Source organism: Manis pentadactyla, chromosome 14, assembly GCF_030020395.1.
Source record: "Manis pentadactyla isolate mManPen7 chromosome 14, mManPen7.hap1, whole genome shotgun sequence".
Lineage (NCBI taxonomy): Eukaryota > Metazoa > Chordata > Mammalia > Pholidota > Manidae > Manis > Manis pentadactyla.
Window position 1 is genome coordinate 26,272,241 of NC_080032.1, and position 971,534 is coordinate 27,243,774.

General features: G+C 45.3%; 4 protein-coding genes across 18 annotated transcripts; 2 read left to right on the top strand and 2 right to left on the bottom strand.

Annotated features, from left to right (window-relative positions):
• Window positions 1-67,474: 67,474 nt before the first annotated feature.
• Window positions 67,475-70,713, bottom strand: FZD10 (frizzled class receptor 10). Its single transcript, XM_036921821.2, has one exon. It carries the CDS (start codon window positions 70,280-70,282, stop codon window positions 68,537-68,539), a length of 1,746 nt encoding a protein of 581 aa, XP_036777716.2. The 5' UTR covers window positions 70,283-70,713; the 3' UTR covers window positions 67,475-68,536.
• Window positions 70,714-247,391: 176,678 nt separating this feature from the next.
• On the top strand, window positions 247,392-758,191 carry TMEM132D (transmembrane protein 132D). 3 transcript variants are annotated; one of them, XM_036921820.2, is made up of 10 exons: window positions 247,392-247,741; window positions 253,608-253,663; window positions 382,669-383,557; window positions 481,090-481,236; window positions 589,060-589,243; window positions 674,228-674,371; window positions 747,207-747,412; window positions 748,340-748,613; window positions 750,613-750,804; window positions 753,672-758,191. In XM_036921820.2, exons 3-10 carry the CDS (start codon window positions 382,797-382,799, stop codon window positions 754,851-754,853), a joined length of 3,090 nt encoding a protein of 1,029 aa, XP_036777715.2. In that variant the 5' UTR covers window positions 247,392-247,741; window positions 253,608-253,663; window positions 382,669-382,796; the 3' UTR covers window positions 754,854-758,191. The 3 variants fall into 3 exon arrangements, with proteins under 3 accessions (XP_036777715.2, XP_036777714.2, XP_036777712.2); XM_036921819.2 differs by lacking the exon at window positions 253,608-253,663 and having other exon boundaries at window positions 750,733-750,804; XM_036921817.2 differs by lacking the exon at window positions 253,608-253,663 and having other exon boundaries at window positions 247,394-247,741; window positions 753,672-758,190.
• A 23,292-nt stretch (window positions 758,192-781,483) lies between these two features.
• On the bottom strand, window positions 781,484-892,599 carry GLT1D1 (glycosyltransferase 1 domain containing 1). Of its 10 annotated transcripts, none has more exons than XM_036921815.2 (15): window positions 892,467-892,599; window positions 891,436-891,885; window positions 883,401-891,041; window positions 872,578-872,726; window positions 860,181-860,286; window positions 855,206-855,257; window positions 845,146-845,182; window positions 843,574-843,630; window positions 837,540-837,635; window positions 836,896-836,945; window positions 812,912-812,955; window positions 811,431-811,551; window positions 805,493-805,591; window positions 793,317-793,511; window positions 781,484-784,042 (listed from the first exon to the last, which is right to left on the bottom strand). In XM_036921815.2, the coding sequence occupies exons 3-14, from the start codon at window positions 883,466-883,468 to the stop codon at window positions 793,350-793,352; spliced, it is 1,041 nt and encodes a 346-aa protein (XP_036777710.1). In that variant the 5' UTR covers window positions 883,469-891,041; window positions 891,436-891,885; window positions 892,467-892,599; the 3' UTR covers window positions 781,484-784,042; window positions 793,317-793,349. The 10 variants fall into 10 exon arrangements, with proteins under 10 accessions (XP_036777710.1, XP_036777709.1, XP_036777708.1 ...); XM_036921814.2 differs by lacking the exon at window positions 781,484-784,042 and adding an exon at window positions 791,698-792,024; XM_036921813.2 differs by lacking the exon at window positions 781,484-784,042 and adding an exon at window positions 791,698-792,243.
• SLC15A4 (solute carrier family 15 member 4) lies at window positions 892,122-917,859 on the top strand. Of its 4 annotated transcripts, none has more exons than XM_036921807.2 (8): window positions 892,122-892,766; window positions 897,841-898,136; window positions 902,121-902,289; window positions 902,725-902,802; window positions 903,262-903,430; window positions 912,043-912,216; window positions 913,332-913,490; window positions 916,464-917,859. In XM_036921807.2, the coding sequence occupies exons 1-8, from the start codon at window positions 892,122-892,124 to the stop codon at window positions 916,610-916,612; spliced, it is 1,839 nt and encodes a 612-aa protein (XP_036777702.2). In that variant the 3' UTR covers window positions 916,613-917,859. The 4 variants fall into 4 exon arrangements, with proteins under 4 accessions (XP_036777702.2, XP_036777703.2, XP_036777705.2 ...); XM_036921808.2 differs by having other exon boundaries at window positions 912,061-912,216; XM_036921810.2 differs by having other exon boundaries at window positions 903,325-903,430.
• The last annotated feature ends 53,675 nt before the right edge of the window (window positions 917,860-971,534 follow it).

The following is a 971,534-nucleotide window of genomic DNA, read 5'->3' on the forward strand; positions in this document are numbered from 1 at the left end:
AGCTCCCCACCCATACCCCAATGCAGTCACTGTCCATCAGTGTAGCAAGATGTCGCAGATTCACTATGTGCTACACTGTTCTCCCTGTGATCCCCACACCATGTGTACTAAACATAATACCTCTCAGTCCCCTTCTCCCTCCCTCCCCACCTGCCCTCCCACGCCCCTCCCCTTTGGTAACCACTAGTTCTTCCTTGGAGTCTCTGAGTCTGCTGCCATTTTGTTCCTTCAGTTTTGCTTCATTGTTATACTCCACAAATGAGGGAAATCATTTGGCATTTGTCTTTCTCTGCCTGGCTTATTTCACTGAGCATGTTATGCTTTTATGAAGAAAATTAACTGATCAATAGAAGTATAAGCAAGTAAAAACCAATTAAACTGAAAACATATCAGCAGCATCTTTACCTCTTTGTAAGATGCAAGACTCATGACCAGTCCTGAATGAGAGGTATTTTCGTGCTAAAACCTAATTTTAATGCTCTCCATTACACTAGTCCTGTGAGCATTTCTTTTAAAATAGTCACATGCACAACATCCAGTTTAACTAGTTTCTCTACGTATCTATCCTAAATCACACCCAACTGTTACCTCCAGGGAGAGGGACAGACAGGAAGAAAAGATGGGGGTGGGGCAGGGGGGAGGAATTTCAGCCTGTACCTTAAAAATGCTTGATTCGATTTCTTTTCATAGAGGTCTGAGTACAGCTTGACACATTTAACACAGACTTGCCAACTGACACAATAACCAGCCTGCCTTTGTTGCTTTCTAATTTCCCTTTGCAGTAACCTCCAAGAGGTGAATTTCAGTGGATGCCACATCCTTTTATAAGGACGATGCTGAACCTGGTTCGGGATGAGATTGAAGTAAGAATTGTCTCATACAAGTGACAATGCATACAAGTAAGAGAATGCATACAAGTGGGGCATTAGTCTAAATCTTTTGTATTGAGCATTTCAAAGTTGAGATCTAGTGGGTGGGGCAAAAATAAATCAAGCCCTCCTATGGTGAGCAAGTCTCTCAAATGTGACCTGTCTTGTACTACCTGGATTGTCAGCTGCTTCAGTGGGTGTCTCATATATGCCTCCTTTCTTACTTCTAAGAATTTTTAGCTGGGAGTGTGTTTGAAAACACTTCAGAAAAAGGGTGGAAAACACAGTGTCTCCTTTGAAACGGATTCCTTTGTTAAGTCCTCCTCCTGAGAGGACAGTCCCCCCAGCACCTGAGGGCAGCCGAGCTGTGTTCACGTTCACCGATGACCTCACAGGCTCCCAGCGGTTACAGCGCGGGGCTCTCATCCCAGCTCAGCTATTTATAACAAAGTTGTACAAGGAGGGAAAATAGTCGTGCATTTCATCCTTAATTGAGCCCTCTTTAGGAAGGATTCTTTCACAGGCACTTTTTTCCTAGACATCCGAATTTAAAAGAATTCTATTTATTGCCCCAAAGTAGATAGAAAGAGTCTTTTCTTGAGAAATTAGCTCAACATAAAGAAGATCACTTCCAGAAATGTGTTTGGGTGGTTTCTTTTAGATTACACCCTAAATGACAACCTCACTGTTAGTGAAATGTCTGAACACAAGGGAGCTTTAAAACGAATTTGCTCCATTACATAAGCGCTTATGGTGTTTTAGGTCAGCAGAAACAGAAAGACGAAGGGCCTGATTTTTGTCCATAGGTTTTAGTATGAAACATTTGCAACATGTAGAAAAATGGGAAGAACTGTAGAGAAGAGGCCCAAGGCCCACACTTAGATGTGCCCATTCACATCCTGTGCTGCTCGCTGTGTCCACCACCTCTCCGTCACCCCTCTATTTGTCCATCAGCCCATCTTCAGTAGATGCTGCTGGGGCCTAATGTGAACTGTCAGCTGCTGTCTCTCAGGGAGGGAATTGCACACATCTCCTTGGGGCCTGTCTAAATAGCACAAAGGGGCCGATGCCCCAGCAGCTGGAGTGTGTTTCACTGCGCAGTAGTAGAGGCCTGCCCCGGAGGTTGGAGGCTGCTCTCCACCCGGATGCTGGCCTTTCATTAAAAGGCCCCTCCACCATGCCCTGCACTGAGCTAACAATAACATGACATAGGTCTTCTCATCCAGCCTGAAACACCCCAGGCCTTGGTCTGGCTCTGAACCAGCTCTAGAAGTTCTAAAGGGTTGTCTGTGTACATAGAACACACATCCAGTGTACAAATCTGACATGTCCAGCTCAGTGCATTTGCCCATCTGTGTGCTGCTCCCTGAGAGTAAGTATTTCCAGCACCCAGAAGGCTCCCCTGGGGCCCATCCTGGTCAGTACCCCTATCCCCCAAGGGGAATCACAGATCTGACTTCCAAATCCCTAGGCTAGTTTTGCCTACTCTCTAGCTTCACGTAAACAGATTCCAGCATGATGTGTGTTTTGTGCCTGGCTTCAATACTGTTGAAGTCCCCATGCTGTTGCACAGAGCAGTAGCTCATTCTTTAAAATAAGGACATATTAAGCCCTAAAGTAAGAACCAGGAAGACTGACAGAAGTCTGATTCTTCCCATGATGTCTCCTTGGGTGACTTTTTCCTTTTTTTGATGTCAATTTTTTTTCTTTTCCAAAAAAGTATGCTTTCTTTTCTGGTGCTTTTAGCATGTGTGATGAAGCAGCTGCCTTTGGAGAGGGGGACCTACCCCCAAAGCTCTCCAGATAATGAGCCACATGTGTCCATTGAGCATGTCCCCTAACAACTGTGTCTTGACTTGGATCTTCAGCTTCATTTATGTCAGTGGTTCTTAACTGGGGTGGATCCCCCTGCTGCCAGGGACATTTAGGAATGTCTGGAGACATTTCTCATTGTGCCCTCTCCTGGACTGGAGGTGATGTTCTACTGCTATCTAGTGGGTAGAGGCCAGGGATACTGAGCCCATCCTACAGGGCACAGCCAGCCCTACAGCAAAGCATTATGTAGTGCAGATGTGAATAGAGAAACCTGGGCTAACCTTTATCCATTTCAGTGGACCTCTTTGAAGCTCTGTCTCTTTAAACTTCATACCTGTCAAGCAAGGTGTAGCTCAGGCCCTCCTTCTGGTCGATCACTGAAAACCTTCTCTGAGGCCAGCTGGTAGCTCTTTACCCTCCTCCAATGGCAGACAATACAACCCTAACTTATACCCCAGCTGAGATGCTCAGTCAGTAGGTCTCAGCCCTGGGTGCGCATTACAGTCACCTGGATCTGGGGCCATGTGCCTGGGAGTGTGTCTGATCCAGGTGATCCTAGTGAGGCCAGGTAGAAAACCAAGCCTCTGGTCCTTGCCGCATGGCCTGGGTGTGGTCAGAAGAAGACCATTATATCACCTTGTTGGACGTGCAAGTCTCTTTGATGATCATATCCCCAGAACCAGGAACACATTCCATAATTTCTGAATACATGGTCCTGCAGCAATTTTAGGGATTTATCAAATAATGTCCTGTATTAAGCACTTTTTCTTCTTATAGACATCTTCTAACTGGCTAGATCTGGAATCTTTAAAAAAACATCCATCTACTCACTTGCACATTTCCTGAGTGCCTAGCCTAGAGGCTTCTTGGCTATAGTGAGTGCATGATCAATATCTGTTGGTGAGGAGCAGGGTTTCTTGGTTCAGTTCGTAGAATATAAATTCAATGTTTGATATCCTACGGCAAGGCAGAGTCTGTGCTATGGCCGAAAGCCACAAGTCACCACAAGTCCCATTCACCTGCTGATGAACCTGAACCATCACTGGTTACCTAACAGAACCATTCATTTTGGATTTCACTTCTACTTCTGACCCTCTGCACCAAGATAAAGACAGAGAGACCCTGACATTGTGCTGCAGGAGGGAAAAATCAAATGCCGTAGAATTTCTCTAAGTTGAACGATCCCCTCCTGCCTTGTGTAGTTATTTATTTGGGAAATTTCCGAGTCAACTTTGTGTGAGTACTGCGATGGGCTTGCATGCTTTCAGGATGGATCCGCGAGGGGAACCAATTGCCTCATGTCTCCTCTGGCTTTATCTCGGGCCTCTCCTTCTGGCTGTGCAGGAACCCCTTTCTTGGATGATTATAAAGACTGTTGGAAACATTATTAGCCTCATTTGATGGGGAAGAAAACCAAGAATTGAACTGTGTCTCTTGCTAACGATCATCAAACTGAGGCCAAGGTGAGGATCGGACCTCACGACTCCCTGCCTCTCCTCTACTCCCACCACAATTGAAATTGGTTTGGGCCGCTCAAGGTGTGTTCTGTTTCCCACCTGACACAGGAATCTCATTTAATCAACACTTGGAGCAGGGAAGGAACTGGTTCAAGAAGTCCCGAGGGGGCATCTCAGGTCTTGTGATTCCAGAGCTCTGGGTCCCTGATTATGTCTGGGAAGGGTCTGAGTTAGAAACAAGTTTCAAAGCAGAAAGAAATCTGCTAAATAAAACCTTGCCTACCAGGCACTATGCAGAACAAGAATGCTGGGGTGTGGAGGCTTGGGTATTAAAATGTAATCAAGGGTCCTGTACATTCAAGTGAGCTCTCCGAAGTAGGGAGGGAGAGAAACTGTGACAGGGTCTGAGGCGGACACTTCAGGGGGCTGAGCCGAGTGGGCAGAAGCGGTTCCCCCCTGCGGGGGAGCCGATGAGTAATCCTGGAGCCTCAAGCTGGGCCGGCTGCGCAGCCTGGGCCCCTGCACACTGCCACCCGGGCGGGACGCAGCCATTCTAAACGCAAATGAGGGGCCCTTCCCGCCCAGGCCAGAGTGGGGATTAAAGAGGGAGTTCAAAGCCCCCAAGTAGCTCATTCATGAGCTTCTTTTTTCCTCCCCCTTTATTTTTTAGAGGGCCCAGAAATATGGTTGGCTATTATCTCAACTTATTGCTACAAAGAATTTCAAAATTAAAAGATAAGCACACTGAAGAAGATCAGTAATTTTCATAAAAGAGGACTTAAAACAGATGTGGCCTCTTTCATGGAAGCATGCTTAACAAATAGAAACGCATTTTTCACATAGCAGGGGGATGTCCCATGGCTCCGTGTCTGCTTCCCGAGCAGGGCAGCGCTGGGTGGGACAGGGCAGGGAGAGCCCCAGCGGGCTGACCTGCCGCCCAGGCTGCAGCACTTTCATCTCCCCGGCCCTGGGGTGGACGGCGGCATCTGTACACCAGACCTCTGGCTAACGAGATAATTTAATTTTTTCAAAATTGTTAAATGACTCGCCATTCAGAATGCGTTGTTGCCCTACAAGCCATAGACCTTTTCTGCAACCATGTGCCCCTCTGCCCTCCTTTCATCACGAGCTGGATTTTTCCATGCTTGCTTTCCAACAGTTGGCACAAAACATGTTCACTTTTGAAACATGTTTGTTTTAATTTCTGACTGCTGAAATGTTCATCATTCTGCTGTAACCTCCCTTCATTCATCCTCCAGGGCGGCTGTCATGTTGTGTCGATTCCTACCGAGCCCTGGTTTTGCTTTTATGCATTCTCTCAGTGGCTGCTCTTAGTGACCCTGAAAGGAGGTGGAAGTGGTTAATCTGTGACTTTGTAAGAGGAGAACCCAAAGGCCGTGGGACCAGCAATCACGCTGTAAAAGAGGCGAACACTGAACAACAACATCCTTGGAAAGGACAAATCCACCAGCGATCTGTTCTCCCCTCTCTGCCAGCCTGTGGCAGGCAGCAGGTGTCCCGAGAGACTCTCATACAGTTTCCCAAGTTAGGGAGACCACTGGCATTTGTGTTGTCGTTGGTGTTACTCTAAGTGTTTTCTTTCTGTTTTTCCACCAAATAACTTAGTGGTCTAGCCTGCCCCTTAGAAAGCAAGCAAATGCCTTGCCCTGGGGGTTTGGCTTAACAAAGACCTACTGGCTTTTGTTGATTAGTAGCCATTAGAATTGCTCGTCTTTTATGTTAGAAATTGAGCTATCCAAGTCAGTTACCACTGTGCCTCATAAGGAGAAATTACAGACTCCCTCCGGCTCACCGAGACCCTCTCAGACCACCCATCCTGCTCACCTTCTCACCGAGGCGTCACCTGGAGCCAGTCTGAAGGGGGCCAGAGGCTTCAACCACACTTAGATGTGCAGGTTTGATTCATTTCTGTTTTTCTTATATTAATTTGTTCCTTGAGCATCTACATTCTTTTTCCCTATCCTTTATTTTGACATTTAAGTGATGAAGTAGGTAAGTTTAGGTAATTAAGTGCACAACATCCCAAATTCAAAAGGCACCAAGTGGAAAGGACCTCTCAGCCCCACCTCCGGCCTCAGGCCTGTGACCTTGGCTTCCTCTGCCTGGAGATGGCTTCTCCCGTCAGATTCTTAGGGGTCCTTGCAGAGACTCAGAGCTCATAGTACAGAGCGAGATATATAGGAGGATATTTGTTATAGGGATCGGTTCATGGGGTCCTGGAGGTGAGGAGGCCCACGGTCTGCCATCTCATGCTGGAGAATCAGGAAAGCAGGTTATAATTCAGTCTGATCCAAAGGCCTCAGACGGGAAGGTATCTTCTAGTCTGAGGCAGGAGACCTGAGAACCAGGGTTTGCAGCAGAGGGATTCTGGTATAAGTCCCAAGAACCCACACCCACAAAGTCTGAGGGCAGGAGATGACACCCCAACTCAAGAAGAGAGAAGGAGACCCACCCTTTATATGCCTTTTTTGTTCTACTCAGGCCCGAGGCCTGGGTGATGCCATCCCCACTGGTGATGTGCTTCCTTCTCCACCACCGAACGCTAATCGCTTCTGGAAACACCCTCACAGATGCACCCGGAAATAATGCTTTCCCAGCTCTCTGGGTGTCCCGCCGCTGAGTCAGGTTGACAACAGAGCATTAGCCATCACACCATGATGGTATTTCAGAGGCTTTTCTCTTGAATGTACAGTGCTAAGGACAAATTTGATTTTTAGGAATGTCTGATTAATCAGATTTGTATTGCAAGAAGAAGTCAAATAAATAAGATGTTTTCCTGTCATCCTTACTGACTTAGAGGTTGTAGTAGGAATTTATAAGTAGCCAGGTGTAGTAATTTTTATGTGCCAAGAGGCTCAATGATACATTCCCTTTCAAAGCTTGCATTTGAAACCAAAACATCTTTAACATGGATGAACTGGTGGAACCCTGGCTGGGTGAAGTCCCGCTGGGAGGATTGAGCTGGGTCCTGGAGGAGGTGACTTAGCAGGCCCAGAACCAGTCAAGGTCTGGAGGGGGGTTGGGAGCAAAGAAATAGAAACACCCAAGACACAGTTCTCTCCCCTGTGCCTTGAGTTTGGCAAATTCAGAAACAGTGTCCTGAATCCCCTCCTGCCTGAACCAAGTCCTGTGTGGAGTAAATGCAGGAAAGGGTGGGAGGTGCAGGCGCCCCAGCACTACCTGTGCACAAGGCAAGCCTCCACGCAAACCCAGGGACACGTGGCAGGCGTTATCCTCCTGACTCCTGTGTTAGGAAGCGGGCACCCAGGGATCTCTGATTCTCACAGAAAAAGTGACCACACTTCCGCCTCCCTCCCTCACCTCTCCTGGGCTAGTGGGGAAACATGGGAGTCATCTGGCCCTCTGGCCACCTGTGCCTTGTGCAGAGTGGGTTTGCAGTCCTGTGGAGAACTTGGGCAAATAAGGCAAATTCATTTCCTGCAGAGGAAAGGTTTTGTCTTTTGTTTTTTTTCTGATGTCATGGGTTGACTTTGGTCATCACTGACATTTCCAAAGGAGTGGCTCACTTATAAAAGCTGGGGTTGCATTTTATTTAGAGGGAGAAGGAGGACGCTGCCTTCTGCTGAAGTGGAGTCAGTAAATGATGCCAAGCACACACGTTTCCTCTGATTTCCAAGGACCACTGTGCTAGTTGGCATTGGTGCTGTGAACTTGTCCCTAAAGTGAATGTTACACTGTATGTTTGCAAGTGGCAAGGAATAACGGTAGCAGCTGGCATGGTTACTATGGGCTCGGCATATGTGTCTTCCCCATTTAGTCCATACAATGAGCCAGCTGCCATCAGCACCCCAATGATAAATAGGCAAGCAGACACTCAAGAGGCTAAGTAATCTGGCCAAAGCAGGCGAGGATCGACCCAGCTGTCTGGCTCTACTGCCCACTCTCCTAGCCCTCCACCTCCCCGCCCCCACCACCCCTGGGGCATTCGGCCAGTGTAGCAGAGACATGGCCACTGTTGTCTCTCCTACTGAGAGATGTATTGTAAATTACAGATTTTAGAATCAGCCAGATCTGACTGTCAATGAGGCTCTACCTGCCATTCCCTCTCCATGTGTCTGTGATGCAAACAAAAGGGTGGAGAATTAACACTACGACCTTGCATTTTGTTGTATTGATTTGAGATGATGTACTCGGGATCCTGAGCGTAGAGCTGGCATTCTGCAGAAGTCTGTAGATCCCCTATCATTATTGATACTACCAAGCAGAGATGCTTACACTGGTCCATTCATGGTTTTAATCCTTATTTTGAACTAACACAGCAACAATCTGCTCTTACCTACCCATCCATCCCAAATCTAAACTGCTTAATAAATCGTCCTGCTAAAAAGTTCTCGTTGAGTAATTTGACCAGTTAAAGGGTTCTAATCTATGTGTTTCTAAAGGAAAAAAATGTTTAAATCAGTCTTCACTCATGTTTTTACCATTTTGTTCACCTGTAGGAATATTTTGACAATAATATTAGACCATTATTTTACTTTAAATATCTATCCCTTGTCCTCTGGTCTGCCTGATGTCATGAGAGGAATATAAAAATTTAACTCCCTGACACTCACTAGAATTAGGAAAATGTTAGCCATGCTCTGTTTAAACTGGAATAGTCCTCCACAGTATAAGATCTGTATCCAAGTTTCAACATCACCTTTATTGCTGGGCTACTTACTTCCTCTGTGTGCACATGTTACCAAAGCTTGTGGACTTCAAAATATGTGAGTAGGTCATTCAAAGCAGGAATGGTTCCATGAGCTTAGAGGACTAGTATTTATGATCCATTTCATGTTAAGTCAGGCCATGCAAATATTACATGTCTTTGATACCATTTATCTGAATTGCTTTACAATAGTAATAGCTATTTCTAAAGGACGACAGACTTCATAATTCAAGGCAAACATGTAGCCTAACAGACATCTAAGAAGTAAGAAAACCAGCATTGGGTTGTAGCTCCTAGTAGCTATCTGACCACCAGCAAGACAATGAGTATTTTGAAAATTAGCTTTCTAAGTTTGTATGGATTCAAGATGATGTCTTGAATAGTACTGATAATATAATACCTAAATAATACTGATCTCTGTCTAATCCTTATGATGCTGAGGATGAAATGAGACAGTATCAGTAGAACTCAGCAACTATAAAGCCTTCCCGTACAGGTAAATTATGATAATGAAATAATGTAGATAATGAGATAATGCAGAAAAGTCAGTTAAGTTGTTCACCAAGCCCATTTATTTTCTTCCTAGGTCCCTCTGCACCTGACGACTCCTTAGCTACCCCTTTCTGGCCACTGTCACTTCTGGGCCTGGCCCCAAAAGCCCCCAGGAGGTCTTCAAACTGGATTTTTCCCTGCTGCCAGCTGGGTGTGGAGCATCCAGCTGTGGGCTCCGCCCTCCAGGAGGATGGAGGGGCCCCAGGATGCTGGGGGCTGGTCCCAAGTGCAGCTGCCCTGGAGCACTGCCAACCAGGCCTCCCACGTGGATTTCCATGACAAGAAATAACCAACTATTGTGTTCAGTCCCTGAGGTCCTGCCCTGTTTGTTACAGCAATTGGTTTATCCTGACTAATACAAGCAATATGAGTTGTGTGTTATATAGAGATCACACAATTAAAACGTTTTCAACTTCTCTTTGCCAAGAAGAAAAGAAGCTGCAAGTCCTTGGTCTTCATATTTCACAGCTTTGATATTTCTGAAGGCCACGAATGTGTATTGATCAAAATAGAAATTCCCAAGGGTCTAGGTGGACCAGAAAAGGCCCATTTATCTTGATTCTTTGTAAACCTCTTTTCATTAGTGGGTGTTTCCCAATGTGATAGCTCTGGATGCATTTTATGCTTTTGATCCAAGATCTTAGAAATTGAAACCACTTGGTGGGCTCAGTGGTAGTGATTCTGACATGCAATTCTTACTTGACAGTTCAGAGATTACTTGAGTGATCCAAGATTAGTCAGTTGATAAACTGGTTAGTTGGATTCAGACAGGGGTGGTGACTGTCTACCAGTCAGATGAATTCTGTGATCCACTTTATATGGCTCAGAACAGGTTTTGAATCAAGCCTTCTTTGTTGAGAGCTCTGGCCCTCACCCCTTCCCAGGTGTGTGTGTGTGTGTGTGTGTGTGGCTTGTGAACATGAGGGTTAATGGGGTCCAGTCCCAGTTTCCATTTTAACCAGGGTAAGAGCCTACAACCTTTACATGTCACACACTTGACCTAAAATGGCACCTTTAAAAATTCCAATTACTCTCTTCAGTAATAAAGAAACTATTGTCAGGCACGTGTTTAAATAGCTTAGAGTGCAAAGTATAAAACGTGCCTACAAAAGTGTATAAAAGTAAGGTTTTCAAAAATATTTCAAGCATGACTTTGAAAAGAAATGAAAAAGTGTCTATTAGAAATCTCCCAATTCAATTAAGCTTTTTATTATTCATGGAAAGCCCATGCTGGTAGGCTGAGAATGGTATCGTTTGAGTAGGGAAGTTCACAGACATTTTGAATGTCCAATTTCCCTTTCGGGAGAATGGCAGGCATTAAGAACCTGCATCCTTACTGGTGGTGGAAGAGGGGAGCCGGCACCAGGTTACTCCAATAATTGCCAGACCCCCAGGATTCCAGCTCAGAAATTTTTGTGTGTTCTCAGGAGACAAAAATGAGTGATCATCAAAGGCAGTGGAGCTCAGCAGGACTGTCATAAGCCTGAAGTTACAACTTAGACATGCAATAGGAAATATCATTGGTACCTCTCCAGTGCATCGCCTGTAGTAATTAAAAATGTGATCCCTGCTGTTTTATCATCTCATTAGCAATGGGGGCACAAGACTTTTATCCTTGTTTGTCAGGAATCAAACATACCAGAGGAACTCTGATTATAAATTGATGAAAGTAAAGTTAAACTTTTAAATAAGAGAAGCGACTGTTCACAATGTTTTTTTTTTAAAGCTGATTAAAGGGATCCACTTTTTTTCTATAAAAATATCTCGGCCCTGCCTTGAATTGTAGAGGTCATCTCTAGAATTGCTACATGCAATGCATTTTGTAAAGGGGGTTTACTTTGTAAGCGGTTCTGATTTAAAATAAACGTCAGCCCTGAAAAACTTCCCAAACGCATACATACAAAGGATGTCCTCTTTTCTAAGCCCTTTGATGAAGTTGAAACACCTTCTAGCCCTCTCAGTTATGTGGGTTCTGATGCCCCTTATGGAGGGTGACTGCCTCATCGTTTAAAAAGCCAGCTAGCTTTCTGTTTATTTTAATAACTTGTCTTTGTGAATGAGGACAGGTGAAGGGCCTGGGACCTCTTTTAGGCAACTGATTTCTCCAACATTTGTTTTCCAAATAGAAAATTTCCTTCAGAACTCATGTTGTTTTCCTTGGGTCCAAAGAATTCTAGAGTGGCACCTCCTCCATGGCACTGTTGTCGAATTCTAAATCTCTGCTACAGAACAATGGAAATTTCAGATTTGAAGAAAGAACAGGTTACGTTCTGTTTTGCTTTGTTTTATTTGATTTTATTTCAAACATCTCCCATGTAATTAATTAATCCTTGATGCATTCAAATCATCCTTACTGAGAGCCATGTTCTCTGTCAGGGGCTGGGGATCAAAAAAAACAAAATTAAGATCCTGTTTTATACCAATTTACAACTGTCTTCTCTCTACATTCTAAGGAAATGTGTGGCTAAATCATTTGATGAACCAGAGTCAAAATAGCTTAAGGAGTAAAAAAATAACAATGAAATCTAGATATTCTTAGCTTCAGCACTATTGACTATTGGCATCAGATGCCAGTAGCAACCACCTCCAGAACAAAGATGAACAGAAATGTCTCCAGACATTGTCACCAGGAAGCAAATCTACTTCCATTGAGAAGCACTGAAACAATGTATATGTAGGTGCTGCCCTGTCCCACCCCCGCCTCCCACACACAATTGTGAACACATGGGCCATCCTGGAAAGGGACACTAATTCTCATTTGGTAAAAAGTGATTTCCTTTCCTAGGGGAGGTGTGGAGTGGGAGAGAAAAGGTGATTGATTTTCCCCTGTGCACCCTTTAATAGTTCTGTGCCCTGTGCCCATTAACCCTTCTAACCAAAGAAATGAATGGATGCTGAGACCAGCTGGTTTGCCCAAGTCACATGATTGTTAGTGGCAGGGTAGGATTTGAGCTTATGAAGCTTGACTTCCAAATTTTTACTCAAAATTCCCAAGGAGAAGAAAGTTATAGGGAGACCAGTTTGGACTCTGTGTGATGGAGAACTTCTGGAAGTCAGAAGCATTCCAGGATAGCGGGGCTGTTTCTGGAAATCAAGACTAGCTGGTCACCAGAGCTGTTCCAGTGAGGCTGAGTGACCCCTTGACAAGAATGTGAAGGGTACACAAGATCGGGTCAGAGAGGATTAGCTTGAAAGATTAATCACCACCTTAAACCAAAAACAAAACACAGAGAGCAGACAAAGCACATTTCTAACAAAATACAATTAAAGAACAAAACAGCCACAACAGTGCCTAAGAACCAGGGGGCCGGTGTCAGGGTCTGCAGGGCCAGTGTTCCTGGGTGGGGCTTGCATCACTCAGTCTGAGTGAGTGAAGGTGGGTTTCCATGTCTGCAGGAGTTCAATGGGGGCTCTGGGAATTCAAGTAGCCCCTATAACACAGGGACTGTGAATGTCTGTGCAAAGTGCCCTTGCCCCATGGGCTCTTGCAGATATAAGGTGAAAGATGTTTAGTCCTTCCCATCCTAAGACAAAGTAAAACAAAACAGTGAACCCTAACAGTTCCTGGGGCAGGTGACCTCTAGCCCTGACCTGTCCTCAGCCCCCTGAAGAAGCTGCAGGTCTCATTGTCCCCTGGCCACCCTGCATCCCAGCTGTGCCTGCACCACTGCCCTGTTTTCCTCTCACCCCTTGGCTACTACTCCCAGTTTCTTGCACCGACTCATTCTCCTTTGCCCATCTGCTAAGATGCCTGCCTCTGTGCTCCACCGCTTCTACCTTGTCTCATTCTATACTCTCCCATCTCAGAGTCCTCTGAGCTTTCTTTTCTGTCTGCCTTTTTTGTTGGGGTGCCAAAGGCACGTTCTGATGCTAGAAAATGGAGTGACCTTATTTCCTCTGTGGACACCCTCTGTTTGGTGATGAGCTCAGTGCACTGGCTCTTAGGTTTGTGAGCAGATGCTCAATAAGTGTTTGTTGAGTGAATATCAAACAACTGATGCCGACTGTTAGCTGGTGTACATCACTTCATGTATTGATCCATGTGAGCACTACAGAAGCCATAACCTTCAGAGTTTGGGTGTAAAACCAGTCATTTACAAGGATACACGTGCCGTGTGTCTTACAAACTTGGCCTTAAGAGTGGCAAGTTTTTTTTGGTTAATTGACTTCACATCTTAGATTTGTTTTGGGGTGCTGACAATGAGACCTCATGATGGTGTGTTCACTGATAAATTGTTCAAAAGCAATTACATCCCAAAGTTTATTTTCTAAAACCATGAACCAATAGACTGTATTCACAATGTACAAAGAGGAAAAACTCTATTTGTAATTACAAAGGGCTTACTCTTCAATTTTAGAGCAATACTGCCTTTGCAGCTTCACATTTTGATCAAAAAATATTTTTTAGGTATAAAAAAGTCACAAAAATATGCAGCTCACATAAGACAGGTGGGCTATTTTGACAATTTGGTCAATGAACAGTTTCTTTTTTAAAAAGGCCAATGTACGTAGTGCCTGCTCTTCTGCGAGGAAGGCTGGTGGGATCAGCTCGTGAGTGGTATAGCTTTTCAGTGCAGAGTGGTTTCAGTCGACAGATGGAGATATGACTTCCATGTCACAGACAGTAGCTGAATTAAAGAGCTCCTTTGTATATATAATAAAACAGAAGACATTTCAAGCACTTAGAGGGTTCCACATCTAAGATAGCGGCCCCAGTCAGAGTAGACCTAACTTACCCTATTGTAATGGAGCAGAAATATACGAGATATGATTCTGTTTGAAATATGGGATCATTGTCCTTTGATTCCCTGATTTTTGAGCCGCCTCCACCCTCTGGGGCTACTTTAATGTCCTATCACTTCTGTATCTGGTGCCTTTTCCAGCCAGGGAGGCGTGAGGACTGTCCTTTATGTCTAAGTCAAGTCTCCAAGGAGACAGTTTCAAAGCAATGTGCTCAATCACAGGGAAGATAGTGTCCTAGAATACAGTGACCAGGCCAGGAAATAAAGATGCACAGGATTTTCAGTCAGCTTGGAGACATAACAATTTTTGAAAAGGACAAACATCTAAAGTTAATAACATGGGCGATAGGGTGATGGGAGAAATTTGTAAAGATATATAAATTCACAGGATAAAGGCATACATTTCTTTTGTTCTGCACCCCAGAGGCCTTTCTCGTGCAAAACCTGAGGCCAGCCAAGAAAATGAGGCCAGGAAAGCTTGCGCTGAGACTTATATGAGGACAGCTTCCAGAAAAATGTCAGTTTATTGCCTCTTCTTGCCTTTTGCTGACATAAAGACAACAATCTCTCATTTGCCCCCAAAATACGTGTGCTTGATAAATTGTCAGCGTGCCCTAGATGACAGGTTTCATTCCCCTTGGCAACCCGCAGCCCTCAGCAGCTTCCAGCACCTGAGGGCTCACCCTGGCCTATCCCCGGTGCTGGCTGAGGCAGACAGTGCAAGCTGTCAGCAGAGCCAGCACTGGACAGATTGGTCAAATTGAGGGACAAGAGCAAAGCTGAGTTCTCTCTCCGTACTGTCCAGGGAGACATCTGGGGGCTCGGTGGCCTGTAAAGGTAACCCAGGGGCTCTGCAGAAAATTAGCAGCAGGTCAGAGTTCTGGTGGCAGCAGAGCCCTGTTCAGCTTCTGATCCTTGAAAATCCAACCACAGTGTAGTACAGGCACACACTGGCCAGAGGGAACATGGTACCGATGGGTCTACCATATTTGGCTCTCTGCTGCGAAGGGCCCAAGCTGGGTCATAGGCTCTCTTTCTAAATGTAGTGGTCATGTTAACAGCTAGCTGTATGCACCCTGTTTTCTGTTTCCACATTCACAAAAGCTGCATGAGGAACTGCCTCCGTCAGTGGTGGGTCCCATGGTCCCCCAGTGGTGGAGGGCTCCCAAGGTGGGGAAACATCGCCTACTCCCTTTCCCATCTGAGTTCAACAGGCGCAGTAAGTGTTGCTGCTGATGACGGTGGCCGGCCAGCATTTACTGAGTTCCATTTGGTACTGGCTGTTTGCATATATTCCATCTTGAGTCATCCTCCTGGCGATCCTGGGACATGGTTATCATCTGTATTACCCAATGGAAAACAGGCACACAGTGTGAGCAACCTGCTCAGCATCTCATGGGGGAGCAGCAGAGTCAGGACTCTACCGGTTTGATCTGACCCCAAAATACCCATTGTGTACAGTGAGGGCGTTTGTCAAGGTAGAAGTTGTGGGTGAATGTTAACCCAGCATATCCCAGGACAGTCCAGGGAAACTGGGACCATTGGTCACCTATCTTTGGGTCTGAAAGACTCAACTTAGCCCTGCCATGTTGTAGCCCCTAACAAGCAAGGCCAAGCAACCTCATTACATTTAGGTACTCATATTTGTAGTGTTTCTTAAAAGGCAACATGTCTCCTCCCTAACTCCTTGCCTTTTTCACAACGGCAAACCAAAAAGGGACATAGAACAACCTTCCAGTATGGCAGAGGTCAGTTGCTGGGCTCCCAGCTATGGCCTTTTCATCAGCTATGGCTTTTTTATCAGATCTTCTCAAATGCCCCTATCCCCCCCACCCCAGGCCATTTGCACTTGCCAAGTGGGATGGCCTTCCTTACCACTCTGCAGCAGCCAACACAGAACCGGGGCCTAACCACAAAACTGTGCCACTCAACACCAATTAGCTCTATTTTCAGTATAAACAAGTGCTACCTTGAAAAAAATATAGCCTCCCAAAGCTTAAAACTATTTTTCCCTCCCCTGATCCCCAGGCAGGTGAGAGATGCTTGGTGCCTTCACTATGCTTAAAAGGTGGTGGGACATTTTGCTCTAGCTCCTGCAAACTGATGCTTTACCAAGGCCACCAGGAGCCCGGATGCTGAGTCAAAGACTCGACCTGACTCTACAAAGGCAGAAAGGGAAGAATGAATGAGGACAATGATCCCATTCTCTACGCTCTTTCTGGCTGACTTTTTTTTGTGGTGGTGGCTGCTCGCCTCTGTGACAAACGGTCTGCAAACAGCACATGTTGGCAGAGCAAAACCCCAAAGGCCTCTGTGCACGACACAAAGGCACCTTTTACGTTGGTGCCCCCGCCCGGCAAGGAGCACCGACCCTTGCGCTTTCTTTGTTAGAAAGGAGAGAAAGATCATACTTAAGCAAAAGTAAACCGCAGCCTGATACTGTGCCAACAACATTAACCAACTTCGCCTCCGTGCCTTTGAAGTCAGCAGGGGGCAACGTGCTTGTGGTGCAAGGAAAGAATGATATTTTAAGTGATGCCTTTTCATCCCTTTAACTTAATGAAAGATTAATGGCCTTGTTGTTTCTGTTTCTGCTCCTTTTTTCGGCCCTTTCAGTCCCCCCCCCCCTTGCTGAAATTGAAAATCCTGCCCTACAATGGCTCTCTGGATCACTGGGTTTTGAGAATATACCTCCTACCGTCTGCCACTGTCTGCAAACTAGTCCACCTACTCTGAGCCCAAAGCATCAGGTGTCCCTGGAGGAGGAGCTCAGAGGCGAGCAAGCAGACAGGGCAGCACTGGAGGGCTGGAGCTTATCCAGTCCAACCCCACCTCCTTGGGAACCAGCTGGAATACCCTGGCAGCGGACATTTTTTTCTTGAAGATCCGGCGTTGTGTTTTCTGACATCATCTTGGGAGGCCTGCCTCATGCTGCTCAGGAGGTGACCACACAGCAAGGGCCTACTGAGTCATGTTCACTGGAGGCAGAAAAGCATAAACACCAAGTCGTCTGGGAAGGAATGGGTCCCTTCCCACCCCTGGCCGACCACTCTCCCCCAGCCTGCTCTTCTCCCCATCTCCCCCATGCTGCGTAAAGCCAAAATGTACACACATTCTCACTCACTTGCACATATCCAGTGGATCAGCAAGACCTGTTGGTTCCATCTTAAAAATATGTGTGGGGAACAACCACCCCACTTCCACCTATGTGCAAGCCAGCCCACCTCTTGGCTGGAGGGCATTCGTGGCCTCAGGGTAACCCTGCTTCCCTTCCTGTCCTCGGGCCATTCTTACTCTGCAGCCAGTGGGATCTCTCCATATCTGGATTTATTTACTTGCGGATGATCTACCTCCTTCTGCTGGAAGGCAAGCTGCAGGAAAATGGCCCCTGCTGGTCTTGTTTGCTCAGGGTGTACTTCCTGGGTGCCCGCTGTGCACCAGGCATGCTTCTAGGTGGTGAGGGATCAGCAGCAAGCAAGAGAGTCTCCCTTTTCACGGACAATGAGTGGTCTTTGTCTTCGTGGTGGCCCTCCTAATAAAAAGCACTGTGCTTAAAGAAGGTTTCAATTAGTAGAGTCCCACATAAGAGGCCAGAAATAATCTCAGTGCTTGGCCGACTAAACCAGGAAAAGGTGGATTTCCATGTGAATACCCTAAGGAGATAGTTAAAATGTGATCAAAATGCCCACGTTCGTTTGGTTGGTTATAGTGATATATTTAGTTTATACCTGAGTAGTTTCTGCAAATTTAGAGTTTGGTTACAAGATGAACTTCAGCAGAACCATCTAGAAATCATCTTACCTAGAATGAGGTAGTACCTATTTATTCATTGGTTCTGCAGGTTCCGTAAGATATAATTATGATCTCATGAGTAAGGGCAGGAAGCCACCCTATTTATTCATAATTTCTGTTTCACATAAACTCCATAAAATCCATAAAGGCTCAGCTGCAAAGCCCCTGGTTAGTGGGACCCACTCAGACCCTTCCAGGTGGGGTGGCCCATAGGTGTGGCTCCGTGTTTTCCCACAGCCGTCTTGTGCATTTCGTATTTCATTTGGAGCTTCTGTAGCTAGTTGTCTTCTCCAGAATACTTCAAAACCTCCTCAAGGGCTGAATCACCCTGAGCAGGGGCTTGGAAAATGCTTGTTTAATATAAGATGTGTGAATGGAAGAGAGAAAATCTGTAACTCAGTCAGGACCATCTCATCAGCACAGACCAGCATGTGTAAAAGCAGACAGAGTACCTTTAGTTTCTCCGTGGGTACAAATATTGCTCACATAATTATAATTTTATGTATGCAATTGCAAGTTTTCTGAAACACCCCACCTTTATCCAAATTCTAGCTACATCAACAATTCTACCTTTTTGGTCAATTTGTTCGTCATTAAAAAAATTCTAATTCCAGTGAAAATGAGAGTTCTTTGGAGCCCATGATTCTTTGGTTTGGGATTTCCAGACTCACTTTTAGTATTTTATAGCTCATCTACCTGCCTGTCACTGTAAGACCATGGAGTCTTGGGCTGTGCACCCCTGACAGAAGCTGTCCCAAGAACAGGGGTGATGGTCTTGTTTCCTACCAAACAACGGCCGTATTACATAAATGCTTATACCCCGCACTTGGAAGAATTTAGTAGAGTCAGGCCCTGATGCATGATGTTAAATATAACCCTTTCTCTTCATAAGTCAACTTGATTTCAGATCAGGAATCACAGTGATCTAATACTACGAAAATTAAACAGAAATTTTCTGCCATTACACCAAGCAGCCTGCTTAATAAATCAGTAATGAAAAAGAATAATTTATTATGGCTTGTGAATTCTGACAGCTCTAAAAAGATGTCCTTTCTCTTCCCCCAAAGGGAGAACAGAATTTGCTTTTTACCTTCAAGACACTGGCATTAAGCATAATTTCTCTGTCTGTAGAACTTTACTATTGAAGAGGAGAAGGGATTAGATTTTTACATCACAACCTATTTTAAGCAATTATAATCCACAAGTAATCTTTCTCATTCATCCCCCCTGGGGCGAGGAAGATGTAAGAGAGTGTTCCAGGGCTTCAATTTAGATCAATGTTTGCATTCCTATTAGCTGAATTAGTTGGGACTCTGGAGTGCTGAGCCCATTTATCTCAGATACTGCAAGAATGTGGCTCACAAAAGGAGGTTTTACCAATCGAGCACCATTAGAACAATCAAACAGCATATTGTACCCCTCCTTTGTCCTCGAGCCTGTCTTTTGGTCTTTGGCTTTCCTGTGCCAGGGAGGGAAGAAACTCGGTGTGGTTTTATATTAAGCTATGTGGGGGTTAACTATTCTTCGACCCACTTAAATTCCTGGTCATTGTCTATGTCAGGCAGTCTGCGCTGCAGTCAGTTCACACTGGCTTGTGACAGCTGACTGTTACGCTGCACGGATGTCGCGAGTCAGTCGTTAAACATAGCCATTATTAAACATCAAATTATATATATTTACAGTTCAAGGATATTAAAAATAAATACATGTCCTTGGAGTTGATCACTTCCTAACTGTTTCATGACAACCCTCGCTCTTGAGGTTGATTACATCTGCCTCATGGGAATGCTATGATGTGGGGGTCACTGTGTGTCTTCCCAGCTCCGCGTGGCACTGTCACGTTAACAACGAGAATTCACACCTACAAATCAATCTATTTATTTATTTATTTATGCCACAGTTCCGTTTAGTTTCCTCAAGAGCTGGTTGTTAACCATTTACCAGCTTATCACTGGCAATGGGGTGGGGGTGGTGAAATAGACATGCCTGGGCTTCACGTTTGCCATCTAAGGGCAGCCCTTGCATCTGAGAGCCACTGCACATTACTTACTCATTAGAAAACTCTGTTGGACCAACTCATCTTGCCTTCTCAACTCTGGGGACACAGGTGTGAACAAAGCAGGTGAGGTCCCTGCTCTCAGGAAGCTGGCATCAGCAGGGGTTAAGTTCAATAGGTATAATAAACAAAATAGGCATGATGTATGGACCCATGCATTAGAGAATGGGGGGGGCCACGTTAGATCAGGTGGCTGGGGAAGGCTTTCCTGAGAAAGTCATGTTTGTGTGCTTCACGAAATTCATCACAAATTAAACTTTGTCTTAATTGATGTCCTGTGTATTATCTGTTCCCCTCCCACCTCCCAGTTTTGAATGTGAGTCCCACAAGAACAGGGACTTTGTATCCATAGTGCATGGGCCCTCAGCAGATGCCTTCAGTGGCCTTGGAGCTGACTGCTGTGAAATGAAGCTGGTTGCTGTGCAGAGGCAGGGAGACACCCAGGTGGAGGGAACGGGGGACGGGATTCCCTAAGGTGCGCCTCCTCCACCAACTGCCCCATCCATGTCTCCCACCTGTTGGGAGATTTAAATATATATATAATGATACTTTTTCTCTAACTTCTGAGAATCTGGAACAAGAAGGGGAGGCAGGGGTTAACATCCATTTGACTAAACATCCATTTTGAATGCATTTTTCTAATTTCTAAAGATTTAAAGACGTAATCCCTCTGCTTATTTCTTCTCCACAAAACAGGTGTTGCAATCCTCATACAGGAGACAAGGATATTAAGGCTCAGAGACAATTTGTGTGAAGATACTCCTCTTGGTAAGGAGAACAACTAGGACTAGCAACCGGGTTAGTCTGAACTGAAGCTCACGTTCTTCCTGCTCTGACAAAAGGCAGCAGCCTCTTCTTCATCTCCCACTCCTCTTCTCATCGTAATTGTTAGGAGTTTCTTTACCCCTAAGGAATCCCTGGAGAGTGGTGACCTTCACAAGTCTGGTGCCCACCTATGGTGGGAAGCCCACATGTGTAAATTCTTATTCAAGTCTGTGTTGACCCCTCTTGACTCTAAGCTTCCTATGAGCAGGTTTGTCTTGTTTACTGAGTTTTTTATGGTGTCCAATACACGCCAGGACAGAGTGGGCACTCAGAGAACATGTACTAAATAAATAAATGAGTCAGTGCTTAAGAGATACTTACAAATGAATGCTGCCAAGTACTACAGCATAAAAATGAGACTATAACCTGCAGGTAGGTGAAGAAAACAAATGATTAAACGGGACTTTCATATGATCTTAAAATATGAAATTTAATTCCACTTGTGAAACACCTTGACAGGATGATTTAATATCCTCCAAAAACATCTTTTCATCTCACAGAACACAGTTAAAACCTGTCTTGCTGTATTTTAACTTCCTACTGTAATGAACCTTCTTTCTGTGCATTAAAAAAAATAAAATCTATTGCTTGGATTCAACTTTTCCATATTATTTTTCTCATCCTAAATAATGTCTGAGAGCTGCTTAGGCTCAAATTAAGGCAGTTCAAATGACTTTATCAATTAGCTCATTCAAAAATATCAATCAGATCTGTAGTATACAAAATACCAAGTGTTTTCAAGATAGAGATACACAAAATATAGCCCCTGTTATTAATCTTCATATTTTACGAGTAGGAAAAATGTGGAATCCTGTATGAATGTGTAAGTCTTGTGGAGGGACAGTTCTTAGCTTGATGAATAAGTTTGTTTGCTAGGCCCTTCATAGGAAAAAGGCTTGGTGTAAAGGTGACTTCACTGGATTTTCTCTGCAGGTTATGACTTGTGTCAGTTGGGAGTAGATGCTCACTGCACAATGTCATCCGCACACATTGGCCCCTCCTTTCACACCTACCCTTTTAATCTTTCCAACAAGTAATAAAAGTTGGCCTGACCTCAAACATCCTTCACACCAGAAGAAATGTGGAAATGATTAATAGATACTCTTAATTATTTTGAGTCAAGGATAGTACTTTATTCAGCTCATGTTCTCCAGGACTGGTGCTGGTTGAGTGACTAATGGAACTCTAAAGTGTGGTTGACCGGATTTCTCAGAGTTACTATTTTTCCCTTTTTAAGTAATCAATATCTTATGAGGAGCTATTTGGAGACTATATAAATATCCTGTTCCTGATCAAAGTGGCACCCAGGAATTTGGGTATCCACCGATGACTCTTGTCTGAAACTATTATTATTGTAGTGTTTGCTAAATGGTGATTTTGCCAGTTTCTTTTAAATATGACTATACATTAAAAAAAATCCCACTTCGATGTCTCTAGCACTTTTTAGCTTTTTGGCTATGGCCTTGTGCATGTGACTTACACCCCCCTGAACTTTCCTTTCTCTACAGCTTAATAATGATAGTAACTGACTCACAGAAGGTGTTTGAAAATTAATATGTGTAAAGCTCTTAGGACAGTTGTGATAAACAATACATATTCCATCAAGGTTAGCCATTATTTATATCCTATTAGCAACAGTGCTCATTACTTGAGCTTGTACAACAGAGTTCAGCCTTGGAGAAGTCTGTGCATTAAGAAAGGAGATTCTGCAATACTGTCTTGAAATGAGCAGTAAAATTGTTCACAGAGGCAGAGAATGCAAACCTACTCCTGGGAGCAGGAAGATAGCCCAGAAAGGATCCAAATACCACAGAGATTCCAGCTCACATTGTCCCCAGGTTCTCAAAGCAAACATCCATGGACCCTGACAGAGGGACCCTGCCTGTCTTCTGTAAAGATGAGAGATGCTAGCAATTGGCCCTTTGGGATTGTTGTGTGGGATTGGACCATGGAACAGAATTCCTTGTGAAATGAGAGTCTCCTGAGGAATGCCATTATTTGGGACACTCTCTGTGTCTGGATTGCAGTGTGTACGAGGCAGGGTGAGGAGCAGCAAAAGTTACAATGATGGTTTGTAATCATGTGTCGGGGAAGGGACGAGGTTCTCCACAGCTCCCCTCCCCACAAGGCTTCCCTGCTTGCTCACCGTAGTTCATTGTAAATAAAACCCATCATTGGCCAGGCAGTACCTGAAGACTGCTAGCTCCTTGGAGCATCGCTCTCTGTAAGAGGAGCAACACAGCAGAGCCAACCATGCATTATACGGGTTTCAATTCTATGTGTCCACTGGGCACTGGGAACGTGTGAAAGCCAGTTTTCTCCAGCTCCCCTTCTGCATAGTGTGGGGATAATAATTGCACTGGGTTGAATAGTGTCTTCCCTAAATTCCTGCCTACCTACAACCTCATTTGGAAAGAGGGTCTTAGCATCTGTAATCAAGTTAAGATGAGGTCATGGTGGATTCAGGTGGGCCTAATCCAGCTCCTGGTGTCCTTGAGTGGAGAGGGAGATTTGGACAGATACACACAGGGAAGAAGGCCAGTGTGGATGAGGACGAGGTGGAGTGATGTGTCTACAGGCCGTGGAATGCCAAGGACTGCCAGCACCACTGGGGGTTGGGAGAAAGGCAAGGAACAGATTGCCCCTCAGCCTCCTCAAGGAACCAGCCCCACAGTCACCCAGATTTTGCACATCTGGCCTCCAGAACAGTGAGAGAATAAATTTCTGTTGTTTTAAGCCACCCAGTTTGTGGTACTTTGTTACAGCAACCCAAGGGAATGAATACAATAATAAATCTCCATCACGTGGTGTCCTCGTGAGGACCAGTTTGAACAATACCTACAAAACCACCTTCCAGGTTGTAGCCGGGGGTGGTGTTAAGAGATAAGTCTGCAGGATAGTGGTCAAGAGCACAAACTCAGAGGCAGATCTGGGTCCACACGGCAGATACAGGGCTTTAGGACTTCGACTAAGTTCCGTACTTCTTCTGAGTCTCAGATTCCTTACCTGTGAAGCGAGAACAGCCTCCATCTCCTAGTATTCTCAGGACGATATAATGGGGGATAGGGAGTCAAGGGCCTGGCATGAACCAGTCACCTGATGAATAAAATTATTATTTATGAAAAGAATCCCCTGTATTTGGTGTGTGGGCAGCTGTTACAGTATTTAAGAACTGCTTATGAGTGCCTTACTCTGTGTGTGAGTACCAGGAAATCGTGTGGGTAGCTTGGCCACTCACTCCAGAGGGTAAGTAACACAGAGAGAATTGGGAGCTGGTGTTTTTCCACACGGCCACACCAATCTGAGCTGCACCGTGAGAGTGTCTGATCCCTCTGCCTGGCAGTACGGCCCCTCTAGAACAGACCTCAGTTCAGATGGAAGGAAGGATCGCAGACCCTCGAGATTGGAGAGGGCTGATTCTAAAGTTAATTTAGTTAACAAATAAGAGTGGCTGCTGGAAACACTGTGGCTTGGGCCTCCTTCGAGATGTAAGGAGTGAGTGTGAGTGGGTATGCACATCTGTACATCTCCAGCCCGGTAGTGTTGAACTTACATGCTCTCAGAATCCTGCAAATGCTTTTCCCTCCCAGATGAGCAAACCCTGCTCCTTGGATGAACCCATTGAAGTCTGCAGGGTACACCTCTGTGGGCATCCACATAGAGATTTGGGCTTTTAAAACAGAAATTTAGGTGGGGGGAGGCTTCACTTTCTAATCAGGTACATCAAACACAGGCAAAATCCCACCTAAAGTTCTTCTGAAAAAATCAATGAGTGGATCATGATCAAAGTGTTGGAATTTTCCAGCTTCCCCAAATAACACTGTTCTTGGTGATACATTAAAAGAGGCTGTAGGCATAGGCCACTTCTTTATTTCATTTTCAGCACACTGTGGTGCTAAGCTCATAAAGCCCTTTGAATGAATCATCCTTTTCTCCTTTTATCCTAAAAAAAGAAGCTTCTGCTCTATCATCATGACAATACCCAATTTGTAAATTACAATTCCACCCATTCATCCATTCAGTAAACACCAACTATGCACCTACTATGTGTTGGGCACTATTCCTGACACAAGGACACTGCCCTGAACAAGACACAGCAGCAGGTGCTGCCTTCCAGTGGTGCACAAGGCCTCAGGGAAGCTCAGGGATCCATGTACAGACCACATGTTGGATGGCGATCCAGGCTGCGGGACGTGTGTGCAGTGAGGGAAAATAGGAAAAGCGGGGTTTCAGGCTGCAGCTTTGGACAGCGATGCTAGAGGAGGCCTCACTGGGAAGGTGACCTCTGAGGAGAGACTTTAAGGAGGAAAGGGGACGAGCCAGGCGGATATCAGGGGCTGAGCAAACAGCAAGTGCCATGGCCCCAGCCCTGAGGTGGGGCTTGTGGCGAGCCCGGAGCTGCAGGACCAAGGCAGAGCAAGCGAGGAGGGAAATGGTGATGAGGCCGATGAGGCAGGAGGGGCAGGAGCATAGGGGTCTTGGGACCACAGGGGCTGAGGGTGTGGGTGACTGTGGAAGTGTTGGAGGAGGAGCGACGGGCTTTTCTGGATCTCTCTGGGTTCTGGCTGCTGTGTGAGCAATGAAATGCCCAGGCGTCAGTTAGAACAGAGGAACTGCTCAGGGGTGGGTCCAGTGAGGCCGGTAGTCTGGACCTGGGGTGAGCAGTGTGGACTCTGGGTCACTTCAATTAGATAGATCTACAGATAGATAGAGCAATAGGTAGATCTATAGATCAATAGATACATCAATAGATAAACCTTATCAATAGATCTATAGATAGATCTATATAGATAGATTAATAGATCAGTAGAAAGATCAATAGATAGACGGTTAGATAGATCAATTGATCTAGATCTATATATTCAGCATTGATATGTCTGTATCTATATAGATAGAGTATGGCTCTGTCTTCTGCAGCTGGTAAAAATTACACCTTTCCCTATTTTAATGCTTTAGCTCTAAAATCATTCCCACTGGCTGTGGAGGACTGGCTAGCCACCGTCCTCATCCAAGGTACAAGGACATCATCAGTCCCCACACATGCCCCCTGAGGCTGCTGCAACAAAGCACCACAAACAGTGGCAATTTAAATAACACCATGATGCCTCCGACAGTTCTGGAGGCCTGCGGTGGAAAAGGGGCTCACCTGCCATGAGATGGGCCCCATTAGGGGTCAGAGGCCCTGATGGTGATTCTCAGGCCTCCCTCCTCCTGATGTCTGCGTGAGACACAACTCAGTACTCACTTCCCTTTGGACACTATTTTCCCTCTGCTTCCAGGAGACCATGCTCTGCTTTCCTCGCACCTCACCTGCCGCTCCCTCCCGGTGCTCGGCCGGCCCTGCCCTTGTCCCACCCGGGAAGCATCTCAGCAGCAGAGCTAGACCCTGACACACCCGACCCTCTCGGTGCACTGCCTGCATGGTACCGGTCAGGCTCCTGGCGTTCAGCTCCCTCTCTCTGAAGGCTCCCAAGTTGACACCATCAGCCGCTGGCTTAAACCCCAGACTTTCATATCCAGCTAGCTCCTTGGCGTCTCGCAGGGGGCGTCCGGTCACCATGAAGAGTGAGGGGTGCAGCAAGTTTGGATGAAAACACATCTGCCGGCTGATGGGAAAGACTGATGAAGCTAGAGAGAGAATGGCAGAAGGGAAGCCCCTGCTGGGCTGTCGGTGAGGATTGTGGACGTAGGAGGAAGGGTTGGCCTTTCAAGCTCAGTAGAAGAGGAAATGGCCTTTTCAAGCTTCCCAGAAACTGCTAAACACAAAGGCTGCACATCAACTATGCCTGAAACAGAAATGTAATAACAAAACAATAGAACTTGCAGGCTGAGTTGAGTGCAGGCGTGGAATGCTTTTCCTCTTTCTAGACACCGTGGCTGCGAAGGCGAGGCCGTTACAGCAAGGAGGGCCTCAGAACCAGGGCCGAGCTGGAAGGCAGCGGTAGTGGTGGTCCTGGAACTAAAAAAATGGGGTGTACAAGTGCCCCCTCCTTTTAGAAACATTTTATGGGCAAAGTTAATGGATGATACGAATGTCTAATGAATAATAAAGTTGGGCCAAATGCCTTTTCTAAAGAAAGAGAGAGACACGCACATTCAGAGAGACACAGGAACACATTCCTGCCACCCAACCACAATCCAATTAATGATGAAAGCATTTCAGCCTCGTTCCAGAGCAGGCAGAGGACGTTTTAGATCTGTTTCTATTACTTCTTAAGGGACCCGAGAGGAAATCCCTACTCCTAAATATTTTCCAAATTAAAGTGTCTAACAATCAGTTCTGTCAACAAATGCTTTTTCTTTTTCCTGAGTTTAGTGTTGGCATATTTTCAGAAAAGGAGGTTTTACTTACATCCATAAAGCACCAAACACCCCAGGGCAACGGGCCCTCAGCAGTGCCAGCCCATTTTCTTTAATCTTGTTTTCTCCGAAATCTGGCATTTCCCCAAATCTGGAGGTGAAAATGGACCCCAGGGGCTTCCTTCTCATGATCATCCACCCCCGTCTGCCAAGCAAGAACGTGTCTAGTTCATCCTAAAGTCTGTTTGCAAGGCGAGTTCTCTGTGTGTTTCTGGGTGGCTCTCCCCATCTGTGCAAATCCCCCACCCACGAAATCATTTTTTCTGCTTTCTCCTTCACGTGGGAAATAGAGAACATCAAGCCAAATGCCCCAGTCCGGCTTCCCCATCTTTGCTTATACACAGATCTGCAAGGGCACCCACCTCTTTCTTGGAGAAGCAGGATTTTCCTCGAGTCCCTCTCTGTCCCTGCACAACTCCGGGGGTCTTGCCTCCTCCTCACCCGGCAGACCCCTTCCCACTATGTATGCCCCCTCCCATCCTACAGGCTGGTCTCCTTCCCGAGCTGCTCGCCCTGCTGAGGCCAGCCCAGATGCCTTTCCCTCCTGGGCGCTCCTCGATCGGCCGGCAGCTGGTCCCAGGACCACGTCCTCTAAGGACACAGTGTCTGAAGGCTCCCCCCACCGACCTTCCGAGGAGCAGACGCCACCGTAACTTTATTTCTCATGCATTGGCTGTCCTGGGAGCCTTCCACACCATTCGCCACCCACCTCTTGAGGTTATGCTTTCCTTTGGTTCCTCGATTCCCCTTCCACTATCTGGCTACTCCTTGTCTGTTCCTCCTGCCCCCCAGGCACTGGTGCCCAGAATTTCACACATGGTCCCCCATTGGCTGCTTGGCAGAGAGTTCCTGAGAGTCACCCCACTCCCACAGGCACTGCCGCTTGTTGAACATGAACTCTGTTGCTCCACTGAACCTGTCTTCTGGGCTGCTGGCGCAGTTCCCATGTGCTTCTTGAACATCATTTTCCAGTGTTTAGGCACCTCAAAGGTAACAGGTCTGCAATTAAATTCACTGTCCCGTGACCCAGCCTGACTCTCTTCCTGGGATTATTCCCACCATCAGTGGCTTCGTAATCCTATCCAATTGGCCACATCTTATCCCTTTCAACCCTGGATCTGCTTCCTTCTCTTGCCTGGACTATTGTAACAGTCTTAACCTACCTCCCCCGTGGAGGTTATTTTCCCTCTAGCTCATCTTTTGTTCCAGAAACTAGCCTCAGAATCACTGGTGAGCTTTTCCAAAGAATATTTACCAAGCTTTTGCAAATGCACCATTTCATTTAATGCTCAAAATAAACTTTCAAGATTGGTCCTATTGTAAATTCCCATTTTACAGCTAGAAAGAGGGAAATAGCTAGCTGAATGTCCCAGAGCTAGTACTGGAAACATCCCGATGAATATTCATAGCATTTGTTCATCCTTATATTCATTTACATTCACAGAATGTGTGTCTATTTATACTTTAATTCCCAAAGCTATTTATATATTGATATAAATAAAGAGTTCTTCCTTTAGTAAATAAAGCTGCTTAAATTTTACATTGGTACTTGATACCAACAGTTCTTGCCCTGAACATCAGGAAACCAGACTCATCAAATATGCCCATGTGATAATACTTCTGATCAAGACAAAGCACCTTAAATAAATCAATCATCTTGAGATTAGAAGTACATGAAGCACAGTAGTTAATTGTGCTCTCTTACTGGGGGCTGTCACCAGAATGATTACACACATGCGCACGTGTGCACAAAACTTGCAACTTTACTCATTCTACATTACTTAGACTTTTTTTCTTCCTCATCTTCATTTATAAAATTGTCTGTTTTTAAATACAGTTCAAGGGCATCATCTAATGTTACACAATAGAGATTCACAGGATTTTTTAAAAATGCAGCTTTAAATTTTGTAGAATAAATTTGAATGTGTTTATTTATTATGCAGAATTATTTTCCTTTTAACAAACTTTTTAACATTTTATTATAATGTAGGGTAATACACACGACAGAAGAGATACAGAAAATTTCATGAAGAAAATGTATAGTCTAATAAAATACTATAGCTGAAACCCTCATAGATACCATCCGGGTCAAGAGAGAGAACTTTGTCAGTCTCCTTCTGCTGCCCTGCCACCCTGTCCCCACTGGCCAGTCACAGCCCTGTCCTCCACTTGGGAAAAAAACACCACCTGACCTGGGCATCACCACTCTCTGACTTTCCTTTACAGTTTTATTAGTCAGCTGTGTATCTCTACTAAACACTCTCATTTGATTTTGTCCATTTTAATGTCTTCTAAGTCTTTTTAATCCATATATTCCTCCTTTACCCCTTTTTTATTTTCTGTGCTTGACATGGTGTGTGTCCATGGTCGGGGCTTTCCTGAAAGCACCTGTGTGGTGTAGTCCAACGTGTTTCTCTGTTCTTATTTCCTGTAAATTAATTGTTGGGAATACAGACTTGGTCAGACTTGATCAGGTTCAATTTTTTTTTTTAGTAAGCTCAGTTTATAAGTGGTATGTTAGATATCCAAAAGAAATATGTCATAATCAATTGTTTCTCTATGATATTAGTAGACATGAAGCCTCCATGCCTGGAACCATTACTTTTTTAGAAGTGGCAAAATGATATAATTCTATGATTTTGTCTTTGCTTATTAGCTGGAATAATTTAATAAGAGGCAGTTTCCCTCAACTATTGTTTGATTACCTAGCGACACAGTTCCCATAGGACAGTTCTTTCTCTTTTGCTACCAGTTTTCAAAATAATGAGTTTTGAATATACTGATTCAAAGACAACACATCCTATTTTGTTCATCATTGTGACCTCATGGATTTAAGCATGCTGAATGTGTTTTAATTCACTGTGGTTGTTTTTCTTATTGGTACTCAAATTCTCACATCTTTGGTTATTGGTGGTGGGGGCTTCAAATTGGCTTTGAGATTTTTTTGCTTAACTCTAATGTGGCAGAAAACCCCTCCTGCATTTCTCTTGCTTCAGAATGGAAACAGCCATCAGGCATTTCTCAAAAAAGGCCTGTTTTGTTGTTTTTTGTGTGTTTGTTTTAGTTGGAAGTGGTACTTCAAGACCACGGTCTATACTCATTTCTATTAGTTTGTTCATTAATTGTGGACCTTCCCAGTGGACGGAGTTAGGAAATACAGGTTTTCATGCCTAGATCTGTAAAGAAAAATATCTCAGAGGTTCCTACTGATCCTTCTAGTTCAGGACAGCAGGTCTTTTAACTTAACACTTCTGTTTTACATATTTCACTTACCGCCCACAACAGTGACCCTGGTTCTCAAGGACAGTCTCATAGACTCCTAGATAAAATGGTCTCACACTTGCTTTCTCCCACATGATGCACATGACCATCTCAGAATAACAAAACAAATCCAAACCCCACTGAAAATAATAAAAAACAGTTTGCATTTTCTCCCCAGTTTTTCTGCTTCCTAGATTTTTATCATTGTCCTGTACTTGTTATGTCCAAGAACACAGTGATTACATATTGTACGTGACTTGTAATAACATTCAATTAGTCTTATCAACAAATAAATGCTTATTTATAGCTCCCACAGGTATGCTCACATTTTGGTAGTCATTTCGGTCGCTGAAGCTTGTAATCTGATAGAGTCTCAAAGATGTACGGGACTCCTATTTGCTGAGCTCTTAAGCGTTGGTAACTGAGGGCGATCTTTATTCTTGACAATCAGCTGGGCTATATATACAATCCTTAGATTACATTTTCTGTTCCTGCATAAGAAATGTTGGTACTTAAAAATTTGAGGACAATTTGATGTTCTTTCTTTTAGAAGTGACTTTATATTTTTCATCGTATTCCCCAAATATACTGTCCTTTTTAAAAAGTTCAGTGTTTTTAGTAGGATATTTCTTACTGTAAGTTTTTCTGGGTCAGATTTCTCAAATGTGTGCTGTCCCTTTTCAACATAAAACTTTAATTATTTTTTTTATGTTAGGAAAGTTTTTCGTGTTTTATTCTTATGATTGTAGTGTTTATTCGTCCCTTGTTTAGGTTTTCTTCTTTGGGGACTAAATTTTATGTTGATTGCATCTGCTTTACCCATCTTCCAAATTGGTCACTTTTTCTAAAATCTATTTTAAAATGTATTCTTTCATTTCTTTTAATTTTCAAAAATGTTCTCTCAATTTTCATATCTATTAAGGCATTCATATGTACTATTCATGTCTGGGCTCCTTCTGTACAGGTTTTGATACTAAAATAGTGTTCTTCCTAAATTCTATCATCTCATTCCTGAGTTAAATTGTTCTTTTTTTTAAAACTTTGTATCATTTTATTTTAAAAGAGCAACATTTTTGTCTGACTTACGAGCCTGTCTTTCTGGTGTCTTCAGGGATTTTTTTGCTTCTTCTCTTTTATTTTACATTAAAATGTGTGTAGGATTTAGTCTCAATCACTTCTGTTGGCCTCTGCCATGTGGACTTTCTTCCTGATGTGTGAACTTCATCTGTGTAGGTGCCCGTTGTTTAGAAAATAGCATTAACTTCCAGAATGACTAAAAGTTGTTTAATTATCTACATCTGGGGATTGGTTGTAAGGTTGTGGTTGGAAAAGAGGGCCTTGATGGAGAAATGTTGGTTTTCATTTAATATCATTCTGTGCTGTTTTAATTTTAAAAAAAATCTAATTGTAAAATATACACAACATAAAATTTACTGTCTTAGCTGTTTTTAAGTGTGCAGTTCTGGGACGTAAGTATATGCACATTGTTGTGTAACCATCCCCACCATCGTCTGCAGAACTTATTCATCTTCCCAAACCAAAACTCTGTCCCTATGAAACACTATCCATTCCCGCATCCCCAGGCCCTGATGTCCACCATCCTGCTCTCTATATGTCTATGAATCTGACCTCTCTAGGGACCTCCTATCAGTGGAATCACACAGGAGTTTTCCTTTTGTATGGCTTATGTCACTCACATCATGTCCTCCAAGTTCATCCTTGTTTTAGCAGATGTCAGAATTCCCACCCTTTTTATGACTGAATAATATTCCAATTGTAAGGATGGACCACATTGTCTTTATCTATTCATTAGTCAATAGATAGTTGGGCTGTGTCCACATTTTGGTTGCTGTGAATCATGCTACTGTGAACATGGGTGCGCAAGGATCTCTTTCAATCCCTATGTTCAGTTCTTTGGGTAGGGACCTGGGAGTGGCTTTGCTGGGTCAATTGGTAGCTCTAGTTTTAGTTTTTTGAGGAAACCTCCACTGTTTCCCATTTTACGTTCCTGCCAACAATGCACAAAGTTTCTGACTTCTCCACATTTTTTCAGATTTCCGATTTCTTGCTAACACTTGTTATTTTCTTTTTTTTTTTTAATGGTAGCCATTTAATGTGAGTAAGTTTGAATTTTTTAAAGTTATGAAACTGTATGGCTTTTACAAACATCAACAAAAATGCGAGTCCACTCTGGTTATATAACATGGTGAATGGATGAGGTTTGTCCCGATGGGCGGGAAGGTGACCAGTTAGGACACCCTTCCTGTGCTCCTGGGACAGTGATGGCAGCTTCTACTATGCTGTGGTGACAGAGATGCATGAGTTTGGAGACAGATTTATGAGGACAAAATTGCATGTGGAGGATAAAGGCAGGTCAGGAATGACTTAAGAACTCTGTGCATGGAGGCCCTTTGCTGAAGCAAGGAGACCCTCCAGAGCAGGGAAGGCCGGGAATTCCACTTGGGAAGTACTGAACTGGAGTTGCCATGAGACGGGGCTGAACATGTCAGTCTTGGGGAGATGAGGCCCTGATGAGTGGTCGGGCTAGAGGCATAAATTGGAGTTGTCAGCATACATAGATGCTTTACAGCCATGGGAATGGATGGTGTCCCTGGCAACAGCATGACCTAAGGGGAGAGCAGGTGCAGGGAAGACATGAGTTACTCTAATGTTTGGTCCAGATGGGGAGCCAATCACGAGAGGGAGGGGCAGGTGGAAAGGAGACTTGGAGAAGGCATTTGCGAGAGGACGTGGGAAACCGGGAGTTACTCTGAGAACCTGGGAAGCAGATGGGAAGTGCCCTTTGGTTTGGGAAGGAAGACGGTTATTGATCATCACGAGCAATGACGATTTTGGCAGCATCTTCATGTTGTGCTTGGCCAAGGAAATGGTTGTGATGTGGGATTCAGCAGAAATCCCATTACAGAGAGGGCAACGGGCTTCTTGCCTGGCACAGCTAACATTTCAAAGTAGCTGTTGTTTGGAAGTTCACAGAGCCATTATATAATCAGCAGTGTGATGTAACTTTTTGAAAAACATGGCTTCATTAGCATGGGATTTTGTTACCTTTATCTGGAAACGGTGAAGTTGACTTGTCAAACCGCAACTCATTCTTTAATTAATATATTTCAAGGACCAAAGAATAGGCTCCGTGTGTTGGGACGACTGTACTTCTGATGTTCATATTTCTAAACCTCAGGATTTAGATCTTAATCTTGAAAGCCCTCCAGACTTCAGCCAGGGCGTCTGCCCTCCACCAGAAATACAATGTAAAGTTTCTAAAATAATTGTGTGGCCATGGCCATTTTTTCCCCATGAAGCATTTCCCACGTGAAGAGCATCCTTTGAAGTGAAGAGCCCTAAAGATGGCAGGGGGCAAAGGTGAAACATGAGCTACAGAACTTTACATTCCTGGCAGAGGGTGGATTGCAGAGCTGGGGACCGAGTCTATTGATATTCAGCGCTTTGACCTGCTAACAATGACTGCCGCCCTGGGGTCACATCCCTGCATTCGGTAGCAGTGCAGAGAGACAGACCTGATCAGTTTTCATTTCCTTTGGTGAGGGAGTCGTAAGGACATTGGCCGTGTGGTCACCAGTTGCTGCCAGGAAGGGAATGGGATGTGGAGCCCGTGGGACAGGGGAGGTTCGCCATCTTAGGATGATTTGCCTGGAGAGTTGCAGCAGGATGGGTATTTTTCAAAACCTTATGCCAGAAGAGAAAGGGGAAAATTAATAGCATATCCTGAAGCTGAAGTCTTAAAGGGCACAGGCAGAGTAAGGCAACACCCTGCTGTTGCTATTTCTTTCTTTGTATTAAAAAAAAATTGCCTCTCTTGACTTTGAAAGTAGCTACTGCATTTTTTAAAGGAAAAAAAAATAATGAAAGCCCCACCGACCATTTCTTTCTGACAATGGAGAGCACTTTTCCCCTGGTACGCAATTCATTTTGAATATGTTTCTACCAGTGTTCTAGAATGCATACCATGAGTAGACTTTTCATTTCAGAGCATCCAAGCAGATGCTCAGCAGAGGGTGGAGGAGGCAGGGAGTTGTCAACTTGTTTATTCCAGGAAGGGAGCCCCCCAGCCCCCTGTAGGCCCTGAGCTTGCAATTCCACGCACTTTGTTCTTAACCTCCAGGGGATTCCCACTTCTGCAGCACCCCCTGAACCTGCCCAGGTGTAGCGGTCCTTGCTGTTGCATCACTCCCATAGGCAGAAAGCAAGACGTAGGAGGGACCAGAAGGCTTATGCCCTTCCCTTTGCAAAGAGGGCAATGCTCCAGCATCTGCTGAGCGCCTTCCCCTCTTTTCCTGCCCATTCTGCCCACCCCTTCCCCAGCCCAATAGGTGCCTGCCTCCATCCCATATGAAGTGGGAGTGTGAAAAGGAAACCAACCAGGTCCTTTACTCCGCGTGTTACCTGACTGCCCTTTACCTGAATCTTAGTCAGAACAGGCACCATATTTTTGTCATTCTCTGTGGATCATTGAATATCTAAATATCTTTATTTTTTATTATGGCAGTTGGGAGAACTCTGTCATAGAGGGCATTTCATAGCTTTGAATAAAGAAGCTGGACATGGTAGCCACTGCATAAGGCCCTGTAGGTGGGCATGCACCCTTCACAGAATGCCACCATCAAGGATGAAATCCTACCCCTCCCTCTGACTGAAGGGAGACCATCCACTTTTGAGGCTTGCCAGCCTCCTCTTTTATTCTAACTGTGTGTTGATTGACCTTCTCTACAAGTCTGTGACCACATATACCTTCAGCCAGAGCATGTAATCACACATTTTCCCAAAGCAGGTGCCACGCCAGCCTTCCCTCCCCTGAAATTGAATGCGCCCTGCCCTGGGGTCATGTCCAGCCACTTTTCCACCCTTCCCTGTGATGTTTATCTCCCTCCACCCCACATATTTTTTTCATCACCCAAGGAGTGAGCATCCTACAGGTGGGGGGGCTCATTTCCACAAGCTGTTAAAAGTCATTACCCAGGTGACTAAAGGGGAAGGAACAGAGATAGTGCCCACCCTCCAGCTGCTCATTGCAAGCTCGAGAAAGGGCAGACCACACCAGATGGGAGTTCCCCGCCATCCAGGCCTCCGCTCAGAGGACAGTTGGCTGAAATGGCCACCGTGACTGCTGAGGCCCTGAGGGGGAAATGTGGGTCCCCTCCTCCTGAACACATGCTCTGGACACACACGCACTCTTACACAAACATGTGCACACTTGCTCTCACACACACGTGCTTGCACATGCATGTTACACACGTGCTGTCATACACACTCACTGTTGGTCCTCTTCCCTCCCCCAGCACAGCTCTGTTTGTATCTCTGTTTAAGAGTTCCTGCTCCCACTGGGGGAGAGAATTAAAGGGATGGAAGGGTTTACAGGCACTTTGTCTGCTTCTGTCCACAACTTGATTTGGGGACCATGTGACAATTCCCGTGGTTGGACTGCACACTTACTAAACATCACTCTGCCTGGAGGTAGACCATATGTGTGTGACTTCAGCTTCTAGCTGGCATCTGATATGAGTGTATATATTTTCTAAAATAAAAATGGAATCAGAGCCGACTTTCCTGAAGAACAGCCTAATTAATTATTAAATGAAGGAAGTCCTTCAACTAATCCATGATTTCTTCATCAGCCAACTTATTTACTGTTTACTTACTGACTTATTTTCTTTCAGGATGGAAGATAAAGGTTTGTTTTTTTTCTTCCTCATGATAGGATTTTTTAAGACCCCATTTAGCCCTGAGGCAACTGTTCACCTGAGAACCCTCCTTCGTGAGCTCTGGGGGAGGGAGACGGCTGACTGCTGGGCTGGTTTGTCCCCCATTGCTGGCCTCTCCCTAGAACCCGTGCTCCCTTTTTAATTTTCCATGTTGAAAGGAACGCGTGATCCTGGTGCTCAGATGGCACCCTGGCACCCCCAGCTGAGAACAAGTAATTATTCGCACTCTGTGTGGCTTTCATATGGTCTAAGGGCTGCCTTTGGCTCAGTCACACAGGCTTTGTTCTGTTCACATTATTTTCCTCCTTAGGAAATGAAAAAAAATGGAAGAGGACAATGCCACAAGGGGAATAGGGAGGCACCCGCATGCTATTAACCTTTGAAAGGCCGTTGATCCTCCTGCCAAAGGGAAGCAATGTGGACATGATGAGGGAGGGCTGAACGCAGGCTTCGCGATGGTTCCAAAGAGCAAAGAAGGAAGAGGATGCCAATATACATGATTAACTCACAGTCCAACTGAAGGGTGGGCTCGGCTTTCCAAGACGAGCAGAGGACAGTGAGGCGGCTGAACACGGTGGCTTCTGGCTTTCCTGATGGCTTCAAAGACTCTCCATGCCACCCCCTTCTGCTCCAGAGTGCACAGCGTTAGGTCTGCAAAGCAGGGCTTGTGACTCCGAGGCAGCCCAAGACAGGGTCTCTGACTGGGGAGACAAGACACTGGTCTTGGGTGGTTGGCTGAGAAGGCATTGTGGGCTGAGCCGTGCCCACTCCAGATCCAGTCCAATGTGACTGGTGTCCTCATAAGACACGAGGGGCCGTGCAATCACAGAGGGTGACCACGTGAGGACAGAGAGAAGGCTGCTGTCTAGGCAGAAGGAGAGCGGCCTCAGGATACTCGCCCTGCTGGCTCCCTGGTTTTGGACTCCCAGCCTCCAGCACTGGGAGGAATAGATGTCTGGTGGTTGAGTCGCCCAGTCCTCGGCATTTGGTTATGGCAGCCTGTGCTGAGTAATACCGCCAGTGAGTAGAAGAATTTAATTTAAAATTCACAGGTTTCATCTCTTAAATATGGAAAGCATCTTTCATCCCCCAAAACCTCATTGGAACTTGACAACTTTGGCTGTAAAATAGTTGCCTATAAACTCTACATACAAACAAAGCAACTCCTAAAATTTCAGTGAAAGAAACGTGCACTGGGGGCTGCAGAGCAGTGATTTAAGCTCCTGTACTTAGCATCCTACCCTCTCTGTTTTACAGACGGTGTTCATGATGAGCAAGAAACTCTGTAGATTAACTGGTCAGTTGAAATGCCCAGTGGTTCATGTTTGGTTTTACGATAATGCAAAGCACACTCGTGTCTGGGTCCCTCCCTTCATCTTGATTTTGAAACTATTTTCAATGTAATTTTTACTTGTGTTCTTGCTGTGTGAAGACCCACTTGCTCCTTGCCTCTGATTTCTGATTCTGCCACAGGCAGTTAGAATTAGAGCACCGATAAGAGAAAGAAAAAAAAAAACTGGGCCAGGAATTAAATTAATGCTTTTAGACAAATATCCGTTCCATCTCCAATTCTAATGCTAATTACATTTGTGGATCAAAGACCATTCCTTAAAGTTTGCCTTTGAAAAGCAGCAAGAGGTTTTATTTTCTCTTTTGATATTTTTATGGGACCTGATGGGGACGGTCCAGGGGTGGGCCGTGGTGGGGAGATGGAATTTGGGGAAGGAGGCTGCTCCACGCGGACCTCTGAGAGGATGGAGGTTCCCCAAACAGTCCTTGGATCAGACGTGAAGCCCTGGGTTCCTCCCTCACCTCTTCGTCTGCTCGCTGGTCCTGGCAGCCTGTTCGTACCCTGTTGGGGCTGCTGGGCTGCTTGGATGCTATGGGAGAGGACAGATAGGATGGAGGAAAAACGCCAACAGGCTGAGGAGCATCAAATGCCTGCTATGACAAAGCAAAAGAAGACGATCTGGAAAGGCCACATACTGTGTGATTCCAACTCTATGACATCCTGGAAGAGACAACACAAGGGAGACAGGGAAAAGATCAGTGGTTGCCAGGGACTGGTGGGAGCTGAATGGGCAGAGCACAGGAGGTTTTTAGGGCAGTGAAAGTCCTCTGTGGGATGCTATAATGATGGACACACGTCATCACACACAACATTTGTCAAAACCCGTAGCATGTCAGCACAAGAGGCAGCCCTAGTGCACACTGTGCTCTGGGTGATGATGATGTCAGTGGAGGCTCCTCAGTGGTGACAGACATGCCATCTGGTGGGAACAGTGATAGTGGGGGAGGTTGTGCTCATGTGGGGCAAGGGGACCTGGGAAATCTCTGTGCCCATTCCATATCCCTCTCCTCAGTTTTGGTGTGAACCTAAAACTGCTCTAAAAAGAATAAAATCTATGTTAAAGGGAAAAAAAGTGCTGATAGAATTTTTGAAACCTAAGCAAAGGGGCTTTTGGTCTGGGATGCACATTGTAGCAGCACAGAGCCTGCGTTGTTTGGGGAGAAAGAGGAAATAAAGGCAAGTGAGCCCTTGTGGTGCTGGGGGCCCTGTGCCTGGAGAGGGTTTAGCGGGCAGGGCAGGGCTGGCCAGAGAGGAAGCACAGCAAGATGGGGAGACGCCCCTGCTGGACGCAGTTTGCCGAGCTGGTTTCTGAAATGAAGACATGAGGGCATTACAGCAAAGAAAAGGTGAGAGGGACCCTGCAGGCTGCAGGGAGTGGTTGCAAGGGGCAGACTGAACACGCATATGCTGGAAGCCCCTCGGTGCACCGCCTCACCTGCGGCTAAGCTATTGCTCTGTGGACACCGCCAGGTGGGGCATCGCAGGAACAGTGGTGTTGTGTTGGTGTGCCCCTCTCTCTTGGCTTTGACATGGGCCAAAAACATCACTTCCAATTCATGTTTTCATGCATTGAGTGAATATCCAAAGAGCGTACTTGTAGTGGAATTCAGGGACATTATGCCAACCAACAGATAAACACCCCAATCCAGTCCTTCCCACTGAGGAGAACAGGGTCGGGGGTGCTCAGTGAAGGGGGTCAGCCAGGAAGGCCTCACAGAGGGGGTGACATTCAAACCGAAGCCAAATGACAAGAATCAGGCTGCCAAGCAAAGGTCTGGGAGCCCAGGTATTCTAGACTAAGACAGGGGCAAAGGCCAAAGCCTGAGTTGGAATGTTCCAGAATATGCCAGAACGAACTGAGCTCCGGGGTCTGAGCACAGTGCAAACGAGAACAGGTAGTCATGGATGGAGTGGCTCTCCAGGTTTGGGAACTGAAGATCCTATGTTCAGGGAAGCCCCTCTGTCCTTGGCAAATGAACCAGCCCAGGTGGGAACTCAAAAGCCCTAGTAGAGCTGGCATTTTATTTTATGCAGGACACCATGGGAGCACAGGCACTATTTATGACACACACCCCTGGTTCCTCCTTGAAAGGCGTCCTTCCCAGAACAGCCTTCAGCTAGCTGGATGATCAGAGTGAGGGTGGGGGGAACCAAACAGGTGCAAACTCCACCCTCAGAATCCTCTCCTGTGTCCTCCCAGCAGCCACAGGCTCGCTGCGCCAGCTCCTCACTGGCTTTCCCTCCCATGCTCTACTGCCCACACCATGTCCCCCTCAGCTACCGTCCCCTGTACTCAGGATTGGGGGCTCTCAGCCCACAGCACAAGGGCCAGGAAGCAAGCAGAGACAGCTTTCTCAGGAGGCTGCTCAGTGTCTTGGGAAATGGCTGGGAGAGGGGCAAGTGGAACACACAGACCTGTTCCCTTCTGGCACTGTGTCCACCAGATCTACGGCTCCACCTTTCATCCCAGTACAGCAGGATCCCACCCATGAATTCCAGGCCTGAATGGGGGGGGTTCAGTGTTAAGAGGTAGGCTCCAGACACAGCGTGGTTTGTCTTCTGTCTCTTCCACAGAGGTCCACGTGCTTGGGGATGACATTGCACATTCCAGAGGCCTGTCATCTGTTTTTCAGGCAACTGGATTCTTAAATGGGATTTTCACCTTCCAGGCACATGCTGACTCCCTCCCTCATTCAAGCTATGCCATGTGGGCTGCCTCTCCTTAACCTCTCACGCACATGTGTACCGTGTGTGCCTCCAATGTGGCACATCCCGCCACCCCCGAAAACCTTGAAACATGACCATTTTCCTCTGGAGAATTTGCTAGAATTCATGGATTTCTGAAAAGAAGCTAAGTGGTAAGTGGGGAGGGCTATGTTTAAGCATATCTGTTAGATGCATTTATTCTATTGGGCTCAATATTTTTGAGCGGTGACATGGAAAAGATGTCTCCATTTTCTTGCTTCCCGAAAATTTTATCAGAAAAATTTCTAAGTATCTAGAAGTTCCAGGATGGGCATAAATGCCACCCATACAATCTAAGGCTTTGGGGTCTCCCTGTCATGGAGACAAAGCAAGGTATCTCTCTGTCATGGAGACCTAGTTATTTCTTGATTGATACAAGATTAAGATCTCTTGATTTCTCACTTGGGAGCTTGTCATTTTGGATGTCAGCAAACATCCCAGACCAGTTTTCCTGTGCATGGACCTTGGTCTGGAGTCGTGCACTTATGCTCTGTTTTGGTGGAAGAAAAAAAAGTGAGGTGGAGAGAATGGTACATCCATAAATAGGGAAAGTAGGGGGTGACTGGGGCCAAGCATAACTTAATCTAATCTAACCCTCATTCTGAGACCATGAAAAACCTACAATTATCCGATTTTGCAAATGTGAAAACAGCTGGTTAGTGATGGAAATGGAATTGCTGGCTACTTCTTCTCCCTCCACTGCTCTCTGCTGTTGGCTTGGCTTGTTGATGAGCCTGCAGCTGCTACCAAATTATACAAGGGAAGTCTTCACAGCAAGCCATGCCGTGGTGGAAGACACGGGCTTTGTCTTGTTGGTGCCCTCCTTGGAGCAGGGTGCTAATGCTCGTTGTAGGACACCCATCCTGGCATCGGAGGAGAAAATGAGAAACAAAAAGCAAAAGCAAGCACGTTGGGTAGAAAGGTAACCCCTGCTAGCCCCTTCCCATTTGAGGAGCTCTGTAGAGACTCTGGGGTTTTATTAAATATTCTCTTTCTTAACCGAATACAAGTTGATGCAGGAAACAACAGGGAAGCCTTTGAATCATCTGAACGACATTTCCCCCCCTCCCCAAACTTAATAGATTCTCAAGTTAAAAGAATGCTCTTAAGAGGCTTTGTCCCCAGGGTTCCATCCTCGGCTCACAGGTCTCATTCCAAAGCTGCGCCCAGGCCGTCCCCTCGAGCTGCGGGCTCCTTCATCCAGCGCCTTCTCCACCTGAATGTCCTGCAGGCACCGCGCCCGGCAAGCCTGGATCTGAACCCTCTTTCTCTTGCATTTTCATCTTGGGGGCTGGTGCTCTGTCTACCCAAGCACCTGGGCTACAGACCCCGCAGCCTTGACCCCTCCCTATTCTAAATCCTCCCTTACTCAAATCCCCAGTCCCTCTGTCCCCGACTGGTCTGTTGCTTTCCCTGTGGGTGACCATGTGACAGGTTTCTCTGCTGTGTGTCTGTTTTCCCAACTGGACTGTGAGGAGCATGGGGCAGAAGACATGGTTTATTTCATAATTTCATCTTTCAATCCATTATTCCATCTGCACCTGACACAGATCTTGATAAATAGTTGTTGTGTAAATATTGTTGACTGACTTGTAGATGCAAATGCTGTATAAGCATGAGATGCAACAAGGCTGTGAAAAGAAGAGGACAGAGAGAGCTATTTACAGCTTACGCCTGCTCACAAACACGGCCATGGACTGTACTGGGGGTCTAGTCCCTTGTGGGGCACCTGCCCAGGCCTCTCTCCAGCTCCTGAGGGTGGCTGGCAATCTGTGTGTGTTTGTGTCCCATGTCCCTTCACATAAGGCCAGAAGGTATTTGGGGTTATGGCCTGCCCTATTCCAAATAACGTAATATTCTGAGGTTTGGGAGTTAGGACTTCAACACGGGAATGTGGGGTGAGAGGACACACACCTCAGCAAAATCCAATATGAAAAAGTTGGATTCTTTTGTGGGTCTTCAACCCCCAGTTCCCTATAGGACCCTAGTCCCACATAGATAGCAAATCTTACGCTTGTTGAAAAGTACTCTTTGTAAAGAGGAACAGGGATTCAGAAATTCCTTTGTAAGGCCTCCTCTGCCCACTCCTGTGTTAAATTGTGCAGAATTTTAGCTATGAAGGTGCCCTGAATGGTTGGTCTCCTCCACCAGCCCCTCGATGCACAGACGCAGGCGTGGTGTCTGCATTTCCCTGGGTCTTCATCACCAACTCTGGACCTGCTCTTCTGCTCTGGTGTGAAGTTTCATACTCTTTTGATGCTTCATGTTGTCTCCTGGGCAGTACGCGTGCCTTGCCCCTGCCGGGGGATGCTGAGCTGGAGCCTCTATCAGGGCAAGGAGGGTCCAGGAATGAAGGGCAGGTCACCAGCAGCAATCCTAGCGGGATGGCCAGAGAGCACGGGCAGAGTGCCTACAGAGGCTAGCTGCCCCAAGGCCCCGGAGGCCTGGAGGGATGCGATGAAGGGAAGTAATAATGGGGCCTTGTAGTCGGCCCATCAGGCTGAGCCCAGAGGTAGGGCAATGTGTGTGGCCACCAATCCCAGTGCCCCAGATAGGCCACCCTCCCCAATCTGGCTGTACTGTTCCCTTCCTCTGACATCACAGTCCACTCCCCTCCTGCCCATTGCTCCTGCTCAGGACTTGGGGAACTGATTCGATCTCCCTTTGCACTGGGGTGAATACTGTCCCCCAAATTCATGTCTGCCCAGAACCTCAGAATGCAATCTTGTTTAGAAATAGGACATATGGCATTAGGGTGGGCCCTAAATCCAATATGACTCCTGTCCTTATAAGAAAAGGAAAGAGATGCAGAGGCAGAGAGAGGAGGAGATCACATGGAGATGGAGGCAGAGACCGGGGTGGCACGTCTACGAGCCAAAATGCCAGGATGGCTGACAGCATCAGGAGCTGGGAGAGGCCTGGAGCAGACCCTTCCTTGTGCCTGGAGAACAGGGCCCTGCTGTCCCCGATGTCTGACTTCTGGCCTCCACCCCTGGGAGAGAATCCATTTGCCCTGTCCTAAGCCTCCTGGTGTGTACTTGGTCATAAGAGCGAGCTCCCCACTCAAAGCCCTGCATTCCAATCCCACCACACTTCTAGGAGAGCTAATGTCAACCACAGCCTCCCAACCAAAGACATTTGACCCCTTCTGTCACCCACACCAAGGTGCCCCCAGGCTTGCCACACCTGCAAAACTTGCCAGCATGACCATGTCTTCTACACGCGCGGGCCCCTCTGTGCCCTCCAAGGACAAAGCTCTTTGGCCGTGTGGCACTCTGTTGGAATGATGCACACCCATAGCCGTGCCCGCTGCCATAGGAAGGCCCAGAGTCTACTTCTCTACCTCTTGAATCCAGGAGGCCCACGACTTCTGTGGACAATAGACGTGGTGACAGTGCTGGCTCCAGCTTCAAGAGATGTGTGCGTCTCCACGTGGAGTCCCTGGCTCCTCTGCTGCCCCCATGAGAACACGTGTCTGCTGGACGAGGACACGCCAGGAGCCCAGACATCCCAGCCAGCACACGAGCTGGCCCGGCCAAGACCCCAGAGCTACTTGCCACCCACCACTCCAACGAGGGAGCCCTAAATGCCTGTTGGTGCCCCGAGGCTTGTGGCTGTTTGCTGCTCAGCATGATTGTGGCACTAGCACACCGAGACGTGGACCAGACCTCAGCTTCCTGGCTCCCCTGTGTATCAATCACAGCCTCATCATGGAGAAGGTAAGCTTCCTTGAAAGCGGAGTCTGCTTCCTACTTGATCCTCTGGAACTAGACGGGCAGCTGGGTTTTGGATGCTCCGCAAGGTCTGGGTGGAGGCTTTGTGGGACACATTTCCTGCATCGCTTGTCCTTCTCCTCCCTGGTGTCTCAGCTCCAGTATCCTGGAACTGCAGCCCCGACCCATGTCCCCGGAGTGGGAACTGTGCTTTGATGTTCTCATAACCCCTCATGCATGTTCCTATGGCTCCCATGCCGTGCTCTGCTATAATGATCTGCTCTCATGACAAAACATAAGCGAACTCTCCCAGGGGGCTGGCGCGTGGCAGCCCTGTGCAATCGGCAGCTATTGTCTTCACTACTGTGCACCTGCCCTTCACTCTGCAGATGGGAACTCATGGGCCAGCACTGAGCAGGGACCTGGCCTGCAGGGGTGCCCCCAGCTGCCCCAGGAGTCAGTGGAGGGGCATCAAGTCTCCTTCCTGTTCACATCACACACTCAGCCTCATATGCCACCGAGCATCTCCTGCCCTCTCTGTAGGATCACTTCACATTACAGGCATTTGCTGAATGGAATTGCGTGCCAGAGGTCTATCATTTAGAGCTCTCACTGTGCCTTCTCTTCAGGCTGCTTACCTCCCTGCCACTCACAGCCCTGGGCGCCTATCCAACACCTAAGCAGGTCAGAAGGCCTCCGTCCTTTGGTGGCCTTGAAAATCTGTCAGGATCATGAATGAGACTTGGAGAGTGTGTATCATAAGTTCAGACTGCCTGCTGGGTTTCAAGTGTCACAGTGGGGTCCTCTTACTCAGGGAACCGTGGGGTAAGAACTCCCCCACCTTCCCAGAGAGGCTCCACCCACAGCCTTTCCTGAAGTTAAGGAAGAAGGGAAGCCACCTGTCCGAGCCTCTTAAAGCCCCTTCATTTTTTGAGATGCAGATTCCTTATTGTTGCAGTGTCACACTGTCTAATGTAATCACCTGCTCATCCCATGTGGGTGTGGACCCCAAGCTGCCTTTTTCTCTCCAGGCTTTGCCCAAACATAGCAAGCCACTGAAGCCCTAATCTTTTTAGTGCAGAAGTAAAACACTGACACAGGTTAGCTGAGGAATTTAAGGAGAAATGTGGGAGTGGAAGTAAAACAGTGAGCAAGCAGCAGATGGATTCCCCCAGCGCCCTACACCAGGGGCCTGGCCTGCAGGTTCCACTTGTGGCCATGAGCAGGAGCAGAGCCCGAACTGCTCAGGGGGCCGAGTGAACATCTGTGCATTCCCGCAGGACCCCAAAATATTACATGCTCTGAGCCACTCCATCTAAGGCTGCCCTTCCTGCCCGGTCAGCCCCTTTACTGACCCTGCTGCATTTTCTGCAGAGATAATACTGACAACTTTGTGGATGTGTCCACTTTCTGCCACCCCTAGACTATCACTTGCAGAATACAAAGGACCATTTTTGCCCTGTTCACTGTGGTGACTTCAGCGCCTAGAACAGCACCTGCCATGTGGGCTCAAGACACTGAGCCCCATGTACCCGTGGTCATCCTGTGCTGGGAGTCCCCCTGCGCCTGCGCCAGCACCACGCCTCTTTGAACGGTATATGCATTTCTCCTCTGAGGCTGTCTGCATCTGAGGCTGATCCTGATGAGGGCTGATGTATTATGTGACAGGTAACAAGAAGTGGTGACAAAGTTGGGACTGAGCTCCCTGGTGATACATACTAAAAGCACTTACACCTAATGAGGGGCCTCAAACAAGATGACCTGGATGACCCCAAAGAATGACATCACTTTTTGTTGAACAGAATATTTACAGGCACAGGACACTTTGAGAGAGCATTAGACACGTGCAAACCAACCCTGAAGTCCCCCAGTGAGTTTCCTCAGCCTCTGAGTTCCGTTTGAACCACCTGCATGATCCTCAGTGCTCTGCTGCTTGGTGTGGGCATCGAGTCTGTCAGTGGGTGAGGTGGACCCCAAAATGGTGCCCCCATTAGCTTTGAAGTCACTTAGGCCACCCATGGGCCCAAATGCCCTCAGATGTGTTCCCCTCCACCACGTGTGCATACACATACATGTCTACAATGGTATTGGTGTCAATATGTAAATATCAGGAGGTAAGTATCCTTCCTGGTCAGGCCCTGGCTATGGGGACACGTGGGAGCTAGGGACACTTAACTGCGGGATACACTGTCACAGGGTCTGCAGGGCAGGCAGCCCTGGAGTGCTCCTCCCTAAATGTGGCCGTCCGGGCACCTTGCTTGCCACACCTGAGTCAGACCCATACCTGGACATCTAGTCTCTTTCGGGAACTCGAAGGCTTTGACCACGCGGGGCCAGCCTTCCCGGATGAGCCCAGAAGGCTGGCTCTGAGGCGGAAATGGCCCCTTGGCACAGGTTCAAGCCTGTACCCACCAAGCCTTTGCTCTTGCATGGAATATTCCCTCATTTTTATCATGCCTGGGCCTGGAGACTTTTGGATTTCCGTCCCCTCTTCTGATGAAACTGTACAGAATTTTGCTTATTTAACATGTTGTTTAAAAACACTTATTTAATAATTGCAAATTTTATGTTATACATGTTTTACATATAAGGTTACAGATACAGTTTTTAAAGCCACATGCCATTTTACTTGTCCATACTTAAGTACATATTCCTAACAGATGAGAATTTTATTTGAAATACACCACAGCGCCATGACCACAGCCAACAAAATTATCAATGATTCACGAATATAATGTAATACCCAGGCTAGGTTCAGCTTCCTCAATTGTCTCTGAAACTTCTTTATAAGGTATTATAGTCTTCCCACCATTTATAAATCATCTTTTTGTATTACCAAATGGTACATGAAAGAAAATACAGAGACTAAGACAGAAAGCCTCTTCACACCTCTTACCCTAAGCAGACTTACTCCCTGTCTTACAAAGAAACCATTATTAAGATTTCTCTGTGTCATTCTCTTTCTTCAACTCTGAATATTCATACAAATAGATGAGCACACACTTTTGTTTGATGCAAGTACAGTTGGAGGCTTTCTGGGAGGTGTGGGAATTATTGTAAACATTATCTTGTCCAAGGTGCTAACACAGTAGGAGTTCATGTGGAGGATGGACCTTTTCCCACTAAATCCATGTCATGGAGGCTCCTCTGGAAGAGCACGTGTCAATTTTGGCTGTTCTTTTTAACAGCTCCATACTAGTCCATAGTATGAGTTAAAGTAAAACAGGTTACTTAACTACTTGTAAACATTGGTCCCTTTTTGGGTTTTTGCTAAAACAAAATAGAATTCAGTGAGCATCTCTGTCCTTCCATCTCTGTGCACATGTGCAGGTATTTCTCAGGACGGTGTTTTAGGAATTTCTGCTGCATGTGGGGTGGTTCTGAATTAAACTTTCTAGCGTGGAAACCAATGGCATGGGCCACGTGACTATGTAACAGTCCTCCAGATGGACTCTTGTGTGCTAGCACCTATGATAAGATAATATCTACAATGATTTCTACACCTCCAGCACTGGTGTGAAATCTTGTTTTATTTGGATATTTAATAAAGTAACCATCTTATCCACAGCATCAGTCTCCCATTAATGATGATTATTTTTTCATAGTAGTGTGAGGTGGGGAGGGGGCTAACTTTGGCTGTGCTAAACCAGTATTCTGCGAAAGTAGCTGTGTCTATGATGGAGGATGAACATGCTTTTAATCAGAGTCAGCAGAATGGTCCTTATAACATTTTAAGTCTCCCTTGGTTTTCTGAGGCTCCATACTCGATCTGACTTCCTAAACAGCAAAATTTCTGTACTACACACGCAGGTTTCAAGCTACAAATCCCTCAAGACTGCCTGTTCCTAGAGCACAGCACCACCCTCTTTGGGAGCCACCCTTTCCTTTGTTCTCTCCTCTTGCCTTTTTCTTAACACCTTAAGTCACTGTCCAAACTTATTCCGTATTTTGCTTTCTGAAATTTATCTTTCACTGGAAGCGTTGAGCTAAAGACACAGACGTGACAGGGAAACCCAAGTGGAGATGGTGTCTGCAGCAGCCGAAGTGTTCATGCAACTTTAAAGTTCTGAGCCACGGGGCTCAGCAATGTGTTTCCTGTCTGTGTAATAACTTGAAAGTCAAATGGGAGCCAGGCAGCCTCTCTCTCTGGGACAGGAAGAGGGGAAAGCATCCTCGCGGCTAATAGGAAGCCCTCTCCTGCCACCTTCTCTCGCTGCGAGCACACTGGCAAGAGGGCGAGCGAAGTGGGTCAGGATGAAGGCACTGCTGCCTCCCGTGGACTCATTGTGACAAAAATAGCTGTCAGGAGCCCGCTGCCATTGTGTGCAAATGCCTATTCAGACCTGGGAGCCACAGTGCCGAGGAATCTCCTGGAAATGAAATGCTGGTCAGTCCACCCAGTGGATCACAATGTGAGTCCAACAGAGGCTCATGGCTTTCGGGTGTGAGTGTGCAAGGCATCTTTATTGTGTTGTTTGGTTTCTGCTTCAACGTGTTTTGAGGTGGCATGCTGTGTTGGTTTTTGAGAAGGTGACTACTCAGAATAGAAATTTCAGGTACATTGGGCCCAAGGTCTCAGAGACCACATAAGAAAACTGGAAAAGTCAAACTGAACCCGGCCAAACAGGAATCATCCTGTCCATTGAGGAAACTTCCAGAGATTCTCTTTCCACCAGAGCATCAGGCCACCTCCCTTTTGGCTGCTCGATAAAGAGAGTCACCTGAGGGGGAAGGCTGCAGAGTGCAGTGCACTCCATGCTGTGTCCGTGCGCTGAAACCCTATTTCCAAGGTGCTGATGTCAGGAGACGGGGCCCCCGGCAGGGGTGGGGGGGTGACGAGGTCGTCACATGGCCCGGCTATCACAGGTCGGAGGAATGGTCAGACCCTCATGGTCCCTGCACCTTTGTGGCTAATGGCAGCTCTGCCCACATACTCGCTATAAACTGTCAGAACAGTCCTGGAGAGCCCACCCACTCCCAGGAGGGTAAACATGGTTAGCAGGCATGTGCTGGGTGGGTCCGTGTGACCTGGGGTCTCCAACCACATCTTGCTCTATTTCTGAACGATCTCTTTCCATGTGTGGTGTGTATAAGGCATGTATGGCAGACAGGGGTGGGCTTGCCTTAGACTCTTCCTGCAACTACACCTAAATCCCCCCAAAAGGACTTTTTATCTGTTTGAAGTATAAAAAAACAAGGTTCTCAAAGAGTGATCTGGGGACACCTGGATGCCACCAAGACCATTTTAGGGGGAATCGTAGGTATGTTTCCACTCTTCTCCCACAAAAATATAGAAGAGCCTTCCAGAGGCTGGTGCCACATGCTGGTGAAGAGAGAACACAGATCAAGGCAAGGGCTGGCTGCCTTTTCCTAGGCCAGATATGGAGGAGATGTGCAGAAACCTGACACAATGCCTCTCTTCCCACCAATTTGTTTGTTCTTCTCATCAAAATACAGTTCTTTTTCAACAAAATATGTTATTTATGTCAGTATATTATTGTTGTTTGTAAACACATTTTTAAAATGGTCAGTTTTCACTTCTAACAAAGTATATAATATAAACTATAGGCCCAAAAGCTCTCTGGGGGGTCCCAATAATTACAGGGAGTGTAAAAGGGTCATGAGGCCCCAAAACCCCTAAAAAGGATCTGTTTTCTGGAAGGCACAATGTTATGGCAATCAGTTGTGGGTAATCTTAGTTTTAAGTGCTGGGTGTCCTTTTTTCCCTCTGTTTTCTAGCATTCAAAGAACGCACCCCCCCCCCAGGGGTTCTTTCCTCTGCCCACTGTACCACCCGGCGTGCACATGCATCTGCACACACACAGACACACAGACACACAATCAGTCTTTCCTACTTTCTTTTATAGCAGGTGGAGTGCTCTGTGCCCAGAGGATCTCCGTAAAATGTCCCCTTAAATTAAGATGGCTACTGCTAGCCTCAATTCATGCAATTAAGACTAAGATGGATCACACCTCATTGCCATGACATTGTGCCCTCCAGAAAATAGATCCTTTATTAACCTACCTATAGACCAATGACAGAATGACCGTGTGTGCCAAGGAACTTGGTATATTCAGACACTGTTGGCCCAGGTCATGTTTTCTGACCGTAATACAAGAGGAATTACAAAGATATAATAAGAAACTCAGCTTCCCAACAATAAAAGTGTGCCTTCTAAAAAGTCTCTCAAGGAATAGAGAAAATAGACATTTCAATTATAGATGCGAGTAACACTTACAAAACATGCAATATTTAAATGTATAGGATGTGTTCAAAGCTGCCATCATGGGGAACTTTGCCACCTTCAAATAGTTCACTTTTTTTTTTAAAGGGAGAATGCTAAGAGAATAAAGAAAATGAGTGAAAAAGACAGCGTTTAAATCAAGAATCTAATAAATGTAACAAATAACATAAAAAAATATATATACACACTCATATCTCCAAGGAATGTTATGTAATAAAATGAGAAATAAATACAGTAATGAAAAATAATTAAAGAGAGGATAGAAATTACAGTAGAAGAAACAAGCCAATGGTAAAAGAAACTAAAGATTTGTATAAATATAGTAAACAAATATGTAACCCATACAGATCATTGTTTTGTTTTGTTTGGTTGTCCAGGAATAATATATTAAACCAGGAAGAAAACCGAAGCATTTTTCTGAGGCTCCTATAAAAAGGACCTGAGTAGATTCACATGTTCTTTTTTTTTTAATTTTTTATTAAGATATTGTTGATATACATTCTTATGAAAGGTTCACATGAAAAACAATGTGGTTACTACATTTACCCATATTATCAAGTCCCCACCCATACCCCAGTGCAGTCACTGCCCATCAGTGCATCAAGATGCCACAGATCCACTATGTGCCTTCTCTGTGCTACACTGTTCTCCCCGGATTCACATGCTCTTTAGGAAGAATAAATATAGTAAAGCTCTCAGTGCTCTCCAAATTAATTCATAAATGTAATCCATTTTAATATTTGAGCCCTCACTTTGTTCTAACCTAAATCAGGGGTTCTCCAGCACCAATGTGCATGGCACTGCCTGGTGGGCGTGGTTAGAACAGACCACCAGGCCTGCCCCCAGGAACTCGGACTCAGTGGGTCTGGGGTGAAGCCTGCTTCTTTATTTCTACCCAGTTGCAAACTGGAACTGATGCTGCCAGCCCCGGGACCACACTTTGAGAACCAGAGGTCTAAGTCAGCAGCAGATATTGGCTGCAGGAAACATCAAAGCTGATCCAAATGAATTTTCACCAGTAGAAGGCAAAAAACAGTGATTTTTAGCTTTGCCCTAATAAGGACAGAACAGCAAAAGTTGACTGTCAGCATAGAGGGTCTGCTGATGGGGTCTTCCTGGCCTTTCCCTTGGTGAGACAGGATGGGTAGAGACCCTCTGAAACTTTTGAAAGAAAAAACATAACAACAGCCTCCTGCCCTTGCAAATGATTCCTAACAAGAGCAACGCTGACACGTAACAAGGCTAAGTAAATGCTGGCATTCCCATGGGGAATCTCACCAATGCTCCCTTTGAAACATCAGACTCCTAGAGATCAATGTTTGGCGCCCCCACTTTTCCGGTATCATGGGCTCGTTATTAGTGGGCATATGAGGTAACATGCTACCGGTCAGAGAGGAAATCTCTGCGGTGACCTAAAAAGCCTCAGATAGAAACATGTGCCCAGGATGTGTGATGGTTTGGAAAGGGTTTCTGGTGTCCGGCCTTCTGCACTTGGGAAGGCTGCATCAAGGTCAAGGCCCTCAGCTTAATCCTTTGCTGGGCTGCCGCCCAGCTGGCACAGGATATGGTGCCCACCCCTTTCCTGGGGCCTGGCTCGCCTATATTCCCAGGGTATAGGGATAGCATGTGATAATGGCTCCGGGAGGGCCTCTAACCAGGTTTGGGCACCAAAGCCAGCTCCCCACCCCGAGCTCCAGCTCGTTCCCGCTGCTTGAATCCGGGCTGTTCTGTGTAAGGGACCCCTAAATGCAGGCAGGGGAGCTGTATCCACTAGATGCAAGGACCGTTTACAGGCTTTTCTGAAGGAACATGGGATCCCAAAAAGCAGGAAAATCTCACCCTGGCCTACACGTGGGGCCAGTCTGCACTGGCTCACTCACCTTCTGGGTGTCTCTCAGTACCTATGGGGTTACCATTACGTTGCAGACATTCTCCCTGCTAGGGGTCAGGGGTGGAGGCTGCCATCCATCCCCAGCCCTCTCTTCCTACAAAAGTTTCTGTATCTTCTTGAGAACTTGTCTTGGAGACCTCCCTACCAGCATAGTAGCCCAAAGAGCTTCCTCTTGTCTGACCTGGCTCAGCCTAGGCTGGCATCCGAGGTAGCCTGGCAGTGAGGTTGTCTCCACTGGGACTTGTGAGCAAGTGACACAAGGCACTGGGGGCAGCTGTGGCTGCCAACAGCCTGGGACAAGAACCATCTCTGCCACGTGGGTCCCATCTCCTGAGTCTGGACCTCCAGCCTCCACCTGGTCCCCTACACCTCCCCCTTTCATTGAAGATGGTTGATTTCTGTCTTTTGCTATGGGGAAACCTATTGGTGATGCTGAAAGGGGAAGTAGGGTCAGAGGGAAACCTAGAGAAGACTGAGACACTCACGTACTGACTGTCACATGTGACGAAACAATTGTGACCCATGACCTAAAGTCACTGTCCTTGCTGTTGGGGACTTGGGTGGTCGAGTCAGCCTGGCTGTGTGGCGCACCCAGCAGGCATTGGCTCTGAGGATGCTGGGGAGAGCACAGGGCTTTGGAAATGGCTGTAGCCTCTCTGAAGTCAGTTTCATTATGGACCCGGGGCAGTTGCTTCTGTCTGTGCCCCAAACGTTTGAGTCAATGTGGGGAAAGGGCGCATGTCCCGGCATGTGGCGGGGGGGCACTGTGGTGTCCACTGTGCTCCTTCTGGAGCCGCAGGGCAGTGGCTGCAAACACAGTGGCTGCAAACAGTGCCCTTCTATTGTTTGGAACCTTCAATCTGGCAAGGCTGATGCCAGGGATGAGGGAGAGGGTGGGGCCTGAGCTTATGTACATACCTGGGGTTAACCCGAGGCATATATAGGTGCACATGGCCTGCACGTCAAAGAGCTCAAATCTCAAAGCCAACAGGACGCTGTTGACCATTTGGTTTTGATATCATGTGACAAGACATTGCTGAGTTCCCAGAGGGCCTGTGGTCGTGGGGGCTCAGAGAGGGGATTTTGGGTGGTGGGCTCAGGGACATGCACCCTTTACCCAAGTGCCTCCTGACTTCCTGCTGCTTCTGAGTCTTCCTAGTGTCTACAACTGGCTGACAAACACCACTCCTGGGGGCTGGGGAAAGGCAGGACACGTGTCCCTGCTGCCATCTCCAGGTCTCCAGGTGGCCTGGGCACCATGTGGAGGGCCAGGAGCTGTGTGGCCACTCCGTAGACTTGGTTTAAATTGGCCTGGGACATGCCTGCACCTGTCAGAGGTGGGAGGAGGCTTACCCCCCGCCACCTGCTCTTTGCCCTGTTCAGACAGTTACACCCACAGATCCCACATCTGTCAGGCCAATGAAAATGTGGCCATCCCTCCCAGGGGAGCAGTGCTCTGAGAAGACCACACGGACTTTATGGAAATCCCTGAAGGTGCAGCCTCCATGGCATGCATCAGCGTGGAGGAGACTGGTGGCCAGTCGATTTGGAGGGGCCACACTGCTCCGGAAGAGGGATCACAGAGTTGCCCATGGCCTGGGCAGTAGGAGAGGGCTCTTATGGACCACTGTGAGCCAACATCCATGGGCATGAGGAGCAGAGAGAAGGATTCGGTCAAGTTTGGGTTGCAGATGCACCATTTACAGATTGAGGACGCAGAGGGGCTCCAGAGTCCCAAAGGTTGGTAGCATGCATCTCAGGGGTTGTGAACAGGTACGTGGGTTGGCTCAGTGGTCCTCGGGGCCCAGGGAAGCAGGATCTCTGAGTGTCTGCCTCTGCCAGTGAGCCACACAAGGGCTAGGCCCAAGGTTACATGGCTCAGAGGTGCCAGGGGACAGCCTCCATGGGCCCAGCTGGCTTACACATCTGTGCTCTTAACAACCTCTCTAGAGACATGATTTTTGGGGTATGTTGCATTAGTTCACTGGGCTACCAAAACAAACTACCACCATGTTGGTGGCTTAAAATAACAGAAATTTGTTCTTTTAGCTCTGGAGGCCGCAAGTTTGAAACCAAGGTGTGGGCAGGGTTGTGCACTCTCTGAGGGCTCCAGGGAAGGGTCCTTCCTGCCTCGTCCAGCTCCAGGGGGTCCAGGCGTCCCTTGGCTATGTTCCTCCAGTCTCTGCCTCTGTCTCCACACAACCTTCTCCCTGTGTTGTCTGTGTGTCTCAGTCTCCCTCTTCTTTCTCCAGTAAGGACACCAGTCTTTGGATTTGTAGTCCACCGGCCATCCAGTGTGGGCACATGCCAAGATCCTAAACTTGATTCTATGTGTGAAGAACCCATTTCCAAATAAGGTCACATTCATAGACCCAGAGGTCAGGACTGGACATGCCTTTTGAGGGGCATAATTCAGTCTCCTGCAGGGGGTTACTCATTACGTTTTACAGGGGAAATGCATTGGAACTTATAGAGACGATGCCTACACAGAGTGTGAATGAACTAAATGCCACTGAATTGTACACCTTGAATGCTTAATTTTACGTTACATGAATTACACCTCAAAAATTTATTTAAAGAAAAGTCAACCTAAAGGTGTGGTTGGGAGGAAGGCAGGTACTCAGTAGGCCCCATCGGATAACCTCAGGAATTCATGAGATTAATAAACTTGACCAGCGGGGTGTGACTGGGAAAGGGCCCTCAGGCTGAGCAACACAGACTCTACCCTGGAATGACCAGGCGTCCTGCGAGCTGCAGTGACAGGGAAGCCTGCAGCCAAAGTCACGTACCTGAGGCTCCCCTGGGCAGGTACAGACAGCTGCAGGTGCCTCTGACAGGTAAGAAATCAGGAGAACATAGGCCCCTCTGGTAGGGGCACCATCTCCACCTCAGGGTGAAAGCCTTGAAATAATCATGTTGCAAAATGTGAACAGCTCAGCAGCTGGTTCAGGGGCTGTATTTAGAGATGGCACCATGGATCCATTTGTCTGCCCCCATCTAGGGCTGCTTATCTCCTGACTTCTTGGAAAAGCCCCCCGAATCTTGCTGCTCAGGGTCTCATTCTGTGTACCTCCGTCTACTAAAAAGGAATCTGTGGATTCACTAAGTACCTTCCAAGTTTAAGTTCAAGCTAGGAGTCATCGGGAAGTGTAGCCGCTCTGCTACAGAAGCGTCCATTCTCCTTTCCCCCTTTAGTCCTCATTTTCCCCTCTGGGAAAATGGGGATAATACAGTATTTCTGTGGGAATGGAAGGAGGTCATGTTTATCAAACACTCTTTAAGCTTTAATACACATGCAAGTGTGAGATTCATCTTTTTCTCCCATGCCCAGCAGAGATGTAAAAGTGGAAATGCATCAAACTTCAGGGACTAAGTGCATTGGTCAGGCTTCCTGCAGGAGACACGTGGCACTTGGAGCACGTTATGGGCTGGATGTGTATGTCCCCCCAAATGTCTATGTTGAAGCCCTAACCCCCAGTGTGATGCTTTTGGAGGTGGGACCACTGGGAGGCATTTAGGGTTAGATGAGGTCACAAGGGGATGGGATTTGTGCCTTTGCTAGAGTCATCTCTCTGCATCTCAAGAGAAAGCCCATGTGGGGACACAGTGAGAAGGCGGCCATCTACAAGCCAGCAGGCGGGCCCCCCAGGAGCTGAATCTGCAGGCATCTAGTGGACATTCAGCTTCTAGAACTATGAGCAGTAAAGGTTCCTTGTCTAAGTCACCCATCCATGGCAGCCCTACTGACAGAGGGCTTATATGGAGGGAATTTAAAGGAGGTACTTGGGACAGAAATGTGGGAGCATTCAGAGAACCCAAAGAAATGGTGGGCCCTGATGTATTGATCCGACACGCAAGGGGAGCAGGCTGGTGGGTTGCTGCGGCTGGACCAGGAGGGGCTGCCGGCATGGCAGCCTGGTAGCAGGGAGAAGAACCCTGAACTCTTGGCGGCCCTTCCCCTCCCGCAGGTGCACCCCGTTGGCCAGACTGACCGAGAGCAGAGGTCGGGGAGTCTGGGAGATTCAGGGAGTTGGGTGAGCCTCCCAGGGGCAGAGCAGGGGAGAGAGGGGCTCTGAGGAGGCAAATGGAGGAGGAGCCTTGCAGAGTGTTCCCAGAGGGACTTGGACCCACACACCCAGGCAGAAGGGTGCTGAGGCACCTGTGGTCTGTGTCTCCTCTTTCACACTCCCAGGACCCAGCAGACTAAGGCATCCAGCTGGTGCTAAATAACTGCTTGCCACTCCTCTGCACTTGTTACATCTGTGCTCCCCTTCACCTTGCCAGGCAGCCCCATGAGAAGGTGCTCAAAGGTATTTCGAGGAATCATGAGTCTTGCTCACCTGCATCTTGGCCCAAGGTGCTTTAGGACAGGTGGATGCTGTTTTCTGGTCCTGGTGACCAGTCTTTCTAGTCTCTGCTGAGCAGTGGGGAGGGGTGACCTAATTAGTAGGTGAGGCTGCTTAGGAAAACATTCCTATTGCCAACTGTATTTTTCAAAGACGGGAAATAAGTGTCTCTGGTGTGGACCATGCTGGTTTGTCCTCAATCTGCTCAGAACTCACAATCCTTTTTAAATGATTCAAGAAACTATGTCAGCAACTTAGAGGTGTGTATGCATATAAACTCACTTGGGCAGCATTACAGTATTATTTCTAATAACCATGAAAAGTTTTAGAGTTTTTTAAAATGAAAATCTCAAAAGACAAACATAGTGTGTTTATGTCTTTGGGGTCCTAGATCACTGAACATTTCCTGCGGAATACTATCTTAACCAGAAATTCCCACATCTCTATACATATGCTAGTATACTTCTTAAATAATTGCGGTTTCTACTTCTCTGTCCACATGCTGAGAGAGAGAATCTGCTCTACCCATGATCAAATGTAAAGGCTATAAAGGCATAAATCTCCTGGAAGCAGGTGAAAGAAAGTCCACATAGTCATTCTCTGATAGAGTGCCGAATTTAACGAGCTTTATACTTCCTGGAGCCTTAATCTAAATAAGAAACATACTGAAAGCTATAAAGGCTATGGTCCTTTCTTTGAAAGCTCAATTAAAACCAACAGAAAACAAGAATGCCTAGTGTCTCCATCCAGAACTATCTTTCAGGAAGGAAAAAAAAAGAAAAAACCTTGGTAACTTTAAATTAGACCAATTAGACCAGCCCCCATGCCTGCAATTCCTCTGCCGTTTATTTAAAAATAAATAAATCTTACAAAGCAGAAGGATGTACTGAGATAGGACCTGGGTACACCCACCATCTCAAAATCAATTTTCAAATGTTTTCAGTTCTGGCTAAATGCCAGAGCATGTTTTGACATGATTCTTCCCCCTTAATTTATAACCCATGTGTATCTGCAAGGAAATTCAACCCTTATGTTTCTGATTCCTTTACACTTAACTCATCAAATGCTGCCCTGTGAGAGCCATTTGATGTTAAGGGGCTTTGAGTCCTTTTTTACGAGGCCTTTTAAACCTGTTCCCCCTTAGAAACAGGAAGCCAGGTTTTTCCAGAAGTAAACAAATTCAGCCCACAAAAAGTGTCCCTTGTCAGCCTGGAGACCAGACCCGGAGTCTTCCAGGGGCTCCAAAACTGTCAGCACGTCTGACAAAATACGTAGTCTCTTTCAAGAGTAAGGTCCTCTGGTTGAAAATCAGCATGCCACAGAAGGTTGGGATAGGAAGGCGCAAAAGATTCCATTCAGAGACAGCCTCTGCTGCGATTTATGACGAACAAACCAGGAGTGTAGCATCCGTGGTAGAAGATGGCAGGAGGCAGTTCCCACCCTGCTCTCTGGGAGCTCAGTGCAGGCCTGGCCTCCCAGCAACACAGATGAGCCAGTCCTCCAACCGGGGGGTGGAGCCTACTTTCCCTCTCCCCAGACGTCGGTGGGCTCTGTGACTCCTCTGGCAGATGGGACATTGCCGAAGGACGCTGTGGGCAGCCTCCACCTCCAGAGGCTCACCCTTGGCACTTGCTCTTAGATGCTCTCTCCAGGTGCAGCCACAGCCGTGTAGGAGGCTAACTTCTTTGAGCTTCCTCCCACCCTGCTGATTTCAAACTGCCAACTAAGTTTGGGGTTAGGAAACCATCACCACTGGCTCTTGTGAGCCAGCTCCTGTGCTTTCTGCATAATTTCTTAAAGAACTTCAAAGTTGAGGGACATGCCACTGCAGGAAATCTTTCAGGCTCCTTTTGACTTAAAGCCATTCTCATGCTGTCAGAACCCCAAACTGTAAATAAGGCCAAGCTTATGAAGAACAGGCTGCCGTTTGGCACCCATTACCTGATTGTTTCCAAACAAGCTGAAAGAATTGGAAAACCTGGTCACCCTCCACAATGCAAAGACAGGTTAATTTTTTAAGCCAAGAGGCCCCAATTTAATCAAGTTTTGAAAGAGAGACTTGGGGAGAGTAGCAGACATGCTGAATAAGAAAAGTAGCCATCCAAAGAGCTCAGAACAATGGTGTTACAGAAGAGGGAACAAAATGGGGACCAGAAGGAAGACATTGAAATTAACAAAAGGGGATTTACAGAGATACAGTAATCTTTGCATTAAGGCAGGGAAGAGGCAATTTTATAAGAACTGGATGAGGTGGAGTATGGTTTAGACACAGTGAAGACAGAGCGAGCTCCGTTTACGTCATTAGGCCCATGAGCCCATTGGGAAGCCGAGGCAGTCTGTTTGCCTTAACGAAAGTTGGGGATCTGAAACAGGCGTTTGCACATAGTCGGCCAGCAGACATGGTTGATTTGTCCTGCATCGTGGTTTTCCAACTTTCAATTAGTTGTCTATATTTAAAAGCAGGAGATTTGACCCCCACAAAAATCAAGAATTCTGGTTTCTGTTGAAAATCAGAACTTCTGTTAACACCAATCTCCCAGCTCTGCAATGGCAACAATAGTTTGGAACTTGGTGTGGATACCCTCAGGCAGGGCACCTAGGCCCCACACCCGCGCTGCACTCCCTGTGTATCCCCTCACATTAACTTCCTCTCACTTTGTCTTCTGAGTTCCTGTGGGTGTTGGAATTTGAAGCCCCTGATCTGGAAGGAAGCAGGCAATTATCCCATTACTTTTAATAGCTTTGCACGCTCTCTCTCATCCCTCTGTTTGTTAATTGTCCATCTATCCATCTCTCATCGACCTATCTACATACCTAACTATATCTATCTTTATAACACATGTTTATTGCCAAAAACTGAAACTGAGGAAGTGTTAAGAAGGTTAAGATTACCCATAAATCCCACCAAGTCAAAGAAAGTTCCAAACCTTAAGGCATAAACCTTTTACGTCTTTCCAGGTATATACACACATTTTACCAAAAAATGAAAGGGTACTACACAGAATGTATTATATAGCCTGCTTTGTTCAATTAACAGCAGGGTTAACATAAAAAATGTTCAACAACTGAGATGCCATAGGTATGGACGAGTCAGGAAATACGGTGAGCATAAACAGCCAGGGGGTGCACCTGCCATCTTGGCTGACGTCAGCCTGTTTGGTAATATGCTGGCCATTTTCCCATGTTAATAACATGTTTCTGCATTAATGACTACGTAATAGTCTAAGGACTTGCCATAATTGCATTGAACAGTCAGCCTACTAGCATACATTTAGGCTGCTCCCAATTTTCAATACATTTAATGGAAGTAGGATTTCTGGATGAAGTGTTGGTTTAGAAGATTTAAAAGAGCATATGGCATTTGCTCTATAGGAAAGTTCATGCTCTATAGGATGATGAACTTTACATTCCCATCGGTGTCATATGGGAAGCCCATTTCTCCACACCCAAGTCAAATTATCAGCCTTCAAAAAAAGTGCCATTCTTTTATGCAGAAATTATCATGTTCTTACAAATGCATACTTTGAGCACCATAAGTGATAAGTTAAATATCTTTCCACAGGTATTTCTTCTAATTTGAATTGCTTATTTACAGACTCAGGCAGGAAACTATAGTTTTTGTCTTTCAATTTTGTTTATGGAGATTTTGCATTTTTAATTTTTTTCTCATTTTTTTCTGCTATACAGAATTTGAACTTTTTATGTAGTCAAATTATGAATTTTAAAAACTCACTTGGGCTTCGATGTCAGCTAAGAGGAATCTCTCCTGACATGTTTATAGAAAGTATTCACCAGCATTTTCTTTCTATCCTGAATGAAAATTTTAGATAACAATTTTTCCCTAATGGTAGTATTATTTTTACATTTAAATCTTTTAATAATCCAAAATGTATTTTGATAAAAGGTATGAGGTAGACATTTAATATATAAATTTCCCCAAATCTAAAACAAACCTCAACATTATTAACTGAATAATCCATTCTTTCTCATTTATTTGGAATAAAGTTCTAACTACATTTGGAACTCTTTCTTGGCATTATGTTTTGTTCTGTTAAATAGTCTGTCTATTTTATTGTGTCTGAAGCTCTTTCAGTTGCTGTAGATTTATAGTCTGCTTTACTATATGATGAATTTTGCTCTTTCTTATCACTGTTACAGTTTTTTTCCCTTGGGTATTTGTTCAAATTTGATGGGGATTTAATATTGTTTTGTAGAGTTCCAAAAAGTAAAGATTTTAAAATTAGAATTGCATTATATTTAGGAATTGATTTAGGGATAATTAATGTATTTACCTGGTACGTGGTATAACTTTCCAATTATTTGAACTCCAAATATTTATGCTCTCCAGTAATGTAGCAATATTTTCTTCAAAAGTGCTTGCACATTCTTTAAGTTTATTTCTGGGTAGTTTACCTATGCTTTTTGTAGGTCCTGCAAAGGTGATCTTTTATTTCCTTTACATTTTCAACATTTAAAAAAACTGAGCTGATCCAAGATAGGAAACCCAAGTGGTGGTGCTCAAGGTTAAATCCACATAAATACTGTCAGGAAAACTGTGGTAGAGCTTTACACTTCAGCTGGTGCTCGATTAGATCCTTGCTATCCAAAGTAGGGTTGGATGAACCAACCACGTGGGCATCAACTGGGAGCTTATTACAAATGCAGAATCTTGGATCCCACCCAGACTACTGAACCCGGATCTGTATTTTAGTGAGAACCCCTGGTTACTTGTATGCACAGTAAGGTTTGAGAAACACTGGACTAGTTGGCTGTATCAGATATAATTTCCCACGAGTCAGAAGGCTCAACTTGCTAATGTTCAGAGATTACAGGCAGTTATTCCCTCAAATAACAAGAAGCCTAGATGTGTAATAGGTTAATGAAGTCATCATGGGGTTGGCTCTTTTTTCTTTTGCACCTGCCATCCTGATTGCTGGCTATAATATTGAGTTTATTGCCTCATAGTCACAAAAATGGTTGCAAGAGCTCCACATACAACTTTCACACACTGCATTCTCTGCAGGAAAATGACAGGCTTCTCACCATCTGTCTTTTTATCATGAAGAAAAATCTTTCCTGGAACCTTCCAGGACTACCACCTACACACTCTGATTCTTGTGTCCAACGGAAGAACTCATCATTGACCGGACCGAGTAGCATGTACACAGCCAACTCTATGAGATTAACTTACTTGGTTTAATAATTTTGGCTCATGTCCTGAGACAAGTGGAAAGAGTTTATCTTGGCAAGAATAAAACCTTCAGAAAGTAGAGGAGGGTTGAAATTAAAATAATACACTTCCACTTTTGTTTCCTATCCTTCTTTCTCCTATTTTTCTCTGTAATGCCCTCTGTTTACCCAAGATATGTGATTCAATACTCTGAACCCTGCTGCAATGTTGGTCTTTTTATTGAAAAAAGAAAAGGTTGCAATCATGACATCCATAGAAGAGCAAATGTTATAACTGACCTTTTCCTGTCATTCTTACTGCTTTTGTTAGTGTCTATGTGGACCTGTGTTATCACTACAGCAAATTAGAATCACAAGTTCTTCATAAATTTCTTACGTTCCCTTTCCTCTGTGCCATGTGTGGAAGAGTAAGCTGTCATGTATTTTCCCAGTACTTGAAAGAAGTCCCTTTAAGAGAGAAAATAACACTGTTTCAGCTGGCCTTAACTGTTTCTGAATTTAGTTCACATGTAAACCTGCTCTGACACTGGAATCCATTGAAACCTGGATGATATTGACACAACTTTGGTAATGTTGCTTCCCATGAGCTGTAGGAAGAAAAGCAGTTTGCAACTGAAGACTCTTATTCAAAGCCAACAAAATCCAAGTGTTTTATGAGAGGAGGTGAGCCCTGGAAGGTAAACAGGTGCTGCTCTGCCCTGGGGTGAGCAAGGGAGGGGAGCTGCCCCAGTCCCAGGAGCTTGTCACTTCTGATCAAAGTCAGCACCAGCACCTCAAAATCACCATCACCCACCTTCTAAAGCAGACGCTGACTTGTCATCTGTCAGCTTTGACGACTTTGTAGTTCTGGAATACTTTGTTAGGATGGGTTTTTAAGTTTTTGGTGGTTTTTTTTGTTGTTGTTAGTGCAAATATTCCCTAAAACATCACAAAGTGCTCCCTTGGAGAACGCCTGTCCGAAGAGACTACCTGTGGTCAGAGACCTCCTGAGGGTATCCTATCCTGTCATTATGGAACACCCTGAACCACCCCTCGCAAAGGTTGCTTCCAGTGGGGTGGGGTGGGTGTGTTTCAAGGATGGTTGCTATGAGTCCTTTCCTATAAATCAAGCCTCCGGATGGGAGCTGGTACCCTCCCACCCAGAGAAGTCTTATAATGACAAAGTGGAACTCTGTGACTTTGCAAAAGTCCGACTGGGTGGTGGACTTGGTGTGGATCTCACACATCATTTATCTTGGGGTGTGACTGTTCAAGTCCCCAGTTAGAGCAGCTCACCTCACAGCTGAAATTTAATCTTGGCAGATTTCAAACACAGCTCCTTCCTTCCTCCCTCCTGCCTGGCCTTCGCACTCATGATAAAACATTAAACAGTACCCCACACTCTGCTCCCTGAGTGTGTGGGCGAGCTGCCCTGAGTCTGGTGGCTTCTTCCACGTCTGTGTTACAGCCATCCTCATGCATTTGCATACAGACAAGTCCATGTGTGAGGCCAGTGTCCTGGGAGGTCAGCTATGATGCCCTTGTGTTAAAAGAGGGTATTTTTCAGCACTGTAGAGGCACTGAGCCTGCCTTTTAAACTTGAAGAATCAGTGGTATTTTGTGGAACCTGAACGTGGCATTGCAAAATGTGTTTTTCTAAGAAAAAAAACTTCTTCTCTTAAAAGATCATTACTCATTAGCATGCTGGCTGTACTTTCTTGGTGAGGGTGGCGATAAACATAATAGTAGCTTTTACTGGGTGTGGCTGCTCTTGGCCAGCAGTCTTCTAAAGACCTTATGCATATGGTTTTATTTAATCTCATTGCTCCTGGACTGTTTAGGGATAACCAGGGTAATAAATATAAAGCACCTAGGAACTGACAGCCCCAGGAGGACCAACATGTCACCCATTGTGTAGATGGGGAAACTGAGGCAGGGAAGCTCTGGCAGCTGGCCCAAGGTAAGGCACTGGCAAGGGCTGAGTCAGCCCGGAAAGCAGGGCACAGTGGGGGCAGGATAGAGCTCAGTCCTGAACTGTACCATAGCCAGTGCCCTTCAGCTGTAAGATACTGATTTTTGCTCTTACTGATATTCTTTCCTGTATTGTTCTCTCTTCCTTCTGAGAAAATAGTATGGAAAACAGGATACTATCTCCTGCCTGGAGAACACTTCCTGGCTATTTTCTGTTTTTCAGTCTGGAAGCTGCTATTGTGCAGGTGCTGGTGGGAGATTCGAGAGCACCAGCCCCTGGAGTTCATTTTTGCTCCTCTCGTGGCCCAAGGGTCGAGTTAAAGACACAGAGGTGGGTGTCCAGGGCAACGGGCAGAGAGGAGGCCCTCAGGCAGGCATGTACCCTCAAGGCCCTCATTGCCACCTGCATCACATGCCTAACTATAGCTGAGAAGTTTCTCATCACCTCCTTCAATCTTTACTATAAAATGAGGAGCCGGAGCCGTGGTCAAGCAAGTGCTCTGGTCAGGCTCCCTCTGTGGTCTGGTCCACCACCTGCCCTGTGCCCACCTCTCTCCTCCACCCTGGAGAGGCCCACCTGCCTACCACCTGCCCGTGGACATCTCCTCCCGCTCTGACAGGTTCAGGTGTTCACCTGTGCATCCAGCCTCATCCTGAGGCCCACGAGTCCCACACGCCTGGAGTAGCTGCAAATGACCTCCTCCTCCTGTGGCATCAGGGACCCTCCCTCCACACAGTCCACACTGATTCATCCTTCCAGCTCCACCAACATGTTTCGCCCTTTCCCCTGTGCCTCTTTCCTCCTGTCTTGGTGAACAGTGCCTGACCACCTGAGTGAGAACCGTGGGCATCGGTGACTGTTTGCCCTCCTGCTCCCTCCACCTAGGATCAAGCCCACTGCTTCTGCTTTCAGGCGCCTCTCCATCTGCACTTTGCTCATCCCCACTGCTATGCCCTCGGCTCCCTGCAGGCTAGCACAAAGGCATTGTCACCCCCTCCTCTCCTCTGTTTTCCCACCTGGCAACACCAGCCATCATTGTGCTTGAAGCAAAGACACAGTAATGTTGGCAAAGACGAAATTACTAAGTCCAGTGAAGTCCTTAGAGCCACTGAGAGGGCAGTGGGGCCTGTGGTCACAAGTACAGTTCCGGAGCTCCTGCCTGCTCCCTGTGAGGCCTTGGGCATGTGCCTTGACCTCTCTGTGCTCCGATGTCCCCATCTGTAATACGGGGCTGAGAATAGGCTACCAACGCTGGTCAGAGGACTGAATACATGTGAACTGCCTGCATAGTAACTAGCATCATTCATTCATTCAACAATTACTGAATAGTTGGTCCTAGATCTGTGATCACACTGCCCAGCAACTACTCTGGCTCTAGCTTTTACTTACTGAGTGACCCTAGGAATCTACTTAACCTTTCTGTGCCTCAGGATCTTCACAGGTAAAGTGGGGCTAATAAGAGTACCAGGATGGGTTGTCATCATAATTAAAGGAGACAGTCCCTGAACAGTACTCAGCACACAGGCCAGATGTGCTCTGAAGTGTCTGCTTCAACTAGTAGTACCCTTGTTGCAGAGTTATTATTGCTACTCCAAGGCATTCTGCTGGGGGCTGGCCCTGGTCTAGGTCCTCACTGGGTTTTTCCATCCCGTTCGTGACTTCTGCAGCAGACATTGACATGTCCTCACCATGCATTCAACGTTGCCTCACCATGTAATTATACATGGTACATCTTCGGCCTTATGTGTATTTCCGGCCACCTTTGAGATGCTGCCCCCCTGAAAATAGAAGTGTGTTTAAGATGTGTCATGCATAAGCCCCTGTAGCTACAGAGGCCTCCTTTACAGGCTGTGGCCTTCTCCAAGCTGAGAGCCAGGTGCCAAACTGTTCCTGGACTCTGGCTGGTAGTGGCGCATGAGCAGCTGTGTGCCCAAAGGAGGAAGGCAGGCATGGCATGAGCTGCAGCCTGACTTTGGACAATCCCCTTCTCTGGGCTTCTGTGACCTCACCGCTCAGAACTGTCACCCAAAACAGGTTTCCATTTTCCTGGCACGAAGGCCTAATGCTGAGAGATCTCCAGTTGAAAGCAATCCACAATTCCCTTGGAAATCCTGCATCCTACGGAAGAGAATCCGAGGATTGGTGGGGGGTCCTGTGGCTCCCTAGCTTTGAAGCTTTGACGTTTCTGAAATTCACTCACCTGCCTCTGATCCCAGTTTAGATTTCAGCTCTTGAGAGAGAGAACCCTATAGCGGTGTGCTTGGACATCTCTTCCGCTGCTCCTAGGCCTTATCCTGGCAGACAAGGGCCCCAGAGCACCTGCCCATGATATGGTAATATCCCTAGACATGTGCAAACAGGGTCCCTGCAGTTTTCAGGGTGGACCTATATGGGAACACAACCTTCACTACAGCAATGACTCTTAAGGATGCCGTTCAACTTGTTTTCCTGGGACCGAGGTTTGAACCTACACATACATGAATGTGGGCCAAAGTACCTGATTAGTGCAGTCGTGTTAGAATTGAGTATTTTTGGGTCATGTTCTGCTTTGACATTCACAGCAGCTCTCTGATAGTGCTGTCTTTCTAGCCTTTTCAAAGCTCTATTCCAAACATGTCTTTTTTATTTTTCCTAAGACACAAAAATGGAGCATTATATGCATATACACACATATACAGAAGTCTAGTCTTTTTGGGGGCTGGGTGGGAACAACCAACAAATGGATTTTTTATTTCTGGGCATTTTTTTGAGCCTCTTTTTTCTCTTTTTTAATGCACTGAAGGCTATTCAGGGTTTTACCTTAAATCACTTTGCTTACCTAGTGGGTGTTTCTGGAACGCGATCCCAAGCCAGGCAGCCCCCTTGCTGCTGTGTGCTACAGGCTTTCACATCCATGTGAAACGGACCCCCAGAACCAACTTCCTTCTGCCTTAGCCCAACTCCAGTGGTGCTGATGTGAGGGTGGTCTCACAGCTTAATTCCTAAACATGCTCTTCAGGAAACGAGTGGCCCCGACTTCAGGCTTTTGTCCATCTTTAGTAAGTGCTTAATAAATGCTCAAAATTCTTCAGAGCTCTTTGTTCAACTTGGAGCTTGACATTAGCATGACCCCCACAGATAGCTTGGTTTACTCTGTCAATTTCCCACGGCAGTAGTCTGGGACTGTGCCCTTGAGTCTTTCGGGTTGGAACTTGAGTTTAGCTGTGCCTCTAAGCAGCTGAACTGGGGCCCGCTTCAGGTCTTTTACAGCTACATAACTCTATCGGCAAACACAGGAGAAGAATCAAGTATAAAAAAGTAGAAAGCTGATTAACTTCTCCTTAATGACTCGCCACCCTCAGCAGATATTTTAGCCTGTCCACATCTATAATCTATTTTGTCAACATGTGCTAAAGATGCTGCAAAGTCAGCACACTTTGGACTGATGGACAGAGTTCTTTCTAGTACAATTTGATCCCACCAGGTCAACTGAACACTACTTTCTTTGATTGAATTCACTTAATTGGCTGGCTCCACTCTCCAGAGATATTACTCGGGGCTGGTCGAGCTCAGGCATTTCTCCATGCCCAGTAGCCAAGGTGCTTCTTGAGGAAATGTGTCTACAGCCAAGCCTACACACCCAGCTACCAAATGTCACAGAAACGATTTCCAGCCTTACACATTTCCTGCATGTAATTCCTCTGAAACTCAAAATTAAATCAATTTGCCAACCTTAGAATCTGCCCATCTGCCATCTCTTATGGATAACTGTAATCTCTAGATAGAGATGCACACTCAGGGTTTGCCTGAAAAGCAAAGAGGGAGAAAGTTTTCTCTATCCCTCCACACACAGGGCAGGGGAAACCTCACAACACACAAGGGGCCAGCACCAAACTAAAGATCGTATTTTATTTTAAATAAAATAGTGGAGCATAAAAAATATCATATATTACAAATATGGACAAGCAGGACCACTCTTTCTGGGCATGGTAAAGAGAATAAACTGGAGTTTGTCTAGTGCTTCTTGATCCATTCATGGAAACCATTTGTTTAACAATAGAAAGAGTCAATAAGCCCTCAGTACTTTTGAATGATCCTTCTCCCCTTCCCCCAACCCCTTTCCACAAATCAGTCCAAACGTGTATAACATTGGCTTGGTTTCCATTAAAAAGCCGCAAAATGTAACACTAAAGGGTTTTTGAGGGCGGGCCTCAGTTCTTTTGTTAGGAGATTCCTTTTGTTGTCTTTATGTACAGCAAAATACTTGTTTCTCTTTTTATTTTCATGGAAAGAGGGGGAAAAAAACTATTGCACATTGTTTGCATTGACAAATGTGAGTTTGGGGGAAGTTTCTGTCTTGGAGAAAGATGGTTTGCAGAGGCTAGAGGCTGGAGTCTATTTTAAGTGACTCCAAATGCACTTTGGGGTGTGCTGAGCTGTCAGGTCTCTCTTTCTTCCTGTTTGCACAGAAGCCACTGTCTTACAAGCAACCCTCCTGAGGGGGGCCCCTGCCATAGCTCACTTGCTAGAGACCCTCTGCCTGCCTCTCTCTCTCTCACTTTCTCTGTTTCTCTGTCTGCAACCCAGCAAAGGCTCTTTAACTTGCAAAGAAGTGATCTCTTCTCTGATCTGTAAATGGGCAACAAAGCCAGCTCAAACACACAGATGTGTATATTTATGGAAGGTTCTAAACAAAAGTTTTCTTCTGGGGGCTGAATCCACTACTTTACCACAAATCAGTTACACAAGGCTACTTAACAGAGGTGCTCTCCTTCACTGGGAACAAAACAAAACTACCCAAAACCCTTTAAGTACATTTTTACTTTCAGTGTATCACAGCATTCTGAATTTCAGGGCAAAAGCTTAAATTTTTTTTCTTTTACTTTTATTTAAAAAATACCAATAAGCCATGGTCTGGCTCTGATAACCACTGTGTTCTCTCTGGGAAAGTTGTCTCTCCAAGCTGATTCACACACAGGTGGGAGGTGGGGCAGGGATATCGTATTTCCCAAGATGGGTTTTTGGGGGGTGTTGGGCTTTTTTGTAAATCCCACTGTTGGTGATCACGCTGGCCGGTTTCCTCCGGCTCCTCCTTTTGAACCTGCGGCTGCACACATCCTGCCAGGACTGCAGAGTTTTGGACGTCCAGACCCACATACCACTGGTGATGCCCACCACCAGCAGCATGAAAATCTTCACCATGAAGATCTCTACTGCAGGGATGGAGGCGGCCATCAGACAGTCCAAGCTTTTGGTCTGGTTGTTCACGCTGCACTTATGCTGCATGGCCAGGAGTTTCCAGTAGTCCACATTGAGGCGCTCGTAGAAGTAGCAGGCGATCACACAGGTAGCTGGCACGGTGTGGAGCACGGAGAAGACCCCGATCCTCACCATGAGCTTCTCCAGCTTGTCCGTGTTCTCCCCACCAGTTTTCATCACCCTCCGGATGTGGAAAAGGGCTACGAAGCCCGAAAGGATGAAGGAAGTGCCCAGGACGAGGTAGCAGGCCAGCGGGATGAGCACAAAGCCAGTGAGGGCGTTGACATCCATGCTGCCCACGTAGCAGATGCCGGTGAGCTCGTCTCCCGCCACCCTGCGCATCACCAAGATCAGGATGGTCTTTACAGCTGGGATGGCCCAGGCCGCCAGGTGGAAGTAGCTGCTGTTGGCCTCGATGGCCTCGTGGCCCCACTTCTTGCCCGCAGCTAGGAACCAGGTGAGCGTGAGGATGACCCACCAGAGCGAGCTGGCCATGCCAAAGTAGTAGAGCACCAGGAAGACCAGCGTGCAGCCCGTGCTCTCCAGGCCCTCCTGGATGACATAGAGCTGCCCACTGTCCCGGTCACAGGCAATGCTCTCGGCGCCCGCGAAGAGGCGGATGATGTAGCCCACTGAGTAGACGCAGTAGCACATGGAGAGGAAGATGATGGGGCGCTCGGGGTACCTGAAGCGCGCAGGGTCGATGAGGAAGGTGAGCACGGTGAAGGCGCTGGAGAAGAAGCACAGCACGGCCCACACCGCCAGCCAGACCACAGCGAAGCGCTTGTCGTCGCCGCTCCAGTACACGTCCACGCCGCGCGTGCAGAGCGGCGCGCACGACGCGCTCTTCTCCACGCGGTGAAACTTGCCAGGGTTGTCGCAGCCGGCGCGCCCGGGGGCACCGTCCCTCAGCGGGTGCTCCTGCGCCCCGTGCGGCCGCTGGGGCCTGAAGAGCGGCGGGAACAGGCCCGAGCCCCGGGAGGGCTCGTCTGAGCCATTGTTGGGCGCCTCCATGCACAGGTAGTTGGGGTCGTTCTTGTTGGGGAGCTTGCTGCAGTCCAGCGAGTCGGGCCACTTGAAATTGAACTGCTCCATGATGGGCGAGCATTTGAGCCGGGCCTGCTCGCACATGACCCGGCAGGCGGGGATGGGGGTGGAGACCTGCTCGGTGCACATGGGCGCGTACAGCGAGCACAGGAAGAAGCGGAGGTGGCTGTGGCAGCCGTACTCCACCAGCGGCGCGAACTCGTGCAGCTGGATGGCGGCCTCGCGTTGGTTCTCGTGGCCCATCAGGTTGGGCATGCGGGTCCTGTTGTAGCCAATGTCCTTGCACATCGGGATCTCGATGGGCTGGCACTTGCCGTCACCCGGGCGCTCCATGTCCATGGAGCTGATAGCGGCACACGACCCCATCACCTGCAGGAGCAGCCACAAGCGGGGGCCCGGGCGCGGCATGCTGGCGTCGGAGGCGCCCCGGCTGGCGGGGAGGTCCGCTCCGCTCAGAGCCGCCGCTCCCGGGCGCGGGCTGCGGGCCCCGGCTCCCCGGCCCCGCTCGGGCCCCTGCCCATGCCCGCCCAGCCTGGCCGCGCCGGGCGCACGGTGTCCCGGCCCTGCTGCCCCCGCTCGCCGGCGCTGGGCCGGGGGCAGCGGAGGAGACGAGCGAAGTTGGCGAACAATACCGGGAAGCGGGCGCAGCCCAAGCTCTTGGCGCCGCGGCGGGCGAGGGCGCGAGCTGCAAACTTTGTCCTCTTCTAGGAGCGCCCGGGAGGTGCGTCGGAGGGGCCGGCGGCGCGGGCGCTCGGTGACCGGGCCGCTCCGGCGGCGCCTCCCTGCCCTCGCCGGCTCGCGGGCCCAGCGGCAGCTGTTCCGAGGGTGGCGTCCTGGGATGAGGAGACTCGCAAAAAAGCAGAGGGGAGCGCCGAGTGGTGACAGGCCCCGCCCCCGGGCGCGCGCCCCGCCCCGCCGCCGCTTTGCATGAGAAAGCCGGGTCCGGCAGTCGCTCCCGCCGCTCCCCGGCCCGCGGGGCGCAGCGCCGTCCCCCGGGTAGCTCTGCCCCGGGCTGCCCGTCGCCCCCGCGCCCCTCTCGGCGCGCCTCCAACTTTGCCTCTCGCTGCCTCCCCGCCTGCTCCGCTTCCTGGGGAGTACCCGGGCGTCGGGGTGAGCGGGAGTTCGCAGAGCTGCCGGTGGAGCGGGTGGGGTGGTCCGCGGCAGGGGGCTGGGCGCATCTTCCCTGGTTTTTATGGCGGGTCCCGGCGAGGGCGCTTTGAAAGCGAGGTGGGATTTGCGTTTTACAGCCTCGGCCATAAAGTGCCCCCTCGGCTTGTAAACCTGTCCGCCTGGCCCCGAGGCCGCGGAGTCGCCAGGCCTGCGCCCGGCTCTGGCTCCGGCGCTGGGGGCGGTGGGAAGGCTTTGAAATTTCAAACGCCGAGGGCAGGGGAGGAGATCCAGATTTTAGGGCCGCTCGGAAGGGGAGGTGGGGGGTGGGCAGCTTCCTGGGGCTCCGGTCCCTCCGCTGGAAGTGGGGCTCGGCTGGGTGTAATGACGCCCTCCGCCAACAAAGTCGCAGAGCCGGGGCCTCGCGCCAGCGAGGGCTGGAGATTTCTTCTAGGCTGCTGAGTTTATTTATTATAGGAAGTTATTCGCTTGTGGGGTATTTATATTATTTGGCGAGCGATTTGCCCGGCCTGCGCCCTTCTTGGCTGCAGACCTGGAAGATGCTGTAGAGTCCAGGGGTGGAGGGCGGCTGCGACAGCTCGCGTCGAGGGTCCCCACCTCCCAAGGAGGCGGAGGCGCGCACGCCAGTTTCCTTAAAAGTGGCAAAGAAATGCCCTGGCTAGACGCCCTCAGTTCACCTCCCTTGGAGTGGGGCCAGTCTGTGGTAAAGTCACTTAGGGCACAATGCTCCCTCGCCTCTCTACCTCCCAGGACGTGCGCCATGGGCGCCACATCCACTCCCGCCTCCTCTGAAGAATATGCAAAGCGCTTCACAGTGCATCCCTAATTAACCCTTAAATAAGCAGTGCCTCGAAGGGCCCGGGTCTCCCTACTCTTAAACGCCCTCGGGGTCAGATATTTTCAAGTTCCTCTGAAACTCTCAGGATCACGTATAGAGGGGCCAGTTGGGGGACTTTCCTGGGTGGAAGGAGAGGTCAGAGGAGCAGGCCCTGTGCACATGGCCATCTTCCCGCTCCTCCCTTTCTGAGGTTAACCCTGGAGAGATGTGTGGGAGTCAGCGTTGGGGCCTCAGCCTTAGCCCCTTCCCTCGGGTTTTGGAGAAGCTGGATGAATCCCTCCAGGGGGAGACTCTGTGGGTTTTGTCAGCTACTTCTAGGGAGAAGCAGCTACTGCCAGGCATTCTTTGTCTGCTGGGAAGCTTCTTGGAAATGGTGTTAGAAGTGGGGCACTTGCTCTGAGAAGGCTTTTTCGAATATTGGCTTTACTTAAAACAAGTTACAGGATTTTACATCTGTAAGGAATTTGGGAGCTCTCACATACTCACTTACTGATCCATCCATCCATCCATCCATCCATCCATCCATCCATCCATCCATCCATCCATCCATCCATCCAGCAAACACTTATCCAGAAGACTGAGGCTGGGACTTGCCCAAACTTCCAGAACTAAGAGCAGGCTTTTGCACCAAGCGCTGAATCACTGTTCCTGGATCTCAGTGCAGGGTGTTGGCTGAAGTTGGGTAAGGGAGAAAGTGGAAAAGATGGTAGATGCTAGCTAATGCATAAGAAAAACCAAGTCAGAACAACCACCTTCAACTATGTTATTTTCTGAGTGAAAAATCATGCTTTTTAAAAAGAATGTCATATTTCTTATGGTAGTTTTTATTGTTCTGGTTTCAGTTTTTGGTTGTTCTTTTTTTAGTCTAGTGAGTTATTTTCAAAACCTTTAAGTTAAGAAAGATTCAGTGCAGTGGCCATCACTTGGCTTTTCTGGAATTTTCCTTGCTAAGGTCTGTCATTGACACCATTTTCCTTCTTTCCCTTTTTGTTTCGGCTGCTCAGAAACTATTGGTAATGTAACTGTGAAAGAGGAAGAGAGAGCTCCAAACACCAGGAGCTGGTTGTGAGCTATTGGAGAAAGTGCCTCCTAATTGATCTTTTATGTGCTATTTTAATTCAGCCATGTTCAGACCCATTATTTTAGCTATAACCACTTCAGATTGCTTTCTTCTTTCGTTGTTATAAAAATGTGTGCAGAAGTGCTTCCCTTTGCCCAGCTGAGGTGGAAACCAACAAATAGACATTACTATAGAAAAACTAGAGCTCTGAGAAATGAGCAACTGCAAGATAACTCTGTAACTAATAAATGAAAAAGCCCTTTTGATGGCTCCAGCTGAAAAGATATTTTATTTTATTTTTTTTCCTGTGTGTGGGATTTGAGATGTGTGATTCTAAGGAGCAGCGGGGTCCCCTGCTGCTCAGCCCTGGCTGGCGACTGGCCCCCCTCTGGCAAATGTTATGGAGAATTGGGAGGAATTTTATGGCTGTCTTTCCCCTCAGCTCTTTTTTCTTTTGTCTTCTTTGAAGAATGACTTTAGACATTTTATTTACATATTTAACCATGGATGAAAGAGGGAAAAGAAAGCATTTGGAGCTGTCGTGGGAATAGTGATATGTTTAAATTAATGGAAATCTTATTAGGCCTCTAAAATTTGGAGCAAAGGTTTTTAATGAAACTTTATAATTAAACATGATTTCAAATAACGTGCAGGGACAAGGAATATTTTATTTTACCCCAACCACCTAAAAAAAAAAATATATATATATATATATATATCAGAGAGCTACTCTTAAACATTAGCTACTTTCAAGTTCTTGCAAATGTTCCTCCAGAAAAGCATAAGGTTTTCAAAAGGGAATATTTCAGGAGTCAGGCAATATTTTGAACGAGAGCTAAATATTTTTGGATGCTTCATTCCACTCTAGCAAAGCGCCAAGTATAAAACTTTGACATGGATATTGCTAAAAATCAAGGTTGTATCTCTTATTATTCTGTTGTCAGCGGAAAATGTAAGTAGTGTGCCAGATTTTCTGAAATAAAATTACAGAAAACCCACATAATCTCTGTAAGATAAAAAGCGGGGACACTTTCAGCAATAGGAAGAAATTAAGCCATAGACTTAGCACGTTACAGGCTAAAAGCAAGAGTAAACATGTGGAATATCAGCAAAGCTTGTGAAAATAAAGGAAACAGTGTAAAATACAGGTTATTTGGTTCAGGAGCTGCCCCAGATAATCCCTCCCGGCACATTCAGGTTTGGTGATTGGTGAGGTGAGCATTGTGTCCCTTCTGTCTTGCAATGTCATCCTTGTATGTATGTTGTCAAGGACTTCTCCCATTCTGCTTTCCAAGGAGAATGAAATGTGATCCATGTGCTAGTAATTGCCTGATATGCAGAGGGTGGGGGGTGGTCTCTGATACCAACAGGCACAATTTTCCCTGTCCTCATCTTCTGTTACATTTCTGCAGAAATTTATTATCAGGTTAAAAAAAAGGCATGGAAAATTCTATTTTTTAACCAAGTAGGCATGCTCTTTTCCCCATCCCAGATTTTCCTTCAAGGAAAATACTTTTAGTCATCCAAAGGGATCCCTTTCTTAAGAAAAACACACTGTTTGTGCCACCAGAGAACCAATGCAAGTTGTGGCAAATTCAGCAGGCGCAAAGGTTTTGATTACACCTAAAAGCACTAATTGTGAGCTGTTGGTTGGGGGTGGGGAAGGGACAAACAGAAAAGCACCCAATTCATAAAATGAATGACTGGCGTGGACTACGGCACTCCGGTACAATTTAGGCAGCTATTCTAAGGCCACGTCTCTTGAAATGTGGTTTGAAATATTACCAAAGGTTCCACGGGGTGCATTAGCGTGAATTGCAAATCAGAGCATGTCTCTAATCCCCCTTTCAAGGCCCGGCTTTGGATCACTGGCGTCTACGGGGCTCCCCACTGCTTCTGGCGCAGGGGGGACCATTCAAGGGGGCAGCTTCCCTCCTCTATTCCCACACTCCAAAAAACAACACCGCAGACAGACACCCTCCAACTAAATTAGATTAAACTCCTTCTTTTCCACAGCGCATTAGCCTTTTCCCTGCCCGCTCCTGATTCAGCGCCGCCTCATTTAAAGATACAGTATTTCTTTTTCATCTCAGCAAAGGGTACGAGGACAGACATTCTGAAAAAAAAAAGGACAAAGCCCGCCTCCGATGTAAGTGCTTCCAAATTACAAGGGCATTATCCGTTTAAAATATAGGAAGGCTTAGCACATGCCTGCTCTGAAGCGTAGGCAACTTGGCCCTTAGGCCATGGCAGAGATGGTCCCTCTCAAACATACTTGGGCCTGTAATTCTGTGCTGGGCTGCTTTTTTGAAGCATGTTATGAAAACAAAAATCATAGAATTCCAGAAAAGTGAAACAGAAGAGCATTCTCATGTGTGTTTGTATGCCTGCCTGCACATGCGTGTTTTATTTTAAACTGTGGGGCCTTTATTTTCCAAACAGCTTTAAGAAACAAGCCATCATTTGAACGCATACGCCATGAATTCAAACTTCATTTTTGGCATAATTACTTTGTCTCTTTCGCCTCCCGTGGCTGTTTGGTCTGTGTTGATTTAATTACTCACCTTCCCATTTGTTTCCTTCCTGCCCCGTGCCCCCCTCCCAAAGCGCTTGCCTGTTGCAGGAACTGGGACACCATGTGGAAGCTGAGAGGCCGCCAGCGCCCCACCAAGGCAGCAGCTGAGGGAGGGCTGGGAAGCTGGTAGCTGTCCCTGCAGGGGCAGAGCCAGGACACCCACCAGCCGGGTCCTGCCTTAAAAAGGAGGTAGTAAGAACCACCCTCTGCTTATGGCCTAATGTTGGCTGAGACTAAAACCACCTGGCCACAGCACAGGCTGCCCCACCCATGTGGGGAGCTGAAGGGTCTAGGACTGAACCGCTGCCATGCTCTAGACCCAGGTCTTCCCATCTCTGTGGCTCTATTTTCCCATCTGAAAAATGGACACCAGGGAGGTTCCAGCCATATGAGGCAAGAGGAGGGTTGTGCCACGGTGCATGCAGTGCATTTATGACAATGCCAACATGCAGGTCACGCTGGGTTCATGGTAGCTGCTGTTACTGTTGAAACTGATGGAAGGTGAAAGCACCCAAGAGAGCATGGGGAGGGCCGTGAAGCTGGTAACTGTCCCTGTGACATCTGTGAGCAGAGCTTTGGGGGAACAATGGTGTCAGGGCCCAAATAACACATGCTAACCACCAAACGAGTAAATCATAAAAATGCAAACAATGGTAAAAGTCAACTGAGCATTTGACATGTGCCAAGCACTGTCTAAGCGTTCTCTATGACGTGACTCTCTGTCCTGCCAGGTGCCCCTCGAGGCAGGCCCACGGGAGGGCCCTGGTTTAGGAGTGATGAATGGAGGCCTTGAAAGCCCAACCACCCGGCTGGTGAAGGGCAGAGTTGTGATTCAGACCAGGCGCTGGGCTCCCTGCCCGCCCCTCGACAGCGCATGTGTAGTGAATTGGTGTGGTTGAACAGGACTCTCAGAAAGAGACCCTGTTCGGTGTCGTGTCACAGCCAGTGGAAGGAGAAAGGCCTGGCTTGTGATCTTGTCCCTTTCCTCCTGGACTGGGAAGCATCAGCCTCTCTATTACCACCTAATGTTGTGCTTTCTTTTGTTTGAAGGGGTTCTTCAGGGTGCCAACTAGTGAGGAAACGGAGGAAATAACCACATGGGAGGTACCAGTGTGTCTTGGTTCACCCCTGTCCTTGGCTGTGTGACCTCAGGCAAGCTACTTAACCTCTCTGGGCTTTGCTGTAAGATGAGGATAACGCAACACCTGCCTTATAAGGTCTGGGGTAGGATCAAGTGAGACCTTCATACAACTGCATCTCACAAGTGTGAGCTATGTGGGACCAGCTGCCTGTAAATGCTCAGCTCCGTGCTAACTAACCACTTTGTCAAATTCTTCATTTGTTTTCACTGGCCAGAGAGCATGATAGTTTCCAAATAGCCCTTCACAAGCCTTTTTCTGTCCAGTACAGCTGCTAACACTCCTAGTTCCCTTTCCTTCCTTGCCCGTAACGAGGAATAAGTGGCTGGCAGCATGGCAGCTGAGCTGGAGGAGAACTGGATTGGCCTCAGGGCATGACTGCAGGCCCTGTGCCCACCTGCCAGGCCACGCCGCAGACGGTATCTGGGTTAGTGCAGGTCCTCCCCGGGCCCTCCGGCACCCTGCCCCTGTCTTCAGCTGAGACCCGAAAGGTAGCATGACTTTCTGCTGCCTTTCAGAAATGGGTCAAATCCTGTCCTTGTACTTCATCACAAGAAAAACTCATCCAAGCAGTAGTGTGCTCTGCTTTCCTCATTGTAAACGACAGTTCAGCGGGGAAGTCACATTTGTCTCTAGGGAAGGAAAGACGGTGCTGCTGTTTCTGTGGGCATTTCACCTTGTTTTCACCAAATAAGACTTGGGAAGGTCTCCATTGCTGCTCTTGTGGGTGAGAATAGAGACTTTCTGAATAAGGACACCATCCCTCCTCCTGACAGTGTCTGTCTGCTGTTGGTCAGTCTCTCTATCCCCTTCTCTTCTTCTCTTTCCTTTCCACATGTGTGTATTATATACATAATCCAATAATATATATAATCTAGTATTTCTAATCTAATATAAATCTATTTCTGAAGCTGAATTTCTTGACTTCATCCTCTCTGCTCTCCCAGGATGCAGAGCTGGGCCCAGTGCATGTTTTCTTGACAATTCAACAAATGCCTTTTTTTCTGTGTTGACACTGTGCACATGAGGCTGTGTCCTCTCGATGGTTGGGGGATGCAGAAGGTGCTGCTGACCTAGGACACACAGAGGAGGCTCACATCTAGCTGCATTGGTCCCAAGGTTCCAGCCCAAAGAGGGCCTTGTCCTTGTTTTTCTCCTTGAATATTAGAAAATATTTATTTTCCCCTCATTCAAAAGTAATGCCAAGATATTGAGACTCCTCCTCAGGGACAGGCAGAAGGAGGGATGGTGTTCGGATGGGGGTGCCCTCTGTGACATGAACCCCAGGTAGCTCCATCCTGAGGACAGGTGGCTGAAGAGGTGACATATAACCAGCAGGATGGGAATGATGTGATCATGACATGACTCCCATTCACTGAACACCTGCCACAGAGCTGACACAATCACTATCTTCTTGATGCGGATAAGGGAACTGAAGTTCAGAGAGGGTAAGTGACCTGACCCAACTCACACAGCCTGCAGGCATCTGACGCATGCTGCACCCAAGCTGCCCACCATCCCTTCCACCGACTTAAGGGTCTGACAGCAGAAGCAGAAGATGCCAGAGCTCAAGAGAAGGAACAGAAAGGAAAGGGCAGCTGCAGTGGGAGAGAGCTGGCAGGGCCTGGTTTATGCATGTAACTCACATGCTGGGTAATTCATGACCTGAGCCAAGGCATCCTGGGCAGTGAGAAGGGCACTCCTAACCACGCTGGGATGAGGAGATGGAGCAGGCACATCTGGGCTGCCCCCAGATGGCAGATGACGGCCAGAGGCTCCCCCAGCCCAGCACCCTGCCCCACAGTGAGAAGGGCTCTTGGGCAGAAATGGCAGGTGGCTGTGACTCAGGATTATGTGTCCCTTTGGCCACTGATGTCCCCAGGAATTCACTCAAACACGTATCCAGGTACTGCTGGGAAGGGATTTTCAGAAGTGATTAACATCTACAATCACTGACTTTCACTAGAGGAGATTATCCTCAATAATGTGGGTTCTGGTCTAGGCGACAAAGCGGTCCTGAGGCTTTGGGGTCAGATGGATGGGAATTGCAGGCTTGGTTGCTCAACACATAAATGACCAGGGCTCTCTTCAGGTGTGCAGACCCAGCATTAACTACGGGGCAGGGGGCTGCAATCCAGCCAATACCCACCCTCAACCGTGCATCCTGACATCAGCGTATGCCCTTCTACGGGGAGAGCTTCCTCTTGCAATTTGCACAAAGACCCCAAAATCCCATTCTCCTGAACTGTGAACCCCTTGAGGACCCTGCTGAGATGGGCCCCCTTCCTTATTTCCTCAAATGCTAGTGGCTGCCTTCTGGACAGCCTGGTGTTGTCTAATCTCTGAGCATCTGCTTCTTATCTGTAAGATAACAGTTGTGTCCTAAAAGGCTGTTGAGAGGATTGAGTGAGATAGTCATAAAAAAGCTTCTCACCGAACCTAGCACAGGGTCCCATAAATGTTATATCTGTTAGTCTCATTAGTTAGTAAATTAAGCTCAAACTGGCTAAAACTGAAAAGCCTTCTCTACCTAAGCATATAAAGGGTGCAGCTGCAGGCAGGGGCTGGGCGTTGTAGACACTGTGATTGGCACAGATCAGCTGGACGCCCACAGGTGTCCGCGCGGAGCCAGAGGGACAGGTGGGAGGCACCTGTGGGGTCTGCTTTGGCTCCTCGGGGGCTTCTGTCTGCCAGGGCTGGCCGCAGCAGGGAACCGAGACAGCAGCCTTATGGCCCCAGTGGCTCTGCTTTCCTCATATTGCCTGGTCATCTTGGCCACCTCACGGCTATTTGGTGAGCCGCTTGCTGGGTTGCTTGGCTGCTGAGAGGTGGAGCCGAGCAGAGGAGGTATCCCACTGCCTCTTTCTGCTCTGCCCAGGCTGATACCCTGCAACTGCACATGGCCGCCTCCCTCCAGCCTGAATGTAGAGCTGCTGGGTTGAAACAAGGTGCCTAGGGCACAGTGGGCCCCAGAATCCCAGGGCAGGCACTGGCTTCCTTGTGTTGGGCAGCGTGAATGCATATCCACTGGGCCCAGGGAGTGGCTTAATTATCAGCATAATAGCAGGCCCACTTATGGCTTCAAGTTTCATGGAGGAAAAGGCATCATTGCAAAATGCTTTTGATGTGGTTTATTAAGTTACGAGGCCCCGGTGACGCTGACTTTCAGAGTTTGGTGCAGTGCAGGGAAAGAAGAGCAGAAGCCTTGATTTGTAGAGAAGGGCGTTTCAGACTCTGGCTTGCAGGTTTGGGGGGACGTCTGGAATATTTCTTCTCCTTCTCCCTGCTTCCGGTAGAACCAGGTCTATGCCATCCCACAGGAATAGCTATTAAGAAACAAGCACACAACCAGTTACCCTAGAAAAAGTCAACAGGTGCCCTGGAGGCTGCCGAGTCCTGCCCTTTTACACCAGCAAATGCTGACCACTCACTGAAGATGCCAAGGAAGTGGTTCACCCCAGTTCCTTCCTCACCTGATCTAGGGGCAAAGTGACCCTCAGTCCAGATCGGTTTGGTACACATGTGTTGAGTGGTTCATGGTGGGGAGAGGGCATTGCTTCTGGCCATGGGGAAGACAGAAAGATCAACAGCTGCTATGTGGCTGCCTTTTATATAAATTCACCACATGTGAATTAGGAATAGGAAGATGCAACAGTCATAGACTCTCAGTATGACAAAATTAGAAACAGTGTCACCCAATTTTAAAATGTGGTAAAAAGGAAAATCAGATAATTTCAAATGTTGCTAACTAAGTTAATAGTAAACTGTATTTACTCAATTGCTGCAGGTCAGCGCCATTTGAGTTGGAAATACTGAAAAATTCCTTCTTTATATGTACTTCTTTGCAAAATTAGCCTTGAATTATGCAGCAGATTTGAGATAGGCAAGATCTTTGTGAGCAAATCCTTTTCAAAAGTACCTCTGTCCTATATTTCATGCTGGTGTTGAAACACTGTACCAGCTGTCTGCTCAATTTTTTAATTTATGTGAAAACTATTTTATTATGTGAGGTGGGAGCCTGCAACTGTCCTGTGATCTGCCCTATGCCTGCTTTTGTAAATAAAGTTTTATTGGAACACAACCACGCCTGTTCATTTACATTTTGTAGATGACTGCTTCAGCGTGACAATGGCAGAGTTGAGTAATTGTGACAGAGCCTGTCTAGCCTGAGCTGTGTAAGACGTTTATGGTCTGCACCTTTGGAGAATCTTTTGCTGACACTAGGGTGGGGGCTTCATAGTTGAGAAACATGACCCCATTTGCCTGGGTCTGTGGGGAAGGTTTTCCAGTTTGGCGTCATGTATTGTCCTGAACTATGACATGTTGGTGTTCCCTTCATGCTGTCTCCCTGTTCTGTCTGACCCGAGGGTCCTGTCCAGGCTGATTGGCAAGATCAGGAACCAGTAAAGAAGATGTGACAGTGGGAGCCAGATACTCATTCACCTACCCGTTCATCCAGTGAGTCAGCAGGTGTACGCTGTGTGGGGCTCTGTGTTAGGAACCGTGGACATGGCTGCCCACAAGGGAAAAAGGCGCCTGTTCTCCATGGGAACAGACATGTGATAAACAGAGAAGGTGTTAAGACAGGTTCAGAGATGTCTGTGCACTGGGAAGATAATCAAGAGGGAAATGGGATTGAGAGCTGGGGGGATGGCTTCCAAAGTTTGCATGGGGGCAATTGGAAATGCTTAGGAAAGGCCTACTCATTAAGCCCATGACACATTCTGACTGCCAGTCATGAAGCTAGGCTATTGCTAAGTCATTGTCCCTGTCACTGTTCAGGCATTCACAAGGGGCCTCACGTTGGACCAGATTTCTGGGTTTGGATCCTGGCTGCATCAGGAGCTGTGTGACACTGGGCAAGTTGCTTAGCCTCACTGAGTCTCTATTTTCTTAACAGCAAAATAGGGACAATAGCAGTAGAATCCTGGGGGCAATGGTGACTTGGAAAGGCAGTGCCTGATAGGAAGAAGGCCCAACCGCTTCAAGGCATGTGTACCATATACCCTAGGCGTGTACTTCCCTTATACTTCACCCTGGCGATTGTGGCGCTGCAGAGCATGTGCTCAAATAGCCTTGACTGGTGGTGGGAGAGAGAAGACACGAGAAAGCTCAGGGCTGCATGGCAAGGGTTCCAGAGGAGCGCTCAGAGCACAAAGCCAAGATGATTTGTTTTGCTCTGTGGGACAAGGAGGAACATCTAGGAGGGATTCCCAGGAGAGGCAAGATGTCTTGAACAATCTTAGGAAGTGGGTAGGAATTCCCCAGACTGAGCAAGTGGGGAGGGCACACAGAGGGCAACGGGTGGGATGAAGAGGGGTCCACAGGGACCAGGCTGGTGTGAGAGATCAGGTACTGGCCCCAGAGGACCCTGTGGCAGTGGTGTGAAGGGGTTGGGAGTGAAGGTGTGAGAGGACGGTAGAGATGATTAATAGGATTCTACAGGTTAGGTCACGGAGGATGAAGAAATGAAGAAAAAGTTTGCACTGGGGGCACTTGGATATGCTCTCCAGCTGGCAGGTAAAAAGGGCCTGGCTAAGAGGCGTTTCTGGCCTGCTGCTGGATTGGACTCAGAAAACATGCATCGTTCAGCACCTGTTGGAATCTCAGGCTGTGTTGCTTCAGCCCCTGTGGGCTGGTCCAAACTGTCCTCACTCGAAATGATGCTCGTCCAGGTAACATGTGCTCTGGGTGACAGATCACCCAGGATGTGAAGGTCCAGTCCCCACTGTCCCATGCTGCTGCAGTTGCTTATGCTGCAGATTTGGCTATTGGGCCAAACTGGACCATCTGACCCAGATTCCAGGCTGTGGGGGAAGATGTCCCAGATCCTCTGGGTTAGGGAGTGGGGTCAGAATCACTGGGGCGATGGGGCCATCGCCCCAATCACACAATCGAGACAGTGCAGGGTCTGCCTCACTTTCCCTTTATGTGAAGGGAGCATAATTACATGTGCAGGGCAGGAGCTGGAAGCATAATTACTGTTTGTGAAGCCCCGTGGGGTGGCTGGCTTCAGACCTGTGGAAGGGCTTCTGCCTCAGGTCTGCTCCCAGCTAAGTGGAGGTGAGTCACCAGCTAATGGAGGCAGGCGCATCAGCCAACACAAACAGAAGGCTGTTCACCGCAGCTCGGAGCATGGCCCGCCTGCCTGAATCAGACAGCCAAGGCACCTGCATGGCGCCACTCTGGGCTGCAAGGGTCTAAGGGTCCATGCAAAGAGTCACCACCGACCTTGACTCAAGGCTGTGTTGAGGTGCAGCATCTCTGGCTTCTCTTGGAAGAGCATCCGGGCTGGGACCACACTTCACATGGGGCCCTGGAGTGCGCTCAGCCACCAGGCATGACACCAAAATGGCATAATTAATATCCTGACCTCAGGAGCCCCTCCCTTGTGAGGCTCCCCAATCTGCCAGGTCCCTTGGCTTTGCCATGGGGCCAGAAGGGCTTCCTCTCCTGTCCAGAACCCTGCAGCACCTTCCAGGAGTGGAACCCTAGCCGGACTGGCCCACCAGGTGGAAGGAGAGGCACCTGCCACGTGGGCTGTGGGGTGGGCTGCCATCCCTGGGATCCTGTTCCTTTGGAAGGAGAATGGCTTAGCGGTCTCCCCACCTTGCCACCGGGCCCTGAGGACACACGTGCGGTGCTCTGTGGGTCCCCATGCCCGGAAGAATGCCAGCAAGAACAAGGTGGGCCTCAGGGCTCAGGTTTGTGCTGCCAGAGCAGCTTATAAAATATCACTGCCTGGTCCTTGTGAAGCCACCTGTCAGGGGACAGGAAACTTGGTGGCGATGCAACAAGGGCTGCTCCACTCTCTCTGAGAGCCATCCTGGGACACCAGCAGTGAGGAGACTCTGTGGTGGCCGGTGACCCCCGTGGCTGAGTGCCCTGGCCTTCCCCCTGTGCCCACAGGAGCCCACCTTGGCTGCCCGCCCCTGCCCGTCTTTCCCCTGAGCTCCTGTTATCCTCGTCAGGGGCACGCTGCTGAGCGGCCTGAGCTGCTCTGTTCTGTTTGACTTGGAGCCCTGAAGACATTGACTCTTTGAGGATGAGATCTCTTTCTCTCTTTCTCTCTCTGTCTCTGGGTCTCAGGTTTGTTTTGGTGTCTCTGTGGTGCCTAGGCTGGTGCTAAGCTGTTATCAACCTGATGGGCACATAGACATGATGTGCAGAGCCCTGGGCTTGTTCTGTGTATGAATCATCCTGGGTGATGACAACACTTGCCTGTGCTTCACACCGTCAGACCCTCCTTATGATGCCAGTCACTACAACCCCATTTTACAGCCTGGAAAACTGAGCTGGGGAGCTTCAGCAGCCTGCCTGGGTGGCAGAGTGAGTGGGGAAGGCCTGTGTTCCCACACGGACCCCAGGCCCACATGCTTCTCTGTCCTCGCCTGGCTTCCAGGATGAAGAAAAGCCTGGCATGACTACTTGAGTTTGGCTTTGAGCCATTTGCAGCCCCATTTGCTATAGGGCTGATGCATCTGGAGTGGCCTGATTCCCTTGTAGGGCCTGGAGTTGGGCCCTCAGTGGCCTGCAAGGCCCACTGGTGCTGTCAGACACAGATGCGCCTCTGCCCTCTGTCACTCTGTCCTCAGCCTGCCGGTGGGCGCTGATGTCCTGGAGGAGTCACTGGTGGGCACCGAGCCTTGGGACAGGCTTCACCCATGGGAAGTCCTCCAAAAGGCACTTGATAAAATCGATCATTTCCAGCAATTCCTTCTGTAATGTTGCCATAGTAATAATAATAAACAACTTACCTTTTTCTGATCACAGAATTAACACATGTTCATACACAAAATGTATGAAACATGAAATATAAGCAGAGATTAAAGTGCATACCACCCAGGACCCCCAACCCAGAGACCCCCAGGCTCTTGCTATTCAGTAGGCACTTTCCAATCTTTTGTTCCTGAAAGGCTGTGAGGCACAATCAGAAATGATTCTTTACTTGCCACCTTACTACACATGCCTTGGCATAACCTGCTTTATTTTTCACTTACTAAGATATCATGAGAGTCTTTCCCTCTTGTGGAGTCATTGTGGTGGCCAGGCCACTTTCATAAAACGCTAACATAATTTTTAATGAATCCTCCCATTGGAAGTTGAGATAATTTCCTATGTTTTACTTCTCAATGTAACTTTTTATCTTCGGTTTCACATTTAGAGCATTTTAGAAAATCACTCTGGCTTTGGTCTGTTCTCACTGGAACGTGCAGGGTGTGGGGTTGCCAGCTGTACTGTAGGAGGTTGACTTTGGCTTCTGGTTTGAGGCATACACAGAGCAGGCTCAGTCCTGATTCTGATTCCTAGGGCAGAGTGCAAGCTGGCTGTTCATCCTGTTTTTGGGGATGGGCTGAGAATGTGGGAGGGGGTGAGCTGCACACCTCTGCAGCCCCCTATCTGGATGGACAGGTTTCCAGAGGTGAAATGAGGTAGCACAAAGGTGGTGAGACACTGGCCCCAGGACACACAGCAAAGGATGTCCAGATAGGAGTCAGGGCCCCAAGGACTGCTACCCCCAGCTGGGGCTCAGCCCGGGACAGCACAGCCCTGTCCCTGTGACAGCTCTCAGTCAGGTCTGTGTCATATTCTTTGCAACCCAATACCACCATGTCAGCTTCTCTGAAGACAGCCCCCCATGCCGGGCATGTTTGGAGAGTTTCCCACATTCCATGAGCTGAACCACCAGCATTTCCTCAGGAGATGTGGTGCTCAATTCCTTTCCATCTTAACCTAATGCAGTTCACTTCTCAGTCTTTGGCTTGGAGGAGAAAACCATCCTATACTCAGTCACTGTATGTTTTTCATTTAAATTTACCACCTGGAAAATCCGCCTAAAAGATTTGGGATGAAAATTTGTCTGCTAAGACTCCTTCCATCTTTTATAAAGACAAAGGCATTTTATGGTCCTGAGTCTACCATAAACACAACTGGAAACAATATGACAGCCCCTGGGGACCCAGTGGGAGGGTCTGTGGGAAAATGCAGGGACAAAGCTCTTCTTACATTGCTTTGGAGAACTAAGTGCTGTTGCCTGCCTGCTTTTTCAGGGGCCCTCGTAAAAGGGCATTGAGACAGCATTTTGCTGGCAACTCCTCTCCTGTCGATGTCTGTTAGCCTGGGCTGGGTCAGGGGTGGCAGGAGGTCTTAGGAGAATGGGCAGGAAGAACTGGCTGGGTGGTCTGCAAGCCAGGGTGGGAGTGTGGTGCCACTGAGGCGTCCTAGGGGTCAACATCTGGTGCATCTTGGACATGGTAAAGCTCCTCAGCCAGGGTGTGCTTGGCCCTGGAGGCTTTGCCTTCCTGGGTCCTCATTCAAAGCTGGGGTCAGCCCAGCACCCAGGACCCAGGTCAGTGGAAGCTGACATAGTTGACACTTTTTGATTTAAAAGCACAGGCAATGGAGAGCCGTGCTTGGTTGTGTGCTTGCTGATTACTAGCTCTGTGACTTCAGGCACATGGAGGGCGGCCTCTCTGAGCCTCTAATCCCTCATCTGAGAAATGCAGAATGCCATGGTCAGCTTTGTAGTCAGCCTGGTGAGGCTGCCCAGTGATTTCCTCAAGCCCTAAGCTCAGTGTTGCTGAGAGGTGTTTTGTGGATGTTATTAGCATCTACAGTCGGTTGACTTTGAGGTAAAGAAATCATCCTTGATAATGCGAGTGGTGCTTATACAATCGCTTAAAGACCTTAGGAGCAAACACTGGGGTTTCCTAAGGAAGAAATTCTGCCAAGACTGTAACACAGAAATCCTTCCTGAGTCTCCAGACTGTGGTCTTACCTTGTGAATTTCAGACTCGCCAGCCCCTACGAGTACCTGAGCCTGTTCCTTAAAATAAATGTCTTTATTTATCTATCAATCGATCAATCATCTATCAATAGATCTAATCTGACATCTATCTGTCTGTATGTCTCTCTCTATCTCCTATTGGCTCTATTTCTCTGGAGAAGCCAGACTGACATCCCCAGCTGGTTGTTATAATTCAGGGAGCTGCCTTACACTGTGGCCAGACATGTGGTGGGTCCAGTAAATGGGGTTGAGGACTAAGTCAAGGTCACCCCATAGGTTTAGGTGAGGCAGGCACAGCTGAAACTTGATGGAGACCCCCCTAGCAGCTGAGGCAGAACGTGGACTCCATCTATGAAACTCTGCCCAGGTTTGGGGCACCAGCAGGACCCATGTCAACCTGCAGAGCCTCCCGGTGAGGCTGCAGTTAGGCAAAGTCCGCATTTCCTGCGATTTAAGAATGAGCTTGACACAGACTCAGATAACTATGAACAAAAGCAATTTCCAGAAGCTTGTCAGGAAATGCAGGCTGCTTGGGTGAGGCGCCCATCAGAGCAGCCCCCGGCCTGTTTGGATGAAAACCCTCACCTGACACACTAGACATAGTAGAAAGCAGGCGTTTTCCCCTTAGTGGTCACCCTGGATTCTGAAGTGACAGTGGGGATGAGGAGACTCCAGGAAGCCGTGCGCTGTGCCAGGGCGCCCCCCCGGGTGTCCTGTCCTGTCCTCCAGGGGCCCAGTGGGAACTTCGCTCTTCCCTGCCCCTGCTGCTACCACTTCAGCCTCACTCCCAAACCTGCTCGCTCTGAGCCAAGTTCACCCCCCACTGCCAGGAGCTCAGACAGACTCTCTACCCTACCTGCTTTGTGAAGACCCCCAAGCCAGGCGTGCCCTTCCCGTGGGTGTACCCCCACCCACTGCCCTCTCGGCCACCCGCAAGCTCTGTCCCCAGGTCACTGCCCGTGGCTAATCCTGGGCATGAGCTTACTTCTTCCACATTTCATGCACCTAATTGCCGGAGCCCCTGGAATGTCTGAATCATCCCCAGAAAGCTCTTTTCTAGCTTGATTTTCCTAAATGCCCCAGGATGGGCAGCTGGGCCAGATTAGGTGTGCCTCATAGTGGCTGTGCCAGGAAGCCTTCAGAAATGGCTTATGTATGCCCAAGGCAGGCCAGCCCAGGGAAGCAAACACATCACATTTCTTTTAGGCTTAAACACAAGTTTTGAAATCCTGGGACTGCCCTGTTTTGTTATTGTCATTATTCAGTGATTCGAGCTTCCAGGAGGTCAGATGCATTCCTATGACCCAAACTCTCTCTGGGTGCAGCTGTTCCCCACTCCTGAGCTGCTGTAACCATCTACCAACCCACGCCCACTGTTGGGATCCTGCGTGCGTCAGCCTGGGGCTCTGGTTGCAGGTAAGCTCTTCCTAGATTTGCACCAGCAAGCGATTTAGTGCATCCAAAACTGGTCCAGGGGCCTCAAAGGAAATATAGGATAGTTGCTGGACAATACTTGTTTTTGTTTTCAGATGTCTGGGAATGGTCCCTTCAGAGCTAGCAATCATTTCAGTTCAGGGGAGAACTTTTTATTTACCAAATGTATTAGTTTCTCAGGACTGCCGAAACAGTGCCTCACAAACTGGGTGGCTTAAAACAACAGACATGTACTCTTGCACAACTCTGGAGGCCAGAAGTCCAAAATCAAGGTGTTGGTATGGCCATGCTCTCTGAAGGCTCCAGGGAGAACCCCTCCCTGCCTCTCCTGGTTTCCACTGGTGGCTGGCACGCCTTGGCGTTCCTTGGCTTAAAGCGGCATAACTCCAATTTCTGCCTCCGTCCTCAGCTGGCCTTCTCCTGGGCCTTCTTCTCTTCTCTTCTTAGGAGGGTACCAGGCATTTTGGACCTGGGGCCCCACCTACGCCAGCATGACCTCATCTTAACTAATTACATCTGCAGTGATCGTATTTCCAAATAAGGTCACACGCAGAGGTTCTGGGCTGAGGACTTCAACATAATCATTTTGTGGCACACAGTTCAACCCACAACACTAAACCATGTTTAATTCCATTAAAAATAGGAGTTTCCTCAGTCAAGCAAGGAAGCCAGACAAAAGACATGGGTGCAGATGGTAAGAAAGGCAAATGCTTAGTGGGAAGGTCACAAGCACAAATGACCAGGGGCCCTGCCAGCAGCATCAATATGGGAAGTAAGATATTTCTACACCTCCAGCTTGGATTCTGCCCCGAGATAGAGATGTGTGCATGGTCATCCTGTCTCCACTATAAAAAGACATTTTAAAAAGAAGCACAAGTTTACCGGCAAATGTCAGCTGACTGCCAGTCTCCAGAAGAGAAAGTAAGAGGGAGCTGTGAGGTCTGTGGCAAAGTACAGGGTCCATGCTTCATCAGAAGAAGCAGGCCCTGTGGAATTCCAGCCAGTTCTTGCCATGAAGAGAGGTGGCCCCATATCGCCCAATCCTCTGATTTTTTTAATGGAAGTTAGACATTAGAGTTTGGAGATTTCCTGCATTGTATATCTTGGTAACAAAATAGAATTTGTTAAAAACTTTGTGCAGGCTGAGGTATCTGTGGGCAGCTTTGAACCTGTGAGTGTTGCTTGTTTTTTCTGACTTGTGAAGGAGGAAGCTGAGGGTGACCTGTTTGAGGTCACAGACCACCTTCTGTGGTCAGCTGAATAGGGGCCTCCTGAAGAGGTCCATGTCCTAAGCCCCAGGCCTCTGGCCAAAGGGCCTTGCTGGGTGATGACACTATGGAGTTTGGGATGGGAAAGTATCCTGGATCATCCACGGGCCCAGTGTCATCCCAAGGCTCCTCATCCAAGGGAGGTGGGGAGTTGGAGTCAGAGGATGATGGGAGGACGGAGGGATGCGGTTTGCAGAGGGAGGACGGGCTGGGAGTTAGGGAACATGGGTGCCCTGAGAAGCTGGAAGTGACAAGGAATACATTCTCCCTCAGCAGGAACCAGCCCTGCTGACACCCTGATTCCGGGTTCCCAGAGTCGGAGGAGAATAGACTGTGTTGTTTTAAGCAACTATGTTTATGGCGATCCGTTCCACATCTATGGGACGCTGGTGTATCTTCCTATCCCCATGCTTCAGCAAAGGGTCTGCTCGGGGCCTGGGGTCCTGGGCCTTGCACCTGCCTTCATTTGAGTTGGTGTCATACCTCTTAAAACCTCATACATGTTGAATTGTAACCTCTCTCGGTCTAGGCTGTAAAGGTTTTTGAGCCTTGTCAGACTTTTCAACAGGTCCCTGCTCTGAGTGGTCTTGGGGCTGATAGCAACACTATGCAAGAGACCCTTCACCAAGGTTCCCAGGGAGGAAGGTCCATGCTTCAGATCAGAACGAAGCATAGCCACATCTCACATCACCCTCTCGAGGACCCCTTTGGTTATAAATGACAACCCCCCAAATTCTAACTCATGCAGTAAAGGGGGTGGGGGGACTTAGTTCCAGGGTAGAGCTTCAGGTATGGGTGGGTCCAGGGCCTCAGGGATGGCACTGAGTGTCTGTCTTCCTTATTCCCTGCTCTGTTTTGCCTGCTGGCGGCAGCCTTGCTCTTTGCAGCTACATGGTTATGTTGTGTTAGCTTCACCACACAGTAGACAAGAAGGACAGCTCTTTTTCAATACTTGCAGCAAAAATCCTGGGACCTGACACTTCCCGGCACTGACTATTCAATTCAAGTCATATACTCACCCCTCAATCCTGCTGTGTCCAGGGAATCAAGGGCTCTGAATGCCTCCTGGGTCACGTGAGACCCCTATTGCTGGGAGGGGCAGGAGCATGGCCCCACCTGAAATGTACACTGAGAACAGGGACATCAGAGCTGTGCAGCGGGGCCAGGGCTATGTGTCCCCAGCCTCATGCCTTCTCTTCCTGGGCATATAGAATGACTCATTTCTAGTTAGATGTGGCCACATGCCCCAGTGCTGGCCAATTCCTGCAAACGCTGCAGGCCCCTCAAAGTTTCCTATCTGTGAGCCAGACATGGAGGACCCAGCAGGGTCTCAGAGCCCCAGTGGGTGGTGCAGCCACTAGGTGGGACACCCTCACACACACACACACACACACACACACACACATATGCATACATACACATGGCTACACACAATACACACACCTCACATACATATACGTGCATATACACATATTCACACACATACGCACACCACACATATAGATACATGTACACTAGCACACACACACCCATGCATACCTACACACACATATACGCACATGTGCTCACAGACATGCACACACACACTTCCACCACCCCAGCCCCAATCACAACAGACTGAGATGTAAGCGGGACCTAATCTTTGTGTGTCCAGCCCCTGGGACTGGGGCTGTTGGTGGCACACCTCGCCTGCCCTGACTGCCGTTCCCGGAGAGACAACTGAGTCCCATGCAGGCACACCCCAGAGGCCCTCCCGGGAGGGGCTGTGCCATGCAGAGCCCAGTGGATCTGTTTACCTGGGAGGCCAGACTGCCTGCTGGTGTGTAGCTGTAGGCAGAGGGCCCAGAGCTGGGAGAATTTGCTGGGTCTGGCTTCTGCTTTTTCTTCCCCACGTTTCAAGTCCAGGTGGAATTCTTATCTTGCTCATTGGGTTTATTTTTTCACTCTTCCAAGATCCCTTTTAACGTATCGTAAGAAGCAACTGTGCGCATTCCACCTGCGCCCAGTCGGGAGCCCGCTGCCCGGGGCGCTGTGTGGGTGCTGGGGTGGGGGAGTCAGTTCCAGAGGAGGAACATGTGTCTCTGGGGCAGCCACAGATGGGGTCTCAAAGCAGCAGAAATGTGTTCTCTCGCTAGTCTTCAGGCAGGAAGTCTGAAACTGGGGTGTCGGCATGACTGGTGCTGCGTGGAGGTGATGAGAGGCTGCTCCTGCCCCTCCCGGCTCCTGGCGTCCCGGCAGTCCTCGACTCGCAGGCACGTCTCTCTGATCTCTGCCTCTGTCTCTGCCTCTGTCATCACATGGCTGTTTTCTCTGTGTGTGTCTGCTCTCTTTCCTCTGCCTATGAGGGCACACACACTAATTCAGCATGCTGCCATTTGTCCTTACCTTAATTACATCTGCAAAGACCCTTATTCCAACTGAGGCCGTATGCTGGGGTGAGCATGCATTTTGGGAGGACACTAGTCAGCCCATTACCAAGAGTCTCTGGGTTTTGTGTGTGAGGGTCTCAAAGCTCAGGGATGCTGTGGCCCCGGACCTGCAGGTCCTGACTTCACATGGATGCCTGGCTTCACATTCGCTGGCCATGGGATCCAGCAGGATGCGAACCAGGCATGGCACACTGCCCAGAGACAGCACAAGCCCGGAGCTGGAGGGACGGCTGAGGTGGTGTCACCTGACCTGGGAAATCAGCTGGAGCTGCACCTGAGGCTGGGGCTTCTGGACAGGAGCAGGACCCGGGAGGGGAGGCCAGTGGGAGCCTGAGCCGTGGAGAAAAAGCCACCCCTGCTGGAGCAGAGAGAAGGAAAAAGACACTGCTGTCTGCTGCAACGCTCTCCAGAGCCCTGCCTGCCAGGCTTTCCCCTGTCTGAACTTTTGCGAAGCCAGATGACAGGGAGCCCTGGAAGTGAGGTCCTTTTGATGCCCAGCAGGGTGGAGAGGGTATGGGCGGGATCTGGGAATAGACACACTGCTCTGCTTTTGTTTGGGAGGGTCCTGAAAAGTCTTTAGAATGCCCCCCAACCCCACCCAATAAGAGGGACAGAGTTGTCAGTGTGGGCACTGATGGCACACATACACGGACCATGGGGCTTCCCGAGGGAGATGGTATCTGTCTAAGGTGCAGGAAGTGCTACTGATTTTTATGATTTGGGGTCATCAGATGTCATGTCCCTCTCTTCTGTTAACTGTATCTAGATTTCTTTCTGGGGAACTCAAAGCTCTCTGCACATATCACTTCATTTAATCCTCAGAGTAGCCCAGTGCTGGTGGCGCTCTTATGATGCCCATTTTACAGATGAAGAAACTGAGGCCAAGGTCATCTCTCTGGGATTTAAATACATGTGGTTTAGCCGCAGAGCCCCTCTTTCTGCCTCTGTGAGATTGTCCTCATTGACGGCATCAGGCACAACTGACCCAGGGGAGTTCCAATCGGGGCTCTGGTGCTGTCAATCACCGAGTTAGTGACACCAAAGGGCTGGCTGCACCTGCCCTAGCAGCTTGTGTGCCCAGGAGGGTAAGCAGCTCCCATCAGAGCATATCTTCAGGCAAAAAGGCAAGGGTACACATTAGCACCCAGGCATCCCAGGGGAGCCTGTGTGTAGCATGCAAGGGGCCATCTCTGCTTTGGCTATCAGGCCGGAGCAAGTGAAGGAGAGGGAGAAGAAGAAAACAGACTTCTGAGCCAGTTAACTGGCTTCAAATTGTGTTTTGCTTCGCTTCCAAGCTGTGTGACCTTAGGCAAATGGCAGCCTCTCTGAGCCTCTTTAAACTAATCTGTCAAGTGGGCAAGATCATAATAGTGTCTTGTAAGTTGCTCTAAGTATTAGATATGGGAACAGAGCCAAAGAACTCAGTACATAGGGTGTTCCTCCAAGTCATGAACTTGTACGCTCTATTTTCCAGGCCCAGACCTTTCAGACACAGAGGCAGCCGGTTAGGTGGACCTGTGGAGCCCCAGGTGTCCTGACTCCCAGGCCGCAGACAAGATATTTTAAACATGTGCTATCTTTTTCCACCTTGGCTCTTCTTACTCCTGTCACAGGCAACTTCTGTGACATTGGTTGGCCAGCAGAGAGCTTTGGCTGACAGGCAACTTTTCAAGGGTCTGTCCTGGGCAGTAAGGTCTCTGGCATGGTAATCTTTCCAGGGAAGTCACCAGCTTTCTCTTCCTGATTGTTCAGAATATATGTGTTGCCTTCGGTGCCCATGGATCCAGGGGAAAGGCATTTTGTGCCATTATGAGGATGTTGGTGAAATTACACAATATCATTTAGTCCTAGCTGCTCTTCCTAATCCTTTAACATGCATTAGCTTTTAAAATCTTTCCAACACCTGATGTCATTAGCCCCATAGTACAGGTAAGAAGCTGGGCACAGAGAAAGTAAGTCTTGGGTGGGTGTTGGTTTACACAGCTGGTTAGTGACAGAATCGCAATTTGAACCCAAAGAGCCTGGCTTCACATTTTTCAAACTGAAATTTTTGTTGAAATTACTGGAGAGTCATCAAAAGCAATACAAAGAGATCCTGTGTAACTTTATCTGGTTTGCCTAATGATAACATCTGCAAAGCTATAGCACAATATCATGACCAATGTTAACATTGGTCTGACTACACTTGTAACCAAAACACTGTATTACCACCCAGGGTGATAAGCTGTTTTTTCAAGGAAGGTGTTTTTTATTCTGTTCTGAATTTGAGAGCAATCTGTCCATTTTTAGTGATGTTTAAAGCTAATTTATTATGCTCAAGGATACTTGAGAAAAACTTGCATGGGGTTGAAATCATTGCAAAGATGCCTTGGTTTACTGTCCTCTCTGGATCTCATCCATTCACCATCAAGGCAGATTGTAAACCACAACATGGCTGCTGCAACACCAACCATCTCACATGCTCTTCTTGAAATGTGACTTTGACCCTAGTCCTCCTATCAAGAGGAGGCGCCTGTGTTCCTTCTCCTTGAATTCAAGTGGGCCATAGACTATATAACTTCTGAGAATAAGTCACAAAAAGTAATGGAGCTTCTTCCTGGTTCTTTTGAAGAGGCTTGTCCTGGAACCCTGCTGCCATACTGTAAGGAAGCCCAAGTCATCCCACGTGGAAAGACCTCACGGAGAGGCCACACGTAGATGTTGTGACTGACAACCCAACTGAGGTCTCTACTGGCAGAAAGCAAGATCCAAGTACCAGTGAGTGTTTAAGTGAGTGAAGACACCTCCAGGCAACTCCAGCTTCCATCGACTGAGTATTGGGTCTTCCAAGTCAAGGTCTCAGATACCATAGAGCAGACACAAGCCCTCCCTGCTGTGTCCTACCCAAGTTCTAAACCCACAGAACCTATGAGGATATAAAATAGTTATCTTATGGCATTGTCTCTGGTGGTTTCTTATCTAGCAAGAGTAATTGAAACACCACCCAGCAAATATTTCTTGAGCACCTGTTATGTGCCAGGTACTATCTTAGGTGCAGGGGACATAATGGTGAGCAAAGTAGACACAGGTCATGCCCTCATGGCACTTCCACTGTAACAAACTTCTAGAAGATGAAAGGGAATCATGGTTTTGCTTCCCTTCATGCCAATATTTGTTTTTGTTTCTGTTTTATTTTATTTTTAAAAGAGGAGAAAACTTGGACTCAATTCTCTTTGGGCTTTGATGCTCTTGCCAAATGAATTAGCCCAGAGTATTTAAGTCTGGCTGTGCCAATTTAGTGTAGCCTAAGCAGAATTAGCAGTGTGACTCACTCTCCGTGCAGCCCTGGAGGGATGACCTCCTGGGTGAAAGCACTTGGGCCCTGGTCCTGCAGTGTCTGACCTTGAAGTGAGGGTGGTGCCATCACAGGGACCCATGGGAAAGATGAGGGGGCTTGGGCCTGGGCTCTGAGTGTCAGGGGGCCCTCCATCTTTGGAGTCATTGCTGTGTCTGAACAAGACACTGGGGCACCGAGGGGAAGATGCCCACTCACGGGAAAGAAGGGTTTAGCTCCGGCAACAGTCGTGGAGCCCTGTTGGAGTGGGTGGGTGCAGAGGGGTGGCAAGCAAGCCCAACTCGGAGGGCACCTTCTCTCCAGCTCATCAGGAGGCCTGCCCACAGTGGTCCCAGGGCTCTTCTGGAGGCCAGTCGGGGATGGCAGTGGGTGGATGGAAAAAGCCGATCATTTCCCTGGTTTGAGGCCAAGACTCAAGTTTGCAAACTCTGTGAAAACAAATAAAAGAGTGTATGTTCCCAGTCCTGGCATGACAGAAAACAATCAGATGGGACTACAAGCGGGCAACAGCTGCAGGATGGGAGCTGTTTGAAGGAAACCAAGACTGAGAAAGGCCCAGGTCAAGTGTCTGTGTCCAGACCTGGAGACCCACATGGGAACAATGTCCACTTCTCATGCTGGAGTGACTGTGCGGGTCCAAAATGGATCTCAGTGGGCTAAAACTAAGGTGTGGGCAGGCTGTGTTCATTCTGGAGCCCCAGAGGAGAATCCTGTCCCTGCCTTGTTCAGCTTGTAGGGTCACCCGCACTCTTGGGCAGGTGGCCACCCTCTGTCATCACAGCCAGCAGTGCTGCATCTCTCTGACCCTCCTCCTCATCCATCTCTGTGACCGCAGTTGGAGGAGGCCCCCAGTTTTAAGTCCATCATGATGGGTTGGGCCACCTGGGTAATCTGGGATGGTCTCCTCTCCTCACCTCAAAGTCCTTAACCTTCAACACATCTGCAAAGTTCTTTTTGCCACCAAGGTAACATAGTCATGGGTTCTGGGGGTTAGGACGGCTTGCAGGGGGCACAGTCACACAATTAGCAAACATTTATTATGCACGTATTGGATAGTGCACTCCTTTGGGGGATGCTAAAGCGGTTATGAGAAAGTAAAAAGTAAAACCCAGACAGCTTGGTAAAACCACAGGTTCAGAGGCCCTACCTTGAAGGTTTACTATTTTTTTCAACTCCGAGGGTCACTGAACTATGGGTAGCCCTGGGGCTGCTTGTCGATCGTCAAAACAAGAGTCACGTTTTTCCCTCTTTGATTTTTTGAAAGACATGGCCCAAACAACAAGGAGGATCCAGTGGGATCCTTTCCAGGCTGAGTGTTCGAGCCTCTCTGTCGGTCCCTCCCAGCTTCTGACCCACAGATAAAGGGGAGACACGGTGAGATATGGAAGATCTGAAAGGACCAGCCAGGGGACTCAAGGCTTAATGGCGCAAGAGTGGTGCTGTGAGGGCACCCTTCATGTTTATTGAGCAAATACATGTTAACAACAATAGAGTTCTGCGTGGGGGACTTAATAGACAATAATTAACTAACTCTAAACTTAATCCCTGGCAGCCTCCAGTCTCCTGGGGCACGACGTCTTACAAGGTATTGAAACAATAGCAAGGGCAATTGGGTCACCGAAACTGTTTCGGTCTTGTTTGTTCTGTTCTTGATCACGTATCAGGAATTACAGGAAAAATAATCAAGTCATATATGATTGTACATTTGATTTCTATACTTGATTTCTATATTAATCCCACACCTCTCCCCAGGAGGTTTCCCGTAACCGACGCCCCTCAGCCCTGTCCTCCCTGACTGGCCGGCCGACCTCCTGGATCACCTTCTAAACTGCCTGTGGTTTCCTGGTGTGGGTGTGAGATGCATGCCCAGGGCACGGGCAGGAGTGGCGAGCCCAGAGGGGGTCACCCCAAGTGTCGGGAGGCACATGGCTGCAGCATTTGGGCTCGCCTGGGATGAGGTTGTGCTAAGGGCAGGCTGGTCCTGCTGAACCACCACGCTTCTGGAGGTGCCCAGCTGGTTGCAAGCCACACATAACTCGATTATCAGTGACTCCGCCTTGGAGCAAACCTTTGGTTGGGTCACCTTGCACTTGGTGGGACTTATCCCACCCTGCTTCCTGTGGCTCTGATGTCCCCCTTCCCACGGCCCCACCTCTTCAGTGCCTCCTGCTGCTCAGCCCTGCTGGCCCTCCATGCTCTGCAGCTCCCTTCACCCAAAGTGCTGACTGTCCAGAGACCGCTTCCTGTTCATCACTCAGATCCATGGCCTGGAAGGCCCCCAACACCCGAGGAGTCCTCTGTCAGTGCGTCCTCTAGCTGTGGCTGACATGACGACCCCGCCTTGCAGTGACCCTACTGCTCTTTCTTCCCACTTGCTCTGTCAGCCGTGCTCCACCCCACCTCCCCTGCAGTGTCACTGCCCTGAGGATGGGACTGTGTGCAGCACCTTGTGTACACGACACTGAGGACGGGTTTGACAGATAGCAGGTGTCCAGCACCAGCCATTTCGTGAATCCAGAATGGACCACGAAAGAGGCCACTGACTCCTGGGCTGGGAGCTCACCCTCAGGATGGTCTTCCCTGTGCGGAACTGGAAGTGGCGCCATGCCTTCCCAGGCTGGCCCATCAAAGGTCTTGCAGCTCTGCCTTGGGCTCTTGGGGCATAAGCTTCAGACCCTTGAGCCACCACAGAGGAAGTCCTTCTGCCTTGAAGCCAGCATGCTGGCAAGGCCCCACATGGTGCTCTGGCCCCGCTGAACCCAGGCCTCCAGGCATGAGGAAAGTCACTGAGCACTTGGGACCAGCCTTCCCGCGGCTGAATACCTCCGATGAGCTCCGTTCCCACCAAGTGGAAGAGAAGACTCACCCAGCACAGCTCCTTTCCAGGCCCACAAAATCACAGGATCAAATACAATGGCTTTTGCCAGCTGCTAAGTTTGTGATTATGTTACAAACAATAGATAATTTGAACACCAGGTTATATATGTATATGTATTTAATCTAGGAGATGCTCTTTCTCTTCAATTTTTAACTCCAATGGCAGCAACAATGAAATCAACATATGCCATGAGAATGAAACACACTCATTCCAGGAACTTGGGCTCCCACTTTACATTGACTTGAAGACACCGTTGATCCCATTATTTTATGTCTAAGACCTAACTGTGCCACTATCCCAATATCAAAGATGTTATGTTGTGAAAAACAGATATCTTAGAGTTAGTAAAATGCAGTGAGTTTACACACTAGAGTCCAGAGAATCACACATGGTAATTATCCCCAGCAAACACATAACCCATGCCAGGAGCATGGACAGAAACCCACTTCCCTTGCACAGGGGTCTCAAGATCCCATGTATGGTTACAAGACTCCATCCACAAAGCCCTGACCCTGCCATGCCTCAGCCGCCTGAGCCTGGACAAGTTACCGACCTCCCAGAGCCTCCGGTGTCGGATGTATCAGCGGAGTAATCTTAGACCCCACATCTGAGGATGTTGGGGGTTAAAGCAAATAATGGAGCATTTTGTCCTGTGTCTGGAACCCAGCAAGGGCTGAGAAAAGTTAGCGATGGTGATGGTGACAATGGTTACCATGATGGCAATGACACTTTATTTTTGCTTTTTTCACATGTGTCTTATTTGTCCAAGCCACAGCAACTATTGCATCCTGGCTGCGGCTGGCCAGGGTCCTTTCTGCCTTTCTGGCCTGAGTTATTTCATAAGCTCAGCCAGGTGTACATGGTTGCACACCTTCCCTGGAACCTCCGAATGCCCCCATTTTGTCTGTGCAGATGCCCACTTCCGGCCCCTGTGCATGTTTGCTTCCCCTTCCTCCTCTTTCCACTTTCAGTAGACATTTCTGATTTAGCTTGGGACAGTAATCTAAAAATGGCCTTCCCAGGACCATATTGGAAAGAGACAACCTATTTTCGACTAGGGCACTTGATGCTGTTTTGTCTTGTGTTATCTTACTTGCGCACAAAAGCCCTCCTTGACAACTTTGCAAAGTTTGTAAGACTGGTGTCTGCATCTCCACATGGCCGAATGCAGCTGAAACTATTTAGAAATGTAGTGTGTCCCAGGAATATAAGGCATATTTTTTCTATCAACTGCATGGAACTGCACCCAGATGGCATTTATGCTCCCCAATAAAGGTGAGTTGAACCTTTTGTTGGAAATTGGACATTTGCAATTGAGTCTAGTTTAGTATTTATGACAGCACACTGTTGTTTGTCCTGTTGTACAGATGTGGACACCAAGGCTCAGAAGGATTAACTGGGTTGCCCAGTCTCACACCAGCTGCTACCTAAGATGATACGTATGACTCTGCCTGGTGGGGATGGTATTATTGTTATTAATGTCATTCCTGCTGTGGCCACTGTGACTGACATACTCTGTTTTTCTCCCAGAACCCAGAAAAAAGTCTACTGCTGCAGACATTCAGTTAACACACAACAGGAAATCCTCGCATGCAGCCTGGCTCAGGTGAAAAAGACAGACCATCCCACCTGCAGTTTCCTTCTGGTTTGGAGGTCCCAATCCGTGGGCCCTCCCCGTCCTCCCTTTTGGAGGTGGTGCCCCCTCATCAAGGTCCCACTAAGGCATGGCTAGGGGGCTCCCTTAGCATATTAGCTTAAGAATTTGGGGCTTTACTTTCCCATTCAAATGACTGCCCCTTTGTGTTGAACACATAACCAAGCTGACAGCCAAGAGGTCTGGTCCAATTTTCCAAGGAAAACCAAGGCCCAAGTATTTGTGAAGTTTCCATGACAGGCATAACACCTCACTTCTAAGCTCTGGCCCATAAATCAAGTGGACTTTCCTGGTGTCAAATGAGTCCTTTGAAATGTTGACTAGTCTTTTTAAAATCAGAGATCACTTTTTAAAAAATTGAGGTATAATGCACTTGACAAAATGAATCATTTTCAAGTCCAGTGGCTTGCAGTGGGTTCACAATGTTGTGAAAACACCACCCCTACCTAGTCCAAGCACTACCATCACCCCAGAGGGGGACCTGTATCCATTAGCAGTCACTCCACACCCGCTCTCCCAGCCCCTGCCACCCACCCATGAGTTAGCTGTCCTTACGGATTTAGCCTTTCAGGTAAACTTCCTATAAATAGAGTCACACAATATGTGGCTTTGGGGTCTGACTTCCTTCATTTTAGCATGTTTTTGAGGTTCACCCATGATGTAGCCTGTATCAGTACTTCATGTTTTTTATGGCTGGAAATACTCCACTGTATGGGTGGATCACAGTTGCGTCTTCATTCATCCATTGGAGGATGTTTGGGCTGTTTCCAAAGAAACCACTTTTAGGGAAGGAGCTCAGAAATAGCTCTGAGCTGGGGAAGCACTTTGTGGACCTTCACCTTTACTGCCCCCTGCATCCCCCTGCCCCCCAAGGGGGATCTGGCTCACATTCTGCAGGGTGTGGAGAAAATTGGTCCCCACCCTCCCCACAGACCTGGATCTGGGCATGGACTCAAGAGAAGTTCTGAAGGTTCCGGACAGGGCATCTGCTGTGTGGAGGCTGGCAGCCACCTGTCCTCGGAATAGCCTCTGGCCTCCGGAGCAGCTGCAGAGGGCAGACCCCACCCTCGAGTGCCCAGCTCATCACAAGTCTCTGGAGTTCACTTGAGTTCAGCTTGTGTGCCTGCTGGCCCTGGGTGCCCAGGCTAAATGGCCTGGAGAGGGAGGTCTGAGCACCACCCTCCTGCCCTGGCACACAGGCCCCAAGACCCTGGAGGTGCCAGCAGTTGGTGTGGGGAAGGTGTGGAAGCTACCCCCAGGGCACCAGCAGGAGGCACATGCAGTTTTAAACAGCTTCCGTGAAAAGCACTTATATATAAATTTGGGCTATAAATTGGGACTTGACCTTCCATAACTCATGGCACTTGGAATGGCATTGGAGGGTCCCCAGCAACTGAGTGTGCTGAGTGGGAAAGCTGGGGGGACAGGGGGGATGCTAGTGGAACCAGACCCAGGGGTCAAACCTCTGGGAAAGCTCTGTGCTCAGGACATGGGTCACACTAGTGAGCACACAGAGACTGGTGTCCCACCCAATCCAGGGGGCAGTGTCAGTGGCACCGGTGGGTGCAAAGGGCTGCAGAGAGCGGCCTGAGGACAGAACGCCCTGCGGGCTCCTGCCTGGAGGAATGTGTCGCAGTGGGGCTCCTGCCACAGTCTCCAGGCTGGGGGCCCAGAGTGCAGCTGCTCCTGGAGGTTTGGCGTGAGTGTGCATGTGTGTGTGCAGTGAGGGGCATGCAAGGGGCACGTGAAGGGCATGGTCTCAGGCCCAAGCAGCACAAAGCAGCTCCACCATGTGCCCGCCCCACTCACGGGGCCAGCACTGAGCTTCCAAGGGTAGTGGACCTGCAGGACCCTGGTCGGGGATACGTTACTGTGACCCCCCTCAAGCTCTAAAAGCAGCCACAGCTAGCGAAGCAACCCTCAGAGACAGGCAGTGACAGAGAGAGGAAGCATTCTCAAGTACCTGCGGTGTGCCCAGTCCCTTCCTTCCTCCACAGAGAGAAAGCAGGCAGTAAGTTTTCATCTCAAGGAGGGAGGCCTGCAGGGTAGAAGGAAGGAGGCAAGAAATCACGGAACAGAAGGATGGCACCAGCACTGCCATTTCTGAGCACTGGCCCTGGCCATGGGGGGCTGCCACATGGAAGCCGCCTTGATTGCAGGTTGCTCCCAGCCCTGCAAGGGGGTCTGCCATACTCCCCACCCTACACGTGCCCTAACGGGTCGGCCAGGTCTGGGACTTGCCACAGCTCCCAGGCAGAACGGACCGGGAGCTGAGTCCACAGCAAGCCATGCAAAGCAGCCCAGAGCCAGCAGCCCCGGCCTGCACCCGAGCCTCCCACCCACATTTCCAAAGCCCCAGATGCCCCCAAGCCAGCTGGACAGCAAGTCCTGTCCTGCGACTCTTAGTGAAAATGAGGAGAGTGTGCCAACAGGCTGTAGTTTTCATGGCCTCTCTTTCACAGGGCGCCCATCCTCTCTGCATGGGGGGACCGCTCCACCTCCCTCCAGCTGAGTGAGAAATGACGCTTTGGGTTTTGCCAAAACTTGTGTGAGCCTCCGGGGATGAACATCCGGAAACCTGTGCTGAGGAAACTTTTGAAAGAAATTTAAAAATCAAAGGCAGGTTTGGGGAAATGGGTCCAGGGGATTTTCCTCTGGTTTCTCCCCTCACCGCAGGCTCCACATTCCCCTGGGCCTGGGATCCTCCTGATTAGCTGTGCTGGGGGCCCTGTCACAGGGCCGCCGCTGCCGCGGGCAGGGCAGAGAGAGTAAGCCCGGGAGGCTCAGCCAGTGGAGGGTGGCGAGGAGGAGCCTGGAGACGCTGAAGCCACCTTGTCGCTGGGCCACGTCTCCTCAGGGTCCAAACCTTTGTCTGGGGGCTGCCTGGGGATGGGCAAAGAATCCTGGGGCAGTACCCACAAAACTGCTTTCTGTCCTGACCCTGGTCAGAGGCAGGCAGGGCCCTGCAGGGTCACGGCAGGGCCGGGAGAGCCTCGCCCACCTCTGGTGGCAGGGCTGCTGGGACAAATGTGCACCAAGTTGACGTAAAGAGTTCGACACTGTTCTATTACAGCCGGGAGGCCAGGGGTCTGACCTGAGTACCCCAGAGCTGTGCTCCTGTCCATCCCGGGCTGGAGGCCGCCCCTTCCCTCCACTCTCCACCCCTTCCTGCAGTCGACCGACTCCTGCTTCTGTGGTCACATCCGCATCCTCTTCTGACCTCCTTGGCCCTCTCTGACAGCCCCTGTGGTTACAGAATCCAGGAACCCCCCCTTACAACCTTAATCCAACCAGACCAGCTACGTCTCCTTTCCATTTGCAGGCTCTGGGGATTAGGGTGTGGACATCTTTTGGGGAACCACAGACTCAAGACCCAAAACAAAGCAGCCTCTCAGAGGGGAGGGGGTCCTGTGTCTCCCACGGGTAAGAACCTGCTCCTGACCCTCTCCCTTCCTGCCCACAGTGGTGCCTCCTGGATTCTGGGGTGACTCTGGGCGCCCAGGCCAAGGGTGGCTGAGGTAAGATGGTTGGGCCTGGCCCACCCTGCCATGAGGCCGTTCCCACAGTCTCCTATCTTGGGGGAGTCCATTTGCTCTAGGGAATAATGCTCCCCAAATGCTTTTCATTAAAGATCCCTCAAGAAAACAGGTTGGACAGGAGCATTAGGCCTTTGAAATGTAAGCAGTGTAACTACTAGGGGTAAGGGGACCAGTTTAATTGAAATTGCCTGCAAAACATCAGCTTCTTGAGGATTAAAAAACACAAGTGCACAAACCCTAGTGGGCGAAGTGCCGGCGGGGCCCCCAGGTCCTTCCTCAGTGCTGGAGGTCTGACCCCAGAGGGGCTCCTGGGAACTTCCACTTTTGCTCAAGTTGATCTGAAAACATGAGAGGCTTGATGTGTGGTTCTCCTACCAGGCCCTCTGTCAGGAGGTGAACATTGCCCTCCCTCTTCTAGAACATTCTCTATAGTCATGGAGACCAGGGCTGGCCCAGCTTATGGATTCATGAAGTCCCCCGCCCCCTTGTCCTCCTCTTCAGCCCCTTTCTATTTCCCTGGGCTGAGCCTCTCTTCCAGAACAGATCTTGGTGAAAGCCATAGCCAGTGTCTCCAGATGGGTCTGTATGGCCACCCCACATGTGCCTGCAGGACGGGCGGCAGGCACACCCTCTGCCAGACTGAATGCCTTCAGCCTTTGGGGATCCTTTTAAGATAAATGGTAGGATTACCTTATGAGCAATCACATCTGGGGCAGTGTGTGCGGTTGGGGGTAGGTCAAATTAAGGCAGAATTAGGTCTCTCCATGACAAGGAGCAAATAGCTCTCATTAGGTCCAACACTGGTGTCCTGTTTTCTTGGGAAAGTGCCATTCTTTGTCTGAAGAGGTCCTGATGCTCTGATTGGCCTAAACTATTTCAATCCTTACACTGTCTGGGTTTTAGAGGAATAGAAGACTCTATGGTTTAGAGGCCTTGTTTGCTTCAATTTTTAATAAACTAAGATGAAGTTCAGACAATGAAAGGCGTGGGCTCTGCTGACCTGGGCAGGGTCTGCCCCACCTCCCCCTCCTCCCACAACACGGGATCTTAGAGCATGTGGTCGGGGGGACCCCAGAGCTGAGGGCAGCCCCCCAGGCCTTTGCTTTAGGGCAGCCCCCAGGGGGTTTGGAGGATCTGTGCTGTGTGTGAACAGGCTGGGGAGGAGCCGGGAGCTGGGAGGGCAGCCTCTCCACCCGTTGTTCTTCAGAGAGCACTGCTGGCTCACCCTACTGCCCACAGGGAAGGCGCCAGGCCCACAGGCTGGCATGTCCAGGCTGGCCTGCCTCCTGTATGCGAGGCTATAGCTGGGCACCTTGGGGCAGCAGAGGGAGTGGGGCGCCCTCGGCAGGAGCCCAGGCTGCTGCTGGCGTTGCTGGGTGGCGATGCATATTTTTTACACCGGGGGCAGCTACTCTGGGGAGTGGCTCACAGCCAGGAGCCTGAGCTCGTGGCTGCAGGGACCTGAGCCAAGCCCTGAGGAGCTTTGGCTTCCCCTTCCCTCCTCTTTAATAATGGCTTGTGTCTAGGAGCCTCGGCCTCAGGCAGTGTGCTAGAGTCGCTCATGCATCCCCAAGGGCCCAGCGAGCCCCCTGCCTGCACAGGCCAGGGCCTTGCAGCCCGTGAGTCGGAATCTTGACTGCCCCTGCCAGGTGCGCCAGCTAGAGAGGGTCACCCTCTCTGAGCCCTAAACAGGACCTCCATCCTTTCCTTCCAAGATGGGCTTGAGTGTTAGCAAGGGAGATGGGCAGAAATGGCTCACATATACCTGGTAGTCAGAGGGACACAGTGTAGCTATTATTATTAATAGGTGGTTTCATTGTGGGAGTTTTTAAAGGCCATTTTTGGAGCAGGAAGAATTCAACAGAGTAAGCACAAGAAGTTAGAAATCCTCTTGGAGAAACTTCCCTACGTGCTGACCTCACCCCCCAAAAAAGTGGATTTTAGGTAAAATGTGACTACCTTTAACCAGGGGCCGGGGTGGTCACTGCAAAGCCTGGGCTTGCAGGAGGCGTCCTGGTGACACGCCCTGGGTTGTCTTCTTGACACTCCTGGCGGGTGTGTCTGGAGGCCAAGAGGTCTGGCGTCTGCTGGGGGAAGGAAGGGAAGAGAGATGAGGCAGGCGGGCAAGGGTGGGCGGGCTGGCGGCAGTGGAGCCTTGCACGGGGGCTGCGGAAGCACATGATCCTGAGAAGTGGCTGTGCCAGGGCCCCAGTGGCTGAGGCCAGTCTGCTTCTTGCCCTTCCAGGTGCAGCACAGGAGATGGAATCTGCTCACCCGTTTCTGAGTTTGAGTTTTTAACCATCACTTGATGTACCCAAGTGAGTGACATTTGCTTTGGTTCATGTGGGGAGAGAAATGCCAGCCTTCTTTCTCCCCACCATATATTCCCTTCTGGTCATTTGCATGATTGTTATGTGTTTTAGAACAAAACACTGTGTGCTATGTACATGACAACTCCGATAAGCAGGAAACTTCTGGGAGGAAACTTCAGACCTGTATTGCATCTTCAGTTTGTGGGAAAAGGGACAAAAATGCCTTCACTATTTTTTTTTTTTTGGCACTTACAACCTATAATATTTACTTAATTTTAATACTTACTAAGAAATAAGACTTTACTTCCTTTTTTGGCCTCATTGTAGGCAAAAATATCTGTGAAATAACCCCTTGGAGGCAAATGTAAATATTTTCCCTATTAATGTTATAATTAAATACAACATTCCATATGCAACAGTGTCTACTGCATTCTACCTAAAGCTGCTCTGTGTGTCCAACAGTGGCATGTCTCTGACACTTAGGAAGCACGGCAGCAACAGCATAGGCTTGGAGCCACATGGACCCAAGTGTGGCTCTGTGAGCTGTGTGACCCTGAGGCAGTGGCTGGCCCTCTCTGGGCCTCAGCCCCCTCATTTCTCGAATGTCTTTCTATGGAAAGAGGATGTCTGCCTTGAAGGCCTTTTGAACTTGCGTGTGGATGGGTAGGTAGTCCAGGGAGAGGGAAAGAGGGGAGAAAGTCACCAGTAACAGTCAGGGCGAAGGTCTCTCAAGGCTGACCCCACACCATGCTTGTCCTAAGTACTTGGCTCATGCTTCTTAGCTCATACTGATACCCTGTGTGTGTTCATTATTCCCACTGCACACCTGAGAAAACAGGGCTGAAGGAAGAAGGTGGCTTGCTTGAGGCCGCACAGCTAATGGGCTGCCGAGCTGGGACGTGGGCATGGCTGAGATCCCGGAGCCTGCACTCCCATCCACAGCCCCAGTACACTTCCCCCTGGGAAGGCACGGAAGGCACCAGAGAACAGGCAGGCCAAGGGTGAAATGCAGGGAGTGCGTGGAATACTTACAGATCCACCTAGCTGCCCTGAAAGCCAAGGAGAGCATGTAGGCTGTGCATTTTCAGCTCCTGAACCTGGCCCTCACATGCTGCCTGGTGCTCGGCAGGCCTGTGGTAACTGAGTGGCACATTCATGTCCAGTTCAAACTTAGGAACAGAATCAACTTGACCTGCAGATAGTCCATTTCTAACATGTTTGCTATCTAGAAATACTCAGATTTCATTTAGCCTCTTGTAATTCCCTTTCCTTATGTGTAAAACAACAGGACATGCCTCAGAGCCTCACAACATCAAGAGACACCATGCAGCACTCTGTGCTCTACCCGGGGCCTGGGACGCAGCAAGTGTCCAATGCATATCCTCTTCTTACTCTTTCCAAGGTTAGGTCTGCTGCTAAGAGTTCATTTTTATTAAAAGTCCTAAACATGATTTTGTGCACCCAACAGAAAAATTTTCAGTGTTCAAGTTAATTTCAGCTTACTTGGTCTGATTTGTTCCCTACAAAAAGCATTCCCCTCATGGCACTCTTGATAGAGTTGAATCAGATTATATAGGCAGAGGGCCAGACACATAGTAGATGCTAAATAAAATGTAATCCTATTATCAATACTTATAATGCTCTGCCATACTCCCTCCTTCATCTAGCTCAGCACTGCCAGCATCCACTGGGTGTATCTGATCTCCAAAAGTTTACAATGGCTTGGAAAAATAAAACACGCAGGGCATGAAGCAGAGAAAAAGCATAAGTGGTGAACTGCCATTAATCTCTGTCAGTCCGTAGATGCTGACATCAGATGTTGGGAGGCGGGCAAGGAATCACGGGACTGTTTTCTCTTATCCACATGGTTCAGATTAGAGATCTGGTAACTAATAAAAGTGCTCCCGAAGGGAAAAAAAAAAAGGAAGAGTGGCTATGGTTGGTAGGCTGCCTGTATAATATGGAATTTCTAAAATGCAGGTCTATTTTAAAGAGTCAAGTCTGGTACTTAATCCCGGGCAGAGGTACAGAGCCAGATCTGCATGGTGTTTGCTGTCCACAGGAGAATTAGTATGGAGGGACTCTGAGAAACAGATCCAGGCAATATCTGAGCTGCCATGATTATAAACATCACAGTTTACTCTAAATTCCTGCCCTGAAGTTGGTTTAACCTTCTCCTTTTTCATTTCCAAGGGCTGTAGGGATGGTTGGGATGTACGCCTAAGGCCTTGGTTACAAAGCACAAAGGAAGGTGTGTGAGCTGAGGTGGAGAGGGGGGTGGAGGGCTCTGACATCAGCAGCTGTCCAGAGAGGGTATCCCCAACTTGGCTGGCTGGCTGAAGAGAGATGTGATCAACCCAATTAGGAAAATGAGGTAGTTGGTGCATGCAGATTTGCTATGTAATTCGTTCAACTTTTCTGTACATTTTAAATTTTTTATAGTAAATGCTTCATAATATAATGTTATAATAAAAAGAAGAGGGCTGGTGCAGCAACCCCATCTCCTTCTTTTGTGCTGGTTACAAATTCCTATCACTCACAGGGTTGGTAGAATCAGCAAGCTTTGCAGGCACCACATGGTGGGGACACAAGATGTGGGCTTTGTGAAGGAGGATTAGAGAGTTTGCAAAAGGCAGGGTTGAGGGAGGAGGATGCTGGTGTCTGCAACTGACAACTGTATCCAAAAATTAGCTGGGGCTGCTGCTTCTAGTGACAAATGAAAGGCTGAGAGTTATGGTGCTTTAAATTTGCTGACATTTCATTAAATTGAGGACAGAGCAGGAGAAGATCTGCCAGCCAGCCTACCATAGCATGAGGGCTGGCATCAGGGCTGGCATGTCCAGGCCAACCTGCCCTGGCTGCGTCTGGACCTCATCATGATCATTTTCAACCAAAGCAACTGAAACCAGCTGGAGCCAGCACAAGCCAAGAAGGAAAACTCATACTTCAGAAGGAGGCGGCTGTGCATCAGGACTGGCTGGAGCTGGGGTCCGCCCTGTCATGCACACCCTGTCCTGTCCCCTGGGCTCTGTGTGTTTGCTGTGCCTTCCCTCCACCCCTCTTTGCCTCCTGGTCCACAGGGGTCCAAAGCCACTCACGTCCCTCCCATTTTCCAGTCTTCTACTAGATTGGATGGAGCCTGCAGTGCCTGAATCCCAGGGGAGGGACTCACAGTCCAGTTTCCTGGCTCACCAGCTGCTGTCTAGAAGGTAGTCCTCAGGATCCCAACACGGTTAGTAGTCATGAGCTGCTGCAACCATGTGCCGCAGAGCCTCTTTCAAGGAAGGGGGGAGCTGGATAGACATGCCTGTTGGGAGCATTCATCACACTTATTTCTCTATCTGTAAAATCTGTAAATAGGATAATTACAGGTTTTAATGGGAGTATTTGGCATAGAGACTGGCACAGGGTAAATGTTAAAAAATGGTAGCAATTATTCACCAGTTAGAATGAAGAGAACTCTTGATCCAAATAGCATAGTTGAACACTTGTGGACAACTGCTTCATGTACATAGAGTTTCTAGTTATCTACTATTGAGTACCAAACAACCGCCATAAGCCTTGTGGCTTCAAACAGCACCAGTCGCTTGTTTTGGTCATGAGTCTGTGGTTTGGGTGGCCCTGGGTGAGGGCTGGCTCATCTCTGCTCCAGGTAGGCTTGATGTGGGCAAGCGGATAGGCTGGAGGACACACTTTGGCCCCCCACTCCCTCACCGCCATGGGTAGAAAGTAGCTCTTGGCTATTGATGAGGAGCTTGGCAGGGGTTGCAGGCTGGAGGTCTCTGTGCCCTCTTTGCAGAGCCACTTGGGCTTCCTCCTAGTATGGTGGTCTTGTGGGGGACTGACCTATTTCATGTTGGCTGGCTTCATCCAGAGTGAATGTTCTGAGAAGCCAAAGTTAAAGCTGCCTTTCAAAGCCTTCCTACATTCCATGTGCAAACGAGTCTGTGCCCTCAGCAACTCAGGTAATTGGGTAGACAAAGCAAACCCCCTTGAAATGATCTCTTGTTCCATGCCACTTAAGTGCAAGTTAGTCTGGATCAGAAGTGCGGAGCCCAGGGGCAGAGGCACTCAGTGCCAGAGTGCCTTCGGATAACCAGAACAGATTTCTGTTCATTAAAAATACAGGTTCCTGGGCCCCACTGTTGAAGAACCTGCTTCGGCAGATGTAGAGATGGATCCAGACAGCTGAACTGAATACATTACTTTACTTATTAAAAGGCAATATATGCATAGGGGACAAAATTCATCAGGACCACAGGATATATGTTAAGTTTTCCTCTTATCCCACTTGACCCCTAGCCACTGATTTCTCCTCTTCAGAAGGAACTGGCCATTGGGTATTTTTGCCCAGATATCTTAGGCATGTACATGCATATGTTTAAGTACAAGTAAATATGAGCATGAGCAAGCATGTGTCTATAAAATACATATATGTAAACAGAGTGCATGTATAGTCTATGTGTATTTAAATATATTTGGTCTCCTTTACCAAAATAGATAGACATGTATCCAGTACTATGTATCTGTATCTTCACACAAATACACTGGCAAATATTCTGTCTTCCTTCCTCAAATGGTAGCGTTGCAGTCCCACAGTTTTGCATCTTGTTTCTTGCACTTAGCCTCACCTTTTGCAGAATGTTCCCTACTCTCTGAATGCCTGCATAGTGTGGCAGTGTTTATGGGCCCTCATGTAAGTCATTGTGTCCCTGGCCATGAGGTTGCTTCCAGCTTTTGGCTATGATAAGTAATGCCTCATGGACGTCATTCGCACCTGCGCAAGTGGGTGGAGAAGAGTCCCATTTCAGAGTCAAATGGTATGTGCATTTAAAAATCGTGATTGTTTCTGCCTGATGGCACTCCCCACGGTTTGCACCAGAGGACATTTGCATCAGTAATGTATGGGAGCATGTGAGATTTTTGACAGGAGATTCTGATGCACAGAAGTCTGAGAGCTCTGACATTTGGGGCAAGATGCTCTGTTTGCTGGCTTCTGAAAGCCACAGCAGAGACAAGGTGGGAGAAGGCAGCACTGCAGTTAGATGGTGAAGGACGAAGGTCATGGAATAGCACCGATGAGCAGGAAGGGCACCTTCCGATGAGCATCATCAAGAGCACCGATGATCCACCAAGAAAAATATTTCTGCTGTCTCTCCCAGGACCAAGGCCAAGTGCGGGACTGAGGTGAGGATGTCTGAGGATCTACGCACCGGTCAGCATGGCACTTTAAGGCGAGCATCCAGGACACCGTCATAGCAGCTCCACTGCCTGATGGGGATAGAGAGGCTCTCCAAAGTCACAGCTGGCATGTCCAGGGGTAAGTGGCTACAACTCTTTTATCCTACAAAAAATGTATTTCTTATTTACAGATGAAATGCTATGATATCTGAAATTGGGTTGAAAACAACCCATGGGGTGGATGGTGTGAGTCGGGGTAGAGATCACATGCTGACCCTGAGTTGATCTCATTGAAGCCGTGTGACACATACACAGGATTCATCATATTATTCTCTCTACTTTTGAATATATTTCAATTTCCCATAATAAAAGGTTTCAGAAAATGTTTCTGTTTAAGATACAGAGATGATTAAACACACTCGATTCCTTCGTCTATTTTTAAAAACATTTCAGCAGCTGACAATGGAAATTGCCCACTTTAAACAGAGCTGGGAGCTCCTTTTACATGCAATGGATCGGCCCCTTCAATTTGCAGAGTCCTCCCCCTTTTCATCTCCCAAAGACAAAATCCATCAAAAAACTCTCCTGACAGCATCCAGATACCTTGAACAGGCTATGAAATATTTCAAGGTCTCATAGTAATTTAATGCTCTATGAAAGTAAAATAAATTGTGTACAAATAATTCAATAAGCTCAGGGAAGTGGGGAAAAAAAACATTGAGCATGTCACAGATGGCACCTCCAGGCAGTTTATCAAAGCAAGTTCCATAATTTAACAAAATCATCTTGCCATCACACACAAAAGCCCTCCTGTTTGATCCCTTAATAACACTGCTTAGCACTTTCTGGGGAACTGGCTTCTAGCACCGGAGCTGTTTCCAAGCATTAGCTAATCAACCATCAAAAGACATTTTCCACGCAGGCAGGCAGGACTCCGGATGCTTGCTTGACCCCCACGGAAGTGGCCATGGAAGCTAAGAGGCTTTTTCAAGGTCATGTGCGGGGCAAAGGCCACAGCTGGGGGTGCAGCTAATGAGTTTCTGGTTTCTTCCATGCTCCTGACAGCATATCTGTCCCCTCAACTCCCACCCCATTTGGCATGTGGCCCCACCCGGCAGGTCCCCACAATGCTGAGGCAGCTCCCTGAGAGCCCAGGGCTCAGGTTTTGGCTAAGAAGCCTTCATCTGGGACACCAATATGCTCACCACACACTGAAGGAGTCATCACCCCCTGCCACCTCCCCTGCCCTGGGTCTGGGAGGCGCTGCCCCAATTTTCTGGAGAACAGAAAGCTTTGCTTTGGGCAAAATACCAAGGAATGTGACCCCTGATTTTTGTCAGCAGCTCACATTGGTTTGGAGACTTTATTTTTAAGTTATAGGAGTAATATCTGCATAGGTTGAAGAGGCAGATGCTGTGGAAGGGCTTAAAAATACAAGAAAAATACCAAATACAAACTGTGACGGTCCCCTCCAAGGGGGACTTCCAAAGACTTCCCTGTCCTTGTGGTCATGGCTGGCGGGGGCTGTGCTGCACTGAGAGGCTCCCTCTGAAGGGGAGGGTGCAGAAATGGACAGGAGAACTCTGGAGCAAAGGCCCCTGTGGGCAGGTGATCAAGGTGGGCATCTCCAGGGCACCAGGTGGGTGTCTGTACTCTTGAGATGATGCCAGGGAAAGGAGTACCACCTCTGCAGCCCTCTTCCCCAAACCCAGTCTCACCATGAGCAAGCCGTCAGACGGGCCCAGACTGCGGGACATTTGATTCACTCCTGACCAGCAAGCCTCAACACTGTCAGCCAAGATCACAAAAACAGCGAAGATCAAAACAGACAGGAGGAGCCGAGGAGACCTGAGGGCTGCCTGCAGTGGGGTCGCAGATGGGTGCTGGGGCAGAAAGGGACATAGCTGGGAATGTGCTAACCTCTGCAGAGAGTCTGGAGTTCAGATAAGCTACGTGCTGATGTTGGTGTTTTGGCTTTGATGCCGCACCCTGGGCAGGCAAGAGGACCACATTTGGGGGTGCTGCATAGGGAAAGTACGCTCCCTCGACACCATCTGTTTAAAAAGTGCAACATTCCCATTTTTAGCAGCTTTAGATCATGGCCTCTCTCTACTATCTGTGCAAATTTTCTATAAACCAAAATTTTTCTAAATAAAAAGCTTACTTAAAAGAAGTTAAAGGTAAAAATGCCCTCTCCCACCATTCACTCCTGTCTCAATCAACAGAAATAACAAATTCTGTAATATTCTTCCAGAATTCTGTGATACATATGCATAGCTGTGTTTTTAAAAAAAAATAAGACCTGATCCTAAAATGCAGGCTTTTGGCTTCTGTCTTCATTTAATCTGTGCCTGGGAGATAATTCTGTAGTGCAAGGTAGCTGAGCCTCATTGTTTTAAAGGGTCCTCAGAGTCACCTATGTCAATGTGCTCCCAAAATTTATTTAGCCAGATCCCAATGGGGACCCCAGCTGGGTTTGCTTGGTTCTGGTTTTTTTTTTGACTATTGTAACAAGACGATGTATAGTTGTGTCCCAGAAAAAGTCATTCAACGCAGGAAAAAAAGGCTTAGCTTTATCATTTTAAAAGCCCAGATGAAGAGGATATGGGCATATCATTCTTGATCTATTGGATTGGCAAAGATTGAAAGGCTGGGGAGGAGCTGGTGCTGGTGAAGGTCTGGGGAAACACGCTCTTTTATTTCCAGTGGGGGAGTGAGAATTGGTGGCCGCATTTAAAGTGATTTTGGCAAATTGGCAGCATGCCACCAGGGGGAAGTGCTCTAGCCCCTTGGGAGCCGGGGACTGGCAGGGACCATCAGAGGCCTTCTGGGAAGTCGGTGCAATTATCTTTGTACCTGTGGTGTTGGTTACACAGGTGTGCCCACTTGGAGAAAATTCTTCGAGTAACACATTCATGACTTGTACACTTTCTCTGTATGTTACACTTCAATAGAAAGTTAAGAATAAAAGACCCTAAATTCGAACAGGCTCCCTAAGTGTGCTTCAAAAGAGATGCACATGGTGAAATGCCCAGGGTAGCTGTAGGAATTGTCCCCTCCCTGGCTGGATTGAATGTGTAATTCCCACAGAAACAATATATATATGTCTGATCTTCAAAACATCTCTTACTAACTTCAGGAATTTCTTTTTAGTATGATACTCTATTTAGTCAACTAAAAAAGCAAATAAAAATCATGCCCTTACCTAAATTTCTGCAAGTGGGCTAACCAAATAAACAACATAGTAATTGAGGTTCTTTTATTTTTTCCTACTTGCAAAGACTTAAGGGAAAAAAATTCTTAGATTTTAAGTAATTGGAGGTCAGATTGGGAAAAGAGGAATATGATATACTTTAATTGAGTTGCTGAGTTCACCTCTATAACTTAATAACCTTAATCAAGGTCTGTTAACTGACCTCTTATTTGGGGGAACCCAAGGTGAAATCAAACATGCCACATTTTCCAATACCAAACCAAGAATCTGGAGAAAACAAATGTGGCCGTCTGTAAGACACTCTCAGTGAGCACCTGGAGTTAGGCAGGAAATTTTATGCCTTAAGAATAAGAAGTAAATGATGGCTCTTCCCTGGTCGTACAACCCAAGGGGTGTGAAGGGAAACATTTAGACAGCCACTCTGGGCCCACAGGGCGTACTGGCAGAGCTGGATTGTAAACTGATACCCACACGTGTTTTTGCGAGATCCCCGGCTTTCCCCAGAACCGCATCAGTGAAACAGCACCCTGCCCTCCTCCCCTGGTGTCCCCTCCACATCCCCCCAACCAAGACCAACCTTTATTTTGGCTGCTCTTTGATAAAGCAAAGTCTCCTCTGATTTCCCCTTATTTTTCTAGCTTCGTTGTGTCACACAAGCCTTTTACATTGTTAATAAAAAATTTGAATTAGGTTATTTTGCTCTGGAATATGAAAGGTTCTCTTTGGGGGACTTTGGAACATGCCAGATGCAAACTTTCCATTAAGGTTCTTAGAGATAAATCACAATGATAGTCTCCCTTTGAACATCTGGGGTTTTTAAAAACCAAGACAGCCCATGGAACCCAGCACCGTATTTTCACTAAAAGAAAGTGCCGTGGATGATTCAGAGCCCTCCATGCAGACTGGGTATGACTAAAAGTTTACTTCCTTCAGGCTGTTGCTATGGGAACGATGCTTGGTTGTGTGTCTAAAAATCACAAAGGACTGTGGGCTCTGGCATGGCGGGCAAGGGAGGATGTTTTTAAGGATGTGTGCATTTGTGGGGGGCAGGTTGGAGGCAAGAGGAGGGGAAGGGAGGAAGGAGTCGGGATAGTTCCTTTGACTTGACTTATTTGCCTCAAGGCAGATGGGGGAATATCTCCATATAAGATGGGCAAAATTCTAGTGAACTGGTGATGCACCCATTGTTCCTATAAGGAATTATTCTCATATTAAACATTTCCTTAGAAAGTGACTTATCTTTTTTGTCCATGGCAACAGTGGTGCCTAGACATGGATAGGTCTAGAGCAAATGGCCAGTTTGTTTCAGGCTGGGGAGATAGATTCCTGGGGAGCAAGGCACAATGAGTAACCCAAAACAACACGGCTGGGCCTCGCTGACTTCATACGTTTCCTATAAAATCCCTCCCGCGTGTTCCAGCTCACGTGGATGCCTCCCTTCCCTGGAGACCACATGGTGACTTGTACTGGAGATGACACACCTGGTATGGATTTGAGTCTGTCACTAACTAGCTGGAAGGCCTTGTGTGGGTCACCCATCCTCTCCAGGGCTGCACTTCCCCCCAAAGATAGAGCACAGTAAGTGCTGGGAATCTGGGGTTCTCATCCTGGCATCCTTCACAGTTCCCCTTCCCTTGCACCACCAAGGCAGTGGCCCTGGAGGTGCTGCTGGGCCTCCCGTCTGATAGCCCAGCTGCTTCACGTAATTCCCACCACCCAATGGGAAGCAGGTGCTACGGTTACCCCATTTCCTAGACTGGTAGACAACACCACCCCGCTGATGTCGGAGCAGGGCTGCAACTGCTGCCTTTTGAGGCCGGATCCCACTCTCTCCCACCCTCAAGCCAATCTCTACCAGCGCTAACCTGGGCCAGCCTTGCCCGCAGTTCCTGCTTGTTATTTCATCCGATCCTCGTAATCCCCTCCAGAGGTGTAATTATCCCCATTTCACAGATGGGAGGCTGTGCTCAGCGTCTTTGGACTTGTCTGAGGTGGTGAAGCCAGAAAGTGACAGGTTCCAACTTGCCATGCACAAGAGGGTTTTACCTTAGACCCGAAAAATCTGGACCTTTTTAGTCCAGGTTCTTCCAGAAAAGGTGTGGCCAACTTCAGGGCAAACAGCATGGGAATATTTTATGGGGTGCAGGTGAAGGGGGGAATCAGCCCAAAGGAAGCCTAAAGTGGGCCCTGCCAATGTTCTGGGCCAATTGGAGCAGATGATAGACTTTAACTCAACCTGACAGTCAGAGATTCTCACAGAGGCCTTTTGGTCTGTAAATCTGGGAAATAAGCAAGCTGTGGAGAGTTGGATGGTATCGAGTCTTCACACTTCCACACTGGCAGCCTTTGTACACTGTTGCTCCACCTGTGTTCAGCCATCGCCAACCACTCATTATCATGCAGCTGACGTGTACAATTTTTTCTTTGTCCAGCCTGTGCTCCTGAACCGAGTGCCCCCAAGAATCTATGCTTTCTCAGGCCTCCCAACCCCTCACCTTAAACTCACAGAGCCCCATGAGGCAGGACAGGTACTCGGGGAGCCCACACATACTCGGCAGGCATTCCCTGGATCGCGGCTCAGATTGCAGACATCCTTGCTCTCCCCAGCTTTGCCTTGGCAAGGTTATGAACTACCTTGGCAAAGGCGACGGTTCCAGGGCACACTGATGGGGCCAGCCCACAGAGGCTATTAGTTCTGTGAAAATCATTATCCCAGAACAAAACCAAGTCCTGCCCTTACATGAAGCTGGATCGAAACTACCATGAGGTGGCCTTCCTTGGGGCATTATCAGATTCACTGGCTCCTACCTCGTCTCAGGTCAGGGGTTACAAACTGGGATGCTCTCACGTCCTGCCAGGTGCAGTAAAAGGGAGCGGCGTGGGCTGGGTGGACACAGTTGGGTGTGGTGAGGACTGTGGCAATCAGGAGGGGATGTGCCTTGCCTGAAAGGGCAGCCACTGCCCAGCTCCACCCAGCTGCCTTTGTGGGGGAGATTGGCCCAGGACGGCATGGTATGCCATTTTTCATGAGAACCATTATATGAGTATTTATGCCAATTTCCAGACCTTGTAAGTACTAGAAATGCATGTTCATTAAAACTTCTAATGGTTTAAAGAGTAACAAATAGCTGCCTGCTTGTCTACCCAGATAGCATACCCACATTCCAGCCCTTTTTCTCTAGCACTTCTGGCTTGGTTTTGAGCTCCATGCACCACCTAGGCACCAGGGAGGGATGACAACTATCCATGGAGATTCTACCCCCACTCCAAGCAATGCGGGTCCTTCTGTGACAGCTAATCTCACTCAGCATAATGTCCTCAGGTTCATCTGTGTTGCAGCCTGTGTCAGAATCTCCTTCCTTTTCAAGCTGAGCCATATTCCATTGTGTGGATGGACCATGGTTGTTTATCTGCTCATCCATTAACAGCCCCTGGGCTTGCTTCCACCTCTTGGCTGTTAGGAACCCTGCTGCTGTGACACATCAGTGTTGAAATATCTCTTCAAGTCCCTGCTTTCAGTTCTTTGGGGTAGATACCCAGAAGTGGCATGGCTGGATCCTATGGTAGTTCCATTTAATTTCTTTAGGAGCCACCACACTGCTTCCCCCAGCTGCCCCACTGTTTCCTCCTGTCCCGCTTTTGATGGCTACATCAAATCAGAGTGTATTTGCCCAGTGAGTGCAGCTGCGTAGGAGATGGCACAGTGCCAGGTTGACCCAAGAGCATGGACCCTGGAGAGACTACCTGGGTTTATGTCCCTGCTTTCTCCCATGCCTGAGCTGTGAGATGTGAGCAAGTTATTTACCCTCTCTCTGATTTGTGTCCTCAGCCACAGACTGGGGTTTGCAGTGGCTGCTCATAGGGTCATTAGGAGGGTCATAAACTTTGGCTCTGAGAACAGTGCCTTCTGCACGGTAAGAGCTACACACTACTTTGATCAGTGTGACCTGCTCTTGCCAAATCTTCCATATTTTTAAAGAAAGGCCAAAGAATTGGATTTTTATGTGAAATCCCCTACTTTTACAAGGTTGGCCAGCAGTTCAGATTCAAAATAAAATAAAATAATGTGTGAGCCTCAGAGATAAGTCTGTGAGTGGAAAATGCCCTGGCCTGCCTGTGTGGCCTTCCCATAACAAGTGGTGGGCTCCAGCTGCTGTGTGAGAAGTCAGGAAGGCTGCACGGAGAAGGGGGCATTTAAACCGAACTGCAATACAGACCACATTGTGCAGGAAAAGACAGAAGTGGTGGGGATGGTATACCCAAGGGGCCGGGAGCACAGAGGTGGACGCATAGTCACACTTCAGATCTGGCTTGAACTATGAGAGCACTTAGAGAAGAAGGCATTTGTTCTCAGTCTCAACATGACCACAAATGTGTTAACCTTTACTCTTTGATAACAAGCAAAATGACTGCATTGACATGGCAGTTGGCACCAGGCTTGGGTCCTGGGAGGTGAGTTTTCTGTGTCCACCCGAAGGCCTGTGCAGTAGCCGGGTAGCATTCTGCATCTTGTCACCAGTGACCCACATTCTTATAGGAAAAGCCTCAGAAGAGGCTTCAGTTTGAAAGGAAAACTCCTTGGGGACTGAGGACCCAGATGAGGGGCCCATTCTCCATATTTCGAATTCTTATTTAAATTGTACAACTGTGCTGACCTTCACCTCCCACTCCAGATGCTGGTGGTTTGTGAAGAGTACTGGTGGCCATTCAAGTGACCGTTTCTTTGAGAGCTGCCATCCCTCCTTCTGCCATGGAGATCCCCTCCAGGTCCCCTCCAGATGGCCCTTGCTACCCCCATGGGACGGACCCCAGGAGTGGCTCGCCACCAGGCTTGCCTCTTCCATGGGGGGTACAGAGCTCCTTCTGAGAACTATGCACACCTTGAGATTCTGAAATTCAGACAGAAGCAGGGGTAGTGCCCATTCTTTGAGCAACTCTCATGTTCTAATAGGTGATGTTCAACCAGAGCTGCTCTTCCAGGGTTTTTCCCTCCAAAATCTATTCTGTAACAAGTGGGAAGCTTTGAGAGGCTGTCCATTGCTGAGTAAACCAGTGCTCCCTCCCTCTGGCTCCTGGGTTCTGCCTTGTGGAGGTCCCCAGGAGCTGGGCCCGCTCGGTAGTGGGTGGACCTGGGTGCTTTCCAGTTTGGACCATTGTGGGTAAAGCGGCTTTGGCCATGGCATGTAAGCCGCTGTGTAGACATACTCTCAGTTCTTGTGGGGCGGGTGCCCGAGGGAGGCTGGTAGATCATACAGGAAGTATGTTTGCCTCTCAGTAACTTGTCAGGCAACTTCTCAGAGCTGTTAGGGGTGAATTGGGCCCCCCACCAAGAGTTCCCACGACAAAGTCCTAACCCCCCACACCTCAGGGCGTGACTGGGCTGTGGGATGGCAGCCTCATCCAATACACTGTGTCCTTTTAATCAGAGGGCATTAGGACATGGGCATGCACAGAAGGACCACCATGTGAGGACACAGGGAGAACACACCCACACGCCCAGGAGAGGGCCTGGGGACCAGTCCCTGCCTTGTGGCTCAGAAGGACCCAGCCCTGCCGGTCCCTTGGTTGGGGGCTTCCAGTCCAGGCTGGGAGAGGACATGGACCCCCGGAGGAGCCCCGTCTGTGTGCCTGGCCGCAGTGGCCCGCACTCACTGCACTGCTGGCACCCTTTACCCTCCTCAGCATTCTGGCTCGAGGGTGTGCAGCTCTCTCAGCATGGATTTTGTTTTAGTTCATAATGTTTTTTGGTTGGAGTAAAATTCATGTAACATTGAATCAAACACTGAAATGTGCATGACTCAGCGTCATTGGGTGCCTTCACGGTGATGTGCAAGCAGCACCTTTCTCTAGTTCCAAAATGTTTCATCACCCAGAGGAAACCCCGATCCCTCCAGCAGTGCCCCCAGCCCAGTCCCCAGATTGGCTTTCTGTCGCTCTGGACGCTGCACATGACCGACTGTGCAGGGCACGCCTTTGGGGTCTGGCTTCCGTCCCCAAGCACTGTGTTTCACATGTTCACCTGTGGGGCCATGTGCCAGGCTGCATCCCTGCTGTGCTGAGCCCCTCCCCACACGGGGACAATCTGCATCTCTCCTGTGCAGCCATGGGCCTTGAGGTGGCCTCACCTTGGGCTGCTGTTGTAAGTGTCCCTAATTTGGCCTCACCCACACTCCTTGGACGTCTTTGTGGGCAAGCTGTGGACCCTGACCTGGTCCCGTCACCTCAAGCCTCAAGCTTTTCACCTCCACTGCGGGCCATCATTCCTCATGGGAGAGGGTGCGGGCCAGGCAGGGACGAATGCCTATGGGTACTCTCGCCAAATTCTGAATTTCCTTCAGAGCAGAATTCATTGCAGAGTCTTACTGGGGGGTCCTTCACTTGTGTAGACACTGACCCTGTGCGGTTGTGGAAGCTGGAAGCTGGGTGACGGGCCTGCGTAAATCAGCCCTGGCAGGTGGAGGAGGGGGGAGGGAGGCCCGTCCTGGGCCTGGACCCTTCACAGCTCTGCCTGGGCAGTATTGTTGTGCCCCTGTGGCCAGAGGCCACTGCCCAGATCGAAGCTACTCCGGGTGGGTGGCTGTGAGTGAGCTGAGTGGGCAGACAAAGTTGTTGAAGGAAGAGGTGCTAAATAAAGTGTCGCCAGGAGGGTGTTCCTTTTCTTTCCTGTGGTGACTGGCCCGATGGGCGGGGACAGTCAGGACAAGAGCAATCGCTGCTGGTGTAGACACCAAAGACTTGGTCTGTGGCCGAAAAAGCAGGCTGCTTTCTGCAATGTCTGAGTGTCCCTGAGTCTAAAACAGATGAGGGCAATGCTCTTCCTTTGTCTTAAATGCACACAGAAGCACGCATGCACACATGCAAATATGCATGCACCCACAAGCACATGCAGACACACGTGCATGCACACACACTCTCTGTCCGCGGGCCTCCAGATATAATCTTGCAGATGACTCAGCACTCTGTTATAACAAAATGCAGTGGCTTTTATTACTGTCCCTTAGCCCTGAAGTCATAAAGCTGTGAAAGTTTCGCTTAAACCCTCAGTAAACAGGGAGGAGCACGAAGGCGCTCCGAAGCCTTCGAATAGTCTGGCCGTGTGGCAGAGTGCTGGTTACACAGGTGTGTTCACTTGTGGAAGGTCTTCAAGATGTACAGGTAGGATTTGTACTTGTTGACAGAATAATAGAAGTGCCCAACAACAAAACCTTGCCAGCATAGATGCTGAGCTCTCTTTCCCTCCACAAACACAGTGAACTTTGGGTGGCGAGGTGTGCCGAAGGCAAGTCCTGCCTCTCGTGTCCATCTATCTTGGGCGTCCAGCCTGTGGGCCATAGCGTCTGTCTCTGGCCAAAGAGTCCCATCTCGGCAGAGCTGGAAATCCCGCCCGGAAAGCTCGACAGCTTCTGCAGCACCCCGATAGCCTTTTCTGCCAGCAGAGCTGCCAGAACAGATGTTGGGAAGTTTGCTTTGTCGGAAACAGACAAGCAGGCCGCTCACGGACCCTTTGATCTCACCTCGGAAGAAAAGTTATAACCCATCCCCACAAACCTGCAGTTGGGACATGAGAGACAAAGGGAGGAAGAGGTGAGGGGCTCCGGAAAGGCGCAGAAAGTGGGCGCGGGGGCTTTGAACGTGGCCAGTCCCTGGGACGGCTGCCCATTATCTTCCTTTCTCATCTTTTCTCAGATGGAGATGTGCAAAGCCACAGCTTTTGACTGGGGTGGCAGCAAACACTCAGACCCTGTGTGGAAGGAGGGCAGTGGAGTTACTCTCACCCTTGGCAGTGCAGGAGGCCAGGGCAGTGCTGAGACAGGGACAGTGCAGGGCTGGTGGCCTCGGGAGGCCACTGTCCTCAGAAAGCAGACAAAAGGGAAAAGCGCCTGCAGCCTGGCAGCTAGGAGACCCTGGTAGGTCTGGGCATCTGTAGGACAGGCTCGGGGCTTCTGACCTCTCCTCCTGCCTCTGGCATGTATACGTGCCCAGGGGTGTCTGGCGGAGCAGGGGCCCGGCACTACCCCCACAGCTCTGGCCCAGGGCAGCTCTGGGTGCGGGGGCTCTGATTCAGAAGTGAGCAGTCAAAGGAAGGAGGCTCTGGGGAGAGCACGCTGGTCCGATGGCAGCAGAGGCAGCTGGCCTGTGGGGCAGCGAGCTTGGCCAGGTGAGTTCCCACCTGACCAGGCACTTGGTGGTTTCCTTTAGTGCCCTGCAGGCAGCCCTGGGGGTGGTCCTTGTTTGGCAGCTCTGTTAAGCGGCTTTGGATGTTGTTTTTGGAAGCCCAGTTTTCCAGCCCTGCCAACCAACCATTCTGTGAGTTCCTTGATATCACTCTAGTCAGTAACCTGGCTGCTTAACCAGCAGGCCTCTATTGCTTGCAGCTGGGACACGTGATGGACAGACGAACTGGCTGTCACCCTCACCTCCTCTGGTTTTCCCTGAGTCTTCCCAAATCACCGCTAATGCCTGTCCCTTGCTACGCTCAGTTCCTTACATTTCTGCAATGTGGAAAATGGGTGTGATGGCATCTTTCCAATCACAAGGCTGATTGTGTTGATCCTTTCTTAAAAATCCTCATGCAGTGAGTGCGCTTGGAGTACTCTAACCAGCTGGCGGAATGTGTCTACACAGCCATGGCAGATGAGATCTAAAGGTCAACGGGTCACAGGCAGGGTGGGAGCAGGGAAGGGACGCAGGGAAGGGATGACCTGCACCACCCAAGGAGGATGTGGAGGGTTAGTGTCTGCAGTTTCAGTCATTGTGCAGTGCTACTTGGTGTTTCAGTTGGGGCTATATATTTCTTTAACACAAAATGATAATTTCAATTTAAAAAATTCTCCACATTTCTACATCCACTATTGTTAATGTATAAACTCATTGCACATTAAATATAATATACGATCATATGTCCATAATATATATCATCCTATATTATATATAGGGTTTTCTCCCCTATAAAATGAAGGGAAAATAGAGAAGACACCTATCCTCCAGCAACACTGGCTTATAATGAGAAACAAAACTGTATGCATGAAAATTCTAATGCATGCATAAGCAGCAATATTACATGAATACTGGTTAATATTTATCTCTTTTCTATCAGCTTTTACCAGGCCAATTATAAAAATTTATTTAAAAGCCAAAAAGTTAAGTAAGTCCTCATAGGAAATGTGGTTCACCCTGTTTAAACATCCTGGCTCATAGTAAGGTAGCTAACATTTAATAAGCACCTACTATGTGCCATAAACTTTACAATGTCTTTAAATTATTGTCTTTATATTATAGATTAGAAACCGGAGGCTCTGAGGCAGCCAGGCTTTGCCAGGATAAGGCACTAAGTGTAGGACAGCATTGGGCTTAAACCCAGGCGGCTTTATTTCCAAAGTGTGGGCCCCTCCCAAGCTGTCAGCTTGCCTCGAGCTCAACAACTAAACTTGGGGCCAGTTTTTTTTTTTTTTTTTGTAAGCTGAGTATTAAGAGAGGATTATTTTAAGTATAATTTTGACTGTGTAACCCCTTGGCTTTTCTTACTAAAAAAAGAAAGAGGGAAAGAAAATGCAATTGCCTTTTGATTCTAAATGGCATTATTAGCAAAATTTCATTATCATGTCAGAAGCTCCCTCTGAATTCATATTACACAAAAAAAAACCCCTCTTTGGGCAGCTGGATGATTCATTTTCAAGCATATTGAAGACACTGACTCCTACATCTGACAACAGCAGTGGGTGGGGGGCTTCCTCCCTTCACTTCCCAGGGCACAGAGTTGGGAATGTGTAGACTGAAAAAAAAAATTATGAAAACTTCAGAAAAGTAGGGTGGGATTTGGGTTCGTCTTTGTACTACAGTCCCCCAGCCCACCCCAGCCCTCTGGTATTGTGGGGGATTGTGTCTTTGGCAGAGAAGATTAAGTGGACTGCATGCCCCCCACGGAGGATTTAATTGGCAACAGAGTCAGAACCCACTGATGTGTGCAAAATTCATTATTGTATTTGGGCTTGGAATGCCCGCACCGGCCAGCCGTTTTCTCTTTCTGATTTTCCCACAAGTGTTCAAAAAGATCTTGTGTCTCCGTGTCAGAGTGTCAGCTCCCTGGTGGGGCCAGGTTCCTGAGTTATGCTTTGTTAGTAACCTCAGGGCAAGGGAAAAGGTGTGTAAATCCTTCAGCTTCTGATATCACTGGATTAGGCAAAAGGATGTACTGGAGTAGGAAAGGAAAATGAGACTCTCCTCCTGATCACAGCCCTACTAACCTGGATCCGCTGGATTCACAGACGAGCGTGAGAGGGCCAGTGACATTGGCATTTGGCTCCTTTTAGCATCTGGAAGGAGTGTCCAAGTTACGTGTGACCTGGTACAGATGGCATTTGAGAAGCTGGGTGTTGGGACGCAAGTTGGCTGAATTCTCCCTATCACATTGAATAATAAAAGGGTGGCACTTTCACACACTTGAGTTTAAAGTTCACTTTCATTCTGTTTCTGTGACGATCGTGGGTGCTTGCTGCTTCCTGGACACCACTCACCCTCTGTGTGGGAATAGCATTTATTGGTTATGGAAGACCAGTCTCCGTAACCAACAGACTGCAGAGTCCATAGTTCAACTCTATGAGGTTTTCTTGTTCCTGTGACAGTACTGGGCTCGGGGACCCAGCTGGGCGAGACGCCACCATCCTCTCCACACAGCTTTCTGTAGCCTTGGGCATCACCCACCCAGTGAACCTGACAGCAGAGCAGGTGAGACATTTGCTGTTTGCATTTGCTGGCCGGGACTGAGGAGCTAGGCTACATCTAACTGAAGGGAGTCAAGGGGATGGTCCGCTGGGAAGGAGGAAGGCGGAATGGATTCCAGAAGCAGTCAGTTAAGGAATTCTCCTTGATGGGTCTAGGAATCAAGTCGCCCTGCCTCGTCTAGCCAGGGCATGGGCCTGTGACCCAAACTTAGCCAACTGGATTGTTTCTCCCATGACTCTTAAACTTGAGTGACATTTCCTAGGGCAGATTTTTAAAAAAGAATTTAGGCAGATTAATCCCAGAGACAGTTGATAAGACCTTAAGCTTTTCCTGCTGCAGAGATGTCTAGAGCTACTTTCTTTCTCCAAAACCAGTCCTCCAGCCTTCCTGCTGGTTATGGGAACTTCCTCATAGGATTCCTGTAAATGATCCTTTAGTTTAATTAGACAAAGGTGTGGCCACAGGCAAAGACTGTCCACTGATGTTGAGGGGCTGAGCTCTGAGGAATCTGGGTTGATCCAATTTATTGGTAATATGTCATGATGGCAGAAGGCAGACGAGACAATTCTAGTCATTCTAACTGTATTTATGTATCATTCTCAATTACTCACTGGTCTTCATTTGTCTAGTTCATGAGAACAAACCATAGAAACAGAGATTTGGCGTGGTTAAACAGAAAGCACATAGCATCAGGATATTGGAATGACTTGGAGTGAGTTTGTGCTCATAGAAATCTACTCTCAGGAATAGGGTCCTTGGGTTTAGACATGGCTCTTGCAATTAGCAGGCATCGTATATGTCCTTGAACTGTTTCTTTTATTTGGCAGCAGTCTACCTCCAATTTTGTGAAGACCGAAAGTGATGAAAGATGTTCAAGCATTTTTAAAAACACAAATGTTGCACACATGTGAGATATTTTTGCTTTGAAGTAAAACCAGTAGGGAACATACATAAGGGTCCATCAGAACCTGAAGCGCTGACCACACAAAACTCAACCCAAACCATGAAAACCTCAGCCCTCAAGTGGAACAGCACCCCCAGGCCATGTATCTCCTAAGTCAGGATGGATGCGGGGTGGGGGCTGTCTGCTGGGGCATGTGGAGCAAATTTGTCCTCAGATATTTGTTTGACTGCAGTGTTTGAATTTTTTTTAATTGCCAAAATTAAAAAAAAACAGGAAATTTCAAATAAACATTTTGACTTCCTGCTTTTCTTGAAAAAAATCCAAGATCCTGCTACTTTGCATCTTCCTCATTCCGTGGTGACTCTGGGCAGGGGCTGGTACCAGCACCTCTGGACAGGGCGCTCCTTCATGCCCAGCCCAACCTGCACACTCATTAATGCTACCAGGTCATCCCCGTGCGGCACTGTGTGTGCAGCCCCTGGTGGGGTTCCTGTGGGGTACTCTAGGAGATGAGGAGCAGGAACCCTTTGTGACCCACAGAGATGCCAGCTGGACTCCTCATCCTCTCTCTGCACCCTGACTTGGCCTCCTCGAGGGTGCTCAGCGTGATCATACTCCCATCATCCTTCTGTTCTCCCCTGTCATTCCCCGGTACCCCCAGGTTCTCCTGTGGATCTCCGGGACCCCTTTCCTGAGCAGCGAGGGGAGTGCCCACTGCAGTCTCGGTGGGTGGGAAGAAAGCCACACAGCTGGGATGTAATTGTAGCCTGGAACCAAATTACTGTTAATGACTTTTGGCAGCTTCCCAGCGCCCTCTCAGCTCCCACCCACCAGTGAGTGTAACCGCCTCGGGGGCAGGTCAGAGTGGTACATGGGGAGCGTTAGGTCCTTGGCTAGTGATAATAAGACTGATACCCATCAGCTGGGATAAACATCAAGGAGGGTTCTGATTCTTCATGCTGATCCAAGGAGACAGATAAGGGGCAGAGGATGAAAGGAAAGGGAACTTCAAGTGGATTGTTAGGATAATTTTCCCCGGAGGGAAATCAGGTTAGCCTCTGAAGACCTGCTTCTCCCACAATACACCTCAGACCTGCCCTGGAAGGACTCCTGAGGGGAGGGCGCAGGCAGAGCACCTGGCAGCAGATGCCATAGAACTCCTGGGGTCTTTTCACCCCATTTCTCATTTCTTTATATGAATTTTGGAAGCAAAATATATCTTTCACTAGTTCTGTTGCTACAAGTTTGACCTGAGCATGTCCCTGACTTATGGGTCCCAAGAGTATTTGCTGTCTCTGCATTTGTCCCTCCCTGGCTTTTCGGAGATTGAACCAGTAGTTCCAGGCCTGGGGATGCCCCCACCATAGCCTTGAACTGCTCCTCCTAATCTCCTGGCCATGGGGTCTGGCCACCATGAGCCTGAGTGTGGCTGCACTGGAAGAAAAGCAGCAAACACTTGTTGAGTACCTATGTGCCAGGCTTCGTTCTGCTCATGGGAAGTAGACCCTAAGAACCCTGCATTTGTGGATGTGATTCTCCTGGGATCATCTGGTTGAACAAGCTCAGAGGACAGGTCAACAATGGCCAGACTCCCCTGCTTCCTCAGAAGCAGAAAACATAAATTGTTTGGGAGAGCAATGCGCCGAAAAGCACCAATTCCCCAGATTCCCTTGCAGCCAGTAGAGGTCATAGGACCAGTCCTGACCCATGAGACAGGAAAACTCTCCCAAAGGCTGTAGGCTGATCTGGACCTTCACAGACCTGCCCCACCAGCTTCTGTGTTTGTGGATCTTCACCTTCTGGAACATGGTTGCGAAGCCCAGTCATCTTGTAACTATGTGGGCAGAATCACATGAATTCAGTGGAGCAAGGGGAGAGAAGGAACTTGGTTCCCTGAGCAGCTAATGTGGTCCTGCCTTAGAATCCTCGTAAGGCTAGCAAATAAACTGCATAGAAATTAACTCATAATAATTGGTTCTTGTATACTTAATTCTCTTCTGTCTCAGATAACCCAACACTGATTGTGAGGACAGACAATCCAGAAACAATATTTTTAAGTGGTTGTCTTAGTTTTGTGTTATATTTTGCTAAGGTGGCTGGTTGTTAATATTTTGATCATTCTAATATGCGGCATTGCAAGACATTCTCTCTGAAACCTTCCGCAGAGCTGGGCTTAGCTGGGACCATCCATCAGCGTCTCCATGTGACACCTCCAGTATGGGCTTATCTCCAGAAGCTGGGCTTCTTCCATGGCGGCCAGGGGCTCCAACACCGGGGTTCCCCTGGGTGAGGCAGGGGCTGCGCAGCCTTCTGGAATGCAGCAGAAGGTGTCACACGGCAGCATGGCTGTACCCTCCCTGGGTAAAGCAGTCACAAACCAGCTCACAGTCAACAGGAGGGGATGAAGACCCAGCTTTCCACAAGTGGGGCACTGAGAATTGTGCCTCTATGTCCTCCAAAGGTGATCATGGCCACCTCCTCCAAGAAGCCCTTCCTCTCCACCCACCCATGAAGTGTGGGAAGGAAAAGTATGGAAAAGTATGGATCTCTCCTCCTGGTAACTTCAGTAATACATTCATTTGGTATTTGTTCACCTTTCACCCAATTTTGTTGTGTCACTGCTTGGTTTGAGCGGGCAACTCCCTTGACCATCAATAGAATCGGCTTTGAGCAAGCTGAAAGCTCCTGGGGTTATGGTTGTCTTGCCCAAAGACTCCTCCACTTATGTGCCTCTGTCACCTCTCTTTTTTCGTTACATTCGTCTATCTTTGTGTCTCTATCTCTTTTTTCTCTTTATCCCTCTGAGGCAGTATGTATACATGATTACAAACATAGGTTTTGGAGTCAAAGAGACTAGTGCTTGATTCTTACCAACTGTGTGACCTCAGGCAGCTGGCTTACGTGTCAGTTTCTCCATTTGAAAACTGGAATTGGTGATGGGTGTCAAATGACCAAATGCACGCAAACCTCCCAATACCGCACCTGGCACGTGACTGTGTTTGACATGCTATCTGCCCTCACGGTCACCATTGCTACCACAGCCATCTGTCTTTGTTCTGCTTCTCAAGGACCTAGCTCATCTTTAAGGAAGCCCAGAGTCAGGACAATTGAGAGTGAGCAGGGCCCGGATCCATGTTCCCAAGGGAAAGGACAGGTAGATAAGAAGAGCTTGGAGAACCAGCAAGTCTTCAGGAAGCTGGAGGCTTCCACAAACGGTCCATAAGAAATGAAACGAACAGGACACGGGTGACCAAGTGGATGGTGATGTGATCTCTCTGGCCAAAGAGGAGAGGAGAGGAGAGGCGATGGTCACCCTAGAGCCGTGGGCCAGCGAGGTGGGACTTCCTTCCTGGGAGGGCCCTGGGTGGCCTTTATCTGGCACGGCTGGGGCCCTAGGGTCTCATCATATTCACCACGACAGCTCCTCACGCCTTCAGAAGGGTTCTCGCTGGACTGAATCCGAATGCTTTCAGTTGTACACAGATGAGCATTTACAAAAGACAGGAAAGAAACCTACCAACCTGCTACTGGTGATTATTTCTAGTATTTCTAGGATGAATGTGTACTAAAGTTCTGCTTTACCAGGATATGGACAATTATGAGCAAAGTTGAACGCAGCCCCTGAAAGGTTCTCATTATATTCTGCTGACCATAGCTGCTTTTCAAACGCCTGCATTTACTCGCCAGCATGTGGAGAAGGAATACGGCTTTACTATATTCATCGTAGGCAAATTTTGTTCATAAGCCAAATGACAGTGTATCGTTCACATTTTTAAAAATCCTTGTGTGTCGTTCCCTAAGAGACCCACATGGGATCCCTGGCTCTGCCACCTCTTGCCACCTTGAGCAAGTCACAACGTCCCAAAGCCCCAGTGCCTCCATGTGGGAGATAGGCATGGCCACCGGGTACTGGGAGCAGTGGTGCAATCATATGTTACCACCACAAGCTTTGGCTCTTGTCCAATTTCCTGTCACGTGACTTAAAACACATAAGCTGCTCAGCTTTGCCTTCCAGAAGTTTCCCTCCTGACCTGTGGCTCTGTCCTTGCCTGGGCTCCCATTGGCAGCTCATGATGTACACGTTGGTGTTGGTGCACACACATGCCATTGTGTGCTGGGATGATGGGAAGGGCTCGTGGAGGAAGGTCAACGGTTGAGTATAGTATTCTTTTTTTTTTTTTTTTTTTTTTTTTTATTGAAGGGTAGTTGACACACAGTATTACATTACATTAGTTTCAGGTGTACAACACAGTGATTCAACATTTATATACATGATAATTCTAAGTACCAGCTATCACCATACCAAGTTGTTACAATATTTTAACTATATTCCTTATGCTATACATTACATCCCGGTTGCTTATTTATTTTACAATTGGAAGTGTGTACTTTTTCTTGGTTGTTGTTGTTAGGGCATCTCTCATATTTATTGATCAAATGGTTGTTAACCACAATAAAATTCTGTATAGGGGAGTCAATGCTCAATGCACAATCATTAATCCACCCCAAGCCTAATTTTCGTCAGTCTCCAATCTTCTGAAGCATAACGAACAAGTTCTTACATGGAGAACAAATTCTTACATAGTGAATAAGTTACATGGTGAACAGTACAAGGGCAGTCATCACAGAAACTTTTGGTTTTGCTCATGCATTATGAACTATAAACAGTCAGTTCAAATATGAATACACATTTGATTTTTATACTTGATTTATATGTGGATACCACATTTCTCTCTTTATTATTTTTAATAAGATGCTGAAGTGGTAGGTAGATACAACATAAAGGTAGAAAACATAGTTTAGTGTTGTGAGAGAGCAAATGTAGATGATCAGGTGTGTGCCTGTAGACTATGTGTTAATCCAAGCTAGACAAGGGCAATAAAACATCCACATATGCAGAAGATTTCTCTCAGAACAGGGGGGGTGAGGTTCTAAGCCTCACCTCTGTTGATCCCCAATTTCTCACCTGATGACCCCCCTGCGACTGTGCCTGTCTTAGGTTGTTCCTCCCTTGAGGAATCTTACCCGTCTCTGGCTAACCAGTCATCTTCCGGGGCCATACAGGGAAATGTTAAGTTGGTAAGTGAGAGAGAAGCCTTATTGTTTGAAATGGTTAGCTTTTTATTTCTTTGCATATTTATGCCCTGTAGCTTCTATGCCCAGCATTTGTCTTGAGGTATCTTTACCACTTGGAGGAGTTATGATACTCGGTAAATTTGATATGAGGCACGAATTCTATTTAAGAATTCGTTGTAATTAGGAAGAAAGAAGAAAAGCTATAGAAGTAGCAGGCGGGAGAAAACATGGGAAGATTGATTATTTCTTTGACATATCTTCTTGTAGAGTAACTTCAGCATGTATAGATTTTAAGCTACTACTTAAATTGCACACACACATTAACATAATAGGAGTATAGTTACATAACCAAAGCATACCTGTAATTACCAGCCATCTCCAGTGAAACCAAGAAAACCAGTTAGGCACCCTAGGCATTTGTGAAAACTTATCAATGATATGATGGTTATTATCTAACTGAATTTGAGTAGTTTGAGAAAAATCAGACAAATTAAAACAACCCATTCCTGGGCACTGTTCACATCCCATATGTTCTTTTAACAGTAAATAGTCTGTAGTTGTAAGATTTTGGAGCACTACAATTTGCACTTCTCCTAATTCTTGGTTGAGTTCCAACAGTATAGATCCAGTCAAATTTGTTGTTTTACTGTATGCACAGGCCAGCTTAGATATCTCCTTCATTCCCATGGCAAGTCCAGGAGCTGGTGGGATGAGTGCATCTACAGCTGTAGCAGTGCGTGGATCTTTGTTGGGGTTTTTTGATGATCATCTTCTGGCATGAGTCTTCCAGAGAGTGCTGATGTTGGAAGTTCTTTTTCATATCGTATCTTAGTTCATTTTCGGGGTAGCCAAATTAGGCTTTGATCCTCTGTATAAACACAAACAGACCCTTTGCCTACACTTTTATATGTCCTTTATATCATTGTGTAGAACTCATTAGAGGTCACCACATAGGAACTGCATTTTTTTTTTAATCATTAATCTACACTTACATGACGAATACTTTGTTTACTAGGCTCTCCCCTATACCAGGTCCCCCCTATATACTCCTTTACAGTCACTGTCCATCAGCGTAGCAACCTGTTGTAGAATCACTACTTGTCTTCTCTGTGTTGTACAGCCCTCCCCTTTCTCCCACCCCGCTATGGATGCTAATCTTAATACCCCCCTACTTCTCCCCCCCTTATCCCTCCCTACCCGCCCATCCTCCCCAGTCCCTTTCCCTTTGGTACCTGTTAATCCATTCTTGAGTTCTGTGATTCTGCTGCTGTTTTGTTCCTTCAGTTTTTCCTTTGTTCTTATATTCCACAGATGAGTGAAATCATTTGGTATTTCTCTTTCTCTGCTTGGCTTGTTTCACTGAGCAAAATACCCTCCAGCTCCATCCATGTTGCTGCAAATGGTTGGATTTGCCCTTTTCTTATGGCTGAGTAGTATTCCATTGTGTATATGTACCACATCTTCTTTATCCATTCATCTATCGATGGACATTTAGGTTGCTTCCAATTCTTGGCTATTGTAAATAGTGCTGCGATAAACATAGGGGTGCACTGATCTTTCTCATACTTGATTGCTGCATTCTTAGGGTAAATTCCTAGGAGTGCAATTCCTGGGTCAAATGGTAAGTCTGTTTTGAGCATTTTGATGTACCTCCATACTGCTTTCCACAATGGTTGAACAAGTTTACATTCCCACCAGCAGTGTAGGAGGGTTCCCCTTTCTCCACAGCCTCGCCAACATTTGTTGTTGTTTGTCTTTTGGATGGCAGCCATCCTTACTGGTGTGAGGTGATACCTCATTGTAGTTTTAATTTGCATTTCTCTGATAATTAGCGATGTGGAGCATCTTTTCATGTGTCTGTTGGCCATCTGTATTTCTTTTTTGGAGAACCGTCTGTTCAGTTCCTTTGCCCATTTTTTAATTGGGTTATTTGTTTTTTGTTTGTTGAGGCGTGTGAGCTCTTTATATATTCTGGACGTCAAGCCTTTATCGGATCTGTCATTTTCAAAGATATTCTCCCATACTGTAGGGTTTCTTTTTGTTCTATTGATGGTGTCTTTTGCTGTACAGAAGCTTTTCAGCTTAATATAGTCCCACTTGTTCATTTTTGCTGTTGTTTTCCTTGCCCGGGGAGATATGTTCAAGAAGAGGTCACTCATGTTTATGTCTAAGAGGTTTGTGCCTATGTTTTCTTCCAAGAGTTTAATGGTTTCATGACTTACATTCAGGTCTTTGATCCATTTTGAGTTTACTTTTGTATATGGGGTTAGACGATGGTCCAGTTTCATTCTCCTACATGTAGCTGTCCAGTTTTGCCAGCACCATCTGTTGAAGAGACTGTCATTTCGCCATTGTATGTCCATGGCTCCTTTATCAAATATTAATTGACCATATATGTCTGAGTTAATGTCTGGATTCTCTAGTCTGTTCCATTGGTCTGTGGCTCTGTTCTTGTGCCAGTACCAAATTGTCTTGATTACTATGGCTTTATAATAGAGCTTGAAGTTGGGGAGTGAGATCCCCCCTACTTTATTCTTCTTTCTCAGGATTGCTTTGGCTATTCGGGGTCTTTGGTGGTTCCATATGAATTTTTGAATTATTTGATCCAGTTCATTGAAGAATGTTGCTGGTAGTTTCATAGGGATTGCATCAAATCTGTATATTGCTTTGGGCAGGATGGCCATTTTGACGATATTAATTCTTCCTAGCCATGAGCATGGGATGCGTTTCCATCTGTTAGTGTCCCCTTTAATTTCTTTTAAGAGTGACTTGTAGTTTTCAGAATATAAGTCTTTCACTTCTTTGGTTAGGTTTATTCCTAGGTATTTTATTTTTTTTGATGCAATTGTGAATGGAGTTGTTTTCCTGATTTCTCTTTCTGTTGGTTCATTGTTGGTATATAGGAAAGCCACAGATTTCTGTGTGTTGATTTTGTATCCTGCAACTTTGCTGTATTCCGATATCAGTTCTAGTAGTTCTGGGGTGGAGTCTTTAGGGTTTTTTATGTACAGTATCATGTCATCTGCAAATAGTGACAGTTTGACTTCTTCTTTGCCAATCTGGATTCCTTGTATTTTTTTGTTTTGTCTGATTGCCGTGGCTAGGACCTCTAGTACAATGTTAAATAACAGTGGGGAGAGTGGGCATCCCTGTCTAGTTCCCGATCTCAGCGGAAATGCTTTCAGCTTCTCGCTATTCAATATAATGTTGGCTGTGGGTTTTTCATAGATGGCCTTTATTATGTTGAGGTACTTGCCCTCTATTCCCATTTTGCTGAGAGTTTTTATCATGAATGGATGTTGAACTTTGTCAAATGCTTTTTCAGCATCTATGGAGATGATCATGTGGTTTTTGTCTTTCTTTTTGTTGATGTGGTGGATGATATTGATGGACTTTCGAATGTTGTGCCATCCTTGCATCCCTGGGATGAATCCCACTTGGTCATGGTGTACGATGGTTTTGATGTATTTTTGAATTCGGTTTGCTAAAATTTTGTTGAGTATTTTTGCGTCTACGTTCATCAGGGATATTGGTCTATAGTTTTCTTTTTTGGTGGTGTCTTTGCCTGGTTTTGGTATTAGGGTGATGTTAGCTTCATAGAATGAGTTTGGGAGTATCCCCTCCTCTTCTATTTCTTGGAAAACTCTAAGGAGAATGGGTATTATGTCTTCCCTGTATGTCTGATAAAATTCCGAGGTAAATCCATCTGGCCCGGGGGTTTTGTTCTTTGGTAGTTTTTTGATTACCGCTTCAATTTCGTTGCTGGTAATTGGTCTGTTTAGATTTTCTGTTTCTTTTTGGGTCAGTCTTGGAAGGTTGTATTTTTCTAGGTAGTTGTCCATTTCTCCTAGGTTTCCCAGCTTGTTAGCATATAGGTTTTCATAGTAGTCTCTAATAATTCTTTGTATTTCTGCGGGATCTGTTGTGATTTTTCCTTTCTCATTTCTGATACTGTTGATTTGTGTTGACTCTCTTTTCCTCTTAATAAGTCTGGCTAGAGGCTTATCTATTTTGTTTATTTTCTCGAAGAACCAGCTCTTGGTTTCATTGATTTTTGCTATTGTTTTATTCTTCTCAATTTTATTTATTTCTTCTCTGATCTTTATTATGTCCCTCCTTCTGCTGACCTTAGGCCTCATTTGTTCTTCTTTTTCCAATTTTGATAGTTGTGACATTAGACCGTTCATTTGGGATTGCTCTTCCTTTTTTAAATATGCTTGGAGTGCTATATACTTTCCTCTTAAGACTGCTTTTGCTGCGTCCCACAGAAGTTGGGGCTTAGTGTTGTTGTTGTCATTTGTTTCCATATATTGCTGGATCTCCATTTTGATTTGGTCATTGATCCATTGATTATTTAGGAGCATGTTGTTTAGCCTCCATGTGTTTGTGAGCCTTTTTGCTTTCTTTGAACAGTTTATTTCTAGTTTAATGCCTTTGTGGTCTGAAAAGTTGGTTGGTAGGATTTCAATCTTTTGGAATTTACTGAGGCTCTTTTTGTGTCCTAGTATGTGGTCTATTCTGGAGAATGTTCCATGTGCACTTGAGAAGAACGTGTATCCTGTTGCTTTTGGATGTAGAGTTCTGTAGATGTCTATTAGGTCCATCTGTTCTAGTGTGTTGTTCAGTGCCTCTGTGTCCTTACTTATTTTCTGTCTGGTGGATCTGTCCTTTGGAGTGAGTGGTGTGTTGAAGTCTCCTAGAATGAATGCATTGCATTCTATTTCCTCCTTTAGTTCTGTTAATATTTGTTTCAGGTATGTTGGTGCTCCTGTATTGGGTGCATATATATTTATAATGGTTATATCCTCTTGATGGACTGAGCCCTTTATCATTATGTAATGTCCTTCTTTGTCTTTTGTTACTCTCTTTATTTTGAAGTCTGTTTTGTCTGATACCAGAATTGCAACACCTGCTTTCTTCTCTCTGTTGTTTGCTTGAAATATCTTTTTCCATCCCTTGACTTTAAGTCTGTGCGCGTCTTTGGGTTTGAGGTGAGTCTCTTGTAAGCAGCATATGGATGGATCTTACTTTTTTATCCATTCTATTACTCTGTGTCTTTTGATTGGTGCATTCAGTCCATTTACATTTAAGGTGATTATTGAAAGGTATGAATTTATTGCCATTGCAGGCTTTAAGTTTGTGGTTACCAAAGGTTTAGGGTTAGCTTCTTTACTGTCTTACTGTCTAACTTAACTCGCTTGTTGAGCTATTATAAACACAATCTGATGATTCTTTATTTCTCTCCCTTCTTATTCCTCCTCCTCCCTTCTTCATATGTTGGGTGTTTTGTTGTGTGCTCTTTTTAGGAGTGCTCCCATCTAGAGCAGTCCCTGTAGGATGCCCCGTAGAGGTGGTTTGTGGGAGGCAAATTCCCTCAACTTTTGCTTGTCTGGGAATTGTTTAATCCCTCCTTCATATTTAAATGATATTCGTGCTGGATACAGTAGTCTTGGTTCGAGGCCCTTCTGTTTCATTGCATTAAGTATATCATGCCATTCTCTTCTGGCCTGTAGGGTTTCTGTTGAGAAGTCTGATGATAGCCTGATGGGTTTTCCTTTGTAGGTAACCTTTTTTTTCTCTCTGGCTGCTTGTAATACTTTGTCCTTGTCTTTGATCTTTGCCATTTTAATTATTATGTGTCTTGGTGTTGCCCTCCTTGGATCCCTTGTCATGGGAGTTCTGTGTACCTCTGTGGTCTGAGAGGCCATTTCTTCCCCTAGTTTGGGGAAATTTTCAGCAATTATTTCTTCAAAGACATTTTCTATCCCCTTTTCTCTCTCTACTTCTTCTGGAATGCCTATGATTCTTATATTATTTCTTTTATATTGATCACTCAGCTCTCTTAAAATTCTTTCATTCCTGGAGATCCTTTTATCTCTCTCTGCATCAGCTTCTCTGCGTTCCTGTTCTCTGTTTTCTAGTCCATTAATGGTCTCTTGCATCTCGTCCATTCTGTTTTGAAGTCCTTCCAGAGCTTGTTTTATTTCTGAATTCTCCTTCCTTAGTTCTTGCATATTTCTCTGCAAGTCCATCAGCATGGTTATGACTTTTGTTTTGAATTCTTTTTCAGGTAGACTGGCTAAATCTATCTCCCCAGATTCCTTCTCAGGGGAAGATGTAGCAGATGCCGAAGCTGTCTGGGTTAGTCTTGTCTGGATCATATTTTTTTGCCTTTTCATGTTGACAGGTGCTATTGACTGTCAGCTGGGAGGGCCAAAATTTTCACTTACTACTGGCCTTTCTTTACTGGGGCAACTGCGACCCCTAGTGGCTTGTGTTGGGTAATTGCGTGTAGAGTGGGTCTTTGTGTCTTGCCTGGCCGGGAGGGAGAAATTTCCCTTTCTGTGGGCGGAATTTGTCTCAGGCTGCTTCTCTGCTTTCGCAGTGCCCGGTGGGGTGATGGATGGGGGGGCTGCTTGACTGTTTGCCTCCGTGAGGGGTCTCAGAGCTGTTGCCCAGGGGGTTAGTGCACCCGGTTTTCCCTGTAATTTCCAGCTGCTGTACTGTGACCTGGGTTGTTTCCGTCAAGCTGTTAAGTCCCTGTCCCTTTAAGACTTTCAAAAAGCCCCCGCTTTTCTTTGTCACAGGGGCATCAGCTTCAGCACCCGCTCAGAGGTCTTACTCCCTGTTCTCCCAGTATCCAGGGCCCCCTGGGCATATACTGTGTCTGCGCTCTGGCCCGGATGGCTGGGGCTGGGTGCTCGGCAGTCCTGGGCTCCGTCTCCCTCCCGCTCTGCCTATTGTTCTCCCGCCGGGAGCTGGGGGGAGGGGCGCTCGGGTCCCGCAGGCCGGGGCTTGGATCTTACCCCTTTCACCAGTCGCTGGGTTCTCGCTGGTGTAGCTGCAGTCTGGCCACTGTCCTGCGTCTTCTGGTCTCTCTTTTAGGGCTAGTTGTGTTTATTGTATTTTCAAAAGTATATATGTTTTTGGGAGGAGATTCCCACTGTCCTACTCACGCCGCCATGTTGGCTCCGCCTTCGAGTATAGTATTCTTTAGGTACTTTCTTTCAGTTGATTTTTAAAACTCCAAGCCAACCCTTTCTCCATCCCGTACCATTTGCCATCACTTTGAAATATGAGACCTAGTAAGTTAAGATTCTCTTTCCTGGTGCACGTAGAGGGTGTCTGGTTTCCACTCCTACCGGCACTAAGAGGGGTTCTGGCAGGTGGCTGTTCGGCAGTCTCCGGCTTACTCTCTGCTCCAGTGAGCAGTGTGTGTCTGAGGCGGTCCCAGGGCTCCTGCCCACTGAGAGCAGGGCAGCGATGGCCATTGTCCCGGCAGCCCCAGAAGGCTGGTCTGGGCCTGGCAGTGTGCTCATGTGCGATGACAGGCTCTATGCTCACAGCTGCATTCTGCAGTTGGTGGGCATGTGTGGGTTTGTGCTCATTTTATATTAAAATACAAGATACAGAGGGCTTAGGTGGTTTTTCCAGGTCACCGAGCCAGTGAGCTGCAAAGCTGGGTTTGACTTGCAGTGTCTGATTTTCATGTGGCATCTCTTTTCCAATTGTGCCAGTAATTCTGTGGATTTGTCATGAGTTACATAAACCATAAATTAGAAAAATGCCTGAATGACATTGGCTGTGGAGGCTATGACTCTGACTGAAACTGGAACTTTTTAATGAAACACTGGTGATGTTAACCTGAGTGGCATGTTAGATAGGACGTAGTGTTGATAGGACATGATATTGGTAGGATGTGGTATTGACAGCACATAGTATTGATAGGATGTGCTATCGAAAATGTGGCTCTGCCACAGTCTAGCCTGATTACCCTGGCCAAGCTACCCTCAAATTGTCTTTGATAGACTGATTTTTTCCCCATATTCATGAAATATTGATTCCTAGGTACCTAGCAAGCATTTCTGTTGTTGTGCACAGTTGGCCCAGGAGATGCTTGAGGCACATCTTCAGATGTGTCAGAAAGCATGCAGCCAGGTTACAGGGCACACTCAACCCAGACAACCAGGTTGTCCTGTCTGTTCTGCGGTCAGCACAACCCCGAGCCTGGGGGGAGTGTCCCCAGCCCGTGGGGGTCACTGGCCTGCGTTTGCAGTGAGGGGGTACAGTTCAGATTATGAGCTGCACTCTTTCTTGCCTTTTTATATGTGGCAGCCACACTTAGCACAAGGGTCCTGGAGGCCGGGCTGTACTCACGATGAGCTCACATCGGCAAGTGTCCCTGCAGTGAGTCGGAGGACACTGTGGCAGCACCCGGCCTTACCTGCCTGCTTGCTCACATGACCCACATTGCATCTGACATGGGTGCCTGTGCTCCAGGCCCCCCTCTCAAGTTCCTCCACAGCTCAGCAGGTGAACCGAGCTGGTCAGTCATGGTAATTCAACCCCCTTTGCCAGTGAGTGATTTGGGGATGGGCATGTGACATCATTCTGACCAGTGACAGGAAGTTGCTGGGTGGGGCACTCCTGGAAAGGCTTCCTTATTTTTCAAGGGACCCACAGATGGACCTCTCCCTCTTCAGACCTTTGGATGCTATTGGTTGCAGTGATGTTACTTGGAGCTGCTGCAGCCACCTTGTAACCATGAGGGACAGATCTGAAGACAAAGGCCAACAAGCTGAGGATGTCAGAACTGAAAGTACATGCAGAGAACCCGGTTTCCCAGGTGGTCACAGCTCCACTGAGGTCACAAACCCTTTGTCTACCCACCTCTGGTCTTTTGTAATATGAAATAATAAATAGATTGCTGATTCCTTTCTGAGCATTCTCTTGCAGTCAGTTTCCTGTTACGTGTGGAAGTAAGGGCATGATGGTCACAGAGTTAGACCTCAATCCAGGTCCTTTCTGTGCTGCTGACTGCTGTATGACCTCAGGCATGACACATAGCCTCTCTGACCTTCAGAGTCTTCTTCTGTCTGCAGCCAGTCAGTGTGCTGGTGGGATTATAGCAGGCACTATGCACAATGCACATTTAGCACAATGCCTGACCCTGAGAAAGCCCTCAGTAAATTTTAGCTATTTGAAAAAGTTGGCCATTGGTCAGAGGCTTTCATGCCTTATCAAACACAAAGCTCTGTTGTCCAGAATCTTCTGAGCATCGGTGTGGCCCAATGCCTGCAGCTGAAGGCTTTGGGCCTCTCCTGGTGTCCCAGTTATATAGCCTGGGATCTTAGTTGGATTTGAAATCTTTTAAAACTCCTTTTAAAATGGGAACAGTACCCTATTTTTTCATTCAAAGCAGATTCATAACCCAACAGAAATGCTTATATATGACCATCAGAGAAAATATACAAGGACCCAGGGCTATCTGGTTTCTAAGAGGCCTGTTGCAACTGGAATTGCACCCCTTCCACCCCCCAAATTCATATGTTGATGCCACAACTGCAGTCCCTCAGAATGTGACCTTATGTGGAGATAGGGTCTTTAGGAGGTAATCAAATTAAGGTGGTGTCATTAGGCTGGGCCCTAATCCAGATGACAGATATCCCTATAAAAAGGGAAAATTTGGACACAGAGACAGTCCCACAGAGAACAGTATCCCAGGCCATGGAGAGAGGAACAGCCTTGCTTCCCCCCTGACCTGGGACTCGTGGTCCTGGCCTGTGAGAAGATATATTTACCGTAAGTCACTGAGCCACCCAATCTGTGACTCTTTGTTACGGCCACCTGAGCTTAAGGACACAGCCCTGAGTTGGCCTCCCCCTGGCACTCTGCAGGGACAGGTCTCAGCCACCAAGGGCTCTTGGGGGGCAGAATGAAGGAAGGAAGGGTACACCAGGATGTGCCAGAACTGGCGCAGCCCGACTGTGTGCAGGCCGTGGCAACTGGACTCACTTTGAAAGGTACACTATTCCAAGTAAGGGGGGCTCCCTCTCAGCCCTTCAGGGTCACCTCTTTCCAGACCTATACTCTCTCTTCCTCTCTGTGCACCTTTTAGGTCAAACAAATAAGGCACCTCCTTTGATTTGCTTCCTACAGCAGTTGTGTTGCTGGTGGGCTCAATTATTGCTGTTCATAATTTGAAGATGAGGAAATGGAGGCCGCCCATGACCCATTAGTGGCACAACTGAAACCAGAACCCAGGTATCTGACCCTCAGATCTTATCTTGCCAGAGTCAGTGGTGTGCTGGTAGACGTTAACAACTGGCTCCCCAGAACAATAGGCCCATGATTGCCACACTTGCCGATTTCTGCAGTGCATATACTCCCACCACGGCCAATTTCAAACTGCCAAATTGACATCACCTGGCACACAAAATCCCTAAAAATTAACACTTGGCTCTTGTGAGCTGGTGTGAGTCACTCTGAGCACACCACTGCCCAACTCGTCTACGCTGGTTCATTTTCTATCCATTCAATCACAAACACAGTATTAATCAACTATTTTTTTTATGCAGAATTGTTTTCATTTTGTCAATAACCTGGTGACTGAAATAAATTATGAATTGATCCTACATCTGATTCCTTGTTAACCTTTTAACTAGGGAGACTGAAAATAAAAGACAAGAGAATTCAGAGCAAAAGGGAATTCATCACATTGTTGCACCTTGGCTTCAGTGTGAAACCCGGCAAAGGCTGCTAGGCTGGGCCTCCCAGACCGACATTCTGAATCTCAGTAACTCTAAGGGGCCTTCAAGGGGGTGGAGCTGCCAGGGAAGAAGTGACTTTCAGCTGAGCCTGGTTTCACAAAACCTTATCAGTTGGGAGGGGAAGCTAAGAATCCTATTACTCAGAGCTGCTATGTACCATTGGGCAGGTTGTGCACTGCGTAAGGGCACTAGGGAAGCTGAAGGGTCACTTCTTTCTAATCCTCACTATTTACTAACTTAACCTCAAGTCATGGTAGTTGACTCAGCACCGCAGGTATGTGTTTCCCTAATCTGTCCAAAGGCACCGTGGAAATGACCAGTAGTCCAGTGACTACCTTCTCTTCTCTCCTTTTAAAGTGGAACCTGGCTGGTGAATCAGGCTGGGTCTAATGAGGATGCATCCTTGCTTGAACATGGCTAATGCTTCCTGATGCTGTGGCACCAGAGGAGGCTTGCAGAGGTGCATGGATTGAGGACACCTTAATTTGCTCCCACCTAAAGAATCAGGATCCTATCTGCTTACCAGAGCTCACCTAAGTGTCAGGATCTCCTGCCATCTGTGATGCCCTCACTTTGTCAGTGGTCCCCCATCCTCATGGATGAGGTCAGGTGGCCAAGTGCCACTGTGGGGAAAATGGAAGTTCCTATGGCCAGGACCCTCACCCAACCCTAAACTGCTTGATGATGTAATTGGCCCTCTGCTTCACTAATGCTTCCACACCCATAGGCGATAAGCTATTATTGACTGTGAATAACTATATAAAGAGCTCTGCCCAGTGCTCTACGTGGAGGCAGAGATGGAGGTAGATTCCAGACCTGCAGACTGTAGGATACAGGTGTGATTCTAGTGATTGATCTACCTCCATGAGCATAAAGCTGGGTATAAATTCTTTTACCCCAAGAATGTTCCATTGTCATTTTTTGGTCTCACCGAATCCATAATGTACTCGCCTGGGGCTGAAACCATCAGGCAAAATAGCCACTCTCATGGCCCTTAACTCCTCATATTTATCACAGAACTAGGGAGGGTGAGGCCAGGGCAGGGCAGGCCTCTGCAAAGCAGGATGTTGCATTCAGTGAGGTCACAGGCTATGAAGGTGGACTCACAGCTGTGGCCTTCTGACATCGGTTTCTCATCCAGAATGATGGGGACATGCAGCCTCTGCTCTTCAGTGATGGGCACACAGTATCTCCCATCCTGCAAGCTTCCCTGAGATGTTTTTCCACTTGCCAGTGAGAGTTGGGTCAGTTCCTCACCCCCTGAATTGAGGCTTGCCATGTTGGCTAGAATATGAGGGAAGGGACACTCTCTGGTCCCAAGGCCAGATTGGAGGCCATGCAGCTTCTACCTGGTTCTCCTGGAATGTCAGCTGTTGGGACTCTGCAGCCCAGGAGCAGCCCTCTTAGAATGCGGCCACCATGCTGTGGGAAGGTTCTGTGGACAGGCCCAGTGGAGGCCAGCCTCAGAGTTGTGCAGCCAGGCCTCCCAAGATTCTCATTCCTGGCCATTCCAGTGCCCTATCTAGAGCCTTCCCAGTTGACTCTGACTTCATGGGGCCAAGAAAAGCCACCCTGTTGTATCTTGTCTGAATTCCTGACCACAGACTCCATGAGCCTACAGAGTGGTTGCGGCTTCATGCGCTGTCCCCGAGGTGGTCGGTTGTGCAGCTGTGGATCATTAGAACTGTGAACAGTACTACTGCCAATGTCACAGGGATTGTAGTGGGTTGAACTATGTCCCCCTAAAACATGTCCAAGTTCTAAGCCCCAGTACCTGTGAATGTGGCCTCATTTGGAAATAGGTTAAGGGTCACCGGGATGTAGGGTGGGCCTGCTGACTCCCCTCCCATCCAGCCTGGCGATTCATGCCTTGATGCCCGGCCACCTCTGTTTTCCACGCACCTCGAGACTTGCACCCCAGGGTGGTCTGGGGCGAATAGCCAGCCTATTGTAGCAGCCATAGGTGCCCCGGGCACCTTCCTTTCAGCTCCTGGGGACCCTGGCAATACCTCTGAGCACATGGGGGGAGTTGTGAGGCTGAGCTTACCCTCCCAGCTTGTTTGTTTGCAAACGCAGATGCTTCTCTGTGCTCTGTGCTCTGGCTCTGCTGGAAAATCTGGGAAGGTTCCTATAGAGGTCCTGGAGGCCAGTTGGAACCACCACACCCAACTGACAGTGGCCCTGGAGCTTTGGGGGAAAGAGAGCGTCAGCCGGGCCTGCTGAATGGGAGGCTCCAGAGTGGGCAGGCATCCACCCCTGGAGAGGAACCAGGGGAACCAGGCCAGGACCCCCAGCCTGGCTCTGCTCAGGGCCCTCCCAAGATGGGACGGCCCCGTGTTCTCCTCTGCATGTACCTGGAGCCTGAAGAAGGGGAGTGCCACAGGGCCACCTGTCCTGGTGCTGTGTGTACGGGCAGGAGGGACCTGGCAGGGAATACACTCCATAAACGCCACTGTCATCCTTATTAGGTGTCTCACTGGCACTTGATAGATGCCAGCCCTCTGCCCACTCAGGACCCACATCGTCTCACGTAAACCTGCAATCTCATGAGCGAAGGACTGTTTTCTAGCCCATTTTATAGATGGGAACACTGCGTCTCAGAGCCAGAAGAGGAGGGCCCCAAGGTCAAGTGGCTCTTAAGTGTTGAAATCCAGATTTGGCCCAGTAGGACCCCAATGCTCCAGCCCATGGGACGGAGTGATTCTAGGATTTCACTGGAAGAACAAGCAGATAAAACAGGAGGAAAAAGAGAAACAGGGTGGCTATGCTTGTCAGGAACCAGACGTAGCTTAGTGGCAGAGATGCTTCAATGGCAGACAGTGTCCTGGGGCTGCCAGAGCAAATCCCAGCAAACTGCAGGCTTAAAGAACATAAATGTGTTCTCCCACTGCTCTGGAGCCAGGAGTCCGAAATCCAGGTGTGGGCTGGGCTCTGCTCCCTCTGGGACTCAGGACGAGAAGTCCTTGCTGCCCACTGTGGTCCTTGGCTCATGACACGTCCCTCCAGTGTTTGTCTCCGTCTCCACATGATCTTCTCTTCCCCCTGTGCCTCTCGGTGTCCATATCTCCCCCTCCTTTCTCTTACAAAGACATCCATCATGGGATTTAGAGTCTATCCTAAATTCAGGTGATCCCATCTAGAGATCCTTAACTCATCACAACTGCAAAGATTATTTCCAAATAAGCTCACATTGGCAGTTTCTGGGGGACAGTACTCAACCCAGTTACAAGAGTAGTGAGTTCATATCATCTCATGGCAATGAAGAAAGGTGGACATTTCTGCAAATATCCAACCAAATAATGAGCTCTAAGGAAATTCCTCAGCTTGATTTCTAACATACTGGACCCTTTGACTTTGAATGTCCTGATATCTCATTCCTATAAAGTCCAGGATGGAGGGTCATGAATTAATTAATCCATTTTCATAATTAATTCATCAATTCATATAGCATCTATTAATTTCTTTAAAAGTAGTCTTTGAATTATTTCTGCCAGAGGCGTCTAAGCTATGTACATCTGGAGCTTGTTCAAATGAAATACTCAGGTCACCAAAACCTTTATCAGCAGGACAGACAGAAAGGAGAGGAAACAAAGCAGGGACCTCTCCCAGCTTTTCCTAGAAAATATTATTGTTTTCTTTGCGCGCCTGAATCACCACGGTCCAAAGTGCCATTTGAATCCGCAGCAAGATTCAAAGGCAGGAGTTTTGAAGTTTCAGGACGTTGCCCCAGCTGACCTGCTTGGGATCTGTTCCCAGGCTACTATTCAAAGCAGATTGTGGGTCTAGTTAATATTCTTGGAGGCGGTTCCTCCCCAAGGGTATCAGAGAAGGTTAACCCACCAGCTCCCTTCCTGTGTTTGTAAGAAGGTTCAGCCGGGGGTGGGTTTCTCCTTGTGTGCTGACTGTGTCCTCTCCGAGTCAGACACCCTGTGTCCAATTGTAAGCCTGGCTGCCCCAGTGTCCTCAGTGGTCTTCACGGGGGAAGGAGGGACAGCAGGTGAAGGGCTTGCAGGGCACCCTCCCAGCGCGCCAGGGAGGAGCAAAAGCCAGGAGGATGGGAAAGTAAACTGGGGTCGTGTGTGGGAGGAAAGGGCATCGAATGATGGCGCGAGAGACACCGTTCATGCAGCGAATTCTCCCACTGAACACTGTTGACGGCAGCTCCAGAAGCCTCTCTTTCTGCTGATATGCAGACTCTATGGGTTTCAAAAATAATTCATGTCGCCCATGTCAGAATCACATTGTCTCAGTCATGGAAATTCTAGAAAGCAGCTGTTGACATTAGAACAGTAGATGCCCAATCATCAGATGTGATGATGAGTAAATACACAAAGACCAAAAATTTTATTTGAACTTAAATACAGACATGCACACTAATTTGCCAACAGCTCAATGTAGAAATCGGTTCTTTTCTTTGAGTATGTGCCTTCTGAGGGGTGTCCCACTTCCTGTGTTGCAAAACCACATCCAAGGCACCAGTGTGATTTCCCAAGTCTGTTTGTCCAAAGGGCAGTGAGAATGCAGAGCTGTCTGTGCAACGGTCCATGCCCAGGATTCGTTCATGCATCGTGTGACTTACCACTCGGACATTTTAGTTCTCTGGTTCATATTTACTTTGAAGGTAAATTTTTAGCAAACTGCTCTTATTAGATCTTTCCAAAACATTCCAAGCATTTTTCAGAGAAATGGTTTTTGCACTCCTATTTCATTGGTTGAGATTATATTTCATTAAATCACATACTGACAGTAACAGATATGAAAGGCATGAACAGGTTTAGGGATGTGTTCAGCCAACTTTGGAAGCTCGTGGAAGGAGACAGGGGTGGGTGTGTCCTGCTGACCTCCAAGGACCACAGGCTGGGGTCAGTCCCTTCCAGGGGGAGACAGTAGCATCCTTTGACCAGGAGGTCAGAAATCCACTGTGTGGGCTTCTCAGCTGCGGCCGCACCTCCAAGCAGTGGTGGAGATGCTGGCCAGGGAAAGTAGATCAGTTTCCCATCTGCAGAGGAGGCTGATAACTCACTGCTTACCTTGTAGATAGTCACAGGATGGGATGGGTTGATGCACATACATCCCCAGGGTTCCAGCCTGGCACATAGTAGGTGCTCATTCAGGTCAGTCTGCTGTTGCAGTTAAACCTGGGCTCTGATATGAAAACCTTCCTCTACTTTTCCTGATTGCTCAGCTGTGAATAAACTGTGACTGACTGGACTTCTCGGATTGTGTGTATATGTGGTGTGTGTGTGTGTGTGTGTGTATGTGTGTGTGTGCATGCAGTGTGTGTGTGTGGCTGTCTACTCGCTGACTGTGGCTCTTGCTCCACACAGACTGCAGTGTGATTTAAGCAGAAATCACACACTAGCAATCAGTCTCCCTACACCACACCTGACCCGTGGTTGTGTTTGCCTCTATAAAATTACTTTTTTTTAAAATTTGACATTTAGAATTTAGGGGAATTTACTTTTTTAAAGTCTAGATTTCCAACTTCAATTGAGAAATGAGAAGGTCTGGCCTACTTTCACCAACAGCAACCGTCAGCCAGAATTGAGGGGTAGCTTCCCCCTCCAGATGACCTGCCATCTCCAATATTCCTGTCCCCAGTATCCCTACTGGACACACTGGGTCCACTTACATCACGAGCCCGCCTGGTTTTAATAGACACACGTGACGGTTTCCACCTGTTCCAGGAGTGAGCCACTTGGCCCTAGCAAACACTGACCGGATGGATCCCTGAAGGCTTCCCAGAGCCCAGCACACAAATCATCCCTGGGGCCCCAGGATGTGGAAGATACCACGTCCCCAGGCAACACCTAACACCCTTCCCCCAAAAGTGTCCAGAAAAAATTGTTCTTATTATCAGGTGGAACAGGGTGGATCGCAGCAGTGTACTGATAAATCGTCAGCAAACGCTCTGCTCCAAGAAGAGGCGGCTGCCTGCTCAAGGATCCCCATGATGGCCAGCGAGGATGGCCTCCTCTGTCCCTGAGCTGCCAGCCCTGCAGCGGCGTGAAGTGGGGAACGCTGCCAGAGTTCTGGATGGCAGCTGCCACTCACCTGCAGCCCTCCCGCCTCCTTCGTGACAGGAGAGGAGGGAACAGAACAATGAAGACCTGGGACCCTAGGTAGGCTTTTCTCTGGATTAGAAGCTGCTGCTCTACACACAGCAGAGGCCAGCCAGCTGCGGCCTGTTCTGTCACCTGGTTCGGTGTGGCCCCCAAGAGCCTGCAATTCTCACCCCCACCCTGAGGAGGGACATGTGCCTGGCCAGTGGATAATATGGAGAAGTGCAGAGGAAAGCAGGGCGCTGACCCTCACTCAGCCTGTTGTCCCCAGGCAGGCGGGCTGAGGGCTTTCTCAGCACCATCTCGCGTCTTGAGCTCACCCCTTGTAGCCGAGTATCTCTTAGATCACTAAATATGCCCCAGCTGCCCCATGTTGGCTGTCTGCACCTTTCTATTCTTGGTGGTTCAGGGGGTGGATAAACATGAGGGGGTCCCCTCCCTTACCACTCAGCATTTGATGAGCACCCCTCTGCCTGGGGCTGTGCTCTGCCATACAGCTGCCCTATAAAATACATGACATCTTGGTAAATTCATATTTCAGATAATGGAAAAATTTTAGAACTAGTATGTTGCAAATATTGTATTGGGCATACTCCCACCAAAATATTATTCATTGTCTACCTGAGCTTTGTATTTGACTGTATTTTTACTTGCTGTCTATGGCATCCCTACCTAGCCATGATAGCCTAGTGCTTGGGACAAAGGTACCTGGGCAGAATGGCCATGGTTTGAATCCCACCTTGGCCACTTACAAGTGGTGTGACCTTGGGCAAGTTACCTGACCTCTCTGTGCTCTTCCTCTACATCCCTCTATTAGAATAAGAGCAGGCCCACCTCTGTGGAGTGTTGGGAGGGTGGCGTGTCTGTCCAGGCATGAAGAAGGGTGCCCGGCGCAGGCTAGCCTTGATCAATGTCAGTCCCGATTCCCCAGACACACTGTGACGATGGCCAGGAACAAAGGGAGCCCGGGCCCTGAATCTCACCCTCTTCAGCGCTCAGCATGACTACTCCAGCTGCCCTGAGCCTCCCAGGCCCGGGCCTTTCTCTGGCCGAGCCCTTCCCATCCCGTGCCCTGTCTCAGTGGGTCTCCCCTCACCTGGGAATCCCTCATAGCCCTCACATTTGTGACCAGTGGCAACTTCGCTCACTCACCATGTAGAAGATGGGCATCGAGCACCTACTATGTGCCAGTTGCTGTTTTGAATCAGAGGTCATCAGACTATGACCCAATCCAGCTGACCACCTGTTTCTACACATCCCACCAGCTAAGAATCATTTTTATATTTTTAAATAGTTGGAGAAAATAAAAAGAAGACTATTTTATGACATATGAAAATTATATGAAATTCCTCCTCTCCCACTATCAGGAAGACACCCAGGGTCTCTGCTCACAGACCCTCAGGACTCTACCACCTACCAGCTGTGTGGTCCTAGGCAACTTTCTTAACCTCTCTGAACCTGTTTCTTCAATTTAAAAATGGAGATGAAAATAATAGAATTTAACTATTTAACTCAAGGGTTTAAGGGTTTTTGTACCCCAAGTTATATTCTTATCCTATAATTGTTACTTGGCCATTATCATTATTATTATTATAAGATCTGGTATTTTGTTGAAGTCTATAGACTTATAAGCAGAATAGGACTCTTATATGAGATTTTGTTACTCATTCAACAACTAGGTTTCAGAGCTGCCTATACTGTTGAGGGCTCTTATACATGAGTAGTGTGAAGACAGGGATGCCTGATATATATGTGTCCACTCCAGTCTGCAGGGCACCTTTGTATGATTAGTTGTAAGGTATCTTCCAGACTCAGTGCTTCAACCCATGCTATGCTTTCACTCAGCCAGATGCTTTGTGCAGTGTACAACCTGCTCAGCTGTACTCTAGGGCTTCAGATACAGGTGTTTGGATTTTAATAGGAAATACACAACGCATGCAGGGATTTGGGGTGTACCAGGATATAAAGGCTGGGTTCTGTCTCCAGGTTTTCAAGAGCTAGACTGAAGGGAAACAATGCACCTTGGACCCCAGGGACAGATACTTGGAAGTCACGGCGACAAAGCATCCGTTGAGCTGGCCTGGAGGGGTGAGTTGAGAGGATGATAGGCTGTTTCAGGAGGAGAGAGCAAAAGAAGAGCCCAGCAGTCCATACCCAGGGTCCAGTGCGGCTGAATCTCAACTGTGGGATGCAGAGCTGTCCCTCTGTGTAGCACTGAATGCCAGGATATGGAGTCAGGTTTAATTCTTGTGACAGTAGGTAGCCACAGAAGGTATTTCAGCTGGGCAGTAGTATATGTGATGGTGAGATCTGAGACAGACATCCCCCAGATTTCTCAGGCTATTGCTTTAGTAATATTTTCATAGCACAAACAAAAGAAAGACCTAACACTTTCATTTACTCTGTAGTGCTGAATGGGTGGAAAGTTGTTAGGGTGGTATCTGAGAGAGGTAGCTGTTTTCCTTGAAAACTTAAACCATTTGCATGGTACTGTTATGTTTGCTGGGGGTCCCCAGGGTACCTTGCAGACACACTTTGAGTACCACAGTGTCCCTGCACTCAGTAGCTGTGTGTCCTGGAGTCAGTCAGATTAACCCCTTTGCTATTTCAGTGTCCTCATTTCTACAGTGGGGTGGAAATAAGTCCCTATTTCATAGCATTCATTCTGACATGGAATAAAGGAAATCACACATTTAAAGATGTTAGCAGAGTGCCTGGTGCATGCATGTTCTCAGCAATTACCATCATCATCATCACCACCACCATCATCATCACCAATGCCACCACCATCACCATCACCACCAACACCATCAACTATCACGGCCACCACCACCATCATCACCACCACCATCACCACCATCACCATCACCGCCACCGCCACCACCACCACAATCATCACCATCACCATCACCATCATCACCACATCATGATGCTCAGCTGCCTTTGAGCATTGTACAGCCTGCTCAGTAGTATGGGGTGGGAGACACTAGGAGGCTCTGCATTGGTCTTTGGTCAGCGGGGATCCAGACTAAATCAAGGTGCTCTGCAAAGTTGCCTGAGCCTGAACAGCCCACGACATAGCAGCAGCACCAGGAATAAGGTAGAGAATGGTGTAGAAGGTAGATAATAAGGTAGAGAAGGTAGGAATGGAATAAGGTAGAGACTCTGGCTTTTCATTTTTACCCAAATCACGCTCACCCGCATCCCCTGCAGGTCAAGGAGGATCAACATACTGAGGTCTCTGAGTGCGTTTCCGGGTAGAGGATCTTAGCGGGTCCGCATCCTGGCTGCTCATTAGAATCTCCTGGTGACTGATGCCTGACTCCCACCAAAAACCAAATGAACATCTCTGGGGACACAGGCTGGATATGGCTGTCTGTAAAAGCACCCCATGGGTTTCTTGTGTGCAGCCGGGGTTGAGAGCCCTGTGGCAGTGACTTCCTTGTCATCCCTACAATGGGTGATCCAGCTTCCGACTTCCTGGGCAAGCAGGCTGCGGGCGAGCTGCTGCCTTCCGCCTCGATGTGCCTGTGCCCGCAGGCCCTGAGATCTGCAGCTGTGGGCCATACAGTCAACAGCCTTTGAACTTTAACAGGTATCCCAAATTCCCCTAATGCACCTCTACTAATTTACACTCCTGCCAAAGAGAATGTTTCCCCAACACCCTCCCTCATACTTGATTATATCAAACTTTAATTTCTGGCCAATCTGATGAGGACAAAAAAATGGCACCAGTTAAAAAAGAATGGTATAGACTTTACGTACCAGTTTTGCAAGATCTCCAAGATAAATTTTGGAGCAAACAAAACAAGTTGCAGGATATAGGAAAACATGCTGACAGACGGACGCAAGCGAGCTGCAGAATGAGGGGCAGAATGTTTCCAGTTAGCTCGCCATGGCCGCGTGGGGGAAAGGCCCTTTGGAGATGGAGGCGGGGACACTAAGAACAGAGGGGCTGTGGGCACATGGGATGTTATCAGTGTCTGGACTATTTTCACTTTTTACAAGGAGAGGACATTTATTTATATCATAGATTAATTTTTTAAAAGCTTAAGGGAAAATCATAGACACTATATGTGTGAATATATACAATGAGAGAAAGAGGGAGAAAGAGAGACAGTGGTGGTGGGACAGGGAGGGAGAGAAGCAAATGTAATAAAATATTAAGAGGTTACCCTTTGGGGCATCTGAATAAAGGGTATCCAGGAATTCTCTGTACTTTTTTGCTTTTCCATAAATCTGAAAGTCCATTAAAATTCACCATTTAAAAAAATCCTTACAAGGATGAACCGGGTCTGGTTGCCATTCTTCTGTGGGGCTCTAGGTCGGCTCTTGCCTTGGGGTCTGCGCGCCAGGGAAGGGAGCCTGTGCTGGCCCCCCGGGCACCAGGGAACAGAGGCAGTGGGCAAATCTGTACCTCAGTCATGCCCAGGTCCTCCTCCCCGGCCCAAGAAAGAGCAACTTCCTCCTCTTCAAAGACCATCCTGCTCAAACCAAAACGTCTCCTGGGGACTGCATTTCAAAGTGAGGATGGAGAAGGCTGTTTGGTGCCAGTGTTTGGCCTGGGGATTTGAGCGGATTACCAAAACCCTGCGTGCAGACGTGGGTAACTGGGGGCCTCAGGTGCTAAAGGCTTTTGATGACCCTGAGCTCTTTAGAGGCCGCGGCAAATTGAGGACAAACCAGCTGGGCTGCCCAGGAGGGGGCCGGCTGTTGACCCTTTCTTTCCAGTCCTAGGAAAACAAATACTTGGTATTCCAAAGGCTGAGTAAACTCATTAAAAAGATCTTGAACTTCCTGCCTTTTCATGGAGCCCTTGGAAGCTTCTCAGCCAGCTTCCAGGGAGCAGGAGAAGCCAGGCTGCCGAGGCCTCCGGGAGCAGCGGCTGCTCCTTGCTGGCCCTCAGGGTGCATACTCGGCCACAAGTCCCTTCCGGCACGGGGCTGCTGGGCTGAGCTTCTCCCCTGCCCCCTAGTCTGCTTTGTTTCTGGGCCCAGGTTACTCTGGCAACTACCTGGGATCCAGGCCTTAGAAATTTCTGCTTTCTTGGGTCACCTGCTTCAGGCCTCTGCAGGGCCAGAACGGAAAACATGTGCATCTGAATCCCTTGACAGCCGTGTCTGTCACATCAGTTACTCCAGGGGACACTGCAGAGCTTCTTTTTCTCCAAACACTGCCGGTCCTGACATAGTCCCCAGCGCTCATCCCTTCTCTGCGTCTGCATCACTGTGAGCCGACCCTTCACTGCCGATGTGAGCTGGAATTGCCCGTCGGTCCACACATTTCCTGGTAACTGTGCTCCAGAGGCAACCAAAGGGCCGGCCAGGAAGGGACAGCATCAGCATGCCAAGATTTGGGGGTGCAGGGGTGCAGCGAACCCAGGATACTGGCTATGGAGAGAGGCAGGGAGAGGGCAGCAGTAACCATTTTCATGGGGCAAATGAAAACCTGAGCTCTGGTGTGGCTTTCTGCCCTTGTGTTTTCTAGCTGTTGAACAAATCATGTGTGCATGCATGTGCATGTTCGAATATGCATGTGTACATGTGTGTTCATCCCAAAACTCTAGTGCAGGGAAAAGATACTAGTTGAATAGCCCTGGGTGGGTTGGGGGCTTCTCTGGGCCAACCTCATCTTCTCCAGCAGCACCCAACCACCCTTGGGCTTTGGCAGAACCTTTTTTTTGAATTACAGGATTCGATCACCTTGAGGTCCCTTGTGCTGTAACATTCTCAGAACCCCTGAGAAGGACAGGTTTAAGACCTGTGGCTCACCCTGAATGCTCTGGTTTAGGAGACCCAGCATGGCCGAGCCTTTACGGAGTGCCTGCCATGCACACAATCCTGGTCCAGGTACCAGGGATGCAGAGCAAAGATCGAAGCCAGCTCCTAAGAACCAATCGCTACATTTTCAGGCATTTTAAATGTGCCAGTGTTAAACACAGGCCTTATTTTAAAAATAGATGAAACAAACTTAGAATTAAAAATGTCATATTGAAAGCAAAGGTGTTCTCCAAACTCATTTCTTATGATTTTATGATGTTTTCCTCTTTGTGCTTGAGTCCATTTCCATCATTGACTCTGTGTGTCGAGCAGGCTGCGAGGTTGTGCTGAGGGTATCTGTCCTAACTGCTTGTTCAGCGACGCCGGCCCCCCCACCTCCCCAGTCCAAAACTGGCCCCAGGGGAGTGGGGGAGAATTTACACCACAGTCATTGGCAAACACTATCAGTCAGGGCTTGTTTTATTAATCATCTAGATTTAGGAAAATAATAGAAAAAAGTGTTGATAATGCCAATTAAATCTACAGATATGTCCCATCTATAGCCATTACATCATGAATAGTACCAAAAGCGTAGAACATTTTTCCAGTATTTGTAAACCATTATCTATTCAGCAGAGAATCTGCTCAGATCACTGACAAACCAGTGAAGTTCTGACATGCCTTTGTGGCCTAACATGCTTCTCCCTCACTAATGTAAATGAAAACCAGTGAATGGTTGTGTTGGAATTATACTACATTGTCAACCACTGGTTAGCAAAACAAACTATTCTGGCAAAATCAACTTGTTCTATGGAATTTGCAACCAAGAGTATTGCATATTTATTATTCTCTGAAAATTGTGTGCTACACAACATTTACAGCAGTAACATGTGTAACACACTTACACGTATGCCTACATTTTCCCTGGCTTACCGCTTACTAGCAGAGCACTGGATGAGATGTGCTTACAGAATTTTTGTTCCCGTGTCAAATTCGGGGTGAGCAGCACAGGGAAGATGGAAGAAGGAAGGTGGTCCTTCCAGAAGAGGAGAAGCACCTGGGGGGCTTCCTGGGTTCTGGACCCCATGAGGCCTCATTAGGCAGTGATGGTTTTGCATGGGCCAGGTGAGCTTGGTGTTCCTGCAGGGTCCTTGGGGGAGATAAATGGGTACAGCTGGCGCAGGCTGGGTCTTTGGCTTCCCAGTAGGTGTCAGATTGTGCCTGCTGGGGGAACAGGAGGGATTGGGCCCCGTCAGACCATGTGGCCAGGAGAGAATGTGTGGGGCAGGTGTGCTCAGAGGCCTTCAGAGAAGACTCAGCACACAGGTGTTACCTGATCCCAGGAGGTACTCAGGACGGGAAGCACTGGCTTGCCCATGATAGGGGAAGGGGCGGAGCACTAGGAGACCTGAGTCCTGCACGTGTCATGCTCACCTTCCCCACCTGCAGCCCCTGCCACCTGAGGTCAGAGGCTGAGGGTGCTCAGAGTGCAGAAAGACAGCCTCTGTTTGAACCCTGGCTCTGTGCTCTCTAGCCAGGGCTGTTCACCTAGTCTCTCTATGCTCTGTCCTTTGACCTGTAGAATGGGCATTAGGATAGGCCCTGCAACAGAAAGCCTGACAAGTGGCAATCACCAGTGAATGTGACCTGCTATTCATAGGCCATCCCTCTACTTGGCGGGGTTTTAGAAGGAAAACAGAAGAAAGGTAGGCAGAGCCTGAGACTAGTGTAGAGCCCACTACATTAATGCCTTTTATGTAAAATGAAAGAAAATATAAATAAATCTCTCTGATGAGAAAAAACAAAGACCACTGCAGTGGAGTTCATGGTGGGTTTCCTGGAAGAGGAAGGGAAGGAGTTAGGGCTGCAAATTCAAATGCCTGTGGGTATTGCTCAGTGATAGATGAAGTTGCATAAATGAGGGGCACTCGAACTGTGGGAAAGGGAGATCCATCTGTCCAGAGAAACAGCCAGCTTTGGTCCCTGTTGTGTTGTGGAACACAAGTTCATCTTACCAGATATCTGATTTTCTAAAATAGGCATTTTGTGTGTGTGTGTGAAATCTCCCCAAGTTTAAATGTTGGCAATTCATATAATATTTTTAGCACACAGTGGACCTCACAAAACACATACGTGGGCCAGGTGTATCCTGCAGGGCCCGTGTTGCAATAGCAGGTCTATGTAGAATTTAGCCAGGTGAGAAAGGAGTGAATAGGTACAGGAACTGGCAGGTTCAAAGGCCCTGGGGCAGATAGGGAGCTTCCCATAACCCCCATGAATATTTTCATTCACTCAAATACTTATCCAACCATGCTAGGTGCCAGGCAAAGTTATGGAGGCCTTGTGTGTGCATAAGTGTATATGTGTGCTTGCTGTGTACATGCACGTGCATGTATGTACTTGTGTGCATGTGTGTGTGTATGTTTATAAGGACGTGTGTGTGTGTGTGTGAGCTCTGCTGTGCCCAACAACGGGTCCTATGTGTCTTACTTTAGGGGCCTTGTCTGGCCCTCAGCAGTGCCTCTTTTCTACACTCCTTACCCTGGACACAGCCAGCCCCCTAGGCAGAGCAGCCAGTCCCTTGAGGGAAAATGGACTACAGAGAGCTCAGCAGAGGTGTGAGCATGGAGGAGCCTCTGTAGGTGGCCTGAGAGACGGGATCCAGAGGGACTAGCAGAGTTCTTGGGACTCTTGGGTCGGCTGGAGTACCTGGGCCTGGGGCACTCCCTGAGCCTGGCTGGGGTGCGGACAACCCGACCAGCAGGAAAATGCTATTTCAACTCTCAGAGGTCTTGCTGTGGCTCGTTTTCGATCTTAGCTTAACGCGTGCCCATGCTGCCACCTGGTGGCATTCTGGGGACACTGCCGGGGCAGAATTCCCACTGGCCCCTGGGAAGGGCCTGCCCAAGTGGCTTCGCAGCACCTCCTGGGAAAGCTGACGAGTAACGATTACCTGAACTTGGTGGGTTTCTGGTTGAGAGGCAGGTGAACCCAGAGGAGTGAGCAGGGCTGCTCCAGGGTGACAGCAGGTACTGGGAGTGGTTCGGGCGTGTGCGTGCTTGGGGCCCCCTCGGAACAGCGTCCACAGCGGCCTGACTCAGGGGCTTAGGCCGAGACCCGTTCTGCAGCGGCTCTGTGCCCCGGACTCTGACCGTCGTCGCCTTTCTATGCCTCAGTTTCCCCATTCAAGATGGATGGGGGGCATTTAGGGGTACGAGAGGATTCAGTAAGAGAGTACGTAGCCGTGCTGAACTCAGCATCAGGCTCTTGGTAATCATGCCTTTTAATGACTGCTAATCTTCATGATGACTCTGCGTAACTCCTCTCCTTCCCGTGGTGAGCTCAAGTAAATGGCCCAGGCTTGCATTGTTAGGTCAGCTGCAGGGTCAGGAGCACTGGGCTCACATCCAGGTAGGTCTTTTTTAGACTGACTTTCTTCCATCGTCTATGCTGTCACCCCAGTGTTTGACCAGAATGAAAATTCCATGAGGGTCGGGGGTGAGGGGTCCTGTCCAGTGTTCTTGCAGGAAAAGATTTAATAATAGGCTCTCTGGGAAGAAAAAATATATATATATATAATATATTATACATATATAGAAAAAAATATTATCTATATAGAAATACATATAATGTACCAGATTATATATATGGTATATACCATAGATATATCTATCAGATTATATATAATATGTGGTATATATTATATATCAGTTATAGATATGTATTATATATACACATTTATATACACATACATATTTACATGTATAAAATAAATTTTATGGATATAAAGGGTGTGTGGCACACAATTTACAAAGAATAACAGAATATACAATCCTATTTATTACAAATTCCATACAGAAAGTAAATTCTCATAGAATTCTTCTGTTTTTTTTTTTCATCCAAACTCTTGAATCCTTAGTCTCTGCTTAGAACTGACTGTGAGTGTATTTCTAACATGAACTTCGGCTGGTGTGTTTGAGGGCTGCCCCGGGGCTGGGACCCTGGCACTCAGAGCCACTGAACGAGCTGCCCACACGCGCGTCTGCATCGTCACCACCCTGGCTTCCAGCCTGTGAGGTGCACATCCTCAGTCTCATCTCCTTCCGGACTCCTGAGACCCCCAACCAGGGACATCGCTGGCCTGGATGGTGTCCTGGGGGCCGAGAGTAGGTGGTGGTGTTACTCATTTCTTCTGTGTCTCCCTCCCCCAAATTGCTGGAAATGTGTAACGAGACCTTTCCTGCAGGGCTGTCATTACTATGGGTCACACTAAGCCCTATTCCTAGATGCGGAATCTAGATACAGGCTGCTTTAGAATGCCTCCCATCCCAGGGGTGCTCATTAAGTCATTAGTATTTCTAAGTGCTCAGAGGTGCTCAGATGAAAGAAATCCTCTTGGGCAAGCACACTGTTATCTGGATTCTTACTCCCAAGGGAAACTGTCTCATGCCTCCCACGGGGGTGGGGCAGGATGGAGAGACACCCAATCTGAAGGCTGCCTTGACTTTTTGTTCCCATTAGAAAGGCTTTTCTTGTCTGATCCACACGATCAAGGCTCTCTAATGGGACTGGCGAGCTCTGCAGGTCACTGACAACCTGCATACACAGGCCTGGAGGCCCCCGCTTGCTGGGAGTGCAGGTTCCGGCCAGCCCACCTCCCAGGGTGGGTGCTTCCTTACCCAGGTTCTCCTCATAATTCTTCCTGTAACCTTCTCACTTTGGCCTTGTCAAAAGCATACATACTAGCTCTTTGTTGATTTGTGGTTTTTTGTGGGTATAATAACCATTGCCTCTCCTTGTGTATTTTAGCTGGAATTCGAGTTGCTGGCTGCCATCATGCTCCCAGAAAAGCTGATACTGCCTAGTAATAAAGCTAATACACGCATGTGAAAGTTCAAGAGAGAATGGGTCTTGGTGATGATCTTGGAGCCCCTTGTTCCAGGCATGCCTGAAGCTAGCTAGCACTTCCCCTGGACTTTTCAATTACCTAATCGTATCATTTCCTTTTTTTCTTAAGCTCATTTTATATGGTTTCTGCCATTCATAACTGAAATATCCATGAAATATCCATGACTAGGTACCTGGTTGGTAAGCCTTCAAAAGGAAGATGATGAAGTTTTTATGTTTGCTGAGAGCAAGAAGGAAAATGGAAGCCAATTTTATTTCCTTTAGGGGATGGATTTCTTGATCAGAGAATGCCATGGATCTGAATTTTAGCAAGTGAGAGAATGCAGAGGACAAGCAAGGGAAATGTAGTGAGTCCACAGAGAGAGGAGAATTCCCGTCTGCTCTATTACTAGGTAAGATTCACCTGGAGGTTAGTCCTTGCTGCAGGGAACTGAACTCTAGCCTTAGCCTTGCCCCATGTAAACGTTTTATCAAAGACTTGAAGCATGCTGATCAGGTTTAGGAATGACCCAAAAAACACAGATATTTGGATACTATGCTTACCATTCAAAACCTCCTGATGGCCTAGAGCATCAGGTCAGAACTAGTGAGATAAAAATGTAATAAAAATAATAGAAAGCCTTAACCCCCCAGATGAGAAAGCTGCCTGTGAGGGAGATCAATGGAGAGCAGTTCAAGACAAAAAGGCTGCATGCTGGTGTGGCCGTGGGTCCTCGTGAGTACAACATGGCCGTGGGGTCAGTCCAAGATGCTCTTAGGTGGCCTTAGGCCAACTGCTCTATTGGCTAAGAAGCCTGGCCATTTCTGATGGATCCCAGGTCTGTAAGAAACATTCATAGGGAAAAAAACTAAGTTTACTTTACTATACATAATTGAAGGTCACGTTGAAGTGTATTAACAGGGAAACATTGCAGAGTGAATATATTATAATCTATAATTTAGTAGGAAATCTTGCATGCCATAATCTGCTAGTTAATCTACTAACCAGGAAAAGATGAAAAAAAACCACACAGCTCAAGAAACATGCTGGTTTCAGCCAATTCTGTTAAGAGTCAAATCATGGTAAGATTAAATCCAAGATGCTGATGATATGATCCAGGGTCATTTCCAAGCATTCTGTTAGAGCCCCTTGTTAATTTTCCTGCAAAATAACTATATTTTCAAGGAAGAATGCCTCCACGATGTTCCTGCTTCCAATCTTATCAGCACAGTTTTAATGCTGGCTAATTTTAATAGTGTTAGATCAGTGAGGTCCTAACTCTCAGCTTAATAGTCACAAGGTGGTGAAAAAAATCAACCTCTTATGAAACAATGTGTCCACCTTTTAACGTTTAGTGACCAAGTACAGTTTTCCACAACAATCTTTCTATGCAGTATGACCCTCTGTAGTGGAGTGTCCTAGTTCAGGGCAGGGAGTGAAGTGGGAGAGGATCTGGCCTCCAGGACAACATTTACAATCGATGCAGAGACTCCACACTGAGCAGAACACCACAGGGATAAGGGTCAAAGTCGCACTGGAACCGGAGGCAGGTGGAGAAATTTGCCTAGAGGCAAACCCATCAACCATATCCTAAAAACTTCGTTGTCTCATTTTCAATCAGGAAAATGGCCATCCCTGGCAATTTCCCCTGATCAAGTGATGATCTTAAATAATTTTTAATGAACCTAAACTGAAGGAAAAGCATAAGGAGTTCTGTTTGGGTATATACAAAATATTTATACTTAATATTGTAAGTTTTAGTACACCTGCTTTTCAGTTTTTCAACATTTTTGAAACACTTTAATGTTTGGGCCAAAGAACTATTAAAAAACCTGTAAAATCCTGTGCAAGGGGCTCACATTTTCCCTTTGGCCTCATGAAAAATCATGGTGTGGAGCCTCGAGAACCCTAGTCCGTGCTTCATGGAGAAGTTCAAATAAATCTTTCTGTAGAAAGAGAAAATGCCTCTGTTAAGTAACTCAACAGTTCCTGACAAGATCCAAATGAAATTAAATTTTATGTTAACTGATAGGCAAATATTTCAGTAAGCTTCCTTCTTGATTTTAACAATGGGCTTTGCATTTTCAAAGTGTAAAAACTGCAGCCAGTGGTTTTAATTTTAATTTTCACCAAGGCTAAGCCATAGAGAGCTGCAGATATCAGATGATCTATTTTCATGTTACCAATAAGACAGGAAACTCTGCTTTATCCTCTCAGAGTTCACTTCCTGAGGACCCTGCAGGGAGCAATAGCTTCCATTATTTTCCAAACTTAGTGCTTGGCCATTCAGCTGAAATGAGAGGCTTTCGACTCAGGAAGACTGGTGGAAAAAGTCCCTCATTTTCCAGACTGGTGGTAGACTGAAATATAGTTTCTTTGAATCTATTACCACCTTATTATGATGGTCCTCACTCTGTTGTTTGTGAGCCATGCATTATGGTAGTTGTAAATTTAAATGCAAAATGTTAGGGTGTCACCTAATCCCCACCTCTGAGTGGTTATGTGGTCTATGGCATGTCCATTTTGTTAAGAAAAATGTGGAAAGGATGTAAAATTTTGGCCCCTTTGCTGGAATATTTTGTGTTGCTGCCACTACTTTTGGTAAGCACGATAATCCATTATTTTTTGGTTTTGGCTGTGATCTTCAATGGCAATGTGGGCACAGAGTAAGTTTTGGAACCTTTCTTGGAGGACGCTGGAAAACAGGTCAGTCCCTCTGTCAGTTTGGGAGCCTCGCGCATTTACATGTTGTTTCATCAGCATTGTGGCAGTTACCGTGGATGGACACTCAGCATCCTTGGCAACCTGTCTCTGTTGTGCCATCGGCTCGGCAGCTAAAAGATGACCTTTCGGGCTCCCTGCTGCTAGGAGTCTGGACGTGCATTCCGTTCTGCATTTGGGAGAAAAGGGTTTCTACTGTTTCTACTGGGAGCATGGCTGGGGAGAGGATGGTGTCTGTGGCCAGTGCACGCTCACTGACTTCATGGGCATCCCAAGCAGTTATGGGGCAACAGGAGAGGCTTCCTGACCCTTGGCTGTAGTATGCCCTGGTTCCCCACCCTAGTGACATGGCAGGGATAGGGACCCCCTCGTGGACTGGGTCCCGTGGGGTTGCTCTGGAAGCTGTTTCTGGAAGTCTTGGTTCCTGTCTGCTGCTCCAGTACCTGGAGTGCTTCCATAAGCCCTCAATCCCCTGTATTAAATCCCTTTCTGTTCCCAGCAACTGAGCCCTGACTGTAACATTGACCACAGGTTGGCACACTTTTGTACAGAGCCAGAAAGTAAATATTTATGGCTTTGTGGGATTTCCAATCTTTCACAACTATTCAACTCTGCCATTATATGCAAAAGTAACCAGAGATAGTAAGTTAAGCAAATGGGCCTGTTGTGTTCCAATAAAACTTTATTGACAGACACAAGCAACTGGCCCCATGTGCCATAGTTTGTGGATCCATTGAGTGGAATCTGGAGCACTTTACATCTAAGATAAAGTGTTACTGTTTCCCTTTCTGAGTAGGGGGGTTGCTGAAAGTCTCTATTTCTACTTCCAAGGATTCTACACTAGAAATTTAGAATCCACAAATACCTTCCCATGGGCTCACATTTATATGTTCATGCATATTTTTATTCGTCATTACATCATATATAAAAATGGCCATTGCCTGTTGCTTGTGGAGTCACAAAGAAAAGACCTTATTGTCATTGCTGGAATAAATGTAAGAAATATATATGTGTATTTAAGTCTACACAAATATGTAAGTTGTCATCTTTGAAGGTATCTGCTAGGAAATATTATAATTTTATAATATATATCATATAATTATAATATAATCTATAAAGTGGCTATATAATAAAATGAACCTGTAAGTACTTTAAAAAGAAGTTTTCTGAGTATATCCATTATCTGCTTAGATGGTGAGCTGACCCGTGGGGTTGTGAGCCAAGTCAGACTTGCTGATCTTTTTAAGTGGGCTTTATGGGTGTATAATGTATACACAATAAACTGCACCCATGTTAGGTATGATTCATGAGCCAATCATCACAATAAAGATGTAGGAGAACGTTTCCATCGCCCCAAAGAACCCCTTGTGTCCCTTCTCCATCTCCCTCACTCCCCACTGTGGATAATCTCCCATCTGTTTTCTGTCCCTATAGATTAGACTGACCTTTTCTATAATGTTCTATGCATGGAATCATATAATAGGTACTCTTTCTTTTGGTCTGGCATCTTTTGCTCAGAATAATGCTTGAGCCTAACCAATTTTGGTATGCCTAACTCCTCTCCTTTTTTAAAGTCAGACAGAAGCAGACAACTTTGTCATAACATATCACTATTTATAAAGGTCGCTTGAAGGTATAACTTAATGGGCTGCATGCTAATTCTCATTGCAGACCTGCTCCAGGCAGCATGCCCTGGTCCAGCTCGTGAACTGGAAAGGTGTTGGAGTGTGAATCTGCATAAAAAAGTTCTTCCCTGGGACTGAATGTCCATGTCCCATGGCTCCATTATCCCAGAAAGCATGTTCAAGGAGCAGGGAATCCAGCAGATATTCTGTTTCCTTCACATTTTATTGCAGGACTGAACCAACCATAAAATAGATCGACAGATAGAGGGAAAACAAAATCCTATATTTTACAAGCTAACGGTATTATTTCACTCCATGTCAGCTTTGAGGGCTGATGAATTGCTCTGGCATTTCTGAATGGAGGCATGCTCCCAGGTCTCGGAGATAAAGCACAGCAGAGACAATGGTAAGTGTCCACAACCCAACCCATTTCATTCCTTAAACTGTGCCCTATTCATTTTTCTCTAAGACGGCTTATTTAACGTGGGCTGTATTTTTAGGTCTCAGGCTGTGCAATGACACCTAGAAGCCAAACTGCTTGAAATAAGCTGTAAACGGTCCTGAGTAGCTGATCTGAAACCTCACTGCTTGTGCGATGAGTTTAGGCTGCGGGCCACAGCCTACTAAATTAATTTATACCCCAAATATTTATTGAGTGCCAGTTATGTGCGAGGACTGGGGTAAGGGCTGAGATTACCAGCATGTACTGCTTTTGAAGGACTGAAAGTGTAGCAGCCTGTCTGATTTTTGCAGGAGAAATGTTTCTCTGTCAAGATGCTGTGGTTTGCATGTGATGGAAGATACAAGTCATCTTCTCAAATTAATCTGTAATTCAGCGGGATCCCAGTGAAAACCCCAGTTGGAGGAACTGAATAAACTTGCTTTAAATTTATGTGGAAGTCGACATAAAATGTATGTCCACAGGTAACTAAGAAAACAGATTGAGGAGAGGGCTTTGGAAAGGGGAAGAAGGGATCATATTCAAATACTGCTTTGCAACAGGATGCAAATCCCTTTATTGTTTCTCCTCTAATCCTTCCTAAACTGGGGGAATTTATGGCTTTGATTCTTCAAAGGGTGAGGGGGCTAGGTGGTGAGATATAACCAAGCGCTAAGCCTGGCCTTGTGGAGGCACCTTCGAGGCAGCTTTTGATTTTTGAAAGTTACAGATTAAAAACAGAAAACAGCAGCAAGAACACCAGTTTCTTCCTTAATGTGACAAGGTCATCCTAGAAATCTTACTGGTTTATATGTGAATCTAGCAAAATTAAACATCTCTTTAAGGGAACATTTGCAATTTTATTAAGTAAATTTCACTAAACATATTCAATGGCACATGCTAATGGGATAATCTCATCTTTAAAAAAATAGTGTTGCTTTCTGATCATTTAACATAGTTTCCCAAGTACTGAAATGATCACACTCCTCTTAAAAGTGGAATGATTCTCAAGTTCTCTAAAACATCCCAAATCATACAACTAGGTTTAAACTTACGTTGTCTCAAACTTTTCAACTTAAAACCACAAGCCCACATGCACATTTTCAGCAGGAATCACAAGTATGGTTATCAGAAAATCTACACCATCTACAGGTATTCCGGCACGTAACACGGGCCTGAGAGGACCGCCGTGACTGGTTCCCCAAAGCTGCTGCCAATTCTAACTCTTGCTAAGACAAAATAATACCCCCAAGCCAAGGAAACAATGATAAGGCTCCAAATGCTATAATTAACTTTTATAATGATCTAAAATCATTTAAATTTTTACATAAGATATATAAGTTATATTATTTAAAATATAAATATAAATAATATATCTACATTATATATGATATTTAACATATAATTTAATATATATAAATGTAATACAAATAAATAAAATATAAATATGAAATATGTACTATAGAATATAAATATTATACTTATATTGTAAAGACAAATATGCTTATAAAAATAAAAATAAAATTATACTATTACATAGATAGGGAGTTATCTTTTCATTTGGCTGAGTCATGAAATTTGGAGCTGCAGACATACAGGTGGCTTTCACAAGACTAGGACTATTTATACATCCACCATGCCCGTGGGGCCCAAGGCCATGCCTTTCACGGCGGGTACCTTACGCCTCTCCTGGGATTGAAGTCACCACGTCACCCAGTACGAGCCTGCCTCGCGTGTGCTGGTTCATTGTTAGATTGGATGCAAGTGACCTCTCTCCTCCCCCCACACACCTTCCCGAGCATCTCCTGCACGCAGGTGTCTCCATGACAGGAAGAACAGGTGCGTGGACCAGCCTGGTATCCAGGTAATGATCCTTATACCCACCCCTCCGCAGTTCTTGTCCATCAGAGCAGCGATTGCACCCCACCATTCCTCTTTACAACCTCTGTCCAAGCAGAATTCGAAGCTAATCTCTCACTGGCTTGTTTTCCCCTAAGACCAGCCACTTGTGTGTGTGTGTGTGTGGTGTGTTCAGCCACCCAACCATATTTCCCTCGAAGACTTTATCTGACACACAGGATATGATTTAGGCCAACCAGACATATCAGGTGTGATGTACCCACTGTGGCAATGTCCAGAGACATTTTTCGTCATCACACCTGAGGGAGAGGAGCTACTGTCACCCGGGGACAACGGCAGCAGTTTGCGACATCCTATGCAGCACAGCCTGGAGAACAAGCAGGGGAAGGCCTCAGTGCCGGAGTGACTCGGGGCTGCGGCGGGCCCCAGACGAGCCCTGTGTGTGGTGCTCGCAGAGTCTGCACAGATAAGCGCTCGCACCATCACCACCACCACCAAAACTACTATTACTCCAGTGGGGTAAAACAAAACAAAACAAAAGGCTCTACCCTAAGGGAAACGTTCTATTTTCAGACCTGTGTTCTCCAGTGTAGATGCCACCAGCCCCATGGGACTGAGCCCTGGAACGTGGCTGGTCTAAACTGAGATGCGCTGAAGTGAAAAACGAAGCTGGGCCTTGGATGACAGAACGCAAAAACAAAGGTTGCAAAATGTCTCCAATAATCTTTTATATCGATTACGTGCTGAAATGACAATACTTGGGATGTACTGGCTTAAATAAATCATACAATTAAGATTAATTTCACCTGTTTTTCTTGATGTTCTTAAAGATGGCTGCTGGAAAATTTCAAATTGCACATGGCATTTCTGATCTAGGACAGAGCTCCAGCAGAGGCCAAGGGCCCATGGTGACGCACCGGCAGGTCTGCGTTCACTGCCGTCTGTGTGCGGTCTCGACGAGCTATATAGCGTCTCTGCGCTTCACTCTTGTCATCTGCAAAAGGCATTCTGACTACAAATCTGCCTCACAGGATTGCTGCGTGTTCTAAGAGCCCGGTACCATGCACGTATTCAGCCAGAGATCACACACAGGATGCAGTGCCAGCCCGGCGCCTCTTTACCGCTGCCTCGGGGTGTTGTTTAGGGCCTGCATTTCCCGTCTGTGATGTGTCTTTGCTACGACCAAAAGGGCAACTCCCCCAGAAGGTCTGAGCAGGCTGAGGGATTCAGGGAACTTCGGCAGCCATACCCGTGAGGGACGCGGGGTGGCAGCATTGCCTCGCACTCCCGGCTCCCGGCACCGGCCCGCGCCCAGGGGCTCCCTGGTTCCTGGACACGCCCCCTGCCTTCTCTCCGAAGCCCCTCCGCTTTGGCCTGACCTCCAAGGGCCCTGCTCTCCCAGATCCTGGCGTCTCCCTTCTTTCCCTCCTTTCCTCTCTCCCAAGCCCCAGCCCGAAGCAGTTTACTTCAGGGTCTGAGGAACCCACGATGCCAGAACCTTTGTCAGAGTCTAGAAAGCTCTGCTGATTTTCTTTTAAGGGCTGAGATCCACCCCGTCCCTGATCCCAGACAAATAAGGACTGATGTTTCCGTGAGGACTTCTTAGGCTGTAGATCGTGTCCTTCCCCTTGACCCAGAATGCAGGTAAGTTCAGGTGGCCCTGCTGATTCGTTTCCAGGCAGTTTGCACCACACCCATTCTAAGGAGTATACAGTGCTAGGGGCATATTGTGGTCAATTTGATGTACCCACTTCCTTGGGCTATGGTGCCCAGGTGTTTGGCCAAACACCAGTCCAAATATGAAGGTATTTTGTAGATGTGATTTCCATTTGTAATCATAGGACTTGAAGTAAAAGAGGTTACCCTCCACCATGTGGTTGTGTTTTACCTGGCCAGTTGAAGGCCTTACAAGCAAAAGCTGAGGTTTCCCAGAAAAGAAAGAATCCAAGACTGTAAAATATAGAAATCATGTCTGCATTTCCAGCCTGCTGGCCTGCCCTACAGATGTTGGACTTGTTAGCCCCTACAATCATGAGCTAATTCCTTAAAATCTCTCTTTCTCGTACCTTATATATATGTTATATCCATACCATACATACAACATATATTCCTGTGCATATATTATACATGTACCTCACGTGTATGTTTTACATATATATATGTATATTGTATGTATCACATACATAACATATGCATGGATATATGTCATGCATGTATTGCATTGGTTCTGTTCCTCTGGAGAACCCCCACTGACACAGCATATGGTCATACCCCAAGAGGAGCCCTGAGGCTAGAGGACATGAGCCCTCTGCCACTTTGCTGACTTAGGGCAGAACTGTCCTGTGGTTTTGAAACAGGATGTATCATTTTAAGCCCACCTGCAGGGAACAGACTTTTGCAGAGGATTAGGCTCTGTTTTATCAATGGCGCGTGCACTGTTAGAGACTGCTGGGAAACTAACTCACTTGTGCATGGCCCACCATGTCTGCTGCAAGAGGAAGAGGCAACACCCCAACCGGCTATGGATGCACCAGTGACCTTGCAGGCAGCCCTACACCTCATGGCTTGGTGCTGAGCTCACATCAACGGAACCAGCAGGTGCGGTGGATGGCAGGCCTGTGAGAGAAGGTGGGGGAGGAAGACGGTCCCCAGATCCCCCACCCGGGCTATTTCCCGAGTAGGAGCTGATGCCAGAGGCAGCACCAGCTCTCACCACTGTGTTTACTGCAGTGGGGGCCAGCTTCCCAACAGGACAACCCCTCAGAAGCAAGTGGCCACCTGGCATGTGTGTGTGGGTGTTGGGTAGCATAGAAAGCCAGGAGGAAGCCCTTAGTTTTTTCCCTTCTACACTTCTGTATTGCTTGAGAATGTTGCAGCATTTCCTCAATAACTAAAGAGTGCTGATTCTGAATAATCTGGGGGAAACCTCTTCTATATCTTGCATCAGTACTCTGTTGATGTTTTAAATCCTGTAAAATAAAGTGTCTTCCAGTATAAGCAATAAAATAAAATAAAGCCAGGTGTGCCATCTGTGAGGAGGTGATGCTTTCTGTAGCTCTGGGAGCTCACTGAGTGTATGAAGTTTACAGAGGCACTCTGCTGCTTTTTAATGATGTTCAGCAAAACAAGTCTTCATTTCTCTTGCCTTTCCACTTGGCAATTTGTCTCCATGACCACTTTTCCTCTTTCATCCATCCCTGTGACTCAGGTTGTGCCAATCAACTGCCAGGGTTCCCATGGCTTGCTGGCTTCATCTTGCCTCTCTCCTTTAGAAAAACCAATGGGCTTTTTGGGGGGAGGGAGATGAACATTGGTTTGCAGCCCATTTCTGCAAAGCCCTATTTATCTCCCACAGATGCAGGAAGCTAAATTTTGATGATGTGCTTAGCTATGAAGGAGAGTGTAGGAGATGATCTCCATCCCACAGAAAGGGAGAAAATGAAGCATTATTACCTCAAGAAAGGGATCTGATTGGGCTGTCTTTGGAAGTCAAATGCTGCTGCCACGTTCTCTGAAACCCTTGTGCAGGGGAGTGGGGGACCCAGGACGAGCCACTCAGACTGCCGCTTTCTGCAAAGGGTGTCTGCAGGCCTCATCCTGCCTTAGAGACAAATGCCACGGGCAGCAGCCTGCAGGGCCAGGTGGGGGGTGGGGGCTGGCTGGCGGGAGAGGAGCCTGGGCTGCCTGCTGGGGAGGGGCCTGGACAAGCTGTTCCATGTGCAGGGGGAGGGGTGTCCCTTTGGTCCTTGCTGTATCCACCACGGTTACTCGTGATAATTCCAGCCTAAACGCAGACACCTGGTCAAACGGGTGGAGTGGTAAAGGTGCACAGACCTGAAAAGGTCAGGGCCGGAGCCAGAGGCTTCCACGTCCAAATCACCCCTAGAGCTTCGCTTTCTGGAGGGAACCTGAGGTGCTGCATTCTCACAGGTAAGATGAGAATAATTAGGATGACATTCAGTTTATCATCCCAACTGGAACATGTCCCAGAGGCACGGGGAGCATTCCTAATAATCCCACTGAGACAAACAAGAGGGTGTGCACACTTGACCAAATGCACCAAATTCACAAAATTGCTGCTTGAGACAATGGTCCACAGAGACAGTTTAGCAAACTGTGTGGGCTGAAAGAAGAGCTCACGAAAGCTTTTAAAGCCGTGTTACCTGGCACTCTGCTTCTGAGCCTGGCAAGGAGGGGGTGGGGCTCAGGGAGGTGCTCCTGGTACAGGTTAAGGGCTGATAGCATCCTATCTTAGATACTTAAATCTCTAGAAATTCTTCCTCAGCTAGCAACTTGGATTTCAGTTCCTAATGGTCTCTAAAAATGGTCCCCTGGTCTGGCTCTGTTGCTATGTGGCCATCGGCCTGGGGTTTTTCTGAGAGCAGGTACATTCTGCTGTCTTTGCTTCTCTCTGTGTGGCTGAGTGTGAGGTGCTGAGCAGCTGCAGAGCCATGGCTCAGGTTTGAATGGTGTGGCTCCTTGTCCCTGATGGCCTGGAACTCTGTTATGCCAGGCGGGGCCTCTGTCTGGCGGGGCAGGAAGGCTGCACACCAGCCCTGCTGGCCATCGGTCTTCCGTCCCTCCCAGCCCCTCCCTCAGTGGGAGTTGGACAAAGGGAGCTTATACTTCTGCCTTGTTGCATAGAATGTGCTAGAGCTTCTGGCGGAGTCTGTGTACTGCCCTGAACTCAGCTCCTTTATGATGTTTCTAAGGAAAAGAAATCATTAGATTGACTGTCATCAGACCATTGGAGTGGAAATAAAATGTGTTTCCTCAGCTCTTCGAAAGAGCACAGCAAATGGGGCTACCAGCTTCCAAGACTGTCTGGGAAAGCACTGCCCTCTCTCCTGAAAGTCCCTGCTTTGGGGAGGGGGCAGGCAGCCCAGGACCCTTCCCCTCTCCCTTGGTCTCCAAGTTCTCAGCTGAGATATTCCTGCCTGGGGCCCGGGCCCTGACCAGGATGTGGCCTGCTGGGCCCTGTGCCCCCAGGTAGCAGATAGGGTCCTCCCTCATAATCCCTCGCCTGGTTGGACGTCTCTCCTGCACCAGCCTGTGTGACTGGACAGCAGTGCCCCAGACCCTCTTGGTCACCATCTGTGGTGTCCCCAGCCATGCTTTATGTGAATGGCTTCAGGTGAATGAGTGGCAGCACTGCCCAAATCCAGGTGTGGGACCAAGCCTGACACCCATGGAGGGGACAGAGGGTGTGGGGGGGAATGGTGTGACAAAAACCTTGATCTTCCTGGGGATTATCTGTCTGGCTTTGATGAGGGAAGGAAAGGGAGAGGGTAGGAAAACAGCACGTGCCACTGGTGCTCTGAGTACAGCTGGGGTCGGGGTTCTTTGCAGGGCAGATGCAGTCTGTGGCCAGCACCGCTCACCCTCCGCTGTGGCAATGCAGTTGGCTTGCACCCACATGCCCCAGAAGTGAGGGGCAGTGTGCTCACTGGCAATGCGCAACCAGTGGGCAGAAGCTGGTGGGTCCCTGCCCTTCCCGGGGAAGCTCTGGCAGGTATCACGTGCCGGTGAGAGGTGCCAGCAGAATCGAGTCCTGTCCACAGTGACCTTGATGACACTCCATCCTGCTCTCAAGAGTCCCTTTCTCCAAGGCCTTGTCTCCGGGTCTGCATTTGCAGGAACCCCACTAGGACACACAGTGACCTAGGTCACATGGAACCTTACTGGAGGTTTGGAAGGAATCACTAGGGCCAGATGTCAGCCTTCACAGACAAACCTCTGGGTACAGCAAAAAGTCAACCTGATTCTCCTCACCAACACTAAGCAGTGACGGTGGCCTCAGGAGGGTGGGTGTAGGCCGTACTGTGGTCGGTATAGGCTCTCTGCTCCCTGACCACTCCTGCAGAACCTTGTCTCCCTGCTGCTTAAGTGAGGTGGCTTTCTGGAAGGATCTGGGGAGGCATCAGCTGCCCTCCTGGAGGCTGCTGGAGGGCTTCTGCTCTGACTCCATTCAGTTGATTTCAAGCCTTGTGGCTTCTGCACTTTCCCCTCCCTCCCAGTGGAGAGCCCAGCCAGGCACCCCCTGGTTAAACCCTGACAATGTACCTATTAGTTTGTTCAGGCTACAGTAACAAGAATCCACACTCTGGGTGGCTTAGCAGCAGGAATGTTTTTTTCTCCCAGTCGGGGAGCTCAGGGTGTGGGCAGGTCGGGAGGCCTCTTCCCTTGGCCTGCAATGCATCTTCTCCCTGTCTTGTCCTCACGGTCATTCCCTGTTCATGCGGGCCCCTCGTGTCTCTCCTCTTACAAGGACACTGTGAATCACGCTGGATTAGACCCCAGCCTATTGGCCTCATTGAACTTACCTGCCTCTTTAAACACCGTCTCCAAATACAGTTACATTCTGAAGTCCCAGGGGTTGAGACTTACACCAAGTTGTCATACTTATTAAAATAAAAACCAGATTCTGTTCTGTGATGAACAAGCCTGGACCTTTTGTTCCCCCGCAGTCAGTTCCCAGACCATGAGCCCTTGTCACCTGCCTGTCAGCCTCGTTGACCATCTGCCCGTGGCTCCTGAGCATTTGGCGCCCTCCTGCCTCAGAGCTTTGGCATTTGTGAAACTCTCTCCCTCTCTCCTTTAGGCAAATAAAGGCAAATCACTGGTGGGGCAGCCTGACATTCAGCTTTGGGGGGATTCTGACTTTGCCACCTTCTGATTTTGTTCAGCCTGCCTCCTTGGGATGGACGTGAACTTCCCAGGACCCTTAGCCCCCAGCTGCTGGTCCCAGTTTCTGCACTCACATTGCTTGGCTCCTGGGAGTTGCTGAGAACCAAGAATGTTACATGCAACAAGTCGTTTTCTGCTGGGCCTGGGTGCTGGGTCAGCCTGTGCTACTGTTATATCCTGCAAAACCTAAAGGTACATGACTTATATAAATGGGTTCTCTGGAACCATACATGTCTGCCCTGAAAGGTGTTTTCCAGAACGTTGAGAGTTAAAAGCCCCCACTTCACCCCCAGCTTAGAGGCAGCTGATCCCATTCTCCAGAGCTGCACACACCAAGGTAGTAGGGGCCAGCTCTGTGGCTGATGGCATTTGCTAATGGCTCCAGGTGAGCCCTTGTCAGCGGCTCTGGCCCTCAGATTGGAAAAGAGCATTCTTTGGCACTATGGGTGTGTTAACCTTCCTGTTCTAAAGCTTCTGCCTTTTCCTTTTGTGTAAAATAAATGGAAATCTAAAATGCCCAGTTAATTCTCCACATCCCACAAATTTCCTGACACTCTATTTCTTATAAAAGCTCCCCACCCCTCTGGATCTTACCGTTTGTATTTTAATTGCGATTACAGAAACTCTCTCTGGTGGCTTCAGCTGCCAGTCCCTCTCCCTGCTTCTGAGCTACAGGCTCCCTGAGTGTTGCTGGCAGCTCTGTGTCTGAAAATCATGGGCACTGACCACTCAGTGAGCCAACACTGGGAAGCCCCCCACCCCCACCCAGCCAGGGCTGCAGACCTGGCTCTCAGGACCTGCTGAGGATCGGGAGGGAGCCAGGCTTCCCGGATGAGAGAGGGCTCTGAAGCAGGGTATGGCATCGCACTGAGAATTGAACAAGGAAAGCAGTATAGAGAACAGAGATGCTGAGACACCCATGGCCTGGTGAAGATTATATGAAGTCAGGATCCATCAGCTATGAGCTGGGTATTTCCCGACTCACAGCTATCTAAGTTAATAGGTTAGTTTGGGTTAAGCAAGGTTGGGTTGGGTTTTGTCAGGTGAGACAGAAAGTGTTACTTCTTGCCAGGTTGGTGTAGGGAGAGCTGTCATTATACATATGTGGGAAAAGGGGGTCCTGACAGAAAGGGCAGGCCCTTCATAGAGTAGATTCTCAAAGCCAGGGGGAGTAAACTTATCCTGCAAGCAAAATATGCCTGCCCTATGCTTTAGACTGGAATATGCTTTGCAGAGACACTGAGCCTACAATGGCAGAGAAACAAGTCCCTGAATCACGAATAGATTTCCAGATCCACAGTAATCCTTAGGAATACCTCACCATCGATCATTCCCTGGGAAGGTGCTGAAAGGCAACACTACATAGACAAGTTCATAGCTGTGCCAAGAGGACTAGAGACCAAAGAAATATAATAGTGACCTCATATCCTCTATTTAAGAGTCTGAGGCTGATTACACTGGCCTGCCCCAAAAGACTTGGGAGATGGAAAATGGCAGCTATTACCAAAATTTGCCTCATTTCTTTAAAAAGCTTTCAAAACTTTCCTGGAAACATCTTTATGCTTTACTGTCTTTGAGCACCACCAACCTATTCATAGTAAAAATAGCTGAAGGTGATTAAGCACTTCCTTTTTTTCAGATACATTCTGAATGCTTTACCCAGAGCATCCCATTTAATCTTCGCAATGGTCCATGAGGTAAGGATGATGCCCACCCCCAATTTACTGTTGGGGAAACTGAGGCTCAGAAAGGAGTTCACGGTTGAGGCATTTCTACTTCACTGTATACCTCACAACATGTATTTTTTTCTTTTCCGATATCTATATTAGAGAGTGTGCTTTTAAAGGTATTTCCATTTTCATGTCCTTCAACTAGTGGATGGATAAACTAACTCTGATGTATCCATACAGTGGAATAATTACTCAGCTACAAAAAATAATGAACTTCCAATAGACACAAATGATGAATCTCAAAGGCACTGTGCTGACTGAACAATGCAAGGCAGCAAAAAGTGACATGCCACATAATCCCACATGTACGACATTCTGGAAAACATAAATGCAAAGAAACAAAACAAATTCAGAGTCTTCCAGGAGCTGGAGAGGGATTTGTTTTAAATAGGCAGCACAGGGAAATTGTGGGGTTGATGGACATGTTGTATTTTGTTTCTGTGATTGTTATTAGACTATATGCATTTGTCAAATTCTCAGAACAGGTATGGTTTCTACTGTCTATGCATTAAAAAAAAAAAGTAAAAATACATTGAAAATGTTGCTATTTTCTGAATTGAGAAAAGTTTTACAAAAAGGAACTTGGAGAATACATCTCAACCTGCTCAACTGTGTGCTAAATATGGTTCCCCATAGACTAAATTAAAGATGTGGCTGTCGGAACCATGTCAACAAAACTAGGTCAAGATACAATTCAAACCACCACCGAATAATCAATGGTGATCTGCATTTACCAGCCATTTTGTGGACATTGATTGGAAGGCAAAGATCAGTAATAAAAATCTATTTGTCAGGAATGGTGGAGAGGTGTTTAGTCTATAAAACCCTAGCCCTCACCTCTCTGCCCCACCTCTTGTTTCTGCATATATAATCTTTTGATTGAAAAACATGGATAGCCAGCAAATAGAAGAGCTTGTTATTTGAGGGAAGTAGGTATCTCTAGAACACAGCCATGAAGAGAGGAAACGGGATGCAGCTGGGCCTCAGAGAAACTGGAATCGGGAACTTGAATCCTGTAGGGTAGACTTATTTTTTTGTTGTTGGCTTTTTCTTGTCTCTGCTTTGGGAGCTATGTGTCAGCTTTATTCATCGTTCTTTCTGCATACCCAGTTTTTCTGCATGGATATCAACTGTTTCTATGACTAATACCTCAAAATTTAGTCATTCCAAGACAAATCAACTGGATTTTCTTCCTCCTAAGTATAAAAGTTTGTGGGAGGAGATTGATCGGCATAGTGATGCCCAGGTGCCCGTGAGAGTTGGATCATGTAAGAACACACCAGCTCCCATGTAAGACAACCTCAGGGCAGGGAGGGGAGAGGAAGTTTCCAGAAAGGGGTTTTATTTCCAAAAGGGGATACTGTCCTTAGACAAGGTTAAGGAGACAAAATACATACCCATATAGCCCCTTTTGTAGGTGCAGTGTTTTGTGGGGAGCTGATTGCAGTGGATACTAGCTGTTTGGTTTGCCAGCTTCCATTTCCTCTTCTGCAGGCGGAGGGATTTGACTCCTTCCTCTTTTCACTCAGCTCATATACATGGAATTGAGATGACCTCACCCCCTGTTTCAGGGCTTGTCATGTGACTCAGATCTGACGAATCAGAATACCATATTCTCCTAAAGAAAGTGATTGGTTCAAAAATAAGCATGTGATCAGTTAGAACCAGTAGCGTTGAAAGAAATTACTCTCTTTTGGATTTGGGAGGTTTTTGGTAGTGTTGAAAAAGAAAAAGTGATACTGCTCCCCACTACACACATACCTCCCTCCAGCTTGACCTGGTTCTTGCCACCACATGAAGCTTAGGCTGAAGCCCATATGGGGACAGGAGATTATGAGATGCAGAAAGACTGAGTTGTTGTTGGAGCCCCCGGATCAAGCAGTTCCTGACACCCACATCTATTGTTTTCAATTAAGCGACCTTTAAAGAAGTTTGAGTAGTTTCTAGTCATTGTAACTAGAAAAATTCTAACAATGATTTGTTTTTAAAGATTTTATAATTCAACTTACATTTATTGAGCATTGCTGTGTTCCTGGTTCTGTGCCTATGTTGTTATATTCAATTAATCATGTATGTTGTTTTATTTTCCTTTCAATATATGAGGGAATGGGGCTTGGAGAAGTCAGATTCTTACATGTACTCAGTGTCCAATTCTTGCCCATCTCTCTACCATAAATATCTATTTCCAGTCCAAATAAGTCCTAATTTTTTTTTCATTTTGAGATATCTTTTGGAAAATGCATCCTGTTTACTATGCAGAATGAAGCAGGCATAGGAGAATAAAATGTGTATAGGAGGGCATGTGGTAGGGATGAGACTTCTCTAGTGATTGACTTGAATCTGTCCACTATTCCCACTATTTATTAAAACAGAGTTCAAAGGAGACATGTTGGCCATGCTCTGCAGTCCCTCTCAAGAGCTGTCCTCCTGACCAGGACTTAGTTGCTATCAACACCATCACCACAAAGGCACTGTCTCTAGATGTAGCCAAAAAAGAAGCAGGAAGAGAAACACTTACCTCTCCTTCTTACCATACATCTCCCCACATCACAACCATGGGCAGATTCTCATAGGAAGTGTCTGGTGTGGACATCTGAGAATGTTTTCAGATTCCTGGCCCCCAAATATGTGTAACAGAGCCTAAAAAAGGTGGGAATAGGACCGAGATCAAACATGAAAAGGACCCACATCCTACCCCACCCATGCCCCACTTTTCTCTTTCTAACTTCTCATCAGTAATTTTCAGTTTAGATTTTCAGAGAGGGCACCTGGGACAAGAGACCCAGCAGGTCCTCTGACGAAATGGTCCTAAATCAAGTTGCAAGTTGTACTTCCCCTTCCTAACTCTTAACTGTTCTTATGGTTTTCATTTTGGTCATGTATTTATTCTTTAGAGTTTAATTTCAAGAAAGAAATTGTTGAAGAGAACAGGCTAACCTCTTTAAGAAAAGGAAGGGATGAAAGTTTAAGGTCAATAAAAAAAATCACAATTTTCTTCTGACTCAGCACAGCCTCTTTTCTCATTTTGCCTGCTATCTATCAAGTCAAGCAAAGCTTTATGAACCTTGACATAATATGAAAGTACTCCATGTGTTTTATTGAACAAGGCATCATCGACACCCCCATATTTTAGGTATAGAGGGATAAATGCATAAGAGCAATACGGGTGGAGTCAGTCAAAGGGAGAGAGGGACGTAGATCGATTAAGGTCCTATGGAGGACTGTGGCTGTTGTGAGCTGCATTTCCAGCTGGAATGCTGGTGACAAGACACTGAATAGAGAAGAAAAAATATAAAAACAGGTGAGAATTGGTGCTAGAAAATCTGATGCAGAAATCTTGATGAGACTGTACCAGGCAGGACACAGAATCCTCAGACTTCAGTCTTTTGGGAATATGGGGCAAAGAAGTGGGAGGGCATAGGTCTTCTCTGTGTGTTTTCCTGCCTGTAGATGAAAAAGGAAAACCACAGAATTGAAGAAAGGATGGAAGAAGGTTTAGAAATCATGCAGTTCAGCTGTTCTCAATCCCAATTATGTCTGTGAGTCATTGAGGAAGAGTTTTGAAATTAGAAATGTAAGTGTTCCATCCCTGGTGACACTAATTAGGTGTCATCCTGGAAGCTAAATTTCAAAAAATCTCTCTGGGTCATTTTAAGCCATATTCTCACATAAGAATCTCTGATTAGGACAATTTTTTCACTCTGCAGGTAAGCAGAGACCACAGGACAAATCCTTCAACAACCCACACTTCTGTGCAAGTTTTGATGTGGAGACCCCAAATGTCCACGCTTTTGTTCATGTGTCCTGTCCCCCAGCTGGTGAGGTCACATGACTAATACTATCTGAAGACATGGAGGCAGAAATTATATAACTCAGCGCAAGCAAGTCTAGCCCTTCAAAACATTTTGCAGGTCACCCCAACCCTTTATCCGTGGTGGTTGCAAACTTGGAAGCTCTCTGTCCATAAGGAAGCAGTGTGGATGTGGATCACCAAGTTACAGAGCGGGGCACAGCTACCCTAGTGAACTTGTGACTGAGATTTCAGGCTTGTCTATTACTTGAGTGGCATCAATGATATTGACATTAGCTTTAAAACTAGATTACTATTAACGAGGTCAGTGGAAGTGGAAGTCAACTGCCAGGTACCTGTTGAAGGACTAGAGCAGGGGAGCAGAATTTGCTACCTCCAATTATGCCTCCTAGGCATATTGATTATTCTAAGCTGGTTATTTTTAAGAAACTGCAAACATGAAGAGAAGTTCTAAAACTTAAGTAGAGACTCTCCTTTTGTGAGGGACATTTATGTGTCGTGGTGTAAATGGCAGAATTTCCAGAATCTCCAGCAGGGCCTTAGTCTATTTACATAATAGGTATTTACTGCTGCAGCCTCCAGGACAAGGTTTGGAGAGAAAACAGCCATTCTCTCCTCTCTCTGTTCTTGGTGTGTAATTGGTCTGGCCTCTGCCAGTCACCATGCCCATGGAGTTCCTCTCAGAAGGGGCGGGTGGGACATATAGAGCTGGGCACGGCTGCAGAGCATGAGCTACAGCCAGAGGAGACGGCCAGTGCCGAGCCTGGCTCGCGAATGTAAGAAATAAAAGCCTTTCTCCCAACCTGCCTTAATCCCCTTGACTTATTTTGCTTTCACTGGTTTCATAGGGGACTCACCCTGGGCGGGAAACACCTTTCCCCCTGGAACTAAAGTGTATAATGGAATCTCCAGGCGTAAGGGTGTCTACCTGGCTGTACCAGGAAAAGAATGATCTCCTGGTACTCTAGATCTCCAAATCTCTAGTAATGCTTATCAGTGGAGAAGTCATAACTTAAATCTGCATAACAAGGGTCTTTGTTTACTGTGCTTTGCTGTGTCACCTCCCATACCTGCCCTGCCCTCAACATCTTCCTTTGTCTCAGCTGGAGATTGTATTTAAGGTGATGGCTTGGCCATCTGGGGGAGTGTTTTAGTTTTCCTGGGTTTTCCCCTTGTGCCCAGGAGGTATACGGCAAATCAAAACTTATAGAGACTAAGAGATCTTTGAAGAAAAAGGGTTTATAGAGCCATGACAGATGCAGCCAGATATGGACTGAGTGATGGTGGAGCAGGAGATCTGTGCTTCCCCAGGGCCAGTTTACAGAAAGAATTGTCTACCAGACTCAAGAAACAGGCACATGCATATGAGGGTGTCAAGAAAAGAAAGTTGGTTGAATTCCCACTGGCTACAGATAAGGAAGGTGGGCCAATGCGAAGTGGGCAAAGCCCTGGGATAGGTGGTGGGTTCAGAGAGAAGGCTCGTGGATTGTTTTTGACGGGGGTCAAATGCTGCTCATTCTCAAAGGGGAAGCAGTGGTCCTGGGGTCCCTCTAGATGCTTGTTGAAAGGATTTCATCCAGGAATGTGGAATTTCTGGTTACCTGTGGCGATTGACTGATGACCTTCCCTTGTCTCTCCCCCTCATTCTCTGGCCCTTATGTCACTTAATTTAGGACATTTCAGAATTTTTGCTTTGTCACTTACATGTTATTGAACTTTTGTTTGTTTTTCTCCTGTTAATCTGTCTTATCTCAATTTAGTTATTAGACTAAAGCCAAAGAACATAGAAAGGAAGGGAAAACTTTTCCACCCCTGTGATAGCACCATGTTTATAGAAGTTGAACAAAATGTGGATCTTGCCAAATAAGCTGACAGTTTGCTGAGGAAAATAAACCAGAGACCATCAGTGACCACATAGAATGATAATGGGGTGGTGGTGGTGGGGGGGCGTGAAATAGAGTAAAGGGGATAAAGATAAAGAGGTACAAAAGTCATGGGGATGAAATTACAGCATAGAGAATTTAGTCAATGGTTCTGTGACATCTTTTAATGTTGATAGATAGTAATGACACTAGTTGGGGTGAGCATTTAATAATGTAGATAATTGTTGAATCACTGTGCTGTGCACTTGAAACCAACATTATATTTTATATCAACTATACATCAATAAAACAATAATGAAAAAGTATGCCCCACTGTTATGCAAATTCATATAATGACTCCTTAGTGTGTGCAGTGCAGGTTGGGTGAGCTTACCTTTGAGGTTAGTTTTATCAGAAAGAGTTCAACCTAGGCTCTGTGATGAGGGAGCCCCAAATACAGGACCTAAACTGAAGAAAGTGTGTCTCTCTCCCATGTCACATTCCAAGTGTGGCCCAGGACTGGTACGGGGCAGTCATGGTGGTGGAGTCATAAGCTCCTCTGCTCTCTGCCACCTCCGCATGGTCCAAGACGAGTCACCTTGCACCAAGACGAGTCACTTTCTTGCCAATGCTTTTCATCAAAACTTGGCTTTGTGATCTGCCCCCCGATGGCTGCCTGGTTATGTTTTGTGCACTGGGTGCAGACTCGGGGTGCATCGCACTGCATCTAACCATTCCCTACTTTCAGTAGGGGCCAAGGGCAGGCCACCCAACATGTGCCACTTTGTCAAACAGATTGTTTGAGCTGAAAATAGTCAAGGCCCAAAGACTCAGGAAGAAACTGTGACTTCCCCCTACGTGCCTAGAAGAACATAGGTGGGGACCTGCTCCCGGAGGAGAGCATCCCCATAGAGACCTACGTTATACTGTGACCTGGGGAGGTAGATAGGAGGATGTGCACAAAGCCTGTTAAGGTTCCTCTCTGGTCCCTTTGTCTCTGTGAGGCCCTGCAAACCTCTGTTTACCACACACTGACTCTACCATCTTCCTGTGGATGGCCTTCGTTCCCTTTGAAGACTGAGGCCAACAACTCCTTCCGCTTAGTTCAGGAGGACATACATCCCTCTTGTCCCTGACTGTCTTCAGAATCTCATGTCTGTGTGGATCCCCCTACATATGTAATTCAATTTTATTTTCTCCTGTGAACCTTATGTCAACTTGATTTTAAGACCAGTGAGAAGGATCTTGAAGGGCTGAGGAAAGCTTTTCCTCCCCAGGAAAGGCAAGAGACAATTAGCTGAGCTGCTGTGTGGTATTGATTATCAGCAGCTTGGTTCTGGCACTGATTTCTCAGTAGCTCCAAGGTGAGATTTTTCCATCAGTGGAACTAGCAGAGCAGCCAAAAGTTCAAAGACACAAATATCCTCTCAGGAGGAATAACTGATTTTCTCCATTGCATAACAGCCTCACACAAAGAGCTATGGAGCCTAGGAAAGCCAGGACAATTCCCATTTTATGTACATGGATGCAAGCACCTGCCTGAAATGCACATGGGTAGGTGTCTTGCCTGAGGGTTTCAGCCCCAGGCAAGTTCACTATGGGTTCAGTGAGACCGAGGAATGACAAAGGAACAGTCTTGGGGTGAAAGGGTTTATACTTGGCTTTATTCTCCCAGCACTAGGTCGAGCACTAGAATCACATCTGCAACCAGCAGTCTGCAGGTCCATAATCCACCTCCATCTCTACCTCTGCTCAGAGCACTGGGTGGAGCTCCTTATATAGTGACTCCATTAATAATAGCTCATTGCCGATGGGTGTGGAAGCAGTAGCCTAGCAGTAGGTCAATTGCATCATCAAGTAGTTTAGGGTCAGGTGAGGATCCTGGCCATAAGAACTTCCATTTTTCCCACAATAACCCTGAAGAGCATACATGCTCTCCATTTGAATGACCACTGTGGAATAACCTTATTGGTTTTGGCTTTTCTTTCTTATTGCTTTTGGGAAGATATTTATATATGATAAACATAGTCTTATTTTTACATTTATGAAATATGATTTCTTGATGTTGGTTATGTCATTAGTCAACTTGTCAAATCTAGAAGGACCATTTCTACTTTGAGAATATAGAACCACTCGTCCGTCCTCCAAAGCTGGGGTTTACTAGGGCTCTTTCTGGCCCTAGATCCCAGGGCCAGACTCCTGCCTACTAAGGGTATTTTTTCTGGGTTCATTGGTGGCTGTAGCCTAAAGTGTGCCTGACCTGACCCCAGAAAGAGCCAGGAGCTCACCAGGAACAGTGCTTGTGATGGCTTCAGGATTCAAACTCCAGGCTGGGACCCCCCAACATGCAGTCCTTGTAGCTTTATGAAAAAGTAGGAAATGTGTACATTTCTATGGGTAGCTGTGTTTGTTTGAACACAGCACTTTCCATTTTAATGTTTCTAATCAGAAACAAAATGCTTAGGTCCCACAGAATTCCCAGACTCTGACCATCTAAATGTCAACAGTGACAAATGGTGTTTTGGTTCTGTGGTGTTTCTGGTGCATCTGTCATATGCCATTATGCTTTTATAATTTTTGAGAATATTCATCTTTTGGAGGAACAGTGCAATCATGCTAACCTCTGAACTGTGAAAAGTGACAATTTTTCTCCTGTGAATTGTCATCTTACAGTGTGATACACACAGGCAAATGGTTGACTAATTTTATAAAATAAGAAGAAAACACCAAAAAAATATGCACTGCTTTCTTCTCAACTTCCTTCCTCTGAGGATTTCCTGTTTGGCACAGGGAGGTTAACTCAAGAGGCCAGCCTGGGTGCAATCCTGGCTGGGAGGATGGAGGCATTTACATTTGGAGGTTGCTCATACCTGGACAACACTTGGAAAGGCTGAGATTCCCAGCCACTAACTTGGAGATCCATGTCTTTCGAGTTGTTAACCTTTTCACTCTGTGATCCTGATGACCTCATCTGGCTTTGCATTAGTGATGAAATAAATTTTTTTCCTGGATAATTTGAGAACATGAGTCCACTCCAAATGGGAATTTGTGGACAATAATCTGTTTAAAAAAAACAATAATCAAATTACTTTTTCCTTTTATATTCTCTCACCTCCTTGTGGAAGATCTTCCGTCCCTACGTTACCAATGGCAAGCATGGTCATGTAGCTTTCTATGACCAGTGAAATCTGAGCAGAAGTGATGTGTGCTATGTCCAAGGAGAAATTCCTGGAACGGTGTTGTGGCTCTGCCACGCACTCTGCCCTCTGAGGCTGCCCTTCAGTCTGGATCCTGTAGCACAGAGCATGGGGAGGAACTGCAGCTGGTGGACTCACGGGGACAAGTTCCATGGAGAAGGAATGGGTGTTCATTAATCAGGTGGTAGGGCTAGTTGTCAGGGCAGCACAACTCGGCTTGGGCTGACTGCTCCAACTCTCATAGCTGTCATGCTCCTGCCCTGTCTTCCAACAACAAAATAAACCAGGTAACTATAGAGGTGGTGGCCTCTCCTCCTGACCACCGGCTGTGCCTCAAAACGTGAGGCACTCATGTGCCCTTCTTCTCTGATTATTTTCTCTTTATCCCCAGCTCACGGGACCTATGTGTCATCTGGGAAGATGGATGAGGGGGGGATGAATTCTCCAGCATTGCCCAGAATCCCTTTGTCCAGCAACTAGACTTCAGTTTGAGACTCAAAAACTGGGAATGTAAATATATGTGGATAGATACCCCCCTTCCACACACATAGATATACAGAAATACATATATACAGATGTATTTTTATTTTTATGTATCTACATCCTTAGTTTTGAAAGGATATATTAAAAAACCATTATATACATTATACATATTTCTTAAAAGTATATATATATATATATATATATATTTTTTTTGCAACTGTTTTCTAGATCCAATTTTATTTTTGTATTCTAAGATAAAAATAAATTTCATCAGATAGCTAAGTAAACATACTGTTTAAGGGCCCCATCCCGGCTTCTTTACTTCTTTATCTTAGCATTAACAAATAGCTCAATTTTGGATCAGTGCAGTCCTGCTGGGGGCTATGAGGTCTCTGTCTTGTGATGGGATTTTTAATTTAGCTCTAACTAATGGGAATCAACACACCTTATGCTGTCATCACCCTCATTAGCCCCCCAGACCTGGGCATCTTCATCCTCACACCCCACTGCCCCATTTTCAGAGGGAACAGCTTAAACTCATTTTCTCCAGAAAACGTAAGTCTACTGGCAGATTTTTCTCTCATATGTTAGCCTTCCACCCAAAAACCACCAGATGAGGAAAAGGAACCCCAGTTCTTCTTGGCAGCTACCACCACTGAGTCTGTATCTGAGAACACCAATTTTGTCAAAAGAGTTTTCCCAAAAATTAAACTTTAAAAGAAGGAAAAAACCTCTAAGCCTGTGTCTTTATTATTTATTTCTGTTTTAATAACTCACCCCACCCAAGGTAACAGATGCCCACTCTCTGAGAAGGGTGAAGGTCCCAGGAAAAATGAGAAAAAAATCAAAATATTATCCTGTAACACAAATATCTACCAGCTATGTTCTCTACCCTTCATGCAATGCAGCCTGGCTGGGAGATAACCGGAAATGTATTTTACTTCCCTAAAACGCCTTGAAGATAGTGATGACCTAAAATGGGAATCAGTAACTCATGAACAGTCCAGATCTAGCCCCCTGCCTCTTTCTGTAAATAAAGTTTCCTGGAAGCCAACCATGTGCATTGGTTTACCTAATTTCTATGGCTGCCTTTGTGCTACAAGGACCAAGTGCAATCAGGGCAGAGACTGAAAAGATGTAAAGCCAAAACATTTCCCTTCTGGCCCTTCATAGAAAAGATTTGCTGACTTCTGCCTCAGGAACTTGGTGTGCTATTGCTCTCTACTTGAGCCAGAGCACAGCCCCTAAGTGTCACCGACCAGGACTCCCTGGACAGCCTCTGTCCTGAAGGTCAGCCAGCCCCTGTTAGGTTGTGTTTTGCCACCTGTCACTGCAAACAACTTTCTCCAACACCTGTACAGCAAACAGGCCAGACAGATGAGGTCGGGGCCAGCCATTTATTGGCTTATGAGGTCCTTCAGGGAGAAAGGGCTTGGTGCTTCCTGCCCTCTCAGGAGCTTTACGATTTCTGCAGAGCATTTCTTCATCATTTGGCTGGCCTTCACGGTGGTACCTATGAGGTACCCTAATACTCTTTTCTCAAAAGAATGGTGAAAGCAAAGATGTGCTTGCAAGAAGTTTGCTCCATCTCCAACTTTGTCTTTCACAGGAAAAGGGGGCCGGGGGTGGGTGAGGCAGTGGGTGTGAGCCCAGTGAGGCGAGGACACTGTAAATGTGAACCGACGTCATCCCTTCTGCAGCACGGCCGCACTGGGTGTTTGTGTCTGTCCCAGGCCCCCGCGGGATGTAGTGGAGCTCAGCACCCTGGCTTTCTGTGCCTCACCGCGAACACAGTTCACATCTCTCCCTGCCAAAGAAACCCTAGGACCCAGGGAAAGAGAAATAGGGAAGGAAAAATGTGTGTGTGTGTGTGTGTGTGTGTCTGTGTGTGTGTGTGTGTGTCTGTGTGTAGGATGCCAGAGGGCAAAATTGACTCTTTTCATCTTATTCCTGTTTTGTGTAATTTTGTATCCAAATAACGATATGGTTTACACTGTGTGTGAGACTTTCCCTTCACATCCCAGGATGCAAAAATGCCCTGAGAGAAGGAGGCTGGGTCCTGGACATTTTAGCTGGAAGGTGTGACTGAGGGAACGCCCTATATTTGGGGGGGGGCCGGATCTGGCAGCGTAGCCTTGATCCACCACACCCTCAGAGAAGCAGATATAGAGCAGAGAACTGGGAGTCACAACATGCAGCCATCGCATTAGCCTGGACATCCTCATTTAGCTGTGTACAAAACCCACCTGAGGAAGCAAAGCTGTTCAACCAACCAGCCATGGCTGAATTCAGCATAAGTCAAATGAATAGCTTCTGGGCTGAATAAGACAAGGAGACATATTTTACTTGACCTGAGCTGCATTTTCACATTTTTAATTCATCTTCAGCATTTGAAAAATTATAAATTGTCACATAGCGATCCCAATTTCTGGCTTCTAAAAAACCCAGAAGATCAGACAACAGGGAGCTCACGTCCCTGGATGGCAGCAGTGGGCTGGCACTGTGTGCAGGCTGCCCCTGTGGAGAAGCTCGGTCCTCACTCACTGTGACCTTAAGTTCACTCATCCAGGGTATTGTCCTGGCCCCGAGGATGTTCGACCTTGCATAATGTGAAGTCCTGCCCTTACTTCCTTCACTGTTATTGAATTACTTGGCAATTTTGCTAAATTCTTGGTGCTATCAGTATGCTGGTTGCCTGTTATCTTGGTTCCAAACAGACTGATCAGCATATTAGACCAGGACTGATGGGAATTCCCTGAGGGTCTTCCATGCCCCTTCTCTTCCCTGCCTTTTCTTCTCTTCGTTCAATTCTTAAGGGTCACTGAAAGGTTCTCCTCTCTCATGTTTTTCTCCTCCCCTTTCAATTTTCATCCCAAATACCTCCATCTAGAATCAACTATTGTCAGCATTTTGCCATATTTACTTTCTCCTCTTCCTCTCTGTCTCTGCTTCTCTGTCTGTCTGTCTCTCTCCATCTCTGTCTCTCCAATTTGTTGCTGATGCTGAACCACTTGAGAGCAACCTGCAGACATCAGGAAACAGGACGTGTCCACTTCTAACCCTTCAGCAGGCATCTCTTGGGCGTAATGATGGTTGACTTCCCTGTAGAAGCATAATACATGTTATTATTACCACCCTTCACCAAAATACATGTAATTTCATATGTCTTCTAAGATTCCGTCCATATTCCAGTTTCCCCCAGTGTACTCAAGAACCTCTTAGAGAGGGGCGGAGCCAACATGGCGGCGTGAGTAGGACAGTGGGAATCTCCTCCCAAAAACATATATACTTTTGAAAATACAACAAACACAACTAGCCCTAAAAGAGAGACCAGAAGACGCAGGACAGTGGCCAGACTGCAGCTACACCAGCGAGAACCCAGCGACTGGTGAAAGGGGTAAGATACAAGCCCCGGCCCGGCGGGACCCGAGCGCCCCTCCCCCCAGCTCCCGGCGGGAGAACAATAGGCAGAGCGGGAGGGAGACGGAGCCCAGGACTGCCGAACACCCAGCCCCAGCCATCCGGGCCAGAGCGCAGACACAGTACATGCCCAGGGGGCCCTGGATACTGGGGGTACAGGGAGAAAGACCTCTGAGCGGGTGCTGAAGCTGATGCCCCTGTGACAAAGAAAAGCGGGGGCTTTTTGAAAGTCTTAAAGGGACAGGGACTTAACAGCTTGACGGAAACAACCCAGGTCACAGTACAGCAGCTGGAAATTACAGGGAAAACCGGGTGCACTAACCCCCTGGGCAACAGCTCTGAGACCCCTCACGGAGGCAAACAGTTAAGCAGCCCCCCCATCCATCACCCCACCGGGCGCTGCGAAAGCAGAGAAGCAGCCTGAGACAAATTCCGCCCACAGAAAGGGAAATTTCTCCCTCCCGGCCAGGCAAGACACAAAGACCCACTCTACACGCAATTACCCAACACAAGCCACTAGGGGTCGCAGTTGCCCCAGTAAAGAAAGGCCAGTAGCAAGTGAAAATTTTGGCCCTCCCAGCTGACAGTCAATAGCACCTGTCAACATGAAAAGGCAAAAAAATATGATCCAGACAAGACTAACCCAGACAGCTTCAGCATCTGCTACATCTTCCCCTGAGAAGGAATCTGGGGAGATAGATTTAGCCAGTCTACCTGAAAAAGAATTCAAAACAAAAGTCATAACCATGCTGATGGACTTGCAGAGAAATATGCAAGAACTAAGGAAGGAGAATTCAGAAATAAAACAAGCTCTGGAAGGACTTCAAAACAGAATGGACGAGATGCAAGAGACCATTAATGGACTAGAAAACAGAGAACAGGAATGCAGAGAAGCTGATGCAGAGAGAGATAAAAGGATCTCCAGGAATGAAAGAATTTTAAGAGAGCTGAGTGATCAATCTAAAAGGAATAATATAAGAATCATAGGCATTCCAGAAGAAGTAGAGAGAGAAAAGGGGATAGAAAATGTCTTTGAAGAAATAATTGCTGAAAATTTCCCCAAACTAGGGGAAGAAATGGCCTCTCAGACCACAGAGGTACACAGAACTCCCATGACAAGGGATCCAAGGAGGGCAACACCAAGACACATAATAATTAAAATGGCAAAGATCAAAGACAAGGACAAAGTATTATAGGCAAACAGAGAGAAAAAAAAGGTTACCTACAAAGGAAAACCCATCAGGCTATCATCAGACTTCTCAACAGAAACCCTACAGGCCAGAAGAGAATGGCATGATATACTTAATGCAATGAAACAGAAGGGCCTCGAACCAAGACTACTGTATCCAGCACGAATATCATTTAAATATGAAGGAGGGATTAAACAATTCCCAGACAAGCAAAAGTTGAGGGAATTTGCCTCCCACAAACCACCTCAACAGGGCATCCTACAGGGACTGCTCTAGATGGGAGCACTCCTAAAAAGAGCACACAACAAAACACCCAACATATGAAGAAGGGAGGAGGAGAAATAAGAAGGGAGAGAAATAAAGAATCATCAGATTGTGTTTATAATAGCTCAACAAGCGAGTTAAGTTAGACAGTAAGACAGTAAAGAAGCTAACCCTAAACCTTTGGTAACCACAAACTTAAAGCCTGCAATGGCAATAAATTCATACCTTTCAATAATCACCCTAAATGTAAATGGACTGAATGCACCAATCAAAAGACACAGAGTAATAGAATGGATAAAAAAGCAAGATCCATCCATATGCTGCTTACAAGAGACTCACCTCAAACCCAAAGACGCGCACAGACTTAAAGTCAAGGGATGGAAAAAGATATTTCAAGCAAACAACAGAGAGAAGAAAGCAGGTGTTGCAATTCTGGTATCAGACAAAACAGACTTCAAAATAAAGAGAGTAACAAAAGACAAAGAAGGACATTACATAATGATAAAGGGCTCAGTCCATCAAGAGGATATAACCATTATAAATATATATGCACCCAATACAGGAGCACCAACATACCTGAAACAAATATTAACAGAACTAAAGGAGGAAATAGAATGCAATGCATTCATTCTAGGAGACTTCAACACACCACTCACTCCAAAGGACAGATCCACCAGACAGAAAATAAGTAAGGACACAGAGGCACTGAACAACACACTAGAACAGATGGACCTAATAGACATCTACAGAACTCTACATCCAAAAGCAACAGGATACACGTTCTTCTCAAGTGCACATGGAACATTCTCCAGAATAGACCACATACTAGGACACAAAAAGAGCCTCAGTAAATTCCAAAAGATTGAAATCCTACCAACCAACTTTTCAGACCACAAAGGCATTAAACTAGAAATAAACTGTTCAAAGAAAGCAAAAAGGCTCACAAACACATGGAGGCTAAACAACACGCTCCTAAATAATCAATGGATCAATGACCAAATCAAAATGGAGATCCAGCAATATATGGAAACAAATGACAACAACAACACTAAGCCCCAACTTCTGTGGGACGCAGCAAAAGCAGTCTTAAGAGGAAAGTATATAGCAATCCAAGCATATTTAAAAAAGGAAGAGCAATCCCAAATGAACGGTCTAATGTCACAACTATCAAAATTGGAAAAAGAAGAACAAATGAGGCCTAAGGTCAGCAGAAGGAGGGACATAATAAAGATCAGAGAAGAAATAAATAAAATTGAGAAGAATAAAACAATAGCAAAAATCAATGAAACCAAGAGCTGTTTCTTCGAGAAAATAAACAAAATAGATAAGCCTCTAGCCAGACTTATTAAGAGGAAAAGAGAGTCAACACAAATCAACAGTATCAGAAATGAGAAAGGAAAAATCACAACAGATCCCGCAGAAATACAAAGAATTATTAGAGACTACTATGAAAACCTATATGCTAACAAGCTGGGAAACCTAGGAGAAATGGACAACTTCCTAGAAAAATACAACCTTCCAAGACTGACCCAAAAAGAAACAGAAAATCTAAACAGACCAATTACCAGCAACGAAATTGAAGCGGTAATCAAAAAACTACGAAAGAACAAAACCCCCGGGCCAGATGGATTTACCTCGGAATTTTATCAGACATACAGGGAAGACATAATACCCATTCTCCTTAAAGTTTTCCAAGAAATAGAAGAGGAGGGGATACTCCCAAACTCATTCTATGAAGCTAACATCACCCTAATACCAAAACCAGGCAAAGACACCACCAAAAAAGAAAACTACAGACCAATATCCCTGATGAACGTAGACGCAAAAATACTCAACAAAATTTTAGCAAACCGAATTCAAAAATACATCAAAACCATCGTACACCATGACCAAGTGGGATTCATCCCAGGGATGCAAGGATGGCACAACATTCGAAAGTCCATCAATATCATCCACCACATCAACAAAAAGAAAGACAAAAACCACATGATCATCTCCATAGATGCTGAAAAAGCATTTGACAAAGTTCAACATCCATTCATGATAAAAACTCTCAGCAAAATGGGAATAGAGGGCAAGTACCTCAACATAATAAAGGCCATCTATGAAAAACCCACAGCCAACATTATATTGAATAGCGAGAAGCTGAAAGCATTTCCGCTGAGATCGGGAACTAGACAGGGATGCCCACTCTCCCCACTGTTATTTAACATAGTACTGGAGGTCCTAGCCACGGCAATCAGACAAAACAAAAAAATACAAGGAATCCAGATTGGCAAAGAAGAAGTCAAACTGTCACTATTTGCAGATGACATGATACTGTACATAAAAAACCCTAAAGACTCCACCCCAGAACTACTAGAACTGATATCGGAATACAGCAAAGTTGAAGGATACAAAATCAACACACAGAAATCTGTGGCTTTCCTATATACCAACAATGAACCAACAGAAAGAGAAATCAGGAAAACAACTCCATTCACAATTGCATCAAAAAAAATAAAATACCTAGGAATAAACCTAACCAAAGAAGTGAAAGACTTATATTCTGAAAACTACAAGTCACTCTTAAAAGAAATTAAAGGGGACACTAACAGATGGAAACGCATCCCATGCTCATGGCTAGGAAGAATTAATATTGTCAAAATGGCCATCCTGCCCAAAGCAATATACAGATTTGATGCAATCCCTATGAAACTACCAGCAACATTCTTCAATGAACTGGAACAAATAATTCAAAAATTCATATGGAACCACCAAAGACCCCGAATAGCCAAAGCAATCCTGAGAAAGAAGAATAAAGTAGGGGGGATCTCACTCCCCAACTTCAAGCTCTATTATAAAGCCATAGTAATCAAGACAATTTGGTACTGGCACAAGAACAGAGCCACAGACCAATGGAACAGACTAGAGAATCCAGACATTAACTCAGACATATATGGTCAATTAATATTTGATAAAGGAGCCATGGACATACAATGGCGAAATGACAGTCTCTTCAACAGATGGTGCTGGCAAAACTGGACAGCTACATGTAGGAGAATGAAACTGGACCATCGTCTAACCCCATATACAAAAGTAAACTCAAAATGGATCAAAGACCTGAATGTAAGTCATGAAACCATTAAACTCTTGGAAGAAAACATAGGCACGAACCTCTTAGACATAAACATGAGTGACCTCTTCTTGAACATATCTCCCCGGGCAAGGAAAACAACAGCAAAAATGAACAAGTGGGACTATATTAAGCTGAAAAGCTTCTGTACAGCAAAAGACACCATCAATAGAACAAAAAGGATCCCTACAGTATGGGAGAATATCTTTGAAAAAGACAGATCCGATAAAGGCTTGACGTCCAGAATATATAAAGAGCTCACACGCCTCAACAAACAAAAAACAAATAACCCAATTAAAAAATGGGCAAAGGAACTGAACAGACGGTTCTCCAAAAAAGAAATACAGATGGCCAACAGACACATGAAAAGATGCTCCACATCGCTAATTATCAGAGAAATGCAAATTAAAACTACAATGAGGTATCACCTCACACCAGTAAGGATGACTGCCATCCAAAAGACAAACAACAACAAATGTTGGCGAGGCTGTGGAGAAAGGGGAACCCTCCTACACTGCTGGTGGGAATGTAAACTTGTTCAACCATTGTGGAAAGCAGTATGGAGGTACATCAAAATGCTCAAAACAGACTTACCATTTGACCCAGGAATTGCACGCCTAGGAATTTATCCTAAGAATGCAGCAATCAAGTATGAGAAAGATCAGTGCACCCCTATGTTTATCGCAGCACTATTTACAATAGCCAAGAATTGGAAGCAACCTAAATGTCCATCGATAGATGAATGGATAAAGAAGATGTGGTACATATACACAATGGAATACTACTCAGCCATAAGAAAAGGGCAAATCCAACCATTTGCAGCAACATGGATGGAGCTGGAGGGTATTTTGCTCAGTGAAACAAGCCAAGCAGAGAAAGAGAAATACCAAATGATTTCACTCATCTGTGGAATATAAGAACAAAGGAAAAACTGAAGGAACAAAACAGCAGCAGAATCACAGAACTCAAGAATGGACTAACAGGTACCAAAGGGAAAGGTACTGGGGAGGATGGGTGGGCAGGGAGGGATAAGGGGGGGAGAAGTAGGGGGGTATTAAGATTAGCATCCATAGCGGGGTGGGAGAAAGGGGAGGGCTGTACAACACAGAGAAGACAAGTAGTGATTCTACAACAGGTTGCTACGCTGATGGACAGTGACTGTAAAGGAGTATATAGGGGGGACCTGGTATAGGGGAGAGCCTAGTAAACAAAGTACTCGTCATGTAAGTGTAGATTAATGATTAAAAAAAAAAATGCAGTTCCTATGTGGTGACCTCTAATGAGTTCTACACAATGATATAAAGGACATATAAAAGTGTAGGCAAAGGGTCTGTTTGTGTTTATACAGAGGATCAAAGCCTAATTTGGCTACCCCGAAAATGAACTAAGATACGATATGAAAAAGAACTTCCAACATCAGCACTCTTGGGAAGACTCATGACAGAAGATGATCAGAAAAAAAAAAACTTCAACAAAGATCCATGCACTGTCACAGGTGTAGATGCACTCATCCCACCAGTTCCTAGACTTGCCATGGGAAAGATGAAGGAGATATCTAAGCTGGCCTGTGCATGCAGTAAAACAAAAATTGGACTGGATCTATACTGTTGGAACTCAACCAAGAATTAGGAGAAGTGCAAATTGTAGCACTCCAAAATCTTACAACCACAGACTATTTATCGTTAAAAGAACATATGGGATATGAACAGTCCCCAGGAATGGGGTGTTCTAGTTTATCTGAATTCTCTCAGACTGTTTAAGTTCAGTCGGACAATATCCACCATATCATAGATAAGTTTTCACAAATGCCTAAGGTGCCTAACTGGTTTTCTTGGTTTCACTGGAGATGGCTGGTAATTACAGGTATGCTTTGGTTAGGTAACTATATTCCTATTATGTTAATGTGTCTGCACAATTTAATTAGTCGTTTAAAACCTATCCATGCTGAAGTTACTCTACAAGAAGATATGTCAAAGAAATAATCAATCTTCCCAGGTTTTCTTCTGCCTGCTACTTCTATAGCTTTTCTTCTTCCTACCTAATCACAACCTTAAATAGAACTCGTGCCACATGTCGAATTTACCGAGTATCATAATTCTTCCAAGTGGTAAAGATACCTCAAGACAAAAGCTGGGCATAGAAGCCACAGGGCATAAATATGCAAAGAAGTAAAAAGCTAACCTTTTCAAACAATAAGGCTTCTCTCTCACTTACCAACTTAACATTTCCCTGTATGGCCCTGGAAGATGACTGGTTAGCCAGAGACGGGTAAGATTCCTCAAGGGAGGAACAACCTAAGACAGGCACAGTCGCAGGGGGGCCATCAGGTGAGAAATTGGGGAGCAGCAGAGGTGAGGCTTAGAACCTCCCCCCTCATGTTCTGAGAGAAATCTTCTGCATACATGGATGTTTTATTGCCCTTGTCTAGCTTGGATTAACACATAGTCTACAGGCACACACCTGATCATCTACATTTGCTCTCTTACAACACTAAACTCTGTTTTCTACCTTTATCTCGTATCTACCTACCACTTCAGCATTTTATTAAAAATAATAATAAAAGAGAAATGTGGTATCCACATATAAATCAAGTATAAAAATCAAATGAGTATTCATATTTGAACTGACTGTGTATAGTTCATAATGCATTAACAAAACCGAAAGCTTCTGTGATGACTGCCCTTGTACTGTTCACCATGTAACTTATTCACCATGTAAGAATTTGTTCGTTATGCATCAGAAGATTGGAGACTGACGAAAATTAGGCTTGGGGTGGATTAATGATTGTGCATTGAGTATTGACCCCCCTATACAGAAATTTATTGTGGTTAACAACTATTTGATCAATAAATATGAGAGATGCCCTCACAATATATATGTGTGTATGTGTATATATATATATATATATATATATATATATATATATATATATATATATATATATATATATAAACACACTTCCAATTGTAAAATAAATAAGTAACCGGGATGTAATGTATAGCATAAGGAATATAGTCAAAATATTGTAACAACTTGGTATGGTGATACCTGGTACCTAGAAATATCATGTATATAAATGTTGAGTCGCTGCGTTGTACACCTGAAACTAACGTAATGCAATGCTGTTGTCAACTACCCTTCAATAAAAAAAAAAAAAAAAAAAAAGAACCTCTTAGAATGCAGCAAACATTGTGAGCTCCCTCTCTGCTCCCTCCTCAGTGCTGCTGTTTTTAATTTATAATCCACTGTCCTGAGTTCTGTAGAGTACTCCAGAACAATCTCAGGCCCTTTCTTCCTGGCAAGACTTGAGATACCTGTGTCCCGGTTCCTGTCTCTGCAGGGAAAATTACTGGAAAGCTTAGCAGCTTCAAACACTATTTTACAAGGCTTTTGGGTTCTGTGGGTCAGGAATTTGGATACAAGGCTGTGGGGATTGCTTATTTCTGCTCCATGATGTCTGGGGCTGCTCCAGCTAGGACTGTAAGGCAGGGTGCTGGAGCTGTCTGAGGCTGCTTCACTCTTCCAGCTGAAGGCTTGTTCACGCTCAGCCCTGGAAGCCCCTGCAGGTGTAGTGTCCCCACGTGGCTCCCCCCCAGTGTGGTGGCCTGAAGGCAGCTGATTTCTTACCTGAGGGCTCCAGATCCCAACATGAGTATTTCAACGAATCACCTTTTGTGAAACACCATATGCAAAGCAACACAGAGTCACTTCCACTGTACACAAGCCCAGCTGAATCTAAAGGGAAAAGAATGGATCCACTTTGTGTTTGCGCAGCAAAGACACTTTGAAGAAGACCCAGGGGGAGGGAAACGGTGTTAAGCCTGTCTTTGGAAAGAGCATCTGCCATATCTTGGGTCCCCACATGGGACCCAAAAATGCCTTCATATTTTCCTCTCTCCTTTCCTTTCTGGGGAGGACCCCTTCCCTTATTGCTCTGAAGAAATAAAGTCACCTTTGCACAAGCTGCCCACAGTCCATCTCCCTTCCCTCAGGCACACGCCCCTTTACAAAGGTGTTTTAAGTTCCTAGTAGGTGAGCCTGCCTTGATTTGTTCGCCTCATTCTGCTCCCATTTAACAGACAATGGGAGAGTCTCAGGTGTGAGTGGGGGCTGTAGCACCCCAATGTGACCCTACCTCCCTAAGCAGCTGTTTTTACCCAAGGCTGCTCTGTAAACTGTATTAATGTAAATATCAGGCGGGCAGTCTCCCCAAAATGGATTCATAGGGTGGGCATCCTCTCACTCTCTCCACATTTTCTTGTAAGGCTCTGCCCTGGATCAATGTAACCACAAAGCCTCCCACCGCCATTCAGAGTCAATCTGGTGTTAATAAGTCAGTGAGTTTTCCTGTAGGCAGATTTCTCAATAGGCATCTAGACTTTGGAGTAAATACATTAACAAACTTCAACCACTATTTGGGCAAGTGCATCTCCCACTGGTGATTAATAAAGAATTTCCATGCATTCCTCCTCTAACGAGTCAGTGTTCTGGAATAGACAGCAGTGGCGTAATAGAAGGTAAGTGCCACGCTGTCCCTAATAACCTGGAGAGGGGGCTGCTGCTCTGTGCCGCTGTAATTAATGTTTGTGTGCTGTTTCCCTGACAGTATTTCAGCTCATTGACTTCACAGAGTGCCTTGGTCCCGTCATGAACTTGGGTGTGCTGTAGACTTTTCTTCAAGAAAACACAAAATTCCACTGTGATCATGCACAGGGGGTGGTGGAGGGGGTTTATAGAATATTTGGTTTTGCTTTGTCCAAATGTATAGTTTCAAAGTGACCCTACTGAACATAGCCAAGAAAACTATGAAGTGATAGTTTCAGTATTATGGTTTTGAAATTGCTATACACCATTGGTAATCGGGTGTTAAAAAAAAAAGAAGGGAAACAAGTCTGAAATGGAGTCATTTGCCCCCCAGGACTGCAAACCAAGACTTAATTATGGTTTCAACCTATCTCAGGAATGTGACTTCATAACAGTCAGTCGAAAAATCCTGACAGGGAGTGAGGTGACCTGCATGCAAAAATCCTGACACTCCCTTCCCTTCAAAAAGGTGCCCTGGCCTCTAGCAATCCTATCTTTTCTGATCATTGCCTTGCCCACCCGCTTGCCTATAAGAACCTCCCACCCATGGGGCTCCTTGGAGCATCTCTCTACTTGTTGGATGGGATGAGTCATGACTTGCTCAATAAAGCCAATTAGATCTTCAGATTTACCCAGTTGGATTTTGTTTTTTGACACAGGGAACTCTCAGAAAGTCAGGGCCTTGGTGTGAGATGTGAAATAATTATTTCAGGACATCTTTCAAAATTGAGAGATTTGGTAAAATGCATTGAGAAAAACATCCGTCTTCTGTGTCCTGAAGATGACCAAGTATAGGAATCGTTGGAGATGATGGTGTTAATGAAATAAAATGACCTGGATGAAAACGAGACTCATCAGCAATGAGTGTAAGATTTGTTTGAACTTAGGTATCTATTTACTCAATAGATCAGTCTTCAACTTATTGGACAGGCAGGGGGCCTCCAGCCAGAGTTGAAACGTCCCGGAACTAGAAGCTGGTTGGTCATCACACTCTGACAGTATGTCTCTGTTAGGTGAAGATCAATTCCATGTCTGCTATCTCCATTAGAATATTTACAGGTTCCCCACATGATTTTGACTTGGGTTTGGATCCCCATCATCCCCACAAAGGAAAGAAATGTAAATTGAATCTCTATCTCTGAAATCACCTTTCTCTTCAGAGCATAGTTTCTTCAAAAACATGAAGGGAAAAAGTAGAAAAAAGAATGAGAGATTATTTTGGTCTTCTCCCATGCCCCAGCCAAGACCGTTTGGAACCTCTTCCCACCATCCCAAAGTCTGAAGTGTGGTTCCTGGGAAATCCTTAATAATTGAAAATCTTTATTCTGCCTGCTGGGGACTATGTTAAAAATGTGCCAGTCTTTCTTGATTGTACAGGGTCCAATTCTGCCACCCGTTACAATGTGTGGGTTTCCCCACCATAAGGTAATTCTCTGACACCAGCTGGGTGTCCCACAACTGAAACTGATTCTGACACCATCACCTGGAGATAGTCAGACCCCGGGGGGGAGGGCTCAGTCCCCCAGACTGCCTGCCCTTCAGACAGGCCCGCACCAGGGCTGTCACGCTCCCCAGATCTCGCCATGTGTTTGACAACCCAGAAGCTCTCAATCCCGTCCTTTTGGGTTTCTCTGGAGGCTTCATTACACAGGCTTGATTGATGAAATCAATGGCCACTGATGACTGAGCACAACCTGCAGCCCCTCCCTCTCGGAGGTCAGAGGGCGGGACTGAGAGTCCCAATCATCTAATCACTGGACTGGCTCTCCTGCAGCCCCCATCTTTCCGTGACCTAGAGGCTTTCCAGAGGTCACTTGTTAACATAACAAAAGATACCCATGAGGCTCTCCTCACAGGAAATTCCAAGGGTTTTAGGAGCTCTGTGTCAGAAATAGGGAAGAGGAGCAAATGTATTTGCTTATCATAAATCACAGGATCACAGGGGGGTCTAACAATGTGCCAGGAAAATTAGCCTCCCCTGGCTTATGGTTGATAATGAACTTAGAGCAAACTGCCTCTTCCTTTGAAGATCTCAGACTGTCACCATCTCACAGAAAGCTTGTGGTCTGGTGGGAGCAGGTTTCTGTGTCAGGACTCTGGCCTCACTGAATCTGCCACTGGGCCCCTGTGTTTCTGCAGGGACTTAACATCCTGTACATTGGCTGCCACTAACCTCCTCAGCCATGGGCATCCTCCGTCTTAGAATATCCTCTCAAAGCTTGGTGTTTCAGGTGTGGTACCAACACCCATGAAACGGTGCCGGGATTTCAGCTCTTTTGGTGCTGTCTGTATTAGCGTAAGATTTGCCATCTTAACACTGTCTCCATTTTTGCGTAGAATGGAGAATTCCCACTTGAGCTCAAGCCGTGAAAGTATCCTGCTTGGCCCCTATCAACCTGACTTCGAAATTTACCTCCCTAGCAACCCCTAGCAACAGTAAGTGCAAAATTTCCTGCCTGCCAGAGTGCATTTTCTCTCTGCCCTATACGTAACCCAGCCTGTAAGCGGACGGGGCTTCGGCCCTTTGCTGGAAATCTGCTCTACAGGTTTATCTCCAGTAAACCTGTGCTGCCATTGAACTGTGTCTCCTCTATTTTCTTTCCTAACTAAAAGCCATACAGTCTGGAGCCTAGTTACTGGGAGAGCCGCTGTGGCCCCCCTGCCTCACCCACATCCACAGACGCACGCCTTTGCTGGCTCCAGGATCTTCAAAGAGGAAGCAAGGGGACATTGTCATTCCTTCTCTCCTTCCAGAGACCCCTCCTCCAGTTCTGATCGCCCTCATTTTGTTTCTTAGAAGGGTGGAGCTGGAAGGAGCTTCAGGGCTGGATATGGGGATGGCATTTTGCATAACAAAGTGACCCTGCTCAGGGGCCAGGTCTTGCCTGGGAGAATTGCTGGGAGGTGGTGCTCTAGTGGGGGTGGCAAGGGCCATGTGTGGCCAGCAGGACTCCAGCAGCCCTGACTTGTCACAGGGAGCCGCCTGCACCCCGAGCTGCGTGTCCCCAGCCTGGAGTCCTTCTGGTTAGCCATGTTCTGTCCAGGCCTGGCCCACATGGCCACTCACTGGAGAAGGTGACCAGGCTCCCTTGCCCTCTGCGGGTGGCTGGGCCCCACTCCGTAAGTGGAGGCCAGGGAATGGACAGCCAGCCTGATCTGAGCCCCTCCAGTAGCAGGTGGGGCCAGCTCAGTGGGGCCCTGCTTATGTTCCCCAAGCCTTGTGAAATACTATAAATCCAGGCATGAATGGTGCCTTTGCTCATTGAGGGATTAGCTCAAGAGGAGAAGAGAAGCCATAGCACGTGGGGCCACCAACCTGACTGTACTTCCCTCCTCTGGGTAATTGTGTTCCAGATGGACCCACATAGAGCTGTCAGGTCTGTGGAAAGGGCCAGGGCAGCAAGGATTCTTGTTCCCTGGGCTCTGAGGTGGGAGAGCTCAAGATTTACCGAAAGCACAGAAGAGAATGATTTAGAAAGAGGGCCAATGGGTCTACAATTTGTCAGTCTGTCTATTCGTTCAGGAAATGCATTTAAGAAATGTGCCAGGAGCTCCAGGTCAGAGTCCAGGGCTGTGGTATTGAGCTGTGAGCAGGGCTGCCTTCCTGCTTGAGCATCCATGGGTAAAACTGCAATATTTCCAGAAACTCTCACGTGGCCTTAGTGCACCTCCACATCAGTAGGTGTTTCTAAGGGGTGGAGAGAAGTAGTCCATCTCCGTATCAACAGGTAATTACAAGGGAGAGTGAGGGCATATCTGGGCTAGAGACATTGGGTGGGGGTCCCTTTTTTGCAGCTGGTTCAAGAGAGACACGGTGAGTAGAAGTAGACGACTGCTTGTAAGCAATAAACAGGTTTCTCCCAGTTTATTTCTCCCTTTGACTGATTTCAGTTTCAAAGGTAATTTGCCCTGGGCTGGGTACAGATTCTGCCCCCACACTCCCCCCGGCCCCACCCCGACACATCCCCAACCAGCCAGCAGCACACAGCCGGTTCCACAGGGGCAGCTGGGTGTCATCATGACTGTCCCTCCGTCTGCAGCTCCCACCTCTGCCTCTGCTCCCCCATCAGTCTCCATCCTTGACTCAGGTGACATCTGGGACAGTGGAAAAGATTAGGAATTTCATGTGAAATTTTGGTAGGAACGACAAACTGGACTCTTCACAACTGCCACCAGGCAGAAGGGAGCCAGTTTGGTGGTGTTCTTTCTCCCCTGTGCCTTTTCTTAGGGCCACCCAGAGCTGTGACAGCCCTGCACCCAGAGCCCCGTCCTCCCCACTAGTGGAGCCACTTACCATGTCATGCCTCACCTGCAGTCGTCCTAGCCTGGGCACTCCTAGGTGGCAGGCGTTCACACAGACACATTTCTGGGGTTGCATGGGCCACACATCTGCCAGCTCCTTGGGTGACAGCTCTGAGGACGGGAAGTCTGTGTTCCCCCAACATTTCTGCATTGAAATCCTATCCCGGGTGCGATAGTGTTTGGGGGTGGATCTTAGGGAGGCCACGAAGTCACAGGGGAGCCCTGGTGATGGGGTTGGTGCCCAGTAAGGAGGCCCCAGGAGGTGCCACCCCCCTCCCACCTCATCCCATCCACAGCCCAACATGGGTCTGCTGTTGCCTTGGTCTTGGAGATGCACTTGCGTGCTGGCATCCACTGACTGTTTTTCTCATTCATTTGATGAAGGACTTTCTATCGAAACCCAGTTGCATTGGGCATGCTGCCATCAGACAGGATCCTCTTTAAATCCTGTTTCTTCAGGTTGACAAAGTCCCAGTACAGGGGGTGGTGGGTAGCTCTGCTGCTTCGTCACCCCCCTGATTTCTCCCTCAGCCTCTTTGACACCCAGAGAGAGGCTCTTCATTGGTCCTGGGTGGCACAGGGACTCAGGGGCTCTCCTCAGCCTGAGGACATGCCTTGGCCAGGAGGGGTGGCCTCCTCATCTCTGCTGTCCTCTGGCCGCCCCTGACTCCTGTGACACTGCAGATGTCCAGGGCCCCTTGTGACCCCCAGTCAGCTGAGCCTGGTAGCCAGGCGCCCTCAACCTCTGCTGGCAGGGGAGGCACAATTTTCTGTGACTTGTGGCTGGAGCCACACAGTAAGCATCTGAGGGCTTCGTCCTGAGGTCCCGCCCCTGAGGCAAAGAGAGCAGACTTTCTGGGTCTGGCTGCACTGGATCAGGATCCAATCTGGGGCATATTGACAACCCAGGACCCTGAGAGTTCTTCTGGCCTCGGCTGTGGGTCCTGTCCAAAGGAAGACCTTCTCTTGACCACTGGGGCCTTGTTTGTTTCCTATAAGATGTCCATGGATTGGGCTGTACTCAGCAGGAGGAATAGGAACCCATAGCTCTAACTCACCTTCTGGGAGCAGAAGTCTTGCTTTCTAACATTCTCAGAACAGCCAGTGGTGTGAACAACTGTCTCTCATGCTCCACCTGTCCACCCATGGGCTCAACACCACTTTTGCATTTCTGTGCTGCCCACTCCTGCTCCTGCCTACAAGTGATTCAGAAAAACAAAAGCGTGGTCTCCACTTGCCTTATTGAACTTCAGACCACTAGATGACTCGCCCAAACCCTCCGTGAAATCTCTCATCCCAAATTACCTGCCACTGGGGGGCCCCCTGATTCCTGCTTTCATTTTTTTTTTTTTAAGTCTGCAGGTGGTGATGTTTGGTGTTAGCACTCTGCAGGCACAAAATGGGAACACTGCTCTCTCCCAGTGCACAGAACAGTGGCCGTGTTCCTCCGGCCACAGCAGGAATTTGAAAGGCAGTGAACTTTAGAAATAGCCACCAAGGAGTCTCTGGTGCCTGCACATATGCCAGAAGGCCTCCAGCTGCAGAATTTGTTGGAAGCCTTGCTATTTAACACAGTCTATTTTAACGTGTCCCTTTGTTTTGCACTTCTGTTTGCTTCCTTAAGAAAACTCTGAAACTAGAAGCATCCAGGCAGGCAGGGGAGGTAAACCTTGTCCCCACTGCTGGATGAAACCCTGGGACGCCCGGGAAGTGCTTTCCACTCTTGTCTGGGTTTCCTTAGGAGGGCTGTGCCAACCAGGGTCTGAGAAGGAATTGAGAAGGCCAGGGTCAGGATAGAGACACCAGGGGTGTGAGAGACCCAGCAGTGCCCTGGGAGAGTTGACTATCCCTGGACCTGAGCAACGAGGAAGGAAGAGGTGCCAGGTCGAGGGGAGCGTGGGCTAGACTGGGCCAGCTGGTGGCTGGGGTCCGCTGGAGAGCCGAGATGACTAGCAGGGAGGGGCAGTGTGCGCAGAGATACCTCCATGCATTCCCCCCCACCCCCCAGGCCCCACTGGCCAAACCAGAAACCTTGGGAGCCCAAGGATGCAATTCCAAATGTGCAAGGAGCCCCGAGTCTCTGGAGCACCTGGTTCTGTCATGGTGGCCACTTGCTCAGGGCCTCTGGGTACCCAGCACTGCTGCACCCCAACAAAGACCCATGGGCCACTCATTTTATGGTGTCAGTTTTGTCCAGTCCTAAATCACCTATGTCCATTGTTTTGGAAGGGACACACTATAAAGCAGAAACATGATAGCCACTCTAATTCCACTACCTGGGATAAGGGAACATATTTTTTTAATAGATTTCCTGAAAGTGAGGTGTTTGGTTTGGTGGGGACTTGTATCTCTGTTGGATAGCTGTCACTTTTAAGATTTCTTCTTTTTGCATCCTTATTGTCCTTTTTAGAAAACAAAGTAAAATGGCCAACTCTGAGCACCTGTTCGCACAAGCTACTCCCTCCCCTGCCGCTGGGTCTCAGGGCCTTGCCCGCCCGCCTCTGCTGGGTCTGCTCAAATAGATCAGAACCACCTTCATATTCTAGGTGGTGGTGATCGTTATTTTTCTTATCTTCTTTTAAAGTTTGAGACTTTATCTTCTCGAGGAGACCCAACTTCTGTACTTCCATTTGATCAGCCCAGTGCACTGCCTGCCTGCTTTTAGAGAGTGTATAATAATATGTCAGTGATACTGTTTTATTTCTCCACTGCAGGACTCTCTTTTCTTCCAATTTCTGGAAAAATGCACACAAGAATACATTTTAAAGATGTTGGAATTCCATTTACATGTAGCCCCTCCTTTATTGGCTTAATCTAAATTTCAAAGAGTAACTATGGTTCCTCTGCAGGAAGTTCAATATTTGAAATCAGTTATCATACAATGAATAAAATAAAAGTTTGAAGCCAATTTAACATTTCCATCACCTGCAGTCCATCCAAGACAATTAACAGCTTCTTTCAGATTAAAGCTGAACTTTCGGTAATTGAATGGCTTGCATTCTGAGCTTCCCTTCCTGTGACATTACCCGATGCTCAGTTCCCTGTTGTATGGATGTGGCCCACCGCCAGTATTCCTGTAAGTCAGTGCAGTATGGGCTCATTTCCAAGAAAAGCTCTGAACTTGGGCATCTCAGTCAGACAAGGAATAACAGGATGGGAGGGTCTTGGCTCCCTCCATATTTGGTAAAAAAATCACCCTAAGAAGTAAAATGGTTGTTGGGCATGCCATCAGTGACATGCTCTGTGCTCCCAGGACCATCTCAGTGACATGCCTACTCAATCCGTGCTGGGCTTATGGGCCTGCTTGAGAAGCATTATCCCCGGGACCTGGACGTTTAAATAACTAGATAAAATCATTTCACTCACTCATTCATTCATTCACCAAACGTCCACTGACCCCTGGGCCAGGCACCATGGGATGCAACACTGAGCAGAAGCTAGCCGGCCCCTGCCTTATGGGGTGTATGGCCTAGGTGGGGAGGCAGAGGTTAAAAAATGGATTACAAAACGAATATACATTTACTACTGTGTTTTTTAAATCCATCCTGAGTCATGAAACCTGCTTTATTTTAAAAATAAGTGAAATAGAACAGAATATAAAGCATCATTGTTATCACTGAAAATCAAGTACCTACATCAGTCAGGATGGGCTGGGTTGTGCTGTAATGATGAACTGTCCCCAGAGCTCAGCAGCTGTCTTACTGGAGCTGTATGTCCATAACTCATCAGTGGCGTTTGCACACCCGCAGCCGTCACTCAGGCCCCAGGGTGACAGGGAAGCTACTCTCTGGAAAGCTCCCAGTCACCATGCCTGAGGACAAACAGGACTGAGCCACATGGACCTGCCTGAACACAAGGACCACAGCTCGTGCCTGAAAGGCCAGCAGAGACAAGGCCGGGTGGTTATTGTAAAATGCATTTCTTTCAGAGTGTTCAAAAAATGTACTGACTGTTACTCTAGGAGATTTTAATTTTAATGCTTAATTCCAGCAAAGCAACATGAAGTTGTCTCAGATAATGACCCCTGCACCTCCCATCCTGTCCCTTGGGCTGATCCTAGGACAAAATGGCTGGTGGGCTGATCTCTGTGCCCATGTTGTGCATGGGGGCCACCTCCATGGAGAACCCACCTTGGAGTTGTTTAACTTTGCTGGTTGAGCTGTACCAGTTCAGCGGAGGTTCTCCTGCTCTCCCAGCAGAGCTGGGTTGGTCACCTGGCACTCTTTAGTGCCCAGCAACCCAGCCTGGGGTGGATCGGCTAGCTCCCACCTGTGGCCTTACTGCTCTGACGTTTCTTCCCAGCATCTCCTGCCCTGCTCCCTGTGCCCTGCTTTTTCCTCTCTGGGCTTCCAGTGGACATTTCCAAGATCCCCTTACTTCCTTACCTCCTCCTTCCCACATCCACTGCCTGTCTGCCCGCAGCGGGTCCCCTGGGGCATTCTAAGTTGCTGAATGCAGCCTCCCTTTCAACAACCCCAAGAAAACCTTGGCAAACAGGAGGCTGTCCTCTGCAGCTTCATCTGAGTGTCCCCCCAACCCCTGTGCCCTTCCAGAATGGGGCATGGGGCTCTTCCCTAGATCAGGTGGGACAGGTCTGTGGGGAGCCCAGGTGTGCTCTCAGAGCTTGGACGCAGATGGGCACCTGCAGGGAGCCATTCCTATTTGATGGGTTTTCTTGGAGGAAGAGATAAAAGCCTCTGCATTGAAAGTCAGGGGAACTGTGATTGCCACTTGGTGTGTTTTATACTAAATAAAACAAGGGCTGAGCTTTTCTATCTGGTGTATGCTAGGAGTGATGTTTTGTTTCTTACTTTGCACCAGAGGTGCAGATGCCCAGGAATAGTAAATGTCTGAGCCATTTTCTTGCACTTTGTATCTGTCTCTGTCACTCTCTCAGCTTCTGTTTCATCCCCCAAGACAGATGTTTTTTGCCTTTCTTCCTGTGACAGACAGATTCTTCTTCAGGCAGCCCCATCACACCCGATATTCACACTTGTGTGATCTCCTTCCCGGGGAATGGGAGAGCGGGGCCTGCAGTGCTTCTGACCAGATATGGCAAACACTGGACATCTGAGTTTATATTATGTGATGCTGTAACTCCCATGGCTCTGGGACTCTCCTGCTGGCTTGATGGTACAAAAGACCAAACTGGGGACATACAGGCCAGGAACTTCAGGAAGCAGGAAGAATATCCCCCGACAACCAGAGTGAGCTTGGAAACAGACCCTTCCCCAGCCGTGTGCTCTGATGAGACCTCACGCCAAGTGCCCTTGAGTGTCCTTCTCTGGGGACTTAGCATAGCCATATCCAAACTCCTCACTGCAGAAACAGAAATAATAAAAGCATCTGTTTGAAGGTATTCTAAGTACATGGTAATTTGTTACAAAGCAATTCATATACTCACTTTAGCCTCTTTTAAAAGGGGGATCTCAGTAGCATCCTAAATACTTTTCTTATGACTATATATCATGTGTGACATCTCTCTGCTACCATGGGCCCTTTGCCTCCCTTAACGCTCCGCTTCTCTCCACCTAACCAGTATATTCCCATCTTGAAGTGTTGAAATAATTATCAGATACTGATATGGTCTCATCTTGTCAGGGATTAATATGTAGCCTCCTTCCTGCTGACACTGCATTCCTCATGAATAATTTGTTTCAGACAAAACTGCTGGATAATTTGTAGGCCAACTTCACTTTAAAGAGTGTTTCAAGCAGCTGCTGTCATCTGTAAAGTAAGTTTGGTTTTTATAAATGAACCATATTATAAATCAACGAACCCAAGTCTTAAGTACACTGGGATAATTTATGGATCTTATGTAAGGTAGCAAAATCTTCTCCAGAGCTTATGATTAAATAGGATTCTACCTGTGTGTAGGAAGCCCATCCTTCAGATGATATCGGCACACACTGTCTGGTGGCATTTGGTGGCTGCCCCTTTTCCACCATGGAGGGTAGTAATGGCTATCACCAGATGGATGCTTTTCCTACATATATATTGTTCATTGGTCAACTTTTAGCTGTAGGGAGTCAGGAGGTGTGCAGAGGCTGGATTCCTCAGCCTGTTCCCATGACAGCGTAAGTTACATACTTAAACTCTTCCCTGCAGAGAAGACCCTACTTTTGTGATTCCAGATCAAACCAGAAGCTTGCTGAACTAGACATTTCCCATTGGCTCCTCTGGATTTTTCTCCACTGCTCTGTGCCTCAGGGGCTGTATTTTACCAATCGCATCAGTAGTTTCCTTGTCTTATGGTTGGATTTGGCCAGAGAGGCCCTCTGGCAGGGGGGATGGGCTAGGGGTTTCCACTGGCTCCCTCCCTGCAGGGCCATGTTCATTGGCCGCATGCCTCTGTGATTTGCCCCAGAAGGAAGCCCCCCTGTTGCTGCAGGACTTGGGGTGGTCTGGTTTCCTGTTACTGGTCTCCCGTTTTGTTTGGTTCCTATAACCTTTCACCCACCTTTTTCAGGGACCTTCCTGCCTCCTCCTCACTTGCTCCCTGGAGTGTGCCACCTGAGCCCTTCTGGCCCGGCCAACCCCTGGCTGCCTGGGGAGCTGCCTGAACACGTGCACGCAGGTGGAATTGTCTTCCTCACGTTTCGTGGACACCCTTTCCTTTCTCCCTCCCCCAAAAGCAGAAAGTCAGCTCTACAGCCAGTGTCTCAGGATACCCTGGAGAGAGATGGAAGAGATAGCCTGGTAAACTTTTTGGATTTTCTCCAAAACCAGTACCCCAGGTTGGAAGATGATTTGGGGAGCAATACTAATTCAGAAGCAGGAGGGACTGTGGAGGGGCTTCTCCACATACCGAGGGCTCTGTGGGTGTCCTGGCACTGGTGTGAAGATGTGGAGACTCCAGAGAAGGAAGGTGCAAGGTGTGTCCAGGAAGAGGGTGCCATGGCAGACCCTGGAGAGATAGCCACTTGCCACAGACGGAGCTGCAGGGCAATGCTCACCAACTCAGCAGCCATCATACAGAACATTTGTGGGCACAGGGCAATCCACCTGGGCCCAAATCCCAGTGTAAACCTCCCTCAAGGAACTTGACCCCACCATGGACACAGCAGGAGGGTCCCCCAAGATAAAGATAGTGAGCACGTATGGGGAGCCGGCTGTGTGCCAGACCTCAATGGCCACAGAGGTGTTACATAGCTCATGCTCCCTGTATTGATGAGGACTTTACAGATGGGAAACTGAGACACAGAAAGGCCAAGGAACTTTTCCAAGGTCACACAGAGAGCGAATGGCATGGCTAGAGGTCAAACCCAGCAAGTGCAGCTCCCAGGTCTTGCTAGGCTCTACTGTCACCCATAAAGGCTGAAATTACTAAGCTGGGGACACCTAACAAAACATAAAGAGAGCTGTTTGCTTTGCATGTGGGTTTCACATGATGTCTGCAGTCAAGTGATGCCCAGGGACACTTCTTCCAGGCCCTGCTGAGAGAGTCAGCAACCTTCATATTATGGCCTCCTGGGTTCACAGAGAGAAAGGTTAACACTGAAGATCTGCTAGTATTTTAGAGAGCTGTGACATCCAAATCTGGAAAGGATGCTGAAGAGTCGTTCATCCAGCTGGCCGCCTTGAGAGGGTGAGCCTCTCCTTGCTCGGATGACCCAGTGTCAGGCTTCAGGGCCTCCCCCAGGGCCTCGCCCAGACCTTAGTTCCTTCACATCTTTCTGAATAAGCCTCCCATCACTGATTGAACTTGAGTACCCTCCTGACCTTGCAGCCTAAACTCACTCATCCATCTCCATCAGGAGGACCAGATGTTTCTCTAAAGCCCCCTCCGCTCTGGAATCCTCTGAAATGTACATTATCTCATGGCTGCCTGCTCCCTCTAGGATGGGAGCTGCATGAGAGCAGATGCACGTCTGTGCTGCTCCGGGCTCCATTCCCGACCCCCAGAGCAGTTCTGGGCAGATGGCAGGAAATAAATAAAACTGTGCTGAATGAGTGAGTCATCCTCAGGGCTGAGGATCACCAAACGAATCTTAGACACACAGGCTCTCAAAGTTGAGCCAGACGTTAAATTTTGTCCAGTCCAATTTTCTACTCAATGGATGATTCCAAAACTCCGTCTATTACAGAATCATGTCTACCAATGCTTTCCTGACTTTCAGGCCCTTTAAAAAAAATACTGTTCTTTTGTGGCAAAAAAAGCAGTTGCTGGTCCACCCTGCACGTAAAGTAAGCTTCTTAAGACATCTTGTTTGGAATCTAAGTGTATCATCTGGTAACAACTTAAAGGCTGTCAATTTTACAAAGGACTATTGGGAGGAGTGAATGGCTAAAATCCTGCAAACAGTAGATTCTTTGATTTTAAAAGTCAGCTTTTGTTAATGAAATGCTGTGCTTTGCTCCAACCATTTCATCTTACAAGAGCCCATCAGCTGCCTGTAATGTAAAAACCTGATGTTCTTGGACCACATTTCAGTTTTTAAAACTGCCACTTGAGAAAACGGTAATAAAAAATTAAAGTGATAGTTTGTATGGAGTATCATGAGCATACTGGAACCAGGTATCTCTCCACACTGCCAGTAGGAACATAAATTGGAATTTTAAAAGCATGCACCAATCTCCCATCTAAAAATCTCCACTAGAAAACTTCTTCCTTCCACACACAGGACATTTATTTCAGCATAGATTCAAAGAAGAAAATTAGAAACAACTTAAAATGTCCATTATAGGGATGTGTGCTTTAAGAGAATGAGGGAAGCCTGCCTGCAATGATGCATAAATATCTCCATGATATATTGCTGAATAAAATAAGCTGTGTAAGTGTATCCATAGTTTTGCTGAGTTTCACAGAAAACCCACACTGATAACTTCAACGAACATAGAGCTCTCACTCTCTGCTTCAATACATGTGCTACATGTATGCAAATTCACAGAAAATGGTCCAGGAAGATACAAAACAACAGGCATCAGTGGTTATTTGTGGGGGGGAGAGGAGGCCTGGGTTTGAGGGAGAAGAAGCTGATGAGGGTGTCAGTGTTGTCCTTGAATTTCGGCATCTTACAGGGAGAATATGTGCATGAATTCCTGGTGTAAAATTAAAATTTAATTTAAAAGTACTACTTTATACATCAAAAAGCCACATATAAGTGTGTGGAGGGGGAGAAAATGGTATGAGGGTAAGAAATGGGGAGGCTGAGATGTTGGGCTCCCATTTTGACCTTTGGTGTGAGAGAAAGACTTCTCTGCCATTAACACGAGAGATGGCCAGAGTCTTTCTGGAAACTGGTCACTCAGTGCGGGCTGCAGTGTTTGTAATGTAGTGTGATAGCTTGTACGCCCAGTGCTCTGGACATGACCGCACTCAGCATCCTCCGTCAGAAGGCTCTGGGACTTAGAGCCTGCAGGGATGAGGTAGAGAGGTGGAGAAAGAGGCGAGCAAGGCTCTCAGCTGGCTCGCCCCGTATCTAAGGGGATAAAGGAGACACTTCTGTTTATCTGTCAGCATCTGCCTTTGTTCTGGGAATAACCAGGCCTTCCTGGGCCCCGCTAACCCACATGGTTCCCAGAGAAGGGGTTCTGTTTTCACATCGCCTTCCATCATGCCTCCCGTACTTGATGGGCTCGTGGAGGCCTACACAGCCAGCTGGTAACTTCCCTGGGATGTTTAGAGCTGGGATTTGGCCTCTGATCACAGTGGAACCGCTGTCTACCAAACCTGGCAGTATTGGAAGCCACATCTGCCCCTTGGTGGAGAATTCAGGTCCACAGTGAGAGAGAATAAACTGGTGGGCACACAGTGATGAGAAGTGGGAAGAAAGAGTCCAGCTGGCTCTCTAATCCTACTTCAATTTTCCCAGCATCCATGCCCTTCGGTTGTTTCATTGCCTACCCTGCCTTCAGATTCCGTGAGCCCACAGAGTCCCCATCCTGCAGAGAGGAGTCCTGACTAATTCAACGGCAGAGACTCCAGCAAGTGCCATCCCGGAGCCAGGATCCCAGGATTGCAAGGCTCCCTCTCCCTGTCATAAAATCACAACAGCTTCCATTCCTGCTCTGGAATCTGTCAGAGCCAAGGCAAAGCAGTCCTTGGTGTCTCTGATAATTCCAGGTTTTTTGATAAGAAAGAACATAAAAGAGGCCAATTAACTTCTTTAACACAGTCAAGGTTACTGTGCCCCTACTCAGCACCAACATCACTTCATATTTTGCAATACATATGGGATTATGTATTAGGAGTGTATAGAAGAGGCTCTGGTTCTACAACCATTATCCGAGTAACAACTTTCCAGAAGGGTCATGTGCTAGGAGGAGACTGTTCCTTGCTCTGCTTTCAGCTGTGTAAGCAACCCTGAGGCTTCATGGCATTGCTCCCTGGAGGGATCTCCTCCTTGTTTGCTTCTCAGGTTTGCTAAAAATCAGTTTATCTAGGGAGCCGTGGCTGAGGGCCCATGATTCCTCAGCAAGGCTCCAAAGACATCAGAAAGCTCATGAGTGGCCTTCTAGAACTTTCTAGAGAACCACACACTCCTGCCTGCCACTTCCCAGGGTAATTCATCATCAGAGAAGTCGTTACAGAAACAAGGGGGAGAGGGTGGATTATCCTGAAGGATATCACTTTGAAAAAACATCTGAGGGATCTCTCTCGTTTCACCATAAAGAAATTCTTCTTGTGATCAAATATTTTTTTCACCTAGCATAACTCTCCCCTAAACAGGACTGAAACATGCTCATAGTCTTGACTTCTAGCCATCTCTTTCTAGAGTGTAGAGTTGTAATTAATTGTGCAGACCTGGGTCTGGTGCTGGCTTAGCTGCTCACTCATTTGGGAAAGTTACTTAATCTCCCTGTGCCTCAGTTTCTCATCTGTTATACTGAGGTAAGACTCATATTAACTAGAAACACATTGATTGCTAGTAATTATACAAATAGGGAGGTATTTTTCTCAGAAAGAAGTCCTAGGCATCCACTCAGTGGCTCAGTCATCTCCAAGGGTTATAAAGCTATGATTCCCCTAATTGTTGTTTCCCCTTGGTCACAGGATGGCTGCTGCAGCTCTTACCATCATGTCAGTGTTCAAAGTAGGAATGGTAGGGGATGCTGGTAGTGTGCTGTTCATCTCCTTTACCTTCATCCCAAATTTGTTACTTTTTAGTAAGAAAACACAAGCTTTACCAGATTTGCCTCTGCCCCACCTTACATGTTATGGATGAATGAATGCTACTGCAAATCCTTCATAAACAGCCTTTTACAAACACGATTTTCCCCCATGTGAAAACTACCTTTGTAAAGAGTCTGGAAAACAGAGAAAAACGCAAGAGAAATACATACAAGTCATTGGTAATCCTGTAATGGGAAAAATAAAGAAGCGAAGAAACCTATGAACTTTTGGTACACAAAATAAGTTGCTTCAGATGATGTCTCTGTATTAACTTAGATAACAATACTGGCTGGTGTAACAGATAAACCATGGTATCTGTGTCTTAACAGCGTAAGTCTGTTTCTCCTTCACGCCACAGCCAGCGTGATCCAGCAGAGTCTTGTCTCTAGAAAATGCTCAGTACCCAAGCCCCTCCGTCTTTGGCTGTCTCCACCTCAGGACCCTCCTCAAAGGCCAGTGCCTGGATAGAACGTGGGTATGAGGTTGAGGGGGTGGGCCTGGAGGGGTCACCCTACAGTCCCTCGGCCAGTGCTCAGTCACATGGCCCCATCTAGCCGCAGGGGATGGGAAATGCAGTCTAGCTGTGCACCCATTATTCTAGAAGAGAAAGATAGGCCAGGAACTGGCTGGGGCCACTGAGGGGACAAGGTCTGCCTGAGGGTGAAATTAGCCCCCTATGTGCCCCAGGGGAGAGGCCTAAACAGTGGCAGGCCTCTGTTCTGCTGTCATCAGAGCCCATGGGGACTTCACCTGCACGGTGGCTGTGACACACGTCTCTGCCACCAGATCACGGGCTCCACTTGTGGCATTATTGCTTCCTGTGTGGCTGTTGATTATAGTCATCCTGCAAGTGGCCCAGGCTTCTTAACAAATTTCTTTTCTGTTAAGTAAGCCAGACTTTCTTTCCATTGGCTGCAACTCCAAACCCTCATGGATTCAGCTAAGAGTGTAGACTCAAGGGTTCTCACCACAAAGAAGGGGACTGTGTGAATAACGGCATGTGAAGTTGCTTGGTTACACATCACTTTCCACTGCTTACCAAACACCACCATTGCACAACTTAAATATACACAGTTTTTCTTCATTGTTCATACCTTGGTAAAGTTTAAAAACACACAGTTGTGCTCTAAAAACACTAAGCTGTCTTGCTTGTAGTTGGTGATTAGTATTTGTTGCATTGAATCAATAATAAGTTAAAATGCCTGTGCGCACTAGAGATTCAGTTAAGCATGCATGCAGCAGACAGATGTCAAGGACCCAGTCCAGCCAGGACCACTTGGTCCAGGGGGACCTCACCTCTGGCTGGGGATGTCGAGTCCCTGCTGAAGCAGGAGCTGGCTGCTGGCCGTGGAACTCGGGGCCGAAAGTGAATGCTGCATTTCCGACGAGCACGCTTCGTCTGGCTGTGTAGCTTGTGCTACTTCTCATGTTTTCACGCCCAGGGCTATGCATGAAGTTCCCTGTAACTGGGCCTGCCCATCTCCTGGCTTGCATGTCATTGCTCCGAGCTGGTGAATGACAGAGTGTCAAGACGCATTGGCACACACTAGCACAGACATGTGCCACTGGGTTGGTTGGATCGGCTCCCATCTGGCCTAAATATAGACATCGATTTTTCTCCAGATGGCTGTGCGACTTTCAACTGATTGCTCTCTTTTATGCTGATAAACACAGAACTCCTGCCACCTAATGATGGGACCCTGGGATGTGAATATTTGGGGGACCTGAATTGTCCGGTTAGCTGATCAGTGAGCTCCTCCTGCAAGGGGTCAATGAGTCATTAATGGTGACAGATGCTCTGGTCACTGAATTAGTGACTGGGACACCTTGGCACACAGGCCACTGTGATGGTGCTCAAGGGAGAACCTTCAGCAGGGTGCTTTCTCATCACAACAGGCAGCAGGGAGCCTGGGCCTGGAAAGGTAAGCAGGGATGGACATGCCAGGAGGCACCCTGAGGCTTCTCCAGGTGTGCTCCACACAGTGGGCGTGGCCTTCCAGAGAAGGCCAGGTGTGAGCCTCAAAGCCTCAGCCTCTGGAGCCTGACCAGGAGGAGGGCCAGGAGCCTGGACAGCTGTGCAGAGCTTAGCTCCTTTCCCTGTGGCCAATTTAGGTGCAGACACGGGGACACCTCCCTTACTCACTTCTCCTTCTGGCTCAGGAAGGGGCTTGGCAAGGAAAATGAAATAAAAAGGAACATCACTGAGCCATGGGTTGTTTGGCTCGTGAGAAGACCGAGCTCTCATGCATCCAATTACACATGCACAGCTCTAAGCAGACCAGAGGGAGTCAGAGCAGAATGGCCCTGATTTTGGAAAGCCAGGAGTGAGCTTGCATCCTGAGTGGGTTATTTAACCACTCTGTGCTTCAGTTTCCTTTCCTTCACAGGGGAAAACCAGCATTACCTACCTCACAGAGCTGTAAGAGTGAGACGAAGGGCTTCCGACCTTCAGCCAGGGCTGATGCAGGAATTGCTACACAAGTGTTTCTCATTATTGTGACCTGCAAATTAAACAAAGTAATGCTAGGTATACTCATCTTACAATACCACAGCAAAGGTTATCCAAATAAAACAAAAGCATATCTTGGGACAGGATGAAGGTGAGGATTGTGGTGCATTAGGTTGACCACTAAGGGCACATAAAAGGAGTCTGAAGTGGGTGGAGGAATAGCTCCCACATTAGTTATTAGAAAACACAGGCCAAAATATGCAAGTATGCTTTAATAAGCATGGTGAAATCATCCAAAAGGAAAGTAAATGCATAACTATGAAGCTAAAGTCGTATTAAATTGAGATTACTAGGCAAAACTGTTAACAACTATAACACATAACCAATAAACTGAAGATTTACTGATGAGAATACCCAGTCCCCTAAAATGGTAGAAATTCTAACCATCTGTAGGTATCTTTTACTTATTGACTTGCAAGCACTCTTTATACTTTAAAAATATTAATCCTCTGTGTCCTGGAAATCTCTCCCCCACTTTTCATTAGCCTTAGCAGTGTATGTGTGTGTCTGAGTGTCTTGACATTCAGGAAAAGTTAATTTTTATTCAGTATCTCCTATTAATATTTTTTATTTCATGATTCCTTTCTTTTGGGGTCTTGTTCAAATATCAAATATTTATACATTGCAGTAACTATATTTTGTTGCAACCTCTTATTACATGTATTTCTATTTCTGAAACATAAAGAGCAGCCAGAGAAAAAATCCTAGAAATGTTCTGGGAGAGGTCACAACTACATTACCAGTTTCAAGCTTTTACATTTATAAAAGTAGTGATTGCAACGTAATGGGGCCTGATTTCCAGACGAATGTATCAGAAATAAACCATATCACCAGATGACACCTGTCCCCTGCAGAACAGTCATTATGGGTCCCTATTTAATAATTTCAATGATACCTCCATGCTGAAAATAAAATAAAAATGGGGCAACTTTTTTTCTATTTTTTGAATGATGCTCAAGAACAGTCACTTCGTGACCCCTTCCCTTGAAAGTTATGTTACACCTTTCTGTTTGAATTTGATAGTTTAATTATTCAAGTCCAGAGCTGCAAGGAATTTTAAAGATAACTTTGATAACAGCCAGTAATATATGAGGGGATTCTTTTTTTTTTTTTTTTATCACTCGGGACTTTTACAGTGACCCAAACTTTCATCTTTTCCTTCTTAAAAAATAAAAAGGCATTTTACACATTAGCCATACTTATCCAACATCAGAATCTTGGGAATGAAAGGTAACATAGCCACCTACCTAAGAGCCTGACATACATCCTGATGTTTATCTGGAAGCCCCCTGTGATATAACGAGTTATAAGAAATACGTATTTGGTCAGTCATATGACCAAATTTGGTCTTCATCCACAGTTCCTGACAGCACTGCAGAATCTCAGTGGTGAAGAGGGTGTTTTGACATATTAATGAGAAACTTTTGGACCCCCACCCAAGGGTGGGGTCTGGAGGCTGAATTAGCCAATGGCCAATAATTTAGTTAGTCATGACTATGCAGTGAAGCCCTCAGAAAAGCCCCTGAGAAGGGCTTGTAGCTCTCAGCTCTTGCTTCTCAGTCTGAGAGAGCTTCTATGCTTGGGGAACCAGCATGCCTCCATGTGCCACCCAGCCAGGCCCCAAGCTCCACGAGGATAGAAGCTCCTTGACTGGGGACCTTGCCCTGTGTCTCTCTTCATCTGGCTGTTAACTTGTATCCTTTATTAAACTGGTAAATGTAAGTGTTTTCCTGAGTTCTGTGAGCCGCTCTAGCAAATAAAGCAAACCTAAGAGGGAGGTTGTGGGAACCTCCAATCTGTAGCCAGTAGGTCAGAAGCACAGGTAACTGCCCAGGGCTTGCAACCAGCATCTGAAGTGGAGGGTGGAGAGCAGTCTTATAGGACAGGGCCCTTAACCTGGGGAATTTGGTGCTGTCCCCGGGCAGAGGGCAGAGAGCATCAGAATTGCATTCTCAGACATCCTGCTGGTGTTGGAGAATTGCTTGGTGTTGTGTGTGTGGGAAAGCCCTCCTTTCCCCCCAGCAAACTGGAATCTGGTCAGGAGTTAGAATACTGTTATACTGCTGTAACATTCCTTGTTGTATATATAGGAAGGGAACCAAACACACCCCCACACACGCCTTTTTGTAGACCCGAGGTTCAAATGGATTTCATCTATCTTTCCAACTAAGATCCACTGGTTTGGACTTCCAGGGGGCCTGTATTGAGAGGGATTCTGAAATCTAATCTGGGTTCAGAGGGCGAGAGTAGTGTGATCCATTGTGGATATCTGCCAGGGCTGGAGGGGGGAGAAACAGCATCACGGATCTCTGAAGTACCGTTAGGTGGGGTCAAGTGGGTAGCTCAGGAAGTCTGCATTGCATACAGGTATTTAAACTACAGTGGGCCAGAATGCTTCTCATTCACCCTTCCACAGTGTACCTCCCCTAGGGAAAGCATGGGTCTGTCCCCCCTGCCCCAACTGCTGAGCTCTGATGCTGGTACCACAGCTCTGCTTAAGAACCTCTTTACTTAATTACCTTCCATCACCTTCCTTGACCCTTCATCTCATTTCTCTAGACCTAAACGTTAGTTTTCCTATCAGAATTAGAGCAGTAGTTCAATATTTCACAGATAATAGGTGCAAAGAATTGACTTCTTTTTTTTTAAGGCAGAAAAGGAATGTGTGTGAAAAGCAGAAACAAGCAGGAACTAGCTGGAATAGGATCAAAACATAACACAGGGCAGATAGAAAAGAGCAAGGTGCATTATGTATAATAAAGGTGGTAGAGTGAGTATTTTTTTCCAGAATTTTGTTTTAGTTGTGGGGGGTGTGTGTGTCTTTGTGTATCTCTATATGTTTCAGGTCACATCAAATCTGTTTCTTACTGTGGGTTGCAGTCAAAAACATGTAAACCATAGTGAATGGCATCTATCCGATGAGAAGGACTCTGCCACCCCAGCTGGGCTCAGAGCACCCCGTCATTAACACTCACCCAGGGGAGAACAGGAGAACAGGACGTGTGGGGCTGCTCAAACTGTCTGACGCATTAGACAAATTCTATTTTGGCTTTGATTGCAGCAGAGAGCCTTCCTTTGAAACGGAAATAAAATGAAGGCTCTGCCTACCCACCCTCAGAGGCAGGAGGAAGCCAAGAGGGACACACAGCATTTTCAGACAACCACATGGAAACCTGGTGAGGCAAAACCAGGCCCAGAGAGGCCCACGCTGCATTTCCCGATTCTGCTGAGCCAGATGGAAGATGGTTTCCAGCTCGATTTCTCTCTTATGATACAGAACTTCCAGAAGCCCTTGAGCTGTACTTCAGTTTCTGCCTGAGCTGCAGGTTTGTGAGTGAAACACATTTCATCCACCTTGATGATATTTTTCCTTTTCGTTTTCTTTGAGGGTGTCTGACTTAAGACACATCTTCTGCTCTCAGCCTGTGTCTCCCACAGGGTAGATGCACTGCATTTATGGATCAAATGCTTAGTGCTGATAATTTTACATGTGTAGCTGAAAACATCCATCCTAGCCTGGATGTTCACACCTCCAGATGGGGTCTTTGCCCTTCTAACATGGACTGCAAAGAAGCACAAAACACCACTGACTAACTTTACTCAAGAGGAATTTAATGACAATTCTCAAGCATAATGGGATGTTACAGCCAATATTAATTTTTTTCCTTTCATTAGATAAATAGTATTAATATTGGGATCCTTGAGAAAATTGTACCAATGGTATCATGTTTGAATGCATTTTGAGTTCAAGACTCACTCAGGCAAATTTTTATCATATGCAAATCACCATCATTATGCAAACAAGAACGTCCTCATTGCCAGGCAAGTGTAAAATGGGTGTTTGCTTTTATGGTGATGAATTATCTTTCCCAGTTGCAGGCTGCTGCGTACGGCTCAGAAATCTGCGTGGGGGCTCCTGTTTGTTCTTCACACATTTTTGCTGGTTCCAACATAAATCTTTTGCCAACTGGAGCAGCGTGGGGTCTCTTTATTTCCAGGTCTAGAATCTTAAGTTTCTTTGTTGAAGCATTACTGGGGTTCATTATGTGATTTGGAGTTCATGTAACAGCAGGTCTACAGCTGACCAGACACCGTACATCCCTCAAGAGTCACCTGAATTCCAAAGCTGGAATGTGAAGGTCCCATGTTTCTGAATCGAGCTCCCTTATGTCCCTAGCAATCTCCCTTGTGGAGAGGGTGATTAAAATATGATTGCATTTTAAAGGCAATGATATGCAATATAGGATTTTCAAATACTCATGAAGGCCCATTGTCATTTCAACTGAAAGAGATTGTTCTTAACAGCAACAGTGCTAAGCCCCCGTTGTAGGCTGAATGGTACTCCTCCATTTATATGTTGAAGTCCTAATCCCTAGTACCTCAGAATATGATTGTATTTAGAGATAGGGTCTTTAAAAAGGTAAGTTAAGGTAAAATGAGGTCATTTAGGGTGAGCCCTAAACTAACAGGGCAGGCATGCTTTAAAGGAAAGGAAATTTGGACACAGACACACAAACATGGAAGACTCGCTAAAGATACAGGGTAGAGACAGCGATCTATAAGCCAAGGAGAGAGGCTTCAGAAGAAATAAGCTCTGCCAAAGTCTCCAGAAATGTGAGGAATAAATGTTTGTGGTTTAACAGAAACATTTGTATTACTCTGTATTACTTCATTATGGCAGACATAGCAAACAGTCCCCTAGATTCATTACCCTTTAGGAAAAGTGTGATGTATCCTATCACAGAAATTTGGGGGAATATATCAAAGATTATTTTTATTTGCTTTTCAAAAGTTCTCTTTTTTCCTCCTGCAAGCCGATAGACTTTGAACCTGTCTGTGAGGTTAATTGTCCAGAAAACTGGGTGAATTAATTGCTTACATCATTAAAAGATCTGTAGGAAACAGGTGATGCTTTTTATGAATGTGGTTTGCTGTGTGAGTCTCACCGAGCTCAGGGCTGCAGAAGTGCAGATGGAGGCATACCTCCAAACAGAACCTCGGTGACAGTGACAACCTGTCCTATAAGAAGAGGTGGAGTTGTTGCTGCATAGGAGTTCCTGCTGCACTGGTGACTTATTTTTTAGAAGTTTAGAACTTACAGCAACCATGAACCTGTCCACTTCCATGGTCTTTTTGAGGTCGAGGAGGTCATTTTGGTTTGGCTTTGCAGTATCCAGACCCCTAAACGTCAGCAACAGCCCCCAAATTTCCCTCTGCTGGTTTCAGTTCTGGAGGTCCTGGGGCCAGTATCTGCCGGACCCAGCATCATCCTCAAGACCACACTGACTGGCTCAGGCATTGGCACGGGACCCTAGCAGGTCCAACTCAGCAGGATCGGGGTTCTGGAAGAGCCACTGGGAAAGAAGACTCCTGGTCATCTTGACCTGAATTTGTGGGGCTGAGGCTTGTACAGCCCCAGTGTCCCCCGGGAAATGAGAGCCTGGCTGAGAATGGAGTCTGCACCCAAGTACAGATGAGGACAGAGAAATCAGATTTCTGTGAATCATTGGACCTCAGATTAAGCCACCTGTAAAGCCAGATCTGCGCATTCTCAGTTCCACGACCTACTGAATTATCTTTTTTCTTCCACCAGTTTGGGTTGGGTGAAATTGTAAAGAGAAGCATCAAATAGCAGGAAGTGAACGTTGGCTGGTTGGCTTGAACTATTTTCTTGATACAAAGGAGGAAAGGTGGCTCATTTATTTTTTAAATGACCTTTGTGTTAATTATTATGAGAGAGCTCTTGCCACCTGTCCAGTGCAATCTTGCTCCTTGAGTTTACAGACAGACTATGCAGGGATATCACTGTGCCTAAGGGCAGCCGTTTGTTTATACAGCACCCAGATGCAGCCATAAGGCAACCATACCCAGAACTAAATTGGTTTTCCCACCAACTAACAAGCGACAATAAGATTTGATGTTTTAAAACACAAGGGAGAGGGGGCGGAAGATGGCGGCGTGAGTAGAGCAGCGGAAATCTCCTCCCAAAACAACATATATCTATGAAAATATAACAAAGACAACCCTTCCTAGAATAAAGACCAGAGGACACAGGACAATATCCAGACCACATCCACACCTGAGAGAACCCAGCGCCTCGCGAAGGGGGTAAGATACAAGCCCCGGCCCCGCGGGAGCCGAGCGCCCCTCCCCCCAGCTCCCGGCGGGAGAAGAGCAGGCAGAGCGGGAGGGAGACGGAGCCCAGGGCTGCCGAACACCCAGCCCCAGCCATCCGGGCCAGAGTGTAGGGCCCTCGATACTGGGAAAACAGGGCAGCAAGAACAGTGAGCAGGCACTGGAGGCTGGGCGACAGAGGACATAAGAAAAGCGCGTGACCATTTTTTTTTTTTTTGCTTTTTTGCTGCTTTGTTTTGGCGAGCGCTGTTTGGAAGTCTTAAAGGGACAGGGACCCCAATATTAGGGAAACAGGGCAGAAAGACCGGTGAGCAGAGGCCTGAGGCTGGCACCGGAGAATAAAGAAAAACGAACGACCACCTTTTTTTTTTTAAATAAAAATTTTTTTTTTCTTGTTTTTTTTTCTGTGGTCGTTGTTTTGTTTTGGCGGGTGCTTTTTGGAAGTCTTAAAGGGGCAGGGCAGGCCACTTAATCCAGAGGTAGGGAATCCGGGACCTCTGGGCACCCTAACCCCTGGGCTGCAGGGAGCAGGGAGGCCCCTTACGGAGATAAATAGCCTCCCAGCAGCTCCTGCTCCAACGCGACTCCACCATTTTGGAGTAGCTGCCCGAGCCAAGCCACGCCCACAGCAACAGCGGAGATTAACTCCATAGCAGCCGGGCAGGAAGCAGAAGCCCTGTCTGCGCGCAGCTGCGCAGCACAAGCCACTAGAGGCCGCTGTTCTCCCAGGAGAGGAGGGCCACAAACCAACAAGAAGGGAAGTCCTTCCAGCCGTCACTCGTCCCAGTTCTGCAGACTATTCCTATCACCATGAAAAGGCAAAGCTACAGGCAGACAAAGATCACAGAGACAACACCAGAGAAGGAGACAGACCTAACCAGTCTTCCTGACAAAGAATTCAAAATAAGAATCATAAACATGCTGACAGAGATGCAGAGAAATACGCAAGAAAAATGGGATGAAGTCCGGAAAGAGATCACAGATGCCAGAAAGGAGATCGCAGAAATGAAACAAACTCTGGAAGGGTTTATAAGCAGAATGGATAGAATGCAAGAGGCCATTGATGGAATTGAAATCAGAGAACAGGAACGCATGGAAGCTGACATAGAGAGAGACAAAAGGATCTCCAGGAATGAAACAATATTAAGAGAACTGTGTGACCAATCTAAAAGGAGCAATATCCGTATTATAGGGGTCCCAGAAGAAGAAGAGAGAGGCAAAGAGATGGAAAGTATCTTAGAAGAAATAATTGCTGAAAACTTCCCCACACTGGGGGAGGAAGTAATCAAACAGACCACGGAAATACACAGAACCCCCAACAGAAAGGATCCAAGAAGGGCAACACCAAGACACATAATAATTAAAATGGCAAAGATCAAGGACAAGGAAAGAGTGTTAAAGGCAGCTAGAGAGAAAAAGGTCACCTATAAAGGGAAACCCATCAGGCTAACGTCAGATTTCTCAACAGAAACCCTACAGGCCAGAAGAGAATGGCATGATATATTTAATACAATGAAACAGAAGGGCCTTGAACCAAGGATACTGTATCCAGCACGACTATCATTCAAATATGACGGTGGGATTAAACAATTCCCAGACAAACAAAAGCTGAGGGAATTTGCTTTCCACAAACCACCTCTACAGAACATCTTACAGGGACTGCTCTAGATGGGAGCACTCCTAGAAAGAGCACAGCACAAAACACCCAACATATGAAGAATCGAGGAGGAGGAACAAGAAGGGAGAGAAGAAAAGAATCTCCAGACAGTGTATATAACAGCTCAATAAGCGAGCTAAGTTAGGCAGTAAGATACTAAAGAGGCTAACCTTGAACCTTTGGTAACCACGAATTTAAAGCCTGCAATGGCAATAAGTACATATCTTTCAATAGTCACCCTAAATGTTAATGGGTTGAATGCACCAATCAAAAGACACAGAGTAACAGAATGGATAAAAAAGCAAGACCCATCTATATGCTGCTTACAAGAAACTCACCTCAAACCCAAAGACATGTACAGACTAAAAGTCAAGGGATGGAAAAACATATTTCAAGCAAACAACAGTGAGAAGAAAGCAGGGGTTGCAGTACTAATATCAGACAAAATAGACTTCAAAACAAAGAAAGTAACAAGTGATAAAGAAGGACACTACATAATGATAAAGGGCTCAGTCAAACAAGAGGATATAACCATTCTAAATATATATGCACCCAACACAGGAGCACCAGCATATGTGAAACAAATACTAACAGAACTAAAGGGGGATATAGACTGCAATGCATTCATTCTAGGAGACTTCAACACACCACTCACCCCAAAGGATAGATCCACTGGGCAGAAAATAAGTAAGGACACGGAAGCACTGAACAACACAGTAGAGCAGATGGACCTAATAGACATCTATAGAACTCTACATCCAAAAGCAGCGGGATATACATTCTTCTCAAGTGCACATGGAACATTCTCCAGAATAGACCACATACTAGGCCACAAAAAGAGCCTCAGAAAATTCCAAAAGATTGAAATCCTACCAACCAACTTTTCAGACCACAAAGGCATAAAACTAGAAATAAACTGTACAAAGAAAGCAAAGAGGCTCACGAACACATGGAGGCTTAACAACACGCTCCTAAATAATCAATGGATCAATGACCAAATCAAAATGGAGATCCAGCAATATATGGAAACAAATGACAACAACAACACTAAGCCCCAACTTCTGTGGGACACAGCAAAAGCAGTCTTAAGAGGAAAGTATATAGCAATCCAAGCATATTTAAAAAAGGAAGAGCAATCCCAAATGAATGGTCTAATGTCACAATTATCGAAATTGGAAAAAGAAGAACAGATGAGGCCTAAGGTCAGCAGAAGGAGGGACATAATAAAGATCAGAGAAGAAATAAATAAAATTGAGAAGAATAAAACAATTGCAAAAATCAATGAAACCAAGAGCTGGTTCTTCGAGAAAATAAACAAAATAGATAAACCTCTAGCCAGACTTATTAAGAAGAAAAGAGAGTCAACACAAATCAACAGTATCAGAAACGAGAAAGGAAAAATCACGACGGACCCCACGGAAATGCAAAGAATTATTGGAGAATACTATGAAAACCTATATGCTAACAAGCTGGGAAACCTAGGAGAAATGGACAACTTCCTAGAAAAATATAACCTTCCAAGATTGACCCAGGAAGAAACAGAAAATCTAAACAGACCAATTACCAGCAATGAAATTGAAGAGGTAATCAAAAAACTACCAAAGAACAAAACCCCCGGGCCAGATGGATTTACCTCGGAATTTTATCAGACATACAGGGAAGACATAATACCCATTCTCCTTAAAGTCTTCCAAAAAATAGAGGAGGAGGGGATACTCCCAAACTCATTCTATGAAGCTAACATCACCCTAATACCAAAACCAGGCAAAGACCCCACCAAAAAAGAAAACTACAGACCAATATCCCTGATGAACGTAGATGCAAAAATACTCAACAAAATATTAGCAAACCGAATTCAAAAATACATCAAAAGGATCATACACCATGACCAAGTGGGATTCATTCCAGGGATGCAAGGATGGTACAACATTCGAAAGTCCATCAACATCATCCACCACATCAACAAAAAGAAAGACAAAAACCACATGATCATCTCAATAGATGCTGAAAAAGCATTTGACAAAGTTCAACATCCATTCATGTTAAAAACTCTCAGCAAAATGGGAATAGAGGGCAAGTACCTCAACATAATAAAGGCCATCTATGATAAACCCACAGCCAACATTATATTGAACAGCGAGAAGCTGAAAGCATTTCCTCTGAGATCGGGAACTAGACAGGGATGCCCACTCTCTCCACTGTTATTTAACATAGTACTGGAGGTCCTAGCCACGGCAATCAGACAAAATAAAGAAATACAAGGAATCCAGATTGGTAAAGAAGAAGTTAAACTGTCACTATTTGCAGATGACATGATACTGTACATAAAAAACCCTAAAGACTCCACCCCAAAACTACTAGAACTGATATCGGAATACAGCAAAGTTGCAGGATACAAAATCAACACACAGAAATCTGTGGCTTTCCTATATACTAACAATGAACCAACAGAGAGAGAAATCAGGAAAACAACTCCATTCACAATTGCATCAAAAAAAATAAAATACCTAGGAATAAACCTAACCAAAGAAGTGAAAGACTTATACTCTGAAAACTACAAGTCACTCTTAAGAGAAATTAAAGGGGACACTAACAGATGGAAACTCATCCCATGCTCGTGGCTAGGAAGAATTAATATCGTTAAAATGGCCATCCTGCCCAAAGCAATATACAGATTTGATGCAATCCCTATGAAACTACCAGCAACATTCTTCAATGAACTGGAACAAATAATTCAAAAATTCATATGGAAACACCAAAGACCCCGAATAGCCAAAGCAATCCTGAGAAAGAAGAATAAAGTAGGGGGGATCTCACTCCCCAACTTCAAGCTCTACTATAAAGCCATAGTAATCAAGACAATTTGGTACTGGCACAAGAGCAGAGCCACAGACCAATGGAACAGACTAGAGAATCCAGACATTAACCCAGACATATATGGTCAATTAATATTTGATAAAGGAGCCATGGACATACAATGGCCAAATGACAGTCTCTTCAACAGGTGGTGCTGGCAAAACTGGACAGCTACATGTAGGAGAATGAAACTGGACCATTGTCTAACCCCATATACAAAAGTAAACTCAAAATGGATCAAAGACCTGAATGTAAGCCATGAAACCATTAAACTCCTGGAAGAAAACATAGGCGAAAACCTCTTAGACATAAACATGAGTGACCTCTTCTTGAACATATCTCCCCGGGCAAGGAAAACAACAGCAAAAATGAGTAAGTGGGACTATATTAAGCTGAAAAGCTTCTGTACAGCAAAAGACACCATCAATAGAACAAGAAGGATCCCTACAGTATGGGAGAATATATTTGAAAATGACACATCCGATAAAGGCTTGACGTCCAGAATATATAAGGAGCTCTCACGCCTCAACAAACAAAAAACAAATAACCCAATTAAAAAATGGGCAGAGGAACTGAACAGACAGTTCTCCAAAAAAGAAATACAGATGGCCAACAGACACATGAAAAGATGCTCCACATCGCTAATTATCAGAGAAATGCAAATTAAAACTACAATGAGGTATCACCTCACACCAGTAAGGATGGCTGCCATCCAAAAGACAAACAACAACAAATGTTGGCGAGGCTGTGGAGAAAGGGGAACCCTCCTACACTGCTGGTGGGAATGTAAGTTAGTTCAACCATTGTGGAAAGCAGTATGGAGGTACATCAAAATGCTCAAAACAGACTTACCATTTGACCCAGGAATTCCACTCCTAGGAATTTACCCTAAGAATGCAGCAATCAAGTTTGAGAAAGACAGATGCACCCCTATGTTTATTGCAGCACTATTTACAATAGCCAAGAATTGGAAGCAACCTAAATGTCCATCAATAGATGAATGGATAAAGAAGATGTGGTACATATACACAATGGAATACTACTCAGCTATAAGAAAAGGGCAAATCCAATCATTTGCAGCAACATGGATGGAGCTGGAGGGTATTATGCTCAGTGAAACAAGCCAAGCGGAGAAAGAGAAATACCAAATGATTTCACTTATCTGTGGAATATAAGAACAAAGGAAAAACTGAAGGAACAAAACAGCAGCAGAATCACAGAACTCAAGAATGGACTAACAGGTACCAAAGGGAAAGGGACTGGGGAGGATGGGTGGGTAGGGAGGGATAAGGGGGGGAGAAGTAGGGGGTTATTAAGATTAACATGCATGGGGGGGTAGGAGAAAAGGGAGGGCTGTACAACACAGAGAAGGCAAGTAGTGATTCTACAACTTTTTGCTATGCTGATGGACAGTGACTGTAAAGGGGTTTATAGGGGAGACCTGGTATAGGGGAGAGCCTAGTAAACATAATATTCGTCATGTAAGTGTAGATTAGTGATAGCAAAAAAAAAAAAAAAAAAAAAAGGGCAGTTCCTGTGTGGTAACCTCCAACGAGTTCTACACAAGGGTATAAAGGGCATATAAAAGTGTAGGCAAAGGGTCTGTTTGTGTTTATACAGAGGATCAAAGCCTAATTGGGCTACCCCGAAAATGAACTAAGATACGATATGAAAAAGAACTTCCAACATCTGCACCCTCTGGAAGACTCATGCCAGAAGATGATCATCAAAAAACCCCAACAAAGATCCACGCACTGCTACAGCTGTAGATGCACTCATCCCACCAGTTCCTGGACCTGCCATGGGAATGAGGAAGGAGATATCTAAGCTGGCCTGTGCATACAGTAAAACAACAAAATTGGACTGGATCTATACTGTTGGAACTCAACCAAGAATTTGGAGAAGTGCAAATTGTAGCGCTCCAAAGTCTTACAACTACAAACTATTTATTGTTAAAAGAGCATATGGCATGTGAACAGTCCCCAGGAATGGGTTGTTTTAATTTGTCTGATTTCTCTCAGACTGTTCAAGTTCATTTGGACAATATCCACCATATCATAGATAAGTTTTCACAAATGCCTAAGGTGCCTAACTGGTTTTCTTGGTTTCACTGCAGATGGCTGGTAATTACAGATATGCTTTGGTTATGTAACTATACTCCTATTATGTTAATGTGTGTGTGCAATTTAAGTAGTAGCTTAAAACCTATACATGCTGAAGTTACTCTACAAGAAGATATATCAAAGAAATAATCAATCTTACCATGTTTTCTTCCGCCTGCTACTTCTATAGCTTTTCTTCTTCCTTCCTAATTACAACCCTTAAATAGAATTCGTGCCTCATATCAAATTTACCGAGTATCATAATTCTTCCAAGTGGTAAAGATACCTCAAGACAAATGCTGGGCATAGAAGCCACAGGGCATAAATATGCAAAGAAGTAAAAAGCTAACCTTTTCAAACAATAAGGCTTCTCTCTCACTTACCAACTTCACATTTCCCTGTATGGCCCCGGAAGATGACTGGTTAGCCAGAGACGGGTAAGATTCCTCAAGGGAGGAACAACCTAAGACAGGCACAGTCGCAGGGGGGCCATCAGGTGAGAAATTGGGGATCAACAGAGGTGAGGCTTAGAACCTCACCCCCCCGTTCTGAGAGAAATCTTCTGCATCCGTGGATGTTTTATTGCCCTGGTCTAGCTTGGATTAACACATAGTCTACAGGCACACACCTGATCATCTACATTTGCTCTCTTACAACACTAAACTATGTTTTCTACCTTTATCTTGTATCTACCTACCACTTCAGCATTTTATTAAAAATAATAATAATAAAGAGAGAAATGTGGTATCCACATATAAATCAAGTATAAAAACCAAATGAGTATTCATATTTGAACTGACTGTTTATAGTTCATAATGCATGAGCAAAACCGAAAGTTTCTGTGATGACTGCCCTTGTACTGTTCACTATGTAACTTATTCATTATGTAAGAATTTGTTCTACATGTAAAAACTTGTTTGTTATGCCTCAGAAGATTGGAGACTGACAAAAATTAGGCTTGGGGTGGAATAATGATTGTGCATTGAGCATTGACTCCCCTATACAGAATTTTATTGTCGTTAACAACCATTTGATCAATAAATATGAGAGATGCCCTCACAAAAAAAAAAAAAAAAAAAGGACAGACTTCCAATGGTAAAATAAATTAGTAACCGGGATGTAATGTATAGCATAAGGAATATAGTCAAGATATTGTAACAGCCTGGTAGGGTGATAGCTGGAACCTAGAATTATGTATATAAATGTTCTACCACTGTGTTGTACACTTGAAACTCATGTAATGTAATACTGTGTGTCAACTACCCTTCAATAAAAAATAATTATTAAAAAAAAAAAAAAAAAAAAAAAAAACACAAGGGAGAAGATGGTGGCTTCAAAAGAAAAAAAAACACATATCACTTTTCTCCTCCTGAGATATGTTCTTGTATTTCTTGCTTGTATTAATTAGGACAATAATAATTAAGTCATTAACACCATCACAACTATAATTAATTTTTTCTACTTCCCTCTTCTGCTGGAATATTAACTACATAGAGATACAGTTTGTGTAGCCCCGTATGCTACTATTTCTGCTGCCATTTTAGGACTGCAGGAACACTTTGGTGCAAGAGTGAGGAAAGTAGGCTCAGAGATTTTGAGTAACTTGCTCAAGACGGCATGCATGGTAAATATTGGAGCTGGAGCAAAAGCTTCCTCTTGGCAACCTCTCAGGTGGGAGGATGAACAGGGAAACAGAACAGAGACTCAAAGCAGTGGCCCAGATGAAGCCGATCCAAAGCAGCAGTGGAAATTATGGTAGAGAAATGTGTTGGGCCTGTTCTCAATAAAACTGATGGATTGTCTTAAAAGGTCAAGATTCAAGAGACCCCAGGATGGGTGGAGAGTATGCTGGTGTGAGCTTCAGGCAGGAGTTTTAACTCTGAGCACAGAACTGTGACAATCCCAAGTAGGTGACAATGAACCGAGAGGTGGAAGATACCCCTGGGGCATTTTGATGGTGGGTCATGGTGGGCAGTCCAGCCTGGAGGGTGTCAGAGAGCAACTTTCTACAGGCAAATACGTGTGTGTCCAAGAAAAAGGTGAATCTACACCAGTCAGGGTCTGGGTAGGAAGGAGTCCACCCCAACTACCAAAGGGAGGATGTAATTCGGGGCACTAGTAACAATTGTTGGAAGAGCTGAAAGGCAAGATAGGAGCTGGGGCAGGAGCTGAGAGCAGTCAGCAACTCAGTGCTGAGGACACCCAGTGCCTGGAAGGGCTGAATCCAATTCTCTGCTAGAAAATAAAAGGCATGGAGGGAATGGAGGCAATTAAAGAAAAATTACTTTTGAAAATCCCATTAGTCTCCAAATGTTTTGTTATTAGATAATAATTAAATAGAAAAGAAAATGTAGTGTTTATGGTCATACATTATTAAAATATGAACAATGCCCCATGGAATCCAATTTCCTTCTTTCCTTGCTTAGCTGAAGGCCCCTAAGCTTTTGGGATGCAAATACTGTTTGTTCAATGCATTAGGCAAAGCAATTCAAATTATTTGTTAATGGTGCTTATTTAATTTGATATCTTGGATGTTTTCTGTGCATGTCTGATGTCATTTGGGAAACAGATCTTTGTTTTTCACTTTTATTCCTATAAAACAGATTTGAGAGTGAATTATTCATGGAATTGTTTAATTGTGGGAGTTTGTTTATGTCAAGGCCATGTGTCATTTTCTGCTCCTTTATTAAGACTGCCAGAAGTCAATTAGCCATCCCTAAGTGAAATGCAACAGATACCTCATTACCAGCCAGCTTACTATTTATTTATTTTTCCTAGATTCCTTTTCATTTATGGTAATAGCTTTTGTTAAGATAAATGATTTTACAGGTGCTTTGAAATACATATGTGGAATTTTTAATATTTTTTTTTATTTAATTTTTGTCAGTGGAAGATGGCCACACAATGGTTTCATACAAAAAGCTTTCCTGGACTGTAAGCTGCTTGAGAGCAGAAACCATTTTAATCCTCTCTTTAAGTATACTGGTTAACATGTCAAAGGAATAAGCTATATGTAAGATACTGTGCTGTGTGAATTACAAATGTGATCTGATTAAAATTTCCCAAAAGCATTGTGACATAGGGGTTAAGAAAGAAGTCCAAGCTCATAATTGGTTCTGGCCATTCCAAAACCTGTTGTTTTAACCACTGACAGTCTTCCCTGAATCTAGCATAGTGATTAACAAACCACAAGTTGCAGGTAAAATTTTATTTTGTGAATGAATAAAGAAATACAACAGTACAGAGGTGTTTTGGATCTACTCCTGAGAAAAGGTTCAGCATTACCTGGCCATCATGCAATTAATTGGTTTTGTTTTTAATGTCCATGGGCAATTTGGTGGGTATTCATTATTAGTTCTTAGTTAGTTATTAATTTATTAGTTAGGATTCTTGGTTGCAAATGACAGAAATGCAACTCAAACTGACCCAAGCAAAAAGGGGAATTTAGGTTGATAAGAAGTGTTAGCTTCAGGCATGGATGGATACAGGTGCTCAAACCATTGGCTGATGTCTGTTCATCGCTAAACTCTCCATTCCTCTGGGTTGTCTCCATTCTCTGGCGGCGCATCCCCGCATGCTGGTGAGATGGCAGACTGAGCAGCTCGCCTTCTCCTAGTCTCCTAGTACCTCTTCCCGGGGCCACAGCAAAAGCCCTGGGGAGCTTTGATTGTCTGTGAATAGACCACATGCCTATTGCCAGCCAATCCCTGTGGCTCAGATGTGCGATGCTCCGGCTGGTATCCCGGGGTCATATGCCCATCCCAGGACTGAGGCTGAAGTTGGCGTCGTCCAGTCGGCTCGACTTGATTGGAGGGGGTGTGCTGTCTAAAAGACTATCAGGCTTATGTTTGCGTGGAAAGGAGAATGGCCCCAGAATAGGCAAAACGCATCAACGTTTGCTTGTTGAATTTTGAGAAGCATATTTAAGAGGCTTGTCACTTTTGAATAGATCTTCTACTTTCACTGCTTGAGTCACTCTTCTAGAAGATTCTAGCATTCTCAATTGTCTTTGTGTCACATTCCATGTAGGAGGCCTGGGGTGTGGGTGGAGAACTGCCACACTTATCTTGCGTTTAGTGTGTTCTGTACATGATTCAGTGCTGCTGCTGTTCCTAAAGTGGTTGAGTGGGAACCATGATGGGATCCCAGACCTGAGATGTTCTGTTCCTTTCTTATCATTTCCATCTATCCCAAAACGACTTGGGCATCTTTGGGGAGAGAAGGTTGTCTGTTGTTTCAGAGCTGAGACCCTTACTCCGTGTCCAGTCACTTCCCCTCCTGGGCAAGGCATGAAAACCAGCCCGTTTCCTAGTTGATTGACCAGAGGACACAGAAATATCTTTATTGCAGGTGTTCAGGTTGACAAAGAAACAATGTGTACAGGTAAATGGCCACCACTCTTCTACTTTCTGGCTCTCGATTTGCCCATTCTGGACCTTCATGTACATGGAATCATACACTGTGGCCTTTTGCATCTGCCTCCTGTCACCCAGAATCGTATTATCAGGATTGATCTGCACTGTAGCATGCACCAGGGCTCCATGCCTTTTTATGGCTGAAATAACCTCACATTTTAAAATCTTACCATGAACGTGCAAGAGTTCTATGTACCACATCCTCATCTGCTTCCTTTTTCTTTTTTTTCCTTCCCAACGGTTTCTTTCCATTCTTAAACTTTATTTTTATCAATTAGATTTCAGACTTTGTTCCTTATATTAATGTAGCTTCAGGTTCTCAGTCTCCCAAGGTCTGGTGTATCTAATTCAAATAAGCGTCTCTGTAAACCCTCATCTAGACCAGAATGGGATGTTCTTTTCACACAGCAACAAAACCTACATATAATAGAGATTGGACAACAGCCTCAATCCTCTCTGGTAATCCTAATATCACCTCTCTAAATAATCAAGCCAGATGGGTCATTTTATCGTGGGCAGACTTTTGTGTGTGAATTTTGTGGGGAATTTCTGTGTGTTGGTTGGAGATCACAGAAACTCAAGAGAGTTTCTTATTTCTTAAGCAAATAAAAATATCTATCTGGTAGTTTTCCCTGGATGCATTATAAAAGCACCACGGTGTTACAGGAACAGGAATGGGGAACCGCACATCTGCTCGCGCATCTGCCCTATAAAGACAGACTAAAGGGACCTTTGAACCTACATCAATAGCTGGTGGAGGGAAAGAGAGACGGTGCGAGATACAGAGAAACCGAGTGTGTTTGTGATAGAAGGACTTCAGGACACAGCTTTGCGCTTAGCTGATGGAGTGTGGAGAACCTGCTGGCCCAGCATCCAGAGACCGGGACACTGAGTCAGTAGGAGCCCCCTTCAGGGACCAGGATGTAACCGCTCACCGTTCTCATAAGCTACTGTTTGCAAGGCCGTTCTGCCATTGGAATAAGACCTCTCAGGGAAGAAGGTCAACTTTGCTCTGAAGAAAAATCACTTCAATCCTATTTGCCAGGGAACAAGGAATAAATAAACGTACTGGAAAACATAAATGCATAATAAATAAAATAAAAATGGCAATAAGACACAGGTTTGCCTTTGGAGTTACCTCCTTATTTTAATGAAAGCTTTTTTATTGCACCATTTACCAGCCGTGTGTTCAATCCATATAAAACCTTAATAATGTAGCAAGATCCCAAAGTGCTTTCTGATGACACTTGTAAATTTTGGGGGGGATTACTTCTTGTTAAACTAAGATTAAATATGGCTATTAGAATTTTGCAATAAGAATCTAGAAGAAAAAAGCTGTATTTCTGCCATTGCACATGAAATAGCTTTGATTAAAGCTCCATGAAATACAGAAAGATTCTGTTGTTACGTGCTCACACTGCATAGTGTCGAAGAATGTGTTACTTGGAACAAAGCAATTACTTTTAATGAGTAACCTTGCGCCTCTGAGGATAGTTAACTAGAAAAGCAAAATGGGTTGGTTTTTGATTGGGTGCCAAGTATTAAAGTCTTAAACATTTGTGTGGGGTACCTTTTCAGATAAAATATACTCAGCTTATGTCTATCATAATTTCTCATGATTAAGACAGGGTGATACATAATGGAAATCTTGACTTATTGTCTTATAGTGTCTACAATCTCATGAATGCTGTTTTCAGTCTCTTAAGAGGTTTAAACATTCAGTTCAGAGGGGAGATACAGGTTATTTCATTATTAACATTGGGACAATTGGCTATTGATGGAAGAGAAGAAAATTACATCCTCACCTCACACCATATCCAGACAGATTGAAGGGTTACATCTAAGAAAATGAAACCAAGAAAAACAGAGGTGGTTTTTACCATCTCTGGGCGTGAGTTAGCCATCCCAGTACATGGCAAAGGAGGAAACTGCAAAGTTGATAGTTTTGACTACACAGAAAAACAAACAAATTTCTATGTGCCCCAAAGACTATAAATAGAATTAAAAGGCTAATGAGCCACTGGGGATAAATAATGTGCTATGTACAAGGAAACATTAACATCTTATTAGGGACTGTTACCAGCCACCCTTAAAGTCTAGTGCATTACGAAGACATGTGGAAACGTAAATGAGCAGCAACTAAAAGTATGTGGAAAAACTTTCTACTCAGTCGTAGCAAAACAAACAAGACATGAAAGAAAAAACAATTTGAAACCATGATGTTTGATTCTTCAGCTATCAAATATCTATCAGTTTAAAAATAGTAGCACCTTGTGCACAGATCTCCCAACACAAGGGACCCAAGGAAGACAACATCAAGCAAGACATATAATAATTAAAATGGCAAAGATCAAGGATAAAGACAGACTTTTAAAAGCAGCTAGAGAGAGAAAAAAGATCACATACAAAGGAAAACCCATCAGGTTATCATCAGACTTCTCAACAGAAACCTTACAGGCCAGAAGGGAGTGGCATGATATATTTAATGCAATGAAGCAGAAGGGCCTTGAACCAAGAATACTCTACCCAGAAAGGTTATCATTTAAATTTGAAGGAGGGATTAAACAATTTTCAGATAAGCAAAAGCTGAGAGAATTTACCTCCCACAAACTACCTTTACAGTGCATTTTGGAGGGACTCCTTTAGATGGAAGCATTCCTAAGGCTAAATAGATGTCACCCAAGGGATAGACAAAGAGTACAGAATATAATTCATAACATACAAATAATGGAGGAGGAAGAAAAAGGAGGAAAAACAAATAGTAGCACCTTGTTATCTTTGGTCAGACAGCATTTTTCAACCCTGTCACCATTAATACCTTTGGGTAATTCTTTGCAGGGTGGTTACCCTGAGTTCCAAGCTTCTGCCCTCTGGATGCCAGTCACCCTGGTCCCTCTGAGAAGTGTCTCCAGGTAGTGTCAAATATCCCCAGGGTGCCCAAACTGCCCATCTGGAAATTTGAGGAAATTTGTAGTCATGCGCATATCTGACTCAAATTTTCTGGAAGTTAGAGATATTTATCAAAGGACTTGGGAATGGACATCCTCTTATAGCTAACAATTTTACTCATAGTATTTATCTTAAAGAAATTGTGCCTAAGATTTTATCTAACATAATATTCAAGGCCTGTTTGTAACTGCAAATGATTATCAATCGCTTGATTTCCGACAGCGGGAGTGAGCGGTTTGGTAAAGGAAGGTAACATCATACCTGGAATCTCTATAACTATGAAAAACCATGGCAAATTGCATACCACGTCCAGCCATAAAACAATACTTAGCCTGTAGGGAGGGGAGTGGGTATAAATATTCGTAAGAAAAGCCAGGACAATATCAAACTATTCTGCTGGATGGCAGACTATGGCTGTATCAGTTATCTACTGCTGTAAAACAAACCCCAGATTTACTGGCTTGGCACAACACTTAGGATGTCATTATTTCTGTGGGTCAGGAATACTGACCAGCTTAGCAGGGTGGTCCTGTCTCAGAGTCTCTCTGGAGGTTGCCATCTGGAGGCCAGCGGGCGCTGTGTCACCTGGCCTGTCTGTGGCTGAAGGGTCCCCTTCTAAAGTGGCTCACCTGCACGGTTGTTGGGCAGAGGCAGCAGTTCCTGGTCATGTGGGCCTTTCCATGGGGCCCTGATGTAAGTACTCTCAGGACATGGCACCTGGCTTCTCAAAGCACACCCTCAGTTCCAAGAAAGGCGGAGCGAGGAGGAAGCGGTGTTGCCTTTTAAAAGCTAATCTCCGAAGTTGTGCACACACTTTCTGCCCCACCCTGGTCATTAGAGGCGGTTACCACATCCAGCCCGCACTTGGAGGGAGGGGAATCTGCTTCATTATTGGAGGGGAGGACAGTCTAATAATTTTTTGGGGTATGTGTGTAGTTCTTCCAGGGGAAGGCAGAGAAGGCTTGCTGCGACAGGTGGCATCTTGTCTAAGTCTTCAAGGGGGAGTTCAGGGAGACAAAGGAAGATGCTTTCTCCAGGGAAACGGAGTGATAGGTGCAAAGGCAGAGTGGGGAAAGAGCCTGATAAGTCAAGGGGCTGCCTTCCGAGAGTCTGAAGCCCCTAACATGTGCACAGAGATGGGAAATGGGGTTGACAGGAGACAAGGTTCACATGGGGGTGTGGGCATTATCCAGAAGGTGCTAGAAAATCCAAAGATGCTAAGAGCAAGATCAGATTTGTCCTTTAACATCACTGGTAAGTGTGACGGGGTTAAGGAGGTCAGCAAGGGAGATAGTCAGGAGATCCCTCCAATATTCTAAGTGAGAAGTAGAAGGGATCTGAGCTAGATGGAGAGGAAGGGAAAATTCTCATGTACTTTAGGTGAAGAATTGAGTGAGTTCCGTGATTAATCCTGGGGGGCTGAGGAGTTAACGTTCTGAGGAGATTCTCAAGGCAGTGAGCAGCTGGGGGATATTTAAGGCCATTTATAGCTATGGGGACAGAAAAGGAGGGCCGAGGGTATTTACTTCTTGACATGAGAGAAAAATTAAAGTTTATTGATCTAAGGAAGATGTCTAGTAGGCAGTTGGGGATTGAGTCTGGATATCAGAAGCAATCTCTTGGGGAGACTTCATGGCTGCTGGTAAAGCTGTGGTCTCCATAAGATGCCAAGGGAAGTACATAGAATTGAAGAAAGAATGTATTCCTAGAGGATACGTAAGAGTCAGGTAGAGAAAAAGAAAGCCACAGATTCACACTAAAGAGAAAACAAATTTTTAAAAATTGGATCACAGCCTCAGGAGGAAAGAAGTGGCTGGTGTTAAGTGTTACAGAGAAATGAGACAGAGGAGAAATTAAACATGTCCTGGAGACTGCAAGTGGCCCGTCACTTGCAATACTCCTGGAAATGGCTCCCACAGATGGGGAAAAGGTAAGCTGCCGTGGGCCGAAGAATGAAAAATCTATTTAGTATTGGCAGACAAAAGACATTTTCAAGAGAAACCCTAGACTCTAGCAATTAAGGATAAATGATTATTTGCACTTTATGACCAATTAATGAATGAGTCTTCTACTCTTCAGAAGATGTAACATTAGACACACTTGCAGATTAATGACAAAATTAACAATATTTAATATTGGAGCTGCAGCTTTCAAAACCAACGGATGCCAATATTCTGAGAAAAGTCATTACGGATGCAAGTTGATGCTACTTAGATGTGTGATAAGCATAATAGAAAAGAGCTAATATTTATTGAATGACTCTTATGAGCCAGAAACTTTACAGACTGTTTTATCTGTCCTTGTAACTGCCGGCTCCGCACATCCCTGTGAACAAATGGTGTGGGCACTGGTGCTCGGGCCTCACTGGCTTTTAGCTCTTAGCTGACTTCTCACTGCTTCTTCTGCTCGGAGAGGTCTTGGAGAAGACTCTGTGGTGTTGGTTAGTCATCACTTAATGGAAACCCACCTCTCAAGAGCTCAAGCGAAATGCTAATTTATTGTTTCACATTCTAATACTGCTTTAAGGTGCAAGTTCAAATCTGGTGTCAAGACGAACCAGAACCAGGCTCTCAGATTCCTGCAGGGTTTTCTCCTCCGCTTCCTGAGTGTTGGCTTAATCTTTTCAGATCTGCATTCTACATGGGGACCCTGTGGCTCTGGACTGCACACCTCTTCAGCTTTTCAGCACAGACGAATAAGGGCTTCTATGTCCAAGTCCCAATTTGAAAATTCTTGAGGGGGTGCTTTACTGGCCTCCTGAGTTGCGCATGCACATCCGCCCACTGGTTGGTCACTCTGGCCTGGAGGAAGAGCTAGACTTTGGGTGTAGACCACTGGCCAGGTCTCATGTCCGGGTGAGGTGTTACGGTTGGGTTTGCAGAGAAGTGAGGGAAAGACACCCTTATGGCCATTGCAGCGGGCTTCCTATCTCTGTCATCAGGTGCTCACTAGGAAAACCTTCCTTGCTGGCTTCATCGACCCCACTATGCAAACCAAGCATGCAAATAAATGCTTGTATCTCATACATCCTGTGAAATAAAAAAAATCTCAGCTTAGGCTCAGAAACCTCATTTTCATCCTCTTTCTCTGTTTTCAGGTAAAGGAGCTGTGGCTTAGTTGGGCCAGTGAGTTGTGTGTGGTCATAGCTGCTCTAGAGGACAGATACCAGCTATCTGGCTGAATGAGACACCTCTGCCCTTTATACACTATACTTTGGAAGATTTTGGGGCTTTAAGCAATTGAATTTGGGGAGGTAGAAATTAGGAGGAATCAACACAACTTGTTTCTGGTTTATTACTCCATTTATCTGAATGTTATAATCATGAGCATAAATCCCTTCCACTGAGTGATCAGAAATCAGGGTTGTGTCTGAAATGTGCATAATTGACTCTACACAGAGCAGCAGGACAAGCCAGCACTGGAGCTTCTCATCCTGGCTTTGTCACTGATTTGAAGACACTTGACTAGTCATCAATGTCTGTGTCTCTATTCCATCATCTGCCAAGAGAGGAGAGGTTCCCAGGACTTTTCAATGTGTGTATTCTTGGACGTTCTTGACTGTGAGCACCAACCTCTTTCTTCCCTCCAAATGAGTGGGGGATACAGGGTGTTTGCTTTTATTGGACACCCACAAACCATTCTGTCTCCGTACCCACACTGAAGTTTTCCCACCCTCGATGCATGTGGTTGGGTGGTTTAACACCTCTTGCAGCCTAATTCTACCAGACTGTCCCCAGACTCTAGTCAAGGAATATAGCAGTGGGCTTGTGCTCTATTTGAAGTGGTGACTTTCAGGCTGAGAACCATTGCTGGGACAATTAGCAAAAGGAGGTCACTTCCCACTAGATTTGGAGCATGGGCCTGTCAGAGTGATGCCAACACAGAGGGGAGCTGAGCTGGGAGACAGGGTGAGACTGAGACCTGCTGGTGCTCCTCGGCCACCTGAGTCCAGCCATTCCTGAAGGATGTACCCTCAAATTTCCAGTTACCAGGGTCCATGAACCACAGGTGAGTATGAGTTGATTTCTTTAACCAAATGGATGGGTCATAACCAATACAAGGACAGGGGCACCATTTACAGTTTCTAAATACCCAGGGACTAGCTAGGCCTGGCAGAAGTGGGGTGTCTAAGCAGCATTTACTGGGCTGAGCTGACATGAACCAAGAGTTGCTCTGCTCCTAGTAAGTGTGCTGGTTACTGATCCTGCTCATCAACCACCTAAACCTAATGGCATAAAATAGCAGCTTGTTTCATTTTTTGGTCACAGATTTTGTAGGCTAGGAATTCACATGGTAGGAATGGGAGTCTGTCCACACTAACTGGGGCCTTAGCTGGGCAGCCTTGAAGCCTTGGGTGACCAGTAGGCTGTGGACCGACCTTATCTGAAGGTGTGTGCTCAGCATATCTGGGGCTCAGCCAGAGGGCTTGAGACCAGGACAGCTAGTGGGAACGCCAACCTGTGGCACCTCATGTGGATCGCTGGCCCTGACCCCGGGGTAGTCCGAATTCTCCATGGTGCCCCAAGGCTCCATGAACAAGGACACCAATAAGCAAGGTGCCCTGCCTTCTCTGACTACCTCGAGGTCACAGGCTTCACTTCTCTGTTGGTTCCTTGTGAGGCATAAGTCCCCTCAGATTCGTGGGAAGGGGACCCCATGTCTGGATGGGGACCGTGTTAAGGTAGCACTGAGAAGAGCCTATGGTTGGGAGATGTCATTGTGGCCATCTTTGGAGAATAGTTTGTGGAAGGACATTTATTTTGGAGCACAGTGGGGAGACATTGACATTATTGGACAGTGTGAATTATTGGAACTAGCCGTGGATTATTTATGATTTATTCACATTTGTTCATGCAGTTGTGGTTTCCCTCATTGAGGCTGATGGCAGAGTGACAGGGACCAGGGTGCTTGGAGAAGGAAGGGTGAGGGGGCACTTACTGGTCTTGGAAGAAGAAGAAGTGCAACCCCCACCCCCTTCACCACTGGGTCACATCACGGGAGCGGGGCTGGCACTGAGCTCTGGACAGGAAGCTACCTTCCCAGCTCAGGTGAGCCACACCGTCTCCCTGCCACACTGAAGTCACATAAACACCCCAGCAACACCACTTAAAACGGTAAGTCTGACACTCAGTTTGAACTCAGAGGTGCAACGATTCAAGCAGAAAACCTTAAAGTGTGACATGACAGAACAGTTTCTCACACAGTCAGCGTTTTTCCTCACCATGCACAACAAAATGAAAACCCACCATGCTACCCACACCTGTGGACCCCTCCTCATGGGAAATGCGCAACTACATAAAGCGTCTTTGTTTTTCTTTACCCCAGAGTCTCAGAATTTTTTATGCAGAAGAGAAAAACTTCAAAAAAAGAGCAAGATTCTTAAACTCCAGGATGAGTACAGCTGACTTGTAGGAATTGTTTCTCCCACTTCTTGACTGTTGATGTCTTTAGAGATTTTATGTGAGCGTAGCAGCAACAAGAGTTTCGGCTGTCAGTCTGACCCCGTGGAGACCACGTAACATCATGCTAAGAAAATCTGTTCCAGGCCTTGATTCTGCAGAAACCCGATACATCACATGGATGATCAAGAAGGGAACTGGACAGGGGAAAACACATCTTGAAAAATACATTTCACTCCTGTAGAAAGCAGTAATGATGAGAGCTCCCTTTTTAATGCTAACTATGTGCTACAATGCTGGGTACCACGTGGATAATTTATGTAGGCATCCTCAGTTAATTCTAAACAGTCTAATAAATCAGGTGATGCTATATTCTCCTCTTTTTTTAAGATAGGGAAACGGAGACTTAGAGAAGTTAAGTAATGTGGCCAAGGTCACACAGCTGCAAATTCAAATCCAAGCAGAGGCTTGGCTCTGACTGCAGAACGGCACCACCTCAAAATGGCACTGGGAGGACAAGAGGACTGGAAATAATCAGTCATGGTGAGTTTCATATTAACTCCCCCCAGTTGGAAAAAAATGCAATCAAAGGCAAGTCACCTGCTTCTCCCTGCCTCAGTTTCCTCATCAGGAAATGAATGGTCTCATTAACTGAACTCTGAGCTTGCCTTTAATAGTAACAAGTCCACCAGTTGTTTTGCCAAAATATAGTAGTTACATAGTATACTCTTCAGGTAGGATAGAGAACTTAACTTTCTCGCAGACTGAGGGAGGTAGGAACCAGGGTGTGGGGGGGTGGGTGGGGGAGGGAGAAGTCATTAATTCATCAATTTACTTGTATGGTGGTGTACAGGCCTGCATTCTTCTGCTGTGCTTTGGACAGTGAGAAAGCCGTGAGCAAAGCAGAGTTACTGATCTTATCTTCCAGGTGGGACATCAAAGTGATGTAACATTTAGGTCACATGGCATGAAGCATAACACAGGATGAGAGGACAGAAAGCAACAGGAGTTGCTGTTTAAACATTATGTCCAGGAGAGGCATCTTTAATAAAGTGATGTTTAGCAGAGACCAGAATGAAGTGAGGCAGGGAACTGTACTGCTGTGATGGAAGGGTATTTCAGGCAGAGGGAACAGTCTGTGCAAAGGCCCAGCATCAGGAGCAATGCTTAGTTGGAGGAGGCAGTATGACCAGCTGGACTAGGGAGGAGGAGGCATCCCACCGTGCATGGGCCTTGCAGGTCATTGTGGGGACGTGAGCATCTCACCGGGATGGGAGCCAAAGAGGGACAAAAGCTGACTTAAATTTTTCCAGTATTTCATCAACCAGGGTGGAAGGAGGAGGCCAACTAGTAGAGAGAGTTATAGGGGAGATGAAAGAGGAAAGTTAATCTTGTCAGGGTGAGGGACCAATTCAACAGAGACTAGCTTTAAAAAGTGGAAACTAGGGTGTTTCATGGAGTGTGAGAAATGACCAGAATTGGGGCTGGCCTGAAAGCCTGACTTTGTGCCAAATCTGCTCTCCATGTGTTGCTTCCTCCCCTACTTCTCCAGATCACTTGATGGGCAAGATTACCAGCAACTTCTAGATTTTTCATTTTAAGTTCCAGATATCCAAAGAGAGGTGGCTTTTCTCTTTCACTTCAAGTGCAAAGGTCCTGGGGCAGGGCTGCCCTGGTCTACTGAGGTGCTGCCTCTAGATGGTCAGTGACCAGGAGTGCAGTCTCTGTTTGGGACATGAGGGTGCCAGATATGCAAATAAGGTAGGTGGTTGGAGAATCTGTCAGCTGTTAATAAGTGTCCACATGAGGTGAGTATGTAAGTGACAAACCTCTAGTTTTGCTAGCACAGAAATTTTAGCCAAATTAATTTTTGAAGGCTAACTTTGGAAAGAACTTTGAAATATCTGATAAATATGTTTGTTTTAAACACAGATTTCCTGTAACAGATTTTCCAGAAGTAATTTCCAAAACAGTCCCCAGTACTGAAATGCCAGCATAAAGGAAAAAGAAGATTAGAAAAAGAAATCCCAACAACTTGCATTTTAGTTTATTTGAAACACGTACCCAAATGTCAGCCAGAGATACTCCTTAGCTGCCCTTTCCAGATTCAGCTGAAAATGGTGAGTGGGCGGGGCCAATTCTTACTACAAGAAGGGACTTATGCTCAGATTGCTACTTTCTCCATTATTTGTCCTTTGGCAGTGTCTTGGGAAAGGAACAAGAACACGCCTATGAGTTCCCTCCTGGTGTGTGTTTTCTCAGATCCAACCTGAGAGGGTTGAAGTAGGGGTGGTGGGATGCCCCAGCTATAGGAGTCCCCTGGTAACTGGTCATTGCCATGTTATGATCCCTTACTGCAAACCCCTCGTCCCCAAATCACATGCAAAATGGCATTCTTCCAGAGCAGGATACAGGAAACTCCCTGATTCAGATCTTTTTCATGAGGCACTATAAATTCCCCCAAAAGGAACCGGGGTTCAGTCTTTGCTTGAGACACCGATTGGTCCCAGAGAGGAGGGAGACGGAGGACATAGTCATTTTAATAATCAATGTGGGTGCATATACCCATTTAAAGAAGACCAGTGGCTTGGAAGATTTTAAAGAACAACTAAAGTTCAACTCAAGTATTACTGAGGCTGCACATGGTATAAGTGTTTATGTTTTAAAGTTTTCAGTCAGTTCCATGATGTTATTTATATTTTTAGCAGGTGCAAGTTGACGGCTGCCACTATTTCCCAGGACCGACCATAGATTTCCTCAATGACAGCGCATGGACCTGGTTACTTTCTTTGTTTGTTAAAATGATGTGATAAGAAGCATTTCCAGGTTTTAAAAATATAATTTGACTAATTAAAGCATGACAGCTTGTGTCCTGTTCCAGGGGGAGATGTCAATTCATTTGTTCTTTGATGGGAAAAGAGGTGTCCTGAGCTGCCACCTTCTCAGCACTAGGGGTCACTGCAGGTCCACCGATCTGCCACCGTGAGCCCAGGACCTGAGTTCTTTCTGCCCTGCTCTGCCAGGCTGTGCAAAAAGGAATGTTCTAGAGTCCCACTTCCAGGTGCCACTTTGCAGCCTTTTTGATCTTTTAAAATGGTAATGAAAACAGCATTGATCCAGTGTCATATATTTGACTATTTTAGAGTAACAATTTTAAATGATTTTTTAAACCATCCCTCCAAACATACACCACCAAACTCTATAAACTGTCATCCTATTTACTTTTAGGAAGCTAACTAATGTCATTAGTCATTTTTTGAGATGGATATTGCTGTCAGAATTCCATTTACAAATTATGGATCATAATCACATGGAGTCGCTCCCATGTTGAGCAATGTGAGTACCAAGCAGAGACCTACTGAGAAGATGAAAAGCTGGTATTTGAGAATTGCTAGAAGTACTTGAGTAAAGATGTTTGACTTGGATGAACATATCTGTGGGGAGAGGCAGGGATAAACGTCAGTTTTCACTGTTCCAGCATTAAAATCCCAAGCAGAGAAATCTATAGTGCTGAGAAGTTAGCTTTCGGGAGGAAATTGGAGCATACACAAGATTTACTCAGTAGACTTAACACAGCTTTTATTAAGAGGGAAAAATAGAGTCCTTCTAAGCCAGAAGTATTCCCAGCCCTGTTATCTCCATTTGTTTATCCCCCAAAGCATCCTTAAATAACTTCCAAATCAGGCCACTGAAAATGTCCTCTGACTTCAGCTTTGAAGCTATTACATGTTCACATGCAAGCACAGCTTGCAGGGCTCTCGTTCTCTTTGGTGTGGGCAAACTCTACAAACTGCCAGATAAAGCCTTTCTACCAGCGGCCAGTCTGTGCTCCTCTAGGACAGGATTCACTTGCCACCTTCATAAACATTTTTGGGGGAGGGGGCAGGAGCCCTTTTCTCCAGGAATAACACTGGACGTGTAGAGATCTACACTATGGGTCCATCTGCTCCCTGACAGAGGCGCCGGTCATCTAAGGATCCAGGCTTCAGGTCCATTAGGAACATTGGCTTTAAAGGGACTACAGGAATCACCATCTGGGGGCTTAGTTCAGAAAAGTCAACAGGTCCTTACGATGTGTCAGACTCTCTATGGGATCGTGCCTCCAGCCCTATAAATGCTGGAGTTTTCTCTTTAGTTTTTGATTAAGTGCTCTTGAAGAATTAGGCTGGGACTGGATCTCTCTCTGGAAGGGTTGTCTGTAGATGAAGACCTTCAGATTTACACCCCATTTTCCTCTTGCTTATGTGCTGACAGTCCATCTTCAAAACAGGAAGGCCCACTTCCTGGATCAGAGAGAAACGTGCAACATTTCAGAGGTGGTGCTCTGAGGCCCATGGCCACATGCTGTCAAAGGGGTTTCCAGCTACAGCCAGGACTGTGACACTGACCCAGCCCCTGGCCCGTTTTCTCTGTCCCAGAGAATAGTGCAGCTTGGTGCAGGGCACTCACGGAAGCTGCACAATGGACACTTGCTAGATGAGGAACGAATAGAGGTCTTCTTAGGCCAGATTAGAGCAGCCAGAAATCAGAGGGGAGCAGGGAGGGTGCAGTGGTCAGCAAAACGCCAGCCTCTGAGTCAGGCAGCTCCCACATAGCAGAACTTTCTATGGCCTGTGAACTTTCCATGTTGATCTTAGCTGAGCCAGTGGGTCTGAGGCCAGCGGTGCACAGAGGCTGCTTTTCTGCTGGGGTACATCTGGCCATGTGGAGGCCCTGGGCTGCTAGCCAGCAGGAATCAGGTCTCCTGGGCAGGAGGGAGTTGACTGTGCTGCATTTTCCAAATGTGCTGGTACTTGGCCCTGGCCCCTCAGGTACTATAGGAAGGTTAGGAGCTCTGCTGAGTATGCGGATCATCTGGCTCGGATGCCCCACATGCCTTTCTGATTCCCCCATACCAACCCAAACCCCATGAGGCCCTGCACTGTGGTTCATGGACTTCACCACCTTCTGCCCTCCCCCTGCCCACCCACTTCAGCCATATCGTCTTCTTCCTGACCCCCAGCTGGGTCACGCCTCATGGCCTCTTGGGTTCCCCGCTGGACTCTGCATACAGCTGCAAGGTGCAGGGAGAATCTGCAGGACCCATCCACATTCTGATTCATGACATGGCCCACACTTAACGTCAGGACAGCCAGGGTAGGTCCCCAAGGTGGAGGAGGTGGGTTAGCAGCACCTACCACAGCTCCCGTGGATGAACAAGCCCACCAAGAGTCCACGCCGTCCTTTCACGGTGGGTTTGCTGCAGGGGCCTCGCAGCTTCTCTGACTGGTAGCACTTCAGTCCCGACTGAGGAGCCCTCAGGGGCTGGTCAGGCTACAGGCAGAAGTGCATGCTTGTTCGCAGTAGTACAGCATATAACTTCAAAGAAGACCATGTAAGGCCTGTGAATTTTCCATGTTGATCCATAAATCAGTGGGCTAAGGCAAGTGGAGCAACATGCTGTTGATTTTGGCAGAAAAGGTGATTCCTTCAGGTTCACTGAAGGGTTACCTGGAGATACCGTGGGTTTCTTAGGAGACTGATATGCTGGTTTTTTTAAACATTTGCGTAGGGAACCCAGGGAGGAGAGGAGTAAATAAGAAAGGAGGGGGAGAGTGCAGAACAGTCTAGATAGTGACATGGTAACCTAGGACAGCCCAGAAACAAGGTCACTCAACACAAGAGTGATTTTTTTTCCCTACTGGATATCTCATGATGATTGGCAGGGGGCTTTGCCCCCTACAGGCCTGCTGGGCTGGCTGACGAGGGCACCATCACCTGGCAGCAGCTGAACCCTCTTCAGAAATGTGGTCCACTCAACTCTGTAGGTGGGGGGAAGTACAGAGAGAAGAATCCCAGCTGGGCTTTTCATGGCCTCATCTTGGAAGTGACCTTTATCCCATCTGCTCATATTTAATCGGTCATCTGCAAGGGGACTGAGAAGCATAGTCACCATGTGCTGGGAAAGGGAGAACAGGAGATCTTGCCAGACAGGAGAACCATCCTCAAAGGCACTTGGTGGTGTCTACATGGGGCATCATACCTCACCAGGTAGGTTAAGGTGTCCCTGATGGTGACCGTTCATGTCAAGTCAGAATGCTCTCCCCATTCTTGAATGAGACAAGTCATTGGATCTGGACTATTTCCTGACCATTCCATTAATTTGGGGAAACTGAGAAGAGAAGGAGTTTCAAAACAGCTCTTCTGCACCTGCAGGAGGGCTTGATCTGGGAGCCCACATGTCAATGTTTCCCTAACTTACAGCATTTCTCACCATCTTCATGAGTTTCATTATGGAGAGAAAATGCTGCATGTGCCTGTATCAGTAGTGATGTAACCTCCTTCAAATCAACACGTTCTCCAAAAGCTTGCCTAACTTAATTTAAAAGCAAACTGATACCGCTATAGGCAAAGTGAGAAAACAAACATATGCATAAACAAAGAAAAAGAAAACAATACACTAATGAAAAAACAATATAAAACAATAACACATTCTAGCTAGACATTGTCACTCTGAGGAGAAAGATGCTCCTGTTTTAAAAGCAGGGGTATTTCCTACTGTAAAAAAACTTGTTCCAGACCTGAGTTCAGACTCCAGCCTTTCTCCTTACCTAATCAGAAGGATCAGAGGAGAACAGTTTTGAATAATACTCCATCTTTGCAGTACCTAAAAGCATCTTCTAAACCTCCAGCGGTATAATTCCCGTCAATACTGGAATTCCAGCAGGCTCCTCTGCACCTGTTAGCAGTTCCTGGACAGAATTGTAACTCTTGAAATTGCTGAAGGGAATGTTTTGTGGTATTGAAAGACAACAACCCAAACTGCCTTGTGGAAAAGCCTAATCCGCCCAGCATGAACAATCAGTACCATTTAATTACTGACAAAATTAGGCTTACGAATTGATTTATGGCCCTGCAGATGGAACACAAATTCTTGGAGGAAAGCAGATTTCTTACAATTAATTTGAGAGATGAGGCGGGTGCTTTGGATAGGAAGTTGTCCCAGGTGTAGCCGCTAAGGACCTGGCAGCCTCAGCGCACTTTGCTAGGCTTCCTGAGGCACTGCTTCCCCAAGATCAGTTGTGCTAATTATCAAAATAAGATTAGATGTATTAGCTAGATCAGCATACTGGAGAAAAGAGAGTGAGAAGGCATTCTTACATCTTATTTTAGCCACTGAGCAGGTATCTGGAGCTGCAGCTTCCCAGAAAAGCTTCTATACCAAAGTGTAGAAAACTGTCTAGCCAACTATGCATAATGGAGAAATAGTTTAACATTTTGGGCAATAGCTGGAAGCTACCAGTAACCTTTTAGGCCAAGGACAAAAAAATCTTTTGCAATGACGTACCTCTCCACCTCCAAAAAAAAAAAGGCATTTGGTGGTTGCAATTCTGGAAAAAAGAAATCTCCGTTTGATATAGAAAATATAAAATGATTATTTTTAATAAAGAACAGGGACATTAATTCTTAGTCTGTAAAGTTGAGAACTGTTTTAAGAATAGACTCAGTTTCACATTAAAATAGACTCTGGCCACCTGGAGTAGGCATTTCATGCAGAAATTGGCTCTGCCATTAAGAAGCCAGGTGAAGGTGTGCCAAGGGAAAGCCTCAGTTTCTCCATCATGGAGGTGAAGGGCAATAGAGAACCAGGACAGTGGTCCTTGGACCAGCTCCATCAGCATCACCTGGAACTTGCTAGGAATGCAGATTCTTGAGGCCCACATAGGCTTGATGGATCAAAGGCTCTGGGGGTGGGCTCAGCACCCCACATTTTTAACAAGCTTCCCCAGTGATGCTGACACATTCTCAAGTTTTAGAAGCACTGGAATACTTACTTTTTTAGGCTCTTTGCCACATTAACTCTTAAGAATTTTATAGGAGATCCAAAGAGAAAAGGCAGAAGTTTAAGAAACAGACAGACAGACCCACACTCAGAAAAGTAAATGCAGAATGGAGAAGGTCAGCACACCTCAGAGTGACACCCAGAAAGACCATCTTTTGTAGAAGAGCAATGGCTCTATAAGCTCCCTTGACATTCTGAAAGACAAAAACTCAAAGTTTTGGCATATTTTTTGTAACCACAGCCATCGAGAGCAAAACGTCTGTTCCTTCCTTACCTAGATGACAATGACCCACTTTTTACCTACTGAAGGTAAATTCACATCATTTGATTTGTTGATTGTGGTTTACAATATTCTTTATATATTCCAAGTGCATTCCCTGTCTCTAATTTTTGATCTGGTTAATTCCAAGGCTCACACAGAGCAAAGGAGTCCTTCAGCTAAAATCAGAGTGATGCCTAGTGATCTTGTTCTCGGGATGTCTTCAGTTGGGATTCAGGAAGGTATAGCAGAGAACCTTGTCTGCTATCTACTCAAGGCCACGTTGGCCCTCAGTGGACACATTCCCAAATTCAAATGGACCAGCTGTCAAGATGGAATCTTTTAGGATCACTGACTTGGGGGCCATTCCAGGATCAGGGCTAGAGTCCAGCATGAACCTCAGAATGCTATGTCAGAGGCCTTCCTACTTACAGATTGTTGGGGAGCACCCATGAGGGGATGAGGGCCCCCTGCAGTGAGTTTTGCATTTGCCCACAGCCCAGGTGTCTTAGATATTCCCTAGGCTGGAGCACTGGCCCTTAGCTTGACGCTTGAGGCGAAGGGAAGGCCCATAGCCGTCCTGACACCTGTTGGGAGAGCTGGCACTGGCTCCGGCTTCTCTAGCGCAGGGAGGAGTGACCGGGAGGGTGGGTGCGGAGCGGACCCCGGGGAGGTGGGATCTACTTTGCGGATTGGGGCTCAGAGCTGTCACTCCAAAAGGGTGGGGCGTTTTAAAAAGGCCAAATTTTTAAGACAAACCCCCAAAGCGGCTCAGGACACCGTGGCGCTCGTCCCCGTGCCGGATGCGGTCTGCGCGGAGCGGGGCCACCGCGCGGGTCCCCGAGCCCGCGGGTCCTCCTGCGCGCGCGGCTGGCCCGCCTCCCCCCAGCGCCGGGGACGCCCCGCGTCTCCGCAGCCGGTAGTGCGCTCCGCGCGCCCTGGGCCCGCCAGCCCGAGCCGGAGCCAGAGCCAGAGCCCAAGCCTCGCCAGGCCAGGCGGGGCGGGGGCGACAGCGCCCCGCCAAACTTTGGGCGCCAGCGCTTGAGCCCAGGGGCGGGTCGGTCGAGATGGGGGTCGTACATCCGTGCGCTCCGTGCCGACCTGCGCGCCCGGCCCTTCGACCCCGGGCTCCCGCGCCGCCCCCGCCCGCGCCCCGCGCGCCGCAGCCCCGCCGCCCAGCCGCCCGCGCCCGCTAGCCACCGGGAGCCGCCCGGAGCCGCCCCCGCCCCGCGCTCCCGCTGCGCCCATCCCGGGCCACCCGGCCGGCCCTCCGCGGGCGGACGCTCGGGGGACCCCACCGCGCGGACCGAAGTGGCCACCCCCGCTGGGTGTGCGGACGTAGGGTCTGCCTGCGCGCGCGGCGGGAGCAACTCGGAGCGAGGCGCCGTCGCCTCCCCGCCGGGCCATGGGCTGGCGGGCCCAGGGCGCCGGGCCCTGCGGCTGCTTGCGCCCCTAGCCGGCTGCCTCGTTCCCGCGCGCGGCTCGGCCTCGCATCCTTCTCCGCCTGGACGGCGCCGGGGAGCGAAGCGCTGCGCTGCGGTCTCCGGGATGTGCCCGTCTGAGATGGGGACGCTGTGGCACCACTGGCCCCCCGTGCTCATCAGCCTGGCCGCCCTGTTCTCCAAAGGTGAGGGGACGCCGCCGTCACCTGAGGCCGCGGGACCAACTTTGCTGGGAGCGGGGTGGGGCGGGGTGGCGGGGAACGGGTGCGGAGTGCGGGATCGCGGGCCCCGCGGCCCCTCTGCTGCTGGTGCCTCCCGCAGGACTTGGGTGGGAGTCTCCCGGCGAGGCCGCGGGGACCGGGGGAACGACCGCCCTGTCTTCCCGGAAGCGCTCTCAGTTAGGGGAGGGGGCCCTCGCGAACCCGAAGGGGGCGGTGGGCCCCGGGAGGGCTGAGCCGGAAGTCAGGGGAGGGACTGAAATGGCCTGAAAGGGTTCTGCATTTGGACCCGACTTTTTCTGCTGGCGCTGACCCGTTAGGGCACAATTCCAGAGCGCTCTTCTGTGTGGGAATTCAATTCAGAGCACAGGCAGGCTGCTAAGAATACGGCAGGGGGTGAGCTGGGAAGACCTGGCCCTGACTTTCCCTAAGAGCCATTGAGTGTTTTTGAAACACCGCAGTTCCCTGCTCGTTCCGGGCCGGCATCCGCGCGGGCTGGACCCCGAGTTTGTCCCACAACTTGTCCACTGTGTTGTCACCGCAGGGCCCCTCGGCAGGCATTCACTCAAGGCAGGGAACCCCGGGTGTGCCCCCTTCCCTCTGTCCGCACCCCTTACCTGCCACTGGAAAGCGAGTTTGGAGGCTCAAAACACTAATTACTTGTGGAGAATTATTTGATTCACGCAGGAGAGGGTAGAAAGCGCCAGTAACTCTTTCTCCCAATTGATTGGAACTCTTTTATCTGTGTGTGGTTCCCCGCCAGCTCCTCTTTCCTACAGAGAGATAAGTCAGGAAGAAAGTGGAGACTTTTCGCGGTCTCCAGTGTGTGCCCCCAAATCCCTGTAAATAGATTTTTCATTTTCGACATGAAAACTCTCAAAACTTCAAAGCCAATTTCCCCGTACAGAGTGTTTTAACTATAGGGGCTTTTCTGTTCTCGGAGTTCTTCCAGAGTAACTGAGGTTACCTTGCCTGGGCTCGGATAATGGAAAGGGACAGTTCATCTGCTGGGGTTTTTTTGGGGGGGGTTTTGTGCTGTATGATCTGGGGGGAAACCTGTGCTCACCCTACCCCAGTGTATCCTCAAGTGCAGGCATGATGGGCTCACGTCTCCTCATCATAAATTAGAGCAGTCTTGAGGACCAGAGCCTCAAATTTGTGGTCTGCACAGGAAACCGAAGAGAAGGTTAATGAGTTCATTGAATCCAGCACAGGCAAACGTGAGGTTAAAAAACACCAAATCTACAGCAGGGGCAGCCCAGCAGGCTTGCGTTATTGCTTCAAGGCATGTTTTTTATTGGTTGTCACTTGGCTTTATAATAGGAATAAGCTTCTCTGTTTATATGCTACACTAACAAGGTTTTTATTAAAGGTACAGAGTAGCTTGGTAAAGGTGACTGAACTATCGTGTTTCCTTAGCTATGTACATAGTTCTGTTACTGGTTTCTTTATTAAACTGAGCAGTGTTGAAGAGAGCTGCATTTCCCCCGGTACTTTTGAACTTTTTCAAATGGAAACCCTGAAAGTGTCCTTAAAATGAGCAACAGCAACTCCATGATGTGGAGGTCTCAGCTTGTGAAATGATACTAGAATAAGACACATTTGTGTGTTGATTTTAGAGATCTTAATTCAGCCAAAGTGTTCACAGGGGAATCAGTTATGTGTGGAGATTTCATGCAGCAATTAGCACAGTACTGAACCCATGCCAGGTGGTTTCAGTGATTGTCCACAATATGCCAAAGAACAAGGAAGAGTTTTAACACTCCTCGTACCATCTAGTTTTAGCAAATTCCATGGCGCTGATGTGATTTCTAAGCTCGGTGTCTGTGAAGCTCTTTTTCCATGTGTTAAAGTCACTCTCTCCTCTAAGATTCTCTGACCACATGAAAGTTCTAGACCAGCTTGAACTATATTTAAAGGATTTTAATTGGAAGCAAACATATGCACACACATGCACACACAATCTAAAGTGCCTAGTTTATCTGGGTCTGATGGAAAAATGGAGATTATGACCAAATATTAAATACCTGCTTCAGCAAGTTGTTGTTTTCTCTGTATCACCTTTATTCCTTCCCACTATGAATATTTGAATGAACAAAAATGCACATTTTCATATCAGGCTAATATCCTTGAACCTTACATATGTTTAAATTTCATGAGCAGAAAGTGATTGGTTGCAGAGCAAACCTGCCCTTATACAGATCTTTTGAAAAACAAATAGAAATAAAGCTTCATTGATGTACTCTCTCCCTTGGAATCTAGGAACTCAACTATCAAACAAAGTTTTACAAGCAATGTTGTCATCCGGTCCCAGCCTTTCCCGGAAAAGTTGCCAGAGATCCTGTGTCTTTATGTCTATGTCCATATTAAGATCTGGTCTTCGCTGGGGACTTGGTGTAGATCACAGCTGTGCCAGCTCACACATGGGCTTTAATACATGGCTGTTCACCTTTTGGGGGGCCAGGAGTATGGAAGGTAAGGGATGACAGGACAAATTAATGAGGGAGGTGGGCAGAGGGCCAGGCACTTTTTAAATACAACACCAAGTAGGTTGCCACATTCAGGCTGCTTGTCATGACCCTCACCTGCATCCTCCAGAATTGTGTTCTTTTGCAAATGCTGGTGAGAAGCAGACCCACAGAGGACTGGAGTCCTAGGGGAGGGCTGCTGTGGACATGGGGCCCTGTCTCAGGGCTGTGCCGGCAACGTGCTCCACCTGTGTCTAGCTGAGGGCAGTGTGTGCCTGGAGCAGGGGCTTTCCTGGGGCATTTTCCTGCAGAGTGTATCGTCTATAGCTTCCCTCTCATATCAGAAGTGAAGTGTCCTGCAGAGCACCAACTCTCTTTAGGAAGTGTTGACCTCCTACAGCTTGGACTAGAAGTAGCTTTGGCTTACAGTGACACCAGGGTTTCAGGGCAGGAAGAAATACCCAGGATGGGGCACGCTGGGATGTGTGTGTGTGAGAGACAGAGACAGAGATTATTACCTACTTTTAAACACTGTCAAAATTAAAAGGCTTGGGTATGGAAACCATTATGTTTCATTTTCTTTGAGTTAAAAAGTAAAATAATAAATATGATTCTATAAAAATACTTAAATACATAGAAAGAGAATTCCAAGTATGAGGATCTGTTTAATTTGTTCCATTCTGAAAGCCAAGAAAAAAAGGAAAACAAAATTCCAAAAGTACCTTATTGCAGAAGCTTATACTACCTTATATTTCTGCTTTCATCTACCCACCCACCCACCCATCCACCCATGTATCCATCCATTACATACCTATCCATCCACACATCTGTCCATCCATGTATCCATCCATCACCCATCCATGCATCCATCCATCCACCTTCCATAAAGCTATAAAATGTGTTCATTCAACAAATAAAGTGTCCTTAAACCAGGGAAATTCACTGCCAGTCATACCTCTGGCTTTTAAAGCCCCAAAGCTATAGCTCTGTGTTTTCAGCTGTGAGCTCATACCTCCCCAGTAGTGCCATGTCAGCACCCTCTCTTCCTTCCCTCTGCCGTCTCTCTCTGCTCACTCCCCATAGCTGTTGCACAGCAGTAACTGCCTTCTGAGCACCAGCCCACACCAGGCTGGCTGCAACAAATACAGTAGTGAGAAAAGTCCAAACAGATAGGGTCATTGCCCTCACAGAACTGACAGCATATAGAAGAGACAGAGGATAATGTTAATTGTACAAAGGAACATAAACCTCCAACTATGATGTGCGAGGAAGGAGAGAGTGAGCATCTCTGAGTGCAGGTCCATTGGCATTTGACTTACAGCAGCTGGGGAGGCCTTTCCTCATGTGAAGCAGGTTGGGAAGGATGCAGGTGAAGGGGTGCAGACCAGTACCGGGCTGCAGAGGGCTGGAGTGGCTGGAGTGGCCGGAGCAGTGGCGCTCAGCCCCAGGTGACCATGTTGTCCTAGTGTGGTTAGTAATAGCACCATTTTCCACAGTGGTCAGGGTGGATGACAAGTCCAGTGTGGCCCTGCCACAGGCCATGTAGAGCTGCAGAAGGAGGACCAGTATGGATTTCCATCAGGGCCTGTGTACATTTCCTGTGGCTGCCCTAACAAACAACCACAGACTTGGTGTCTTAAAACAACTGAACTGTTTCTCACAGCTCTGAAGGCTGTAAGTCCAAAATCAGGATCATGGGGCCCAAATCAGGGTGTGAGCTAGAGAGCAGCCATGCCTTGCGTCCTCCAGCTTTGTGGCTGCTGGAGCCTTTGCCCGTGGGGGCGTCACTGCAGCTCCAGGGCGCCTGGCTTCCAGTCTCTCTGCTCCATCCTCACCCTGCCTTCCTTTCTGGGTGTGTGTGTCAGATCTCCCATTGCCTCCTGCATTTAAGGATGCATGTGGTTGCATTTAGGGACCACTCCTGTCGCACAGGAGGACGGTCCTCCACTTGCCGTAAACATATGCTGGACCAGAATGCAGGACGTGTTGTCGTACAGGTGCGACTCCGGTAACCAAGGTGAAAATATATTTGAGAGAGGTGAAATAGGACGTGAACATCCGTGTCTATGAACTTAAGCATCTACAGAAAAGGAGACTCAGCTGTGCATTTGAAAAGACAGGCAGTCACGAAGAGTTTCTAGCTTTGGGTGATGGTAAGTTACTTTGCACCTGAGGAACCCCAGGTCTTGGGTTCAGGGGAGAATCACAGAGTGGATGCGCTGAGTGAAGATGGTGCAGTCAGAGCCCGTTTGTGTGGTTCTGTGTCTGGGTGTGGTGAGGAGAGATGCGTCGGCGGGCGGGGCTGCCGAGGCCCCCTGGGGTTTGCCGAGGCCCCCCAGGGTTTGCTGCCATCTCTTGTAGCCTCTGGTGGCAGTAAGCGCTTTGCTGTCAGCGCTGGTTTGGAAGGTCTTGTGCTGGCAGGCATGTTCGCCTGGCCCCCCTCCTTCCTCATTTGGGTGAATACTTATTACTTGGGAGGGAATGTCGAGGTGAGTGTGGGGCCTGTGTGCTTCTAAGGTGTTCCTGGCTGCTTCTCTCCAGGGATGAGCTGCGGGGAGGGAGAGAGCAGCTCTTCTTGCCCCGGGGGCCTTGCGGTCTGCGTGCCGGAGAAGGCGCCGTTTGGGGCAAATGGCAGTGTCTGTGGTTGAAATGGATCCCGGTTCTTGTGGTCTCTTGGAACTTTCCAGAACTTGGACAGGACCCTGGAATTACTGCGGGGGCAGTGTTGACAGAGCCTTTGTTTGGCTACTGGGCCAAATGGGAAACCCAGACAGAAACAGAGTTCCAGGCATGAAGGGGACACCCTTGCTCTGTGCCGCTGGGGCTGGGGTGTGCATTCCTGCCAGCGCTGGGCTGGGGCACTGGCAACTCCGCTCAGACCATCACGTGCGCACAGGGCAGACGGCTCATCCCAGGATGCTGTCCCACCTGCCCAGTTGAGTGTGTGGGTCAGAGGCCGGATGTACAAGCACATGATGCTCCATCACACCTGAGAGGGAGTGCTGACTGGCAGGAAGGGATCGTAAGGATCTCCTGGGGATGAAATGGTCTAACAAGAGCCATTTGGAGGGGTCTGGGTGGCAACTGAGGGCCACCAGGGCAGCTGGGCAGGACAGCAGCATTTGCAAAAAGCAGGGTTCATGATGATAAGAGGATAGGGGTGACAGAGGGAAGGGTGATTTTAAGGATCTTATTAAAACACAACCCGTTCCTAAGTTTCTTTTCTAAGGAATATTTCTTAGGCTTTAGTCCTAAGGGGAAAAAAAAGCTGTGTTTATCCTGAGAAATAGTTTACACTTTATCCTATGAACACCATGAATTTTGTAAGTGCATTTCAAACTGTCTGTCTTTGCTTTATCTCCTAGGACTCTTGCAGCCAAATTTGCTATTTATAAGTGAAGGAACTTCAGAGACAGATCTGGTGAGCCAGCTTTATCCTTGGCTTATTTTAGGCTCCTACCCCTGTTCTTTCTCTCTGCTTCACTTCCTTGCCTGCTTACTCTGTCCTCCTGCATCTCTCTTTTGTATAAGCTCCTTCAAATTAAGTTTGAAATGAGAGAGGTAAACATGAACTCACTGCCCTAAGGTGACTGCTTCACATTTTGATGTGTTTCATTCTGGTTTTTCTATGAATTTTTAAGACAGTTGTGTTCACACTGTATAAGGTACACATAATTTGCTTTTGACTTTCTTGAGTTCATGTGCTTATATAAGTATTTCCTCATGTTTTAAAAATGTATCCCAAGTATATTTTTAATGCCTGCATCATAGCTTAAAAGTATCAGCCCTTGCTGGCCAGTTGCATAATTTATATGAAATCGTAATCTTTCTGCATAGCTTTTGCTTTGAGTTACATTCTTCATGCACAGTTATTTAAGTACCACAAACTTTTGCTGCCAACTTCTTTTCCAAAAGAGTAGCACCTCTTTGCACAGGAATTAGCAATATACGAAAGCACCCATTTCAGGGAACTTTGATGCTCTTTGTGATGGCAAGTGCCATGTCTGCTGTGCCCCATGACCTTTGCCAAGTGCTTGGCTGTCCCTGGGAGCGACTCAGAACGTGCCATGGAGAGTCAGTGCTCGTAGAGGATGCGGTGTGTAAAGCCTTGAAGCTCTGCTTTCCTCAAAGTGTGGTCAGGCTGAAGGGCTGGAGCTGGTGCCCCCAGGGCATGCTTTGTGGAATGGAGGACAGCCCAGAGGCCTTCAGGCAACAGAGATAGATGTAGAAATGAATATGAACTCAACTTTGTTCTGAAGAGATCACAGTTAAGTGGGGGAAACAGTTAAATTATTCCCGGTAAGTAATATAAGACAGGGATGGAAAAATTCTTTGGTTACATGGAGAAAGGAAGCAATGGATGCTTTGTAACTCTGAATCTGAATCTCTTCAGAAGTTTCTTTAAGGATGGTGCTTGCTCTGTGTTGGCCAAGGTTCTTAGTCGCTGACAACAGAATCTGCTCTGGTAGAGAGGGATTTCGGGGCTGGAGTTTGGTGTGTGTAGATGCACTGTGTGCACAGGCTGAGCTGGCTGGAGCAGCAGCAGCCAGCAGAGACCCCAGCCCCTGTTCAGCCATCCCAGCACTACAGTCGCCTTCCACTGGCCTGGGGTCTGGACCCTATAGCTTTCCCAGGGCTACTGCAAATCCAAGGCTCATCTCTGTAAGGATTGACCTCATTGGTGGCTGCTTACATTGCTCATTGCCTTTCTCTGAGATTCAGATGGATGCATCTTAGTGGTACCCAAGCTAGCTCTTGAACCCTAGCACCAGGAGATTTCCGCTAATTGAGTTAATAGGACTCTATCCTTTTACAGCCTCAAGAGGGCTCAGAGGGGACTGGAACTGGGTTAAACATGCCTGTCTTTGGTATCCAAAGATGTTCTCATCTTGTTAAAATTATTTTTTGACATTATTGATGTTGTAAAAAGTCATGTTAGAATATCTCATCCATGTTAGTTTTCTCTTCCCAAGAGGACTATAGGAAGGAAGCAAGGACCCCTTGAAGGAAGTAAGCTCCCCCTTTTGGAGCTTGGAGTAGGAACCCACGCATATCACCTGATATGAAAATGACACAAAATAATTTGGAATACTATTACCAAAAAGGGGGTGATGGATACTGCATGGTCAGCATAACAATATTCCACTTTTAGGGTCATTGTAACTTTAAATCCAATATGAAAATGTTCTCTTAACATTTAACCTTATGGGGAATTTTGTATTCCTGCCCAGATGACAACTCCCAGTACAGAATTGTACCCTCCCAGAGAAGTTATTGTAGCCTCTGAATGTTTAAATGTAATGTAAGCTTTTGTTTCCAGTGACTGTAATTTTTCAGAGTCCTTAATTAGATGTAAAAACTATGCACAATGGAAATTACTGTTGTGATTAAATATTTGCATTATGTGCTCTTAAAAGCAAGCATCAAAACACACAATTGCTTGTAAAAAGCATTCAATATTTTGGAATGTGAGATTTGGGAGAAAGTACTGAGAAGTCTGTTGAAAGAGAGCAACTCAGAAAATATTTACATTTTCTAGGGGAACCGTGTCAACAATTGGAGGGAAAACAAGTGATTTTGATGTGCAGCCCTGTAAAAGCCTTCCTGCCAGTGAGTCCTACCCTACCCCTTTAAGTTCTGAGTATCTGGTGCCAGTGATGTGAGCGTTCGGCTTGGTTTCCTTAGGAGGTGCTCATCAGAGAGTTGGACTCTTCCTGTAGTTCAGATGGATGTGACCTTAAAACACTGTGGAAAAACAATTTCCAAGATACTCTGTTTTTAGAGAGAGCCCAGCATTTAAACTTTGGAAAGGACACAACCTTGTGGTGTGCGTGTGGGCCAAATGTCACATTTGTATCATCTTAAAGTACTTTTCCCAGAATTGTTTTGGATGTGGGAAAAAGATTTTTTGATAGGAAAAGGGTAGTATTACTATTCTTTTCTAGTTTAAATATAAAAGTAGTCCTCATGAACCTTGTGGAAGGGTGTAAAACAAAGTCATGTGGCTTGTACAGCCATCTTCAGTAAGAAAGAAAACATGCCTTTGCTCCCCAATTTCCTTATGTATGTTGGTGTCAGAAGTGTGGTGTTGATTGACAGGCAACGTCAGGTGGTATGCTGTGGCCTGCAAATATGTTTTTTGTGGCTTCTACAATGAATGTCTTGTCACTATTTGGAAATCAGGAGGTTTTCATAAGAATGTGGGTTTGCTGCTGCTCCTGGATGATGAGCGGTGTAGATATTTCTATGCGTTCACGAGGACTGGCGCTGGGCAGCTGTGGCCACCACCAGCTTGGGTCACTCTCACACAACATGCCTTGTTCTTAGCTACTGTGTTTCCTGTAGCAGAGAAGCAGTTCTCTGTGCTCGGCTGTCTGTCAAAAGTGGGGAAATGAAATAGAGACCAGGAGAGGGCCCTGGGTGTCTTGAATGTGAAGAGCCTCACTCATTTATGTTCTCTTCCTGGGCCCTGGCCATGTGTGGATTTGCAATTACTTTGGCATTGTATTTACCTTTAAGGTCAAAGACTGCTTGGTTTTGTTTAATGTCTTCATTTTACATTATTTATTTGGAGCAGTGCCTTTGCAATGAAGATATGTTAGTGGGGGAGTGATGAAGACCTTCTGAGGGGATGTGAATGGAGGGAATCTAAGGGGAACGAGTTTACAAATCCTCAACTTCTGTGTGTTTGTTCTTAAGTTTCATCTGTCTAAATTAACTTGAATTACCCCGTTCATCTTCTCTCTCTATTGCATACGCACACCACTTTGATTTTACAGTAGAAAGGTACCTCACTTCATCCAGGGTGGTGCTATGATTCATTTCTCCCAGGTGTTAAAACCTTCACAGTCCCCAGAATACAATGAGACAGTCCCTTTAATCAAGACAGTGTAACATTCCCACCTTCTAGCTCATTCAGGTACATTTATAAGAAGAGGATTACTGTTTATTTAAAAAATTTATTTAAATGTAATGTAATTATATTATTTTGATTAGGTGGCAACCATACTTGTACTCATGACAACTTGGACATGCATTTGAATACTGAGAAGAAATAAAAATGTTTATGTTAATATACACACACATTTTTGTTGTAAGAAGGTATAATAGGATGATGGATGCACTATTTTACAGATTAAAAGTATATCACATTAGGATAAAATTCTGTGAGGGAACTGGAGTGGAAATATGAGTTCAGGAGGGAAGGGAACAAGGTAGCATTTCTGATTGTTAATGAAGAGTTTTTCATGGATTTTATAAATGGATGGTGGTGGGTGTCAAGTCATTCTGTTATTTATATTCCAATGGATACATTTAAGAGAATGATGTAATAGTTTAATTTGAAATGTCAAGATTTACAGTGCACTAGAAGCTTCATCCTTAGCAACTATTGAAACTGATGAAAAATATTAGATATCAATTTTTGAATGTGCAAGTGGGTGCATAGTTTTAAAAGTTGTCTCTTAGGAATTACAGGAAGTAATAATACTCTTGGAAGGTTTTCAAATAGTAGTTCTCAGGCTGGGTTACACATTAGAATCACCTGCCAAGCTTTTTCCACATTCCATTGCTCAAGCCAGACCGTAGACCAAGGAAATCAGAATATCCTGGGGTCAGATCCAGGCGTCAGTAGTTTTGAAAGCACCCTCAAGTGATGCTGATGTGGAATCAAGGCTGAGAACCAAGAAGCAAAGCCATGAAAGGACGGCACCGTCTGCATGGAGGACTGTCTCTGTGGTTGCAGCAAGTATGCTGAATACTGGTGCACATTAGAATCGGGTGAGAAGGTATTCTGGGGGGTGGACGGGTGGGTGTCCAGTTGATTGAGGCAAATTTGCGTCGAGTCAGATTCACCCTTTTATTGTACTGTTCTAGAAATCTTGGGGGATGCATATAGTCTTGAAACCATTGCTGCAATTGTGATGTAGAACGTTTCCATAACCCCTGAAAGTTTTCTTGTACCCCTTCAGAGCCGGCCCCTTCTACCCTCAACCCCTGGCACCCCTAAATGATTTCCTGTCCCTATGGTTTTGCTTTTTCCAGAATTGTATATAAATGGCGCCATACAGTGTGGAGCCTTCTGAGTTAGGCCTTTTCACTTCACACAATGCATGTCATACTCTACCAGGTTGTTGGCTGTGCCAGGAGTTCATTTCTATTTATGACTGAATAGTATGCCATGGTGTGGCCCTACCAGAGTTTGTTTAACCATTGGCAGGACAGAAGACACCAGAGTTGCTGGTAGTTTTGGCTATTATGAATAAAGCCACTATAAGCTTTTGGGTATGTGTTTTGGTATGAGTGAAATGTTTTCATTTCCTTGCTGGTAATTACCTAAGAATAAATTTGCTGAGTCATTGTGGTAAGTGCACATTTGCCATTATAAGAAACAGGCAAACTGGTTTGCAAAGTGTCTGAGCCATTTGGCATTTGTGCCTGAGATGTATTTTTGTATATTGACCTTGTATCCTAAACTCACTTATTTAAAGAAAAGGATCCTGCTGAGATTTTGATTGGTATTGCATTGAATTAGTGGAAAATAACACCTTCAAAATAAGTAGAACTGCCGTCTTAATAATAATGAGTTCTCTAATACATGGACGTGGCACATCTGACAGTTTATTTAGGCTTTCTGTGATTTTTATCATTGTTTTGTAGTTTTCAGCATAGAGATGCTGCACTTAAGTTTTAGATTTATACCAAAGTGTTCCATGCTTTGGGGTGCTTTTGTGAATAATATTCTTTTAAAATTTGAATTTATAGTCTTTATTGCAATTATATAGAAATACAATTGATTTTTGTACATTGACCTTGTATCCTTAACTTACTTACTTACTTTATTTTTGTAGCTACTTTTTATTTTTTGGTAGTCTCTTGGGAATATTTGACATGGGTTATCATGCGATTAGTGAATATAGATTTATTGTCTACCTTTCAGTCTATATGCCTTCCCCCTCTTCCCTTGCACTGGCTAGAGCCCCTAATATAATGTGGAGTAAGAGTAGGGGGAGCTCACATCCTTGCCGTACTCTCAATCTTTACACTATTAACGAACTGATTTTGTAGGTTTCTTGCAGATACTTTTCATGAAGATGAGGATTTTCTGCTCTATTCTTAATTTGCTGAGAGGTTTTATCCCATATGAATGTAGAACTTTGTCCAATCCTTTTATTGCATCAATTGTCATGATCTTGTGATTTTTCTTACTTAACCTATTGATTTTATGGATTATATTGATTTTCCCATATTGAATCTTCATCCTGTATTCCTTATAAAAACCCAACTTAGTCATGGTATAATTCTTTTTATATATTGCTGTATTTGATTTTCTAATATTTTGTTGAGGTTTTTTGTGTCTAAACACGTCTCTGTAACTTTCTTTTATGTGCTGTGTTTGTTTGGTTTTGGTGTCAGGGTATACTAGCTTCATAAAATGTAATATGCAGTATTCCATCCTGTTTTCTGGAAAAGACTATAAACTCAGTGGTAGTATTTCTTTAAATGTTTGCTTTAAATTGGTGAAACCATCTGGGTCTGGAGATTTTTTCCAGAAGCTTTTAAATTGCAAATTCAATTTAATAGTTTTGGAACTCTTCAAATTATTTTATATTGAGTGAGTTTTGGTAATTTGTGTTTATGAATTGGTCCATTTTATCTAAATTGTCAAATTCATGGGAATGGTGTTGTCCTTAATTTGCTTTTCTTAGCCTCTTCATGCCTGTAGGATCTATAATGATGTTTCTTATTTCATCTTGCAATTAGTAGTACTTTTTTTTCCTTCTCTCTCTGTTTTCTTGGTCAGTCTGGATGACAGCTTATGACTTTATCTGTCTCTTCAAAGAACCAGATTTCAATATTTATTTTTTTTCCTGTTTTTCTTTTTTCATTTTTATTGATTTCTACTCTTATTTTTATTACATCCCTTTTTGGCTTTGGCTTTCCTTTGCTCTTTTTTTATCTAGCCTCTTTATGTGGAAAGTTAAGTCCTTTTTTGAGACATTTTTTTCTTCTTTTCCCTGTAAACACCTAATGCTATAAAATTTCCTCTAGCGCCATTTTAGCTCTGTCCCTCATACTTTTAAGGCATACTTTTATTTTCATACAATTTATTATTTTTTTCCTTAATTTTCCATGTAACTCCCTTTTTGAGCCATATGATATTTAGATATTTGTTGTTTACTTTTGAAATAGTTGAGGATTTTCCAGATACTTTGCTGTTACTGATATCTAGCTTAATTCCATTTTGGTCAGAGAACACATTGTATGATATCAGTTCTCTTATGTTTTGGGGTATTATTTTTTGTTCCAGAATATGGTCTGTCTTGCTAAATGCTCCTGTGTTCCTGAAAAGAATATTATCTTGCTCTTGGGTGGAATGCCCTAGAGATGTCAGTTAGGTTAGTTGGTTGCTAGAGTTGTCTAAATATTCTGTATTCTTAACACTGATTGTTTATATGTCCCTCCCATTACTGAGAGGAATGTTGACCTCTCCAACCACAAGTATGGATTGTTTGGTTTTTCCTTTTAGTTCTGTGAGTTTTTACTCCATGGTTTTTGAAATTCTCTTTTAGATGCATTATTATGACCTGTAGGTGAACTGACCCCTTTATAAACTTATAATACCCCTTTTTATCCCTTGTATTATTGTTTACTTGGAAGTCTATTTTCCCTTATATAGTATAGCTACTTCAGTTTTTTTGTTAGTGTTTGCTTGGTACATTTTCCCCATCCTTTTATTTTTAACCAGTTAATGTCTTTATATTTATAGTGTGTTTCTTGTAGATAGCATATGGCTGAGTGTTGCTTTATATTAATTCCAACAATCTATTATTTTAATTGGTATGTTTAGATAATTTACAATGGGTTAACATCTTTCTCATTGCATGTTATTTGTTCTGTCTATTCTTTGTGTCCTTCCTTTGCTTGCTTTTTAAATAATGGCATATTATTTATAATTTCCATTTCATCTCTCCTGTTGAGTTACTATTTATACTTCTAAAATACCAGTGTAGTGCTTGCCCTGGGCTTGCAGTACAGAACTTTAATTTTTCATGATCTAATTTCCAAACCATGTTAAACCACTTCACATCTAGTGTAAGAGCCTCTCAATGGTGTATTTCCATTTCCTTTCTCCTTCTTGTTTTTGTTTTGTTTGTCATTTATTTCATTTTTAAACATGCTATAAACCCCTTCTCCATTGTTTTTCTTTTTGCTTTATATAGTCAAGTATCATTTAGAGCAATTGAAAATAAGAAAAAAAAGGATTTTTTACACCTACCTACATTTTAACCATCTTCACAAACCTTCATTTCTCTGTGTAGACCTGAGTTTCTGCCTGGTAATAGAGTCTTTCTTCTTAGGAGTGTCCTCCAACCTGTCTCCTATCAGGTCTGGTGGTAAGACATTCTCAGCTTTTGCTTTTCTGAAAATATTTTTATTTTTATTTCTGGAAATATTTATTTAAAGATGTAACTTCACTGTCTTCCTGACTAATATAGCTTCTGACAAGAAGTGTTTTGAAATCCTCCTCTTTACTTTTTTCTCTGTAACGTGCTGTTTTCTTTGGCTGCCCTCAGCATTATCTCTTTTATCTTTCTTTTTCAGCAATTTGGATATCATACACCAAGATATGTTCTTTTTTGCTTTATTTATACTGCTTGGGAGTCCCTGAGCTTTCCTGGTCTGTGGTTTGATGCCTTTCATTGTTTTTGGAAAACTAGCATTTATTCTCTTTCCAGACATTTCCTCATCCTCCTTCTTGGGACCCCAATTACGTGTATGCCCCCCTTTATAACTTGGCCCCTCACAGGCCTGTGTGGCCCCATAGGGTCCCAGATGTTCTGTTTCCTCACTCTTTTCCTCTTCATGTTTCAGTATCAGTAATTCCTACTGACCGGCTCCCCCATCACTGATTCTGCTTGGCCATTTTTAGGCTGCGAGTAAGGTCATTGAAGATATTCTTTGTTTGCAACTGTGTGGGGTTTTTGTTATTGTGTTTTTCCAGCATTTCCATCTGACATTTTTGTAGTTTCCATCTCTTTGCCAAATCCCCTGTCTGGCCATGAACTTGTCCGCCTTGTCCATTAGACTCTACTTGCTTGGCAAGTAGTCTTCTTCAGCCCAGGTTCTGGCTCACTAGAGAGCCAGTGCTCAGGTACCTTGTTTTCTTGAAGGACATTTATTTCATGACATTTATTTCCCTGGTGGAGGTACTTAATGTATCACTTAGGGTCTAACCAGGAAAACAGAAAGCATGTCAAATATTGTCCACACAGGAAATTTAGTAAAATAAATCCATATCACAAGCTGGAAATCAACACGGGGAGGCGCAGGCATGTGCTGGTTTGTAGCAGGAGGCAGCCCTGCCATCCCCAGGTGGGAGGGACAAGGGGAGGAGATGGTGTTCCCACAGTCTGATTTTTAGGACAAGGATTTGATGCAGGAGCTGCCAAGAAAAAAGAGACAGCTGACTCCTGAGAAGCCATCCCAGGCAGTGTAAGGGGGACAGATGCCTCTCTCTCTTCCACCTTCCACTCTCCTTCCTGTGGTTTTCCTTGGTTCAGCCCAGCCTGTAGCCAGTTGACGAGGGAGCCTGGAAATGCACCTGGCATGGGTCAGCCCATGTAAAATGCAGAATAGAATGGGATAGTTGAGGAGTTACTGGGAGATGACAGCCATCCACCTCCCAAAGACCTCTGGGATAAGCACCTAAGTAAGCAAAGGTGATGAGACTGCTGACTGCTGTGAGGAGAAGCACCCACTGAGATCTGGAGTGCCCCAGCAAAGAGAGGCCAGGGGTGGAGACTGAGAGCTTTGAGGTCTGAGCCCAGCCAGCTTAAGGAGAATGGAAGTGCAGTCAGGTGGATGGCAAAGTGAGGGGCGTGACAGGAACCTGGACGCACAGTTATTTTGTAAGTGAGCTTTGAGTCTAGGTGAGCCATCTGTTCTGGAAAGGAGCTTTTTGCCCAGATAAGCAATATATTGTTTACAAAAATCGGTTTTCAGGAATTTCCTGGAGCAAACAGTGAGCTTATTTATTGTTACACAGTCTTATATTCCTGGGCAGGAGTTTCCTGGAACAGATTGTAAAGTCATTTTGATATGGGTGGTCTTAGTTTTTGGTCTTTTTGGTTGAGTTTTGTGGATATAGATGGTCTCAGTTCTTTGGGCAAAATGAACAGAAACTGACCCCAGTCCGTAATACAGATTCCAGGCTTTAGGGCAACTCTAGGGTTGAAGATAAATCTGTGTGGCCTCCCACATGTATGTCACAGTAAATGGTTACTATGAAGACACTGGAATGACTTATCTTGGCATGTGTGGAGGAGAAACAGCCACCCGGGCACCGACTCACAGACCCCCAGGAGTAGGTGGTCATTTCTGCCTGAGAGCTCTGCAGAGAGGCTGCCAGATGAGACTTTAGGGTGTAGCTGTGTGTGTGTGTGTGTGTCCGTGTGTGTGGGGGGCTAACAGACAGGATGAGCTGCTGTGCTCTAATCGCTGTGTCTGCTGTTTGACCCATGTCTATTTGCAGGCTGGTTGTGGGAGGCAGATGAAGGAGACTATCTGTGAGCTTATTTGTCCTAAGCACTTAAGGATGTTGTTTCTCAGCTGAACAAATAAGGATGGATTCCTCTTTCCCTCTCCTCTCAAGTGCCTCGGAGAGTCAGCTGTTGATGAGCTGGGTTCCTAGGTCTGACATGTGTACAGGAAATGGTTGGGATCTAGGGAAGGTCACAGACATCTCTTTGTAGCTCATCTCACCTGGAGTGTGGGTCTCCAAACAGGTTTGCACCTTAGCTGTGGAGGACATTCTTCTTTCCATCTCAGCTCTGGAGTAATACTAATAGCTTCTTTCCTTTGCTTTGTGAGGTCAGAGGGGGTTGTTTCTTCATGAAGGCACACCTCATCCAGGGGGATTCACTCGTTGTCGTTGACATTGCCTGTATTTGCACACTCAGCCTCCATAACCCTCTCATAACAGTTATGTATTTCCTTTTGGGGGAACCACCCCTTCCCCTATATCAGTCCACATGGTGAGTTTGGGCTGAGCCCCTCTCTGATACCAGAGGTGGGTACACAGGCTGGAAGTGAGGCAGTCGCCATATTCCATCCACTTGGCCACAATGATTGAGTTGAGAATTGGTACCTAATCCAGTTCCAGTAAAAGAGAGGCAGGCTCATGACTTTTAGTGGAGACCTTGGAAAAGATGAGGTCATATTTTGTGGGGATGAATACCAGTAAGGATGAGGCAAGCTCAAATCTGGGAGCCACCCTGTGGAGTGTGAGACTGAAGACAACACAAAGACAGAGAAAAGGCAAGTCAGGTGGCATTATTTGAGGCTTGATCCAGCCGTGCCTGAAACCATAGCTTCACCCTAGGGCTGTTCAGTTATACAAGCCAACAAAGTCTCTTTCTTTCTTTACACTGATTGTATTGGTGTCACCTGTTGCTGCAAGAGTCCTGACTGGTCTACTCATGGGAGGAGTGGTGATAGCCTTGGAGTTACCACAAGAAAGACCGTCCACCACATAACCCCAGCTGTTACCTCCACTGCATCTCAGGACAAGCCTGTAATCGCAGAATTGTTGCTGAGTTGGAAATTATGATTTGTCTGCTCTTTCTTTGGACTTTGCTAGGATCACTGAAACATTGGAAGTCTATGTTCTAAATGGTAGGATCAGTGATGAGGATGCTATGGGCTGAGTTTAAATTACAAATACTTGTTTTTGGAGTGGACTGGGCACTTCTTGGCTCATTCTTGCTCCTTTAGTGATGGGAATTCACACGTGACACAAGGGGCTGCACTTAACATCGATTTGCTCATGTTTTTACTTATTTGTCTTCTTCCTGCAACTGGATGGTGAGTGATTTGAGTCCAGGACTATGTTCTGGGTCTCTGAATGCAGACTCCGCATTTTACAATGCTGAGAACATAGCTGGAGACTTCCTTCGAAGCTCTTGTAAATAACGAATGAATGAATGAGTGAACATGGCAATATTGGTTAATTGGGAAATCTCCAGAGCACAATGGCAGCTGCAGATCAGATGTTGCCTCTGGACACATTGAATTTGATCAGTAGAAGGTTTTCTTTGCAACATTTTCAAATCAGAAGAATTCACATGAATTTGCGTTTATGATGTTTTTGGTAATTGAAAGCCCTGGCAGAGCTGGCATCCCCCAGGTCCTCCTCGGGGGGCTGAAAGGCAGTGCCTCCTTTAGACAAGCTGCCCACCTTGTGTTGTCGCACTCCCTCAGCATGCTGGCCTCACCCATTCTAAGTGTCCTATGCCTCAACTGCAGCTCCAGGCTGCCCAGGGGATAAGATAGCAGTGTCTCTCTTCTAAGCTGAGCCCACTGGACACCCACACATCTTCCTTTTAACTTTGTAACCTACCAGATCTTTCTAAGTATGAGTCAGGACAGCCTCGGTTTCATGACTTTTTGAGTGTATTACATTTAAGAAGAAGAAGATGGAACATGAGGAGAAGCAGAGGAAAAAAATGCCCAAAATGTGCTACCCAAATTCTGGTACACGTTTGACATTTACATTTTATAAATTAAGGCTTCTAACTCATGCTTGCATATGCACGTGCGCATGCACATGTGAGCAGGCATACACAGTGGTCCTGTAAGATCTCATTTATAAACAATATTAAATGCTTCTTTTCCTGGGAGGTCCTTTGGGCATAGGAAGTTCAGGCTGCCCCAAAATGTGCCACTTTAGCATGCAGATTCTTTTTAGCTGAAAACAGTCAAGGCCCAAAGACTCAGGAAGAAACTGTGACCTTCCCCCTAACTCCTTACAGGAATCTAGGTGGAGAACCTGCTTCAGGAGGAGAGCATTGTCAGAGAGACCTGGGGAGGTAGACACGAGTTGAGCAACGCCTGTTAAAGTTCCTCTCTGGTTCCATTGTCTCTACGAGGCCCCGCAAACCTCTGTTTACCACACACTGACTCTTCCATCTTCCTGTGGATGGCCTACCTTCCCTTTGAAGCCTGAGGCCAGCACCTCCTTCCCCTTAGTTCAGGAGGGCATACATGCCTCTTTTCCCTGACTCTCTTCATAATCTCACATCTGAGTGGATCCCCCTACATACATATTCAATTTGATTTTTCTCCTGTTAAGTTGTCTCAGTTTAATTCTTAGACCAGCCAGAAGAGCCTTGAAGGATAGAGAAAAAGTTTTCCTCCCTAACACAGATTAAGACACTGAAGCACTTGTGAGGAATCTGGGACAGAACTTTCCAGGGTTTGAGTGGAGGCCCTAAAATGCTAGTAAACTGATGTTCTTAAGCTGCTGTTACGTTAGGTACAAAGACAAACGTGAGCAGGATGAAGAGAGAATAAAGGCAGTAAAGCCCACTAAAAAGGACTCAAAGAGTTAACCAGATAAAACCAGAGAGCCAGAAAGGACTCACATAGATAATTAGTTAAAGTTAATTAGCTGAAGTTTTAAAGGCCTGGAGTGACTTGGAATATCCAAATATTTCCCAGATGAAAACAATTCCCCAGATAAAAGTATCAGAGCACAGCCCATGTCTTCACTGTACCAGTTTGTCTTCCAAAGCCAAAGACTGTCAATCAAGGACTTCTCTGCCCTACCCCATAAAGTAGAACAGGGAAATAAGACAAGGCTCATGCCATTGTAAAATCTACTTAGCCTGAGAAAAAGGCCCAGCTTATTCTTTAGCTTAATCTATAGGCTGTACTTCCTCTTCTTCCAGTCTCTTAATCAATTAAGTAACTTTATAACCAGTATGAGAGACAGACCTCCTAAGTGTAAATAAACCTATGTAGATAAAGAATGCTGAGATAGAGACCCACACAGTCAGCTAAAAATCCTATTCTTAAAACAATACTTAATAGGAATTACAGATCACCTGTATACATCATGCTTTATGCTGCCTCCTACCCAAAAGGCCCTATAAAACCCCAAACCCTAAACCCTTAAGCGTGCCTCCTCTCTGACGTTGCCCCCCTCCCCTTTCTTCGAGTGTGTCACAAGTCTTCACTCTGTCTCTGTTATACTCCAGATAAGTAGGGATGGGCTGCTGAGATCTCTGATCTGGGCTTGTAAGTTCCTGTCGCCTGGGTGACCGGACAGGACTGCAGCTGTACAGTCATGCTCTTTAGTAGCTTGACTGAACATCTCCTTTCTTGGTTGTTTGGAAGTTCCCAGAACATAATCTCACTCTATCCAGTGCTCTGTGGCTCCCCCAAATCCTGGGGTGGTAGGGACTTAATTCCCATGCAGTGCAGATTCAAGTGGACCCTGGATGCCAGGTGACCCTGGTTTAGGAGTTGGCAAGGGATCTGCCCCATGCTGAGCAGGAGTTCAATGAGCTTCCCTTTCTTCCTTCTGCTCTTCCTTGCTCTCTGCTGCTTGCAAGGCAGCTGCCATTCCCTGCTATTCTTGCTTTAATAAATTCTTTCCACTCTGACTTCCCTGTGTCTCTGAACCAAATTCTTTCCCACCAATTAGGCAGCTAAAACATACTTTTGGCTTTGGAGTCCGGAGACTCTTCTGTCACAACTAATCACCTATGCCCTTGTAGTGCAAAGGCAACCAGACAATATGTAAACAGAACTTCCTTGTCTCTGTTCCAATAAAACTTTATAAACACTAACAGTGGAATTTCATATGCTTTTCACATGTCATGAAATACTCTGTTGATTTTTTGGGAGCCATTTACAAATGTAAAAATCATACTGATTTTGCAGGCTGTCTGAAAACAGATGGCGGTTTGGATTTGGGCCAGGAGCCAGAGTTTTTTGACTTTTTTTGTAAACAGGTTGGTGGGATTGGTATGTAGCAGATAAGGATGGTGGTAAATGGAATGGGAGACTGGGTGGAAAACAGTTCACGTAGGGTGAATCGGTGGGCAGTCAGTGGAAGGTTTTAAAAAAAAAGTGACATGATCTGATTTACATTTAAAAATTTACCATTTCATTAACTCTCAGGTCAGCCTGGAATACTTTTCCTCTACAAATGATATGAAATGTATCCCCGAAAAGAGCCCTTTTCTTTCCCCACCCACAATAAAGAAAATGGCACATTTTTGCATTTGTGAAGTCGGGTCTCTGTGAGTTTTCATTCTGTTTAACTTGATTCTATACAGTTTACCTGCTCATTTTCAGTCTCTTTGTAGAAGAGGTGATTTGCAACAAGGTGGTAAAGGGTCTTAGTGAGATGGCCCCGTTCTTTGTGTAGGGGTTCACGCTGGTTCAATGTCTAGCCATTGAAAGGGTTCAGCAAAGAGCTGGGATTTTTATAAATCGCTGCTGAAACTTCCTGCTGTTTTTGACAAGTCAGCTTAAATTCCATTGTTTGTTTTTATAATAATGTAAGCGGCAGCAGCCTGGTTCTCTTAATTGTCTCCATTTCTGTGCTTATTGGAGTTGCAGTAAATCAGGGAAATGGTGTGATAATGACAATCACAACAGCTTTTTCCCTCTTGGCATGCAGGCTTCCTGTCCGTTTTGTTAATTACAATCAGAATAATGATCTGCTCCAGGCCCCTCTTTTGTCAGATCTTAGAAGGGGAGACAAAGAGATGTGAAGATAAGTGGTCTTCGCTGCTATGTCTGATGCAGTGAATTAAAGGGAAAATAGCCATCTGAACTATTTGATCAACATAATCTCCCCTATGATCATTGTAGCACATGAATTTCCAGGTGCCTGTGCCCTTCTTTCTGTAATAGAGCCATCAGAGGCCAGAAATGGGACTCTCGCTTAAGGTCTTCCAGCCAGACAAGAATCATAGGAGGTTTTCACGGGAGACCCATCCTCTTCTGAATGAAGAGTGTTTGCTGCTGCGGAAGGATGCTTCCTCATGTTGACTGGGGGGCATCTGGGTCTCGTTCTTTACCTGCGTTGTGTGAAGGGTGAACTACATGATTTCCAAGTTCATGTTTAGCTGAACTTATTTGGATCCACTAAGTATGCCTTTTATTAATGGATTATTTGACGTGGTGGAAATTACCTTACCCATCCGCACGTGCAGTCGACTTCCTGTGGAGCACTGCACATGGAACTCTTGCTTGAGATTTCTCCTCCAAGCAGAGGCATTCGAATGTGATACCAGAGGGCCATTCACCAGCTTCTGCTCTGAAGACTTAACAGATCTGGCTTCTGATGGCCACGCAGCATCAATATCATGCTGTTAAACAACACCCCTGTATTTATTTCCTTCCTTGTGGGGAGCAAGTTTGACCTTTCAAGCTTTCAGACTGGCAGAAGATAAGTTCTTGAGTTATTCTGCAGTCACATAAAAAGTCCTTTTGAGCAACTAATCCTAGGCAATAATGCCTCAGTCAGGGGCCGAGCTGAGGATTCATCACAGTGGACTGTGATGTTCAGTCTGGAGATCAGGAAGGCTGTTTGATCAGAAAGTTTGTGTTTTTGGTGCTGCAAATGTCTTCCTTTTTCCCCTTTCCTGTACGAACTGGATTAGGAATTCTATTTGTCTGATCTGCCTGTGCCTGTGGAGGTGTCCTCATCTCAGGAAAAAGAGATAAAGGTATTAAAATGGGCTCTACTCTCTGCTTCTTCAACAACCCAGTAGAGGGATTTAATCCACTTTGCATACCGCTGTTGCCACTGAGAAGTCACCAGATTGGAAAGTGTTGGTTTTCGACCCAAGTAGCTGGGAGGTGCCTGGCAGGATGTGTCCAGGCGGCGCTGAAGAACTGGGCCTTTGGCAGCCGTACCTGGGTCTGAGTGAAGGCCATGTATTAGGGGAGGCAGCTCATTAGGAATGTAGACCCATGCAAATGTGGGTAGAGAGGCTGCATTCTGTACTTGCCAATTTCCCTGCAGTTCCTGGACCCTGGCCTCTTTGGGCTGGGCACGGGAAGGCCCCACCAGAGCTGGGAAGCCAAGGGATTTTTATTGGGGGTTCAAAGACTGGCCTTGAACTGCCCTCTGGCCTCCAAAGGTAGTTTTTTGGACCAAGAACTAGAACCAGTGGCCTGCGGGTGAATGTTTAACAACTGGTTCTCACACCTGCATGGCTAATTTCAAGACAATTGTAATAGTTCAACACCCGACCAGCAAAATTCCTGGCTCCTGAAAACCAGTTTGAGCTGGTTCCAGCATGCACCCAATAGAACGGATATTTAGAGGCTTCCTAAACGCCTTGCCTGTTGTTAGAAGATTTTTCGTGGATTTCAACCTGTTGTATTTTTTTGGGACTCATTTGGGTGCATGTGACAGAAAACTCAGACTGCGTAACCAGAAGGGGTTTTATTGACTTTTGTAATTAAGAGGCTGGGGTGCTCTGCCTTCCGGAGCAGCACAGCACGTGGAGAGCACAAGATGCTGGGTGGACTGTATCTCTCTGTGTCTGTTGGCTCTGTGTTATTTTATGTTGGTGTCACTCCAGGTAGACCAGCCCTTAAGGCAACAGGACTCTAACAACACCAGGCTTGTGTCCTGTGTGTGCTGCAACTTTGGCAGAAAAGAGAGAGAAGGCTTCTTTGGCCCGAGACTTTCCAGTTTCAGACTTGACTCTGATTGGATTTGCAATGGGTTGTGGGCTCACCTAAACGAATCCCCAGTTACTTCCATGATTAACTGTCTTTGGCCCAAGGCTGGAGTTGATGGTGTGCATGAGTGAATAATAGATTTGTACCATGCCTGGTCACGGGCATGTTGGAAATGCAGCGGGCCTGCCTCCCAAGGCCATGATTTTTGGGGTGGTGTCTCCCTCCTGCCATCTCTCTCTCTACACAGATGTAGACATTGATATTATTTCTGACACCAGCTGGGTTTCTGCAGTTCAGTTCTGACACCACCTACCCAGGGGCAGTGCAGACTCCACGGGTGAAGGGCCGGCTCACAGACGGCCCTCATTTCAGATGCCAGCTGTGTGAGCAGTCCCCAGGCCACCCACACCTCTGTCCAACTTGGTCACAAATTCAGGGTTCCCATGATCCTTTCAGGTTTCACATTCTCTAGGGCAACTCACAGAACTCACTGTGATGTTGTACTTATGACCATTTTATTACAAAGCTTGCAACCCAGAAACAGGCCAAGGGAAGAGACCCATAGGGCGAGGTCTTGGGGTCTGGAGCTTTTGTAAGCTCTGTATGCAATCTGGCAGGTCAGCTCTCAGCACATGGGTGTGTTCACTGGCCAGGTAGCCCCATTGAGTGCCACTGGTTTTTATATGGGTTTCCTTATGTAAATTTGGTTCATTAAGTCACTGGTTGACTTGACCCCAGAGCTCAGGGTGTGAAGCAGACAGCCCTCTCAACACCTGCTTGGTCCTTGCTGTGTGGCCAACTCCCCCATTGTAATAATCAGAAGCCAACTGTGGTCACCTCATTCACTTACACTCAGGTGTGGCCAAAAGGAGACACTTTTATCACTCAGAATGTTCCAAGAGTCTGAAGCTCTGTGCCAGGAAACTCAAAAGATGAAGACAGGTATCCTCTTTGTCATATAGACACGGATATAGGTGTGGGTTAGGGGGTGGAGATACACAGATACAGATGTAGACAGCATGGATATGCATACTGAACAGTGGAACAGTGATCATGTGACAGCCACCCGCTTCTCACATAAACCTCCACTTGAGTCGTGGAGTTCAAGAAGCATATCAGAGTAATTGCTGTAATTTAGAGAAAAAAGAATTTTCATGCCTACATTGAAAAATAATTACTTTTTCTTGTTTTCTGTGTTTAATTTGGTGCCTGAAATTCAGCTGAAAACACAGGGCCGTCCCCCAGTTTGGTGCTCCAGTGGCATTGCTCACTGAGCTTGGTCTGCAAACTCAGACTTGTGGGCCCTTGCGGGCTGTGCGTCTGGGGACTAGATGGCATGTGCATTGGCCTTAAGACATTCACACTTGAAAATGAGCAAGAACAGTAAAGCAAAGCAGAGGGAAACCCTATGGGCTCAGAAGACAGTTCTATGTGCTGCGTATGGGGAGTTTGGGGCACACAGGTGAGGAAGGGTTCAGGTCCTCGAGGGCCTGATCCTGATGGTGAGGCTGGAGTCGCTCTGCTGCTGGCCAGCTCCCACCTGCCTTGTCTTGTGTGTGATGCTTACTGAGGCCCCCTGAACTCGCTGCTTCCATGGGAGGACAGTTCCACAGTGGGGGACACCTGTCATTTCCCCAGCTGAGCTCTCAGGAGATGGCTTGCTCCAGCCCTGCAGGGCCAGTTGTACAGTCCCACACTTTTGAAGATTCAGTCTGAGTTTTACTTGAATGGCCTGCAGATAAAGCTGGCTCCTGCGTACCGAGGTGCATGCAGAGATGGGGTGCGTGGGATCACTCGGAGCATTTGCACCTGGAGGCCCATGTGTGTGGAGAGTGTGCTGGCCCCAGGGCTGACTGCATAGCCATTGCTCATCTTGAATCTTCTGGGAGGTTCTTCTGGATGCTAACAGGGAGCTTTGCGTTTCATATAGTATATATTTGCATCAGTCCAGTAAGAAGTCCCCAAAGCTACATCTGCCCACTTGAGGTCAACCTGGCCCTGTCCCGGGCCCCACATCACTGTTTATCTGTATGGCAGGAGTGTGTTGATGGAACCACAGCAGCGTGAGAGGAAGACACCCCCCAACCCCTAACTATGGCGTCTTAGTGCTTGGGGTCCACAACCCAAATCAGCGATGTAACTCCCATTCGATACCATGCTGAGGGACGTGTGAGGACAGAGCCTGCAGCCAGGTGGGTTCAGATCTATGCCTCTCAGACTCCCAGCCCTTTACCACCGGCCATACTGAACCTCCGTTCCCTGTCTGCCAAATGCAACTTGTGAAATACCTCCTTTTTTGGCCTGAGAGTAACCAGATTATTACCTGTGAAGAGTGCAGAGCTATGCCTGGCACAGAGGAAACCCCAATAATCCAATCAGGTGGCAAGTTCATTATATTTTCAGGGATTTGATCAATGCTTTTGCTCCTGAGAAAGCATTCCTCACATGGCAGCCAGGATGATTCAAGAAAATGCAAGTCAGAACATTGCACCTGTAGTAAACCCCAGCTTTTCTGGGCCTGTTGATGGCAAGATGTGGTCATTGTTCCTGCCTCCCCCTCTTGGACTCTCGTCCCGTTATCCCCCAGCCCAGTGCTGTAGCCATACCACACATATTTTTGCTCATGGAATCCCCACCTCCAAGTTCATTTCCTTCTTGTCCTATGGCATCTGCTGTGTCCTCTGCCCAGAAATCTTTCCCCAGACTTGGTGCCTTTGCAGAGCACCCTACAGCATTCAGCCAGTATGATTGTCATGGGGGCAGAGGGGGCTCACTCCCTGCCCAGTCTGTACACTCAGCTCCCCTGGGCAGCCCTCTGTCCTTTCTCTCATGGCACTTATCTGTGCCTGAAATTGTCTTGTAAAGTTATTTGTATGTCTGCTTTTCTGGATTTTCACCTCCCTCCTGGGAGATAGGTTCCATTGTTTGACACTCTATAATAAGAGGAATCTGTGACAGCAGGCTCCATAATGAACTCACAAGGAGTTGGGGTGTGGCTGATCTCGTTTGGACCCCTTTTGCTCTGATCCTTGGTCTAGTTGGCTGTGACCCAGGTAGAGGATTGTTTTTGCTCCATATGTGTGGACCTAACCATTTTCCTCAGAGGACTCAGCCTATCAAACATGCTATTCTAGAGGGAGCTCAGGGAGCACTGGGTGTGTGGAGTCAGGGGTCTTTGAACACCTAATGACAGAAATCCAAACCAAACTGACTTAATTAAAAACACATGGAAGGATTCATTGCCTCAAACAACTAAAAATTTTGGAGTGGCCTTCAGGCATGGCTTGATCCAGGGAGTCAAATAACATCAGTACTCAGTCTTCTCCATCTTGCCTCTGCTCTCCTCCAGATTTGCTGCTTCTCAGGCCATCCCACACATGGTGGCCTTGAGCAGCTCCTGACTTACATCTACCAGACTTCATGTTCAGCAGGAAAAACTCTTCTTTTCTAATGGTTACAAGAAAAGGCCCCTGCTTCCATCTTACTGGCCTGCCTGTGGGCGTGTGCTCAGCCCTCCTATCAGGTATCAATTGCTGTGTAACAGATAGCCCCTGGACAGTGACAGTGACATAAAGCCAGACAACCACTTACTGCCTCACTGTGTCTAGAGGACAGAAGTCCAGGCAGGGTGCTGTCGGGTTGGCCTGTTTTTGCTTTGTCTGGGGCCTCAGCTGGGAGGTGAAGGCTGAAGTCTGGAGTCATCTGAAGGCTTGGCTGGTGGGCGGCTCACCCCAAGGCTGGCAGGTTGCTTTGCTTGCCTTTGGTTCCTTCCTGGCTGGGCTGCCTGTCAGGGCTGCTAAAGCCTTCTGGGCTGGCGGCGCCGACTGACAAGACAGGATAGGAGCAGCAATGTCCCTTAGGCTCCCTGGAGTACTGTGGTTTCCGCCACTTGCTGTGCAGCCGCCCTGGGGTGGAGGTTGGGCCTTTAGTCTTACCCGTAAGGAGCTGAGTGATAAGAGAATTTGTAAACCACTGCAGCCCTACACTGGTCACTATTGCTAGAGGGGTGGACTCTGCTGACCACTGAGGAGAGGCGGCAATATTCACATGGCACTGTCACCAGGAAAGATTGGGTCCTGCTCTCCTCCTCTACACCGCCAGCCCCCACATGTCACCACATGAGTGTATTATGTGTGAAAATGCAGCTAGGGATATAGGAGACCTTTCTTCTTCCCTGGGGAAGGCCTCTGATTGTACACTAACCCCAGCACTTTTGAATTCTCATTTTCCATTAGTTCTTGGGATGGCATCTTGCCGAAGCTGTACCAGCAAGTCTCACAAGCATCTTGCTTGCATGGGAACGTGCAAAGGCCGCGTTAGGAAACTCAAGATACAAGAAAAAATCCATTATTATAAAGTGGAAAAATGAGCTGTGTAAAACAAGCACTCTTCAATCTTACAAAGGGACTGAGCAACGGGTTCCTTAAAATCCTGAACTCGCCATTTCATCGTGAATGCCACGCTCGGCACCCTCATCTCTGTGTGCAACCCCTTTGAGCACTTAGGGTAGAACGTCGTTTTGCATCTGGGTACCTGCTGGTTTCTGTTCCTGTGGGCTGGACCTCTCAAAGCATGGTCTGAAATCAATCCCTCACTGTTCGGTAAGGATTTCATAATGTTCGCTGCCAGCATTGCCATAGAAGAAGCATCTCCTCTTAGCCCAGCTTCTGAGACATACACAGAGGTCTGTAATTCACACTCTAGCCCAAGCTAAAAATTATAGTGACTGTCATGTGACACATCCTGTATTTGTCTGACAACCAACCTGTTTCCCATTACAAGTCCAAGATCCTGCACAGTTTTCAATGGCTCAGTTCTCTGAATGAGTTGATGAATGGGCTTGAGTCCCCATTGCGACCTGCCCTGGAATTCCTCCTCTGCTGCAGAGGGCGGCTCTGCCTCAGCCCCGTCTCCTTCCTTCAGGGTGCAAGATGTGGGGATGCGCTTCTTCTGTTCTGTGGCTCAGCCGTGGTGGTGGCTTTTTCTTTTTTTTTAAGCTAAGCTCATCTTGCTGCTTCTTAAAGAATCAAGCATTTAGCCCCGGCTCTGTCAACTTTAAGGGGTGTTTTTACTTTATTACAATGGAATGGTTGTATTCAGCGTGGGAGTAAACGGCTTGGCTAAGTGCTTTTGAATCACAGAGCCATTCTCTGATTATATGTGTGTCCCCTCTTGATGGAATCCAAATAAACAGTTCTCTGGCATGAAAGGCCCTCTATTAGATTTATTTCTAAATTCTTTTAAGGATGTCAGCATGTCGCCCCCAAGACGTGACAGTAGAGACACACCCCATCAACCTGTGAATTAGCCTGAGCCTGTTGGAAATGGAGGTTGGGAGATTTCAGATGGCAGGGACTGAACTGGGGCTCAGAGTGAATGCAAAGGGCAGGTTTGCTCTGTGTGTTGGGCACAGACATGCCTGTGCAAGGGTAGTGCTGTGAACCTGCAGACCCCCAGAGTGTGCCTGTGGCCCCTGCTCCTCGAAATCCCCACCTGATCGGAGGCTTGAAATACAGGAACGAGAACATCTGCATCTGGCAGCTTCCTACATCAGCCTCTTAAAAGCAGCCTACCTGTCAAAAGTTGGGCAAAGTCAAATTTTGAAAAATCAGAACTTCAGAAAGTCAAATATCTTCAAAGGTTAATATTTCTCAAAAGGTCAAAAACCTTGCATAACATGTAAGTGATGATCAGAAAATTGTTGAATTTGTTAATGAGGGAATCAGATACATGATATAGTTAGCCAAAGGTTATTATGAGACACACACATACACGCACACACACACACATCAGTGGAAAAAGAAAAAGAAGTCTGGAATAGGCTTATAGAGTGTGATGAGAGCAGGTCAGTGCTCAAGAAGTGGTAAAGCAATAATCTGTGAGGTTTTCTTTTCCACATGAGAGAAATTATTTGAATCTCTCCTGGACAAAAGTCATTTGCGATTTATCAGTCTTCTGCAAGTTAGCACCTACATTTACAGAGTCTGCATCCTAATCAATGGTGCGCAGTATGTCAGATGAAGTCCCCTTTCCCTGGAGGATGTGGTGACATTTAGGTAGGCTTGTTGAGTGTTACAGCATGACTTGGAAAGGGCATGGAGTCATCTTTTTGCCTTTTTTTCAAATTGTGCATTATTTTTTAAAACCAGTGGCCTTCTTGATGCTCCCAGAGGCAGACGGGCTGACGGAAATGCAGGAAGCAGGCAGACTGGGGGCTTGGTGGCCATGGCACGAAGGCCCTTTCTGGGCGCAGCCACTACTCAACAGCGTCTCCCAAGTGCAGTGTGAATGCTTGTGGCTGGAATTTCAAATTTTCCATGAGAAACTGTAAATCCAGATTTTTATGGGAAATAGCCCACTTTTAAAATGTGAGCCTCTAGTTCAATGACAAGGAAAGGGAATGCCATGCGGGCGAAACACAAGAGGCGCGTGAGGTTGGCCGGCTGCTCTTCTGGAAGGTGACTTGAGTGGACCTGAGTCAGGCCTGGCGGAGAGGGTATTTGGGAGTAAGGCATCTCCCTCCCTGAGATTCTAGTTTTGGTGTCTGCACATAAACTTTCATGGGAACACACCTGTAGCTAAAGGAGGAGGGGGTTCCCCACCCAGGGGAAGTTCTCTGTGAATTAGATGAGACTGAAGGAAGGCAAGGACTCAGAAGTTGGGAATGAAAGGGTTTGTTCTCAGTGCTCAGTCTCTTCCCACTCCGAACCCAGGCTGCTCGGCTCTCTCTCCCTGCTCTGGGAGTAACTCTGTGGGTGGGTCTCAGTGACTGGCAGGCGCCTGACCAAGTACATACCAGGAACGAAGAGGAGGAGAGAATGGGTGCTGCCTCTCCACCCCTACCCTGGACCGGCAATCCTGTGACTGACCAGCAGTGCTGCTTCTGGTAAACATCCCATAAATGTGCAAACATGTTCTTATTATATACACAATGGGCGCTATTAAGGGCAGGTGGGAATCCTGGTCAGAAAGTTTAATTTTCCCCACACTCCATGCTCATTCTGTTACACCTTTGGTTGCTTTTTTACTACAGTGTCAGAGCTGAGTAGTTATGGTAAGACCTATGGCTCCCAAAGCCTAAAATATTTGCTCTTTGGCCCTTTACAGACATGAGATAGTTTGCTGGCCCCTGATGTAGACTGTGATGCCCCCCCTGGAGTTGTGCAGTGCACAAAACACACAGCTGTGGTGAGGCAGTACTGTGTACACAAACACACATGTATTTTACAAAATTAAATAATGCTGCAATCTATCACTGCTGACATTTGGGTTGCCTCTAATTTTTCACTATTGCAAGTAATGCTGTGGTAAACATCCTTGTACTTTTTGCATGTTACTTGTTACAATTATCTCCAACTTAGAGCACTGTAAGTGCTGGCATGTGTACAATTTAATCAACAATGTGGCAACTTGTGGTAAATGAACAATTTTTCAATTTAATATTTATGATTGCAGCCTAAGAAAAGAAAATCTGTTCTGACTGGTTAAGGGGGGTGCAAATCGTCTATAATGAGTCAGGAGGCTTTAGAATCCTAGATGTGAAAAGAAAGTCAACTCATTTCCAAATAATTCGGAAACTATTCAGCATGGAGCAAATACAGCTTTTCATGTGCTCAGATTAGCTACATATGCAAATTTGATCCCGATTCACTTTCCAGAAGTTAGTTTTCCCTGTGGACAGCCACATCTGCCTTTGTCTGCATCTGTGCTAGATGTTGGGACAAAAGCATTCACAATATTGGCTGTGCTTTCCAAACTGGGCTACTGTTTGTGTGGACATTGAGATGTTTCCTCTGAAGTAAATACTGACCTCATCTCCAACCTTATTTCTGAGCTCAGATCAACATGCACCAATAACTGCTGATGAGACTGGGTTTTCATCATGGTGGAATCTTCTAGAATCAATGAAGGGTCTGCCTGCTGCTATTTCTTGAGAAGCAGTTTCTTTTAAAAGAATCTGATCAAGAAAAGTATTTTGTTTCTAGGTGTGGAAAAGCTCCTCTGTGTGTGTGGCAGAGCATACATATTAACTCACAGCTGATAAGGGTTAAAGCATGTGTCCTCAGCCTGTGGATTCTCTTCCTTCCTTGAAGGTCCAGATAAGTCTGTAGGAAGTACCCCTTGACTAAATGACACCAGGTTCTGACCCATCAGCTCCTTAGTCCACTCTGGGAAGCATTTTAGAAAGCATTCTGGGTCCTTCAGAGAACATGTACAAAGTGCACTCACTGTTTATACCCCGACCCCCACACAAGAGCATTTACTCAGCAAGTCAGGCCACAAGCCTCACGCAGTGCCTGCCCACATGTACACGAAAGCTGATGATGCCCTTAGCTGAGATTTTTGCCTCACCCATGTCCCTTAACCTGTGTCATATCTGTATGCCGTATTTTCCCATGAGCTTGAAAATAAGCAGTAGATACATGTCCTTGGAGGGGCAGGCCTGCCCCATTTCTTTTTTTTTAGATAATTATTTTTTATTGAAGGGTAGTTGACACACAGTATTATATTACATTAGTTTCAGGTGTACAACACAGTGATTCAACATTTATATACATGATAATTCTAGGTACCAGCTATCACCATACCAAGTTGTTACAATATTTTGACTATATTCCTTATGCTATACATTACATCCCGGTTACTTATTTATTTTACAATTGGAAGTGTGTACTTTTTTTGTTTGTTTGTTTGTTTGTTTTGTGAGGGCATCTCTCATATTTACTGATCAAATGGTTGTTAACAACAATAAAATTCTGTATAGAGGAGTCAATCCTCAATGCACAATCATTAATCCACCCCAAACCTAATTTTCGTCAGTCTCCAATCTTCTGAAGCATAACGAACAAGTTCTTACATGGAGAACAAATTCTTACATAGTGAATAAGTTACATGGTGAACAGTACAAGGGCGGTCATCACAGAAACTTTCGATTTTGCTCATGCATTATGAACTATAAACAGTTCAAATATGAATACTCATTTGATTTTTATACTTGATTTATATGTGGATACATTTCTCTCTTTATTATTATTATTTTTAATAAAATGCTGAAGTGGTAAGTAGATACAAGATAAAGGTAGAAAACATAGTTTAGTGTTGTAAGAGAGCAAATGTAGATGATCAGGCATGTGCCTGTAGACTATGTGTTAATCCAAGCTAGACCAGGGCAATAAAACATCCACGTATGCAGAAGATTTCTCTCAGAACAGGGGGGGTGAGGTTCTAAGCCTCACCTCTGTTGATCCCCAATTTCTCACCTGATGACCCCCCTGCGACTGTGCCTGTCTTAGGTTGTTCCTCCCTTGAGGAATCTTACCCGTCTCTGGCTAACCAGTCATCTTCCGGGGCCATACAGGGAAATGTAAAGTTGGTAAGTGAGAGAGAAGCCTTATTGTTTGAAAAGGTTAGCTATTTACTTCTTTGCGTATTTATTCCCTGTAGCTTCTATGCCCAGCATTTGTCTTGAGGTATCTTTACCACTTGGAAGAATTATGATACTCGGTAAATTGGATATGAGGTACGAATTCTATTTAAGGGTTGTAATTAGGAAGGAAGAAGAAAAGCTATAGAAGTAGCAGGCAGAAGAAAACATGGGAAGATTATTTCTTTGACATATCTTCTTGTAGAGTAACTTCAACATGTGTAGGTTTTAAACTACTAATTAAATTTCGCACACACATTAACATAATAGGAGTATAGTTACATAACCAAAGCATACCTGTAATTACCAGCCATCTCCAGTGAAACCAAGAAAACCAGTTAGGCACCATAGGCATTTGTGAAAACTTACCTATGATATGGTGGATATTGTCCAACTGAGCTTGAACAGTCTGAGAGAAATCAGACAAATTAAAACAACCCATTCCTGGGGAATGTTCACATCCCATATGTTCTTTTAACAGTAAATAGTCTGTAGTTATAAGATTTTGGAGCGCTACAATTTGCACTTCTCCTAATTCTTGGTTGAGTTCCAACAGTATAGATCCAGTCAAATTTGTTATTTTACTGTATGCACAGGCCAGCTTAGATATCTCCTTCTTCATTCCCATGGCAAGTCCAGGAACTGGTGGGATGAGTGCATCTACAGCTGTAGCAGCGCGTGGATCTTTGTTGGGGGTTTTTGATGATCATCTTCTGGCATGAGTCTTCCAGAGAGTGCTGATGTTGTAAGTTCTTTTTCATATCGTATCTTAGTTCATTTTCGGGGTAGCCCAATTTAGGCTTTGATCCTCTGTATAAACACAAACAGACCCTTTGCCTACACTTTTATATGCCCTTTATACCCTTGTGTAGGACTCATTTGAGGTCTCCACACAGGAACTGCCTTTTTTTTTTTTTGGTATCATTAATCTACACTTACATGACGAATATTATGTTTACTAGGCTCTCCCCTATACCAGGTCCCCCCTATATACCCCTTTACAGTCACTGTCCATCAGCATAGCAAATGTAGAATCACTACTTGCCTTCTCTGTGTTGTACAGCCCTCCCCTTTCTCCCACCCCCCCATGCATGCTAATCTTAATACTCCCCTTCTTCTCCCCCCACTTATCCCTCCCTACCCACCCATCCTCCCCAGTCCCTTTCCCTTTGGTACCTGTTAGTCCATTCTTGAGTTCTGTGATTCTGCTGCTGTTTTGTTCCTTCAGTTTTTCCTTTGTTCTTATATTCCACAGATGAGTGAAATCATTTGGCATTTCTCTTTCTCCGCTTGGCTTGTTTCACTGAGCATAATACCCTCCAGCTCCATCCATGTTGCTGCAAATGGTTGGATTTGCCCTTTTCTTATGGCTGAGTAGTATTCCATTGTGTATATGTACCACATCTTCTTTATCCATTCATCTATCGATGGACATTGAGGTTGCTTCCAATTCTTGGCTATTGTAAATAGTGCTGCGATAAACATAGGGGTGCATCTGTCTTTCTCAAACTTGATTGCTGCGTTCTTAGGGTAAATTCCTAGGAGTGGAATTCCTGGGTCAAATGGTAAGTCTGTTTTGAGCATTTTGATGTACCTCCATACTGCTTTCCACAATGGTTGAACTAACTTACATTCCCACCAGCAGTGTAGGAGGGTTCCCCTTTCTCCACAGCCTCGCCAAGATTTGTTGTTGTTTGTCTTTTGGATGGCAGCCATCCTTACTGGTGTGAGGTGATACCTCATTGTAGTTTTAATTTGCATTTCTCTGATAATTAGCGATGTGGAGCATCTTTTCATGTGTCTGTTGGCCATCTGTATTTCTTTTTTGGAGAACTGTCTGTTCAGTTCCTCTGCCCATTTTTTAATTGGGTTATTTGTTTTTTGTTTGTTGAGGTGTGTGTGCTCTTTATATATTCTGGACGTCAAGCCTTTATCGGATGTGTCATTTTCAAATATATTCTCCCATACTGTAGGGTTCCTTTTTGTTCTATTGATGGTGTCTTTTGCTGTACAGAAGCTTTTCAGCTTAATATAGTCCCACTTGTTCATTTTTGCTGTTGTTTTCCTTGCCTGGGGAGATATGTTCAAGAAGAGGTCACTCATGTTTATGTCTAAGAGGTTTTTGCCTATGTTTTCTTCCAAGAGTTTAATGGTTTCATGACTTACATTCAGGTCTTTGATCCATTTTGAGTTTACTTTTGTATGTGGGGTTAGACAATGGTCCAGTTTCACTCTCTTACATGTAGCTGTCCAGTTTTGCCAGCACCATCTGTTGAAGAGACTGTCATTTTGCCATTGTATGTCCATGGCTCCTTTATCAAATATTAATTGACCATATATGTCTGGGTTAATGTCTGGATTCTCTAGTCTGTTCCATTGGTCTGTGGCTCTGTTCTTGTGCCAGTACCAAATTGTCTTGATTACTATGGCTTTATAGTAGAGCTTGAAGTTGGGGAGTGAGATTCCCCCCTACTTTATTCTTCTTTCTCAGGATTGCTTTGGCTATTCGGGGTCTTTGGAGTTTCCATATGAATTTTTGAATTATTTGTTCCAGTTCATTGAAGAATGTTGCTGGTAGTTTCATAGGGATTGCATCAAATCTGTATATTGCTTTGGGCAGGATGGCCATTTTGACGATATTAATTCTTCCTAGCCACGAGCATGGGATGAGTTTCCATCTGTTAGTGTCCCCTTTAATTTCTCTTAAGAGTGACTTGTAGTTTTCAGAGTATAAGTCTTTCACTTCTTTGGTTAGGTTTATTCCTAGGTATTTTATTTTTTTTGATGCAATTGTGAATGGAGTTGTTTTCCTGATTTCTCTTTCTGTTGGTTCATTGTTAGTGTATAGGAAAGCTACAGATTTCTGTGTGTTGATTTTGTATCCTGCAACTTTGCTGAATTCAGATATCAGTTCTAGTAGTTTTGGGGTGGAGTCTTTAGGGATTTTTATGTACAGTATCATGTCATCTGCAAATAGTGACAGTTTAAGTTCTTCTTTACCAATCTGGATTCCTTGTATTTTTTTGTTTTGTCTGATTGCTGTGGCTAGGACCTCTAGTCCTATGTTAAATAACAGTGGGGAGAGTGGGCATCCCTGTCTAGTTCCTGATCTCAGAGGAAATGCTTTCAGCTTCTCGCTGTTTAATATAATGTTGGCTGTGGGTTTATCATAGATGGCCTTTATTATGTTGAGGTACTTGCCCTCTATTCCCATTTTGCTGAGAGTTTTTATCATGAATGGATGTTGAACTTTGTCAGATGCTTTTTCAGCATCTATGAAGATGATCATGTGGTTTTTGTCTTTCTTTTTGTTGATGTGGTGGATGATGTTGATGGACTTTCGAATGTTGTACCATCCTTGCATTCCTGGGATGAATCCCACTTGGTCATGGTGTACGATCCTTTTGATGTATTTTTGAATTCGGTTTGCTAATATTTTGTTGAGTATTTTTGCATGTACGTTCATCAGGGATATTGGTCTGTAGTTTTCTTTTTTGGTGCGGTCTTTGCCTGGTTTTGGTATTAGGGTGATGTTAGCTTCATAGAATGAGTTTGGGAGTATCCCCTCCTCCTCTATTTTTTGGAAAACTTTAAGGAGAATGGGTATTATGTCTTCCCTGTGTGTCTGATAAAATTCCGAGGTAAATCCATCTGGCCCGGGGTTTTTTTTTCTTTGGTAGTTTTTTGATTACCGCTTCAATTTCGTTGCTGGTAATTGGTCTGTTTAGATTTTCTGTTTCTTTCTGGGTCAGTCTTGGAAGGTTGTATTTTTCTAGGAAGTTGTCCATTTCTCCTAGGTTTCCCAGCTTGTTAGCATGTAGGTTTTCATAGTATTCTCTAATAATTGTTTGTATTTCTGTGGGGTCCGTCGTGATTTTTCCTTTCTTGTTTCTGATACTGTTGATTTGTGTTGACTCTCTTTTCCTTTTAATAAGTCTGCCTAGAGGCTTATCTATTTTGTTTATTTTCTCGAAGAACCAGCTCTTGGTTTCATTGACTTTTGCTATTGTTTTATTCTTCTCAATTTTATTTATTTCTTCTGTGATCTTTATTATGTCCCTCCTTCTTCTGACCTTAGGCCTCATCTGTTCTTCTTTTTCCAATATTGATAATTGTGACATTAGACCATTCATTTGGGATTGCTCTTCCTTTTTTAAATATGTTTGGATTGCTATATACTTTCCTCTTAAGACTGCTTTTGCTGTGTCCCACAGAAGTTGGGGCTTAGTGTTGTTGTTGTCATTTGTTTCCATATATTGCTGGATCTCCATTTTGATTTGGTCATTGATCCATTGATTATTTAGGAGCGTGTTGTTAAGCCTCCATGTGTTTGTGAGCCTGTTTGCTTTCTTTGTACAGTTTATTTCTAGTTTTATGCCTTTGTGGTTTGAAAAGTTGGTTGGTAGGAATTCAATGTTTTGGAATTTACTGAGGCTCTTTTTGTGGCCTAGTATGTGGTCTATTCTGGAGAATGTTCCATGTGCACTTGAGATGAATGTGTATCCTGTTGCTTTTGGATGTAGAGTTCTGTAGATGTCTATTAGGTCCATCTGTTCTAGTGTGTTGTTCAGTGCCTCTGTGTCCTTACTTATTTTCTGTCCGGTGGATCTGTCCTTTTGGAGTGAGTGGTGTGTTGAAGTCTCCCAAAATGAATGCATTGCATTCTATTTCCTCCTTTAGTTCTGTTAGTATTTGTTTCACATATGTTGGTGCTCCTGTATTGGGTGCACATATATTTAGAATGGTTATATCCTCTTGTTGGACTGAGCCCTTTATCATTATGTAGTGTCCTTCTTTATCTCTTGTTACTTTCTTTGTTTTGAAGTCTATTTTGTCTGATATTAGTACTGCAACCCCTGCTTTCTTCTCACTGTTGTTTGCTTGAAATATGTTTTTCCATCCCTTGACTTTTAGTCTGTACATGTCTTTGGGTTTGAGGTGAGTTTCTTGTAAGCAGCATATAGATGGGTCTTGCTTTTTTATCCATTCTGTTTCTCTGTGTCTTTTGATTGGTGCATTCAACCCATTAACATTTAGGGTGACTATTGAAAGATATGTACTTATTGCCATTGCAGGCTTTAAATTCGTGGTTACCAAAGGTTCAAGGTTAGCCTCTTTAGTATCTTACTGCCTACCTTAGCTCACTTATTGAGCTGTTATATATACTGTCTGGAGATTCTTTTCTTCTCTCCCTTCTTGTTCCTCCTCCTCGATTCTTCATATGTTGGGTGTTTTGTGCTGTGCTCTTTCTAGGAGTGCTCCCATCTAGAGCAGTCCCTGTAAGATGTTCTGTAGAGGTGGTTTGTGGGAAGCAAATTCCCTCAGCTTTTGTCTGTCTGGGAATTGTTTAATCCCACCATCATATTTGAATGATAGTCGTGCTGGATACAGTATCCTCAGTTCAAGGCCCTTCTGTTTCATTGTATTAAATATATCATGCCATTCTCTTCTGGCCTGTAGGGTTTCTCTTGAGAAGTCTGATGTTAGCCTGATGGGTTTTCCTTTATAGGTGACCTTTTTCTCTCTAGCTGCCTTTAAAACTCTTTCCTTGTTCTTGATCTTTGCCATTTTAATTATTATGTGTCTTGGTGTTGTCTTCCTTGGATCCTTTCTGTTGGGGGTTCTGTGTATTTCCCTGGTCTGTTCAATTATTTCCTCCCCCAGTTTGGGGAAGTTTTCAGCAATTATTTCTTCCAAGATACTTTCCATCCCTTTTCCTCTCTCTTCTTCTTCTGGTACCCCTATAATACGGATATTGTTCCTTTTGGATTGGTCACACAGTTCTCTTAATATTGTTTCATTCCTGGAGATCCTTTTATCTCTCTCTATGTCAGATTCTATGAGTTCCTGTTCTCTGGTTTCAATTCCATCAATGGCCTCTTGCATTCTATCCATTCTGCTTATAAACCCTTCCAGAGTTAGTTTCATTTCTGCGATCTCCTTTCTGGCATCTGTGATCTCCTTCCGGACTTCATCCCATTTCTCTTGCGTATTTCTCTGCATCTCTGTCAGCATGTTTATGATTCTTATTTTGAATTCTTTTTCAGGGAGACTGGTTAGGTCTGTCTCCTTCTCTGGTGTTGTCTCTGTGATCTTTGTCTGCCTGTAGCTTTGCCTTTTCATGGTGATAGGAATAGTCTGCAGAACTGGGACGAGTGACGGCTGGAAGGACTTCCTTTCTTGTTGGTTTGTGGCCCTCCTCTCCTGGGAGAACAGCGGCCTCTAGTGGCTTGTGCTGCGCAGCTGCGCGCAGACAGGGTTTCTGCTTCCTGCCCGGCTGCTATGGAGTTAATCTCCGCTGTTGCTGTGGGCGTGGCCTGGCTCGGGCAGCTACTCCAAAATGGTGGAGTCGCGTTGGAGCAGGAGCTGCTGGGAGGCTATTTATCTCAGTAAGGGGCCTCCCTGCTCCCTGCAGCCCAGGGGTTAGGGTGCCCAGAGATCCCGGATTCCCTACCTCTGAATTAAGTGTCCCGCCCTGCCCCTTTAAGACTTCCAAAAAGCACCCACCAAAACAAAACAACAACCACAAAAAACAAAAACAAAAACAAAACAAAAAAAATCATTTTAAAAATTAAAAAAAATAGAAATAAAAAATGGCCACTCGTTTTTCTTTATTCTCTGGCGCCAGCCTCAGGCATCTGCTCACCGGTCTTGCTGCCCTGTTTCCCTAGTATTGGGGTCCCTGTCCCTTTAAGACTTCCAGAAAGCAGTGGCCAAAACAAAACAGCAAAAAAAAAAAAAAATGGCCGCTTGCTTTTCTTATGTCCTCTGGTGCCAGGCCTCCGGTACCCTCTCACTGTTCTTGCTGCCCTGTTTCCCTAGTATCCAGGGTCCCGCGCACGCACTGTGTCTGCGCTCTGCTGCGGGTGGCTGGGGCTGGGTGTTCGGCAGTCCTGGGCTCCGTCTCCCTCCCGCTCTGCCTGCTCTTCTCCCGCCGGGAGCTGGTGGGGAGGGGCGCTCGGCTCCCGCGGGGCCGGGGCTTGTATCTTACCCCCTTCGCGAGGCGCTGAGTTCTCTCAGGTGCGGATGTGGTCTGGATATTGTCCTGTGTCCTCTGGTCTTTATTCTAGGAAGTGTTGTCTTTGTTATATTTTCATAGATATATGTGGTTTTTGGAGGAGATTTCCACTGCTCTACTCACGCCGCCATCTTGGCTCCACCTCCAGTGGTGTTGTAATTTAACAGTTATTTTGTGTATGTGTTCACTTAATTCTAGTAGATTCACATCTAATTATTATGTAAAGAAATCAGCTTTTCGTACAGTCAAAGCAAACTGTACCCCACAGTTTTTTGTTTCGATTCAAACTAAGTAACGGATTTGTTTTTTTTCCCCCTAGGAAAACAAAAGTATGGTTTTCTGCTTATGTTTGTTTGTATTTAGTTATACATTTTAGGAGAGCCCATTTGTGACCTTAAACACAATGTTTTTAAAAGCAGTATTTTTATATAGAAAAATATCAAAGTGGGCCAACCTTGGGCTTACAAAGGGAGTGTTGATCAAACACGGCTGTGCCACTATTGTGGCTTTGAAATGTCTCCTTGTAAACATGGAACCTGGAAAACCAGAGCTGCTGAGTGTCACTGTAAACTCCCCTCCATGATGGAACACGTTTTCTCTGGGGTATTTCCCTTTTACTGATTGAGCCCACACTCCAGTCTGGAGAGTGAGTGATTTGCAACCTGAAAATGATCTAAGAGGCAGGGGCAGGAAGGAAGTTGGCCAAGGTGCAAGATTGAGTGTGGGCACAACAGTGAATGGAATCAGCAAAGCAGACAGGAAGGTGAGCAGGAATTCATTTCTTCTTACCTTCACTGTCGACTCCTTCCTTCAGGGACATGCTGACTTGTGTTTGCTGAAGGAACCTTGAAACTGGTGGGTTTGAACTTGAACTTGAAATACTCAAGGAGCCAGTTAACTTGAGGAGTCATGATTGAAATGGTCTCTCAAAATTTCTTTTAATTTTCATGATGCCAAATGAGAAATGGGAGAAATTGAAGTGACTAATCAAAGAGGCAAAACTAAGAAAAGGCTGATGTACCCAAAGTTCCCTAAAAATAAAACCTTTAATTGTCAGGTGACTAGTCTGTGCCTTTATCCAATGTATGGCTGTCCCTTCTAAGTGTCATGTAGACTATTTTACCTTCTTAGGATATTTTTTTACATTTCTCCAAATTGGAAAAAGGGTCTCTTGATTTTCAAATCTCCTTACCGCCAGGACCAACTTATCAAAACAAGCCATTTTTATCTCAAGATGATGCTGAAGTATTTATGTACTCAGTGACAATTCTCTTTATGCTTCAAGGAACAAAAACTGTCACTTCTGTGTTCTGGTTCCTCCATGTTTCATACAAGGGTAGATCCTTAGGGGCCATCTGCACCTGAAGTCTTTACAGAATAGCTGTGATCATTTTCAGAGGAACTGCTAGGAAATTATTTTTGAGTAGTTGAGACGTTGGATACAAAGAATGTATCCGTGGCTCAGAGGAGAAATCCTTCAGGCATAAACTCGCAGTCCAGTGGGCAGTCAACCTGTCGCTTATCTGAGTTAATTGAGTAGATTCATAATATATTGATGCAAAGTCATGACTAAGCCACAGATAACATACAATGCTCCTGATTTGGGGCAGGCATATCCCTGTTTCAGATAATATTCATTCTCCTTTCTTTAAAGACATGATAATTTGGGTGAGTGAAGGTGAATGGCTTGCCTTGGAGAGAATGTCAAGTTTGGTTTGTTATTTAGCTGTGAATAAAATCTAGTGAAATGGAAGTGAGCATGGGGATGAGAGATTTTTCTACGAAATTCTGTTCCTGGGCTTGAAGTGTGTCATAGGATTATTTGTCATCTCTAAAGCTGACTTATATCTCAGGTATATTGGGATGATAATTCCGTATTGTCAGATACTTACGCATGTGGACTCTATGCACCAAGGCCCTGGTCTACGGCAGTGATCATAACACACTGAGTTCTTCTTGATGTAGTCAGGGTGGGCTATGTGATGCTACTGTGAAAAATAGCATCCCACCCCTGAATTTCTGGTGTTTAAAACAACAGATTTATGTCTCTTCACTCTGTGTGTCCATTGGGTTTCAGCAGAATGGCTCTGGGTCCCTGGCTGCTGGAGGGGCATCTGCCCCCTGGACATGGCTGGTCCCTGTGGTAGAAGGAAGGAGAGGCTGGCAAGTGTGCCCTGGCTCTTACAGCTCGGTCCTAAAGTGACACATGTCACTTTCTCACTTTTCATTGGCCAAAGCCAACTGTGTGGCCATGCGAGAATACATTCCCTGGACAGGGCTGTGAGTTCAAAGGATTTTCCCAGGAGGAGGAGGCCCCCATATTGTAAAGAGCTTTAAAGACTCATGTGGCACTAATGGAAATTATTTCTAGAGGGGAGAACAGGGCTGTGATGTGACAAATGCCATGCAGAGTCAGAGATGGTGCGCGGGTGGGAGATGGCCAAGGGTGTGGTACAACAGGGATGGTTGGAAAGTGAATCTCTGCAGAGTTAACTCTCAGTAGAGGCCTGAGAGGACCCGAGGAGACCTGCCCCAAGGACCTACATGTTGTTTTGACACAACAGAAGTTGCTGATGGCCTTTTTAGGCTTAGTAAATGATTTTGTGCTTATAGGGGTCATGACATCCATTTCCAGTTGTGGTAGGCTGTTTTAAATTAGACCAAGTCTTTACTCACATCAAGCAATGACATGAGATAAAATGACACACACACACAGGAGATAAAATCACACACACACACAGGAGAGATTACCAAGCAGCTAAAACTTGAAGAAGATGTGGTTATAAATATATTAAGAAGCAAATCACCCCTAGAGTTTATGTATTAAGACAACAATTTTTCGTTGTTCTTCATGGTTCTTGGAGTTGATGGGCTCAGCTTGATGTCCCTAATACTGTTGTAGGCAGATGGTGGCCAAGGAGGGAACTATCTGAAGGCCTGTCCATGCTCATGTCTGGCTTCTGGGCTGGCTGACCCCACTGCCTGTCCTTGTGTCTTGCCGGAGTTCCCTCACAGCAGAGTAGCTTTGGGGTAGTCAGACTTCCCACACGGCCTCTCATTTTTTTCCAGAGCAAGTATTCCAAGAGACAGAAGGAGAAGCTGCTATTCTCTTCTGGCCTGGACCTGGAGGGTGGCAGGGCATCACTGTGGCCATGTTCCGTGGGTCACAGCCGAGGACCAGGCCCACGGAGGAGGCTCCCTTCCCGTGGGAGAGGGTCAGAGGATGTGCCCCACAGGAGAGACTTGCCTTGAGTGTGCCTGGTATTCTGAACCCCCTTTTGACCCAGTGCGTTTGCTGATTTTAAGCTGAGGCTGAGAGGAAACAAAGCAGAGAAGAGCTGTTGGAAGATCTCAGACCTGGGAAGACCACAGCTGGAGTTTAAGGTTATTTGAAGACAGCAGGGCTGGGATTAAGAACACAGAGAGGAGGAGGCAGGATGTGAGCCCGGCGTTCGGCATCACTATTTCTTGTGAAGTATTTATTGATTAGCAGCAGAAGTTGAAAGGCTGAGGGGGAACAGGAAGGAGCTGCTCAGAGCTGATGAACCAGCTTCACTGTGCAGAACTCAGAAGAGACGAAGATGGGGTTTGGAGCTGACAAGGAACTTGGGCCCGTAAACATGCAGGCTTTTAGCTGGGTTCCCAAAGGGCCAAGAATAAGGGTGAAACAGAAATAGAGTAATCCTTATAAAACTCCAAAACAATTTTGAAATTGCTCAGTTGCTAGATTAGGATCATTTCCCCAAACTCTAATAATTGCCTGCTTGAAGCAATATAAATGCTCTCTGGGAAAGTTAACATAATCCACCCAGAGCCCTTACACTTTTTCATGCATGTTGACTGTCATCCTATCAGAAATTGCTAGGCACCGCAGAAGCCAGGAGCAACAGTAGAGGGGGCAGAAGTAGGCCCAGGGTTATCCAGATACTGAAATTTCCATAACGGGCTTAAAAATAACTGTCACAAATATGTTCAAGAAAATAGATAATGTGATGGAGGGATTCAGCAGAAAACTATATACAGAATAATCAAATCAAAGTCCTAAAGCTGAATAATAAAGTAACTGACAGTAAGACTGCAGTAAATTGGCTTAAGAGCAAATTGGGATCAGGAATATTTTCAGTAGAAATTATTCTGAAGAGCAAAGATGGGGAGAGAGAGAGAATTTGAATGAGGGAACTTTCCAAACTGGTGGAAAACAAGGCACAGATTCAGAACGGCTGTGGCATCAACCAGGACACATACAAAGGAAATTGCTTCCAAGGCTAGCCTCATACAACTGCTGAAAAGAGAGAAAGGACAGTTAGCTTCAAAGAAGAAAGAATGAGACTTACGGCTTACTTTTCAACAGAAATAACGAGATTCAGAAGACAGTGGAATCACATTCTTAAAATGCAGAAGAAAAAAATATCGAACCCTTGAATTCTGTATATTAAAAATGTCTTACTAAAAAATGAAGACTGAAGATATTTTCATTATATACTCATGAAATAAAGTAAATGAAATAAAAACATATAATAAATAAGAAATATAATAAAAATACAATAAGTATAATAAAAAATAAAATAAAGATTTTTTTCATTATATACTCAATTCAAACAAGACCAGAGAGAATTTATCACTGCCAACCTTCAGGGAATGGTGCACACAAAGGATCTGGTACCCAGGACAAAGGCTAGGTATGTGTCCCCATCTCACTGTCCCTGGAGGATGGTGCTCACATGGTAGAATAATTTGCAAGCTCACCTGCATTATTTTAATTTTTTCTCTGTCTCTCTCACTCCATCTCCCTCCTTACCCTCATCCCAATTTTCCAAGCACATAAAATTGTATTGGTTTAAGTTACTGTATTTCGTTGAAAATAAGATGTCATCTTGCAAGATTTATCCTGTTTTCAGATATGTTAAAATGTGCACCCTAACAATGACAGGATACAAAAGATGCCTGGTCCATGGGACTGGCAAGTGCCCGAGAGATTCCAGAAAAACATTGGTCAGATAATCATGAAACGTCTATTTTATTAGTTGATAAATATTATCAGTAGTAATTTTTTGTGTAATTGGTGTTTTTTTTATTATTACAAAAGCAGTATATGTGTATCATAAAAGTTCTGGTGATAGGAAAACTCACAGAATGTGTCCCAAGGCACATCCTGTACCTTCTGCTCACACCAGGGGCAGCACCTCTTCACGTTGTCCAGGAAGCATCCCCTTGTAACAGAAACACCATGTGTCCTTGATGAAATACTCACAGGATGGGAAACTGAGATGTGTAGGTACCAAAGCCACATACACTCTCCAAATGTGAGCTTTATGGGTTTCTGCTCCAAGCGTCTTGTCCACATACCTCAGACACAATTCTCTAATTTTTTTTTCCAGGTAATTTTGATGCTTTCCCTTTTTGATTGTGTAAGTAATTTGTCAATATCATGCATTTTAGTCCTTGGTACTTTGCAATGAATCACTTTTGTGTTGTTCAACATTCCATGAATTGGATTTATAGCTTGCATTTCCAATGAAATTATGGTTACTTCCGAGCTAGAATCATGTCATGATTTTTCAGTATTCCATAGTAGTAAGAATATGGTAAATGTTTGAAAAATTCAGCATTTTTAGAAGTCAGTATTTCAATAAGAGTTCTTTTATAAGCCTTAATCTATTTTTCATATTCTTTTTTTATTTTAAAAGTGCTATTTTTCATTTTTTCATATTTTGAAAATTCTCCTGGGGATTGATTAGGGGATACTGTTTACAATACTTTGTAAGACTTTGAACATACCTGAAAACAGGATAAATCTTGCAAGGTGACATCTTATTTTCAGTGAAATACAGTAACTTAAATCAAAGACTCCAGTCTGTGGAGGTTCTTCTTTAAAAAATGGGTCCTGCCGTCAAACACACTGAAGAAATAGATTAGAACTAACAGTCTCCTGAAGGCAGTACCTTTCAGAGACTAACCACGCTCATGAGCACAGCCAAAGATCTCTGAACTTCAGTCATCTGCATTTTATTTTTATAATTGTTGCAGTATCTGGAACCAACAGTGCTATTATTTGCTTAATCTTTTTTTGTAAAGAAACACCTTTTAAATAAAGAATTTATAGTACAAAATTATATTGTAAATGGAAACCAGAATCATTTGTGAAAAAACAGACGTAAAAATGAAACACAGTGGAAACAAACACGATGAATAGTCTCTCACGAGATGCTCTGACAGGTTCTGTCTCCATTCAAAGGGGAGACTAGCAGTACCAGAAATTAGAGGTACTCTAGCCTGAAATGGAAATTTTCTGCTGATGTAAACAGTAGGGTGGAAAAGGCACTAAAAGAGCATAACTTCCTTGTGGTATGACTTTGTCCTTCCTTGTGGTATGTGAACCACCTAAAATCTTTGTGGACCATCAGGGGGTGTCCACTGGATTCTTTGGAAAAATGACATTGTGATTGCTGAGTCCAACATCCTCAGGTTCTAGAAGTTAAAGCCCAGTAGTGCTGTGGCCCTTAGTAAGCACTTAATAAACATTATTATTTAGTTTTCTTATATCTTATTTTAATTTTTATTAAAGAAACTAGATACTGATTTGCCCTGCAGAGTACTCTGGAGATTGCTGCTGTGACATTTGTGGGGGAATTCTCACTGAAGCATGACTAATATTTCCATATTGCTGTCCTTACCTTTAGCTTCTCATGTTCCCACTTTGCTCTATCTTTGCCTCTCCGTCTCTGAATCATGACTTTACCTATTTGAGGGGGAGCGGGCAAAAGTTTAATAAGCAGTTGAAATGAAAATTCCGAAGAGTTAATGTTTCCATGCATCTCACTGTTATATGTAGGGGACAGGAAATACCAAAGACAAAATAAAACTCTTGGTGAAGTTCATGGCTTTGAAGGAGAAGTACCCCCTGAGGAGCAGTGGGACTTGGGATTGGTTCAACTGGGCTTTCCACGCCTCCCACCTCTAAATGAGTGAAAGAAAAGGCCATCCAATCTAATAAGACAGACTCCTGGGGGCTATGACACACCCCCTGTAGTGATTTCTTTCTTTTCTTTTTAAATTCTAAGACATGGATTTTCAGAGGTGTGTGAATCTTATTTTCTTCCAGCTGAGATCTGATACTGTCCAAAGAGGAAGAGCATGACACCACAGTGACTATGTTGTTGAGGCTTCAAAAATTATAATTCTCTGTGTAGACATATAAATGGGTGTGTGTGCACAGAGCATATATACTCTGTAACATATAATATGTTATGTATGTATGTGTGTGTGTGTGTGTGTAAGTATGTATATATTTACTGTTCCCAGATTTGTACCTCTGCATTGTGACAAGGTTGGATGAGCTTATCTATATACTATTCTATAATATAATATATATGTAATAATATATATAATATTTTCTATACTCTTCTCTGGATTCCCACAGTTCTGTGCTCAACTCTCCCTGTCAGTAGTCTGCTCGCCAGGGCTGGGCTAGGAGGTGGGTGTTGTCAGACCCTGATGGGTGAGGGGGTCACTGCCCGGGTCACTGGATAGTCAGGTGTGGCTCACTGCCGGTTCCCTTCCCACAGCGCCAGGTACGTCCTGAGGAGAAAATGAGCTGCCGCAGACAGTGGTACATCTTGGGGTGTGGAAGGAAATACTGGTGCCTCTGTTTACATGCAATATAAATTATATCCTAAGCCATGTTTAAGCAGAGTTGTGGAGGTTATGTTTCTAATGCACATATATTGGTGTAGCGGTAAGCACGCCTACTTCTCACGTGAATCCATGTAGGGAGATCTTTCAGGCCACGTGACCTGCAGTTTGTTTGGTTCAGTGTTCTTAAGCATTTCTGATGTGCTCTGATGACTCTCCATATATCCATCTCTTGGAAAATTTGTTCAATCTTCTTTAAAGGTGTTTTCCTCAAAGTAGAATTTCTGAGGCCAAGAGTTGGTATTATTAAAACCTTTCAGGTTTAAACCTGGAAAATCCCATTCTCTATCTGCTTCCAGAAGTTGTAGTTCCCCGCTTGTAACTGTCCAGCTTCCCGTGGCTGCAGTGGGGGATTATGCTTAAAGGAAAAGGAAATCTTTCTATTCTTACAGTTTGCATTTCTTTGATGACTAGTAGGTTAAATCATTTTCTTTCTTTACCCCTGTTTCCTTTCGTTTGAGAGTCATCTTTGCTAATTTATATCCTATGTCTACTTTTTAATGGTGGGGTATTCATCCTTTTTAGAACCTAATTTCCAAAGAGCTTGTTTTATTTGAGGACAGTTTTCATCATATGTTAGAGGTTTTTTTTTTTTTTTTTTTTTTTATAGAGAGAGCTCAGCCATAGCTACTACCACAGAGCCATGTCTATGATAAGCCAGCCCTATTTTACTTCCCTTCCTTGGAATTCAGGGTGCAGGGGGACCGATTGAAAGTTTGAATGATCAGGGAGGATTCAGACCTAGGAAGAATGCAGAGGCTGCATTCACCATCCCACAGACAAGAGTTCCATGACAGTGCGGCCTCCAGCCCTGCAGATGGGGGCTTGTTCACTCAGTCTGGGTTTGGACAATATACGCAGTCTTTCACTTTAGATTTTTAGGAAGAAGGTTAGGAAGGAGTTTCCTGTGCTAGAGGTTATAGCACAGCAGTCTTATTTACTTACTTTTGTCTGGGTTGATGAGTGATTTAGGGAAGATGGCATTGACATCTCTGAGTAAATAGCAGCTCGCCCATGGCTTTTAATCCTGATTTATGGCCGTGGTTTAAGGCCAGGAATCCAGTGTAGCAATTTCTGTAATGGAGAGGGTTCCTGCTCCTGAAAAGCACGTGGAATGATCAAATTTTATTGGTTCATAAAAATGTCAGAGGTTAATATCTTTGTTTGGTGGGACAGCTGCTTAATTTCAAGTCTGGGCAACTGCTTTATTTTTGTCTAAAGAGAGAAAAAAATAGATGGTTTAGATTACATTTTTGTGTGTAATTGTATATGACAGATGTATTAAATTAGCCTTACCAGGCCTTTTGGAGATCTGCCTCCAAACTGTAAATTTTACTCGACTTTTTCATTTGCAGGTGGCACAAAACCATTTCATGTATATTTCATGGGCTCCAAAGAGCCAGAAAAGTCCAAGAACTAATGTGAGGTTGCAGCCCATTCATTCTGAAGCAGACCTGGGCACATCGTGGGGAACAAATAGTCTGCATTGATGTTTTGGGTTAAATATTAACAACAAATCAAAAACACCAAAAGGTTTTTGTTTGGTGGAAAAATCACTATTAGTGAGGTCTGAGCAAGTTTGGAGTCAGAATATATTTTTTTCTCCTTTCTTGTCTCTTCTGTGAAATGTGATCATTCACATGCTATTGAGAGAGCCTTCCTCATCAAGGAAGACAAAATAAAGGTGCTATTTTTTAACCTGATTCTACTACAGAGAGCTTTAAAAAGCATTTTGTTTGTAAACCTAGTCATTTAAATTCATTTGCATGTGTGAATTTTGTTCTAAAATCATCACTACAAAACTCCCTACCTTGTAAATAATAACCAGGACCTGGGTTTAGTTTGGGTATTTCCAGGCTTTTTTCCATTGAAAAGTAATAATATCCTTGAGAATAAATTTCTTTTTGGAAGATGTCAAATGAAAACATTATCAGAAAGTATTTGCCACAAATGTACATATGCCAAACAAAGCAAGCAACATCTATAAAAGATAAAAATAATTATTAGATTTAGGCCAGCACATCTGTGGCCATATAAATTACACAGTTTTCCCTTGGAGACGTGCTTTAAGTGGCAGTAGTTACACATGTCGTTTCTTGACAATTATAAGTACCAAAGTCACATTTTCTATTTCCTAGAGAGTGTCTTTGAAACAAATTCCTTTCTCCTCTAGGTTAAGAATAGATTTTTTTTTTCCTGTTTCATCTGCTTTTTCTTCTGGGCTTTGCAAAATTTGGAATCAATTAGAGGATAGATTTGTTAACTGTGGCCTTAATTAGTCTGTTAATAGCTATAGCTACAAAGTAATTTTTTTATAAGCTGCCCAAATCCTTAAGTTTGTAGAGATGTAAGTATAATAATGGTTGCCTCAGACTGCTGTATTTTACTAGCAGTGTGTGTAAGCATGTATAGATAGCTAGGGAGTCATTTCACTGCAGTAATTCATCTCTTTTTATTGTGTTAGGGAGGGGATCCTTTTTCTGATTTTAATGATTCACGGGAAATGTTTATTTTGTGTGCATAGAAGGAAAATGGTGTCATTACATTGTTATGTAAATGCTACTTTTGCGTGATCAGGAACTAATGTATACATCTGTGCATTTAGGAAATGCAGAATGTACTTATGTTATAGTAGTGCATGCCCTCAGTCAATATGTATGCACATGCATGCTTACACTATATAATCCTATTATGAGAAGGCGTTAGCTTACAAACAACAAACCTGCTGACAGTATGAAACTGTGTGGATGTTGGGAGCCAGTGGGTGAAAAACTCCTGTCCCCACAGTCCCCCAAGCTCATGAGGTCTAAGACGATGGCTGCAGAGATCAGGGAGATGATGCTGATTTGTGCATCCCACCCAGTGTAAACTGAAATTGGTGAGACGGGCCTCTTGTAAGGACTGCACCTGTCCCTGCCTCTGGAGGCCTCACCTTGGTCACATCGCATGTGAAATGCACTCATTCCTCATTAATACGTTAACGGTAAAAATGCAATGATTGCATTACAGCTGGTACATTGACAGAGTTACATAATTTGGGAGGATTAGGATTAGGACAGGTGCATTTTCTTTCTCACTCCTATTCCACCTCTACTGCAGGACAGAGAAGCCCTGCAGGGTAGGACCCGGGCTGAGGGCAGTGTGAAATTCCAGCACCCTCTGGCTGGGGAGAGGGCAGTGGGGCTGACCCAGTGCTAGCGACTGAAACCAGGCAGGGTGGCAGAATCTTCTGGGCAACTTGTCTGAAAGTGATGAATCCTGGGTGCCACCCCTATGTGGCAGGAATTAAAAAGTGGTCTTCTACTGCTTTTAGGCTGAGGTTTGGAAAGAGCAGGTGAGATCCACAGACCTAGTTATTTCATTTGGCCAAGAAGTATTTGATGACACAACCCAAATGCTTTGATGCGTCACCCCTGGAGGAGGGGTGGACCTCGGACCCGGGTTTGGGGAAGGTATCTGTGGGGCAGGGGTGGGGACTTCACAATGATGTAATTCTATTCTTTGTAAAAAACACTAATTCACATTATTTAAAAAATTAATGAATCCAAAAAATATTCTTTAATGGCAAAGTAAGGGATTCAAAGGGAAATAGGGAAATAGGTTTGTGTGTGTTTGTGGGTGGGCATGTGTTTTACTTATGGTGTATATTAAAAGCAATTCAGTTACAAATTCCATAAACTCTAGGACAATTTTAGCCAGAGAAATATCTCTAGAGTCTCGTAATGTCAAGTAGAATTATATTCTGGAACATACCCAAACCAAAGGATATCCTAAACTCAACTGAGAGAGTTTTTAAGACCAAAGCCTTGAGATCTGTGAGCACCAATGTAATTTGCTAATGACATCAGTGTGAAGAGTCTGATATATGATCAGCATACATACACGATTGTCTGGTAACAGCCAGCTGGACTTGGGAATTGATGGGAGACACTGGAACATGTTGGAGGATTTTGCAAGATGGAATTCAGATGGCAGGGGTTGAGGCAAGTGGGAAAAAGTTCCTTCACAGGTCAAGTGGGACCATTGGAGGCATGGCCGGGAACTAGAGATGTGGCCATACCCACAGGAAGCCTTCCTCCCGGCCGCAGTGGGGCGGGGCAGCCGAGACAGGCAGAGCTGAGCACCTGGCAGCCACTTGGCCACGTCTGCTCTGTTTAGCAGCCCCTTCCTGCCGCAGGGACAGGTGCAGAGACCAGGAAGCAGGGAGGGCGGTTCTGGGAGATCTGGTTGGCGGAAGCTGCCAGTACTTTTCCTGTGCATTGTCCTCTTGGGCTCTCCCCACAGCTCTATGAATAAGACTGGACAGACCACCCCCATTTCATAAAGGAGCCAGCTCCCGGGCTCAGGGCTGGTGAGCTTTGTGTGTAAAGGGCTAGATTCTCAATTTTTTTTTTTTTGCAAATCACATGTACTCTGTGTTACATGTCCTGCCTCCCCCACCACCCCCAGCTTTGGTGGGGAGGGGCTGCTTGTCGGTGGAGCTAGGAGGCTGGGGGAGAGAGAGTAGGGTACCGTTTGAGCATCTGAATCCTTCGTCACTTAGAAATTTAAGTAGCGGGTACCAGTAGGTATCACTTCTTAGCACATGGTCAATCACTGACTTTTCTGTCACAGTTACGGAAAGTTCTGGCTAAGACACTCTGGTTTGCATTTTTGTAACAATCATCGCGGTAATAGTAACCAACCCTTATGCAGTACTTTGTCTATTCCATGTGCTAGTCCAGACATATGTGTGCCATCTGCTATCTATCTCTCTATCCCTCCATCTCATCTTTCAATCCTCCTAGTTACTGAGTGGAGTAGACATGGATTATCCCAAGCTGACAGTCAGAAAGTGGAGGTGCAAGCATGTCCTGTGCCCCAGGCTGAGCTCTGGACCACTGTGCACCCAGAGGCAGGGAGCTTAGTGAGATCCCATTTGGGATTCTTGTTCATGAGTCAGAAATGAAATATAACCCAAAAGGAGAGAAACACACTCCGAGCCTGGGGCCCCAGGAAGGGCTGGGACAGGTGTATAATATTGCAGAGCTGGTGTGTCTGGTGAGCTTCAGTGTCAGGCCTTAGGGGACATTTTGGACCAAGTTCTCACCATGCCAGTCCCATGAGACCTCATCCATCATGGCAAACAGTGTGCAGTGACCGGTAGAGCCGTTAAGTTTCCACAAGCCTTTGAGCCCCCAATCCCTGACTCCCCAGCAGGAGAAGACAGCAGGGGCATACCCATTCCGTGGGTGACTTGTCTGTCCCATGGCTGTCAAGGCTCAGAAGAGCCACTGGACCTCAGAGAATTCCATGCTGGCTCCCTTTGCTGTAGCCACGGTCTCTCTGTGATTCAGTGGCGCTGCTGTACCAGAGGGACGGCTTCAGGAGGCATGCTCTGGGCAGCCAGGACCAGGAAGTGCCGTCAGCAGAGCCCAACACATGCTCTCGTGTTGTATCAAATACTAGGTGATGGCTGTGATTTTGGGAGGGGGACAGAGGCTGCTGTGAATGCTAATAGTTATTTTGAGATTTATCTGCATGGATAAATTAGAATTGCTAACATTATTTATAAAGATAATAATTATATAATTTCTAAATTTGCAGAAATAGTTTGGCTTAATGATTTCTAAATGCACACAATATAACATTAGGCGGCTTTTATTAATTCTATTTATATAAGGAGAAGCAAAGACTGAGAATCCTGAATCTTAAATGTGCCCAAAGAACACACTGTAAAAAATTACTCTTCCCCATGAGATGAATTTCTGAGCCATAGCGAAGAGGGCACGATCATGTCACAGAATCTTTGCCCATAATTTCTGCAGCTGAGACCCCCTACTTTGCCATCATTTGGCTACTGTGGGCACCTTTGCATGTAATTTGCATACAGTCATTTTCACTGCAGTAAAGGAATATAGTTATTAATGTGCCGGCTCTAGACTTGGGTGAGCATAAGCTTTCATTTACAGAGTCTGTCTTGAGGGCACACTTCATTTCACTTAGAATAAATTATCATACATTTATCATTAGTTAGCAAGTTATTAACATTAATATAAACAAATATGTAGCACATTTCTTCAGGAAGATTACGTTTTTAATCACTTAGTGAATGTAGCAGGCAGCTTATACATATTTTATTTTTTAATGGATGCACTTTCTCAGCTTCTATATTCACATTAAAAACATAATTCTAAGCACTTTGCATCTGTTAACTCGCAATGCACTTAGCCGAGGTGAGGGGGTAAAACTGAACTTTTCTCTTACAGGGGCAGACAAGAACTTCCATCGGCCTCTTTCAACACTTGGGACTTGATGTAATTCGTTTGTTAAGGATGTCTCAGCAAGGCATGTTTTAAAATCTAATTTCATGAAAATGTCAGAGTAGGAAACGGGGGTTCTCAGAGCGTGGGTTCCAACAACCAGTGATTAGGAGGGACAGACACTGCCGTGGGCTCCGTCTAGAAGCTCGAAAGCTGAACTTGGCATTGATTAGTGGTTGCAGATTCTACCCTTTGCTTATATGAGAACCAGGTCGAGGAGCAGAAAGGCAGCATTGGTCAGACATTTATGTTTTTTATTCAGGGCTCTGGAGGTCTCAGTGATCACTGACTGTCTAAGGGAAAAAAGATGCATTTTGGGCCAGGACTTATTGGACTGGACTATTTCTTAACTGGGTGCCATTGGGCAAGTTATGTGATTTCTTCAGATGTCCATTTCTTTCCCTGAAAATGGGAATGATGGTAGTATTTATTCTCTAGATATCTATTAAGGTTTGAGGAGGCCAGGCTGGCAAAGAACTTCATGTTAGACCAAGCAGAGAGAAGTGCTCCATTTTTCATGGTCAATAGGTATATTCATTGCTGTGAGACATGAAGTTGCCTTATGAACCACCGAATCGTGGTGTGATGGTGACTAACATAGTTTTATATTTTTTGCATTTTGTTGGAAGCATCACTCCATGTTAGTTCTGCATTTCAGCTCCCGATGTCGTCTGTTTACTTAGCTTCCAAGGACAGGCATCTCCATGTTGCTGTTGATCCTTGCTCCCCAGGGCTGGCCAAGGGTCCCCTTTCTAACTGCTGCTCACTGTGAGGGGCCCGGGGCAGGTCAGGGGCCGCAGGGCAGTTCTGTGGGATGAATGCGTCTGGGCGCTGGCACGTGGCATGGTGGCCACAGTCAGCGCTGTGCTGAGCCCTGCGAATTTGCCGGCAGAGATTTCAGGTGCCCCTGGCCACTGGGCAGGGATGATGGGACTGTGATGGTGGCAGTCATCTCCCTGTGTACATGCGCATCATCATTGTGCCGTGTGCCTCCTCTGTGTGTGGTGTTTCTTGTGAGGCTGAAGAAGAGGCCAAGACACTTCCCCGTCTCTGCAGCATTTGGATGCGTCCACCCTGAGCTGAGTGTTCTTTGCGCCTGTGAGGTCAAGTCCAGCCCCGAGTAGTGGCGTTTGAAGTTCACTGTGATGTGAGGGGATGGGCACTGGGCCAGTCTTCCTGAGCCGAGAGGTGAGCCCTTGATTCCAACCTTGCCTGGAGTACAGAGCTACCGACTTCTCCAGGTTGAGTTCAAAGGCCCCTTTATTCTCAACGGAAGACTTGTGTTCTCAGGAGCAAGAAGGGTGGACTCCCCGTGTCTGGGAATACAGAGGGACTCAGGATGGACAGAAGGCTGAATTTGAGGGGCTTTGTGTGGGGGGCACCAGAGTCCCCTGTCTCTTCTCCTCAGGAAACTGGCCATGTGTTCCTGTATCAACTGACACGCACAAAGCCTCCCCGGCATCCCCTAGGGAAGGTGCATTTCTGCCTCACGCTCAACAGGAGGGTCCCTTCCTCTGAAGCTCACTCAGGAGCCCAGGTCCATGGAAGGTCCTTGTCGGCCCCTGTCCCCATGTCTCCTGTGGAACCATGTGCTGGCCTCTGGCGTTTTTGCCTGTAGATGACATGCAGCAGTTCTGCTCACTTGGTATGTGAGGTAGGTCACAGGACTGCACGTGACCTTGAAGAGCACTCCTGGGAGGAGGAGTACTTGGGAACATTTGGGGATGTCCCTGATGGTGACCTCAGGAAGATTCAGTTTGCCCCGTCTGCCCCCAGGCCATCCTCCCTGCCTGGGCACTTGTCTCTGATCTGAAAGCAGCGAATCCATAACCGAGCAGCACGCAGGATCCTCTGGGAAGGGAAGAAAGAGGCCCTGGCCTGAGAGGCCAGGAGGTCCCTGTGCTCCCAGGGCGTGGCAGAGACGTGCTGTCCCCCGTGAGGGGACAAGCTCACTGGAGGGCCTCAATTAGTGTCAGTTACTTGGATGAGGGTGAGATTGAGTTAGCTAATGACGATGATAATAGTTAACAACAATAATAGAGTCAACCCTTGAACAACACGGATTTGAACTGTGAGGGTCCACTATCCACTTATCCACTTATGAGACTGAAATTTTTTTCAATAAATATATTGGAAAAATCATTGGAGATTTTCAGCAATTTGAAGCAACTCACAGACAAACCTTGCAGCCTAGAAATATTGAAAAAATTAAGAAAAAGGTATGTCATGATTGCATAAAATATATATTGGTACTAGTCTGTTTTGCCATTTATTAACATAAACACAAATCTATCATAAAAAGTTAAAATTCCTCAAAACTTAGGCATACACTTATGGACTGTATATGGCACCATTCACAGTTCAGAGATACATACGTATCACATACAAAATAGGTGTTATTAGTTAGGCTTCTGGTCTGCAGCTAATAGTTTCGGCAAACTATTAGTCGCTGAGACTTTGGGGAGTGGGAAGCTATCCACAGACTTCTGACTGTGTGGCGGGTCAGTGCCCTGCCCCTGTGTCGTTCAAGGGTGAGCTGTAGCGCTAAACTACCACTTTGTTTTGTATACAGGCTCTCTGCTCGACACTGTACATCCAGCCCTGTGAAACGGGTGTTGTACCATTTTATAGGTTAGGGTTTGGAGAGGTTAAATGTGACGTAGCTACTAAGTGATGGAGCCCAGAATTTGGTCTCTCACCTACGCATGGATCTGGTCCCCGCCTCCTCCAGGATTCTTCCTGTAGACAACCAAGCTCCAAACAAACTGGTCACAGTTGTGAGTGTGTCCCGGGAACCCCAGCAAATCTCTGAACCCACACATCACTTGGCTTCTCCTTGTCTGGCTCCTCCCTGCAGCCACGGCCGTGCTCAGGCCTCAGAGACACTGCCTGGCATCCTCTCCATAGCCGACGTCCCCACTGCAACCTCTGACGCTGCTCTTGTGTTTGTTTCTGATTGTCCAGCTTGCCTTTCGGATGTGTTTGTTTTCTGTCTTCTCTCTGAATTTGTTCCATGAGTACAAAGACCATGTTGGTGTTTCTAACTGTTACACTCACAGATCAAACCCGGTGCCCACTGTGCTGTGGTTGGTTGGAGCATAGTTCTCTGTATTGAAACCTGTTTCCTGGCCGTCACCCCAAGTGCCCATGCTCACCCCCTTCTCATTATTTCCTAGACCCACGCTGCTTGTGTGGTGGCCCAGGGACCAGTGTCACATCACCTGAGAGTTTGCTACAAATGCAGTTTCCTGCCGTCCTCCTGCATCCCTGACCTGATGGCTGAGTCAAAACCTGCATTTTAACAGGACTCCAGGCGGTAGCCCTGCACATAGAAGTTTGGACAACATTGTCCAAAATGGCCCATATTTTGTTCAGGCTTTTGTCCCTGCCTGGAATCCTGTTTCGACATCTTTTCATTTCGTCAGGGCAAATTATTGAGAGCCACCCACAATCCTGCTTCCCATCTGAAAATCCCTTCACTTGCTACCTTTCCAAGCAACCTTATTTTTGGCAGAGAGTAGATCTTGTATCCTGAAATTATGGGGTGGCAGGCTGACTCCTGGGTGCCTTCCAAGTAGTTGACATGTACACGGTGTTCTCATTTTTTTAGCATATTCTATTTGTCTAGTTATTCTGTAATGGTAGGGAATGATCCTGCACCAAGTGTGGTTTTTGGCACTTTGGGACAGGATGGGTAAAGCAGGGGAAAACCAGTTTTCTTGCCTTTAAGGAATGTATAATTCGAAAAAGTATTCTTGCATTTGATAGGAGTCTGTGTTTTTATCCCATTTCCAGGCTTCTTTCAGCAAGGCAGGGCCTGTGTGCAGAGGGCTCCCTGTGTTTCAGGAGCTCCTGTAGAATGGGAACAGCAGGTTCTGCCTCATGTGCCACTCTCCTAGCAGCACGTGCATTTTTCAGCACGGTGCTCAGGGAAAAGGTAGCAACATCCTGCAGGAAAATATACATATGTGCACACCCATCTTATCTTTACTGTCTGACTTGATTCCTCATTTGTCCTGCTTGCTGAAATTTGGCCTCCTTCACTTCTCAGACTAAGTGGGGAGAGAATGTTCTGAACTTCACCACCAGAGCTTCAGATGTGCAGGTAGATGGTGCTTGGTGGTGGAGAGCCGGACTTATTTCTCCAGGCTGTTAAATGTAGTGACTCAGTTTGTGAATTCCTCTCCTCATTACTGCTTCTGATTCTGTGTGTCCCACTGGAGCCTGACTGCCCTCTGTGCTGGGAAGGTGCTCAGTTCCTTGTCCCTCACAGAGAGAAAACATCTTTGTAGCTACAGGAAACCCAACTGTGTCTGGTACTTAGTAGGTCTTCAGTACTTCCCTGTTGAGTGAACGAATGCATGACTATATTAAGGTGCAGTTAAGATCTTGCAGCTGGGGATTTTAACTGCAACCATTGCATATTTATAAGAAATGAATTTATGATTGCTCCAATTTTATACAATATTGTACCAGCTTTCACCATTCTTTTGTAGTCATAAACAATTTTTCCTATAATCCATTTCTATTCTTATTAATGTCAGCCGGCGATTAAACTGACTCCTGTCTAATTAACCAAGTGCTATTCTTGGATAAAGTTGGATGACTGTAATAAAAGCTGATTCATTATTTGACTAGGAAAATATGGCATCTATTTATGTTCCTGTTTGTGGTTATATTCCAGAATTTTTGTCTTTGTTAAAATTCTCTCACTATATCAGAAATATTCATTCAGGTGTGAGACCATATCTGCAGTAATGCTGTAATGAAACTAGTATCAGAGAGGGCACGTCAGGTACAGAGTAATCTTAGGATGAGCTCACAGGAAACCTCTGACATGTGTCTTAGACATAAACCTTTTCTCTACTTGGGAAGACTGGTGATTACAAAATAGATCTTTCTCCCATTTTATCTTAATTGTGGTATTCATCATTTTTATCTTCCTTTTATGGGCTTGAAGATAGAATTCATTTCTCTTTTATTTTGACTTTTCCTATTTGTGTGTGTTTTATTTTACTCCTGTTTTCCCGTAATTAATATTCAGTTTTTCTTTGGTGTGAACAGGATGGAAAATTGAGTAGGCCTTTTGCAATAAATTTAGCCCCATGGTGTCTCAGAAGGGAGCGTTGGTCAGCTCTTTTGGACATTGTAACTCAGCTTTTCTATCTGGGAAATGGAAATGATACCTCCCGTGTCCCATGCTGGCACAGTGTGGGGCATACAAATGACAGATACTTCAAAGCTTTGTAATAAATGCAAATGATAACTGTAAAATATAATGTTTTTTTATTTGTAATCCCATGTGCATTACATTCTGACTGATAATCGTGTTCTGCATTCCCCAAGAATACAGCCGTGACTCTAGAAAATATATTTTGAAGTGTTGAAGTAGAACGAGGGCAGTTTTTAAAGAAACCTGATCCTGGCTGCCTGCGTTTTATGCCTTGAGTTTTATGGTTTGAGTGAAGGACAGTCAAGAGCAAGCCATGGGCAGGACCGTACCCAGCACACTCTTTGGTTCACCATTGACCTGCACATGGAGCAGGAAGGGGAGAGAAAGCAAAACAGAGGCAGGTGCCATGATCATTGGGTGTGCAGTTGCCACCTGATGTTTCTCTGTGGCCAGTAGTGTTCCTTAACTTAAACCGAGTTCATGCAGCAGCTACTCAGCCATGCTGTTTGTGTGTGTTTTCCAGGAGAAAAGAGCTTTGATTTCTAATTGTAAAAGGGATGCAAAGTAATTGTGAAAAATCCCAAGATTGCACACAGGCCTAAAGCAGAAAATAAATCATACCTGCAGTCACCCCACCCAGAGAATGCACAAGTGTGTGAGGGACTTTCCTTTTCAGCAGTCATGCAGACACACATACACACACACACACCTTTAAAAAAAACAAAAGTTAATTCCTTGACAGCTGTTGCATATGCATCTAATTTATAATGCTTGCAAGGTCTGACAAAGTGTCAGTCAAATCATATTCTGGACATGCGGCCGGGGTGGGGGCAGCTCCTGCCAAGGGGGTGCAGGCTTGCATTGGCTGTGGTGACTGTGCCCACGTGCCACTCTGTGTTGGTGTCGCACCGTGAGAGGTGGTAGGGACTTGTTTATTTATTATGTTGCTTAACAATTCTCCCCAGCAATGCCTGCAATAATCATATTATATATGCTGTTTTGAAACCTGCTATTTTCACTCAGCAATATATTCTGGATTCTGATACCTTTCTATAGAACTAAGAATGGCCACATGAACCCACTATACACATGTACTAACCTTTTTTTTAACAGGTGCCCTTCAGTTCATTACTACACTACAATTAACAGCCTTGTTTACCCTTAAAATATCTTTACAAGAAATGTCCATTAAGCATCTAGTATGTTGTAGGAAAAGTGTCCAGTCTCATGGAGCTTGTTGACTGGAGGAGACAAATTAAGGACAGGCAGGGAAGAATATACTTACACCCAGGAGTATGGAAAACATATTCAATTGAGAATGCCAGGAGATGGAGCAGCCTTTGGGTAGGCTGGTCTGGAACCACATCTGTCATGGTGGTTTCAACTGCATCAATGAAGGATGCAAAGGTGTCACAGTTGGATGGGTGGATGGCAGGAGAAAGGCCTCCTGGACAAGGTAGCAGCTGAGTTAGATGCCCACTGAGCTGATAAGGAATGAGGCAGGAAGGGCAGTGGCTGGCTGGGCAGCTGGGCTGCAGCCAGTGCACACTGGATCCCAGACCAAGAACTTCACAGGAACACGTTAGATATTACAGTAGCAGAGGAAGCCAGTGATGATTTTAAGTGGGAAGTGATATGACCTTCTTATGCTGTTTTCAAGTACATGCTGACAACTGATAAGGCATGTACTGAATGGGGAGGAGGGGACCAGTGGCACAACTTGTAGTGACCCACGGAGCAGATGCGTGAGGCTGGCCACGGGGAGGGGGAGATGTGGCAGATTCGAAGGTGGTTAGCAGGTGACCCTAACAGAATCCAGCAAAGGGTCAGTGGAGGTGTTTGGGAGAGGAGGGGGTCAAGGACAACTCATTGCTCTGATCTGAGCAGCTCTGTCTGCGATGCTACCATTTCCTGAAATGGGATGGGGAAGAACGGGGTTAGGGAGAAATGTGGCAGCTGGGTTTGTATGGTGTGACCTCCGAGTGGCTTGCCGAGTAGGCGTTGGGTGTACCAACGTGGGGCTTCGTGGGATCATCCTGCCTGAATGCATGTGTGTAGGGGTGACACCTGTGGGTGGTCCCTAGGTTCAGAGGAATGGACAAGCTTTCTGGGGAAGGAGAATGGTGGGGAAAAGAGGGACCAAGTCCCGCCGAATCCCAGCATGGAGCAGTTGTAGTACAAAGGGTTGTCCAGGAATAGCGGTTGAGAGGAGAGAGACCAGGGGCAGAGCGGAACAACCGGAAGTGGTGTGCCAGAGGACACCCGGGCATCACATGCTGAGAGAGCTCCTGTCCCTGACTCCAGGTGGAGGACACCATGAGCGCGGCCATGGCGGTCTCGGTGGGTGCTGTGCTGGAGATGAAGCCTGAGGGGAAATGTCTCGGAGACTGAGCTGAAGGAAATGGGGACAACTTCCAGGGATAGGTCTCAGAGGTGTGGACGGGGAGAGGGGGGCAGAGCCAAGTGTAGGAGAGGCAGGAGGGCTTTTAATGATTCAAAATCCATCAGGGTCATGAGCCCAGAGTTCTGCCCATTGCAGGAGATGCAGGCCAAGTCAGAGAGCCGGGTACCAGAGGTCGGAGGCTGCTGGGAATGTGGATGGGCACTGAGGATCAGGATGGAGGTGTCCAGGTGCGCGGCATGCCAGCCTGGGGCTGTGAGCCTCAAAGGGGGCTATGGGAGGGACAGCGGGATGCAGTGACCCACCGGCCCCAGGGGCACTCAGTGCAGGGGCAGACGCATTGCTTATGGGTTGATCTGGTATCTGCGATTTCCTCCAAATGTTTTTGGTAGATGACAAACGTTTTCTTGAAGAGCACCAACAAACCTCTCATTAAATCTCCTCATTGATACTGTATTTTTCATTAAAAGTGATAAATGGAAACTTTCTGCATTGCCTTATAACTGGATTTGGTTTCTAGGAAGAAGCTCTGGATTTCGTGGTTTGTGTTGACTGTCTTTGTTAAGGCTCTGCCTCTTCCGTCATTTTGCTGTAGCTCTGATGGAATGTTCTAGGCATGCAGGGTCATCAGTGGTAAATATCAGGGCTTTTTGTCTCCTTAAGAATATCTTTTTCTTTTACTTTTCTTGGGGCTTAATGTTGAGTGAGGGATAATTTTGACTTTCCTTAAATGGATCTTTTTGGGCATCTGTCAAGATGGTTATATGTTTTTTCTTCACTCTGTTAATAGGTTGGATAATAAATTTAAAAATGTTTTAATGTTTCTTTATTTATTGAATGGTTCTATTTAGTCATAATACTGCCAAAATTCATTTAGATTTTTAAAAATTTTAAGTCCTATCTTTGATAGATTTCTGTATTCATATTTTTCTGGAATGCTCTTCTTTTTGTTTGCTGGGGCACTGGTTAAATAGTGCATGTATGTATATATTTTCCTTGAACATGTGAAACCAATTTACGTATGACACCACCAAGGTGGTCTGATTTCCAGCCCTCACCCCCTTATTGGTAAATGTTACACACACACATGTGCACACAAGCAGAAACAGACACATACACAGGCACACATGTTTCTGGAAACCACCAAAAACAAGGTAACAATCACTTATTTACTAATTCCCCCAAATGAAGAAATGTTAACATTTTGTGATTTGGGACTTTTTTGGTTCAATTTTTGGTTAAATAAAGAAAAATAAACTTGGATTTGTCCTCGGAGTACCTTAGATGTTTTTATATATAGGCCATCATTTTGTCTACCAATAATATTTTTCTTTGCTTATTCATTGTGGTTTGCTTCCTTTACTAGACGTCTAGCAGTAAGTGGCAGAGATGGAGTCTTCTCCCTTTTCCCTGTATTTATAAATGTAGTGATATTCCACTGTTAAGTTATCTTTGTGTTTTGTTGTAAGTGTTTGGTAGCTTCCAGGAGAAAGTCTCCTTCTATTTATTGGCTAGCCAGGTGCTCCTCCTCCTCCACCTCCACCTGACTATGAATGCTTTTTCTTAGGGATAGCTCCTTGATAACAATTATAATGTATTAGACACGTATTTTTCCATTTTAGTCTGATATCTTTTCCAGAGTCTATTTTTGTATTTTACAGTTTCCTAGAAACACCCCTTGCCCAGATTTCCACTTTATTAACACAGGGTTTCATACAGTAACTGTTTAAGTTTCCCAAGCATCTGCGTTTATTTACTGTCTCTCATTTCTAATGTTCATCATTTATATTTTCTGCTCCTGTTTCCTAGACTAGGTCAACTGGAGGCTTATCACTTTTTATTACTGGCTTTTCTAAGAGATTTGTTTTCTTGTTGTTGATACATTTTTTAATGAAAAAAGTTGATATACGGTATCATATTGGTTTCAAATGTAGGACATAGTGATTCTACATTATTAAATGTTCACCCCCAACTAGTGTAGTTACTATCTGTTCATATAGAAAGATATTACAGAACCATTGGCTGTATTCTCTATGCTGTACTTTCATCCCTGTGACTAATTTATATTCTGATTGAGATTTTGTGCCTCTTTATCTCTGTCACCTATTTCACCTACCCATCCTAACCCTCCCTCATGGTAACCACCAGTCACTTCTCAGTGTCTATGAGTCTACTGCTGTTTTATTCATTTTCTTTTGTTTTGTTTCTAGATTCCACATATAAGTGGACTCCTATGGTATTTGTTTTTCTCCACCTGGCTTACTTCACTTAGCATAATACCCTCCAAGTCCATCTACATTGTTGCAAATGGCAGGATTTCCTTTTTTTTTATGGTTGAGTAATATTCCATTGTGTGTATATATATATATACACATATATATATATATGTGTATATATATAAAACCCCTTCTTTATCCGTTCATCTGTTGATGGACACTCTGGTTGTTTCTATATCTTCACTATTGTAAATAATGCAGCAGTAAACACAAGGGTGCATGTATCTTTTTGAATCAGAGATTTTGTTCCCTTTGGGTAAATTCCTAGAAGTAGAATTACTGGGTTTTGTGGTATTTCTATTTTTAGTTTTTTGAGAACCTCTGTACTGCTTTCCATAGATTCACTTTTTTAAAAAAACATGCACATCAGCTGCTCTCTTCTTCAGAGCCTCAGATCTGCTTTGCAGATGAGCCACACAGAGTGTGATTTTTCAAAGGACTTGATAATATATATTGGTTATGTGTCCATTTAGACATTAAGTGTAGAGCATGACTTCATGCAGGGTCCAGCAGAAGGTTACATCCTGCACAGACAGGGGACCCTCACTTAGTCACACACTGGCTCCCCAGCACATCTACCACAGGCTTTCAAACATCCTGTTCTCATTTGGATGATTTATCCCTCAGTCTGCATTATGCCTTTGATTTCCAATTTGACCCAAGGTTTGCTTGAAGAGTTCATACATGTCTAAGTAGTTGGCTTGTTGCTATTATTTTCTTTCTGCTTTTAAAGAACTTGTAATATTACTGGATTGTGGTCCAAAAATTTACCCTATTTCTTCTTCAGGGGTTGATTGATGTTTCTTGTGGATGGCTTTTCTAAATGTTTTTGATGTTTGAAAAAACATAGCCTTTGTAATGCTTTAGTTTTATGTATAAAGGAAGCTATTTCCTAACCTTTATTACTTATATTTTTCAGGTTCCCTACAGTTACTTTCTCTTCTAACATTCAACACGCACATGATGTGCTGGAAATAAAAGTAGTCTGTTAAATAGCTCTCATTTCTATTGTGTTCTGTCCAATTTCTCCTCCTTTCTAGGTTGATTAACTTTATTTAGCTTTATATAGTTTAATGTGCATAGTTTGTTTCTAATATTTTAGTGCTATGCAAGTAAGCCTTTAGGAGTTAGCCATCTATGTGTCTGCATTGTACATGTCACACTTACTCATAAATGGACTTTTTTGTCATGGTGAGGTTTTTGATCTTGAGTATTTACTTGTGCAACCCCTGCTTTTTCATATACATGTGCTCTCTTTATTTTCATCCTTTCCAAGTTTCACATGGAGGTAGAGTGTGCTTTCTGAGCCAGTCTGAGAGTGTTTTTCTTTTAGTAGGTGAAGCAATTTGGGGTCTTTTTAATTCTCCATCTGTATTCTAGGTCTAATACAATTGAATTCAGCCTATTCCCGCTATGTGAATAAAGAATAGAATTCATTAGGCAGAAGTGGTAGGAGGGTATGGTGTCCATGTGTGCAATTATGCCATGCTGTAGGATATTTGTGTGATTTAAATTTCTTTTATCATTAACAATAATATTCAGCCTGCCCCAAGTTCCTTTCAGCTGTGAATCTAAAGCACGCTTCCTACATAAAGTCCTATGTTTTGTGATGATACGGTATTAACGAAGAAGCCAAGACCAGCGCTGTGAGTGTTGTTAGCAAAAGTAATTTCATTTTTAAGGTTGTACTCATGCTAATTCCCAAGACTTCCTGCTGCCTTGGAGTTCATTGTTCAGTCTAAACCTGCACCTTTAAGGACACCTCTGTATACAATGCTGAATATTAAGCCAGGGTGCGATCTAAGATAGCACAGATGGCTTTAGAAGGAGTGAATAGCTATTTGGTTGTTCATCAGCTACAGTTGGACCTCAATCAAAGGGAGCTTGTTCCATCTTGATTGGTCCAACCTACTCAGAATTGGTCCACCCAGCCTGCTTTTCTCAGGCAGACATCGCTTTTGCGTAGAAGACAAGGAAAAGCTGAAGATAGACTTGAACAACCAATATTACATCCTCTCTTTGCTCTAGAAAAATTAAATATAAAAGCCAACAGCAGCAGTGCTAAATGTGAGAAGTTTATACACAGTTGTTGTGAGAGACAGGGCTGCAGACAATGGCCCGTGGAGAAAGGATTTTCTGTTTTTAATTTCGCATAAAGTGGTGTGAGGCTCTCAGTGTGGTGGGGTCGGGGATGGAGAAGAATGTCTGTGCATCTGTGAACGTTGATGGAAGGATTAAAGAGTCTCATGGCTCCTCTGGTGAATGACACTTTGTGGAGCCATTTATGGCTGGTCTCGCAAATTCAGCCCTTGCTGGGCAGGAGGTAACAGAAATGCAGACTGGGGCCAAGGAGGAGGTGTCGGGGTGGGGAGAGGGCCTGCAGCATAGGAACAGGCCGGTCCTGGCCATAGGGCTCTGGTGACTTACAGTCCCCAGTGAATGCGCATCCAGTGAGGGCAGGTCTTTTAGTTATGGTTGCTCAAGAGAACTCAGGAAATCTATATTTTCATATATGATCTCTCAATTTTTCATTTGGCAATTATTTTAAACAAAATGATAAAAGCCACTGTTAACAAATATCCCGTGTGCACAGTATCCCATTGTGCCTGATGGCAGGCATGCCCCGTCTGGTTGCTGTGAAGTTGCTCAGAGCAGGGTACATACCGCTCACTCTGTCCTTGAACCTCTGAATGTGGTGGGCCCCTCTGTGGCCTCAGTACTGTCCTCTTTGTACCATCACAAAGGCTTGTTCAGGGTCTGAATTCATAACCGGGAGCCCAGGTGGAGCATAGCCCAGGGCTGAGCACATGCAGGCTCAATGCAGACTTGTTGGAAGACGGTTATTTTTTTCCATGCTGTGTTAGCCCCCTTCATCTCCTTTACCCTTTATGAAACCCTTCCCTTATTTAGGCACTGAGAACTTTAGGTTTCAGTTCTAAACACACCCTCATGCTTTACACATCCTCCACTCCCCCACTTTAAAATCTGGGAAAGATCCCCAGCAAGGTTTGCCCCCTAGTTAAGTCCGTGTCTTTAGGTATCTGTGTCTTTCTTAAGCCACATAGTCTATTACATGATAATGGGTTTTCTTGTCACCACAAATTCAAGCATGGTAGGGTGAGATGTTGGGGTTGGGACATTGTATCATACAGAAAGCTTTTTCAGTCTGATGATTATAAAGGACTTTAGCTCTGGGCCATAGGGGATTCCCAGCTCCAGGCAAGTTCACTCCAGAATTGCTGAGACTGAAGGATGACAGTGGAACATTGTGGGTTAAAAGGGGCTTATACCAAGCCTTTTCTCACTGTGGTGGGTCAAGTGCAGTGCTAGAATCCCATCTGCCTCCAGGGCAGTCTGAAGTAGCAAGTCCGCCTCTGCCTCTGCCTCTGCCTCAGGTGCTGCCTCCACTCCAGCCTCTGCTCTTAGTACCACGTGGAGCTCTTTTTATAGCAACACAGGCAGTAATGGCATATCGCCAATGGGAATGCAAGCTAAGTATTACGTCATTCCACATACATAGTGGGTGAGTAGATGAGGATCAGGTGAGGATCCTGGCCATGGAACTTCCATTTTCCCTTTAAGAACACTGTCAATTCTAAAGCTAATATCAGGAATAAACACATATGCCTGAGACTGTGTGTCCTGTGACCAGAGTATTTTGTGCCACTGTTTCAGTGGGGAATGAGTTTTGGCAGAATATGATAAAGACGCATGCAAAGCCTCATGCAAACGTCACAGTCTATGTGCCCAGGCTGCACAGTTTTCTGAGCACAGGAACCTCCAGAGGATGAATGCTCTCCCCCTCAGGGTCAGCCCCTAAGCTGTCCCTGTACTCCTCAGGATCAAGTCCTCTAGATTTCTCTATAGCAGGGATGGAAAACGTGGGCTTGTAGGGCCAGGAGATTGTGAATACAGGTGCTGTGCACAGGTGGAGAGCCCAGGGCCCAGATCCATCAGCCCAGGGGTAGTTGAGCTGTTGGAGACAGGCCCAGGATTGCCAGGACTCCTCACTTCTAAAGGAAACCTGAAATCTATGTTTCTACATGAAATCTTCCAATTTCTAAGAGCATATGACTAATTAAAAAAATTCTTTCTAAACATTGTGCAGGCAAAACAAAACCAGTTGGTAGATGGGGTTTGACCTGCAGTCATTTATTTGCAACTTCTGTTCAAGCCAGACCACAGGGACTCTGGAATAGGCAGTCCTTGGAAACCCAGACCCTTCCTTCCTACCCAGTCTCACCCCCCCACCAGCTGTCTCTTCTGCCCATTCATCCTCACCCCGAGATGCCCACCCAGGCAGAGGACCCTGGGGACCCAGGAGCCCCCTTGTCCATGTCCAGGGTGCTCACTTGTTAGATGCCGAGTGTGGACGAGAATTGTCCTGCACTATTTAAATTGTCCGGTTTTTTTTCTTTGCTTTAATTTGGCTTTCCATGCAGTTAAATTAATAAAATTAAATGAGTTTAGAATGTGTTTCTGCTAATTATCTTAGCTCTTCTAATTCCTTTGCAGAACTTAAAAAGTTAACTGCTTGGCTTTTCTAGAATGTTTATGTTAATAAACACACAAGTATTTAACTATTTCTATGTCTTTTGCCAAACTGTAGAAATTTTTGAAAAGTATGATACTGTGTTCTTATAGAGGATGAATAAATCTACCAGCAACTCTGAAATCTGACCTCTCTAGACTTCTGCACACAGGCTTGTTCGCTGGACATTCTCACCCAAGTAGGTGTGAAACCCAGAATTCACAGTGTCAGCAGTCTGTCTCCCAGGCTGTCAAGGGAAATGTCCACCCCAAGAGGTGTGATGAAGCCCTTGGGCACAGTGGCTTCCACCTGCATGGCGGATGGGACAGGAGGAAGACTGAAGATTCACATAACTCATTCATAACATGTAGCAAGTGTCCTAGAGATGTATGGGGTCTGCAATGATAAGTGTACGGCAGCTACTTTGAGGACTTTCTGCGTCATTTCTCCTACCCTGCTTTCCTCATCCCCAGGCTGCTCCATTAATATTCATCTGGGATCATGATCAGCCTAATGGAGCAAGTGGAGAAGGTGCAGACGACTGTGGGAAGGGCAGACTCAGGAGGTCCATGTGAGCAGGATGCTTGGAGTGCCTGAGTAGGGATATGGCAGTTCATATGCCACAGTCCCTATTGTTGAGTAATTAATATGCCTCAGAGCAGCGCTCTGCAGTGGGGTGAGGGTTATTCCAGAGGGTAACAGATCCCCACAAAACATGCGACCAAAAAAAGCGGAATAACCCTTTGGCTGAAAATGGACAGGGAAGATCCTAAGAGCAAAGAGGAGAACAGAAAAATTACCTTCAGATCCCTCAGTCTGATCCTTGGTTGCTCAAATGACACCTACTACACCAGATAGAAATTTTAATCCCCTTTGAAGAAAAAGAAGCACTAATGGAATGAAATGGTTTAAGATAGGAGTTAAACATTCAGAGGGTGTGGGTAGTTTCAAAAGAAAATATTGCTGTACAGAACCAGGAAATGTGAGAAGACAGCTCAGTAATATTTGAGAAAGACAGACTTTATGAAGCATGAACTAGAACATGAGATAAGGTAGCAGAAGGAGATGAAATTGGGGAAGGCAAGAATTAAAAGAGCAAGATTTGGTAAGAGTGTTTACAGAAAGGAGAACTTCAGAAGCTGTAAATGTTATTGTAGGTAAACTTAAAAAAAAACGCAAATTCTAACAAGTATGTAGGAAAAAAGCCTGAATGCATTATTAAACCCTCTTCCCTTGACAAAAAGAGATTGGGCCTGAAAGGTTTTATGTAATGTTTTCCTATTTTTAAAGGAGTATTCATTGCCAGTGAATATAAACAAAAATAAATAGAAAGAAAATAGACATAAGACATAGGTAAAAATAGGTATTTAAACAAATTTTATGAAGGCAACATAATCTTCAGACCAAAATCTAAAAAGGTAGTAAAATAAATTTTAAAGAAAAATCTCAGATGTTAAAATAACTGTAAACCTTCAATAACATACTAACAAGTAGAGTAATATAATCCATTATTAATAAAAACAAATTTTAAAAACAAACCTATAAGAATGGTCTCGTGTGAAGACACGCTAGGGAGAGTTCTTAATGTATGTCAACAATAACCTTGATGAAATCCAATGTTCATTTCTGATTGAAAGAAACAGAAACAGTAAAATAGGAATAGAAGGATGCATTCTAGCTTTATATACAGTATCCATGAGTCTAAGTAGCCATGCTGCATATAAAGGCAAAAAATAAGCAACAGCAAAATAAAGGATGCCCATTAATGATACCATGATTATCAGGACATTATGCATGAGGCCAATAGCTTGGTGCCATGAAATACCATTTTGTCAGAATCACTTGTGAGGTTGGCCATAACTAAAATTTTAAATGAAGGTATATATTCATTACTGTTTGTACATGATTTTCTTCCAGGATGTGGTGGATCTGGTTGGCCCTGTTGTCACCCCGCTGCCGCCTCGCACACTGTTACAGGTGTGGCTTGCAGGCTGGCACCTGGGGAACTCTGTATTTCACCAGATGTGTGGTGCATGCCTGGGATACTCTGGGCATGTGAGCATCCTCTGTTCTTCATGCTGAGGTTCAAGGAAAGGATCATGACTACTGGAAGGGATGAGAACAGATTCTGTTAAGTGGTTATGAATGTTTTAATATAAAGAAGTGAAAAGAACACTCTAAATTAGTCAGTAAGTGACCACCCTAGATAAGCTCCCCTCATGTTAGAAACAAAAAGGAAATACGTGCACCAAGTTGGAATACCAATACATATGTACATTCTGGTGCCCCATACGAGACCAAAGCCACTCCAGCCTGCTTGCTCCCACGGAGTACATTTTAGTATTGTTCCTTCCATTTCTTCCAGAAACACATATATGCATGTATGTTCTCTTTTATTTACACAAGAGGAAAGTCATTGTTGAGAGATGAGATGATCATCTTTCTAGTGAATTAAAGAAATGCAGACATCTTTAGTAAAGCCGCAGAAATCATTTTGCCCAATAATAGCAACAATTACTGTGTAAGTACCTTGAAAAAATGATCGCAGTCACAAATAACAAAAATATAAATGATTCAGGAAGAACGTAATAAAAATGCACAAAATTGAAAGAGCTGGGTAACAAAACTAAAATCTATAAAACAAAAATGAAGGCAAAAAAAGGCTATTTATATGAAATTATGGAAGGCTCCATATTATTCAGTATAATTTTCTAAAATTAATCTATAGTGTTACCTTTCCCACTTAAATAGCACTGTTTTGTTTAAGCATAACTTGACAAAATGATTCTGAAGTTCATCTGGAAAAATAAATGACCAAGTTTAAAAAGGCAAATATTTCAAAGAATAATAATATTGAAGATTTTCCCTGTAAGATATTACAATACTACAAAAATAAATAAAATCCTGCAGTTATTGCCCAAGAATAAGGACTCCGATGGAATAAAAGAGAAAGCCTAGAAATAGTGTTTGTTTATGTACATATACAAAAGAATGCCTTTAAAAACACCGATAGCTCTGATTACTTACAGGCAAAAATTAAGTCTGTGTTTTAAACATTATAGTCAAAGTAAAAATGTGAGTTGCTGACAAATGGCAACATTTTCTAAACATCTAAAAGCATACAATGTGCTTTTAACAGGAAATTATAGACCAACACAAATATGGAATAGGGAGACAGGACTTGAACAGACAATTCATAAAACAATTTTAAATAAAATTTGAAAAGTAGTGGCATCTTCTTTAAACCAGAGGAGCAGGAACAGTGAGGTGTCATTTCCTCCAAGATAGTGACAGAGGTTTAGGGACCATTTGCGTGGTCAAGTATAAATGTGTTACATAATCTCGATGGGCGTGGAACCTGGAAAGTGGGACAAAACAGTTAAAGGCAGCTTAACAATACTTATTGGAGGAGACCCTAAACTCTCCTGGCCCCTTCATCCCACAGTGCGGCTGGAGAATGTGGAATAGGGAAAAATCCTGGATGATGTGCACAGCTCCACTTTCAATTGTATTCTTCACATCTTTATTTTTTAGCAAATTTGGGAGTACGTGGGGAAGTGCTCAGCTATTATTAAGTAAAAATGATGTTTTTCATGCACATGCATACATATATAGGCATATGTATATAACGTCACTTCTAATGTACTTTCCTAAAAGAGTCGTTTGCCTCTTGGTGGTGGACTGTGAGTGGCATTAATTTCGTTCTTTGTACTTTTCTCTGTTTTCCATACTGTCTAAATGATAATGTAATAAACCATAGAGAAAAATGCCGAACTTGAGCCTTCCCAGCCTTCCCTTGGATAATGTCTCTTCATCTGTTAGTCTTTCCTTAGGTTCACTTTCTTAAAGAGCTTTTTCAGAAAGCCTAAATCCAAGTTAAATCTCTTTTGTAAACTGCTGGAGAAACCTTTTTTTTTTTTCCTGTTATTGCACTTACCATGTATGTTATTTATGTATTTATGGGTGTGTTGACCTGTTTAATGCCTGGCTCTCTCATGAGATGCTATGTCCCACATTGCTGGGGACTGTCTGGTGTGGTTCCCATACTTGGTACTTACCACAAACCTGGCTAAGGTCCAGTAGGTCCTTGGTAAGCATTTACTGGATGAGGAATGAATGAATGAGCCCTTTATGTTATTAAAATGGTGAATGTTGGCCATGTGCTTCTCATGTGCTATTTACTGATCACATTCCTGTCTCCTTCATTTCATGACACACCTGTACACCTTGTCCCACTTTACAGGTGAGGAAGTTGAGGTCCATAGAGATTAAAGATCCTACTGAGGATGACACAGATGTAGGGGGAATGGCTGGCATTTGAAGCCAGTTCAGGCCAGGCTTTTAGCGGCCATGCCAGACAATATCTGATGCATTGGAAAGGAGCGGTACCCACCCATGAAACCAGGCTGATACGGGGGACTGTCTTTCACACCAAACTGCTCAGTCCATCCAGGAACCAGTACGGAAGCACTTCTGTTTTCCGCCCAGAGGAATTCAAACATTTGCTTTGGGGTCTGAATGGCACTTGTCAATGCCCTCACCCCAGAGTTTAGCACTGTAACAAAACCACTCCGGAAAAATAAAAAGGGGTCACCTTTTCTCTGCTGGGGAGAGCCTCAGAAAGGAGCTCCCTGGCTCTTTTGGTCTTTGCCCCTATGTGTTGTGTATAGAGGGGGGACGTTGAACATGCTTCCTAAAAAGTGGACCTGTGTGTTGTCTAACTCTGCTGATGGTTGTGAGAATATTTACTTTTCAAATTGTTTTTTTGCAGCCAAGATTCCTGGCATCAGTGGTTAAAAATTTCAAAGCTGACTGAAATTGAGAGATTCATTTGGTAATTGGATTTTGAAAAATCATAACCTTGGTTTTTGGAAAAGTACAGAGAAGCACAGATTGGTGGCTATGGTGGTTAATTCAGTCTATTCCTTCCAAGATAGGGTTGTGAGTAATGTTTAGGAGAAAACATCTAAATTAAAATATTTTTCTTTTGTATTCTAAAATGGCCAGAGTTCAAGGCAATGACAGTTTCTTAAGCCATTTAAAACATTTTTCTCCACCTCTGTTGCATGACAGAATGAAGAGCTTTATTTTTCTTGCCACTTTGCTCTGGAAGCAGTATTTTATTTTGAAAAAGATGAAACATTGTATAATTCTATATACTATACTTAATGTTTCACATAATTAATCGTTAAAGGTCAGGTTCTCTTGTTAGTCTGCATGTGTATTTCCATGCGTTTGGTTCTCACTTTTGATCAATGTATTTTCAAACCTTGCTTCCTGAAGCAACTCATATAAAAATGTAAGCTTTTGTGATTCTAGTGAGGCTAATTTCACCCTCTGGTCTGCCTGTTGTCTTTGACTAGACACTGCTAATCCGATTGTGTTTTGCTGGGCAGCATTGTGTAGCTACGACAATTAAAGAAACATATGCAATTTACGTCCAGCTTGCAACCTCTTCTGTGGGGAGTTAACTAGGGACTTGTCACCAGAATATAGCTTTCAGTAATGAGACATTACATTAAATGAGACATTACATTTTTTTTTCTACTGATGACAAATTCAGAATCCAAAAATTGAGATAATATGGTATTTGTGAAGATGCCATCGAACCAGTCTACTAAGCGTCTTTTTCAGGTATTATGTTTGCTGTGGGGGATGTAAGGTGCCTATTTGAAGGGCAAAGAGAACTATGACCTTAGTAGCACAGCAAGTGTGGGAAATGGTCTGTAGCATGACTGTATGCTCATTTGTGGAGTTTAGACACAGGTCATCCTAATAGAACATCCTATGATAGAAAGACTGATTCTCTTTCTTCATGGATTTCGATTGGTTTTGGGGAAGTTTCCATGGTTACAAGATTTTGTGGCTCCTTATGGTTATAGAGCAAAAATGTAGAAGACATCCATGATCCTTCTCATACATGTGCATTGGCTTCTCCCTGCCTCTGTGCCCCCATCCTTACCCAAGCCTTGCTGGTGGTCTTGCCTGGCCAGTGTTAGACCTCCTACCAGGTCCCCCTGCTCCAGTTCATGCTGTGTACACTTTTCTCTAATCAGTGATGGAAAATAATGGTCAAAGCATAAACATCACAGATTGCAGATTCTTGATTAAAACCCTCTTAGGGTTTGCAGTTCTATTTAGAACATCTCCACCCCTCAAAAGTTCTGGCTGGGGCCACCAAAGAAGCTGAGGTCTCTCTGTCTCTCTGACTTCTGTCCTTCTCCCAGCCTCCCAGTTGGTCTCCGCCAAGCTCCTGTCTGCCTGTTTGCTCTTCTGTCTGCCTGGAAGCTCCTTCCCTTGCTCCCTCCATAGCGTGGCTCCTGGTCATTGTGTCAAATACCAAGTCCTGAAAGACAGCAGTAGTGCTGCGAGAGCCCAGGCCTGTCTGTCTGGCACATACCTGGCATGAAATGCATGCTCAGTAAATGTTCATTCAACAGAAGAACGAACCAGTCATGCTACAGCTCATATTTCTCCTGCCCAAGTTCCACCATATTTTGTGTGCCTTTTTGAATCCTTGAGAGTCATACTAACTTTCTTCTACTTAAAGTATGGTGATCTGTATCTAAATATGTATGTTTGTATCTAAGTCTCTATCTGTCCTACTGGAAAATAATGATATTTCCTTTGACAAATAGGATGGGGGGTAATCGCCTTGATTTATTCTTCCCATGTTGTACAGTCCTGTGCGGGCTGTTAAGCTTCCATGCTTTTGAGGATGTAAGCATACAAAAGACAAAATCGCTACACTCACCAAATCTCTAACCGAATGTTTGGAGCTGATCCCAGGGGCATTCATTAGAACATGGAATCGTGATTTAGACCAAGAATTCTGGAGGCGTTCTGTTGTCAGCTGCCCTTTAAGAGCATCCTGTCTCCAAAGTCCTTGGAAGTAAAAGAGAAAGAGAAATACCATTTCCAACCACGTGTCTACCCTTTGCCATGGCTTTGCTCCACCAGCTATTGATGAATTCAGAGGATGCTCTATTTATGGTGATGCCTTGGTTTCCCTCAGACTCGGATTGGTGTAAATTCCCCTTTCCTAGGTCAGGGAGGCAACTACCTGGATGCCAGCGTGGGGGCGATGACTGAGGGTCTGGACTGGTGAACAAACATTGAACTATCTTTCCTGTTCCAGGTCCTGCATCCCTGGCACTGGGTGTCTCTTTCATGGTCTTTGGTGGGTGAGCTGTGCCTTTGGCTCTGTCCTTTGGCCCTGCCCTCTCTGTAGGCTCCAGGCTGCTGCTTCCTCTGGCCTGGAAACAGTTTTATATTCCCAGAAATATTATGGCGCATCAAAGTTGTCTCCTGTGGGAACTTAGCCCAACGGCCCTCTTCCTCTTCCTGCTCCCATTCTGTGTCGCCCTGCTGATGGATTTGGGCAGGGAGCAGATAAACCCGTGGGGCCCATGCTTCTCCAGAAGCCACCTGGGTGGCTTTTGAATTCTCTCAATTGAGGAAAGTGGCCCTGCTTGAAACCTGTAGGACTGAGATTTTAGGGAGGGTCCATTAAATGTTATTGTTTCTACTCCTGGGTCAATTTGGACAAGTAAAAGTTTCCTTTTATCAGCCGTGAGATGGACCTACAGGATTTTAGAGACCGTCAAGGGCAATGCCTCCATTTACTGAGAGGAAGCAGAGCCTGAGATGAGGAAAGGTATCTCCAAGGTCACTAGTTGGGCTGAGCGGGCGCTGGGGTTCAGAGGAGCATGCTAATGCCATCTGCGAAGTGGGGAAGGCCATCAGCAGAAAATGCTCTTTTTTCTCCTTTCTTTCTTTTTTACCCACCTCCCTACTACTCCCCACTGCCTGCCTCCTTCCTTCCATCAAATCACTAGTGGTCAGAATGTTAATATGTGTAAATTTAGGATAGAAGCCTTAATAAAGGAAGGAATTTTGGAGTGAGATGGTCAATTTTTCTTTTTTTTCATGGAGATTGCAATGAGGAAGGGGAGTGGTATACCCTGGGCTGAATTCTAACTGATTTCGGGTAGGCTTGGCTTTTCAAGGCCATCCACATTTGCGTGGCGTCCTGCATGCTCCCGTCTGACCTGGAGCCCATTGGGAGCATGGCGGCCTCTGCAGCACCTCACCTTTCCTGATTTGCTCACCCCATTCAAACATACTTTTGAGCTCATGGCTCCACCATGTTCTTTGTTCTCTTTTATGTTGTGTGATAGTCTGAAACCATTAGTTGGATGTGGACTATTTCTTGCCTCAAGTGGAGTAAGAAACACGACACCACGACACAGGGCCCGTGCAAGTGTGTCTTTGCTCCTGTCAGGGAACTGAATCGTCTCAAGTCCCTATCCCAGGACACAGTGGGTGTATTGCACGACACCTGGAGTCCTGTCCCAGCCAGGGCAGCTGCGATTCACAAGCATCAGCCGTGACATTTAAACCCCCATATTTCTGTTCAAACAAGTAAAATAGATTTGGATACACAACTGGAACTTTGTCGTAAATAGAGGCAGTAAAATAAAAAACTCTATGCAGCTGTTGGGTAGTTCAGTGAAAATCAACTTCATTTCTGATGACCATGGATATTCAGTGCACAATGAGAGGTCTGCAGAGCAGGGCACATTTTCTGGCACGTGGGCACTCCGAGTAAATGGAGTAAGCTTTGTGGAAGCCGAGTAAATGAAACTGTTAAATTCTGTGGTGGTTCAGAGCCACCTGCTCTCCTGCAGTGAGCTGTCTGGTAAGACGGAAACACATGCTCAGGGTTCAGGCTCCAAATCTATATTTCTCATGTTCTGGTGTCTCCTAGGAAGTAGTGGTGGGAGGACATTGCTCACTAATAGCTGAGCACCGTGACTTTGTGTTTGATTGCAAAGGGGCCATCATGAGCCGTGCTGTATATTCATGCCTGTGTTTTCATAACTTTTTAAAAACTTTGCTCAACTTGTTCTAAGACAGTGGTGGTTCATATTTTTAAAATGTAGGCACCAGTTTTTAGTTTTTCACTTAAAATCTTATGGGAAACCCCAACCTACAATAGAGACAAAAGCGGGTGTGCTGTCGTCCAGGGGGTGTCTGCCATGATAAAGGGCATAGGCTGGCCCACATGGCAGAGATCTCTTCTCTCTTGTCAGGAGGCTGGACGTCCAGGATCTGGGTGCTGGCATGGTCCACTTCCGGACAGAGCTCCCTCCCTCGCTGTGGACAGCCACCTTCTCACTGTGTCTGCATGTGGCCGAGACATAGCATGGGTCTCTTTCTTGTTCTTATAAGGATGTGAATCCCATCTTGGGGCTCACCCTCATGACCCCATCTAAGCCTAATTCCTCTCCGAAGGCCCCACCTCCACATGCCATCCCATGGGGGTTAGGGCTTCAACATACGCTTTTTGGCAGGACACAGTTCACTTTACAGCAGTGTTGGGGGAGAGGCCACATATTTGAAAAGGCCTCTGCACATGGAAGACTAAGTTGGAACAGATTCTGTGGTTCCTGAAGGTTTCCTGGTCAGTGTGTGCAGTGTTCACTGGCAGATTTAGGAAATGAGGGGGACGGAGAGTGACTGGAGTCAAGAAAAAACATTTATTTAGTATCTTCTGTATACCAGGCTGTCCTTTGTGTTCTCTTAATCCTTGAAGAGTCTCTGGAGGTAGATATTATTACTTCCTTTTTACCTGTGAGAAGAGCTGAGTCTCCAAAAGGTTAAATGTGCCCAGCATCACACCCCGTGATGAACAGAACGGAGGTCAGAACCCGCAGCAGCAGCCGTTTACAGAGCCTGCCATCTACAGGACAGGACGGTGACCTTAGTGAGTGGTCAGTGCACTACATCTTACCTGAAGGAGGCCACTGATGCCAGCTGATGCAGGCAAATCTGGAAATCTGGATTTAATATGAACTCATGATTCTGAAAGCTCACTGTAAATTGGTGGCAACAAAAATGAATTTGCCACTAAGTGCGCAAATAGTATGTGATTCAAGCAGAGACAACTGTGGAGCTCACGAAATTCATGCTGCCAGTTTTTAACCTTTGTTTCACATTGTTGCCACCACAGATGTCTTTGAGGATTAGCTGGAAAGCTGTGCAGCATCCCTCAGAAAAGTCTCTGTGTGCACATAGTGTGACCTTCTGCATGGGATGACGTAAGGACGGTCGGTGGTCCATGCAGCTGTAAAATGAGAGCTGTCTGCTCTAGACCCCAACAATGTCTGCTGTGGGATCAGCCCCCGTTACACTGGGAAGTAACGTGAAAGGCTCAACCTTCAAGTCATTCAGAGGTGTTCCCTCCTAATAGGAGGGAAGTTGGCCATCCCCTTCCCAATGTAACTGGCCTTCAGTTTAAATATGTGCCTTCGGAAGGAAGGAGACAAATCAAAAATGAGAGAAAGAAAAAGAACTCATGTGGGCTACATACAACGCTGGCCAGTACCTGTGCAGAAGCAGACTGGGCTGAGCCTTAAGAAGCATAGGAACCATGCCCCCCCACCTTCCATCTGCCAGATTGTAAGGATAAACAACTTCTAAAACATTGATGCATAAAATGGATTTTAAAGAGTTTGTTTAAAAATTGAAGTAGGAAAAAGAAAAAAAAAACAATAAGCGAGTTACATCTGTATTGCGCACATGGAACTCGTGCCCACAATGGGCACCGGATGGGAGTCGGGCTTTGTTCTTCTCTATTTGGTATTCAGATCCCACTTAACGTTCCTCAAATGGGCTTCCTGCTACTCAGAGATTAATTTTAGGATTTCAAAATGAGTTTTTCCTACAGAACGGGACCTAAATGCCAGCCAGTGACTTCACCTGGGCATGTCCTAAGCAGATCTCTCTCCCAGTCCTGGGTAGGGAAGGGTGGACAGAAGCAAACATAGTTGATTGTAGGAATTACGGGAAGGTGTTAGAATAGTTTTGTGCTTTGCCAAGGGATTTCAAAGTTACTGTATGACCCTGTCTCACCTTACAGGCAGAACTGATCTGGCACAGCTCACGGGCAAGCGACCGTTTACTGGTGGTCACTGTTTTGAATGTCCCCACTGCTTACACATTGGCTTTAGTGCCCTCCTGACTTTGTATTTTCCTAGATCTCAAATACTGAGCTTTTGACTCAAACAAAAGTATTCAAAATTGAAGACATTGGAAACATTTGGTTCAAATGTAAGCACCTCTCAGAACTTGAATAAAAAAAGACCTGTTCTCCCAAATGAAGTATCTTCAACACTTTCCTACATGCCAGGTTCCTACAGTGAAAATATGTAAACCTAGAATATCCTGGGGTGTTCATAAGGCCTGTGACCTTGTGTGGGAAAGAGGCATTTCCAAGCACTGTAATAAGCCCAGAGCAGTGGACCTGGGATGAATCCCCTGGGATGATGTGGAGGAAAGCTGTTTATTACCAGCAAAATTATTTGCAGAATGAAGATCATATTTATGACCCTAATATTGACCACTTATATCTCTAAACGTGGGAGTTTTATCATGTTTATGATCCCTGCTGACCCTCTGAGACAAGATCAGAGCTCCTCAGTTTTCAGTTAGCTGCGAAGTCTTGATGAATCACACCGGTTTCAGGGCTGTTGGAGTCTAAATCAGGGGGCATTGGAAAGAGACATAACTCTGATATGGCCATTCTTCCCAGAAAGTGCTCATGTCAAGTCTTCAAATCCCAACACCTCAGGAAACTGGAGTTCCTGTTTCAGAGAGTATATCACTGACCTCCCACAGCCACTGTAAGAGAACAGCAACAGACAGAAGAACCCAGCTCTGGAAATACAGTGAGGGCTGAGCATCCACAGGGATGGAGCCCAATGTATAGCGCCTCTTTGACGAGAGTTGGAAAGGTAATATGCATCAGGACTCTGTTTCTCTGCCTCCCTTGCAGCTAGCAGAAGCTGGCCAATTTCTGGTCACTAGGATATGAGTGTGATGTTGATTGTAAGGAATGAGTGTGATCTCCCTTCTGCCCACAGTCTGGGGCATAAGGCAGGATGCTGGGGACTAAAGCTGGGCATGATTTTATGGCTTGATAAGCATTGTGTCATTTAAGTCTCATGATATCCCACTGAGATAGGTGTCACTTTTATGCCATCTTTGCTGATAAAGAACAAAGGTACTGAAGTTGAATAACTTGCCCAATAGCAGGAAAGGAGTGGAAACAGAATTCAGTGCAGAGAGTGCAGATGCAGATCCCATGGTCCAGATGCTCTGCTTTCTCCTCCCCGTATTTTATGGCAGGGTGATGTCATGCAGTAACCTCTTCATGAATGAGCCTGTATCTTTTTTCCAGAAGTTATCCTTGCTTTGTCTATGAGCTTGTGTTCAGAAAGGGTAAGAACATTGTGAACATTTTGTATTTTAAATTCAGAAGGAGGTCCCTTTTCCAGAGTGTGGATGTGACTTGTAATAGCCTACCAGGATCCTTTTTCACCTCCTTTCTTTAATAATGTAACTCCCAAGTTTTAGCTGGGCACATGGACACCAGCTAATGGCTACATTTCCTTGCCTCTTTTGCAGTTTGGTGAGCGCATGTGACTCAGCTCTTGTCAGTGAAATGTGAGAAGTGATTTCTGTAACACTTGGGTCTTTCCTTTAAAAAATGCTCCCAGGATCTTTGCTTCCCACTGCCTGGGATGTAGATGTGATGGTGGGAACAGAAGCAGCCACTTTGGACTCAGAGATGGAAGCTACATGTTAAAAGAGTTTTCAGAACCGTCTTACTAGCTCAAGACTTAATACATGAGGGAAAAAAGCAAACCTGTGTCTTGTATGATCCACTGTGTTTTGGGGTCACTTTTTTATGGTACCCCAACTAATACTCAGATACATCTTCTATTAGGCTATCCTCAGCAGTTTCCCAGGCTGCTTTGCAAAATTTGTTGCACTTCGTACCTGGAACTATTTCTGTGACACGCAAATCAGAAATATAGTGAGGTTTGCATGGTTTAATACAGATGAACCACTTTAACATTTATAGATAAAATGGTCAGGAAAGACAAATGTGGCAGTTCCCATTAGTATCTTCTGGGATCCCTTAGAAACTTAAAACCAGACCCTGCTCTTAGGATGTTACAGATTTTAAAGTATTTTGTAAAAAGCTTTTGACTAAATGACCCATTGTCCTTCACTCTGTACCCCCAAAATGTGCCTTTGAGGCCACAAAGCTTAAGCAGCCTTCACCTGTCGAGAGTGAAGGCCAGAGCAATCCAAATGGTTCTCTCATTTATATTCACAAGCTAGTCAGAAATTCATTTACTATGAGTATTCCTGACAATGGCTGTTACAGGAACACCACTAAGTTCCCTGTTAATCAGCTTTTTCCCCAGAAATGTGGTTATTAACATCTCTTTGCTGTAGATCAAAGAGAGATTCCAGCCACTGTTTCAATTTTCTCTTCAATTTAATGATGATAAAAGGTCCTGGATAAATAGCTCTGAGGTCCTTTTTAGTTATTTATCTATGTAGCAGGTACAGGGGGCTTGTGGAGGCTTGCAATTCAGTTATTATGTCTTTGCCTGGTGCTTAGCTGTGTAATTCCCCCTTCCCATGGGTCATAAACTCAAATGCCCATAGAGTAGGCAGGTAGAGGAGACTGAAGCGAAGCAGGCCAGGTAGAAGCATGGTCTCCATGGAGATGCATCCTTGCTAAGGAGGGAGCAGCTTCTCTGCCCTGACAGTTGCCATTTGGGGATGTGGGCCCAGGTACCAGATCGTATCCTCTTTCTGAAGAGAAAACATGTACAGATTTTGATGAGAAACCTCTGATTCTTCAAAAGGTCAATACCTAATTTTCACAAAAGACTTTTAAGACATTTTGAGTTCATTTTTGTGAATGGTGTAAGACAATAATCCAGTCTTATTCTAATATTTTGGGTTAAAAAAATCTGTGAGCTACATTGAACTTCCGGGTTGCCCTTTGAAGACTTCTCTGCCAGCCTATAAATACCTCCCAGGCAGAAAAATCACAGCCCATCATGGGGGCCTTGCACAGCTGGAGCTGATGCAGCCACCATGCTTTATGAGAAAGGTAAAGATATTGGTGGAGAAAGGTGGAAAGGGCCAGGTTTCTTCCTGGTCATGCAGCCACAATTCCAGACCCGGAATGCTTAGCACTAGGTGGTGTTTATATGAGAAAGAAATGAACTTAGCTTGTTGAAGCCACTTTTTTTTTGTCCATATAGCTGTTTTCATCATCCTTTTATTCACAAATCCAGGGTCTGTTGGTATATGATGCAGTAAGGACCTGCCTAAAGATGATGGTCAGGTCTGGGTGTGGTTGAAGGAGACATGTTTGAACACCGTCTCCCCAACAAAAAAAAAAACAGAAAATGTGCAAAAGCTTTAGTTCCTCAAGTTAGGATTATAGCAGCTCTCTCCATACCACATTGTATCCCCAAATAAGTAAAAATAAACCAGCTCTCCCTTCCAAACATTCGTTTAGTGTAAAAGTCTCAGATGGTCCAGAATCATCCTGGTGCAACAGCAATTTGCAAACAATTTTCTAAAGCATCTTTGATGCATAGGATTATGGTACCCAGAGGGGCGACTGAGTCGTATTAATGGGAACTTGATGGTTGTGAGTGCTCCTAGGAGTCTTCCAGGAATAATAAACAGCTGGAAATAACTACCAGCAAAATCTCCAGATGCATTTTACCCAAGTGTTGGCAACTGCCTTCATTCTAGATCCATGCAGATTATCCAGCCTTTTACAGGATTGGGCTAAGAGTCTACCCTGGGTTGTTTGAGCATCAGGTTTGGGAACAATATAGTCAGGGAAGTATGGCATCTGGGCTTGCACAGTAAGGAAAACTCTGAAATTTAAAGAGGGTAATTTTTGACAACAGTCTTTTTTTTAATGGGAGGAGAGGAAAGATTTTGTTTTTTTTTCCCCCAGATTCCTTTCTGTCTTAGGTTAAAAATTATCTGTACCTTGCAGAGTGATTTTAACCTGTCATTCTTAATTTTGTTTCTCAAATTAAATCCAGTTTAAATTTCTCTGCATTTGAGGTGTTTTGGTTGATACTTGGGGTACCCTTGACAGTGGTCGACGACACCCTTCTGTTTCATGAGAGAGTATTAAGAGATTGGTACATTCAGGAGCAGAGCACAGTCCCTTAAGGTTGCTTTATAAGGTCCCAGTGACTATAGCATATTCACAGGATAGTCAATGGTTACCCTTTGGTGACTCTGATGGCAAAAGGTCAGAGGTGGGATGAGGTGGGCTACATGGCTGTTCTCATGTCATGGACACTATTCATCAAAGGTTGCAGGCTGAATCTAGCTCAAAAGTGTATTTTGTCCCACACGGTTTTTTTTTTTAAGTTTGGATTAATTGCCAATTTTTAAAATCTAGGCAGTGTCACACAGGAGGAAAAGGGTGTGTGTCTTCTCTGTGACAGCACTGAGTCCTGACTTCCTCGTGAGATCAGGCCTGGGCTGAAGCTCCCCGAAGTCCCCACCTGATGACATTTCTGCATTCTGAGTATCCGACCAGCCCTGAAAGCCTAGTAGTTTGGTTTCCCCATTCCTGCTTAAGTGCCACATGGAATAACATTGACAAACATCACAAATGACACTCTGCCCTGGGGAAGGTGTCCAGTGTGTAAACCCAGCTCTTGTTAAGATAACAACTCTCAGCTTTTCACTAGGATTTTCTGAAATGCCTGAGTCAAACTTATATGTGGTAGAAATTTTAAACCACCTTTGTTAATAAAAGAGAAGAGGTTTGGTGTCTGGTTTTGTTGTTAGAAATGCCACTATACAAGGGTACAGATTTATTTTCCTATTCAAGGGTGTAGGCATCGATTATAAACAGCTCTGTAAAGAGGGGCCTTCATGATTGAAGAGGGTGTCTTTTTTCCCTCCCTGGAAAGAAGGAATTTTTTTTGAAGCCTATTATCTAAAAATGTAGCTACAGACCTGACAAGTTGTCCTTGTTCCTTTTTTCCTAGTTAAGAAGCAAGAAATTGCATAAATGATTAAGGAACATGGTCTTTGGCTTCTTAAGTATGCAATTTAAATATGTTTATCACCAAACATGCTGCTGCTTGAAAAAATGAATTAAGCAATTTTTGCAAAACCGCTAATGAAATACAAGCAGCCAGGTACGGCGGCTGTTTCTCTATGATGTCTAAGGAATGAAAGATACGTGTTCTGCTTCCTTAACTATACCTAAGAGCCTGGAAGTGTTCAAGTGGACTCACTCCATTATCAGCAACATGTCCTTTGAGAAAGACTAAGAGAGACTCTGGGAAATGAGCTGGGGTGGAGGGCCAGCTGCATGACAGTAATGAAAGAATAAAATTGGTGAAAGGGGCTGAGCTTTCCTGTTTCAGCTTTTGAAAGGACTTCCCAAAGAGCAGTCCTAAAATCTCATTAGCAGCTCTTGGAACTCAGGCTCAGAGGTGCATTAAGACAGCGAGACCTCCGGGCAGCACCCCAGGCAGTGTGTCCCTCCTGTGTTCCCTGGTTCCTGGGATTGAAGTCGAGGCCACAAGAGGGTGGTTGGCATCACGACCAGGATTCCAGCCATCCAGCATGGGAGTTAATCTTTTCCTGTGCATCTTTCCCAAGATTTTGCATTTAGGGAACAAAGATACACCCTTTTTCCAACCTTCTTGGCATGATTCTATTCAGATTACCAGCACAACACAAAATTCATTACAGCCCAGTTTGAAGGCTTTTTTCTTGGCTGAATCTTGGTTTCTCACCAAGACAGGAAGAGTTCTTTTTCTTACTGTGAAGCAGGTGAGCATAGAGTTCTCAGGATGAAAAAATATATATGTGTGTGGTATATCTTTATTTGTTTATATTTATATGTAACCCACATGTAGACACATGTATATGTATATACATGCATGCATATATTTATGTATATGTATGTGTATGTTTCTGTGTATATACATATATGTGTATATGTATATTTTAGTGTGATTATGACTGGTGTGTATTTTTGCGCAGCGGATTGAATGCCTCTGGGAATCCCTGGGGAAATGAAGTCGGACTCCCATTGGAGACGGCTCCATGGTGTCACCCATGGCAATGCTGTCCGCACATCCTTGATTGTCTCCTGCATTTTACTTTCAGTATTTACCCACATCCCTTCTCCACATGCAGGTTGCTTCCCATCCTTTTGTTCATCAGCCACAGTTTCTGTCACAGAAATGCTAAGGATGGCAGAAATGTGATAGTCCTGGATGTCCTGTGGCAACAGTAAGCAGCACACAGGGGGACCTGTTCCTCTCCAGCAGCCTGCAAGCAGCCCCTCTGTGCGGCCTGTGTCTGGCAAGTCAGGATGGTTCCCTGAGCAGGCGCTGCCCTGCCTGTGCCTGCAGCCAGCAGCTGTGGCACAGTCAGAGGGGTCGCGCCAGTGGTTTGGTGGTGGTGTGCCGCTGTCAAGGCCCTGGTTGCCTGGAGTCTGCGGGGCGTAGGGGAGAGTGCGTGATTGGGAGAGAGACGCCTTGAATAAATACGGATATAAATCATAATTACGGCAAAACCTCTAACTCTTTAGCTGAAGAATGCAAATGGTTTTGTCTTTGGGTTATTTAACTGTTGAGTGATCTTGCATTAAGCATTTAGGGTGTTTTCACCCTTCCTTGTCTAGATAATCCTGCTCCAAACGTCTTGAGGTGTACAGAGATACTCACCATGTGTGCTCCAGCCACTGGTCTCCTTTCTATCCTTGGGAGGTCAAACTTACCTCCACCCCAGGACCTTTGCATGAGCTGTTCCTCTTCCTCGAACATTATGCTGCTCCCCTTACACAGCTCTTTCTCCAGAGCCAGGTTTCACTTCTGCAGGAAAGGCTTTCCTAAGTCAATCAGAATTACGATCACCGCCCTTGCTTACTGCTGGTGTATCATCTTAACTTATCTTCTGAGCAGTTGCATCCTCTGCTGCTTTCCTGCTCCTTTCCTGTCTCCCTCCACTACAGCGTATCGCCTGTTCCTTGTTGCAGCCCCAGCGCCCGGATGGTACATAGCTTGTAGTAGGCTTTCCACATTGGGTGTGTGATTAAGTGAATGACTATACTGTTTTAATTTTATTCAGTTATTTCATCAGAATGAATCCCCTACCAGGAATGGGATTATTCTGCCTAAAGGAAGTTTGTATCCAAGATACCCGGGCACCCAGAAGCAGCCTATGCACAGAAAAGCAGCCTGTGTTTCCTGCTGGCTTGCCTAACAAACCCCTGCCTCTTCCCCAGGGCTTTTCTGCCCACAGAGATAAAAAGAGCTCTGTGTCCGCTTGCTTCCTTTTCTCAGCTGCACAGCCATGAATCTTGTGCACTCTGTCAGCATCTGGGTCTTCCCATACTGGATGCAGAGGGGAGTCCCGGCCACGGCTGGCTCCTTGCGCATGGCTTCCTCCTTAGGGCTCCATCAGCCTTCGAGAGTGTGAGCAGCGTGGTTACCCAGTCCTGGGCCTCCGCTGGCTTAAATCGTGTCCTTTCAGGCTCTGACATGACTTCCTATTCTGCCTTGAGGAACATAGAGATTCTGTTATCATGGGAAATGAAAAGAGTGTGGGAAGAGATGATATCTCCTGGTTTACTGATGTGCAAGCTGCAGGAGAGCTGTTTTCAGGGGTCCATTGTAGACGAGGCCCCTGGATTTATGACCCTCAGGAAATTAAATGCAACTGTTATGTGGAAGCCCCTTCTGCAAGTTGTGGGCAGATATTGGAGGTGTACACTGAGCAAACACATCGACCTCTTTAAAACACTCCACCTGTCCCCCTCTTTGATCCTGTGATTCTTTTCCCAAACTAAATGGCCCAAATTACTACTGTATATGCAATCCAAATGTTAAATAAATTTAAAAAACTTTACAGTTTGTTTTCTTACAAAAGTTGTACTTCCTTTGTGCAAAAAACTTCAAATTTTACAAGATGAATTTTTGATGCACATCCTAATAAATTTAGATGTGTATGAAATCACTCAAAAGAAAAATTTTATTATAATTGTATTTTGGAATAACGTGCACCTATTAGAGAGAATGTTGTCGGTCAGTAGTTTCTCACATAGAAATAGTCTTATCATGTATTAAGTGAAGAAAAGGCATTTCGTGTCACTGTGTGAACCCATTTGTGCTTTACAAAAGGGTCCTGTTCTTGTCCTGTGTCACTACTGGTGCATATCGTTGCAGTACTGGTTTATTTAACTTGGGCTAATAGACCTGCCCTCGTACATTTGTTGTGCAAAGAGATGAGCTGATATTTGTAAAGTGTCCCACATTTGCTGAACGTTTCCATGCGTGTGTGAATGGGATAGGTAACATTGCCTTAATCCTAATCGTTAGAGAATCCCACGCCCTGTTCAACACGTAACTAGTACAAACATCCAGTTGTGAAGGGGATGATGCCTTCATAGAAGTGGCCCCGAACTTGCCGCTAGATACCAGAGCTCATGGGAGCATTTGCTTCTCTTCTTGCTCTTGAAACCCGTGGAGTTCAGGAACTTAGCGGCTTTGACAGGAGCACTGAAAGTTCCCCTGAAGCGCAAGCCGACAAGCCCAGCTGAGGCAACACGGACAGCTGCTTCCGTTCACGGAGTGACTAAGAACTGCTGCTGTGTTTCCCCTGCTGATAATAGTACTTATGTGGCAGTGACTGAGCAACAAGCCCTGGGCTAAGTCATGGACATATTTTGCCTCCCTTCCTCATCACAGAAACCCACTGAGGCAAGTGCCACATTTTACAGATGGGGAAACTGAGGCACAGAGCCAATAAATCTACTTAGAACCCCATACCAGGGATGTAATGGAACAGGGATTTGAGCCACTGTCTTACACTGAGAAGGGATTCCACAAAAGCAAGAAGTACATCTTCTGCCTTGGGACCTGGAGGGCCAAGGAAACTGGGCCACCACCCGCAAGCTGAGAAGTCTGTCCCCTTCCACCCAGGGACCCTGGAGCTGGAAGGGGCGTGTGTTCAGGGGTGTTGGTGCCCTGGCCTTTCAGATCTCAGTGAGATGTACACATTTAGTTAAATATAAGACACCTGCTTTATCTGGCTTTCAGTGGCCCACGCCAGTGTCCTGCTGGACTGAGTGAATTTCTCCAGCACGGGGCCCAAATGTGACAGAAGGAAGGAACTCAGCTGCACCTTCAGCAGTAGGACTCCATCCTTTGTGTCCTCAAGGCAGAGTCCTGGCTCACAAGGAGGTCCTGCATGGCTGGCTTCCCAGGACCACGTGTGCAGCTGTGCAGCCTTCAGTACCTCTCTGCCAGGGCTGAGTGCCCCTGATGGCTCCACAGCTCTTCCTGGACAAGCACGTGTGCTCTCAGGTCTGTGTGGTCAGCACCCCGTTCCGTCGCCTGCCTCGACTTGTTAACTTATGAAGAAGGCCTTCCCATGGCCTCCCTTTCTCTACTTGAGTGTGAGGAGGGCTTGCCTCCCTCCGCATCAAGGCAGTTCTTGGAGGGGAGCCTCATGCACGCAGGGATTAGAGAAAGCTGGGAATCCTGACATGTTAAGGACCTTGGGGAGGGGCTCCAGCTTCTGCTGATTGCTGTCTCCTCCTTCCTGCCAAAGGTGCAATTCTTTTAAAGTGAAAAAGTCATTTTTTTCAAACTGAGAGTCTATAATCTTCCTCCACATCAGCCACAACTGTACAGCCTGGCTTATATACTCCATGTTTACCTAATTTTGCTCATGTTGGACTTGATTCTCAAGGATAGAGGGAAATAACATAATTTTCTCCTTGCTGGGTAACTTTAGAACCAAATTGCCAACATAAGATACACTCCCGCCAGGTCCTAAAAATTTGCTGCTGAAAATCCGCAATAGATCAGTATCACCTGATGAACATGAATGCTTCTGTGTAATAATACCGGAAAGCCCAATGTGTTGGTAGCATCAGTGGAAGTTTATTTTCTAACTTTGCAAGAAGTCTGCAAGGAGGCAGTATAGCTGCGGAGCGGCTAGCAGCTCCCAAGCTCTGCCCCTGTTTCTGCTTCACAGTCTTCAGTGTGTTCTTTAGTGTGTTGATTTCTTCCTTACCCTGTCACTTTGAGAACTCAAGAAGACTGATGCCCCTAAGGCAGGAAAAGGTGGAACTGGCTACAGTGCCATTGCACCATGCAGCCATCAGCATGGCCACTACTGCAAACACAAGGACAGTGGGCGCTGGTGAGGTGGTGGAGAATCGGTGTCTCCTGCTGCTGGGGAAGTGTGATGTGGTGCAGCTGCTATGGAAATCGGTGTGGGGGTTCCTCAAAAAGCTAAAAATAGAATTACCATGTGATCTGGCAATTCCCCATACACCCCAAATAATTGAAATCCGGGAGGAGATATTTGCACATCCATGTTGATAGCAGCATAATTCACAACAGCTAAAATCTGGAAGCATTGATGGATGAATGGGTAAACCAACTGTGGGCAATCCGTACTAGGATGCTATTCGGCTTGAAAAAGGATGGGCATTCTGACACCTGCTACCACAGGTGAACCTTGGACGAACCTTGAGGACATTATGCACAGTGAAAGAAGCCAGAACACAAGAACAAATGCTGTGTGATTCCACTCATGTGAAGTTCCTAGAGGAGTCAGATTCTTATAGGCAGGAAGTAAGATGGTGGGGGAGGGGGAGTTAGGGTTTAATGGGGACATTGTCATTGTTCTAGTTTCACTAGATGAAAAGTGTTCTGGAGATGGATGGTGGGGCTGGGTTCACAGCAATGTGAATGTACTTAATGCCACTCATCTGTAGTGAGGCTTAAAAATGGTGAAGGTGGTAAAATTTATGGTATGTGTATTGTGTATTCCAGCACAATCAGAAAGAAAAAAGAAAACAGAGAAATAAAGACACACATACACACACACACGGCATTCTCCTAAGAAGGCTTTGTCATGTTACTGGAGGCAGGGCATGGATGCTGGTCAGTGCAGGTTAAGTCATTCCATCCTACAGATTTGGAGAAGAGCTTTCATGGGATCTGATAACCCTGGGGGTGCCCAGTGGGCTCCAGATGGCAACATGCACTGTTCTGTGGGAGCACAGCCAGAACCAGGTCACGTGCCCACCTTTAGCCCATTTACTGGCCAAGAAGAGTGGGTTCTCCCTGATTGGGTCAGACCTGCACAGCAGGTGTAGGGCCAGCTTCTCCTGAAGCAGACATTTTCCCACCACCCAAACAAATAAGGCACTTATTTTAGGGAAGTGGACATGGGTTCTGAGGAGGCAGTGACCACAGTCTGTTACCTCATCACATAAGCATACACACATGTGTATATGCGTGTTTATGTGAGTGTGGTTGGCATTCTTCTACAAGGAATGTGACGTTGATTTCTCAGAATCTGATTATTGCTGGAAGATCTGTAACCTGTTTACCTCCAGTGAAATGACATGAGTAAGAAAAGCCTGTAATTTGTGAAGCTGTTTTTCAAAATATTTTCCTGTTGTATTGATGTAATTTTGCTTTTTCACCTCTACTGACACTTCTATTTTATCATAGTTTGAATTGGGGTGGGAAGTCCAGGAGGAGAGAGGAGACTTTATGGTTTAATATTTTTCTTTCCTGCTCTCCTATGCTGACAGGGTATCAATGTGCATTGTATTATGCAATGTACATACTTCTAATTCTTATGAGACAAAAGAAAGGAAAAAATAAATATGATGAGATTATTATAGTTTACATTGTAAACACTGAGGGTTTCTATTATTCAAAGCATTTCTGAGTACTGTAATATCTTCTTGGGGAGACTTTCCTGGGGAGTCCAATGTCTCAAAATCTAAAAACAATACCAAAAACAGGACATAAAAGAAGGTTTTATAAACTCAATAACAGCAGGGGCTGGTTAGGTGGCCCATACGTGTAAAGTAAGCAGGTATGAGACTATAGGGAGTGGTAGGGCTTGTAGCTCAACTGCCAGTCAGTTATTGGCATTCCAGATGCCCCACCTTGTGCTTCTGCTGTTTTGGTATTTGGGAAAAAAATCCAGAAATCTAAATTCTCACTTGGAATTTCTCATTTTAAAAGTTGAGTTCTAACAAAATAAAAAAAATACATAGTATAAGTCAGAATTAGCCCTGGGAAGCCAGTTTACAAACTCTGGTTTAATATCTATGAGTAATGCTTCTCCTTTTAAATGTTAAAATTAAAAAGTGCTGTGTAATTGTAAGTTAGTGGGCCGTTAATTCCATCTGCATAGAATGTATCCTTTTTTATATTTCAAGGGAAATATAGGAAAAACAAAAGTGCAGACAAAACGGTGGAGTTCAATTGATGTATTTCCACCCACTGTAGTATGTTTGCATGGGTGGCACAAAACATATTGGACAGCTTTTGCAGCTACTTGAGGCATGGAGCTCTAGAGTGACAACAATAGCTTTCAATCCATCTCCCCAAACAGGGATAAACCAGTTGATTTGCACAATAAATGGCTCCAGACTCCAGAAGCAGACTGCCTGGCTCTGGCACATTGGGCCAGAGTCTATGTCAGGAGAAGTTATGTGTGGCAGAAAGCCCCTAGAGCTTGCAGCTTTTATGAGGCATCTTCAGCCATTAGCACCGTCTGTTTCCTCTACTTGCTCATGAAGGCAGAATGTAAACGCTGCAGTTAAAATGAGTACAGCTAGCTGCCTGACACTTCAGAGGGTGGAAAGAAGACAGAGTCAAAATACCTGCACACGTTAGGACTTGGAGCATCACTAGAATAATTCTCTGCACGCTGAAGGAAGACTCACTGTACTGTAATCTGATTCTGTGATTAAAAAAAAAACCACCAAAACCTTTTGGGAGAAGCATCAGCTGATTGTTTTTTAGATTCATCTTAAGCAGGCAGAGATTGTCAGCTCATGTGATCAATGGGCATAGGAAATTAGTTTTGGACTATTTTAGGCAATCACATATCCAATCCCTACCCTTGGTTACCCTATTTTGTTTGCAAGTGAAGAAAAAGACAAATCATAATAGCTTAAACAATAAAGTGAATTTATTGGCACACAGAATTGAAACATTTAGGGATATTCAGCATCAGGTACAGGTTGATCCAGGGGTCACCATATAATGGGAGTTCTGGCTTCCCTTCTCTCTGATTGTCCCAGTTCTGTTCTCTTCTAGGCATCAGCTCCATCCTCAGGCAGGAGTTTCTCATGGAGAAAAGTCTCTGCCTTCATCCTAGGCCTGAGGGGAAGTAAGGGCTTTGATGTAGCATTTGAATGTTCTGGTGTTCACTCTGTTAGGGTCCATTTGTCCAGGGGCTCAACTTATGTACCAGTCACTGTTGGCCAGGAGAATGCAATAGTCAGACGACTTAGCTGCCGCCTGCAGATTCATTTTTGGGGAAGGGGTATGGAGTCAGCATCCAAGAACCTGTTACAACCTCAAGTAGTCTGGAGTTGAAAGAGGGTCTGGAGAGGAATTGGGAGTCATGTTAGCCCATCTTCCCCAGAACGCGAGTGCTGAGAATCAGCTTGCATATTCTCACTTTGTGTGTGTGTGTGTGTGTGTGTGTGTGTGTGTATCTACAATCCAGAGTGAGCAAGACAGTGCAGCACCAGGAAGGAGGGGAAATGAATCGCAGAGCAGTGGTGGCCACACTCACAGGAAACACAGCTGTCACTGGTTGTATGGTTGTGTCTAGAGAGGCTGTGTGGAGCCCTGTGGGTTGTGACCATTCAATGTGGGAATGGGAATGAATTTACCTGCCAGTTTCTTACTGACTCCCTCATGTCACTAGACAGTTCCAGGCTGTTACCAGTCCTCTGGGAGCCAGCTCCATCTGGGACTACCTACCCCTCAGCTCCCAGGTGGTGAGGGAAGCCCCTTCCTCAGATCTGCTCGAGCCCCAGAGGCTCAACCTGGGGTCTGAGATGGGGTGGGGTGTCCGAGGCATCGAGTGAAGAGTTCAGAACAAGGGTCCAATCTGAGCACGGGGATGAGGTTATAGAACCAGGCCACTGTGGGGGCAACTGGCCCACTGCTCGTCAGAAAGAGGGTCTGCTCCCAACTGACACCCTCTCTTTCTGCTCGTTACAGCAGGATGTGTACAACGAATAAAGCAGTATTTAGATTACAGTTGGATCCTCCAACCCCATGTTTACTGAGTTATTCTTGCCATTTATAAGGCATTTATCTCCTAAAGGACTGAAAGTGTGAAGATACATGAACCATACAGTAATTAATGTTTCCTAAATGCCTTCACTGGGCCGTGTACTGTACCAGATGCTCTTAAATACACTTATACAAATGGACTCAGGATGTGTATGTTTATCTTGTTACTTAAATTCCTATATTTAGAGCACACATCCTCCCCATCACGTAATTATAGCCGCATGTGTAATTTCTCTCAATGTGTCCTAACATCATCACGATCGGGATGAAATTAATGCCAATATTTAACCCCGCAGAATGAATTTGGCTAAGTTTGATTATATGTGCTCTTCTTGTTTTTAAATTTATTTTTTAGATTAAATATGATTTGTTTATGAAAGCTATATATGCCATTGCCAACAATATTACATTATAGAAAAAAAATGAAGGACAAAACATTCACTTATTTCAGTATTCAGATATAGTAAGTGTAAACATTTTTCTGAATAGCATTCTGTCTTTTGCTTTCTGTGCTTATTTATGCATTTTTATTTATTTGGGATCATCAATACTTAATTGCATTTTATTTACTTATTTACTTGTATTATATACTCACTACATGTATTTCATAGCCAAAATTTAGTGCCTTGTACCCAGGCTACTTGTGTCATGTACTGATCCCTCTAGAGCATCTGGCTTCCAAGATCAATGCCAAATGGGGAGAGAAAGTTGGAGTTTTAAAGGGGATGATTTGAAGAGTCAGGTTTGAAAGTGGTTTAATCGCTTCTGTCCACTCCATTGTTTAAATCCTGCTCCCGTGGCCTTGTGCCCGTCACGGGACAGACTTCCTGTGTGTCCAGAGAGGAGATGGCGTGGCCACATCACGTCTTCAGGTATGTTTTGGAATCTGACTTTAATGATTGATCTTGTATTCACTCATTCAGTTTATTTACTAAAACAGATGTGTCCTATTATTGTCAATAATGTGTCGTTAACTAGGGGTACAAATCAACTTCTGCCTCCCTCTGAGTTTTCCTTTTGAGTAACTTCTTAGATGTAGGGTTGGTAAAAAAAAAAAAAAAAGATAGCTAAAATTTAATTCTTAGGCATATCTGGCACTGCCATTTAAAAATACTCTTTCATTTAATAAGCAAGGCATTCTGAGAATCCCTTTCGCAGATGAGCACACCGAAGCTTGCACAGCAAACCAGCTGCCGCTTTCACGCAACTACCAAGTGCCACAGGAAGCGTGAGTTCCAGTCCCCCAAGGGCAGTGCCTCCTCTGTCAAATGATGGCTCAAAGGGTTTTTGAACTTTAGAGCCAGTTTCTCTGTCAGAAATATTGTATTAATTTATCCTTTTTCAACAGCATGTAAAAATGGCTGAGGACGATTCCAACACATGTTTTTATTCTTAGTTTTGTCCAAATTGATCATCATGATGTGGTAACATAGCTCAGTGGCTGAGAAATTAGGCAAGTGTGCAAGGCTGGGAGTTACTTAGAACTCATGGCCTTTCATGGCTTTGTACGCCTAAAAAATTGGAAGATCACCTCAATAGACCTGAGGCTGCGAAGTGACACAGTTTTGCTTAGAAGGTTCAGAAAAAAGTCTTCCCAAACCAATAATTAAGAGCAGAATTTCCCAAGGCCTTGAAATTCTAATACTTGTAATTCTGGACCTCTCTAGAAAAATTTAGGATTTTAAACAAGTACACAAGCTGCCAAATGAGTTAAGTCTCGTATTTGTGATTGGAGGAATTGACCCCACTTCTAATAGATGTAATATGCATCCATTCATTCACCCACTCTGCAGCAAGTGTGTATGAGGGCCAACCATTGCCAGGGCTGTGTGGGTTCCTCTGGAAATACAGAGGGGACACCTTACAGCGCGTTTATTCGGGGGTTGGAAATGGACATAGTAAAGTAGAATCACATTCACGATGGATTTCCGTTGTGCTGTGGAGCCATCTGGTGTGCTGCGGGAGTGTCCAGCAGCACCTACTTTCCCCAAGGATGAGGGGGCATTGCTTTGAGTGTGTGCCCCACACACTGAACCAGAGGGAAGGAGAGGGCATCATGCGATTGAAGGGGAAGGAGGGAGATCAGAAGGTGGGAGGAGTGGCCAGTGTAGATCAGGGCAGGAAGGCGCTGGGGTCATCATGGAGTAGTAAAGGAATGAAGAAGGTTGATGACATGGGATGCAGAGACAGGCTGGGGGTGGGGCAGTGGGCAGGGGGAGAGGCAGGCAGGGGACAGAGCTGGGGTCCTAGGTGGCACACTGTGGGTCTTTCCTGAGCTGGGAAGACTGCTGGAGGCATCTCAGCCAAGGCAGTCAAGAGAAATGGAAACTTACTCTTGGACCATGATGTGGTTTAGGGGGTGGTGGGGATGAGGGTGTGCATGGTGGGGCAGTGGACGGAGTTAAAAGGACTCGGCCCGTGCATGGCTGAAGTGGAAAGACAAGGGAGTGGCAAGAACCCAGTGTCTCCACTCTGCTCAGACCGCAGGCTTTGGAATGAGCCAGTTGGGGTAGGAAATCAGGAGGCTGGCTTTGGACCCACCGGAAGGTGTCTGAGTGGGGCTGCTGGGTGGACAGGAGGTACCAGGACTGGTGCTCAGTGGCAGGATTTTGGCTGAGAATGTGAGGTTGTGAGTCTTGGTATATAGATGGTATTTGAAGCCACCAGTGTATCATCAGAGTAAACTAAACTGGCACCCCGTAAGCAGTTCCCCTTCTGCCAAAGCATGAGAGTCAAAGGAAAAAAAGACAACTTACAATGGATTGATAGCAAATCCATCACCCCATAGGCACTGTTAATGTTTTAAATAGTACAGAGTCTGCATGTGGGTAAACCCGGGCTGCATTTCAAGTGCTTTCGTTTTTTGTGTGTGTTTGATGTTAAAGCTTTAAGTATTTACAGCTATCAATGACAGATTCGATAACGTGACTGGGTAGGGCTCTTCTCCCTCCCCTGTGACCCTGACTTCAGCTCGTATTCATTTTCATAATTACAGCAGTAGTGTTAGTTTGTATACACATGTCTGCAATTATTAAGACCTGCTATCGACTGAGGAATTACCATCAGTTGGAAAGTGGTGGGGGGAAGGTTGGGGAAGGGAGAGGCTGGGACCCCAAGGGAAGGACGTGGCAGAGCTGTCTCTCCAGGCCAAGGGGAGTCCGGGTGCACCTGCTGAGAACAGTCATGCTGGGTGGAGGCAAGTGATAGACAAGCTTGATTTAATTATTCTGGCACTGAACAAGTATTTCTGACAGCACTTACTTTTTGTTGTTTTCTTTTTCAATTTTATTTTTAAGTGTGGCAAAATACTCTGTGACATACTGTAACTCCGGGGGGAAAATATGTTCCCAGCCCAGGGAAAATTACCTTTGGAGCCGAAATCAGGGAGAAATAAAGTGGGAGAAACCTGCTTACTGCTTACAAGCAGTCGTCCACTTCTGCTTGCCCATGTCTCTTGCAACCTGGCTGCAAAAAGGGACCTCACCCAATGTCTCCAGTCCAGATATGCCCTCACTCCCGCTCGTAATTATTTTGTTTTTTTTTTTTTGTTTTGTTTTTGTTTTTGTTTTTTTTTTTTTAATTATTTTTTATTGAAGGGTAGTTGACACACAGTATTACATTACATGAGTTTCAAGTGTACAACACAGTGGTAGAACATTTATATACATAATTCTAGGTTCCAGCTATCACCCTACCAAGCTGTTACAATATCTTGACTATATTCCTTATGCTATACATTACATCCTGGTTACTAATTTATTTTACCATTGGAAGTCTGTCCTTTTTTTTTTTTTTTTTTTTTTTGTGAGGGCATCTCTCATATTTATTGATCAAATGGTTGTTAACGACAATAAAATTCTGTATAGGGGAGTCAATGCTCAATGCACAATCATTATTCCACCCCAAGCCTAATTTTTGTCAGTCTCCAATCTTCTGAGGCATAACAAACAAGTTTTTACATGTAGAACAAATTCTTACATAATGAATAAGTTACATAGTGAGCAGTACAAGGGCAGTCATCACAGAAACTTTCGGTTTTGCTCATGCATTATGAACTCTAAACAGTCAGTTCAAATATGAATACTCATTTGGTTTTTATACTTGATTTATATGTGGATACCACATTTCTCTCTTTATTATTATTATTTTTAATAAAATGCTGAAGTGGTAGGTAGATACAAGATAAAGGTAGAAAACATAGTTTAGTGTTGTAAGAGAGCACATGTAGATGATCAGGTGTGTGCCTGTAGACTATGTGTTAATCCAAGCTAGACCAGGGCAATAAAACATCCACGTATGCAGAAGATTTCTCTCAGAACGGGGGGGTGAGGTTCTAAGCCTCACCTCTGTTGATCCCCAATTTCTCACCTGATGGCCCCCCTGCGACTGTGCCTGTCTTAGGTTGTTCCTCCCTTGAGGAATCTTACCCGTCTCTGGCTAACCAGTCATCTTCCGGGGCCATACAGGGAAATGTGAAGTTGGTAAGTGAGAGAGAAGCCTTATTGTTTGAAAAAGTTAGCTTTTTACTTCTTTGCATATTTATGCCCTGTGGCTTCTATGCCCAGCATTTGTCTTGAGGTATCTTTACCACTTGGAAGAATTATGATACTCGGTAAATTTGATATGAGGCACGGATTCTATTTAAGGGTTGTAATTAGGAAGGAAGAAGAAAAGCTATAGAAGTAGCAGGCGGAAGAAAACATGGGAAGATTGATTATTTCTTTGATATATCTTCTTGTAGAGTAACTTCAGCATGTATAGGTTTTAAGCTACTACTTAAATTGCACACACACATTAACATAATAGGAGTATAGTTACATAACCAAAGCATACCTGTAATTACCAGCCATCTCCAGTGAAACCAAGAAAACCAGTTAGGCACCTTAGGCATTTGTGAAAACTTATCTATGATATGGTGGATATTGTCCAAATGAACTTGAACAGTCTGAGAGAAATCAGACAAATTAAAACAACCCATTCCTGGGGACTGTTCACATGCCATATGATCTTTTAACAATAAATAGTTTGTAGTTGTAAGACTTTGGAGCGCTACAATTTGCACTTCTCCAAATTCTTGGTTGAGTTCCAACAGTATAGATCCAGTCCAATTTTGTTGTTTTACTGTATGCACAGGCCAGCTTAGATATCTCCTTCCTCATTCCCATGGCAAGTCCAGGAACTGGTGGGATGAGTGCATCTACAGCTGTAGCAGTGCGTGGATCTTTGTTGGGGTTTTTTGATGATCATCTTCTGGCATGAGTGTTCCAGAGAGTGCAGATGTTGGAAGTTCTTTTTCATATCGTATCTTAGTTCATTTTCGGGGTAGCCCAATTAGGCTTTGATCCTCTGTATAAACACAAACAGACCCTTTGCCTACACTTTTATATGCCCTTTATACCCTTGTGTAGAACTCGTTGGAGGTTACCACACAGGAACTGCCCTTTTTTTTTTTTTTTTTCTATCACTAATCTACACTTACATGACGAATATTATGTTTACTAGGCTCTCCCCTATACCAGGTCTCCCCTATAAACCCCTTTACAGTCACTGTCCATCAGCATAGCAAAATGTTGTAGAATCACTACTTGCCTTCTCTGTGTTGTACAGCCCTCCCTTTTCTCCTACCCCCCCATGCATGTTAATCTTAATACCCCCCTACTTCTCCCCCCCTTATCCCTCCCTACCCACCCATCCTCCCCAGTCCCTTTCCCTTTGGTACCTGTTAGTCCATTCTTGAGTTCTGTGATTCTGCTGCTGTTTTGTTCCTTCAGTTTTTCCTTGGTTCTTATATTCCACAGATAAGTGAAATCATTTGGTATTTCTCTTTCTCCGCTTGGCTTGTTTCACTGAGCATAATACCCTCCAGCTCCATCCATGTTGCTGCAAATGATTGGATTTGCCCTTTTCTTATAGCTGAGTAGTATTCCATTGTGTATATGTACCACATCTTCTTTATCCATTCATCTATTGATGGACATTTAGGTTGCTTCCAATTCTTGGCTATTGTAAATAGTGCTGCAATAAACATAGGGGTGCATCTGTCTTTCTCAAACTTGATTGCTGCATTCTTAGGGTAAATTCCTAGGAGTGGAATTCCTGGGTCAAATGGTAAGTCTGTTTTGAGCATTTTGATGTACCTCCATACTGCTTTCCACAATGGTTGAACTAACTTACATTCCCACCAGCAGTGTAGGAGGGTTCCCCTTTCTCCACAGCCTCGCCAACATTTGTTGTTGTTTGTCTTTTGGATGGCAGCCATCCTTACTGGTGTGAGGTGATACCTCATTGTAGTTTTAATTTGCATTTCTCTGATAATTAGCGATGTGGAGCATCTTTTCATGTGTCTGTTGGCCATCTGTATTTCTTTTTTGGAGAACTGTCTGTTCAGTTCCTCTGCCCATTTTTTAATTGGGTTATTTGTTTTTTGTTTGTTGAGGCGTGAGAGCTCCTTATATATTCTGGACGTCAAGCCTTTATCGGATGTGTCATTTTCAAATATATTCTCCCATACTGTAGGGTTCCTGTTTGTTCTATTGATGGTGTCTTTTGCTGTACAGAAGCTTTTCAGCTTAATACAGTCCCACTTGTTCATTTTTTCTGTTGTTTTCCTTGCCCGGGGAGATATGTTCAAGAAGAGGTCACTCATGTTTATGTCTAAGAGGTTTTTGCCTATGTTTTCTTCCAAGAGTTTAATGGTTTCATGGCTTACATTCAGGTCTTTGATCCATTTTGAGTTTACTTTTGTATATGGGGTTAGACAATGGTCCAGTTTCATTCTCCTACATGTAGCTGTCCAGTTTTGCCAGCACCACCTGTTGAAGAGACTGTCATTTCGCCATTGTATGTCCATGGCTCCTTTATCAAATATTAATTGACCATATATGTCTGGGTTAATGTCTGGATTCTCTAGTCTGTTCCATTGGTCTGTGGCTCTGCTCTTGTGCCAGTACCAAATTGTCTTGATTACTATGGCTTTATAGTAGAGCTTGAAGTTGGGGAGTGAGATCCCCCCTACTTTATTCTTCTTTCTCAGGATTGCTTTGGCTATTCGGGGTCTTTGGTGTTTCCATATGAATTTTTGAATTGTTTGTTCCAGTTCATTGAAGAATGTTGCTGGTAGTTTCATAGGGATTGCATCAAATCTGTATATTGCTTTGGGCAGGATGGCCATTTTAACGATATTAATTCTTCCTAGCCACGAGCATGGGATGAGTTTCCATCTGTTAGTGTCCCCTTTAATTTCTCTTAAGAGTGACTTGTAGTTTTCAGAGTATAAGTCTTTCACTTCTTTGGTTAGGTTTATTCCTAGGTATTTTATTTTTTTTGATGCAATTGTGAATGGAGTTGTTTTCCTGATTTCTCTTTCTGTTGGTTCATTGTTAGTATATAGGAAAGCCACAGATTTCTGTGTGTTGATTTTGTATCCTGCAACTTTGCTGTATTCCGATATCAGTTCTAGTAGTTTTGGGGTGGAGTCTTTAGGGTTTTTTATGTACAGTATCATGTCATCTGCAAATAGTGACAGTTCAACTTCTTCTTTACCAATCTGGATTCCTTGTATTTCTTTATTTTGTCTGATTGCTGTGGCTAGGACCTCCAGTACTATGTTAAATAACAGTGGAGAGAGTGGGCATCCCTGTCTAGTTCCCGATCTCAGAGGAAATGCTTTCAGCTTCTCGCTGTTCAATATAATGTTGGCTGTGGGTTTATCATAGATGGCCTTTATTATGTTGAGGTACTTGCCCTCTATTCCCATTTTGCTGAGAGTTTTTAACATGAATGGATGTTGAACTTTGTCAAATGCTTTTTCAGCATCTATGGAGATGATCATGTGGTTTTTGTCTTTCTTTTTGTTGATGTGGTGGATGATGTTGATGGACTTTCGAATGTTGTACCATCCTTGCATCCCTGGGATGAATCCCACTTGGTCATGGTGTATGATCCTTTTGATGTATTTTTGAATTCGGTTTGCTAATATTTTGTTGAGTATTTTTGCATCTACGTTCATCAGGGATATTGGTCTGTAGTTTTCTTTTTTGGTGGGGTCTTTGCCTGGTTTTGGTATTAGGGTGATGTTAGCTTCATAGAATGAGTTTGGGAGTATCCCCTCCTCCTCTATTTTTTGGAAAACTTTAAGGAGAATGGGTATTATGTCTTCCCTGTATGTCTGATAAAATTCCGAGGTAAATCCATCTGGCCCGGGGGTTTTGTTCTTTGGTAGTTTTTTGATTACCTCTTCAATTTCGTTGCCGGTAATTGGTCTGTTTAGATTTTCTGTTTCTTCCTGGGTCAATCTTGGAAGGTTATATTTTTCTAGGAAGTTGTCCATTTCTCCTAGGTTTCCCAGCTTGTTAGCATATAGGTTTTCATAGTATTCTCCAATAATTCTTTGCATTTCCGTGGGGTCCGTCGTGATTTTTCCTTTCTCGTTTCTGATACTGTTGATTTGTGTTGATTCTGTTTTCTTCTTAATAAGTCTGGCTAGAGGCTTATCTATTTTGTTTATTTTCTCGAAGAACCAGCTCTTGGTTTCATTGATTTTTGCTATTGTTTTATTCTTCTCAATTTTATTTATTTCTTCTCTGATCTTTATTATGTCCCTCCTTCTGCTGACCTTAGGCCTCATCTGTTCTTCTTTTTCCAATTTCGATAATTGTGACATTAGACCATTCATTTGGGATTGCTCTTCCTTTTTTAAATATGCTTGGATTGCTATATACTTTCCTCTTAAGACTGCTTTTGCTGTGTCCCACAGAAGTTGGGGCTTAGTGTTGTTGTTGTCATTTGTTTCCATATATTGCTGGATCTCCATTTTGATTTGGTCATTGATCCATTGATTATTTAGGAGCGTGTTGTTAAGCCTCCATGTGTTTGTGAGCCTCTTTGCTTTCTTTGTACAGTTTATTTCTAGTTTTATGCCTTTGTGGTCTGAAAAGTTGGTTGGTAGGATTTCAATCTTTTGGAATTTTCTGAGGCTCTTTTTGTGGCCTAGTATGTGGTCTATTCTGGAGAATGTTCCATGTGCACTTGAGAAGAATGTATATCCCGCTGCTTTTGGATGTAGAGTTCTATAGATGTCTATTAGGTCCATCTGCTCTACTGTGTTGTTCAGTGCTTCCGTGTCCTTACTTATTTTCTGCCCAGTGGATCTATCCTTTGGGGTGAGTGGTGTGTTGAAGTCTCCCAGAATGAATGCATTGCAGTCTATATCCCCCTTTAGTTCTGTTAGTATTTGTTTCACATATGCTGGTGCTCCTGTGTTGGGTGCATATATATTTAGAATGGTTATATCCTCTTGTTTGAATGAGCCCTTTATCATTATGTAGTGTCCTTCTTTATCTCTTGTTACTTTCTTTGTTTTGAAGTCTATTTTGTCTGATATTAGTACTGCAACCCCTGCTTTCTTCTCACTGTTGTTTGCTTGAAATATGTTTTTCCATCCCTTGACTTTTAGTCTGTACATGTCTTTGGGTTTGAGGTGAGTTTCTTGTAAGCAGCATATAGATGGGTCTTGCTTTTTTATCCATTCTGTTACTCTGTGTCTTTTGATTGGTGCATTCAACCCATTAACATTTAGGGTGACTATTGAAAGATATGTACTTATTGCCATTGCAGGCTTTAAATTCGTGGTTACCAAAGGTTGAAGGTTAGCCTCTTTAGTATCTTACTGCCTAACTTAGCTCGCTTATTGAGCTGTTATATACACTGTCTGGAGATTCTTTTCTTCTCTCCCTTCTTGTTCCTCCTCCTCGATTCTTCATATGTTGGGTGTTTTGTGCTGTGCTCTTTCTAGGAGTGCTCCCATCTAGAGCAGTCCCTGTAAGATGTTCTGTAGAGGTGGTTTGTGGAAAGCAAATTCCCTCAGCTTTTGTTTGTCTGGGAATTGTTTAATCCCACCGTCATATTTGAATGATAGTCGTGCTGGATACAGTATCCTTGGTTCAAGGCCCTTCTGTTTCATTGTATTAAATATATCATGCCATTCTCTTCTGGCCTGTAGGGTTTCTGTTGAGAAATCTGACGTTAGCCTGATGGGTTTCCCTTTATAGGTGACCTTTTTCTCTCTAGCTGCCTTTAACACTCTTTCCTTGTCCTTGATCTTTGCCATTTTAATTATTATGTGTCTTGGTGTTGCCCTTCTTGGATCCTTTCTGTTGGGGGTTCTGTGTATTTCCGTGGTCTGTTTGATTACTTCCTCCCCCAGTGTGGGGAAGTTTTCAGCCATTATTTCTTCTAAGATACTTTCCATCTCTTTTCCTCTCTCTTCTTCTTCTGGGACCCCTATAATACGGATATTGCTCCTTTTAGATTGGTCACACAGTTCTCTTAATATTGTTTCATTCCTGGAGATCCTTTTGTCTCTCTCTATGTCAGCTTCTATGCGTTCCTGTTCTCTGATTTCAATTCCATCAATGGCCTCTTGCATTCTATCCATTCTGCTTATAAACCCTTCCAGAGTTTGTTTCATTTCTGCGATCTCCTTTCTGGCATCTGTGATCTCTTTCCGGACTTCAACCCATTTTTCTTGCGTATTTCTCTGCATCTCTGTCAGCATGTTTATGATTCTTATTTTGAATTCTTTGTCAGGAAGACTGGTTAGGTCTGTCTCCTTCTCTGGTGTTGTCTCTGTGATCTTTGTCTGCCTGTAGCTTTGCCTTTTCATGGTGATAGGAATAGTCTGCAGAGCTGGGACGAGTGACGGCTGGAAGGACTTCCTTTCTTGTTGGTTTGTGGCCCTCCTCTCCTGGGAGAACAGCGGCCTCTAGTGGCTTGTGCTGCGCAGCTGCGCGCAGACAGGGTTTCTGCTTCCTGCCCGGCTGCTATGGAGTTAATCTCCGCTGTTGCTGTGGGCGTGGCCTGGCTCGGGCAGCTACTCCAAAATGGTGGAGTCGCGTTGGAGCAGGAGCTGCTGGGAGGCTATTTATCTCCGTAAGGGGCCTCCCTGGTCCCTGCAGCCCAGGGGTTAGGGTGCCCAGAGATCCCGGATTCCCTACCTCTGGATTAAGTGACCCGCCCTGCCCCTTTAAGACTTCCAAAAAGCACCCGCCAAAACAAAACAACGACCACAAAAAAAAACACGAAAAAAAATTTTTTTAATTAAAAAAAAAAAAAAATTTTTAATTAAAAAAAAAAAAAGGTGGTCGTTCGTTTTTCTTTATTCTCCGGTGCCAGCCTCAGGCCTCTGCTCACCGGTCTTTCTGCCCTGTTTCCCTAATATTGGGGTCCCTGTCCCTTTAAGACTTCCAAAAAGCGCTCGCCAAAACAAAGCAGCAAAAAAGCAAAAAAAAAAAAAATGGTCGCGCACTTTTCTTATGTCCTCTGTCGCCCAGCCTCCAGTGCCTGCTCACTGTTCTTGCTGCCCTGTTTTCCCAGTATCGAGGGCCCTGCACTCTGGCCCGGATGGCTGGGGCTGGGTGTTCGGCAGCCCTGGGCTCCGTCTCCCTCCCGCTCTGCCTGCTCTTCTCCCGCCGGGAGCTGGGGGAAGGGGCGCTCGGCTCCCGCGGGGCCGGGGCTTGTATCTTACCCCCTTCGCGAGGCGCTGGGTTCTCTCAGGTGCGGATGTGGTCTGGATATTGTCCTGTGTCCTCTGGTCTTTATTCTAGGAAGGGTTGTCTTTGTTATATTTTCATAGATATATGTTGTTTTGGGAGGAGATTTCCGCTGCTCTACTCACGCCGCCATCTTCCGCCCCCTCCCCGCTCGTAATTATTTTGATATGGAGATGTACTAAGGCCAGGCAAGGGATTCTGGAAATATTGCAATTTTACCCACACATATGGTTTGCTGTCTTAACCATTTCTAAGTGAACAGTTCAGTGATGTTAAGTACGTGCATGTTGTGCATGAACTCCTCACTCTTCCCCACCACTGGTCCTCACCATCCTGTTCTGTGCTTCTGTGAGTGTGACTATTTCAGATTCCCCGTGTAAGTGGAATCTCCCAGTATTTGTCCTTTTCAGTGTGCGAGGAGAAATAAAACCCATCAAGAGGGACAGATGAGCAGAGCACTGGTTCTTAGCTTTATTCAGAGTTGTGAATGATCCCGCAAAGGCAAAAATGTGGATATTTAGGGTCCTAACAGAGCCCAGCTACATGAGGGCATTTTCCCCATGGTTTTCAAGGGTGGGGTGCACAGGAGTGGGACCTGAGACAGCTGGGCTGGAGAGGCATAGATGGGCACTGTAGACAGGTGGCTTCACCTGTGTACTGGGCTGGCATGGGTGGGAGTGGAGACTTCTGCAAGCCCCCCTTTTCTGAGAAGGAGTGTGCTGCTCTAACGTCCACCCTTAATTCTCTTCCCTTTCGTTCCAAATTCAGATTTGTAAGCTATGACAGTGGCCGGGAAGTCAGTTTACTTCCTTTTTTTCACCTTATAAAAGGTAGAAGAGGTAGAAAAAGATAACTAGTACCAAGAGGCAAAACCATGAGTTTTGGTGGCATCCATTTGTCACCTTCTTTAACCACCAAAGCCGCAGAACTTGAAATGAGCATGGTTGGATGTCAGGGCTCATGAACGGACTCACACTGGCCCTGAAAGTGTAAGGGGAGCCATCCCAGGGGCTGTGCATGTAAAGGACTCAAGTGGAAATTGATCCCTCATTTGTAGTTGTCAAAAATGTAATAACACTTCTCACAAGAATATAACATGAACGTGTGTCAACAGTAACATGAACAATTATTCAGCTTTTGTTCCCTGATGAGGAGGTCTAATGGATGGCCAGCCTGGCTCACAGAGGCTTTGGGGAGCTCGTTTTCATAGGCAATTTGATAAAGGAGTGATATTGAGCTTGCCCAGGTAGCTGCAAAGCTGGTTAATGTTCTACAGGGCAAAAAGCTGTAACTCAAAGTAACATACAGCTTCCCTGTGTACAGACTCCAAACCCAGAGCAAGCGGTAAGTAGCCACTCCTTCCCCTAGAAGCGTAAGCCATCCTTGGCAGGGGGGGTCTGTTGGCTGGGGTAGTGGAAAGTCAGTAGCCACCCTCTTGCCTTCTTTCTTTTGGACGTGATTTCTTAAACAGAAACATATTGCTCTGGGAAAATGCTGTGTTGTGTGTTTTAAGCACTAAGTTTTTGTGCAGATGATCAGCTTCTGAAGGTGGGATTGCTGTCTCATTACTATTTATTTAACCCCCTTAATGGATGTGGATTTTCAGGCTACTTAATCAAGTGTAAAAGCACTGTGGTTTAAACAGAATCTTTGAGAATTTTCTGGCCACCTAGTTTTTCCTCAGAAAGTACCTATGTCCGAGGTCAGGAGGAAGGAGTCCCCTCCTCCTTCAGCTAGGTGCATGCTCTTCCACTCCGTTGCGGCCATTTGCACCTCTCCACATGGGCATCTCCGTGTCTGTCCCCTGGCTGTGCGGTCCAGATCACATTCCTGCAAACAGGGCCTTCATCCAGGTGCATGCATGATCCCTGCAGAGTGGGAACTGTTGGAGAACAGTACTCCCATCCTTCTTGGGGGTCACCAGATCCTTAGTGGGTTGCCTCAGTTTCTCAAAGTTCCTGACTTGGCAGCCAGACCGTAACTCTCTGGTTTTCCTTCTGTGGTGGAGTGGGGGACCCAGATAGGTTTTGGTACCCAAGATTTTACAGGGAAATTTAGGGCACAGATCCCTCCTGCTTTAGGACCTCCCTATTTATCTGGGGAGAGGTTTTTTTCCCCATATTCCCCAAATCCCTTGGAGGTGGTTCTCAGGAAGAGGTGGAGTAAAACACTATTTCTGAGATTCTCTTTGTAGGACTGACTTTTCTTCTTGTCTCCTCTGCAGACCAGAAAGTTATCCTTTAAGAGTTTGAATAACGCACCTATTCTCTGACATCTGTTGTTTGGGGCCGGGCAGACCTTGCCCTTTCAAACTCCAAAGCCAAGCATTTGCTTTTTTTTATGCTTTATGTTTCTGTTGTAACATAAAGGGGACTTTGATGCTTGGGAGTATCGGGGTCTAATGGAAGGATGGTGGCTGAGTGGCATCAGGAGAAGGGGATAAAGTAAAAGGTTATGACAAAGATAAAAGAATTAAGGGGGAGAAGTCAAGTAATAGTTAAAAGTATTTTCCCACCACCATGCTTTGCATGCACAGAGATTCCTATATAGTCCCTGAATGCACAAATGTGGCTTATACAACAGGAAACACACAGGAAACGTGCCATTTTAATTTCCTTTTGTTGAAATTGAGAGATATTAAAGTGTGTCATTCCAGCACTTGCAGAATGCCATGTGACTGTGTGAGTGTGTGTGTCTTTTTTCAGTTAACTTGTCAGCCTGCCCTTAGTTTGCAGGAAAAGAAAAGCATTTCAAATTATTCCAAGTTGTTTAAATACATGGGCTTACTGATTTTGTGAATGTCCAGGATTTGGTCTGAAATGTTTTTTACTGGAATCTCTTTGTGTTTTAGAGAACATTTTGAAGGCCTGTAAAAAAAAAAATTCTCACTCTAATCACTTGGATTAAGTTTAGGGAAAAAGATTCTGATTTCTTGCAGACCTGAGTTATACAGAAGCTACTGGCTTTATAGGATTTTATACACTACATGGCATTTTGTGAATTTTTCAGTACTGCAGCCCATTTAGCACTTTCTTGACAAGGACTTGAAAAACGACACCCGTGGGATGTTTGATCTGGGAAGTCTTGATGTTAAGGTGGAGTGCTGATCAAAGGGAATTTGGAAGAATTTTATCCTTAAGTTCTTAGGATGGCAGCGTTGATGGATACAGTTCAAGTAAATCTGGGTTTGCAGAGAGGGCTATGTTCAAAGAACCAACTCCAGTTTCTGAGAGATAAACTCCCCTTTTCTTGCTCTAAACAAATCTATATCAAAAGGGCAACTGTGCCGTTGGGTCCCGGAAGTTGTATGGAACCTACTTATCCATAGGCTAGGGGATATCTGTGGCTTTCACCCATCCAGCATCTATTGGTCTAACGTCTCCTGCCAGGGTTGCTTTGGGAACCACCTCCCTCCTCAGGGTGCAGGCTCGGTGGAAATATTAAGACAGCTCTCCTTTCCTGGTCAGGGAGGAGGTGGTCCCATGAGCCAGACTGGATCAATTGGATGATGTTTCCTGGTGGAATGGCACACAGACCAGGCAAGGTGAGAGTTTATTTAGGACAGCTGGAACATCTACGAGGTGGTCTCCCCTGGTTCCTACACCTGAATCCCCAGAGCTGCTCGGGGTGACCTTGCCTTCAAGTTTAGTTCTGTTTCAGTAACTACTATTCTGGGACCAATTCCAAGGTGTGTGTTGGGTGGGTGTCCCCATGCCACCACACAAAGCTCCAACATCAGGTCTTGTCCTGCAGTTGAATTCAGTCTGACCCCCGTCCATCCTGCAGAGAGCCTCCAAGCTCACAGGTTAAGGGCTCATCCTACAGGAGTGCCTCCACCTAGATGCCAGATAGAAGAGCTACAGAGGGCAAGTCGTGAGGAAAGGGCACAGAGCTTCCATGCCCTTTCTGGGCAGACACTCTGCCCAGCTCTCCACTTGTTGACCATCCAGGAAGTTCTCTGAACCCCTTGCTTTTGGGTGTCTCTGGAGGCTTCATTACATAGGCATGGTTGATGAAATCATTGGCCATTGATGATCGAGCTCATCCTCCAGCCCTGCCATCCCTGGAGGTCAGGGACTAAAAGATCCAACCCTCCAATTTCACGGTTGGTTCCCCTGCAACCAGCCCCATCCTCAGGGGCTTTCCAAAGTCACCTATTAACTTGCACAACACCTGTTTGGCTCTCCTTACAGGAAGTTTTAAGGGTTTTGGAGCTCTGTGTTGGAAATGGAGAGAAAGATCAACTATGTATTAATAAGCCACAGTATCACAGTGATTTATCCCACAGCCTTCTAAAATCTCCCTAGATTGCAGTCTGGGCATCACTGTTTCTCTGCTTGTAGCCAGAGTCCTAAGCAAGCAAAAATGAGCAGGCAAAGTGTTTGGATGAAATATTGGAGAGTCCTCAAATTTCCAAGTAGCGTGGATGGATAATTTGATAGAGCTTGTCTGGGCACAAAGAGCTTAAGGCTTATTTTGCCGAGTGTTCTGATGAATGAAAGTTTGATTTGCTGGCTCTTCCTTCTGAAATTCTGCAACCAAGGCTTTGCCAGAATCAGAGTGCTTTCTTAGGGTGGAAGAGGGGAATGGCATTTACGAAGGACCATTTGACCAAGAGTCACATTCGTGAAGTTCCTTATGAATGGTATTTTGAGTTATTGTCCAAGGATGGCCACCATACATTGGGGTGTATGCCTGTGCATATATGTGGATAAATTGTAAACATAAGCATTCAAAATATACCAACATTTTAACCCCTCTTCAACATTTCTTCCTTTTTAAAATACTGAATTCTAGTTTAGATGCTTTCTTTTAAGAAGAAAACATCTGAGCTTTCTTGACAATGGAGAGACTGGGGATATAATCCACAAAAAAAATTATTTCACAGTATTGTAGGGGGCAGAGTGGTTGCAAATTGATGTGTCCTGCATCATCATTTTGAAGAACTAGGATTTTGCTAAGCAAATAGTGTTGGAGTTTGATGATACATTATACAAGATTAACATTGTATGAATTAGAGTCTCTGATGAGATTCATTTTAATTAAGATCACAAGGATGAGAAAATGTTGAAAAGGGAGGATAGTGGAGTGAAATTAGAATAAAATCAGCTTCACATCCAACAAAGCATTTGGAAATGCCTTTAAGCTCTCGTAGGGAAACTCAGAAAACAAAGTCATGGTGGTGTTAGTAGTGAGGTTGCCAATCCTAGTCCATATGTGCCCGTGGCTTTGTCAGACAATCCATGTTTGATGCACAAAAACAGGTAGCTCTCTGCAGTTCATTGCTGAGTGGTAACAGTAAGCAATCTGTAGCCTCAGCAAAGTGGACAATAAACAAATGACTTTCAAAGTTGCCTTTACCTTTCAACCAGCATTTTAGAGGCAGGGTCCGGGTTCAGTGCCTGCGAGGAAGCCAATGAGTGCAGCCAGACTGGGAAAGAGCAGACGTGACAGACATGTGCTGGGGGGAGTTAGTTTTTCATCCAAAGAGAGGGTAGGTGCTCACTCCTCACAAGTGGGTTGTGGCCCCAACAGGAATTTTGAATGCAAAACTCTTGGTTTTTACAAATTAGCCAGAGAACGTTTGGAAGGCCAACACATACATGAAAAGGTGCTAGACATCACTTATCATCAGGAAAGTGCAGATCAAAGCCACCGTGAGAGCCTTTGGTTTCAAGTGGCTTCTGCATCATCCTGTCATTTCAACAGGCAGAGGCGACCACTGTGGCTTCTGCACCTGTGTTTTTTACAAGCCTCCATAATACCGTTCACTTCTTTCTAAATAGTGCTCCACTTATTCCACAAATATTTAGCGGCCATGTGCCATATGCCCAGCCTGTCTAGATGCACAGGAAACACACAAGTTCTTGCTGTCTAATGAGGGGGAATAGACAAAGCACACATAAATAAGCAAATATAGGTAATCTGTTAAGTGGTGGTGGTGTCAGGTAGAAAAATAAAGCAGGAAGGTGCCTGAAAGTGTGTGTGGCTTCAAAATCTGTTGAAGAGAAAAGTATCACTTGTGTCCTGGAGGAGGCTAAGGAATGAGCTATGCAGATATCTGAGGAAAGGTCCTCTAAGCCCAGCAAATGGCAGGTGCAAACGCCCAGACAGGGTGCCACTGGGCAGGTAGGGTTCTGGAAGATGGCAGTGTGGCTGGATGGCACAAGAAGGGCTGTCGAAGTTCCAGGAGCCAGGAGGGTTGGGGGCCTGGGGGGCTGTTGTGGGACCTTGGGCCTTTGCCTCCAAGCTTCATGAATGAGCTCACATCTTGACCGGCCACTGTGGAGGAAGAGGTTATCTAGAGGTCAGACGGCAGGCAGGAGAGGTGCAGCCCTGGGTGGCCAGAAGCAGCAGCATTTGTTCATCTTTTAGAGGTGGAGTCAGTAGAGCTGGACCAGGAAGGTACGGAAGCTGCTTTCTGCAGAGGTGGGGAGATGACAGAGGAGTCAGGCAGGAATGGGACTCAGGATTCAGGAGTGGGAGCATGTTGCACAGTCCCTTCAGTGTGTCCCCCACTACGGTGTGGCTTGTTAGGGTATAAAGCATTTACCCTCATGGCCGAATCCCTAAGCCTTGGGAGGTCACAATAAAGGATCAAATAAATGATGAAATCTCTTTCCTCTCAGCAAGAGTGGCTCATGTGTGTATGTCTATAAAATGGTGTTTCTTTATTGAGAGAGAAAAAAATAGACGTTCTTTGTTCAGGATGACAAAGCCTTCTAGCCCACTGCCACCCCATGTGACTTAGGGCTCTTCCCAGGCCCTGAGATCTCCTGAATGTGCCTGGGCCCTGCTGCTGCTCACCCAGCCCCACTCCGCACGCTGGGCAGGATGGTGTGCTCTTTGCCATTCATCTCCTGATGGGGCCCCCAGTTCTGCTCCTGCTCCTTACATGCCTGTCCCAGCAGCGAGGGTGATGTTTACTGCAGATGAAGTCCAACCACTCTTTACCTTCAGATCCACTCTTCACTGCAGTACAGATAAGACAGATTCCTTACCTCGAGGGCTTGCATGACCCGCACTCAGCCTGCCTCCTCACTCCTCCATCTACACTGTCTTCCTCTGATGGGAGAGTTCAAATGCTTTGTTCCACCAGGCTTGTGTAAGTGTTGCTTCTCTGCAGGAAGCTCACTCGATGGCTCTCTCGACACAGGTCCTGACTGAGTGTCACCACCTCTCAGAGCGCTTGCCACACCACACCCAGCCCACAGGAGTGACTCTACAGGTTCTCATTCGGTAAGCCAGGTGGGTCTGTTTGCATGTGGGGAGGGTGGTATATGTGTGAAGGTGCATCAGACACCTCACCTCCACAGAGGTGAATGCCTCCCTCCGCACAGGTGAACACCTCCTGCCATCCCTCCCTTTGGAAGCTGGTTCCTCAAGCTCATCAATTTGCTGTAGTCTATTTAACTAGTGTTGTATGAGTGCATACCGTGTTCTGTGTCCTGAGGGGCTGCCATGCCACAGAAGCAGCACACCTAACCCTCTTTTGTATGTGACACCAGTGGCTGACACCAGCCTTCATCCTTGGCCAGGCACCATCCTAAGCCCCAGACACAAGTGTAAGTCACGCAATCTTAGCACATACCACGACTGCTTCCTTCCCACTGTGCAATGAGGAAAGTGAAGGATGGGCAGGTTGGTGGGAGGGAAGGAGGCTGGGACACATGCAGTCTGGGGCTCCTAACCTCTCTGCTTAGAGGTGCAAGATGAGGACACTTCGGGATCATGGACTGTCCAGGTGGGCTGGCTGGGAGACTCCCTCCCAGAAGCAGGAGCAGCTTTCCTGGGGCTCTGGGAACAGGAACCAAATTTGCATGAGTGGGTATTGGTGCTGGAAGAGTCACTGTGGCAAGGAGATAGCCCTCAAATGAGCAAATGCTGAGGAAGTTTAACCCCCAGCCTTTATCTTCTGGCTGGTTTTAAGGTGATGGTGTGTCGGTGAATAAAACTGCCCTGCTTTCATGCATTGCATGGTTCCTCTAGGTCTTTACCAATTGCCTACTTGGAGGACTCCTTTCCCCATTTGTTACACCCAGGACGGGTGCATCCAATGGAGTGCCTGGGGCCTGAGCCTCAGGGTTCCACAGTGCAGGGTGGGTGCCACAGAGCCCTGGCACCTCACCTGAGCCCAGCCCCATCTGTGTGGGATGCCTAGGGGCTTTAAAACCCTGGGATCTTGGCAGGGCTGCAAAATATGCAATCTCCACTCTTAGCCCTGGTTTTCCAGTTAACCACAGGCATTATTTGTCATCCTGTCTCCTACTGGAGCAATAGGCGGTCTCCCTCCTCCACACACTTTTAATAATTAAATAGGAATCTTTCAGGCACATGAGATTCTGGAGTAGAAAATGTAAATGTAGCAATAAGGGAAGTGGAGCTATCCTAACTTTGCAATATTAAGCACTTGAAAACTGACACTCAGTATCATAGTAATAGCCAACATTTATTTCATAGTTGGTGTGGGCACACCATTTTAGGGGTAATAATCTTTAAAACAGCCCATGAGATAACAACAGCTGTCAGCCCACTGTACGGGTGAGGACGCTGACGTCTTCTCCCACATGGTGAGGGCCTGAATCTGCGTGCAGCACGGCTCCAGAGCCAGGTGGTGGCAGCCCTGGGGACACTTGGATGGGTTTCCCATTGCTGTAGACACTGTCACAAACTTAGAGGCTGAAGACAACACAGTTTCTTGGAAAGGTCTGGAGGTCAGAAGTCTGAAGTGGGTCTCAGCTAAAATCAAGGTGCCACTGGGCTGTATGCCTTCCTGAGGCTCTGGGCAGGAGTCTGTTTCCTTGCCTGCTCCAGCCTGCAGAGGCTGCCCTGTGGCTTCTGGCCCTCCTCCACCCTCCTGCTGCACCGTCCGACCTCTGCTCTTGTCGTTATGGCTCCTTCAGCCTCCCTCTTACCAGGACCTTTGTGATCCTCCTGAGCCCACCCTGATGGCCCAGGGCAGTCTTCACATCTCAAGATCCTTAACTCAGTCACATCTGCAAAGTCCCTTTGTCCCTTTTGCTGGGAATTTGAGTGTGGACATCTTTGAGAAGGGGTGGCATTATCCTGTCTATCACAGTCCCTGAGAACAAATCAGGAATTTTCCAATCCACGAGAGAGGCCGTGTGTATGTCGGGAGGTTTTCTTACCATCAACAGAGACATATAACACAGGGTCTGAACCAAGATGAGCGGAGGGGGTTGTGACCAGGGCTCAGGCCCAGGGGTCAGACTTACCCTTGGATTGGAGGGAGCTGCCCACTGCTTTCTCTGGGACCTGGCACAGTGTGATTCCCCAGTGGACTAACTTTAAACAAAGGCAGTGTGTTCATTTTCTCAGTTTTGCCAGTCAGTGTCCTCTGTCTTAACTTCCCAGTAGGTTCCTGTTCTGGAATTCCGGAAGGCGATTGAAATTGATGAAATTCTTGCAGGTCAGTGTTTCGAAGAATGGGGCTTTCATCACTTTCAGACTTGGGGATGGAGGCAATCAGCAGAGGCACGGAGCTGGAAGGCCCGATCTGCATGGCTGCATGCAGATGGCAGTTTGTTTAAAGGGTTCCGAGGGGGGAGCGCTCGCTGGCACCCCAGGTGAATGGGCTCCTTGCGGACACATCGCTTGTATGTTAGACTGCAGTCTGTTTTCGGTGGCTGTACAGGGAGCACACCAAACTGATTAAGGACCCAGAGGGATGCATTTTCTATGTAACCCCCTTTTCTCCTGACCTTTGTGGAAAACTTTTCAATATTTGAAGTCACCCTAATCACATGCCACAGTACACTTACCTTTGTAAGGAGAGCACACAAAAGGTGATTTAGCTTTGTCTTACTTGTCTTGGTTAATGTTACCTGAGTGGGCTCAGGATGCCCCCGAGATGGGAAATTGTCATCTGTGAGCATGTCTACGGGTGTTTGGGAATGGGAGTAGCATCTGAGTTGGTGAACTGAGTAAAGCAGCTGTGCTCACCCATGTGGGTGGGCGTCCCCCCGGCCTTTGAGGGCCTGAATAGAACAAAAAGACAGGGAGGACAGATCCTTTCTGTCTAGGGTTGAGTGAGCTGTCCATCTTCTGCTGTTCTCAGACTCTGGAGCTCCTGGTTTTCAGACTTTCTGACTCAGAATGGGGTTCACACCATCTGCTGGCCTGGTTCTCTGACTCTCAGACCCAGAGTTAACTACTCCACCAGCTGCCCCGGGTCTGCAGCTTGCAGAGGGCAGGTCATGGAACTTGTCAGCCTCCAGAAGTGCAGGAGCCGGTTCCTGTGATCTCTCTCGTCTGTCTTTGGTCTATCAGTCATCTACCATCTATTATCTCTTTTTCTGTTTCTATCTATTAGCTATCTATCATCTATCTGTCTATTATCTATCATCTATCAATCATTTATCTATCTATCTATCTATCCATCTATCTATCTATCTATTTATCTATCTATCTAATTTCCTGTGGTTTCTGTTTCTCTGGAAACTAACACACTCAGGGGCATCATGTCTGTACTTTATCATGTTCTGACAACACAGCTGTCATTAGTTCATGAACAAATAATGATCCCAGTCATGGTCCTGTAATCCATTCTTTAAAAAGCCTGTGAAGTCAGCTGTGGTTATTTGCACTTTCAGGGGTAAAACCAAAGATTTTCTAGGCTGTATCAATATCTCAGACATTCAAAGCTAAAATAGGGCCTTAAAGACTGTCCTTATTTTGTAAATAAGCTGTGTATGTCCCCAAGACTTTGCATCGCTAATCCAAAGTGACAGAGACAGGATTTAAAATAGTATTTTTTGATGTGCAGTTCACGGACCTTTGCAAAAATAAAACCCAATCATGATCGCCACAGTGGTCCTATACTTGGGACACCATTTCACAGGACTTACGAGGTGACCCTCGGTTGGAATGGCTCCCCCCAACTTTTTGTTTTCATGCCATGCAGAGAATGATGTACTTCTTCACACCTGCTTTCACTGTGTATTGACTTATTCATAGCTGTCGACATACTGCTGGGGATGTAAGGGTCTCTCAAGACCCTGCTGCCCCTGCTCCTCTTCTTCCTCACACGAGGGAAGGTGACCAGGGGATGGATTGCTCTTTGTTGTTCTGCGTAATAACATCTATTTATCAAGGGTGAATAATGTGCAGGCACTGATTTTCATGATTAACACATCAAATACAACCACCCTAGAGTGTGGTTGACAGAGGAGGCAATGGAGTTAGTGAGGCCAAGCCATGGAAGGTCACAGAACAGGGGCCGGAGCTGAGACCTGCAGACTTGGAGTCGGGAGGTGATGCCGTGGAGCGTGAGGTGAGCGCTGCGTGATGCTCCAGCCCAGGGGCTCCTGTTGGTGTCCTTTCGGGCTCCCTGTCACAGGGCAGCAGAAACGGCATCCCAGCCAGCCCAGGGATCCCCTTTTCCTGAGGCTTTTCTCTCTTTTCTGGGGGAACACCCCGAGGACCGTCTGGAGGTGGGCTGTGTCCACACTTGCATCTTCTGAAATGTCCATCACCTCCATCTTGGCACGTCCATCCACATAGGCTCTTGCTGATCTGCCCTATTTGCATAAGTCCCCTTCCCATCGGTCACATTCAGCTGGCTCGTAGCCTCTCAGGGCACAGGGTAGCCTCAGAGGCTCTCCGCAGTGCTGACTGCCATGTCCCCTCTGGGTCTTTCACTGCCTCCTTCCCCCAATCAAAGCACAGACATGCCCCATCCTGACTCTGTCCAGGGAGCATGGACCGACACCCCTTCCCAGGAAGGCCATCCGTGTCGGACACTTGCCTTCCTGTCTCTGGCCTGGAAGCCTCACTTAAGCTTGTCTGTGGAGGACACTGTGTGTCCTCCCCCTCTTTTTCATTTTAATAATCAAAAACGGTTTCATTTAACAATCAAAGGAAGACACACGCGGGCTGTTCTTTTGCTGTTCTGTCTGCATCTGAGACAACAGCAGAAAATGCTGTCTCTCCTGCCAGAAACCAGGGGTGAGGGTACCGAGAGCTCACAAGCATTGGGAGGGGAGCTCACTCGTATTTCAAAATAGTCTCCTGCAACCCCTACCGTGTATGTGGCTGCTCGTGGGATGGGAAGTACTATCCATCAGTAGGAATTTGTGCTGTGCCAGCTGGGGGGCACTTCATGTCAAAGCCATGGTAGCCATTCTTCGGGAGACGACACTTGGGCTGACATGTTACAGACCATAATTTTCCCAAAGCCTTCCATAAAGCCTTATCTTGGACATAATTCAGGGCCTCGCAGTGTTAAAATTACGTCTTTCATGTCTTAATTAAGTTGAAAGGGCCAAGGGTACCTGGATGTTGTATAGAATTAATCCTTGAGATGGCAGAAAGTGGCAGAAATACACAAGTGCCTCCCCATCCCTCACCTTGCTTTACAGAGTGAATCCTGTATACATCTCAGAATAGAATAGCCTTACTATTTTTTCAAGGAACTGAGTGGTTTTGAAATGATTTTTCAGTGAGCACAGTAAGAATTTGTCGCACGAGTCAGAAGGTCACATGCTTTCCTGTCCATGCTTTAATCTGTGCTCTGTCGTGCCAGGTATGTGCTATCTGCCAAAGGCCCAGAATAGTTTTTGCTGTTGTCAGTGTTTAGGGCGTCACTCAGCAGAATCAGTGTGTGCACGGGCAGTGAAGGTGCTTCACCCGGGTGATCAGGGTGTCTGCAGCTTCTCGGACGGAACTGGACATACACATCAGGAAGACTGCTGTCTTTCCAGCACAGAAAATGACCAGCCTCAGTGAGATCCTTTGCCTTAGTCATGTTAATTTTCAAGGCCCAGTACTGGTGCCTGGTGTATAAGAACTACCCAAGGTGTGGATGTTTGTTGAATGAGTCGTAAGTATAACTATGTTTGGCATTATAACTGTGTGTGTCAGATATAAAGGCCTGAATATCTTAAAGGATTAAACTGTGGGAGGGGCAAGGTTCTTCTGCCTCATGGCATGATTCAAAATCCCAGAAGGCACGGATAGCATTCGGTGATTGCAGGGCACTGGGGGACGGAGCCAGTTCCAGCAGTGGGAACAGGGTTAGAGGACCAGCCCCAGGGCAGCCAAGGTAGAGCGTGCTGCGTGTGGATTCAGTGAGCACTTACGGATGTGGCCCAGAGAGCCCAGGAAATCTCAGTACAGGGCCAGTCTTGCTCTGTTTTGCTAGTGGGGACTTCGAGAAGCTGCTGAGGCAGGCTGGCATTTGTTCTTCCTCGGGGCCCAAAAGCGGTGTGCTACCCACCTCCCCGAACAAACAGACACCTTGTCTGGTGGAGGCTCATCAGGTCTTAGAGAGGTGGGAAGTTTTCCCTCTAGGGCCCCCTCACCTGTGTCCCTCACGGTGAAGTAAGATGGGGCTGAAGTTGTTCTTTTTGGGAAAGGCTAGACAAGCATGCAAAGTTGATTGGGGGGTGCAGGGCTGGGAGTAGTGTGCACATGTGGGTAACCCTCTACCCACTCACTGTGGGTTGGCAGTCGGGTGGAGGCAACCTTTGATCTTCAACCTTTGTTCTTCCCTGTACCTTGAAGCCCTGTGCTTGGGGGGAGCCTGTGCCCCTGCTGCAGAAGGCTGGAGTAGCCCCTTGGCAGCGAGCTCCCCTTCCACACAGGCCCCCTCCCCATGGCTGTCCTTCCTGCTCAGGGCCACAGGGGCCAAAGGAACGCCCTGGGGGAGGAGGAGCTGCCTCCTTCAGATAAGGTCATCCTGCGGAAGGAAGGCAGTCCTGCTGCTTAGACGGCACTGACTCCTTCCCTTGGGAATTGAGATGCCTGGTACCACTGCGCTTGGGGAGAATTTGCTTTTGACCTGGGCCTGCTTTTCTGATGAAAGACGTGACATCTATCAGATTGGGTCCGACTGAGAAGGGATCTGACTGAGTGACTGAGGACAAGAGGCAGTGTCTCCAGGTAGAGCTCTTCTGATTTCTGATGCCTTCCCCCAAAAGAAGGTGAAGATTTACAGTTTATCCTCCCACATGGATGTTTTCCTGTCCTTCTTCTATGTGTTGGGATTTTCTTCCTTTCAGTTGCACCTCTGGAGTCTTGAGGGTCAGGCTGCATATCTAGTGCCCAAGAGTGTTGCATTCGTACAGCCCACCTCCTCCTCCCCTGCCACCCACCCTCCTTCCATCCTTGGCTTCTGCAGCGGAGCCTGCTCTGTGTTGGGGGCAAGTGTGCTCTGGAGGCAGGGAATGGTTAGTTCCATTCATTAAGCCTCCAGGACTAACATGGCCACTTAGGTTTAGCAGCAAGATTTCTAATCTCATTGATTTTTCATGGTATTTGGTAGAATATTATAGCTGAGGCATTTAAATAAGATTTTGAAAAATGAATGGAGGAGTCCTTTAATCTGCTTAGCTTGTTCAATAACAGCAGATCGATGAGGTGCATTATTGGCTATAGGAATGCCATAGACCTTGTTGTATGATGGATGATCCATATAGATTATCAGGGGCAACAAATTTTTAAAAACTAATTTCAGTTTTATTGGTCACAGGTGAGTCCTTGTGACATTGTCGCAATGGCTGCAAACCAGAGAGATGAATGCAGAGGGGGCTATTTTTCACCCTACAAGTCCCATAATGGGCAGCTACCTTGGGCTTCAGCGTGACCATGATGATGGTTTTTAACGTTGATCTTTAGGGAATTCCCTTACTGCTATTTGTATTTTACATGCCACAAATTAGTAATTTTGTCCATGGTGGACATTTCTAGGTCCTTTGCATTTGGAGTAGAGGCTGCAAATCAAATTCCATAGGGGCCAGAGATTAAATTCATGAGTGAAACAGGTAGGTGTAAGGTGAAAAGAGTGGTATAAACAAAATGATAAGCGGCAGGGGAAACGGTTGTTGGTAGACTATAGGGAGTGGTATGGACTGTGGGAAAATGAGAGGCTGCAGCTCTTTCCACAGGGTGCTCTTGTGTCTGGCCAGTTTACCACAGCAGAATATGAAGTTCAGAGATTCCTTGTTTTCTGATAACTCAAGACATATAAGAAATTAAGATTTCCATGTGGGATATCCCAAGTGCTCAGTGTTGTCAATTAATTAGAAAATAATAAAAGTATATTTGGCAACATGTGGAGACAGTTCTAGTTGTCACACCAGGAGAGATGCCACAGTCACCTGGGTGGAGGCTCAGAAGCCCACCACCTGCAGCAGCCCTACAGCACAGAATTCTCCAGCCCATCCCTGCCTGCCCCCGGTCAGCCGTGTTGGGTCGAGAAACCATGGCTTAGGTTGATTTGGCCCGAGGGCCCCCAAATGCCTTAATGTTTCTCTAACTATTCATGCTTGAGATTTTCTTTCTCTTTTAAGAACTAGAGATTCAATTTTATATAAAACAAGGGCATTTTTGTCCCTCCAAGAGCATTTTTACCTTAGGGTTTCTTTGCGGCAAATTTGTTATTTTCCAAACAAAGCTTAGTGTTTTCAGCTGGAGTAGTGATGCCTCAGCAAGCCTGATGGTCAGACTGTCAGCTGCCAGCTGTCTTCTCACTGGCCGTTGCTCCTGAGTTACGTGGGTGCTTTTCATGTTCTCTTTGCTATCCCTGGAACATAATGTATTTGTTTCAGAATTATCCAGTATTTTATATTATGTGTAAGTGCTTATGAAAATTCTTTGGGAGAGCAATATTTCAGACACAAAATAAAATGTTTGTCCTTGTGAGTTGTATTGCTACAGCTAGTAAAATAATATTTATTCCTGCTTCTGGGAAATCAACATCAAGGTAGCCAGTCCCACGTACTAAAGAAGAGGTATCACACTGTTGTAAATCAGAAGTTTATAAAAAGAGGGTGATTTCTGTAGGGCATATGCATCTTTGGAGAAATAGCAGTACATACGATTTGTTGTTAAGGTTGTCTTTTACCTAAAAGAAGGGAAATAGTGGAATAAAAGAAAAGCACACCAATAGAATAGAAACCCAGACAAGGAAGGGAGGGAGAGATGTACGTATAAATGTGGAAACGAGAGTGGGAAGCCATGCGTGGGGTATAGGGTGGCTCGGTCTTTCCTGAGCAGAGGAGGATGCGGGGCCGTGAGATTTTAAAGCAGGGCAGGGATTCCACAAATGGGAAGGCCAGTAACTCCTCAGCCTGCCTGACGTCCTGGAGGAAGATCTTTGTGGAGGCAGGAGGGGAAGGGTCAGGTAGGCTTCCCCCTACCCCCAGGCATCACTGGGGCCTCTCCGGGGGTGAGTGTCGCTCCCTCTCGTGTTGGCTTTGGAGCTTGGCAACACCCCTGGTGAAACCCTGTCCCCAAACTCCCTGATTTGAGTGTGCTGTGCCTGCCCTGATGCACCGATCCATGGATTTTAGTAGTGGTCCAAAGTCTTCCAATTAAAACAAAAATACTTTTTAATATTATTGAAGTATTCTTTAAAAGTAATACTTGATCACTGCAGAAAATAAGGGACAAAGATGATGAGAAAATCAGTAAATCAATCATAAATTCTATTCCCAGTGGGAATCCATATCAGTGTTTTTAAGTAGATATTATTTAGTGACATATAACATCTGTAAAGAAAAGGGAACAAATTAATAATAACAAATAATTAACATACCCCATGATCAAGAGATAGAAAGTGTGGTTGCCAGGCCGCGTTTGTGGGGGACTTGGGGAGAAGCTGGCAAAAGGCCGTGGCCTTTCGGCTGTTTGGTAGGTTCTGAGGACCTAGTTGTGGGGGGCTGACTGGCTGGTGACACTGTCGCATACCTGCAGGTCACTGAGGGAGTAGACCTCAAATGCTCATGTGTGTATGGTGATGGGTATGCTGACTAGATGGGGGACCCTTTCTCCATGTGTACGTGTATCAGATCGCCACCACGTACACTCTGAATATCTTATAGTTGTGTCAATTATACTTCAATAAAGCTGAAAAAGAAAAGAGGAGAGAACTTCCTTGGCAACCTAGCACCCACTGTCACCCTCATCCTCGCCCCTTTCCCTTTATCCCCAAAGGTAACCACTGCCCTGAGCATGCATTGATTTTGCCTGGCTTTGAATGTTATGTAAATGGCATCATATGCTATGTAGCCATTTGCATATGGCACCTTAAGCTCTGCAGTATGTTCATGTGTTTCATGTGGCTGTCCTGTCTGTTCACGTCTTTTGCCTATGCTATGCTTGGGTTTTTTATTTTGTTACTGTGTTGTTTGTCTAGCCTTGTTTATATGCATAAATATGCTGAGTTCTGTGTTTTTGTTTCAAAAATGTAATATCTTTGTGTATTTGCTCATATATGTAGGATGAAAATATTCCCATCTCATTACATGTTTTTATTCTAATGGATCATTTTAGCAGCCACCTAATTTATTTAACCATTGTGCTTTACTTACAAATGCATATTGGCTAATTCATGTGTGCACTTTGGCATTTGATTGTGTCCTGGTCTTTGTACTATATCATCTCTGAGGAGCAGGGTACTTGTTTAGAATCAGAAAGTTAAGTTAGAGATGTCTTCAGGGTAAGGCTACCTTTCTGTGAGTAAAGCAGCCAAATTCTCCAATACTTTAGAGTTTAATCCTTTTTTTATTTAAAGACCTAAGAGAACTGGGGGTCAGTGGGGATGGAGAATCTGCTGAGAATTAAATTCTAAATTAAACGAAATCATTTCCATGAATATACAAATATGCTTTTCTTTTGTTGTAAACAGAAGGTCCAAAGAATGTAAGACCTCAGTTTGGGAAAGCTTTGATTTTGATTGAATACATATAAGGTTATGGATGTAATAAGGTATTCTGTTGTTCATAACAATGAATAATCTAACTAGCAATTCTACAGTGATAGAAGGAATGTCACGTGGAACTCAGGCTAATTGCACAATGAACTGAACTAATAATTGTAGTACAAGTTTAGAGAAAAAATGGGATCAACGACGAAGGTGGTCAGAAAAAAGCTTCACTGAGGTGGAGAAAGAGACCAGAGTCTAAAAGGTGAGTAGGATTTCAGCAAAAGGAGCAGAAGCTCATTTCAAGTGGCAGGGACATCAGAAACAATAGGCGAAGTGTTTTTTTTGAACACCATTTGTTGCTTCTGTAAATTCATTCTCTTTACACACTACATCTTCATTTTTTTAGGTTTAAATTCAAGGGCATCATGCATGGGGATGAGCAGGAGAGCTAATTGTGGGTAATTAAGTATCATGATTTTTTATTCTTCAAGGGGGGCTGCCTTGCATTCCACCTTGCTAACCAGTCCTTCCTCAGTCACAAATGACTGATACTCTTATTGCCAACCTGTTAACAAGTCATTGTCCCTGACACTGGATTGCCAGCTGCATCTGGAAACAAACAAGACAGAGCTCCACTTTTACCTCCTGACTCTTGCATTGTGCTTTGCAATTTGTGTGCAGCAAATCCTGCCACCTCTCTCTCTGTCTACACTAGGGACACTTCTCATCCCCTGTGCTGCCACCACCATCATCTCTTACCTTGATTTTTGCAGTACCTCCTGTCTGGCCCTTCACCTGGCTCCCACAGCTCACCTGGTCTCCGTATAGTAGCCAGAGGGATCATTTTAAACATCTGGGATTTGTAAATGGTCCTACAGTCTAGAGATTAAAAAATCAAATGCCATCGGGGGTAGGTGTGCAATATAAATGAGGCATTAGGGCTGGGTGTGGACTGTGGCAAACTATATGAGTTCTTGCTCCACCCAAAGGGCGCATCTGTGTTGCCTGTTGCACTGTGTTGATTGAGTCACAGACTTGTCATGTCTTGTGATATTTGGAAGGCAAACCTAAAATCAAGGTTTTATGTGAAATTTGTTTTTTACAAATTGGCAGTAAAAACTAATGATGAATTTAAATAACTCAAGCAGAACAGTCTTTTTAGCCAGATTCAGCTCATGGGACTTCAGCTTGCAACATCTGCTGTGGGCAGTGGGGAGGGTTTTAGAAATAGAAATAACAGAAAGACCTGTGGGTGATATTCAGCCACCACCTACCTGGGCTTCCTCTTGAGCACTGAGTGTGGGGAACGGCAGGCTCTTCTTGGCGTAGTGAGGGGCCAGTGCTGGCCACTTTCCTGTTCACAACTCCAGATGCCCCTATGCCAAGTGAAGGCAACCCTGGAATTTAATAATTAGAATTTTTTAAAAAGAGGTTTGAAACAGACTCTTTTTCCTTCTGTGCTCAGAGAAGCAGAACTTATCCTAGAAATTAGAAGAGCCATTGCCTCGTGGGCCTGTGACATTGTCAGCGAGGACAGGTCCTGCGGGCTGGGGTCGTTCCACACGGATTCCCAGGCTGTGGACTCTGCTCTGTGTGTGGTGCTGGGCTTCTGCACTTCTCAGAGAGCCAGGATGACTGCAGGAGAAAGAATTCCAGGCAGGGCTGAGTGGCCATTACATTAATTATAACTACTCCTGCTAAAGAGGAAAAAAAAATGCCATGCTCACGCAGAAAGAAAATTTGTTTTGCAAATGAATTGAGAAACAAGAAGAACATTATCACATACGAATTTCTGTCTCTTATAAAGCATAAGAGAAAATAGTTTATTTTCTATCTATCCTGGTTTTAGAGAGTCTTCTGTACTGATGGATTTCTCCCAGCTCCCTGTCATCCTGCATTCTATGTCTATATTCTCCTTTTATGATGGAACAAAGTAGGAGACTCGTAGGAGCCCCTCTTCTCCCCCCACCCACCGGTACCATCAGTGGGCCTCCGTGCTTCTGGTTTCTTACTCTCTTTATTTTTAATATGTTATGCAAAAGGGATGCAGAAATTGAGGCAGCACAATGGGCCTGGTAGGGAGCTGCTGGCAAGCTGTGTACATTCTGTGATCAGAAAGGAAAATAATTTCCTGAGTGAGCAGGATGGCTGTGGGGGAGTAAAGGGGTCTGACGGGCTGAGGCAGGTCAGCTGTCTGCCGGGCTGATGGCATCTCCTTGCTCTGGCTTCATCGGCTTAGTTTTTTCTCATCAGTTCAAAAAGTATGTAAGGCTTTTACTTTGCAGTTTCAGATTTTCTTCCAATGTTACCTGTAAATCTGCCCACACTTAACATTCCACATTTGGACTGTTAATTTAATTTGATTAGAAGTCTCTTCTGAAAATAATATTTGTGCCGAGTAACCAGATCTTAGTAATAATAAGCAACGGGAAGCTAATGTGGCTGGTGGAGAGACCCACTGCAGGCTAGTGACCGCCACCCTCCCACCACCACCCTCTCTTCGGGACCCGGACTTTGATTTTGTTTTTTTCTGTTTCCATTCTTGGTTTTCAAGTCACCTGGGGATTTTTAAAGATTCTGATGTTTGGATCACATTTTGGGGCGCACCAATAAGTCAGAACAGGGGTTGGGGTGGGTTTTGGTGTTGCTTTAAACTGCCTGGTGTGCAAGCAGGACCAGGCACCCTGGGTAGTTCAGGCCTCTCATGGGACACATCTGGGAAACTGAAGCAGGCTGGGAGCTGGGCGTAAGAGTCCACTGGCTCTGCTCAGGAGGGGATTCTGGACTTCTTCCTGGAGGCCTGTGTTCAGGGACTCTCATCAGCCCCACAGAGCCATGCTGAGTCACTGGGGTCTGTTTGCACCCTTGCCTTCTAAGTGGGCTCCCTGCTCAGCAAGACAGCTTTCCCGTCTTGAATCTGATCACCTCATTATCTGGTTCCACTTGCCTCAAGGCTTCTGATTGTGCACAGAATAAAGTCCTTAGTCTTCACCACAGCTGCTGAGGCCTCATCTGTCTGGCCCTTGCCATGTTATAGACAAAGAAGATCAGCTTTCCTGGGACCCAAGTCAGTGAGGTGAGTTCCACACCTTCAGCACAAGATGCATGGCCAGCTGGTGGGCAGTCTGCAAGGGCCCAGTGGGTGGCCCTCCCAATGGGTATCCTCACCAAAGCACCCCAGGGGGCTGCATCACCAAGTTCTCTTTCTGCCCAGCACCACTATCTCACTCCCATCCATCCCCACACTTACCTGCCTTGGAGCTTCCCATCTGGCAGACCTGGTTCCAGCTCTCTGGGAAGGACCCTAGTTAAGTCCTTGGTTTTATCACAATGACATGGATTATTTCTAGGCACTGGAAGAAGGAGACAGCATCTGGGTATCTCACTCTTGTTTTGTTTCCTATCAAACTCAGCACAAAGCACTATCTTCTGTGGACAGGGTAGTCCTGGGCCAGGATGTGTTGTCTGTACATCTGGGTTGCCAGGACCATTGCTGAGTCATTTTAACACTTCATTTTAATTATAAACATTGGGGTAATTAGCCTAACAACAGAGGAAGACAACATTCATGTATGCAATGTTTTCGCTAAAACTGTGTCTTTAAATAACGGTGTACCCCTATGTTTATTGCCACATTATTCACAATGACCAAGGTATGGAAGCAATGTAAGTGTCCGTCAATAGATGAATGGGTAAAGAAGATGTGGTACATATACCCAATGGAATACTATTCAGCCATAAAAAGAAAAGAAATCCTGCCATTTGCAACAACATGGATGGATTGATTGAGAGGGTATTATGCTCAGTGAAATAAGCCAGGCAGAGAAAGACAAATACTGTATTATTTCACTGATTCGTGGAATATAAATACAAAGCAAAACAGAATGAATAAAACAGCAGTAGACTCACAGACACTGAGAACTGACTGTGGTTACCATGGGGGAGGGGTTGGGATGTGTGGGAGGGGAGGTTGAGGGGGATAAGGGGGCACAAAAATTCTCAATCATAATATAGGTTGGTCAGGGGGATGTTAGTGCAGCATGGAAAATATAGCCAATGATTCTGTAACATCTTCCTATGTTTACAGGTAGTAGCTATACTAGTCGGGTGAAGATTAATAATACGGGTAACAGTTGAACATTGTGTTGTATACTTGAAACTAATAAAAGATTGTATATCAATGATACTTTAATACAAAAAGAAAAAACTAACAGCGGATTGCAAGTCTAATGCGGGTCGATTTCACAGTGAGGATGACTGCAACATTAGTCCTCCTAGAGCATCCACTATTTCAATCAGAAATCCTAAATGGCGCACTTGAAACTGTTTTTTGGGGGGGTGGCCGTGTTGGCAAATAAGATGCCCAGACCACTAGTTATAAAATTTGATGGGCAAATTCCAGCCATTAAATAGCTTTGAGGAAGTCAGTGTGTAAACAAATCAGCAAGTCAAAAAACCCAATTTAAAGAATATTCACTTGTGTTTAGAACCAGGTATTTCCTTTGTCAGGGTGGAATAAACTTGTCACCAAGAGGCATAACATTTAATCAAAAGTTTAAAGTGATAGTGTTTTAGGCAAATACTCCACTGAAGGACTCAGGGCTCCCAAATAAGCACTTTCTGGTAGAATAATTTACTGAATCATTTTCAAAGCATCTCAGCTCCCTGATGATAACAGAATTCCTTGCTTTAAAAAGTGTTTTCCCTTTGGGAAACATTGTATATTTCTTGAGGTTCACAGAAGCTGCCCTAGATGAATAAATGTCTGGTGGTAAAAATAGACAATTAAGGTTTACCCTGCATGTGTCATTCATGTGAACACAGAACTCTAGAGAACGGACCTAGTGAAAAATAAGTTATTTTGTTATTGTGTTATATAATCATGGCATGTCTCTAGTTTTGTAGTAGACTTGAACATTTTTCCATTATAGGAAATGTATTTTTCTATTACTGAAATGAACTCGATCTAACAGTTTTTTACTTCTTTAATTTTTGGGTTACATCCTGAGTATGTAGGCAACTTTTAATGTTTTTTTTTCATTAGGATGGCCAGATTGCCATTTCTGAAAATAGGAATTAATAATATACTAGCTAATGTGTAGTGGGCGCTTACATGGAATAACTCCCGTAATTCAACTGTGTGTGAGGCCCCTGCTGTTATCATCACCATTTTATAGAATGAAATGAGACTAAGTGATTAACTGATTTCCCCAGGTTAAGCAGCCGGCAAGAGGGAAAGACAGCAGTGGCCACGTGCTGAGCTGCACCCCCAGCAGCCAGACCCAGGGATTCTCGTCTTAACAACCCGTTTTACTGCCGGATTTTCATTTTCTATTTTACCCTTATGATGGTGGTAAAAAGGGAGTTAATTATTGGTCATTTATTTCTTGTGTTATTAAGAGGACATAAATTTAGAGGAAAATAAATTAAGCACTTGCGTGTGGGGGTGGGGGCGTGGTAGTTGCTCTGACTCATATTGATCCTTAGAGATGAAGAAAGGAAATGACTTCTTCTCTCTAATACCCTAATTAGTAGTTTTATAGTAAATCGGTTTCCATTTTACTGTGAAGCCAGGCAGTTAAGAGGTAAAGAGCACACATCCTGGAATCAGGCAGAACTTACTTGAAATCCGGGCTTGGCCACTTTCTGTCTCAGTGGGCCGGCCACACGTCTTAAACTCCCTCAGCCTTAATGTTTGTTCTTATTGTTAAGTGGGGATCATAAAATACTGACCCTAGTACTGTGGTGGGTGTCACATTACATAATAAATAAAAAGTGCCGGCAGCTTGGCAAAAGCACAATAAACACTACTCTCCTTCTTCCTACTCTTCCTGACTATTCCTATCAAATGCCTTCATAAGTAAACCGATTTCCAGAGACACAAAAATGCACACGTGGGAAGCCATATCAGAAAGAATAATGTGAGGAGCAACTGACTTTGGAAAATAAGGTTTTATTTACTTTAACTGGAAATAAAGCTCCCACAGCAGCATAGTGTATCAGGCTGTTTTGTCAGCTCCATCCTGCCCTCTGGGGAGCCTCCCTCCTCCTCCCCTTGCCCACCTCATTCCGGGGACACAAGTGGGGCTGAATCCACCCCAGTGTCCACGGGTACCTGTGGTCCATTGCTGGACAATTAGCATATTCATATCCCTGGTCACTGTGATTGGCTTAGTCATGAGCATGTGACCCAGTTTGGGCCAATGATCATCAGGCTTTAGATTTTAAATTACTAAGGAAGAGAAGCTGGTGTTTACACTGGGTTTGACCCTGGGAGAACTTGGCTAGGAGCCACTAGGGTCCACTAGCGTGAGTGAAAATAAATTTATTAATTGTGGAGAAAACAGATGCAAGAGATGGTGCTCCTCGTGTGCCTGGATCCTGACTTTTGGCACCTCTGGGTCCTTTAGACTTTGGAGTAAGAGAAAATCCCTTACTTAACTTGCTTAGGTTTGGATTTTCTGGCAGGTTTTACAAACATCAAGAAGTAACACTTACAAAACATGTGGGAGGCCGTTCTTATCTCAGGTGTGTGCCTACTCAGGTGCAGGCTTAAACTGAAATGATGTGTCTCACATCATGTAAGAAGCCAAGTGCACCCTCTTTTCTAGAATGCAGATTATTAAAGTTTCTTCGTCTTTACAGAGGGAGAAGGCCTCCCATGGTGAAGGTGAGCACAGTCCCCTCTCTGGGCCGCCATGTATGGTTGTTCAAGTTTTGCACTGTGCAAGTGCTCCCGGACTTGAGGACTAGTGGGGCTGAAGGCCAGTCTGTGTTCCACTCAGTGAGCTATGCCCACTGCCAGGAAACTGTACTGGCCTGGGAAGAAAGACACTTACTTCTGAGTAATGCAAAGATGTCTTGTATGTCAGCTGTAGCCCTGGCAGAACTCCACCTAAGTTGCTGACTGCTCCATTCCCACCTCCCAGATGCCGAAAAGTCCCTGAAAAGGAAATGCTGGGATTGTGTACATTGGCCCCACTATTAGTTGATACTTGCCACTTGCCGCCTGTGTTTGTTTTCTATTGCTTCTGTAACAAATCTCTACAAAGTTAGTAGCTTGAAACAAAACAAAGCTATTATCATCAGTTCTGTAGGCCAGGTGATCTGCCTGAGCTAAAAACAAGTGTCATCAGGACTGTGTGCCTTTCTGGAAGTTTTGAGGGAGTCTCTGTTTCCCTTTTCCAGCCTCTCTAGGCAGCTGGTAGTCAGGATCTCATCTACCTGCCCAGGTACCTGCGTCAGATCGCCTGCTTTGGAGGCCCTCATTTCTCCTGCGGGGTCCCTCCAATAAAGGAGTGGGCCCCTTTCCTGGCAGCATTGTTCTCAGTCTGTCCAAGTTGCATGATTTTAAAACTGCATTCAAATCACACTTCAAATCCGAAGCTGCTCCGAACTGAGAAATGGTTTCTGAAATCTGTCCGCGAGCTGCCTCTGTCTGGGATAGCTTGCTGTATTTCCCATTCTGGAATTAGAACTCTTAACCTCTGGGACCTTGGACATCCACATGTGAGAAATAATGATCATTTCCTTTTTGGAAATGTTTTTCAGAGGTCCTTTTCACTTTTGTTTAGGTTGACTGTCAGTGGCTTCAGACAAGGGCTGCACTTCATGATTCTCATTCCTGTTTGACCAGGTGCTGGGCCATCACTGAACATCCCTCAGGGCCAACATACGCAGTTTAGCGAGAGGACATGGCTGCCAGGAGTTAGCTGGAGGCTGATGATTGCGCATCCTCACAGGCCTGGAGAGACGCCACTCCGCGTCCTTCCTCTCTCCTGATTAAAAGAGTTTTCACAAAGAGGCGAAGCCATGACTATCACACAAATATTAAATGAACACATGCTAAAAATTTTATTTAACTCATTAAATGAATGAGGACATCCGGCGGATGTTAGGAGGTCAAGGAAGCACACGTTTTTATGGCGTAAAGGAATGTGAACACACACGTGTGTAAATCCTCATAAAGCTGACCTTTCTGGGAGTGGAGAGGGTGGTCCTTTCACCAGAGAAGTCACCTGCATGTCCATGAGTGAGAATTATGTTAAGCTACTATCAGTTATCCACAGCATTGTAAACCAGCTCCTGGGGAATCAGAATCTGTCAAAGCACAGATTTTTTTCCCTTCCCCGTTTGCATTAGATAAACTCTGCCCTGAACAGCCTGTAGAACTACTGGTGCTTCTGACTTTTCTGTAGATTTGTCTTTGGATTCCAGTGAAATGAGGGAGGGGCAGGTGGCAGTTGGTGGCTGCCTCTGTCTTTTTTTGCCCTGTCTCCTCCCTCCCTCCTCCTCTTCCTCTTTCTTGCTTTTCTTTCTCCATCTTTTATCTCTTTCAGGAAATATGGTATATTGATTAAATCACTCAAAATGACTTTATCCTCAGAAAATGGGGGAGAAAATAATTGTGGGTTTCCAAAAGCTGTTTAATCCGTCAGCTAATTAAACATTAATATAAACAATTTTTTAAAATTACAAAATGTGACACTGTGCTAGTTTTAATATAAAGCAACTTAATGAGGTTCTTTGGCTGCACGTGGAGTGTGCGCTCTGGGCTGTGAAGGGGGTGCCACTCAGGCCTCTGCAGGTGAAGATCAAAGATAGTCAGGGCTGTGCACCCGCAATGCCTCTTCCTCACTAGGCTGCCTCCGGACTCTCAGGGCCATTCTGCAGCCACACCGAATGCAGGTCTGGGGCCAAGAGCTGCTGACCACGACCCCAAGAGGGATGGGCTTCGTGCTGTTTGCTCAGGATGCTTTTGTGTACTGTTGGTTTATGCTTTCATTCATACATTTCCTTGCTGTCCCTCTGTGCCTTGGATTGTCCTGGGCCCTGAACCTAGAGCCGAGGACAAGTCAATTCAGATCTCCACCTCCTTTGATACAAAGCAGAATTTGCCACACACCCAAGGAGGTGAACAGAAGGAAAATATTGCATGGGTGTGGAGGTTGCATTTAGCTGGGCTGGACGTGGAGGACTTCTCAGGTGCAGTTCTGAGTCAGAAGGCTGGCAGTGGTCCTGCGGGAATTCTGGTTGCAACAGGAGTGCTCTACACATCGAAGAGTGAGAGCAGCACAGGGACACTGAGGTTGGAACATAGGTGGGAACGGCAGGACAGCAGGATCCTGAGACTGGGAGGGCAGCAGTAAATGCTGGGGGGTTGGATGCTGAGCTACGGGATGTGAATTTTGCACAGGAGGCATTGTATAGCCAAGGAGACCTTCCTAATAGTAACAATAAGAGGGATAGGATTGCAGTGGAGTGTGGGAACCTGGCAGCAGACCTGCAGGGCAGACAGTTAATAGGCTGCTCTGAAGGGAGGTAGGGAGGCAACACCTGATTTGCAGGGTCTGCCCGTTCGTGTGGTATAAACATTTCCACCATGGGTGATAGAGCTAGAGGAGATGTGCGGGCTTGGCTCCTGTGAGTTTGTGCCCTTGGTTCTCTCTGTGCTCCCAGCTCTGGCTTGCCATCCACCTGGGCACCCCTGTCCCTGCATGAGCACTGACTAGTTATGTGACCTTGGTCAAACTGTTCATTCCCTTGACTCGGTTTCTCTGTCTACAAAAAAGAAGAAAATAATACAAAACAGCAGAAATGGCACTGCCAGTTATTAGAGGAGAAATGCAGTGAGGTCAGAGTCTCCTTGGTCCCCAAGGCAGCATCCCTTCTAGAGGCTCAGGAGACAATTGGTGTCCTTGCATCCCTGCTCCCAGAGGCTGCCGATGTTCCTTGGCTCATGTCCCTTTCCTTTGTCTTCCAAGTCAGCAGGCAGGAAGTATCTTCTCTCCTCTTTCACCTCCTGCCTCCCTCTTCTAAAGACCCTTGTGATCTGGACAGACCAGAAACAACTTCCCAATCTCAAAATGTTTAGCTTAATGGCATCTCAGAGTCCCTTTGCCATGGGAGGTCGTGTCTTCACAGATTCCAGGAATAGGTTGTGGTATCTTTGGAGATGGGCATTATTTAGCCCATTACACTGACCGTAGTCAACCATGCATGTGTGTTGTGTGCACGTGGGCAAAGAGCTGTCTAGGGTCACTGATGTGGATATAAGCACATCTGCATGTCCTTGTGACAGTGTGTCTATACACACATATGTGTATAAAGAGGAGCAGAGATGGAATGGTACATAGATGAGGTCCAGGATCTGGTCAGGGCAGAGTTTGTTTGGCTTTGGAGTTGTAGGGTCCTCTGTTTTTACACTGAGGGGAGTTGTGTGGTTGAAGGCAGAGATCAGTGGTGGGGCAGTTCGAGAGGGGCAGGCCTCAGGGTCTGTGTTTGCAGGAAACGGAGGCCCTTTCTCATAACAGGCAAACAAAGACAGGTGGCAGACGTTGAGCTGCTGGCCAGTTTGCTTTAGGGAAGACAAGTGCTCCCCGCTGGTGGATTCTGTTTCCTGCATGTAGTGCGAGCTGTTGGCCAGGTGTGCCAGGTGTTGGGTGGAGGGCAGGTGACTCGACTCTGCCCAGGACAGCCGTGGGTATCAGAGGTTGAGAGGAGAAAGGGGAGAGGGGAGGCACTTGGGGACTTCCATCTGGGTTCCTCATCTTGAACACCCTTGGACCCAGGCTCCTAGGTGCATGTCTCCCAGTCTGGGGCTTTGGGACTTAGGGAAGCTCCTAAAATGTCTCATATGTCACCTGCGAGCCGCCTGAGGACTCCCTTGCTGCTCACTGCTTCCGCCCTCCACACCTCTGCACATCTCTGACCTTGTCACTGACCTTAGACTAGGTCCCAGGAAATGCCAGGGTTCAACCTCGGCTCCTGTGGGGCATCGGCCACAGCCTGGGGTCTTGTCATGTAAGCAAGTTAGACCCTTCTGCTCTGTGACGTGGTCTCCACTGGTGCTTGAGGAGAGCTCTTCCCACCAGGCCAAGTTGTGTTAGCTTTGTGGGTTTGAGGTTTGACTGCATTCTTATTCTTATTTTAATGTTGGTGGAAATTCATCTCCTTCGTGTCATATTTTGTTATTGTTTTCAGTGAACTTTAAGGGCAAGGAATGGAGTGGTGTTAAAATTCCTTCATTTGAACTTATTACACAGAAATTCCAGAATATTTTTTCATGGTTATAAGGTTAGAATCTGTTAAAATTTGTATAATTTCTACTTATTCATTAGTCCATTTGATTGCATATTTTTCCTTGACAATAAAGAATGGATGCAGCATTTTCCAACCCGTAGAAAGAAAAAAGGAACAGAAAAATCAGTCCAGCAGAAGAAAGGAATTGGCAAAGAAAAAAAAAAACTAGCAACACAAAATTGTAAGAAATTTATAGCATAAAATAAGATAGCAGGAATAAATCCAAATACATCAATAAAGACTTTGACTCCGCTGATTGCAAATGTTGTCAACTGCCAGCACTAGGAACTTCACCAAATATGGAGCATCTGTGGGGTTCAGAGCCTTGGCTCTTAGAAATATCAGGGTAGTTCTATCAGGCTGCTGTTTTCTTTCTCTGACACCATGCTTAGGGTCACCAGACACAGCAAATAAAAATACAGGGTTCCCAGTTACCTTTGAATTTCAGATAAATAACGTTTATTTTTTTGTTTTTTATTATAAGCAATGCCTCAGGTAATACTTCTGTTAATTAGAGATGGAAACGTCCCTGGGCTCCTAAATGCTGTGTTCTCTGTGTGCAGCGTCTGAATCCCTTGTGGTTTCTCAGGAATCCTTCAAGTCCCTGGCATGCAGTTGCACCTAATTTTCAGCAAGGAGGAAGATTTTTTTTTTTACCCATTATCATATTCCTTTAGTTATTGCTTTTGAGTCCACTCAGGGGAAAATTTAAAAGTCTGTGCTCAAATTGCCATCTTCCCCATATTTCTTAAAGGTATTATTTAGGGAAAAATTATCTTTTCAAAAATGCTAAAATTAATATAAAATCTCTTCGAGGTCACTGAGTTGCTTCAGGATGTGCGCTTATCATTTCCCTTCAGATCATGGTTTAAAATAAAGCCACAGCACCAAAATCAAATGTAGTTATTTTTTTCCTATGGGTTATAAGCTGAGATTACTGAGCACAGTTTCTTTGTCACTTGACACCTTGCTAGTTTTTATGTGGAACTGGTGTTCTTAGGTTCGAATAGCCAACTTTGTCGGATTCAAGGACAATGAGTTTTACTGTCCATTCTGTGCATGTGGAGCAGGATTGGCATTATTTTTGTAGTTCTGTAGAAAGAAAAGATAAAGAGTGGGGCAGACATCTCATCTGTTTCTAGAGGGCTCCTCCCAGCATATCCTTCCACGGGCTCTGTCTCCATCTCAGCTTTACGATGTGTGATGTAGGATTGCCCATCTGAATTTCTCTGCCCCTGGGTCCTCTGCCATTCCCAGGGGTCTCTCCATCCCTGTGCGTAGCATATGCTGGGTGGAACATGAGACCCCCGGAGGCGGGGTAGGGACACAGCCTCAAGCCCAGGACGTTGTTCCCATTGCCAGTGGCGTCGTCTGGTTGAGTTAATGGGAACACCCTTCTCTGCTGCCAGCATGTTCCTAAGACCTTCCCAGTGATCATCTCTCCTTTTAACAAAGAGGGATCATGTCTTAGGCATGACCCCATCACCCCTAAGGCACTGTGACTGCTGCAATTTAAAACCCTTATTTTGTGTGAGTTTCACTTGTCTGCATACTCAGCTTCTATGTGCGGTAAGTGGCACTGATTTTTTACCTACTTTAGCGGTGTTATTTTCTTTTAAAACAAATGTGTTTCACCTAAGGTGAGTTGTTACGTCCAAAGTTGTGGATGACGCAGTGTGGTGGCAGGCAGCCTGGCAGTTAGGTCTGATGTGACTGTCAGCTGTTCTGTACCGTCCGGGGCTCTCAGCTGTGGTGAGGGGTCGTCCTCGAGTTTCTAACGCCTGCACTCCTGTTCCTCCGACAGTGACCGAAAGCCGCGGGATCCTCGAGAGCATCCAGAGGTTCTCCTTGCTGCCCACCTACCTCCCTGTGACCTACCACATCAATAACGCCGACGTGTCCTTCTTCTTGAAGGAGGCCAACCAAGACATCATGAGGAACTCCAGCCTGCAGTCCCGCGTGGAATCCTTCCTCATCTACAGGGCCAGGCGGCCGCCCGTGCTCAACGCCAGCTACGGCCCTTTCTCCATTGAGCAGGTGGTGCCCCAGGACCTGCTGCTGCCCTCCAGCCCATTTGGATTCTCAAGCAAGTTCTCTCTGAACTGGAAGCTGAAGGCCCACATCCTGCGGGACAAGATCTACCCGAGCCAGCCATCGGTGCAGGTCCTGTTCCACGTGGTGGGCAGAGGCTGGGACGAGCCGGGTGCTGAGGAGCGGCTGCCCTGCCTGCGGGTGTTTGCTTTCCGGGAGACCCGAGAGGTGAGGGGCAGCTGCCGGCTGGCGGGGGGCCTGGGGCTGTGCGTTGCGGAGCTGGAGCTCCTGGCCGGCTGGTTCAGCGCCCCCACGGTGGTGGCCGGGAGGAAGAGGTCAGGAGAACCACCCGAGGGCAGCCCTGTCGAGCTCTATTACACCGTGCAGCCCGGGGACGGGCGAGGGGACTGTGCCAGGGAGGCCCCCAGGAGCGGCAATGGTGTCCGCTCAGGCCACAATGACATTGACGAGTCAGGGCCGCCCCTGCAGAGGATTGGGAGCATCTTTCTCTATCAGACGCCCAGCCAGCCTCCCCTGCGAGAGCTGCAGCTGGACAGCAATGTGGCCATCCGGTATGTGCCCGGGGCCGTGCGCCGTGGGGCTTTGCTCACCTTCCCTGTGGCCATCTCCAGGAACTCCACCCAAGACCGCTTCACGCTGAGGTGAGTCCATTGGGTACATGCGTCTGTCCTAACCTGGACCTCAAGGGTGCCTCTGAAAAACCCACTCTTTGATCGGAAGTGCTCTCCAAAGCAGAACTGGCCTTCCAATTTTTACAAACCCCATTTCTCTGTGAGATAGAGGCCAGCTGGATCTTTCCAAGTCAGAGGCTTGGTGGTGAAGATGCTCTTCTCTAGATGTTCCAGGCCATCCCAGAATAGCCAGGGGGGCACTGACGGTCCCCTCTTGCCTCAGCTCAGGATGTGATCGGCAAGTTTTAGGAATTTGAAAGTGGTCCAGCAGGAACCATTTCAGATGGGATAGTTGACTAGCTCACAGTAGAAACGAGACTGCGAATGTGGCCGCCACAGTTGTCAGAGGATGTAGAGGATGCGGATTTGCCAGCTCAGAAACTATTCCAGACGTGAGCTCTGAGCATTGACATGGTACCCACCTCAAAGTCACATTTTGTTTCTCTCTGGAAATAGAGCTTAGTGTTCAAATATAAAAGAGCGCTATGTGTGAAGAATGCACAGTAGGTATTTGCTGAGTGTCTTACGTAAGAATATACCAAAGACAAGATATTTAAAAGGAATACTCTGTGCTTTAGAAAGAAAATGGATTATTTTTTTCTTTGGGATGTAATATGTGAGACAAGCTACTTGCGTTGGCTTTGTTGGTTTTTCAATAAATAGAATGACATTCTGGTTTGTTTTAAGCACAGATAAGTTTGTTATACAGCTCGGGTATAAGAGTCCTTGGTCACTGAAAATGCCCTGACATAGTTACGTAACTTACAATCTTGATCTTAAGTGCCGCATGACCTAATTTGTTATGACTCCTGAAAATAGGAGGGTTACCATAGGTGAGACTCTTCTTGCACATGTTTTTTTAAGTTCATAATGATCAGCTCCCTTGTGCCTCTCCACCTGGACTTAATACCTGATTTTTCTTTCTTTCTGTTTTTGTTAAGGGCTAACTGAATTTAAGAAATGAATCATACTTTTGCTTATACCTTGCACATTCAAGTTTTATTGATTGTGACCTAATGCTAGGAACTGACCGTTAATCTTAGCCAAAGAAACAGAAACTAATGTACAATATTCGTGTAATGATTCACTGGCTGATTCTTGGCAGATAAAGACCTTTGGCTTGGGCTGATCCAGCATTTGGAGATTAACCACAGGGATGTAGGGCACATAAACACATCTGTGGGATGGAGGCCTCATGGGCTTTTCCTTCTGTCCTTAGAAATCAGACCCACCTTCAGCTGGTCGTACGTCCTCTGCTCCTTGTGCTTTGTCCCTCCTTTCCAGGTCCAGTGGTCTTACATAACATTCTTTGTGGAGGTGGTTGATTATATAGAGAAATATTTTGCTAGTAGAAACTAAAGGTTTGGAGTAAGGGGAGCTTTGTTCTCACACGGTTTCATGCTCTCTGCCATCCTTGAGGTTCGCCAACTACTGATGGTTGATTTCCTGGGCCAGGGTGAGAGACCAAACTCTCCTGAAGCTTCCACTCTCCAGGAGATGACATCCACATCCAGATATTTTGTGAAGCGGTTGTATGTGTGACATTACACGTCACAAAAAGCTTTGTGTCCTCTGCCCATCTATCGCACACTGAACACATTCATCAGAATCCTGAGAGCGGTTCTCTTGTTGACAAGATATAGCAAAGCCAAGAGAGGTTTGCTTTGCTGGGCTACCTTGTCTAAGGAATCTAAACCTCTGTGAATTCTGACATAACATATTTGAAACATCTAGATGTGGTGACTCCACTTATAGGTCAAGGATTTGAAAATTTTGAATGTATGGCAAAAGTGTATTTATTGAGTCCATCCATTAGAAACTTAATTAAAAAAACCAGTTTTCAGTCAAGACAATAGTTAAGTAAATATTCCATGAATGTATGTTTAACTTGATACAGTGGTACACTGTCTACTTCTTTAAAAGCTTGCATTAATAATGTGCTTGCTGCATACTTAAATATTCTAATTACCAGGGAGTCTTATCTGTTTGTGAAAATAGCAGGAGGTAAGCATGGGTCTGGCAGTGATAGGCACCTTTAGTCTGCATTTCATAATTAGAAAGTAATAAAACTGTATATCTTCTTTAATGAAGTCAATTTGACACTAATCTAGCATAGCTTCCAAATATTTAGAATTAGTGTGAATCTGCTCTATCTGGCCATCTGCTGTAAATAACCCCGAAGGATACAGCCAACTCTGCCTGGGCGCTTTTCTCTGAACTGTGCGGACAGTGCTGACATGGGCAGAGGTGGGCTCCTGTTTATAGGGCAAGTGCCAGCAGGGCACCCATTACTACTTACAGATGGCCAGGATGAAGGGGCCAGATTAACTGCTACCAATAGGAGGGAGCTCATCCAAATCAGGGGCTGATGTTACAGCTGCAGTTTGAGTTCTTTCCCCTTCTTGACTGACCTCCCCCAACCCCCCATACTCGGGGCCAGTGATCCCAGAGTGCCACCACAGCTAGTGCCTGGGCTTGGCTTCTGTTCTGGGGACCAAGTCTGTGGTGCAGGTTGTCAGTGAGGGGTATGTGCTTGGCACATGCACGTGTGCTAACAGGTGAGAAGAAGGAAGCCCAGATGGGGCTGTTTGCCACCTTGGGAATTCTATCCCTCCTGTAGCCGCGTCTCCCCAAGCAGACCTCCGCAAAAGCAGGAGAGCAAAACACTGTCATTCCTTAGACACCTAAGGATCCCTTTTAATTTCAGGAAATGTGTTCCTGCAAGTGAATAACTGAAGCCTCACACGGGACTTGGGCACTTTCTTCTACGTTGTCACCTCAGGATCTTCTGTGCCCTCTCTTGCCCCACAGGGAGAGGATTGCAGAAGATCCTGGGTTGCCAATTTCCTGATTGTATGTCCCAGGAAGAAAAGATCTTGTGCTCTTTCTTTCTCATTGTTCCCACCTATTTTTCAGTTCCTTTTTCCTGCAGATTGTCAGTTTCAAAGGCGTCTGGTCATCAGATCTGAATGTGCAGTTGGAGCCAAGTATTTGTGGAGTGTTAGCTTGGTTCCCTAACGCTTCAGCCCATGCAGGTGGGGAGGTCCAGTACTGGCACAGAACTCAGAGGACAAGGGGCTTTTCTCAAAGTCAGAGCTGCCTTTAAATCGAACGAATGAATTCTACAGTTTTAAATGCTCAATGCACATGACTTTGAGAAGCTTGTGTCTAGCCATGTGGTTGGATGCAAGGCTGGCTCTGAATAAGACATTACCAGGTAGGTGTTCTTGCAAAGAGAAGTTAGGAGGAGAGGGCAAGAGGATAAAGCGAGAATTTGTTACAAGGGGAAAATGTAGGCCTGGGATTGATAAGGCTGAAAAAATCTGCTTTGGGGTTTGGGAAACCCGCTTTGCAGAAGATTTTCATCTTGCTAGGAAACACTTGGGTAGTTTGAGATCAGCCTTGAGCTTCACCCACTTGTGTGATGTAGCCTTTGAACTTGCCTTGACCCAGAATAATGTCTCTTCTTATTCTATTTCAGGTAAAGTGTACCTGGGGTAGCTGACAATATTCCTAGTGGCAGGCGAGGAATAATAGGCTAATAAATCCCAGTCTGGCTGATTGAAGGAAATAATAAATAAAGGGTGTGTTGGCTGCACATGGCAGGTCTCATGCCTCAGAAGAGGCGGGCATGGGCTTGGCAGTGGGCAGGAAACATGCTGCTGCCTGCCTGTCATACCTCTTACCCTTCAAGCTCTTCAGTTGCTGCCCCATCCTTAGCACCTCTCAAGGTTGTGGGGACTGGAGAGACTCCCACGGCCGCTGGCTGTCTGTGGTGGGTGGGCAGGGGCTGTGTGCCCCTGCAGTGGTCAGGCTTTCCTGGAGATGCCTTTGCCTGGAGCAAGTGTCCAGAGGTGACATCTACCCCATGAGTAACCAGTGCTGCTAAGGAAGGGGGAAGCCAGGCATCTCCTGACCCCATGGATGCCTCTGGAATCTGTGCCTGGGGCCAGCCTCCCTTTGTCATTTTGGGAGATAGAGATGCTCAAAGCAGGGGTGGGTGGGAAAGCAGCAGGCAGAAAAAGGACGGCATTCTGTGTATTTTCGGGGAGCTTTTGATGTCAGAGTAGATTTAGATTTACTGTATGTGAGGTCAGCACAGGGCAGCTCTGAGGGGCCCACAGCTGACTCCCCCTTGGTGTTGATGTTGCATGACCACATTTGCCACGTGAGAGCCCTAGCACTATTATCTGTAGTGCTTGCTTTACTCAGACCCCCTCAGTGTTTTTCTGGTGCCCCCTTTCTACTCCGGGACTGAGGGCACATGCATTTTATCATTATGTCTCCTCAAACTGTCCTGACTGTGACCATGTCTCAGACTGCCTTTGGTCTCGATGTCCTCGGTAGTCTTGAGGTGTCCTGCTGAGACATTGTGGAGACTGTCACTCAATTGGGGTTTGTTTGCTGTTTTTCTCATGATTGGCCGGAAGGAGTGGGTTTTGGGGTGGAAACCCCTAGCAGTAAAGTGCCTTCTTTATCACACTTTAAGGGCATGTGCGCTGACCTGACTTATCCTGTAGTCATCAGCTCCGACCCTCTGGCCGGGGTATTTCGCAGGTCTCTCCACCATAAGGTGCTTCTTCTCCACCTCTCAACTGTGTTTTTTGGAAGGAAGTGACCATACACAGCTTGCAGGAGTGAACTGGGGAACCTTCCTCCACCTCCTTGAGGGTGTTCTATGTCCATAAATTACTTGGAATTCTGCAGGTGAAATTTGTTTTTTCTCCCTCTATTTCACAGTTTGGGTTATAATTCAATATGGTAGACTGTTTTTTTCAACCCTCTGCGCAGTACATTTGGCTCAGATAAGAGGCGGGGGCCGTCCATGTGCTGCAGGACACTCTGCCGCAGCCGTGGCCTCCACCTAGCATCACTGCTCCCTAGGTGTGGCCACCAGAAATATCTCCAGATGGTGTCAAATGTCCCTGGGAGACAGAATACCCCTGCAAGTTAAAAACCACTGAACTGGATGATGGGTGTTGGAAAAAACTATTCACACAGGGAAATCACCTCTTACACAAAGAGAGGTTCAAAGTTCGGAATTCAAGTAACATTGTATATGGTCAGATTTTCCTGGGAAAGCCTTTATGCCACACCCAGCACACACTTTCCGTCCGTGGGCTGCATGCTGCAGGTGGAGGAAGGCTTGGTCTGCTCCCTGCTGCTCTGATAGTGTCTGGCTCACCATGCCACTCGTTAAATATTGAGGGAATGAGTGAATGTCCCTGTCTCCGCCTATGTTCCGTTTACTACCGGGCCAGAGAGCAGTCTCTTTGGTTCAGCTACAGATGAAATGGTTGGTTTGTTTCCACATATGGAAAATAATAACAGCCCAGTGCAACCATGTTAAGAGGCTTGCACCTTAGGGGGGCGTCTGGGGATGAGATGAACCACGGGCTTGTTCCCAACAGTGGCTGCCCACCAGAATTATCTGCCCCAGCGTTGGTACGGGAGGGAGCCCTAGTGTCAGTGTTTACAAAGCTTTGCACCAGATTGTAACATGCAGCTGGAGTTGAGAACCATCAGCCTCATGTCACCCACCTTGTTATTCTGGATTATGGCTATTGAGTAGGATGGTAAGGTAGACATTGGAATGAACTAAACTGTGCACACTCTCATGGAATAGCTCCCTTATTTAACAACTGTTTGTTGCATGGTAAGTGTGATGCTGACATGAGACTGCCAACACACCCCTTACCGAGTGGTCGATGCTGGACTGAGTGTGGGCTGCTTGTGCCAGATGACCATGTGCCCATTTACACCAGCACTTTTGAGAGAAGACTGGGTGAAGTCATGTCTGCCATTTCTAAAATCTGTAAGTCTTTCCAGACGCTGCAAATCAAAGAGCTCTGAAAGACCTTAAGTGGATAGTGGTGGATCCTTCCAGACATGTTATACATTGGTAATTATCATGAGGAATTGCATTTTCAGATACCAGGAGCAGACTTGGAGAGCACAGGGCCTGGAGTCAGGAGCTGTGGGCACCCCTGTGGGCTTTGTCACTGATTGTGTGCCCTTGGGAAGGTCATCAAAGGTCACTGAGCCTCAGTTTCTGGGCTCTTAACCTTACCCAGGTGCTTTGGGGTGTAAATAAAAGATGATGGTGAGGCTTGAGCCTAGTGTGTGGCATCAGATTGGGCATTTAGTAAATGACCAATCAACCATGAACTGTATCAGGGATCAGTTGAAATGCAAACAGATAACTTATGGTCATCTCAACTATGAGGTGCTAACTCATTTTGAGAAGGGCCAATGTTAACATAGGTATCAGCTTACCTCTGACCTCAGCCCTAAAGAATGAATGAATGAGCAGGTCTTCAAAGCTGCTTATGAGGCATTTTCTTTGATAGCTGAGGGCAGGAGATGGTGGAGCAAAGCCCAGTGTCAGAATCCTGTCTCCCAAATCTGAAGGCATGGAAAGTAAGTTGATTTAAAACAAACCTACCAAAATAACATTAGCATCAACACACAAACAAAGGACTGGAGTAGGGGGTCTGCTAAAGAGAGAGACAGAAGTTTCCAGAAATAAACTCAGTGCACGTCTTTGGCACCATGCATTCCCTGAAAGCCTCATTCGAGGACAGGTGGCAGTGTGTGGGCTGAGGGGCTGTACGCTTTTTGGTGTTCTTCCTATTGAGGTAGGGGCTCTGAATCCCCTGGAAATTGCATGGGTCTTGGGGCATTACTTCACAGTGTAATGTAGCAGAGGCAGGTGGGAACTTCTGAAGTTAGACTGTAAGAAGCCTTTGCCTTCCACTAGGGCCCCAAGAGCACTTGATCTTGGATCCCTGAGCCACCTTGTGAAAGTCCCAACTCATTTTCGGGAGGTTTAATGAGAGGCTCTGACGCCACCTGTGCAGGGAGAGGACCAGGCGAGCCATCGTATAGCCATTCCTGTTGAGGCCTCATACGTGTGAGTGAAGTGGTCTTGGATGCTGTAGACCCACCAAGATGCCACACCAAGAGGTAGCCTTGGTCATTTCCAGGAGGAACAGGTGCATTTCACAGCCGAGCTCTGCTCATATTCCTGACACGTAAAATTGTGAGAGTTAACAAAACCGTGGTGTTGTAAACCACTGAGTTTTGGGATAGTTTGTTCAGCAATGATATAAAGCTGGAGTAGTAATTAGTAATCACTAGTAGGCATTACTTGTGCAAGGATGGAGGCAGGGAGGCACACTGGGGCTACGTGGCCTTCAGTGACCCCTCCCTCTCTGATGCTTCCCAATAGGTCCACCTCTGTGATCTGCATTTGCCGGCTGCCCTCATTACCCAGCTCTGGTGTCTGAATGGGTTTGGCCTATGGGACACCCTGGCAGAGGTCTTGTGGGTAAGGAGATGGGAGGGGTCAGGACAGCTGTCTTCTTTCTGGCTCCATGGTCCCTACTCACCCAGAAGCTCCTCCATCTGGGGTCCCAGCTCCTGCCACCAGCCTGTAACATGGCTCCTGGTCCTCCGGGGTAACCTCGCTGTGAGGCCTCCTTGCTTTGTCCTTCCGACCCCAGGATTGGAGGCTTCTGTGGTTATTCCTACCTGGGTAGCCTTACCGTTTTCTACTGTTCTTTCAGCCATTCCACCGTGTCTGTGACTAGCCCCCTACATGGAAGGGCTTGTGGTCAGCTCTTGGCTGTGGTTTCTGTCCCCTGACTTGGTCCTGTGGGTGTAGCAGTGTGAGGAGGTATTTTTGTGAAAGCAAATTCTTTTCTGATCAATTCCATATTGTCCCCAAAGCAGAGACAATCCTTAGGGTTTTCCATTTGTGTCAGTCTCAGCTGGAAACAAAGGCAGAAGGGTCATAAGCAATGGTGTAATGAATTTAGCCAAACAGAAACATAATAAGTGAGATTAAAACTTTGGAAAGACCCAGGGGCAGCAGAACACAGAGGAGCAAGATAATCTGTTTCTCTCCACTCTAAAAACTCCTTGTGCACATGTGAAAAATCAGTGTTTGTTTCTTGTTTTGGGCAGCTGGAGGATTGATGACCACTCAGGGATGTGTGTTTTTATCAAAAGCAAGGATCCAAGACCCAGAGATGAATTAAGGTGGAAATCTGAAGTTCAGGGTTATCCAGACAAATGGGAGAAATCTAACACTGATGTATACACATGCACACGTAGATCGCCAAGGGCCTGGCTCCAGTCATCAGCAGCCTGGCTGAGGTCTGTTCCTCTCTCTGTGACCCTCAGCTATTGAAAACTCAGGTGTTGATGTACATATTGTAAGAGAAAGCATTCCAAGTAAAATTCTTCCACATCCATGTTATATCAGCACAAACAGAAGGCCGAGTCTGAATCAGAGCTGTCCAAGTTGGGCATGAATCAGATTAAAACAGAGATGACAGTCCATCTGTGTATATGCATTGCAGGTAGGAAGGTAGGCCTATAATTGTATAAGTAAAAGCACATAACCAAATAGAAAAATTTGGCCTTGGGCAGAAAAAAAAACTTGAAGTAACCAATAAATGTAAGATAAGATACTCCAGCTCATTAAAAGTCAGAGAAAACAAATTAAAACCATTATACATTTTAATTACATCCCACCAAATTGCCAAAAGGTAGGCAATATCTAATAATACCAAGCATTGTTGGAAATGTGAAACAAAGGGAACTCTTACTTATTGCTGGTGGCGGAAAAATTGGTACAGCCTCTTTAGAAAATAATTTGGAATTACCCAATAACATCCAAGATATGCATACATATGACCCCAGGGTTGCACTTCTGGGGTATATAACCTAGAAAACTCTTGTACTTGTTCACTAGAAGGCATGCATAAATATTCATAACAGCCCTATAGTGATAGCAAAAAGCTACAAACAACCCGTAACCATTGAGAGGATAATGGAGAAATAAATTCATCCTATACGTTCAACAAAATGATTCAGTTCCAGCTGGATACATTAATATGGGTAATCTCTGACATATCAAATTTAATTGAAAGTTGCAGAAAAATGTATTTATGTAAAATAAAGATAAAATATAGGCACCAAATTAATAATAAACTGTTCATGGATAATAGATATATGCATTCATTTAGGCAAAACTGTACAAAATAACAAGGAAACAAATAAAAAATTTAGAATAGTGGATCTCAAGTGGGGAAGATGAGGATATTTGTGGGTTCAAAGATACTGATATATTCCAAGTCTTAATCTGGATGCTAAGTAGCATGGGGTATTTATTGTTGTCTTTTAAAATGTTTGTATATGATATATAGTCTTTTCTTTATATATGTCTAATTCTGTTAATGCTTTAGATATACTTAGGTGCATACATGTGTGTGTGGGTGAGGGGCATGACAGATTTTAAAACCTTTTGTAAGGAAAAACAAGCCATTTTTCACTGAACAGCGGAAGAAATCCAGGCTGGCTTTAGATGTCTCCACAGTAACATTCAATGCCATTCAATGCTGGAAGATAATAGAGCAGTATCTGCAATCACTAAACTGCTCATTAAAGGGGCATTGGTTATTTTATATTCACACAGTACTATTCACAGAACACTATGTAGCTATTCTGATGTGAAAGTGTTCAACGTTAGGTGAAAAAATGTTAAATACAAAAGATGGGATAGGATGGATGGAAAGACAGATAGATATATACATGGATAGATAGATATGGATGGATAGGTGGGTGGGTGGATGAATGGGTTGGTAAATGGATGGATGGATGGCTGGATAGATACATAGATACACAGATAAATAAATACTGGTAAGTCCTCAAGTAGGATCCCTGCCTCCCTCCTCATCATTTGCTTTAATTTGTTTTTTTAAAAGAACTTATTACTGCTTGAAATTCAGCCATTTATGTGATTGTGCTTTGACCATTTCTGTCTCTCTCCATGTGACCAGGCATCTTTCCTTTCTTGTGCAGCCTCAAAACCACAGTGCACAGTGTTTGACATATGGCTGATCTCAGAATGCCTCTGTTGATTAAGTGCTTTGATTAGAGCCAAAGATCATGACAAATTTAAAGGCCCTAAAAGATTCTCTGTGTGCTGATAGAGCCTAGGTTTGCTGACTGGAAATGGGACCACCTTTTACCCATGACCATGCATCTCACACTCTGTGGTTAGGTCTTGCCCAGCTCTGATCCTAAGGCAGGTTTCTTAACCTCAGCAGCACTGACATTTAGGACTGGATGATACTTTGCTGTGTCCATGTGTGGGGTCAGGGTGTTGTTCTAGAAATGGTAAGATATTGGGCAGTGTCTCTGGCCTCTACCCACTAGTTGCTAGTACTGCCTCTCCTCCCTTGCGATGACCAGGAATGTCTCTAGACATGGCCAAATGCCCTCAGGGATCCAAATCACCTTGGATTGATACCATAATCCTATAATCCTTCTCATCATAGAGTGAAATATTAGTTGACTTCCAGATTCCCTTTCTAACCTGCACAATAACTTTCCCTTTCTAACCATTTTCTCAGTGATCCTTTGACTTGCTGTGATTTGTTCTTGCACCATGATCTTACTACTGTGTTTCCTAGGAATTTATTATTGCTTCCTGGTGGAAAATCCCAGTTGGCTCTGAAGACAAGCACTATATGTTACTCACTTTCTCGGTACTGTTGAGAGGAAACAAATGAAGTAGAGGAACTGTTTGTTAAGGGAGCAAAGCTTGCATGCTCAAAACCATTAGGACAACAGAGTGAAGCTGGTTCTGGTATAATGTCATGCAGCCCCACACTCTGTGTGGGAAAGTCCCCAGAATGGATGTGGCTTAGGATTAAGGCTTAAAATGCATGTATAGTTAGAGGTCAGTCTGGAAGTATCTTTTAAACCAAAAATTTTACAAATGAGAGCCTCATTTGGCTGCTATGGACATGGTTTTTGGGAAAAAGCTGTCGGACAATGGGGTTACTATGGTGAAACTAAACATACATTATCAAAGTGAACTTCCTGACATTCTTTATCTGAGTAAGAATCTAAGTGCATGGAAAACCACATCTTTTAGGGTGAATTTATCCATGCTGTTTGCTGGCAGGGCCATCTACATGGGGTTGCCTGGATTTCTAGCATGCTGCTCAGAATGCGTGCTCTTTCCCGAGTCTGCTTCAGTTTCTCGATGCCTCCAAAATTAGTACCTGATGCCCTTTCGTTGGTTGGAGGAGGATTTATTTTAATTCTGCTTTTCAAATTATTGAGTTTATCACAGCAAAGAAAGTTCCAGGGGCTTGCATATCAGACCAGTGCAAATGGCAAAGAGTTGGCAGTCGCTGACATGAATCTTCACGGGTCCTGTGCAGTCTGTTGGCAAGAGCTGTCTGTGCTGAGCTGGTGGGCAGTCTGTACTTCTAGGTCTTCTCTCCTTATAGAGCCACATAACCTTGGAAAAGGGCAAAGTCCATTTTGTTTCATAGTAGGTGGCCCTCATTTTAATTGCGATCAGTTTTGTAGAATGAACTGGCCTGTTTCTGTTCTGTGGAGCCTTTGAATCAGAAACTTAAGGGAGTCTCAGATCGGCAAAGAGCAAAGGTTTGGTGCTGGGTTTTGCTGGAGACGAGGAGCATTGCTGCTGGCTTCATTAGACACTGGAAGCAGTCAGATATTAAAGGCAGACTCAGAAGCTACCAGTGTGGTCTGCTGACTGCCTACTGCCTGCCTCTTGCAAGCATGCAGGCACAATCCTAGTGCCAGTTGGCCACGGTGGGATGAGTCCCGACTTTCTCAGTCTGAGGTCCTTGGTTTTTCCTTAGATCTCTTTCAAGCAGCAATGATTATCTACAGACCAGAGGAAACAAGATATTGTTTTGTCAAAATGTAAAACCTTTTCTTACTGACATTTCCAAAGCATGCATAAACATAGAGAAAGTGGAATAATGGACCCCATGTACCTTTTCCCAGACCCAACACTTAACCAATTTCCATCAGCTTTGTGTCCTTATCTGTTCACCCACATTGCCAAAATGTGAACTCTGAAGGCAATTTCCTGAGTGGAAGAAGCCAGCTACCAGAGGCTACATATTATATGCATCCATTTATGGGATGTTTTGGAGAAAGCAAAATAAAGGGATGGAGAGCTGGCGTTGAGAGGAGAGGTGTTTTAACTACCAGTGGGAGTGTTTCAGGGATGAAACTATATTGCATCCTGATTGTGGTGGTGGTTACCTGAATCCCTACAGGTCTGAAAATTTAAAGAACTTACATCAAAATATTTATTTCCATGTATGTACAAACACCCCCCCCCCACTGCATATGCATGCATACAGGTTGCATGATTACATTTGCATAAAAAATTGTCGAAACTCAGCAAGCATTTAAAGTGGATGAATTATATGAAACACTATAGATTTGTAACCCTACATTTTATTACCTGTCACTGACCGTCCTAGAGTCAGGGGGAGAAGCAGTGGGTCATCCTCCTCTAGATGGTCTCACTTTTTCTCCTCTCAAGTATATAGGCTCTTGTTAACTCTGGTCACCTAAACCATAGTCCTCCTGTTTGTGTTAGTTAGGTTAGGCAATGCCAGGTGCTGAAACAGACCAGCCCCTACTCAGACCTGTCAGAGTCCATGTGAGCTTCCTGCACACACAAGCCCGTGTTCACTAGAAGTCTGCCCCAGGGGGTGTGGGCACCTTCGGGGGCCTTGGCCCATTACCACTTCAGCTAGCTCTGTTTTCTCCCTTTCTTACATTCCCTTTGGGACTTAACCAATATTTAAGAATCTTCAATTGGCTTAAAACAGCTGGCATTGTGATTTTAGAGAACACTGAGGAAACCTTCCCTGGCCAGCACCCTAGGTGCTTTTTCTTATCTAAAAATGGACCCACCTTCATTTGCTGGGGTGCATTTTTCATGGAAACCCATTTTTAATTTACCACTGGAAGCCTGTTGGAAACCTACTTCCCAAGTGAGCCCCACCAGTGCTCTTTTGCATGGCTTTTCTTCCTGGTGAGTAAGGTAAGTTCCTGGATGGGAAAAGTGTTCCACATGTGGTTTCTTTCCCCTGGCCCCAAATGTTTACTCTTCTATTCTCTTTGCTAGAAATATTATGAAACAGTAGTTTTATATATTATCTGTGTGTTTACCTTTTCTTTGTTTTCTCTCTCTCTCGCCAAAAGAGACTTTTAGAGTCTCCCTTCTCCAATGAGAAGAAAACATTAGAAATAGTTCCAAGAATTTTTAACAAAAGCTTCCAAATTCAATTTTTTTCTTTTTCTTTTGCAAGCAGAAAGAGATATTGTGCAAACCCCAACCGCGTGAACATGTGTGACTTCCCAACATTTTGCTGAGCTCTTGGCCCTCTCTGGCTTACACAACAGCTTAGATTTCTGGTAATACCTTGAGGAGGTCTTTGGAGCCATCATTCCAGAAATGTGCCTAAAATAGAATGAGTTTTATTTTTTACAAAGTTGGTTCAGGAGAATTAACATATGTACTTCATACAAGAAGAGAGAGCGATTGAAGGTCCCTCAAGGCCTCCCAAATTAAACCTGGGTGGTTCTCACATACAGAAGGAAGTCATTGAATATTAATTTTGCAGATTTTTTTTTCTAAAATGTGCTAAAATTAGTTAGTGCTTTGAAGTTCTTAACTGTTTAGCAATAAATCACAATGTGTTTGTGTGGCTAGTATATGTCTATTGCTGTGTACAAAATGCATATATGTTATATGTTATAAAAGGTGGTTTTGAATAAATATATGTATATGTATGTGGTATGTGGACAAGTGCACCATAAGTAGTCCCAACCCATAGGATGCTCCTATCATAGGACATCTGAAAACCCTTATGAAACTATTTGCAAATGCCTTAGCAAATGATGAAGTGTTCAATTATTCCATGTATGAAAAAGGTCAGTATATTTTAAGCAGAATATTTAAATACAATATTCTGTTTCATCTTGTGTATGCACTGGCTTCTGCCCTCCCCCCGCACTTACCAAGCAGCTCCTGAGCCCTGTTTGCATCTCTCTGAGGACTGCCGATCCCACTGGTGGTCTGAGCGCCTCTGCTGATATTCCTAGAGCTCCCTCTGGTTCCTAGTTTTCTGCCCAGGTGAGATTTGGGTCAGCTCTTCTTGGAGCATCACTGCTGTTGTATGAGTTTCAACAAATCATCACACCTGATACGGCCCCATCACCCAGGTGGTGACCTCACTGGTAGGTGTGACATAGGCTAGAATGTGGGACCTGCCCTGTGCTTGATCTATGTACAGAGGCTGCCTGAGTCTGCAGATGGCAGGTGCCAACCATGTTACTGTGCGTGGAGGTAATACGGTGCAGCGGTTAAGAGTGTGGGCTGCCTTCGTCCTTGGCATGTCTGGATTTTCGACCTTGATGTTGGGACAATCACAGCATCTACTCATGGTGATGTGTACATATCACTCAGCAGGTGCCCTGTAAGTAGGGGATGCTCAGTGAGTGCTGGTGGCTATGGCCATTGCTGGTGGCATCATGCGCTCAGGGGCTTGGTCATTTTGTGTCTATAATCCTAAGTGTTTTGAGCCCTGACCAAATAGGAGTATTCCTGCCTTCTCTGAACAAGCCTCCTTTTTGAGCTTGTTTTATATTTTTCTGATGAAAATTGCAGAACACCAAGCCAGCAAGCAGTTCAGAGGGTTGGAGTTACTTGTCAGCACCTCCCTTAGCACCTCACCAACTCAGGTCCAAGCGAGAGGGAGCTCCTGTTCACAGCCCTGGGGTTCTTTAATTGTCCCAAAGGTCCAGGGGCTGCCGGCCTGAGCCAAGGATGTGGAAGGGCCAGGTGAGCCACCTTCCTGGGTGGGCACGCTCCGGGTCCTCACGCTGGCTTTCTCAGGATGCTACCGTGCGTCTGATGACAGCAGATCACAGTCTCCTTACCTCCACTTAAACTCTGATGGCAAACTTCTCTGTCTTTTTGTTCTTTAATGGAAACCAGAAAACCAAGCGATGATGATTTCCAGTCACAAAAGGCTCCACGCAGGAGAGGTGTCAACGTGGCATGTCTATTCTCTTCTTTTGAAGTTACAGGCTACCTTTCCAGAAGGTTCCCCCAATGAGTGATTTTGCCTAATTTGAGAATGACTGTCGACGTCTCTTAATCCCATATGATTTGTTCCTTTGCAAAGGGAAAGATAATAAGCACAACATGATTACAAGGAGGAGGGTTCCCCTGGGGCATCTCCTAATATGAAGCAAACTGTGGGAGGTTGGATATAGTCATTGCTTTGGAGTAACTGTCTGTCTTCTCCTTTTGCTCCTGTCTGTGGATACTCACACATGGACTGCATGTCGCTTTGCGATCAGTTATTCAGAATTAATTCTTGGTTACTCTACCAGAAGCTGCTAGTTGCCTGGCCAACATCCTTTTCCCCTTATTCTTAGCTAATAGAATTCTGGTTTTCTTCAGGGGGGCAGAGTGTTGTCCAGTTAAAATCTTCAGTTGAACTCCTTGGTGGCTGGAGTTGGCTGTGTGATCCAGTATGTTCTGGTGACATTGTCTGGAAGAGACTTTGGGACACTGTTCTTGTCTAGATAAGAAAGGCAGGTGTAACTGTTCACCTTTCTTCCCTCCCAGAACAGTGTCACATGGCTGGGAGTCCGGGAGGCAGGAGGACCCAGGGTAAAATCCAGTAGAGCAGGTACTGGAAGGATCTGGGGTCTTTGAAACCTCTTCCCTTCCTGCCCCACCTGCTGTCTACATTCGAATTTCTTTTACATGGGAGAAAGAAATCATTTTTTTGGGTTAAACCAGTGTGATTAAATTTATTACCTGCTGCCTAGTGCAGTCCTAACTGTTAATAACTCAGATTTGTACCTCATATTGCATCAGCTGATTTGACCCTTGGGCAGCAAAAAGCCAAGAGGTGTGTAGTCTATTCATATAGGTTGTTAGCTTTACTGAACTATCAGGCTGACATGTTTGCACCCAGCTACTCCTGGTAAATAATTCGGGCGTGGAGGTAGATCAGGGCCCAGGAATGGGAGGGCTGGCAAGTGCACAGCCGGTACGGGAACACCCCCAGACACCAGCTGAAGGTGAGTTTGTGCCATCTCCACTCGGAAGAGATCTCTGAGTGTTAAGGCAAACGTTGGACACGTCCTCATCTTCCTTATGAAGTGTATGGTCTGGGCAGCAAAGAGAGTAGGCTCCAACTAATGTTCAGCTCACAGGTTGTGCTTGATCTCACAGCACATATGTGCCCTGCCAGGATAGCTAACTCCACCTGCTGTTATCCAAGCAGAAGATTCCCTCATTTGAGCTTCTGCTCAAGTCTGATCTGAACCACGACACAGTTTCACTGCTTCCCTTTGCTTCTCAGATACTAATTATATTAACCCATCTATCTTGTAGAGCCTGTGAAGATATGACCAATTTCATTTTATACAACTCGAATACCCCGTATGACACACAGCTCAGTACCGATTTGTGGGCTTGATAAAATCTTGTTATCTGATCAGTCACATGGAAGCGTACTTACAGAGCAGAAAGAGATAAAGTGTCAACTCCATCATTATCACATTACTGTGTATTTCTCTTTTTCCCTGTCCTTGACTGCAAGGAGCATGTCATTCATAGGTGAGCATGTATTTGGCCAAAGCTAAGTGAAAGGCTCTGGCCCTTTGTGAGCTGTCCTGACATGCGTCTGCACACCGATGAGCAAGGAAGCATTTGCTTTGATTTCTCATTCTTGTAGTGCTACTGAGCATGCAAAGGCAGAGCCATGTGGACAGATGGTGTTCAAGGCAAGCATTCCTGTACCTGCTCCCAGCGTCCCAGAGGAGGTTCATCAGATTGCCCTTTGGTGGTTTGGAGGGAAACAGCAGTTTGGCCTTTATGGGAGTAGGGGGCAGGGCATCTCACCAAAGCACTGTCTTTTCTGAATGCCAAATAACCTTTCCGCCTTTTGTATTCCATTTTTCAAGAGTATTATGCAATCTGTGAATATTAGGTCTTGAATAGATTTCTTTTTTTTTTTTTTTTTAAATAATTATTTTTTATTGAAGGGTAGTTGACGCACAGTATTACATTACATTAGTTTCAAGTGTACAACACAGTGGTAGAACATTTATATACATAATTCTAGGTTCCAGCTATCACCCTACCAAGCTGTTACAATATCTTGACTATATTCCTTATGCTATACATTACATCCCGGTTACTTATTTATTTTACCATTGGAAGTCTGTCCTTTTTTTTTTTTTTTTTTTTTTGTGAGGGCATCTCTCATATTTATTGATCAAATGGTTGTTAACGACAATAAAATTCTGTATAGGGGAGTCAATGCTCAATGCACAATCATTAATCCACCCCAAGCCTAATTTTCGTCAGTCTCCAATCTTCTGAGGCATAACAAACAAGTTCTTACATGTAGAACAAATTCTTACATAATGAATAAGTTACATAGTGAACAGTACAAGGGCAGTCATCACAGAAACTTTCGGTTTTCCTCATGCATTATGAACTCTAAACAGTCAGTTCAAATATGAATACTCATTTGGTTTTTATACTTGATTTATATGTGGATACCACATTTCTCTATTATTATTATTTTTAATAAAATGCTGAAGTGGTAGGTAGATACAAGATAAAGGTAGAAAACATAGCTTAGTGTTGTAAGAGAGCAAATGTACATGATCAGTGTGTGCCTGTAGACTATGTGTTAATCCAAGCTAGACCAGGGCAATAAAACATCCACGTATGCAGAAGATTTCTCTCAGAACAGGGGGGGTGAGGTTCTAAGCCTCACCTCTGTTGATCCCCAATTTCTCACCTGATGACCCCCTGCGACTGTGCCTGTCTTAGGTTGTTCCTCCCTTGAGGAATCTTACCCGTCTCTGGCTAACCAGTCATCTTCCGGGGCCATACAGGGAAATGTGAAGTTGGTAAGTGAGAGGGAAGCCTTATTGTTTGAAAAGGTTAGCTTTTTACTTCTTTGCATATTTGTGCCCTGTGGCTTCTATGCCCAGCATTTGTCTTGAGGTATCTTTACCACTTGGAAGAATTATGATACTCGGTAAATTTGATATGAGGCACGAATTCTATTTAAGGGTTGTAATTAGGAAGGAAGAAGAAAAGCTATAGAAGTAGCAGGCGGAAGAAAACATGGGAAGATTGATTATTTCTTTGACATATCTTCTTGTAGAGTAACTTCAGCATATATAGGTTTTAAGCTACTACTTAAATTGCGCACACACATTAACATAATAGGAGTATAGTTACATAACCAAAGCATATCTGTAATTACCAGCCATCTCCAGTGAAACCAAGAAAACCATTAAGGCACCTTAGGCATTTTTGAAAACTTATCTATGATATGGTGGATATTGTCCAACTGAACTTGAACAGTCTGAGAGAAATCAGACAAATTAAAACAACCCATTCCTGGGGACTGTTCACATGCCATATGTTCTTTTACCAGTAAATAGTCTGTAGTTGTAAGACTTTGGAGCGCTACAATTTGCACTTCTCCAAATTCTTGGTTGAGTTCCAACAGTATACATCCAGTCAAATTTGTTGTTTTACTGTATGCACAGGCCAGCTTAGATATCTCCTTCCTCATTCCCATTGCAAGTCCAGGAACTGGTGGGATGAGTGCATCTACAGCTGTAGCAGTGCGTGGATCTTTGTTGGGGTTTTTTGATGATCATCTTCTGGCATGAGTCTTCCAGAGAGTGCAGATGTTGGAAGTTCTTTTTCATATCGTATCTTAGTTCATTTTCGGGGTAGCCCAATTAGGCTTTGATCCTCTGTATAAACACAAACAGACCCTTTGCCTACACTTTTATATGCCCTTTATACCCTTGTGTAGGACTCATTGAAGGTCTCCACACAGGAACTGCCTTTTTTTTTTTTTTTGGTATCATTAATCTACACTTACATGACGAATATTATGTTTACTAGGCTCTTCCCTATACCAGGTCTCCCCTATAAACCCCTTTACAGTCACTGTCCATCAGCATAGCAAATGTTGTAGAATCACTACTTGCCTTCTCTGTGTTGTACAGCCCTCCCTTTTCTCCCACCCCCCATGCATGCTAATCTTAATACCCCCCTACTTCTCCCCCCCTTATCCCTCCCTACCCACCCATCCTCCCCAGTCCCTTTCCCTTTGGTACCTGTTAGTCCATTCTTGAGTTCTGTGATTCTGCTGCTGTTTTGTTCCTTCAGTTTTTCCTTTGTTCTTATATTCCACAGATAAGTGAAATCATTTGGTATTTCTCTTTCTCCGCTTGGCTTATTTCACTGAGCATAATACCCTCCAGCTCCATCCATGTTGCTGCAAATGATTGGATTTGCCCTTTTCTTATAGCTGAGTAGTATTCCATTGTGTATATGTACCACATCTTCTTTATCCATTCATCTATTGATGGACATTTAGGTTGCTTCCAATTCTTGGCTATTGTAAATAGTGCTGCAATAAACATAGGGGTGCATCTGTCTTTCTCAAACTTGATTGCTGCGTTCTTAGGGTAAATTCCTAGGAGTGCAATTCCTGGGTCAAATGGTAAGTCTGTTTTGAGCATTTTGATGTACCTCCATACTGCTTTCCACAATGGTTGAACTAACTTACATTCCCACCAGCAGTGTAGGAGGGTTCCCCTTTCTCCACAGCCTCGCCAACATTTGTTGTTGTTTGTCTTTTGGATGGCAGCCATCCTTACTGGTGTGAGGTGATACCTCATTGTAGTTTTAATTTGCATTTCTCTGATAATTAGCGATGTGGAGCATCTTTTCATGTGTCTGTTGGCCATCTGTATTTCTTTTTTGGAGAACTGTCTGTTCAGTTCCTCTACCCATTTTTTAATTGGGTTATTTGTTTTTTGTTTGTTGAGGCGTGTGAGCTCCTTATATATTCTGGACGTCAAGCCTTTATCGGATGTGTCATTTTCAAATATATTCTCCCATACTGTAGGGATCCTTCTTGTTCTATTGATGGTGTCTTTTGCTGTACAGAAGCTTTTCAGCTTAATATAGTCCCACTTACTCATTTTTGCTGTTGTTTTCCTTGCCCGGGGAGATATGTTCAAGAAGAGGTCACTCATGTTTATGTCTAAGAGGTTTTTGCCTATGTTTTCTTCCAAGAGTTTAATGGTTTCATGGCTTACATTCAGGTCTTTGATCCATTTTGAGTTTACTTTTGTATATGGGGTTAGACGATGGTCCAGTTTCATTCTCGTACATGTAGCTGTCCAGTTTTGCCAGCACCATCTGTTGAAGAGACTGTCATTTCGCCATTGTATGTCCATGGCTCCTTTATCAAATATTAATTGACCATATATGTCTGAGTTAATGTCTGGATTGTCTAGTCTGTTCCATTGGTCTGTGGCTCTGCTCTTGTGCCAGTACCAAATTGTCTTGATTACTATGGCTTTATAGTAGAGCTTGAAGTTGGGGAGTGAGATCCCCCCTACTTTATTCTTCTTTCTCAGGATTGCTTTGGCTATTCGGGGTCTTTGGTGTTTCCATATGAATTTTTGAATTATTTGTTCCAGTTCATTGAAGAATGTTGCTGGTAGTTTCATAGGGATTGCATCAAATCTGTATATTGCTTTGGGCAGGATGGCCATTTTAACGATATTAATTCTTCCTAGCCACGAGCATGGGATGAGTTTCCATCTGTTAGTGTCCCCTTTAATTTCTCTTAAGAGTGACTTGTAGTTTTCAGAGTATAAGTCTTTCACTTCTTTGGTTAGGTTTATTCCTAGGTATTTTATTTTTTTGGATGCAATTGTGAATGGAGTTGTTTTCCTGATTTCTCTTTCTGTTGGTTCATTGTTAGTATATAGGAAAGCCACAGATTTCTGTGTGTTGATTTTGTATCCTGCAACTTTGCTGTATTCCGATATCAGTTCTAGTAGTTTTGGGGTGGAGTCTTTAGGGTTTTTTATGTACAGTATCATGTCATCTGCAAATAGTGACAGTTTAACTTCTTCTTTACCAATCTGGATTCCTTGTATTTCTTTATTTTGTCTGATTGCCGTGGCTAGGACCTCCAGTACTATGTTAAATAACAGTGGGGAGAGTGGGCATCCCTGTCTAGTTCCCGATCTCAGAGGAAATGCTTTCAGCTTCTCGCTGTTCAATATAATGTTGGCTGTGGGTTTATCATAGATGGCCTTTATTATGTTGAGGTACTTGCCCTCTATTCCCATTTTGCTGAGAGTTTTTATCATGAATGGATGTTGAACTTTGTCAGATGCTTTTTCAGCATCTATGGAGATGATCATGTGGTTTATGTCTTTCTTTTTGTTGATGTGGTGGATGATGTTGATGGACTTTCGAATGTTGTACCATCCTTGCATCCCTGGGATGAATCCCACTTGGTCATGGTGTATGATCCTTTTGATGTATTTTTGAATTCGGTTTGCTAATATTTTGTTGAGTATTTTTGCGTCTACGTTCATCAGGGATATTGGTCTGTAGTTTTCTTTTTTGGTGGGGTCTTTGCCTGGTTTTGGTATTAGGGTGATGTTAGCTTCATAGAATGAGTTTGGGAGTATCCCCTCCTCCTCTATTTTTTGGAAAACTTTAAGGAGAATGGGTATTATGTCTTCCCTGTATGGCTGATAAAATTCCGAGGTAAATCCATCAGGCCCGGGGGTTTTGTTCTTTGGTAGTTTTTTGATTACCGCTTCAATTTCGTTGCTGGTAATTGGTCTGTTTAGATTTTCTGTTTCTTCCTGGGTCAATCTTGGAAGGTTATATTTTTCTAGGAAGTTGTCCATTTCTCCTAGGTTTCCCAGCTTGTTAGCATATAGGTTTTCATAGTATTCTCCAATAATTCTTTGCATTTCCGTGGGGTCCGTCGTGATTTTTCCTTTCTCATTTCTGATACTGTTGATTTGTGTTGACTCTCTTTTCCTTTTAATAAGTCTGGCTAGAGGCTTATCGATTTTGTTTATTTTCTCGAAGAACCAGCTCTTGGTTTCATTGATTTTTGCTATTGTTTTATTCTTCTCAATTTTATTTATTTCTTCTCTGATCTTTATTATGTCCCTCCTTCTGCTGACCTTAGGCCTCATCTGTTCTTCTTTTTCCAATTTCGATAATTGTGACATTAGACCATTCATTTGGGATTGCTCTTCCTTTTTTAAATATGCTTGGATTGCTATATACTTTCCTCTTAAGACTGCTTTTGCTGTGTCCCACAGAAGTTGGGGCTTAGTGTTGTTGTCATTTGTTTCCATATATTGCTGGATCTCCATTTTGATTTGGTCATTGATCCATTGATTATTTAGGAGCGTGTTGTTAAGCCTCCATGTGTTCGTGAGCCTCTTTGCTTTCTTTGTACAGTTTATTTCTAGTTTTATGCCTTTGTGGTCTGAAAAGTTGGTTGGTAGGATTTCAATCTTTTGGAATTTTCTGAGGCTCTTTTTGTGGCCCAGTATGTGGTCTATTCTGGAGAATGTTCCATGTGCACTTGAGAAGAATGTATATCCTGTTGCTTTTGGATGTAGAGTTCTATAGATGTCTATTAGGTCCATCTGCTCTACTGTGTTGTTCAGTGCTTCCGTGTCCTTACTTGTTTTCTGCCCAGTGGATCTATCCTTTGGGGTGAGTGGTGTGTTGAAGTCTCCTAGAATGAATGCATTGCAGTCTATATCCCCCTTTAGTTCTGTTAGTATTTGTTTCACATATGCTGGTGCTCCTGTGTTGGGTGCATATATATTTAGAATGGTTATATCCTCTTGTTTGACTGAGCCCTTTATCATTATATAGTGTCCTTCTTTATCTCTTGTTACTTTCTTTGTTTTGAAGTCTATTTTGTCTGATATTAGTACTGCAACCCCTGCTTTCTTCTCACTGTTGTTTGCTTGAAATATGTTTTTCCATTCCTTGACTTTTAGTCTGTACATGTCTTTGGGTTCGAGGTGAGTTTCTTGTAAGCAGCATATAGATGGGTCTTGCTTTTTTATCTATTCTGTTACTCTGTGTCTTTTGATTGGTGCCTTCAACCCATTAACATTTAGGGTGACTATTGAAAGATATGTACTTATTGCCATTGCAGGCTTTAAATTCGTGGTTACCAAAGGTTCAAGGTTAGCCTCTTTAGTATCTTACTGCCTAACTTAGCTCGCTTATTGAGCTGTTATATACACTGTCTGGAGATTCTTTTCTTCTCTCCCTTTTTGTTCCTCCTCCTCGATTCTTCATATCTTGGGTATTTTGTGCTGTGCTCTTTCTAGGAGTGCTCCCATCTAGAGCAGTCCCTGTAAGATGTTCTGTAGAGGTGGTTTGTGGAAAGCAAATTCCCTCAGCTTTTGTTTGTCTGGGAATTGTTTAATCCCACCGTCATATTTGAATGATAGTCTTGCTGGATACAGTATCCTTGGTTCAAGGCCCTTCTGTTTCATTGTATTAAATATATCATGCCATTCTCTTCTGGCCTGTAGGGTTTCTGTTGAGAAATCTGACGTTAGCCTGATGGGTTTCCCTTTATAGGTGACCTTTTTCTCTCTAGCTGCCTTTAACACTCTTTCCTTGTCCTTGATCTTTGCCATTTTAATTATTATGTGTCTTGGTGTTGCCCTTCTTGGATCCTTTCTGTTGGGGGTTCTGTGTATTTCCGTGGTCTGTTCGATTACTTCCTCCCCCAGTGTGGGGAAGTTTTCAGCAATTATTTCTTCTAAGATACTTTCCATCTCTTTTCCTCTCTCTTCTTCTTCTGGGACCCCTATAATACGGATATTGTTCCTTTTGGATTGGTCACACAGTTCTCTTAATATTGTTTTATTCCTGGAGATCCTTTTGTCTCTCTCTATGTCAGCTTCTATGTGTTCCTGTTCTCTGATTTCAATTCCATCAATGGCCTCTTGCATTCTATCCATTCTGCTTATAAACCCTTCCAGAGTTTGTTTCATTTCTGCGATCTCCTTTCTGGCATCTGTGATCTCCTTCCGGACTTCATCCCATTTCTCTTGCGTATTTCTCTGCATCTCTGTCAGCATGTTTATGATTCTTATTTTGAATTCTTTTTCAGGAAGACTGGTTAGGTCTGCCTTTCTCTCTGGTGTTGTCTCTGTGATCTTTGTCTGCCTGTAGCTTTGCCTTTTCATGGTGATAGGAATAGTCTGCAGAACTGGGACGAGTGACGGCTGGAAGGACTTCCCTTCTTGTTGGTTTGTGGCCCTCCTCTCCTGGGAGAACAGCGGCCTCTAGTGGCTTGTGCTGCGCAGCTGCGTGCAGACAGGGTTCCTGCATCCTGCCCGGCTGCTATGGAGTTAATCTCCGCTGTTGCTGTGGGCGTGGCCTGGCTCGGGCAGCTACTCCAAAATGGTGGAGTCGCGTTGGAGCAGGAGCTGCTGGGAGGCTATTTATCTCCGTAAGGGGCCTCCCTGCTCCCTGAAGCCCAGGGGTTGGGGTGCCCAGAGATCCCGGATTCCCTACCTCTGGATTAAGTGACCCGCCCTGCCCCTTTAAGACTTCCAAAAAGCACCCGCCAAAACAAAACAACGCCCACCAAAAAAAAAAGAAAAAAAAATTTTTTTAATTAAAAAAAAAAAGGTGGTCGTTCGTTTTTCTTTATTCTCCGGTGCCAGCCTCAGGCCTCTGCTCACTGGTCTTTCTGCCCTGTTTCCCTAGTATTGGGGTCCCTATCCCTTTAAAACTCCCAAAAAGCGCTCGCCAAAACAAAACAGCAAAAAAGCAAAAAAAAAAATGGTCGCGCGCTTTTCTTATGCCCTCTGTCGCCCAGCCTCCAGTGCCTGCTCACTGTTCTTGCTGCCCTGTTTCCCTAGTATTGAGCGCCCTGCACTCTGGCCCGGATGGCTGGGGCTGGGTGTTCGGCAGTCCTGGGCTCCATCTCCCTCCCGCTCTGCCTGCTCTTCTCCCGCCAGGATCTGGGGGGAGGGGCGCTCGGCTCCCGTGGGGCCGGGGCTTGTATCTTACCCCCTTCGCGAGGCGCTGGGTTCTCTCAGGTGCGGATGTGGTCTGGATATTGTCCTGTGTCCTCTGGTCTTTATTCTAGGAAGGGTTGTCTTTGTTATATTTTCATAGATATATGTGGTTTTGGGAGGAGATTTCCGCTGCTCTACTCACGCCGCCATCTTCCGCCCCTCCCTCCTTGAATAGATTTCTTTATTTGTTAACTCCAGAAGCTGGTGAAGAACAGAGGTGGGCCTTTGCAGCTTCATTTCCATTAAAATGGAACTGCCCCGAATGAGCTCAAGTGCACCTATGCTGTGGCTTTCAGGACAGCAGCTCCAAGTTAAGAGCTGCGGCATGTGCCGGCCCCCTGGTGGAGTGGAGCATCCCTCCCCAGCACATTGCCTACCCCCTTCTGTGGCCACTCATCCTGCTGTTAGCCCCGCTCCCTCCTTGCGCCTCCCCAAGCCTGTGATTCTGCAGTGGTGTGTGACTGGTTCGGTGAGATGGGGTTGGGGGGAATAGTTTGGGCTGTGGAAAATTAAACTGTGCAGACAGACGATGGTGGCAGTTCATTTTAGTCATCAGCACCTCCTGCCTCAGTCATGGTGATGGTAGTAGTGATGTTGGCACCGTTTTGTGTCTAGAGGATGCCAACTTGAAAAATAAAATAGAAGCTGTCAATGATGGAGAGTCATTTGCCAAATCCCAGAGGGGTATCTGCTCCCAATACGAGGCACATCCCCCACACCATAAACAAGGGGTCTTAAGGTGGTACCTTCTGGGGCAAAGTGTGCAGACTGGCATTCATGCCTCAGCCTTGAGGTCTGCCGCACAGCCAGTTTTAAAAGACATTCGTGGTGCACAGGTGTCAGCCTGGTGCCCTTGCACAGTTGAGTGGACCAGAGTCTGGGATCAACACAGAAGCCAATAAAATGCAGACAAGACATAAAGGAGGGTCATATCCACGAGTTATACACCATAGAGCACTTGACCCAACAGCCCACTCAGCCTGGTTCTTATATTGGATGGCCGCCTGCCAATTCAACCAGACCTCTATCTGGAGAATCACATACATGAGATGCAGCAGAAGAGGCAGGAGAGAGGAGGGGACTGTTCCAGAGGTGAGGGTAAGAAAGCATCATCATCACAACTGTCCCCTGAGCTGTGCTGTGTCCTCAGCACTGAACCACGGTCAGCCGGTATCTCCAGGTCTCAGCTCTGGGCTGCAGAGTGGATCACCCGTCCCATTCATTTTCGCGTTACTTCCCCGTATGTCTGTGTAATGTTTTTATATCAGTTCCAGTAACTTGGGCATGTCTCTTCTCATCAATACTTGTCTCATCCCACCCTCTGTACCATCCGTTGCAGTCACCCTGCCCTGTAAGGTGGAACCTTCTCCTTTTCTGGGAATGGAGATGCGACTCTGACCATGAGACAGACCAGCAATAATTGCCCTGAGCAGCTCTGGACACTGTCTCCGGGTCCATCTACTTGATGCCTCCTGGAAATCCTGTCCAGTTTATCCTTAACTCATTGGTGTGCCTAAATAAAATTCCTGGGTTTCAACCTAAGGATAGGAACATTTTTGTTCATTAGTTGAAAATTATATCTACATTGAAGATTTGGAGAAGACTATTAAATAAATCCAGCTGAATCATTCTCTGAAATAGCTATTATTTTTTAGAGCTGAATCGCATTTCATAAGGGAAGGGTCATAATCAGAATCTACTCCACTGAACAATCTACCATAATATTACAAAAGCCATTTGCAATGATTTACAAAGAAGATATTCTGTATCCTTAAGTTTAATAGTATAAAACTTAGCAGAGATGAGTAACATTTTCTCTTTTTTTTACTCCCCTATTATTATTTTTTTACTCCCAATTTTTAGAATAAAGCCCAGCTGCTCTCAATTCATAAATAACAACTTCCAAGCTGGCTACTCCTTTACACCCTGTAGGGGATGTGAGTGGACACTTACTTGTTCTTGAGAGTTTCCAAGTAGCTGGAATATAAATGGCAGCACCACATGTAAGACTGGAAATATCCCAGAGTGAGAGGCAGGTGCACATGGCAGTGGAGACTTAAGTTGGCTTTTAAATACTTTATTTCAGCTGAGTGTTAGGTTCATACCTCTTATTTATGCTTGAAATAGTTTGTAAATTTAATAAAGAATGTAAATAAGACCATTCATTTTTTTTTAGAGTCAAGTATTCTCTATAGATTAAAGAAACGTGTTATAGTCACCATAATCCTTTTGCAAAGGTGGCAGAGTAATGGGTGATAACAGGTTCACAATAAAATGATTAAGAAGGTTTCTGTCTCATTTTATGCCCTTTCTTACCTTTTTGGGTGCTTACATTGGTATTTAACTCTAATCAATGGCCTTTGGTGGGAGGGGGGTCCCCGGGGTGGGGGCAGAAGGGATTTCATATCTGTGAGCACAATTCCAAGTTATTCTGCACCATCCTCAACTTCTGGGGCTAGATACACAAGAGAAAGAATTTGGGGGTCCGTTCAGTGATGACACCTCAGTTGTCTCTGTTGTCAGAGCCTGGCATCTGGCTCGCTCACTGTAAGTGTGTTCTTGTTGACTCCATCCCTCACGGTGTGACCTTAGGGATGTCTCTGACCCTCTGTGAGTATGTACTTCATTTGAGAACATGGGGAAATCATACCCACCTTACAGAATATTGTGAGGTTAAGGGAGAGCACTGGCCCAGGGCATGCAGAGCTGTGCCCACCCCAGTAGATGTCCCCTCGCCCCTCGGGACTCCTGAGTATGGCCAGATGAAGTGTATTTGTGGGGGACTCACCCATTTGACTTTGCATTCCACAGTTAATTCATTTTAAGATTTTAATTTGCCAGCTATACACACTAATTTATAAAGGTAAAACCCTATTAGAATAAATTCAATTTGAAGGAAGATGGGTAACATAAGAAAATCTTAGAACTGAGTTTCCCATTCATTTGATGTATTAGTCATTGTAATCAAATTCTATGTTAATATAGCTGTTTAGACAGTAGGGTGGGAGTCGGTTGGTAGGCCTGCTTTCGGAAGCAGTTCAGCAACATCTAACAGAGCAGAGAACCCTCTTCCTCCATGATCCAGGGATTCCTCAGCTGGACAGATTCCCTTGAAACCTTCTGCCTCTGAAACCAGGACAGCCACAAAGATGTGCACTGATGGTAATAGGGAAACATTAGAAACAACCAAACTCCCACCGAGGAAGGAAGGGATACAAATCTTGTGGCACATGCATACAGTAGATCAGTATACGGAGTTAAAATCAGTAAACCAGAACTCATTCATCAAAATGGACAAACTGCAAGAAAAACTAAACAAATGAAAAGATTCAGCAAGTGAAGCAAATTGCAGAAAATCATGATGTGGTGCTAACGCAATTGAAAAACATGCCCCAAATGACTATGATTAATTTGTGTTTGTATATATATTAAAAATGTATATGTTACTTATACCTCATGCATGTATATATATATCTGTATTTATATAGGGATGTGTGTATATAGACATGCTTAGTAACTATATACATACATGCATGCATACATATAATTGTATAAATTATACAGAGCTAGGGATGATGAACTCAAGCTGATGATGATAAACACAAGCCCATGATAGAGTTGCCCTGAGAGCAGTACAGTGCGGGGGTGAGGGGCATGGTGTTCACTATAATGTGTCTATGTATTTGTATCCCTGAAGTAAATGTTTGCTGATACAAAAGCCCTTCCACTTGATAACCTGGAAGAAAATACACTCCAAAAGGCCCTGAGGAGCACACCCTTTGGCCAGCAGTCACAGGAAGGTCAGCGGCACCTACTGTCGCACTGGCAATTGCTATAGCAATGTCCCCTTGGACAGAACAAACCTGTGCCCCTGCACCCTTGTCATTCTTCTCTGCAAAATGGGTAAGGTAACTCCTGCTTGGCAGCAGAGGTGAGGGTTAAATGAGAGAGTAAGCGACGTACTTTGTGCACTGCGACCCAGTGCTGCCCGAGGACTGTGCCCACGTTGTCACCACTAATGGGTCTGAGGCTTTACGTGTGCAAAGGAGGAAACATCAGCCTGAGTAACAAATGATGGGTGGGGTTGTTCATTGCTACTTTTATTCATAGAGGACTTATCGAGTGCGATATGATGTGCTTGGTGACTTACATACAGTCTTCTTTGTCATAATGGCACAGCCAAAGGAGCTGTGAAAAGGAACCGAAGCTCCCCCAGGAGGTTGGCCACCTGGCCAGGTCACCCCGTTCAGACCCCGACTCCCATGGCCACTTTCTTTCTGAGCCTGCATTGCCCTCGTGGAGCTGACAGTCACTTCAGCCTACAGGGCGCACAGACATGCAGTGGTGCAGGGGCACGGTGGAAACGTGTGCGAGGAGAGAGGGAGCAGGGAGGGGAAAGGAACTTCAAAGATGTGACGGTTTTCTAAGTATTGTGTCCATCCAGTAGGATATGCGTGGGTGCCCATTCTCTGTAACGGGCCACATAGTAAATGTTAGTTTATGTGTACAAAGAAGGAAACATCAGCCTGAGTAACAAATGATGGGTGGAGTTGTTCATTGCTGCTTGTGGTACATACAGCTTCTGCTGTGAGCACTCAAGTCTGCCACTGTATTCCAGTAAGACCATTTACAAATGCAGGTGGTGGGCTGGATTTGGTGAACGGTCTGCCAAAGGATTTGGGGAGGTGTGATGACACAGCCCATAGTGAGAATGTAATTCCTCTTTAAGTTATTTGTAAGTCCTTTTGGTTATGTCAAGGGCAAATGCCGAATCAGTGTCACAATATGTTTAACATTTCTCTAGCTTTTGAAAATTTTCTGATTTCAGTAAAGATAGGTGTTAAAGGCACACCATCACCAAACTAAAACTTCCTAGGGTGCTATTGAGGTTCAGTTTACAGTAATAATGTAAGGTTGCTTTTGAAAATAAGTGGATTTTTTAAAAAGTGAGTTGATTTAAAGGGCAACATTTGGTGTATAACAATATTGGTGGTATAGAGACACAGGAAAAATTATAAAGGGTCTACCTGAGTATCTGAGGTTTGAAAAACACTGTTCTTGTCCAGATTCCATCTTTTCGGGTAGAAGAAAGTGTAGCTCAGAGGAAGGTGGCTTGTGCTAACTGGCTGTACCACAGCATGGGGGTTGAGCAGAGGCTGGTGCTCGGCCTGCATTTGGCCGAGGAGAGCCTGCCTGGAGGACCTGGGTTCTGCAGAGCCTTGGCTCTTGGCTCTGGGGTGCACACAGTGGCTGACTCGAGCTGGTGAGCTGTGTGCTGCAGCCTGGGCTGATTAGCACACTGGCTGTGTGCAGGGACTTTGGCCCTCTCGGGATTGGATGACATCGTTTTCAGCTACAGAAAGTGGGATGTGGGAGTATTTTCTTTGGTTGGAAAAGGTGAACTAATGCATTTGCCCTTATAACTGTTCCCATGCACTAATGAAACCTCTTCTCACTCTCCTTTCTCTCTCTCTGCCTGTTTGACAACAGAGACCCCTTCAGTTCTCACCTGCCAAATTCACTCTGACAACACAGCCTTGGCCCTCCTGGCTGGTGTCCCTGTGCTGGGCTTATGGTGCTGCCACCCCTTGCCTGCACACGGGATGCTTGGCTGGGTGGGGCGAGCAGAGCTGTGACAGTGTTCTCTGGGACGTGTTCTGACTGCACATGGAGAGTTTTCTGGCTAGAACATGGCTCAGTAAGCTACTTTTGTAGCTGCTGTGAAACGTGCCCAGTTAACCTCTGAAAACAGGATAACGGGCCCTTCAAGTGCTGTGCCACAGGCCCCCTTTGACGAGGAGGGTGTGTCCCAGGCCACACAAACTCCTCAGAGAGGTAAAGCCATGGGATGAGTCTTGCTTGTCCCGTCTGCTCCAAAAGTTGTGGCAATAGCTCATTGGCTCCACACAACTCAGGCCCAGGCAAACCAGGAGCAGGGAAACGGGGGTTTGGGAAGCTGTGGCCACATCAGCTGGTCTGGGTGGAACTAGCCCAGCAAAGTGTCTAAAAGCTCTGGTGGAGACCACACAGAGGTGGCCCGGGTTAGTTGTGAAAGTTGTGTGGTGGCATCTTGGGGTCTCTTTTTGTCACCTGCCCAGGGGATTTGTTTGTTCAGTATTTACAGAGAGCCATTCAGGGCCAGGCATTGTTCCCGGCTCAGGAAAAGAATCAGAGAAAGTGGTGCCTTGTGGAGGTGACTTTCTGGTTGAGCTGAGACTGAGTGAATGAGTGAATGAGTGAGAATAAATGGATGTAGAGGTCATGGGTGCTGACATTAAAACAGAGTGCTGGAGTAGACCAGGCTTTCCTGATTCCCTCCTCGTGCCTTACCTGGGAATGCAGCATCTGATGTCACAGCAGGTAGAGGGAGGAGCAGGCCATGGCGGGGGTGACGGGTGGCCGCCCCCAGGGCTCTCCTGAAACCCCCCAGGCTGGGGTAACCAGCACTCGGCTCTCCGTGACTCTTTCTCCTGTAGCTCTGGGACAGCGGTGTTAGAGGGACTTGGGATACCATGGTCAGGAGGAGGCGACATGTGCAGACATGATAAGGAGGTGCCGTCTGGTCAGCTGTGGTCACACGTCATGACAAGAGCAGGAGAGCAGGTGTGGTGAGGGGGAGCAGCTGTGCCCGAGTATCTGTCTGGCCCACAAATGAAGCGTGGTCTTCACAGAGCAGTTACAGGTACACAGCCGTGCCGCTCTGTCCTGCCTGAGCAGGGGAAACTGCGTGGCCTGCGGAGCCTGAGCCAGTCACACTCTGGCCCTTTACACAAAAAGGGTGCCGGCCCTGGCATGAGTGGAGCAGAAAGCTGAGACATAGGAGTTTGACTTGGAGGCTGTGCTGTAAAGCTGAGGAGCTACGCTTGGGAGATGTGTGTGTGTGTGTGACATTCCCGTTTCATGCTGAGGACTGGGTGTGGCAGTGTCCTGTAGTATGTCACCCTGGGGCATTTGATGCACAGCAGTTTGATGATGTGATGCATGGAAGTTTTTTCCACTAGGTACTTGATAAATGCAAATTATTATCATCACTGTCTGATTCACAGTTAACCCAAATCTTCACTTGGTCTTCAGCTGTCAAAAACAAAAAAAAGGAAAAAAATGAGCTCCGGATAAGGGAGATTTAGACCAGACCTTGGAGCCCACATTCCCATAGTGCTTGTCACAGAGCTGTGTAAGCTGCCCCAGGGCATTTGGACATGACTGAAAGTACACAAGAAGGCACCGGAGGGTCCCAAGCAGGGTAGAAGAGGTGGCTTGATTCACATTTTCTTCCGATGTTGCTTGCTGCTAGCTGGAAAATGGTCTTTGGGGAGCTGGTGTGTGGGTAGAGATCCCAGGCAGCACGTTCCACCAGCTGTCTGGCCAGGGACAGTGAGCTGGGCAGAGAGGTGGCAGGAAGGAACATGAGCAGGACCTGGACAACGGTGATAATGTCAACCCCGTAGGTTAGAAAAGGACATGCTGTGCATGCGGATTGGAACAATGTAGAGAAGTGATTCCTGATTTTTAGTACCTCGTGATCTGATTACTATTCACACAGAATTAGAAACTGCTGGACCAAATTGAAGTCCATTTTCAGGGCACTTTGTGCTGTACTTACTTGATGACTAGAAAGACATCCTCCCTTTTTCACATCAGCCCCTGCATTTTGTTCCTGCCATTTGGCCCACTTGACCTACACCTTCTGTAATTCCTGGGGCTCCGTGACTCTCTCCTTAGTCTGATGTGCCTTCTCACTTGCTGGTGTGAACGAGGAAGCGGTGTGGGCACCCTCAGTGTTAACTGCCTCTCAGGGTCGTAATTGCCGCACTGCTTGTCACATATGGTGATCGGCACACACATTGCACCTGGGTAGCTGATACCTTCTAGGCAAAGCTGAGAAGACGTTACATAGAGAGATGCCAACAGTGACAAGAGTTGTTGAAAGAATCCCATAATCCACTTTCCGAAAATTGTCAGAGATTCAGCGGAAATATTTTTTGGCAAATTTTCAAGTTGAAAAGGACATGTGATTTAAACATTCCAGTTGTAGCCTCTGCTTCCCTCTTTTTAGTAGAATCATCCAGATGTGGGCTGAACCCAGAACAGTGCCCTTCTGGCCTGAACTGTGTCCCATATTTGTGGGTGGAGGTTCGAGGTAATTTTATAAGCTGTTAGGCAGCAAATCTAGAATTTCTTTGCAGCTCACATGCCGCTGTGATATAGGAAAAATAATCCCAAAGTCAAATGATTCATTTTCCTCTAGAGAAATCTGATACTTCCTAGAATTTACAAACAAGAATACAGGAGAACTGGGGATTTTAGGTAATGTTGCTGCATGACTGTAGCTCATTTATTAGAGCTATTTCATGCCAGGTTCTCTGCTATTCTGAAATGAAGATGATGGTGTAAGACCAGATTAATAAAACCCACAGGTCAGCCTATGCCTGTAGCCATTCTGCCATTTTCTTCAGCTCTGTCGTGTCAAGTTGGCCCTTCTAAGGATGGATAGAAAATCTCTTCAGGACCTGGCTGGAGAGCTAATGCGTGTTTCGGTCCTGGTACAGAGAAGTTCCATGGGAAGAACAGAGTGCATTACACCCAGACCTTTTCTCTAAGTCTACAAAAGACAACAGAGTTGTTTTAGGACCTTATAAACAGAAGTGTGGGAGACTCGTAGCGCATCGTGTTGTTTGCACCTCCAGTCTTGCAAATGGGGGGAAGTGACCATCTGCACTTAGAGTGGCGGGTCTTGCTTAAGTGTGAGAGTTAAGAAATTTAACATGTAAAATATTTCCAGGGAGGCATCCCCTTACTCTGCTTGGAGTGCCAAGAGGCACCCTCCGGGGTTTGGACCCCAGCACTTTCTGTGTGTGCTCATGGTCGTGTTACAGCATCTTACCTCTAATGTGAGGAAATTGTAGTACTTGGTTCGAAATTTTGTGGTAGGAAGTAATGGACTCATAAGGGCACCAGAGCAAGAACATTACCCTGGGGGAAGCCAGACAGGCAAGGAGGAAGACTGTTCAAGGCCAGCGCACCAGGAAAGAGAGGCCAGGGCTCCGCTCTGCTGAGGAAGGGGGAGGTTGGCTTTGCCGAGAAGTGGGGGGGGGGGGTTTAGGAGCTGGGATGGGAGCTCTCAGAACCTGCTTACCTAAAGGAAAAGTGAGCTTTGCCCTGTCTCCACGACATGAGGTCATTTCACAGCTGGCAGCAAGGCCCCCACCCAGGTTAGAACCCTTCCCTCTGACAGACTGGAAGAATGATGGGTTCTGTTCTTGTTAATGACATTTCGAAGGGTTTCTCCTTGAGAAACACAGTCTGGGGTTGTAAATCTGGCAAGAGGTTTTTGAGAAGATTGACATCTCAGAGGGGCAGAGAAAGAATATAGGATGACAAGTTTCCCAAAGTAAATGCTCTAAGAAAGGGAGGGATGGAGCCTCTGTGGTCAGCCCTTCGGGATTCTGTAGGAGCAGCAAGGGGCGGGCAGGGGGCTGGAGGCAGCGAGAAGCCTGGCTAACATTTGACCCAGCTGGGGGGCTGTTCTGGCTGTCTTGCCAAAGTGTAAACAACTCAGAACCATGCCAGGCACAGCATTAGCAAACCTGACTCTAGAAGTTTTACATCTGTGTGACAAGTGAATTATAGAGTGGTTATCAGTTTAATCAGCAGATTCTTTATAAGAAAAAAAAAACCCAGAGAACTCTTAATAATGATCTTCCCAATGCATTCAAATAATTCTATTTATGAAAAATCCAGGAGAAATGTAGCTTCATAAATTCATTTTTCAGTGTGAACTTCAGAGAAAAAAGAGTGGATTTGAAATACATCTAAGTAACTGAAAATATTACTGAGTCATTTGCATAGGGAGGGAATAAGGTGGATCAAGAAAAGCTATTTTAGTAAAATAAAAGCTTTTTAAGGAAAAAAGCAGTTGTGGGGTGATGGTGGGATTTTAGCCAGAGCAGTTAGATTATCTACATCTGAGTCACCTTTGCCTTGGAAATTTGACGTATGCACACATGTGTCCATGTGCATTTCTTGCTGAGAGATGTGGCGGTATTCTGCATGTGTCGTGCATTGGTGCTGGGGGATCTGATACATGGTTTTATGTCTCTGACAGCCTTGAAGTCATTCTTTATTATGGATACTCCGTAAATGCAAGTGGCTCTTATAACTGTCTGATCCATATTCCTCCTAAATCTCAACATGGTTTTCAGTTGTCAAAAGTTGAAAAAAAAAAGAATTGAAAAATATTGACAAACCAATTTACACTGAAGAAAAAAAAGAGACAAATACACTCTGATGAAAGGAGTTCTGAGCCTGACCTTTGACTTTGGAACCCAATCCATTTCCCATTTCTTCTCTCTCTCTCTCTCTTTCTCTCTCTCTCTCTCTCACACACACACACACACACACACACATGCACACACACACACACACTGCATCTGTATTAAAGTCACTTGCTTATCATCTGGGAAAATGCCGGGAATAGCCAAACCACAGGAATTTGGAAAACCTGGTCTTTGACAAACTCTGTCTCCAAATACTCAATTGTCGCCTCTTTCCACCTCAATAAATGAAAGCTCACTTTGACTGAGCGATGAGGGCACTCCACCATCAGACAGACACTGAGCACTCGTCTTTTGACCAATGGCTTCAGTTTTAGGTGCTGCCGGGAATGAGGGCATCAGAGGAGGGGCGGGAGGGTGCAGGTGAAAGGCGGTGGCTGTGAGCCCGGGCACCGCCTGGGGCTGCCCCTCTTTTCCCTGGACACCGCTCTCCACCTCTTCGGCTACTGCCATCTCTGGGCCACTCTCGCTGCCAGTTGTTTTTGTTTGTGTAATTTCAGGACTTGGTTATAAAACTATCAGAGATGAAATTACAGCCATTAAATTGAGAGAGTGAGGGACACAGAAAGAACGAGCAGCGTGCAGCATGATCACTCAAGACCTCAGCCTGAAAACATTTTTTAAGGCAAATAATGTAGAGATGCCACAGTTGCTGGGGCAGCGAGGCAGGTGAGGATATTACCATGAGACATGACATTCGGAAATGTTCTTTTTTGTAATGAAAAATGCGTTATAGATACGTACATGCCAACACTATAGATGCTTTATATAGGAAGGTGTTTTATCCCAGTTGAGGAGTTGGTTTGGAAACTTTAACACTTCAATGAAAGAGTGGCATTAGATGCCCAGAGGGTAAAAATTCTTACACAAACTTGGTTTCTTCCCCTAAAGTACATGGCGTTTTTAAGTAAGTAAACTGCAAAACAGAGATTGCTGGCTTAAAGTTATTTATTTTCAGAATCTCTTAGGTGTTAATGAAACTATTATGCAAATTTTTAAAAAGGCAAGGTCTTCTTTGTTAACTTTACTATGCCATCCCAGAAAATACCAAGAAGGCAAAAATGATACAGGTTTTTCTGTAAAACGAAATTCCTAAGCACAATTTTTTGAACAAAGCCTTCAAACTCTGACACACCCAGATTTCGTTTTCCCTGTCTCTGACCTTTTCATTTAGGCACGAAATGATTGAGCCCATGAATGATTTAGGATAATCCAAGAAAAAGATGTAATAAAAAGCACCAGGTTTGTTCCCAAGATTTTGATGGAATTAAAGCTGTACAGATGACTGAATAAATTTGGAGGTTGTAAGAAGCCGCACCGTTCTGGACAATTTCTTGGGCACCTCCTATGCACCATGTATGGAACTGGGCACCTCAGGGAGGGTTAGGGCAGTGACTGGATGGGGGTGAGCCAGCCCATCTATGTCTGACAATCGTGATCATTCCAGCAAAGGTCCATTGCTCCCCCTGCAGCACATAGATAGTTCTTAGTGAAGTTTTTTTTCTTTTTAATAACGTTCTGTTAACTTAGGTGGGAACCCAGCTCTGAGAAGTGATCAAACCAATTGCCTTTGGCTTGAGTATTTTTAAGTTTCAGGGGTGAAAGCCTCCATAGCCACTGAGTTTACATTCCTATTGCTTCTGAGCTCCTGGGGAAGAACACATTAGTGGTTCTTTGGCAAGAAGAAAATGAAACAGTATGAAAAGAGGGCTGTCCGGCTGGGCCAGGTAAGCAGGAGATGGATGGTTGGTGTGATGGGCCGTGACAGTGCGTGAGCAGGCTTGTTTGCCGGGCCTCTCTGCTCATCCATCACACATTTCCCAAAGCATGGGAGATGTCATCCAGGTGTACTCAAATTCCCAAGGAGCTGAAAAAATGAATCCAGCTGGGGAAGGCTTGACCGTTCATCCTGGTGCCCTGGGCATCAGAGGGGGATTACTGCAGTTGAAGAAGTTTAGGCCACAAGTCTGGGCTTACCCAACCCCTTGGTGCTGTTTCCTCTGGAATCCTGTTTTTGTTTTTGTTTTTTTATGCTACTGTTTGTTCTCAGGTGACAGGAGTTTTCTCACTGCTGTGGTATTGGCTAGAAGTTTCTTGCTGGTTGAATTTCACAGATGAGACTTCCCTATCCAGTCTCCAACATTTATCTAGTCACAAAGTCAGATCTTTGTGTTTATATGCTTTCTTAAATTTGCATAGATACAGCCGTTTTATAAGAATTTGGAATGATGTGACTTTGGGAACCTTTGGATTTGCCTGGTTTCAGAATACTTACAGACTGTTGATCCGTGATGTGTAAGTGCTGTGAACCACTGGGGAAAAAAATGACGGAAACAGGTTGGCCAGAACTGGGGGAGCAACGTTCATCTCATGGGACACAGTTTTGCTTTATCTGTAATGTGGTGGCAGCGTGGAGTTTGTTGTTGTAGCTTGATGTGCTGATCGTGGCCCTGTTATGACTAAAACTTCGATGGTATTGGATACAGAAAACTTGCTCATAACCCAAAGTCCATACTTACTCCCATGTGGGATTCAGAGTGAATAGGATGTGACCTTGGAGTCTGCAACCTACTCAGGGTGTTGGCAGGGGCAGGAGCAAAGTGCAGAGACCTACAGGTCATGTGCAGGAATGAACCCAGGTGGGTAAAACCAAGGACGGCATAGGGATGTCTGCTGTTAGCAAGGCAGATCCAGAGGCCGTGATGCAGGAGACAGAGGTGGTAGGAGGGGAGTGGCAGGAGAGGGAGCTCATACTTGAGTCCTTCTGGGTGGGTTGAAGATTTCTGGATAGGGTGACTTCGGGGATGTGGCCAACAAAGTGCCCAGAGTGGAAAGTTTGTCCAGCAGCCTGGAGGCTCATTCAAGGGGAGTAAACACAGCTGGGGTGGAAGCAGGAGACACAGAAGAAAGGAGATGAGCTCCTTAGAATAATGGGTCTTGGAGGTGGAGTTTCAAAGGTTGGATCCCACTAGTAGAAAGAGGGGAAAACAGGATCACAAACCAGTTTGAATTGCAGATTAATCTCATTATAGCTGGGCAGAATATTCCTTCTTCATTATTTTTCTTTTATGACCTAAAGAACTTAAGGGAAAACAAAATGAAGCCTTGCTTCCTGCCCTCCCCATGGAGCAAACTGTTTGCATTTGCCCCACGTATTCTTTCTTGGTCAGGCCTTTGGCTGCCACAACCACACAGCATGATTAGACACAGATGCAGCCTGTGGCTGACCTCTTCCATTACATACAACTGCTTCCAAATGTGCTGAATTAAATTCCTAATTATAATTTAAACACAGTCTTCCTCAAGCAAGCGCCAGAAGGCTTGCAGACCCTCGCCAGTCCTGGCACAATCGCAGTGCTTGTCAGGGGCTCCTGCTGTAAATAATGCTACAGCGAACATCTTCAGGTGTTTTCCTTTTGCCCTTATTCATCCCCTGGAATAATTCCTGCTTCCTTTGTATGTAAATTCACAGTCTTGGATCCTAAGGTTCCTCTGTGACATATTTGGGAATCTATTGACTTTCACGGGGCTTAGGAGTCAGTCACTTTGAGGACCTAGTAACGAGGCACCCTTCCTTAGGATGCCAGTGGCTCACCAAACTTGCACCCCTCTGGTTCTCAGTCAGAAGATAAGAGGAATGTGGCAGCTCCTCAGTGAAGGTTCTTTTGCCCAGGAGGTGAGGCTGCAGAATCCTCACATCTTATTTTGCCTTCAGATGATCTTTTCCCAGCTAAGAGTTCGTCACATGCATCACCAGCAATCATCAATCACGCGGTTTCCCTCCACTCCTTTGAAGATGTCTTCCCTCTTCTGAGTGTGTGATGAAATTAAACAGCTTGGATGCCCAGAACTTCCCCTTGGTGATGTTCACCACCACATGAATATATTGGTATGCGATGCGTTTCTAGTGTTGTTGAGTGCATTTCTTCTAGTGTTTTTGAGGTTTGTGAGATGAGTCTCTTGGAATCCTTCCTGCTCCTTTTTTGGGTGGTTGAACAAAGCCTTTTCTCTTCCGGTTGCATTTTGCTGCTCTTCGTTCTCGTTGGTGAGGCCTGGCTGAGAGCTTCGGGAGGATGCACAGCTTTTGTGCAGAGCCCTGCCTCTCTGTTCGGGAGCACCCGGGCGTGTGTGGGGGAGGACGTGTGCGGAGCATGGGAGGAAGCAGGCTCTGCTGGCCCTCAGCTCTGGCTTGAATCCAGTTTTTACACATCTTTCTTGGGTGGCTTTGGGGAGGTTGATTCTTTGAGCTCCAGGGTTTCCATTTATAAAATGGGAGTAATAGTAATTATAGGGTTCCAGCCCTTATAGTCAATGTGAGGATCACAAAGACTGAGCGTGTTTGGGCTCACCGTGTTGCTCAGCATGTCCTGAGCCTTCAGAAAATATCAGTTGTTGTTGAGCACTTGTGTGGTCACTAGAACAGGTTTGATGGCAACTGCTGGGTCAGGCTACCTGCCCCTGTCTCTATTTGTTTTCCTTCAAAGTTTCGAATTCTTCCTTCTTAGAAATGTCCCAGGACACCTTATTTCTATATAATACACGCCAAGCTCTGGCCCCTTTTGTCTGTTCTAAGATGACCTCTGCACCAAGCATGCCGTGCCTGTGGTCCTCCCATTCTTGGTCACCCTGTCTGACTTCAGAACGTCTTCTGGGTCTTGGCAGTGTGCTTTTTCCCCTCTTCTTATTCTCCCTGGGTCTAGCTGCCCTGAACTCCAAACTGAAACCACTTACCCCCACTGTTTCCATCTGTCTGTTTTTCTCCAATACACACATGCCACATATAATTTGTGTTCCAAACTGGAACACTTCTAAATTGCAAATGGACAGCACCCACTATTACACCAAGACAGCAGAGGTAAAACAGAGCTCCCGTGCCAGGGGGACCTCTGGAAATCTATGTGCAGAGGCCACACGCAACTGCTTTTTGTGTATTTGGTGTGGATCCAAATATGCCACTTTTTAAAAAACTATTTAACCATCCACCCAGCAAATACACATTAACTGCCTGCTTAGTGCTAAGCTCTGTTTTAATTGCTGTGTATATCTAAAGACAAATCAGAATTGGTGAGTTCCACAGAGGTGGGGGCCAGGTTCCTCTGTTACTGCTGAGTCCCCAAAGCCTAGCATAGTTCCTGGCACGGAGTAGGTGCTCGATACAGATTTGTTGGGTGAAGGAAAAGTACATGAATGGCTGGACGAGCTTCTCCACTTCATGATCAGCTTTCTGTGATATAGCCACCTCTCCTGCTTGTAGACGCTTAGTGAAATATAGGGATCTTGGCCAAATGGGCTGTCTTTCTGCCTCCTGCACCATCATTTTGTCCCCTTTTCTACCTGCCCTTCAAACGCTCAGCATAATTTTTATGCACAATGTAAATAGCAACAGCTGATTCCTTCATGATCAAAGTTCCCTGTCACTGCTGGAAAATGAGTCTAAAGTCATTTGGGGGAACATAAGCAATCTGAAATACTTGCAGCCCATAACACAGATTATCTGCATCCTGTATCTTCCTCCTGGGGATTCACAAGGCCCTGGACCCGTAAAGTCTCTGAGAAGTCATGCACAGCAGAAACCTGTTTAGCTTTATTTAACCTAGTGTTTCTCAAAATTAATAGACCATGGGGCTTTTTTGTCTTCAGCTTAACACTGATTAAAATTCCATTAGAAATTAGTGTTCAAGGAAACACAATTGGGAAAAAACTGTAAGTTGATATGCTTCTAATGGCCATGGACCTCTTAACTGCTACACTGAATTATAGGCCTTCTAACCTGTGTTTGAAGAGGAGTTCTCCAAGTTAAGTCGTTTAAAGTTAGAATTATTTATGCAGTTTGCAACAACAGCAATCATCTTTAAACATCCCAAATTGAGACTTCATAAACCCCCTCTGAGTGGGTGTATTTTTAAATGCAGCCTCACAGGTTGAGGGGATAAAAAATCCCTGTGGGTGTAAAGTAACTAATTGTGTTGAAGGCAGTAAATACTGTCTTTACATAATGCAACAACTGCGCAAGGCTTTCTTTGAAATACCTCCTGTTTGACTAGTGTTTGTGAAGTGTTGCAGATCTCTACGTACCCTGACAGAGACACAGTAATTGCTCCGCTGGTCTGTGGGCTGAAGCATCCTGCAGAAGCTAAGGATAACAGCAGCAGGGAACAGTGAGCTGCTCCATATAGAGGAGCCTGAAGTTTTGTGAGCATGTTGATCCTGGTTTCTCAGTTTTTGTTTTTTCTTCCCCAGCTCCTCAGGGTGTTACAATGACAAAAATAAATCTTTTAGGAGTGCAGGGACCAGGATGGAAAAAGAACACCTATTTTTTAAAAAATGAAAACAGATTAAAAGCATAGTGTCACCTGGTTTGGGAATATTGTTTTTTTGTGTCTTGAAACTTTAAAAAATGTTGGCATCACTGTCATAATCTGGTGAAAAGGTAGTTCTAGGAGAGAATGGCTAAGGAGTATGTCTCTCTCTGCTTCATTCCTCCCTTCCTCCAGGCTCTGATTTCCTCTGTGTTGTCTTCAATTTCCTCTGTGGTAGACAAATGCACCTTGTACCATGCAGCCAGGGGAGGTGCCGACTGCAACCTTAGCTTTTGTTTCCCCAGCTGCCAAGCCCATCTGCCTCAGAGAAGTCTAGAGGAGTCGACAGGAGGGCTCTCCCAGTCTCGGATTGGGCCGCTGGGCCATACTCTAGCCAGGCACCAGGGCAGCAAGAATGGGTTATCCTAATGGGCCACCCTATGTCACACAATCACTCCTGTGCCTAGTGGGCAGGGCACCGTTCAGACCCCCTGGGACCATGTGGGTGAGAGAGGATGCTTCCCTACAAGGTGCTGAGGTGGGGAGGCAGTCTGTCTCCACTGTGGAAATGAATATTGGTTCCTGATACCGCGCTGTTCTGAGGGGAAGTGCAGAGGGAGCTCTGATAGTTATGGACTCATGGATCCTCTCCTACCTGGTGGGACAAGCTTAGCTGGGTGTTTTCTATATTTTGAGAGGTTGGGTCTAGCCTGGGATGTAGGATGTGGGACATCAGAGCACTGTGTGACTTCTGACTTCCGAACCTTTTCCTAGATACACTTTCTCCCAAGCTTATCCACGTGCAGTTTCCTATGTCTAGTGTATGATCTTCAGGGATTACCTATGGTCCCCACATTTGCATTCAGTGCCTCTGTGCTATGCCAGCAGCTCTGTGGATCCACTGTCACAGCCACTTATGATGAGTTTGCAGCTGCGGCATGGTCCCCTACGCAGGAGGGAGCTGTGCCCTGCCTCTCTGAGTAAGCTCGCCCCCGGGCCTGGGAGCCGCCTGCAGATTGAGACTTTCCTTCCCAATTCCTTCCTGTTCCGAATACCTCCACCTTCCCTGGGTTCTGTGAGCGCATCTAAGGGGAGGGCATGCTCTCAGAACCTAATGAATTTCTGAGAAGTTGCTTTGCTGAGGATGGACAACATTTGAGGGCTTTATGTCTGAGAGGAGCACAGCCTTCTTTACTTTTCTGAAAAGTCAAGTTGGTTCTGGATAGAGTAGCATAGACAAAATAAATAAGTTAGTTAATAAATTAAATGATAGCACTAAGTGGGCAGTAGTTATACATGGGGGCTCTGGACCCAGACCACCTGGCTCAGGACTTGCTTCTTCCAAGCAGCTGCGTGTCTTGGGGTGAGTGATTTCTCCCCTTTGTGCTTCCAACTCTTTGTTGGTAAAATGGGATGGTGATGGAAAGCCTCACCTAGTTGAAAGACTTGATGTGCTCATCTTTGAAACCCTTGCAAGAGTGCCAGGCACCTGATAGCACAGCCTCCGCATTGGCTACTGTTAGGGTGCTCCGGCATGGGAACAGGGCCAGACGCCCGTGTGCATCAGATGCTGGTGACCACCAACCTAATGCCAAACTCAGGGTTGTGACCTGTGGGGCTGCAGTAGTGAGCAAATAGACAAAGCCTGTCTTCTCACAACATGCCTCCTAGTGGACAAAGAGAAAATAAACACAGGAGTGCATGACATCCCGCGGTGCCGAGCTGCCTGGAGAAGAGGTGGGGGTGGCCAGAGAGAGGGGCCTCTCCTTATGGCTGGCAGGGGAGGCCTCTGATGAGCAGAGCTGGCATGGGGAGGACAGGTGGGGCCAGAGCTCTCTGGGCAGAGGGAACAGCTGTGGGAGCCTGGGCACTCAGGAAGCAGGGATGGGTAGGGCACTGGGGCCAGAGAAGCCTACCTTGACTTTGCCCTTGATTTGGCAATTTTGGAAACTGATGCCTTGGGTCTGGGCAATGACATGGCCTGATGTATTTTATAAAGATGCCTCTGGCATGTGTGGAGAACAGACGGGCAGAGGCCAAAGGAGAAGCAGGAGAGGGCAGAACCGGAGGAGGTGGTGGCTTGTCCAGTCTCTCAGGAACAGGGGGGTAGGTGACTGGATGCTACGTAAAACTCAAAGGTCAAGTTGCCAGCATTTGCCAGTGAATTGGCTGTGTGGCTTTGAAAGACAGAGCAGAGTCAAAAATGTCCCTGAATATTTGGCAAGCAGCCCTGGTAGGAAGAGCAGGTTTGGGGACAAAAGCAGAAATCAATTTGTGTAGACTAGAAATACCACTGACTCAGATTGGGTAGTTTTGGACTATTTTAGGGTGCTGTAATCAAATACAGCTAATCCTGGATGCCCTTCTAGAAAGGAATTTGGGTTTTTATATTCTAAATGTCCCTCTCCCATTAGGGCAGTGCACTCGATTGTAAAATGAAATGTCCTTTACGAAAAAATTCCTTATGGTGCTAAAATTAAGAAGAAAATGATTACGGAACTCAGTTGGAGTCAAAGAAGGTTAGGCAACGAGTTTCATTAACACGACTGATTAGAACCTTTAAACCAAATGTCGGCTGATCCTCATATTTAAACCACGGAAAACAGGAATTTGTGATAGGAACATTAAGAGATTTTTAGTTCAGCAAATGGGATCGAGGTGATACCTTTCCTCTCAAAAGCTAATTGAGTTTAAATGAAGGCAATTTGACTGAAGTTAAAAAATCAAATGGGTGGTGGGTGGGGGGGAGGGTGGATAACTCCAGACAAATGAAAGCCTTAGGAATGGGAGCACTTTGGGAAATTAGCTAAACGTAGGGAAATGGGCTAGTATTTCCATATTTAATCAGGCAAGGAGTCCTTCGTTGTCCGGGCCATTCCTGGGCACACGTTTAACCTCCATGGAGGCCTGTGGATGCTGTAATGTAGGAATTCTAGTGCAGGGAGCTTTGCCCTTTTTCATAGGGTGCCATGCCCACAGGGGAAGTTCAATGGGACATTGGTATACTCTGTTTTGTTGTGTGGGTGTATAAGTATATATACACATAAATGCATGTTTTAAATATGTTAAACCCATGTTGACTTTCAGCATTATTGAAGCTACAAAAATTTTGAGGAATTTGACCCTCACTATTTACGTTCTTTTTCCCCAATTACTGTGTGTCTAGCTTGAGTAGAATTAGATAGTTGCAAAAGAGACGGTAGAGCTGAAAATATTAATTGTCTGGCCCTTTATAGAAAAAGTTGGCCAAACCATGAGTGAGAACACTGACTATGACAGAAGAAGTGGTAAAAGAGAACCTGTTAAGTAAAGAAACATACTGGGTACATTTCTTTGGGGAACAGCATTCAGACTGCTGTCAGTATTATGATGTCTAAAGCTTTACTGCTCCAGCTTGATTGGTATTATCATTTTATGTTTTAGGTACTTAAAAATATTTTTAGACATTTTTATTTGAACAAGTCCTCATGATTATGGGTCCAGAGGCCAACAAATGAGCATATTTATTTCACAGGCCTAGTGGAAAAAGCCTACATCTGTGCAGTATTTTGCATCCATGGCATTTTGCATTTTTTTATCTAATTGAAGTGTCGCCGCCCGCAGGCACCGTGCTAGGCAGGATGCCTACAGTCTGTGGTCCCTTCAAAACTCCACAAGCAGGGGTAGCTTCCCATGTTCCAGGTGGACAAGGAAATGCACAGGGAAGTGAGGTGACTCACAAGGCCCTGCAGCTGGGACATACCAGGAAATATCAGACTGGAGATTTGAAATAAAGCCAGTCAGCTTCCAAGCCACATGCAAGTCACTGGTGGCGAGTGGGGAGCAGGGAGTGGCATCTGAGGCCTGTGCTAGTCCCTGGGTGCTGGGCACCTAGCCTTCCCTGAGTGAACCTGGCTTGCTGAGTCTGCTGCCTAGAATCTCTTTTTTAGATTCTTTTACTCTCTCCCACTGTTCATTTTCTGTGTTAGCCTTGATTGCAGAAGTTTTCAGACTGCTGAGAAGGACCCGGGTGGGACCCCCGCCTCAGGACCTCCCTTGGACTCGCGCCCCAGCTCATGCCCTAGCTCATGCCCTCTGTAGCTGGGTGGAGGTGACATGTGCGGGTCACAAGGAAGGTCTGACCTGCCTGGGTCCCGGGTCCAATCCTGAGCTCCTGCCTTGACCCCATGATCCAGCATGGCTCCAGGAACACAGAACAGGCTGTGTAAGCCTGCACAGCTGGCCAAGTGCTCCCCAGGGCGGGTGTAGAATGGGGACAATGGAGAAGGAAAACCTGCCAGAATGCTCATGAGGAGCTGCATGTGCAGCCTCTAGGCCGTGGCCTCCTGGAAGCCCGAGCTGGCAGTCACAGAGTCTGACCCAGCCGTGGGCTGTAGGATTACAGAAGGCATTATAAAGTGCTTTGCACAGCATCTGGGCCATGGCAAATGCAAGAGGGAGGGAGAGAGGACTCCTCCAATGGTTTCCAAGCAATCTGATTTGAATTCTGCGGGACTTTCTGACTCCAGAGTCCAGCCGAGGTCAGGAGGTAGGGATCAGTGGCACTTGCATTTCTTCCTGGGTCTAGGTGGGCACAAGCTCTGCAGGGAGCAAGTTGGGCCAGTGGCTGGTCTGTTATGGGAATGTTGGTGCAGCGTCAGACTACTGCACTTCTGTCAGTACTTAACCTAATTGCCTGGTAAACCCCTCTGATGATGTGCTGTTTACTTCCTAATGAGTCCTCAGAACACATTTGTAATTCACTTATGGGCGAGCGGAACTGCCTTCTAATGGTTTTTCTGGGAACATCTTTAATTACTTACCTGCTTATAACCCAAGGAATACAGTCCACATATTTATGATTCTATATTTTAAGCAGTGTGAGTTAAATGATAAAGCGAGTTGAACACTAACTCCCTACTCCTCCCCCAGCCCTGGCCCCCACCATCCTGCTCTCTGTGTCTCTGGATTAGACTCCTCCAGGGACCTCACAGGAGTGGAATGACACGGGATTTGTCCCCTTTTGTGTCTGACCTATGCACTACTACAACGTTTTCAAGGTTCATCCATACTGTAGCCTGGATGAGAGTTCCCTTCCTTTTCAAGACTGTATAGTGTTCCATTGTGTGTATGCACCACATTTTGTTTATCCATTCTTCCATCAATGGGCACTTACTCAGCAAGTTTTAAAGCCTGCATTGTTATCCCCATTTATTCAGATTCAGAGAAGATAAATAAACCCCCAAGGTCAGAAACCGATTGACTGCTAAACTCTAACCAAAGGAGTCTGATTATATGTTTCTATAAACTCCTTGTGACAAACTCTTTCCATGAGGATAAAATTTCAAGGCTGATGGGCACAGACTTTCACGAGCAGTGAGTCGGGGCATATGTTAATGATCTTCAGTGCACCCCCTTTATTTTTCTTGGATTCAGAGGGTGGGGACCCCTAGGATGCCCATCATGTGTCTCCCTCTCCTGGGAGCAGCCCAGATTCCTTAACTGAACTGATTTCTTATCAGTTGGATACAGTCTCAGGAGATGAGATGTGGGGCTTCTTGTCCCCCTGTGTGGGGCAAGCACATGAACAGATGACCCGACCAAGCTCCCTTCCATGGAACATGAATATGAAGTAGAGGCACCAAGAGACAGGCAGTGGTTGGGGGTCCGCCCCGAGCTGCAAGGTTCTACACAGTCCAGTCCGGCTGTGGAACCCCGCTGTCACACCTGCTGTGATCTCCCACCCATCCCGAGTCCTACAGCTGACCTCTCAGCGTCCTCACGACTCTTCTGGACATTAGCCAAGGTTGGATTCTGTTGCTTGCAACTAAGAATTTTGACTGATTTAGAAGAATACTGCTTATACATTCCCTTTAAACAAGTATTGATTAAATTTCGGGTCCAATATGTGCCAATTATTCTTCCACACAGGGTGGGATTAAAAAATAAAAATACGTGAAGACTATGCAGTTTAAAGTTCGAACCATGTCACGTGGGAAATGGTTAAAATGTAAAATTTCAGGCCACATTCCAGACCTACAGAATCAGAAGCTCCACTTTAACCAAGACTTGGAGAAGAGCCAGCACATAGTATCACAATCTCTCAAAAACATCACCATCTGTTTGGAAAGATGGACATATTATTCCAATACTGAGCATATGAACGAAAGGCAGGGGGCAACCCATTCACTTTTTCGGCTCTCATACCAATACTTTTGGCCCATCCTGCTGTGCCAATGAAAGGACCACCATTTTCTTTCTATCATCTTTAAAACAATGGCAAATGGGCAAGTAACACGCACAAAGCAGTTAAAATCTGTTTATTTTGGGAAAAATATCTCAGACGTAGGAGAGGCAGCAGGTGTGTGGGTCTGTTAGCCATGCTTTCTACAGCAGCTCATGGAGAGCTTAGCAGCAGAGTGGGACATCAGGTCAGGGGAGATGGGTCCCAATATCTGAGCTTGATGTAGAACACCAGCTCCTGCTGCAGTGTGATCTGGAGCCAGAGTGTAAATGACACGGTGGTCTGGCAGAACCTTGACTGGGGTGGCACCTGCCAGCCCAGCATCTGTGATTGGAGGAGCACTGCCCCCTCCCTGGTGTGAGCAGAGGGCTGAGTCCAGGCCTTCAGTGACCGCGATCAATTGCCTTAAGCCCTGCCTGCTGTCCTTTTCCTGTAACTTTGTGACAGGCCGTCATCTCTCTTGGGAGGTCACCCAGGCCAAGGGGAGGAGGCAGGATGCATCTTTGATAAAGACTTTCAGGAGTAGAACCAGCTGAGTTGTGCTGCCCCTTCCCACCATGCTTCTGTCCCTTCCCACCAAGTCCTAACCTAAGAAGCCTGTAATTTTCTTTCCAGTGATCTATTGATGAATCTCTAATACAGTGGTTTCCAAAGTTTGGTTCCCAAGCCAACATCATCAGCATCAGCTGGGAACTTAATAGAAATGAAAACCTGGGGCCACTACCCACCCCTACTTAATTAGAACATTGGGGGGTAGAGTCCAGCCATCTGTTTTAACAAGCCCACCAGATGGTTTGGCTATACCTGAACTCAGAACTACTATTCTAATGGGTTTCTTTATAGCCAAAATAGGAAGAGACTTGTGGTATAGGAAGGGATGAAGTTAAGGTAAACCAGCAGGAGAAAGACAGGGAGCTGACGACTTAATTTGTTGGCTTTGATGTTTTGAGTTTATCTACCAACAGAGATCACCTGGTTTTCTGCAGGGCACAGAGTTTTGCTCTTACGTAAACTCAGTGTATTTTTTTTTCCCCCAGACACAAAGTGAATAAAAAGGAGACCCTTTATAGTTTTCAAAAAGAAAATCGATTGCATTTCCATCCAGTGAACAAACTGGTCTCTTATTAACAGTATCAGGAATTTGCCAATTTGTTATCTTAGAGCTGTGCTGCCTTCTGGCTTTCTGACTCTTTCTGGTGACATCTGAATCTTCAGCCATCATCGACATATTTGTGTTCCATCTTCACAGATGAAAAACAGCTCTGGATGTGGATAGAACGAAGATGAGTTTCTGAAGAGAGCTTTTAGTCTCCTTGGCTGGGCATCCTGGCCCACGCCTTGCAGAAAAGTTGGTATTTTGTTAGCCTGTGCAAATGCCTCTGGTCTGTTAAGTGGAAAGCCGGTGCATTTCAAGTGAATAAACATCAGAGTTCTTTTTTCTGCTGCTTCAGAGTCAATAGGGCTGAATTAAAACCCTTAAAACACACTTCACTGTTCCTTCACAGTGATTATAGTTTAAAAGCCAGGGATTTGTGGGTGAGTATTCTGTTCTTCTTGCAATGTGTAATCTTTTTCCCCCATAGCAATCAATATTTCATAGAATCCAGCATCTGTCGGACTCCTCCATCCCAGTGAGCACATCCACTGGGGGTGGGTATCATTACCTGGTACAATACACTTGGGTGGTAGTGATTCCAGCCTTGAAAAGTGTGTTATAAGTTGACTGGTGTAATTAAAAGCTGGACTCAAGCCATGAACGATTCAGTGAGCAGCTTTAAATCTTGGAGAGATGTGGGAGAGAGCCTCCGGAAATTGACAGGTGCTCATGAACACAGAACATTTCCCAAAGATGTACATAGTTAGGGTTCCATCTACAACCTATGTTTTCCCAAGAAGACACGTCTCATAAGACCAAGGCAGAGAAATCAGCAAGCACAGTGGCTGAGGGGTCTGGTCCTCCTGGCCAGCTTTGCTGGTGTGTCTGTTATCCAGTCCCTGGCCTGGACAGTGGTACCAGAAGTAGTGGCATCTGCCATGATTTTGTTGCTGGAATAGTTTGGTGGCGCAGTTGAGCCATTTCCTGGCTGCATCATTCCTGGCTTTGTAGCATCTATGCTTGTTTTTTGTGGCCCTCACAGATCCGAGATGGTTGCTTTGACTGCAACCAAGAACTCTGACCCAGAAAATGGTGATGTATTAAAAACCCCGTTGTCTATGTATTAATTTACAATCGGAAACGTGACTGTCATGGCTGCCAAGAGAGTGCATGCTAATCAGCGCATATTCCTCTCTAAATACAAATATCGAAGGAACCTTAATCCCCCATAAAAATTTGAAGGCCACTCAGGAGGCATGAAGTTAATACAAGAGAAACGAGTTGATTTCCTAGTGCTGAGACTAGGGTCCATCAAGGACTATGCAGGAGAGAATATGAGACCAGAGAGGGTCATTTTTACCCAGACATGAGAGATGATTAGAACCTCCTTAAATGTGGGGAATTTAAAGTAGGATACATGGTGACCTCTAGTTGTCTCTTACTTTGTATTTTGTATAAACACTTTAAGGGATGAATCAGTCAGATAGAATCCACAGTGCCGTAGTAAAAAGTCATGTCCCCACATGGATGCCATTTTCATAATCACACCCATCAAATTTAAAAGTCTACAGTGACACATTGGTGTGTTTTTGTGGACTGCACAGCAGGGCACAACTACAACATATGAGAGGAACAAGTCTGAAAATGGAACAATGATCAGAACATTTAAGAGTGAGCCCCATCAAGGTCATCTTAGATTTATATATGTCTTTAGTATTTTTAAAGGCAAATGATTCATTTTTATAAATGCCTCTACTACAAAGAGAAAAATTCTAAAATTCACGTATCTCATGTCTCCTGTTTACCACTCCTTCTCCCCAAGGCCAAGGCTCTTTTAATTAGAGCTGTTTTCTTAGGAAGGTAAGCATTTGTATAATATTAAGCCCGCTAACAGCATCTTAATTTGGTGCCTTGGCTGGGTACCTGGAACTTGAAATTCATTTGCAGCTAGTCAAGCTCAGATAGTGATCATGATAATTAAATCTCATGCTTCAGTATCTAAGTACGATAAGGCTTCAGGCGTGAGGCAGGGGCTGGGATTCCTGTTCTCTGTGCCATTTTCTGATTGGCTGGCTGCAGTATAGTGATTTGAGGGCATCTTTTATCTTCTAATTCAACTGAAAACAATTACCAGAGGCTAAACAGTTAGGTAAGGTCTGGCAAGGATAGCATCTGTGATGTTCTGAATCAAAAATGGCATATACCCATGTGACTAAAATCAATAGTAGACCTCAACAATTTCAGGAACTGGGCCACAGAGTAAATGGTTTGGGGATTAGAGGTGACTTGTATAACATACGATTTTAGCATCTACGTCCCCTTTCCCCTGTCTCATTCTTTTTCCCACTTTTCAGTTATTATTGCCTCTTTTTCCTCATACTTTCCATTTTATTCTTGTCTCTTCCCCACGTTTAAATAAGTCAACAGAAACCAGGTATTATGCATTCTTGCTGTCTACTTTTATATTTATTTATCTTTTCTTTCTTTTTATAAAAGTTGAAGCATGGTTGACATACAATATTATATTGGTTTCAGGTGTTTGACATAGTGATTTGACAACTAATTGCTGTCTACTTTTAGAAGCAAAATTTAAAGAGATCATTGATAGCGGTATTGCCATGTCCTAGTATCAATATTAGCTTTGGGTACATTCTTTCTGGGGAAGATGGGATATTGAGATACATGTACATGTTTGCATATTCTTAACCTACACTGTATTTATAATAACTGAAGATAGGCTACCCAGCTTTTACCTTTAACCTTTCTCCCTGATGGCTGTTGATGTTATGAGTTGCCCTTTACCGCTGCCCTGCCAACCTAGCAGGGAAGCTTTTCCAGGCACTGTCCTATGTGCTGAAGTTAGAGGCATGAACAGACTCCAGCTGGGGAGACAGAAATAAATAGTTATGGTCCCACTCAGTACAAGAGATAATGAAGACATGCCGACAATATAGATGGAGCATACAGAATGGGTGAATTATAAAATACATGAATTCTACTGAGTCATGACAGTGACCTTTCTTCTGGTTCTAAGGTTATGCTTAAAATGTGACAACTTTGGGGCATGTATACATCCTAATTGATGAAGCAAATTATGTGATATTAGCCACATTTTGGTTTTAAATTCTTTTTGAGTTGACTGGAAAGGAATTTTTTGTTATGAAGACTTATAATCACTGGTATTTAAAGCTTCTATAATTCCAAGTCACATATTTGTTATTGCTTCTGCCTTAGATTATAAACAAAGAATTACAAAATACATGCACCTAAATATATTAGTTGTGAATATGTTAATTGCAAGGGACAGAAACCCTACTGAAACCAGATTAAGCAAAATGAGGAATTCATTGGTTTGTAAAACTGGGAATTCAAGGGTGGCACTGCCTTCATGCACGACTCGTTCTGGGATTTAAACAGCCATGGTCAATAAATCCTTTTCTGCTTCTCAGCTCTGCCTTCCTCTCTCCATTCTCAGTGTGGCTCCTCTGATGGAAATATGGCTTCCAGAGCCCCCAAGCCTGCATTCAGTCTGCCAGTAATGCCAGGGGAAAGAGAATACCCACCAGTCTTCTCCTTGCAGAAGTCAAGGGGGTTTTGGTGGCTGGTTTGATTGCCGCAAGTGGCCATCAACAATCCAGTCCTGATGCAGTGCATGGTATGGTGTGACTGGCAGTCTCTGATCAGATGCCCACCTCAGCTTGGGATGGAATCAACCCACCCCCTCCCCATGGACTCTGAGTGAGGAAGAGGTAGAAATACAGCTTATGGTATCAGAGAGAGGGAATGGAGTACCAGAAGGCAGGAGAGCCGATGTGCAGTATCCATTATCAAAATAGTTTTCAAGGTGTCAGTGCAAGTTTTCTGTGAGCTGTGGATTTTCCAACCATCATTTCCCTACTGCTTTTGTTTTTTCCCCCCGTTCTTGCTGGTATTCCTTTGGCTTATATTTTTTATGGTTATGGTATTTCTTGCTTATTTTCTGCCATTATTGCCAATAGGAACTGAGGACTACAGCAGAAACAACAGAAAATACAGAAACTCAAAACCTACTTCTAATTTTGCAGTAGAGGTAAGAGCCTGTGGCCAGGGGGGACAGCATGGTGGTTCTGTTGGGGTGAGGAAATGCCATAGAAAAAGCAGTATCTGGACTGTGCTCAAGGTCAGTCACACTTTCCAGAAGTAGCCTGTTGTCCGGATGGCTGGGGCTTTGACCTGTAGCACGTCTGCTTTAACAGTCCTCTTGAAGAAACTCCTCAGAGTCATTCCAAGGCACAGTGTGCTCCTCAGTAGCCTGTAAAGGAATAAAAAGCATTTCGTGGGTTGTAAGATAAAATGTGTAAAAACACTCCTGTGTTTCCTAAGAATCTGGCTTACAGTATGCTAGAATGCTACACCTTCCAAACTGTGTACAATTTATACTTATGGCTAAATTTCATTGTAGAAATTTTTTTTTTCTTTTTGCAAAGAATGTCGTGACTGGGCTCCTTCTTTTGAAATTCTCCTTGTATTCCTTTGGACTGAATTCCAATGCCTCTGACCTCATTCAAACATCATTTTTAAAAGCTCATGTTTGAATGTGCCCATCCTCCTCCTCCAGTAAAGCACATCTAGATGTGAGACCTGGTTTGAACTCTGTGGGAAAGTCTGATTGACTGAACTCCACAGGTTGGCCCAAGCCAGGTGGGAAGTGGATGGTCTGTGGATAATGGCAGATTCCGCTCTCGGGCATTGCAGTCTGTGGAGAAACACTACAAGTTATAAATATTGTGTCATGGTTAAAACACAGACAAGAATCGGACATAATATTTGGGTTTCCTGGCTATACATTTTTATTTCTAAAAGGATTTTTCCATGTCCCAGTAAGAGAGAATTTTGTCCTTGGACTGCCTGAGAGATGTGATGTTTGAGAGATAAGACTTCTTCCTCAGGGAACTCACTTCTCCCACCTGTGCTGCATGGGTTGGCTCTTTGCTTCTGGGGAATCCTGATGGATTTTTATATCATTTCACTTGTTGCTCTGGGAAGTGCTACAGCTCTGCTCAGTGTAAATACTGGGTGTGTGTTACAGAAGATCGGGCTATATTTTGTTTGTAAGTGTACCATTTTAATACTTTCGGACCTGAAAAATACTTTATGTCCTCTGGTCACTGATTGTGCTGATAAATTGGGCTGGACTGTATCACTGTACTTTTGAATATATGTATATATATATGATAAATCTGATACATAAACTAATGCATATATGTATACATCATACATATCATATACTTCTTCAGGGACATGAAGAAGTATATTATTTCACCAGAACTATCAAAATCGTCAACCTCTATACACCTGCTCCTGTTCTGTCTGCTCTGTGGAGTACCCAGTCATCCATCAACAGGTAGATCACAGGAGTCCCTTGTTTTATATCTTTCCAACGTCTTCCTGTTGCAGTCATGATAAAATCTCTACCACGGCCTGTAGGGCACCCTCACCCTACCCCCTTTCTCCTTGTTTGAAGCCATGTTCTACCATGCTGTGGCACATCTAACAAGCTGCTCAGTCACATTCCACTCCTGTCTGTGCAAGTCTAACCTGTATTTTCCTTGGAGCCCTTGAAGTCATTGTCGAATTTTTGGGGGAACGTCTGTTTCCAAACTCCTCCTAAGTGTGTCAGTGACCCTGGCCATGAACTTCTGCAGAGCAGACATGCACACAGGTTGTGCCACATAAAGCGGTCAGCGTTTCCGCGGCTCCTCCGTCGCTGGGTGGCTGAGGGTCAGTTGGAGGTCAGGTGATGCCGGCTGCCGTAGCTAGGTGGCTCTTCTGGTCTCACCTGGCTTTACTCACATATCTGCAACCAGCTGGCTTTTCTGGGGCGGCTCTTTCCCACATGCCGCCTGTCTTGCTCCCAGGTCAGCAGGATAGCCCTGGGGTGCTTTTGGGGCAGCCATGGAATTGTGAGAGCACTGGGAGAATTCGCAAGGCTTGGGAACTGGCTCCTGGCAGGCCAGCCTCATTCCCCTGACCAAAGTGCACCCCACAGACTGAATTCAATGTCAAGCAATGCCGAAGTACCCCTCCCCTTTCAAGGGAGCAACTAGACAGTCACACGGCACAGGATGTAAATACTGGGATGCGTGAGGAATCACCACCAGTAATTCCCACTAGCAGGTCTTGACTGGCTCCTTCTCATCTGGTCCTTAACTCACCGAGGACACCTCACGGATGTCATGCCACTCTTAAGTACCAGGGGCACCTCCATTACATCACAGCACTTCATTTCCTAAGATCATCTTGCTTACCTGTGTTCTGTCTGTGTCCCTCCTGCCTTGCTAGGATATAGGATCCATGAATCTACCCTCAGGATCAGAAACAGCACAGGACCAAAATAGGCACAGAATTAATGACAGGTTTAAAAGTCATTTTCTATTCTTTTCTATTCACATTCATGTTTGCACATTATCTGTTGTCACTTAGATTAACTAGGAGATCAGGTTTCTAGTCCAAAATCTGCTTTTACCAGGAATCTGTGCTTGGGAGCCAGTTAAATCTTTCTTGTCTTTGTTTCTTCACTTTTAAGGAAGCTACTAATTTGTACAGATTTGTCCTTTGCTTTTGTCTACACCTGTGTGTGATGATAACCCCCGGATCTATTGAAGAAGGCAAATGTACATTGCTCTCATTCCCGACTGCCTGGGGAAGTGGTATGTCCACAGACTGGGCAGCAGCCCCAGATACCGAAAGCCCTTTCAGCAGGAGTTAGCTACATCCCTACTATGTACATCTGCCGTGTTCGAGGGAAAGACAGGATAAACCAGGAAGGCAAGCACTCTGCTACAAGGAACTTACAAGAAAAACAAATGTGAAACATTTGCATGTAAAGGCAAAAGTATGGATCTGAAAAGTAATCCACACGGGGCGCAGGAGGGCTGGGAGGACAGTGGTGCAGGGGTGCGTGTGTTGCTGGACTTCCCTGGGGCTGTGCACATCTCCTTAGCTTAGTGGAAAATTGTTTGAACCACTTTTTGATTGGACGTTATGTTTTCCAATAGTAAATGTATTTTGGCCTTGTATGCCAGGTGTGATATGCACATTTTTACATTTGTTCTGGTGAAAACTAAGGGCAGCTTGTGCATTGCTGGGGTTTCTCTCTCTTGATCATCACTTCTCCTGACAGTTAGGAAATCGGCATATTAATTTCCCCTGGACTTGGATGCAACACTAATGTTCATTTAGCTGGCAATCTGTCTGATTACTGTCAGGAAAATCTCTTGACTAAGTGCAAATGTACAAATCCCAAAGAAGCAAATCGCTGTCTTAAATGAGGCCCTGTGGTTTAGGGGATTGCTAAGCCGAATCTGCTTATAAAAGCTTTTAAAGCTCCTTCTGAATACCAAGGGGGGAAGCCCTGGGCAATGCCCTGTTAGTGGCATTAAGCCATTCCAATTTCCTCTACCCTACAAGTCAAAGTGATGTGATCTTGTGCCCCCATGGCTTAAACATGAACCATGAAAGCCCAAAGCACTCTTTGTTTTTGGTAGGATGCCTTGGAAATGTGTCAAAATGGGACTAAAAGGACTTACTTTAGTCTGACATTCAATGATATATAATGGGAGATTGCTTAAAATATCAGGATGATGTGGACAAAGGTGGGGGGATAAGAAAAAGCATTGGTGAACAGTAATTGAAATCGTAGAAGCTGTAAAATCCTGGAAGCTTTAAGGAACTTAGTATTTTAGAAAAACATACATCAAGCAGAGTTCTGCATGACCTTTGACCAGAGCTGCATTTCCCTTTATGTCCAGAGGCTTTAAGGTATTGAAGCACAGACTTTAAATTCAGCACTATGATAATTAATTTTAGCCTAAAGTACTGAATATTGAGGAAGTAAAGGAAAAACATCTTCTGTTCAGAAGTTGGTCTTCACTCATTGGCGACAATTGCTGGTTGTCCCCCAAAGCCAAAACCCCACAATTGTAGTGTTTGGCATCAAGATTTTTTGTGTTACTGACCCTTCACTTTAGCCACTTCCTACCACCTACCCACTTGCCTACACACTGACAGTCAGTCAAAACCCTTGCTGTCTTTCAAGTGTCTGAGACCTGATTTATTTCATTGATATATTAAAACACACTTGAAGTCAGCCAACACATGTTACCTTACCCATTTTGCTTGCCTTTCTCCCATACTGGTCATGGAATTTTTATGGCATGATAGAGTATCTGCGGTTGCATATCAGTGTCCATCTGTCACCTTTCCCATCTTGTCGGGGGTTTCACCAGCACACTGGGAAGAGGCTGTGCTTGTCCGGGGCCCCTGCCAGCCTCTATCTTGCAAGTAGGATCGGGAGACTCTCCAGTGGTGCAGTTTCCCTGATCAGCCTCTTATATGCCCTCACCAGGAAACAGATAACCTTTTTTCATGGTGATGAGTCTCATGAAATGTGTATTTTGACTTTTGGAAGGAAGTTCAGAAGACCTAAACCTCACAGGTTCTTATATCAATTTGCATTTGATAGAACACTGATTGGGGGATTTATTTTGGGTTCCCGGCTTCCACTTCTCTCCCCCTTCCTCCTCCTCCTCATTACTGAATACGCCAGATATCACATGAAAACAGTTACAGAGTACAAAGGGATATGCTATGAAAATAACCTTCTTTCCAGTGTCTCTCAGCAATTTATTTTGGAGCTGTTTTTCCTGTAGCTGTTTTCAGAGATCGGCTTTTACCTGCATGTAATCCACACGGGGCGCAGGAGGGCTGGGAGGACAGTGGTGCAGGGGTGTGTGTGTGACGTAATAATTAATATATTTAATATTAAATATCAGTGTTAGTGACTGCAATGGTGTATGGCGGGGACTCAATAATATGGGTGGGTGTAGTAAACACATTGTTTTTCATGTGAAATACTTCATAAGAGTGCATACATATCAATAATACCTTAATAAAAAAATGTAATAAAAAAATTGATCCCCTAGTTGGATAGCTAGCTTATCCCCAGTCTTTGTTTTATATAATGCTGCAAAAAATATCCTTGTGCAGATATACTTGTGTGTGTGTGGGAACACATCTGCTTAATAAATACTTAGAAGTTGGGGCAAGGGAAACATATTACCAAATTTCATAGGATTATTGTATTATCCTATGAAGTGGAAGATTTCCAAAGGAAAAATAATTTCGTAGTCCTTAGAGAGATAAGATCGGTATTTTAGCAGCCCACGATTTGGGAGTGGCCTTCAGTTTTTCTTATTACATCTTATTGCATTTGGGATGCTGATCGGTAGAACCTGGGGATGAAAGACTGTCTATAACAGGAAAGCAAGTATTTAGGATTTTTTTTTCCATTTTTGAGTCACGGACTTCTCACATCCTGAAATGAGCAGTGTCTGGAGATGATGTTCGGCCATGTTTGTATGTTCCTAGTCATACATCAACCGTGTCATGCCTTTGCCATCCGTGGTGTGTTATGTTCAATGAAATATGATACTTTATAGAAGTATTTTCCAATAGAACTAATAATGTGACTTAGAAGCAATAAAGATGGTGTCTCTTTTCAGATATGTTACTTAGATAAGTATGCAGCTTGGTCAATGCACCCTGTCTGGGGTAATCACTCTGCTGCTCTTTGGTGGGGCTCAAGTTTGCCATCAGCATGGACCTGTCTTAACGTTTCTTGAGGAAGGAGATGATGTTTTGCTCACCCTTTCAATTAAATATTAAGCAGTCAGAATTATCCACCCAAGATAAGCATCAGGTCATTCCTTTCCAGCTGAAAGCCTTCCATGTTTCATGTTCTCCCTTAGAATGAATTCCTAACAAATTTATTTGGCAAAGGATCCTGAAGGCAAGATGTCCTTTTTCTTCTTCAGTGACTGTCTCATAATAGATGTTCAGTAAATATGTGTTGAGTGAATGTATCTTCATAGCCCCAGAAAAGAAACAAAAAGCACAAAACCAAAAACCAGTCTCACTCCATGTGCTGTTTGAATGGTGGAATTGATTCCATTTATTTGAATGCCATCTTCAGTGGGAGAATGGATGTGGCCACCCCACTGCCATGTGCAGCCTGTGTGGTCCTTCTCTGAGCCTTCCTCCAGGGCATACTTGTCTTGTTGGGACTGAGCGACACTGACGTTTTGTGACACGGCTGACCGGTGCTTCTGGACCGTCACCGCCATCTGGTCCTCAGAAGGCAGAGACTTGTGGTGGGCGAGAGCTGTCCCCCAGAGGCTGGTCGGGGACTTGGAGAAAGCTGCCGTGGCATGTGCACTTGTGGCCCTTCTGGTGTCATTCGCCAGGACCCTCGTGGGCCTCTCTCCTGAGCCTCAGGCCAGGGCCTCTCCCTGCCCTTCAGCGTTCGCGTTGGCCTCCTCCCTGCTCCGCAGCGACATGAAGGCACCTTTTCTGCCTTCATCCCTCTTGTGGGCTCTTGGGATTCCTAGTTGCCCTGATATTTTTTCTTCTTCCTCATCACAGCACGACCACAGCCTTACCCAGCCACCTGGCCACCATGTGTTTAAGAGGGGATGTTTTCATGTCCCGTTTCCAGGGCTGATGCCATATCTGTGTGTGCTGTGTTCAGATGGTGCTGGCGAAGGAGGCCAGCCCTCAGGTCAGAACTGGTGCGGGAACGGGGGCCTGGACAGAGCAGAGGACGGTGGGCCTGTCACCAGGGAGCCACCGTTCGCGCACGGGCTGCAGCCTAGGGGAAAGCAAGCCGCTCTCTAATTTAAGCCTTGTTAACTTTGGTGGCTCTGCTTCTACAGCGGCTGATCTACCCTCAGGAGTGTACTCCTCACTGCCGTTCATGCCCCCAGCTGAGAAGAGCGGGAGCACGACTCCAATCTGTGTGTTGGGCATGTTGTCAGACTGCCACGGATTTATGAGAAGGAGGGGCAAGTGGTGAGAAGGCACTTGGAAGGCTTCCCAGCTGACTGTGGTGCTTGTAGGGACAGCGGTGGGGAAGAGGGGCCTTGCGTGGTGGTGACTTTAAGAGAGAGGCCAGGGTGGCTGTGTGTTGAGAAGGCCTGTTTCAAGCATCCGGGGTCAGGACCTGGCACTTCCTTGTGTCCTGGCAGTCCTGGCAAAGTGCTCCAGAGAAGGGTTTGCTCATCTGAGCCTTGGCTGGGACTGGGACCTGGAGAAGTGCCCCTCCCCCAACAATGTTATCAGAGAGACACAGACACATTGGAAGGGGCTTGGGGAGGAAGACAAAAATTAAAAGAAGAACAACAACGCATTAACCAAGAGACTGAAGGGACTGACTTCCACAGAAAGGTGAGAGGAGCTGCACATGCAGGTCTCCATGACGTGGCAGCCAAAAGGAAACATAATATGATATATTTCAAAGGGTGTCCAGAAAGACAAAAGGGGATTATTTTGTCGTCTCAGGAGATGACTGAACACAGTGAAACCAGGAAAGAGAAAGTTGCTTTAAATACCCAGCGATGTCATCCTCTTGATCTTGCTAATCTTCAACAGAACAATTCAGTGCTTAGTGGACATAATCCTATCGGGGAGAATAGAGTAAATGCTGCGTTGAGATGGGGCTGCTCACCGTGCATGGTGCAGGGTGTTTACTAAACCAGCTGTGAAGATCAGCTTTGCTCCACCTGCCCAGAAGAAATCGGATGGTGAACCCCGTGGAAATCAGGCGCCGCCCCCAAGAATGTGCATTAGCCATTGCAGTATTCTTCCCATCTGGTGTTACCTGGTGGGGTTCCTAGCTGGGGCAGGGTCAGCAGAGAGGAAAGCCAGAAGGAGTTTATTTAAATACTTGGAGCAAATGTTTTCCCATCTGTCGCTAGGTAACAGCTTTACCTTCCTCTCCCTGAAGGTAAAGAACTTCTGGCAGGGATCACTCCCACTTGTTTTGTTTTTTAAAAATGTAAGTTCTTTTCAACCACTTGAAATTCTGCAGAGAAGTTTCCTTGGTTTTAAACCACTGCTTTAATAGGGCCCGGCTTGGGGCGCTCACTCTGATAATGTTCGCATGAGTAGTAACAATACATGGCTTTATAGCTATTTTCCATTTTGGGTGTGATTCTAGAGACGTAATAATTAATATATTTAATATTAAATATCAGTGTTAGACAGTGACTGCAATGGTGTATGGGGGGGAACTCAATAATATTGGTGGGGGTAGTAAACACATTGTTTTTCATGTGAAATACTTCATAAGAGTACATGCATATCAATAATACCTTAATAAAAAATGTAATAAAAAATTTAAATATCAGTGTCTTTATAATAGGTGTGTAATCTGTCATTAAAAGAATGAAAATAGGGTAAAGAAGACACAGTTCATTGTTTCTTCAACTAGTCTGGCAACTCCATTGATTGTTTGTCCTAAAGCATTCCTGTTTACAGCACAGTAGGTACCCTGTAACTGTGGACTTAACACTTACAAAAACGTGAATATTTACTGACGGGTGATTCAGGGCTAGCGAGTATAGTCTGTGAGTTTTTCTGGAGCACAAACGAATGCTGTGGTTGGCTAGCGAGTGACCCTGGCCCACTGTGGCAGGCCTCCAGAGATGCCACATCCTAAACCCTGGGACCTAAGAATACATGGCCTTCTGTGGTGAGAAGGGACTTTGCAGGTATGTGAGGGATCTTGAGATGGAAATTGTCCTGGCGCCCAGGGGGAACCGTGTAAGGGCAGGGTCCTCATAAGGGGGAGGCAGCTGGGTGAGAGTCAGAGGAAATGTGAGGATGGCAGCAGAGGTCAGGGGGATGTGCGGCCATCAGCCAAGGAGTAGGGAGCCTCTGGGGGCTGGAAAAGGCAAGCAAATGGATCCTTCCCTAGGACCTCCGAAGGGAAGGCAGCCTGCTGACACCTTGGTTTGAGCTTACTGAGACTGATTTTGGACCTCTGGCCTTCACAGCTGTAGAATGACTAGTCTGCATTGTTTTAAGCTGCCAAGTCTGTGGTGACTTGTTACAGTAGCAGCAGGTGGCTTATATGCCACCGACCAGCACTCCTGGCTCCTGGTGGGTATGCTTTTCCCAAAGGCTTTTTTTTTGTCAGGAGCCTTTACAGTGACAGACACTGCTGCTTGGTGGAAACCAAGAGGCAAACGTGGTAAGAGGGCTGAAAAGGCCTGCAGGGTAGGCCAAGGTGGCACCCGGGGCCCACGGACATGAGATTCTGGAGAGAATGAGGCACCTGTGCAAATACAGACCCTTCCTTACTGCCAGGCTGGGGAGTGTATTTGCTGAGGTCTCTGGAGTGATTCTTTTCTTACTGGCAGGTTTTACTCTAATTGGAATTATTTATGTACATATTATTTCAACATCTGTATATTCTATTTAATACTTTATTTGCATTTTCCAACTTACTTCATGGTCTTTAGCCTGATGTCCAACTGCATTGTGAGGAGTTAATACATTTTTATTGTGCGACGGTGGGATTTATTTGTGTATGGGGTGTGGGATCTGTCTCACATTTTCACATTTTCAAAATAAATAGCTAATGACTTGAACAATGTCTTGAGTCATCTCTTTCCTTAATTTTAAATGCTACTGCTACCTTGATTATATGTTGTATATCTGTATTAGTCAACATAGGCTCAGCAGGTGTACTGTAATCCACCTGGGTTTGCCTGGTCTGGGTTTGGTTATGGGACCCTTGCCCATCTTGAGGTCATGGCTTCTGTTGTAGGTGGCTTTCGTTGTGGACACTACAGGACAGAAGCCATCTGGAGCATTGGAGGCATGATTTTAAGTGCTAAGTCTAGCTCTGCCTTACATGATTTCCACCATATTTCTTAGGCAAAACTCAGTTGCATGGCTCCAGTCTGCTTGCACAAGAGGTTGAGAAATCTAGTTGTCCTGCAGCATAAGGAGAGGAAAAGATGTGGTTGAACCTATGGCAGTGTCTTTGCCTTATACCAATATGTGCATGGTTCTGCTTCTACACCCTGTGCTTTGTTCCAATGAACTATTTATCTATTCTCATTTCAAAACAGTTCTCTTTTAATTACTATTATTATAATTTTGCTCTACAGTTTGACATACAGAAGGGCAGATCTTTTTCTATTAATGTCTTTTTTTTTCCCCAAAATTTTCATGGCTTTTCTTAAGCGAATACATTTATTTAATAAAATTATCAAGATATTCTCTACCACCTCACACAGACACAGACATAGACACACACACACACACACACACACACACACAGTCTCATTGGCATATTGATGGCAAATGCATTATATTTATACTTTCGTTTGGGGAAACATCAACATCTGTATATCATTCATCCTTTCCTCTCAATGTCCATACTTGGAAAAGAAACAAAACTACTCAAAATCTCAGTTTAAAGTCCCTTTGAAAGAATTCCTGGGACATTCAGCATGCGATAAGAATTGCTTAACAAAAAATAAAACAGTCAGACTTGGAACTTCCATGTTGACAACTTGCAGAGTTTGTAGGTCACTTGTGCATTTGAAGACCCATTTGAAATGGTTTAACACATGTCAGTAATTCCTGCAAGTGTCTGTCTGTCATGGTGAATAAGTACAGAGACACACAGGCTAGTGTCTGTCCAGCAAATGACAGAGCTTGCTGCCTGTCACGTGTTCACTCCACTTTCAAATGTTTTGAAAAATTGCCTATCTCTTTTATAGATTCTTAAACTGCGGCCCAAAACAGACCGATTGATTTGAGAGCATGAGGATGTTCTGTTTTCTCCCCAAACGTCATCCCTACTCTGTAGAGGACACAGGCAGGGCAGTGTGTGTAGATCACACTTGACTCTCCTTAAAGTAGACTGCAACTGGTGACATATAAGCCTTTTCATGTATTTTATTGAGATCATTTAAAAAAATCTTCTATCAGTCAGGTGATCACATATGCTTCCTTAGTGTAGATGAAGCTCCTCTTTAAGTAACAACGAAGCCTCTATTTGTCTGCTAGCACTGTTCCATCTGTTTTCATTATGGCAATGTATGTAATCCTCAAATCCATGTATTAAGTTATTTTCTTCATTTTTCAGTTGTGGAAACTGAGACACGTGAACTAATTTCCTGAGGTCTCAGACTGTGAGCAGAGTGGAGATTCAATCCTGTGCTCTGCTTCCGTCTCACCATGTGACCAGGCTCCCTTGCCGTTGTTTTTGGGCAGCTACACGCAGATTTAGAGCTTGTCTTTCTTTGCACTGTTGCCATTTCATTATAATTACCGAATGACTGGAGAAAGCCTTGATCTTTTTCACATTATCCTGGAACATCCCAATGTCATTTGAATTAATGCAGCAGACCCAGCTTGCAGCTTGGAGCCCAGTGCCATGGAGCCTGGCCCAGTGAGCTAGTTCCCTCATGTTCCTTGGACCAGTGGGGTCGCCAAGGGGTGTTCCCCACTATGAAGGCAGAAGTGCAGTAGAGAGATCCCTGCTTCAGGCCTGCTTGTGTCACACCTGCTCCCTCCACTGGCCAGAGCAAGTCACAGGGGGAGCTCAAAGGCAAGTGACAGGGACATAACCTCCATCCAGCCTGAGACTGAAGGAATTCACATAGCACACTCGAAGATGAGTAAGGTACAGGGCAAAGAATACTTACAAACTACAATCTAACCTGCCACGAACTTATTTCAGGAATGATGCCAAAACTATCCCTGGAATGTGTAAAATACAGAGAACTTGCCCTTAGCTTTTAAAATTTTGTAGTATTACTAAAACAATGTAAGTGTCAGCACAGATGCAAAGCCTCGGCTCGTTCCAAAATCATCAGTAAAAAAAAATGCAACAAGATGCCAGTTTTCACAGTTCACTCTAGTGGGTGCAGGCACAGAGGAAAAATATAGCACTAAGTAACAAGGAATAAAAGTATTTTGGTTGTTTCTAATATGGATCCTCTCCGCCAACTCTTTTTAGAAATTATTTTTCTGAAATTTTACTTGATGGGAGCCCAGAAAAAGGATAGTTTTGGAAGTCGCCGCACAGCTCTCTAAGGTGTGCTATCCCAGAAACTTTCTTCAGAATGGTAACAATAACCTCAAAGTTACAATATTAAATGATTCATGACTCTCTTAAAAATTGGGGTTTAAAAACCCGTGACCAACTTCCATTATGTTCTTGTTACAATACTGCTTCCGTGGAGCTCCATGGCAGGGGGCAAGCTTTGAGCAGAAAATGTCTTTCTCGGAGACAAAGGGAAAACACAAATAGAACTTTAATAAGCAACATAAAACTGTTCCTCAAGGGCTCCTTCTTTGGGGGTTTATAAGGTGACAGTTGTGAGGAGGTGTATGAACACTGTGGAAGAGGAACATTTTCCTCTTCACTTTCAATACGTGGATGTGAAGCAGTATCCAGATGCCAACGTCAGAGTAGCCCGATAAAAATTCAAATTGCAATATACTATTTGGAATCCTCTTGGAGCTGCTTAAATTTGTGCAAAGGTCCATTATCCTCCTGCATTTCAGCAATGAGAAAACCTCAAAAAATACCAAACATGGTGGCATTTTATTACCTTTTCACCACCAAATGTTTGTTTAAAGTACTGATCCCACTGTGCATATTTCAATGGGAGAAATACAAAGATGGTAGATTTTATTTCTCAGACAATTTATTTTCTAACATGGAAGTACAAACATTATTTTTGGAAACTAGCCCTTTGAAAAAGACCCTTAGTTGTACATGACTCCTAATTTTTAGCAAGAGTTTAAAAAAGAAATCTGAATTTCTGAAAATGTCTTTAGATTTTTCATGAATAAGATGTATTTTTTTTTTGCCCCACAGATATTTTCTGCATCAAAGAAAATATTATTCTTGGTAAGTTAGCAGTTCCTGGGATAGGAATTCCAGGGAGGAGAAAGAAAGGGATTTAGAAGTGACATGCTGCTTGGACAGTAATCTGAGTTTCCACTTAAGTAGATTCCACTTAAGTAGATAAGAGATTCCACTTAAGTAGATAAGAGATTCCTAGCAAGGTTACTACCTTACTTTCTATGTGCATTTAGGTTTGCCTAAAACAGGCTATTTTTTAACTTCACATATATGACAATTTCTAAAAGAAACAATGGAAAGAAAGACCAGAGGGGTTGGATCTGCACCTGGGTTGGGGTTTGAGTTGCATCCCTTGTGCCAAACCTGACCAATTGGTAGCGTCTGCCTAGTGGCACTTTGAAATTGAGCCTACATAGAATTCTCACTCAACTAGAGAAAGTACCAAGATCAGCTATAAATTCCCCTCAAAAATTATCCTGTAAAGGGCCAAATAGCAATATATTAGGCTTTGCCAGCTATACAGTCTCTGTTGTAACTATCATGGTAATATCAAAGCCCCTGGGGACAACACATGAGCAAATGGGTGCATCTGTCTTTAAAGGTATTTAAATTAGAATAACATATTATCTCATAGGTCATGATGAAATATTACTCTTCTTTTGATTTTTTTTCAACAATTAGGAAAGAACAAGTAAAAAGCATTTTTTTGTTTGTTTGCAAGCTGTGAAAAGTAGGTGGTAGGATGGATTTGACCCATTGACCCATAATTGGGTGACCCCTAAGATAAAGGTTGTAGACTGGAAGGGGGTACAGAGTGAGCTTGAGTCAAGTGGTAACATCTTTTAATTGTCTGAGTACATGCAAAGTATCGCTCACTTCTAAATTTTGGATAAAAGGACTAATTAATATATTAAGAGCTCTAAAAAATCAGTAAGAAAACCTCTAACATTCAATGTAGTCAAATGACGAGAACAGAAATTTTATGAGAAGGATCAATAGATGGTTTGAAAGCATTGACCGCATACTCAACCTCACTCAGGATTAAAGCGTTGTAAATTCTCATCTAACAGATGCATGAGGATTAAAATTCTTAATAAAGAAAACAATTGGCAATGATGTGTGAAAGGCTGCCTGCTCTGCACTGTTCTTTAGCGTTTAAACTGGTGCAGTCATGTTGGAAGGCAATTTGACAGTCACCACGGTTTTTTAAATAAGCATCATTGTCTATCTAGAAATACCATTTTTAGGAATGTAGTCCATGTGTGCAAAGATTCTATACAAGGATGCTCCCTCCTCTGCAGCATCATTTATACCCTCAGAGGCTGGGAGCAACTAAACACTTACACAAAGAGAACTGGTTATAAAAATGACAGTCTACCTTAAAATGGGAGAGTGTGCAGACAGGAAAGCATTGGTATAGAAATCAACTGATCTGCATCAATCTCCAAGACATATTATTAAGTGGAAAAAAAAATAGTACAAAGAATGAGAGAAGCTATCATTTATGTTGATAATAAACTAGAAATAGAAGTTGCGTTTGCTCTTGAGAACTGGGAGACCAGCAGAAAAGAGTTTTGTTTTTCTTCTTCGAAACTTTTTGACAGCTTGAATTTCTTACCATGTGCTCCTTCAGTCAGGAGTTTAAAAAATGAAGGTAAATTATCGACTAATTATGCATTAGTTCTCAGGTTACTGCAGAGTGTGATTTAGACTTTCTATCCCATGAACTGTGTTGAACTGAAGCTATGCAAAAAAAAGGTAGTTCTCCACATTGGACAGAAGTTATTGGGTTTCAGAAAGTGAAACATTTCTTTCTAAGAGACAATATGTAAGAATACACTACTGAATTAACAATAAAAAATGGGTAACTTTAAACAGACACAGGCTCCCTTTTTCGCTTTGGTCTGTTGAATCAGTTAAGAGCTTATTCGTGGAAAACACCAGCCCGTTAACAAAAGTGTGGTGAGGCTGCCATGTTCTCTTCCCAGTTCTGCGCATGGCGGATTCTTTCTAGTTGTCCAGGTCTCGCCTTGACTTCCTTTCCAGGAGGCCGGCCCAGCACTCTCTGGAAAGCAGACTCGTACCCCCGCTGGTCATTCTGTGTCGTGTTTTCCCATCTTACTTGACATCCCCACACCTTGCTTTTTTGTTTTCTGGTCTGTCCCCCACTGGAATGGAAGCTGCATGGAAGCACGTACGTTCACCTCCGTTTCCATGGTGCCAGGACTGATGACCACCAACCACCGCTGCCACAAAAATGACATTTTTAAAATTAAGTTTTAATTTGTGAACAGTGAAACTAACTCAGTACAGTATGCAGCTCTCTGAGTTTTGACCAATACATCGTGGTGTGTAACTCCCCCCGCAGTCAGGGTAGAGGACATTCTGTCACCTGGACCTGTGCCGTGCTCTTCATTAGTCAGACCCTTCCTCTGCCGGCTGCAGTGGCCACCGCTGATTTGCTTGTCATCCTATAATTTGGTTTCTTCCAAACTATAAAATCAGTGGCATCATGTTAAGTAGCAAATGAACACCATTTCGGGGGGGAGCTTGCTATGTGCCAAATATCAAACACTTTACATGTGTATTCTCAAAAATCTCTCCTGTATTATTACCCTTGTATAGATAATGAAAATGAGGCACAGTCTCACACACCGTGAGTGCTGTTTGCTTGACTCACCAACTCTAGTAAGTGGCTGTGCTGACGTACAGACGTCATCCAGCCATCAGGAAGATGGCATCCAGCCATCAGGAAGGCTCCTGAGTAGGCAGCATAGCAGGTGCTCCACAAACCTGCGGAATGGACCAGCAGATGGATAGTTTCGGTACCTGGTATTCTGCCCCCAGGGCCTGGCGTTTTCATGACTCTGAGTCCATGAACCCTTTTCTGAGGATCAGTCCTAAGGCTACACTCCTAAATAAACTAAATGTCTGGTGAGTCTCACCACAGCATGGCCAATAAAATGAGCACAAATCAAATGTCCAGCCACCTTGATGGAGGTACAAGGGTCACACACTCCCCAAATGTACTGGGAAGAAAAATGAATTCTGCGGCTTTCCCCACTGTGATAGAAATGTCAATATACATGAGATTGGCCGTGTAAGTTGGAATGTAAGCCCTAAGCCTTTTGTTGTAAAAACCTGACATTTCTCATCAGGATAGGATAGGAAATAAAACAGAGAGAACCCACAAGCACTTGGGCATAACTCAGCCCATCTTAACACTGCACTGGTGCCAACTGCATCGCGCTGATGCCTTCCCATCAGCACAAATGTGTTTGTCCATGTCAACAGTACCGGCGTGGCCAGTGATGGTGTTCTGGGCAACAGGGATTGCTGGAAAAGGAGGTTAAAACAAAGTTTGTGTTTTTAACCACAAACATTGTCAGAGTGCACGGAGGAATCATCGAAATCAATAAGCCTGTATCAACCAGTTGTTACCACAGTCGATCATTAACTCTTGTCTCTCTGGTGTCAGTTTAGAAGTGGAGATTTTAACTCCAGATTCCTGCCTATGTTTTGTAATTTTTAAAGATGGCGATGGGCTCTGTCACTCTAATTTACGTTAAATTGTGAGTTTTTAAGGAACCTTAGTATTTGTATTTTGAGATTTTTAAGGTGATACTCAAAAGGACATAGACTTCTGTTACAAAATAAAGATTATCCTGTATAGAGAACAATCTGGGGGTTGCTAGAGGGCAGAGGATAGGGATGTGGGTGAAAGAGGGGAAGGGGATTAAAAGCACAAACTTCCAGTTTATAAAAATAAACTTTTTATAAAAATAAGTAAGACACAGGGATACAATATACAGCATAAGGAACAGAGTCAATAATATGTAACAACTTTGCATGGTGACAGATGGTAGCTAGATTTATTGTGGTGATCACTTGGTAATGTATATAAATGTTGAATCACTATATTGTACACCTGAAACTAAAATAACATTGTACGTCAACTACACTTCCATTGAAAAAAGAAGAGATTATACTAGCCTCCACCAGACCTACCCAAATATTTCATGTGGGGGAATATTCATTTATAACATGAGACGTCTCTGTGTCAGACACCTCTGGGGCACTACTTTAAGTTCTGTTGAGCTCAGCTCTCATTCCAGGCACAGATTACCCTAGTTCTGCACAGGCTTCGTCTAAGTTGGTTCAGGTTGTGTCGGGCATGTATGTGCTGCATCTTGCTTTCTACCCAAGGGTCTCTTGTACCTTGAAGGAACCACTTGGTATTCAGGTGGGGGCGTCCTAGAAGTGGGAGAGTAAATGCCTCGTGGGGCCATCCTTGCCCAATTTGGGAGCTCAGAATTCCCCTTTCCTCCCTTAAACGATGGTCCTGACTGCATCCACAGGCCTTTCTGTGAATCTCCCTGGGTCAGGCGACTGCTTGCCTCTCTGGATGTTGTTGATTCAATAATACATCTTAGCTGACTCTCCCCTTTCTCTGCTCCTGCCTCTGTCTCCCACTCTTATACCCCTGACATCACATTTCCAAATAAACCGCTCATGTCAGACTCTATCTTAGACTTTCTTTCTGGAGGTATCCAGGCTAAAATACTGCTAATGGGAAACATTCTTTGTAAATGTTCAGAACATACCAAAGGACACAAACTTAGTCAAAATCATGCTGGTTTCCTCTTGTGGTAATATTGTCAATGAATTTGATGCTCCTCTCCTTGAAAAGGGCAAAAAATGGTCTGGGATCAGCCTTCATGGTCAAAATTCCCCTTGAAAAATGTATTTAATATTAGAGAGGCATTTAGTCATTTATTCTTGCAACAAATATTCAATACCTGCTGCTAAATACGCTTCTGGATAATGGGCCTACAGTGGTAATAAGATAGTTTCTGTTTTCTTGGACCTTATTCAGTGAGCCTATTCAACCATGAATTCAGAAGATTAGTTGTTAAAAATCATAGTGAAAGACCCCTGGACAACATTCAAGAAAAATTATTGCTTTGAGCCACTAAAGTTTGGATGGGTTCGTTAGGTAGCATTATTGGGAAATCAGGTAATTGATGTGAGTGTGGTACATCCTGTGTAAAAGAGAAAGTAAGGTTTGCACACAGGCCCATCAGTTCAGACTGGCTCACGGATGTGAGAGCCTGAAAAATATGTAAAGTATGTCTGTATGGATGTATAGTTGAATTAATCTCCAACCTACCTTCAGATTTCATCTAAAACAGGAGTTTTTTTCTTTCACTAAAAAATCAGACCTGACAACACTAGGTCCATATTTCCAGATTGGTTGGAACCTGCTAGCCTATAGTGACCTTAACAATCCATGTATTTTCTGTTTATATCACCAGCCAGCTCCTGTAATCCTTTACTCATTTCAGTTACTTGCAGTAAAGGATTATCTCCACACTAATTTTGAGAGAGCTTTCTAACACCTGCATGCAGGCATTACAAAGCATTGCATAATTTCAGCAAACAGCTGCTGGGGAGCCATAATAATAATAATGCATGAAAATGGTCTGAGGAATGAGGATGTCCATTTCAATGATCAGGTGTTCTGAACAACTTCCTTACATATTCTGGGTAGCAGAGGGATCTCCCTAAACTTAGTGTACACCACTTAGCAGAAACTATGAGCACAGTTAGCGTGATCGAGTCTCTGGCTGCACCCTACACGCTGGCAGCAGTGCATGGGTGAATATCTGGCACCTGCGTCTGGTTGTCTCTGACCCTGAGCTTCTCAGTTTCCGTCATTTTGACCCGGCTGCCTCCTTAGTTGGGCTCTTTCCTGTTTACTTCATTTTGTATTCCATCCTCTGTCATTGGATATCTGACACTGAGGTGAACAGTAAACCTCAGATTCTCACCTTGTCCACGTTAGGATCAGTGCAGTAGTGTGTAAAGAGCCCCAGACTGCATTCTTGGATTTTCATCTGAACTCTGATTCTCAGTGGTTATACGAGCCTGGGCTCATCGCTTCCCTTCCCTTCCCTGAGCTTCAGCCTCCTCCTGCTCAGAAGGGCCTCCTGGGACACTGCGCCCCACTGCTGTCAGACAAGCTAGTGGACGGATCGTGTGTGAAAGGCGTTTTGTGCAGCTCGCAACTGCTGTTCCTGCTCACGTTGGTGCCGTTTCCTCCCGAGAAAAATGGAAACCCAAATCCTAGTGTTTATAATGTCCTGCCTTTCCTTAGATTTTTTTTAAAAAAGATTTTGAATTTTAATATTCCCAAGGACTATTATTTAGAATGAATGGAGCTCAGGCTTAGAAAATTTTCCCCAATTAAAAAAAATTATTTTATTATAAAAAATTTTAGACAAGCCCTCATGTTGATTAATTTTTACAGTTAACACCTATTACCATCACTTAGGTTCTACAGCTTTATCATGTCTGCCTCATTACATATCTAGCAATACAGCCTTCTTTGCATCTATTAAGCCAGTTATTTTTGATGCACTTCAAAATAAGTTGCAAATGTCAGTACACTTCACCCGAATGTTTCAGTATGCATATCATTAACTACAGTTCTGAGTTTGTTTATAGTCTCTCTTAATGTAAAATTTACATACAATGAAATGGAGCAGTTGATGAATTTCAACAAACGCACACTCCTATCAAGACAAAGATTGCCATGTTCCAGAAAGTTCCCTCATGCCCCGTCCTGGTCAGTCGCCATCCCTCCCCCAGCAGAGATAATCATTACTCTGTGTTCTTCCATCCCAGATTGGATTTACATCTCCTAGAAGTTTTTGTTTTGTTTTGTTTTGTTTTGTTTTGTTTGTAGATAATTATTTTTTTATTGAAGGGTAGTTGACACACAGTATTACATTACATTAGTTTCAGGTGTACAACATAGTGATTCAACATTTATATACATGACAATTCTAGGTACCAGCTATCACCATACCAAGCTGTTACAATATCTTGACTATATTCATTACATCCTGGTTACTTATTATTTTACCATTGGAAGTGTATACGTTTTTTTTTGTTTTTTTTTGTGAGGGCATCTCTCATATTTATTGATCAAATGGTTGTTAACAACAATAAAATTCTGTATAGGGGAGTCAATGCTCAATGCACAATCATTAATCCACCCCAAGCCTAATTTTTGTCAGTCTCCAATCTTCTGAGGCATAACAAACAAGTTCTTACATGGAGAACAAATTCTTACATAGTGAATAAGTTCTTACATGGTGAACAGTACAAGGGCAGTCATCAAACCTTCGGTTTTGCTCATGCATTATGAACTATAAACAGTCAGTTCAAATATGAATACTCATTTGATTTTTATACTTGATTTATATGTGGATACCACATTTCTCTCTTTATTATTATTATTTTTAATAAAATGCTGAAGTGGTAGGTAGAGACAAGATAAAGGTAGAAAACATAGTTTAGTGTTGTAAGAGAGCAAATGTAGATGATCAAGTGTGTGCCTGTAGACTATGTGTTAATCCAAGCTAGACCAGGGCAATAAAACATCCACGTATGCAGAAGATTTCTCTCAGAACGGGGGGGGTGAGGTTCTAAGCCTCACCTCTGTTGATCCCCAATTTCTCACCTGATGACCCCCCTGCGACTGTGCCTGTCTTAGGTTGTTCCTCTCTTGAGGAATCTTACCCGTCTCTGGCTAACCAGTCATCTTCCGGGGCCATACAGGGAAATGTAAAGTTGGTAAGTGAGAGAGAAGCCTTATTGTTTGAAATGGTTAGCTTTTTATTTCTTTGCATATTTATGCCCTGTAGCTTCTATGCCCAGCATTTGTCTTGAGGTATGTTTACCACTTGGAAGAATTATGATACTCGGTAAATTTGATATGAGGCACGAATTCTATTTAAGGGTTGTAATTAGGAAGGAAGAAGAAAAGCTATAGAAGTAGCAGGCGGCAGAAAACCTGGGAAGATTGATTATTTCTTTGACATATCTTCTTGTAGAGTAACTTCAGCATGTATAGGTTTTAAGCTACTACTTAAATTGCACACACACATTAACATAATAGGAGTATAGTTACATAACCAAAGCATACCTGTAATTACCAGCCATCTCCAGTGAAACCAAGAAAACCAGTTAGGCACCTTAGGCATTTGTGAAAACTTATCTATGATATGGTGGATATTGTCCAACTGAACTTGAACAGTCTGAGAGAAATCAGACAAATTAAAACAACCCATTCCTGGGGAATGTTCACATCCCTTATGTTCTTTTAACAGTAAATAGTCTGTAGTTGTAAGATTTTGGAGCCCTACAACTTGCACTTCTCCTAATTCTTGGTTGAGTTCCAACAGTATAGATCCAGTCAAATTTGTTGTTTTCCTGTATGCACAGGCCAGCTTAGATATCTCCTTCCTCATTCCCATGGCAAGTCCAGGAACTGGTGGGATGAGTGCATCTACAGCTGTAGCAGTGCGTGGATCTTTGTTGGGGTTTTTTGATGATCATCTTCTGGCATGAGTCTTCCAGAGAGTGCTGATGTTGGAAGTTCTTTTTCATATCGTATCTTAGTTCATTTTCGGGGTAGCCCAATTAGGCTTTGATCCTCTGTATAAACACAAACAGACCCTTAGTCTACACTTTTATATGCCCTTTATACTCTTGTGTAGAACTCATTGGAGGTTACCACACAGGAACTGCCCTTTTTTTTTTTTTGGTATCACTAATCTACACTTACATGGCGAATATTATGTTTACTAGGCTCTCCCCTATACCAGGTCCCCCCTACAAACCCCTTTACAGTCACTGTCCATCAGCATAGCAAAATGTTGTAGAATCACTACTTGCCTTCTCTGTGTTGTACAGCCCTCCCTTTTCTCCTACCCCCCCATGCATGCTAATCTTAATACCCCCCTACTTCTCCCCCCCTTATCCCTCCCTACGCACCCATCCTCCCCAGTCCCTTTCCCTTTGGTACCTGTTAGTCCATTCTTGAGTTCTGTGATTCTGCTGCTGTTTTGTTCCTTCAGTTTTTCCTTTGTTCTTATACTCCACAGATGAGTGAAATCATTTGGTATTTCTCTTTCTCCGCTTGGCTTGTTTCACTGAGCATAATACCCTCCAGCTCCATCCATGTTGCTGCAAATGATTGGATTTGCCCTTTTCTTATGGCTGAGTAGTATTCCATTGTGTATATGTACCACATCTTCTTTATCCATTCATCTATCGATGGACATTTAGGTTGCTTCCAATTCTTGGCTATTGTAAATAGTGCTGCGATAAACATAGGGGTGCACTGATCTTTCTCATACTTGATTGCTGCATTCTTAGGGTAAATTCCTAGGAGTGCAATTCCTGGGTCAAATGGTAGGTCTGTTTTGAGCATTTTGATGTACCTCCATACTGCTTTCCACAATGGTTGAACTAACTTACATTCCCACCAGCAGTGTAGGAGGGTTCCCCTTTCTCCACAGCCTCGCCAACATTTGTTGTTGTTTGTCTTTTGGATGGCAGCCATCCTTACTGGTGTGAGGTGATACCTCATTGTAGTTTTAATTTGCATTTCTCTTATAATTAGTGATTCTAGAGGTTTTTATAGATGGAATCATACCCAACATGCTCTTTGGTATAATGCTTCTTTCACTGAAAATAAGATTTGGGATTCATCCAGGTGGTCATTCCCCTTCATTGCTAAGTAGTTTTTCATAATATGACTATACCGTCACTTGTTTATCCATTATCCTCTTGATGGTCACCTGGGCTGTTTCCAGCTGCTGTGAATATTTGAACAAAGAAAATCCGTACGCACATGCTCCAAATTATCATGATCCACAGTTTAATTTTAAAAGAGCCTCAGTGTAGAATTTGGACTTCAGTCTGTTCTGTCACGTGCTCCTTTCTTAAGAGCTGCCTCCTCTAGAGTTGAAGAAACAGCTGGCTTTCTTTGTCATCCAGTAAAGATCACACACCAACTGCTATAGGAGGATTTAGAGTTGAAGTAGGATATGTCCCCTGTAATTAAAAACACTCAGTGTAACCTTCCATCCACCTACCACAAAACCCACCTATGAAATGGCAAGCTCTCTCCTCCCTATAAAGTAGTGCAACTGGGTGATAACTGACCTGAGCTTTTGTTTCCAGATCTCAGTTCTCAGCAGAGAGTCCTCTGTAGTAGCGCTTGCTTCAGTAAAATGAACCTCTTGCTTCCTCAGAGTTGCCTCCTAAAGCCTGCAGGTTCAGCTGTGATGGGGAACACATAAACTGGCATGTTGTATAACCTTGAGCAATACTTTTATTTTGTGCTTACACCTTCTGCAAATGTAATTTTGAAAAGCCAAATAAATTCGTGTTTAAAATTTTGAATACTAAAGTGGTTTACTTCCACAGTGTAACGCAGAGGAGCAATGCTTTTAGGTTCATTTAGCTTTCTCCCACCCACACTTTATATGGGATCTAGCACATAGTAGGATCTAATGCTTGTTCATATCACTGAACAAGCCCCAAACATGGTGACATTTGCATACTTGCAAAGGAGGTGTTTTTGTACTTCCAGTGCTTCTGGCATGGTAGGGAAGTTGATTAAAGTTAGGAGATCTCTGTTATTTTATAACCAGAAGACTGAAATCTTATGGGTCAGGTTATTTAGGATGCTCTTTCCCCATCCCCTACCTCAAATCTCCTTACTTTTCTAGCCTTTACAAATCTAGCTTGGAGAAGCTTTAGTATCTAACAACTGCCATGTCACCTCACTCTTCTAGGTTTCTCTAGGACAGCAGTTCTCAAAGTGTGGTCCATGGGTCACCTGAGACCTTAGATGTACAAATTCTCCAGACCTGCTGAATCAGACTCTGGGGGTGGGGCCCAGCATCCTGTGATTTGATAACTTCTTAGTGACTCTGGTGTGTGCTTGGTTTTTGAAAAGCCCTGTTTTGAGGGTGGCAAGTACATCCGTATTTATGCCGACACCTTAGCTTCCTGACATGTGGAACCAGTTAGTATTGAAGTCTGCAGGTAAATGTTGCTTTAGCTTCTGTTGCACCAGCTGAACAATAAAATCAAAAACATTCAGATTCTCGTCGAACACCTAATGAACTGGAGATGCAAATAAAATGATAAAATAGAAAGTAAAAATGACCCAGACATAAAAAATGTCCATTGCTTAGTAAATTTGAAGGGTTTTTTATTTTAAGAAACAGAAGTGATCCACCTTTCTACAGATTCTCATGTGGGACTTCTTAGTGGAGAGAAGTTTGATTGGAGGTTTTTTAAAACAATGGATGCTCTGAAATAAAATGATGTCAATACAATACGAGTTAAATGTCTAAGAAAGAATCATAGGGAGAATCTTGTCATAAAGTGATGATTTCCTGTGTACTCTGGGGTATGTATGCTTCCCAAGAAATGAAGTTCCTCAGAGTCTAGCAGGAGGGAGTTTGGTTTGTTAATACAGCAAATTAGTGGGTGGGGGTGACAGGTATTGTCTGGGGCTGTTGTGTCAGTTAGGTTTCTGGTGCCAAGTGGCAGAAAACATACTCAGACGACTTAATAGCAAAGGGAACTTGTCCTTAGAAAATGGAAGGATCACAGATGCCAGGCGGCTTTTGGGTGGCTTGGATTTGTGTTTCTGACCAGAAGTGGCCCCAAGCTCTGCCTTCAGCATGAGTTGCTCCGCCCTCAGTCCTGCATGTCACGGGGTAGCAGATGCAGGCTCGCCCCATAGCATTCCCATAATAGACCCTCCTGGGAGCCCTGGTGGGCCAAGAAATAAACTCTTTTCTCTTTAGAACATCCTAGAACACCTCCTTAACTATATAGTTCTGTTCAGGTCAATCCCCGTCCCATGGCCAGATGTTAGGACATGATGCTGGGCTTAAATGACAGGTTCTCAAGCTTTTCCATCCTGGCTCCTTTAACACTTTTAAAAATTACTGAGGGCTCAGAAAAATGTTTGATTATTGAGGTTATACCCATCAATATTTACTGTATTGAAAATGAAAACTGAAACACTGAGTAATGTTTATTAATGAATGTGTTTTTAAAAAACAATTATAGAGCCATTGCATATTAACATAATTGATACATTTTTATGAGAAGCAACTGTTCCAAAATGAAGCACAATTCATGAGAAAGTCAGCATTGTTTCACATTTCTGCAAATTTTTTTAATGTCTGGGTTAATAGCTGGGTTCTTGTATCTGTTTCTGCATTCAATCTGTGGTGATAACATTGTTTTTACTGACATATAGGCAGACTATTTGGCCTCACATGTATATATGGTTGGAAAAAAGAAATATTTTAATAGCCTTTTCAAATCATTGTGTGTGTGATGATAGATAGATAGATAGATAGATAGATAGATAGATAGATAGATAGATAGATAGATAGGTATCTTGACTGATTGATCAATTGATTGATCTATTTAATAGTACACCAAAACTTATCATCTAGTGGCTTCTTATAGGTTAGTTGCAATGCAGATACTAAAACTTTTGGTTCTCTTACCTAAACATGGTTATAATTCATTCATTCATTATTTGAAAAATGTTGACTCACTAATTAGGCTAGACTTCCAAATGCTGATCCGTTTCATCATACACTATCAAAAATCCACATTGCCTTTTAAACATCAGTTCCAGTCTCATCAAAAAAGCCTATACATGTTGAGATCTTTATAGATCATTATGGCACATACTGTTTTTCCAAAATTCAAATTTTTACTTGAAGAACTGGCATTTGATCCTTGGTAACAAAAACTGTCAGTTGTCTTTCTTGAAGTGTCAGGCTCGCTTTGTTCATTATTGAGAAACCATGTCAGATACCCAGACTGAATAACCATAGTTGGCTAGTTGTTCTTTTAAGTGAAAATGGTGCTCCATGACCTAAGGAGCTGGCTCGGCCTGGAGCCCGGGAATATCACAAGAGCGTCCCTTAAGATACCACAAGACTCAGTATGTATTTAAAGTGATACATGTATTTGTTGCACAGACTCTTAAAAAAATATATTCAAGGGCACACATTTAATAAAAAGTAGTCATTTTTACTGTTTCATCAAGGACATCCTTAAGTAAAATAGGCATGTTTTACGTTGTATGTCATGGTGAATGATACAATTATTGCTAAAACAGTTTGGAACTCATTGCCTCCATCTGTGCTAAGGTGACAGCAGTTTTATTCACCATTGCTTTTGCACCATTAGTGCAAATGACAACATAGTGGAAAAGGTGAACAGATCTTGGTTTCATATGAAATTGGGTTTTGACTTGGCAAAATTTCTGACAGTGCCCTGGTGAGCCCCTTGGGGTCCACAGGTGTCAAGTTGAAAGTCTCTGATCTAAGCCATCAAGATCCTTCTTAGAGCCAAGAATGACCCTTCTTAGAGTCCATCCTGCCCAATCCGCAGGGCTGGAAAGTGGAAATGAGACAAAAGTGCACTGTTTTAACAAAAGAAGGGTGAAAGAAAGTTGAGTGACAGCACTGCTCAAGACAGCTGTCCAAGGAGGCAATGCTGCCCTTGATCCCCAAAGTTCCCGAAGGGGAGAAAAAAAGACCATGTTTAGGTGATTCAGCGGTCATCTTGCCTGAAGGCTGCTGGCTGTCAGGTCACGTTCCCAGTAGTCTGCTCACCCTGCCAACTCTGGCCACGCGTGACTTCATCCCATGGGTGGGATGAGCTATGTCATGTGATCTGTCGGAGCCATGCCTGGTTTTGTTTTAATGCATCCCACAAGTCCAGGAGGCTTAGATTCCAAGGCCAGAGGTCTGCTGATTGGCATTATTATTTTAGGCATGTCATTCAGCTTCTGCTAGCTTCAGTTTTCTCATCTGTCAAATAAGGCAGGTTGACTAGATAGTCACAAAAAGTGTTGCATAGCAGATTCTCTGGGAGAAATAAGTGAAAATCCTGCACAGCCCTTGGTTGTACCTGAAATACTGCCAACTTGTGAAAATGGTTGTTGTTCACCTTCAAAAGTAGACGTGTCCTTCTTGTTGGATTTGCCTCTTTATTGGCATCATTCCTGTGTGCCCACAGTGTCCCGGGTCTGGGAGCCATTAGTCCTCACAGCTGTCCTGAATGGTCCCTGTAATGGGAACTGGTAAATCATTTGGTTGTTACCCCCAAGACAAGCCTCCATCCAGCCTAATGGGCATCACGTAGGGGTCTGACATTCCTTTGTGAATGCTCTTTATTTCCTTCCTCAATTCTAGATCTTTCTAGATCTAGCTGGGCTGTCTCCCCTGGGGGTCCTGAGTTCATCTTGAAAGGATGACTTTATTTGGTCCTTGGCATTTAGCCCAGGAAACTTTAGACCCTTCAGATTTTACAGAGTGAAATACCCACTGGAAAAATCACCATCTCTCACAACCTCATGGGTGAAAGGCGAGGAGGCCCTGTTCTGCTGAGCAACTGTGTGTTCCTGTGGCATATCCTCTTCCCCTCTCAGGAAAGGTCAAGAGGAGGAAAACAGAAGGGAGGGTGGAGAAAGATATGCATTTATATCTTCCCATGTACACAGATATGCACTCAAGGAACCAAAGCGCTGAGGATCACAAATACATAAAATAACAAATGAAAGCTGTATGTATTTGGGAAAGGTGGAAATTTTTGTCAGTGGTTAAGGTCTTATACATACATAGCCTGAGCCGATGCTCACCATAACCCTGTAGTTGGACTGAGCAAGTTACTATTTCCCACAGGAGGAAACAGAAGCTCATACAAATGTCAGAATCACTGTCCAAGGACAACAAAGAGCTGTGGGCCTCCTCTTGAGCTGGAATCAGCTTTCCTGTGCCACCGTGGGGGATATTTCTCTTACTTCATGAGATCCTAGGAGGGGTGGAGGACTCAGGGTAGCTCAGTTTCCCTATTTTAACCTGTTCACTCTTGTCTGGTTCTCCACCTATGAAGGATTTGTTTGATATCTTGATGGAAAATAGGGTTGCTTGTTCTTCAAATTGAGCAAATTGGTCTACAAGAGCATTCTGTTCCTTACTGAGAGTAGAATATGCCCCCAATCCATTAAATTCTGCTGTGGGGGAATTGGTAAACCCAATGCCACCTTTCAAACACATGCTTTGGGGACCCAAGTATTACCTGGGCATGGATTGTCTAGTTGATAATCAATCTATAAAATTCATACTCAGATGCATGCAGCTTTGAGCCAGATACTTGGGACTTGGGAAAAATCCTTGATTAGTTGAAGCCAAAGTCCTCCATAAAGTTTATGAGTTCATTAATAAATGTGTGGTATATTCTATCCATAGTTTCTATGTCTCACCATAAAATGTTTCTCAGGAAGTACATATGTGTGTGTGTGGTTATGTATGTGTATGTATGTATGTATATATACACCACACAAAAGCTATAAAAATAAAGTGACATTTCTACTTCTGGATAAATCTACTTATGCTCTGAATTAATTTGCATGGGAACTTTTGCCTTCATTCAATTCCAGTGGATGATGTCTGAAAAGTCCAGCTCTAACTCAGTGCAAACTGTTCCTAAGATGAGTCCCGATTGGTCTTCTGCCCTTTTCATAATTAAATTCAATGCTGAAATCTTCTGAGATTTATATTTTTAATATCTTGATTTGAATGAGGGTTGTTCTAGTATCTGGACAGAATGATTTTCTTTCTGAACTGTTAATTGGACAGAGAACCCAGAGATAAACAAATTGATTTAATTTTAATCTGCTTTCGTGGTGATGCATAATGATAACTGGTTTCTGTCTCATAGGGTCAAAAACCACAACCCTTAATAAGAGTTTGTGGGTATATTATGCAGCTTTAAATAGCCTACATTGTGCTAGACCATTCTTTGTAAATTATTCTAACTTCAGCAGGATCTCAGGGACTCCCAGTTCTTATCTGCTGTGGATTTTCACTCAGTGAAACTGTTTGTGTGACATGAAGAAACTCTGAGCCTTCTTTTATGAAGAGCAGCCCAGGTTCCATGCCTAGTGGTCCATAAAAGCGATTCGTTTTGGAGAAACTGGCATTGCTCTTTGTGGCTAAGTGAAGAACAGGGGCATGGAGAGCTCCCAAACGGGGTTTTCATGTGTGGACACTGGGAAGGAGCTCAGGAATTGGTGGATAAGTGGCTCAGAGTGTTCATCCTGAATTAAGGCAAATTATGGTCTTGTTAGAGTTGGAGATGGAATGGGAAGGTCCTAGACTCTCAGAGTGGTTCATGATGTTTAGGTTGTGGTCTTATTAGCTCTTTTATGTCCAAAGTTAAGTGTCATCTCAGAGAGGCATTCTCTGAGTCCCTCAACCTCAACTGGGTCTCCTGTTTACTTTCTCATGGCACCTTAGACCTCTTTTCATTAGACTTCCCACTGTCTGTCACTGGATAATAATATAACATCTGTCTCCCTTTATTGACCATACTACCTCTCACTAGCACCTATTTTGGAAGTACCAGATGGCAGAGCCTGAGGGAGATGTCACTGGCCCTGGGTAAGCATATACTTGAATGAGAAATATACTTCTACTGTTTATTTTGTAGATGGTGTTTGTTATTATAGCATCCATACCTAGCCTGACTGATTCATTCCTGTCTAGGTGGTATGCTGCAATGGAGTGTGAACCTGGAAATTTTGTTATATCCCTAACAATTAGAGTTCCAGGCACACAGTGGATACATATTGAATGTGTTGTATTTATTAAATCGAGTTTTGGACATTTTGAACAGTGCTCATCAGTGGATAGCTAGACCCATTCTTGGAAATCTACTTAATAGTCTTCATATTGCTCGAAGCCCCACCTATGTCCTGCTGATGTCTTTTCTTATTTTACCAGCAGATTTTCAATATAAAAACTTACCTTGTATCTTTGGGTTTTGGTTAGGTTCACCAGTCAGAAGGCAAGAGTATGCTTGTTCTTTCTACATTAAAAGAAAGAAAGAAAGAAAAAGAAATGGAAGTATTTAAGGTAGGCCCCTATCAAAGATTCTGTCCAGTTGACTTTTTGGGGTGCATTCATCATAGATCCCAAGGTAGGAGGACTATTAAAAATACTTCTCATTTAGGGAGAAAGAAGAATTCTAATTTAGATCATGACCTCTGCATGTTAGGTGAAGTGGAATAAAGTTAAAATAGATTTCTCATCTGTTCTCTCAGGCATTCTCATGTAACCCCCAAGGGGTATAAAATATGACATGTACAGGAAATGCACAGTTTTTGCGCCTGTTGAGAGGAATAACTGGTGGTGTCATTTGTATGTAGGTGGGTTGTGTGGTGCTTATTCATCTACCAAAGCTCTAGTGCCCCATTTGGACTCCTGAGGGATTTTTTAAATTGTAGAGGTCTTCAACTGGGGCATGTGTTGTGTGCCTGGAATAGTAAAAAAACATTTAAAGAGTATATTGACTTAAATACTTTTAAATGAATCTGTTTGCTGAGGTCTCTTCTTCTAGACATTCTCATTCTCTTCCCATAAGTTGATCTGCTCCGGAAAGCCCTAAAGGTAAGTGTATGCTGTTGTGCTTTGTCCTGATCATCCACCTTGAATCTCAGGATGATGGACTGGCACCATGGGTGTAAGGCCTCATGGGCTGACAGTCCTGTGGACAAGCTAGTAATGTTGGTGTGCCTTTGAGAAGGCAGATTGCTCTAATGATTAGATAGCAAATCCTTTGGCAAGCCACATCATTTCTCATACTTGGCTTTCAATAAAATTGGAGAACCTGATAAAATTGTCAGATCTTTACTCATCACTTTGGATGATGGATCACAATGTGGTTTTTATCATGTAGGGAGTTTAGAGCATTGTGTTATATTTCCATAACAAAAGGTACTCAGCTCAGTGTTTCTCAGAACTGCATCTATAAAACTGAAACGTGGCAATTGAATTGATGCTGACCCTGTCGCATTCCAGCAGTAAATGAAAGCCACCACTGGTGCATTGACACATGTTCTAATTGGGGGAAGATGTCCCTCTGCTAGAACACCTGTTACAAATTCACCATAACTGGTACCCTTTCTGTATTCTTTTCTGCAATTCAGGGCAGGAACCTGCACCTATATGCCCCAGACTCCCTTTAATCATGTGGTTCTGGGTTAGAGTCAGCCAAAGAGAGGCATAAGGATTTGGAAAGTAGGAAAGAGGCGTCCTTGTCCTGTGGCTTCACAGAGATTATTGATGGCCTCAGCAGCAGGGGGCTAGCATTGGAAGTCATCTGCTTCAGTGCTGGCAGCAGACGTAGTTAGAGGGGGCTTCTCCTGCCTCCTTACTCCAATGGTTCCTAATTCCATCCACTAAATCCTTTCTATTTGGAATATTCTAGACTTGCTTCAGTCTTTTGTCCACATGGGACCCTATGAGAGGTTTACATTTCCCTGGTCCCATGCAGTGAGCTGTGGCCATGTGTTCTGCTGTGGCTGACACAGAAACATGAATGACACAAGGCAACATTTCATGCTCTTCTTTTTTTTTTTTATTTTTTATTGAAGGGTAGTTGACAACAGCATTGCATTACATTAGTTTCAGGTGTACAACACAGTGATTCAACATTTATATACATGATAATTCTAGGTACCAGGTATCACCATACCAAGTTGTTACAATATTTTGACTATATTCCTTATGCTATACATTACATCCCGGTTACTTATTTATTTTACAATTGGAAGTGTGTTTATATATATATATATATATATATATATATATATATTTTTTTGTGTGTGTGTGTGTGTGAGGGCATCTCTCATATTTATTGATCAAATAGTTGTTAACCACAATAAATTTCTGTATAGGGGGGTCAATACTCAATGCACAATCATTAATCCACCCCAAGCCTAATTTTCGTCAGTCTCCAATCTTCTGATGCATAACGAACAAATTCTTACATGGAGTACAAATTCTTACATAGTGAATAAGTTACATCGTGAACAGTTCAAGGGCAGTCATCACAGAAACTTTCGGTTTTGATCATGCATTATGAACTCTAAACAGTCAGTTCAAATATGAATATTCATTTGATTTTTAAACTTGATTTATATGTGGATACCACATTTCTCTATTATTATTATTTTTAATAAAATGCTGAAGTGGTAGGTAGATACAAGATAAAGGTAGAAAACAGAGTTTAGTGTTGTAAGAGAGCAAATGTAGATGATCAGGTGTGTGCCTGTAGACTATGTGTTAATCCAAGCTAGACAAGGGCAATAAAACATCCACGTATGCAGAAGATTTCTCTCAGAACATGAGGGGGGAGGTTCTAAGCCTCACCTCTGCTGCTCCCCATTTTCTCACCAGATGGCCCCCTGCGACTGTGCCTGTCTTAGGTTGTTCCTCCCTTGAGGAATCTTACCCGTCTCTGGCTAACCAGTCATCTTCCGGGGCCATACAGGGAAATGTAAAGTTGGTAAGTGAGAGAGAAGCCTTATTGTTTGAAATGGTTAGCTTTTTACTTCTTTGCATATTTATGCCCTGTGGCTTCTATGCCCAGCATTTGTCTTGAGGTGTCTTTACCACTTGGAAGAATTATGATACTCGGTAAATTCGACATGTGGCACGAGTTCTATTTAAAGGTTGTGATTAGGTAGGAAGAAGAAAAGCTATAGAAGTAGCAGGCAGAAGAAAACCTGGGAAGATTGATTATTTCTTTGACATATCTTCTTGTAGAGTAACTTCAGCATGGATAGGTTTTAAATGACTAATTAAATTGTGCACACACATTAACATAATAGGAATATAGTTACCTAACCAAAGCATACCTGTAATTACCAGCCATCTCCAGTGAAACCAAGAAAACCAGTTAGGCACCTTAGGCATTTGTGAAAACTTATCTATGATATGGTGGATATTGTCCGACTGAACTTAAACAGTCTGAGAGAATTCAGATAAACTAGAACACCCCATTCCTGGGGACTGTTCATATCCCATATGTTCTTTTAACGATAAATAGTCTGTGGTTGTAAGATTTTGGAGTGCTACAATTTGCACTTCTCCTAATTCTTGGTTGAGTTCCAACAGTATAGATCCAGTCCAATTTTTGTTTTACTGTATGCACAGGCCAGCTTAGATATCTCCTTCATCTTTCCCATGGCAAGTCCAGGAACTGGTGGGATGAGTGCATCTACACCTGTGACAGTGCGTGGATCTTTGTTGAAGTTTTTTTTTTTTTTTTTCTGATCATCTTCTGCATGCTCTTCTTTTGGTTGGGAAATTCTGAAGAATCGTGGAATGACACCATCATCATATATAGGTTCCACCAGCCTGAGTCCTGCCTGTCCAGGTAGAACCCCAATTCTGAGCAAAAAATAAATCTTATCACAAGCCAGTAAGAGTCAGCATTATTTGTTACATTAGCATGACTATCTTGAATATACAACCCCATTTCTGGTATTAATTGATGGATTTCTGATTATCCCTTCACTGTTTTATGTTGAATAGCTATTATTTAAAAGTTATGATATTTTTTGTTTTTGCTTTGGTATATATACTGGATATAATTTTAAGAATCTCAATCTAGAATTTAAAAAACCATATTTAGAGACTTATGTACATAGGGAACAAGTAAATTTGAATTTATATACATATTTTTGTTCCAGAGAAGTGTAACCAAGTGATCAATAAGACTTTCAGACATGAAAAATAGAACACATTAGGTAAAATTCTATGAAAGGAACAAGATGGCTATGTAAGCTGAAAGAGAAAAAAATATAAAATTCAAATCTAGTAAAGAAGAGGTTGCCTGCATACTTCTAAAAAATAATAATGGGCTGTATCAAGCCATCATGGTATTTAGATTCCAGTGAATACTTTTAATAGAATGATATAACAGTTTAATTTTAAAATGTCAATAGTTACAGTATACTGAAAATTTCAACCTTTGCAGCTTAGGTGGGAAATTTTTAAATGTCAACTTTAAAATGTGCCTGGGGAAGCGCAGTTTTGTAAAAACTATTCTAAAGAATTGCTATCCAATAAATTTTTCTATGATGGTGGAAATAGTCTATGCCTGTACTACACAATCTGGTAGCCCCTATGTGCATGTGGCAATTCAGTTCTTGAAGTGTAGCTATGTAGCTGAGCAACTCAATTAATTTTATTTTAACTATTTTAAATTCAGATAGACTCACGTGACCAGGGGCTGTCTTCTTGGACAGTGTGTCTTTAGGGTATATGCAAGCAATGGAGGCAGAAAGGAAATGTAAAATTATGTGGGATGTCTTCTAAACGTTGCCTTCATATAGAATTCATGTACATTTATGACAGAAAGCTGGTGTTTTAATGCAGAATATACAAAACAGATTATGTAAATCACCTTTAACCTAATCACCCAAGATTTAACTATCCAAATTTGACACATATGTCCAGTTTTCTTATACATATTTATGGTTTATCTATATTATCTACGGAGAGAAGCATAAACAATCAAAACTATAATGTCACAAAATCTATTCACTCAAGTGTATATCCTAAACAAGTTCTTTTCTTCATTTTTACTTTTTGTTTTCCATTTTATTCAGGTTCTGGGGATATGAAGTGGACTAGCAGAGGCATATTAAGATCTTTAAACAGCTGACCATTGACGGGTCACTGTAGCTACCTTTTCCTACTAATTAATTTGAAATATGAACAGAATAAGTTCTAAAAGGTCCAACAAAAGTCATTTTCCCTCTGATCACTATCTAATGTCGTTTTTGTAGATCAAAGTCTCTTACATAAATGTCTCCTTGTTTGTCTAGCATTTTAAACACATGTGTACTTAGCAGGGCCCAACATGTATTCTGCTTAGTAGAATAGCAAATCCTCTCAAGCCACCGTCTTGCCAGTGGTCATCCCAGGGTAATTCTGTGGCTGCAGATCCAAGCTTCATGCCATCTGTACACTTGTTCTTTGGAAGGTACTGGCTGAGAGAGAACCTACCTTTTCATTAGGACATTCTCAAATTCAAGTATGTTGTTTCTAGGTTAAATATATTCCCATGCATTCAATATCAGAGCATGTGCAGTCAGCGCTCCGTCAGTGCCCCGGAGCCACTGAGCACCAGTAAACAATTAGACTGCCTAAGTTCTGTGTGATCAGCTTCTCTTCCAAATTGACTGTTTGGTGACTGGGAAGGACAGAGAGAGACAGCATAATAGCTGGCAGAATGTATTGGTTGAAGGGCTGGAAGTTACAAGCCATGGTGAGGCTAGAGGAGAAAACTGTCAAGTGATGGAACCCCATCAGGAATAGGTAGAAAGCACCAGAGGAGGTCAGGCTTGCATATCCCAGGGACATAGGCTTGGCAACTTGAGGATCTGGTCTAGTTGGAGGTCACATCATTGAGAGACTGCAGGAGATTGGGACCGAGTCTCGCCTGTCTTGTGCACCATTTGCCTTGTAGCCTGTGTGTTGCAAGGAGCTGCCTGCATCCTCCTGGTAGCTGGCCTCCTGGCTTCTCTTCCCAACAGTGGGGAGCCACTTGTTGGGAAATATCAAATTCAATGAATGGGACCATCTTCTAGGTCTCTGTGTAAGTGATGGCGGTGAAGAGAAGGGGGTAATGGCTGAGAAAATTATCAGGGTTTTCAAATCAGAAAACAGAGGGTTATTGAAAAAGCATGTATGAAGCTAGAAGGCAAACAGTTAATTGCTGGAGATGATAGGTGATAGAGATAAGTAGGTGATAGATAATAGGTAGGTAGGTGGTTGATAGATGATCGATAGGTAGGCAGATAGATGATTGATCATAGATGGTTAAATAGACAGAAGAATAGATAAAATTTAATACAGGAGAAAACAGCTCAATGTTACTCTCCTGTTGCAAACTCAATCTTTGAATTGCTGGCCTACATATGTTTAAGGTTTGTTTAATCCACATAATCGGGATATTCACCCTCCTCATTTCTTTGTGATGTTTCTTTCTGAACACAATTTATTTATTTACTCTCAGGCCGCAGCAGACATACTCTTCTCCAGTATTGTGGGGAGGAATCTAGAGCAAGAGAGAAGCCCCACTGATCTATGGATCAGCACTTTCCAGTCAGAAGGGGACTGGCTAGCCTTTATTTCTGCCCATGTGGGCACTTCCATCCTACCAGTGATATGTTCTTCACCCCAAACAAAATACTGGAAGGTGTTGAATTCTCTTTGGTCTTTAATGTCACAGGACTGTGATCAAACTAGTAGAGTCTGTGAAGCAGTAGCAACTTTGGACCCTCTGTAATTTTGCCAAAAAAGCAGGGGTCCCAAACTCGGGGACAGGCATGTAGTAAAATGGAGTGAATTAGCCAAGGTTAGGTATAAGGAAGATGCATGTGTTTGCAGATGCACTCTGGGATGGCGGGGGCTCGGGAGGAACGAGAGCATGTACTGTACGGGTCACGGCTCCAAAAGGAAGCATCCCACAGAGGCTGGGGAAGCTAATTCCCCTCGATGGCCTGACTCATCCGTCTCATGGCATCACTCCACCATCAGTACAAGCAGGAGAGCCAAAGTCACATTGCAGGAAGAGTGTGCAGGACAGGAGACAGGTACTGTGGTCGTCTTTGGGAAGTGCAGTCAGCCGTTTCTGCTAAGTGTTCGTGGATGGAGGTGATGGAGACTTATATCAAGCAATTAAAACATCCTTTCTTATTTGTCAGCATGTCTGCCATCACCTCCCCTCGTTTTCTTTGTAGTTTTTACAACCAGTTTAGCACTCAGCTTTCAGCCGGTGTCATTAGTGCAGACTGGTAATGGCTGTGAAATTGTTACTTAAGTGTCCTAGAAAGCAGAGCAGCTGGCTGCTGACAAATAACAGCACAGCAGCATGTGGGCTTTAAGTGCCATGATGTAGCATCAACAGAGGAGGCAGTCCAGACGCGAGCTGCTAAGTGCTATCTATGCTTCAGTGTCAGGCAAGGGTTCTCAGGAATTACGGCAAAAAAGAACAGTTTCAGAGCATCAGAGAGCAGGAGCCCTGAGCCACCCTCGTTAAGTTAGATAAACCCTAGTTTACAGTTGTGGGAGCAGGTGGATGAAGTCCCCTCTTTCAGCAATCCCAGCTACGAAATCGACAAGTTTCTCTCTCGGGATTTTTTAAATATACAAGTATAGGGAAGTCTTTCCGTGTGGTGTAATTAAAAAAAGAAATGGAACGGGTACTTTGCTTCTTCACCTAGGGCTGTCGAATTGAAAAAACCGTATCGGTTTGACACAAAGAGTAAATGTTTCCAGTATCTACCAGGTCAGTTTGTCTTTTATGTAATCAGAGCTGAAAGAGTCCCCTTTCTTTCATGTGTCTTAACAGTCCACACTGCTGATCTCAGGAAATATCTGGTATTTGTAATGTCTTGTACACCATAGTTTTCTCATTTGTAGAATGAGGAAGCTGATAGTTTTTGGAACTACAGGAGTGCGTTTCCTTTTCTGCCTTTTTTGTAAAGGTAAATGACTCTTCTGAGTCGAGGTATCCTTTGCCTAGGAGTAGGGATGGTAGGGCTAACTCTCCCAAGAACGTGCTTCTGCTTCTTCACCTGTGAAATGGAGATAAACTTGTCTCCACAACAGCTCTTTGCAAAGTTATGCCAGCTTTTAGACAAGACTCTTTGTGATGTATTGAATTTTCATTCCACAAACACAATTTGAGAAGTGATGATGCTGTGTCACTGTGGGTTCATTAATTGTAACACATGCACTGTGGTGCTGTGGGAGGGTCTCCCTCCCCACAGGCTCCCTTCACACTTGGGCCCTCCTGGGGGCACTAGCTGAAGGCTCACGTCCCCCCAGACTCAGGTTATATGGGGGCTGAGGAACGGGGGAGGCAGTACTTAGCTCCTGGAAAATTCCTGAGTTCCTCAGCCTGTTTGGCCCCAATCCCAGAGCAGAGGAGGAAGGAGGCTGACAGTCAGCCTCGTCCGATTCATGGACCCAAGAAGGGGGATCCTTTCCGGGCCAGTGACAAATCCCACTAAGGAGGTCATTGCTGTAAAGGATGTTGTGTGTAAGGTGGCCAGTATAGTGCTTGGATTCAGGATCCCTTGGTCCTGGTGACAGTGTGCTGGCCTGTTAACTTTTGGAGAGAGATAAAGTCTTCTGTGGGCCCTCCCCCCCATAACTGACAGACATCTGCTCATTTTAATTTCAGAGAGGGATGTTTCAGAGGCACTTTTATTTTCCAAACTGAAAGACTGTCTTTGAAGATATGCTAACAGAGACATGATTCCTATTGAAAAGGCATTGAGATGCCCCCAAAGTGGGGGAGAATAGGAAGGACACATAGCCCTGCCAGGTATTAAAATACATCATAAGCTATTGTGTTTGAAACATTTGGGTGCTGGTTCATGACAAGGCAGGCAGATCAATAAGAGCAAATTGAAATCCCCCAAATAAGCCTAAGAAACACATGAATTTGGTACATATTAAAGATGGCACTTTAAATCGATGGGTGGTGGGTGAATCATTTAATAAATAGGTCTGATAAAACCCATACGGGGATAAAATTGATTTGGTGCCCTCTTTCATTTCTCACACTAAAGTAAATTCCAGATGGATCAAGAGATTAATTTCCTTACAAAGCAATTTCCTAATAACAGTGAAAAAAAACCACAACAAAACAATGGAGAAAGGATGTGAACAGCCATTTAGTAAAAAAAGACTATTCAAACATGTGAAAAAAGTCAACACCCCTCAGACCTAGCAAAATATAATTTTTATTGATCAGAGCTGAAACAGTAAAAAAGGCAGAAAGACAGCATATTAAGACATTGTGAATATGTCAGTTGGTAGAACCTCTCTGAATGACAGCTGAGCGAGTTCTATCAAAATTGAGCATGGACATCTCTTTTGACCTGGCAGTTCCCTTTTTAGGCATTGATGCTGTAGATATACTTGTATGTATGTGCAAAGCAGTGTGAGTGGGGAAATTCCCCGAAGCAGAAGTGTAGTAGCAAAGATGGGAAACCACCTGTTTGTCCATCAAGTGGGCACCAGTTACATTTTGTTCAAGTACACCTGCTCGGTGGATTAGTGTGTAGGTGGAATCAACAAAGAAGTGAGTTTTTAAATGCTGATGTAGATGTACTTACTAGATGTTTTAAAACATACCTTTGTGTACTATAAATATACATAGGTATTATAAATCATATATATGTGTTTTATATACACACACATATACAGACACAGAGGGAGAGAGAGAGGATAAAAGTGTATACACTATGTTACCATTGGTACTTTTAAAAAAATCTACAAAGCTAAGTATGTTGATCTCCCAGAAAATGTACATGAAACGGGAGAAGTTGAGGGAGAAGTCTTCAGTGAGAGGAACTTTGCATGTATCCCCATTTGTAGCATTTGAATATTTTTTCAATGAAAAAAAAAATGCTAATTAAAAGCTAGCAACCCCTCCCCTACAAAAGATGTCTCTGAAAAGGTGAGTTTGTTCACCTTAGTTCTGGTTTTGATTTAGAATGTTTTCCTTAATTAAAGAAGTATATTTCCTTAATTAAGAAGCAGATAGCATAAAGAAGCAGTTCCTCTAAGGCACTGGGGACCTGGAAGGTGGGAAAAGGCAGCAATCTGGATCTGATAGGCAGTACAATTAGAGATTAGAGGGGTGGGCTCCCAAAAAATGATAGCATTAGGTCTTATCCCAAACCGCCAGTGCCCAGCCCCAGTGTGATGGTGCCCGGGGACAGGCAGTGAGTCGAGGGTTCTGAAGCCCTTGTCAGTGGGGAACTCACCCCAGACTTGTTTTTCTGCGAATGTTTATCAGCTGAGACAATTGCCCTAGTAAAGCATGGGACTTCTCGGGCCACTTTGAACTGTGGGTCTGCATCTTCTCCCATCGGGGTGCACAGATTGTGTTCTTTTTCGTTCCATTTTTCAGAAGAATCAGGGCATTGGTTGGTGATTATTGTATAGGTGAGATGTGGGTAAAAATGGATTCAAAAGAGTCAGGCATCCAGGCTTCTGTGTAACGGGAAATAATAATGATTATGGCTAAAATGTGTTTTCTGCTGGGCACGCTGTTAAGGACTTGGCATGCTGTTATATCATAGAGGACGATATGGTCAATGAAGAATGAGACCTTTTTCTTGCATGTCTGTTGGTTTATTTGATGGCTCCGTGATGGAAGATTCAATAGCATCTATCTGAGGCATTCTAATCAGGACATGTGGGCAGTGCAGAGAGTGTGGTCATTCATTACTTTTGTGAAGCAAATAACGTGACCTGTGTTTCTGGAAATGTGATGTCCTCTCTTGCCAACCCCCCAACCCTCCACCCCTTCCAGTTCAGCCATCGTTTACTGGGAGGTTGTAATGAGAGGCATTTCTGGCTTTGTTTCTCCAAATGAGAGCCACTGGTCTGTATGGAGTCAACTGGGGAATATTCAAACAGCATTCTTGACTCTTGGGGGGGTAGTCTGTTTTCAGTACAAGTAAGAAGATATCCCCCCATCACATGCAAGGCAAAGAGCGATCAAATGTAGTCAAATGTAGAAGGCATCCATATATGTGTCCATGAGCCCCTTCTGCCTGCCTACATGGTTTACCTGCTGGCTTTACTATTTAGAGGCATATGGATCATAAAATAAATGCAATCTTTCTAAGATAGCTACCCTGACACTGAGCTCTCTAACTCCTTGACATGCTTCCCTTTTCTTCATAGAACTTGTCAACATAATAGATGGCTCTGTGTGTGTGTGTGTGTGCACGTGTGTGCGTGCACATGAGTATGTATGTGCATGTGTAAGTGCATGCATGGCTGTATGTGTGTGTGTGTGTGTTCTGTCTCTCCCACCAGAATGTTAGTTTGTTGTCAGTAGGAAACACACATGCTTTGTCCTTGTTTGCATTTCCAGCACTGTGGATAGTGCCTGGAAACAGGTGGGAACCAAAAAATATTTGCTGAATGAATCAATAAACAGCCTAGGTTTCCTTACCCAGTGTAATTCCTTATCTGCTTTGGACACTTATTTCTGAAGTATTTTTTGGTGGTGCTGGGGAGGGGCATCAGCTCCCTCCTCCTCACAGTTGGCGTCCACGTCCACCCTGCTGGCAAGTTCCATCTGGTGAGCCATGGCTTCTGTTCTGCTGCTATGAGTCACATGTCAGTTCCAAACCTGTGCCTGTTTCTTGTGGGAGAAACTGGCCTGTGGCCCCCTCTCGTGAACTAAGAGTCAGAAGGGAAGCCAGGCTCTTGGAAGAATGGAAGACTGTGCAGGAATCATTTAGCTCTAAGGTGGCCTTACAAAGTCACTGAGCAGTCTGGGTGGCAGAGAAAGCCCACAGGGCAAGTTTAATGGGGTGGGAAGTGCTGACTCTGCCAGGCCCCAGAGAAGCAGGAGGGCCTCAGAGAGGGCAGCCCGTCTGGCTGGAGAGTGACATGCATGTTGCTCATCCTCTGGGCTGACGTGCAGTGCTCTGCTGCTTGGCCTTTCCTCACCCAGTTCCCATAGAGTTGGTAGGTGGCTGGCCTGGTTCCTGCTTTAAGCTCTTTTATTTTTCCTGTGAGGAAGAGAGACCAGGATGACCTGTGAATAAAGCAGCATCTGTAGTAGAATCAGGGCTGTTTTGGGTAGTTATGCAGGTTGTGCACTGCTTAAATCTAGGAGGTTTTGTTCACATCATAGTCTGTATGAGTGGTGCTTCCTGGGGTTGGTCAGGACACAAGTTTATGGCCATATGGTAGTCTTGGGCATGACCCTATTTGGATAAAACTGTAGATTGGGCATGAATATGCATGTGTATGTGTGTGTGTGTGTGTGTATACATTTGTATACTTATATACACACCATACTCTGTTTTGTTTTAAAAACACGATATACTCTTAACCCAAGCAAGGTTTATTTATTCGAATCCCCAGGGCATATGCATACTATGGGTGGTGGGGGAGGATTATGGCTTTTTCCCCATTGCTATGATAGATGTATTATTAAGCATAAATAAAAAGCACAGTGTCTTTAGAAATCAAGTGCTCTGTTTATTTCTGAGTAATGAAGCTGAAGTGTGACCTGTATTTATTGGATCACAAGTAGGTCATAAAACTTCCATTAATGAATGTAAGTAATTGAGTTGTCATAAACAAAGGAGGGAATTAGCATTTGGTTCAGACCCAGTGAAGCCAAACTGCATGTGCTTTAAGAATTGTCTTAATGGTTCCAAAACGTTGCCATTTATGGTTCAGAGATGAGTGTTTTAAGATTATTAACCCAACATGATCATTGTTCAGTAAAACCACAGATACATCCCCGAGGATTGACCACCCACATCCTTGTGTACGTTCATGCTTGATATGCACACTCTATTCACTGGTTTCTCTGGAGCAAGAATCCTTGCTTCAGTTCAGAACATCTGACATATGTCCTAGAAATGTGTCTTCTCTTATGAAAATATCCCGTGTCTATGAAAAAGTCAACTTCCTAGTGTCCTGCACTATATTTCAGAAAGAATGTCTCCTTAGAAAACAGTGCTATAAATTACAGCTTCATGTAGCTGCAGTAGAATTATTAGCCACAAATATTGAGTAATTCATGGGTTAAGTAAGAAGCCGTGTTCAAGAAAGAACTTCAAGATGATGCATTGGAGAAACATTATCTGAATTTCAAATGACCTACTTGTGAATAAAATTTAAGAAAAAGATGAGCCTATTCTATATCAGAAAAGTCTATGTATCATGTCTCCTGTATAATAAAAAGATTGCCAAAACCAGGTTGGTGACCTATTTATTTAAAGCAAATTTGATTCAATAAAATTCCAGTGCATGGTAATTGGGACAGCTCTTAGAATTCATCATAATATAATAGCAGCTGTCCACAGTGAATTGAACTTTTTTTCACCATCACATCTGGGTTGCCTACAATTTAATTGAGTTCCTATAAGGCAGGAATCCTTGCTTATTCACCTGCATGTTTTACCTGAATCCAGAAGGGCAGATGGCTTCTGCCTATGCACACAATTCCCAATTAATAAATGACTGCATTCAAAACGCTGGCTTCTACAGTAATTATTTAAAACACAAAACATGGTGTTTTTATTTTCCTATAGAAACAATCCTATACATGATGTTCATGTATAGACATCATAAGTCTATAAATGGTCTGTAAAAGGTCTTCTAAAATGCTAGCTTTAGCACCAGGAGATTCCTCATCTCTTGTAGAATAGTTAAGTGAGTATGTGTGATGGGGTCCTCTAGACCACCCCAGGTTTGATGATGTGCTAGGAAGACTCCTGGGGCCTCACACACGGCTGTCATCAGGCTAAGATTTACTCCAGCAAAAGGACACAGAAAAAATTCAGCAAAGGGAAGAGGCACCCTGGGCGAAGTCAGGAGGGAATCAGGGGCCAGCTTGGGGAAGCGCCTCCCAGGGGAGTCCCTTAACACACTCAGTTCCTCCCGTCTTCCTGGGAAGCTCACCTGCACCTAGGAGCCCAGGGTTCCTCCAGAGGCTGGTCACGTAGGCACCCTCTACCTGGCATGCCCCACAATCTCAGACCCCCAGAAAGAAAGCAGGGACCTGGCATTAACTATGGTGTTTGTCCCAGTAGTTCAGGCCCAGGGAGCCCCTCTTATAAGGGAACCGTGGAAGCCCTCGCAGGACCCAAGTGCCAGGGGCCAGTCTGGCCAGCAGGCCTTTGTAGGAGCAGCCATCTCAGACCTGCCGTGCTGATGCCTTTTTACACAAGACAGTTTAAAGTGGTTTTGGGAAATAGTGTTAGCATTGGGAGCAAGCAGGCCTTCCCTCTCTGAGCCCCAGTCCTGAGCATGCTCTCCCCCCTGGCTTGTCCCCACCATAGTAGGAGGGAGGGTTTCAGACAGGACCCGATTGCCTGCCTTGCTCTGGGTCCACATGGGCACAGTGGTTATGAATCTGGATGCATGCCCGAGCCAGCCACCCTCAGGCCGGCGCCTGTCAGCCTATGTGCCCTGGGGTTCCTGCTTCTGAGCATTTTGTATGTTCCCCATGGGACTAAGGCGGGAAACCACAGCGGAACCATCACTTTTTCAAACATACGGGCCGGTTTGAACATCAAACTGCTTGCGTTATCCTATATGTTTTCCATGACATGTTCTCATTCAAAATTTCTTAAAAAAGTATAATGACTAACAAGGAAACCAGTTCTGCCGAGTCTCCTGCTTGCTCACTCATGTAGCTTCTCAGTAGGGAATGAAGTCACTGACATCCTAGAGAAGTCCCATGAGCATGTCATCTGTCCCCTCCCATGGGCGGAGGAAGGAAGGGGTCAGTGAATGGGTGAGAGAAGTAATGAAGTCTGCGACGGCAAGTGTGGTCCCTCCGGTACACTTGTCTAAAGTCTGAGTAGATGTGAGCGCTTGTGCTGTATACCGACTGGTGGTGAGTGACAAAGAATGTAAGATCAGACTAAGTGGCTTCTGCACTGGAAGGTCTTATGTGATGTCAAGGGTGCAGCCAGCATTGTTCAACCTGCACTGGGGTTAGGGACCCTTGAGAATCCTGGGCCAGCTGCTCAGATTCTGCATGAACCCCACGTTTCTCAGGTGTTCAGTGAAAATTAAAAGGGTACTGACCTCATAGGCAGTGTGAAAATTAAATGAGATAAAACTGTAATGAGCTCAGAAGAGAGCCTGGCTTATTTATCGTTTAGTAATCTGTAAGTGTTAGCAACGATGAAGACGATGATGGTGCTGGTGGTGACAGTGATGCTGAACCCGTCTTGGCCGACATTAGTCTGAACCGTCTGAGCTGCAGCCTCCTCACTGTGGGCTCGGGATATCGTTAGGAAGTAGATGCTACAGATGAAGTGGCTGTCAGTGCCCGGCACAGAGGCCATGTTCAGTGGATGGGCATTGTTCTTATGAATTTTACTTTCCCAGTTTTAATTCGGTTTCTTTCTCTATTTAGTTTGAACAGTCTGGGGCTTTCAGGTAATTCATTTAAAAAAAATTAAAGCCATGCACTCTTCCATTACTATTTCTTTATGTAGCCACCGCTTGCAAGCTGCCAGTGCACTGCTGACTTGCTCCTCTATTAAAAGTGGGAATAATCAGGGAAAAATTAGGACAGATGGATTGGAAGGTGGTTGCAAATATGTGACTAAATCCTATTAAACTTGAGCTTACCACTGCCAAGCAAGGATGTGCAATTAAGTTCACTGTATTCCCGGAACCAGCGGTAGCCCAGGGATTCCCCAGAGCTTTCTCAGCTGTGCGCTCACTGTCTCCCACAGGGCAAAGGTGAAGAAAGGCGTGAACATCGTTGGTGTGAGAGCCAGCAGCCCTTCTGTTTGGGAGGTCAAGGACAGCACGGATCATACTGGGAAATACGCACCCGCTGTTATTGTTTGTCAGAAGAAATCTGCTGGCTTGGAAAACAGGTGAGTCCCTGCATTCTCCATGTATTCAGGCTAGCAGCGACAGTGGCCTCATTTTCCCCACATTTGCTAGCAACCATTCTCACTGGGATTTGCATTAAGTGTGCGTCATCTGTGTTATTAGTGCTTCTAGTAGGATGGAGGGACTCCTTCATTTGGGAAAGGTGGACTGTTATTCACAGTGGACCCACTTAAAATCCCAGTGCAATCCTGGGTCACCTGCAAGGACTCCCTGGAGATGAAATTTATCTGCAAATGATATTGCACTTCCACATGACCCCTTTCGATCCATACAATTAGGTGAACTGAAAGTCTGGGCATCTCTAATCAAATGGCCTGTTTTGCAAGCGTTAAAAACAAGAGTGAGTATATCTCTTGGCACACTGTCGCGTTCCACGTTTGCTGTGTAGATTTAAATATAATGGATGTGATGGGATTTGTGTGCAGGCATTTTCTGATGGTACAGCGAATTATCTGCTGTGAATCACTCTAGAGACAAATCAAAACTTGAATCTGTCTCTGATTCTTACCAAATTAGGAACAACCAACTCACAGCTGGGCACAGAGCCTGGGAAGGTCAGTGGTTCCTGATTTGCAGCTCTTCCCTGAAACCTCATTTGTGGTTGTGAACATTTCCTAGTATGGTCACATACTTGTACCACTCTTAGGTTAGCTGCTTTTTAATCTTTATATTACTGAAAATTGAAACAATACCACATGGATGAATCCCAGGTAGGTAACACATTATCTCTGGAGTCAGATTATTAACCTTTGTAGCTCAGTGTTTAGAAAATATGTTTATTCCCTATTACTTATCCTAATATTGAGGTCATAAATCTCAAGTGCTGGCTGTTACACACTTTTGGTTTATTACCAAGGAGCATTTGATGCCAATTGAGGGATGATTTGATTAAGAGTCCCTTCTGTGCCTATTTGCTCAGCACCAGTGCTCCAGGATTCGGGTTATAATGTTCAAACTCTGGTTCGTGCTCTTCCTTCTGTGATGAATGTTCCAAGGTGTTTTCTTGAAGATTTGCTTGTAGAGCAAACGAGAGGAAAAAAAGTGAAGTCTGCATTTTTTAGTTCTGCCCTAAGTGTTTATGTAGCAATAGTGTGCCACACTGATTAACCCAGTGGACCAGTCATTGGATTTGGGAAATAAGGTGCCACCTCAATAAAAGGTTTCTTTTGTGTTGTGAAGTTAGCAAAAATTAGGAAGGATGGAGAGACAGATAGATAGATAGATAGATAGATAGATAGATAGATAGATAGATAGATAGATAGATTTAATTCTTTACCAGAATGGAAGGAGGAATTTAGGGGAAAGTGCCCCAACCCATGTGTCTGGTTTCCTCCTGCTCCCGCCATCTTCTCTGTGAGTTCTTAGTATTACTGGCAGTGATTGAGTTGCAAAGGCATTTGAACCATTTTAAACTCTGATGCTTTTTTTTTCACTTTTGAATTCCTGGCTAAGAAGAAGTTGAGGTCATCTTAGCCACGGAGAAGCAGTAAGGTACCTCCGCCCCGTTATGGTGTTGGCTGCCTCCAATGAGGGGCTTGCAAGGAGTTTTAATACCTCCTCACATGGAACTGAAACACGGCATCTCTAGAACATATCGAAACATACCAGTGTGTGGAGCATGTCTTTTCCCCCCTTTCATCTGCATCAGTATCTTTAGGAAACAAGCACTCTGGATGGAATATCACGCTAGTCCTTCAGAAGTTCTGATACCATGCCATTTCCTATGGAGAATATTCCTTGCCCCTTGTAGACTCTGATGCCAGGTTTCTGTTTCTGTGATGCAGAAAAAGCACACACACACACAATTATGTATATGTATATATATATATATATATATATATATATAGCAGGAATTCATGGAACATATATGTGATAATAGGTGTTAAAACATGTGCGTGCATATAACATGTACCCTTTTATGTGTTTTATACATGCACATGTGGGCTGATGCAGAGTATTTAAAATCTTTTTTGGAATTCAGTTCTTAGGTTACAGCTAGGAAGCCTTTGCTTAATGTGGGAGCTGTAGAAGGGAAACTCTTGGTTTGGGAACCATGCCTACCTGATTTGCCGTGGTGTTTCCAGCCCATATCTGGCACACACGGGCTCTCCACAAATGTTTGTTCAGTGAAGTTCTAGAGTTAGGCCACACCTCTGATACTATGTGTATTATAATGCAAGTCTGTAAGTGCACATATTGAGAGGCTTTCGTGCACCTGTTCAGAAAAATAAGGTGCATAACAGTGTGTGTATTGAAGCCCCATTTGGGGAAACCCAAGGAAGGGTTCATTTTTTGAGCAGAGGGAATTTCTACTGGAGGGAGCTGGCAAGCTGGGGAAGAAGGCTGAAGGTAAATTAGTTTTTACTGTGAACCACTTGGCCTATAATATATTTCTTTTTAATATGTGCATGTATTGCCATTTAATAAAATGTTCACAGTAAAAATAGACATTTTTTGGAACACAATATATTCAGTAATAGGTTCAACTTTTATCCTCACTTAAGAATTTTTCATTTTACTTCTGTCTTTATAAAATTAAATAAAGAAAATTCATGTTCTACTATTTGGGATAGTGAGTGGCCTGGGAAGAGATCAGTTTTTCTTAAAGATAATGGAAAATGTATTATGGAGTGGGCATTTGAATGTTAGTCGGTTTTGCTTAAAAAGCTGTTTCACTTTTTAAGTTCTTCCTTCTCTTTTAATGTTTTTTGGTTATTCTTAAAAGCCAGAATCACATAATCAGAATGCAAAAGAGGCAGTCTTAATTACATTGAGAATCATGGATTTTGTATGGCTGATAATTCACCATGGGCCACGATGTTGCGTTAATGAAGTTAAGTCACTGTGATGGGTATAATTTTATGGATTAAGGAGATGCTAGTGCTAGCAATAAATTCATCAGGAAGGAGTGAAGATCTCTTGTTTAAGTTGACATATATCCTTCCTCTTCTGAAGACGTTTGGTTGCTGAAAACCTTAACATCACAGTATTAACATATGCATGTTATCACAGCCGTCAGATCTGTTTTGACTAAGCATTGCCAGGAAATATTATGGAACACAGCAGAATAACTAATTATTCTCTGTCCATCACATTGCAGTTTGCATTTTCAGAATCTCTCTTACTATAGCACTGTGTAAACTTAGATACATGTAACAAAACCCATATACTTTTTGTTTATTCATTCCTCTCTGCACAGATGAGTGTTTTCCAAAGTTTATCACAGTTGCTATTTAAATGATTTTAGATGGTACACAGATATGAGTTTAAATAAACTGGAATGACAGAAATTTACATGCTTTTCAGTTTCTCTAGCAAGACTTCTGACTGAAGAGTCCATCTCTTTTAGGAGCGAATATGTTTTTAAAACCTTTTTTCTTTGCTAATAGATTATAGACTAGAAAGGCTACATAGCTAGAATTCAATCTTTTCTCATAATTATATTTTATTTCATGCAATACTTTCCATATATTATAAATTATTTCATTTTAAAACAAACATTTTAAGTAATAACATGAACTGCCATAAAAAAGCAATTGATATTTCAAATATATATAGATATGATTTAAGATCATGAATATATGTACAAAGTCAGGATAAGCTGGCATTGATAAATATATCTCATACTATATTTGTTAGGATTGGGTTTGATTATTTAATTGTTAATGCAAATAAGAGTGATTTAAACAAGATAGTTTATTTCTCTCTCACATAAATAAAGTCCTGATGTAGGCAGGTTGTAGCTGTTATGGCAACTCCCCAGTACTATCAGGGTCCCAGGAAGCTATCTTCCTTTATGTTAACATATTTATCTTTTAGCATTTTAATCTAGGTTAATGCATGGCTTTTATCCTCACAGATTAAAATAGCTGCTAAAGCACCAGTCATCACATCTGCATTGCAGGACAAAGAAAAATGACTAAAACAGGTGTTCTCAGCTGGGTCAACTCCCTTTAAGCATCTTTCCTGAAAACTCATGCGAACCCCCACTTCTCTTGCATCTCATTAGTCAGGACAATCACATAGCCACATCAAACTTCAAAGGAAATGGGTAATATCACTTACTACAGGCAGCAGTATACTCAGCTCAGAATCAGTTTTCTGCTCCGAAGATAGAAAAGCAGATTGAAAGGGCTGGTCAACCAAAAATCTCTATCTCAGCAATTTACAAAGAATAAGTGTTGTGGGATTTCCAATAGCATGATGAAAAGAATATAGGACCTAACTGTCTCCTTCATGCTTCCAGGTTCCCATGGAAATTTCCAGGCAAATAGAATAGGGGTGGGAAGACCCACATTAGCAATGTACTAGAAAAGTTCTGCGTGTGTTAGAAACTTAGAGAACTGAGTTTGTTAAAGTGCAGACAGGCCTGGGATAAGGAGGGTGTCAAGGTCACTGATCTTAATTGTGCATTAAAAAAGGGGGCTCTGGAATGTGAGTGATGACCTAGGCATATAAAAATCAGGAGTGTCTCCTAATATAGACAGTTGATGGTGGCCCAGGTAAGCACATGAAAGCCGCAAGGTTGCTTCTCTGGACAGTGAAGTCTCTGGTTGAGGAGCAGGCATTTGGAGCAGGCTACCCAAACAGGCAGAAAACCCATAGACATATGAAAGTAACACCATGAGAAAGAATTTGGGGGAAACCCTTAAACATCAGGGACAAAGACAGAATTTCACATGAAATAGAGATGACTTGAAACACTGGTCCATAGTCTCCGATTCAAAATAAGCATTGTATCTTAGAAGAGATCAGGCCCGCAAGAGAAGCCACCCGAGAGAGAAGACAGATGGGGTTGAGCACCACAAGGGCTGTTGGTTTTACTGCTGCAGAAAACAAAATCAGTGGAGGTGAGTGAAGATGGTAGGAGAATGAGAAATTTCAGAATAAAGAATGAGAACAAAGTGAAAATCGGAAGGAAGAATCCCTGAAAGAAAATCAAACAAGAGTGTGAAAAATGAGGGAAGGAGCACAGAAACACGTGGAGCTCATGGGGTCACATGAGGTCTAGCACTACGGGACCCACGGGGACCGAAGCATATGTTCAACAAAGGCTGTGTTCACAGATGTGTGTCCACTGCAGTGTTGGCCAGGCAGCCAAAAGAAGAATGGATAAGCAAATGTGGTCCATCCTACAGTGGCATGCAATTTGGCCGTAAAAGGGGAGAAGTCCTGGCACAAGCTACAACATGGAAGGATCTTGAAAACATGCTGTGTAATGGAAACCAGACATGAAAGAAGGTGGTTGTCAAGGCTCAGGGAGGGGGATGGGAAATGAGGGCTAATGGATATGGGGTTTCTTCAGGGAGTCATAAAATATCCTACTATTAGGTAGTGATGATGGTTGTACAACTTTGTGAACAGACTGAAAGCCACTACCTTGTGCACCTTCAAACAATGACTTTTATAGCATATGGATTATGTCTTCCTAAATCAGTTATAAAAAGCAGTGGCTTCCAAAAGAGCTTATAATATGATACCAATTTTGTTTATTAGCAGAGGGCAGGAAAAATCAAGAAGATGTCAATCGGAATGTGGACAGTGTGCATCCCCAGACAAGGTTACTGGTAATTCAGATTTGGCCCTTCATTTGCTCAGGTGTATTTCTGAAAATTCCCATAGTGAACACAGACGGTTTGAATTAGGAGAAGATAAGATATGGAAGACAGAAAAAGAATAATGTTGCAGTGCACTATGGAAAGTGTTGTGTCACGGTCCTCGACGTGTGTCTGTGTAATTGCTGGATGGGATACTGACTATTTTTGGAACGTTTTGTCCATCTGCTGACTTGCCCAGATTTGAAGCCAGAAAGATCGGGTGTCTTTTTGTTTTGAGCAAAAATGACTTGTAATGGAGATACTGTTTCAACGGATTTGTTTTAAAATGTTGAATTTTGCTTTAGAAAGCAAATAAAGACCTTGAGTTTTTTTAAATTAACGTAATAATTTGATTAGAGATGATTTTTAGCAATCTGTCTTTAGTGAGACAATTTAGCTTTTCTGACACCCGGAACCTGAGTTTAACAACAGAAAACCCTAAAGCAATAGTATGAAGTCCTCAAAATGTTGTCTCTTCTGTGGCCTGTGATGTTTTTGACACCTTAAATGGCTTCAGTATCCTTACATTTGGCTTTTATGAGTTATAATTATCATATGTATTACCATACGAATGTTAATTCCTTCATAAGCAAGAACATGGACGTGATTCAGGAAATCTAATATTGATTTCTCATTTTTATGCTGGCTGTTTCACATTTCACCAGAGAGGTAATAAAAGCTAACATATCCTCTTCTGTAAAATTAACGCAACGGTGTCAGCCTTCTCTGGACACTGGTGAGAAGCTGACATAATCCTACATGTGAACACACAGAAATAAGAACACCATTCAAAGAAACCATCTCTAAATTGTTTTTAGATTGTTAAAATGACTATTTTGTATGTGGAACACACTATGGATCATGAAAGATTATATTTTATTTCCATTCCCAAGGTATGAGATGAATTACATTAATTGTATATGGAGCCTGTATCAAGTACGAACAGAGTTTTCCCACTGTGTTTAAATTTAGAATCTGTCAGAAGCATTTCCATTCAAGTTTGTTTTAATAACTTCTGCATTAGGGGTACAACAGACCGAGGTGTCATTTCCATTGCTACTAGATATCCTTTCTCCTAATCAGATTGGCAAAAACAAAAGAGAAGCAAACAATAAAATGTTTTTCTGAGGATGCCGAAGAACACAGAACCCTTATACATTGCAGGAGGAAGTACAAAATGGTTGATCCACTTTGGGAAGATATTTCTCAGTACCTGGCGACTGAAATTACAGTTCTAAGTACATGAGTCTAGATAAAAGACTAGCCATGGATATGGAGAGATGTGCATATATGGGTGCAGTAGTGTTCATTTTATTTTTTTCAATAGCTAACAGTTGAAAACAACCTAAGTATCATTCAAGAGGTGAAACAGTTCAAAGACGGTACATTCGTATAGAATTAGGTGGAATGTCCTAGATCTAGTTATTAATGTATATCAACATTAGATTGACCCGAAAATGTGTGGAGGGGTGCACAAAACTTGAATAATAGCATGTTTAAAAAAATGACCCACAGAAATGTCTTGTTTTGTGGAAAATACTGAATTATTGTGGACATAGGTGGGATGTGACATAGATGCTGCTTAGAAGACCAGCATTTGAAACACCACGTACAAACAAGGCTGTTGGGTAGATAAAGTGGAGGAGAGCACTTTAGATCTCCTAAGATAATACCGAGTTCGTCCCAGGAAATGTAAGCTTGTTTGTACTGCTTCCATTAGAAACATATAGACTAAGGGAAGGAGCAGCAATAATTCAAGCGCATGGCATTACAGTGAAGGGAAATTGTGAGCCCAGTTCTCTATGAAATTGTATCTCAGGCAGAATCATTTACCATTTCTTGACACCCTTCCAATCCCATTATGCAGCAGCATGGGGAAGGGTGAGGTTTGCCTTAATTTACCTTTATGTTGCTTTACTTTTATTACATCCGTATATTTGAAATTTAATATCTCCCATTTCCAAGGAGAGTACCAAATTTGGGATTAAATTATTCAACATCCACTTTCGGTGGGTAACGACAGTGAGATATCGCCGCACATCTTTACTTGCAGAAACTTTCGATAGGATCTCCAGAGTGCTGTAATGCTAAAATACTGACTGCTTTTTCTTCTAGAGCTACAAAAGTAATAAATGTGGCATTAAATAATAACCTAATAGCAACAATAATTATATTATGCCACTTGCTGGTGTCCATCAAAGTGCTTCATAAATGCACTCTGGTGGCACAGATCGCAGCTAATGCTAGGTTGCTGTGGTTTGTAATTTCAGAGTCCGACCAACCCTCTATATATTGCTTTGAGGAAAGACAATAAAACTCTTCATTCAAGGAAATTGTCAAAAATGTCTGCAGTAATAGAAATGTCTGATGGGACGTACCATTTTATCTAGAAAACCATGGGCCCTGCTATGTGTCTTCATGTAAATTTCTGAACTGGAAACTTCAATGAGTGGGTGTACATGTGAGTGTGTATACACCCATGTGTACAGAACTATTAGTGTCTTTCTCTTCAAGCATGGACAACATTATCTGTAAAAGTTCTGCAGGGAAAAATATTTCTATATCTATAGCTGTATCTATATATCTATATAACTTTATCTTTGTAGCTTCTATTTATTCTATATATGCATATGCATAATGCAAAATATAAAAGCATTTTTTTATTTGCTACATGTTATGAGCATTTGTAATCCTGTTTGTTTTGGGATATTCATAGGTGTTCATTGTAGAAAAGCTGCTTAGGTTTCTGCATACCTTAAGTGTTTTTGAGAGTGAGGGAGTAGTTCTTGGGAAAGTTGGTGTTTTGATCGTTTTGCTGTGCAGTGCAAGAGGCTCTTCAGGTCTGTGCCTTCATTCTCCATGACAACCCTTTACTCTGTGCATCCCACCGGACATCCTGAAATCTCCAGATTTCCCTGGTGTGCTAAGCTTGATGGAACAAATGCTGTGTTTGGATTATCTGTTTCTTAAGGCCTATGGAGCAGTTTAGAAAGGATAATGGTATTTCAGGGAACATTAATAAAAGAAACAAAGAAAAATTATAGGATCCATCCAAAGAAGCTTTATTATAGTACAACTATAAAAAATATCAGCTTGTTTCTTATGTTTAAAATTTTCACCCTGGTTATTGTTCCCTTGGACAGGATGTCTTACTTTATTTTTAAATGTTTTCGATATTCTATCATTTCTATCATTTTCCAAAAGTGTCGTTCTGACAGCACTCAGCTTCTGAGCCATGGGCCAGTTAGTTCAAGAAGGCCCTTTGGTGACTTAGGCCTTCAACCTGGGTGATTAGTTTTGTCACCAGTTAGGCTGGCATGCCTTTCTGCTCAGGAATGGTATTTGAACTGAGACATAGTAGGAGAAATTAACAGTAAGGACATGGAACTTTGAATTCCCACTTGGGACTTCTTTTCTTTCTTTACGGCTTTTGAATTATATACCATAAAGCTCACTTGTTTAAAGTTGCATATAAGTGAGTTTTAGAAAACTTATTCTGTTGTTCAGCCATCACCATCACCTTGTTTTAGGACATTTCCATTATCAGAACCAGTCCCTTGTTATTTGCAGGGAATTTCCCATTCTCCAATTCATGGCAACCACTTGTTTATTTTCTGTCTTCATAAATTTGCCTTTTCCTTAACAACCCAAACTGGAAATGACCCAAATGTCTATCTGTTGATGACTAGGTAAAAACCATGTTACGGTTTAACAGTAGAATACTATGCAGCAATGAAAAAGAACCAGCTCTCATGCAGGAAAACTGTATTCCAGCAAAAGAAGCCAGACACATGAGGTCACATATTTTATGACTCCATTTATGAACAATTTCTAGATCTCATTTTAAATTATTTGATTTTCCACTTCTCACTGTGATCCACTGTTCTCAGGCACCAGGTTAACTTAATTCTTCCTAAATTACTTTTTAATTTTCCTTTTATTTTTACACAAACTTACTCTTTTATAAGCTTTTAAGACTTGTGCTCAAAGCGACCCTTACCTCCTCTTTAAATGCCCTGTGATCAGCAGAAGGAGAAAGTGATCCACTGACCAGCCATCCTAACAGCAGGCAGCATTAAAACCTTTTTCATCTCACTGTTTTGAAGAGGCTTTTTCTTTAAGCAAAAGATTCCAGTCAATAAATGTGGGGGTGCTGGGGGGTGGGTGGCTATAGATCCTTCATCTTTGTTGTAAGGGTAGACCCAGTTTTGGTACAGTGGAAATAAGATTTTGAGTATGACCTCAACTCACATCACAAGGTCAGTGATACCTTCCCTGTAATCTGAAATCTAAAATATTCCAGAAGAAAAAAAAATAGGTTTTTTAATTGTGGACTGAATACCAGGATAGGTATAATTGTGTCAGGATCAATTTCAAAGTGTACAGAAATCTGCTGGGATCTCAAAGTCCATGAGAATTCCTTAGATTCAGTAGACACCAGTGTTAGTTGTCAGTGTTCCTTTGCTGGTTACTGCTTAACAGTGTCCTCGTGTGACTCTTGAAGCCTGAGATTCTTGCCAAATGTGGTTTTGATGACCCACTCTTTGGTGCAAATGGAACATGGATGAGCACAGCATTTTGTTGGGCTGGAAGGTGTTTATTATAACAGACCTGCATGGAGAAAACCAGTACAAAGCCCTTGAAAGGGAATGAGATAACCCAGGCTTTGGAAGGGGCCATGTGGACAGGGTGGTTGGATATTAAATACAACACAAAGTGGAAGAAATGGAGATGTTTTTCAGCATATACTGCTTAATGGTTGTGTGTATAGATTGTTTTTCACCTGAAATCATTAAAAACCAGGAGGCTGGATGGAATGAAAAAAGTTGAAGTTGGCACAGGTTTTCCAAAGCCCCGACAATAGTATATTACTCACAGTTTGTACCGTGTCGACTTCCAAGTGGCAGGACTACCCACGGACTCCATGGGCTCCCTTCACTCTGGAATGTAACTAAATTTCTCCTAAAGGGAGTTTACCTTCCCCAAACTGGAAAACTAGCACTGCTCAGATTCAGAAGTTAACTCAAAACTCAAAACTATGAATAAAGGCTGTATTATTGAAATCCAGGTGGAGGCCGCTGCCCACCGCAGTTCTGAAGCCTGGGGGCTTCCTCTGTGTTGCAGCAGACGGGCGGCGAGTCCTAACCTATTAAACACAAGGTGCAGCAGGCTGAGCCTTTCTCCCCAAGGGACCAGAGGAGTTGAGAAAAGGATGGCGTATCAAATGTTCCATCTGTTTAAACACTCAAAATCACGTTAGGTATTACCCACCACTGTCCTGTTAGGCCCACGCTTCCCTGGGACCTGTTCCAGGTTACAGAGTTGTATGTGTTACATGGGAAACTTGTGTCTGACCCTGACTGCCCCACTGCTACCATTAACGTAGGGCCCTCCTCCTTTTCTGGTGCCAGGGACTTGTTGTGGCAGCTCTGGGTAGCCTATGCATCTCTTATCAGAATAATGGTTCTAATTCCATAAAGCAAAATTTGTAAGGATACTAGGGAAGGTGATTATATCGAAATGGAATCTTCAAAATATTCTCACCAGCAAGGTGGAATGATGTGAAGATCACACTGACTTCTCTTGGTGAATAGTCACTGTCTCCACTGCTCTGGCTATTGCGTGCATTCATTATTGAAGGACAGGCTACATTTCAGTCAGAGGCTGTGTGGCAGGGGTGTTCCCCATCCAAGTTCATAGACCCCTGGGTTCCATGTCTACAGTGGACACCAGATTAATAACCCCTTCCTTAAGAGAAGTTCAAGTTTCTTACAATGGAATGAGATGTAATTAAAGAATAAAAAAGATTTTTGACATGTAAAAACCTAAACCTTTCTATGCTACAATTAAGAAAAGTATATTATATTACAACTTCACCTAAGTGTAATTGCAAACAGCAGAAAACCTACATAGAACTTCCCATATGCAGTGTGTCTGAATGTGCCAAGATTTGTTAAACTGTTTAATAACCCTTTGGTCCAGTATTCTAGGAATTTATCACAAATAATAACATCACAAATATTATGCACAAGCATGGTCTTCACATTTTAATTAATAGTGAAAAAATTTGGAATCTGCTAAATAGGTAAGGATAGAAGACTGATTTAATAGCTTTAGCATGTTACATAGCAAGATGTAACAGGGCCAATGAAACAGTGTTTTAGAAGATTCATTGGCACAAGAAAAGCTCTCAATTTACTGGTATGTACACACACGCGCACACACACACACACACACACACACACAACGTCTTCAAAAGGCAAAGGGTGAAATATGATAGAGTTTTAATATTAGTGAGATAATGGGTGACGTTTATTTATTCCTAAATTCAAGCCATACAGTTTTTGAGAACCTACCACATGCAAGGTATGGTGTTCTGAGTTCACAGTTACAAAACGAAACATCCATTTGTATGGATCTCAGTGTCAAAGTCTCACTTGTTGACTTTTGCTGATCTTTACAATAAGCTTGCATTACAAAAATTAATCACAAAAATTATCCAGGGGTTTTAGTTCTTTCACTGTTATTACAGACTTGCCATAGAGAAGTGTGCACATTTCCTCCAAAGTGAAATCAGTGTTGACATGAAGGGCACTGTCAAGTTATTGGCGAAACTGTTTTACTCCCCTTGGAAGACAAACTGTCTTTGAAAAACTGATTTTCTTAGGATCATATACATTGTCTTTTTTTTTTTTTGTGGTTACATTTAAGAACACAGTGCAAAGTTATCTTTGGATTTGAGCAGTGGAAATCTCTGAAATGCTTATGAGATATGATGTGTATTGACCCTCTTTTAGCAAGATAAATGAAAATAGATTTATTCTATTATGTAATAATCAGGATACCAATTAAAGCCATATAAAAATAAAGGAAATCCATAAGTTCTGATTCAGTTCTAGTATCAGAAGTCAGGTTTTCTTTTTAAAGCATAAATATCCACAAGAGTCAAGCATAATTTCCCCCTTTCTTTATTCAGCCATGCCTGCCACCAGGAAAACGGCATGCAAACTGATTTCAGAGTGACCTTGTGATGGGGTTATGAGCCTAAGAAATTGTAGCAGAAGCCTCGGGCAGGATTTATGAGAAGATGTGAATTGAATTTTGCATGGGAAAGGAAAATTTCATTTCATATTTATTGCTGAGTGCCATTTTAACATAGGGCAATGGAATGGCTTGACACCCTTAAAGGTGGTGCTCAGACCTGCCCCACCCCTGCCATTTGGGAATATTAGATACAACCACTGCTAAGGTTTCTCCATGCCTGATGACCAGGACTCCCTTGTCTCATCCATGCCTCTAATGTTTAGGCATTCCCAGAGCCTCCAATTAGCTCCTTTCCATGAGAGTAGAATGTCTATTGTGAGATATCTCCAGTTAGTAATTTACAAATATCTCACTTTTGTTAAGAGATAAATATGTGCTACCTTTTGTTCTAAGGGTTTTACTGAAAGCCACCCTCAATTTAGCTCATTGAATTCATTTTTCTAACACGCAAGGCAGAAATCTCTTTCCTGTTGTATGGATCATGAAACTGAGAGCCAGCCAACGGTCGGCAGCATAAGTGACCCCCTGGGGTAGGCTGAGTGCCTCTCTCCTCCTCCCCCAAAATGTGTCTGTGCCCCAACTCCCAAAACCTGTGACTGTGTCACTTTACAGGGTAGAAGGGACTTTGCAGATGTGATAGTTAAGGCTCTTGAGATGGGGATTCTCCTCGTAGGCCTCACATGGTTACAGTGGTCCTCAAAGAGGGAGGCAGAGGGAGATTTGACTGCAGAAGAGATGTGATGATGACACTGGAGATTGGGTGGATTTAAAAAAGGAACAAGGAGCCGTGGAGTGCAGGGCACCCCTAAAAGCTGAAGAAGGTGACGGGCTGTCTGGTGAGGTCTTTAGAAAGGAGCAGCCTCATCGAAGCCTTAATTTCAGACTTTGGAGCTCCTGAACTGTGAGAGGGTAAATGTGTGGTGCTTCAAGCTGTTAAGTTGGTGCCAGCAGTCCCAGGACTCTGGCACGTGCCCCAGGTCATCCACACTTGTGGTAGAACGAGGTCGTAGGACCAGGGACATAGGCTGAGCTGGAGCCCTCAGCCACAGGGCTGCGTGGGAAGCTCTTTAGTCTCAAGCCAGGCCCCCTGGAGTTAGGAAAGTAGTGTGTTGAAGTGAGTGGCAATGTGGATTCACATGGTTTGTGTCCAAAGCCCTCACTGCCACCTGTCCATGTTGGGGCATTGGCCTAGATACATGGCCGCTGAATCTCCAGTGTTCACATGTGTGAGGTGGATGTGAAACTTCACAGATGTTTGGGAGTCCTGCGGATGGAGGACTTTGCGCACACCTGGTCTCTTTGTCCAGTCGAGGTTACAGTCAGTGATGGGTGCTCGCCAAGACTCGAAGGCTGCAAGGGTTTCAATGTCCACTTTCAGCCACACTGCTCATACTCTGCTTTCATTCATTTATATTCATCGTATGTATCACTAGTATGTAGGGTATGTGTGTACAAAACTCTTTCCTGAAATGAGTTCAAAGGATGCTGAAAGCCTGAACACCAACGGACCAACAGTGGTGGGGTGCAGAGGGCTGACTTCTGGGGGGCATCAGCATGTGGCTGCCTGGCTTCCTATTAGGAAAGTCGATGGGCATCCAGATGGACAGATAAGTGAGATAAAGTGGGTGGCACTGGTACACGGTGCTTAAGTGGTAAATACTGATTTAACACCTGCTGAGTGGGGAGCTTCTGGGAGATGAGAGGGTTCATATCCTTCCAGAAGAGCCTCTTGGGTGCAAAGCAGTGGTTCAGGCTCAAGGCTTTGATTAAGTCAGTCCCTCCAAATGACCAAAGAGCAGTTCTATCATAGGCTCTCCCCTCATCATGGGCACCACGAGCCACAGAGCCTGTTGTCTCGCCCTGGACCACATTTCCCTGTGAGAACCATGCTGTACTGTGGGGCAGCATTCCTGGAAGAGGGCTCTAGCTCCAAGCAAACCACAGCTATGGAAACAATGCATCATAGAGACACAATTAGGACCACCTTCAACACTGACCATGATTTCATTGCTGTTGTTCAGCTGCGGTGTATCTGAAGGAACACTGGATTAGAGCGAGGAGACCCATTTTCTGATTGCTGTGTCAGTTAGGAGTCTGTCTATTGAAAGTGACAAAAAACCCAGGCCCAGATCATTTGCTCAAGGAGAGAAAATGCAATGAACAAGGAAATCTGATGGAGATGGTGGTAGTGGTGGAGTTATTGGCTCATGAAACAGCAAAGTCTTGAGGTAGACCTTTGGCTGTTGCTGGTGTGGTGGTTTCCAAACCCATCTAGAGATCCTTTGACACTCCTCGCTTGAAAAGGGAGATCTAATAACCTCCCCTGAAGTGTGGCTTGGGCTTCCCTGCCTCTAGCGAACAGAGCACAGCCCACCGATGGTGTGTGGCTTCGGAAATTGGGTCCTAAGTGACGTGGCCACCTCTGCTGTGTTCCCTCTTGAAGCAGTCATCCTGGGACAAGCTGCCAGCTGCCATGCCATGTGGACACTGTGTACCTGTGGAGGGGCCTGTAGAGGGATGTACAGAGGATGCCTGCCCAGCTGCACCAGCTTCTCGGCTGTGTGAGCAGGCCTGGAGCACTGCTGCATCCTGACGGTAGCCTCTTGAGAGACTCTGAGCCAAAACAACCTAACTCAGCCGCTCCCAAACTGCTGGCCCTCGAGATCAGGAGGACAGTAAATATGTGTAGTTGGGCTGTACTGTACAGCTGGGTTTGAAGATGCTCCAGCACCCACATCCTCTCTGTCCCTGGGCTCCTTTCTGTGCAACATCCTCAGCAGGCTCACCTGTCTTTATGGCAAGGTGGTCACGACATTTCCAACCTCAGAGCATCCTGTTTTTCAGTCCAGTGGGAAAGACACAGTGAAGCGTCTCTCCCATAGACCCCCTGGGATCTCTGCTGGCTAGGCCAGCTGTGGCCAGGACTGTGGTCACAAGCTGGACAGGCAGGAATTGTCAGTCAGCGAAATGCAGAAAGGGAGAGAGTTTTCTGTCAGTCAGCCCATAGTCTTATTATGAAAAGAGAGGAATTTAGCCCATAATTATTTGAGTGGCTATTATGTACCAGGCACAGTTTTAAGCCCTGGAGAAACATCAGGAAGCAAAAAAAGAACAAGAAGCTGTTTTTCCTATTGCTTACATTCCAACGATTAATTCCATGTGGTTAAAAACACTGCAGAATCTAATGGACCAATATTTGTTGGTTGGCAGCTGTGTCCTTGAATAATTCACTTTCTTCTCTCTTACTTTCCTCACCTGGAGAAATCAAGATACAGTATGTCTTCTCCTTCCTTGCAGGATAAAATGAAGGGATAAATGTGGAAACAACATATGAAATCTAGAATATTACTATTTTCAATATTGAAGCCAAGTTCACAGACTGGGAAAAATACTTGCCAATCATATTGCTGACAAGGGGCCGACATCCAGAATGGAAGACAGACAAACCAATTTAAACAATGGACAACATATTTGAACAGAGGTCTTACAAAAGATGGATAGATGGCAAATGAGCACACAAATACACTCAACACTATTAGTTATCAAAGGAACCCAGATTTAAACTGCAGTGAGATGCCACCTCGCATCCTCTAAAGTGGCTGACTTTACAAAGACTGATATACTTACACTTACATATTCACACCACCTTTCTCCATAATAGTGCCAGTGTCCACTACCAAGTGAGTTGATGAACACATTTCTTTATTTCTGTAAATGGGATAAGACTCCAAACTAAAAAGGAATGCAGTACTGATGTATACAGCATGGATGAATCTCCAAAAAAATTCCCAAGTAAAAGCCAGACACAAATGAGGATACACTTGATATGAAATCCTACAGATGGCAAATCTAAACAGTAGGAACAGACAGCAGGTTAGGGGCTGCCTAAGGCACCAGAGAGGTCAAAAATTGGCTACCCAGGTTCACAAGGGACTTTCAGGTTGATGGATGCATCCTGAATCTTGATTGCAGTTGTGGCTACGCACTTGTACACATTTGCTGAAGTTCCTCCAAATGTATGCTTACAATGGGAGCATTTTATTCTATGTAAATTGTATACCAATGACTTTCATTTTAAAAATAAGTTAACGTTTAACTGGCCTCATTGACCTTTTAAGATTTCAAAACAGCACTTCGGAGATGAGCAGAAAAAAACCACATCCTTCTAAAGTGGACTGAGAATTGGGGCACAGCTGTACACATTTCTGTACAGCGAGCAGGGGCCTCTTTGATCATTCCTTGGGCTGGATCACTCAGTGTGGTAGGTCCAGGAAATAACATATGTTATTGTGGGCTATAGAATGGTGAACTGCAGGCCAGATTGGGTCCACATGTGGATTTATTTCATCTATAGTGTGTTTAAAATTGGGAAATTACACATCCAAATGTAGACTTCTGGCTTCTCCTGCAGAACAAGATGGTGTGTGGCCCTGAGATGGTGGTGCTGCACCCACACTTGGAGTGGGCATCAGTACATGTATCCCTCACACCCAGGACACTCCACTTACCATGAATCCTATGACTCCTTGTAGGTGTTAAGACCCTCAGTTTATGCATTCAGCATATGTACTTTTGGGTATCATTTATTGGCATTTGGGTTCATACAACATCACCTTTAATTCTTATATTCCTGCAAGTAGGCATTCCTATTTCCTTTTTACAGAGGAGGAAACATAAGATCAACAAATGAAGTAACCTTCCCAAGGTCACATCATCTGGACTGTCTAGAACTGGAAATCAAGTGGCCTTTTTATCTCATGCCATATTGTATAGTGCAAAGGAGGGGGAGCGATGGAGAAGAGGCATTACTTGGAAGTCCAGGCTTACGGCACATCTCTTTCCTTCCTACCTCCATGCCCTGCTTGTCCAGGGCTTCGGCCAGCTTGTGCTGAGAGCCTGACCACTGTTACTTCCATAAACTGAACTGCTTCAACTTCAAACAGTCCTGATTTCTTTTCTCAATCAAATACGCCCTCCATGCCAACCCTTGAAAAAGGGTTCTAAAGCATTACCTTTTGTGTGTTTTGCAAATGGGAAAGAGTATTAGATGATGTAAATTACCTCTTTGGCATGATACTGATAAGTCCTCCCATTCTCAACTCTGTCTATTCAGCACATTTTGCCCAGATGCCACAACAACGACCTGGGGCTCCCCGTCCAGTGAGAGGGTCCACTGCCCCTCCTGGCCTCTGAAAGGAGAGGCTATGACGGTCCCTCACCATCTGAGGGATGGAAACTACACGCTTAAGAGGACACAGGAGGAGGAGGCATGAAGCCTGCAGTGCTGAGCTCACAGAGGACCAGGTGGAGCGGGTGGGAGGCGGGAGCAGCCAGTGCGCAGTGATGGGTGTCTGACATCGGGACCAGTGAGCATCTCGGTGGATTTGCAGGAGGTTCAGGAACTTTGGAATTCCAGAGACAAGGGAGGAATCGGCGACGAATCAGATTAAGGGGAAGAAAGAGGAGAATGAGAGGAGAAGGAAGGTGGGGGAGAATCTGGAACATTATGTTTCAAAACTAAAAGGAAAGAAGGAGGAATCTTAAGCCCTCAGTGCAGCTAGAGAGAACCTTCTAGAGACTGGCTCAAGTCTTTCTGCCTGACTCCCACCTTTTACCTGCTTTTCAGCTCCCTCCACAAATAATATGTTCAATGAAGTAGGTTTTAAAAAGTTGACTTTATAGGTTATTTTGGGCATCAGTCAGCCAGTAGATGTGGGTAAGCCAAGTTGCAGTGCTGGGGAAGCACAACCTACGAAACTTAATTCTAGATGAAAAAGATATGCGCTAAGTATTTAAGATGGTTAAAAAGAAAAGGGATCCCTGTGCATTACCTGTGCCGTTTCCTTGCCAGGAACGTCCTTCCCTCCCTTCTCCACTCATCTAAATACACTCATCTTCATCATTCCGTTTAAATGACCCCATTTCTGGGCATCTCCTACCCCTCCCGCCTAAGCAGAGATGAAAGGATCTGCCTCTCCTCTCTGCTCCTGCTGCCTGTGACACATGAACGTTAAGCAACTGGAAGATAATAAATGGTGTAAGTTAAAATGTGGGACTAGTGTTTCCCAGGACTTTGGCAGGAAATAAGGTTTTCTTTTTTCTGCTCTTTCTCCCTGGAGCTGGTGGAAGGTGGACTTAGAACTTGTCGTGGTTGATTTTCCATAATGTGCATAACGCCAGCCCATGATAGTATATGTGCAGAGGAAAGCAGTCGACGGGAGTAGAGGTTTGGATTCCTGATGGCCACATTCTGCACCTAGATCCAGCTCTGCCTGAATCCACTACTTTCCCTAGGCTTTTCACATACACCAATGAACAACATCTGACTGTTTAAACCAGTTAGCCAATGGCTAAAGTGGAGAAATGTCAGGCAGCCCCACATGGCCGAGGGGACCCTCACTGTCACATGCACCTCCTCAAACTGCTCCAAGCTCACTCAGAATCTTATACTCCAGGTTACAGTTCTGATGACAGACTAATCAAAATTAGAATTCAAATCTAATATATGTCACAGAATTGCGAATGTGGCACAAGAAGAGCCTCTGGTTCCATTTATTTAAAATGGCTAAATGTATAGAGCCTGAGATTACAAGCTTCCATATTTGGGTACTGCTTATATCAGAAATTCTAAGTCTTTGACAGGCTGCTCTCTGAGTGTCTCTTCATTAGATCTGTAACTTCAAGTGGGGAATGTATTAACACATGTTATCCTGTGATTTCCCATCTTTTGTCTAATTGAGAGGCCGTCATCTAATACTTGATATTCAATCTCTCCGGTGGTCCCCAACATTCCTTGGGTTAAGAAAAATCGCAGAAATTGTGAGTAGGGAGTATTTGGTCTGAGACATGTATTTCACAGGTGGAGAAAGTGAACTTGTAAGCCCTGAGGATTTTGTTGTGAGCCTGGATTGTTGGAAGCTGGGTTGTACAACATTCAGGGCCTTTATCATCACCAACTTTTATCTGGACATTAGCCTTTGTTGAATTTAAAATCTGCTGCTAACTTGTAATAGTTTTTTCCATGTATTGCTTTGAGGATATTCTGGAGGTCTGGAGGTTTTAGAAAATTTTAAAATGAGAAATGAGCATGTCTGATATAATCAGATTTTTTTTCATAAGAGAAATTGCAGGGTGGCTCCCCAAGCTATTTTTCATAGCAGCCTAGTAATCGTGAGACGTGAGATTGTATTTTCAGATTGTCTGAGTAAACCTCCACTGCTCCTCCCCCACCTGGTTTTTCTAATCTGAGGAGGTAGATCTTGAGTCTTTCAATCTCTGTAAAATGGTTTCCACTTTGGTTGTCATTTTAAGTATGAATTTCCCCAGGTCATTAACCCTGGAAATGTTACTGCATTTTGCACCTTTTCCTATAGCCAGAAATTTAATTTTTCTTTGATGCTACCATTTCTAGATCCTGTTCTTAACGTCTGGTATTGTGCTTTGGGGTAGACAAAAGGCGCTCAAGCTGTACCACTGTTTCAAGGGGAAACTGTAGGGAGAAAGGGGAAAGGAGCAAATATGATTGTTACTGAAATTACACTGTTTGAAAGCTAAACTCATTTTCCCCACCCTGTCTTCTCGGAGTCCAGTGGAATAGCCATAAAATGCTTTTTACTGCCCTGAGCAACTTGCTGTCCAGAACCCACAAAGGACTGGGGTCATCGGTGTAGGAATGAGATGCATAAACAACACAAACACAAGGAAGCCATTCAGGAGCTGGGCATGTGGCTTGGTGTCAGCAGGAGGCAGCCCTTGGAGCAGCCAGGCATGTCCCCCTGCCTGAGCTGGGATGACTCTTGGTCCATGAGGTGTGGGCGGAGCAGGCCTGTGGCATTTGTGGCTGACATTGAGCACATCCTAAGGGGAGACATGTTTCATTCATAAAGTGTTGGGCTAGGCACTTAAATGTCACGCTCTGTCTGAGACAGACACCACATGTATCCTCTGTGCATGCTTTCCCTCTTCTAGAAGCAGCCCTGGGGAAAGGGAGCAGCGGAGAACTGAGCCTGCACAACTGCTGGCCACTGAGACAGTTCCTGACAGCCCCCGGGAGTGAGGACTGTGTTCACATGCTGGGAGCTCCACAAAGCCATGTTAGAACCTAGGGGACGGATGAGGCTACACAGATCGCCCCTCCTCAGGTGATGAGTGGGTTGCAGCTCACTCGCAGAATGTCAGGCAGCCCCACATGGCCAAGGGGATGCCCACTGTCTCACGGACCTCCTCTAACTGCCCTAAATGCTTGCCCTCAAGTGGAGGTCCCCACAGTGCATTCCTACCAACCTGTGACCTGGATTCCTAGTCATTTCTAAGTCTTGTCTTCCTCCTGAGGTCACAGCGTGGGGACAAGGCTGGTCCTGAGGCCTAGGGAAAAATTGCTACTCCACACGTGTGCTCTGTGTGTTCCTGTGGGCCCCACGAGGTCTAAACTCTGTGCCTTCCTTACATGGTCTCACTGACCAAGTCAGTTGGTAGAACATTGCATCTCCGCTAGGAACAGAGAGAGAGTCTGGGGCACACTCAGTCTCCTGTTCACATGTGCTAACTGCTGACCCCACCGTGTTCACTCCTCCGTGCAACTCGCTCTGCTGGTCAGCACCACCCACACCCCTTTCCAGGGGTTTTAATTTCACAAATGTGAAACCATCTTCCCAAGGTGAACTTTTAAGACATTCTACTATGTGCTTGGATTGTGTTACTTACCTACATAGAGTGATTTAGATAAAATATTAAGTAAATCATGTAGCCTACATTTTATTTTTTTCTTTTTTGTAGTATTGCCTCTCTCTCTCACGCTGGAAAACAAGTCTCACAAGAGCAGTGACTTGTCACCACCCTGCTGGTGTTCCCCCGGCGCCTCTGGCTCCTTGGCTCATGCAGTGCCCATGACGGGGGATCCATAAATATTCTCAGTGAATGGATGGATAGAAGCGAGCCCACACATCAGTATATTTGGCAGGCCTATTATCCGCGGGCAGGGAAATGGAAGAAGGTGGTAGGGAAACAGAGGAAGATGAAGCAATGTGTGGGGGAGGCAGAGATGAGGCGAAACAGCCCTGAGCCTTGGGGGCTCCTGGTTTAGGTCCTTTGACGTCCTCATGTGTCCCCATCCTTGGACACCATAGGGCGGCCCTCTATTCTCATGTTAGACTTAAGCAGCTTTAAATCAATTCTGTACCTTGCCATCCAAGAACTTTAACTGTTAAAGGCAACCTAGGAGAGGCTCAATGGACACAAGGCCCTAGAGGAGTGGGGTATTTTCTCTGCCTGAAAGTATGTTTGGATTGTCAGGTACCCAAAATTCTGTGTTCTGACCCCAACCAACCAGTGGGGTTCTGAGAAGAGAAAGACACAGGACATTACAGTTAGCATTGTTTCTGTTCATCAGAGTTTTGTTAGGAAATGTCTCATCGTGGAACTTCCAGCACACCCTGTGGTATTCATTCTGATAGACTTGGAGCTGCAAACCCCGCTGAGAAGCCACTGAGATGTTCCATTACTGAGCTTCCTCGGGCTCTTTACTCTGGGCTCACATGGGAAGGTGAGCCACAGGGGAATGCGTTAATGTGATTTCTTTTTATCTATTTAATTTTCACTGCTCATAGGGGAAAAATAACAGCCAAGCTAGGAGATTTGTCAGCATCGAGCGGCTAAATAAAAAAGGATCCTCAAATAACAGGATTACTCTAATAAACCTTCCAAAAGCCAAGGGACAATTTGTTTCTGTCTTCTAGCCATAGGCATTTCCAGGGCATTCGGGAATTCTGGATGTATTCAAATGCCTTATACAACAATTTGAAATACATCATATGAGCTAGGGTTCTGGCAAGATGGCTCAAATGAACAGCTTTGTGAACGGCACCCTGACTGCCATGTAGGCAGGATCGAAGGAGGAAACAGTGGCATTGATGCACCCACAGCCTACAGACCAGCAGGGGTGGGAGGCCAGGATGATTGCTTGGCCTGAGTAGACTCTGGAAGGGAGGGAACAAGGTTACCGTGCTCAGTAAAATGAGCAGCTACCTGTTGGAAGCTACAGTTTTGCAGGAATATAACAGGTAGCCTCAGCAAAGCAGGACAAGGCAGAGAAGTGGGAAAGAAAACCCAAACCTACCCACCTGCCTGCTAGTCTCATGCCGGGAAATCCCATCAGCAAATCCAACTGGAAGCTGAGGGCCAGGGGAACCCTTAATGTGGGCCAGTGATGTGGTTCATGAGACCCAGCCCCTGGGTGTGGAGGCAGAGGCATCTTGGTGGCTGTGGGGAAGAGGGCTGGGGAGACAAATAGAAAATAATCAGCACCCTATGACTTTCAGTAGTCTGTAGTCCAGGTTTATTCACACTGAGAAGGCCACTAAAACTTAGCTTTTGGGCTTTCTTCTCCCTCTCCTTCCACTAGTGGTCCCTTACTTCCCTCCCCACCCCCAATGGAAGCTGTGGTAGGGCAGTATAATGATATAAGAGATCCGCAGTTTTCTTTCTTCCCATGTGAACATTTCCTGCTGGTGAGTTGCCTTATTACCATCTTTGGAATGCTTCCAACATCCATCCTCACCTTGGTCATCATTCATGCTGGAATCAGTTCTCACATTGCCTACTATAATTTCCTCCTTTATGATCTGCTTAAGTCCTGACTCTTCAAACATCAGGGGGTCTAGACCGAGTCAGCCAAACAATTTTCTTTCTTCCACAAGCCAGCCTTGTCATCCTCAGTGATATTTTTTCCCATTGCTTGCTAAAACCGGTCCACAACATCTCTCCTGATTTTTAAGATTCTCTGCTAAAGGGCTTAGTGATTTTCTCTGAGTGCCTGTATATCTCAGAGCTCATCCCTGCCAATCCCCTTAGGTATGCCTCTAAATATATCAGCTTTCACGCTTAACAGTTCAGTATGTTCTTAAAATTTTTGCAGGTATTTGCTCAATACCTCCATTCAAAGAATTATTAATTGTATGGAATATTGTACTAAATATAGGAGTGAATGAAGCAATTTAATCTCTTCACTAACAGAGCTTCCAAACAAATCTCTTACCCCCACCAAAAAAAGTACGTGTATTGTTCTCTCTGTGCATAGTGAATTTCTAGACCTCCTATCTACAGTGTGTGCTATTTATCATATTTTATAGTGAATTTGTAAACAAAGAAATGAAACTCCTTATTATGTTGTAATCACTTCAACACACATTTATTAAAAGGCAGGTATTTACCCCAGTGAGATTCAGAGAAATCTGAGGGGCCCTCACCACAAAAACTTAACCCAGCACCAGCTCCTTGGGCAGTGAAGAAGCCACTCTTGGAACCACTGTCATACAGACACAACCAGATCCGGGCACCCCCACTGTAAAGTGCCTCAAAGCTCTCCTCCAGCTCGTGAGGTTTGTGGAGGAAGGCTTACCCAGCAAGTCCACCATCTGTTCTCCTCCAGGACAGGAGAAGGGTGGGGGCCCCCAGGAAAGAGGGAAGGCAGGTGATGCAGATCCCTGCCCAGCATGTGCTTGCGGGAGCGTCCTTATCTTGGGCATGGTTAGCAAGCCAGGGCCTGGTTGCCTAAGATTGCTCATGGAAAACAAACCTGGAATGCATGGGTGTCTGACACATGGTTCTAGGAAAGTCACATGGCTGTGTGACCAACTGCACAGATGTAGAGAGACTTGGTGACTGCCCGCTGTCATCTAAGTGGCACCCGCCATATACTAGAGATCTGGGATGTCAGCCTGGGGAGCTGTGTGCAGCAATGGCAACAGCCTAGATTTCTACCCCCTGCATCCTGGACTGATCCTGCTTTACCTGTGACTGTCAATCATTTGTATCCTTGGAATTTTGGAGAAAGCTTGATATTGGCTTGATCTCTTATTTATGAAAACCTGATTTGATGATCTAAATGTCTGTATTCTCTTAAGGCTAGACTCCTTACCCCTTGTTAAGAAAATGAGATTTTTCAAAACAGGGCCCGAGCCCACCTCTGCCCACACCCCTTCTTCGCCTGGCCAGGCAGGATACTATCCAGTCCTGTTCTAATTCGGTGAGGGGTGGACACTCGAGGGGTGGCAGGAGACACATGCCATGTCCTTCTGCCGAATTGACTTTTTAGAGGGAGTGGGCAATCATTCTAGAGTAAGGTATTGCCACAGATCACAGAGGCACAGGAATAGCAACTGAGGCAATACCAGTGACCAAAGCTGAAAAATCTAGTTTATATAAGCCAGTTTGTGCTGTTTTATACCTTTCTTAACATGCAAATGTAAACAGAACCTTACGTAGCCTGTCAATGTGGCAGGTGTATGCTTGCATTGTTGAAAAAATTAGATGCTTGAGTAACTTGAGAAAAAAAAAGGCATGCCTACAGGTGGCCCCTGATTTTAAATGCAGTGTGGCTCTGAGAAGCTGCTATCTGCCGTGGACATCCACACATTTTGGAACCAGGGCTTTTCCAGCCCTGACACTTAGCTGTGTGACCTTATGCATACTTCTTAATGCCTTTGACCCCCAATTCCCCATAGTAAACTGAATAGGGATGCCACAGAAAACACACAGCATACACACTCTTCCTGGTTCCATCTAGGCACTAGAGAGAGACTTCTGGGCTCTTAGTTGCTAGGTATGCAACTTCCACCCAGTTTTCTACCTAAAAGCAAGTTTTCTTTTTTTTTTTATTTTTATTGAAGGGTAGTTGACAACAGTATTACATTACATTAGTTTCAGGTGTACAACACAGTGATTCAACATTTATATACATGATAATTCTAGGTACCAGCTATCACCATACCAAGTTGTTACAATATTTTGACTATATTCCTTATGCTATACATTACATCCCGGTTACTTATTTATTTTACAATTGGAAGTGTGTTTATATATATATATATATATATATATATATATATATATATATATATATATTTGTGTGTGTGAGGGCATCTCTCATATTTATTGATCAAATAGTTGTTAACAACAATAAATTTCTGTATAGGGGGGTCAATACTCAATGCACAATCATTAATCCACACCAAGCCTAATTTTCGTCAGTCTCCAATCTTCTGATGCATAACGAACAAATTCTTACATGGAGTACAAATTCTTACATAGTGAATAAGTTACATGGTGAACAGTGCAAGGGCAGTCATCACAGAAGCTTTCGGTTTTGTTCATGCATTATGAGCTATAAACAGTCAGTTCAAATATGAATATTCATTTGATTTTTAAACTTGATTTATATGTGGATACCACATTTCTCTATTATTATTATTTTTAATAAAATGCTGAAGTGGTAGGTAGATACGAGATAAAGGTAGAAAACAGAGTTTAGTGTTGTAAGAGAGCAAATGTAGATGATCAGGTGTGTTAAAAGCAAGTTTTCTTTAAATGCCTGAACCATGGGGATTGTATCTCTTATTTTTTCTCTGTACCCCAATAGAGTGAGGCAGGAATGTGGGGTGAGCATGCATTTGTTGACCCCAGTCTTCAGACAGGATGGTGGGAGGGGGCACAGAGGTGAAGGACTCCGGAATGCCCATTAGACATGCCGCAGTGCCATCCGGCAGCCTAGCCCTTATCACAGCACAGCACATGTTGAGCTCCCGCTCTGATTCTGGAATCCCGTCTCAATTTCTTGCAGACTCAGGTAGAAAATTGAAACGTTATTTGTCCATCCCCCAACATGTCAGCAGAGCACGGTGGCTGTTAAGAATTCATGCTCTGATGGGACTGCCCGGTTTTATCCATGCCTCCCTTCTACTTAGGGTTACTCATCTCCTGAGAATTAAATAAGGGAAGCATAATGTGTTTAACATTGTGTCTAGTCCATGATAGCCAGTCAGTTAATGTCAGCTGGTATTGTTTGTGTTTAAAGTCAACACACACTCATGTACCTGTATCTGCACATCACATTCTGATGCGTATTTGTTTGTATGGAGTATTTCTGAGAAAATACGGAGTATGGGGCTGTGGTAGTGACTCTGAGGAAGAGAGCTGGCCTGTGAGGTCTGGGCACATGGAGAGACATAATTTGTATACCAATTTCTACTGCTTGACTTTTTTTTAAACAATGTGTATCTGTTACTATTTCTAACCATGTAAATACTTAGAACAGTGCTCAGCATACAGCAAGCACCTAATTAATGTTAACTGATATCACTCTCAATGTCATTTTAGACAGTAAAGGGTTGTGTTAATTGCCTGTCATATAATAGACTCCCAGTAACAGTAGCTATTGGGAAAGATGTTTTCATTAACTGTTGGATTAATTTGAACTCTTTGATGGCAATTTAGAGAATCTCAACTCAGACAAGAATAAACAACAGGAAGAGAGAGAGCAAGAGAGTGCACATTTGTTGGTTCCAGAACTGAAAAGTACCTGAGCATATGTAGCTCCAGGTACATCTGGGATCAGGGTACAGATGGTGTCATGAGGGCATGGTCCTTGTACATCTGGGCTCAGCCCGCTTCATGTTGCTCCATTATTCTCAGGAGCTTGCATGTGGTGGCTTGGGCTCACCATGCAGACAGTAGTTTCAGTAAGAATGGAATTGCCGAGTCACAACATTCCAGCAACAGTTCTATATCTGCATCTCTGATCTGGCCTGGGCCAAGTGTCCCCACTGAGCCTTAGAGTGTGAGCAGCCCCAGCTGGGCAGGCTTGCTTCACAGGCACACTTAACATGACTTGGGTGGGACAGTCTCTTGTGAACCTTATGTATGAGATATAGATGACTCTCCCCAATATTTAGGGTGCCATTCCCAGGCACAATCTCACAAGACAGGGTGAAAGTCAGCAAGGAGGATGTCTGGATCACCTTCGGATTGAGTGTATATCGCATGGCCTCTGGACAGCTGAGGACAGAATTTCTAGTAAGCAACATGGCAGAAAAGGAAATGACAAGATTTTATAGGTGATGTCACATGGATAGAGTGTGCAATGTGATTTAGAAAAATGAGGGCTGCATATATTATATTTTGTGCATCAATTGTCAAACTGTAAGCATGCATTTAATGATATGACATATAATTAGATGTCCCCTGCTGTATATTTAAGTATACTTATGTTCTATCACTTTATAGACATATTTCTCCCATGATTCCTCTGCTCTGTACTGAAAAACTCTCTCATGTTTCCTTAAAATAAAAATTAATTGCTTTTCAGCAAACTCTGTGAGCACAGAGATGTGTCTCCCAGGAAGTATTTCTTAATCAGTCTGTTCCCAAGTACTGCATTTGTAACCAAAACTATTCTTAATTGGCTTGAAATTGACATTTGCTTATTTTTCTTACTAATTTTAACTCAAAAAAAAAAAGGGAAGAAAAGAAGCTCAAACTAAATCCAGGAAGTTTTTGACTTAATTTTCTCGTCGATTTTACAAACTAGCTTTTTTAACAAACAAACCCTCACTGATGACGGCTCATACACCAGTGAAGTGCATGTCTAACTCCTAGGCAAAGACTTAAGAACCAGGGCTCTTCAAATTTTGGTTCCACTGTCTTCAGTGCACGGTTTCCAAGGTTACCAAAGTCCTCTGCACTGACTGAAGGGAGGAAAGCGGGGAGGATCTGGGGAGAGTTTGCTGGGATTGTCTGGGATTACTCTGTTCAATCCCATTAACCATAGTTAGGTGACCCCTTTCAGTTGCAAGGGACGCTGGGAAATGTGGTCTGGCCCTGTGCCTGCCACACTATTAATAGGAAATGGTCTTGTGAACAGCCAACCAGTGCCAGTGCCATAAATGTTGTAAAATTGGTGTTTTATTATGCCATAGGGTGGGGTGGCACCTCTCTGGGGCCTTACCGGTCTCCATGATCTATGCTTGTTCTCATTTTTACATAATAGCCAGAGCAGAAAAATTTTCCCTATGACCTGGTAATTATACCACACGTGGTTTTAGGGATTGCACAATATTCAGAGGGCTTTCAACATGAGGTACCCCATTTGACACTGGCAGCTACCATGAGCCAACCTGGTGACCCTGTCAGAAGGGAAGATTCCGTCCCAAAGAGACTCGCTGTCTGAAATCATACATCTGGTAAATTTAGAGCTGGGATGCCCCATTTTGGCCCAAATTCCAGTGCTCAAAAGCTGACATAGGTTGGTGTTATTAAATGACCAAGAAATCCATGCCAACCAACCCAGAGTCACACAGGGAAATGTCCTGAGCCAGCGAACTGAGTGAAGGCATAGCTCATTGTGGCCATCTGGGGCTGCGGGCCTGGGGGCGCTAGCGTTCTTTCATGAGGAAGCAGAAATGCTGACCAACGTTCAGGGGAATCATTCAAACACTGAAAATATCAGCTGAGCCAAGCAAAATACATCTGTGGATCACCAGTTTGCAAATTCTGGCCGAGAGTTTGAGGACTGACTTTGTGGTATGTGTTGGAAACCCAAGTAGATATTCAGAACCTAAACCAAATAGATTAGCAAATTATATCAAGTGTCTTGAGGTGGGTATAGGTTACTTTATTTTTGAGTATTATGTGTAGTAGCTTTGTACTTAAAAAATCTCACCTATATGGATATTTGGAATTGAATAAATGGATAAAGTATAAGTCATATGGAAAGATACTCTGGATTTATGGTTAAGCCCAAAGCATATTAAGAAAGGGCATGCTTATGATGGTTCCATGAGGCTTGTGAATTTAGTCTCTGTCCCCATGGGCCTCTATTGCCTAGATACTCGCTCTCTCCCAGTCGCTGTCTCATTGACCAGATGTACAATGGGCTGGAGAACTTGGTCTACATCCCTGAGGTGGTGGATCAACTACTTGTCTACACAACTAGTTGTTTTATAGATAAAAAAGACTAGAACTGCACCAAAATGTTAATGTGATTATCTCTGGATGACGGGGTTATATAATGGTGACTTTTAAAATATACCTGCATATCTGTTGATGAACTCATCTTCCGTTTGGAAATACCCATTGTGCATTTTAGAAAATAATAAAAGTTTTAAAACAGATAATAATATCCTCCTGTAATGATTTCCATTTCCCTCAAATGATCTCATAGGAATAAAATGCACACAATTGGTATTATTTCCAAGGCCCAGGCCAAATGTCATTTATGGCTGCTCTTGTCAGTACCACAGGGCCCAGAATTGTGGGTCCCTCAGCATACACAAGCATTCCTTCTGACGTTACTCTAAACATTTTTGGTATCTCTAAATTATGATCTAAGTGCAAGAGAAAGGGAAGATGGCCCATGATTTTCTTTCAGCATCCACACAGTGGTTGACACCTATTCAACACTGATTAAAGATCACATGAATCCCCAAGACCCTGTAGAGGGTCTGACTGGGAATGTCCACATCTGAAATTTCCATGGTGCTAACAGGGCCTGAAGCCCGGAGTAAACTTTGTTGTCCAGTTGAAGTGACACTGACAAAGAGAGATTAAAGAAACAAATTTGTCTTACCTTTTACTCGATTCCAGAAGAAAAATTGCTCCTTTAAGGTAATTTGATTTTCATGGAATGGTAAGAAATTCTCATTCTTCTCATGCAATCCAAAGAAGGGAGGGAGAAAGGGGCAGGAAAGAAGAGACACTGATAGCAAATGGAGACCCCCCCCACTGGGAGGCGAGGACCTAAGTCTGTGGCCCCAGGATTATGCCAGGTGGACATGAAGATCCCAACACACGGCGTGATTTAAATCCATGTGGTCTCTCCGGTCACCACACCCTGGACTTTTGCAGGACCCAGTGAGCAGGTTAGGTGGATATGCCTCCCACGCCCCATCGTGCAGATGAAGAACCTATGTGTCAGGTGCCACCTGCACAAGGACACAGAGCAAATAAGGGACAGAGCCCAGATTATGAGCATTTTTTTATCTTATGTATGGACATGGAACATTGGGCAGATGACTTTGAATGCCCAAAGTGTTGTCACAGGATCATAATGACGCCTCCTCCGTTTGGCTGCAATGAGGAGTCAAAGCGGGACAGAACGGCCACATCAGGCCCGCCGCTCACATCTGGGGGCCTGGGACACCAGCATAAACAGAGACCCATGTGCCACCGTGGCTCAGACTCTCCCGGGAGCAGGCACTGAGAAAGGCATTGGAGAGCAAATATTTTTTGTGGATGTGAAGGAAAACGCCAGGAAGGGAGAAAGGACTTGAGATAAGGAGGGATGTAGGTGATAAAAGGCACGTCCTCAGCAGGTCACCCTGGGGACCGCTGCAGCTGGCCCTGATGGGAGGCCCTGAGGGTTGGAAGGGAGCTGGGCTGTGTATAGACCAACCGCCGCGGGCCTGTGCTGAGGGTTGCTCCTGAGGTCCATCGCCCTGGTTTGCTGCCTGCTGCTCTGCCAGCAGAGCAAAGGCCAGCAGACACAGGAAGCCCCCAGGCACAGAGGTGCAGATTTTAGCAGTGGGAGTTGGGCTGAGTGCCCTGGAGTGCAGAAGCCCAGGGAACCCGAGAGGGGGACCAGCAGCATCTGCCACACACAGCAGACATCTCAGTATGTAAAAGTTGTAAATCATGCTAACAAACCGATAAATAGAAGATGTTCTGCCTTCCCACTGTGACAAATATACCTTCATAACTACCTGCACTGACAGTTTAGAGTTCAGAATTCCTGGATTAACCCTTCATACTCTGTCTTGGAACCTGCAGTCCCTGGGACGACAACCTTTGTCAGCCGCCCATCTCCACACCTCACCAGCCTTGAGGGTGCATGGGACCCCAGCGGAGGTCTGCCCCCTGCAAACTGCTGCCCCGGCCACCCCTTGGGTCTGGCCGTGAGCACACTGGTGTGTGGCCAACCTGAGGAAGCTGGCCTCAGGGAAGAGGATGTGCAGACCTGCACCCTTCCGGGTTTGGTCCATGCAGGCAGAGTGATTCAGGCCCTGGCGTGGCAGACGCGGAAGGGCCTGGCCCACTGCTCTGAGAGCTGCCTTACTGCTTCCAAAGCGAACACCTGGGACTGTCCTGGGGGTTTCTCCAGTGGCTGCAGCCCCTTCAGCTCACCTGTGGGACAGGCTGGCTGTGTTGGGAGTTGACGCCACCCAGAGCTGCCATGGGCCTGCTCTGCACACCCCAGAGTTCCCCAAGGGTGCAAGCCTGGTTCACAGGTGTGGGAGCACACCGTTTATTGGCATCCTTCCCATCTCCCTTCTGCACTCTCCTGTGGAGGCTACTGGGTTCACCTTCCAAATTAAATGCCTGTGCTCACGCTTTTCCCATGGCACCTGGATCCCTGCCTAGGCAGGGGCCATGAGCCTCAGGTGGCTGTGCCCCTTTGGCCCTGTGGGGAGGAGAGCTTGAGGCTTGGGGCCAGGAGCAGCTCCCCCGCCACTTAACAAGGGCCCAGAAATGGTGTTTCTGTTGTAATTATTGTGACATTTAAAGGACTCCAGATCTTTTGAATTCTTGTGCACTGTTCTTTCTGAAACCTGCCAACTACTTCTAATAGATGGAAGAAAGCTCTGTTTAGGTTGATTTTTACTTAATAAACATCCTTGAAGATACTCAGCAAGTGAGATGAGCATGCACAACTGCCTCTACCATCCCCAGAAACTAAGAACAGGGAGTGGGGAGAGAGGACTCCATTCCTTCCCCACGTCAGCATGCTGGGGTCTGAGTGATTGACCCCTGAAACTCATCGTCGTCATCCACAGTGAGATGGCATGTGGAGACAGGGCCATGGAGGGGAGCCCCCGTGAAGGGACCAGTGCCTTTACAGGGAGGGACCGAGAGGTAGCTGGCCCTCCTCCCACCACCCAGGCACACAGCAGGAAGGCGGACGTCTGCACGGAAGGGGCCCTCACCTGAACCTGGGACACCTGGACTGGAGGCCTGCAGAGCTGTCTGCCGGTACCAGCCCACAGTGTGTGAGCCTGAGTGGACCAAGACATAGAGCTGGAAGCTAGTGTGTTAGACCTTTCAGGAAAAGCAGCAAGATGGAGTCTGTTTCACCACTGATAGAGTAAATAACAGTATTTGTCAGACCCCTGGAGAATCAAACATGCCAGACTCTTTGCGATCTTTCTAGCTCATAGGATGATATTTTATAGCAAACAAAACTGCTGAGCAAAAATATTAATCAGTGGAGGAGGCGTTTAATTCCCTGCCGTGTGCCTAGCCCTGCACAGAACATAAAATTCCTGTCCCTTGGAGAAGTTTATGGTCCAGGTGAAGAGTTAAGAGGTGTCTGAGGCAGTAAATCAAGGGCTCAAAACATGCCTTAAAAATAAAGAACTGAATGAAGAGCAATTCAGAGCCAGTTTAGGATTTTAAGTAGAGTTTGTGTGCATATGGTTTGGCAGGTTGAAGCTAAGTTAGAGAAAAATCATTGAGAAATGGAGATATTTTCACCAAGCATTACCTTATGGAAGATATTTGGTGAATGAAATATTCTGACTTATATTCCTGAATATTCCAACAGAGCTATGAAATGCCACCTAAGGACGGCACAGATTTCTGGGCATCAGATTTTATGTCCGTATGAAGTGGTGCATTGTTGTTTTGGCCCAGGGGACACACATGTCAGAGGCCACGCGCTTCCACACAGTGCTTGTGCTCACTTGATGAGAACTAAAATTTAGATGAAATGAAATTTTAGATGAAATGACTTCTTGTTGTTGTTGTTTTAACAATTTTCAAATGACTTAACTTCCATTAAGTACAGTTAATATTAAAACTCTGTGAAATATAATTCACTTTGTCATTGGTTCAAAACACACAGGATTCAAATGTGTTGTTTGTTGAGAATACATATTACTCACCTTTATCATAGACAAATGGGTCTCCACCTTGGATGTCTATTAAAATCACCTGAAGCCTGTTTCCCAAATCCTGGTGTCCAGGCTTCATCCAAATTAAATTAAAAAAAAAAATTAAACCATCTCATTTCTGGATGGGATCCTGGCATCAGTATTTTTTCAGAGCCTTCTGGAAAATCCTAATGGGAAACCAAAGTGAAGAACCGCAGTGTTATTAAACAAAAGAAGGAAAAAAGCCAAGCTCATTGGTGGGAGTTTGTCCAGATTCTGTCGTATGTGAGAAATGTCCCTCAAATAGTATGATGACAAGTATCTGACAGCAGATTGTTTTTTGTCATTTATTCAATGAGAATGATATTTAGAAAACAAAAGTCTCTTTTCTTAAAGCTTCCAGGTCATTCGAATTCCAGAGTCAGAGGAATATTTGAGGGTTTGATCGTTTAGCACACCCCATGCAACACCCACACACATGTTCATACACATCCTGTAAGTATGTTCTCAGATAGAAACCAGATGTTTGCCCTTTGCAGGGGAACGTGCTAGGAAGAAAGCCAGATAACCATGTTGAGGTAGTCTTGAAAACCCAGGTGGAACAGAGGCTACCAAAATTTTTCATGGAAGTAATCTGAATCCAAGGCTGGTAGCAAGTGACGCGACCACTGAAATGAGTAAGAGAACCTTGCAGACCCTCCCAGCTTAACTCACAGAGTTTATTTGAAATCAGTGGGTGAGTTTGCAGATGTGGGTCTTTTTTAAAACGTGTTTTGTGCTACCGTTTTCTTCATTAGACTTTAATTCCCAGAGTAGTAGAGGTCATGAGTGTGCACCTTTAAAAACATATTTATCACCTCAGTCCTCTCCACCACAGCCCTCCTCCCGCCCTCCTGAAGTAACTGCATCAACAGCCTGGCATAATCCATTTGTTTCCATATGCTTCAAAAACATTTATTTTGCATTTGTTTAAGTGTTTAAATGTATTTTTACAAATTGGGGGTCCTTCATGAGGCTGCAGCGTGCTTTTCCACTTGATTTGGCGTGGCATGCCACTCCCGCCTGGGCGTTCTGGTTGCTTCCAGGGTTCACACAATGATGCGGTAAAGGTATAATCATGGTGGAAGAGGCTCAGCTCTCTGTACCACACCTGGGGGCTTGGCAGGGCTGCGGAATGGCCACGGGCTGGCTGGCCAGCTCTGAATGGCTCGGCTCTCTCCACCACACCTGGGAGCTCAGCGTGGCTACAGAATGGCCATGGGCCAGCCGACTGGCTCTGGCAGGGCTGTCTGTCTGGGTCCTCGTTGCAGCTGCTCAGCTGGGCCCCTCAGTTCTTCAACAGATGGTCTCTCTGCGTGGCTGGCCTGGTAGTTCCTAACGACATGGTGGTCTTGGTTTCCAAGATCAGGTGATCCCAGAAACAAGCCTCCGTGCACAAACATTCCCCAGGCCTCTGTGTGCATCATACTTTCTCAAACCTGTTGCCAAATCAACTCCACTGTCCGTGCGAGTGTGTGGGAGCCGGGCACTGAGCAGCGTGAGAGATGGTTCATGGGCCACCGATGAACAGGCTCCCTTGGTCAGGGATATATACGCAGCTTTAATATTAAGGAACACTGCCAAATTACCCTCGCAAAAGGCGTGGCGATTAACCTAATTGCCGGTAACGTGACAGAGCTCATTTCCTAAATTGATGCTTATAGTGCATGACATTTTTTCTTAATTTGACAATATTATAGGTGAAAAGCAATGTTTTTTAAATTCCCATTTCCTTTATCATTAGTAAGATTGAGAATCTTTTCATATATTTGCTGGTAAATCAAATTTTCCTCTTCCAGTTTATATCTTTATATTTTTCTCTTTTTGTAGGGCTGTTTGTTGTAGAGCTTTGTGGGGTCTTTTTTGTATCATAATCTTTTCCTTATGTTCTAGTTCAAGAGGCCCCACGTGTTGTAGGTCTCTGCTGTCCTACTCCACCTCCTTGTTCTGCTGTGGCCTTCCCAGCACACACCAGGGCCCATGGCCTCCATGCTTAATATTCCCGCTTCCTGGAATCCTCTCTGCCAGATGTCCACGGACTTGCTCTAACACCAGGCTCCCAAGGACAAGCTCACTGGTGCTTGCTTGGCCAGGAAGGCTTCATGGCATAGATCCAGATCCTTAAATGTTAGCTGGAGATGTATGGGCATCACTCATAGGTCTCAGGATTCTCAGGGACCTGCTCTCTATCTCTCCAGGCTCTCATGACCTGTCATCTCTACTGCGTTCTGCTTCTCTCTTCTTACCCTGCAGACCAGCCTCTCTACTGACTTACATGGACTCCATCCAAATTCTCACAAGGATGATCTTTCTCTGCTTTTCTAGGGAAGAAAGGTGCTTAGACAATGTATGGTCGGTTTTAGCCCCTTGGAGGAGCAGCTGGTTTAGTGAATGTCAATCTGTCATGTAAGAAGCTGTTTCTAGTATTGTACAAATTATGGCATGCTGTCCCATCACCTGGAGCTGTTCATGTCCGATGTCCATGATAATTGTAACTCTCCTAAGGAACACAGGTTTTAGAGACTGACCTGATTCCATTCTTGGCTTCCTAACCGTGTGTTACATCTACTAACATGTGGGCAAGTTAAATCATTTCTGTGAACAATTTCCTCACCTTTAAACTAAGGACAAAACAACCCAAATACCCAGTGCATAGAATTATCAGAAGGAAAAATTAAATTAGGAATCATGATTAGCAAAGCCCCTACTATAGCCCGACACAAAGCAGGGAACCTTAAAAAAATGCTGACTCCTGTCACTGTCATTCCAAGGACCTCAAAGGGTCTTCTGTAAAAACTGCAATTTAAGATGTGCTGGTAGGCACCTTGTTCACCTGAAATAATTTACCACACATGCACAAAAGTACCTGGAAACTGCTCAGTAACCTCACAAAGAAACATGCTGCAAAGGCTTGCAAAGTTACCCAGAGGAACTGTTTTTGAAGCTAATAACCCAAATGCATTCATCTTATATGACCGTTCCACAAAAACAAATTGCTTTTATAGTCAAAACTACAAATTTAGACTCCATGATCAATACCCCCATTTTATGAGCTGCCTATAGAGGGACTAAGATGCTCCTCTGCTTGATTGCCTGGGAATAAAGATTGATCAGTCCAATATCTTCCCATCTATAGATTCTAGGTTGATTCACATACTATTCTTAGTTCTGGCAGCCACACGCCATCCCTCTTAAAAATTACATAGTCAATAACTTTTCCGCTCAGCATGACTTATAAATGCTTAAAGGGGAGTGGGAGCCCAGATGCAGGAGGGGTGCCAGCAGTTCACAGAGGCTGATTTTGCATCCAGCATGGACTGGGGAGACTGAGAGTTTCAGCATCAAGAGTTTTAGCATCACATCACAAAACACATTCTGTGATTCCACTTTGGAGGTACTTCTACAATTTTCTGTGTTTTTCTTCAGCAGAGATAACAAATGACAAAATCAAGGTAATGTGAAGACACAAGCTGAAGTCTGGCTGGCTGGCTCCCTAAAATCTTATGTCCCCTTACATGGCTTGCCCCGGTGGGAAGCCCAGAGTTGCTCTTTGGAACCCACAGGCCTTGTGGTGCATGCAGCAGCATACCAGGGCCAGTCTTCTTCTCTCGGTGAAAAAGCAAGTGTATTTACTAGAGCAGCAATGGCCAGTGTTACTTTTGTTCCCGGTGCCAGTGGGATGGTCAGTACGTGTATCTTGGACAGAGTAGGTGATCCGAGATTGCCTGAGTGATGGATGGAATGAACTTTCTGTCCTCTTATTAGGCTGTTGTAATCTTTTAACTTCTCAGTTATCCTGTAGCCATGGTTCTAAAGCTTTAACATGATCAGAATCATTCCTGGAACTTCCAAATCAATAGGTCTGGAGATTTTGCATTTCCAGTATGCTCCCAGACAATGCTGGGGACACAGTTTGGGAACTCCTATGGTGTTCATCCCTTTAATTGTTTTAAGGGTCTGTTGACTCCGAAGCAAAAATATCTAGTATGCATAGAAACCAAAACAGACTGATATTTTCTTCTGCTGGTTTGAGGCAATCAACAAACATCTGCACGAAGTAGCCATCTCGCTCTCACAGACTCTCTTGGATCTTTGGGGCACATGGCAGGGCTTGTGCTCTTTGTGAAGGACCCTTGTTTGTGGGCCAGTTTTCTTCATTAAGTTGGGGAGGAAGCATTTTGTTTTGTTGTTGTTCCAATGTGTTAGATGACACGGAGATCTGGAGCACAACGCATGAGACAGAGTTCATAGAATGGCCTGTTGTTCTCACTTGGGTCTCTTAGAGAATGCCACATCACCACAAGCCGTGCCAAGAAAATGAAACATCTGTTTCCATCTGAAAGGAGCCAGGTTTTAAAGGCATGGTATTAAAATTGATTTATCTCATCATAAAGATAAAGCAAGATACGATGCAGCAAGCACCCTCAGCTTGGAGTAATTAGGAATGTACAGCTGTCGGGGGAGAGCAGTTTGCGAAGTAGCTTACGTAAAATACTGTTTTATGAAGTGTGAAGAGAGAAGAAAGAAGAGGTTGCTGAGAGGGATTTCTGAGAAGTGTAATCACCAACATACCATTGGGGAAATACTTATGGATGTACCTGCATTTCTGAGTAATGTCTCATGACGTTCATTTTGGAAATACAAAAAGGTCAACAGTGAAAACCAAAACCTATTGACTGAAGGTCTCCAGGGTCTGAGTAGACGCTTGGGGCCTCTGATGCTGAGTTGGGCCAGGTCCTCTTCATTGACTTGTCCTCCTGTGGATGACTGTGCAATAATGTCTCCTTTGTAATAATGAAGTCGTGTGTGTGAGTGTGTGCGCACGTGTGTGTGTGTGTGTGCGCGCGCGCATGTGTCGGGAAAGCCAACCGTGGGTGTGGTGTCTGCCTTCTCCCTCTACGGTCCTCACAGCATGCAGAGGATTTGGCTGCAAGTGGCCTCACGTGGGGCGCATGTGTCACTGCTAGAGACAGAACACGTCTTCTTGGCTCACACGCCTCTTCCCCCCACAAGGGAAGGAAAAAGCAGCCCTTCAGGGGCAGAAGCCAAAAGCAAATACTGCTGTGTACGATGCCCTGTAATGACAGCCCTTGAAAAGAGCTTGGTTTTTGTCTCCTAAACACCAGCTGCAGATTCAGGGCTGACGTGGTGGGGCTGGCCTGGGCTGAAGAAGCATTTCAGGAGTCCATTCCGCCCCCAGCTGCTCTTGAATCTGATTATCCTGCGTGCTCTCTCCTTAGATGCCCGTGCCCTGGCTGTTAGCTGGACCACTGCTATGCTCTCTCTACTTTCACCCAGTGCATTTACACCAGCAGCCAGATTGATTTTTCTACCACATGGCTCTGATCCAGCCTCCTTCTGAGTGAAAAGCTTCAGCCATCTTCCATTGCTTCCTGAATAAAATCCAACGCCTACAGCCTAGCATTTATTTGAGACCTTTGGGAAGCTGGCTCTGACCTGTATTTCCCAACATTTAGCCCATTATAATAGTTCAAGCACAAAGCTGGACCAGTCACCCTACCATGCCTTCCCATGCACATCCACCCACATGTCTAAATTCTTCCTGGCTTGCAGACCAAATGCAAATGCCTTGGCCTCTCCATGCCTGCCTTGCATCATTTCCTACTTCCTCTGAGACATAATTTCTTTGTAAGGCTTGTAAGGGTGAAGTCTGCTCTTCTGGCTGTCCTCCATCCCTTCCTCTTCTTCTGATAATTACATCCTGCATGGGCAAGGGGCACCTGCTCCTTGTCACTCTCCACCCCCAGTGACAGGTGTGGGCAGAATATCCCATTCCATGAGCCACAGTGATCAGTTAGGGGCAGTCATATGACATGGGCCTGGCCATGAGATTCCATCCCAGGATTTGGCTGGAGCTATTGGAAAAACAGTTCTCTTTCCAGCATTTCAGGATGTGGAGCAGACATCACTTAAGCCTTGAGCTGCCTGTCAGCATCTTTGAGAGCTGAGGAATAAAACTGAGATGGAGACAAGCAGGGCCAAGAGCATGTCCTGATGACAAGAGGTTAAACCCTGGATTCAGCCAAGTCTGGATTGAGACCCACCATTTAAATCTCCCAAGTGTAAGATCCAATAAATCATTGTTTTTTGGTCTAAGTCAGCTTTGGTTAATGCCATTTCTCTTCAGGTACTTGTAAGCCCAGTACATATTTTCTTTGTTAGCTATAAACATGGATGCATATATATATATATTTTTTATTTTGTTATCATTAATCTACTATTACATGAAGAACATTATGTTTACTAGGCTCCCCCCTTCACCAGGTCCCCCCTACAAACCCCATTACAATCACTGTCCATCAGCATAATAAGATGCTGTAGAATCACTACTTGTCTTCTCTGTGTTGCACAGCCCTCCCCATGCCCCCCAACACTATACATGCTAATCGTAATGCCCCCTTTCTTTTTCCCACCCTTATCCCTCCCTTCCCACCCATCCTCCCCAGTCTCTTTCCCTTTGGTAACTGTTAGTCCATTCTTGGGTTCTGTGATTTTGTTGCTGTTTGGTTCCTTCAGTTTTTCTTTGTTCTTATACTTCACATATGAATGAAATCATTTGGTGCTTGTCTTTCTCCACCTGGCTTATTTCACTGAGCATAATACCCTCTAGCTCCATCTATGTTGTTGCAATGGTAGGATTTGTTTTCTTCTTATGGCTGAATAATATTCCATTGTGTATATGTACCACATCTTCTTTATCCATTCATCTACTGATGGACACTTAGGTTGCTTCCATTTCTTGGCTACTATAAATAGTGCTGCAATAAACATAGGGGTGCATCTGTCTTTTTCAAACTGGGCTGCTGCATTCTTAGGGTAAATTCCTAGAAGTGGGATTCCTGGGTCAAATGGTATTTCTGTTTTGAGCTTTTTGAGGAACCTCCATACTGCTTTCCACAATGGTTGAACTAATTTACATTCCCACCAGCAATGCAGGAGGGTTCCCCTTTCTCCACAACCTCGCCAACATTTGTTGTTGTTTGTCTTTTGGTTGGTGGTGATCCTTACTGGTGTGAGGTGATATCTCATTGTGGTTTTAATTTGCATTTCTGTGATGACTAGCGATGTGGAGCATCTTTTCATGTGTCTGTTGGCCATCTGAACTTCTTCTTTGGAGAAATGTCTGTTCAGCTACTCTGCCCATTTTTTAATTGGATTATTTGCTTCTTGTTTGTTGAGGTGCGTGAGCTCTTTATATATTTTGGATGTCAACCCTTTATTGGATCTGTCATTTATGAATATATTCTCGCATACTGTAGGGTACCTTTTTGTTCTATTGATGGTGTCCTTTGCTGTGCAGAAGCTTTTCAGCTTGATATAGTCCCTCTTGTTCATTTTTGCTTTTGTTTCCCTTGCCCGGGGAGATATGTTCATGAAGAAGTCACTCATGTTTATGTCCAAGAGATTTTTGCCTATGTTTTTTTTCTAAGAGTTTTATGGTTTCATGACTTACATTCAAGTCTTTGATCCATTTCGAATTTACTTTTGTGTATGGGGTTAGACAGTGATCCTGGATGCATATTTTTAATTTTACTCTTATTATTCCCATAGCAGACATTTTTATGAAGCATCTTGCATCAGTCTGAATCCCGTTCAGCACTGAGGACAGTTCCTGCCTGGCAAAAGCTACTGATCCTACAAAGGGAGAGATCTAAATAGTTATAGCCGTGCATAGGAGCTCAAAAAATTATTTAGGATAATCTGTGTTGTTCATGCAACCCTGAATATATCTGAGCAGACTCCCGGGAGGTAGTGCTATTTCAGCTGAGTGCTGAAGGATGAACAGGAGTCTCCTGCACCAGCCACAAGGGACAGAGGGTGAGCATCCCTGGCTAAGGAAATAATCTGTGACAACAGGTCAAGGCAAATTTAGTGAGTTTGGGGGAAATGCACAGAACCCATTGTGGCTGGATGACGGTCAGGTGTTCCTGACTGATTTCTCATGTACCTACAGAGTCATGTCTCCCCCAGGAATGTTTTTAATAAACGTCCATTGCGTGAGTTAATGAATGAATGTCCTTGGCATGTGCTGTTGTAGGTAGTAGAGGCTTCATGACAGCTGTTATGAGGAGGGGTAATTAATGGAGGCTCAGCTAAGTAAATTGTTCTATGGATAGAAAACATCTACTCAACCAGCCACTGTTACATCATCCTCTCATCCAGCCAACTTTCTCATGACTTGGAATGAGGACGCACACCTGTCAGCCATGGTCATTTAACTGGGTTGGGCACACAGAAAATGATAATAACAAAAACACTATTAATAGCAGTGTTGTATTATTACCTGTCGTGTGGCTTTCTCTGTGCTGGGAATTGTGCTGAGTAACTTACTTGTATGGTGTCACTCACTGTTTACATTAATCCCGTGATAGAGTTACTATGAATATCCCCATTTTTTAGATTGGGAGAATCTGGGATAAGGGATGTTGTGTAACCTGCTCAGGTTCATTCACTGTTCAGTGGATGTGCTTGCTCAATGGCTAGTGGGAAAGAAAACCAGGGTTTGATCCCAGGCAGAGCTGTCTTTTTTCCAAGCTCTTGTCTGAAACGTCTGCTCGACTATATCTGAGAACAAGTCATGATGCTTTTTGGCCTCAGCTTCCTCTGTGTATCCCTTGGATTAGATTCCTTAAAATAAGAATTTCAGATGCTTGTCAGTTCAAAATCTCTAGGGTTTGTTGTGGACTCTGAGAATCCCTGGGTTGGGTTCCCTGAATCAAAAGTGAGGAGACCCACCTCTCTATTTGACAAGACCTCCCTTCTCATAAAAACCAGGAAAGATCTAGGTCAGACATGGCTTTTGAATCCAAGTCTTATTCCGTGGAAGGCTTGGAATCCTATGGGTTAATTCTCAGTTGCCTTGACCTCCCATTCTCAGAGTCCTGTTTATAATCAATTTGAATTCGTTAATTGGACAAAAGAATTCTTTATTACCATATCCCAAGGGTAGCCAAAATTTAATTGCTGGAGCCTTGTTTGTGCAGGCAATTTCTGTTTAACAAAGAGGAGTATTTAGTGCCGTTGTAAAATTAATGGGGTGTGTTATGCTTCGACCCCCCCAATAGAGGGTTGAGAGCAGTAATGTGAGTGGTGTTTATTAACCACCCAGCTTTCATAATAATTTCCTTTGCAGAGGCAGCCATAAGGTTCTCTCCTAAGCACCATGTTATTTCCACCATGCAAATGTGAAAATTACAGCTCAGATCATAACATCTTCTTTAATTTTTATTTTTGGTCTGTGATGCCATCCCAATTTGTAAGCTCCTGTCTAGGTTAAGATGAAAATGGAGGCATCGTCATTGCTTTCAGGTTCCCTCTGAAAGAATGTCTCTTTGCGCCTCTGCACCTCTGGCCTCTCTGTCTGTTTCTGTTTCCTCCAGTGGAATGCTCTTCCTCTCGAACACCTGTCAGGACAAGATGCTCCTCCAGGGGCCTCACTCCAAAGAATCTTCACCTTGACCATTACTTTCTCTTCCTTTCTACCCCTTCTGCTGAAGGACTCCCGTAGGAGAGAGGCCCTGGCTTTGATAACATTCAAGACTGGCTCACATCACAGCTTGCAACCTGTTGGCTTGGTGGCCTTGAGTGGCTGCTTTACTCTTTTTGTTCGTATGTTTTATTTCTGACCTGAGACAGTAAGGCCTACCTTCTAGAAGTTTGGAGAATGACATGAGATAATTACTGGAGCTCCTGGAATGTCTCCTTGCTTAGTCTTTCTGAACCAAACCTCCCATCTTTGACAGAATATGCAGGCATCTCTCTTTCCCTCTATTGCTTACTGATCACTTGGTGCTCTTTCTTCTCTTCCCTGGGTCTCTGCAAAGAGCCCACCCCTCTGTTCAGCCCCACTAGCTTTTCTGGTCAGAGGTAAAGCCCTGATGAGGCAAATGAATGAGTCAAAGAAAGATGGACTTTTAGGTTGTCTGCTCTCCTGGTACTTGGACAAAGTACCTTTGTCCTCTTCCTTCCTGGCTCCCTCTGTTTTCCCTGTTATCTGGTCACAGCCCATGTCTACGTCTGTCTGTAGACTCAACACCCATCTCATCTCTTAGGCCTCTGGACTAACAGCCCTTTGGTCTGGCTTTTCAGTCCACATCTACTCCTGTCATCTGGCTTCTGCTTAAATGTCTTTCCCTGCATCACTGAAGAGCTCAGCATGGAGAGCACACCCGCCTTTGCTCCCATAATCCCCATCCTGGGTCTCCCTGTGGCCTTTTGCCTCGTCTTCCTGAGTGGAAGCCTCCATCTCAGGTAAGAATATCTTGAACTGCAAGCGTCCTTGCTGGCTCGGGCTGGTCTTTCCCTTCTCCTTCCAGCTGTCTTCCTCCTCACTTCTACTCTTTGGAGTTTTATTGGCTGGGCTCCCACCCCTCAGCCTTGCCCAGCAAAGTGGCATTATCATGTCCAGTGCTGCTATAATTCAACCAAATTCCAAATACTACCCCAAAATGTTCCCTGGTGTTTTCTGCTGTAGGAATATTCACTCCAGGCTATAGTTATTTCTAATTGCAACCAAATTTAATATTTTAAAGCACATTTTATCTATCTATAATAATGAGTAAAGAATATGAAGAATGTTGGAAGTATTTTAAGAATAACCTATGATTCAGAAATCCTCCCAGAATTCCTGGGAATTTCATCTTCTCTTTCCCAAGTCCCAAATATTCATGTTTGTCAAGAATTAAGAACTGAATTCTGAATGCAGCCTAAGTGCAGCCTTGCTCTTGAGCAATAGTCTAGAATACCTCTAGCCAAGCTCTTCCCCTTTTGTAAACTATGTACCTCCATCAGACTTGGAAATCATCTTGTTTATGGTCTGTCTTGGACACTGTCATGAAAGAAAGACCCTTCTGTCTCACCCTCCTAGATAACCCAAGCATCTAGAACAGCTCCTGGTGGGTTATCAGCGCTCAGTACATATTTGATCGATCAATGGCTGAATTAGCATGACTGGTCATTTAGACTCTACAAGGAAAAAACATTGCAAGTGAGGAAAGAGTGTTCTGATGCTGGTCATTGTACAAAATCAATGCTTTCTTAATTTTGACTGCAGAAGGCCTCCCTTGATGAGAGCCCATCACAGCCTATCCTCATTTCTGGGTGCCTTGCTGAGCTGCCCCAGGACTTTCATCAAGTACTGTCACCATGAGCCAGGGTGAAGGGAAAATCACTGGAGATCTTCAGGGAACACAGAAGGAAATGTTTCTGGTGCCATTAGAACCTGCTGAGCACAGAGCCTGATTTGCTCATTCTGGAAGCGTGTTCAACCTCAGACAGCAAAAGCTTGCCTTAGGCTTTTCCTTGGTAATGTTTCCCTTTTCTGTCAAAAAGAAAGAGTGGAGACCACAGGTTTTGAGCCTGCTGTCCAGCTCCACTGTCCATGACACCATGAGGGTTACCTACCACCCCTGAACGGGATGGCCTCTTTCTGCACCCTGCGGTGAGACTGTTAGAATTTGAGATAATTGATGTGTGTGACTGATTCACTCCAGTACTACTGTGGCATCTGCTGAAGGCCAGAGCTAGTGGGCGCCTGCTCTGGGAATGATTAGCACCTGCACGGTGCTCCATCTGAACCCACTGTGTGGCCTGCAGCCTCTTCCCTGGACTGTCTATCCTGGTTGCAAGATTGTGAGGTCAAATTCCCTTAGCACCGAGTTTCATTAGCAGTTCCTCCAGATTGATTTCCCTCTGTGTGTGATGCCCAAAGTCTCATTGTGAATTATCCTTATCAGATGTGTCTGATTAAACTATTTCAAGTCTTTCACTGGTAATGGCAGGAAATTGTAATGAATTTAGCTTGTATCTCATGGGATCTTTATCAGTGGATTCAAACCCCATTAAAAAAAAAAAGAACTAAACAACCACATCTCTGCCTACTCCGATGCAGGCAAATACTAGCTTGTGATGCAACAGCAACCTGGTTGTATTGGCTTTATTGTTTGACATCCTTTGCTGCAGAGAGAGAGGATTGTGCAAACATGAGCCTGCCCCATTTACTGTCGCTCAAGTGGGATCTGAGTGGGGAAGGGAGGACTCAGTGGAGAGACTTTTCACAGAGGTGTGGGCAGTGAGAGACCAATGGGGGACTAGTGGCTCCAGGAGGTGCTCCTGCCTGGCCTGGGGGACAGAGAAGGAGAACACTGTCGTCAGCATGGTCAGAGCCGGCGCCCCGGAGGATGGGCCGCGGGCAGGATCTCTGCACACTACGGAGACACAGCTGCTGTTGGAGGTGGGGCAGCAGCCCATGCAGAGTGGAGAAGGAATAGCCCTAGCCCTGTCTTCTCCTGCTCTTTGTCCAAACCAGCCAGAAGCCAGAAAGAAAGGGATCCCAGGAGACAATGATAGGGGTCCTAGAGCCCAGGATGGGTAGGTCTGGGGCTGTAAATAGGGGACACCCAGCTCTGTCCATCATTTATCTGTAAAGCGAACCGATGAAGAGGGCTCAGTTATCTACTGCTAAAAAGAGAATGTGTGGGGGCCCCGCCCCCTCATTTTCCAGGGACAGGCTCACACTCTGGATTCCACGCACAGAGCCGTGTGTCTTGTATCTGCAGCCGGAGGGTCGTCCCATCTGAAAGGATGACTCCAGTTGCCCAGGAAGGGTCTGGTGGTGCTGTGACGCCAGTGATTGGGAAGAAGGGAAGGCACTGGGGTTGTCTTCTGAGCCAGGGCCCCTGTGAGACAGGCTCAGTGGGTGCAGAGAGCTGAGTGAGGGCTTGTCTCCTGTCTCCAACCACTGCCACGCAGCCATAGCAATGACACAGTGACAGAATCGGCGAGAGCAGCTGCTCGTGCTCTGTGAGTGCTTTTGCCTCTCTGGCTCTCTGCTAACAACTCCTTACGTATTCGTTTATTTTAATCCTCATGGTAGTGCTAAAAAAGGGCCATTAGAATCATCTCATTTAGAAATGAGGGAACATTAACAGGTGCAATAATGTATCCACACAGAGGCATTAAGTGGAACAACCAAGATCTGAAACAAGTTCTTTTTGACTCTGAAGATTTCGCTCTGAACTTGTACAACACCCTTTCTGCCTGTCTGACCAAGCACGTGGTTATGCGTGTTCTGTCTACTAAACATCTCTTGAACTCTTCACCACCTGCTGTTGTCTCTTGCCTGGACTAAAGCAACAGCCTCTTAAATCATTTCCCTGCCTCCACGGTCCCTCCTCTTGAGTCCATTCTATTCATGGACAGTAGGGTTGTCCCTTCTACACACGGTCAGTGTGCTGCCCTGAACTTAAAATCTCTGGCAACCCAGAGGATGAAGTTCAGTTTCCTTTCCATGTCAGGCAGGGTCCTTTGCAACGTGGTGTAAACCCATCCTGCCCACTGCTTCTCCTGACGCACTGCTCGTGTGCGATAAGCTGCAGCCATATGGACCCCAGTCCAGTGTGCAGAGTGTTTTCTCAGGCCTTCTTCCAGCCCCCTTCTTCCTCTCTCTGCAAGGAGAGTTCTGGTAATAACTCACCACGGTGAAGTGGTGCTGCCCTTGGGAGCTTCCCCCAGCTCTCTCCTCCAAAGCTGTGTGTCTCCTCTTTTGTGGTGTTTCCTCTGTTTATGCTTTGTCATCATGTTGTAGCACAGTCACATTGCTGTCACAGTCACACAGCTCTCACCTCAAATACATCATCTTGAAAATAGTAACTCAATGATTTTGCCTACATCATCTTATTTAGTGCTAAAAAACCCAATGAGATAAATGCTATGATTATACTCAAAGTTGAGGAAATGGAGACACAGAAAGGCCAAGTAAAGGCCCAGGGATGCACAGCATGTATGTGATGAAGCTGGGGTTTGAACCTAGGATGCTGGCCACTGAGCTTCGCTCATTTCTGCTGCTCTGTGGTATGTTGTATCCCCATGGCCTTATATGCTTATCTTTGAACACCCTGCACTTCTGTCATGCTAGAGCCCAATAGGACGTGTTTATAAGATGAATGCAGTTTCCCCTCCTGGAATCAGCAGCTGGGGTTTAGACATTTGATATTATTAACAAATGAACCCTTGAGCTTTGGGTCACACATATCAACATCTGTCTGCTTCTGACGTATTGCATGTGGTTCCCAGAGACTGAGCTGGATTCTGAGTGTGTGTTGTCTTCTGGATGCTTTTCAAACTCCTGTAAGGTCAGCTGCTAATTAGCTGGACTTCTTATACTTAAATTTGGCCCTTGTCCATTAGAGACAGGAGGCCCCTACCAGTGTATACACCATGGAGCTCACTGAGGAAAACAAACAGCCGGCAGACTGCCTGCAGCCTTGGATTGTAATAACTGTGATGGAGGGAAGCTCAGAGCCAGGTGTGGACCAAGTGGAGAGTCGAGATAAGAGACGGGGCCTGGGCGCTCTTGCGGGAAAGCCGGCCCCTTGCAGAGCATATCGGCCTCAGAGAAGGCAGCTCCCAGGGAGGGAGTTCCTGTGTTGAAGGCAGCTGCAAGGCTTCCTCAGCGTGACGCGCACAGCCACAGGAGGGCCGTTCTGTTCAGCGTGTTGGGAGACACGTCCCCTTGCCAGTGCAGTATCGTTGGTGTAGGCGCCTTAACTTGCCTTTGTCCCCCACTGGGAGCAGAATGCGGCCCCTCTTAAAGACGGTCTGGCCCCCGTATGATGTTCGCACGAGAGCCTGCCTTGAGTGCTTCCCAGACATTGTTGCTCCCATTGGCTTTAGGTCCACACCCATGCCTGGCACTGCACCCCGCCGCCCCGTCAACACAGGGGCGCTGTCAACATCATCAAGGTCAGAACACTGGCTACTGGGGCAGTGCCTCACACCAAAAGCCCTAAACCCGACATCCAGTCTTTCCTCAAGCACCACAGCGCACAGTAACAGTAATGTAATGTCTCATCAATAGTTCAAGAGTAGTTGAATGTTCAATGGCAATGTCTAAAACTTACACAATTAAATGCATGATGCCATGTACCCTGCTCAGCACTAGCAGGAAATGGAGCTCAAAGACACAGAACCTGACATCAAGCAATTATGTTCTGGCCTGAAGGAGAATCGAATTGTACAGATTTATATAATACATACATACAAGGTATGATGTGAGCAGTGATAGAGAACCACCTTGTAGTTGGTATTTAGTATCTATTTTAGAAACAGAACTCCAGCTATCCCTCCCGACCAGTAAGTCAGATTGTTAAGGGGTAACTGTCACCATGCAGCTCCCCGGGGAAATCTGAGGACAAGATCACACCACAGGGAGCATCTCACACATACCCCCCCCACACGCGCACACATGCACACACGTACATACATATACACACACACTACACACACAGAGCAGTGATGGTGACTAGCGATTAGTGGGGTAGCCGCTGAAGCAGAGCCATTATCAGTCCCCTGCATGTCATGGCACTGAGCCTGGAATTCTGGAGCTGCCAGGGCCCATCCTGGGTCACCCAGAAGGTAGCTGAGCCCACCATGCTCTACACTTCAGATTTATCACAGTCTTACTGGCAATTACATCCCAATAAAGCTAGAAAATAAGTAAACAAACAAAAAGAACTCAGGAAGCAGCTAAGCCTCAGCCTGATTTAACCCCTACATCCAGCTATTGCTAGGCTTTTCCATTGTGTGCAGATAAATTCTTTTTAAAAATTACTATTTTTGGCTTCAGTTAGTTTCAGGTTTCTGTCCCTTGCAACTAACTGAGATGAAAATGTCTCATGATTTGAGAAGGTCCTAGGCAGTTACAAGAAGCAGCTTCACCCCCTTCCCTGCACACAATTTGGATTTAGAAAGGAAAGGATGCTATGAGAGGGAAGTCCAGGCAAATCAGAAGCCAGTGGGCAGAAACGAGTAGATGCAGACTTCGATTTCTTCTGCAGAGATTTTTAGATAATCTCCCATAGGCCTGAGTTTGTGCTAAGAGCTGGAATATAAAAATAATCCTAAAGTGTTACAAAAGAATCTGTATACTGTATTCTGGTTACACTGTTGCACAGGGGAGGTGAGGTAAGAAAGAAACAGAATCAGCAAAAAGCAGACAAGCTTCTCTCCCTTTCCCTCCTTTCCTCTTTGTCCCTCTAAAAATACTCAGAAGCCGTGGATCGAGAGTTTTAGAAGGAAAAATTAGCAACACGAATGCCCAGGATGTTTCCACTAAGATCATGTTAAGGCCAGCTTGAACATCCTTCACTCTCCCTGTACATTGACTGGGCTCCTCAGTTGTGTACTCGGGCTCTGAGGGTCCCTGCTAAATTGTGGTGAGGATAATGCCCTTAGAGAAATTAAGTCACATCCACTAAGAGCAAGAGGAAGGAATGTGACCAGCATCTCTTGTTAAGGTTGGAGATGAAAACAGCCCCTTTGGAGATGGCTTCCGAGTCTTACCGATAGACAAGAGAGCAAGTTTGAAGTAGTTGGTTTTGAGTCTGTCACACCAAGTCTGCTAGCTACGGGTGTCCTTACAATTAGCAGAGGTGCCTTTGTGGCATGGTGTTTTCCCCCAGACAGGCACTGGATGCATTGCCTCCTTTTTGGGCAAAATCCATTAACTCTCACTGCTCTAAAAAGTGGGCCAAATGAAATGGTGCGGAGGGACCATCCATCATGATTCCTGCACGATATCTCAGAGGAAACGAGGAGCCGGCAAGAATCCACTGGGGCCCGGGGGTAGCATTTCATCTCTGTAAACTAACCTCTAGGAACCCAATCAAGGCGAGCTGTGTCTTCCAGCCCAGGTCATGATCGCAGGCTGCTGTTAGTCTCCTTAATGCCTGTCCTGCCCACCTCCTCGTACCAGGACGAAGCCACAGTGTTCTGGAGAAAACCACCCTCCCAGATGTTGCTTTACTGCTAATGGGAGCCCTGTGGCTCTGTTCTTGTCAGTAAGTCCAGGGGGCATCTCCCACCCGGTGGAACTTGTAGGAGAATACGTGTAAGTGGCACTGCTCTGCAGTCCTGACTCTTTTCCCTCCTGCCTGGGGTCCTGTTGGCACCGTGGAGCTGTGACCCCAGCCCTGGAAATCCTTTCTCTGGAGGTCTTGTTCCATGAGAAGAAGCTCAGTTTGGGCATGCTGAAATGAGACTGACAAACCTCTGTAGTCCAGTTTCTGATTTTTGACATCTTCAGTGAATTTGCTTTACCTCTGCCTCATTATTAAAGTACTTTATTTGGCTTCCCATATTTTAGCATATTTGTTCTTGGCTATCACTATGCCAGTTCCCTTCTTTCTGAACGTTTCATTTACTTACGGGATTGATGGCCCAGATTGGCACTCAAACTTCTGCATGACTTCTGTAGAAGCTATACCTAAGGCCAGCTCTGCAGGTGCCAGATATGCAGCAAGAAGTCTACACAGGCCAGCGAGATGAACGGGTGCAGCTTTGCAGAAATGCAGGCCTGTGTTTGATGCTGTGTCTGCTGTGATTAATGCCTGTTTCTCAGCGTTCTCTGTTGCCAGCTGGGTAAGTTCTAGCCGATTTTTCTGATGTTTGTTTATGAAGACCTCCCTCCCAGCACCTGTGCATTTGCTTTACCCTGACAACACTGAGGAGCTCCTGTCTCCTTGTAGGAAACCATGAAGTGAGCATTCTTTCAGGGAGAAGCGGCAGAGCATTTGTAGACCAGCATTTGTATTTCAGAGCATCTGAGGGAGCCCAGGAAGGCTTGATAAGAAGTTATGGAAACTTCTGGCTGAAATGCCTGTCTGGGTGCTGAGTGATTTCTGGAGAGGGCTAAGCCTGTGCTACTGTGGATGCACTGTGGCCCTGCAGCCCTGGCTCTCTGCCGGGGCTGCGCCGGGTGCTGTACTGGTAAGCCTTTTTCAAAACATAGCGCTGCTTGTGTTCTTTTAAAATGAGAGCGTGCTTCACTCCTACTGGAAGCTATACCTGAAATGTTAACTTACACAAGGGTCAGACTGTGAAATCAAAGCATCATTGAAAATCATTTAGAACCAAAATCAATTTTGAAAATCCCTCACCACAAGAACAATATACCCACTTTCAACTAGTCAGACATGTGGGTTTGTCCTCCTGCACTGAGCAGATGTGGCTTCTGTTTTGGGGGGTTGCTTTGTTTTGTTGGGGCACTTGAATCAGCCACTGGCTGGCTGATCCCGAGGCCACGCTGGAGGAAAGTGATCAGTTTCTAACCCCTGGACTCACACTCACTACGCGGAGATTTGTCACATCTCAAGACACCAGGCAATAGTATATTCCCGCCTCCCACTTCACAACTCTGGGGTCCACCGGCTGGAGAAATGTCCGGTCTCGCTGTCAGCACCATTTGAAGATACATCTGTGTAAATAAACACATGCGAGATCCCCCAGTATGTGTGCTGGTGGTGGCCTGGCCAAGGGGAGGCCTGTGGAAAACCATCCAGCAGGAAGATCCAGCTGCTAACCCCAAGGGAGGCTTCCCACTGCTGGACAGATGGCAGAGATCCTAAGCACGCCGACTGCCAGGAGTCAGTGCCCCAGACCTTGGGCCACCACATCTGCTGGTTTGGCATCATTCTCCTCTCATGAGGCAGGTGAAGGCCCGTTCCCTTCCTGCAGGGGCTGAGGTACTGGTGGGTGCTGTACAGCCACGTGCTTAGCAATGCAAGGAGTTCACTGGGTGCTCAGAACAGGAAGAGGATTCTGCTGATATGGAAGAATCTGGACCAAACAGCACTTCCAGGCTCAGGGTGCTAACTAGGGCAGCGGGTCTAGTGGTGGTCGATTCCCCAACAAAATCTGAAAGTGTAAGGATGTGTTACACCCCAGAGCCTCCTCCTGAGCCCATGGGTATGTGGGAACTGACCCTCAGCCTCACGGAACTCTGCAGGGCTATGAGGAGTCGAACCAGTCGATGACGTGTTCCCTGTTGAATGTGGGCAGTGTGTTCACACTGTCATACCGCCAACTGATTCTCAAAGCACTTTTGTGAAGTTATTTTTAAAAATTGTCACTGCTTAATAGATGAGGAGCAAAGGTTGATAAAGTGGCTGTCCCGGTGTTTGATCTTCCAATGTGATAGGAGTCCCCCTCCTGCCCCCAGACCCCACCCCCACGGTGGACAGTGAAGTCCCACTTAGCCAGAAGGCAAGCCGGGAGTCGCCTGCAAGACAGAGCCGCACCGCCTCCACCAGTATTTTACTCCCTACAAACAGCTAGACGGAATACTGGGATGTAGTATCTTACCTTTCTTTTAGCAGCTTCGAACGGTGTTTTCTTTCAGTCATTTGAAAATATTTGATTTATCATATGTTACTGGCATTGTGTCAGACAGTGTCTTAGTCTACTTGGGCTGCTGTGACAAAATACCACAGGCTGGGGGCTGACACAACAGACTGACTGTCACAGTTCTGGAGGCTGGACATCCAAGATCAGGGCGTTAGCGTGATATCGGGTTCTGGCGAGAGCCCACTCCGGGTTGCAGATAGCCACTTCTCTCTGTGTTCTCATGTGGTGGGATGGTGAGACTCGGGTCTCCTCCTATGGGCACTGATCCCATTCATGAGGGCTCCATCCTCATGACCCAGTCACCTCCTGAAGGCCCGCCTCCTAATTCCATCACCTTGAGTGTTAGGATCTTAACATAGAAATTTGGTGGGGGGGTGATCACAGACATTCCGTCTATAGCATTAAGTGCAGTGTAGGAATTAAGCATACTCCTCTGCCATTGCCAAGTACTTTAGCCTTCCTAATTAGCTGACGCGAATATGGCAAAGCACAAACAGCTGTTCAAATCCAGGTGCGAGATGTGTGCCTGGTCATTATGTCATTCCCTCTGTTTTTCCTGTATGCTTGAAGTGTTTCATTCTAAAAAAAAAATGTTTAGAAAAATGTATACTTCTCCTATATTGTTTTGCCCTCTGAAGAAGCTATCTGCCCAGACCAAACCTCAGTTTCCTCCTCTGTAAAATATACAGAAGGAGCCCTATGTTTATTATTGCAAAGAATAGCGAGATAAATACATGCAGTGCACATGAGCATGTGTGGTACACAGAGCACCCCCCCCAGCCCACTGTTTTCATTCATTCATTCAGCATAATTGAGCATCTGCAACATGGCAAGCATTACGCCCAAAGTCCCAGGTTATCTCATGTTATACCTGCCCTGAAGCTAGAGATAAGCAAGACATAATTGGTGTCTTTAAGAAGCTTATGGTTTGCTGGAGACCAAAAGGCACCTACAGATCATTACTTTTCAGATGTTTTCAGATGAGGGATACCCAGATAGCAAAGGGATGGGCCAGCTTCACACAGCTACTCACTGGCAGAGGCAAGAGCTAAGGTGTCTTGATCTCAGTGCCATTCCCACAGCTGCAAATTTCATTGCATCTCTAGGAAACCTTAATTTGCTGCAGGACTCCCCAAAAAGGAGGGAGCTAATATATACAGCACGGTAGCTACAGATAACAGTGAATCACACAGTGTGATAACGTCTTCTCAAGTCGTCTCCAACCATTTGATTAGCTCAGGGAGACAGGCTCTGCTTGATACTAGGATGTCTTAAAATCCTGACATCTGCCTATCTCATTTCTCACAGCAAAATACAAGTCAGAAGCAGAGTGTTTGGCCAGTGACCACATAGAGTTAGAATTGATAATAGTGCTTTATTTTCTTGTGGTTATGTTTATGGCTGCCTTCTATTTATGGCAAATGACACCAGTTTTCCCTAATAGTAATGCCATAAAACCTCTCAAATCGAATGTATTTATGTAGAGAAAGCAAGTCAATTTAATAAAAATAATAAGTTTGCATAATAGTGCCGATTGCACGCAGACAGAACAAACGTCAGAATCTAGAATGACTGAAGTAGAAAAACACTGTGCTGCACTATTTACTGAGTAGCTCTATAAATAAAAATAACTCTTTGAGGAAGAGATAAAACTGGAGAAAGTGCCGGCTTTTGCCTTGTAGCTGGAAAAGCTTCTCGTGACTGTGAGCATGCTGTTGCTTCTGCCCCGCGGTCATGGCCCCTGGGTTGGGGAAGACTAGACAAAGAAACAGGGATGTCATTTGTTTGCGAAGGACAGGCTGAGCTCCTGGAATTCCAGAGGGGTGGGTTTTCATCACTGTGGATCAGCCAGTTGAAGATTTGAAGTGATAGTTGAATAATGCTGTGTGTGGTCCACTTGGGGACTTTGCTGTGTGCTAACAGCATGCTTGAGATCGGCGGCATTTATGTCCTTAAAGACAGTTAGTGCCAGCCTGGTCTCTCAGCCAGACAAGCTGATTAAAACTTGGCAGGCACAATTGCTGTTTCTAATAAAGAAACTAGCACCACTGCATTTTTCCTCTGTTAAGTAACAGGAGAAATTGTGAGAAGAAACAAAGCCTGAAATGTACTGTCGATGGCAGCTTTTAATTCCCTTTTAATCAGGTTTACGTAGCACCTGCCTTCATCCAGCATGTGAAACAATAATGCCGTGAATGTCTTTACTGCTCACCATCACTGCTCAGAAGGAAGGGAGGCCTGAGCTCTTTATGAGCTCTGAGGAATGTTAATGTAAAAAGTGGACATGAAGCATCAATTAATAAAAACAGGTTCATTTGTGCACTGGTTGAATGCCTTACTCTGCATCAGGGCAGGGGCCTTGTCTCTCATGCTCTGCTCTGCCTCCCACATATGGGACCCTGCATTCTCAGGAAGTCCCTTTGAATGACTAGATCAGCCATGTCTGCAAGGGGCTCTGCAGAGCAGCTAAAGTGCACAGTCCCTGCACGTCAAACTGTGCCAAGCTTGAGCAGCCACATTGCAGCCCTGGGTCATAGGATGGAAGGACTGACAAAACCACCATATTCTCCCTAAGATCACCTCCTCAAGGACCCACTGCAGCAGTGGGGGTGTCTCAGTATACCACGGGACTCTTCATCCAGGGCTGAGGTTCCCCCTGACCAGCTGCTAGGAGGGGAGGTGGCCAGTACCCAGCAACTCAGTTCTTCTAGTCTGGTCCTGAGTGGCATCCAGGAACCCCCTTTCCTGAGGGAGCCCAAAGTCCACTCACTGGAGGACATGGCTTTATGAAGGTGCAGGCCCGCATCTCAATTTGGGCCACCCCAGCTCCATACCTCCCTGGGTATAGGCTCCGTTTCTCTGCATCACAATTTGATTCTTCCCTCGGCTCCATTCTGCTTCCTTTCTTCCCCTGTAGATGTTTATTCCATAAATAAATAATAATGTCCCATGAAAAAATAAACTCCTTTCATGTAAGTCCATCTCAGAGTCCACTTCTTGGGAAACCTACTGCAACATATATGAATACAGATGCACTGGGTAGGCCATGCTGTGAGCTGTGCTGTGATTGATTTGTTTGGATGAACTCCTGAACTTCACAGTGTAAAGGATGGAAACCCAACCCATGCTGGCTTAAGGCTGAAAGGCAACTGATTGACTCATAAACCGAAAAAAATCCAGGGATACAGTTTCAGGTATAGCTGGATCCAGGAGTTCATACGATGGCGCCATTGTTTTACCTCTTTCCACCTTTGTCTCCCCTTTCCTCTGGATTGGCTTTAGTCAGGCAAACACCCTAAGCAGTGAAAAGGTGGCCTCCAGAAACTGGAGGCTTAGATTCTGGTTAGGATTCTGAAAGAAAGAAAATCTTAGCCTTGTCAGTTCAGAGAAGATTAAATTCTGGTATTCAGATTCTGGGATTCAGATCATTGCTCTCCTTTCAAAACAAAAGCAATTACTGAGGACAAAGAATATGGGGTGTGCTGGTTGGCTGGCCTGGGTGATGTGCCCGTTTGTGGATCTGAGGAGGGAGGCAGAAGTGGCTTTGAGCCGTGTGGAGGGGTCGAGGGGGCAGCTCTCCAGATGAGAAGACAGGCTGTGTGCAAGAAGAGGGGAATAACTGAGACCGGCTGCAGTGGGGGAAGGGAGAAAGGAAGATAGGTGAGTAAGGGGTGGGAGGAAGAGAGGCGGAGTGGGTGTGGAGGAGAAAGGAAGGGGCAGAACCAGGGCGGGCTCTGCCGCAGAAGGGAGGGAGGGAGGCGGGAGAGGGGCCCAAGGGCACCTGAGAGTCCACCTTCCGGATGAGTCATTGCTGACCAAGCTTGGCTTTTACTTTCTCTGATTTGTCATCAGGTCAGAGAGCATCGCATGTAAAGTAGCTTTTGATGACATCAGAATGGAAAATAACGGTCCAAATACCACACATGCGCAGTGCTCACAGGTTTGTGTAGACTGGAGTGAGGGAGGCAGATGATCTTGAGCACCCCACTGCTGAGATGCGCATCACTTAGGTGGGGGCCCCCAGGAAGCGGGCTCTGGGACTGAGATTGGTATGTGCAGGGAGTTTGGGGGTGTGCCCTTGGGAAGAGCTGGTGTGGGGAGCAGGCTTGGGCATACCCGATGTAGTTCAACAAAGGCCTCAGCCCATCCCGGCGGAGCTCCAGAGAGCAGGGTGGCCACCTGACCAGGCATTGGATGGAGGCTTCTAGCCGGGAGGGAGCGTGGCTCTCCAGCTGGGGCCCACCCCCAAGCTCGGCTGCCCCCTGCACTCCAGTCAGTGGGGGGCATTATTGCCTTCATCCTGAAAGAGGGACCTGGGCAGCACCCCACAGCCTCCCACCAAAAATGCAAGTAAAATATTGGCCATCAGATGTTTGGACTGACCTTATTCTTAGAGAGATGTGTCTGTTATGGGACAGGGGAGTTAGCTTCTCTTCCTGTCCCTCACAGGGTGAAGGCCCCAGGGGAAGCATCTGCTACCACAGGTGAACCTGATTCACTGTGTGCATTTTCAGTTTGGGATATTTAATACCAACTTCCATTTAACCAGTAATTCCCAAAGCCCCGAATCCTGCTTTCGTCCCTTCCTATCCAACTTCCTACAGTGTTGTTTGTAGGAGGAAAGCCCTGAAAGGGCATTGTGAATCCTGTAACCACTCATCTATTTTTAATCCTGTGCCAGGCATAAAACCTGAGGATTTGGAATGAGGAGAGAGTGGCCGGAAGCTATTACAAAAGTGATTCCACTGAGAATCGCAATAAAAAACTCTCCAGGCAGATTCCATCTGGGCCACTATACTTGGAGCTGATGAACACAACGATTCTGGAAACATACACCACACTGAAATTCTGAGTTACCCTCTCCTCTGTGACTTATTTCTGCTCAACACCTAATTGACTGCCAATATAAGGGTAGTTTTTAAATTGCCAAGTTCGAACATATACAGAAGTCTTAAGTGCACATCATGAGTAAAAGCCATGCCCACCCCCTGGCCTAACCCGGAACATTTCCATCATCCCAGGTACTCTAGCCCCTCCACACCAGCACCTGCCTCCACCTGAGAAGTGGAGTTGTTCTGACTTCTGTAACCGTAAACTAGCATTTCCCATGATTGATCTTCACACCAATGAAGTTTTAGAATATATACTCTTTTGCATTTGGCTTCTTTTCCTTGAAATTGCATCAGCGAGATGTGTCTGCATTGCTCCCCGGAGGAGTGTGTCCTTTTGCGAGTACACAGCACATTTTTTACCCATCTTAAGGACAGGCAGTTGGGTCATTTCCAGTTTGGGACCGTTAGGAAGAACGCCTCCCTGAACGTGACTGCACGTGCATTTTGGTGGATTCCACGATATAAACTCAGGATTGGAATTTCTGCATTTTACAGTATAGGTCTGTTTAGCTTGAATACTGGCCAACACTTTTCACGACTGACTATACCAGTTTACACTCCCCCAGTCTGTATGCGAGTTACAGCCGTTCCACACCCTCACCAACACTTAAAACTGTCAGAAGGTCTCTTTTAAATTTAAGCTTGATCTTTTTCAAATACAAATAGGACCACATTTTCCTTCTTTCAAAACTCTTTAAAAATAGGATCAGGGAAAAAATTCCTAAGCAGAACTGAGGCTACATGTCCAGACAGGCACGTTGGGTCTGGAATCAGAAATTCAATTGAGTTGCAGCAGAGAAATCAATATTTCTTGCACAACTAATTTTATGACTCAAGATTCATATCTAATAGCCAAAGAACAAGAGGAGCGCCACTGGGGACGTTTTGGTGGGGAAACAAATGGGACACCATTCCTGGTATTCTCTCCAGGGTCATACGCACCCGAGGGGCACTTTAGGGTCCCATGTGTGATAGTGATGAGTCCCTGTAGGAAGAAAATATTCTACTTAGAAGAGGAAGCAGAGCAACAGAAGGAGAGGATGGAAGAGAGAAATCTCCTCATGCCTGGGATTTCTCACACTAGAATGAGAGAGTTAAATAAAAACACTTGTGGGTGACAAGAGTCGTATGCTGTGGGGTTAAGAACCTGAGTTCTGGAGCCAGGTAGCCTGGTCATAAGCCTGCTTGTTGGGTGAATACCTTTGGCCATGTTTGTGAGACTCTCTGTGCCTCAGTTTCCTGTTCTGTAAATGAGGATACTAATAACCATAGGTACCCATGGATTGTCATGAGGAACTGTTGTTAGAACAGTGCCAGCAGTTGTCTTTTGGTCTTAGCAGGAGGGATAACAACGGGACAAGTATGGTAACAGAGACATGCGCAGGTGTCTTACCTGAGCGCTGAGCTGGTCACCTTAGCTGGGGCTCGTGGGAGGGAGTCAGCCCTAAGACAGATGGAGAGTCAGCCAGGCAAGATGGGGAGGACGATGGAGGCAGAGAGGGTGTTGTGGGGAACAGCAGGAAGGTAAGAAACCAAGTTTAAGGTTGATCTGAGCATCAAATCAGTTGCCCTGTGGGGCCAGGAAAGTAACATCCCTGAGTGACGTGGGCCAGGTGGGGATAGTGGTAAGATGTGATGAGTGTGGCCCCCGTGGCAGGGACCTCCTGCTGACAGGTGCTCAAGTGCCCAGTACTTCCTGCACATTAGAACAGCACATGTCCTTGTGCTCCTTTCTGCAACCTCCCGGTCACATCTGTGCCGGAGGACTGACTGTGAGCCCGACTCTCCACCTCTGGGAAGTGCTGGGTGCTGCCTTACCTCCACTTCCTGGTTCAGTCATTCAGTATTGATTTCTTTTGCTTGTACTAAAAACTTCTGACCTATGCCCAGCATTAAGAAAAAGCTCACATTCTAATGGGCAGAAGTAACACACATACATACACGTATAATCCACAGTAGTGACAGGAGTTTGGACATGGATAAAGCAGATGGTCAGGCAGAGTTGTGGCTGACTGTAGGTGGAATGTGGGGAAGTTCTCTCTGATGTAACGTGTGAGCAGACCTGACTGGGCTACACCTATGTGGGAGAAGAACATTGAAGATAGAGGGGATGGCATGTGAAAAGGCCCTGGGGCAGGCATGGGATTGGCGTGTTCAAGGAAAGCAAGGAGGCCAGTGGGGCTAGAGCAGAAAGCAGTGGGAGAGACAGGAGGTTTTCAGTGTGGCCAAGGACAGACTGTGGAGGCTTGAGCAGGTGGCAAGGACTTAAGTTCTGTCCGTAGTGAGGTGGGAAACTGGTGGATGTTTCTAACAGAGGGGGGCATGATCTGAGTCATTTCTGGCTGCCTCAGCAACAGTAACTTGCAAGAGGTCAAAACCGGAAACAGGATGACTTCTGCTCCAGTTCTGCTCCTGGATAATTTAGATGGAGAGATGGTGGCTCATGCCAGCGGGGGAGAGATAAAGGTGGTGAAATGTGGTTGGAGCCAGAACTTGTTTTGAAAAGTAGAGCTGCAGTATGAGATCTAGTACCCAAAAGGAACTTGTGTGCGTGGTTTTGAAGCAGACAGGCGACACTCCAAGCCGCTGGGTGCCCAGGCTCTCAGCCCAGGCGTGACAGATGTAAGAGGTAAACAGGAAGGAAATTGGCTTTTGGAAAAATCTGAAGCCAAGAGGGAGAACTACTTGGGAAGCACAGAAGTGCAGCATGTTGGAGCGGATACGTACGTGCAGGCTCTGGTCTCACTGTGGGACTGGTGAGTCCATCACTGGGTCTGAAACTCGGGGTCCTGTTCCAGGGCCTTAGGTGACCATCAGTGATGTGAACGCCAGGATGGGCTCTGTCCCTGGGCATGTGTCACGAAGCTCAGCCATGATCAAACCCAGGGGATGATCCAGGTGTTCACATTAATTTGGCTCCAAAGTGTGCTTTCCAGCTCCACTGTCCTGGGCCCTTTCCCACCCACAGTTTTAAGGAGTAACCACATTTTTCCTTCCTGGGAGACCCCATCTCATGACTGCTGCTGTTGGCACAGGGGTATCCTGCTAATGGGAAGGGGATGCGGAGTCACAGGTCACCAACAGTCACTGTGCATGTGCATATTGTCAGGGACTATATAGGGATGATTGCATTCTCACAACAAAACCTATGAGGAAGATGGCTTCTGTTACCATTGTCCAGACGAGAACCCGAAGCTGAGTGCAGCGTATCCCCCAGCGGCAGGGCAGGGCTGGGTTTAAACCCAGATGGGGAGAAGCGATGATAAACTGGCCCAGTCAACATCAGTGCCAGGCAGGTATCTTTCTAGAAGTGCAAAGATGGGAAGATAAAAACTGCTTCCTAGACCCTCTTGCCACCAGGATCTTGCAGAGTAAGGATCTGTCCTCGATTGGCCTCTGAGGCACCATCAGAATCCAGGGCTGTGAGGAGGCAGAGGCTCCGTGCACGAAGCATCATTTTGCTGGTGAGGGTCTAGCAGGACCCGTGTTGCTGGGGATCCAGCAATTCTGGCAGTGCCTCCTAGGTGACAGCTAATGTGAGTCCCAGAGCCTCCTTTGGGATGCTGGCTTCCTGCATTCCGAGATCCCTCACATAGCAAAGCCAGCACCTCCCTGTTTAATGCAATTAAGTGTCAACATAAACACAATCACGGAGACTTACTTTTCCAAAGGAGAATATTCCCACCATTGCTGAAACCACTCACCTTGTCCCTGTCCCCCCTCCCCCCAGTCCCGCTACAGTGACAGCAATTCATTGTCCTCATCAAGTGCTTTCTTATGGAGGAAGGACTCGGTGATGAAAAGTAATAGCTTTTCCCTTGAGAAAATGTCCAAGCCATGCATTTACATAAAAAGCACAATGCCTCTTGAATCCAAATATTGTTTTATATCAGCCTCCATGAATATGTACAACTGAGAACTGATCGTGGCTAATACGCTTCTCTGCCAAAGGAAACTGCAGTTTGCCCTGGGACCAAAAAAATAAATAAACATCAGAGTTTCTGTTTGAATCCTATCATATATAAGCAATGAAATCCCTCACGCAAGTAATAACACATGTTAAGAATTCTTGAACATGTATCACATTAGCCACAAAGTTGCAAAATAGAAAAATGTAAATTCCAATACTTCAAGTCTTTGGTCTTCATCATTTAAATTTCACACTCGGGCCCTGCAGGGTTTTTGTTTTTGTGTTTTTGTTTTTAAAGGAAAAGCATTTTTGATGTTCCATTCAAAAGATGCTGTTGTATTGTGTCATGTTTGTAAAGCACACCTGGACACCGAATTTTCCAATTTAAACAAAGGATGAAAAATTACCCAATTTTTAAATTGACTTATAAATTCGTATAAAAAGTTTCCTATCCCAGTTATGTCACATTTGACCCTCCATCTTCTTGGTTTTCTTTTCTGTGTTTTTGTTTCTGTTCCTGTATTTACTCTTCCCTTCATGGATTTTGTGTTTTTGTTTATCAGATAGGTTGAAAACGTTTGTTAATATATATAAAGTTTTGTAGAAGCTTACATGACCCATCTAGAATTTTCCTTTAATCCTAGGGAAGATTGAAAACTGAGCAGTAGGAGCAGAGCTAAGATGGGAAGTCTGGATGGAATCAGCTAAGCAGGACTTAATACCTGAAAACTCTGTTAATACAGCAATTAAAGTGAAAACACCCCCAGGAGTAAAATCCAAGGCTTAATACCTACTGTGTGTCTGTACCCTGAGATCCATTATTTATTTCCTCTGTAGGAAATTTATAAGATTTGTTTTCTTCCAGAAATGCAAAATTGAAAACAAAGTACAGTGAATGCTACCTCTTTCTTACCCCAACTGGGATGCACAGTGAGTCAAAATGACCAGGGTCAAACAAAAAGAGGATGCTTCCTTCAAAGCTGGCATCATATTTTGAACAAGAGAGGAAATAAATAAGGATGCCCTGTCACTCTGCAGTACCTTCAGACGCCACCTTCTTTGTCTGTGTCCCCATCTTACCATCCACACATCTTTGTTCTCACCCTGCATGAGATTCAAATCCGCATAGGTGGCAAACATCCCAGCAAAACTACTTGAGCGCTGGTAACAAGGATGGTTTGGCATGTGTCTGTCACATGGGCATTAAAGCTCCAGTGGAAGGAAGGTGGCATGCCCATGGTCCTAGATCTCCTCAGGGGATGAAGTCTTTCACATCCTGCTGGGGCAGGCGGCATGAGAATGAAGGAAATTTGCATGCTGGGGCCTCACCCCACATGTGGGAGCCACTCCTGGCACTTCTGCAGTTTTAACTCTGTGCCTTTGGGCAAATTACTTAACTTCCCTACTCCTCAGATTCCCCATTTGAAAAATGGTGATAACAGTATTTTCTCATGTGATTGACTTAGATTTAATTGCTATCCTTAATGAATGGAGAAGTGTGCATGGAGCCCCTTGTGTCAGCCTGCTGCTATCATTATCATTGTCATTATTATTTAGAACCTCATGGTCAGTAAATGCACCTCCCGGTTACTTTAACATTCTAGAGGGCATGTATTTGGCATCTCAGCATGATACACATTTCTCAGATCATTCTAGGGCCGCTGGAACCTGATGATGACTTGACAGAGACATCAATGTGGGTGTCTTCCCCACTCCCTCCTTCTTATTACAGGATCCTCACTTTGTGTGGGCAGATAACCGTCTCAGCTATAAAACTCCTTTGCTCATTGGTGTGGACATATGAAACATTTCCCAGGAGGTTTCTGGAAAGGTTTGCTTTCCTGATCAGGGAGCTTCCTTTCTCCCTGTTTCTTCTTCCTAATCTCCCCTTGTGAATTACTGACCCAAGGAGGGAGGTGGTGCAGCCATTTTGTGACCATGAGGCAGTCACAAGATGGAGGCCACACACTAAATATGGTAAGACCTGAAGGCAAATGAACTCTTGAGCGAGCCCTGGAGTGCCTCAGGTCCCACAGGTCAAGGGCTTGGTCTGGAGATAGATGTAAATGGCACAAGGACCTTACAAGGATAATGAAAAGATCCTCAAATTGATCCATGTTGGCAGTCATGAGACCTGGTTAATTGAATTAAAATAATTAGCTCATATACCAGAAATGGTTGGATTAAATAATAATCAAAATATTCCTCTGTAACGATTGTTTTTAAAAACCTCAAAATAGTTTCAAAGTGAAGAATTCTTCGTGTGCATATGAGACAAGTCATTAAGAAAGCAGGTAGAGTTCTGAAGGGTGGAGCATATCCTATGAAGAGTGGGAATTCCTTTGCTAAGCTGGCATCTGGGTAATGATGGGATGGAAAAAATTCTGAGTGTTCTGCTAAAGGGTATTTATCCTCAGTATTTAGCCTTAGCCTCAGTATTTAGCACCTGTGTTCCTGGTATAAATTCAGGAGAAAACTAAGATTTTCTTGGGAAACTTCATGACCCTCTTGGACACAAATAAAAAAACTTACAAGTAGCTTAGAAGGTAAATCATCCATACATAGAGACGCTTCTAAACTTCTTTATTATCATCATCACATCATCATCATTCAGTTGTCATTAGTACCAAACAAATACTATACTCACAGAAAATAATACGTCTTTAGGGAGATAATGTTTAAAATGGCTGAAAATATTTTATGTCATTTCCCAAAAATGTCAAATATTTTCTCAGTCAAAGCTGCCAAGAGGGCCTACCCATCAGGCTATTAAAAATGGAAGGAATTTCAGACTTACGATCCATTTGGCTTTAGTGAATTGAATTTCATGCCCTAAATTGCTCTGATTGGGAAATATGTTTTTAAAAATTAGGATGCAGTGGGCTTTCCTTGTCAAAAGTTGTGACATACTTCTATTTCACATCAACCAATATTACCATAAATAATGTTGGAAGTGAATATTTATTTATGAAGATAGTTGATATGTATTTGGCCACCTGAATGCACTAGCTCCTTCTGCAGATGGACACAGTTTCCATTTCCCATCCGAGAATGTGTGTCCTGAGCAGCGTCTAGAGCTAGGTGGGCAATGTGCAGACTCTCATTCACCAGCACCTTTTGCACCCTTCATGCACTTATGGAAAATACAGATAACTGATCATTAATAATGACTCTCTTCCACTAAGCCCTGACCTGGCTCCAGGCAAGCCACTACCAGTCAACCAAATTTGGTACTGGAAATGAAATCCATTTGCCAGCCCAACTCCAGCAGAACCAGGCCCCCTAAAGAGAAGGTCATCATAGAGTCACAGAGGAGAGGGCACTGCCTGTGACAAGACAATGCAGGTGCGGTCATGGCCAGCAGCGGAAGGACACGCCATGCATCGTGCACCATGGCTGTTGTCACCCATCACTCTGTGCTCCTCTGCAGAGCACATTTTCATGTTTATTTGTAGGAGAGGAAAAAGAAAGGAAATTATCAAGTGATGTCATTTCAGACTTAAAATGTCAGCCACAGCTGTCTAAATGAGTGTTTGTTTGTGTGCATTTTTTATATAAATTGGGATCAACTTTATTTTTATTTTACTTATAAATATCTCCTGCTCAATATCTCCTGATCAATATATAGCGATTATATTCTCTTTAAAACATCTGCATAATCATCAGCACAACAGTTTTACCTTAGTTTATCCAACCATTCACCTATCGACGTGTCTTCCTAATGGTTTTTGTCAGTTTGAATAATTCTCCACACATCCTTAGGTACTGGTAATTTTATTTCTGTAGATAGATGCCCAAATGAGATTTATGAGTCAAAGGATATGTGAATTCTATATGATGGTAGAAATGGCCAGATTAATTCTCAGGAAGCTGAACCAATTCATTTTTCTGACAACATTTGTAAAGGCACTTATTTGCCAACAACCTTCTCAGACCTAGCTGTTTGCCTATTTCTTGCTAATCTGTTGAAGGAAAATGTTATCTTTGTGGTTTTGTTTTGTGCTTATTTGATTACTCATGAAGAAAAGCATTTTTCAGATGTTCACTGGCCATTTGCATCTCTCCTTCTGCAACGTGTCTGTTCATACCTAGACTAATATTTTTATATCTTACCATTTGCATATATTGCACCCATTTGTAGGTGTCTTGGTCTATAATGGGTAGGCGACATTTATCTACATCCATGCTGCAACAACATATCTCTTGTTTTCTTTATGCTGACTTTCACCAATAAAAAAATGTTTAATTGGATGGATGTTCACTTTTGTTTCTTGCACAGGATGTTAACTAATCCCCAAGTATATAAGCGTTCTCCTAAATATTAACAGTGCCAGCAGTGGGTAGGAAGGAGAGAAAAGTAGAAAAGCATTTTTTAACATTGTTGTATGGTTTAATTAATTATAATGACCATGAGTTAATTTTATATTATAAATACAGTTTAAAAAAGATAGCTGAGGAAGAATTTGGCCATGAGGGGGCAGGACAAGGGAATTATTCTGGGTGAGGGGCTGTAATGGAACTGTTCTCTGTCTTTACTATAGTGATCATCAAGTTACTCCATGCACTTGTCAAAACCATAGCAATCACACCAAAGAGGGAATTTTGCTGTGTGTTAATTAAAAAATAAAAGAGGAAAGATTTCTAGTTATTCTATGAACCTAGCTTTACCCTAATGACATTCGTCAAGTGTTCAAGAATAACGAAAAGTATATGTCAAATCACTTATAAACTAGAACTGCAAAAATCCTACGTAAAATGTGAGTAAATATAATCCAGCAGTGAATTTAAAACATGATCAAGTGGAGTGTATCTTGGAAGGAAGCTCATTAGGAACTCACTCAGCGTTAGGCCATCAAGGTCAGCACTGGAAACCTAGCAATGCAAGTTTGTTGATCTCAGCACTGTTGGCATTTTGCATAGATGATTCTTTGTCAAACAGTTGTGGGGGCTGTCCTCTGCACTGCCAGGCATTTAGTGCCCCTCCGATCTCTGCCCACTACAAGTCATAGCAACACCTCCATCAGATATGATCAAAAATATCTCCCGAAATAGCCAAAGGTCCCCTGGGTGGCAAAACCTCCCTTAGATGAGAACCACTGGATTAAAGGAATTGATTAGCAGAGTAAATGAAGAAATACATGATCATTTCAATGGATATCTCATAAAACATCTCATAAAATTTAATACCATTTCTTAATTTTTAAATGGATATCCAAATAACTCCAACTATTAGATGTAGGAATAGATGGGAATTTTCTTACCTAGATGCAGACCCTCTACCAAAATCCTGCAGCAAACACCATATGCAATGATTAAACATTGAGACATTAAAACAATTCTGAAGTGTCCCACCCGTTCTTAGGTTACTACTGCTGGGTGCCCACGTCAGCGCCCAAAAAGGGATTGGAGGTCACAGTTACCTGTGTTCATTTACCTGGAGATAGATTTTGGAATGAGGCAGGAAGCTATGGTGTCTTCGGGGCCTTGATCCTGGCCGTTCTGCCTGGTCGGGTCCTTGGCAGAGGGCTGGCTGTTTGCCTCCGTGACTTCCTGCAGGCCCCGAGCTCAGGGAGAAGGCACACAACCAACTTAGAGAAAGAAACGTTTTCCTTTTGGTTGTTGAGGCTCTTCTGTTGACTTCTCTTCCTGTGTGTTCTTCATGTCCTGGCTGGGGTGCAGTGGTGCTGTTCGCTGGAAGGTGCGCATGGCTCTTGGAGACGTGGTTTGGGACTGGACGCACTCACTTATCAGCTGGCATCCAGCCTGTCAGGGGGCAGTGTGTGGAGATGATAGACAGCTATTCTTGCACATGGCGGTGGCCCGGATAGTCCCCCTTATATATGTAATCATTTAAAATGAGCTTCCGAATGTTGTTTGTGACAGTTAAAGGATATGATACATACAGCATCCCGGCTGCATGCTCCAAGCCAGGGCCAATACCGACGCCAGTGGTCTTCTCTCTAGTGCTGTAACAGGCATTGTTAACTGGCCCCAGACACCCTTCCCCTGAGCTGTCATGGACTCAGAGTCCTTCCTAACAGTTCTCCAGAAATCACTACGAAGCTCTCAGACTGGCTGTTCAAGATGAAACTGATTCGCCCAACTTGTCTTAAATATGTATTTACCACAATTTTAATAACCTGGGTTCATTCTGGTTAGATGGTGAGATATAGTCAAACCAGACAAAGTAAAATTTAACCTCCCCTCCAGAAATCAGTTAGCCCCAAATAACCTCCTGTATAAATTAGCTTACACTAAAAAAAAAATGAAGGCATGGCTATACAAAATCTCTAAAGATAACTTGCCACCTCTGAAACAGAAGCCCACAGACTCGGCATTTACATTCATGGGGGTAGGATTTAACCACAGATGAAGAAGAAAACAGCATATATAGCTTTATCCAAAGAAAATTTTATTTAAGATTCTCTTGATAATAAGAGGAAATCCAAGTTGAGGGAAATTACTTATAAAAATAAATAGAACTGAAAAGTAAAGCGGTGGCTCCGGTTCTGGGCAAAGCTTCAACAATTACCTTCAGTGACGTCACCAAGAGCAGACTCTCTCCTTTTCCATCTTCCTTCTGTGCAAGTCTTCATCCTTAAGTTGCACTTGGTGTCTCCCACCAGCACCTGTCTCCTTCATGATAACAAATTACTTGCTGTTGCTCCTGAACTTACATCTTCATCCCAGAGCATCCAGGAGAAAGAGCGACTCCTCCAGGAGGACCCACGGGATTTGTGGGGTTCATTCTCTCTCATTGGCCCACACTGGGTCACATCCCTGTTCCTGACTCCATTGCAGTCAATGCTGATTGTCCAGGTCTGGGTTTTCTGACCACCTGATTGCATAAAGATGGCATTAGGTCCATCTGAACCTGGAGTGAACCTGGGGAAGTGGTGCCTCCCCAAGGAGAGTACAGGTAAGATGGTGTATTTGTTTCCCATACCTAGTTTGCTACAACGAGTGACCACAGATCGGGTGGCTCCAGATTGTGGGAATGCCTTCTCTCACTGCTCTACTGCTGCTAGGAGCCTGGACTCAAGGTGCCAGCAGGGCTACACTCCCCCTCAAAGCTCTGGAGGTCCTTCTGCACTTCCTCCGTGTTGTCACATGGTGCTCCCCCTGTGTGTGTCTGTGTTTCTATGTGACACCAGCTATCAGATTTAGCACCCGCCCTAACACAGTCTGGCTTCACCTTAACTAACTACAGCTGCAAAGACCCTATTCCCACATAGGGTCCAAATTAATAGATACGGATATTTAAGGGATACTGTTCAAGTCAGTATAGAAGGGAAAATACTAACTTGTTTAAGCCCAAAAGAATTCAACTCTAAAGACAAAGTGGCCAACAGTTAGCAAAGGGCAGAGGCCTGAGCTGCCCAAGGTTTGCAAACACAGATAATCCAGAGAGACAGACGCTGCTTCTCTCTCAGAAGCCAAGTGTACGTTGTGACTCTACCAGGGGACAGTATGGACAGCGTTGGTGCAGAGAAGATGGCTTCCATGACATCACCCAGTTACAGATGAGGTCCAGAGGGGGGCCCTGCTGAGTAGGAGCAGCATTTTCACTTGGAAGCTAATTCAGTGTATGTCTCAGGTGTTACAGCTCCCTTGGGTCAGAGACATTATTTGGGCAGTAAATCTGGTGTCTGGCAGAAAACATTACCTATCTCTGACCACTCACTTGTGTTTCTTGTATAACATTATTTTACAAATTATAAGGACAGACCTTCCTTTCTGCCTTGATGTTTTCCTATCAAAAATTGTCATGATGTCAAACCAAACCTATTTGCAAAGGAAGGAGTGGCTTCTCAATAAGGTTAAAAAAATGACTAGACTGCCATATATTGACAGCAAAAGTGAAACTCAATGCATTTATCTAACATATGATCATTGAGTGCTTACTAGGTGCTAGGTGCTGGGAAAGAGAATGAGCCAAAGAATTCCATCCCTTTTTTCATGAAGGTTTTAAGTGTTGTTAGAGTAATGAGCATTTAAAAATAAGTATAAAAACAAACACATCATTTCAAATTGTAAAAAGTGCAAAGAATAAAAAGTACATGGTGTCAGGACTAAATAACTAGGTGTCCCCACTTATCCTAAGAGATTCAGAAGGGCTTTCTGATGCACACTGAGGAGTTGGCCAGGAAAACAAGTTCAGTTTAGTGACTTGAGTTGACTCTTCATAATAAAGCATTTTAGGGCCAGTGTACTTAATCAAAGATATGTGTAGGCTGTGTTCTAGCTGGAGATGTGGTCAAGTATTTTAATTCCATTTAGAGAATATTTTGAGTACTTGTTGACTATAAGACATTGTTAATTCATGGTTAGCTAAGATGTTCCTAATACTTAATTTATGTGACCTCACAGAAGGAATAATTACTCATTTCTATGTATTTCAATTGCTCACTGTCAAAAACCTCTGTTATAGCATTTGCTATATTGTTTGATTGTCTGCCTCCTAGAATAGGTGGAGTGTAACCTCTGGTTCAAGATAAGGGTTATGTATTCATTTTGCACACAGCAAAGCGCCTGGCATGCAATACTCATGGGACTCAAAGCCTTGAGGGAATGTATCATCCTTAAAAGAGTGAAGTCGCTGTAAGTGTGCTCACTTCTGAGAACTATGCCCACTGAGAAAGGACTGATCAAAATTTTTTTAGTATAGCCTAGATTTCTCTAGAATACAGAAATCACCACATCCTCCTAAATAAGTTTTGTGCCCAAACTATGAGAAACGGCAAAGCTTACTTTCTATAGAAATTTTTTATCTCAAACTAATAATATGAAATACCCTGAAAAGTGTATTGATTAGGTATTGTTTGAATCTGTATGGTAAAAACTGGAATACTGATGGATGATTATATTTTCTTTAAAAAAAAAAAAACAACAGTCCAGATGTAGACCGCTCAGGACCAGTGCATGGGCTCCTGGGTGTCATTAGGGTCCAAGATTGGCTCAGTATTCCCACTGTTGTGCCCCAGAAGTGTGGCTTTTCTTCCTTGTTTACAGACAGCTTCTCCCCCTCCTTCCTTCTCTGAAGGAATAACAAGGACACTCAGAGCAGGAAAACAAGTATTTTCAGAAAGACTTCTACACTCTAAAGTATCAGGTAAAACTGTGCTCCGGCCACCCTCAGTGCAAGTTGTTTGTGTTGGTTAAGGCTAGATTCATCAACCCAAACAAAATTAATGTGCCTTGAATAAGGGAAAAAAGGAGAAAGGATTTTGGATAGGCACCTAGCAATGTCTTCTACAGCAGGTTCCTGAATAAACAAGTCGATTTATTCAAGCTGTTCGTGCTTTCAATAGAGAGTCTGATCATATTTTCTTAAAAATGGGAATTTGTGCTCTATAAAAGCAATGTTAAACTTTAACAACAGATACAAATAGACATAGATACAGGTATAGATATAGATAGAATAGCATTGAAATGGTATTTAGTGGTATTTTTGGCTAATTGTTCCAGTGAGGATTATTCATAAGAGACTAAGTTTCAAAACAGGGGAGCACAAAAGATGCTTTTGGAGAGGACTGTGTCATATAATCAGCTTCTCATTTGGTAATGATAGCTTCAGGGGGAGGGTCACCCACACGCACGTTTACATCCTGTCTGCCAAGGTACCACACGTGATAGAGGAAAGAACTGATGAGGGTGTTTGTGAGCACCAACAGCAAGAAGTCTGGGAGTGGGGACGTGGAGGAGGAGAGGCCCGGTCTCTGGAAGGCAGAAGGTGACGGGGCGTGCTGGCTCACGTGCTGGCAGGATGAGGCGCTGAGGGGTCGTGTGTCCCTCAGAATCTCTGAGAGCTTGTGGCTCAAATATATCAAGTCCAGCAGAAAGCTAGTGTTCCAAACAATTCACCAAAGTAGAGGAACTTGGCTAAAGTCCGGCCATCCCCTGTCTTCACCCCATTTTTCACTGTGTTGGTGGTGATATTAGATAATTTCATTTAGACAATTGAAAGCATTTGAAGGCTTACTAAATGGAAAGGCAGAAGGGAGCCCATCTCTCTTTGCAGATGATTTAATTGTATACCCAGAGATTTCCAAGGAATCAATGGGAAAATGAAGACAAGCAGTGAGATAAATTATGAATCGTGGGTTTATAAAAGTCAATATAAACATCGACCGCCTTTATATATGCAAACAACAAAACAGCAAAAAAAAAAAGGTACTGAGGCACAAACTTGGCAAAGAAAACATTCAGAACCAAAATGTAGGAAATTATAAAATAATCTTAAATGTGCTAGCACACACACACACACACACACACACACACACACTCAGAATGGAAAGACCATATCCTTGAATCAGGAAGTCTTTATATCATGGAGATGTCAGTTTTCCTTAAGGTAATACATAAACTAAGTGCATTTCCAATGAAATTACCTTCATATTTGTTTTTCTGGAGTGAGACAGGCTTCTTGAAAAGAATAAAGAAGAAGTTTCAAGAATATCCTGATCAGAAAGAACAAGGGGCCCAGGTCTACTAGAGAGGAAGACATAAACAGCACTTCTCAAATTAAATCAGGACTGTTTTATTGGTACATGCAGTTTGGTTCCAGGAACAGTGAGATAAACAAGTACAACATCATAGGAAATAAAACACATTAACATACTGAAGTTTTAGTAGAAGAAACAGGTGGTATCACAAATCAGTGGTGAAGAGACGGCCTTTTTAGTAAGAGGCTTTGGGACACCTGGATAAGACGCCAGATCTGCTCTTCACACGTCCTGCCAGGAAGAGTAACACATGAGTCAGAGATTCAAGTGTAAAAGCAAGACAAAGTGATCCAATAAACACAAGTATTAGTAGATGATATGCATGGATTCCTGTTCTTCAAGGACTCCAAATTCAGAAAGAAACAGCAGATAAACAGGATGACATGAACCCAGCCTGAAGGAAAAACCCTAAGAAGGGGAACAGAACCGACTGTGGAAAATACCTGCAAATCTTCAAACAGACCCAACTACAACCCTGGAAGGAGTTTTTAAAATCAGAGAAGAAAAAACTAAACTAAACTAAACAATGATCCTATAGAAAAATGTTCAGAGAGATGATCAGTTTGCAGAAAATAACAGCAAGGGTATCTACCCATATAAACACAGGTTCAATCTTTGCTCATAAAGAGAGAAGTGCAAATGAAAAGTAGTCTGAGATAACATGTCCAACCAAATAATTAATAAAAGACCAAAAGCTTCATGGCGTCCCCATGGGCAAGGCTGTGAGAAAATAAGCGTTCTCTTCCATTTCTGATGAATAAAAAATGGCACACCCCAATGGGAGAGAATTGGACAATATCACAGAAATTATATATGCATTTGCTCTTTGACCAGCAATGCCATGTCCAGAGCTCTCTCTCCAGTGCACGGTGGCAGGTGTATGAGGAGATGTATATGCACAGGAGTGTATATTCCAGGACCCATTTGTAATAGTAAAAGATATACTGGGTCTCATGAGTTGGAGGACAGGATCTGGCAAAAATTGAACCTCACACGTATGCCATCATTGCACCCATGCGAGTTGCATCACATGTAATAGAATTATATTCAAAGGACAGAAGCAGTCATTAGAGAGAGTGACACCTGTTTGTGAGCTCTACCTGGGAAGAGGAGTTAGGGGTGGGGAGATCTTCATAATCTAATGTGTGAGAACAGGTATAAAAAGCCCTTAGTAGAGTAATAAAGGAATGTGGAGAGCTGGCTGGCTTGTGGGTACCCTGGCCCAGGTGTCTGGCATCCTTCATCCTGCTGCATGGTTGGAACCAGTATAAATAAGCCAAATATTAAAAAACCCATGTGAGCTTCTTTTCCTTACTTCTCACTATTGTTCTTGCTGTACTGTCCAGTGTAGATACCGCTGGCCACCTGTGGTTATTAAAGTTAAAATTAAACAAAATTTAAAACTCTGTCTCCTGGGCTCTAAGCCACATTTCAAGCACTCAGTGGCCACATGTGACTAATGGCTGTGTGATAGGAAAACCTAAGATTTGGAGTAAGAAGTGTAGGGTTAATTCATGTCTCTGACATTTACATGAACAAATACAAAGCAACCGTTTCTGGAAAAATTATCCTTCAGTAAAGAGGAAGAATTCTTAGATCCAGGTCCTCCAGAAGTTTCTTACATTTTCACATTTGGTTTGAAGGCATACCAAAATGATTTTTTTAAAGGCATGTAACTTTTGAAACAGCAGTAAGAGAAAAATCAAGGATTGCATCGTGCTAAGTATAATTACTTCTGGGAAAAACGCTGTAACCCTGTGTGCTTGTAAAAACAAAGATTTTCAAAAGAATGGTGCTCAGCGGAATCATAGGCAGAGCTCATAGAAAGGGCCTGAGCCTCTGAAGCCATCTTGTTTACTTGCTAATAACCGTTGGGAAGATGCATCAGCTAAACCTCATGCAATCAGTGCTGGTTTTAGGTGTTTACAGAGTTTAAATCAGAGCTGATTTTAAACAAAATGGGGTGGAGAGGAATGAAATTTAACAAAACCTTAGTCATTATTCCTGAGTCAATGACCTCGTGATTGCAAACAAGACTTAGAAGATTCAGTCAGAAAAGCAATACAGTGACTGGTTACTTTTTAAAGCTCATGGATGCACAGCTATGGAATAAATTTTTTAAAAATCAGCTGTCCAGGTAGTACATGAATGCATTCTCATGCTTGAATTAAAACATATTGCCAACATCATAGGTGGTTACACAGCCCCTGACGCCCTCCATGGGAGTGGCAATCCTGGGCTCTGAAAACACTGTGATAAAAAATGATGTCTATGACAAGGTCAGCCGTGCTGAAAGGCAAGTGGAGAGTTTGTATAAAGTTACTCTACAATGTGAGCATGGAAAAATAAGTATTCCTAAATCAATATGTCACTGTATATATTGTATAACTTTAGAAATGTTTGTGTCATGGTTGACTGAATATTTGTTGAGTTCATTTATGTCACTGGGGGCTTATATATCCAATTTGGTGAAGCATATATGGGAAATACTCTCATTGGAAAAATGAGAGAATCAGCTCATATGTGGGATGTTACAAAGACTCCCTACATCTTGTTATATGTCCATCTGAAAGCAAGGCTGATAGGCTATCTACCAGGTGAGCAAAAGTTTAGATATCAAATCCCCATAGAGGGATGGCTAGTCCTTGGAAAAGGTGATCTCCCATTTACTCATAAGACATTCTTTACCATCTCTGCCATTTCTAACGATGTGTCTGGTTACACGAGATGGTAGTCTGCAAGCAGCTATGCAAGCATCAGTCCTTTCCAAGTGTGATTTCACAGCAGCTGGATGGAGATTTGGGCTGTGGCTCCCCCTTTACAGTTGTCAGTCAGTTCCCACAGGGAGAGCCCTACAATCTTCTCAAGAACTGGCCACGTCCCGAGGCACAATGCACTTAGCTGATGCACACTGTGTGGGTGGTAGGTAACCTCCCTACATAAAGGACTGTATCCTGGGGAGACAGTCGTGATGCTGTTGGCATCTGGCTCTGTTCCTGCAATGTCAGTCAGTGATCTAATTATATATAAGCTTTTTTCCCTAGAATTACTCTAGCCCTTTCAAATGAACTTGTGTCTTCTTGTGGGCATTTGCCCTTTTTCTCCCAAAATGAAGACAACTTCATTGCTTTTTCTGATTATGATCTTTATTATTTGATTGTGTATTATAAAAGTACTTAAGAAGAAAAATGTACAAAAGACAAAAATTTATTTTAAAAGCATGTCAACCTCCATCAGCATTACCAGGGTGAACAGATTTTTCAAACTTTATGGGGTTTTTTGTCTGCGCATTTTAGTACATTTGTAAACATGCTCAACTTTCTGGGCCATTCAGACATTTGAGTTGTGTTTTTATGTACATATCAGACTGAGTGAACAATGTTTACTATTTTATCTGCATCAATGCACTCCACAATCTGAGTTCTGTAGTATATACATAGGAAGAAACAGTGTTCAAATATGTGTATTTACTATTTTTAGGTACCCAGCGTTTTCACATGCCATATGTAAAGAAATGCTTCTATTTATTTTATAGAAGTTAGAACAATACAGGAGAGCTTCATAATGTTGGTGACAAATTAGCTTCCCAATTTGCTGAAAGTGATAATTCATGATTCATACATGTGATTCACCCACCAAGCTCTCAGCATCCACGGGAGTAAAACTTCTCTCATGTGATGTTTTGGTTGCTGGAACAGCAGTGATTAAAGACACAGAAAGCATCTATATTTTCTCCAGGAGGGTCCAGTAAAATGTTTATGTTTTCATGTGTGATCAGCTTGTCCTCTTCTAAGTGTGTGTATATGTTTGTGTAGCAGAGTCAGACAGACAGACTTTCTACCTTAATCTTCCTCTATTCGTTGCTCTTTTTCCTCAAGAGAGGCATAACGCAGTTAGAATACAGACATCCCTACATAATGATCACTCTAAATATGAGGGTTTCTCTCTCCACATGTGTCAGAAAGTCCTTAGAAAGTTCTTAGTGGAGGTTTACCCAAGTCGTGGTCCATGAATGGGTATGGAGTCCATGAAAATCCAACAGGATGTGGGATGTGCGCATATGTGTACACATATGCACACATAGAATTATGGGTGCAGAGAGCTCATAAGTTCATAAATGTCATCATATTCTCAAAGAGATTCATGACCTAAACACATCTGGAGCCACTGACTCAGAAGAAACATTACTATTTGTCCTCTGAACATCTTTCCATGGTATTAAACTGCCTTGGTGACAATGTAAAGTGCCCAAGAATAAACTCAAGAACAATTGTTTGAGAATAATGTAGAGAAAATTCCCAAACTCTACTAAGGAGTAAGAAACAAGGCTAAGTCATTGGAATGGCATTCCATATTCCTAGGTGATAAAAAAAAGCAAGTATCAAAAAGTAGTTAATTCACTACACATTAATCTATAAACACAGTATTATGTTATGCTCCTTAAAACCCTAACAGGGTGATTGGAAAAATAACAAAATAGTTCTAAAATTCCTTTAGAAGAATAAATGCTTAAAAGAGCCAATACACTTATAAATGAGAAATGATGGAGGAAGACACCCTACAAACAAATGATAAAGCCACATGCCTGTAAGTACATGGTGCTGAGACAGGAATAGAAAAATGCATTTGCAGGGAGCGTAATTGGCAGTTTTAGTCCGTGTCAGGTGCCGTCCCACTGATAACCATACACGAGAGGCAAGATGCCTTAGTTTCTAAGGGACATGAGAAAGTGCAGGAGAGGGAGGGTAAAACTACAACAGTGTGTTGTGAAGGGGATAGCTCGGATGAGAAGGGCACAACATCAGCTGGTTGTGACAAAGAAGGTCAGTGCCACCAATCTTTAAAACCCAGAAAGTGGCTCAAATTTTAAAATAATAGTATCTATTAATGGTGACATTTCTAATCATTCCACCATGGTTGTTTTGATATTTTGATATTTGTTTTTAATAAAATAAATAAATACATTTAAGTCATAAACCACCCTTATGCCTTGTTCCCTGAGCTGCTCAGATGGAGGCTGGGGCTACTCCTAGTTGTTAAGGATTCCATAATGCTTGGCAGATGAAGAAAGGGCAATTTTAAAGGCTTAAGCGATTTTAAAGGCTTATAGCTAACAAATTATCATTTTTAACCTCTGTTTACATTGTATTCATTGGAGAAAGAGTTGGTCTGCACTCTGCTTTGTCTAAGAAATTAGCCCATAGTTGCAACTGTAAGTCTTGCTGAAGTGACGTGAAACCAACTCACTTTAGTAACTTCAGCTTCATAGTTCAAGTCTTAATCAAACCTTTAAAAACGTGCTGTTTTTTCACGTGGTTTTTGAAATGTTGAACAAGATTCACTTCAAATTGTCCTTTCCTGTAGCAATTTTTCTGTGACCAAGGGGACCTTTGCTTTATCTAATAGGGACCATTATTTGAAGAAAATTAACCTGTCACTAATAGGCAGGGCATGCTGGAGGCAGAGAGAAAGAAGACAAGGAGGAAAGTTGAGAGGCTGGAAGCAGGGCTACAGGGCTGCCGTTCACACTAGAGTCTAATTGCAAAACACACATCTTGTGAGGCAACCCAGTGCCTGTCATCTCATGACTGAGTGTTTGTGGGCATGCCCAGCATGGATGTATGTGCAAACGCAGACATGAAAACACACGTATATGTGCCAGCATGTAAACATGAACATACATGAATGTATGCATATGTGTAAATAACTTGTGTATATAGGTATGTATGTATGTTTTATAAAAATATGTGCTGAAGCCTGCTTGAAAAACTGTCTTTGTTCCTCAATCACTTTTAGTGTAAGTATTTAAGTGGGCACTGTTTTTAAAAAATAAATGTTGTGAAGCTAAAATTAGATTACTCTAAGATATAAATAGTGACTGAAGTTTTGACATCCATGAAATTTCACTTGTACATAAACATCATGAAAATGAATGTGAATTATGAAGAAGTGCCCTTCATTTTTATGGGGTTTCTCGGGATTAATGAATTAGGTTTTAGGGAAGTTTGGTGTTTGAGTTAATTTTCTAACACATTGTTATCTAAAAAATGAGAGAGGCCCACTTGAGTTTTCCCTTTCAGAAGAAAAAATTACTAAAGGAAGGTATCTTGTATCTTTCATAAAATGTGTTTTTCCCTCTTTTTTGAGATTCAAGGGAAGCCCTCTGAGTATCCTGTGTCCCTGTGCATCTTCCTAAAGTATCACACGGGCTTTGCAGGAGCCATGCTTCCCTCTCCTCCCAGATCTGGCCACCAGTCTTGCCTGTCAAGAGGAAATCCTGAATCTTTCCCCTGGTCAGCGCCTCTTCAACACCACACCGTGCTCCTGCCTCTGTCCCACAGCCCCGGAGAATCCCAGATTTACATTGTCTTCAATAACTAATACATTTAAGTTTTCAGAAATCCAAGTGATCTGAAAAGATATCCGCTGAGAAGTCAGCCCCGTTTTACTCAAATTCCCACCATGGCCCTTATTAGATTGTTCTAGCTTTATTCGTCTATCATGTGCATTTTTACATTTAAAAAAATGAATACTCTTAAACGTGTGAGTCAGACAGGGTCTCTGCTAAATAACTTCCACTGCCTTCCTTGTCACTCAGAATAAAATCCAGCCTTAATGTCAAGACCAGAAGTCACATGTTTCTGACCTATTCCCTCTCTGATCCCAACACCTGTCCTTTGTGCATCCCTCTCCAGCTATGCAGAATCCTTGCTCTTCCGAAACATGCCAGTGTGTGCCAACCTCAGGGCCTTTGTGCTGCCCTCCCTGCCTCGAGAGTGCTTCCCTTTGACATCCCCTTGGCTGTGTCCCTCCCTTCATTGAGATCTTTGCTTGAACATGAGCTCTTCAGGGAGCCTTTCCTGACCAACTGCTCCCTTCATAACATGAACCATTGTCATGGATTTAGGTTTTTAAACAATTTTCTAACTGCATGCAACACCATCAAATGCCTGTGCGGGGACTGTATCTCTCATTTTCCTCTGTATCTACATTGCTATCTTGCATGACACACAGTGGATGCTCAAGAAATGGTGACTGAACACATACAAGGACATTAACAAATTATTCTGACATGCTTCTTGCTTTTGTCTGTTCCCCTCCCACCCCATTACAAGTGCATTGCACTTTCCACAAAGATATCTTCCTTAAAAGTTACATGTGAGCTGAATTTTTGCAGGTCAAAATCTATTTTAAATGCGTCAACGCGGTTTTCTGTCGGCGATGGCTCACTCTCTGTGAACACTTTGCACTCAGCCCTAACATCTGTTTTGTGAATTGAGCCCTTGCTGTATTGTCTTCTTAGGGAGATCCATGCATACTCTAAAGCATGTGTCTAGATTCTCCCAAGGAAGACATGCTTGAGAGCATTTTCTAAAGCCAGGTGCTGCTTTTCAGCATTCCAGATGAATGTTCTCACCTCACCCAGCTGCGGCCGTAGCCTTGCCTGACAAATCTTTGGAAGCACACAAGAGGGATTACTGAAATCATGGGAACAGCCCCTGTGGGTAGGGAGTTGGTTTGGAACGGCCTTGTAGGTGAACACTATTGTTTATGCATAACAAAATCCTTTAATAATTTGTATTTAGCCCTGAGTTTAGATTTGTAAGGGGCCTACCACAATCCTGTAAGTTTCTATCAGATGAGTTTTTGATAGCCCATGGCTGCTAATATGACCCAAACTAATAAAATGAAGAACACATCAGGTTATGTAAATGGAGATTCAGAAATAAGACTGAACCTGGTGCTGCCAGCAACACCCCAGGACCAGACACTTGTCTCCTGCCCTCCAGTCTTTGATGGGCTCCTTCGTGTTGCCAGATGCCAACTGGCCTGCCCCACTCTCCACCCCATCAGATGATCACATGGAATGGGGCTGCCATGGCCCGTCCTTGAACTAAACGGTAGAACGTGTTGATTCATGGAATTTAACATTTCTAGTTGAGTTTGCAAGCAAGAAGTTCTCATATCTGTGTGCCTCCTGGGCACCTTTTCAGAGGAACTCTGAGGGCCTAGGAGCCCATCTTCCTTTTGGCCTCTTGTGGTGTGTCATGGAGCCAGGGCTGAATAGGCTCAAATAAATGTGGGGTTCTGGATGCCACGTGAGAGTGCTTCTAGAAAAGCTGTTGAAAGGCGGCCATCAGGACCCTCAGGGAGCCTCCCAACTTCCTCTGTCATCCTCTAGCCCAGCAACAAAGCCAAATCAAAAGTAGACCAGAAACATGGATTTGGGAAACCTAAGTAGTGAAGCAACCACTCCCCCAGGGCAGCCTGGGGGAATGTCCACATCCTGCGTCTTGGAGAATTCGGGGTGTGGACATGACTGGCCTGCAGCCTCGGTGACTGGGCCTCTGAGCTCATCCCCCTCCACCCTAGAGAGGAGGCAGCAGGGCAGAAGAGGTCAAGGCATGGAGAGGGGCACTTGCTCATCTGTGGATGGAGAAGGACCTGCCTCCAGTGTGGTCAGCATGAGGAGTCTGGGCATTTGTGTGTGGGAAGCACATCTAAAGATGATGCTGGCCCACTGGGCGGCCTGTGACCACCCCCTTTATGAGTACAGTACCTCTGGGGGCACCTGCAGGACCCTTGAGCCCTTTCACTCTTTGCTTACAAATAGCCGTTGGTGGCCAAGCAGCGACTAGGTGCATGAAACATGTTGAAGCCACAGCCTCAAATCATGCAGCTTTGTCATGTCCAGACTTGGTGTGCAGAACAATAAATCCAGCACTGGGTTCTGGGAAAGCTTCGTGGGTGGAGCATCACTCCAGTGTGTAGATGGAACAGTGTCCTAAAAGGACTCAAAAGCATGTGCCGATCTTTCTCACGTTTGCAAAGTCAGTCTTGGATGAATTCAGCTGTACTTTTTCTTCATTAAGTCCTTTCTAAATGACCAACATGCTATGACTCACATTTTGCCCACCAAGATATTGGTGGCTTTCCCATTCAAATGGAACAACTGATAGTTCATGCAGAAAATATTATATATTTAACTTGGCATAAAGATTATATATTTTCCCCAAGGATTTTTCTTCAAGAAAGTGCACATTATATAATTCCCTTTCCATTGTAGTGATTTGAAAATATCAGAGTTGAGCAAATTGGACCCTGAATTCACTGACTGGATCTTGGAGGTGCAGGAGGAATAGTTTCCCTGTTAAAATGGCCCCAGGTGGCTGTCCAAACAAAGGGGTGTGTGGACTGTGTGAACCCCTTGGCAGGTGAAAGGCATGCTGGGACTGAATTCCCCGCTCTGGCTACAAATGCAAACTCATAACTGATGTGTCTGCATCTGGATAAGAATTTTGGTGTTTTGGCCTCTTGTGTTTGTTCCCAGAAACCCCTATACTGGCCTTTCCCACTATTCTACATTCTGGGCTTCCCTTGTGACCCCAAGATATAAGCATCTCCCCACTTTTCTCTCTCTTCCTGTCCTATGACTTTCAGATACTACATACACCTCTTTCTTATGTAGGATCAAGAGATTTGGCCCTAAATACAAGTCCCTGGTTGCAGGGACCGTCAGCTCCAGATCAGTAGGTTAGCATCTCTTTCCCCAAAGCCCTCTGGACAACCTGACATGGACCAGAGTAGAGCTTAGATGTGCATTCATGAGTCTGGATGCCACCATTGAGCTTGATTTTTCAGTTCTAGGCAATTTCTGGAAAGAAAAGTGTTGGCAGATAGGGGATAGCAGAATTATTTGTGAAAAGCTTTCAATCAACCAATAATGATCCCTGATCTTGGCAGACACATTCCCAGACACTGAGGGAGAGACAGAGAAGTATGGTGAACACAGTTTTCCTACAATTCCAACTCCCAGTTTGTTGTCTGTGCTTGTCCTCAGCCCCAAGACAGGCTTAATGTAACCATTTGGATCCAAACGAGAGCGTCAAATCAGGTTTTTGATGGCTACTATGCTGATTGTCTTCCAGGGATATATTTTGTGAAGTTTTATGGTGTTAGTTGGAAAGGGTAAATTCAAATCATGATTAAGGATAGGTGCAGGTATAACGACCCCTCCCTATTCATCAAGAACATGCTTAAATCCAGGTTCTGACCCTAAGAGACAGCCACACATGGTGAGTGATGGGAGTGGCGAACTCTGCCTTCGAGAGAAGCAAGACTCTTGCACAAGTGCACAGGGCAAAGAGGGATTTATAGAAGGCCGTGTGAATAGGTTAATAAACACCGGTTCCATTTTCTGTACAGAGATGTAATGTGCGAGGTGAACTACTGAAAGCAGAGTAGTGCCTGCGTCCACCTTAGAACTAAAAAACTAGGAAAGTATTGTCAGTATTCCTATAAGGTTAAGAACAGGGTTATTTTTCTGCTAGGGGCTTGGGAAAAGATATGAGGCATTAAATAGGCAACACAAACCAGTCAGTGTGTTTATGTGATGTATCTTGAATGGAAACAGAGCTTACAGCACAAGTTCAGGTGTACAGGCAGTGCGACTGTCCTTATATTTCCTCGGATAAATGTAAATTTTCAGGGAAACACCAAAATAACACAGGCATAGAAATAACTATGTAGACATGAACAGCACTGAGGTTGTATCATAATTGCCGTTGGGTTTGTTAAGAAATAAGAATGTCCAGATATCAAGTCTTTAAATGTGACATTATGTTGGGTTTTGAGTTGAGGTGCTTTAAGAAAGAATCTCTAGTAATGTGTGAACAGGGAAAGATCTATTTCTCTCTCGAATGGAAGTCCAGGCTTGTAAGCCACCTAGGTAAGGATGGCGAGTCTGTTGTACGTGGTCATCCAAGATCCGGTTCCTCCCTTTCTGTTGTACAGAGTCTTAAAACGGGGCCCTTGTCCGCATAGATACAAATAGTCCAGCACCGTCAAGTCCTCCATCCAGTCAGAAGGAAAGGGGAAGGAGGCAGTGGCTTACGGATGTGGCCTTGACATCACACACATGATGTTTCTCCTCTTCCCTTGGGTAGAGCGCAGTCACACGTCCATCCCTAGCCACATGGTACAATGAGAATGTAGTGGGCTGTGTCCCGATTTACACATCTGGGGTTTCTCTTCCAAAAACAGAGAGGCAAAGAAATGAAATGTGGGAGACAGTTAGGACCTGCACCACTGCCGCTTCCAACCTCATCCCTGCCTGCATCCCGGCGGGTTTGTTACCTTGGTTTGGCACGCATCTTTTACTTTTACATAATGTGCATTTATTTTAATTTTACATAAATAAATAATGATACTAAGCATATCATTTTGCAACTTTTTTCTTTTACTGAATTTGTTTTTGAGATTTATCCATACACACATGCATGTGCACGCATGTGCACGCACACACACACACACCTGTATGTGTGTGTATATGTATATGTCTCATTTGCCTATTTGGACATTTTTGTTGGCTTTTCTTTCTCGCTAGGATAAACATTATTGCAATAAACATCATTGTGCTTATTTTCAGGAGCACATAAGAGAGAGTTTCTGTTGGATATACACTAGTTACTGGACTATAGGTTATGCATATTTTCTGTTTTACTGAATGCTGCCAGTGCCTTTCCAGAGCGGCTTTAGTGACCCACCAGCCCACTGGCTTGCACTAGAATGCCATTTCCTCATTCTTGCTCCCCTGATATTGGCAACATCTCCATATGCATCGATGGGATGAGTACAAACATGCTAACCTCTAGTTTTCCATAATAAAAGTTAATCTCCATTTTTGGGTCTTCCATCCTCCTCAGCAGTGGAAGGCTTCAGATTATTTAAGTTGGTCAGAACCTCAGAGCGATGCTTATATAGAGGCAGGGTGGGCAGATGACAGAGTCTCAACATCATTATGTTTTAAAAGCTTTATAGACATATACTTTATATCTCACAAAGCCACCTGTCTTAAGTGTGTAGGTCAGTGACTTCTAGAATACTTTGCAGAGTTATGTGACCATCACCACAATCCAATGTGAAAACACCATCACCCAAAACAAACCCTGTGAGCCTTTGAGTCAGTCCCCGTTCCCACCTCCACCCCAGGCAACCACATGTTTACTTTCTGTCTACGGGTTTGCCTTTTCTGGACATACCATGTAAGTGGAATCATGCAGTATGTGGTCTTTGCAATGCTGCCACATTTTCACACCAGGATGATGTGACATGTCATTGAGTATGTTTGTGGGCATCCTGTGTGCACAAGTCTAGCACGTCAGAGCCGCCAAGCCCAGAATGTCATCCAGATTCTGCACTGCTCTGCCCCTGCTTCTCAAATTCCCTCCCTACAGACTTCACTCAAGTCCAGGATGGCCCAGGGTTTAGAGTCCTGTGTTATGCCTGGCCTGGGAACTTCACACACAAGTTTCCAAAAACTAATGTAGACCCCAAGAGGACCCTCTGTTTCCTTGTAGAGATTAGTGAGAAAAACGCTATTGTCATTTCTAAGCCAACCGATCTCAATAATTTCATCAACCAACTGAATCTAGTACTTGAGCTTCAGGGGAGTATTTCAGTGTAGACAGGCAGCCGTAATGGGCTCCTTTCATGTCCTGGGTTTGTATTTCCAGTTCTTAGAAAAATGCGTGGAGGGAAGGAGCAGGCTGCAAGGATAAAACCTCTTCATGTTCCTGGGCAGAAACAGTAATTGACAGTAATAGCGACAACTCCCAGCTCAGAGGCCAGTTTTTTTGTTTTTTTTTCCACCCATCATTCTGAGATTGCACAGTTTGATCAACGATCTAACATTCTCGGCTTGTTGCTGAAAAATGTGCAGTGCCTCAAACCCACTTTGAGATGGAAGTCATTTAATTCAATTTGTAATTCTGCCTGGTTAAAGAGGAAGTGGTAAGAATGAAAAACATTGTTGCTTATTTCAATATTAATTTTAAAGGACGACCCTGTCAGACAGAATATTTCTGTTTGGTCGCCAGGCAGATGTCTTTTCTGAGAAGCCTGACAGACCCCTGATTGAGTTCCGGAGTGATGGCTGTTTCCCAGGGAAGAGGCTGCTGTGGGGCTTGGGCAGCGTCACTCTGCCCTTTCTGTTGCCCACCTGTCACTGCGCGTGAAGGGCAGTTCCCAGTGATGGATGCTACCTGCAGGAGGGAAGCAATTCCGCTGTGGCAGGAGTGGCTCACTGAAGTGTGCAAGCTGGCTGGAGTCTATTTATCTTCCTGAAGGGGAAGGCACTCAAGGCTTTTGAGGATGGGCTTTTGAAAAGTTTCTAAGGGTAGTTGAAAGAAAAGCTCTCAATTTCACCAAGTTCCTGAGAAGCTGCCTCAGGCTCGTACAGAACTTTGCTCCCCTCACGGAGAAAACGTGAAGCCTGCAGTCTGGCCCAGTACCACCCAAACCGAGCAATGAGGTTGAGGGCATCTTCAGCAAACCCCTTAGACCGTCTCAGTCTCCTCCTCAGACACAGCCACTGCTGTCCTGGAAACTAATGGGAAAAAACCCTGGGAAATCACTACATTTGGTCAATTAGACAAGTTGGCGCACAGGGACAAGAGATGCTTTTGACAAAGAGCTGGCTGGTGCCAGGGTCGGTGCACTCATTCATTCCGGGATGCCTGATCTGTGCCTCCATGGTCTCACATGGGCAGAACTCAAAAGTGCAACATGGCCTTCCTTCCTGGGATGCCCACGGTCCAGATCAGAAGTCAGAAGCATGCAGCCGTGGGCTGGGGTCTGTACCACAGATAACGTTCCATTGGCCCACAGGACATTGTTTGAACCGTGCTTAAATTGAGATGGGTTGTCTGCCTTGTTTGGAAAATCAAGAGCATTCACCTGAAAGCTTCTAGTGTCTTGAAAATAAAAAACTCCTGCCCATCTAGGCCCCTATTGCCCCCTGTGACTTAGAATGGAGGGGAGCCGAGCAGCCCCTCCTGCCGGTTAGACACCCCTTCCTCCGACGTGACTCACACTCCATGTGGTACAGATGCGCCCACCTGGGGAATCATGTCACAGTGGTGGCCAGACTGTCTGTGCATCAGACTCACATTTGGGGTGAGGGTTTGTGAGCCCCCTGACCTGGGATATATGGTCGTCAGGTCACAGAAGGAGGCTCCAGGGCTTGCCCACAGGAAGGGTCCCGTGACGGCTTCTCTCGTAAGTATGGCAGGCAGTGTGATGCAGCTGCAGTTTAACTGCCCCAGCATAGCAGAAAGCCCAGCTGCACATCAGGTTGCCTGTTCAAACTGTGTTCATCTCCTTACTCAGCTGTTTGACCTTGGACAGGAGACCTAGCCGCTCTCTGCTTTTATTTCTTCATCTGTTCACGGGAATGGTCATAATCCTTTCCCCCAAAGAGTTGTTTTAGGAATTAAATGAGTAAATACTTTAAATAACTTAGCATGCATAGTAAATGCTCAGTCTGTGTTAGCTATTATTATTTGATTTGTAGATGTCATTCGTGTTCTTATTCCTGTTTTACTAAGAAAAGCGTTGGCACTGATAATGGCCTCAGAACTAGTTGGGGTTGGGACTGCGTTAGTTATTACTGTGTCTCGCACCCTGAGAAGCAGTCACTTGGCACTTCTGTCATGGGGAGCTTTAGCAACAGGTACTGTTTCTGAAACTGGGCCAAAGCACACTCCCAGTGCTGTTCAGGGTGCCAGATAGCCCGCTGTCAGGGGGTTTAGGTGTGTGTGCATTCCAGAAAGCGGCTGCTTCCCTAGCCTGGGCCACAGTATATCCACAAGGAGGCGTCAGTCCTCACTGCCTGTCTGTAAAGACAGCCTCCGAGACTGGAGCAGCCTGGGCCCGGGCCACATGGCAGAGCGGCCTGCCTCCAGTGGAAATTAATGAAGAGGTTCCTGAAGGCCCGTGGTGGGCTGATCCCTTCTGTGCCTCTGCGGTGGAATCAGAGTTGATCCCAGCCTCTTCCCCAGTCAAGCGCCTTCTCTCTGGAGGGACTGTCAAGTTTGCACCAATGGTTTGGCTGACGGCCTGCTATTCTCTGTAATATGCAGCCATAAAATATGCAACAGAGACATTGTTTGCTTTTCTGAGGAAACAATGCAAGCTCTAAATTATTAAACCTGAAGATAAGATGGAGAGACATTCTTAGCAGTTAATCTCATTTCCTTACTGTCTTGTCAGTACACAGGAGATTTGATTTGTGTTTCCGACTAATTCTTGCTGCATATTTAAACCAAGAGGCAAATTTCAGCCTTGTTCTCTTAAAAACCAACCTGCCAGTCAGAGATCAGTCACCGAGTGAGCTGGTGGGCGGGGGGTAAATGAGCAGCCAGTTTACTATCAGGTCACCGGGAGCCACTGTGATCCGAAACAATCTCTCCCTAAGGGTCCTGGTAAATCTACAATCCGGTATGTTTAAAATGCACTTTAATGGTTTAAAATGCTCATTAGCATTCAGGGATGGACAAGACGGTAGTTTCGGAGAATGCTCTGTGTTGCAGACAGCTTGAGAGGCGCAGAGCAGCTGCAGGCTGTATGTGTATACCAGCCCATTCCGTCCAAAGAGCCGTACTTGGCTCAAACCAGCCCATGGGAAAGCTGTAGCCTTTTCTTATATTCTCAAGCATTTTGACCTAGGATGTTAACACTGTCACACAGAAGCACAGGTAATCTAAAATAGTAGGAACTCTAGGAAAGTTTCTCCAGGGCATCTGAGACTGTCATCTGCAAGCGAGTTGCCTGGAGATTGTGTTAACATGCAGATTCTAGTTTGGGGTGGATTAGAGAATGTCTCAGTGACTCTGGTCCATGCACTGCATAAAGGGAAGCCAAGGTCTGTCCTTGGGAAAACTGTGGGATGGGAATGTGGGTGCAGACCCTCTTAGGCTGCTTCCTGGATAAATGGGCCAGGACAGCAGAGTGTTCTCTTCTCATCTGGTTTCTGGGACCCTGTGGACTGACCTTGAGTTCTGAGACCTTTTTCCTGGGGAGATGAATGCATGGTCTAAATCCCCAGGACTTGTGCAAAATGGTAGTTTCTTGGAGATTTACTCCCAGACAGCTTTGTGGAGCCTGTTCTGTAGTGAAACCATGTGTCGCCAGCTGTCTTTTGTCTTTGTGTGTGGTTTTGCTCTGTTTTGTTTTGTTTAAATTCTCTCTTCAATAAGTTTCAATAAGCTCTTTTAAATTTTCAGTGGTTGACTTGGCAGCTGAATACTGCATTTTCTTTCTTTCTATATATATACATAAGATTTTGATAATCAAATATCTCCCCCCACCAACACTTTCAATGCAACTCTTTGTAACTTCTCATTGCCCACGGCATGTGTGTGTGTGTGTGTGTGTGTGTGTGTGTGTGCGCGTGCGCGCACACCATGCACATGTTGGGGACAGGCTCTTGAGTCCTGGCTCTTGGGTGTTATTGTTCTTACAGTTTGGGCCTGAGCTCAGTGAGAATCTTCTATATTCTATTAAATTTTATGTTTTTTCAGAAGATAGTAGGTGATTGCAACACCTTCCAGTGCCAGGTTCCTCTCCTCTGGCTACATGTCAGAATTATCCAGGGGTGCTCTGGGCCCACCCATAGTGAGTAAACGAGAATCTCTGGGAGTTGGGACTTAACCTTCTGCTTTTTTAATGTTGTCTCATGAGTCAGATGCACACAATTCTCAACTTCAACAAAGGTTGTCTACAGAGTTGACGTAACCAAAGTACAGGGTTTACAGGGGGTGATAACAGGTCACTTTCAAGTTTATGTTGGTAGTATCCAGTATCCCCAAATGCCCCATGGTGTGGACTAGGGGGCTTAGGGTGTGTTCTGTCCTTCCAGGGAGCAGCAGGAACTGCGTTTCCCAGAGGCCCTTGCAGTGAGCATTTCTGGGTGTGATGTAGGTTTTCCAATCAGATGCACACAGGTAAATTTGGATTTGGAGCTGGACCACATGGGAGAAGTGGGACTGGGCACCTACTGTTGCTGGTGCAGACTGGAGCCAGCAGCTCAAATCCATGCTGGTTATTTAGGGGACAGCCTACTGACTCATCGGCTCTCTGCTAGGGCGCTTTGCTGGTACATCTCTGTGGTATGGCTTTGGCAGTCATTCTAAAAACCAGAAACTCTGTCTAGACTGTCTCTTATGCATCCCAAAGATCCTACACATCATTAACACCCTGCAGTAAAAAGAGGAGGTTCTATCCTCTGCAGCTAAAGGCAAACCATCAGAAGCCACAAATAAGAAATCAGGCTCCATAACAATTCTATCCAACAGTGGAAAGGCAAAACAGACCATAATAGCACCAACAGCCATTAAAGAGAAGTAAACTTCTGTCCTTGGACACCTGGCTGTCAGGAGAACGGGCTGGGGTGTAAGCATGTCTTCATCCCAATTCTTGTTTTTTACTTTTCTCATTTTTTCCCCATTCTTAAAAAGAGGCCAGTTTTCTAAATTATGTGCAAGTTGACAAGTTGAGATGCCATGGTGTAAAAATTGACATCACTGAGCATTTTTTCTTACTATGAAAATAATGCATAAAGTCATGAAAAAGTGGTGCTTTCTAGTTAAAAGCACTTCCTAGTGTTAATGATCAATCCCTCTTCTCTTTTTCACTGGTTCAGTTGAATCAATGTTTTCTTTTACACTTGAGGTTTAGTACTTCATGTCATCTGTTATCAAATGTCAGGATGGCAGCGGTGGGTGGCCTGCCATTTTCCACTTCACAAATCACCTTACCTGCTAGAGGGACCTTGGGTCCAGCAATATCTTTCAACACAATGGACAACTAATGATTATTATTTTGCTGGAGCACGTCTCTATGCTATACATATTGTCTAGAGACTCTTTTCCAGTAACCATGATAGTAGTACTGGATAATTGAATTCCCCTTGTCAACTGAATGGGCTAGAAGAAATTTAAGTGCTCAGAAAAACTGTGATCAGATGTTCTATCTTGATTAAAATGACTATGGCTTGAAAGGTGATAAATTTCAAAGAATCTTGTAAACCAGCTTCTGAGTTGATGTTTGGTTACCAGATAGAAATGAGAGGGTTTGATATTTAAACTGACTGAATATTTCAGCATTTAAGTTCATTTTGGTAGCAGAATGGAAGTTTCAATTGCTGCTGACATTTGATAGGCAGCCCTAATACTTGCACCACAAAGAATAGTTTTTCTAAGAACATGGCAGTATTTAAGCATATGGATTCTGACCCAACAATCACACTGCTGGGTAATACTCAGAAGAAATGGGTACCTACATATCACCCAAACATATGTACTAGAATATTCAAACATGGCCCTAAATGGCTCAAAGGTTCATCAAGAGTAGAATGAACGAATTACAATGCATTTGCATAATGATACTATACCACCATGAGAATTAATGGTCTACAACCGTGTGCAATCATGTGGATGAGCTCACACTGGGTGGAAGAAACTAGGCACGGGAGCGTACACTCTGCATAATTCTGTTTACGTCAAGTGCCAAAACAGGCAAGGTTAATCTATGCTTGTAGGAGCCATGTAAGTGGTTACTGTCCGGCAAAAGGCAGTAACTGGAGAGACACCTCTGGGATCTCATCAGTGCCCTGTGATGTGATCCAGGTGCTGATTACAAGACAAATTCATTTTGTGAAAACTTGTCCCGCTCTACACATATGACATGTGCACTTAGCTGTAGTTACCTTATACTTCAATAAAATGCTTGAACAATTAAAAGGAGAGCACAGACAACTCTAGAGTCAGACAGCCTGATACCAGCTACTGGCTTTTCGCTTAACAGCCATAGAACCTGGGGAAAATCTCTTAATCAAGCTGGGTTTAAGTTTCCTCATATGCAAAATGAGAAGCATTAAAAAAATCTACCAGAGTTGCCAGTTGGCACTGTAGATGTGTTTGTTAAATAAATCCTAAAAAAAAGGGAAGGATGTTTCAAATCTAATTGTAATGAAAAGCTGTAATTCCAAGTTGACCGAATATTTGAAAGGAAAGAAGCATTTTCCAGTATTCTCAAAGGTAGGCATCTTTTCTTGGGTCATTCAGAGCCTAATTTCCCTCCTTTGCTAGGTTTTCTTGGTAACTTTTTGTTTGTTTGTATATCTGTAGGTGTTTATAGGAGGAAAGAAACCAGAAATCAAATACCAATGGGCAAAGTTGATCTTAGTAAGAGCTTTAACTTAAAAAGAAAATAGGAGGTGTTGAGAGGATAGTTGCAAACACAGTGGCTTCTGGAATCACCTGTGGGTTTCAGCTCTGAATCCCACCTGCCAGCCTTCATGGGAGCAAATGACCGCGTGATTTATACCAAAATTGCTACTATTAGGGTGGAGGCTCCCTACTGCTCTTTAGGGAGACCATACACATGCCGCTGTTAAACACCTCTCCGAATACCTACTCAAAACAATGCTCAAAGGATTCAATAGCCATTTTACTTCTAAAAAAATACTTGTTAGTGATAAAAAGGAATGAACTATTGATACATGCAACAACTTGGAAGAATCTCCCGAGAGTCATATTGAGTGAAAAAAAATCCAGTCCTAAAAGGTTACATGCTGTATGATTCCATTTATATCCCATTTTTGAAATGACAGCATTTTAGGTATGGGAAACAGAATAGTGGTTGCCAGGGATTAGGGATGGGGGCAGGGAGGTGGGTGTAATTATAAGAGGCCAGTGTGGGGGACCCTTGCAGTGTTAAAATCGCTCGGTATTTGATTTTAGTCATGGCTACAGAAATCAACACATGTGATAAGTATAGAATTAAACACACACACACACACACACACACACACACGAGTACAAGTAAGACTGGGAAATTGTGTAAGATCTGTGGATTGTGTCAATACCAGTATCCTGACTGGAAGACCACACTAGTTTTAGGCAAGATGTTACATCAGGAGAAACCAGGTAAGCAGGGTCTTTCTTTACCATTTCTTATAACAACACAAAACTGCAATGATATCAATATAAATTTAAAATAAAATATTTAATTATCAATTCCATAGAAGTGGAGACTTTGAGTATTGATTGTTTAAAAATACTTCTTGTAAGAAATGGGAAGTTTTCTTCCTTGGATTACATGTTTGCCTGCCAAGTGAATCCCGAAGGTTATTAGCAGAATATTACATAATTGTCTAGTATTTTAAAAACATACCTTATTAATTGCATTCTCACATAAATGGATGTTATCACCATACTTCTATTGGAGCTAAGGCGCCATAGATTGTAAAATGCACTATTATTTTGATTACCAATAAGAAAAAAATCATGCCATTTAAATTATGACACCATCTTTCCTCTTCATAAGTTTTATACTAAAGGAAAGATCTCTTTCAGACTCACTTAAACCAGGTTTTTATCATATAACTGTAATGTATGAATGTAAAGTAAAATACGAGCAAAGTAAATCGGTTATGGCATTTCTAACGCTCTCATATTGGTCTAACTTTTCTGAATCACGTCAACTCCGAGTTACTAGTGACCCATTTTCCCAGAGATCACCCTTTTACCTTCAAGAGGCAAGCATTTCTTAAAAATATTCTCAATTATTGTTTTTAGAATTTCCTTTCAAGCTGTTGCCACCCCTTCTAATGGCTGTATTAGATCGTGATACTTTCTTGACGTTAGTGGTTGATGTCAATGAAAGGATTTCAGTCCACAACCAGGACTCCTATTCTTGGTGCAAATGTCCCTTATCATTGACTAAATGCCGAAGGGTTGCACTTGTCCAGTTATACACTCAGAAAAACAACTAAGCTCACACATGCACAAAGACAACATCACCATCCCCATTGCCAAGATGTGTCTATGTAAAAGAAAAAAACATCATCTAGGAATTGATACAGTAAAGTGCTGGGGCCTCACCCCAAGGTTCTGTGCCCTTCAGAAGGTCTGGGGAGCACTGTGAAGGCAGAGATGCCATAAAACAACGTAAGGCCAACTCAGGTCTGCCACGCGCTCTAGCAGAAATGGACTGTACAGTTCAGTGGAGGCTGTGGGCTTGTCTTTAGGCAGAGAGCTTCTCCCTTTCTAACACTTAAATTTACATGAAACTTTATCATCAACCACTCCTCATGAAACATATCTTTGTGGTAAATTTCTTCTATGAAACTTCACCCACACCAGCATAGGCATACTGGGGTCTGGGCATGTTATTACTGCTACTCATGTTTCTGACAACATAGGTTTTGTGAGTGATTCTCAGATTCAGCATTTCTGTTTCCCACTTATCAATCCAAATGTCTTGTTATGGGAAAAGACATCTTTGTCATAGTTTCATCCATCCATCCATCCATTGTGATAGATCTCTAATGATTGCTGCCACCTATGTGACAAGTGGAGCTCTAAAAACTACACAGTTCCTTTTCTTTCTGTCCTTACTGAGTGCAAACTATGAAGTCTATAGTTCAACAACCCAGGCTTGCCTCTGGGTGTCTGTGTGTGGCAGCTGAGTTGTGGCCAAATTAAGATATGGCCAAATTCAGAACAGGACCAAAAGACAGAGCTAACTTGTATTTCCACGACATTAAGCCTCATATTAGAATAAAAGCCCTCCCCAGCATAGCACATTTCCATCATTTATTGCCCATAATCAGGTTCATTAAATGTAATCTGTTGATTGAATTAGAGGCATAGCTCCAGAGACCCATCTAAGTGCACCAGTGTTCCCGGGCAGTTAGCTCCCAACGGCAGCCCAAGGCCCATCGTGCTGGAGAATAACACCAAGAGCTTGCACTCGTTTTTCCATCTCTGAAGCTGCTTAAGATGTTTATTTTGAAATTTACTCCATCAACCTCGGCCATTCGTGTTGACTGAACTTTCCAGTAGCATCTGTGTCCACAGCAAGCAATAGTGGTGCTGATGGCCACAATTTAAAGTATCTGGGCTCTGCCACTGGTCACCAAGCCTCTGTAGCCAGTAAATGGAATCCTGCAGGGGGCTGAATGGAAAATGGGGGTGGCACTCTCAGACTGAGAGCTGCCACGAGCTGCGACCCGTTTCGCTTCAGGGCAGATGGCCCTGAGAAGGAGCCAGCAAAGCATGAAGAGACCCCAGTGTTTAATTTTCTGTTTCAGCCAAAAAAAATCTCCAGCTTTTGGCTGCCTTTGAAATTATGTCTCAGGTTCCCCCAAAATCCTTTGATTAGCTCTGGAGAAATCCACTCCTAGCTATTGAGAACATTAAAAGTGTCTGAGTTTCAGAACACAGCCTGACCACAGCTTTCAGTTAGTTTCAAGAGCGCTGGGTGGCAGACGGCTCTGAGCGCGCCGTATGGCTGAAATAGTGTGGCTTTGATCAACACGGGAATATCCCCATTAGATCGGGAGGCTGGCCTCAAAGGCTGACTTGCCTGCTTCCACAAAACTTGGCTTATGATGTGTGTGTCCTCACCCTTAAAACATCCTCACATCTTTTAATTAAAATGCCCTTTGAGGTATGGGGCACCTAATTGTTCTCCAGTACTTATTGAAGTTTCACTTTGAGGAAATGATTATTTTCGATATGACCTTAAAAAGGAGAAGAGGCTGTATTGGTCATTCGGTGTCTTTAGAAGGGGTGTGTGCAAATATTTCAGGACGTCGTCCAGCCATAGCAGAAACTGCTTCAGGATTTCAGAATAACGTATTTGTCGACCTGCCTGATGGTGACCGTAGTTCAAACATACTTGCAGTACTAAGAGTTCATAATTAATGGAACCTATTTGTACCTACTTCATTCCACAAGTGATTTAAAGTAGCTTGGTTATCATAATTAACTGTAGAAAAGATAAAACTAAATAGGGAGTTAATGTAGAAGGAAAATATGGGTGAAAATAGAAATCAAGTTCGGATTCATGACAAAATGCACACCATGTGGTCCTGCACGGTTGCAAAAGTTAAACTGGACATTTCCTTTGAGAGAGGTGGGGCCCTGGCATCGGTATTGCTTGGCCATGCAGGGGATCCCCTACATGCAGCAACACCATCAAGCTCTCTTCTAAAACCATGTGGTTTTGAGTCTGGTACAGAATAATTGCAGGTGTTTACCCTGAATCCCAACACCTCAGGATTGGGTTGTTTGTAAATTGCTGTGTTTATTGACTGCTGTACTGAATAATTTATTAAATTATTATAAGATGGAGCCCCATGTATTTGACATTGACTTACCATCTCCTTTACATCAAGTGGCAAACGCCTTGGTGGCAGAAAAGGCTCCAGGCCAGGGGGTTGCAGGGCCCCCAGGACCCCTAGGCATCCAGCTGTGCCTGAGATTTATGCCACTTGGAGGGTTTCTCTGGTCAGCCATGTGAGGGCATGGCTCATCCCAGTGGCTGGGGTAGGGCAGGTCCCCAGACCCATGGCTGGGGCGGGAGAGTGCTGAGAGGGATGGTTGTGATGTCCTGGACAGGGTGTCCCGGGCACTGTGCCTGCCCGGGGACAGGTGGTCCCTGAGGAGCCACATACCACCTCCCACCAGCTCCCATGCTCTTGCTCTGAGGTTTTCTGAATCACCATGGGGTCGATGGGTTGTTTTCATCAAGCAAGCCCAACTGTAGTAAGCCGCCTTGTGCAAAAGGGTGTCCTAGCTGTCACTCGCAGGCCTTACGCTGCAGTCGCCAAAAGGAAACACTCGTGGCCAACCTGCAAATGCCCGGCATTGGCTTGGCTTTCTCAAAACAGGGCCGGGAGTCTGTGGCAGGACCCTGTGTCTGCCTGCTGCGTCCTGCTCAGGCCCTCCCTTTGAAAGGAAAGGAGCGACACACAGCAGTAATTCACCTCGTTTATGGCTGTTGGAGGGGGGCCTGAGGGTCCGCCGCAGCTGTGAAGGCCTAAGGCGGGGAGAGTTCCCCCCTCGTCCCTGAGCATCAGGGCCTTGCTGGAGGATCATGGTCAATGGCGCTGCGATAGCTCGGGGAAGAGCGGCCCACTCCAGGGGAAAACTTACCCAAAGGCCAAAGAGCAGTGGTGAGTGTGAGGAGCCAACGCCGGAAAAAGAGGACGAGGGCAAGCTGCTGCTGGTGTCGCTCCTTTCCTTTCACCCTTCCCACCCCAAGACTAGACTGTGCTCTGCTCCCTGCCCAGGGCATGTGCTATGGCCTGGATCGTGTCCCTCCAAAACTCACACTGAAGCCTAACTGTACTTTAGGATTGGCTTTTAGGAGGTAATTAGGGTTAAACGTGGTTGCAGGGTGGGACCCCATCTGATAGGATCAATGCCTTTCCAAAAAGAGGAGAGAGTGTCTGTCTGTCAGTCTCCACCATGTGAGCACAGAAGAAGAAGGTGGCCATCCACGAGCTGGGAAGAGAGCTGTCACCTTAGGTTGGGTTCCCCAGAAACCCATGCTGGCACCCTGACCTTGGACTTCCAGCCCTGCAATGTTGGGAAAGGAATTCCTGTTGGTTAAGCCCCTGGTGTGTGGCATTCTGTGACGGCAGCCAGAGCCACCTAAGGCAGCGTGTCTATCCCTCCCTCAGGGGAGTGGTGAAATTCTAAGTACACATTCCTTTTTATTCTTCCAAATTTTTATTTCTTTATTATCCTTTGATTTCCCTGAGGCCCTAGACTTTTGGAATTTCCAAGTCAGGAAATTAATCCATTTTTTCTTGCTTCCCAGAAGCTCTATGCACCTTGTAGCCTGTCTGCCTCAATAGGGTGAAAGGAAGTGAAGAGAACATCTGGAAAATAATCAGTTCATTTTTTCAAAACTGTTTCCCCCACCATAATCCTCAGGTGGCTGTGCTTGACTGCATACCTTGAGGTCCTCAGAGATGAACAGCACCTTTGTCTTATGGATTTATGTGAAGGTGGCCCAGAGGCAGCAAGAGGAAAGAGGAAGTGTTTATTTGCTTGCTCACAAGTTTTCTACCTTGCTTTATTTATTTATTTACTTATTTTACAAATTCATGATGCTGGGAGCAAGGTCCTAAACTGTTTCTATCTTTTTATGAGTCCCAAGCATTTTTCATTTAAATAGTTATTATTGGAATGGGCCTTGAAGGTGAGGTGGTGGAGGGGTGATAAATGAGACGGCAAGGATTTATTTATATAAATAATGTCATGGAGTCATATTCCCTGAGACCTGTTTCAAACGCGTAGCATCCACATGCCTGTATCTTCATAAAATCTTGCTGTCTTAGTCCGCCCAGGCTGCTGTAACATTCCATGGAGCCGGGGGCTTGTAAACAGCACTTACTTCTCCCATTCTGGAGGCTGGGAGTTCAGGATCAAGGCACTGGCAGGTTCTGTCTGGCGAAGACCTGCTTCCTGGCTCCCACTTCTGGCTTCTCCCCGTGAGAAGATACACCTCTCTGTTAAGCGTAGCTCAGTGTTGTGGGGATAAGAGAGACATTAATCAACTCATCTGCCCCCACATTTCCTGGCATTGTGAAACTTTCAATTTAAAAAAAGTCAGTTTCTGGGTTTCTCTTGAGAAAAAATCAGAACATCTAACAATACTGGGCCTGCAAGAATGACGTGCAAGAGCTTGGATGGGCTCCCTCCTCCAGGAAGCCACAGTGCGCGCCATCGCTGTTCCCCCAAGCTGGCTGTACCCCTCACTGTGTGGCCTGCTTAGACTTTGTGGGGTTTGAGGTGAGAGACCTCATTCCCAAGACTCCATTCTTACATGTGTCCTGAGATGCAGAGAGCTTACCAAGCGCATGGAAAAGGCTTGATCTCACCTGACTTTAACCTCTTTTTAAGAGAACCTCTCCCTCCCTGTCCTGGTTTGTAGCTGAAGAAGCCTGTTCTTGCCTCCAGCTCTTCTCTGTGCTGCTCAAAAATTCAACTGGCACTTTCATCAGGCAGGCATCTTTGCAAATTAGCCCTCTGGCAGACAGAGCCCCAACTATTTAGATCTGCCCCAAGCTGCCTCCCAGCAGGTAAGTGGGATATTTAGGGAATAAAGGACAGAGGAGGGTTGCCTCCTGCTGATCAGATCCAGCTACCTGTGTGCATTTACACATGGTGGTATATTCTTGCATTACCTTCTCGAGCTTTCTAGTGAATATTAGTTTAGTGCTTGCTCAGTGGAGTTCCATCCTGCCTAATTCATATGTAGAACTGCTAATACAGCAGGGCTGAAATCTGAATTAAAAAAAAAACAGAATGAGGAACAGATTGTTTTTATCAAGTAAATTTTAAAGGTGGGTTATTGATTAGGGGGCTGGGCACTGAACATTCTGTGTGTTACATTCTATCCAGAAAACCAAACATCCCTTTTCCTGTCTTTCTTCCCTGTGTCCCAGCAGATCCTCACACAGACACCACAAGCACACACAACAGGAGGTCCTCACCCTCTGCATGTCATTCATCTGCATGTCACAAAATCAAAGGGTTTTTAAAAAAACCTTTAAACATTGGGGCTTGTGTATCCTTAACAATCAAAAGATGTAGGTAGGTTCTCCACAGCAGGCATAACGCCTAAATGACACAGTGGGGCCTTATCTTCTGTCTCCATGCTGTGCCGACTTACATCACAAGGTAGCAGCTCTACCTCCTGACATCACACTACTATTCCAGGCAGAAGAGAAGGGAGGGAGGGTAAAAAACATATGCCCTCTGAAACTGCACCTCTTTATCAGGGGCAAAACTTGTTTCCTGGAAGCTCCATGGAATAGATTTCTGCATACATTTCATTGGCCAGAAAACCCAGTCATTTGGATTTTGTTGGTGAGGGGTAGGTATTGCCAACCTGAACACACTGGTCCCTATGGTAATGAGGAAGAGGGGAATAGATTTTGAGTAAATCCAGCACTGGTCAGTCACCGAGTCACTCCTTCACTGCATACTCATCTACCTACATCTAGAACATCTGGGGTCTCTAAGATTGAGGCAAAGAAACAATAGAAAGGAAAGGAGGGAGGGAGGAAAGATGCCAAGGAATCGTTCCTATCCTCAAAGCATTCAGTGTCTGCTAAGAGAAACGGGTATGTAATTAGGCAATTAATTAACAATCACAACTCTCTCTCTAGAGGTGGTCAAGCCTCTGAGCAGGTGTGTGGGTGGTGCACTGAACAATTCTAGGGAATGTCATTCACGAAGTGTACATGGCACATCTTTTGAAGTGTGTGATGTGTGGCCTGCACACACATACGAGGCCATCCTGTCCCAGTAGTGCCGACTTGGTGAGATCATTTGTGCAGAGAAGTGTGATTATTGACCATCTTACAGTTGAGAAACTTGAGGCTTAAGGAGGTTGAGCATCAGTAACATACCTTGTGCCACAGTCAGGGTGCTGTTCTACCTGGAAATCGCCCTGAAGTCCTCTCAACTGCTGCGTTTCATTGTCTATAACTGCTGTCTAATCTAGAGGCTGTTCATGATGACCAAATGCCCTTTCTTCCACGCTGTTAAAACCCTCCGTGAGTGACATGAGCTGATAACAGGTAGACGTTTGAAGCTTGAAATAAAGTTAAGGTTTCCTCATGTGAAACTGCTTGTGTGAGAAAAACTTCCTGGTGAACTTCTCCTTCAAGGCAGCTTTGTGAGAAGTTAGTGAATCACCACCAAAAAAGGCAACATTGACTTAAAGTTTATCTTTAATTATATTTAAATCACAAGGCTTAACAGACTGTATTGATGTTTACACCAAGAAATTAACTGACATTCTATTAACTTCAACCAGCAAATTAATTCCTCAGCCTCATACCCAGAGCCCTGAAAGGCTGAAGCCCATTCTCATTGAACGTGGGATGTGGTTTAGTTTGTTCCCGGGGGAGTCTGGCAACTAAGCCTAAAGAAACAGAATCACCTCTTTCGTATGAGGAATCTACTAGATACATACTTGAATTGTTTTTTATTGCAAAAGAATAAAATATCTGGGCCTCTCTTTGTTTTCATTTGTCACGTCAAATGGGAGTGGAGAAAACCATTAGTAAAGTTAGCACTGACTGTCACCACCAATTAATAATACTGTTTGCATTTCCAAATGAATGTAGAACCTGTCTTTCTACTCCAGCAATTCAACGGTGTGCTTAAAGGGATCATGGCTAGATAAAGAAAAATAGTCTTCGCTTGCAGTTTCTGCCAGTATCGCGCTGACAATGTTACGTTTTATGAGCTTAGCGTTTCACATGCAATTTAGCTGCTGGTGTAGACATCTGATGATGCAGTTTCTGATGGAGACAGTCGTTGGGCCATCATCTGTGAGCTATAGTGCTTCCCCTGAGACTAGGACTTGAAAACCCTTGTCAAGACACTAAGAATTTCATTCCAACTGTCTTCCTTTGACCTGTCCACTGACATAGCCTGCTGAGATGGAGTCTTGATAGAGAACTCCCTCTTTAAAAAATAAATAAAAATGGAAGGAGTGGTAAAGAAACACTGTGTTGCCAGATGCAGCTGAAGAAACATTTTTACTCAAGAATTCTTGAGAGCAAAGTCTAGGGGGAAATGCCATGCCATGTGTAAATGTCAATTCAAGTTAGAAGGTGGGAGGAACCTGCCTGCAGACTTGGCACTTAAAAGATAGACCCTTTTTCCAATCCCCAAGGAGGAGAGTTGGGGATATTCAGGAAATAACTGGGTATAATTGGTTTGCTTACCTGTCTTGCCAATTCCACCTTATTCTGATGCTGTGTGTTCTGCCCCAGGGGCACCCAGGGTTCCATCAGAGATGCTGGGCCCAGAGAGTTTACAGCATCCCCGTGACCTGTTTATGCACACAGGATGTGATCTCCAACAGTCTGCAGCCCTGACCACAGTGTAATGTGTCTGTGGCGTACCATCAGTTCTTTTTTTTTTTAAGTAAAAAGCTCCCAACAAAAAGAAATATATAAAAATAAAATCTGTCTCTATCTCGAAGGGAATATGTTTAAGAACATCTCCATGATGTGGAGATGAGTTAGCTTTATTTTCTTCCTGTATTTGGCTGCAGCAGAAGCGGGAAACATCGCGGATGGGGGTGGGTGAGTGGGAGCCGCCGCTCCAGGACCACTTTAAAGACATTTCCTGCCAAACAGAAAGTTGCTTTTCTGTCACTGAATGAAGATGGTTGGGGGCTTGTGATGATCCAACTCTCCCATTTTCGTCCCATCTGTCTTTCACTTTGAAATATCGGAAGCCCTCTTTGACGGATAATGAACAGTCTTTAAAAGATCATTTAAAGTCAATCTATGTAATATAGAGACTGAAATGTCATCATAAGAGTAGTTATAAATGAGGTTTCATGAGGAACTTACCTTGTATAAGTGAAACTTAAGGCAGAGAAGAGGTTATTTCATCTAAAATGAGCCAACATTCTAATTAGAGCGATGGCCTTTTTCTCTGATAAAGACTGAAACCCGTACTGATTGGGTAGGGAAGGTAATCTTTCAGAAGAAAACAAGAACTCTGTTAGTTTTGATCGGTTTTGAAAAAGTAATCTAGGTCTTCATCAAGTTTCCTCAAAGGCTTATCTTATGGTTTTGTTAGTCACATCGTGTCTGTGAAGTGCCTAAGCTGCCATCAGCTTTGTTGATTTTATCTTACGAACACTCAACGTGTTTAGCTCTGCCACGTCCCTGTGTGTCAGTCATTTTACGTGTGAATCAAGTAATTGAAGCAGGTTTCTCCAAGATCCCATTCATGGGTTTTATTAGATACGACATCTTTTGAAAGACTTGAAACATCACTTTGCAGTAGATTTGTGTGGCACTTGCAATGGTATGATCTGGTTTATACAAGTACCACTCAGCAGTGACATTTGTGATGGACATGCAGGATGCAAGTGTTACCTGAGGTGGGATCCTCCAGTCGGGTCCGACTCTATGTCAGTGGCACATTACACGACTCTTATTCAGAGACAAAGACACCAGTATTTGCTCCGAATCTTCTCTCCTTTCAGGCTCTCCATTCTCTCCTTCTTGCTGCAGGGAAAGCGGGTCTATCCGCTTCTTCGGTTTTGGGGGCATCAGGAGCAGTGAATTCACCTAGGGCGTGTCTGCTTTCTCGTCTGTGGTAGCCAGTTGCTGGGCAGGAAGATGGTGACTATCGACATGAGCTTAAAAAAAATCAAAACGGAAGCTCACATAAATACACCCTGGGCATCAACCTGCAAATCCCCCACTGCCTACACAAGCCCAAGTGTGTCTCTCCTGCAGCCCTATTTATTTTCATTTTCTACCCACACCATCTCTGGTCCACCCCTGATTTGTTATCAACACTGCAGTTACCGTGAAGTTTCCAAACCATTAACCCTTTGGGAAGAGCCATTCCACAGACTCCCGTGTAGATGCAAGGACTCTGGGGCTGCTTTTGCAGCTGGGGAATGTCCTGCTGTGCCCCAGGATGTCTGGGGGACTCCATTTCTGTTCTAGACAAGGGCACACCCATTCATGGATTGCCTGCTTGACCATTAGGACCCCCCCACAGCAGCCCCATCCAGAGGCCTATCCAGGGAGGGGCTATGTGCTGAAACACATGCTCTACAAGCTTCCTTGCTCATCAAAACAAGGAGGGAAGAGCCCAGACTGCACAGAGGGAGGCTTCCAGGGCAGGGACCCGGAACTGCATGGCCAAGAGGGTGACGGCCATGCTGCCGGGGGAGACCTTGTCCCTTCCTGGGCTGAACTCCTGGGGCAACCTCTCCTGACCCCCACCCATCTGAAACCAATCTGGAAGGCGCCCCTCCTTCAGCTTTCCCACTGCAGGCCCACCCTGCATCCCCTGGTCAGGGACCCCAACGGGGTGGTCACATGGGAGGTGGGTGTGGTGGAAAGGTTCAGAGGAAGCCTGTCCCACCTTCCCTCTGTGAAAAGAGCACATAACCCTTGCCCCCTGCCCCCATTCAGATGCACCCATGCCTCCGCAGGGATCCCCACCCTTGTTCCATCCTGCCCCCTACATCCCCATCGACCCTGCACTCGGACCTTCACATGGAGGAGCTCAGTGCTAAAAACAAGGTGTGCAAGAAGGAGAATGACCAGCCTGGTCAGGGAAGGACTCCCGCGGGACAGCTCCATTGACCCAAGGGTCTAGGCGTGCAGTGAGTCTGTGCCGCTCCCTAGAGAGCCCGGGTGTGATCATTGGGGTTTGCCGTTGGCTCTCAGTGGGCAGGGCCCAGAGGGTGGATGTCCTGCAGTTTGAGGGACCTTCCCACACAATGAAGGCTTTTTCCTTACATTCTAATATTCTGTAGACATTGCAGGACCTATCACTCATCTGTCACTTTTTTGTCCATTTTTCCCCATCACAACAATCTGTAATGTGGCATGGCCTATTGTTCCCTGTTCAGTTAGGGTCTTTATCATACAAATAGTCTGGCCTCTGTGTTTTTATCCTAGTTACAGTTTTTACCCCAGGCCTCGGGCAGGTGTGTGTGCTCTTTCCTAGTCTTGTTCTTTCCCTGGATGGTCTCAGATCAACTCTCAGATCCAAATGTATTCATTTCCAGTGGCAATGCATATTTGACTACCTCTTAATGGCTTCTAGTGAGGCAATTCCCAAGCACCTACACACTGAAATGATTGTTATCATTTTTAAAGTTTAGTAATTTCCCATTTCTCTTGTGATAAAGACCAGAGATGGGCAAACTTCACCTGTAAGGGGTGAGATAGCACATAATTAGGCTTTGCGGGCTATGTATTTTCTGTGCTACATACTCTTTTTTTCTTTTTCAACAATGTTTAAGAATGTGAAAACCATTTTTAGCCCAGGACCCATGCATAGACAAGTGGTGGCTTGGATTTGACTGACCAGCTGTAATTCACTGTCTCTGAAGAAGAGAACACGGATGTGGCCTCCCAGGACTTGGTGGTGACCCTCCATGCTCCCGTCAGTCACACCACAGGGCTCAATTCCTGGCCCTCTAGATGTTCCAGCCACATTGGTTTATTTTGCTTTCTCCCATCCATCCTGCTCCCTCCAAGCACAGGGCATTTGTACATGAAGGTCCTTCTACCTAGAGCTCTGACTTTCTATCTGTCCTTCCTAGATATCCCAGCACAAGGCCTGCTTCCCCAGGAAAACTGTCCCTATTTCCCTGGTACCCCAGGCTCCTCTAAAATAGGCTCTTATCTTACCAGATGTCTCTGCTTCTTACCTCTTCTTACAGTTGCTGGTTACATTTGTTGATATGATAATCTGTTTGGTATCTGTCTTCCCCACTAGATTGTACACACTGGAAGAGCAAGGATTTCAGCATTGTGCTCATTGGGGTTTTGGAGGGGACCCTGCTTTAGCACATTTGCCAATTTCCATGGTGTAAATATTCCCACCATAGTCAATTTCAAGATAATGTCCCTGTATGTGGAGGTGGGAGGCAATGTGCAGAATCAGCTTATCTGGGCCAGTGATGTATCTTAGCCTTTTAAACCTTTGTACCTGCATCCCCATCACTTAGCATCGTATCCAAAAAATAATAACAATTCCAGAAATATCTTCTGAATGAATGAATGCATGAATGAATGAATGAATGAGTGAATAAATGATTAGGATGGAGAGCAATGGGCTCAGAAATAAAAGGAAGAATCATAGCATGACTTGGTTCATGCTACGACTTCCATTTTTCTTTTCCAGAACAACTCTAGCTAGCAGACCTCAGAGCATTGTAAGGTAAAAGAAGACAAATTTATGGTGACAAAAATCTCATTATAAAGTACATACATTAAAGGGAACGTGCATATTTTACCTCATAATGAAAGGTTTTTATTCTGAAAATGCTAATGAAAAAGTTAGAAAAGAGATGTCAGTAATGGAGAACTTTAATACTGTGATAATGTCTAAGAAGAAACTATTTGTTTGAGTAATATCTGTATTTTAATCTTGAAAATGAGATGTGGAGGAAGGAAGGGGAGGGAGGATGTGGTCCCTCTGTTTGGGAGGCATCTGGTAGCCCATATCCAGGTGAATGCAGAGTCCCAGAATGCATTGCAGAGTAATGTTGGCTTGGCCCGGACAATCCCTAAGTGGAGCTGGCAATGCTTAGCACCAGGAATATTGCCCCTGACCCCTTCACTCATTCCTGGCTTCTCCTTCATTGCCAGGATCTTTCATGTAGCATCTGCGCATTGCCTCTTGTGGCCTCCTTACCTTAAAAATTCCCCTAGAAGCCGGCCCTGGGATAAGTCCTTGTGAAGGACATGTCCCAGCAGAAGCCAATAAGAGATCAGGGACAGTGCACAGGGAGAAAGGGTCCCAGGCACTGGTGCAGCTGCAGGTGGAGCTCTGTGGAGGGTGGCTTCCTAAACCCCGTGGGGGCGATGGAAGACTGAGCAGTGCCCCTGGCAGAGCAGCTGGAGATGTGGGGCTGGGCTCTCACCCCCTGCACCACCACACTGCCTGAGGACCATCTCCAGGAGATGTGGGCTCTCAGGCAATTTGCACTGTGGGCAAAGTGGCTCCAGGAACTCAGGCCATCCAAGGAAAGTCACAGGTATATATATATATATATCATTGACAACAAAAGCACTTAGAAGCCAGAAGTAAGATGTGTGGCAAGGACAGAAGGGATCTGAGGAGGTTGGGTGCAATGCCGACACCATGCACTGTAACCAGTCACCCACTATAAATGACTCTCCTCCAGGTGACCTCTAGGAAGTGTTCTGAAAAGTTTGGAACATGTCTCAAACTGTTTTCCAAGGGGCATAGTCATTCAGGTGCCAGATCCACCTTCTCTCTGGCTTTGTCTCCTGAAATTCTACCCATTTATCTTTAAGAGCACCATCTGGAAAAACCCAAGTTGGAAATGGAGGTCATTCTCTGCTTCCCCCACCCACCCCACCAGCTTCCCCCCAACACTCACAAATGCTCTGGAAGCTGAGTACCCACGTGGGCAGTTACAGGCTGAAGCTTGGTCATTGGCATGCTGTGCCATGTACCTACCATAATATGTTGGTTGCTTAAGCAAGAAAAAAAAATCCGGTAGCTTTAAGACTCATTGACTTGCACTTCAAATACCGAGCTCTAAATTGTTCTAATACTAGTAGGTCCATGTCTACATGACTTCCTATCTATCCAAATGAACGGTAGGCTTTCATATCCAAAGCCCCAGCTTCCACATCGCTACTTTGATTTATAGACACATCACGGAACTTAACGAGTTGGCAGAGGGCCTTAAAGGAAAGCTAATCTCAAAGTATCTTGTTACAAAAATGCCCCAGCTCTGCTCGTGCAGAATTTATTTGAAGCACCCAGTTTGTGGGTCTTGAGTCAGCTCTGTGTAATGGACCGACCTATGTTTCTATTGGGGAGTGAGAAGTTACTTTAGGGATCTTCATTGCTAATAAGATGCCCGGATTTGCCCTGGAAAAAGAGTTGGGGAAACATAACCCAGTGATCAGGAGTGGACATTCTGCATCCTATCTCCAGGTGGGGTCACCCTGCTAATATTTACCCTTCTGGAGCCTCGGTTTACAAACTGGGAGGAATTAACAGTTACTTATTGGATTACTGCGAGGATTACACAACATAAGACATAAAAAGCCTTTAAAACAGTGCTTGGCATATAAAAAATACTTAACAAATGTTAGTTGTTACATCGCTCTGGAAAAAAGAGGCATGATGATCCTAAAAATAAGACTTTTCTTTTTCTTTCACAATCAACATCCTGTGTTGGCCTTGGGATCCGCTGAGGTGGTCCTGCAAAGTTCAAGGTTACTTGTCTTTCTTGGGTTTCTGAGCCCTGTGGGGTGTGGTCCTGTGTGTGTGTGAGCTGCCCTAGAGCCCTGTTTGCTGAAAGGGCATTCCATCCCCCTTAAATTTGGGGGTACCTCAGGCTGTATCACTCTGGTCCACAGCTGTGCCTTTGTCTGTTGGAATGAAACCCTTCTTGGTGAAAGGCTTGAACCCAGGTTTTGAAGCCAGTGCACAAAGGGGTCCACTAAGAGAAAGTTACTGAGAAAGGAGGGCCCTCTCCTAATCGAGGAGGTGAGATCGGACTTCTCTGACTGCTAAAGGATGCCTCCAGGCCTGCATCCATGGCTGGTCTGCTGGAATCGGAGGTGTCTGAGAAAGGCTGTGCCCCTGCTCAGCTTTCTTTCCAGCCTCCATGCAGCAGTGACTGCAAGCCAAGCAGACCAGAAGTGGCTCCTTGGAAGTCTACTCCTTGTCTCCTTTGCCCCTTGCATTTTCAGCACCCCGTATTCCAGTATGCCATCTCATCCCTTACTCTAGAAGGGAGCCCCACCATCTATCTCTGAGTTGCTTCTTGGTGGATTTCCGTGGGTTCGATGATGTGATAAAGATGTTTCAGTGGCCTTGTCACTTAGAAAAGGCCAAACATTGGACTCCTCAACACCAGACCTCAGTGATCATTTTGCTGTGTTATGAAATTTGAGTCTTCAGAGGCTGATCTGATAGGTGACTTCTCCCCTCAGGCAGTGGCTGGCCGCATACCTTCCTGTTTCCACCTGTCATGCAGAAGAGCAGACATTTTGTAAGTGCTAACTCTGTAGGGTAGCCAGGTAATTAGTAACTAATGTTCAGCTGTAGAGGCCATCCTGATGGTCCACCTGGATTCATTTCCAGGTGCATATTTATAGGAAAAACCAGATTGCCTAAAAAGCAGGAACTGCCGCCAGGATTGCTCTTTCTGAGTGACATTTGGCTGCTTCTCTGTACTTACCAGCGTGGCTTTGCGCCCCCTCCCCGCGCCCCCCCCTCCCTGTTTGTGCCTCGCCTCTGCATGTCTGCGGTTCTGTCTTGCCATGACTGGATAACAAGGCCATATCACTTCAGGCACTTTTACCTTCTGTGCCCCTAGGTTGAACTGATGGTGGCTTTGAAAATTCCAATATAAGGAGCACATAGATTTCTGGGAGTGAGAAAAATGATCCTGTCATCCTAGATGGGGAGAGGGGAGGGAAGCATTTAGGAAATGTAATCACCATTTCCCATACTTCTCCACAAACACCTGCTCAGGGAAGCCTAGCAGCCCACAAAAACAGAGAGCCTGGAAGCCTGAGCTGTGGTGTCTGGACCAGGCAAGTCATGGATCTGCCAATCTTGCAGTTGCATCTCTGAAAGGCTCTTTGCAGGGATGGTGTGAACATGCACGTGTGCACACAGAGACACATGTAGAAATAGCCCACTACTGCCTGTGCCTGCCGAGGTCGCCCACAGCCCAGACCCTCAATGCTGTTCTCTCCTCCTCTCCAGTGCCCACGGCGCCTTCTATGAAGTCATGCAGATCGACGTGGAAGTGGAGGAGCCCAGCGATCCACCGGCCACACAGCTTGTCACGTGGCAAGTGGAATATCCAGGGGACATCACATCTGACTTGGGCATATCTAAGATCTACGTGAGCCAAAAGGACGTGATTGGCATCGTGCCACTGGCCATGGTAAGAGTCCCCACCTCGGGCTGTTAACACAGGACCTGGGGCAGGAGAAGGCTCCGCACTGTGACCTGGATTTGGCAGGGATGTCAGTGCACCAAGAACCTCGTAGAGGGGAAACCGAACTATGAAGTCAACTTCAAATGGCTGATTCTAACAAGTATTTTCTTCTAAATAATTCTTTCAGAATATTATTTAGAAAATAAACTCTAGGTGAGGTGGTAGATTTGGGTCTTCCAATATATGAAAATTAGTGGTGATTTCATAAATGTGTTCGTATCATGCAGTGTAGACAATACAGAGACCTCAGGCTCACTCACCTACAGGGAACAAATAGATCAGGTAAGTGGAATGTGGCAGGTGGCTTGGCAAACACTCGTCTAGTCTAAAGGCTGCAGCGAGTCTTTGCCGTGCAGGAAAGCCAAGCCAGATTCTGAATTCTTAAGACCTACTGATTATCAGGAGGAGCCAGAAACATAGTTTTAATGTGAAATGCCAACTTATTCATGGTGGCAGTTAATTAAAAACAAATAAATAAGCCCTGTTAATAATCCAAATTAATGATATGGGAGTTACTTTTCCATGCATGGGTCATCTGCTTATAAATTGTAATCTAAAAGCTTAGGACCATAAGTCTGTCTATGTGTTTCTTAGGGTTTCTGAAAGAGAGAGACAGGCTTTCACCTCTGAAAGGACAGCTCCCTGGGAAGACCAGTCACCTATGTTCATCTAGACAAAACACGTGACGTCCTATAGAGCATGCCTGTCCCTGTGACTCTTTAGGAGCCCTTACAAAGCAATATGCATATATTTTAATGTGAATTTTCACAGTGCAAAGTATTGGGCATGTGAGTTGGCTGATGGTAATTTAAGCTTCTCCTGTTTCAAAAGTACTTTTACTGTCATAAGTAAAAGATGAGTTGACCTATCCTGGTGTCTCCACCAGCACATCCATTAGAAAATATTGACAAGTGCTATTATGTAGTGGGCAAAGAACATCAGGAATCAATCTTTCAGTAAAAGACAACACAGACAGTTGCCTAGTAACAATAAGATAGTTCTCACACTGTTCACTGGGAAGTGAGAAGGTGTTGGGGGCATTTCTGTTGATAAGGGTTCTCATTAACTATTCTTTTATTTTAAGGGTGCCAAGCCTCCCCTGGTGCGTTATTTTATATGCAACAGTAGAACACCTTCATTCAGGCTATTAGCGGCTCTGCTCCTGAGGATGGCAAGACCATTTGTGTAGAATAAGGAATTATTGGGATTTGCTCCTCGGTAGCTCCTTTGGTCTGGCGAGCTCTCTGAAGTGCTCTGAGTGGCTCAGCTGCTTTGCTTGGCACAGGCCAGCCTACACTTGGGTCTGCACTCTGCTTTTCTCTTGCTTGAACATTCCCCAGTGCTCCTGTTGCCTGTTCCAAACCCTGTTGCTCACAGCCCGTAGGAATCCCTGCCCTAAGGATCCCATCACAGTCCCCTCCTGGTCTCTGAGACTGTTCTCATCTCATACCACCCTTCTGGCTATGGCATGGGTACTGCTGTAAAAGTTAAATGGCAGAGCTGTTAAGAATTTCAGTTCAGACCCAGTTGACCCTTTTATCAGTTAGAAACTGCATTTGACTGAAAGCAAGAGAGCTCCTCGCCCACTCTCCATCTTATCCTGCCCAATAGTGGCTTAAATACAAACACATTTCTTTCATGTAAAGGTGGTCTAGGGCTGGTACCCTGTCCCATGCCATCCAAGACCCAGGCTCCGCATTCATTTCTGCCTCAGCAAGTTTGCAGTAAATGTTAGTTACTATTACGGTCCTTTAATTACTATATGCAAAATGTGAACATACCCTGATAATAACATAGTAAATTCCTTTAGGAAAGGGACTTGGTCCCAGCGCCCATGACTCATGATGTAAGAAGAGTGTTAGGCAGTGTAGGTGCACACCGATCCTTGAACTGAGTTGAATGAATTGGTTGAAACACTTTGGACCTGGTGAGTTTGTTCTAATGATCTTGGAGCTTCTCCCTCTGGCCAGGAGTGGAGTCTAGAAAGGCCTGACCCCCGGCTTTTGTATTTGGAGCACCTGGGTCCCGCTTCCAGAAAAACTGGCTTCATCTCAACTTTGGCTTGATTGTTAAATAACTTTTGCCATTTTTAGGGGAAGTGTGCTCATTAGGTAGACCTTTTGCCATTTCACTTCATTTTTACTGTGTTTTTGTTCATTATATGTCCATTGAGAGATGTTTGAAAGAAATCTGATGTCTGTGCATGTATTTATCTATTCATCTGTGTCACATGACCTTGAAATATCAGGAACAGAAGGAAAGCCAGCTCCCCAGGACCAACCACGAGGAGTGAGGAGAGGACCCTTTGAGCGCAGGTCAGGGTCGCGCGGGGCTCTGGAGTGGGTGAGGAGGGGGTCCTTCCTGGAGGCTGGGAGCCACCAGAGGCTTTCAGCAGGGGAGGCACGCAGACAGGCTTATATTCTCAGAAGAGCACTCCGGCTGCACGTGGAGAACGGGTTGGGAGAGCGAGAGGAGCGTCAGGGAGAGCTGGGGAGGCTGGCCACCCTAAGGTCACCCGGGGCTGATGAGCTTGACATTCACTTGTCCTTGACCTTTCCTGGATGAAGGTGAGCAGCCTGGGCATATCCAGTGGCTCCAGGGGTTAGGACATAGCCTCTGTCTGGCCTGCTGCTGAGTGACCCCGAGATACTGACTCATCCCTGTAGCCCCAGATTAACAGCAGCCATGTACGTCCGTGTGGCAGCCAACAGGAATAGAGAGGAGAGGCTTCTTGCTATTGAGGACATGGCTCTTCCATGAATGCAGACCCTGCTCCCAACCAGTCAGCCAGGAGCTCGGCCCCGTGACCGCCTCTAGCTACAGGGGCAGCTGCAAGAGTGAGCTTTATCCCAGAGGCCACGTGTCCACTATGGTGGAAGAGGAAAGAATGCATCCAGGAAACCCCGGTACCTCCCCGGACAGCCCGGTGATGGCGGTGGAGAAGCAGGCAGGTGGGCCACTGGGGGATGTGCCTTAGCTGATGACCGGGCTTCCTGGTCCAGATGTGGGTGTGAAGGAAAGGGGAAAAGAGGAGGCCCTGTTTTAGGCCCAACAAAAAGTTCCCCACATAGTTCCATGATTCCACTACACAAACGCAGAAATTTAATAGATGTTCTGTGAAAGCACCTGTGGTTTACATTTCTGCACAAAAATCTTTGCACATGTCTCTGATTAACTCCCTGAGGTAAACAGTTAGAAATAAATCTGATCAAAGAATATGCAGTATTTTTTTATAACAGTCACCCATCTGACTTCCATAAAGTTTACCCAACTTAGGTTCCACCTGCTGTGTATAATGACACCCATTTCCCTGCAACTTTGCCAACGTAGAATATTAAAATTTTAAAGTAGACAATTTATTAGACAAAAAAAGAGACCTCAGTATTGCCTTAATTTGCCCTTTCTGGGTTCTGTTCTTTAACTTCCTTACTAAACATTTGTTTGCAGCCCATTTTCATTTCCTATTGGGAACTCAACTTCTTCCAACTTTGTGCCATAAAAATTCTTTTTATTTTACTGTGTACAAAACACATACCATTAAATTTACTGTCTTAACCACTTTTAACAATACAACCCATTCTGGTAAACACATCCACATTGCTTTCTCATCTTGCATCCCTGAGGCTCTGTCCACTAACTGCCAATCTCCTCTCCCCCAACCCCAGCCCTTGGTTACCTCCGGCTGCTTTCTGTTTCTATATACTAGTAGCTCCAACTTTTTGATTGACTTATTATTGTGAGTATTTTTCCCAATGTACCTTTTGCCTTCTCACCTCCCAGATGGTATATTTTAAAATGCAGAAGTTTGGGGCTATTTGTTTAATTTTATGTTGTCAAATCCACTGATCTTTCCCACAATGAAAATCTCCCCCTGCAATTATGACCAAGAGGAAAAAATATGTCTGCTTTATTCTTGTAAATTCTCCAAATATTAAAATAGCCACACACAGCACATCTGAATAGGTAGAATTATGGTCTTCAAAAAATAGTGCTGGATGTAAATGTAGTTGCAACACCTTACGTATGATTAAGCATTTGAGGTCCATTCGGGGTAAGGCTCACGGCCCCTCCATTCTTTGCATCATGTGTGATTCCATCTCCAGGAAGGCTTTGAAATGAGATGCAGTTAAGTAAGCACTTATATGCAAAGCTAATTTTCCAAAATACCTTTCTTTCTTTCTCAATAGTTCGCCTATTTTTTCCCAAAATCTACAACCTTACAAACTTTCTGTAAAAAAAAAAAAAAAAAAAAAAAATCCATTCACACACTTCTTTGAGTTTTATTCCATTATTTTTTTCTGTTCAGGGAATGGTGCCTTACCATCTTGTAGGTAAATGTATTTTGTCCTGAGGGAGAAAATTCTGAGGAAAAGCCCTTACATTGGCATTAACATTAATCTAATTAGTACCTGTCTGTAACTGCATGCTGGCGTCTGATTCTGAGGAGCAGTGTTTGCATTTCTTAGAAGAGCTGGCGCACATCTTTCTCAGGGTTGGGGGTAGATCCCAGTTTCTCAAGGCTTTTCAATACCCTTTTCTCCTAACCGCCTCCTGAGTTTTGGTTAAAACCTCTTTTTTTGCGCTTCCACCAGGGTTGAAATAATGATACTGACATTTACCCCTTTGAATGCCATTCCCGCCAGTCCTTTAACTATTAGCACACACTCTTCATTTTAAAATAAAACGGACGTTATTTGATTCCTGTCAGGTAGCTGCTGTGTTAAGCGTGGGACATGGATGCGGACGGCCCCCCTCCCATGGACTGGAAGGCCACACCCCCTCCTGTGCCGGGCCCCCAGTGAGGTTGACATTACGCCTTGTGTCTCAACCTTGACTACAAGTTTCAGTTGTTAGAACGGAGTTGGGCCTTTAGAATAAACGTAATCAGGAGATACAGTCAGGAAAGGCAATGCCTCCTTTTGGAGAAGTAATCAGAGCACTCTCCCCATAATGAGAGGTTTTCAGTGGTGACTTCTGTGATGTTTAGCATGACGTGGGGATACACACACGCTGTCTGCTGGACCTGGCCCCGCAGATCCTCAGAGCTTCCCAACAGAGTTTTTAAACAAAATCAGAGTCAAATGTGCCATGGACTGTTGGTGAAGTGCAGTGGGATATCACAAACTGAGGCTTTCCTCAAATGTGAATGGGAGAACAGATGACCTCCTAGTCTCTGTGTAGCCCACCTCCCATGCCACCTCTTCCAAGGAGTTCTCCTTGATTCCCACAGCCAGACGTGACCCTTGTTGACTCTTCTGCTCTGTCCACCCTGTGAGGTCCTTGTGCAAGTGAAGTTGGTACTCAAGTCAGGGGATTCAGACCCTCTTGAGTTTTTTCTGATGGTTGAGATTACTCCACTGGGAGACATGATAGGCAAGAGCCATTCCCAGGAGGCTTCGGAGACGTCAGCTCAGTGGGGCCCTTTAGTAACCTCTGTGTGCTTCCTCATCATCCTATTGTTTGTGATCCACCTAAGCCTTTCTGATCTCTAAGCTTCTCTTCCAAAGTAGAAGCAGTGAGGCTCAAGGCACCACTCTGATTTATTATTTATGTCATATGCAAGTGTCTTCTTGTCACTGAGTAAGGGTCTTGGGAACCCAGATCAGTGGGGGCTGTGCACCTCACCAGACCCTGCACTTACTTGACTGAAGGCTGAGCTACTTTCTTCTATGATTCTGGGGATTATAAGAAAGTAATCTCTTTTGCTCCTGCTTAAATCTTGCTGATCAGGGAGTGTTCTAAATCTTTGATTCTGTAGACTATCCCATCTCTGTAAACCGGCCAGACAAAACCCACCCACATTTTTATGACCATACAATTTATTGTGGCAAAGCTTCTGATGAAATACTTTTCAAATAAGGTTTCCTGAATCAAATGCATTTCTCTCCTTAAATAACATGAACTTCCTTTTCATCAAACACACCTGCCTTAATCCTCAGAACCTTCAGGACTTCATCTTCTGGCACATCTACCTTGCCTGGAGTATCTCCTCCCAAAACCACACTTGCCATGATCTCTTCCTGTCTGTGCGCCCACAGAAGGCACGATGCCATCCCTTAGTAGGTGCCCTGAGAACAGTCTTGTCACCCCTGGAATACACATGGGTCTGTGGCAGTAGGGCAGCCTTGAATCCTTGACCTCCCATTGGTTCTGAAGTTTGCCCAGATGTGCATGACAGTCGCTACTGTGATTGGAACTGGAGAAAAGGCCCCAGATTATGGAAGGAAACTAACCTTCCTGGCTCCGATAATGAAATTTCTTTTTGTTTTGGCATAAAAGTAGATTCCTGGCTCCTTTTTTTGTCTGACGTTTCATAGTATTCTTTCCCTGTGTCAGCCTGTTAATTAGTATGCCAGATGCCCTCTGTTGTTTGACTCAGACGTTTTGAAAATTCAGTCACACTGGATGGCACGCCACTGCTTTCATTTTTATACTCTCTCAGCCAAGTGCAAATTAAAATGCTATAACAGCCCTTGAGAAAAATCTCTGCTCCCAGATGCATTCTTGCTCTAATGTTTGCTGAGTAGCCATGGCTGCCCTCAACAGCATCACAATAACTGCACCAAATATGCTCTGTTGATTATATACCAGATAGGGCGCTCTGTACCTCCTTCTGCACATGAACACATTTAATTCCCACAGCGGCTCTGTCCCCATTTCACAGATGGATGAGGGTGCACATAGCCTCAGGAATGGTCCCAAGTGACCCAGCAAAGAAGCTGAATTGGAATCAGATTCCAGACAGATGGGCCCAGGGTCCGTGCTCACCCCCAGTCCACTACTCCACCCTAGTAAAGGCAAACAGAGTTTAGGCTGTGGATCAGTTCAGTATGCACAGAGATATCCTGGAAAATGCAAATGCAAAAGAGTACACTCATAGAAATATGAAATTGAAGTCTTACTGAATTAAGAAAAGTCATCTGAAAATGAATTATTTATCATGCACAAAGCCACTGCCTTTTCTTTTCAGCCCACTCTGGTGCCTTTGATGCTCCCTAATGAGCCGTCCTCTCCAGAGGTGATTTGTAATGAGATGGTGGTGGCTGGACCTCAGCGCTTTTAAAGGTACATAGTACAAAAGAAATCAGGAGAGCTATTGCTGTTGTTTGTGGTTATTACAGCCCCAGCTTGTGCACAACCTGTTGCTATCAGTGCACAAATGCTCATGATGTTGTTTGTTGGCACCACCGAAAGGCAACCTACTCAGGCAGTGTTTGCTATGCTCCCACTATGCACCAGGCACTGGCCTTTGTGTTGAGGATGTAACAGAGCTTGCATCTCACTCAGGGGAGGCTGCAAGTAAGTAAGCAAAAATTAATTGCACAAGATGAATTCAGAATTGGTGTAAGCTTAGAAAGAAACAGAAAAGATGTAGGGAGTGAGCCCTCTGAGAGCAGAGGGTCACTTCAGAGGTGGCATTTGAACTGAGACAGATGCCAAGAAGGAACCAATGTGGGGGTATCTGAGAGAGCTGACTTTTCATGCAAGAGGAAGAGTGGATGCCAAGACCCGGAGCAGGGCTGGTGTGGTGCTTGAGGACAGGCCGGCCCGGTGGAGCGGGCTGTCGTGAGTCAGGGAGACGAGGGCACCATAGGCAGGCACTGGGTTTTAAGCCCTCATCAGCCATGGCATGTGTGGTAGGATTTCTGATGCACTGTGTTTAAATCTGATCTGACTCACGGTCCATTTTAATTTTTATTTTATAATTGGAAGTTTGTCCCTCTTTATGCTCTCATGATATGTTTTAACACACCGCTCTGAGAACTCATTTGGGAGAGGAGGCGACAGTGGAAATGAAAGGCCGTGTTGGGGTTCCTTTGGCGGTCCAGGTAGGAAGGGATGAGAGCTTGGGCTGCAGTCAAAATGGCAACATTGGGACAAATTTAAGCTTGAAATATACTTTCTGAGTACAGGCATCAGAACCTACTCACAAACAAGACAAGGAGTTGGATTAGACAGAACTGTCCAGGAGGACTTCTGAGATGGTCCTATGATCCAAGCCACCCGACATGGCAGCCACTGCCCCAGGCAGCTAGGGAGCTCTGGAAATGCAGCTGGGGTCCCTGACGAGCTGGGCTTCCCAAGTACTTTAATTAATTTAAATGTAAATAGCCCCATGGGCTAAAGGCTGTGGTATTAGACGGGACAGCTCTGGCATTCTGGCGTGGGAAACTGAGGCAGCTGTCCTGCTGGTTTCTGAGACGGGCTGCATGTCCTCCACTTGTCAGGGGACCCAGGGCCCACTCCTGTCCACCCCGCCTGTGCCTGGAGACTTTCCTGCATGAATGCCTCAGATGGGCTGCCTTGCCCCTGGAGTCGGGCTCGCTCTGGCAATGGAGGGAATTGGATGAACATCAGATAGGGATGAGGAGAAAGGATGGGTATCTTATCCCCTAACTCCTTCTCTAGAGGCCACAGTTCCTCAAAGCCTGTGGCATCTTGTCCAAAGTGTCAGTTCCTGCCACCCAACTCTGTCATTAAGTGACAACAGCACCACCAGCTGTGGTGTTTGTGTTGCATGGTGTCACCTGCACTTATCGGAGTTTCACATGCCTTTGGCATATGGGTGAAAGGCTGAATGCACCATTATGTCTTACAGCCCACTTCCTGCCCCAAACTCTATGACTTGAAATATGTATTTTAGTATAAACTCTGTATTTATCCCTTATAATTCAGCTAAGGTACCATATTGATTTTTTAAGCATGCTTGTTGGGAGGATATATTCATTATGATTCTTATTTCAGGATAATGAAGGGAGCACTTCTTAATTTGTTATGTAAATCCTTGTTGTATAGAGGGAGCATTAGCTCAAATAGGGTTGAAAACAACTATGGTGTTGGCGATTTTCTGTTAATGCACAAATAGTATCTATTTTGGGTTTTTCAGGCCATGCAGTCACTGTTGCAACAATTCAGCCCTGACTTTGCAGCTCAAAAACAGCCAAAACTTCTAAGCAAATAGGTGTGGCTGATAAAACTATTTATAGACATTGAAATTTGATTTTCATATAATTTATAAGTGTCCCACAGTATACACTTTTGATTTTTTTCAACCATTTATAAATATAAAAACTATTCTTAGGCTGTACAAAGAATATTGTAGGCTGTACAAAGGCCACAACTTGCCTGCTGTGATTGGCTGATCCCCGGTCTAATAGCGACAGAACCCTTTTGTCCCTGTCTCAGTTTCTCCCTCTAGAGATTGTGAACCAGCGCTCCCACATGGCCCAATCATGATAGAAAGTTTGACCTCCCTGAATGAAGGGTTCCCTAGCACTCAAATCGATTTTGAAAAATAATGTTAACACGGCAGATATACTTTCTGTAGTGAACAGGAATGCATTTCTCACTGTGTTCCACCCATGGAGGGTTTCCACAAGAGTTGGGTCAACTCAGGCAGGTAGGCCGAGCCTTCCCTGATCATGCACGTAACATACCAGGTTTGAAAACTCAGCCCGGAGCTTATTAATTCCCCTCGTGTGCAAACCCTCCCAGTGGTTTGACTCTTAGAATCAAATGACTGCCTCCCATCTTTTCAGAATCCCACACTCCTCATGCTTGTTCCCCCTACATCTGCATTGGTAGCCTTCGTGCTCTTTGAGAGCATCACCATCTTCCTCTCTGGTAATATTCACTGGACAATAACGGAACTCATTCTCAAAGAGTTGAAAGAGGTGCTGAAAATGAAATGGAAACACTCAGGAGTGTGTCTGTGACAAATTACCTGATTCATTTGCTCAGAGCCAACGTTTCCTTGCTTCTTGGATTATTTTCAAAAGGCTGGCTCACTCCAACCCCCATAAGTCTTAGCAGCCACTACCAGGAGGTGAGAACACTGTGCAGAAAAGCCAATTGCATGAGCATTCCATGTGCATTTCAGGCATGTACACCACCCGCCTACCCCACAGTTGTCTCTTATCTGCGAAACTTGTACTTCTCCCAAGAGAGAACACCTAAACCGAAACTCAAAGTTTTGGAAACCCTCAGGATCCATGTCATTTTGAGATGCCATCCAGCTGCACGTGCCCTCTATGTTGGTTTCAGTGAGGTTTGAGCATTTTGCAGCATGTGGTCAGGATCATGGCCCATACAATTGGCCTCATCAGCATTGGATTTGGTCAGACCCTCCCTGACCCCTTATGTAAAGAGCATGCCCTCTCAATGTGTATCCCCTTGTCCTCATTTCCTCTTCCTCCATGGTGCTTATCGAAACTTAATGTGGCATATACTGCTTTTGTCCAGAACGCAAACACCGAAGTAGGGGCATCTCCTATAGTGTTCACATTGTATCTGTAACACACAGGCCAGTGTAGGAGCCCAGTAAATGTGCTGGTGTGTAGATTGAGTCAGATGGAGCTGAGTTCACATCACGGGCCTGTGAGCGTGGACCTTGGGCAGGTTAAATTACCTCTCTGCACCTCACTCTTTTCGTCTGTAAAATGGGAATAATTATAGTATTTCTGCTTGATAGGGTGATGCAAAAAGTAATGAGAGTAAAAGTAAGACATTTGTGTTTGACAGCACAGGGTCTGGCGGTCAGTAGAGGTGAAATAATTACGGTTGCTATTAGTGACAACAGCAAGAAAGAAGGTATGTTTTGAGATGCTGGCACAAAAAATTAAAGTAGTTATTGCTTTTTTCACCCCTATATTCTTCTACAAGTTTTTCAAGAAATTAAGGAAAAAGTAAATTATGAATGTCTTATAGGCATAAAAAGACTCAATAAACCTATAACATTTTAAATGGTAAGTGATAATGGTTGTGATAGTTGTGTATGGTTCTGCATGAGCCTTAGATGACCTGTTGGGCAGGCACAAAATGCTGATGGTGAGTCTGTTGGGACTTTTCAAATTCAATTCAAACTGGTTCATGCAGAAATCAGAATTTATGGTTCATTATATGAGATTAGAGTCATTTGGCTACACCAAAGTAAAGACCCCAAAATACAATAGCTTTAACAACCATGGAAGTTTATCTCTTTTGCACATGAAAGAAGTCCAGAGACACGCACTCTGAGATGAGTATGATGGCTTCCTGGTTATCAGACTTTGTACCATGTGACTCCATCCTCAAATTCACCTCATGATCCAAAGTGGCTAGTGAAGCTCCAGCCATCAAGTCTGAGTTATGGATTTAAAGAGGAAGGAGGAAAGGCACCAAAAAATTTACATAATGTCAGAGTCAGCTTCACGTAAGCAGCCTTCATCTCATAGGTCAGAACGTCATCCCAGGGTCACACCTGGGAATCTGGAAGTGGAGTCTTTGGGCTGACTCAGAGCCTGTATCATTTCACAACTGGGGGTGTGCAGGAGGGCATTCTACACCTAAGTAAAGGCAAGGCTTTATTATTAAGGACACAGGTAGACAGGTAGACCAGATGTTGGTAGCAGCCATCCACGTCTTCCAGACATGCATAACCTCAAGGTCCAAGGCTGGTTTCTGACTTGCACTCCAGAGATTTACGTGCTGTCACCTGGAATCTGGGGCTGCCTCCCTGAAATTTTCCTGTGTTCTTATCCCAGAACCAGCTTCGCCCTCAGGCTGGATCCCTTCTTGGTAGCAAAATGCTGTGGCCTGTCCAGAACTCACATCCCTGTTTTTCCAAACCCAGGGGAAAAGCAGTGGTTCCTCAAAGAAATATGTATTATGAAAGAGAAAAATATAACTGAAGGTGAACTTTCATAGAATTCAAAGATTTGCTCTACAGAGAACTGTGCTTCTGTATCCCAGATGAAACTGATTAAACAAGACAGAGAATTCAGATATCTGACTATGTAGCCTCAAGACTTAGTGCTTCCACCATCCAGAAGTATTTTCGAGATGTGGGTGAAGCCTTTGTTGTCTTTTTTGCAAGAACCCAAGAACTTAAAATGCAGATGTAGTGATGTGGACCAGCATATGAGGAGCAGCCCGAACAAGAGGATCCAAAGGAACCCTGTTTCTTTATTTTAAAACCTGATTATCGCAGATAAGGAGCCATTTGCATTCACTGATATTGGCTACATGGGAATGTGGGAAATGCCCATCTCAATACAAAATACCAAGACCTAAATACAAATGTGTTGGTAATTACATCCTACCGAGAAAAAAATTTTGAAATTAGCACATTAACACAATGTATTTGCACAATGTAGTAGTTTTCTCATGTGGGACTTAACTGTTTTTTCCAATGTTTTTTCACTCAGTGGTTGTCAACAAATGGCATTGTTTTCTTGACAGATGCTAAGAAAACTGGAAATTTTGATGGGTGCTAAACTATGAGTTGGCACAGAGTTAAAGAAAAGTCCATTTTAGGTAGCAATCCCACATGCTCTTTATTAATCTTTGTGTAATGGGTGGTAAATACGGGGTTAGAATTTTACAGTGTGGGAAAATTCCAAAAAAAATTCTGTCTTTTCAGTTGGTATAAAATGGTCTTTACAGATGTGACTAAATTATCTGTTAAACTTAGCCTAAATAAACAAACAAACAAAAACGATTGTTTTTTCCTTAAACTCAATTTGTTTTGTTTTAATGAAGAGACTAGGAATGCAAACGTACTAGATTCTTCCTTACTCTTACTTTGGTGAGAGAGACTATCTTTTGCAGTCTGCCGTTGTTTGGGCTTGCCCTCCATGCCCTCCACGCTCTCTTCAGGTTGTCAGCAACTACAGGAGCAGAGGGATGTCTTGCGCACATTTGGAGGAGGAAGTACACCTTCCCTCCAACTACCAGTGGAAGTCCTTCCTCTTGCTCAGAATGCCCAGTGCCTGCCCCTAACTTGGAAACAACTACCAGATACTCTGACTGGTCTAAGGCCAACTTCCTAAACTCATATAGCCAGGGAACGGGATCCCCAAGCCTAGTCAAGGTGGGGGGTGGTGTCCCGATTCTCTGAATCCATGAGCCATAAGTAAGGATAGGTATTTGAATAAAGCCAGATTTCTGATGGGAAGGCAAGAAGGAGGAATGGAAATATGATACTACACTGAGGTTGCCTGGAAAATCTGCAGCAGAAAAATTAAGGACTCACATGCTGCATAGGATTTTGGGTGACTTGCTTCTGCATTTTTTTTGACAAAACAGATTTTAAAACCTTCAACGACAACAGAAATGTCCTAGGGAAAAAAAGGACTTGAATCACCAAAATAATAGACAGGTGAAGAAAGAATCTAAATGTTACCCTTCCTTAGTAAAAACACCTCAGACAGGGGGAAACACATTGCTCCCCCTCTCCAGGATATGGCCAATGGAACCATGGTCTTTAACAAAGCAAAAATATTGGTCCACTGTAGTGCATCTTTGATAGCTAAATTAAGGTACTTGGTGGGTATTAAAAGTTGATGATTGAGTTTCAGCCAGGATTTAAACCTTCAAAATGTATTATTTATAACCTGTGAACTTTCCATCCAAAGGGATGGTAACAAACACATAACAAAGTAATTTAACAATCTTAAGCTCAAGTGCAAACTACCTCCAGTCATGCTTCCCTAAAGAATTTGCACCCTTCAGAAGCAGTTGGATTTTCTTTGGTGGTGAGTCATCGGATGCTAGAATTTTTTGTCTGTTTCTGTGTCTAGAATGTGTTCCAAGTTTGGTGTGAATCCTCAAGGCCAGAGCCTGTGGAGGTGTATCCGTTTTCCTGCTAGCAGAATGATTGTGTCGGGTCAGTGTGTGTCAGGAGATATCATGAAGAGATCAGAAAAGATAAGAGAAGTTGTATTTAAGCATTTTTCAGTGTAAAAACATAAGAAACGTTAATAGAAAGAGGGAGAGGGCCTTTTTTATGCCTTGTATAAAAATGTACCTGTATCATAAACCAACAGAACGACTGCCCTGCGTAGAATTCTTCAAAATCACTACCTGAGGGATATGGTAGTTACAGTTCAAAGTGACTTTTTACAGAACTTATTTTTCCTAAACCTGTCAGCAACAAGCTGTGGGAAGGTAGTATTTAAACTGTGTTCCACGCAGATCCATTATCCTGACAATTTCAAAATGGAAATGGAGGCTCTCAATCCTCGTGAATTTGTGGTTATATGCGAGCATAATAAAATGACATAGGGAAAAACAACAGAGAGATTAAGAAAAGGATTTTGCTAAGCATGTTACCAGAAAGCTAAGAGTCCTGCCCATAAATCTTGCATTTCCATTTTGAAAACGTGTGTGACTAGCCAACTAATTCTTTTACCTAATACAAAAGTGTTAGGTATCGCCTACCTCCTACTGTATGTAAAAGATTCATCTTTAAAAAAGAGAAAAAATGTGGAACTCATTTCTGAGATGAGACAGATGCCAAATGTAACCTTCTAGTGTATAAATCCAGCTACCGTGATGGAGCCCAGGACCCCTGTCTTTCTAGAAAAATCCTTCTTTGATTTAAAGAAATTCCCTTTATGGTCATGAATTTGGGGAATAATAATAAACATAAAATTGTATTATTGGAACCTCTGGAAAGGACTCAATACTACAAAATATCAGGCTTCTCTTTACTGAGTACCTAGAAAGTTGCTGTGTTTTGCTCCCTGACTTACTATGCAGGCTCTTTAAAAAAACTTATTTGTGCTTCAGAGTAACACCCCAAGAGGGGCAGCACAGCCCCATTTTTCAAATGGGAGAACTGAGTTTCCTGGAAAGAAAATAAGTTCCTGAAAGCCAACTGGCTAGAAAGAGTCTGACTTCAAAACTCATGCTTCTTGACCCCAGGATTTAAGCACCGAACTATGCCAGGAAGAATAGACAGGGCCATTGCTTGCCCTTCGTGTGTCACGTCTGTGTGCCTAAAGAAGAGCAGAATGTAACACGTTAATCCCACACTTGGATGGGTGGCAATGGTGGACCTCATACGATGGCTCTGGATAAATTTATCTTCAAAAGGGAAGATCAAAGAGTGAGACTGTGGAGTGATTGAGCGGTGGGCGCATCAAGTGAGCTTTCTGGATGGTAGGAGAAAATACACGAGACCCATGTGAAGGAAAACTCAAATTCTGTCACCTTTCCTCATAGAAACCTTGGCACATTTCTGTCTTGGTATCTCCTCTTCCTATCTATGAAGTAATGCCCCACGGACCCCATCCATTCAATAGAATTCTTGACACTGCTAGAAAGATCAGTGGTGATATGTTTTGAAACAACCTGTAACTTTTCCATAATGTAGTGGGATTCCCTCTATAACATCCCCACTAAGAGGTTGTCCAGCCTCTTAGTGATCTTCTCTGAGTCTATGGAATAATGTACTACCTCTTAAGGAAATCCATGCCATTCTATATGCAGAGACATATTAGAGATAAAGATAAGGGCAGAAGTTCTTTCAACAACTGCTGTTTTCTGACTATGCTGAGCATTCTTCTCTTAATGCCCTTGGGTGAACTAGTATCCTTGGAGATGACCTTGGAGCATCCATCTGTCCATTAGTCTCAGTTCTTGTCCCAAACTTAATTGGCAGTCCCAGAACCAAATGGTATTCAGGGTGTGGGCTGACAAGGAAGAGGGTTGAGCCATGCTTGAGTATCTCATTCTGGGCACTGTATTCCCATTAATGCCATTTGCTGCGGCTCTCCTTGGGAGAAGCCACTCTCCTTGGGAGAAGCCGTGCAGTCACATAAATTTGTCTTTTTCACATGCTGCCCCTCAGCTGCATCTCAGCTGTGATCATTCCAGGACAGCGAGGGGTTTGAGTCAGGAAGCTAGATTTGACATTTCTCTCTCTAAAATGTAATCTCGCTGGACACAGTCCATCATTCTAGCCCTTTGAAATATTTTAGGATCCTGAATCTCTGATTGAGATTTTGATTATAACTCCCAGCTTGATGTCATGTACAACTGTGATTAGCCTGCTATCAATTTCCTGCTTCAATTCCTTAATTCAAGTTCTAAAGAGACCAAGGATGAGGAGAGCATCCTCTGTGGACTTCCAAAGCTTTGAAACGTTACCAGCTTCAGGGCCCCCATCCTTTGGTGCTCCTGAAACTCACCCTTACCTTGGGGCCATCCACCTGCTGTTCCCCTACCTGGAACCTCTTCATCAGCCTTCTCATGGCAGACCCATCACTCAGTCTACCCTCTCTGTGTAAGCTTTCCTTGATCAGCTTATCACTGTCACCCCCACACCATCAAGACATTTTCTTATTCCATCACATGGCTTTTTAGCATCCTCTTATCCTTAATTATCTGAAATGATCCTGCTTGGTTTTTTTGTTTACTTGTGTTCCTCTGTCCCCTGATTGTAAACTTCCTGGCTTGTCCACCTTGATTGATGGAGCATCCACACTCCTGGAACATTAACTGGTGCATAGTAGGGGCTCCACAGTGTTTGTTGAATGAATAAAGTGACGGTGCATATAAGATCTAATACATTAATAGCTAAAATTACTCAGATATGACATGTTCTTATCTCCAATGATTGTCAGTTTTTTTGTCAAAGTGCTGCTGGTATTTTTAACAGTCTATTCTGGACCCGTGTCTGATTGATTTCAGGCTGACTGCCTTGCAGTTTTCATGACTGACTTTCTGTCCTGACCATTTTTGCTCACTGAAAATTATTCTGGAATGTTCTTTACATACAGGTCCAGCAAACTCCACTACAGGTTCCATCTGTCTGTCCCATGGAATGCTACATCATGCAGGAGGCATGACCACCCCTGGAAAGGCTCAGGGGTGGCTGCCAAGAGCTCAGCAAATGTGGATCCAGTTCCTCCTTCACCACTAGTACTTCTAGTCTGATGACTCTCTGACAACAGAGATGGAAGCAAAAATGGGAACGAGGAGTTTGGTGGCTTATTTAATAATTTCCTGAAGGGACAGACCTCTGTCCTCCCCTCAGGCCAGTGGGTAACCACAGCTCGGCCGCTGCCAGCTCCAGGTCACACACCTCCTAAATAAACTCTCCGCAGGCGGCCCTCCGGCGCTGCTTTGGGACCTAGTTCCCTAGGGACGCTCAAGTCCCAGTCGTGCCGCACGCCCCCTCCCACTCCCTCTCTGGCCAGCCCACCCCTTCAGGCTCCTGTTTGACTTTGCTGCCTCTGGCGCACATCAGCAGCTGTGAAAAGCAGAATTTCAGTTTTCTCCCTTGGCCCGACCTCCTCTCGATTTTCCGCCCATGAACTTTTTTTTTTCTTTCTTTTCTCAAAGTTCTCAGGAACCTGGCTTCCTTCTGTGATGCTGCTTTCTGACAAATGACTCTTCACCCACACCGCTGCTTCCAACTGAGTCAAGTGTCTTGCTGGAACCTTCCAGCTGTAAGAAGAGACTCTGGTCTAGCTTTTGTGGGTACTTTCTCGCAGTCTTTTGAGATCTAGCTTTGCTTCGCTGTTTTTCCAGGATCCCTTGATAAATGGTTTGGTCACCTACTAGCCTTCAGTGAGCGTGAAACGCCCTGTGCCACTTTTCCAATAGAGCATTATTGAGCACATTGTAACTGTGGCTAAGTTACCTTCTTCTAAGACTCCATGCTCCCCTAACATGTGCAGGCTAATGAGCAAACACCAAAAGCAGAGGGAGAAGATCAAATTTCATGGACTTGCCTCCAGTCCAGCTCTTCTCTAGGGGGTCAAGGTGGGGTTGCTGGTAGACTGTAGGTCGGACCACGGTCTACAAAGAATCTTCAGGCAAGGTCACAATCCTACTTTCCCACCTAAGGGCTCCACCACTCCAGAGGATGTGCACATGGAAAAGACACAGGGCCAGAAGGATGCTAAAAAGACGAATCCCGGACGAAGAGCTCTCGAGATAATTTGGTGCCTCAGTGGTGATAACATAATTACTGAGCTGGTAATTAGGTAATGGGACAGTTTATTTCCTCTGCATTTAACAGCAAAAAATGTCACTGACAACCATGAAAGAAACACGGAAAATCAGCTAAACTTTCAGAACGAGCCAGAGGGGATGTGTGATGTGGGCCCTCAGAGGCGTCCCTGACGTTACTGCCGGAGGGTCTCGCATCAGCCCCCAGCTGCACTGCTGCCTTCTGAATGTGTGGTGCGGGAGGCCCCCCAAGTGGGTGGGCAGGGTCCCCAAAATGGGTGAGCTGAGGCTCATCCTTGGGTCCTGAAGGCTAATGCTTGGCTCTCCACTGACATGGGCACCTGACCCCTGCGCCCTTGTCCTTGCAAGTTTTGATGGAAAGCTACGGTTACCTACTGCCCTTCCAGCCATTTAACATCTAAAATGGCAAGTTAATCAGCATCCACCTAGAGTCTGCTGTTTTCCTCTTCCAGGCATAGAAAGACAGAGAGACCTCTTACCTAGGACATTTTGTTCCATCCAATACTCTGCCCATGTGTGGCTGGCACTAGCCCAGCAAGAATTGCTGTGTTATGGCTGTTCATTCTCTTCCCAGACCCCAGTTAATAAACCCATCCACCACCTAACTGGTAGACCCTGTTTGCTGTGTTTTGTTATTCACTGAGAATTAACTGAGAGGTATTCTGCTCTTTCTGAGGATCGTTTGATTTTGCCATTATATTCAATTTGTGATTTCTAAACAAGGTGATGGGTCATTGAGTGTTTTTCAAGTAAGTGATTGTTAGCAAACCTTGCTTGTATTTTGATATATTGGCTGAAGTGACTTGGGCGGCAGAGAAATGGAAGGGAATTAATGAATGAATCATCTTTTCTACGATGCTTTGCAAAGTATTTACATAATGCACCATACATCCAAATTATCATAAAGAATCCTTGGTGAAGTTTTCTTCAGTCATTCATCCATGCACATATTCTATAAAAATAGAAAGGTACAGAGATAGAGGTAGATAGATATTTATGTGCATATATGTATGAGCATAGATGTGTGTGTGTGTATATAGATAGATACAGATAGAGATATCATGCCTAGAATGTATTAAGGAAAGTATGAGATTTGGTAAATAAAGCAGACATAGATCCAGCTCCACTGAGTTAGCAGTGAAGATGTAGGAGAGAGATGATGAACAGTAAATAAGTAACCAAGTAAATCTTGCAGGTACCAAACACCATGCTGTAAAGATAGCCAGCAGAATATCATGATAGAGAATTAAGGATTGTGGAGGGGTCACTGAGTTGCGGAGAAGGCCTGTATGAAGGAGGTAGTGTTTAAACTGAGGCTCAAAGGATAAAGACCTGCCAGTCATGCAGAATGCAGTGGATGTGGACACCTCAGGCAGAGGGGACCCTCTTTAAGGAGGCTTCAGGGCAAGGATGTGGGTTTTATAGTCAGGATGCAATAAGTCAGGAACAGGTGCCTCAGGGTGAGTCTTTAGAGGGTTTCTGGGTTTTGTTTCAAATGCAATGGTTAGAATCTGGGGAGTAACAACTAGGAGGTAAAAATATAGGTATTGTATGATTTTAAAAACACTTTGCTAAGTAGGGAGTGCGTTGGAGGAGAGCAGGACGGACGTCCAGATTGCCTGTGAAAACTGGTCTGCAGAGTCCCACAGAGAGACATGGAGCAGGCACAGAGAGAGGCCAGTGACTGGGGACACCTGGAGTGTCCACCGGGGGTCCAGGGCCACATGGTCGGAAAGAAGAGGAGGGTCGCAGAGGAGTGTGAGTCTCATCTGATACAAGTGGAAGAGGAGGAGAGGGATGGAGTGGGTTCAAGGAGAAATCACAAGTTTAGTTTTAGGTAAGTAAATTTGGGCACTCCAGGGAAATAGAAAGGAGAGCTAAGGTTATTAACTTCATGTAAATTGTTTGCTCATTGCCAAAAGAAGGCACCTCTAGGCTTGGGTTAGTAACTGACCACAATGTTGAAGCTTTGTGGCATCACACACAGGGTGACCGTCCTGGCGGTGATGGATGAGTCGTTTCCCGAATGCCCCTGGAAGGCGCTCCTTGGGTGCCCACAGTCACTGTCATTTCCGTGAATTACGTCCTTCCCATGGCATGTTGGAGTTGCACTCTAATTCTCCTAGCCGCTCTCCAAAATCTTTCAGCATTAATACACACGACCACTTTCAAGTTAGTAGCACTAACTTTAAAACAAATCTAAATAGGGCCTCTAAGAATGTCACGAGTTAAATTTGGAGTTGCTGAATTTGCTGAGGGAAAAACAAAAATCCAGGGTTGTCTTTGCTTGTTGTCCTGGATTGCTTCTTTATTTCAAAACTTAAGACTGTTTGAAGAAGCAGCTTGAGCAAAGGCTCCCCAAAGCCTGAGGACTGTGTTTCTGGACTTCCCTGCTGTTCATGAGCAGATCCTTAGAGGCGCTCCTTTTCCCGCCTTTCCCTTGGCCAGTAGGATGCTCACGGCCAAGTCTGCAGCCTGCTTCAGCAACAGGGCAGCAAGACTGATGGTCTGCTCTTGTGTGAACGCGCCTGACCCTGGATTTCTCGTTAACTTCTTAATTTTTCTCTACACAGTGATTTCCTCAAGTCAGCATTTCCCAAGCAGATGCTCCATGGAACACTGGCACTCTGAATCATATTGATTTTGCATTAAAAAAGAAAATGCTCTGCCAAGAATGTAAAATGCTGGGTTAACCAAAATTAGCAGGCTTCTCTGCAGTAGGGCCACTTGGAACCATAAATAACGATCTTTTCTGCTTGAGGGGTATTAAAAAACTGAGCTCTACAGACTTGCTTTACTTTGGAATCCTGTTTGCCAGAGGAATTCCTAGTTTCCCAAATCAAAACTATGTCCATCTGTAATTGCTCCGTGGAATGCAATTTGGAACATCTTACTTGATCTATTAATCATATTCCCAACTCCTGTTTTGGAAAAAAGATGAAATATAAGTAAAATTAAAAAAACATAAAGTCAAGTAAATTCTAGAAGGCTCATTATGCTGACTTGGGTTTTCAGAGCTCGTTTCAGCTGTGGAACTTTTCTTCTGGGTCCATGAAGAAGTTTTTTGATTTATTTTTCATCTCTTTATCTGCAAATGGGATCATATCATCAAACTCTATTAATTTTGCATGGATGTTGTGAAAATAGACTAATCCCAACCCTTGGATGTGCTCTTTTTGGTAACTGAAGTGTTAAATAAACCCCAGACCTTGTTTATGCTGTGGTTATAATAAGCCATCTAACTTTTGTACCGGGTAACCCTGAGATAACATTGTCAGAGAACAAGCAGTGGCCGAGCAGAACCATTCCCGTGCGGTAGACCCACTCCCCGACAGCTGGCTGGTGGGTGAGCTGCTGAGTTCTGAGATTTGAAGTGGCATTTACAGAAGACCTTATTTTGAGAAGGCACCACAGGGAAATTATAACAAGTGTTATTTAACAGCTCTAATTATGATTTTTCTCTCTCTCCCTCTGCTTTGTAACTACAATTTGATCCCAAATTAATATTTATTTATGCTAATAATAGCAAACCCAGATGGATTGCTTACTATGTACCCAGCACTGCTCACAAAGGGCTTTGCATGAACTAGCCCATTTAATCCTCATGAGAACCTGTGAGGTGGGTGCTATTATATCCCCATTTTAATCATGGTGAAACTGAGGTCAAGACAGGTCAAGAAACTTGTCCAAAATTCTAACGCAGGCCGTCCAGCTCCTGAGCTCAAGTTGTGCTGCGTTTCCTCACCTTGGACTGCGTCACTTGAATGTCCATTCACTCACATCCAGATGCTTTCCCTGTACTTTGGGATGAATACATAACTTGGTGTCCCACTATTAGGGAAAACCTGAGAACTTTTGCCCAGTGTCAGGAGAGACAGTGACCTTGGGATCCCTGACACTCAATCAAGCTTCCATTGCCCCAGTATCAGAGATGTGTGTGGGAGTGTTTGAACTGATGAAGGGCTCAGACTTAGAGCAGCACGCTGTAGGCATGGGTTATCACTACAAAGCATCACTTTCTCCAATGTCCTGGACCAGGGGGCCATCAACATAAGTTAGCACTGGGCTCACTATTTGGGGCATAGAGCAAATTGGGCTGATAAGGTCCTAGCTCTCAGTTAAATTCCCTTCTATGGAAGGTACTGACACTACCCAAGTGATAGAAACAAGAAGAGTCTGCTTGGCGGTAGGTGCAGGGAGGGAGTGTGCTTCTGCACACAGGGTGGTAGCCCAGGTCTCAGCCAGGGCCTGTGAGACCTGGACAGCAAGGGGGTGAGCAGAGTGAGAACTGGGGGCCCAGGCACCAGACAAAGACAGCAGGTTAGAATAACCAGGCATGTCTGGGACACGGGGTCAGGGCAGGGGACTGTTCCAAGTGGGGTCAGAGAGGTTGGCAGGGGTTTGGAGAGTGGGGCTTCTTTTAGGGAATGATCTGGAATTGGAATTTCATCATAAGTGCAGAGTTGGAAGGTAGGAGTGTATGTTTTAAAAGATCCCCTAAGCCACTGTGTGAAGACTAGACAGAAGATTTTACCCCTTGTGTTTTATTCTTAGCTCTTCCTCCATTGAAGCAGATACATAGTGAGGGAATCACAGGAAAACAAAACTAGGAATGGCCAACTGTAGTCAGTTATACTGGGATCCCATTCTCCAGGCCCCTATTTTACATTTGCGTCCCTGCCATGGCCTCGTGGGGGGTGCCGCTCGCTTCCTCCTCTGCTGCCTTTGCACTTGGCCAACGGACTTGGCATTGGCCGGGGTTATGTTAGTGGAAGTGAACAGAGCAGGTGCTGGAAATGTACTTGCAGGGGTGAATCTCTATCATGTTGAGAAAATCATGTTCTGTAGAAGAATCAGAGACATGTGGAGCAGACCTGAGCCCAGCCACAGCCTGGGGCCCAGTTCTGTGGGCCTTCTGGGCCCAGGAGGCTTGCACCCGCGGCCTGAAGCAGAGCCTCCAAGCTGGCCCACTGACCAGCGGCAGGGAGAATAAGAGCCCAGGGCCGTGGCCGCAGGCCCTCTGAAGCAGAGCATTTAGAGACACATCCCCAGCCGTGGGAGATGTAGCAGACAAGGCTGGTGGGTATGGACGAGCCCTGTTCTTCCTTTTCCTAAGCCAGGTCTTTGGAGCTGGGCCATCCAGGCCTCATGGTGGCTATGGGTCCCACCCTTCCTAAGGATGCTGTGGTTACGACGTACAGAGCAGCTGGTCATCCTCCAGGCCTGTTGGTGCTCTGGTGGTCTTGTTCAATGTACCTCCCTAAAGTACTGTGCTCTGAGACAGTGGAATACGGTGCTTAGAGGCAGAGCTTGGGGATCAGACTAGTGAGGGAGAATCTTGTGCCTGCCATTGACTGGCTCTCGGTGCTTGGTGTTCACGGAATCTCCCTGAACCTCGGGGCCCCGTTGTGTGTAAAATGAGGCAGTGATCCCCACACACTGAGCTTGGGAGGAGGAGAGATGTCATTAAACTACATAGAGCACCTGGGTCAGCGCCTGATCCATCGTGAGTGCTCGTAACGGGCAGTGTTGAGCTGGCAGTGGTGGCCATGGCCAATGCTGCTACTGCTGTGGGTGAAGGTGGAGGGGCCGGGTTCTCACCTTACTCACTGGTTCTCAATCTACAAAACAGGAAGAACTTCTATGCCTTCGAAGCAAGTCTGATGTGGAAGTAATTCCCATGAACACTTAAATCTGCAATGTGGGCCTCTTCTTTTTTAACCATTCCCAACAAGGTCATTATTTATGGAGCAAGTGTTAGGAGACAGGGTGGAGAGCACTTGGGGGGACATGGCCTGGGCGCCCATAGTCCCTAATGGGATTGTGCTGTATACGATACCCGGAAGAGGATTCAGGTATTTATAATACAGGGACTGGATAAACCAACCTCTGGAAAAGGTGCCAACAATACCAAGAAGCTGAAATAAATGGCACGGTGAAACCAAGTCTGCACTCCCAGGGGAGAGTCCTTTCTGCAGTGGGAGTCTGTGCCTCCGTTTCCATCTTCTGCCTTCAAGACCAGGTGGGCTAAATAATGCCCCTCCGCAAGACATTGTCCCCTTACTTCTGCAACTGAGAACGGTGACTCTGTAGCAAAGGGACTTTGTAGCTCTGGTTAAGGGTGTGAGAGGAGGAGATGGCCTCATCATCCATGTACTCACCGTTGAAAATGCCCTCATGTGTGAGGGTCAGAGGAAGTGCTTGCTGACTTGGCAGGACTCAGTGTGGATAAAACAAATTGAGTGATTTCAGATCAGGGCCAAGGCGATGGAATGCCGGCAGCCTCCAGAAGTTTGAAAAGGCAGGAGAACAGATTCTCCCCTGAGTCTTCAGAGGAACGTGGCTGCTAACACGCTAATTTTAGACCTTTGACCTCCAGAAGTGAGGGAGAATAAACTTGCATTGTTTTAAGCCAGTAGGTGTGTGGGAACGTGTTCCAGCAGCCGTAGGAAGCTGACACAAGGATGTAACAGGTGTGTCAGGTGAGCTCTCAAGTCAGGCGGGTGCCCAGTGTGACCTGCACTCATGTCCTGCCCTGGCCACTGAATAGACATCGGAGTCTTTTTTACCTTAACAGATGAGCAACGTTTCCATTTTTGCAACTCTACGAATCCTGTCCTTTTGTAGGGTGACTGTTTGGCAACATGCCTTGCTCTGCAGGTGGTTAGTTTCTTTGCACATCGCTTGGGCCTTGGGAGTATGAGATTCAGACCACATGCTCCTGCATCTTTATTAAGTAGTTCATTTAGTCACCATCTCCTCTAAGACTACTTGGCTCCCCAGTATTTTGAAAGGCACATTAAAACAGTCATTATTCTGTGAATCTTCTTTGTGCCCAAACTCCAAATCTGTAGAGACTCACAAAAAGAAAAGGTGTGAGATTTTATTTTTTTCTTCATTTCTGCACCTTTTTTTTGTCAACCTTTAAAGCATTCAAGTTGTCTTTGTATGTTTGACTAATTTCAGGTTTTGAAAGCACACGGAAAGCATTTGAGGTTTGAAGTTTGCCTATGAAAATGATTAAGCGCGTTGGGAAGCAGTCGGTCTGGATGTTTCATTGAAGAAACCAGGGTAGCTTCACAGCACAAAAGGTTCATGGAAATAACAGCTTCCTCTTCTTTAGTACCACTCTGAGAACATCCTGAAAGACATCTGGGAAAGGACTATCTACTTCTCTTTTGTCTCAGCAGTGAATTTAGTAGCATGAAGGAGTGAAAATGATATTTTATTATTAATAGTATTTGCATGTTCCAAGAGTTTAAAAAAACATTTGTTCAGTGCGTCCAGTTTGATGAGAGGTGGGGTGGGGGAGCCTGCCATAAGCTGTCACATATAAGACATTTTCTGAACCTCCTAACCTTTCTGTAAAAGAGTCTTCTTTAAATGGGCCTGGGACCTAAATGTGCTTCAGAGAAACATCAGTCAACTGTGAAACTGTTGTGACTCTTTGTCCTGAGTGGCAGAAATCTCAGTTTGTTGGGGTGAAGCAGAAAAGAGATATTTACTGACTTTCCTAAGAAAAAGTCTGCAGATAGACTTCAGGTATGGCTTGATCCAGGAGCTCAAACAGTATCATCAGGACCGGTTTTGCTCTGTTACTTCCTCTGTATTTTTCAGCTGCCACATGCTGACCCCAACCCTTCACTCATTGTCCCTTCAGACCTGTATCTCCCAAGAGCCCCAGCCAGCATCTCAAGGCCTCCCACTGGTTTTTATTGACTCACTTATATGTCATATCTGCACCACTTAGTTCTGGAGGGCCACCCTTGAGGCACATACCTACATCTGGAACTTCCTTCTGAAGTGTGGCCTGCAAGTGGAGTGCAGTCTGTTCTCTGAAGGAAAGTTCAGGTTCTGACGTCCAAGTTAGAGAAGGTGGTTTGGATGGCAAAAAGTCAGCCAATTACTGGGACAGTGACCACATGTTTTCAAGTCCTATGCTAAAATTAGGTATGCTGGAGCATTTAATAATAGGTGCATGTAAAGGCAAGCATTTCCCAGGTCTGGTCTCAGCCCTGCCCTTGATTAACAGTCAGGCTGCAGCTTGGTAAACTATTTTTTTTCGAGCTCTCAAATTCTGAGATACGGTATTCACTAATGGGGTTCGCCAGATGCTCCCACCACTCCCCACTCCTGGTGATGCTGTGGACTTGCAGTTCCTTTCCCCCTCATGGTTGAATAGAGTCAAACACCTAGTTTTTGCTGAAGAACCTTTCACCGTCAATTCAGAAACCTCCAGTGCAGTCTTTCTGGTTTGGTGTCTGGCAATGTTCCATGTACTGGCTGCATCAATGCTCAGGGCCCCACAGTGAGGGGTCCTGGGGAGCAGAGTTCCTGCCCAACCTCTGATAACTGTAGGATGAAGGCAGAATGCACCTTTTTTGGCACATGAGACAGTGGGGCTGTTTGTTTCTGCAGCATAACCCAGCTTATCCAGAGTGAGGCGGGTGTCGGACTGAACCATCTTTGATCTGCCATGGCTCTGTGTCCTGGCCTCCACTGAGCAATTGAGGCATGGAAATGCCCCACACAAGCCAGACTGATCTCTCCCAGGAACTTTCAGCTATAAGAAAAGCTGTAGAGCCTGCAGTCCTTGGAATCTGCATGTCACCAAGGGCAGAGTCCTGGGTTCTGCTGCGGACGTCCCTGTCACGTATGAGCTCGTGCTGTTCTGGGGACCTGCGTTCTCAGTTACCCTTTTCATTCTGGTGTCTACCCCAATATCTACCCTGTAAATCCTGTGCTGGTTAAATCATCCAAAGCCACTTTCTACTGCTTGCAGCAAATGCCTTGTCCTTTCCCCTCTGTCAAGTCACCCAGCAAGGCCTTTGGAGGACAGGATAAACAGACTAAAGAATTCTATCAGATGGGTCTCCATGCCATTCCAGATATCAGCCCTACCTGGTTTTGGGGTTCCTCCAGACACGGCTGCCTCTGTGGCCACAAACTCCCATGGACTCCAGAGACTTTACTCTGGCTCAAAAGATGGTTTCTGACCTCTGGCCAGGTTGTGCTGCCCTTGGGCTCTCTTGTGCACTCTGAAGTGTAAAAGGCTTTCTGGACAAGTACACACATGCTACCCAAAGAATTAGCACTTTGACCAACAAAAGGTAGAACCTAGTAGATAAATCCCCCCCAAATGGACTGTTCTGAGAACCATACATTTGCAAAGTCTCCCAGAAGACAGACTGGCAGGTCTGAGTGATCTGTCTTGCTTGATGCCAAGCCCTGGCCAGTTCAGTTCTATGTTGTCACACAGCTCTGCAGGCCCTGCCTCACCACCCGTCCTGCACCCTGCTCTCTGGGTGACCGTCCTGAGGCCATTAATAGCACATAGCGTCTGCTTCAGGCTCTGCTTAGAACATAGCTTGAGGGCCTCCTTAGGAAGAATTGGGCACCTTTTCTCTCTTAGGTACCACACCTTCTAGCACATTATTGGATAGTGGGGAAGAAGGTGTAGTAACATCAGTAAAACAGAAGTACAGGTTTCATCTGGGTTTGCCCGGTACTCAGGGGTAGAAACGAGTACTGTTCAGAAACTCCCAACACTTGTCTGCTGATCACACTGCATGGCTGTGAGAAACGTATGAAGTATGTACACTAGAAATCCATTCATTGTGCCCAGAGAACATCTTGTTGTTCCTAGAACAGAACATAAAGGTGATTCAACACGATCAGGGAGGTATCCCTGTTGTGGTGGACAGACAGTGTGCTTAAAGTACCTGTTCTGTCATCACAAATGGCAGACTGCCTTCTTTCTCATGGCTGAATCACATTCCCTTGTACATACGCACCGCGTCCTCTTTACCCAGCCACCGTCAACAGACACATCAGTTGTTCCCATGTCTTGGCTATTGTGAATAATGCTGCACTGAACACGGGGGGTGGGGGGGCAGGTACCTCTTTGAGATCCTGATTTCAGCTCTCTTGCTTAAGTACCCAGCAGTGGGGTGGCTGGACCATATGGTAGTTCTACATTTAATTTGTTGAGAAACCTCTATAGTGTTTTCTGTAGTTGCTGCACCAGGATGCAGTCCCTACAAGGGCATTATGGGAAGGGAAATGAGCCAGAGAGAGAAAGACAAATAGTGAAGGTATCACTTATATGTGGAATCTGAAGAAAAAAAAGATTTTTTAACTGAATTCATAGAGACAAAACAAAGTGATGGTCGCTGGGGACTGGGGTGGAGGACTCCGGGAGTTGGCCAGAGGGCACACACCTCCAGGAACGAGATGGGTAAACCCTGGGGGGTTGACGTACAGCGTGTGACTACGGCTAACTGTACTGTCTTCCATACCTGAAATCTGCTAAGAGAGTAGATCTTAAGCATTCTCACTGGAAAAAAAAGCATGTGAAGTGATAGATGTGTTAACTAGCTTGATTGTTTAATCACTTCACAATGTGTGCATTTATCACATTATACGCTTTAAATATACTCCAATTTCATTAGTCAATTATACTTCAGTAAAGCTGGAAAAAAATCTTTTTAATTAAAAAAAAAAACCTGTACTGCCATTCTCCCTTTGTAAACCATTCAGCTTCTCCAACATCTCTTCATGACGCCACTGGGATGTTTAAATGAGGTGATGTATTCAGAATCTCCTGGCACATAAAATGTGATCAAAGGAGTATTGCTGTAGAATGTAGACTTCCATGGTGGATTTTTACTTATGGTTTTATGGTCATATTAGGGTGCTCCAGGAAACAGAACCAGTTGAGTATCGAATAATTGAATACACACGCACACACACACACACACACACACACACACACAGAGCAATCTGCTTTAAATGTTAATCTCCTCCAAAAACACCCTCATAAAAATGCCCAGAATAATGTTTGACCAAATATCTGGACACCCCATGTCCCAACCAAGCTGGCCCATAATATTAACTATCACAATAATATTTTTTTTTCAAAAAAAACCCATCAAACCAAAAGAAAGTAAACAGTTATATCAGAGGTTTCAGAAAATATTGAAAGATGGAAAGAAGACTGTCAGGTTGTAATTGAATTAGCAGACCAGAGGTAGTTCACTACCTGCAGATGGGTGGGGAGGGCATATATTGATTTTAAAAGACAGAAAAAAAAATAAAAATGCTTCAAATGTGGGAGTTTTAGGTATCTTGGAAATTGGCAATATGAGGTGAAGTTGGAAACAGGAAGACAGGTTAAACCTCTAGGCAAGAAACACTTGGACTTCCCAGAGCCCTTTCCTGATCCTTGCTAATGCCAAATCGCCCAACCCCTTGCAGTAAACCTGAAGGTTGGCTGTCTGGAAGGGGCGAATGAGGAAAGCTCTGGCTCTGGGGGTAGGGGGATGCCACTTTCATAGCTGAGAGGCAGGGCAAGCTCTGTACTGAGTTGAACCCTAAGTCTTCATACATACTGGTGAGGTGCCCTGCATGGCACCATCCTTATTTGAACCCCAAATCCCTCAAATTGGGCAGGTGGTTGATGACTCTATGATCAACCTCATTGGATTGTTTCACTTTATAAACTGTCTCATCTAATGATCTTGTTTTACAGATTAGGAAATAGACAAAAAGATCTGCCAGCCATTGATTACCCATCCCCATAATTTGTATGCGAGCCATTGAAAATCTTGAAGTGTGTTCTACGTCATGGTTGAAGCATTGGATTTTAGTTGGTATAATTCACTGTATTCTAATTACATAAATGTTCATGGAAATAGTGTCCAGAGCCATAAACATAATGACGCAAGATAAATGCTTTTATTATTTTTCAATAACTCAAGTTTCTTTTTCGTGTTTCCCAGTTCTGCTAGGCACGTTGCCAGAAACCTAATCTCAGCCCTCCTCAGTCTCAGGAGAGACCCCCGCCTCCTCCTGTCCTTTGGGGTTGTGTTTATGTGCTGGGAAGCCGTAGAATATATTTCCAAATAGTGTGTGATGGGGACAGCTGTTTATCATGTGCCAGGCAAGCATCTTCTGTGATCCCAACCGTGCCATCTGGCTTTCACACGTGAGCCCATGACAGTCACCATGAACCTTTCTTATGCGACTTGCATGGTGCAGTGGCTTTTCAGCTCCAGAAGCTCTGCTGGCTATTTCCAGCTGCTCGTGGGCACAGGACTCATTCTAGCACCTCTGTACACCCTGGGGCACACAGTTCCCTTCCATGATGATTTGCAGAGCCCTGTCCCTCTACTCCCGCTGCAGGCGATTCCTCTACCCTCGGGACACAGCGCCCTGCCAGGTCTCCTCAGAAACCCGATGGGTGGGCTCCTCTCCTCTCTGGGACCCCCACTCTCCTGGGGAACAGAATACCAAGCCTTTAGGAGAGAGCCCCCGATACCTCCATTCTCCACTATATTCTCCTCCTTTAGTTGGAAGAAGCAAATTCAGTAGGTTAAGCGACCCTAGCTGTTATTCAGCGGATATTTCCTTAAATCTTAACATTGGCTGTAGGGATTTTATTTTTCTTTTTTGGTGTAGACTTTATGAAATTAAAACCCAGGAAACGCTTTTTCTCTCCTTTGCTTTCTCCTTACGTATTCTCAATTTATGCAATGGCATGCCAACCTTGTATGTGTCTGTATTATTAATATACAACACTTGTGTTGTATATTATTAAAAGTACTATCTTTATAATCCCCAGTAATATCAGTGGCACCCTCTGGCTGATCAGATTTGCATTACTCAGGTCCACCCATGCCAATGACAGTTGGTGACAGGATATGAGGAACCAAAGGCTAATGCTAGAACTAAGATGCAAGGAGTAGGGTGAGGGTGCCAGCCGTTGCCCTGTGATTCACCGTGGCCCTTCTCCAGTTCAAGGATGCTTCTTCAAGGATGGCTCTATCTTGCTTGCTGTCATGGGTGTCCTTTGACCAGCGGCTGGGGGCTGACCTAGCTCCCTCTTCTCTGTAAGATACTTCAGCTGCTCAGGTGTCGGTTGTTGCCACAGGTAATGGGAAGTAGGATGTTGGGTTTCTTCCACGGTTGCCGTGCTGACCACATTAGGGCTACATCTGGAAATGGGGGACCAAGTATCATTATGGGGACCAAGCTTTCTGTCTATCAATTCAATAAAAAACAAGACTTAAGAGTCTTCTTATTGATGAAGATGGATTTGTTTTGCCAAATCATAGAAGGAACGTGCATAGGGCCGCTGGACGTGAATACTATCCCTCATTAATGTTCCTTCATTCTGGGATTATAAATCACACCCTCATGTGGCAGGTGGGCTCTAGTCATGTCAGCTACAGTACTTCCTCCCCACCACATGCTGTGCTGTGGATGCGCATCTCCACTTCTTACACAGCCTCTTTGAGCCCATTCACATTGTCTTTCTGACCCCCTGTGACAAACCTCTTTGCCTTGTCTCATAGATGGGAAGCTTGCTTTGACTTTCCCTGGCCTCCCAGCCTCTGCTCAGCAAGGAATCATTGCACTGCAGTGGCTTTATGGCTATTTTGCAGGCTTTATCCCAAAGAGCTTCTCCCCCAATGATACATGACCCCATAGGGGCCTCTGTGAACCATGGGCTATTCAGTAGCCAGGTCAAAACAAGTCCTGGGGAGATATCAGATTCCAATTTCATACCAGGGCCCAATTTTTTACTGAACACCTTTCTCCACTTGCCCACATGCTGTTACATAAAAATAATGAATAAGGGGGGTGGAGCCAAGATGGCGAAGTGAGTAGAGCAGTGGAAATCTCCTCCCTAAACCACATATATCTGTGAACATATAGCAAAGACAAATCTTCCTAGAATAAAGACCAGAGGACACAGGACAATATCCAGACCACATCCGCACCTGAGAGAACCCAGCGCCTTGCAAAGGGGGTAAGATACAAGCCCCGGCCCCGCGGGAGCCGAGCTCCCCTCCCCCCCAGCTCCCGGCGGGAGAAGAGCAGGCAGAGCGGGAGGGAGACGGAGCCCAGGACTGCCGAGCACCCAGCCCCCGCCATCCGGGCCAGAGTGCAGACTCAGTGAGTGCGCGAAGCCCTGGATACTAGGGAAACAGGGCAGCAAGAACGGTGAGCAGGTGCCTGAGGCCAGCGCCGGAGAACAAACAAAAGCGAGCGGCAATTTATTTATTTATTTATTTTTCCTGTTTTGTTTTGGCGAGCGCTTTTTGGAAGTCTTAAAGGGACAGGGACCCCAATACTAGGGAAACAGGGCAGCAAGACCGGTGAGCAGATGCCTGAGGCTGGCACCGGAGAATAAAGAAAAATGAGTGGCCATTTCTTATTTATTTACTTATTTTTTTAATTAAAAAAAATTTTTTTTTTTTTTTTGTGGTCGTCGTTTTGTTTTGGTGGGTGCTTTTTGTAAGTCTTAAAGGGGCAGGGTGGGACACTTAATCCAGAGGTAGGGAATCCGGGGATCTCTGGGCACCCTAACCCCTGGGCTGCAGGGAGCAGGGAGGCCCCTTACGGAGATAAATAGCCTCCCAGCAGCTCCTGCTCCAACGGACTCCACCACTTTGGAGTAGCTGCCCGAGCCAGGCCACGCCCACAGCAACAGCGGAGATTAACTCCATAGCAGCCGGGCAGGAAGCAGAAGCCCTGTCTGCACGCAGCTGCCCAGCACAAGCCACTAGAGGCCGCTGTTCTCCCAGGAGAGGAGGGCCACAAACCAACAAGAAAGGAAGTCCTTCCAGCCGTCACTCGTCCCAGCTCTGCAAACTATTCCTATCACTATGAAAAGGCAAAGCTACAGGCAGACAAAGATCACAGAGACAACACCAGAGAAGGAGACAGACCTAACCAGTCTTCCTGACAAAGAATTCAAAATAAAAATCATAAACATGCTGACAGAGATGCAGAGAAATACGCAAGAAATATGGGATGAAGTCCGGAGGGATATCACAGATGCCAGAAAGGAGATCACAGAAATGAAACAAACTCTGGAAGGGTTTAGAAGCAGAATGGATAGGATGCAAGAGGCCATTGATGGAATTGAAACCAGAGAACAGGAACGCATAGAAGCTGACATAGAGAGAGATAAAAGGATCTCCAGGAATGAAACAATGTTAAGAGAACTGTGTGACCAATCCAAAAGGAACAATATCCGTATTATAGGGGTACCAGAAGAAGAAGAGAGAGGAAAAGAGATGGAAAGTATCTTAGAAGAAATAATTGCTGAAAACTTCCCCACACTAGGGGAGGAAATAATTGAACAGACCACGGAAATACACAGAACCCCCAACAGAAAGGATCCAAGGAGGACAACACCAAGACACATAATAATTAAAATGGCAAAGATCAAGGACAAGGAAAGAGTTTTAAAGGCAGCTAGAGAGAAAAAGGTCACCTATAAAGGAAAACCCATTAGGCTAACATCAGACTTCTCGACAGAAACCCTACAGGCCAGAAGAGAATGGCATGATATATTTAATGCAATGAAACAGAAGGGCCTTGAACCAAGGATACTGTATCCAGCACGACTATCATTTAAATATGACGGTGGGATTAAACAATTCCCAGACAAACAAAAAGAGGGAATTTGCATCCCACAAACCACCTCTACAGGACATCTTACAGGGACTGTTCTAGAAGGGAGCACTCCTAGAAAGAGCACAGAACAAAACACCCAACATATGAAGAATGGAGGAGGAGGAATAAGAAGGGAGAGAAGAAAAGAATCTCTAGACAGTGTATATAACAGCTCAATAAGCGAGCTAAGTTAGGCAGTAAGATACTAAAGAGGCTAACCTTGAACCTTTGGTAACCACGAATTTAAAGCCTGCAATGGCAATAAGTACATATCTTTCAATAGTCACCCTAAATGTTAATGGGCTGAATGCACCAATCAACAGACACAGAGTAATAGAATGGATAAAAAAGCAAGACCCATCTATATGCTGCTTACAAGAAACTCACCTCAAACCCAAAGACATGTACAGACTGAAAGTCAAGGGATGGAAAAACATATTTCAGGCAAACAACAGTGAGAAGAAAGCAGGGGTTGCAGTACTAATATCAGACAAAATAGACTTCAAAACAAAGAAAGTAACAAGACATAAAGAAGGACACTACATAATGATAAAGGGCTCAGTCAAACAAGAGGATATAACCATTCTAAATATATATGCACCCAAAACAGGAGCACCAGCATATGTGAAACAAATACTAACAGAACTAAAGGGGGAAACAGACTGCAATGCATTCATTCTAGGAGACTTCAACACACCACTCACCCCAAAGGATAGATCCACCGGGCAGAAAATAAGTAAGGACACGGAAACACTGAACAACACAGTAGAGCAGATGGACCTAATAGACATCTATGGAACTCTACATCCAAAAGCAACAGGATATACATTCTTCTCAAGTGCACATGGAACATTCTCCAGAATAGACCACATACTAGCCCACAAAAAGAGCCTCAGCAAAATCCAAAATATTGAAATTCTACCAACCAACTTTTCAGACCACAAAGGTATAAAACTAGAAATAAATTCTACAAAGAAAACAAAAAGGCTCACAAACACATGGAGGCTTAACAACATGCTCCTAAATAATCAATGGATCAATGAACAAATTAAAATAGAGATCAAGGAATATATAGAAACAAATGACAACAATAACACAAAGCCCCAACTTCTGTGGGACGCAGCGAAAGCAGTCTTAAGAGGAAAGTATATAGTGATCCAGGCACACTTGAAGAAACAAGAACAATCCCAAATGAATAGTCTAACATCACAATTATCGAAATTGGAAAAAGAAGAACAAATGAGACCTAAAGTCAGCAGAAGGAGGGACATAATAAAGATCAGAGAAGAAATAAACAAAATTGAGAAGAATAAAACAATAGCAAAAATCAATGAAACCAAGAGCTGGTTCTTTGAGAAAATAAACAAAATAGATAAGCCTCTAGCCTAACTTATTAAGAGAAAAAGAGAATCAACACAAATCAACAGAATCACAAATGAGAACGGAAAAATCACGACAGACTCCACAGAAATACAAAGAATTATTAAAGACTACTATGAAAACCTATATGCCAACAAGCTGGAAAACCTAGAAGAAATGGACAACTTCCTAGAAAAATACAACCTTCCAAGACTGACCAAGGAAGAAACACAAAAGTTAAACAAACCAATTACGAGCAATGAAATTGAAACGGTAATAAAAAAACTACCCAAGAACAAAACCCCTGGGCCGGACAGATTTACCTCGGAATTTTATCAGACACAAAGAGAAGACATAATACCCATTCTCCTTAAAGTTTTCCAAAAAATAGAAGAGGAGGGAATACTCCCAAACTCATTCTATGAAGCCAACATCACCCTAATACCAAAACCAGGCAAAGACCCCGCCAAAAAAGAAAATTACATACCAATATCCCTGATGAACGTAGATGCAAAAATACTTAATAAAATATTAGCAAACCGAATACAAAAGTATATCAAAAGGATCATACACCATGACCAAGTGGGATTTATCCCAGGGATGCAAGGATGGTACAACATTCGAAAATCCATCAACATCATCTACCACATCAACAAAAAGAAAGACAAAAACCACATGATCATCTCCATAGATGCTGAAAAAGCATTTGACAAAATTCAACATCCATTCATGATAAAAACTCTCAGCAAAATGGGAATAGAGGGCAAGTACCTCAACATAATAAAGGCCATCTATGATAAACCCACAGCCAACATTATACTGAACAGCGAGAAGCTGAAAGCTTTTCCTCTGAGATGGGGAACTAGACAGGGATGCCCACTCTCCCCACTGCTATTTAACATAGTACTGGAGGTCCTAGCCACAGCAATCAGACAAAACAAAGAAATACAAGGAATCCAGATTGGTAAAGAAGAAGTTAAACTGTCACTATTTGCAGATGACATGATATTGTACATAAAAAACCCCAAAGACTCCACCCCAAAACTACTAGAACTGATATCGGAATACAGCAAAGTTTCAGGATACAAAATTAACACACAGAAATCTGTGGCTTTCCTATACACTAACAATAAACCAATAGAAAGAGAAATCAGGAAAACAACTCCATTCACAATTGCATCAAAAAAAATAAAATACCTAGGAATAAATCTAACCAAAGAAGTGAATGAACTATACTCTGAAAACTACAAGTCACTCTTAATAGAAATTAAAGGGGACACTAACAAATGGAAACTCATCCCATGCTTGTGGCTAGGAAGAATTAATATCGTCAAAATGGCCATCCTGCCCAAAGCAATATACAGATTTGATGCAATCCCTATCAAATTACCAGCAACATTCTTCAATGAACTGGAACAAATAATTCAAAAATTCATATGGAAACACCAAAGTCCCTGAATAGCCAAAGCAATCCTGAGAAAGAAGAATAAAGTAGGGGGGATCTCACTCCCCAACTTCAAGCTCTACTATAAAGCCATAGTAATCAAGACAATTTGGTACTGGCACAAGAACAGAGCCACAGACTAGTGGAACAGACTAGAGACTCCAGACATTAACCCAAACATATATGGTCAATTAATATTTGATAAAGGAGCCATGGACATACAATAGCGAAATGACAGTCTCTTCAACAGATGGTGCTGGAAAAACTGGACAGCTACATGTAGGAGAATGAAACTCGACCATTGTATAACCCCATATAAAAAAGTAAATTCAAAATGCATCAAAGACCTGAATGTAAGCCATGAAACCATTAAACTCTTGGAAGAAAACATAGGCAAAAACCTCTTAGACATAAACATGAGTGACCTCTTCTTGAACATATCTCCCCGGGCAAGGAAAACAACAGCAAAAATGAACAAGTGGGACTATATTAAGCTGAAAAGCTTCTGTACAGCAAAAGACACCATCAATAGAACAAAAAGGAACCCTACAGTATGGGAGAATATATTTGTAAATGACAGATCCGATAAAGGCCTGACGTCCAAAATATATAAAGAGCTCACACGCCTCAACAAACAAAAATCAAATAATCCAATTAAAAAATGGGCAGAGGAACTGAACAGACAGTTCTCCAAAAAAGAAATACAGATGGCCAACAGACACATGAAAAGATGCTCCACATCACTAATTATCAGAGAAATGCAAATTAAAACTACAATGAGGTATCACCTCACACTAGTAAGGATGGCTGCCATCCAAAAGACGAACAACAACAAATGTTGGTGAGGCTGTGGAGAAAGGGGAACCCTCCTACACTGCTGGTGGGAATGTAAACTAGTTCAACCATTGTGGAAAGCAGTATGGAGGTTCATCAAAATGCTCAAAACAGACTTACCATTTGACCCAGGAATTCCACTCCTAGGAATTTACCCTAAGAACGCAGCAATCAAGTTTGAGAAAGACCAATGCACCCCTATGTTTATCGCAGCACTATTTACAATAGCCAAGAATTGGAAACAACCTAAATGTCCATGGATAGATGAATGGATAAAGAAGATGTGGTACATATACACAATGGAATATTACTCAGCCATAAGAAGAGGGCAAATCCTACCATTTGCAGCAACATGGATGGAGCTGGAGGGTATTATGCTCAGTGAAATTAGTCAGGCAGAGAAAGAGAAATACCAAATGATTTCACTCATCTGTGGAGTATAAGAACAAAGGAAAAACTGGAGGAACAAAACAGCAGCGGAATCACAGAACTCAAGAATGGGCTAACAGGTACCAAAGGGAAAGGGACTGGGGAGGATGGGTGGGTAGGGAGGGATAAGCGGGGGCGAGGAAGAAGGGGGGTATTAAGATCAGCATGCATGGGGTGTGGGAGAAAGGGGAGGTCTGTACAACACATAGAAGACAAGTAGTGATTCTACAACATTTAGCTATGCTGATGGACAGTGACTGTAAAGGGGTTTATAGCAGGGACCTGGTATAGGGGAGAGCCTAGTAAACATAATATACTTCATGTAAGTGTAGATTAAAGATAACAAAAAAAAAAAAGCAGTTCCTGTGTGGTGACCTCCAATGAGTTCTACATAATGGTATAAAGGGCAGATCAAAGTGTCGTCAAAGGGTCTGTTTGTATTTATACAGAGGATCAAAGCCTAATTTGGCTACCCAGAAAATGAACTAAGATACAATATGAAGAAGAACTTCCAACATCAGCACTCTCTGGAAGAGTCATACCAGAAGATGATCATCAAAAAACCTCAACAAAGATCCAGGCGATGCTGCAGTTGTAGCTGCATTCATCCCACCGGTTCCTGGACTTGCCATGGGAATGAGGAAGGAGATATCTAACCTGGCCTGTGCATACAGTAAAACAACAAATTTGACTGGATCTACACTGTTGGAACTCAACCAAGAATTCGGAGAAGTGCAAGTTGTAGCGCTCCAAAATCTTACAACTACAGACTATCTACTGTTAAAAGAACATATGGGATGTGAACAGTTCCCAGGAATGGGCTGTCTTAATTTGTCTGATTTCTCTCAGACTGTTCGAGTACAGTTGGACAATATCCATCATATCATAGACAAATTTTCACAAATGCCTAGGGTGCCTAACTGGTTTTTTTGGCCTCACTGGAGATGGCTGGTAATTATAGATCTGCTTTGGTTATGTAACTGTATTCCTATTATGTTAATGTGTGTGTGCAATTTAATTAGTAGTTTAAAATCTATACATGCTTAAATTACTCTAGAAGAAGATATGTCAAAGAAATAATCAATCTTCCCATGTTTTCTTCCATCTGCTACCTCTATAGCTTTTCTTCTTCCTTCCTAATTACAACCCTTAAATAGAATTCGTGCCTCATATCGAATTTACCGAGTATCATAATTCCTCCAAGTGCTAAAGATACCTCAAGACAAATGCTGGGCATAGAAGCCACAGGGCATAAATCTGCAAAGAAGTAAAAAGCTAACCTTTTCAAACAATATGGCTTCTCTCTCACTTACCAACTTTACCTCTCCCTGTATGGCCCCGGAAGATGACTGGTTATCCAGAGACGGGTAAGATTCCTCAAGGGAGGAACAACCTAAGACAGGCACAGTCGCAGGGGAGCCATCAGGTGAGAAATTGGGGATCAACAGAGGTGAGGCTTAGAACCTCACCCTCCCTGTTTTGAGAGAAATCTTCTGCATCCGTGGATGTTTTATTGCCCTTGTCTAGCTTGGATTAACACATAGTCTACAGGCACACACTTGATCATCTACATTTGCTCTCTTACAACACTAAACTAAGTTTTCTACGTCTATCTTACATCTACCTACCACTTCAGCATTTTATTAAAAATAATAATAAAGGGAGGAATGTGGTATCCACATATAAATCAAGTATAAAAATCAAATGAATATTCATATTTGACCTGATTGTTTATGGTTCATAATGCGTGATCAAAACCGAAAGTTTCTGTGATGACTGCCCTTGCACTGTTCACCATGTAAGAACTTATTCACTATGTAAGAATTTGTTCACCATGTAAGAACTTGTTCATTATACTTTAGAAGATTGGAGACTGTTGAGAATTAGACTTGGGGTTGATTAATGATTGTGCATTGAGTCCCCTATACAGAATTTTATTGTTGTTAACAACCATTTGATCAATAAATATAAGATATGCCCTCTCAAAAAAAAAATAATAATAATGAATAAGTTTCTCAAAAGTTGGCCCATCTAGGTGGGAAGGGAGGAAATGGGGGATTGAGTCTCAGTTTAGTGGTTCAGATTAAGACAAATCATCAAAGACAAGAAGAAAACAAGAGAATTGTAAGAAGAACCAAATGGAAAGGTGACACCTGAGACATAGTCTTACCAGTCAGTGAGGCTGAAATCACAGTACAACCTACCAACTATCCTTAGAAAGGAACCCCAGGAAGATGAACCTTCATTAATTTACTTAATCCCCAACAATGGGCACATCTGTTAGCATACATTAAATCTATGGATACAAAATATTAAAACAAAATAGAAGAAATCATATGGGCGTGTTTCTCCAACTCCAGTGGTTGATAGGGGTTTTATCCTGGATTCGAGCTTGGAAGGGTTTACCCGACATCTGCATTTGGAATTTTGTCTGGCTTCTCTCTGTAGTTGAACCTCTTGACTCTTTAACATTCAAGTCTGTGAAAACTGCTGTGTTGCACTGGATTCATAAAACCATCTATGTTGTAGTTTGTGGGCAATTGAAGGAAAGATTTAAGAGAAACGAACTTTAAACAGTTTCTGCCTTTAGCTCTGACTCTGGGACTTAATCCTCTGGGAAAATACAACTTCACTACACAGTAAATAGAGACTCGTCTCACCAAATTAATGGTATCTGTAATGAAAATGTATCATTGCCACAGGTTTACAAATCATTTAGCTGAGGTCAACAGCTCAGCAGACTGACTGCTTTTATTGTGAATGTTAATTTCAGAAGTGATTCCTGAATATATTATCCTGTTTGAAATATTGCAGATAAGGTCACCAGCCCACATGCTGTTGCTTTCTTCCCTCATCAGATTATGACCACTGCTTGACGTTGTGTATACTTCTCGACCTTTCTCTTTGTTTTTATATACACACTCATGCATTTGTAAAACCCATATCGCATATTTGTGATTTTATTGCATCGCGAAAGGTTGGCTATTGTTTTGCAATGTACTTTTATCCTTAATCAACATTTCAAGAGGTCCATGCATGCCTGTACCCTCAGAACTAGCAATACCTGTTAACTGGCACATAGTTATCTTAATCAAAATAGTGTAGGCTATACTATAGTAACAAATATTCCTTGGAATCTCAGTGTCCTGGCACAACAGAAATCTATTTTTCACTCATGTATCTCCAAATTCAGATTGGCAACGGGGGCTTTTTCATCCAGTGACTCGGGGACCCAGACTTTTTCCATTTCCTGATGCTCCCTCCTCAGTGCATGACTTCCAAAATTGACACGCCAGGGAAAGACAGAGGTGGAGGAAACACCCTGACTTTGTTATTTGCTAACTTTTCATTTTGAAGTAAGGCTGGCTGAAAAATATATTGCAAAAATAATGAAGAGAACGCCCATAGTCCCTTTCCTAAGCTCCCCTAAATGTTAACGTACATGTTATGTAACCACAGTTCAGTGATCGAAACCAGGAAACAGACATGGATACGAAACTGCTAATAAATACAGACCTGTTCCTGTTCCACCCGCCATCCCACACATTGCATGTGGTTGCCATGCCTCCTTAATCTCTTACTCTGGGATAACGCCTTCTACTGTCTTAGTTTTTCGTGGCTTTGTCATATTTAATGAGTACTGGCCAATTATTTTTTAGAATGCTCCTCAGTATGGGTTTGGCTAATATTTCCTGGTGATTAAATTACTTAAGACTCCAGGATCCAGTGCTCGGGGCACACAGGTGCTCGCAACTGCTCTTGAACAGAAAGAACGCGTCATACGCCACTCCCATTCCCAGCTGCCAGCACCCTGTCAGATGCTCCCAACCTCAGTCAGGGAGACCGAGACATCTTTTATTGTTCCTGGGAAGAGCAGGCAAGGTGATGAGCACATGGTGGTATTGCCTCCATAGTGGAACTCCTTCATGGGCTCAGCCTTTAGATTATTTAACTATAAACTGTGCTTCCCATTTTTCACTTTTAAAAATAATCCTGCCATGTACTCCCTCAAGCCTGTCAGCCTGGTCATGTTCCCAGGAGACTATGCACGGCTTGTCATCACTAAAAAAATATCCCAGCTGAATTATAAGAAGACTGGGACAGCTTCAAATACGGCACCAGGGATATGTTTTCTGAATTTTATTAAACACCATAAGCGAAACGCCAGTGCCCACATATATTTTGGGTTCTGCACTCTTTCTGGGTCTGGAGTCAGCTGTTTCTCCTGCATAAGGATCTGAAGTGGACTGTGGCAAGCTGGTATGTCTGAAACTCTGATTCTAGTTATCTTATTTTTATTTCAACTTTCTTCCTGATGAACCCAAAATGAGAGAAACCTTCTTCCCAGAGTTGGACTCAGGGGTTGGTTACTACAGCTTTCTATAAACTATTCATTTAAAATAAACATTTCTTGTTAGCAAGAAGAAACTCATTGGCTTCAATACCATATTTTTTTAAAAAGCATCTTATCTGAATAAATAGAAATGTGAGGCAGTGAGATGTGGTTAGTCAAGTTATATCACTTCTACAATGAAGGATGTCTAATGAAAACCAATATCAGAGAGATGCCTCCTCTGTTGCAAGCAGATCCTGGTGGGCTGACAGCAAGCAGGAAGGAAAGTGTGCTTGTGCAGGAAGAGGAGACTGGAACCCCGCTGCTTCTGGTGATGGGGGGAGCAACAAGTTACTTTTCACACCTCTGTTTTAGGCAACTTGATTTAAACATAAATGGCCACACCACATCAAAATAAAAAATTTATCTGAGAAAATGATGAAGGTAGATTTCAATTTTTCCTCTTTGTTAACATCTGTTTCTCTAGTCAAATAACATCAGTAGGTGTGGGCTGGGAGTGGTTTCCCAGCTTCTAGAATCAGAAAGGTCGCATCTATGTGGTTTTACTGTGGACCTGTTTCTGCATTATGGCCCCATGTGAGATTATTAACAGGCCTCTCCCTTACACAGGACCCTATCACCACTAAAGGACATTGTTTCAGTGGCATGGAGACCATATACGTGCTTTTTAAAAAATAAGGTATGGAGGTGAAATGCAAATAGCCAAAAATTAACCCTTTAAGTGAATAATGGCATTGCACCCAAGATGTGCAAACACCACTTATTTCTAGTTCCTAAACATTTACATCACCCAACCCTTTAAATAGTTTCCCCTTACTCCCTCCCTCAGCCTCTGGCAACCACCAGTCTGCATTCTGTCTCAAAGGATTTATCTGTTCTGGACATTTCCTCTACATGAATCATATAGCATGTGACCTGTGGTGATAAGCTTCTTTCTCTTAACATGGTGGTTTTGCAGTCAGCACATAGTCTTGTATGTGTCAGCACTTCACTGCTTTTTTATGGCTGAGTAATATTCCATTGTGTGGATGGATGGTGGCTTATGAATCCATCCACCTATTGATGGGCACTAGAGCTGTCACCACTTTTTGAAGGTTGTGACTGATGCTTCTGTGAAGGGGAGGCCTGTACTTGCCTGAGCACCTGTTTTCAGTTTTTATAAGTGCACACACAGGAGTGGGATTGTGGGCTCAAATGGTAATCTTCTTTGCCCACTGGGCAGTGGTTTTGGGTGGCTCTCAGATAGCACCAGGAGAGGCAGGTCTCACTGGCCAACAGTGGTTCTTAGGAGATCCATAAGCTGGTTAGCTTCCAGCCCTCACAGCAGATACCAAGTGAGGGTTCAATGGGCCCGTGTATTTGGAAATAGAAGATAATTGGGTACAGATCAGCTCTGGGGTCTACTACAGGGATGTCAAGAAGATTTTTCTGTTCCCAGTGAGTTCACAATCCAGATTAGCCATGTTATTCCAAGCTTTCCCAAACAAGCTCTCCATCAACAAAATTCAGGGTCATGCCACTGGGAAGTCAGCACCTGCCCACAGGTAGCCTCCGTGCGAACTCGGCTGACTTCTCAAGTTCTACAGCAGAGTAGGGAGGATGCTTTTGACTTGGTAAAAGTCCTAAGGAAACATCCATTTTTTGCAAAAGTTAATATTTGATTTTCACTTTTTTGTTTTGGAAAAAACAAATACTGTATTATGACCCTACCGTATACACAATTATATTGGTTTAAATCGCATCTGCAACATTGAGCTAGCTTTGTGTGTTCCCAGGGTAAATGTCTATGTCATGGAAACCATGCAGCAGTTCACCTATCCGTGCCTTTCTGTTGCTTCCATCACACCTGTCCTTAATGCCTCTTATGAAACGTCTCCTTACAAATGAGAGGGTTGACGGCAGCATTGGAAGCGCTCAACACAATGGCTCTTCCAGTTTGTATCTTTATACAGCTACGTTGTTGGGCCTTAATTAGAACATTAAATACTATGGTTTCCCTTTATGAAGCCAGCAGGGTTTTCTTTGCTGTGAAATGAGTAGTTGAATTACCCTCCTACTAATGGAGAGAGTGTAATTAACATTGTCTTGAGGCTAATTTTCACTTACGCTGCCGTTCCTCATACGCCAAACATTATTCTCTAGAAAAGTCAATGTGTCACTTTTATTAGCCGGTTTGCACTTTAACACCAAGAAAATTAATTCAAGCTACATTAACGTACTTAACTTTAGGGACAATGGAATATCTGACTGTCCTTTATGAAGTCATGTCATTTAGAAGGAAACTGACGCAGCTGCGTAAGAAATGATATCACCCTTTGATGCTTGTACTGCTAGTGATTTTCCAAGTCATGTGACAGAGCAGGGAAGAAGGAAGAATAGGAAATTAACGATTTCCCATTTTCATTTGTGAGCTCAAAAGCTCCACCTTTAGAGCTGATGGGATTCCCAATGAATGTATGCCTTTACAAGATTCATTCTCTTCCATTATTTAACCTCTTACTAAAAGGCTTGCTAAATTTTGTGGGTTTTTGCCAAGAAAGAAATTAAAGGTAGAGAAATAAAATATACAGGGGCATGACCATTACGGGACCCTAAGACCTCTTTTCCAAATAACAGTGTGATTACGATTTCTATTCCAAGTTTGCAGACTTAGCCATGATGTCTCACAAATGGCTGGGCTCTTGGTCAGTTCTCTCTTCGGTGAGTACAAAGTCCTCATTTCTGGAAATTTCTTTAGGAAACCAAAGATGTGGAAAAAGGAATCCTTTGCCACCAAAGTTTATTATTTTGCCAAGGCCCATTAGAGTTACACTTATTTAATGTGCTGTTGCTCCACTAGGTTTTAGATACTGACAGTTTTCCTACAGGAGAAAATCCTATTTCCTAAGTGTCTTTCTTAAACACTAATTAGGCAGTAGCAACTTTCCCTGTGAATCAAAAACTGTGAACTGGTGTCCTGTGAGCCCGGTATCCTGTGCTTGGGCAGTGCATGCCTTTTTTTAATGACTTTATTATTTTTTAGAGCAGTTTTATGTTCACAGCAAAATTAAACAGGAGTATACAGAAGTTTCCCATGTCCCCCTGCCGCTCATGAGCACAGCCTCCTCCACCATCAACATCCCCACCAGATGGTACCCTTGTTACAACTGATGAACCTGCCGGGACATGTCGTCATCACCCAGAGTCTGTGATTTGCACTGGGATCACTCTTGGTGGTGTACATCCTTTGGGTTTGGGTTTAATGACAGGTATCCATCATCTGGTGTCATACAGGGTAGCTTCACTGCTCTAAAAACCCCTGTGCTCTGCCAACTCATTTCCCCGCACCCCAACCCCTGTCAATCATTGATCTTTTCTGTCTTCATACTTCTGCCTTTTCTAGGATGTCATAAGGTTGGAATCATACACCATGTAGCCTTCTCATATGCTCTCCAACATAGTAATATGTATTTAAGCTTCCTCTGTGTCTTCTCATGGCTGGATAGCTCATTTCTCTTGAGCACTGAAGAATATTTCATTGTCTGGATGGACCATAGTTTATTTTTCCCTCCACCTACTGGAGGATATCTTGATTGCTCACAGGGCTTTATTTTTTATTTATTTAAATTTCATTGATAAGTTTAGTATCAGCAGATTTTGCATAATGTTCTGGATTTCTGAGTTCTCTTGCAAAACTAGGAACTGTCACATAGGCAAGAACCCTGCTTAGCTACTACCAGCTAAAGCTCAGAGGATTCTCCATTCAGACACTGCATTTGGCCTTGGCCCCAGGACCATCCCAGCCTGCTGTATTTTTGGCCTGATGTAGGCATTTGTGGGAGAATTCTGATCTAAACACCACCACCATCAACAAAATGATGTATAGATAAATACTGTCCAAAACTGAGCTGGTTGTTAATGACACTTATATTCTGCTAATTTCTTTGCATTTCTGTTATTCTCTGGACAGGTCCGGACTGGCTCGCAGGTGCGTATCGATTTCTTTGAAGGAAGGAAAGCATGATTCCTTCCAAACCAAAGTTCTTTTTATTTCTCCCAGAGCCCACGCCCACTGAAGTCCTTTCCAGGCACCTTGTTCCAGCAGAGGAGACTCACATTTCCTAAAGAGGAATCCAAATGCAGTTGAGTGGCCAGTTGACCCTAGAAGTCAAGGTTTTGCCCTTGGCTCCTGAAGCCAAACACAGCTGGGAGCCCACTGGCAGACAGGTTGAGGAGGAGTCTTGCAGTATGTTGTCTGGACAGAATTCATTATCACCCCCGTCTAAACTAACTCCTTCCCTTCTTTGGAGAATTCCTCTCCAGATTTTTCACTGACCTTCTAGACTTGCCTGGCAGTGTATAACACGGTAACATGACTTTGGAGGGTGAGGGCTGTAGGTGTCCAGCCGCTCCCACTGGGTCCATCCCAGGCCAGGGAGGGACAGCCCCTAGATCCCACTTCCCTAGGGTGAGAAGTCCTCCATTACTGTGACAGGAAGCTTGTTGCTCTATTGGACTCATACAGGCCACTGGGAACTTGAGAAAAGCTGCTTGTTTTCAGTGCACTTGAGAGTTTGGGAGGGACCCTGGGGATGTGTAAAGGAGTGAGCCTTTAGGACTCAAGCTGGCCCAAGACCAGGTCTGTCTTCCTGAGGACCCGCTGTTTGTCCCGAACTCTGTCGGTACCCCTGGCCTGTCCCTGGGTTCCTGACCTCTCACTCTGGCTTGTGTTATTTCATCATGGAGAGTTCTGCTACTCATTTAAGGCCTGGACATGCTCCCAATTGCATAGGGATTGGAACTTTAAAAGCTGATGCATAGAGAGGAGAATTCTTACTTACCCTGAAGGATCCTCCTCACAGTCAGCATGTCCCAAACTTCACCATCCTTACAAGCACAGGGGACTTGGGAGCGGCTTCAGAGGGTCGGTGGGGGTTCCCGAAAGAGTGGTGTATCTCTTCGTAGCATATGCTTATAAGACAACACAACACACCAATTAAGAAAAAAATTAGATGCCAAATTGTGTATAACTTCCGAATACAACCTTTTAAAATTTTTAATGAGAAACTTCAGCTTGCATGCCTGAGCATAACTTATAAATATCTGGTTTTATGCTTGCAGTGGCTGCCTCGAATCTTTTTTAATGGGCCTTTCACATTCTTGATAGTTAGCATTGATGAACAGGTGATAAAAACACATTGTTTGAAATAATTTTTGCAAGCATTCAAAAGTTTACAGCAGCTGAAACTGTATCCTTTCCTTTCCTTGACAGATTTAATGTCGAAAGTTCTTACAATTATCTAAGTAGATCTCTAATCAAATGGAACTTTTTAGCTATCAAATATTTCAAAATGATGAAGCCCTAATTTGATGTAGAAACTCTAAGATTTGGATCTGGTGGTTGAGAAGAATAACTCTTTCCTTTTAATGAGACACACAGACACACAAGACCAAATCCCTTTAGCCAGAAAAAATGAAATAAAAGAAGAAAGCCAGGCTTGCCTCTAAATTTTTATTTTCACACACTCACCTTTTCTCTCCCATCCACATTCTAAGATCCTGAAGTCCCCCTTTTTATGACTAAGCCCCTTCTGTATTTATTCTGGTTTATCTACACTGGCTTTGGAACCCTAGTGTTTGGTCCAAATCAACATCTCCTCCCACAGCTCTGTACTGGAGCTCCCATCTTGGTTTGAAAAGTCTCAGGTCATGGAATGACAGCAAGCATGGCAGCCAGTCACGGGGCACCTCCATGGGCACGCGGAGACACATTCACATGAATAGCAGTGGTTTGGATGTTGCATAATAAGGCATCATCTATGCAGAGCACTTTGCATAATATGAGAACAATAAATCATGCTGGCTTTGTCAGCAATTCTCAGGGCTGTGCATTAGGTAAACAAATTGGGTGTCATTACACGTAAAAAGTTTGCAGGAAACCAGGAGACAAGGATTCTGTTATTGTACTTTTTAAACAATGAGCACTTAGTAATTCTGGAAAACTATCAGTGTAGGTGGGTTGCAATTCATCTGTAGTCCTTCCTTTGTTTGGAGCCGAAAGAAGACGCAAAATGCCACCTCTGTGGAGTGGCTGCATGCCTAGCACTAATAAATGTATCACGCTCCTGCACGCCTTTATCTGAGAAAAAGATTTTGATAGCTTGCTAGGATTTAGGTCAGCGGATAATGCGGCACAAACAGCCAATCGTAATGCTATTGACAAAAGAAGGGACACAAATGACTGACAAATTCCATAAATCCCTGGCTTGTTAGTAGCTCTCTTTTCCTAGATATCTCATAAGTGTCTTTGAAAGCTATCTGGGAAAAAATTTTTGCACTCTCTCCAGATTGACAGTATGGTTTTCAGAGTTGCCGATAACAGTCCCCCATAAAAGCTGCTATTCAACAAATGGTGCCTTGGGTAGTGAACATTTTATCATTGGGTGACAACCCAAAGAGAAATTTCCCAAGGAAAAATGGTCAGAGTTGTTTAGAAATTATTTTCCTAAGTGGGCATCTCCCTCAGTGGCTGGGCTCATAGCCCCAGAGACAGCTGCTCCCTGGGGTAGGAGAGTCCCTGATCTCAGGGTGGTTTTATCAATGCGCAGTGGTCCTGGGACCTGCGAGGGCTCTGGAAATGGTTGCTGAATGAGCAAACAGGTGGGCAAATCCACCTCCTTACCCTCCTGGCCCTAGCGTGCGGCATCCGAGCTGCCCGGTGTCCATCACAAATGGTTTATTTTGTGTAACTCAACTCTAGGTGGGGTTTCAGTTCTGAGCACGTGGTTTGCATTTTTAGCTTCTCTTCATAGTTGGCAAGGGGAGCAGAACAAGCCTATCCTGAACTGTGACTAAACACATCATTGCTGAGGCCGCTGTGCCTCAGACCTCAGCCCCGCGAGTACCACCTTTGGGACCTGGGGGGATGTGTTCCCACGTCAGTTAGAAACTTAGTGCTCTTCTTCTAATGGACTCAACTTCAGATCTCATAAGTGTATTTTTAAAGATCCTTTATGTCACTTTTGTAATTATTATCACTTGCAATAAAGTAACTGTAAAAATAACTAAATTAGAAAACAAACAATTCTAGTGCTTCTTCTTGCCAGGAAAAAAGCCTCTTGCTCTTCATTAAAAGAAAAAAGTTGGGAGAGGAAATTGGCAATGTTTGAAGGATGGCCAAGTCACACCAGCATCAGACTGGCTCTCATGTACTCAAGCATCACTGGAGAATCGAAGAGGGGATCCTGTATCGCCCCTGAGCAGCCCAGTGTCACTTTCATGTGAACTGCGTGCACTGACCAAAACTGCCCCTCAGTCTGTCCTCGGGGCACATTCAGACCAGCAAGGACACTAGGGACATGTTCACTGGAGCAGACCCTGGCCTGCTTCCTGTCGGCTGGGAAAGCCTGCCCTTTGAGAGAAAGTGTTCCCATGGGCTGGAGAGACGGGGGAACAAAGATGCCCCCCATTTCTTTTAATGCTTCTGCCCAGCTCCCCATTTTTTAAGGTAAATCTGGTGATTTAAAGTCCATTCTTTTGTTCTAGAACGAACATACTCACATTAGAGAGGATGTGTTTTCTGTCATGTGGCAACGACAGGGTATGTCTAAACTAGGTGTCCTCTGCACAGACCCATGGCTGGCAAAACAAAGGTGTCATGAATCCTGAATTAGAAGTCAGACACTCCTATGCCAGGGCCGTATCTTAATAATAAAGCAATGCCCAACTTGGGAAGAACCTCATAGGACCACATTGTTCAAATTTGTGAGGGCAAAGGGGTCCGCCCATCTTGCTTTCAAAAGTTATGGATGATGTGGTTCCCTGACTTGCTACAGAAGTAATTCTTGGGTTTGATGATATGCACACAAATCACCTGACAATCTGGTTAAAATGAAGGCTGCTTGAGTGGGTTGAATGGCCAGGAACCCTGCCTTTCCAGCAAGCTCCCAGAAGATGCCATCCTGGGAGCTCAGAGACCACACTGGAATTGCCCAGTGCTGGGGGGGCTTGGGCGGCCTTTCCTCCCTGGCCCTTCTTCCTTGAGTGTCCAGCACCTAACCATCCCTACTTTGCAGAAGAGGAATCCTGTTAAGGCCACTGGGTCCCCAGGACAGGTGTAAGATTTCTCATAGGACCATTACCAGAAGGCTCTGCTCCTGTTTTTAGCTTCCATGTCAGGAAGCTCAGAAGAACAGTCTTCTTGAAGGGAGTGACCCCCTCCCCCGCCATCTCCTGGATCAGCAGTCGGGTGTCTGTTCTGTTTATCCTGCCTGCCAACGTCACTCAGTCCCTGCAAAACATGGATTCGTCTCTTTTTTCCAATCAGCTTCACAAACATCACTTAAAAGCTACCGCTTTAGGGAAAATGCACTCCCCAAAAAACCTAACAAGATACCTGTGTGTGTGTGCGTCCGAGGCATCATCAAACACAAGCATTATTCCTGGACTCGGTCTTAACAATGAAGCCTCAGAGGCAGCTGTCACGGGGAACTGCCATAGATGACAAAAATATTCTTACCTATGAGAAAGCAACACCCGCAGCTGCTATTGGAGGACCCTCAACAACAGCCATCCTTAAACCCAGCTGTGACTGTAATTATCTGGGATGAATTCCAAAGGGATTCTAATATTTTGACATGTGACCAACTTTGGCCATGAATACCGATTTGAAAACACCTCATTCTTTTGTTCACAAAACACTTAGGACCCCACTTCCACAGTGAAGCAAAAAGTATATATTTTTCTGACTTGATCTGAGCCTTAAGCAGCATCTCTCACCTGTTTGCTTGATACACAGTAGCACCCCCTTAAGCAACGTGGGGTTTTGGTGCAAGGGACATAACACGTGTACAAAGATCAAAGGGATCTAAATATGCAGTTGCATTTCATTCTGTCGCTCAATGGGATTTGTCTAGACTCTATTGTAACAGTGTTTAAGTGGGATGGGTGGAGAGTGATTCTTTCCCCTGAAATACGTGATGTATCACACATGCGCTAATGCCAGCTTGCCTGATGATGTGGTCCGTTTCTGGATAGCTTGTCTAAGTACCTTAATTTTCCAAATGTCATCTTTGACTCTTCAGTGTGAGAATTTAAACTCAGGTGGGACCCTATGTTCTAGACATTTCTATGGTAACCAGGCCAGGCTGGCGGGGGCGGATTTCTAGTCCTGATCAGCTATTTAGCTTTGGATACAGGCGTCTGCCCTTGATGACATGTACCTTTCTGGCAGAGATGCAGATGATAAATCTTTGCTGGGAGAATAATGAGAATGGAGCAAAGGGAGACACAGACTAACCACATCTGCATAAAGGACACCAGCACGACAACAGAATCAAGGCTTAAGGAACGTGCTGGGAAAGCCAGAGCACATCAGACTCCCGAGGGTCTTCTGTTCCTGAGCCTCTGGCTTTTCCATTCTGGCCCGGCCATCCGTGCCACTCACTTCTCAGGTGGCACCGTGAGTTCACATTTCTGCTTCCCTGTTGGAGGACCTCGGTCACACCCCATCTGTCACTGAGTGGCAGTAACTGAAGCCGTGTTGTACCAGCACTTTCTCTAAAAAGATGCCAGTCTTTGCATGCAGCATGAAAATCAGGTCTCATCTCTGCTCTGAGGAGGCCCCTTCCAGCCTGACCAAATAATGAGACACAAAGGGCCAGGCTGCCTGTAAGGCTGAAAGGCAAGGAAAGAGCTGAGCACAGGGTCCCTGGGCACTCTGGCCAAGTGTGGACATCTCCAGGCATCTCTTTTCTCCCCATGTGGTCATCCCATCTGATGACCTCCCTCCCAACTCCGTCTGCCAGGGTCTCTGTGAACACCTAACACATTTATGCATTCGTTCAACAAATCTTTATTGAGTGAGTGTCTACTGTATGCTAAGCTCCATGTAGGGCCTGGGAAGTGCATTAGAGCACAAGTTGGCCAAATCTGTGCCCCCCAGTAACTGAAGTATAGCGGGGAGATGTTAGGAAGAGAGGGAAGGGGAAAGGAATATCTGAACAAGTACCCCACAGGCAAGGACATATGATATTTAGATTAAGGGCCACCTTGGACCAGGTGGTCCGGATTCTCCCCTAAAGAATCACGCATGGATGAGCCTTGGAGAGGATGAGACCCAGCTATGCAAAGACCAGGAGGAAGCACAGCTTTATAAGAGGGACAAGTAGTAAAAGGCCGGAACAGGAACCAGAACCTGCTGCTCTGGGACATGCCTGAGACCCAGCCAGGGGGCTCCAAAGGAGTCTCTAAGCATTACAGGAACTGTGGTGAGAGAAAGTCCTTTCTCTTTTAGGGTGACATTACCCTGGATTTTGGGGGAAGAGACCTCAAAGGGAGGGGCTACCTGAAAGTGACAACAGTGCACGGGCAGCAGAGTCAGAGAGACGGTGAGGCCGGATGGCCTCATTGACATGCTGAGGCTGCACCTGCTGAGTTACATGAGCCACATTCACTTTAGCTTTTGGTTAATCCATTTCCAGCTGATCTTCTGTCACTTGAAGCTGGTGTAATATTGACTATTTACACTTCCTGTCTTATAACTAACCCTTGTTTATACGCAGTCACTCCTCTTACACGGCAGTCAGGAGGCTGATGGGCCACCTTCCTCCTCCCCTCTCCCTCTCGGGGTACGTCCATCCTTCAAGATGCAGTCAAAACATCTTGGTCTGTAAGGTTTTCCCAATGACCGTGGCTTCCCCGGATCTGTTCCCCCTGAGTTGCTTCACTGTGGCCATCAGGAGCACAGAGTCTGGAGACCGACGGGCTGGGCTCGGATCACACCTCTGCCACTGCCCTTTGTATACATGTTGGGCACATGTCACCTAGGCTGTGGTGTCTGCAGACTAGGACAATATGGCTTTTGGTGAGTCAGCCAATCACTCACAGCGCTGTCAACCACACCGTCGGTGTTTTCTGGGTCCTACCAGATAAAAGAAAGGACACCTAAACTGGGTTGTTTGAGGACAATGTGACAGAGGACTATGGGAAATGGTGGAGCACCGTGCAGTGTGTCGGGTGAGGCAGGATCCATTTCCACCCAGAGACCTGAGGAAGCAAGGAGAGGGAGTGGCTTCCCTGACCCAGGGGGACAGCGTGGACAGGGCACTGCTCCTGTCCAGCCGGCGCACAGTGACCCTGCAGAGAGCAGGCACTCAGGGGTGGAAGGAGGTTCTCTGCTCTGCTGACGCAGCTCCCCATTGGACAAACCCAGCTGGAACCAGCGGCCCAGGGAGCTGTTGGTAGCACAGCCCCTGGGGCACGGAGCAGGGTGGGGAATCAGGAATGGTGTGGAGGACAGGGTATCCGGACTATAAGCATCTGGTGTTGTGCCCTACGGTCCTGTACTGGGGGGCGAATTTACACATGGACTGTGGTACCCACACCACCACCCGGCATGCCAGTCATGCTGAGCCCCTGAAAGCAGCACCCTGTCCACTCACTGCAAACAGAGACATGAGGGTCCTATCAAAGAAGTTACAGTCATGTTTTTCTTGGGCTATTGCTGCCTTTTTAAAAAGTTTGGCTTACTCAATATTCAAAATTTAGATTACATGTAAAAAATACAGATTTGTGGCATTTCCTGAAAGACCAATCAGGTGGCCCTGAATCCATGTTCTCTGTCTGTGGTTGCAGTAGTCATGACGTGCTCGCCGGAGTCCCATGGCTCTTATCCTCCGTTCTCAGTCAGCTGACAGCTACCTTCCCAAACTGTACACACTTGAATATGAGACATATGCCTCTCATCTTTAAAAAGCCTGAAGTCAGGAGGCACCTTGTAAGCTCTTGACATACCTACAAGGGTTATGTTACTGGCACAGACCATCTGATGATGTTTCTGGCAGGAAAGAATAATTAGAAAATGCATCTGTTATACCTTTGTGTGTACTAATCTTTTCAAAGCTGATTGTTCATTCAGTTAAGGCCCTTTGCCTTGATCAAGGGTATTACCATCAGAAATTAGCTGATACTCTGCTTAGGTCTAGTGTCCGTCCTTATAACAAATAGCCCTTGAGCAGCGACAACAGGCAGCACCATAAAGGATAGGCTCCAGATGGGACTTCTCGGCTACAAAGAGTTCTGGAGAAAGACCAGCCCCTCTGCTGGTGCCCCAGACACACCCCTCTCTCCTGCCCAGGGACGCGTTCACCTGGAATTTCCCTAACTCCTTCATCATCAGTCTCTCCCTGTGTATCATCAAGAAAACAATGTCTAGGATCCTCCGGGGGACTGGATTGATCATGTCCTCCTCAAATTCGTATGCTGAATTCCAAACCCCAGCACCACAGACTGTGACACATTTGGACATAGGGTCTCTAAAGGGGGATCAAGTTAAATGAGTTCATTCAGGTGGGCTCAAATGACTCCACTTAATGACCAGTGTCCTTATAAGAAGAGGAGACCAGGATACGGACATGCACAGAGGGACAACTGTGTAAGGACACAGGGAGATGGCATCCACGCGCCCAGGAGAAGCCTCAAGAGAACCAGCCCTGCCCACGCCCTGATCTCACACTTCTGGCTTCTAGAACTGAGAAAACCAATCTCTGTTCATCCAACCACCCTGTCTGTAGTATTTATGACTGCAGCCCCAGCTAAGGCATACTCCTCTTTAAAAACCCTCTCTTAGTCCTCCTCTCTTCCTCCAGCTGCAAGCAGTGTCCTAGGAACATTTGGACACAGATGTTCCTGGTCACTTGCTCAGCAGTCTCTTCTCCCGGCCATCTGGCCCAGCTGTGGTCCCAACTCTAGCAAAATGATTGTCTTTTGGCACAAAGGAAAAAAGTGAACACATGGCCTGGGTCATTAGCCTTCCCCTTGCAGATGACGATTTGAATTAATATAGAACTGTCACATAACTTCACCATTCAGAAATTATTTCTCCCAGGGAGTGTCTGTAAGCCAATATATATTTGGAATGATTTATTTCTCAATTTGAAGATAAGCAACTTCCAGGTGTGGATTATGCCTTTTCCATTCTTGCAAAAAAGATGAAAAATAGGGTCATGGTATATGTGTGCATGCTTCATGCTCCAGTTAGTATTAATGATGATGATGATTATTATTGATCAAGTGTTCCTACTGTGGTTCACCCACTTATTGTCTGACTCTCTTAGATGATCTCTTCTAATCCTTAAAACAACCCTGAAGATTCAGTGGGCTCTAGCCCAGCATTATAAATGAGGATACTAAAGCTCAGAGAGTTTAAATGATTGACCAAGATCAGTCACCCAGAAGGGATTAGAATCTAACTTTATGAGAAAGTGTGTCCTATAAACAGTGGAGAGTGCGGGCTATGCATCCCTCCTAATTGCTGCATCTGTTGGGGCTCTTTGAGTTGCAAGGGACAGATAACCCAAAATGGCTAGGCAAAACAGGCTCATGCAACTCCACATCTCATGTAGACAAATGCACTAGAACAGTCCAGTGAGCACTGACTTGAGATAATAGCTGGATCTAGGGCCCGAACGCTGTCACTAGGATCTGTGCTCCTTCCGTCTCTCACAGCTCGTCGTGTGGTGTTGGGATGCCTGTAGTAGCTCAAGTTCACATCCTCCTGGATTCCAGTCTGGTGGCATTTCCCAGAAACCGAGTGAAGTGCTCATGCTTCATTGCCTCTGCATGGACTACATACCCATCCTGAGACCCATCCTGAGCCCGGAAGAAGGCAAAGCTCAACGGGTCTTGGGAGACTGCAGATGTGGGTTTTGTTTTGAGCTTTGACACTGCCCACTGACTTCGTTTTTATCAGAGGTTTTTCAATTCAAATGGCTTTGACAGCAGTTTCATCTTTCGCGCTGTGCCTTAACTTCCCTCATGATTATTGCCATGGGAAGAATAGGGAGAATAGGGTGCCCCAGTGGCACATGGAAGCAGTGGGCTCGGCTGGGAGTCTGCGCTTGCAGGAAGGTAGGTCCCTCCCCTTCCCACAAAGGGAAGGGAAAACAGAACTTCCCCCGCCCAGATGGCAGCAGCAGTGAACCACTCAACCTGCAGCCCCTGTATGCTCCTGCTCCCTGCTCCGCAGGAGGCCGAGACACCAAGGAGAAAACTCACTGCTGCCCGCGGGACCCGAGGTGTCCCTGTGGCTCGGCATCACCAGCCTGACTCCCACGGGGATGACACACAGCGGACAGGCTCTGTTAACCAAGAAATATTTTTTCCTTCATTTTGCTGTAACTCATCTTAATTACTTTTCCAAGACCCACTTCTCATGGTCTGGCAGGGAGATGAACCCAGGCTGTGCTGTTTGTTTCTGAGGTCTAGTGAATGATTGTAGTGAATGAGCTCACAGGACTTGGACTTTGGGCAGGATGCATCATCAGGTCACCCCTGGGATGTCATTGTCCCCACCGCCTTAGTCACATGCATTGGGACTGTGCTTAGGAACTGGAATCTTTCTAGGAGGTGGCCCATGGTCTTACCTGGCTGGCTTCGTCACTAGTCACCTCTGTGGATTCCTGCTGCGTCACCGTGAAGACTGAGAAGCACAATCACCTGCCATCTCCCATTCCCCCCAACACCCAGGTAAACTGAGGTACACTCACCTCCCATCCCCCACATCCAGGGAAACTGAGGCACAATTACCTGCCATCTCCCATCCCCCCACACCCAAGGAAACTGAGGCACAATCACCTTCTCTTCCGTCTCTCCCACACCCAGGAAGCTTCTTCTCCATCTCTGCTGGGAGGAACAAGTCCCGCATTCACTCCTTTCTCTCTGGACAAAACATGGATCCACCCCCTGCCTCTTCTCTTTCTTTATCAGGCTGAGGGCCTGTGTCTGTGTTCCAACTCCTCCTCCTAGTTTCCTAAACAATCCTGCAGTTTCCTAAGATTTTGTGCAAGTGAAATACAGGAGCCAGAGAGTCTCCTCAGCACTCATCAAGTGGATGTAGATTTACTGGATATGTGAATAATTTGAATACATTTTATTAGTTAAGGGGTCCACATTGCTGGAATGAGTAAGCCCCAAATGCAGGGGCCCAAACTCGACAAGAGTGCCAGCTCTCCAAAAGCACAGTGAGTAGGAAAGGTGGTCCAGGGTCCTGCCGTGCGTGTGCCTGGTTGTCGGACCTGTCAGGCTCTCAGTGCCGTATCAGGTGTTTACCTTGGCTGATAGGCACAGAAAAGGAATTTAGGTGCCAAGATGCTGAGTGTCTCGCAGAATCATGGGGAATGTCCTAGGGCATTTGGAAAAGGGATGGTGGATCAGTCAGGGTCCTGGCAGAAAACAGACAGCACACTCAAACTAGGGGGGCCAGTTTAACCAAGATCTTAGCAGGGGTGCCTGTCCGGGCGAGGAGGGAAGTGATGACAGGAGCAGGAGACAGAGAGGGCTGTGTGCAGAGGACCGACTTACAGCCACTGGCATGCTGTAACAGAAATACAACCATCAGGGGAACCCCTGCAAGGAGGGGCCTGTGCCAGCACCCCCAATTACACGCCCCCCACTTCAGTTGTGCACGGTGCTGCCCACTGCCTGCACCAGGCACCACCCAGACCAACCAGTGGGACCAAGTGAGGGAGAGTCCTCCTGGACTCTTCCAGGGGTCAGTGGAAGAGGCCAGCAGAGGCAGCTGAAAGGAGGCTGGGCAGCAAACTCCCTCGCACACACCGCCATCCCCTCGCTCTGCTGCTGGTGGATTTCCCCAGCCCTTCTTGCCTGTGCCTCCTCTGGGGGCAACAATGAGTAATGAGTAAGCAGACATGATCATTGCAGACAGCCGTCGTCAGCTCCGGGTGTCCGATGTGCAGGACCCGGATGTGGCAGTAAAGGAAGACCTGGAGGGTATTTGAGGGCACCCCCAGGAAACACTAATTACAAACATTATAAAAATATAATTTTTCCATTTACAATTGAGTTCCCATTCCATATCCCCCCACATGGTAAAGCCCCTCCTCTGGGTCAGGCCACCTGGCAACCACAAGAGCTTTCCTAATTGCCGAATGAGCCGTCTGACAGCATTGTGGGGTCTTAGACGGTGACGTGGCATCTGTCGTAACTGACCTTGTCTGCAGAGAAATTTCAAAACAGGCATTTAAATAAAATATCAGCCTGTGTTCCCTTTAGTGTCGAAGTCCTCTGTGTGGCCGTAAACAGTAATTTATTTGGTCTCCATCGAATGCCTACAGTGATTTCCGTGCTCTGGCACAATGATACTCTCAATTCTATTTTAAAGTTAATCCATTAGAGTCATCTTCATTTTAACTGTTGAGTAGATTTGGCAAGGATTGCCTTCACTGTTTCATAGCTTTGAGAGTATCTGCTGTGTCGTTTTGTGGTAGTTGAGTTGATGTGAGATCAGAGGGTTGTGTTGAGTTCATTATCACAAAGTTGATGGGGAAATGAATGATCTATGACATTGTTTCAGCATTAAGTGACAGACTGTCTTCCCTTCGACCCACGTTTCAACAAATGCAGAGCCCTCAGTAATCTTCCTTGGTCTCCAATGGCAAGCGAAAAGCGCTTCTAATAATTAGATATTTCAATTGTAGGTGAAAACGCTTTGCCCTTGTTTGCAGATAGACCTGCAGAAATTTAACATCATGATATTATTTAACATGACAGACAGTAATTCTAGATGTGACTTAAATTGTATGTTACGGGTATGAAATACTCAATCAAGGCAACCTTATTTTTCTGCCGAAATGTAACTGCTAGCGTGGAGCTTGGTTGCCCCAAAGCACCTGAGTTTCCTACGCTTTCAAGTTTTATCAAGTAAAACTGCTCTTGGAGGCTGGCAGCCTTCAGTGCTGTGCTTTTCCAGCTGGACAGAATCCTTTATTCCTTGCACACTAGTCAACCCGTCACCTTGGCCTCATGTGAGGAGGGACACCCTGCCATTGTGAGGAACCTTGCCTGAGTCTTTTTCTAGATAGAATTGTGTCTGTCCTCTGGGTCACATCTGTGTGAATCTTATCAGGTGATTCACATTAAATTTTGAGGAAGAATGAGAAGCTACCAGCCATAGTACAGGCTAGAAAGCAGTGGACCATCCGGTTTTTGTGGCCATTGACATGCTGCATGTCATAGTCACCAAATGCATGGTCTGTATTAGTAATACGTTAGAAAGCTGACAGCAGAATAGATGTTGGAAACTCCAAAAGCCAGAGAGGGAGGAGCAGGCCACTTGGTCTGGATGGCCCTTATAAATGTCATCATTTTAAATAGGATCCCAGTAATTGACAATGGATGGCCTGCCCATTCATACTCAGAGGACTGAAATGCAGAAAAACCTCTGCGACCAGCCCCAATTCTGAACAGAAAGCTAAATATACATTGACAATGATCTGTACACTTCTCGAAGAAATTCTGTCCGTGGACTCCCACATTTTTAGCTTTAGCAGTTTGCTGATACACATTCTTAGAGAAAGTAAAATAAGTTACTTAAAAAGTCTTTGAAATGCCTTTCTGATGAAGGAGGAAGAGATGTTAACAAGAAAATCCATATTACAGCTTGTACAGTCTTCATACCTTTGATACCAGCTTAACGAGCAGAAGAAATCGGTTGGAGGAGTATATACCTTATTCCGGACTATAAAAGAGCCTTCAATTCCTGTAGATGAACAGAACTGGCCTGCCACTAAATAATAACGTACTTGGCAGGCCGCTTTCTCCTGTTGCCACAGAAAATACTTGTTGACCCCACTGTGTGCAGCATCATCTATGACCTGGTGGGACTGCCACCCCATCTTCCGTTGGCTTCCTTCTCTTTTTCCACCACTCTAGGCTTCTTATAAAGGGAAAAGCAGACACAAAGCTTCTCCTTGGTTCTGCTGGGCCATGATACCCCATCCTGGCTTTCTCTGCTCACATTCATGCCCCTAAAAACTTAAATTGCTTTGCCATCTTTGCCTTAGGATGGCCTCTCCGGAGATATGGTAAGCGCCTCTGCGAAAGGACTCATATGCTCACTGGAGCCGGCAAGGTGGGCCAGGTAGCAAAGACCATGCTCCAGCCAGTACGTATTCTTGCTAACAGGGCAGCTGCCTCTCAGCTCAGTGTCTTGCCAAATTGCACCCAGGGCTGGCAGATTTTCCAGTGTTTCAATAAAAGCCATAATTTTTCATTTTACATGGAACTTCCTGATTTTTAAAGGCTGGCAAGTGACTCTGTTTTTAAATACCAGGTGGGCTAAACAGAACATGTCTGTGGGCCAGGCCTGGCTTCTGGAATGCCGGTTCTTTTGTTTTATGTTATGTCAATGTTTCCCTCTGCCAACTACCCACTACTTGCTTTTCAGCCACAGCAGTCTTGTGTCCTCTGCTACCACCCATCGTCACTGTGCCTTCGAAACACACCACAAGCCCAGAATACATGGGGAATGAAAGTTACTAATTTATCAGCCAATATCAGGAATCTACTAAGGGCAGATCTGTCTTTATTCCAAAAAATGTTCTCTTACAATAAAACAATATTGGCTGCACAGCAGTTTTGTTCATAATTGCTGCAAATTGAAAGCAACTAAAGATGTCCTTCAGGAGGTGAATAGACTGGCGCATCCAGACACTGGAATAGTGTTTAAATTGCTCCTTAGATTTTGATTTTTGACAATAAACTGATTCTACTCAATTTTCCTTGTTTCCAATTCTTTTCTTGCCCCTTTCCAGTTTCTACCTGTCAGACTCCAGTGAATGAAGACATGTGAAGTGTTCATCCTTTGTTTTGCAACCAGTGGCCAGTCACTTCCCTCAGTCCCTCACGGCTCACCACTGTCCCTGTCCTTGTGGAAAAAGCCACTATTTCACAGGCTTCTCCAGCCTTTCTCCCCATGAGCAGTGTTAGGATCTCTGATGAAAACCTCAGCCGGGTACCTGCTTCGCTTGCTTAAGAAAGCAAGATTAATCAAAACAAGAACACTTCAACAGTTAATTAGAATTCCAAGATGTGGTAGTAATAGAAGTAATTATCTAAGATGTATTCAATTGGTTGTTAGCTAAATCCATAAAAAAAATTAATCAAGAATAATTTACTATTTGATATTGATGTTTTATATTTCTCATTCATGCTGAAGAAAATCCCATTAAAGCGTCTAATTTACTTTGCATCAAACTCACCTTTACAGGAATTGAAATCAAGTCTCGCCAGATGATAATAATGGGATTCACACAATAACTGGAGATGAAGCCCCAGGTTAGCAAGGAGAAGAGCCAAAGGCCAACCTCTCCGGCTGTTTTCAGCTGGTTTGCAAAAATGTATTTGTTCAGCAGTTGCATGTGTATGCAGAGTAGGACTAGGGCAAGCTGGCATTTACTTCTAACCCATATAAACTCCTACAACATACAAACAGCAAAATAAATATCACCTGAATATGCCATCTATGCAAACGTTTGCAAAGTATGTGTAACCTGCAATGCCATGTAGTAGAAAAGGTACTGGACATGTTTGTAAATCTTAGGTTCAACTCCCTTTGAATAGTAAACCCAAATGTCCTCATCTGTAAAACTGAATCAGAGAAACCTACTTACTACAAGGGATAGCTGTGAGCAATGAGCAAGTAAAAGTGTTTTTCATTGGCAAAAAATAGAAGGTGCCACTTGCTCACATCACAACTGAAAACATACCTAGCAATTTGTATTAGAGTCTTTTCTGATCAGAGGTGGTAAAACCAGGTGTGTGCCTGTGCATGCGTTTGTGTTTCAGGGCTAAGTCCAACTTTCGATTTTGAGCAAAGCAATGAAGCTCAGCCTAGATTTTGCAGCCAGATTAGGGGACCCGTTAACAGTATCTTCGAAGGCAAGACATGGAAACCACAGCCCTCAGGCTGTGCTTGAAGACTTTAGTTTAAAAACATTGCCTGTCTCACTGGATGCAGTGTCCTCAAAAGTGTTTATTCATTTTCATACTGGCAGTCTCTGGCATTTTGTAGCAGCTCAATGGCAATTAAGTGATTAAAGAACTAATCAATGGAATTCATTAAAAATAAAATATCTGGGATAATTACCAAAAATAGGGGAAAATGGGTGTAGAAGTGGCATTGAAAGAAGGGAGAGAGCCAAAAAAAGAGCAAGAAGGGAAGAAATATATAAAAGAAACTTTAAAAGTCTGGGCAAATAGGAAGCACAAAATGTAGGAAACACAGATAAATGAATTGTTCACATGTATAGATAATGATAACCAATGAAAATGAATTAAACCCTGCAATTAAAAAACCAAAATTATCAGACTAAACTTAAAAAATGTGTCCCCACCTATATACTTTTATTAAACACACATACACACACCTGAAAAATAAGGACTTGGGAAGCTTGAAAGTAGAAGTTCGGAAAACTACATACTAAGCAAATCCTAACCAAAAGAAAGTTAGTGTGGAGATGTACACTATCGAGTGAAATGGACTTTAAAGAGAAAAGTATGAGTAGACTTAAAAACGGTCTCTGTCCGTGGACGTACACTGTGTACACTTCCTGCATGCATAAATATTTCCCCTGAAACAACAGGCTTCTGAAACTTCATTCCTCTCCTAGGATGCAAATGACTTTATTAGGTATAAGGAAACCTGTCTTCAGTGGAAAGGGACTCAAGTCTAAAGCCACTCACAGGAGAAGCTGTAAAACCCCGTTTCCAGAGACCTAGAAGCGTAGGGCCGACAGCTATGTTGAGAATGGCGTTTTGACGGATGGACCCCAGGGTCCAGCAGAGACCCTGTGGAACACCGGAAATGGATGCCACCAAGCACCCTTCCTGCTTGTACCAATGCCTCGGGTCATGGATCAGTGTTCAAAGTGTCTCTCTCAGTCTCTGTCTCTCTGCCTGCCTCCGTCTCTGTTAGAGTAGTGACAATGTAGGGTGGTGCCTTTCCCTGCTCCTTGAGGAAGTGTGCTGTCCCCCTCGTGCTCTCCTCTTCATCCTTGGGAGCTCTCTCTGCAGCGGCCAGCTTGGCACGCAGTCTTGGCCAAGTCTGTTGGAAGTAGGAACTAAAGGCAAGCCGAGCATGCATGGCACCAGCCCAGGGAGACCTGAGGAGCCCAGTGCGGTAGATATTAAGTAATTACACAGGTAAACCTAAGGCAGGTCCCAGGGGAGCGCTTAGAGGGGAAAGCAGCCTCACCTGACAAGCAGGCTGGGGGACACCGCCCCAGGGAAGTGACCCAGGCGCCTGGCCAGCCAGGAGACTTGAGGCCGAATGAGTAGGATGCAGGTGAGGCCGAATGAGTAGGATGCAGGGACAGCTGTGTGGGGAGGCAAGGACAGCCCGGGAGCTGCCCAGGCTGACAGCCTGTCTGAGCTCCAGGGACGCTGCGGTGGCCCAGTTTGGCCGTCACCAGCTCAGGCATGCTCGTGCCGAGCTTGAAGTTGGTACATCAGAAATTGGGCATTAGTGCAAATATGAACATGGCCCAGTGTCCCCACCTTGCAGAGTTCAGTCCTGGGAGAAGATCCTCATAGGAAGATAATGACCCCACAGGTGAAGTCAACACTCAATTCCACAAAAGTTTTTATATTTTTGTAAATCACAAATCTATGAATCGTTCAGCATGCTGATCCAGGTGACTCCCCCGTCTTCTGCCATGTGATGTTGTTGTTTGGAAACAATGTAACATTGAAGTTGATACATTCTCATTTGGGAAAGTTCTAAGGTTCTCATTTGTTCCACAAACAATTTCAGAGAATTTACTATGTCCAGTTCCCTCAGCACCTGTTATGTAACTTCTACTAAACATCGTGATTATTGCCACTGTCAGGGAAAATCCGAGCCGATTTGCTGCACCTGGGCTAGGATCCAATAGACATACATCAGCTAGACAATGGGAAATGAGATATCCATGCTGACATAAAAGCAAGCCACTCAGACTCAGGCATTTTACACATAAAGCAAACAAATAGACGTACATACGAGGAAAAGTCCTGGAGGGTAGACAACAAAGACATCAAAAGAAAGAAAACTACAGAGTATTATTCCTCATGGATACAGATGCAAAAATACTTGACAAACTCCTAGCAAATCTAACCCAGCAATATATAAAAATATGTAAAAAGGATAATAGAGTACGACCATTTATTTATGGGCACATTTACTCCAGGAATGCAAGGTGTTATTTTTCAACATCTGATACTCAATTAATTTATCATATTAATAGAATAAAGAAGAAAACCCATAAGGTCTTCCTAATCAACACAGAAAAAGCGTTTGACTAATCCAATACCTATTTCTGGCTAAAAATAAATAAATAAAATAAAAGCTCCGCAAACTCAGAATAGAGGGGAACTTCCTCAAGCTGAAGAAAGGTGGGCTGCTGTAAAATCCGCTTGGGCGACTATTAAAGGAAACACCACAGAGCAGGTGGTTTTGAAACAACAAACATTTATTTCTTCCATCTCTGGAAGCTGGAAGTCCAAGATCAAGGGGCCAGCAGATTCTGTGTCTGGTGAGAGCCCGCTTCCTGACACACATTACAAACTGACCTAAAAGTTAAAAACTTTTTCTCTTTACAACACAACATATTAGAACACCAAAAAGGCAGTCGCAGACTCAGATACAACTATAAAGGACTTGTGTTCGGTATGTATTAAAAATACTTATAATTCAACTTCAATCCTATAAATTAGAATGTAGGGCAAACAATCCTATAACCAAATTATTTGAAAAACACTTCACAATAGTAAATATACTTATGGCAGATAAGCCTCCTAAATATACTCAATAGCATTAATTATTAGTAAAGCATGTTAAAATCACAATAAGACTCCATACTCACTAAAATGGCTAACATTTCAAAGGTTGACTGTATCAAGTTTTGGAGAGGATGTGGAGAAACCAGAGCTCTCGCACATAGCTGCTGGGAATGTGCGTGTACGGCCCTGTTGGAAAACAGTTGGAAATTTTAAAAAGTTATGTGAACTTCCATGGGACCCAGCATTTCTGTCCACCAAGAGAAATACAAATATACATCCATACAAAGACTTCCATGCGAATATTCAAATCAGCCCTCATTCATCCTAGCCAAAATGAGCATGTCCAAATGTTTATCAAATGTACAAACTGTGAAATAGCCACATAATGAAATATTACTCAGCAGTAAAAAAGAAAAAGAACTGCTACAACAACATCAATCAGTCTCAGAAACATCACACTAAGGGAAAGAAGCTCTTCACAAAAGAGGAAATATTGTAAGAGTACACATGTAAAATTTCCAGAAGACACACTACTATCATGAAAAAATTGGAGGCATGGATTGGGAGTGAGGATTGGCTGCATGGTACACAGGAACTTTTTAGAGGTGATGCAATGTTCAAAAATTGGATTGGGGTGATAGTTGCACAATTGTATACATTTACTAAAAGTCATCAAATTATACAGTTTAAATGGTTGATTGTATTTTATGTAAATTATACCTAAGTTAAGCATTATGAAATATACTAACTACATTGCTGACACTGGTTTATTGTGGAGAAAAATGAATTCAATGCCATAAGCTGTTGTTCTCATGAGTGACCATAAATTCAACTTTCAATTTGACTAGAATTTTTATTAAAGTTATGCAGTAAAGCTCACCATGTCACTCTTAATGAAGTGTCTCAGATATGCCTTAAATACACATTTAATATACACATCTAATGAGATTCTTTGGCCAACTAATTATTAAGCATGTTTAATGGAGTTTAACAATTGCAGGCGAGATGCATAGACCTTTCTACATGGATTTATCCTTATCAAAATACTTTTAATGTAATGGATTTCACCCACATAGATTGTCTTTGTGAGCAAAAATCATTATATTCACTCACAATAATAGTACTTATATTTCCGTCAGTTATTAAAAACCTATCCAATTAACATAAGAAGTCATTACTATTGGCATCTTTATGGATTTATGATTCTGTGTGCCTATGCTATTTTAAAGAGATTTAGATAAAGCAGGAAATTTCATGAAATGGATTTCATTTTGGAAAAGAACCAGAAAAGAAATACTGATTTTGTGTTTGGGGCGAGTAACAACATGATAGTAGGTCATTCATTATAAATCAGGTTTTGGAGAAATGTAGATTTTTCAAGGCGTAAACTTTGAAAGCCAAAAGTCAAGCCCAGATTTATTTTCTTGAGCAGAATGGGCAATAATATAAGTTCTCTAAGAGCCAGTGTGAAAAGATTTAGTATCTAACAGTTCTTGCAGAGCCTGCAATGAAGATGGATTGGAAGCCTTTATCTGCATGTCATTTCTAAGTATATTTTTACAAGACTGAGCATGTCTCTTCATAATAACTTCTTGGATTCCACATTGCCAGACTCCTTAGATTTGCAAATGACCAGCAACAATAACCAAATAGCTCCAAGGAAGAAAACAACCTTTTATTTTGTCAAGTCTGTGATAGTATTCACCCATCCATTTACTCAAGGACGTCTGAACACCAATGCTGTGCACCTCACTGCACGATGTGATGGGATCAGAGCATTCAGCAAGATGCACGCTGTTCTCATGCTCATACGTCTGATAGTCTAGACGGGAGACACGTTTGAAAGTTTAAATAATTCAACTTAATTACCTAGTAACTTGAATAATTTTAATTCTTTATTTTAATTTTATTTTAAATCTTTAAATACTGATTTTAAATTTATTTTAAGTTTTAAAAGTTCTATGTAAAATTTATTCATTGCATTTATATTAGTTTACCATTTATTTTTGTAGTTTATAAATATTTTAGTAACTTATAATTGTGTACTTCATGTAAACATCTTATGTAATATATGCATATTTTATATCCTTATAAACATTTAATTTTATAAATTCAAAGTTTTATTTTAAACCTTATTTAGAATTTAAGTAGTATTTTATAGATATTTATTTATTTATTTATTTTTTGGTATCATTAATCTACAATTACATGAAGGACATTATGTTTACTAGGCTCCCCCCTTCACCAAGTCCCCCCCACATCCCCGTTCACAGTCACTGTCCATCGACATAGTAAGATGCTATAGAATCACTACTTGTCTTCTCTGTGTTGCACAGCCCTCCCCGTGCCCCCACAACACTATACATGCTAATCGTAAGGCCCCCTTTCTTTTCTTCCCACCCTTATCCCTCCCTTCCCATCCGTCCTCCCCAGTCCCTTTCCCTTTGGTAACTATTAGTCCATTCTTGGGTTCTGTGCTTCTGCTGCTGTTTTGTTCCTTCAGTTTTCTTTTGTTCTTATACTCCACATATGAGTGAGATCATTTGGTACTTGGCTTTCTCCACCTGGCTTATTTCACTGAGCATAATACCCTCTAGCTCCATCCATGTTGTTGCGAATGGTAGGATTTGTTTTTTTCTTAGGGCTGCATAATATTCCATTGTGTGTATGTACCACATCTTCTTTATCCAATCATCTACTGATGGACATTTAGGTTGCTTCCATGTCTTGGCTATTGTAAATAGTGCAGCGATAAACATAGGGGTGTATCTGTCTTTTTCAAACTGGAGTGCTGCATTCTTAGGGTCAATTCCTAGAAGTGGAATTCCTGGGTCAAATAGTATTTCTATTTTGAGCATTTTGAGGAACCTCCATACTGCTTTCCACAATGGTTGAACTAATTTACATTCCCACCAGCAGTGTAGGAGGGCTCCCCTTTCTTCACAACCTCGCCAACATTTGTTGTTGTTTGTCTTTTGGATGGTAGCCATCCTTACTGGTGTGAGACGATATCTCATAGTGGTTTTAATTTGCATTTCTCTGATGACAAGCAATGTGGAGCATCTTTTCATGTGTCTGTTGGCCATCTGAATTTCTTCTTTAGAGAACTGTCTATTGAGCTCCTCTGCCCATTTTTTAATTGGGTTATTAGCTTTTTGTTTGTTGAGGTGTGTGAGCTCTTTATATATTCTGGATGTCAAGCCTTTATCGGATGTGTCATTTTCGAATATATTCTCCCATACTGTAGGATACCTTTTTGTTCTATTGATGGTGTCCTTTGCTGTACAGAAGCTTTTCAGCTTGATATAGTCCCACTTGTTCATTTTTGCATTTGTTTCCCTTGCCCGGGGAGATATGTTCAAGAAGAGGTCACTCATGTTTATGTCTAAGAGATTTTTGCCTATGTTTTTTTCTAAGAGTTTTATGGTTTCATGACTTACATTCAAGTTTTTGATCCATTTTGAATTTACTTTTGTATATGGGGTTAGACAGTGATCCAGTTTCATTCTCCTACATGTAGCTGTCCAGTTTTGCCAGCACCATCTGTTGAAGAGACTGTCATTTCCCCATTGTATGTCCATGGCCCCTTTATCGAATATTAGTTGACCATATATGTCTGGGTTAATGTCTGGATTCTCTAGTCTGTTCCATTGGTCTATGGCTCTGTTCTTGTGCCAGTACCAAATTGTCTTGATTACTGTGGCTTTATAGTAGAGCTTGAAGTTGGGGAGTGAGATCCCCCCATTTTATTCTTCCTTCTCAGGATTGCTTTAGTTATTCAGGGTCTTTGGTGTTTCCATATGAATTTTTGAACTATTTGTTCCAGTTCATTGAAGAAAGCTGTTGGTAATTTGATAGTGATTGCATTAAATCTGTAGATTGCTTTGGGCAGGATGGCCATTTTGATGATATTAATTCTTCCTAGTCAGGAGCATGGGATGAGTTTCCATTTGTTAGTGTCCTCTTTAATTTCTCTTAAGAGTGTCTTATAGTTTTCAGGGTATAGGTCTTTCACTTCCTTGGGTAGGTTTATTCCTAGGTATTTTATTCTTTTTGATGCTATTGTGAATGGAATTGTCTTCCTGACTTCTCTTTCTATTAGTTTATTGTTAGTGTATAGGAAAGCCACAGATTTCTGTGTATTAATTTTGTATCCTGCAACTTTGCTGAGTTCCGATATTAGCTCTAGTAGTTTCGGAGTGGAGTCTTTAGGGTTTTTTATGTACAATATCATGTCATATAGATACTTATTTAATAAAATTAATTACTTAATGAAATAATTTTAAATTTAATAAACATTTAAATTTAGGAAATAATGCATTTAATAAAATGCATTAAATTTAATAAATCAATTTTCATTTAGTAAATAATTTTATAACTAAATAAACATAAAAACAAGATAATTTCCAAATGTTAGGTGTTTCCAAGTTGAAAAGGGAAGCGTTCTGTGGGGAAAGACTGGGAGGTGGTTGTAAGCTGGGGGCCTGGCACACAGTCCATCAGCGCTCAGCAGCCAGAGAAGACCTGGGGAGGTGGGGGTGGCAATGGGAATGGTGAGCTGGAACCTTGAGGCAGTGCCTCGCCTCAGCAGCTGCTCCCTTGGATGGGCACTTGAACTCCAGACCAGACGACTGTGCGACCCTCAAGTCAGAGCTCATGTGGTCCTTCCTAATTAGCTCTGTGTGGAGCATCCTTCCTTGCTTCCTTCCCTTGTTCAGTCTGTGACATCATCCCCCCTCTTTAATGTGCTTCCAGCATGGAGGCTGGAGGAAGTGGCCAGGTCAGCACAGCAGAGTGGAGACAGAGCTAACAGGACATGGAGGGACAGGACACAGGGACAAGCTAGAGACAAAATGATGAGTCCTGAGACTCTGGGAGGCAGCCAGAGGACGAAGTTTATTGTGCTAACACTCAGGAGGAGCAGGTTCCAGACTGATATCAACATTCCCTGCCTTACACCAGTTTGCCAATCACCCTCCTTTCTGAGTCTTGTGTTGGGCTGGGTGGCTCTGTGTGTGCATTTTACAGGTCCACCTGTGGAGATATCAAAAATGACTGCTGTCTGGGACTCACCCTGAGATTCTGCTGTAATTGGCTTAGGGTGCATGGGTGGCATTGGTGCATTTTATCCTGCAGGTGTGATCCGCCTGCAAGATTATACTCTGGGGCCTTGACGGAGAACCGCTGCTCTGGTCCCAACCTCAAGTGCCCAGAGCCTCGGGAAGACAGGTGGTTTGGCTCTGCGATGCCCCTGTTTTCTCCTGTAAGTATGAAACCATTGGGCAGAGCCAGAGTCACCACCTCAGCCTGCTGATGGTCACTATGTCAACCTGTTGATTTAGAGCAAACCTACAGGCAGGTGGGGATTAAACCTGTGACGCATTAACAACATGCTCCGACCAGCTAAACGAAGCAGAAGCAGACATTTGCGGGTAGCTCCTCAGCTGGAACACTCCTGCCAGAGTCTGGCTTAATTAATTAAATAAAAATAATGATGGCAACCCAAGGTGGAGCCTGCGTGGCTGTCCCAGAAATGAAGCCATGCTCCCATATTAGGCGTTTGCTCTGGAGTAGACAATGTCCAACAAAGTTTGGTAGCTTTAACCATGTGACTCATTTTTCACCATCAGGTTCATGAATGGGACAAGATTTCCCAATTCCAGCTGTCTGCGTGGAAGCTGGATGGACCTACAAGGATCCACCCATGATTACTTAGCTTTCAATATGGAACCAGACGCCAAAGAGAACACAGCCATAACACAAGTCCTCTGTGGAAAATGGACATTGATTTCTGAGAGAGGCAGGCACTGTGAATGAAATAGACAAGAGGGAAGATCTCAAATGGTTTTTCGTAGTTATGCTACACATCATGTTGTGTGTTGATTTAGGTGGATAGCAGGGGAGGCTGGAGGAAGTGGCCAGGTTCGCAAAGCATAGTGGAGACAGTGCTAACAGGACATGGAGGGATGGGACATGGGGATGAGCTAGAGACAAAATGATGAATCCTGAAGCTCTGGGTGGGGGGGCAGCCAGGGGATGAAGTTTATTGTGTAGACACTGCAGGAGGAGCGGGTTTCAGACTGCTTTCAAGAGCTCTGCCTTGGACCTCCACTTGGCACACCCCATCAGAGAGGTCAGGCAGGCAGGGATACGTCTGAGTCGGAAGCTCGAGGGAAAGGTGGAGCTGAAGGGAGGCCATCACTCTGGGAATGAACAGAACATGCTATCCCAGGAAAGGATGAGGGCACCTCCCAGGGTGTGGTCTTCCCTTGCACTGTGGCCCCACAAACACCCAGCAACAGCTGCTTTGCTGCAGGCCCATGTTTCTGTCTTCAGACTGGTGAGGTGAGCACCCCCGGGCTCTATCACCCAGCCTCACTTTGGAACAGGGTCGTCAGTAGTCACTACCATTTCCACTGAACATGCAGGCACCACACCTGCCCCTCCCTCAGCGTGGCCAGAGGAGAGCCTGACTGGCCAACCACGCCCACAAATCCCAATCCTTGGCCAGGATGCTGAGAAAAGACAGTGATAGAAAAGCTTCTGCTGGGGGAGTATTTGCCACTCCCAAAGGCATCTTCCCCACCACCATCATCACCAGGAAAGGCAAGTAGGCACTTGAAAAGCCTTTTCAAGGCCAGGATATTAGGGGCCAAAGCCAATGCATGGATGACAGTGGCCAGTTCAAAATCCCAGACTGACCTTCCCCTGTCTCCCAGAATAATTTTAATTGCATCCGCCCCACTTCCTAATTAGTGTGGGCTCAAGACATGCAAATTCCCTTTTACATTAGCTTAAGAAAAACGTAATTAAGAAGTTGTCTGGTGAAAGAGAGAAAAAGCACAAATGTATTCATCGGCCAAATTGCAAACGACTTTTGGACTTGACACTATTTCGGATTAGCCACATCACTGAATCTTCATTAGCATAGATGATCAAGCCTTGGCTCAAAGCCCGACCAGTAAGTCTTGTGGAAATTGCCCAGGCTTACAGGTCAACAAAAGACTCAGAACCATGTACAGTCCCTCTGGAAGGCTGAGATTCTAAACAAGACCCTCTTCTAGGAGCAGCTGTTCAGTGAGAGGAAGTCTGGGAGCAGCCCTTTGATGTTTATTAATTTTGTATGTCCTTTCTATACCAACTGAATGAATCCCTCAGTTTCACACACAGTAAAACCAATAGGTTTCTCCCAGCCTACGGAAAATTCTGTTGCCTTTGACAATTTGACATGCATTTTTCTGTAGTGATAGAGATAGTGCTATTTAGTTAAAGGCTACGGGCAAAAACTCCCCTAGTTTCAAAGAGCAAATACTTTGTGATATCAAGAGGACTCTATCAACAGACATAAATTAAATATTCATGCCCAGGTATATGGAATTGCTGTTGGAAGCTATAAATGAAGTCTAAGTTTCTTACAAGGACCATTATCCACATCCATAGTTGTCAATCTTTGATATATACCGAGTGCACTCAATAGATTTTTGTCGTATTGTCAGACTTCCCTTATCAGGGAGGGCAGTGAATCACTGGATTTATCATTTCTGACACAAAGAGTAACTTGCTTCAAAAAAATGTTGTCAATGAGCCACATACTTACTCCTATGTCCTTTACATTTCCTGAACTATACATTTCCTCTTTGACTGTTGGGTAGGGTGATACTTGTATACTGGCACTGATGAAAGACACACATGTTGCCATTCTAGAAGCATGGGAACAAGGGACCCCAGATTCAGAGCCTTCATGTTGTACAAGAACATGAACTTAGGTGAAATGGGAAGAGGTCACTCCTCCATGCCCACTGAATGATGCCTCAAAATTTCCTAAACTTCTGATTTTTCAAGACAAATCAGAAATCCAGATTTTTACATATCTCCCAATTTTTAAATGTTGTGATCAATTGAAAAGAATTAAACCCATTAAACCCATACAAGTCCTAGCAAAGTGTATCCATGGGCAGGAGTCGGTCCATAGAGCCCTACTTTACAAACTCTGATTTAAACAGCATCAGAAGAAATGACTTTTGCAAAATAGAAGACATGACTACTCTGCCGTGAGGAATACGATTCAGCCATAAAAGGACTGAAGTACTGACACACACTACAGCATGGATGGACCTCAGTGACATGAGGCTTCATGAAAGAAGCCAGTCTCAAAAGACCACATATGATTTGATTCCGCGAAATATCCAGAACTGGTAAATCCGTAGAGACAGAAAGTAGCTTAGTGATTGCCTGGGGCTGGTAGGGTTGTGGCTGGGGATGAAAACGGCTACAGTGCACTGAGTTTCTTTATGAAATGACAAAAATGTTCTGAAGTTGACTGTGGTATTAGTTGCACATATGTATGAGTATATTAAAAACTAATGAATTGCCTGAATTGTATGGCAAGTGAATTATATCTCAATAAAGTTGTCAAGAAAATCCAATGGCAACAAACCCCTCTGGTCCTTGAGCAAAGAGCTGAAATTCCCAGCCCACAAAACCAGCCCCCACAATCTATGTGCCGCACCACTCTTTGCCAGCCTACTAGAAACAGCCCCCTAAAACTCGGTTCCAAAGTTAAGCTTATGTCCTATTTCTCAAAAATGTAGGCTAACAGTAATTTACATGTTCTTTTGGCCCCTCTTTCTGCCTACAAGATCTTTGCCATTCTCTCTTCTCTGTGTTTTGTTGCCATCTGCCCAATGTTGTCCAGCCAAGAATTAATACGGAAAAATAACGCCATCATTCCGTCTCCTTTCTCCAGTGCTGGGATGTCCAGCCAGCCTCAGACTCACATCTAAAGACAGGCAACTATTACAGTTTTCTCTCTTCCTTAGAAATTCCATTTTAAAGACACTCATCTTAAGGATAAAATTGGTTTAAAGCCTTAAACGTGTTAATATGCCTTTGTCTTATTATCAGGGGGAGGGTATAGAGCCCACTGTGTGGGTAGCAAGGGCTAATCCACAGCCCTCTCCTGAGAAATACCACCAGGCACAGGGAATTCATGCATGTCAGGAAGTGCTCTTTGAGAAACTCCCAATGGACGCCTTTGTTCCTTTTCTAATGCAGAACATGTTTGCTTAGCAGATCTAAAGAATTTCATGTATTATCATCTGGAGTCTGCTGGAGCAGTTAATGTAATAAATAAAAATCTATATTTGACCACATCCTTGAGGATGTCAAAAGCTCTTAGTCGATGGGTTTAGCAGCGTGCTAAATTTAAGCAGTGACGGTAATGTGGCCCTGGGCTCACCACAAAGTTGCATGGTCCTCCTTGAGGGGATTTCCGTAATGCTGTCTAATCGGCTTAAGGAGTTAATTAAACAGCTGTCACTTAGCTTCCTAATTCTGAAACTTGATGCTAAATAAGGTTGGAAATCAGTTATGCAAAGCTAGGCAGTGCTTTTGTGATAGGTCTGTCTTCAGGTGGTGCAGAAGAAAGGGGGCCTCCTTCCCAGACAGCAAGGGACTGGGCGATGACCTGAGAAAGGCATTGGGGTCCTGGGAAAATATGTGCCTTGCTGGGAAGGGCAGACAACAAGGCAAGGGTTCAAAATCTCCCCATTTTTATCCAAAAGGGACCTCAGTCTTAGGCAGAATTATCATCCCATAGGGTGGGAATTGCAGAGTGGACACCTATGTCCACACACCCTACAAATGTGTTTTGTTCAGGTTTCTCATGGTTTTCACATAAAGTGAGCCAATGGTAAAGACCAGAGGGTTCCCATAAAAATATCGATTCTTGACTTCTCTCAAAAAAATCATGGAATATGCAAACCTGGGTCCAGGTTCCTGCCAAGCAACACTTAGATGGATCGAAACCGTCCACTTTTGATCAGGTGTGAGGCCACAGCTTACCAGGTTACTGTCACCACCTCCTAAAATCAGAGTTTTGATACCATGTCCTGGGACGTTTGTCTTGGCCAAGACGCAACACCGATGCAGAGAGAGCACGCCACATGAGAACAGCCCCGTCCTGCAAGATGCCTCGTGGGTCCTCATCTGGTACCTCCGCACACCCCCCAGGGGGAAGTGAAGGTGGCCTGTGGTCCTGCCCAGATGTTCCCTCCAGAAATAAACCTGATGTGGATTTACGTGAAGAATGAAGGTGGCCAGGAACTCATGATTTTCTCTTTCATCTCATTGCCGCATCTCACTGCCAGACCCCAGTGTGCCCGGCGTCGAAGGCGCTTCCTGCACGTGGCGCGGGGCCCCTACACTGCCCCATGTAGGAGGAGCTCCAGTTCCGAAGCGAGCACACGATGTGAAAATAACACAGAGTCAGCACCCTTGAAAGTGCCTCAGACCCGCTCATAAACACAGCCTCTAAGCATCAGAAGCTGCAGCGTCGAAACAGATTATTGTTCCTTGTTTAGGCACCAAGTGAAGTTGGCTTATGCTCGGGAGCCTGTGTGTGAAAAAACGTATCTTTAATTCTAAAGCCGCCCTCTATGCGGCGCGGGGCTGGGCTGCTGAGAGCGGCTAGGGAGCAGCAGATCGTGCCCTTGTCCCTGTCTCCTCCCTTCCCTCTTTCCCTGCTCTGGTCTTCCCTCCCTCCCTCCCTGTCTCCTTCTCTCTTGTGTTTTCCTTTTGCCAAGAACATACGGAATTCATGTAAGTCACTGCATATATTATGATACTATTAATAATAACCAACCTTACTGAAAAATTAACAAGCACTGTTTTAACGCTTTGCATGCCTTATTTAGTTCAGTTCTAATCACAAGAACTCTCTGAGGAGATACTATTTAGAACCTTGTTTCTCAGACAAGAAAAACAAGGGGCAGATTGTTTAAGGAACTTGCAAAGTCACACAACAAAATGTAGCAAAGCTGGGGTGGGAACCCAGGCAGAACTAGTAGGTGTGGAAAGTGGGGTTCAAACTGGCTCCAGGGCCAGTATTCTTTCACTATAAGCGCTACTGCCCTCATATATAATTTATCTTATGTAATATCTCTGATAAACTATGAACAACATGCATTACTTCTACCTGAAGATATTAAGAAATGTAGTGTCTGAGTTGGGCCTTGAGCTTACGATTTTAAGATCATTTTTAATAGCAAGCTCCACTGGAAAAAATATGATTTTGAAAATTCATTTACATTCTGTTTTCAAGGTATACATCAGCTGCATGCTTAGCTCTGGTTGCACAAAATGCTGGGTACTGTAGAGTCCGTAACTGCTGCTAACATGCTTCTGCATTCTTTAAATTTCTCCCATCCTTTTTTGCATATATTTACTAAAGAAAACCCTAAATCTGGTAAAAGGAAGCCCCAAAATTACATCTGTGCAGTGTGCCTAGAGAATGTATCAGTTCAGACAGAAGGTGGAAAGTTATGCTGGGGAAATCCCCCAGAGAATAGGGAGATCGGTGAAGAGCTTGACAAAAATTAAGGTTTTGACCAAGGAAAGTTCTGAAAACAGAAGAGAAAGGCACTCAGTCACACCAGGATACACAAATGATAGAATGAACAGAGATGGAATCCTGTCTGTGAGTCAGCCCTCCAGCAGTGGCTCTCCACTGAGAGTGATGGTCCCCCAAGGGACATTCGGTGAAGTCCAGAGATGTTCTTGGTTGTCACAAGTGGAAGGGGGCCACTACTGACCTCTAGTGGGTTGCATCCAGGGATGCTGCTAAATATATAAAGTGCCTGGAATAGCACAATATCACAGAATTATCTGGTCCAAAACATCAGTGGTGTCGAGGCTGAGAAACTGCTCTGTGGTAAACAATATCAATATGGGTATATTAGATCCATTACCGGTTCTCAACTTTTAGACTCAACCTTTGTGTGCAAAGCATGGAAGCCTTCATTATATTTTAGGACACAGTGCAGATGTTATCAACCTTGAGAGCATAAAAGTTAGAAATGAGAAAAGTAGGGGGTGGGGAGGCCAATGTGGGAGGAAGAGCTGAAGGAGAGTTTAAATGTGGTTAAAACTCTCATCCTCGAAAGTGTGTGTATGGGAACTCCGTTATCACTGCATTAGAAACTATATGTCATAGCACAATATGACAATGGCATTCACACTATTGTCTGTCACAATTACGGGAGAAGGCAGGACTCAGCTGGGGGCCTCCTCATTGACACTGCAACCAGCCTGAATCAGAGATGGGGGTGACAGAGACCCCACCCCTCACAGGAGGCATGTCAAGCCTCTGCAGACATATTTTCAAACCACTCTGGAATTAGTATGTTTTCTCTTGGTTGGAAATTGCTTGCTTCAAACTGTAAATGTAGCCAATAGGGAACCAAAACAGGAAGGCAATTATATTGACTGAGAAAGGGGAGAAAGAATGGCGTGGGCAGTAAGATTTCATGTCATACCAGAAAATTGGTAGGAGACTTCCCAGACCTGCTCTCTCTGGAAAGTGTAATACAGCATGCCATCTACATATATGAAGAATGTCTTCATGGCATAGATAGAAGAATTGAGACCGGTTGCCTGAGAGGAACACATCCAAGGGTAGGAAAGTATGGGATAGCCTTTTGTGGCATTTTATGATAAGCCCATTTCACAAATGTAATCTTTTAGCAATGAAGTGGTATGATCTTGATAAGATTTTTAAATTCACATGGAAAAGAAAAACATGCATCTGGCTTGTGTTTCAAGGGCTTGCAGAAGAAAGCCTCACTGGTAGAAGGTGTGAGCTATCACCAGCCTCATGTGGGCGCTGCAGTAGCATATCTCACTGCTTCCCCATGGGTGGAAGACTTATTTTCTTTTTGCCTTGTGTGGCTGCTAAAATGCAATGATTCTATACACTGCGCCACAGCCACTAAACCCAGGGGCTGATGTAGTTTACCAACCAGAGTGGTTTATAAATCTGTTTGCAGGGCAGGTGCCAGGTTGATTGATGCTCCCCACTTGTTAAAAGAAGCACACGGATTATTGGCAGGGAGGCAGCGCGAGTGCTAATGAGATTTCGGGTTGCTCTGGTCATCCCGTGGCTCTCCTGTTTCACGTGGCAGGAGTAAGGATCCACAGTCCAGCATCACCAGAGTCATGTACCGGGGGTGAAGCCAGGGGACTGGAGTGGCAAAGCGTGGCCAGATAAGTCAAATCAAGGACAGAGTGCTGAGTCATTATCCTGTTTATCAGGTTATCCATCTTGGTTAGGCAATGAATTGCAGAGATCTAGGAAATTAACCACCGGAAATCACATTGAGAGGAGCGTGGCTGCAGAGATGTTAGGCCCCCCGCACTGAGTTAGGCGGGGTCTGGCCAAGCTCATCACAACAGGAACCAGGGCCGTCAACTGGGAGATGAAAGGTTAGCTGCCTAGCATGTGGAGGAGATGTGGAGTTTTATACCTGAGCAACTAGTTTGGTGGGGGGCCTTGTCCTGAATTCAATGAATATTTTTCTTTTTTATTGAAACTGAAGCTGGAAACTGTTGTGTCTTAGCCTGGATAGGTCAGGTTATAGTGGAGTAACAAGGAGCCCCAAAATCTCATTGCCCTAAGACAGGGAAAGCACTCCTCCGACTGACCAGTGCCCATGCCATACCAGGTATTATATATAGGGTTTTTCCCCCAAATTTTAAATATCACCTTTGAATATAATATATTTTGGCAGAAAGAAAAATCATTTTTATATCTGATCTGGACATCCAACTTTAACTGAGCAGCATATTTATTTTAGTATGAAATCTAAATTCTTGCTTCTTACATCCCTTTGCTATTTAATGTCTTAGAATTCATTCTGCAGTGGACAAAAAACCATGAGGTACTGTTTCTTTGTGTTGTTGGAGGTAGAGTCAAAAACTGGGGTAAATAATTTGCAACAACACGGATGGAGCTGGAGGGTATTATGCGCAGTGAAATAAGCCAGGCAGAAAAAGACAAATACCAAATGATTTCCCTCATTTGTGGAGTATAACAACGAAGCAAAACTGAAGGAACAGAACAGCCGACTCACAGACTCCAAGAAGGGACTAGTGGTTACCAAAGGGGAGGGGTGTGGGAGGGTGGGTGGGAAGGGTGGGAGAAGGGGATTGAGGAGTATTATGATTGGCACACATGGTGTGGGGGAGGTCATGGGGATGACAGTGTAGCTCAGAGAAGACAAGTAGTGGCTCTGTGGCATCTTACTACACTGATGGACAGTGACTGCAATGGGGTATGGGGAGAACTCGATAATGTGGGTGAATGTAGTAACCACATTGTTTTTCTTGTGAAACCTTCATAAGAGTGTATATTGGTGCTACCTTAATAAAAAAAAAAAAGGACAGGGATAAATAATGCTGATACGGTAAGATGTTAATTTAAGAGAATCAACACAATTAGCAGAATATGCCTTTCTGTACTTTAACAACAGGAAAATAAGAGTTGATATATGTAGCAGGAAAATGTCATATGTAGCTGCCCGAAAGGTATCCTCTCTACGTTTGTATGGTCCTTCACTGTGTAAATCTCATCTTGTCTAGGTAAATTCCAACACTCGACTGGACTCAGCCTCCCTTGAGAGAAAGCAAGGTGTCCTGAGGATTCAGGCTTGTGATCTAGCCTCTGCCAGTGGGATGCACCTGTGGGAGGCTTTGCTTCCAGCGTGGGAAAGAGGAAGAATGTGGGCGTCCATCTGGTTGCATGGGACTAGGGGGAGGCAGTGGGGTTCTGAAAAACCTGCCTGATCTGTTAGCTTCTGAATCATGGCAGAAGCAGCCAGTTCGTGGTGGGCCTCTCTGTGGTTCCAGGCATTGACCCCAGGAGGTCAGCTGGAGGCTGTCCTTCCACCCTGTCAACAGCGCAGGGCTCTGTCAATCTGTCAATACTCCACGACACATCTCCTTCTGCGGAAATGAGGTAGAGCAGATTGTTGTCTGCAACTAAAATCCTTGACTCATAAAGCATCTCTCAAAAGTAGATACTGTTTTCAAGATACTTTGAAGAATGTGTAAACATGGTGAGAAATGGGTTGTTTTATACAACACATGTATCAGCACTACAGGAAGCTATGCAAGTGTGCAGGAGAGAAGAACATTGCAAATTGTAGGAGGATTAAACTGTGCTCCTGAAGGGTAGCATCCCTTCCCCAGTGGTGTCAGTCCTGCCATGTGGATCTTTGATTTGGGGTGTGTGAATTCTTCACCTCCTGGTAGCCTGTAGGAATGCCACTACATTGATGTCCTCAATTCAATAGAGTATTTGATGTGGTCTTATTGAGAGTTCAGTCTTTTCAAGGATTATAAGCAGACAATAGAAGCATTACTTCTGAAACCTGCTTAAATTAGGGGGAATTCTGGTCACATCTCAAAGCAAATGAGAATATGCAGGTGTGTTCATTTTTAAAAAAGCAAGTAAAATATTTGTCCCAGACTTTATCCTGGGAAGTTTCTCTCCTGACACAGAGCAGCTTTATAACACCTGAGTCTGTTTCAGGAGCTGCTGCCTCTGGTGCCATTATATGCCCATGGCCCTCCTCTGCATGGGGCAGTTCCCTCACCTGGACCCATCTCAGGTCTCTCTGACCCTCTTCCACATACTGTGATATCCTGGGAACCTGTGCCCAAGTGGGAAGCTTATGTGCCCGGGGATGCATGCTTCTGGCCTGCAGTCTGACAACTCAGAGAAGCCAGACCTCCACAGAGCTTAGCCCTGCTGGCCAACAGCTGCAATGGGACAGCACAGCACACCCCACCCCGCCACCAGCTTTCCCTGCTTGCCATCCCCTCGCTTCTGCCTCTTGCAAATAAATGCGCTCCACCCAGGGCCGTATCTCAGGCTCTATTCAGGGAGAATTCAGACTAATACAATATCTAATTTGCAAAATGGCAAACTGAGGTTGATAATTGTTAAAGAAATGCAAAGCTTACATCTCAAGAATTAGAAAGAGACCCTATAAACCCATGTGCTTTCATCTAGCTACCTGCCTGCTCAGCTTTATTAATGAGGGTTCTTTGTAAGCAAAATAAATTGAATCTTTTCTTTTTAACCACTTTTGAGGTATGGTTGACATGTAGAAAACTGCACATATTTACTGTGTCCAACTCGGTGACTTTGGGAACAAATATTCACCCGTGAGACCATCACCACCCAAGGCCTCAGACCTATGAGAAATGAGGAGGACCCCTGTCTTCCAGGTTGTACCAGACAGGATTGTCGTAACCTGTGGGCAACAGAACACACGTGCACACATGCGCACACACACACATGCATGCAGGTGCACACAGGTTTAAGTAAGCAAGACCACAGCTCTGGAGGCCAGAAGCTCAAAGACAGGGTGTGGGCAAGACCGGGCTCCTTCTACGGGCCTAGTGGGGAATCCTTCCTGCCCCTCCCACTTTGGGGGGGTGTTGACATCCTTGGCATGATAGATGCACCATCCCAACCAATCTCTGTTCCATTGCCGCAGAGCCGTCTTCCCAGAGTGTCTGTCTGATTTCTCTTCTAATAGGAACACCAAGCATGGGCCCCGGGCCTGTGCTAATCCAGCATTACCTCATTTTAACTCAACTAATTACATCTGCAACAGCCCAGTTTCCAAATAAGGTCCTATTGTGAGATTCTGGGTGGACATGAATTGGAGGGCAGGGGACCCTATTCCCTCCAGTACTGTCACATCTGGGTATTTTTCAAATTATGGGGAGCACTTCCTAGGAATCAGGCACTGTGGAAAACACTACAGACCCATGGCAAATGTAAGAAGGGTATTGTTACCATCCTCATGTTAGAGTTGAAGAAAATTAGCCACCAGGAGGCAAGCTGCCCAAGGTCAAATCAAAGGTGGGATTTGAGCCCAGCAGTCCACAGGGAGATTCCCTGACCCTCATCACACCCTCTGCTGGACTTCCACCTGCACACTCTCACCTTTGGGGCCCAAGAGACAGCCCCCAATCCAGCAGCAGCTGGGCAAAGTGGGCAGGAAGAAAGGGACAGATGCAAAACAACCTTCAGAATCTGCTTTTTTTAAACAAATTTTTCTGAAAGCCTCACCAAATGACTTCCATTTATAACTCATAGACCAGAACTGTGTCACAAAGGAAGGACAGCTAAAAAATGCAGAACTTTTAGCTGGGCATCTTACAGCCTTAAACAAAATTGGGGTCTTGTTAGGAAGGCAGAACAGACACCCGGTGAGGCGATAAACTGCCCCTACACACAGATGGATCTCTCAGCGTGCTTTAGAAGATCCCAGTGTAATGTGTCCTCCATCCATGGGCTCAGTCCCCTCTGTTTTAAAATTAATTTTCAAGAGGGATCATGATAAATGGCTGTGCTCATATGCGAAGCAGAAAATCAAGATACTAGAAGCACAAGGAAATTTTAAACAAACGCTCTCATTCTGGTCCAAGCTGTCAGGCCCCTGCATGATGGTTTCCTTGCCATTTTGTGGCAGCAGCCCGTCAGGGCCTTGGCCACCCCGCAGCAGAGATCTCCTGACCGGTTCCCGGCACCACTGTGCGTCAGGAGCTTTCTGTGATGCTGGGAAGGGCCGTGCCCAGGAGCGGCTCTCAGGAGTGGACGCACAAGAGCCTCAACTCCCTCCATGCACCAAGGGCTTATTTTTAAGTGTACATTTCAGATAGTTTCCCTGCAGGAAAATATATGATCATATATATCAACATACTGAAATATATAACATACATGATATATTCTATAATATCAACCAACCCCTGCAGGATGAAACTCCAGGTGCCCACCCACCATGGGGGGCTGCCTCGACTTCCCCACTCCCCAGCTGACATTTTCTGCCCCCCACCCCCACCTCCCACCAATAAATTGCCCTGAGTCCTTGTGCAAACATCTGTTTCTAGGAGGGATCCAAACTAAGACATGGGTCATGGTGTCCCCCCAAAACAGGGCCAGTTGTTCCCTTACAATAGATGATAATGACTTAGATACCAAGAAAAGGACCTCTGACCTCACTTACAAGGTTGTCCCCTTTCTTAAGGCCACAGTCCCCTTCTCCTCCCCTATTCTTCCTCTTTCTAGCCTCAGGGAGCCAGAGGCTGTGGTGTGCTGTGTTCACATACCCAGTAAGCCCTGTGGTGTGCACAGGATGTCCAGGTAGCAGAAAGGGGGTTTGACGCTGCCAGTAAGGGCCGTGTCTTCTCAAGAGATCCCTGCCTTATTTCCTAGGCTCTGAGAGCTGTGATACATGGAACCTAGGGCAGCAACAGCTGAGCTTTCTGGGGTTTTCCAGGCACCAAGATCAGAGCAGCTGTAGGTTTTGTCTCGGTGCACACCAAGCTCTGAGGTGTGCTTCCACCATCATGCTTGTCTTGAGTAGAGGCTTTTGTGAGCCATCCCCATACCATTCACCTCCTGGCAAAAGCAGAACTATGTAGGACAGGAGGTTCTGGACATCAGAGAGTTGGAAATGCATGGGGAAGCCAGGAAATCCTGGGCCTGGAAGCTCAGCCACTAATCCCCACCACGATCCTGCAGGCAGAGGAATGTGTCTATTCCATAAGAAAACACCCCAGAACCTGCAGGCTTCTGGCAGCTCACCAGTCATGCCCAGCGTGCGTTCCAAGTGTTATTGACCCTAAATGAGCAACTGCAGTAAAGGCCTCTGAGTTTCATCTCTGGAGCCGCATGCTCTTCATGGTTCTGTCACAAAAACTACATTGTTTTCCTAAAACTGGTGTCAAAAGTCACAATGCTGCTCCCCCGATCTGCTCTTTCCTTGGAGATAAGCCCATTTGGAACAGAGAGTTAAAGAGTGCTTTCCACATCTTCCCGAACTGTGAATGGTTCCTTTGGGTCTTTATCCTTCAGAGCAGGAAAATATGCATGGCCTCCCCTCCCCAGATGCAGCAGGAAGTAGCATCCCGTTCTGACTTTGCCCCTTCATTGTTATGCCATGTTTGCACCCAAAATAAAATCGAAGCAGTCTGGGAACCCACAGAGGAGAAAAAAACCAAGTGCACAGGCAATGGGGCGTTTGGAGGCCTATGCATATTCAGGCAGCGTAAGGCATGGTCTTTGAAATTCAGGAACATTCCAAGTTGGAGTCTTGTCTTTTAGAATTCAAAAAAGTGAAAAAAAAAAATACAGTTTCATCTCCAAAGGCTAAAGCAAATGAGCTAATTATAAGATGAACCTAATCCTATAAAGGAAAAGTAAGATCTTATATAAGAAATATAAAGTTAACATAAGGAAAACAGTTATGTAATTTTGGATGATAAACTTCTATTCCTTCTTCTGGCGTGCTACTAAAGAGGTGTTGGTGATTTCACATGAAAATCGAATTTACAAGAATCTTTGCAAGCCTATCTCTGACGAGGATGTAAAAGCCCCCCTGGCCAGCTCCTAGCATCCATCCAGACGTTTGTTGCCCTACCAAGCATAGGCCAGACAAGCCCAGGCTTGCAGAGAGAGCCCTACGTGCAGGCTGGTATAGCTCTGGTTAGAGGCACGATCGGCACACACATGATGGATTGAACACAGAATGTCATGGGCTAGAATTCAAAGTCTTGTTATACAGAGATTGCGGGTTGTATGAGGACGTCGATCCTCATGCAATTAGAGGGGACAATCCCTGGGGACAGAAATGAGATGCCCTCCGGGTTCTTGGGGCTCAGTTTTCTCCATCTGAAAAATGGGCTCATTTGCTCTCCCTGGACCCTGGCAGTTCACAAAGCACAAGAATTCTTATACTAACTGAAGAAGGCAAGGTGCATCAGAGACAGGCCCAAAGTAAAGACACCTGCTCAGTGTCTGGGAAGAGCAATGGAGAAACAGGGAGCCCAGAGAAATGGGTTCCTCCCAGGCTGCGCTGCAGAACAAGGAGACAGGTGGGGGTTCCAGGCCCCACCCCTGGAGTCCTCGTTTGTGCATCTGACACTTGGAGGTGCTGGAGGGCAGACAGCATATACAGCCCCATAATGAATAACCATAAGAAAAAGCAAAACAGCAACTGTGCTGGTGCCACAAAGCAGTTGGTTCCTTGCCTTATTTCTGAGGCTGGGGGGCTGTGATGTTCTTGGTTCTGAGAGCAAATACCAAGGGCAGGCAGAGAGGTCCCGCAGGACAGGGTCTTGAGCTGAGCTATAAGGGAAGTGTTCATAGGCAAAATGCATATTTGTGTGTGTGTTGGAGGAGTGCACATGTGTGTCACACCGGTGTGACTGTGAGCATGTCACTGTGGCTGTAACAGCATTCCAGGCCTGTACAGAGGCCAGGGCCCGGGGAGCCTGGGGAACTGGCAGGAGGCAAAAGAAAGCCAGGTGGACAGAGTGTGGAGATGGGAACCACTCAACCTCCGCACACCCCACGTCCTGCACGAGGGGTGTTACTAATCTCAGCTGCATTTAGGGCAGCACTTAAGCTGGCTGCTTAAGCTGGCGTGATTTTGTGTGGTCTCAGACCTAGTGGAGTGGCTGTGGATGAAGGCCTCCCGCATTCACATCCCACCTTCATGGCTTTCTGGCTGTGTGACCTTGGACAAGGTACAAAACCTCTCTTTGCTGACTGCTCTGTGGAAAGAACCCTAATGCCTGTTGGGACGCAGTGAGAGTTAATAGGCCCACATTTGTAAAGCACTTAGAACAGTTCCTGGCACAGAGAGAGGTTGGTCAGACAGCACTGAGGACAAATGGCCCCCTTGCCTCCACCCGTCATATGCTCCCTGCGGGGGTCTGGTGCTGATGGAACACCCTCTCCATGACAGGACGCCTCAGCTGGCACTGGACGCTGCGGTCCCTCCCAGGGAGGCTGGGAGGGCAGCCCTTGCACAGAGGGATGACATGAAGGCTGTGTTTGCTCTTGCAGGAGGCGGAGATCCTGAACACAGCCATCCTCACAGGGAAGGCGGTGGTGGTCCCAGTAAAGGTGGTCTCTGTGGAGGAGGATGGCACCGTGACAGACCTGCTGAAGGCCGTGGAGTGCCGGTCATCTGATGAAGACGTGATTAAGGTAAGTTGCCCCCCGTGCCCATGGGAATCACTGGGCCTGTCAGGAGAGTACCCTGCACAGAAACACTGGGCAAGGACCGATGTTTGCCAGGTGCTTCTGGCCTCTTCCCAGCTCCCTGTGGAGCCTGGGGGGATGCAAGAGCCCCCACCCACAGAGAGGCCACACTCCCCACCGCCAGGCTGTGGAGGCCGGAAGCGAGTCAGAGCCCAGCCTGGCCAGCGCGTGGCCCCAGGAGGTTCCCCAGCACGGGGCGTGTAAAGTCAGTAGTCTGTGAGTGCGCGGTTTCACTAGCTTTGTTTAACTGCTCAGGCCACAGGAGACCAGGAGGATCCCTCTCCATCCCCTGGCCAGCTCCAGAAGACCCGAGAGTTAGGAACACAGGGACAGCTTTCTGTAGGTTGGCACATGCCCTCCTTCTGCCTCCTTTCTCTTCTTAAACTGCCTGCAGAAATGATGTAAAGGCAGGCCGGCAGGCAGATGCATTGGGCGCCGGGTCTCTCCCTGTGGCACACTTCCAGTCAACCAGGGAGATGAGCTCGTCACGTCCCCACCGCCCACTCCAGAGTCATGGCTGTGCTGGCATACACAGCTGCAGCCTCACTGGGCCAGCCACCCACAAGTGAGGGCTGGGCCAGGGGCGGTGGGACAGCTCTCCTCAAGGGTTCCGGAACAGCCAGCGTCTCCTGGCCAGTCTGGGCAGAGCCTCTGCTCTGATGGGGACCAGTGTTTCCGCCCAGTGGAAGGCGGTGGGCAGACGCAGACGGAATCCCCATGATGTGCTAGGTCCTCTTCAAGACTAGGACCCACGTTCGCAGCTCACCCCACGTCCTCAGGTGCCCGGGGAGGAGGCAGAGATGTGAGAAAGTGGCAGGCAGTGGGCCTCATACAGAACCCACACTGCCCCCTGCAGGCCCCTGGGCGTCAGCACATGGCAGGTGCCCCTGCAGCTGCCCAGACCAGTATCCTGGCTCATCCTTGCTTTCCCGTCTTCTCTCTCCCCATATCCAATCCTTCAGCAAATCCTGTTTTCAATGCCTTTATAACAAACCCAGGACCCAGCCCTTCTCTGTGGTGCCCTGCCCCCACCCCAACCTAACCCAGCCTGTCTCCCCTAGCTCAGTGCAGTGACCCCCTCGCTGGCTTCCCAGAGGTCACCTTTCCCAGTGTCCCCACCCCCAGTCTCTCTTCAGGCAGCAGCCAGGGTGATCAAGTGCAGATCTGAGGACGAGGTTCCGGGGCTCAGAACCACCCCCAGGCTTCCCTCCCACCATGAAGCCAAAGCCAACGTGGCTACAAGGATATGGAGAATCCAACACCCCTGGCCCCTCCTGCCCCACTGCCCCACTGCCCCTCTGCCCCTCCTGCCCCTCCTGCCCCACTGCCCCACCTGCCCCACTGCCCAACCTGCCCATCCTGCCCCTCCTGGCACACCTGCCCCTCCTGCCCCACTGACCCACCTGCCCCAATACCCCTCCTGCCCCACCTGCACCACTGAACCACTGCCCGTCCTGCCCCACCTGCCCCTCCTGCCCCACTGCCCCTCCTGCCCCACCTGCCCCACTGACCCACTGACCCACCTGCCCGTCCTGCCCCTCCTCCCCCACTACCCCACCTGCCCCTCCTGCCCCACTGCCCCACCTGCCCATCCTGCCCCTCCTGGCACACCTGCCCCTCCTGCCCCACTGACCCACCTGCCCCTCCTGCCCCACTACCCCACCTGCCCCACCTGCACCTCCTGCCCCACCTGCACCACTGAACCACTGCCTCTCCTGCCCCCACTGCCCCTCCTGCCCCACCTGCCCCATTGACCCACTGACCCACCTGGCCCTCCTGAACCACCTGCCCCTCCTGCCCCACCTGACCCTCCTGCCCCACCTGACCCACTGACCCACTGACCCACCTGCCCCTCCTGCCCCACTGCCTTCCTGCCCCACCTGCCCCACTGACCTACTGACCCACCTGGCCCACCTGCCCCTCCTGCCTCTCCTGCCCCACCTGCCCCACTGCCCCACTGCCCCACTTATACACCTGCCCCTCCTGCCCCACTGCCCCTCCTGCCCCAACTGCCCCACTGACCTACTGACCCACCTGGCCCACCAGCCCCTCCTGCCCCACCTGCCCCACTGACCAAACTGCCCCTCCTCCCCCCACCTGCCCCACTTACACACCTGCCCCTCCGGCCCCACTGGCCTTCCTGCCCAACCTGCCCCTCCTGACCCAACTACCCCACTGACACACTGCCCCTCCTGCCCCACCTGCCCCACAGATCCACTGCCCCTCCTGCCCCACATGCCCCTCCTGCCCTGCCTGCCCCAATAACCCTTCTGCCCCAATACCCCTCCTGCCCCACCTGCCCCACTGACCCACTGACACACCTGTCCCCCCTGCCCCACTGCCCCTCCTGCCCCACCTGCCCCACTACCCCTCCTGCGCCACCTGCCCCGCCTACCTCACCTGCCCCACCTGCCTCTCCTGCCCCACTAACCCTACTGGCCCACCTGCCTCTTCTGCCCCACCTGCCCCACTGACCCACTGACCCACCTGTCTCTCCTACCCCAATACCCTTCCTGCCCCACCTGTGCCTCATGACCCACCTTCCCCACTGACCCACTGATCCACCTGCCGCTCCTGCCCCACTGCCCTTCCTGCCTCACCTGCCCCTCCTGCCCCTCCTGCCCCACCTACCCCACTGACCCACCTGGCACTCCTACCACTCCTGCCCCACCTGCTCCTCCTGCCCCACTTGCCCCACCTGCCTCTCCTGCCCCACTAACCCTCCTGCCCCACCTGCCCCACTGACCCACTGACCCACCTGCCCCACTGACCCACTGCCCCTCCTGCCCCACCTGCCCCACTGATCCACTGACCCACCAGCCCCTCCTGCCCCACTGCCCCACTAACCCACCTGCCCCTCCTGCCCCACCTGCTCCTCCTGCCCACCTGCCCCTCCTGCCAACCTGTCCCAATACCCCTCATGCCCTACCTGCACCTCCTGCCCCACCTGCTCCTCCTGCCCACCTGCCCCTCCTGCCAACCTGCCCCAATACCCCTCATGCCCCACCTGACCCACCTGCTCCTCCTGCCCCATCTGCCCCACTGCCCCACTGCCCCTCATGTCCCACTTGCCCCACCTACCCCTCCTGACCCACCTGCCCCACCTGCCCCACTACCCCTCCTGCGCCACCTGTCCCTCCTACCTCACCTGCCCCAACTGCCTCTCCTGCCCCACTGCCCCTCCTGCCCACCAGCCCCACTAACTCACTGACCCACCTGCCCCTCCTGCCCCACCTGCCCCTCCTGCCCCTCCTGCCCCTCCTGCCCCACCTGCCCCACTGACCCACTGACCCACCTGCCCCTCCTGCCCCACCTGCCCCACTGACCCACTGATGCACCTGCCCCACCTGCCCACCTGCCCCACTGCCCCTCCTGTCCCACCTGCCCCACCTGCCCACCTGCCTCACTGCCCCTCCTGCCCAAGCTCAGGACTCACGCTGGCAGTGCTCCCTCTGCCTGTCCCAGCCACACTGCAGGCAGGGCTCTTCCTCCCACGTCAGACCCCCCACCCTCTGCCCCACCAGGGGGCTGCCAGGCCTGCTCCCCGCGTCAGCTTCCCAGGCCTTTCCTGAGCAGCCTGAGTAAAATGCTCCCACCCACTCCCAGCCACAGCTCTTCCCCCAATTCCTGCCTATTCTCCATCAGTAATATTTATTCATAGGTCATCTGTTTATAATATAGTTTGTATACTTACATATTATATATTTTTTTCATGGATATTATATATATTACAATTTATGTATTGTCTGACTACCTCCCTGGGACATAAGCTCCAGGAGGGCGGTGCTGTTTTGATTCACTTCATTCACTGCTGCACAATCCTGAGGCAGAGTGTATGGACTCAACTCATGTGTGCCCAGTAAGTGAACAAGGAACACTCAAGAGAAAATGTATAACTGCATCATTAAATGGTTGTCAGGGGAGGTACTTAAACACAGACATAAAGGATGAATGTGCACCCAGTTATGGATCAAAAAATTTAACTAAAAGATGTTCTTTGTGCTGTGCAGCCACACTCCTTAGCCACCTGTGATTTCAGCTGTAGCTGCACATGCATCTGGCAGTGTCCCACCTCTAATGCCTAGTGAGTCTCTCAAGCCTACCTCTCTCCCAAAGTTGGGAGAGCTTTCTCGGCCCTCCTGGGAGGTAGGTGCCCCCAGGGGCAACTCTCAACCAACAGGGATGAGTGTCAGTGGGTAAGGGCCACTGTCTCCATCCTTCTGAAAGTCTCTGCATTTGATAGTATACCACAGAGGCCACCTGGAAAGATAGGGTTAAGCCCCAGGTGCTCACAGGGGTAATAAAATCAATAATACCTTTTATTGCTGTCTTCCTCCTTCCTTTTCTTGTCTTCCTTGCTGTCCTCATACCTGCTGCCAAGAATCACCTCCTTACCTGCACCTAATCCTTGTCTCAGGCTCAGTGAGTCCAAATTAAGGTACAGAGGTGTGAGAAAGCATGGGGTGTTTGGCAAACTCTCATAACTCAGCATGGTCTGAATGCAGAAGGTTTATTGTTCATGATAATGATAAAAATAATAACTCCCTTTTAGGAGCATTTACTATGGGCTAGGCACAGAAAGTATTGACCTCCCAAGACTGGCAAGATCCCCATTTGAAAAATGAGGAAACTGAGGCTCAGTTCACTAGTCAAAGATCATACTCTAATGCAAAGAGATGTAGTTGCAGAGGTGAGTCTAATAACTCAGATGCCAGAGAGCCAGGAATGCTGGCTTAAGGAGTTTAACTTGACACTGTAGATGGAAAGATAATCCTTGTAGGCGGTTAACAACAGGATGGCCAGACTACATAATTTCATTATTATTTCATAAACAAGCCTTGACTGAGTGCCTGCTTTTTGCCATGGAGAATGATGGGTGAGTGATGGGTCAGAGTCAGCAACCAGGGTCAAGAAGTTCAACCCAGCCTGCTCCAGCCCCTTCCAAACTGTTCTGCTTTTCAAGATCCACGATGATACATTTCCTCCATAAAGTCATCTGTGATGAATTGATGTCTTATCAAGTCCCTATGCAATTCAATCTAGGTATTTACTGAGTGCCCTCTAACACCAGACTCTGGGATAAAGGACACTGAGATGAACCTGTAGAGAGGAGGGATCTCAGAAACCAGATATGGCAGGGAGGTTTGTTACTTACAGTTTGATTAGCTTCAGGTTTGCAGCATTGTACATTTACTTTCACACTGTAGAAAGTTCCTTTATTGGTTTTACAACCACTTTGAGTTCCCTCCTGGTTGTACAGCCTGCAGGAACATGGCTGATTCCTGCTGTGGACGTTTCTGCTCTGCCTCACCCGTTTTCAGAAGCCTTTCTTCTGATAACAGTAACATGATTTTTTCCAGGAAATCCTTCTATGTATTTGCACTAAATCCAGGCAGTATAAATGGTGTTGTTGTCTCCACCTCAACTTCCAGAGCCCATGTGGCTCCAGTGGCCAATAAATCATTGCTTCCCTCTGGACACTCATGGGCTCAGGACAGTGTCCAATCCTGGCCAAGGAAGTGCCTTTGGCTGGAGACTGGCTGGAGCTCTTGTGGAAGAAGTCCTGTCTCTCCTCTTGTTCTCATTCACCATCCTTGAAAGGGGATCCTGGAGTTGCCGGGTATCATTTTGAGAAAGGAGCCTGCCATGGAATTGCAAGCAACAGAGGAGGCCAGAGCCACTGTGCAGGAAGTCCATCCTTAAGACACCACCCAGAGCGTGAATCCCAGACACGACTAGACTTTCCCTGAACATGAGCCCACAGATTCCTTTGTGAAAGCGATTCGAGTTGGGCTTGTAATACCAGTCACCAGAGAAGCCCTCACTTGTATCTGCCCCCTCAAATGCCCAGAATGACCTGAGTCACCCTGGGGCTCATGCAGTCCCCCTCAGCAATGCAGCAGACTAAGGGAACGTGGAAAGCCTGTCTGGGTTCAGTTCTGCCTCCATCCAAAAGCTTCACAGCCCCAACGTACAGCTTAAAAATCAAAACCCACAGCCTGCACAGCTGCCGCCGCACTGCTCTGAGCACAGATGTTGAGAGTCACTTGGTATAGACAATGTTTAGTGTCCTTCGGGGGCCCTTGAGAAAGGAAGCCGAGGGATCCATGGAGGTGTCCCGGCCACCTGTGCAGCTGCCAGAGCCTCTGGTGCACGGCCTGCCTCCAAGCCCTGGCTTGTTATTTTTGTTCGCTTGCTCTCCCTCCTCCGGCCAGAGGCCCAGGAGGCTGTTCTCTCCCATCCTCACCTAAACCTCCTTTCAGGAGACTCACTGGAAGCTCATTCCACCAACTGAGCTGGAAATTCCAAGAAGGCGCGTGGCCTTACGCCTCCCACAGCTACTGCCTTTGTCAGAAGGCGCGGTTCCCTAACGGGTGCATTCAGACAGCAACAATATATCCGTGGTTCTTAGGGGTTGGGGATAACAGGAAATCCCACCCACACTGAGGTAAGTTTAAAAATGTTATCGGCTGACATCATTGGGAAGTCCAGTGTCAGGGCTAGCTGGCGGGGGTTTTATTCAGAACCTCCAAAGGTACGGCAAGAACATTCTCTCCCTCTCCCTGTCTCTCTCCCCCATCCTGTGGACACTGCCTTCCGTGGGAGCTTATTTCCACACAGGCTGCCCTTGTGGGGGCAAGGTGGAAGCCTCAGAACTGGCTCAAATCCAAGAGGAAAGACATCTGCCCCCGGCCAGTCCTGTATAAATGCTCGGAAGCTCTGGTGCCACCTATTTAGGTCACCTCATTATCCTCACGCCAAGCCCTGCCGCCAGCACCCTAACACACTGATATCCAGGGACAAAACCACCCCAAAGCATGGAACTACAAGGCACACTGGGGAGGGGACCCAGGCAGGCCCATTGCTCTTATCCCTGAGCAGGGCAGGGGCCCCCAGGGACAGAGTGGCAAAGTTCCCACAGCCATTGGGGCCCGCAGAGCCTCGGGGGTACGGAGCTCCACTGCAGGGCGAGGGCAACCACCCTGTCACAGAGCCAACCCACGGCACACGCGGGGGTGAGGGTGGACGGGGCTCCAGCATCACTCCTGAAATGTCTGTGCGGGGTTCTGCCGCTTGTGGGCTCAAGCGTTCATGAACAGTTCCTAGATGGACAGGCATCTCCCCAGTCCCACAGCCCCGTCCTCCAATGGCCGGGGAGGGAGTCAGCCCCCACCCCCCAGTCTGTTGTCCTCTGGCAACTCTGGTCCCTGCTGGCCACAGAGGCTCTGCTTTCTCACCACAGTGTGTCCCAGCTCAGGGGCCACCCTGGTCCTCCAGCACAGACTCACACCAGTCAGAAACTGGGCACAATAAAGCCTCACGTCTCCCAAGGGCTATCCAAGCCGAATGTGTGCTGTGCGTGATGGAATTTCAGGGACAGCATGAGACGCTTCACGAGCTGCAGAACCAGGCTGTCCCAGAGAGCATGAGCCATGTTTATGAGTGTGAGCTCTTGTGTCAGCTGGCCTGGATCTAAATCCCGGCTGATATGTATATGTGAGAACCAGGCCAGATACTTAACCTCTCTGTTGCTCAGCGTCTTCCCTTGTAAAAGAGACATGAAAACATCTTCATGACATCTTATGGGACATTGTGTCCAATTTGATTCCACATGGCATTGAACAATTACTCTTTCACAGTCTCTTTGCTCACATGTATGTTCTTCTTATAAGTAGGAATATGCCTTTAGCTATATTCTTACCCTTAGGAATATCTGCACTCTCCCTGGGTTTAATCTAAAACTGGACAAGCAGGGTCGAAGTTCAAAGGTGAAATCCACTTTCCACACACGTCCGCATTAGAGCCACTGCTTTTGGCTTTGTCCTCCAGCCCCAAATCTATTCTCATCCCCACAGTGAAAGTAACCCTTGAAGGATAGGAACCGTGTCGCATCACTCCACTCCGATCATCCCATGGCTTCTCTTCTACTGCAGAGTAAAATCTAAACTCCTTGCATCAGCTGCTGAGGTTGTCCAATTCCCCTCATTCCCAGTCCCCTACCAGCCTGACCACACTTGCCTCCTGTCCTCCAGCCACACTGACCCTGGAGACCTGGGGCCTCCCTGGCATGCTCCAGCCCCAGGCCCCACACTGCTGCCCCCTCTGCGGGTACACACGCAGCTCACTCCCTTTAGGACTCGGCTCACGTGTCCCCACCACAACCACACTCCGCCCCGGGCTCTCTCTGTTTCTCCTCATGGAAGTTTTCGCCATGACCCAGCTACATTTTTCCTTGTTACATGTTCACTGTCTGCCCCGAGGAGGGTGAGGACTTGGTTTGAGCCTTGCTGATTTCCCAGGGCTTGCAACAATGCCTGCTGCCTAATAGGCCCTCTGTCAATAGCTGTTGAAAGGAAGGGTCTTACCTAAAAAGTTACAAAGTGAATGAGGGTGAAGAACACCATCTCTCTGGGGTCACGTGGAGGATTGTCAGAATTGTCTCTTCAGTAGGAAACAAATCAGTAAGCAGTAGAACAGCATTCTACTCACTTGCATGAGGAGATACTAATTGTACAGTGGAATTTTCCTGAACCTGCACGGAAAAAAGCAGAAACATTCCCAGGATGGTGGGTGGAACTCCGTCTAGGCCCAAGGGAAAAGGGAGGTGCTCCAGTTGGTGATGGATATTGTGTTGACAGATGATACTTAGAGTTATGTCAAAATGACCTTAGTCCAATTCAGGACACAGTAAAATGTGATGACAGTGGCTTCAGACACAACAAACTGCTTGTAAAGGCCAGAAACAAGGATGAGGTTTGGAGGAAAGGCCCATTGCTGCTCCCTATCTACTGTTTCCTACATGAAGGGAGGCTTGTGACAATGAATTAGGAGGCTTTGGTAGCTTCAATGGGAACAAGAAGCCACAGGCCAGGTATTCCTTTTGCAGAGCCGGGTAGGCAGTGAGACACAGCACAGGAGGATTGTGCACCATTGCTGCCAAGCTTCTAAAGATCAGATGACAAAAATCACACTTTTGAAGTCAAACAATACATGCATGGTCAAAAGGGCTTCCATTTAAAAGATTTCCAAGAACAATTTTTACTACAGCTGAATTTTACCTTTCTTTAGACCTGATCTCTGCAGTAAGATGACTGTCCTCTGCTTACAATGTTCTTTTCCTCAGTCATTCATGTGTGGGCATGGCTGATAGATCTGGGGGAATTCTGGACAGGGGACATACATATTTAACTCATTTCTGTATTTCTGAACTTAACCAAAGGCCTGGCACATAGTAACTACTTAAAAATCATCACTTGTTGAATGGTAAAATCCACCTAGAGCTTTATTAAGCATTGGGAAATGAAGAGGTATAAAGAGGTGAAAAGAATCTCTAGTTCCTTTCCATGGTATTTACAGTTAAATTGACTTTGTTAGCACACATACTCTGTGTTTAATGGGTTACTTCAGTAAAATCATATCGTGAATGTGTTGTTTGCTAAATGCTCAGAGGCATTAGCTCAGGTGTCTGTACACCTGGAGCCAGACCCTCACTGTGAGCTTAGGTTTCCTGCTGGACACCACCTGGTGGCAGCAACCAGAATTACAGGCATAGTAACCAGGATTCTAACACGCCTCTGAGTCATTCATGTGTGGGCATGGCTGATAGATTTGGGGGGATTGCTAACACCTTCCATCTCTGTGATGGAAATTATTTATTTGACCTACTGTTCTGTGACTACAAAAAACATTGTTTTAGGACAAGGGAAAATGTGTTGACAACAGGTGCACTAAGGCATGAGCTATAGGCCATAAGTCATTTGAAATCCTGTAACTAAATGCTGAGGCAGTTAAAAACTGTGTCACATACAGAATGCATGTAATTGGTTCTAAGCCATTGTATCGCTCTTTTGAAACCGAACATACCTTACAACAGTGGTGTTTTGCCTGATGAGTTAGGAGTCAGACCTCTATTGGTGCTAAAATGAGGTATGCAGCTACCAGCTCACACATCACATTTAAAATGTATCTGAGCATGCAACACACCTACTGTGACTCAAACCACAATTTACACCAGAAACTTTCATTAACAGAGATACTGGTAGATAATTAGTGCCAACCCAGTAGCATATTCCTATCTTCTGCTTCCATGGAGTTAAAATAAATAGGGATAAAAAAGAAATGGCCAAAATGTACATGGAGACTTAAAATTAGAGATTATACCTATCCAAAATGGTTTTTTAAGTGTTCTTCAGAGTCTGGCATGGGGAGTTTCTATCTTTAAGAGCTTAACATAAAGCCATGATTTCAATTTTAGGGTGAGTTACAGAAGTTTCTGCTCTTTCCTCTAAGGGAAAGGTCTTTGATCCAAGGAGAGAGGAGGGAGAGTACCAGGAGGTATGATGAGGGTTTGTGGCCAAGATGCAAAGCCAGCCTAGGCAGAACCCATGAGTTAGAGTTCTCACCTTGGACATAGGGTTACAGTCAGTGAAAGTGTGGCCCCAAGTCCTAACTCCAGTCCCCTTTTCAGGCCCTCCAGTCTTTGAGCAACATTTCTCAGGACACATCCACTGGGACAGGGGGTCCAGGGAGCGACTGACATGGCCCGACCAGCAGGTGCAGACAGGGTTCGGAGCTGTAGGAAACAGGGTGATAATACAATTTTTGGTGAGGACCAGAGATGAGCATTTCCGCCACCTCGGAACATAGACATGTTTTTTTCTGAGCCATCTTAAGACTTGAGGGATCCAAAGTTCAGAAGTTACTGTGAAGGCTCCTATGTGGGCTTCAAAGTTAAAGCCATCCTGAAGTGGTTGTGACCAGTCCAATGAGCAGTCTTAAGAGCAAACAATAGTCGTTCAACAAATGTTTATTTAGTTTCCAATGCGCACAAGAAACTGCTCCAGGCACTGTAGGTCAGCAGTGCACAAAACAGAGTCCCTGCCCTCATGATTTAAGTAGGAAAGCAGCAAATCTGAGTTTCTTATATTTCCTTTTTGTTCATAAATACAGTTTCATATATTTTTTTCTTTGTAAGGGAGGAAAATAGATATTTTCATATGTAAAATATCCTGTATAACCTATGTAGTTTCACATACAGATAGATATCCTACATATAACTTTATACATGCAGTTTTCTCCGTAGAGTATGTATATGTGCATTCTTTTACATATTACTAATTATATATTAACATACATATTACATATACATTTATTATATATATATAAAACATATCACCTATTTATATCCTATTTCTCATGTAGAGTTTCATATATATAGTTTCCCTTATAGAGGAGCAAATAAGGATATTTTCACTTGTCTGTATATCCAAGATGCTATATATATTTTACATATATATTCTCTTTTCATATATATATGTATGTTTTATATATATATTGTTTCACATATATAAACACCCTATTTTCATATGTACATATTCTATATATTCATTCGTAGCATATATACCCCATATCCTATCTAATATTTTCATGTAATGTCAATATATCTCCTAGTTTCCCCCTCTGTGTTTTCTCAGCAAGGTGTATGTATGTGCACATATGTGGGTGTGCATAGGTACAAAAATGTATTTGCCTCCCTGAGAAGGTGACTTTGAGCCCAGCTCTAGAGGCTGAGTGAGCTAGTCCTGTGGGAACCAGGGTCAGGACGTTTCAGGAGGAGGAAGGTGAGGGCAGGGTTGGTGGGCAGTGTGGGAGGATGTGGGTGATCATGCTGGGGAGCAGGGCTGGGGCAGTCAGGACATGAGTGTGGGTGCGGGGTCAAGGGGGATGGGGCCTGGACCAGAGGCAGGCGACAGGAGCTCTGGCCACTACTAGGAGACAGAGTGTGGCTGGGCTGTCTTGAATCCCTTGCAATGTGTATTAGTTTTCCATTGCTAGTGTGAAAAAGAATCCACAAATGCATAGACTTTGAAGCATGCATGTATTATCTTACAGTTGTGTAGGTTAGAAGACAGCATGGGTCTCACTGGACTAAAATCAAGGGGTTGGCAGGATGGCGTTGCTTTTAGGATGGTTATAGCAGGAAGTCTGTCTCTCTGACACCTCCATCTCCTAAAGATGTCGGTCAAAGGTTACAAACATCCAGTTATAGGATGCATAAGACCTGAGGAGCTAGTGCACAGCATGGTGACTGTAGCTAATAGTTCTATGTTGTATACCTGAAAGCTGCTGAAAGAGTAGGTCTTAAATGTTCTCCCTGCAAAAATAAACTAATAAACATGTGAGGTGATGGGGCTTTTAACTACCTCATTGTGGTGCTCAGTCATGTGCGGTATGACTTAACATCCCCAGATATCATATACCAATTATATCTCAATAAAGCTGGGGCAAAAGATAGCAAAACACATGTTTAATATTGAAACCAGAGATTTTCCAGTTTTGTCTCCCAGTGATTGCAGAATGCTTAAAACCAGAAGGGATTATGATAGCTATGATATCAAAATAATACATGCAATGCAATTAGATAAAATAAATGTGTTAATAATCATTATAAAAGTAAAAGAATAAACTATTGTTTATATTTCATCAGATTTAATTCATCACTGACTTCTACTTTGATTTCAGAGCCCAGTAAGGAAGAAAAGAGCTGTGACTAAAACATAACGCAAAGCCGAGGCGCTGTGGGTTGTAAAGGACACCTGAGTAGCAGAAAAAGTACAAGTGGGGGAGAGGAAAGAGCAACTTAGGGTTGATGAAATTCAGTCCTTCAAAGGCAGAATCCCATGCTTGTAAACTGTGCTATAGGTGAATAATTTTAAGAAGACATTTTGTTACTCTCCAGTATCATTAGATGCAAGGCAGAAGGCTCATTGGCTGAAATTACAAAGAAGTTCCCACAGAAATTTAAAAATCTGTCTTTGAAAAAGTAAATAAAGGGAACCCAAGCTCACTGCTGTCCTCTTCCCCCTTCAAAGCCAGCACGGTTGCATTTCTGACGATTCTGCTGTTTCATCCATATCTCCCTCCCATGTCCGCTTCTAAGGGCCTTCTGATGGCACTGGCCCCCAGGTAATCCAGGATGGCTTCCCCAACTCATGGCCCGCTGATCACAACCTTAATTCCATCCACCACCTGAATCTCCCTTTGCTGGGTGACATAGTCCCAGGTCCCAGGTTAGAGTGTTGGCACCTTTGGGGCATCTTTGGGGCACATCATCCTGCCTACACAGGCCACCTTGTCAACATCTCAGCCTTCAGCCTCCCAGCTGGGCTTCTTTAGTTATTTAGATGATGGTATGTCACATGCATCCTTTTCTCCTGAACAGACATCTGTGGTTTGGGGGTGACAAAATAAGAGGCCTTTATGACTTTCTCTGGCTGTGCACGGCCTTCTTGTGGATGGAGCGCTACTAATTTTCTTGATCGGTGTGGATGGCCAGGCCACAGTGCCCCTTCACATCCAGTAAACCTGCAACAGCTCCCACGGTGGCCATGTTACAGGTTCCTCTGCACCTCCCTCCTGTCCAGGGCATGGTGGCCACCAGCCCAACATCACCTGACCTCCTGGTCTTAATTCTAAAGCTTGAGCAGGACCAGCTTCCTTCCTTCTCAGCAGTTGGGACCTTGAAAGAGTTTTCACATCAGACCATCTTTGTATTTTCATTGCATTATCTCCAAGCTCCACTGGACACTTTTTAGTCCAGGGGCCCCCAAATGTTCAGATTATAGGTCACCAGCCCCTAAGTTGTGAGAGGAGATAGTTTGGACACCTCCAAATGTGATGAACAATTTTTCTGGGCTTCCTTGCAGTGGCTTATTGGAGAGTCACCCTCAGTGCTTCTTCTCCCTCACATGGAACCAAGGGCCAGAGGTGGTTCCCTCACAGGAGCACTGCCTCCCCCAGTAAAACAACCTCTCTTATCCTGCAGTCCCTCCTCCCTGGTGGGTGTGTTGATTCTCTCGTAATCAAATAGCACTGTGAGTGGTCTGGGAAAGCAGGTGGCCCTGCTGCTGATAATCTCAGACTTTAGGTTCTGCACATGGGAAACCTATTACTCAGCCATGGTCTTAGTCATCAATTCAGTGAAGGCAGAATTCAGCTTAGTAGTTAACATTCTGTTCTATGTGGAATAAAACATTTACCTGTTTCCTGGCATTTCTGATTGCAAAGTTCTGGATAAGCTCATGGAAGCTAAAACTTCTCCCCAGGCCCCTGTTTGGTTAGTACCTTGGGTATATTCCTCATAAACCTAGGAGCATTTCAGCACCAGAGACAGATATATCATGACTGACTTGAGAGGCATTTTCAGCTCACAGAAAATGGGCACATGCCAGGGTAGAGGAAGGAGGGGAGGATGTTGGAAGGTTTCCTGGAGGAGATTGTGACTGTGATTGTGGGGACAGGAGGGAAGACTGGGCAGGCTTCCTGGGCAGATGAAATAGCTAACCCAAGGGATGGGGCATGAGGGGGAATGGCAGTGCTGAATGGCACTGTGAGTGGTAGGATCTGAGCACAGGAAAGCCCATTGAAAGGGCAGGAGATGAAGCTGGACAGGGGGCAGGGTTTCAGCTTTGATGTCATTGACATCATGGGCTGGATCATTATTTTTATTTGGCAGAGGCTGACCTGTACATGGCAGAGTGTGTAGCTGCATCTCTGGCCTTTTTGCTGGATAACCATAGCCCCCCTCCCCACCTGTGGCAACCTATAAACATCTGCAGACACTGCCAATTGTTTAAAGAATTACAGGAAAGAAGTGATGAATTGTAACCTAAAATGATGGTTGGGGTTGCAAAGAAAGGGTAGATTTAAGCCACAGTGAAGAGGTGAAATTGATGTGCATCACTGATTAGAAGTGGCAGGTGATACAGCAGAATTTGTGGATGACTCCCAGGCTCCCAGCTTGGACATATGAGGGGACCGTGGTTCCATTCAGAAAAATACTGACCTTCCAGAAAAGAAGCAGTTTTGTGGGGGACATAAGGGTAAATGTAGTGTGAACAGTATAGAAGGGCTGTGTTTGGGGTTTCAAAAGCTGAGAGACTCAGGTGATCAGGACAGCCAATGTGCTACGCATGAATAAGATATCATTTTGCATATTTGTCATGCTAGATCACTTTTGAGAATCATAGTAGACACTATTGAGGATTACAGGCATAAAGCCATCCCATCCTGGGTCACCCCAAATGTGTCCAAATATGTACCAAGGCAGATCTGCCTTATTGGACAAGGGTGGGTCTGGTATTTAGGGGGAGATTTCTGAGCACAGAGAAACACTGTGAGTCAGGAACCCTGAAGCAGGATCTCACTGGACAACAGCCTGCAATGTAATGCAGTTTCCAAAGGAAAAGTCACCCAGGAAGGTGAAAGTTGGAAAGAACAGGGTATTGATTTCAGGAGGCCCTGGGGACTCATACACTGAGCTGTGTGCTTTGAAGGAAACATCATGTCCTATATATTTTCATGTAGTGTTTCCTGTGGTATAATACACAACATTTTTCAATATAGTAAGAACATTTTCTACATTAGGCAGGTTTATATTTATGTTTATTAGAATAACATACGTCTGGCACATCCAACTGATTTCATGGATATTCTTCCTTAGGACCAGACCAAATTTAAGAAGTAGTATAGAGAAGATGTAAAGAACCACATTGGGATTAATAACATAGGTGGATAGAGTGACAAATAGTGAAGGTTGTACACAAGTGATCAGAAAATACTGCTTCGACACAGGGCATTGTGGAAGTAGAGAACCATCACCACCGTCAGTGGGTATCTCTTGCGGAAATGCGATTGCTCTCTTCTGTAGCAGCTAGAAGCCTGACACCAGGGAAAGGGACCAGTAGACGTCCAAGGCCACAAAGTGACTCATCAGTTCTTAGGAGGGCACAGCCATTACTTTAAACAATGACTATGCGGTGTTATAAAGAAGACACATTCCTTCTGCACTACTGGGTCTGTTGCTATTGAAAAGATTAAATGGCTCAGGTTTAACAATCTTGATAGAGGTGCTCATTTTTAAGTAACACTTGGGTAATCTACTTCAGACTTTTGACTCCAGTTCCTCCCTGCCCTGCCACCCCTATATCCACACCCCTTCCCCGTCACCCAGATCCCCCAGCCTCATATTACATACATGACCCTGCAGCCACTTAGGATTCTTCTGTCTCCCCTCCTGCCTCAGTATTTGCTGTGGTGAGGCTCACTGCTATAACAAATGAACCTGCCACACAGAATTCACTTCCGTTGTGTGCAACAGTCTAACATTCCTGCTCTTTGTCACCCTCCACATGGAGATTGGGGAGCCCAGGTTCCTTCCATCTTGGGGCTCCTCCATCCCCTTGGCTCTCTAGCACCATCTAGTGGATGTGGGTGGGGTGTACTGAAAATCGTGTACAAGTGCTTGTTGGACATTATGCAGCTAGAACACAGTCACCCGGGCTCACTTAATAGGAAGGCCAGCTTTGGAACAAAGAAGCACTCTAGGGCAGAGGGAATTGAAATCCAAGCAAATAGGAGAGCCCATGGCAGCTAATTTATATGACATTGAGAACAGTTGTTCAGCATGTATTATGTCATAAATGTATGATTTTTCTCATGATTTATAATATGCAAAAAGAGCACCTCTAAAATGTATTAAATATTTAGTTTTAATTCAGTGAGTTCTGAACATTCGTAAGATATTAGTATTATGCAAAATCAAATCTGTAAAAAACAAACTTGTCATTTTTGCAATGAATTTGCAATTACTGTTATGATCTAACAAACTGGCAAACATGCCAACTCTGGTTGGTGGCTCTGGCCCAGCATGGTTCTGAGCACTTACGTGTGTTAGTTCATTTCACCTTCATGGCATCCCTGTAAGGCAGGTCCTGCATTACAGGCAAGGACTCAGAAGCACATGCCCAAGTGAGCATTGTTCTTGAGGCCCCAGGAGGCAAAAGAAGAGCCAGAAAAGGCCCCCCATGAACATGCAGATGGCACAGTGGGGAGGTGCAGAAAGGCACATCCTGGGTCCCTTTGCTCCACAAGTGCCTGGACTCCTTTGCAGTGGAGGAAACAGGGTGGCCTGGGAGGGAGGCTGAGCCATAGGGCAGGTGTGTTTGGGGGCCTCCCGGCAGGGACGACACAATTCCTCCAGCTTCAGCAGCTAAACAGCAGCCAGAGAAGAAGAGCTCAGGCCCAACGTCTACCTGGGGCCTTTGGCTCACCTGCACTTGAAATATGTGCTCTCAGCAGGTGAGCAAATCAAACCCCTGTGGGGCCAAGGTCCTCTTGCATGAGTGCCTGTGGACCACGAGGCTCCTAGAGGAAAGGTCTGTCATCTTGCAGGCCTCAGTCCTGAGCTCAGCTGCTGGCAGTAGGCAAGGAGCTCAGGGCGAGGCTCTGACTCCTCAGCGCCACCTCAGCAGGGCTGAGGGATTCTTGCTGTGGCAGCTCAAGTCAGAGGTTTCCCATGGAGTTGTCAGAGCACAGTTACGTCATTAAAACAAAACATTGCCAGGGCCTCTGGATGGTTTCAGCAGCTCTACATGCAGCATGTTTCAGCGCAGAGTTGCTTGAACTCAATGATATGTAGGTGATAGATATGTGGATACACAGGTAGATGATGAATGGATGGATAAATGGATACAGAGATATAAACTTTAAGCATTCCTATGGGAAACCTTAAATCAGTCAGTTTTGAGGAGCAACTTTAGAATATTGGACACACTAAATTACCAGTTGCTGATGTATTTGGCAACTGGGAAAATAACATTCACTTTCCAGGTGGACCAATCAATTGAGAATTTACCATGTGACAACTTCTCTTTGTCAGTGTTTATTTATTTTGTTTTCCCAAGTTCTTCTGACTTGGAAATGTGATTCTTTCCAGTTCTACCGCACCTTTAGTGTTAGTGCTAGCAGGTCACAAAAATCTTTTCTTTGAAACCTCAGAAATTCCTTCCCCAATGTAGGTGACCATGCAGAGCCCACCCATTATCTGCTGGTCTAGTCTTCTGGGTGGTGAATGAGCTCCCAGATCATCTCTGAGGGCGGAACTGGGAATTTTAACCTTTGAGGTCAGCATCAAGTGCAATTCAGAAGCTCTTCTAAAACTTTAGAAAATAAATAGATTCAGTGCGGCATCAGCCAGCTCCTATTAATTGGGTTTAGATTTGAGATTCAGTGACATGGCTTTTGCTTCAGTTTGGTTTGCTTAACAAATGAGTCCTCTCTCTTCTCTCAAGGGGCTCAACCTTGGGTCAGCTCAGCTGACCCGAAGCAGTAACTCACACATACTCCCTGTCCCTCCTCCAGCTAAACCCCTGCCCTTTTTTTTCCCTGAAATCTAGTGCATCACATTCCGATGAAACAGCCAAAGGCAATTTTGTTGGCAAGAGAAAGTGAGCTCCCAGGAACGGCATGAAGCCCACTCTGAGTCAGACTCAGCCAGGCCTGGGCTGGATTACCTGTCCCTGGACACCAGGGGGCCAAAGAGAACAGTCCACTGGAAGAAACCCCCACCAGTGGAAAAGCTCACCTTCCAGGGAGCACTGAAGGCTGGTACCCCTCCCACCTGTGCATGCCCCTCTGGCATCAAAGATCACCCCCCAGCCCAGTACTGGCTGCTGTGGTTGACTCTGATTCAATGTTGCTAACTGACCAGGCCTCCTGGTATTTGTGCCCTGTGTCTTCCTGTCCCACACTGATGCTGGCCGTGTCCATGTGGCAGGTTTGACCAGTGGGAATTTAACAAGAGTGGTGTACCCAAAGCCTTGGTAAGTGGCTGCACAGAGGGGCTTGCTCTAAGAATACCTGCTCTGGGAAGCCAGCTGCCACCTAAAGAAGCCTAATCTAGCCCTGTCAGTTGAAGGCCTTAACTGAAAAATAAAAAGACTGACCTTTCCCAAGGAAGGGGAGATTCTGCCAGCAGAATGCCTTTGGATTCAAACTGCACCATCAACTCCTCCTGGGCCTCGAGCCTGAGGGGATCCCCTGCAGAATGTGGACTAGCCAGCTTCCATAATTTCACGAACCAATGAGCTCATGATCAGATATCTAATATCAGATGCTTTGTTTTATCCATCTCTCTCTGTCTTTAGATCTATCTTGATATCCTTGTTATGTAGGGAGAGATTAGAGAGAGACAGATCTTCAGAGGAAATGAGGCAGAGAAGGAGGGAAGGGTCCATTCAGAAAGTGCTCTGTGAGCCAGGCCATGGTTGGGGCTTTATCCTGTGTGGTGGGAGCCACTGAACGGAGTCAAGCAAAGGAAGTGGCATCTTCCAGCTTGCATCTCAGGAAAATCTGTGTGATGTTGGCGACTCAATTAAAGTGGGGTGAACCCAGAGGCAGGGAGACCAATTTGGAAGTCATTGTAATCATCTGGGTGAGAGTTGATGAAGTAGAGATAGAGAAGATGTGTTTTAGAGGCCTTATTTTAGATGGAGTCCACAGGCTTGATGACTGATTGGATGTTGGAAATGAGGAAGCAGGAGGGGTTTCAGATGCCTTCCAGTAGCTTGTTTCAGAGACAGGAGGCAGCGTAGTGCCTGCCATTCAGCAGGAGAAGGAAGAAATTTGGAGAGACAGTTGGTGAAGTTAGTTTGAATAGGAGGCACCGCGGCATTTCCTGTGCCTCTGGCGTCCCCCATCTCCACTGGCCCTGCCTCGGTGCAGACAGCACCAGCTTTCACTGGACAAGTGCCCTGGCCTCCGAACCAGTCTCCATATGTTCTCCTATGGCCACATAAACCCACCAAATCATGTCTTCCCTCTGCTGAAACCCTCTAAAGTCTTAAGGCCCTGGCCTCCCCGTGTCACTTCCTTAAAGCGCTGATAATGTAAAAGCTGCCCCGTCTTCGTCAGGCCCAAGTTCATGTTTGATGAAATGACAATTCAGTAGGTCTCCTGTGAGCAAAGTAGAAAGGCCTCGAGCAACCACGTGATTCATGATGAGCTCGCTGGTCTTCACAGGCGAGCTACATTCTGCCAAGCCAAGTAGGTCCAGCAGGGTGGGAATGAAGGGCGTAGTGGTGGTGTTGCTCTGTCTCTCTGGGTACTGGTACTGGAGAAAGCCACGCCAGTGTCCATATCCCCCACAGGGAGAGACACCAGGGATCCCCCATGCCTGGGCTCCCTCTCCCAGGACAATCTGGGTGTTCCCTACAGCGGCCTCCACAGGGACCACACCAACCCAACCGGGAGATTTTGGCATGGCCTTTGTGCTTCCCAGTCTTCATCTTGGGGTCTGTGTGCGGGTCAGCTGCCCCACTTGCTTGCCCCTCATCTGTCCCACGCCATCTGCTAATGGCTTTCCACCCTCTCCCAAGACCACAGTCTGTCTGTCCCTGCCTGGGTGTGGAAGGCCAGCCCCCACCTCCAGGCCCCCTGGGCCAGCCACACTGGGTGGGTGCTTATGATGTCCTCACGCCCAGCCAGCATTCGCTCCAGGTCTGTGTGGGGTGGGTGTGATTCAGGGGAGTGTCCACCATCAAGCAGGTGAGCCCTGGCCATTTCCACACTAGCCTGTTTGTGTCATGTAGCTGGTGTTCCATTGGCCAAAGCCAGCCGCCTAGGCCACGGGGTGGACTTCACCTCCTGGGAAAGCCCAGCAGAGCCCATGCCGCAGGCACAGGAGGAGTGTGCGGCCACACCGCCATGGGCCACACCATGGGTTACCATCTGGGAAAGCAATTCGTGGCATTTTCAGCCTGCACGTTTTCATTCTGACCACTGTCCACTATTCACCCCCTTCAAGTCTTTGCTCAAATATTGCCTCAAAGATGCCTGCCCTGCTTGCTTCTAAAATCACATGTGCTCTGCCCCTTACTCTGATCCATGTTTCTCATACCGTTTAGCGCTTTCCAACTTACTATGTAATTTACTTATTTATTGTGTCAATTGTTCGTTGTCTTTCTACCCATAGTCAAGTGTATGGGGATTTGTCTGGGACTGACTGATGCGGCCCATATGGGGACATCTCTCATTAGGCACTTATTAATCCCACAGGAAGTATTTATTTTAATGAATGAATTCATTGACTTTAGAACCTCTTACTTGTGATTCCACTTAAAAGTATATCCTTTTCCCTGTTGTCCCATTAATTCCCCATTTCCTCAAAACTTAATCTCACCCACTGTGGTTTTGCCAACCTGATACTTGCAGAACTGTGGGTGCCTCCACTAAGGTATATCCCAACCCAGCTCTCTATCAAAGAGAAGACCCTCTCTGTGAGGTGCAGGGCTCTCCGTGGCTGTATTTGCATTTTTCCTTCTAAGGTGTTTGACAGAGTATTTCCCAAACAACAGCTTTGCTCTCAGACTAAAAACACCTCAGTGCCCAGCACTTTGCTTCTTAATGACTGTGACTGGGTAGGCCCAAAACACATGCCCCCCCCACGGAGAAATAGTTCAATTTCTTAGATGCTAACCACTGAACTCGGTCCTCACTCCTGTGATGGGCAAGGCCAGCCCTGCCGTCGTTGGCTGCCCTTCGGCAAAGCTGATTACTGACAGTGAGATGTTCCACATCCTCTCAGAGGCCACAGCAGAAGTCTCAAGGTGGATTTTAATTCACTGTAATTAAAAGAAACATACCCTCTTCAGTGTTGTGGAGTTATCAATGTGAAGTTATTGAGGTTGCAAATCCTAGAAGGTGGGGATCCCCGCTGTAGTGTAGAGAAGTTAATATTGCATTTTTGATATTCCAGTGTCTCCTCCTCCTGGAAGCCCACCTTCTCCCATGGCCTTGGCCAAGTACAGGAAGATTTCCCGAGATTCAGGAGTTAAAGTGAGGGGTCCCAAAGACTACATGGGGCAGCTACTTCTGAACAGGATGGGGGGCCCCAGTGTGTGTGAATTTGTCATGGAAGCCCAGTTACTTACATGAGTTTGGGGCGGGGGGGAATCTATAAAGAGAAACCACAGTCAGATAATGAGGGAGACCTCACCACCTTCCGTGCACCGAGAATCTCCTTTGTGACAACGGCAACAAGGGAACCAGAATCTTGGCTTCTGCTCACTATCGTCCTTCCGAGATGCCTCTTGGCATGTGAGCATTGTGCTGTACTGGTGTTTAAGGTATCTGGTTCCATACAACATGGCTCCTGACACGCCCCTCAGTGGACCAAGTGCTCAGCCAAGGAAACAGTGGCCCATTCAATTGCCAGGAGGGCGCCTCACCGTATTGGAGTTACTGACGCAGTCTCCAGATACGACACGATGCCATGATGCTGCCTCAGGGAGTTTGCAATGGTCACGTGGGCTCTGCACAATATTTTGCCTCACACCCTAGCCCCTTTGCTAGATTCCCTCTGCTAACCCCAGAAGCTTTGTGGACATGACGAAAATGAACTCTGAGAGCCAAGGATGCTCATTCCAAGGAGGTAGGTGGACAAAATGCCATTGCCTTTGCAAACCAAGGAGGCCAAACAGGCACTACAGCAAGATGGTTTCATTTCTGCAGCACTTCAGCTGTTTCTGAACAAGTTTCTCATATATTCTCCTCATTTAAAAAGAAAAACTTTCAAGACAGATCAGGAAACTGAAATACAAGAATGTTAAATGGCATTCTCGATATCAGATGGGCGATTAAGTGGTGGCATCAACCCGGGCTCATGCTATCATGTGGGGCTCTTTTTATTCTTACTGCACTGCATATCCTTTGAAAAGTCAGAGCCTCATTTTTTTTTCAGATGGTCTAATTATTACTGTGGAGGAGTATTTACACAGCCAGGCTACATTCGTCCTAGGCCAATTTTTATTTAAGGACATATGCACTTCGTTCTTCTCTTGGACCACATCTTAAAATTACTCTGAAGTTCAAGCAATTTGGAGATAGCCTTACCTTTCTTTTCAACACCTGAAAGCCTTAAAAAAGAATTACACATTTTCCTTACCTCTTCGGCCCATGCAGACTGTTAAAAGGCTGGGCATCTGGTAGGATGGGATGAGGACAGTCCATCACTTAGACATTAAAGCCCCTTCCTAAAGATTCGATCAGTGCATTAGTCATCACAGACATTCATAAAAATAATCAGGTGCATTTATGTCCTGGTTCATAAATGAAAAATGACAGCTTAAGACTTAGCTACCAAAAGGATATCATCAAGACAAAAAGAATCTGAGAGGAGATTGAGAATGCAACAAAGAGAAAGAGATAGAATGGAACATCAGCATAAATATAAATCACCAAAGAAGATTGGCTTAATGCAATATGAGAGTCAGAAACTGCAGGTATTAAAAAGATCATCCACTCTTAAGGTGAAGAGCCCCTTGGGCTGGAAATCTTTGCTGAGAAAATGCCAGGCTTTGGACAAAAAGAGCCAGCCAGATAAAGGCTGTTTAAGCTTGTATGAGAAATAACGTATCATTAGGGAACATCCTGTTGTACAGTTTTTAGGTACAATATAAGGAAAATGTCTGGGGGCACAGGTACTATGTCCTTCATCTCAAAACTAGTTTTCCTTAAAACATGGTCTGTTTTGAGGACTTTTGGAGGAGCCAAGGCTTATTAATCTTATATCAACAAATACTCTGGGCAATTTGCTTGTCCTCTGCATTGTAATCCGCATCCCAAATCTGCTAGGGCATTAGTCACTGATTGGAGGATATTCTTGGCCAGACTCAGATCGTGTCATCTTTTATTTATTCACAGTTTGCATATGGAAAGGGTATTTGGAAATAGTCCTCTCTCACCACATCACCTCTGACCTGGAGGGAGCAGCTCTAAATGAGAAAGGGGTTTAGAGACTTCATGATTATTCACAAACATGTCAGACTGCCATGGACCCAATTAAGGACCGGCTGTGGTCCAGCATGGCAACCTGAATGTTGACATGACTACAACCCACAGCAAGCATGAGGACTCTAGATGGCATATAGTTATTGATTTGTGTACTTGATTTAACTTATTACAGTAATATAAGTAACACATCTAAAATGGGATTATAAATATTTTGCTTAGAAGAAGGTTAAGGGTACTTTTTGTTAAAAAAACAGTAATATAAGTGGTGTTTAGACACATGGCAAAAAAAAACAACATGAAAATGGCATACATAAATGGCTGAAGCTTGAGAAGCAAATTTTTACTCAAAGTAAATTCCTTCATTTATTCATTAAGTATGTCTAAGTCACCTCTCTATGTCAGACCCACCTTTGGGTGATGGAAATATAGAGATAATAAAAAAGAAATGAGGTAATTTCCCTCATTTATTTATACTCTAAAAGGGGAATGTATCTTTCAGGATATTATCAGATGAAAATAACAGAACAAAGACCTAACAGTGGCTAGTAATAGGAGTGATAATCCATTCTGCATGATAACACGCTCAGGAATTGCGAGTTTCACATGTGGTTATATCAGCAGCTCCATGACATCAGGGCTCCAGGCTGGCTTCCTAGCAACTTTCTTGGCTCTACACTCGCTATCATATAGTGGCTGCCACAGCTCCAGCCACCACACCCTCCCACAACCACATCTCATAATTATGTTTCCTATCTTGCCACAGCAGATATTTGTGTTTGAGAATCTCAGTATGTGAAAAAGGGTAGGATGAGCTTCCTTTCAGATGATAATTCTCAAAGTAGGATCCCCTAGCAACATTACCTGGGAACTGGATTAAAATGCAAATTCTAGGGCCCTACCCCAGTCCTACAGAATCAAAAACTCTGCGGGTGAGCACCAGTAATCTTTATTTTAACAAGCCCTTCAAGTGGCTTGATTGCATGTTCAAGTGGTGGGAGTGGGGGCATAGCTTCAAGAGGAGGTTTGGTTAGATTAGTGGCTCTCCCCTGACCAGGGAACATGTGGCAATATCCGGGGACAGCAATGTGGGAGGGGCTACCCCGGGCATCCAGTGGGGGAGGGCAGGGAAGGTGCTGGACAGGACAGCCCCACCGAAGAATTACCTAGCCCTGAGTTTCAGTAGTGCTGAGTCTGAGGAACCCTGGGTTAGATGAACATGAAGACATATCATAGTTCTAGAGGTGACACCGATGAACCTTGAAAATATTATGTACAATGAGGGACGCCAGACACAAAAGCCATGTGGTGTATGATTGCATTTATGTGAACTATCTAGAATGGGCAAACCCACAGAGACGGAAAGTAGATTAGTGGTTGCAGGGGCTGGCAGAAGACAGGAATGGGTATGGGGATTTCTTTTTGGGGTGACGAAAATTAGAAGTGGTTATGGCTGCGCAACCCTGTGACTATACCAAAATCCACAAAGTACCCTTGAGAAGGGCTGTCTTTATGGTATGTGAATTATATCTCGGTAAATGGGGGAGATGAGAGGAAATAAGAAGCCTGAATGGAAGACTCCTTAATGAAGCCATTACCTGTGGCAGGAAATTTTCTTTCTGTTAAGAAATCACAGTTTATAACTCCTAGAGAAAGCTGCAATTTTTCCACAGCTAATACTTTAACTTTTTTCAAAAGCGATTTTTCCGAGACCCATCACGAGTTACTCTTTTCCCTTCTATTAACTCTGAATTTGTCACTTTATCTCTGTAAATGCGGCTATCATTTTTACCTTTTGCAACAAACTTGATTATATTGGAAACCATCCTGAGAACCAGAGGGAAAAGACATATTTTCCCAGGTTCCTCCTGGAAGCTTCACTCCCTCTATCCACAAATATTCCTTCCCTGTACGTCCACTGGAGCCTCCTGGACGTGCTGGGGAAGGGGCCCTTCTTTGCACTTCCATGAGCTCCCATATCTGGGAAGCTCGAAATGCACAGCTTGCGCTGGCTCCCAATTTGTCAAACTGCCATTTGAACTCAAAATTAGATTATTTTAAGGTTAAAGAGATGCACATCCTGTAGATTTAACTTATGTCTGCTATTGTACAAAGGGACTTCAGGCAAATTCCACAGTGTCACATGATATGTGCTAAGGAACGGGCTTACATGGGGTAAATAATAAATCAGGAAGCTGCAGAGAAGGCAGAGGACCCTGATGCCTCATCCTTCCATGGATAGATGTGCTGGGTCCGAGGGCTGCTGGATACCTGGAGAGTAACCTGCTACTGCTGTTTACCTGGCAGGTGTGAAAGCAGCCATGTCGGTTGACAGACAGCCTGCTTGGGTACCGGCAGTCTTGTTTTAGATACGAGCTATTTATAGGAGTTGTCTGGGGATTCTAACTGCCTACTAGCTAGAGACTTTGCCACCCCCTCTCTTAGGGAGAGCAAGCCATTATCTCGGCAGGTGCCAAGCGCCGTGGAGGCCCCCTCACAGTGCTGGTGAGAGCCACCAGTCCCTGCAAGTCTGCTGGCCACAAAGTTTCCATGGAGTTCCGCAGTTGCTCTATGAATATTCTGCTGGCTACCTGATCAGCACCGGCATGGATTTTAAGATGCTGAGCAAGCTCAGGGAAATGACACTTGTGTCTCTGGATCTGACGGCTGTCAAAATAATGTGGGTCTTTCCACAGTAGGGAAAAGGCCTGGCAGCTTGTATAACGGTTACATCCAGAGCTCCACACCAGAGGTTCCATATTGTGCTTAAATATATATTTCAGGGTTTTTTTTGTTTGTTTCTGTGTCATCAGAGTCACACAGCATCGGCTAACTTACAGTGTCTTTATATTGCGTTAGTGGTCCACATTTAAATACTTAGGTATCTCACATTGGAATCTGGATTTGGCCTTCCCCTGAGACAGTAGACAGCCTGCAGCCCCCAGCCCACATCCATGCCACAGCCCAAATGAAGGAGAGCTGAAATACACCCAGCAGGTACACAGAGCAGAGGGTCTCCCATTTGCAGCTGCCCCACCAGCCCTCATTTAGCCCCAAAACTGAGTCAAAGGACTTATCAGGCCCATCAGGCATTCCCATTCACACAAAGCCTACATCACTTATTTTGACCTGCCTCAGCCTGCAGATATTTGAGTTGGTGATGTCTGGTTTTAATATAAAGACCAGGGTGTCATGTCCCAGCTGCCTAATTATTTGCTTTGTAACTGGGCAACTTCCATGATCTCCCTGATCCTCATTTCTCCGCCCATACAACAGTGACAGATACAGCCAGAATCTCACATGGTGGTGGTGAGATTAAAATAAGACAACAAAGGCAAGCATGGTAACTCAGCACCCAGCACACCGCAGGCTGTCAAGTTAGTCGTCACTGTTAATACTATAAGTGTCTTAGTAGCTGTGAAATGCTGTAGACTGGGAGCTTCCACAGCAGACATTTCTCATCATTCTGGAAGCTGAAAGTTCTAGATCAAAGCAGCAGCAGACTTGGTTCCTGGGGAGGATCCCTTCCTGGCTTGCAGATGGCACCCTGCTTGCTGTGTCCTCACGAGGTGGGGAGACAGCAAGCTCTGGTCTCTACCTTTTCTTATAAGGACATTAACCCCATCACGGGGGCTTCACCCTGCCTTGCCTAGACCTGGTCACCTCCCAAAGGCATCTCCTTCTAATCCATCACACTGGGGGCTGGGGCGTCAGCATACAGCTCTTGGGGGGATACAAACGTTCAGTCATCATTTGGTGTTAGATGTAGCTTTCAGCTGGTGTCAGGTACCAGGACTCTGTAGGATGACTTTTCCAGTGGAATCAAATGACCAGCCGTGCATTCCAGGGCAGGCCCCGCCTCTGCCAATGCTCCTGCAGGTGTGAGTTTTAATATTTAATTTCCCTATACTTGCGTGAAGAGAGGCAACCTAGGAAAAGTCTAGCCAGAAGAATTCAAGGCTCCCTGGGATGGCCCACTTGGTATCATCATTTAACTTTCTTTAGTGCTATGTTTCTAACATGCCAAAGCATCTCTTCTGCAGGGATAAAAAGAAGAAAGGTATGCCACTGCCCTGCCAGTGGCCAGGTATTTATTTGTGATACTAGTCAGTTTCCAGTTGGAGGGTGGGAGGGAATACACACGGGGAAGAGGGTCGGAGGAGCCAGCTCAGGACAGGTCTACCTTTTTGGCAATTGATACTTAGCTCCATTTACTTTATCACACACCCCTCTAACCCCGCCCACAGCCACCAATCTATTTCTGTATATATTTCAAAATTAGTTGCAAATTTCAGTACACTCTACCTCTGAATACTTCAGTATGCCTGCCTTTAGCTAAAGGTCAGTATTTGTTTTTAGGCAGAATTTATACACCATGAAATGCTCTCATCCTAATAGCATCACATGATTAGTTTTGAGAAATGCATATTCCTGTGTGTACCTAAACACATATCAGGATATAGAGCATCACCATTGTTCCAGAAAGCTCCTTCATCTTCTCCATGCAGTCCCAGCCCTCTCCAGAAACAACCACTATTCTGAAATTTTCTTCTTAGATCAGTTTGCAAGTCTCTAAATTTCACATGAGAGGGGTCATCCAGTGCGTATGGAAGAGTTCTTGTGTTCGGTAAAATATTTTTGGGACTCACTCATATTATTGTGTGAATCAGGAATTCTTTCCTTGTAATTGCTGAATAGTTTTCCACTGTGTGGATATAACACTATTTATCTATGGAATTTCCTGCTGATGGGCACCTGAGATGTTTTTGGTTTTTAGCTCACATGGATACTTGCATGCACATTCATATATGTCTTTATGTGGACTCATTTTTGCTGCTCGCCGATAAATACACATGAATAAAACTTCTGAGTCATAAGCTAAACATAGGCTTCACTTTATAAGAAACAGCCAGAACTCCTCCCCAAAGCCTGTGAGTTTTGGTTGCTTCATATTCTTGCCAACATTTGATGCTTTTAGCCTTTGAATTAAAGCCATTCCAGCGGGCATACAGTGGGGGGTGAAGGTCTCATTGGGATGAACAGGCCACCAGGCCAGTGCAGAGCTGCAGGCACTAGAGGCATCTCCACTTGACTCAGTTCAGAGCATGTGCTGTTCCCCTCCACTCTTCCCACCTGCTGGCCAGCAAACGCAGTCCTGGTGAGCGCAAAGCTAGGAGCTGAACTGACCCAGTAGCTTCCAGTCCTCAAGCATGCACTGTGGACTTTTTTCTGCAGACCTTGCATATAAATCTAGCTGTCCACTGGGTGACTCACCAAGCTGCTGCAGCAGGTCCCAGGATTCAGGCCCTCAGTCCCAGCTAAGAAAGGCAGAGGAGGTCGGTCACTTGGTGCCTCATGGAAGTCACACACCTGAACGAAAAACAATCATTTGGTGCCAACTTCCACCCAGCTGGCACATCTAAATGTTGCCTTTCCTGCAGAGTAGATTGCCCTGTGGGGAGGAGAGGACAAAGGGGAAATAAGCAAAGCTGGAATAAGGGAGCCAATGATCCTTGTCACTCCAGGCTGGCAGGACACCTGCAGAGACAATTGCCGAGAATGGACAGAAGGGGTATTTTCAGAGGTGGGGTCGGGAATGGAGAGCGCTGGAGATGGTCACCCTGAAGGGCAAGGAGAGGGAGCTGGCGTTGGACCCACACAGAGTCACAGTGGCCCTGGAGAAGCTATGCCCTCAGGTAACTGCACCAGATTCCCGGCAACCCAGCCGGGAGGAGGCGAAAGAAATAAATACTCCAGCCTCAGTCTCCACCTCTTCTGATCTCCTGACAATACCTCCCGTGGACCAAACAGCCCAGGATTTCCTGGGAAAAGGAGATCTGTTTATCAAACCCATAAAAGGCTCTCTCCGGGAGGACAGGGTCAGAGAAGGGCAGAGTATATCCAGAGAAGCAGAAAGAGAATAAAACCACAGTACTGTCCCAAAGCTCATTTAATTCTGGGTAGCTTTTGCTTGAATGCAGAAGGAAGAAATTAAAATACGATTTAAAACAGTAAGGGCTGCAGCTGCTTTAGCATTGTTACCTCATGAAATGCTTCACCAGTTTGAGACACAAATACAATTATCTCTTGTATTGTTGCAAACTAATTTCTTAAGAACACACCTGCCTTATTATCAGGATGTCTAGAATCTTCCCTTCAGTGGCCACCTACTCAGCACATCGTCTAAGACCACCCAGGCTTGTGCGGAGTGCATGAGGACAAGAAGCAGAGGTTTCTGACGCCACCCATGGAGGACACCGTCTGAGAGACAGCGCTGCATGTCACTGGAGCGCTGGGTCTGCACTGCCCAGCCTCCGCGTGGGTTGCTGGGGTGGTGACCTTGCTAACCCAGGTTCCCAGGAGGCCTGCAGGATGGCTCCTCAAGGACGTCACTTAACCCTCATGTTGCTGGCATGTGTTCCTGGGGCAAACTGGCCTCGGGCACTGTAACAGACTCCCACAGGCTGGTGACTTAAGCAACAGACATTTTTTGTGTCACAGTCTGCAGGCTGGAAGTCAGAGATCAAGGTGCTGGCAGGGCACCTCCTTCCTGGAGTGCAGATGCCACGTGTTGCTGTGTCCTCCCATGGCCTTCCTGTATGTGATGGGCAAGCCCTGGTGTCTGTTCTCATGAGGACATCAGTCATACTGGGTCAGAGCCCCACCCTTATTTCCTCATTAAACCTGAATTATGACCTCATTTAACCTGAATTATTTCCCTAAGGGCCCCATCTCCAAATCAGTTATGTGGAGGGTGAGTACTTCAACATATGAACGGAGGGGGGTGCAGAATTTGGTCCATACTGCCACCATTACTCCCCAGAGCATGAACTACAGAAGGTGGGACCATGTGCTAAACATGCCTTGTGCTAAACCTGAGGTGCCACTGCAGGCCAGAGGCACAGCCCTGATGGATTCCTGCATTTGCTTGGGACAGCAGACACTTGCCAAGGCTCCATGCCCAGCAGCGTGAGATTGTGACACAGCACAGTAGGTTGCCCTCAAGCAGGCTCTGCCTCACGGGCTTGGGGGAGGCTGGCCCAATTCCGACGGCACTGTCAGTGGCCCTCTGTCCTGATCTCTGCCTAGCAGAGGGCCCCAGAGAGAGGGAAAAGCCATATCAGAGAAGAGGGTTTTAGGAAACTACTTTGCAGATTTAGGAAACCATGTTAATAGCGACGTGAGGACAGAACAGAATGCAGCACCGCAGACTGCCTTGCTCTGCCTCCCACACCACCGTCCTTAACCAGAAGGCACGGTTTGGAAGGAGAGGCTGAAAATAAAGCCAGTGGTGCAATGCACAATCCTGAAAAGAAGCAACAATTTGGAGGCTGGAGACTGATAGTTGGGAGGAGGAGAAGAGAAAGGTCCCAGAGGCACTGGCTGGGAAGACAGAGCTCAATGGCCACGGGACCCCGTGGCAGGACCCAGGGCCACCTCTGTGTGCCTGCTCTGCCCAGCAAACCCCTTACTCCCAAACAGTCAGTGAAACTCTGGATGCTCGCTCTGCCCCAGAGGTGTTCCAGAGGGAAAGGAGTCCGGCATTGCTCACACAGTGTGACGTAGATGTGGACGGGACAGCGCGGCGTGACTAAGAGGCAGTGAGGAGGTGGCTGTAAAGTTGGCTGAACAGAAGTGTGGAGAGCACTTGGAATTTCCAGTTTCTCGGGCCCAGAAAGATGGAGCTCACTGGGATGGAGCGCCATCCCGTTCACTGGAATTTTCACGTCAGAGTTGACACCCGGAGCGCCCCAGCTTGAGAACATCTGGGTTACACCAGCGTGGGCGTTTACCAAGCTGCAACTGGGCACAGATGTTCAGCCTTTTCCCGAAATGCTTCTTTTCCTGCAGGTGGCCGGAGCTGCCCTCTGCCTTCACCTTCCTTATCCTGGAAGCTGAGGCAACAGGCAGCAGAGACAAAAGGTCGTTCATTTCCTGGGCTTGACAAGAGGGCCTCTTAGTCCAAACCAGATTTTGTGCGGGGAATGTTTAACTTTTGAACCTTCATTTATTTCTGCATTTGTTCCTCATTTACAAAAGGCCCTCCATGTCCATGGTAAAGCATTTTGGGGAGAATATCATAACCAGCACTCACACAGTACTTAATATGAGCCAGGTACTATTCACATATTAATCTACGTAGCCTTTATAACAACCGTATAACATAAGCATGAATATTACCCCAACTATAGAGATGAAAAACAGAGATGTGAGGTTAGGTAACTCAGCTGTGTGTCACACAGTAAGTGGAGAAGCCAGGATAGACCCCAGGCAGCCCAGTTATGGGACCTGTACATTCGCCTTACTGTGACATATGTCTCAACAGTGACATAATGTAAAGACCCCCCCACACACACACACAATGAACCTGGTATCCAGTTCATCTCCCATCTACTGGGGATCAGAGAGACAGACACAGGGGCGGGCTTACCACAGCCAGCTCTCACTCTGGGCACCCTTCCCACTGGCAGCCATGCCAAGCCGACACCCAGGCAGCCACTCTGCCCATGCACAGAGTGGAGCCCGTGGCCCCATCTGGCTGGGGATCTCAGTGGGCAATTCTGCCTGATTTGGATACCCAGCCAGTGTGCTGAGCTGCACGGTGGTCTCTTAAATATCCGCCCTCCCCCTGCACTCCTGGGCCTCAGCACTTCCTGGGCTGGCCACTGTCGTCCTCTGTGCTTGTCCACAGTCTCCTGTCAAGTTGCATCTCTGGCCAAAGGGACCAATATTTCCACAATATGCCATGCTGTAACTTCCATGCCCCCTGCCACGCCCCCTACTCCAACAGGAGAGATTCAATCTAGCAAGTGGTTTGACAGCTGCAGAGGAAAAGGCCATGAGATTCTATATGTCATAAACACAAGATTAATTGTGATTATCCAGAAAACCTCATAATGTTCTTAATAATCATTATAATTTTAAAGTTACATGGGCTTTGAAAAGACCAGATGGTCTGGGGTTTTATTTTCATCTAACATTCAGTTATGAGGGTAGAATTAATATCAGCTAATGTGTTTCTGTGTAATTTGTGTGTTTCATTTGCATTTGTCAAGTTTGCAATGTGTATCGTTCCCCTGGTGTTGATGGTAGGTTCCAAATTCATAAAAATAGATCAATGGCTCAACACAGGTTGACTACGTGTACAATTTAGTGATTAAAACAGAAATATTAGTACTATATCTAGAATGGTGATATTAACCTAAGATGTGGACAAATTTCAAGCGTGAATCTGAATGTACTGAGGCAAGAGAGTCTGAAACTATGACGATCTGTCATGAGAAGGGAAAGGGTGAGCAGTAAGAATGATAATGACTCCCCGAAAATTGGATTTTATTAAACTGACATGAAGCCATGGAAATATCTGTACCATTTCGAAAGAAGTACTGCTCTAATAAGCCTGTTACAGCAAGAGCAGCATAAAGCTTTTTAGACCAAACGAGCATTATGGTAAAAGGTAAAGAAAACAAAACTACACGATCGCAGATGTCTGCGCTCCTCGTAGCATGAGATGCGTACGGATTACACTAGCTCCCACGGCTCGTGAAGGCGGGTGCAAATGAATGTCAGATAAGCCTGCAGAGAAAGTGCAAGCCCATTTGGGTCAGTTCCTTTATCAGACAGAATTCTATGTGGAAAAGCAATTACCTGCATCTGTGTATGCTCACAAATATGTCATTGTACAATTGTAATGTATTATTGATGTGTGTGTTTTATATACAACGGCTCTCCCTCTGTGTGCTGCATGTATGAGGGAGATGTGCTGAATGGCTTCGTCATCTGTTCATTATTCTATGGTCAGTGGTATGCTTCCTGATCTTGACTCTAACACCAGCAAAGCGTAAATATGATCAAAGATGCACTGGGTGTGTTGCGAACCAGTGGGTTGGAATTACGTAACTCTCAGGAAGAGGGTTGGCGGTTAAAAGCTGTACCAAACGCTCTGGGCCTGTGGTCACTTGGAACATCCAGAACTGTTAAATGGATGAAAACAGCAAACTAGCTGCCATTCCTGAGGAGGGAGGGAGGGAGGGAGGGAAGAAAAGAGCAGCCCAGTGGATGAGGAAAACGCCTTCCAGGGTAAGCCATCCATCACTGAGTTAAGACACAGACATCACGGGGAAATATCATGACCATAGTCTCCTTCTTGTTGATATCAGTGTGATTATTATTGTTTTAAAATATTATGCTTTATTTATATATTTGTGACGTGCCCCCAGACACCCATTCAGTGATCTGACCATGCCAAATGTTGGAGAAACAGTGCCTGAGGGTGGGACCCATCTTTTGTAAAATCCTATAAATTTTGTATCATCATGGGTGCTAAATAGTCAATATTTGTTGAATTAATGAATAAATCAATGTCATCTCATCCACCTTCCTAATATAAATTGCAAAATTTGCAGCACTAAAGCATATTTTCCAGTTTCTAAAGATGTGAAGGGAGGCAGGCCTAAAATTTGATGTGGCACATAGCCCTCTGGGGGTGGTACCTGCCTGTCTCCTGTGACACCCTCCCTGCCTTCCTCATAGGCTCTGTTTCCCTCAACTATGGGTCATAAATGCACTGTGTCTCTGCACCCCCAGAATATCTCAAAATGAACCTTGGACCACCAGCAGTTCCTCAAGCTGCGCTCAGTTGTCAAGGAAGAAGGGATACAGCATTATGTGTCATACCGTTTAAATATAAGATTAATGACAGTTTTTGGAGGAAATTTGGACAGTGAAACAACCAGAAGCTTAGCAGGTGCTGTGAGGGTCTTGCCAGGATAGCGGGCGCCTTTGCTGCGGGGGGCCATCTGCCCCTCTCAGTACATTTCCTGGGCCACGTTCCTGCCCCACAAATGACTCCCGGCTTAAGCAAGAGCCCGCATGGTCCCAGGCGCACAGGAGAGGTTCAGAGCCGCCACTGCTCAGTAACCCCAGAAGCCACCTGCTGCTTCTGCCTCAACCACTGAGTCCCAGCTGACATGAGGCTCCCCAGCACCTCCTGGTGGCCCCAACCCCCAGAGCCTCCAGTTCTTTCCTTGAAAAGTCACCTTCCTTCTGATTCCAGAGTTTGGAAAAGCACTTGTTTATATTTAGTGGAATATTTTAGGTGGAATATTTCTTCTTTTTCTTTAGAACCGTGGAAGCAGCGTGGGAGAATCATAAGAGAGGCACAGGAAGCTGAGGGGAGAAATAATTAGTATGTGCAGCTTTCCTTCCATTTGTCACAGCAGAGCCTGGGGTACTGTGACGTTTCTCTGTGACCTGAGCACCAAGACCCGAGCATTTGTTTCCGCTTGTTTAGGCAGAGATCTCTGATTCCACCATTCGGTCCTGTGACCCATGGCAACACCACATTTAAGTTCTGGATTGGTGAGCACCGGCTCCCTGGACTACAGCACACACGTGTCTCCGGCTGCACCCAGGACACTGTCGTGTGTGAGTCCTCTCTCCCCATTCCTGGCTCGGGGCTGGCTGCAAACAGTGCAGAAAGTCAAGACCTGTCAGGATAGCAGAGCCCCCTGAGGGAGTTTCATATGTAGAACTCGTGCTGTAGCGCTGAGGGTGAGGGGCACATCAGGCCACAGTAAGGGACTGGCGCCAGCAGATTACCTCTGCCAGGCCCGGATGAGCCAGGAGGGGGTGTCGCTAGCACCCAGCTGCAATAGGAGGTGCCTGGTGGGAGCTGGGGCATGGAAGGGACCCAGCCCCCACCAGAGGCACTGTCCAAGCACAGAAAGAAAGAGGGGAGAGGCGTCCAGCATCTCTGCCTTCTACCCACCTCCCACCAGCACCTCCAGCCGGCTGAGCCCACCTGAACGCCAAGTGACAGTGAGCCTGGGGATGGTGTGCAGAGACTGGGGGTTCTGGGCAGAGAATGCAGGGGCCTGAGCCAGAGGGAGCCATCAGACACCCCGGAAGCAAGGTCTGAGTGAAAAGGAGCCGAAGGGGCAGCTCCAGAAAGGCCGGTTCTGCCCCCAATGCCCCAGGGACCCTCTCTGGAGACCCCGTTCACCTCCTGGGGAGAAAACGCCCTCGGGGGAGTGGTTGCAGATCCTGCACCGTCTGTCAGCCGAGCCACCTGCTCCTTACGGCAGTGCCCTCCCACGGGAGCCCAAACTCACCATGGCACAGACGGGGGGGATTTCAAGGGCACTGGAGGTCCCGCCATGCTGAGGGATGGTTTGAGGAGAGGGAGATACAGCAGGCCCGCTTCTCCGACTTCCCCTCCCCGACCCCGATTACAGGGCGGATGGAAGACGAGATGCGTTTTGGGGCCCGCATGTTAAAGCTCCGGCTGGTAGGATGTCCGGGCTGGCCGGACTGGGGGAGGACGCTCTATGTCAGCACTAAAGGGGAGGGCCGGACGGAGCTCAGCGGGAATCCTGCAGCCTGCCCCGGAAACCCAGAGCGTGTCAGCCGTTTGTTTTAAAGCGAATTGATTTAAAAGCAAGCTGATTCACACGGTACATACAATAAATAAGGTCGGAGGATCTAATGTAAAATGTGACTCTAGTTGATAGCACCGTTGTATAATTAAAATTTGCTAAGAGAGTACATCTTAAATGTTCACGCAAAAAAAAAAAAAGGCGATAAATATGTGAGGTGACGGAGTGTGAACTAACTAGGTGCGGGAGCGCCTTTCACCATGTGTATGTATATCAAACCACCATCATATATATTTTAAATATCTGACAATTTTATGTGTCAGTTACACTCCAACAAATTGAAATGTATACCAGGTACATAATAACTAAAAAATAATATTAATCCATGTGGATTTGGACAGGCAATATACATTTGTAACAAAAGCAGGAAAAGCAGAGCAGAGGCAGACAGCAGACCTGGAGGACGGCTGCCCAGGGTGACAGGGTGGGGGCTCATGGCGTATCCTGACCAGTGGGCAGAGTGACAACATCGATGGCCAGCTTTTACTGAGCACTTGAGTGTGCCAAGTATTTTGCCCAGTACCGTATAAATTTTTTTATTATTTATTTTTATTATTTTCAATGCGCTGTTTACATTTACTAGTATTATATTTTAAACTTATTATTTGTATGTTATTTCATTTAATCATCAGGAAAATCCCAAGAGACAAAGTCCTTTTGCTAGCCCCATTTTACAGAAGAGGAAACCGAGGCTTAGTGGTGCTAAGGAAATCCACCAGCGTGACCCGGGAGGTGAGCGGGAGGGCGGGATTCACAGCAGGCTGTCTGATCCTACATCTCTTCTGTCCTGTGTCTCCCCAAATCTGTATGTTCCAAAAGAGAAAAACCCCATCAGAGCTTCCAGGCATGTGAGTGTATGTGGTGCGCAGGTGGGATATCGAAGTGAAGAAAGCAAAAACAAAAGGTAGATAATTCTCTGTCTTCCTCTCCATGGTGAACTTGTAACCAACCTAAAAAGGAGCATCAGGCAGTGGATACCCAGAAATCAAAATGTCAGCTTGATCAGCTTTAAAGCTGATTGGAGAGATGGCTTTCAGTGCATTCATTAGGATAGGCTATGTTCTGCCTGGACAATAAGTAAAAGTAGAAATCCCAGGCGCTGAGCAATAACAATGCTTCTTGCTTTTGCAAAATTCCGTGTGGATTGATGGGACAGACTGCCTCCCCGTCCAGCTCCTCAGGATCTCATCTCCCTCTATCCTGTCCTATCATGTGGGTTCCTAGGGCAACATACGGCAGGGCACATAGGGATCTGGAGGCAGCCCAGCCCAGACCTGCCTCAGCCTAAACATGACACCTGTCACCTGTGCTCACAATCTATTGGCCTAATCTAGCCAGTGGCTCAGACCCTATTACAGGAGAGGCTGGCAAATCTACTTTTCTCCTAAGTAGAGTCCACTGGGCATTCTCTGTTCCTTCCTCTAAACTTCCATTTGGGTAAGTCACTGTCTCCCTTTCTGGGGCAAGAGTGAACAAGGCCCTCAGGAGAAACTGGGGATGTTCCCCCTTATTCTTCCCTCCCTCAGGGGAACATGAGGACCAGAGACTAAGTCTTCCCTCCGAGCACAGTCTCCAAAATGGCTCTTTTGCAAACTGTAAGGCATTGCTTGTATAACTCCTGGAGTTGTGCACCACCATGGACAGCAGGGCAGGTTTTGGTGAAGGGATAGCTCTTAGGTGCCCCTTCTCTTCCGTCATAGAACCTGTCGGTGCTTCTGGCTTAGGGAGCCAGTACCTCTGCTCTGCCACTTATAAACCACATGCCCCAGGAAATGAAGCTACATCTTTTTTTTTTTTTTGTAGATAATTATTTTTTATTGAAGGGTAGTTGACACACAGTATTACATTACATTAGTTTCAGGTGTACAACACAGTGATTCAACATTTATATACATGATAATTCTAGGTACCAGCTATCACCATACCAAGTTGTTACAATATTTTGACTATATTCCTTATGCTATACATTACATCCCGGTTACTTATTTATTTTACAATTGGAAGTGTGTACTTTTTTTTTTGTTTGTTTGTTTGTCTTTTTTTTGTTGTTTTTTTTGTTTTTTGTGAGGGCATCTCTCATATTGATCAAATGGTTGTTAACAACAATAAAATTCTGTATAGGGGAGTCAATGCTCAATCATTAATCAACCCCAAGCCTAATTTCCATCAGTCTCCAATCTTCTGAAGCATAACAAACAAGTTCTTACATGGAGAACAAATTCTTACATAGTGAATAAGTTACATGGTGAACAGTACAAGGGCAGTCATCACAGAAACTTTCGGTTTTGCTCATGCATTATGAACTATAAACAGTTCAAATATGAATACTCATTTGATTTTAATACTTGATTTATATGTGAATACCACATTTCTCTCTTTATTATTATTATTTTTAATAAAATGCTGAAGTGGTAGGTAGATACAAGATAAAGGTAGAAAACATAGTTTAGTGTTGTAAGAGAGCAAATGTAGATGATCAGGTGTGTGCCTGTAGACTATGTGTTAATCCAAGCTAGACAAGGGCAACAAAACATCCACGTATGCAGAAGATTTCTCTCAGAACAGAGGGGGTGAGGTTCTAAGCCTCACCTCTGTTGATCCCCAATTTCTCACCTGATGACCCCCCTGCGACTGTGCCTGTCTTAGGTTGTTCCTCCCTTGAGGAATCTTACCCGTCTCTGGCTAACCAGTCATCTTCCGGGGCCATACAGGGAAATGTGAAGTTGGTAAGTGAGAGAGAAGCCTTATTGTTTGAAATGGTTAGCTTTTTACTTCTTTGCATATTTATGCCCTGTGAAGCTTATACATCTTTAAGCCCAGATATCTTGATCTTTAAAAGAAGAAGAATGAGGCCATCTTCCTCACCAAGTTGTACAGATAATGAATGAGACAGTGTATGTAAATGTGCATAGCTCATTGGTGGTATTTGTGTTCACTTGTGAGTAAATCACAGGGCATGTTCAAGGCCAGACGACAACAGGACCTGGTGTCCCATGTCCTGAAGACTTGCTCGTGCTGTCACCTGGGCAGAACATAACCCCTCCTGCTGGGAGCCATGGCTTCCTGCCTGCTGCCATCTGTGTTTTATGTCTGTGGAAAATGACATCAGTACCCCTGTAATTGTTCCCCTTTGCTCCGGGACATATATTAGGTTTTTGACAAAGAGGGTTAGGCTAGTCCCAGAAAGAAAAAAAAATTGAGCATAAAAGCCTCATAAATTGGAGGAACTAATAGCAAGCGGTAGGCATAGTGGTCATGGATCACACGTGTTCCTCCTACTCGGTGCTGTCCCACAGCCAGACACTGAAACAGGCCCCCCAGTGGAGGCCACCCCTGCCTCTGTGCACCAGTGGAGCATGCGCTGTTCTTGGGGGTGAGTGGGGCAGAATTAAGTTGACACCATGGCATTTCTCCCCAACCCATCTTCCCATCCTGTGCTTCATCATCCAAGCCAGCAGATCCACACAGACCCGGAGGCCCCAGGAGATACTTGCACATGCTCTGCAAGAACAGAAGCACAGAAACCCTTCTGCTTTCTCCAGCAATGCTTGACTGTCTGGCATTTTTTCCAGCTTCACTCCCAAGCTGTCACAGAAGCTGGGGGTAAGCATCTCCCTGCTTTTGCTTCAGGGGCAGGAAGACTTGAGCCCCACATTTCTGGGGCAGTGTTTCCCTGAATAATCCCTTTTGACTAAGCTGGGGAGACCCACAATTTGGAATACTGCCCTTCCCCCACCGCCAACAAATGAGGACCCAGCCCAAGAGGTGGCTGCGAGGCTGAGATCTAGTTTTCTGCAAGACATTTGGAGAGCAGGAATCCCCAGAGGTAGTCCCCCTGGAGAGGCATATGGGGTGTGAGGGGTCCCTGTGCACGGGAGCGGCCCCTGCTCACCTTGCCAGCACAAGGGTGCACCTGCACTGGGATGGGGTGAGGAGACGTTTCACCAAACCAGGTGTATTAGTATTCTGTTGATCTGTAACAAATCACCACTGAAGCAATGACTTTAAAAACACAAATATATGTTCTTACGGCTCTGGAGGTCAGAGTCCAAAGCAGGTGGTATGGGGTTCAAGACAGGTGTGAGGAGGGTTTCGCACCCCCTCTTGGAGCTCTGGGGGGAATTCTTCCCCATGCCTTCTCCACCTTCTAGAAGTACATCTCATTCTTTAGCTCTTGGTCCCTTCCTCTGTCTACAAAACCAGCAACTCAGCATGTTCACAATCCTGCCCCACTCCTTATAAGGACACTTGCAGTTACCTTGGACCCACCCAGATAATTGCACTGTGGTCGTATAAGACAAATACATGCTTGCATGTCTAAGGGGAAATGGCCATGATGTGAACGTGTGATTTACTCTCAAATTGTTCAACAAGAAAACAGAGAGAGAGAGAATAAATAATAGCAAGTGGGCAAAATGTTAACAGTGGATGAATCTGGGTCAAGAGCACACAGGCATTCTTTGTATTATTCTTTTGATTTTTCTGTAAGTCTGACATTTTTTCCAAATAAAAAGTATCTTTTTAATGGGCAAAGTATGAGTTCAGAAGCCGGACTGCCTGGGGTCAAGTCTTGGCAGGGCCTTATTAGTGATGTGAACTTCAACCCATTTCGTCTTTCCTGTGAGCCTCAGTTTCCCCATCTGTAAAATATGGGTACTAACAGCACCTTCCATGTAGGGCTGTGTGTGGGTCAGACAGTCTAACTCATGCAAAGCCCTGGGAAAGTGTTCTGTGCTCAGCAAACACTGGTCACCAACCCTGTGATATTCCCAGAATAAAATTGAGGAGATTCGGAGGGTGTGTGGGAAGTTTGCCAGGTGGATAAGAGAGCACCACGGGGAAAGCATGCAGCAGCTTGAGAATGTGGCATTTGGGGGAAAATATTGCAGAAAGCTAGAGGTGGGACACAGCACAGCTTGAAGCTGGACAGTAGCGAGACCAGATCACCAAGTGCCTTCTGCCCTGCAGGGCAGTGTCGTTATTTATTCATCTGTAGCATAGATGGTGTTTGGGTAAATCATGCGTGTCCACACAGGCGAGGGATGTCATAGCATTTGTGATTTTCAAAGGCCCATCTGGTGACTATAGTAGATAAGAAACCCAGCAGATCGAAATTGTGTGCTGGAAGCCAGTGGGGAAGGTCTGGGGACAACCCAGGAAATAGGTCATGGGGACTGGAACCAGGACATTTGCCAAAGTCTGGCAGAAGAGCGGTGTGAAGGTGCCCAGTAGATAAAGTCAATAAAACAAACACCATTCTGTGGGTAATGAGGAGACTCAAGAACAGCTGCCTGGCTTCCAGCTTGGAAAAGGTTTGGGGCAGAGGGCTTGAATAATAAAAAGTGGAAAAGTTTGGAAGCTGTTGCTTTAGGACATCGAGGTGGAAATGTCCAGTAGGCTGTTGGCTGTGAGGCTGCAGCTCAGGTTTGGAGGCAGAGTTCAGCTTGGTAATGCTGTGGCCACGTGACATCACCCAGGCAGAGTATGTGCACTGGGTGACTGTCAGCATCATGGGTTGGTTCTTCAAATCTGACAAAAGCCTCCCCCTAAACTGAGGAACTCCCCTTTGAAGCCCATCCCCCAAACCCTCCACGCCTAGTTAAAAACCTGCTCTCTAGACCAGGGGCGTTCCAAATGTGCATAAGGCCATTACTGAGCTGTGAACTCAATGTAGTGGATTATTAACCAGAATTAGAGAAAGAAAAAGAGAGCAAGAGAAGGAATGAATTAGATGAAAGCCAACTCATAGGAAATATTATTACACGTGACATGTAGTAAAAGTCAGTCTTTCTTCTTTTATAACTTTAGTTTTGGTTATATGTGCTTACATATATATACATATATATACTGTGTTTCAGCCTATAAATGTATAAAATAACAAATATATAGAAATAATTCATATGTGTTTTGATATGCACACACATACATATATGTGCTGCCTGGGATGATTGCTGATGAAGTGTGTCTATCAGTTATCTATTACTGCATGACAGACAGCCCCAGAGAGGCTTCAAACAACAGTCATTTATATTTATGTGTGGTTCTGCAATTCAGGCTGCAATTCACTGTGGCAATCACACGGCGGCTGCCATGGACTGGATGCTGAGCTGGGTCTGGATGGGGTCAGCTGCCTCAGCCACTGGTCTGTGGTCAGCTCGGGCTGTCAGCTAGGCGCCGTGGGTCCCCTGCATGAGCCTTTTCCACGGGGCTGGCTGGGGCTTCCTCACATGGCACCTGGGCTCTGAAGGACAAGCTCCAGCCTGCAAATACTTGGCAAGCCTCTGTGCCGTGCTCGCTGATGTTACATTGGCTGCAGCAAGTTGAAACATCACATGTTGACATTAAGCCCAGCGTCAGTGGGAAGGGGCTGCAAAGGGGTCTGGATATTGGAGACATGATTGTTAGGGACCCTCAGCTGCACCTCTACCACACAGGGATAAGCACAATTTCCAGGTGTATATTTTCCGTGTTCTGCTGGTTCTAGGTTGTTGCGCCTTGCCCTTCACCCTGGCTCATCCCTGCTGCCCACCCTTCTTTGCCTTTTCTCCACTTACTCTCTTCGTTAATTGAGAATATGCAGGGAAATGTCCATGCTAGGAGTAGGGGGGAATACCAGAAAAATTTAGAACACAGCACTCTTAGCCCTCGGGCCACTAAGCAGCTCTCTGAGTAGATGAGGGTCCAGCAAGAGGAATGTTAAGTAATAAATCAAGGCAGCTGCCCAGCAGTCATAAGACAGCCCCAAGTTAAATGTCCCATGAATGGTGCAGGGAAATCTCCCTGGAAGTTCAGTCGTGGGCAGGACCACCATTGCTGGTTAGTAGACCTGCTCACCTCCATTCGGAAGGGCATAATTTGAAATCTCAAATTGCCCTGACCTCCAGAGGAAAAAGAAGAACAATGTCAAAGCATAGGATTTCAATAAAAAGGCTTTTGGTCCGCATACACACTGTGCCGCCAAGAACTCAGGACTCAGCATTGCTATTTCTTCCCTCATTTCTGCAGTTTCTATAAATACAGGGCTGTTGGTCCTGCCTGGCCTGTCCCCTTGAGTTTCTTTGGGGAAGTACCCCACTCGCTCTTGTGGTGTGAATGGGCTGCCCTTACCTTCTCTGGCTCAAAATTTATAGAATAAAGAATTTTATCCTTTTGATCACAACGATGGGTTGAGGGTTGGGCATGGAACCCAGCTGGGTCCAAGGAAACTCTTGGAAATTAGTGGGTCCTGTTGGCAAAATGCCTGGATGCTGAGAGCAGGCATCACACATGGAAGGGGGTACTTGCCTGAGAAAACACCCAGCTAGAGGGCAGCACAGGAGAGCCGTGCAGAGATGATTTCCCGATGGCATTGGTACTACTGAAAGCAGGGCTCACAGCTACCAACCAGCATTGTGTCTCCCATCCAACTTACCAGTCTTTAAATGATCAACATTTCCCTAAATAGATCATATCCTACTCCCACAATAAATACATTTAAAATTTTGAATTTAACAAACTTCATGTATTAGGCTAAATTCGATTTAAATACTGATTACAGACTTAATTCTAAATTTCTAAACATTCGATTAAAATCACAAGTCCAGTGTATCAGCTCTTCAAAAATGTTTTAAACTCCCCAAAACACACAGTAAGCAAAGAACATGAAACCAACGCACAGACTGTGCAAGCACTAGACGTAAATAGGAGCTAATACTGCAGTTATAAATGGGTGCGTTATCTCTGATTCGCGTTACTATTTCTTTGGGGGCACATGTGATTCCAAGGAAGAGAATCAGGGTGACCATCAGCTGAGGTTGAAGATGCACATGCAAGTCCTGGTCACTATATTGAGGACGGGGCAGGAAACCAGTTACTTTTTTTTTTGCCCTTTTACAAGGAAATGTCCAATGTATTGCTTCTGGCTGTTCTTTTCCAGCTTGTCTTTTGCAGGAAAGTAGTGCTTGTTTTGAGAGACGTGAGAGTGTAACCCAGCTGAAGCCTTTCCTTCAACATTTGTTCTGGGTAGTGCCTGGCTTTCTTTCTGACGTCTGAAGACCACTGTCCACTGATGTCACTAAGCCACCACATTTTTTCTTGTGGACACTCAAGAGGCCTTTCTCGATCACTCAATCAAAAAAATGGTCACCATCTATGACACTATTTTACTTTCTTCATCATAGAGGTGATACCAAAAATACTGTCTTTCATTTATTTTTTTTCCATGTTGTGTATCGGCTGCTCTGCCTCCCATCTTAAATCATCCAAAAGAGCAAAGGCTGTCTAATTCACACGTGTGTCCCCAAATTCTAGAACAGGACCTGACAAAAAAAATGTTCAGTGAACATTTGTTGGTAGAATGAATGATTTCCGAGGACCTGAGAAGAATCATTAACACTGAGGGCATCGGCTTTTCTGTGCCTCTGACAGTGTAGCAATACCAGTTGATGAGCTTATTTAAAGTAAAGTTATTTCCACTCCTCTCTCTTTTTATATATTTCAAAGAGTTGCAAAGCCCTCCGTGTGATGGTAGTGCTAAAAATCAAGCCAAAATTCAGGGCTTATAATATTAGTTGTACAACCTGAAACCTGGAAGAAGCCCAAGTGTCCAATACATGATGAAAGAATAAAAGATCATGGTACATGCACTTAAGGGAAGAAGGCTTCTTAGGGACCAGATGATGTGAACTCCTGATACATGCAACAGTATGGATGACTCTCAGAAACAGCGTGCTAAGGAAAAGAAGTAAAGAGAAAGATTATGTACTGCAAGATTCCATTTGTATGAAATTGTAGAAAAAATATAAAATGACACAGAGCAAATGAGTAGTTGCCTGTGGTTGGGGTGGGCAAGGGGAATCACGTACGAAGGTACACAGGGAAGTGTTTTAGGGAGAGGAGACCATTCCAGCCCTTGACCGTGGTAGTGGTCACACGATTGAGTACAACTACCGAAATTCATCCAACTGTATGCTTAATATTGTTGAATGTTATTGTATGTGAACCATGCCCTAATAAACAAAAAAGAAGGAAAAATCCCTGGCAGGTTTGAAAATGCATGTTTCTCTACAAACTTTAAAATGTACTAAAATAGGTCCATAAAGCCTACAGAGTAATCAGTTGTTTATTTGCCCAGGCAACAGTTCCACAGCAGAGACACGATTTGGAATGAGTTTTTATTTGTTGTTATCTACCAGCGGCAGGTGGAATCGGTCGCGTAAATGAGCTTGCTGTCCCTCCCGCTGACCTTACTCCTTCGTGCCTCCCCTGTGGCCAGGGTTGATATTCCACAGGACTGCAGTGGCCTAGCCGAACTGATGATTTATGGCTGGTGTGGGATTGGTTAGGTGGTCATGTCTGTGGCTGAATATTCTGAAAATTGGCACTACATGTGATAGATAGCACCTGAAAAGCCTCCATACCTCCTAACACACACATACACACACACACCTTTCTTGGAGACACAAACTACTGGAAAGAGACAGAATTGAGGCCCATCATTTGCTCCAGGCAACATCACACTTCCTCCTGAGGACCTTACGAACTGCTTATATTTCATCTCTCTTTTCCTAACTGTAAATTGGGACTCATCTTTCCTGCTCCCTGCAGGCTCCAAGTAATATTGCAAAAAAATCGTATTTCAGAGTTTGGACCCAGGGGAGTATTTTAATGTGCTCTTACTAAAATAGTCGCAAGGGCTGCTGCTTCCAGTATTGGAAGTCAGCGTGTAAGGTTGAGTTTGGGGGCAGTTATTTGTCATCACAATGAAGGTGGGGTCAGGGGTGTGAGTGCTACAATCAGACACAGCAGAGGCTAGAAGAATGGGTTTCCTGCCACTGTGTGTCGTGGCTTCTAGCCTCTGTGTTGAAGAATGATCGCAATGTGAGGAGATGCTATTTGTCAGCTTGTTTTTGTTGTTGGTTTTTATTGCCAGTTCAAAGATCAGAAAAGTTCCAGCCTGCTTTCTTACAATATTTTCTTTCTCCTCTGTCTTTAAAATGAATAAATATCATGATACTCACCTTTTGTTCTAAGTCAGAGTTTGTAAAGTAGAGGTCCTTGGGTCATATGCAGCCAATACACACATTGTATTTGGCCTTAAAATTTTTTAATAGTGGCCATGATTTTTAAATTTGGAATTGTTGCATTAAAATTTGCATTAAAAATAGGATTCTTAGCTCCTCTTAGAAAATGGAATCTCTGGCAGCATTGTGACTCCCCCTTTTGTACAATGCAACAGCCAGATGATCTGACATTTGTTCTCTTTCTGCCTGGGAGGCAGCTTCTTGTCTCACACCTGACTCATTTATTTCCTCGTGTTTTTTTGCCCTCCATAGCCACTTGAGTGTGTGACTCCCACATTAAACTAGAAATTTTAGAAAAAAGCTTAGAAGCTATTATACCTTAAACAGAAGGAAGCTGTTATTTGTGTTTTGGGGGTCAGTTAGGATCACACCAGGCTGAAAATAATAGGTATCAGACAAAAGCAACAAAAATAAAAACAAAATCCTATTTGTGACTTGGGACCAAAGGTAGGAGTCCAGGGCTATTGTAGCTGCTCAGCAATAATATACAGGGAATCAGGCTCTTGCTTTCTTTTTGCAACACTATCTTTAGCAGGTTGGTTTTCCTGCACATGTCTGTTGCCTCATGGTTATAAGATAGCTGCCATACCTCCAGCCACTGGTCTGCATCCCAAGCAGGAAAAAAGAATGAAGCAGCAAGGGGCACAAACCGTATCAGAATGTAAAATGCTCCCAGAGCACATCAGCTTATTTGCTGTTATCCAAAGGTATCACATACCCACTGCCATCTTCAGGTGAGTTTGGGAAGGTAGACTGATTGTAGCACTTAACATTCTAGGTACAGAAAGGGGTGAACATCAGATTCAAGGAAAGGTGATACATTATGGAATATTCAAGTTCTAACTTAACTTCTTACTACTAGTGTGACCTTGGGCAAGTTACTCAGTATCCCTGATCCTCAGTTTCTCATTTGTGAATGGAGTACTAATACCCTATGCCATGAGATTTTTGTGGGAGTTAAAGGGTCGGTAACTATAAAATAATTCACACACAGTACCTGGCACATGGTTGGCAATCCAAAGGTGATGATGGTGATTATAATGGTTGGTTGTCATTTAAAACCTGTATCTGGCTTTTCAAATAGAGTTTCAAAGTAGTGCTAATGTTCCCCTGATGTGAGAAAGGCACATCACCTCTGTGGTACTCTTCCCCAAATTGCTAACCTCTTCTTAATCATGCAAAAACATCAGGTATATCCACATCAAGGGGCAGTCTACCAAATAACTCAATGGTGCTCCCAAAACTGTCAGGGTTGTGAGATATACGAAAAGATGGAGTACCTTTCCACAGTGTCTGAGCCCTCCATCTTGGCCGCTCTTTCTAGCTGTCTTTGCATGATTTCCTCTCACCTCCAACACGGTCTTCCCATGGCCCCAGGAGCATGGCCCCAATAAATTCCCTTTATTTCTTCCACTCAACCCCATGACCAGAGAGGACAGAAGCATGTCTCTACTCAGGCTTCAATATGAAACAAAGTATTGGGGCAGGACTCTGAGAGGTGCAGCTCTTGGGCACGCTGTCGGATCCGTCACTGTGGCCGGGCACTATGGTGACATTACCTCTGACAAGCAGTGATGCTGGGCCTTGAACCCAGCCTCTGTGGCCAAAGACCAGGCTATTAACCACAAACAACTCTGTCTGGCCTGCTGATCCCGAATGTTCCCCCCAGTCCCCGGGAGCATGCTTCTGTAAAGGCCGGTAGCACAGCTGCACGTATCAGTGTGGTCCAACAGTGGAGAACCCGGCCCTGGCAGAAGGCTGCCCAGGCTTGTAACTGGACTCCATTGATTGCTATTGACTGAGATGGACAGGTCACCCTCATGGACATTCCATTTTCTAGCCATTAGATGGGAATAATGATATAAATTATCTCATGCATTGGTTAAGTGGCCTCTATCAAATAATGTATACAAAGTCCTTGAAACGACACCTGGCAAAGAATAAGGGCCCCAAATCATTTCCAACCCCCGTCCGGGTCAGGGAAAGGAATTACCTTGAGCTGAAGATACTGACACAGGAGGAAAAGGAGCCAGTCCTGAATCACAAGAGGGCAGAGGAAGAGCAATAGATCATGCCCCCAACCCAGTTCCCTGCTGTTTGTAACCGTGTCCTTGAAGAGAACAAACATTCCAAAACTGGGTGCAGAAAGTCCAGTGTGAGATGTGATGGTATTGTCAGTGGTTTGCATTTTCAGAACTCTTGCCTTTGTAAGTGACAAAAACCCAACTCAACCTGAATTACACACACACACACACATACACACACACGTAATATTATGTTGGTTCTTATAACTTGAAAAGCATATGAGCTTCAGGTACTGCTGGATCTGGAGGCTCAAGGCATGTCCCCAAGGACCTCTCTCTCCATCTTTTGCTCTGCTTCTTTTCAGGCAGGCTCTCCCATGGGGTGGCAGAGATGGTCTCCCACAGTGCCAAGTTGGCATTCTACCAGCTTGATGACCCCAGAGGAATGTGTGCCTATGTGGCCCCTTCAACTGTCTTGGATAAAACTTCTCTCAACCTAATGTACCAATGCCCATCCCTGAGCTAATTGGAGAATGCGAGGAAATGAGATGCTCTACTCAGCGAGACCTGAGTCCAGGGCTCATATGGAGATGGGGGGAGGATCCACCTCACATCAACATGTCTGTGGGGGCAAAAGACAGTGTCTGAAAAGGAAGGTAGCTATCAGTGCTGGAGGGACAAAGCACTAATGTCCAGGGGCATCATCATAACCTGACACAGCCCAGTGAGGATAAAGACAGAGACATCTTTGGAGCAAGACACAGTCTGCATGTGGCTTCCAGGTCTATCCACACCATTGCAGATGGCAGGACTTTTCCTTTTGAAGGCTGAGTGATATTCTGTTGTTTGGATGTACCACATTTTCTCTATTTGTCCACCTATAGATATTTGGGGAAATGGGGAGCTGGTGTTCAACAGATGGAAAGTTCCAGCTTCAAAAGATGAATATACCTCAGAGCCCATGCAACATTGTGCTTGAGCTGACAAAACCGGAGTGTGCACCTAGGGGTCTGTCAATAGGTAGACCTCATGTGAAGTGTTCTGACCACAGTAACAAGAAGAGGCAGGTTGGACAGTCAGGAAGGGAGAATAGGAGCAAGGGGGATAGGGAGAGGCACTCCAACCTCAGCCCGGTCCAGAGAAGTCTCGGCAAGTGGCCAGGGCACCCAGGGGTGCATGGCCAGGCAGGGTCCGTAGCTCAGCACAGCTGGGAGCAGCGTGGAGGGAGGTCTTACAAGCCTGCAGGCTGCAATCTGGGAGGACAGCTCAGTCTGCGAGTCCCCACACCACTGCAGCCAAGGATTACCACCAACGCAGAGCCAGGCTCACCCCATCATCCCCAGCGATCTGCTGCTTCGTCTGCAACCTCCAGGGGCCTTGGACAACCTCCTCTTGTCTCCTTATTAAAGGGGAACCACTGCTTTTAATGCACCAGAAAAACAATTACTTATAAGGTAACTATTTAGAAATTCTACTGAGTATAGGACTATATTCCTAATTCCTCAAGACAGACTTTCTCTTACAAATGCAGGAATTTAAGAACTATGTATATATAAATTATGTCATATTATATAACTATATATACTATATAAATTTAATATATATAATTATAATACATATTATAATTATACTATATAATATATAATATTATATATAATGTATATATACACACATATATATGTACACATATGCATATATGTATTTTTTCTGCTAATTTACAGATTCCTGGCAAACACATTTGAAGGAAAAACTTTTTTTTTCTTTTTAGAGCAATGGATTGCCCCTGTTTTTCTTTCCTTTAAAAATGCTTTCTAAACCACCCACCACAAATAAAAATCACAGCAAAGTGTAGAATAAAACTCAGAGTTCAACTCTTTTGTAAACAGGATTGATTGCTTTGTGCCAATGAATTTTTGCAGTCTTGATGTCAACAATTTGGAATGGCTAAATTTGAAATCATTCAAGGGAAGCCTCACTACAAGTTCAGTATTTGTCCTTCCGTGAAAGTTTGGAAATATTACAAAACATTTGCTTTTAATTTTGGTCATTTTATTGAAAGTTTCCAAGAGCAAAGATTGTGTGGGCTTAGTAAGAATTTAATTATTAGGATGAGTGACTGGGGTCTAACAGGATCCAATAAAATTCAGAGAAATAGAGCTGAATGGTATGTAAGCATAATGTTGTCAGCATTTCTCAGTGGTTCCTGTTCTGTGATTTTTTTTTTGTCATGTTTTACCAAATGTATTTTGAGCATGCTAGATTCTGGTACATGGTAGCAACATGCAATTTTTTAGGATTCCTTGATGTGGGTGCTTGTTTTCTTAATAGGCATATTTAGACCTCAAAATCAGGAAAATCTACTGGAAGCTAGAATACCTCTTATATGCTCTGTGTGCAAAATACATACATATGTGGGCATTCATACACATGATGCATATGGCTGTATACATGTATGATTGCACATAAAAGACACGATTTGTTTTGGGGTTTCCAGTTAGTATTGTTTGTACCTCTACATCATGAATGTCGACATAGACAGACTGCATGAGTGTTTGGGTCACTGGTGTCAACCCCATTGCACATAAAAATACCTCAAGATCTGTTAAGATTCTGGTGCCCAGGCCCCACACTGTCTGCTTGAATCAGAACCTCTGGGTGTGGGCTGTGGGATTTGACCTTGTCAGAGCACCCAGATGATTCTAATGAGAACCACGTTTGGTGGGCTAAGCCAGGCAGTCTTTGTCTTAGTGGGCATCTAGGCTCACGTTGGGATAGCCGGCAGGTGGTTCACTGACGCCAGCACTTGCTGACCATTCAGCGCACGCCTGTTCCCCAGAGCGCCTCTGGGCCACCCTGTAGAGAATCAGGCCCTCACTGTGCCCCTCACCTGCCTCACAGAGTCTCATTCCTAGATGCTATCCTCTGATCTGAATCTACTTGCTTCTTTGGTTACTGTCCACTCCCCTTCCTAGAATGTAAGGTCCATGAGGTCAGGATTTTTTGTTTCAATTGTTGGATTTCCCAAGTGTCTAAAATATTCTAGAAAGTGCTTGCAACAGGTTGGGCTCCCCTGAAAGCAGACCCCTGGGGGAGGTCAGCATGCAGGCTATTCCTCAGAGACCCACACCTGTAGGAAGGAGGGGCAGAAGCAGGACCTGGCAGGAGGGCTCAGCAGACCCCGAGGGGGTCCTGGGGCTACGATGGCTGGGGGAGCTCATCCTTCCTTCCTAGAGAGGAGGGACTGGGGGCGCATCACAGTAATCACCGCAGGCACTCAGAACTGGTTTGGAAAGCAGCCCCAAAGAGCAGGCTCGGAGCCCAGGAAGGACCGAGCAGGAGGGAGGGGATCTTCTAGTTGGTACTATGGTGGTGGGGCTCAGTCCTGCTCAGGACCCTCGGATGGGGCATAAAGAATCCTCCGAAGAAGGGGAGGACTTCCCCAGCAGCTGTCCCCACTGGCCACAGGGTGACAGGCTGTTAGCTCCCTTGCACTTCCAAGCGTGCACGCTCATCCCTACGGCCAAGTGGGAGGTGGACCAACTGTCCTGGTCTTCCCAGGAATGCTCCAGTTTGGGCACCCAAAGCCCCACATCCTGGAAATCTCTGAGGTCCTGGGCAACCAGGGACAGTTGGTCCCCCTTCCACCAAGTTCCCCCAGGTATGTGGCAGCTGCAGAGAAGCCTCAGGGCAGATAGCAGGAGGTACTTGGAGCAGGGGGGAGTGCCAGCAGGCCACACCTGACTTCAGCAGCAGCCACTCTGACTAAAAGGTGGGCAAGAGGCATCCTGTACTAAATGTCAGCCATCCCAGTTCTCCCTGCTGGTCACCCAGTCATCTTAATTCAGAAACTCAGGCACATCAGTTACACAAAAATCTGTTTTGCTGTGCTTGAATTAGTCGCTGCTTTCTCAGCTTGCAGAAGTGTTTTTATGGCCTCTGCTTTCAACCTATCCAGAAATCTAGGTAAAACAGAGAAGTGTTTGCAAAATCCCTGATATTTAGCAAATGCCTGGAGAGCAGGTTGTTTATATGTCCTCAAATGGCCCATTTGCTTATGCATTTGGCTTATTTGCTTCCACTGGTATATGAGTAAGGACTGAAATTTGGCTCTTGGGAACCCTTCTGGATCTGTCAGAAGCCATGGGCACTTGCCAAGTCCCCCGCATCTGACTATTGTTGAGTCCCAGCCACTGTGATGGAATTAGCCCCAGCTGCTCCAGAGTTGTTTGGACTTGGGGCCAGTGAGGCATTTGGCACAAAGAGGTATGAAACGTTGGTCTGGGGCAGTCTTCTGAAACATGCACAGTCTTGCCTTCAAAGATCAGAAGGTGAGGAGAAGAGATGCTCTTTGGATGTGAGTGATTGGAGATATCAAAAACTTAATCAAGGAAATGTGTGCCTTGGTCCTTTTAGTGCGGGTCTGGTAGGAAAGCCTTGAAGCAAATGTATTCATTCATTTTATGAGTCCCCCTCTCTCGGCCTGGATGATTGATAGATGGGTCTGTCCGTCCTTGGTACCAAATGGTTTTCCTCTAAATGTTTCTCTGAAGCAATCAGCTTGCTTTGGACTGCATGCTTTTACCTTTGATGTTGCCCCCATTCTCAGAGCCCCCCACACCCAACATGACTGCCTGTGTGACCCCCTCCCCATGAAGCTCCACTTCTCAGTGTTCCCGTGACAGATCTGTTAGCCCCAGTGACATATCCTTTCATGTAGGACTTGGCCCTCGTTTGTAATTGCCTGATGCTAATAATGGAGAGAAAAGCTCTCCATTAATTTGAAATTTTAGTGCTACAAGATAAAAACTCTCCACTCTAGCTTGTTTTATCGGACCCTTGAAAAATGTATTGAAGTTAGGACCCTGTGTTAATTCAATGAATGCTAATTCAACACCCAATGTGAGTTCCTGCCAAATGGATACATATTGTAATTATTCCCATACCACCCACCCACCACCCTGACAATGCCAGTGTGTTTTTGTTCTTTAATTAGCCAAATCCACTAGCTACTGATGGGACACTTGCAGCCTTGGGTGGGCTGGTGTGCATGAGATGTTACCCACACCAGTGAAACCAAGACAGAGGAACCCCTGTAGCCTTTCCACTGCTGCTGATGACATCTGTCCCCTCCTTCCTACATTCAGTGCTCTGGGAGCTCTGCCAGTGAGACTGTGTGTGTATGTGTATACGGAGGGAGAGGGAGAGAAAGAGGCTGAGAGAGAGAGATTTATAGACGTTAATGTCACTGCATTTAAATGCCCTGCTTGTCTTGCTGGATTAGGTTTAAACCACATGTACTCCTTGCAACACACTGAGCAAAAGTAAAGGGAAACTAATGGAAAAACTTCCAGGCAGAGAAGCAGTACACTGGAAGTCCACCCCCAGTTCCTGTTATCCCAGAGAGGTGCTCTTGGCTGGGGCATTGCTGGGACTCGCCTGGTCGTAAATTAGCAGGGGCGTGGAGAGACAGAAGGGGCCCCATGTGGATGATATTTGGAGAGAAGGTTTTGTGGCTGGGCAATGGGCCCCCACACTCTACAGAGGGGGATCTGCCTGCTCACACGGCTGCACAGACTATTACTGCTCCCCAGGAGGTGGGTGCAGAGGTCAAGGCTGAGCTCCTAGAAATGTTTGTAGCCCCTCAACATCATCACATCCTCCAAACACATTTTATTGTATTTTATAAACGTGTTCATCTGGGCTGGGTTGGAAATTAAATGAAAAAATGACTTTCTTTATCAGAGAAAGATTAAGAAGCCCTGAGCGAGATGAATTGCGCTCTTAATGGGGATAACTCAGGTTCACTGAGCTAGTTTCTTGCTAAACTCTGAAAGGGTGGAACAAATGGGTTCCCAGGATGTCTCTCCTCCGCTTTGCTAATTAAGTACAATTTCTATTAGGAGATAGTGCCCCAGGAATGTCTAATAGTGGGTCTAGATCTTTCAACTCTCAATGTACATAATCCCTCTGGCAATGAACACACTTCCAGGAACATGTCAAGTTATCTCTGAGTCAGCGTGCATCAGCCCTCTGTTTGAATGACAGAAAGGCATGAAGTGTCATTAGTAAGTGCCAGGCACCCCCCAGTCCCCCGCCACCTCCCACCTCAGCCTCATCACGATGTGCTTCATCCCAAGGTAAACACTCCATTTTCTTCTTGTCTTCCTTATAGGATTAGTTACAGCCACAGTCACTTAATTGTAATGAGATGGGGAAATATAATTACATTAATAGCTTGTACCCAAATTCCTCAGAGGGGAAACTGAGTTTGTTGGCTGAGAGGGAGGCGGAAGCCCTTAAAAGTTCTGGGAATGAAACACATGTCTACCCTAAACCAAGCAATTCCACCCTAGGAAAAGTGAGGCACGCATCGGCTGCTTCCTTCATGATGGCCAAAAGCCGGAAGACCCAAATATCCATCCATAGGAGAATGGATGGACTCGTGTGTTCATGCAGTGCAACACTCCTCAGCCACAAGGCGGATGAGCACGAGCACTTCTCACAGGCCTGCAGGTGAGCAAGTGAAGCCATAAGCAAGAGAGAGCACGCAGTGGGGTGTCTTCCCTGTGAAGTTCTAGAACAGGCACAACTCAGCTGTGGGGAGAGGAGTCAGATGCCGGCTAATGGTGGTGGAGTGATGGACAGTGGTGGTGGAGGGAGACCGTTTGTGTGGTAGGTTCTGGCCTCGAGGAAGGCGTACACGTGTGCACGTCAGCATCCATAAATTGTCCAGTGACATGTGCGCATTTGAGTGTTACGACTCAGTGTTTTTAGACATGGAAGTACCTGTGCATCCAGGTGAGACGTGGAAGGGGGAGAGGTAGGGTGCCCGAGCAGGGAACAAGAGGGCACCCCTTCCCGAGCCACCTGTGAATCTGCAGGAAATGTAGCAATTTACAGGAAACAAATAGCAGATTGTAAAAAGTGGGAAAGTACTGCAGACATCACAAACAATGTAGAAAATAATATCTCTATTAAGTAAGCGCCTGACCCACCCCTAGCCTATCTTTCCCTCCATACTCTAGGCTGCGTCGGCTGTGAACAATCATGAGGATGATTTTCTAACTGCCAGATTTGGTGGTAGAGTCGAGAAATAATTCAATCTTTCTTTTAGCATAGTAGATCAAAATTTGCTATTTTATTATTGGTGATTTTAAAAAGTTTCTTTCAGCTTTATAACCTGATATTCCTAATGTCATGCATGTATTTACAATTATTCTCAGGTTTGGGCAAAACCTATCAAGTGTCTTTATTCTGTGAGCTGTAAGATTTCAGGGCATTTCAAGTTCTTACAAAGCGATTAACCTTAAATACTCTTTGAATCCCTGGCGATCATTACCTTTAACCCGTGTGTCATCAAAGTCTTTTTGGTGATGTGCTATGAGTTATAAAATTTTTGTCACTGTCAGCATTTCATCCAAAATCAGCAAGACATTAAAGCACAGAAACTCTGATAAGCTCTGTTTTATATAATTCTCTCTAAAAAAGAAATGTAGAGCGTGTGTATTCTTTTGTATGCTGCATTACTGAGTAAATTTCTGACAGGGGGGATCTTACGTTTTACTATGCCTCGATGAGAACAGAATCCTGCATTTCCAGTTTCACACGCCACAGGATTGGAACGATTTCCCATAGCCCGGGTTCTGAGTCCGCAAACTGAAACCTTAGTCCTCCCCTACCATCCACCTCTTCCGTAGCCCGAGGCAGCAGGCAAGTTCATGCTGCACCGTGGTGTCGCTGCTCAGGTTGTCCCCGTGAGCCATCTGAGTATTTCTGGGAGGCATCCCTGTGCCAGGATAGCCAGCAATTACTTCATGCACATGGAAGTAACTGTCAACCATGTACCTGGATCCCATTAAACCCAAACCGAATGCACCCCCCATCCAACTGCCCCTTAGTAGGATGCAAATACACCACGGCCAGTCAAAATCCATCTGGCACAGAGGAAGGGTGATGTCAGTAAAGTCACAGTGGAAGGAGACAGTAGTTTTAAAGAATCATGGTTAGAATAGCTTACTTGGCTAATTTTACAAAAAGCATGTGATCACGTGAACACATGGCTGGGAAGGAGAAGCCGTCCCTGGGAGCAGCCGCGGCCTGGGTTCCATTGGCTGTAAATGAATCCCTTCTGGGGAGCTCCACTAAACACTCCCCTGGGTATGAAATGGTGGGGGGAATTGCAGCCAAATTTACTAACTTACAGGAGGAGGGAAGTGTGGGTGACACATAAGCTAGGAGCTCCATCATTCTTAGCACGTATATGGATGGACACTTGAAGGTTGTCAGTAGCAGAAGAGTGCTTAGACTGCAGGTGACACCATATCCAGTTTCAGTGCCCTAAACCAGTTCTCAGCCTTACCTGCACAGTAGGATAATTTGGGAAGCATTTAAAAAACAGAACAACACCTGGTTGCCCCTTGCCACCACCACCACCAAGGTCTGGGATGGAGACCAGGAATCTGGTTTTTAACCGCCACCCCCCACCCAAGTGACTTTAATGTGCGGCGCAGGTTGGGCAACACTGTGTACAGATATTTGTTATCTCACTGAACAGAATGATTGTAGGCAGGCAGTTCAGGGAGCAGCATGCACGTCATTGGGCACTCCTGCAGCCAGGGACCATGCCTCAGTCTTTCCTTATGTTTCATGACCTCGCTGTTTTGGAAGCATACTGGTCAGGTATGTTCTAGAATGTTTCTTGACAGGGTCTGTCCGATGCCTTCTCAAGATTGGACAGAAGTTACACTTTTCGCGAGCACAGCCCACAAGGCATGTGAGGGGGTTTCAACCTAACTCCTTACTGGCCGTGTCCACTTTGATTACCCGGCTAAGGTGACAACCACCAGGCTCTCTGCCATGAAGTGCATTTTCCCCTTTGTAATAATCTCGTGGTCGGGGAGGTTTCTCTGATACTACGCAGATATCCTGCTTCTCCAGCATTCATGTGCTGACGTGGGCATCCACTGGTGGACGCTGCTGTCGGCTCCTGCTCCTCCCTCACCAAGTAGCCAGAGTGGCATCAAAAACACGCACAAAACATCCCAAACGCCTTATGCAGTGCTTTTAATAAAATCCCACCTCTTCACTGCGACCTTCCAGGCCCTATGTGATGCAGCCCGCCATCCTCTGCTGACCCACACTATTTCTCTCCCTCAGACTCCTTCAGCAAGAGCGTCTTGATTTGTTGTACTTTTCTAAGAGGCCACACTCATTGCCACTGTTAATGACTGCATGCTTCTTAAACTGACTTAGCTCCGGGTCTCTCATGGCGAACAGGAGACTTGAGATTCAGTCTTAGTTATGGTATCTCCGCCCTGCCCCTGCAGGACCCACACCCTCAGCCCTCTGCAGCAGCCAGGGGCTCTACTTCATTTTCTCAGATCTGGCCACTATCTGAATGTATGTCTTTTTCCCATGACAACACCATTAGCATCTTAAAATCAGAAAATTCATCCCTGCGATTCAGTGCTTTCTCTCTAATATTAAGGACAGTGCCTGGCTCACAGAGGTGCTCATAAAATGTTTGTTGAATGAATGAATTTCTTTAATCTTGGGTGCTCTGTCCATAGCTCTAGCCTGTGCTGGGTCAAGGAGCACTTCATTTCATTGATGCAAATGACCTCCCCCTAACCCCGAGGTGGCTCTTAAAGCTAAGACCTCCAGGCATGGCAACTAAGCTCCTTTATATAAAGTCTGGCCAAGAAACACCATATCCATGTTCTGTCTTCCCAGCAGGACCTCCCCAACCATTCCAGGTCCTCCCCTTCTGTGGCCCTCATGAGCATCCGCTGAATCATGCCTCCCCCCACCCCTTAATGGGACAGCCAAGGGGATGGGTTCAAAGAACAGGGCAACATGGGGGCCACTGTTCTTCTCTGGGGACAGTTGTGTTGGGGGCATGAAGCCTTTTCTAAGAACACTTCATTTGTCAGAGCAGCAAGGCAACCTGTGTGTAAGAGGCAGAGTTGAAGAACAGAGAGGAGGCCATACACGAGCATCAGAGCAGCAGAGACACAAGCGCTGTTTCTCAGCGGCCTGCAAGGGGCCCGCCTGGGTGAGCTGCAGTCTTGGGCCACGTCCAGAGCTCTGACAGCAGAGGCAGCAAGCGCACTCAGACTTGGACCCTTGCCTGGCATGGCCAGGACATTCAGCATATCCCACGACTGGTTTTATTCAAGGGAGCTTCACCAAAGATCTTTTTCGATGTCAGAACAGCAGCACCGAGTATGTTTTGCTTTGATGTTAATCGGAAGCAGCCTTGTTTAGTTCCGTGTGCTCTAAAAGGCCTGTGGGTGGGTCACAAAATGTGGACGTCACCAGGCCACAGGCCAGCTGGGTATTCCTGTGTTTGCATGTCATGAACCCAGAGCAGGCTGCTTCTTATTCCAACTGCAGAAGACATTCCATAGTAATTCAAAACACTACCTTCTCTGTTCCCATCCCCTATGTTTAAACGAAAATTGGCATCCATTTTCCACTTAACCATCATCTTTGAAAATATGGTTTTGATTTATAGACTTCTGAATATTAGAAACCTGAAATTTACCAAGAAGGATTGAGAACTATCTGTAAGCTATAGTTTTACGGAAAAAGCACATAACATAAAATGCTGACAGTCTTTTTTTTTTTTTTTTAGATGAGGAAATATATACTGAAATGTTTGCACATGCACAGACCCTCTCTGGAAGGCTGCACGGGAGATTGGTGGCCTTGGTGACTTGCAGAGGGCCAGCAGTGGGTGGGATTTACATCTCACCACACATGCTTTTTGCTGTAAACTATGAAGCAGCAACAGCTTCCATTTTTACGCCTCCCTCCCCCAAAAAATTGAGAAGAAAATCCCAATGAGATATTCACATTTGAAAGGTCAACAGGAAACTCATAACATGTGACAAAGCTTTTGAATTTTTAAAAATGACTCAAAAACGGCAGGTACTCACTGATGTAAGTACTTCTGTTCATCGCAGTAGAGCCTGAGAAGCAGCTGTCATCTCGGAGCTCTGGGGCTCTCTGGGGAGAGGACTGGGGGCAGCGTAAGGGGTCCCTAAAAGCGCAGCCCCACAGGCAGCATGCCTGGGGCCGTGCCAGCTGGCCGGGGCCCTGTGTCCGTGCCTCGGTGGCTGCCCTCATGAAACAGTCACGATGATAATACTTGCCTCGTTGGGTTGTGATGAAGAGTAAATTAAAAATGGAAAGCACATAGTGCCTGGAACACTGCAAATACCATGTAAACATCAGGGATCCTTTTGAACCTATATCGATACTTTATTATTAACTAAGGCCCATGGTTTCCATTAAGGTTCTCCTTTGGTGCTGGGCACTCCACGGATTTTCACCAATGTGTAATGACGCGTCCATGTGGTGTCACACAGTAGTTCCACGGCCCTAAAAATCTCTGTGCTCTGCCTGCTGATCCCTCCCCCACTCCCTTCTAATCCCTGATCTTTTTTCTGCTCTCTCTGCTGTCTCCATAGTTTTGCCTTTGCCAGGAGGTCATGGAGTTGGTCTCATACTGACGTCACCTCTTCACGTGGCTTCTTTCACTCAGAAATGTGCACTTAAGTTTCCTCCATCTCTTTGTGGCTGGACAGCTCATTTCTTTTAGGCCCTGAATAATATTCCATTTCACTTTGTGAAATGTCCCTGAGCTGAACACTGATCATATGTCCACTTAAATGAGTTAAACAGAAAATAAGTTCACCAAAAGATTTTTAAAATAGTAAAGGGAGGTGAACTAGTTCAACCACTGTGGAAAGCAGTATGGAGGTTCCTCAAAAAACTAAAAAGGGAAATACCATTTGACCCAGGAATCCCACTCCTAGGAATTTTCCCTAAGAATGCAGCAGCCCAGTTTGAAAAAGACAGATGCACCCCTATGTTTATCGCTGCACTATTTACAATAGCCAAGAAATGGAAGCAACCTAAGTGTCCATCAGTAGATGAATGGATAAAGAAGATGTGGTACATATACACAATGGAATATTATTCAGCCATAAGAAGAAAATAAATCCTATCATCTGCAACAACATGGATGGAGCTAGAGGGTATTATGCTCAGTGAAATAAGCCAGGCAGAGAAAGAAGAGTATCAAATGATTTCACTCATCTGTGGAACATAAGAACACAGCAAACACTGAAGGAACAAAACAGCAGCAGACTCACAGAACTCAAGAATGAACTAACAGTTACCAAAGGGAAAAGGACCAAGGGGGTTGGGTGGGAAGGGAGGGAGAAGGGGAATAGAGGGCATTACGATTACCACACATAATGTGTGACTCTACAGCATCTTACTACACTGATGGACAGTGACTGTAATGGGGTATGTGGTGGGGACTTGATAACTGGGTGAATCTAGTAACCACAATGTTGCCCATGTGATTGTACATTAATGATACCAAAATTTTAAAAAATTAAAAAAACAGTCAAAGGAGGAGAAAAGAAGGGAGGGAGGGTCAGAGAAGCAGGCGACATTCTTGGCCATGACGCTGCCACCCAACCTGCTGCCACCACCAAGGAGAGGTGCCAGGGGGCATCCCTGAACACTCAGGCCCCCTCCCCACTGGTAACACCCTCCAATCTGGTGCTAACAGCACAGGGAGGGGAAGATGCCACCTCCTCACACATATCCTAAGGCTGATAGAGTTAGGGTTAGCATTAGACAGGATCACTGCCCCGCACTGGGGGATGTTAGCAGAGAATCCTCAGCTCTGAGCCCTGGGAAAGCTAGCTTTGGTTGCAGGACTGAGAGGGAGGGCAGCTCCCATAACCAGTTCTCACCCACCTTAGAAGACGAACTGTAACTGGAGCCTTTCAGATGTGATGGGCCATCTTCCCTTTGAGGGAGTTGCTCATGCAGGTCTGTCCCTCGGAGGTAAGGGAGGTGAGGGGCAGTGAACGGCCCAAGGCTGGACCACCTCTCCTCAGGGGCTCTAACTGTCAGTGTACAGGAGGCTGGCCAGGTGCAGATTCTCTGGCCCCATTGAAGAGTCTCCCTGTGCAGGTGTGCTCATTTCTGGGGCTGCTGTAATATCACCACAAAGCAGATCACCTTCCATAGCCGACATTCGATTCCCTCAATCCTGGAGACCTGAAGCCCCAAATCAGGGGTAGGCAGGGCTACACTCCCTACAAAGGCTCCAGGGGAGGGTCCTTCCTGCCTCCTCCAGCTCTAGCTGGGGCCCGCACCCCCAGTTGCCGTCTCTGTCAGCACATGGCCTCTCCCCGGGTCTCATCTCCTATAAGGACACTGTCATTGGATTCGGGGTCCGCCCGGATCCAGCTCCACCTCATCCAACCGATTGAATCAGCAAAGACTCTAACTTCCAAATGAGGTCACATGCTAAGCTTCCCCGCTAGATAGGAATTTGGGGACACTGTCCAGCCCACTAGATTAAGTCTGCAGAGGACCCCAGTCACCTGTGTTGTTTATATCTCATTCTTATTTGGCACTACGTCCACATGATTTAAAATAGAAGTGGCAGGCAGGCTTAGGTTCTTATCTTGCACAGTATGTGGTTAGTGGGGACTCACGCGTCAGGACCATGTCCTCCGTGTGCGACGTGCGAGGGGAGGAGCCCGGCTCACAGGCGCCAGTTTGGGCCCACAGAGCAGGTTGGGGAGCAGGAGTGACCCTCGGGGGGCGTGGGTGCTTGCTTAAGAGAAAGAGTACACAAGGACCCAGCACGAGGACATGCATCCCTGCAGCGACAGCACAGGTTTAGGCCAGAATTCAGACTTAAGAAGTCACTGCCTCCCTTATGGGTGAACACAGAAAAGCTGCCAGATGCTTGTAGACTTTGTATTAGTAAGAGTTTTCATAATTTTACCAAAATGTATTCTGTTTATGATGTCCAGGACCTGCTGTAAGTACCTGCATGTCATTTAATTCTACACCTCTGTGAGGTGAGTCCTGGCTATTCCTGTTCCCAGACTGCGGAGTTGGGTCTGAGCCCTTCCTCTGAATCCCTCTGCAGTGTTACCTCTTTGGGATGTCAGCGGGAATTCTTCCCCTGGAAGTCTGAAACTGCTGCAGCATCTGGAAAACTAAGAAGCCTTCCCATCCCTTGCTGTGCAGAGGATTCCTTGTAGGAAGTAAACTGGGCAGATCTGCAGGCAGTCTCAAGGGTAAGGGCAGGCAGGTCCTTGTGCCAGTAAATACCTACCAGGAAAGGTCTCGGATGCCCCAGAATACCCTATGCTTTGCAGCCACAGTGATTGCTAAGGGGGCGCATCCTACACAGCACATTTGGCATGGGGCCTTATTGCAAGAAAGAAATTGAGCAAGAAGGGGCCATACTGCAAAATTTGGCAGAAGGACCAGTGATGTGTTGACTTAATGCTGTTTTCCAATGTTATAAAGAACTCTCTTCCAGGATCACCATGTATAGTTGAGCAGGTTGTGCACTGCAGGACTCTGGGGGAAGGGAGCCATTCACATGATGCCTCAGCCTGGAGAGAGAATGCCTATGACTTTCTGAAGAAGAACTTGGAGTGGTGACCTGGATCAAGTCTCAGGCATCCTCTACCAGCAGTATCCACTGGCTCAGGAGCTGACAAGGCCACTCCCTGTGACTGAGGGTGTTGCTGGGGTGGAACAGAGCAGAGGAGCATATTGATGCAGATGGGACACTTTGTGCTGCTGTTTGCTGATGACATCCACAGAGACAGACTGAGAGAAGAGCCCATTCCCAGAAAGGCTCATTCTTGCCCATGTGGAAGAGATGTGTCTGGTCCCTGCAGCTCCCAGAAGTTTCTTCTTTCCTTTCTGGCCAGCCAAACAAGGCACATGGGGTGCTCAGCCAGCACACCCCCAGGACCTGGTGAATGCACAGTGCTGTTCACTCAGCTGCCCACAGCCCAAGAGCAGACGGTTCTCTTCCACTTGTGTCCACCCACCCCTCCCGGTGGGCACTGGGGCCAGAGAGATAGACGTGGGCACACTACAGTTGCGTGTGGTGTCTGGGTGTGGTCGCAGGATAAAATACCCAGTCCAGAGCTGAGGATCACAATAGGGGCCTAGCTGCTTTGGGGTGTTAGCCAGTCTGTGGGCATCATTTTCGTTGTCCAGGATTCGGGAGTGCGGGGCTGAGTGAGCAGCAGTCAGAGGCACTACACATCCCGCAATGTCCAGGCCATTCCCACACTACAAAAAACGTCTCACCAAACCAGGGGAAAGCTGCCATTATCTGCCCTGTAGCTTAACACAGAGGATATTGAAGCTCTAAGGCATGTAAACTCAGGATAAATCAAAGGAGTACATTATGTTGTGTTTATTTGTCTGTAACTTTATGGAGGGTTAATCCCCACCCAGGAAAATCTTAGGAAAGTTATCTTATGGGTAGGTTATATTATCTGTGAACTCCATGTCGAGACTTTACAGGGAGTCATAAAATATCTGTTGAACTGTGGGGGTGTTTTGTCCAATAAGGTTGAGAATCCCAGATGGAGGAGATCAGGTGTCATCCTGTGGTTGCCATTGGGACCTCTTGCAAAGTGACTGTTGCTTGGATCCATTCCATCAGCTGGTGTTGATCGTGCACCTACTATCCTCCAGGCACTGGTCTAGGCCCTGGGACTGTGGTGGGTAAGTTCCTGCCTCTGCACCATCAGTCAGGGCGGGCTGGTGATGCCTGGGTAACAAACAGCCCGGAACGCCAGCAGCAGGGCACTGTCAGGGCAGGCATCACCAGGGAGCGATGGCGTGGCATCTGGGGGCACCTGCACCTTGGGGCTCGAGGCAGGAGAAAAGGTCATGAAAAAGCACACTGGCTCTCCAGTGCTTCCGACCATGTCACTTCTCCCATGGCCAGGGCCGAAGCAAGTTGCAAGCCACACCACCTCCAAGGAGGTGGGCAGGGTCAGGAATGGAACAGGAGTGAGAAATGGAAATGGGGTCTGTGCTGGTGAGGCTCAGCACTAACCCCCGGCCTGGAAGATGCTCAGGTAGGGCCTGGGCGTCCCATGCACTGGCAAGACAGTGCCCCCCACTTCTGTCAGATTACTGAGGGTGCAGTCAAGGGACAGAATTGACTCTGTCATTTGAACCAAGAGGATTTACTATAAAGAATTGTCAAGTGGACAGAAAGCTTTAACTAGCTCACCAGAAGGGGGAAGGGGACCTGGGTGGGGCTGTGGGGCACTGTTCCCAAAGCAGCCACCACCCAGAGTGGAAGAAACAAGGATGAGATTGGATCGATTAAGACAGAGAAGATGCCGATGGGGCTGGGAGACCCCAGAGGCAGGTTGCTGCTCAGCTGGCCCTGGTCCCTCTGACCCTGAAAGGAGGACCCTTGGGCAGCAGACCCAGAATGCTGAGGAGAGGGCAGGACCGGCAGGCTCTTGTTTTGAGGAGGTTCTGCTGGTGGTGGGGACTGTGGCCTGGATGAGCTCTGCTTCAAGCAGGAGCCGTGGTGATGCTCAAACAATTCTCAGCCCAGGGAGAGCAGGAGACAAGGTCCTGGGAAGAAAACAGAAGGAGCCAGCCCATCCTCCACCAGCCTGGAAGTCACCTTCCTGTTCTCCCTTGGCGGAGCCTAAAAGGGCATAGCTGGCAAGTCTGACATGTGCCCTGTAGGGTCGCAGAGCAGAAAGCGCAGGTCATTTGCACTCAGGGGATGCTAATGACTGCCATGCATTTATTTCCCATATGTGCTGATAGGCACCTATCCTGCATCCCACTTCTCAGAACAGGATCCAGTGGCCATGGCCTCCTGGCCACTGCACTCTTTTTTCTGTGATGACTCAAAGCTGGGGGACGCAGGTTCTGTCTTTCCAGGACCATGCCTCGGTTCTGCAGGGCATGATATCCAAGGACCAGAAATAGAAAATGGACATTTGGGCCAAAAAGGAAGCATGCATCAACTTCATCTGCACGTCACTGTCAAGAATGGATTGTGATCCAGAAGAAAAGAGAGAGCCACACAGTAGTTTCCAGCAGTGGGCCGTGATTTTCATTTCCAAGGGCTGGAAAGTTTGTTAAGTGAAGGCTTAGCGAGGAGGTGGACAGAATTCAACAGCTGGCAGAAGATGGTGCATAAAGAGTTTTTTTTGAGGTTTCTGATCTTCCCTTTTTATATTTTTGTGTGTCTGTGTGTGCGTGTATGTGCACATATATGAGTGTGATTAATGGTAAAGGTGTTCCTCCATCTGCCCCAGAAAGAGACGCGTGAGTCTCTCCACAGGCATGACTCTTGCCAAGTCACCCTGGATGTGGACAGTCAGGGGATAACCGTGATCTCACAGCACACTGATCACATAATCATCATTCTGAGAACAAAAGAAAAGAGATCTTTCTGACCCAGGGAAAGACCGCATGTGGGGAATGCAGGACTGTGCAACTGTTGTGCTTTGATTTTAAAATGACAGTTTCCTGGGAGCTTAAATTTAGGGTTTTAGAAGGCAAAATAAGCAATCTGATATAGATGATTCCAAAGATAGCAGAATGTCCCCACACAGGGTCATAAATAAGAGCCCCACTGTGCTGATGTGGAAGGCACGTGAGGGTGGCCCTTCCAGAAGGGTCATCTGCTCCTCCAGATGTGAGCTCCTCGGGGCCCCTCAGTTGTGAGCTGGGTCCGGCTCTGCACGGGGCAGCCCCAGCGGATGGCTAAGGCTGGCACAGGGTCTGGCCATTTTCCCCAAAGCAGGGCTCCTTTCTGGGGCACCCAGTCCTGGTTACAGAGCCAGTCGGATGAGCCGGAAGAAATGGCGTCAGGTCTGTGGCTGATGCATCAGCTCCCTGCACCCGCCCTGTGTCCCTTTTCCTCCCAGATATTACTTCCCAGTAAACCTTTGATCTCAGTGTCTGTGAGGAATAAGAGGGGAATGTTCTGTGGAACCAAATGGGTTGGATTCGAATCCCAGGTCCAGCTCTTTCTGGCCGAGCCAACTTGAATGAGTGGCCTAATCGAGCTGTGCCTCAGTGTTCTCGCCTGTATGATGGTATCATGACAGTTCTTACCTTGTGGCTTGCCGTCAGGATGGAGCAAGTCTCTGCGTGTAACCTTGGGAAGGCACCAGGTAACAGGAGTTCCGATGCTAGCTTGCATCTGGCTCAGGAATCCGCCTTGGGCCGCTCTCCCCCGAGCTCCCTGTCTCCCTCCACTGGCCATTTCTTCCTGACATAGGAAAACCATCTCCAGAGATTGGATCAAGGGCTGTTTGTTCAGGCCACTGCAACAAGATGCCAAAGACTGGGTGGCTTAAGCAGCGGACGTTTATTTTGTGACAGTTCTGGAGGTTGGCATCCAAGGTCCAGGCGCCGGCAGGGCCTATTCTCCTGAGGCGCTGTCCTCGGCAGGCAGACGCTGTGTGGTCACATAGCCTTTCTATGCATGAGCACCCCAGAGTCTCTGACATACTGGGGGCAGCGCTTCAACGTAGGGAGCTGGGGCCATACGGTCCAGCCCGTGACAGGGCCTGCTCCCTGGGCATGTGGACCTGCACACCAGCCTCAGGCGCTATGGCACTGCCCGGCTCCCTTCCCCCTGGGCCCTTCCTCCTCCAGTGTGGTTATTAAAACTTGCTTGTCTCCTGGCAGAAAAGTGTTTATTTTGCTTCAACAGTCTATTGTAGGGAAAGTTGTCTCCCAGTAACTAAGCCTGGTGTGATGAACCAGGTAAAGTTCTCTCCCAATTAATTTGCCCAGTGAGACACATCCCTCATGGCTGCAGGGCACTGCCTCAGTTTCTCATCTGGAATATGGGGTAACAGTACCTACCTAAGAGGCTTATTCTGAGAATTAAGTGGAAGAAGGTATTAGGTGTCAGCACCATGTCCTGCGTATAGCAGACACTCGATAAATATCAGCCACCGCTTCTCTTGTTACCACTATTCATGGCGTCAGTTTTGTCCAGGATGGACTAATCTCGAAGAGGTAATGCCTAGCTTCAGAACCGGATGTGACTGTTCCTGTAGGCTGTCTATTTGTGCCAAATTAAGGTGCAGGGGGAGGGGGACAGAATTTCAATGTCCTTGGCTCTAGCTTTTGAAAAAAACTGGAAAAAGAAAAATAGCAGAACTTCAATTTCACCACGAACGTTTGTGATATTTAAATAAGATTTAAGTTCATACAGCATTAAAACATAAGAGAGGGAAATTAAATTAACAGAAGTGCGTGATTGTGCGCACCAAAGTATCAGCTGGGCCCTCCTGGACCGTGTGCTGGCTGGAAACGGATCCGAAAGTGGGTCAGGGGTTTCTGTGGACCCTTCCTCGTGGGAGGGGTGGTAGGAAGGCTGAGTGGGTCAACAGCTCACCTAGACCACCACCTGTCCCCGCTTCATCTGCCGGGTGGGTGGAGGTGGCCATCACCCAAATGTGGCGCCAGGGGCACAGGGGGTAGAGGACCAGCCAGGCAAGTGCCACCCCATCTGGCTCTTGCCGGACTGAATCTCAGCTGGTCTGTCTGGCCGTGTCTGCCCCGGGGAAAAGCTGGCATCTCCCTAGCTGAAGGTGGACCCAGTCCTGGGTCCACCTCCCTGGGGCGGTGCCTAAATGGGCATCACGGGCACGAGGCTTAGTGAGGGACCCCAGGGATGAGAGGTCTGGAGGGGAGGGACAGAGCCAGACCAGGGGAGCGGGAGGCGGCAGGCCCCTGTGGCTGCTGTGACTCCCTAGCCAGGGCCCAGGGTCTCAAACCACAGATGCTTTCGCTCTGTCCCTGTGTGGTGCCGGGGCAGGATCTGTGCCTTGCACTTCCTGGGCTCACAGGGGCCTGGTTCCCCGTGCCTTCCTATCATCCGGGCCCACCCCTCCTCTGCCCATGTCAGTCCTCCCCCTGCCTCCTCTCATAGGGACACTGCATATGTGGTCTTCCCAGCAATCCAACATCCTCAACTTAATTCCTCTACCAGGGAACCCCGCCTTTCCCCACCCCATTCTGCTTCCTCAGTAGGCTTGACCTTGTATTTGGAAGTAACAAGGGATGGGATTGCTAGCTGGGCAACAGCACACATCCAGAAGCTCCCAGGTTGAGCCATAAGCCCTACCCCAAAAGAGAGATCTCTGACCCTGCTCAGGCCGGGGGCAGGGCCCCTTTGGTACCACAGAGCCGTGTGACCCAAGCATCGGTCCCCAGGCAACTGTCATGTCCTAAAGCCCCAAGCACACAGGCTCAGTAAGACCCCTTTATTCACCACCATCATCTCCCCGTGAGACGTCAAGCTTTATATTCTACTGAAGTTCGGCTCCAGCTTCCCCTACACCCTCCTCCCAGGTGAAGCCTGCAAGGCTACGGGTCACCCCTCCCTGATTTTTATTTACTTCGTTTGCATACTGTCTCAGTCATTAGGAAGTCATTCACATTAGGAGGTGGGGCCCCAGAGGTTGGGCATCAGGTAGATGAGTGTGGCCTGTCTATGACAGAGACCGCACTGCAGACCCCCATTACATTCTTGCCTCATTTTGGGTTGATAAGAACTGGAATCTTCCTAGCCACCTCCTCATGACCTTTTTTGCCTTCACATATTTTATTCACCCAGCCCCTCCCTACTGAATCTGTGGGTTTGGTGCATTCTGTCTTCATTAACACAGTAATCAGGACACATCCCTGCACTCTGCAGCAGTGAGAATGGGCTCAGATAAAATGAGTAACAAATAATCTGAAATACCAGTGACTTAAACCAAGAAAGATCTTCTTTTATCTGATTTTTCTCAAACTATTCAAATTCAGTTAGACAATATCCATCATATCATTGATAACTTTTCACAAATGCCTAGGGTACCTAACTGGTTTTCTTGGTTTCACTGGAGATGGCTGGTAATTGTAGGTCTGCTTTGGTTGTGTAACTGTATTCCTATTATGTTAATGTATGTGCACAATTTAATTGGTAGTTTAAAACCTATACATGCTTATGTTACTCTACAAGAAGATATGTCAGAGAAATAATCAATCTTCCCATGTTTTCTTCCATCTGCTACTTCTATAGCTTTTCTTCTTCCTTCCTAATTACAACCCTTTAGTAGAATTAGTGCCTCATATCGAAAATTACCAAGTATCATAATTCCTCCAAGTGCTAAAGATACCTCAAGACAAATGCTGGGCATAGAAGCCACAGGGCATAAATCTGCAAAGAAGTAAAAAGCTAACCTTTTCAAAGAATATTGTTCTCTCTCACTTACCAACTTTACATTTCCCTGTATGGCCCCGGAAGATGACTGGTTAGCCAGAGATGGGTAAGATTCCTCAAGGGAGGAACAACCTAAGACAGGCACAGTCACAGGGGGGCCATCAGGTGAGAAATTGGGGATCAACAGAGGTGAGGCTTAGAACCTCACCCCCCCTGTTTTGAAAGGAATCTTCTGCATCCGTGGATGTTTTGTTGCCCTTGTCTAGCTCGGATTAATACTTAGTCTACAGGCACACACCTGATCATCTACATTTGCCCTCTTACAGCACTAAATTATGTTTTCTACCTTTATCTTGCATCTACCTACCACTTCAGCAATTTATTTTAAAAAATAATAATAATAATAATAAGGGAGAAATGTGGGATTCACATATAAATCAAGTATAAAAATCAAACGAATAATCATATCTGACTTGATTGTTTGTAGTTCATGATGCGTGATCAAAACCGAAAGTTTCTGTGATATGACTGCCCTTGCACTGTTCACCATGTAAGAACTTATTCACTATGTAAGACCTTGTTCACCATGTAAGAACTTGTTTGTTATGCTTCAGAAGATTGGAGACTGTTGAGAATTAGGCTTGGGGTTGATTGATGACTGTGCATTGAGCATTGACTCCCCTATACAGAATTTTATTGTTGTTAACAACCATTTGATCAATAAATATGAGAGATGCCCTCTCCAAAAAAAAAAAGATACAAAGGAATTATTCTGAATTTCTGGAACACTTATGACTGTCTAGTAATCACAGAAGAGCAAATGAAAATATTGAGAGTAACCTTTTGGCCTATAAATGAACAAATAATAGAATAAATGTTTTTAATGTTGAAAAAAAAAAAAAAGAAAGATGTTCTTGGCCCCCATGCCCCCTGCCCCTTGCAGCTTTGAAGGGGGCTCTCCTTGTCACACACACTCAGGAGCCCAGGCTGTTGGGGTAGCTGCCATCTCCCAACACCACGGGGTACTGGTCAGAGGCACGGGGATCTCTGGAAGGTGGTATCTCTAGAAGGTCCCTTATTGGAACTGAGTGTTCCTGCAAGGAGGCGACACCTGTCACTCCTGCTCACACACATCCCTGCCCATTGAGTAGCCAGAGGACAGTCCTCCTGTGGGCCCAAAGACCCGGACATTGTGGGCGAACAGCTCTACAGACTCTGTCCATGCATTTACACGAGATGACTGTGCACTGAAAACCAGAGAATTAAGGGAGTAAACATTTACACACCCTCCAGTCAAGCATATTTTTTGTTTCTGTTGCTTGCATAAGCATTTCTCACATGTGCCTGCACACACACATACCCCTCTAACTCAGCACCGGCCTGGGGCCCCAGAGTCATGGCCCAAGTCCTGGGCAGAGGCCACCGGCCCTTACCTGTGCAGGTGCTCATCCTGCTGCCCCTTGGAAGGACCCCATGTCCTCTGGCCAGGGCCCAGCTCCCACTTGTCCTATCCTGTCACCTCAAGGAATAAACCCTGAGCTTTTAAAAGACAAAACAAAGCCCACATGCTTAGCTTTGCATCCCCAGCTGCACCTAGACACCCAGACAGCCACCTCTCACCTGCAGGGGGCACGCTGGCCATGGTGGACCCATCTCCTCCCCTTAGAAGGCCTCGTTGGGCAAGGGGGTGGACAGCGAGACAACCAGACAGCCTGATCCTTCCTTTCCCTGCCTCCCTCCCTGTCTCCCTCTCTTGTCTCCCTCTCTGTCTCTGTCTCTCCCTCTATCTCTCTCTCTCCACCTGATTTCAACTGTAAGACATGTACTGTCGCAGCCCCCAGTGGACTATCTATGAAATAGGACAGTGACAGCCCCTGCCTCCTGAGTTGTGTGTAGTGACTGAGACCTTGCAGGTGACATGGGCTGCTGGCCCCACCTGCAGAAAGTGCTCGGTAATTGGAGGTGCCCCTTCTTGTTCCCCCAAGCTGAACCATGAGCCCTGGAGTGAGGAGGCCTCTGCTCCGGTCCCCTCCCCTGTCTGTCTGTCTCCCTGGGCTGCTGAAACAGATGACCACACAGCTGGTGGCTAAAACACAAACCTCTAGTCTCACAGCTCTGGAGGCCAGAGATCCGAAACCGGTTTCCCTAGGCTGACCCCAGGTGTGGGCAGGGCGCACTCCACGGCTGTTGGGGGAACTCATTTCCCTGCCTCCTGCAGCCTCTCCAGGTGCATCCCTGGCCTTCCAAGCCAGCAGCAGGGCATCCTGCGTCGGAGGTACACAGCCTCCCTCTGCGGTTGTCAAATATCTCTGCTCCTCTCTTCAAAGGACATATGGGCGTTACATATGGGCCCTCCTGGATAATCTAGGATAATTGTCCCCTCTCAAATCCTTCAGTTAGTCACATCTGCAAAGTCCTTTTACCAAATAACGTAACATGCACAGGTTCTAGGGATTGGGGCTTGATATCTTTGGGAGGCCATCACTCAGCTGACCACACTATCCCAGACCTACCAAATCCTTGTTTAGGGTGAGACCGAGCTCCCTGGAGAGCTGGGGGACAGAGGTAAGGGGACCAGGTCCTTTCATTGCTCCGGGTTCCCTCAAGCCTGGCAGAGAGGAGCGGTGGTGGAAGGCATGGACTCCGGGCCAGACTCCCGGGTGAATCGTGGTTCTGCTCCTTCTTCAGGAATGACCACAGGCAAGCGATATGACTCAGGTTTCCTCACCCAGAACCTGGACTGATGGGTGTCCCAGGTCTTGGGATTGTCCTGGGGATGACATGAGCCAACACGGGCCTGGATTAGCATGTTTGGAGTCTCTGGAAAGCAGAACCTGAATTGGACTTGAGGTCAGGTGGGGTATCTGGGAGATTCCAGGAAGCAGAGTGAGGGGGTGGAACAGCATAGGACATGTAGGCGGAGATAAACCAATAGGAGATGGAGTATCTGGCAGTTACTGGTGGGCAGGTGGGAAGAAATGCCACTGAGATTCTCCAGAGGACCATGAAGAAGGTGTCTTAGAACCGCCCCGCCATGGACGTGGGGCCGTGTGCATGTGGTTTACCGAGGACGTTCTCAGAGAAATGCGCACAGCAGGAAGGATGCAGAAAGGACAAGCTGAGCAAGAACAGTTTCCCATCTGGCCCCAGCCTGGCCCAAGAGGAGCTCTGGTAGTGAGCTGTGCCCACGGGTTGTCACTGGTGGAAGCAGACAAGGGAGTCATCAGGTGAAGAGGTGGGGAGGGTGGTAGGGAGCGCCCAGGTAACTTGGTGCCATCCCAGCCACCTACGGGCAGCCTCCTGGCGAAGGTGTAGTGTGTCGGCACCTGCCACGCCAGGGGTTGAGTGCCCCTAACCAGTGAAGACCCCGGGAGGGATGGGTGCCCACAGCACCTGCTGTTATGGCGTGTGCTATATGGGGAAGCAGAATCCCATGTCCGGCCAGGGCCTGCTCCCCAAAGGGCGACCCGGGGGGCACCCCCTTGCCTCCCCCGCTTCCTCTGCTGTCCTTGGCCCTGGGATATGATAAAACTCAGGCACCCCCGCCCTCTCCCCTCTTCCCAGGTGTCTGACAGGTGCGACTACGTGTTTGTCAATGGGAAGGAGATGAAGGGCAGGGTGAATGTGGCGGTGAACTTCACCTACCAGCACCTGAGCCGAGCTCTAGAGATGACGGTGTGGGTGCCCTGGCTGCCGCTGCAGATCGAGGTCTCAGACACTGAGCTCAACCAGGTCAAGGGCTGGAGAGTGCCCATCGTCTCCAATAAGAGGTGGGTGTTAGTCCAACCTCACCCACCAGTCCGACGTGCTTGGGCTCACAGGGCATCCACGGGGAGGCCTGTTCCAGGCTGGGCTGGACCCAGGGATGCCCATGGCTGCCTACGGGCTGAGTCTCTCCACCTCTCGGCTCCCATTAGCTTTGTGCTGGCGTTGGCTTCTGTCAGTGTTTCCTCCACTCTCTCTCTGCAACTCCGCAGAAAATATACCCTCTCTGCTCCAATAATGCAAAATCCTGGAGTGAGGCCTTATCCTCACTTGGGTCATGTGCCCATACCTGATCAAATCCCTGTAGCCGAGGAGACAGGCTCACTGACCGGCAGGCTGGGCTTCAGCTACAGTTCCCCGGCAGAGGTCAGTCTGCCTGGACCAATGGATCAATATCAGAGGAAGGGGGAATTGATTCTGGGGAGGCACAAGCCGGCAGATGCCGCCTGACCTGGGCAGCGTCTCCACATCCCCATGCAGAAGCTCTGAGACTGTGGTGCTCTGGGGGGATGAAGTCCGAAGCGTGTCTTGTGCATTACTCTGTCGGCGTCTGATAGAGTGATAAGTCTCCACCATGCACAGCAAGCAAGATAAGCCACAGTCTTCTAAAGCCCACTCTTGGCAGGGACACCCCATAACTTTTGCTGTAGCTGCAACCTTTCATTGGAAGAAAGTTACTAGAGCCAGCCCACACTCAAGGGGAGGGGATGACCCACCAAGTGGATGCCAAGAGGTGGGGTCAAGGGCACACAGCCGAGCTGTTTCTGCCACACCCATCCCTTCTGACCCGTCAGCTGGCATGTCCTGCCAGTCACCTCCCAGCTCTGGCTGAGCCCACATCAGGCTGGGCTCGGGGCCCACTTGCCTTTGTAGTCCCCTGTCCATTGGCCCATCAACTCGGTATCTGCTAAACTGAACTGACCCTCTGACAGGCCAGCCCGGGACAGCGAGGAGGAGGAGGATGAGGACAGGCGGGGCAGAGGCTGCACCCTGCAGTACCAGCACGCCATGGTGCGGGTCCTGACACAGTTTGTGGCCGAGGCAGCTGACCCTGGGGGGCACCTGGCCCACCTGCTGGGCTCAGACTGGCAGGTGGACATCACGGAGCTGGTCAATGACTTCATGCAGGTGGAGGAGCCCCGGATCGCCAAGCTGCAAGGCGGGCAAGTCCTGAGCGGCCAGGAGCTTGGCATGACCACCATTCAGGTAAGAGAGCCCCTGGGCAAGGATGCTGGGCCCTCCTCCTCTCCGCCCGGGGGAGAATCCAGCTCTTTGTCATTGCTTAGGACAATACCTAGTTCTAGAGTAAGTAGAGCGAATAGCCTAAGTGGTGTCATGATGTGACAAGGACCTTGAAATTCCTCCTACATACTTGCATTTGAGAAACGCTGGACTGGCCTGTCTGGTTGGGTCAGGCTGGAAACCCCAGTATGCTGTTTGTCTCTAGTGGTTGGTACCATCTTGGGAAAACAGCTGTCGGGAGAGCTGACCTCAGTGGAATCACGGGCGTGGCGAATGGCCTCTCACTAGGCTACCCCCCGACCACTGCCACGTGAAGGCTTCCTCCCACCACGTGCTGCCTCTACCGAGTCCCAGCCTCAGATGCGATGAAAACGTGTACCTCTTAGAAGTGCCCCAAGGAAAGGAGCCAAGCCGTGAGGACTCACTGGTTTTGTGGGCGCTCCTGCAGGGAAGGCCGGGAGGAGGGCACTCTGCAGCGCGGTGCTCACACACTTCCACGGGACACTGGGTCCTTGGGCCTGGCCGTGCACCTCCTGTCTGAGGGCGAGCACTGTCCCTCAGTAGCTGCCCCATGTATAGGACAGGTGGCCACCCCACGAGCCAGTTGGTCAGGCTTCTAACACAGCTGTGCATGAGGAAGGTTTATCAGTGGAGCTGTTATGGGGCTGTGGAAGATTAAAAGGTGTCCATTCAGAAAATGGGCTGATATTTAAAAGAAATCATTTCATTCAAGGGGGAAAATAAATGGGTTTGAACCATGACCCAGGGGGCACATGCCCAGATGATCTCTCAAAGCTGTGAAGGGAACCTCAGCAGGGAAAGCAGGCTGGCCGTGAGCTGCAAGACATTGACTGACTTGGGCCCTAAGTGTCAGGGAGATGCTAGAGAGTGGTGAGGGGTATGACAAAGGGGAGACTGCTACTCGTACCCAAGAGTACCCACATCCAGTATGGCCAGATGTTGCGACTTTTCCAGAAAAGCTACAAGTCTGTCTTTTTACAGTGAAATCCTCTGTTTTTATAAAGAGGGCTATTAATTCCATTTTAAAACATTATTAACATATCTGCCCTAGAGACAAGAACTTAACCTCCACAATTGACTTTCAGTTGAAAGGTTTAATTCAAAGATTAAATTCCTGCAATTAATCCACACACTGGACTGATGATGCCTGGAGACTGGAAGCAAGACCGGTATTAACTGCTCTCTCCAAATGGTAATTTAAGTGCAAAGAGGAAGTCCCCCAAATGTTCTTCACAAGTAGGACTTCCTCTTTGGGGTCAAAATTGAACAGAAAGTACATCTCCCAGGCCTCACAAGTGTCCAGAGGAGAGCTGGGGAGTTGGCCTCGGGAATAGAGACTCACCACTCTGCCAGAGGATGCAGGCTGATATCCCAGCATGTCCCCAGGCATCACTGCTCAGTGTTTCCCAGAGGATGGCACATGAGCTCCTGTGACATGCAGGATGCTGGAGGTGGTACATGGACCTGTCATACGTAGGCTACCGTGTGTGCAAGAGAGAAATATGTAAACACATAGTAACATATCAAGACCGCTTTGCTTTGATGCTATGGAATTTAATTATTTAAGGAAAACAGATAGTTTTAAATAGAATACACAACAAGTAGTAGAGACAATTCATGGTGCAGAAGAAAAGTTAGCACTCCAGGTGTGGCAACGATAATGCCTCTCTCAAGGACTGAGGGTGGTGCCTGGTGGGCAGTAGAGTTTGTGTGGCAGGAGGGGGCCCATCCTTCCTTGACACCATCTCACTGTTACCTAAAACATACATTATATTTTCACAAGCAACACATGGCTTTTGGAAGAAGACATCAACAGGGAAGACCTGCTTTTGCTCCCCACAGGCCCCTTTGCATCTCCACTCCCTGAATGGAGCATCATTCATGCCAGCGAGGAGTTTCTAGGACCACAGCTTTTCCTTGCCATGTTGGTTCTGCCTTTCAGGTCCTGTCACCTCTGTCAGATGCCATCTTGGCCGAAAAGACCGTCACTGTGCTGGACGAGAAGGTTACAATCACAGACCTTGGAGTCCAGCTGGTGACAGGGCTGTCACTCTCCTTGCAGCTCAGCCCAGGAAGCAACAGAGCCATCTTTGCCACCGCGGTAGCTCAAGAACTTCTGCAAAGGCCCAAACAGGTATGCAGGAGGGCTTGGGACACTGGAGGGCGGAGTGGCGCACCAGGTGGCTCACACAGTGGGGTTGGGCTGCACACGGAGTGGGTCACTCAGTGAGGTCCAGTCACAGACTGGGTGAGGGCGCTCAGAGGGTACAGTCCTGCTCAGCAGGGTCACATGCCAGGGAAGGTCCTGCGGTGAGGCAAGGTCACACGTTAGATTAGGTAACCTGTCCTGGAGGAGTCGCGAATGGGGAGAGGGGAGTCCCTCAGAGAAGCGTGATCACGTCATAGGTTTTCTCAGTCTGGAAAAAGTCTTGAGAAGCAGGTGAGGGGGCCCAGCAGGATTACAGGCCAGTGAAGGATTCAAGGCCACCAGGAGACAGAGGATGAGGCCCCACCCCCTTGATCACAAGGCCAGGTGTGCTCAGATAATCACCTGTGCTCTCACACACTTCACCAAGCCCCATGGCCCTGGCCTGGACACGACTGCCCTTCACCAGGCAGTAGGGTGGGGTTGAGGGTGAGGGCAGAAGCCAAGGGGGTATCCACAGCCTGCTGCCAAATCCCTACAAGGAAAACGGGTGACAGGTCTGGGATGTGGGAGGGAGATGGGGGAGGATTCCACATTGTGGATTGTCGCATGCAGAGCAGAAACAAAGAGCCTGTGGTGGTGATGGCGGTCATCCCCTCCTTCCTCTTTATGTGAGATCAGAGTGGGCTAGTAGTGTGTGTATGCTGTGTATACATGTGTGTGTGTCATGTGTGCATACGTATGCCTGCATGTGTGTATATGTATGTGTGCATGTAGTGTGTGTGTATATGTGTTGGGGGGTGCAAATGCACAGCCTCCCACTCTCATAGCAGCACCTGTCACTCAGTGCTCCCGTCAGGTAATGGCTGAAACCTCACTCCTTCTCTGTGGTCTTCATGTGCAGGGGTTTGGATCAGAGAACCTTGAAAGCGGGTGATCTCAATGATAGATAAGATTCTTGCTGAGGACAAGCCTCCTTTTTCTCAGGGCAGGATGCCAGGCAGGATGCAAGTTACAGACAGCAGGTGAGAAATAAGCTGAGGTTCCCTACTGTCTTCATGGGGGTGGGGGTGTGTGGGGGGTAATAAAGTCATGTGACCACCAGTTAGGAGTCCAGGAGGTGACAGAAAAGACCAAGGAGCTGATCTGTTCCCCACACACGGAGCTCGCGTGCTGCCCCATGCTCTGCCACCTGCCGGGTCTGGATGGCCCTCGGCTCCTGCGTGCGGCTTGCTCCAACATTCCAGTTTCAAGAAATCCAGCGTGCACTGGAGTTTCCCACTCTGACATCACGGCAGATCGCAAGAACCTGGTAAATCAGCATCACGTCCTGGGGCTTTAGCCCTGAATCTAAGCATGTTCCCCACGTAGCAGCTAGTCCCAGCCAATGTCCAACAACACAGGTACTTACTGGCTGAGCTGAAGGAGCTGCAGAGGCCACCAGTCACATCTGAGGAGCCTTCCTTCTTATTTCCAATGGCTAAACACTAACAGCGTAAAATTCTGCCATGGTCGGAGGCTCCTTGGTTGCAAGAAAGAGAAACCCACGCAAGCATGCTTAAATTACCAGACTTATGACCAGGATCCAGGACCCCAGCAAGCCCAGCTCTTGGAACATGGAGACACTGGAGTCTCGATGGCCTCCCGCATGCCCATATTCCCTCCCCTGCAACTTCCTGCTGGGCTAGTTTACTTTTCTCTTCCTGTAGATAAATGCCTGCCCTTTTGGTGACCCCTGACCCATCGTGTTTGCTCCAAAGTGGGGCTTCATCCCCCAATTTTATGTGACCGCCAACATCTCCCCACAGCCAAGGGCTTCAGTCCTATCTTATATCAGACTTGACTGCCAGCGTGGTACCCACGAGCTCAGAGCGGCTAGATTAATGGCTCCGACAGCTGCTGTCCCCTGTTCCAACCTGTGGTAGCCAGGTGCACAGGGCCGTGTGCCTCATAGGCTGTCCATCTTTCTGGGCGTGGGGTGGGGCGGGCTTCTCCAAGGGGCAGGATTAAGAAGGAAGCGACGGGGCTGCTGTTCTCTGTACAGCACAGTGGCATCTTCACAAGAATGAGAGGCTCGCATTAAGCTGGAGGTTTCTCCTCTATGAAGATCTCCCAGGTCAAACTAGTCCCAAGGGAAGTTGATCTAAAGCGATGAAGTAAAAAGGCGGGAGATGGAGATGTGTGTACACCTTAGCCCTGGCCACTCTGTGGTCCCCGAATTTCCCTTAACCGGTCAAGTGTGGGCAAGGCATCTCCATATAGAGTGCCTCTCTCTCTCTCCCTCTGGCTGGCTTAACTCCTTGTCTCCAAGCCAAGACTGTCCACACGCTGGTACAAACCTATTCCTGAGGACCCTGAGGAGGCGGGGCCCAGGCGACCCACGCCTCCAGAGTATCTCTGTCTAGCTTAGGGGCGTTCATCTGTGTTGTGAGTAATGAATGGAGACTTGGTCTTTGAGCAGCTTAAATATTTTTCACTTAAATGCATACACGTGTAAATGATCCCACTAACCAGTAATACCCTTTGACGTGCAATTTATTACTATGCAGAAGTAGATCTTGTACCACCTAAAGAAGCCATCTCTCAACACCTCAGGAAAAAAGAGGGAAATCTTTCTAAGGAGTGTTTATTCCTCATCCTGCTCATTGTCATTTCAGTGTTGCTTTGTTGATATTCCGTCTTTATAACAATGAATTTTCTTTCATACCTTGATATCTCCTATCTGCTATTGCTCCACTGCTTAAAAGGTTGTCCTTTGTTCTTGTATTATTCTCTCCTCACAGAGTCTATTTTACTGAGGCCTGGTGTTCAGCGAGCTTTGGGGCCCATTCTGATTAACTTATTTTATTCCCCAGGAGGCAGCCATCAGCTGCTGGGTGCAGTTCAGCGACGGCTCCATCACACCCTTAGATGTTTACGATGGGGAAGATTTCTCCTTGATGGCCACATCCCTGGACGAGAAGGTGGTCTCCATCCGCCAAGACCCCAAATTCAAGTGGCCTGTAATCACTGCTGAAACTGAAGGGCAGGGCGCTCTGGTGAAGGTTGAAATGGTTATCAGTGAATCTTGCCAGAAATCTAAGCGGAAGAGTGTGCTAGCCATGGGGACAGCTAACATCAAAGTTAAGTTTGGCCAAAACGATGCTAACTCCAACACCAGTGACAGCAGGCACACCAGGGCCAGAGTCCACCTAGAAAATAATGTTGGTGACAGAGGACCCAAAAAACCCTTGCCAGAATGGGGGACTCAAGAGGGGCAGTACTACGGCAGCTCCTCCATGGGATTCATGGAAGGAAGAGGCTTCACGACTGAGAGGTCAACCTTCCAGAAGAACAGCCAGGAAAGCCTTTCAGATGAGCACAGCCACTCGCAGACCATCCCCCTTGACCTCTCTACTTTCCCAGCCCAGGGGGACCTGCCCAGAAGCAGTGATGAAATGGATGAGGATGACCTCACCCAGGCATCCAAAGGGCTGAGTGACTTGGAGATTGGGATGTACGCCCTGTTGGGCGTCTTCTGCCTGGCCATTTTGGTCTTCCTGATAAACTGTGTGACCTTTGCCTTGAAGTACAGGCACAAACAGGTTCCCTTAGAAGAACAGGAAGGCATGAGTCACTCCCACGACTGGGTTGGGTTGAGCCACCAGACAGAGCTGCTGGAGAATCACATTAACTTTGCATCCTCCCAAGAAGAGCAGATCACCGCCATCGACAGGCATGTGGACTTAGAGGAGAGTAAGTACCTCCTCAGCACAGACTCCCAAAAGGACATCAATGGGCAGCTGTTCAAATCTTCAGGACCCTCTGTCGCTGATGGGAAAGATCAGAAAGGTGAGCCCCCCACATCCCCTACCTCAAAGAGGAAAAGGGTGAAATTTACCACCTTCACCACCATCTCCGTGGACGAGGGGTTCCCCACAGGGAACTCAGCAGCAGCAAGTCATGAGGGTGCCATGCACTGGGCATGCCAGACCCCGGACCGTGGCGAATGCCAAGAGCTGTACAGCTACATGGAAAGGCTCCATGAAGATGTGTAAGCCAGACACCAAGACACTGGCTCTCACTCACCTTTCGGCCTTTAATTTGGGGACGTGTGGCAATGGTGTCCCTGGTGGAGGAATGACAGGACAGGATAAGGATGATGCTATCAACAGAGTCCCCAAAAATGACCCTGGCCCGGCCAGGGAGGCCCCGTCAGAATCGATGCCCCCGTGCTGGCATACAATGGCTTGGTCCATGTTCAGAGGTCCATCGTGCATGGCACGGTTTCTAGAACTTGGAAGAAAATGAGTTCTGAATCCCTAGCCTTGGAGAATTTTAAGGAAAAGACAATCCTCTCTCTCCACCTCTCTCTTCAATCAAAGCAATTTGGATAAAGCCCACATGGTCCCAACATTCAATACTGCAGATGAGGGCAGAGAAGGGAGGGGCTCAGACCGAGCACTCGTGGATTGGTGGGAGAAAGTGTGTCCTGGAATCAGAGCAGCGCCCGACTGCGAGCGTGATGTTGGCAGAGTGGTGCTACCTCAGCCTGAGGAGGCTCCTGTGCGTGTTATTACTGCCCAAGAAGGGGTCGCCGCAGGCCCAGGTGTGAACAGCCCAGGGCCATTGCAGCCTGAAAGAGGAGTGGCACTAGGCCACAGATACCTTTGGAGTTGGATGCCAGGAACAAACGAACAAAGGCCTCTGCGCCATGCAGAGCACACTGTTATTTGCCAACTCAGAGTATGGGCATGGCATGCAGTCAGGTTTCAAGAACTGGCTCATTCTGGCAAGTTTACTATGTTGTCATGTGTGCCCCTCTACCATGTCCCTGCCCTCTGAAGGGCCTTGGGCCCCTGTGAGCCGTGGGTCTCACTCCTGGGTCTTTCCTTCTCCACGTGATCTGGCATCTGCAGAGAAGCCCCACTGCATGTCCTTCGGACAGGCTGGTCTTTGAGGGGCAGGAGGCCTCACAATGAGTCTAACAGCCAGTGACATCCTGGGATGACAAGAGGACTGTTTTGGGACATCTGTGGACAGCCACATCAGGGCTCTGGCCCAGGGCTGCAGAGACAAATGTGGTTGTCTGCAGGGAGGGCATGGGGTGAGGAGGGCCGGCCCCTGGGCACACTCAGAGGTGTGCCAGGTAGGAAGCCGGCAGAGTGGAAGGCTCCCCCTTCAGAGAGGTGCAGAGAGAAAGGGTGGCTGTGTCAGCGTTTGGGTCCCAAGTCAGTCCCAGAAAGTTTCACGTTGCCTGACACCAGAATGACTCTTTTAAGTGTCTCTAAAATCCCAGAGATGCAAAGATCACTGGAATGGAGGTGAGGGGCGGGGAGGGCTCCAATCCCAGCCCGCTCCTGCTCCCGGGCTCAGAGTGGCGCCACCCTGGGGCCACGGGGAGGAAGAAGCAGCACCCGGAGGCCCTGTGTCCCATCCTTTCCCTGCTCTTTGGTTCTTCTCCAGTTTCTTTGTCTCTCTGAACCCATTTCGCTGCTCCCTCTGCCTCTCTTTGCCCCTGTCTCCCTCACCCACTCTGTCTCTCTCTCTGCATAGATTTGAGTCCTCCTTACACTGCGTGTAAACCGCACTGGCTGACCCTGCCCACCGGGCACGTGCCCTCTACTGAGGGGCTATCCGTTGCTCTAAGATGGGATTCCAGCAGCCAAAAGCCACCTGCTCTTGTCCCCAAGTTTACTTACCTTGTCTGCTTGGCGATTAAACTATCACCCGTTTTCAATGCTAATCCTTTGCTCTCTGTGGCCTCTTCATTTTTCTAGCCATTTTTACCACGTGATGATCCATTTCACCCGGCAGCCACTGCCCACTCTCAAATCCACCTAGTACAGAATGGATTGTCGAGGGTAAGAATGTAATATATATTTATAAACTTACCGACTGTAAATATAAAGTTTGCATTCAGTGGCTTTATGGCTGTCCTTTGTCTCTCTACACACTGACCCCCTTCAGGGGATTGGTGTCAATTGCAAATGACTCTCCAAGCACTGTGGCTTTTGGTAAATGAAAATGCAGCTTAAGGATCCCAGCACAATCCAATTACACTCTTACATGGTGTAATGCTGCTCTCTCCATTGAGGCAATGTTGACACATGATGACAAAGTGCATTGTGTACTAAGTATCTCTCCTTCAGGACCTGAAAGGATTTGCAAATAAATCACATGTGCAATTCTCTGCTAAAAGCCTGCTGACTGATGGTGGTAAGTGAGAACCATGGCAGGCGAGCATATCTCCTAGCCTCCTGTTGGACGGGAGCCAGGAAAATTGCTCTGTCCTCTCTCTGGATCTCACATGTGCATTCAGGTGTCAGCTTCCTAAGGCATGCCCGTGGTGACTCCCATTCAACACCACTGAACTTTAGATTCCTCTAATAATCAAATGCAGCCCAAAGACGATGCCACAGGAAAAGAAAGTGCATGGAATCCTTGCATTCATGCAAACAGTATCAAGGGATGGATCACTCCCTTATTCAGCTGGTGTTTATTGAGCACCCACTATGTGTTAGGAGCTACTGAAAGCGCTGGAGATACAGCAGTAAACAAGACCGGCCCAGGTCTACTCTAAGGACCTTACCTCTAGTGGGGGTGGAGGAGATGAAAACAAACAAAATAATGTCCAGATGTTATAACTTGTGTAAAGGATGCTGCAACAGATGACAGGATAGACAAAGATTGAGTCAACATTTAACACTTTGGCCATATCATCTGAAAATCTGGATTTCTGTCTTCTCTCGAAAATTCAGACACTGGCAAAAGGGGGCTTATGCCACCCAGCTTGGCCCTAATCAGACACCCTGGTCTTGCTGCTCTTGCCTGCAGCCTTGACGCGAGGTCCCTGCACACCCAGAGGGCCTCCCGACCCCGTTGCCCTTGGTCTCGCCACTTTTCTTAGTAGGGAACTTTTTCTCCCCGGTAACGTCTACATTCAAAAGTGTGGAAAACAAATGTAGGCCAAGGGAACTGAGTGCTCTCTAGACAGTTAGGAGCAAAGTACGTTGCTCTATGGAAGCGAGAATATGCCTGTGTGTCTGCTAGGAAGTTAAGAATGTCGCCTAAAGAACACCACTTAGTATGGCACTGTCGTACAACCCGTAACATGACCTGTGTGCCCAGAAAAGGAAATGAGACGAGTCTTAACCAACGGATATCTCAACCGGTGTCTCTTTCATGTGAATAAAGTGCTGTTGCTTGGTTTCTCTTGCACCCAGCCTGCAGCATGGTTTCTGACCACAGTACCCTGGGGCAGGGAGCTCGCTGCCTGCCCAGGGTCACCACCCCTGCCAGCAGAGACCATGGCTTCTCACGGTGCCCCAGAGGGAAGTGGACTACCAATGCAGCCCCACCAGCTGCATCAGGGTGCTGGGCTGCCTACCGAAATCCCAACAACTGGGCAGCTTGAACCACATAAATGAACGGTCTTCCAGTGTGCAGGCCGCCAGGCCCAGAAGGGGTGTGGGCGGGGCTGGTCCTTCTGGGCTGTGAAAGAGGACCTGCCCAGGTCTCTCTCCAGCTCCCGGGGGATTGCTGGTGAACTGTGGGTTCCTTGGCTGGTAAACACCTCACCCCATCTCTGCCTTCCTGATCCTTTGGTGTTTTCCAAGGTGTGTGTGTGTCTGTGCCCAGAATTTCCACTTTTATAAGGACACGAGGCCCATTGGATTGGGGGCCGCCTATTCCAGTGTGACCTCATCTTAACTAATTACTTCCCAAGGTGCCATCATTAGCTCCTCACCAGGGGACCCCCTGCAGGAAGGGGGAGCCAGGGATGCTCCCCAGCATGGCACCTGTGTCCCCCAGCCTGAGGTCATCAATGACCTGGATTAACACCCAGGGTGATGGAAGGGCAGGGGGTAGGGATGGGGGTGGGCTACAAAGAAGGCGGTGCTGTGGCCAGAGAGGCCCAGATGTATGCTTGGCTTGGAGGTGTGGAACCCCTGCATGGCCAAAATGGCTTTCCTCTCAAGTTCTCTATACTGCCCTGCTCTGGCCCCAACTGATGGGAAACAATGCTGATCGGTGGGTCCAAAGTACCAGAATGAAAGGTACCCAGGTCACGTATAGTTTGGGAGGCATACTCGTTTTCCTGGGGGCTGCCACAACTTACCACATACCAGGGGACCTAAAACAGAGGAACTTCTCTCACCTGGCATCCAAAATCAAAGTGTTGGCAGAGTGGCCCCCTGTGCAGGCTCTGTTCCAGAGGTCTCCCAGCTTCTGTGGGGTGCCACCATCCTTGGTGTCCCCTGGCTCAGACACATCACTCTAATCCCTCCTCTATTGTCCCACGGCCCTCTCCCTGTACACGTGTGCCCAAATGTTCCCTCCTCTGATAAGCACAGCAGTCCCTGGATCAGGGCCACTCAACCCCTGTTAGATCTCATCTTAACTTGATTATACCTCACAGACCCTTCTTCCAAATGACGCCACATTCACAGGTTCTGAGGGTTGCAACATCTACATACCTTCTGGGGGAACATATTTCTACCTGCGCCAGGGAGAAAGTAGTCCCCTTGGCAGAGGATAAGCTGTCTTGAGGTTTGCTTCAGAGAGAATCTTTTCATTGCAAATGATTTTTCAAAAAATTTTTTAGCCTGGCTCCAGAAAAGAAAGAAGAAAGGCAAGTGGGGGTGGGACAACTGTACTACTTCTTAGGACTGAACAAGCAGAGGCACGTCCAACTCCGGAATGGCTGGGCCCGTGGCTTCTGTCTCCTCCCTGCTGCAACTCCTGGCTCCATTTTCCAAAAGGAAAATCAAGAGATTTTTGCCATAAAAATGAATGCTGGTCCTGCAAGCCAACAGCCCCTGTACCCTCTCATTGCCTTTTCCAGCACCCTCCTATCAATTCCACTCCCGCAAGCTTTGCTCTCTAGACATTCAGGAAATCTCTGGAACCACATACACATGCCCCCCCAAAATTGAGGGCCGTGTTGATGATGGAGAGCCGGCCCCTTCACAACCTGGATGGCCCACCCGTGGAAACCCCTCTCTCAGGCCTGGTCCTGAATCCCTGGGACCGCCAAGATATCAGTGCCAATTCCTCTTTCTCGGACGGCCAGGCCGCATTTCTCACAGCTGTTGCCCTGATGCTTAATCATGTCCAATCCACCAGTTATGCTAATGGCCTCAAAGCACTATGGCCAGCATGTGTTTTATAACTTTAAAAGCTTCTGCCTTGCTCTCCTTCACCCCCACCTCCTGCAACCACAGCATTTCATGCCTCTTAAATGATTCTACTCAGTAGACAGTCAATGTTTGCTAAATGAAAATTAACGGGGTGACCTTTTAAAAACATAATTCAAATCATGTCAGTTTAAACCATCCAACGGACACCCGTAAATCCTAGAGTGCTGCCTGGCACCCCGCCTAAAGGCCCTGTGACGTGGCTGCTGTTGTCCCATCCTGTGCCCCCCACTGCCCGCTGCTCACGCACGTCCAACCTCACTGGTCTCCTTCTGTCTATTTTGCCAAAAAGATAGCCCATCCTCACCGCAGAGCTTTGCCCTGGGGCTTCTCTCTGGAGCTCTGTCCCCCCAAATGGCCACGGGTCTGCCCCTCCTCGGAGCTCACTCTGCTGGGGCTTCTCCGGCCCCCTGGAGCAGCCTCAGTCCCTCTGGTCCCGTCCTGCCCCCCTCCCAGCGCCCCATGTTCTGTTCTCCTCTGCTCAGAGCACTCAGAATGGTCCTTTCTGAGCCTTTGCTGTCTTGTTTGTTGTGTGTCTTCCCCGGTAGAACTTAAGTTCCAGGAGAGGAAGGGCCCAGTCCCACCTGTTCTCTGCTTATGCCTCTAATCTCTGCTCTGCTGTCCCACGGCTGGAGCCACCCCTGGCAAGAGGCAGCAATCCACAGACATTTCTTTGGATGGATGGAGGGATGGACAGTGAATATTCAGAGTCATAGGTGATGAACTCTAATAAATTAAATTGGCCATCTAGTGGGAACCTGAAACTGAACCAGTTGCCAGGGTTTTAAAAATATAATCTAACTGCTCCACCGAACGGAAGTGACAGCAGCATCTTCCTCTGGGCCAAGGACAAGTCTTCAAATGTGGCCATTTCAGGGGAGACAAAAATAAATTAGATGCAAGTCCTGCCCTCAAGGGGTAGAAGATAATACGTCTTATCTCTTCCTAGAGAGACCTTGCTGTTTATGATCAGGGTCTAACTAACCCTCCGTGTGTGAAGTCGGGTGTGAACTCAATACCCCCCTCCTTCCCAGATCAGCCTCATTGAGTGGAGGTCTTGCTTTTAGCAGAGTTCTGACATTCATGCTCCATACAATCAGTATCTCTAGAATCTGCTGGCAAACACACTTTTCCCTGGCTTTTTCACATCGCCTGGAGAAGAGAGGGCATCCCTTCTTCTGCAGGCCCCAAGTACTTGGGACATGTGAGGACACGTGGGAGTTGTGGCAGTCAGGAGTCCTCTGTGCCCCATCCTTTCCCAGCCTGCCTCAAAGTTCAGACGGGGCAGGCGACTAGTCCTGGCGATGGCTATGCGTGGCAGGGACAGGTGTGACTCACCGTGGGGAAGTTAAGAACAAGTGTGGCTTCTCCATACTGGCTCTTATCCTGCCTCAGTGACCCAGAGGCTGCAAGTTGACATGTGTCACCACAAGTCAAAGGCTCCTGGGTCCCCCAGTCGCGGTGGGAGGAGCATGGCCCTGGAGGCCCCCCACCCTCACAGCCCCTCCTGACAAGGAGGCCTTTGTCCTCTTATAGCCCCGCTATTTGGGCTCCTTTATCACCACGGCAGCAGCCTGCCGGGAACCACATACTGATATGGTACACTCATGGGGTGCTGCCTGGTCTGCTGAGCGGCTGAGCTCCCGAGAGCAGACCGTCATGAAGAATTGGGGATTCATGCCAAACAAGGTTTTTCTTCCCCTTTAAGGGTCTGCATGTCAGCTTGGCCTGGAGATGCAACACAAAGGCAGCATCATGAGTGGGGAGAGGCCCCTGGAGACCTCACTGTGACTCTCATTAGCTGCTCAAGGACTGCGATGGGGGACCACTCTCCCATCCCTCATCACGGGCGTGAGCTAATTAGCTGGCCAAGCTGACTGCTCCGCTGTGCTGCCTGTGACCAGCAGACCCAGGAGCCGGCTTTCCCTGGGGGCCCGGATGTGGACTGTACTGCCAGCCTGCTGCCAGCTCTTCAGAGCATGGTATGACATGGGGACCCGGGTACCACGGCTCCGAGGGGGCTGGTCTGCTCCTGGCCAGGCTTTCTGGACACGCCAAGCAGCCTGAGATCAGGAAGCAGCAAGACCGGGCTCTGTTCCAACTCCCACCGCTGAGAATGGCAGGGGTGAGTGCAGATCCAGGCCCAGCCCTCAGGCGGCCGTGGACGCTCCCGGGAAAGCTGAGGTTGCCAGCCTCTCCTCCCATGTGCCCCTGTTAGCGTCTGAAGCGTCTTGTGGTGCTAAGATCTGGGTCTGTAGAGGAGCCAGCGTCCCAACACAAATCACCTCATCCCCCAAACCTCGAATTCATCCCTATAATGTGGAGAGGGTGCCGCTTGGCCAGGGCACCCCTGGGAGTGGCAAAGCCCTGCCCACACCACCATATGTTTGGCAGCACAGCAGTGGCTCTGCCTGAAAGGACCACTGGCAACCCCAACTCATGCTATGTTTGGTGGCTTCTGCTGCTTTTTGAGGACACAACCTTTATCACAGCTCTCACTTCCCAGATGCCACTTCCCAGGGACCAGAGCGGAGTCTGTGCTTCCTGCTTCCCAGCGCGGGGCTCTGCCATAGCAGGAGAGGCTATCACATGGGAAGACCAGGTGGGCTCTTTAGGATGGTTGGGGGGACCCCCACCAGACAGCCTCTCTTCTCGGTGTGGATGCAGAAGAGCCATTAAACAAGAGCATCACCAGCCCTCGGTGAAGGTGGCATCTTGAATTGAGCTCAGAGGCTCCCTGGGCACTCTGCTAGGTAGCATCCTCCTTGGCTGTGCGCCTGGCACTCCCTCTCCCCCAGCCCTTGACCCCTCTAGCCTAGTCGGTCTACAGGGGAGCTGGAGTTACTTAGGCCTGGTCTCCAGCCAACCACCCATCTGAACCTTGTGCCCATGTACCAAAACACTTCTTTCAACCTTGGACCAGGCTACACCCCCAAACAGGGACAGACACATGTGAATGTGGAGATTTGATAACATTTTGCAGGTAGAGATCCTGGCAAACGAGAGCCTTGTTTTTCCTTTTAGCCTTTTCTTTCCCCCCACAATCTTAGGAAATGCAAACCCAAGAATATCAAGTCACCAGATTAATTTGCATATCCCCTTGGTATTTCAAATTTTTCGAAATGTCCCAAAAGGAACCATGCAATTCCACTCTTCAGGGTGAAGCTGGGCCCCTCTGTCCTAAGGGGGTAATTTCCTAAGTATCCCCCACCCTTCCCATCTTTCAGACACTGCACAAGGAAGTACTTGCTGCTTGGTGTGGGTGTCTCTGTCCCAAAGGGCATTTTCCCAGTCATGAGTGTCACCTACAGTCACCCCAGGGAGGAGAGGTGTCAAGCCTGGAGGGGCCCTAGGGCGGGCCTTAGGCACCTATAAACAAGGAGGCTCCCCAAATTACTGTTTTTCCATGGATAAATAAACAAATCTAAATCCTCCCAGTTTAAAAAAGCCTCTAGGAATATGCAAAACTCAGTGTTCTCCTTAAGGAATTTGAAAATAAATGATTTTTAAAAATAAGTGAGAGAAAGCATGGGTTAAATAATGAGTCTGGCCTAAAGTATCTCCCAGATGGCATTCCAGTGTATGTAAAACTGACTCTTCTCTATAGAGACAGACAGAAACCAAGCCACCATGCCGAGCAGAAAGGGTGATAGTGAGACCCTGACAGGGTGAGATTCATCTTCAGGACAATCTGTTGGAAGAACTGTGTTGAGTTCCTTTTAGAAGTCCACATTCTTCAGGTCTATATGCTCCCGCAGTATGATTAACTACAGCCCAGGCTAACAATGTTATTCATGGCTGCATAACAAATTCTTCCAAAAGGTAGCAGCTTAAAACAGCAATGTATGTTCATTACTCATCACACTTTCTGAGGATCAGAGATCTGGGGGCAGCTGCGCTAGGTGGCTTTGGCTCTGTGTCTCTCGTGAGGTTGCAGGCAGGCACTGTCTGGGGCTGCAGGCATCTGGCACTTTGACCGGAGCTAGATGACACGCTTCCAAGGTCGGCCACTTGCTCACCTGGAAGGTAGTGCTTGCTCTCAGAAGGAAGCCTTGAGCACAGAAGTTTGCAAGGGCTGCTTAAAGGACTTCACAACACACAGCCAGCTTCCCCTCGGGCCAGTGAACCAAGAGACAGCGAGAAGGAAGCCATGATGTCTTTATGACCCCACTGTGACTGTCACGTGTCAGCATTCCCACTATCCTGCCCTTTACGCAGATCACTCCTATTTACTATGGGAGGCAACCACTCGAACACCCAGAAGTTAGAAGCATGGGAACCTCCCTAGAGACAGGACCACAGCCTTCTCAGGACGCTCTCTCCAAGCAGCAACAGAAATGACCTGCCACATTGATAGGCTTACTTCTAACAGCTCTGCAAACCACTAAGGAAAGGGGTCACCTCTGTCCTAGTGGTTCCAACATCCATCTAGAAATGAGGTCATGGATCAGCATCCTGAGCCAATTGTATTGCCAGGTCTAATGGAAACCTCTGATTGGCCAGACTTTGATGCCATACCCATCTCCTCAGCAGTGGGGCAGAATCATCTCCCTCCAAATCATGTGGCTGAGGCTGAAGAAGGATTAGTCCCCATGGAAAATTAGGGTGAACTCTCTTATTCACACAAGGAAGGGGAATGGGTAGCAAGAAGGGTCAACCCAGCTCAACCATTATCAGCCACAAGCCCTGGTTACTCTTTCCATCAGAGAGCAGAAAGGGTTGGCTGCCCCACAGTTCAGGGCTAGGCCGGGCGGGACTGACCGAAGTACATCAGCCTGCCCACTTCCGGCCTGCTCCCCGCTCACCAGGCAGATGAGCATCAGTGGGTTAAATCGGGAAGGTTCGTGTGGGTGAACAAGGAGATGGGCATCCTCTACTACGTCTCTGTGGCCAGATGGCTTGTTCACAGTAGACTCTGTTCTCTTTCTTCCCAATGTTCTGAGTTGCTTTAATGTATAGGAAGGCTTTGAAAATAATTCCCAGTCTGTCTTAATGCCCCTCAAATAACTGAGATATAATCAGTATTTGCAATTAAAATTTTCCATTTCTTATGTGTAATTGAACAGACAAATAGCCTGAGCTATCAGTGTCATATAGACCTTGACAAGGAGCATAATCTGTTACCAGCAATTAATCAAATTACACACCTGTTTAAGTGGATCTGAGTAATTCTGAGCCAGAGGATATGGATCATGAGATTCTAGTCTTGATCTTCAGGCCCAAAAAGTCCAAGGAATTTCTCAGAGTCTCCTGGCTGGGAAGGGGCAAAGCCAGAGTTGGACCTTGTCTCCTGACTCCCAGGACAGTGGTCGTTGGTTAGTGCTACACTAGCACCCAAACCCATTTCCACGGACACCCAAATTCCATGGGGATCACCTCTATTGTGTGCCTTCTTGGTGGGACAGCAAAGAGATGTGGTGACCTTCTGCCACAGAAGTCAAAGGTCACCTGGAGACTCCTTAACTCAGAGCCTTCCTGTCATTGGTTGCCTGGCCAGCGGCTGGGCTCACAGCCTAAACTTGGTTAACGAGCTAGGTGCTCTCTTAAGTCATTAACTCTCAAACAAGTGGCGTAAGGGCAGAAGCGTCATGCCAAGGGGCTACTGGGTGAATCTGTCCCTGCTGGGGACCATCCTGCAGGCTCTGCTTCCCAGCCTCCAAGCCACCCAGTTCCCTGATGGTTCCAATGTTCCCAGTGATTCTGGGAGCTTCTGAGGGCCTTCCAGGAAATTAGATTTTGCCTATATTAATCAGTTTCTTACCTGTGACCAAACATCCCATCTGAAAGAACTGATCTTTCTATTTTACGCTTTGTGATAATGAAAGGGCATTTCTGTTCTCCCAGTATGACATCCAGGCCACAGCTGTCAGTGGATCTCTGATGTTGACCTTTTGATAAAGCTGCATTTCAGGGTACAAGCTAAGCTTCATGTAATCAGGAAACAGACACATTCATGACAGCCTTCCTCAACCTCAACAGTCAACACTTCGGAGCTAGGTATTTCTTTGTTGGTCAGGGGATGTGTCCTGTGCATCACAGGATGTTTTTCAGTGCCCCTGTTCTCTACCCAGTGTGTGGTGGGAGCAGCCACCCCTCCCTGTGACAATGGAAAATGTCTCCAGGCATTTCCAAGCACAACTACTTCCAATCAAGAACCTCTCCTCTACCCAGTCGGAGCCATGTCGCACCGTGGTATCCTCATTCCAGCCCGCAGCGGGTTGCGGGACGAAGGAATAGGAGGCAGCAGAGAGTGAGCAATTACTTGTCAGAAGGTCGGCACCCTGAAGTTGCAGACCTCTTCCACTCACATATGGTTCACCTGAACTTGTCATGGTCCACCCTGGGCTGCAAGGGATGCTGGGAAATGTGTTCTTTTGCTCACTACCTGGACAGCATGTGCCTGGCTCAAGTTCAGGGGGTCTAAGCCAGGAAGAATGGATGGTGGGGACAATGGGTCATCTCTGCCACAGGCCCTGACCAGCCACCTCGCTGAGAGCAGGGAAGGCTGATGGATTCAGGTTACCTTAGCTGAATGCATGTGGAGAGGACTGTTTGTGTGTGTGTTATACCTACATACACACTCACATATATACATACACCATATGTATCCTCTCCTTTTATTGTGTTTCCCATAGACAAGGGTGCCTGTAAGAAATTCACTGGGCAATATCTTTATTCGGCAAGAGCAAACTATTAAGTGCTATAGAAAAGCCTACAGGTTAAGAGCGGTGGCTCTGGGGTTGTGGGGATGAGGATTTGAGTTGGCTGCTCCTGCCAGCAGTCCCACTCTACAAAAACAATTAAGGATAAAGAGAGCAGAGGCATTGGGCTCAGATGGTCTCTGGTTTGGACCTATGCTCCGCCATTCCTAGCTGAGTGCCTCTGTTCACTTCCTATCTTTAATGCCCCATTATTTTCCATGTAAAGGGATTAATAATTATGCATATAGCACAGACGTATGGTGACATGGCACATCAGCTGGCTATGGTGAGCCTGCAGTAAACAGGAGTCATTGTAATTATAAACATCCTGAGGTTCATCTCTCAAGGACGTCAAGGAGCAGACTGGACTATGTCTGCAGTCCCTAAAATCTACTTGGAGAGCTTTTACAAAATAGAGTTTGAAAGGCTCACCTCCTAGACATTTCAAGCTGGTAGATCTGGGGCAGAGCCTGGGAGCATGCATTTTTAAAAGCCGCCCCCAGTTGATCTGACACACGGCCAGGTTTGGGAACAGCGTTCCAACACTGGGATTTTATGTTCCAATTCTCTAATTTCACTCTTTGCCCTTTATCTTCATGCCAGAAATCCCAGCGTCAGTCCCTTCTCTAGCCATTAACAAGCATTTACGGCACTCTGCCCGCCTTCCTCCCTCCAGCCCTGATCAATAGCTTCCCTCTTAGCATTTGGCATTCCCCTGCACTAGTGGGGCAGGTTCCCAAGGTCAGAGACGGGAGGGTGAGGAATTTTCTTCTTAACAATAGCGCTCACCTGCAGGGTGGATGCAGGCTGCTCTCAGGAAAGATGTGGTATAATGCACCCCTTTGCTCTGTGTGCATGGCAGAGGGACACTTAAGAGCAGCAGGCAGTCAGGAAGGCCAGTGCTGAGCGCTGCTTGCACTGGGATGGTGAGCAAATCGGTTAGGTGCAGATTTGGCCGCTGGCCCCAGACACTGCTGCTGCCGATAATGAATGAGCTTCCAGCAGCAGCTTCCAAGGGGCTCTGCTCCTGTGTGGAGCCTGTCTGGAGTTATTTAGATGCCTTTCCAAGTAGGTAATTTATCCTACAGTTGAACTTGCACACTTGCACATAGGGAGGCATATGAACATTTCTTGCAGAGCTCTTTGTCCGGACAAAACACTGGTAACAACCTATCTGCAAAACCGTATCTGTTACAAAGTGATCACCTCGCAAAAACTACCATTCTTGTGGCTGTGCGGTGAGAGACGTCCCCTGCCTGCAGGCACAGTGTTTGGCATTATCTTGAACGTGTAGTTTTGTTGTTTGAGAGAGTCCATGGAGCATGGTCCTTAACAGGAAAGCTAGAGCCAGTCTACCCAGGTTCAATCACTGGCCCTTCCACTGTCTAGTTTTATACAAGTGAGCAATTTATTTGTCATCTCCCTGTTTTAGTTTTTTAATATGTAGAACGGGAATAATAATGAACTACCTCAAAATACAATTCTTCAAATTAAGTTAATACAAGTTATTTAGAAAATGTCCTGGCCCATAGCAAGAGTCCAGGGAATTTGCTGAACACAGCCTCTTTATCCTCAGCCCCAGGCTGTTCTTACAATCCCTGCCTTTTCTTCCCTGAGGCAAAGTAAATGGTATTCTCTTCTAAGAAGCTCATGGGAGATGGTCATGTTTCCTAGTTGCAAGCAACAGAAACTGACCCATTATTGGAAAGATGTCAGGGGCTCAAGAATCATTGGGGATAAATGCATGGGAAGTGAGAAGAGGCCATGGGCGCTACAGACAGCCAGGTATTGGACAGCACAGCAAAGGCAATAAAAGCCGCTTAGGTCCCTGCCATAGGAGTGATGCCTCACAGCCCCACCTCCCCACACCTCTGATTCTCAAGAATCAGAATCCCTCCAGCAAGAGTTAGGTGGGCTGAGCCCAGGGCATGTGCCGTCCCTGGCAGTAAGAGAGAGAATCTCACTCTTCCACTTGTGCAGTAGAGAACGGCACGCAGTGATGTTTGTCGGACAGCCAAAGAGTGGCAAAGGTCCACACGGTGGGTGCCATGCCTCCTGAGCAATGTTTTTCCCTTGGGTAACACCTTCCACAGGTGTCTGTGCACAGAACTGGAAGAGTTAAAACCCAAGAGCCCATCTTCTGCTCTTTGATGAAATCTAAAGCCAACACCTGGACTTGAAAGGCTTGTAATTCTTCTCCCTTCTGTTCCCATTCCTCCCCCAGTTCCTGAAGTTAAATATGGCAATTTGTGGCTGCCTATTGTTTTCTGGTATGTCATAGGTTACAGCGGAACCTTCAAACCCAGCCATCCATCTGCCTCGCCTCTGGTGGGGGGCGTGCACAATGGGTATTGTTGTAGGAAGAAATCCAGGATGAGCTCTTGCATTACTCACTTCATTTATTTTGATACAATATTTGGAGCCAGTTCATTAAATCTGCTTCCAGTGTCCTGTCATTTTTCCCTCTGCCTGTGTCTGCTTCACACAGATAATAAAACACAGAGGGTGAAGAAGGTTTCCTTAGGAAGGAATGGGAATTATTTAACTTGATTTATAGATTAGGGGGAGGTTTTTCCTCTGCTCCCCTCAAAGGATCCCAACAGCATGAAACATTTCATTAGTGAACTTATCAAGGTACTTGGTTACTAAATGGCTGGCGCAATTGAGCTGTTGCTCTCCAAGATGGAAAGAGACACGCTTTGGTGCTGCTTCTGGTTTTTGTTTTGTTTTTTGGGGGAGCTGAGGGGAGGTTTCTGCAAGGGAAGCTAGCTCTGACCACGGAAATGCTAAGCAGGCAGTGTAAGTGGATGTACTTTAACTTTTATCAAAGGGAGAGAAGAGACCTTTAAGTTCTAGGGGTCTTGCTTTTCAATGTAAGGAAACGGCTGGAAGACAGGAGCTGTCTTTTTCAGGAAGCGTTGCTTTTTTATCATTAATGAGTTTGTCACTTGTTGTTGAGAGACGCCAGGTGAATAGGATCTTAAGACACTATTGTTGAATTCAATGGGATTTAGAGGCCACAGCCCCAGTTTTGCCATGGAAGAGCTGAGGCCCCAGTGAAACAGGACCCAGTTGCAGAAGATGAGTGGAGATGACAGGATGTCAGAATTCCTAACCCAGTGCTCACCCCATTAGACACCCTGGTTCCAAAGTCATCCAGAGAAGATTACACAGAGAAGGAAGACAATCAGCAGGAAACCACAGCTCCAGCTTTCAGGAAAGGAAAAACATCCCATCAAAGTGAACTGTGTAGATGCCTGGGCTGATGTCCACCCAGCAGGTGTGGCCCAGCAGAGCTAGCACACTGTTTATAGCCGGTGCTGTTCAGATTGGTCCATGTGCATACTGATTATAGTTACTATATATTTTGAATAGAACACCTGCATCTATCACAAGAGGGTCCCTAGTCACATGCTGTTCTGCTAGTCACCCTTTTTCTGGTAGCAGCATCCCGAATTGGCTTTGGGGAGCTATGTTTCCCTACTGGATGCAGTCTGGTGGAGTGGAGATATCAGTCAAGATGCCTGGATCGCCTCCTCTGAAGGGTGTCCACACAGGTGACCTCAGCTTCTGTGACCTGCCTGGGTCCTTTCCTGTCCATTTTAAGTCTAGTTTTTCAGCCTGATTTTCTATTTTGTAAGGTACCCCATAACCTTCTAATAAGCCCCATTCCTCTTTAAGTTTGTCAAAATCAATTTCTGTCACTGGCAACCAGACACTGTTGGAAGAACCTAATCTAAAGATGATGTAAATCAATCCACGAGGTTATAGAAATCCCACGGCACGGATGGAATCAGCCGTCTGCAGGCACACCTCCCGGAAGCAAATCTTCCTGAAAATAGAGCCTGGAGACAAGTTACTGATGACATTGTAAGGCCTGTCTGTGTCACCAAGAAGCATGAACTAGGGAGAAAATTCTGTAATTATGAGACTTTTAAAATGTTATAAAAAGCCTGTTGACAATAAAATATTCACTCTGCCAAGTATGTGAAGCTCCAAGAAGAGTGGTCTCAGACTAAATAAGGTTTGGCAAGAGTTTAATCAATGTTTTTCCAGAACTGTGCAGGAAAACTCTTGTTTGCCTTATTATAAATTATTTTCCAAAAATACAGATGAGCATCTCACACACATGCACACACACACAGAGATTGAAGCCCTCCTAATACCATGGAAGCCCAAGGAAGTCCACCATTACTGTTCTGCAAGTGCATGGGGAAAATGGTGTGTGTGATGTGTGACCAGGTTTGTACCTCTTCTGTCACTCACATAAAAAAATAACCTTCTGTACCATGAATAAGCTTCCTTGTCAAACGTCCATCTGCAACCCTTTATTATGGTGTTCAGGACTCCTGTTTTCACTATTAGAGAGAGCGCTGCAGTGACATTCCTTACCTCTCAGATCTCTGGAGGTGTCATCAGTGCATCCTTCTAAGGCTTTCGGGGTGTAGGGGATGTTTGCATGACCTTGTGAATGGATGTAATGCCACTGCGTGCTGTACATGTATGAATGATAAATATTGTGTTATGCATATTTTGACACAATTTTTAGAGAATTAATGGAGTGAAATGAAATAAAAATTTTTAAAGAATGATTTTGAGTCCATTTCTCTCAGTCAGAGTTTTTTAGTGCAAGCAACAGAAACTGTTTGGGGCTGATTTTTTTTTTATAAAGGGACAATAAGATCCAAAGACTAGATAGCTAGAAATATTTGTCTGAATGGTCCCAACTGGTGCCCCTCTTTGAGCAACCCCAGTTTATACGTGCATAGAATTGTCTCATCAACTCTGCCATGCTGCACAGATTTCTCCTCGCAGGAGGCACCCACGGCTCTCTCTGAGCCATTTATCCCTATAGATGACTCCTTTCTGGGAAGACCCCAACTCCCAGGTTCCATCCCCATCAGATGGCCCTCAGTTCCTAGGAAGGGAGTTGCATGTAAACTCAGGTTTCTCTTCTTTCTGGAGAAGCCAGCCTGTGTGCTGGCTTCTGACTAGCAAGACCCCCAGGGTCTCAGCACAGCCAGGCCTAATGAGGGAAGATTTTCCAGGGACTGCTGATTTATTTTCCTCCCCCCTGAGGTGTGAGTGGTGTGGGTAAGAATGACTTACCCTGCTCTACTCAAGAGAAATTATGCCTCTATGGCTCCCCAAAGGACAATTGAGTCCCCAGTCCATATGTAAAGGTGGCTGTAGGAATGTTCTGTTCCAAAGCTATTAAAAAACAGCACAGAGTGTACCTTATTATCATGCCTGCAGCAGGCCAACTCCTTCGGTAACTGTAAACTCTCCTGACACCTCCAACTGGGGTAATTAGGGTGCTTAAGGGAACTTTTGGCCTTGTTAAAAATACTCAGCAACAGTTTTCCTGGCAAGGAATGCACTTGCAGGTGATCAGTGAAGACTCGGGGGTTACCATTTGCTAATTCATCAGGCAGCCCTCCTGGCTGCCCGTCCACCTCCCTCTTTGAGGCATCTTCATGCCTCCTATATCACTGTCCTCCCTGGCCTCACACCCTGCCTCAAAAGCTGCAAGCTTAGGTGAGCTCAGTCTATCCAACAGAGAGGGACAGCAAGGAGATGAACCCGTTTAGCTCAGCGACTACGGCAGACACTGCAGAGGTTCACCAAGACCCAATTTCTTTTCCTCTTGGGAGCACAGCTAATACATTTCCAGTGTCCCTTGCAGAATTAAAGTGATACCAATAGGCATGTACGGCGGTTTCCCCAGCCACATTTAACTGCCTGGGGCAGGGACCAAGTAAATGAAGAGTTAGAGGTAGCCATGGTAGGTGTTTTTCCAGGTGAATCTAACAGATGGCATCAGAGACAAGAGTTTGCAGGAAAGAGTTTGAAGATAATTGTAAACATGGGATCTAAGCGAGGTAAGGAGAGAAGTAAGAATGAATTGTCTCCCGACTCAGGTCAGTGCTTCTGTCCCAAGAGCTGCGTCTAGAGCAGCAGGACGGAGAGGCTCAAGCGGGAACACCAGGTGGGTGCGCTTAGCAGCCCATCTTCCCCAACTCCTACACTGGGATGACTACAGCCCTGGCCACCGCCCTGACTGCAGCCTCCTGAGACGCTGAGCCCGAGCAACTCAGTGAAGCCACTCCCAAACTCCTAAGCCACAGAAACTGTAAGATAATAAGTGTTTATTGTTTTTGTCTGCTATGCTTTGGGGTAATTTGTTACGCAGCAATAGATAATAATACAATAATACATCTGAACAACAAATTACCTCTAATGTCGCAGATGAAAACCACATTAAACACTTATTATTACACATGGTTTCTGTGGGTCAGGAACTGGGTCCCTGTCTTAGCCAGGTGCTGCTGGCTGGGGGGCCATCATGTGGCTGTAATCAAGGTGTCGCCAGAGCTGCGCCAGCTGAAGGCTGCACAGGGTGGTGGGTCTGCCTTCAGGACGGTGCCTGCCCAGCACTGCTGGCTGGAGGCCTCAGCCCTCACCAGGGGGCCTCTCCCCAGCGCCCTTTCAACATGGCAGCTGGTTTCTCCCAGAGCAAGCGACCCAAGAAAGGGCTGCAGTGTCTGTTATGACCTAGCCTTGGATTGTCATGCACTGTCATTTCCACAGCCATATCCTACGTTGAAGACTCTAGCACAACATCGGTGACAGAACTGCAAGTGTTCCCCCCCAGGGCTGGGGCTGGGGGTGGGGGCAGGATGATGACTGGGAGGAGGCAGAGTCCTTCAGCCTCATCAGATAAACACTGGTACCTACCTGGTGTCTTTCTATTCAGTGGTTTGTCTGTTTTTTTATTAAACCTAAATACTGGTGGGGGGGGATTAACATAAATGATTATACACTGAACGTACATGTGGGCAATTTTTATACAATATGTCCTGGAATTCTATGTTAGCACCTACACATTCATCTTAGTCTTTTTAACAGCTGTGTCATATTTCACAGGCTGCCCATGTACTGTTCATGTAAATATTCCCCTATTGGTGTACTTGTAAGTTAGTTTCAGTTTTGCACTATTAAAAATAATGATAGCCAATCACAAAAAGTTATGTATGTCATGCTTCCCTTTCTGTGGCATCCTCAAAAAAAGCTCTACTGATGGAGAAGAGGTCCTGGTGGCCAGGGTGGGGATGATGCGAGGGAATTTTCTGTGCCCTGGCTGCAGGGCCACTTCCATGAGTCCATACGTGTGTTAAATTCATGGAAATATGTACGGAAAGAAAGCCAATTCATTGCTTGTTAATTTTTAAAAATTAATTTAAAAAGGGACCAGTCCTGCATAAATGCTGACTGTCCACGTGCATGTGAACATGACGCTCTTGAGGCATTTCTCAGTCACAGGGCATCACACCTTCACATTTAATATTTTCTGTCACACTGTCTGCCAAAGTGGTGACACCCACGGGTTTTTCTTAATGGCAATGTGGCCTTTGGGACGTTTCCCACCACAGGGTCTATGGGAAAACCCCAACAGGGAATTGAAAACCTACATATTAGGAATCCCATAATGTCTCAGATCTACTCTCCAACTGCTGCCCTTTCTTTCTACTGGTATAGATTCACCATCAAGAGCAGAGTGGGAAGTAAAGGAGTAAGAGGAAATTAGAGCAGGAGTGGAAAATTCATATGGCTGCACGTCTGAGCTGGTAACTTGATAATAAATCTAATAACAAATGCAGTGCTTCTGGTGCTGAGATGGACAAACTGCTTTGCCTATCATGACTTATTTGATTCCCACAACAAACCTATAATGTAGGCTACCTTCTTATCCCCATTTAACAGATGAGGAAACCGAGGCACAGAGAGACTGAACGCCATACCTGTTACTACAGTGACACAAGGGCAGGTCTGGGTCTGAGTGCCAAGCAGTCTGGCTTCAGAATGCACAACCCCGAAGGTGTGAAGTTGGCAAGAGGTTAGACTCTTGACATTCTCAGGGGTCATATTCAATGCTGCCAGTCAGAGCTGGGCACATGCATACCCCAGAAGCAGCACTGGGCACAGCTGCCCTTGGGGAAGACACACTCGGCATTGCAGGCATTTAATTTTCTTGGATGAGGTCAAAATTGGGATTTCTTTATGAAATGTCTCATTTTAAAATATTGACTCAGCTCGTAGTACAACCTCAGACTGAGAATAAAATAATAGGGTGCTTGAGAAAGCTGACTCGTGCGTTGCAACATCTCTAAAGTGATTTCTTCAGATCTGGCCTGAAGAGTTCCCACCAGTTACCTAGTTCACCCTCTCTTTTATTTACCTGAAACTGCCTAACAAATCATATCAAATGTTAGTGACTGAAACTGGAAATGGTTCATTTTTTTATTGTCATTTATTGTGATCAGGTATTAATTGTAGTGCATGGCACAGTTGATGAATTACAACGTCTTCCAGTGGTTTACTGATTGTTACTATCCCTGCTCCTGACTCTGGGGCTCTGCTGGTCTAAGCCAGGCTCGCTGATTGTGACTGGGCTCCTGTGTGTATCTATGGTCATTTATGGGCTGGATGTTCTAGGCTGGTCTCGGTGGGAATGGCCCCCTCTGCTCCACAAGGGCTCTCAGCCTCCACCAGGCCAGCCTGGGCTCGTTTGCATCCATCAGGTTTCCAAGTAAGTGATGTAAAGCGTTCAAGGCTTCTTGGGGGCCAGACTCAGAACTCACAGGACACGGGTTCTGTTGTATTCCATTTACCAAAGCAAGTTAAGGGCCACACTGCGTGGCCCCCAGGGGTGGAGAAATAGAGTCTTGATGAGCATGTCAGCAAGGCATGGAGGCCATTAGCGGCTCCCCAGCTCCTCTGTCCGGGTTGCCCTCCTAAACCTTTGCTGATTGTTTTAATGAAAGCCACAGTGCAGAAAAGAACAAATAGGCTTTCAGAAGACCTAAGTAATAAATCCCAACCACTCAGGCCCAGGTTTAGCCTTTGCTACCATTCCAGGGTAACAGTCATCTCTGGAAGCTGGAATCACAAGCCTAACACCACTGGGAGTTGATTCTTTAGACTGCACACCTCGAAAATAATGGGAAAGGTGGATCAGCTGAGCTGAAATGCAAGTTCAGTGATCTATTAACACTATAACCCTCCAGAGAGGGCTTTTCCTGCCTTCCTCCTGGAATGTGTAGTCACACTAATAGAACAGTGCGTGAGACAAAGGAAGGACAATGTAAGTGCAAGCTGCCACTGTCATCCTGTCGTCACTCATAAATCCCACAGCATTCTATGAAGAGCCCATAGTGCAAGATGTCACAAACGGGTATGGTGGGATTTAGAAAGGTTCACTGAGTAGAAAGCAGCCGATCACTTTAGTTTGCTGGTTGATTCTCAAAATGACACACTCACGGTCTGGACCTAGAGTAAACAGATTTGCAGAAGTCAGGAATGTGGGTTAATCAGACAGGTTCCCTGTCTCTCCTCCAAATCTTGATTTAGATGGTGTGGTAAACAGGCTATGACCCCACCCCGACCCCCACCAATGAGGTCCACATCCTAGTCCTTGGAACCTGCGGATATGTGATCTTCCTTGGCCACAGGGACTTAGCAGATGTGATTAAAGATCTTGAGATGAGGAGATCATCCTGGATTATCCACAAGGGCCCAACTCAGGCATTGCAAATTCTTACAGGAGAGATGCAGGAGGGTCAGCGTGAGAGGAGATGTACGGACAGAAGTGGAGTCAGAAAGAGAGACTGGAAGACGCTGTGCTCTGGACTTTGCGGATGGAGGAAGGGAGCCAAGGAATGAGGGCGGCCCCCAGCAGCTGGAGAGGGCATGGGCACCATTCTTTCCGAGAGCCTCCGGAGGAAGCCGCCTCTGCCCACACCTCCAGCTTAGGACTTGCGATCTCTAGAACCGTCAGCTAATAAATGCATGCCATTCTAACCCCATAGACGAGTGGCCATGTGTTATGGCAGAAAGAAGTCAATACAGATAGGAATGGGGGCAGAAATCTCCTAAGAAACCTCCACACCCATGAGGAAAGAGTCTGGGCACGTGGCTGAGATCAGGGTCACCAGAACCAGATTGCACGTCTGAACCCCAGATCCTGAGCAAGCTTCTCAACTTCCTCGTGCCTCAGTTTCCTTATCTACACAATGGGCATAATCCCAGCTTCCCCCTTGTAGTGTTCATAGAAGGAGTAAGAGAATTAACACATAAAATTCACTTCTAGTTTCCAGCTCTGAAGTAAAGTTAACTATTATATATGAAAAACGTGCCCTGATCCCTAGCAACCTTCACACCTGTTTTTAAAAGACGTTGTAGCTGGTGTTAATGTGATATATTTCCATTCCAGTTCAATTGAAAAAGAGAAGAAACAATAGCTTCAATAAACTGATGGGCAATGCTCCTCTGTTTGAGCCTTAGAGATATGTTTGCGTGTGTGGACCTGTTTGTACACAGATGTTTTGATGGATCATATATGTCAAATTAAGTTATCTTCTCCTTGTATTTTCTGGGTCTTACCAATAACTTGGACCTTTCTGTGGTATGGGTAATCTCTGAAAATGGTTCAAACCCATTGGATACCTGCCAAAACTTGATTAAATTAAGCTTAGACTATGAATGACCTTTATCCAGAAAGGTGATTGTACTTGTAAAAGGTGTGTCACATCAAGGGATAGACACCCCACTGGTCCCCAGCTCCCTCTAGCCTTACAAATCTGGAAACACCCCTAAAAATACTCTTCGCATTTCACTGATGCTGGTCCTTGTTTCTCTGCAGAGGAAACCTGTGCGTGTCCTCATGCCCGGAAAGAACTCACTACAGATCCCCCTTGATTTCCCTCTGGTGCTTTCCCCGGAGCCCTCACCTGCAGCGTGGCCTGTGCCGGGTGGAGGATGGAGTGGAACTCACCCCAATGGCGTGCCCACGTGAAAGGAGTGGCCGATTGACGTGGAATGGTCAGTAGGTGAACATGTGTTTGGCTTGTAACATCTTTTTTTTCTCTCAGCAACATTTATTGTGCTTAGATTAGTCTCTGTTTGCTTGCATATTCTGAAATAAATAACGATATATTCCTGTCCTCATTGGAGTTTAGTACCCCACGATATAGTGCCTCACAGTGGGATACATGGGGTGAGCACCCACGCCTGAACTTCTGCCCTGGAGTCCACAGAAGGCACCCCACCAGGTCTCCAGGACAAACTGAGCCCCTAAGGAGAAGCAGAACCTGTTTACCATCGGTTTGGAACACTTCCTGAAGGATACTCCTTGTCCTTGGATTTTACAAAGCTGATGAGGAAAGTGACTTTTGGGGGTGACTTGAACATATTTCCCATTGTGCAGCGTCAGGATGGATAACTAATGAATTAATCAACTGTGTGCACCACCTCCACCTGACACCTCTAGGTGGATGGATCAAGGCACATCTCACTCATCCTGACCAGACAGACCAGGGATGTGTCCTCCACCTCCACCCCTCCACTTATGAGTAGACTCAGAGGCACAGAGAAAATGAAAAACAAATCACAATGCGATGGCTCTATTCTCTCACTTAGAAGTGGGGAGTAGGTGGCCCGGGCCTGACAGGGTGACTCCACAGAGTCATCAGGGACCCAGGCTGCATCCACCTCCAGGTCACACAACGGACTCTAGAGCTCCAACCACTACATAGGCATTCCAAGTAGCCAGAATGAGAAAGTGGGGAAGGTAACAGGTGCACCTGCCCGCCATGGGGCTGCTTCTTCGAGGGATCGCCCTGGGAGTCCCTCCCAGTGCTACTGTGCTTCTCTGCGCACCTCACTTTGTCTTGTGGTCAAAACTCTCCATAAGGGAAGCCAGACCACTCGGACTTCAGCTGAGTGAGCTGTACCCCTAAAAAAGCCTCAATTCCATGGTTGAGGAGGAGGAGAAGAAGAGAGATGGGTGGCCAGAATTCTCAGCCCCCTACACCTGCTCTCCACAGTTCCCCCATCTAAATGGTGCCACACTCCACAGCTGCTCCAGCCAAAAGCATAGAAAGCACCCTGATTGTTTGGCTCCCAGCATCCTCCACTCTATCTTAATAGTAACTTCCAAAATACATCCTAAGTCTGTCCCTTTTCCTCTGTGTCCTCGATGGCCACTCTTCCCCAGCCACCATAATAACCCATCTGCCTCCTGCATCTACCCACTCTCCTAAAATCCACTCTCTGCCCAGGGGCAAAATCTCACCAGGCCACTCCCTCCTTAAAACCCTAATTTTGCATTGGAAGTGCGTTGCCGTCGAAGGCCTCTAGGACCCACACCTTCATGAGATCCAAGCCCATCACTTTATGCAGGGAGTCCACCCGCAGTCACCTTCCACCTCAGGGCCTGGCATGTACTCTCTCCATTATCTGGGCTCTTCCAGACCCCCCAGCCACTCTCCAGCCTGTTTTTATCTCTTTGCCATGTTACCACTGCTTAGAATTATCTTTTAAAATATTGCCTTGTGGACTGCTGTATAGTTGTACTCTGACCACCGGGAAACAACACCCGCGAGGGCAAGAAGCATGCCTTTCTTTTGCATGGCTGTATCCCCCAGTATCTACTAGTGTCTGACCCATGAAATGTGCTACAAAATTATCTGCGAGTGACTGTGCGAATGGACACCTGAGTGTGCCCCACGAGAGGCTGAGCTGGATGAAGTCAGGATGGGTGGCAGCTGGAGGCGTGGGGTGGGCCCGGGCATACGATCGTGCGTCCCCCGTGAAGGAACACATCAGGAAATACAAATCAATTAAGGGCCAAGTCAAACATGACGGATCTCGAGAGCATGGTCCAAGAATCCTGCCCTGGCCGCGTGGTGGGGCGCACAGCTAGAGCAGTCCGTTTTCTGAAAACTGGCTTCAGTCCAACCCACGAGAACAGAAGGAGGAGGAATGCTCCCCAGAATGATGAAATCGCCCTGGACAGCTCAATGAAAAATTCTCTGTTCCCACTGAGGCATTAAATAGTTGGTTTCTACATGGAAGCCTCCATCGCCTGTGACAAGCTCTTGACAAACTGTTTCTTTATTTTGACATGGAAATGTTATGGGTGAAAACGATTTCCCCACGACTGCAGCCTTGTCTTTGAGCTCCACGGCTCCCCAGGGAGACTCAGCTAGAGGCCAATGGACAAGAAAGTCCAAGGATGGATGGTGATTTGCATCCGTTTATAATGAGGTATTAATGATGTGTTTTTGAGCTGACGAATTATAAATTGCTTGTATAGAAAGAGGCCTATTTTCTTTTTTGGGTGTAGCTCCCCACCACTGTCTTCCACTGGGGAAAATAAAGCCTCCTCTCTGGAGATTTTCAAACTCTCATAACTGAGATTGTTAAATAATAAAAGGAGAGTTTAGCTCTAAGAGCTCAGTAATAATCTGCACTTGGCTAATTTGGTGCTTCTGGGCTGGCCCGTGAGTCTTTAGATCACTCCGGTCACCTTTGAATTGAAGCTGGCATCCCAAATGCCGGCAATTAACCCACTGAGCACATTGCCACCTACTGTCAGGATTTCACACGGTAGGGTCTTACGTGACCTTGGCTTAGCTGATGAATGGACAGTCCCAACGGCTAATTTTAACTGGGTTAAGAAGTACAGTGGCCATATTGTGCTAACAGCATGCTGTATTTTACTAGAGAGTGACTCCAAATCTCCACCCTAAAACCCTCACAGATTAAAGTCAGGTGCCCATCTGGCTATGAAATGAGCTGTTTCCAATCCTACAGTGTTTTATTTGAAGTACCCCCTGCTTCTATGTCCAACTCCTGCTTTGCTACCATTTTATTAACTGCTTCTGAGAAGAGCAAAATACAGCCTTAAGCCAGAAGCCAAAGAAGTACTGAACCAAAACATGGCTTTATCTTTGAATGAAAATTTCAAGACTTTTTTTTTTGGAAGCAAGAGCTCCAGAGAAACGCTCAGAAAAAAGAGGGAAAGGTGCCCTTCATTTCATATTACATCCTCAGCTAGTTTGTTCCAGAAATAACAGGCTGGCGCCTCATGTTAGTATTTGGACCTGGTGGGGACTCCAGAAATAGTCACTGAGGAAGGCAGAAATCTGGGCTTACTGCTTACTTTTCCTGTCTCATTTCCTTAATTATTTTAAACATATCATTTTTAACCTACAAAATCATACATACTCACTTTGGGAAACTTGAAAGTCATGAAAATATGCATAAAAATATAAATATCGCTCATAACCTCATCACCTAATGTATGTGTGTGTCATTACAAGTTCTAGTTTATGCAGATGTGGGTGAGATTTAATAAAACTTGAGATCATACTACACACCATGCTCTTTCCTTGTGGAGTCATATCATTTATAATATAATTTCTACAGGCTGCATACTCCATGTTATAACTATACAATAACTTAATTAACTAATTGGTTATTTCTGACGTGCTTGTTTGAAATCTTTGATCATTATAATTAATGCTATGAAGGATTTACTTTCAACATACATCCTTTTAATCATCTCTGATTCTGTCCTTAGGATAAATTCCAGAAAGAGAAATTGCTAGGTTAAAGGCTATGCTTATATATACATATATTTGTGTAATTATAGATATTATACATATATATAGATATAAATAAGTATTTATGTAGATATATGCACTTAAGTATCGATATAGATATTAGATTTGTAAGCATTTATATAAATTGCAGATAAAATCTTTAACTATGGATAATTTTAATATAGGTAATAAATAATTTGTTTACATATTTAATTATACACAATATATAGATACAATTTTAAGTTATAGGTTATTTTAATTATACATAATAATTTAATAATATATATTTGTTTCGTTTTACAGATTTTAATTTTTATTATTTTATTTTAGAATTTATAAATACATATTTATACATATAAATTTTAAGTGTGGTAAATTATTTTATAAATCATAAATTCATCAAACAAAACAACAGCAGACTTACAGACTCTAAGAAGGGACTAGCAGTTACTAAAGGGAAGGGGTAGGGGAGGTTGGGTGGGAAGGGAGGTAGAAGGCTATTAAGGGGCATTATAATTAGCATTCACAATATAGGTAGGTCATGGGGGAGGCAGTATAGCACAGAGAAGATAAGTAGTGACTCTATAGCATCTTACCAGGCTGATGGACAATGACTGCAATGGGGTGGGGGGGACTTGATAATATGGGTGAATGCTGAAATTGCAATGTTGCTCATGTGAAACCTTCATAAGATTGTATATCAATGATATGTTAATCAAAAAAACATAAATTCATTAACTGTATATATGAATTTAAATAAATATTAAAATGTACATAAATAGATATAGTGAACAATGTTAGTTGCATGAATGAATCAGTAGTGTTATTTCTCTGAGACACTATTCTGTGCTCTGTGCAGCACAATATGTAATATAGATATAATGAAATGTGTATTATATAATATAAACACATATATACATATACGCATATATGTGTGTGTGTATATAACATATATATAATGTAACCAAACAGCTTGAAAGAAAGCTTGCATTGAGCATCACCAGAGAGATGGTGATTCTGAAGCACTCACACATTTGGTGGGTGCCCCCTTTCTACGGAGGTCCCTGCCTCCTAATTGCACAGCAGAGAGCAGGTGCCCTGACCGATCTGGTCAGGATGTGGTGTGCAGTGCCCCTGGTCCCCACGCTTGACCCGAGCTGCCTGCTGGAGCCGCGGGCCTGGGGAGCCCACGCTCAGAGACCTGAGTGTTTGTGCAGGAGGAGGCCGTGCCCGCGCATGACTCCAGGGCTGCCATCGGAAGTTGGCTGAAACAGCGCTGCTGTAGTAGCGGAAAACAGACTCACCCAATGAACTCAAGCTGAGAGCGTTCAGACTTGAGGTGTCTGTGCTTTGTGCCAATGACATTCCGGACGCCTAGTGCACCATCGGCCCTCAGGGAACTGTGAGCCTCTCTCACTGCCCTCCCGCTCCAGCCAGCACAAGCAGAAGAGAGATCTTATTTTAAAGATAAGTTATGTCATCTGGAACCAGAGGGCAAGAACTAGAGTAGAAACATCCAGAATCTGGGGATTGAACGTTTTTATGCTCGCCGCCCCCCACCCCCCATCTATCTCTCTCTATTTCTCTTCTACCCTTTTCTGTATGTTTGTTGCATTTTTCTCTCAAAATTCTCAGGGAGAAGTTCTGGTGGCCTGTCTCAGATCAAATGTTCAGTCCTGGACCAGCTGACTGGGGCCAGAGAGAGAGGTTCTGAGGAAGAGATCTGTATTATTGATTAACAATATACGTTATCAATTAGGACTCAGACATTTTACAAATCTGCAAAATCAGATCTTCAAAAAGGTTTTTGTGAAATTGCTAAGCAAGTGATTTAGGGGCATCAACCACAATGATTATGGTTTTATCTGATTTTACAATTTCTTAAAATTTCACTGATTGCATAGATAGTAGTTTCTCAAGTCCTTTGAACTGGCTTTGTTTTCCCTCTGGTTCCCTCATTAATGTGTTCAATGAAACCTCACCTGGTTTCATTTACGGAATTACATTCTTAACATTTTTTGAAAATTCTATTTGTGCCATTCCTTGGTAACCCTGCGGGTTGGGGGCAGCCAGTATAGGACAACTGAGGAGCGGGGAGCAGTGACTACAAACCCCTGTCTCCATACAGATTCACCTGTGTGTATTGGGTTATCGGGAATAAAGGTGGGGAGGAAGCCCCAGCCAAGAGAGACAAGGCCAGACGGGTGGGTCCTGCTCATCACCTCCCTGGGGGGCCAGCACAGCAGGAACCTGCCTTTACCCCCCCATTTTTCTGACCAGGAGTTCAGAAAGATTTTATACCCACAGAACCTAAGAGACTATTTTGAGTCTCCCAAGCAAGAACAGTTTGTACTAAACGTGGAAAGTTGTATGTGGCAGAGGCAAAGTTCTCAAGCCACATCCTCCAGTGCCAGCAAGATAGAGTACTATTTTTCTGAAACTGTCCTGGGCTGGGGCCCCCAGGGGCAGACCCTGAGCTGGAGATTTTCAAGGGTGCAGAGGAAAAGCTGCTCCTGGAGCCGTGGAACTGCCAGGCCATCCCAAGGACGCCTGTGCATAGGGGCCCTGAAGCTTTAGTGTTTCTGGGCCAGAACGAGGTGCTGGCCTTACTGCCCACGTCAGATGACCCCTGGATCTGGCCCGCACAGGAAGCTCTCCCTCACTCAGGCCATCAGTATACAGTCTGAGAGCTGGAGGGCCAGCCTCTGACGGGAGGAGAGGAAGGGCAGGTGACCACAGCATCTCCTGTAGCCAGTGAAACGCCACAGAGCCTCATTTGCAGGAAAGCAGACCTGTGGCTTCCAGATAAACACCTTACCTCGGCACTTCCTCGGCCTCTTCATGCCTGACTCCTTCCCCGTATGATGTGAGTCATAAACATACTTGTCTCTTAGGGTTACTGTAAGGATCGCGTAAGTGGGAAGCACTCAGTCAGGCCTGACATCAACACCATTACTGCTGCACATACCAGGTTCAACCCCCCTGTGTCCGAGAGCCCCCTCTAGCCTCCCCTTTCCCGGGACCCCGTGTTAGCTGTGTTTCTAGCTTCTGTAAGTCCGGTGCTTTACATCTGCCCTCCAGCAGGTGCCTGACCTCCTGCCTCCCATGTTGCCCCACTCCTTGGAGAGTCCACCCCCAAGGGAGGGCTTTTCACAAACAATCCAGAACCACATCCCTAACCCCCATCATATGGTGCTCTCACGTGCAGGACCACGGTCCCCCATCATAATCCGGAGGACCTGGTACGGAACAACCGGAGATGGCGGCCGCTCCGATCCTGCCTACCCTGACCAGCCCATTCCTGCCTGTGGAAGCCACCGCAAAGGCCCTTGCTGTCACTTAGCCCCCTGCTCCCTGCTTCCTGAGGGGCCCTAGGGCTGCTCCATGTGGTCCTTGAGGCAAGGCATGCCCCCTCCTCTGAGGACCTGTGAGTAAAAATGTCTTTTAGATGGCAGCTCTCCTGAAATGTTCTATTCAAGCATCACACAGACCATGTCTTCTCTTAAGCCCCAAGGTCACAGGGACCAGAATGGGGCTCTGGGGCCCACCCCCTGCCAAAAGCTCCTCGGGTAGAGTGGCTGCCTGTGCTGCATCCTCAGGTCAGGCCTCTAGTTCCTTCTCCATGCAGGTGTGGAGGGAGGGAAGGACTTTCATGTCCTGCTCCACCCACACACAGGCTGCAGGCTTTGCTTCCAACCCTCTCCCCTCCCCAGGCTGGGCCAGCCTGGTGACTGGACTCTATTTTCTTTCCAGTCTGATAATTAAAACACAGACATTATGCCTTAGGCCCTTCAGGACTTTGCTTCTAGTGCACTTCTAGACCTTGCGTTTTGAATATTAAAGCCTTTCTCTCTCAAAAATCCCTGCTTTGCAATTCAAAAGCTTGGTTTTCAAAACTGTTGTTTTCGTTCTCATGAAATTCAAAAGCCTCCTCAGAAACTCAAAGCCAAAGATTTGACTGTCTCTCATCTGAATTTGGTCCTGGCAATGCCCACCGCCACCCACAAATGCAATAAGCTCAGAATGGCCTAATTTTCATAAAGAATTACATGTGTGTGTATCTGTGTGTGCACATGCAAAGAAATATCGGTAATATGTCGGTGTATTATTCTGCAACCAAAAATTAGAAAAGAATTTACATAAAGGCAATATTATAGCTTATGATGTTAAACAAAGAACAGTTGTTTCCAGGCTACTAAAAAACATTCCAGAAACAATAAAGTCTCATTAGGCAGAAAGACAGATATGAGAGGGTAGACACAGAATAAAGCCAGTAAAGCCCATTAAAAGGGACTCAAGAGTTAACCAGATAAAACCAGAGAAGAAAGGACTCACAGAGTTAGTTAGTTAATTAGTTGAAGTTTCAAAGGCCAGGAGTGACTTGGAATGTCCGGCCCCCGATGAAAAACAATTCCCCAGGGACTCCTCTGCCTCAGGTAGGGCAGGGGAATGGGACAAGGCTCATGCCATTGTGAAATCTACTTAGCCTGTGAAAAAGGCCCAGTTTATTCTTTAACTTAATCTACATGCTAGTCTTCTTTTTCTTCTAGGCCCTTAATTAAGTAACTGTTATAACCAGGACAGGGGATAGACCTCTGAAGTGTAAATAAACCTATGTGGACAAAGAATGCCAAGGTCCAGACCAACAGTCACCTAATAACACTATTCTTAAGCTAAAACTTCAAGGGACTTATGAAACACTTGTATATATCATGCCTTATGCTGACACTTACCCAAAAGGCCCTATGAAACCCCAAACCCTAAACCCTTAAGCGCACCTCATCTCTGAGGCTGCTCACACTCCCCTTTCTTCCAGTGCATCACTCTCTCTGTTGTATTCCAGGTTTAAGTACAGAGGGCTGCTGGGAGCTCTGATCTGGGCTTGCAAGTTCCTGTCGCCTGGGTGACCCAGGCAGGATTGCAGCTGTACAATCATGCCCTTTAGTAGCCTGCCCGAAAATCTCCTTTCTTTGCCTTTGGGAATCTCACTCTATCCAGTGTTCTGCAGCTCCAAGTCCTGGGGTGGTAGGGACTTAGTTCCCACACCATGCAGATTCAAGCAGACACTGGACACCAGGTGACCCTGGCATTAGGAGTTGGCAAGGGGTTTGCCCAATGCTGAGCAGGAGTTCAGTGAGCTTCCCTTTCCTGCCTCCATCTGCCTTGACTCTGGCCGGCTCCTCCCTTGGAGTATGTTCAAATAAAACTTTCAGTCTGCTTTGCTTCTATGTCTCTGCCTTTCGATTCTTTGTTGTGGTGGGGCAAGAACCAAGGAGCACAAACTCAACCCCTGACAGTCTTGTTGCATCCAGTGGTCAAAATTCCAACTCTGTACTACTTATCAACAAACAACAATTCTTATAACTATGTAACTCATTCAGAATAGATGTGCCAATGTCAAAACCTTTTTCCTCCACCCTTGTAAGTTCAGTGCATGGCGGCCTGCAAATCAAACTGACAAAAGACAGATGAGCAGAAGGAAAAACCTCATTTCATATACAGAGAATGAAGCAAAAAAAAAACCCCAAAGTGCTGGTCAGACCTGGAGACTTACATACCATTTAAACAGAGAGATATGTGTGTGGAGAAGTAACAAGACAAAGGAAAAGTGTTTTGAGCTTCTAGGGGCAGTCAGCTGTGGGAAGGTAAATATACAGGGGAACTAATGGAAGATGATGATGGTTTAGTGAAGCTTGTTTGTGCGGGCTCACCTTGGTGCTGACTCTGTCTTTGTCGCGGCCATACAATTCCCCTGGGAGAGGGGATTTATGGCAGACCTCATTTTTGAAAGTGTCTGCTCTTAGATACTGGAGAAGTCAGAAAAGAAGGCTTCTTTCTGAGTCTGTTGATTCTCAATGGCCTTCGGCTTAAAATAACCCACATGCCAAAGGGACATATTTTGAGGTAGCATATTCTGATCCCTCTCAGCAGCCCTTGACCTGGGTTGAATGCTTGTGTAACCCACGTGCAAAGGAAATTCCTCAGCCTATAGATGATGACTAACAGATTGGGGTATGGGAACAGTACACATGCAGTGTTATAGTGACACAGACAGAGATGCACAGGGACTGAGGGCTGAGATATTGCAGAGAAGTCCCTGGCAAATAGGAAGCGAATCCTGATGCAGGTAAGGAAGAGTTTAGGGGAAAGGATTCTTGCAGCAGGGGGACACTCACCATGGGGTCAGTAGGCATCTCACAGGTTTAGATTCAGTGGGTTTTATTTTGCAGGGAGGAATAAACAAGGCTAAAGGGAGATGTGGGGAAGGGATGTGCTCAGATGCAGGTGGGGGAACCTGTGCCTGGGGGGCAGTCTGTTTGAGGGGTGGGCTGCCATGGACAGGGGTGCAGAGGAGCAGAACAAAGCTTAGTTAACAAGCATTTTGTTATGCTAATCAGTGGGGAAAAGCACTTCAGCAAGTTGCTGATAAGAGGACTGGGGATTCTGAGGGTCTCCCTCCATGTGGCCCTGGCAGAGGTACATGGTGGGCACCTGTGAGGTATCTGACTCATGCAAGGAGGGGAGATCCATTGAGCAAGCCATCTTCCACAACAGGCAAGCGGGGGATTTGTTAACTAGTGCTACTTTCCAGGAACTCAGGGCTGGGACAGAGCCGACATTTGTCAGTGCTGAGCACTATGCCTGACACACATGGTATTCAATTACTGTTTGCTATTACTGACAGAATTGGAGTAATGACACCATTTACATCATAAACACAGCTGCTTTTCCAATCACCTCATGTAATATAGTTGCTCACTTGCCCACCAAGCCTCTACATGCATTTAGACATCAGGAGAGACAGCACAGAAAAGTATGGGGAGGGAAGTTTTATTAGCAAATGGAAATGTAGCAAATCTTTAGACTTTGCAAGCAGTTTTTCCAAGTATTTCTCAAATGAAGGAATTTGTACCAAATGCCAAATCAGAAAGCTAATCTCACAGTGTTGCCTAGCTCCTTGCTCTCCAGTTCCTTGCAAACGTCTGGCTATTAACCTTTCTGATTTGCAGAAATACTTAGCATATTTTTATACTAGATGCTACAGAAGAAAATCCATTGTTAATGAAGCATGACTCTTCTAATAGTTGAGACTTCCCAAAGTATGCAGGGATTTCAGTGGCCTCTATGAGAAAAGCATACCTATGTTAAAAAAATTTCTTTTCCCCTAAGGAGAAAAATGCTTCTGTAATTTAGCAGAACTGTGTAAGTTTTGGGAAAGTCTCTTCTCTCAGCCTGTATTTTATGGATTATTTGAGTCTGAAAGATGAAGTAGATTGTAAAACAATCTCTTTAAAATAGATTGCGGCCACAGATAAAGGTAAAGTCATTCCTTCTAAGTGACCACCTAGCCACCTTTTTTAATACTCATTTTTACTGGAAGTTCCTTGAGAGTCTACGATGATTCCCTTAGAAATGATGTGGAGCTCCTTGGATGTGGTTTTCATTCTGAGAAATGTCGAGACTGAATTGCCCCGTAGACTGTTCTCACTGACCTTGACCCTAACTGCCCTGTTTGCGTGGACTCTGCTCTCTCTTCCGATGCTGGCGGCAGGCATCCACTCGTGTTCGCATGTACAGTGAAGCCCTCTAGAAAGAGCCCCAGGGAGGAGAGGGCTCTGTGGGGGTCGCTGGTCCATCTTTACCCCAAGAACACTGCCTGGCTCCACTACGCCAATAAATGTTTGCTGAATGCATGGATGAATGGTTATGTACAGAGGATATAAAGCCGAGTGAAATAACCCCCACTGGAAGCAGAGACTGCTTCCCCACTTCCTGCTTGGGATCCAACTGTCTATCCAAAATTGGAACCGTTGGGTAACTAGACACGCAGAGACTGACTTTCTCTAATTGAGCTTAGTGGTTCCAAAACTTGCCCACACATGTGACTTAATGCACAGACCAACATAAGAAATCAAACCCTACGTGGGTGGATAATTTTGACCCTGCAAGACTTCTGTTTTGAACGCTCTTTTTAGAAACACTATGCAAGAAGGAACTTTATTACATCTGGTCTTTAATGTAAATTCTTGCTTTGTTTTTGTCAAACTCTGACTCATGGATCCCTTCAGAAAAGACTTCTATTACCCAACTCTTTCCAACGTGAGTAAGGATGTGCTGACTCATCCAGCAGGGCCATCAGGAGAACATTCAGAATGACCGAAATTATATACATCGTCAATCTGTTTAATGCTATTGTGTTTCACCGAACACAAAGGAACAGTTTAGGAGATTCAGAGGAAAACCCACGTACTTACTCTTTGAGTAAGTAGCTTAGGAGCTGCAGGTTTGAGGTACTAATCAATATGCTGCGGTGGTTGAGAGCTTGTATACAAATGAGATATTGGGGAGAAAAGGTGAGCTGTGCTGGGATGGCCTTAAAAGTTAAATTAAAACCTTGTGGAAAACATGATTCTTGGCATTAAAAGGTATTCAGTGATTAGCAAAAGGTAATCTTGGTCTGCCTGTGACCACTGCAGAATCTACAACCAGGTTATCCGATGGCTACTGCAGCTGAAAGCTGCCTCCTACTGTGCATTCAGCAATTCGTTTTTGATAACAGACCCCTGGTTTTTAAGTGGGCACAGGGCTGCTTCGAGTAAAGCCTGCATTCCTAAGCTTCCCTTGCAATGGGGTGTGGCCATGGCATGGAACTGGAACTGGGTGTCGTCCTAAAGACAAGAGATAGATATGTCTTTGTTCCCACCTTCTGTCCTCCTGCAGCCTGGAATTCAGGCATGATAGTGGAGCTTGGGCAGCCACTTAACATCATGAGGTTGAGATGGCCAGGTACTGAGGATGAAGGAACAATAGGATGGGGGATCTGAGTCCCTGACCCTGGTAAACACAATGTGTGTTCTGTTAATTCTTTTACTTGAAGAAAAGAAAAAAAAAAAGCATTTCTCTCCTGCTTACACCACTGTGATTTGGGATTTCCAGTCCGCCGTAACCAAATGCAATTGCAAGGGATGGCCTCTGACTCTCCATCCCAGGGCAAAGTTGGTCCCACTTCCTGAGCTCCTTGAACCACAGGTGAATGAGACTCATGGCATGAAACCAGGTAACTAAGGGGTAAAAGAGAAACACTGAGGGCGAAGCAGGACAGACACTGGGAAAGGAAATGAGATATCAAAGGAAGGAGACCCCACTGGGGAATGTGGGTGACAAACTGGTGGATTATTTTATTTGCTGTTCATGTGTCTGTAGGAAGTTCAGCCCTGCACTTAGCATGCAGTTCTGCCTGTGTAAATAAATTATGTTCAACATAAGGTGGATGTTGGTGATTTTCTTAATTCTTAATTCGTTTTTCAATATAAAGTCACAGTCCAACCTTTTCTTAGATGGTCTTTGTTTTCTGTGGATTCCGGTCCCTACAAGTAGATCATTAGTCAGGAGATGTCCCTGCAGTCTGTATGTTGGATCACTGGAAGCTTCAGCCTGGGCTGTCTCCCTGCCAAGACTCCCAGGTAGCTGTGGCCAGGAATGCAGCTGGGGCATCTGGATTTTTTAAAGCCAAGACTGGGAACCACCGGTGTATAGTAAGTGCCTCTCCTGGTAAGGGTTGGCTTGGCACAGGGAGGTCTTCAGCCCATGGCAGCCCCTGCCTCTCCACGAGGACACGGAGTCAGAAAGGGGAGTGAGGGGGTGGCAAGCGGAGATGCAAGGAGAAAGGAAGGAGGGAGGGAGAGAGGAGGAAGGAGGTGTCTTCACTGGAGAAACCCTGGGAAGAGCTGGCTCCCCAAGTATCAGGTGGAGCAAAGATGAGTTATAGAAACGACGAGTTCAATATCAAGCACCTAGAAGGACAAAGGTTGTGCTACTTTGCAAAAGAGTGTCACCAAGGCCAACACAGTAGTGCCATGAACACTTGAAGCTAAAACACCTGCTCAGGGTTCAAACGTCCTCGAAATCCCATCCTTAACCAGCCCAGCGAGGGCCACTGTCGACACTGAGATCCAGAGCAGTGCATCCAGGTATGCGGGTCCCCGAGGCACCCGGCTGACTGCGCGTTCCCACTGCCGGTGTGAGGAGGGGGCTGCTCTTGTAAACCTGGAGTTAGGTGACACACCTTCCAGATCAGAGGGTCCCATCCTGGTCAGCTGGACCCTGGGAGCATGCAGTCGGGTGAAGAGCGGTACCCAGGAGAGGCTGCAGTGCTGGCTGGCTGGTGTGACCAAGGTCCCTTTGCTATCCACGCTGTGCTATGTTTAGTGCAGTTTCCCTCCATGTTTGCAGGTGACAGCATCTCCATTCAATCTGGAGATTTACTCTTTGAGTCCTTCCCACCTGTGCACCAGCGCATTGAAAACTATACACAAATGTTTAAATATAAAGTTGACCGAGGATGAAACTGAAACCGTTCAGGAAGCTTATAGAAAAGCTTATGCACTTACAGCTCTACTTTGGTGTTAAAGTGGCGACTGCATTTTAAACCCGTCTTAATTCAGGCCCGTTGCCAGCACCTTCTCTTATTTTACAGCGGAGGGCGGGTGGGGCAGGGTCTGTTCCAGGTGGGGCACCATGTGCAGTGTAACAGACAGGCTGCTTTTGCACAGCTGAGGGCAACATGCTTTATTTGTTTAGCCATGCCCTCCCCCTTCCTGCCTCAGGCAAGTGTGGGTATGGATATAAAGCCAAATTCATGGTGTGGATTGGAGCATCCACAGCCATCCCACAGGAGCAGTGTCCAGCTTCCAGACAACCAGCATCTTACAAGCTGCAGCAGCAGGAGGGCGGCACAAGGCGACGTGGGGTCTTTCCTGACAGTGGCGTTGCCAATTCCAGATTCAGCCACAGTCCTGCTTTCTGGGCACGGGCTCTCTCTCCTTCCCCTTCCTTGCTGCTCCCAGACAATGGAATCTTGACCCTAGTGCCTCTTGGACCCTCAAAAAGGTGGGGAGCCATTAGCGGAACCACAACTCCAAGCAGGGAGGGGTGTCTGCGGTTCCCAATTACCACCTTTCTGCAGGTGACTCTGCTCTGAGGTGGGGGCGGCAGAATGCAGTGAGTGGCAAGTAACATGACATGGAATCTCACATCATCCCCAGGCTACCAGTTTATTTGAGGCTTATTTTTTTAGAAACAGGATGCAGGCTTGGCCATCTAAAAAAAAAAAATGATGTTTGGAAAACAAACAGTGCTGATGTCCTGGGATGTGAGGCAGGGTGAGGTCGGGCCTCCCGGAGCCTGTGGGATTTAAACACACTCTGACAGCACATCCCGCGAGGGCTCTGTGTCCCCTTCCTCTTCCAAGCCTGTGCTCCTGCCTTCACACGATGCAGTGGGACGCCCACTGCCCTTTACTGTCATGGGCAGCCACTGCAGTGCAGTGATAATGCAAGGATCCAGCAGAGGCTGATACTGCCCCACAGGAAAAGGGCACCAGGTTCTGGGCGAGGTGCTGCTGCGGCCGGTCCCACGGGGACGGCTGCACTGGGCTGAACTCGCTGTGTGGGCGACGTCACCAACCACAGGGGAGTCCTGCAGTGAGTTGGACACTGGTGACCTTCTGGACACTGACCCCTGGATCCTCGATCCTGGGAGGGAACAGGCCTACCTGACCCCCAGGACCCAGCTCATCTCAGGGTCACTTGAGTACTTTCTCCTTGTATAACCCAGTTTTCAACTCAAACAGACCGAGGTGGGCGGAGCCTGCAGGGCTGACTGCTGGCTTTTCTCAAGAGCACCCGCTATCCTGCCATCACATAAATGGGGGGTAAGACAGGCTGCATGGGAACTCGTTCATAGCGCTGGCTCTGTGTTTAGGGCCTCGGCTGTCCACGAATCCACCAGGGCCCAGTTTGGCTGTTAGAGCTGTTGTTCCATGTGAAAAGTGCTGCCAGGGCTCCTCAGCCTACATGTTTGATTTTTGTTGCTGCTTTTTGAACAATGATGAATTATTGGACATTAGAACATGGGTGGTGGTTTACCAATGAGCCCCTGCTGTCCACAGGAAGTCCTAAGACAGCAAATCCATTCTCTCCCGAATCCCCTTTAAACCGGTTACCCTACCCCCAGCCAGTTAGCCAGTGAGTTTCTGCTGCAGGACTATGTGGAAACAGGTCCAGGATGGCATCTGAAGCACAGGGAGCTTCTGGATGAGGTCCCGCCTAGAAACCGGCTTGATTAGTACTGGCCTGGCCCCACTGGCTACAGCCCCATCCCTGGATATTCACCTGGCGGCACACGTGAGTGGCTGGCATGCGCCCTCAGTCCTGAATGCTTCCCTCGAGCCTCCTGATGAGGTTTTGGTAGGTATCTCTTTCCACCTGCCACGAATGAGACATTCTCACATACTCCCTGCCATTGGCCACGATCTCTTTTTCTAATGCACGATCACTAATGAGTCTCTTTGCCAGCTGAACAAACTCCTGCAAAGAGGGAGGAAGAGAAAGAGAGGTGATTGGTGAGGGGTCCCTGCAAACGTATGCGGAGCCTGCTTCTGTATGGCTCCTGGCCTCTTTTCTGTTCACCTCCTTTCTCAGGAGAAAACGGTCTTTAAGAGGGCTGGGAGTTAATGCAAACACTGGGATTGAGTAGGAAATAACACACACACACACACACACACCACATGCTGGGACGAACATCATGGACAAAGACTGGGTGTCATTTCTGCTTCCCTCACCTTTCCTCCTCCAGTCACCAAGTCTTGCCATTTCTTGTCTTCAGAGTGACTCTTGTATTCACAAGTTCTTCCCTTGTTTATGAGGATCAGAGGAGATATGAACTCAGGCCTACTCCAGACTCTGAGGCCCTGTACACTGTACAACGCTCTCCTGCCCCGCCGGCTTGACACCATGCTTGCTCTTTCATCTTAGAATTGTGGGTGTCATCTGGTGTTGGGGAAAGGGCCAGCTTCAGGGTCAGATTTGGGTTCACCTCCTTCTCCAAGACATAACTTAGCTGTGTGGCTTTGGAAAAGCTAGTTAACCTTTCTGAGCCCCACATTTATCGACTCAGGGTCAGCAGGCACTTGACTGGTGGGCCCAGCCCTGCCCCTGACCTTGTGGATGATGGCAGAGGAGGGGATTTCATTGTCCTCAAGTTGAGTTTCTAGCCTTTTCTCCTGTTGCTTAGCTTCCCACTGGAGCTCTGCTGTGCTCATCACTAATTCATGCTCAGACTCCAGTGCAGGAATGGAGTGGTCCTGCTGACCAGCTTTTAATATCAAAGCCCTTTGTAATTGGAATTCATTAGCATTATTTTGATCATTAAAAAGTATTCAGAGTGAGGAGAGAACATGCATTATTTATTATGCTTGTACATAAGTCAAGAGCAGGGTTCATGAGCTGGTAGGCCTGCACTTAAATTCACACCTTACCCTTCCTGTGCATGATGGGGGGAGCATTTCTTTACCTCTTGGTGCCTCAGTTTCCTCATCTTGAAATTAGAGACAAGAACAGTACATGTTCCATAGAGTGTGTAGAGGATTAAATGAGTTAATACAAAGAGCCCAGGGCAGACCTGGCACAGGCGTAGCTATCGTTCCCATCAAAGGATCCCCAAAGCTCCATAAATTCCAGCAAAAGGACAATGCCTGGGATGAACACACATGCCTGGTTGCTTAACAGCAACATCCACATATTCTCAAAATTATTGTTAATTAAACGTTGAACACTTTTTACAGCTAGCAATATAAATAGCGATATTTATGATAGAGTAGAATTATATTTTTATGTATTATGTACACACTTTATAGTAAATCGGTGTTCTTTTTGTAATAAAAATATAACATATTTACTTCCATCTCATGGTGGAACAACATTCTTATTAAAATTATTTGAGGGGCTTATAGCTATGGTATATTATTTTACGGCACTGGTCATATCTTTGATTTACCTGATGCAGGGACTTCGGCTGAAACTCAATTCCCTGCCTATGGTTTCCATGGGGAGTTTGACCATTTTACAGCAAAATCCAGAATGATGGAGTTTCTAAGCACAGGATGTGATAAAATGCACCTTTTTCTCTCTACACAGAGGCCCAACAAAAACCACAGGCTTAAGGAAAGCAGGAGAGATTTGGGTGAGGGGTGACAGCACCTTGGCCGTTGCTGTAATAAATCCCTGGGTCTGTGGCTCGAGGAAAACAGAAGGGAAGGCATCCCCTGCTGGCTGGGAAAGGGAGGGAAGGATGACTAAACACAAACTTCAAAACAAAGAAACATTTAAAATAAAACAAAAGGCATCAGGAAAGAATGTAAAATCTCCCTGTTGAATCGTAAGTTACACGCTGCAGCTTTGAGATGATTTCCTTCAGGGCTAACCCAGCTGCCTGGCCACTGAGCACGCTAAGCACACACATGTGGCTGTGAGAGCGCCGGCTGGTGCAGACTCTGCCGTTGGCTTCTGGGAGAGCCTGGGTGATGAAGGCGGCATTTTTACAGAATGAGAATTCAAACCCGTGTTAGGATCTCTGCAAAATGGTGTCACCTTAAAGCCATAGGGCAGAGCAAGCCCTCAACAAGAAGGAAATGCCTGGTGCCAGAACATGGGACCTGGCCAGCTTCACCTGGGATGGCTCTAAAAGTAATGGTGTCACGTTCCAACGACCTTCGGAGCGATGGATACTGCTTCTTCTGAAAGAAGCTGGGGTCAGTTGCACCAAAACTCTGAATTTCAGGCTTAGTATGTTAAATCACCCCCAAAGCTACTTCTCCAGATGCTTAAAATACAACCATGTCTTGATGACAGATGTCGACTGACATATGTGGGGTCGTTCAAGTCTTTGGTTTTGCTCTGGCTTTCCCGCCTGGAACCCTGGAGTTAATTAAGGCTTAGACTGTGGCTCTGGTTCCCAAACTTTGCTGGAAGATTCTGATTGGGTAGGCTGGGGGTGGGGGTCCAGGAATGGTGTCTTAGGACACCTGGGCTGCTATACCAAAATACCGCAGATGGGGGTCTTATAGACAACAGACATTGGTTTGTCACAGCTCAGGACTGCAAGGCCAAGATTCAGGCTCCGGCACCTTCTGCGTCCGTTGAGAGCTCGCTTCTTGGTTCACAGGTGGCCATCTCTTCCCTAGGATCTCACATGACAGAAGAGACAGGGATCTTTGTGGGGCCCCTTTTACCATTCGTGGGGGCTCCACCTTATGGCCTAAGCTCCTCCCAAAGGCCCCACCTCCTAACACCATCACCCTGGGCATTACTTCAACATACGGATTTCATGGGGCACAGACATCCGGTCCACAGCAATTGTGTGTTTTCTAGCAGTCACCCCAGGGGACTCCACAGAGCCATACTTTGAAAACCATGGGTCTAAGATGGCCCGCTGTGCCTGCCTTATTTTTCAAAAGTTATTTGACTGTAAAATAGATTCATTGTATTGACAGCTGCAGGTTGTGAGCAATGTACTTCAAGATCTAACAGGTAGGAAAGTGACATGGATGCATCTGTCTGACTTTTCTTATACACAGCACCGTTCGGTGGTCATGCTTTAAGCTCCACCCAAATGCCATCACTAACAACTCTCTGTGTCACTGTGGCCACACAGTCACCCAACTGTCTGCAGGCATCAGCTATTTCTTCAGTGACTTCTGCCATTGGGTAAGGTTGGGACCACTCATAAGAACATGTAAGTATTCCCTGAATTATTCAACATAAGCCTTCTTTTTTGAATCATAGCAGCAATAACCCATTTTTGGAAGGACTGCTGGTTCGTGTGACAACATCATGGTTAAAAGAGGGGCTTGCTTTAAAATAAATATCAAAGGCAGTGGCTGGAATCTTGTGCAGATGGATCGAGCAGATGAAACCAGCTTGGTAGGTTTAGAAACCGCTTCTCAGTGGCCCAGTGCCGTCTACGCCAACAGCGGCAGCCAGAATCCGGCTGGAATTTAATAAAGGCAACAGCCAACATTTACCGAGTGTTTGCAACCAGGTAACGGATCACGTTTCAGAATCTAGGATTTGGGGGATTTCATAATGTGGTTTCTGCACTCTTATTAACATGTGCTGTCCAGTGGGTGTGAGCCACAACCTGTGGACAACACACCAGAAATTCCAAATCAGGATGTCTGAGTACTCATACTGAGTAGCACAAAGCCACAGATCCCATCAGTTCAGATATGAGTTTGCTGCCAAGTAAGTTTGGGCACCAAACTCACCAAAAATAGATTGTTTTTCAAGTGCTCTCTGGATTTGGGAAAGTCAGAAAAGGGGCTCAAACTCTGTGCTATTATTGTGACTCCTTTCACAGAAAGACCGGGAGCACAGAGAGGCCCAGGAACCTGCCTGGAGTCACACATTTCATAGTATGAGGCCAAACAGGAATTAAACTCAGACCGTCCAGCCTCCGAGCTGATTCCTTCTCCTCCAGGCTTGACTGCTTCACAGGTGGGTGGAGCAAAACCCGCCCAGCCGCCGCACAGACCCATGGCATTTGGGAACTCAGGTGGGGCTGAAAGCAAAGACGGAGGATAGTTTCTTTGTCCGGTTTCTCCCGCTGCCCAGACTTGTCTGAGAGCGCCATTACAAATACACAAGCCAGCAGACAGCTGCCAGGCTCCTCCGGCATGCTTTGCAGGCAGTGAGGATGTCAGGGAGGAAAGATAAGAGTGAGAAAGCCCTGGGAGAGGGGGTGGCCTGGGAGCAGCTTCTGTGGGTGCATGAGCTTCCGTTGCAGGAAGTCAGAGGAAAGGGGCGAAGTCCTTCAGAAGCGTGGGAGGGAATCTGCAGCCCAGTGGTTGTGGTCATGCTCCTGGGAGCCAAGGTGAACATGAAGCCAGCTGGCAGAGTCTCACCCACAGAAAGCGGAGCCTGCACAGAGGGCCGGGATCAGGGCACAGTCAGGCCACAGCCTGGGCAAGGCCCCGCCGACCCTCGCACAGCCTCCTCTTTAGAGGCCAGACGCAGCTGCCATGGCCCACAGTCCCATGAACGGAGCCACACACCACCCCCGTGCGTGTGCACAACCCAGGGTCCTGGCGGGTGGCCGCAGGCCTTGTCTGCACAAATGTCCACATGTCCGCCCAACTTGTGGCGGACAGAACTCTGATTCCCTCAAACGTGAGCCATCAGCTATGCCTTCAGGTCACATTGACTCAAGGTCATGCATTTCACGAGCAGTAAGCTCTGTAGGTGGCAGGAATGAACATGCGCTCTTAGAGGTAAATGAGTTGGCCACCGAGCGCACGGAGCTGTTTCCCTCCTCCGACCCTAGTTCTGTTCTGCCGAGCACCTTCTATCTCCAGGGTGTAAATGCCCCAGGGAGACAAGTTTCAAGGTCTATACATCTGTAAGAACAGGAACGGGATGGGTGTGAAGAAAAAAGGGGAATAAAGCAGTTAGGGTATAACTGGTTGGCCAGCTGGGTTGCTCCATACTTAACTAAAATGGCAAAAATGCTCTAGGTTACGCTTTAACCCTCTGGTGTACCCATCTCTCCCAGTGGTTACCGAGCACCCACTTAGCGCCAGGGTCCCCAAGGATGAGCGTGACCCCACTCTAGGGAAGCATGCGGCCTGGGGGTGGAGGCAGCTGACAGGTGGAGGCAGTGCTTGGAGACCTAGAACCACGGTACAGGCTGCTCGAAGGACACCCAGGCTGGGGACAGGGGGGACTTGAGCCAGCTGCATGGACACCATGCCTCCTCCCCGGGCACCACCTGGCGTCTGCAGCCCCAGAACCCTGCACAGGCCACTTGCCCCAATTCTACAAGTGCTCGCAAGTCTTCTCTCTACTCTGAGTTTCAGGATAAATTTAAAACACATGTACAGAGCTGGTTTGGGAGCAATATGAGAATGGGGTTGGGACTGGATTTTCTGTCCTAACACCTAGTAAGGAGGTCCCTGGCTGCTACAGGTGCCCAGGAAGAGGGACACGCTTACGGAGTGATCGGTGAGGAATCAGCCAGAGAGGGATGGAGGGTCTTTTCTTTGTGGTTATGCTGGGTCCTGCCTGGCTGCTCTCCTAATCTCAAGTTCACAATTGGAAGAGACCTCTCCCGTCTCATCCTAAAAGAATTCCAGACTTTGCCTGCTGGCCCGGTACAGGAAAGGGAGACTGATGCAATCTGGAAGGTGCAGACTTGCCAGCCTGGCCTTTCCTGAGTAATGAGCCCCACCTTGTGGCTCCATCCTCGTCCTTGTCACCTCTCCAGGCTGGGTCCGTGCAGCACCACTCAGTGCCCCAGGCCACCCCAGGCTTCCCTCTGTGCCCCCTGCCATCAGGGGGCACTCTAACCCAAGGGGTGGGGCCGCAGGTGGGAAAAGCAAAGCAGGACCGGCCTTAAAAAGGGGGCCTGTTCTCCCCAAGAATGATAAAATCCTTTTAGACGACTATCACATGAAAGAGCACCCCTCCCCCCAAAACAAGAGAGGAGGGAAAGACAGACAGAGACAGACACAGAGACAGAGACAGAGGGAGACACAGCCACAAAGGGAGACACAGTCACAGAGGAGGGACAGGCAGCATGAGGAATCATTTGCAGGGTCCTTAAAGGTGGCTGAGCTGAGTTCAAGTCCCAGCCTGGCCACCTGCACTGCACTGACCCGAGGCAAAGCCTTCCCTCCCTGGGTCCTCACGGTGACTCCTTCCTGTGGCTCTGGTGAGGACGAGGTCAGGTAAATGGACGAGGCACCCACCGCAGTGCCTGGCACACAGACATCGGCTGGGACCCCACTTCTGGGTTGTCCTTAAAGCTCTGACCGCTTGCTTCCTTTCCTCAGGCTTGTGCGGCCTGGCACGGGGGCTGCCCACCACCCACGGCCTCTGAGCTCTGGAAGTGCAGCCAGTGCTCCTAAAGAACTGCATTTCTAATTTTTAATTTTGATTGATTTGATTTTATACTTAAAGATGAGTGCTCAACTCAAGTACTGAAAAACGTTTAAGTATGTTTGAAACAACATGGATATGTGACTCTACTTTTTCAAGTGTAGATTTTATGGAGTCTAAATGCAAATCAAGTATTTCTACACACACGTATCCTCCAAATTAAAATCCCCTGTAAAATACATACAGGGTTTCAGACGGTATGAAAAAAAGAATGTAAATGCTGCATTAATAATTTTGTTACATTGCCTACATGTTGAGATGACACATGTTTGGACAGACTAAGTTAAACAAAATATACTATTGAAATTAATTTCATTTATTTCCTTTTATTTTTTCTTAATGTGGCCATTGGAAAAGTGTAACTTAGGTACGTGGCTGGGTTCATGCATGGTCCCCAGTGCACACCGGCTGTGTGTCAGATCACAAGCGATTCTTACCTACGTTACTTGGGACGGGTTTCCTGCTGTTGAGTGTAATTATCTGTAACACCCCCTTTCTCTCTCCAAAGTACCCTGGTTTTTCCCAAAAGACCAGGTGGTTGTCCTATTTACAAAACCAGGTAAGTGTGGGGTTGACTTCGCATGCAGTGCGCACATTGCTGGTCCAGTGTTTCCCTTGGGCTTCTGGAAATCCAACCAACACTAAAATCCCTGCTTCTGTGCATTTAGAGGCATGGGCTGGGGGTTATACATCATAAGTGCGTTTAGCTTCCAAGAATTATACACATTTGGTTAAGAAGTGAAAAATATTTTTTAAATAATAAAAATAAGAAAGAGAGAAACGATATTTTGCAGAATGCTGGCCAACAGCTTCACCAGATTCCGTGAGGAGAACATGCCCCAAAGTGAACATGGGGTGGGACATTCCCAGTCCTCACCTGCTGCTCAGCTGTGCTGGGTGCCATCCCAGTGCTTACACCTGAGCACCTTGCACACCATCTGGCTCCTGGGGAGCAGCCAACGACTTCACCCAGTGCTCAGCAGGAGAAGCACTAAGACTGACTCTGTGTATGCACAGCTTTCATCTGGCAAAGGGTGAGACTCTGCCTCACGTGCTTTCTCCTTATTTCCCAAAGATGGACATCATGGGCTCCACCTTCAGATAAAGGAGCTAGCACAGAAATAAGAAATGTGTCCAGGGTTACTCAGATTCATTCAAATGGAGTACTTGCAATCTAAGCACAGCTCTGCCTGAACAAAAGTTTGGAGGCGGATATTCCCCCAACATTTTTGTAAACATTTTACTGTTGACGGACTATCAAGGTCATTATTGTTTAAAGAAGAAGAAACGATCTTTAATGAAAGTGTGAATCCACATAGAACACTGAGAACACTGCCTGGAAGAGATTATGCACCCACTAAATGTTAGCTGCCATCATAACCACCATCACCATCATCACCAGCACCATCACTATCATCATCATTATCTCATCATCACCATCACCATCATCACCATCATCATGATTCCCAAATCTGTTTTTTTCTACAGTTGTCTAAAAACAAACAGAACCTCTCAGCAATAGTTTGGGCTACACTTTACAAGGCTGACCTCGAGAGAGAATATGGATTCACAGTTTCTATTAAATGTCAAATGGATTTTAATTTTGAAACTGGAAAATAGCTCAGCTCTTTTTTTCCTAAAAAGAAAAAGAACAAGATTATCGTGGTAATGGAAAATCAATGTTTACTAGGTTTGGAAAGGTTCATTTAAATTAAAGCTTTCCAGAGGTGAGGCATATAAAAAGAGATTATTTTGCTCCTATCATAGCTGAGTATTTTTAATCATCTTTTTGCTAAAAGTCCAAAATATGGTTTTTTTTATGGGTTCAATTCAGTAAGCTTTCCTGCTAAGTCCTCCAAAGCAACCCTCCTTTCCTTCTGGACTCCTCACTGTCCCCACCCAAAGAGCAGTCATGCTGGGCTCTTGCTTATACCCCTTCATCTGTCAACACACGCTTAGCTTAGTACCAGGCACTGTTCTAGGTGCCAGGGCTGCAAGATCCCAGAAGTGAGGCATCATCTCCATCTTATAGTTGAAGAAACTGCCCTCGTGGGCATGACACCAGGAGGGGGTGGGCTGGGGCCACGGGCAGACACCAGCGTGCTGGTGTGGTTCAGCAGTAAACATCGAGGGGGTTCCTGCTGGGTGCATAGCTCTGGACTGAGTGCTCAGAAGGTGTCACTGACCTGAGACCCGTAGGGGGACAAAGAGCCAGCCAGGAGAGGATCCCAGGGAACACTTCAGATGGCAGAGCAGGCGGTCGTGTGGCTGCTGGGCAGGGCACGCAGAGTGGGGGCAAGGTGAGGCTGTGGCCAGCCTGGCGAGATTTAAAAGGCTTGGGCTCTGTCCCAGGATGATGATGGGCATTTCAGGCATGGCGGTCACCTGGCCGTGAGCAGCTGGCTCCCAAGGGTAGCTTCGAGTTTGCCCTCTCCTGTTGCACCAGGACTCGCACTGCCTCCTGGTACTCGTTTTCTATGGCTGGGCAGCACACACAACCACTTTGGTACAACCACGTCTCACCTCATGGTTCCTGAATCACAGTCCCAGGCCTGGCGAGCTGGCGGCTCAGACCAGCATCCACACAATGGGCTCCTGTCTGGAGCCCCACATCCACTTAAAAGCTCACGTGGTTGTTGGAAAAATCCAGCCCTTTGGTCCCTCTCTGGCTGCCAGTGGGGACGTGTTCAGCTCCTGGAGAGTTGCCCATGGTTCCTTATCAGGCAGCTCCCCCACTGGCCCTGGCGCTTCCAATGTGGTGATAAGAAGGGTGTCTACATCATGGGATTTTTGTTGTTATGTGGGTCAGTCTCTACAGAACGGCTGGAACAGGGCGTGGCTTACGGTAGCACTGGATAGAAGTTTGCTCATGGTGATAGGGACAGTGAGGAGGGCATGGCCATGTCAGCACACACACTCCCCGGGGCCACCCTCACCACACTCTAAGCTTTGTAGGGCCTTGACCCCTCACTCTCCGTCTTTTCATCTCCAGGCCCTGTTTCAGTGCCTGTCACATGGTACAAGTTCTCTGCCTGACCTGCCTGACACATGGCAGGAGCCAATTCACGTTAGCTTTTTTGCAGAGAGGGAGAGAACTCACTCCATGGCCCCATTGCGTCAAGCCCAAAGTCTTTTTTCTTGCTGATGAGACCCTAGAATCTAGCCTCCCCACTCCTCAGCCTACAGGAGGCTGACCACTCACCTCCTCTTTGTCTGGAGTGCAAGATGCGGTCCTAGGCTAGGACTGAAGTCCCCTTTGGTGCGGTCCCCTCGGGAAGGATGCCTTGCCAGCCCATTTCTTGTGCTAGCCAAGAAGGAACAGCTCTCATCCCAGCAGAGACCATAGCTGCTACCCTGCCAGGCCAATCTCCCCCACAATGTTTGGAGAGGCCCACACATTGTTGAAGCTAATAATTTTAAAAATGGGCTGAATCATACACATTTATAAATTGGTAAAATTTGAGTAAAAATAGGGATTTCCAGCATCTCCTCAAAGATGGCCAGAGCTGGACTCTGGCCTGCATGTCCACGTGGCGGCAGGCAGTGGGCTCTCTCCACAAGGTTCAGGAGGGCAAAATGTGGAGCAAAAAAACAGGCCACGCTTTCAGGGGAAATGTCACATTTCTGTTCCTGTTGTTGGCTTAGTTTTATAAAAAGGCTCACAAAATGACCAAAGGATAAGGGGTGCCCTTTGACAACCATTCATATGCTTCAGGCAAAACACAGGTAAAATGCATTTTCTGTTTTGAAAAGCAGGTAAATGTAGTGTAAAATATGCAACCCAACACGTAGGACCAGGGACCAGATGACCTCATCTCTGGATCCAACTTCTTTATCATCGCCAGGTTTGGCATCCATCTGAACAGCATTTATAATTTAAAAAATCATATATATATATATATATATAGGCATGGAAGTCCCTTCTTAACAGAGGAAGTGCTGCTTCTAATACATATTCAAAATAAATCTTGCAAACTCTGGCTACCAACCAGGAGTTAATGACACCTGAGTTCCTCAGTTGAGATGAATATAGCCCGTCACTGACTTATCTAAAATGCATATTTGTTTCTGAGCAACAGCCCCCGCGCTGTGCTAGGCTGAGTCTGATCACAACTATAGAGAAGACAAAACAAAAGCCATGTGTGACATCCGTGTCTGGCGCACGTCTTCAAAGCATGTTCAGAAATGCAGTCTCCCCCCACGTGAAACCTACGGCTTTCTACTTTTTAAAATATCCTTTGTAAAGCTAACGTGAAAGTGTTGTAATCAAAATAAGCCCGCGACTTAGCTTTGTGAGTGCCTCAGGGCTGTGTCTGAGAGCCCCCGGAAAGCCAGGAGCCAGCAGAGATGACCTGAACATAGCAGAGGTATGACAGTTACTGGCAAAGGTTAGGAATACCTTGCAAGGAGCTCCACAAAGTCAAGATAGCCGAACTGCTTTTCTCCCAGTGCCCAGTCCACATGCCCATTTATAAGTGATTGCTATTCACTCACTGGTAAAGTTCTAGTGCTCTGAAATTGAGCTACAAAATAAATAGGCACTGCATTTGGGGAGACTGAAAATAAAATCACTTCACCATCATCAGACAATATTGTCTGACCTAAAGTTTGGCTGGCTTTGATGCTGAGAAAGCCAGAATGTGGTACAAAGCAATAATCCTTTGTTTGCGGAATCAACAAGTAACTACTATCATAAACCCTTCATGTCCTGATAGTGTCTTGGCTTTTATGTACTACTGTAAGGAAAGGCATCAGGCCCATGTATGCTTTTTGCTGGAAGGAGAGAGATGAGCCCCAGGCTCGAGCTTTGCTGCTTTGGTCCTTCCAGGAAGAGCCAGTGCATCCATATAGCACATTTCCTGCCCAGTGAAGCTGACTCCTGCTTTGTTTGTGATAAGCAGGGAGTGAAAAGAGGCAGTCCATGGGTGGGAAAGCTAACTTGGATTTAATATCTGCTATAGGAAATTCTGAAAAATCTGTGTTTTCAAATATTTGAGTTGACTTTAATTTTAGGTATAAATCCCTATATTTCTGCACAGCACAGGTGTTTTAATAAAGGCAATGGTGAGTAGAACCTACTTTTTAAATCTAAAGACTTAACAGAAGTTGGGCCTAATGCATTTATTTGCTACCACCCTGAACAGAGACACAAAGCGTAGGGTGGTAGCAATGGCCGTGCTTCGGAGCTAAGGGGCGTGGGAGCGCTGGTCGCAAGGTGCTGTCTCGCCACTCAGCCCAGTGCGCCACGCCACACCTCTAGGCAGCAACAGTGATAACTATCCCACAGGAGAAACAGAGCTTGAGACTTAGGCCCAGGCCATGCCCTGCATGGGCCTTAGGGGTTCAAAGACAGGTGGACGCCTGGGGGCACATCCCAGGAGCCTGGGCGCTTTGCATATCATGGGGACAACTATGCTCCACAAGGGGCTGCAGGTTAGAGTAAGAGGAATATGGATTGCTCACACACACACACACACACACACACACACACGCGCGCGCGCGCGCGCGCAAAGACAGAAATCACAGACCCTCTGAATGAAGACAGACACTGAACACAGGGAGTGGCTCTTCCTTACCTGAGGATCTGAAAAGAGTAATCCGGTAACTTGGTGTTTCACCACCGCCACATTCCCAGGGATGTTCCTGGCCAGCACCGGAACTTCCAAGTCCATCGCCTGGAGGATTAAGAGGAAAGAAGGCAGTGGGCAGTCATTTTTAAGAGCTTTACTGGTGAGATAAGCCAGTCTGTGGGAGAGTAACTTCTTAGGTTAAGTGGTCCTGTGTCACCTCACCAGATACAGCTTGTCATAATGATATCCCAATGTAAACACTGGGTTTGCAAGAACATCCTGAACTTTAATTACTGTATGTGCAGGCTCTGGAAAACTAGACACTGCAGGAGTTGGTCTGGCATAATTCCTGTGATATCACTGAGAAGCCCCTTCTCTCCAAATGTGCCTTTGACACTTCCTCGGTGACACTTTGGAATGCACACCTTGAATTACCATCATTACTTTTCCTGATGAGTAATTTCCTTCCAGCATAAACAGGATGAACGCCACGAAGACATAACATGACTCTCTGGCACAGACAAGCATAAGAGGGGACACCGTTTGTCCTTCTGATAATTCATGAAGCAGGCTTTCCATGCCCAAAGGGCTGGGATCAGCATGTGGCACCCTGAAAACAGGCACACACTGGCATTGAGATCTCAGAAAGATGCTGGGAAGCCCAGTGTGCAGTGTTGCCCTCATGTGGGAAGGCAGTACTTTCTGGGCTCTCTTCTTACGGTTCTGGGGAACCAGACCTAGAAAGGTATAGGATGAGACCAGCTCTTCTGAGGTCTATTTCAGCCTCCTACATTGAATCCCCTGCGGCTCCTTTAACCAGGACCAACCCAGCTTGCAGGTGCCTTTTAGCAGATAAGAAAGACACCCCCTCGCAACTGGCTTGCATCATCAGTGAAAACAATGATCTGGCTTCTACTATACACAAGGACGTTTTAGGTACTGTGACTCTGCCCCTGGTGTCTACTTTCATGTAATAAAAATTTTATCAAGAAGAGGTAAATTCAGTTTTCAGAAAGGGAAAGTCACCCTGTCCCAGCTGCTGACATACTGCGGTGGGAAGTGCGATGACACCAAGAACTTCATACAGCAAATAAGCTGCTGACGCCCATGTGCCCAGGGCAATGTGTGTACCCAGCAGGCCCTCACGGATACTTTAAGAACAAATGCCCCAGAAGTGTCTGTATATAAATTAATTCTGAGTCAGGGCTTGGCACTGTGGCCATCTGATCATGAGCAGCTGCCTTGTGGTGAGCTCACTGGTTCTATGTCAGGCTCTACACCACAGGCATCTTCCTGGGACACTGACTTTGGCATCCAGGCCTGAGAAGATGGAGGAGATGTGGGAACACCTCTCTGCTCTGACCCCTCTGAGACTATCCCGAGTACCTTATCACTCACTTTCTATTGTTTCAGTAACAAATAAAATGAAATGTTATATATGAGCCTGGCCATGTCAAAGAACACACATTAATGGGTTTTCCTTTATCGCGCGAACTTGTTTGCAGTCCGTTGACAGATAAATTGGGTGGCTTTATCTTTCTTGGATGTCTTGTCTGGGCTGTATGAAAACAGCACTTTGATTTGTTCATTAGAGACTGCCTGAGGTCGGGAATAGGTGAGGCCGAACACTGGGCAAGCTCCCTTCCTCACGCCCAAATAGGATCTCCTGCAGCATTAGAGCTGCACAGGTGGCTGCTGGTATGTTTTCGGTTAGAGCCAGGCTGTCTCTCATGGTAGGAAGGCAGCTTGGAATCAGGCAGCACCGCAGAATGAACCAGGTATGGGCCCGTGTCATTCCGCTGAGCACACCTCTGGCTGTTCCTTCCCCAGGTTCTCCCCTGCAGACCCTAACTGGCTCACTTGGGGCTGAGCTCCAGGGCCCCTCTCCCCCTGTATTACTCTCCTAGGGTGAGAAGCTGCCTCGGCTTTAACAGCAGAAATGCAGTGTCTCCTGGGTCTGGAGGCAGGAAGTCTGAGATCAAGGTGTCGGCAGGGGTCGGGGCTGCTTCCTTCTGGGGCTGTGGGGAAGGGTCTACTCCAGGCCTCTCTCCTCAGTTGGTCATGCTGTCTTCTTGTGTCTATGAGTGTCTGCACACATCTGTCCACCCAACTTCCCTCTTCTTATGGGACCCCCGTCACATTGGAGTAGGCCCCATTCTGATGGCCTTGTTTCAACCTCACTGCCTCTGTAAAGACCTTCTCTCTAAATAAGGTTAAATTCTGAGGAACTGGGGATCAGCACTTCAACATACTGACTCCCAAGGGACACAATTCAGACCCTGATGCTCGCCAAGGCCTCTGACCACTGGCCACTTAGTCATCACGCCGCTTTGGTGCGTACAGAGCACCCACTGCTTTCCAGGACCCTATGTTCACCGGCTGGTTCACTCGCTTCCTGTTTCCTAATCCTGCTTTCCATCCCCCACAAGAACACGAATTCCTCATGAGCCAGGACTTCCATGTACCCCGTTCACTGCTGTGCTTCCAGGGCCAGGCTCAGAGCCCACTCACCCGGGACATACACACTTCCCCTGAATGAGTGTATTACTGATCCCAATAATCAATACTCATTGATTATTGATGGCACTAAACTAGATGTGGAGAGAGGAACCCAAGGTTGCAGAGGCCATGTGCCTTGCCTTCAAGGAGCACAGCCTGGGGTGTGAAGTTGTGAAGTCAGGGGGAGAAGCTACTGAAATGTGACTGATTGGTTGTATATTCTCAGAAAGTTAATTTTGAAGGCCTGGCTTTAAACACAGTCTTTAAGAAGGTAAACGTCGTGGGAATGAATAAGCAAACTGCAATTCTGTTTTCATATAGCCAAGACGTGGCATTAAGCAGTTGGATAGTTGATTCTTAAGTGACTTTGTTAAGGCGTGAAGTTGACTCCTTTAAGGCTGACGTCACCTCTCTTAAAAACAAACTGTGTCTTTAAGAAAAGGCAAAGCCCAGAGACACCAAGGTGGTGGGCCTGGTGATGGCCTGTGCTAGACAGTGTTTGGGAATGAGCACCACCCTCTGGACACATGCTGTCAGGTAACAGACAGCTGGGTGAGGCTTGGCCTCGGAGCTGAGAGGCCCAGACCTGGCATCCGGCTCTGCTCTGGGCCCCGGGTGTGGGACGTCCGAGCACAGCTTGCTGTCAATTGATGCCTTTTCTCACCCACGAGCTCTTTAGCTTTCTATCAGGTGGATGGAAACCTCATATTTCGACTGTTTTAAAAACATCTGTAGCTAGCCCAGCCTTTTAGCAGAGCTGACAAAGGGTTCCAGAGACACTGTCCTCTCTCTACACTGTGAATCTACCTTAAAAACAGCTGCTAGGGCTCCATGCTTGCATGGTGATGCCAGTCTTCTGAAGGGTGGGCACTATCACTTAAATTTGTGGGTCTTTAAGATCCAGAGGGAATTTTGATACACATCCTAGAATGAAGACCTCCAGGAACCATGTTCTTACAAGGTGGTTTGCCTGCACTTCAACGTCCCTGACTGACAGTGTGTCCAGACAATGCTATTGTGAGTCAGGTGGGGGCATGGTGGGCCCCAGTGGGCACTGATCTTATACTGCATTTGGATATGACATCATCAGGGTCAGCATATCTCTGAAGGGGGATGCCAATGGCATTTTGACACCTCCCCTGAAACTAGCCAAGGTCAAAATTATACTTGAAAAGCCCTTAAATTAATCTTCAACACTAGGACCCTAGACCTGAGTATGTGTGTGTGTGTGTGTGTGTGTGTGTGTGTATGTTCCAGGGAAGGAGAGCCTAATTAGGAAGTCTGGGGTCAGAAAATACTTTTTTGTATTATTTTAACTTAATTCCGTGTAGAATTCAACTCCATAATAAGTTCAAACTTGAAACAATGAATTTCAAGTTAAATCAGCTGAAGTTTGATTTTTGGGTTTATCAGTAAGGAATGTATTTGAACAAGTAGGACTTTTCTATGCTTCCCTGAGAAAACAAAGCTAATTCTGAAAGGTCAAAAGAGCCCTTCCTTCAAAAGCAAAATGCTTTATTTTATGGTTAACCCCTTTGGTTTTTGGAATTGATTCTCGTGAGATGTTCCCTTTCCACACCTCTCAAAGGAGTTTCATTCAAAACCCTTGGGCCAAAGGCTATTTTGGAATTTTCAAAAGGAGCCAATATCTGCATTTACGGCAGTCAGAATTGCCAATGGCTGCCTTTCCTTTGAAGTCAGTGAGATTTGACAGCAATTCATCTGCAGCAAAACGCTGTTTATGCTAGTTACAAAATCATTTCAGAATTCCACCTCACCTTTTCTTAAGAAGTTGGGGAAAAAAGGGATATCTACATACAAAAGAGCAATTCAGCCCCAGCTCAAGGACTGGTACTAGAAGAATGTGCCTTTTTAAAGCCAATATGAGCAGCAAAATGTATAACTCCACTGACTGTAGTTGAAGCTGATTTTAAATCATAATGGAGATCAGTGCCAATCGTTAAACTTAGATTGAGCTATTGACATCTGGCTGAAGACAAACCCCTTACAAGCCCAGCTGTACGTTCTGACAGCATCTGAACACTGGAACCACAGCGTGCACGCACAGCGTCTACCTCTGCCCCGTTATTTGCTTGGGGTTTTTCGTTTGTTTTGTTTTGTTTTTTTGTTTTTTAAATGATGCCACACTGAAAAGAAATATTAGGCATCCAACAGCAGTCATTTCTTAAATTTAGGCAGGATTCTTTTTTTAACTCCTTCAGTTATTTTCCGTGTTCTCTGAAACACTAACGTTCACAAATTGTTATTACCTTTTCCCAGGACGTTCAGTAAATTCAACCAGTGTCCAAAGCAATAAATGGATATTGCCAATATTTATGATATGATAATAGCATCCGTTTGAGTCACTGAAATAAGAAACTCAAGGAGGAAGGAGAAAGAGAATGTGAAGCCTGGTTCAAAGACCTGGAGGACTGTGGCCCACCTGTCCTTCTCGCGGCAGGTGTTGGCACACACTGGTCAGGTGCTGGCACCAGGTCACTGTGAGCAGCATGAGTTGAGAACCAGAAGAGATGTCATGGGTGCTGCAGCTTGTGAATGATGCCCTGACAGGAGCCAACCGAGTCTACCCCTTGCTAAGGTCCCTCTTCAAAAAGAATCAGGGATGTGACTGAAGTAACGACAAAGCAAGAAAAAGGAAATCCTTTTGTGTCAGATGCAGGCTGGTGAGTACCTCAAGTAACTAGCATGGTTGAGTTAGGCTGTTCTGGAAAATACACTACCACACAAAGCACTCCAGTGAGGAGAGGAAATTGCAGAGGGGCCGCAGGATTGGAGCCAACCTGTCTACAGACTGGGTGACACAGTCAAGCCAGAGCTGGCCAGGATCTCAAGAGCAGAGGTTTTTTATTCCAGGCTTTCCCTACAAACTACAGATACTCACATGGGCTGCAGGGTGGTGCTGGGATGTGCACATTTAGCCAAAGTAGGTTAAGTGATTTTATAGAGCTGATGCTAGGCAGAGAGATCAGCTCAACCCTTGATCCCAGGTGTACTGTAACTACGCTCTCCATGGGACCCCCACCCCTGCCTCCTGCAGAAGCCCTCTTATGCCTAAGTTCTGGGGTTTTGTAATATACTGAAAAGAGCGAGACAAAAATCAAGAAAAAGGAGGGTTCTTGCAAAAACACACCTTCATCCCTTTTCCTGTCCTGACCTTTTGTAATGGGCACTTTTCCATCGTCAAAGAGGCAATTTTATTTTGTTTTGTAGCTGGCAAGAAGAAATGAAAATAAGAAATGAGATGGTATTTTTCAAGTCCCCAGAAGAACTTAACAACTACTTTTGAACTCCCAAGGAAGTGCTGCTTGGTGCTTTCAGCTTTGAGAAGTGCAGGACTTTGACAAGGATACCACTTTCATAAATAAGAAAGTGGGGATATGGACAATTTCCTATGTTCACTTTCAGACTCGAGTTGCCTACTTACCTCCAGAATTGCGGCTGACATGCCTTCGGAAACAGAGCTATTCACCACCGCGGAGCAATTCTTCACCACCGCATGGAGGTCCTCCTGGGCCATCTCCCCAATCAGCCGCACCCCTGAGGTCCTGAAACGACACAGAGCTGGAGCGCGTTCTCCCTGCTGGGGGTCCCGCAGGCAGGGGCGGGGTGAGGCCAGTTTTGGAGAAATTCTCTAGATCCAGAAGCAAGCATCATCAATAAATGGTCCAGCACAGATACTAATACTGGAATGAGGTCTATTCTATTCCCTGGCAAGGGAGGGAGGAGGCCTCCACACATCTGCAGTCATCCTGAGCATGTGACAAAGGCGACATGTGCTTCTCCAACACCGGAGGTCAGAGATAAGGTTTTTGCCATTTTCTCTGTATGATTTAGAAAACAACCTCCTTTTCAAATGATTTTTTAAATGCTGAGTAATAGATACATAATCACAGAGGGAAATGCAAATACTAAAATAGAATAATGCATCACATATCCATGGTCTCACCACCCAGAGCTGACACATTTTGTCATATACATTTTGTCTTATTTTTTTCAATTCCCAAAATGCCGATGCTTCTGTCTGCCACCCTCTTCACCACTCCCATGTTTCTGACACATACTCTTTCACATAACTGCTTATATTTTACACACATGCATCCTGCACTTCTGAGCAATATAATAAACACACCTGATTATTATACATGGGGGTAAAATCCGTACTCCCCAGGCCCCTTTGCTGATGGCGCAGCCAATGAGCAAATCATGTAAACTGGGGATGTGATCCTTCTGGCCCTTTCTTGTGGCCCCACCTAAAACTCAGAGTCTAGTGAACTCTATAGGCACCTGTCACCTTAAGGATGGAAGCCACAGGTCAGGGACAGCAGGATAGAAAGACATGGACCCAGGTCCATGGAATCTTACTTGGTCCTGGGCCAACTATATCAGATTTTATTTTTTATGTGTGCAATTAAGGCCCAGGGTGTTAAGCCAGTGTTTGTAGGTCTCTGTTACTGGCAGACAAATGCAGTTTATAACCCAAACTCCTACAGACTGCTCTCCAAAGAGGAGGCAGCAATTTCCACCCTCATCACCAGAATACGAGAGGTGTGGGTGTCCTCCATTTCACCAAGCCCTTGATGTTTTAAGCCTTTTCAGTTTTTGCCACTGTGATCAGCAAAAATTATAATCTCAATGTGGTTCTCGGCCACCACCCCCCTTTATCAATGAGGCTGCCCGTTTTCCCACGTGTGAGATACACTGAGAGATATGCTCTCAGCATATCTGCTTCCTTCCCTGTCAAACAGGGAAGCACCTTAGATCATGGGGAGATCACCCAGGGTAGCCTTTGTGACTGCTGCTTGCAGAGCCTGGCACAGAGCAAGCGCTGTATATGCATGGGGTTTAGGGTAATTTATTGGCCCTGACGGGGCCTCTCCTGCGAACACCTGCTCACTCCTGTCTTACCTCTTTACTTTGGCTTTTACTTCCCTTGTGAACACTGGGTCAACCTGGAAAGGCACAAAGAAAGATTTTAAGAAAAGCCTGAAACGAGTCCAAGGGTCAAAGGCATTGCATATCAGTGCAACAGAGGCAGAATCAGCAACTGACAAAGGGAGACACAAACAGGAAATAATGCCCCTGGGTCCAGACATTATAACTAGGAAATGAGGAGGACTGCAAGTTCAGAGACATACATACACCCTGTTTGCTGTTTGGCCTATAAAATAAAAGTCTGCTGAAGCTTCAGGTTCAATAGGGCCAGAGCCCTCCACCCAACTCAAGATCTTAAACAGATGTCATTCACAGCCATGGCATGACCTGGTAACAGCACACCACTTCCGTGAAAGGTCTGCTTGGTTTATTACAGCAGTGAATTTTGTCATCAAGCTTTTGAGGCAGAATGAGTTGGAACGGTTAGGAGGTCTAAGACAAAGGAGCTGACAGAATTAAAATTGTATTTTAAAGAAGCAGCTTTCTCAGAAACACAGTCTTAAAGCCAAGGGCATGCCTGTTGCCTGTGGCATGGATAAACAAAACTTGGTCTGTTCACAAAGGAACATTACTCAGCCACAAAAAGGAATGCCGCACCGACACAGGCTACAACATGGATGCACCTTGAAAACATGATTCTGGGTGAAAGAAGACAGACACAAAAAGCCACATACTATGTGACTCCATTAATATGAAATGTCCAGAATAAGGCAAATCTATAGAGAAAGAGAGTAAATTAGTGGTTACCAGTGACTTGGTAAATGGAGAGGATGGGTAATGACTGATAAAGTATATGGGATTTCTTTTGGAGAATGTTCCAGAATCAGACATAGGTGATGATGCACAGCTTTGTGACTATACTAAAAATCACTGTTTTATCTACTTTAAACTGGTGATTTTTATGGCATATGAATTCTACCTCAATTTAAAAAAAAATACAACTTTCTAGTTAGTAACAACCTAGTATCTGGATTACCTAATGTCTAATGAGTCTGGATTTTATTCCTATTTCACATCTTGATGGAATCTACTCTTCGGGACAGAGACTGAGTATTGTCCAACTGTGTCCCGGTGACTGATATATGTTTGTTGACTTAATGCAAAACTTGGTGGCAGTTTTTTCAAGCTGACCTGCTATGCCAATAATTTTTACTTCTTGGTGAGAGGCCACATGTTTTTAAGGGAACTCATAAAACCGTAATAACCGTTTGTGCACAATGACTTCTTCTCAGGCAAGTTTACTTACTGAGGCACTAAGAGGAGCTTGGGGATGTGTTTGCCCCCCCATCCCAGGGTTCCGACAAGCCTACTGAGAATGAAGTTGCAGCAAATACTTATCGCAGCTATCTCTCCACTGGTGTTATTCACAATGAATATAATTTTAAAATAACTGACAAAATATTCTTACATTTGTACAAGTGTGACACAAAATTCTAAACATTTCTTCAAAGATAAAGGTGATGAAGGTATAAACACATTCTGTTCATACAGTGTCTGCCGGCTCATCCTAGTACGCCTGATGAGATGGTCGCAAAAGCAGATTCAATTCCTATCCTCATTCACACTTTACCAACCACGTGTCAGGAATTACAAACCAAGTCTGTTTAATGAATACGACACTATCCCTATACTTTGTCACACTAACTGAAAATAGTGTTCTGTTTTCCAGAAACTTCATTTCAGTTCCTTACGGCAGGGAAAGCTTGCTATGTGTGTTGAGCCCTGAACCCTTCACACTACTGCCATGACTAAGATGCATCCTAAGAAACTAGGAATGCTAAACTCATTTACATCCCTGAGATCACTACCTCACTTTGAAGGCTAACACAGCATATTCAGATGCATAAAGAAAATTGAAATTACAGAAAGATTTTTTCAAATAGCTTAACATATTTCAGTGGCAAAGCTACCGCAATGGCCCACAAGAAAGATGTACAGTTGTCATGTAGTGTGGTGCTTCGGAGGGGATCTACTAAGGGATAAAGATGCTATGAACTCCATTTAGCTGCTATCGATAAGAAATTTGCTTGTCTGAAGAAAATTCAAATGCCGGTATGAGCCAGAAAAACTTAATAGGTTTTTTTATAATTGTTATAAAATTCAAACCATTTAAACTTGCTTGCTTAGGTATTCTGACCTGCATTCATGCTTTAAGTCTCTACTTTTATATTAAAAATTCATGCACAAATGAAAATGGAAAACCTGCCAGTGCTTGGTTGTCTGCCCCTATCTTTCCACTCAAAATCAAATCACATACCTTGGTAGTTTTTGACCTCTTGGGAAAAAAAATACGTTCAGAACTACCAGTAATAAGAAGATAACTTTTTTTAAAGAATGAAATCTTTCCCATCATAGCAGACTTCAGCACATTCTCCATATGTGAGGCATGCTAGCTAGATGTCTTCCAGCATCACTGTTACATGTTGGGTGTCTTCCAAAAGGACAACCAGAGAGGCCTCGCTTGCTTTTTGGAAGCACAGATCTGTTTGGAAGTCCTGAGCAATATCTCATGCTGACCCTAGAAAGGAAGCCTGTGAATCCCAAGTTTGGTGGACTTCTGATGGTTTCCCTTCCCACAGTGCCACATATCTGCCTCTAACAATGAGGTTTCCTTGCCCCTCCAGTAGAGGGCTCACAGTCACAAGCAATTTTTGTGGCCAGTTGCTTTCTGGGTGTTTCATCACTGGCCAACTGGTCAGCTTGCAGGCAGAGGGCTTTGTAGGAGCCATGGTATTGAGACCCCCTTACTTACTCCTTCTGCTTCTGTGGGGCTCAGCCAGCTAGAGACGGGTGTGTGGAAACTGCAAACACATTTCTATTCCCAGAAAGATTTTAAAGAAAAAAACTCATGGCTACGCATAGTTTGTTTATTGCTGTTAGTGTTTATATAGTGTTTATTTGTCAATTTCTCTGAGCCTAATCTATGGTAACTCCTATATTTGCATTAACTTACTTCTTGCCAACAATCCTGTTACCATTACTCCATTTACACAAGAGAGCTCTAACGCTCAGAGAGTTTTGTAATTTAGCCAGGACCACACAGCTAGAAAGGTGCTGGGCCAGGATTCCAGTTCAGGTAGTCTGACTGGAGACCAAATTCTTAAAACTATGCCCTATCGCCTTTCTGGTCAAGGAATTTACCAAGTAGTTCGTAAAAAGCAAATGTGGGTGATGGAATACCTACCTGCTTACCTATTTACGTCCCCACGAATCCCACCTGTGCCTTTTCAGTTCCCACCTCCCTCCTAATTGTACACCATTCCTGCCACCAGGGATGCTACCCTCTGACCCTAAAATCTATTCATCCCCCAAGGCACAGGTAAGTGCTACCTCTCTGGGGAACTTTCCCTGATCATCCAAAACAGGAGTAACAACTCTTCCCCAAATTCTTTCCCATCTCCTACCAAACATGGGCCTCCCTGTTCTCTGCCCGTCTCTTCTCCTTACGTCTGTTTCCCTCCTGAGGCCATGCACAGTGTCTTGCGGTCAGTCTTATGCTTGGTATTTGCCTCGTGAATGATTTCCAACTGGCTCTATCCTTCCATTTCCCATTTCTGATTCTTTTTGTTCATATTATCCTAAACAACTGAATGACATTATAACCCTAAGAACAACTTATCATGGAAAAGTAAATAGTCTAAGAAAGCCTTCTTTTGTCTCTATGTATTAATAATCCAAGTTGTATTTTACTTAGGGTAATTTTTAGTTAGAAATCCCTCTTGGTTTTATTTTGTTAGCATGCTTCTGCTCTTATCAGCTACTGTTTAGAGAAAAGTAATTTGTGAAGGAAGAAAAATCAAATTTCATAAGACCACCGAAATGCCTAAGATTTTAACTAAAATTCAACTTAAGGTGTAACAGCAGCTTTTGAGTTGGAAGTACAAACTGCATTAAACTTTTCTGGGTTTAGCTTCCACATCAGTTCATTTCAAATCTCTTAGAGAAGCCAAGTGGAACAAAACACAAGATGAAGACAAAAGAATGGTAGATATTTTTATTTAATGAAAACACATGTTATGAAATTTTAAAAAGCAAAAGCATTGCAAGCAGCAAAGAGAATTCCTCATTTCCTCCTTCTGAGCTTATTTACTTTTGAGCAAAATCCATTGTTTCAACTCCAGGGCTTAAGGAAAATAATCTTTGATATAAGAAGCTATCATGGAAAGCCACTAAATTGGCATGCTTAAACCAAATGTTCCCACCACACTCCTTATCAAAGAGCACCAGGAAATGCACTCACTCAAGACCCCATCCCTGCAAGTAGAAGCCACAGGCTTTGCTGAAATGGTTCAGTTGAGAGATCAAAGACGCTATAGTGGAAAAACCAAAGCCAGACTCATACCGTCCTGCAGCTAAAACATATTCCCAGCGACTCAATACAGAAAGGGAACATCAGCGTGCAAAATCTTTCAGCTAATATGCTTGTGGGGCTGCCTGCCAGCCAGACACTGTTCTACAAGTACTCACTCATTTACTCTCAGGTGCCAACTATGAGGCAGGTAACATTTTCTTAGTAATGCCCACCTTGCAGATGGAGAGACTAAGGCGCAGAGAGGCAAAGGACGCACCTGACTCCAGAGTCCAAGAACGCAACCAGGCTACTTACTACACAGTCATGCAGAACTTCCCCTTTGCATGATACCAATGAAGTCGTTGTGGTGCAGGAGTGTTAACTAACTTGCCAGCAATGAGCAGAAATGAATGATTATGTAGACTTCATATGGGACTGAAATCCAGCTTCTTAAAATGTTCTTGCTAAGAATTACCACAAAAGTAAACATACGTGTGACATCTAAAAAACAAACCATACACAGCATCAACAATTTTTTTAGGCAACCTAAGAACATTCACTCTGCTACTTTATCAGTCGTTGGGAGAGTAGATCAATCCCTATTAAACAGCTGTGTGATAATGTTCAAAAGAATAATGTGGTACCTGCCCTCTGGGGATGGGCCATGGGAAATGGTAGGTGCAAACGTGAATGCCACATGTGCCCCAGCACCTGGACTCTCCTTTGCTGACATGCCTCCAGCCTGGAATTATTTTTTGCACCTGTCTTCCTAACCTATAAAAGTATTAACTTCTTTTGTTGACCATTAATAGAAACAGACAGGCTGTCCGCATATGCCAGGACGATCTCCTTTCCTTTGACTTTTCAGCATCTATTGCACCTCTTCTGCGAGGGCCCTCCTTCCTTCTGGTTCTCCCTTACCTCCTCCCAGTGGATACAGTCTGGTCAACATGGAATCAGGTGCCTGGTTCTCTCCTTGCAAAAAGGCGGGATGGAACCAAAGCTGGACCATGGACCTCAAGAAAAATGATGCAGACACAGCAAATGGGTGGAGCCCAGTTTTCCCAAGTAGTGCCTTGAGGGAATTGTCCTGGCTCAGGTGTCCTGGCCCCAGGGATTTCTTGGTTCTTGCCTAAATCCAGGCCTGGTCCTTGGTGCCCTCCTAACAATTCTCTTAGTAGCTCTTGTAATCTAATAAATTGAGTTTGCTGATGTGGGTCTGATGCTTGCTGTCAAGGAGTATGTTCTGGGCAGTACAGTTTCTTCTTCATTGGAGATTCTTCCGAGTCCCAGCTCTGTGGACAGAAATGGACAAGAAGGAACCACTGTTGTGCGCAGTGCAATTATTCCCTAGTAATGGACCGCACTATTCCAGGACCGATTAACCAGCCAAGTCAATGCAGTTTTGTATAGGAGGGCCTGAACATGACCCAGACAAGCCACAGCCCTCCAAAAGCATGTGATTTATACCTAAAGAGTCCATTCAAGAGCATTGTGGTTGGCAGAGAAGTGGCCTGAAGAGTGGTATCTTTACACCAAAAATAACTGTCCTATCTGGGGTGTTCAATCTGTTATGTGCGATATTCTTTAAAATATGAATGTTAGATCTCCAGAAATGAAAGAATTCTAAGAGAGCTGAGTGACCAATCGAAATGGAACAATATCCGCATTATAGGGGTACCAGAAGAAGAAGAGAGAGAAAAAGGGATAGAAAGTGTCTTTGAAGAAATAATTGCTGAAAACTTCCCCAGACTAGGGGAGGAAATGGCCTCTCAGACCACAGAAGTACACAGAACTCCCATGACAAGGGATCCAAGGAGGGCAACACCAAGACACATAATAATTAAAACGGCAAAGATCAAAGACAAGGACAAAGTATTAAAGGTAGCCAGAGAGAAAAAAAAGGTCACCTACAAAGGAAAACCCATCAGGCTATCATCAGACTTCTCAACAGAAACCCTACAGGCCAGAAGAGAATGGCATGATATACTTAATGCAATGAAACAGAAGGGCCTCGAACCAAGACTACTGTATCCAGAACGATTATCATTTAAACAATTCCCAGACAAGCAAAAGTTGAGGAAATTTGCCTCCCACAAACCACCTCTACAGGGCATCTTACAGGGACTGCTCTAGATGGGAGCACTCCTAAAAAGAGCACAGAACAAAACACCCAACATATGAAGAATGGAGGAGGAGGAATAAGAAGGGAGAGAAATAAAGAATCATCAGACCGTGTTTATAATAGCTCAATAACCGAGTTAAGTTAGACAGTAAGATAGTAAAGAAGCTAAACCTGAACCTTTGGTAACCACAAACTTAAAGCCTTCAATGGCAATAAGTACATACCTTTCAATAATCACCTTAAATGTAAATGGACTGAATGCACCAATCAAAACACACAGAGTAATAGAATGGATAAAAAAGCAAGATCCATCCATATGCTGCTTACAAGAGACTCACCTCAAACCCAAAGACATGCACAGACTTAAAGTCAAGGGATAGAAAAAGATATTTAATGCAAATAACAGAGAGAAAAAAGCAGGTGTTGCAATTCTGGTATCAGACAAGACAGACTTCAAAATAAAGAAAGTAACAAAAGATAAAGAAGGACATTACATAATGATTAAGGGTTCAGTCCAACAAGAGGATATAACCATTATAAATATATGTGCACCCAATACAGGAGCACCAACATATGTGAAACAAATACTAACAGAAATAAAGGAGGAAATAGAATGCAATGCATTCATTTTGGGAGACTTCAACACACCACTCACTCCAAAGGACAGATCCACCAGACAGAAAATAAGTAAGGACACAGAGGCACTGAACAACACACTAGAACAGATGGACCTAATAGACATCTACAGAACTCTACATCCAAAAGCAACAGGATACACATTCTTCTCAAGTGCACATGGAACATTCTCCAGAATAGACCACATACTAGGCCACAAAAAGAGCCTCAGAAAATTCCAAAAGATTGAAATCCTACCAACCAACTTTTCAGACCACAAAGGCATAAAACTAGATATCAACTGTACAACGGAAGCAAAAAGACTCACAAACACATGGAGGCTTAACAACACACTCCTAAACAATCAGTGGATCAATGACCAAATCAAAGTGGAGATCCAGTAATATACGGAAACAAATGACAACAACACCGCAAAGCCCCAACTTCTGTGGGACACAGCAAAAGCAGTCTTAAGAGGAAAGTATATAGCAATCCAGGCATATTTAAAGAAGGAAGAACAATCCCAAATGAATGGTCTAATGTCACAATTATCGAAATTGGAAAAAGAAGAACAAATGAGGCCTAAGGTCAGCAGAAGGAGGAACATAATAAAGATCAGAGAAGAAATAAATAAAATTGAGAAGAATAAAACAATAGCAAAACTCAATGAAACCAAGAGCTGGTTCTTCGAGAAAATAAACAAAATAGATAAGCCTCTAGCCAGACTTATTAAGAGGAAAAGAGAGTCAACACAAATCAACAGAATCAGAAACGAGAAAGGAAAAATCACGACGGACCCCACAGAAATACAAAGAATTATTAGAGAGTACTATGAAAACCTATATGCTAACAAGCTGGGAAACCTAGGAGAAATGGACAACTTCCTAGAAAAATACAACCTTCCAAGACTGACCCAGAAAGAAACAGAAAATCTAAACAGACCAATTACCAGCAACGAAATTGAAGCGGTAATCAAAAAACTACCAAAGAACAAAACCCCCGGGCCAGATGGATTTACCTCGGAATTTTATCAGACATACAGGGAAGACATAACACCCATTCTCCTTAAAGTTTTCCAAAAAATAGAAGAGGAGGGAATACTCCCAAACTCATTCTATGAAGCTAACATCACCCTAATACCAAAACCAGGCAAAGACCCCACCAAAAAAGAAAACTACAGACCAATATCCCTGATGAATGTAGATGCAAAAATACTCAACAAAATATTAGCAAACGGAATTCAAAAATACACCAAAAGGATCATACACCATGACCAAGTGGGATTCATCCCAGGGATGCAAGGATGGTACAACATTCGAAAATCCATCAACATCATCCACCACATCAACAAAAAGAAAGACAAAAACCACATGATCATCTCCATAGATGCTGAAAAAGCATTCGACAAAATTCAACATCCATTCATGATAAAAACTCTCAACAAAATGGGCATAGAGGGCAGGTACCTCAACATAATAAAGGCCATATATAATAAACCCACAGCCAACAGCGTACTGAACAGTGAAAAGCTGAAAGCTTTTCCTCTGCAATCGGGAACAAGACAGGGATGCCCACTATCCTCACTGTTATTTAACATAGTACTGGAGGTCCCAGCTACAGCAATTAGACAAAACAAAGAAATACAAGGAATCCAGATTGGTAAAGAAGAAGTTAAATTGTCACTATTTGCAGATGACATGATATTGTACATAAAAAACCCTAAAGACTCCACTCTGAAACTTCTAGAGCTAATATCAGAATTCAGCAAAGTTGCAGGATACAAAATTAACACACAGAAATCTGTGGCTTTCCTATATACTAACAATAAACTAATAGAAAGAGAAGTCAGGAAGACAATTCCATTCACAATAGCATCAAAAAGAATAAAATATCTAGGAATAAACCTAACCAAAGAAGTGAAAGACCTATACCCTGAAAACTATAAGAAACTCTTAAGAGAAATTAAAGAAGTCACTAACAAATGGAAACTCATCCCATGCTCTTGGCTAGGAAGAATCAATATCATCAAAATGGCCATCCTGCCCAAAGCAATATACAGATTCGATGCAATCCCTATCAAATTACCAACAGCTTTCTTCAATGAACTGGAACAAATAGTTCAAAAATTCATATGGAAACACCAAAGACCCTGAATAGCTAAAGCAATCCTGAGAAGGAAGAATAAAGTGGGGGGGACCTCACTCCCCAACTTCAAGCTCTACTACAAAGCCACAGTAATCAAGACAATTTGGTACTGGCACAAGAACAGAGCCACAGACCAATGGAACAGAATAGAGACTCCAAACATTAACCCAAACATATATGGTCAACTAATATTCAATAAAGGGACCATGGACATACAATGGGGAAATGACAGTCTCTTCAACAGATGGTGCTGGCAAAACTGGACAGCTACATGTAAGAGAATAAAACTGGATCACTGTCTAACCCCATACACAAAAGTAAATTCGAAATGGATCAAAGACTTGAATGTAAGTCATGAAACCATAAAACTCTTAGAAAAAACATAGGCAAAAATCTCTTAGACATAAACATGAGTGACCTCTTCTTGAACATATCTCCTGGGGCAAGGGAAACAAATGCAAAAATAAACAAATGGGACTATATCAAGCTGAAAAGCTTCTGTACAGCAAAGGACACCATCAATAGAACAAAAAGGTATCCTACAGTATGGGAGAATATATTCGAAAATGACAGATCTGATAAAGGGTTGACATCCAAAATATATAAAGAGCTCACACACCTCAACAAACAAAAAGCAAATAATCCAATTAAAAAATGGGCAGAGGAGCTGAATGGACAGTTCTCTAAAGAAGAAATTCAGATGGCCAATAGACACATTAAAAGATGCTCCACATCGCCTGTCATCAGAGAAATGCAAATTAAAACCACAATGAGATATCATCTCACACCAGTAAGAATGGCTAGGGAGGGGCGGAAGATGGCGGCGTGAGTAGAGCAGCGGAAATCTCCTCCCAAAACAACATATATCTATGAAAATATAATAAAGAAAACCCTTCCTAGAATAAAGACCAGAGGACACAGGACAATATCCAGACCACATCCGCACCTGAGAGAACCCAGCGCCTCGCGAAGGGGGTGAGATACAAGCCCCGGCCCCGCGGGAGCCGAGCGCCCCTCCCCCCAGCTCCCGGCGGGAGAAGAGCAGGCAGAGCGGGAGGGAGACGGAGCCCAGGACTGCCGAGCACCCAGCCCCAGCCATCCGGGCCAGAGTGCAGGGTGCTCGATACTGGGAAAACAGGGCAGCAAGAACAGTGAGCAGGCACTGGAGGCTGGGCGACAGAGGACATAAGAAAAGCGCGCGACCATTTTTTTTTGCTTTTTTGCTGTTTTGTTTTGGCGAGCGCTTTTTGGAAGTCTTAAAGGGATAGGGACCCCAATACTAGGGAAACAGGGCAGCAAGACCGGTGAGCAGAGGCCTGAGGCTGGCACCGGAGAATAAAGAAAAACGAACGACCACCTTTTTTTTTTTTTTTTTTAATTTAAAACTTTTTTTTTCTTTTAATTAAAAAAATTTTTTTTTTCCTTTTTTTTTTGGGTGGGCGTTGTTTTGTTTTGGCGGGTGCTTTTTGGAAGTCTTAAAGGGGCAGGGCGGGACACTTAATCCAGAGGTAGGGAATCCGGGATCTCTGGGCACCCTAACCCCTGGGCTGCAGGGAGCAGGGAGGACCCTTACGGAGATAAATAGCCTCCCAGCAGCTCCTGCTCCAACGCGACTCCACCACTTTGGAGTAGCTGCCCGAGCCAGGCCACGCCCACAGCAACAGCGGAGATTAACTCCATAGCAGCTGGGCAGGAAGCAGAAACCCTGTCTGCGCGCAGCTGCGCAGCACAAGCCACTAGAGGACGCTGTTCTCCCAGGAGAGGAGGGCCACAAACCAACAAGAAAGGAAGTCCTTCCAGCCGTCACTCGTCCCAGTTCTGCAGACTATTCCTATCACCATGAAAAGGCAAAGCTACAGGCAGACAAAGATCACAGAGACAACACCAGAGAAGGAGACAGACCTAACCAGTCTCCCTGAAAAAGAATTCAAAATAAGAATCATAAACATGCTGACAGAGATGCAGAGAAATACGCAAGAGAAATGGGATGAAGTCCGGAAGGAGATCACAGATGCCAGAAAGGAGATCGCAGAAATGAAACAAACTCTGGAAGGGTTTATAAGAAGAATGGATAGAATGCAAGAGGCCATTGATGGAATTGAAATCAGAGAACAGGAACGCATAGAAGCTGACATAGAGAGAGACAAAAGGATCTCCAGGAATGAAACAATATTAAGAGAACTGTGTGACCAATCCAAAAGGAACAATATCCGTATTATAGGGGTCCCAGAAGAAGAAGAGAGAGGAAAAGAGATGGAAAGTATCTTAGAAGAAATAATTGCTGAAAACTTCCCCACACTGGGGGAGGAAGTAATCGAACAGACCACGGAAATACACAGAACCCCCAACAGAAAGGATCCAAGAAGGGCAACACCAAGACACATAATAATTAAAATGGCAAAGATCAAGGATAAGGAAAGAGTGTTAAAGGCAGCTAGAGAGAAAAAGGTCACCTATAAAGGGAAACCCATCAGGCTAACGTCAGATTTCTCAACAGAAACCCTACAGGCCAGAAGAGAATGGCATGATATATTTAATACAATGAAACAGAAGGGCCTTGAACCAAGGATACTGTATCCAGCACGACTATCATTCAAATATGACGGTGGGATTAAACAATTCCCAGACAAACAAAAGCTGAGGGAATTTGCTTTCCACAAACCACCTCTACAGAACATCTTACAGGGACTGCTCTAGATGGGAGCACTCCTAGAAAGAGCACAGCACAAAACACCCAACATATGAAGAATCGAGGAGGAGGAACAAGAAGGGAGAGAAGAAAAGAATCTCCAGACAGTGTATATAAGAGCTCAATAAGCGAGCTAAGTTAGGCAGTAAGATACTAAAGAGGCTAACCTTCAACCTTTGGTAACCACGAATTTAAAGCCTGCAATGGCAATAAGTACATATCTTTCAATAGTCACCCTAAATGTTAATGGGTTGAATGCACCAATCAAGAGACACAGAGTAACAGAATGGATAAAAAAGCAAGACCCATCTATATGCTGCTTACAAGAAACTCACCTCAAACCCAAAGACATGTACAGACTAAAAGTCAAGGGATGGAAAAACATATTTCAAGCAAACAACAGTGAGAAGAAAGCAGGGGTTGCAGTACTAATATCAGACAAAATAGACTTCAAAACAAAGAAAGTAACAAGAGATAAAGAAGGACACTACATAATGATAAAGGGCTCAGTCAAACAAGAGGATATAACCATTCTAAATATATGTGCACCCAACACAGGAGCACCAGCATATGTGAAACAAATACTAACAGAACTAAAGGGGGATATAGACTGCAATGCATTCATTCTAGGAGACTTCAACACACCACTCACCCCAAAGGATAGATCCACTGGGAAGAAAATAAGTAAGGACACGGAAGCACTGAACAACACAGTAGAGCAGATGGACCTAATAGACATCTATAGAACTCTACATCCAAAAGCAGCAGGATATACATTCTTCTCAAGTGCACATGGAACATTCTCCAGAATAGACCACATACTAGGCCACAAAAAGAGCCTCAGAAAATTCCAAAAGATTGAAATCCTACCAACCAACTTTTCAGACCACAAAGGCATAAAACTAGAAATCAACTGCACAACGGAAGCAAAAAGACTCACAAACACATGGAGGCTTAACAACACACTCCTAAACAATCAGTGGATCAATGACCAAATCAAAGTGGAGATCCAGTAATATACGGAAACAAATGACAACAACACCGCAAAGCCCCAACTTCTGTGGGACACAGCAAAAGCAGTCTTAAGAGGAAAGTATATAGCAATCCAGGCATATTTAAAGAAGGAAGAACAATCCCAAATGAATGGTCTAATGTCACAATTATCGAAATTGGAAAAAGAAGAACAAATGAGGCCTAAGGTCAGCAGAAGGAGGAACATAATAAAGATCAGAGAAGAAATAAATAAAATTGAGAAGAATAAAACAATAGCAAAACTCAATGAAACCAAGAGCTGGTTCTTCGAGAAAATAAACAAAATAGATAAGCCTCTAGCCAGACTTATTAAGAGGAAAAGAGAGTCAACACAAATCAACAGAATCAGAAACGAGAAAGGAAAAATCACGACGGACCCCACGGAAATGCAAAGAATTATTGGAGACTACTATGAAAACCTATATGCTAACAAGCTGGGAAACCTAGGAGAAATGGACAACTTCCTAGAAAAATACAACCTTCCAAGATTGACCCAGGAACAAACAGAAAATCTAAACAGACCAATTACCAGCAACGAAATTGAAGCGGTAATCAAAAAACTACCAAAGAACAAAACCCCCGGGGCGAGATGGATTTACCTCGGAATTTTACCAGACATACAGGGAAGACATAATACCCATTCTCCTTAAAGTTTTCCAAAAAACAGAGGAGGAGGGGATACTCCCAAACTCATTCTATGAAGCTAACATCACCCTAATACCAAAACCAGGCAAAGACCCCACCAAAAAAGAAAACTACAGACCAATATCCCTGATGAAAGTAGATGCAAAAATACTCAACAAAATATTAGCAAACCGAATTCAAAAATACATCAAAAGGATCATACACCATGACCAAGTGGGATTCATCCCAGGGATGCAAGGATGGTACAACATTCGAAAGTCCATCAACATCATCCACCACATCAACAAAAAGAAAGACAAAAACCACATGATCATCTCCATAGATGCTGAAAAAGCATTTGACAAAGTTCAACATCCATTCATGTTAAAAACTCTCAGCAAAATGGGAATAGAGGGCAAGTACCTCAACATAATAAAGGCCACCTATGATAAACCCACGGCCATCATTATATTGAACAGCGAGAAGCTGAAAGGATTTCCTCTGAGATCGGGAACTAGACAGGGATGCCCACTCTCTCCACTGTTATTTAACATAGTACTGGAGGTCCTAGCCACGGCAATCAGACAAAATAAAGAAATACAAGGAATCCAGATTGGTAAAGAAGAAGTTAAACTCTCACTATTTGCAGATGACATGATACTGTACATAAAAAACCCTAAAGACTCCACCCGAAAACTACTAGAACTGATATCGGAATACAGCAAAGTTGCAGGATACAAAATCAACACACAGAAATCTGTGGCTTTCCTATATACTAACAATGAACCAACAGAAAGAGAAATCAGGAAAACAACTCCATTCACAATTGCATCAAAAAAAATAAAATACCTAGGAATAAACCTAACCAAAGAAGTGAAAGACTTATACTCTGAAAACTACAAGTCACTCTTAAGAGAAATTAAAGGGGACACTAACAGATGGAAACTCATCCCATGCTCGTGGCTAGGAAGAATTAATATCGTTAAAATGGCCATCCTGCCCAAAGCAATATACAGATTTGATGCAATCCCTATGAAACTACCAGCAACATTCTTCAATGAACTGGAACAAATAATTCAAAAATTCATATGGAAACACAAAAGACCCCGAATAGCCAAAGCAATCCTGAGAAAGAAGAATAAAGTAGGGGGGATCTCACTCCCCAACTTCAAGCTCTACTATAAAGCCATAGTAATCAAGACAATTTGGTACTGGCACAAGAGCAGAGCCACAGACCAATGGAACAGACTAGAGAATCAGACATTAACCCAGACATATATGGTCAATTAATATTTGATAAAGGAGCCATGGACATACAATGGCGAAATGACAGTCTCTTCAACAGATGGTGCTGGCAAAACTGGACAGCTACATGTAGGAGAATGAAACTGGACCATTGTCTAACCCCATATACAAAAGTAAACTCAAAATGGATCAAAGACCTGAATGTAAGTCATGAAACCATTAAACTCTTGGAAGACAACATAGGCAAAAACCTCTTAGACATAAACATGAGTGACCTCTTCTTGAACATATCTCCCCGGGCAAGGAAAACAACAGCAAAAATGAGTAAGTGGGACTATATGAAGCTGAAAAGCTTCTGTACAGCAAAAGACACCATCAATAGAACAAGAAGGATCCCTACAGTATGGGAGAATATATTTGAAAATGACACATCCGATAAAGGCTTGACGTCCAGAATATATAAGGAGCTCACACGCCTCAACAAACAAAAAACAAATAACCCAATTAAAAAATGGGCAGAGGAACTGAACAGACAGTTCTCCAAAAAAGAAATACAGATGGCCAACAGACACATGAAAAGATGCTCCACATCGCTAATTATCAGAGAAATGCAAATTAAAACTACAATGAGGTATCACCTCACACCAGTAAGGATGGCTGCCATCCAAAAGACAAACAACAACAAATGTTGGCGAGGCTGTGGAGAAAGGGGAACCCTCCTACACTGCTGGTGGGAATGTAAGTTAGTTCAACCATTGTGGAAAGCAGTATGGAGGTACATCAAAATGCTCAAAACAGACTTACCATTTGACCCAGGAATTCCACTCCTAGGAATTTACCCTAAGAACGCAGCAATCAAGTTTGAGAAAGACAGATGCACCCCTATGTTTATTGCAGCACTATTTACAATAGCCAAGAATTGGAAGCAACCTAAATGTCCATCAATAGATGAATGGATAAAGAAGATGTGGTACATATACACAATGGAATACTACTCAGCCATAAGAAAAGGGCAAATCCAATCATTTGCAGCACATGGATGGAGCTGGAGGGTATTATGCTCAGTGAAACAAGCCAAGCGGAGAAAGAGAAATACCAAATGATTTCACTTATCTGTGGAATATAAGAACAAAGGAAAAACTGAAGGAACAAAACAGCAGCAGAATCACAGAACTCAAGAATGGACTAACAGGTACCAAAGGGAAAGGGACTGGGGAGGATGGGTGGGTAGGGAGGGATAAGGGGGGGAGAAGTAGGGGGGTATTAAGATTAACATGCATGGGGGGGTAGGAGAAAAGGGAGGGCTGTACAACACAGAGAAGGCAAGTAGTGATTCTACAACATTTTGCTATGCTGATGGACAGTGACTGTAAAGGGGTTTATAGGGGAGACCTGGTATAGGGGAGAGCCTAGTAAACATAATATTCATCATGTAAGTGTAGATTAGTGATACCAAAAACAAAGCAAAAAAAAAAAAAAGGGCAGTTCCTGTGTGGTAACCTCCAACGAGTTCTACACAAGGGTATAAAGGGCATATAAAAGTGTAGGCAAAGGGTCTGTTTGTGTTTATACAGAGGATCAAAGCCTAATTGGGCTACCCCGAAAATGAACTAAGATACGATATGAAAAGGAACTTCCAACATCAGCACTCTCTGGAAGACTCATGCCAGAAGATGATCATCAAAAAACCCCAACAAAGATCCACGCACTGCTACAGCTGTAGATGCACTCATCCCACCAGTTCCTGGACTTGCCATGGGAATGAGGAAGGAGATATCTAAGCTGGCCTGTGCATACAGTAAAACAACAAATTTGACTGGATCTATACTGTTGGAACTCAACCAAGAATTTGGAGAAGTGCAAATTGTAGCGCTCCAAAGTCTTACAACTACAGACTATTTACTGTTAAAAGAACATATGGCATGTGAACAGTCCCCAGGAATGGGTTGTTTTAATTTGTCTGATTTCTCTCAGACTGTTCAAGTTCAGTTGGACAATATCCACCATATCATAGATAAGTTTTCACAAATGCCTAAGGTGCCTAACTGGTTTTCTTGGTTTCACTGGAGATGGCTGGTAATTACAGATATGCTTTGGTTATGTAACTATACTCCTATTATGTTAATGTGTGTGCGCAATTTAAGTAGTAGTTTAAAACCTATACATGCTGAAGTTACTCTACAAGAAGATATGTCAAAGAAATAATCAATCTTCCCAGGTTTTCTTCCACCTGCTACTTCTATAGCTTTTCTTCTTCCTTCCTAATTACAACCCTTAAATAGAATTCGTGCCTCATATCAAATTTACCGAGTATCATAATTCTTCCAAGTGGTAAAGATACCTCAAGACAAATGCTGGGCATAGAAGCCACAGGGCATAAATATGCAAAGAAGTAAAAAGCTAACCTTTTCAAACAATAAGGCTTCCCTCTCACTTACCAACTTTACATCTCCCTGTATGGCCCCGGAAGATGACTGGTTAGCCAGAGACGGGTAAGATTCCTCAAGGGAGGAACAACCTAAGACGGGCACAGTCGCAGGGGGGCCATCAGGTGAGAAATTGGGGATCAACAGAGGTGAGGCTTAGAACCTCACCCTCCCTGTTCTGAGAGAAATCTTCTGCATACGTGGATGTTTTATTGCCCTGGTCTAGCTTGGATTAACACATAGTCTACAGGCACACACCTGATCATCTACATTTGCTCTCTTACAACACTAAACTATGTTTTCTACCTTTATCTTGCATCTACCTACCACTTCAGCATTTTATTAAAAATAATAATAATAAAGAGAGAAATGTGGTATCCACATATAAATCAAGTATAAAAACCAAATGAGTATTCATATTTGAACTGACTGTTTAGAGTTCATAATGCATGAGCAAAACCGAAAGTTTCTGTGATGACTGCCCTTGTACTGTTCACTATGTAACTTATTCATTATGTAAGAATTTGTTCTACATGTAAGAACTTGTTTGTTATGCCTCAGAAGATTGGAGACTGACGAAAATTAGGTTTGGGGTGGATTAATGATTGTGCATTGAGCATTGACTCCCCTATACAGAATTTTATTGTCGTTAACAACCATTTGATCAATAAATAAGAGAGATGCCCTCACAAAAAAAAAAAAAAAAAAAGGACAGACTTCCAATGGTAAAATAAGTAAGTAACCAGGATGTAATGTATAGCATAAGGAATATAGTCAAGATATTGTAACAGCTTGGTAGGGTGATAGCTGGAATCTAGAATTATGTATATAAATGTTCCACCACTGTGTTGTACACTTGAAACTAATGTAATGTAATACTGTGCGTCAACTACCCTTCAATAAAAAATAATTATTAAAATAAAAAAAAATAAAAAAAAAAAGAATGGCTAACATCCAAAAGACAAACAACAACAAATGTTGGCGAGGCTGTGGAGAAAGGGGAACCCTCCTACACTGCTGGTGGGAATGTAAATTAGTTCAACCATTATGGAAAGCAGTATGGAGGTTCCTCAAAATGCTCAAAATAGAAATACCATTTGACCCAGGAATTCCACTTCTAGGAATTTACCCCAAGAATGCAGCACTCCAGTTTGAAAAAGACAGATGCACCACTATGTTTATCGCTGCACTATTTACAATAGCCAAGATATGGAAGCAACCTAAATGTCCATCAGTAGATGATTGGATAAAGAAGATGTGGTACATACACACAATGGAATATTATGCAGCCCTAAGAAAAAAACAAATCCTACCATTCGCAACAACATGGATGAAGCTAGAGGGTATTAAGCTCAGTGAAATAAGCCAGGCGGAGAAAGCCAAGTACCAAATGATCTCACTCATATGTGGAGTATAAGAACATAAGAAAACTGAAGGAACAAAACAGCAGCAGAAGCACAGAACCCAAGAATGGACTAATAGTTACCAAAGGGAAAGAGACTGGGGAGGACAGATGGGAAGGGAGGGATAAGGGTGGGAAGAAAAGAAAGGGGGCATCACGATTAGCATGTATAGTGTTGGGGGGGGCACGGGGAGGGCTGTGCAACACAGAGAAGACAAGTAGTGATTCTATAGCATCTTACTATGTTGAAGGACAGTGATTGTGAACTTGGTGACAAGTAGTGATTTTACAGCATCTTACTATGTCGATGGACAGTGACTGTGAACGGGGATGGGGGGGGATTTGGTGAAGGGGGGAGCCTAGTAAACATAATGTCCTCCATGTAATTGTAGATTAATGATACAAAAAAAAATATGAATGTTAATGTGCACCAAGATTTGACCTCAGACCCACCTCTCAAATCCATTTCCAAATTATCAGTGGATTTACCCATAACATTGTAGTAAACACTCAAATTCAAGTGTCAAACCATTTGTCCCCTCCAAGTTCAGTATTCAGAGGTGAGGTCAAATTGAATTTTTGACGGTGAATATTGATGGATTTTTGGAAATCTTCTAAAAACGATGGGGGTGGTGGGCTGGTTTACATTGAGTGCTCAGGAGCTGCATAGCCAATAAGGTCATGGCAGGGCCAGGCCAGGGTGCGCGGAGAGGGGGTTTCACTGAGGCAACAGCCAACGCCCTGGCCTTGGGGAGGGAACACATTGAGGGGGTCACACACACATACACACCCACCCCATCTGGTGTGGCCCAGTCAGGGTTTTCATACTTCAGATTATAGAGCAAATCATGAAATCAATTTTTGGGTAAAAGCATGCTTTTCAAAATGACATAGAATAGAAAGTGACATAGCCAACAGTTTTTCGCAAATATCAGAGTGTGTGAACTGCATGAAATAAAGGAAGTATCATTTCATAGGGCTTGTTTCTGGCGTGTGTGTGTGGCCGGTGCGGCAGGGAGAGGTCACTGCACAAAATCGGCTGGAGCTGCGTGAGCCCATGGTGGGTAATCACACCTCTTCCCAGCGCGGTTCAGTGGCCTCTGCTTGATGCCTTGAAACCAGCCAAGATAAAAGTTTTCACACTATGGAAAAAAACAAATGGGGCTTTTAGAAAATAGAGCTTTCCTTCCAAGAGGACAAGCTGTTAAACATTTACGAGCACACCACGGGTTATGGTCCAACAGCAGACAAAGGAAACTTAAAGACATCACCTGCCTGAATTATTGGAGGATCTGAAATGTGTGTCTAGATAAATCAGTTTTAAATATTTTGTGGGGCAGAGGGAATCAAGAAGGAAACAAGTGTTTGAAGGAGGCTGTGACCTGCTGGATTGAATGCTGCCTTGGAAATTCAGAGACTCTCAAACAGAAACTCAAATTGTTCTGTCTGCGGAGAAGACATCAAGGTTTCTGTGGGTGGTGGGTTTTGTCTGCCTCTTAGATTTGATAAAGACCTTTTACAAGGCAGGGATATTGCTGTGGCCTGAATGTCTGAGTGCCCCCAAAATTCATATGTTGAAATCCTAACCCCCAAAGATGATGGAATTAGGAGATAGGGCCTTTGGGAGGTGATGAGGTCTGGAGGGTGGAGCCTTCACGACGGGATGGGTGCCTTTATAACACAGACTCCACAGCGCTCTCCTAGTCCTTCCTCCACGTGAGGATCCAGCGAGAGGCCCCCAGCTGTGAGCCAGGAAGAGGCCCCACCAGCACCCTACCATGCCGGCACCTTCATCTCAGACTTCCAGCCTCAGGAGTGTGAGAAACCAATTTCTCATACAATGCCTGGCTGATGCACTTTGTAATAGCCCAAGTGGACCAGGGTGGTATAAATTCATTGGGTCCAAAGCCTGCACTCCTGTGTTCAGGCCGAGCAAGGCTGAGAAGATGCTGCATTCCTGCAAAGCACACACATCTGGACGACTCATCTCACTTGTCGGTGGAGAAGTGGGCCAGTTCTCAGAGCTCCAGGCTAAGAATGATGGGGCAGGGCGCCGGGGGCTCCTGACTGGTTTTGCTAAGCGGCAAATTTGCATTTGCCCATTTCCTGCAGGGGTTTTAATTATAGATAGCAGAGTGCCTTGTGGGAGGAGAGCTTTAGAATTATTAATAATTTACAGCAACAGAGCAAAGGACTAGTGAGTCTCAGATCACAGCCCTTCGTCTAGAGTCCCGGCCCTCCACACATGCCCTCCCTTCCCCAGCTGCCAGTTTCTCTGAGGACTTTGGGTTCTTTGCCCTGCTGGAGCAAACTGACTCCCCGGCTGCAGATGCAGCTCCCGAATGGGCCCATGGGGCCTTTGGGGTGATCTAGTTGGGGTAGGGGGTCCTCGGGCCTTGCCTTGGACCTGTTTGCCTAGCAAGCATCCTGTCCCCAGGTGGGTTTATTAACTATCTTGGAGGAGGGGCTCCTGGACACTGGAACACTGTGGCTCCTGCAGGCGTGCCTTCCACTGTCGCTGTGGGCCAGCTCACCTCACCCGGCTCCAAATCACCATCTGTTCCCTAATCCTGATGAGTCAAGTTACGGTCATCTAATTCCTCAACAGACAGGCATGACACATGCTGCTGTGTTTCCGAAGTTGTCACTCTTAAAAATTAACACACACACACACAGACACATACACACACACACACACACACCCTCTGGATTTGTGGCTTCTCTTGGAAAGAGGTTAACACGTGGGCCTGCATTTCTGAATGCAGAAACCTGCTGCACCCCTTCAGCTGCTCCACAGTCTCCACCTTCCCCTGCAGTCTTCCAACCCAGAGCCTCAGGGACAAGTTTCCTTGCAGTGAAATTACAAGGAAAGACACAACTCTTTAAATTCACTGCTCTTTCAAAAGTAGGCAAGCAAAGGTTAGAGAGAAAGTGATGTGTTCTGGAAACAAATGGTAGAAAAGATATCTTTCTTCTGGGACATGAAAAATATTCTTAATTATTTAATTAAGAAATAAATTTAAGAAAAAATAAACAGCAGCATCTCTCCTAAAAGACCACGATTTAAGAAACCTTATGACAAAGGGGCACATGTGTCCCTCACCTGTGGGCGACTGGGCTAAAGACAATGCTTCTAGATAAACTCAGGAAAGCTTGCATGTGCCAGGGCTCCGCCTCCTCAGACCAGATGCCCTGGAAGTGCCCTGGTAGGGCTATAGCTGTGTTCCCAAGTTTACACCATGCTGGAGGTTTCCTTAAGGGAAACATGATATGGAAGAAGTCAAATGGAGCTATGGGATTGTTAGACAGAAAGACAGATTATGAGCAGGAAGAAAAGGGGGTGAGGGCCATCAAGAACTCAGGGAGTTAATCAGATGAAGCCAGAGAGCCAGAAAGGACTCGGAGAGTTAATGCCCTTTGCAATGTGAGTTCATTCCACACGCTCTGAATCTGAGCTGACCTTGAGACTTGCTTTAGCTAATGCAGGTGAGATAGGGCAGAGACATGGGACAAGCACTGTGATTAATTTTCCTAAAAATGATGAGATATAAGCAGTATAGTAAGAACAGGAGGGACTCCAGCTTAAGGCTAAGAATCCATTTTAAAAGCAGAGTGGAGAAGTTAGATTCCTAACATACTCTTTGGTAATCAGCTACAACCTATTGTAAGGCAACGCAAGCAGTCTTAACTGATATGCTCCCAGTGCTCGGGGGTAGCCACTATCTTGGAGAAGAACAGAAGTTTGTCTGTGGTGGACTTACTATGGATAATTACATGTTGCCTCTCACTGGAGACAGACATCATGAGACCACATGACAAGCCTACGCCCTCTAAGCGTTAACCTTTATCCCATTCTTGAAAGCCTTAAAAGACAGAATCCTAAGCCCTTAAGCATGACTCCTCTCTGAGGTTGCCCGCACTCCCCTTTCTTGGAGTGTGTATTTTTAAAAGACTTCTTACTGCTCAACTTACTACGTTCTGTCTCTGTCTCTTCTAGTGGTGTCTTGGCCACTTTGCTATTTCATTCTATTTTCCCGGCTTTAAGCACAAGTCTTCACCCTCTCTGTCCTACTCCAGATAAGTAGGGAGCGGCTACTGAGAGCTTTGACTTGGGCCTGCAGGTTCCGGTCAATGAGCTTCCCCTCCCTCTGGCTTTATTCAAGTAAATGTACCCTTGTCTCCTGTGACTCTGGCCCGCTCCTCCCTCGGAATGCATTCAAATAAACTTGTGCTCCACCTCACTACTGCATCTCTGCCCTTCAGTTCCTTGCAGTGGTGGGGACAGGAACCAAGGGGAGCAAGCTCAGCCCCTCAACAGGATCATCTGCAGTTCGGCGTTCGTGAGTTGTTTTCCTCCACCAAGTGTCCCTGTTGGTCCATCATCCACCGTGCACACTAATGAATTGTTTTCCAGCCTTTGCTGTGTGTGCTCCCTTTCACATTTTTGTCATACCCACATACCCTCTGGACTATTGCTTATTTAACACTTTTAGTGACATCGGTTCACAAAATCTTAAAGGCAATTTTCCTAGATGGGAAGTCTAGGAAATAGACCAGAAATAGAACACAACTGTAAAAATGGAAACAATGAGAAAGGAAGCGCTGACTCAATTCTTGCTAGGGGCTCTCCTGAGGAGCGAGGCTCTCTGCCTCAAACTAAAATGCTTCTGTTACTAATGCCCTTCAAACAGAAGGAGGGGAAGAGAATTAAAATAATAAGAGCAAACAGCTTTGCCTCTATGGGACTTCACATTAAGTAGCGAGTGTTGAACTGAGTATGCTCTTGACCTGTATTTGTTGAGGAGATAAGAAAACATCCCAAAGCTCCTGGAACCAGAGGCAGAATCCCCAGAATTCCCTTGGCCTTCATTCCCAAGGCAGCGGCCATGGCCTGGTGTGAACATCTCTCCACGCAGACTGTGTTACATGCTTACAGATACTTATTCCCATACCAGTTGGCTCCTAAAGCAAGCCATTTATTTAATCTGGTGCTCAGTGGAAGAAATAGCTCTGTGTTTGCTTGCTGAGTGGCTTAAGCAAGCGTTAAGACAGTTTGGACCACGTCTAATGCACACCTTCAGCGCTGAATTAAACCAGCTTTCACTTTCTGTGACTGCATATGACTCCTGTGTATTTCCATAACAATCTGTTACCCTCTGTGGCCTAAATAAATTGTATAGATTTATAAAGTCTATAACCTTTACCCCTGGTGTGGTTTTTGTTTTTAAAAAGGCAAACAGACTTGATTTACTTAAAAAAGGAAAATAAAAGAGTTCAGTCAGAAGAGTACTGTAAATTAATGTTAGAAAATACATAAAAAGCATGGAAAACAAATGAGATGAAGGTTTACAGCACATTCTTACCTCTGGACCCACAATTACCATGTAAACATTGGGCTCTTCTTGATGCCATTCTTGAGAAGAGAAAAGAGAAAGAAAAACATTTTTAAAAATACATCACAGTTGAAAATATAATTAAGTTTAATATTAATTACACAAGAATATAAATTATTTTATATCATCTTGCTTTCATTCACATTCATCAGCATATATTTATTTAAGATGTAAATATCAAATATTTTATGTTTTTAAGTAAACTATTATTTTCTAGAATGTTATGCTTTATGGGGATATCAAATTCACTCGAGAATTAGGACTAACATGACTCCACAAGTCAACAGGGTCCTAAGGGTAGGCTGCCAAGCACACGGAGTTCTGTAAGCAATGCAGCAAAACTCAAAATGCACCACACAGTACATTGAAATTGACGTGTCAATTATTTTCAGATAAAATTTATGTTAGCCATACAATTATTTCCTACTTTTGTGATGTCCTCAGAGGCTGAGGACACAGGAAAGTAAAAACCAGCTGAAATTACTGCATGGTACTGTTATATTTCTGGCTGTTTCCAAAGTCACAACTGAGGAGCGGCACTGCTCATGTGCAAAGAACGAGGTAAGGCAGGACCCAGAGGAGTTCTGTAGACAGAGGGCAACTTCAGGACACACCTGAGAAGGCATCCACCAAATAGAGAGGGTCTTTAACTTGCCGAAGTCCACATATCAGGAGAAACACGTGTAAATTATCTGCATTTCGGTTAATCTCTGCAACAGAAGAGTTCAGGATATTTTCAATGGAAAGGACTTGGCTTGGCCACCTAGCAACATGCATCCCACAGACACGCACGGAAGCTGCAGACTCTGACCTCTCGGCAGCTGTCCCCAATCCCTCACCTTTATATTAATGTTATGCGTGTACAGTTTCCCTAGGGGAGAAACACTAGACTGAGCTCAGGCCAGGGAATGTAAATCCATCTCATCTGCAACAAGGAAGGGCAGGGCAAGAGTGGACTGACTCAGCTGAAATGTGAGCCTCAGGTCCTAGAAAACATGTAGATGCTGTGCTAGGTGGGAAGAGTATTTTCTTCATGAAACTAGAATGATGTTGTATATATCCATGTACTCTGGAGTCCATATGTGTATACTGGCACACACCTTTAGTGCACACATGCCCTGGGATCCCAGGGTTTGGGTTTGCCATGTTGCAAGCTGTCAGGTGAGACTGGCTGTGGTAGGTGGGCACATGTTTTGCAGTTCCTCTCTGCGCCTCTGGGCTGGCCTGGCGATCCCTGTTGACCAAAAGAGCACTGTGGAAGAACAGCGAGTGACTTCCAGGTCGTGGCTGCAGGAAGCCTCGTGTTGTCCACCTTTACCCACTGAACCACAGCTGCCTTGCTATCAGGCCCTGGCCACCTCCTTGAGAAGGAGACAGACCCAGCCATCCTGTCTGCAGGAAGCCACACAGGACCATTCAGGTCGTGAGCCCAGCAGACAGGTGGAGCCATCCCACCAAGCCTCGTGTAAACTGCCAACCTGGGGCACAATCATGAGATAGTCCATAGCTATTGCTTCACATCACTGTACATTGGTCTGCTATGCAGCAATACATCATTGATTCAATAGAAATTACCAATATAATTAACACAAGCTAACCCAAAACGTCATCATTTCCAAACTTATATAATTGGACATAAAATCATGCAAGTAAAAGGTGTCCACTCAGTCATTTCATTCATCCATTACTTAATGCAAACAATTTCATTTTCTCTGTGTTTCTGTAAGCCTTGAAGAGCAATATAATTGGGATAAATGCAATTAGGTACATTGACACCACTTTAACACAGCCACAAAGGCCAACTGATAATAGTAATAATCATGCACAACCAGCTCTGGAGAAAATCTTCCCTGAAATGTTAAGGTTGGAATGTCTCTCTTGGAAAACCCTTAAAAAATTATCACTGTCTCTAAATTAATTTGGCCATTTCATCGAGATACATTGAGCTTTTTAAATATTTCCCCAATAGTCTGAATATCCTGAAACTAGAATCCTTAGAAATATAAACCTTAGCGAATACTTGTTTGACCAGAAGTTTAAACGAGAAGCAATGTGCAGAATTTGAATTTGAGATCAGGAGAACTTGAAGCCAGGCATTTGAATTCAAGGCTAGGAGGCAAGCTATTCTCTTTAAGTGACAGATGTCAAAGAATACCTTTAAGGATGGGGGATCAGGAGTCAACCTACATTATGGGCAAGAGCCATCAATGAATCTTAAAAGCTGTGAATAAAGTTTGATGAGGATAGAAGTTAAAAGTGTCTTGTCAAAAATTACTTATTAGCTGCAAAGGAAGTATAACACCTGTACATGGGGACCCCCACTTAACTAAGGGAGGAAACCTCCGCCCAGGCATGTGGCTTTGTGTTTACACACACACACACACACACACACACACACACACACACACACACACACACACAGTTCACATAGTTAAAAAAAAAAAATAACCTTACTACCTACAAAGCATTCTGCTGTTTTCTATTTCATTTCAATTTTGTAAAGTGCTCATCCCAAATTACTGAACTGATTTTGAGATTCCGATCCTACCACAGCCTAGAGGGAGACAGGGTTAATCCTGTACTTCTCGCCTCTCTCCTCATCTTCTTCCTGGATTGGAAATTAAATGTGATGGGAATTTAGGAAACTAAATAAGATAATGAGGGAACAAAGGACTAAATGCTTTGTCTTACTCTAAGACTGAAACAAATTTTTTTAGTGAAGTGCAGAGACAGCATGTGAGTTTAAGGAGTTTATGTGCACTTCTCACATGCAGCAATATCATTTCTAAGGAAATAAAGATTGTGGTTGAAAAATCGTGATCAAACAGCAAGTGCTGAAGCCCACACCCACCCTCACCCCAGAGGCATCCACTCATCAATTACATTTCAGGCCCCCCGTGGCCCTGGCCAGGCTTAGTGAAATGGACCATATTCATCCATAGATTTTAAAACAGAACTAAAACAGACTGGCCTGTGGAGGTTGGGAGGTGAAATGGGCACCGACCTAATATTTTAATGGTTTTTTAAGCCAAAACTTTTCTCTTTGTTTTTCTGCTAATATCCAGATGTAACACGAGCCAAGGTTTGAACTCATCCTTTACAAATGCACACTTGTACATGTCTTTCCAATACTACCATTTCCTGGGGAATGGTATTTTTATCTTCAAAACAAAATGTGTCGCTCTCATTGTCTGGCACCATATCAGTCCCAGTAGGCTAAGCACCGCGTTGCCTGATTCTCTAAGTGACTCAGCGGCTGGCTCCAGAACAGAAACCCAATCCACATTAGTCACTTTCTCTCCGGTTTTCTTTCCTAACTGCTCTGTTTATTTTCTTCACATATTATTAGAATTGTGTCTGATATATCTGATCTGGGAATTGTAAAAATATTGAGAAATCTAGGAACTAATTTTTCATGTGAAAAACAAGTGGGTTTTCCTTGGCATAGCTAAGGAAGAAGAAAAATACTACCGTCCGAGGGAGGCATATTAGAGTCTCTGTGCAGAAGCTTAAATAGAGTTTTTAAAAAGAAGACAGAGAAAGAGAGAAAATTAATAAACAGTAGAAATAAAATAAAATGGAAAACTGAAAAACAGCAAGGTGTGGCCCGGTCACATTTACGTTTTGGGGTTTGATGCCTACAAGGGACAAGCACTTTAGGTGGGCTGGACACCGGCACTTCAAAGTAAAAAATCACGGATCACTGAATCACAGCAACATTTCAGATGTAGACAGAAACGCAGAGAAAAACTCAAAGGCGACTAGCTTCATGTCTATATGTCTATCTTCTGATTAGAAAGTATCATATGAGAATTATAACAACACCACTGAGTGCATTAAACCTACTTGTTTTCCTGGTCAATCTGTTGGAACATGGGATCTGCTTAGCATGAAAACAGCTTAGTGTTTTTAACTAAGGAGACTTAGTAATTTGTTAGCAGAGCTTAAAGGCATAACTGAATAGTCTCAGAAAACCTGTGACATACTGTCAAGGAGAATGCATCACAAACTGACCTCAGACATTTAAGAAGCAGACTGTAAATCCTGGCGACTCACCAGCTACTGGCCTATTACTTTGGAGTGTTAAACGACGCCCTTCCCAGCTCATCCCCTTGATTTTGAGCTTCATAGTTCATAAGAATGCAGAAGCCAGTGATCATAATAGTCTATATCAGATTCACCAGATCTGCTGTTTGCATTGTCTGGAGCTCAGAAGACAGGTGACAAGTCACAACCACAGGTTTCGAAGCCCTGGAGGCCAGGTTAAGACAGAGGATGGGTGAGGAAGATGGTCCGTCTCTAGAGTCTGAAATATGACAAAGATGAACAACCTCACAAATGAGAACAGAAGCCTGATCATAAAAGCCAGAGATGCCAATTAATTCTACAACTACACTTAAGCCATCACCCAGTGGAGTCAGCTACCATCATCGCACCAGGAGCTCCCCAGGCCCGTATATTCTGATACGTTTACAACTTCTAATTGCACACATCAAGATTAAACTGCAGCCAAGTGGGTCTCCAGAGGAAATGTTTTCTAGGGAGTATGTTAAATCTCTTAGCTGTCCCGTTAATCACTCAACAGCAAGACCAATGAAACAGTCAACCCGAGACAAGCAAACTGGATGACAAATCAATCTCCTTTTGGAAATTATGAATCGTAGCTCCACCGCAACTGTGTCCTGTGATATATGGAATATGAAATAACCTTACAACAGGCAATTTAAAACGGACCTGCTGGTTCTGAATAATGGCACACACTTCCCGACACGATCAAGCAATCAGATAGTGTGGGTTCATTTGTAATGTGGAGAACAGCCCGGCTGTTGTCGCTGAGATTGATGAATACACTTCGAAAATTATTTCTAATAAAATGCTTGGGAATTTTTTTCTTCTCAAGGGAACCTAAAGCTGACATTCAGTATGTGATGGAGGTTTTGCTCTAAATTTCTGGAGTGAAAACAGGTTTGGGGTGTCTCCATGTTTGCTGAGAGCAAGGTATTGGTTTTGTACTTCAGGTTAAAACAGATACATTCTTAGGTTTATACTGCATGTGGTGAACCGATTTTAGCTATTCTAGCACCTTTACCAGGATTACTGGGTTGGTCACCTTGTAAGGCAGGTATAATCCCAAGACTATGTACTTTTGAGCCTCATTTGTGGACAAGTGAACTTTCTATGTCTAAACATCATGAGTACACTCGGGTCATACCATACACAAAAACACAAAGGCAAGACTGTCTTAGCTGCACCCCATGTAGGAGATGGTGCCTTCATAGCATCGTTGATGGAGCATTGATGCTGCTTCTCCAAGGGACAGTCAGGTAGGATATTCAAATGCTCTGATAAGGTATATAATCTAATCCTGTAATTCTATTTTCAGGAACTGGTCCTAAGAAAACAATTGGACAAATACATGAAGACTGAACTCCTAGCACCTTCATCACTGCACATCAGAGAGCTTAAAAAATCTAAATGCCCAACAAAAGGATGGGTCAAATAAGTTCATAGAACTCAAAATAATACTAAAAAGTGTTTAAAACTCATGATGCAATCATAACTTATAAAGAAACTTACAAGATTTCGGGTACAATGTCAATGTACAAAAAAACCACTGTACTGCTTATACATCAGCAAAAAGACAATTTAAAATGAAATTTAAAAAATCTTTTATAGTAGCATCAAACACAAAATACCCAAGAATCATTTTTTTAAAGACATGAAAGTCCTGTATAATCATTATGAAGATAAATAAAACTTATATAAATGGACAGAAACATCATGTTCAGAGATTTTAAGGCAAATTATTGTTAAGACATAAATTCTCCCTAAATTGATCAATGCATCAGAATCTTAAAAGGATTTTAAGATTTATACGGAGATGCCAAAAACCTAGAATGGCTAAAACAATTCTGATACAAACTTACTGACAAACTACCTAACTTCTGGGTGTGCTATAAATCTATAGCAAGAAGACTGCATGATATTGGCACAAGGATAGATGTATAGATTAATGGAATAGTCATATACAGTAAATTGATTTTCAGCAAAGGAACCAGAACAATTCAATGGGGAAAGAAAAATGTCCTCAACAAATACTAGAACAACTTTCAGAAAAAAAATGAATTGTTGATCCTACCTCTTATCACACAAAAAATTAATTTCAGATGGATTACAATCCTAGTGAAAAAGCTAAAACACTAAAGTATGTAGAGAATACACATACATTTAAAGAACCAATAATATATATGTAAAATTGTGGAGAAAGATCCCATCAAGACATTAAGAGCAGCTCCTTTCTGGGGCTGAGATTTCAAGTGGTTTGCATTTTTGTTAAAATTTTGTTTCTTTATCTGATCTCCATTCTTTCATTTCTTTACGATGGTCATTTGTAATAAAGGGACATAAAATGCTCACATGAGGTTGGCATCCTTAAGGAACAAATGCCACCTGGAGAGACACAGCAGGGCGCAGCGCAGCCTGGGAGAGGCCGGTACCATGACGCCTCCTCCAAGCCTGTTCTATGGGAAACAGCACAGTGAGAGCGCCTGACAGCCTCCTTCCAAAACCAGGTGACTGGAACAGGTAACTGCACTACTTGCCAAGACGTGCTTCAGTCAAAATCCTCCCAGCACCTTCATCTCTCACCTGAACGCTGAAGGAAGGCATTCCAGTTAAAGGCGGTGTTTGGTGCTGTTGCAATTCCTGGGTCAGAGGGACGAGAGAAAGAGAAAGGTCACATGGATGGGCCAGACCAGCTGTTTGGTGTTGACATTGCAATACTGGTCCACCTCCATGCTTGTAAAGGAGTTGGGGCTCTGAGTGCATCATGAATCCCCATTACCCCAGCAGCTAGGGGCTGCGGAGCCCACGGGGTCCCCCTGGGAAAAGCCACCATTTTCAGACCACCACCCATTCCTGGGCCAGATGGCCGCCAAGTCCTGGTTCTGAAACATTCCACACTTACCAGATCCATGTAGACATTATGCCTTTATTTACAACTCCTAATCTCTACCCTCCTTGAGTCGTACCTGACTGCCTGTATCTGTGTCATTTCCTCGGACAGATTTAAGTTTAAACTTTTCTGAAAAACTAGACATTTTAAGATTTGGAAAACTCAGCAGCAGAAGGTAACAGATTATCTTAATAATGCAAAATATTTGAAATTTTTGAAATGTAAGTTAGGCTGCCTGACCACCTATTGGGTCCACCTTGGAGGTAGATGGTCATTCCCATTAAACAAGACAGGGGCCGGCTATCTGACGGGCGCCCACTTGGCGGGTGCGTCCACACAGTCCCAGGAATCCTGAATGCCCTGGGGAGCAGGCTGACCCTTCTAGTTTACCTGGCTGGAAACTGAGATTCCAAGAGGCTAAACAGTGTTCAAAGTAATGCAGCGTGTGGGTGACAGAGACCGCGTTCAAATCAAAGTGCTGCTTTAACACCCATGTTTTTCCTGCTGTGTCACTGTTTTCACTGGACAGGGGAGCACCAGCCCTGCACCTACCCAGACACACACCTTTCATATACACCAAATCAGTGCATCGTTTTAAAAATGGAGGCTCCAAGAAAGGGTTTATCTGCTAAGTGGCCACCGAGGCCACCAGAGCATCTGTGCATGACAAAGGATGGTGGGCCTGAGGGGGCTGTGCACCCTTGGTGTCCAGCACTGTGGAAGACCCCTCAGGAGGCACAGACTCAGGACTTCAGCCTCAGCCCCTGGTCCCATCTACACCTGCAATCAGCCACACTGTGGTGCTGCTTGTTCCCTGATTTCTATTGCTTGCAATAGCACAGCAGTTTACTGGCTGTGTGTAGGAGATCCCGAGGGCTTTGGTGAGGACGTGAGAGGCCGCTACCATCAGAGCAGGTCTGGGTGAGGGGCAGGAAGGGCTGGAGATGCAGGCAGGGCAGGTACGGATGCCCCCTGCTCACCTCGACCACAGCAGCTCACCCTTTTCCTGTTTTCCATACCGCTGATAGAGCATATTGTTTCTACTGATCAACATATTACAGGGTCTGCATTTCAAATTATTCTTTTATGATGCTCTCCTATTTATCGTTCATCTTAATGCTAGAAAATAAAGTATATCCATTCTTCTAAGTATTTTTTTAAGTAAATCTCAGACATCACATTATTTCATCCATAAACATTTGGGTTCATGTCTCTGAAAGATAAGGACTCATTTAAAATATCTATATATACTTCAAAATTCTTACCTTGACTCTGGACATAGATCTTACCCTTAGCATGTGGCTTTTGAAAAAGAAAGAAGAAAAGAAAAAAAAAAGTAAGCTTGACAGTCCATTACAGTTGCTTTTTAGAAATAAAATGAAGGCCATAGAAAAACCCTCTTGGAAAACATCACAAATTAAGATTCAAACCATCTAAATAGCTGCTCACAAACATGTTATTGATCAGAGCAAGGAGCTACTCTGCTTTTAATGGGGGTTAGCCCATTAAAAATATAGCATCTAGTAGGTAAGGAGCACAAAGAAATCCTTAAATTAGGTGCAATGCAGTATTACAATTTTACAGCTACTAAGTTAGTAAAAAAGTTACTGAAGCTCAGACATCAAGACAGCAGCACAGCCCATCTGGGGCACAACGGGTGCTAAAGCTGAAGGTGCTAGTTTTGGGGATCATGGCTTGGGGACACAAATTCTTGGATGGAAAGAGTACATTTCCCCAACTTGGGAGAAGAAAGGAGGAGAAAGAAGAGGAGAGCCCAGCGGAGGATTCTTGTAGGCAGGTGTAGGCTGGCCACAGGGACCCTGTGAGGACCTCCCCAAAGGCATCTTTGACACCAAGGGGCAAGGGGATCTTGATTTTGTGCCAAGATACAAACGTGCTATTCATGGTGGTGTTTTTCTGGTGGAATTTCACAAAAACACTAGAGGAAAAAAGAATCTAGTTCTCGAGACCATTTAAAATCAAGGTTAGCCACAAAGGTGGAAGTAATAGGAGTAGAGCAGGGAATCCACTTTCAAGTGGCTGCAGTGGCAATTAGGCGCCAACAGATGCTTCTCCAAAGGGACCAAGAGATAAAGCCATTTTGGTAAAAGAACTCCAAAAAGGGGCACCTACTTGTTGTATGGCCTGAACGTCCAATCAGTGCATGAAACGGCTAACCTGGTTAATGAGTGGCCATCACAGAAATCGCATCTCTGGGCTGGTTCCCCCTGCACGTGGGTGATGGGCATGGGGTGGGCCCTAAGGTGACCGATGAGTATTGTATGTGGTCTGCTGATCCACTCTGACCTCTATCCTCAAATTGGTTTTCTGTTTTGGGAAATAAGCTAACGGTGAAGCAGTCCTGGCAGGGGACAGACCACTGTAGGGGAGAAAAGGTAAATGGCCCTGCCCTCTGCCTGGCTGATGGAAGCTTCACGGAGGGGCAGCATCTGGCTACCTTAGGATGTGGAAGGGGAGTTGGAACATAGACATGAGTGTTGGTTTGGTTTTGCCTTTTTCCTTAGCCGTGCATTTTATATTTACCCATCAGAAGTACCCAAGACTTCTAGAAGTCTTGGCCACTCTCCACAATCCATCAGAAAAAGGGATGCACCTCCTTTTTAAAATGCTCCTAAAATAGTAAGTCATAAAAAAAAAAAAGCTTCAAAATTATCTTCTGTACTAGTTAAGAAAAGGTTAACTTTAATGGAAAAAAATGGCTAATAGTAACCATTGGAAATTAGATATTGAAGTTCAGAGTCCTAAAATATCCCTTTTGCTTAATGATAATTTCACTGGAAAGCTGAAGAATATTTTATTGGAACACAGAGCAGGCTCAGAGCCTGCTTCCTTACCAGCCCTAAGTCTGAAACATGGGCTTGGAAAATGCCTACAGGAAGGATATCAAAGCACGTCAAAAATACACCAGCATGGCATTTTAACTTTAAAGTTAATGCCAGTGTTTGACAAAAGCAGATTCAATGTAATTCTACATAAATTTGATTCATGAAGGTAGGGCAAAATGGGGTTCATCTTGCCACTATTTTCATTAGAAATATGTTCTACAATTACAAATAGATAAGTCCAAAAGCTCCTTTCAAGAAAATGCCTCTGATACAAACAAAACTTAATTAAAATTGATAACTCAATTTTATAAACAGAACGAACTGACTCTATGTAGGAACTTCTGGATTTATCTGCTGGTCTTTTACATATCTCTGCACATTATTTTCCCCAAATCTCTTGAAATCCTGAAAAAATAATTATCGAGTCCTAGACAGACTTTTAAAGCATGTCAGAAGTGATATTTTAAGATCTAAGTTAAGAAAATCAAGAAAATGGAGTTACAAGAATAAAAGAAATCTGGAGCTGGGTTATTTTTAATCATTGTAATAAAAGAAATCTGGTAAAAGCCAATTGGCTTATATTGATTTTGAAAAACATTTTCTATGTTAAAATGTTCTAAGTACAAATTAGCTTTCTCTGCTCAATATTTATTTTTGTTTCACTTGCCTTAAAATAACATGAGTCAACATCCTTGTGTATCACTTCCCTTGCAAGATTAGCTCTAGCTCGTTGCATAAAATGAAAAGGAAGACTCTGTGTGTGTATGTGTGTAGAGAGAGGGCATTATTGTCCATTTTTAATGTCCAAGAGAAACCATTAGTTAGTTTGGCCTGGTACTAGATATAAAAAGCCAGTGTCCTATTAGATGGATATGTATACAACAAAAGATTTCCCATTCTTTGATTAATATAACTTTCTGAAATTAAACTTTATGCAAGTGGAAACCACAATATTATTTTTGAATTATGGGCACAACTTCATGCTTTACAGGTGGCAGAAATATCCATTTTCATTTTGAAATTACAATACAACTTCTGACGATGGCTTCTTTAAAAGTACTTTGCAAAGCCTTCCACATTGCTTAAAAGAAATTATGGTCCATAATTGAGTGAGTGTAAATCTCTTAAAATATACCATCACAAAATGCAAAGAAATTGGGCACTTTCCAGGGGACCCAGGTCTCTTTTATATTCTCTCTTTTTTCCCTTAGAAATCTGTTTTTAAGCAAAGAAAGAAACCAATGCATCCAGAGAGAGAGAGAGAGAGAGAGGGCATAGCCTTGCCTCTGAACTCCTGCAAATGAACCAAAGGAAGGTTTTTCAAGAAAAGGAAATATTTATGAATAAGATGAGGAGGAAATCTGAAAACCATCTTGGGGTCCAGTTCTACAGGATCCAATGTGCAGCAGGCCTTAAAGATGAAACTGAAATGATCCATCATCTGGACAACTCAAGGGACGAGTGTGTAATCCTTAATCTAGTCTAGTGACTCAATTAGTATGAACACGAACAGGATAATTCCAGGGAAGTGTTTTTTTTAACAGTTAAATCTATGGAGGCAGTAACTCAGAATTGCTGCTGATTGTATTCAAAAGCTCTCCATTCACCCTCAGCCTTAGCGACGTGATGACTTAGAAGCCATGCTTTTGATCATCCTAAATATTCGAGCCCCATGTCATGGGAAAGGTAAACTTGGGATCGATGCTCTGGAATCAACGAGTTTTCCATTCTTTGAGTTACTTTTAAAATTTCTCAGTTCATAGGAATCTCATATGGGGGGAAAAAAAGCAAAGAACATTTGCAATTCCATCAAGAAATCTCTGAGGAAAGTCAGTCTTAATAGAAGTTATTAAAAATGATTAGCTTCCTAGAATATGATCAATCCCTGGGGCTCTTCCTGCAGGGTATGTGTGGGGCGGGGCAGCAAGCAAACAAGGGAGACAAAAGATGAAGCAGCCAAGATGGATGCTTTGAAGTTCCCACTCTGGTAGGAACTATAAGAAAAGACATGGTCTGGGAGGCTCCTGCTTCTACCAATGTGATGTTTGGAGATGACTGGATATGAAGCAATGGGCTGTGCAGGAAAGAGTAACAGGTGGTTCAAAGGGCACATGCATTTACTACACAGTCCAGTGATTAGATTAGCTTGCTCAGATTAGACCGGCACTAACAGCTAGGCTGGCTTTTTGAGCTCACCTGTGCCAGGGATTGTGCATGTGACAGCCAATGAAATGTGTCTTGCTTTCTGTATTTTAATTTCCAAAAGAATTTTGATGAGTATAGATACACACTGAAAGTAAAAATACATTTAATGTATTGCCTAACACACTACTTTAAGAAAGTTACTTTTCTTTAACAGCTGCTAAGGCATCAGGTACAGAAGGTGAAGACATGTTTGACGACACAATGTTTCCAAATAAAAAAAAAAATCACTAAACAGTAACAACACCAGAAAGTTTAGCTCAGTGCTAATCTCAGCAAAAGAGTACCATATACCATTTTGGTTATTATTGTGCTGTTTGTATTTGATAACCACTTCAAGTGATATTTACTCAAACTCAAGGTTTTTAAAAATAGCTTATAAGTAAATATTTGAATTTATAGTAAGTTCTCTTAGCAGACTACTTATTGGAAAACACATATTAACAGTGCAGTTAAATGTTTCATAGGCCTCTGGGACTTCAAACCCAATGGAGACATATTAAGCCATAACTGTTGCTTCTGCAGAGAGAAAAGCTTTCAATTAAGATTTACATCTAATTTGCTTTTACTTTTTTGGTGAAATATTTACATTTTCTGTTAAATTTAGAGAAAGCATTCTTAACTTGGACTAGAATGAGAAATGCCCAAATTTGAATTTGGAATGTTCAGTTCACACAGTAAAAAGAAATCAAATTTCTATGTAGACTAGTTTTAAATTTCCACAATGCATGTATCACAGGCATGTGTAGTGAATCAAACCTTAAAAATGCCAAGTCAAGATTCAAGATTATAATATCACAAACAGGGTAGTGCTGTCCCCAAACATGACCCATGTTGAACTTGCATGATAAATATTAATGATGGAGCACAGAGATCTGGTAAAGAGCCCAACGGGACTGTGCACTTTACAAAGCAAGTTCGCTGACAAATTAAGTCTGCTATCAAAGCACCCTAAAAAAATAACGATGTGTCCAAACAAAGGCATTTCAAATTAAAAGAGATAAAATAAAACCATCTTTATTGAAATCCGATCAAACTAATCTGTGTAGATTAGTAGTCAGCCAGAGATAGGGAGGTGGTCATAAACACAACCTCCAAAATGACATTTCTAAAGGAGCACCCTCACTTCCTCAGAGGGCTGAAATTAACCCATGGATTATAAAATAAACCCTCTCTAGACACATTTCTGTTAATATGTCTCCCACTACCAGATATTGTATGAGCATATCTTTTAGCATTCTTGAAAGAGGTCCTTCCCCACTTGTTTGCACACAGCTGTGCTGACCAATACAGTAGCCACCAGCCACCCCAGGCTACTGAGCCCTCCAAAGGGGACTGGTCTCTATGGAGATGTGCGTTGAGTGTAAAAGGCACACACAGCCATGTGATTTGGGGCATAAACTTTGGGTCAAGTGGTATCAGTCCACCTGGAGACTAGATTCAACCATGTGGATGGTCAGCCAATCATTCAAACCTACATTAAGAAGACCCAATAAAAATACTGGACACCAAAGCTTCCTGGCTTGGCAGTACTCCCTGTGTATTATCTCTGATCAATACCCAGTGGGTACAATGTCTTGACTCCGCAGTGGATGGAGACGGCAAGAAGGCCTTATGTGTCTCTGCCTTTGGCTGATTTTAGTCTGATAAAGTGTATTACTTTTCTAGTAATAAACTGTAACTCTGAGTATAAAAATTGTCATGAGTTTTGCAAGTCCTTCAAGCAAATTAAATTATAAACTTGAGGGTGGTCCTAGGAACCCTTTGCACTAGCAGTCTGGCCAACTCCAAGCAGTGAGTTAATAAAACATATTGTTAAAAGTACTTTTACCTTGTTTCCATTTACTTTCTAAAATGTGGCTACCAGAAAATTAAAAATTACATGGCTGACCTTTGTAGGTTGTAGTATATGTCTACTAACAGCACTGGTATCTTTACACATGTTCTCATTTAAGTGACATTTGAGAAAACACAAGTTTTGGGCCAGATTTTACACCCAAAACTACATTTATCTACATTAATTCTACATATTATACATTTCCTCTTTTGAAATTACAAAAGCAGCAGTATGGAAAATGCCATAAATCTTCCTAATCTGGGATTGTTGGAATTCGATTCTGGTTTGACACTAATTCAGTAGGATCACCTAACTAGTCTGAGCTAAGCCTGCTCACTAAAATAAAGAATACAAAATTAAAAACAAAAGCTGGCAATTCAATAATGAAGAGCAAAACTTAATTACTCAAAAACTGTATCACTGTTCAGAGTATACAAATAAAAATAATCACTCTACAAAATCCATCTAAAATAATTATATAAATATGGCTGAATAATAAATGTTTACATTATTTATACATGGTTTTTAAGTGCAAAAACTAATCAAATAAAGGTATTGAACTGAACTTTATTGAAAAATCATTCACTAAAAAAAGTACAAAAAAGCCGTATTAAAATACGGGTTCACATTAGAATTCAACAACTAACTCCTGCCATTTCAGACTATAAAAATGAAATCATCCTTTCTTTCAGTGACTTAGTATAGCATCTCTTATATCATCATCCAAGACCAAACAACTCTTTTTCTTGCAGTCTCAATTTTTTTTCAAAAGCTCTGTTATTATATCTGGAAGAGTAGCTCTCAAAAAAAAAAGACTGCTGACCTAGATGACAGCAGATTTGGTGTGGCTGACCACCTTCGTTTCAGAACCTGGGCGACAGGCAAATGGTCATCTGAGACACATGACCTTTCTTACAGCAAAGAGATTATCACCATGGCAGCCACACCTGCCCCAAATGTAACTGCGCTGTGCATTTCAGACATCACATCTTAAAGATAAAATCATCTACAAATGATTGTTTCCATGCTTCAATTATCACCTTGACACCACTGATTCTCAGACCGATCTCTCTAATGGCCCCCTCTTCCCAAGACAGCCCCAAACCTTGAGCTATAACCTGGATATTTACCCTCGTGTCTAATATTTGTCTCCAACTCAATGTGTCTAGAACTCAAAGATTCTGTTTCTCTTCCTTTCCTCATCCAAATCCCCTTTCTCAAATTCTTACAAAATTTATTGATAAAATGTTTAAATCATGCTAATATTCTTGAGCCCCTCTTTACTTCCTTCTTACCTGCCATGATCTTCCAATACAAAAATTATCCATAACATGGTGCTTACGTTAAAAAAAAACCTTTACCAAGATGCACTGACAGGTAAAATGGCCATATATTTACAGGTGAAATGGCTTGATGGTTATGAGTCTTTAAAATATTCTGGAAGAAAAGAGTGTGTGTGTGTGTGTATTGGATTGGGGAGAATAAAGGTAGATTAAATAAGAAGGGAAGAATTATAAGCCATGTGGTGGGCACACAGGGATTCCTTCCACTCTTTTTGCTTAATTTGCTAATGCTTGGAAATTTCTGTAATAAAAAGCTCTAAAGAAGGATCCATTCCCCCTGGTAATTTCAATTAGACAAATGTGTGTTTACTATGAGCTAGTGTGTTACCCTCTGGGGACACACTAGTGAACAATAGATTGTTCCTGTCCTCAAGTTGCTCACAACCACATGGGGAGGAATGTTAAGGAGAGAGGTGTTATAATCATTAGGGACGAGCACGGAGGGCAGCAGATATTACAGTGCGTGTAACACTCTCTCTTGGCATCCCCGCCCCTGCAAGGCCACCTTAAAGGTCCTCCAGTTATGAGGCAGGTATGTTACCTCTATGTCCTGACTTGCTTTGGCCGAAGGGCTGGTACAAAGCTTGCACTAAGCAGGAGCCTGGGGAGCCCTTGTGCATGGCACCTGGCGCTCCTGCCCTGAGCCTAATAAGGAACACCAGGCTCCCTGGAAAGCCAGTCCCCGCCATCCCAGTGGACCCATCCCAGCTGGGCACCCAGGCACCGTAGCAAGACCACCCAGTCTGGCTCCACTGACCCCAGCCAGAAATACCCAGGCAACACAAAGAATAAATAATCGATGTTTGTTTTAAGGCATTACATTTGCTGTGATTTGTTATGTAGCAAAAAAATAACGGATACAGGAAAGGAACACACCTGTACCAATTTTGGAGGGTCATAGGATTTACAGACAAAGGTGACATTTAAAAAGGAGAAGTTAGAGATAAGGGAATAAATCCACGGAGAAGGAATATGTTTCCACAGGTAAAAGCTTTCTTCCACATCTGGTTTAGCAGAAGACAGCTGGATTTCCATATCTGGTGCTACATTCAATTTGTTTCCGTATGTTGTTTTGGCTGAGGTATATAATGAAAATCCTTAAAAATGTGTCTTATTGATAGGTGGTTGGAGAGGAGAGCTGTATTTTAATAGCTTTTCCAGAACATTATTGTATTATTCTTGGATACTACACCAAAAACTCAACAAATGGTAATTTCTTAAAGGTTATTGAAACCTGAAATCATATACACTGTTGCATCAAAGTCCATGGGTCTAATCTGGCACTTTGAATGGATCGTTTACAAATGCATCCTTCTGTGATGCCATGTATTAGTCATTTGAAAAAACCTGGGTTTACTGAGTGATAAAGATCTTCTAAATGTTGAAAGATTTCATTATACAACATAAAAAAAAATCACAAACACACATACACACACATTTGTTAACATGACCACTGATCTCATCAGGAAAGTCTCTTGATGTATGGGAAGCTGTTAACTTCATGATGACTTTCCAAAATTCTAATTTTGCTCGACAATTTAAATGTTATAATTGGCGACAAATACAGCCAGTTGTTTTTCTTGAAGTGACGGGCTCAAGTCACTCATTTCTGAGAAAGTGTTCGCCAAATGCCATACTACAAATAACCATCGTCTGTCTCCCAGTCATTCTTTCAGACAAAAAAAATCGTGTTAAATAGTGTCTAGTTCAGTTTCCAACTGATTATATGAGGGCCTTTTCTCAAGATCATGCTTCATTCATGAAGTATGCTTCCTGTTTCATCACACAGAACACTAACAAAACATGTTCAAAGGTTCACATTTAATGAAATTAATAACTTTTATTGTTTCATCAAGGAGACTCCTAAGGGACTTTTTTTAACCTTACAAGTGGACGGCAGTGAACAATCAATGATACGAGTGCCCCATGGTACCACTGCCTTCATTAGTGCTAAGAGGCCAGCAGTTCTGTTCATCACTGCTTTTCAAATGGTGAGAAAGGCAAAAACTGTCTTAGCATCATCATGAAAATAGGTTTGACTTTGTGGAGGCCTCAGAGTGTCATCACTTTGAGAACCACTGGTTTAGATGACAACCTTAAGAAGGCGGGAAGCTTGTAGTTTTTTAAATCTGAGATTTACAATTTGCTACATTGCAGATGAAATGCAACTCCAGTCCTCTGCCTTGGAAGTGCCTGATGCGAAGAGTATGCAGCCTCTGGCCTACTCGGTCTTCACATTGATATATATACAGCGTTCTGAGCTTTGCAAAGGACCACCAGTCCCACAGAAGATGGCATTTTCCCTGTCCCAAGATAGCAGTTTCAAGTGCTCAGTTTTACAAAATGAAGTTCTATAAAGAATGTGCAGAGCTTCTAAGCTACCATACACAGCACAAAGCCTCCAAATGATGAGGGCGTGAGTTCTGGGTACAGGGGATGAGCTGGCAAAGCTCAGGGACCAACCCCATTGGTGACCCAGGCTCACCATAGCTCCCATCGTTGCAGGAGGAGCTTCATGCACCGTCCACCAGAGGAAAGTGACCTTTGTGCTTGCTTTTTCTTTCACTTTGCAGGCACTGGCTCCACCAGGCCTTTGCCTAACTCCCCACCAAGACTCAGAGGCCCACCAGCTCATTTCACCTGCCCTTGAGTCATAATGAATAAAAATGTCAATAAGTGAATTAACTTGTAGTGCTAGAGTTCTCTCTACACATTAAAGCTCTTCAAATAACAACCCAGTCTAGGACACTACATCCACCACCTCCAAGCTTGTTACTCTTTGTGTAGGTGAGGTGATTGCAATGTTTCTAGTGCAGCCTGTAAATCACCCAATCTCAGCACATAAAAAGAAAATAGATGGAACATTAAGAGATTTGGCTCTTGAGCTACTTTTGCTATTCAATAAAAAAATCAGTGAAGTTTTAAGAGGATCTTCACACATAAAAATACAGCAATATATGGGAAACATAATACACTTTTGTGGCTAGCACAGAGCGCACGGATGGGAGCAGTGTCAAGTCTAATAAAGCTGCTTTGCAGTTCTCTGCCCCTGCACTGTCACTAGCACAGGCAAAAGCATAACAAAATAAACACCTACCCACTGCATTTGCGCCATCTCCTTCATTGACTCCGTGAAAGCGACAGCGAACCTGGTAAAGTGAGCAAAAACAATGAACCCAATTAGGGCAGAATTCAATTAACATAACTATGAGGCAGCTCTCTGGAACAAATTATGAGAGGCAAGGTAAGAAGCTGAATTTAAAGTGCAATCAATCTTTATTACTCGTGGTCATCGCCATTAGGTTTCATCTCCACTCACATCCAAAAAAGATGTGTACGCAAGACGGAACAAATGAAGCTCCACACTTCTATCTTGCTTGCTCTTTCCATGCGAATCAGAGGCAAAGCCAGAAAGCAAGATGTCCGAGAGAAGCCAGGCGCTCAGTCAATCCACTCTGGTACCCAAGGGCAGGCTCTGCGCTCCACCAGTTTCCCCAGGGGATGGCCAACGCATCCAAGACTTACTAGAAGTACATGGATAATGGATGCTACCGTGTACATTTGCTGAGAAATGGCCGTTTCACACATAGGGCCAGGTGCACACGGGATGAACCAGGAACCTCTTATGGCTCCAGAAAGTAACAAGGTCAGAAAATGGCCAGGACGTGCTGAAAGGACACATGAGCCAAATCAAAGCATCTCCAGTGGCCATAGCTGGAGTGGTTTGAACACCCAAATAAATAATAATAGTGATGGAGAACCCAGAGAGTAAAGTTAATAAATATCCACAAATTTATGTTGACATAACTAACTGAAGAAGTAAATGGGGTGAAAGGGGCAGCCCCTCCTGATAGCAGAATTCCAGTTAATAAGTGTAGAGGTAGCGGCAAGAGCCACCGGGAGGCGAACACCACAGTGACGACTGTCGCAGCTCGTCCCCAGAGGCACAGCCCCGAAGGGCGGGCTCTTGCCGGAGAGCTCCAGGCGCCCAGCCTTGTCTTTGCCACACCATCCCTTCCTCTCCCTGCTCCCTCCCTGTGCCAGTCCCAGACAAGGTCAGAGGCATGTCCCCTGCTTAAGGGGGAATAAGGAACCCCACTCCCGGGTGTCATAAAGGTGGGCAAGGAGCAACAGGTTTCATGGACTTGCACCACCCATGCCATGCATGCTGACGCAGATTAAGGCCCAAACCCATCAGAGGTGGGCTGCTGGCATAGGTTATGAGATGCAATCCTTGCCCCCAGAATGATGACAAGAGATACAGACAAGCTGGACTCTGAGGGAAGCTGCAAAAGTGAAACACCTGGAAACCAAACAACTAAGCAACACAATGCTGTAGCTTGCTAGCTTCAGTTCCCGGTCCCTAGTTATGAACACCCAGTCAGTATTTTCTGTGGTCTTTCCTGCAAGTACTGACACTGCTATGGCTTCTGCAAGATGCTGGGGCACCCGACATGGCCAGCGAACGGACAGTGGGACAGCCTCAAATGTTCAGAAAAGAAGCAGCGAGACCAGAAATGGGGAAGCCACTGAGCAGGTAGTAAGGCCAAAGACACAAAGCCCGTGCCTTTTACCATATAACAATGTTTATAGGTAAATGAACAGGTGCAGGCCCAGAACAACTTCGGGGGGAAGTTCACTCCAAGGACTGGCAAGCAGGTCAGGTGCAGGGGGGAGGATGGGGACAAAGGAGCTGGCTGTGACTGTCCCTCACCCACGAAGCCATGCCCTGTTCACTTGGGATGACAGGAGCCACAGCGTGGTCAGGCTCTAAGACAGCAAGGAAGAATGAGAACCTAGGAAGGGTTTCATCAGCGGCACAAGTGCCTACATTTCAGGGGCAGAGAGGTGAACCTGAGTCAATGCTGTCATTTCTGTCAAACGCACATCATTTGTTCCAGAAGAGCATATGATGCATTCTTTCTTGCATCTCATCACTATAGAACCACTGCCCCTGGTTTTACATCCACCTAACAGATAACCTTTAAGAGAGTTTCTAGCCCAAACATCCTAGGAAAATTAAGAAATTTAAAATACCGCATTTCTTATGAAAAATATAAAACTACTGTGTTCACACTTCGGGTTGAATATTGCCCTTTCAAAAGTATTTACTCAAGTTGACATGTGATTCTGTTTGTCAAAAATATCTGTAGTAATCCTGCAGCTCAAAAAGCATATGAAGTAACCGATATTCAACCATTTTTGACCTACCAAGTGGCTAATTCCCATTGTATTATCTGTAATGCGCTGTATTTCCTGATAGTGAAAATATTTCTGAGGCAATTCAACTCATGCAAACTCTCTTTTGTTCATTTCCTTGGTAATATTAAGTTTTTCTAATATGTAGCTGCACGATCCTTTGCACATCAGTTTCTGTACATTTCAAATACTCATTTAATTTTGGCATTTATAGTTATAAATACCTATTATGTTATAAAACAAGCCAAAAAGCTGATACTAAAATAAGTTCAAATACTATACCAGTAAGGAAAAAAGTTTTAAAATCTAAAAAAGTTCAAAAATACACCTGACAGGAAAAATGTAACTATATAAAAAAGTATATTTGATTAAAAATGAGACTCATTACAAAGCTGGACAAGTTCAATACTTCATTTTATAGAAAAGTGTGCCGTATTATGTCGGACAAGAAATCTATGATTCATGCAACTTTCCTGCCCACTAACTTCAATCAATAGCCCCCCAATAAAAATCAATGTGTGTTTTAATAACAATGAAATGAATAATGCTAATGATAATACTATAAGATGCATTCACTCAATATTGTTTCTACCAAGCAGAATTATTTTCTTTCTATAAGACAGTACATTACAAACTGCATGAATTCAAGGGTAATAAATTTTTAGAGTACAGAACAACATCAGGGAAACCTATAATGATGGATCAACTTTCAAGGTAAGCCCAGTCTGTTTTAATACCTTCGTTTATTAAAACGAAGCATGCTCGTTTTAATACAGAGTGCATGCTCTACTTTAAAAAGGTTGCACTGCCACATTTATGCCCATAAGTCCTCAGGAAGAGGAAGAAGGGCCCTGAAATGCAGTGACATCCCCTGGGACCCTAGTTTTCAGGAGCAAGACTGACCCCTACCTTACAAAAAAGGGGGATGTAGCCTTAGGCTGAACAAAAGGCACAGCTGGAGCACATCCTGCATCTGGATCAGGAATGACCCAGTGACCTAAAAACTTGAAGAGTTCTGATTCCCTGACTGCAGTTTTGCAGCCATGAGAGGGTTATAGATGAGCCACAGGAATTTCATGGTTGGCCATTTAATGGGGACATAGAAGCAAACTAAATGTCCATCGACAGACAAATGGCGAAAGAAAACATAGGGTGCACATACATTAGGGGAGGCTAAAAAGGGAGAAAATTCTGCCATTTGCAACAGCATGGATGAAACTGAAGGATGTTATGCTCAGTGAAGTAAGCCAGACATGGAAGGACAAGTGACATATGATTCCACTGATATGTGCATCTAAAGTCATCAAACTCACAGGAGCAGGGTGTAGGGTGGTAGGTATCAGGGGCTGAGGGGAGGGGCCAGCGAGGAGACATGAGTCCAGGGGCACAAGGTTTCAGCTGAACAAGAGGAATAGGTCCTAGAGATTTCCCATACATCATAGAGCCTATGATTAACAACACTGTAATGTACACTGAAAAATTTGCTAAGAAGGGAGATTTTACATTAAGTGTTCTTATCATTAAAATAAGAAGAAGAAGAAGAAGAAGAAGAAAGACAGCAGGAAGAAACTTTGGAAATGATGGATATGTTTATGTCATTGATTGTGGTGATGGTTTCATGGATGTGTATTTATCTCCAAACTCATCAAGTTGTATACATCAATTATGTACAACATTTTGTATGTGGACCATACCTCAGTAAAGTGCTTTTTTTAAAACAGAATTAGTACAGCAAGCTATCCACATCAAAAAAAATTATCTAATCATCTGTTCTGTTTTATTCTGCTCTTTCAATGACTCAAAAGTTTACAAGAGTTGAAAGGATGCTTCACTAGTCTTATTGAGCTCTCAGTAGACCTTGAATTCAAGGCAATTCCATGGGCAGGTGAGATGGCCTCTGTCCCATCACAGCCGGTGGGCCCGTGGGAGTGACTGGCTGCACAGTACCCATCTCAGCTTTCCACGGAATCACCCAGAAGGCCTGCCAAGGACCAGAAGCCTCCACTGCTTCAGGTATGCATGTGTACATCTGGATTTCCTTGGATTTCACTAGCTCTTTTTTCTCCCACAATTTCTAAATGAACACAGAGGATTGGTAGAATGTTATTATTGTGTTAATTATTATCACTGTATTTGTCATACAGAGAAATGGGGTGCTTTACTTTTCCCACCTAGCCTTCCAGGGCACTCCAGAATGCTATACAAATATTATCATTTTCTCAATATGCCTCACTATGTAAAAGGTGGGGAGGCACAGCTCTGGGTTCTCAACAGGGAGCGAACCAGCCCCATCCCGGGGGTAGAATGTGTGGAGGCGTGTTGACTGCTGCAGCACCTGGTGGGTGCTTTGATGTGTAGTGTCCAGGGTTGGGATATGTGACAGCACCCCACAATGATCAAGTGTCCTGCCCCAAATGCCCACAGAGAAATACAGTCAGTGACCCCTTTCCCAAATGGTTTGTATTTAGCTCAGAAGTCTGCATAGATAACAGCCATGTCAGAAACATCCTATTTGGGAAAACTTGATACAAAATGGATCCTAATCTGTGTGCTAATAAAACCAGAGTTTATATGTATTATTATCCCTTAGAGAGCAACAATTCTGTCTCTCCTACCATGCAGAACATTCTAACAATGTTCCTCCAACATTAACTGTAATCGCAGAATTACTCAAGTGCGATAACTTTCCAATGACTATTAGTGGAAACATAAAAATGTGCCAAATGAAAACACAAATAAAATAAAATGGAAGAAATTGGCTTTACATGGTCAGAAGTAAGCTTCCCAAGCTATTGGTTTCCTAAGTCCTTTTGTTTCAGGGAATTCCACCCAAAGGGGTTAAATGTTTAACTTCTGTGAAATGCTCATCTTACCTGGCTTCTTCAAGGACTTTCCCCATCACTTCAATTTTTTCCCCTTGGTTAACATCTTCATTTAAGTCAGTTCCACCAAAGATGATCCCAAAAGGAATTCCATGACCTGCAAAATTATGACAGTTAACACAGCACAGTTCAGCTTTGGAAACACCCTCGCCAACCTGTCCCAGAGCTGATATTAAAAACCACAGTTCCCAGAACACAGGGACCATGTTTGGTTGTTTAATTGTATCCAACTCTCCTGAATACAGAATAGGCATCACTATTACAAATATGATGTGGGGATTAATCATGGGAGAGAGGCCGACCGTTGTTGTCAGGACTATTTTAAATCAATTTGCTTTAAATTTTAACAAATGAAAAATATTGCTGGCCACCATCTGTCAAAGCCAAGCTTATCATCCCTAGGAAGTGGGCTAACCTGGAAGTAGAGGGGCTGATGACAGAAAAAGAGCACTTCAGATTTAGTCCTGCTGGGGGTCATTGTAACAGGCACCAGGCCAGCAAGGAATTACGGAAGATGAAAGAGACACAGACCATGTGACCAAGGAGCCTGCAGGACAACAGAAGCATAAATCATGGATGGTGTAACTATAGTGGGAACCAAAAATATTTGAGAGGCTGCATGTGTAAAGGGTGACAGGATTCGCCACAGAAGGATATTTACTCTGAGCACAGGGCCCTGTATGGATGGAAGGTTTAGCTGGGGGACAGTCCACGAGCACAGATATGCAGGCATCAAGTTTGCACAGATCAAATTAAATGATGCTCAGATCAAAAACAACTCCCCCAAAGGACCTCCAAAGGTCATCTAGAAATTTCAAGAGATGATGGCCAGCAAACCACTACAGAGACCAGCTCTCACGAGTTCATGCTGAAGTTTCTCGAACAAGCCATCTCTACTGAGATTCGATGTTTAAGCAAAAAGGTACTGAGCTTTCCTATCATTTGCCTTAGAATCATTTCTGTCATGCAAATGAGCAGGTTCTTTCTTCTCTTTGGCTAGGTGGCTGTCACCATGGAACTTCATTGCCAAGGATTCAGCCACTAGTAGGAAGAATTGCAATAGCACAGATGGAGCACAGCAAGGCTGCTAGAAAAGAGAAAAGATGAGAAACACCTCAAAAGAACACTGGTGAAGACTGGCCTGTTTTTTCCAAAGAGGCACGTGGGTAATATGGGTTATGTGGATGTGTGGGTGTATATATACACATACACACTCATAGAAAGACTGATGAAATCTAAGGGAGAAAATCCAGCTCATGTTGGTTAACACAGGATGTGTGTATAAAAACGATGAACATACATTTCTATGTACATACATCTGGGAAAGGATACACCAAACACTTGGCTGTGGGTACCCGGAGAGAAGGGATCTCAAGTCTACAGATCTTTTGCTCTGTACATTTTATCTTTTTTACACTTCTTACTATGGATGGGTGCAACCTTTTTCAAAAATACATAGAAAACCATACTCAGTGCAAGAGTCACTTTCTGCAATGAGTTTAGACTTCTGGGGAATGCTGAGAAAGGGTGAGGTGTTTTAGCATGTGAGACAGATAGGGATCTTCGGGGACCACAGGGAGGTCTGAGATAGGCCGAATAAAGATCCCCAAAGACATCCATTCCTAATTCCTGGAAACTATGAAAACGTTACAGGAGGAAATTAAGCTGGTAGAATTGAGGTGGCCAATCAGCTGACCTTAAAATGGGGAGAGGATCTGGATTATGCAGATAGCCCAGGGTGACTGCTGGGTCCTTGAATGTGGAAGAGGGAAGCAGAGGCAGAGAGGTCAGCGTGATGCAATGGAAGGACTCAACCAGTCACTGCTGGCTTTGAAGATGGAAGGGCCATGTGCCAAGAACTGTGGGTGCCTCCATAAGGTGGGAAAGATAAGGAAACAGATCTGCCACAAGAGCCTCCAAAGAGAAACACAGCACTGCTGACATCCTGAGTTCAGCCCCGTGAGATGCATTTCAGCTTTCTGACCTCCAGGAATGTAGGATAATAAATGGGTGTGTTTGAGACCACCAGGTTTGTGGTAAATCGTTACAGCAGCCATGGGACTCTCACACATCATCCCACTGCCACAATAAAAAGTGCTACTGAGGGGAGCTCGGGAAAAGAGACACACACTGAGCACTGCAGAAGCTGCCTAAAAGTCATGAGAATGCGTAATAACTAAGTACTCACTAAGTCAATCAGCAACAACTCAAATATATCAAAATCTAATGTAGTGGGAAAAACACAGGACTTGGACACCAGATAGCCCTGGGTTGGAGACCTGGTTCTCCACTTGGAAAATGTATGCCTTTGAGCAAGTTACTCAGTTTCCAGGACCCATGTCTTCTCATCTGTGAAATGGAGATCTTAATAGTTAGCTGGCTTACTTGTGAGATTAAGTGACACACTGTCTATGACCTACCCAGTACAGAGGGGACTCTTTAAGTGATACTACTATTTCTGTGCCTTATACTGAAGACACTTTAAACTAGATAAATCCAGGAACTCTCTGAAAGCAACGTGGGATATTCCACTGACTGTTCTATTCTTTCCTCAAAGCTCATTCTACTGTTAAGAAAACCAAGCTTTAAATAAACAGCATGTTAGTCTTAATTGCAATGTATCCATAATTATGACTGAAAAATTCTAGAAGTTCTTTGCTGTAGTATAATGTACATAGTAAGTTTGTGCAAACTCTTACTGACCCTTCAAAAGCATACTCAGGCACCCCCTCCTCCCTGAAGTCATCTTGAAGTCCCTCAGAAGTAAATCGTCTCTGTTCTGCGCCACACCATGTATCATAAGACATTAGGATTTATGAGAAGACTGAAATATCCTTGAGAACAGGAACTCTGTCTTACTAATCTTGGACTCCTTGCTCCTAATATGATGCCTGCTGAAAGTAACAGCATCTGTTGATGTGAACTGAGCCTGAAGGGTGGTGTGCAAACTATTTTCCAAGTGCATTTACACAGAGCCACACATGTTCCATAAATCAGTGCATATGCTGAATATCTGTCACTCCCAGGAGTCTGCTGAGAAAAAATATCATAGTTTCCTGAGCCCGGCATCTTCATCAACCACCTGGTGCCAACTGCTTCCTTACTAGGTTCAAACCTAGAGCAGATTCTCAACAAGAAACAGAGGAAGAGATTGATCAAAACTCCTCTCATCCAGTTTTCTGCCAACGTCAAATTAACTGGCAAGTGTTCTGTGTATGCCATTTAGGGCATCGGAAGGAGAGCCCAGGAATACTGTGTCAGGACAGGGCTCTGTTTCATTGTTTATAGGGACAGCTGTGAAGTCCTGTTCACACACGTGTCGAAGGCTGATTGGTCTCCATGTCAAAAACCTTCTTCAGACATGTCCATGAGGGAAGAACAAGTGTAATGTGTTACTTTGAAGTTTATAAGGCAATTGGCCCATAATGTAAATGAAGCACTAACATTCATATTGTCTTTAAAAATACCTGCATTGTACCTGCCATACAGCTACAATATACATGAATATCTTTAATGTGCTATTTCCTATTATTTGCATATTCTTCTCAGCAACTTAATTTACCTAATTATTCACTCAGAAAAATACTGATTTTAAAAAGAAAGGCACACTTCTGTTCATCTGTGTCATTAAGGTTTTATTTGGATACACATACTATGCACAGATGTGTAAATGTGGCTAGTTGTTATTGGCAATATGTATCATATGACTGAAGCTTTTAAAACACACATACTAACTACAGAGAGAGGGGGGAACATCAGACCCAGCAACGGACCTGCATTTTGAAGCACTTGCCTCAGCAGACTGTCAATGAATACTTTCTAAAAGAAGCTGCGAAAGTATATTGTAAGAGTGTATCTTCAATGAATATGTTTTAAAAGAAGTTGCAAAAGTATACTGCAAGAGTGTATCTTTTGGCAAATTTAATTTTGAAGAAAAATTAAAAATACATAAAACCAAACAAATGGAGATGCTCAAGATGGTGGCGTGAGTAGGGTGGCAGAAATCTCCTCCCAAAACCATACATGGCTTGAGGATACAACAAATACAACTATTCCTAAAAGAGAGACCAGAATATACAGTACAACAGCTAGGCTACATCTACATCTGTGAGAACTCAGCATCTCATGAAAAGGGTAAGATACAAAGCTGTGACCCAATGGGACCCAAGCGCTCCCCTTACCCCAGCTCAGCGGCGGGAAGAAAGGAGTCAAAGTGGGGAGGGAGAGGAAGTACAGGACTGCTAAATAAGCAGCCCTAGAAATCTGCACTGGGAGCACAGACACACACTGCATGGTGTACCAGATATTAGAGAAACAGAAAAGTAAAATCCGAGACTGAGACAGCGAGTGGGTCCCCACAACTGGCTGCCTGGGACAAAAGAAAAGCAGGCACTTTAAAAGTCTCAAAGGGACAAGGGTTTAACAAGTGGACAAAATCGTCCTGGCACACTCAGCCCAGCAGGCTGGGAATTTTAAGGAACGTCAGGCACTCTAACCCCTTGGATGGTAACGCACCTCCGAGGCCCCTCATGGTGATAAGCAGCCTGCCATTCATTATGTTCGACCCGCACTACAAGCAAACCAGCTGACCTGCCATTCCTGTGGACCAGCCTCTCCCACTTTTTTACTATCTAACCATCTATCTTTAACTCACTTATTATGCTATTATATTTATTAAGCTCGGAGAAGCAACCACACAGAGTCTTCTCCCACTGTGCAGCTAACTGGGCCAGACCCAGAGACTGCTCATTGCACGCAGCTGCCTGGCACAGGCAGAGGGAGCCAGCACAGAGTCCAGAAGGCACAAAGGGGCATCGTTCTTGCAGGAGAACACATGCTGCGCACCAGTGACCCCCGCAGTTCCCTAGGCTATCCCAAGAACTGCCTTGCCCAGGGCAGCTCAGGGATTAACCCAGAGACTTCTGCCTTTGTGTGGTTTACTGGCACAGGCAGCAGAGAAGGGCAAGATGACCAGCAAGCAGGAAGGGACTTTGTTCTCCCAGCTGACAAATGTGCCACTCACTGGTGATCACTTCTATCATCATTAAACGGCAGAAGAACCTGGTCCACTCCAAAATCACTCAAACACCAGAGAGAGGGCCAGGGGAGACCGATATAACCAATCTTTCTGAAAAAGAATTCAAAATAAAAGTCATGACCATGCTAATGGAGCTGCAGAGAAATATGCAAGAGCTAAGGGATGAATTTGGGAGGGAGATAACAGAAATAAAAGAAACAATGGAAGGATTTCAGAGCAGACTGGATGAGGTGCAAGAAACTGTTAGTGGAATAAAAATCAGAGAACAGGAATTCAGAGAAGCTGAGACAAAGAGAGATAAAAAGATCTCTAGTAATGAAAGAATATTAAGAGAACTGTGTGACCAATCCAAATGGAACAACATTTGAATTATAGGGGTACCAGAAGAAGAAGAGAGAGAAAAAGGGATAGAAAGTGTCTTTGAATAGATAATTGATGAAAAGTTTCCCAAGCTGTGGAAGGAAATAGTCCCTCAGGCTGTAGAAGTCCACAGATCTCCCAAAATAAGGGACACAAGGAGGATAACACCAAGACATATAATAATTAAAATGGCAAAGATCAAAGACAAGGACAGAGTATTAAAAGCAGCCAGAGAGAGAAAAAAGATCCCCTACAAAGGAAAACCCATCAGGCTATCATCAGACTTCTCAACAGAATCCTTACAGGCCAGAAGGGAATGGCATGATATATTCAATGAAATGAAACAGAAGGGCCTCAAACCAAGAATACTGTATCCAGCAAGATTATCATTTAAATTTGAAAGAGGGATTAAACAATTCTCAGATAAGCAAAAGTTGAGGGACCTTACCTCCCACAAATCACCTCTACAGTGCAGTTTTAAGGGATGGCTCTAGATGGAAGTACTCTTAAGGCTAAATAGATGTCACCAGAGAAAATAAAATCACAGCAAAGAAAGCACACTGACCAAATACTAACTAAAGGCAAAAAATAAAACCAGCTATGCACAAAAGCAGTCAAGGGAAACACAAAAGAGTACAGAATAAAACACCTAATATATGAAGAGTGGAGGAGGAAGAAAAAGAAGTGAGAGAAAAAATAATCATCAGACTGTGTTTATAATAGCATAATAAGTGAGTTAAAGATAGATGGTTAGATAGTAAAGAAGCTGCCCTTGAATCTTTGGTAACCATGAATCCAAAGCCTGCAATGGCAATAAGTATATATCTTTTGATAATCACCCTAAATATAAATGGATGGAATGCACCAATCAAAAGACACAGAGTTATAGAATGGATAAAAAAACAAGATTCATATATATGCTGCCTACAAGAGACTCACCTCAAACCCAAAGACATGCACAGACTAAAAGTTAAGGGATGGAAAAAGATATTTCATGCAAACAATAGGGATAAAAAAAGCAGGTGTTGCAGTACTTGTATCAGACAAAATAGACTTCAAAATAAAGAAAGTAACAAGAGATAAAGAAGGGCATTATATAATGATAAAGGGGGCAGTCCAACAAGAGGACATAACTGTTATAAATATATACGCACCCAACACAGGAGCACCGATATGTGAAACAAATACTAACAGAATTAAAGGAGGAAATATAATGCAATGCATTCATTTTAGGAGACTTCAACACACCACTCACTACAAAGGACAGATCAACCAGATAGAAAATAAGTAAGGACACAGAGGCACTGGAAAACACACTAGGACTGATAGACCTAACAGACTTCTACAGGATTCTACACCCAAAAGCAGCAGGATACACATTCTTCTCAAGTGCACATGGAACATTTTCCAGAATAGACCACATACTGGGCCACAAAAAGAGCCTCAGTAAATTCAAAAAGATTGAAATTCTACCAACCAACTTCTCAGATCACAAAGGTATAAAACTAGAAATAAATTGTACAAAGAAAACAAAAAGCCTCACAAACACATGAAGGCTTAACAACATGCTTCTAAATAATCAATGGATCAATGACCAAATTAAAACAGAGATCAAGCAATATATGGAGACAAATGAAAACAACAGCACAACACTCCAGCTTCTGTGGGACACAGCAAAGGCAGTTCTAAGACGGAAGTATATAGCAATCCCGGCCTATTTAATGGAGAAAGAAAAATCCCAAATGAATACTCTAAAGTCACAATTATTGAAACTGGAAACTGAAGAACAAATGAGCCAAAAGTCAGCAGAAGGAGGAACATAATAAAGATCAGAGAATAAATAAATAAAACTGAGAAAAATAAAACAATAGAAAAACTCAATGAAACCAAGAGCTGGTTCTTTGAGAAAATAAACAAAATGGATAAATCCCAAGCCAGACTTATTAAGAGAAAAAGAGAATCTACACACATAAACAGAATCAGAAATGAGAAAGGAAAAATCATGACAGACCCCACAGCAATACAAAGGATACTATGAAAATCTATATGCTAACAAACTGGATAACCTGGAAGAAATGGACAACTTTCTAGAAAAATACAACCTTCCAAGACTGACCAAGGAAGAAACAGAAAATCTAAACAGACCAATTACCAGCAATGAAATTGAATTGGTAATCAAAAAACTACCCAAGAACAAAACTCTTGAACCAGATGGATTCACTGCTGAATTTTATCAGACATTTAAAGAAGACATAATACCTATTCTCCTTAATGTCTTCCAAAAAATAGAAGAGGAGGGAATACTTCCAAACTCATTCTATGAAGCCAGCATCACTCTAATACCAAAACCAGGCAAAGATCCCACAAAAAAAGAAAATTACAGACCAATAGCCATGATGAACATAGAAGCAAAAATACTCAACAAAATATTAGCAAACCAAATTCAAAAACACATCAAAGAGGATCATACACCATGACCAAGTGGGATTCATCTCAGGGATGCAAGGATGGTATAACATTAGAAAATCCATCAACATCATCCACCACATCAACAAAAGAAGGACAAAAACCACATGATCATCTCCATAGATGCTGAAAAAACATTCAACAAAATTCAACGTCCATTCATGACAAAAATTCTCAACAAAATGGGCATAGAGGGCAAGTACCTCAACATAATAAAGGCCATATATGACAACCCACAGCCAACAGCATACTTACCAGCAAGAAGCTGAAAGCTTTTCACCTAATATTGGGAACAAGACAGGGATGCCCACTCTCCCCACTATTATTCAACAGAGTACTGGAGGTCCTAGCCATGGCAATTAGACAAAACAAAGAAATAAAAGGCATCCAGATTGGTAAGGATGAAGTCAAACTGTCCCTCTTTGCAGATGACATGATATTGTATATAAAAAACCCTGAACACTCCACTTCAAAACTACTAGAACTAATATCTGAATTCAGCAAAGTTGCAGGATACAAAATTAATACACAGAAATCTGTTGCATTCCTATACACTAATGATGAACTAGCAGAAAGAGAAATCAGGAAAACAATTCCATTCCCAATTGCATCAAAAAGAATAAAATACCGAGTAATAAATCTAACTAAGGAAGTGAAAGATCTATAAACTGAAAACTACAAGACACTCTTAAGAAAAATTAAAGAGGACACTAACAAATGGAAATTCATCCCATGCTCTTGGGCGGGAAGAATTAATATTGTAAAAATGGCTATCCTGCCTAAAGCAATCTACAGATTCAATGCAATCCCTATCAAAATACAAACAGCATTCTTCAACGAACTGGAGAAATAGTTCTAAAATTCACATGGGACTACAAAAGACCCCAAATAGCCAAAGCAATCCTGAGAAGGAAGAATAAAGCAGGGCAGATCTCGCTTCCCAACTTCCAACTTCTACTACAAAGCCACAGTAATCAAGACAATTTGGTACTGGCACAAGAACAGTACCACAGACCAGTGGAACAGCATAGAGAGTCCAGATATTGACCCAAACATATATGGTCAATTAGTATATGATAAAGTAACCATAGATATACAATGGGGAAATGACAGCCTCTTCAACAGCTGGTGTTGGCAAAACTGGACAGCTAGATGTAAGAGAATGAAACTGGATCACTGTCTAACCCCATACACAAAAGTAAACTCAAAATGGATCAAAGAGCTGAATGTAAGTCATGAAAACACAAAACTCTTAGAAAAAAATACAGGCAAAAATCTCTTAGACATAAATATGAGCAACTTCTGTATGAACATATCTCCCCGAGCAAGGGAAACAAAAGCAAAAATGAACAAGTGTGACTACATCAAGCTGAAAAGCTTCTATAAGCAAAGGACAACATCAGTAGAACAAAAAGGCATCCTACAGTAAAGGAGAATATATTCATAAATGACATATCTGATAAGGGGTTGACATTCAAAATATATAAAGAGCTCATGCACCTCAACAAACAAAAAGCAAATAATCAAATTAAAACATGGGCAGAGGATCTGAACAGACACTTCTCCAAAGAATAAATTCAGATGGCCATCAGACACATGAAAAGATGCTCTACATCTCTAATCATCAGAGAAAAGCAAATTAAAACCACAATGAGATATCACCTCACACCAGTAAGGATCACCACCATCCAACAGACAAACAACAACAAATGTTGGCAAGGATGTGGAGAAAGGGGAACCCTCCTACACTGTTGGTGGGAATGTAAATTAGTTCAACCATTGTGGAAAGAGTATGGAGGTTCCTCAGAAAACTCAAAATAGAAATACTATTTGACCCAGGAATTCCATTCCTAGGAATTTACTCCAAGAATGCAGGAGCCCAGTTTGAAAAAGACATAGGCACCCCTATGTTTATTGCAGCACTATTTACAATAGCCAAGAAATGGAAGCAACCTAAGTGTCTATTAGTAGATGAATGGATAAAGAAGATGTGGTATATATACACAATGGAATATTATTCAGCCATAAGAAGAAAACAAATCCTACCATTTGCAACAACATGGGTGGAGCTAGAGGGTATTATGCTCAGTGACAGGTTTCAAATGATTTCACTCATCTGTGGAGTGTAAGAACAAAAAAAAAAAACTGAAGGAACAAAACAGCAGCAGACTCACAGAACCCAAGAATGGACTAACAGTTACCAAAGGGAAAGAGACTAGGAAGGATGGGTAGGAAGGGAGGGATAAGGGTGAAAAAGGGGCATTATGATTAGCAGACATAATATAGGGGGTAGGGGGCACAGGGAAGGCAGTAGAACACAGAGAAGACAAGTAGTGATTCTGTAGCATCTTACTATGCTGATGGACAGTGACTGTAATGAGGTATGTGGTGGGGACTTGATAATGGGGGGAGTCTAGTAACCATAATGTTGCTCATGTAATTGTATATTAATGATGACAAAAAAAAAAACCCAAACACACCCATACACAAAGTGGTCACCTCTGGGTAGTGAAATTTCATGTGCCATATTCTCTTCTTTGTATTTTTATGAAATTTCCAAACCATCTACTATGTAATAAAAAAAAAAACAGTAAGTGTTATATATTTTAAAATATAGCGTAACCAACAGAGGAGTGTCTTCATCACCTGTGGTGCCTTCCCAGAAGGAAAGAACACACAGCCAGCTGCGCGGGTGTGGGGGCCAGTTCAGCGCGCAGAGCTGGTACCAGAAGCTCCATGACACCGTGAAGTGAGGCCAGAAGGTACATCACACTATCTCTGTGTATTGACAACAGTTCTAGAGCTTTTGTTATGCTTCTCGGAGAGAGTGCGACTTTCAGAAAGATAACCCTTGGGAATAAGTGACATTTAACTTCCATAAAGACCCCAGAAAGAGCCTGTATAGAAGAGAGGGTCAGAGGCCCCATCTTCCTGTGGTTCAGGTGGCAGAGTTGGGAGAGGGAAGGAGGGTGGATTGAGTGTTCAGAAACAGAAAGTCACCTTTATCGATGAAACTTCAGCAAATTTCAGAGGCTTGACACATTTTGCTGACTCAAGTTTCATCCTAGTGTGATGATTACTGTAGATAATCTTGGTCCTCAAATGACATACTATTTCCTGAAACATTACCACTGCCATGTCATTTTATTCATGATTGGAAAAAGTCACTCATTGCTCAGCTACAGCTAAATTTATCTGTCCTGCCTTCCCTGGTTGGCCTCTGTGCTCTCAGGGAAGTCAAACTGGACTTGGAAAGTTAATATGAAATATCCAAAAACTGTGGATAAAGCCATGGGTGACTGCATACAAATCTGTTCCTCGCCCCAGGAAGGGGAGTGTAAAGGCTCCCCATGGATTAGTTAATTTCCTAAGAGAAGGTGTTTGACTTCAGTCGTTACTGTTAACTAAGAGCTCAGACTAGGTGAAGTTACATTAAATGCTTTGCAGCTTTGGGTCAAGTACTGAACTTTTCTGTGCCACTGTGATGGCGAATGTTACAAGTCAACCTGGCCGGGCTCAGGGAATGCCCAGAGAACCAGGAAACAATTCCCAGGTGTGTCTGTGAGGGTGTTTCCAGAAGGGAGTAGCATTTGAATCTGCAGACTGAGAAAGAAAGATCACCATCCCCCTGTCCAAGGCAGGCGGCATCCCCCAATCCACTGAGGGCCTGAATTGAACAAAAAGGCAGAGGAAGAGCGAATTCACTCTCTCTGCTTGAGTTGAGACGTCCATCTTCTCCTGCCCTCGGACACTGGCATGCCTGGTTCTCGGCTTTCAGACTCAAACTGGGATTTAAACTGTCAGCCCCCCGATTCTCATGCTTTCTGACTTAGACTGAATTACACTGCCAGCTTTCCTGGTCCTCTAACTTACAGAAGGCAGATCATGGGACTTCTTGGCCTCCATAATCATGTGAGCCAATGTCCATAATAAATCTCCTCACATCGATCTGTCTATCTATCCTTTTGGTTCTGTTTCTCTGGGGAGCCCTGACTAATACACCACTAGAAAATACAGCCCTGAGGCTTACAGTTCACTGCCCCGTTGGACATTGATGAGTTCTGTAGCTAACCTTGCAGCCTAATTCTAACAGTCCTTACCAAATTGCCTATGTGATGCCTGGTTCCTCAAATATAATTTAAGCTGGCTTTAGCATATGAGTGGTTCCCTCGTTAATAAACCAGCTGAATAAGAATTTTCACATGGGCCCATTCTACATTTGTAAGAGTCCTATTTTTAACTTTTGAAAGTTGCACTTTGAGTTAGGAAATACACATTTAAAAAAATCAGGATAAATTAATGAGCTAAAACCAGCCTCCACATAGAACCATCATCCCAATTGGCATACTTAGATCATTTTAGAAAATTACTCTGTAGAAAGAACCAACCAAAATGATTGTGCTCCTTCCCTTTTTGAACAGGATAAACAGGATAAACTGTTTCATCTATGTCTTATTTGACATTGTAGGTGCTTCTGGTTTTCATGATTCCTCGTGTTTCACTTTCAAAGAGAAAGAGAGTTACCTTGCAAAAGTCGGCCTCCTCTGTAGAGATGAAGAGCTAGTGCTGCCTCAAAGTTCTCAGCCTTGATGAGGTTTGCGATTTCAGATGAGTTCTCAAAGTCAAAGGCATCTTTCATGACACACATGTGACCTGCAGCTTCTAGATGGTCTCTTCACCAAAAAATATAAACAGAGAAAGAAAAAGATGACTGGGGGGAGCATTAATATGCCACAGGTTGCTGCTGTGATTAAGATTTTCAATTAAAAGATTATTTCAATCACCAGGTTAATAAGATGCACTTTCTGAATTGTCTTTTAGAGGCAATCTGACTAAGATACAGGACAAAGCTCAAAGTCAGTGACAATAACCATTCAACCATCAGTCCCAGATGCCTGGGACTACGGCTGGGACCAAGGCCAGAGGGATGAAGGGCTATTTCAGGAAGTCTTGGCAGCCTTGAGACTCAGGGACACACAGCCATTTGCCAGCAGCATTTGCTGGATCACAAACCTCCTTCTCTGTTTCCTTGATTCCATTTCTTTCTCCTCTGCATTAATTATGGAGAAAACCCAAGTTTATTTTTAGGCAACTGTTACTCAGTTCTTAAAAAATAGTTCAAAAGTTGCCCATTTTCATAGCTTCAAAGGATACTTCATGGCCTTTCCATTCCACCTCCAAAATATCTTTCCAACATCTCTTCTCATCCTGGTTCAGTTCCTCACAACATAAATCTAAAATACAGATCTGGTAGACAAAAAAGAACTTTCTGAAGGGCAAAAAAAGCATAAGTAGAATCAAAAGACAAATGAGAAACTAGAAAAAAACCTATTTACAACACTTACAAAAGGAAAGAAGCTAACTTGCTTAATATGTAAACAGCACTTCTAAATCAATAAGAATATAAGTAACAATTCAACAGAAAACTAGGGATGGACCTAAAATTGTAGCCCATAGAAAAAGAACTGCAACTGGGCCTTTAAACACAGGAAATGGTGATCAACTTCCATCATCTTTTTTTATGTGGAGTATTTATAAAGATCAGAAAGTCTGCTTAAGGTGTCATGAAATAAACACTCTCATCCCTTATTTGTGAGAAACTGATACAACCTCTTCGGTGGGCAATGCTGCAATAGCCAGCATATTTAAAATGGACAACCTCTGTTACCAAACAACCCCACTTCTAGGAATTAATTCCAAAGATACACTTGGATATGTGTGGACAAACATGCACCCAAGAATTGGCACCGCAGTTGTGTTTAAAGTAGCAGAGAGAGTAAAACAACCTCAGTGTGCATTGGTAGGGGACCAGCTGTGTTATAATGCCTACATTACAATCAACTCGGCCACCATTAAAAGAATATAGTAGATCATTGTGAAGTAATTTAGAATGAACTCCATGATACACTGTTGATGAAAAGTGAGCAATATAAAGACTGTGTACACACAACATGTGTGCACAGAATATCTCTAAAGGATTGGTAAGAAATAGATAACAATAGTCATGTCTACTGAGGACCAGGCATACCCTTTTGAATTGTTGGATATTTTTACCAAGTGCATGTATTTTTTGCAATTATTTGTTGTGTATATGCGTATGTGTGAATATACAACAGACCCACCCAGGTCTCTCCCCTGACTGAAACCCTCAAAGGGCTCTGGGTAGCCAGCTTAATTGTCAATTCCTTGAGAACGGGGCCCTCCCTGTCTTACTTACTGGATAAACTAATGGTGGAATGTGTGTGTCTCTGGGATCAAATCCAAATGCCTTAGCCTGGCACAGGCTTCCTCCACGGTCCACACACCATCCCTACTCCAGACCTGCTCTTCCGCAGGCAAGACACCCAACATGCTTTCTGAGCCCCAAAACCAGGACAGGACATTTCCTAATGCCAGCTCCTCACAGTGAAATCTGACAGCCTCTGCTCCCACCAATGCACCGTCCCTCCGTTTCCAGCTCTGAGCCTGTCTCTGTCATGAAAAAGGGTATCACAATGCACTTTTGAATACAAAAGCAGCACAAAAGTGACAATCAAGAATACTTAAAATTATCCTTGAAAATATCTTAAATCATCCAGAAGGTACCCCAGTATAACATTCAAATTCAATGTAGACTATTTTTTTTTACTCTAGCAGTAAAATTGGGTTGTTATTCTTCAGCAGAACACCAGATGAATTATCCAGCTTGCATTTGGTGGCAATAACATACAAAATAATAAGAGCAGACATACATAAATGAAGGATCTAGGTGGGAGGCACATGGGGCCTAGGCACCTCTGAACAAACATTAGGATCAAATCTTCACCCTCACATCCACTGGGAAATATGGTGAGAATTATGCCTGCACTACATGAATGGTAATCTCTCTGTTTTCTCTTTTGTTCTGTAAATCAAATGCACAATGTGGCAGCTGTCACTGGGCAAACTAAGTAAAACTAAGGTCTTAACAAACTTGTTTGCTTATGTTATTGAAGCACAGCCACTATCCTGATCTTAGACCTTGTTGTGGATCCAAGCGTTACCAGTCAAGAACGCAGCGCCTGCCCCGCCCCTCCCACGCCTCTGGAAATGCTGATGGTAGCTGAGAAGCAGAACCAGGGAAGAAGGCTGTAGCCAGTCATGGGATCAGCCCACTTCAGCCTAAAAATATATATCCTACAAAAATAAGATTTCAGTGTGATTCTGAGCATAGGTGAATAATTGTTTTTCCATCTTCTTAAGACTCTGGGAAATAAGAAGCCAAAAACAAGTATGCTGATAAATGTGTTGAAAAGAAACAGTTTGAATTCTGCATAGAGAATCCATACTTGAGAGAGTTCCCGTGGATGCAGAATAAATCAATAGGATAGGGCATATGGAACGGAGGTGGCTAGGTACAAATGATGGGCTGTTCTTCAACTATTAAAACAGATTTTTAAATGGCACTTCAGCGTTAACTTTATGATCTCATAAATATTCCAAAATGATTATAAGTTTTAAAAAATCTTAATTCTCTAAGGCTAAGAGTTTACCTTGTTTCTAGTTGACCTGTAACACCTCCAAATTGCTTTCTCCCTATGCTTCTTTGAGTGATAATACAATTCAACTAATAAATTCCCTGAGCACCAATTATATCCAACGAGTTCTGGTTTATTTGACTTAAGGAAGGCTTTTTTTGAGAAAGATAGCTTCGTCAATAAATGGAGAGATCTTCAGCATTTGGCAGTTCTAGGAATTGACTGAACCTCTTTGTGCATCCCTGACTCAAGACTCAGTGGGACTCTCCCTGCTCCCACTTGACTGAAAGCTATCCTCTCTTTAACTGAGTGTAGAGAGGAGCTGAATCCTTGAACTCATGTGAATTTTCATAAACTATGATGTCTAGATTTTTTTTTTTAAAGATAATAGGAGAAACTTCAACAGGGCAGGCAATGCCAACACATTCCAGTCCATACCCATATGGCCCTGCATGATCTGGAGACTTAAAGCAGCGATCTAATGTTCCCTAACAGCTGTCCTCACTGGGCGTCTCCTGGAGTGAGCTTTCTCAACAAAGGCATGTGGCATGTGGTCTGACAGGCACACTCCAAGCATTTGAAACCATCTACCCCACCCAGCTGGCACCTCCCAGAGCTTCCCATGGGGCGTCCCCACCGCTGACTCACTCAGCAGGGCACATCAGAGCCAGGAAGGACCGCCTACATCTAATCTCCCCTGACCAACACCAGGGTCCTTCCACATCGATTCTCAGTACTCTCACTTTGTCCTGACAATGGCCATCTCAGCAGCTCACCTTTCAATCCCATTGGCTTTCGATGCAGACCCTTCACTGTGGTGGTGCCAGGACTGGATACACATCTGCCAGACCAGCTGCTCCCCTGACCTGCTTGCTCTTGGCACATCAGCCACCTCCCTTCTCAATTCCACAAGCCCTGTCCTGCCTGAGGGCCTCTGCGCCTACAGCTCCTCTGGAAAGGAATGCTATTCCCAACCTCCTCCTGACCTCACCTAGCCAACCCTCAGGGCCTTACTTAGAAAGTTATTTCTCATACCCAAATGTTCATAGCAGCCAAAAGAGCCCCGAAGTGGAAACAACTGCTGAATAGGCAAACAGAGTGTGCTATGTCCACCAATGGAATATTATTCAGCCATAAAAGAATTAAGTACCAATACATTATGCAGAGTCCTCAAAAGGGACCACTTGTATGATTCCACTTATAGGAAGTGTCCAGGACGGGTATATCCATGGAGACTGAAAGTAGACTAATGGTGGCCAGGAGCTGGTAGCAGGCATGGGGAGTGACTGCTGATAGATCTTCCATCTGAGATGGGTGAAAATGTGGAATTAGTGGCAATGGTTGCGTGGCTTTATGAATACACTAAAAACCACTGAATCGTACACTTTCAAAGTGTGAATTCTACGGTATGTGAAATGTATCTCAACAAAACAAAATAGTATGAAAAGGGAAAAGCTATTTATCAGGGGGCTTCCTGGCATCTGGAATGAGGTCTGCTTCCTAGAACACTATTACCACCCTGCACTACCTCCTGGCACTGATCCTGTGGCGGGTAAGTAATTTGTGTAAACTGTGTGTTTATGTCTGCCTTCCATGCTGGAATGCTAGAACCTTCCTTCCCATGGCAGGGCTGAGCATTGAGCTGATGTGCTGAAAGCTCTGTAGCTGAACAGCTGTGCACTTTGGGAGGGCGAAGGGCAGGGGGTGGGGGGCAGAGGGCAGGGGGCTCACCTGCCTGACTGCAGCTCCATGCAGAGCACCTTTGCTTGCCGTGCCCATTGGAGATGCTCAAGAGTAAATCATTGCTGAATGAAAACACCAGCTGGCTTTCAACAACTATTAGTTCAGTGGAAAAAGATGAAATAGCTCCTTCCCACTGACTTAGGGTACAACCACCGTTTCCCTGGTATTCTCTAGAGAAAACCTAGGCAACTGGGAAGTGCTCCCCCAGGCTTTTCTTCCCGACGCTGGGCAGTCACAGCAGAATTCAGGGCTGTAACGGCAGAAGCAGACGGGGCCTTCCTCCTCCTCGCTCTCCCAGACGGTTCCTGTAAAGGCTTGTTTGCCTGTTATCTAAAGTGTCCCCATTCAAATAGCACATCTTTACCCACAGTCCCAGGGGGGAGAAAGAGAACGGCCAGGCACTGCATAGTCCAGCTCTCAGCAGCACCAGCCGCAACCAGCTTATGCCAGCATGCCTGTCTGCGGACTGAGCTGACCCTCCCAATTCCCAGTTAGGCTGAGGGAGCTGAAATCCTCTCCCCTTTGCTTAATTTCCATCTCTCTTCATGCATTCCTCTTAGAAGCCCTGTGGACTAAACTCTAGGTGTGAGCCCAGGAATCTGGTGAGCATTTGATAGTTTAGTTTAGAATAGGGGTCGGGACCCTTTTCCTGGAAACAGCCAGAGAGCATCCATGTTTGGGCTGCTAGGCAGGTGGCCTCTGTGCAATCGCTCAGCTCTGCCACTGCTGTGGGCAGGTGCCCAGACCCTGCTGGGACATAGTGCCTTTTAACTTCACTCACCAAACCTGGGGGTGCTTCTTGTGGCCCTTGGCAGTACTCTGTCCAGCCCTTATGCAGGATATTATTTCAGGGTTTCAGAGGGCCACCCTTGACTGCTACACACCCCTCATTACTTCATCACTAAAGCAACTGTTTTTTTTTTTTTACACTCAATGCTTGTGCAATTTATTTCTGTGGCACAAGTGAAATGAACTTTGTTCTCTGAGTTTCTGACCCTTTGTGACCTAGAAGAGCTGCTTTAATTTTGATCTTTATTGCTAGGAACTGACCTCAACCAATTTGCCTGCTTCAGAGCATTGACTAGATTCTCAGGTTTTTCTGGAAAATGTTTACAGCCTTAGGTGCCTAGAGGAATCACAAGTCGCCCCGACTGGACCTTCTGCTGATAGCCAGACCAACCCCTTCTAGTTGAGATGGGTGACACAATGGGGACACAGACACGGGCTCCCTGACATCATGTTCATGCAAAAGCCCATGTAACCTGTCCAGCAGAACTGCATTCCACACATGCTAAGTATTCAGCGATGTTTTACACCGATGAACAAATCCTCTGAAGCAGATTTCTTTTTTTTTTGAGAGGGCATCTCTCATATTTATTGATCAAATGGTTGTCAACAACAATAAAATTCTGTATAGGGGACTCAATGCACAATCATTGATCAACCCCAAGCCTAATTCTCAACAGTCTTCAATCTTCTGAAGCATAACAAACAAGTTCTTACATGGTGAACAAGTTCTTACATAGTGAATAAGTTCTTACATAGTGAATAACTTCTTACATGGTGAACAGTGCAAGGGCAGTCATCACAGAAACTTTCGGTTTTGATCACGCATCATGAACTACAAACAATCAAGTCAGATATGATTATTCATTTGATTTTTATACTTGATTTATATGTGAATCCCACATTTCTCCCTTATTATTATTATTTTTTTTTTAATAAAATGCTGAAGTGGTAGGTAGATGCAAGATAAAGGTAGAAAACATAATTTAGTGCTGTAAGAGGGCAAATGTAGATGATCAGGTGTGTGCCTGTAGACTAAGTATTAATCCAAGCTAGACAAGGGCATCCACGGATGCAGAAGATTTCTCTCAAAACGGGGGGGTGAGGTTCTAAGCCACACCTCTGTTGATCCCCAATTTCTCACCTGATGGCCCCCTGCAACTGTGCCTGTCTTAGGTTGTTCCTCCCTTGAGGAATCTTACCCGTCTCTGGCTAACCAGTCATCTCCTCTGAAGCAGATTTCTAACAGGCATAGTACTTTGGAGACAACCTCCAGGAGCAGGTGCCTGGTAGGCAAGTCAAATGCTAGCCCCCAAGCCAAGTAGGAGAAGCTGGCTCACCCCCATCGCACTCATGTATATGGACGATGTCGAAGTGCCACACAGACAATAAAACAGTGACCCTGTATTACTGATCCCCAAACAAATTTTTCCTCCAAACACCTTCTTCTATGCTATCACCTACAGCTTCCAAAAAGTTTCACGGGGTTCTTTCTCCCTCACCACTGATAAAGTTAATTCGTGCAGCAGGTGCCATAAAACGGAGAGGCTCCAATGGCCTGGCCCTGTCACAAACCAACCCAAGTCAGCCTGTACTTATAGGCAACGCCTCATTGTCAAGGAAACCTAACACACACCAGTCATGACCTTCAGACTCCATTTACGAGCTTACCTACCCTGGAGAACAGGGCCTGCCAGCCTGGTAAGGAAACCCCGGACGTCCTAACCAGTCAGGCCTGTTGCCATCAAAAGGAGACAGCAGGCTCCAAATGGAGTCATTTGTGCTAAAGCCCCACATCAGCAAACCAAGACTTCCCACCTAACCTAACTGTGTTTTCAACCTCTCCTGGGCATGTAACCTTTAACCAGTCACCTGGAATTACCTGGTCAGCACCAGTGAGGTAATCCAACTGTAGACCCCTTCTGCAACCTTGCCTGAAGCCATGCATTTTTTGTTAATAATTTCATTTTCCACTCTCTTTCTGCCTTGAAAAACCTTTCCTTTTCTAAGCTAGGCAGACCCCTTTCCACATGCTAGCCAGGGTGCTGCCCAACTCATGAATTGCTGAATAAAGCCAATTTGATATTAAATGCACTCAGTTGAATTTTGCTGTTTAACAACCCCATCCATGGACTGTTTTCCCTGGAACAAAAGACATCAAACTCATTACAAAATCATTGGACACTCCTCACATTTAATGGCCAAGCTCTACTCATTCCACCTCTTAGATAAGTCAAACCCAAATGCTTACCTCTGCCACCATCCTAATCCACCCGTCATGCTGCAGCCCAAATGATCTTCGACTACACAGAAATCGATCAGGTAGTGTTTTGTGGTTAATTTTGTTTCTGGCACAAAATAGCAGGTCCTGTATGACAGGGGTCCTGCCTACCTACCTCTCCAGCACATTTGCTGACTCCACCCAGAGCCGGGGCATCAGTCAGGGCACCTCTGACATCTTGTGTTGGCTGTTTGGGTCATTCTTCATCGTGGAGGCCATCCTGGGCACTGCAGGGCACTTAACAGCAACCCTGGCCTTGCCCCACTACATCCAATACCCTGACCCCTGCTGCAATGACCAAAATGTCCCCAGACACTGCCCAATGTCCCCAGGGGGCAAAATTGTTCCTTCCTCTTCTGCACATCCTGCGCCCATCAAGAATCCCTCTTCTCAGAATATTCCACACTGCCAAGGCCACGCGGCTCAGTTCTGGAAGGGACAGGTTCTTCCCCACCACCCCACTTGCTGGCCCTCTGCCTGAGGCCCCCCTACCCCAATTCATGCAGACAATTCCCTGCCAGAACAACTGAGGTCCACATTTCATGGATAGCGCAAATTTTAAAAGCACATACTAAGTGCCAGGCCCTTTCTTAAAACAGTGAAAATGCATTAATTCATGTTTGATGCTCAACAAGTCTATGAGGCAGGCAGCGCCCCCACCATGCGGGTCCGATGCTGAGCCACACAGCAGATGCTCAGCCAGGCTAGATCTCAGGGTTTCCAAGCAGGGGTGCCAGCACACCTCGGCAGGAACTAGGTTCTCGCTAGTTTGTGGTGCCTGAAGGCCCTCCCCGCCTCGAGCCTGGGGGTAGGTAGCCCTATACTTCCACATCAGGATGTATTCATCACAGTTTAGCATTGCTATCTATGCATCCGGGTTAATTTACAACTATGAACTTGAGTGTGCACAAACAAATACATTTCTTCCTTTTTCAAAATCCAGTCTCATTGCTGACATCCCCCACTAGTGTGATGGGAGGGAACCCTTATCTTTTCCATTTGGGGGGCACCCCCTCCCACTGCCCAGGGTCACTTGAGATCACAGAGGAAGTGTGAGGAGCTCCTCAGGCGCTCAGGAGTCCACCCCATAGGAACCTCTGCCCCCTCCCATGACCCCTAGCAGCATTTCTTCAAGGACCTTGGTTTTCACATGATCATCCACATCTTCCAGTAACTTCTGCTTTTTCCTCTTTCTTCCCCAGCAATACTTCCTGAGCGGAGGGGACAGAAAAGCTGCCTCTGAATGGAGAGGCCAAAGCTCAAAGAGCAACCTTCACTGTGCTTGGTGCAAAGCCAAGAAAACAAGAATCAAATAACCTAAGGTCTGCACCCCAGCTGAGGTCAGCCTCTCCATGGCCCGCCGGCCCGGCTCCCCACTGACTGTTAGGGCAGCTGTGAGTGTGACCTATGGAATATTTGGGCTCATGGGTGTAGTTCAAGTCAGGAGCAAAATGTTAAATAACGGAGACTTTCTCAAGCTTCTTGAGCACAAACTGTCCCCCACCAGGAACACCTGTTCCGCTGCCCCTGGCAGCTCTCTCTGACCTCCTTTCCCACCTCTGGCCCCCAAACTCTCTATATTCCAGGGAGCATGTCTGTCTCCTTTTCTCAAGCATGGCACCATTGTTCTACCAAAGGACCTATGTACCTGCTCTCCCACTTCCTGGGACCATCCTTCAGATCTCCAGATAGCTGCCTCCTTTGGTCACAGGGTCCCTTGAATGTCACGCCCCTCAGAAAGCCCTGCCCTGAACCTGATCTGAAGAGGCCCTCCTTTACTCCTGCTGACTTCTGACGCGTTCACCCCACCTCCCCCACTGCCCTTCCTGAGTGGAGAGCACAGAGCTTTCCCCACTGCACCTCTGGTCAGGGAAGGCGGCGTCACTGGAGAGAAACCTGAACAATGAAATCCTAGTTGTCCACGTCACAAAACAGTCTCCTGCGTGGGTCATTTTCACTTACCATCCTTAGGACAACTGGAACATTTCTGAGTGGGAAGGGACATTAAATGTTCCAACCTGGCTTAGCCCCAGTTGCTTATTTTAGTGAGGGGGAAGCAGGCCCACAGAGTGGAAGCAAATTGAGAAATTTCATGCAGCAAGGCAGTTTGTTAAAGAAAAAGAAAAAAGAGTTCCTCTTAAGCTTCAGGCACAAACCACCCTCTCATGTCCTAAGGGGCAGACAGTCCAGTGGGGAGAAAAAAGTACACAAGCAAACCTATAAAACAAGATCACTGCAGAAAACGGTCAGTTAGGAAGGCAACCCGAAAGGAAGATGGAAGATGGGCCGGGCATGCTGCGAGGGGAGAAGGGTCCCCTGCACAGGAGGGCCCAGCATGGATCCCAAGGACACGGCGGGCTGTGCCTCCCTGGACCCTCTGCCAGCAGATCCTATTCCCCCGCCCGCCGAAGAGCTTCAAGGGACCCCCTCTTCTCACTCCACTTCCTGCGTAACATCACCTGTCGCCTGGCACAGAGGCCTCCGCCAGCATCCTGCCTGTAGTGGTGCACGCGCGCACACGCAGTCCTTAGCCCTATATATATACACACACACACACACACACACACACAATACGTCTACAGCCGTGTGATTGTGCGCTACCGCCTCCGTCCCCACAGAAACATAAGCACCACGAAGACTCGACTTTGTTTTCCGTGCCGTATCCCCAAACCCAGGGCGCTTTCCAAAACTAGATAGCATCCGTGAAGACGCCCTGAGCAGCCCCCGCAGTGCCGTCCCGCTGCCGCCCACCGCCGGCTCTCTCGTAGGGCCCCTCCAGGCAGGCCTTAGGGCGCAGGAGGACCCAGCACCCAGCCGGCCGGGACTGGGATGGGGCTGCGCCGCGCGGGCATCCCCGGCCTCCGCGCTTCCGCGCCCCCGCTGCCCGCGCTCCCGCGGCCCTCCCTCTCCTCGCTCGCGCGGACCCCAGCCAGCCACAGGCCGTTGGGGCGCGGCGGGGAGGCCCGCAGAGCAGCCGCACGTCCGCGCCGCCCCGACCCCAGCCCGGCTGCGCCGCCGATGCTCGGGCCGGCCGCACCTACCGGACGCGCTCGGCGGTGACCGCGTTGCCCGTGTGTGAGCGCAGAACCGCCAGGAACAGGAGCCGCATGCCGCCGCCCGGCCATCAACCGGCCCGCCGCGAACCAGGCCGGGGCGGGAGCGCAGGGGCAGGGACGGGACGCGGACCGGGGTACCGAGCGGCGGCGCTCGGCCAGCCCCGCCCGCCGCTCCCGAGGCCGCGCCCGCACTCGCGGGCTCGGGCGCCGAAGTCCAGGAGGGGAGGGGCGCGAGGCCGCTCTTCTGGAACAGGACGGGACTGGGCGCTGCGCGGCCGCGACCGGGATCACAGGTTCCCTCTCGTGGGACCCAGAAGACACCATGGCTGGACTCCCAGAGGTCCAGGGTGGCCTCTAGTCGGCTTCTACGGGGCACCAGGCATGGCTGGGGTCTGCCCTCATGCGGACCAGCACCAGAGGTGATTTCGGGTGCCTTCCCATCAAGGGAGGCCACAGATCCTCTCCCACTGGGACAAGAGGCAGCCACAAGTCACAGACTAGAAGTGGTTGAGGGCCGCTCCCATGGGGACCAAGGGCTGCGGTCGCCTTCGATGGGATGATTGCAGATTCCCTCCCACAGGGACCAGAAGAGGCCATGGGTGGACTTCCATGGGGACAGGGTGGCCAGCGTCTACTCCCACGGGTTCCAGCACCAGGGATTTCTCTGATCTCTTGAAAAATGAGGTCTCTCACAATATTAAGCCATCATTCCCACAGTTGATCCAAGCTAAGAAACAGCTGCCCTCTTTAGATGTGCTAAAAAGATTAACTGCGGCATGTTAAAAAATTTTATTTGAGCAAAAGTTGATTCCATTTGGGCAGCACCCAATCTGAAGTGTTAAGGAGCTCCCCACCCACAGGACCAAGGGAGAGACTTTTATATAGAAAAAGTGGAAGCAAATTAAGGTTATTCATTGGCTATTAGTGGAAATCCTGGTTGGCTGCTTGTGCTTCGGTATCCTTAGGTTTTGATTTCTTAACCTGAGGCATCTACAGGTTCCTGTTTACTCACTAAACACCAAAGCATTAGAACCCCTCAGCTAGTGGCCTCCATGTTTGATTAAACAGTGGGACCTGAGCTCTCCAGTTCACCACAGTGGTTGAAGGCTCACTTCAATTACTTTATAATATCGATCTGTAGTCCTATTTTTAGAAGAAATTGAATTTTATTTCCTGGCTATAGAGTCACCAGGAACCCAGGCTTCTTTTTTTCTGTGGCATCTTTCTGTTTGGCCTCTATTCTCAAAATGGCCTCAAGATGCAGTGAGACTGCTGAAGCCCCACCCATCACATTGACATCCCAGGCAGTAGGAACAAAGGGAAAAACGGTGCACCCCAAATGCTTTTCATTTTCAGGGCTTGCAGAATTTCACACAGCCGTTGTGCCTTTATCTTACCATGCACTGGACCACATCTTCCCTCCAGGGCAGCTGGTAATGCAGCCTGTTAACTGGGTGCATCACCACCATGAAATATAATGGTGGTCACTAAGAGACGAAAGGTCCCAGGGACTAAAGTGCTGCCACATCCTTGCCTGGGCAACTATTCAACCCAACAGAGGCCATTTCAACCACGGCTGCGTATGACAGCTCCAATGGCCTTATCTGGGACTGTTCCCCTCCGCCACTTTGTCCCTTCTGAAATGATTCCATGCTGTTTTTAAATCACAGAGCATCCTGCCTTCTCCCTCAACAAGCTCCTGAGCTCACTCATGGCTCTAACCACTGCTTACCTGGGACAATGTCATGCATTGAGAAGGATGTTTGTCGAATTACATAAAATCACTGAATTTGCACTGTTGAGATCTTACTCGTGTGAGAATGCATTCCTGATTTTTTTAACATAAGTCAGCACTACAATAGGATTTGCTAGGCTGAAATTCGCTTTTATTTCATTTTTCTGGAAAACACCTGTTCCATAAGGTAAGATATTCTGACCTATCTTTCGGGGCCCATTACTTTACCCAGATTGCTTCAGCTTACCCATGTATAAAATGAGAAAAGCTATAAACAGTATCAAAGTTAATTAGCTCATTTTGATCATTTTTTAATTCTCCCAGGAATGTAATATAAAAGGGTAAAAAGACAAACTGAATGATGTAGAAATAATTATGGAGGGGTTAGAACAGAAAAATTTGAAGGAATCTCTTAACGATATTTCTCCAGATGCTTCTAACATAAGGGTCTTAAAATACATATAAAGCAAAACCTGTTTTTCCTGTGATTGTAGTGTTTGCTGAGACTAGTTCTCTAGTTCCTAGCACCAGGGAAAGTGAAATATTACTATCTACACCGTACAAAAGTGGTATGTTTTCAAGGGAGAACACCGTGGGCTTTAGAGATGGCTCTGTGATAAACATCAACACTTGAGATCTTTTTTTTGTCTTCAGACAATAAGCACCCTCCTTTGCTTCTACCAGAGCTTTCAATCTTTACACTATTCCTCCCCATAGTTCTGAGAACTACAAAGGGGTGTGTGTGTTTGTGGAAAGAGAAATCTTCATAAAAAAGAGGAGATACATGTGGAACTGCAGTTTAAGAACCCTGGTTGTTTCCTTTTCCTGGCTTTCATTGACAGCACTTGAAAGTGGCCAAGTACAAAAAAAGCGACAGGTCTGAAAGTAACTAGCTCTTTCTGGCATCGCATAATGACCATGAGGAAGTCAACCAGAACTAAGTGATTTTCCCTTTGAGCTTCTGGCAAGAGAGCAGGCCTTTGACTCCCACTGCTGTGGTGATGGCTCAGCATCCCCTGGTCTTAACTTTTCAGTAAGAGGATGCTCATCCCAGAGATTCTCATTACTGTCGAATGAGACAGTGAATCTGCCAGCATTTGGCAAAGCTATAAGCCTTCATATTTCTAATAATGCAAGAGACATGGGTCTAGTTCTGTGCACATCGGAGTATAACTAAAGGGAAGGCATTTCAACTGATAGTAACCTATTGTTTACAGAAACTCATACTTGTTCAAGAAATTTATTTTTATTATACAATTATATGTTTAACACATATAGAGAATTTAAAAATCACAGAGTCCCACCCACTACTCTGGGATAAACACTATTAATAGCTTAGCTTCAAGTTTTTCCAGACTACATGAAAAAATATAACCACAACAATAGTCATGTTTGCTGGGTGCTCACCAGGTGCCTGGCATGTTCTGTGCATTCTGCAGTACACCTCAGTCAATTCACCCCTTTACAGATGGAGAAACTGAGACAGAGGAGGTTTGACACCTCCCAAACTCAGTGTGGAATCTGTTTCTTTGGCTCTGTTACATGGAATATTTTTTTTGTTACTGATTCTTACTGTTCTGGCCGTGTTTGTCATTTTGTTATAAGAAATAGGAACTTTCTATGTATTTTTGTAATTTGCTTTTTTTTACTTAATAATCATGGTGGGCAAAATTCTACCATGGTTCCTAAGATTTCCTTTCTCCTGTTTTATGCCTTCTCCCAGTTAGTCAAACACCCATGTAGGTACTGCTGTGAAGAGTATTTGTAGATGTGATTAAACTTACCAAATAGTTGCCCTTAAGATAGGGAGATCATGCAGGGTGTCACCCAGTAGTTGCCCCTGTAAAGGGAATGGGCATTTCCTGATGCTGGGAAGGCTGAAAGCATGAGAGGGACCTGAAAGCAGGGAGATTCTCCATTGCTAGCTTTGGGGATGAAGGAACAGCAAAGAACTGGATTCTGTCAGAATTGCAGGAGCTAGAACGAGCTCCAAATGAGATCTGAGCTCCGCCCATTCCTTGATTTCAGCTTTGTGAGACCCTGACTGAGAGTCCAGTCAGCCATACCCAGACTTCTGACCTATATAACTGGAGGGTGTTGTTTGAAGCCACTAAAGTTGTGGTAATTTGTTACGTAACAAAAGAAAACTAATACAATATATCACAAATACTTTTCCACCTCAGAATCCTGCAATAGCATTTAAATAACTACATAATATCCCAGTGTATGCATGCACCATAACTTAATGCTTTATTGTATATCTGTTGCTTCCAATCTTTTTGCTATTTTAAGCGAAATTGCAATGAACACATTGCATACATCCTTCAAACCCTAGAGATGTAATTGCAGGTTCATGGTGTAGACAAATGTGGTGCTGATACAAATGACAAGATGCCCTCTAGAGAAGTTGCACCCATTTACCTTTCCACAGACCATTTATAAGCACATTCCTTTCCCAAACATTGCCAAACCTGGGTATTTTTCAATTCAAGGGACAAAACATGTCCCCTTTGTGCTATTTAAAATTATTGGTGTAATTTTTTTCATGAAGGGTATTCTTATTTTTCGCTTTTCTCTATGCGCATGTGTATTACTTGTATTAGTTGGCTATCCACCACAATGCCTGGACATTCACTTTGTCAGTTTTATTTATTGGATGCTTACCCAACAAATTCCATAGGATTCCTAAGAATTCTTCATAAAGGACATTCACTTCGTCATATCTATTTCAAGTATTTTTTCAGTTTATTTGCTGTTAACTTCAATTATCCTTTTTTGATCCAAGTAAGTTTTAAGTCTGTGTAGTTAGTGTTTTCCTTATGGCTTTAGTGTTGGGCTTAGAAAAACATTCCCCTTAAGATTTTATATTTGCCACTATTTTCTCTTAATGCTATTATGTTTTTGATTTCTGCATGATCATATTTTATCCATCTGGAATTTATGTTGGTACAAAACGTGAAGCCTATTTTCCTCCCATTTAGTGGCTTATTCCAACAGAATTTATTGAACAATCCATTCTTTTCCCATAGATTGGAAATGGCTTTGTCACACACTGAATTATTTTATATATATATATATGTATATATATATGTCCTTTGTATTCACCTCCAGTGATGTCTCCTGTAAGGCCTAAACAAGTACATGTATAACCACCAATGATCTGATTGCATATAGGTTATGATGCTTGCAAAGAATTGTAAAAGTGGCAGTTAAAATGAAATGGTAGGTGCGGTTGCACATTTGCTAACATTGGGCACCTCTTCCAAGAGGAGAAAATTCATTTTCTCTTGCTTACTCCTTCATTCCTTTATGCTTTTCCTAGGGGTGAGCTCCACTTTTGCAGACAGCTTGTGGATTTTTCAAATACAGCAAGGAAAGAACCCAAGTAGTAGAGGCTGCTACTCACAAGAGTCAAAGTGAGAGCTTGAAAAAATTCAAATCAAAACCCACGTTCTTGGCCACAGACTCCCACATCCTCTGTATAAATAAAATATAAATCATTCCGAGAGCTGAATTAAGTCACACAAAAGCAGGTGGGTGTGGTTTTGGTTTGGGCTCAAGAATGTAAGACCTGATTCTGTTCCATGGGTTGAATAGGCTCTTAATTCTTACAGTTTCTGCTTCTCCCTAGAGGATCTGCAGCCTGATGGAAATGTTAACACAGGGACTCCCTGAAATAAAAAGAATTTATGACAACTCTCCCCAAGGAAAGTAAAAAACTCAGTGGCATGGCCTGTGACTCTCATGTCACTAAAGATGTAGGCCACAGCCTGATGCACAGAGATGAGTGGGCTCATCAGAGTCCCTCTGTATGGAACAGGGAAACCAGAAAAGCAGAAGCATCAGCCACGAGGGCAGATGCTGAGCAGTCCGGACATGCAGGTGTTTAATAGCTACTTGTTGGCTGAATGTGTGGAGTATGCACGGCACAGAAAGCCCCGGATGGCTACTGGAAACCAGCATTTTGAGGGGAGCTGAAACTGTAAGCAGATTCAGCTGTGGGGCAGCAAGACAAGAGCAATGCAGATGCACAGCCAGAAAGAATGTCACTCACACAGTCAAGGACCCAGATGCAGCCCCTGAAATGTGCTCAGTCTCTGACGGCTTCTGAATTCATTCTGTCAGATAGCATCCTCTCCAAGCTCCTCACTGAGCAAAGCACAGGGGACAGGGCAGTGACAGAGGACGGAGGGCTGTGCATGTTGGAGCACACAGTGCATTTCCAATTCCAGTCCACACTATGAACGTCCTTGCAGGGAGGTCCTTTCCTAGAGGCCCTGAAGTGCAGACTGTCCATAAAACTATCCTTTGTAAGAAAAGGTTTCCTATCCCTTGGACACCTGCTGTATGAGTTAGATCATTTATTTATTTGATTACTTTAGGTGTAGAGGAGAGACTCACACGATTACTTTCAGGCAAAAGGGTGTGTTACAAAGTGGTCAGTCAACTTACATCAATTTGTCAGCTTTATAATCACCTCTCTGTTCCTTGTTATTTTTCCATTTTTTGATAGTCATGGCAGTTGGCTTTGGTTACACGTAACAGAAAATCCAACATCAGTGGCCTAAACAATATAAGATTTGTTATCTTTTGCAGGGAAAATTAAAGTTCCTATGGCCAGGATCCTCACCAGACCCTAAACTACTTGATGTAACTGGCCTACTGCTAGGCTAATGAGTACCATGGGAACCATTATTATTGGTGTTACTATAATAAACTGGTCAGCCTGAAGGCAGAGACAGAGACTGGCTTGCTGCATGCAGACTGCCCCAGAGGCAGATGTGATTCCAGCATTCAACCTGCCACCATGAGACTAAAGCTTGGTATAAAAACCCTTTTTACCCCTAACTTTCAGTTGTTGCTATTCAGTCTCAGGGAATCCAGAGTGAACTTGCCTGGCGGCAATCCCCTTAGGGGAAACACTTTCATCATCTAATTTCTTCCTGACAAAGCTGACTGCACCCTCAACTGGTTCTTCTCACAGTTCTGAAACAGCTGCCAGCAGCAATTAAAGCAACAGGCTTCCTAATTCCCACCCAGTCTGGAAGAGTGTGTCTCTCTTACAGCCATAGAATGAAGTCCTTTCCTTCAGCTTGACAGGGCCAATATAAATCATTCACCCTCACTTGTGCCCCAGGGTATTTTTATGCCCCGAATAATGAGTCTGGGTTTCTGATCTAGTCACTGTGAAGAAGCACAGAAGCTAACATTAGTTTTGACTGGTCAGATCCAGAAACGAAGATGAAGTCAGTTTCTCCTGAGCTATATAGGGTAGCAGGTAGAGGACTGGGAGGGCTGAGGATGAGCAGAGCATAAACACCTGGAAGGAATCAGGATTTTCTGTCTGGAAGGACAGGGAGGGTATGGACGCTGGGTTAGTAACCATCACACCCAGTACATCTTAGAGCAATGTAGTCCCCAGGGCTTTCTACAACTGTGTGTGGTGATCTGCACTGTGCTGTCTGATATGGTAGCTACTGGTCACATGTGGCTACTGAGCACTTGAAATATGGCTGCTGTGCCTGAGGAACCAGGATGTTTTATGTTATTAAATTTGAACCAATTTTACAGTGCAGATAAAGAATATTTTCTCTACTATACGGAAAATTAGACAACAGCGAGTAGGGAAGATTTAGGTTAGCGTGTGTTCCACGGGAAGATAGTGGCTGCCACCTGGTGTTAGCAGACTGTGGCCATGGGGGAGGGCGGGTATGTGTTCATTATCTGAAACTGCCCAACAAACCTCCCCAAAATGTAGTGGTTTAAATAACAACGATTTGATTTGTTCCCAATTCTGCAATCTGGGTTGAGGCTCAGCTGGGCAGTTTTTCTGTTGGCCTTGCTGGTAATTACTTGTGTGACTTCCTTCAGCTGGCAGGTCAGCTGGGAGGCTGGGACAACAGGGAAAAAAATACATAAAATGTCAGCCCTCCCAGTTCTGAAGACAGATATTAAATAGTTTCACAAAATAAGTCATCACAGATTACAACGAGGTTGTGAAAAAAAAAGTACAGGGTGTTCTAATGATATAAAGTGGGGGATGGGCCCTAATCTGGGCAGCTCAGGAAAGTGATGGTGGCGCTGACACGCGAGGATACATGCATTAAGAGAGAGGGTGGGGAAGGTCCTATTCTGCTGTCTAATTACTCTCTCATTCAACGTTCATTAAATAGCCACTGTCTGCTGTGTGCCAGCACGTACTAGGCATCAATCCAGATATTAGACACCTAGGGAAACAAAAAAGTTAATACACGCTCTGGGGGCCTTCTTGGAAGGGCTGCTTACCCAGACGACCTGCCAGCGAGCCAGCCTCAGGTAGTGGCTCTCTCTTCATCTGGACTTAGGGCGGAGGAGGCATCCTTGCGTCTGGGGTCCCATCTCATAAGGGCACTCTCCCCTCCGGTACGTGCCAGGTGCTGTGCAGGCAATGGGGTTGGGAGGGAACAGGGCCCAAGGGAACCTCCCAGCCGGAGGCTCATACTCGGGAACCGCACACGCTAAAGACCGAGGCGCGAACCAACGTGACGGGCCACATGATGCGAGCCAACGCTGGGCTCCAGGCGGGGGCAGAGCCCGGGATGGGCTGGCCGCAATAGATGGAAGAAGCAGTGCCAGCCACCTAACGTGGCAACAGGTACGCAGGCGCCTCCGGCTCAGCGGCTGTCGGTGGGGCTACTTGGGACTGTCGGGTGGGAATTTTCGGTTGTCACAGGTGGGCAGCGGGGGTGGGTGCACCTGGTGGACGACAGAAGCCATCGTCAGCCACCTGCACGAGAGTAGCGTGGCCCGGCTCGGGTCGGCGGTCCGCGCTTTCCACCGCCTGGACTTGAACCCACGAGCCCACGAGCGGGACCGCGCTCGCCCTTTAGACGGTCTCCGCGGCGAAGCCCAGTCCCCTGCCCAGTGCTGCCGGAAGCCGCCCACCGAGCTTCCGGGGCGTAACAGGAAGACGGAGGTAGCCAGCTTGTCCAATGCGGACGGCCGCGGGGCGGGCAGGCGGCTCGAGGGGCGGGGCGCGGCAGGCCTGGCCGGGCAGCCGGGCGCGTATCGCGAGAGGGGTGCGGGTCGGTTACCGACAGCCGGGTGGCCTCATGGAGGGCGCGGCCGGCGAAGTGGCCCCGCTGCTGGGCGCGCGGCAGGCGGCGTTCGCGGGCCGGCGGGCGGCTTGCGCGGCCGTGCTTCTGGCCGAACTGCTGGAGCGCGCCGCCTTCTACGGCGTCACGGCCAACCTGGTGCTGTTCCTCAACGGCACGCCGTTCTTCTGGGAGGGCGCGCAGGCCAGTCAGGCGCTGCTGCTCTTCATGGGCCTGGCCTACCTGGTGTCGCCTTTCGGAGGCTGGCTGGCCGACGCGCGGCTCGGCCGGGCGCGCGCCATCCTGCTTAGTCTGGCGCTCTATCTCCTCGGCATGCTGGCCTTCCCACTGCTGGCCGCGTCCTCCACGAGAGGCGCGCTCTGCGGGGCCCCGCGCCCGATGCGTGTCCGCAACTGCTCGGCGCTGCCGTGCCCCGACGTGCCCGCCCGCTACTGCGCGCCCGCCGCGCTCTCGGCGCTGGCTCTCGTGGGGCTGGGCGTGGGCGCCGTCAAGGCCAACGTCACGCCCTTCGGCGCGGACCAGGTGAGCGTGCCAGGTGCGCCCACACGCGCGGGACGTCCACCCGCGAATCCGGAAGGGGGATGGATTGGGATTGGCCCGTGGAGGCGCTCGCGCAGCCAGGGGCTTCTTGGGAAGGATGGCGAATGGGGCTCCAAACAGAAGGCACCTCCTTTCTGGGGTTGAGACCTGAAGGCTGTCAAAGGCGTAGTGGCTGGTGGAGATGCTTTCCAACGGGGGCGCCGCAGGTGCAAAGGCCCTGGGGCCTGGAAGGAAAGAATGCCTCTGTTGGTGTAGCAGCAACAGGGGTAGTAGTGTTCCAACACGTACATGTGTCAGGTCAACACTGAACACTTGAAACTTACACAAGGTAGTATGTCAACGAAATTCAAGAAAGAAAAAGTGGGAAGATATGTGGGCAGGGCGGGTTCTGTGAGGCTTGCGAGCGTTTGAGGTCTGTTTTGAATACAGTAGGAAGCATTTATGGGGTTTTCCCAGGGGAGTGATACAGTCCGTGTGTGTTTCTAAGAGATGCCTCCTCCAGCAAAGCCCCTGCCCACACTGCCGCTGCTGTGGCCTGCCAGCCAAATCTGGTCTACTTCCTCTTTTTGGAGGGCTCGCAAGCTAAGAAGACTGGTGCTTAGGGTTTTCAGTGGTAGGACAAAAGCAGAGTATTTTGTGACAAGTGAAAATTCTGTAAAACTCCTATTTCAGTCTCTATCAATAAAGCTTTATTGGAACAGTTTTGCACATTCCTGGTCATCCATCAGCTGTGCTGCGGCCGCTTGCACAATACAATTGCAGAACTGAGCAGTTGTAACAGAGACTGAATGTCTCTCAACCTAGAATATTTATACCCTGCCCCTTTTTGGAAAGAGTTTCTGGAGTCTGGCCTAGAGACTAAGTTGTCTGGGACCTTTGACAGAAGGTATCCCAGGTGGGAATTGGTCTCATGGCCAGGTGAGAGATGTGGACTGGAAAGGAGGCAGTGGACATGGAGTGAAGTGGGTGGATTTAGGATAAGGTATGGAGGTAGAGTGGCCAGAAATTGTTGGCAGATCATATGGGAGCAATAGGGAAGATACTTGCTAGGTTTTCGCAGCAAATAACCATGTGATTGCTGACATTTATGGAGAGCTTGCTATGCCCCAGGCCCTGTGCTAAGTACTTTGTCCACAATGTTAAGTCCACAGACAGGCCTCTGCTGTTGTCACACCCATTTTACAGATGAGGAAACAGGCTTGAGAGATTAAATCATTTGCCCCAAGTTACATGGCAAGTAAGTGACGGAGCCAGAATGCAAGAGCCTGTCCGTGGATTCTGAGCTTTACCACACCTGTGTAAGGTTGTCCATCTCATTAAGGCAACACCTTACAGGGGTATTTGAAATTATAGTTGCCTCTTGTCCTGAATTCTTAACCCTTCTTTTGCACCAGGAATGTTCTGTACACCCTCGAACTCTCTGAACCCCATGTGAATCGTACACCCATTTTTTTATGAGGAAATAGAGGTACAAAAGGAGATTGTTTCCTCTGTTGTCCTACAGGTAGTAAGTGTCAAGCGAGGGTTTTAGACCAGGTCTGATTTCTTTATATTTGAGCCATGGCACCAAGGTGGGCATTCTGTGATGGAGCAACAGAAATGCAGTCAGATGCGGTTGGCGCAGAGTTGGGTCTCGAGGCCCAGGCTTGTGGCATTGGCCTCAGGGAGCCATCAGCTCATAGGCCAGCAGGGCAGGTGCAGTGCTGGGGGCACATGCTTATTTTACAGGACAGGCGACATGACGGAAGTGTGACGTGACGTTTACTGTTATGTCCTTACTGTACCAAGTGCTCTTCCTGCACTATCCTATACAAGCCTCACAATGACTTATGTGCTGTAAGTGTCCCTGTTTATAAGAAATCGAGGACCAGATGGTTTGACCTGCCCAGAATCACAGCAAATGAGCGGGTATTGGGAGGCGGTGGGTGACAGGGTGTATGGGACTGGGTTCAGACCCAGGCAGTCTTACTTAAGCGTTAGTGCTCTCCAGCAGCTGACAGATGAGTAACTAGTATTTCTTAAAAGAATGGATGGTCCTGTAAAGGTTATCTAGGGGGCATGGCAGAATGTGCACTCTTGATGTGTAATTAAATGTGGATTTTGAGAAGAAATGTGCTATCTTCTGTGGGATAACTGGCCTAATCTCTTTAAATATGATGCTGTCATGAACAAAAGAGGCCCACCCTTGGTTCAAGGATATTAGACTCGACAGCCAAACGCAATGTGTGCTTTGATCCCAGATTTTGTGAAGTCATCTTTTGGAGACAGTTGGGGTACTTTGATTATAGACCACATATTAGATAAAACTGTGTTGATGTTCAGGTTCTTAGGTGTGATAATAGTGTGTGGTCATGTAGAAGAATGGCTTTACTTTTATGAGATTCATGATTAAATCTTTGGGGTAAAATACCACGATGCTGCAACTTACTTTCAGTAGTTCAGCCTGAAAGAGTTTCAAATGTATATAGGAAAACAGAACTAAGGATCTAAGTGGAGGGTATAGAAGGATATATGTTTTACTATTTTTTTTAGATTTTCTATAAGTTAAAAAATTTTTAATGAAAGGTTGAGCAGATATTCATGAACTGATGCATGGGTAAAGTAGAGGGGGAATGGGAAGTGACTGTAAAGGGAACAGAGTGTCCTGTGGCGAGATGAAAATGTGGAATTAGGCAGTGGTGATTGTTGCATAACTGAGCAGACTACAAACCGCCGTGTTGTACATTTCAACAGGGTGAATATTTTTAGTACAGTGCATTATCTCACGGTGAAAAAAACAATTAGAAAGAAAACAGCGTCTCTGTGCCAGGGTGCTTGCCCCCTGCCAGTTTCTGTTTTGTCTTTGAGGGATTATCAGTAGTGCTCCCTACCTCCCCCAGGTGCTGCTGCCTGACCCTGACGGGAGGGGTGGCTCTGAGCCTGGGACTAGGCATGAAGCCTCCCAGGCTCTTAGTTTGTCATGTCCTGGCCTTTCTCAGTCTGAGGAAATCTGCTTGTATTTTTAGGGTACCTGTCATGGTTCTCTGTCCCTCACATCTATATCTCCAAGGCACGGCCTTTCAGAAACATTTTGAGTGAGAGATGAGTGTGTCAGGCTGTCAGCTTGGAGGAGGCTGGGCCCACTTTTGAAAGAAGATGAGTAGGGAAGGATTCCAAGGGTGACCTATTTTCACGTCAGCTCCAGGTCTTCCCCAGTGCTTTACTACCCTTTTCTAAGGTCACAGTCCTCCTTTATGGGTAGACTGAGTATTTGAAATAGTGAACTGAAAAAAGAAAAACTTTTTACAGATTATGCGAGCTCATGGTACAATTTTTCTGGAGAAAGAAAGTTGTACTCTTGTGCATTTTAAGGAATTTTTCCAGATCAGCCAACCATTTGACTAACTCTGCAGGATCCCGTTCTTTGAGCTGTACTTCCTTGAAATGATGGCATGGTCACATGGGATGCTTGTTTACCTCAGTAGGGCCAGACATGAGACCACTGTGCAGAGGATGACGCAATGTGACAGATATTTGTGACGGCTTCCAGAATGTGATGTGCAGTTTATGGGAACTGGCTTTCATTTGTTACAGAAATTACTGGCATGTGGGCATTTAGGGCTTTAGTAATAGGTTTAGGTTTCTAAAGTCTAAAGTGAAGTACACTAGTAGGCTCACATAAGTTGACTGCCATGTGCACAGTGGGCAGTGCCACCCTGTAATCCTTTCTCTGCTTACAGTTTTCCTTTTCCTTTGGTCTAGCTCCATACAACATGACTAGTTGAGTACAGTTAAGTAACACTTAGATTCATGGCATCCTTGTGAAGAGCTGTCTTAGAAATATAAGGAATTCCCAATACAAACCATTTATTTGGTAGTTGTGCCAGTGTTTAGTCCAGGACCTCTCTGCTCATTTCTGACATGGGTGGGAGACAAATGTAAGCTCATCCTGAGAACATGTGGTTTATTTAAAAATCAGATTTTCAATTTGAGATGGGACCCACACCATCTTAACTATGTGTTTTACACCTCGACCTTAATCTTAAAAAATAGAGACTACAATATTGTCTGAAGCTTAGGACTGCTAACAGATGCCTTTTGTACATCACACTTGGTTGTTTGGGCCCCCACTGAAAACCTTCTCTGTTCTTTAGTAGGGGAGATTGCTCTGGGGGATAGAAATGAGATCCATTACTGGAACAGAAGCTGTTTGTAATTTAAGGATAAAACAACAGGGGCTCCTAAGACAGCAGGACCGAACAGTCTCTGTATGTGACCCACCGCCAGCCTTTAGCTAGTATGTTTGCCTAAAAATGGTACAAAATACAGCAGGCTAGTGGAGAGGTCACTGTCTTGGTGTCCATGCATGTGGAAAGGGAAGGTGGGGGGTGCCTCCCCTCCCAGGGACTGTCACCAACCCGATGCACTCCGTTTAAGTAGTCTTGTGGAGAGTGCACACCTAGAAATTGCTTGTATTACCTAGTGCTTTGTCTGTCTAAGTTCAGGAAACTGGTGATTTTTGAGCCTTCCAGGAATCTCCATCTTTATCAGAGCTTCTGATTCCATGATAGCCTTCCTAATCTAAAAAATAGCAAGTGGTTTTAGCTTCAGTCTGTAATTTCCTCTTTGCTCCAGATTTATTAACGTGTAGAACGAGTATACTAGGGGTGATTCTAAAGCACATCTGTGAATAGAAGTTATGTGGAAAAGTGTGTAAAATTCAGACTCCTGGCCCCGACCCCAGAGATGGTGGGATGGAATGGGGAGCCTGTGAATCTATTTTTAAGAAGCATTTCAGGTGTTTGCACACGAGGTCCATAGACGGTACACTAGGAAGCTTTCTGGGATTTGTTGGATTTAAGCATAATGAAGGAAAACATACCCAGGATCTGTAGTAATTAAAAGTGTGGCTGCTTTTTCATCAGGGGGCCCTAAAAGTGTCTGTAAACACCATTTGATTGCACGGCACTTCCTAATAGCTGTGACAGTCACAGTGCTTGAATCACGTCACTGTGTGTGCTTCTCATCCTTGAAGATGATGGCACGTTTTTAAGTCTGTTCTCCTCCGTTATTTTAGGTTAAAGATCGAGGCCCAGAAGCCACGAGAAGATTTTTTAATTGGTTTTACTGGAGTATTAACCTGGGAGCAATCATTTCGCTAGGAGGCATCGCATACATTCAGCAGAATGTGAGCTTCGTGACTGGCTACATCATCCCGACGGTCTGCATTGGCATCTCTTTCATGGTCTTCCTCTGTGGCCAGAAGGTTTTCATCACCAAGCCTCCTGATGGCAGTGCCTTCACTGATATGTTCAAGATCCTGGCATACTCATGCCGTCCCCAAAAGCGAATTGGAGAACATGGTCATAGCAGGTGAGTGCTTAATTGTCATCACCAGCTCATTTGGACATGACTTAAACTGTCACTGTAAATGAAATACTAGCTTACATCCGTGGCATGCTTACTGTGTGTAGGGCACTGGGCTAAGTGGTTTAAATGTGTCATCTCCTTTAATCTTATGTCAGCTTGAGCATGTAAAGAGACTCTGGAGCTCAAGCTTTTAATTTTTAACTTCTCCTCACAGCTGATACAGATGGAAGCTTCATGCAGGTTAGTTATGTAAAGATGACAAAGACAGAAATTTGCAGAGTGCATAGGGGAGATAGTATACATGCTCTGTACATGTCTCTTTCTATTTTATAAAGCTTTGAAATTCACTGGAATGAAAAACCAAGCCATTGCTTCCTTGGTAGGTACCTGTCGGTGCTCCTGAAATAGTAAGCTGCTGACTTGTACTTCCAGGTGAGCACCTGATTAGGTCAGTAGGGAGCCCATCATGCAGTGGTCACTTCAAGTGCTTTTTGATGGAAGGACATACATAGAATTTTGAGGTGCAGGTAGGGTAACCATCTGCATGGGGTGTCCCTGATTTTAGCACAGAAAGTCCCACATCTTGGGGAAGTCTCCCAGTTTCCAGGGAAACTGGGACAGATGGTTGGTCACCCTAGATATGATTAACTAAGAAAAGTCCAGAATTTAGTCCAAGAAGAGACCTCAGAAATTTTTGTGTTTCTTTATTGAAGTATAATTTATGTGTAATAAAATAAGCCCTTTTAGCTATCTGGTTGTGGGAACTATGACAAGTATATTTGGTCTTGTCACCAGTACAGTCAGGATATGGATTCCCTGGGACCCTTTGTAGTCAACCCCTTCAGGGCATATTTTGATCAAAATGCCTGGTAGGCATTCCTGATGGGAGCTTAGTCCCTGAGCCAGGGGTTGACCTCTCCACCACGAGGAGATTCCCATCTGCCTGACTGCTGCGGTAGTGTGCGGGCTGACCCCCACATCTGCCTCCTCGTGTCTCTCCTGCATGTGTCTTATCTGTGTTCTTGGAGGCACAATGTCTAAGACTCCTTCCATGTGGTAGGTCTGACACTGTACCAGTCCAGCTCCTTCCTGCAGCCCCTCTCCTTTGCTCCACGCTGCACTTCTGGTTTCTTCTTTCATTCCACCAGATCTAACCATCCTGGCTGACCCCCTGGAATCCTATGGGGTCAGTGTGGCATTCAGACTCATAATTCAAAACTACAAATGGTGGGACCTCACTGAAGAAATTATGAATTAAAGCAGCACCACCTTAGTGGCAAGCTCTTGTGCTTTGCCAGGGCCTTACTTCCAGTAGCCGAAAGCCAGGTTTCACATCCCAGATGTTTATTACCAAATTCCCATTAACAAAATACGTCCTTTTGAAGGAACAGCCCTTAAAGTTCCAGTGTATCTGCGCAGCTGGTACCTGGTAGACATTGCTCTGTCCAGTGCTCTGTGGGCATTTAGGGGTTTTAGTGCCCAGACCGCACAGTGAAGAGGATCTGGACTTAATTTTGCTTAGCCAGTTTCACCATATGTTTGTTTTTGAAAATCTTCTTTGGCACATTAAGATAAAAAGGAGTAGCTTACGGACAAGCTGATGGTCCATAGAATTCTCAAGCTGTGCTCTCCTATGCATAATGCCCAGGCTTTGTGACCTTGGGCAGGTTAATGGCCTTGCCAAGCCTGTATTTTCTTTTTGTACAGTGGAGAGAGACTCATGTCATAGGATCACTGTGGGGCTTGAGTGGGTTGATGTGTACACAGCCCTCAACAGAATGCCTGGCCCATTGTAAAAACCCAGTTCATGTTAACTACGTGGCATGGATATTCTTGCAGGGTGGGCTCCAGAGGCCTAAGGAAGTACCTCACCCAGGGGTTCCTTATTTATGACCCTAATTTCATCTGGACCAATTCTAGTTTCTTCTGGGCCAGGTTTATCTGTGTTTTGAGTATGATTTAGTGCTGATTCAAATGAGAATTCTATGTATATCTGTTCATCAGATCAACTGGGACTAGTTCTAAACCTTTTTTGAGATATACACCTCTTTGAGTTGAGAATGTGAGAAGTACTGGACCCTCTTCCTGGGAGAGCACCCATACGTGTGTATACAGTCTCTGCAGACAGGTCCAGGGAGCTCGGGCCCCATCAAGCTGGGGTGGGTCAGCCTTCTGGGTCACTGCCTGTGTTCCAAGTCATTTGTGACTGTGGTTCCATGTTGGACCCTTGTGTGTTACAAAGCAATACACTAACAATATGTGTGAATTCAGTGGTTTTACGTACATATTGACTTAGCAGTTTTTAAAGTATTTTAATGACATAACACAAAGGTAATGTAAGCAGAAACCTGTGTGAATGATTCTGTGTGTGAAAGTAGATTTGTTATTTGGAAGTAAATGTTTTTAGAGAAACCCATATGTAATATGATGTAGGAAGTCATTGATAGTATGCATAAAAGATATATAAGGGCACAAAATTTCGTTATTGGCCAAAAAAAAAAAAGATTGGAGAAGCTGTGAATGTTTTCAAAGTATGAATAGTATCTTTGCAATTTAGAAGTTCACTTTGCGGGTTATTTTTCTTACTATTTTTTCCTACTAGGTAACTACCTAAGGGTAGCAAAGTATCTTTTTTATTTATTCATGACCACCCAGTTAGAACAGACCTGGATGTGTAGTAGGTGCTCGGTACATATTTGTAAATTTAATTAGTTTTCCTGTCCAAAATTTGGCTAACATATTGTTAAAATTTTTGGTTTTTTGGTTTGGATTAAAAAATGTCAACGTTATAAGCCAAAATTGATTTAAAATAGTGGTAACTGTTAAATAGGACAGGAGTTTATAAAGTAGAAAGCAGACAACTGCCACTTATATCCAAGTCCCAGAATTGGAAACATTTTTAATGGTAATTAATTGTCTCCAGGTATTTCTGGCTTTAGAGAATAGTGTGCAAGAAAAACAAAAAAGCTTTTTTTCCCTTTTACCGAAGAACCTTAGAGCACTTTCTCCATTAGACTGTTTTGGAGCTATCCACTGGGACCTGCTCATTTTATAAATAATGAAAGAGACCCAGAGTAAGCAAGCGAGTGAAGTTGATAATACTGGTGCCAGGAGCGGATGGCTCTGTGTCCTGCCGGTGCTGGCGGCCAGGGAGCAGACAGCAGGTGGTGTCCTGCCATGGGCGGGCCTCAGGCTCTACAGCGGGACTGCCAGGAGTCTAGTCTCGTTCCCAGCTCTCTGGCTATGTTTGCTTAGACACATCCACTGCCCCCTCTGTGCCCTGTTTGTCATCTCTGGAGTGGGGCAGCCACAGTACCCCAGTATGTCATAGGGCTGTGGTCAGGGTTAACGGGTGAGGACTCACTGTCACCTGCTGCCAGGGAACATTGTCATGTCATCATCATGAGTGTCCCTTACCCTCTGCACTTTCCCTTCTAGAACAGAACCTTCTTCATAGTCACACCAACAGCTGCGCTTTAAATAAGCTCGCACCATTTTATTAACAACATTGGTATTGGTTGTCAGGTCTTGACATTTGATAACATTACTTAATTAAAAATCCACAATCCACTACAGTTTTTTCCCCAAAATATTAATCCAGTGAGTAGCTGATGTCATTGTCATCAGTTCAGGAGAAACCCTAGGCTCTCCTCAACATAGTGGGCTTGACCAGTGTGATCCAAGCTGGGGTGACATAAGCCACAGTTCAGACCATGAGAGTGTGTATCTTGCAGTTTCATTAGAATGATGGGAGCCACAATTGCACTGTGACCACAAAGTTCTTTCATCAGCTGTTCCAGGACATTGTGGCCTGTTAGGAGTAACGTGAGCAGCTGCATTTTGTACATACAGGTAGTAAGTAATAGCATGAAATTAAAGCAAATTCCATACAGCAAGCTGGTTTCCTACCTCCAAACTTAATTTGTTACCAAATAATTAATTTCTAGGGGTGGAAGAAAACTAATCCCTTCATTTTGTTTCCCAAAGTGAAGGCATTGGAGTCTTTCAGCAAACTTGTAAACAAAGTCTGTTTGATTCATGTAAGATGTCTCATGGAGGGCCGTTTACAGAAGATAAAGTGGAAGATGTGAAAGCTCTTGTCAAGATTGTTCCTGTTTTCTTGGCTTTGATACCTTACTGGACAGTGTACTTTCAAGTGAGTGGTGACAAACAGCTTTCGTTTCCCTTTCCTTCCTACAAACCATTTCCCTGGTGCTCATTCTGGCCATGACCAAAGTACAGAGGCCTCTGATTTTTTTTCCATGAGCTTCTAGGATTTGGAATCTTGCTTTTAATTATGGACTCATTTTTGCTGATTTAAATGTTTTGAAAACCTTTTCCCAAAAGGAGCTGAGAATGGGTATGTTTTTGTTCTCCCAGGCCCCACCTGTTAATTTGATTTCTCATTTGCGTAACTCATTTCTCTTTCCAAGTTGATCTCCAGACAACTTGCAGATGACCAAATAATTGACATGCCTGTTTCCAAACTTGAACCATTGAGTTCACATGACAGAGTAGCTGGGGGGAGGGCAGCAGGCAGAGGTGTTGAGAGGCAGAGCTGTTCACATGTAATAATGTTTTTCGCACCCAGATGCAGACGACGTATGTCTTACAGAGTCTTCATTTGAAGATTCCAAAAATTTCCAGTATTACAACCATTCCTCATACGGTGAGAGCAGTTGAAATGATGTGGAAATTGTCACTTGGAGTTCATGTAACAATTGGGTACCTTTTACCAATCACAGATAACTTGATAAATGTTAGCAGTTAGCATAAACTAAAAGAATTCTTATTGAAATGGAATTTTTACTTATTTTAGAGACTTTTAACATTGATTATGTCATTTGTTAGATTGTTGACTAATGTCCGTTTGATAGTATTACATCTGATTCTTCCCCTTCCCCCTGCCTCCCCTTCAAGCACAGAAAAACAAACGCAAATCCATTTAGCAATAAAAGTCTTCCTCAGTCCGAATGTCTCAAAACTGAGACATTTTTCCTAGGAGATTATACTTCATAGAAATGAACCATTCTTGAAACAGATTTTTCCCACTAGGCATTTGTTATCAAATAAGTGACTACTCGTTGCAGAAAAATAACCACATGTCTCATGCATTTTAAAATTCTAGTTTCCGGCAGCTTGGCTGACCATGTTCGACGCTGTGCTCATCCTCCTGTTAATTCCCTTAAAGGATAAAGTGGTTGATCCCATCTTGAAAAGAAACGGCTTACTCCCATCATCCTTAAAAAGGATCGCTGTTGGAATGTTCTTTGTCATGTGTTCTGCCTTTGCTGCAGGTAAGAAGCCATGTCTGTACCCTTTCTGCTCAAAACTGATGTCATCAGTTGTGGGTAATTCAGAATACAGAGATTCACCCTTCATTATGCTACATGTTATGTAGGAAGTGTATGTACCTTGAAAGAGGACATATGGATTATTTTAAACCCATGGTTTTCTAGGTTTTCATTATATGAAGTTTAAGGTTTTTTTCTCTTAAGATTTGTCATTTTTTTGTCCTAGAACTAAAACCAGTGAAATGCTCTAAAAAGTAACTTTTGGATTGAATCAAAGGAGCCTTGTTCTCTCCCTGCTGATTTAGCTTTTAGTCAACTGCCAATTGCTGAATAGATGAACTTTTATAAATCAAAGGTGGTGTGTAGTTCTCAAAGATGTGAGTATACTCTTAGGATTCTTAATGTTAGGTCCATTAATAGGCTTTGGTATTCCCCTATAAATCCTTTGTATTTTTATGTAAAGTTTCATGTACATTTTCTTGAGCAGAAAGGTTTTACTAAAGATAGGTTCATGATCAGCCCCCAGCCCCTGGAAAAAAAAAACTTAAGAACTAAAGCCTAAATTATTCCAGCATTGGGGAACAGAATTACCCTGTGGGGGATCTGTTCTGTTTCATAATTCTTATGTCCTGAACTGTAAGTTGAAATATCTTCTGCTGATAAAACCGATGGATTGCTGACTTTCTCAACTTGCTTTGGAGTTCTTCATTAATATTTGAAAATTATTGAACCATAAAATAGTGTAGTAATATAACAAGGAAGGAAAAGCTGATACCCCTGATTCTGCTGTATATCATCTGCTGTTATGAGGAATTTAACATTAAGCCCTACCGAGATGGAATTTAATATTCTCCAACAGTGCTTCACAGCAGCCGCCATCTACTGTCCCCAGAGTGAACATATTGATATAGTACTTAATAGATTTAAAGAAATGAGTCCCTCGGCTTAAGAAATCTATATTCCACAGACCAGGACAGTTTAGAAGACTATTAGGTTTTCTCTTGATCAAACAGATAATTAAAGTGAGGTCAAGTCTGAATGAAGTTTTTGCTGTGTGCTTCCTTTGTGATTCTGTTTCTCTCCTAGTCCTGTGGCACATGAGGAAATAAGCCAGAGCAAATAACCAGATTAACAGCAGACTCTAGTTGCAGGTTTTGTTAAGCAGAATCAAGATTGGCAGGGCTGTCCAGAGGAGCATTGGTCACACTGGGGAGGGTGTCTGCCTACCTTGCGTTCCCTGAGCACCTGCTGTGGGCTCAGCTGGGCGTGCTCCTGTATCCTTCTGGATCCGGGTGCCCTGTGTGCACCACGACCATGCCGGTCACATGCCAAGGATGGGAGTCCTTGTCTCTCCCCGAGGGAAAGGATCTGTCCTTGATTTTCCAGGTATTTCCTACTAGATACTGGGTTTGGGCTCCTTTAATACCATCATCTCTTAGCTGAGTAGCTACGGGCTGCCGGGAACCACAGAGGGCACTCTGGTGGTTTCCATACGTGTTTGTGTAGGAAACAGCAGTCAGAAGAGTGACTGTGGAGATTACCCAATAGGACAGCAGTTCTGGCTTTTAAAAGTGCCAGCAAAACACACAGTAGTTCCCTTCCAGTGTTGAGCAGAGTTGGGCCTTCTGTGTGTCTGCCAACACCTGTTGAGGACACAGGCGATTTGACCTGGCACAACTCTGAGCACCTGAGTTGATTACTTAGGAATGGAAAATACCTGCTAGGCTTGTATGCTTGAAAAGGCTTTTTTTGCTAAGTGGCCAGATATTGAGAAGGGACTCAGTTGTCATTGGTTTGGAGAGTTTAAGTATCTTGTGGAAACTCAAGACCACTTCCTAAATGTCATGTCAATAGCGTCCCATGTTTCACGCAGTCTCCCTTCTAGCCCTAGTGAGTGTCATTTAATTAGCATGTTAATAAGCTTTGAGTAGAGGCCTGAAACCATTCTAGCATACCAAAGTTTTAATAAAGAAGAAATTGTTTTGCCCTTTCACTTACTACTTTCACCCATAATGAATCAGTACCTCCCACCTAGTGCCATGCGTGCCAATGATGATTTTTCTGTAAAGTTTCTCAGATGAGAAGTAGGTCCAAGGGATTTATTCGAAATTACTAAAGTAATAGATGCCCTGTGGAGAAAAGGAAACTTTAGAAACAAGAAGAAGAAAACAAGCCAACTGGGATTTCCCCAGAGGTGCTCCCTGTTGGGATGCCCTATACCTGTCAGACCTTGTTTGTGTCCGATGGACACATACACCTTTTGTATTTTTGTAAAAATGAGATCCTATTGTGTAAGCTGATGTCAGTCTGATAGAGGAAAAAATAAGAGTAAGAGCACCATAAGTGTATAATAAAGCTGTACACATTAAGTTTCAGGAGGAAAAAAATACAAAAATATAGATGTGCATCTCACACACATACACACAGACATGGACTGAATCCCCCTCAATCCCACCACCCAAGGAAGTCCACTCTTACCCTTCTTCATGAGCATGGGGAAATTGTGTGATGTCTGATCATGTTTGTACCTCCTCTGTCACCCACTTAAATAACCTGCTGTAGCATGAATAAGCTTCCTTGTCAAATGTCCATCTGCAACCCTTTATTGTTTGTGTCCAGGACTCTTGTTTCACTATTAGAAAGAACGCTTCAGTGAAATTTCCTTACCTCTCAAATCCCTGAAGTGTCATCAGTGCATCCTTCTAAGGCTTTTGACATATATGCCAGAATTATCAGCCAGGAAGGCAGGCTGATGGCACCGATCCACCCTCACTGCTGTCTCCTTGCACACTTGGCTCTGCTCACACCTGGTGTTGTGGATGCTCTGTTACCACAGTGGTTTTTAGGCAGGGTCTGTGCATGGCCTTCAGGGCAGGGAGAACATCCTGAAATTTAGGTGGAAGCATCTGAGTGTTTTTTCTGGTTTACACCTTTCATTAGAAAAGAGTTAAGAATCCCTGGCCTACAACAAGTTTTTAAAAATTAGTATCACATAGTCAATCCATGGTCATTAAAAATATATAGATAAAAGCGGGGAAGACCTAAATTCATCCCTAATCCCACCACCCAGCCACAACCACTGTGTATCTTCATAGAGCATTCTCTGTTATAGCTAAATTACTTTTTTTTAAATGTTATGAAATAAACTATTCACAGTTTATAACCTTTATTTTTGTATTCTACACACATACCATTTTTCCATGTCAGTTATATATTTAAATTATAGTTTTTAATAACTACATAATATTTCATTTTTGAATGTACTATCATTTTTAAAAACCAGCCCTCTTATTTAATCTGCTGGTTGGTTCCAGACTACCCTCCTTTCAGACATCGCTGTTCACACATCCTCATGTCCCCATGTATGCCCTGTCTTCTGTTTCCTTGGGGTAGATTATTCAAGAGAAGATATCACAGCAGACCTCATCAGCATGCTGGTTGTACACCACCCTGGGCAGTTGTGATTGTGTTTTTCTGTTAATTCTTCTCTGAAGAGTTAAAACATGGTATATGTTTAAGATTCCCCCCACCCACAAACTTACCAGTCATTTTACTTCGTGTATAGTTTCTGTGTTGTGCCCAGTTTTCTAATGGGTTTTTCTATTTTGATATTGGTATGTAATAGATAGTTATTCAAAATTTTATCTTAGGAATATTTTCCCAATTTTTTCATTTTCCCTTTAATTTTTATCTTGTAGAAGTGTTACATGTTCTTTCAGTTACATCCTGTGTGTTTAATGTTAGGTTTATTCCTAACAACTTTATGTATGTTTGGTTGCTCAGACATGAAGCTTTAAAAAGTTCTGAGTTTCAATGAATAGTTATTAAATGGCCACTCAGCCTTCTAATATATACCATGGTTTCTGTTCCTGCCTTCATGAGACCTCCCTCCATCTTTCTCTTTTCATTTGGCAGTCTTGGCTAGACTTTCCCTAAAGCTTTTAAACGTGGGTGGTGACAGCCTTCTCTTGCAGCTAACTCGAATGGAGGCATGCCTAGCAGCTCACTGACATTTTGAGTTTACTGTTGACTCTGTTTGAAATATACGTTCATGATGATGTTAAATATCTAACCTTTATTTCAAGTTCACTGAGTATTTGGGGCAGAAGCGAATGTTGTATTTTGCTCAGGCATCTTATTTTGGTTTCCAAGAAGATTACATGGGCCCACCCCACTCCACCCTGCCTTGGCTACTCATGTTTTTTATTTGTATTAATTTCTTGATATTTAACTATTCCTGCATTTCTAAAATAAACTCTGTTCCATGGGCTGACTTTGAAAGCTTGATTGGAATCTGCTATTTTTTGCACCCATGCGTCTCCATCCATAACTGGTAACAGTCTGTGGTTTGGTGTCAGGGTTATGTAGCTTCATAAAAGGAGTTGGTAAACTCCCTATTTCTGCAAGCAAGAGAGTGTCTTAACAGGATGCAAGGTATCTGCTCCCAGGAAGCCCCAAGTCCTTGCATGTGAGCTCCTTACCTCTGAGAAGAAGGGATAACTTTGCCACCTTTTTCTCAGTTTTGTAGAGATTGTCTTTTCTAGAATTACTTAAGCTCTCTCTTTTTTTTTACTGTCCTGAGTAAACCATTCATTTTATTGAGTTTTAGAAAAATCATTAGGGTGGAGATAAAAATGGTGCTTTAAAGAAATCTGTGTTTCCTTCTTCATTTCTAGTTTCAGTTACTTATGTTCTCTTTTTTTTCTTTATTTGGTATTTTTTTAATTGAAGTATAGTTGACATACAGTGTTATATTGATTGCAGATATACAGCATAATGATTCCACAGTTATCTACATTATTAAATGCTTACTCCAACTAGTGTAGTTACTGTCTGTCAACATGGAATGATGGTACAGAACCACTGACTGCTCTCTATGTTGTCCTTTCATCACCGTGACTAATTTATATTAATGTTTGAGCCTCTTTATCCCCTTCACCTATTTTACCCATCCACCCCAAACCCTCCCCCATAGTAACCACCAGTCACTCCTCAGTGTCTGTGAGTCTATTACTGTTTTGTTCATTCTGTTTTTAGACTCTACAAGTAAGTGAAATCATACGGTATTTGTCTTTTTTCACCTGGCTTATTTCCCTGAGCATAATACCCTCTGGATCCATCCATGTTGTTGCAAATGTCAGGATGTCTTTCTTTTTTACAGCTAAGTAATATTCCATTGTGTGTATGTACCACAGCTTCTTTATCCATTCATCTATTGTTGGACATTTAGGTTGCTTCCATAACTTGGCTATTATAAATAATTCAGTGATAAACTTAGGGGTGCATATATTTTGGAATCAGGGATTTTGTTTTCTTCACATAAATTCCTAGAAGTGGAATTACTGGGTGGTATGGTCTTTCTGTGCTTTTTTTTCTTGGCTTGCCAAAACTGTATGTATTTTATTATTGCTTCTTAAAGGTCTTCCTTGAATTTACCAATTTGATTGTCTTTGTGTTTTCTAAGTGAAGAATGAAGATACCGGTTCCTTTCTATTCCCTCAGGTTTGCTTTGTGATTTTCTTTCTCATTTTTCTTGAGTTGAACTCTTCATTTAGTTTCACTTACTGTTTCCTGTTCAGTAGTAGGAACCATGGACTGGCATGAATTTGCCAGTTGGTGCTGCTTTGTCACGGTCTCATATGCTTTGATTTGTGTTTTCTTTGTTTTCTATAAACTGTGGTTTATATTTACAATATCAGCCAAGAGTGATTTCCCAGAATTTTTCCATTTCATAGTATTGATGTTTTTGTTCATCCATTTGTTCATGATGTCTGGTTTCATCGCAGAGCTAGGAGAGTTGATGGCTTTATCGTACCTGCATTAGGGATTTCAAGGCTTCCTTTTTGGCCTAACAGAACTTCCTAAAATTATTTGTAGGGTGCTGAATAGGATGGTTCATCTGTCATAACCTTGTCAGGTACATTAATCAGATCTTTTACAGTAGGAGCCCTAAGCAATGGAGTTGGGGTCATGTGGATGAGCACATGTCCCAGAATACAGTGGTCTGCTCCCTGGTGGTGTGTGCAATGGAGTTGAGGTCATGTGGATGAGCACATGTCCCAGAATACAGTGGTCTGCTCCCTGGTGGTGACAGATCCATGCAAACCCTCTCCATAACACTGGGTGGGTCTGTTAGAATAAAGCCCCAGGAGGGCAGGACTCTCTGGGTTGCCTCCTTTCAGTGAATTGTATCGATGAAGTTCTGGCTCAATTGCCTTTGGGTCTTGTCTGCAATCTTTATTTGCATTATTTTTTTGTCTTATTCTGACAAGGACCCAGAGAGGTATGTTCTTTCAGATTCTCCCTGCATTTCTTGCAGACGGTGGTGACTTGCTTATGAATGTTCATGGTTTATGTCATCTCAGGATCACATGTTGTCTGTAGGTGGGAAGGCAGCACAGAGGGCTCATTGAAACCAGGACTCAGCCCCTCCTCGTTGTCCCCAAGACCTAATTACCCACCTTTAAAGAGTCTGGTGGCATTTCTGTCTCCAGCTTTTAGTGGGCAATCAGCTGGATGATGTCTACAGTGGGCCTAGTCCCCCAGCTGTGTGTTACTCCCAGGCCCCTCAGGCACCTCTTTCTGCCTTGGGGTCCTGGTGTCACTGCAGCCCTCCCTCAGGACTGCGAGACGCCATCTGGCCTCCCTGCTGCCCAGCCGTGTGCCCCAGGGCCGCACCTGTCCTCAGGGCCAGGGCAGTTGCTGCATCTGTGCACCCACATGCTCACCGCCTGCTGATGCTCTGGGGGCTTCCGCTGCCGTCCTGTCCCCAGAGTGTCTTTGGTCCTCCTGCTCTCACCAACCTGCCTAGTGCAGCCCTCAGGCCAGCCTTGCCCTCCTGCCCTGAGACACTTGGCTTATGTCCCCTGCTCTGCCTTTTGGTCTCTGTGCCCTTGTTCTTGCTCCCTTATGCAGCAACCCACTGGGCTATCAGCTTTCTGCCATCAGCCCTCACACAGCCTGCACTTCCTTGGCTGGTAAGAGCTGTCCTGTCCCACAGCTTGCCTCCGTTCCCCGCCAGACCTTGCTGGAGGATGTGGCACCTCTCCTTTTTCCAGTACCAGACCTATGTATGGTCCCCCAGGCCCCGTCACCCCCACACACAGCATGCACACATGGGATACACATGCACATACACATGTGCACACACACACATACGTGCACAGACATCTTAACTCCCTCTTGCCTTTCCTGTGGAGGAGGGTCTTATCCAGCTTCAGTTTTTGTACCCCAGAAGGGTGAGTGGGTCCTCCCTGTAGACCCATCTGCACTGAAACTGTGCCAGAGCCCTTTCAGGCTGGTGGCCTGTGTAGGGACCATACAGCGTGCAGACGCTGACTAGACCTTGGTTGATCCAGAGGAAGTCTGTCACGCTTCATCCTGTGCGTTTGGAGATGCCCCATCCAGGCTAGCACTGTTGTCCCGCTGGTGCTGCCCACTGCCCACCAGGGAAGAAGGCTGTCACTGTGGATAAGTGGATACAGTCACCACCAGTGCTAGATCCCCAGTGGGCTCCACGCCTCACATGCCCCTCCTCAGAGCAGTGAGAGCACCACAGGGACTGCTCTGCACCCCACATCTACATCTGCACTTCTCAGCAGGATAGAGTTGACGGATGGGGTCCCCTCGTCTCTCCTCTGGGAGGAGATGGGGTTCCTGGTGGGAGTGAGCAGGGAGGCTTTCCCATACTGTGGTCTGTTGATTTGAGCCAGGGTTTGGGGCAGTTCCCGAGCCCATCTCCTGGTCCTATAAACACATCCGAGTCCCTTCTCAGACTCAGGCTTTAAGAGGAATAATTTTTCCATTGCCCTCCCACCCCAGTCTCCTGTTCTTCCTCATACTCCAGTTTTGATTACATATATTTTTACATACATGGCAAATTTTGGGATCCATTATTTCATTTGTAATTAGAATTCTCTAAAAGCAAAACACGGTGACAACTTTAACCTAAGAACTTGGTTGTACGATTTGTTGTGTTTAGACTTTATTTTGATTTGTTTACTTTTTGTTTTGCAAAGAGTGGCTGCCTCTTGCTTGTTTTTCCACATCTTCCTGTTTGTGAAACAAATGACCAACAGTCTGCTGAGACACCAGGGTGCTAAGAGAAGTTGACTTGTGAAGTTCACTTTGTGGTTCAAGTTAAGCCCACCTATGGAGGAAACTAGTGTTACTGTTAGCTCTGGTTATTGTGGTATCAATGATAATAAGAGGATCAGCTTAAATCCATTACCATCATGGGGAAAACGTCTCAAAATGTATTACCTTCTCATAAGTAAACAGTATTATTATTTAGCTTTCCTATATGCCTCCTTTTCAAAGAAACACAGATATAGGTGAGCAGTCTAGGTATTTGAGAATTCAATTAAATATGTTGAATGTCTGTCTTATAAGGTACGGTGAAAAGCCCAGATGAAATATATATGATGTGTTCTCTATTTTTTAGTAACCTGCTGAGGAAGCTGGGAGCTGGGGGAGTCTTTAGATGGGGGGAATCTGGAGAAGCCATATAATTGGGCATTATCCTATCAGTATTGTTCAGAATAATCAATCATATCTTGCAGCAAACATCTAGTGTTTTAGTTTAATTGCAAATGTTAATGCAAATGCTCTATCAGCTTACATATTAATTCTAGGAATTTTGGAAAGCAAAAGACTGAACCTTGTTAAAGAGAAGACCATTAATCAGACCATCGGAAATGTCACTTATTTTGCTGCTGATCTGCCGATATGGTGGCAAGTCCCACAATACGTGCTGATTGGCATCAGTGAAATATTTGCCAGTATAGCAGGTAAGTTCCCTTCACTGTCTGCAGCATCTGGGCCTGGTCACAGAGTAATAAAGGCCATGGTATCTTCTCACGTGTCAGATTATGTTGGGACACAAATAGCTTTTGTATTTTGGGCAGGCAGCTGTGGTTTAGCAAAAGTGTGGATAAGTAACTAGCAATACTCTGGCTGGGGGGTGTCCTTTCTTGGTTTAAAAACAGGTTTCCCAAACTAATTTCCATGAAACTCACCCACTACTTTGAGGGGCCACAAAAGAGAGAAAGAAAGAAGAGCCCTCTGGGTGGCCCCTTCCTGGTCTGGCCCTTCTAACAAAACCCTGCAGTTTTGCTAGAGTGGCTGAGCTGGAGGCTGCCAATCACAGTCAGAACTCTTGGGGTTTTCATTCAGATTTATATAAGGAAGCAAACCTAATTTTAAAAACATGTCCCCACAGGCCTGTCTTTCCCTGTATGTGGGATTCTGTGGTGCTGCAGACATAGGCACTCTGTGCAGACCTGTTTCGGGCCATAGGGAGAGTATAAAAGAGAAAATTGGTGATGACAGAAGCTGGTGGGCTGTAGTCCTGCCAGGTGCTGATTTGCACATCCCACTGCTCATAAGTCTCCTGCGGAAGCTGCTGATGGATTCGTGAAGGCATCCCTCAGACACAGTCGGCGGCTCAATTGGCACACGTTGCAAATCTTATGTCTGGTTATTGTAAAGATCTGAAATTATAGATGTACCTATTGAAATTGTTTTAAAATATAGTACCCTTCAGATAGAACTTTTTAGTAGATTCCCTATTTTTACATAACGTACTTTGTATTCAAACTCCCCATTTCTTGAGAATAGAGGAAAATTTTGCTTCTCTAACTACTTTTGTTCCTTAGGGAACATGAAATTCTGAGGGCAGCAAATCAAATGTTACCTCTAGGTCTGAGAGCACGTTGGCTCTCTGCCTCATTGCCTCTTTTAGGAATCCCACGTGTGGAAAAGCAGCTCCTCACAGCCATTGATTTCTCGAACTTGTGTGAGTGGCACCTTCTGAAAGCCCTGGGTCCTGTGACCCCATGCTTTCTGCCGTGTCCAGGTGGGTGTGCAGTGCCCCCTTCACTGAGCCACCGCCCTCCTCTTACAGGTCTGGAGTTTGCATACTCGGCCGCCCCCAAGTCCATGCAGAGTGCCATAATGGGCTTGTTCTTCTTCTTCTCCGGCGTTGGGTCGTTCGTGGGTTCAGGACTGTTGGCGCTGGTGTCCATTAAAGCTATTGGATGGATGAGCAACCACAAGGACTTTGGTAAGGGCAGCATCTGTCTTTCTGAAAATGACCAGTGACAGAAACCAGAGGTACCAAGGCTGCGGTGAAGTTTGTGAATGGCTGCCACAGTTGCAGCAGAGCGGGGCCACCCTGGGGCAACCCCTTCCTTGGGCTGCATAGACCACTTGAGTCATTTATTTCCTTACATCCTTAACACTTTCTGGAGTAACAGGTAAGCCTCTCTTCTGTCCCATTGGCCAGATGGGCCTCAGCCACACCCTGGCCAGCAACTGCTGCCTGCTCGGAATCTTTGATTGATAGGACACCTTCTCCCCTAATGTCTAATGCTGTTTTTATGAGGCAAATAAAATCTATGTCCCAAGTTTCCCTTTACTTATCTTGGTTTTATATTTCTTTTTCCTCTCCTACCAGTACCTTTTAATTCTCTGCTATTAAAAAAACAAGGATAAATAATAAGTTGCCTTCTCTTGAATAAACAGCTATTACTCCTGATCAGCCATAATGGGACTTTACAGCTGATACCAGTAGGTGGCATCTTGGTGCGTTGAACAGAATCACTCATAGAAGATGTTTTGCGGTTTCCAGATTTATGATAGATTTTAAATGGACCCAGGAGATGAAGACTTCCCTTTCTTTTCTTTTATATTTTACCTACAAAAACAACCTTGTTACCTTTTCTTGTATAACCATGTAGCATTTGCTGGCATCCGTTGGTACTTAGCCGCTTGTGGGTTATAAATCCCCTTGAAAATTGATGAAAGTTTAGGGACTTTTCTCCAGAAATTGCATGATTCCAAAAGCCCTTCCATGACTGAGTTGAAATTCCTGTCCTGAGGGATGCGCTTAGGTCTGTGGAATCCTAATGCGACTTCCAGAAGCCGGAGCCACTGCGGCCGTCTCTGGGGCCCTGTCCTTCACGTGCTCCAGCTGTCTGAGCCTCCCCACGGCAGGCTCAGGCCTGGGCTTTGGTTTTTACCTTGGGCCCCTTGGAGGACAGACAACCTGTGGAGTAAGGTCCTGAGAATTCTCATGGGCTCTTGGTGTCACATAAGCCACTGCTGTACACGGGACAGACCTGCTTCAGAGAAAATCTTGTCACAGAGACTGTAATTCTCAAGATGTGGATTCTCTTTCTCCATTTTTATTTTTAAATGTATCATAAAGGATTGGTTGGTTTTGGTCATCCTCATTGCTTTCCAGTAATTTAACCCTCATCACTAATTTAGCAACTGAAAGTTTACCTGTCTGTTACCATTTATTTCTGACAGGTCATTTTTAAACTTGCTACGTGGGGTTCCCGCTCTAGCCTGTATGTATCCAGCCCCCATATCAGCGCTGGAGGTGGATCCTGTTCGTTGGTTTATTTTCATGAGTGGGAAACGCCTTGTGGTGTGTTCCACGGGAACCGTCACCATGTCCAGCGGCTTGGGGAGATGCTTCTTGTTTCTGCACCAGTAAGGGGACCTTCAGTTGGTCTGCCCACAGCCATCATGTTCTACATGGCGAGACAGGCGGTGAAGTGGGGGCCCACAGTCGGTCAGCTCCCTCCCATGAGTGGGTGGCTGTTAGGTGGGTGTTTGGGAGGATGGGACACAGTGACTCTACCACCAAACACAAATCCTCGCTGCAACAGAAGGAGCAGCAGACGTGACCCCAGATTCCGTGTGCTTCCCTTCTCATCCCTGCCCTGCCGGCCCCTCTGCCCTTCTGCCCTGTGAGGTTCAGGTTGGCAGTGAAGCAAGGGTGTCAGCCAGCCTGGCAGTTCATGACTGATGCTGACACCCCTGACATACGCTTCCAGAGGCTGTCGTACTCCAGTTAGGAGGAAAAGCCTGCAGATCCTATGCCATCGTTTCCTTCTCTGCCCATCCCCCCAGGCTTGCTCTCCACTGTGTGCAGTTTTGGACTGGGAACAGCATGCTTACTGGGAAGCATGCTGGCCTTATGGTTACGGTTTGGTATATTTGTAATCCCGACCAGAATGCAAAATGGTTCGCAAGGTTTCCTCGTGTCCTTTCTTTGCCTCCTCAGCTCCCACAGCTGCTTGGATGGCTCTGCTCACTCTTTGGGCCTGTCTTCGAGCTCTTTTGTGACCGCCTTTCACTCAGCCCATGGGCCTGTGAGAGGTGTCCCAGTAAATGTATCTCATTATTCTGAGGGGTATCCTGTGTAACTTTTAGGGAAAACTTTAAAAACACACTCCTGCCTTCCTGTAGCGTGTGGAATGTTCAGCCGTCTGCCCTCTCCTCTGCAGGGCAGATAGCGTGAACTGCGCAGTAAATGCAGGACTCATAACCGGATGTGATTTCCAGGATGTGTTCTTGGGTGATACATGGTGTGGACAAGTGTACAGATTCTAGACCCAAGTTACAAAGCCTGTGCTGTAGGAAGGACATGGAGATAGCCAGGTGGGTGTCAGTCTTTGCGTGGAAAATTCCCTTGAAGCAGTGGAGGGGGTCACCATACCCACAGGAAACACAGCGGCTGTCAAACATTTGGTTCTGGCAGCAGTAAGGTATCAGGAAAATTAACAGATAAAGAGTCCCTGATGTCTTTTCTCTTGTGGCTGGTGTTTCTGAGGTTGGCGCATCTCCTGGGTGCTCTCCTCTCCCCCACTCCATGCTTCCCTGCAGCCGCGTGCCCAGGTTTCCCTGAGAATGCCCATGGCCTCTGCACCTGCTGTCATCAAGCACTTTGGGAACCTCATCTTATCTTCTGGAAGAAAGATGCTGGGGTTTAAGGAGCAGTTGGGGTCACTTCAGAGACCCCAGCCGGGAGCTCATGTTAGGTACAGATCTGACTTCACTGTGGCTTTTGCAGTTGCTTTGAAAACAAAACACGTGGATTTTGAATTACAGAGATATGATTCTTTTCTGTTGTTTCTTTACAACCGCAGCTGAAAGTCTTAGGAGTAGGAACCAAATCAAATCCATGAAATCTTTTAGCATATCCAAGTATAGCTGACAACCTCCTTTTTTTTTCGTTCTCTAGGTAATATTAATGGCTGCTATTTGAACTATTACTTCTTCCTTCTGGCTGCTATTCAAGGAGCAACCCTCCTGCTTTTCCTTGTTGTTTCTATGAAATATGACCGTCAGCGATCCAGAGCAAATGGAGTGCCTGCCAGATGGAGGACCTGATGTTCCTGAAGTCCACACTGGGTCTGTTAGTCTGACAGCTCACGGCAGGAACTGGCTGGGAACGCACTGAGAATGGGGAGGATTTCAAGTTGCCATAAAATGTCTGACAGTCTTAAATTTGCATGATACCAGGGTTGGTTTCCTCTTCCCTTCCGCCCACATGAGCTAGGTAAGTGCCTTACTATGAGCCATCTCCTGGCTCTCCTGGAGCAGGCGAAGCTTGTGGCTTCTCAGCAGTGCTGACCTCTGTTAACTCTGCAGCCGGTTTCCTCTGGTGGAAATCCACAATGGACATCAAAGTCCTGGGAGACCATACATGTGCTGGCTGGCATCCCAGTACTCTTAAGTATTATAATTTCTTTCCCGTATGATCTCACTTTTTTTTCTCTTTGATTAACATCTACTTATATTGAAGACTGGAAGATGTTTTAAGAGAGAAAGGTACTGTCAGTGCTGCAAAGGTTTTGTACAAAGGACATGTTTGTGGTTTCTTTCAAGCCACACATCTTGCCATTGCCAGGTTCTTTGGTATAGGCTGATACTGAATATATTTCATCTGCTGCTTCAGAAAATACTTATTTTTTAAACTATTGACAGTGCTTTTTTTTTTTTCAGTAAGAAAGAACATGCATCAAAAACTATTTAAGACTGTGTGTCCTAACTCAAACTTCAAAACAACTTAGAGGGCATTTTAAACCTCACCTAGTCAGTCTTTATGCCTCGTTTTATTTTGGGTGTCACTGGACTAGAGAACGATCATGGGGGCATAAGGAAACATGCTTTTGGACAGAATTCCTATACTAAAGGATAATTGGAAGGGTGGACGGCAGACCTGCATTGTTCGGTAGTCACTGACTTTTGTGTTATTTCATGTGTATGTGGGATTCTAATTTTGTTAAGTAAACTATTCTTTGTTGCTGTAGTTCTGATGCAACTTTATTATAAAAAGCACCTCAAATTTGAGACCCCTGAACTACCTCTGTGTGGTTTGTGTACAGTTTTCACATACAGGTTCCATGAGGATTCATAAGCTGTCACATCAGAGGTGTAGAGTTTCAGAGTCAGGAATGAGAAGGAAGGTAAAATACCTGTGCCTGACTCAGCTCTTTGGTCCCCCAAGGGTGCCACTATGTTGAAATTCAATTTTGTTTTTGGAGAAAACAAACACTAAAATTCTGCTTGTTCTTTTTTCTTTTTAATAATGCAACTTATAGGAAAACTAGAAAAATAAAAGGAAATCCTCTTGACTGGTAGAGTTGTGTATGAAAACTACTAGCCTGTGCTGTCAGTACATTGTCTCTGTGAGGCAGTAGCCATGAAAGGGGAAAAAGAAGGTCAGGTGATGAGAACTCTGGACCCCACCTTGTACACAGAGATGTTGGTGCCTAGGTACATGGGGGTAGGAAGAGAAGGGCCAGATCCTTGCCCGCCCCCTGGGTCCTCTATGGGCATCCCTCAGAGCTGGGGGCTGGGAGGGGGCCACCCATCAGATCCATCCAGGTATGGAGCTAGGTCCACCCTCAACAGTATTAAGGAAAACTTCTCCAGGAAGTTAGTTAAAGGACTGACAAAGTTTAATTTTTCAACTGAATTAAGAAGTGGGTAATCAGGTTCACACTATGAAACTAAACAGTATTTAAATAAATACACAAAACCACTCTGCTGTTGTGAGAAATTTCTCAAAACTGTGCCTGTCCTGAAAACTTTGACATGCGTCCCCATCCTGTTTATATCAGCCTCTTAAATGCAGTCAGCACACACCCTTGAGAACACTTGGACCTAGGACCTACTTTCTCTACATTGAAGACTACATATCATGGGCAGATTGAAAGAGAGTTTTTCAAAGATAACCTTTCACAGGAGTTTATGGCCCTCCTCGTTCCCAACAGGGACCTAGGAAGCCCAGCTGCCATTCGAGGACGGCTGCCATCCACACATCCTGCTTCGTTGCAGAGGCGTTCCACTGCCAGGAGCCACAGGAGCATCCTGCCCCCTTAATAGCCAGAGATGGCCTCTTCTGGGGAGATGGGAACAGCATCACGCTCTGTATGTAACATTGCAAAGTTTCAAAACAGCAGGTCCTTTCAGAATTACACTGGGGCCAAATGAAATCCTGGGTCACTTCTAAATTCCAGGCAGTAAAAATGGATAATCTTCAGTGTTAGCAAACTGTTCCACTCGGTGCAGAATGCTCCCATCGCTTGACAAGCACAGCCCAGGGAGGAAGAGCGGAGTACTGTAATAACCCAAAGTGGTTGTGTATCACCAAGTGATTCACTATCACTAAAACAGGCCAAGTATTCAAGGGCATTTTCCAATAGCATGATGCCATTTGAGTAGATATTTTTAAATGTTCTTTTATACCTTGTTCTTTCAGAAACAGGGTCTTTTATAGGAATTAATGCATAAAAAGTGCTTTGTTGAATTAGAACATAATAAATAAATGAAAAGCACAAAATGTTAAGAGAGTGAAGGGGGGAAGTGCTACATGATGCAAGGCTGCATAGCAACGTGAAAAATCAACATTTGCTAATTTCCGCATTGGTGAAAAGACAGTTCTCCAAGGAAGGGAGGCCAGCACAGAGCCAGGGAGTTTACATCTGTCTTACATGCTTTGCCAAATCCTCAAAAGCAGCACTGAGGGAGAGAAGTGTCAGGGTGACAGATGAGCAAACCCAGGCAGGGAGGGACTTAACCTATGTGCCAGGCTCTGGGGTGGTAAAGACCAGCAGAGACCATGTCTGCTTTTCCCCCTTGTGCCATGTGGATCTTCTAGTGGGTTTGGGACCCGGCAAAGAGGTTAGAAGAGGAGGCAGCAGACTGTGGTAGTATTTCTGAGTAATGCAGGGACAGCCCCTTGTCCTCTAGGTCCCAGCAGTGGGCTTAGGAGTTGGATGGGCTGATCAGCACACTAGACTTGGTTTTCTCCGAATCTTCCCTTGTGCTCAGTGAGCTGCCAGCTTTAGTTACTTTTGAAAATAAATCTATCTGAACCCTCTTTGGACCCTTCAGATCACTGATCAGTAATCTTCCCTGCAGAGCCCAAACCTAGAGTACTTCCCAGGTGCATCTGGGAGGGCCTCCTGCTTGACCAGTGACCCATTATTTGGGCTGGAGACACCAGTTTGGAGTCAACTGTGGACAGGTGATGCTTGAAGCTGAGTTTGTGCTGGCACAGTATCAGGGAGAAGGGGTCTGACCTGGCTAACATGATACTGTATATCAACTATACTTAATTTTAAAAACTATATCAAACAATTTTTTAAAACGACCTGTCAGTCTTTTGTGCCACAGAAGCAAATACATAATTACTTAAATCTCTCTTCTGCTATGAAACTATAGCCTTGTGCTTAATCTCACTGGCAATGGGAAAATGTATCTGCTCATGTTTTAACAGAGGACCCTGTGTTCCAGAAAGTACAATAAAGCTAAAGACAAGTGTAATTTATCATGGTAGCTCTAATACATGTTAAGTAGTTCTCAATAATTTTGTTGAAACTACGAGGTTTAGGAAAAATGACCGAGTGACAAGGTTCCATAAAAACATTTTGGTGGATCCTAACTGTATTTTTCATGTCTGCACAAAGTTGCTTTATAAAATGTTTTAAAATTGCAATGTAACTGACATATAACATTGTGTAAGTTTAAGGTATACAAGTGTTGATTTGATACATTTATATCCTGCAGTATGATTGCCACTATAGCCTTAGCTAATACCTCTATCCTGTTACATAACTATCATTTTTTTTCGGGGGGTGGTGGTGAGAACAATTAAGATCTGGTCTCTTAGCAACTTTGAAGGTTAAAATCCAGCATTGTTGACTATAGTCACTATCATTATCTCTCCAGGACTTATTTATCTACTAGTTCCCAGTTTTTTCGCATAAACAACTTAATCTTTCTAGTAGACATTCACAAAATTGCTTAGCAGTTCTTGAAAACAGCCTGTAGTTCTATTTTGCAGCCAGTAGCTTGCAGGGCAAACAAGAACCAGTAGAAACTAAGGGGCTTCTTAGCAATTGCCTGACATGCTGAGGCAGGGAGGGCCCCCCTGACAAGTGGTTTGTCCCCCGCCTTGCTCTGCATCTAATTCCCTCATTATGGAACAGCACACTGTTCTATCATCTCACATGGTTTTTGCCATCATCCTTATACTTTCTGCAATGCTATCATTTCCTTACATGTTTGTCCGTCTCTCTTGATAAAATGTGAGCTCCAGGACAGCTGGGATCGTTTTGTTCACAGCTGCATCCCCCAACTTTAAAATGGAGGTAGCCCATAGTAGGTTGCTATGGTGTGTTTGTTGAGTGAATGAATGATGTGCCTGATGAATGAATGTGACCTCTGAGACATGCTAAGAGGCTGGATCTCCTTCTCTGGTGTTTCTGCTTCCAACGGTGCATCTACTGTGAACGGACGATTTGCACTTAGCATGGTGTCCAGAACACGAGCAAAGTGCTGAACTCTATGGTTTGGTTTTTGTCTTTGAAATATCTGAGCCCTGAAGAGCAGGAAGCAAGAAGTCCTTTGGGTCTAAATAGCTGGGTTTGGGTTTAAAATTAAAATCAGCAGGCATAAATCTGCTCTTGGGCTTCTCTGATGGCCCCTGAAGTGTGTCCATCCCTATTAGCTCCAGGAAAGACAAATGACTCACGTACAAGTGAAGCTGTAAATTCTGGCACAATGAGGTTGCTTTAGATAAATCACCATTTGCAATGAATCAAAACAAAGATTTTGTTGGGCTTGTGCAGATGCCCTGTATGTTACATCTGGACAAAAACCAGTAGCGGGGCTAGGATTAGGGAGAGGACCGTGAGGCCGGGTCTCACAAGAGCGAGGGCACGGGGCCCCTCCTCCTGTCTCCAAAGCCACCCATGGCCTCCCTCTGCTCTCTACTACTGCGCTCACTTCTTCAGACTCTGAACCGCCCATCTCCCTCTTTCACTTGTAAGGACCTCTGTGATTCCAAGGCTCTCCCAGATAATCCAGGATCAATTCCTCATCTCAAGATCTTCAAATGAATCACATCTGTAAAGTCCCTCTGGCCATGTAAGAGACGATATTCATAGGTTCCAGGGATTAGGATGTGGTGGTGGGGTGGTGCGCACTATTCAGTCTAGGACAACGCTGATCTTAGCCTACAGTTAAGAGAGAATGGAGAAGAAAACTCATGGTCTGGTGCCTGCTCCCAAGAAGCCTAATTAGCTTTGAGGACCACCTCATGTGAAGGGCCACACGCCACTGTTCTCAGGGCAGGGCCCTGCCTTGACTGCTCTGTTCCAGCCACTGGCTAGGGCTCTACGTGCATCTGTTCATTTAAAATGAAGGGTACCGATGAGCGACAGAGCCTTCCGGACAGAACACCAACAACAACAACAGAGAATCAGGCAGCTGCTGGCAAGGAGGGTGTTGAGGGAGGCTGCCCTGCCCAATGGCCCCATTTGCCTGGAGCCAGAGTAACCACAGCAGCCATCAAACCTGCAAAGAGCGTAAGTGGGATCAAAGCTGTAAGTCACTGGGTGCAGCCCCCACTGACTTCCTCAAAGATGCAGGTGTGGGTGTGAAGGACATGGCAGAGCTGCCAGGTTCCAGGAGCTCAGGTGTTTGTAGTTTGGGGCAGAAGAGGCTTCATCAACACCCAAGGGTCTGACAAAACTGTACGATATCTGTAAGATATCTGAAGTGTGCATTGTGATGATTTGATATCCCAATAAAATTGGGAAAAAATCCCCTCCTCCAGTACTAAATAACACTCCGGGTCCACCAGTTCATAAGGCAAAACATGCACACTTTCCTGTCCCATCTCCACGGGTCTTCAGCCCACACTGGGTCCTGTGTGAAGGCCAAGACCCCCTGCAGAAAGGCACTGGCAGTCGGCTTTGATCATTAGCGCACTCCTGCTCTGAAGCTATCACTTAGTGACAGCCTCCAAGTTCCTCTTGGTGATTTCCCTGACGGAATTTCAATTGCAGTGTGAACAAGAGAAGCAGCCATACAGGTGAGCATTCTGGCTGCTGGAGACAGGATTCCAGCTGGAGAAATGTGGGTGATAAAGTACTGTTTAACATGCCTTCATAAGCAGAGCAAATGTTTTAACTTGCATAGATATAAATGGCCTGCTAATTCTCTTGACTTCAGGAACATATTGGGTTCAGAATGTAGAAAAATTAAAAGTCCTGGACCAAAAATGGAAAGGAAATAAGGTGACATGATCAAACTTGTTCTCCGGCCAACACGCTGTGCTCAGCAGTTTGGGCGGCCTGACAGCTCGGGCTTTCTGGGAGAACTCTGCACTCCTCATAATTCCTAAACAAATGCTACTTTGGTTCATGTCTGCATTTGTACCCACCAAGCAAATTTATGCAGGAATATGAAGTATAAAAATTCATGTCTGGATCTGTCAAGATTTTTTAATTTTGTTGGCTATTAGCATTGCCAGACCTGGAGGAAGCAATTTTAGCATGTTCACGAGTGCTTGTGGGAGGTATTTTGATTTCTTATAAGCTTCTCCTGTGACAACATGTGAGAGCCTTGTGCAAGTGGCTTCCACCTTCCGGTTGCTGGTCAGCCTCTTGGTGGGCAGAGTAAGGCCCCCAAAGATGTCCACATCCAGACTCTCGGGCGGCAGCTGTGTGGCCCTCCTGTAGACGGTCTGCCCCTCACCGCCTACACTACAACATAGTGATTCAGCAAATTATCTGCATTAAATGCTCACCCCAACTAGTATAGTTACTGTCAACATAGAAATATGTTACAGAACCATTAACTGTATTCTCTGTGCTGCACTTTCATCCCCGTGACTATATTATAACTTGAGATTTTTGTGCCCCTTTATCCCTCTCACCCTCCCCACCTACCTACTCCAACAACTGGCCCCCTGGTAACAATAGTCATTTCTGTGTCTGAGTCTACTGCTGTTTTGTTTATTTTGTTTTGTTTTTAGATTCCACAAATAAGTGAAATGATTTGGTATTTGTCTTTCTCTGCCTGGCTTATTTCACTGAGCATAATACCCTCTAGATCTGTCCATGTTGTTGCAAATGGCAGGATTTCTTTTTTTATGACTGAATAATATTCCATTGCATATGTGTACCACATCTTTATCCATTCATCTATTACTGGACACTCTGGTTGATTCTATATCTTGGCCATTGTAAGTAATGTGGCAGTAAACATGGGGGCCATGTATCTTTCTGATGCAGGTCCTTGCTTGGGAGTCTGAGCCCAGCTTTGAGACATAGCTGTCTGTGAGCCTGTATTTCCCTGGAGGAGAGCCAGTGGTGTGATCTTAGGGCAGGGATGGGAGAGAAATGGGGGAAAGAGCATGTAAACAAGGTTTCCAAGTTGGTGGCTGCCACTACAGGTGCCTGACACTGGACTGTGTGGGTCCTTCTGAAGAGCCTTCTGAAATGCACCTTAGAATGTTCTGCAGGGATATTTTCCTGTAGAGGAAAAGTTCATCCAGGACAGACTTTATGTAGTCTTACTTTCTTACCCTGAATTCTTATTCAGGAATTTGACTCAAGGTTGCCTGTTATCCTACAAAGTTTCTTATTGGAAAAATATGTTACTGTCATAAAGTTGTGAATGACAAAACTAATTGGTTTAAATAAGTGAAAAGCCCAGACATGGGTTTCAGGTATGGCTGGATCCAGTAGCTCACCTATATTGCCCATATTTTCTCTGTGTTGCCTTCACTCTCAGACCATCTTTCCCCACCAGATTACAAGAGCTCCTGATAGCCAGGAGCTGCATATTTCCATTCTACCAGCTTTGAGTCCTATAGAAAGTAGGATTTCCCTTTCCCAAAATTTCCACAAAAAGTCTTAGAGTCGATCTCATTGATGTTAACCAGTACAATTACAGACATGTGTCCATCACCATGGCCAGGAAGGTGTAAAGCATCAGTTGCCCAGGACTGGGTCACAGGCTGCCCTGGAGAGGGGTCATAATCAGCTCTCCTAAACTGCATGGATAAAGATTTGGGGAGTGTGGCTTCCCAAGGAAACTCTGGGATACTATTTCCACAGAAAGAGGAAACATATTTAAGCAAATCAACAGATGCATGTTGCGTATTCTTTACCTATTTTACCTACTCAGACTCTTCCAGAATGCCTACCCTCTGTGAAAATTCAAGCCCCTGGCAATCTTGCTGCCCTCTACAGAATAGTCTACTGACTTGATTCACTCATCATCTATCTTACCTCCTAAGCAAGACCTCCAAATACTGAGGCTCCCATGCATCTCATGACCTGTCAGAACTAAACAACATTTTTTTGTTAAAATGTTGGGCAGCATACAAGGGCTCCATCCAGGAAATGGTTTGCTATCAGCCTATTACAAAAGGAATTTCAGATGGCATTTCCTTTGCCAGGGGGTTGACTTGGTTCTGTCCTCTGACCTGAGGGCCAAGTCCTGCGAAAATGGTGACAAAGCCCAGAGATAAGGAGTGTGAACTGGGGACAGTGAGGTCATGAGGGGTACAGACATGGACCTGGGACAGTGGAGTACATGCCTGGATCCATGGAGGACAAGTGGATGGAGATGGTGAAAATAATGTGGTGGCCCTAAGGGGTACAAAGCCAAACTGGGGCCCACAGTGTGTCCAAGTCAGACCCATTCAGGCACCACCACCATTCAGGCTCTGTCCACCTGTATGAGCTCCCTCAGCTTGCATCACAAACTACCATAAACTGGGGGCTTCAAAGAACAGAAAGCCATTCTCTCACTGCTCTGGAGGACAGAAGTCTAAGAACAAGGTGTAAGCAGGGCTACACTCCCTCTGAGAGGCCTGGGGGGGTCCCTTCCTGCCCCTTCCAGCATCTGTTGTCATCCTTGTTGCTCCTTGGCTGGTGGGCCCAATACTCCAGGCTGTTGTCCCGTGGCCTTCTCCTCCAGTCTCTGCATCTTCTCCTTTTCTGTCTCTTACAAGGACACCAGTCAATGGACTCAGGCCCACCCTGACACAGCAGAACCTCATCTTAACTCAATTCCATCTACAGAGACCCTATTTGCAAATAAGTTCACACTCACAGGTACAGGGGATGAGGCTATGGATGCATCTTTTGGGGGGATATAATTCAACCACAGCACCAAGTGTTATTGACTTAATGTTTTCCTTATACCAACTCTCTGCCCACCTAACAGCAGAGTACTGGTTGGGAGCCAATTTCGGAGCAGACTCCCTAGGGTCAAACCCTGGATCTCGTACTTCCCTCTGAGGAGGAAGGCGCATCATCTTCTGCTCGTTGCCTTCACTGTATGATGAGAATAATTTTATCTGCCTCACAAGGTGGTGTGAGAATTGTATGAGGCATATGTAGACTGGACCTAGAACGTTGGCTGGCACACAGGGAAGGGGAGCTGTTGTCATCGATGATTTATTTTAAAAGGAAATGGTGGTGTCATTGCCTTAAACGGAAAACCATGATCATAACCAACAATGAAAGATAATTGTCAAATTAAATACCATGAAACAGCTGCACACAATTGCCTCCCAAGGGTCGAGGCCCTGAAAAAGGGCAAAGTTTGAGCAGTGTTAAAGCCAGGCAACACCCAGCTGGGACTTTCTCCTCCATCTCCAGAGAGAATGGAAAAGGGAGTGACTTTCTCGTTATCCGGGTTATCTGGGTCCGTGTGATCCCACCCATCCCGTGCAACCTCAAAGCACAAATCTGCACTTGGTTCAGCTTTGTTTCTAATAATCAGGGCTGATGGAGAGCGGGAGGCCATCTGTGAAGCCTCATTCCACGGGTTATGAGGAGAAAGACCGTGGCCCTGTACCCACCATGCTGGGCCAGCCGGGCCAGCAGGCCCTTGTCCGAGGCCCTGCTTAGCCATCTCCCCGGAGCGGCGGGCCTCTCCCCCTGGAGCCGAGTGGCAGTGTTTGGGCCGATGGCTGACAGAGCTCATCAGATAAGGCCCCCTTTGTCTCCAGATGCTGCCCTGAGAGTAGTGCCTGCCAGTGGCAAAGCATAGCCACTGCCTCTGCTACACACACATGCACACACACCACACATGCACACATACCACACAGATGTACACACACGCACATGTATACACACCACATATGTGCCACACGCACATGCATACACAGATACACAAAATACATACACACACACACACAAGGGTCCACCTAATCCTCTGGCTCTGTCAGCTTCCACAGAAGCGCCAAGGACTGTGAGCACAAAGCACATCTCACCACAGCCAGGCTCGCTGCCTGAGCCCTGCCTCTGCAGGAGGACGTCTCCTCCTGATTGACTCCCAGGCCAGGCCCAGGCTGCCTTTCAGAGCAGTGCACCTTGAGCAGATCACCCACAGCGCCCATCCATGGCTGCCTCCCGGGTTCAGGGCTGGAGGCATTGGCACACGCTTCGCTCCCGACCAGGCCTGGTGTGGCAGGAGCTAGGTGTGGGCTGTTGCTCCTGCCCCTGACCACACACAGCCGGCCATCATATCCATCATCCTCCATCTGTGCCCCACCTTTGCCAGCCCCACTGCCCCAACTTCTGTCCTGTTCCAGCCCCCCTCAGCTCCCAACTCCCTGGTTCCAGCCTGGCCCCAGAGCCCATTCCTCATGAATTCTCCAAGAAGCAGCCAACAGGTGACTTAAACCTCTGTCAGATCACATCACTCACACATCACCCCAAACCTTACTTGCCATGGCCTCGTGCCCAGGCCCTATGTACTGTACTCCTGGCCCCACACCCCCCAGGCCCCTCTCTTCCCAATCCCTTGCACCGCCCCGCACCGCCCTCACTCACCCTACTCAGGCTGCTCCCTGGAGGCTCCACGTGATCATCCCTCTCAGAGCCCCTGCTTGCAGTTCCCCTGGGGCCAGAAATTCTCCTCAGGCCTTCCCCAGGGGTTACTTCACACCCACTTCCTGGCACACCCACTTCCTGTCTTTCACCATGCTATTTCTCTCACCTGGCACATCTGCTCTCTGACAGCATTAGTTGTCTTCATGGCTGGAATGTGAGCACCAGGAGAAGAGATTTTGTTTTGTTCTGTGCTGCATCCTGGGCACAGAGTAGATGCTCAGAACCTGTTCATCAAGTGAATGACTGAACAGATAGTGTCCAGATCTGTGCTGCATGTATTAGCTATTGCTGGAATAATGCTATGCAGCAAACAGCCCTGAACTGTACTCAGCCCAGCACACAAACATCTATGGGTCGTGAGCTGGCTGGTAATCTCAGCTTCAGTTTGGGATGAGGTTCAGGTTGGCTCCATCTGACTCCTCCTCGGACTCAGCCGGAGGGAGGTGGGTCACCTGCTGGGCTGTGATCCCTGCAGGGCAGGAGCACAGGGGCCACACAGCCCACTGAAAGCCTCCACCTGGCACCTGGCATATGTCAGGTTTCCCAGGGCACCACCTGGCTGAGCCCAGTGTTGGGGTGGAGAAAATATACCCCGCTCCTAGAGAAAAGCCATAGCCAGGCTGAGGAGTGAAGGGTTGGGAACACAAATTCTACAGCAGTTATGCTCGGGATGGTGGCACAGCCCCTGTAGCTGTCACTGACCAAAAGAGCCCACACAGGGTGGCCTGGCTGGAGCAGAGGCGGTGGGAGGGAGCAGACTAATCACCCTTGGTGCATCTGTCAGAGTTCTCCGGAGAATCAGAACCAATTACATAGGTATGTATTTGTATTATAAACATAAGGATTATATATTATATATATGTAAAATTGTATGTTACATAATTATATACTATTATATAGTATGATTATTACTATTATTTTATTTTAATATATTTGTTATATTAATTGCTATATATTAATCATTACATATATTACAATTATATGTTATATACCTATATATGTTTATAGGTGTATATATATATATATATATGTATATGCACACACACACACACATACAGAAAGAGATGGAATTCTCCTTTTCTCCGCATTTTTGTTCTTTTCCCCTCAAGGGATTGGAAGGGCCATCTGCTTTACTCAGTTCATCAATTCAAATGCTAATCTCTTCCAGAAACACCCTCATAGACACACCCAGAAATACTGCTTGATCAGGTATCTGGGAAGCCCAGTCAAGCTGGTTCATAAAATTAACCATCACAGGATATATTCACATCCTTTCATTATTAGCTTCTTGGTCACATATGCCTTTAATACAATGCCACAGTTATTTTTCTGAAGAATGATTTTTTTTCACTATTACTATTTAATAAGTTCAGAACCAATGTGGCTACATAAAGCATTTTTTATTAGGTTTTTAAATATTGAAATTAATGATACAGCATTCCGCCCAAATATCTTCACCAGCAATGTTCTTTTTGCCTCCATTTGGAAGACCTTTCTTTGACAAATATTTTTACAACACAAAACCTATCAAATAAATGACCTCTGCTTAAGGCTTCTTTTAGTATTTTTCCAAATTTAGATCCTACAAAATTGTAGGCTTTCTCAATTTTATTCCATTCTGACACCGAATATAAATTTATCTAATTAAATAGAGGAGCCCTATCAAAAGATTATTCTTCCACGTCAGGATATTTCAAAGCACAATCCTGTGATTTCAAAATTAAATCTTGCCTGTCATTTTGCATGCTCGTTGTTTAATTTGTTCTGTCCCTCCCGTGCTGCTGCAGGGATGAAGTTCAAAGTCTTCCTGTTTTAAAAGCTGAAGTTTGTGATGCTCCATTGTTTGACTACTCTGATTAAATAATTCCATCCGATTCTGGATGGAATGCAATGGTATCACAAGTTTTTATAAAATAGTTCAAGACCACTTAGGATACCTAGGTGATTTACAAAGCAGTTCTTCAAAGACTGAACATTTTATAATCTGATTGAATAAGGGGCCCCAAACAGACACAGTACTCTGAATGAACAGAAATGTATTGCAAATTTTACCACTAGAGCTTTGTATTTGTTATTTAGTGGTGCATAACAAATTACCCCCAAACTTAGTAGCTGAAAACAACAAACATTTATTAGGTCACAGTGTCGCTGGGTCAGGAATCCAGGCAGAGCTTAGCTGGGTCCTTCCATAAGGTTAAAATCAAGGTGTTGGTCAGGGCTACTATCATCTCAAGGTCTGACTGCTTCTAAGCTCACTGTCAGGCTCTCACCGGCTGTTGATTGAGGACTTTGGTTGCTTGCCATGTGGTTCCCCTGTAGGGTGTTCACAACATGGCAGCTTGCTTTGCCTAGATGGAGAGATCAGAAAGAGGTGGAGCAAGAGATAGGGAGACAGTGTGCAAAGCAGAAGGCAGGGCCTTCTTGTAAGGGGCTCAGAGGTGATATTATAGCCTATTACTCAGAAGCAGAAACTCCACCACCCCACACTCCAGGGGACACAGTTCCGTCAGGGCATGAACCCTGGGTGGTCAGGATCAAGTGGCTTAAAGGGTTGCCTGCCCCCACTTTTATTTGTCTGGTAGACTATTGCAGCTTGGCTGGACACAATTAGGGGTTGTTTATGGACTGCAAACAAATCAAATAAAATCTACTTCATAAGGTCTCCTAATTCAGAACAATATTGCTTTTTTCAGCATGATTTTGTACTACACTGAAGTTGGTATTCATATTACTACCATGAAAATAAATATTTTATCTTCAGTGTTGAAGTTTTTACTGACTTTTACAATAGTGTTCACAGTCTTAGCAGATATTTCATCTTCAGCTGAATACACTCAAACCTTTGTTTTGATTTCAATAATTGGATGAAAAAAAGTGACTTTTTAAAATAACTGGTGTTTTATTTAAAGCATCTAATATAAAATCAGCATCATTTATCTGCTGAAGAAGTTCATTTTCCAGTACTGGAGTCCATACCTTTGTTTTACTATTTGAATATACACAAGAGGGTAAGGAATCAAAAGTGAGCAGATAATTTAGAAGAGCAATTATTTGATCTAAGAGAAAAGTCATACTTCACAGGGAAATGTAAATGTACCTCCTTCAGCTCCATGTATTAAGCCCACATATTGGAAGAGAACATTTAAATAACTACTGATTGTCCAAACTTTATTATGGAAAACACCAAATATACATATATTTAAAATAAAACTCAATGTATTCCAAACCCAGCTTCAACGATTACCATTTCGTGGCTAATGTTTCATTTATATTCTCACCTACTTCTTTCATACATGTATTATTTGTAGCAAAGCTCAGACATTATGTCATGTCATCCTCAAATATTTTATATGGATCCCTATAAGAGAAGACTTGTAAAAGCTCCATGACACCATTGTAACACCTAAAGAAAATAGGTGTAGCTTCATAACATCATCAAAGACCCAGCTGCTATCCAAATTTTCAGTTGCTTCATAAATGTATTATGTACTTACTCATTTTTACAGTTTGCTTGACTCAGGCTCCAAATAAGGTCTGCATTGCAATTGAGTGATTTACCAACTCTTATTTAATCTCTAGACCAAACCTGCCCCCCCACCCCCTGCCAGAATGCCTTCATTTCATATTCCACAAAATCTGAAACACTCAAGCTTAGCTAAATTCAGTGTTTCCATGACATGTTTTGAGGACGCTGTTTCCTTCCAGACTTCAGCTTTGTCCCTCTAGCGGCATCTTCCTCATGCTCCAGGTGTTGGCAGGAGGGCTACCCAGCTCCTCATGTGTCCCAGCTCCAGGGGATGAGTGCCCCTACAACTTCCAGCAGCAAGAGTGAGCCTGCAAGAGTTCTGAGATCTGCTAGGATGTGGTCTACTCCAACCACCTGCTCAGCCTTGAGCAAGCCCAGAGGCTAGGGCAATACCATGTGCTGATTGGCTTTAGCACAAATGCTTTGACATGCCCTGAGAAGCACTGGGCTGAGAGTGAGTGGAGATTGGTTCACAAACATAAACAGTGCCTTTTCCTGGAAAAAGTGGGGAAGAATTCTGTGAAAGCAAACACCATTATTCTCAGCATCCTCATATCTTTCTTTGGAACCAGATCTTTGCCTACAGCCTTTTGTAGATTATAAAGACAGAACCCAAAGGCCCTGCCAGTGGGGGTCCTCTCTCCAGGTCTGCCTTCTCAAGTCCAGCAGAGGGAAGCCCCCGACCCGTCTCCAGCCCCCTCCCCAGAGCAGTGGACACATTGTTGCTGGGTTATTTGTGTCTTGTTTTGGTGTTGTCTAAATTTGACTCTCTGGAGGCAGCAGATGCTGGAAGAATCATCAGAATTTTTCAATCACTTCAGACTAAGGGAAGCTCCTGGATGGAGAGAGTAAATATTTTGTTTAAGTACTTGGAGAATGAAAACAGAGAAAAGAGAGATGTACTTCAGCTGAAGGGTTCCTGCGTCAGCCAAGCAGCTCCCAGCGGATTTTGGAGCCTGGGAGGGTGAGGCTGGCTGACCCCTGTGTAAACATAAGGGGGGTGAGTGGTGACCACCCACAGGGCCAGCCCTTTCCATACAGATTGCTTTAGCTGAACTGCAGCAGGCAACAGTTTCTCTCAGAGAAGCTTCGAAACAACAAAACCCCAGTGCTGAGAAAGGATGGACCAGTGGCAGGGGCACTAGCATTCATGGGCACCGAATTTGTGAATGATTTTTACAGGCAACGGTGCATTTAAATCTTACAACTTTATGATGTGTTTGTTATAATCTCTATTTTTTTTACACAATGCTGGGAGATAGAAATTATTATTCCAAATTAACAGGAGAGGGCATTTGGGTGTAGAGAGAATGTACACATCCCTCCTTCATTCAACAGATATTTGCTGAGCACTTGTCATATGCCAGGCACTGTGGAATGTTCAGGAAAGAAGCCAGTTCCAAATCCTGCCTCTCATGGAGCTGAAAATCCCAGGCTGGGGTAGAGGAGCCAGACAGACAGCAAAAAGTAAGCAGCTGAGGCCAGATACTGTCAGAGAGCAATTAGTGGTAGGGGCTGGTGCTCATGTGGGCTTCCTGCCAAACCTTGGAAAGCCCCTTGGAAATCCCAGGACAAAATACCTCTAAAACTGAAATCAGTCAAAGGGGGACATAAAGTTTAAAACCCATTTATTGCTTACAAACTGCAGTCTGGGCCCGTCTCTCTTTCCTGTTCTGGCAGAAACAAAACCAGCACTCCCCCTAACCTCTCAGGTTTAGATAAGCCCTCAGTTGCCCAGGTAATTACCCACTGATATGGAGATGAACTTGTCTCCACCCCTGAGGAATGCCTGTTGATATGCAGATGCACTAAAGCCCAGCAAGATACTCTGGAAATATTACAATTTTACCCACAGCCCCTCTGTGGCCAATGGGCTCTTCAGGGCCCACCCTCCCCTGCCCAGCTTTGTGAGGAATCCTCTGGGGGTGCTCAGGGAGGACTGTGGATTCTCTCCTACCCAGGAAGAAAACCATCCATCCTTCAAAAGCCAAATGGTCTGTATTTGACAAACTGAAATGAAACATTAGAAAAACAAACAAGAGGAGGCATTTCTTTTTTTTTTCCCTTTGAGGTTTTGATCTTCGTGAGAGTCCAGATAGGTCTTGCATGTGTCAGCGAGTTTCTGCACGGCCCCTTAGGGACATAGACACTTGCCCTGAAGCCTCTTTCTAGCTCAGCGACTGCATCGGCTTCCATCTATCCATCTTAGCTTTCTTCCAGAGGAAGCTGCTTCATCGGCTCCACTGTTAGTCTCAGACTCTCCATCTTGAGGAGACGGCCTGAGAGGCATGATGGTTTGATGTATTTGTTGGGCTGATGAAGGGGGCCTGGCTGGTGGAGGAGCCGGACACCTCTGCATCAGACATGGGCCGCTGCCCAGGGTGACCCCAAGGCTCATCAGGGTGATTGCTCTTCAGGGAACTTGGAGCTGTGCAGATGGATTAGTGCCATGTTGAAGGCAGCTTTGAAGATTTCAGCCTAGCAGGTGTTTGGGGGCCAGTATGAAAGTAGACTTGGGTGCAGGCTTATCTGTTAGTGTGAGACCCACCTGCAAACCCCTGTTTCTCTCCTGAGCCCCATCCCAGGTTTCATGGAAGACCTTGGCTCTGATATAAAGTGACGTCTTTCCTTTTCTGCCTTCCTGCCCCTCCTTCATCCCTCCCTCCCCATCCCATTGTCCTTTGCTCCTAATTAATGGGACCACCACCCAGCCCCCACCCCAGGTACAACCTCCCTGAAGCCAGGGACTGTGTTCCTGTTTGCTCCTCTGACCTCAGGCATCACACATGCACACAATTGTCACCCTATAGGCAATAGTTTAACCAGCCAGTGAGCCATCTCATGGAAGTAGAGATGAGCTTTTCCATAGGCACCGTAGGCATGGGGACTTGGGGAGGGTTTTTTGGCAGAGCCCTGGAGGGAGGTGAGGACAGTGCGCTAAGGCCCTAAAGCAGCCTATGGCAGGAGGCCTATTATCATCCCCATTTAACAGAGGAAAAAACTGTGGCACAGGCAGGCTGAGCAGCTTTCCTAGAGGATGAAGCCAGTGAGTGGGGAGGCCTGGTTTCAAACTGGGTGGGTTCCCTTAACCACGAGAGAGAGTCACTGTTAGGCACAACCTCTGGGGGGATTCAGCCTAGCCATGGATTTTTAGTGCAGCTCTCCCCCTTTCTGTGTTTTTAAACATATAAACTTTATAGAGGTCTAATTCACACATGGCCCATTTTAAGTGTCTGGTACAATGCAATGTGGCAATGGCATGTGGCCGTCCCACGTGGTGTGGTTTGTAAGTTACTGCACATGCGCTTCTACCATCGTGCGGAGGCATTAGCATCCCCTCCTTAAAGTGGGGGATGCTGAGGGTCGGAGAAGGTAGGTGACACCTCAAGGACATCTAGCTGGTTAGAAGAGGTAGGGGTCAAAGCCAGGTTCACCCAGATGTAGACTCTATTCCTGTCTGTTTTAGTCATCTCCCATTTCCTGTTACTGCAGGATTTGCAGTAACGAGAGGGTGGGCACCCTGCTCCCGAGGGCACATGTGATCGGCCTGTTTGAACAGCTCCTGGGCTGGCAGAGACCTGGAACCCACCTCTCAGGGATAAGCAGGGACTGGGTGTGCCTGGTCACAGGTAAGGAACCTTGTTTGGCCAGGGGGCCTTATCTGTGGGGGCAGAGCAGGGAGAGATTTCCATGAGGGCATCTGAGGCTCTCCCTGTCCCCCAGATGCAGAGGCAACATATCATTTGGGGCTTCCTTCTTAGGCCTTCCACCAAACCCTGCACCATGGCGCCCCCTAGCAGCTGGCACACAGACCACGTCAGCACATGGCCTGTTGTCTGCTCCTGGGACGCTCCCGTGACAGCGTCAGCTGCTGCAATCATTCTGTGTCCACCTTCCCCAGTAGCAGGTACTCTGTTGGGTTTCATTCCGTGTCTGGCATCTTAGATAATTCTCACAACAGTCTCATGGAATCGGTCCTACTAGTGAACACCTTTTTCAGGAGAGGAAAGTGAGTCTCAGGCAGTTGAAGTAGTTTGCCTGTGGGCACACAGGGAGCTGGTGTGGACTGGGGCTCAGGTGTGGTGATGGTCACCAGGACCATGTGACCCAGCTCCCTTCCATCCTCCTCTGCAGCCCCACCTGTCACTCAGCCCACAGGGCTGCATCCGACACACCCAGTTACGTCCTCCATCACATTCAGAGACTGAAACCCAAACGTTCTTGAAATGGAGATGTTTCTGTTCAAATTAGGTTCTTTAGGTCAGTTGTACATTGAGGACTGGCAAATGAGTTTAGCTAAAGTGAGATGATTGAAGCCATCACTAAAGCCTTAAATCAAACCTCAGCCTTGCCTGGGGCACTTCCCATTGCTTTCCCTAGTTAGGGTTTTTATTTCAGCAGAACTTTCCTCGGATAAGCCCTCATGTGACTCAAAGCCAGGCATGTGTAGTGTGAACCAGGTGGTGTTGTGATGGCTTTTACCCCACCTGGATGGCGGGCAACCTGCGGTCCATGTCTGGGCTACACTCATGTCTGCACCCTTGCCGAGCCTGGTGTCAGGCAACTTGAAAGACAGGACACGTGCAAACAATCGCACCTCTTGCTTGCTAAGTGCCTACTATGTGCCAGATGCTGATCTGAGCTCTGCCACATGTTTACTCGCTGAATCCTCATATCATGCAAGGTAGATTCACTTACTAGATGCATCTTCAGATGGAGATGCTGAGGTGGAGTGTCAGCGCAGCCTCAACACTCCACCTCCGGGTCTGTACACCCGTTTCTTCGTGGTGGAATTTCCCTGGCACGGAGCACCCTCTGTGTTTCTTCCCCTGTTGGGTGAGGGAGAGTCAGCTTCCAGCAATCATGAGTGGGAAGCAGAAGGAAGCTGAAGATGGCTGCCTGGATGCCAGAAGAGCCTCTCCTTCAATAGTAGGGCTGCTTTGGGAATAGATGACCCTGTAGGTCCCACCCCAAGAGCAGTCTCCCCAAATGTCTGGTGATTCTGAGTACACAATCCTAGGTTTTTCAACTACCAGACCTTTGGTTAAATGACTGAATTTTAAAGGTTATTGGCAAGAATTCATTTTGGAAACAGTCTCCTTGACAGGGGATTCTGAAGAGGCACAAATTGGGGGGCTTAAACTATAGAAATGAGCTGTGCTCCAGGCTGGAGGCTGGAGTTCCCAGATTAAGGTGGTGGCAGGGATCTTCCTCTGAGGCTGTCCAGCCTCCCTGGTGTGTAGGCACTGTTCGTCCTCTGTGAGTGCAGGGTAGCTGTTCAGCAGCCTAAACAGACTCTTGCATGGCTCCAGTCAAGGTATCTGCAGGGCTGGTCTCTCTGGAGGTTCCAGGGAAACTCTGTCCCTTGCCTCTTCCAGATTCTAGAAGCTGTTGGCATATTGTGGCTCATGGCCCCTTTTCCCGTCTCTGCTCCTTCTCGCCGACACCCTCTTGATTTATCAATTTCTTCTGCCTTCTTCTTCTCAAGACCTTGGTGACTAGATTCACCCTGCTCATAATCCAGGATAATCTCCCCAACAGTGGTGCTCAATTCCATCATGTCTGCAAAGTTCCTTTGCTACATAAAGTAAGTCACAAACCCACAGATCTTAGAGATTTAGATGTTGACATCTTTAGAGTACCCTTATTCAGAAGACCTCACTCACCTTCTGTTGTGATGATCTTGGAGGTCATGCCCTCTGCATAGTGTGGCCACAGGAGGGCTGCCTGTCTGGCCTTGGATGACAACGTGACTGAGCATCCAGCCTGTGCCGCGGCAAGCCACCAAGATTTGAGGGTTTGCTACCATAGCATAACATCAGCGATTTGTCCTGGCATGGATGAAATCCATGATGCCCACCGTGTCTTCATTCGTGGAGCACCGGGGTGCATGTCTGGGGAGCTAGGGGCAAGAGGTGAGGTGTGCAGTGCAGACAGATGCCAGGAACCAGCCGAAGGTACAGATGAACTTTTACGGTTATAAAATAGGATTGAGAGAACCTTCTCTCTGAAGGACAAGGCGGCTTGGCTGCACTCTGGATTCCATGTGCAATCAACTTAGCACGTAGTATACTCTTTGGTATCAGTATTTGTTGTTTCTAAATCCAACTCCCACCCTCGCGGCAGGCCCACCCGGCTGCCACACTCACCGTGTGTGAAGCCCATGAGAATGCCTGGTGAAGGACAATCTCTCTCCTCCCATAAGTATACCCCTGTTCAACACCCAGTTCCTTTGGCAGCCATATCAAGAACACTTTCTCCTCCTTCCCACAGAGAAATCTTCGTGTCTTTGTTTACTGATGACTCACCTGGTAAACTGCAACTTCTGAGAACTACCGTGTGGGGCCTTCCTCCCCCCCGTAATTATTTCCCTGATACTACATGATCTTTAATTACCTCTCCATCGATTTCTGTCCCTGGGAGCTGGTTGCTGCTAAGGTTAAGCTCAAGGCTGATGGAAAATTCAATCTGGTTCACACATCCTCCAGCCCTGATGGGGACATTAATAGATAAGAAAGTGTCACTGTTTGGGTACTTAAGTTAAACAGCCGAGAAGCCCATGGACATCTGATCAAAGCAGTAAAGTGCTGAACATGGACAAAAATCTTAAAATGCTGGTCAGGGAAAATGACTAGAGCTCACCAGTCTAGAAGGAAGGCTTAAGAATTTTTAGCCTTAGAAAGCATCAGCAGAACCCCCCACTAAATTGTTCTCCCAGGATGTTTCTCCATCGTTAATCTTATCCTTCAAAGATCAGCTCAGCTCTTACCTGCCTTCAGCCACCCCATCCCTGGAGCAGGTACTGAATGAGCCTCCCAAACTGGTGGCCAGCCTTCCTCCTTGCTGAAAGGCTAGCAGTTACTGGCTAATGTTCACCCTCTCCCAGTAGCCGTGTGCTTCCCTAGAGGGCCAGCGAGGCTGCTGGGAGGCATCTGGGAAACGCTCCTATTTTTTAAAAGAGATGCACAGGAAAGGAGAGCTTCTCCTTTGACACGTTGTACCTGCCAGTAGTGTCCCAAGCCCTGGTTCCCATCCTGAAGCCCTAAAGGAGCTCTCTGAGGAAAAGCCCTCACTCTATGACTGCAGAGTGGGAAGATGGAAAGAACCAGGGTCTGTAATTGATTGTCTGAGCCCAAAACTCTGGGAACTTCCCAACATCAGGACTTCTGTTGCAGCCGGGAATGCATTTTCCCATCACTCAATACATCTGGAGTTGGGGGGTCCTGCGGGAACCGTAGATGTGTGCCCCTGTGCTGGGCGTAACTCCCCCCTGTGAAGTTCATCCGCATGTCACCACCGGGTCTGACAAGCTGGAAGGTGATGTTTGCTTACTGGTTGTGCTCAGCCATGTGCTCCTTTTGAGCAGGTGTCTTAGAGTCCATCCCCCTATTTCTCTGGTCCCTAGATGCAGCCCTGTGGTGTGGATGGCACAGGGTGAGGTGAGCCTCCTTCTCAGGAAGATCTGACCATTCAGTTACTATTGCAGCATAACACCGCCACGAAACCTGTGGCATCGAACAGCCATGGATTCTGTTCACAGGTTTTGTGGGTCAGGAATTTGGACAGGATGCAGTAGGGACAGAGAGACTCTGATACATGCTGTCTAGAGCCTCAGCTGCAGAATTCAAAGACAGGGATGGGAATCCTCTGAAGGGCCTTTTGTACAGGTGTCTATCCCTTGAGTGTCTCCATGAAATATGTCCAGGTGGACAAAAGGAAAAAGGAAATGTTATTTAGCCACATCCTGGAATAGTATGCAGCTATAAAAAGGACTGAAATACTGATGCCTATGCCAACACGGACTAACCTTGATGTCATTGTGCTAAGTCAAAGATGGAGACATAAAAGGCCACATGGCATATGATTCCATTTCTATGAAATGTCCAGAATACGTGACTCCCTAGAGAGAGGAAGCAGATTTATAGTAGCCAGGGGCTGAGGGATGGGGATGGGGCATGACTGCTAATGGGTATGGGGTTTCTTTTTGGGGGATGAAATTGTTCTAGAATAGACAGGTGATGGCATAGGCTATCCACAAGGTGGATATGTTAAAAACCACTGAACTGTACATGTTAAATGGTTACTGTCACTCGATGTGAATGCCATCTGAGCAATAAAAAAAGGCACTGTTTGGAGGGTCTTCTCACGGTAGGAAGGAAGAATGATGGATCAGGGGCACAGGCATGGGCTCTCATGAGTTATGGCATGCAGCTGAGTGAAGCCATCTCCCAGGCTGACTGCCTTGTGGGAGGAACAGGGGATTCCTCCGTGGGCCTTGTAATAGCCATTGCTGTCTCATTCCTTTGTCTTCCAGGTCACAGCTGGGGTCAGGTCCCAGGTCTGCAAAAGGTCCCTAGGTGACAGGGCTCGAGGGGAAAGGCAATAGGGCAGCAGAATTCACGTTATTTGTCAGCATTTGGGCATTTCATCTCTTGGGATCCTTTCCCTAAGAGGATGTCCACACTGTCCACATGATGAATGGGGAAGAACAGAGGGTCTCAGGAGGCCCAGATTTTAAGTGGGGTCCTCATCACAGACCCCCAAGTGGAACACTACCTCACAGCATTAAACACAGCTGTGGGAGTGAGGGCTGGGAATGTGTGATCAGGTAGGGAGAGCTGAGTGTGTGTGCACATGTGTGCATGTCTGTGTGTATATATGTGTGTACATGTCTCTATCTCTTCCCACATATGCTCACATGTGTGCATTATGTGTAGAAGCTCGGTTTGTGTGTATGTCTCGTGTGTGTACATGAAAATTGATGTGTGTGCATGTTTGTGTCAGTGCATGTGAGTTCATGTATCTGTGTGTGGGGGGGGACCATGACTGTGAGTTCATGTATCTGTGTGTGTGTGTGTGTCTACAACACATATGTGTAGCTTAATCAACTAAACTTCAGCCTTGGGGGCAAAACCTCACGGTGTTATGACTCACTGGGACAGCTAAACTCATCCAAGTTCTTATATGAAGAGTCACTCCAAAGCCTCAGTTGTTTAATTAAATGACCTCCTGGAGACCCGACACATCTTTCATTATCCTTGACCAAAGGGAAAAACCACATCCCTCCAAAATATTAACAACATTCTCTTGTCACCTCCAACCAAACTGCTTTATAATAAAAAATAAAATTACTTTACAGTATGTAGACTTCCAGTTACTCACTTTCATTGCTCAAAAAATTTTATATGCTCCTCTAACATATGGAAAGCGGGCATCAATGGCCCATAATCTTTTAAAATGAGAAATCGTATATTTTCTTTCCTACGATTAAAAGGCTCGGCTCTGTGAGGACAGTGGAATGTGCCGACTTTCCCTTTACTCGTCACGCTGAAGGTCACTCCTCTGCTGGCAAAGAACATGCCGCCCTGTAAAAGGTCCATGCACTTGGTAGGGGTTGCTGATTAGAGGGCCGGAGATCTGCAGGCTTGGGGCAGGATGTCCGGACAGCCCCCTCCTGGCTCTCTCAACTGCCCCACCCCACCCTCTCTGCTCCACGACAGCGTCCCTGAGGAGCCTGTTCCTTTCTCTATGGTTTGTCCTAAGGAATTTGGTTATTTTTAAAAACAACAGAGTAACATCTATTAGCTCCTGAGGCTCCCATAACAGAGTACAACTGGCTGCTTTAAACAGCAGAAATTTACTCTCTCACTGTTCTGGAGGCAAAGGTCCGAGACCCAGCCAGGCGTTCCAGTCCTTGGACTCTGTCTCTCGGACTGCACACACATCTCTCTGATCCCGCCTTCGTTGTCAGGTGGCACTCTCCCATGTCTGAATTTTCCTCTTATAAGAACATCAGTCCCTGGGTTCATGCTCCCTCTAGTCCAGTGTGACCTCATGCCAACGTGATTCCGTCTCTAAAGACCCTATTTCCAAAAAAGGTCATGTTCTGAGGTTCCAGGTGGACATGGATATGGGGACAACACAGAACCCGTAAAGACAATTCGGTAAATGGTGCATAAGGCACACATCATGTGTGGTCAAAATGACCCTGAAAATCCCCTTGGGAAATAGGCAGAGAATGTGTCTGGCTCTGTCTATAGAAGGGAAGAAACTTTTCCTCTGAAACCCCAGCAGGCTCTCCTTCATTGTCTGGGGCAGCATGTCACTCACATTTGTAACAATTTGGCTTTTTAAAGTGTATAATTCAATAGGTTTCAGTCTGTTCACAGAGCTGTACAATCATCATCGCCAGCAATTTTAGAACATTTTCAACTCTGAAGAAAGAAACTCAGTGCTCACTAGCAGGCACCCCCATACCCCCTCCCCCAGCCCCTCGGATCCACGAATCTACTTTCTGACTCTATGGATTTGCCACTTCTGGACATTTCATATACATGGAACCATCCACCACATGGGCTTTTGTGACTGGCTTCTTTCACTTGGCACAGGGTTTCCAAAGTTCTCCAACATTGTTAACACAGCATCAAAACTTTTTATTAATAGTCCTATGTCTGTGCTTCCTTATTAATTATCTATCTTCCTCCAGTAAAACGTAAGATCCGTGACCACTGGGAGCTTGCTTGTCTGGTTAATTGTTGTGTTCCCATTGCCTAGACCTGAGCATTGCCCATAGAACATTTCTTGAATGAATAAATGATAGGGGAATTTTAAAAAAATTTGAGTGAATATTCAAAGAGCCTGAAAGGGTCCTGGGTAATAAGCCCATCTGAGCCAGGGTATGTCTCAGGGCGCCATTGCCACTGTTGGGAGTAAGGACAGGCATCCAGGTCGGGCCAGCTCCACGGGCCACCAAACCAAAGGGCCAGCTGCTTTCTTCTCAAAGCCTCACATGCTTCCATTCCTCTTAGCAAGCAACGCTCTTTCTATGGTTGAATAACAATTTTTGCTTCTGGCAACACTGTCGAAATCAGCAGGGGAAGACAAGGGGCATTTCCTCACCTGGTAATGAGCCTTGTTTTGCCGGCGGTGCAGAATGTTCCCCACTCTGCTAATCGCGTTCCATGTAAGTGTGTATTAACACGAGCGATGGAAGCCGCACTCCTCGAGGTCTCCTGTGCAGTGCTTTAATCCCAGGGCCCTGGGTGGAAATGAACTACAAGGTTATTTAGACCTGCTTTACCATAAACCTTGACAAAGTCTTTCATTTAAAGAAAAAAATATCCTTCATTTTCGAGACTCGCTGTTGGCGGTGGTGGGTCTGCCTGTGATCTGTTTCTGCTGTTTTCCGTGTGACTGGAAAAGTCTTTGTTGACACCTTTTATTTTATGAGGCTGGGGAAGAAAAGGTGGTCCAGCAGCAGATCTCCTGGCCGAGACCCTTGCTGCAAAATGTAATCACATTGGAACCAACGTCAGGACCCTGGGCTTTGTGTCAGCCCGCGGAACGTTCCGGACTCTTCCCAGCACTCAGCAAACTTGTGAAGGTCACAGCTTGTCTACCAAGCACATATGTTTGTTGAAGGGCAGACACGTGGGGAGAGTAATATTTTCAGACCCCTAGAGAACCATTTGGTGCTGACACATCACCTGTGCTGCAACTTGCCAAAATAATTTGCAACGGATGCCCTTAACACACCCATAAAAAGCACTCCAGGCAGGAGGGGAAGAAGGACATGTCACAAAGAAAAGAGTTGGGGCACGGTATTTGGGTTATTAGCTGACAATTCACCAAGTTCAAAATCATACTCAGGATAGACTCCTCTGGGGAGGAAGGGAAAGGGAGGGCTGGTCAGGTGTGTTTGTTCCTTTAAAACCTCACAGAAGCTCAGCAAGAGGCTGTGGAGAAGTGTGATCCACATTTCATTTGTGGAGTTAAAAAACAATCCCCTACTTCTATTTTTTGTTCTCAAATAATACCTGCTTGCTGTAAAAAATTCAAACAATTCTAAAATATGTAAAGTAAAACATAAAAGCACCTGTCGTGCCCCACACCAGCCTATCAAGAGATAACCATCAGCAGTTGAATATGCTCTTCTTCCTAATGCTGTAATATGGATTATTCTGATGATTTTAACTAAAATGCAAGTATAGTGTTTACACTGTCATTGGCCTTGCTTTAAAAAATTGTCTATAACTGACATTTTTATAGCTACGTGAGGGTAGAGCAGCAGTACAATGATGTCTACACTGTATCATTCAGCGCCAGTTGTCCACCCTCTCTGTCTGATTGACTACCACACCTCACTGTTTAAAACTTGAAGTTTTGGTATCTGTCAAATGCAAAGGTAGAGTGACATGTAGGGTCACCCTATACTCCTCAGGCAGCTCCAGCATTTCCCAGCACAGAGCCAGCCCAGCCCTTGCTATGTAGCCTCTTTTCCCAAGTCATTGTGCACCTGCAAATGTCTTTCTTGCTTGCTTTATTCATATACCACACAATCCACCCATTTAACGTGTACAATTCAATAGTTTTTAGTATATTCACAGAACTGTGCAACCATCACCACAATCAGTGCAGATTTCCATCACCCAGAAAGAAATCCTGTACCCCTCATCCATCATCCCCCAACCTCGGGCAGCCGCTAATCTCCTTCCTGTCTCTGTGGATGTTCCTATTCTGGACATTTCATATAAATGGAATCATACAACATGTGGCCTTGTGTGTCTGGCTTCTGTCACTCAGCATCATGTTTGCAAGGCGCATCCACATTGTAGCATGTGTCAGTGCTTCATTCCATTTTATAGCTGAATCATGTTGCACTGCATGGATGGACCACGTTTTGTTTCTCCATTCATCCATGGGTTGTTTTCCCCATGGGAAACACTTGGGTTGTTTCCACTTTTTGGCTGTTGTAAAGAATGCTGCTATGAATATTCATGTACAGATTTTTATGTGGATTTCTATGGAGTCTACTCCTAGGAGTGGAGTTGTCTTGTCATATGGTACCTCTGTGCTTGACCTTTTGAGGAACTGTCAGACTGTTTTCCAAAGTGGCCGAATGATTTTACATTCCTATCATCAGTGTATGAGAACTCCAATTCCTCTGTATCCTTACCTACATTTGTTATAATCTGTCTTTTTAAATAAAGCTATCCAAGTGGGTGTGAAGTGGTATCTCATTATGGTGCAATTTTCTTTCAAGTTTAATATTAACAGGTCAGTATATCTATCTCTCTACTATTCTATGTACCACAACTGATTGAACTATTATCCCTTTGGCTGCACAGTTAGGCCCTTCCAGTGTTTTAGGATACTTCTGGATACCCAGAGCTTTCTCATCTAGGGTTTCCAAGAGAGTTACACCCTACTGCCAGAGGCATCCATTTCCTAGACTGAATGAACGTTTCTCCCCTGCATATTCAATGGTGCTAGCTATGTACACCCTACGGAAAGCTGTGAAGTAGTCATTCAAACTGTTTCCTGTGTTTTGTGATTCACATGAGCAACTTTGGTTAGAAAGTCTACGTGTTTTATACTTTTTAGAGTAGAATTGAGGGTCAGTTTCCCCCTTTACATTTAGATTATTTCTTAAATTGCCCTCCAAACCGATCATCTCTATTCATCCATGTGATCGCAGAGTAGAGAGTATACCTGAATATTTTCACTTTTTAGTCTTTGACAATCTGAGAAGCCAAAATTATTTTATATTGTATTTTTTCCCTGTCCTTAGTGCAATTGAGAATCCTTTTATACTCTTAGTAGCTGCATATTTCTGCGTTTGAGAATTTATAAGCATTCAAATTTAGGAAAATCACTCTTTGGGGAGACATGCATTTCCAAAGACCTCTTGTACCTCAATGTTTAATTGAAGGCATTCCTGAGAAATGTTGGGGGCTAATTCAGCTTACTTGGTAAAAAATACTGCTAAAATGTGTCAGCAGACAACAGACAGGTCACAAATGACTTTGACAGCTTTAAATTTATGTGACTCTTGATACATTTTGGATTTAGGGATTTGTATTATTTAACACTTTGCCAATAATTGAGATCTTATCAATATTTTAAAGTTGCCCATCTTTTTTTTTCATATTCACATAATTCAAATTCACATTAATTACAACCCAAACTCTAAGTATTCTTCACGCACCTGATGGCGCCTGATGGAAGCACAGACCCCCGTGTTCCAGATCCCTCAGCCTTCCATCAAGTCAGCCCCGCCTTTTCCTACCTAACTCATAAAAGTATGTAAACAATACATTTATATGCAAGTAGACCTGGGAGCTGTAGAATGTGTATTCTCAGTAAAAAGTCATTACATTATAACAAACAGTATAACAAAACATTATAAAATCTGTAATTACATTTCATCTTTTAGACACAACCTACATCATATATTTTCAGCAATTATAATAACACAGTTGCTTATCTCAATTTTATTAATAAGTAAGGGGGTCTCATAACTGTGATGGTTCATTTTAACTGTCAACTTGACTGGGCTCAGAGATGCCCAGATGTAACCAATTGAAAAGCTGGCATCTCTGCCTTCATGTTGTATTTGTCTCCTTTGTTGCTTTTACCTTTGGGCCAATAGGGGAAAAAAAACAAACCAAGGGCTTCTGCTCAACCTGTAGCCCTGCACCTATGTAGGCTTGTTGATCATGGAAAGGAATTTTGCTCACAGTTTGAAATTTCAGCAAATAGCTCCTTCGCAAAATTTTCCTCCTGCAGGAGAAAGGGAATTATGTATGAAAATAACGATTGCCTTGTCAAAGAGTTATAGGAACATTAGGACCAGACCTAGATGGGCGAGTGTCACCTAACCAAGGACACAGAGGTTCTCAGCTCTCCTGGGACCTCGCCGGCAGCCCGATGTCTGCGGCCTTCAGTCACCCCCTAACCTGCTCCCTCTCTTGCTCCCCTTGGCAAAAAACGAAGCTTGAAATTGACCCCGAGTTAAGATGGGGCTTTAGGACATGAATCTGCCTTCTTCTCAGTTTGCTGGCTTTCCAAATAAAGTTACTTTCCTACTACCCCTTGTCTCTGGACTTACTGGCCTATTGTCTGGCAACTGGCAGAAGCCTGGACTTGGTAACCCAGAGATCTGGTGAACACTGTTTCCTGGAGGGATTACATTTGAATTGGTGGATTAAGGACCCCTCCCCTGTGCAGATGGGCACCATCTAGTCCACTGAGGGCCCCATAGAACAAAAAGAGGAATTGTGACTCTCCTCTCTCTGCTTGAGCTGAGACGCCCATCTCGTCTCCTGCACAGACGTCAGCCTCCCGGTTCCCAGGCCCTGGGACTTGCTCCGAATGACACCCTTGGCATCCCCGGGCCTCCAGCTTGCAGACAGCAGGCTGTGAACTGCCCAGCCTCCGTGATCACGTGAGCCCGTTGTGTACTGAGAGGTCTCCTCTTCTCTCTTTCAGTCCTGCTGTTTCTGCTTCTGTAGAACCTTGACTCATACAATCCCCTAAAGTAATAATTTTTTTAAACCTTTTTTTTTTCAATTTCAGAAAGCAAAGGCAAAAAGTATTTCAAACCTCTCAGAGAACTGCTCCCACTCACACCTCACATAAGGGGTCTTCGTGGTACACCCCATCATCTCAGTTTAAGGGAGTTCTATTCTTCCAGCCGAGTTCCTCAGAGGCAGCAGCAGAATGGCTGAGAAGGGACATGGAGAAGTGGAGGAGATGTATGCGTGCAGTTGGGGTCCGGAGGAGAGGGCTGCGGCTGAGGCCGACCAACTCTACCCACTGTGTGGTCGGTCCCCCGGGGAGCCCGCAGAGGAAAGGGGCAGTGAAGGGCGGAGAAGCGGCCCGGGGCGCAGCCGGAGGGGCCGAGGCCTCACCTCCTGGGGCTCTCCCTGCAGTTCCCTCCGAGCAGGGGGCAGGCCCACTGGCCGCCCGCATCACCCTGAGCATCGGCCCGGGCGTCCTCTCCTGGACCTTCCCTTCCTCATTCTCTTCTGGGCAGTTGTTTTCACTCAGGGAATGCATTTCTTTCCTGTACAGCTGTAACAGGTCACCACAAACATTAAGGGACTTAAAAAAAACACAATTTCATCATTTTGCAGTTCTGTGGGTCCAAGGTGTGAAACGGGCTAAAATTCAAGCCCATCAGCACTGCCTTCCTTCTGGAGGCTCTTCCTCATCTTTTCCGGCCTCAGGGGGCTGCCGGCCTCCCTTGGCCCACCTGGATAGTGCAGGATAATCCCCGAAGGTCCTCAGCTTGGTCACATCTGCCAAGTCCCTCTTGCCATGAAGGTAACGTACTCGCTGTCCCCAGGGTTGGGGACATGGACATCCTTAGTCCACCTAGCCCAGGAACCTTCTCACCCCGTGAGTCTCACTTTCCTGTGTTAGGAGTCAGAGCACGGTCCCCAGGCCTCCACTCCCACCTTGTCGCAAGGATGCTGACTGCGGGGGCTGGGGGAGAGCTCCAGCCCCACAGAGGAGAGTGAGGCACGCCAAGACTCCAGAGCAGACGGCGGGTGGGAAGCAGGCTGGCTTGCACAAGCCCAGGGTGCCACAAGTAGATGGTAAGGCTTAACGGATTGGAGCCAGGCACTTAATGCTCACGGCACAGGAAATGTGCGAGGTCTGTATCAGGAAGCCAGTCTCCCTGAGCCAAGACCCACACACAGCTGGTGGCCCTACACCACCGGGGAACCCAGGGCCACAGCCCCAACATGCACAGGGAGTGAGCAGTTGCCCAGTGGGCCCTCCGCGGGCACCCTGACCTTCTCGGTCACCTACGTGGTTAGCTACAGAGGCTGCTCAGTGTTGGAGGGTGGGGACCCTTGGGAGAGACTCCCAGGCCATAGTACTGCCCTCCACCATGGGCAGGCGCTTGAGCTGACACAGGGAGAGTCATCTGCAAGTGACTTGTGCAAAAGCCCAGCCTAGACCAGCCTTTTTTCTTTGGCCCTACTGGCTGGAGGGAGGCATAGCTGCTCTCTCCATGACTTGTGTGCTCAGGTTCCTGGTGGAAGAGGAGGTTTGCACTGGGTTGGGGGCTTCTCTGGGGTTTGGGGGTCAGCAATAGCAGTGTCAGGCCCCACCTCTGGCTGTGTGATATTGGGTGTGGTCCCAGGAACTCAGCTTCCAGGTCTGTTCTTGTCCTGGCAAGGGTCCTGTGAGCAACCCAACAGCCTCAAAAGAAACTTTCTGGAGCTCAATAGTTAGAGTCCCCTTCTGATATTTGTGACTAAGAAACTTGATCTTAGCAAAAGCTATTCTTAAAACATTACTTTTTGGCTGCAGGGCTGTTTTCCCTTCTTTTGTTTGTTATCATGGGGCGTTGCAGAGGCTGAGCTATCTGGGGACCCTGGGATTTGTGTGTGTGTGTGTGCTTGTGTATGTGTGCCTAAATTTAGCAAAAAAACCCTGTTAAGTTAGCCAGATTTTCCACCATCTTGGTTCCTGGACATCTGCTGTAAATTGTGTCTCAGAGTCCTGCTGGTTCAGGAAGCACAAATATTTTCTTAATTACACTGTCTCCGTGGGGCAGGTAGACTCTTCTCCAAAATGCACTATTTCCTCTGCTAACTCTTCTAAACCAATCACTGCAGAGACGTAAAAGGGAATCAGAAAACAGAGCATGATTAACATTTCCTCTCTTTGAACTGGGAAAACTCAGCCTTCAACTGATATTGATTTACTTTCTTTTTGGAGAGGTTGTTATTTGCTCTGATGAAAGCTGAGTGCAACTTTATAAGCAATTTCCACATTGCCCCGGTAAGTACACGCAGAACTTCCACTTGACTGATCTGACAACTTCCCAGAGCTGTCCACCAGAAAACCCCATGTGTTTATGTAACATCCAAGATCTTGTTATCTTTTCCAAGCACCTTTGGCTAGCAGAGGGGTGGGGTGGAGAGAAGGGGAGTGAAAAGAGGGAGTGGTCATTTTCTTAAAGAGGAGTTGTCAAAACACAAAACATTAGGGCAAGAGGAAATGTCAAAACAGGCATTTAATTCTGCTCAGCAACTTCCGAATCCTCCATCCAGATATACAAGCATTTTCGTAATTCCTGTGTGTGGAGTACAGTGCCAGGAGTGGGTGAGAGGAAGATGCTTGTAACTGGTGGCTTCATAAATAAACACAGAATGCAGTGATCTAAAGAGATTTTAAAAAGCCGAGTAGTTCATTTGAATGGTTAGCAAAAAGCATGGTTCTTTTCATGGGAGGTACTGAGAGGTGACGATGCAAGTCCTACCCTTCTCAGGCCATCTTTCTGCCTGCCTGGGCCTAGAGTTAACAGGGGGAAAGGCAGAACAGAGAGCCTGAGACAGTGACAACAATCCCTGGGGACCTCATAGGAGAACCTGGATCCAGCTCTGCCTGAAGCTTTATGGACTTTTCTCACTAAACCCTTTTCTTTTTCCTTAAGCCATTTTGAGTGGGATTTCTTAACTGCTTGGAATCAAGAGTTCTGCCTCCTACAGAAATCATGTAATACTTTCTGCTCTTTCTCTTCCTTTGTCTCCTTTTCTATCTTTTTTAGCTTCAAATTTTCAAATTCTGTTTTCCCTTCCACTTGATTTTCCAGCTCTCTGCTAGTCAGTACTACCATTATTACACAATGTTGCTTTCGGCATAATGAATGCATCAAGCATTGGTGTGACTAAAAAGCATTAAAATGAAGTTGTGCCCAGAGATGACCCCAGGCAAAGCTGTTCCAGGCCCAAAGTTGCTGCAGAGGTTGCCAAATTAGGGGTCACGTTTTAAGCTCAGGCATCTCCTTTGAAGCTGATTTTCCACACACCAGGGTATGAACTGAAAGATCCTATGAGATCTGAGAATTCATTTTATTTTTACCAACTCAGCAAGGTTTCATATTTATACTTAAGTTTGTGCTCCCGAGGAAGAGCACCATCCCCACCCTCTCAGTTTCTATGATTCTCACAAAATTGAATTATATGTAGATGATCCTGAAGCCGGAACTTATGACTGAATGGATTCCACTATTATTCCTGGCATTTGTGCAGTAAATGTCCTGGTGGGAAAAATAAAAGCTCAGACTGTAGTCACTCCCATGTCTCACAGAAGAAGACCCCCTAATGAAGCCCATGGAAGCCGTGGCCTTACTCCAGGTACCTGCTGGACAATTCCTGGCCCCTTTTATTATTTATAGAAGAAGAGGAAAAAGAAGAATTTAGATGCTCTGTTTTGGGGCTGTGCCTGTGAACACGTGGATGAACTTGTTCCTAAGCATGGCACAATTACACTTGGTTCTGGAAATGCACGGGGACTGTGCTCCTCTATGTGAACATTGATTATGGGGGCGGCAGCTTTGGAATAATTAGAGCACATTAAAATTTTTATAAAATAAAAATTTGGACATCACGGGTGCCAAGAACCTGAGTACAGGCCACAGACCCGGAAAGGGGTTTCCATGGCAACCCCACTCAGCTAACAACGCAAACTGCCCACAATCACAAATTACCGCGTCCAGCTCTTCCTAATCAGGCCAGCCTCTCTGACTGAAAAGTGGCTTTTGTGCCCCCTCCTGCACAGGCCATCCCTGATTCACATTTTCAAATAAGCCTTCGGCAAATATCATTTATCACTCCCCAGGGTTGGATGTGCTGGGTTCACTTTCCTGTTAAATAGGTTGCAAAAGGATTCACAAACTCTCTCTGGACCCCACTCGCTGTCAGTATGGGAAAGATGAAGATGTGGCTGCCCAAAGGCAGTGAGTCCCAGTCACTCCCATGCTGCTTGGATACTGCTGGCCTCACCCCAAAACAGGAGCGTGGACGGAGGCCCCCATACCATGTGGAAATGCTTTAAAGTCCCCAATCAGGCTAACTATTATATGAAATGTGTTCCCTCCCCAGCCTTGACATTATGCCATCACAACAACACAGATGGCACAGTCCAGAGGGGCTCAAAATGCCTGGTGGGCACGTTCTGTTGGCCTCTGCATTACTTTTCTAGGGCCGCCATACCACAGGCTGGGCGGTTTGAACAGCGGACATCTGTCTCCTCGTGGCCCCGGAGGCCGGGAGCCCAAGACCATGGTGTTGGCAGGCTTGGCTGCATCCGAGGCCTCTCCTTGGCTCGCGGCTGGCCCCTTCGCGCTGCGCCCTCACGTGGTCTGTCTGGGCTGGCGCCGTCCCGGGTGTCTCCATGGGACCAGGTTTCCTCTTAAAAGGCTACCAGACAGAATGGATCAGGGTCCACCCTAATGGTCTCATTTTAACTTAATCACCTCTTTAAAAGCAGTTTCCAAATACAGTCACATTCTGAGGCCCTGGGAGTTAGCACTTCACCGTATGAGTTATGGGGGCACACAGTTCAGCCCATACCAGCCTCCTTCCCAGGGGAGACACAGGTCTGTCTATGATAACACAGAGGTAGAGGAGCACCAGAGCCACACCTTCTGATGTGTGGGCCCACAGTCAGGGCCCACATGCCCAGGTGTAAGGGCACTGCCAGGCTTTTTACCTCCCTGCTAATAGCACATGGTCTGGCCTCCCTGTTCTTGGCAGTGTCTTTTCACACCTGGACCACTTCAGTGGTATTCTTGGCTCCTACCTGACATAGAACATGACATTTGCCTGTCACACTAGTGTGGTGAGGAGCATTACTCTGTAGGAACCACAAAGCTTTCTTCCTTGGTCCCCAGGTGGAAACATGGCTGTAATGCAATGGCATTTGGCCAATATTAACGGGCCATCCATCCAGTCGAGCACAGTCTGCTCATAGAAAACACCGAATCTGATCTTAGATCAATCACTTTGAGAATTAAAGGAAAAAACACCTCAGCCAGTGATATTGATGGCAAAAGCAGATTTCCAGCAGTTTCCAAAAGGGAACATATTTTCTTCACAAGGGAGGTACAGAAAACCATCATTTCTGATGGAAACCTCTTCCTGACTGATCCAAAAATTCAGAGTTTATAGTTTGGGCCCAGGGTCTGAACTCAGGTGGATTTTTCTCCTCTCCAGAGAGAGCCACATTTGATCATTTGCTAGAATGGAAACACTAGCAAACAGTCCAGTTCTCTTTGTAGGCTCCCAGCAAAGGGGAAACTTGCCAGGTACTGCCACCTAACACACTTCTCGGGAGCTGCACCTCCAAATCCCTGTGCCCTTAGCAAAGACAGTGTTAGAACTGCCCAACTCTCATCCTCAAACAAAGCCCCCAACCTGGAGAAAAACCGGTCTTTCTGAGGACCCCCTTAGCGGCTTCTGATCCTGTCTCAGCACTGCCCTCAGGGCCATAGGTACTGAGTCTCTGGCCATTGTTGCTATTACTCTGGCTAGTGCTATTTGTTGTAGTAAGAGCCCTTAACATGTGATGTACTCTCTTAGCAAATTTGCAGTTTACAATATGTATTGTTAGCTATCAGCAGTAGGCTATAGAGTAGGTCTCCAGAGCTTTGCATAACTGAGACTTTGTACCCTTGAACATCACCTCCTCATTTCCCCGTCCCTCAGCCCCTAGCAATCACTACTTTATTCTGTGCTTTTATCAGTTTGACTATTTTAGAGTCCACATATAAGGAGATGAACACAGCCTTTGTTTTTCTGTACCTGGCTGATTTCACTGAACATAATGTCCTCCACATTTACCCATACTGTTGTAAATGATAGGATTTCCTTCTTTTTAAAGGCTGAATAATATTCCCTTGTAGGTATGTGCCATATTTTCTTTATCCATTCATCTGTTGATGGGCACTTAGGTTGTTCCTATGTCTCACCTACTGTGAATAATGCTACAGTAAATGTGGGAGTACAAATATCTCTTTGAGATCTTGGTTTCTTTCCCTTTGGATAAACACCCAGAAGTGGGATGGCTGGAGCATATGGTAGCTGTATTTAAGTTTTTTTTTTTTGTATCATTAATCTACAATTACATGAAGAATATTATGTTTACCAGGCTCCCCCCTTCACCAACAACCCCCCACATACCCCTTCACAGTCACTGTCCATCAGCGTAGTAAGATGCTGATGAAATCACTACTTGTCTTCTCTGTGTTGCACAGCCCTCCCCGTGCCCCCTCCCCCACTATACATACTAATCATAATGCCCTCTTTCTTTTTCCCCGCCCTTATCCCTTCCTTCCCACCCATCCTCCCCAGTCCCTTTCCCTTTGGTACCTGTTAGTCCATTCTTGGGTTCTGTGATCCTGCTGCTGTTTTGTTCCTTCAGTTTTCCTTTGTTCTTATACTCCACATATGAGTGAAATCATTTGGTATTTGTCTTTCTCCGCCTGCTTATTTCACTGTGCATAATACCCTCTAGCTCCATCCATGTTGTTGCAAATGGTAGGATTTGTTTTCTTTTTATGGCTGAATAATATTCCATTCTGTATATGTACCACATCTTCTTTATCCATTCATCTACTAATGGACATTTAGGTTGTGTCCATATCTTGGCTATTGTAAATAGTGCAGCTATAAACATAGGGGTGCATCTGTCTTTTTCAAACTGGAGTGCTGCATTCTTAGGGTAAATTCCTAGAAGCAGAATTCCTGGGTCAAATGGTATTTCTATTTTGAGCATTCTGAGGAATCTCCATACTGCTTTCCACAATGGTTGAACTAATTTACATTCCCACCAGCAGTGTAGGAGGGTTGTTCCCCTTTCTCCACACCCTCGCCAACATTTGTTGTTTGTCTTTTGGATGGTGGCGATCCTTACTGGTGTGAGGTGATATCTCATTGTGGTTTTAATTTGCATTTCTCTGATGACAAGCGATGTGGAGCATCTTTTCATGTGTCTGTTGGCCATCTGAATTTCTTCCTTGGAGAACTGTCTCTTCAGCTCCTCTGCCCATTTTTTAATTGGATTATTTGCTTTTTGTTTGTTGAGGTGTGTGAGCTCTTTATATATTTTGGATGTCAATCCTTTATTGGATCTGTCATTTACAAATATATTCTCCCATACTGTAGGGTACCTTTTTGTTCTATTGATGGTGTCCTTTGCTGTACAGAAGCTTTGCAGCGTGGTATAGTCCCACTTGTTCATTTTTGCTTTTGTTTCCCTTGCCCGGGGAGATATGTTCATGAAGAAGTCACTCATGTTTATGTCCATGAGATCTTTGCTTAGGTTTTTTTCTAAGAGTTTTATGGTTTCATAACTTACATTCAGGTCTTTGATCCATTTCAAATTTACTTTCGTGTATGGGGTTAGACAGTGATCCAGTTTCATTCTCCTACATGTAGCTGTCCAGTTTTGCCAGCACCATCTGTTGAAGAGACTGTCATTTCCCCATTGTATGTCCATGGTCCCTTTATTGAATATTAGTTGACCATATATGTTTGGATTAATGTTTGGAGTCTCTAGTCTGTTCCATTGGTCTGTGGCTCTGTTCTTGTGCCAGCACCAAATTGTCTTGATTACTGTGGCTTTGTAGTAGAGCTTGAAGTTGGTGAGCGAGATTCCCCCCCCCACCCCCACTGTATTCTTCCTTCTCAGGATTGCTTTGGCTATTCGGGGTCTTTGGTGTTTCCATATGAATTTTTGAACTATTTGTTCCAGTTCATTGAAGAATGCTGTTGGTAATTTGATAGGGATTGCATCGAATCTGTATATTGCTTTGGGCAAGATGGCCATTTTGACGATATTAATTCTTCCTAGCCAGGAGCATGGGATGAGTTTCCATTTGTTAGTGTCCTCTTTAATTTCTCTTAAGAGTGTCTTATAGTTTTCAGGGTATAGGTCTTTCACTTCCTTGGTTAGGTTTATTCCTAAGTATTTTATTCTTTTTGATGCTATTGTGAATGGAATTGTTTTCCTGATTTCTCTTTCTATTAGTTCATTGTTAGTGTATAGGAAAGCCACAGATTTCTCTGTGTTAATTTTGTATCCTGCAACTTTGCTGAATTCTGATATTAGTACTAGTAGTTTTGGAGTGGAGTCTTTAGGGTTTTTTATGTACAATATCATGTCATCTGCAAATAGTGACAGTTTAACTTCTTCTTTACCAATCTGGATTCCTTGTATTTCTTTGTTTTGTCTAATTGCCATGGCTAGGACCTCCAGTACTATGTTAAATAACAGTGGGGAGAGTGGGCATCCCTGTCTTGTTCCTGATCTCAGAGGAAAAGCTTTCAGCCTCTCGCTGTTCAGTATGATGTTAGCTGTGGGTTTATCATATATGGCCTTTATTATGTTGAGCTCCCTGCCCTATATGCCCATTTTGTTGAGAGTTTTTATCATGAATGGATATTGCATTTTGTTGAATCCTTTTTCAGCATCTATGGAGATGATCATGTGGTTTTTGTCCTTCTTTTTGTTGATGTGGTGGATGATGTTGATGGATTTTCGAGTGTTGTACCATCCTTGCATCCCTGGGATGAATCCCACTTGGTCATGGTGTATGATCCTTTTGATGTATTTTTGAATTTGGTTTGCTAATATTTTGTTGAGTATTTTTGCATCTACGTTCATCAGGGATATTGGTCTGTAGTTTTCTTTTTTGGTGGAGTCTTTGCCTGGTTTTGGTATTAGGGTGATGTTGGCTTCATAGAATGAGTTTGGGAGTATTCCCTCCTCTTCTATTTTTTGCAAAACTTTAAGGAGAATGGGTGTTATGTCTTCTCTGTATGTCTGATAAAATTCCGAGGTAAATCCATCTGGCCCGGGGGTTTTGTTCTTGGGTAGTTTTTTGATTACCACTTCAATTTCGTTGAAAATTGGTCTGTTTAGATTTTCTGTTTCTTCCTTGGTCAGTCTTGGAAGGTTGTATTTTTCTAGGAAGTTGTCCATTTCTTCTAGGTTTTCCAGCTTGTTAGCATATAGGTTTTCATAGTATTCTCTAATAATTCTTTGTATTTCTGTGGGGGTCTGTTGTGATTTTTCCTTTCTCGTTTCTGATTCTGTTGATGTGTGTTGACTCTCTTTTTCTCTTATTATGTATGGATAGAGGCTTATCTATTTTGTTTCTTTTCTTGAAGAACCAGCTCTTGGTTTCATTGCTTTTTTCTATTGTATTCTTCTCAATTTTATTTATTTCTTCTCTGTTCTTTATTATGTCCCTCTGTCTGCTGACTTAGGCCTCATTTGTTCTTCTTTTACCAATTTAGATAATTGTGACATTAGACTATTCATTTGGGATTGTTCTTCCTTCTTCAAATATGCCTGGATTGCTATATACTTTCCTCTTAAGACTGCTTTTGCTGTGTCCCACAGAAGTTGGGGCTTTGTGTTGTTGTTGTCATTTGTTTCCATATATTGCTGGATCTCCATTTTAATTTGGTCATTGATTCATTGATTATTTAGGAGCATGTTGTTAAGCCTCCATGTGTTTGTGAGCCTCTTTGCTTTCTTGGTACAATTTATTTCTAGTTTTATACCTTTGTGTTCTGAAAAGTTGGTTGGTAGGATTTCAATCTTTTGGAATTTACTGAGGCTCTTTTTGTGGCCTAGTATGTGGTCTATTCTGGAGAATGTTCCATGTGCACTTGAGAAGAATGTGTATCCTGTTGCTTTTGGATGTAGAGTTCTATAGATGTCTATTAGGTCCATCTGTCCTAGTGTGTTGTTCAGTGCCTCTGTGTCCTTACTTATTTTCTGTCTGGTGGATCTGTCCTTTGGAGTGAGTGGTGTGTTGAAGTCTCCCAAAATGAATGCATTGCATTCTATTTCCTCTTTTAATTCTGTTAGTATTTGTTTCACATATATTGGTGCTCCTGTATTGGGTGCATATATGTTTATAATGGTTATATCCTCTTGTTGGACTGAGCCCTTTATCATTATGTAATGTCCTTCTTTATCTCTTGTTACTTTCTTTATTTTGAAGTCTATTTTATCTGATACCAGTATTGCAACCCCTGCTTTTTTCTCCCCATTGTTTGCTTGAAATATCTTTTTCCATCCCTGACTTTTAGTCTGTTTATGTCTTTGGGTTTGAGGTGAGTCTCTTGTAAGCAGCATATAGATGAGTCTTGCTTTTTTATCCATTCTATTACTCTGTGTCTTTTGATTGGTGCATTCAGTCCATTTACATTTAGGTGATTATTGAAAGATATGTACTTATTGCCATTGCAGGCTTTAGATTCGTCATTATCAAAGGTTCAAGGTTAGCTTCTTTACTACCTTACTGTCTGACTTAACTCTCTTAATGAGCTATTATAAACATAGTCTGATGATTATTTCTCTCCCTTCTTATTCCTCCTCCTCCATTCTTCATATGTTGGGTGTTTTGTGCTGTGCTCTTTTTAGGAGTGCTCCCATCTAGAGCAGTCCCTCTAAGATACCCTGTAGAGGTGGTTTGTGGGAGGCAAATTCCCTCCACTTTTGCTTGTCTGGGAATTGTTTAATCCCTCCTTCATATTTAAATGATAATCGTGCTGGATACAGTATCCTTGGTTCAAGGTCTGTTTCATTGCTTTAAATATGTCATGCCATTCTCTTCTGGCCTGTAAGGTTTCTGTTGCGAAGTCTGATGATAGCCTGACGGGTTTTCCTTTGTAGGTGACCTTTTTTCTCTTTCTGGCTGCCTTTAATACTCTGTCCTTGTCCTTGATCTTTGCCATTTGAATTATTATGTGTCTTGGTGTTGTCCTCTTTGGGTCCCTTCTGTTGGGATTTCTGTGTGCTTCTGTAGTCTGAGCAACTATTTTCTCCCTCAGCTTGGGGAAGTTCTCAGCAATTATTTCTTCAAAGACACTTTCTATCCCTTTTGTTCTCTCTCTTCTTCTTCTGGTACCCCTGTAATGCGGATATTGTTCCTTTTGGATTGGTCACACAGTTCTCTTAATATTGTTTCATTCCTGGAGATCCTTTTATCTCTCTCTGAGTCAGCTTCTATGCGTTCCTGTTCTCTGGTTTCTACTCCATCAATGCCCTCTTGCATCTTATCCATTCTGCTTATAAAACCCTCCAGAAATTGTTTCACTTCTGTAATCTTCCTCCAGATGTCATCCCTTAGCTCTTGTGTATTTCTCTGCAGCTCTGTCAGCATGTTTACGACTTTTATTTTGAATTCTTTTTCAGGGAGACTGGTTAGGTCTGTCTCTGCAGATCTTCTCTCAGGTGTTGTCTGAACTATCTTGGACTGGAGTAAATTTTTTTGCCTTTTCATGGTGATAGCAGTGGCTGTAGGCAGGTTGCAGGTGTGTCAGCTGGTAGAAGAAAGTCCTTTCCTGCTTGCTGGATGCCTTGCCCTTCTCCGCTGCCTGTGTCGGTTACCCACACTCCTGGAGCAGCCACCGGGTTAGTCCCCTAAGCTTCTGTGGCAGGGTCTGCATCAGAGCAGCACGGAGCCCTGTGGGGAGTGGCACGCATGCCAGGTGTGCTCCTCCACAATAGTGGCGCCCCTGCCGGGCAGCTGTGTACCAGCAGTGGCCTTTGGGTCTGACCTGGGTGGCTGTGTGTTGGGCTGGTAATCTGGTTGGCTGCTGGGAGAACAGCTGCTCCCTCTGGCACCGCTGCAGGTATGCGCGGGCCTCTCCCACGCAGATCTCTCCTGGGCTTCTCCAGCACCACTGCTGCTTGCTCACGCGGGCCACACCCAGGCTGTTTGGTCACCGCCGTGGCATGCTCGCCCGAGCCGCTCCCTGTCCCCTCTGGTGCTGCCACCCCCGGTGTGTGCTGCGACTCTCCCACTACTGGGCCAGTGTGTCGGGGTCTGCACCAGTTGTAGGAACGATTGGCAGACTGCTTAGTGCTGTGAGGGGCTTCAGAGCTGCGCTGCCGCCCCGGGGTTTAGGGTGCCTAAAGTACCCCGGGATTCCCAGCTGCTGGGTAAGTGTGCTGGGATGACTTGGTCCAGCTATGGCGTCCCTGTCTCTTTAAGACTTGCAGAAAGCACTCGCTTTTCTTTTGTCTCAGGGGGCCAGTTGCAGGGACCTGTCCACAGGTTTTGCTTTTCTGTTTCTCTAATATCCAGCACCCCATGCACCTTGTATCTGCGCTCTGGGTACAGATTTCTAGGGCTGGTTGTTTAGCAGTCCTGGGCTTTCACTCCCTCCCCATTCCAACTCCTTTCTTCCCGCCAGGTTCTGGGGTGGGGCAATGTTTGGGTCCTGCTTGGCCGCAGCTTGTATCTTACCCCCTTCGTGTGATGTTGAGTTCTCGCAGATGTAGATGTATCCTGGCTGTTGTACTGCATCCACTGGTGTCTCTTTTAGGAATAGTTGTATTTATTGTATTTTCATAAATATGTATGTTTTAGGGAGGAGATTTCCACTGAACTACTCATGCCGCCATCTTCCTGTGATCCTTGTATTTACGTTTTTTGAGGGATCTCCATACTGTTTTCCATAGGGGCTGCACCAGTTTACATTCCCAGCAACAGTGCCTGAGGGTCTCCTTTCTTCCACATCCTTGACCACACTTATCAGGATGAAAGCCACCCTAACAGATGTGAGTTGATATCTGATTTTTAAAAAATTTTCCATCTCTCTGATGATGAGTAATGGTGCACACATTTTGATATAGCCTGTGGCCATTTGTTTGTCTAAGTAGAAATATCTACTCAGGTCCTTTTCATGTGTCTGTCTAGTTTTCCCAGCACCATTTATTTATTTTTATTTTTTCTCTCATATTTCTTACTTTTATTGAGTCCACAACTAATATAATAATTAAAAAATGGAAATTTAGACAGAGAAGAATTGGTCCACAGTAGTAACCCTGTAACACATTCACCTTTTGTAATTGTTTCTTGGTTCTACTCTAGTCTTTGCCCAGATGATACTGAGGCTACGGGGTGTACGAGACATTATATGTATCCCATCACTTTTTGGATCTCGTATTTGAACTTATGACTGTTAACTGTGCAATTGCAATCTTGGTTAACCTATGGTTAGATATTTCTATTTTTTTTTTGGTATCATTAATATACAATTACATGAGCAACATTGTGGTTACTAGATTCCCCCCTTTATCAAGTCCCCCCCACATACCCCATTACAGTCACTGTCCATCAGTGTATCAAGATGCTATAGAGTCACTACTTGTCTTCTCTGTGCTGTGCTGCCTTCCCTGTTACCCCCTACATTATGTGTACTAATTGTAATGCCCCTTATTTCCCTTATGCCTTCCTTCCCACCCATCCTCCCCTGTCCCTTTCCCTTTGGTAACACTTAGTCCATTCTTGGGTTCTGTGAGTCTGCTGCTGTTTTGTTCCTTCAGTTTTTTCTGTTTTTCTACTCCACAGATGAGTGAAATCATTTGGTATTTGTCTTTCTCCACCTGGCTTATTTCACTGAGCATAATACCCTCTAGCTCCATCCATGTTGTTGTAAATGGTATGATTTGTTTTCTTCCTATGGTTGAATAATATTTCATTGTGTATATGTGCCACATCTTCTTTATCCATTCATCTAGTGATGTACAGAAGCTTTTTAGTTTGATATAGTCCCACGTGCTCATTTTTGCTTTTGTTTCCATTGTCTGGGGAGATATATTCATGAAGAAGTTGCTCATGTTTATATTCAAGAGAGTTTTGCCTATATTTTCTTCTAAGAGTTTTATGGTTTCATGACTTACATTCAGGTCTTTGACCCATTTCGCGTTTACTTTTGTGTATGGAGTTAGTAATCCACTTTCATTCTCTTACTTGTAGCTGTCCAGTTTTGTCAACATCAGCTGTTGAAGAGGCTGTCTTTTCCCCATTGTATATCCATTGCTCCTTTGTGATTATTGATAGATATGTACTTATTGCCATTGCAGGCTTTAGATTCGTGGTTACCACAGGGTCAATGGAAGCTTCTTTACTATCTAACCATCTAACTTTAACTCACTTATTGCGCTATTATAAACACAGTCTGATGATTTTTTATTTCTCTCTCTTCTTTTTCTTCTCCTCCACTCTTTATATGTTAGATGTTTCATTCTATACTCTTTGTGTTTCCCTTCACTGATTTTGTGGATAGCTGATTTTATTTTGCATATAGTTAGTATTTAGTTGGTCTACTTCCTTTGCTGTGGCTTTATTTTCTCTGGTAAGAGCTATTTAGCCTTAGGCATATGTTCATCTAAAATAGTCCCTTTAAAATACACTGTAGAGGTGGTTTATAGGAGGTATATTCCCTCAAATTTTGCTTATCTGGGAATTGTTTAATCCCTCCTTAAATTTAAATGATAATCATGCTGGATACAGTATTTTTGGTTTGAGGCCCTTCTGTTTCATTGCATTGAATATATCATGCCATTCCCTTCTGGCCTTTAAGGTTTCTGCTGAGTAGCCTGATGATAACCTAATGGGTTTTCCTTTGTAGGTGATCTTTTTTCTCTCTCTGGCTGTTTTTAATACTCTGTCTTTGTCTTTGATCTTTGCCATTTTAATTATTATATGTCTTGGTGTTGTCCTCCTTGGTCCCTTGTGTTGGGAGATCTGTGGAGTTCCATAGCCTGAGAGACTATTGCTTCCCAAGATTGGGGAAGTTTTCAGCAATTATTTCTTCAAAGACACTTTCTATCTCTTTTTTTCTCTCTTCTTCTTCTGGTACCCTTATAATGTGAATATTGTTCCATTTGGATTGGCCACACAGTTTTCTTAATATTCTTTCATTCCTAGAGATCCTTTTATCTCTCTCTGCCTCAGCTTCTCTGTATTCCTGTTCTCTGGTTTCTATTTCATTAACAGTCTCTTCCACCTCATCCAATCTGCTCTGAAATCCTTCCATTGCTTGTTTCATTTCTGTTATCTCCCTCCTGAGTTCATCCCTTAGCTCTTGCATATTTCTCTGTAGCTCCATCAGCATGCTTATGACTTTTATTTTGACTTCTTTTTCATGAAGATTGGTGATTTCAGTCTCACCAAGCCCTCTCTCTGGTGTTTGAGGCATTTTGGATTGAATAAGGTTCTTCTGCCATTTCATGGTGATGGGAGTGGTCACTGGCAAGTGGCGCATTTGTCAGCTGGGAGAACAAAGTCTCTTCCTGGTCTGGTCACCTTGCCTGTCTCCGCTGTCTGTGCTGGTTAACCACACACAGGGAGCAGCCTCTGGGTTAATCCCTTAGCCTGCTATGGGTAGGACAGCCCTCAGGATTGCCTAGGGTATTGGTGAGGGTTCCGGGCCAACAGCATGTTTTCTGCCACAAGAGCAAAGCTCCTTTGTGCCTCCCGGTCTCTACGCCCATCTCTGCTGTCTGTGCTGGTCAACCACGCATGGGGAGCAGCCTTTGGGTTAATCCCCTGAGCTGCCATGGGCAGGGCAGCCCTTGGGATGGCCTAGGGCATTGGTGGGGGCTACAGGCAAACATCATGTGTTCTGTCACGAGAACAAAGCCCCTTTGTGCCTCCCGGTCTCTGTGCCTGTGTCCACTGTCTGTGCCAGTCAACCGTACTCAGGGAGCAGTCTCTGGGCCTGGGCCAGTTAGCCACACACAGGGAGAAAGAAACCTCTGTGTTAAGCTGTGTGGTTGCTGTAGGGTGTGCTGCTCTCTGGCTGGTCTGCAGCAATGGTGGGGACAGCTGGTTTGCTTGCAGGTGCCGGTGGGGAGGAAGGAACGGCAGGCTGCTTATCGCTGTGAGGGGTCTTGGAGCTGCATTGCCAATCAGGGATTAGGGCACCTGAAGTTCCTTAAAGTTCTGAGCCTGCTGGACTGTGTGCCAGGACAATTTTGTACACCTGTTACATCCTTGTCCCTTTAAGACTTTTAAAACACCTGCGTTTCTTTTGTCCTTGAACAGCCCGCTGTGGGGACCTGTTCGCAGTCTGAGTTTCAGATTTTGCTTCTCCATTCCTCTAATATGCAGTAACCATGAAGTGTGTGTCTGTGCTCCCCGTGCAGATTCCTTGTGCTGGTTATTTAGCAGCCCTGTGCTTCCACTCCCTCCCCACTCTGATTCTTTTCCTCCCCCTGGTAGGCTGGGATGGTGGGAGTGCTCAGGTTCTGCTGGGTCACAGCTTTGTATTTCACCCTTTTCCCTGAGGTGTTGGGCTCTTGTAGATGTAGTCTGACTGGTGTACTGTATCTTCTGGTCACTCTTTTAGGAATAGTTGTATTTGCTGTATTTTAAAAATATGTATGGTTTTGGGAGGAGATTTCTGCCACCCTACTCACGCTGCCATCTTTTCCTCTGTCACTTGGTTAGATGTTCCCAGCACCATTTATTGAGGAGACTGTCCTTACCCAATTTTTATTCTTGGTGGTCGTGTTAAAGATGAGTCAAGTTGAGTGAGTGATATGTGAGTTGAGAATAAGCATATTCTCAGTTCTTTCAGGTATACACCTGGGAGTGGAATCTGAGCCGGAGTTTGAGCCAGGTCTGTCTGACTGCTGAGACTGTGTTTACAACCAGGAACTTGCTGATACAGTAACAATAGAAAACTAATACACAGTTCATGGGTTCAAAGATGCAGAAGAACTATTAATGAAAAGCAATCTGTTTTTGCACCCACCCCAACCATTTTTAGTTTTCCTCCCCATGAAGTGACAATTTTTAACTTTTTCTAATTCGAGCCATTTGGTGTCTCCACAAAGTTCCCTTTGCATATGTTGCTATTTCTTGTTTTATCAGCCTTTGCCATACCTAAGGACTCTCATCTCTGTGAGTTGTCACTTGACCTTACCTCCTACCACCTTCCCCACCCTTAAATTTTTGATGGCCATATAATTATTTTTAATTCGGTTATATTTATAACTCTAAGTAAGATACAGCAATCTCTACTTCCTGGTCCACCAATATAAAATTTTACCCCATCAGTTACACAGATAGGAATGCACATGCTTTTGACGTCTCCTCCATCTCTTTGCCTTCTTCATCAGGTTACCTTTGGCTTGATAACACAAAGTTCCACAAAACATACTCTTTGGCAACCTGAAACAAATAGTACCTGCTTTAATTACAAGTTAATTTTAAAAATTGAAAATGAATATAAAATGAGTACATTGTTGTGCAAATTAAAATTTTTGTTTCACCATCACAGAGAGTCCTAGAATATGATTTCCATTCTATGGCTTTAATAAAGTGACTCCTATATCATCACTGAAATGACGCTCTTAGTGTCAGCATAAAACAAACAAACAAACAAACAAACAAACTCCCTATTGCCTCCATTAAGAACCTGTGAATCCTTCTTATTCAACCCAAGGCCATGTTTTTCTTAGGCAGTTTATTTGTTTCCAGGTTTCTTTAGCAAAAAGGTTTATTGCTTTCCCCATTTCTTGAAGAGAAAAAGTCCATGTCTTCATAATGTTGCTGAGATCTTCAGTTTTCCCTCATTCCACATCCATTTTTCTTCTTGAAGGTACTGTCCACTGTGACACTGACTTCTTGCTTAATTTGAATTGATGCTTCCTACACCTTCTGTAGAGGGCTTGCTGTTTTCTTTCCAGTGGATGCCAAGGTTCATTCTGCAGTGTCATGGGCCCCTCATCTTCTTTAGGATTTTCATTCACGTTACTTCTTCAAACAATGGGCAGGGTCTGCAGGTCTTTTTGTGTCTGAAAATGACCTTTCTTTGCATCTTCCTTGCATGATTGACTAGGTTTAAATGTCTTCATCCAAAGTCATTTTAACTTAGACTTTAGAAAAAATTATTGCACATTGATATAGCACTGAGCATTGCTGATGAGAAGTTTGATGCAAGTCTGATTCTTAATTTCTTTACAGGTGAATTTTTTCTTTCTTGGAGCTTTTAGGATATCTTTTTATCTTTCAAGTTCTTAAATTTCACAAAGATGTTTTAGATGTGAGTGCTTTAGAAATGCATTGTGTTTACATGAGATGAACTCTCACAACATTCATGTGTCTCTTTTGCTCTGGAAGCTTTTCTATTACTACGTCTTTGATATTTTTCTTTTGCCTATTACCTCTAGTGTCTCTTGAGTGCTTCTTAGTTGCTTACATGCTTTGTATTCTGGAAAAATTCCTCCAGTTTGTCATCCAGCCATCCAACTTAATTTTTAGTGTTAGCTATGTTATGTTTAAATTTCCAAGAGTGCTTGTTTTGCTGTTGTTTGTCAGATTGTTCTTTTATTGTATCCATGTTTTCAAGGTATAGTTGCTCTGAAAATAATTAGTGTTTCTTCTTTTCTGTTCTCTGAAATATTTCTGCTGCCTATGTGATCAATTAGTCTGCTTGTTTTTACTGGTGCTTGCTTTTCTTTGTAAGTCTGCTTCTCTTTGACAATCCATTCATATTTTGCAACAGGGAGTCCACATTTTCAAAATCTGCCAATTGCTCTCCAGATATATGCCGGTGTGGTTACACTCCTCACTCTCCACCCTCCCCAACTGGGAGAAGCCTCAGTAAAGCAATTGCAAGAAAAACCGTTGCCAGTTTGGAAGATGATAGGTGATGGACTGTTTTCATTTGCAATCATTTGACCACTTTTAGATGTTTATTGCTTCCTTTGTGTGTCTTCTTTTTCCCATTAGTAACTGGTCACTAAATGACACAACAATGAAGCAGGGAAGAGGGAGCTGAGAGAGAAACCCTCCAGCATCCTGAGTCCTCATTAAATGCTGTTCTTTCTGCTCCACAAGTCAGAATCGCCTGGCACTCCTTTCTCCCTTCCCTTCGTTGATAAGTAACAATCCATGGGGCAAGTGAACTCCATTCAATTGGGAAAGGGATAAATTAGTCAGGACCAAATAAGACAGAATGACTCCCATAAAGCTGCAGAACATGCCAGCTCATAAAAAAAGAGCCTTCTGGCATCTGTCTCCTTTCTCTTTTTGGGTCTATTCTTGCCACTGCATTAGGAATTCCTACCTATTTCACTAAATTGCTCCAAGTAGAGAATTCCCCAAGCTACAGAGGCATCTCTTTGGAAGTTAAAAAGCAAGCTCTTTATAAATGCAGGCACGGGTTGAATCAAAAAAGCCCTCATTATTTGGGTATGCTTGCAAAATTCAGACCTGTGTGATGCACTGGGGTCAGCAGCAAATGGGATGTGACTGCAGATGCTTAGGCCCACTGTCTGGACCTGCAAACTAGACTGAGAGAAGGCAGGTTAACACAGGAAAAACAAAGTTTATTAGCATGTGCAATGCACATGCACTTGGGGGAACTCTGTGAGGAGCAACTCAAAGGGCTAGCCAGAACTTGGGCTTATAAAGCATCTTAACAAAAGGGTAATCGTTTTGTAGAGTAGTAATAAGACAAAGGAAAGGGACTTTGAGCTTCCAGGGGTGCCAAATGGCGGTAAGGTAAACCTATGGAGAAGGCGAGTAGAGAGAAGGTAAGGGTGTACATTCTAACGTGCTCTGACAGTCTAGAATCCAGGGAACCCTTCTGTCTATCTCCTGCAATCCTGTGCACTTTGCTCTGTATACAAGTGTATTCCTGCATATTGTGCATAGAGCAGATCACATTCAAAACATAGTGTGTATGTTCACTTTTTGAAGACTCTTCTGGTGGGTTCTTTTATAGAGCAAATCTCTGGAGAAGGTGACTAATCCATGTCATGTTTAAAAAATTCAATGTAAAAAATACAAACTTAAGTACTTAAACTCACGTCTGTGGGATACTCATCTTAGTTTTTCTGTAAGAAGTTTAATTTCTAAGGCAAACATATCTAAAAACCTATGTCAATGAATGTCCATATACCAAAAATGATTTGGCTGCACTGGGTTCTGATATACACAAAAGTAGCCTGGAAGTGGGCAATTGTCTTAGGCAGCCCCACTGGGTTTTCTCCAGACCTGGCAAGGAGTGGGCACACTAGAATGGTCTGGGGATCCTAGGCCAGCCTGGGAGTGAGCTGAAAGTGAGCTGGACCTGAACGAGGGCTGTTTGGGGACTAGTAATGACTCAGCAGGTGCTCGCATGGATGAATGGCCCTCACCGGAGTGGTCCCCGAACCCCACTTCCTGCTCCTATAATTTAATGGCACTGCTTCAGCTCTCTGGAACTTAGATACATCCCCACAGAGCAAGCAGGAAAATCTGAATTGCTTGAAATTAAATTCTTGCTCCTCCAGGCAAAAGAATTCACAAGAAAAATTAATTTCAGCTATAGAAAAAAAACCCTAAAAATTATATTTTTTTACATACCTGAGTTTGTGGCCTAAAAGCTATATCTACCAGAAATAAGTTTTCATAGTTTGAAGTTGTTTAAATGGAAAGCCTATTTGCTTTTACTCTATTAATTGATTTATTTAATATGTAAGTCATTTATTAAGGTGCAGAAGATTCTAGAACTTCCGCATCTGCCTGAGGCTGTGAGTGTCCTTGATGTGAGTTATAATTTAGAGTAGATATGAGGAGCATCATCTTATTTGTTACTTTGGGACTTTGACTCTTGGTGATTACAACTTTTTGTTTTCATCTAATTGATTTTCCTTTATTGGAAAATGCCTGGTAAGTGTTTAAACATTGCTCTGCATCCTGGCAATCCTAGTCCTCAAATTTTTATGTAATTGCAGGTCCTGCTGCAATTTATGTGTTTTCCCGGGTGTGAAATGGGTGGTGGGCCACAATAGAGAAGGCACTTCATTTACATCCGGCAGAAAGATCAGAGGGACTCAGAGAAGGACAAGGGCTTGTTCAAAATTGAGCAAAACACACAGCACAAACACCCACACCCTGAGCAGGGATAATGGCTATTTACCGTGAATCTGCCTTACACCATGCCCTGGGAGGCAGAACTTCAGAGGTATTTCTACAGAAGCCATGGGTGGGAGCTTTGCTGTGACCACTCAGTCATCATCTTACGGAATGGGAGGTCCTTCTGCCAGTTGCACGAGTAAAAGCCCAGGAGTCTTATCTTTCTCTCAAGCCTAGGTGCGCTCTATTGGCGCATCCCAATAGTATTGCCTCTCAGCCTGAGCTCCTCTAGAAGCAGAACCTGGGACATGGATTTGGGAGCAAGTGATACATTTTGCAATAGTTCATTCCAAGGAGGCACCACATTGGCCTTGGGAGGTGAGAGGATGGGAAGGAAAGCAATGCAGGTGTCACTTCTGGGAGCAACCAGAGCTCCATCCTGCGAGGACCCACAGAGAGATGGGGTCAGTGGTGAGCTGGTGACCAGCTCCTAAAAGGGAGCCCTGGTTTGTGGTGTACTGGGATAGGTATGGCCAAGCAGTCTCTTGTATGCCTGGTGCCCGATTTCTTTCCCACATCTGCTTAAGTCCTTGCCTATTTTTCCATAATCTGCTATCATCTCATGGATTTAGGGAATGTTTGTTTGATCTATTCCCCCATAAAACTGTAAGTTCCTTGTGGATAGGGCCCCCATGCTCTCATCTGCTGTCACATTCCCAGTACACAGACCAGCGTCCCACCCTTAGTGGGGTCTCTGTAAGGGTTTGTTGAATGAACAGATCCATGCATCCCATCTTCTCTGCCCCGTTTCCCTGCTCTCCCCGATCTCACTCTGTACTGTCACGTTTAGTGGAATGGTTCTCTTTCCCTGGCTGAAGAAATACTCCAAAAGGCAGAGACCTCTGAGTGGGTCCTCACAAACCAAGGTGGCCTGGTCTTCCCACCACCAGACAGTACCAATGAGAGAAAAGGTAAATCTTGACCCCTAACTTCACCTGGATTTTCAATGAAATTTTACAGTCTGGTCATTTCTTTTCACCCAAACACCCTCTTTGATAGGAAGAAAAGGGCCTTTTGGACAGAACATTTTGGTCAGTAGAATATAAATTGACAAAAAAAATGTCATAATTTCCTTCATTCCTTGAAACATTATCTGGCGTTCTCCCTAAGAGAAATGGTAACAGGATAACCTGACTTCCCTCTTCTCAGCTACTTCAGAAAGGCTCCTGATCCACACTTCTAAATAAGCGCGTCCATCTCCAGGAGTGCCCCTGACAGGATTCGACTTTCAGTGCCCTTGGGTTTTCTTTTTGCTTATTTGTTTGTTGTTTGGAAGAGTTAATTAGCCTTTCCAAACAAACACTTAGGAAACCCACTCATGTGAGCTTCCTCTAGCTGGAAATCTAGAGATGCCGAGGCCAGTCCCAAGCACCAGGACTTGGTCAACGGCCTGGACACTTTGGACTGCCATGAAGAGCTTGGGGGAAAATGCCCATTTTATAAGCCAACGTATTACGCAGATAGTTGGCCTCTGTTCCCCGTAGCACTGTGCCTTCCCATCGTGAGGGAGGAGAAGTGAGTTTTTCCATGTGTGAATCCGTTTTCCATGCTGCTGGGAAGCTGTCCCTCCAGCTCCGTCCCTGCCGTGCCCCCTGTCTGCGTGGGGGCATTGCCCCACCCTGTCCTCTGCCTGGTGTTTTCTCTAGATCATGGAACATCTCTAACAACCCTTGCTCCCGCACAGCTTCATCTGCTCAGACTGGCCTCCCACTGCCGTGGCCACGTCAAATGCCCCCATCAGGCCATCTACCTCTCTTGCTTAGTTGTTGCAGCTGAACTCTTTGCAGCTGCCAGCATTGAGACCTGAGTCGTGTAAGGGACTGATGCACCCTCTGCCCTGCTCCCCGCCCTCTTAGGCATCTCAGCACCAGCTGCCCATTGTCCAAGCTCCTTCCCAGCCAACACGACACCTGAGGCCTCCCTATGCGGAGGCCAAGGAGTGCCAGGGACCACACCCCCTCCGGGCAGCTCTTAGCCAGACAGAATCCTGGGAGCTCACCCACGTGGCAGCTTAGCTTTGAGCTTCTGCCTGCCTCTTCTTTGCTTAGTTCCCTGGTGACTGCCCAGTTATGGCCAGTGTGGTCATGCCAAATGCCTTAAGAGAAAGACAGTGGGCTCCCTTCTGTGCAGGTCCCCTTCTCAGAGATCTGGGACCCTTAGGTTCCTGTGGACTTCTAGTCCTGGACATAATTTTCGTGTGTCCAGCCCAATGAGCCTGCTGCCAGCTGTGGCAGTCACTGTCTGTTTGGGCTCTGAGCTCTACAGTGCCAATCAGTAATGCCCCCAGGGGAGATCAGGGTGGCCAGTGTGGGGTCTGTCGCCCTGGGACCTTTGCCCTTCCATCTCCATAGCTGCGGTTGCTCTTTGGTGCCTGGAAACGGTGTCCTGTATGCTTCGTACTGTTGCTGTCTATGGAAGAGTCAGTCTGATAAGAGCAGATGCTTCATCCCCAGTTACAGGAGATCAGGCTGGTCATGGGTGCGGGCTGGCAGTCACCTTGACTCCTTTCCCATCATTTTTCGGTGCCTCTTCTGCCCTGGGAGCAAGTTGCAAATTGCAGCCTCCGCTTGCAAGGAGCAGCCTCGGGACACTTCACTTGGCAAGCAGATGGTGCTCTTGTTCAAATCAGCGTGAACGCCTTTCCCCCAGGTAGGGCAGAGACAGGCTGGATCTCAGTCCCTCATCTCCCTGGCCTCTGGAGGGGCCCCGTGGGCAACTCACAGTCTGTGCCACCATGCACGGCAGTCCTATCGTCTTCGATGGAGGGGTGTGGAGCTTTCCTGGTAAAGAAGCTTGAGAACCAGTATTTGCACTTTGATCTCAACTACAGAAAAGAGATCTGAGGGCAAAAACTTAACAGGCCATATCCAAAACACCAACAGAAGTGAATTCAGTCATTTTACAAATATTTTTAAATGCCCTTGGGCTACTTGTAAAGTTGGAAAAATAATTTAAAAGTCACATCTGAATGGCATACTGTCAAAAAATGAATACAACCATGGAAAAAATATGTAAACTGTTAAAAAAAAAAGACAGTGCACGGTATATAAGATGATCTTTTAACTTTTATTTTTAGGAAAAGGAACTAGAGGACTTTTTAATTTTTTGTACTTCAGTTTTCAGATTTTGTGTAATGAGCCTGAGTAGCCTTTTTTTGCCAGCTACATTACATTTTTAACATGAGAACATATATATGAAGCTTCTATTGATGTAATAATGAAGATCATAGTCTTTGAGACACAAGCCTGGGTTTGGGGCCCAGCTCTGCTCCCTGCCGGGACCTCAGGAAGGATGCTCTGAGCCTGGGTCCTCATGTGCAACACAGAGGTAACAGCCTGCCTCAGAGGCCTGTGGTGCATGATTCACTCAACAATGTTCGACCCCAGGCCTGGCACAGACTTGTTAAATGGAGTCTGTTATTATTATTGTACAATTGTTAATGATGTCAATATTGATTAATAAATCTAAATCAATTATGAATACAAATGCTTAATGTTAACAAAAATAACATTCATAAACTATTCTTATATTAATAAAGATTAATGAGAATAAATAATTTGAATAAAGATTCATTCACTTCTGAGAGGGAATAGTTTGTTCAGAGCCTCATGTTCTGAGAGGCTGTGGGAAGTCTAGAGGGGTGGCCAGGCAGGAACAGGAGGGCAAGGCAGTGGTGCAGGCTGCACGGTGCACCTGGCCCGCATAGCTCCCAACACTCTGGGCTGGATGCCCGCTCCTTTGCCTCCACCCTCTGCCTACGAGCTCATGGGTCTTGTGCATTATTCCAGCCTTGCATGTTGCATGGGCCAGGCACAGGGCCTTGTGTTCAAAGTGAACACCTGGGCCACTGCCAAGAAAAGTTCCATTTGGTCACATTCATGGAAAGGAAGCACTACACATGGTCTCTCTGGATAGGCTGTCTAGCTGCTGTGTTGTCATCTCCTCCAATCCCACCCCCACCTCCCCAAATCTCTCAGATTCATGGCAAGAAGGGCAAGTCTTTCTGTGAAGGCACATGACCTTTTTGCAGAACTGAGGTGACACACACCCTCAAGTATCAGTCAGAGGTCATGTATCTTGAGACTCAGGCGGGGCGGGGAGGGGATGGGGAACGTCCCGAGGGAAGGCAGACTTGTTGGGTGGGGGCAGACCAGTGCTCACAAGGAAGTAGGAAATCTTGATGGCTGATTATAATTTGTTTTGGGGTCTGACATCTTTTTAAAATTACATTTTTTTAGCATAAGTATGCATAAAAGAGAAATTGCC

What these genes read in the sequence shown, in the direction of transcription:
- GLT1D1 (XM_036921815.2), bottom strand. Translation starts at nt 883,468, where the DNA reads ATGCGGCTCCTGTTCCTGGCGGTTCTGCGCTCACACACGGGCAACGCG. An exon ending in GATCTATGTCCAGAGTCAAG is followed by an intron (nt 843,631 to 845,145) that starts GTAAGAATTTTG and finishes CCTCTGACCCAG; the next exon opens with GAATTGCAACAGCACCAAAC. An exon ending in TGCCTTCCTTCAGCGTTCAG is followed by an intron (nt 837,636 to 843,573) that starts GTGAGAGATGAA and finishes CTTCTGTTGCAG; the next exon opens with AGATTAACCGAAATGCAGAT.
- TMEM132D (XM_036921817.2), top strand. Translation starts at nt 247,663, where the DNA reads ATGTGCCCGTCTGAGATGGGGACGCTGTGGCACCACTGGCCCCCCGTG. An exon ending in CAAGACCGCTTCACGCTGAG is followed by an intron (nt 383,558 to 481,089) that starts GTGAGTCCATTG and finishes TGTCTCCCACAG; the next exon opens with GGCAAAGGTGAAGAAAGGCG. An exon ending in TTGGCATGACCACCATTCAG is followed by an intron (nt 748,614 to 750,612) that starts GTAAGAGAGCCC and finishes TCTGCCTTTCAG; the next exon opens with GTCCTGTCACCTCTGTCAGA.
- SLC15A4 (XM_036921807.2), top strand. Translation starts at nt 892,122, where the DNA reads ATGCGGACGGCCGCGGGGCGGGCAGGCGGCTCGAGGGGCGGGGCGCGG. An exon ending in GGAGAACATGGTCATAGCAG is followed by an intron (nt 898,137 to 902,120) that starts GTGAGTGCTTAA and finishes TGTTTCCCAAAG; the next exon opens with TGAAGGCATTGGAGTCTTTC. An exon ending in ACTGGACAGTGTACTTTCAA is followed by an intron (nt 902,290 to 902,724) that starts GTGAGTGGTGAC and finishes TTTCGCACCCAG; the next exon opens with ATGCAGACGACGTATGTCTT.
- FZD10 (XM_036921821.2), bottom strand. Translation starts at nt 70,282, where the DNA reads ATGCCGCGCCCGGGCCCCCGCTTGTGGCTGCTCCTGCAGGTGATGGGG.